The 1,153,433-nt window shown below is 41.4% G+C and overlaps 22 protein-coding genes and 6 pseudogenes across 33 annotated transcripts; 2 read left to right on the top strand and 26 right to left on the bottom strand.

The window, feature by feature from the left end:
- Positions 1-15,038: 15,038 nt before the first annotated feature.
- Positions 15,039-187,972, bottom strand: SLC24A2 (solute carrier family 24 member 2). 2 transcript variants are annotated; one of them, XM_077816449.1, is made up of 11 exons: positions 187,037-187,972; positions 100,832-100,870; positions 99,483-99,591; positions 78,200-78,250; positions 55,788-55,886; positions 52,470-52,576; positions 50,973-50,988; positions 34,964-35,091; positions 19,713-19,802; positions 17,802-17,968; positions 15,039-15,288 (listed from the first exon to the last, which is right to left on the bottom strand). In XM_077816449.1, the coding sequence occupies exons 1-11, from the start codon at positions 187,970-187,972 to the stop codon at positions 15,039-15,041; spliced, it is 1,992 nt and encodes a 663-aa protein (XP_077672575.1). The 2 variants fall into 2 exon arrangements, with proteins under 2 accessions (XP_077672575.1, XP_077672576.1); XM_077816450.1 differs by lacking the exon at positions 78,200-78,250.
- Positions 187,973-395,034: 207,062 nt separating this feature from the next.
- MLLT3 (MLLT3 super elongation complex subunit) lies at positions 395,035-615,985 on the bottom strand. Its single transcript, XM_077816451.1, has 13 exons — positions 615,974-615,985; positions 614,790-614,970; positions 483,823-483,905; positions 479,811-479,954; positions 470,627-470,701; positions 466,081-466,203; positions 450,348-450,950; positions 422,206-422,284; positions 416,542-416,674; positions 412,177-412,276; positions 408,600-408,671; positions 407,106-407,177; positions 395,035-395,166 (listed from the first exon to the last, which is right to left on the bottom strand). The coding sequence occupies exons 1-13, from the start codon at positions 615,983-615,985 to the stop codon at positions 395,035-395,037; spliced, it is 1,809 nt and encodes a 602-aa protein (XP_077672577.1).
- On the top strand, positions 567,217-567,470 carry LOC144264672 (small ribosomal subunit protein eS27 pseudogene; annotated as a pseudogene).
- Positions 615,986-640,048: 24,063 nt separating the features above from the next.
- On the top strand, positions 640,049-838,801 carry FOCAD (focadhesin). Of its 3 annotated transcripts, none has more exons than XM_077817702.1 (44): positions 640,049-640,174; positions 653,040-653,129; positions 656,301-656,375; positions 658,846-659,000; positions 665,609-665,713; positions 681,743-681,844; positions 686,054-686,258; positions 694,687-694,893; positions 696,250-696,337; positions 697,073-697,281; positions 702,718-702,975; positions 727,253-727,357; positions 727,775-727,876; positions 730,780-730,910; positions 733,327-733,453; positions 753,994-754,128; positions 756,903-756,953; positions 757,559-757,642; positions 759,615-759,744; positions 763,489-763,677; positions 764,079-764,200; positions 781,251-781,343; positions 784,651-784,739; positions 787,540-787,581; positions 790,950-791,058; positions 794,911-795,027; positions 797,388-797,626; positions 799,433-799,522; positions 805,949-806,096; positions 808,927-809,046; positions 813,043-813,165; positions 817,584-817,661; positions 818,070-818,141; positions 818,335-818,437; positions 821,577-821,657; positions 822,605-822,733; positions 825,681-825,796; positions 827,755-828,015; positions 828,837-828,926; positions 830,313-830,490; positions 832,989-833,086; positions 834,616-834,867; positions 837,309-837,384; positions 838,363-838,801. In XM_077817702.1, the coding sequence occupies exons 2-44, from the start codon at positions 653,073-653,075 to the stop codon at positions 838,434-838,436; spliced, it is 5,415 nt and encodes a 1,804-aa protein (XP_077673828.1). In that variant the 5' UTR covers positions 640,049-640,174; positions 653,040-653,072; the 3' UTR covers positions 838,437-838,801. The 3 variants fall into 3 exon arrangements, with proteins under 3 accessions (XP_077673828.1, XP_077673829.1, XP_077673831.1); XM_077817703.1 differs by having other exon boundaries at positions 697,073-697,275; XM_077817705.1 differs by having other exon boundaries at positions 697,073-697,239.
- On the bottom strand, positions 838,802-864,792 carry HACD4 (3-hydroxyacyl-CoA dehydratase 4). 9 transcript variants are annotated; one of them, XM_077817707.1, is made up of 8 exons: positions 864,019-864,786; positions 856,833-856,894; positions 854,501-854,604; positions 853,594-853,721; positions 849,372-849,481; positions 845,672-845,778; positions 844,844-844,975; positions 838,802-843,454 (listed from the first exon to the last, which is right to left on the bottom strand). In XM_077817707.1, exons 1-8 carry the CDS (start codon positions 864,250-864,252, stop codon positions 843,372-843,374), a joined length of 960 nt encoding a protein of 319 aa, XP_077673833.1. In that variant the 5' UTR covers positions 864,253-864,786; the 3' UTR covers positions 838,802-843,371. The 9 variants fall into 9 exon arrangements, with proteins under 9 accessions (XP_077673833.1, XP_077673836.1, XP_077673840.1 ...); XM_077817710.1 differs by adding an exon at positions 862,509-862,536 and having other exon boundaries at positions 838,802-844,975; positions 856,637-856,894; positions 864,019-864,055; XM_077817714.1 differs by adding an exon at positions 862,509-862,536 and having other exon boundaries at positions 838,802-844,975; positions 864,019-864,049.
- A 4,561-nt stretch (positions 864,793-869,353) lies between these two features.
- Positions 869,354-869,917, bottom strand: LOC144264674 (interferon kappa-like). Its single transcript, XM_077816452.1, has one exon. The coding sequence runs from the start codon at positions 869,915-869,917 to the stop codon at positions 869,354-869,356; it is 564 nt and encodes a 187-aa protein (XP_077672578.1).
- A 15,864-nt stretch (positions 869,918-885,781) lies between these two features.
- On the bottom strand, positions 885,782-886,336 carry LOC144264675 (interferon epsilon-like). Its single transcript, XM_077816453.1, has one exon. It carries the CDS (start codon positions 886,334-886,336, stop codon positions 885,782-885,784), a length of 555 nt encoding a protein of 184 aa, XP_077672579.1.
- Positions 886,337-913,873: 27,537 nt separating this feature from the next.
- On the bottom strand, positions 913,874-914,443 carry LOC144264746 (interferon epsilon-like). Its single transcript, XM_077816541.1, has one exon. It carries the CDS (start codon positions 914,441-914,443, stop codon positions 913,874-913,876), a length of 570 nt encoding a protein of 189 aa, XP_077672667.1.
- Positions 914,444-923,454: 9,011 nt separating this feature from the next.
- On the bottom strand, positions 923,455-924,034 carry LOC144264677 (interferon beta-like; annotated as a pseudogene).
- A 13,995-nt stretch (positions 924,035-938,029) lies between these two features.
- LOC144265392 (interferon beta-like) lies at positions 938,030-938,625 on the bottom strand (annotated as a pseudogene).
- Positions 938,626-942,068: 3,443 nt separating this feature from the next.
- On the bottom strand, positions 942,069-945,147 carry LOC144265393 (interferon tau-2-like). Its single transcript, XM_077818036.1, is given in 5 exon segments — positions 942,069-942,187; positions 942,190-942,467; positions 942,469-942,532; positions 942,944-943,058; positions 944,935-945,147. Coding segments are annotated over 5 exon segments (789 nt in total).
- Positions 945,148-955,721: 10,574 nt separating this feature from the next.
- LOC144265394 (interferon beta-like) lies at positions 955,722-956,987 on the bottom strand. The gene is made up of 2 exons (XM_077818037.1): positions 956,414-956,987; positions 955,722-955,798 (listed from the first exon to the last, which is right to left on the bottom strand). The coding sequence occupies exons 1-2, from the start codon at positions 956,985-956,987 to the stop codon at positions 955,722-955,724; spliced, it is 651 nt and encodes a 216-aa protein (XP_077674163.1).
- Positions 956,988-964,473: 7,486 nt separating this feature from the next.
- On the bottom strand, positions 964,474-965,155 carry LOC144264678 (interferon beta-like). Its single transcript, XM_077816454.1, has 2 exons — positions 964,651-965,155; positions 964,474-964,544 (listed from the first exon to the last, which is right to left on the bottom strand). The coding sequence occupies exons 1-2, from the start codon at positions 965,153-965,155 to the stop codon at positions 964,474-964,476; spliced, it is 576 nt and encodes a 191-aa protein (XP_077672580.1).
- Positions 965,156-983,584: 18,429 nt separating this feature from the next.
- LOC144264679 (interferon beta-like) lies at positions 983,585-984,160 on the bottom strand. Its single transcript, XM_077816455.1, has one exon. It carries the CDS (start codon positions 984,158-984,160, stop codon positions 983,585-983,587), a length of 576 nt encoding a protein of 191 aa, XP_077672581.1.
- Positions 984,161-989,955: 5,795 nt separating this feature from the next.
- Positions 989,956-991,218, bottom strand: LOC144265395 (interferon beta-like). Its single transcript, XM_077818038.1, has 2 exons — positions 990,645-991,218; positions 989,956-989,999 (listed from the first exon to the last, which is right to left on the bottom strand). Exons 1-2 carry the CDS (start codon positions 991,216-991,218, stop codon positions 989,956-989,958), a joined length of 618 nt encoding a protein of 205 aa, XP_077674164.1.
- A 6,748-nt stretch (positions 991,219-997,966) lies between these two features.
- LOC144265396 (interferon tau-2-like) lies at positions 997,967-1,001,965 on the bottom strand. Its single transcript, XM_077818039.1, is given in 5 exon segments — positions 997,967-998,185; positions 998,188-998,310; positions 999,246-999,379; positions 1,000,738-1,000,770; positions 1,001,782-1,001,965. Coding segments are annotated over 5 exon segments (693 nt in total).
- Positions 1,001,966-1,011,160: 9,195 nt separating this feature from the next.
- Positions 1,011,161-1,012,393, bottom strand: LOC144265397 (interferon beta-like). Its single transcript, XM_077818040.1, has 2 exons — positions 1,011,820-1,012,393; positions 1,011,161-1,011,204 (listed from the first exon to the last, which is right to left on the bottom strand). The coding sequence occupies exons 1-2, from the start codon at positions 1,012,391-1,012,393 to the stop codon at positions 1,011,161-1,011,163; spliced, it is 618 nt and encodes a 205-aa protein (XP_077674166.1).
- Positions 1,012,394-1,019,880: 7,487 nt separating this feature from the next.
- Positions 1,019,881-1,020,456, bottom strand: LOC144264680 (interferon beta-like). Its single transcript, XM_077816456.1, has one exon. It carries the CDS (start codon positions 1,020,454-1,020,456, stop codon positions 1,019,881-1,019,883), a length of 576 nt encoding a protein of 191 aa, XP_077672582.1.
- Positions 1,020,457-1,025,627: 5,171 nt separating this feature from the next.
- Positions 1,025,628-1,026,860, bottom strand: LOC144265398 (interferon beta pseudogene; annotated as a pseudogene).
- Positions 1,026,861-1,043,593: 16,733 nt separating this feature from the next.
- On the bottom strand, positions 1,043,594-1,044,169 carry LOC144264681 (interferon beta-like). Its single transcript, XM_077816457.1, has one exon. It carries the CDS (start codon positions 1,044,167-1,044,169, stop codon positions 1,043,594-1,043,596), a length of 576 nt encoding a protein of 191 aa, XP_077672583.1.
- A 6,033-nt stretch (positions 1,044,170-1,050,202) lies between these two features.
- Positions 1,050,203-1,051,942, bottom strand: LOC144265399 (interferon beta-like). Its single transcript, XM_077818041.1, has 2 exons — positions 1,051,644-1,051,942; positions 1,050,203-1,050,515 (listed from the first exon to the last, which is right to left on the bottom strand). Exons 1-2 carry the CDS (start codon positions 1,051,940-1,051,942, stop codon positions 1,050,203-1,050,205), a joined length of 612 nt encoding a protein of 203 aa, XP_077674167.1.
- Positions 1,051,943-1,074,097: 22,155 nt separating this feature from the next.
- Positions 1,074,098-1,075,330, bottom strand: LOC144265400 (interferon beta-like). Its single transcript, XM_077818043.1, has 2 exons — positions 1,074,757-1,075,330; positions 1,074,098-1,074,141 (listed from the first exon to the last, which is right to left on the bottom strand). The coding sequence occupies exons 1-2, from the start codon at positions 1,075,328-1,075,330 to the stop codon at positions 1,074,098-1,074,100; spliced, it is 618 nt and encodes a 205-aa protein (XP_077674169.1).
- Positions 1,075,331-1,082,811: 7,481 nt separating this feature from the next.
- LOC144264682 (interferon beta-like) lies at positions 1,082,812-1,083,387 on the bottom strand. Its single transcript, XM_077816458.1, has one exon. It carries the CDS (start codon positions 1,083,385-1,083,387, stop codon positions 1,082,812-1,082,814), a length of 576 nt encoding a protein of 191 aa, XP_077672584.1.
- Positions 1,083,388-1,088,558: 5,171 nt separating this feature from the next.
- Positions 1,088,559-1,089,790, bottom strand: LOC144265401 (interferon beta pseudogene; annotated as a pseudogene).
- Positions 1,089,791-1,096,402: 6,612 nt separating this feature from the next.
- On the bottom strand, positions 1,096,403-1,096,978 carry LOC144264684 (interferon beta-like). Its single transcript, XM_077816459.1, has one exon. The coding sequence runs from the start codon at positions 1,096,976-1,096,978 to the stop codon at positions 1,096,403-1,096,405; it is 576 nt and encodes a 191-aa protein (XP_077672585.1).
- Positions 1,096,979-1,108,211: 11,233 nt separating this feature from the next.
- On the bottom strand, positions 1,108,212-1,108,787 carry LOC144264685 (interferon beta-like). Its single transcript, XM_077816460.1, has one exon. It carries the CDS (start codon positions 1,108,785-1,108,787, stop codon positions 1,108,212-1,108,214), a length of 576 nt encoding a protein of 191 aa, XP_077672586.1.
- Positions 1,108,788-1,114,591: 5,804 nt separating this feature from the next.
- LOC144265402 (interferon beta pseudogene) lies at positions 1,114,592-1,115,854 on the bottom strand (annotated as a pseudogene).
- Positions 1,115,855-1,129,332: 13,478 nt separating this feature from the next.
- Positions 1,129,333-1,134,526, bottom strand: LOC144264686 (interferon beta-like). The gene is made up of 2 exons (XM_077816461.1): positions 1,134,211-1,134,526; positions 1,129,333-1,129,589 (listed from the first exon to the last, which is right to left on the bottom strand). Exons 1-2 carry the CDS (start codon positions 1,134,524-1,134,526, stop codon positions 1,129,333-1,129,335), a joined length of 573 nt encoding a protein of 190 aa, XP_077672587.1.
- Between the last annotated feature and the right edge of the window lie 18,907 nt (positions 1,134,527-1,153,433).

The following is a 1,153,433-nucleotide window of genomic DNA, read 5'->3' on the forward strand; positions in this document are numbered from 1 at the left end:
CTGTTTCTCTCAATGCTCTCTTCTGTAACACAGAATCACATGTGCCACAAGTGATTCCATCTCTAAATCAAGCATCTTTTATGTTGCCAAAATTATATGTGGATGCTAGAGTTCTCAGTTCTGTAAGTATCTATTCCCTCTTCTGTTTCTTGGTTTCAGGTAAAAAAACAGTGTCTTTCTACGTCTCATTCTGTCTAGGATCACTATTCACCACTTTTATCAGCTGTTCCAGTGTTTCAGTCATTTTGCCTGGTAACAAGCTTTACTCACTTCTCATCCTTTCCCTCAATAAAACAGTAAAAAAGCTTTCCTGCCTTTCCCCCGCCCCCACTCTTTATCCCCCATGATCAGCTCTGTATACAGACTCAGCTTCGTGCTTGTGCAAGATTATTTTTTTTTAATCTGGAAATCCAGCTTTTCCAGTGGCCTGAGTCCCTCTATGCTGTCCATCTGCTCTGTTTCTAGGTGCTGTTTTGTTTTCCTGTTAATCACACTTTCTTCCTTGCTGGGGTTCTCACTAGACGTACTGCTGCCATTGTGTTTCAAATACCATGTTATTTCCCAGCACATGACAGGACTTCATGTTTCTAAAAGTTAAACCAGCTCTTTATTATGAGAACAATTTACAGAGACCTTGCAACAAGAGCTGGCATTCCAGCCATATGCAAACAGATTGCCTTCCTGGTGCCGTCTCTAAATTTTTCCCTCCTGCAATCTGTGCTCCTCGTTCCAAGTTCCATACAGGTTGCTACAATGCTGAAGGTTGAAGAAATTCTTCAGCCACTGGGGAGAGCAAGGGGTTGGGAGTCAGGACTCCTGGGTTCTATTTCCAGGCCTAGGAGAATGTGTATAGCATTAGGAGTGAAAAGCACCAGGCCTTTATGGATTAAATCCATCCTTGTGCAGAGAGCCATTAGCAGGTCTATGCACCATTTAAACCCTTCAAACACAACATATGTGGTGTAAATGTCTTGTGCTGGCCTTATGCACAGAGTTGAATTTCATCCTGTGGGTCTAGTGGGATTGGGGCAGGCAGCTGTAGAGTTCAAATGGACTTAATTATGCCATTATCAAAATCATTCTCGATTTATGTGCATTTTCCAGTATTCAGGATTGGATTCTTCAGGCAGCCATGTTGCACTATCTAGTTGACACAAAATGAATTTCAGCCAGCTAAGTTGCCCACAAGAGAATTCCTCCTGTGCAGGGGGAATTTCCATTGCTGTAAAGCTAGCACTGCAGAGGTGATGTAGTTGCCTCCTATGATTGATGTGCACCCTAACTCAATGTACGGGGAAGAACGGGATGTGCTGGGGGTGGCAGGGAGCATGGTGGTGCTGAGCTCCACTACACTGATCCTCTGCTAGTGTGGACTCCTTATGGAGCTTATGCTACTTGCAGAAATTAGAGTCGGCCACTTGTTGCTCTAACTTCTGCCAGCGCTGGGCATCCAAGGTTCGGGGAGTCATAAGCAATTTCCTGCCTCTGCCATGGTCCATAACATCTGCTCATACAAAGTGGAGAACCAGGGCCTCTGTCTTTGATAGAAACATATGCCTTGATAACGAACAAACATTTTGCATTCTTCCTGACGCTGTGATGCTTGCAGCCTGGCAAGTAATTATTTAGTCAATGTATTATAGTAAGGTATTACAGTCTTCTTTACTCACGCCTAATATGCAAAGTGATTTATAACCTTGTCATCAAGGCAGAAATAAATAAATAAATAAATACAAAATACAGCACAATGCTTTATTTACAGGGGGCTGTTGTGAAGGCCGAAATTATAACTGGGTTAAAAATGAGATAAATTCACGGAGGATAGGTCCATCAATAGCTGATACCCAAGATGATCAGGGATGCAACCCCAAGGTCTGGGTATCCTAAGCTTTGCCATCCTGTATCACCACAGGGCTTTATAATCTATAGATCATGTAATAATTTCATTTAGCAGCAGAATAAAAGTCAAATTAGTTGCACTAATTTGACGATTTATAGTAATCTGGATTACTGCAGCTTTCTACAGATTGTATTAGCATGATAATGTTATTTCTGCCACTGGGATTCTGGTGGTATCACTCTTTGTTTTATTAGTTTACATTCATAGAATCATTATGAAAGCTGAGTACTTAAACTCCAAGAGAAATCGGTTTGTAAATATTTTAAGTAATGTGGAGGGTTCATGGCCATAACATCAGATGCATTGCATTTCCTTTCCTGGCTCCTCCCCATTCAAGACAACTTCAACTACTGTATTTTCAAAAGTATTCAGCTCACATACTCTGCTGCCTTCTCCAGACCTGTGTAGTTTGAAAGCCTGTACCTTCCACCAATAGAAGTTCGTCCAATAAATGATATTACCTCACTTACCTTGTCTCCCTTTGTTTAAGGGCTGGATGGACCTTTGATCTGACCCAGTATGGCCGTTCTTATGTAGTGGTACAACCAAGAAAGGTAGAGTTGCTACCTGCTTTTCAGTTCCCTCTAGAATTAGGCAGGGGTGGGTGCGTCGGGGACATGCGTCGGGGACATGTTTATGTGCACAAGGATATCCCTTGAATCCTTCAGGGATGACACTTTCATGGAGGTACTCTACAATTCTCCATTGATGGTTTCTAACAGGACTGCCTTATTTCTTTTGCCAGGGTAGGATGCTTTCCCACACCACTCAGTGCTAACTTCAGCAGAAACCATTACAGTACAGGTTTCAGAGTAACAGCCGTGTTAGTCTGTATTCACAAAAAGAAAAGGAGGACTTGTGGCACCTTAGAGACTAACCAATTTATTTGAGCATAAGCTTTTGTGAGCTACAGCTCACTTCATCGGATGCATACTGTGGAAAATACAGAAGATTTTTGTTTTTATACACACAAATCATGAAAAAAGGGGTGTTTATCACTACAAAAGGTTTTCTCTCCCCCCACCCCACTCTCCTGCTGGTAATAGCTTATGTAGCTCACGAAAGCTTATGCTCAAATAAATTGGTTAGTCTCTAAGGTGCCACAAGTACTCCTTTTCTCATTATAGTACATAGGCTAGCAGCATATGGACCTGGGTGGCTTCAGGACGCCTGCAGCAGCTGTGTCGTCTCTGCCTTCTTTACCTTATGGAGCATAGGCACCAACTTCTCCTGGCGCCGGTGCGTGCCCACACCTCTCCACCCTGCCCCTGCCCTGCCCCCTCCCACCCCTTCCCCGCCCCCTTCCGCAAAGTCCATGCCCCAAATCCACCCCCTCCCTGCCGCTATTGGATTCCTTCCCCAAATCCCTGCCCCAGCCCTGCCTCTTCCCCGCCTCCTCCCCTGAGTGCGCCGTATTCCCGCTCCTCCCCCCTCCCTCCCACAGCTTTTTACACTGAGAAACAGCTGTTTCACCGCTGCAAGCGCTGGGAGGAGAAGCGGGGATGGAGTGCTCAGGGGAGGAGGCGGAGGTGAGCTGGGGTGGGGAGCTTGGCTGCCGGTGGGTGCAGAGCACCCACCAATTTTTCCCTATGGGTGCTCCAGCCCCAGAGCACCCATGGAGTCGGTGCCTGTGCTCTGGAGGGAGATCTCAACTAAAATCATCACCACCTGTGGAAAACAGGGCCAATATTCAATGCCATTGCCCTATACTACTAGAATCATGTAACCGAACAATTCCCTCACTTAGGAAAGGGATAGCTAATAAGACAGAAAATATGCCACTATATGAATCCATGGTACACCCACACCTTGACTATTGTATGCAGTTCTGGTCACCCTCCATCTCAAAAAAGGTGTATTAGAATTGGAAAAGGTACAGAGAAGGGCAACAAAAATGATTAGAGGTATGGGAAGGCTGCTAGCTGAGGCGAGATTAAAAAGACTGGGACAAAAGAGATGACTAACGGGGTATATGATAGAAGTATGTAAAATCACGAATGGTGTGGAGAAAGTGAGTAAGGAAATGTTATTTACCCCTTCACATAACACACCCAATTAAATTACGAGGCAGCAGATTTAAAACAAATAAAAGGAAGTACTGCTTCACACAAGGCGCAGTCAACCTGTGGAAAGCATTGCCAGGGGACGTTTTGAAGGCCAAAATTATAAGTGGGTTAAAAAAAATGAGATAAGTTCACGGAGAATAGGTCCATCAATAAATGATCAGGGATGCAACCCAATGATCTAACTATCCTAAGCTTTTAACTGCCAGAAGCTGGGAGTGAACAACAGAGGATGGATCACTTAATAATTGGCCCGTTCTGTTCATTCCTTCTGAAGCATCTGGCACTGGCCACAGTCAGAAAACAGGATACTGGGCTAGATGGACCATTGGTCTGACCCAGTTTGGCAGATCTCATTTTCTTAATACATGATGAATGGGCAAGGGAGACAGTGGTGAGTTGTGCTCATCAGCTGCTGAGCCATTTGCTCATGAATATAGGAGACTTTGCTCCTATGCCACTCCCATTTTCTCTGTAGGGCCCTTAAACCCAGCAGGTGTGTGACTGAGAAAAATCACAAAACATAGGGGAGGACTGCTTTGTGGTCCTACAAGGATGTGAAGCATTTTGGCTTAGATTGTGATTGGCCCTTGCACAGATATGCAAGGACAAAAGGACAAGCATGAAGGTGCACCCACTCTCTCTACCCTTGTGTGGCTGTTCACAAGAGCTACCCCCCCACCCCGAGGATGAAGCTGGTGAAAAGGGTAGTAAGAGTGAGGGTGGGGTTTTTGGGAGAATGTTCTAGGCCAACCTAATGGCTAACTGAGCTGCGTATCCCCTGTGTTCAGGGAGCAGTCCCGACAGGGATTGGGTTCTTGGAAGCACAGGTTTTCTGGTACTCCAGCTGAGCTATGTGGTTCTCCATCTCTCCCTACTCAAGCCACAATCTAGTCCTTCATAGGTTACTCTGACTTTTAGGCCCAGGTGAAAAGAAGGCCCAAGCCTGTTATGTGACATCAGCCTGGACACCCTCCCCTTCTCCCAATACTAATGCACTTTCTAGGATTCCTCAAAATGCCAGGGAGTTCACCAAGTGTACCGTGGTCTCTGTTCATCCACTGAACTACCCAAGAGCCTGTTGCATTATAGCTCCCAGAAGCTACTTCATCCTTGATGAACTTTATTTCAACTGGTTCTCACTATGGACTGTGCTAGCGATCTAAAGGGCTGGCAGGTGTCCAGAATTCCTACTCCACTGCCTCTCCCAGAGGAAGGCTGCCAGATGTCATCCTGCAAATAAATGAGCACTGTGAATTGCACAAGATAGAATGTTCAAAGTTGCTGCCATCCACTAGCTGGGTGTGGAAGTTTAATAGTCACACAAAGCATTAGAAGTTTGAGGACTATAGAATTTGCAAGTGCATATTAACAATTTGGAAAAAATTCAGCCTAAGGGCATTGAACCTATTAGCTTGCTAGTTCTCTGATCTTCTTTTGTAGAATAGGAGTGCCCAAGTACTTGTGCTCATTGCTCTATACAATAATACAACACCTCCACCTATATACCTATCTGTGCATTTGTCAGGTATAATTTAGGTCTGCACTTACCTGAGGAAGGATGCTCTTGTGGCAAAGACATTGGACTGAGAATCAAGAGACCTCGGTTGACTCCCAACTCCTGCCACAGATATCTTGTGGGATGCTGGTCAGGTCACTTAGGCTCTGATTCAACAAAATGTTTAAGTCTGTGTTAACTCCAAATTAATTAACTTTTCCCACTGACATCAGTGGGACTGGTCGTTAGTTGAAAGTGAGGCCCATGCTTAAATACCGTGCTGAATCTCCGTCTTGATCTCTGTGTGCCTCAACTCCTTATATGTAAAATGGGGATAATAATATCTCCTTACTATGACCCTTTGTCTGTACGGTCTACTTAGGTTTTAAGCTCTTTGGGGCATGGACTTTGTTTACTCTGTGTATGCACAGAATGTATCGCAATGGGGCTTCAGTCTCTGTTGAGGCAACGAGGTGCTGTTGTAATGCAAATAATTAATAATTATCTATACTTATAATAGAAGTAATAGAAATGTAGGACTTGAGGAGACCTGGAGAGGTCATCGAATCCATCCCCCAATTCTGATATCATTATAAAGTAACAATAGATCATTTAAAATGTGTATTTTTCAGATCTGTAACGAGAATCAAGACAGAAAGAATACTAAAGAAAATGACACCCGTTTAAGTCTTTTTTTTATATTTCACACTCAGAAGACTTAGTTACATAAAGTGACTTATATGAGGAGCTGATTATCAGTAGTACAAGGATGATACATTAGTGTGAAAGAGAGTACACAAGCACAGTGAAAAGTTCTGTAGTTATAGAGAAGTAATACATTTGACAGGAAGGGATTATTTCCAAGAGCCTATGTATAAATAAATATAGCTTTCATACTATGTACAAACTTGTATTCAGAGAATATATCAATGCAGAGTTATAGTACAGTTTCATTCAGTGAATAAGGATCAATACATACACACCCACACCCACACACACTCACAAGCTTGTAATTATCTCGGGGCTACATGAATCGGTTTTCCATGACAAAAGATTATTTTATATAAATAAATAAATAAATAAATAAGGCTAGGGCTCCAGATTTTTTTTCCTTTAAATTAAAAATAAAGGAAGGAAGAGTTTGAAAACTGCTGCATTTAAAAAAAAAATACTTTATTACAAAAATAACATCTAGTTGTCATTTATAACATACTACTAAATTTTTCAAGTGACAACATATGGGCCTGATCTTGCAAATTCTTACTAACATAAGTAGTTCTTACTCCTGTGAGTAGCCTCATTGGATTCAGGATTGCAGGAGGCCGCCCATTATGACGAACTGAGACCAGATAACAAAAACAAAAAAGTAACATCTGCAATGCTTATTTTTGACAATAATTTCAAAGTTGTTGCGATGCAGCAGATAGTTTGACCCTGGAGAATTTAAGATACTCTAGGAATTATGTGATAGAAGTATCATAGTGTCTGTAAACTTAAAACACAAGGTGCTTATTTTACTGAGGTTTCATTTGGGGAATATATTAGAGTAGTGATGTGACTTAATTGCCATATTAGGCCTGAGACTGAATTCTTTGCAAACCCAAAACATCCAGGTTTGGGTGTACAAGGACTGCAGCATTGCTGCAGGATTAAATGCCTTGCTGCAAAATAATGCATATCATTTTGTAAAGTCATGCTGCAAATATTAAGAATATGGGCAAATTCTGCTCTCTCTTACCTCATTGTCTTTAGTAAAAGTTGTGCTTGTGTAACTGAGGGTAGAAGATGGACCAGCGTATATGTGTTATTCTACCTAGCTGAGGTCATTATGTTCATTACCACGTTAACATTTGATTCCTGTTTTGTCTTTTTTTTCATCAGAAGATAGGATTGTCTCATATTTGTAAGAAAGTGTCAGCATTTTGATAACATATGATGACTGACTTAACAAGATTTTATATTAAACATTATGTAACAGAGACGCATAATAGATTATTTATTTAAAAATTAATGCCCATATTCAGAAATCCAAAAATGAGCTGTCTTTTTTTAAATGGCTTTACTGTACACTAAGAAAATTATGCAACGTAAAATACTATAAAGTGCAATATCTTTAAACACACATACACATTTCATTTGGGTTACTCTGGTTTGATGATAGGGAGAATTCGCTGTAAATCTATACTCATGTACAGTAGCGTTACCCGCTCCTAACTCATATACATAGTGTGTGTGTGTGCACATAAATGTGTTAGGAGGGGGTAAACCTACTGTACATGAGGTTTTATATATATAAACGTCTTATTCTGCAGGGCATCTTGTTTAGAGCTATTTAGTCTTCATGAAATCATGAATAAAAACACACAATAGGCCTAGTCCGAGCTTTGTCTACATAAGGAGTATGGGACCATCTTATATATGGCATTTATGTCGTATGGGTACAATGATTTGTATAACTTTGGTCTGGAAGGTTGTGGTAGGCTACTTCTTGATTTCATTCATACAGGAAGTGATTAAGACCGATACTCTGACATTTCTGTACTTATGGTAACAAATTAAGAAGGCTCATTTTGATGAGTGAAATTAACTCCTGTGCAGAAGGCCAGTGCAAAATCTATGCACAACTTGAATCAACCTTAAATGCTCAAATTAGGATAAAAAACTTCTAGGCTAAAGTTATTCAAATTATTTTATACATTTGCGATACCTCAAGCTACCCATCTCATTCATATTAAACTTCCCAGGAAACAGAAAAATATGAAACAGAATCAATTGGTCCAAGAAAAACACACACACTATCAATTTATTAATTGCTTAATCTTATTTACAAGGGAAGGAAAACAACTTCCCAAAATACAAGTGTTTAAACTATTACATCTATCTGTAATTAGTGTTGATTATATGCTCTAAACTGTCCCTGTATATATTTTACGTTGTCTATTTTTCTCTTCAATAAAATGTACACAACTCCCATTACAATTACACCTATTTTGCCTGTGTGTCAAAACCACATAGATTCCAGGGGTAAAATCCAGGCCTCACAGACGTCCATGGCAAAATTTCTGTTGATTTCAGTGGGACCTGGATTTCACACCCGGACATGGTGTGTCCTGATTCATACCCTCATGCAAATCCATTAGCTTCAATGAACTGACTAGTTAAGAGCAAGATAATATTAGGCCAAAACCAGACAATATTGAACTGGTCAGCAGAGTCAGACTCAGTATCTAAAACCATTGGGGTCTAACTCTTCTTTCAGGGAGCATGCATAATTTGTTTACTCAACAAGATGATCTCAGTCTTTCCCAATTCCTTATAAAAAAAATTCACAATGTTTATGTGGATAAACAGCATTTCTTAAAATCAATGTCACCCAAAATAATGACAGTCAAATAAATATTTTATCTTTTTTGCTACATCCATTAGGTCCAATTCTGCTCTCATTTACACCTTTGAAACCCCAGTGATTTCAGTATGGGTGTAATGGAACAAAATTTGTCCCAGCCTGTTTATTTCTAATATCAAACAGCATATTAATGGAACTCCATGAAGTCAGAGCTCCAAGGTACTTAAATTTTTTTTTCTACTCCCATTAGCTTTGCACAGCCAGTACAGTTATTAATGAGTGAGTTGGCTTCTGTTCCTTTCTGTGCATCAACAAGTGTTTACGACATTCCAATCCAACCTGTGTAATGTAACATTACTGAAGGCAATGTGGTTGCCTAAATGTCACTGAAAGCCTAATTTGGCCTGCAGAAACTTTATTACAGGTTATGACATGTGAGAAAGAAAGAACTAAGCTTGAATCTCGGATCCTAGGCTGAGTTTTAAGGCTGACAGTTAGAAAATAAGCGTGATATAGAATCAATGACCCACAATAAATATGGAATGACATGATGCCATTTTTCAGAATCCCTGTTAAGCAGCCATATTTCCCATATTCCTTGAAAGATATAGTGGAAAAAACGATAGCTGCATAAAATATCCCATTTAAAAAGATTTCTAGGGACTTCAAATCTTTATAGAATTCAGGGTAATCACATATGTAACTTATTTTCTGGTAGATCTTTACGTATAGTGATAACAGTAATACTGTATTAGTATAGTGACCACAAAATTCTTCAGAGTATGTGATGCACGCTACATGGTAGGTGCATTACCATAACCGATATTATACATGACCTCTTGATAAGCATCTGAATAACTTGTGTCACCAGCGTATTTTAACTCTATGCTCTAGGAATATGTAGACAGTGAGATCAATTGACCAAACAAGCAGAATACAGACAGGCACACAGACACAGGACTATCTGCATTTGGAAACTAAACTGGCTCACAGTAAAACGTTTCAGTTAATGTTACCTGAACTGTTTGTTCCTGTAAAGATTTTTGCATGTTGACACAGCAGTATCTCCAAGCACCACAGTTCAATGCATCCAAATTACCCACCCCAGAGTTCCCAGCACAGTTGTCTGCGCAACTGGTGTTTTTCTGTAACTAGCAAACACTTGTAGGACCTAAGCAGAATTTTGCAAATATGGGGCCAGAGCCTCAAATGGTAGAAACTGGCGTAGTCCCACTGAAGTTAGTGGAGCTATGCAGATTTGCATTATCTGGTAATCTGGCCCATGATACCATTTAAGTTCTATGGGAACTTAGGTGGTTTCTCGCAAGAATTGTGTCCATTTCTAGTAATGTCAAATGGAATTGTGCTAAAGTAATGCATTTGGGTTATTCAACTTCACGTTTTAGGATCAGGCTCTGATTTCACTTATACGAATATAAATCTGGAGTTATTTGGGATTGACACTTCTAGAAATGAGAACAAAATTTGGGCCATAGCACCAACGTATATGTTAATTTATACTCAGACAGCCTCCATGAGGTAGCCAATGGGGTGTAAGTCAGTACAGAATTTTGGCTCTTTAGGCTTGATCCTGCAATTACTATGCAGGTTCAAATCCCCATAGAAGTCATTTAGAGTTTTACCTGCATGAGGCCTGCAGGAACCTATGTTTACTGTTTGGGGTAAAAAACTCAGAAATGTATATGGGAGTGATTAATTACCTTACTGATTGTATGATTGTCAATCATAATACATTACAGCCAGATTCTGAAACCCTTATGCACGAATAACAACTTACTCATTGAATAGAGTCATCGATTTCAATGGGACTGGTCACAGAATAAGGTGTGGCTTAATGTAAAGATATGAGAATTTGGCTCCTAGTAAATTTGCTACAGTTGTAAAACTGAGATTTCCTATCATACATTTTTCACAGAAATGAATCTGAAGCCTGGACTTATTATGGATTTTCAATGAATTGAGTTACAGCAAATTTATGATGTCCTGTCAGCTCTCCAGTTTCAAGACTTTCAAATTCTTTCTCTGTGTGATGAAGAGACATGTTTCCCTTCCAATGCCAATTAAGCTATTGACTAATAATGGAAGAGAACATCAAGAAGACAGTCTCCTGAAATAGTTTACTCAGCCAGTTATGTAAAAGGCTGTCTTGATAAGTATTATAATCAGCTTTCACAGCCAGCTTCCATAAAACATTAGATTACTTCACAGAAAACACCCAGAGAGCAGAGCTGTCTCCTATTACTGCTGGACCAGAGCTGCCACCCACAGCACTATTATGCCATCATTTGAATAATGATTTGCCTGATATACACAAGGCAGCAGAACCTGCGAGTTTTCTTGATCTTGGGGCAGGGGCAGGGAATCACTTTTAATGCCTTCCAAGATGAATGTGTTGGCAGAGGCAATCTAACTCCACCAACTTCCTTGAAAGGGAAAGAATGAGTCAGATATTTTAACACAGCATGCAAATGCCGTTACAGTATGCCAGTCACTAGGCCTCCTCAAAAACTCTCCTTAGAATTGTCTATGTGACCATTGGTCTGAAACATTTTCACTGAATACCATCTTGAAAAAATTATTGTTCTTTCTCTACCAGGCCCCAGTGCTGTACGATAATCAGCTGCTAATGACTTTACTCTCCAGAGCATGTCATAGCTCTCCTACTGCAACTCCTGTCGTAGATGTAAATTGGAATGGTGGCTTTTCCCCTTCTGTGCGTGGAACAGATTCTGATGGTAGTTGAACTAGTATAAATGTGGAGTAACTACACTGAGAGCTTTAGTGCACTGAACTGAGATCAAAATCTGGTCTTGTGTGTTTTATTGTTTTAAATGTCAAACAGGTGTGTTTGAATTTTTTTTTTAAACTAAACAGCCCCAAATGGCTTTGTAAGCTGGCTCCGTTGGTCACTTGGTATAGAACTACCTGAACATTAAATACTTCCTGTCTTTATAAAATGATTTCTGTGCCATGCCTGAAAGATAATTTCCTATTAAATAGAAATCCATCATTACAATACATTACATTTACCTCTGTAGCCACTGCTTGCTTGTGAGTTTTTCTGCTAGTTTTGACTGCATGATCCAATTTATGCCTCATGTGGCTGTGCAAAGCCCCTTATCTGCATATAAGCCATGCTTGGAAGATCAGCCTGAATAAATATGTTTCACTAGTTTGTTTAATTATACTGGTCAATTCTAACTTTCTTTTGAATTAAAAATGTATTAATTTTTGTCAGATCTCTCTTCTCTCTCCTTCCTACCTCCCTGAATTTCTCCTTTCAGTGTTGTGCCTGCACCAAGACCTTTTGGGTAACGGGGAAAAACAGCTGCAGGAAACTGTTAGGCTTTTCAGGAAATGTGAGACGTTGAACCTGGGGTATGTCCACCTGGACCAACAATTCAAGGTCAATATCATTTTCTAACAGGGAAAGAATATCACTTGAAGGAGTGACTCACCTAGTCCAGTGTAAGAAGATTTTAAATCTCATTTGAAACATGATGTGTCTGCTTTAAAGTACAGTCTTGTGAGTTGTTTCATAGCATTGCAGAAAAGACTTTTCATCACAATGCACCTTGCTAGATGTTTCTGGTACTATTCAGATATGTATTGTACCTTCAGCAAAATGCATGTCCTCTTGTGAGTTTGTGCAGCTCAGTATATTGTATATGATTACACATACACACAGACACCTCACTTAAAGGTGCAACACACTCACAAAGTCCTGCACATACTCTTTGTGGTCACCAGCTCCTTTTATTCCTCTCATTGACGGGAAGAAGCCCTGGGGCCACTTGAAACCTTTGTTTTTGTTAGATAAAGCTTCTGTGAGTATTGTCATCTAAGATATCACAAATGATTTGGTGGTTCCCTCAGGATACATAAAAGAGTTGGGGCCAATTCTACCCTCACTTATACCTGAGAAAACCCTCTGAGATCAGTGGGATTTTAGAGGGATAACTGAGTTCAGAATTTGGGCCCTGCGTTTTTTCCTCACAGGGACTTCCATGGCTTTCTGCTGAGGTCACTGTAAGTATGTACACCTCCTTGTACACAGGGCTGTCTCCGTTTAAAAACTAGTGCATGGTGCCAGTGGTACCACTGTAGGTAACACTATAGCACAGATAAGGGGATTTCAGAGCAATAGGTGATATGAAATACACCGGGCAAACTTCTGCTCACCGTTACACAGGCACAAGCCCCACTGAAAATGCAAAGGGCACGGCAGGTGTATAATTAAGAGCAGAATCTGACTTTGTATGCAATTCTGTACCTAGGTATTAAATTCTAGGCACAAGAAGTGAGTAGTAGACTCTGTAGTAACTATAACTCTTAATTTTCTTACTTTTGTTCATTAATAGCTTAACTTTAATTATATAAACTTTTTAATTTTTGTTATAAATATATATTTCTTACTGTTTGATCCACTGTTGTTTTCTCCGTTTTCATGCTCTACGCAGATTTAGTTACGTAGAGATATAAACATACATACCAGGAATACAGTGAGGGGCAAAAGTGCTGAACGCATGGGATACACAAAGAAAAGCCTGGCCATAACATCAGAACACTCAACAAACCAAAATGTGCTGAACCCGCCGTTTATAGTCCTGGGCATAATATTTCCACGGCAGGGGGGGGATTTAAACCAGAAACAACTCTGAAATGGGTCACTTTTGGAAAACAGATACACAATGAAATTGCATCAACTCTAACCAAACACAGACCTTGGAAAAAACAAACAGGCATTACCTAAAATAATTTTTACTCAGATTTCAAGTGTCCCGTTTTACATCCAACTATAGGAAATGTAAAATCTTTCTCTGTAGGAACACTGATTTCTCTCTCTTCCTGGGCCCTTTTTGTTCTAGTTTTGGACCTACTTCTCCTCTCATGACTTCAATATGAGCAGGAATGGGCTCTCTTCTTTCATGGGCCCCCTTAGACCACCATAATTAAGACATGCTAACACTTCAGCGACTCTAGAAGATTCCTGCCTCGGTTTCATACGGCAATCCCTCCATATTACAATTGTTAGATCCCCTGTGCTAAGTTCTTAGATTTACAGGGGCAGATCCTCAGCTGGAATAAATTATCATAACTTCATTATGGAGCTGTGACAATTTACATAAGCTGAGGATCTGCCCCAAAGCTGATAAGAAAGTATGCAACAGTAAAGGACTTATTCACGGCAAATTATGGTGGAAAATAGACTATAAAAGGATATTCAGTTCGGCAAGTAGGCAGCATCTCATCATGCAGCTGCATCTAAATTTTATATGAAATACTCCACACAAACAAATCCAGCCTTCTTTCTTATATGGAAAGGCAAGCTGATAGTGGTGATAGCATCAGAAAGACATTGGTACTCTTTACAGTAGTGCTGCACTATAGAAAAGTAGTGAATTCACTTAGCAGTTGTGTTTTCTACTCGCATGCTGGGATGGTGCTAGAAGAGGCCAGTTTGGGTTTCAAATCCCCAGTTTGGGTTTCACCTTTGACTATCATGAGTCAGCCTACTGTGCACAATCAATGCTAGGGCCAGAGTGTCTGGACGCTGCAGGGTTTAGCAGGATTCTATTGAAACATCATGTTCACTTTGCCAAGGGCTTCTAAAGGTCCGCAGTGTGGCTGTCCAAAACGTGTGCAAGCTCACAGCATATGAGTCCATCTGAATGAAGAGATGCGTAAGTCCTTTTCTATCTGTTACTCACGCAGATGCTGTTGGCTAACATCTTCCACTGATACATTCAACAGGTAACTAGATAAATCCCAAACTAGAGGTTTGTGTTTCCCCAAAATGGATACTAGCGTTCTCCTTGCAAGGTTATACCTGTATGTATATATTATTCTTTGTTTCCACATGTAGGCATATATTAATATAGAGAAAGAGAGATACGGGGAAACATAGCATATGTGTAGTATATATAATAACTTGCATTGTTATAACGCACATACAGGACCTCTGTCAGTGAACAGTGAGATCTTCCAAGTGACATGCAAAGAAGACTAAAGGTAGCTGATCTCACCTCTTACATGTAACTGTTTTGTTCAATAGCAAATGCATCAGCCGAATAATTTTTCCACTTCAAATCCAGCCCTTTTTATCCTCTGTATTTATTTATTTTTGTAAGGGTTGTGGATCCACTGTTTTTTCTCAGGGGACGCTGTCCATTGCAGATATTTCTTTTGTTCGAGAAACGGCACTTTCTACTAGATGGAGACGGGGCACAAGATTACTTTGTCCTCCAGAAGGACACTGACGATCAGGAATATGAAATAGAGACCAAACATGGTGAAGCCCAAGAATTTATTCATCCTCCACTTGCAGAGCGCAATGGAGAGGATGACAAAGAGTAGCATAATGAAGAGGAGGACAATAGCACAGAACAATCCATTGCTGCTGACAGTCACTGGGGCGAAGCTGTTAATTGCAGCATACATGAGCCATGGAAAGGGAAGGCTGAAAAACACAAAGAGAAATTGGAAATGCCATAGAGAAACAAAAAGTGGTATTAAGAATGCTCTGGAGGTACTTCAACATGAAGCTGTTGATTTAAACATAACGAAGCCCATCTGATAAGCTAGTGCAGGGACACAATAAGAGCGGCATTAGGTAACATACTAAAGAGAACAATTCTGTACTGGGTCCTGGGGGAGGGACTAGACTGGGCTGAGCAGCAGGTGTGACTAGGCCGACACACACCCTGTTTCTCAGCAGCAACCTCCAGCAGAGGCCAAGGCACAAATTGGCAGGTTGCAGAAGATTGGGCCCAGTGTACAAAGTGGTGAGGAGAATGGGATTGCCTATTTTTTGTGCCTGCACAGCACCTAACACAATGCAGTCCTTTGGGCACTTCCAAAATATAAATAGTTACCACTACTTTTCTGCTGCCCTCTCCACTGTTGGGAGGTCTGCAGCTGATGAGTGGGCAGGGAATTAAGGTAAATGAGTTCTCCATGCTCCCATGTTCTCCTATACTTTCTTGACTCTCTTTTATCATTTCCCCCAATCTTCTCTCTGATCCCCACTCAGGCTATTCCAATCACAAGACTCCACAAAGGGTGAAGGACCAGGCTCTCATAACTTGTGTGGAAGAAAACAGAGTCTTCACTCTTATTTTGGAAGCAACAAAATCAGAGACAGCTTTATCCGAGCAATTGCAAGGGAAGAATACAGCTGACAGAGAGCATCTCTGCTTCAGTTTCTCTGAAATACAAGCAATATCACACAAGCATTTATACTCTTTTGTGGCACGCATTAATTGAAAACATCTACATTTTGTTTATATTATGTCCTGTCTAATCCAGCATTTTCTCACTTTCACTTCTCAAAACATCGTTATCTCAAGGATAGGTCACACTGACTCTGCGCTGCTGTTTTCCCACCTGCTTCCTCCTGTGACAGGGTAATATTCTATCAGCCAAATACTCTCAGCTTCAGTATGCTGTTTGTCAGGGGTCTGATACACAGCACATTTTACGGGACAAGGATCTGCCTAAAGACTTTCCAGAATTTTTTAGCAAAACACTTCACATGCCAGAAAGTGAGTGTGCAACAACATAGGAATGTCCCATTGAACTGCAAAAAGCAGAATTTGGCCTTTTATATGTACTCATCTGGAGGTGTGGGGAAGAGGATTGTGCCTCTTACCCTGCATTAACTATAATTTTACCCAAAACACTTAGTGGGGAATGGTGGTATATGTTTGTTCCTATGAGTCAGTACAGAAATGGAAGTTCTTGTATGGCGACGACTCAATCCCACGGTTTGTATAGTCTCCACTCATACAATTTTAAGTTTCTTCCATGACAGCACTTTATCTTGTTAAAAGAAACTACACTTTATGGGTCATATTCTTTCCTCAGCAATGCTGGTGTAACTCAGTTGATATCAGTGACGTTGAACCGGAGGACATCAATGAGAGGAGCATTTGGCTCAATAACCTGCTATTTTCACATTAGAATCAATCTGATTATCAAAAATATAATGTGAAATCTCCTCCTGCTGACATCTGACGGCAAACAAATAACTTTGGGGATGGTGCTATTAGAGGTGGCCAGATTCTCAGTTCTTATTCTTAGGGCAGAGATGGGGGGGCAAAGGTGACTTTAACCCCCTCCCCCACATCCTGTATTCTGAGGCAGCCAGGAACCTGCCTGGCCCTGATGTAAGTTAAAACAGCTTCAAGGAGCCTTTAACTTGTGCTCAGCTTCCTGTGGTCCCGATGGGGGCAAACAATGCATTACACCTGTCCATACCCCTGATCACCATTATACCAGGGGCTGGAAGCAGGGCTGGTGTAGAACCCTTTTGCTCTATAGGGACGCCCCCTGCACAGAGTGTATTCTCAGTGTGCCATTTCTGTCCACTTTAAGGCCTCCTTACACTGTCAGAACTATGTGAAGGGGCCTTAGAGTAACAGAATCAGTGCCTGTATGTCTGGATTAGTCAGGATTTATCTGGAGGGTGGAACACTCAGTGGTACAGACTACAGCTGGGCAGGCACTGCAAGAACAAAAAAGCATTCATGATCACTGATCACACAGACAGTTGTAGTTTGGAAACAGTGAACAAAAGGGACCAAATCCCAAACTGCTGAGTAAAGCAAAGCATGCTTTAAATATGACACCTGCAACAATATTCTTAAATATTTTTAAAATGTGAAATTTACTTGACTGAATGGTTCCTTAAACAAACAAACCAAACCAAACACACACACAGCAAATTGGAGGCTCATCCAATTGATTTATAACAAGCTTATTTAACAAATATTCACTTTTGACCTGATTATACAGTAACCTTGATACAAATCCAGAAAAACGGTAAAGCATGTTGCACGTGTAAGATACTGTATTTTGAAATCTTCTGTTTCTGTTACATGCAAAAGAACAGAAAGTAATGGTCGCCAACGCTATGACAAAACAATGTACGTGTTCATAACCTAGCCATAATTATCTCTGTGCAGTACTTACCCCACTGTGATGTCAAAGATGTTGCTTCCAACAGAGCTGGATACTGCCATGTCACCTAGGCCTTTTCGTGCCACAATAACACTGGTGATTAGGTCAGGGATAGAGGTGCCTGCAGCTAACATAGTCAATCCCATGATTTCTTCACTAATCCCAATGGTCTCACCAACCTAAAAAGTATTGAGAAAAGTGCAAAAGAACACAGAGAGGTCACGAGAGGAATGGGCGTTCTTTGCTGTAAATTTGGTTAAAATGGAAAATCGCTTAGGGGTATATTCTAGCCTCAATCTTTGGTAGTATGCCGATGGAAAGAGAGTAGAATATGCTCCCAAGTTTTTGGAACCTGACATTTTTTAGTTTTGGAATTAAATCATCAATAGGACCCTACTGACGGAGTGACTTTCCTAATACTTACGGCTAGGAGGGAGAAAAAGAACATATTTATATTATCAGTGAAGCAGTCAGTATGGGGAGAAGTGGTTGGTTGCTTCTTTAGGGCCAAATTCTGCCCTGAGTGGCATGAGTATGTTCATGGGATGTAAGAGGAGAGGGGTCTGTAGGTAGAAGGGCATAAGATCTATGTGCTAATGACAGTACATTGCTATTGTGTCTGCTAGTGCCTCACAGCCCCAGATGAGCATTTCCCGCCAGTATGGGCATGAGGTTAGACCCTCAGCTGGCTAACATGTTTTGCAGGGTCCTGGATGTGCTAGTAGGATATGTACACTGCTGTTTTTAAGGGTGCAACAGAATGCATATCCTACTGCTTTATTCTACCCTGAGCCATCCTACCTTGTGCTGGTAAGATGGCTCTAGGACCCACCACACAGCTAATAAAACTTTACTCCTCCTCCTTGACAACCATGGCTTCAGCAGCTAAGGGCAGCCCTTAGCTTCCAAGTTGTACAGGCAGGGACTTTGCTTTTAGTTGTGTGTAGCTTTACTGAAGTACAGTGGCATTTAAACCTACTGCATTAGATAAATAATAAGAAATTACTAGTGTGACCAATTCTTTATAAGTCTCATAAGGCAAACCATCCCCACTAATGGCAATATCAGGGTTTACAATAGAATTTCAACTGGAGCTTGCAGGGGTTGAATCAAGCTACATGGTTCAGCAGGTGTATCCCTCAGAAACCGAACACTGCATGATTTGCCGAGCTCTGGTTTTTAGACAAGAAGAAACACTTAATAAAAATATGAGGCCAAGGAAAATTACACTAAAAATTAGACAAACAATGCGGAAACAGGCAAAAAGACAGGAAAAAATGAATAAAAATCAGCACTATGGAAAAGCTATTTCATTTTGTAGGTCACTTTTACAAGGATTCAACTCACTCAAATGTATTTTGATTAGGGCTGAATCCTACAAAAAGACAAAAATCTCCATTGAGTTCAATGGGAGTTTTGCCTGAGGAGGGACAGCAGGAACTGGGCTATTGTTAAGGATGAAATTCTCCCCAGCAAGCATGCAGGGCCTTTGGAAGACTCTTTGCTCCAAGTAAGCCCTATGATGTTACTGTTAGGTGAAAGGGGTCATGGACAGAGTGACTGAGGAAGGGGTCTACATGCTAAGCCCATATAGGCCTTTGCATCATAGTTCCAGGCTAAAGAGGAATAGCCCATATAAGATTTTCAAAGATGCATTATTTACATAGCTATCAGTGAATGGTTGTTGCTGGTTCTAATGCGAACAGAATGATCAAATGTTTATCAGCAAAGTGTAAAGAATCCACCTCTTTCAGGGCCACCTTTCCAGACACTGAGTAGTACCTTACTCTGAGAATCATTCCAGCTTGCAGAATAAGGGGCTACTCAGTATGTGGTAGGATTGCAGAATCTGGCCCTAAATGACTAGTCACAAACTGAGACACATTGGAAAGCTTACATTTCACACCATTATCATTCTCTTACCTGATGTGCCCACCAGACCATTAAATAAGAAAAAACTGCTATCCAAGTGATTGCTCCAAAGAATGTGACAGGAAAAAATTTCCTGGAGGACTGAAAGAGAAATAAAACAGAAATAGTGGGCATTTATGTTAAATATTGACCAATGAATATATAGTCCCTAAACAAATTCAAAATGACAAACATAGTGATCTAAGAAAGTTAGAAGAGGGTTAAGTAGCTGAACCTCTGCATGCCCTAATCCTGCAGATCTTATACAGGCAAACCTCCCACTGACTTCAATAGGAAAATAGCCTACATCAGGATTGTAATATCAGACCTGGTCATACCGAATAGTGAATATTGGTTTGCCATTCATTTTGTATATTCTTAGGCTGAAATTTGCTTCCGTGCTTTACTGAATCATGGTCTTGGCTTTGAATTTACTAAAATAACTTTTATTCATAAAGAATCAGTTTGAAAGTGGAAAACAGCTGTAACAGGCTATGATATTCTTTAGAGCCATTTTCCACTTTTGAAGTGATTTCTTGTGAATAAAAGTTATTCATATTCAAGCTAGTCCTTACCTTGAGGTCTCAAAGAATGAGTATCATTACCCCTGTTTTACAGATGGGGAAACGGAGGCATGGGAGGTTAAGTGATTTGCCCAAAGTAATCCAGCAGCCTAGAGATGGAAATTGAAACTAGGTCTTCTGAATGCAGGCCAGTACCCCATCCTCAAAGCCATGTGCACACACTCAAAATATGCAAGGTACAATTAATATAAAAGGTTACTGTTTGCCAACAAACTCTATAGTGAGAATGTATTTTTTGTACAGTCAGCACCACAAAGGTTGCTGCAGTCCAGAACGATAAAGAGGTACATTTTGAAGTTTTTAGCTCGTCATGTTTTGCTTGGAAAAATAACCCTTTTTATTTTCAATTAATGTGGTAGGATGCAATTAAGATGTACTCATTACTGTGGAACCCCTTTGCTTTGTTTTGTAGAGAGGTTTGTTATAAAAGAAAGGTAAACCTGTACACACAATAATGTCTTTGAAGCCCATTAATGAGTTCCAAAAGCTGTATCACACCAAAGCAGATTCATTTTTAATTAGGATTTCTCCTTTACTAATGTCAAGCTTTGAATGACCAGTATTCTCATAACAAATTAATGGGTTATATTAAAATTCATGACCTATTTTGGTCTCTGTGCCTTTCAGTGTCATTCAACACCCCCACTGCCTTTTTAAGCCAGTTATACCTGTTTAAAAGGGAGAGCTTAAGTTAACTAGTTTGGCAGGGTTAATCTTGATTGTAATTCCGTTTGGAATAATCACAGTGTAAATCAAATTATGGCTTGAGACTAAATTTGTATTGTGAATGAATGCTTCAGCATTTGGTATTGCAGGCACAGCATGCTGAAAAATCAGAGAGGGCAGTGCAGAATGGGGAAGAACCCTGGCAACATGTGCCCTCAAGAAGAAGGAAGAGAAGAACCCATGTGCCCCCAATGCAGATAGAGGCAAGAAATCGTTTTCAGGCTCTCTGCACAGGTACTACAGTGGAGAATGGTTTGGAACAGTCATCTGAGGGAAGGGATCAGAAGGAGACCCCATCAACCAGAAGGCCTGAGATGCATTGTCCTACGGATGTGGGTTCCATGACCACCACTCCCAAGAGGAGGAGAAGGGTGGTGGTGGTCAGGGACTCCCTCTTAAGGGGGATGGAGTTATCCATCTTCCATCCAGACTGAGAAACTCGAGAAGTGTGCTGCTTGCCTGGAGCTAGAATTCAGGATGTGATGGAGTGTCTGCTGAGACTGATCAAGCCCTCGGACCGCTACCCCTTCCTATGCCTCCATGTGGGCACCAATGATACTGCCAAGAATGACCTTGAGTGGGTCGCTGCAGACTACGTGGCTCTGGGAAGAAGCATAAAGGAATTTGAGGTTCAAGTTGTGTTCTCGTCCATCCCCCCGTTGAAGGAAAAGTCCCAGGTAGGGATCATTGAATTGTGGAGGTAAATGCGTGGTTGCGCAGGTGGTGTTGGAAAGAGGGCTTTGGATTCTTTGACCGTGGGATGTTGTTCAAGGTAGAAGGATTGCTAGGAAGAGATGGGATCCACCTAATGAAGAGAGGGAAGAGCATCTTCTCAGGCAGGCTTGCTAACTTAGTGAGGAGGGCTTTAAACTGGGTTCGCTGGGGGATGGAGACCTAAGCCCTGCGGTAAGTGGGGAAGTGGGATACTGGGAGGAAACACAAGGAGGAGGGTGCAATAGGGGAGGCTGCCTGGTTCAAACTGAGAAAGTAGGGCAATCGGCTAGTTATCTTAGGTGCCTGTACATGAATGCAAGAAGCCTGGGAAACAAGCAGGAAGAATTGGAAGTCCTGGAACAGTCAATGAACTATGATGTGACTGGAATAATAGAGTCTTGGTGGGGTAACTCACATGACTGGAGCACTGTCATGGATGGGTATAAACTGTTCAGGAAGGACTGGCAGGGGAGAAAAGGTGGAGGTGTTGCACTATATGTAAGAGAGCAGAATGATTGCTCAGAGCTCCAGTATGAAACTGGAGAAAAGCCTGTTGAGTGTCTTTGGGTTAAGTTTAGAGGTGAGAGCAACAAGGGAGATGTCATGGTGGCCACCTGCTATAGACCACCAGACCAGGAGAATGAGGTAGACGAGGCTTTCTCTGGACAACTAACAAAAGTTTCCAGATCACAGGCCCTGGTTCTCATGGGGGACTTCAATCACCCTGACATCTGCTGGAAGAGCAATACAGCAGTGTACAGACAATCCAGGAAGTTTCTGGAGAGTGTTGGGGACAACTTCCTGGTGCAAGTACAGGAGGAACCAACTAAGGGCCATGCTCCTCTTGACGTGCTGCTTACAAACAGGAAAGAATTGGTAGGGGAAATAGAATTGGGTGGTAACCTGGGCAGCAGTGACCATGAGATGGTCAAGTTCAGGATCCTGACAAAAGGAAGAAAGGAGAGCAGCAGAATATGGACCCTGGACTTCAGAAAAGCAGACTTAGACTCCTTCAGGGAACTGATAGGCAGGATCCCCTGGGAGGCCAATATGAGGGGGAAAGTAGTCCAGGAGAGTTGGCTGTATTTTAAAGAAGCCTTATTGAGGCTGCAGGAACAAACCACCCCGATGTGCAGAAAGAATAGCAAATGGCAGGCGACCAGGTTGGCTTAACAGAGAAACTTTCGGTGAGTTTAATCACAAAAAGGAAGCTTACAAGAAGTGGAAACTTGGACAGATGACTAGGGAGGAGTATGCAGCGGTGTAGTCAGGAAGGTCAAAGCACAACTGGAGCTGCAGCTAGCAAGGGATGTGAAGGGTAACAAGAAGGGTTTCTACAGGGATGTTAGCAACAAGAAGAAGGTCAGGGAAAGTGTGGAACCCTTACTGAATGGGGGAGGCAACCCAGTAACTGATGATGTGGAAAAAGCTGAAGTACTCAATGCCTTTTTTGCCTTGGTCTTCACAGAGAAGGTCAGCTGCCAGGCTGCTACACAGGGCAGCATAATATGGGGAGGAGGTGAGCCGCCCTCAGCGGTGAAAGAACAGGACTATTTAGAAAAGGACTATTTAGAAAAGCTGGACATGCACAAGTCCATGGGTCCAGATCTAATGCATTCAAGGGTGCTGAGGGAGTTGGCTGATGAGATTGCAGAGCCATTGGCCATTATCTTTGAAAAATCGTGGTGATCGGGGGAGGTCCTGGACAATTGGAAAAAGGCAAATATAGTGCCCATCTTTAAAAAAGGGAAGAAGGAGAACCGGGGAACTACACACCGGTCAGCCTCACCTCAGTCCTTTGAAAAATCTTGGAGCAGGTCCTCAAGGAATCCATTTTGAAGCACTGCAAGGAGAGGAAGGTGATCAGGAACAGTCAACATGGATTCACCAAGGGCAAGTCATGCCTGACCAACCTGACTGCCTTCTATGATGAGATAACTGGCGCTGTGGATAGTGGTGGATGTGATATACATTGACTTTAGCAAAGCTTTTGATATGGTCTCCCACAGTATTCTTGCCAGCAAGTTAAAGAAGTATGGATTGGATGAATGGATTATAAGGTGGATGGAAAGCTGGCTAGATCGTCAGGCTCAATGGGTAGTGATCAACAGCTCAATGTCTAGCTGGCAGCCAGTATCAAGCGGAGTGCTCCAGGGGTTGGTCCTGGGGCTGGTTTTGTTCAACAGCTTCATTAATGATCTGGATGATGGGATGGATTGCACCCTCAGCGAGTTCGTAGATGACACTAAGCTGGGGGGGCAGGAAGGGAGGTAGATACGCTGGAGGGTAGGGATAGGGTCCAGAATGACCTAGACAAATTGGAGGATTGGGCCAAAAGAAATCTGATGAGGTTCAACAAGGACAAGTGCAGAGTTCTGCACTTAGGATGGAAGAATCCCATGCACAGCTACAGGCTGGGGACCAACTGGCTAACTGGCAGTTCTGCAGAAAAGGACCTGGGGACTACAGTGGATGAGAAGCTGGATATGAGTCAGCAGTGTGCCCTTGTTGCCAAGAAGGCTAACGGCATATTGGGCTGCATTAGTAGGAGTGTTGCCAGCAGATGGAGGGAAGTGATTATTCCCCTCTATTCAGCACTGGTGAGGTCACATCTGGAGTACTGCATCCAGTTTTGGGCCCCGCACTACAGAAAGGATGTGGACAAATTGGAGAGAGTCCAGCGGAGGGGAACAAAAATTATTAGGGGGCTGGGGCACATGACTTATGAAGAAAGGCTGGGAGAACAGACTAATTTAGTCTCCAGAAGAGTGTGTGCGTGCGGGGATTTGATAGTGGTCTACCTGAAGACAGGTTCCAAAGAGGATGGACCTCAGCTGTTCTCAGTGGTAGCAGATGACAGAACAAGGAGCAATGGTTGCAAGTTGCAGTGGGGGAGATCTAGGTTGGATATTAGGAAACACTATTTCACTAGGAGGGTGGTGAAGCACTGGAATGGGTTACCTAGGGAGGTGGTGGAATCTCCATCCTTAGAGGTTTCTAAGGCCTTGTCAAGGTTCCTCCCCCACTCTGAACTCTAGGGTACAGATGTGGGGACCTGCATGAAAAACCTCCTAAGCTTATCTTTACCAGCTTAGGTCAAAACTTCCCCAAGGTACAAAGTATTCCACCCGTGGTCCTTGGAATGGCCGCTACCACCACCAAACTAATACTGGTTACTGGGGAAGAGCTGTTTGGACGCGTCTTTCCCCCCAAAATACTTCCCAAAACCCTGCACCCCACTTCCTGGACAAGGTTTGGTAAAAAGCCTCACCAATTTGCCTAGGTGACTACAGACCCAGACCCTTGGATCTTAAGAACAATGAACAATCCTCCCAACACTTGCACCCCCCCCTTTCCTGGGAAATGTTGGATAAAAAGCCTCACCAATTTGCATAGGTGACCACAGACCCAAACCCTTGGATCTGAGAACAATGAAAAAACATTCAGTTTTTTACAAGAAGACTTTTAATAGAAAATAGAAGTAAATAGAAATGAAGAAATCCCCCCTGTAAAATCAGGATGGTAGATATATTACAGGGTAATTAGATTCAAAAACATAGAGAACCCCTCTAGGCAAAACCTTAAGTTACAAAAAAGATACACAGACAGAAATAGTTATTCTATTCAGCACAATTCTTTTCTCAGCCATTTAAAGAAATCATAATCTAACACATACCTAGCTAGATTACTTACTAAAAGTTCTAAGACTCCATTCCTGTTCTGTCCCTGGCAAAAGCAGCATACAGACAGACACAGACCCTTTGTTTTTCTCCCTCCTCCCAGCTTTTGAAAGTATCTTGTCCCCTCATTGGTCATTTTGGTCAGGTGCCAGCGAGGTTACCTTTAGCTTCTTAACCCTTTACAGGTGAGAGGAGCTTTCCCCTGGCCAGGAGGGATTTCAAAGGGGTTTACCCTTCCCTTTATATTTATGACAGGCCTGGCTTGACAACGCCTTGGCTGGGATGATTTAGTTGGGTTTGGTCCTGTTTTGAGCAGAGGGTTGGCCTAGATGACCTCCTGAAGTCTCTTCCAACCCTAATCTTCTATGATTCTATGACAGATTTTAAACAACAAACATTCCTTAAAGTCACTCGTTGTTTTGGCTCTCGCTCACATCAGATTATTTTTAATGAGCCAGTGGTAATGTTTTACAAGCTTATGTGAATGATCAATAGGACTGCTTGTGTGAGTAAGTGCTCTCCATTGGGAATACTGGTTCCACTGTCTAGTGTGTAATTGTGGCTTGACTCTATAGCACTTCTGTTTGTGAAAGTCCTTTTAACTTCACTTTTAATTTTTGGGCCCAGGGACTACAGGTAAGGCTACGATTTAGTCATGGAGGTCACGGCAGTCACGGATTCTGTGACTTTACCAGACTTCCATGACTTCTTTGGCTTCAGCTGTCAGGGGCTGAAGCCAGGGCTGGAGGTGGGACTGTGTGCCCCTGCTCTGCAACTGGGGCTGGAACCAGAACCCTGCAGCCCCTGCCCTGCAGCTTGTGGCGGGGGCTGCAGCTGGGCCTTGCACCCCCCTCGTGGCTTCCCAGGGCAGTGGCCCCCCTGGCTGCAGCTGGGGCTTGGTAGGGGCTAGAGCCGGGGCCGCACACCCCTGTCCCGCAGCTGTGGCCAGCTCCAGAGCAAGGGTTGTGCGCCCCCATGGCTGTGCCCCACTCTGTGGCTGCTGGAGACGGGGCTGTGCCCCCTGCCATGGTGGGGGGCTCGGCCTGTCAGTCCTCACCCCTATAGGACTCCATTCCTCTCCCCACCTATCCCTGGGCACCGGTTATTTTTGGTAAAGTCACGGACAGGTCACGGGCTCCCCTGTGAATATCTGTTTATTGTCTGGGACCTGTCCATGACTTTCACTAAAAATAACTGTGACAAAATCTTAGCCTTAACTACTGGCCATTCTCCTGCTTAGCAAAACTCTCCAAACAGTAACTTCCTCAGACAGTGCATTCAGATCAAACCATGAAATCCTAGGCGAATCCTGCAGCTTCCATTTGCACTATCATTTCAGAATGTAAAATGTCTAATACATGCAGCCTCTCTCTGTTCCTCCATTCTCTGGAACACAGTTCTCCCCACATAGGCATATGAGTAATTTCCAACTGCAGGGAGAAAATTAGGCTCAGAAATGTACTGAATGTTCCCATTACTTTCCCTGAACATGACTGCAATTAGAGTCAGAGAGCAAGCACTCTTTGAATATTGTCAATTCAGCATGCTTAAGTCAGTCTAAAGATTTCTTTTTCAGGGAGCTCACAGAAATTCAAGGCCAGTTCTACTATATATTACTCCTCAGAGACCAGAACCCACTTAACCCACCCACATTAGGCAGAACAGGCATTCTCCTGGGGCAGAACAATATTCAGGGACTGTTTTGTGTGGGTGACTGCAAGCTAAATGGAGTACCTGTAGATGCTACTGGTGCCAACAGGAGGTTTTCAACCTCTTTTAATTTGCAGACCCCTAAAACATTTTGAATGGAGGTGTGGATGCCTTTGGAAATTTTAGACATAGTGTGTGATGCCCCATGGGGCTGTGGACCAGAAATTGAAAACAACTGTTCTATGGGAATGACAACCTTTCATGAACCCCCTGAGACATAGACTGTGGACCCCTAGGGGTCTGCGGACCCTGGGTTGAAAACCACTGGTGTATGTAATCCATCTCCCTGAGAAGTGGTAGCTAAATTGACACAAGAGTTTTTCCATCAACCTAGCGCTGGTCTACACCAGGGGTTAGGTCAGTAGAGCTGTCTCTCGGGGCGGGGGGTGGGGGGTTGGGGTGGATTTTTCACACCCCTCAGAAACATAGCTATACCAAAGTACAGTCCCAATGCAGGCCAGGTCTCCATACCTTTCCCAGGCCTGAAGAAGAGCTTTGCATAGCTTGAAAGTTTGTTTCTTTCACCAGTGGAAGTTGGTCCAATGTATTACCTCACCTACCGTGTCTCTCTAAAATCCTGGGACCAACACGGTCAAAACAACACTTCTGGCTGCTGCAGTGAGTATATGTAATTTTACTTCAGTGGGAGTAGGACTGAGCCTGAATGGGGCAAATGATTCAAAAGGATTTTTTTTTTTTAAAGACATCCATTTCTTGTTCAGTATTTTCAACTTTTTGGATTATTTTCTTATTTTGTGTAAGTTTGCAGTGTTTTCTTCAACTGAAGACAGCGAGAAGATGAGGTGGTATGCGTGTTGTTGGCAATCAGCTTTAAAATTCTATTTTAAAATTTAAAATTTAAATTTAGAATTTAAAAGGAGATCCAATCAGAGCAGAGGGATTTGCATATTCTTGTTGTCAAAAATAACAATACTGTGAATTATTCAAATTCTCGCTATTGGCCAATAATGGCTGTCAGTCAACCAGAGAACAGGGCTATCCATACCATATGGTTATTGTAAAATAATGATATAGTGTTTATGCAAATCAGACAAGGAATTAACCATAATGCAGGAAACTGCAGAGCTGAGAATTATGTCAGTAACTTTATAGCATACATGCATCCTGACTGTCTGAGCCAATTTTGTTCCATTATAATTAGCTGATAAGCAGTAGTTCAAGGCTATGTGAACTTTAACAGACTTTACAGTTTAATTATCTATTTTTAGAAGAGAAAACATTATAACTGAAAAAGTGCAAAATGTAAAGCCTGTGCCAATTGTAGAAGCTGAAATCATGCACAAATCCAATAAATATGGTAATAATTTGCATACAGATGAATTTGAAAAAAAGAGTGGGAGTACTGTTTTTACTGAGGCTGGATCTTCAAAAAAAATTAGATTGTAATTATTGTCAAAGTTTTGGATATTCATCCATGTGAGTAATTCACAAGCTCCTGGGAACGAGCAGAGCTGTCAGTTCTAAAAATTTTCCTGGAAGAAATAGTCAGAGCTGTCAGACAGCAATGTTTCTCAACATTTCTTTCCAGTTGAGTATGCAGCTGTTGGGATGGTTGCTTTATAAAGATATTAGCACCCAGTTTTATTACCAGTTGGCTCTGCTGTGGTCATGGTAACAGGACAAATCAAAAAAGCATGGTTCATACAGTAAATATGCCATTTCGACTTAGAGATGTCAACTGAATTTAGTTGCGTGAATCTAGATTTGTTGGACTGGTGTTGCTTCTGCATAGTGCCTTCTTTGCTCACATATTTTTCCTGGGGCACATATGTATAGAATTCCTAATGGTCTTTGAAAAATATCAGAGCTTAAAATGAATAGGATTATGATCAAAGAATGTTTTCAGCAAATGTGTTGTTTCTTAGAGCCTGATCCTGCAAGGTATTGAGCCTTTGTTTGGCAAAAAAATAAAGGATTTTTTTACCTTTGCCCACTTTTATTACTGTGCTTTTATTTTATATTTAATCTTAATACCTCATATATTTGTCTCATATGTACATTTATTTGTGCGAACTCTCTATTCTCTATTACTCTAGGCATTAGATATAGTTTATCATTCATCATATTTTGCTCATTTAGGCTCTAATCCTGAAATTGGGTCTGTGTTGGCACACCTTTGTCCTTGTTCAGCGTCCTGTAGATGATAATGGTTCTATTTGTTGAAGGAAATGTTCACTTATATGGAGTCTCAGTGTAGTTAATGGGACTCTGCACAGCCACCAGGGGTGGATTAGGGTTTTGTGCGCCCCTGGGCCAGAGCAAATGGGGGCCCCTCCACACCCCTTTGTCCTGCAGTCTCCCCTGAATCCCCCCGATGCTTCTGCTGGGGAAATGGGGTCAGGGCGCGGGGGCTTGCCCCAGTCCACCCGCCTGGCACTCCAGCTGCCACGCCCCGACCCCACTTCCCAGCTGGAGTGCCAGACAGTCAGAGCGGGACAAGCCCGCACTCCCTGACCCTGCTCCCCGGCTGGAGTGCCCAGCAGGTGGAGTGGGTCAGAGTGCAGGGGCACCTATTTTTCTGGGCCCCCCAATTGGCCGGGGCCCCTGGGCACAGGCTCCATTGGCCCAGTGGCTAATCTGCCACTGATGGGCATAACGATTTGCCCCATGTTGGCACCATGGTGGAATTTGAGCCTCATTATTTGTTCTTTTTTCAGAGTGGAAAGGAGGGAGGCAGTTGGGGGCAGGGTCTAGTGGACTGAGCTCTGGACTGGGATTCAAGATACCTGGTTTTATTCCTGGCCCTGCCTCTAGTTTGGTGAGTGACTCTGAGGCAGTCACTTCACCTCTCTGTCTCTCAATTTCCCCATCTGTAAAATGGGAATAATTATATTTATATCCTTTGTATAGCTCTTTGAGATCTATTGCTGAAAAGCACTGTACAAATATGAGTTACTATTACTACAACATCTAGCTATTATTATTGTTATTATTAATAAAGGCATTTGAACAAAAAGCCAACCACTAAATCCCCATGGAATAAATCAGTCCCTAGCGTACTGCCAGTTACTTCAATAGCATTACAGTGAGGATGGGTCTAGCTCCATAAGCGGTTGTCTTAAGTAAACAGTTTATTAAGCTAGCAAATGTTTATTAAAATGGGTCATTTATTGATTTAATTATGGAGCTGCTTTTCAACTAATATACAGACCACTGTAGTTATATTTCTAAAAAAAAAAAATCATTATCTGTACACTGGATAAAATTCAGGAAAAAAAAAAAACAAAGACAGCGGGGATCCTATTGATTAAAAATTGTATATTTCATGTTAGAGAATTTTGCTAAATTTGGCATTCATTAGACTATAAGGATTTATAGGACTGACTGTAGTTTGCTCTAGTGCTGGTAAACACTATTAATACTTCCCCCTTCAGCTCAGCTAAAATATATTTTAGAAAGGAAGGTAAAGGAGAAAAGGAAAAACACCCAGAAGAAAGGGGAGGACAATTTTCAGAAGTGGGCACCCACAGAGAACATACAAAGCTCTATATGGACTCTCAAATCTGCACTTAGCACACAAGTGCTCATTTTATGTGCCTAAGTGCCAACATGAGCCTCCAAATAGGGAATTTGAATTTCCTATTAAAATTATCATATTTGCAAATTGTGTCCAAAGTGTTTAGTTTGCCTTCAAAATCTATTTGAATGTTGCAGTAGGTTTGCTCAAATCTTTGATTCACACTGTACATGTAAATCTGAATTCTGAAGTGCACTTTGAACCACCATAATCAACTATTATTTTGGGTGGTACGGGTGGTGGTGACAGGCAGGAGTAAGACAGAGAGTTTTAGACACAAACAAGCTAATGAAGCATCTGTGACAAGTTAGGCAGCTGGGCATAGAGAGTTTCTGCAACTGTCTGGTTAATTTTTTCACAGTAATGTTCAATGTAAACAGTTTGTCACATTGATACATCCTGTTACCTCTCCAGTTATTACTACATGTGATTACAAACTGCATACAAGATTAGCCTCTGTTTCCTGCTATTCGTGACAAGCCATTCCTTTCTGTGAATCAAATTCTTCTTTAGTTTCTGCCACCCTTTGACTTTCAGTATACTCATTTATACTTCATCCTTTATGTTATGATATAGTATGTCCTACTGGAATCAATTCTTTTTTTGTCAATGGGCCAGAACTTGCGTGTGCACTGCTGATGCAAACCTTCACGTGACTTTTACAGTCACTTGAATATTAATGAGATTTTTGATTTTCATTAAACGTTTTTGTTAACAACTGGTTATACAATATAAATGTTTGAGGCAAATGACTAAAATGATTACAAGGAGCGCTTCGGGTAGTTTGAGATTTTTATTCAAAACAATGCACACCACTTCCCATGTCTAGGTGTAATTGAGAATAGAATTTGAAATCCTTTGTGAATAACTTTATACATCCTGATTCATATTAATAGTCAATGAGATTGCAAAACAAAGACCAATACAAAACTGAAACCTATATCATACTGTATGCTGTTATGTTATTAAACAACACATTTTAACATAGTTGTTTGAACTCGAAAAGAAAAAACCATGAGAGCACAAACAGATGGGAAAACTGAAAATTTATGCCTTTTGAGAAATCTTTATCAAAGAACAATTTGACAGTCTTATTTTAGTTTGTGTTCTTTGCACTGAACCGAAGCTTTTCAGTGCATGGGAGGGGAAATGTGGTGGGAGGAAGAATTCAGAACACTGATTTAGACCCTTATAAATTTGTGCATCCCCTCTCTTTGAAGTTTTAAATATATTTTTGAACTGAGATGAGGAGATTAAAACACTTACTGAGGCATTAATCCAGCTATTGATTTTTCAGCTTTGACGAGTCTATCAGCTACTACCGTTTCGATATGTAAATACAAGAGAGTGAGGACATGACAAACTATTACAGTCATTTTTATTAATATACAACCTTCAGTGACTGCAAACACAAAGATCGGGATGAAATTAATGGATGGTCTGCATGTGGAAAGACTGCTGGATCTCATCCTAAAGTGATAACCAAAAGATTGTAAATAATATAAATAACTGGGCCAACTCCTAAATCCACCTTATTCAGCTTTTACTTAGTCCTTACTCAGGCTAAACTTCTTTTTAATGAAAGTTTGCCTGAGTAAGGATGAATATAACTGCATTCAAGAGACAGTTATATTTAGGAATCAAACCTGTGTGTGAAAATGTTTAACAAGTAACAACTAAGATTACTGTTCCTGAAAAAGACTAGAGAAAACAATATATTTGAAAATATTTTTAAATTTTTTGTATTTCAATGGGATGACTTGTACTTAACATAGGACATGTGCTTAACTCTCTCCTTAATCAGGGACATAACTGCCAAATGATGATGAAATTTATGCCGTAGGAGTAATTAATCTTTTGATATTGTTTTTTTCTGGTTATTTTTCTTCTTGCCTTAATAAAACATTTGAAACAAACAAGCCAAAATGACATAAAATAAAATAAAATAAAAGGCAAATGTGGGTTGTAAATTGCCTTGGGGGACTCAGGGGCAGATGTAATAACTGAAACTACTTTTAACTCGTTTTTTGAAGCTGTCTAGATTTCACACTGATGGCATTCATGACCATTTTAAATTTAATTTTACTTGTGTTAAAACATCTTAAAAATAAAAAATGTTTTTTAAAAATTGATTTGTGTAGGCCTAATCCCTCTTTCAGTTAGACCTGTACAACTTGCCTGCACTGGTCTCAGAACTGAATTTGGCTTTAAGTATTTAATCTTCCACTGTACTGTGTTGTAGGGCGAGCCCATGCTGTGCAGTGACCCTGTCAGATGTCACAAGCTAAGTAGGGTCAGATAAGCTAAGCAGGGTCAGTACTTGTGTGGAAAATCTAAGTGCTGCAGGCAGTGGTTTTAGGAATCCAATAGGTGGCAATCTTCCCTTTGAATCAATACTGCACCAATACCTTAGCACGGTGTTCAGGAGAGAGGGGCCATCACTGGGATGGGATGTAAATCAAATGTTCTGATCACTTGTGGTCAAGAGACATCTAATGGCCTTTTTAGTAAAAGTAAACATGTTAACCCCTGTGTATTGGCTCTGATAATTATATTCTGCCTTCCTAAAACCCTTGAAGTGTCAATTAACTAAGAAGATCTCTGTATAGCTTGTAAAGCTTGAAAGCTTGTCTCTCTCACCAACAGAAGTAAGTCCAGTAAAACATATTACCTCATCTACCTTGTCTCTCTATAGTACTCTTCTTCAGTTTGCCATAAACTGCTGTGCCCTGTTAAATCCAGGAGAGTCCTGCATTACGTACCATTCCTCTCAGGGGTGTTGTGGGGCTTAATTAACTACACCCTTGGTATACACTTAAAATTTAGATCAACCTAGATATGTTTCTCAGGTGTGTGAAAAATTCATACCCCCGAACACCATAGTTATGTCGACCTAATCACAGCTAGGTTGAGGCAACAATTCTTCTATCAACCTAGCTACCACCACTAGGTGAGTTGTAAGGAGTTTTAATGTCAATGTAGGTAACAGATGCCACTGTAGCACCTGTAGTGTAGACATGCCCTAAGGATCTGATTGTTCCCCTGACATTCGTGGGCAGACAGTATCATCTTAACATTACAATCCTCTTTTTTGATAGCGAGAGTCAGCTGTTTCCCTAGTATTGTGTCCCACATTCCCCTCTCCTGTGCATGTTTCTTGATAGGGTCCAACATCTGAGACTGAGAAGTGGGTGGGCTGGGAGGGAAGAAGTAGGAGACTCAGAGACCAAGTCAGGAGGACATGCATCATCAATCTTTTAACTCACAGGGAATCAGCGCAGATAGTAATACTGGCTGAGGCTGCATTCATTTCTGATAGGTTTCAGAGTAGCAGCCATGTTAGTCTGTATCAGCAAAAAGAAAAGGAGTACTTGTGGCACCTTAGAGACTAACAAATTTATTTGAGCATAAGCTTTCGTGGGCTACAGCTCACTTCATCAGATGCATAGAATGGAACATATAGTAAGAAGATATTTATACATACAGAGAACATGAAAAGATGGAAGTACAACCACCCTGAAGACTGAAGCGCCACTAGGGGTGGCTAAAGTATGTTTGTGGTATCGAATCAGAGAACCATGTGGGTCCTCAGGACGTTTGCTCTCAGAAGAAGCCCTGTTAGCACTTTGGCCATGTTGATGAGTTGCCAGAGGAAGCTGTGATGCAACATGGACCTTTGTTTGTAAAGTATTTTGAGCCTAAGTTGAAAGGTGCCTCAGACATGCAAAGTGGCACTATTATATATAATCATTTTATTTGACTAAATCTGAATGTTTAATTCTTAAAGTGAGTATTTATAGAAAGCACAGACTTTTCTGCTGTTTCGGAGACACTAGGATACAGGAACTGTTAGTGGTCTGTGCGTTCCTGAAAGGTAGACTTCCTATGGTGTTAAGTAATGCATAGTGGACATCAAGAAATGCAATTATCAAGACCCACAAGAAAGAGTTTCTCTCTTTGTGCCATAAAATATTTATGCACATAATGGCAACACATTCACAACGATACCTCCCAGATTACTACTTGGTTTAAGGTTGATGTTTGCTTCAGAATTCTGGTGTTGTATTTTCTCCACAAGTGAAACTGCTGAAAAATCACAAACTCTACTTTTTCATTAATCCACTAGGCTTTGTAAACTGCACAAAGTTCTTTATCACATCTTTGCCTTAAAATAGAGGGATCCTAAACTATATTAAAACTATGCCAAAGGGGGTTAAAAATGTTCAAGAAGACGGAGAAGTTTGAATCTGTTCAATGAAACCATCTCATTGTGCAAAACACATCAACTTATAACAACAGTGAGGTACTCACAGGCTTTCTGACATCTGGCAGGGTAATCCACAATGGAAAAACAATGGGGAAAACAGCAAGATACATGAGCTGTTTGCGTAAGGTGTCAGGCCAGGCCAGGCTGAGAGGCTGCTCTTCATCATCATCTTCTGAAGTCTGTCATAAAAATGGAAATGAATAGAAGGTAAATTGGGTGAATAAAGTCAGCGATCTCTTCGGAGAAAGTCATGCGAACTTCACGCCTTGAAGAAAGACTCATTAGCTCCAGCTATATTACAACTATTGGGCTTGAATTGCCAGTGTTGGTGCAGGAAGGTGCAAGCTGCACCAGCCTGTGCCCCAAAGGGTTCTACCCCTGAAGAGGGGCAGATTATGTTTACACTGCCAGGAGTCTACGCGATAGCAGCCAGGGCAGTGGAGCACTAAACTGCAGCTAGAGCGTCACATGAATCCTGCTGGCAAAGGTTGCCTGAGGATGCAATGAATCCGTGGCCCCTCCGTTGCCAATGCTAGCCATTCTTTGGGATTGCACTGACCAGCTTCAGGCATCCTGGCAGAGTGGGGATGTAGCCCAGTGGGCTAGTTTACTTTATTATATTCACTGCTATTGTAGCCCAGTGGGCTAGCTCACCTTCATTATATTTACTGCTTTGCATTATATTCGGCAGTAATGCAAGAAACCTACAGGCCCGTATCCTGTAAGACATTAGCTTCAGCAAGTCAGCATACTTATGTCTGGGACTTTCACCTAGATAAATGGAGCTAAAGCATAAGGTCCATGTATAACTGCGACCTTTAACATATAGGATGCGTTACAGCAGGTTGGCATAGGGCCTTTCCTAACTTTCATTCCCTTTTAAACTTAACAGGTACACCACAACTTAGAACTTGGAAAGAACCAAAATAACTAGTTAGGACAGAAATAACAAATGTGATACCTAACCACAAAAGGGCCATGGTAACAAAGTGATGTATATAATAAATTGAGATCATTGAAATACTAACCTATAGAAAAAAGACACTCCAACATTAGTGAGGTGAGGAAATACAAACAATAAGAAGGGAAAAATCCCCTACTGAATATGCATTGAACATAACGGCGTCAGTGTAACATAGTATAAAAGTGGCATCCCAGACTAGGGGCAGTAGGAGAGAGAGATGTAGTCCTTGGGTAGTTCCAGAAAGATGGCCACTGGTGATAATGAGGAAGGTGATGCTAATGAGGAAGATGATGGCTAACACTGCAGGTTGTTCTACAAGGGATGATGCGAGTATATGGATGTGCAGATGTACGTTCTGTAGTATCTCTATCTTACTGAGTTGGGGTCTTTGTAACTGTGCTAAACGTATTAATAAACTATATTTCCTCTATTAGTTCCTATATTGTGAGTGTTGTAACTGTGCACATCAGGGTTCCCAACTATATAATAATTTAAATTATACTGGGCCTGATCTTGGGGCAAGAACCTGTCAACCCTCAAAATGATAACTGGAGATTCTTACATAATCAATATAATTAATACATAATCTAAGATCAGGCTACAGGGATTGTATTCACTTTGTGCCTCTGACCAAACAGACTTCCACCACTGTTTCCTCCATCCTGGGTTATACTGGGCAAAACCAGAGTAACCAAGGTCTGAATCAAGACCATCCATAATGTTTTGCCCTCTGACCTTCCAGTAGCACATCAATTTTTTAGCAACTAACCAGCAAAACCTTAGGGAAAAACTTTCACCCACATGATGGATCTTCACTCCAATATTTTAACCTCTCTACACACAAGTGTTTTTTATTTGTTTTTACACCCTACTGTTAATTGGTTTTCAGCCACTTACCACAGGATAAGCTTGGAGGGATGTCTCCTGTGACATAGGACCTTTACGGCTGGCCACATCACATTTCCTGTTTCTCTGCCCTCCTTTCACTCCTCAGCATGCAGGTGACATAAGACCCTTTAGGCCTGCCATAATCTGCCGCTAATGGGCATGACCTAGACTACTTTGACACTTACACCTATTTTCTGGCCTTTTTGCCCACGAGGCCAAATTCATCCCTGGTGTAACTCAAAGAGGCAATGTCAATGGGGTTACACCAGATCTAATTTACACTGCTGTGTAAGCCAACACAAAATTCAGCCTGAATGGTTCTGTTCCCACAAAGGGCCTGATCCAACCCCCTCGAATTCACTGGAAAGTCTCCCACTGAGTTCAGTAAGAGAAAGCCCAAAGAGCAATACACAATATAAGTTGGATTTTCCTCAGAGCATGCAGGATGTGCCTACTTTTAAAAGTCATTTTAAAAAGAGATTATAATTGAGATCTCAGACCTTTCTGAAAATTACATACTATTCTTCCAATAAGTTTATACTGTGCTGAGGAACATTATCATCACCTTTCTATGAGTTAAGACCCTGTGTTAACAGTGCTTAGTTAAGGTTTTTAACAGTGCTGCAAGAGGCTGGTTTCAGAATCTACTTGATTTGGTTAGTTTATTGCACAGCTCTGTAATTTTGGGGGTTTATTAATAGTTCTGTTTCAAAATCCTAATTATTGACTAGAAAATCATCCGTTTGATTACTCTACAAGTAACTCAAGGTTGTCGTCGCTATAAAGTGATCATTTTAAATGTTCCTATCAATACTAAGGGACACAAAACCTGATTCTGACCGAATTTTTTCCAGTTTTATATCTGTATCACTCCATTGACTTCACTAGAGTTTTGCCAGATTTACAACGATACAATCGAGCCCATATCCACAGTTCCCTCTTGATGTGTTCATAGATGCAGCTGCCTTACCAATTATACACACATGTTAAGAGAAGACCATATCTTGTTAGTCCCTATACTTCTAGAAATTCCCAACTAATCTGAGTGATTAAAAAATGACAGTGAACTGAAGAGTCACAGCTATTTATCATGACAAGATTTTACAAACAGATATGGATACAACTGGTCACACACTCGCCACAGAACGTTAAGCATCTGAAAGGTTTAAGAGATTGGCGTGCCCTTTTATCTTTCTGTACACTGCCAAAGTAGGCAGATGCTCTGCCCTTCATTTCCATAATCTATGGCAGTTTGACCTCTTTAGAAAATGTATGCAGGTGCAAGACTACTTCCTTCAAACCAAATCTGTTCTCTCTGTCTCCAGATTCTGGCAGAAGCAACTAGGGGTGCGGGAATCAGATGAGGCTAGATACCTAGCTTTGAAATAATGATTACTGAGGAAAATAGGAGCACAAAAGAAGCAATTGAAAGGTTGCCTAGGTAACTCTTTCTGAGTGGCCGGGTATATTTCAAGCAGCAGACTCAGCAGGAATAAACCTCCATAAACATTAGTTTCAAAAACAGCACTGAATGACTAAGTATTTTCTGAATTATCATATTTAGAGATTAGCTGAGATTAACAATCCTCTTTAATCATTGTAACTCTGAACATATATTGATATGTATATGGACACACACACACATTTGTAGAACATGCAGATGTTAAACACACAATTCGTGCATGCAGTACTGTCCATTCTGATCATATGCCTTTTGATTCTGATCTTTCTTCTTTGTAAATGAGGACTAACTCCACTGGCAATGCAATTACTCATGATTTACCCAAGTATTGATGAGTTCAGAATCAGACCCATTATTGTCTTACATGGGCATAGAAAATATCACAAACTTTGAAACCTCAGAAGCTCACCACATAATTCTACAGAGGGATGGAAAGGAGGCTAATTATAGTGACAAATGTGGAGCTGGTGACATGAAGAGAGAGTTATCTGAACTAAATCAAAGTCTCTTCAATTCAAAACAAAAGCTTTTACTGTTTGCACACACTGGGAAAACAGTGTCATTTTATTCTCTGGTTTCTCTTCGCCAGGTTTTAGGCACAAGTCTGCAGTTTATGTGGCAAAAAATTTAAAACTCACAGTTATAAAAAAATACAAAGAACCACAAGGCACTGTGAATGGCTATGGAATTAGGAGCAGGTGGCAGCTTCTGTAATTCTGCATGTGACTCTGGGTTCTAAGCAGAGATTTTGCAGATACTGTAGTAAAGAAAAAGGGAAGCATACACTTCAATTGGTTGCAGGTCTCTTATTCTGGTGAAAATACTTAGCAGAAAGATATTGTACACATCACAAGTAATTACTACCATTCTAGGTCTGAATTCTGCCCTTAGTCATATACATACCAGTTCCACTGGCAATAACGGAAGCTGTGCATACATTATAGTAAGCACAATTTGGTTTTTAAGGTCTAATCTTTCATTTCTAACTTGCAAGAATAAAGGATGCAGAATCAGGGCTTGATTTGCAGAGTTAATGAGCTCCAAGAACTCACACTGAAATCAACAGAAGCTGAAGATGTTCAGCATCTTTGAAAATCTGACTAATGGGGAAAAGCAACACTGAGTTACCCACAAGAGGCTGGAAAAAAAAAACCACCACGCCTCTGAGACAATATGAGTGTTACACTCAGAGTCAACTCATCCAGGAGCAAACTAGGGAAATACAACCTAGACGGAGCTACTATAAGTTGGGTGCATAACTGGCTGGAAAACCATTCCAGAGAGTAGTTATCAGTGGTTCACAGTCATGCTGGAAGGACATAACAAGTGGGGTCCCGCAGGGATCAGTTCTGAGTCTAGTTCTGTTCAATATCTTCATCAATGATTAAGATAATGGCATAGAGAGTACACTTATAAAGTTTGCAGACGATACCAAGCTCGGAAGGGTTGCAAGTGCCTTGGAGGATAGGATTAAAACTCAAAATGAGCTGGACAAACTGGAGAAATGGTCTGAAATAAATAGGATGAAATTCAATAAGGACAAATGCCAAGTACTCCACGTAGGAAGGAACAATCAGTTGCACACATACAAAATGGGAAATGATTGCCTGGGAAGGAGAACTGTGGAAAGGGATCTTGGAGTCAGAGTGGATCACAAGCTAAATATGCGTCAACAGTGTAACGCTGTTTAAAAAAAAGGAAACATCATTCCGGGATGTATTAGCAGGAGCATTCTAAGCAAGACACGAGAAGTCATTCTCCTGCTCTACTCCGGGCTGGTTAGGCCTCAGCTGAAGTATCGTGTCCAGTTCTGGGGGCCACATTTCAGGAAGGATGTGGACAAATTGGAGAAAGTCCAGAGAAGAGCAATAAAAATGATTAAAGGTCTAGAAAACATGAGGGAGGATTGAAAAAAATTGGTTTTGTTTAGTCTGGAGAAAAGACGACTGGGGAGGGGGACATGATAACAGTTTTCAAGTACATAAAAAGTTGTTACAAGGACAAGGGAGAAAATTTTTTATCTTTAGTCTCTGAGGATAGGACAAGAAGCAATGGCCCAAATTGCAGCATGGGCAGTTTAGGCTGGACAATAGGAAAAAAATTCCTAACAGTGGTTAAGCACTCGAATACATTGCCTAGGGAGGTTGTGGAATCTCTGTCATTGTAGATTTTTAAGAGCAATGTAGACGAACACCTGTCTGGGATGATCTAGATAATACTTAGTCCTGCCTTGAGTGCAGGGGTTGGCTAGATGACCTCCTGAGATCTCTTCCAGTCCTACTATTCTATTATTCAATGATTCTAGGAGTGGAATAACTCAAGCTAGACCAGTCAGAGATGTTGCAATATTTCTGAATTAAACCCATCTGTGGGATAAATTTTTGTGGGAGTATTTTCAAGTGTGAATGGAATTCCGTGTCCTTACTAAAATTCCTGGTTTTTAATAATTAATGATGAAATGTCATTTTGATGATCCTTGGATGCCTGTATGATCAGAAGTCAATGTGCCAGTCTAACAATATTAGGTATATTTCCCTCATGAAACAACAAGAAAGAAACAAAGAAAGTAGGACAAAAAAATTAATTGTCTGGTGAAATCTGGTTGAGAAAAATGTAAGCCAATACCAGTCTAGCACAAAGGGCACTGCCAAGGAAGAATGCTAAAAAGATACATTTGTGAGTGTTGTGAAGTACTTAGATATCTTCATTGCCTGGATTCCTAAACCCAGCCTAATAACAACTGCAGTCACACAGAGGTCAGGTTAAGGTTAGGTTGAAAATCAGGCCATATGTGTGTAAATGTCTATCTGTCCATACAAATATACATTTGTGTAAGCAGATGGATGTGCCCACAAATTTTGCAGGTGCATTTTAGAGGCCTCATTTGAAAATGTGGATCAGAATATGCCAAGGAAAATGTAACTATACATGTTATTCATGTTATGAATAGAACTAATTCTTTAGTATTCTAGATAACCACCAGAATATATTAATACTATTCCTTTCAAACTGACTGCCTCAGTGAACTGTCAGTGAAGAGAATAACTTACCATTATATTTTTTATAGTCTTCCCCATTAAACTTATTATACTGCGACAGGTATTAAATAAGTGGGTTTTTTTATTAAGAAATGTGTGAACTCGCTACAGTTGTTCATAAAACAGTAACTGTACCAAAGATATTACATGAAAAGGTAATTTGCGTGGTTTACTTGCTACACTAATCTTAATTGTCTCACTATTCTCTTGTGCTAGGCTCCCTGCCCTCTCTGTCTGCATGCTATATTCACCTGTTTTCTCTCATCTTATACTTAGTAAGTTTTTTGGAGCAGGGACCATCTTTTTTTATGTGTGCATGAGCAGTGCCTAATACAATGGGCCCAGATCCCTGACTAAGCCTCCAGGTCAGTGATCTCCAAACTGTGGGGCATGGAGAAACATTTGGGGGGGGCATGGCAGGGCCCTGCCCTGCCCCCATGGGGGACGGGGAGAGAGTGCTGGCCAGCCCCACTCTGCCCCCAGCTCTGCTCCGGCCCCACCCCCAGCTTGGGCCCCTGACCACAGGCCCCAGCTTGCGATGGCAGCTCTGGCCCCACTCCCAGCTGTGGCTCCTGATCACAGTTTTCTGGTGTGTGGGGGGGCATACAGCTTCCATTATGGGTTAGGAGGGGGTGCGACGGAAAAAGTTGGGGGACCACTGCTATAAGTGCTACCGCATTACATATAAATAAATAAATAAATAAAATGTAATAAGAACTACATTAGACAGATATCCCCTTTACATGTTACATTGTGGGTCAGTAGGGTATTTTTGCAACAAAAAATTCAAGTTTTTATTTTACAAAAATGAAGGTTGAGAAAAGAATTTTGGAATGTGTCTCGTATTTTAATTTCCACAACAAATTTACTGTCCATACTGTCTTTTGAGATACTCTCTATAAAGGCTGAGTCTGGTTTTTTATACTTCAGCTCTTGCATGTATCACATTACAATAAATGAAAATGACACTCTCCTCTAACTTCAGTAGTTTTATCTTCCCTGTAACTTCTTAGACACCATCTCCTATTAGTTTACTCATAATCAGGCCATTTCTGAGAAAACTATACAGTAATAAGTAATGACTGTGTGACTCAGAGCATTTCAACAATGCCAACAGATGGTGACATTTCATCAGTAACTCTTTTGTTTATAACCAACAGATTATACCGATTCCCATCTGCCAAAATCATTGTGTATTCACTGCTTCTAGCAAACAGCAGAGAAGACTTGTCTGTTTAGAGGTTTATGCTCAAAATATATTACTCAGGAAAAACAGTTGTTCATCGAGGACTGCGTCTGAAACTGCATTTTATTTTGGATGTAAAAAAGTCTGAAAAACAAATAAAATAACCCACCTCAAAATTTATCAGTGTTCCCAAGTGTGAAAATACTTATTAACTGCTTACAATAAATTGAGTACATCTTATAACAGGTATCTCATATGAGTTAAAAATACTAAGTTTTGAGGCTCATTATATTGCCCCAAATTAGACAAGGACTATATATTTTTCTTTTTGTGCTTTTCTCCTGTATACGGATTCCTGACACAGATAATCAGCACAGAATTAGGATCAGGTTTCCAGTGAAAATGGTAAAGAGGCAGACAGGGACCATTTATGATTCCCTTTGATCATGCTGAAGGACAGATATCATAGCATGTGTAAGAGTGTTCCTATCCATTTTCTGCTTCTTAGTGTTGCAAAAGACTGTCATGGCTATTTGTTTCTAGACAGTGGACACCAGCCATCAACATGACCTTTCTTTATGAGGGAACTAAGATAAAAATAGAATGACATCTCAAAATGTTGCCTGCCTCAAATTGATATCTTATTGTTCAATGTTAAGATCTACTTTTGTTCTTCAAAAAAGCAAATCTCAGGCTATTTTATGTCCTCACCGAGACAGAGAGGGAAGACAGTTAAGTGGGTTAGAGTGCTCGTCTGGGTCTCAACCATAGACTTTCTGGATGACCTTGGGCAGGTTACTTAGCCTCTGTCTCCCAATTCCTCATCTGTAAAATGGGAGGATAATAATACTTCCCCCTACTTAACAGAGGTGTAGTAAGGCTAAATAAATTAAAGTTTGTGAGGTGCTGAGTTCCTACAGTAACTGTGGCCATATAAATACCTAAGACAGAAAGAAGAGCAACCTTTCTTTGTGGAATCATGTGGCAAAAATTCAAGTTATGCTACCCTGCACCTATTTCTTCTTAGGATACATTCCATTTACGTAGGTAATTCACATAAATGGCAAGGGTGTATGTAAATCCTCCATGTACTGTGAAACCACCAAGAGGAGGCTAGATTTCTGTGGTTGGATTTTATGCTGATAAGGAATATGTGGATGATTTTTAACCCATATGCCATTACTGCAATCTGTACAACTTCCGGGTCTACTGCTGGAATCCTGGGAAACTAGAAAATCCTGAATTTGTACCCATTTATTTCCCTCAAAGTTAAACTGCAGCATTCACTGGTGGGTATAGAAAGAGACACATAGAGTGCTGTATTACAAACTATGCTCAGCAGGCCTGCAAATGGAAATAACAGTCATAGTGATCTGGAGATGCAACTGATGACTAAGCCCGTCTTGTAGCCTCTTTCCCACTGTCCTATTTTTCAAAAAAAGGGAAAAAGGTGTACAGCAGAAAAAATGTAGAACAGATCAGTAAATAGGCTTGGGAATACAATGGTCAATCCCATTTTATGGCAGTGCAACGATCTCTAAGTTACATAAAAGTTAAAGTGACAAGAGAGATCTGTGCAATTATTTCAGGCTCAATGAAAAGGCAAAGAAGATTTTCAGGCAGCAGAAAATATATGCTTACTGATCAAAAGAATATCAGGCACTTTGGGATATATTATTACCTTTCAACAAAGGCTTTTGTCATCTCTTCCCCTTTCTTTCCCAAACTGAAGCATTTAAAATATTTTGGGAAACACATCTAGTGACTGAGAACACGCCTATACTTAGATTCAAATCACATTAATTTGATGAAAAGGATCACATGTTCCTTGGAAGGGAATAAATGCCGCAGACAAAAGCTTTGTCCTGAAATGCACTAACCATGTGCTGCTCTTTGGTGAAGAAAGCTAAATCCACTTTACCACAGTTGCTCAAGTAAGCTGTTTAGTAATCACACTGAAAACACTGGAGGCTTAGTGATGTGTTCTCATTGCATCCAAGGTGCCTTTTCTTTTCATGAAAAGTTATCTTTGAGATGGTTGGCATATATAAGTTTTCCAATTAGGTTTCCATGGAAACTGGTGAAAGGGTGTGTGTGTGTGTGGGAGGCGGGAGGAGAAGGTGTTAACTTGAAATTGGATGTTATTTTTAGGAAAGCCACAGGTTAGAATGATTACAGCTCAAGCAGCTTAATCAAATACTTGTTAAGGGGGGAGGGGAGGGAGAACTTTCAGAAAGATCATTTCTCTGTATGGTAACCTATAAATTATTTAATGAGATACCATCACTGTCCTTCTACTCCTCTTTGCATTTTGTCAGACATGCTCAGTACTAAGCTAGAAATATACCGTTTTATATAAAAGAACTTTCTCCTTCATGGAAACCTGTTAAAGGTCAAAACGAAATATACAATAACTAGGACTAAATCCAAAGTAAGATGGAATACATTGCAAGAGGGAAGAAAGCACAGGTTGGCCAGGACAAAAAAAGGCACATTTACAGATTGGATTAGAAAAAAAATTATCCCAGTGTATTTTTTTCCCTCTCAAGAGGCCTGAACCAACACTCACTGAAGTCAATAGGAGTCATTCCTTTTGACCTCAGTGGGACTTGGATTGGACCCAACATTAATATAACTGGCTTGGATTGATGGACAGGGCTGCAAGGGAAGGTCTCTCAAGACTCCTGCAAGCAGCGGCAGAATAAGCAGAGATCCGGGCTTATTCCATGGATTGGAGCCCTGGTCTGGTAAGAGGTCCAGCAGAAGTTAGATCCTCTGCTGGAGAAAACTGGTGTCAGGAGGTGAGAATTTGAACATGGGCCTGGGAAGAAAGGAAGGAGCAAGAGACTGAGGATGGGGAAGAGAGAAAGATGAATGAGGAAGACAAGAGAGAGAAAGACGGTCTGAAGTAGGGTGAAATTCATCTAGCCTTCTACAAGTGGTTCATAGGCCTTGTGCTTGCACTCTTCATAGGAGTGAATTTCAGCCAGAGTGTACAACACTAAAAAAAAAAAAAAAACAAGAGAGGGAAGGGAAGAGAAATTAGACTCAGGAAAAAATGTACTCAAACAAAAGAAAACAAAAAGAAAAGAAAAGGGGGAAAAAAACTAGGGAGAAGGAAAAAGGAAAGGGAAAGAAGGAAGAAAAAACAGAGGGGAGTCAGACAGAGTTACCTTTTTAAAATAAAGTGTAATTTCAAAATGTTTTAAAATAAATTAAAAAAAATTTCTCTGCTCCTCCAGCTTTAGTCTCTGATCACCCTAAGAAGCCCCTCTTCTCTTCTTTGCTGGGAGACCTATGCTTATTGTTTTAATTTTAAAAAAAGTATTTGTAAACAAGAAGAAAGAGCTTATCTATAGACACTTCTGGGGCTGGTATATGGAAAATGATAATTCCAGTATTTAGATTGTGGATGCATTTCACTTCAGATAAATGTCCATCAAATACAGAACTTCACAATATTATGTTTCTGATCTAGAGATTTAGATTGAGCTATCACAGTTTGGACTAATGAAGGCTAAAATTTCCAGAAATGGGACCCTGTGTATTCTTGACATGGGAACTGAATAACAGAAATATGATATGGTAGGCACAACACAGAAGACAATTAGTTTCCCTTGCAGATCTTGCCAGTTCAGAATGCAAACAGGCTATGATAATGTTCCATAATCCAGTTTCTGGCAGTAAAATTATATCCTGAGCACACTTGTTCCCCAGCCATCAGTTTTCAGGACAGCGGCTTTCCCCTGAAGGCAAATGTGGGGCTTGATCCTTCAAGGTGGAGAATGCCTCTGACACCCTCAGTTGCTGTACCAGATGACTGGCAGATAGCTAATGTAACACTCATTTTTTAAAATGGCGCCAGAGGCAGTCTTGGTAATTACAGGCTGGTAAGCATAAAGTACCAGGCAAATTGGTTGAAACTATAGTAAAGAAAAGACTTATCAGACACACAGATTAACACGATTTGTTGGGGAAGAGTCAACACGGCTTGTGTAAAGAGAAATCATGCCTCACCAATCTATTAGAATTCTTTGACAGGGTCAGCAAACATGTGGAAAAGGGTGATCCACTGGATATAGTGTACTAGGACTTTGAAAAGGTACCTCACCAATGGCTCTTAAGCAAAATAAGCTGTCATGGGATAAGAACGCAGGTCGTCTCATGGATCAGTAACTGGTTAAATGACAGGAAACAAAGGGTAGGAATAAATGGTCAGTTTTCAGAATGGAGAGAGGTAAATAGTGGTGTCCGCAAGGGATCTGTACTGGGACCAGTGCTGTTCAGCATATTCATAAATGACCTGGAAAAAGGGGTAAACAGTGAGATGTCAAAGTTTGCAGATGATACAAAATTGCCCAAGATAGTTAAGTCCAAATCAGACTGCAAACTGTTATGAAGGGATGTCACAAAACTGGGTGTTTGGGCAACAAAATAACAGCTGAAATTCAATGTCAATAAATGCATACTGGAAAACATAATCCGAACTACACATGCAAAATGATGGGGTTTATATGAGCTGTTACCACTCAAGAAAGAGATCTTGGAGTCGTTGTGGATAGTTCTCTGAAAGTATCTCCGCTCAGTATGCAGCAGCAGTCAAAAAAGCTAACAATGTAAGGAACCATTAGGAAAGGGATAGATAATAAGACAAAAAAATCATAATGCCATTATAATAATCCATGGAATGCTTACACCTGGAATACTGCATACAGTTCCGGTCACCGAATTGGAAAAGGGCACAGAGAAGAGCAACAAAAATGATTAGATGGATGGAAAAGCTTCCATATGAGGAGAGATTAAAAAGACTGGGACTGTTCATCTTAAAAAGGAGACGACTAAAGGGGGGATATGATGGAGGTCTATAAAACCACAAATGGTGTGGATAATGTGAATAAGTAAGTGATATTTACCCTTTCACATAGCACAAGAACCAGGGGTCACCCAATGAAATTAATAGGCAGCAGGTTTAAAACAAACATAAGGAAATACTTCACAGAAAGCACAGTCAACTTGTGGAACTCATTGCCATAGGCCAGAGTTGTATTGTGAAGGCCAGAATTATAACTGGATTTAAAAAGGAATTTGATAAATTCCTGAAAGCTAGGTCCATCAATGGCTATTAGCCAATGGGTCAGAGATACAAATGAACGCTCTTGTCCTTAAACCTCTGACTGCCAGATGCTGGGTCTAGATGATAGGGGATGGATCATTCCATAATTGCTCTGTTCTGTTCATTCCCTCTAAAGCACCTGCACACTGTTGGAAGACAGAATACTGGCCTAGATGTACCATTGGTTTGACCCAGTATGGCCATTTTTACATTCTTATCAAGATTCTTTGTGAGGGGCAATTGCCCCTTTTACATAAAATTGCACCTTAATTTTCACCCTGCCCCCACTCTTTTTACTTCCCATATCCTTTTTTCTGCCTCTCCTCTTCATCATCTCCTACTCTTCACTGAGTTTTCCTTCCACTCTACTCAATGCCTGTCTTCCCCGCTTCTGTATGGTCTATGCTACTTTCCCAGGATTGACTGGGCACTTCAGGAAGGCCTGTTCCTTCTTCCTGCTCCTTAGCTTTAGGGTAGTACTGCAGTCAGCCAGCTAGGACAAATATTCCAACAGTGTTTGAGCCAAAGACAAGCAGGGGTACCTCTGACAAAGGTCAATGTGCAAAAAAAGAATGAGTGTTTATCCGATTCTTACAGAAGCATTTTCATGTTATGACAATCACAGAAAAACAGAACAATTTTTTAAAATTCCAGTTTATATGGAATTTATATTTATACAAATATATTTTTATGGATAATTAAGCAGTGACTGTTTCAAGTGGCAATCACTAGAAAAGAAGAAAAGTAGAGAGACTGTGGAAATGGTGCCAGGAAAGACTGCCTCAAAATGTAACTGGTAGTATTTATAGATTCATAAATTTCAAGGCCAGAAGGGACCATTGTAATCATTTGGTCTAACCTTGTAGCATATATCTTTTAGAAAAACATCTGATCTTGATTTAAAAATGGTCAGTGATAGAGAATTCACCACAATTCTTGGTAAATTGTTCCAATAGTTAATTACTCTTACTGATAAAATTTTACACCTTATTTCCATTCTGAATTCGTGTATCTAGCTTCATCTTCCAGCTGTAGTCCAGCTGAGTGGTGACAAAGGCATGAATAACTGAGGCCAGGTCACCGTCGAGTTGCTCTCTGTGCAAGTGAACCCCTAAAATCTTTCTTCAAGACTGATGGAGCTGAAGGTGCAGAATTACTCATGAATTCTTTAGGTTGTAAGATTCTCTACTCTTGACTGGGATAAATAATGCATCCCACCTCTACTGCAGTACAGTACATTTTGAGTATACATTAATGCTTATTAGATCTGACATGAAAATTTCAAACATTGCCTTACTGAAAGTTTTAAGTGTTTAACAAAACAAAACAAAAACAAACCAAGCTTTGCTCAGTATTGTAACCTTGCAATATCTGCTTGTCCTGCAGTTATCTGCTTGTCCTGCAGTTATTTGAAATTAAACCATCAAATTTTTCTGTCTTGGGTGATGAGGTTGCTTGACCCATTTTTGAACAGGCTTAGAATCCATTTAATTATAATGCAAAATGACAACATCTGAACCTTTCTATGAGATACAATTGTTCTTCCGTTATTGTTTTTTCTGAATAGTTTCTCAGGAGTTAGCTATAGGCAGGATAGATTCCCTTACTAAATTATGGTAAAGTGGATCCTTTAGAATATTCACGTGTGCCACAAAATTATTATTCATCCACACCACAATATTCAGTGCTATTGTAGGATAATAAAACCTAACAATGCACCAATGACTATATTAGTCTACTGGAATGGAATTATTAATATCACTCACTGGATTTTTTTTTCTTTTATTATACACATTTTTGCTTAATGTTAAAACCAGCCTCAACATTTATTTTGGTTCAGCAATGAACTCAGACTCTCAGATGAATGGGGCAGTTCACACCTTTCAGAGTTATTGTTCCAGGCTCTCTCCTCATCTCTGCAACTCAGTTACACTTAATTCACATATTTCAGGTTTTCTTCATCACCACAAGAGACTGCTTTAGTTTTAAAATAAAAGCAGAGATTCTGGGGAACATGACAATATCTTCAGAGAGGTGCTGGAATAGTATATAGCCCTCAGATAAACCTTTAGGAAGGATGCCATTCTCTGCCATAAGAGGTCCTGTAAACTTTTATCCACATACTTAATTTTCCACGACTTTAATGGAACTACAAAAATGCGTGAAGTTAAACATTTGCAAGACTGAGGCCATGTAGGTATATTTCTCAAAAATAAACTCTTGAGCTGTGCTAAAATGGTTAAAACATTTATTAAGGATATTTTGTACCCTGACATTTTGCTTTTCATCAAAATCACTGTTTTCATACTGCAATTGTGAACTGTATCGTATCTCTTATCACTGCAGAGATAATTTTTGCTTGAAAATAGGCCACTCTCTCTCAAAATGGTTCACGTTCAAAATTTAATTAATATTTCTTGTAAAAATAAGACTTTTCCTATTTGTAAGGGAATGGAAAATGCTTTCAAATTTCAAGGAATTTAAGTTTCAGTGTGACTACTTTATAGAAATGTGCAAAACAGCTGCCAGAATGAGGCTGAAGTGGCTAGGGTGGGAAGCACTAGCAGAGTAGTGTTGAAGAGTAGAGATCTAATGGATAATTTATAACAAAAAGCAAAACAAGGTAACAACAGGGATAGCATTTTCCTGCAGTTTGCCAATGTTGAACAACTTTTGCTAGAACTTACCTAAGGAAAATGCTAAGAATTTGTCTGTATAGTTTAAACTTAAAGGTTTCAGAGAAGCAGCCGTGTTAGTCTGTATCCGCAAAAAGAACAGAAGTACTTGTGGCACCTTAGAGACGAACAAATTTATTAGAGCATAAGCTTTCGTGAACTACAGCTCACTTCATCAGATGCATAGAATGGAACATATACTAAGAGATATATATATACTGTGACAAAGCTCTGTCCTTGCCTCCGTGGGTCCTGCGTTTCCTGGTGGATTTCACTAGCCTCAGAGGCTCACTGTGACCCTCCACGTAATCCTTCTCTCTCTAGAGACAAGGGTCACAGTCTACTGAGCCATTTTCATCATAAGCCAACGAGGGAGGTGAGGAGAAGCGATCCTTCCTTGCACAGTCTCTGTTGTCTCCCAGTCTCAGTGATTAATCAGGGGGCAAAGGGGAGGGAGCCCGGGCCCACCCTCTACTCCGGGCTCCAGCCCAGGGACCCTAATAGTATCAGCTATGGTAGCTGACCTTTTAGAAACATGACATGTACAATTCCCTGGGCTACTTCCCCCACAGCAGCCCTCACTTCCTCAAGCTCCACTTCACCCTTACCTCAGGGCCTCCTTCCTTGTGCCTGATATGGTATGTACTACTCAGTCTCTCCAACAGCACAACTTCCTCCCACAGCTCCTGACATGCGCGCCCACCTGACTAACTGGGAGGCTTTTAACTAGTTTCAGCCAGCCCCTGATTGGCTTCAGGTGTCCCAATCAACCTAGCATTCTCCCTGCCTTCTGGAAAGTTCTTAATTGGCCCCTGGTGTCTTAATTGACCTGGAGCAACTGTCATTTCACTTATCCTGGTACCAGGGATTTGTTTAGCCTGGAGCTAATATATCTATCTCCCACTACTTTTCTATAGCCATCTGGCTTTGCCCCGTCAGAATACATACAGATAAGCTGGAAGTTACTATACAAACTGTCAGGTTTCAGAGTAGCAGCCGTGGTAGTCTATGTTCAAAAAGAAAAGGAGTACTTGTGGCACCTTAGAGACTAACAAATTTATTTGAGCATAAGCTTTCGTGAGCATCCGACGAAGTGAGCTGTAGCTCATGAAAGCTTATGCTCAAATAAATTTGTTAGTTTCTAAGGTGCCACAGGTACTCCTTTTCTTCATACAAACTGTGAGAGGCTAATTAGTTAAGATGAGCTATTATCAGCAGGAGAAAAAAAACTTTTGTAGTGATAATCAAGATGGCCCATTTAGACAGTTGACAAGAAGGTGTGAGGATACTTAACATGGGGAAATAGATTCAATATGTGTAATGACCCAGCCACTCCCAGTCTCTAGTCAAACCCAAGTTAATGGTATCTAGTTTGCATATTAATTCAAGTTCAGCAGTTTCTCTTTGGAGTCTGTTTTTGAAGCTTTTCTGTTGCAAAATTGCCACCCTTAAATCTTTTACTGAGTGGCCACAGAGGTTGAAATGTTCTCCTACTGGTTTTTGAATGTTATGATTCCTGATGTCAGATTTGTGTCCATTTATTCTTTTGCGTAGAGACTGTCCGGTTTGGCCAATGTACATGGCAGAGGGGCATTGCTGGCATATGATGGCGTATATCACATTGGTAGATGTGCAGGTGAACGAGCCCCTGATTGCGTGATTTCCACCATGATTTCAACAATTTCCATCCCACCATCAACCTCAGCCTAGACCAATCCACAGAAGCAGTCCATTTCCTGGACACTACTGTGCTAATAAGCGATGGTCACATAAACACCACCCTATACCGGAAACCTTCAAAAGTTTTTTTTCTCCTGCTGATAATAGCTCATCTTAACTAATTAGCCTCTCACAGTTTGTATGGTAACTTCCAACTTATCTATCTATCTATATGTTCCATTCTACGCATCTGATGAAGTGAGCTGTAGCTCACGAAAGCTTAAGCTCTAATAAATTTGTTTGTCCTCTAAGGTGCCACAAGTACTCCTGTTCTTTTTAAACTTAAAGTAAACCATGGTATGAACTTCAGTGCCAAGAATTGCTTTTTACGGGGTTTTCTCTCTCCATAGTGCCTTGAGCTGTAGGTTCAGGTCTAAGAGCATGAAAGGGTAAGATCCTATTTGGTAAAAACCAACTCACTAGCTTTCCAAAATAGTAAAAACAGGCAGGAATATGTTTATCAGGGTAAAGAGAAAGAGAAAGAAAGAAAATAAAAGACAGTAACCTCTTCAATTCCATGGACAATATTTCCATTTTGCACTGGTCCTGAACCATCATTTGGTGGTGTTACTTCAACTTCCACTTTTGCAGTATTTGGGAGTTCAATTTTTTCTGTAACATCATCCATAAATGGAAAAAAACAGAACAAAGAAACGGATAACAAATCTGTTAGTGACGCTGCACTTATATTTCAGTCTATTTGAATTATCAAGTGTTACTAGTGAACTGTTTACCTTTATATATACACACACACACACACACACACACACACACACACACACACACACACAGTCACATATATAAAAAATAAAGACGAGAGAGAAATTCTGGCCTTGTTACACTGGTGCAAACCCATGGAAGCAGCAGATGTAATTTAGAGACAAATTTTGACCTTTGGGAGCTTTGCCTGAATAAGGATTGCAGGATCTATTAAAAAACAGATTGCGTTTTAGAAATGTTCTTTTTAATGTTTACGTTCTTAATTGCAACTTAAGGACTCCTCTACTCATGCAAAAATCTTACTAAACCCATGGGAAGTCTGACACTTTTGAGTCAAAACTGACACTAAACCATTTTATCAGCAAGTAACAAAATGTAAGATGCTGCACTGGCAGATAGACGGATGGATAAACTCATAAACAGATGCAGAAACTTAACTAATGAACTTTGTCCATCTGTCGTTAAGAAAGCTGGAGTTTTGTCACAGCTATCATGAAAGTCGCAGATTTTGTGACTGTCATGTGGTTTTTGAAATATATTTGTCTTCTGAATAATAGCTAATGATGGATGGTAAAATGTTACTAGACTACCAAGAGCTTCAAAGGTAAACCTTGGGCTGGTCAGCAACTGTGATGACACAAGGGCTAGATCAGTGGGCTTTTGGCAAAACCGTCATCTCCTCAATGGGTCATAATTTGGCTCAGAGGTTAAAATAAGAAATAACTTTTCAAAATATGGAGACCATGGCTCAATTTCTAAATATTGCTTCTGGAGTGGCAATTCCTATCTTAAGAACTGTTTCAGAGTAACAGCCACGTTAGTCTGTATTCGCAAAAAGAAAAGGAGTACTTGTGGCACCTTAGAGACTAACCAATTTATTTAAGCATAAGCTTTTGTGAGCTACAGCTCACTTCATCGGATGCTGTAGCTCAAGAAAGCTCATGCTCAAATAAATTGGTTAGTCTCTAAGGTGCCACAAGTACTACTTTCCTTTTTATCTTAAGAACTATTCACTTTTATCATCGGATATTCATATCCTTTTTATTTGCACTAAAAATGGAAAAAATAAAGATACAAAACAATGCTTTCAATGCTGCTACAAAGTAAAGGCCTGATCCTGCAGTTGTTCATGGTGAGGTAAATGGGAGAGAGTAGGGACTGCAGGATCTGACCCTATTTTTGTGTAATGCAATTCCTTTTCCCATGATCATCCAAGGAATCTTCTAAACAACAGGCATGTCAAAATTTCAGCTGTTATTATTAGATGAAGATGGTAATGGCCAGAAATGCTTGAACAATCAGAAATTATGAGGAAGTGCCTCTAACAACAGCTGACACAGTAAGATGTATTTTATCTGACGTTGCTGTACAAAGAAGTAAATATAGCTGTGTGGCTGCATTACTGCTGCACTCAGATTCTTCCTGAATTAAACTCTGAGATCACAGCAGCAGTGCAGAGTGCAGAATATCTGTGATTATTTAACTGCTTGCGGGGTATTTTCCTCAGCATTATGCTATATTAACAGAGTGTTCCATCCAGTTGCTTGACTCAGTGTCAAAGTGCATCTAGATATAGAGTGAGGTCATGGAAGTGTCAAACTGATTCCATTTTTACCAGATACATTTGATCGTTTTTTGTATTTTTTTCCCACTGCAATGAACATTAAGTGGTAAAGCAGTGGCTAAAAGAAACGAAAAGGTGACTTAAGTTGTTGTTGTTGTTTTAACAACGTACAAGTTTTGAGCTGAATATTCTTTGTGAAAAACAGAGTCAATGGGGTTTGTGTAGTGGGTATACACAGGGCTGGGAAGGATGGATTTTTTCCAATTCATAGTCCGGATATGAAGAAGCTGTGCAGCAACTCTGCGGCTGCCATTGCAGACTGCAGGTAACAGTAGCCCACTATACAGCTAGTCCACAAACCTTTTGGCTAGTGGATCAGCAGTGTGTGCAAACCTACTGACCACAAGCCTGCTCCTCCTGTGGCCGAGCCCCAATACTTTCCCCATAAGAAAGTTACCTTGCAGCAGTTCTCTGCAGCAGGCTACTATGAACCCTCATTGCAATCTCCCCCTTGCACAACAGAACCATTACTATCAAGGTTTGCGTGCCAATGCAAGATAGGCAGGATTTGCCTCTGACGGATCAAATCGCTCTCAGCAACAATCATAATACCTCTCTGAGGGCAACATTTTGCTCTTAGATCCACACGGTAGATCTCAAATCCAATATTCTATTCTCTTCTCCTGGGAAGTGTAGAGCTACATGTCCCACATAAAATGCACATTTATTTCAGGTGTATAAAAAATGTAAGTAAGTGTCTAAACTGCACACCTGGTGGATCTCAGTGAGTATTCTCCACATACAGAGAGAACCCAGTTTCAGACTCAAATGGCCTGGTAATGCTATAAATAAATAAAGCATCATTGTCAAAATTTGGCCCTCACTTACACCTGCCAAACATCAGTGAAGTCAATGGGGTTCCAGGGACATAACTGAGGACTGAATTTGTCTCCATGTTTCTATCAATCTTATTTTAGCACATTTCCAAAATTAGTGCTACATTCTTTCTCCAACCTTGAACAACAGCTCTCTGGATGCTTTATTCTGCTTCCTCCTCATGCACAGAACTCCCATTCATGTCTATGGGGATTTCATGCACAATTCTTTAGGGAGTTAGAATAGAATACACGGATGAGAGAGGAAAATTTAGCCCTGTTTGGCTCAAATGACTGACTCTAATGGCCTATCAGAAATGACTGGGCCAAAAATCCAGAGTAAATCTTGTAATGTCGTTGGAGTTATTCTGCATTTACACTTGAATAGCTTGAATCTGACCCACTGTATGAAATAGTTCATTGGGCAAACTATGAGCCAAATTTTTCACTCAATTATACCAGTCCAACCCATTTGGAATTGCAGGTGCTACGCATCTCTGAAAATCAGGTTCCCATTTGGGAGTCCAGATATGGATTTAGAGGGCTAACTTCAGGCACTCAAGTCTGAAAAAATGTCGGTTTATTTATTTTCTTGGGTAAGTAAAGTAACGCATAGCAAATATATCCCAAACAATAAGAAATAATTCTGTACTCCTATACTTACCAGCATGATTAGCAGCCCCATTCCGTCTTTCACTGTCTTCCACCTGGCACTTCTTTTTGGCAATCTTATGGAGAATTGAGGCCTTCTCTTTGAACTTTCCTAAAAGAAAACATCGTCATTGTTCAAGTGCAGCCATTCTGAGATGCTACATTTCTCTGTAATAGCTTCCAGGTTTTGCTCTATAAATCAAAACCAAGAATTAATTTCTATCTATCCCAAATGGATAGTTAACTCATTGTTAAGAGTTAAGAATTTTAAAAGGTGTTTGTTCATTCCCTAAAACTCAAAGAGAATAAAAAAATATTATTTTTCTGGTGAATGCAGTCAACCAAGTTTGCATAACAAAAGTGCTAGTACAAAAAATTAAAGATGAATAGCAAATAAATTAAAATGCTGAAAATAAAAAACACAATTTCTGGTTTGCTATAGGAACATAGGAATTGCCATAGTAGATGAGATCTCTGGTCCCTCTAGTCCAGTATTTTGTCCCTAGTAGTGACCAATATCAGATACTTCTGAAAAACTCGTAAGAATCCCCATAATGAACAATTTCTAAATAACCACAGGCTAATTTTATTTCCAACCCCTGCCAGTTAGTGCTACATTCTTCTCTCCAATCTATACAGTAGCTCTCTGCATGTCTTGTAATGGTTGGTTTATGCCCTGTGGTATCATAGTTTATGATCCTTGTATGTTTTTATCCTAATATATGTCTTTATGATTTCTCTCTTCACTCCCTTTCCTCCTTCATTGTAAATACTACTTATTAGGTAGAATGCAGGCTTAATTCAAAACAACCATATGGCATGAAAATCCTAGCCTACAATTCTTGCTCTCCCTAAACTCCCACTGAAATCATTTGAAGTTTTGGGGGCGCAAAGACTTGCATGGTTTAGGACAAAAAGGTATTTCATTAAAATCAAGCAATGCGACCCAAAGGACACATTCTGCCGATTAACTACAGAAAGTAAAGAGAAGCCATGCATAAACAGACTTTGATTTACATTACAATGTCACCACTTCCAAATGTAAGTCATAATTATAATAAAATCATATTCTATTGCTGTTTACATAAAATGGACAAATGAAGCAGAGCTCGAAAATAAAATAAATACCGCCTCTGCTTTCCCCGTCCAAAAAAGAAAAAAAGAATTGGGAATGTTTAGAAAGCTGGATACCATAACAGAATAATTAATGTGCCAAGAGGCCAGCGATAATCATTTATGTGGGAATGGAATAAATGGTCAACCACAATCCACCTGGTGGGAAAAAATAATAAAAGAACCTTATAAAAATTCATGCGCTTTGCCCTTTCAGTTGCACGTATTATTCCAGAAACATCGCACTGCAAAGTAACGTGTTCAGCCAGAAGAACAGTAGGGAATATCATAGGCAGTTTCTTTTTCAGTTGCTAAAAAAATGTATATGGGGATTTTGAAATTCTTAGTTATATTGTGCACAAGGTGAAACAGAATCATCTGCAGAACAGAGCAGCAGTGAAAAGTAAGAGGCCAGCTCACCTCTTTATTGTGCAGGGTCAATGCCAGAGAATATCATTCAAAGCGATAGAGGAAGAAGAGACAGAAAGTTGAATAAAGAAAAAAGGACAGAGAAAGGGAAGAGCCTGCAGTGTGAGATGAATTGAAGAGGGAAAGGAAAAGAAAAAAGGAGAGAACAGTCACACCAATTATGTTACAATGTAATGCCGAAAAGGTCAAGTATTTCTATTTATAACACAGGAGTTATCTTAAGTGTGTGTACAATTTTGTGCATGCCTGACTTGAGTGAAAATCATGGTGTGCACAGAAGTTGTGGAGGATTGTGTGCTTGCACTCACACAGACATGGCAGTTTGCACATATGGATTGTGGGTCGCAGTGTCCAAGATGGGTGCATAAGCATTTTTCAAGATCTGGCCCATAATGTCCCAGGTGTATTATTATATTCTTGGGAGCACGGGTAAATGAAAGGAAGAGTCTTTTTAAAAAGTCTCAGCTTGTATTTTGTGTGGAACATTTATTATTCACTGGCATTTTAACTTGTGTTCTAAGACCCAGCATCCCTGCTGATGTTCATGCTATTTTATGATAGTTCCTTCAGCAAGAATCATAGAAATTGGTGATGGAAAAAGCCTATTAGACTATCATCTAGTCCAGTGGTATCCAGTGGAAATTCGATGCTAGCCACACTGCTAGCCACACTTGTGGTTTTGAATTTTTCTTATTAGCCACATTATAAAAAAGCCACATGCATTAGCCACAAATCAATAGCCTATTAGCCTCATGTGGCTAGTGGCAAACGTATTGGACACTGCTGATCTAGTCCATAGGCTTAGCTATGTGAGAAGGCTGAATTGGTTTAATTTAAAGTGTGATTTTAAACCAGTTTAGTTAAACCAGGGCAAACATCTGCATAGAGGCTCTTATTTCAGTGCAAGAATGGCCTTGTGTGGTTTAGTTTCTGTCAGTTAGGAATAGATTTAAACCAAACCGAACTAAGCCACTCTTAAACTGAACTAAAGCTGTCCACACTTTTTGAACTCGTTTGATATCAGTTTAAACAACAATTTAAATTAAACCAGTGCAACTTTCTGCTGTAGACCAGGCCAATCTTTCTCCCAATGCTGGGTTTTTCTCTCCAATACATTTTGTAACCTATTTTTAAATGCCCAAAGAGATGAAGTATCCGTCACTTCCTTTGCAAAATTATTCTACACCCAGAGATCACTTCAAGGAAGTGCTTCTTAACATTAAGAGAAAATGTTATCTTTCTTACTTTTTGCCCAGAAATCCTAGTTATGACCATTATATCACTCTACCTCCTCCTTCTCCACCCTTGGGGCCACAATGTGACTGGCCTCGCATTGGTGCCCAAGGGGTGGGGAAGAGTTAGGCCTTTGTGGAGGGGCCAGCCAGCAAATACATAGCAGAGACACTATCCCAGATGAACACCTGTGCACTGAGGACGGGTGGGAGGAAGATGGGGCAATGCCTCCCTCAACACCAGTCTGGGAAGTTTGCTGGGCACAGGAGGAGTGCATGATGCACCCTTTCACAGGGAGACAGAGCCCCAACAAGGAATCCTGACTGAGCCAGAGTGTTTCTAATCATTTGCCCTTGGCAAAATGCTTAAAACTTAAAACTTTTCATTTCACATCTGGATTTTGTCACAGTTAACCATGCCTTTGTCACTTTAAGTCTGGATTAGTGCAGTACACTCTAAATGGGGCTTGTATTACATCTATGCTCCATAATTTGCATTGACCACCAAATTATTTCTGGGGGAGTTTAAGGTATGGGTTTTGCTCTATAAAGAGCTAGGTGCTGTGGGACTAATTATCTGAGACACTGCTCCTTCCCTCGTAAAATTCTATGACAGCTGAGATCAGCCAAAATGCTTGAGTTCATAGACCCTTGGGAAGTGCAGGTGCCTTAGAAATTATTTCCCACCCTTTGGGTTAATATAATCCAGATCTAATGACCTACAAGAAAAGCTGCAGGGTTCATCTGCTCTCTTAGGCTTTTTTCATGGGGTGAGGGATGTTGAATAGGATGGGAAGGGAGATAAAAGGAAGGAGGAAGAGGGGAAAGAAGTTCTAAGCAGTGCTCTGCATTGATTATAATGTAGTTAGGGCTTGCCTACACATGAAAATTAATCCAGAGTAAGATAGTGTGTGAATTTAAAATGGATTAACTGTTCCCGATTAACACCACATATAGATGTCTTATTTCAGAATTAAAGCACCTTATTCTGAATTATCCTAATCAGTGGAATTCCAGAATAAGAGCAACCACATATGGTGTTAATCAGGAATATCTTTTCCAGAATAAGTTCCCATGTAGACAAACTCTTAGATTACTTAGGTCTTGTAGTTTGTATAGCACTTAGCACAATGGGCTCGGAGTCTCCAAGTGCTACTGTAATACAAATAAATAATACCTAACCACTGAGGGGTAACTCATGCTTTATTTCACTTTGGGTGCTATACAATTCTATTCAGATCCCGTCTTAGGGACATACATGATTTTCCCATGGCACCTTCTTGCCAGATGTGCCCCTTTAGCAGCAAAGTGCTGTGGTTCTGAGCCGTTATGATGATGTACGCTTTTCTTCTTTAAACAGAAAATTAAAGAAGGGCTGAAACGTGCAGGAGTGTGCATGTGCATGCGTGTGGGAGAGACAGAGGATGAGTGACTAAAAATACAATTCCCCTACTAGGTGATCCCTGCATTCTTTCTAAAAATACGTAAAACTCAGTGACCGCTTGGTGCCTTAGTACTGTAATTAGAATTCATTCTGAAGAACAAAATGGGACAGGACAGACATTTTTTCCACATTCCTTTTTAGTGTAGACCAATGACTCTCAACTTTTAACAGGTGAAGAGTACTAGTTCATTAAACAAAGGGCCCAATTCTTCATTCCTTGTGAGCAAAAAACTCCCAGTGACTTCAGAAAGTCCCCAAAATAATTACACATCATACACCGCCCAGTCCTGCAAGGAGTCAATGGAGACTGTGCATGCTCCCCATCTCTTAGGAGGTGCCCAGGTTCAGGCCCACAATATACAAATGTATACGTAATGAGTATATCAGAAAGAAATTCTATCTCCTCTTAGTTTGTTATCACAGAGTAAATGTAGATTTGACCCTTCCATCTGTGTGTTTTCTGAGTGGTTGTGTTTCAGTTTCTGTATCTTTAAAAAACAAAGTAATTGCCATCCTCGTTAGGACCTATTCATACATGAAAAAAGACCCGCATTCTAGGCTAGGCAGAAAAGCCACCTGCTTGAGAGCCACTGCTCTGGACATTTTGAGTAAACTCGCTGTTGGAGGGCAAGAGAACTGATTCAGTGAGGTGCTGAAGTCAATCAAAAGGATGGCTGCGCTAGCAAAGCATGTGAAGCAATTCATTTAGATCAAAGGTCCATACAGAACTACAACTCCATTCAAGACTTACTTGGTAAAATTATTGTAAAACGAGAAAAAGCAGAACAGGCATTCTGTTGCTAATTTCCATCTGTGATCAGGAGAAGCCCAGGACTGAGTACAGTGTAACTGCGTTAAGAGAGCCATTAGTGAGACAGGTCAGACTGAGTTTGAATTAAGATGCTGTACAATCAATATATTTGGCTTTCGAATGGCTGTTTTGATGATTCATAAAGCAATATCCATTTTGATGAATTCTGTTTTTTTAAAAAAATCAATAAATGTACCATTTATTTACCTTTCAACTTCCTTGTTCTCCATTTACCTCTGATAAAATGCAAAAAGCTGCATATATGCAGTGCTAAGTCTGCAGATAAGGACTCAAAGTCAGGAAAAGACAAAGTTCAGGTTGTCTATACAACTTTAACTTTGTCCATTTGTGCTTATGCCTTATGATAGAATGTAATTACTGACTAAAGTCTCTGAGCTCTGCTTTGCAGTATTTCTCTTTCTTTTACTCCTATGCTATACCTCTTGAAACTTTGATCTTTTCACTCTTCTGGCAAAGGGGGTGAAATATTTTCTCTACTAAAGTCAATGGGAAAATTCCCATTGACTTTAATGGAGCTCAGGTTTCACCAAGACTGTTCAGTCTTACAGCAAGTGTTTGTATGGGAGTCTGCTAATCACAGACCTCCACTTTTGAAAACTTATGGTACCTCTTCTCTTCTAGATATGCACAAACTTTGGGGTGATTATCATTGCACACTGCACAAAGATTTGTTCAGTTATGTAGTGCAACATTCTTCACAGAGACAAACAGTCCTACAGACCTTACTGTTCTTTCATGGGAGTGGGTCACTGTCACCCCGGAATCATAAAAAGCTTGGAATATACTTTAGACACCTGCTACTGGCCAATTAGAGGGAAAATATATTGCCCAGTTTTGTAGTCAGTACTCTATTTGCCTATCTAGCCCGTGAATCTTGGTTCAAAGAACTTATAAAACATATGTCTTCTACAGGACTCTTCCAAAGGTTCACTACAGATATCACTAAACCTCCACTGACTCCCAAAGGTAACAAGTGTATGTGTTTGCTACTGAGGATTGTTTTCACTAATTTGTTAATTTATATCCTATGCCTTATTAGAAAGCCTCCACCATCACCAAATATTTATTTAATTATTACAATCATGATCAAGGTGTGCTGGAACCCTTACATTAGTTGAATCTAAACCAATAGTTGCAATTGTAACTGAGTTTTCTTTGTAAATCCAATTGTAGCACACCTCTAAAATATACCAAAAGTCACAGTGGCCTCAAAATTGGTAAGCTAAATCTGGAACAGTTCTACAAAATCTGTTCTACAACATCTTAAATAGATACCTATTGTATATAGTGAAAAAATGTTTCTTCAATGAGCCATAAGTGAGCTGGCAAAGTGAACCAGAAAGACCAAAACCCAGAAACCATATTTTCTGATTCAAAAAACAAAGCAAAACAAAACACAAATAGGGTTAATGCCTAGAAAAAAAGAGTGTGATACACAAAAAGCTACTTACAAAGCAGGTACCTTCCTGACAGCTTTGGAATTTAAAATGCATTTGGATTTGTTGCGAACCATTTGAGGTGTTAATCTCTCTCACCTTCCTCTGAATTCAGCAAGAGCTGAAGGTACACAGCTTCTATCAGGGTTTGGGTGCCAATAGAACACTCCCCAAAAATCTACTCACAGGCTCACAACTTTACATCGAAAGCTATATGAGGGAGTGGAGTTACAAAAGGAATCCTGCAATGTGATATGCCACATGCTGCTGTGTTTTATTTAGTGCACTAACCGATATAAGGCTCAGGTGAAAGAAAAAAAAAAGGATGACAAAAGGAGGTGTTATGTAAAATATAGCAAGTGGAGATTCTATTTTTTGAAAAATCCTGATGGAAAGCTCTAAAATACCATACTTTGATTTAAATTAAGTTTCTAGAACACTATCTCCTGTTTGGTTTTTTGGGAAGTTATGCAGAAACAATGATGATAGATCTCTTTGGAAAGCTAAAGGGAATCAGAGGGTCTCGTCAGTATTAAATGTTGCTACAGAGAAACCAAACTAAAAACTCCTTGCTTTCTTTATTGGTAGAAAATGTATAGTATGGTCTCAGATGATATATCTGTATTACCTACAGTAGATGAAGCTTTGGGATGGAAATTGCATTATGCCAATCCATAAAGGGTGCTTTCTAGGTTCTTTTAATACCAATAACACACTACATGCAACATATGTATGGTAATATGTAGCAATTACCTCCTTTCTTCATAGCATATTTATAGGAATAAGTTCTCTCATGTATTTATACTTTATAACTGCAAGACTTAAGAAAAATCAGAGGGTAATGAACGTAGCAATTGTAGCATTTTTTCAAATGGTATATTTAATAAATATTTTAAGATTAAAAAAATCCCACCAACCTCTTCAACCCTCAGCCCATAATAAGAAATGAAATAAATAACTTTATTGAAACAAATATCTAAGATGAGATTTTCTGCAAAAGGTTTAAATGTAAATACCATAGCTGAGTGGGCTGGGTTAATGAGCCACTGAAGGAAATTGGGTGGTGTATTTAAACAAATTAGTCATCAATTTATGTCAAGCCAAAGCTTCTTTCAAGCAAAATAGTTTATAATATTTGTTAGCTAGACAATCTCATACAAGCTAATTGCATCTGGATGCTAGCTTTGGCTGGACACCTGGCTGAGTTGGCATCTTCAGTTGTAAAGCGTTTACTGGGTTTATCTAGACTGAGAAAATAAATCAGCTTTGTAAACTCACACACACACACACACATTTTAACTAAGAAATTTGAACATGACTTTGCACCTAGCATAGATAGAAAGATCCACATTTAAAAATGTATTAGTTGGTCATTGTCTCTTCTAGGCCTGGGCTGACCATGAGCAGCAAACATGTTTCAAACAAATCCCAATCTGGACAAACTCTTTGGGGTTTTGGTTAAAACACATTGAGACACACCTCGTGAGGCACTGTGTCTATTCTTCATCTTTGTTCAAGGAGATCAGAATTACAAACATAATGTGAATAAAAAGTACTGCCATATGCTGGTTCTTTGTCCGCTCATTTCTCTTCCAGCAAGGAAAAGACTTTCTCCAGAAGCCCATATCCTTAATTAACTTTTCAGAAGCTATGACAACATATTAAAAATGTGTTAGTAATCCATCTTGAGTGGAGCCTAATGACAACCGAACTTGTCTACATTAGTGCAACAAAAAGCCTTGGAAAAGCTTTCAAAATGTTTACAAATTGTGACAAAGTTCCTCCTCTACCTTGGTGGATCCTGTGCTTATTGGCGGGTTTTGCTCGCCTCAGAGATTCACAGTAGCCCTCAGTTTGGCCACTTTCATGGCTCAAATCTGCCATTCACTCAGATAACCTCATCATTGGCCAGCATGGGGAAAAGAAAGGAGAACAATCCCCATGGTCTTTGCTGGTCCACCTAGTGAGTCGGGGGACAGGCCGGGACCTTCCCCTCTGGTGGAACCCACAATCCAAGTCAACTCCTCCTGTATACAATAGGGAGTTGACGGGATAGGGGGAACCCAGGCCCGCCCTCTACTCCAGGTTCCAGTCCAGGGCCCTGTGGATCACAGCTGTCTATAGTGTTTTGTGTAACACCTGTGTGACAGCTACAACTCCCTGGGATACTTCCCCATGGCCTCCTCCCAACACCTTCTGTATCCTCTCCACAGGACCTTCCTCCTGATGCCAGATAGCGTTTGTACTCCTCAGTCCTCCAGCAGTTCTCACTCTCAGCTCCTTGCATAGACCTCACTAACTGGAGTGAGAGCCTTTTTAAACCAGTTGTCCTGATTAGCCTTAATTAATTCTAGCAGCTTCCCAATTGGCTACAGGTGTCCTAATTAGCCTGCCTGCCTGAATTAGTTCTAGAAAATTCCTGAGTGTTTTGGAATAGTCCCTGTTATTTTACCCAGGGAAAAGGGACCTGCTTAACCTGGAATTAATGTATCTACCTTCGACCACTCTTTTGTAGCCATCTGGCCTGACCCTGTCACAAAATGCAAATATCATGCAAATTTTAAAGTTCTGAAGTAGGCAAACAGTACATGTACTTCCAAAAATCATCAGTTCCTCCTCAAATCCGTCACGTATCCTGATTATGGACATATAAATCCTCCCACACAAGTATATCAATTCTCTCTTTTCCCTCATAAATTTTCCCACTCCTCCCAACACATTACTTTTCTTTCCTCAGCTGTTCTTAACCATCAATTCTATTTCTCCCTGAAATTCATTACTGCACACACCTCCAGGCGCTCCCTTTCAGTTCCTCCTCTCTTCAGTGTACCCCTTCAATGAGGCTCCTGCCTTAGCAATTGCTGTTGTTATACCTGCAGCTCCTTCCCCCTCTCCCTTCCCCAGCTGGCTACTCATCTCAAGGCCTTGTCAAAAGTTTTCCATCCAAACATTTGTTCACTAGAAAATGGGGTTTTTCTACTCAATGGAAGTGTTTGCAGAAAGTATTTACTGTCCTCAAAAAACCTGAATTTTTTCCCATCAGAAAGCCATTTTCCTTCAGTTTTGGTTGAAAATTTCAGTTTGCAGCAGTTTTTGGTTTTTCAATGGAAAGATGAAATTTTCATGGACAATTGCGATTCAAACTAAACATCCGTGGTTTTCATCTACATTTGGCACAGAACCGCCCCCACCCCCATTTTCTGATCAGCTCTTCTCTGGGCTCCTCCCCTAGTAGCTTCTGGGTGCCTGATGCAGGAGTGGGATAAAAACCAGTCAGCAACCAGATCACAGCAGTCAGTCCTGGCTATTCCCATGCTATCCAAAGCTGGAGACTCAGCAGGGCAGGCGGAGGAGCCGGAAAGTAGACTTTAAAGCTGAGATCTTATGATGAGTTGACATTTTCAGCCCTGAAAATACCACAGTAATTGTGGTATATATTTGATGTAAAAGGGAGACAGACAAAAGTGGAGAACTAGCTACTGTGCTGCAGAGCTGGGAGCATTCTAGAAACAACTTCATTTATTCACTCTTACTATGAACATTACATAGCAATAGCCTACTTACTGTGAGCAACAGCAGAAAGGGGTAAGTGCTAAACAGTCTGAATTTGTAAGGCCACTAGAGCAGTAACCGCTGGTTGTTACCATTCAGAATCCACTCCCATTAAGGCAAAGTGGCCACTCTAGCTTTTGGGCTATTTTGTACTGATTCTACAGATTTTGCTGCTAATTGCTTGTGTCATTTCTAAACAACTGTGGTGAAATGGAATCTGAAAAGCCTAGAATTGTACTTTCAATGACGCTGTTCATATCTCAGCAAAGAGACCAGTTTTAAATGGACCTTCCATCTGGGTACAAGCCACTCTGAAGAAGTGAAATGATAAATGAATAAAATACAGTATAGTTCAGTTCTAGTCAATGGGTTTGGGCACTTCAGTATGATTTCTTTCTGGTCACTGGGTGTAGATTTGAAAATGAACTTGAGACTCCAGGCTCTGGTTCATGTGAGATTATGAAGAATACTGGTGATACATCAGGCTATGTCTATACTAGAAATATTTTACTGATATAGGAATACTGGTTTATGATACCAGCAAAGCACTCCTAGTGTGACTGCAGCAATCCCAGCAAATCTGCACTGTTTACTGGTATAGTAAACCACACCCACAAATAAAATAAGTACAGTTTTGCCAGTCTGAATATGTCTACACAAGGGGCTTCTGCTGGCAAAGAGATGACAGTCAGGGTGTCAAGGTTCCTCCCCCACTCTGAACTCTAGGGTACAGATGTGGGGACCTGCATGAAAAACCTCCTAAGCTTATCTTTACCAGCTTAGGTCAAAACTTCCCCAAGGTACAAAGTATTCCACCCGTTGTCCTTGGAATGGCCGCTACCACCACCAAACTAATACTGGTTACTGGGGAAGAGCTGTTTGGACGCGTCCTTCCCCCCAAAATACTTCCCAAAACCCTGCACCCCACTTCCTGGACAAGGTTTGGTAAAAAGCCTCACCAATTTGCATAGGTGACCACAGACCCAAACCCTTGGATCTGAGAACAATGAAAAAGCATTCAGTTTTTTTCAAGAAGACTTTTAATAGAAAATAGAAGTAAATAGAAATAAAGAAATCCCCCCTGTAAAATCAGGATGGTAGATATCTTACAGGGTAATTAGATTCAAAAACATAGAGAACCCCTCTAGGCAAAACCTTAAGTTACAAAAAAGATACACAGACAGAAATAGTTATTCTATTCAGCACAATTCTTTTCTCAGCCATTTAAAGAAATCATAATCTAACACATACCTAGCTAGATTACTTACTAAAAGTTCTAAGACTCCATTCCTGTTCTGTCCCTGGCAAAAGCAGCATGCAGACAGACACAGACCCTTTGTTTCTCTCCCTCCTCCCAGCTTTTGAAAGTATCTTGTCTCCTCATTGGTCATTTTGGTCAGGTGCCAGCGAGGTTACCTTTAGCTTCTTAACCCTTTACAGGTGAGAGGAGCTTTCCCCTGGCCAGGAGGAATTTCAAAGGGGTTTACCCTTCCCCTTATATTTATGACACGCCCCCCAAATCTCAGCTAGGGTGAAACACTGGCTGGGATTTCTTCCTGGAGCTCTAGGAAAAACAGAGTTAATAAGACACATGCATCTCTAAATATACTACCAAGTACATAAAGACTAACAATATTTTCCACATCTTAAGGACGATTTTAACCAGTTGATTCTGGGAAACTTTCACGGGAGAGTGCATCAGCCACTTTGTTAGAAGCTCCTGAGATGTGTTGGATGTCGAAATCAAAATCTTGGAGAGCTAAACTCCACCGAAGAAGTTTTTTGTTAGTTTCTTTGACGGTGTGAAGCCATTTTAGTGCAGCATGGTCGGTTTGCAGGTGGAAACGCCGTCCCCAAACATATGGGCGTAGCTTTTCCAGAGCGTAGACAATGGCATAACATTCTTTTTCAGTGACTGACCAGTTGCTTTCCCTCTCAGACAGTTTTTTGCTGAGAAACACTACAGGGTGGAATTCTTGATCAGGTCCTTTTTGCATTAAAACTGCTCCCACACCACGCTCGGATGCATCTGTGGTTACTAGGAACGGTTTGTCAAAGTCTGGGGCCCTTAGTACAGGGTCAGACATGAGTGTCGCTTTAAGCTTGTTAAAGGCCTTCTGACACTTTCCGGTCCACTGAACAGCATTTGGCTGTTTCTTTTTGGTTAGGTCTTTCAGTGGGGCAGCGATTTGGCTGTAGTGCGGTACAAATCGTCTGTAATAACCGGCCAAGCCTAAGAAGGATTGAACCTGTTTCTTTGACTTTGGGACAGGCCACTTTTGGATAGCATCCACTTTGGCCTGTAGGGGGCTGATAGTTCCTTGACCCACCTGGTGTCCAAGGTAAGTCACTCTGTTTAGGCCTATTTGACACTTCTTAGCCTTAACAGTTAGTCCTGCCTCCCTTATGCGCTCAAGGACTTTTTGTAGATGTTCCAGGTGGTCTGCCCAGGAATCCGAAAATATGGCCACATCGTCAAGGTAGGCGACTGCATATTCTCCTAATCCCGCTAGGAGACCATCTACAAGTCTTTGGAAAGTGGCGGGTGCATTTCGCAGCCCGAAAGGGAGTACATTAAATTCATACAGCCCGAGATGTGTGATGAAGGCTGACCTTTCCTTGGCAGATTCATCTAGCGGTACCTGCCAGTACCCCTTTGTTAAGTCCAAGGTAGAGATGAACTGGGCCCGTCCCAGTTTCTCTAACAGTTCATCTGTGCGTGGCATTGGATAGTTGTCTGGGCGAGTTACAGCATTTAGCTTACGGTAGTCCACGCAAAAACGTATTTCCCCATCTGGTTTGGGAACTAGAACCACTGGAGATGCCCATGCACTTTCAGAGGGGCGGATTACACCCATCTGTAACATATCCTGGATCTCCCGTTCTATAGCAGTTTTAGCTTGAGGAGACACCCGGTAAGGTTGGACCCTAATTGGGTGAGCATTACCTGTGTCAATGGAGTGGTATGCCCGTTCAGTCAGTCCTGGGGTGGCTGAGAACGTTGGCGCGTAGCTAGTGCACAGCTCCTGGATCTGCTGTCGCTGCATACGCCCAAGGGTCATGGAGAGGTTCACCTCTTCCACACCACCAGCACATTTCCCTTCGTAGTAGACACCTTCAGGCCACTCAGCATCATCTTCTCCCTGGGCTGTAAACTGACAAACCTTTAATTCTCTGGAATAAAAGGGCTTTAGAGAATTAATATGGTACACCTTAGGCTTTCGGTTGGAGGTGGGGAATGCTATGAGATAATTAACAGCTCCCAGGCGCTCCTGGACCGTGAATGGCCCTTCCCACGATGCTTCCATTTTATGGGCCTGGAGCGCCCTTAAGACCATGACCTGGTCTCCTACTTTGAAGGAACGCTCTCTGGCATGTTTATCATACCAGGCTTTTTGCTCTTTTTGAGCATCCTGTAAGTTTTCTTTAGCAAGGGCTAAAGAGGTTCGGAGGGTGTTTTGTAGGTTGGTTACAAAGTCCAGAATGTTAGTTCCTGGAGAAGGTGTAAATCCCTCCCATTGCTGCTTCACCAACTGCAATGGCCCCTTAACCTCACGGCCATATACAAGTTCAAATGGGGAAAACCCTAAACTGGGATGTGGTACAGCTCTGTAGGCAAAGAGCAACTGCTGCAACACTAGGTCCCAATCATTGGAGTGCTCATTTACGAATTTACGTATCATGGCCCCCAAAGTTCCATTAAACTTCTCCACCATGCCATTTGTTTGATGGTGGTAAGGAGTGGCAACCAAGTGATTTACCCCATGAGCTTCCCAAAGGTTTTTCATAGTTCCTGCCAGGAAATTAGTCCCTGCATCTGTGAGGATGTCGGAGGGCCAACCTACCCTGGCAAAAATGTCTGCTAGTGCCTGGCATACACTTTTAGCCCTGGTGTTGCTTAGAGCTACTGCTTCCGGCCATCGGGTGGCAAAATCCATGAAAGTCAGTATGTACTGCTTTCCTCTGGCTGTCTTTTTCGGAAAAGGACCCAGAATATCCACAGCTACTCGCTGAAATGGAACTTCAATGATGGGGAGTGGCTGGAGAGGGGCTTTGACCTGGTCTTGGGGTTTTCCCACTCTTTGGCACACCTCACAAGACTGGACATAGGTAGAAACATCCTTGCCCATTCCCTCCCAGTGGAATGATCCCCCCAAACGGTCTTTGGTCCTGTTCACCCCAGCATGGCCACTAGGGTGATCATGGGCTAAGCTCAAGAGCTTGGCCCGGTATTTAGTTGGAACTACCAACTGTCTCTGAGGATGCCAGTCTTCCTGGTGTCCACCAGAAAGAGTTTCCTTGTATAAAAGTCCTCTTTCTACAACAAACCTGGATCGATTAGAAGAGCTGAGAGGCGGTGGGTTGCTCCGTGCCGCCGTCCAAGCTCTCTGGAGGCTTTCATCTGCTTCCTGTTCGGTCTGGAACTGTTCCCTTGATGCTGGAGACATCAGTTCCTCATTGGATTGTGGACATAGGCTTGGTCCCTCTGGAAGTGATATGGGGGATGGAGCTGTTTCTGTTGACTGTGAACCGCTCTCCGCTGGTGCACTATGTTGGGATTCAGGCTCCGGCTGAGCCTCTTGTGTGGGGTTATCGGCTGCTGCCAGTTCAGGTTCAGTGGGGCCCTCTGGTGTTGAGGTTGCAAGTACTGGATTCAGTGCTGGCACGGGGTCTGGTGTTGGTTGTTTGGCTGGTTCCGGTTCTGGGACTGGTTCCGTCTGGGTCTCTGGGACTGGATCCACTACTGCTGTTGCAGACATTGGCCTGGGGTCCGGGTCCATCACCTCTGACTGGGTCCTGATAGAAGTTTCCGGAACAGAGCTAGGCCTCACGGCTTGTTTAGCCTGGCTGCGGGTGACCATTCCCACCCTCTTGGCCTGCTTCACATGATTGGCCAAGTCTTCCCCCAACAGCATGGGGATGGGATAATCATCATAGACTGCAAAAGTCCACATTCCTGACCAGCCCTTGTACTGGACAGGCAACTTGGCTGTAGGCAAATTGAAAGAGTTGGACGTGAAGGGTTGAATCGTCACTTGGATCTCTGGGTTGATTAAATTGGGGTCCACTAAGGAAGCATGGATAGCTGACACTTGTGCTCCGGTGTCCCTCCACGCGGTGACCTTCTTCCCGCCCACACTCACAGTTTCCCTCCGCTCCAAGGGTATCTGGGAAGTATCTGGGCCTGTGGACCTCTGGTGTGATTCCGGTGCAATGAACTGTAATCTGTTGGGGTTCTTGGGGCAGTTGGCCTTTACATGCCCCAGCTCGTTACATTTAAAACATCGTCCAGCTGACGGGTCACTGGGGCGAGGAGGGTTGCTGGAGAACGGGGTGGCAGGACGATAAGGGGTCTGGAGGGTTCTTTGGGAGGTAGGTGGGGCCTTGGGCGGCCCCCGGTAATAGGGTGTGGTCTGGGGTGGTCCCTTCTGGTCTCCGCTCCAACTGCGACCAGTTTTCTTCTTCTCTGCCACCTCCACCCATCTGGCTCCAATCTCTCCTGCCTCGATTACAGTTTTGGGTTTCCCATCTAGGATGTATCTTTCTATTTCCTCAGGAACACCCTCTAAGAATTGTTCCATTTGCATTAGGAAGGGCAAATTTACTGGAGATTCAACACTTGCTCCTGATATCCAGGCATCCCAATGTTTCACAATGTGGTAGGCATGTCGGGTAAATGACATGTCTGGTTTCCACCTTAGGGCTCTGAACCTCCGACGAGACTGCTCGGGTGTTATCCCCATTCTGACTCTCGCCTTGGATTTAAACAGTTCATACTTGTTCATGTGTTCTTTAGGCATTTCAGCTGCCACCTCAGCTAAGGGTCCACTGAGCTGCGGCCTCAGCTCTACCATGTATTGGTCAGTAGAGATGTTGTACCCAAGGCAGGCCCTTTCGAAGTTTTCTAGGAAGGCCTCAGTATCATCGCCTGCCTTGTAGGTGGGGAACTTTCTGGGATGGGAAGTGGTACTTGGAGAAGGATTACTAGGGTTTGTTGGGATATTCTGCTGAGCCTTTATCTTCTCCATCTCCTCCACATACTTCCTCTCTTTTTCCTTCTCCTCCAGTTCTTTGTCCCTCGCTTCCATAGCTCTCCTGTGAGCAGCCGCTTGGTGTTGTTCTTCCTCCCTTTCTTGTTCCTTCTTCAGCTGCATGAGTTCTATCTGTCTTTCATGTTCCCTTTGTCTTTCCTCAGCCTGAAATTTGGCTAATTCGAGCTGTAGTCGAGCCGCGGATTTTGCCATTCTAACCTCTCTGTTTTTAACTAACTTTACACCCGAGGTTTAGAAATAAACAAACAAAACTTGGCTGTAAAATTTTGCTGTGCTGGAATAGAATACCTATTCTCTGATAGTGATTGTCAGCCTACAGAAAAAGACAATTCCCTTGTCTCTGCTCTGGGCCCAAATTAAAGCAAAAAACCTCCAACTACTTGGAAACCTGCTTACCCAGCCCAAAGAAAAAAAAATTCCCTTTCAAACCTGTGCTCCTTGTAAAACAAAAAAATCAAAATCCTAAAAAAAACACCCTGCCATTTTTGTCTCCAGGCAAATGGGTAGAGCACACACCCCCTATTTACTTTTTGGAAGAAAAGAAAAAAAAAAAAACTCTGGGTTGGAAGACTGTGAATTTCCCTGCAGGAGTTAAGTACCCTGCCTCCAGGCAAAGAAAACCTGCAATTCACAAAGATAATCCCCTTTTGTCTCTGCTTGGCCACAAAGCAGGGAAAACCCAAGCTGCTTTCAGTTTCAAAGCTGCTTCAAAGCCACAGGAAAAAAAAATTCCTTTTTAAAATCTGTATTTCTAGTTCAAAAAATCTCAACTGGATCTCAAAATGATTTCAGGTTAATCCCACCACTATGCCACCATGTCAAGGTTCCTCCCCCACTCTGAACTCTAGGGTACAGATGTGGGGACCTGCATGAAAAACCTCCTAAGCTTATCTTTACCAGCTTAGGTCAAAACTTCCCCAAGGTACAAAGTATTCCACCCGTTGTCCTTGGAATGGCCGCTACCACCACCAAACTAATACTGGTTACTGGGGAAGAGCTGTTTGGATGCGTCCTTCCCCCCAAAATACTTCCCAAAACCCTGCACCCCACTTCCTGGACAAGGTTTGGTAAAAAGCCTCACCAATTTGCATAGGTGACCACAGACCCAAACCCTTGGATCTGAGAACAATGAAAAAGCATTCAGTTTTTTTCAAGAAGACTTTTAATAGAAAATAGAAGTAAATAGAAATAAAGAAATCCCCCCTGTAAAATCAGGATGGTAGATATCTTACAGGGTAATTAGATTCAAAAACATAGAGAACCCCTCTAGGCAAAACCTTAAGTTACAAAAAAGATACACAGACAGAAATAGTTATTCTATTCAGCACAATTCTTTTCTCAGCCATTTAAAGAAATCATAATCTAACACATACCTAGCTAGATTACTTACTAAAAGTTCTAAGACTCCATTCCTGTTCTGTCCCTGGCAAAAGCAGCATGCAGACAGACACAGACCCTTTGTTTCTCTCCCTCCTCCCAGCTTTTGAAAGTATCTTGTCTCCTCATTGGTCATTTTGGTCAGGTGCCAGCGAGGTTACCTTTAGCTTCTTAACCCTTTACAGGTGAGAGGAGCTTTCCCCTGGCCAGGAGGAATTTCAAAGGGGTTTACCCTTCCCCTTATATTTATGACACAGGGATTACATCTATTTACATCCCTGACTACCATAACTATGCTGACAGACATCTGTAGTGTAGACATAGCCTTAGATGTAAGAGAGACATAAGAGAGGGGAATCAGATATTCTGGGCAAGACTCCCTGTCATATTCTGCTACCTAGTTAGGAAACAGAATCGCTATCAAGTGTAGATATGCTCTCTGGATCTGGAAATGGGGTCATGAGGAAGAAAAAGGCAGGAATATGCTCTGCCAGATGTCATGAAAATTACTAAAGGCTAGTGGAGTTTAAATGTTAAAATAATCTTTACAAAATTATCTTCTAATTTTTAAAGGATCATAGTGATGGCATAGCAATGAGACAATAGTACATTGAGTAGCCATGCAGAAGTTGTGGTTTCAGATATAATATTAGATTTGGGTTCTTGCCTGCTGATCTTCACTGGTCCCCAAAATTTCTGCCTTCATTGAAATCAGTTGGGTTAGATGGATGTAACTGAGGGCACAGTTTTTCTGAACTGGTACCTGAGGAAAGTATTTAAATTGCTCTGCTCTTCTAGTATTACCATTCAGATATGACCAGTCTAGACAATAGCCAGGATTCATCCATATTACTTTTCCTTCCAGCTTGAAGAAAAAATACTAAAAAGGAAGGATAGGAAGTGACTTAATAGTTTCACTGCTGCCTCAATGTAGTTGATATGTGATGGTCCATGTAACTTGCACAACACTTTGAAATGTATATATTCCAATATAACATTACAAAGGAAGATCAATGCATTCCTCTGCAGCATAGAAGCATCAGTGTGGATCAGTTGTCACGACATTAAAATGGGAAAGTTCTTCCAGATAAAGAGATAACAGAACTCTCTCTTATACAAAAGTACAAGATTAATTTTGAAATGGACAGATCATTTAATCAAGTGTGCATGTGTGTGTGTGTGTGTGTGTGTGTGAGGGAGTGAGAGGAGGGAGGGAATGTATATCCATTTATGTTATTGTAATAATGATTTATACTCATTTGGCAGTAGATTCTGCTCTCAATTAGAACAGTGGAAAACTCGAATATCTCCACTAATTTCAGTGCTGTTGTAAACAATTTCATTGTTATAAAGGGAAGAACTTCAAAATGTACAGCAAATAACATTTTCAATTCATACAAGTCACTTCTATCCAATGAGAGTCAGTATTTAACAAATCCAGAAATATGAAAGCAGTATGGTCCAACATTGGAAAGAAAGCATTAGAAAGAACTGCAGTTCAATGCAAAAATAACATAAATAGGCCGGCAGTTTGAAATTCACAGTTGTGATTTCAAGATGGCTGTGTTACAGGAAGTAAAGTTGTAACATTAAATACTTTTCAGTCAATCATCATATAGTTAGCTTAAGCTAACTTGCACATACTACAGTGCTGTACATATTGACTTAGATTTTTCTAAACATTAAGAGACACATGATATTTTACGGCTATGACATAAGATCACTCTGACAACATGCAGCTATAGTTGGCAGTGGAATTTTTCTTTTGCTCTGTCTGTTGGAGCACTGCATAACACAGATGCGTGCAGTTTGGTCTCAATAGAACAAATATTACCTTCCCAGTCTATCTAGAGTACAAGCTAGGTAATTTCTGTTATGGTATCTAACTTCATGAAGGTGGAGAGGAGACTTATGAATGTCCCAGTCACAATTAAGTTATCCTGATTCTTCTACAAATGAAGTTAAATGTTCAAAAAGAATCAGGTACCATTAAGCTTAGAAGAATTGTTTAATATTCTTCTGCTTCTTTGAGGCATGGTATAGTGAAGAAGTAGGTTCTACTGTATGATCTGGAGATATAGAGGGAAGGATTTTTCTCAATATCTTTTGGGAGGATATTCCAGAGCCTTGGATCTGCTGTTGAGAAGGTTTGACCTCCACCTTCATTGAATATATACCCAGGCTCTGCTAAGTGTAGTACAGATGATCACAGTGGGCATAGGAAGTCTTGGAAGGAGAGGCAGTCTTTGAGAACATGGACAGATTCCATTTAGGGCTTTGTAAATCAGAAACCTGAATGGGGAGGCAGCGTAAATTGTGAAGAATAATAGGTTGTCTTTGACTCATCCTTCATAGGAACCAAGCTGCCATATTCAGTAATAGTCATAGGTGGCAGGTATCGCAGGCCGGGGGGAAGTTAAGCCTCCCCAAAGAGCCAGGGGTGGCCCCGCCCAAGCTCTGTCCTGAGGCTCCCGCTTACTTTCTACTCTTCCCCCGTGGCCCAGGTGGTTCACATGCCGCCTGGGGCCACAGTTTCTTCTTTAATTTCTTACCTAGGGCCAGTTACAGAGCATGACATCAGTCTGAAGGTGATAAATTCGTGAAGCATTGTAGCTTAGTCATTTTCTGAGAGAAATATATACAGCATTCTTACTAGCCTAAAGCGGAGAATTATGCTTTCAATAGCAAATGCTATTTGATTGTTCTAGGTCAGTAATGAGCCCAGGGTGCCATGCTTTTTCTGTTTCTGTCTAACCTATTTTTCAATGAAAAATTGGGTTCTCAATTTTTTGTTGAAAAACCAAACACCCAAAAATCAAAAAGTCTGAAAAGAAAAATCAACCCCCATAATATATTATTCTGGAAATGGAAACTCCCAGGAGTTCTCTATGGGCCAGGCTCCACAGCTAGATTTTATCTCACATGATGCACTGAGTCTACTCACCAAGAGGGGGACCATGGTACATCATAGGAGATGTAGTTTGATTAGAGAGCCCAGCCTCTAGAGGAGAATGGGGACATGATGCACCACAGTGGCATTTCTGAATCAAAATATTTTAATTTGAAAAAGGCTATATAGAGCTGTGTGACAGCTTTTGATTAGTACAGTTCCACTGTATAATTATATTTGAAATCAGCAACTTTTTTCAAGCATTTTATTCGCTGGTGGAGGCGGCAGGGAAGAGGGGCTGTCAGAAAGTCAAATACTATGGCCGGGTAATGTACTGATCATTAATAAGCTAACATTTATAGTCATGCAAGATAAGGATAGTCCGATCTTATGCTCCAGGCCATAAAGTTGACTGCCACAAGGTAGGAAATGAAATTCCTCTCTCCTTATTTCACATTCAGGTACATCTGAGATACCAGCAGAGGCAGGATATCAGACTAGATGGTACAACGTTTTGATCCTGTTGGGCAAATCCTTATGTTGCTAATGGCAGCTTGTAACTCGGCTAACGTAGCACATTATTTTATTTCATATGAAGTCTATGCTATTCTGACAAAATAGGAATAAAGCAGCTTGAATTCATACAACACATTGTATTAGGCTATGTCTATACTTAAAATGTGTAGGTGCAGCACTTCAATGTAATCCACCTCTCTGAGAGGCAGTTGCTAGGCAGACAGAAGAATTCTAGTACTGTCTACATCGGTGGTTAAGTTGGCTTAACTACATCTCTCAGGGATGTGGATTTTTCACACCCATGAGAGACACAGCTGTAGACTAGCCCTAAGCGTACCAGCTGGACAACCATGCAAAGTGCGGCAAAGCTTCAACTCTCATGGTCTTCCATGCGAGTCAGCAGCCAGCCCCATCTAAGGAAGAGGCCAGCATCTTGCAGCATGGGAGGGGAAGCTTGTGAAAACTGAGAGTACTCATTGACTTGCAGGAGCAGGCCTTTGGGTATGAGATGCTACTTGTTTTATTTCTCTGAGGAACTAACGCATATACAAGAAACAAAAAGTTTTGAAGGCTTCTCTTCAAAAATCCTAAAATTCAGCTTGATTTTAGATACTGAAAATATCTCATTTTAACAAAAAAAATTGAGCTATTTGTCTCATATGCAGCATTAGAAATGAATATGAACACATGGCCGATTTTTACGCAGCCTCAAGCTCATCTTTGACTTTGAATGTGCAATTAATTACAAGTCCAAATGCTACTGTAACCACCCATTTGGCAGATGCAATCAGGTAGTTAGACAATGGTCCCTGATTCTGCAAACATTTACCCCTCAACTGAGGGAAACATCCCAATTAAGGAAACATTGGCTGCACTAGAACTTAAACATGTGATTAAAGTTAAACATGTGTCTAAACGCTTTCCTGAGTCAGGGCTATAAGCACTGACCTTCTAAGTTAATCGCAAGACTCCCATTGGTTTCACTGGGCATTGGCTAGGCCCTAAGTACTTCCTACTTATAAATGTTGGCAGGATTGGGATCTAATGCTAACATCTGTGTTGAAGTTAACTATGCCCTCAAAATTATGCCAGAAAAACTGGGGGGCATTTTAAAAAATCAGGTTAACTCATAGCTGTTGAATAATTCAGAAAAGTGAGGCCATTAAATAATTCTTCTCAGACTTTGTGGTTAGGTCATCCATAAATGAACATATCTTATTGAATGTGTTATGTCAAAACCACAGTATAAAAGATATACATATAAGTATACATTATATATTAGTATATACTTACTAGTATATATGTATTATTTACTTTAGTGAAAACATTATCTGTTGTATGTCTTTATCTGAAAGAAACAAAACTGCAAATGCAAATGACAAAAATATGAAAAAGAATGATGACAGATCACACTGTCAGTGAGATCATGCAAAAAGAGGAGATAAATAATCCCCAAAAAGAAGGAAGAAAAAAAAGAAAAAGCAAACACGCCAAAGGCACTAAAAAAGACTTACAGAAAGCGAATACAAACAATTCTAAAATATTTCTTACCTTCTTCAGTCATTGTGTCATAATATTTTAGCTTTCCATATGATCCAAGCTCTACAACATCACAGTAAAAGACATAAAGATAAGGAACCAGCAGACATTCAAGAAATCTACACATTTGCACATGTGCTTAATAAAGTTTGGCGGGATTATGTAAAATTTCTGCAGAATTATAGGCACACATGGATTGTTGAAATGGTGAACCGTGATTTTTTTTCACTGCAAATTTCAGAAGTCACTTGCTACAGTTAAGTGACTTGACTGGATGGGATTTGGGGACAAGCACTGTAGTTAAGGACTAAGACTCTGTCTACACTAGAGACCTTACAGCGGCACCTGCATTGCTGTAAGGTGTCCTGTGTAGCTGCTCTGTGCTGGCGGGAGAGAGCTCTCCTGCCGGCATAATTAAATCACCACTACGAGCGGCACTGTCCACACCGGTACTTTTGTCAGAGAAACTTATATTGGTCAGGGGTGTGTTTTTTTCACACCCCTGACTGACAAAAGTGCTAGTGAAAGACATAGCCTATCTTTCAGAGCGACGAGTGATTTGTGGTACCTTACTTTATTTTAGATACCTTAAAGAAGCCTGATTTGCAGAAGTGCTGTGAACCTGCCATTTGAAAATCAAGTTCTTTTAATGTGTTTCAAGTTGGGCACCCAAAAATTGAGACACCCCAAATGACCAGTCACTTTTTGAAAATGTATGCCCTAATGAATGGGACTGGGTCTCCAGGTTTGGAATCTAAAAACAAAGGTTCTAATGGTGGTTCTGATGCTGACTTGCTGTCTGAACATGGATACATAACTTAGACTTAGTTTTATCATCGGTAAAGCTAGAGAATTTATATTTACCTACTCCAGCGGATTCTGTGACATCTACTTAAATAATGTTTGCAAAGCGCTATACATGTACATAGTATTTATTAAGACCAGTCAGTGGCAGAAGACAGACTAGAACTTAGGAGGACCCTCCTGACACTCAAGCCTTTGCTTATTCCTCTAGATAATTTGGCTTTTGTGAGGCATCACCTCCTCTTCATCCAGAAGTTTTTTAAAGTTCATTTTTTTCTGTGAAGCTGTTTCTTTCAAGTTTTGCATGATTCATTATGAATAATTTACAATCTTCCAAAATGTTATGTAAAACAATATTTGAGGGATTCAAAATCATGCAAAATGTACTGGAAAAAAATTTTGCACAAATGTGACATTTTTCATCAATTTCACTCAGTTCTACCTTTAATGTAAAACTTTAATAATTGCACTTCTGAGTATTCAACACTTAGCAGCAATAGCAATCTTAAGATTTATAGATATCTAACAAGTTGATGATGGGATTTTCAGATCAATTATTCTTTCCTCATATTCATGAACGCACTTAAGAAATTAATTATAAAAATGCTAGCTCATTATTTTGTTCTTAGCCCATTGTTTGGAACTGATGTACTGCATGTTCTATTCAAAGAGTTTTCACTTGGGTAAATTTCAATAGACATCTTGAACTTAGTTTTCATTCTAAGGTATTGTGATGATATGCAAATCTGGTATTTAAAAAGATCCTTTGTTTATACTAACAATTTCAAACACTTGATTCTGTTAGATGAGCATTTCTGAGGCCACTTATGTGATACAGGGAAAACTATATGGCATAAAAACAAAGTCTACAGTCTTTTCTTTATCACTATGATTTTTAAAGTGCCGTACACTTATTCATTGTAAAAGATTGTGTTACATGAATAATCAACATATTAACAAAAATGATCATATGTAATATGTATTCATATTTGTACAGTCTCTTCTTTTCTCCATGAGTATGTAAATATGCACACACACATATACATATATATAAATGTTATCATTAGTCTCATTTAGAGCAAAGACAGCAGTCTACTAAAGAAAGGATTTTATATAGTTTTGTAAAAACTTTCTATAACAAAGGAAGTTCTAGTCTGTACATGCTGGTTTTAACCCTAAATAAATACAGGTGATGATTTAGCACCTGAATTCCTTACCCAAGCAAAACTCCCACTGACTTCAGTGTGGATTTTCCCTGAGTACGGAGCCCAGGACTGGATATATTGTTTAGTTAGAACTCTGGTTATCTTAACTACTGGGTTCAAATTAACTTTTAACAGTTCTTCCTCTTTTAAACTTGCGCTCCCTGATGACTGTCCCAGTTCCCCTGGGATCAGATGTACTGAAGACTGGGGAGAGAAGCCAGTGGAGATTCTTGACAGAGAGAGGAGTGAAAGGAGGCCCTAAAGGAAAGAGGAGCAGTGAAATTGGACCCGGAAGCAGATGCTTGGGAACAAGAGAGCTGATAAGGGGATGGATATAGTAATCAGGAAAGAAGGGTCCAATATGAGCGAGGAAATGGAGTAGGGGATAGGAAGGCAATACAGCACTGCGGGAAAGAAGGCATCTACCAAAGAGGGTTTGGGGAACTGACAAAACAATTGTGTGGAAAGGCATTAGTGTAAGACAGGGGACCTGCTGGGAAAGAGATGAGACACAGAGGAGATTCCAACAATGGAAGGGTGAAGAACGTAGACCCAAATACCCACGCAGCAGAAAGCAAAATCACATTAGAAGGGCACGAGAGGAGATACACTAGGGATCAGGTTTAGATCTGGGTTTGCTGCTGTTCCCACTGAAAGGGGACACATAGAGAGACAGGAAGAAGAAAAAAAGACAAACTTAACACAAATAAGAGAGAAGGAAAGAAGACATATACACAATAAGAATGCATGATGCCGGCACTGGTTGCGTTCCTGGATTTTAGATATAGCGAGTGTGCTGCCAAGACTAGTAATTTCAGACTAAAAGGATTTAAAATAGTTTAATTCCCACATTGTTAGAAAACCTACTGCCTGTGAAACTCAGAACTTGCAGGCGAGACTACATTCCTCAAAGCTTTTATAGTCCTGCTCATGCTTTGCAGAAGCAACAAGGTAGTGAGCACACTGCACACTGACCGCACTATTTTGCAGTCCCCTGTACTTACTGATAAGAATTATCCCATTGACTTGAATAAGACTACTTGGGTGAGTATGTGCTAGTCAACATCATTATAGGTAAAAGAATTGGATACTAAATAGATACAACAAAAATGACAGTAAAAATGTTAGCAACGTCCGTTCTGTCACATGTTGCCACTTAGTATGTTATCTCTGGAGTTCCATGGATGCAGGCATTTCCAAGACTATAGCTCTTGTATGGGAATTGCAGCAATGATGGGTCACAGTGAATAGAGCATGACACAGACCCCCTGAAATATCTGAGGATTAAAATCCAGTACACAGACAATGTAGGATGCAATATGATATAACTAACTTTAAGATTCCCTCCTCAGATTGAGCCTACTTTTTGAAGATTTAGGCCAAAATATTCAGACTTGGGTGCCAAAAATTAGGCACCAAAATCTATACATACAAATTTGTTGTTAAAATATTTCATATTAATATTAACCTGACATAAACCTTCCAACAGGTAGATTTTACTTAGTACATATTTTACACCTATTGTGCAAAAACTAGGCAGTCTTAGTGCCACCCATGTCTCATCCCTGGAGTGCACCTGACCTTTGGGATTCATCTGTAATCTTGAAAAATCTAGATTTTTCATTTTTATTATCTTGCCATTGTAAAATATTTTAATTAGGGAGGGAGTGAACTGGTTTGGATACAATAGGGACCTACACAAATGTTCATCCAAAATTCAAACTGAATTCGACTACCCTTTTTTTTTTTTTTGAGGCTTAAAAAAAGATTGCATCTCTCTGAACCTCCTGATTTCAGTCAGAACTGGAAATGAAATATTGTGGAAAAAAATTATTCTTGATGCTGTTTATGATTAGAGCTGGTTGAGATTGTGTGTCTGGGGATTGTTTGAGCCTTTGTTCCCTGGATCATCCTGGATCATCTTTGATCAGCCTCAAGCAGCCTTGTGATCACCCTCCCCTGTGTGATTAACGACGGGGTAGGGCTGACCTCGGAGAGAAGGCCTTAAAAGCCAGAGGCTAAGCGACCAAGGGGAGCTAGCAAACAGGGGACCGCAAACAGGGGAGTTTGAGAGGGATTTTGTGGGAGGGAGTCATACTAGAATTGCTATGGTTAGGAAGGGACGCATTGCCAGTGCCAACACTGCTCCTGTCTCCAGACAGACAGCCTAACCACAGATGCCTCTACCCAGATCCTGGTGTGGATTTGCGGAGACTGTGGCCTGCATTTCCCACTCTCAGAAAGCCAGGCTGTGAAAGGTGTGAAAGGTGCCTGCTGGTGGAATCTCTCAGGAAGCAGGTGGGAGAGCTACAGGAGGAGGTGGCTAGGCTGAGGAGCATCTGTGCACACAAGGAATTCATTGACAATATTCATGTGGAGACTTCCAAGGCTGAGGATGCTATCCAGCTACAGAGGATTGCTGTCATGCCACCGGAGGAAGAGGATAAGGCTCTGTCACAGGGAGGACACTGGCTACTGGTTACTTCTGGCAGCAGGCAATGCTCCACCCCTACTCCCAACCCACCCACCATGGTGATGGAAAACCGTTATGCTGCCCTGGCAGTGAGTGATGAGGAATCACCCCCGAAGGTGGAGGAGGAGAAGCCATGTAACTCCAAGGCTGGGAGGATCACAGCCACCACTCCCAGGAGGAAACGTAAAGTAGTGGTGGTTGGTGACTCTCTTCTGAGGGGGACGGAGGCACCCATCTGTCGCCCTGCCCTGGCATCCTGGGGGTGTGCTGCTTGCCAGGGGCCTGTATCCAAGATGTTATGGAGGAATTGTCAAGGATCATCCGTGCCTCTGACTACTACCCCATGCTACTCATCCATGTGGGCACTAATGATACTGCAAGGTATAACCCTCAGATGAGATCAGATCAGAAGTGACTACAGTGTGTAGTCTGGGTGTAAGGGTGAAGGAGTTGGTAGTGCAGGTGGTGTTCTCTTCATCCTTCTGGTCAAGGGTAGGGGCCCAGGCAGACACAGATGCATCCTGGAGGTGAATGCCAGGAGGTCTTCGGCTTCTTTGATCACAGGATGCTATCCAAGGAAGAAAGACTGCTAAGCAGAGATGGGGTCCACCTATCAAGGAGGGGGAAGAGCATATTTGGATACAGACTGGCTAACCTCATGAGGAGGGCTTTAAACTAGGTTCAAAAGGAGCAGGTGACCAAAGCCCACAGGTAAGTCGAAAACATGGAGACCTGAGAGAAGGGTCAGAATTTGAGGGGTTTATGGGCTGTTGTAGGAGGGATAAAGGAGAGACAAGCTAGAACTGTAGGGGCAGGGGCGAAATCAAATCAGTATCTTAAATGTCTGTATACTAATGCAAGAAATATGGGGAATAAGCAGGAAGAACTCAAAATGCTAGTAAATAAACTCAACTATGACATAGTTAGCATCACAGAGACTTGGTGGGATAATATCCATGACTGGAATATTGGTATAGAAAGGAAGAGCAATTGGTATTGCTCAGGAAGGACAGGTAGGGAAAATAAGAAGGAGGTTGCCTTGTATATTAAAATGTATATACTTGCACGGAGGTTGAGATGGAAATAGGAGACAGACTTGTTGAAAGTCTCTGGGTAAGGATAAAAGGGGTAAAAAACAAGGGTGATGTCCTGGTAGGGGTCTAGTATAGACCACCTAACAAGGAAGAAGAGGTGGATGAGGCTTTTTTAAGCAACTTACAAAATCATCCAAACCACAGGACTTGGTGGTAATGAGGGACATCAACTACTCAGACATCTGTTGAAAAAACAATACAGCTGGCACAGATTATCCAACAAATTCTTGGAATGTATTGGAGACAATTTTATTTTAGAAAGTGGAGAAAGCTACTGGGGAGAGGCTGTTCTAGATTTGATTTTGACAAATAGGGAGCAACTGGTTGAGATTTTGAAAGTGGAAGGTAGCCTGGGTAAAAGTGATTATAAAATGGTAGAGTTCATGATTTTAAGGAATGGTAGGAGGGAAAACTGCAAAATAAAGACAATGGATTTTAAGAAGGTGGACTTTAGAAAACTCAGGGAGTTGGTAGGTAAGATCCCGTGGAAAGCAAGTCTAAGGGGAAAAACAATTGAAGACAGTTGGCAGTTTTTCAAAAAGACCTTATTAAGGGCACACAAGCAAACTATCCCACTGCATAGGAAAGATAGAAAGTATGTCAAGAGACCACCCTGGCTCAACCAGGAGATTGTCAATGATCTGAAACTCAAAAAAGAGTCCTACAAAAAGTGAAAACTAGATCAAATTACAAAGGATGAATATAAACAAATAACACAAGTATGTAGGGACAAAATTAGAAAAGTCAAGGCACAAAACAAGATCAAACTATCTAGAGACATAAAGGGTAACAAGAAAATATTCTATAAATACATTAGAAGCAAGAGGAAGACTAAGGTCAGGGTAGTCTTGTTACTCAATGAGGGGGAAAAAACAATAACAGAAAATGTGCAAATGGCAGAGGTGCATAATGACTTTTGTTTTGGTTTTCACCAAGGAGGTTGGTGGTGATTGGACATCTAACATAGCAAATGCCAGTGAAAATGAGATAGGATCAGAGGCTAAAATAGGGAAAGAACAAGTTAAAAATGAGTTAGACAAGCTAGATGTCTTCAAGTCACCAGAGCCTGATGAAATGCATCCTAGAATACTCAAGGAGCTGACTGAGGTGATATCTGAGCCATTAGCAAATATCTTTGAAAAGTCATGGAAAACAGGAGAGATTCCAGAAGACTGGAAAAGGGCAAATACAGTACAAATCTATAAAAAGGGAAATAAGGACAATACAGGGAATTACAGACCAGTCAGCTTAACTTTTGTACCCAGAAAGATAATGGAGCAAATAATAAAACAATCAATTTGCAAACATCTAGAAGATAATAAGGTGATAAGTAACAATCAGCATGGATTTGTCAAGAACAAATCATGTCAAATCAACCTGATAGCTTTCTTTGACAGGGTAGCAAGGCTTGTGGATAGATGGGGAAGCAGTAGACGGGGTATATCTTGAATTTAGTAAAGCTTTTGATACCGTCTCACGTGACCTTCTCATAAACAAACTAGAGAAATGCAACCTAGATGGAACTATTATAGGTTGGGTGCATAACTGGTTGGAAAACCATTTCTGGAGAGTAGTTATCAGTGGTTCACAGTCAAGCTGGAAGGGCATGTCAAGTAGTGTCCCACAGGGATCAGTTCTGGGTCCGGTTCCATTCAATATCTTCATCAGTGATTTAGATAATGGCATAGAGAATACACTTATAAAGTTTGCGGACGATACCAAGCTAGGAGAGGTTGCAAGTGCTTTGGAGGATAGGATTAAAATTGATCTGGACAAACTGGAGAAATGGTCTGAAGTAAATAGGATGAATTCAATAAGGACAAATGCAAAGTACTCCACTTAGGAAGGAACCATCAGTTGCACACATACAAAATGGGAAATGACTGCCAAGGAAGCAGTACTGCAGAAAGGGATCATAGTGGACCACAAGCTAAATATGAGTCAACAGTGTAATACTGGTGCAAAAAAACCAAACATCATTCTGGGATGTATTAGCTGGAGTGTTACAAGCAAGACATGTTACAGTGGTGTAGCTGCGCCGTTATAGCACTTCTAGTGTAGACTAGCCCTTAGTCTTTTAGATTTTCTCCCGACATGCTTGTGCTATTCTTTTGTACTCCTCTTTAGAAATTTTTCCACATTTCCATTTTTTGTAGGATTCCTTTTTGATTTTCAGATAATTAAAGAATACCTGATGCAGCTATACTGACCTCTTACTAATCTGCCAATCCTTCCTTTGCATCAGGATAGTTTGCTCTTGTGCCTTAAATACTGTCTCTTTGAGAAACAGCCAAGTTCTCCTAACTCCTTCTTCCCTCAGATTTTCTTCCATGAAATCTTACCTAACCATTCTCAGAGTTTGTTAAAGTCTGCTTTTTAAAAGTCTATTGTCTTTATTCTGCTGCTCTGACTCCTCCTTTTCCTTAGAATCACATCATCTATCGCTTCATGATCACTTTCACCCAAATTGCCTTCCTCTTTAAGATTTGCCACCAATTCCTCCCTGCTAGTTAGAATCCAAGTCTAAAATGGCTGACCTTGGTTACTTTTTGCACACTCTGAAACAAGACGTTGTCCTCAATACATTCAAAGAACTTTTTGGACAATGTGTGTTTTGACATATTACTTTTTCCAACAGATATCTGGATAGTTAAAGTGCCCCATTACTTATCAGGTCTTGGGTTTTGGAAATTTCTGTTATTTGTTCTAGAAATGCTTCATCCACCTCATCCTCCTGATTTCATGGTCTATATTAGACCCTCTACCACCATTTTGCCCATATTTCCCCCACCCCCCTTTTATCTTCACCCAGACACTTTGGACTGGTCTGCCTCTCACCTCCTTTTAGACATTGGAACAAGTGTATACGTTCTTGATATACAATGCAGCTTATACTCCTTCCTATTTTCCCTGGCTGTCCTTCCTGGACAAGCTTTTCCCCTCTACAACCATATTCCAGTCATGAGATTTATCCCACCAAGTCTCTGGTCATAATTTTCCTTGTGTACGAAGACTTTCAGTTCTTTCTGTTTAGTCCCCTTTTGTGTATAGAATCCTATGACCCTATTGTAATTTTCCACTTTCCCCAAAACTTCCAGCCCTCTGTCAAGGTCACCATTTTTTATACTTACCTGTGGACTTTTGTAACCTGCCCCCTTTGAACTTAGTTTAAAGCCCTCCTCACTTGGAGAGTTAGTGTCCGAAGGTGTCGTTCCCCTTCTTCATCAGGTGGACCTCCATCATTTCCCAGCAGTCCTCCTTGATGGAATGGCATCCCAGGCTCAAAGAAGCCAATGCCCTTCTCTCAACACCATCTAGGCAGCCATGCATTCATCTCCATGTTGCATCTGTCTCTGCTTAGTTCCTTACCCTCAACTGGCAGAAAGGACAAAAACAACCCTGCACCGCTGACTGTTTCACCCTTATTCCCAGAGTCCTGTAGTCACTACTGATCTGCTCAGAATCACAGAATCATTAACATAGATGTCTTCTTAATTTTCCTTCCAGCAGAATCCACCTTTGAACCAAAATACTGAGCCATTTGCACCACATCATTGTGAAATGGAGGGAAGAAAGGGGGTGGTAAAAGGAAAATATAGAAAGAAAATTGGTACATGATGGGAAAATGGTACATGACTCAGTTAGTGAAGTTGAAATAAGCATTCAGTTAATGAACTCTAGCCCCTAAAACATCTGTGATTCTACTTTCTGGAGAACATAAACATTTCTGAAAAATGTTCATCTCCAGATTCTGGGCCTCCCTGCTGATATTGAGAAGTATGGCCCAAAGGCAAACATTTCACAAATAATTAATAAATACCCCTTAGAAAATGAAACTCAGTCTTGTATTAGAGACTGAAGAGATTTTTCATACAACAGGATATACCCACAACTCCACTGTGTGAGAATCAGCAAGTAGCTGCCATTGGTAACTTATGTGTATTCTCCTGTGCCCTCTTGACTGTACGTGGCTTAAAGCTACCCATGGAAAAAGAGAAGACCCAATATACCTAAAAACAAGAATCTTTATTTATCTTATCATTCTGGTCCACTCAAAGTCAAAGATATTCTCTGTACTGTCTTGGTGTTATTCAGCTGTGCAAAAGGGATGCCACAGAGAACTAACATAAGAGGTTCAGCATCACCTGTATGCTGCAGAGCTGTGCAACATGGGAGGGCTGAAGGGTCAGTGACAAACACAGCTCTAACAGCTAAATTACCTCATGTATATGGAAGGAGGCTTGAGAGACAGGGATTGAAGGCACAGTAGTGGGCTATTGACAGTGTAATATTGACAGAGCTCTGCTGGTGCTCCCTGATCTGTGGAAGGGAATTCCATTCCTCTGACCCCACAGATGAGAGAGGTCTACTGTATGTTCATTTACAGCTCTTAGGCCTTGTCTACGTACAAAAGTACCACTTCAACTAACTTGGAATGAGAGAAGAAAAAGCTATACCAGTGGAAGGCACCTTTATATTGGTGTAATTGCATCCAGACCAGGGATTGTACAAGTATAACTATATTTTTGAGTGGGTGAAGAAGGGGGAAATGACACCTCTAACCAAAATAGCTATACTGGTGTAAAATCTGTGTGTATACCAGTCCTTAGGCTCTGTGCTCTAAGGTGCTGATTCATCAAGTAACTTTAAGAACCTAAGTAGTCCCACTGGCTTGGGCCTTGCCTAGCTGCTAACTTGACTGGCTAAAAATCAAGGTAAAGCTGTTAAACTGTGTCTACATTGGTGTTAACTGCGATTTTCAATTGAGGTAAAGTCTCTCTATTGAGCTAACTCAAAAACATCTTTTCTTCTAATCTAGACAAGGCTTAATGGAATGGAGAATCAGGTTTATGTCAGTATAAATAAGATGAATCTAGCTCTATGACTGAAAAGACTGAGAATAGAGGCTAAGATCTATTGAGAGATGTGTAAAAAAGCCTGGAATGTATTTTCTGAACAACTTGAAACAATTTATTTTGATAACTGTGTTTTGATTACATTGTCTTGTAGTGAGAAGGTGGTGAGTTTGGCACATGAAATGTAAAGAGTTTTGCAAAAAGTCAGACTCCTGAATGGAAATTTTTGTGTGTGTCAATATTCTACAGTTTTTTTTTTTAAAGAAGTGTGTAACTGCATTTTGATTAACTGTATATTTGGAAGTGACTTTAAGGAAGTAGAGAACTATTTTTTATCTTTGCACATTGTTTATGGATTGGTAATCAAGATTTGCGCATTCATAATAGTCAACTTCTTCTTGGTTATATTCTAAGGTGGATTTCCCAGCACAATCCACCATACAGTTTTCCTATTCTGAGCATTTTTTCTCATTTATATCCTTAGTATTATAAGTTCTCATTTGTTTTTTAAAATTTTTAAATGCTTTATGGAGAGTCTTCTTTGCTTTTCATTCATGTCTCCTAAAAGAAGACAAAAGGTCAGAGAGGGAGGAGCAAGAGAAAAAATTCATATCATGACAACAAAAGGGATTAGGTTCTCTCTCTCTTCCCAATCCCCTTTGCAGTCTCTGCTAGCCATTATTGCTTTTGAGGAAATTCAATTAGCTGATCAGAGATCTACCCCTAAACAAATGGTAATAGAGGCCACTTCAAAAGTTTTACTAGACACTATTCTAGCAGCTATTCAATCTAAATTTGAATCAAAGTTGGATTTGGTCTCATCAGAGATGTTAGATTTAGAACAAAGAACCACCACAGTTGAAAAAATGCTAAAGATCTAGCAAAGAAGATTAACAGAGCACAGGTGCAAAATGAGAGTTCTAAATCTCTAGCAGGGATTTATTAAAAGATAATACTTTTGTACATTGAAAGTCTATATAATCTACTAATAAAAGGATATTAGGCAGTCTTGAATTTAAAGGGGAAAGAGTTATTTTGAAATAATTTCTTGTTTGTTCAATCTCACACCAAATTTGATCCCACTCCCCATCTTTTACATATTCCATAAACCTCTTAAGTCTTTCTTAGTTTATTCATTGTCTGTTTCATCTGTCTCAGATGGCATAATCACAATGCCTCTGATATTGCTTTATGACTGGGAATGTATTATGACCACAGCATGCGGAAGAAAAGGGAACAATTTTTTTTAACAAGAAGATCTTATTTTTTTCCTGATATTTGCTGAAGTACTCAAAGCCAGAGAAGAAATGTATTGGTACAGAAGCCTAAATTCTTGTTAGACTTTCAAGCTTCCATGATGTTCCTTGCAAAACTTAGACTTTTCTACTGTGTTTGTATAGCATCTATCACAATGTGGGGCACTGGTCCATGAGTGAAACTCCAAGGTGCTATTGCAATACAAATAATAAATAGTAATTGTAAAAGTACATCTTTTTTTGCATCGATGATGCCAATGTCATCTCATTAACACATTTAAGCAAAATTATTTAAGGGTACTGAGGACAATATGCTCATCCTCTTTTTCTTTTATCACACCTTCTACTTCTTGTGTCATGTCACGAAGTACAGACCCATTATTCCTGGATGCAGAGCTTGCAGATGTGATCCTGCTCACATTGAAGTTAAAGGGAGCATCATCATTGTATTCAGTAGAAACAGGATCAGACCCCAACATTCTGAAGAGACATCACCCATGTGGCTCCTGCTTTTATGCTAAATAAACTAAGGAACCAATGATACTTTTTGACATTCTATTTTATTTCATAAATACTTTTAAAAAACAAAACAAAAACGGAACAAAACTAAAGCCCTCAGATGCAAATTGATAAATCAACTCAAAATATTACTTCAAATCAAAAATCTCTACACTATTCTAAAATATCATTTGCCTTGCACCAAATGCACATATCTTTGCAGAAAGTTCAAACTCTCCAGCTGTCAAAATGAGATTTATTTCTGATATGTACCACACGGAAAGCTAGAAATTCAATTTTCTATTATCTTTGGCTTTGAAATCCAAAGTCATGCTCTGAGATTCCCTGAGAAGAGCTATTTAGCTTGTTTCTTTCTCTGCTTTATGATAGCCCTGTTAATACCTATCTCAAATACCATCTGTAACTAGCCAAACACATTTGCATTTAGTTGCACACAATCCAAGATCTCTGGTTTTGCTACGTTGTTGCTCACCTTTTGGCTAAGCTAACCACAGACATTTTTCATATAGTCTTAGTTTTATTTTTTTGTATTTTTTTTTAAGTTTAAGGTGAACTAAAAAGTGTCTGGGATCCTAAACCAGTAACATATTATTTCTAGAGGCAAAAATTTCCAATAATTCCCCATTGAAGAAAAATGTCTAGAATCTCATTCTCCTTTGCTTTCCTGAAAAGTCAGGAGGTTTCTATTTTCAGTCTACAAAAACACTGAAAGTAGGGCATTTTGCTGCTTTGAATATTTAGAAGATCAGGGTTGGAAGAGACCTCAGGAGGCCCACTAGTCCAATCCCCTGCTCAAAGCAGGACCAACACCAACTAAATCATCCCAGCCAGGGGTTTGGCAAGCCAAGCCTCAAAAACCTCTAAGGATGAAGATTCCACCACCTCCCTAGGTAACCCATTCCAGAGTTTCACCACCATCCTAGTGAAATAGTGTTTCCTAATACCCAACCTAAACCTCCCCCACTGCAACTGGAGACCACTGGCTTCTTTGCTTTAGATGCTAGGGATCTCTTCAGATCTTTGCAGAGGAATGACAGAATCCTCAACTCAGTGAGATCTCTCCTTTGTCAATAAAGATCCCTGGCACATTTTAAAAGTTATAGGGATCCTTGTCTCAATGGGAACAGGGGAAAAAATATCTGCAAGGTTCACCCTACGAATAGTTCTCCTCAACTCAGTTTTACATATATGTAGCCATTAATTCTTTTACTAATAAAATGCAGGCACTTTTGTGATGAAAAAAAAAGCAAATATAATAAATCACAGCCTTTCAGCACCAGTACATTATATAATAGGATATTTTGGAGGTGGAGTATAGAAGGAAACAATAACTCATCCAACTGAAGAGATGCAAGATATAAATCTGGGAATTTGTGCAAGACACTGGGTGCAACTGTGCCCTATGATTTTTCAGGCAGAGATTCCCCTCTGTGTATGGGTCACACCTTTCTCACATGGCAACAGGGGAGTCAGCCATATGTATAGGAGCATTCTTCCAATTGTCCAGACCCCAAGCAGAACCCTTTGTTAGTCTGGGGATTCGTGAGTCTCAACAAGCTGGAAACGAGCGGACTGGGGAGGATGGAATTTGTCTTCCTAACAGCCCTGCAAACATTCTGCAGGAAAATTAATATATCCTCAAGTTATATTAACTTTCTGAAGCCACCACACCATGACTGAAATCCCTCTTTGAGTGGAGCACTTTGGACAGCCACCAGTAGGAGAAACCACAGCTACATTGCCAGGGAGTAGGAGGCAGAGCTGTCAAGACACAGAGCCTATGTGAGATGGGGCCTTTGCACAGATGGTCCTGCCTCTCACTGTATCTGTAAGATGGTGGACAGGTTCTACAGCCTGTTCCATGTAGGGGTTGGGAGGGTAGACCTGGCACCTCAACACAAGAAGTAGGGAGAAATATTCGGAGAGTGAGCCTTGCAGCTATTTCCTTCCCCTGCTCCCATTGAGACAAGCATCCCTATAACTTTTAAAATGTGACAGTGATCTTTATCAACAAATGAGAGATCTCACCAAAAAGATGGTACCCTCAATAACATAATGCCCATTAGTAGCAGGCAAGGGCATTGCTTCCATACTCATTTAGAACTACTGTTTGCATCATCAACACTGCTTTCAACATCTTCCTGGGTTTTCCTAATCCAGAAAAGTGTCATTCTAGATAAGGCTAGAACCTTATAGGATCTGAGGTTTGACATTCATAAGAGAAAAATTCAGTAAAGGTAATTGATTCTCATGTTGTTTGCTTGAGACCAACTGCTGCACATTTTATTGGGGGTTCCTTTTTCCTTGTGGAGCTGATTAGAAATAATAAATCATTTATAGCCTTTAGAACATGTCTGGATCATTTAGGTTGCATTTGATGATGAACAATTCTGTATCATTTGCAGTTGCCTGCCACCAAAATTACACTAAGTGCTTCTTTGTTTTTGTTGTGAGAGTCCTTGACAGAACAACAGTTTAAAAAGGTAGCCTTTTTCAATAAGGAAATAGGATGTGGGGTAGGGATTTATATTCTTCATTAGCCTGACAAAGAAGGCTGAATCCTGATGGGAACACAGGCCCCTTACACCCTCAGAGTAACTGTAGCCACCCTAAATTATCCTGGGAATGGTCAGGTGGGCACAGTATGGAGCAGCTTCTTAGCCATGAAGCAACCACTCATCCATCCAACGGGTGAGCACCGCTAAAGCAGAGATAAGCTTCCCACCACCCTGACAAGCCTTCCACAGGTTTCAGCCCCCAAGTCTCCCCTACAGAATTCCTATAGAAGCTACTGTAACACTGGAGTTGCAATAAACAGGAGCAGCCTATACAGGGAGATGAGAGTCTCAAGGAATGTGTGGTCCCCAAAATGTTATCTGGTGGAAGTGGTGGGGATGGTATTGGAGGAGTCTGTGGTTCTGGCCTCTGAACCCAGTTGCTTGTTGGTTGATGGGCTGTTTCCTGCCATTCAGAACTGTCAGCTGTTACTCAGGGAGAGGGCACCACTTGGTCCCCTCACTGTCTGTCCAATTTGGACCCTCCACTGTCAGTTAGCTGGAGCTCAGGGATGCAGGGGGAGGCATTTTTTCACTGCAGTGTCACTTCCTGGCAACCCCCTTGCAGTATATAGCACAGGGAGAACAGAGTCTTGGATTCCACCTCCAGGGATGGAGAGAAGCAGCTGCTGACAGCATGCTGGCTGTTGGTGAGGAGGGCCCCCTCCCACCTCATGATTGCATGCAATATTGCTCTGTGGGTACGAAGCCCGGGCAGGCTGCAGAGTTTTGGTAGGTCTCTGCAAATGCTGAGTGTGCGTCAATCAGGTTTTTAGATGGTTAAAATGATGACCATGGATTTGATTTTGTAAGTTGCTGGATACCTCACAGGGCCAGCTCACAAGGTAGCTACCGTGGAATCAATTCAGGAAGGAGAGGTAAAAGGGAAAGGATTAGGAACACAAAAATAAATCATTCGGTCTGATCTTTTCTTTGGCTTGTGGAGGCAATTTTCAAAGAAACAGTTTGAATTGTAGAGATTATACTTTTGGGTGTTACTAAATGTAATGCCTGCACAGACTTTCTGATGTTAAAATAAATAAGGCAAACAGGCTCACGCTTACTGAAAGATCTGAAGGATCCAGATTTATAGAAATAGCCTATAGAATGTAGTAGGGATGAAACCAATAAGGTTACTGAAATCATTCGAAGCATGCTATGGGATATAATAGAGAATGATATCCCTTCCACAGAATTTTAAAATCAATGTATAGAATTTAATAGAGAATTATAACTTTGTTATAGAATTATATGGGTTGGTTTAAAAATTCTATAGAAACATAACTTTCTCTTTTAAATCCTATTGGATTTTTTCATACAGCCTAGTGGTTTTTACCTCTTCTCTGGAGGAAAGATCAACCTTCCTATTTTTTTTTAATTTGATGTTCAAAGAAGACCCCTGCTTCCCTGTATTAAATTGGTGAAGGGTCAGAATTTAAAATACCTAAGGTTACTTTAGCATGAGATCTGTATTTCTAAATACAAAGTGTGAAAGGAAAGATAGAGGCACAATGAAATGCCCTTTTGTATATTACAAAAAAACCCATGAAAGGTCTTTGCAGACAGATCCTGAAAAGAGATTTGGCAGGTTTTTATTTCCAAACATAAAAAACAACAGAAACAAAACCAAAACAAGTTTCTTAGAATAACGACTAAGCCATAGTAGTATGGTGTCCAGAAGATTAAGACACTCCATCTGTGAAGCACTTAGATACTACAATGATGGGCGCAATAGAAAACCCCCAAAATAGATAGATATGGTAGACGGCTTGACCTGTGTAATCACTGTGATCATTTAACAGCAGTATTTGAACAAGAAAGAAACCGTAGAGACTGGCGAGAGGCTAGCACACAGGAGAAGAGGAGGGGTGGGATATTCATAGACCTATAAATTGCTCCTAATAAAAATAAATTGAGGGATTTTCTGCAGCTTCCCAGCAGTAAGGCCCTGATCCAAAGTCCTTTAGAATCAATAGGCATCTTTCCACAGACTTCAATGGCCTTTGGATCAGGACCTAATTATATATGAGTCAGTACACTGAGTCTGATCCTGCAGCCCTTGCTGTCATGAATAATATTGATACAAGTAATTCATCTGACTTCACCAAGACTATCAAGTGAGGAAAGGTTGCAAGATCAGCACTTAAGCAGTAACGAATTTGGCACAGGACATTTCCTAGAGATTAATGACTGGCTGGGAATAGTTGATGGCCTGAAGCACAGCCAATCATTAATCTTAATCCCCAGGAAATGTCCTGCTGCAAGGTCATTGTTGCTATAATAAGATCAAAATGGGGAAAAAAAAATCAATGCCACATTGATTTTGTTTTAGTGATGCAATTTCAATTGCTATGCAGAGATCATTTCTAGCTAATGAAAGTCCTGTACACTTGCCAGACAGAGTGGTTAAACTGATAGCAGTGAACATCTACACTATGGCCAAGATTTTCAAAAGCAGAAGCCTAAATTAGGCTTTTAAATCCATATGTGGAAACCTGCCTGATTTTCAAAAGTGCAGAGCACTCAACTGCTCCCACGGATCTGAGTAGCTGTTATTAATTATTATTATCATTTGTATCAAACCCACATGTGTGTTAAGCACTTCGCAAAACAAAGAGTCGGACAAAATTCCTGCCCCCAAAGACCTTACAATCTAGAATTCAGACACGACACAACAAGCAAAGGTGACAACGAACTGGAGGGAAATGTGAGGAAGGACAGGATAACATCAATAGAATCATGTGGTTGTGACTAATAATTCATGTATATTTTGTTATGAGTAAAGACGGCTTTTGTTATTTTTTTAACATGTAATTTATTTCTTGTTTTCTTCCCAGAAGAAATGAAGTTTTAGGTGTCTGAACAGGTAATAGTGGTGGCTTGACAAGTGAATTATTCAAGAGTGAATACTATTAACTATTTTCACTTACGTACATTAGGTGCCAAGGCAAATATTAGGTCACATAGGTCAAACTAACTTTTTTTACTTAATAGACCAACTCTGTATGTGCATTCAGACCCACATCTGCTGACTTTAGTGACAAAAAATAAGATTTGACTTCTTTTCACTCTTGGTAGCCTTACAAAGCCATCAGATGTCTGGGAGAATGGGCTGGATTCTTTTCTGGCACATCCATTTTCTACACATTGTTTACTGAATTATAAGTGCAGAATTTTTATTACTGATGTTGATATATGAGCGAGAAAAATAAAATAAAAACATGTCTTGATTTTCTAGTTCCAGTGTGTCAATGTTGTAGTTTAATAAAGATCTGTAGAACTCTCCATGTGTCTGCTTTACAAACCTCTTGGAACGCAGAAGATCTGAAGCCCTGAGACGGAAGTGTCTCTCTGAAGAAGTTTGAACATAAATTTGGGTAAGCCACAGCAACGGAATATGAAATCAGATAGTTATTTTCACATGCTTCTCCCAGACACAGGCTAAACAGTCATTACTATATTTATGGGCAAACCAGGGTTAAAATCCTTGTCCTATTGATGTCAATGGGAGTTTGATATTTGCACATGCAGATAGTCATTATGGTGCCTAACTTGTCATCTGTACATTAAATTAGTGTGGTCTATCACAGTAATTACATTTGCAAATGTAGGCATGCACTTCGCAGACATTTTTGCTTGTGCAAGTAGGTTTCTACTTTTTGAAAATTTAGCCCACTGTGTCTCTATTAAATGAAACAAAAAGGTGAATAGATTTTCTAAGAAATCCAGTTTGGAAGCCAAGAGACTGTTCAATTTCAATTTGTAAAGAAAAATCATGCCAGGATGGACATGAAGGCATGGAGGAAAACATGGGAAAGGTGACAGAGATGGTGGAACACTGAAGGAAGCTTCCTCGGATATAATTTCAGATTACTGCAATAACCACTAAGCAACACCGTATTAAATAGTATTGATAAATGCTTATTTTACTGACATAGATTAACTACTATATACAGCCAAACATTATTGAGTTATTTGCTATTACATGATCTGATTTTTAAAAGAGCTCAGCACCTACTGCTCCCAAATTAGAACACAGATTTAGAAAGCTCTCCTTCTGAGACTATTCTAAATGAGAGGACCCTAAGTTCTTCTTTGATACATGTTATATGGAGCAAGCCTTGCAATGGGGAAGAATCATGGACAATGGTATATAGAGGAATCAGCTAGGCCTGGCAAACATATGAAGTAGGGCTAGGCAAACAGGTTCTAGATAAATAAAAACTGGATGATCATCAATCTTACTTCTGAATCTTTGTTGAGGCCTGTATTTGGGTTCAGTTAAGAAGTCCATGTGACTCCCTCTCCTGCCACAACCTTCCAATTTTCCCTTGATCTTCAGTCTCTCACTAAGGCCCTCCCCTGTTGACTGGCTCTCCCTAACCCACTTTTCTGCAGCAATCTACGTAGCCTCTCGTAATTCCTACCTTTAAAAATGAGTTCAGGAATCCCATTTGTCTCTAATCCCAGGTGCCTCCACTTTGCTGTATGTTCTAGCATGTGATGTGATTGGAATAGTTAAATCAGAGTGTGCAGTAGCACAGATGCAGCTAGGGACCTACAAACTTATCTTTAAGGATGGGAGAGGAAAATGGAGGGGTTGTGGGGAAAAAAAGAGAGTTTATAAACCGTGGTAGTTGATATATCAAGTTTCTGGAGGATGGAAGGCCTGCCTCACTGGTGGGTGGAGATAGGACCTGAGTTGGGATTGGGAAAGGAGTTGCAACATTGAGAATATCTGCTTGCTTTGATATTAATAGATTCATATCTATCCTCTTGTATGGTTATTCAGGTGAAGGATTCCAAGTGGGTTGCTCCAATATGTTTCCTATGAGCCAGTTTACTAGTTATGATAATAGGACTGGGCACAGTCTGGACTGACTGTATGCTACTTAAAGGGGCAGACTTCGGCAGTTACATAATGCAGCATCTATTAAATGAAGAAGTGCAGCCTCAGTTACATCAACAGAGAGAACCACAGGGCTTCTCTAAGACCAAAAGCAGTAGCGGCTGCTTTCAGGTGGATAGGGTCATATGATTTGTGTTCTTAGTGTCCCTGTGGTAATGGTATAATTCTAACAAAAATCATAGCCATATTTTTTTGGCAGATTAAAGCAACAAAGGGTTTGGATTTGTACTACAAACCTTTCTGAGTGCAGAATTAATGGTGTGGATAACAGAGGAGCTAAAATATCACACTTTCATTTTGCATAATGAGTGTTAACTTGCATGTCTGGAGAGTGAAATGGAAAGGGAGATTTACTGCTTCAGAGAGATGCAGAGCTGGGTTTATTTTTTTATTTTTTTTATTGTGTGAAAAATGTTTGCAATTTAAAGACATACCTAGTGAAATCTGATTTCTTGGTATGTATCATGAAAAGCAATTTAAATGTATTAGGGTACTTCATATATTTTATAATCAAGTTTGGAAGTGATCAGGGCTTTCAATATTCTTAGAGATTTAGGACCATTTGAGCCATTCACATCTTTTAGGAGGAATTATAACTTTGAAAAACACATGATTGCAGAAGACATACCTTATTGCAGCAGGGAAAAGTCATGTAATCGGAACACACACTTCACAAATAAATACCTGGGTTTGGATTTTTGGAAATTCACCTGAAGGGAGTGGCGGACAAGGTGACACTCAGATTCAGACCAAACCAGTATATAGTTATGTTTTCCATCTAGAGGATCACACAGTGAACACATTACTCGGCACTTTGATAATATCAGCAAAAGTAAGTGTGTGTGTGTGTGAGAGAGAGAGAGAGAGAGAGATGTGTGAGTGAGTGAGAGGGAGATGGAGATGGGGTGGATGTGTGGGAGGGCTGGGGGGAGGAGAGAGTTGCAGATCAATAATGGCTCTGAGTTGATTGTGGATAATCGCATTCTATCTGGTCTCAGTGAATATCCATCCAAAGCCAAGATTGCAATGTTTCAAAGTTGTCTACATTCCATATTACAAGTTAGTTTCATGTTTAGCATCTGATGAAGTGAGCTGTAGCTCACGAAAGCTTATGCTCAAATAAATTGGTTAGTCTCTAAGGTGCCACAAGTACTCCTTTTCTTTTTGCAAATACAGACTAACACGGCTGTTACTCTGAAACCTGTGATATACTGACATCAAAGCTAAGAATGGAAAATTGACATCCCACACAAGTAGCAGTAAAAAACATCTTTCTAATTTTTACATCCCTGCCCAACAAGAACTCTGTTCAAGCCCAAACTAGACAGAGAAAGAGAGAGAGAGAGAGTTAGTACTTATAGTGCATCCACCAGACAGTCATAATTATTATTGGTATTGCAGTGAAAGCAATCCCTATATGTCACAATCCTTCATGGGACTGTGTATACTTTGGCATTAGAGTGCAAGCCCTCTCTCAGAAATTGCAAACAACAAAAAAACCAAAACCAAGCAAACCAAAACCAAAAAGAAAGTAGTTCAGGTACAAACAACATTTTTGTGAATAAAAGGGAAAATCTTTTTTTGTTTTATACAGCAGAGAAAGAAAAAAAAGTTATTGGGATACCTTCGGCAAGTGGGTCAAGCGTGTGAATCATCAGCTGAAAAATGCTGTTTCTCATTAGACTGTTGTGGAGAGATGCAGAGCTCCCGCCTCGCTGGAGCCGTGGCTTGGTCTGAATGAAAAAAAGAAAAGGAATTTAGCCTTTTCTTGAGAATGGATCCAGTTACACTATGAGTTGTATTCATCTCCGAGTGAAAACATTTCTGATTTCCACTGGTCACATTTTGTACTAAGCAATATCACGTATACACCCCCTTTCGCCCCAAAGGATCCACTGGTCATTCATCAGTAGACTGGGACTCAGGAGATGTGGGTTCAATTCCTGGTTCTGCCACAAACTCCCCCTGACTTGTTGGGCAAATCAACTGACCCCTCTGACTTTGTCCAGCCTAGGATTTAAGGGCGTGTTGTTAGAATGTGTAACTAATATGTTCTAAAAGTCAAACATAGACAAGGCAGTGTAGATGTTGTATGCTAAATTTGTCAAGTTAAAACCTAGGGGGGATTATTTTATGGGAGATAAAGAGCAGCTGACAGTCATGGCAATCTTTAGTTTCACTGTGAAACCGTTTAGCTCTGTCCTGAAGTACACCAGCTTCTCATTTCAAATGCCTGCACTCCATTACAGACCATTAGATATCCTCAAAATGATGTAGAAAGGTAAAAAAATCCCTATCTATATGATAGCATCTTAGACAGGCCTTAAGTCAGTTATAGTAACAATGTGTGCCTCTGCCTATTGTTTTCCATCAGATGCTGTTGGCAAGGTTGAAGAAAAAAAAGGACTTTCAGAATGATGATAAATAATGTACACACATGTGCACGCACAGACACACAAAATAATAGAGCGAAAAAATAAAAGATCTTCAATACGTTTTAACAGGCTTATAAACACCTAGAAGAGAGTTTCTTTCCTGTGCCGTTGTACAGCCATAAGATTCTTAGAGAATACAGCCATTTTGTGGATGGCAGTGTTCATAAAACATTCCATTTAGTTGAATAATAAATAATAATCAGGACCAACAATTTGTAAAACCTAACAAGCCCCTGCCAAACCGATTAAAAAAAACAGATGAAGGAAATAGTCTGTTTTCAGTTAAAGCGTCTACAGGGCACATACATTAATTCTTGGTGCCAAATGAAAAATTATAGAAACTGAATACCAGAATTAACTTGTCACTTTAACTTTGGAACTTAATTATTTTTAATTGTATAGCAGCATTGGGGGTGGGGGTGGGGGAAGGATGATAGCTTATTAAAATGCTGAAGTGTGCCAAAGCAAAGTAAGATTTGTCTCGCCCACACCTTCCAGAAACAAATGCCCAGACATAAAAATATAAACTGCTGCCTACCGTCAGTGTTTGGTCATCCTTGTCCCCAGCATTAGGTGGCTGCTTGCACAGGAAAAAAAAAAAAAAGAAATGTTACATGGCGCCTGCATACATTTTCGAAGAAGAACATTAAACAATGGAAGACACAGTTAAACAGCAGGTACTTGTGTACTGAGTGACATAGATTCTATGGGCTACAATGTGATTTCACAGGTCTCGAACTATGTGATGTTAAAGACCTTAAATATTCTGTAGGTACTAGGTAATAGGGGATTCTTTTGAAAGGTTCAGGCTGAAATGCTCCTGAAACCTCTTATCATTGGCTACATAATTTGCCTCTCACGTGTCACTGAATTTCAGGGTCTCAGTTATAGCCAGTGGGCTAAATCTTGAAATCCTCATTTTTTTATACAGTCTTCAGTGAGGCAAACTCACATTGGCTTTGATGGGAGTTTGCCTGAATGTTGAGTGCACTAAACTCAGTAAGATCATCAGGGCTGGATCATTATTGATAATGATTCCAAGTGATGATCCTGATATCTTTAAAAAAAAAAAGATGTTCTGAGTCATTATATAAGCTTACTATTTTAAATACCCATCTTAACGGTACTCAGCAAAATGCCTTGTAGCCCTAATTGACAGGATCAAACAGTTAAGAGCAGACAACATGGCAGCAGAGTATTGATCTCCCATGTACAAGAATCAGACTCTGGGGTGGATTTTAAAGACATTGCAAACTACAAAATAGGTGACTTGTGTCCCACAGATATTCTTTCACTCTTTTGAGTACAATAATGGCAAGACAATGACATTTATAGGATGAAAAACTGGGGAGGACTTTGGTTTTCTTTGTTTCTATAAATGTTTTTGGGAGGATTGTGATAATGGACAATAAACAGAGTCATAATGGTTTCTCAAATCTGCTGAAGCCCACAATACAGTGTTAATTCACCAGAATATACACACAAAAGCACCAGTGAACTATGATTAATAAACCACTGCATACTCTACCTGTGTTACAGTCAACCTCATGTGATAATGCCCCTTCCCTCAAAAAGCAGTGTTGTAAACCATTTCCTCCATACCAAGCTTTCTTTCTTTCTATCAAACAGCTCAACAAATGGTGCTGTATTCTACAGCACAATCCCCAGGGGGAATTATCCAGTGCAATGAGCTCAGCTTTTTGACACACATCGAGATTAACTGTCAATACGCCTTTTCAGTTAGCGAATTTAACCTTGGGGGTTAAGTAGAAGAGAAACAATTATGAGCAAATACTGATACAGAAGCAGTTCATTTTTGTTCCACAGTGAGTAGAGGAAGAACAGGACTTAATTCTTTATGTCCAAAACGTCCCCAGCTGAGAACATCAATTTGAAGAAAAGATTATGTGAGAAACGACTATCTTTTGGTCTGTAATGGAGTCCCCCCTATCTCTCAAGCCAGGCTGACTCAGTGCAAACAACGGGGAAATAGCACAAGGGGAAAGAGCTTTTATTAGAACTTAAAAAAAAGAAAAGAAAATTTCTGCAGTAAAAAGGTCAACAAAATGTGCTCATTTATCTTTAGACAGTATTTTGATGGGTACTGTTTAATAATGGTGTGTACATATATGCATACATTTATACATTCTATAAATGTACACATATATTATTCACATATACTGTCAGGGGTTGCTTTTGTATTATTCCTTCCCCACAAATCTGATCTGTGTTCATACTGGGGAAAATTCACCCTAAGGTGAAATTTTCACCTGAACAGGGACCAGCCCAAGACCACTTAAGAAGCTCTTGAGTTCAGTGGGCCTAATCATGTGAGTCAAGTTACTCTTATGTGTAAGTGTTTGAAAGACTGGGTCCTTAATATGAATGATAAAAATTATCAACAAAGGCTTTTGTATTTGAGGAGCTATGTGGTCCGGTCCATATCTTGAATTTTGAAAAAAGATACAATCAAGGATGAGAAAATATTACTGAGTTGTAGCCATTTATTGGACATGACCTTGCAAGGTGCAGAGCACCCTCGACTCCCATTAATGTCAATAAGAGCTGAGAGTGATCAGTACTTCTCAGAAGCACCTACCACTTCGTAGGATCAATACATAGTCCTATCCAACACCCCTTCAAGTCAGTGGAAAGACTGCCAATGACTTTAATGGGAGCTGGATCAGGCCAGGTAGGTATATTAAGATAAACAACTACCTTGCTTAAAAGAAAATGTATAGCCTGTACATTTTAATTTGTACAAGATAATCATTGAAGTAAACAGAAATATTGGATTGTGGCAATACATATTCTATTTACATTTTTTAAAAAGATTTCAGTAGGATGGAAATACACTTCTGAAATGACCAAGATATTCTCTCTTATTACTACTGCAACATGAAGTATAAAACTGTTAAATGGATATCTTTTCAAATGTGGTAAATAATATATTTGTTCCTGAGCTGAAACCTTGTATTTCAAGTTGCATTGCAGAAGAAATGTTCATGACAAAAATATAAATAGAGGTTTGGGAAGAAGATGCTCACACAAAACTTGAACAGCAGCAATGCAAATAGTGGGCCCACATTTGAGTTACTGAGCACTATCAGTTTCCATGGACTTCAGCGGTAGGCAGGACATTTCACATCTTGCAGGACTGGATCAACAGTCTTGTACAGCTGAGCATACTCTTTGGGCCTGATCCTGCAAATACTTACACACGACTAACATTATTCACATCAGTGCTCCCACTGAACTCACATATTTTTGTCAATTATTTTAAAACCTTTAAATTTATTTTATATTAATTATAAATTCTTTAATACTGCAGTGCAAGCACAATTAGTTCAATTTGATGACTGACATGAATAAAGCTTTTTATAAACTCCAAATGATACCAAACTGTATTTGTGTTGTACAGCGTATGAGCAAAAAAAAAAAAAAAAAAAAAAACTAGTGGAAAAAGACTAGACCAATACAACATTTCTGTTTGAAAAAAATACTTTTGAGTTTCCTACTAGTGTTAACGTTAAAGAGACACTGTCAACTAAAAATCACATATTGCACAGAAGCAAATTGTATTATTTGTTATAATAATGTCTCAAAATCAAATATATTTGTCACTACTTATGCCCTAGTTTTATCTTTTTTTTTTTTTTCCAGTTTGGACAACGAAAAATCAGCTAAGCCTATTTTTCTTTTGTTTCCAGCCAGTTTCCCAGTCAGGTTCTCAGTGCTGCAACATTTGGATTTTGAACACTTCAGGGGAATATTTACATTCAAAAATATGGTTTTCTTTGGGTTATCTTAACTGGAGAAGCCTATTTTTATTAGTCTTAGGTTTTATAAAAGCTTACTATTAAATATAAAATTTAAAATTTGGCCCAAATTTAAATTGATTATGTCCCTTTAAACCAACTGTGAATTCAGTTTTTTGTACATAGCTACAATGATATTAATCTTTTATTTAGAAAACAAACACTCTGTACAAGAATGTGTGCACTTGTATCATGACAATCACCACATATTAGCTCCTTTTTAAAAGGCAACTTCCATCCTTTTGTTCTGACTTTTTAATTTCTGCATTGCAGATAGTTCTAGAACAGATACTAGAGGAGATGAGCACCATATACTTTGCAATTCCACATCATAATTAACTTACAGCTGTTGAGAGTTTTTATAGTAATGCAAAATACATACAATTGCATTCTGATATAGTATCTAGTGGACCATACCTTACTGTGCTTACACAACGGTATTCTTCTATCTTCATATCCATATGATGGTTAAATATGTAAGGTTTTTAATACCTTACCTTAGAGCCCCAAGCATTTATTTCAGGAACAATCCTATATCTTTCCTGCTTGCCATTAAGGCTGGAACATTTGATGCCCTCCCATACCTATCCCTATGTCTACACTACCACTTATGTTGGTATAACTTATGTTGCTTTGGGGTGTGAATAATCCACCCTCCCCCTCCTCCCCCCCACCCCCCGAGTGACATACTCACTGCTGGTGTGGACAGTGCCTTGTTGGTGGGAGAGTTTCTCCCACTGACATAGCTACTGCCACTCATTGGGGGTGGATTAATTAAGTTGATGGCAGAGCTCTCTCCCATTGGCTTAGAGTGGCTACATATTTCATAGATAAAGTTTTATATCCATTTTTCAATTCTTTTTGTTTAGCCTCTTACTTTAAAAACATCTAAACAAATATCCTTACATGATGACACCATAAATACCTTCACCATCTGTTATAACATTGTTTGACACATATCTGACACGGTCCATGCAGATATTAAATCTAATACTCAGTGGGCAGAGCCTGTTCAGAATGCCTAACTGACTGAGATTATCCATCACCTCTCTCTCTGAAACTCCAACATCCAAAGAACTGACTCAAATTACATAGATTGTTAGCAAATACTTTCCCACAAAGGCACAAGGGAATGGGAAGAGCAAAAGCATGGCCTTGCTTCCACCTGCCCTTACTTACCTCCTTCTCATGCTCATGCATTAGGGTTAACCAGAACCTGTCTATAACTGTGACATAGTTTAGTTAGACCCAAAATTGACATTAAAGTCCATGCAATTCTTTCTTTAAAAATTTTTTGATTGTTCTAAACTACAGATAATAAAAATATAAATAATGATTTATTGTACTTTCTCTCTAAGTAAAACCAATGTCCATACATGAGTAACATGCTGGCTGGAAATCTGTGCAGTGAAAAATCTGTGTAATCCACAGATGGCATTGTTCCTCTCAGAAAATATTTTCCCCAAAGAATGCGCCAAATTTTGAAGAATTCTCACCAAACAGCTACATATTCTTGTATACATTATAATAAACTAAAAGAGATTAATGATTTACTGGATGAGCCATCACTGGAAGTAACGAAAGTACATTATGTGCATTGACCAGTAAAGTATAGTGCATTACGAACTGTATTTAAACTCTGTAATCTGGTTTCTCTGATTATTTTTCTGATACAGAGTGTGGGACCAAGGTTAGGGGCTTTACAAAGACGCTATCCCAGGTATATTTTTATGGATGTCTTCTTGCATTGCTTTTCATAAGTAGCATATGGCTCATTGCAATTATACAGGTATCAATAAGTCACTGTTTGTCGGCTCTGAAGAAAATTATAAAAGGCAGTTATTTTAGGATGGAAGGTACCCAAACCTTTTAAAGAGACTGAGGTTTGATTTGAAAATGGGAGAAATAAAAAACAACAACTGCATTTCAAAAGCACCCACTTTGAACATAGAAGCGTAACAACTGTAATGGAGCATAATGGAGAAAGTCCTACTGACTTCAATAGAAGGTGGATTGTCCTCTTAAAATGTAGGTTCCCAGGGAATGACAGTAATGTGCTACATATGCATGATGTACTTGGCATAAGACCATTACGCCATTTATCCCTAAAGTATACACCACAATGCATTCAATGCATTAATACATAGCTAAAATTCATTATGGGGAGGAAAAACATACAAATACAGCTGGCTAAATTCAGAAGCAATTCTAATTGACAATCTAAGTTGAAGTAAATTACCAGGCCCCTCCAAGTGTATGTTTGCTTGTTACACCAACATAGACGTCCTTTAAGCTCCCTTAGACATACTCACTTATTTAGACTCCTTCAGACTCACAGACCACATTCAGAGGTGTTCTGTAATTGTGGGTGGGTATCTTCTCAATGATCCTCACATACCCACCCTTCTAATGCCAAAGGGAGTCTAAGTGAGTGCAGTTTACATGCCCAAAAGCTGGAAAGTGTAATTTATAATGATCCTAATCTACTTTAATTTAAACCTTCTGCTGAATGTTTAGGGTGAAATTCTGGCCCCACTGAAGTCGATGGAAGCTTGGCCACCCTCAATACGTAAATTACATAGGATTTCACTCTCAGTATGTAAATTACACTTCCTTAGACTGTTCCCTAATTCCCTTAGACTGAGAGTAATTGAGAGGGAGGCTGCGTATGAGGTGTTCTAACTTACATATCACCCCGTCTAAGTTAAACATCACCTGAACGTGGCCTGTTAGAATCCAAACCAAAAGGCTTTGTAGATCTTGTTAAGAAAAGAGCTGGAGAAGCTAAAGCTCCCCTTTTCACAGGAGGGCTTCCCAAGGGACAAAATATCTTTACTCTATGAACTAATTAAGTTTCACGAGAGCTGTTTCCTGAATTTAGTTGAGCTTGCAAACCTGCTTTACTCACCCACATCAAGAAACTTCTAAAGCGAATCCTGACCCTGAACAAATATTGAGAAAATTTTTCAAATTTGGGTGCATAATTGCATCTGCAAAATGTGTGTACACTTCTGTTTTGTCAGAAGTGCCAGTCCTATGCATATCTAAAGGGTTTTATGCCTTCAAATCAAGTATTTCCTAAATACCAGTTTGTTCCTGTAATTACCCAGTGTGCGTGCACAAAATGTATCTTATCATAGATATATTAAGGAATTGCATCTTCGTTGATTTGAGAATGACAAATAGGTGGCTTAAGGAGAAATCAGCTGTTAAAGCACATCCTCGTCTGAGGCCAGTTGCTTTAGATCCAAATTCTGAGACATTTACTCATGTGGAATAGTACCTTACTTCTTCAGTCGGTCAATGGGACCACTCCTGGAGTAAGTACCTATTCAAGAGGAGTAACAGTCAAAAGCTGGCTCACTTGTTTTAGCTGCTCTGAACTTACTAAAAATCAGGTATCCTTGATATTTGGTTTAGGAGAGCAATGTAATAGCACAATATTAAAGGCCCTGTGATTATTTAATTACCATAATGCCAATCATAACCATGTAGTTTTAAGATGTCATTTTAATCTTAAGGTTAAGACTTGTCATTGAAATGTTTGTCTCTTTTTTTGCTTTAATTGCAATCTAATATTTTTAAAGACATTGTTACAATTGTTATTTAAGTCAATGTCATTTTTGGCAGTTTATAAGAAGGGGAAAAGGAGGCAATTTTTCAAAAATGGGAGACTAAACTTAAGCTCTTATACTGACACTTAGATATGTACCTACCCAAATTAGCTGCCTATGAGTGTCAGATTAAGTGCATAGATATAAATCTGTTTTGGCTAGCTTCAGGTGCCCAGATATGAAAACTAGGCTCATTACTTTTAAAGCATGTTTAATTAATATGCTGCTATTGTATTAATAATATGACAGGTTAAAAATACATTGGAAGAATGTCATTTAAATTGACAAGTCAAGCACTCAAAAATTAGGAAATGCCAGAATTAAGGTTCCCTGTGTAACCTTAATTTGGTCCCCTTGTGTTTTAATTACATGATCACATACTGTTTTTTCCATAGGACCCCGATCTCATTCAATGTACAGGATGGAGGTGCTCCGGGTGTAAGGCAGCTGTTCAATATTTCTTTTTAGCCCCATAATTTAATGTGTGGCCCTTGTTACTCACATGATCCAAAACTTGCAATTAATACAGAATTATGAATTTCCTCATGCTCTTTTCTATGGCACTCATCCCCATAGTATCCAAGTGCTTTATAAACATTCATGAATTTATCTTCACAGTTCCCATGCAAAATGAGAGAGGAGTACTATCACCATTTTACAGGTAGAGAGACTGAGGCAAGAGGACAAAGTAACTTCACTAAGCCCTGATCTACACTAGGACTTTAGGTCTAATTTAGCAGCATTAAATCGATGTAAACCTGCACCCGTCCACACGATGAAGCCCTTTATTTCGACTTAAAGGGCTCTTAAAATCGATTTCCGTACTCCACCCCTGACAAGTGGATTAGCGCTTAAATCGGCCTTGCCGGGTCGAATTTGGGGTACTGTGGACACAATTCGACGGTATTGGCCTCCGGGAGCTATCCCAGAGTGCTCCATTGTGACCGCTCTGGACAGTACTCTCAACTCAGATGCACTGGCCAGGTAGACAGGAAAAGAACTGCGAACTTTTGAATCTCATTTCTTGTTTGGCCAGCGTGGCAAGCTGCAGGTGACCATGCAGAGCTCATCAGCAGAGGTGACCATGATGGAGTCCCAGAATCGCAAAAGAGCTCCAGCATGGACTGAACAGGAGGTACGGGATCTGATCGCTCTATGGGGAGAGGAATCCGTGCTATCAGAACTCCATTCCAGTTTTTCGAAATGCCAAAACCTTTGTCAAAATCTCCCAGGGCACGAAGGACAGAGGCCATAACAGGGATCTGAAGCAGTGCCGCGTGAAACTTAAGGAGCTGAGGCAAGCCTACCAGAAAACCAGAGGGTCGAACAGCCGCTCCGGGTCAGAGCCCCAAACATGCCGCTTCTATGATGAGCTGCATGCCATTTTAGGGGGTTCAGCCACCACTACCCCAGCCGTGTTGTTTGACTCCTTCAATGGAGATGGAGGCAACACGGAACCAGGTTTTGGGGACAATGATGACGACGAAGGAGAAGAAGAAGAAGAAAAAGATGATGATGAGGAGGAGGTTGTAGATAGCTCACAGCAAGCAAGCGGAGAAACCGGTTTTCCCGACAGCCAGGAACTGTTTCTCACCCTGGACCTGGAGCCAGTACCCCCCGAACCCACCCAAGGCTGCCTCCTGGACCCGTCAGGCGGAGAAGGGACTCCGGTGAGTGTACCTTTTAAAATACTATACATGGTTTAAAAGCAAGCATGTGAAAGGATTAATTTGCCCTGGCATTCGTGGCTCTCCTGGATGCACTCCCAAAGCCTTTGCAAAAGGTTTCCGGGGAGGGCAGCCTTATTGCGTCCTTCATGGTAGGACACTTTGCCACTCCAGGCCAGTAACACGTACTCGGGAATCACTGTACAACAAAGCATTGCAGTGTATGTTTGCTGGCGTTCAAACAACATCCGTTCTTTATCTCTCTGTGTTATCCTCAGGAGAGTGAGATATCATTCATGGTCACCTGGTTGAAATAGGGTGCTTTTCTTCAGGGGACACTCAGAGGAGCCCTTTCCTGCTGGGCTGTTTGCCTGTGGCTGAACAGAAATGTTCCCCGCTGTTAGCCACGGGGAGGGGGGAGGGTTGAGGGGGTAGCCACACGGTGGGGGGAGGCAAAATGCGACCTTGTAACGAAAGCACATGTGCTATGTATGTAATGTTAACAGCAAGGTTTACCCTGAAAGACTGTAGCCACTGTTTTATAAAATGTGTCTTTTTAAATACCGCTGTCCCTTTTTTTTTCTCCACCAGCTGCATGTGTTTCAATGATCACAGGATCTTCTCCTTCCCAGAGGCTAGTGAAGATTAGAAAGAAAAAAAAACGCACTCGTGATGAAATGTTCTCTGAGCTCATGCTGTCCTCCCACACTGACAGAGCACAGACGAATGCGTGGAGGCAAATAATGTCAGAGTGCAGGAAAGCACAAAATGACCGGGAGGAGAGGTGGCGGGCTGAAGAGAGTAAGTGGCGGGCTGAAGAGAGTAAGTGGCGGGCTGAAGACACGGCTGAAGCTCAAATGTGGCGGCAGCATGATGAGAGGAGGCAGGATTCAATGCTGAGGTTGCTGGAGGATCAAACCAGTATGCTCCAGTGTATGGCTGAGCTGCAGCAAAGGCAGCTGGAGCACAGACTGCCACTACAGCCCCTGTGTAACCAAGCCCTCCTCTCCAAGTTCCATAGCCTCCACACCCAGAAGCCCAAGAACGCGGTGGGGGGGCCACCGGCCAACCAGCCACTCCACCACAGAGGATTGCCCAAAAAAAGAAGGCTGGCATTCAATAAATTTTAAAGTTGTAAACTTTTAAAGTGCTGTGTGGCATTTTCCTTCCCTCCACCCACCACCCCTCCTGGGCTACCTTGGTAGTCATCCCCCTATTTGTGTGATGAATGAATAAAGAATGCATGAATGTGAAGCAACAATGACTTTATTGCCTCTGCAAGCAATGATTAAAGGGAGGAGGGGAGGGTGGTTAGCTTGCAGGGAAGTAGAGTGAACCAAGGGGTGGGAGGTTTCATCAAGGAGAAACAAAGAGAACTTTCACACCGTAGCCTGGCCAGACATGAAACTTGTTTTCAAAGCTTCTCTGATGCGTACCACGCCCTCCTGTGCTCTTCTAACCACCCTGGTGTCTGGCTGTGCGTAACCAGCAGCCAGGCGATTTGCCTCAACCTCCCACCCCGCCATAAACATCTCCCCCTTACTCTCACAGATATCGTGGAGCACACAGCAAGCAGTAATAACAGTGGGAATATTGGTTTCGCTGAGGTCTAGGAGAGTCAGTAAACTGTGCCAGCATGCCTTTAAACGTCCAAATGCACATTCTACCACCATTCTGCACTTGCTCAGCCTGTAGTTGAACAGCTCCTGACTACTGTCCAGGCTGCCTGTGTACGGCTTCATGAGCCATGGCATTAAGGGGTAGGCTGGGTCCCCAAGGATAACCATAGGCATTTCAACGTCCCCAACAGTTATTTTCTGGTCTGGGAATAAAGTCCCTTCCTGCAGCTTTTGAAACAGACCAGAGTTCCTGAAGATGCGAGCGTCATGTACCTTTCCCGGCCATCCCACGTTGATGTTGGTGAAACGTCCCTTGTGATCCACCAGAGCTTGCAGCACTATTGAAAAGTACCCCTTGCGGTTTATGTACTCGCCAGCTTGGTGCTCCGGTGCCAAGATAGGGATATGGGTTCCATCTATGGCCCCACCACAGTTAGGGAATCCCATTTCAGCAAAGCCATCCACTATGACCTGCACATTTCCCAGGGTTACTACCCTTGATATCAGCAGATCTTTGATTGCGTGGGCTACTTGCATCACAGCAGCCCCCACAGTAGATTTGCCCACTCCAAATTGATTCCCAACTGACCAGTAGTTGTCTGACGCTGCAAGCTTCCACAGGGCTATCGCCGATCGCTTCTCAACTGTGAGGGCTGCTCTCATCTTGGTATTCATGTACTTCAGGGCAGGGGAAAGCAAGTCACAAAGTTCCATGAAAGTGCCCTTATGCATGCGAAAGTTTCGCAGCCACTGGGAATCGTCCCAGACCTGCAACACTATGTGGTCCAACCAGTCTGTGCTTGTTTCCCGAGCCAGAATTGGCATTCCACAGCATGAACCTGCCCCATTAGCACCATGATGCATGCATTGGCAGGGCCCACGCTTTCAGAGAAATCTGTGTCCATGTCCTGATCACTCACGTGACCGCACTGACGTCGCCTCCTCGCCCGGTACTGCTCTGCCAGGTTCTGGCGCTGCATATACTGCTGGATAATGCGTGTGGTGTTTAATGTGCTCCTAATTGCCAAAGTGAGCTGAGCAGCCTCCATGCTTGCCTTGGTATGGCGTCCGCACAGAAAAAAGGTGCGGAACGATTGTCTGCCGTTGCTCTGATGGAGGGAGGGGCGACTGACGACACGGCTTACAGGGTTGGCTTCAGGGAGCTAAAATCAACAAAGGGGGTGGCTTTACATCAAGGAGTATTTCAGGCAGGACTTCACGGAGGGTTCCAATAAGAAATGGTACACCTAAGTTACTGTTCTTATTGGAACAAGGAGGTTAGTCTGGCCTCTGATTGATACATGGCTAGATTTACCTCGCTGCACCTTCTCTGTGAGTGACTGCAGTGTGACCTAGAAGAATGAGTCCCCTAGACGGAGGACGGGGCGGGGGAAGCAAATGAGTACAAAACAAATCTGGTCTATTTCTTGTTTTGATCCACTCCATCTATCTTTTACATCTTTGGCTGGCAGCAGACGGTGCAGAAGGACTGCATGACATCCACATCTCATGGCTGCCCGGCAGAAGATGATGCAATAGGACTGCTAGCCATCCTCATCTCTTGCCTGCCCGGCAGAAGATGGTGCAATATGACTGCTAGCCATCCTCATCTCTTGCCTGCCCGGCAGAAGATGGTACAGTACGACTGCTAGCAATCTGTATCGCCTGCCTGCTCACCATAAGACAGTTCAATAGGACTGACTGCAGGACTAAAGAGAATGACCTGGTCAAGTCACTCCAAATTTAGTCCCTGCGCCCATGTCTGCCCAGGCACTCCTGGCCGACGCGGCCAGGAGCACCTCGGACATGATGATGACGGCTACCAGTCATATTGCACCGTCTGCTGCCAGAAGGCAATGGGTTGCTCCTACTGTTTAGCAATGCAGTACCACGTCTGCCAGCACCCAGGAGACATAGGGTGACGGTTACCTGAGCGGGCTCCATGCTTGCCGTGGTATGGCGTCTGCACAGGTAACTCAGGAAAAAAGGCGCGAAACGATTGTCTGCCCTTGCTTTCACGGAGGGAGGGAGGGAACGAGGGCCTGACGATATGTACCCAGAACCACCCGCGACAATGTTTTAGCCCCATCAGGCATTGGGATCTCAACCCAGAATTCCAATGGGCAGCGGAGACTGCGGGAACTGTGGGATAGCTACCCACAGTGCAACACTCCGGAAGTCGACGCTAGCCTCAGTACTGTGGAAGCACTCCGCTGAGTTAATGCACTTAATGCACTTAGAGCATTTTCTGTGGGGACAGAAAGCTTAATAAGGCTTGGTCTACACTAGTTATGTCGGTATAACTACATCACTTAGGGGTGTGGACATAATGACATAGCTACACCGGCACAGACAGTGCTATGTCGATGGGAGGGCTTCTCCTGTCAACATAGCTACAGCCTCTTGGGGAGGTGAGGTACCTGTGACAACAGGAGATGCTCTCCCATCAATGTAGGTAATGTGCTGTAAGTGGAGATAAGGCCTCAAATTAAGGGGATAGAGTTACTAGGGTAAGCCAAAAGTTGTAAGTCTGGAACTCATGGTCTCCTGGTTCCCAGAACAGGGCACCTTCCCCTAGGCTAAAGGATATTTTAATAGAGGGTAGGTGGCAGCTGCAGGAGGAGGAGGATGCAGATGATCCATTTTGTCCGTGCTCCATCTGGAGTTTGACCTCTGTGTGACAGGCTGAAGTGAGACCTCCAGGTGGGTACACACAAAGTGCTGTAGAATGTGGACGGTTTTTGGGATGCTTCCAAGGTGTATTGTGCCTACCACAGACAGGAGATGGTGATATTTGAATTTTCATAACCCAACCAAATCTGAATGGATTACCATAAATCTAGCAAGGAGGCATTAGAGCTCTTCAGAAAAACAGTAGCATCAATTGTTATAGCAGAAAGTGTTACTCAACCTTAGTACAGGTTAATACTATAATGATTCACATTGATCTATTGATGATATATCTGCACCAGGAGAGACACTGCACTCTAAAGGTGATTCACCCCAAGGGTGGCCAGGCAGCGGTAACATGGTCTTTCTTCCTTCCGGATTGATGATGTGGGAGGGCAGCTGTAATTTTTGCTGAGGACTGTATAGGAGCCCTACTAGCATACACTGCTGAGGGGATATGCTGAATCGCTGCACCCTCAGCTGTCCTGGTCGTGCCCCCTTTCTGGCTGGTAGTGTTCACGTCACCTCCTTTCCACTGCTGCATCCTTTCCACTGCACTAAACTTTTTGCCACTGGGGGCCCTGCACATTTCAACTGGTAGAAACCTAAACTCCATCTATCTGAGTCTGAAAGGACAAAAATCAAATCAAATCAAATATGACAGAAGCATATAAAATAATGAATGAACGGAGAATGCCAGCTGAGCACTGCTAACAATTATTGTTTTCCATAACATCAGAACAAAAGGGCACTCAAATGAAATTTAAAAGGCAACAACACTTACAATGGATAAAAAGGAAAACTTTAATCATGCAATATATAATCAATGGGACTCACTGCCACAGGATATTGGCAAATCGTTTAGTAAGAGTTAAAAGAAAGATTTATCATATTTATACTAAAAAAGGAAAAAAATTAAAGTAGTATCTGCCATTACATGACCTAGGATAAAACTTCAAGGGCTACCAATAAACATACTTCAAGAAGTACAGTGAACACTTTTTGGGATCAGTAGGAAATTTCCTTCCACTGCATAGCATTACACATTTAGGTGCATGATGGGGTTTTAAGCCTTTCCCTGAAAATTCTAACACTGGCCACTGATAGTGACAGGATACTGGACAAGACAGCCCTTTGGTTTCCTGAGCTATGAAAGTTTCTACATTCTTATTCTTTTTGTGTTTGGGTTAGCATCTTCTACTCAGCACCACAATGGAGATGGGGACTAATAAAGCACAGAACAGCACTCCTCAGAGACTAGGACCTGAAAAGTGCAAGATCAAAATGCCCTGGCTGGCACATTTTGTGACTAACCAAATATCAGTCCCAGCTATATCTTGGGACTATCCACCTTCCTGATACAGATAAGAATTTTCAGTTCTGATATTAAGGCATATCAGACTATAGAATCACTGAAATCAAGCCATACAAAATGCTTATACTTTTTTAGTCTGATAGGAAGTTAACCTAATTCTGAAACATTGTGAAAGGAAAATAGGAAGAGCAGAAGCAGTTTATTTAGTTTATGTAAGAACTGGAGCATATTGTATTTTCTTACTTTTAAAATATCAACTTAAAAATCAAGTTTAAATCTCAACAAAAAAGAATTGTTTACTCTTAATGCTGATTCTCAGCTTCAGGCCCAATAATCTGGTTCTCTCTGTGATTGACACCCAATAGTTACTGTCCTTCCATTTCCTCTAAAGATAATTGCCTCCAACTACAGTTTCCTCTCTTGTGCCTAATCTCCTACTGTGTTTCCACTGCTTTCTGGTTACATGTGTTGAAGGAGGCACACCCCATAAGGCTTTCATTGTGTTCTGGCCAGGGTTTAAAACAATGGCTAACAGAGACAGTAGTGAAAAGAAACAGGATTTGAACTTTACTGAGGAATATGCAGACAAAATATAGTGTACTAACAAGGAATCTACTAGAGTCGCTAGAGCAAATAGGAAATTCACCAACCATTTCTTGGTTGCATGGATCCAGCTACATCAGCAAACAGAGTTGGCCTTAGCATTTTCTCCAGAACTGGAAAACATTTTGCCACCAATCCCATGCATCCCCACTCAAAAAAAAAAAAAAAATTACAGACTCCTGTTTCACACTCCTAACCCCTCCCTCTTGACTCTTTCCCACCATGATCACAGCCCACTCTATACTAATGTGAATCAGCACCATATCATCAGTTTTTACACATATCTAAAGTAAACCTGTGTCCTGGAAAATTGGGAATAGCCTAAAATAAACTGGGATTCTGGACCCACCAGGTGGAGGATTAAATGTGCATTCCAAATTTATATTTTTGCACTTTACAAACATTATCTATGTATTTCCTACAACCCCTGTGTGAGGTTGGTAAAGTATTATTAGACCTATTTTGCAGAAGTGGAAGCTGAGACACCAGACAGTTATGGCCAACATTATCAAACGTGGGGGTATAAAATTAAGCACCTAAATCCAGATATCCATCTTTAGGCACCTCAATTTGAAAATTTTGGCCTATGTAACTTGACAAAGGCCACAGATGGAATCAGAGCTGTGATTGGACTCATCCCTTCCTGTGTGCAATTATGGTTTCCCTTAAGATGAATTCAAACTGGAACAGGTGCAGAGAAGGGCTACTAGGATGATCCAAGGAATGGGAACTAGTTTATGAGAGAAGACTCAAAGAGCTTGGCTTGTTTAGCCTAACCAAAAGGAGGCTGAGGGGAGATATGATTGCTCTCTATAAATACATCAGAGGGATAAATACCAGGGAGGGAGAGGAGTTATTTAAGTTAAGTGACAATGTGGACACAAGGACAAATGGATATAAACTGGCCATCAACAAGTTTAGGCTCAAAATTAGGTGAAGCTTTCTAACCATCAGAGGAGTGAAATTCTGGAATAGCCTTCCCAAGGGAGTGGTCAGGGCAAAAAACTTAACTGCCTTCAAGACTGAGTTTGATAAGTTTATGGAGGGGATGGTATGATAGGACTGCCTACAATGGCATGTGGTCCATTGGTGACCGCCAGTAGCAAAAATCCCCAACGGCTGAAGACAGGACACTAGATGGGGAGGGCTCTGAGTTACTACAGAGAATTCCTTCCCAGGTATCTGCCTGGTGGGTTTTGCCCACATGCTCAGAATCTAACCAACTAACAGACTAATATTATTAAGTCGAATAGACATAAATGAACCAACTCATATGCAGACAGGTGGCTGATAGGGAACTTGTTGGTAAGGCCTATCAGTGGTAACATGGTCCTTTGTTGTAATGCATAACTCAGCTCTGCTAACCACCACCTAACACTAAACCTATTATGACAGTTTTGGAGGAGAATTACCACTGTGACAAGAATAAAGCCCCGAGAATGAATTAACACCACTAGTGGGGGTTAAATAATTCATGGAACATAGAGAGGTTCTACAATTCTGAAGGTTTGAGTAATACAGCAGGGAGTAGCAAATAAATACACAATAACAGTCTATTAAGAAGTAAGGGTCCTGTGTTTAGGTGTTAGGTTGGGACTTAGGAGACCCCTAATGAATTCTCTGCTGCACCATAGGCTTCCTGTGTGACCCTGGATAAGTCTTGTAGCATGGTCTCTCATACACTACATCCCTATAGCAGGAAAAATAATGGGGATGGGAAGTGTATAAAAACAAGCCTGAGAGCTGAAGAGTAGGCCAGAACCCACACTGAGATAGCTGGCAGTCTATTTAAAAGAAAGAATACTCTTTAATTTGCATTATGGACGAGCAAATACTTTGCAGTTGTTTGAATAACTGAACCCTGACTCCTGCAGCCTTGTTTTAGATGAATTTGTTATTGGTTCTGATTGCTTCCCAATATTTCAATATAAGTGCCTAGATTTTCTTGTAATGTACCATAGTGTTGTACTGACAATTGCCTGGTCATTCCAGTTAAAAACCCCCTCTAGTTAGCTAAGAGAAACCTTTTGCCCTAGTTGAATTAATCATGCAAAGAAAGTGATAAGATAAGCACTCTGAAATCATTATGCTTTATGCAACTTTAATCTGTCTGGAACTATCCCATGAAAAAGTCGTTGGTTTTATTAAAAAAAAACACAGTACTCCAATTTCTATTAATCATACATCCAGCTCTTAAAACACCTATTAAGTATGTAAAAGCAGTCATTGTAAATACATACAGCACAGACTATTCTCTTCACAATCTTCACCTACACTTTGGGAAATGCAATCTCTATCTAGCTAAATCATTATGAAAAGTGCTACTCTCATGTAAGAATTTCTGGGGCTCCAATCAAGTTTTGATGAGCATAAGCCACAACCTATGACACAGTGTTTCTAGACACAGAGTTTTTATATTAACCAGAGTCTGTGCTAAGCATGAAACAAGTGTATTTGATTTTTGGAGCAGCACAGTCTATCCATGTGTAAAATAGTCTGCAGCTAATGTGAAGAATAAGCAGATTAAACTTCCTCTTGTTTCTATCCATCGGCCTCATAAATTTGTTTTATTGATAATTATATAGGAAATACCTCTGTTTATAGATGTTAGGTAAACACTGCAAAAATTATACTTGTGGTGTCTCTGTTTGGACTTCTCAAAAGACCAGGCAACATCTGAAAAGTGCTTTATTCTGGTTATTATTTTTCTTTTAATCACAGACTGAGCTTATTAAATGGGAAAGAATCACCATGACTATTGGTAACTAATTCGTGTTCATAGTGTCCCCTTTGCATATTTGAACTCTTTTATATCTAGTCATGGAAATCTCCTCTTCATATCACACACATTCAGGATTTCAATTATTTTTCAGAATTCTGGTTAAGAGGAATTATTTATCAAAAGCTACTCTTTCTGGATCACAGAGGCTTAGCAATTACATGACAAAGGTAGGGAGGTCAGGTAAAATCTGGATCTGAACAGTAATGAAGAAATAAATAAAGAACTGGTTCTTGTTTTGGTAAAAACAAAGCTTAGCTCTGATTCTGACCCTCACACCCATGTAGCCCCATTGAAGTCCAAGGGGCTACACTGGTACAAAACTAGTGTGGGATCAGATTCAGGCCCAGAATGTTTAGTGCCATCAGAACTGGGCACTTAAACAATGTGAAATACAGTTACATCAAAGATCATTTTTATTTTGCAGTATGTGTTTTCCTAAAATGTTATTTTTACATCTTCAACATGCTGCAAGCTAATGGGTTATACACCACTGAAACAGCAGCTAACCTGTTGGGAATTCCTGGGTCTCAAACTTTCTCTAGATGTAGATTTCTCTATTGGCCGGTGGTTATACTACAGTTTTCCTAGAGGAAATGCCCAGAGGCACCCTCAGGTGGAGTAGAACTGCCATAGCAGCTCCGAGGCCACCCCTCTTCTATCTCTTGGCACAGAGGCCATTCCCAGGAGAAAGGGGGTATGGTTAGGGTGTGCCAATGATCTGGAGAGCCTCAGGGCTGTCTCTGTCCCTTGGCAGCGTCAGCACCCAGAGATCCTAAAGTGTCTTAAAGCCACATTTGCCCCACCCCCAGGGTCTTGTACCAAATACAGCTCTGCTGGGCTGGAGGATCTAGGCCCAAGTCACTTTCTTTAAAACAATCCAACTAGGCTCAGGATGAGAATAGGTCAGTTGCTCTAACATGATCAAACTCTAGAACATTTTTAGAAAAAACAGTTAACGTTATGTCCCAGCCATACTAGCCAACTGTATTATCAGTAGCCATTTAAAAACAAAACATGCTTAAGACTGTTTCCTTACACTGAGGGAAATGACTGTAGATTAGCCCTTAGTATCATTCCCCACATTGGCTTCCACAGCATTGAAAGTCACAGAAAAGAAGTTAATAAGAAAAGTACAAAAATCCAAAACTTTAAACTAAAACTAGTAACTGGCCCCTTGAAAAAGAGGACAAAACAGAATTAATAATAGACAAAGCCTTTCGACTTTCATTTCCAATTTGATCTCTGTCTAGTGCTTCATGGAAATATTTCCTCAAAACAAAGGACACATCAGCTGGCACTATTTGGCATCTTTTTTGGCATAGCAGCAAAAAGGTACAAGACTGAGTGGGCCTGGAGACTGAGTGGGTCTCTCACCAACAGGGCAGAGACATCCTGTCTAACAGGATTCTGAGGAAGTTGTTGGCCATGCTGTACTTTTTTTTGTAGAAGAACAGATTTCAGTCTCCAGGGCCATCAGTTACACCAGCAATTCATCTGTACACAAATATTTTAAAATAACAAAGACACAAACAGCAGAGAGGCTCCTAGGGCAGGAACTCATTACTACAAAACATTTGGCTACAGAATAAAACCAATTAGTGTGCAATGTTGCAAACATTTAAAAGTGAAAATTACTTTCTTCACTCTCAGAATCATTATTCTGGACTGAGGGGATATGACTAGAATTTTCTTAAAAAAAAAAAAAAGTAGCAAGGAATAAGAAAGCAAAACACAACCCACCAATCTCTTTGACCATGGAGAAACCGAACATTGTATCCACAGAAGCAAAAGCTAACTTTGAATACATCCTTTTATCAAATAAGGGCAGACACTGAGAGACTGCAAAATTCATCTGTCAAAACTTCTCCTTTCTGTCCAAGAAAATGCCATAGTGGACAGAATTCTAAGCTTCAGAGGTTAGAGTTTGTGGAATGCACTCTAATTTACCCCATATAAACCTCAGAAACAGGGGGTTGAATTCTGTCATCAAAGGTAGACTTGGAAGCCATAGCTAACTTCTTGCAACAGTCACTTCACACAGAGAGATGATTATGAGTACTGGAACCCCTGTCTTTTCTCTAGGTAAAAACTTTGAGCTCATGAAACATTAACAGAGTCACTCAGCCATGTCGTGGACCATGAAAGGAACCCACAGAAATGGGGTGACACAATGAAACCAATGGAAGTGTCAATAAATGGAATCCTTACGTCTGATAAGCAAACTGAAAATACAGGAAACCAGCTGAACAAAAGACGAAGATGACGTATCCAAAAGAAACAAGGCAAAACAAAAACACACATAATACACGTACACATGAAAACAAAGAGAAAGGGATTCTGCTGAACAAATCCTAGTTATACACAAACTTGTGGAACATAATTTAGCAAACAGTCGGATATAGTAATACTTCAGATTTTGCTTACATAACATTTATGTAGAGAAAACAAACTTCTCTGGTATTATCGCTGCCAGGGGAACTTCCTGCAATGATAGTATGTTTACTATTAAATTGAAATGAAAGAATTAGAAGTCTTTACAGGAAATTCTTCATTATAATGCGTATTGCTTCCAGTGGGGACTACAATACTACTTCATTTAATTATTTCTGGCATTTTATCTATCATCTATGAGCTTCTGAACAGAACAGAGAATTAATGTTGTATCTACTTTGTTCTTTTTCATCAAGGACCTCACAGTTATTTTGATATTTGTGTTGGCTGGCTTCTTGATATGAATGTATATATTCTTTTCCTCTTAAGTTGTTTTTCTTTTTCATTAGCAAAACAAATCTATGGTTTAAAGACTATTAGGTGTGCCTCACCGATGATCTGACAAAGGATCATTTTACCAGCCTGATAATCTCTTTTCTCTGAAATACAGGCCAATTCAGCATTCATGTAAATTAATGTGACTAAGAGCCAGCGTGTTGAGCTTATTACACCTGTGACTACGGGATGTTCTGATTTTGGGGAAAACTAGAAATATAAAGAAATGTCCCAGCTTTCATTTATTTAAAAAAATTTTGAGCCCTTTTCCTTGTGAAGATAACCTTGAAAACACAAGTTTACATAAATTGATGTAAGCCAGTCACTAGGGTTAGAAAGAACAAGCAGCTGGACTTCATTTCTGCACCAGAACTTTGGGAGAGAAATAGAACACCCAAAGATCTTCTCCCACCCAGCAATCACACTTATGTAAAATGAGTTGGTTAAGTTGAGGGTATATCCCAAAGAATCATCCTGCCGTCCTTTGTCCAAAAATCCTCAGGCATATTATTATTTGTATTGTGGTAGTACCTAGGAGCCCTAAACATGGATCAGAACTACATTGTGCTAGGTACTGTACAAACACAGCACAAAAAGACAGTACAGACCTAGCCTAGTGGTGTGACCATGACGGAAAGTAATTGGTTATGTTTGGAGTATATGTATATGTGTGGGAGGAATGGGAAAAATATCATGTTCAAGCGCAGTTGTGATATTCACATAATTAGTGCACATGCAAAATTTGCAGATATAATTTTGTCTACTGCTCTTGAAATGTGGCCCCTGATATCAGATTAAGGTTCCAGATTAGATAATCAGATGGACACTTTATCAGTTTTATTGCTTTTTAAAAACATCACTATCTGAGAGTGAAAGATGGCAGATGTTCAGCTTTTAATAGTTATATCACAATCAACAGTCACCACCTCTTGAGGGTCTAACAAAAAATATCCTTTTAAGAATTTCAGAACTTCCAAGATTTTACCTCTTCTAGTCTGGATTCACATCTTTATATAGAATTGTTTTAAATTTGGGCATAGCTTGATTTATATGGGGCTAGTCTCTCCTGATTGCCACAAATACAAGTAATCTTTCTTTCTCACAAACTATGTCTGTGTAAAGACTTATCAATGTTGACTTACAGAAGTACTTTCCACAGGAGCAAACATGAAAATTGAGAACACCAATACGAAAATAATTTTTAATCAGTAATTTTCTGTCATTCCTTTACCATTATTTCACATATATTGGTATGAACAAATACTCCCACGTAGTACAAATTCTCATTACCATTATGAATGTTATGGCACCAGTACTAGTGTAGGCCTTGCTGGAGATGTCTGCATGGCTAGAAGTGAACCAAATTAGGCTTGTTAGAATAATAGCAGTAGGTATTAGCCAACCAAATAAACGCATTCCTGACCTAGGAAGATGGTCAGGTACACACAGCATTCTCAAGTAACTATGTAAACAAATTCCTAAGAGAGGGAACAGGGACAGACTTCTTGTAAGATAAGAATGGAATAACAAGATGAGGATGTTTTCTTCGCACTTGCAGGTGCAAGGTAGGTGGTGGTAATTAACAACATCTGGAATGTAACACTAACTTGTTTGTATCAAAGTATAAATGGTGAAGTCTTAGGAGGGGCAACTTCATATCAGCCTGGGGACAGAATCTTGTTATGCTGATTGAGCCTTTACCTTGTCATGGGCAGACATGTTAATGCCCATGACCCGTTGGATGGGGTGCTAGTACTGTGCTTTGCTGATAATAAACCTGGCCGCGTGCTTTCACCACCAATCTGAGCTTGTGGTCTTTCTTTATGAGTAACAAAGGTCTGAATCAGCAAGCTGCACTCTTTGCTAGTGGAGAGAACACCAGAGCTCCAAGAACAAGAGGTCAGACTAGATGATCATAATGGTTCCTTCTGACCTAAATATCTATGAAAACAAGAACACTAGCAGCATTAACAACACTGCTGCACCAGCATCACTTAGTAACACTAACAACAAATATGTCTGGTGCTTTGAAAACAGGCAAGTTCCCTGCCTGGAAAAGTTTACAATCTAAATAGATGTAAAAAGAAAGGAAGGAGGATTAGCAGGCAACTGAAGTAATGTGAAGCAATGCTGAAATTAAGCAAGTCTTAGATTCGTATTTTTTTTACTTTGGTTTGTTAAGTTTAGTGGCTAGGATTCTCAGTCATTTATTAATTATTGCTTCTGCTTGATCATGCAGCAAAGTCATAATATCATGTTTATGACATCATAATCTGTTGTCATAGAAGTGGCTATCACAATATAAATTCTGCTTTATGGCTTCATTACAGGATCAATAAGGACTGATTGCAGACCAGTGGTGTCCAGTCTTTCCAACCTGAGGGCCAGACATATTACTTCAAAAAAGTCAACTGGTCACAATCAATTCTTTGGTGCAGATTTTCTGTGCTGATGCTGCCCACAATTCCTATTTCAAAGATTATCTTGGAATGGGGATGGTCCTCAAAAAGCACAGAGCTGGCATAAGCTGGTTTGGGTGTCTTCCTTCCCTGCAGCTTTTGGTGTTGGGATCATGTTGTGAGCAGAGTGGACAGTAGCTGAAGTGAACTATGCTAAGGCTATCCTAAGCTCATATGTGGACCCTTGGGAACCATAGCCAGTTGGTGCAAATTAGAGCAGTACCCATGCTGCTCTAGTGGCACCAAGGGTGGAGCAGAGAATCAGGGAGCTGCAAGTGGTTGGGCTTTTTCAGCTTCTCATTTCCCTCCCTCTCCTGAGCTGCTGAGTCATAGAAAGTAGCAATTCTTTGAAAGGTATTTCCTTAGGAGCCAGAAGAGCTAGTCGAGCTCCTATCCTGTTTTTCCTGGGGCTCCTACAGCCCAACAGGGAAAGAAACAATGGAGCAGCTAGAGATATGCATTATTCCTCCCCTGCCATGAAACACCCAGCTAGCAAGGGAGATGTGGCAAGGGAGGGACAGCAGCTGCTGACAGCGCTCCCAGTGTGCCATAGCTGCTCAAGTGGCTGCAGGGAGACAGATGTAGAGGCAACACCTCCTACATCCTCTATGTAGAGATTGTGCTGATTCAAAAAACTTCCATTTAAAAACTGCAAATATGGCACAGGGAGACAGATGTAGAGTCAACACCTCCTACATCCTCTATGTAGAGATTGTGCTGATTCAAAAGACTTCCATTTAAAAACTGCAAATGTGGCACAGGGAGCATGTTTTCAATTCATAATTAAACACATTTCTTCTTAAGAATCACCTTCAAGAGCCACAATTTAGTGCCTCGAGGGACTCAAGTTGAACACTGCTGTAAGCAGATGGTGAGGGGGATAAATCATTTTATGCTTGTGTCTGATTTATTTAATAGTTTTCTCCAGGAAGGAGATCACTCTTCAAGAAATTTCTCTTTCCCTGGATGTCATCATGACTTTTCACCAGTCACTGCACCAAGTTCAAATGCTCCTAAAAAAACAGGTGGGGGATACTGTTGTCTGCACAGCTGCTGCTGCAGCATAATTTCTTCTTAACAGTACCTCTATTTTTAGTCATAGGTGACTCATTCTTGCATGTAGGTTCTGAGAGAAAAACTTTCCCTGTGGCTTTTTAAACTCTTCCTAAACTGGTTAAAAGAAAAGGAATATTTGTGGCACCTTAGAGACTAACCAATTTATTTGAGCATAAGCTTTCGTGAGCTACAGCTCACTTCATCGGATGCATACTGTGGAAAGTGTAGAAGATCTTTTTATATACACACAAAGCATGAAGAAATACCTCCTCCCACCCCACTCTCCTGCTGGTAATAGCTTATCTAAAGTGACCACTCTCCTTACAATGTGTATGATAATCAAGATGGGCCATTTCCAGCACAACTCCAGGGTTTAACAAGAACTTCTGGGTGGGGGGGGTAGGAAAAAACAAAGGGAAATAGGTTACCTTTCTCTATCAAGCATTCTTACAACTACAATACCCACCTGCGGAAGTGAAGAAACAGATTGATAAGAGCCAGAAGAGTTCCCAGAAGTCACCTACTACAGGACAGGCCTAACAAAGAAAATAACAGAACGCCACTAGCCGTCACCTTCAGCCCTCAACTAAAACCCCTCCAACGCATTATTAAGGATCTACAACCTATCTGAAAGATGACCCAACACTCTCACAAATCTTGGGAGACAGGCTAGTCCTTGCCTACAGACAGCCCCCAACCTGAAGCAAATACTCACCAACAACCACACACCACACAACAGAACCACTAACCCAGGAACCTATCCTTGCAACAAAGCCCGTTGCCAACTGTGCCCACATATCTATTCAGGGGACACCATCACAGGGCCTAATAACATCAGCCACACTATCAGAGGCTCGTTCACCTGCACATCCACCAATGTGATATATGCCATCATGTGCCAGCAATGCCCCTCTGCCATGTACATTGGTCAAACTGGACAGTCTCTACGTAAAACAATAAATGGACACAAATCAGATGTCAAGAATTATAACATTCATAAACCAGTCGGAGAACACTTCAATCTCTCTGGTCATGCGATTACAGACATGAAAGTTGCTATATTACAACAAAAAAACTTCAAATCCAGACTCCAGGGAGAAACTGTTGAATTGGAATTCATTTGCAAATTGGATACAATTAACTTAGGCTTGAATAGAGACTGGGAGTGGCTAAGTCATTATGCAAGGTATCCTATTTCCCCTTGTTTTTTCCTACCACCCCCCCCCGCCCAGACGTTCTTGTTAAACCCTGGAGTTGTGCTGGAAATGGCCCACCTTGATTATCATACACATTGTAAGGAGAGTTGTCACTTTAGATAAGCTATTACCAGCAGGAGAATGGGGTGGGAGCAGGTATTTTTTCATGCTTTGTGTGTATATAAAAAGATCTTCTACACTTTCCACAGAATGCATCTGATGAAGTGAGCTAAAGCTTATGCTCAAATAAATTGGTTAGTCTCTAAGGTGCCACAAGTACTCCTTTCCTTTTTGCGAATACAGACTAACACGGCTGTTACTCTGAAACCTTCCTAAACTGGTTGTAATTCCAGGGTCTTAATCTTTCATTTGATGATTGTTATTTCAACGTATCCTGGCCAGAAAAGTTAAAATGGCCACTGACGCATCCCCAGAATACCGGACATTTCCCTCCTGTGAGACCCCCAACCCCACTGCATCATCCCACCCCCACAGTTCGTGTGAGGTTATGCAGCACAGAGGATACAATTTTAAAGAGCACTCTATACTCACCAGCGTGACCTAGCACGCATGTCATGGCTGTGGGGGAGGAGTAGTGTGCTCTTCAAAATGGCATTCTCCATGCACAATACCAGACAAAACCATGTCCATTTTTATAACAGTACTGGACAGAGGACAAGCCACACAAAAACAGGACTGGCCAGCTTAGAACTGGATGAATGGCCTGCCTACGGAAAAGCATGATTCAGCTTTTGGGGTCAGATTCCTGAGTGCTTGATTTTCAGATCGCCATCCACAGGTAAAGAATCCTCAGGAAGAGGGCTGTTTGGTGTTTTGGGTTTTTTTGGTTTGTTCAGGTTTTTTTCTTTTTCTTTTTCAATAATTTTTTAATTAGACTTTCTGTTTTTATTAGGCTCTGGAGAACCAGAAAATGAACTGTCCTTTCTTGGAGCATGTTTTCAATCTGAGCTTTCTTTAGACCTCTTTATTTCCCAACAAGGATCAAGCTCTGTCAATGACTAAAAGTCATAAATGACCTTTTCTTTGGTTCTAAAGATTTTATAGGGTACAGCTCCTGTATTATACAAATGTGAAATACTGACCTTTGCAAACTTCACTTCCTTAAAATAGCATACAGGGTTATCTTAAAAACCTTGATAGGAACATCTGCAGCAAACAACAGATTCAGTTATGACTAAATCATATATACATACAAGGAGATATAACTAGATCCCTGGCCTCCTTAACTTCAAATGCATAAGCCTTTTAGTACTTAAGCTAAAAGAGAACCCATTTAAGCTGATAGCCACAGCAAGCCCCTTTATCATCCCCATGGTCAACATCACTGTTGATGGGAAATTTTAAGGAAAAAAAGGCTATTCTAGAGTCACATAGTCTGTCAGTATGAAAATGACAGATCCCCTTTGCTTTCATACAGCAAACATATTTTCTCATTCTTCACCAAAACTACACAAAGGGCCTGTACTGGCCCCCTCTCCCGCCTTTTTGTCTCTCTAGGACACAAAGGGAGCAAAAAGTTTCAGTTCCAAAGGTGGTATAGATTTGGCATAACCAGCTTTACATCAATTCTTCCCAGCTATCCCAACGAGAGTTGGAGGGGGAATGGCCATAAGACCTTATGTTTCAGCCATTTCTGGCTACATAAACGCCGCTCAGGGGCCCATACAACTTGGATCAGCAGGGCATAAAGACAGACCCACAAGTATAAAAATAAATAAATGTTCTTAATGATGGGCAAAAAAGAGACTAATGACATCATGATGCTGTAGGATAAGAAACTTCTTTTCCCCCCATTGTCATCTGTTTGCAATAAAGATGTGTTTAAATAAATAAAAAAAAACCAATAAAATAGCAAACAGATATAACCTATTTGATCTTTGTTCAATTGCAATTTTAATGTGAAAAAGACCTTTAAATATTTTTGGATATGTGCCAAGAGAAACTGAAAATGACAGTCTTCAGAATTGAACTGAAAAACTAACAATTAGGGTTTTCTGCCCTTTAATTTTCTCTGCAACATGTTTGTAAATGTAGAATGCAATCCTACAAGCCTTACAGATCCACTGGGACTTCTTGTTTAAAGATTACTCAGATGAGTAAGATTTTCTGGGAATGGGCCTGTAGTTTCTATGAGCAAATACATTCGGGTTTTATAAGCTCAAAAGGGCTTGTGAGAGTAATAATCCCTAAAACCTATTAAGCTATTAAGGTAACCAAATAAAGCATCTGCATTTTGGTCTGACTACAATCTAACTGTGCTGCATGACACTTTCTTACAGATATAAAGAAGACTGGAGAAATAGAGCTTTCCTCTCTGAAGAATATTATTTTTTATTTCAGTTTCATTTATAAGAGGACACATCACAAAACCTCAGCCATTTTACAACATTTGCTTTGTGGGGTGTTATGCTTTCCATACACAAAGATTAACCATGTACTTTCAGTCTGAATAACTTATTTTACAGGGAGAAAATAAAACAAGGAAGAACAAGGTCAAGTCAAGTGAAGGGATTTGGGGGAAACTTTTCAAACTTCTTTGGGCTGAGACAATGAATGGAAAATTTCAGTCCCACACGAGTTTTTCCTCAGACAGTTATGAATATAATACAAAAATTAACTACTACTTTCAATTAAAATTTAACTCAGGGTCAAATTTCCAAAACTTGAGGCCTGGAGTCCATAGACAAACAACAGGCTCCCCAAAGTGTACTTTTGATCGGCAATTACAATAGCTGTGTGTACACATTTCTAACTGCACACACATCAGAGTTTTAGGTTTGCCAGACCTAGAAACTGATCATGCAAATTCCAACTCATGAAATATTGTTATATATGCTGTGGCTCTTTTGGATTATGTAACTAATAAGCAATGTTATTGATCAGCAAAGAAAAAGTATAGAAGTATCTTCATTCATATTTAATATATCCCAAGTCAAACTAAGGTAATATGTAACACCCTTGAGCATTGTCTCCTTTAAATTAAACCCTACTTACACCTGTTTGCTGGGGGTGTAATTGGCATTATTTACAGAATAAAGAGTTGGAAGATGAGTTTAGCAAGCTACATTTTCTTGCTATGCTGTAAATTACACAAACTTCCATTCCTTTAGACTCTCTTATGCTCAACTAGTCTCTGCAGGCCAAATGTAGGGATGACGTATACAGTGACATATTAGTAAGTGTATATAATGAGTTCAACTCTAAGGGCTTGGCTACACTTGCAAGGTAGAGTGCATTAAAGCAACCCTGGGCACCCTAGCTCACTCCCCATCCACACTGGCAAGGCATGTAGAGCGCTCTGACTCCATGGCTAGAGCATTCCTTGTACTGCACCTCGGTGAGAAGATTAACGCTTGTGCACAGTGGCTGAAACGCCCGGGTGTCAGTGTGAATGAGGTGTTGTATTACTGTGCTCTGATCAGCATCCGGAAATGTCCCATAATCCCCTTAAATCAAGTGGTCACTCTTCTCATTGTTTTGAATGTGCCTAGAAATGCGGATATGTCCTATGAAAGCTCCATTTCTGAAGCTGGCTCCGAGACAAAGCAAGCCATTACTGTGGAATGCTGTGTGTGAGAGAGAGGGGCAGGGAGGAGGGGGAGGTCTGCTGGTGTCTGAACTTACAAGACAGCATGCTGACATGCTTTCAGCCCCCCCAAAACCCACTCTGTCTTCCCCCACATACACACAACACACTCCCTGTCACACTCACCCCCCCTCCCATTTGAAAAGCATGTTGCAGTCAATTACATGCTGGGATAGCTGCCCATAATGCACCACTCCCAACGCGGCTGCAAGTGCCGCAAATGTGGCCACACCAGTGCTTTTGTTCCTGTCAGTGTGGACAGACTGCAGCGCTTTCCCTTTTGCACTCTCCGAAGGCTGGTTTAACTCAAAGCGTTCTACATCTGCAAGTGTAGCCATACCCTAAGAGAGTTTAGAGGTAATTTAAGTGTTGTGGGAAAGTGAAGGTGTATTTTACACCAAGTTTAAGACTTGCTCTAGACCCCTTTACGCTCACCTCTGAACTTGCCCCCCCTTTATATAAACAAATTAATTTTTCTTTACATCCTGGATCCAATCCAACTCCCATTAAAGTGAATGGAAATCTTGCCACTGACTTCATGAGAGTTGAATCAGCCCGTATATAAATAAGGGACAATAGTTTGCCATAACAATAATTGAATAATGTAATTAATCAAACAAGAGATGAAAGAGACCCATCATATCATTCAGTCCATCACTTTGTCAATTACAGATTGTTCCCTTCAGTATATTTTCTATTGTTTTATTTAGAATATTTTAAAAGTCCCCAAGCAATGGGTTTCCACCATTTCCCTTGGGCAATTCCACAGGCTAATGGATTTTACTGTCAGGAAGCTTCTTCTGATACTCTGCTTAAATTTTCCCTTTCTGAATTTCAACTCACTACCCCACATTGTCTGTCTATTTATCATACTAAATAATTCCTTTTGCATGTGGGAGTTTATGCCCTTTAAACATTAGTAGACTGTGATCACACCTTTACAACCTTTAGTCATCACTTAGCTGAGACATACATATCTTTTCATATTAAGAACTTTTAATCTTCCATCATAACTCAATTACTGCAGCCAATTTTTGTAGTTGTTCGAGTTGAATTCCTTGCAATTTGTCAAGAAATGAATGCATGTCCAGTCCAACCAATTCCACATCCCTTCAAGGGATGACTGTATCTGGTCTAAATTCACTGGTTTATTTTATCTACATACCTTTTGCACAGTTTTCCCTGTCACAAAGTAGTTGAACTGTGTCCACAGCCTACGCTTTACACCTCATTTCTCAGAGTGTTACAGCACCACCACGTGTGCTCCACCAATGGTAGCAGCTTTGAAGTTCTGTTCATCTACTTCTTCCATAGGCATATCTGTGTCTTTTTCCGTGCTTCCTGCTAAGTATGGAATGTCTTGCCATTTCTTGTCCATCAAGCCATGACCCTCCCTTAAATTCAAGATCAATTTAAGGACTCACTTTGGCACTGCCCACAAGAGATGAGTCGATAATATGACAATCAACTAACAATAAAACCTGTATTTGTATCCCCTATAGGCTTCGATTTCCTTCCTGTCTACTTTGTCTTGATTGGACTGTAAACGCTTCAGAGCAGGGCTTTTATGTCTCAAACAGTATCAAGCACATTGTTGGGGCTAACCAATAATAGCTGTATCAAGACTTTGATGGAACTCATTTGATTACATTATAACACATATGGGTTGGCTCTCAGGGTTCTGTTGCCCTACGCAAAACAGTGAATGTCCATGTCTGATAGCCTCTAAGCACTGACACATTTGCTACCTTTGTAGCCACCTCTTCAGCTTGTGTGGTAGAACCAGCCTTCATTCTGCAGCATGGAAATGCTTTACAATAATATTGATTAGGGGCCGTACTATAATCTTAGATGTGACAACTCACAAACGTATCTTGAAAAATCCATTACTATTCATGTGTGAACAAAAGCAGTAGTGGATTTACCACAGGAGGCAGCAGTGTATACTATGTTCCTATGATTACACTCTGAAAATGTTTATTTGATAATTTTTGTGGTATCTGATTGCAAGAAAATATCATTTCAGGGGCACCATGTCTATCTGGTAAAGATGTAATCATAATCTAATTTGCTCTCTCTCCTTGAATGTGCAATCTCCATTTTTGTCAATTATTGCATTAAATGTTCTTCAGCGGTAGCCTTCTTTCCAATCCCAGCAACATACTTCTAATTATAATCCACAGGTAAAGACTGAAAATGCGTTGCAGCTGAACCAACCAAACAACATTGGTTCCAATAAGGAGCAGAAAGGAAGGATCTGTTACCATGGCAAAATATAACTGCGGCACAATGAATTCTGCAGGAATATAGAGAAACTGGGAAGAAGGCACCTTTCTTTAGAGGTCAACATCAGACTAGAATGTATGGCTGATTTTTTTATTTTTCTGTTCCTCATTCTTTGATTTCAGCTTTTATGTTGGGTGATGTTCATTTACCATAAACTACATCAGATGCAGACATTTGTAAATAAGCAATAGATAATCAAATCTAAGGCTGAGATAGCAAATATTGAGGACCCACAAATATTCAGTTTACTGTGGATGCTTAAAAATACTTTATTTGGACCTGATTCTTCAACTGAATAGTGTTTACTTATGTGGGTAACTCCACTGGTACCAATCAGTTACTTGCATGAGTAAGCACTACTAAACATGAGTAAGATTGCAGAATTGGTCCTTTACCAATATATTGTTAGCACTTTTGTTATAGTACCATTGTATGGTTCTTATCTCTTCTAGCTGTATTATTGGCACAGATTGCAAAGTGCCAATCCAGCTTTAAAAGTACTAGTAGCAACATTGATCAAAGTTAACTTCCATTGGTATTTTTGAGTTTGTTTTGTTTTGTTTCCATGTGTTCTTTTTAAAGATCTCAAAATATCTGTATCCAGGGAAGCATTCAAGAAGATAAAAGCTAAATATATATCTATTGCTCATAGGTATATTCAGAAAAATACATTCCTCTACGTCATTTTGCATAAATTTGTTTGATTTAAAAAGGAATAAAATTAGAACCAGATGTAAATCGCATTTAAATATAAGATCATTAAACAGTCCAAATCACTCTTGCCAAAGATGCTTTATAGCCTGCTTAAACCAGCTGTGCTGTCCTTATGCAAATGAAAAAGATAAGCAGGATCTGGCATGCAATCTCCATCTTCCTCATGATCTGCTACACAGCTGGGACATAACTGTCCCTGACAGTAGAACACAGTGAGATCAGACAACTTTCCTTGCCAGCTTTCTTCTACTGGTCTTTGCTCCTGTCTAAGCACTCCCCACTAACAAAGCAGTACCTTACTGAGCTCCTCATACATTATTTCCTATGTAGCTTCAGAAGTAGCTCAGAGTATTTTTCCTGTGGAATAGAGATTACAGACAGCATGGGGATATCTATTCATAAAGCGTTGCTGATTTAGAGCTCCGTTATGATTATCAATAAAATGCCTTCCCATATTACTGAAGGGAAAACATTTTGTTTTCATCTTAAACTACAGCTTTGTGTTTTACTAAATACTTTACAGCTTGCAATACAATGAGAGGGAACTTAACATCTAAGCCAATTTATTAAAAGGTGACCTTCACAGTAAGACATTGGGGTTCTTTTTAATTGTACAGTTTAAGAAATGGATGTGGAATGGCACAAATAACCAAGGTCAGAGGGGTATTTAGCACATCTTAGAAACGGTCCCTTCATGTCCAGTCTTGCAACAGCTTTCTGGAGCCATAGGTGATATCACTAGGTGTGATATTGCACCTATCATAGAATCCTATTGTAGATGGGAGCCTAATCGCAGCAATGTAGTAAGGGAATTCCCTTCCCCTCAACACACACAATTTTGTTTAAACTATATTCATTCTCAGACTAAGTATATGGGCCTGTAACCATGGCAGCTGCCTCCCATGCGCCCACTGTTGGCCTTGGATCACATTGCAGGCAGCCTGCCTTAGCTTCCCCTTCTTAGACTGTTCAAATAAACTTCACTTCAGGCTGTCTCTTGGTGACAAAATACCTCTGCATGGGGACAGGGTTTACTAATACAAAATAAACTGTAAATAAAACTCAAACCCCAAAAACAAAGTCCATTCATAACTCTACACCCAAAGTTTCTCTTCCTTTTCCCAGGCCCCCCTACCTTGAAAACTCTACAGTACCTCCCTTGCTTGTTCAGGTCTCTCTCAGACTTCCCTGCCTACCTAGAGAACTCTCTACTATAGCTCCCTAAACTTCCCCTCCTTCATTGCACCCTGCTGCTGCTCTTTCTAGGGCGATCATCCTGACGTCTCCCAGGTGTAACTCATTCTGTAATCAGGGTCAGCTAGCTAGCCCCAGTGTTCCAGACCTTAAGGGGCAAGTGAGCCACCATTTTGCAGAGCCATATTCAGGTCTCCCATTCCTTGAGCATTCAGAGTAACTCCATTGACATCAACAGAGCTACCCAGCTGCGATAACCAAGAACAGAATTTGACCCATTATACCAGACCTTATTAGGTTATTTTAAAGAAAATTCTGAGTCTGCTTATCTGTAGTGGATCTATAGTGTATCCATTTACTTCAGTGAGAGAGTTCCCTGAATAAAGACTGATTAAAGATTTCTGGATTTGACTCACATATTGCACCCAAATAAAATAAGTGAAAACCAACGAAGGGTTCAATCCTGTCACCCTTACCCCATGAGTAATCCTTCTCTCATGTGTAATCTCAACAATAGGGTGATTTGTGGGACTAAGTATTACTTATAATGGCAAGAGTTGCAGGCTTGGGGCCTAACAAATCATAAGGAAGAGAAGTAGTGCCCTGGGCATGTACAGACTAGGACATAAATAATTCTAGGGTAGGACTCAATTCTTCAAACTTGACAGCATCTGTTTCATTTTACACATATGAGTAGTCCCAACCAGGCACATGTAAGTTATGCTGCATACATTTAAGTGTTTATAGGTGTCATAAATATCAAGGGAAGGGTAAACCCCTTTGAAATCCCTCCTGGCCAGGGGAAAACTCCTCTCACCTCTAAAGGGTTAAGAAGCTAAAGGTAACCTCGCTGGCACCTGACCAAAATGACCAATGAGGAGACAAGATACTTTCAAAAGCTGGGAGGAGGGAGAGAAACAAAGAGTCTGTGTGTCTGTTGGTATGCTGCTTTGCTAGGGACAGAACAAGAATGGAGTCTTAGAACTTTTAGTAAGTAATCTAGCTAGGTATGCATTAGATTATGATTTCTTTAAATGGCTGAGAAAAGAATTGTGCTGAATAGAATAATTATTTCTGTCTGTGTATCTTTTTTGTAACTTAAGGTTTTGCCTAGAGGGGTTCTCTATGTTTTGACTCTAATTACCCTGTAAGGTATCTACCATCCTGATTTTACAGAGGTGATTTCTTTACTTCTATTTACTTCTATTTCTATTAAAAGTCTTCTTGTAAGAAAACGGAATGCTTTTTCATTGCCCTCAGATCCAAGGGTTTGGGTCTGTAGTCACCTATGCAAATTGGTGAGGCTTTTTATCCAACATTTCCCAGGAAAGGGGGGGTGCAAGTGTTGGGAGGATTGTTCATTGTTCTTAAGATCCAAGGGTCTGGGTCTGTAGTTGCCTAGGCAAATTGGTGATGCTTTTTACCAAACCTTGTCCAGGAAGTGGGGTGCAAGGTTTTGGGAAGTATTTTGGGGGGAAAGCCGTTTCCAAACAGCTCTTCCCCAGTAACCAGTATTTGTTTGGTGGTGGTAGCAGCCAATCCAAGGACAAAGGGTGGAATATTTTGTACCTTGGGGAAGTTTTGACCTAAGCTGGTAAAGATAAGCTTAGGAGGTTTTTCATGCAGGTCTCCACATCTGTACCCTAGAGTTCAGAGTGGGGGAGGAACCTTGACAATAGGACTGAAACCTAAATTTTCAGTCAATCTGAGGCCTGCTTTCCTGTTTACAGACGTAAAGTGCACTTAAAAATTCTGGATTTAATTAGTGGCAGGGATGATGCTTCAGGACTTCTGCTGACAGTTTGCTCTAGTGCTCGGAGATGTTGTGGAAAGGAATGGTAGCCTCCCAGCACCGATTTCCTCTACTAGTAGGGAACTCCTTTATTTGGTGGTTGGTAATAATGCCATCTAAGGAGATAAGGGCTCCTGAGAAGTTCTACTGGCAGTAACCTCTTGAGTGGTACACAAAGTCAAAACTGACTAGGATGAGGTAAGAGATATACAGATCAGGTATCTCACTGCTATTTGTCCTTTTACCTGCATGCTGGTTATGCTCAGTAAGGGATTCTATTGAGGAAGCTGGTGAATTTGCGGAGATCTCGCCAAAGACATTGCCATTATTTATTTTTGGAGCATTGAGTAATGGACGTTTCCTTGGCACCAAATAAGGCGTGAATTTAATTTTTTTAAAACAAGCTATAAACTGTTAATAAAGACCAAGTAATAGTCCAAACCAGGACAAGCGGTCTTAATGCAGTTTCAGGAAATTTAGTTAGAGGACATGCAGGGCCAGATCCAGCTGTGCACAAATACATGGGGAGGGCACGAGAAGATGACCCTTTGCAAAAGAGGCAGATACTTAACAGTTTTTATGATTTCTTGAGCACAAGGACTGCTTGCTGCTACTACCCCAAGTGGCATTGAGTACCCCAAACCAAAGATGAATACATGTTGCACCCTCTTAAAGGGAACTGCAGTTAGCCCACTACCCCTGTAAGCAAGGGAGCTCCAGGATGTACAGTCCCTCACGAGGCACAATGCCTTCAAGAGCTCCCCATTTGGCACTGAAGCTTCATGCTACTCTCAGTGCAGAATAGTGCATAATAGAGGACAATCTAGCCTAGAGCTACCAAGGAAAGTTGAAATACCTGAGAATAACTCCAGGATCAGAAATCTTTGGTTACTGGGTGAACAAAGGCTGGTGTCCCAGTTAATAGTATCATAGTGCATTTAGGAAGATTCTGGATGTGAAATTCAATCCACCTACCAGTTGGAGAAAGCATTTTGAGTCATGTGCTTCTCCAGTTAATCAAGGTGATAATGTGGAAAGAGACTACTGCTGCCCAGTAGTCATGTGTTCTTTTCCTTTGATTAACAAAAAAAACCCACACACACAACCCCCCCTCCCCACTACCCCCGTTGCTATTTAAGAAAAAAATCTTATAAAAAGAATTTAGGAAAGCCTGTTCATGTATCCCTGATATATCTTGGGTATCTACCCTCAGGAGAGTCACATCTGAGGTATTAAAATTGAAATATACAACTATTGGAATGTAATAGGTGTCAGATGCGAAGACCTTGTATAGAAAAATGCAGAGCTTTCTTGCTGAGTCACCACAGACTCAGCACTCAAACCCTACACTGAGAATCTGAGTAATGTTGCTGAGTCGTACCGGCAGGTGGGGTCTAATTGGCTTCAGCGAGGCTATGAAGTGGATGGTGGGGGTAACATTTTGAGCCAGAGGTGGCTAAGACAGAGGAGCTTTTCTGGGGAAACTGCAGGAACAACCAAGCTAGGGAGGAATGAAACTGAGGCTGAAATTTACGCAGAATTGAAGTTCAGCAATTCAGCAATTAACCGAGAATGGACAATGTTGCTATGTGCTGTTAAACAGCTACCAGGGCTCAATCCAGAAGTGTCAGCTTCTCAGTGATGGCTGAATTGGCATCTATGTATAATTTGTACATGAATTTGTTAAGTTAGTAGTGTTCTTTACAATAAGTGGGACACGTTATCAGTCTGATGAATGCTACTATTCGTACTATCATTAAACACCTAGAAAGACACTGTGGGGGATCAACACTTTGCTATTTGCAACATGCCACTAAATTGTATGTTTATAACTTTGTCAAGCTGCTTGGTCCGGCCTTTGCAAGGATAATGGTGTCCTAAACTATTAGGATCTTAGCTTCATTAAGTCAGATAAAACTTTGATCACCTTAGCAGTTCTAGCAGAGGTGTGGGAGGAGGGATCTCAAAGAAGCTTAAAAGTACTTTTGATACATCATACCAATGTCAAGAGAAAACATATTTCTGTGACATGAATATTCCTTTAGGGCTAAATTCTGTCTCTGCAAGTTCTCCGCCAATGGGAGTTGTTGTGTGGGTATCCCAGGGTAGAATTTGGCCTTTAGCCCTGGATTCAGCAATACATATGTGCTAAACTCGAAGAATGTGCTGAAGTCCCATTGTCTTCACTGGTACATAAGTATGTGCTTAAGTGCTTTCCTGAATAAGGCCTTCAAATATAAAGGGAGCAGGCTCAGGTTTCAAATGTGTCCACTAAGTGTGGATACTACAGTCTTGGTGACCAGCTTGCAATTCCTGGGGCCAAATTTTCAAAAGTAACCTTTTTGCCTCATTTTTAGAAGGCTCAGCTTTAGACACCTATGGCCTAACTTTAGACACCCACAACTCCCACTGAAGTCAGTAGGCCCTGAGAGTGGGTTACTTACCTTTCCCTTGCTCTTTTTTCCTTCCACAGAAGGCTGCAATACAGCTGTACCTTCACTGCAATTTTTGGACTTTTGGGCAGGAATTATTAGGCTTGTTTGGAGCCTCAGACTTAACTACTTGAAGCTCTTTTCTGAGGTTACATGTTTAAAAAATTGAGATTAAAACAACAATTCTGTTGTGCCTACCACATGGAAGCATAATGTTCTATGTAGGCAGGAAAGATGCAGCCCTTAAGAGGGCTGTCTGTATAGGAAGTCAACTGCCCTCTTAGAAAAGTATGAAGAATTGACAAATAGGACGACAACTTAGAATTTTTGTTTTTTGAATTATTGCAAAAGATAGTACCTGTTCAGGAAAACTTTCCCCACCCACAGGCAGTGTTTTTATTGCAAACATTGCACAGCATAGGTGACAAAAACTGGACATTCAGTGGAATCGTTAGGTATAAAATAAAAGTTGTGAGGTGATTCATGAGTTGCAAGACCTGTACTTAGGTGCTTCCTGAAACCAAAATGAACAAAGCCCATAAACATTAAAATTAAATGAATTACTTCAGCCAAACGTTTTTGGAGGCAGCGCCATGTAGCAGAAAGAGCACTGGACCGAAAACCATGAGGATTAAGATGTACTCCTGGCTCCATCACTAACCTACAGGCGCAAAAGACTAACTCTCTCTGCCTCTGTTTCCCCATCTACAAAATGAGGATAATGATACTACTTATCTTTCTTTGTAAAATGCTTTCAGGTTTACAGATGAAAAATAAAGGTTCTCAATATTATTAAGCTCAGTCACACAGTACCTTCATTACACTCTTGTCAATAAGTGCTTTGTTTCTAATTCCATCCACTTTTAGTGGCGGCACATCCATTTTGGGGACTCTTCTTTTTCGATGTAGCAGACATGCACATTTCAAGATCCACCCTTTTTAGTACCTGCTATTACAGATGCTCAAGGCTACTGTTTGTTCCTTAAATTCATAAATACATCCAAATTCCAAAGATCTGTGGCATAGATCTAAATTTATATGCAATATTTTCTGTTGATTCTATTATCTTCACAAAATTAAACTTTTCTTTTTTCAATACTTTAATGAAAGTCTTCTGGAATAAACACCATGAACAAACAGCTTGAGCTGTGAGGACACTATCTACAGGGACCTAATCAGTGTAACTAGAACTGTCAGAGTAAAATTTATAGCATGAGGATTTTCCATTAGTGTGAAATAAATGTGTAACACCTTCCATTTATATTCTCTGGAGTTCTACTGCTATATTAGATAAACTTTCCATTTAATGCTCTAGCAACCTTGAGTTTTCTGAACAAAGCATATTGGAAAAGTATGTTATCTAATTAACTGAATGAGTTTCACCTGGAAATTGTTTTCTGATATACTTGGTTCCACCAATCTAGAGGGACCGATATTTCAGCGAGACTGTTGATCAGGCAGATAGTCACTTTGATGTGTCTGAAATGTATGCCCTCAGATCTTCTGGTTTATTCCCCGGTCCTTCAACTACAGTTGAAATTGTATTAATTATATAATGAGACTATCTGGGAAGGAATTAGCTACCCTACCCTGCCAAATGAAGCTGTGATCCTGCTGTCAGTAAGTCAATGGTAAAACTTCCATTGATTTCTATAAGGTCCCAATCCTGGAGTTGAGTATGCCTCGCACATTGCAGGAGTGGCTACACAACTTGCTGTTGATTGGGATGGTCTCTAAAGTAGTGGAACCAAATCAAGAAAATAAATTCCATGTAACCGTTACCCCTTTAAAAAGCTTTACTGATAACAATCTGGGATGAAAGATTCTGAAATTAAACAGACTAAAAGCAGAGTTTTCAAAGCTTTGGAAATATGAGATATACAACCATGGGATATACAACCCATGTAGCTGTGAAATCAGGATTTTGTTCTTAATTTTTATAGGCAGTTAATGCTAATTAGTGAAATGTATTCACGGTACATACATCTGAGTTACCTTACTCTGCACTCATAATTTCTCCCACCATGGGTCTAGAAATTGTGGTGATCATGGAAACTTAGTGTCTTATGAATTCTAAAAAATGCTTCAACACCTTGGCATGCATTACTGTAGGCCTCTCCCTTGGTGATTAAAACCAAATAGCAAAATATACATGTGATCTTCAATCCTTATACAGGCCTGTCTGTTTTTCACAGAGGCAAGGGACATTTAGTCGGATTCGGGATAGACTTATGCTGGTTGTGTTAATTGGGAATGGATTGTTTAATTATTCTTAGTTTTTGTACACAGGTGGAGAGATTATTTAATCAGCACATTTGGTAAATCTCAATGAATGAATCTACCCCTTCTGCTTTAGTTAAGCCTAATACCTAAATTTGATATTACTCCACCAGAGTTTTGTTTGCTTGTTATTTGAACAGAGAGCTATCCTCTCTCCAAGGTGAAATTTAGCCTAGCACACAGGCCCCACTCACACCCTTAACCTATAGCTTGGGTGATTCATAGGGCTTTATGCAAGCAAACTGCACCCTATACAAAGTAAGGCCAGAACAGCTTTAAGTCATTTGTCAGATCAGGAATCTGTAGGAATCCAAATCCTCCTTTCCCTGTTATGGGCCCTATACATTTTGTATCTGAAAAGACTCTAGGTGAAGTAAGTCAGTCCGTTTTTCAGCGCCAACCTTGGCTGTAACACTTATATGAGTGAAATCACGTCCATTGTTATAGTTGCTTTTCTGCCCTGCAGACAAAGGCTACAATTATATTTACTCACTCAGTGTAGTGTGTTCCATCCTGTATGTGGAGGGCGAGATTGGTATGGACTTTGAATTACATAGCAGTAATTAGTATCACCAGTCTTCTCTGTTCCCTTGTGTTAATGGTCATTGAGGCATGGCTATGTTAGCCTTACTGCAATACTATTAAATATATGATGAAGGAATTTATTCTTCTACATGTCTTAGTTAATATCTGTCTCTGGGTAGTGCGCATGCTACAGAATGTTGATTGTTCTAAACATTCTGAAATTCTGTAACTATCATCAATCTTTGATATTCACAACTGCATGTGACAGAATAAAACACTTTCTCAATCATTAATGGCTGACTAAATTGCCTTATTCTTATCAAATCCACAAGCTGAAACTTGCTCAAAAGAGTCCTTTTCTTGACATTGGTAGAAAGCCTGCCTGTTCAATGTTCCCCTCTGATTCCAGCCCTTCTCACTGTGATTTTGAATGACACAATAGCACCCTTATTTAAATGTGAGATTAATGAGATTTTTCTGAAGTTCACACATTCTCCTCTCTCCTTATTTAAATAGCATAGGGCAGGCTGCTTTGCAAGTTTCTCACTCTTCTCCCTGTACTTCATATGCTTAACGGGGCTTAATAAGAAACACTGAAGGTTAAATTCTATGGATGACAATATTGGTGCATTGATTGTCTGAGGATGTCTGTGTATGAGCAAGGCATTGGAAATCAATCTGAATACCTGCCTGCATGAGACATAGCATGGCTCTGACTGTGTGGGATAAGGCAGCTGGTCTGACATTCACTGCAGTCTGTTCTTCCCTAATGACTGGTCCACCAAAATCTCTCCACTGCCAAGATGACGGCCATGCAGTCTCTGAACTCCAATCACCAGAGAGTGAGCAAACCAGCAGGCAAAGGGGGCACTACTGTAGGCCTCAACCATAATGACTATGTCAATGAGGCAAGCAACAACTCCCGACACCAACCATTCAACAACCAACACTTTGTCCAAACCATGGGAAGAACCCTGGGTATTAGGATGACTCCCTAATATGACAACCCGTTCATGGGCCACCTTGGGGAAGAATTTCTGGAAAAATGCACCACAAAACCAATGATAAACCCCAGATATATCAATAATATTTTCATCCTTTGGACAGATGACCTAAACTCCCTCATCGACTTACACCACAACCTTGACAACTGCCACTCGTTCATCAAACTCTCTAGAACACTCCCACACCAGCATGAACTTCCTGATCAGCTTCAACAATGGAACCCGATAGACAACCACATACAAAAAAACCCTGTATCACCACACTTGCTTTCACGGATCTAGTAATCATCCCCAACACACCAAAAAATCTGTTATCTACAGCCAGGCCCTCAGATACCACAGAATATGGTCCAAGAGAAAAAGTCTGAGATTAACACACTTAAAACCTCCTTGACCAAACAAGGATGCTCCACCAGAGAAGTACATCTCATCATGGAATGTCCAACCCAAATACCACAAGAGAACCTACCTCAATACAGAAAAAAACCCACCAACTGCGCACTCCTAGTTGTCATGTGCCACCCCACACTAGAACCCATAAAGGTATCGTCAAACAATTACAACCCATATATGATGGGGACTACAGCCTGAAAGAAATCTTTCCTGAGCCCCCTCTTCTGGTGTTCAAACAACACTCCAACCTTGCCAAGCTCATCATCCGAAGGACGTACCCCACAGACCTGGACACACCAACTCAAAGTGGCACCAGGCTCTGCTGGAACAACAGATGCAAAACCTGCAGATGTATCCCCACTGCTACAATGATCAACACTCTCCACAATACACTTTTCAAGATCCATCAGTCCTACATACACCTACTGCAAAATGTGGTTTACCTCATCCAGTACATGAAATCTCCAGTAACAACTCTGTGGGTGAAAACAGACATTCGTTACACTAATCAAAGGAACGCCACAGAAAAATGATAAAAGCCAAAAACATTCTATCACCTGTGGGTGAACACTTTTCACAGAGTGATCAGTCCATAAATGACCTCTCAGTCCTCATCCTGAAAGGAAACCTGCAACACACCTTCAAAAAATGAACTTGGGAGCTTACATACATAACTCTAATAGACACTAAAAATCATGGTCTTTGTATAGACACTGGTTTCATGGCTCATTATAACAATTTTTAACCTAACACTCTTTAGTACTATGACTGCAAAGGTATTAATCGTCCACTTCATTTTAAGTGACTTACTGGAACACGTATTAGCCTTTTTCACTTAACAATCTGTCCAACCTTGTATTTAGCACTGACGCTCTGAGTACCATTCTCAGATCTGAAAAAGAGCTCTGTAAAGCTCAAACGCTTGTCTCTTCCACCAACATAAGTTGGTCCACCCACCTTGTCTCTTCTCTACCGATAGCAGTGTATGTAGGCGCCTTCTCCCTCGGAAATAAAAGCAGAAACTTTGAAGGTAGCAACTGAGGGACACCTTAGAGGATTCCAGGTTCTGCACCCAGATATTATGGTGATTAGTATCATATAAACATGAAAGACAGAAGGAGCTAGCTGGCTATTTAATGAAGTGAAAAAATATAACTGATTCTTTGATGTTTTTATTTTAATGGCCCAAGTAACAGCTAAGATAGTGACAGTGCAAAAAGTACCTATTGATAAAAAATACTCTTCAGAAAACAATCTTTGCTTTAGCCAGTATGTCTGGGCCTTTTAAAACTATGTTTCTTTATCAGACATGCTGTCTGCTGCTAGATACCTACAGCAACAGAAGAGATTGTATCTATGTTTTGTATTTACTGCTCTTTCTAGGCATCTATACTGCTCTCATTACTGTGATATCCAGGAGTGATATCTGTTCTTATCTATGAACTCAGTATCCATGCTATATTAAAATAAAGATTGTTCAAATTATCCTAGTTTAAAAAATGCTAAATGGAATTAATGTAGTCTCAACACTATATTACTTGATTTCAGCAGAGTATTTTAACTCCTTATTAACATAAGAAAAAAAATTACACAGGTGTGTGTATTGCTTCTGATAATCATTTTCCTTCAGAGGTCATCTACTCTAACAGAAGAACATCAACCTGTTGTATTGCTCTGCTGACCAAAGAATAATACATATATTCTGAACTGGTCTCCACAGATGTGTCCTTGAGATGGAGAGACGCTTAACCAGATAAATCCCTGCTCTAATACCTGCAGTCAGCTAAGATCTAGAAAACCACAGTTTAGTAATCTGACCCAAATTTCAAACCACTGAAAAGGTAGCAAGATGTCCAGAAAGGTATTGTATTTTTTCATTAGAATTCAAGAGTTATGCAAAGGGTGGTCCCAATCCTATGCCTGCTAAATCAACAGGAGTTTCTTAGGTGGAGTATATGCAGGATTGGGTTACGTGGGTTTTTTTGTCTTTTTTTTTTTAAATCTTTTTGTCTTTTTTTTTTAAATCACTAACCATATGCATTAGGCATAATTTGGCTAACAACAAAGGATACCTTGAGAAGATAGATGGGAACTAGGCAAACTGGGTACATACTCCAAACTTTTACCACAAATGTTTGTTTAAATTTGTAGAGAAATTTGCTTTGACAAGCAAGATTTGGAGATTTTTTTGATTTTATCTGTAGCCTACTGAGTTTAATGGTTTGCATGTGTTAAAAGGTGACATGGTTGTTGTGCTGACCCAGCAGCATGTTAGCAGGTGTCAGAACCTTGCAGGGAACTGCCCATGGATTCCTGCTGACTCATACATAGCTGGAGGGGGCTTCATGAGTTCTGCTTTGCAGTTAAGGGAGAGGGGGATGGCTCTTGGCCAAAAGCACCAACTCCGTGACTGCTCCGGGGCTGGAGCACATGGAAAAAATAGTGGGTGGGTACAGCCAGAGGTGAAAGTAAGCCGGTACGCCCCGGTACGGTGTAGCGGCAAGAGCTGGTGTGCTATACCGGGACCGGCTTTCCCAGATGGCAATTTAAAGCCCTGGGGTAGTGGCGGCGGGGCTCCAGCAGAGATTTAAAGGGCCCCGGGGCTCCAGTCCCTGCTACCACTCCAGGGCCCTTTAAATCCTCGATGGAGCCCTGGGGCCGAAGCCCTGGGGTAGCGGCGGCAGGGCTCCGGAGAGGATTTAAAGGGCCGGGGCAGTAGCGGCGGCTGGAGCCCCGGGGCTCTTTAAATCCCCGATGAAGCCCAGCCGCCGCTACCCCAGGGCTCAAGCAGGAGGGCTCAGGCAGGGATTTAAAGGGCTCGGGGCTCCGGCAGCTGCTACCACAGAGGAGCCCCAAGCCCTTTAAAGCTCTCCTAGAGCCCCAGGGTAGCAGTGGCAGCCAGGAGCCCCCAGGGCTCCTCAGTGATTTAAAGGGCCCAGGGCTTCACTGTGGTAGTGACAGCTGGAGCCCTGGGCCCTTTAAATCACCCCTGAGCCCCAGGGCTCCCAGCTGCCTCTGCAGCTGGTAGCTCAGGGGTGATCTAAAGGGCCCGGGGCTCCCAGACACCCCTATCACAGCTGGGAGCCCCGGGCCCTTTAAATCAAGATTTAAAGAGTCCGGGGATTTAAGGCCCTGCCTCTTCCGGTTGAGGCCACACCCCCTGCTCAGGACTCCAGCATACCGATAAGACCTTTAACTTAGTTTCACCCCTGGATACAGCTCCTTCCCCCCAGCGCCTCCCACCCATGACTGATCAGCTGGGAGAGGGGGGAGAATGGGGCAGGAAGAGGCGGGGTGAGGGTGGGCCTTGGGAAAGGGGTGTAGTGGGGGCAGGGCTTGCAGGGAGCAGGGGTCGAGTATCCCCGGGAAATCAGAAAGTTGGCACCTGTGCTCTCAGCACAAAGGTGATCTACTATCTGAACAGTTTCTAGAGAGGAAACAAGGAGCAACCATGCCTGGGGAGAAGGTAGGGTTTGGAATTTATTATACTGTAATTAATTTCTTTGTAAATGACCTGAGGAAGGAAGTGAATTTTGCCCCTCTACAATACATATGGACTGCTTTAGAGCGGGATGGAGGACGACAGCTACCGGTTCTGATGTTGGCACCACAATAAGTTTCATGTTATTGGTTGCTATGCCTGCATTGACTTAGCATCCCAAAGCAAACCTGCAGTTTTGAGGTAACATGAGCTATAGCTAGTTTGGGATACATTAACAATTATTTAAAATTAATTAGGGCTGTTTCTAAAGTGACCAACCCCAGATAAACCAAGGCTTATTTCCTACTCAATCGTTTTTTTAAAATGCTTGTTATTTCTTCTTACAAATTCCTAGAATCCTATATCTGGAGCTTAAACCATGGGGAGCTAGCAAACACCATCAAGAAAGAGTCAGCAGGGACTGTTTTTAAACCACAGCCCTCTGAACCCTCCTATCCTAACAAGTCCAGAGACTCATCCATGCTATGTCATGCAAGCATTTTAATCAAAATTAAGTTGAATACAATTCCAAGTCCCACAGCTTTAATAGCGTTCACTCCCTTGAAAATAATAGCATTGATTTATTATAAGCAAATATAATATATTTTATCAGAACCCATACCCCCTAATATCTCTAGGTGAATTAAATATCTACTGCTGTCTTTAACAAAATCACAGGGAAAAGTACAAGAGAATTCTATTGACTTAAAGAAACAGTAGATTCAAAATTTACTACGACATTTTTCATTGTTGGCACAGTAAAATCCATTTCATGTGCTTTGTGAACAGATTCCACACAAGTAAACTACAAGTTTTAATTATATGAGCCAAGACACACAGAAAGTTTAAATATTTGTTATGGCATGGATATTATGTCATATAACTGGATTTCACAGAAATCCATAAATTATCCTACTTTCATTTTAATAAAAGTAAATTTCTCTCATTCTTGCAAGAAATTTGCATATGCAATTAGAACATCTCTTTGTGCAAACCACACAAATGGGAAATTATGGTAACATGTGAACACAAGTACCTGATTTGTGCACGGAAGCTCAGTAACTGCAATTGAAAATTGTGTACAAATGGAAGTTTACATTGCTTAAAAAGAACGGACCCTATACAGTATGAGTGAGATTCCATGATTTGCCTCTTAGAGATGCAGCACAGAACTTGCAGTCCAAGGAGAGGGCTAATGGCTGACTTCCATATTTCCTGGAGCAGCAGAATCTTCCCTGTCTGATATGGGACTTTTAGGGCTCCTTTATGCCACTTTGGCCCTTGTATGTAGTGTGCCGGGGCAGGAGCTGAGGTGAGGATTGCACCCTATGTTTAATTACTATATGTCATTTGTTTTCTTCCTTTAAACCACATCAATTACAAATGCATAGAATGTAAATCAAACCAATTAAAAATAGAATATCTAATCTGGATTAAACAAAAGCACGTAATTCTCATAATATTTTATGATAGTGTACAAGCATTCAATTTTATACAATTGGACACTTCAAAGATGATTGTACTAACCTGAAATAATAGTCTTCAAATCAGCATTAAGTAAAACCACAGAGGAGGAATTCTACCTTGAATATCTGTATCATACACATGAGAGAATACAAGTAACCTTTCTTAGGGCTGGTAAAGTGTGTCATACAGGAGCACACTGCTGTCCATGGTATTGAAAAGAGCTTTTATCAACAGAACTAAAAGCATTATTCCCAGAAAAGAAACTCTTAGTTCAAATGGAGGTCAGGTAGTAAGTATGTATCAATAATTTAAGAGAGAAATCATTAGAACATGGCAATTTTAAAGTCTGCTAGGGTCTTGCTAAGAAAACCTAATCAAATGGGAGGTGTTCAGATACTACAATGATGGGCAAAAACATCCAGTTAAAATACAAAAATTCAATTGTCTTAAATCTTCTACTTCCCCCTATTTTTCCCCCTTGCAAAAAAAGTTAGACTCATAGTTACAAAACTTCCCAAACACTGGAAAGTATTGAAATATAGTATTCAGTGACATGCCTCCCCAAGTCTATTGTGCTATTGAAGCCAGTTGACATGTTAAACATTGTATATCATGCTGGTTCAGCAAAGCATCTAGGTGGCTGAGGACACCTTAAACCTCACATACTTCAGCATCTGCAGCCATCTTAAACCACTTCCACAGCAGTTTATATAGCCAACTAAACAGTAATAAGTCACCAGGACCAGATGAAATTCACCCACGAGTACTGAAGGGACTCAAATACGAAATTGCAGAACTATTAACTATGGTATGTAACCTATTCCTGAAATCAGCCTCTGTATCTGATGCCTTAAAGGTAGCTAATGTGATGTCAATTTTTAAAAAGGGCTCGAGTGGAGATCCTGGCAATTACAGATTGGTGAACCTAACTTCAGCAGCAGGCAAACTGGTGGAAACTACAGTAAAAAACAGAATTATCAGACATATAATAAACATGATTTGTTGGGGAAGAGTCAACGTGGCAGCAGGTTTAATACAAACAAGAGAAAGTACCATTTTCCACAACACACAACTTACCTGTGGAACGCATTGCCATTAGATGTTGTGACAGACAAAAGTATAACTTGCTTCAAAAAGGAACTGGATAAGTTCATGGAGGATAGGCTCATCAATGGCTATTAGCCAAGAAGGTCAGGGATGCAATCCCATGCATGGGGCAACCCTAACCCTCTGACTACCAGAAGCCGGAAGCGAAAGATAGGGGTGAATCACTCCATAATTGTCCTGTTCTGTACACTTCTGCTGAAGCTCTGATATGGGCCACTGTCACAGACAGGCTCCTGGGCAAGAGGGACCATGGTCTGACCCACTGTGGCAGCTCTTATGTTCTTATAACTATTTACACAGGTGCTGCAACTGCAGCTAGCATTCTAGCTCTGTGCACTCAGAATGACTTCCTGGTGCCCCCTCCAAACTCTTCCCTCAGGCTACCTGTGCTCCTCCCTCTAAGTTCTAGGCAGGTTGTTACAGCCCTCGTGCAATGGGACTCCACTCTATGCAGTGAGTATATATCCCCCGCCCACAGAGATGGCACCAGTTCCTTTGCCGGGGAACGTGCTCAGCCATGGAGGAAGCGTAGGAGTTGCCTCTGTTCAAGTTAAAAGAATGCAATGAGAAGAATAAAGCATTTAAAATGTACTTTACTTATTTGACAACTATAGTTTAACACTAATCATTTATGATAATATTTCAAAATGTACTATCTACACTACAACAGATATAATAAAAATACTGACTGACTATAGTCTTGACTATAGCAATCTGCTGTTAAATCTTTGCTGAGAAATGTGGAAACACTGCCAATTTTTGGATTAGTGACATATGGTTCAGTGGGGTTCTACTGTATTCTCACTTTAAATCAGATTATCATTTTTTAATTCTTTCCAAGATAATCCCCATGGCAAATAGCACCCAAAGGATATTTAATTAAAAATGTATAGCTGTCTTCAAAAATTCTGTAGTCTGCTTAATGTAGGTAATTAACTCATTTCATTAAGATCAGTTTTTAAGAACAGGTTGGACAAATATCTATCAGGGATGGTCTAAGTTTCCTTGGTCCTGCCTCAGCACAAGAGGCTGGATTTGATGACTTCCCAAGGTCCCATCCAGCCCTACATTTCTGTCATTCTATGATTAAATGGTACATATGTTGAATAAGTAGGGACAAATTCTCCTCTTAATTATATTATTGCAACCCCACAAGAGACATTGGTATTGTACCAGTGTTAATGACAGGAAAATCTGATCTGTAATCTCTTTGATTTGTTATATTGAGGGACCTGTGTGTTCCATAATTCAGCAGCTGGGCAATTTACAAAGAAATCACCTTGCCAGAAAACTGTTCTCCAGAATCTAGGTATTCATTTACCCAAATAAATTAAATAAATAAATAAAAATAACATTCCAAACATAAACTGCTGCATCATTGTCTCTGAGTCTGCTGACAACCTGAAATTATACCTGAAAATTTTGTAATCTGTCCTCATTCATGGGGTATTAATTCTGTAACATAAGGTTTACAAATTAAACATCAGAACTGCTAACACTGTTGACTCCATGAGAGCTTTGTATACAGAAGGCATGCAGGATCAGCCCATCGCCTGAAGATGATATTCCTTCTTTGAATATCATCAATTGCCACTAAATCAGGTATTGCTGCAATCCTTGACTTCATTGTCTTCCTGCAGTAATAAAAAGAAATGGTACTTTTATTGAAAAACATGGGCATGTCAGTTAAGAGAAGGTTTTGATTTGAATCAGCAGGACCTTACTGACCTTTTCAGAATTCAACAGAGTGTGAAAAGTGATTTCTCTCCTTCACACTGATAATTGAGTACCTGCTGGCTAGTAAAACACTTTGGCTCTACATATTCTCTAGTTCCCATGCTGATTACTCACTTAAGGTAATTACTGATTTCTAAGCTTTAAATAGAACACAGGAAGCATTATCACAGGTGCCTAGCTCACTTAAAAATCATTATTCACTGTTCATTGTTTTACTGAACATCTTTGCATAGATCCACTGAGATGGTTATTCTTGAATTGGTAAAATCATTTGGGGCTAGATTGTGACTTTAGTCTTTGCAACTGAAGTTAGATGGCTGTTGTATTTCTCTTCTTGCAGTGCATGAGCGGTCTGCACACAGTTCTTAATAACTTACTACAGGAACCTAGGAAGATTAAGTCTGGAAGGGACTGATTGATCTACTGACGCATCCTATTATGTTCTTATTTTGAATTTCCCTGTTTTATTATCATCTTCATTATCATACAGTACCGAAGATGATAGTGCACTGCATGTGTGGAGGAAAAGAATTATGACTTCTCTATAAGACTATCAGATATTCAGTCAATCTTATAACAACCTCCTTCAAAGATATTTTGAAAAGTTTCCACAGAAGGAAAGACAAGAAAAAGAAAAATAACTCCCAGCAAAATGTAGGTCTTGTTCAAGAATGCTCATCATTTCCCCCAAATGTTTTCAGTCATGTACTACATGGTCACAAATCTTCATCTTCCTTTGTATTGGGCTTAGTGAGACACGCATACAGAGTACCAGAAGCGATTTGAAAGCATACTGCTTCTTGGCAGGTTTCCCTAAAAGGAATTTCACTGTGCAACTTCACATTCACCAGAAGGGTGGAGAAGCATCTCTGCATCCCTTTTTCTGAGGCAATTGCTCTTGGCTGCAATAGAGCTGGTCTTGGTCAGAGTGCGGGTATGTAGGCACTCTGCATTCTATATGATGATAATACTATGCCCACTGGCAGAAAATATACTCCAGGCATTGACTTAGTGTCAAAGGAAAATACACTAGAGATTGTTGTGCCCTCATCATCTCCTGTTAGGGTCTGAGGTCCACGTCAGAGGAAAATCGATCAGTCCTGTTTGGTAGATGGATGCAGAACACTTCCCACCAGAATAAACATAGGAAAGGCAATTATAGCAGAGTGGTACCCAGCACTATGAAAGCTGTGTTTGGTCCCCATCTCCCACTTTCAGGACTTCCATTTGCTTGTTGCTCCTGTACATCCCAAGCAATGTGGGAGCAACATACTTGATACTACCCAGATGGAGAGATCTGGCAAAACACCACTGAATATCAGTCAGTGCATACGCACACTGCCATATGTGAACAGATGCATTTCAGCCGCCATCACAGAATAGGGGCCAGATATAAAGTATCCCATTGTTGGCGTAGACCAGACTTCTTAGCCCCAGTAGGCAGGTGGTCAAGGAGAAGGTCTGTATTCAAACAGGGCTGTCTGGCCTGCTAGCCAATTCATGGCCCCTGGAGTTTTGTGGAGCAGCTCTTTCTGCTTCAGTCTACAAACTTTGCCAATGCTTTACTTGATCACTTTGGCCTTCAAAGGGTTACGCATGCAATTTTCTCAATTATTTTGCCTGCACCTTGTGAAGTGCTGCCCCTTCGTTTTTCAGCCTGCTCATCGCAGCCTTCTGCACCAGTGGACAAAATGGCCAACAAAGCCAAGGGAGTGTGACTAGTCATGCACAGCCTAGTACCCCTTTAAACAAGTCTTTTTGCAGGTCTACAGTCTTTATTCCTTGCTATCTCTTCACTCGTTCTGTTCTTTGAAAGCCCTGTGGCAGTGGGCAAATGGTGACAGGGACAGGCAGAGGATGCTGCTGGAGGTCCCTAGTCACAAACCTGCATTCAGGTGGTGTGAAAATGATGGTCTTCGATTGTTGACTCGGAGTAACATTGCCATCTATATCCTTCTCATGCATCAGAGCAACCTCTTTAGGGATAGTGCTGCTCTCCCAGTCTGGGGAAGGGGGAGAAAAGGATCCTTAAACATTGCTCACTCCATTATTGACTTGATAGTATGCTGTGACCAGCTGGTCATCCAACTGTTCAGTAAAAGGAAGCATCACACACAAAGAACAATAAACTTTGCATCCTGGAATGTTCACGCTGTTTCTGATGACACTAGTGGGCTGGAAAGGTGCACAGCACTCACCAGAAGAGAACTTGCCAAATATAACAGCAATATAGCTGCACAGAGTGAAACATGTCTCCCAGGTGAGTCCCAGCTTGAAGAGGTTGGTGTGGATACATGGTAGTAAGAGGATTTATTATATGGACCTTTGCATTTGTGATTCGTACATGTTCACAAAGTATTGGGTAGGAAGATTTTAAAAATAAGTAACTACATCAGTGAAAATGTATATTTCAATAAAGCTCTTATGAGCAATTTCCTATTTCTGCCTCTTCCTTTTGAATGCATTAGACCAATGATTAGTCCATCTTGATCATCCAATTCAGGAAGCCACACCTTTTCTGGCACGATTTATTAGGGAAGACATGCTTTTATCATTAATACATGGCTAGCATTAAAACTGCATTGCTATACTGTCTCCCAGTTGATTTTTAATTTACAGTGCATTTGGCAGTCACTTTTCCACAGTTTGGTTGTTTTATGATTTTCTGCTGCTGCTGCTACGCTAGTGATGAGTTTACAGCTGATGTGGGGGTCAGGGAGATACACTTCATTAAAATGCTTTTGGCTCTGTAGGCTGGATTGCAGAAGAAAGCAGTGGCTTCTTTAAATAACCAAAACAAAATTTGCTGTGAGGCTGCATAGCTTTGCTCTTTTAATATCTGTCAGGCATTAGGGAGAAAAGCTTGTCCTACCTAGCACTGTTGCTAGCTATAGCAAGGATTTAAGGCTCCATGTCAGCGAGGTCAATCCTGTCTTAGTAACATTAGTCATTTCTTTGAGAACCATTTGTGATATCACATGTAAAGAATTATGATGGTGTCACTGCACAGAGAGGAACAAAAAGAAGAGAGGCTGTAAAAAAGACAACTTACATTATGCCTATCCCCATTAGCTGCTCTAAATATTTGTTTCCCATTAAGAGCTCTGGTTGATTAGTGACTGATTACAGACTTCAGGAGTGGGCTCAGTAACCAAAATAAAGTAACTGATACTACAAGTTACAGGATTGCAGGTTCTAGGGCTCATTGGCTAAGTCATCTTAATGCCAGCCGATAGAAACCTACATAAATATGAGGAGTTATTTCTGCTGCCACTGGGTCACGTTAACTACAAATAGAATATAAGAAGGGTTGGAACCTCTCTCTGGGGCAGAGGGAGCTAAGGGCAAGGAAAAATCCTAGAAACAGCCAGGCTCAAGAGAAAGCTTAGGCTGAAGTTTGCTTAGGTTTTTTTTTAAATAAAAATTAATAAAGACAAAACCCAGGAAAGGATCATAGATATGGATGCTATGTTTAGAGCAGATTAGAAATGGAACCTACTTGTACTATACAATACAGTACTTGCATCAAAGAAGCATTTTCAGTGGAGAAATTGTTGGTATATTCTTCAGGATTTTTTTAGCAGCCTATGAATACTCAATGAAAATTCTGTGTTTAAGCTTCCCCCAGTTTTAAACAATTATAAGTTCAAAGGATACCTGCTTATGTCAGTTGATTTTCCACAACTGGTTAAAATGGTAAACCCATTTTTATATAGCCTTAAAATAATGCTGTCTTACTTTATTTCAAGAATTCTAGATTACAGTAAGATGGCCAGTCAGGGTATATTTCTTCCTGAAACAAGACAAGTAACATGACTGGTATGGTATGATAGTTTAATGTACACGTTCACAAGTTTGCAGACTTCTCTGCACTATTGAAAGAACATTTGATTGGAATATAGACAGAACAGCAGCAGTAGCCTGAAGGAAGACCCCAGATTAATTCAACAGGTTTGGCAGTTACTAAATAAGGGCTTGTCTACAGTGGGAAATAGACCAGAATAGGTATTGCAGAATAGCTAGTCTGCACTAGCCCCCTCATGTGGACATTCTTACTGAACACTAAAATTGCCTTTGTGTGGTTCAACTTAGTGCACTCTTTGAGAGCAGAATAAGAGTGTTTGCACACGCAGCTAGTGTTGAATAGCTATTGCTCTTTAAATTCACATCCTAGCTTATTTCACAATAGCTTTGCCATGTAGACAAGCCTTCATTGTAAATGAACATTGGCAGACATGACATTTAAGATACTCTTCAATGTCCCATGCAATTAAAAATATTACTACAGGCCGAAGAAAAACTTGAGTTTCAGTATGTATATGGGATAGAGGGAAGAGGTGGGTTGGAGACACAAATAACCCATAAAATAAGAATGATAATTCAAGCTAACTTTCCATCTATAAGCAAAAGAAACAAACTGATGAACTGAGGAGTGGTATGTATCACTGTTCACTGAGGCAGCACAGTGAGGTGACTGTGAATTTTAGCATACATGAATGAAAGTTAACTCTGAGTTTACCCACCATAAGGAAAATAAAGGAGGCCTAGAAATTAATTAGAAGTCATCTAGCACTATGTAAAGCTTATAATGATTAGGCTGTAGAAAACTGAGACTCAGGAAAACAAAGGGATCAGGTCAGGAACAGCAATTATTATAATTAGCTGGGAAGTCCTGGGTCTCAATGTAATGTCATTCCTATGGGAAAAGATTCATTCAGATATCTTAAGCTGATATCTGTTGAAGAAAGATTGCTCATGGAGTGTTTTTATTAGGTTTCATTGTTATGTTGCCAGCTCATTGTTATTTAAAATAGTCAGATTATTTCTCTTTATATTGCATATGTTCAAAAATCCAGCAGACATTAATTTGTCACTCTGCATGTTTTCAGAAACAAGGCAGCTCAAAATAAACCATCACATAAAAATAATACTGTAATCAACTATTTGTTTAATCCCTTTCTTCTCTAGTCTAGTTGTTCTATGTACTAAGGTGTGATTCCACAAGCAAAGTGTCAATTGTCAGAGACTGCCTATATCATTTGCACTTGGGTATAAAACCTTTTCCAGAAGGTATTTAGTTATTGTTGTTAAAAAGCCATTTTATTCTATTTTGTTAGAATCTACTATATTTAATCAGTTGAAAAAGTTATGTTTGTATGAGAAAATCCTGTGAAATATCATCATTGCTTTGCTCCTATCTCCCACCCAAGAGGTTAAGATTCAAGCAACAACAAAACCCAGTATGTCAGAGCCACATGTTGCTACTATAAAAAGAGATTTCCACTGGAGTAGATCGGGGAACTGATTAACTAAGCCCACTTTCAGCAACAAGTATCAGGGGGTAGCTGTGTTGCTCTGTATCCACAAAAACAACAAGGAGTCCATCTGAAGAAGTGGTTTTTTTACCTACTTTAAGCAATGTTTCTGCTAGCTAATTACAAAGCTCTTACCATGGTGGAAGATGTGATTGTTTTGGGTGATGGTTTCACATATTCAAAAATAACTTCCAATACACACCAACAATATATTTTTAAAATTATGCTAACTGAATGCTAGGCTTATTATTAAGAAGGGAAAAGTTAGGAAATACCACAGTTAATGTTGCCTGCATAAACTTAAGTCTGCCTTCTTGCATATATATGCATTATGCAACAGTTTTGGAAATATAATAATGTACTAGTTCTTAAAAATACAATAGAATATAAAGTCTTTTTCTTTTTCTATTTCCTTTGTAGCCTTCTGATCCTGATACCAGCCTTGTACCCCACCATAAATTAGAATGATCTGAAAACTACTTTAACTTATCCTGGCAGCCTGAAGGACCATTCCAACAGCTTGGAATTGCTGGGACACAGGGACACTGGCTATGCCTCCTTTCTCTCAGATATCCTGCTGTAGGGAGCCAGGGTGGCTTCCCTCCGAACCAGAGGGTAAAGAGCCACCCTCTCAGCCTGAGTGAGCAGGGCCAGACCAAGCTTACGTCAGTCCCCGGAAGGGGAGGGGTGGGACAGGAAGTACAAAGGGCGGGGCCCTTTGCCCAGTGGGGAGAGCACCAGGGAAGGAGACAGACACAGGCTGCTGGTTGCTCCCTCGCGATCCTGCTGCCGACCCAGGGGAGGCCCTGGGCCAGGAGGAACCTGACTGAGAGGAAGGCCTGTGGCGACCAGGACTGCCAGCCGCTGAGTACCCGGAGGACCTGGAGGGGCCCGGCTGTATCCCGGGCCAGCGTGAGTCCGACACAGAGGGGGAGCTGGAGCTGCCAGCAGCGGAATACCCGGACGAGCTGGAGGGACCGGAGAGACCCGCCGGAGAGACCGGGTAGGAAGTAGCCCAGGGGCAGAACTGCACCGTGGGGTGGGTGTGTTTGGTCAGCGGGCGCGGATGGCCCCCCGCTGACTGAGCGGCGGGACCTTCGGCCCCTGCCACTGTCAGGGCCCTGGGCTGGAACGCAGTGGAGTTGGGTGGGCCTGCGTTCCCCTACCCCGGCCAACCTGCCTTGGGTAGCAGAACTGTGCGCTACCAACCCGTGCCGGCGCCCCCCTGCCCGAGGAGCGCGCCGCAGGCTCGTGCCGGCGCCCCCCTGCCCGAGGGGCGCACCGCAGGCTCCAGCCGGCACACCTTTCCCGCTAATTCCCCAGCGCCCAAAAGGTGTGACTAAGGCCCGCCAGTGGGACCATAGTTCTCCATCGCCCCCTAGGGGCTCGGAGGACCGACTGAAACCTGTCACACCTGCCTATAAGCGACTATGGCCTGTCTACACTTCCTGAAGATCTGCCAATGCAGATGGAATGGCCATTAATTTGATTGTAGTGTTGCTCTGTACAAAGCACCCAGAGCAGGACCAATGAGCTGGTCTGTGGTATAAAAAAAGTGACAAATATCTCAAACATTTTCAACAAATACCTCACATTTGCACCAACAGAAATAATTTAAAGGTTTCCCCCCTATGCAGCTTAAAATTTTCTTTTTGATTTTTTGCCCCTTCACTGGAATTTCTTACATAGGAGGCTTAGCCCTAGTCTTCACTGAGGGTAGTGGGGGATTGATCTAAGTTATGTAACTTTAGCTACGCGAATAACGTAGCTGACGTCGATGTACTTAGATCGACTTACTGTGGTGTCTCCACCGCGGTGAATCAACTGCTGCCGCTCCCCCGTCGACTCTGCCTGCGCCTCTCATGGCGGTAGAGTACAGAAGTCGATGGGAGAGCGCTCGGGGGTTGATTTATCGTGTCTAGATTAGACGTGATAAATCAATCCCCACTGGATTGATCGCTGCCTGCTGATCCGGCAGGTAGTGTACACATACCCTTTGAGTCCAGGCAGACAAATGACTGCAGAACCACTAAAGTAACTTCACATTTAGTTACCTCAGACATTCACATCAGAGGCTTGATTTAGTAATGCTGCATTGAGCATTTCAGAGCAGTTACTTAAGGTTATAATACACACGAGACAATTTCATCTGCAGTATCTAAAATATTTATTGAGAGGCATGTAATTTAAAATACATAGTAATATGTGATCAGTGCCAATGAATATGTTTTGAATTATTCTTTCTCTCTCTCTCTCTCTCTTTCTTTTTTGGGCAACTTTTCAAACAAGCCTAAATGAAAAGGCAGTGAAAACTAGAATTTTGAATTTCAATACATATGGGGCTGGATTGACACTTTGCTGTCTATCCACCCTGACGAAGGGGATGTACATACTCCCAATGCCCCAGAAGCAGACCAGAGGCTGAACTGTAGCTCAGTCATCATTCAATACCTGATTCCCCCTTGCACTCGATGGATGAAGAAAGCCATGCCATCTCCTGGACTGGTGCAGCTTTCTTCCCTTTCCATTCCAATTCAGCAGCACTGGCTGGCACATTTTGGGGTGAGGTCAGGGAAGAACCAAAGCTCCACCTATTCCCAACCAACTTCCTGCCCACCTACACAGGAGGGGGAATGGTTACTTCCCAGTCCTGATCCCGATTGCAACTCAAGATGTTGGTAGATTGTGCAGGAGGGGAGTAAAAGTGTTCCTTATGTTTCTATATTCCCCTGCATGAGAGCATAAGCAGCTCACAATTGAGCACATTGTACATAAAAACCTATGTAAAATAGCCTTCCACTCATTCAATATTGATCAGTGTTTCAATATGAGTGATGTTCTAAGTGTTAATTAAAAATAAAATGAGTCAGAGGGACTGCGTGCTTTGTAGGATTAGTGATGGGATACAACATGTTTCAACCCTTAGTCACTGGTTCAAATGCAGCCTAGGTTGGTAGGGTCTGAAATGTAATTTCCATCTGATGTTCAATGTGAAATGAGTTTGGTGAGTTTAGATCAGGACCCGTCAGCTCAGAAAAAATCCTCCACAACTTGTTGGCAGTGTCCAAAAAGAGATTAAAATATTGAATAGGCATGTGGCCAAAACTACCCTTTTAACTTTAGAGGGTTAAGCAGCTTGCACTGCTTCTACCCTGGTTATGCTTGTTCTGTGTATCAATAGAGAACCTCAGAACCTCACAACTCAAAACCTATCCCAAACTCTAAAATTCATTAAAAAAAAAATGAATTTTTTTTTACAGTGCTACATGGCAGCTCCTTTGGAAGTCACCAGCAACTTCTGGTTCCAGAGTAAGCCATGTTCCCATCTGGAAGCATAAATTATATGTATCAAAGAATAGAACTCTGTTAAAATATATGTATTAAAAATATTTGAATTCCTATGAATAAGCTCTTCTGTGGGTCTCTCTTTTGCCTTCTATGTACAGATGGAGTCTGTATATACCATCAAATTCCCTCAATAAAAGAGAAGCTGAAAAATAAAATTAAAAGAAGGCTTGTCTTTCAAGATGTCTAAATATACTTAATGAGCCTGAGTTTCAAAATGTTCAGTATGCAACAGCATGTACAAAATTATCATGCAATTTTATGTCTCTTTATACACACAATTAGTCTACCTGTACATGGAAATAATTGAATTTGTGAATGTAATCCATTATGTATCCACACTCATAATAACCTGTGTGTTCAAATTAGTTATTGAATGACACCCTCATATTTGTATATCCAGTTCTATTCAAATACATATGGCTGAAAACCAGACCATATATATTTGAATAAACTCAATAGGAGTGCACATGATGACTGATCTCTGTCCTGACATTTATCTTCAGGAATGAAAAAAGGATGGATAACTAATTAGCTACACGGTCAGGAACATGTTATCTCTTCTCCTTACAAGTGAAAATAAATGTCATATAGTAACATATAATGTTTTAGCATATATGCAATGTATATGTTTTAGTTCTCTGCCATTCAGGTCTCAAACTGCTTTAGATGGTGGGTAAAATTTCCAAGAGTGCCCAAGACCCAGATTTTAAAAGATATTTAGGCATTGCTCTACTCAGCATTGCAATGCCTAAATTACTTAGGAGCGTAAATCTCATTTTCAAAAGTAACTTTGGGTATGTCGACACTGCAATAAAACTCCAGTGGCTGGCCTTTGTCAGCTTACTTGGGCTCACAGGGATCAGGCTGCAGGGCTATAAAATTGCAATGTAGACATTCTGGCTTGGGTTGGAGTCCAGGCTCTGGGACCCCACTACACTGCAATTTTATAGCCCCGCAAGTCCTAGTTAGCTTACACCCAGCTGCAGGTGTTTCATGGCAGTGTAGACAAACCCTTAGGCACTTAGGAGCTTAAGTCCAGTTGATTTTCAATGAGACTTAGGCTCCAAGGACACTTGGACTCTTTTAAAAATGTCACCCATTAGGTATGGAAAATTATAATGCATGAAATATATTACAGTAGATACCAACTTATAAAATATTTGTAAATTGATGTTATCTAGGTAACAACACACTTATGTGTGGAAATAGCAAAAAGTATGAGCACGCTGTGTATGGATACATTCAATATATGTACTGTGTACATATACTTGGAGAATATAAACATTGCGTGAGTCATTTTCTCACCATATGTATAAAACCAATAAAGCTTAGTATGCTTGGACAGTGTGGTTCCTTTCTCTGTCAAATATTTTACTCATATTCTAATGGTGTGCACTGTGCATGTGAGGTAAGACAATATAAAACTTTAGCTAAATCTTAAGTCTTAGCATGATAAAATGTGAAGCTGCCTCAGATTTACCCTGTGGAGGACTAATTTTTTTCCCTACCCACACAGCAAATAGTATTTAGCAGGAGTTTATTTTATACTTTTTATTTTTAATCCAATTACACTTAAAATCTGAAATGGTTCAATTTCTGGTATAACCATCTCTTCCAAACCAAACCTTGTTTTAGTATTCTTTAATCTGCACTGTATATTACACAGTTCCTTTTAACTAAACATTTTGTTAGTAATTAGCAGCACAGAACCTTTCAGCATTGGAAGGTATTTTTTCTGTATGGGAAAGTACAATTTAACTACCTACTTCAAGTGAAACAACTGCTGCAAGCCAAATAAAATGGTATAAGCTAAATTTGATTCTGGAATCTATAAAAGACAGTTTTGATGTCAAAAGGATGAAAAGGTCAAACGTAGACAACTAAATTGGATCCTACATTGCACAAATGAATGCTTCCAATACCAAAAAAAAAAAAAAAAAGTCTCGAGGCAAGATGGATAAGACCGTGGGAGTTTTGCCATTTACTTAAATGGGATCAGGAACTGGTATAAAACCAAACTTTTCACACTTAGCTACCTAAAGTTAGGCACCTACAGCCATATTTAGACACCTATACCTAATCAGGAGAGCACTTAACTCATATACTTAAATCCCACTGGTTTAGAGGCTATGCCTACACTTGGAACTCATAGACTCATAGATATTAAGTTCAGAAGGGACCATTATGATCATCTAGTCTGACCTCCTGCACAATGCAGGCCACAGAATCTCACCCACCCACTCCTGCAATAAACCTCTCACCTACATCTGAGCTATTGAAGTCCTCAAATCATGGTTTAAAGACTTCAAGGTGAAGAGAATCCTCCAGCAAGTGACCCATGCCCCGTGCTTCAGAGGAAGGCGAAAAACCGCCAGGGCCTCTGCCAATCTTCCCTGGACGAAAATTCCTTCCCCAAATATGGCGATCAGCGGAACCCTGAGCATGTGGGCAAGACTCACCAGCCAGATACTCAGGAAAGAATTCTCTGTAGTAACTCAGACCCTACCCCCTCTAACATTCCATCACAGGCTATCGGGCCTATTTACCATGAAAAGCTAAAGATCAATTAATAGCCAAAATCATGTTATCCCATCATACCACCTCCTCCATAAACTTATCAAGTTTAGTCTTGAAGCCAGATAGGTCTTTTGCCCCCACTGCTTCCCTTGGAAGGCTGTTCCAGAACTTCACTCCTCTGATGGTTAGAAACCTTCATCTAATTTCAAGTCTAAACTTCCTGATGGCCAGTTTATATCCATTTGTTCTTGTGTCCATATTGGTACTGAGCTTAAATAATTCCTCTCCCGCTCTGGTATTTATCCCTCTGATATATTTGCCGAGAGCCATCATATCTCCCCTCAGCCTTCTTTTGGTTAGGCTAAACAAGCCAAGCTCCTTAAGTCTCCTTTACTGAAGGTGTGATTCCCAGCATGAGCAGACATACTCACGCTAGCTCTCATCAAGCTAGCATGATAAAAATAGTAACGTAGCTGTGGTAGCCTGAGAGTGGTGAGCAGCAACATGGACTATGTACCCCATGGGATCCAGGTGGGTTTGTATTCAGGGCAGCTAGCCTATGTTGCCACTTGCCACTGACCACGCACTACTATTTTTAGCACGCTAGCTCAATGAAAGCTAGCGTGAGTATGTGTATGTAAGCTGGGAATCGCACTCTTAGCTCCAAGTGTAGATATAGCCTGAGAGTCAAGCATGTGCTTGAATGCTATCATAAATCAAGGCCTTAATATGGTCTGATATTCAGTGGTGCTGAATAGCTGCAACATCTCAAGTCCTTTGAACAGGTGATGTACTGTATAACAAACCAAGCATCTGTGAATAATGAAAATGGGATCTGCTGGTCACAGGAGACACTATTCCCTATGCCACATGAAAAGTGTTCTGATACACAAGTGAAATCCAATACAAATGAAACAATTCACTGAAGTTTTCACATTTTCAGGAGATCTTATAATTCTATCAGTTTTTGCAACAGACATTTTAAAATAGAGATGGGCCAAAGTCAAAACCACCAGAGATCTAAACATCCTCAACATTTGGGGAAATTCAGATCTGGATCAGAATTTTGGAACTGCTCCTCAATTATAATGAGTCAAACCAAAACCCTAGATCCAAATATCCCAAAATCTTGGGGGAAGGTTGGATCCAAGAACTTAGATGTAAGGCTAATGCTGCTTTAAAAGCTGTTAATTTTTTTAAAATCATCATGCAATGTATATGGTGAATAATTTACATATATACTACATGTTATGGAAGCGGTTGCCAATGACACTGTTACATGTAGTGTGACAAAGTTCCTGCTCTACCTTGGTGGGTCTTGCGCTTATTCGTGGATTTGCTCGCCTTGGAGCTTCACGGCAGCCCTCAGCTTGGCTGTTTTTCCGAACCCCCAGTCCAGGTCGACTCCTCCTGTGTCTGACCAGGAGTTGGGAGGATTTGGGGGGAACCCGGGCCAGCCCTCTACTCCGGATTCCAGCCCAGGGCCCTGTGGAATGCAGCTGTCTAGAGTGCCTCCTGGAACAGCTGTGCGACAGCTACAACTCCCTGGCCTCCTCCCAACACCTTCTTTATCCTCACCATAGGACCTTCCTCCTGGTGTCTGATAATGGTTGTACACCTCAGTCCTCCAACAGTCCGCGTTCTCACTCTCAGCTCCTAGTGCCTCTTACTCCTAGCTCCTCACATGCTCACCACAAACTGAAGTGAGCTTCTTTTTAAAACCCAGGTGCCCTGATTAGCCTGCCTTAATTGATTCTAGCAGCTTTTTGATTGGCTGCAGGTGTTCTAATCAGCCTGTCTTAATTGTCTCCAGAAGGTTCCTGATTGTTCTGGAACCTTCCCTGTTACCTTACCCAGGGAAAAAGGGACCTACTAAGCCTGGGGCTAATATATCTGCCTTCTATTACTCTCGGATAGCCATCTGGCCTGACCCTGTCACAGTAGTCTTATAAGTTCTTTTTCTTATGGTTCAGGCATAGTTCTAGTCCTGGTGATGTTGTCGGTTTTGTGACGGTTTTAGTGGGAGCTGAGGCAAGCCACAAGGGATTTGTTTTCTGCTTTAACATCTCTAACCAGAGTAAATTCTTGAGGCTGAGTTTTTCCCCTAGGAACTGGCCTCTGGTCTTTGGACCGAAACTCTTGAAAAAGGGGATTGCCTGTGTGCTGTTTGTGGACACCTCTGTTCAAGGACTGGTGTATATTTGTAATTAAAATAAGTCACACTAAGAATATAACCACATTCCCAACACTGATTTCTTTTCCAGTGGGAAGCTGACCTGCAAGGTCCCATCTCCGACCGCTCAACAGAGACAACACTCCACACATGCTGCAAATACGCAGTTTACTAGACCCATCCTCAATTTTGCTGTTGTATATACAGAATACCTGAATTGAAACTTTAACAAGAGTTTTAAAAGCATCTGAATGTTGATCAGCAAATCATTGCACATTAATGTGAATTAATCTGATAGTTAAAATGGAAAACATTTTCACTGGTCTTTTCTCTTGATCACTCTCTACAGTTCTCTTGACAATAGTGACAACATAAACCTCAACTCTCTTGCTGACACTGAAGAGACAAAAATTTGTTCCACTCTCAACATCAGCACAAGTCATCTTTTTAATGGAACAGCTACCAGTGAACTGGATAATTGCCGATGTGTCCATTTAATAGTGTCAATGAATTTCTCACTTCTGCCACTGATAATGTCAGATCCACTAATTTGTAATTCCTCCCATATTAGAACTAACACAGACTTATAGTAGAACAATAACTTAGACTTCCTAATAGTGTTGGGTTGTGTATTCTTTATTTTAATTGAATAGTGTCTTACTGAAACCTTGTATACATTAAACTCAGTTTTTTTTTCTGATTTAAAGTATGCAGAAGTAGACTTAGCGAATTATTCTTTTAAATTCCATGTACCCTTTTCATATGGCTTCTTCTGAGACTATTTGCAAAAAGTGTTGTTCAGCATGCAGAAAACGACTGCACAAAAAGAAAAAGAGCTGAGGCAGGTGAGAAAATATAGTATCCTCTCGTATCAGTACTACATTCCCTACTATCTTACACACATTTTATACTGATGCGACTCCAGTAGAATTACCAGTCAGCACATACAGCAAGCTAGAACTGTCTGGGGTGACTAATTTGAATCACTGATATCTGGGATGTGATTTATGTAACAGCAGCATTGAATAAAAAGTTCACTAATGATGACAAGCATATCATCTGCATATGCTACTTCTGACATATAGCAAATCTTATTAGAGAAACTGATTGGAAAGGACATCTAGAAACATGTCTTCACTATTTCAGTTGCACATCTAACCTTATTTCTTGAGCCCATCAATTTATCTTATTTCTCCTAAATTATATACTAAGGGTCACATAGTGCCATTGGTTTACTCACATAACTGCCACTGATGCCAACAGGAACTCTGTCACAGATCAAGGGAAGCATATTTCTATTAGTTTTAATGATGCCCATTACCAGCACACAGACTCCTAACATAGATATTTTCTGAAATATTAAGTTCTCTGATGTAGCCTGCGTATTTGCAGGATGTAAATTTACATGTTTGATGTGCAACTTTGCCCACAATAACAATATATTTGGAAAGCACAGTGCCATATGTTATGAAGCAAATCTCACAGGGCAATATACAAACACAAAAACATATATAAAAGCCAGCTGCAACTAAACAATGCTTATAAAGTGCTAGAAATATTTCAGTACATACTTGAAGAAACAATTTCCACTCACTTTCATGCTGTATCGAAACCTTAGAACATTTTAAGTAAATTCCTTTTTGGAAAAATTGTACAGAATTTAATAGAAATGAAGCCAATGGGGTTCTATAGAAATCAGTCTAAATGCCAATAGAATTTGATGGAGAATGATATTTTTTCTAAAAAAAATTCGGAATCTATTTTCCATATGGAAAAGAATAACTTGTGTATAACTTGTTCAATGCCACAACAATTTCAATAACATTAGTTTAAATGTTCTGGAAACTTTACTGTAATGACATAAATGTTTAGTAGTGTAGAGTTATCCTGAGCACTGGATGACTGGCACACTAGTAAACATGCATGTTTTCACCCAATTAGAGAGCCCTAGCGAGCCAAACAACTCTTTCATGCTCATCTCTTTTTCCACAGAATATGTTGCAGTACAATTACAGTTTCTCTTTTCCTACTGGCCTGATCCAAAACCCATTGTAATCAATGGAAAGACTCCCATTGGCTTTGGCTCAAACCCTATGCATTGGGACTTTTGAATGGAAGCTTGTAGCTTTTCTTTTATGTTCAAACAAGATAGTGCACAAGGTGCAGAACATCTCACCTTATGCATGAGAAATTCAACCTTAAAACAACAGATGCCATAATTGCCAACTTTTCCTTGCGGCAGGGCATTCGTTCCCCAAACATTTAATATATGTTTCCTATCTCTCTCACTTTTGAATAGTTAAGTCGCACTTAGGCTGCTGAAACAAGAATCCTGCCCTGCAGAACAGAACAGTGGTCACAAATGTTGTATTAGCACGGATTTCACCTTAACAGAAAAACTGTCTCATGCTCTACCTTCCCTCCCATTCACAATCCTGTAACATCTGTGGCAACTATAGCAATTGCCCACATGAGCAAGTAATATTAGAAAACTGTTTCTGTGTTTTAGCTTTCCTTACCACCATGGAGGAGCTAGAAACAGGGAGAGCCAGCACCATGACACCAGTCAGTTCATTGTAGTGCAATCCCCAGCTTATATGTGGAATGGATGGAGTGCTCCTAGCCCTTTTCCCTGTTCCAAAAAATACATTTAAGATACTGTCCTTTGCAGACTGCCAGGAAGTGTTTCATGGTCTACAGTCTGAGAAAGCAGCAAAGTAGACCCACTGACAGCAGCAGCAGCAGAGGAAAACAGAAAACAAAAAAACACAAGAGCTTAGGAAAATTTGGAAAGTTAGTTCTCCTTGTTCATAGGATCATCTGTTTTCTTTTCTCTTCTCCCCCACTGCTTTCAGTGAAGTGCTGTACAAACTAAAATCTAAGGAAGCCCAAGAACATGTCATCTGGTTCCAGCCAAGGTTTAACTCCCAACTCCCCCCTGCAATTTCACCCTTACTTCAATGAAAATGTTTGGTCGCTCAGACCCATCTCTCTCAGCTCCAGAAACTGAAAAATTGGCAATGTTTGAATTTCAGGTTTTTGCGTCAACTTCATATATTCTACAAAATCCATGATGGCCATGAAATAACATATGATTAAGAATGAGGTCTGAGACCAAAATCAGCCCTGGTGCAGGCAAATGGAGTTCCTTTTTTGATACTCTCCCCCTATTTCCAAAAGCTTTTATAATAAAATTAGTACCTTAAAGCCCGTACTATTTCATGGATGTAATTCAGTGGTTCTCAATCTTTCCAGACTACTATGCCCTGCCAGGAGTCTGATTTGTCTTGCGTACCCCAAGTTTCACCTCACTTAAAAACTACTGGCTTACAAAATGAGACATAAAATACAAAAGTGTCACAGCACACTGTTACTGAAAAATTGCTTTCTTTCTCATTTTTACCGTATAATTATAAAATAAATTGATTGGAATATAAATATTGTACTTACATTTCAGTGTATTGTATATAGAGCAGTATAAACAACTCATTGTCTGTATGAAATTTTAGTTTGTATTGACTTTGCTAGTGCTTTTTATGTAGCCTGTTGTAAAACTAGGCAAATACCTTGATCAGTTGATGTACCCCCTGGAAGACCTCTGCATACCCCCAGAGATACGCGTAGCCCTGGTTGAGAACCACTGGTGTAATTCACAAAGTTGTGAGCGTAAAAAAAGCCAAAAATGGCTCAGAACTTAAAAAGTGGATGGTGATAAATGACAATATTCTAATAAAAAAGAGCTCTCAAGCTTATTTGTAGCTGTTTCCATTGCTTCATACTGAATCCCCATTTTAGGCTTCAGAGTGATGTTTGGGGTTATATGTATGCTGGTTGTGTTGGGAGATTTGTGTTGATTTGTGTAGGTGGCAAATGAGGGGTATGAGTTGTGGAGAGGGTCTATTTGGGGTTACTGTGTATGCCAGTTGTGTTGATTTGTGTGGGGGTAGTGTTGTGCTGGAAGATTTGTGTTGATTTGTATAGGTGGCATATGAGGGCTATGTGCTGCAATGAGGGGCTGTGTGTGTTTGGGGTTACTGTGTATGCTACTTGTGTGGTTGTGGGATGGTCATGTTAATTTGTATCTGGGGTGATGTGCTGGGAGATTTCTGTGGCTCACAGTTGGGCCAAGTAATCCACCATCTATGCAGTCCCCCTCATACAACCAGTTATGCTGTTGCATGTAAATTAGCTGTGGAGTAAGGGCAGCAGTTGGTTGAACTGCCCCAGATATTATAATGGTTTAGGACTCTTGGAATGGTATAGATACATGCCTTATTGTAGCTGTACACCGCACGAGTATAATTCATAACATTAAAATGGCTGAGAACTGAAAAATGGTTTGGTAACAGACTGTAAATCTCAGTGATGATTCAGCCTGGTGATATTCTGAAAAAAAGAGCTCTCAGCCATGCTTCTTGCTGTTTCTGTCACGTCACACTAACTCAACAGACATTTTCAGTTCAAGAGAGTGACATTCCTGTATTACATAGATAGCAATAATGATTATTTTTCACTTTAATTGGGCCATCCATCTAAGGATGTCAAAGTGTTTTACAAACATAATTAAGGTAGGCATTATCACCATTTCACAGATGAGGAAACTGAGGCACGTGGAAGTGAAATGACTCACCCAAGTTCAAACAGCAAGTGTGAATAAGCCCTGAATAGAACCCTGATGATTCTCTTATTTCCCAGTATTGGATTTAAGCACCACACATACAGACCATGCTTCTTCTATATACCACAAGTTATTTGAAAACAAGAATGTTAGTTAGTTGTGGAGCACTAGACTTGCCAATGCCACTGTATAACTTGCCAATGCATAACTGTATGCTAGTTTTTCCTTTGGGTTTAGAATTGCTGAATACTGCTAATAAGTACTTCCCATTGTTATTTTAGGAGCTCTATACAAATTAACTCAGCCATTATAAATCCTCAGTCTTTTGCATTAAAAGCTAATCAAAGCAATGAACAGAGAATCCAGTCAATAACGTAATTCTCTGAAAGTAATAGAGAAATGATTATCTAAGTTTAGCAGACATGAATTCTTATTGAATTTGTCTAATGTGTTTTTACAATGAGTAGTCTCCATGTACACACTGAACTTAACTTTTATATGTACTAATGCTACCCCACCAGTAGCTTATTAGTCATATGCAACTCTTTGTGGAGTTACATGCAGTGCTTGTGATCTGGTCAGAATATTTGTGGAGCAGTCTTTCCATAGGCTTGACTCACATATTTAAATGTATTTTAATTTACTTAGTGGCAGCACGAGGCAATGAGTTTGCATCATCCTATCATGTTACATCAATACAAAATGTCACCATACAGCTAACATAGAGAACTGATGCAGTCTTGGGAATGATATACTTGGGGATGGGTATGATCAAGAGAGGAAGTATCTGGAGGTGTGAATTCCCACGCCATCAAAACTGGCTGTGCCTCTGAAGCCCCGATTGGCAGAGGGACGAACAAACAGGAACTGGACAGTGAGATGAAAGGAAATTCCACCTCAATTTCCTGTGGCAAAGTCACCTTGAAAGGGGAAGGAGGAGGACATGGCAGCATGAGCAGTGGGTGGCTGTACCTACTGTTGCTGCAGGAACACAGCAGGAGAAAGGCCAGCTGTAGGCTGGGGGACAGGTCCAGAGAGCAGCCTGACCACATGGCCCCAGTTAGTGTGCACTGCACTGCAGCTGAGAATCAGCTGGAGGCAGAGCCCCAGACGGAAGGACATCCTGAAGTAGTGAATTAACAGGGTGGTGCCGTGCGGCTGTGCAATGCATGTTGTGTCCTTGGGAGTGCACAGTGCTGCAGCTACTAGAGAGATAGCAGGGAGCAGAACTGCCAGAACCCACAGGTGAGGGGCTGACCCAGGGACCAGACACAGGGCAGCCGAGACTCAGCAGAGAAATCTGGGCCAATACTAGGACCACGGCAGCAGATACTAAATGCAGAGACCCAGACTTGACATTCGCACTGTACAGAGGCTCAAGCTGGGGTAGTTTGGATTTGGACTAATCAAGGTGACTGTTACTGATAAAAGGAGTGTTTGTACTGAGATGGCTCTGGTGTGATTCCTGGGTGAATCACATAAAAAATGAAATAAAAGAATGAGCCAGTAGCAACTCTCAATCCCAAACCAGAAAACAGTTAGAAAAACATTACATTAATTTAACCACAAACACTTTCTCTTGGTAGAGAGATGGGCCTTGCAGATGGCCTAAAGCTCGACAGACAAGCACAATTCCAGACCAAGGGAGGGAGGTAGTTTCCAAAGTTGAGGGTCCCCAGTGGAGAACATCTGCCTGTAGGTCCCTCTCTCTTGTACCAAGAGGGCTCCAGCTAAAGTGTGTTCACTGATTACAGCTGTGGAAGCATCAGCACAGCAGTATTTAGGCATGTTTCCCTGTTCTAATAGGTACTAATAAGATTCCTCATTATTATCTGTCTATTACAATGATTAATGTAAAGAAAAAGTTAATCAGCTCTCTCCATTTTCTAGATATAAAGGCTAATTTTTTTAAAAACCTAAATTATCTAAGGTGTCCACTTATATATTTGTAAGAATATATATCAAATTTCATTTAATAAGTCAGTCTTTCAAGCCACTTTGTTATGGATACAGATGTACAAATGACATTACCAGAAACATTTTAATGGTCCTACAACTGTATATTTTATCATTCTAAAATATTTTGTCTACAATGAATCCTGAGCATATTTGATAGCAATATTTAGAAATGATTTTTCTTCACCAACTGATGCCTATTATATAATGTCATTTTCCTTGCTATTACTTTAATAAACAATTTAACTGCATCTTTTATAACAGTAGGAAACACTGACAATTGTTTTGAGTGTTTAGTATCTAATTTGACGAAAAAGGTTTCCTGTTCACTTTGCCAAGGAGCAGTCATTTTAAAAGGCAAAATAAGAAATGTTAGGTTACTGTAACATTAATGTCCTGCTCTGTCCCCTTAGCAATACTTTATTTCTGAAAACATTTCCTCCAACGAAAATACCATTTACTGGTCTGTTCCAATTCTATGTTTTCAAATAATGCTATCCATTCTGTCAAAATAGGCCCAGGAAAGTAGAATAAAAGATAACAGTTCTATGTCTTGATATTCTATCACTCACAGACTAGACTACTAGAGTACCCCACCAACAACACAGTAGTCACTTTGGTTTTGAGATTCATAACTTTTCTCCAAAAACTACATTTTGGCTGGAAATGATTGAGCCTGATCACGTGAGGGTTCTGGGGGCCCTTCTTTCCAACTTATGTCAATGGGAGCAGAAAGTGCTCAGTACTTCAGAATGAAGCCCTTTGTGCCTGTTTTCAGCCCAGAAGTGGTGTCTTGGTGCATGTGTGGGTTTGTTTGTGAAAGTCTGAAGAAAATCAGTCCAGCCACTTGGAAATTATGAGATAACTGGGCGAGGAGGGAGGAAACAGAATCATAACTCTGAATGTCCTGACTTTTGGTCCCAATTCTGCTTCCACTGAAATCAATGACAAAATTCTGACTTGCTTCAACAAGTGCACAATCAAGCCTTTTTTGCAGTTCACACATAATAGTAATGTAACATTTTTCTTTAGCAGAAAAGAATTGTGGTCCCTATTTTGTTTGAATATCATGCATTACTCTGAAAGACATAATCTGTGGAAAAAAAATGCTGTTAATCACAAAAAATACTCTTGCACAGGAAAATTATTGAGAATTAAGAAATGTTTTCCTGTCCTTCCCTATATATACTGGTGTCTTTGGCAATAACTGAATACTCTGTGCAAGTTCAAAAGCTTGTCTCTCAGACCAACGGAAGTTGGTCCAATAAAAGATATTACCTCACACATCTTGTCTATCTGGATTAGTAGCATCTGAAAAACAGCAGCATTAGTAGCATTTGAAAAACAGATTCTCACTCAAATGAGCATCTCCTGTTCTTGTAGGCATTTCTTTGCTAGTTCCCACTATGCTGCACCATTACCATGTCTCCCACCTTCTTTGAAATGCCATGGCTGCTACCTTGTGTCAAGATTATTTTGGAGTCAAGATGCTGCCCATTGATTTACTTTCAGACATTAATCCAATCAGGCAAGCAGAAATAAAGCTTCCTACAGCACATTGTAAAATGTTCTACCAGGCTTGAAAGCCACTGGTTTCTAAGAGGTTTAAATGAAAGAGATAACCACATCTAGACTCTTAAATCCTAAACTAAAGCATGAGTTTGCAATTCGGTTCTTGCTTGTTACTGTACATACACGTCTAACTGCTGTCATCTGCTATTTTAAGACTAAAGGTCTACCTTGGTTTTTGTATTTATGCATCAACCTTTTTTAACCATGGTCATCAATATAGCAGAAAAGGTTGCATGGCTTTTGCCAAACAAAAGCCACCCCCTCATAAATGTGCAACTGTAGATAGCACAACCATAAGATTTAATGAAACAAAATGATTTTTTTCTGTCTGGGGTAATCTATCTGGGGCTCACTGTGGCAATGGGAGCCCTAACCTAGCTTCCCAAGCTTCTTCAGGGGATGGCTATCCCAAAATCCAGTCCATTTGGGGTTTGTCAGGGAACTGGACTCTTTATGGAACAAGTATCTGCACTGGCCACATGCCACCTGCTCAATTACAACTTGAACTGTACGTGCTCTCCTATCCCACTGATCCCTGAGCTGCTGTGGAGAAGGTAAAACCCTCCCACGCCCCCCAGGCCAATATGGTAGTGAGGGAAAAATTTCTTCCCTGTCCCAAAAAAGGTGTGTGGGGAGAGGGAGGGGCTCAAGCTGGAGAATAGGGTTTATATACAGGGTTTATATAACCCTGCCCCTTCTTGCTCCATCCCCCTTCCCTCCATCACTCACTCTCCCCCACCCTCACTCACTTTCACCGGGCTGGGGCAGGGGGTTGGGATGTGGGAGGGGGTGAGGGCTCTGGCTGGAGGTGCAGGCTCTGGGGTGGGGCTGGGGTAAGGGGTTTGGGGTGCAGAAGATGGATCTGGGCTGGCTCAGGGGATTGGGGTGCAAGGGGTATGGGTTCTGGACTGGGGGTGCAGGCTTCAGGTGGGGCCAGAAATGAGGGGTTCAGAGTGCGGGAGAGGGTTCCTGGCTGGGGCAGGGGGTTCGGTGTGTGGGAGCGGGTGCGAGCTCCATCTGAGGGTGTGGGCTCTGGGGTGGGGCTAGGGATGAGGGGTTTGGGGTGCAGGAGGGGGCTCAAAGCTGGGGCAGGAGGTTGGGGAGCAGGGGGGTGTGGGCTCTGGGGTGGGGCCAGGGATGAGGGGTTTGGGGCACAGGAGGAGCCTCAGGGCTGCGGTGTGTGGGAGGGTGGAGGCTCCGGGAGGGAGTTTGGGCACGGGAGGGGACTCGGGGCTGGGGCAGGGGGTTGGGGTGCAGAAGGGAGTGCGGGGTCCCAGCAGCACTTACCTCAGTTCCCAGGAACTGGCCGCCAGATCCTTGCAGCTCCTAGGCACATGGGTGACCAGGGAGGCTCCATGCGCTGCCCTTGCACCCGCAGGCACCCCTCCTGCAGGTTCCATTGGTCACAGTTCCTGGCTAATGAGAGCTGCGGAACTGGCACTTGGGATGAGGGCATCGCGCGGAGCCTCCCTGGCTGCCCAGGAGCCTAGGGGCCGCAGGGACTTGGTGACTGCTTCTGGGAGCCGCGCGGAGCTAGGGCAGGCAGGCAGCCTGCCTTATCCCTGGGCCCCCGCTACGCCGCTGACTGGACTTTTAACGGCCCGGTCAGCAGTGCCGACCGGAGCTGCCAAGGTCCCTTTTCGACCAGGCATTCCAGTCAAAAACCGGATGCCTGGAAACCGTAGGTCTTGATCATTCTCCCATTATTTTGCCACAGGAATTTTGCCATTGACTTCAATGGGAGTAGGTACCACCCGTGTATCTATAAATTCCAGCCAGGCTGGTTTCATTATTCCTCATTCCCAAAACAATCTTGCTTTGGATTTGCATCTTGAGTTGGTGGATTTAATTCCTACAGAGACCATTTTTTCTGGTATCCAAGATATAGGGAAGAGAATCATTTGTTTAATTAATTCATGCTTTTCAGATGATTATTTTCATGATTAATTACGATTTGTATTGCTTTAGCACCCAACACAGCCAAGATCAAGGTCTCGATTTGCCAGGCACTGTACAGACATATATGAACACGTGCCCCTTACCTCTAAGAGTATACACAACAAATTGAAACAAGACACTACAAGTGGGTATAATAAACATGAAGGAGGACTAGGGTAATATTAATAACATCATGCAGATATGTGAGTTAGCTATTGCACAACATGATGCTTTCAAATTATTTGAGAGGTTTATCTTGTAATGGATACCTGGATAATATGAATTATTTCCAACTATCCCACGCCCTACTTTTGCAGTACTATTGCAATTCCAGAGTTCCAAGAAATGTTAAAAAAAGTTGTTTTTCATTAAAAATGTAAATCCATCATAAGTGTTAACTAACTGATCACTATGACAGAACTGAATCTGACAGGAAATCAAAAGGATTTTGATTTATTTGATCTTTAAGCATCTACAGAGTAGATTGATTGAATAAAAAAATTATCATAATATCAAATATCAACCCTAAAGAAAGTTCAGACTCACACCCCCAGTCCCTGCCAACACAGAGAATCTCAGATTCCTCTCACACAGTTCTTCAAGCAAAAGCCTGTGTAAGTAGATAGGCCTTGAAGCCCAAATACAGGGTCTGCCAGCAAACCCTCCGCTTCCTTAAAGGGTGTTCTACATTAGCTAGAGCTGTTCTACAACAATGTAAAAGGGTGAAATGTTGACACTAGGTGGTTATGCAATAAATGTCACTGGTAATACCATTTACTTTAGGCTAGTCTCACAGCAGTAAGCAGTTAAGAGGTGATAAAGCAGGATTAATTCCTGAGCATAATTTATGATTAAATTGCCAGTGAAGCTTGCAGTAATATTTCCTGATGTGTTCATTTCTCCTACAACATTAAACAATTCTACACTGTTCTATTTTTTCTTTAAGTGTTAGTACTTTTTAGAGCTGTTAATACCATCAAGCATATGTCTTTTAAGCCTGTTCCCGCACCTCACCTTAAAAACCAGTCAAGGTCATAGATATTTATGGCTATCCACATAAATGAATATATTTGTAACTGGGTAGAGAAGAGTAGATTGGTAATAGATCAATGCATAATATCTTAACTGAAGAAATAATTCTTCTCTGAATTTCATTGATAAAATTGGCTCTCTTTGCGCATACCGTGGGACTGTAAAAATTGCCAAAGTAAACTTTCAGTTACAGCTGATTCCAGAACAGTAGTGGATTTTTTTCTAAGCTGCTTTGGAAGCAATGTGAGCTCTGAACCTTGCACCTGCGGTTGTACCAAACACAATCAAAAAGAATAACTCCTCATTGATCACTGAAGACATAGGACCTGTTCCTGCTCCAGTTTAAATCAATAGGTGTTTTGCCAATGACTTCAATGGGGTCAAACAGGGACCATTTTATATTGGCTGTAGAGCTGGCTGGAAACATTTAGACAAAACATTGCTTCATTGGAATTTGATGATTTGGCAAAAACAAAATATTTCACAGAGACAATCTGATTAAGTTCTGCTGGAACCCCTGCAATATTCCATCAGAAATCTGCCCACTTTCCTGCCCGGCTCTTCAGCAACCCACCTGATGTGCTGTTGATGTTTCCAGGCTTCCAGGGTCTGTGGCTCTGGGATAGCCAGACACATGAACTGCCCTGGGGCCAGGAAACCCAGGCCTTCCAGGACCCACAGTTCCAGGACAGCCCCGCCATGTGGACTGCTTGGGGATGGGGACCATTCCCTTTTGTAGAGAATTTTGAAAGTTTTGGTTTTTGTTCCTAATTGAAACAAAACCAAATTCTGAAATATCAAAATCCATCCACACAATAGAATTACCTTTCTCTGCCCAGCACTAATTGGCAGCAAAATAACTGGTCATTTCCCCCATGGTAAGAGATATTATAGACTCATAGACATTAAGGTCAGAAGGGACCATCCTGATCATCTAATCGGACCTCCTGCACACGGTAGGCCACCGAACCTCATCACCCACTCCTGTAATAAACTCTAAACTCCAGCTGAGTTACTGAAGTCCTCAAATCATGATTTAAAGATTTCAAGTCACAGAGAAACCACCATTTATTCTAGTTTAAACTTGCAAGTGACACATGCCCCATGCAGCAGAGGAAAGCAACTCCCCCGCTGGTCTCCTCTTCCCCCGCAGGGATTCTTCCAATCTGACCCAGCGAAAAATTCCTTCCTGACTCCAAATATGGTGTTTAGTTAGACCCTGAGCACATGTGCGAAACCCACCAGCCAGCCACCTGGGAAAGAATTCTCTGTAGTAACTCAAGCCCTCCCCACCTAGTGTCCCATCAGGTCCTATGTCTTCAGAGGTTAATGAAGAGTTATTAGTTGATTGTGCGTGGTTCTACAGCAGGTGCATGTAAAATTCATGCTTAGTGTCATACAATATTTTTCCTATCAAATGGAGCTACTTTTCTAGCAGCACCAATTAGCGCTGATGTAATTAAGGGTATTTCAGCTGATTTTGACTGACTAACTTTGACGTACCCATAATAAATTACTCTTAGTTAAAATTTAGCACAAAGGATTAAAGTCTAGGAGCATTTTCAAAAAAAAAATATCTCTTGAGCTATTTCCCAGCGCAGCCATGCAAATTAAAATAGAGTGCTAGTCCCATTGCAGGTTTTAGTTCCTGTTGTACAAGAGAAGATTACCTTTTATTAAATTAAGTATCGGAGGACATCAGCCTCCTGCTACGTAACACAGAAATTCATAACAATTCCTTGAGATCTTTCCTGAAGATCTACTTCTGCCACAAGAAAAAAAGAAATCAGCTACACAATAACAACTAGGTTGCAGAACAGATGAAGACAGTTGGCACTTGATCTATTTACAATAATAAAAATAAGTAAATGTATAGAAGTATATGAAAATTGTATACATGGGATCATATCTCATTCCCCAAACCCATCGCATGCCCCTTGTCTTCTTCTACTATAAGCTCTTTAGGGCAGGGACTGTGATTTCACATGTGTATGTACAGAACCTGAAGAAGAGCTCTGTGTAAGCTCAAAAGCTTGTCTCTCTCACCAACAGAAGATGGGCTAATAAAAGATATTACCTCACCCACCTTGTACAGAACCTAGCACAATGGGGTCTTGATCCAGACTGGGGCCTCTGGATGCTACAGTAACAAAACTGACAATAACTATAAAAAGCTATTCGTGAATGTGCAAAGATGATACAATATGGGGCAAAAGCATTTTGTAACATGGAGTCATAGAGGAATGCGTGCTGTTTTCAATGGTTCAAATTATCAAACTCTTAACAACACATGTACACGTTAAGTTACGGTGCCATTACTATGGCTTTAAGAAATATTAACCTGACTTGTTTTTAATGCATGGTTGTTTTAATAAGATGATGGATCCATTCTGACTAAAGGTGTTAAATCTTCAGTCTTCCTTTCCCTTTTGTAATTAACACTGGTTATGTGATCAAAAACTTTGTGGTGGCCATGATGTAAGAGCATTTAATTTGTCTCACATTTTCATGCTGCCACATTTAGCCTTCTAACCTAGGGGAATACATACAAAAACAAGATAATCTGAAGGTGAAAATCACTATAATCATTACTCCTCTGAGGATCAATTAATGGTAGATGCTAGGAAAAACTGAGAATATCTATATAATGGTTCCAACTGCTGCCTAGAAACAGCTAGTAAGAATCATGTACATCAGTGAGAATCGTAAGGTTTAGCACCACTCCATAGTCTTTAGTAACTTTAGTAGCACCATATATCGCTCTCTGAGCTACCGCTGTGATTTACATAGAAGTTTCCCCAATTTTTTTAAGACAAATACAAGCAAATAAGGTGTAAACGCAATGACTAAGTCTTGATCAGTCCAGAATTTGGCCCACTAATTTTAATGATGAGATATTTGCAAACTGTGAGGAAACGCCAGTCTCCTCATTCAGTAGGCATGCAAGGTCCCAAATGCAGCAGGACTGCTGTGTGTGGAGGGGGAAAGAGGCGGGCTGTCCAGCTGTGGAAAGGCTGAGGAAGGGAGATTCCGAACTCCTTATAAACCACAAAATAGTGCTTCACAAACTCTCTCTCCATTGTTGCACTAGAGGGAAGGGAGCAAGCTGGGATAGGGTGGGTTCATGGCTAGAAGGTCTACAAACTATGTGGATTCACTGGTGAAAAGTCCCGAGTAAAGTAAGCTCAGCAGATCACAACAGGTATTTAAACACAAGGTTTTTGTAGGTGCCACATTTACTCTGGCTGTGCATGGTGACTAAGATTTTACCGTAAGCAATTATATATTGGATCCAACGTGATAATATTGAATAGGGTAATTGTTTTCTATTATAATCATCTGAAAGTAGGGCACTGCCTAAAAATATCTGAAAGTTTCACTTGTTAATTGCATGTCACTTATAGTGCAATTTACTGTAATGTGCCAAGTCTTTTAAATCTGTAGAGTACTGCACCTCTTAAAGTAGCATATGTGACACTGAATGTAACCTATTAAGACATTTCAAAACAAGAAAGTCAGCAATAAGATAATTTCAAACCATGTCTCACTGGTAAAAATAATTTATATTTTAAAGACAATTTCTCTTAATATGCAGACACTTATTTAAAACAGGCTAGTACATAACTTTAAGCCTATTTGTCAAGAATGTTATTCTCTCTGAAACAGATGCCATTTCATAACATTTCTGTGCCACCCACATACCGTTTTAGTTGCCAAACGGAGCTGGTTTTGGATATTTACCAGGTGATGAGATTTGAGTCTTTCAGCAACAATGAATATCCTTGTCACAAAATCTTGTACAAAAAACCTGAAACACAGCCCTCCGCAAAATGGTCCGTTACCTAAAATGACATGCTTTACTTATGCTGTTTTAACTGGACTTAAAACTGAAAACAAAAGAGTACTGAGAGAAATTCCAGTTTGAACTAAGGAACAGATTTGAGGCATTGCCAGAGGCAGAAGATGGCAAGACACAGACTGTACCTGTAGAAAAATGGGCACTGCTCAGAGACCATGTGATTCAACCTGCAGCTTGGATATCGCAGCTTGGATATCACAGGTGGATATCAAAATAGACAGACAAAGAATTGGATATGCCAAGAGACCTGGTGTCTCATCAAGAAAGAAAAGAACTAAAAGAAAAATTCCCAAATGCTAAGACCAACGAAATACTGAAAAAAGCAAAGGAGGATACCATAGGGCTGTTTACCAAGTGACTAACCCTGTGTGGAAATTTCAAAACAGGAAATGGACAAATAAAAAGCAAAGATGGAAAAATGCTTGGAACTGAGATAGAACAGATGGGCAGAGCATTTCAAAGATGTCCTCAACAGACGCAGCTCCACTCCAGTACCAGATTTAGAAACGTGAACCTGATCAACTTGACGTTAACAATGGTCCAATATAGATGTCACAGGTGGGCTGCAGTCAAGAAGCTGATAATAACAAAGCAGCAGGAGATGACCAAATCACAGCAAAAATGCTAAAAGCACCTGTTACCAACACCCAAATGAAACTGACATAGCTGTTCAATTAAGTTTGGGAAAAAAGAGATCCCTCTGGATCAGTGGAAACACTGAATCATTGCTAGAATACCACAAAAAATGTGATTGTACTGACTGGAACAACTGGAGAGGAGTTACACTACTCTCTGTTATAGAGAGAAAGCTTTTTACAGTCTGATACTACACAGGATGCAAGTGACAGTGGATGTGAAGCTTAGAGAAGAACAGGCTGGATTCAGGTCCAAGAAATGTGTAGATCAGATATTCACACTAAGAAACATCATAAAAGAACATATAGAATGGCAAGTTCCCCATATCATCAATTACATTGATTTTCAAAAGGCATTTGATAGTCTGCACCGATGTACATTGTGGAATATTCTTCAGTCCTAGAGAATCCCAGCTAAAGTCATCAACATTATCCTAGCCACGTACAGAAAGGCAATGTGCTCTGTAACGGTGAATAACCAAGCAACAGACTGGCATGAAACAGGGCTGAATTTTATCGCTGCTATTGTTTGGCATTTCCACTGACTAAATCATGAAGAATCATAGAACTGGAAGGGACCTCAAGAGGTCATCTAGTCCAGTTAGGGTGATGAGATGTCCCGATTTTATAGGGACAGTCCCGATTTTGGGGTCTCTTTCTTATATAGGCTCCTATTACCCCCCACCCCCATCCAGATTTTTCACATTTGCTGTCTGGTTACCCTAAGTCCAGTCCCCTGCACTCATGGCAGGACTAATTATCTAGACCATTCCTGACAGGTGTTTGTCTAACCTGTTCTTACAAATCTCCAATGATGGAGATTCCACAACCTCCCTAGGCAATTTATTTCAGTGCTTAACCACTCTGACAGTTAGGAAGTTTTCCCTAATGTCCAACCTAAACCTCCCTTGCTACAATTTAAGCCAATTGCTTCTTGTCCTATCCTCAGAGGTTAAGAAAAACAATTTTTCTTCCTCCTCCTTGTAACAATCTTTTACATATTTGAAAACTGTTATGTTCCCTCTCAGTCTTCTCTTTTCCAGACTAAACAAACCCAATTATTTCAATCTGCCCTCATAGGTCATGTTTTCTAGACCTTTAATCATTTTTGTTGCTCTTCTCTGGACTCTCTCCAATTTGTCCACATCCTTCCTGAAATGTGGCACCCAGAACTGGACACAATACTCCAGTTGATGCCTAATCAGAGAGGAGTAGAGCAGAAAAATTACTTCTTCTGTCTTGCTTATAACACTCCTGCTAATACATCCCAGAATGATGTTTGCTTTTTTTGTAACAGCGTTACACTGTTGACTCTCATTTAGCTTGTGGTTCACTATGACCCCCACATCCCTTTCCGCAGTACTCCCATTTCGTATGTGTGCAACTGATTATTCTTTCCTAAATAGAGTACTTTGCATTTGTCCTTATTACATTTCATCCTGTTTACTTCAGACCATTTCTCCAGTTTGTCCAGATCATTTTTAATTTTAATTCTATCCCCCAAAGCACTTGCAACCCCTCCCAGCTTGGTATTGTCCACAAACTTTATAACGGTACTCTGCATGCCATTATCTAAATCATTGATGAAGATATTGAACAGAACCAGACCCAGAACTGATCCCTGCAGGACCCCACTCGTTATGCCCTTCCAGCATGACTGTGAACGACTGATAACTGCTCTCTGGGAATGGTTTTCCAACGAGTTTTGCACCCACCTTACAGTAGCTCCATCTAGGTTGCATTTGCCTAGTTTGTTTATGAGAAGGTCATGCGAGACAGTATCAAAAGCTTTACTAAAGTCAAGATATACCACGTCTACTGCTTCCCCCCATCCACAAAGCTTGTTACCCTGTCAAAGAAAGCTGCAAAAGGTTTTTTTCCCCCCTCTCCTGCTGGTAATAGCTCACCTTAAGTGATCACTCTCATTACAGTGTGTATGGTAACACCTATTGTTTCATGTTCTCTATGTATATAAATCTCCCCACTGTATTTTCCACTGAATGCATCCGATGAAGCTCACGAAAGCTTATGCTCAAATAAATTTGTTAGTCTCTAAGGTGCCACAAAGCTCCTTTTCTTTTTGTGAATACAGACTAACACGGCTGCTACTCTGAAACCTATCAGGTTGGTTTGACATGATTTGTTTTTGAGAAATCCATCCTAACTGTTACTTATCACCTTATTATCTTCTAGATGTTTGCAAATTGATTGCTTAATTATTTGCTCCATTATCTTTCCAGGTACAGTAGTTAAGCTGACTGGCCTGTAATTCTCTAGGTTGTCCTTATTTTCCTTTTTATAGATGGGCACTATATTTCCCCTTTTCCAGTCTTCTGGAATCTCTCCTGTCTTCCATGACTTCTCACAGATAATCGCTAATGGCTCAGATATCTCCTCAGTCAGCTCCTTGAGTATTCTAGGATACATTTCATCGGGCCCTGGTGACTTGAAAACATCTAACTTGTCTAAGTAATTTTTAACTTGTGCAATAGTGCAACTGTAACAGAAACACTGGTATAGGATGGGGAGATGGAAAATGTCTAGAAGACCAGACTTTGCTGATAATATTGCACTATTGAGCAACAACTCAAAAAAGTTACAAAGATAGACAAACCAGCAAAAACAACAGGCCAAGAAGGGCTCAAAATTAATTATGCAAAAACAAACATTATTGAAACCCAGACACTAACCACTAACATTTCATTAGAAGGCAAACATATCAAGAAAGTAGAACTGTCCACCTACTTTGGAAGCATATTGGCCAATGAAGACCTCAAGAGGGAAGTGAAACCAAGGGTAGGAAAGACATCCCATCCACAGCATTTACTAAACCCAGCAACATATGGAAATGAAAGATCTACAGCACCAGAACAAAACTGAGAATTTTCAATTCAACCATAAGCTCAGAACTAACATATGGCTGCAAGAACTGGAGATCTACTAAAACTATAAAACTAGATACCTTCTAAAGAAAGTGCCTAGGAAAGATTCTGGGCATTTGTTGGAAAGATTTCATCATCGATGAAGAAACCTGAGAAATCTCCAACCAGCAGCTAATTTCCAGTAGCATCAGATAGAAAGGCTGGACACATTTGGGGCATCTACTCCAGATGCCAACACACAGACTCCCAAGCTGTCAAGTGGAAGCTAATTTGTGTGAGGAAACAAGGGTGCCCATAAAAAACCTTAAGAAGAACCTTTAGTAGGGAGAGCAGAACAGTTGATTTCAACAATATAGAGCAGATAGAAGCAGCAGCAAATGACAGAGGAATGGAAGAGACTAGTTTCTGCCCTATGCGCCAACATTGGTGCAGGAAGACTGTAATGTAATAATATAATTGTACTTAACGAGGTGGAAGTTGACATCTCAAGAACAGATTGAAGCCTTCTATCTACAGAAAAGGTTCAACATTTTCAGTGTCAGGTTTGACTACCCAGCTATTGCACCTCAGCTAAAGCAAGATCCGCTAATAGGGATGGCATGATAAATTCAATTTTCATTCCCTTGCATTGGCTTTCCAATCTTTTGTTTCTCTGCTGAGGCAACCAATAAAACTGCTATAATTCTTGTTTCCACTACCTTCAAAGTTATTCCTTTCTCATTTTCTCTTTCCTCTCCTTCATCCTTTCTCTGTCTACATCTCTCTCTCCTTAGATTTTGTACAGTTGTATGATTATCTGTACCTCTCCACTTTTCCCCCCAGGCTGGTTTTTGTTTTACTCTCCCCATCCTTTATTTTTATTTATTTTTATCCCCTCCATCCAACTATGTGGTTCTTTCTAAAAGCTCTTCCATGCTACTCCTCTATAGGGTCACTAGTCAGAAACTTAAGGCTTCCATGCCAGGCTGTGTGTCATCCATTCACAGCACTTCCAGCCCCTTGCTGGCCTGGAAAGCAAAGACTAAGGTTGGTTCTGAATTATGATGTGCTGCTACTACACTACCAGGTTTGCCCTTATGTTCATATTTTAATCATCCCACTCTACCTCCCCATCTGTCTGTCCACTTTTGTTTTGTTTTGCTTCTCTGACCTCTTCCCCCTTTTATCTGTCCTCCTTCCTTCCCCCTCCTGTTTGCACACCTCTGCAGAGCTCACCTGCAGAAGATGATCACCATGCTGCTCAGCATGTTGTGCTTACCCCAAAGGCAGAATGGAACCGAGGAGGAGAATTATCACAGTTTTTCACTGAGCACTGTCGATACATTTGGTGTTGTAGAAAACACTAAGGACCACATAGGCTCCACCCTCAAGGAGCTTGCAATCTGTACCATTCTCATCCATTTCACTAAATTGTTGTTAGCATGCCTTTGCCCACGTCAACTTCTGCCAGATTTTCTTAACCTGTACTTTTTGTAAAGGGGATAGGGATATTTAAAGAACAAGAGCTTGAAAACATGGGATTAAAGTGAACCCACATTAAATTTAAACCCCTCAGTATGCAGATGTTCCTGACTAGATGCACAGGCATTTACACAGATAATTCATACAACAAGAGAAGACTACACCACAAAAAATGGCTTTCTGTTTGTGCTTCAGTGCTCACAATCTACTGGTGCCAACTATACTTCTCAGATCTATGTGAAACTCAAGAGGCACCTAGACACAACTGGTGACACAAGCATTAGAAATATCCTTGAGAAAGACTAACAGGCAGAGAGACAGACGATTTCATATGTAATTAAGACCTATGTTTAATTTGATAGGAGATATTAATATTGATTTATATTTAAACACAGACAGGGTGATTTACACCATGGACAAACAAAATGATTTAAGCCTAAAAATACACCAGAAGACTCAGAAGATTGTTCTTTATGGGATGAAATTCACCCTGTGCTATATACACTACTTACGCCCTGCTTTAGCCTTAATTATGAGGGCTCCCACAATGGGATGAATTTCCCTCTTAGAGCATAGCAGGTTTCTTGCAGACTTTTACTGAAAGGGACTGATAATCAAAGTATTGCCATATACTTCAACAGGACTTTTAACCGTTTCAAATGTTTTTCATCTATCTCTATGAATATCTCGGTTTTTTACTCTTTGAGGTTGAGATTTGTTGCTAAGCCACTTAACCCTTCAGCTATCCAGCTTTATGTTTCTTTATTTAGACCTCTCAGAACTCTGTTGACCTGCTGTCAGATTACAACAAAGTCTTAAAGTTAAACACCATAGACAACAGTTTCCTTGGCTGACCACTTTCCAGCTTACCCATGGTAGAGCTGGTACTGCACATTTAGAAGAAGCAACAAAAAGGAACAGGAGAATTTTCTACTGAGTCTTGCAAAACCCAAAAGCATGAAACAGCTTTGCAGTAAGAGTTCCTGAGAACACCCTTAGTCACTATCTAGTGACTGCAAGGAGCTGTCTCACTATTCCATGCCTCTCAGAAAAACATCAAACAAAAGCCAATTTTGCATTAGGAACAATTACATTTGTTGCTTTTGAATATAAATATGCTAATTTTATAACATACAATATTATTTTGCCTTGGATACCATGGCACTTTCCCTGTGGAGGAAGGGATAGTATTGAAGTAAGGCAGTTCTGCCTTCAAAGATCAAGAATACCAACTCTGCAGCTCTTCTAATCTCCATTGGTTGGGAAGTAAGCATCCATGTGCCACTGAGATTAACCACTCAATAAGTATTTTTATTCTTTGCTTGAGGAAATGATTGTACAAAGTGAACCCTTTAACATTTCTATAGGAGAGACTGCTGTATTTTCCAGTTTTTTTTCATTTAAAAAGCAATACTACGCAATTATCTAACATTTTAGATTCATGATAAATAAATGAATGCAGAATAACAACAGGATTCTTATTGAAGCACTTACTATATGACATTCCCCATTATTACCAAATGAGTTAATCCTGATCATTTTTTTCATATGAATACTAAAGGAATTGATAATGAATAGATTATTATTTCAAAGTTTTAATAGAAGTTTCCAAAATCTTTTACAGCCTAACTCATATATATATATATATATATATATATATATATATATATATATGTATATATATGTAACTATTCTCTCAGAGTCCACTTTCCCAGTCTTTTCACAAATATGGTGCAAAGCTAATTTCTCTAGAAAAAAGTTGACAATTTTATGATTCTTTAATACCCATTTTACTTTAGCTATACACGCACATGAGTGAACCACTGATGGAATGCACAAGCTGAAATGGGTATAGAGTCAGCTTTAAGAAAATGAATGAACTATTCAAATATAGTAAATGAGTGAACTTTGCAAAATGGCTTTTGCCTAATTAGTCAAATCTATCAAGAGTACTTTAGTGTGCATTCAGAACATTTCATTTGGCTTTCAAATATTTTATTCTTCTGTTGAGTAAAGAATAAATAAATCCTTATCATGATATGTGTACAACACACTATGTTACTTTATAGACTGAAATAGACCGACCTGGATAATCCAAATCAGTTGACAGATTCCATTTTTATTTGGATGAAAGAAAAACCTCAAATAGTATATCATATGTCTTGTATAAGAAGATTAATAGATAAAGTAATCATGGACTGATCAATTAGGAGTACTCTATATACTGCAGCCGCTTCCTACAGAAACATATTTAGTATAAAATGTGATTGTCTTTACAATTCCTTACCAGAGATTTCATTCTTAAGAAGCAGACATATTTATACAACTTTTGAAAGACGCTTTATTATTTAAGGCAAATAGCTGTTTGCTATTTTCCTTCTTGTTTCATTTTCAAACAGAGATGTTGAGACAGAAAAAGTTGACAGTTCTGTTTTGGGAAAATGGATGGAATACAAAGGCCAAAAGGAATCTCTTTATTTATAAACATTATTATATATATGCTAAAGCTGGTCAGAAAATGAAAAACATTTCACTCCCCGCCCCCATTTTCATTTGAATGTTGTTTTGATGGAAATTTTTCTGATCATTTTCTATGTCTTCATCCCACAACTAATAGCACCTAGGTGTACTGCACTACTATGTGAAGCCCCATTAACTTAGTTGGCATTCTGCATGGGTGCACAAGTCTGACTGTATGCTATCAGCAGCAGGATTGGAGCCCATATGTATATCTATCTGTGTCTATGCAATACACACACACATATACATATACAGAGACACAGAGAGATCAAGATCATCATTTTTATTCTGTTCCACCATTTTGTGGCTGCTGCAGACACACACAAAATGGTGGCTAATTCTATCATACTTTACTGAACAACAATTTTAACTCATGAAAAAATCTGACTGTATCATCTATGTGTAAATAATCTCCCTATGCCAACATCTCATATTCATATGCAACTAGGCTCTTGACTAAACCCCACCTAGATGACAACATGAAAAGTTTGCACAAGTATTCTAAAGCCCTGAGACAAAATTCCACGCTGCCTACATGCAGTATTTATGAATTCAGCTTTCTAATTAGCTTAAATACCTCCTTTCTAAAGAAACTCTCTCTTTATAGTTATCTTCACCAAGTTGATGATAACCAGATCCACTGAATACCATTGCAAACATCCCCACCTTTCATCACAAGGCCCAAGTATGAGGCTTATAACTGTAGGATGTTCAGCTGAGAGATAATGTGCAATAAAGATATTTGTTTAAATTAAAGGCCCAGCCCTATACCAATGTAATCATTGAGATGTTGCAAAGAAAAATGAAAAGTTAATTCATATAAAAATTCTTTAAAAGTGATGAAATAGTGTAAATCCAAATAACTGGAAAAATAACAGGATCCCCTCTGTTGCTTCTACAGATAAATTTACAAAAGATGTACTTTTGTATATTGTTCCAAATTTGTTTACTTGTTCCTGGTGAAGAAAGTGCTGTGGTAGTCATAAAAAAGACAGCATTTGCCAAGAGATACTAAAGCTACTGTCTAATTTAAGAGTATAGGGGATATCCGTAGTATCTTAAACACCATGATATGGTAAATGCTGACTTTTGAATGGTTACCCATGTGGCTTAGACTATTATGGAGTAAAAAACTACTGGGAGTAAATAAGCTTCAAAAAGCTATTTCATGCCTTTTTTGCCAGTTGACTGGTAAAGTGGACTATATGGTATGGTAATCACAGAAATATTTGGTAAAACCTAGAAACCTCCATGTCACATATATTTACCACAGCAAGGACCCTTAAGACACAGAAGCATTTCAGATTTATATACGTATTAAAAAATAACCAACCTTCTGTTCAGAATCTGCTGTTGTTACCTTCTCAACTTTGTTCCTGTTTAAAATTTTTTTCACATATTCTTCGACTTGAACGTTGAATTTCATGAAAGTCACATAACAAAAATAAGCTGTCAGTAGTGTTAAGCTCTCCCACCACATGATTAAATTATCCAAAAAAAAGATTATTAGCAAGATCAAGTCCATGATATAAAAGGACACATCCCTAAAGAGTGGCCACCAGGTAAGGTTTAAGATCTCTCTAGAAAATAAAGCACACATTCCAATAACAAACAGGATATTGAATACTGCAGATCCTACTATTGTTCCAATGCCAACATTGCTGTGAGATATAAAGACTCCTATCAAAGATGTGAAGAGTTCTGGAGCTGAGCCACCCGCAGCCATGAATGTTGCCCCAGCCACATCATCAGATATGGCTAGCTTCTCAGTGATGGCAGTCAGTGAAGGAACAAAGAATTCATCACAGACTATGGCTAAGGCTATGAACATGTAAATCATTCCCAGGATATGGAGGATTACTGCCCCCCTTCTTCTTTCCGCAAGAGAAAAAAGGTCTTCTGGGTACTCTCCCTTGGAGTGTTCTCCTTTTGCATGATTGTGTTCAGTTTCATATTTCATAGAAATAGGTGGATCTGGAGTGCCATTTTGATTCTGTTCCTTGACATCCAGCAGAGTTCTTTGATGCCCATGCATTGACTTTTGGCTACCTAGACTGCTGGTCATCTCTGTGCTATGTGGCTCCATCTTGAAAAAGGCACTAATTGAAAGAGAGAAAGTGCTAATGGCCATTATACTCATGAAAAAACCTATTATTCGTATCAGTCTCAGTTTTTTCCTGACATTCTGTTGCCTTCTACACCTAAACAGTGGTTCCTCCAAACACCATTCTTCAAGGATACTTGCAACAGTGTTTTTAGAAAGAGCCATTTTTGTTCTCTGCAAGATGTTGTGGCCCAGAAATTCAGTATCAGACAGACTGTTCTTTCATACTTCTTCCTGATTTTAACGCTAAAGGTGTTTTCACGTGCTTTTCCAGAATCAAGTACTTTTATGCTTCAGATGGAGTATATTCGTCATTCATGCTTAAAAGGAAAAACAACTTTTATTAATAACACGTGATTAGAAACCTGACTTTTTAAAAGATGTTTTACTGTACATGATTAAACAAAGCGTTTAATACAGAATATTAAACATTTTTCCTGTGACTGTAGAGGTTTTAATTGCCCACTTCCTTTTAAGTAATCTCCTGCAACATGTGTCACACCTTACACTTATCAATCTATCCCACACATTTAGCTGTGACACGCTGGTTACCTTTTCCAGAACTGAAAAAAAGCTGTGTAAGCTTGAAAGCTTGTCTCTTCCACCAACAGAAGTTGGTCCAATATAAGATATTACCTCACCCACTTTGTCTCTCTCAGAGGCTGGAACCAACACGGCTACAACACTGCAAACAAAAACTGTAATGTACTGTCATGTTGCATCCAATCAAAACTAAGCTTTCCAGCAGACACAGCAACAGAATGTTTGTTTTAATACAAAAATAAATTCTGCATAGGAGGAAAATCCAGTGGATAAAAATCCATCAGTAATCAGACCATTTCATGCCATTCAGAACTAAGTCAGTTCTCAGCAGATGACAAATAATTCCAGCGGAGACTAAAAGCTGTCCCCAAAGTATATGTAAAAATGCATAAACGATTGGGTTAGTGGATACTACTAAAAGCATTCCTTTTCTTCATTATTTGTCACTCTGATTGCACAATGCCTAATTCCCAAATGTTGTGGGAATATCTATATTAAATATTAACCTAAGGGCAAATACAGTCCTATTCAGACCTATTTGCAACTCAAGCAGTTTTAATTTAAACGTTAAATTTAAATTAAACAATCCTGCAACAGTCATTGAATTTTAAGTAGGAATAACTCTGGTGACAATAGGATTGAAATAAAGATCAAATACATCTATGTCTTCTTTATGTCCCATTAAGACATGGATTTAAAGTTCCCTGAATTCAAGACAAAGACTCCCGTTGACTTCAGCCTGCTTTGGATCAGGCCCTGAAACATCATAAAGTGTATGGACAACCGAAGACAAAAATATCATTTATCAATATTTTTTCTTTGTTTTTTGAAAAGTAAAAGCGCACGTGACATATATCCTCTAAAAACTTAAGTGCCCAATCCTGCAAACCCTTAAGCAAATAGTCTTGACTAACACAAATATTGCCATTGAATTATATGGGCGAGTAAGAACATAAGAAAGAGTTTGGAGTATTGGCCCATTAGTGTGCTTTGTTAACACAGAACAACTACTGTGAATATTGGCTGTATGATTAATGAATTTAAACTTTTTTCAAAGACATATCTTAATACAGAAAATGATGTATACAATCATTAGATCTTTTATGCTGTAAGCAATAAAAATAATTACTATTACTACTGTATATTGAATATGCACATAGAAAGACTTTATATCATGCCAATTATTCAGGACATTAAGATATTAACATGTCTGATTATTACAGATTATACGAAATGTTAAAAATAAATTTAAAAATACGTTTAAAACCAGTGATTACAGTCTTGTTAAATACAGAATTTCAATTATCCACATTTGGGCACACAGCAGTTGCACAGTCGGATCCATTTTCTTGATTTTATTAAAAAAATTGTTCCCATTTCCAGATAATGCCAGGGGTATAAAAATTTTTTTTACAGCCCATAGGGGAGGTATTTCGTTTTCCATCTTAGATTGACTCCCTACCAGTCTGCCACAAATAATATTAAACAGTCAAGATAAAGAAACATATTATTAGTGGCTGTGCTTGCAATTTACACAACCAATGATCCAAATAGCTCTCTCTTGAGATGTTTATAAAGGGAAATCAGAAATATAATTCTAGATGTGTGAACTGAATGACAAAATACACCCTGTACCTCCCCAGTTTCGATAATTCTATAACATACTGATTAGATAGATGGACAGCCACACACACTCAAGAGATTTGAGCCCGTAGGATAACACATATCTGCACTTAACACATATCTAGGAATATGAAGGGGAAAACTCCTTTTCACTGACTTTCTTTTTTAATATATACCCTTCCTCTGGGTCATTGCAAAGATGTCTCAGACACACAAATAGGTACCACTAACTCAGCTCCAACTTTGCAAAACTTTTCCTTTCTCCAACCCTCCCCCCCCCCAACACCCAATCTCAGAACAACACTTCATATAAAGGCGAGGTACTTGGGGAGGGGGAACTATTTCCTGATTTCTCCCCCACCTCCAGCTTCAGCTTCACGGCTGTGCACCTGCACCGTCTCCTTACATCTCATGTGACATCACAGAGAACCCCATGGTGGGGGCTGTGGCTTGGGAAATATCTTGTCCCCTAAGGGGAGGGGGGGGCAGCCCCATTTAGGGCAGGAAAAGCATTTGGGGTGGGTTTGTCTGCTATGAGGAGGTGGGTGCTCCCTCCATTTGCTTAATTTAGATGGGTAACCAAATGGGGGGGGGTAGGGAGTGGGGCCCCACAAAGAAACCACTTCAAAGGAATGGGGGGATTAGATACCAAACGATCAGTGTGGGGGGCAGTCCTACCCCTTCCCCCCCCCCATTCCCTACCCTTGCCAAGGGCCAACGGGGGGGGGAGGGGGGAGCTGAGGGGATTAACCCGGAGCCCTCCCCACTCGCCTTCACGCCCGTGCCCCTTCCTCCCCGCAGCTGCCGCCGCCACAGCCCCAGCCCCAGCCCCAGCCCCAGCGCGGGGCCCAGCACTTACCGGGGTGCAGCGCTCTCCCCCGCCGGGCCGGGGCAGAAGGTGGTTTGCATGAGTGCAGCCCGCACGGCGCCGCCGGTGCTACAAGCCGGGACCGGTCCCCTGCCCTCCGCCTTCCCCTCCTCCTGGAAGTGATGTGCGAACGAGGGACTAGTTGGTGCAGGATGCTGCTGTCAGCCGGCCGCCGCCTCTTACCCGCCTAAGTGAGAGGCTGAGCTCCGGGTGAGACTGACCGGTGCCAGCTGCACAGCATCCACTGCCGGCCCTTTCTCCACCCTGCTCCGCTCTCCTCTGCCTCGGCCACTCCCTCCCTCCCCTCTGCCTATCCGCTCTGCCTCCCTCGCTCTGGCACAGAGGACACCGTAAGTCAAGGAGCGGGAGGCTCCCCTCCCACATCAGTCTGTAGCTGCAAGCAGGTGAACATGTGCCGAGCTGCATGTGCCAGCTGAAGGTTATGACACAAAGTCACAGGGACCCACCGAAGCCTGGCAGCTCAGTGGGTGATATACATCCCTGCACTATGGAATGAGATTTCCCTGCCTATCAGCCTGTCCTATTTTCTTTCCCTCTCCCGCCTCCCCCTTCATACAGTGAAGTTAGGGATGGTGAAAGACAGGGCCAGGGAGACTTTCCCAGACCTGAAGAAGAGCTCTGTGTGGTTTGAAAGCTTGTCCCTCTCCCCAGGAGAAGTTGGTCCAATACAAGATATCACCTCACTCATCTTTTTCTCTCTAATATCCTGGGATCAACAGGGCTAAAACTACTCTGCATACGGCCACAGAGACTGATGTCTTTCCCCAACCTGCAAAAAATTTTCCCTTCCCATCCTGAACTGGGAGGAAAAGTCAGAATCTCAAAAATTTTCAAGACCCAAAAATATGAAGAACATTTTGGTTTGGGTAAGCCAAAAGATTTCATTTTAATAATTCTGAAACCTTTCATTTGTTTTTGATCTTTCCCCCTTTCACCATGTTTTAATCTAAATTTACTAAAATTTCAAAACAAAGTGCATTTTGACTGGAAAAACTGAAACTTTCAGTTTTAAAATGTCAAAATAGGATGTTTTAACAATTAACAAATATTCCAATGGGGGGTGGGGGAGGTCTGGAGAGTTCTTGAAACCCCCTGTTTTGCATATCATTTCCACTTTGACAAATTGGGGGGTGGGGCACAAAAAATGGCCTGTCAAAAAATTCCCAGCCAGCTTGACTGAAGATCTCCGTCCGCAGAACAGATCTAGCACAAATAGTGGCAACATGAGCTATCCCACCCCATCAACAATAACAATTCTATGTTATAAATTGTTCCTATTACAAATTAAAATAATAATAAATACAGACGGTCATCCGTACGCACACACACACAATCTCTTCCTAGATCTGTTTTGTACAGCTACTCTATGCAGGGAATGGTAAAGGCTAAATGTCACCTGGACTGAGCAAAACATTAAAAAAACCAACCTGACCCAGTTACTTCAAGACTCCCCACCCCCATCCCACTCATATTATTCTGGAGTGAGTGTGGAGGAGTTAGGATGTAAGGGGTCATTTGGAAATGCCAAGATTCAGTCTACTCATATTTTCTGATCTATTAAATCTTCCAATTTGTGCAAGACTCCTGGGCTCCTTGAGCAGTAGCATAATTCTCCTGAATGGGAACACTACACAGCCAAAGGGGAGAAACTCAAAGGACAGGATGTGGGGAGTCAGAGGTAGAGGGATACGGTGGGACAGTTGGATGAAGGGAGGGGGAGGAATTTGAGTGAAGGACCCAGAGGGAGGGAGTCGAGACAGGGAGGGAAATTTGAAAGAAAGAATTGGGGTAGGGGAGATACACAAAGGATGTATCGGGGATGGAGGAGCAACTTGAATGAGGAAATTATGGGTTTGAAAGGGACAATTTACTGATTTGACAAGGGGGAGGAGCAAGGAATTGAGATATTTGATGGAAGAAACAACGAGGAGTCCGGTGGCACCTTAAAGACTAACAGATTTATTTGGGCATAAGCTTTCCTTGGTGAAAAACCCACTTCTTCGGATACACGGAATGAATATTACAGAAACAGGCATAAATATATATTGGCACATGAAGAGAAGGGAGTTACCTTACAAGTGGAGAACCAATGTTGAAGGCCAAGAAGGCTTGACACCTCCTCATCAATTATTGGGAGTGGACCACATCCACCCTGACTAAATTGGCCTTCAACATTGGTTCTAACAAACTGGTAATGTGTGTCAGCAGTGTCCACATGGACAGTTAGTCTGTGGCAGGCTAGTGCGGGTTAGATTCACGTCCCAGCTTGCTGTGAACTAATTGTTCTTGCAGACAAGCCCTGAGAAATATTTGGAAATGGCTTCAGGTTTCCATTGCTCACTAACATAACTCTATTTTCTGAATAAGTTTACAATGAAACTCAAGTTAACAAATATTGTTAGTTTCAGAGTAACAGCCGTGTTAGTCTGTATTCGCAAAAAGAAAAGGAGTACTTGTGGCACCTTAGAGACTAACCAAATGAAGTGAGCTGTAGCTCACGAAAGCTTATGCTCAAATAAACTGGTTAGTTTCTAAGGTGCCACAAGTACTCCTTTTCTTTTTGCAAATATTGTTAGTGTTCGCTTAGAGCTAAAGAACAGCTCTGTAAGTATGTCTGCTTGTTCTGCTTTCCTTTCATTCTGCTGTCCATCACACTGAATATTCATTCATAACTGTTAGTTCCTGCCAAACAGAGAGCAAATTCTACTCAGCATAGCAATACATCTTGAACAAACATAAAAATACCAATGTTTTGATTGATTTAATGAAAAGCCAGGACATTTCAAGCATCCCAAAAGTAGTTATTGGGACACTGGGACATCAAAATAAAAATAGGACTATCTCGGTAGAACTGGGACATAACGTCACTTTACATATCCAGTAGTGGCATTTGCAATGTTTTTAAGTCTACTGCCATTTCAGCAGATGACAGCAGCTATGGTCTCAGTGGGGTGCTATGGAAATGACTGGAAGACTATAGGATATTTGTCTAGATGGATATCAGAGGCCAAGACCAGGTGCACCAACCAGGGTAGGAATGTTAGAATGATTAGAAAACAAGAGAAAGGATTTACTATATTTAACTACTGTACCACATGTAGACACCAGCTGAAGTCATCCAAGAGATAAATCATTCTTCTTCATCAGTTTCTATCTCCAGAAAGATTCATGCAGTGGTGCTTATAAGTATTCTTTTTTTACATTTTTATTTTGTCTCCTTTATTGTTGTTATGCAGCTTAGACTTTGCAAGGGCAGGGGTATGTCTTTTGTGCATGAGGAGAAGGTAGGAGGGAAACAAGTGAAAAAACCTGAATGGTAGTGTCTAGAAGTATTGTGGCAGCACATTCTGAAGCTGGAAGATACTGATGAGGGAGGTTACCATGACTACCAAAGGCGGCATATTTGAATAAAAAATTATGTTAAGTCTTTTAAATGCTAATTGTAACTGGGGAATGGCTGACATCTAAAATTGCAGACACTTTTTCAATACTTTACAACTTAAAATTAATGTAAGGAGAGGACTAAAAAAGGATGACAAATGTAAACACTGTGAAGTTGACATAGTTTACATCTTTAAAGTATATTACGTTATTTACTTGTTCAAAATCATAAATTGGATAGGTACCTGTTAAATGTAAGCCAAAAAGCATATGAAACACAAAGGCCATATCTATAAACTGGTAATTATATTATAGGATGGTATGCAAAGAAAAATTTAAAAAGCTTTTATAATCTGGCCACTAACGGAAGTTACTAGATCGCAGGTCCTGGTTCTCATGGGAGACGTCAATCACCCTGATATCTGCTGGGAGAGCAATACAGCAGTGCACAGACAATCCAGGAAATTTTTGGAAAGTGTAGGGGACAATTTCCTGGTGCAAGTGCTGGAGGAACCAAGTAGGGGCAGAGCTCTTCTTGACCTGCTGCTCACAAACTGGGAAGAATTAGTAGGGGAAGCAAAAGTGGAGGGGAACCTGGGAGGCAGTGACCATGAGATGGTCGGGTTCAGGAGCCTGACACAAGGAAGAAAGGAGAGCAGTGGAATACGGACCCTGGACTTCAGAAAAGCAGACTTTGACTCCCTCAGGGAACTATTGGGCAGGATCCCCTGGGAGAATAACATGAGGGGGAAAGGAGTCCAGGAGAGCTGGCTGTATTTTAAAGAATCCTTATTGAGGTTACAGGGACAAACCATCTCAATGTGTAGAAAGAATAGTAAAGATGGCAGGCCACCAACTTGGCTTAACAGTGAAATCCTTGCTGATCTTAAACACAGAAAAGAAGCTTACAAGAAGTGGAAGATAGGACAAATGACCAGGGAAGAGTGTAAAAATATTGCTCAGGCATGCAGGAGTGAAATCAGGAAGGCCAAATCACACTTGGAGTTCCAGCTAGCAAGAGATGTTAAGAGTAACAAAAAGAGTTTCTTCAGTTATGGTAGCAACAAGAAGAAAGTCAAGGAAAGTGTGGGCCCCTTACTGAATGAGGGAGGCAACCTAGTGACAGAGGATGTGGAAAAAGCTAATGTACTCAATGCTTTTTTTGCCTCTGTCTTCATGAACAAGGTCAGCTCCCAGACTACCGCACGGGGCAGCACAGCACGGGGAGGAGGTGACCAGCGCTCTGTGGAGAAAGAAATTGTTTGGTACTATTTAGAAAAGCTGGACAAACACAAGTCCATAGGGCCGGATGCGCTGTATCCGAGAGTGCTAAAGGAGTTGGCAGATGTGATTGCAGAGCCATTGGCCATTATCCTTGACAACTCATGGTGATCGGGGGAGGTCCCGGACGACTGGAAAAAGGGTAATGTAGTGCCCATCTTTTAAAAAGGGAAGAAGGAGGATCCTGGGAACTACAGGTCAGTCAGCATCATCTCAGTCCCTGGAAAAATCATGGAGCAGGTCCTCAAGGAATCCATTCTGAAGCACTTAGAGGAGAGGAAAGTGATCAGGAACAGTCACCATGGATTCACCAAGGGCAAGTCATGCCTGATTAATCTAATTGCCTTCTGTGACTAGATAAATGGCTCTGTGGATGAGGGGAAAGCAGTGGACGTGTTATTCCTTGACTTTAGCAAAGCTTTTGACACAGTCTCCCACAGTATTCTTGTCAGCAAGTTAAAGAAGTATGGGCTGGATGAATGGTCTATAAGGTGGATAGAAAGCTGGCTAGATTGTCGGGCTTAACAGGTAGTGATCAATGGCTCCATGTCTAGTTGGCAGCTGGTATCAAGTGGAGTGCCCCAAGGGTGGGTCCTGGGGCCAGTTTTGTTCAATATCTTCATTAATGATCTGGAGGATGGCGTGGATTGCACCCTCAGCAAGTTTGCAGATGACACTAACCTGGGAGGAGAGGTAGATATGCTGGAGGGTAGGGATAGGATACAGAGGGACCTAGACAAATTGGAGGACTGGGCCAAAAGAAATCTGATGAGGTTCAACAAGGACAAGTGCAGAGTTCTGCACTTAGGACGGAAGAATCCCATGCACCGCTACAGACTAGGGACCGAATGGCTCGGTTGCAGTTCTGCAGAAAAGGACCTTGGGGTTACAGTGGACGAGAAGTTGGATATGAGTCAACAGTGTGCCCTTGTTGCCAAGAAGGCCAATGGCATTTTGGGATGTATAAGTAGGAGCATTGCCAGCAGATCGAGGGACATGAGCATTTCCCTCTCTTCGACATTGGTGAGGCCTCATCTGGAGTACTGTGTCCAGTTTTGGGCCCCACACTACAAGAAGGATGTGGAAAAATTTGAAACGTCCAGCGGAGGGCAACAAAAATGATTAGGGGACTGGAACACATGACTTATGAGGAGAGGCTGAGGGAACTGGGGATGTTTAGTCTTCAGAAGAGAAGAATGAGGGGGGATTTGATAGCTGCTTTCAACTACCTGAAAGGGGGTTCCAAAGAGGATGGATCTAGTCTGTTCTCAGTGGTAGCAGATGACAGAACAAGGAGTAATGGTCTCAAGTTCCAGTGGAGGAGGTTTAGGTTGGATATTAGGAAAAACTTTTTCACTAGGAGGGTGGTGAAACACTGGAATGCGTTACCTAGGGAGGTGGTGGAATCTCCTTCCTTAGAAGTTTTTAGGGTCAGGCTTGACAAAGCCCTGGCTGGGATGATCCAGTTGGGGATTGGTCTGGCTTTGAGCAGGGGGTTGGGCTTGATGACCTCCTGAGGTCCCTTCCAACCCTGATATTCTATGATTCTAAGAATCTAAAATAATTGCTATTTAACAGCAGTTTTCAATAGACTACATGCTAGAGACTCTTAAAATTTGAATTTTAGACTTCAAGCAATGGACTGAAACTCTTCCTTCTGGAGATCCCATGATGTTTCACGAACACTGAGTAAACCTCATCACCTACTCCAGATTAAGAGGGTAGATATTATTTCTATTTTGTAGGTAGGGAAGCCAAGATGAAATGATATGAAGTAAAAAAACGTTACTCTCAGTGTCAAGATTAGAATCCAAGTGTCCATAGAGCCAGTCCTGTGCTCTAACCACTAGACAAATTTGCCTTCATGGCAGCAGCCACAGGCTCAAACCAAAAAGTGTTTATCTACAAGTTGCATTCCATTGTGGGTTCTAAGCACTTGGGGTAAATATTGTTTTTAACATTACACACAATTCTCATAACATTTTAGGCTTAAGCTATAAAGAGCTAATTTCTACTTACAATTATACCCTCCATGCACCCGCAACTGATGTCAAATATTATAATAATTTACTACCGGGTGCAATGCTAGCAGTAATGTTTTGGTATAGGTTAGTAGTCAGTGTGTCAAACTATTTAAGCACACCAAGAGGGGATCCTTATATAAGGATCAGTAGTGATTTAGCATTAACATTTTTGTTCCTGTTGTTATTCTCTTTGGGTTATACTGAGCCTTTTCTGTTCAATGTCAGAATAATCAGGTTTTGTGAAGGGAACTAACTGGGAATTAGGAGGAAGGAATTGTCCAAGGGAATTGAGATCATATAGTGCTCATGGTACACACATTGAATCTTGTGTGAATAGATAGTACTATGTTGGATTCAATCTTTCCATTCAGACAGAACCCAGAGAGTAGTGAGGGGCTGAATACCCTCTCCTCGCTTTTTTGACACCTACATGAGACTGCTCAGAGAGACAGACATGCTACAGATTCAGGTGCTGACAATATGCAGATGAAACTCAACACAATTTTATATCACCTTCTCCACCGATGTAGCCTCCATCATCACCAAGATGTCCCAATACCTAGAAGAAATCAGCAGAAAAATGAAGATGACTCTGACCTCAGCCCAGAAAAGCCAGAAGTGATATAGATAGGAAGGGGGAAACACTTTGAGGAACTTATCAATATACTACTTTTACTCCTGAGAGAGAGACCCTGAGACTACAGATCATCAAGGTGGTGTGAAGATTTGGGGGTGCTGCTATACATCTCAGTGTTCTGAACACACATTGCAAGTGGTGAAAAACTTCTTCTACCATCTTTGCCTCGTAGGCTTCAAACATTCCTCACAAATGAGAACCTAGCAACTGCGATCCACGTTATCAATGCTTTCAAGCCAGGCTGTTTTAATTCACTCTCAAATCTCTAATCAAAGGCCATTAAGGGTATGTCTACACTGTAATTAAAAACCTGTGGCTGGCTTGTGCCAGCTGACTTGGGTTAAGGTGGGAGGGTCCGAGAGCAGAGGCTCCTACCTGAGCCCAAATGTCTACGCTGTAATTAAATGGCTCCTTAGCCCAAGCCCAAGTCAGCTGGCACAGGCCAGTCGTGACTGTCTAGTTGTAATGTAGATGTACTCGAAGTGGCTTGCAGATCAGGACCAGTACTTTGAACTCTGCTGTGAAGAGAATGGGGTGCCAACAAAGTTTGCAAACCACTGATGAGATGTGTTCACTTTGGCCTTCATTGCTAATGAGGAAACTTGTCAGTGTCATTCTGTTGGCCTGATCTGCAACTGGTCCAAAGCAGCGTAGCTCAATATAATGATGTCACTTTACACAAGCTAAGGAACTGGATGTTTGTATTCTGGAATAGTGAGATATTGAGCAATACCCTGAGTCTTCACGCACGTTTAAAGCCATGTAATGAGCTGTGCTGGGCACACACAGACCAGAAACAAGCATCTGGCACTTAGCATGTATTTATTGAATTCTCAGAGGACATAGAGATCAGGCCTAAGAGTCTGTCCTCCTCCTCCTTTTTGTACAGGATGAACAAGCAGCAATAGACACATTATTTCCTTTGAGTTTAAGGCACAAAAGGCCATTTATGTTCTCCTTTATACCAGTGTAAAACTGGTATAAGTCCATTATGTAGGTTACATGGAGTCCTAATATCACAGGATCAAACTAAGCCGAGTTATACCTGCTAACCCCTAATCTAACTTTGGATCACTACCTTAAAAGATATAATGGTTAATTAACTCTACCAGATACAAAAGTCTGTCCTTCCAGCTGAAGGAAGAGTATGCTGATACCATTAGAGTTTGTATTCAACTGAAGGGATTATGCAATTAGTGCCCTATAGTTATTTATTGATTTGGTAGTTCAGCACCATTATTTATTTCCTGCTCTTGCAATCAGAATGCTCCCTGCAATTTACTACATTTATCTGAATGATACTTTGACTGAGTTTACATTTTTGTAAAAAATAAATAAATAAATTCTTTATTATTGCTCCAGCTAGATTTTCAAGCATGGTAGGTCATTAATAACCATTAACGTACCTAATCATAGAATCATAGAATATCATGGTTGGAAGGGACCTCAAGAGGTCATCTAGTCCAACCCCCTGCTCAAAGCAGGACTGATCCCCAACTAAATCATCCCAGCCAGGGCTTTGCCAAGCCTGACCTTAAAAACTTCTAAGGAAGGAGATTCCACCACCCCAGGTAACGTATTCCAGTGTTTCACCACCCTCCTAGTGAAAAAGTTTTTCCTAATATCCAACCTAAATCTCCCCCACTGCAACTTGAGACCATTACTCCTTGTTCTGTTATCTGCTACCACTGAGAACAGTCTAGATCCATCCTCTTTGGAACCCCCTTTCAGGTAGTTGAAAGCAGCTATCAAATCCCCCCTCATTCTTCTCTTCTGAAGACTAAACAATCCCAGTTCCCTCAGCCTCTCCTCATACGTCATGTGTTCCAGTCCCCTAATTATTTTTGTTGCCCTCCGCTGGACGTTTCCAATTTTTCCACATCCTTCTTGTAGTGTGGGGCCCAAAACTGGACACAGTACTCCAGATGAGGCCTCACCAATGTCGAAGAGAGGGAAATGCTCACGTCCCTCGATCTGCTGGCAATGCTCCTACTTATACATCCCAAAATGCCATCGGCCTTCTTGGCAACAAGGGCACACTGTTGACTCATATCCAACTTCTCGTCCACTGTAACCCCAAGGTCCTTTTCTGCAGAACTGCAGCCGAGCCATTCGGTCCCTAGTCTGTAGCGGTGCATGGGATTCTTCCGTCCTAAGTGCAGGACTCTGCACTTGTCCTTGTTGAACCTCATCAGATTTCTTTTGGCCCAATCCTCCAATTTGCCTAGGTCCCTCTGTATCCTATCCCTCCCCTCCAGCGTATCTACCACTCCTCCCAGTTTCGTGTCAGTTTACTTTAAGTGAGACAGATTTATAGTAATTTTTCCACTGTCAAAAACAGGATCTTCTAAAAATTATGCCGTTATGGTTATATCAGTGGAAATGTGATTATATTTTTCTTGTTCATCTGCACTTAAATTTTAAGTACACTTAAGTCACTACAACTGAGCAACTATCCCCAAAAATGCTTTATAAATATGAATTCACATTTACAAGTTAATTTGATTTAACTGTGTTTGAGCCCCTTTTGTGTTTGATTTCAGTGAGCATTTAGCAAACTTGTTAACTGTCTTCAGGAGCAGTTGCTGTTTTAATGAATAAACTGCAATACTCTCATCAGTAGCTTGGCCACTTTACATTTTATTTCATTCAGAAGTCTTGGTTGGAACCCCTCTCTTTTGGGTGTTCACAATGCCAGTTCCTCATTGTAGGCTGCAATCTTACTGCAATCTTACACTTGGATTTCTCATAAAAATCACGTTTGGACTGAAATAAGCATTTCCTTGGTCAGTGTGCAAAGCAAAGCTGGATCAAACTCCAACCCCCTGAACAAATCCATTTACCTTCACTGCTGTTCCATTATACATTAATTTCTCTCTTCTTCTTTGTTGGTCTGCAATAAACACATTCAGATGTATGGACTTCTTGCATTCCTTATATTTAATGTATTTTGAACTATTTATTTTGATCTGTCTGGCGATCTGTTCTTCATAACATCTTTCAGTTTCCTCTGAAACAAAACAGCCTTGTAATAGTATAACTCAAGATTAATGATTGTCCTGATTAGCTAATTAATTATAAACAAAAATTGCCCTCAAAGGGACAGAAGTTAAGAAAAACTGGTGAGCAAAGCATCATGGGCACTGAGTGAGTGCCAAGCTGACTGGACCTCTAGCAGTGAGAAGGAACTGAGAGGTGATTGGGGCCACTCCTCTTTTAGATTGGTATAACCCTATATGATGTGGGGGCACTGGGGTAAGCAACCCTAATGGGTACTGATGAGTACAAGATTCTGAGCTTGTGCCCTGTTGATCACAAGTGGAAATATGCAGAGGTCAAGCTGAACAAGAATCCGTGGTTCTCAGCAGAATTTGCAAACATTTACTTAGGAAATGGGAGAAACCAGGAAATTAAAGACCCTGCTATAAACTTAATGGTGTTCTCAATGGAGATTTTATGACCTCTTGTAATAATGGTTCATTTGGCCCCCAGCCTTACAAAAAAATGATCAGGCATAACACGTGCTACTGTGAACTATTAATATTGTTAAATACTATGCCTAATAATAAGTGTTTCCCAGCCAGGCCCCAAGATAATACTGATCAGTGGTAAAACATGGTATTTTTTAATATTGTACATACAGCATGTGTGACACATGAAATTAATCCTAAGGACCATAAAAACTAACAAATGCAAACTAGTAACAGGAAATTCATGGTACACACAAACAGAATATAAAGAGAGACTTTGGGTGCAAATAAAACAATATTTAAAAGATATATTCAAATGACAAGTTGTCATATATCCAGGTTTTCTATAAATGACAAAGCAAATTACTGGGGGGGGGTACTTTCAATAGTTAGCTGTATAGCAGTGCATTGAATTATCTTGCATTTATTCAGTGCCTTTTATCCAAATATAAACCAACTCCCTTCAAAATTTTACTAACTTACAAATTCTACATAGAGAAATTTTGCCCACCACTGACATACACCATCCCTGGGGTGAATCTCAGTAATTGTTTTAACAAAACAAAACAACATTACATAAGAGTTCAAGACAAAATGTGGAAAATAACTTCTCCAATTGAAATTACAGAGGAAATACAATAGCTAAATCCATGCATACTTTATCCAACTCCAACATTATTACACTGTAATTCAGTTTTTGCTAAGACAGGAATGAATGAACAAACAAACAAGTGAGAAATCTTTTGGAAGGTGGGTCCAACATGTCCAAAAGCTCAGATGCATTACCCATTTGATACTCTAAAGTTCACTACAACAAGTTAATTACATTAGGGGCAATTTATGAAGGCAGAATGTAATTATCTCTGTTGGAATTTGGCCAGAGATGAAAGTTACTCGTGTGATCTTTAATGATCAGGACCCCCGTTTTGTGTCATATCTTAAAGATGTCAATTGCAGCAGTCCGGTTCCTATAACACCAGGTTTGAATGCTGGTTTGGTACTGACTCAGAGGAACAATCACCACTTACTGAATCACTACCATTACTTTCTGCCCTAAAAAATCTCCCTTTTAGGCACTGACCTTGCCCAGTGCTATTTTGCTTGAGATCTGATGTCATTACAGCTTGATGTAGTACAAGTGGAGGGAATCAGTCTAAGGACACAATATTGTCAGTAACACAATGGAGGAAAAGAACTGGCAGATGTATCTATATGGTGAAAAATATACAGAACCCAAGGCAATTTCAGTATTTGAAAATGTATGATATGTATGTTTTAACTATGTCTTGACATACAGAACAACGCTCAGAAGACTCTTAAGGTCCTTAAAGGATAACTGAATACACGTGGATTTAAGAAGCTTTACAGTCTTTTATTTGAACTCCTTACAATTCAGTTGAGACCTGATCTTACTCCCATTAAAGCACATTAGTGTTTCCTTTGACTTAAGTTGCAGCTGGATTGAGCCATTGCATGGGATAAATGAATGTGCTTGATTTGTGAATTTGAAAATATTTTTCTTTATCTCTAAAGAATGTGTAGGACACAAGGGATTAGAAATTGTTAATACAAAGAATTTTACAAAATACAGAAAGGCTAAAAAGTTACATTGAGGTTAGCTTTATCTTAATGCCAAAAATTAGTGAAACATATCATCGCGTTTCCTCTGCAATATCATTTGCTTTTAAGAATTATTTATTCGTTTGATCTGAGTTATCCCCTTTTGTATACCCAACAGATAATGCCATGTGCCACCTCACTACTAAAATAAGAGGATAATTATTCACCAGACACACACACAAAAATTAAATGAAATCAAGTAGCATAATCATGGTATTAAATATTGCTAAGTTCTCAATTACATTTGATACACAAGTCTTTGTATTTCTCAAAGCGGCAGTGGTAAAAGTAATTTCCAGTTAGGAATGATGCAATAATATAAAATCTTAAATTGCACAACAGCTCTTTAGATAAAGAGATAACAAAGGATCTTTCTGGAGGCTTGTGAAATCTTTATCATAGGCATACACAAAAAGCTAATTTAGCTATAAAAGTAAATCAATAATTTCTAAGTGTGGAAAAACTTTTGGAAGAAATATAGTCTGCAGTGTCTGACTATCGGGTACATTTTCAGATGAGTTTAGCACAGAATTTATGCTTAATATGGGAGTACAATCATTTTAAGCAGATTTTCAATGCATTCTACACATCGAAATTCCAAATAGTCTGGAATGATGAAAATGTAAGTTTTTCAATTATATGGTTATAATGATTTGGCTACAGCCCCATTGTTTGTCACCCTCACTCATCATGCCACATCTATAGCTCTTTGGAAAAGGGACTGTGTCTTTTTAGACGTTCACACTTTTGGGAGCTATGAAAATAATCAGCAACAACAACATAAAATATTCTAGGGCTAGTGTCAAATGCTCCCCCCTGCTTCTGCAAACAGAGAAGAATCTGTACCCATAGATCCCGTCTGAGGCATGAGGGCAGCATGAAAAAGGGAATGCAGCCTCCAAGGTATATTCTTTCTTTCCCTCCAGCCCCCCCACATTCCTCCAGCCACAGCTCTGTGGGCTTCAATCTCTGTGGGTATAGACAGGGTAGATCAAGAAAGGAGGGTCAGTTAGGCTTTCCCCAGTCTCTTCCCTCACCCCCAAACCTGCAGTTAAGTTACTGCAGATGTGTGGCCAAAATCTCTGCTGGGCTGATGTTGCTGTAATGAGCGCACTGGAGTTATGGCAGCAGAAAATATGGCCCAAAGTCTGCAACAACCTATTAAGCTCCCCAGACGATCTTGGGAGAAGGGTACATTTAGGAGATGGAAGCCCCAACTTCTTGCTAAAGGAAGAATTAAAAGGAAAGCCAGTGTTTCCTCACTCTTAGACAGCAATAGCTAAGGCCCTATCAAATTCATGGTCCATTTTGGTCAATTTCACAGTCAAAGGATTTTAAAAATTGTAAATTTCATTATTTCAGATATTTAAATCTGAAATTTCATGGTGTTGTAACTGTAGGGGTCCTGACCTAGCTATGAAGTCAACAGTGCAGAAGTAAGGGTGGCATGGTATGGTATTGCCACCCTTACTTTGCATTGCTTCTGACAGAGTACTACCAGCAGAGCTGGGCGCCTGACAAGCAGCTGCCACTCTCTGGCCTTCCAGTTCTGAAGGCAGCACAGAAGTAAGGGTGGCAATACCGCAAGCCTCCTATAATAACCGTACAATCTCCCCCGCACCCATGACCCTCTTTTGGGTTGGGACCCCCAGTTTGAGAAACACTGGTCTCCCCCGTAAAATCTGTATAGTACAGGGTAAAAGTAGACAAAAGATCAGATTTCACAGTCCGTGATACGTTTTCCACAGCCATGAATTTGGTAGGGCCCTAGTAATAACCCACAGAAGATTTTTAGCCCTTATTTAGGAAAGATAGACCAATAAAATGTATAATATGGTATATATCCTTTTTAATAAAGCATTATTGCTCCATGATGATTATTATGAAGCTGTCTGCAGGCCAGAGATATGCATAACTAAGACTAAGATTTTGTCATGGATATTTTTAGTAAAAGTCAAAGACAGGTCACAGGCAAAACAGAAAAATTCACAGAAGCCGTGACCTGTCCCTAGCTTTTACTAAAAGTATCCCTGACAAAATGGGGCAGGGGTTCCCCACAGCTTCCTGTCCTAGTGGGCGATGGGGAACCCTGCAGCTCCCAACCCCCACAGTCTGAAGTCATGGAGGCCCCTGGAAGTCATGGATTCCATGACTTCTGAGACCTCCATGACTAAATCGCAGCTTTATGCATAACTTACACTCGGGTAATCATATGACTTTTGCCAGCAGTCAATTCAATTAGCAGATATTCTTGGTAGAACAGTGGATGGACACCAGAATAGATTAAAGTTCTGTAGGAATCTGGAAAGATAATGGCAGTGGATTAACAAAGATAGTGTTCTAAAAACTTAATTGCAAACACTGGATGTCTACTGAGTCTTCACTAACAAAAGATTGACATTGACAGATGACGAAGAAAGCAATTAATCAATGTCTTATCTACTTATTAGAGGTCAAATCCCACTCTCTCCATTCTGGGTATATGAAGCCCGACAAGTATAGTGTGGACATAGGTCACAGACAGGGCTTGGTCACATCAGTGCAGAGAGTGTGCTGGCGTAGGGACAGAGTCAATGGATCTGTGACTACTTGCACTTGCTGGTCAGAACCCACTGTGGAGGCAGTAGCTATACTTGGACCCCAGCAAAACCTGCTGTGAATGGCAACCTCAGTTTCCCCTCTTGGTTAATCAATAAACTCAAAAGCACTTTTGTCCATTTCCATCCCTTCTTGGCCTCTACTTTATTAAATTAACTGTGATTAATATGAACAAAAGTATTGTCAAGATTAAAATGGACAAAGGTATTGTCAATGTTAGGCCTCAAACTTCTGGAAGCTTCAGAAAGCAAGCTTTGCAGAATTAAACTGAAACTTGTGGTCAGGATGCGTTGCAACCAGAGAACACTTTAGGCTGACTCATATGTATTGAGATAATCTATGTGCTCGTACATGGATTATTGACACACATTGACCATATTTGAGATAATTGGCTACATGGAGATAAACTATGCACCCGCGCATAGCTTATAAAATCAAAGCAACCACACTAACCACACTAAGAATTTGGCCTGCCCTGTTTGGTTGGTCTGTTTTAAAACACAGCTGACAGATAAGATAAGAAGTACGAAGGCACAGGACTAAAGGTGTGTGTTTTGGTCATAAGGGGACCACTCTTTGATTGGGAAACCTGACCCACCCCCCTTGGACCAAACGGATGTGCACTTCTCGACTGTCCGTACCTGGCTAGTGCGGAAAATGGCCAACTGAAGGGTAACGTATTTTCGGACAAATGCGGGGTAAGCTTATGGAGTGAAGAAGTCTGGTTGCTTGAGCTGAATTGATCTCAAGTTCATATCAATACTATAGTGTTCAGAATAGTAGTAAGTAGTTAATAAATAATAACTTTACATGTACTTGTGCTTGTCTTCGGTATAACTTGCCATTTATATTAATCCTTATTCAGTGCTGGTCTTTAATCTTTCTTTTCTTATTTTGTCTGTGTTGCCTTTATAGCCAGAAGCCATTAAAAATCTTTTTTGAGGAATAATTAGTAGTTTTAATTTCTCTTATACGGGCACTACTCAACCTCATTACATCTGTGTTGGGTGGTGGGAAGTAGCGATCACCCAGGACACAATTAGGGCCCTGATTCGTGTCCCCTTCTTCCTTCATCTCCGCATTAACAAACATTCAGAATAACATTTTCAAGTCCACCCATTCTCCCAGGCCTTTCCTGCCTGCTGCCTCACTCCCCAGGTTTTAGGTTTCTCTGCTGGAGTCCACTTGCTCCCAGCAGCCTCCATATTTCACTCTGCTCTAAGTCACAAGTTCGTCACTGGAGCCTATTCACCATAAGCAGTCTCTCTGCATCCTAAGAATTCTCTCTGCAGGGTCAGCAGCCTGCCTTCCTCCTCATAGACTTCAAGGCCAGAAGGGACCATCATGATCATCTATTCTGACCTCCTGCACATCACTGGCCATAGAACCTCACCCACCCACTCCTGTAATAGACCCATAACCTCTGGCTCAGTTACTGAAGACCGCAAATCTTGATTTGAAGATTTCAAGTTACAGAGAATCCAGACCAGATAGTGACCCGTACCTCATGCTGCAGAAGAAGGTGAAACCCCCCTAGGTTCTCTGCCAATCTGACCGGGGTGGGGGGGGAATTTGTTCCCAACTACACATATGGCAATCAGTTAGGCCCTGAGAATGTGGGTGAGACCCACCAATCGGATACTTGGGAAAGAACTCTCTGTAGTAACTCAGAGTCCTGCTGCTCTTATAGGGAAATCAGTTGGTTCCTGATCAGATATGCCTCCTTAGTAATCAGTGTAGGCTGGACCCAGACCTCTAGTCCTTAAGGGGCAAGCCACCCTGTTATACTGCATTGGTGTTTCATGGTATGGGAGACGTATGGTATCCTACTCCTCTCAATCCTATGAAGGTCCTCTACATAAAGCCAGTTTACTCAATCTGTTAACTTTGTGGTTTCTGGCCCACCCATGAAGAAAGGTTTACCGGCTGGTTTGGGCCTTGTTTATAAAAACCTGTCTGCAATTAAAGGAACACTTAAGTAGATGATACAAACTGTGAAATATCAGCTTCTGTTGTTTCTATACAGGCTTGCAAGTCATGCATATCAGATAAATATAGGCTCCAATTCAGTAAATCAAACAGTTTTTAAAAAGTGCCTGCCATACAAGACTGGTGAAACTCAGTTAAAATGGCTTCTGTGGGCTTAAAAATGTGCAAGCCAAACATATTTTTGGTAAATTGCACCCTTTATGAATGATTTGCATAACATCCAAACAGACCCATGAGATATATTTTAAATGTTATTCAATCTGTGGCCTAGTTAATCCAGGAGATCAAATGGATGAAACAATCATGGGATTTGCACAAGTTGCCCATTTTTTGTGTGTGTTTGAAGTATCACCAGCCTAATTAGAACTAGCAGCTTTATCCCAGCTTTGTGTTTTATTGTTTTAGGGATTTTGTTGGCTGGGATGCTGCTTTTGAAATAGAAGGCCTCATCTGGCAATAGAAACTGTGACAAAGCTCTGTCCTTGCCTCCGTGGGTCCCGCATTTCCTGGCAGATTTTGCTAGCCTCAGAGGCTCACTGTGACCCTCCACATAACCCTTCTTTCTCTAGAGACAAGGGTCACAGTCTACTGAGCCATTTTCATCATAAGCTAGCAAGGGAAGTGAGAAGAAGTTATCCTTCCTTGCACAGTCTCTGTTGTCTCCCAGTCTCAGTGATTAATCAGGGGGCAAAGGTGGCAGGGGGGAGCCCAGGCCCACCCTCTACTCCGGGCTCCAGCCCAGGGACCCTAATAGTATCAGCTATGGTAGCTGACCTTTTAGAAACATGACATGTACAATTCCCTGGGCTACTTCCCCCACAGCAGCCCTCACTTCCTCAAGCTCCACTTCACCCTTACCTCAGGGCCTCCTTCCTTGTGCCTGATATGGTGTGTACTACTCAGCCTCTCCAACAGCACAACTTCCTTCCACAGCTCCTGACATGCGCCCCCCCCCCCACCTGACTAACTGGGAGGCTTTTAACTAGTTTCAGCCAGCCCTGATTGGCTTCAGGTGTCCCAATCAACCTAGTATTCTCCCTGCCTTCTGGAAAGTTCTTAATTGGCCCCAGGTGTCTTAATTGACCTGGAGCAGCTTCCATTTCACATAACCTGGTACCAGGGATTTGTTTAGCCTGGAGCTAATATATCTATCTCCCACTACTTTTCTATAGCCATCTGGCCTTGCTCCGTCACAAAACTGAAAGTGTTTCCTTAATGCAAACACTAATTATTAATTGGATTTGTTTCCACACAATTCACATTTTTTCAGTTTTTTAACAAATACAGTAATTTTACTAAGCTGCTGATAATACATTCACCTTTATTATTTATTTCCAGCCTTTGTTACAAACAGGGATCAGGGTTGTCTTTTATTAAATCAACATAGTTTAATGCTCAACTCCACTATTTCTCTCTGCTCTGCAACAAGTCTTAGTTTTCCCATAGTAAATTATATAGGGCCATATGCTGCATGGCAAAGAAGTGAGCAAAAATCTGCAGCAAATGGGTCAGCAGGTCTGCAAAGAGGGGAAAAGTGGGTAGAGGGAATCTTTCTCTCTTCACAGCCCATACCACATGTTCATGTACATGGGGAAAGGAAGCAGGTCCAGCTGGACTGGAGAAGGAACATGGAAAACATACTGGTCTACATGCCAGGTTTCCCTTGGAAACCGGTGCATATAATACTAGTCAAAGTTACATATGTTTTCTTGTACAGGACAGTGTACATCATACAAACCCGTTCAGAGAGATCACAGGGGTGCACATGGCAGCCAAAAGGAAGATGGTAACTACTGATATTATACTGCAGATTGTCAGCTTTCATACATTCCACAGGCTATGTCCCCTATGATACCTGCCTATTCTCTAGCCTTGCCACCATAAAAGGAGGCCATGCGGCAGAAATGTAGTCCTCTCCCCTCCTTACATTTTTTTACGAGGGAGAGGAATGATACAGCTTATTTTTCCAAACACTGAATTACTGTTGTCAGGGCATAGATGATGAATGGGCATGGCTCAGTCTTCCCCTACTTCCGCTTCTGTTGTTGCAAGAGCTTCTCCTGGGGAGTCAGGTCCTTATCTATTTATAGAAAATAATATCAATTACTATTAATAATAAATATCATTTAATTCAAAACCTTCCTAAAGATTTACTTAAGTAATGCTCAGGAGTGAGAAAAGTACACTGTCGCTCATCTGGATTACCCAATCTATTATGTGTTCTTGACTAAAAGCAGTCTGGGGTGAAGCCTGTCTCTGCCTTCCTATTATATTGTGGGTACCCAGACGAAAACATCTTTTGCCAAAAATTCCCATCTGGCGCTGAACAGTTTGAATTCTGCTACAGTTTACTGGGGCCCATAGTCTCAGCATAGTGTATCAGGTATGACATATCTTACGAAATGCACCTTCAGTTTCCAGATCATAGTTCTTGTCTGAGTGTTCGCTAGATAGAGAAGGTGGGTGAGGTAATATCTTTTTATTAGACCAACTTCTGTTGGTGAGGGAGATAAGCTTTGGAGCCACACAGAGCTCTTCCTCAGGTCTCTAGATAGGCTACTTCCCTGAAATTGAAGTAGTAATCTACTCTCTCGCATAGTCCATCATTTCAACAATGACATTTTCATGCTCTCTCTTTTTGGGGATTCTGGAGTGACTCTGAAGTCCAAAGCGTGACATGCATGCTCGTGAGCAGATTGGGCAAAGCCATTAGTGAGCATCTTGGTAGCTATAGCAGGGGTATGACGCTTTTCCCTTACAGCAAACAGTCAATTATTTCTGTCTTCTTCAAAGGCTTGGAAAGCTCTGGATGTGGTATGTTGCCATGCTGATCTATTTGACATAACCTTCTTGAGCTCATCCAGTTTTATTGCACCAAAGTGTATGCTGTCCTTGATGCTGTCCTTGTAGTGCTTTCTGGGGCGGCCTTGATTCCGATGTCCTTGTGCCAAGTCTCCACAGAAAATTTTTCTGGGGAGTCAATGTTCAGGCATCCTAATGATGTGTCCAACTCAGCGTAGTTGGGCTTTTATCAGCATGGCCTTGATGCTTGTGCCATTTGACTTTTGGAGAGCCTCCAGGTTAGTAATTTTGTCTTGCCAGCGAATCCCCATAACGGCACGCAGAGACGGCATGTGGAAGGCCCCTAGCTGTTTGATATGCCATTTATATGGTGTCCAGGTCTCAAAGCCGTAGAAGAGAGATGTGAGCAGAAACACATTGTAAAGTTTTATTTTTGTTGAGAGGGTTATGTTGTGGGATTTCAGGACTTTGTTGTGTAGCTTTTTCTACTGTGACAATGTAAATCCTCTCATTAACAATGAGAGATGTGAGCAGAAACGCATTGTAAAGTTTTATTTTTGTTGAGAGGGTTATGTTGTGGGATTTCAGGACTTTGTTGTGTAGCTTTTTCTACTGTGACAATGTAAATCCTCAGGTCTGTTCTGACTTTTTCCCAATGTCAGGTTGGGATTTCGTGAAACTGTAGCATCTCCTGTTGTCAATCACCATATTCTCTACACATCTTGCAGGGGTCTGGCTATACTCTCAATTAGACATTCATGCTTGGACAGTAGATATACTCTGTGGCTCATCTCAGACATCCCTCTGTCCTCAGGTGTGAGACATATATCCGCCTCATGGTGTCAGCTCTTAAATCTTCTGTGATTACCACATCTATTTTTCCCAAACCAATTTCAACCAGTTTAGGGCTTTCCCAAATACAGACCAAACTGGAAACTATTGTGTGCTGTATATTTGAGATCAGTGTGTGTTCATGCTCTCAATTTTCTGGCCAAAATTAAATAATTAAAATCGTACCTTTAAGTAACGCAGAATGCTGCATTAACACAAAGTTGTACTGTCAGATATTGGGAGGGGGTATTCTTTTAAAAACACATTGTGACATTAAAAACAAGCATTAAAATCCTGGCCCCTTTGAAGTTAATGAAAGTTTTGCCATTGACTTCAAGGGGGCCAGAATTTCCCTAGTCCTTAATGAAGCCCAAAATTACTTTTTCTACCTGCGGAGCAGATAGAGAGGCATTTTCACCTCAGTTGTAGCTGTGTAAAGCCAACTGTGGCTGCCCAAACACATATCTTTCCCAGGTAGTGTTTGATGCTACCCACCTTGACTGCAAGCATGACATTTATATGGGAGAGTAAATGTAGCTGGGCAGTTACCCGGCTCCTGAGAGAAAAAGCAAGGCTCATTGGGGAAGCAGCCACAGCTGGGGCCATGCCCCAATCAGGCCACACCTGGCCCTGTTATAAGAGCTCAGGGAGAAGCTAGGTCAGTCTCTCTCTAGCTGTGGAGAGAGAAGGACCTGGCTGCCTGGGAGAAAAAGGTACCTGGGGTGGAGCAGAGCTAGGAAAAGGCCAGAGGAGCTGGGGAGACCCAGTCTGAGGCCTTGGTAAAGAACTATGCAGGTACTGGGGCTGGGAGGTGCAGCCCAGAGATAGGCAGAGGCAGCTGGTCCAACCTCTTTGCCAATGATGAGTGGCCAAGACAGACTGCAGTTTGCCCCAGTGAGTGGGGGCTAGATGATGACTGGCAGTAGACACTGAAGCAAGGTGGGTGAGAGGGCTGGGGGTTCCCCTGGGAGGAGAGACCCAGAGTGGGGGTACTACAGAGGGCAGAACCCAGGCTAAGGGGCACCGGGGTCCGTGAGGGACACCGGGCCTGAGGCAGGTGAGACACTGGCCAGGAGGAAGCGCTCCATATGCTGGAGAGCTAATTCCCAAGACGACCAGCAGGACATACCATGCCAGTGAGTTTTCGCTTCGCTACAGTAAACGCTAACCATGTTTTCCAAGTTGGAGTGGCAGAGTTTCATATTTTCTTCTGGCTGACTGATTTGCACAGACTTATATGGAAAAGAAAAAACAACCAAGAATTGGAAGTAGTAGTTGTTCAGAGGTGATTTCAGAAACATGAGCTCTCTCCTCTCTGAGCAGTTCCACAACTCCTGACCACAAAGTTGGTTGTTGTTTTGACCTTTCCCTTAAACATAGTAGATTGGCCCAATTTACATATGCCCTAAACAGCTTTCCTGGGAGTGCAAGAAAAGCCATGTAAGATTTTAGTTCCAACACAGCCCCAAGAAAGCAAACTTATGTTTAGATCAAGTGTACAGAAAGACCAAAGGAAGTCATTCTGAGTTTTTTCCTAGTAGAGCTACAGTCATACGTATCTGAAGCTCAAAAGTAAATTAGCAATCACAATATTTGTGAAAAATTCCAATGAGAACTCTTGGCATGGCTAGGATAATATGAAAACTTAGCAACAAAATTACCTTATCAAGTTGCAGTCCCATTTTCAGCCATTAAATTTAGATGAGGAACTAATCAATGCTCATTTTGCTGAGCAATTTAGGACCCAAAATAGTGTAGTATTATATTAAACTACTACCAGAAAAAAAATGGAACACATTATCTATACAGCCTGTAAATTGTTCATTATAAGATGAGTACAGTTGAGCACCAGGGCATTAAAATTCTGTTTGCTATTCAATAGCAGAATTTATCATTATCAAACAAACCGTGATTCCAATCTGACTGAGTAGATGAAGATTTCAGTGTAGGATGAGAATTTTTCTGTAATGAAATGGAAAGTAGTGACCTAACAGGTTCTTATTTCAACCAGAGTGAAAATGTATGTCTGCATTCATTAACATGCTGAAATGTTGTTGTAGACCTGAAGATGTAATATAAAATATTGAAGTTCTTTAGAAAAAACTCTACACACAATATAGCCATTAAAATGGAATTTGTTTTATTGTGCTTTTAGCTGAAGGGGGAAACTTATATAACTTTCGGGGGGTCAAGGAGTGGTTATTGCAGTGAACTGGTAACTTGAGTGTTACTATTGCTTCAGAATTATGTAATTGCAAAATTAATCATTTCTGTTTCAATTTTTTAAAGGACTATCTTGCCAATATAAAACTTGTGGACAAGATCATGACATCATTGTTCATCCATTCAGTGAAAAACACCCATTTTCCTTCAGTGAGAGTTTTGCCTGTGCAAGGACTGAGTAAGGATTTCAGGATTTGGCCCCATGTATTTAGGAAAATGTAATTAACCAGGCCACTAAAAGCACTTAAGTTTACTAAAACTTAGAAAAATCCAATATGCCCTCTCATCATCCACAGATTTTATTTTTGGATCACATTAATCTTAGAAAGTGAAGCAAAATGGGTCAGTTTGACTTTTGTTTCTTAATACTTAGCTCCTATACTGCACTTTACATATTCTAATCTCTGTCCAGTAGTTAACAAATGAATCTTCATGACACCTACGTGAGGTAGGTAAAAGTACAGAAATTCTTTCCTCTCTATTGTCTGCATTATAAAACAGCATTGCACAATCAACGAGTGTTCTTGTTTCCTTCTGGACTGGCAGCCAGAGAAAGCAAGCACCACGTATAGAATTTTGGTGCTATTCCTCATCAACTCCTCCCCTTCTGCAGCTCCTGTTTCTTCTCAGTCCCCTCTTCTGGGGGCAAGGATCCAACTCACTGATGATTAAAATGTAGTTATCAGCAACACCGAATAATATGCCACCAAAACAAATTAAGAGCATTTGCTACTTCTCAGTCAGGCACTGCCTCCATGGGGATCAGCAGACAGGGTCAGATATGCTTGACAGTTCCAGATAATAAGGTAGATGGAAATTCTTCACAGTGAGAAAGATCTGACTCTTCCAGAGGGGAGGCATTCTGGATTTATCACCCTGAGCAGTTCTGCTGGTCAAATCTTCAGCAATGCTGTAGGCAAAAATGATTTGTTATCCTTCACTGCTGCACCAGCATGAGGATGAAAATCCTCTATGCCACACTTACTCAGATTCAGATAAAACCTTTTGCCATTGGTTCTCTAATCTCCTGCCCAGGGCCGGCTCTAGGCACCAGCTAAGGAAGCTGGTGCCTGGGGCGGCAAATCAGAAGGGGCGGCACTCTGGCGGCAGCTTTTCCATTTTTTCTTCGGAGGCCTTTTTTTTTTTGGCTTCGCTGCTTGGGCAGCAAAAAAGGTAGAGCCGGCCCTGCTCCTGTCCTGCCACTTCAGTGATCGCAGGTCATCTGTAAACCAGGTATGATGGGGCAGATCCTCTCCTCAGTCAGGAAAGGGTTAGAGTTCCTCTAGGCACAATCGGCCCCAACCCAGCACTCCTGGGAGGCTTGTCAAGCCTAGAGATGGGTGTTGGGTGACGAGATGTCCCCATATTTGGGGCTTTTTCTTATATAGACTCCTATTACACCCCCCCCCTCCATCCCCAGCCCGATTTTGCACACTTGTTGTCTGGTCACCCTAGATGGGTGGGTCCTTAAAATGGAGGACCCCAGCTCAGTGCAGAGTGGTACTCTGAAGGAGCAGGACTGCAGTTCAGAGCTCCTTGGCCCCTGGAAACAAGAGTTGCTGACCAGGAAAATGGCTTGAGAGCCTTTGCTGTCCAGGCCCTCTCAGAAATGACATGGGCTGGAACTTTTCTGTTTGACTTGGCAAGGACCTAGGACTCTGCATTTTTGGGCATATTTACTTTTTGTTTGGACCACTAAAACACCCCCAGCAAAGGGGCCGATGCCAGAGGGCTGGTATGCTAGCCTCAGCCAGGAGCAGTGCCCAACCTCTTCCTAAGGGGGTGATAGAGTAGTATAACCTAACACAGCCTGGGGTCCTGGAAAAACGGTGCAGGGTAATATCTCACTAAGCTATCAGCAGAATGGTCTAGCAACTGAGAATATAATCTCCCAAAGTCTGGAATCCGTCAGCCTTCAAGATCATGTCCTCAAATCAGGTTGATATCCTAACAAGAACAGAGAACTGGAGGAGGTAAAGATCAGATCATAACTATTTGATTTGCAGACACTTATTATTATCCAGTGTCATCTGGAACATAAGATCCAAAGGATTCCCACTTGTACATGCAGAATCTGAAAACATCATCCCATATCTGAGAAACTATGAAGTTCCAAGCCAATGAATGCTAGCATCATCAAAATGGAGAGTGCAGTTATCAAGGATAATACCCCTGATTCTCTTCTTACAAAAATCAGGTTTTCACTCCTGATGTATGCCCACTGCAGTGAGATCAGACCCAGTACGTACTCATGACTCCAGTATCAGGTGCAGCATGAACTCAGCTCAGGCAGGAATCCAGGGGAATAGATGAGTGGTCTGTCTGTACACCAACAGCACATGCACAGGAGTCCTCTCTCTCTCTCATATAAACGTCCTTTCCTGGGGACTGCAGCTTGGTACAATGGGATGGCTACACAGGGTGGGAGTTTTAACTATTGGTAGGCCACTAGCTAGACAAGTCAAAGGGTGGGGACCAGATGAAAAGCAGGCTACGGGTCCTCCAGGTTGTGGGTTGAGCAATAGCCCAACTACTATCCTTGTTTTGCCCTTTTTTTTTCTTTTAACAAAACAAAACTTAAGTTCTAGAAACACAACAAGGTAGCCATTCCAGCAAACAGCATGAGAGCCAGGCATGGCAGAAAGTTGATTGTGCCTCAAGCCACATCTGAAGGTGTGGGAGGGATTGAGATTCATGTGTATATATATAATTTCTTCCTACTGTACATTACCAATTACACTTTGCATTATACTTTAACACTGATTATGTTGTTTTACATTTTTGCGCATTACGTGCATTTTGAACAATAAAAACACATTAATCACTTTCACTCCTTTCAGTTTTTGTTTCTGGTCTCTTTCACCTTCAGGTTCTCTCTCTTACACTGACCCAAAGTTACAAAGTTTGGGTTCGAACCACTATTCCTACAGAAATTATTAGGAAATAAAACCCATCAAAACATTGCTACTAGTTAGATTTTGTAAAAGCTTATTTTTTTCACAATTTAAATGATTGTTTGGCATATCATAGGTCTGGGTTGACGCATACGGATAGGATAGCGTTGAGAAATTTGTGTTGCTGGTGCCTACATTGTAGCTGTTGTTGGGAGGGGAGGTTGGAGGGGAGGTGTGTGGAAATGGTAGTTTTCAGTCGTGAGCTTTAAGTCCAGCACCATCCACAAGTACTAATCTTCACTTTAAAGAAGATACAGTATTTTTAGAAAAATAAATGTCTGCTCTCTGCCAATGGGGTAAATTTTTTGAGTTGAGTAAACATATGGTTGCACGGTCTCCACTGATATACCTTTACGGTGTAGCTTAGCTTTATCAATATATAGATGGTTGGGGGGGGGGGGAACATTCTGGTGTTAATATTGATGGTGCAATTTAGGATCAGATTTAGCATAACTGATGTCCAGTGTCCAGGTGAAAAAGAATCACCGTGACCAAAGAAAATAAAAACCTTGTGTGTATAAGGGAATATGATTAATGGCCCATGAACCTATCCACATGCAGGGCACTATTTCAGCTAGCACTGTTTGTAAAGAACAGTGAAAGATTTCATATACAGATGTTATTCTCACCGTCTGATGAGCCCTAATCTCATTTTAATCTCAGTGGGCTATATTAAACAAAAGCAGAAGGTTGGATTTTGAAACAGATTAGCCTTGACCTCACAGAGATCAGACTGACTAAGTAATCAGGTGTACTTAAATTGTTGCTGAGCAATGTTTCTAACCGGTAGCATCAGGAGAAAAAATTATTCACTGGTTTTATGGAGAAAAATAAAGATATGCAAAACTATAGAAATCATTGTTTATTATATTGGGTTGCAGTTCATGTACTTTAAATTTAAGCATGAAGGGGATACTGTCAGCCTATCTCCAAATATTCCTTGTACCTTGTTAAAGAAAGTAACTCTCAGGCAGCATTGCTGAAGGATGATATACAAGTACTCTAAGTTTGGGTTGCCAAGGTCATGCAGTTTTAAAAATGTATATGTCTTTAAAATAACTCCATTATAATGCACAAGATCCCAGAATGCTGCATGAGTGTGAACTGTCTTGTCAAGCTCAAACAAAATAGAAGTATTGCAAGTGTTAGGCCTCAGACTTCCGTAGACTGCAAAATGCAAGCCTTGCAAAAATAAAGCTTAAGCTTGTGACTTGTGGTCAGAAACCGAGGTGACCAGATAGCAATTTATGCTGACTCCTATGTACTTTCAAGATCTAATTGGCCACAGAAAACAGGCCTCAACTATATGAACAACTAACAATTGGACATAAAAATTAAATACGCATCAATTATACAATTGGGGCAATCACATAAGCAACGTGGCCCACCCTGATTGGTTGGTCTGTTCTAAAACACGGCCATCAGACCAGATAAAAAGGACGAAGGCATGGGAGCGTGTGTGTGTGTGTGTGTTTTCAGTCATACCTGACCCACACCCTCTGAACCGAAGGGACGTGCACTTCTCGACTGTCTGTACCTGGCCAGTGCGGAAAACGGCCAACTGAAGGGTAACGTGTTTTTTCGGACGATTGCAGGGGTAAGTCTATGGAGTAAAGAAGTCTGGTTGCTCGAGCCGAATTGATCATAGTCATATCAATACTGTAGTACAAAATCAATAGTAAATGGCTGATGCATAATAGCTTTGCATGTATTATTGCTTGTCTTTTACGTAGTCCTAGCAAATGCATGTAGCGCTGTTGTTCATCAGCTTTATGTTGCCTCTAACACCAGGAATATAGAGCTGGTGAATAATAGCTTTACTTATGCTTGTCTTCGGGGCTTTTATTATAACCTGCCAGGACCAGCATATGTAGAGTCACTGTTCAGGAGCTTGCAAATGGTCCACAATATTACATGTACTTGTGCTTGTCTTCAATATAATCTGCCTTTTGTATTAATCCTTATTCTGTGCTGGTCTTCGGTTTTCCTTTTCTTGTTTTGTTTATGCTGTTGTTATAGTCAAAAATCATTAAAAGCCTTTCTTGAGGAAAAATTAGTAGTTCATACTTATTTTATACGGACACCACTTAACCTCATTACATCTGTGTTGGGTGGTGGGCAGTAGCGAACACCCCGGGTTGAAATAAAATTTTTAACCTAGACAAGTTTACAATGACTTTCAAGTTAGACAAAAAACCCAACATCTATTTGCATTACTTCTCTATTGCTGCAACATTTGCATGTGTTGTAAGGTAGCAAGCTAAAGTCTGGGTGACTTTGGACACCTAACATGGAAATGTCTAGACCAGTGATTACACTACAGTGCGGGGAGCCACATAACTCCCTAGGTAGATGGATAGATATTTAGGTATGATTGAACCGATCTGGAACAAAAGAAACTTTCATGACTGTGGAACAGAGCTCAAACTCCTCCTTTTCTTACCCACCCCCAGTATGGATAAGAAAAAAAAAGCCTCCCTTTCTGAAGGGACTCATCCCAACTGATTCCATTCCTTTCACTAACCTAGCTGCCTCCTCATATGTGGCCATTAATCCTCTTTCCAAGGCACTGCTTCCAAAATGCTTTCTTTCCATTCCCTCCAGTCACACCGCTTTCTAGACCTGTGTCACTGTCTTGTGAACTGGTAACAACTGTACCAAACCTGGTGCCTCTTCTTTGGAGAGACAGGATTTAAGCAATAGTTTACAATTAAAATCCAGCCTTTTGGGTTTTCTCTGAGTCTTTAAGAACGTCAAAGCACATGAGTTTCCTCCTCATTACAGATGTTTTATTCAAAATGAACTTTTGGTTAAATATTGTTAGTTATTTGTTGAGCTCTGACTCAGCCTTACACAGAGTATAGAGCAAGACCTAGACTCCTAGATTTTTAAGGTCAGAGGGGGACACCATGTTCATCTAGTCTGACCTCCTGCACGTTGCAGGCCACAAAACCTCATCCATCCACTTCTGTAACAGACCCCGTAACCTGTGGTTGAGTTATTGAAGTCCTCAAATCATGATGTAAAGACATTAAATTACAGAGCATCCACCACTTACACTCATTTTAACCCCAAGTGACCCATGCCCCCTGCTGCAAAAGACGACAAAATCCTCCCAGGGTTTCTGCCAATCTGACCCGTGGGCAAATTCCGTCCCAACCCCAGTCAGCATAGTATCTGCTTCAATGACTATAGTGTCTAAAGGCCCCTTATTCTGTAACACTTGTTACCAGGCAGCGTGCTTATTACTGTGAGTAGTCCCATGGACTTCAACAGGATTACGAACTTTGGTGAGACTGTTCCAGGGTCGATTGAGTTAAACCATGATTTAAATCACCAAGTGAAAAGCCTCAATTTAAATTTTAATCAACTTTTCTGTTTATACCCTTTATTTTTGAAAGAAAGGTGCATTCATATTGGTTGATATAACCATTAAAACATGTTGATTTACAACTAAATAGAGCTTTTACACTAGATTTGGTACACCTTTTTGCTTCCTAGGTGGGTATGCTATAACTATATACATTTATTTAAGCAATTATATAGATTGATATTTTTAGCTTATTAATTACTTGCACATTTTTAGCATGTTAGAAAAATGGTAAATGCTATATTGCTTATTTACTAGATAATTAAATATTTGCTGATAATTCGTGTTAAGCTGGTACTGGAATTTAAACAAACACACAAAACAGCATATAGAATTTATTTTTATTAAATAAAACAAGCCCTTAATACAGTACATGATGTATTGTGCCCTATTTATAAAGATTGACCTCAAAAGTTAATTGTTTTCCCCAGTTCATTCTTTATATAGAAGAGCAGCCTTTAACTCAAAATGTGTACAGAGGCTCATGGATTCATCATGTTTATTTTTTTATTTAAATGTTTAAGAGATTATAATAAATGTAGGCCTTAACACATTTTGTATTATATTCAGATTTCATTTTAAAACATTTATTTTTAAAAAGAAAAACATTATAAATTTAAATAACAATTTAAAAAGTCCAATTTAAATACAAAAATCATCAATTTGTATCCACCTTGGACTGTTCATAGCTGTAAGTACTATACTCAGTGGCAGGTAATTGCAGGTTTGGGCTCTAAGAGATGAAAACAACAGGACCAGATGAGTAGCAAATGGATCATCACACAGAGATACAGCTTTTCCCTCCTATCGGTGGTGGATTAACACATGGGCCAATGGGGACTGTGTCCAGGGGCCCTGGCCAATTTGGGGGCCCCCACAGGAGAGATGGAATTGGGTAGAAGTGGGGTGCCACTGGTGACAGAACTGCTCCTCCTCTTCTCCATGGGGCCCCAACCCCCTGTCTGAGCCAGGTAAGAGCCACCCAGGGAGCCTGGGCTGCTGTGGGGAGCCCCAGACCTTCCACCTTCCCTGGGCAGGAGCTGGGGTGCCTGAGAGCAGCCCCCAGCCTATGTCCCTATCCCCTGGGGTGCACTGCCCAGGGCAGGTGGAAGGTCCTGTGCTCCCCGCAGCAGCCTGGGCTCCCTGGGCAGCTCTTTCCAGGGCCCGGCATCTGGTGCTCAGAAGAGGAGCAGGGGGCGGGTCCCTGTGGTGAGTGGGAGCAATGGCCCACCTCAGCCCCCCCACCGGGAAGAGGCTGGTGGTGCTGCTAGCAGGGGCTGTGCTTCGCGGCTGGGGAGCCTTACCCTGTCGCTGCCATTGCTCCGTGCCTGCCTGAGGCTACTATGCCCATGTTAAAAAGTGGGTGAGCATGGCCCGCCTGCCCTCCCCAGTTCTGGTGCCCCAGGACCTCCAGGGTGTGGGGGGCACAAATGTTCTTTGTGCCCAAGGCCCCAATAAATCTTAATTCACCTCTGCCTCCTATCATGTGTTTTAAAGTAAGTGAATTATAAATTTACTAGTTTTTTATTTGTGGTTAGGTTCCCTGTGTATGTGGTTAATTCTGAACTCTGTCTCTGTACCACTTATTAATTATTGATATTGCAGTAGCAATGTATTTAGCCTCAGTCATTGGGCTAGATGTAGGGTTGCCAGGCATCCGGTTTTCGACTGGAACACCTGCTTGAAAAGGGACGCTAGCGGCTCCAGTCAGCATTGCTGATGGGGCCATAAAAGTCTGGTCGGCTGCCTGCCTGCCCTAGCTCCGCACAGCTCCCAGAAGCGGCCAGTATGTCACTGCGGCTCTAGGCACCGGGGCAGCCAGGGAGACCCCTGCAGGGACGGCACCTGTGGGCTAGGGCAGTGCATGGAGCCCCCTGGCCGCCTCTGTGCCTAGAGGCCCCAGGGACATACCAGCCACTTCCAGGAGCCATCTGAGGTAAGTGCCACTCAGTTGGAGCCCACACCCCAACCCCGTGCCCCAGCCCTGAGCCTCCCCCTGGAGCCAGCATCCTATACCCCATCCCACACCCCAACCCCAGCACTGAGCCCCCTTCCACAGCAAAACTCCATCCCAGAACCCACACCCCATCCCCCTCCTGCGCTCCAAACCCCTCAGCCCAAGCCTTGAGCCCCCTCCTGCATGCCAAACCCCTCATCCCCAGCTCCACCCCAGAACCCATACCTACAGCGAGAGGCTCCCTCCCCCGCCACCCCCTGCTGCAGCCTGGTGAAAATGAGCGAGGGTGGAGGAAAGTGAGTGACGGAGGGAGTGGGGATAGAGTGAGAGGGGAAGGGGCATGGCAAGGGTATTTGGTTTTCTAAAATCAGAAAGTTGGCAACCCTAGCTAGATGTTGATGTTATACTAAACATTTTTAAATCAAATATTAAAAAAGAAGAATTGTATGTAGTGTAGTTGTAGCAGTGTCAGACCCAGGATATTAGTTTATGGAAGAAATGAGAATCAGCTACTGACATTGAAATTTCTTTTTTGTCCTTAGTTTTTGAAGTACTGAGTGTTCCTCACTGGGAATTTTTATTGGTGGCTGTTGCTGCTTGCTTTATATAGTATAAAAAAATAAGGAGAAAGTTGCTTCTTCCTTGTCATGAAATATTAATGGAACTGCTTACCCTTCCACTCAGTGAAACTTATTATGCTATCAGGCACTGATCAGAGACTGGAGTCTGTCTGCAATGGGACACAGAGGCATAGAGATCTCTCTATCAAACCTCTTGTTTTTAAATAGACTCTGGCACAAATCCTGAAATTTAATACCACTTGACAATTTGTTTCATATAAAGGAAGATATGAGATAAGCCCACTATAACTAACAACACACTTAACCATATATAGGTGAAAAAATAATGGTAGAGATTCAGAATGCAGCAGTCACAGAGGCTTTGATTTAGAAATTTCCAGTCAATACTTCCAAACTTTTATATGGTCATGTCTGTGGGGTGTTGTGGGGGTTTTTTTGGGGTTTTTTTTTGGCATCAGGTATGTTTTTAAAAATGGCTTCATAGCTAAGTAGAAGGAAATCTCCTTTTTACTGTACATCAAATTGTCAAAAGTACCTAAGTCAGCCTATGTCTGATTTACAAAAGTGACTTGGGCACTAACAAACTTAGGTCATAATGAAAGTCAAGAAGAGTTAGGTTCCTAATTGATCCAGTCCTCATCTGGGATCTGAGAATCAAGCTGGTTTCTTTCTTAATGAAGACTTTACAGGCCAAATTAGGCCCTTTATTATACTTGTGCAACTGCATTGGCTTCACTGAATTTGCACAGAAGTGTAACTAATTGTTCCCACAACTAAACTTGGTGAACTTTCTGTTGATGAATAAGGAGAAGGGATAAGGTTACATTCTTCTAGCTGCATTGGCACTGAAAGACCAAGGGGGATAAAAAGTATTTAGTATTTTTGTCACTAAAATCAGTTGATGAGACTGAGTTTACACAATGAAAAGATCTGTGAAGTAAGAAGATGCTTGTCAAGGCTGAATTCCCACTCTGTCACTTTGAGTACAGAAGGTGGAGGCCCGCAAGGATTTAAAAAATTAATACTGGCCACTTCAGGCTTGTATTAAACTCCCAAGGTTACAGCTTTTCTTTGATCTTGGCTTGGTAAATGCTACCACCACGCAAATGCAAAAAACCCCCTTGGACCCAGGAAGGAGCACTTGGGAATTCCTCTCTGATAGGTACCCTCAAGCCCTTTCACTGTCCCCCCTCCAAAGAAGAGCTGGCAAAGAAAATAAAGGAAATTAGCTGTTGCTACTAGCTAATCAAACAACATGCACAAACCTCTTAGGACACCAAAAATCCAATCCAGTTCTTAAAAATGGTAAATTTTGTTAAAAAGAAAAAGGAAGAAAATACATCTGGAACTTAGGCTTTTGCTAGCTTTTAAAAGAGCAATTCCAAAAATTAAGCACCCAAAATAGCTTTCTTGGGGATTAGCTTAAAGGTTACAAGCAAATAAAAGCATCTGTGGTTAGCGGAAGCAGGGGCGGCTCTACCAATTTTGCTGCCCCAAGCAGTCGCCACTGAATTGCCGCCGCACCCCAAAGAGCGGTGGAGCTGCTGCCGAATTGTCACCGTGGGATATAGACTGCTGCCCCATTCTCAATGCCGCCCCAAGCATCTGCTTTGAAAGCTGGTGCCTGGAGCCGGCCCTGAGCGGAAGGCTCGACAGGCAGCAGAACCAGAGTGGCTCGCCCAAACAGATGTTTGAGATGGAGGATGTGGTACTTAGAATCACAGAATATCAGGGCTGGAAGGGACCTCAGGAGGTCATCTAGCCCAACCCCCTGCTCAAAGCAGGACCAATCCCCAACTAAATCATCCCAGCCAGGGCTTTGTCAAGCCTGACCTTAAAAACTTCTAAGGAAGGAGATTCCACCATCTCCCTAGGTAATGCATTCCAGTGTATCACCACCCTCCTAGTGAAAAAGTTTTTCCTAATATCCAACCTAAACCTCCCCCACTGCAACTTGAGACCATTACTCCTTGTTCTGTCATCTGCTACCACTGAAAACAGTCTAGATCCATCCTCTTTGGAACCCCCTTTCAGGTAGTTGAAAGCAGCTATCAAAGCCCCCCTTATTCTTCTCTTCCGCAGACTAAACAATCCCAGTTCCCTCAGCCTCTCCTCATAAGTCATGTGTTCCAGTCCCCTAATCATCTTTGTTGCCCTCCGCTGGACGCTTTCCAATTTTTCCACATCCTTCTTGTAGTGTGGGGCCCAAAACTAGACACAGCACTCCAGATGAAGCCTCACCAATGTCGAATAGAGGGGAATGATCACATCCCTCGATCTGCTGGCAATGCGCCTACTTATACATCCCCAAATGCCATTGGCCTTCTTGGCAACAAGGGCACACTGTTGACTCATATCCAGCTTCTTGTCCACTGTAACCCTTTGGTCCTTTTCTGCAGAACTGCTGCCGAGCCATTCGGTCCCTAGTCTGTAGCGGTGCATGGGATTCTTCCATCCTAAGTGCAGAACTCTGCACTTGTCCTTGTTGAACCTCATCAGATTTCTTTTGGCCCAATCCTCTAATTTGTCTAGGGCACTCTGTATCCTATCCCTACCCTCCAGCGTATCTACCTCTCCTCCCAGTTTAGTGTCATCTGCAAACTTGCTGAGGGTGCAATCCACGCCATCCTCCAGATCATTAATGAAGATATTGAACAAAACTGGCCCGAGGACCAACCCTTGGGGCACTCCACTTGATACCGGCTGCCAACTAGACATGGAGCCATTGATCACTACCCGTTGAGCCTGACAATCTAGCCAGCTTTCTATCCACCTTATAGTCCATTCATCCAGCCTATACTTCTTTAACTTGCTGGCAAGAATACTGTGGAAGACTGTGTCAAAAGCTTTGCTAAAGTCAAGGAATAACACGTCCACTGCTTTCCCCTCATCCACAGACCCAGTTATCTGGTCATAGAAGGCAATTAGATTAGTCAGGCATGACTTGCCCTTGGTGAATCCATGCTGACTGTTTCTGATCACTTTCCTCTCCTCTAAGTGCTTCAGAATGGATTCCTTGAGGACCTGCTCCATGATTTTTCCAGGGACTGAGATGAGGCTGACTGGCTTGTAGTTCCCCGGATCCTCCTCCTTCCCTTTTTTAAAGATGGGCACTACATTACCCTTTTTCCAGTCATCCGGGACCTCCCCCGATCACCATGAGTTTTCAAAGATAATGGCCAATGGCTCTGCAATCACACCCACCAACTCCTTTAGCATTCTCAGATGCAGCGCATCCAGCCCCATGGACTTGTACTTGTCCAGCTTTTCTAAATAGTCCCAAACCACTTCTTTCTCCACAGAGGGCTGGTCACCGCCTCCCCATGCTGTGCTGCCCCGTGCAGTAGTCTGCGAGCTGACCTTGTTCATGAAGACAGAGGCAAAAAAAGCATTGAGTACATTAGCTTTTTCCACATCCTCTGTCACTAGGTTGCCTCCCTCATTCAGTAAGGGGCCCACACTTTCCTTGACTTTCTTCTTGTTGCTAACATACCTGAAGAAACCCTTCTTGTTACTCTTAACATCTCTTGGTACAGTGATTTACATGCCTTGCATACCATAGAGATTTACTCCACAGGTGCCATAAGTTGTGGAGTGAAGCATGCTGCAGTGCAGAGGGTGTTTTTGGGGGGGGTCCAAATGTGAATGCTGGATCAGCAACCATACACATCTACTTATCCTCTGCTCTGCATAAGGAAGCTGTGGCTGCAAAGGCTAGTGTAGCCCTGCAGCTGCCGCCAGAATGTGGCTTCACACGTACTCCACAACCCTGAAGAATTTCCTTCCTCTGCAGGGAACCCTTGCCTGAAGCCTATTCACTTAGGCTTGCCACAGGAAATATGATTTGACCCTTGTGGAAATGTAAAGAACCATGAAGCGAGTCATCAGCTGGCACAAACTATATTTACAATGGAGCTATGACATTTTACACCAGTTGGGAAATTGCCCCATGTGAACTGTATTAAAAAGAGAGAGAGACCGAGCAATTTGCTCCATGTCAGGAAAAGGGAGCTTATATAATTGTTCCCCTTTTGTTGTACAGATGGATTCACAAAGCCTTTGTATAATTTATGGACCCTCTCACATGCATAAGCTCAACATTGACATGATACAGCAGTTTTAAAAAGAAGTTACATAAGGTACTGTAGGTTAATTAAATATGAGCTTGGCAGTCAGAACTGTTTTTTAAATTGCCAGTAACATTCAAATGATTTCTGATCACATTAAAAATGCTGATTAGCTATTATATTGCATGGGGGCTGCCCATGAGTTATCAAAATCTACTAAAATAAATTTCACTATTTGAACAGAACCACCATCAAGGCTGAACACCCATTGCTTTGAAATTTGAGCATGTAAATGTCTGAATCATTTATTTGTACAGATCTTTGCTATGTGCTTCGCACCTCATTCCATCTGCTCTGCTCCCTGATCCTACCTATTATTGAATGCTGCTGCCCATCTTACCTCAATGCTACCAAGCCTTATCCTTATGAAGGATGCTTCACTCCACACTTTTGCAGAGAATCAGAGTGCTAATCAACAGGTGATAACCATAATGGACCTGGTAGTGTGGGAGCTGTATGAGCAGCACTCCCACACTACACGCATAATAAGGAGATAAGAAGATTGCTGGGGAGTGGAAAGGAAATTGAGGGATCCTAGGATCTTGTGAGGTTTGGGGATCTGAGTCCTTAAAAAAACAAACCCATTGAGCCTCTGGTTCCGCTTCATGCCATCCTTGAACCAGATCAGTTGGGGGTCAACACATTATCAAATAATTTACTTCTCTTACCCCCCACTTTGTCCCTCTGAAAAAAAAACTCTGCGTGGCCCTGATTTTCTTCCCAAAAATGGTCCCTGTTCATAGTTCTCAACTTATGGCACCTGTGGGATCTGCAAAATAAAGGCCCTTTGAAGCCAGTGAAAATTTTCTGAGGAGGGCAGAGTCTCTCCCCAAATTATACATGTTAGAACCCCTCCCACTTCCCTCAGTTTATCAGTCTTGTTGGAACAAAGAGACATTAAACACTTCTGCTACATCAATTTTAAATACATTTAACTGAATTGTGAAAGTTCTTTGTAGACATTCAAAACTCAAAACATACAGTTTTTCAGGGTGCATCAAGAGGTCTGGGGACAGAAATTTAATGAGTTGATATGAAACTGCAGTTGGGATTAGGTTTGTTCGACTTCATGAGTGAAAGCAGGGCTCACCTGATCATTTGTATATCCCCAAACTGTAGGTAAGGGCAGGAGAGGATGGTCACGAATCACTTCCCTGTCTGCCGAAATGGGAAATCAGGAAGGAGGGCAAGTTGTTCCTCTCACCACACCAGTAATGGGGGAGTAGACAAGGATAGGGCCAGCTTACAATTTGCAATGGCAATGTAGGATTCTAAGGTCCCCAACAAGGGCAGGGGACGACAACATGGGGCTTTTTGCTTTGCCTGCTTAGTTCTCTCCCTAGTTGGTCACACTAAGAAATATGATTTTTCTAAAAGCTGGGTTTTTTTTAAACTTCCCAACTTTTCACCAGTAATAACCCTAAAACCTGTTATTGAAACGACCACTCTTTAATGCATTGGGCTCAAGCCTTCTTTCTCTTACACAAGAGTAAATCTGGAATAACTCTTCTGTGGTCATCAATAGGGACACGAGTTTAAGTGACAGAAGAATCAGGACCATTATGTCTTCCATGCCCTGGATGAGAGTTAAAGATGAATGAACTTTACATTTTAGATGAATCTCTTATAATTTAGAAAGACAATGTGGGTGAGTAATATCTTTTACTGGAACAACTTCTGTTGGTGAGAGAGACAAACTTTCAATGGAAAGGTGACAGAAGTTGATCCAATAAAAGATATTACATCACCCACGTTGCCTCGCTAATATCCTGGGATCAACACCGCTACAACTACACTACAGCTTACGTTTTAGAGAGAAAGTGGTTAAAATGGAGACTTCTTCTCTTGGCACATGCAATTCAGACTATCATTTCCCCCACCACCCCAAAACAGATTATCATGAGACAAGACAGCCTTTTATTTAGATTTAAGGCTGTGTCCGCCCTTAAGAACAACAAAAGCAAAAAAAGTACCTGTCTGTCCCTTTCCTCCTTCTCTCCACTGAAATTTGATCTTTTCATTTATAAGCATTTTCTTAGTTGTTTTTGCTCTTGTTAAAGGCTTGATACAGTGTGTTCAATAATTCAAGACTGAGCTAAAAATGGCTTTAAATCTATTTTCTTCGAATATCCTCTGGGACTGAATTCAGGAGAATGTCGGGAACAACAGTTCCGTGCTCCAGCTGTACATTTAAATGTTTTCTTTTTCACAAAAACCCCATCTACCAGCCAAGGTAATTGAAGTATTTTAGGGTATCATTGAATGCTGGGATCCCGTTACCATGGTATCCTGCATACTCACTTAGCTCCATGTTCATGACATACTGCAAAACTCCATCCTAGGATTTATTGCTATGGGTATTTCATGTGAAAGTTGTGAGATGGCAATGTTTGTTCTGAACAGATAGTCCACTAGCTCCATCTTATAGTTTTCTTGGATTCATTAACTAATAATGCTTTCCATTCTGCATCTGTTGAGATTGCAAAGTGCTTTACAAACATTAAAATGAGAAACAAACCTGTGAAGTACCCATTTTAAATATGAGTTAGTTGAGGCACAGAGAAGTTAAGTGATTTGCCCAAGATCATGCAGCACGTCAATTGCTAAGTCAAGACTACAACCCAGCCATCATGATGACAGTCTGCTGTGAAATGTTGCAAAAAGAAAAGGAGGACTTGTGGCACCTTAGAGACTAACAAATTTATTTGAGCATAAGCTTTCATGAGCTACAGCTTACTTCATGTAGCTCACGAAAGCTTATGCTCAAATAAATTGGTTAGTCTCTAAGGTGCCACAAGTACTCCTTGTCTTTTTGCGAATACAGACTAACACGGCTGTTACTCTGAAACCTGTGAAATATTGGATTCTCCAGCTGGTATACAACTGCCTCCTCTCAGTCAACATTCTCACCTGGGAATTTGCAAATAAATCACAAGTTGTATTGTTTGCCTCCTTGCATTCCCTGCCTTACAATGAGCTGATGGGGTGACTCTGCAGAAATAAAAGAGCAGTAATCATCATCAGCAAATCTATAGCAGCGTAAATCAAACAAAATACAATAAGCAAGACATTACATGTGAAATAGATGAATCTAACATGGGGTGCACCCAGTGCTCAGCACATCCATATGGAGCCCTTCCTTCTCACAGGCATTCTTCTGTCCCTTCAGCAGCCCTTTCCCTGATCACCAATACAAAGAAAGGAGAAAGGGAAGCTTCGCTCCATTGCACACCTACAAAGTGCCACAGAGGTGCATTTAACCACTAAAAGAATCAGCGTATGCAAGAAAGATAAGGGAACAGCTGGTGTAAGTTGTCATCATTCCATTGAGGCCAACAAGCATAATTGAAAGCATTGATTTCAATGGAGCTGTTACAATTTACACCAACTGAGGATCTGCCTCTTAATGTATAAAGGGTTTGTCCATATTCTATACATAACAGAGTGAACCTGTGTGTGTGTCCCCTCTGCTGGATAAAATCAGAACTGCTCAGATGGTCAGGACCTCAGTACTTTTAGAGCAGAAGGACCCGATCTGATTCTATCTCCACTGCCTCCATGAAGTTCCATGTGCATTATATCTCTGTGATATCCCTAAGGGCTGTCAAATCAACATAGCAAAGCTGAGAAAATTAAGACAACAATATTCTCTCCCCCTCCCCACCCCTGCTATCTCCTTTGATTATTGGGATCTCAGCTGTTAGTTGTAAGAATACAAGTGGATACAACATCAGCTAGAAGTTTGATGTTTAGTTGACTGTATCTCTTCAAGATCTAGCTGTATGACTCTCCGGAGTGCTGGTATTAAGGGGACAATGGTGTGTAGGATGAGGTTTCTGAATTCAAAATCCCTGCTCCCTTTTCACCAGGAGGTAGAGTGATGATTTTAGATTTTACTGCATAGATTTGTAATTATATTTTTATGAACATTACTAATAAGTAATATTATAAAATAATGATTGTAGGTGGTAATCTATGTACCCTAAGCTTTTAAACTATTACGAAAGGTAGAGAGCCTCCAGATCTTATTTCTAGTTCAGTGTCTCATCTTTATCTGATAAAGCATCAATCCTTTTTACATCACTCCTGTATCACTATTTTAAACCCCTGAAACATATTGTAATAGAACAACCCTGTCAGACGAGGCCCCCCCTCAGCACCATGACACAACAGGTATGACACAGCCAGCATGCCTGCTTCAATTTCCCTTTTCAGTGTCCCCAGGAAATCCACTTCAGGCTCTCTTGCTTAAATAATATCCCTCCTTGGGGCAGGTTTATTCTCAAAGCAGAGTTCATTGAATCCCTAAAACACATCCTCAACATAATCCAGTTCCCACACCCTCTCTGCTAGGAGTCCTTCCATACCACACTCTGGTGTCTTCCCCACACCTAGGCTCATCTCTTCTGTCCCTCCGACAGGACAGCCCTACCAGATGGAGTGCAACCCTGTTCTTCGCAGCAGGAACCCACACAGCCTCTCTGGTGGAGGAGCATCCCTCACATCTCCTGGCCCTTTTACTGTTCCCCTGGGCCCAGCTTGCATGTCAGCAGATTCAGTGCATCAAAGTACTTACAATGGATGATGATAGAACTACACAGGTATGACATACAGATCAAGTATTGCTCAGACAAAGACTTGGTGTTGACAGACACCTTGAGCCATGTATACCCGCCAGAACCCAGTCATGAGGTATTTATCTGTAGAGGCAGAGGTGAAGACAATAAATATGGTACAGTACTTACCTATCTCAGAAGAAAGGCTGAGAAAGATACAGAGGTACAGAGCAAAACAGAATGCTGCAGACATTGAAACTCATGATGCTACAAGGATGGCCAGCGACAGAAAACCAATTACCTAAAGAGAGCACTATTCTTTCAGATAAGAGACAAGTTATGTGAACAGAATGGCATTATATTTTGGGGAGAAAGCACAGTAATTCCAACAGCTCTTAGAAATGAGATTATGCACAAATTTCATTTGTCTCATCTGGGAACTGAAGGTTGCTTAAGGTAAACCAGAGAGACTATATACTGGCCAGGAATGAATGAGCAATTATGGACATTCATGGAAAAGTGTGATTATAGAGATTCTGGGAAGACTATCAATTGAAAGAGACTCTGTGGCAATACAAAGTTCCAGAAAGACCATGGGAAAAGATGGAAGTGGATTTGTATACCTTTGGAGACAAAGGATATGTGATCATTGTAGGCTTTTTTCCCCAATTTCTGGGAGATAAGACTATTTACCAGACAGCATCCAAAACAGTCATATAGAAGATAAAAGCACACATTGCCTGGTATGGGATACCGGATATCTTGTGTTCCAATAACAAGATTTGTTTCAGGAGATTCCAGAAGTTCAATAAGGACTCGGATTTTGATTACATAACATCTTCATCGGGGTATCCTCAAAACAATGGCAAAGTGGAATCAGTAGTAAAAGCTACTAAGAAATTGTTGAAAAAAGTGAAAACTGCAGAGGCTGACCCATACTTAGTACTACTGGATCACAGGAATACTCCCTCACAAGGCCTAAATTCTAGTCTGGCCCAAAGATTGATGAGCCAGAGAATGAAGACACTTGCCAACAAAGGGAAGGTTTTTAGAGCCTGGTTACTCAGGAGCTTCACTTGGTGAACTATGGAGAAACAAACAAAAAAGACAAGCATTTTACTACAACAGATCCACAAGAGATTTGCCAGATCTGGATTACAAAGTGTATATACAACCATAAACCAAACAGCATAAGTTCTGGCACAAAGCTACAGTGGCAAGAAGTAAACCAAAGATCATATCAAGTGCAAATAGACAATGGACAGATAGTGAGGCGAAACTATAGGTACCTCAGGAAAATAAAAGAAACTCTAAGGACAGTACGGACGACACACATTTTAGGAAAAAGGAAAGGAGTACTTTCGTGAGTTATAGTGAAAGCTTATGCTCAAATAAATTGGTTAGTCTTTAAGGTGCCACAAGTACTCCTTTTCTTTTTGTGAATACAGACTAACATGGCTGTTACTCTGAAACAACACATTTTAGGGTTCTGCAGCAGGACAATCCTAAGCCAGAGTTGTAAAAGCGGACAATGTCAGGGGTGTACCAGAGGAAAGACAGGAGGAAGAGGGTGTTTCAACAGAGACTCCAGCAACACCCAGTCTAGAAACAGTTGTTGACCAGATAGGAAGAAGACAGCACCAGGGACTATACCATACTAGAGGTATGATACCATGATTTCAACAATTTCCATCCCACCACCAACCTCAGCCTGGTCCAGTCCACACAAGAGATCCACTTCCTGGACACTACAGTGCTAATAAACGATGGTCACATAAACACCACCTTATACCGGAAACCTACTGACCGCTATTCCTACCTGCATGCCTCCAGCTTTCACCCTGACCACACCACATGATCCATCGTCTACAGCCAAGCTCTGCGATACAACTGCATTTGCTCCAACCCCTCAGACAGAGACAAACACCTACAAGATCTCTGTCAAGCTTTCTTACAACTACAATACCCACCTGCGGAAGTAAAGAAACAGATTGATAGAGCCAGAAGAGTTCCCAGAAGTTACCTACTACAGGACAGGCCTAACAAAGAAAATAACAGAACGCCACTAGCCGTCACCTTCAGCCCCCAACTAAAACCCCTCCAACGCATTATTAAGGATCTACAACCTATCCTAAAGGATGACCCAACACTCTCACAAATCTTGGGAGACAGGCCAGTCCTTGCCTACAGACAGCCCCGCAACCTGAAGCAAATACTCACCAACAACCACATACCACACAACAGAACCACTAACCCAGGAACTTATCCTTGCAACAAAGCCCGTTGCCAATTGTGCCCACATATCTATTCAGGGGACACCATCACAGGGCCTAATAACATCAGCCACACTATCAGAGGCTCGTTCACCTGCACATCCACCAATGTGATTTATGCCATCATGTGCCAGCAATGCCCCTCTGCCATGTACATTGGTCAAACTGGACAGTCTCTACGTAAAAGAATAAATGGACACAAATCAGATGTCAAGAATTATAACATTCATAAACCAGTCGGAGAACACTTCAATCTCTCTGGTCACGCAATCACAGACATGAAGGTTGCTATCTTAAAACAAAAAAACTTCAAATCCAGACTCCAGCGAGAAACTGCTGAATTGGAATTCATTTGCAAATTGGATACTATTAATTTAGGCTTAAATAGAGACTGGGAGTGGCTAAGTCATTATGCAAGGTAGCCTATTTCCTCTTGTTTTTTCCTACCCCCCCCCAGATGTTCTGGTTTAACTTGGATTTAAACTTGGAGAGTGGTCAGTTTGGATGAGCTATTACCAGCAGGAGAGTGCGTTTGTGTGTGTATGGGGGTGGGTTTTTGGAGGGGGGTGAGGGAGTGAGAGAACCTGGATTTGTGCAGGAAATGGCCTAACTTGATTATCATGCACATTGTGTAAAGAGTTGCCACTTTGGATGGGCTATCACCAGCAGGAGAGTGAATTTGTGTGTGGGGGTGGAGGGTGAGAAAACCTGGATTTGTGCTGGAAGTGGCCTAACCTGATGATTACTTTAGATAAGCTATTACCAGCAGGACAGTGGGGTGGGAGGAGGTATTGTTTCATATTCTCTGTGTATATATAAAGTCTGCTGCAGTTTCCACTGTATGCATCTGATGAAGTGAGCTGTAGCTCACGAAAGCTCATGCTCAAATAAATTGGTTAGTCTCTAAGGTGCCACAAGTACTCCTTTTCTTTATACTAGAGGAGGGTAGATTGTTAAAAGACCTGCTCAACTGAGGTATTTTGTGCAACGGATTTACAAGTTTTACAGGTATATAGCTAGACAAACTGATAAGGTGATGAATAAAGTAACCGCAAGAATGGTCAGCATCTGAAAGGAATGTGTTAGATTATGCCTTCAGTTATTTCTGGTGTGTTTAACAATTTTCTTTAAAAGAGAAGGGATGTAACAATATGAACGTGCTAGCAGATACTTTCAGGTAGCATACTATTTCCTGGGGGGAACAGTTTAGAAGCAGCACCTCCTGAGGACTTGTCTGAGAAGCCATGAGGCTGAAGAAGCCATGGTGTGAGCAGTCACAATAAAGTTCGACTTTGTTAATTGACCCTGTGTCAGAGTGAGATCTTATATGGCAGAAAACCCAGACACATAAAACTAACTAGTGACTGGTCTGAGACCACTCATTTGTTCCATACAGGCCATCAAAAAGCTATCCAATGGTAATGACGTAATGAAGCAATCTGGAGATGAAAGACTTGCTAGTCTGTTACCAAGCCTGGGACATCCAGTTCTACTATATGGAATACTAATGTAACTAATTGTCCTATTTTATTTTTAACAACTGGACTAACTTCCAGGGAATTCCAGCACACTGCTAACACATCAGATCAGGTACACATCTTCCCCTCTTCTGTGCTTCTTCATGTCCCTCAACGATCTAATCCGAACAGGGTGTGGTCCCGAGTCCACTGAACTCAGTGGCAGATCTTGCATTAACTTCAATGGGTGCAGGATAGGGTTCCTAGTTAGTAATCATTTATCTGTTCCTCAGTTATGTACTTCAAGTAATAATGATTCTGATCACAAATTTATAAAATCATGGATTTGAGGGGGGAGGGTTGTGTCTTCTTTGAATATAAATGAACCCAGAACAGAACCTACCTACATTCCCTCAGCAGGATGAGTTGGGTTTCATATTCATTGAGAAGTACAAATTGGGAATTTGTGACAATGTAAATGTTAAAGAATGTGATGCTTCAGACACAAAGTGAATTTAATAATTACCTGAACTTAAGTGAAAAACACTTTAAAAATGAAAAAGTCTCTCATAACAAAAGATAACTATCATATTTGCACTGATTTCTCATTTTAATTCCTGTTTCCTCACTGGATTTGTAGCCTTAGATATCTCCACTGTTGATGTATAATCGTTAGAACCATTTCTTTGGCTGCGGGATGGGGTTGAGGGAGCAGCTATATCCAGTGTTGCTGGCAACATAACTTTCTTCGGTTGGCTCACTCTTAAGGTTAAGATTTTATCAAGGTTATTTTTAGTAAAAGTCACAGGGAGGTCACTGGCAATAAACAAAAACTCACCGAAGCCCATGATCTGTCTGACTTTTACTAAAAATAGGGGGAGAAAAGGGGATGATTGAAGCCCGAGATCCAAGGAGGGATGAGAACATGAGCCCTGGTGAGGTAGGTGGCAAACATTCTTAAAAAGAAAATGGGTCTGAACCAAAACTACATCCAAACACCTCTAGACCTTGGGGAAGCTCAGATACAGATCTGATATATATCAGTCTATCTTGGCCCCATTCTATAAAGAGCAGCACAAATCACCTCAATTTAACTCTTCATCTCCCCCCCAAATGATTCTTGCTCAGGATCACCTCTCACATTTTAAAAGCCTTTCTTTGGACATAAGGCGGGGGGTCTGCTAATATACTGGGCAGTATCTCAGCCATTGCACCATTCCCATCTTTACTAAGATTGTACAGAAGGAAGCCAGCTCTATTTTAAACGCACTATGGCGTAGCCAGTGAGCAAATTCTTCATTGCACAAGCAGCAGACGTAGTTGCCATTTGGTTGTTTTGGCTTGGCATCTAAGGCACAAAGGAGAGGCAATCTTGAAAACCATTTATACTTAGTGCACTTTTTTTTTTTTGAAAGAGACTGCAAGCATTTACAATGTGTATGTGGGGGGCAGATTTGCTCCTGAGAAAAATGGCCTAAATCCACCAGGGGTTGTCATGTCTCTACTATACATGAAACAGGCAGGGCCTATCATCAGGGAACTAGTCAGCTGGAAGAGACTACTTCATTGGGAAAATGTACTACATCAATGGAATCCTGTTCTCTTATTTATGAGCTGCAGCTCAGAGATACAGTGAAGCAGCTGGTATCTGTAGTGCTTTGCCACCACCCAGTGGGTAGAAATGAGGACTCACTTTCAACTAGTTTTAGGGATTTATTCTCCCCTTTCAGTGTATTATGTGCAGGTGTAATTCCTGGTGATATTAATAGGACTTACGCACTTGTACTGAGGAGAATAGGGCTCACATTAAACAATGAATATCCTATGCTACCTTTCCACATGCAGAAGGCCATGGAACAAAGTCTTTTATGAACCTTCTCAAACTGTCTAAAGTGGCTCAGAACCGCAAGTGCCAACCCCAGGGCAGATTGTTAAGAAACAGGATACAAACTCCAAACTGGTTGTGTGTTCTATACTTAGATTTCACCAACCAAGTGTCAGGTGTGAACTCCTCAGCCACTACAACAGCCTTAACTTGGAGTCAGACAGTCCCCTTGGGTACTCTGGTGTTTCTTGCCTTTGTGATAGATGGTCCCTGACCCCAAAAATCACAACAATATTCAGCTTACTCTCAGTTCCAAAGGACCAATCACTTACCCCAGGTCAGTTGTACCTTAGATCTCTCACCAAAGACAACGCTTGTAGCCAATCCTATAATAAACTAAAGATTTCAGTGTGGTAGCCATGTTAGTCTGTATCAGCAAAAACAGTGAGGAGTAGTTGTGGTACCTTAGAGACGAACAAATTTATTTGGACATAAGCTTTCATGGGTTAAAACCCACTTCATCAGATACATTGAGTGGAAAATACAGTAGGCAAGTATATATACACAGTACATGAAAAGATGGGAGTTGCCTTACCACGTGGGAGGTCAATGCTAATGAGACAATTCAATTAAAGTGGAAGTGGGCTATTCTCAACAGTAGAATACCAAGGGAGAAAAAAATCACTTTTGTACATTAACTAAGAAAAAGACATGAGAGTTATTTACAAAGTTAAAGCAGGTAAACATACACACACAAATGAGTTACAGTCTTAGGTTTCAAAGTGTAATAGTAGCTGCCGTAATATGCAAGATTTATATGTCCTTTAGGTCTAACCCTAAAATAAATTTAAGATTAAGATTAAAAATATATTGCCCGCTCCAAATTCCAAGCAGCATAGTAATCCAGTTCCTTCTGGTCAAGGATTTTTATTCCCTTCCCACAAAATTCAAACAGATGGAACAAGTGTCAGTGTGCGTCTCCTCTTCATGGGGGAGGGGAGGTAATCAACAAAGTCTTTGTCCTTTGATGTTTCATAATGACTCATTTGGTTTCAGTGAACCTTCTTGTGTGCAGGACCAGCACTTTACATTAATTAATGTTTCATCCCTGTTGAGTTACACAGTTACAGAGCTTTACAATGCACACACTTAATATACATAAGAATGGTCATATTGGGTCAGACCAAAGGTCCATCTAGCCCAGTATCCTGTCTTCCAACACTGGCCAATGCCAGGTGCCCCAGAGGGAATGAACAGAACAGGTAATCGTCAAGTGATCCATTCCCTGTCGCCCATTCCCAGCTTCTGGCAAACAGAAGCCAGAGATATATAACCAGCAAATATAACTTTATACCATGGGCTACAGATGTTATAACTGAAATCAATATATACAGTATCCTATAAGTATTTCACTGAGTCTAAATACATTATCCTTAACATCTATTTTAAAATTCTAACACACAGGTGAGCCAGACTGATTTCCAGCTATGCATTTGTCAGTGTTCAGTGATGCTTAGGGGCCTTGGCATGAGCTGGCACATGGTCTGCCAGCATCACAAATCTATTTCCAGGAAATGTGACCGGGCTATGGAAATTGGCCTTGGGCTAGATTTCTGAAATTTGCTGGATTTCAGCACTGAGTTAAATTAGGACTTGCCCATTCCCTTTCCTCTAGTTGTGGAAATGTACACTCAGCAGTCACTTCAATAATCCTGTCTGGGAACCATGTCCCGAACACCTGTTCTTGATGCAACCATTACCATAGTCTCTTGGCAGTTGTGCTCATATTTATCTGTTTAAAATGGCATGGTGCCCATTCAAAATGACAATGTGATCAGTTACGTGCCCCATGGTGAAGTGCAAAGTGGTGATGGGTTCAGATAGCCATCCTGCACAATGCTCCTATAACCTTTCTTCTGCAGATTCCCTTCCTCTGAAGCATCACTATTGCATCAGTAATATCTGTTCCTTACAACAGATTGCACACAGTGGATGTCTCCTGGCCCATTTAAAATCTTTAAACCACCATCAATAAAAGCTATGGCTTGCCAAACAGCACTTCAAAACTTCCCCTGAGGCACCAGGAAGTTAACCAGGATCCTACTGTACAAACACTTGAGGTGCTGATTTCGAAGTATAATCTTAAGATGCAGTCCTCTTTCCATCAGAGCCCCTTAATAATACTCTAAAAAGCCCGTACAGAATATGCCCTGGGTAAATTAGAGTCTAGTGCCAGCAGAACTGCTCTACATTGCCCATCCTAGCACCTCCTGGAGCTGGAGGTATATTGCGGTTGAGTTTGGCAGTGCAAGGAGAAAAGGGGCATGACAGGGGAGTGCTGTGTTTCAGCTATTCTTAGCCATTGACCAGAAGTTGTTGCAGCCCAGTGTAAGTTAGAACAACCCTGGTGCTGCTTTAACTTATTCAGAGTGCCAGGATCCCAGTGGGATTTACAATATGGGAAGCATAAAGATGGCTTCATTTAATGTAGCTCAGGAGAAACACAGAATCTGGCCCACAGTAAAAACATGGCATCTTTGGGACTTTTTAAAGCTATTTATTTATGTTTCATAGGGATTTTACAGATAAGTGTGCAGGTAAAATACAGAGGGAAAAGCAATGTTTAAGGGGTGATATTTTTATATAGAGGTCAGGATATGATTTACAGGTGTGTGGCATAGCATTGTTCCACAAAGGGATTAGATACAGACAGGTCCACAGAAGCTGGTGGAGGGTTTTTAATACAGGCAGAACACAGTATTTGACACAGAATTGTCATTCTGAGGTAAGTATGTAAGAGTTAATTACAATAGAACCTCAAAGTTATGAACACCTCAGAAATGGAGGTTGTTCGTAACTCTAAAATGTTCATAACCCTGAACAAAACATTGTGGTTGTTCTTTCAAAGGTTACACGTGCACATTGACTTAATACAGATTTGAAACTTTACTATGCAGAACAAAAATGCTGCTTTCCCTTTTTTTGAGTAATTTACGTTTAACACAGTACTGTATTGTACTTTTTTTTTGCCGCCCCCCCCCCTTTTTTTATTTTTTTGGTCTCTGCTGCTGCCTGATTGTGTACATCCAGTTCCAAATGAGGTGTATGGTTGACTGGTCAGTTCGTAACTCTGGTGTTTGTAACTCTGAGGTTCTACTGTATTTGTTATCTAATATGAGTGAAATACATCTTTCTAGACAGTACAGTGCACTATTAGTTTCACGTTGACTTGCTGACGTGGGTTGTTTTATATGTAGATAAACATTTCTTCATGGCTAATAGAGATAGCATCCTATAGGTGGCCTTCTGACTGTATCTGTAATATATGTGTCATGACGTGTGATGAGATCATCTGTAGAAAGTGGTTCTTCCGGGATATTGAAAAAAGCATGTGTTGTACACAGGACACTTTTTATATAAAGCAAATGTTTACAGGGAGCAGAGGCTAGAACTATGGTTCTCTGTTCCTAACAAACAGGCCTTCACCATGTGAGCTAATAGAATGATCTTTGGGGCCCTGCTTCAGAAAAAACCTTAAGCATCTTAACTTGGGCTTTACAAGCTTGCTTAACATTAAGGAGGAGCTTAGGTGCTGTCCTAAATAGCAATGCCCCCCAGAATCGGGGCATTAACTAATAGCAATAGCAGGCTGTCTGTTGGGCAGCCACAAGAGGGAACCACCATTTACTCATTCTTACACATAAAGTCAGTGCTTTATGGAAGGCTGTTACAGCATCCAAACAACACTAATTTTTCCACTGAGAAATGTTTGGTATTGGAGAACATCATTATTTTCTTCTCTTAATCCTAGGAACAGTAGATCAAGCTGTTCCAAGTGATATCCTTGTGTGAAGCAGCCCACCCAGTATATAAGTATAAGACCAAAATAAATTCGAGCTCAAAAAGTTAATGATATCTCTCTCTTCTAGGACATTGTTCAAATAAACTAACAAAGGCCTGAAGCATTGGGATTGGCAGGATTCTAAGTGGTTTCAAAGGAAACAGATAGCTAATGTCAAGGAAAAAAAGCAGATATAAAACTATGTTGAAATCAAAACATTGCAACAAAGAAGAAGCATGAGACCCACCACAAAAAGCTATTTCAGGAAAATAGATTGGGATCTGATAGTGAGTTAGACAATAAAAACGGCCTTAATGTCACATGCAAGGTCAGGACTAACTGAGGTCTAATACACAGCTGTAATTTCAACTGGCAGGATTTTCAAGACAAGGGCAATATATTATCAGAGCTCTTGTCTCACAACAGAGTCAATTTAATTTTTTTAAAATGTCTATGCCCAACAAATAAGGTTTCAAAAGGATTTGAGACTGTGTGGAAACGCTGACTCCTTTTCTATGGGTCTCTGTAAAATGGTCCTTTCATTTGGTTCTTTAAAAACAAAGCAAGGTTCTTTTAAAAAGATGACATTAAACTACTGCAGGCCAGACTGTGCTCAGCCCTATAGGAGAACACAGGTGGGGGGACTGTGCAGCCTTAACCAATCTTGCATCCCTGCGATGGGTTAGGCGCAGCCAGTCCAAGGATTCTGAAAGTGTAGCACCTCGACCTGTGTCAGCAGTGTTTGTGATAGGCCCGTGGCTTGGGATGGTGAGCCTATGCTGGCTCCCATTCAGAGCCCTTGACCATACACCCCGGTCTGTGCTTGAAATACTGTCCTCACTGTGGCCAGTGGTTTTAGAGTTTGGCTCCCTGAGTTGCAATAGAAGTTCTAGCAGAAAATTCTGCCCTATATTTTGTCCCACACAACTCAAATGACATCAGTGGGGTTGCATATGGTTTAAATGAGGGGAAGTAGAAGGTTTTAAGCTCCTTGGAACAGGGACTGTGCTTTCTTTTGTGTTTGCAGAGTGCCTAGCACATTGGGGACACTACTGGAAACAAACAAATAATAATAAAGGATATAGATGAACTAGGGACTGGGATCTAGGGGTATTTCTCAGATCACAATGGGTGGCACCTAGAATTAGTCATTCCTTGACCTCTATATAATGGGAATTTCAAGCTAGCACAGGAATCAGTACAGAATTAGTACTCGGCTTCTTTCAGTGTCTATCTCTGTGAATGGAAAGCATCTAGCATAATTTGGGGATTTTGCAAACTAAATACTAAAACATAATAATATTCCATCACACCTGGTTCATCACAAGTATGAGCCACCAGTCAATATGACAGCAATCTGACTAACTCTCACTGTAATTGTTATGAGGATGCAATGAATGCTGAGTCCAAGGCCAGAAAATTGCATATCCTAACTATTTTAAGAGGTGATTTCCCTTGGAGATTTCAGTCAACTCTTTAGCATCCTGTTACACTGCAGTTCCTGGAGACTCTTCAAAAGGATGTGTCCTTTCAAAAATCAGAATGCAATAGTTCTACACAGCATCCTGTGGATAGTTAACAAACTGATGATGAGATAGTGTTACCAGAGCCTCCCAAACAAATCAATGAGGAGTCCTTGTGGCACCTTAGAAACTAACAAATTTATTTGGGCATAAGCTTTTGTCGGCTAAAACCCACTTCATCAGATGCATGCAGTGGAAAATAAAGTAGGCAGGTATATATACAAAGTGCATGAAAAGATGGGAGTTGCCTTACCAAGTGAGGGGGGTCAATGCTAATGAGACAATTCAATTAAAGTAGAAGTGGGCTATTCTCAACAGTAGAATACCAAGGGAGTAAAAATCACTTTTGTAGTGGTAATGAGGCCAATGTAATCAGGGTGGCCCATTTCAAACAGTTGACAAGAAGGAGTTTATTTTTGAAGTTATTTTGTTGAAGAATTGCGACTTTTAAGTCTGTTATTGAGTGTCCAGGAAGATTGAAGTGTTCTCTGACTGGTTTTGGAATGTTATAATTCTTGATGTCTGATTTGTGTCCATTCTTTTGCATAGAGACTGTCCAGTTTGGCCAATGTTTGAGCCTTGCAGTACAGGTGTGAAGGCTAACATAAAAATATGCATAATAGCTTTCATACCATCAGGTCCCTGCTCTTGTGATCCAAGTAGAGAAGCTGCTCAGGCATCTAAAGAGGAAATGCTGAAGAGAAGCAGTTGCTGCTGGAGAGGAGGCATTCCATTTGGGGCAGTGCAATAGGGACAAACTAATTAAATTTCATTCCTGTGGTTACAGACACTACTAGAATCCCTGGAATCACAGTGACATTCCTGAAGTTGAAACAGTTTAAGCAGCTCTAATATAGAAAGAAAATGAAAATCTAATATACTAGTCTCAGTTCCTGCATATCTACTACTATGTAGAATAGGGTACAGCAAATTAGATTTTCATTTTCTTTATGTATTAGAGCTGTTCAAAATGCCGCAAATTTCACATTTTTTAAATTAAAAAATGGGAAGAAATTACTAATTTTGCAAAATTTCTCATGTTTTTTCTGCCAGCTTGAGAGCTGGTTGAAATATTTTGATTTTCAAAATTTCAAATTTTTATAATTAAAAGTACAAAGATTGAAAAAAATTGCAAATCCCCCCATTTTTGACTATTTCTATTATATTTTATCTACATATGTGTAATACTAATTTAGGTCTTTCTCTATCTACAGATAGCTATGGAGATATTCAGACAGATAGATAGTAACTAGTTCTGCTCTCTACTCTACCAGTTTTAAATTGAAGTAACTCCAGTGAAGTTGCTCCTGATTTATGCTGGTGTAAATGAGAGCAAAATCAGGCATATATGTATATATAAGTGAGAATTAAAAAGCATCTTTTTCATTTTGCTTTCATTTCATCATGTTTTTCATTTTGTAAACCACAATGTTGTGATAATAATTCCACTGCAGACTGTCCTCTCATTTATCCTCTACAAAAGCAATATTTTCTGGGAAGGTACGTGCCTTATGTTATGGCAATAATATTTTTTGGCTTTTAAATTTTTAGGAATTAGACTCTCTATTATCTATTTTTATTGCAGCAGCGTCAAGAGGCCCCTGATTAAATCAGGTCCCCACTGCAGCATGTACTGCGTAAGCACATATTAACAGACACCCATATTCCAAAGAGCTGACAGTCTAACCATAAATGACCTACTCATGGCTTCCTTCAGCCCAGCCTCTCAAGGATTCCATGATCAATCCTTAAGTCTACAACAATCTATTCTAATATGTGTTCCACTGGCCACCATCAATGTATTGTTTCTCTGTACTGTACTAATGTGATGAACAGAAGTTTAATTTTACTGAGAACAGCTCCTGCATATCAAAAGCAGGATGGATATACTGCCTGATTAGAAGGTGCCAATGAATCTCTGGGAAGGAGAAGGAAGGAGGGAGAAAGAAACTAGTTCCAACGTTGTAGCTGGTGTAGTGTTTAAATTGTTGAAGATGTAGCAGTGTGTGTATTTTGCAAATGCATTGTAGTAACTATCTCAAAGTGAATCTTAACTTACAGAGTGATATCTCTTTAGGCGTTCTGCATGATATTACTAGCTGATCTGTGTAACCTGTGGTATGCCATTGCTTACTCACAAAAGAGTGCCATTCAGTACAGTAATGTTCAAGTTATATATTCTGCAAATGGCAATTTTATTCAGGCAGAACTTCAATAAAAATACTGTCTATTCATTCCCAAATGTGTTGTGAAGCAATGCACGGTTCAAATTGTTGCCTAATGAGCATGTTGATCCCATATGTTATCCTCTTGTGAAGCTCAGCATTGCAAGAGAAAATGGGACAGTAGCTTCAGGTTTTATTGTGTTCCTGGTCATTCTGAGAGCCATTTCCTTTTCTTTCAGGGAGATAAAGAGACATACATTATGTGGGCAGAAGATGCTATGTTCTGGTCAATAACACAGGGCACAGAGGTCAACAGCTTTAAGCCAAGCCTGTCTGAAAGCCCCTATAAATGTTCAAAGGTGGGGGAGAAAGATTTAGAGACTGATGTGCACTGTCTGAGCAGAAGGAGAGATAGTAGACATAAAATGCTACTCTGTAAAGGAGAACAGCATATTAAGTCCCATAAAAATCTACAACAGGCTTTACTGTCTCCGCAACATGGGAAGAATTTTGCCCACCCAAGTTTTATTGTACAGCAGGGACAAATAAAAGAAGGTCTGAAATGAAAGCAGTGAGGTCAACCTATTCTGAGAATCAAAAAGCGAAGCTTCATATCCTCTTTCTTCTTCTTCACCCCAATTGTTTTTTTTTAATCACCTGTTTTGATTCAGCACCTTCAGAACAGACAGTTTGTCATTGACACAGTGATGCAAAACCTCTATTCTCCCTGCTCTCCAAACATTTTCCACTTTCTTTTTCAAGGTCAAAATCGGGCACCAGGCCAAGGAAACATATATTCAGACTGCTTGAGAGTAAGTGCATAACTCTACAAGTTCTGGAATCCAATTCAAGTTTTTCAGTGCACTTTGTGAAAATCATTCCAATCAGAAAACTCTTTGGAACCTTCTTCTCGTGTTCTCTATCTACAGAAACATCATCAACTTAATTTCTATACATATTTGTTTTATGTTGATTAAGTAAAGGGACAGACTGACAAAGAGTAAAATCAAGTGCTTCCTTTTACAGATGATAGTAATAAACACTGCCCAATTTATCATTGCTATAACACAATAAAATAGTAATACTTTGCACCTCTATAGATGGAAAGCCTGCCACTGACTTCAGTGGGCTTTGGATGAGTCCCATGCGACCTTTCATCCAAAGACAAAAAGCATTTTATGAAGGTGGATATTAATTATTTTCATGTTTCAGAGTAACAGCCGTGTTAGTCTGTATTCGCAAAAAGAAAAGGAGTACTTGTGGCACCTTAGAGACTAACCAATTTATTTGAGCATGAGCTTTCGTGAGCTACAGCTCACTTCATCAGATACATACCGTGGAAACTGCAGCAGACTTTATATATACACAGAGAATATTGAAACAATACCTCCTCCCACCCCACTGTCCTGCTGGTAATAGCTTATCTAAAGTAATCGTCAGGTTAGGCCATTTCCAGCACAAATCCAGGTTTTCTCACCCTCCACCCCCCCACACAAATTCACTCTCCTGCTGGTGATAGCCCATCCAAAGTGACAACTCTTTACACAATGTGCATGATAATGAAGTTAGGCCATTTCCTGCACAAATCCAGGTTCTCTCACTCCCTCACCCCCCTCCAAAAACCTACCCCCATACACACACAGACTCACTCTCCTGCTGGTAATAGCTCGTCCAAACTGACCACTCTCCAAGTTTAAATCCAAGTTAAACCAGAACATCTGGGGGGGGGGGGGAAGGAAAAAACAAGAGGAAATAGGCTACCTTGCATAATGACTTAGCCACTCCCAGTCTCTATTTAAGCCTAAATTAATAGTATCCAATTTGCAAATGAATTCCAATTCAGCAGTTTCTCGCTGGAGTCTGGATTTGAAGTTTTTTTGTTTTAAGATAGCGACCTTCATGTCTGTGATTGCGTGACCAGAGAGATTGAAGTGTTCTCCGACTGGTTTATGAATGTTATAATTCTTGACATCTGATTTGTGTCCATTTATTCTTTTACGTAGAGACTGTCCAGTTTGACCAATGTACATGGCAGAGGGGCATTGCTGGCACATGATGGCATAAATCACATTGGTGGATGTGCAGGTGAACGAGCCTCTGATAGTGTGGCTGATGTTATTAGGCCCTGTGATGGTGTCCCCTGAATAGATATGTGGGCACAATTGGCAACGGGCTTTGTTGCAAGGATAAGTTCCTGGGTTAGTGGTTCTGTTGTGTGGTATGTGGTTGTTGGTGAGTATTTGCTTCAGGTTGCGGGGCTGTCTGTAGGCAAGGACTGGCCTGTCTCCCAAGATTTGTGAGAGTGTTGGGTCATCCTTTAGGATAGGTTGTAGATCCTTAATAATGCGTTGGAGGGGTTTTAGTTGGGGGCTGAAGGTGACGGCTAGTGGCGTTCTGTTATTTTCTTTGTTAGGCCTGTCCTGTAGTAGGTAACTTCTGGGAACTCTTCTGGCCCTATCAATCTGTTTCTTTACTTCCGCAGGTGGGTATTGTAGTTGTAAGAAAGCTTGACAGAGATCTTGTAGGTGTTTGTCTCTGTCTGAGGGGTTGGAGCAAATGCGGTTGTATCGCAGAGCTTGGCTGTAGACGATGGATCGTGTGGTGTGGTCAGGGTGAAAGCTGGAGGCATGCAGGTAGGAATAGCGGTCAGTAGGTTTCCGGTATAGGGTGGTGTTTATGTGACCATTGTTTATTAGCACTGTAGTGTCCAGGAAGTGGATCTCTTGTGTGGACTGGACCAGGCTGAGGTTGATGGTGGGATGGAAATTGTTGAAATCATGGTGGAATTCCTCAAGGGCTTCTTTTCCATGGGTCCAGATGATGAAGATGTCATCAATATAGCGCAAGTAGAGTAGGGGCTTTAGGGGACGAGAGCTGAGGAAGCGTTGTTCTAAATCAGCCATAAAAATGTTGGCATACTGTGGGGCCATGCGGGTACCCATAGCAGTGCCGCTGATCTGAAGGTATACATTGTCCCCAAATGTGAAATAGTTATAACCCCGACCTGGGATATTCTATCTACTACCCAAGATCCATAAACCTGGAACTCCTGGGCGCCCCATCATTTCAGGCATTGGCACCCTGACAGCAGGATTGTCTGGCTATGTAGACTCCCTCCTCAGGCCCTATGCTACCAGCACTCCCAGCTACCTTCGAGACACCACTGACTTCCTGAGGAAACTTCAATCCATCGGTGATCTTCCTGATAACACCATCCTGGCCACTATGGATGTAGAAGCCCTCTACACCAACATTCCACACAAAGATGGACTACAAGCCGTCAGGAACACTATCCCCGATAATGTCACGGCTAACCTGTTTCAGATGTGAAACTGAGCAACAGAGAGTTTAAGAAACTTCCTGAAAATTACACAGACAGTGGCAGAGTAGGGAACAAAACCTAGATCTTCAGAATCCCAATCAATTGCACTAACCACTGGTCAGAACCTCATACTTCAATGATTTGGGCCTCTGTTGTCCTCCTGTGGCCCACACATAGATATCATCCTTCATGTGAGGAGAAGGTGGACTCTTTGGGTTTGTATTGAGGAATGGGGTGGCAGAATTTAGATAGAAAAGTTCCTGGATTGGTGCTTTGACCTGGGCATCAGAATTGGGGATCTAACAGGTTTAGGGAGCAGCTCCCATAGCTTTTTCTGTGGAGGACAAACCCTGCTACTGAGGGGAAGGATCTTTTCAGAGGGATTTTTGTCAAGATTTCATCCTCATGGACTCCCCTTGCAATGTCCTGTTATTTTGTATGAAAAAATACTATTCATATAAGAGATGGAAAACAATGTGAGATTTGTCAATCTCCACATCTTTTGCTAATTCAAAATTATGTTGTCCAATATTTCTGATTTTGTCCATCAGGGCACATCTGTCTAAAGCTAGCCTCATCTGTTGCATGGAACTAGCGCCGATTTACACCAGGTGAGGATCAGATCTGTGGTTTGCATGCATCTCTGTGGACCACATTTGTGGGATATGCGTAGGATTTTAGCACAATTCACAAACTAAGTGGTGTCCAATTCTCCCGTGCCCAGAGGTAGTGGGGTAAATAAGCAGAAAACAGCAGGCATACTATTGCAAAAGTAGTATTCACACATCATCTCTTATTGTATTAGGAAGAACAAATATACATTGCTTTTTTAGTTTATTTTTTCATCTCTACTTTCTACCCTGAAGGAATTCCTTACCACCAGACAGTACTCTTCTTGCTGCTTTTGATGCATGTTGATGTTACTCTCCTCTGGGTGTGGGCTAGGGGAAGAGAAACTATTTTCTTTACATTCTTTTTTCAGTAGAGATTTTTTGCTAATGTTCAGATCTATTCTCTGCTGCTGAATAAAAGTTATGTTCATGAGATCTGTATTAAATACAATATCCAATACTAGCTTGGAGGCCAACCCTGTAATCTTTACTCACATGATCAGCCCTGTTATAATCAATGAGAGCTGATGGAGTGACAACTCAGAAGATGCCCAGGAGTATTTAGGATCCAGCCTATACGTGATACTGAAATACACTGTTTCAGAGTAGCAGCCGTGTTAGTCTGTATCCGCAAAAAGAAAAGGAGTACTTGTGGCACCTTAGAGACTAACAAATTTATTTGAGCATAAGCTTTCGTGAGTTACAGCTCACTTCATTGGATGCATGCAGTGGAAAATACAGTAGGGGGATTTTATATACACAGAGAACATGAAACAATGGGTGTTACCATACACACTGTAATGAGATTCTGTGCCTTTTGTGTGAAACTGGCTAGTACAAAACTCATACTGTCTTTAGTGAGAGCAGAAGCATGTTCTTCTGAAGGAATATCCTATCCATTGTTATACTGTGTTCACCAAATACATAAGAACAACATACCAGCTTTTTCAGTAATAATCTAGATACACTAGGCCAGCTCATGGTCCCTGCACTGTGTTTCTTCAGCAGCAGAAAAGTGGCTTAATATTGTTGATTCTCCTGCTATAAGAGAATCTGCAGGTGGGCTAGAGATGGCTATGCCAGCTCTGCAACACCAGCTCAGCCCAGCTCCAGCACAGGGATGTGTCCAGAGTATTGCTGCACTCCAGTGATCTGCAGCAGCCAGAACAGAGCATGGTAGCTGGGCTGCTCTAACTTGTACCCAGGGTTGGACCTGAGCCTGACGAACCCCAGGAAAAAGGACATGTAAAGTGGACCATTTATCCCTCTTCACCAGGCCCTATGTAACAAACTAGAGAATATATGTTACAGAACCCCCTCTGTGCCAATCCACAGAGGATATGTTGAGTCTGTTTTACCCCTTTCCTCCCATGAGAGAGCTTTAGCTCAAGCTGTAGAAACTCATGCTTTTAGCTCTGGGGCTCTTGGTTTGGTGTATTGGCCAAGATAACACCTATCACACCTGCCCAGCATGGACAGACCCCAGGACCTAGCCCACTGATGGGATAAGGAGTGGGAAGCTTTAATTTTCCAAATGTTACTGAATAACTGGCATTCCTGTTCACTGGAATTTGAAAATTGCTTAATCATGAACAGTTTTACTGAGAATTAATAAGGAGCACAATTTTGGAGAGGATTCAACCTGCATTCTCTGTTTGCACACACATTTTGAGACTGGTTTTGAATATGACCCAAAATTTCTATATTTATAGAAAACCTGCATGTACTGCATCAATATTAGAGACAAGAAAAATAGATCTTTTCATTTGTAACTACCTATAAATAAATCAGTTTAGTATGATAAATGCCCTAATTAGAAACAAATATACAGTTAGTCAAAATATAGGGAAATTCTTCACTTTTTTTCTAATTAAAAATGACAGAGTTAAGTTAGTTAAGTCTAATTTTCAATTAAATGTTGCAAGTACACATTTACATGTGTAAATTCAGGATCTATGTTCATGTCAATTTTGTAGGCGTCACATGGGGCCAAACTTTGCTGAATGTGTTTTCTTTCTAATGGTTTTATAAATGTGAAATATTTTCATAAGAAAAATTATATGCTATAGCCTAGCGGCTTTTCTTTGACTCAAAGAATCAGAATGCCACCAGATGTGCACGGTCTTCAACCTAGCAAATAGTTGTCAAAAACAAGCAAAAAGGACAGTAAATTGCAGTGCCAGGGTAGAACAATTTTGCTTGCAATTTCACTGAATAGGTGACAAAATATCTTTGCTTTATAAAAGGAAAAATGAAAGGACCCTTCCTCCTCTAGAATAATAATAGAAAGAGCTTCAGACAACAGTATCACCTTTGTGAAAATGAGCTGTCCACAAATAAGAACTATTACCCAGTTCCTCAAAAAGAACATGAGTACTTGTGGCACCTTAGAGACTAACAAATTTATTTGAGCATAAGCTTTTGTGGGCTACAGCCCACTTCATCAGATGGTCACTCAATTACAGACCTAAAAGTGGCAATTCTTCAACAAAAACACTTCAGAAACAGACTCCAATGACTGCTGAATTGGAATTAATTTGCAAACTGGATACAATTAACTTAGGCTTGGATAAAGACTGGGAGTGGATGTGTCATTACACAAAGTAAAACTATTTCCCCATGTTTATTCTCTTCCCCATGTTCTTGTCAACTGGTGGAAACGGCCCACCTTGATTATCACTACAAAAGTTTCCGCCCACCTCCCACCCCCGCTCTCCTACTGGTAATAGCTCACCTTATCTGATCACTCTCATTACAGTGTGTATGGTAACACCCACTGTTTCATGTTCTCTGTATATATAAATCTCCCCACTGTATTTTCCACTGCATACATCTGATGAAGTGAGCTGTAGCTCACTAAAGCTTATGCTCAAATAAATTGGTTAGTCTCTAAGGTGCCACAAGTACTCCTTTTCTTTTTGCAGATACAGACTAACACGGCTGCTACTCTGAAACCATAGAATGGAACATATAGTAAGAAGATAGATAGATAGGTAGACAGACAGACAGAGAACATGAAAAAGTGGAGTAAGAGGCTAATTAGTTAAGATGAGCTATTATCAGCAGGGGAAAAAAAACTTTTGTAGTGATAATCAAGATGGCCCATTTAGACAGTTGACAAGAAGATGTGAGGATACTTAACAACATACTTACCCAATTCCTGTGGATATTCCAGGTGTTAAAGTATCTACATTTTAAATACAGGGACCATATTAGGAGGTGATTCTTAGGAGTCTAAGCTAATTTAATTTACATTTTTCTTCCACTCCCTTTATCCAGTACATTATGCCAATTTATTCTGCCTTGGACTTACACTCCTTTACTGATGTCAAACTTGCACGGTCTTGCACTCCCTTTCTCACCCCCTCTGAATATTGCACACTGAGTCTTTGTGTTAAAAATAGCTGGAAAATGTTCAATGAAAATAATTTCATGAGCAATCTTACAGCGATGCTAAATTAATTCTGCTATAATGGAAACCATGCAATCGATTATTTGTTAGAAAAATACCTGAATGTAGTGTTGATTAATCTGGCCATGTTTTACACTTGTAATATTTTCCATCCTCTTTTTCTTATACTGTAAATCTTATACTCTTCAATAATGTATACCATAAAATACATAGGATATACAGGATTGCCAAGTTAAGATTGTTAAGAAATTCCAAAAGGTAAGATTACTTTAACTTTTCATTGCTTGCTCTGGCCGTCTTAAATTCATCTATCTAAAAGATCTACAGCTTTTCACTTAATGGCATATTCCAATCTCATATGAAAAACCTGAAAATGCATGCAAATTGATGTTTTTCTAAAACACCATGCCATTAAAGGCTGGCCTTGAGGCTTAGTGTTAGTGGAGTCCTTTCAGCCTTGTAAACTATAGCCACTGAACAAATCTCTGATAGCATACTAACAGCCCCAATCCTTTGGAATCTAAACACAGGGGTTCCAATGGAAGACAATCTAAGCAATCAGATTGAGCCTAATTTGGTGAGTTACTTTAACATACATGTAATTAAAACATTCTGTTAGGTTTTTTTTTTTTTTTTTTTTTTTTTTGCATCTCTCACTCTTTCCCCGTACCTCCTCAATTTTGATTCCCCTAGATTCCTGGGCCCAAATTCAGACACAGTGTTTAAAGGCATTCAGATTCCAAGCTTGTAAGTGAAGCTTTTAAGGGAGTCTGAATAGAGACTGAACAAGTAAGCTACACCAGCTCAAACTTTCTGAGGTACTGTTAGACCCACCCCTGATTTTGGCACAAGATCTCCATAAGGGATTGGGACCTTTTTTGTAATAAAAACCTGATAAAGGTCTTGTATGTTTTGGGGTCACTATAATGATTCAGCATGAGCAGCAGCACCAACATGATTTCTTTAGTGCAAATGTTACAAACAGCCACCATTCAAAGGCTACACAGCCCAAGATTTTCAAGGACTGATGGATAGAATGGTGGTTAGAGTATCTCTTGCTCCATCTTTTGCCTCAAACTGATTAGGCCCACAAGTCATAGAGAAGAGAGGAACTAATTTGTTTTCATAAAGCGGTATTTTGAATTTTGTGAAGGGTGATATCAGAAATGGCACTAAGCAATACCATAGCTTTATATTTTTAATAAGTTTTATGCATTTTCTATTAAAGAAGTCAACACAGATAGCCTAGGGCTATACTTTCAAAAACTTAATTTTGATATCTGCTTACCAGAAAACCATACAATTACAGTGGATAATTACATGACAGCTATTTTTAAGATAAATTAATAGAATGAGAAACCTTTGCCAAAAAAAGCACAAAACAAGGATAAACTTGTCTGATTCTGGAGTTTGTAAAAAACTAGAAACACATGCCAGGTTGGCTTAGGTTTATGAACCATCCAGCAAATGTTAACCTAGTAAGGAACCATGCTAGGCCAGTTCATAGTTTCAGACAGAAAACACGCAAAACTCAATGTCCCACACAGACACTGACCTGAACCCAAACACTGGATCTGAACATACTTGTACTTTGAAACAGGTTGAAATCCAGATCCAAATTTTCCAGTTCAAACTTTTCACTGGTTCCACATGGCATGGAATGAAAACCAAGCAAAACCTAGAAGCATCTGATGAAGTGAGCTGTAGCTCACGAAAGCTTATGCTCAAATAAATTGGTTAGTCTCTAAGGTGCCACAAGTACTCCTTTTCTTTTTGCAGATACAGACTAACACGGCTGCTACTCTGAAACTAGTAACAGAAGTGGCCGAATAATGGCTAAACATATTTCTGAATAAACTGATGGCAAAAGAAAGTCATTGAATAGATGTTATTTGTATAATATTATTGAAATCAAGGGGCCAACTCAAGTGTTTGAAGTTAAGCATGTGCATAAAGGATTTTATGGATTTGGGGCCTTAGATATTAGGAATGTTGCAAACTGATAAATGGTATTGGTCTTAAACAATACAAGCACAAGAACTAACAAAAAAGAAAAACAATTGGCAATAACTTTGCTTCCTACGTATATATGATTATAGACACCGCTATTCTCCTTGCATTAGGACATGATTTAGTTGGTTTTGGTCCTGCTTTGAGTAGGGTATTGGGCTAGATGACCTCCTGCAGTCTCTTCCAACCGTAATATTCTATGATTCTATGTGCCTCTTCTATTGAAGAAAATTTTTGTTCCACTCTATTGATAGCAATTTAAATTTTAAAATAATTAATAAAGCCGAGTCACCCTTTCCCACATCCCCTTGCACATTTCAGTGACCTTGGTGTGGGAGATCACATATCTCAAGGAACCAGCAGTCAGAGTGGCCCTGGATTCTCGTTTCCAGATGGTTGACTTACAGTAAAAAGCCCAAGAAAACATTCCCTGGGTTTACCAGCAGATGGCACCACTTTGTCATCTTAAATAGGAACAACTGCCTTGGCAATCATTAGGATTTCCTTTCTGCATCAGTAACACCTTCTCTACTTTTCAGAGATTTTAAAATAAAGGAATTCAGTGAGATGATCTCTTTCTACACCCTCCACTCTTAGCTATTCCTTTTTGATACAAGTAATGTGAATATTAGACAACTATCTGCCTTTCAGTCAATGCGAGGAAAACAAGAAACATCCTTAGTGTAACTCTATTAGAGTTATATCAGGGATTAATTTGACCCATTAATATTATAAGAACATGTTCCCCCTTCCACACACACATTATATGTGTGTATATATATATATATATATATTTCCTGCCTGAATTTAGGGCTTTGAAAGGTGCCAAACAGATTACCCTTGGGTCCGATCTCTTTATTCTCAGAGCAGGTGCAACATGGGCCACAGTGTCTATGATTTGACCAATTTTGAGAACATTGATTGTTATCACTATTGTTTTTTCTATGGGTCTGATTCTGTATAGTGCTCAGCACTACTGTGAAGAGCTGAAATCTTGAACCCCCCATTGATCTCAGTGGGGGAGATGAGCTTGCCTAGCAAATTACAGAGTCCAAACATATTTGTATAGTTATAGCAATGTTTTAATTCTTCATTTTTTGTACTTAAAATTTGCATATACTGATGTGTGACAATGAACTTTATCCTATCTGGCTTAGGTGCTTATATGACTCCCATCACCACAGCATTGGAGGACCTCACGATCTTTAATGTATTTTTCCTTATAATTCCCCCTTCTGAGGTAGGGCCATACTATTATCCCATTTTTCGGATGAGGAACTGAAGCCAGAGAGACTAAGTGACTTGTCCAAAGTCACACAGGAAGTCTGTGGCAGAACAGGAAATTGAACCTAGCTCTCCCAAGTTTCAGGCTAGCACCTGACCATTAAATCAACTATCCCCTCTCCTTAATAATTGCCTATGATACTTGCCAGTGTTTGTCATCCCTAGAAAGATAATTGTTAAGAAAATCTGTCCTTCAAAATAACTAGAACAACGTAGTTTCTATTTTTGCAAATAGAACTGAATAATCGGAGAACACTTCACAAACAAACAATGCACAATGAAAATTCCTGGAAAATTCATTAAAAATAATTCTGTGATCAATCTAACAACTCTTCTGAGATTGTCCACTCATTACTCAAATTAAACTCTTTGACTTTATTATGGGTTTTGTATGAATAAAGAGTTCAGAACAGAGATCTATAAGGGAAATCAGACAAGAAAGTGGAATTACCTTCCCTCCCCTCCACCCCATCTGAATATACAGTATTTTAAATAAATTTTGTCCTTGTGAACGATGTTGAATTTACATATCCGGAGACTGATATTTTCTCTATAGCCATAGAACAGGTACAAACAGATTAATACCAGTCTTTCCACAACTTTTAATGTACCTCAACCCTGATGTGGAGAGTTCACCAGAGTCATTCAATCTTTGTTCACTCTGCTGAGACTGCCAGCAGAAGTGCCAATTAGTTACAATTGTGGTGATGGGTTTTTTGTGATTAAGGTATTCATTCACTAAGAAGTGGACTGAGACCAAACTCCATTCCCATAGGTAATTTTACAGGCATCAAATGGCAACAACCTTGCTGGGCTGGATTCAAACCAGCAATCTAGAAATGAAAGGCTCTACGTCCTATTGCCAGTCTCCTTAGCTATGCAGCCGCCTTCTTTAAAAAAAAAAAAGTTTCATTAACAAAGGCTAGGAGAACTTGTTTTTTAATTTTTGCAAATAGAATTGTAAAATGGGGGGAGGGGGTTGGAGATTTTACAAACAATTTGCATTGAAAATATCTGGAAATACATCACTGAAAGTACCTAATGAACAATCTTAAAGAGACAGGGATTATTAGCAGGAGTGTTGTAAGCAAGACACAAGAAGTAATTCTTCCATTCTACTTGGTGCTGGTTAGGCCTCAACTGGAGTATAGTGTCCAGTTCTGGGCACCACATTTCAGGAAAAATGTGGACAAATTGGAGAAAGTCCAGAGAAGAGCAACAGAAGTGGTTAAAAGTCTAGAAAACATGACCTATGAGGGAGGATTGAAAAAAATGGGTTTGTTTACTCTGGAAAAGAGAAGACTGAGAGGGGACATGATAACAGTTTTCAAGTACGTAGAAGGTTGTTACAAGGAGGAGGGAGAAAAATTGTTCTTCTTAACCACTGAGGATAGGACAAGAAGCAATTGACTTAAATTGCAGCAAGGGAGGTTTAGGTTGGACATCAGGAAAAACTTCCTAACTGTCAGCGTGGTTAAGCACTGGAATAAATTGCCTAGGGAGGTTGTGGAATCTCCATCATTGGAGATTTTTAAGAGCAGGTTAGACAAACACCTGTCAGGGATGGTCTAGATAATTCTTAGTCCTGCCATAAGTGCAGGGGACTGGACAGGATGACCTCTCGAGGTCCCTTTCAGTCCTATGATTCTATGACAACCTGTGTATTTCTAAAACACCAGGCCATTATGGCTGGTCTAGTGACATAATATTAGTGGGTTTCTTTCAGTGGGGTAACTAACACTCTGTATCACACTCAAAGAACCTCACAGTAACATTAAAACAGTTCCCTCCTCTTAACCATCTATGTGTATATCCACTGATTAGTAAAATGTTTGAAAATAGTATGACCTACTGCAGTGACTCTTTAGATGTAGTCAATATTTGTTTCTCACTTGCCCTTTTAATTCCAGCCAATTAAGAACTGCTGGTAGGACTGTAATACTGTATATACTTAAAATAATGAAAGAGCTACCTTTGTGTTCACATGAGCTACAACAGTAGAAATAGGAGGGAAGATGGCTTATGCACTACGGATAGACATCTATCTCTGTCTGACCCATCGCAATGTAAGGAGTGTTTGAATTGCATACTGTGATTGTAGACACTTCTTTGCCTTCACCATAGCATTTGCAAAGTTGAAATCAGCACTACTGTGGTGGTTTGCATACCACCTGGCTAATCACCATTGTTTGCATTGGGGATGGAGTTCAATATTTCTCACCGTGGGGAATTTTCAAATTATTTTGCTGATAAAAATCAGTCCAATCCAGACTGAGCTGTTTGTCTCTGTGGTAGCTGAGCTGTGCCTAAAGGGAATAATATACTGAGTTTTCCCTGCTTGAATTGAAGCTAGTGTAATTGTATGAGGTTTTGGAGATATGCAGCTTCAACCTGTGTGTTAGAACCGTGCCCACCTTGACTAATGAAGCCCAATGAAGAGCTGCTAGGGTCATTTGTAGAGTTGATTTTCAGGAGGCCATCCCCTCTTAAAGAAGTTATTTTCCAATTCTTGCTCAAGAAACAGGGAATTGGTCATGATAATGTCTCTGGTTATTGCTCTGTCCTGACTCTTCCTTTTCTGAAGATGATTATGGAGATGACAGTCTGATGCAAATCCAGCAATATCTGGAGACCTTAGCTCTTTTTGACCCCGATCAGTTTGTTTAGAGGCCTGTGGTAAAGAGACTATACTGATTTTGTTGACTGATTATTGCTGATCTCCTTCTGGTGAAAGATGAAAATCAAGTGCCCATGTCTTTTAGATTTGTCAGCTGCCTTCAAAGTCATCAGTTGTGAGATCCTGTTGACTCACCTACATCCACTAGCAAAGGCAGACAGTGGATCCATTCCTTTCTTTCTGAAAGATACCATAAGTTAGCATTGGACAAGTGGTTTTCTGCCCCAAGTGTGACAGTTCTTGGGGCATCCAGGACTGTGAGTCACCTTGTTACCCACTGTCTCCAGCATGAGGGAGTCTTGCTTATGCTGAAGTAGACATCAGTTTCCTGACACCATCAGGCTGACACCTGACACCATCACTCCCACACTCTCCTCTGGGCCTTGCCAGCCCTTATGTGGCCTTGCAGGTTAACAGTAGTTATACCCCAGTCCCCAAGTCCCATTGAAGCATTCCCCTGAAGCATCCAACCCCCTTTTCACTGAACACTCACAGAAATACCAGGTCAGCTGTCCCCAAAGGAATAGTGTACACATCAGCTTGTGTGATTCAAATCAAGATCAGCACCTAGCTTAATATCACAACACTTCAATATATTTATAGTGAAAACAGGGATATCTTTACTATTAAAGATTCAAGAATCAAGTGACAGCGAGTAAGAATACTGGAAACAAATGGTTACACCAGGAGTTGGCAACCTTCAGCACACGGCCCATCTGGGTAATCCGCTGGCGGGCTGCAAGACATTTTGTTTACGTTGACCGTCCACAGGCACGGCCTTCCTGCAGCTCCCAGTGCCCACGGTTCGTTGTCACCGGCCAATGGGAGCTGCAGAAGGTCACGGGCCACAGGGATATGCTGTCCACCGCTTCCCGCAGCTCCCATTGGCCTATGATTCAGTGGAGATACTCGGAGCTCTATGGCATTGATTCAGCAAATCACTTCCGTATGTGATTAACTTTAAGCATGTAAGTAGTTCCTAAAGAAAACAATGTATATAATATTCATAATCAATTCAATAGAACTACTCTCATGCTTAAAGTGAAAAATGTACATAATTGTTTTGCTGGATGGGAGCCTAAATCTCCTCCATTTCATCCAACTCATATTATGACTTGACAGTGTTTAGATAAGAGCTGGCTGCTTGAGACTCAGCCCAGGTAAGGCTGAGATATGAATGGATAGGAAAGCAAATAGAAGAAATGCAGAGTTTATATTGGTTCTCCGGCTGAGGTATCTTTTCATCCCCAGAGGAGGTTGGAGAATCTTCAGGTTTTGGACATTGGTCCAATATAAATGCATTATCATAATAGTCAAAGTAATTTTTAATAAATTGCCATTAATTAATAAATTAAACAGAATTAATTCTAGAAGTGGATCAGATGATTCAGATCTAATAAGAACAGCCCTGAACTTTTAGCCAAATCTTCAACCAAACCTCCTAAAACTATTCTCATGAGATGTCCAGGCCTACTTTGTATTTGTGAGGCTTGGACAAGATTCAAAGCAGCATATAAACTTTGGGGTACTCATCTGGATGGAAGTAAACAGCCATACCTTTAGAGGTGCGCTATTAAGTATATAAGGAATTATCAACACACTGCATTTAACCTAGTCAGTATCAGGATTTGCAGAAAAACTACTTTTGAGTATTAGCGCAAAATAATTAATATACTACTAATACTGCACTTACATAGCACTTTTCATCTGAGAATCTCAAAGCTCTTTACACACTCAGGTAAGCATTACTACTATCATTTTAGAGATGTGTAAACTGAAGCACCGCAAAGTTAAATGGCTTGCCCAAGGCTACCTAACAAATGAGTTGCACTCTCAGGAACAGAACAAAGGCCTTTGGGCTCCCAATTCTATAGTCTAAGTGCTATATGATGCTGCTTCCTGAACAATGACATGCCAAAAAAACATAAACAATCATTATTAAAATATTAGTTTGTTTTTTGCAGTGTCGTCAAGCCAGCCTTCTTCTGTTTGGCCATTAACATCTTCTTTAACATGAAACTACAGAACATCGAGTAACTGTCAACAAACAGCAGCAGTTTAGGTAAAAAATGAACCAAACTGTTGGTAAGACGATCATTTTCAGGATTTTTCAAGGAATGGAAGATTAACTGATTCTGCAAACAGACAGAATAATTTGACTTTTGTTCCATCCATATGGCACTGAAGTTCTTCTGCTCTCAGATTGAAGTGGGGTGTGGACAATGTGATGAAATGAAGTGAAATTCATTGGAGACGCCTAAACTAACAAAAGTTGAAACAAAATAGCCTTGTTCTTGAGTGTTGGAAACAGATAATTACGATGGCTGATTGCAAGGAGGTTCATTCATTCATCCGATGAGAGATTCAAGACCCCTTGGAATTTTCCATATAATCAGAGATTAGAAGTGACAGTGAAATGTTAAATGTAGTGGGCCAAATCCTGAGGTCTTTACTTTGTGTTTATTAAGTTCTCGCTTCAGGCAAACCGTCACTGAAGAGAACTACTCAAATTGACTTCAGTGGCTGTTTGCCTAAGTAGGAATTGAGTAAGAATGGTAAAAGGACCTCAGGATTTGACCTATTCTTCCCCCACACCTGGCAAAGTGGTAAACGATTTCTTTTTTTTAAATACAGGTGTGAAGAGCACTAATTTAACAGAATGATTCAGATGTAGAAGTGAAATAGTTTTCTACATGACAGCCTTCCAGCAGATGAGCCTACTTAACATGATTTGACTGGCCCCCTCAACCCCTGGGGGAGTTCTTGTGGGGTACACATATAAACACACACACAGAGGAAGAGAGCTGTCTCTTCTCTGACTGAACTTTGGAAACAGATCAGTTCCTCTGTTTAAAGATGCCCTCCTCCTTCCCTCAGGCCACTTTTATACTCTCTAGCCAACTCTATGCAACATCACTGTAAATTCTCAAACAGAAATACAAGGCTTACAGGTTCCTCTGTATCATTAATATAATTATTTGTATGGAGAGTGTTTCTGTTTCAACCCCCTGCAGATATATTGCTGATGCCAACACTGTATTAAAGTTGGTCTGGCTTTTCTGGCTGTTAATTATACTTCAGGATGGATGAGATTGTTTTTGTCTAATTTTGAATGTCTCTTGCACATCATGAATTGAAAGATTTACTCAGATTTGAATGTTATTGAGTTCATGCACCACTTAGGATAGATCATGAAAAAAAAGGGACAGAGAGTAAAAAGTCCAATGAAAAACTGGGGTGAAACAGAGCAGGAACGAGGCAGAGTGAAAAACAAATACAAAGGAGCAATGAGAATAATGGAACAGAGAAGAGTAGGGACAGATTGTAATGTCGACATATATAGTACTGTACAGCTGGTCATGAATTTTCCATCACAGTGATTTTGTGAAAGAAAATGCTATTTCCACAAAATGGAAATTTTCCTTGGGAAAATTTTGTTTTTGATGAATTTTTCTGTTTCTTAGAGGAAAATCTAAGCAAAATATTTTATTTCAGATTGGCTTGACCCAAATCAAAACATTTAGGTTTGCTGAACTGAACCAAACCATTTTGTTTTGAGCCAGTTCAACATCAAACTATGTTGCAATGGTGCCTCACGTAATTATTTACCACTCCACCAATTGTTGTGTCATGTGCCAACTTTACCGGCATTGAGGTTCTATTTTCTTCCACGTCATTTAGAAAGATATTGAATAACTTTAGGCCAGGAACAGATCCCTGTGGGTCCACAGTAGAAACTTGTCCTCTGGATGATGTTTTGCCATTTACAATTAGTTTTTGTGGTCTACCACTTTTTAATTTATTTAATGTGCTGCATTGATTTTGAAATGTTGTGTGATACTAAGTCAATGCCTTACAGAAGTCTAAGTATACTATGTCAACCTTTGTCAACCCAGCATAATCTCATCAAAAACTGATACTGAGTTTCTTGGACAAGACCTATTTTCCATAAGGCTGTGTTCATTGGCATTAATTCAGCTACTAACTTTTAATTCTTTATTGATCGCATCCAGTGTCACTATTTCCATGATTTTGCACAAGATCAATGTCAAGCTAACTGGCCTATCATTACCCCAAGGCATCCCATTTACTCTTTTAAATATTGGTGCAACATCAGCTTTTTCCCAGTTCTCTGAAACTTCCCTAGTGTACCAAGATTTGTTAAACATGCCGATGGCTAAATGAGCTCGTCCGTTAATTCCTTTAAAACAAATGGGTGCCAACTACCCCAGTCTTCCAGATATAAAAAACATTGAACTTTAGTGTTCCCTGTTTAACATCTTCCCAAGCTACTGTAGGAATAGGAAGTATTTCATTATCACTGTAAGATGTGACTACATCACCAAGTGTCTTTTGCAGAACACAGAATTTCACACATCCTGAAGTCTCCATGTCCCACTCAACCAAACCCTCGGTCTCGTCATGGAGCACCTATGCTGTACACTAGACTTGAAATCTAAGGGAATGCTGTTACTCCACTTAAATTACTAGTACTACAAATAGACCAAGAGATGAGGAATAGCTATTGGACTCATTGGATTTCCAATCATTTTTATAATTACTTTTTTCTTCTTCTTGATATTATGGTCATTGGGTTGACTTTGGAAAGAGTAAGAAAGAGAGAGAAAGAGTGCTATATGCAACAGCAAAGTGATATTAATTCACATTTAGGAGCTATATAAAACTCTCCTTTTTCCGACCCCCCCCCCCCACTGCCCACACACAAACCACTTTTCCAGGGACCTTCAATGATCAGAAAAATCAGCTACTGGAAAAGTTCTCCCTCTTCTAATTTAATTATTTCCCCCCGTTTTCCCTTTTTGGTTGATTTACTGCCATACAGTGTCCCAGATGGTCAGTCTGGGAAGCAGACACAGGCTTTTTCAAAGAGACAATGTTGATTCCCTTCAGACCCACAATGACCCCCCCTCCCCTTTTTTTTACACCAATTCACAGATTTTAATCCTCACTAAACACAACATTTAAATACGGGTAGGAGGAAGGGCTGCAACTTGAAACCAACTAAGCAGATACAAGGAACCATGTTTGGCACTGGCAGAATATCATTAAGCAGAGTCTGGTACCATTGTTTGCTGCGAGGCTATAACCAGCTGGCCATGTTATGCTTGACTAAGAATTAGACAAGGGAGAGAGGATTGGGTCTGAATAGGAAGAGATATTAGAGCTGGTTTAAAAAAAAGGTGACATGCTCAAGACAAGCTTGAAAGAACAGTGAAATAATGATGGCCTTCTTGGATTTTGTTTTATTCCTGGTCAGGAGGAACAGAGTGAATCAGTTGAAGAATCTAAATACACAGTACACCTCTCTGCCATCACACAGAGTACAGAAACAATATTAAAGGGCCCACTTACACCCCCAGAAGCAAGGACACTCCGATGCTCTGGATTTAAAACTGAAAGTGCAGTGTGATCAGCACAATTGTACATAAAAGTTTCCTGCACGTACTGCTTACATAACATTGTACACACCCTTGGGAAGATCCCCTGCTATATCTCAGCACAATCAAGTTGCTACCTAAATTCAGAATTTTCTGAGTTTCTGTTAGAACCTTAAAATAACTCAATTATGTTCCAGTGTGCTTTCTTTCTGTTCCAGGACTGCACCAAAAGCTCAGCGCTTAGTGGTCTGAAGGGATAGTACCCTGATTTTGCACAGCCTGCAGTGCATTTTCCTGCCCTGGGGGAAAGAAAAAAATTGTATCCCCATATAGTACTGTTTCTATAGGAAATTTACGGATACAGGGATCACTCTGTGGTAATTCGTGGACAAGAACTGCTAAAAATCTTACTAAATAACACTGCAGCAGAGAGCCCAGGAGCTTAAAGAAGCTACAGAGTTGAAAATACAAGGATTGTTTTTCAGTACAGTTTTGAAAGAGTTTGTACAATGCATCTAAATAGCATGAGGTGAATCTTGGAAAAATATTTATTTATTTATTGTCCAATATAGTGCAAGCTAATTTCTCATTTATAGCTACCCCACAGAAGCTTTTCACTGTTGTGAAATAAAATCATTTCCAAGCAGAAATGGTAAAAAACAAAACAAAAATAATAAATAAAATAAATCACCATTTTTTCTAAGAGTGGAACATTTTCACAGTCCTTTTTCCAATTTAAGGCAGGCGAAACAATGCTGAACATTTCAGTAAAGGAAGTCAATCAAATAATAATAATAAATATTATTACAAAACCCCATCAGTAGTGACCCTGGTGGCGCCTGTTAATTTTTCTTGTATGCTTTGAAAGATAAAGAGAAAATCAACTCTCTTAAGGAAGCACATCAAAGGTGACACAATTAGGGTGATGGTGGGAAAACTATTTAAGCCCTCATCTCCGCTTAACAGTTTTATTGTGATAACTATGTTGGTTGGGTGTTATTTTTTTTTTCTTTTTACAGACTTGGTTATTCTGTTAAAAGTCCTAGTGTGGATGCAAGTATACTAGAATAAAAGTGATTTATACAGGTACAATTATTCCCCTTTCTGTGCAGAAATAAGCTACACCAGTATAAGCTCTTTTATAATGATATAATTGTGTCTAAATTGCGGGGTGGGTGGGATTGTATTGCTTTAGCTGTATTGATATAGTTAAAGTGGTACACCTTTTGTGGGTACACAAGATCTCAGCTTTTTCATGAAATGAGTGTGATATCCATTGATCCCACATACCTCACAAAATGTTACCACACCTAGGTTTGGTTTAAGAAGTCACAGTGAATCTCACCCTTAACAAAGGCATATGAAAAGGTTCACTGAAGTGGCAAACTCTAAGACAACCAGACACAAAAGCTTGTGTCCTGTGTCACCCCCGCGTGCAAATGGGACCAGCACACTACCCCATCAACCTACTGTATGTATCCAGCACTCGCAGTGAAGCTCCTGAAGCTGATCAAATACCAAATGCAGCTGCCAACCCAGTAAGTCCTCTGCCACATGTTGGTGAGCTCACCGGGAATGCCTTGAACGAAACTGCAGCAGTTAATCACATTGCAGAAACACAGTCACTCAAAAGAGCAAATGCACTTTATAAACCCCAGATGTACGAGACAGGGGAAAGTGCTGCTTCTCGGAAAAGAGGAAGCAGTGGCCACCACCAGCAAAGTTCTTTTGCTGTCTGTCAGAGAGGCCAACTGACACAAACTTGAAAAATGCTGGGGCTGCTGTGGCAAGTGCAGGGAAGTGCATACTAAAATAACAATACGCCTCCACAACAGGCTTGGTGTTGGAGTCAGAGCCCCTCATTCTTTCCTCATAACTCTTGGCTATTTCTCAGCTCCTCCAGTTTTCTCTGCAAACCAGTGACCTGTCGTTTGCATTGGAATTTTAAGTGCGCCTTTGTTCTTGTTCACTCTAGGCCAGGTCTTTGCCATGGTTTTTTAACCATGCACTCAGTGGATGAAGAGGAGTAAAGGGAAAAGGTGAGGGGGGCTTTGATGTTGTGCAAAAGAACACAGGTTTTCTCTAAAAATGATCCACCTCTGCTCACCAGCCCTTACCCTGTCCCCCAAACTTTGGGAGAAGTTCAAACTCTGAACCTTGTTCCAGATCCATATTTCACAAATGGTCCAGGTATCATTATGGGCCAAACTAACATTCTAAATCCAAACACTCTCAAATTTTGGGTTATTAAAGGTCCAGATATGGATTTCGTGGCTTAGGAACTTCTCTTGTTTTCCTGTATTGGCAATTGATGGTTTGTTCACCTGGGTGTGCTCATGTAAATGGTATAAATAGGCCCAAAGTGGTTCCTTTTCAGGGCTCAGTGTGGTAGGATACATGCAGATAATTGGATACATCTGTTGTAAAAAGCTGGGGAACGTGTGAAAGAATTAGCCTTATTCTGGGAATCTTGGAACAAATATAAAACATGGGCACTCTAGCAGGAAATCCAAAGATAATCAGATAAGCACTTGGTGAGTAAATCAAGGCATTTGTGTGCCTGAATGCTTATTTGTGCCTCCTAACGTGGGACTAGGATGCCCTAATAATTATTTGAAACTTGGAAAGAATCAGTTGAGTTCTGTATAACCCATCCCCTTTTGTGAAGGAAAAGGATGTAAGACAGCTAGTGCTAGGACTAAGGGGGAAAGGCAGCAGAGCCGCAGTCTCCTATTACTACTGTGTAACATTCTCTATACTGAAGGAGAATTCCTTGTCTTGGTTTATCCTGAGACAAATTGTCAGTTGCTGGGACTTCATTGACTTAGCTGCAGTTCAGGCAGCAGGGCATTTGGCCTAGGTATCTGATCTTAATTAAGTGGGAACTGACAAAAACGTACAGCAGGTCGAGAGCTCATGATAAACCTCCACGCATTAGTGGTGATTCAGTACACAAAGATGCTCTTCCCCTTTTTGGTCAGGTGGACCCTATCTCTTCCCAACAGAAATGCCCAGTCTTTGTATCTTTGTGGTCACATATCTACCTCAGTTAAACTGAGAGTATGAACCAAACTTCTTTGTCTGCAACCACAGTCTCAATAAACTGTTGACTTTCACAAAATGCATGGTTTTCATTATTCAAGCATGCTATGGGACGGGAGTGGGGTCGAGCTGGTGGCTGCACCAGGCTGCCAGCCATCATTTTGAGCAGGTGAGTGCAGGGTGGTGGGTTAGCTGGGCAGGGCAGAAGTGGCAAGTGGATGAGAAAAAAAGTGGCTGGGTATGTGCCTACTGTGCCATGGGCTTATAAACAATTGATGGTCATGAGGATTAGCATGAGATGGAAGCCAATTGCCCGGCTGGAGCAGCTGCAATTTTAAAATCATGTGTGGGGTGTGGGTGGGGGGCTGAATGAACAGAGAGGCACAGTGTGGGCCAAGAGAAAGAGGCAGAGACATAGACAGGAGACAGAAAGGCTCCTAGTTCACATCACCCAAAAATGGCTGCAACCGTGGGGACCCCAGAACAGACATTAGCACAGCAGTATAGTATAATAATAAATTGTAAAGACAGATACTTACGTGCAGATCCACAGGATCTGCCTTCTGAGTCCTGAGCTGGGTTTCTGGCTGAGAATATGGCTTGCTTCCTACATGGCCACCCCCAGAGTTCTGGGTCCCAAACTGACCCTGACTTTCTAGGGAGAGCTCTTCACTGTCCTCCTCATGTTCCTCTTCCAGTGACTCTTGTTGTTTATTCTTGTGAGGGTTGGGGAGAAGCAGGGGGGGCGACAGGGTCCACAACCTCTTTGGATGCAGCAGTGAAGTAATTGCTCAAAATCCCTGTTAAGCGCCTCAAAAAATGGACAGGTTATATTTCCATGACCAAACTGTTTCCTGGCATCCCTAGTTTTAATGTAAGCCCCCCCAAGCTGTTTGCTCAACCACCAGTTGATTTAAGAATCAAATCTCTTGTAGCTCATTGCCAGTAAGATGAAATATATAATTTACACTGACTTTTTATCACTGAAGTATTTATTGGAAATCATTACTTACGTTGAGTTACCCCCTATCTATCAAATGGTTGCTTGCAAGGCTCCTGGAGCTAATCTTCTTCTCTGGATTTCCCCAGAAAGTATATCAATTTTCTAAGAATATAATTACCATATAATTTTGCACATATTTTTATGTAGGAAAGTTTAGGTACATGAAGACCACAGACAGCCAATTAACCCATAAGATGTTCAACGTAGCATTTCATAAGAGAATCACGGGCTGATCTAGTAAGCTTGTCAGCACAAGCTGCAAATGGAGCATTGTTAGACAGAAGAGCCCCACCATTTCAATTAGCTCTGATAGCTTCATGTCTTAAGCCCCAAATGTATTATCTGTACCTGCTACACTAACTTGAAACTAAAGGGAGGTGAAACTAGGCATGTCTTTTCTAATTCTCTTTCCTCCAGCATCTCTGAGGAGGTACGAATTCTCTCTCTCACCACATCAGACTCATAGCCACAGCTAACTGAATACTGTGATTGTGGGCTGCAGATCACATGGCTGGCTTTAAGTTACAAATGTAATCTTTGAGGTTACAAAAGAACAGCATTTTTGCTGATAAACAAGAAGAGATGAAAGTCACTATATAAAAGCAAATGTTTTCATCTCACCACCAACACGGATCAAGCACATGCAATGTGAATTCTCAGGCAGGAGGCAAAGGGAAAGGGGCTTTCCATTCTGTCTGGAAATGTAGATCAATGTGGTAAAGCAATTAGTGTAAACTAGCTCTTAAATAAAACTTAAAAAAATAAAAGTCTCACTTATCATAGAAGTTATTGTATGTGATTTATAAAATATGATATTTTATAATATATCATATGGTATATAATATAATATACACACACACAAGAAGGTAGAGGTCAGGAGGTACTTTTTTTGGCTCTACTTTAAAAATATCTAATCTATGCAAGCCTTGTTGCATCACGTCAGTGGATCAGTTTTATTGTGGAGTACTTTTCCTACCGAACAAAAGTCTCGTATAAAGAAAAATCTTGGAAGCTAAGAAAACTTGTACCTACCATACCAGTCAATAATTCAAAGTTTTCAAAGCATAGGTGATCAAAACTAGATGAAAAGTAAGGAGGCTAAGGACCCAGACCCAGTGGATGCAGACCCATTGAAACCCATGGGATTTTTGTCCCTGACTTCAAAGGGAACAGAAGTTTGCTCAGAGTATGAGTTTACATGTTGTCAGTGCATATTAATAGCTGAGATAAGCGTTGAGTGCAGTGGGAAACCACTGTTTTATTTCACATTCACAACAGCTTTGCCTGGTAATTACCTACTGCCTTGGAAACCCAGGTGTGTATTCCACAGCTGCATGAAAATGGCCTTTTCTCAACATTGTTTCAGTGGGAAAATTGTGATATAGATTTTGCAAATTACTCCTAAAACATGGGGAAACTAGACTGATCAGAAAATTATTTATGTTCCCTGTAGCTTTATTTATGGTAGCCTTTTTTCTGATAAATTTCCTACCATTGCTTCTCCACCATGGGTAGCAACGCTAGGAGTGTTAGTGTAGATATGGCTGGTCTTACGTCAACTCAGTGCGAACTACCTCTTCCCCTCCGTGTAGACAAAGCCTTCATATTGTCTAAAGAACTGGATTTTCTTCTTTAAGGGATTAATCCTGAAGACTTCAATCTTGCAGACTTGTCAAGCTGTCTGGAGTGGCTATCGACCATGAATGCCTACCTCCCGGCAGACTGTCAAAAACAGGGCAGACACCCCAAATTATAATAAATGAGTTATAATAGGTGAATTCTATAATAAGATTTCACCAACCCAGTAACAAATGTGAACTCCTGGATCACTAGAACAGTCTTACCATGGAGTCACAGACAGTCCCCTTAGGCTCTCCAGTCTACTTTGCCACCCAAGCAAACTGGACTTAGTGATAAATGGTTGCTTACACCAAAAATCACGAAATATTCAGGTTGCTTCCAGTCCCATGTAGCCAGATCTATTGTGTATTAATTATATTGATTACTTAAGAATTCCCGGTTATCACTTTGAGGACTGACAGATTCTTGTCCCAAGATCAGGCCCAATATTATGCAAATTATTATATAGCTGGGAACCCCAATGTGCATACGTGAAACACACACACTAGCGGAACCCTTCTATATTTACATTTATTTATTAATACATTTAGCAAAGCCACAAACACTCCAACTCAGTAAGGTAAATAGAAATAATACAGAAAGTTCATTTAAACATCCATACTCACACCAACCCTTGGAGAACAACCCGAAATGTTAGCCATTATCTTCCTCATCACCCTCACCTTCCTCATCATCATCAGTGGCCATCATTCTGGCACCTCCCAAGGGCCACATCTCTCTCTCCCACTACCCACAGGCTGGGATGCCACTTTTATAATACGTTACATTGACACCACTATATCTAATGCATATTCAGTAGGGTTTTTTCCCTTTTCCTTATTTGTATTTCCTCAATCTACTAATGTTGAGGTGTCGTTCTATAGGTTAGAATATTGATACGTGTAACTACCATTTCAGCTCATTGTCATACTTGTCATCCCTTGCTTAAGTGGATTTGTGATTATTACTTCCATGTTCCTTGTGGTTGCACTTACTGGAACATTCTAACTCCGACCATTGAGGAAGCTCTTCTTAGTTCCCAAACTCTAAAGGTAACTGTTAATCTATGCCAAGAATTACAGCCTACTTAATCACACTCGTGCTAATTTATACTTCAGCTAATATCTTACTGGATACAGGCCTGTAGGTTTCTTGAATATATTATATATTCAATATAGTCAATATTTCTTGAATATATTATATTTGGCTGAATATAATGAAAGCAGCTAAATAGAATGAAAGCAAGGCAGTGAATATAATAAAGGCAAACTAGCTTTATTGGGCTACACCCAAGAGACCAGTCACTTACACCAGATGAATTTGTACTTTAGATCTTACGCCAAAGACCACGCCCATAGCCAATCATGAAATAAACTATCTAAAGGTTTATTAACTAGGAAAAAGAAATAAGAGAGCTATTTACAGGTGAAAGTAAGCAATCATATGCATACAATGAGTTCTCATCAATGATTCCTAAAGATGACAGATGTGTAGTAATCTGTCAATTCAAAATGTCTTTCAGGGCAGCCCCAGGGTAGCCCCTGGGGATCTCTGCCTTAGTTTAGTATCTCTGGCCCTGCGAGAGTTCAAACAGTAAAGATTAACAAAATCTCATGACCCTGTTTTATTTTTTACATTTAATCTTCCAGTCTATGAGATGAGCTTCCTTTCATGTAGCATTTCCAAAGTGTGATAGGGCCATTCTCCAATCCTTTGTATTGCGATGTTCCTTAGTGGCCCATTTAATCTTGATAAACCTCCTTACCAGGAAGGGAGGTCAATTCTTGTGCCTGGGTTCACAGGTTCAGAGCAAACATTTTTTAAGTTATAAAGCAAAACTTACATATTTCCTTATAGCATGGAACACAGAAATTACAAGTGAGGTTAATGCGTGCACCAACTTACAAGCATTTCATAGAGTCTAAACACTAAATACTTTCTTATAAGACTAACACCTATTTTGAACAAACAAGTACGCATGCATCTGATAAAGTGGATTCTAGCCCACAAAAGCTTATGCCCAAATAAATTTGCTACTCGCTAAGGTGCCACAAGAAGTCCTTGTTGTTTTTACTAGGTAACAAATTCCATAGTCATCAGTGGGAATATTCATGGAGTAAAGATCTTCTCCTCATGACCAAAGGCCCAGAGGATTTTGCATAATTTGGTGCATAAAATACACAGGAATTGCCATACGGGATAAGACACAAGGTCCATCTCATCCAATATCCTGTCCCTGGTAGTGGCCAGCACCAGAAGCCTTAGAGGCAGATACGAGACATTTTGTAGACAATTGTGGCTTAGTCTGTTCATAGGTGAAGTTTTCTCTTAATTCCCATCAATGATTGATTTATACCTTGGAGCATCAAGGCTTCTATCTCTTTGTATTTTCTAAATACATAGATACACACAAATATTTCCTATCTAATGTAGCGGAGGATGTTCTTGTTATCTTTTGGATGCTACTGTGTGCTTGCCCTCAGTGATAGCTTGCTGCAGTGAGTTGCACGGGTTAATTATACATAACGCAAAAGAGAAAACATATTTTTAGCAGTTTTAAACTATCATACCACACTGAATACTGCACATAAAATGCCTCTGTCAAGGTTCCTCCCCCACTCTGAACTCTAGGGTACAGATGTGGGGACCTGCATGAAAAACCTCCTAAGCTTATCTTTACCAGCTTAGGTCAAAACTTCCCCAAGGTACAAAATATTCCACCCTTTGTCCTTGGATTGGCTGCTACCATCACCAAACTAATACTGGTTACTGGGGAAGAGCTGTTTGGACACGTCTTTCCCCCCAAAATACTTCCCAAAACCTTGCACCTCACTTCCTGGACAAGGTTTGGTAAAAAGCCTCACCAATTTGCCTAGGTGACTACAGACCCAGACCCTTGGATCTTAAGAACAATGAACAATCCTCCCAACACTTGCACCCCCCCTTTCCTGGGAAATGTTGGATAAAAAGCCTCACCAATTTGTATAGGTGACTACAGACCCAAACCCTTGGATCTGAGGGCAATGAAAAAGCATTCCGTTTTCTTACAAGAAGACTTTTAATAAAAATAGAAGTAAATAGAAATAAAGAAATCCCCCCTGTAAAATCAGGATGGTAGATACCTTACAGGGTAATTAGATTCAAAACATAGAGAACCCCTCTAGGCAAAACCTTAAGTTACAAAAAAGATACACAGACAGAAATAGTTATTCTATTCAGCACAGTTCTTTTCTCAGCCATTTAAAGAAATCATAATCTAACACGTACCTAGCTAGATTACTTACTAAAAGTTCTAAGACTCCATTCCGGGTCTATCCCTGGCAAAGACAGAATATAGACAGACACACAGACCCTTTGTTTCTCTCCCTCCTCCCAGCTTTTGAAAGTATCTTGTCTCCTCATTGGTCATTTTGGTCAGGTGCCAGCGAGGTTACCTTTAGCTTCTTAACCCTTTACAGGTTAGAGGAGCTTTCCCCTGGCCAGGAGGGATTTCAAAGGGGTTTACCCTTCCCTTTATATTTATGACAGCCTCTTTCATCAGTGCCTGAAAAAACAATTTTAAGCACTCACTTATCTCCACTATCAAAAGTTATTCACAGCCAGGTGCAATGGGAATGGAACGATTCAGTCTAACAGCAGATAGCAGCTCTGTCATGTTTGTACAGATGTAGTCAATTAACTGAGTAAAACTATAATACATTTGGGTGTTGTGGGTTTTAATTAAACTCAGTGACAATTTGTCATCATTGAACGCCAGCCTGTTTTCTGGAGGTGGAATGTTCCATTATGGATGAGCTATTTTGTCTCCTTAAGTCCAGGAGAAAGATCTCAAGACAAAGCGCAAGTCCATTGCTTTTGGGTAAGCAGGCTCTATGATGTGATGTGTTCATCTCTCCAAAACAACAAAAAATGATGGAAAATTGTAGAGCTCAGATCAGCCATTCAAAAGGGCCCACTCCATTCTCTATATGGAACAATAAAATTTATACTGACATAGGAAAAATAAACTTTACTACACATTTGAGGCAACCTTTTAGAGACTAATTCTGCCCTCCAATACAACTGTGCCATTGCCGCTGAAATGAATGGGGGCTGCATGTATGGATTGGATGACAGACTTTTGTCCTTTTAAGGCCTGATACAAAACTTTCCATTGACTTCAATTTGTTTTGAATCAGACCTGTAGTGTACAGCATGTGCTGCAGATACACAAAACCCTTAAAATAAGTCTCTTTACACAAAGTATCCTCACACCCAGTTAATAGACGTGAGTCCGTAGATTATAGACAAATCAACAACAAAGAGCTGCTTAAGTATTTTCACTAAATGCAGAATATTTTTGGATTGCCAAGATAGTGTGCTATTTTAAGCCAACTGAACAAGATAGCAACATTTATTAATGAAGCCACCATGGGCCAGTGAACATAGCCACTTTTCTGCGAGCCAGAAGATGTGGGTCCCACTCCTGGCTCTGCCACTGACTTACTGTATGACCTTGTACAGATCATTTCACCAGTCTGTGCCTCAATTTACCCATCTGTCAAATGGGGATAAGTATATTTATCTTTCTTTGTAAACTGCTTTGTAATCTGCAAATGGGATGCACTATTTAAGAGTTAACTGAATAATAAAACTACACCCTTGAAGGAATTAATCCATCGTACCTGAAAGTAACAGAATATGCTAACATTATGGGACCTGATCTAATATCCATTAGACAATGGATGTGTTGCCTTAAGTGGGAACAGGCTGTAGCCCCACATTAATAACTGGAGAGAGACTATGTTGTTTCATGAATACAATAGAAACCTACTGAAAATTACAAAGAAAAGTTAATTAAAATAAAAATAAAAATAAGGACTTCAGAGTACATGGCTTCCATCTATGTACCTGGAGAACTTAATGAAAGTCAGGCTTACTTTGTTTGTATTCTGCTTGAAATAATAAAATTACAACAAAAGAACGATCTAAGTTTTGCTTATGAATCTCACATGATTTACTAATTTTGCATATGGTGCACGAGTGACTCGATCTATTCAAAAACTCAACACCCCTGATTTTCAGAGGTGGCCTCTTCTTTTGCAGGTGCAGATTTGGGGACAGAACATCTGTGCAATTGTCCCTGCTGCATACCCCAGTTGCATCACCCTGGTAGTTCCAGCTGTGGGCAGGCTGGAAAACTGGATCAAGCCACTTAATGGTTTAGGTTGGATATTAGGAAAAACTTTTTCACTAGGAGGGTGGTGAAACACTGGAATGCGTTGCCTAGGGAGGTGGTAGAATCTCCTTCCTTAGAAGTTTTTAAGGTCAGGCTTGACAAAGCCCTGGCTGGGATGATTTAATTGGGTATGGATCCTGCTTTTGAGCAGGGGGTTGGACTAGATGACCTCCTGAGGTCCCTTCCAACCCTGATATTCTATGATTCTATGATTCTATGAATGACAGGCCCAGCACCTGTGAACCCCCACATAGGGCTGTGGAGGAGCTGCCATGGCATTTCAGGGCAGGCCAGTGGCCCTGACCACAAATTAGGGGTGTGCATTTAACTCATATTAAAAATATTAAAAATGATTTACGGTGGTGACCCTATAGATACATGGTGATGCTAGCTCCTGTCTCTTGGTAGTGTGAACAGGAATGCCAGAACCTATGAAAGAAAAGGGGAGGGATCAGGTCCAAGGCTGCAACAAGAGCAACTGGGAAACAGCAGCCGCATCACATTACGAGGAGGTAAATCTAATCCCATGGAAGGAGCATCTGATCTGGATTAACAGTGGCAGGGACAGGGTATGGGATTAACCAAATATAGCCACTAGTTCAGCATTCTGACATATTGCTCATGTCCCTCACTCACTACAGTTGTAGGACATAATGTTCCCTCACCAACTTTTCTTACATATGGTCACTTCTGGAAAGCAGAACCACTATGCTCCAGAAAAGCAGCAGCCAAGACTGTCACATGTCTTCTTCTGACATGTTAGCAATATATTTACCCTTTTTTTTGTGGATTTTTCAAATCCAGGAATGTAGCAACAGTTAATACATTTACAAAAAAAAAAAAGTCTAGCTCTCTTGCAACATTAGTGACAAAGAAAAAGAGAAAAATGGGAAGAATCAGGGCCTCTATTTATGTTGATTATTAAAGATGGTGGCTCAGATTCTCTATTCCACAGCAGCCATTTTGTAATGCACCCCAGTGCAAAGCTGTCCTGACTGGCCAAGGGAGAGTAATCAAGCAATGGGACAATCATCCTAGTGCAGGGAAAGCCCTGGTTACAAAGATGCAGAGTAGCAGCTCCCACAATCCTCCTTTGCTGATGCCAGCTTAGGGGGCATGGACAGGGCTCCCTTACATCTGGCCAAGCCCAGGTTGACATATCAATCCCCTTGGTGGCATTGGCAGCTGGTGTAATTTAGAGGAACAGGGTGGGCTCACAATTGAGGGAACCACCTTTGAACTTCCATTCATGAGTAGTGCTGTATGCTTCTCAGCCATAGCTAAGGATCTAGTCCAGTATCTTATGAGAAGTAAGTCTGCACTCTCATTTGGGGGGGATTGGGGAGGCTGACACATTTTGTGAAAGAATTTCCTTTGAAAACTAGGTTTCAAAGTGGTAGCCGTGTTAGTCTGTATCAGCAAAAACAACGAGGAGTCCTTGTGGCATCTTAGAGACTAACAAATTTATTTAGGCATAAGCTTTCGTGGGCTAAAGCCCATTTCATCAGATGCATGGAGTGGAAAATACAGTAGGCAGGTATAAATACAAATTTTTTTTCCTGCATGAAAAAGTGATACCTTATTACCTGAATTCCACAGACAGCAGCCTATCAGATATGTATGTCAAATATCCCATGAACAGCTGGTGAAGTAAAGTATACGCAGGCTTGGAAGGATTCGATTTTTGTCAGTGAATGTCATTAAACATTGATTTCACTGTACAACAGCAACCAATGAAAATATATTTCCATTGATAATAACTGAAAACTGCAGATAGGCAAAGTAAGAACAAATCTACTTGAAAACTGATTAGAGTCCAAATCCTTTGATTTAGACTTTTGATTTAGGCTTGTTACAAATGGAGTAGTGAATGAATAGTAAAACCAGGTATGACGCGTAGATTTAAGGATATTGACTTTGTGTATTTTGACATGTGATGCTGACAATTTGTGTTTTAATGGTTTATGAAGCTTTAACTTTTTGAATCTTGATATCTATTATCATTAAATAATTGTCTGAAACCCACCCCTTAAATTTTCTGCAAACGTGAAAATTTGAATTGATAAAAATAGGAAAAAATGCTTAAACGAACATCAAAATTATAAAAAAATAGAATTCGGCCACGCCGTAGTATATTACACTCAAATTGGGCTTAATCTTGCTCCCTTTGAAGACAATGTGCAAAATCCTCCAGTGCAATCCTTCCCCAGTGAAGTAAATAAGAGTTACTGCCATGGACTTCAATGAAGCCAGGATTTCAGCTCTCTTGATTTCATATGGAATAGGATCAGGCCCATCACATGTTATATTTCAGACAAGTGGCAGACAATCAGAAAGCTGACAAATAATAGATGAACTAGAATAAGATACTGAAAGTTAAATCTGAAGATTCTTTAATAGAGGTGCCAGGGACAGTGGTCTACATGAGTTCTACCATTAAAAAAGGTAACTTTTCACTGGAGACAGGAAGCTGAATCCTGCAATCCTTTCTCTGGGGATAACTCCCACCAAGGGAAGTGAAGTCACTTCCAATCACCACATTTGTGGACAAAGACCAATGTGTTTGAAATGGATCCATTTCATCAGCTTGCTGATGCTATAAAAACATTAGGGGTATTTTTGTTTGATGCTTTTTTCTTTTCTTTTTTTCTTTAATTTTTTTAAAATACTCCAGTGGGTGTCACTATGGGAACAGAAAGAATAAAATGACTGTGAGGTAAACTGGAGATTAGTAATAATAATCACAAAGGAGAAAAATTAGCAGCCTTTGTTACCCTGAATGATAATTACCTGAGCAACAATTAGCTCTTCTGGTTAGTGTTCAGTCATTATATCAGTCAGTCAGCAGTGAAATTCGGAAAAGAAAGGATCAGATTATTTTTGTTCACTCTATTTTAAAGACTAAAAGAGAGGATGATGTGGTACAGATCCTCAAAAGCCAAGAACGCGAAGATAGATCAGCTGGTTTAATTTAAAACCAAATTAAAATGCTAACAACTGGAGATGATAAAATAATAAACACCGCTGAGTAATATTATTCATGCAGCACCATAGATAGCTGTTTATAGATACACAAAAGAAACAGGGCCTGATTTACAGTCTGACTTAGATGCAATATGGAGAAGATGAAAACAGACAACAGGTAAGATTAACTAAGGAAGGGATAAGGGTTACACAAAATAGAGTCACAAGATGATGTGCATTTTTTCTAGTGTATACATGTTAGTTTCCCCTTTTTTGTATTTAAAAAATATTTTAATTTCATTTATTTTTCAGTTCAAGTAGCATTGATTTGTCATACTAGGTAAATTGATGCCTAGTTATTTGAAGAGAGACTCTGATCTTGCAAACTCGTGCTGAAGGGAGCCCATTATATCACCCTTGATACACCTTGGGTGCATGAGAGTGAATCATTCCTGTTATTATAATTTCACAGAAAAAGGAAACTAAGGCAAGAAGAGATTAAGTGACCTGCCCAAGATCCTTTGCAAAGCTGAGTGAAGAACTCAGAATTTCTAATTCCCAGGTTTGTGCTATAATCACTAGACTGCACTGCTTTACCAGTAGCAACAGGGAACAGCTACTGATGTGCCCTGAGGAATGTTTTGGGGGTTTTGAGTGAACTGCTTTCACACAGTTATCTTTATTTAAAAATAATTAATTGTGATATTTTTACTTTATGGTAATCTCTGCAGAGTTGCCTGGAAATTTCAGAGAGTCTGGTTCTATTTGAGATAGACAAGGATGCTGAAAGAATAGTTGCTGAAGTTGAGGAAGCAACATTAAAATAGTAACATTGCATATGTATACTGTCTATTTATTGATGCTATGTCTCTTATTTCCCACCTATATCACTCAGCCACCCTTCAGATATTAGACATTATAAATATGAACAAAAGGCAAAGGATGGATAGGCATTTTGCTTCCGTCAGATGGCATTAACATAGAACAATGTTACCTTATTTGTGCTTACCATCCAGTCAGTGATTAATTATCTTGATGGTATTTGTGTAACATGCACTGGAGTTTCCCTGTAACCGTGGCAAACCTCACTATGCAATTAGCACTGGTTAGTTTTATTGCCAGTCTTTAAACACTTCCATCTAATATATATCTTCAGGCAGCTAAAGGTATAAGGAGATCACTGTTTTTTCATCACCTCAGGACATACGTCAATACCATTTATTTCTAGCAACCTCAGAATACTTTCTATGTGGTCGATAACAGTTAAAAAGCCACACTTTAGAATCACCTTCCCTAAATTCTCAACACTTACCCCTGGGCTACCAAAACAAGAAAGTCATTTTTAGCTCTTAATTCCAACTATCTACAGGTGGATGGCAACGCCCAGCTCCGAGTTCTGCAATATCCTTGAATGGGATAAATGAGTGTCCCTTAAGCATGCAATAGATCAAATAGTCCTCAACATCCCCTGCCCAAACACACCGATGGACCTCCAGTAATCTACTAGGGGTCTCCTGGCCATTGCAAGATCTCTAGCACTGGTGCACCTTGTTCCCTCCTGTTCTGTGCATGTGGCATATAACAGTCTAGTTTCCCATCAGCTGTAATACTTCGGTCTAATTTCTGTTGTTTGGTTTAATGTGCAGGTTCTGGGTGGTGTTGATGGACTATGAAATAGAGGAGGACAGACTAGATGATCTGGTTGTCCCTTCTGACCTTAAACTCTATGAAGACTAGCTATCAACCTGCCACAAACTTCCCCTTCCTAAGCAAAATTTCTGAGAAGATAGTGGCTAATTAACCCCAGTGACATTCCAGTTCTGTCAGTATCTTAGATCCCATACAGTCAGGCTTCAGATCAGATTATGGCATAGACTCTACACTGGTGGTCAGTCTTCTTACAACCATATACAGGAGACAAACACCCATGTTGATTTACTATGGTAGCAGCTGTTGTCATCACAGTTGCACATATGGGACTGCTAGCCTGTCTGCACGTCCTGGAAGTGATAAGTGGAGGAGCTATAAGATGGCTTGACCCTCCTCTCTGAGGGTTGCAATGGGCACCTATTCCTCTTAAGAGCATTCAAGTGCAGAGATCCACTGAGTTTCCCTATTCCACATCTACAATAAAACTCTAGGGTACAGAGTGAAAGGCTATGGTTTCAAGTGTGAACAACATGCTGATGACACACAGCTCTGTCTCTGTCTATGACTGTCAATTCAAGATGACAAATGGCATCATCCAAAAGATGTAGGAAGAAATAAGCACCTGTATGTTCCTCGCTCTGAAAATTTCTCAGATCTGACTTTCTTTTCCACTACAGAATTATTTGTTTTTTTTCCCAGAAATGCAATTTTTTTTGATGGACAGAAATTCTGGTTCATGCACAGGTCTAATTTGAAGAAGTCCCTTTCAAGAAAATTTCTTTTGCCAGCTTCTTGTTCTTTGCAGTTTTGTTTTTCAGTTGTAATCTGTTGTCCCATAATTATGGTGTCTTTTCAATGCTCCAGTCTTCATCCACAGTCATTTAACTAGAGATACATTTCCTTTGGCTGTTTGGAACCCAAATAAAACATTGCAGCAAAGTGCTAGAACATGAGAACGAAAAAGAGAAATTTACTAGATTGTTTTTCAAACAGTAGGACATACAAAAAGAAAATCAGCAGCATATGTGGGTTTTCTGCTTAGAAGAAATTCAAGGAAGAAGAAAGCAACATTCATTTTCCCCTCTGGACTTGAATTTTTTTCCCCCTTAGAGGTGGCAACTAAGCTATTGAACTTCCAGTTCATTCAAAGGTCAAATGCTATATGCTCATGACTAAGATTGAAGCTTGATTGCTTCAGGGGGGCAGATCCAGAAATACCATGATCTATTGCAGGAAAGAAAAGTCAGAGTATTTTTTTAAAGCAGATCCCCTTCCAAAAACTTCAGGATAATGATCTTCTATTGTAAAATGTTGCTTGGCTGATTGGTGCACACTCATGCATTTGTCCAAGGAGTTATTTTAAACTTGGCAAGTTAAAAAGGGAAATTACCCAGGCTGGTAGTTTTTTATGTGCAATTCATTTTATGTGCTAGGTAATGAATAATAGTAATCCTTTGCATCTTCAGAACCCTGTATGGCCCTGACCCTACATCACTGAATGTAATGGGGGCACTGACATGGATTTCAGTTAGCACAGGATTATATGTCATATGAAGATCTCAGAGCACATTGCAAATCTGAATTAAGCCTCAACATCCCTGTCAGGTCAGTAAGTATTATTTCTTCTCAATTTACAAGAGAGGAACTGAGTCACAGGAAGATACTACTGTTTCTACTCTCATGTACATCTGTGTAAGTCAGGAGTAACTCCATGGAAATCATTGCAGATATCTTAATTTACACTAGTGTAACTGAGATCAGGATCTGGTCCTAAGTGATGTGCTTAAAGACATATAGTGAGTCAGTGTCAACACCAGGTATGGAATTCAGGAATTCTACGTCCATATCCCTATTCTAAAACCACAGTTTTAGGTAGCCTTCAAGATAGAGAGCCATCTGAAATTTGGTGGTGCACGTTGCAGAGGCCCCTACTAACCTTTGGTTTAGGCTGTGTGCATTTGCACTCTGAGTTTGGGTTTCAAAGGAACATAAAACTCAACAAGAAATTTACCTGAAGCAGCCAAGTTTTGCCCTCTTTCAAGTGAAGATCACATTAAATCACCAATTTTCACATTTCCCAACAAATACCATAAATTGGCCCACATTCACATGAAATTCAAAATTTAATTGAAACTCAGTGTAAATGCCTGTCATAAAATTCTCAAAACCAGTGCTAGATGGTGCTGAACGAAACCCCTAGACTTAACCTTGAGTTCTGGACAAGCTCAAAATCTATATATGAACTGGATCAGAATTTTTAAGAAACCTCTTCTGGGACAAATTAGAAGCCCAGAAACAAACATCTTCCAGGGCTTTAAAATGTGGGTTTGATAATGTTTGTTCAGTCTTGCATCCATCTCTATTTGTTATAGAAGTTAGTTATTACTAGACCTGGACCTAAGTAAGCATTCTTGCCCACTTGTGCTCTACTTCACAACTGCATATTATTAATTATATTAATTATATTATATTATCAGCTGCATAAAAATGAAGAAATTCAAAAGTTGTTGAAAGACAGAAGAAGTGTTCCTCTCATCCTGTTCTTATCATTATTCTGATGTGCAGCTAATTTGTGCAGTTCCTTTGGGAGTTTGTATGTTGTCAGCGAAGTACCTTTTATTGCCAAAAAACCTTAAGCAGCCTCGAGTTCCCTATAGTCTGAAATATGAGCAGTCTGAAGGACCAAAGACAATGGGCTCAATTTTTATTCAGGAAGCCATGGAGCTGAACCACTTAAGCCCTCTCATCATCCCCTCTGCCCATACAGCCAACAGTGTGAAGGTGAGAAAAATAGCTAAGCAGGGGTTAGCCAGGAAGAAAAAATGCAGCAGTTGGGGATCAAGTTAGTTAATTTTTAAATCACTCACATTTTCTCTCCTGACTTAAAAGCCTAAGGGCTCATCACACAGTGTAGTAGGACAAAGCATGGGCCATTATCTTCTTATGCCAGGTTTTCACTGCGGTAGCTCTACTGATTTCATTGTAGTTACTCCAGGTTTGCACCACTGTAAGTGAGGTGTGAATCAGGCTCAAAGAGTTTAAATTGATTTACTAGAAGAGTAACAAGAGGATAAAATGGTGCTTATTCAGTTTGGTGACAGAATAGCAGGTATTTTAGGATTTTATGAGATTGCCTATTCCTGCTTCAGGAGTGTTTAGTTTTAAGTTCAAACTCTGAGCCACTCACAGGTGCAGGAATTCATGATCAACACCATCACCCAGTGACAGCTTTATGTTCCTTGGTACAGTCTGATGTCTCAGGCATCACTACAAGGAAAGTGAGACAACACGCGAGTGTTACTGGGGAAAAACAACAACACCAACATCATGAGAGAAGGAACTGTACCCACTGAAAAGGGGTGGCACTAATCACAGGTGCCTCTGAAACACACACATTTGTGCAACTGTGACTACGTGTATGTATGTTTGTGAATACTCACACCTGGGCAAACATATTCTCATCCCTTTTTTCATTGTTTTGTGAAAAAGCAGAACACTTCAATTTTCCCCATTGTTGCGGTTCAAATACAAGACAGAACAAGGCTTTAAGCAAGCAAGCAGGCTGGTCTGCCAACGGGCTGGTCCCCTATCAGCTTTCCACCCTCTCTTTTATTCTTTCTCTCCCCCCGCGCATTACATACTCCAACAGATAAAAGGAATACACTGGCTTTGTTTAACATTCTTATTTACCAATATTTATCTACCGCATTCCTTGCTCCTGGGCCTTGAGCCCAGTCCTGGGAGGCTTCCCACGGTTCATGTCATCTGGGCGAGATTCCAAGGTTCATGCCCTTGAGAGGAGCCGTGTGTGCACTGCTCCTACACAACACTCCGGGTGTGCCCTGAATGTTGCCAAGTGCATGAACCTTGCATGAATGCTATATCCCCTCATTTTTTGTTTATTTGTGCTCGACCATCTCATGGTAGCTATCAATTTGCTTTTGCAAGCCAATTAACTCCCGGACAGACAAGGTCATAACTCGTGGAGCCTGCCAGGGCGGGTCTCGACAAAGCCTTAACAAAAAGGAAATACATTGCACACAGCAACAGCAAAAAATAAGCCCAAGAAGGTAAAGTGTAATTGGCTGGGCCCCAGTTAGCCATGCTAGAGTACTGGGAAGAGAGGTTCGCGTAAGCAGCGAGCATCATCTCATTCCTTATTTCCTCAGGGTGATGACATACTGGAATAAGGCACGTACCTAACAATTCTTCAGCTGCTACAAAATCAAATAAACAAAAGTGGGTAACATTTGCTATTGAAGCCAATCTTTCCCATAGGTTATATGTCATTCAGGCCCGTAACGGAGGAGGCGCTCCCGAGTCAACCCCTACAGGAAATAGCAGGCACATAAGGCACACAATCAATACAGAATTAGCAGTGATTTGGGCAAGAATGGCCACAAACAGAGTCTCAGGAGTCTCTGGCTGTTGGTTTGCTGCCAGTCTTCATTGAGCCGCGGCGACCAGTGCTTTCACTGCTCCCCATGTCACGGGCTGGCTTGGAACGGTATGCCTCCTCCATCTCCGTCCCGCCATTGTTGACCCAGGAGGCACCGCGTTCTCCTCCAAGGTCAGCTGAAACTCTGGTATGGGGTTCGACAGCCCCTGGTGCCACGCCATGCTGTTTCAGTGCCGGTCGCACACACCGGGCCAGAACCCACAACGGTCCTGCAGGGAGAGACACAGCAGCATATTCCTGACCCCAAGTAATTAAAGGTACTGGGCCCAGCCATTGCGGATCGGGCAGCTGACGGTAATAGACACGCGGTCTTTCCAGTACCTCGGACTTATGAAAATGCCAATCCGCGGGGGGTCTGCTGATCTGTATTCAGTATTAAATTATTTAAAGCAAACAAAAGGACATGCAATTGTTGCTGAATGTCTCCTAAGGGTCGGAGACGCAGCTCCCCTTGTTTTAATTGTTTGTCGAGCAAGGTTTTTAGCTTGCGATTTGCACGTTCAACAATACCTTGGCCTGTGGAATTATAAGGGATCCCGTGTTTGAGACGGACGTCCCATTGGGCACAAAAGGTGGAGAGGGCTGTGGAGCAGTAGGCTGGGGCATTATCCATTTTTATCTGGCTCGGGCGACCCATAACAGCAAAACAGGCTAACAAATGGTGAATAACTTTGGGAGTGGCTTCCCCACGCTGTGGGGTCGCCCAGAGGAATCCCGAATAGGTATCAATGGAAACATGTAGAAACGAATAGGGATGGAATTGTGGCACGTGAGTGACATCCATTTGCCACAGCTGATTCGCTGTGGTACCTCTGGGGTTAACGGCATAAGAAAAGGTAGGGGCAGCAGCGGCACAGTGGGGGCAGGAGCGAACAATAGAACGTGCATGATCAGCAGGAATGTGAAATTGTCGGGCCAAAACAGAGGCAGACTGATGAAAAAAAGAATGGCTTTCAATGGGGTCAGAAAAAAGGGAATTTACCTGACCACGTAATGCGCGATCAACGCGCACATTGCCCTCAGTGAGTATCCCAGGCAGAGGGGTATGACTGCGAATATGAGCAACAAAATAAGGGAATGGTGATGAGATACTGTAAGGACAAAAACAGGCGAAGAAGGTCCGCATCGACCTGAGGGGTAATGAGGGCAAGGGGTAAATGATCAATTACCTGATAAACATAATGCGTGTCCACGATTAAATTAAAGGGACAATCAGCAAAAAATTGAAAGGCCAAAATAACAGCAGCCAGTTCCGAGCGCTGCGCGGAACGCTGAGGCAGCATAAAACGAGAATGCCAAAGAGGGGGGCTCACCTAATTGATAGGTGACAACACTGCGATGTGGAGAGCCGTCAGTAAAAAGAGTGACGGCTGAAACAATAGGTCGAGAGCGGCTAAGACGATGTACGATTAGTGGACCTTTTGTGTGATCACCAACCGAGGATCTTTCGGGGGATTATAAGAAATCTCTCCCACATAATCACAAAGAGCAACCTGGCAGACCAAGGAGGTGTGGTACAAGGAATCAAATTCACTACGTGATAAGGGGAAAACAATGGCAACTAAATCAGTGCCCGTGAGTCGCACTGCACGGTGGCGGGCTTTACGAACAAGGTCGGAGAGAGCGTCTAAATAAGGATAAATGTTCTGAGGAGGAGTGGAAGACAAATATATCCACTCTATAATAGAGACAGCTGTGTCTGTACGAGGTACAAACAGAGCCGCAGTAGGTGTATGAGGGGTGGCAAGGAGAACTAACCGCAGGGGACGAACCTCAGTAAGTCTATCCACAAACTGCTGACTCAACACTGCATTGATCTGTCGAATGCAGGCAATGTGCTCCTCAGTGATGGCAATAACTGCGCCCGGTGCCCGAGCTCGATGTAGGAGCTCGAACAACGGCCACAGCATCGATGTGGGGAGATGGAAGTAGGGTCGAATCCAATTTAAATGACCCAAAATTTGTTGTAATTTAACGAGGGTTAGGGGTTGGGGTAGGACCACTTCTGGGCGAACAGGGGCAGCATAGGTTTGTAAAACCTTATGCCGGAGATATTGATAGGGATAAGAGCTTTGGATTTTTTCTGATGCCACTAACCAAGACTTTCCACTGATACCTTTGAGAGGGTTGCTGATTATTGTATTCTGGCACCGTAAATGCGAATTTTTCGCGATCTTGTGCGCAAAGGGGGATTGTGAAAAAACAATCTTTTAAATCTAACACACAAAGCTGATTGGTTTGAGGAATTAAATTCGGGTTTGGCAACCCAAACTGCAAGGGGCCCATGGGTTGGATGCGTTTATTTATTTCCCTTAAATCGTGTAACAGCCTCCATGCACCAGATTTTTTCTTAATAACGAACACCGGGGTGTTCCAAGGACTAGTGGAGCTCTCCAAGCGCTGTGCATGCAAATGTTGTTGCACAAGCGAATGAAGCGCTTTCAGCTTTTCTAGGGGGAGGGGCCACTGGTCAATCCATACGGGCTCTAAGGATTGCCATACCAATGGTAATGCGGAGGGCAAGGTGGGTGGGGGAGGGTTTTGGGCCATTATATATTAATATAGAGGGTGGTGTCCAGCTTTACAAGTAAGTCACGGCCCCAAATATTGAGGTGGACAGGGAGCACAAAAGGGCGGATTGTAGCAAGGGCACAGCCTCCTGGTTTAGAGACCGTGACCCAAGACAAACTTTGGTGCCCGGGTTTGCTACCCCCGATCCCCCACAACTCTTTAGAAGGAACTGTTGGCCAACTGAGCGGCCAGTCCTGATCACAAATCACCGTAACATCAGCTCCAGTGTCCACCAGCCCTGTAAAAGGAAAATTATTTAAAAGAAGTGTTAACTGAGGTTTCGAGGGGCGGAGCGACATTGTTAGAGCAACAAGTGGAGAGGACGTGTCGTGAGACGGCAACTGAGACAGCGTCGATCCAAAGCCACCTCCGCCCCGGGCTCAATCCTCTGTGGCTGGCACCTGATAGGGGACTAAAATCAATTGTGCAATTGACCGTCCACGCGGGAGCGACTGCGGAAGATGGCTCCACACCTGAACCTTAATAACGCCGGTGTAATCAGCGTCAATGACCCCTGGGATGACAAAAAAACCCTGTTTCCCAGCGTGTGAGCGAGGGAGAACCAGACCCACAAATCTGGCAGGGAGAGGTCCCGTCACCTGTGTAGGTATGGCGCAAACCTCCCCCGGCAACTGAAAATCAGCGTCCTCCTGCATAATCAAATCAAGCCCTGCACTTCCGGCAGTTGCCGCCCTCATGGAGTCTATGGATTTTAAGGCAGAGGAACAGTTGTCTGAGTGGGGAACACCCCCGTTTGGTCCTGGGTTCGGGGGGGACCTGTCGTGCGGTTTCCCGACCCGCTACGACACTGATTAGCCCAGTGATAGCCCTTCTGACACTTGGGGCACTTCTTTGAGTGCCCCGCTGAAAGTGACCTCCTTACCACAGCAATAACAACGCTTCCCCTCCTTCCCACTTTTCCGCAGGGCGGTGGCCAGAACCCCAGCTTTATGTGCTTGTGTGCCGATGTTTTGGCACGCCCGCAGCATGTCCAACAGCTCTAGAACGCCAGCGGCTTGTGCTGCCTGGAGAGCACGGCGGCAATCCTCGTTCGCATTTTCAACCGCCATTTTTAACAGAATCTCCTGAGCTGCCGCAGGGTTATCCACCTGTTGGAGGATAGCCTCCTGCAATCTGTTGGTAAAATCCATAAAGGACTCTGATGCACCCTGACGGATACTGGCAAAGCTTTTGGTAGGCTTGCCTGAATCCGGGACCTTCCGGAAAGCATGCTGGGCGCAGGCAGAAATAATGGGGAAGACAGCCTGCTGGAGTTGAGACTGCATCTGAATGGTAGCAAACGGGCCCTCCCCTGCTAACTGCTCATAAGTGACACCTTGCGCTATATATACCTGGGCTTGGCGTTCCGCCATCTGCCGATACTCACTAAGCCAAATAACATACTGACTGGGCGTCAGCATCATGCGCAACAGTGCCTTCCAATCTTCAGGGACCAGGGTGTACCCAGTACCTAGCCCTTCAAGGAGACCACGTACATACGTGCTAGTGAGGCCGAACTCATGAATCACTTTCTTTACCTCTCTGATCACCGAGTAAGGCAAACTGACCCAGTTTGCAAGCTGGTTGCCCTGGCCATCATCCTGCCAGGTCACCGGACAAACTGAGACCAGATCAGCTAATTCCTCTGCTGTAAGATCTGGGCGAGTCTTCGCTGCGTGAACCATTTGTTGCACCAGCGAAAGCCCCTGAGCAGACGCGGATGACCACCTGGGGGGCCCCGGAGCATGGGGCCCCACGGGGGGACTGTGATCACACACCGGCTCCGGTGGGGAAGACAGGGGAGGCGGCAGTAATTGAGGCACTGGGGGCGAAGCAGGGCGAGGGATGGCTGCAGGAGCGGACGGGGGTGGCGAGATCGGCAGTCCCTCTATTGGCGCAGGAGAGGGTCTTTCCGAGGCGACACGCTGTGCCGCATCGCCAGGAGGGGGGATGGCTGCAGGAGCGGACGGGAGTGGCAAGATCACCAGCCTCTCTATTGGCGCGAGGGAGGGCCTTTCCGAGGCGACACGCTGTATCGCGTCGCGGCAGAGGTGCCAGGCATGTAAAGCCTGCACGGGCGCCCGAGGTTCTTTGTGCAATGTCTGGCCCAACCACTCCCAGTCTGCTAGCTTAAGGGTTCCGGCTTTAGGGTACCACGGGCACTGGGCACTCACCTCCTGTAGCAGGAGAGTGAGTTCTCGAGCGGGGCAATCATGCTGAGCCTTACGCAGCAAATACTGTAGCTCATTGCGGTGTTGCACTTGCAAAGCAGAGAGGGAGCTTCCCATACTTACCACAACAAAAAATACTCACCGGGATCCGCAAAGCGGATGAGTGACGCGTCTGAAACCCTTGCCGGGCGAGGTGAGTGCTGAGGGCCCCACGTTTGGGCGCCAGTTCTTGCGGTTCCAAATACAAGACAGAACAAGGCTTTAAGCAAGCAAGCAGGCTGGTCTGCCAACGGGCTGGTCCCCGTCAGCTTTCCACCCTCTCTTTAATTCTTTCTCTCCCCCCGCGCATTACATACTCCAACAGATAAAAGGAATACACTGGCTTTGTTTAACATTCTTATTTACCAATATCTATCTACTGCATTTCTTGCTCTTGGGCCTTGAGCCCAGTCCTGGGAGGCTTCCCACGGTTCATGTCATCTGGGCGAGATTCCAAGGTTCATGCCCTTGAGAGGAGCCGTGTGTGCACCACTCCTACACAACACTCCGGGTGTGCCCTGGATGTTGCCAAGTGCATGAACCTTGCATGAATGCTACACCCCACAAACCCCATTTCCACAGATGAATAATGGACTTTTCACAAGTAATGCTTGCACATGTATTCATTTACACGTATTTCAGTGAAAGTGAGTAGAGATGCTCCAGACAGATCGAGGTGCTAAACCAAGGAAGATATGCCAGATGTCAGCCTTTCATTTACATGGTCAGTTTTGACACCCTCACACTCTGTTTTTTGTTTGCCATATTCCATTTTTTTCCACACTTACATACACTGAGGGCAAGCGAAGAGGTACAGTGAGCATCACAGCCCAGTATATAAATGCCTCAGTGACAAATCTTTTTGTCAAGTTGCCACATAAAAACTGTCTGTGCCATGTAATTCCAGAAAAGTGCTCCATCTTTCTGGCCTTAAGTGTCTCATTTTATCTCATTCCCTGCATATGTCTTCATTCAGTGATTTCCCTGAAAGGGAGAGTTCACTGAATTCCCTCTGTCTTTACAAGGACACAGGCGGAGGCTGAACCAATGCTAGAAGCACCCAGTGACTATTCCTGGTATAGTAACAGAGTCCTTGGGAGATTTCTAGCAACTCAAATAGCTGAAAGGAAGCCCCATAAACCATAGACTGCAGTTGCTATGGAACTTTCTAAATGTTCCTTTTAGCACCTACATCCCTTGGGATTATAGGAGTCTGCTCTTACAACAATGGAGCCAGTGGCTGCAGCAGGACAGGGAATGTTTTCTCTTTCCTATTGCCTTGTGGGGCCTGTTAAAAGAACAAGATACAGATGTAACAGTTATTTGTATAGCAGGATTTTTATAGGGGGGCGGGGATTTGTTTTTCAGTTGAAAAAGGCCAACAAAGAAACATACAAGGATATGTCTTATCAGATTGAAAGCAATAATAAGCAACAAGGATACATAAAGTATATGGGGATCCAGATGTTCTGATGAGATGTTTTCATCAAAATTAATTTGGAGCTGAATCAAGATCTCAAGAAGGGATGTGAAATATTTTATACTCTGTATATCCTGGCTTATTTTACCAGTACAGTCAACAGTGGTTTCTAGGAGCTAGCTACTTTCACTGCTGAAAGGTTCATTCTAATAGCAATGGTTATATTTTGTATCTCACAAAATATTTCCAGTTTATATAATAAAATATTTTAAAGGGCAGCATTGTGCCCAGCCCTTGTTTGAGCATGCAGGGGAGTCGCAGGAAGAATGCCGATTACTATGCATGGACTGGCACAAAGAGGATCCTTGCATTGGATGAAAACAAGGGGTCTGATTCTCTGCTGCCCTATACCCAAATCAGAATGGCTGTATTTTGCACAAGTGTCTTTAACTATGCAAGCCATGTGTTCACTGCATGCAAGGACTCCTTTGGGCTAGTGCTGCTGCTGGCACTAGCTTCTGCAAAGGGGGTAGCCAATTGCACCACTTCTTTCCTTGAACCTGTCAGAACTGGATTAGTACAGATGGGAGCAGATACTGCACCTTCTCCAAAGGTGACAGAGAGGCCACATTTCATGCAGCTCTAAGGAGTATTGTACCTGCCTGATGCCTAATGCATTCCAGTGCTCCCTCTAGGGTTGTGTGCTTCAGCATCATACAAAATGCAAGGTGGTTTCTGTGTGTCAAAATACAGCCTAACACATTTTAGGCATTTGGGATGCTGCTGCCAAAAATAATAGTGCTTAATGCTCAAAGCAGTTGCAGAACCTGGAGGATACATCCAAATCAAGTCACACGCCATGGTTATTGGAGTATCAGGTAAATGACAACCTAATACAAGCATCAGATATGAGCAAGATAAAGGGACAGTCTCCATTCAACACTGCTCACTTTAATATGAGATTGTGGCTCTACCCAGAGCTCTGCTGTCATCCAACTTCTGACATCCCTGTGAAATACAGAGCTTTGCTCAATAACTGGGATGGATAAAACGGCAGTGACAAGACTGAAAGCATAAGGGGGAGCAAAAGTGGAACAGAAACTGGTTCCTCTAGCTTGACATCCAAAAATCTGTTGACATGCACAGCACAATAGCTTACTGTGTCAACCCTATTATGTTAAGGGATAATAATAGACCAGGGAGAGAAAGGAAATTCTACTGGGAATTAACACATTGCCCCCAGAAGGAAAAACATATGCTCTAGCACTGACAGTCTTAGCAACAATAGCAACTCTGAAAGAGGCTTGTGAGGCTCTTGGACACCATGTGTCATTAACAAGTGATCTAGTATATAAGAGGCTGCAGTCAGTGACTTTCCAACCTTCCATCATCAGTTGGGTGAGACAATGGGAGCAGGGTGGGGAGGAACAAAAGGAGTATAACACAGAAGAAAAGAGGAGGAAAAAAACATGTACAGAAAAATATAAAGTGAGAAGAATCACTGTACTGAAATATTCTATTCAGAAAAAAAATGATCCACTCAATTTACCCAGCAAATTTTTAAAGAAAAACAGTTTAAATAAAAGTGCTGACAGGGTCCCTGCAGATTTCATTTCCATTTCCTTTAGATCACTCATCTCTGATTTCAGACCACCAGATGCTGACAGATACAAGGAAGACCACTGGCTTTCCAGTGCATCTCTACAATGAAGGCCTTCTAGGGAAGGTTGCAAGATTAAAAGGAAAGAATATAAATGGGGAGGGGGCAGGAGGAAGTTTGTTTACAGTATATGTATAATTGTTCTGAAGTATTCAGCTGTTAAACAGATGACAGACTTGTTGTGACACTTGACCTTTCAATTACTCTTCATTCTACCCATCTCCCACTTTAAAATAGCACCGTTTGAGGGAATTCTGTCAACCTATGTATATTTTTCTTTCTGCTCAAAGAAAGAAGTATAGTTTGTGCCTCTAGTGATATTTCAAAAACAGTTAGCACTTGGCTTTTCAACGAACGCCTTGAGAGGCCTAAAGATTCTAATCATACAAAGGTGTTTGAGAGGTTAGCAAAATTAATAAATAAAAGTCTGTTGCCCTCTCAAGGACTCACACTGCTAACAGAAACACATGCCACAGGAAAACAAAGTCAAAGGAAAAAGAGATTCTGAGAAGCCAATCCAAAAATAAACAAATCTCACACCTAGAAAAGAAAGTTTTGTTGGATTGGTTCCTAGCAGCTTTTAGTGCAACAGTAGTATCTAAATTCTGTATATGTGCATCTCTTTGGTAACATGCATGCTGGTAAGTTCCACTAATGTAAAAGTGTGAATCTTTGAGACCTAAATAAAGTGTATTAGGGCCTGAAAAAAGCCAGGCTCAAATTTACCTTGTGCTCACTGCTGTAGCTTCATTTAGGGCTTGATTCTGCAGGAAATAATCCCAATGATCTCAATGGGAGTTATGCTTGAGAAGGAACTGAGCACCCATCTCTCACTTTGTTGAAAATGTTAGCTATTTAATTAACTTAGCTTGCAGTGAAAATCCTGAAGAAAGGATTTCAATGAGATCTGCTCTAAAGGTCTGATGCCACAAACCCTTACTCATATGAGTAATCTATAGTCAAATGGACTGCTCACGGGAGTAAGTACTACTCATGCAAGTAATCATTTGCAAGACTGGACCTTAAAAAAGCACCCATTGATTTCAACAGGATTAATGTTATAAACAATAAACAACATCTATAATGATTAGATGCGAATTTTAAAATGTCACCAAATTACTTGTTAAGGAATATTTAATCAGAGAAACTACTGGACAAAGTACTGCATTGAGAGGACATTATGGCAATCGGTTTTCATGAAGAAAATGAGTGCATAATTATAATGGAGTTAGTTTAAAAGATCCTACACTAGGTGGAACAAATGTCAGGAAAGTGAAGACTATTATTTTATAGGGTATGGTAGTTCATGACATTTCCCAAGAGGGTATTCTTCCGGGCCATTGAAATGTTTGCATTTCTTCCTAGTTTTATCTGAATGGATACTGCTGATCTGTGTGATTTTTAAGTTAAAGTGTGTTCTTCCACAGGACAGCTCTGGGGTAGGTGTGGGCAAATTTTGTTTATTATTCAAATCATTACTAGTGTTTGAGAACTGTAAATCACTCCTGCCACTGCATCTGGTAACAAAACAATGGACATTATTGCCTTTTGTGAGTCTATTCATTCAGTGAAATAGAAAAGAAGAAAAGTGAGATGTAAAATTATACAGGAGAACCAAAGGATGAACTGGGTGCAGATAAATGTTTTTCTCATCAGATATATGGAGGTTATGTTGGTCTGATTTTGTGTCACGTTATTTTGAAACAGCTGTGTTTTATTCTGAGTATCCATTGAACAAAGATCATATCTACATAGCATAAACAGGTGAAGTTTTGGGATTCTTTCCTTTTGGTAACAACTCCCTAACCAACTTCTCTTGGGGAAAGAATTTTAAGTGATTCTGTATAAATTGTTGAGTTTTAAAGATGAAACCATGGAGTCAGTGTAACACTGACAGACCCTGGTAATCAGTGGCGGGATTGAACCTGGGGCAAACTTTTAATGTATACCTGGAGTAACATATATGGGTGTGTACATGCATGAATGCACACAAACACACACACACACACACAGCTAACTCCTAAGATCATTACCAACCCATACTCAGGCAAAATACCCACCTATTGGTTTCAGTGGGTGTTTTCCCTGATCAATAGTTGCTAATGCAAACAACTTATTGCAAGTGGCTATAGACCCAGATAGCTGAATGATCCTAGGAAGAGTTTGACTTTATATAAATTAACATGCATCACCCTGTCAGACTATTTTTTAAATCACTCAGTACCGATGTTCAGACTTATTTCTAAGCAATGCAATACCCATGTATATCATGCTTTCTTCAAAGAGAACTGAGTCCATCTGACTGCAAACAACATGTTGAAATAAACAGCAAAGTCAAGACTTTAAAGCTTAGACAATATAATAAAAGGAACTTAGATAAGAAACCAGAAATGCTATGAAATATCACAGAAATACATACATATGAATTATTTATAATCCCAACTTTTATTTGAAGAATATTCTTTTTCACACTTCTCTTTCAGCAAAAATACAAATGTGCATCCTTATAAATCAGAACAAAGATCCTTGAAAGATCAGATAATGAGATCATACAGAGGCTGATCCAGATTGCACTGAATTCAGTTCAAGTTTTGGGACTTCTATATTTGTAAACCACCAGCAGTCTCTTTGAACTACCCCAACATATTTCAGCATAGCCACTGACTTATTGTTCACTATTTGGTTGCAGCTTGACTTTGAGCAACAGTTTGAATCTGCAAATCACTCCCATTACTTTGTCTGAGACTTCTTGTACTGGGATGACTCTCACTCACTGTGAAAATGCATTTGGATATTGAAGGATATACAATCATGTAAGATCTGATACAAGCCCATAGTGATCTGTGCCCAAAAGGATCTGTTTTATTGAACAAATTATATCACTTGAAAATTAAGTTGCAGACTTATGGGTAAAATCACTGACATATTAAGTACTATGACAGGTTTCAGAGTAGCAGCCGTGTTTGTCTGTATCCGCAAAAAGAAGTAAGCTGTAGTGAGCTCACGAAAGCTTATGCTCAAATAAATTTGTTAGTCTCTAAGGTGCCACAAGTACTCCTTTTATTAAGTACTATGTTACTCAACTTGAGGAATCTATCCTCTAACCAGGGCAGGTCTGATATTCCAGCTTAATTTACAGAAAGCTCCAAAGTGCTATTGAGTACACTGTATACATCATTAGCTACAAATATCCTTCCTGTATTTCTACCTATTGCATTTAATGTAATTATTGGTATTGCTGGCATAGTAAACAATCACTGCAGTTAGCATTGACTGCCTTAGAGCATAATTATAATAAGTAACAGTAAAATTCTCAGTGCCGTATTCCTATTGCAGACATACTTTTCATTCTTAGTCATATGATTAGCTAGATCATTCAGTAACACCACATAGACCATCTGAGCCTCTTTTTACTATCTGATAATATAACAGTACATCCTACAATGGAGGGCAGCCCAACTAGGCAATGCCTACCCTGTTTATAATGAGACAGATTGTGATCTTTACTGGTTTCCGAATGACTGAGTGCACTTTTATGCATCAGTTTCACCTATTCATGTTGAGACGTCCAGCCTCCTCTATCCTCTGACTGCCTGCATCAACACATCCACAGATCATTGCTGCTTTAGTGCTCAATTGCAAAGAGAGCTCGGTTCAGCACCCTCTTTTCCTCTGCCGTTATTCTAGCACATGGCTTAAATTTTCTTTAGAGGCAACATCACGTATTATCTAAACACCTCACAAAGATTTAGCCTCACAATATCCCTCCAAGGTAAATAAGTATTAGCAGCCCCATTTGACAGAAATAGAGTCACAGAGAGGTGAAGTGATCTGCCTCAGCTTACACAGGAAGACTGACAGAGCTGAGAACAAACCTCACATATCTCCTTGGCTCTTTGTCTTGTTCCCTAATGACAAGACTAAGAGCTTCAAGCTCCCTCGTGATTCATATTCTCTTCATGTGTGTCATGTGGAACAGACCTTGAATACATACTCTCCACCAGGACTAATTCTGATAATTTCACCCTCTCCCTCTCAACCATAAGAATTAATCCACAACATAATTTAGGCTTCATAGTTTTTCAAGTGCTCTGTTCTTGCCACATCTCAGGAGCTATTCAGCAGCTCATTAATTCATTACAGAAACACTGTGAATTGTTGCTGCTTACACTCGCGTCCTTGAAGGTGAATCCATCCATTGGCCGACTATCAGTTACGTGGGATAGAATATGCCTATTACATTATAATCTCTCTCATATGTTTTATATTCACATAAAAGCTATAAAGGACACAACTGCTTGGAAGGTACAAATGTTCATTCTCAGCCAATGAACTTGTGCATGAAAAAATGCATGAGCTAGTGTCTGTGAGCAGAAAAAAACGTACACACAAATGCTTTGCTGGGCAAAGTAGACATTTGCTTGCACAAAATCAAGTACTTGAACACCGGCTGCATGATGTGCCCATACAACTGCCAGTGCTTGTTTACTTTCCGACATGTGTATTTTGTTAGCATGCATTGTCAGGAGCTGCAGCTGAAAATTTGGCCAAGTACACATTCCAGACAAGAGTCTGCAGGCTTGTTTCTGTCAAGTGTTGAAAACTCTACTGACAACATAATTCAGTTTTCTGTGTATACCCTTCCATTCACTTACACTTCACTCGCTGTCAGGAAGTACAACCAAAGGAAGGTTATGGGCGTCCAAGATGTTTTCCTTTCACATATTCATTCATCTCCAACATACAAACCCTTAATGGAGCTATGATTACTTTTCCTTTGAACTATCTGCTGGCATGTCATAGGATTTGATAGATGTTAAGGTAATTTAGAGTGATTCTAAAGGCACAATGTTAATTTCCTCTGGAGCACCTCCAGGCAGCATATAATTGGAATATGAATATTCAACTTGTTGTACTTTACACATTTATTTTATTTATTCTTCTGCTGTGGTGGTGGGGAAATGGAATCAGTAGCCATGTCTCCACTCATTTTATCCTCCCAGTTCCCTAGTGAGTTTGCCATTGCAGTAGTGATAGAAAGAAAGTCAACCAATCAAAATAAATGAAAGAGTGAGGGAGCCACAAGGTCTGTGGAGTTCTCCTTGGAAATGCAAAAGTCAGATCAGGCTTCCCAAGGTTTCATAAGAACACAAGAACGGCCATACTGGGTCAGACCAAAGGTCCATCTAGCCCAGTATCCTATCTTCCAACAGTGGCCAATGCCAGGTTCTTCAGAGGGAATGAATAGAAGAGATAATCATCAAGTGATCCATCCCCTGTCACCCATCCCCAGCTTCAGGCAAACAGAGGCTAGGGACACTATCCCTGCCCATCCTGGCTAACAGCCATTGATAGACCTATCCTCCATGAATTTATCTGGTTCTTTGTTTTAAACCCTGTTATAGTCTTGGCCTTCACAACATCCTCTGGCAAGGAGTTCCACAGGTTGACTGTGTGTTGTGTGAAGAAATACTTCCTTTTGTTTCTTTTAAATCTGCTTCCTATTCATTTCATTTGGTGACCCCTAGTTCTTGTGTTATGAGAAGGAGTAAATAACACTTCCTTATTTACTTTCTCCACACCACTCATAATTTTATAAAGCTCTATCATTTTGCTCCTTAGTTGTCTCTTTTCCAAGCTGAAAAGTCCCAGGCTAATTAATCTGTCTTCATATGGAAGCTGTTCCTTACTCCATACTTAAACCATACTTAAATGGTTTTTCTCCATTTCATTCTCGCTTGCCTTTCTGCTTTTCTGATAAACTCACTGCTTTTGCCTTGGTCTTTTCTTCAACACTGTACCTTGCTATTTAGTTCACATGCTACCTCCACCAATAACCCTAGCTCCTAATGACTTTAATCACAGACGCAGAATACATGACATTACACTAGAAAAGAAAAGATATGTAATAAATAAGTGGCAAGGCAAATGAGCTCCATCCAGAGGCTTGGAAGTCAAAATAATAGGCCCAGAAGGAAAAAAGCAACCTGCAACCGAAACTGTCATAAACTCATCTATAGACAAGAATTTCAGGGGGAGGAAAAGGGGACACAAAACACTAGGCTTCTGAGAGACAGCAGCAGAAGGAATGGGATGAAAACTTTCAAGATAGGACCTAGAAATACTTTGATACATGCTGCCATTGCTATTATTCCCTCTCTCGTGATATTATAGATACATTAACAGCAAAATTGTAATTCAGTACAGCCTGCCAGTATCTGGGAATCATTTTAAATACCATTTAGATACATTTAGATGATTTTATGATAACATGGTGCCTATTCAAATTATTATTAAGCTCATATTTGCAGAGGCTTAAGAAGAAATGCAATTTATCTATGCAAAAGATGATGTTCATGACTGTTCCTTCAGCAATTATTCATTTAGGAGTATCTTGGTGTGCATTAAGGCATCAAATAAATTGGTGCTCACTAATTTTGGACTCTATTGAGATCTGTGCATTGAGTAGCTCAGACTATCATTATCTCCCCATTTGATGCACAAGGTTTTTGTTCAGGTACCGGTAATGTGTGGATGTATTCCTTCAGGAGAGTGACACTATTCAAATATTTGCTGTGATGCAGAAGTAATTTTCTCTCTTTCTCAGTTACCTGTTAACCCCATTACAATGTCTCTCCAGGCTGATTTTGTAGATAATGAGCAAACACATCCAATCACCCTTCTTGCAGAAATGATGTTACCATAGGAAATAAAAACTCAGCTTTGTTAAAATGTCAAGGATACTTAATAGGTACTCCAATTGCATGTTGGCTCACAGGTCTATTTGTACAAATGGCACTGTAGAACCTCATCTTGGTGGTCCTTTTAGGCTCACAATAATTCCCGTTTGCATCTAGATGGAATTTTGCAATTAAATCTTGCTGTGTTTGCCAACCAACTGGAAAGGACTTAATCTCTTAGCCAGTGGCTGGACATGCCATGTGTACACATTAGCGCAGCTGAAACTCAAACATAGACCCTTGAGATTTTTCAGCAGCAGCCTAGTAAGCCAGACTCTCTCTGATAAGCCCAAAAAGGAGCTGTGCTAAGCCTGTCTCAGCTGGCTTTTTGCATTTCATACAGCATCCTACAACATCTTTGTTAGGGGGCCATCCATCAACACAAAGTCACCAAGCTGCAGTAATCCTCTGGCCACCCTCCCTTCCCTCTAGTCCAGGGCTCCTATGTGGAAGCTGTAGGGTTGGCGGTGTTGAAGGTCATTGCATGGTATGCAGAGCCACATGCAGTTCTGGTGCCCATAATTCAAGAAGGATGTCGATAAATTGGAGAGGTTTAGAGAAGAGCAAAGAGCATGATTTAAAGATTGGAAAACATGCCTTACAGTGGTAGACTCAAAGAGCTCAGTTTATTTAGCTTAACAAAGGAAAGATTAAAAGGTGGCTTGATCACACTCCATAAATACCTACACAAAAATTTGACAATGTGCTCTTCACTTTAGCAGACAAAGGTATATCAAGATCCAGTGGCTGTAAGTTGAAGCTAGACAAATTCAGACTGGAAATTCATCCCATTCTTTCTGCTGCTGTCTCTCAAAAGCCTAGTGTTTTGTGTCCCCTTTTCCTCCCCCTGAAATTCTTGCCTATAGATGAGTTTATGACAGTTTCGGTTGCAGGTTGCCTTTTTCCTTCTGGGCCTATTATTTTGACTTCCATGCCTCTGGAGGAACTCATTTTTTAACAGTGAGGGAATTAACCATTGGGGGGAGGGGGAAGCTTACCAAGGGCTGTGGTGGATTCTCTATCACTGGCAATTTTTAAATGAAGATTGGATATTTGAATTAGAGCATATATTTGAAGGAAAAAAAAAGAGGTATTAATTCAGGGAAGTCCTCTGGCTTGTGTATATAGGAAGTCAGACTAGATCATCACCGTGATCCCTTCTAGACTTAAAAGTCTATGACTCCAGATGAGGCAAACTTAGCACATTTCCTACTGCATAGTACGGGGCTTAGCCTTGCCCCCCTGTTGATCAGCTTCTCACAAAATCACCTCCTTGCCTTCTTCCACATAGCTCCTCAAGTGTGGTATGACCTTGCTGAGCTACTGCTACCTTAACCACATTTTAAGTTCCTGTTAAAGACCCACTTCTGCCATGCTGCCTCGAGTGAATGGAGCAGACATATGTAAATTGTATATAATTTGCCCACTGCTGTTACCATTCCCTCTCCCCCAACCTGTGTCTATTTGTCTGTCCTTAGGTTGTAAGCTTGTCAGAGCAGAGACCATCTTTCTGGAGTGTTTAGAAAGCGTCTAGCATGCATTCCATACAATTAATTTAATTAGTGACAATAGTGGCTGAGCACTGCATTACGATATTCTAAAAGAATCCTCTTTTTCACTTTGGATATTTGCCAGCTAGTGACTAGACACTAGAGCCAACAACCAACTAGACAGCGCCCACCCCAGTAACTGAACTCCCTTAGTGTGCATACTAGACATTACTTCAGCCATTGGGTGAACCAGGATTCTTCCACCGTCCATAGGTCAGAGCTCTGGTAGGTGAGCCATACAGGAATCAAACCTCCATCTACTAATGCCAGGAGTAATTGAGCAGAGTCTGTCCCAAACAGTAGCTGATCTTTATATCATTACTGCTAAGGTCCCTTCCACCACATGGAATTCTTAATACAATGGTAAAAATCCCCAGTACAGTCTGCCTCTCTGGCAAACTAGAATCAGCTTGTTATTCCTAGTCAGTACACAAATGGATTTAATTACATTTATTATAAGCTATTATTAGTAGAAAGAATGAAGTAAATCTAACACCACTTCCCTAACAGCAGTTAAGTTGCTCTTCTAAGCGTTCATTACACGGTATAGGAATTTCACATCTAGACGCCACTAAAATAAGAATTTCACACATGTAGGGCTTCATAATTCAAATACCCATCAACAGTGTAATAACCAGTATAGTCTTTTTTGTCCGAGACTAGAAACTGGGAATGCAGTTAATTTTATACATAAACTGATCACAGAGGAAATGTTTAAGTGTTATTAGTGACTATTTTGTCAGGAAAGTGTCAGTAATATTGTTGCCCCACATTTTGTGTTTGTATGAATTAGATTGTGCTCTCTTCTTGGTAGGAGCTATGTTTTATAAAGCACCATCTTCATTTATGGAGGTATAAAAATAATTTTTACATATTTGTAATTGTACATAGTGGTAATGATTTTTACAAATGGTAACCTGAAGTTAGGATCTTATGTCTTTATGCAACTAAATAAGTGACCTGATTTTCAAAACAGCTGGGCACCTAGAAGTTTTAAATTAAGTCAATTATTGGCATATAGAATTTCCAAGTGCGTCCAGGATACACACAAACATAAAACCACAATCTGCCAGATCCCAAACTGGTATAAACTAGTGTAGCTCAATTTACACCAGTGGAGGATTTCCCCCCATATTTAAAGATATTCTGTTATAGTATGTATATATTTAGGGAAGTATCTTCTGCTCCAGTTTCCATTTTGGCACACTCACTTTTATCCAGGCAACTGGTGCATCAGCAGAAGTGGATGGTCACCTAATTCTCAGAGGTGCTGAACTACAGGTGCTCATCAACACCGCTGAATATCAGGCTGATAGAGTTCACATAAATAGTATAAGTGCAATTTTATAATGTGTGATCTGAACGTACAAAGTTTGGATGCAAGAAGTAGCTGCATGTTTATTTTTTGTATATGCACACAAACATGAGACTATCTGAAAGCATTACCCTTAAATGAAAAAGAGGTGTCTGTAAATCTCTGACGTATGGGATGTAGACAGACTGTTCTGAAAACATGGAAAAGCAGTCTGTTAAATCAGAAGAAAATCTGATTTAAACTGGTGTTAGATAAGAACAAATGCCACAGTTACCTTTTCTCTAGTAACAAATGCCTGCTTATGTTCCCAGATATGGAGTTTGTGTGGAGAATGGGGGCATGAGGAAATTTTGCAGGCATAACTTGCACATCCACTTTTGGAAATTTAGCCTCAAAAATCAAATAAAACATTCAGTTCTGAAGATGCGTTTGGATAGACAGTGGCATAAATATCACTGGGCCAAATCCTGCATTTTTTACCCACCCAAAACTTCCACTGTATATAATAAACAAGATGTTCAGATCAAGTTTTACCACCATGATCACTGATTGGCAACAACATTTATCCAGCTGCCCATTTTCTAGCGCTGGAATCTAAACAAGGAGGAAAAGAAAAATTTAAGGCAGCTTTGAACCAGAGAATCCCTAGTTCCAAGCCATTGCCAGGAAACCAATGATTTACATGAGAAAGGAACTGTGTTCACTGCCGTTAGTTATGTGTCTCTATGTATATCCACCTACACCACTTAAGCACAGCAAGGTCTTATGGGGAAAAAGTGATCCACCCTGTGGAATTTTCCTGTTGAAAATTCCTGACAGCTCTTTTTTATAGGATTATACAGGAAAGCTAAAGAAATAAGGAAGTAGGGACACTGTTTTTCTAGCCTACAACTCCAGTGCTTCTTAAAACCCAAAATTTAAACCATCTGCTACTAATATTGCTTCCACTTCCCTTGGATCCTTTACAGCTATTGCATCTCTAGACATACTGGTCTCAGAATAGTCATCCTAAGGTTTTGAGGTTTCAGAATTTGTTTTCATTCCACGCTGAAAGGAAAACAAAACCTTTCAAATGTTTTTGTGGAAATGTGTTGAAAGAGCCATATTTTTTGAGCAAAAAGGTCACATTTTCAATTCAGGGCTTTATCTCATCAAAACTGACCAGCCAGTTCACGCTGGACTTCAGAAACCTTCCCATCAAAAACTTGGTTGAAATCAGTACATCTCTGGAAAACATTTAGGCTTTGGTGAAACAGAACAAGTAGATGAAACTATATTTTGCGCGAAATGTTCCAGCCAGCTCTCACCAGGCACAGGACAAGTGACTTGCCTGAGGTCTCACAGGAACTCCATGGGAGAGTTATACATTGAACGCAGATCTCTAAAGAATCAATCCAGAGCCTTAGTTATAAGACCAACCATCCTACTCACTTTGCCAAAATGACTTGCAGTATGCCAAATTGTATATAGTTATTTAAAAACCCACCAACACTTACCTAAAAATCAATTGCTATCAAAGCATTTCAACAGTTTTTAAAAACAAACATATTCTGTTATTCTTACACTGCAAGGAACATTCACCCCTATTCAGAGGGCTGGGGTGAGGCCTTTGCACCACATAAAATAGAAGTTTACCCCTTCAACAGTGTAAGGGGTAAACTTTACCCTATGTATTTTATCAAGGTCGCAAGGGCATAAAAGGCAGAATTTGATCTTGATTGTAGGAACTCAGGGTAAGCTTGAAACAAAAATGTTTCCTTCCTGATTGGTCTAATGAAAGGTGCATCACAGGGGTGTTGTGATTGTAAAGCACTTTGACATCCTTAGATGAAAAATGCTATAAAAGTGCAAAGTATTATTGCTGGACTAGCTCGAGAGATTCTTAACATAGCGTTTACTCCATTGTAGTGCAAAATACTATTCAAGTGAAAGCTTTGCCTGAGAAGGACTAAGTAGGAACTATAGACCTCATGATTTGGCTAATAAGTAGTAACAATAATTAATGGTTTCAGAGTAGCAGCCATGTTAGTCTGTATCTGCAAAAAGAACAGGAGTACTTGTGGCACCTTAGAGACTAACAAATTTATTTGAGCATAAGCTTTCGTGAGCTACAGCTCACTTCATCGGATGCATAGAATGGAACATTATATATACACACACATACAAATAAGTTAGAAGTTACCATACAAACTGTGAGAGGCTAATTAGTTAAGGTGAGCTATTATCAGCAGGAGAAAAAAACTTTTGTAGTGATAATCAAGATGGCCCATTTAGACAGTTGACAAGAAGGTCTGAGCATACTTAACTTAAGGAAATAGATTCAATATGTGTAATAACTGAGCGACTCCCAGTCTCTATTCAAACCCAAGTTAATGGTATCTAGTTTGCATATTAATTCAAGCTCAGCAGTTTCTCCTTGGAGTCTGTTTTTGAAGCTTTTCTATTGCAAAATTGCCACCCTTAAATCTTTTACTGAGTGGCCAGAGAGGTTGAAGTGTTCTCCTACTGGTTTTGAATGTTATGATTCCTGATGTCAGATTTGTGTCCATTTATTTTCTTCTATTACAGAGGCACAACATTAGGGATTGTTAGTGCGTCCACTGAAATCAATTGCAAAAGTCCTCTTGACATCCGTAGAAGCAGGATGGAGTCCTTAGTTTGGGACTGTACCTTGCTCCTGCACAGATAAGCAAGGAGCCTCTCCCATCCAGCGAGGCCACGAAAAATAGTAGCCTTTGTGCTCAACTGAATCCAAGACCTGTGCACCGCTAGCACGATAAGCTACTCCAAAGTCAGTGGAAAAGTGGTGGAGCTGCCAGCCACAGTTGGAAGCAACTGCTGCCCCCTCATAAGGAGTGGCATGGAGCTGTACTCCTGATGCTCCTGGGAGTCCACACAACTGCACTGAAGTTTAAGAAAATAGCCAGCGAACTAAGGGAAGTTTGGATGATTTATTCCTCTCTAGATGGTGCTGAACAGCCCTGGGGCTCATAAAAATACTAATTAGGGCCACATTATTGGCCTTTGGAACGCACTGTACCAGACTGCACCAAGGGTTAGGCATTTTCAAATATGTTCCCATGGAAGGATATCTTCTAGCCTGCTCCTCCAAGGTCTCTATCCTCCTTCCTTGGTTATTAGAAAGCAGCTTTGTTTAAATGGGAAAATAAATAAAGAGATTCTCCAATCTATGGCTGCAAGCGTTGTCTGCACCTCCCATCATTAATCACTGACGGGGAGAATATTTGTGGGAGTCCCTTATAAAAATACTGGCAGCACATCAATGATTAATACTATGGGATGACTTGTTTTTCTTAACTATGTATTCTGACAGCTATGTTAAAGGAGGGAGACTCCAATTCTGACAGCTTTAGACTTACTTATTAAATTACGTCCAATTGTCTAACAGATGTAAGAATTCTAACTACTTCTACTTTCTTTGCATGTTCTGACTTATCCTGTATCTTATTCTGGTCCATACCACCAGCGAAGCATAATTTAATAGACTAGTCCCATCTACTACTTTACCAGCCCATCAACAGATCAGTGTACAATCATTCCTTTCTATGTTAAATTATATATACACACATAACCTGCTGTCTTTACTCAGTCAAAGCTCCCACTGAAATCAGTGGAGGTTTTGACTGAATAAGGACTGTAACATTTGGCCCATCATCATTATCATGAATGGATACTGAAGAAATTTGGTTTTTTAAAATGTGTTCCTTTATCTCCACAATTAGATCAATATGTATTTCTATTTGTGGATATGTGCCTTTTATTTTTTCTGTGTACTGTGCCTTTAAATTTCTATGGCATCTGTCTGACTGCAGGGGAAGCTGTCATTAACGCAGCCAGTTACAAGAGAGATGCTCACTAAGCTGTTTCACAGAGATTTAGTTTAGGCTTAAGAGAAATCAAAGCAAAAATAAAAAAGGCTGTCCAGAGAAAGTATAGGATTGCTTTGATAATAGAAAAACCTAACATTATTTAATTGCCTTAAAATAAATTTAACATCCGGAGCTTTTATATTCCAGAAATCTCGTCAGAAGAACAAATTTTATGTAGTCCAATAGTCTAACTCCTAGGTGAGCAGATAAAGCAGCATTTGGAACTCTCAAGCCTAACTGAAAACTGTAAAATCAGCAACATCCAAAGTGATCTGGGGGGAAGGTTATGCAAAAGTAGGAAATATTGTCTTGCTTACTCTCCCAAAGAAACTCAGTGCAGATTCTATGTATCAGATAAATTAAAAATTGGGTTTAAAAAACAAAACAAATAAAAACCCCAATATAAATCATTTTTTCATTAGAGATGAGGAACCAGTGTTTGTATCTGGACCCATACTCAGGTTAAATTTGGATTCAGGGTTTGGATTCAAGGCTAAATCAGAACGAGGTGTTTTCATGAGATGCTAGCCCAAAATGACGGGCTATCTCAGGTGAGATCTTGGGCTGAAATTTCAGAAGAGCAGCTGTTCTTGTGATTTTGACAGTATCAAACCAGGAAAAGTGCTTTTTTTGAGTTTGGGATCTGACCCAGAACCAAAGACAGATGGATCGGTTCAGATCCAGGGAATCTGAATTTGAATTCCTTTCCAAAACATGAAGAATTTGGATCCAAGGCTATTTGTCATCCATTTGGCTACAAAAATTAGCAACCGGGGTGCAGTCTAATGCTCAGCTCCAAATGTGTGCTTGATGCCAGTAGTGCTTCTGATGATCACTATTTCACATACTCTCAGGTTTATACCTAGGAAATACTCTACCAGGAACCTTCCTCTGTTCAAAAAAATAATATTGCTGGGCTGGAGCAATCGTGACTACAGCTGTAGTCCATCCTTCCAAGCTGATCCTTCCCTCTGACAACACGATACAGTGCTGCAGTCCTGGCCAGCTATTTACAAAGCATTTTGAGAGCTACAGATTAAAAGTGCTATATAAAAGATGATTATTATTAATTTCAGACATGAAATAATAATCACTGTTGGAATTGGGTTTTGCCCAATACTCAGGCAACCCAAAACAGAGCCAGAAGCACAATACGTGGGAATAAAAAAAAAACTGTACGCTTCAATGACATTCATTTTTTAACGGAAGAACTAAAGAATCACATGACATTCCCTGTAGCCTTTAAGAATAGAAACAGATCTGACTTTGCTTGCCAGCCATCAGACTACAATAGGGAGCTTTGAAAACAGGTATATTTTGTGTGCAGGAAGAACGCTGGCTCTGTGCCACTGTGTCTTATTTATCTTTGCTCAGCCTCATACTTGATAAGAGCCTGTGTAAAAATAAACTGATTTTGAAGAACTAAATGCATTTGTAAAGGTGAATGGACTCAAGAGGCAGATTCAACCAACTCCAACGATCAAGTTCATAATCTGCCACACAGGACATTTTTTTCTGCTCATGAGAAAATACTATCCACTTTTTGAACCACACTAATTAATACAATTGCTTACAGGCTTGAGGAAACTTGAGTGTCCAAGTGCTATTTGTGAAAGAGCATGAAGTGAGCTGTAGCTCACAAAAGCTTATGCTCAAATAAATTTGTTAGTCTCTAAGGTGCCACAAGTACTCCTTTTCTTTTTGAGTCATTAAAGTCATTTATAAACAAGATGTTCAGTGAATGGAGCAAGGATTCCTGCAGATCACTACTTCATTCTCTTACTTTTAAGATGCTCTTTTACAAGGCTGTTAGAAAAAACTGCTTGATATTACATATCACTATCTGAGAAATAATGTGTGATCATGTACTGCACTCTAACGCATATGCGTAAACAAACTAGGGAAATACAACCTAGATGGAGCTACTATAAGATGGATGCCTAACTGGCTGGAAAACTGTTCCCAGAGAGTAGTTGTTAGTGGTTCACAGTCAAACTGGAAGGGCATAACAACTGGGGTCCCTCAGGGATCAGTTCTGGGTCCTGTTCTATTCAACATCTTCATCAATGATTTAGATAATGGCATACAGACTACGCATATAAAGTTTGCTGATGATACCAAGCTGGGAGGAGTTGCAAGTGCTTTGGAGGATAGCAATTAAAATTCAAAATGATCTGGACAAATTGGAGAAATTCAATAAGACCAAATGCAAAGTACTCCAGTTAGGAAGGAACAATCAGTTGCACACATAAAAAATGGAAAATGACTGCCTTGGAAGAAGCACTGTGGAAATGAATCTGGGGGTCATAATGGATCATAAGCTAAATATGAGTCAACAGTATAACACTGTTGCAAAAAAAAGTGAAAGTTAACGTTTTTGGTGCAACCTTAAATTGGGCATTTCCTAATGGCTTGGCTCTTTTTTAACTTTCTGCCACCCAGCTGTTTGCATTTGTTGAAACAGCAATGGGCTAAAACTTTTCCCCTTTTAATTATTGATATGATATTATAACCTTAACTTAATTTTAATGAAATATGTTCTCCCAGGATTGTTATATGTAACGACAAACAGAAGTGTGATGGTGTTGGTGATGGGTTTCCCCCGGGGTGCCACTTGGAACTGGGGTACTACTGAGCCCGCCTGACCTACCAGCCTGGGTTCCCTCTAACTGTACTGCTGTGACAAGCTACAGACCCACTCCCAGTCTCACACTTTCACCAGCATACATACAGGTAGGGATACCCATGCATGGGAAAGCGTCAGCTAAGGAACTGCCCAGATACTCAAGTGCATCCCCCCCACCATGCCCCCTGGAGTGAAAACGCAAAATTACACCATCTTGCGCTGCACAGAGAACTGTACAGTGTAAGCTCATGAAATTTGCTCCCTCCTTCAATGTGGAGAGAGATATGCAACAGCTTTTTGCCTCCCAGTTAAGAATTCCACACACTGGGTTAAGACAAAACAAAACAAGTTTATTAACTACAAAAGGTAGATTTTAAGTGATTATAATGGATAGCAAACAGATCAAAGCAGATTACCCAGCAAATAAAATAAACACTCAAGCTAAGCTTAATATACTAAAGAAACTGGTTATAACTCGCAAATTCTGACCCTAAATGTTGTTTTAGGCAGATTGCAGAGGTTCTTGAAGGCAAGCTGCTCTTGCTTGCAGCTTAAAACTCCAGGTATTTATTTCAGAGGCCAGACTGAGTTCAGTGCTTTCTTCCCCCGTTCAGTCTTTGGGCTTGTCTACGCTGGCAATTTACAGTGCTGCAACTTTCTCGCTCGGGGGGTGAAAAACACCCCCCTGAGCACAGCAAGTTTCAGCGCTGTAAAGCGCCAGTGTAGACAGTGCACCAGCGCTGGGAGCCAGGCGCCCAGCTCTAGTAGCTACGCCCCTCATGGAGGTGGTTTTTATAGAGCGCTGGGAGAGCTCTCTTCCAGAGCTGCGCCGCGACCACACAAGGCTTTAGCGTTGCCAGTGTAGACTAGCCCTTAGGTTTTTTCAGCAGTTATCATGGGTGGGGGGACAGTGAAGAACCAACCACGATTATATCACTCCCCTGCCTTAAGTAGGTTTTACCTATGGCGGGAATCCTTTGTCTTCCAGTGTGATTCCCAATCCCAGTCAGTGGATATGTACTAATTTTATCATAGAGTCCAGTAACAAGTGACATGATCACATGACCCTATAGCCATAACTCAGTCTATTTGCAGCATCTACAAGGCTGCTTTCTAGGAAGGTGGGAGATTAATATCTTCAAAGACCTATTGTTCTTCCTAATAGCCCTTTCCAGTCAGCAATCTAGACTGATATGGGCATTCCCCAGGTGTAAACACATTTGTAATAGCTGCACAGACAATATTCCTAACTTCAGATACAAAAATGATACATGCATACAAATAGGATACTCCTATTCAGTAAATCATAAACCTTCCAATGATTTCTCACATGACCCATCTTGCATAAAATACATATTAGTTATGCCTCAGTCACATCATAACAATATCTCTATGAAGAATATGGGGGCGTTGTGTCACAGCGTTCTAGCAAAAAAGGGAAATAACATGCCAAACACATAAATATACGTTGAAATTGTTCCCTTTCGCTTGGAACTCTCTTACTGCTGTTGCTTGTTGAGTGTTACAACAATACAGAGAATCTGAAGTATTTCAATGATGTGAGCTGGGAAAGGCACTAAAGTACAGCAGTGAGAACTAAGATAGTCTATTTATATGATTGACGGAATCAAAAGTTCCCCGATAATCATGAAAGCACATTGGAAAGCCTCTGATTACATTTCCATTCCAATGTCCAAGTTAAAGAACCAATCCCAAATTTTGCTGCTGCTTTTCTACCACTGACTTAGACATCAGAATATTAACTTTTTGGATTAAAAGATTTTAATGCCCAAAGGGACCACTTCCACCCTCCAACAACTATATTCATCTGCAAAGGGAAAAGGGTATGAAAGAGTTTGAATTCCTTCCTACAGACTTTAAGGGGCTTTACTCTGTAAAGTAACTGTAAAAATGTCCTTGTGGGGTTCCAGAAATGCAGGCTTGTTGTGTCTCCATGAATTCCAGATCAAATGTACTCAGTTCACAAGGAGGATTTTTTTCCTCACTGCCACCCTGGCAAACTCAAACTAGGATCTGAAAGTCAGGCTGGGTTCTTTCCATCCCTATCATTGCCACAATGTTTAAGATATGCAAGTCAAATTAAGCCTTTGGTTGCACTTGTATAACTCTAATTTCTTCCAGTTGTGCTCCTGGAGGCCAGGTTGTGAGCCTTTAACTTGCACTGACTAGTCGTCCCATTGATTTCAGTGTAGCAATTTCCATGGATAACTATCAGAGGAAGAGGTTCACACTATGGGCTGTAGTGCTAGCTCTACAATTACCCTCGCATCGGTAAGAACAGAAGAACGGCCACACTGGGTCAGACCAAAGGTCCACCTAGCCCAGTATCCTGTCTGCTGACAGTGGCCAGTGCCAGGTGTCCCAGAAGAAATTAACAACACCGGTAATCATCAAGTGATCCATCCCCGTCACTCATTCCCAGCATCTGGCAAACAGGCTAGGGACACCATACCTGCCCATCCTGGCTCATAGCCATTGGTGGACCTATCCTCCATGAATTCATCTGGTTCTTTTTTTTAACTGATTGGCTGTATAATTGGAACTTTGTAAATAATTCTGTCGATGGTTGATGCAGAAGGAACAGAATCTTTATGCCTGTCTCTGAGCTGGGTTGCCTCTGATGTGCTAAAAGGAGTAAAAGATATTTTAGTCACTGAAGTTAGTATGTCTAACTCTGAGTACACCTGGAATAAATCTGTCAGGCAAGAAGGTGTGATTTTTATATAGTCGCTTTGCAATGCAGACTCAGTGCCATATTTTAATATGGAGAAAGGTCAAACTAATCTCTGGTGTTGGTCCAATGGCGTTAAATTACTTCTAATTTCACCAGAATGAGTTCACCCTAGAAACCTTATTTACTCAGAGATTCAGATCAAATGAAATTGCATTTTAGGCAAGAATGTTTCAGAATGAGATGGACACCGACAATGATTTGGAAAAACGGGGAAAAAAACCTCTGGAAGCATCAATGCTGATGGAGGATTTACTATATTCTAGTAACACAAACATGATTAGAGTTCTTAAAAACGGGGTGGAATTTTAGATTTTTCTTTTCATTAGTGTTATCACACCCCTTTTGTCAGCAATGCAAAGCAGAGTCTCTGCTCCTCCAGGGTGAAATCCTGGCCCCGCTGAAGTCAATTGGCTTTTTGCCACTGTCTTTAGTAGGGCCAGGATTTCACTACTGTGTTTGTGTTCTCTAACAAATAAAATAAATCCCTGTAAAGTCTGTAAGAAAGAAGCATGGAAGGAAGTCAAAATCATATGGGTGTAGCTATTGGAGGCCGATTCTAGACTCATTCTATCTATCAGAACTTGGACAGCCTGTTCCCTTCCTACCAGATTTGTTCCACAACATTTTTCTGAAGAAGACAGTCAGGGCCAGATGCTGTATATTGTTTCTTGCAGACTGAACTCTGTCCCTATTCACAGCCCATTGGGTGAACTTGTAGGAGCAGGATCTCAATATCTATAGTCAGCCTGAGTCTACACAGAGCGTGTAACCTCTCTTTCTATGATAAATGTGACCCAGACAATGATACAGAGCTGCTTGATGGAATTAACATTTAATATTTATTTCAAGAGAGATTTTCATCCTGATTCTCTAGGGTGTTGTAGCCTGAGTGGCCATTTATACCTGTGCAGAGTGAACGCTAAGAGGGTGCAACACACTAGAAAAATCACAACGGTAACATTTGGCACCCATTGTAAAAGCGTCAAAATGACCATATGTTGCACACAGCAATGGAGCAGCAATTTCTTTATTTCTTATATTTAAAATAATACTGCAGTATTCTGTATAGTGATGTTCCACAACACCACAGCTAGCAATAGCAATATTGTGATGTTTTCAATAACTACAGCAGAGTGGTAAGGGTTTGGTCTGGGGGTTTTGTTAATAAGGTTAACTTGATTGAGGGCCACATACAATTTGGCTTTACGTTCCACTAATGAAAATGCTCGGTAACACCTGGCAGGTGAGAACACACACGTTTGATTGTGCCCTTTATTTAGGATACACATTATTTTACTTAACTTAGAAGAAGGGTTATCACTCTAGCACAGTCGTTTGGGCTCAAGATGATGGGCTGGACACTGGCTTCAGTGAAGTCAATGACAAAACCCTTATTGTCTTTTTTAAATCACTTCTCCTGCTCAACCACAAACTATTTTCATTTCTTAGTTTGGCAGAACAATTAAAAAGATATATTTCATGTTTTGGGCTGTCATTTTTCTAATTATGTTTGGCCTTAGCTGGGGAGAAAAACAAAGGGGAGAAAAATAATCTTTCTTGATGGTGTCTCTGCCTACAGGGTATATTGTATGTGTAGGGCCTAGGATAAGGAAAGGCATGCTGGACTGATTCCAGTCACTTGAGTTAGAGAGGAGATATCCATTCCCAAAATAGCTTTCATGGTTGTTACTTCCTGACTGACAAATTAAAAACAGACAGTGTTCACTCAGATTTTTTCTCACGACTTTCATTTGATGTCCCTGCTATATTCTGCCCCCTCCTTTTGTTTTTAGCTGCAGTGTCTTTCAGGTATGTGAATGGATGGCTACCATGACCTTCCTCTGCTACAGAAAGGAGCATTTTTTCTCTCCCATTAACCTGATTCCTCAGAATAAAACCTGCACATTCAAACACATCTTAAAGCATTTTACACACATTAATGAATTATCACTTGAAAATGAGCAACCAGCTCACTCGCTATTGCACATGATGTGTCAAAAATGCCCAAGCATAAATGTTAAATACAATTAATATACCAGGATTATATGGAAATATGGTCTAATGACTGGCATCCCAGATGGGGTTAAATTCTGTCCTGAAATGCATATGCTGAATTCAAAGGAAGTCAGTGAGAACTAGGTACATACACCTGAAGGTAGAATTTGCCTCAAAATGTTTAAGGAGCCAGTCCTACACATACCAAAGTGAATGGGAAAACTGTCATTGGCCTGAATGGGAGCTGGAGCAGACTTTACAGGTGTATTCCAGTGAGCTGATAAGAAGAAAGTTTCTGGAAGCTGGTTGAAACAAGGTACATAAATAAGATTTGCAACATGAAGAAGTACTTAATGATGAGTGATAGGACAGTGAAACACAGTAGACTCATTTCAGCTGATGTACAATATAAAAAGTAATGCTTAAAGAGTGTGTATAATAAAATGATGGCAAAGGGTCATCAATTATATAGAAACTATATCTCATTTTTACTTTTGAAAGAAGACAAAAAATACATGTTACTTTCATGCATTAAATCTAGATAATCATGCATTAAACAAGAAAAGGAGTACTTGTGGCACCTTAAAGACTAACCAATTTATTTGAGCATAAGCTTTCGTGAGCTACAGCTCACTTCATCGGATGCATACTGTGGAAAATACAGAAGACGTTTTTATACACACAAACCATGAAAAAATGGGTGATTATCACTACAAAAGGTTTTTTCTCCCCCCACCCCACTCTCCTGCTGGTAATAGCTTATGTAAAGTGATCACTCACCTTACAATGTGTATGATAATCAAGGTGGGCCATTTCCAGCACAAATCCAGGGTTTAACAAGAACATCTGGGGGGGAGGTAGGAAAAAACAAGGGGAAATAGGTTACCTTGCATAATGACTTAGCCACTCCCAGTCTCTATTCAAGCCTAAGTTAATTGTATCCAATTTGCAAATGAATTCCAATTCAGCAGTCTCTCGCTGGAGTCTGGATTTGAAGTTTTTCTGTTGTAATATCGCTACTTTCATGTCTGTAATCGCGTGATCAGACATGAAAGTTGCGATATTACAACAGAAAAACTTCAAATCCAGACTCCAGCGAGAGACTGCTCAATTGGAATTCATTTGCAAATTGGATACAATTAATTTAGGCTTGAATAGCGACTGGGAGTGGCTAAGTCATTATGCAAGGTAACTTATTTCCCCTTGTTTTTTCCTACCCCCTTCTTCCTCAGACTTTCTTGTTAAACTCTAGATTTGTGCTGGAAATGACCCACCTTGATTATCATATACATTGTAAGGAGATCACTTTACATTAGCTATCACCAGCAGGAGAGTGGGGTGGGGGGAGAGAAAACCTTTTGTAGTGATAATCACCCATTTTTTCATGGTTGTGTGTATAAAAATGTCTTCTGTATTTTCCATAGTATGCATCCGATGAAGTGAGCTGTAGCTCACGAAAGCTTACGCTCAAATAAATTGGTTAGTCTCTAAGGTGTCACAAGAACTCCTTTTCTTTTTGCAAATACAGACTAACACGGCTGTTACTCTGAAACCAGATAAAAGAAAATTCACCCCGTATTTCAGCAGCTTTCCTAGCAAAGCCATTCAGAGTGGAATATTGATAATAAATGGATTAAAAGTGAATTTTGGACCGTCACAGGCCATTAAACTCAACAGCACATATGATAATGTCAAGGACTTGTTAGAGAGACAAGGTGGGTGAGGTAATAAATTTTATTGGACCATCTTCAGATGGTGAGAGAGAAAAGTTTTCGAGCTTACACAGAGCTCTTCTTCAGGTTGTTGTAAGGACCTGTTGTAAAAAAAACCCTACAGTGGCTTAACAACCAAGGCTGGAGCCATTTAGTATTTAGGAGACAATCAGTTACAATTTAATATGACACGTACCTTTTATCTCTAGCCCCAGATGCAAATTACTTTGCTACAATGGTAATCTGTTCCTTTCATTACATGTTCCTTATTACAGTTGGTAAGCGAATAAAAGAAGAATTAAAATACGAAAGAACAAGCTACACCTGACTGCAGTTGCTTCACTACCCTGTGTTGAAATTGCTCACTGGGTTGGTGGACGCCATCTGAGCCATTTGACTGATTGTAGAGTGTCACTAGTTTATCATCCCTTAAGGTAAATTAATCCAGCTGTTTGGTTTGTGAACAAAATGGTATTAGTTTCCACAGAGAGCTGGAGCTCTGAAATGGAGCTACATTTAGGGATACAGTAACACAACTGAGTAGTAACGATAGTTGTGTCCATGGCTCAAATGCTGACGGGGTTTGGGGAAAGAGGAGACAAGAAGGAGCCACTATCTATAATATGGATAGTACAAAGGTACTGTTCTCCCCTTCCTCCCCCGCGCCAAGAAATATTCTTGGTATGTGGCTTTACACAGGCTTATGTTGGAGGGCTCAGTAAGTACCAACATACATGGCTGAAGAAAGGCAGGACTGCAGTGCAAGTGGATTCCTGGTGTGAGATGCCACAGGAAATGGCTCTACTTACAACCCCTGTCCTGTCACGCCCATTGACTGCAGAGGGACTACTTGCACGTGTAGTAGGAAGAGAACCTGAGCCCTTGTATCAGAGGCCTGGTATGAGGGAGGACCTGCTCACAGAATTTGGCAACAACAGGGCAGAGAGTGCAGAATACACATTCCTAAGAAGTGCTAGTCATAGAGTGCTCACACAAACACATCCTGATATCAAGTGGTACCAGAACATTCTAATATCAAGGATGGTACAAAAACATTCCCCAATAATAACAGGAACCTAAAAGATAAGGTCGGGATGACAGTATGTAATAGAGATGTTTTGATTGAACCAACATGTACAAGATGGTGGGTGATAACTAGCTGCATCAGGGGGCAGTAACTAACTATGTCAGAGGGGCAGTACTAACTTGTTTGTATCAGGGTATAAAGTTGTATCTCAGAGGGAGTATCTTTGTCTGGCCTAGGGAGGAATGGAAAGTCCTGCTGTTCACTGAGCTGGTCCATTGTTACGGGCATACATATATTAGCCATCTGGTAAAGGCTGCAGGATACTAGTACCGTGCTTTGTCGACAATAAATCTGGCTGGGTGCCTTCATCCCTTAACAGCTCGTGGTCATTGGGCGGTTCACTAGAGGTCTGCTGTGCCAGCTGTCTGCACAGGGCTGGAGTGGCACACAGAGGGAACATACACACACACACACTCAGCCAAACATCTATCAACATCTAACCACAGCATAAATGAGTGGTTGCAGAATCAGGGCCTATTTTATGGAGGAAGAGATTTGGGCAGCCAAGCCCCATGCTTATTACTGCTGGAGGCAGGATTGGGGAGAAGAGGTAATGTAGCAAATAATTAGAAAAATAAAAATCAATGTATAAAAAGGTAAAAAGGTATGAAATAGCACTGGAAAAGTACCTCAGATATGTTCTCTGATATTTATATAACCCATTGGTGAATGGCACAGAGGGGACCCTGTAACACACAGTCTACAGAGGATAGGAGTCTATTACAGCTGCATTTAGAGAGCTTTAGCTCAGGCCATAGCAGTTCAAGCCTTAAAGTATGAGAGCTCCATGGTGTATCAGCCATGATGACAGCAGTAACATTGACTCAAATAAAATTTTGAATTTGCTTTGGCTCTGCCCACAACCTGTTTTCAGTTGCTTTCTGTGAATAGCCCCCACCCACCCTTACCCCCGCTAGTTTAATTTATCTGTGGCAAGCTGTTAGGGACAGGGAGAGCCTTTTTACTTTGTAAGTGTACAGAATGTAGCTAAACAATCTATCCCACCTTGCATTTTGCTGTGACTCTGGGAGTATAGTCACCAGACCTGAAGAGCAGCTTTGTGCGGCTTGAAAGCTTGTCTCTCTCACCAGCAGAAGTTGGTCCAGTAATTGATATTACCTCACCCACCATGTCTCTCTACAAGCAGAGTCCAACCTTCATTACAAACTACTATCCTAGTGAAAACCCTCTGTGTCTGTGTAGAGTTCCATCAAAGTGACTGGGACTGCAAGTGGAATCAGACATCTGTCTTCGTGTTTGTCATTACAGGATCCAGGACCGAAATGAGAGGGGAAGGGATTTTATTTTCTTCTATAATTTAGTACAATGGTGGGGGTTTTTTAAGGCGTCTTCCGTCAGAGACTGAACACCACATATGCCCCATCAAAGCTCCCTCTTCTAAATTGCTTTGAAGATAGAACACTTTTAGCTAACACATGTCAAAATCTACCACCAGAAATGTAAACCTTACAATAATTTTTTATGCCCTTTGCCATCTAGAACAGAAACCCTAAACACTGAAGTGTCAAAATAAGACAGATAATGCAATAAATTTGCCTGAGCAGGGACAGGAAAAACAAACACAGCCTTCTGCTCTATGAATGTCACCTAACTAAGTCTGACCGGCTGGCCTGAAAGCTTATCCTCCTGCACATCTTTTCTGTCGCTGTTTATTTGTTCTATTTAAAAACCTCTCTGTGTCATTTTTTCTGTTTTTGTTTGCTTTCTTTAAGCTTTCCAAACAGAAAAGCCAGACGTTTTATCCCAAGTGATGAGCTAGTTAATATTGCAGATAAGTGTCATGAACCCCAAGATCTCAGTAAACTGGAGATCTTTGTAGCTGTTTTTCCTCAATTGCAACAGCCTGGCTGCAATGGTATGAAACGTAAGGCCAAAGCAAAGCATTCTGCCTAGAGAGCATCGTATCCTGGCATCTTCAACTTCAAGAGACCCAGGAGAGAGTCTGTGAACCTGAAAAGATGCACTGTGAACAAATACAGCCTAAGTCATAGCACACCTTCACTGCATTGTTCACCACACATGTAACACAACACCACACAAGTTAACTGGGAATGTAAGCACACCGTTGGCTACTTAAGTTGTTTCAGAGTAGCAGCCGTGTTAGTCTGTATTCGTAAAAAGAAAAGGAGTACTTGTGGCACCTTAGAGACTAACCAATTTATTAGAGCATATGCTTTCGTGAGCTACAGCTCCAATGAAGTGAATTTTGGGTCAGATTCTCCCCCCTTTCCCCCTGCCTTCTTCATGCTGAGCAGTGTTTTACTCTACAAATACTCCCACCGGGGCCTATTCTGCTATACTCGTTCATACTGAGTAGTAGTATCTTATTACATGAGGTGTTTCAGGATTACTCACAAAGTAAATTACTACTATATTTGTAAAGTGAACCTGCTAGATGAAATGTTACGTAAATGTAAGTAATTATGGTCAAAATACTTCAACATTTTAATAAATGCTGTATAAATTAATATCACTTCAACAGATTGACTGGCTTCTCTTTCCCCACCCACAACTCAGCCTTTCAGCGCTATCCACAACCTTTAAACTGGATAGCTAGAGATGGGTCATAGAATTGGGGCCAAATACCACACTCAACTGGGAATGCAGAAGGATTAGTGAAGAGCTAGCAGAAGTTCCTATTTCAGCACCCCATACAATACACCCTTGAACTAAAATAAGGATAACCAATTCCCCCCTTGTTTCCACAGTGAAGTAAAACAGACTTTTTGCAATTGGAGATGGGCTGTGAGCTATTACTAATTTCCATGAAAAAGTCCTTCCAATGAGATCCACAGCAATCATGCAACATGGATTAGAAAAGGGTTAATTTAAGTACACAGATAAATGGAAAATATACACATGGATATTAGAAAGTGTCACTTTTGACCTGTAAAAGGACAATTCTAGGTTTCAGCTGGAATGTCCATGGTTCATTTTATGCAGCATGAGCCAGGATGAAGACAAATGTCATTTTTTCACTTCAAAAACATTACAGCTAGGGTTTTCAAAGGAGCCAATGGGATCTGGGCACCAAACTTCCTTGGGCTCTTTTGAAAATCCTACTATATATGGGTGTGTTTCAGGTGGACCTGGCCCTTATAAGAGGAAAGTGGTCCACCCTTTGCCCTCCCCCCCACCCCAATTAATTAACCGCTGCCCCATCAGACCTATTGTTGAATAGTTGCCCCTAAAGGTCAGAGAGGAAGTGAGGGAAAGCTGCTAGAGGTCAAAAAGTCTGCAGTGTTGCCAACTTTCATGATTTTGTCATGAATCTCATGATCATTATTGTTTTCCATAAAGCCCCAGCTCCTGGAGTCAAGTAGCATTGTGACAATTTCAGCCTTCATTCTTAAAGCCCCAGTGGCTGTGGGGAAAACTTCAAAATATGACCTTAATGAATCCTTATGGCTCAAAAAGCAGAAGGCAAATAAAAAGAACACCAAATCTATTAGTTTTTACATAATCTCATAATTTTAAAGCCAGTCTCATGATTTTTGAATATTTGGGGTTGGCAATCCTGTCTCTGGCAGGACAGGGTGGGCTGGGGAGAAGGAACTTCAGGAAGAGTGAGGATTTTTGCACTGGAAGAGGAGCAAGAACAAAGGTGAAAGACTAGTTCAGAGTCTTGAATCAACAGTTGTGAGCCCAAGTGCGCAAAAAACTTTTCTGTTTGTTTTGAGGAGGCAGGTAAAGTTGTACAAAGTCCTAATGGTGCAGACAACATTCTGAATCTAAAAATTCAGTTGGAGAACAAAAAAGGCAAACATTCAGGAAGAGAGGGGCCTGAATCATACCTTGGTTGGGAAGGAGCAGGCTGCCAGCCAGGAGGGGATGCTCAGGAGATGGTGACCCCCTGACTGTTTGCTACTGCAGTAATAATAATTATATAGAACATCGGGTCTTGACATACAAGGGTTTTGTTGACACAGTACAGCATGCACACAACATGAAAGTTGTATATATATATGGCTATTAGCATTTCCAACTTTAGTTTAGTTTGTAGTGTTAAAGGATCTCACATCCCCCCTCCCTGCCAATAAATGCAAAGAAATTCACACTTTAGCCAGAAACATCAACATACAATGATGATAAACATCGGAGGGTAAAGCTAAGTTAGTAACCCCAGTGAGATTCAATATTTCTGGCAGAATAATAAAATATTGTGACTGTAGTGGATGTTTGTCAGAATCACAATACAATTTCCCCCCCCATGTGAAATACCTTCTGGGAGTTTTGTGTTGTTATGAGAACTGCTGTTCAGAAATAGCCAACTGATTTCTCTTACAAATCCCCAGTGAAGTGAACAGTGCAGGCTGGAAATAAATATAGCCTCACAGGAATCATTTCATTTGGATGTCTTCATCTGTTTCTCCTCAAGGCCCAGCTTAACTCTGGGTAACACTAAAACTTGGGACGAGGGGAGAATTGAGCACATGGTGGTTCTGGAGGAACTTTCCTCATGGCTAAGGAGTTTTAGCAGATGGGCTGTCTCCTGCCTTTTTTGCTATGCAAAACTTGGAGAGAGTATTTCAGTTTGGAGGAGACACACCTCAGCTGCACAAGGGGCTTAGGTTGCTTATCATAAACCGCCTCAACCTGGTTTATCAACTGATACATTATATATAATAGAACCTTTCATATGAAAAAATATTGTACATCTTTACACGCAAGTTACAAACATAGAGCCAGATCCTCAGCTAGTATAAATGCCACTGACTTCAGAAGACCTATGGTAATTTTTACCAGCTAAGATTCTGGCCTGTACACTGCTTCCTCTTACGTCTAAACATCAGTCAGCCACAGTGCAGAGTATACTGCATAACAGTGAAAGAAAGAGGAAATTTTGTGAATGGATAGCAAGGCAACCCCTTCATCCCATGATGTCTTGAAGGCCAAACTTTCAAAACACAGCCTCCAGTTGTGGTTTTATCAGTTTCCATACATAATGCATAGAGCTACATAGAACTTTGCAGTGTGCTCACAGTCCCATTATTACAATTGCTTAGTCTGCTAGTTGAAGTCTGCAAGGGTAAACCAACCAGTTTAGAGATTTATAAACACACCTGTTTTGGCGTTTATCTAATTGACCAAGGAATCAATGGAAGAGTAACTTGCATTGTGTCTTACTCCACTGATTCTGTGGATTTTGAATCTTTCTCTAGATTTTGATGGTGTTTCTTATCCCTCTTTTTATTTTAAGTGAAGTAACAGGTTTCTGTGAACAAAGATATAGTTCACTGTGTAAGCAGTGCACTTTGCATCTGTTGAGACTGCAGCCAGACAGATTGAAACAAATGCACAAAAAGAAGTGTGAACTTTCCCCATTTATCTTAATGGAGTGTTAACCTCAAAGCTCAACTCTGATCATTTAAATCCTAAAATATTAAACAACTAGCTAAAATACAAACAACTCAAACAGTGAATCACTGAAATCTCATCAGAAGAGACAGCTGTGTCAAGTTTTGATCTGGAATCTGGCTAGAAAAACAAATACACAAAACAAATCTGGATTTAGCTATCAGACTGTTCAGTGTATTTAAGTATCTCTCTCTTTTCCCTAACTACTACCTACAACGCTTGCTGTAAGATTATTAATTAATACATTTCTCCAGCTTATGCACACTTCAATCTGCTCATATGAGCAGACTGAGACCATTTTCAACATGGGCTCCCCATTTTTGACCTGTAGATGTGTACACGCAAGTATCTCTGGGTAAAATTAATGAGAGAGGCAAGATGGGTGTCATAATATCTTTTACTGGACCAACTTCTGTTAGGGGAAGAGACAAGATTTTGAGCTTTACGCAGCTCTTCTTCAGGTCTGGGAAAGGTAACCAGAGTATCACAGCTAAATACAAGGTGGAACAGATTGTTAAACATCATTAAAATTAATGTCATTAAGAGATCTAGATACATGATTGTGTCTGCAGATTGGGTACTTAGATGCCTGGCTCCAGTGACGTAATTAAACTGCATCTAACGGTATTTGCACTGGCAATTTGCCAGCATAAAAACGCAGTCCCATCTTCTTAAAAACTATCTGTATTATATAACTTTAACAAGTAGAAAACATGTAAAGAAATGGTCCGCAGGAAGTTTGTTCCTCCTCCCTCACCCAGATTAAGACTGATAGGGTTCTTGTTCACCACACACTAGCCAGCATAATTAAATAAATTGCGGTAAACAGAACAAAACCCAGACGTTGGTGGCTCATGTCAACACCATTATGCTTGGCAAGCATATTTATTTACAGCACAAAAACTAAAATACACCAGGTTTAGATGAAACACGAGTGGCTGCTAATGCCCTGCCTACACTAGCACTTCCACCATAGCTACTTTGGTAGAGCTACATTGGCAATGACAAATACCAAAAATGTTAGGAAAATAAGTCTACTGGAGAGAAGGCCGAAAAAAATTGGAGCCAGTCAAAAGATAAATTTTAGTGAAAATGTTTTACATTAACGTTTGAAAAGGAACTGGTTTTTGTTTTTTCAAAACATGGAGAAATTTCTCATTTACTGAAAATCAGGGTTTTGTATGAACCAAACATTTTGATACGTATTTTGATAATCCTTTCCATAGTATTTTGATAAAAAATCAACTTTGTTGGAAAAAGCAAAAGATATCAAAACAGTTAACAGTATATTGTGAAAAAAATATTTAAAAATATCAGTTTTCAAAAAGATAAAACCCCCAATGCTCAAACACAAAGATTTTTTCATTAGACAAATTTTCACCAGATCTATTAAAATTAAGTCATGTTTGACACTTGTGTTGCGAAAAAAATTTAGTTAAATTATCTTAGTTCTGATAAGTAGCAAAAATGATTTTGTCACTAAATTGCATTAGTATGATTTGGAAATCTTACAAACAGAGCTGTCTAGGAAATGATTTTTCCCCCCGGGGGAAAATATTTGGTTTTTAAATGTTTCCAGTTTTTAAACTGAAAAACTGAATTATTAATATTTTGGCAACCAAAACCCAGAAAAGTTTTAGTTGTTGATATCCAAAACCTGAAACTTTTCAGTTTAAAACGAAAAGATTTCCATTTTTGGTTGCTGAAATCTGAAGTTTTAGGGTTTTGACAACAGATTTTTTTCTCTTTTCAAAAGCTTCTGTTTAGTCAAAAAAACATTTTCTGTTGTAAAAACAGTTTGAATGGAAGCATTTTTAACCAGCTCTACTCATAATTGATTGGACACATACATGATGAGCATACACAAGGTTCCTTCTCAAACAGGACTGACGCCACTAGTATGGACAGGCCAAACAATGCTCAGTACCTGAAGCAGCAAGCACAGCGTCTGAGCAAGGGACTGCCCATGTTTTCTTTATTAGACAAAGAGACTCACAGACTTTAAGGTCAGAAGGGACCATCATAATCATCTAGTCTGACCTCCTGCATACTGCAGGCCACAGAACCTCACCCACTCCTGAAATAGACCCCTAACTTCTGGCCGAGTTACTGAATTCCTCAAATCATGGTTTAAAGACTTCAAGTTACACAGAATTCACCATTCACACTAGTTTAAACATGCTTTTGCTCTTACTGCTCCATGGATGAAGAGGAACCTGGGAGACTCATGTTTGAGATCAGATATTAAGTATAGCTCATGTACCAGTAACCAGGACTTATAAGGTCTCCCAAATTATTATGAAAACAAAGCACTAATGTTTATCTCTTATGAGCACAGTTGAAACAATGTGACAGTTTCATTGTTTTCATGCACAATCAGCAAATAGTGCAACTAAGTTCTGCAGATACCAGAACTTTCACCTTTGGGCTGGCAGTGTGTAGAAGATTGCACTCACTACCAGAGTGCCCCTTCCGGCTGGGCGTGGCATAACATGCTCTCCTTGTTTAGTGCCCCCTGCTCACAGGCGCTGCAGCCCTGCAGTGGTCTGCCTCTTCAATAGCCCTCTAGTCAGGTTACGTTTAGTAGCACCCCTTAACAGTTAGCAAAGTCCCGCAGAAATGTCCAATACCTTGGTCCATGCTGTCACTCTCAATTCTGGGCCCAGTGGTCAGTATACCCTTTCTTCAGGGCTCTCAAAAGTCCTTATTCCCTAATGTCAGGGGCTTCACCCCACCTTCACGGGTGGCTGGTAGTGGAACCCAGACTCACCCTCTACACTGGTTTCTGTTATATCCTTGGGGACAACAGTTTTAGGAAGAAATCACTGGAGACACAGAGAGCTGTAAACCTTGAAAGAAGCCATTTATTGCCACAAACTGAACTAACCAAAAACCAGCCAAAACTGGCTGGGCTATCCCCTAATAATCTAACTCAGTTGCCATAGCAACACAAGATTCTATTACCACGACAACCAAATACACAACATATTCCTCTCCCCTTAATAAGAACGTCCCCTAAATAAAACAAACTAGAGAAGGAGGGTAGACTGCTTCCATTCCCAGCTAAACCCCAGGGATTACTTTGCCCAGTAACCATAGGTTCGCCCTAGCTAAAGATCCAGCCATTGAGGAGGCCTTCTGTCTCCAGGTGGATTACGGCAGCCTTCTGATTTTGTTGCACCCAATAATGTCTTGGGTGTGATCCTGACAATGGGCTGAGGGTTCATAGGTGAGGATGTGGTATCAGCTCATGCTGGGCAGAGGGTATCTCTGCCGCCGGCAGTAATGGAGGGGAAAAGTCAGGAACAGGTGACTCTTGTTTCAGTGTCTCGCCGGAAGTGGTGAAGTCAGGCAACTCAACTGAAGATGTGCCCTGAGGATTGGTCTGACCTGGCAACAGCTGATCTACATGTCGCTATCAGGTGAGATCCTCTGCAGTCTGGACTGTGTAGGAAACAGGCCCTGTTTGAGTGACGACAGTGGCAGAGACCCATTTAGCTCCAGAATTATAATTCCAAGCCAAAATCGGCTGTCCCGGGCTAAAGGTTCGGTCTTTTGCTCTGAGTGCACACTTGATGACTTGATCTTGCTGTTGACATTGCACAATTTGTCAGGGTTCAGAAGGTTTCAGCAGATCAAAGCAAGCGCACAGCTATCATTCCATCATTAGAAAGCCGCGGATGCCTTGGTCATAGCATGAGGCGTGTTTCTGTAGGATAGTAAGAAGGTGTCCAGACGCTTTTGAATGGATAATTGTCCCCTTGCCAATTTCAAAGCTTGTTTTATTGTCTGCACAAATCTTTCAGCCAGTCCATTGGTGGATGGATAATATGGTGCTGAAGTGATGTGGTGTGTCCCGTTTGCCTTCATAAAATTTTGAAACTCCTGAGAGATGAACTGCGGTCCATAGTCGCTCACAAGTTGCTCTGGCAGACCGAAATGACTAAAGAGTCCTCGTAGGTTTGGGATAGTACTGTCTGCAGTAGTGGACTGCATTATAGAGACTTCTGGCCATTTAGCATGGGCATCTATCACCACCAAGAACATGTTTCCTTCAAGGGGGCCAGCGAAGTCAATGTGAATACAGTGCCATGGGTTTTCAGGCCAGTCCCATGGGTGTAGGGGTGCCCACTGGGGTGCATTCCTCACACCCTGACATGACATACAAGCTCTTGCCTTCTCTTCAATAGCACTGTCCAATCCAGGCCACCAAAAATAGCTTCATGCAATTTCCTTCATGCGCACTATTCCACAGCGACCAGAATGTAGCTGTTCTAAGACCTGTGATCTCAGTGGTGGTGGGATAACGACACGTCTTCCCCACAACAAACAACCAGATTGGATCCAAAACTCCATCCTCCTGGACATGTAGGTAACAAGGTCAGGTGAGACCGGAGAGGTTCATTGAGAAGTTCCATGTATCACCAGGTCCATAATTTAGAACAATACTGGGTCAACTCGAGTTGCCGTCTTTACCTGAGTAGTGGTGATGGATGTATTCCCTACCTGTTCAAAGTAAAAGATTTCCTTCTGGCCAATATCTTGAGGTTTGACTGGCAAAGGCAGCCTTGAGAGACCATCCGCATTGCCATGCAGAGTGGATTTCTGATATTTGATTTCATGTGTGTGCGCGGAAAGCAACAATGCCCAATATTGTATCCGACTAGCAGCGAATGGGGGAATGCCCGTGTGGGGTCCAAAAGTTGAAATCAGGGGTCAATGGTCTGTGAAAAGAGTAAACTTCCATCCAAAAAACTTCCAGATTCCGAAAACGATTTCCAATGCCTCTGTGAGAAGAGTAAACTTCCATCCAAAAAACTTCCAAATTCCGAAAACGATTCCCAATGCCTCATGTTCAATTTGGGCATAGTTAGTTTCTGCTTTGCTTAGTGTGTGAAGCAAAAGCAATAGGTCTCTCTTCTCCCGAAGGCATAATGTGTGACATGACTGCTCCCACTCCATAAGAGGATATATTGCGGGCCAACTCTGGGGGTAAGGATGGATCAAAGTGTGTCAGAACTGCAGAATTTAGCAATACATCCTTAGCTTTGTTAAATGCAACATCACAGGCTTCAGTCCACTTCCAGGCCTTGTTCCGCCCAAGGAGTTTGTGAAGTGGTTTTAGCAGTGTGCCTAACTGTGAGATGAACTTTTCATAATAGTTCAATCATCCTAGAAATGAGCAAAGCTGGCTAACGTTTCAAGGAGGGGGAGCCTACACAATAGCCTTAACTTTTGCAGGGGCCTTAAGAAGACCTGTAGAATCAATGATGTGTCCCAGATATTCAACAGAGGGCTAGAAGAATTCACACTTGTCTTTGCGGCCTCGTAGGCCATACTCTTCCAGTCTTTGTAGGGTAGCCTCTAAATTCTTTAGGTGATCCTCTTCATTCCTTCCAGTGACCAGGATGTCATCCTGTAGGTAAGTCTTATCCCCTACAACACTTAAGAATATTGGCACTTTCTTCTCTTCTGTAATGTCATTTGCAATAACAGAAAGTTCAAAACGCTCAATATATACATGCCATTGCACTATAGTCTCCTCAAAAAGTCCAGTGGTCCTGTAAGTGTAGCCATGATTTTAGTTTCAATTTGCACAGTCAGTGCAAACAAGCCAGTTCTCACCCCCTTCCAGCAGCAAAAAGGTTTTGGTTTTTTTGTACCTTAACTTCTACTTCCTTCTGTTGCTGGGGCAGCACAGACATCCCATCTTCGTCGCCGCGTTGTTATATCCTTGGGGGCAACCGTTTTAGGAAGAAATCACTGGAGACACAGACAGCTGTAAACCTTGAAAGCAGCCATTTATTGCCACACACTGAACTGACCAAAAACCAGCCAAAACTGGCTGGGCTATGCCCTTTTTATTACCATGACAACCAAATACACAACAGTTTCCAATCCTGTGACCCTATGACAGCCATCAAGATTCACCTCACCAGACTTCTTGCTGACACCTCCCTGAACTTCCTCCTACCAAGCCTTTCCCTGTGCTTTCTCCTTGCCAGCAAGAGCATTCCTCTTCCCTACTGCTCTCCTTATTCCCTACTACCAGAAAAGTAACTGCAGAATTTTCCCCTGAAGCTGCCTTTTTCTCCAAAGGTCCTGTTTGTAGAACCACACAGCCCCACCCCAGCTGAGTTTCATCATTAATTAGGCCTGGTCCAATGTCCAGGTGCAACAAGATCAGTTAATTGGTTTCTCCACTCCCACATGAACCCTTTCATCACCTGTGTGGGATAGGCACCCTATCAAACAGTGATACATGCATTAGGAAGGATATAGCTTGAATTTTAGATATCAGGTTGGTGTTATGTTGCCACCAGTTGTGAAAAATCTCATTTTGACTTGTCAAGTGAACATATTTGATATTCAAGTCACAGAGCAAATAAATACAGAAGAGCAGGATTTTTTCACAGAATTCCTTTCCCACTCCGAACAACATTTTAAGATCTCAGCGTTTAATTTGTTCCTTTTTACTTTAAGAGAAACTGACAGTCTGAATGGTTATTCTAGTAAATCAGTGATGAAGCCTTAGCAAGATGGGTTACTTGCAAAATAGCAAATGCAGAATGTCAGTAACAGAGAATATCTGAAACAGAAAAGGGAGAAAGCTGTATTTGCAAGTGGAAATACATAATAAAAACATCCAGTGCAGTAGCTGATCGTTATGATATAAAACTGCAGTAACAATGATCTGTCCTCATATTATGCTCCTTTGCTATAATCTGACATCAAACCCTGAAGAAATGGCAGACAGCACATCTGGGAATGTTAGGTAGTACAGTCTATTATTCTCAGATCCTAAAATATCTGAGCCCGCTCAGAGTTCTTACCGTAAAATAAATACACTTCAGACACTTCAGACCGTAAAATAAATACACATCAGTATATTAGCTGAAGTGATGACTATCAAGCACATAGGATTTTCTCCTGAATAAAATACCTGGTTTCATTTTCATATTACTAAGTAGCAGTTATCCTTAAAAAGAAGGTCTTAAAGACAGGCAGCATGACCAACTGGATTGAGCATGCGATTGGGAGTCTGGAATTCCTGAGCTGTAGTCTCATTCCTGCCACTGTCTCAACATGTAGCCTTTGGGCAAATAATTTAATCGAAAAGTTTCATACTTTGGTCCCAGAGTCCAAATTTAGGCAACTAAAAAGTATCCTGATTTTTAGAGGTGCTGAGGTTCCAGGAAAATTAACTCTTCTTCTCGAGACTCATGCTAGGATGACAAGCTTTATATAAGTCTTATTAATAGCTTTGACTTGAGGCCAAACTATTTGGCAAAACTGAGTGAGTATTGTGTCCACATTTCACTGATGGGGAAATGGAGAGACAGAGTTTAGCCTCTTTGTGCCCAGAGTCCATGGCAGCTGGGGGTGCTGATCACCTTTGAAAATGGAGGCCATCAATGACTTCCCAAGGTCATAAGCAAGACAGTGTTAGATGTTGGAAGAAAACCCATGTCTTCTAACTCCCAATCTGGTGCCCCATCAAATGGACCACACTGCTTCCTGTCCAAAATAAACCTCCACACAGAGATCCCCAATAAATACTTTCTTCTGGGCTTGTTTGTGTCACGGCCCTACGAAACATGAGCCAAAAGATTATGCTAGTTTCTCTTATTACAGGAATGCAATTTACAGGGTAAAATTTCACAATATCACACTGCTGTCTGGAAATCCCATGCATCTCACACTCAGAGCACTGCACAGGTAACATCCCGATATTTTCACTTCCTTCCTCCAACACGAGTAAAGTGTCTTTAGTAGGACTATCAGGAAAAATAAAAGAAAATAGCCTGCATTGTAAAACACACCATCAAAACCTCAGAAATGTTTGTGGAGTTTATGTCAGTTTCAGAATCTAATACTAAATTCTTTAACTACTTCCGTCTTCAAATGCTTTCATTTCTATTCCAGTACCCTCTATCCACATTCCTGATCCCATCTATCTCAGTATTTATCCATAATGAATATCATGTGAGGTCATAAAATGAAAGCCGGAGTCCAATTGGTTATGAATATCATCATGATACCTATGTGCAGGTAATATGTAAAAAGTTATGTATAATGAAAACATGTTCCTACAGTCTGAATCATGGCGGGGTTGACAAACAGGTTTCTGCCAGACAAAGGATGTACATTCACCTGTCTACCTCAGTTCATATGTAAATTAAGCATTGTAAGCCAACACAATGGAAGGCCTGTTTACATACAAAGTCAACAGTAAAGCAGCACCTGCGGGGGAGGGTGCTAACCTGGATGTGTGTAAAGACAATGAACTTTGGGGCAAGGCAAGGAGACACCCCTTTACCCTGTACTTGGAAGTATATGGACAGTGTGTTTACATTCATGAAAACAGGATCCCAACCAGCCTTGGTTGGCAATGCTGCAAAAGGATATGAATCAGACAACACTGCTTTGGACAGGACGTTAGCCTGCTAAGTTTAGTCTCTAGGAAACATGTTTTGATTTTGTTTTATATGTTTCAGAGTAGCAGCCATGTTAGTCTGTATTCGCAAAAAGAAAAGGAGTACTTGTGGCACCTTAGAGACTAACCAATTTATTTGAGCATAAGCTTTTGTGAGCTACAGCTCACTTCATTATGCATCCGATGAAGTGAGCTGTAGCTCACAAAAGCTTATGCTCAAATAAATTGGTTAGTCTCTAAGGTGCCACAAGTACTCCTTTTCTTTTTGTTTTATATGTAACTCTTCTGTTTCCATTATCCTTGTTCACTACTTTAAATCTTTATCTTTGATAATAAACTTATGATTGTTTTCATTATAAACAGATTTCAGTGCTGTGATATCGTACCAGGAGCTGATCCTGAGTTGAATCAAACAACCTAGTTTGTATGCTGTTCTCCTGGAGACAGCATACCTGGTATTATTGTGAGTGTTCAGTGAATTGAAACTACAGTAACTATAGTTGAAATTATATATGTTCTCATGTATTCAAGATTATTAGGTCCAAAGCTGACTGCAAAGAGTGACAAAGGGATCTCTCAAAACTGAGGGTCTGGGCAACAAAATGTCAGATGAAATTTAATGCTGATAAATGCAAAGTAATGCACAGTGGAAAACATAATCCCAACTATACGTACAAAATTATGGGTTCTATTACCACTCAAGAAAGAGATCTCGTGGTCAATGTGGACAGTTCTCTGAACACATCCACTGAATGAATGTGCAGCAGCCAAAAAAGCTGACAGAAAGTTAGGAACCATTAGGAAAGAGATAGATAATAAAACGGTAAATATCATAATGCCACTATATAAATCCCACCCCCATCTTGACTATTGCATGCAGTTCTGGTCACCCCATCTCAAAAAAAGATATTAGATTTGGAAAAAGTACAGAGAATGGCAACAAACATGACTAGGAGTATGGAACAGCTTCCAAATGAGGAGAGATTGAAAAGACTGGGTCTGTGCAACTTGGAAATGGAAAAAATAAAGGGTGATGTGATAGAGGTCTTGAAAATCATGAATGGGGTGGAGAAAGTGAATAGGAAAGTGTTTTTTACCCCTTCGCATAACACAAAAATCAGGGTTGATAAAAATCCCTGACTGTCTTGGGTAACAGCCATTGATAGACCTATTTTCCATAAACTTATTCTAATTCTTTTTTTAATCCAGTTCATACCTTGAATCATTCATACAATGAATCATTATGAAGTAGTATGATGAAGTAGTATCATTCAGAAGTATAACTGGATTAAAAAAAGAATTAGAATAAGTTTATGGAAAATAGGTCTATCAATGGCTGTTACCCAAGATAGTCAGGGACACAACCCCTTGCCCTGGGTTGTCCCTAAGCCTCTGACTGCCAGAAGCTGGAGTAGACAACAGGGAATGGATCATTCAATAATTGCCCTGTTCTGTTCATTCACTCTAAAGCACCTGGCATTGGCCACTTTCAGAAGACAGGATACTGGGCTTGATGGACCATTGGTCTGACCCAGTATGGCCATTCTTATGTTCTTAATAAAGGGTTGAACACTACAGTGAAACGCTTCAAAGGGGTCAGGAATTGGAGTGCAACTGGCATAGCCCAGAGGAGATTGTTTGAGTGGCTAGCAGAGTGGAGATGTCAAGGACCTGCCATCCAGCTAAGGACAAGCAAGTCTTTCTCAAATTCAGAGAAAGACTCTTGAGTTACCCCTTTTCAGTTTTAAAAGTGCCTGTATTGGGAGATTATATGTATACACCTGGAAGAATGAGCTGTTAAGACACTTGTATCCTTCCAGCTAATACTACATATTTTGCTTTCAGATTTCAAACATGGGCATTAGGGCAGATCAAGAAATGCTATGGATTTTCCACTGAATGAAATTTTAAGAAAAAAGTTTCTCAGAAATTTTGTTTCAACAAAACAAAACATTTGTGGATTTCAGGGTGTTTTTTTAGGTTCCTCTTTCTTTCCTTCCTTTTTTTCTACTGGAAAAGCATGGGGCAGGGCTGAGGGGGAAATAGAGAAAAAAAGGAATTTTTTAAAAAGTGTTTCATTTTTATTCTAATCAAATCCAAGCCATTTTTTAATCTAATCAAAAATTTCCATTTCAGGGAAGAACTGAAAAATGTAAAAACGATATATAATACAAACATTGCTGTGCAAAAAGGTTCATATAATTTCAAAAGCCATTGTTCTAAAAAAAAATGTTCACACACATTTCGACTAGCTCGGGAGGGCATGGATTGGTAAAAAGTGAACAGAGAGGCAAGGTGTATGCAATATTTACCACAGAAAATGTTTTCTTTTCACCCCAATTCATTATTACTTGTCCATACAATTCTGATGCTTTACACCCATCCATCATTATGATTCCCATCATCCCCGGATCCGTGGGTGATAGATTTACAGTCAAGCCTCTACTGGGCTGCTAGGAAGTACTTCACCCCAATTAGTACCAGCTGATTTCCAAGGCACTAGAAGGAGACCATTGTTACCATCCTTTTTCTTGTGTCAGCGTATTCGGAGGCAACTGACATTTAATTTCAGCTCCAAGGAGCGGTCTGCTCCCTGTGCTGTGACAGGTTTTTAATGAGACAAATGCTAGCTGTGTGCCAGCAGCAGCCTTTTAATAGCGAACCATTTTTACACTTATCTGTGTTGCTCACCTGTGCAGGGTGACATTGCATTTCCTTTTGTGGGCTACTGCCTGTAGCGAAAGCTGAATAGGCTGCAGCACAGTGAAGATCGGGTGCCTTACGATACCATGGGAAGAGCTCTCACCACTGCTATGATACTGAACCGCTGCCTCTGTTGTACAGACATAATGTTTGACTTGCTAAGTGCTATCTCAAGACGAACTTGAAAGTCTTTTAATCAGTGAGATACAACACAACTGAAAACTGATTTATGCTTATGAGACTCAGGAACTTGTGCAACAAATACTGTTTTTGCTGTGCCACAGATCTACATCAGGATTATTGCAGCGGGGAACAACCACACTTATCAGAACATGTTGCAATTCTGGCGCACCTACCATAAAACAGTAATGGAAGTAGCAAGGCTGTGCATCACATTGAAAATTTACCACAAAACAAAACAGGAACTTGACTGCAGTCTCAAGGTCCAGTTCAGCAAGACACTAAAGCACACACTTAAGATTCTTTGCTGAATCAAGGCCTTCTTCACCAATATAGAAATAGCTTAAAATAATCCTGTTTTAAAATGGGCATTCACCAAATGGGCTCTCATGAGATATCCCACTTGGTCATTGGATCACAATGGATGAGCAGGTCCATATGAGCATCTGACATCCTGGTGAAGAAAGGGATTCCCTGGTAATAATGAACTAAGACAAAAATTTGCTATTGAAAATAAGAGGCATTGACAGCATATGGGACACTTCCTCCAGAATTGCACATGAAGCAACTGGCATTCAAAGAAGAACATAGAATCAGGATCATGACGACTAACATTTCTGGAACTAGTCTCATACCTGCTTCATGCTCTTTACTGTTCCCATCTTAATGTTTTTGAAAAGAAGCAATATCAAATATAAATCAAACCTTTGAATGCTTTATTGATCTCAGATGCCTAACCCTGGAAGCTTTCTAAGTATTATATTGGGTCCTAAGCCTGGAAGCTTTCTAAGTATTATATTGGGTCCTTGCTGTTATGCTAAGAGTTAGAACTTTCTTTAATTAGATAGCCTCAAATCTGAACCAATTTCAATAAAATAAAAAATGTGTAATAAAATAGTCTCTACCCCACAGCTGGACAATTAGGACAATGTATGACTAACATATATCTCTTTAAAGAACTGTGAATAGAGACGGCATTGTCATCAAGCTTTCTGAAAAGCCACATTTTCACCATTGGTGCCAACAGGGATTTTTATGTTTTCACTTCTTTTCCCAATTTTAAAAACACTTCTTCAAGCAACTAGCATTGGAGTAGAGACTTTAACACAACTTTGGACAGTTGGAAAGGATCTGAAAAGCACATGATTTATAGGGGGAGAACGCTCTTGTAAAGTCACATTTCTCAAATGGTTAATAATTTCAGTTTGAGAGTATACATTTAATGAGAAAACAAAATATTTTCAAGTGTGTCACATACTAGTTTCCCTTGCCTCAGATGAACATGTTGGCACTAACCCACCTAAAAGAATGAGTGTGAGGACCTATAAAAAGTAAGAATTGAAGTATATAGATTAGAAAAAATGATATCATAGATACTTCTACCTTTGAAACGTCAAGAAAAGTCAAGGCAGGATAAGAAGACCAGAAAAAACAATCAGCTGATCCTCTCTTCTTCTCAGCTTTCACATTATAAGAATGCAAAACTGTAATCAGGAGCATGCTCATTCTGAATTTCAAAGCTTTCTATTTCCCCTCCCCCCATCGCCGAACCGTTTGGGACAAAGACTAATTTTTCCATGGAATCTTTATATTTTCAGACCCCGAGTATTCTATGAAAGCCAAAACTTCCATAGCAACAATAAAGATGTCATCTATTGTTGTTGAGTAAATCAACAGCCACAGGCTTCAGAATCTTGGCAGAGGGCTAGTGAGTCACTGCACTAAAGGGAAAAGTTCCTGGAACAAAAGTGTCTGGAAAAAACAAACAAAAAACCCTCCAGTGCTTTCAATTAATAAATCAGTGACCTCCCATAAGAACTTCAGAAATTTTCATTAATGTTGGTTTATGGGGACACCTTAAAAAGCAATGTTAGATCTAGCTCTACCATGAAATCCATTTGACATTATGATTCTTACGGATCGTTTGAGCTATCTATTTTGGAAGATCTCATCAAAAGGAGAGCTTTTAGAGGCTTTACGTTAAGCATAGCATGATACTTCCTTCAGATAGCTAACAATGAGCTTGACTACACTCCTGAAGAGTCTGAATGCTGCTTAGTTTCCTTAGCACCCAAGGCTAAAGCTTCTTTTATCTGCTCTCAGAAAGCCTCTGTAGCATTCAGCTTTAGATGCAACTGATGAGTCCTATGCTACTAAAGTAAGTTTTCCTCTATTATTCCTGTCCAGTTCTTGGGGCAAAAACAGAAGAAGTCGGGTTCTTTAAAATAATATCACAAAGGGCAATCCTGCTCCAATGAAGGCTCCATGCATCTCGAGCGAGTTAAGGTCAGAAGAGCTACAGTTTAGAATTGGAGATGGTTACAAAAGGAAAACTATAAAACTATCTGGGAGGAATTACAGCTTAATTACAGGCCCTGCTGTGCAACAGTGATACAGGTTAATTCATTTCATAGCCACGTGATTTCCCATGAGATCTTCTGATAGTTCTCAGTGGCGTGAAACCACAAAATACCCAACACAAGATCTCATGCAGGGAAAGAAATTAACTTAGTATGTCATCTGGTCTCATATACACCGATGACACTGCTTTAACGCCACTGACTTCACCGCAGTTACTCCTGATTTACAACAGGATGGGGTCAGAATCCGACCCTATCTCATTTGAAGCAAGCCTTGATTCATAAATTAAAATGACAGAACTGTAGGTAAAAATTTCCTGACTCCTTCCTTACTGCTCTAGGTACCACAGCACCTTTCACATTCTTGGTGATTCTTTTAGAGTCCATCCACAGAGACATTCAGGGAACTAGTAATTTGGGGAACTGATTTGTCCCAATTGCATAGACAAAATAATTGAAGAATACTATCTTCCTATTTGCTGCTCAGTACAGTACCTAACTATGTACCCATCAATACCTTGCAAGCACTACAAATGAAGAAATCCTCAATATTAACTGACGAGCAAGTAAAGGGAAAGAGTGGAAGAGGAAACTTCTTTTATTTCTCCAGTGATTATACAAAAAGAAAAGCTCACGAAAGCTTATGCTCAAATAAATTGGTTTGTCTCTAAGGTGCCACTAGTACTCCTTTTCTTTTTGCGAATACAGACTAACACGGCTGCTACTCTGAAACCAGTGATTACACAGTAATTCACTTGGCTTTTCAGGGGTATATGCATTGGCTTTCGTATGCCCACTTGGGCCCTCCAGCTGCAAGGCCCAAGATTCAGTGTGCTGATTTTTCTTCCCACAACTGTTCTGTCACACCAGCTGGAAGAGATTCAAAAGGGGAAGGGGGAATGCGTGATATGTCAGAATTGGTGCGTTTGTGGAAAGAGTGATGCACATTTCCTGTTAGGCAGGAAAAAATGAAGAACTTGTAATATGTCCCAGGCTAGGTCCTCAAAGAGTTTAAGTATAACATTTTGAGAAACAGAAGGCCATCTGATCGTGTATGATTTTCTGGAAATATCTGAGCTTAAAAGAAATATCTCCCTTTGCTATTCAGCCTATAATCCTACTTTATTCTGTAATGAAGTTAAAAATACATTTTCAAACAGGGAGCATTCAGTCTCGTGAACAAGAGTCTATGCCACAACTGTTATCACTGCCAGTAAACTCAAGAGACACCAAAGATTGATTATCATGAAACCTTCTTTTCTAGATATCCCTCCAACAGAGTTTGAGGCTTACCAGATGGGAAAGTATAGAGAAGATTGCACCGTGAGCTGCCTAGACTGTACTTTGCTGTGGATAAATAGAATACTCTAGTCTCCAAGCCTGTTCACCAGTGGTAAAGTCACAAACATTTCTGTGAAAAACCCACTCTCTTCCTGAGGTAACCTTAAGAAATAAGAATGAGCTGTTTGTCAGGAGAGTGTAATACCACATCTGCACCTCATGGGCACCACCTCATCTCTGGTCACAGCACTGCATAGGAGTCTTATCTCTAGTCCCCCATACTTGGGACTCTTCCTCAGACCTTCAATGGCCATTCTCAGCCTGCATCTTCTTCTGACTCCCCCCGCCACGGGTGTTCTGTGGTTACCTTCCAGTGTAGCACAAACAAGTTGAAATTAAAATCCAATCAGATCTTCAAACTACTGCCCCTTCCATTCCGCCCCACTCAGGCTTCTTATTGGCCCTACCTCAGGGCTTCCACTTCAGGAGCCTAGTCTGTTCCTGTAGCATTCTTCCTGAGTTGTTTCCTGTTTGCTAAACCCTATCCCAGAGCTTCTTTCTGCCAGAGACACCTGTCCTTACAAATTTAGTCATCTCCACAACTGAGCTCCCTGAGTCTACTTGTAAGGTCTAGCACTGCTCCTCTAGCCAGGAGCCAATTATTTAATCCCCCCTCCCCAGGTGCACAGCATGACTAACTGGGTTTTTTCCTCTGCCCTGCAGTTAAGCCCCATCACAGGAAGTATAGTGCATCATAGCATGGTAATATATAGTCCCATCTCCTGTTTGTAGAATACCTGCTTGGTGACAATTGTTTCTTTACAGAAAAGGCATTTAAGGACATTTTCTGTACATCTGATTTGCATAGTAGTCATGTATTATGGTAGTTTCTTTAAAAAGCCAGGATGACATAAGGCCACATTTGCCCAGACAGGTCATTAGCCAGCAGAGTGGAAAGGAAACTCTGAGGTTCAATTCAAAGTTTTCCATTCATGCGTCTGTTGGCATTAGAATTTGTTTTTCTGCCATCCCCCATCCAGGAAAAAATATGGGTTTCTTAATTCTCTTCACCTTATCCCCAAAATCGGCCCAGAATGGCATAGATTTAGGAGGAGAGGGAAATCTGAAGAAAAGTACTTTTCCTTTTCTCTGTTGCTCCTGAAAGTCACAGGCCCTGTAGTCTATGGGCTATGTCTCCAGGGGTCCTCCAGCATAGGCTCCAAATCCATGGAGCTGGAAATCTGCTGTGCCACCAGAGAGGAGGTTCCTTGTGGTCCTTGGGAAGAGCAACATATGAAAGAGGCAGAACTCCTCCATTTCAAAGGTGCAGGGGCATACAATGATGTGCAAATGACTGAAGTAAATTCGGTGTAAAAGGCAAGTGCTCCCATCAGTCTTAATTAATACACTAGCTTTTTAAATTAAAGCTTCTCTTTAATATAAACACTTCATTGCTGGTGGAATTTGTTCATTTTACCCAGAAAGCCTCAAGCTGAGCTTTTTAGATGGCAAAATTAAGAGTTTCTAAACTGTAGGAGGGAGATCTAGGAATAGTCAATTTTCAAACATCACAGCAAAACTTGTGCATGTGCCATGCTGCGTGACCAAAATCCATGCATTTTTACACAAAAAAATGGGTCATGGTACCTGGTCACTTGAGCACCAATTTGTGTACAAAGTTATTTGTTTTGCAAACGAATCCATACATAGCAAAGACTCAGATTTTTTAAATTTTGCCACAGAGAGTTCATATTAGTTTTTGACTTGTTCATTAATTACTGCACAATTTTAAGGCTACATTGTGATAAAAAGTTAAAGTGGACCATTCTGGCTAGGACAATCTTAAAATCTTATCGTTAACTTAACCAATGAATGTTACCTCAGCATTTGTGGTATGCCCTAAGTATTCCCTATTGTAAGATACTGCAAATACCATCCATTTATCTAAGGCAAAACTGTAAAGTTTTCAGTAGGGATCACTGTAGTTTAGATTGAATAGAGGCTCCTAAAGATCAGTTCTGTCCCACTGAATGTAGTTTGAGAATTGTGTCATGTTTATTAATAATGAGGGTTAACATCTTACACTATACAGCATACAAACTGTCTAAATATGATCTAGAGAGACAAGGTAGATGAGGTAATATCTTTTATTGGACCAACTGCCATTGGTGAGAGAAAAATTGGTTCAATACAAGATATTACCTCACCCACCTTGTCTCGCTCATATGGTGGGACCAACACAGCTACAACAACACTACATAAATATTATTTAAACTGGTGCTGGTTCTCTCTCTTCATTGTGATTTCATTACATCGAGTACGTATTCTCCTATAGTTATAATATTATCTGAAAATGGAGAGGATTTAAAAACATCGGTTCTAGCCTGGAATTTCTGCCCATGGGCCAGGTTCTGCCCCCCCACAGAAACATCCATGCAACCTCACGGACCTCAATACATTTTGAGCTTTTCAAAGAAGCTAGTTAAATGGTCTAATATATAGCAGAAAGCACCTCAGCAGTATGTAATATGAAACCTGTTAATTACGGAGATCAGGTCTAACTGAAAAAAATCAGACACAGATTTCAAACACCCCAAAGTTAAGGGGTGTTCAATCCTAGGGTTTTAGCCTGGCCTAATGTAGAGATAGAGCAAAATTCAAATATAGAACAGGATTATGATTCCAAATTCCCCCAATGTTCAGGGCATTTGGTTTTTGGGGTTTTGTCCAGGGCAATCTCTAGTGATTGTGCTAACAGGTGGACCTATAACGCAATGCAGTTGATGTGGAAGAACTCCCTTGGGGACTAAGATTGTGGTGGCCACGTTCAGCAGTTCCCTTGGAACATGTTTCACTGTATACTACAATATAACAGTCTCTAGAGAGAAAAGAAACCAGAATAAATCCAGCTCCCTGTCAAGTTCCTGCTGTCAAACTGAAACCACCTTCTCTTCCAAACTTCTGAGGGTCTAGATTGAAAACTTTGTGATTTATTAATCTGCCTTCTACCACAACACTATAGTGTTTCTCCCATTTGTTTTCAATGCTAATCCTGGTTTATTGTCTATCTGAAATGAATGAAATACATCAAAGGTAAAAGAGGGGAAGTGAGAGCTGGTACCCAGTCACACTGGGAAAAATAAGATCAGGGAAGTCCATAGATGCCCACAACAAACACGCCAAGTCAATAATTAAATTTAAAAACTTTTCAAGGGGAAGAACGTTGCAGAGACTGAAAAACTGCAAGGCATCTTCCAAAGCAACATTAAACAAAATACATCTCTTAAGGGAACCTGCCTACTTTATCTATTCTTTTATCTTCTCAAGTCATCACTTGCCTTCTCTCTGCCAACAATACCAGTGTCAGCTCTGTGTTTGTCAACTGCTTCCATCAGCATCACCAAGCTTCCTCTTTTTCAAGGAATGCCCTCCCCAGTCTGGTCCATATCCACATGCTACTGTACTGCTCTCCTTCAAATCACTCCTAAAGACCCATTGCTCCCATGCTACCTATCAGAAAAAAAAGCAGCTGACATGGGCTAGACAGCCAGCCAGTGGGGAGAGCAGAAATGTACTTCATTCATTTAGATCCTGTATTTTGGGGGAAAAGTAAAAGCCTTTTGACTCAGAACCATCCAGTAGAACACAGAGTGTCCACATGTTCCTATCACTGCTATCCTCATTCCCCCTCCTAATCACCTGTTTGTTTGTTCTTGTTTTACTTTAGGACAGGCCCTGGTTTCAGTAAAGAACTGAAGCAGGTGGTTAACTTTAATCATGTGTTTAGGTCCTATTGAAGTCAATTCTGTCTCACATTTAAGCATGTACTAAGTATCAGATCAAGGCCTTGTACTGTAAGCTTTTCTGGGCAACGACTGCCTCTTTCCATATGTTTGTATGGTGCCTAGCACAATGTGTCCCTGACCCTGATTAGGGCACGACTCAGATGCAAGCAGTAATAAATACTAAAAATGGCCACACTATGACTGTGTCTACACTTGGCGCTTGGGGTGATTCCCAGCTTGAGATGACATATTTGCACTAGTTCTCATTGAGTCTGCATGGTAAAAAATAGGTAAAAATAAAAATATATTTGAGCTGGGAGGTGTTGTTCCCAGATCACACAGAAGTACTGACACTAGCTGTTCTTGAGCTACAGCCTCTCAGTACTGTGCCTGTGGTGGCATGCATGGCTCCTTAGGCTAGCCACCCCGTACAATCCCACCCAACCCCTGGGTACATACTGGGGCAGGTAGCCTGTCCCAGCACAGAAACACTGCTGTTTGTAGGAACTGGCATGATCAGAGGTCATGTGAGTACATCTACGCACACTTGGAATCACACCTTCCAGCTCAAATGTAGATGTACACTACAGGAGACTTGGCAGGCTTGTATTACAGAATAAAAGTACAATTGTTTCTACCTGTTTTGAAAGAATCATCCTTTCAGAGAGGTAACTGCTTGGGAAGCAAGTAGTACAGTTCAAGGGAAGGTTCTATGGCATATGGCTGTATTGTACAGAACAGTTGGCAGAGATGAGCCAGCCTGCAACCTATCATGTTCCAAGCTGATGGGGATGCCATATTTTTAGTCATTCTAAGTAACACCTCTTTGGCTTAGGAATGAGGACACACCACTAGCCGATTTCAGATTTTCACAGGCTGCACTATTATCCTTGAAATCACTGTCCTCAAAGGCAGCACATTTCTACACACAATGGAATGGAATGGTACGGTGTTCAAAGATAGCATTGCTATACAAATATCCAGACGCACCACCCACAAACATCCAACACTCCTTAATTAAAGGGATACATCTACCAGACACTGGAAGACTATGGGCTTGTCTACACAAACATTGCTAGTAAGGAAACTCCTCAGTCCTGTGGCTGTGTGTGAAAGGTCCTCAGGGGAAAAATAATTGCCTCTGGAGGAGCCTGTAGGTGCTCTGCTATTTCTTCCCAGCTGGATGTCCTTCTCACTCTACATACATCACAAAAAGTTGTCACGTTTTCATGCGCTTGCTGATATGAGGAGTTAAGCATACTTTAAAAAGACCTAATTATGTATGTTGGAGACAGTAGGCCAGATGTTTCCCATCCCAGGTATGAATACACAGACACTACCAGATGTGGTCCTCTGGGCAAAGGGAGGCTAAGCTTGAAGTAGACAGCTGTAGTTGATGAGGTCATCAGCACAATTTGGAGATGGAAGGAGTTCACTGGAAAACATCATGTCACTTTTCTTTTTTCTTGTTTGAAGTCACTCAGCTTCAGGGTTCAGGGAATTGTTGCTTTGACTTTATTCTTCTGTAGGCGGGTGGCTGGCTGCCAGTGGCAGCTGCATATGGGATCATTTGCATTGCATGCAGAGTCTCTAGTTTAAAGGGAAGCTCTTCCTTCCCTCAGATCATCTGCTTCTTTAGAGTCAGGGCCACCTCTTCACACAGATTGTATTCTTCCTTTAATCTTTTTTTCCCTGCTTACTCTATACAGTTTAACAAGTATCCCAGAGTCCGGTCCAGCAGGCTCATCCTGATAGCTGAGAAAGCCAACCTATGTACAAAGAAAGAATTCTTTGATATCCTTGTGGCTGGATACATGAGAGTGGATTTTTACAGAACACATAATGCTCTTCTTTCCCAGCCATTCTATAGACAAGAGACTAAAAGCTGCCAGTGGATGCCCAGGATACACAGTGGCTGTTAGACATGACTTGACATCACTATTTTCTATTTGCACCTCATGCAGACAGTAATGTGCCACACATGTAATCTGACATCAGTCAAGCAGCTTTCATCTCACCGAGCTATGCAATCTCCTTTCCTTTCCACCTGACAAATCAGGGGTAGTTCACTATTTTAATGGCTTGCAGGAAGCAGGGGAGGAGTAGAAAAAGGGAGCTCCCTAAAATGAACCTATAAAAACTATTGGTAGTAGATTAGTAATTTGGCATTTTCTTTGTCTTCAGACCCTGCACTTGGGAGTGCCTGTAAGTAAAATAAGATGAAGTGATTATGATGCGTCTCAGCTGCTCAGTCCGTTCTTGCTGGACATTTTCCTTTTTCAAAGCAACTGTAATCATTAGAGACTCATGTTCCTTTTATTCCTACCCTACTCCATGGTTTTGATTTTATTTGTTGTCCCCAATCCAATTCAGTACAAAGGAAGAGATGTTTTCCCTGTTTGCTGGAGAGGTAAATAGGTTTAAACCTTGCTGCAGATGGTCTCTCCAGCGAAAGCCAGTGTCTGAGCCACAACTAGCAAGACAATTCAGATGGCAAAGACTACTGCTGAGCCAGCGTCCATCCCTAGAAAGTAACCTTTACCCCAAGAGAAAAGAGCAGGGGAAAACCCAGTTCAACTGCAATGGGGTTTTAATACTAGGTCTTTTCATAAAGCATAGGAGATGTGGTTTTAATAAGTTCTTTCTTATTCTAATATGCTTTATAATATGCTGGGCAGATGGGTAAGGAAGTGAAGAGAAATAAATCTTTTTTTTTTTTAAAAAAAATCTTGTTCACGTCCTCTCCTTTCAATCTTTTTTGCCCTCCAAAAAGTGACAAGCAGAACAAGCATGAAAAATATGCTGGACAGTTTGTGAGTTCAGTGTTTCTTTGCTGGAGAGCCACACATCACTGACTGACTAGAAAGGGTAATAAATAAATAAATAAATAAAATAGGAAGAGGAAAGATGGCCAGGCCTCTAATCTTTGGGAAACCAGCCAGAATTCATTTGTAGCCAGCCAATTCAGATTCGCTGGCTGAGATTCTCTCTCTCTCTGTGTCTCTAAGCTGGTCCAGACATGGTGGGCAGGAAGCACTCTTGTCTCAGTGAATTGCTGAGAAATATCAGGAAGAACAAAGTCCTGGGAGCAGCATCTGTAGCCCAAACAAATATCAAAGAACTACATTTTTTATCACAATTTGTTCCAAAAGCTGCTCCTATGTGCCACTGAAAGAAAGAAGAGGGGGAAAGCCTGGTAACTGCTTGTTTTGCAGCTACTGCTGGCTTCTGCTTTTTTCTTTTTTTTTAACACTGGCTTTCTTATAACCCTGGTGTATAGTAACTGTAGATTCCTCTTGGTACATTCCCTTTGAAGTCAGTTTGCTTTGTTCTTTACCTAACTTGATGCCATTTTTCACAAGCTAATTTGTATGCAGTCCTGGTCAGAGCCTGCCACCCAGAATTCTGTATGGGAGTTTACCAGCAGGAAGAATGAATTTGCTGTAGGGATAGAGGAGGATTTTGTGTGCTTGTGTGGTGGGGGTTGGGGTGGGGAAAGAGAGCAGAGAAGCAGATAATGAAAAAAACAACAAGCCTGAGTTGCTAGTTTTGTCAGATTATTCCACACAAGAGTGAGAGAGAGTTGTACATGGTTAGGGAGAGTATAACACTGCTGTACTACTGTATATTACAAGTGTGAAAAACAACCCATGAATAAAATTAGCAGCTAAAAGCCCCTTTGTTGCTAAGCATTTGGTAATTTTCACATTGGGGAATTTATGCTAAATATACCTAGCTATATTTTCAAGACACTTGGATAATACAACATAGCAAAACCAAACCAAACCAAAACCACACACATAGGATCACCGTAGCAATGGGTTTGGAGAAGAAATTTAAACCTAAGCTGGAATTCTGTCTGCAGCAAAGTTTGCGCAAAGTTTGTGCAATGCTGGACAGAGCTGTGCTTGGTAGAACTTCGTTGACTTGCCCAGAGATGCATTTGGCCTATTGTCTATAACCAATATGTACTCGAAACTAACGCACAAAGAAGAATGGAGAAAGTGGAAGAAATAATGGCAATTGTTTATGTAAATCAGTCAAGAGTTCCCTGGGTAGTTTTGTCAAAAAGGTACAAAATGCTGGAAAGAAATTCATACTAAAGGAATCTGCATGGATTTTGGTATAGAGTCATGTAAATCAGTCATATTTATACTTAACGTGAGGACACTGGGCATTATAACTAAAGCCAGCCTTGATCCAAGCTGTATCATGAAAAGGCTGAGATGGTGCTGATGAGAGAGGGAAGCACTGTGAAGAACTCCTCACCTCTATAACATGACTCTTTACTGAAAGCATCCACCCTCAGATGCTTCAGATAGTCCACTCTCAGTGTCTGCCTGGGCCCCTCACCGCTTCTGGCTCCCCAAAAAGCTGCAAAGAATGCCCTTTACCATCTCCTGCTGTTGAGAGCACTGCACCTCTTCCTGTTGGACTCACACATTAGTGACTTCCAGGCCTGATTGTTACAGTGCTCCATAACTAGTTATTCCATTGATGACTTTCAAGTTCCAATCAGTTCTAAACACAGCAGCCTACCTGCTCAGCAACATAGGCTATTAAGAGCACTTCGCCCCAAGAGCATGTCACCTCTCTTCACTGGCTCCCTGGGGAATACTGGGTCAAATTCAAGGTTTGATTCCCCTATTCAAAGAGCGGTATGAGATTGGCCTACTGTATCTGAAAGCACACCTCACCCTGCCAGATCATGGTCTCCCATCAACACCTCTGCTCTGCTGGAACAATTGGCACAGTCAGTCTCAAGCAGGAAACTCATACGCAGGAAACAGAGCCTACATTCCCCGAGAGCTGCTGAAATGTGCTATTGACCCTGTAGCAGAATCACTTCTGGCCATCTTTCGCCTGGTGTGGAGAACTGGGACCTTGCCAAGGATGGTATTGTGATCTCACTTTATAAGGGGAAGGGACCGCACGGCAAAGGTAAGAATTACAGGTTGATCACCTTGTTGTCTGTGCGAGGGAAGGTATATGTGCATGTTCTGCTACCACATTTGAAGCCCCTGTGGCATTGAAAGCATTGCCCCCAACAGTCAGGCGTTATGAGGGACAAGTCCAAATTAGACACCATTTTGGCACTCTGCTTGTTGTTGGAAATACACTGCAAGTTCAAGAAGCTCCTGTACATGGTATATGTCAATCTTAAGGCTGCAGTTGATTCAGTTGACGGAGTTGCGCAATGGAAGGCCTTAAAGGACATAGGTGTCCCAACCACTCTGCTGGACTTGATTAGCAGAGCTGCATAACGGAACCTCTGCCCCTGTACATCTTGGGAATCAGATGTCAACACTTTTTTAATCAGAATCTGGTGTCAGGTAGAGCTGTGTCTTGGCTGCACTCTTTTGTCAGGCAGTGGATTTCATAATGCAACATTCTGTCAGATTCAACTGCATTAAGATTGGTGATCTCTCACTCTCAGACCCTGACTATGCGGATGACATTATTCATCTAGTGCAGAGCCCCGACAGGTTTCTCGAGGCACTCCAGCAAATGGAGGAGGAGTTGGCTAAGGTTGGCCTCCACGTTTCGTGGTCAAAGAGAAAGCTGCAAAATCTAGGATCAGGTCCACCCAGGACCCCAATCTCTTTGAATAATGAAACTGACAAAGCAGTCTCCACTTTTGCTATTTGGGTTCTATACTCACCAGTTCCACCAGCTCTCACATGGAGGTTCTCCACCAGATTGTCATTGCAGCATCTGCCATGGGTCATTTACAATGAATATGGAATCAACATCATCTCAGCAGGACAACCAAGTTCAGGATCTATTCAAGTTGTAGCCTCTCCATACTCCTGTACTGTTGCAAAACATGGACACTATTCTGGTCACACGGCATAGCTGGAGGCTTTCCACACAACATTATATATTGGGCATAAAGTAGAATGACTTCATTTGTAATGCAGATGTATATGGTCACTCTGGTCAACATGCTACTGGGGCCACTGTCCGCAGACAGCATCTTACATTTTCAAATATGTCACAAGAATGCCACAAGACATTCCAGTGAACTTCGTTCTTTCAGTTGCTTGTAACATCTAGGACAAAATTCCACCAACTGAGGGGTGGAGGCAGCCCAGAAGCAGACCCCCATTACATGGGTGCATCAAGTCTGTTTTGATATTGGACTTTCGGCCCGTCAAGCCCTTCTGGCCACACAGAAATGGATCAAATGACGAACGCTCGCTACGCTTACTGAAGAAGAAGAACCCAGGGATGGTGCAGATACTGTTTCTGTTTTACCTCTGTCCTGGTTTGGGCCCATTTTTGGCTCTATTACCTACATTTTAAAAGAAGCGTAAAGAGACACAAAGAAGTGACTTGCTTAAAACCACAGCAAGTGAATGTAGGGCAGATACACCTCAATGTTCTGAGTCTCCAAAGTTAAAAATTACCAGTGTCACACTTCTTTTGAAAATATTGGGCAGAACCAGTGTCAGAGGCAGCTGCCAGAGCCTTGGGCCAGACCTGAAGTCAGGAGTCAGAGCTCAGAGTCAGAAGTGGAGCCAAAGTCCAGGCTCCAGAGCCAAAGTGAAAGGCCAGGTGCCAGAGGCCAGGGTCAGAGCCGAAGTTAGAGGCCAGAGTCAGCTGAAGTCACGAGTCAGAGCTAAGGATCAGGACCAGGTTACCTCTTGTGAGGCAAGCCAGGAGTAGGGCTGGGAACAAGCAGGCACAGATGTGGGCAAATGCTTTGAGCAGCTGCTAAACTGCTGCTACTGGGTTTAAGAGCCAGTCTGCTGATGCCACCAACCAACCAGGGACAGTAGCCATTCAGGCAACCTACTACAGGCCAGCTGCACTTGTTAGATTGCCCGGAGACTGACTTTGCAGCAGGCCAATTCCTAATATTTGTTCTGCACTTGGGTCTTTATGAAAATGATCCTCCTTAAAACTCTAATCTTAGCCACATGCAAAGTGTGTTGTTTTATAATTTCTAGAGCTAGTGAATTAATGTAACACATTATTTCATACCTAATGAAAAAATGTGACAACTGCATTATTATTAAAATCCAGAAGCTCTCCAATAAAAACAATAATTGTTTTAATATAGGTACAGATGGACCACAGCATGAATGTTAGGGCAAATTGGGACACAGATCTAAAGTTTGGCGTTGTTTTGCGCCTCGCTCTAGTTATTAGTCTCTTTAAAAACAAATTGTCCTTTGTATTGTGAGTCGCAATCTTACTTTCTTCATTTATGTCTAACAAGGCTAACTCAAGGGTGTGAAAAACATGTCTCATAGAGCCACAGTTTGAAATATTCAAAAGAAATGAGAGAGCAACTCTGATGAAAAAGGTGAAGCTGACAGTTCCAAGTAAATGAGTGAGTCTGGCACAGTTTAAAAGGGTCTCCAGGTTTATTTGAATTTCTTCTAAACCTCATCCCTTTTATTTCATTTTCCCTTTCCTCTCCTCAGATTGTCTCCTTCCCTCCTCCACCTTCCAAGAGGCAACAAAAGGTGCCTCAGCATGGGCAAGACAGAGACCTGCTCTCCTTTCCAGGCCTGCTCCCCATCTTTGGGAGCCTCTCCCTCTTTGGTTCTCTCTGTTCATGCTCAAAGGAGCAGAACAATGAACCCCACTAGTGGGGTAAAAAACCTGAAGGGGAGTCAACAGACAGCCCCAGAGAGCAGAACAGCCACCGAGGAAATTCCTCTGACTCCTGGCAAGACAGTCTGGTGTGGGCGGAGAAAGCAAGGAGTCAAGGGAACCCAGTGGATGCAGCCGCTGCTGGGGAAGGAGGAGTGGAGACCCACACAGCAACCCTCTGCTTCACATCAGATGGCAAGTTATGGTAGTAATTTTTTTCCATTTCCACCACTGCTTCCTTCTCATATAATTTCACTGCATTTCTTATAAACCTGCTTAAATCTTTCCAAGCCTTCTAGTAAAACCATGTGCTGATTATACTGAAGAGTCAGAACAGCATTAAATCCCTCACTGCAGTGAGTGTTGCTCTGTTGGAGTGTGTATGTCCAAGCTTCTAAGAAACTTCTACCTTTCCTCAGCCAAGCACAATCTTACACAGTTTAATAGGTACGTAGCCGTCCAATATTGGGAGAAGGGGGCCATGTTAGATGGACTACTAGCTTGAGCAGAAAGAACATCAGGGATTTAAAGTAGTAACTGAGTTTCAAGAGGGACACGATAAAAACTTGCCTCATAGCTCTTAATTATTTGGCCATTCTCTGTCACTACTCTATAAGGAGACTGTAGCCTTATTCAAGCTTTTAACCTGATATAAAGTCACTTTATTATTATTAACCTATATTGGGTCTAGGAGCCACAAATGTGAAACGGGAGCCTATTGTGCTAGGCACTTTACAAACACAGAATAAAAAGACAGACCCTTCCCCAAAGGATTTACAATCTAAGTTGCTTTTGACTGCTTCTCTTGAAGTAAGAATTCCTCTCCCTATAAGTGCATCAGCCAGTAGCTACCCTGCAGCTGGGTACCAAATTTTTATGGACAGTTTTAGAGGGAGAAAGAGAGACAATGTAAAATAAAAGATAGTTAAATGCACACATGTACACAGATACTACAGAAAATATCATTGGATTGGCACTGAACTTCAAGAGAATCTTGAAAGTTTACCTAGACTTGCCACAGGGGAGTGATAGTTTGAGTTCTGTCAGAGAACACAGCAATGTAACAGGCTTCTGAGAGGATGTGTCTCCCTCCGGGGAGTGTATATGTAAGACTTGGTCTCTGCTGCTTAGTTTGAGTCCTCCCCTCTTTCATGTGGAGATAACTAAGCCATTAGTGTCATATCCATTTGTTAATGATAAGACAAAATAATTTGAATATCAGTTCCTGCCATGGGTGGCACGTGACTCCCGCATTAGGGGAGGCAGGGCATGAGTGCCAGAAGCTCCCTAGAAGGGGGACCATCAGTGCCCAGACCGTGGCCCTGCCCTTTGCTCCACTTAGCCTTCTCCTCTGAGGCCCTGCCCACACTCCACCCTCACTCTGCCCCAAGACCAGCCCCCTCCCGAAGCCCCCCTGCCCGCCGCTCCTGCCTCTTCACCCCAAGTGGCAGGGATCTTTAGAGGGGAAGAGGCGGAACGACAGTTGGACCTTGGGGGAAGAGGCGGAGCATGGGCGAGGCCATGGGGGAAGAGGATGAGCAGGAGGGGGGCCTTGGGGTGGAGCACGGGCACGGCTACGGCCCAGATGCCCTTTTGGTGGCGGCGCTCCAAAGGCGGCGGGCCAGCACACCTCCAGAAGGAGGTGCGCTGCATCCTATTTGGGGAGGCTTAGCCTCCCCTGGTCTCTTATACTTACTGCCCGTGGTTCCTGCTAAACAATGTTCTTTCATTGGTACTATTTTGGGGATGTATATATTTCTCTCATTTTATCCTATAACTACTCACCTTTCTAGCACTCCAGTTCCGAAGGCTGCTTTAAGTTACACCTAACTACAATGGGCCCCAGGGGGCATTTCAGGAGCAGGGGAATCCAGAGTGCAGTTCTCTTTGCTGGATGAATTCCCCAGAAGACCAGATCCATTCAGGAAACCTACAGAAATGCAGTGTGCTGATGTGACATACTGTAAATATAGATATGTGCAATAATACATACACTGCAAGTATCACATACATCCTTTTAGTTTTATTACTCCATCTTCCCTGCCCTCTCCCTGTCTGCTTGTTTATATCATCCATCTCTTTTGGTTTGTTTGATAGACTAAGATTTTTAGGGAAGTGTGACTGAGATCCTAGTGTGGGCCAGCTATGATCGCTCAGTTAGGGTGAACTGCAAAGAATGGGGCAGACAATCCCCGTGAAGTTGGTGGATATTCCAATACTTAGATTTACCAAGCCAGCATAAAACAGCTTCTTTATTACCTCACTGGTTACTCAGAAGTCGAAACAACAGCTTCAGTGAGGCTACTAAGAATCACAAAAACACATTGATATACAAGTACATAGCCAACATTCATAACTTCAACTACAAAAATGTTACAGATGGCATAATCATAATCAGCAAATCATAACCTTTCCATAGACACCTTACACCAAAGCCCTTGTACAATATTTGCTGCAAATATTTAACAACAGTTGCAACAATGATCTATACGGTCACAGATTGTGTCAGTAACATCACAATTGTCTATATCACTAACTTCAGATACAGAAATGATACATGCATACAAATAGGATCATCATGTTCAGTAAATCATAACCTTTCCAATGATACCTCACATGCCTTATCTTGCATGGAAAACATCTTCGTTACGCCATAGTTACAGCATAAAAATATCTTTACGAAGAATATGGGGTGTAGTGTCACAAAATCTGTCCTCTTGGTAACAGTTTGTGGGAAGGGATCTTATGTGCCCATTGATATTTTTTACATGTAAACCATTTGCACAGGCAGAACTCATATTTGCATTCGCAAAACAGTTCTGGGGTATGCAAGTCAGGGAGTTTTGCACCCATCTACCCAAACTTTACCGGCAGATACCGGTTTGTACAAACCGTTGTTGGTCAGTTTTGTGCACGTAGCTGCATGGGCAAATTTAAGCTGGCTAAGAGGCTAGTTTTCAGTGGCACTGAGCTCCAAATACAGTCCAAGTCAATGGTTACTGCAGAAGCTCAGCACCTCTGAAAAATTAAGCTTTAAATGTCCAAAAGTAGAGACCCACCTACGTTCACAAGCACATCTTTTTGCAAATGTAGGTACTTGCATTCAAGTCTCCACTTGAAAATACTTGGACCTTAATGTTTACCCCATTTAGAAAGGTTCAAGATATATTATGATGGTCAGAATGATGAGAATATACAAAATGAATGTGAATAGTAGGAAAATAATTTAAAGGCTTCCAATAAATGTAACAAAAGTAGCTTTGAAAAGCCCTACGTCTTTCACGTTACAACCATGCTCATTGCAACAAGCCACAGGGTGTACACAACATGAGCAGGTGGAAAAATGTGACTGAGGGAGGGTAGGATGACAGTTGTGTGTCCATAATAATTTACCCCCAAGGTGTTTTGGGGCATCTGTTACTCATTTAACTAATGGATTTTCTTCATCCACATTGAGCATTTAATTAGATGAGCATTTATTCCTAAACCATTGTAAGCAGAGCTCCAAAGGGCCATGAACATCACAGGAAGCTGATCTATGGTTTGGGAATGACATTAAATGTTAAGAAATACTCCTCATATCTCCTCCCCCATCATATTAGATTTGGATCCAGAAATGATGGAGGGTAATTACTCACCCTAGTCCAAAGGAGAATATCCTGAAATGCAGAGTTATCTTGTTTTATGTGAACATACGATATCTCAGTTTGCAGTGTTGCTATGGTGCTACCAAAGGAATATACATTTGCCTATAGAATTGGATCTCTGTAGCACTGTCCCTTAACTAAAACAAACCAAACTCTTTTTTTTTAAAAAAGTTGGGCAAATAAATCCTCATTTTTAAAAGGATTTTCTCTTCAGGGGGAAGTTCAGATTCAGATTACACTGCTCAGGTCCCTCTATACAAAATGGATCTATGCTGAAATAAAAGCTTCAATAACTCTGATTATTTGAGGCACCTGAGATGCGGAAATTTTGTGGCCACGGTGTTCCTTCATTTGATATTTCCTGGCCTTCATTTATTTCCCATAGGTATAAAATTAGGGTAAGCAGATCCTGAGCTTGAGGTTTTTTGCAGTGCAGAATGAATGCTCTACATCTGTTCAGAATATTTACCAGACTGTCATAAACAAATGTGTTTGTGCTGGGTATGAGAAATCCTACTCTCCTACAATATTTTCAGATGTTGCAAACATTATGCAATACTTCTTTTTTCTTGGTCTCCTTTATGGCCATATGTTAGGAGATGTCTCAAGCTGCATCTTTGTTCCACAATGCCAAATACTGACAAGTGAACAGCCACCAGAAATGCTGTGTTATATCAAAGGAACCGTCCCAAAGCTGCACTCCAAATGGCTAGAGAGGAAACATCCTGGTGCTAATTAAAACAGTATTTAGAAAAAGGAAAAGTAAACATTATCTAATGTATCTCTCCATCATCTGCCAAAACACTAACTACTTGCTCCGTTAATTCTGCTAATTAGGCCCCCACTGTTGAGCCACTGCTGTCAACTAGGCCAATTACTATTAAGACATATATGCAGGTCACATATTTTGTTAAGATTTGTAAGTTTTACATATTTTCAGCCACACAGCATAAGGTACTTTCCCCCTTACAGCCTAGGAAGATGGAGCTCTGAAATCCTAATTATAACAACATCCCTTCGGACTTTCCAGCATACAAACTGTTTACTTATTACTTACCATTAGTTTCCTGCAAAAAGGCCAGAATCTCAGCTAGTGTAACATCAGCATAACTCCACCGACTTCAGATGGGCTATGCCAATTTACACCAACTGAGGAACTGTCCCTAATACTTTGAACACCCTCCCACAAATAAACCCTTCTTCTATCATAAAAATGTCATCACAAAAGCATTTGCAAGCTTCATGCTGGTGTACAAAATCTTTCCTTTCAGTCTTCAGGAAACATGTGACCTAGAATTTTATATAATTTTTTTAAAATAAAAACAAGGAAGTCAAGTATTGCACAAGTTCATAAAAAACAAAACAGCAGCAGCAGCATTGATGAAATATAAACAAGTAGGTCTGGAGTTTTATTACCGGCCTGGAGGGCGGCTTCATGTGGCCTTTAATTTATCCTTAAAAAAAAAAAAGGAGAAGAAGAAGAAGAAGAAAAAAAGAAAAGAAAAAGAAAAGCTGAACAAATGAGAGTTTTGTTGTTGTTGTTAGTTTAATGACTTCCCTTTTCAGTGCTGTTTTCCAGTAGCTCCCCTCCTGGGTCCATTTTTGCGGCACACTGGGCTTGGCCTGATGCCAGTGTGACAATCAACGCCTGAGCAGTCTCTTCTGTCAGAGATTATTTCTTGGGTTTCTTTGTTTCATTGGTGGGTGGGTGGGAGGGAATGGGGGTGATTTCTAAACTGAAACAGGATGTCCTGCTGGTGTCCCAGGCTGTGAAAGGCTCCGTTTCATCGCCTGTGCAGGCAGCACAAGATGGCTTAAGTTAATCCAGTGAGACTAGACTGCAGATTTCTTCTTTGGCTTTTGCTTTTTCTTTAAGACTCAAAAACCTCAGACGGATGCCACTCAACTGTCAGCACAGAGGATGTAGTTCTTAAGGACAATAAACCAAGAAACTATAATGTTAAAATGTGTAGTTTGAAAATGTATCAGTCACACATACAGTTTCCTTTATATTAGTAGGCAGTCATACATGTATATATGTACACACACGGACACGCATTTATATGCATATACACACACCCTGTGTATATTCACATGTATTCATTAGGGATTGGTTTAAATAAAAGTTTCTTGGTTTTCCCCATTAGCCACACTTGTGAAGATAGCACTGTCTCTCACAAGATCATTCCAATGTATCTGTCTATATATGCTGCCAGGCAACTCTCCAACACCACATTCTACAGGCCACTATTCTCTGACTCCACTGAGGAGTACCAAAAGAAACTACACTATCTGCTCAAGAAACTCCCTGCTACAGCACGGGAACAAATCTCCACAGACACACCCCCAGAGCCCCGACCAGGGGTATTCTGTCTGCTACCCAAGATCCATAAACCTGGAAACCCTGGACGCTCCATCATCTCAGGCATCTTACAGCAGGATTATCTGGCTATTTGGACTCTCCTCAGACCCTACGCTACCAGCACTCCTAGCTATCTTCGAGACACCACCCACTTTCTGAGGAAACTACAATGCATTGGTGATTTTCCTGAAAACACCATCCTGGCCACCATGGATGTAGAAGCTCTTTATACCAATATTCCACATGAGGATGGACTACAAGCTGTCAAGAACAGTATCCCTGATGAGGCCACGGCACACCTGGTGGCTGAGCTTTGTGACTTTGTCCTCACCCACAACCATTTTAAATTTGGGGACAACTTATACCTTCAAGTCAGTGGCACTGCTATGGGTACCCACATGGCCCCACAGTATGCCAACATCTTTATGGCTGACTTAGAGCAACGCTTCCTCAGCTCTCGTCCCCTAGCACCCCTCCTCTACTTGAGCTACATTGATGACATCTTCATCATATGGACCACAGGAAGGAGGCCCTTGAAGAATTCCACCTGGATTTCAACAATTTCCACCCCACCATCAACCTCAGCCTGGACCAGTTCACACAAGAGATCCACTTCCTGGACTCTACAGTGCAAATAAGTGATGGTCACATAAACACCACCCTTTACCGGAAACCTACTGACCGCTATACTTTCCTACATGCCTCCAGCTTCCATCCAGGACACATCACATGATGCATTGTCTACAGCCAAGCCCTAAGATACAACGGAATTTGCTCCAATCCCGCAGACAGAGACAAACACCTACAAGATCTTTATCAAGCATTCTTAAAACTACAATACCCCCTGGGGAAGTGAGGAAACAGATTGACAGAGCGAGACGGGTACCCAGAAATCACCTACTACACAACAGGCCCCACAAGGAAAATAGCAGAACACCACTGGCCATCACGTGGAGCTCCCAGCTAAAACCTCTCCAGCACATTATCAACGATCTACAACCTACCCTGGAAAACGATCCCTCACTCTCACAGACCTTGGGAGACCGGCCAGTCCTCGCTTACAGACAGCCCCCCAGCCTGAAGCAAATACTCACCAGCAACTACACACCTCACCACAGAAACACTAACCCAGGAATCAATCCCTGTAGCAAACCTCGTTGCCTACTCTGTCCCCATATCTACTCTAGTGACATCAGAGGACCCAACCACATCAGCCACACCATCAGAGGCTCATTCACCTGCATGTCTACTAATGTTATATATGCCATCATGTGCCAGCAATGCCCCTCTGCCATGTAAATTGGCCAAACCGGACAGTCCCTGCGTAAAAGAATAAATGGACACAAATCGGACATCAGGAATGGTAACACACAAAAGCCAGTGGGAGAACACTTCCATCTTCCTGGACATTCTATAACAGATTTGAAAGTAGCTATACTTGAACAAAAAAAACTTCAGAAACAGACTTCAAAGAGAAACAGCAGAACTAAAATTCATTTGCAAATTTAACACCATCAGTTTGGGTTTAAATAGGGACTGGGAGTGGCTGGCTCATTACAAAAGCAGTTTTGCCTCTGGTGGAATTGACACCTCCTCATCTATTATTGGGAGTGGACTACATACATCCGGATCAAATTGGCCCTGTCAGCACTGGTTCTCCACCTGTGAGGTAACTCCCTTCTCTTCATATGTCAGTATATTTATGTTTGCATCTGTAATTTTCACTCCATGCATCTGAAGAAGTGGGGGTTTTACCCACGAAAGCTTATGCTCAAATAAATCGGTTAGTCTTTAAGGTGCCACCGGACTCCTTGTTGTTTTTGTCTATATATGGTACTTCTATAGCCCCACATTAACATAGTAACCGAACACCTCTCAATCTATAATTACTCATCCTCACAACAGCCCTATGAGGTAGGGGAATGCTATTATCCCAATTATACAGGTAGGGTACTGAGGCACAGAGAGGCTTGGGACTTGCCCAGCATCACACAGGAAAAATATTGCAGAGCAGGGAATTGAACTCTGGTTTCCTGAATTCCAGGTTAGCACCACATCCTCTTACACATACAACTTCCAGTCAACACCACACCAAAGTACCACCAACTCACTATTTAGTTAGTTAAATTGAAGTTGGCATTGGATAGGATACTATATTGGAAAGAGAAAGAGAGAGACTGCATTTGCAGTAACATCCAGAATTCAGACTTATCTCCCAAAACTATTTGGCAGAAATGTTTGTTTGCAAGTAAAAACAAACAAGCATTCCTATGGAATCTCTCCACAGAGAAGGTTGGAGATAAGGTACCCTGGCAAGGTCTGTTGTGACCCCTCAACGCTCAAATTCCTGAAAAGAAAGAAAGACTAGGAAGAAAGTTAATAGGACTCTAAAGCTTTCATGGGTCTAAGTCTTCTATAGACTTTGGTGCAGAGTAGGTCTGGGCTGAATACTACACATCAGTTTGTGCAAACATTCACTCCAATTCTTGAGTGTTGTTCCGTTGAACAAGGTTTGTTGCCCACCCTTCATTTGCTAAAATTTATAAGAACTTTTTTTTGCCCACACAAACATTTGGGGAATGGCTGTGCTTCGCACTAATAACTATGTTTGTATGCAAACAATTTTATGCATGTGTGAACAAGGATGTTAATTAGTCACAGTTCCTCATTCCCATTTACAGCGTTTCACCAGTGCACTTGGTGGTGGTCAGTAAAAATCAGCCTCACTACATGATGCTTGTTCTCCTTCTTGTTTTCAGTTGCTCCATCACTTCAGAGACGGCTAAAAATACATTAAATACTTCACCAGTATTGTTTTTCCAAAGGGGTACATCTCCATGGCAACTATAGCTGTTATAATTATGAATGAAGAAGGAGGTGATCCACTGAACTGTGAATTTGGGGGGATGGTGGAATAGTCCATGTGACACTCCCTCTATTAAGGTGCAGGTCATCCTATGCGTAAGTTTGAAAACCGTGCTGTCCAGGTATCTGCAAATTACAGTAGGCTCAAAGGTTGCTGGCCAGCACCACATGCTGTGATAAGGACCTGACACAGAAGAGCACAGGTGAGAAACAAACTTTCTGTCAGCAACCACTGGCATCAACAGATGCTGTTACATCTGTAGCATTTGAATATTAATCTCTCTTAATTTTCAAATAATAGAGAGGCTTCCAGGTAGAAGAGCTGAGTTCTTAGTGATCTACTCTCAAGTAGGTATCTACTTCAGGAGCAGGGAGCTTAATGACATACTCTCAGTAGGTACCTAATATCAGGACCTCAGTGAAAGTCAAGAGCAGAAGTAGCCATTGCACAGCAGATTCACTGCTCTCCTTCATTGTCTCATCAACTCTGTCACATATACAGCTCTTCCAATCTTCCTTTTTTTAAAAAAAACATTCTCTGTAGTCATTAGATACAAGCACTATTGTCAGGCTTTTCCATATGCCAGGTAGTTAACAATTATACAGCTTAAAGATAACTTATTTCCTATTTCTACTTGTAATGCCGATGGGGAGTTCAATCAGTGCAGAGAACATTCATATTATTTCCACAGCTAACATGGCATGCACGGCATGCGGGAGTGGGTAGCTCCAGATGTAAATACCAATTTACCTTATTCCAGTGTAAGAGAGATCCAGCTGTTTAGGAATTGTAGGTAAGTAGTAGTGTGTGTACAGTGTGCATATTCCAGCACTATGCCCAGTGAATATGAAATAGTTCCTGGGGAAGAAAGAATGGAATATGAGAAAAAATGCTCAGGAGGCACACAGGGCAATGTTACAAACATCGTTCACCTTCCCGAGGATGCAGAACATCAGCTATCCACTTCTGGTTATCAACATTTAATAGCTTGGGCGATACCTTTTACTGGGATTGTGTTTTTACAATGATTTAGGGTTGTACTAGTAACTCTGGAGGGCAATCTGCTCCCTTTGTTTGGAAGATTGTTTAATTTCATGGCAAACTATGATAACACCAAGGTTTACATTGACACCCGTTTAAAATGATCAGTGGATATTGCAGAGGTTTAAAACGTGCAGTGGTACACAAATATGACCTTAGGGTTGGAAGATTTTGCACATTTCTAAAACAGACTAGGCTAAATGATCAACCAAGGTCAAGACCTATATGTAACAAATGATTGCACCCAAGGAAAGAGGAGTAGGTATCTGTTCTGCAAGTCCTTAGTTCCTATTAATTCCATAGCTTTTCCATTATAATTTTTCTGTATATTTTTTGGCAGCATCTTCTAGCATTTCATGGACAGCTATACCCCTGTTATAGAATTCTAGAGGAAGATTTTTTTTCCAAGCCTAGGGGAAAGTTCTCATTCTCTATTAAATTCAACAGAGTTTTAGAGCAAATTCATTTTTACCTTATTAAATGTGTAGAATCCTATTGGTTTCACGCCTATCATTTTCAGAATGGCGGTCATTCGTATATGCAAGTCAGGCAGTTGGCCAACCACTCACTCTTTCCATATGGAGTGCACACACACTTGTATACGTGCAAGAGACAATGGCCAGCTTGAAAATGTGGCCTTCTAAATCCATAAAAGAGTTCAGTGTAAGGGTATGCCTAGAGTGCATTGTAAACCCAGTTCTCTGGGACCTGGCCTTGCAGACTCAGGATTTCCAAGCCTGCGCTTAAACGTCCACACTGCACTGTAAACCTGAGCTTACATTGCTAGACCCAGATAATGAGTCCCTACTGCACTACCCAGCCCTCCTGATTCAGTTCTGCAGCTTGAACTACGTCCACTCTGCAAAATGACAGGGTTGAGCCCACATCACAGCAGCACTCAAGCTCTAACCCTAACCCCCCGCCCCACCCCAGCAGGATCCTAGGACCTGGTTTCTGAGTGCTTGCTGACCCAAAGCAGACTGATGTGTGTGTGGATGGAAGGGGGGGCTTGGGTTCAAACCTGAGTCAGATCTTAGGCGTAGTGCACAATGTAGACATGCCATAAGAAAAACCCTACATGTCAGCTAGTGCTTCTGCCTGAGACATGTATTTCCTCCCTTTCCAAGGCATGCTGACTACTACTAACCTGTTGGACAGACAGAAGCACCTGATTCTCCTCACATCCACGTACATCAAGAGTAACTTTACTGAAGTTACATGAGCTACACTGGCATACAGTGGGAGGTGACTCAGGCCCTCTATTTAGCTCAGATAGAATTGAGAGGCACTTAGAGAGAACATCCCCACTTACAGAAATATAGTAACATTTCACAGAGCAAACAAACAGCACTGCTTTCTATCCCTTTCATTATGAATAGTGACATTAAAAATTACTTCTTGCCCTGTTCAGAGCTACGCAATCAAAGGACAAAGCACAAGCCTCTCCATGAAGTATACTGCAGGTTTCTCTCGCTGGAGTGTTTGTGGATAGACCAGGACAAAATGATATTTTCTGTGCAAGTGCAAAGAAAGGCTGCATTGGGTCTGACTGCTGCGTGGTGACAAATTGAATAGAGGTGGCTGGGCATTTACATTTTTTCCCCAGGTCAGTTTTGAATCTTCTAATTGGGCTCTGAAGCAGTTTGGAGCAATTATTGTTAATTATATGTTGCTATATGACCTGAGTTTTCAAGTTACCTTGTTAATCTTGGGTATTCACATGTCAGCACTTGTTATAATTTTATTGTGTGGTTTACCTGTTTGTGTGTTTGAAGATTGTTGCGAGTACATTTTGTACCAGAAACTAATGCGGGTGTGTGTGGGATATTTAATCATAATGCTCAGTTTATTATTTGTCTTCTGTTTTATCCAGGGATGAAACATAGCAACCATCCAGTCCTGCACTCTTAAGTAACACTCAGATTTTATGAATGGCTCACCAATTCTTGAGTCTTCACCCTCTCCTGAACCTCAGGGAATGGCATCTGGAGTCTCTCCCAGCTTTTCGGATAAGGCCTGGACTTATGGGGACTTGTGCCCCCTGGTGCCAGAACTGGAACCACTTTAAAAGTTCAGCTCTCCATCTCATTTACTGCTGTTTACAGGCATTGCCTAGCTCATGTGCGTGTGTAAAATGAAAACAATGGGGATTCTAAGTTTGCTTCAGTGTCTGTTCCAGCTCCATGAAATTATTCCTGTTCTAGTGCTTTTTTGTATTGGTCTCTGTCCCCAACTTATTTGGACTGTCTGATAGGTGGCAGCAATAGCATGCTACAGCCAACCCAGGCTGTACACCACCACTAGTTCCTCTTGGGTCCGCTGGTTTCTTAACCAATACTAGTGCTGTAGATCTGGTGGGAGCAAGGGAAGAGACAATTAAGATGATTTTAAGTACCAAAAGGCATTATTTGCTCCTTTATGTGTCATTTCTGCATATTGATATCATGCAACACAATATTAGAAAGACCAGATAAGACAAATGCTAGGTTGCACTGATATCAACATAATGTAATGAGCTCCCATCACGCGGAAGATTGTGATGAATGATGCTAATAAACAGACCGTTCCTGTGTTGCAGGGAAGAATATGTTGTGCTGTGTTCCTCTGTGTAGCTTTTCACAAGCAGAAAAGTCCACGTTAACATTCTAATTTTAAGCAACGGTGAGACGCCTCTGCTCTCCCAATGCTGGAGTGGGGCTAGCAGCTGCAGCATTTCTTCCTGCAGCAATCAGCGTACATTGCGATAAAGAACAATTTGACAAAAGTGAGTACTGCTTTGAACAGTTAAGATTCAGGGGGTTTCACCTGCTGGTTTGTGGAGGGTGGGGGCATGAGGCTAGTCAGAGAATGACTGCCTTTCGTTTTCTCGATATATTATCCATCCAGTCGGGCAGATGGCAAATGTCTCTTCCCTCCTTTATTCATGCCTTTAAATCTTTTTTTTTATAGTTATTTTTCTTGTATTGAGATTTCTTCTACCGTCTCTACTTTCCGCTGTGCTTCTGCTGGCGGGGTGTTTTCAGTTAGAACATGGAGAATACAGCATTTGAGTGTTTAAAGGAGGACCTGGTTTTAAAATAGTTTGCTTTCACGTGTAGTTCTCTTTAAATTCACACCTACCTTCCACTGATAATTTGTAGACCTTGATTTTTTTTTTTTAAATATCTTTGTAAAGATGCACTGAGCACACACAGTGTTGTTTCTTCAACCATGTCATTACATAGACTGCAGTCAGGCTGTGTAAATATGTTAAAGTTCTGGGCTAAATTCTGCTCTCAGTCAACCCTGGTGTAAATCCAGAGTAACTCCATTGATTTATATGGGTGTAACTGAGATGAACGAGTGGCTTGCTAATTATAAGTGCATTTGCAAAAATTATAGCAGGAAGAAATAATGTCATCTATAGTGATCAACATTAAAGAGACAACTTTTGCCCAGGTTCTCTAAACAGAGCTACCTAAGAGTATTATAGTTAAATTAAGTCTATCTCAGGTATCACTGTTTGGGAAACATGGAAAAAATATCTTATTAACTCCTGACTCCTGTGTGTCTCATAATTGACTTCTATTTGTTGTGTTAACTCATAAATGACATTTGTGATGCTTTCTGGGGTATCCAGAAGTGTGAGGGCACCATGCTACCACCTGTTCTTTCCGTGCCTGCCAGGTGTCAGCTCCCCAACTCCACTGGGCACGGGTAACACAAGCACGCCTCTCTAGGCATTGCTGGCCCCGCTGTTATTCTACAGGTCAGTGATAGGCACAGTCCAACCCACAAGTTCTCCAAGTGTCTCCCGGGAGCATCCAGTCCCATTCCATTGGACACTCATAGTATTCACAGTTTTGCTGCTTCCAAAGAAACAGTAAGCTCTATCTTACCAGTTCCACCTCAGATCACCTCTCTGTTTAACACACAACACTTAGATATGTTTATTGTGAAATCAAGTTTATTTAACAAAGCACAGAGATTCAAGTAAGAGCAAGTACAAATGTTGGAAACAAATGGTTACATATAAAGTAAAATCATAATGCACATTCTAGAACCTAGACTGAAGTAAGTAGATGCTCTTGTGTCTTGCAAATAAGTGGTCACCAAAAGTCTTGCAGTGTTTTACAGCCAGGCTTGGCTGTGATCCTACTTTCATGAGACAGACATGCTGTCAGCTTGTCTCCTAGGTGAAGGACCCAGTGTGTTCCTTTGCCTACCAAGATATTTAAGTCCTATCCTTAGTCTTCATGCATAAATAGAACACCTCCTTGCTGTTTTGTTTCTTCCTATAGATTTTCTCTCTTGTAGATTTTTCAGCCTTTTAAATGGCAGTTGGTTACATCTGAAAATAAGCCTCCATTGTGAGGCAGACAATACACATATGTCCAGACAGATAGATAAGTGTCTTACCTCCTACTTGAAAGGAAGATGTTCAAGGCATGTCACCTCCTTGTGACCTGCCTTAACTCCAAGATTATAAGAACACAATTTTCAGTATATATAACTTCTTAAATATTATCCATACATACATTTCTCAATGATTATGATGACCAGTGGGCTACTGGATCTTGGAAGTGATCTTACATGCCACCCTTTGTATGCAAACTTATGCATCCCCTGCGCCCTTTGCTAAGAATCACCAAGAGGTCCTTGAGTCACAGCATTTAATGACTACTTCCATATTTCCTTTAACAAACCACTAGTTTCAATCTGAACATGCTCAGTATATGTCCAATTATATGCCACTTTTTTCTAACCCTTTCTGCCCATTCTAAAATACTTCCATTTGCACTCTTATAGATCTAGTCACAAGGGATTCCTTTACTATTTCTTGTATAATTTTCTCTTCTGTGCAAGGATCAAATTTGGAAAAATGTACTTATTTGAAGACAGGGATTTTGTCTTTTCACCAGCAAAAAAATAAGGTAGGATTCCTCTCTAAATTTATTATAATCATATTCCTGTAGCACTGCTGCAAACTTCTTCCATGATTCATGTCTTCCTTCCCTCCTTGAGGCTCTTTTCTGGCTTGCTACTGGAATAAGAATGCAGCAATCAGCTTGAATATGGCCCACCAGAGACTCACAAATGACCAATATTGCTACGACAATGGCACTCTGCTCCAGTTTGCAGGAAACTATGGCAGAATGCAGGATCAGCTCAATGCCTCCACTACATACAACTGTAGCAGTTTGCTATGAGACAGACAGAGGCAGGACCGGATGTTTAGAGATGGGGAAATAGACACAGGACTCTAATCCATATAAATGACTCAAAAGCGTCCTCTCTCAAGCACTGAATCGAACAGTCTGATACCAACCTACCAACTCCAAGTATGCGATGTCAAAGTAAAATAGCCTAGCATAAAGTGGAGGTCAGCAAAAAGAGGATAGCAGGGATTTATTCACAAAGAACTCAAGAGTTTCTATTTGTAAAACAGTAGAAAACAATAGATAAAAATTGTCCTGTATGAACACATTGTTTATTAGGGTGAATAAAAGTAGTTTGCAGTCATTGTGCCCAAGTTCCTCTATTACACTTTTACTCTGTCACTTTGTCCCTTTTTATATAAAGTAGTAAGGAAACCATTCTTAATCTAGGAAAGGCAACATGATCAAATGGATAGGGCCATGGATTGAGAGTCAGGAGACTTGGATTCTGGCTCTTCTCTGCCATGGATCTCCCTTGTGATCTTAGACAAGTCATTTCATCTCTGCATCTCAGTTTCCCCATCTGTAGAATGGGGATAATACTGTTGTGGCAGGAGTCACCACATGGTGCTCTAGCACCTGGTCTTACAAGTTCTTTTTCTTAGTGTATGAGAAAATGTTTAGTCTTTGAAGAAATGCTGTGTTGTCAGTAGTGGTGGTTTTTTTTAAATGCAGTAGTCTTTTGAGAGAAGTAGTAGCATATAGCAGAGCCTTTTCTCTGCTTTATTCTTGCTATATGGAGGAAATTCTTGGGACAGAATAACTTCTTGAGAACTGGGCATCGGTGTATGGGCAGAGATTTCTGGAAGAGGGGATTGCCTGTGGGCTGTTTATGACCACCTCCACTCCAGGACAGGTATACACATAAATAAAGCAAGTTACACATAGCACATACCTAGACTCCATATCATTGACTTCTCCTCCACTTGGAAGCCAATCTACAAGACCCCCAAGTTTTCTACCACTCAACAGAGGTACGACAATGGTGCCAATTGGAAAGTTGGTGTCAGAAGAAGACTCAACCATGCTTATTCTGTTTTGAAAGGTTCTTTGAGATACATAGATGAAGACAATTTAAAGCAAAATTAAACATTTTTTTTAAAATTACTATTTGATTACAAAGCTGCTTCTCAGTCACCTTGTAAATTTGTTTGATGATCAGTGTTTAGTTGTTTTTGTTACACAACAGATGCCTGGACAATTAAGGGCCTCCTGTGATTTCAAACTCATTTAGATTTGGCCTGGTTTTGCTCTTGTTCTCCAATAGTCCTGTGGTCTAGTAGCCCATTGCTATCTTTCACTTAGTCATCTGAGGGGATACAGTCTTGGCAAGGAAATGTTTGAAGTTAATCATGTACAAAAAATATGCGACTGTAATACATTTCCAAAACAGAAGATGGTTAAGATAAATAACAAAGAAAAAGTGCTTTAAAAGAGAATCTCTGAGATGGGGAATGCAGTGTTTTCTGGAAGAGCCTGAATTAGATTTGGGGGAAAACCAAAAATTAGATTTGTTTACCAGTTCAGGGAATATTTAAAAATCAACAGTATGTGTTCCAGATTAATATGAAACCAAGTACACAAGGGATAACCTCTTCAAATTGGTCATGATTTCCATTATTTCCTCAGCTATCAAAGCCTGTAATTCACCTACCCTCCTTGCAGATGTTATGGCAACAAGGAAGGCAGTTTTCTGACACAACGGAGAAAAATGAAGTTGCCAGAAGCTCTAACAGAGGTCCTATAAGAGCTGCTAAGCCAGCATTAAGATCCCACAAAGGAACTGGCTCTTTAACTGGAATGTGAAGATGAGTGGCTTATTTCAAGAACCTCATTGCCATGGGACTTAAAAACACTGACTTCCCATGAATGGGTGGGTGAAATGCCAAAATCACTGCCAGGTGGACTCTCAGTGAACTAAGTGCAAGACCGGAAGACTGAAGGTGCAACAGGTACTCCAAGATGGGATGAAAAGCTGAACTGATAACACAAGAAAGGCAGAGAACCAATATTGTTTTGGTAATGCTGGAAAAATGAGAATGACCTTGGCACAGTCCAATTTCAGCTTGAGAATGACTTGTGGTATGATTGAAAATGGAGGGAAAGCATACAGGAGTGCCCCCAGCTCCCCAGGTTAGGACCCTTTTGGGAGCAAACCAGATGGCATTTCTTGCTGTCGCTCACGGAGAAAAGATTGATTATCGAGATGCCCCAAACTACAAAAATGGGCTATAGGATGATGGGAGAAATTTCTGCTAAGGTGATCCACCAGGTGATTCTGGATGCCAGGTAAGTTATCAGCCGCAGAGGTTATGTTCTTCCTGATACAAAACTGCCAGAGCCTGATCACCTCCTGACACAGCATGCTGGAGTGTGTTCCCCCATCTGTTCACACAATACATCACAGTGATATTGTTGGTGAGTATGAGAACTGCTGATTGCCTGATGTGATCTTGAAAGGTCTGACAAGCATGGTAGATGGCATGAAGCTCTCCAGGACATTGCTATGGAGAGAAACTTCTTGTTCTGATCACAGGCCTTGAACTTTCAGTGATCCCATATGCTCTCCCCAACCTATTAAGAAGGCAACAGTGACAATGATTCTGGTTGGGGGAGTGAAGGGAACACCCTGGCACCTGTTGCCATGAATTGTCCACCACCACAAGGAGTCCAGGATCAGTGGAGGAAGCCACACCAGTCTGTCCAAGGGATGACAATTTGGATGATAGGCCAACTTCAGACCCATGTGAAGAGGACATAGGTGCAGTCTGGCATATTGGACTACCTGTGTCCATGCAGCCATATGGCCTAGTAACCTCAGGTTTGTTCCTGCTGTGGTTGAGGGTTTAGAGACTGCAGTTCCAGACCTGGGCAGCGAATCACCTGGAATTGCTGGTACACACACACACACGCACACTCAGACTTGGAGAGAGTATCTACACCCCAATTAACTGTATTCTTTGAGTTGAAACTAATGTTGACTTCCCGCTGTTTAGGACGAGACTTAGATAATCGAGTAGGCGTAGTGTTAACTGAACATGACAGAGGACTTCCTCTTTAAACTTGCCACTTGGCAACCAACATCCAGTTATGGGAAGATATAAATTCCCTTAAATGGGCCACCCTCATTACCACTACAAAAGTGATTTTTCCTCCCTTGGTATTCTACTGTTAATTAAATTGTCTCATTAGACTGACTCCCCACCCACCCACCCACCCCGCAACCTGGTAAGGCAACTCCCATCTTTTCATGTACTATGTATAAATATACTTGCTACTGTATTTTCCACTCCATGCATCTGATGAAAAGCATGAGGTGAAAAGCACCACACTGAGCTCTGACTCTAGCCACAGGCTGTGAAAAGGCACTGAGAGGGTCAGGGTGGCACTACCCTTATATGGCCAGATGAGGGGCCCGGGCCACAGGGCATAAGCACTACCCCTACAGGTACCACTAGGCAAGTTCTCCAGCTCCATTGTGCAGGGCACGCATGCATTTAAGTACAATACGTGGCTGCATGTACTTCTAAATTCACCTTTAAAAATCAAAATGTACCAGAAATGTGGATTTCTTGTGTGCTGTTCTACTTAATTACTATTGGGATTTAACACCTTCCCACTGTTCTTCATTTGTAATGTACATTCTCGGAGAATGTCTCTAGCTGCTTGTCTCTGCCCCTCGCAGGGAGGTGAAAGGTAACAGAATACACACTCTTTCATCTTCCTAGACAAGGGAAACTTAGGTTACTGCGACCACTTAGGCTCCACAGCCCTGTCATGTTTACAGCTCGGGATAGCTCAGTGTGGAAATATAAAACAGAGATTAATTTATTTTCTGGTAGCCTTTGAGTGTGGTGCAGCATAAGACTGAACTCTGATGAGTAACATATAAAACCAGAGTTAATACTCTGATGGACCCGATTTTATGACAGGCATGCTAAATGTGATTACAACTGTATAACATTCCCAGCATACCCATCTGCTACTATGAGACACACAGCTGTTCCAATTACTTATATACAGTTCCTTGTCTGTTGTTTCAAACATAGGATTTAACACATTTTATACGTTTTCCTCTTCCCCCCAAACTTATTTTGGGGACGGAGAGGAGTTGGTCATAGCAGAGATTTTAAGGATTAGCCCCTGAAATCTGCACTCCTTTCATTTGTTGAACAGTCTTCACAAGCTTATTAACTTTATGCTGCTGGTCCAGATTACAGGATGACGAGAGGAGCTTAGCGCGTTAGCAACCAAAATGAATGTCAGATTTTCAAAGCTGTCATAACTGTGCCACCTGGGGCTTATCAAGTCTTTTTCACTGGGTAGACAGGGTGGGGGAAAGTGTATCAAGGTCAAATCATTTTACCCACTGCAGGATGCTAAGCCTGCAAAAACATTGGCAGCAAAAGGCCAGAAAGTTGTCTAAAGAAATTAACAGATGGGCTGTATAATGTTCTTCACAGCGATCATGCTACGGTGCAAAGATAGGCATGGTAGTGAGGGTCCCTTTTCTGAAAGATAAATAAACTGATTGACATTATCAAAATGTTTTGAGTTTAAATACAGGACTATGGGGTTCAAATTCATCCCCTCTGTGCGAATACTTTAACATTAAAGTTGCAGTTGTTTCAGATTTCCTCATCACTGTAGCAAATGGAATCAATGCCAGACAGTGGGTTTACTTGGCTGTCTGAGTCAACTTTACAACCCTTTGTAAAGTACTTCTATGGACCACAAGGTCTGATTGGCTTCAAAGAACAGACTTGCATTCTTCAGCCAATCAAAATACCACCATCAAGTAATAGTGCAGAGGAAAACTGACTTTGCTGCATGAGAGACAGAGATTAGGGTCTTCATCAGTCAACTTCAGTAAGGAATAATGTCACCAGGCTAGAATGTTCTCACAGGATCAATGGCTCCACCTTAGAAACATTTATTCACTTCTTAATATCTATGCTGCCTAACAAGCATTTTTAAATGTACTGTTGTTGCCCACAGTTGGATACCCCCAAAACTGGGGTGATTTTCAAAGTTGCTGAGTTCCTATATCTCCTATTAACATTAAGGGGAGTTGTGGGAATTTTCTGAAAATCAGGCCAACTTTATTTAGCTGCTTAACTTTGGTTGAAAGTTTTGCCTTGAGCTTGCACTCATACCAAAAAAACAACAATAAAAAACACCTAAAATTAAAAACATCAAGACTTTTAACCTAAGAAAATATGACTCAGACTTGTCTGAGTTAGTTTGCAGTGACTTTTAAGTCTTGATATTGAAATTCCTGGCTCCTTAGAGTTGTTTTTTAAGCAGGAGATCAGGCTTTGATCTCAGTTACCCCAGTATATATGCAAAGTAACTTCAGTGTAAATTTGGAGGAACCCCACTGATGTAACTGACACCAGAAGCAGGGTGTGTTTTAACATAACTCGTTTTTCACTTTTCAATTACTTTGTATGTTTAAAACAGAGTAGTGACTAATATGTGTTTTTAACTGGTCCTGGTCCACAGCTGTATTTACGTCAAACCTCTTTTACTTCAAGCATTTTAAGAAAAATCTCAAAGATACAGATTTTTTTAAAAAAATACCAATTATATTATCTTGAAAAATAATTAATATTTGCCAAACCCCAAAGTTAAACAGCAAAACCTTCTCTGAACGCTACAGGGTAGCTTTATAATCTAATATTCTCTACTTGCTCTGAACTCTCAACAGATGTGCTTTGGAACCCCCCAGGCACTTAAGGGGAACAGAGTTGAGATTTACTCTATGACTCCAATATCTGAATTTTGCACAGAGTGGACTGACAAAGTTGAAGGCATCAACTTAAACAGTACTGCCCATTTTGCTGGAGTTCTGTGTTAATCTTTTCCATTCCTTACTCTGTCCTTCTGTACACTATCATCATTTATCAGTGGGTAGGCAGATTTACAATATGATCTAATTATTTTTAAACTGTCTTAAGAACATCCCCTTTTTTTAAGGTATGGAAGGCTTCCAAGGTAACTACAAATAAATGGCCTGCATTACTCAGCATCTGAATACTGTGATACTTAGCTCAAAGTGATTTAAGGCAGTAAATAATTTCACCTTCCATTTAAATGCAACTACCTCTGGGGTGGAATGCTACACCAGTTGAACAGTACACAGCAGCTGCGAACAGGAAATGTAGAATGCTCTTTCCAGTTGAAATTGTGGTAGGAGAACATAATTAGATAGGCAGAACATAATTACTCAAGAAGGAATTTGGCCACAAGAAGTGCCAAATGAAATCTTTACTTATCATACTTGGTCAGGGCCTCAGTTTTATATCATGTCTCAAAGAGAGACTGATCATTTCTTGAAAATGATATATTAACCCAAACAAGACAATATGATAAACTGAGCAGTAAATAAAGCATCACTTCTTTTCAGTAACTCCAGTACATGGAACTCCAACTTTACATAGTGGATTACATTGCTGTTTCAACTTTGGTAGCCTTCCTCTGGTAGGCAGGGGACACCAGTTAATTCAGTTCAATAGTTTACATAATTACATCCCAAGCTCACAAGTAGTGCCAAAGAAAGCCTGGTGTGTTGCAGTCACATTAAGAAAATTAACACCTGTTACATTCTTTTATGGGATTGCTTAAATCCAATAAACATTGCACATAAATGGTAGGGATATTTTCACAACTTCAGATTCATGAGCCAATTTGAAAAGTGATAATAATTCAAGAGAATCTCCAACCATTAAATTACAGAATGTTTCATGATGACCAAACTTGGGCTTGTTAGAAATGTCTTTTGCTCCCATCACTTTTCTTCCATAATAATTTATTACTGTTCATTTCTTCACACTATTACAAGCTTTATAAAAAATAAGTATGGGGCTGTATCTATAAATTGATGCAATTTTCATAGTTCCATGTTAACTGTTTACACGCTGAATATTTTCAGCACTCCCTTTGCCAGCCATTTCTATCTTGTAAACCATAATAAGTATAAACAAGGAAGACAAGAAAGTCAGTCATTTTTATTAGTAGATACTATACCACTTTCTATATTAGGTTCAATATAGAAGTAATTGGATAAAATTCTATGGCATGTTTCTACAGGAGGTCAGACTAGATGACCTAAAGTTCCCTTCTGGCCTTAAAAATCTATGAATGAATCTATGAACCCTAGGCTGACTAATGAAGTTATGTTCAGTTCCCAACAGAGATGTCCAACAACTAGAGGGCAATCTAATGCTGATATTTAGTCATTTCTAGACATCTGTAGAGTCACCACCATGAGGAAGCAAGAATTATTTTAACACATGAAAGATCTGCGTCTGTCTTTATTACAGTTACAACATTCCAGCTAGAAAACAGCTTAAGTATGCAGTAGAGGAAGAAGTACAATTCCTTAATAAGGGCAAGGAGTTCTGTCCAAAGCCTTTAATTAATACCTTAACAATGGTCTGTTATTTATTAAACCTGCCTTCAGGCCTACATTTAGATCAATGTTGCATTATGAATAGCTGATTGCATTGCAGATAAAAGACATGGAATGCGCTCTTTATTAAATTTGTACTTTCTACCGCAGCTTGCAGAGTCATCTCTGTAAAACACTAGGGATAAATACAAGAGAAAGCAGTCTCTCTTTCTCTCTTCACTTGTGTAGAGAAACTCAATAAAGCCAAAAGAAATGTCTTAAAAGTAATTGGGGAGAGAGAATAAAAGATGGGTGAATTTTTTCTCTTCTTCACCCCTCCAGTATTTGTCAGAATTTACCAAAAGGCCATACTGTATAATTGAGCAATAATGAAAATCAAAATGTGGTGTGCAACTGGACTGTCATATTTACGCTTCTTGTGTTGTGAGGTATGAGGTCAAAGACACATTGCCTCCTGTACACAAAATATGCCCACACGACAGTGTAAACAAAACATACGCCTGAGGATATCTTTACAGTTATAAAATTAATGACTTTTTTGGCTACTGATTTCTGACCGTGGTTTATCTACCTTATAATTCTTACTTTGGAATCCTCACCCATTCAGGTTACTCCCTCATTCCAAGATATCATCTTGGTTTGATTTATTATTTGTAAAAAGGCAATGTGTGAAAAAAAATCTCTCAGAAGGTCATACATTCATGAGTGTAGTCAACTGTACATTTTAGACAGCACAGTCCAGTGAAGATGGACTGGGAGTCAGGAGACCAGGATTAATTTCTTGCTATACTTGCTAACTAACTAGGTGACCTTGGGCAAGACACTTGAGTCAATATTTTCAGAATTGTCTACTAATTTCAGGCCTGTTTTTCAGAGATGCTACAATTTAAGTGGGGCATTCTAACTTAGTGAATATTTTTGAAAAAAGTGGTCTGAACCCTCTGTGTCTGTTTGTACCTTTCTAATTGTGGACAACAGGACTTACCCCTTTTTGTAAAAGCACGTTGGGCCTGATCCAAAGCCCATTGAAGTCAATGGAAATACTCTCATTAGCTTCAATGGACTTTGCCTCAGGCCCTTGGAAATCCACAGCTATAGCATGATAAAAGCCCTATTGGTGTACTAAGTATTTCTATTAATTCTTCACCTGGTTCTGTGCTTTTTAAGTGACTGTTTTCTAGTGTTTCTGAAGTGGGTTTTCCCAGCAAAAAGCTCTTTCAGTCACAGGCTTCTTGTTTTTTCTGAATAAAGATTGCCAACTGTATCAAATCATTCGTATTGTGTAATGATTTCACAAGACGTACCAAAATCCACCAAAGTCTCAGCTAAATTTCATTATATGCCCATAAAGCAGTTCCATGGATGAATTTGTTAGTCTTGATTTTTTCTGCCCAGCAATTCAGAAATACCTGAGTCAGATGGTTAGCTTTTCTTTCTATGTGCAAGGCTATAATGGCATAACAAGACAAATCACAATAGGGACTTTTCAGTTGACCATTCCTCTGCTGGACCTCCACACTGACAGATTCTGAATGATGCGTCTGTGATGGGTTTCCCCTGGGGTGCCACTTGTAATGGAGATACCTCAGAGCCTGCCTGTCCCACCAGCCTGGGTTTCCCTTACTCTGTGCTGCTGTGACAGGCTCTCAAACCCCCTTCCAGCACCACACACAGGTAGAGACACACCCAGCCGCAGTTATATTCACACAGATGTTGAGATCAGCTCTGCATCGGAGAGCTCAGCTAAGGAATTGCCCACCACTCAAGTGCACTCCCCCTCTGGAGAGTAAAGCCAACATTGTATTGTCTTGTGCTGCACAGAGAACTGTACAGTGTAAGCTAATTGAAATTTGCCCTCTCCCTCAATGTGGAGAGAGAGAGTGTTGCACATCTTTTTGCCTCCCCCTCCCCGACCCCCGTTATTACACAAACTGGGTTTAAAACAAAAACAAGTTTATTAAGTACAAGAGGTAGATTTTAAGTGATTATAAGGGATAGCCAACAGATCAAAGCAGATTACCTTAGGAAATAAACAAAAAATACAAACTGAGCTTAACACATTAGATAGGTAGGATATAAATTTGCAAATTCTCACCCTGAGTGATAAACAAGCTGGCAGATTCTTAAGGCACAAGTTGCCTTGGCTTTCCCAGGTTTTCATAGACAGGTTAAAGATCCTTCTAGCCTGGGAACATCACTTCTCACAGTTCAGTCTTTGTTCCTCAGGTGTCTCCAGGTGTGTTGTTGTAGGGAGAGTGAGGACCCCTCATGATGTCATTTCCCCCCTTTTATATCTTCTCCCCACTTGCCGGAAAGCTCTTTCGCAGTGACCTGGGTCAAACAGTTCCCATGGTGTAGTGCTATCTCGGAGAGGTTTCTATTGTACACAGTTCCTGGGGTAATCCTTGTGCTTGCGTGCATTTCTTCAATAAACCATTAACATTGTTTGGCCTTTTTACTGTTGTACCTGAAAGGCTGCTTGTGGGGGTTTTCAACCTCATGACCTGTTTCAGTAATACATACCTAGCCAAACTTCATAACTTCACATACGACGATACCACATACAATCCAATGAGATATTACTGTCCAGCAGATCAAGACTTTTAGAATGACACCGCACAAGGCATACTATGTATAAGGCATATCCTAATTACATGACACTGGGGAATATTGGGGTGTCAGGATGTCACAGCATCACTTTACTCACTTCCCAACAGAACATCAGAATCCACCTGGTAACACTGGAACCTAGGAACTGCCATGCTGATCAGACCATTGACCATCCAGTCCAGTATCCTGTCTCGATAAGATGCCTCTGAGAAAGGAGCAAGAACCCCACAGTAGGCAGATAAGTGCAACCTTTAAAAATAAAAGCAGAGCATAAACCTGCTTCACATTACTATATTCATGTTCAGTGCCAACATGCATTAAAATGAAGTCACATTTGGATGGAGTTACAATTGTTATTTGTTTGCAGACATATATAGAAGACCATAAACCCCTTCCACCATTGGATATATTGGAACTCAACTGAAAATGCAAGTGTTTGTAGAGCCAGTTGCAATTTTCAAACGTCAAATTTTCCACGAATTCTTTGTCAAATATTTGATTTACAATGGGGGATGAAGTTTCTGGGAATTTGTTGACAACGTTCAGGTTCTACAGACAACCGTAGAGCAGGTCTACATTTTCCAAGCTTTTAAAATGTCCTTTTAAAAATGTAACTTTTCAGCTAAAACTTCCCCCTAACATTTTTGTTGATACTTTACAAAATTCATCGAATTGGAGGAGGCATAATCAAACAAAGTCAGTATGATGGAAAAGAGCTGTCAAGGGGAAGGAAAGCTCGTCTCCCAGGATTTTAAATGAAAGTAGATTAGAATAGGTTGTTAGGATTCGAGGGGTTGGGGATTTTTTGTTTAATTCTAAGTAGCTGAGAGACATTCCTGTAAACGATTTTCATGTCTGTGTACCTGCAGTTATGGATGAGTTCATTCTTTAAAAAATAAAAACAGAGTATAAACCTGCCGCATGTCACAATATTTGGGCTCGGTGGCAGCATGCATGAAAATGAAGCCATGAGAACCTCAATGTATAGGTAACTCAGCTAATCTCCATTCAGTGGCTTTCTTTTATTGACCATATTTTATCAACATACACAGCCCCAACACACTCCAGGGCAACTGGACATTTATCTAAATTACAAGAAGATTGAGAGATAAAATAGTTAAGATAAACAAGAAGTTTCAGAAGCCACTCTCTCACTAAGTGATTAGGATGAGGCCTTCATCAGGGTTAGGTTATCTCACATGTGCCATTCCACCAAGCTGTGGAAAAGTATATATTTTCCGCCACACCCCAATATATTAAAATTGCTGAACAGATTTTGCTCAAGCCTCACAAAATATTTATCTCTGAGTGAGACCAACCATAGATAATTTCACCCATAAGAATTTTTGAATGAGTTATGAGTGTGTGAAAATAGGCGTTGTAGTAGAAGTCTGTATGTAACCTATAACTCCCACAATCTATGAACAATGTAACAGACACACACATTATGCATACAGTCTCATGAGGTAAACTATCTTGCTTTAAGACTCCCCTAGCTTTCAGCCGGTTGCCTGGTTTATTACATCACACACACAGAGCCCCATTGCAAGGCTGAATCTAATTAGCACAACTTAATCTACATGGAGAACAAAAAGCACACCTGAAAATGTTTTGAGGATTGCAAAGGCTGGAAGACCAAGTTTAATCGAATGTGGCCACATGGATCCATTAGTCTGAAAAAATATAAACAAACTACATTTCTCTATACATCTGATTCTATCTTAGGGAATCCAACACTGTAAACCCACTTATACTAAAGGGAACAACACAGGATCCTACGACACTTGCGGGCATAGAATTACTCATGCTATTCAAACTGCATATGAGCAGATTAATGCAATTTGTTCCATTAACTTCAAAAATCCCAATTCTTCACATATCAAAGTGTGATACAGTATCCACAGCAGAACAGCCCAGTAAAACAAAGCTGGACAATAAAAAAAACCTTGTAAACTGAGGTAACCCTCTTTTATGTCATTGTATATTTATGCCTGGTTTGCTTTTAAAACCAGATTTCATTTCACAGACCACCTGCCTAGCTTCCTACTGTAAATATATTTCCAGTTCCTTTGGAAGGGATTAGCTATAACTATTAGCCAGTGTTGAATATCTATATTCTTGCCAGAGTCATTGGCAGAGTAGGGGGAAGGAAGGGGTAAAGGTGAGAGCTTTGCCCTCATCCACACCATTTTGCTTCATCTCATTTAGAACCTGGTGTTTGCAACTCCTTTTAGTTTCTTTAAGCAAGTTCTGGTTTTAGCCCATCTGCAGTTCTAAGGTATGAAATAGTGTGGAAGATATTTGCAGTGTTTAATGAAGAAAGAGACCTAAGAATGATGGAGCACAGCAAGTTAGGCATGAATTCACCATGGAGTAAGGCAGCAAAAACAGCCAATACATTTTTTGAGCTGCGTGATAAAAGGTACCATGTCACAGAACAGGGAGTTAGCAATCACTCTCTAAACATTTCTTGGGCAACTGCTCCCACAATGTTCTGTTCATAGTTGTGGGCCTCACACTATCAGATACTAATAAATTAGAGACAGATAAGAGAACAGCCACAGGTTAGGGGCCTAGAAGTGCCAGTGCATGAAACGGCCTCCGAGACAGAGTCTTCTTCCCGCTAGAAATGATTAGGTCACGTTAGGGCTTAGGCACATCAGCAGAGCCGAACGAGGAAGGTTGCATTCCAAGCTGCCTATACTTGTTATCTCAAACAACAAAGCAACCTCAGTCTCCCAGGCTGTGAATTCAGTCCTTTTTCACGAGCATTAAATTCACAGAATTTCAAAGAAATGTACTAAAACCAATAACCCTATGATGCATTATATCTACAGATTTCATTCACTCTGAACAAAAAGTGTTCCGTAAAAGAGAGACAGCATCAGCAGCTGCATTGACAAAAGCTCCCTCTCCTACCCTCCCGCCAAAAGTGCAACTCCCTCCTCCTGTGGGCTACAGCACTCTTTTGGACCTGGACCTGGACTTGGGCAGAAAGAAATGAAAGAAGAGGGAAGTGAAAGAACCATGGTGGTTTTTTACGTGATGGAAAATACAATACCTCATTGGTGTCCTTTTAAAAGTCAACATATGGTTAATGTTTAATTGGAAGACAAATCTTTGGAAAAAGATTCCAAACCAGTAACAATCTCATGTGTGCATGCATCCATACCAGATATATACACATTTATTCATAAGTTGTTAAAAACATTTAAATATGATTAAAATGGTTTTTAGACTGTCAAAGTCAACTCTCCCTTTAATTGCTTGCCCAAGGCCTGAGAGTGGCACTTGAAAACTGTACCCCAATGATTTGTCCAGAAAAGAGGATCATCTTCCCAGAGCATGTTCAAAGTTATATCAGCCAAGTTATTTTTGTTTTAAGCCCACATCATTAGCCAGGTTGCAATCAATGTACACAGAATCTACACTGGTATGATTCGTAGTTATTCTTTTCCTTGGACACAAACATTCTCTACATCCAGAAATGCACATTAAAACAATATTTGTGTAGTTTCCTGCATTGGACTGCTCATACATCAGTCAATAACTATTCTGAAGGCATACTGAACATCTTTTAGGAAAATAAACAAAAATCTAAGAACCAAAATCATTTACTGAATCAGGACCTTGGTCTGTTAAGCACATGCTTCAGTCCTATTTACTTCAGTGGGATTGAAGCAAGTGCCATACATGATTTGCCACATTGGGGTTTAGGGTACTCTTCTGAAGACCTGTACTCAGGCAAAATGCCCATTAGTTTCAATAGCAATTATTGGGAGTAATTCAGGGCAAGTACTGCAGGATTTTATCCTATATCTACAGTTTTTAAAATTACCCATCTTTTAAATTAAAAAAATGCCTCATTCATTTACCTGCTAAGTCCTGAGTTTAAGGTAGTTATTTCTGCACAGTTCCACAGTTGTTCTTCGTCTCTGACACCAGGTGGCTGAGTATATGATTTACAGGGACTGTAGGGACAATATGAAGTTCCATGTTTCCATTAGGTGTAACAGTGAGTAACTTTCCCCAAGCATGTTTGCTATGAAGGTTCATTCTGTGTCTTATCTATTATCTGTAGCACCCAAATAAATGGAGACCACAGACCCTCCTAAGCACTTATTTTATGAATTTGAGCATGTCAAGGCCAATTAGCTCCACTTGTTTTTAGAGGCTCTCTCATCCAGAACATTCAGTCAACACCTATATGCCATTAAAGTTCAAATCCAAGTTACAGTTTTTCTTAAATGAAATGCTATTGAAGAACCAGAACAAAAAATCAAACCAAAGCACAGCATTTAAGCTTCTTTCACCTAGTCAGGAGACATGAAGAATCTTGCTGGTATGGCCTATGAGGCTGTTGCAATTGTTAATAATTGACAGCTGTAGAGCCCACAAGCTAATTGCGGATTGCATGAGCTCCCTGCCTGTCAACTTGAGGAGCAGTGGGTGCTGTCCGGGGTTCTCTGCTCAGTGTCCCCGTCTGCTTCCCTTCATTTGACTCTTTGACCACACTCCTGTCCGTGTTATTTCATTAGTTGTCCCCTGTACTCATTTGGTTTCCAGGTCCTGTGGATCCCCGTCTTAGGCTGGGCGGGGGAGGGTCCTTTAGCACTTCCTGGATCCCAATAGGATCACTTTCCTGAAGCCATCTGGCCCGAACCTGTTACACCATATAAATATATCAATAAAAAGACATTAAAAGAGAAAAAACAAACAAACAAAAAAACCCTCCCAGAGTTCTGCCAATTCTTTTTTCTTTTAAATGACGAAGGAGACTTAACTGAATAGTCTATTGCTACCACCAAATATAATTCCTAAATACTTAGCAGTTTATATTCTCTCACTCTGCTCTTTATTCTTCAGATAATACTACCCATTTCCCCCATTATTTTTACTAAATAATACAATGTAACTTTTGTTACCTTAAGATGTTTGAATTCCTAGATTTCCCCTTTCTTTATCAAATCCCTTACATACCCATAAAGAGCGATCTATTGTTTCTTCTACCTTACCGCATGAATATAGTCCCTCTGTGTGTTTATTTATTCAAAATAGACTTTTGTTTAAGTCACAATGGCCAGTAAGTACTCTAAGCACAATCACTTCAGGCCCTGTTATCCTCAACTCAAGGACAAAATTTAAAAAAAAATAAAATAAATCTTCCTTTTTTTCGTTAGTCCAATTTTTTTGCCATTCCTCTTTTAAATGTTTCTGTACTAGCTTTTGAATTCCTGTTTACTCAGGGGTACTTCCACATCAATCCTTCCATTTCTTACCGTGTTTTTAACTGCTTTGTCTCCCATTTCATTCCCTGTTATGCCAAAATGTTACATGTATCCCCCTCTGTGCTAACTCTATTATTAGAAATAAAATTTCATTGGTTAAATCACTTCTACATACAAAGACACCCTTTCTGAACTGCCATAAAGGCTGAGATTGAATGTGGAGGAAATGGCTGCCGCTCGGCATATATCTGAGGTCCAATTTAATGCTAGCATAATTGCTACTAGTTCCGCTGTCATGACAGCTACAACATGGGATATTATTTTAGATATATTAATTCCAAATTTTGGTATAAAGTATGTCATCCCTACTCTTACTCAGTTTTCTTTTTTTGACCCATCTGTATATGTTTGACAAAATTGACTCAATTTTTCATCTATATACTGGTACACATCATTTTTAATACCTACTGTCTCTTTTTTACTCTTCCGTTTATAAAATAAATCTAAATCCATGTTTAGACAGGCAACTTTCTATCCATAACTAATTTCCCATAACTAACAGTAGTAATATCAATTAGCTCTTCCTTGGTTTTCAACGTCTGCATCCACACTTCAGCCTCAATGACAGGTAGAGTTCTAACATCGTGTGTCACAGGTCACGCATCTAAATCCTCATGAGTTTCTTTAGGGCTTTCATCATCACAATTTCCATTAACTTTGGCCCAGAGAGTTAGGTCCAGTAGTTTCACTGTCAAATTCTTTGGTCCAGTCAAGGCTTTATACAAAAGGACTTTCACTTTGTTATAAAAGCATGAAAAGTCAGTTTGAGTTAGTAATTGATTCACTGATAAGTGCAATAATGCTTACCAATAATGTCATCTTTCCATTTCCTTCTGCAGATATGACCATCTTTCAAAAGCTCTCCCCCCACTTCAGAAGATATTTTTGAGGTTTTGCATAGTGTGGAACACAGTAAAAATGATCTCTCCCATTCCACGCATGTTCTGGGATAAACGCTTTTGTCAGAGGCAGTTCCTTTAATATACTAGTTAACTTCATATTAGAACGTCATCTTGTGCAGGTTCTTGGCAGGTTTGGCTTTTTTCTCTGCAAAGGTATAACAGATTTCACATTGATGTAGAATATCCTGAACATTTGAACGCCTAGAATAAACAAGAAGTGAGAGTACGTCTGTCTTAGAGATTGCCCCTTTGTGATGGGATGACTCCCATCACCAGCTAGAAGGGGAAAAAAACCAAAAACCCACCTCCATCCTCACCCCCAGGTTTGAGAGCTCTATCTCCAGCCCACACCACAATATCTACACAGCTATTTTTAGCACACTAGTACAAGCCCCACTGCACAAATCTGTCAATCTGGGCTCGGAGGTGTACTCCCAGATGCAGGGTAGACATACACATAAGGAGCTGAGGGAGCTCAGCTGACTGTAGAAATCCCAAGAGGTAGGGAAGTTCCCTCTCCATGAGAAGCGTCAGGACTCTCCTACAGAGAGGGAGTCTTGAGATAAGGTTTAAACTGGCAGGAAGTCAGGAAGGGGGACCCACAGCGTACAGCATAGGCTTCTGTAGGGAAAGCCCTGAGCTAGGGCCTACAAGGTTTGGGGAGATCACTAGGGAGCTGTCAGAGTCTCTGGGAAAGGGAGGAAGTGAGGGAAAACCTGCTAAGACAAGAAGCAATAGAGGAAGAACTCGGCAGGATCAGGTTAGGTTCCTGTTGGAGAGGCCTTGAGGTAGGGTCAAGTAAACTCACTTCATTGGAGTCCAAACGGGCAGAAGAGTTATTAGTCCAGCAGAGAAAGGAGAAGCTGAGAGGATCCCAGGAAAAAGCCAGAGGCCTACAAGGCTGTGTTAAGCAAAAGCTGTGGGGAAGCAGCACAAGAGGGCTTAGAAGTAGTAAATGGCCCAGGGAAACCTCAGCGTTTCTGAAAGAGTAGACCTAGCAGCTTAATATGGGGTCCCTGAGCTGGAACACAGAGTAGGAGATAGACCTGCGCTCCCCTGCCAGCCCCTGAGGAAGGGCCATGCAAGCCCAGTGTAAAGAATATTGAGCCCAGGGTGGGGCTGACCCAAAGGACAGGCTGAGGAGTAGTCCACGATAGGGGAACTGAAGGATCTTTTGAGTTGGGATGTTTTATGAATTTTCAGTTGGACCTTCTGTAAACCCCCAAAGCGGTTTAAATCTGTGTGTGATTTGGTCAGAGGGCTGAGCCACAGAAGACCCCATGAACTGCCAACAGCCAGCAGGAGGTGCCAGAGCCAAGGATAATGGTGATGTTGCCCCTGACGCAAAGGGGTGCTCCAAGGGTAAGTGCACCCCTATCAGGCCCCTGCAGTGAACTTTATCAGCAGTGTATTCGTCAGTGTGTAATCAGCTGCTTACGTAGGGGACTGTAGAAAGTTACCAACGTTAAAAAGAATTTTGCAAGGGATAATTGATCAAATAAGGTGAAACTGTGAGCACCACAAACACTGTAGGGTTCTGTGTTAGCACTTATCTAGGTCACTAAATAACCTGCACACATCTCCTATAAGCTAAGGAAATATTCCCATTTTACAGCTGGTGAAATGAAACAGTGAGGTTAAGTGACTTGACTGAGTCACTTCAGAGATAGGACCGTGATCCAGAAATCCTTCTCCCAGTCCACTAGAGCAGTTGTTCTCAACCTTTTTAGCTTGGGACCTATATTTAAGTATTTATGGCCTGTTGCAACCCAGTAAATAATCTGTGGGTAGAGGCCCTGGGATGGTTTCGGGTGGATCCTGCCCTCCAGGGTGGGGAAATTGGGTCCTGCCTGGCACTCACTCCATAGTGGCGACTCCTGCAGCTCCTGTGCTGTGAGGCTGGTTGGGCTTGACTTTCTGCTCCGAACATTGCAACCTCTGGGATTCCAGCACCACTCAGGTTTGGCCCCGCCCCCCCCGAATGGACCAAATGTGTGTGAATGGAGTTGTGACCTGGCTCTTGGGGTTGCAGTGCTACTCACTCAAATTTGGCTGGGCCAAACCTGAGTGGTGGTGGGACCCCGGGTTTGCAGTGCCTGGGGCAGGGAGGAGAGCCCAGCCAGCCCCATGGGACAGGAGTCACAAGAGCTGCCACATGACCCTTTGAAACATTCTGACGACACAATTTTGGGTCCCAACCCACAGGTTGAGAAACCCTGTCACATTATTGAGTGTCTACTTGTTATCAGTGCTCACACTGTCTGCTCAAAAGGTTCAGCAACTTGGGCAAGTAACTGGCTAGAAGGCAACTCCTCATCTACCATCAGTGATAGCCTGGATGGTCACCACAACTTCAAACTAGTCTGGGGTCCTCGCAAAATTATAGTACCTGTTGCCTTGGATTTCACAGTGCCTAAAAGGTCAGTCCAGGCTGGTTGCAAGGAAATGAGTGACCCATAATCTTTGGGAAGAAATAACCCCTTGAAAAACACATTTTCCAATGTATCAATTCATTTACATTTTCAAGATGGATAGAAAGCTGGCTAGATCGCCGGGCTCAACAGGTAGTGATCAATGGCTCCACGTTTAGTTGGCAGCTGGTGTCAAGTGGAGTGCCCCAAAGGTCAGTCCTGGGGCCCGTTTTGTTCAATATCTTCATTAATGATCTGTAGGATGGTGTGGATTGCACCCTCAGCAAGTTTGCAGATGACACTAAACTGGGAGAAATGGTAGATGCACTGGAGGGTAGGGCTAGGATACAGAGGGACCTAGACAAATTAGAGGATTGAACCAAAAGAAATCTGATGAGATTCAACAAGGACAAGTGCAAAGTCCTATACTCAGGATGGAAGAATCTCATGTACTGCTACAGACTAGGGACCGAATGGCTAGGCAGCAGTTCTGCAGAAAAGGACCTAGGGGTTACAGTGGACGAGTCGCTGGATATGAGTCAACAGTGTGCCCTTGTTGCCAAGAAGGCTAACGGCATTTTGGGCTGTATAAGTAGGACCATTGCCAGCAGATAGAGGGACGTGATCGTTCCCCTCTATTCGACATTGATGAGGCCTCATCTGGAGTACTGTGTCCAGTTTTCGGCCCCACACTACAAGAAGGATGTGGAAAAATTGGAAAGCATCCAGCGGAGGGCAACAAAAATGATTAGCAGACTGGAGCGCATGATTTATGAGGAGAGGCTGGGGGAACTGGGATTATTTAGTCTGCAGAAGAGAAGAATGAGGGGGGATTTGATAGCTGCTTTCAACTACCTGAAAGGGCATTCCAAAGAGATGGATCTAGACTGTTCTCAGTGGTAGCACATGACGGAACAAGGAGGAATGGTCTCCAGTTGCAGTGAGGGAGGTTTAGGTTGGATGTTAGAAAAACTTCTTCACTAGAAGGGTGATGAAGCACTGGAATGCATTATCTAGGGAGGTGGTAGAATCTCCTTTCTTTGAGGTTTTTAAGGTGAGGCTTGACAAAGCCCTGGCTGGGATAATTTAGTTGGGGGTTGGTTCTGCTTTGAGCAGGGGGTTGGACTAGATGACCTCCTGAGGTCCCTTCCAACCCTGATATTCTATGATACATTTGCTAAGCATTTTTTTCCCCTTAAATGAAAGCTCAGAGTAACAATGATATTTCCAGGTCCCCCATATTAGAGAACCCATAGTCAGAGCTCTAGCTGGGTCTCCTACTCAATTCCTTGGCATCATAGCAAATTTAAGGTAAAAACACAAATGGAAGGAGGTTACAAAAAGTACTCCTCTTGGTAATAGCCACACGAGATAGAAGATTGCAGGAAAGATAAAATGAACTTCTTTATACCAAGATAACTACCACCCCTTCAACTTTTGACATATCAAAAATTACTGGTGTTAAACATTTACATAGCAGATCCTTGTAATTATTGTGTTTTTATATTAACACTTCAGGGTAATGTTTGTGATGGCATTACACTGTCTGGAATCTGATCTTGCCTGTCTAGTCTAAGAATCATGAACTAATGGAGACTCATTAAAAGAGAAGAGTATTCGATTCCTTCTTGATCATTTGATCTATTTGTTTTCAGAACTACAGTACAGTTTGATTAGGTAGACCTGCTGATTTCCCACCATGTAATAGCGTTTTTAGAACTCACATATTGCCTATGAAACAAAAACAGATCACATCTTTACAGCTGATTTATAGATCTCAGTTATCTCTTTTCCAGTTTGAACAGTCACAACTTTATTAATCTTTTCTCATATGGAAGCTATTCCATACCCTTAACCATCTTTGTTGCCATTCTGTTTTTTTCCAATTCTAATATATATATATATTTGATGGGGCAACCAGAACTACACACAGAATTCCCAGTGTGGATGTACCATGGATTTATATAGCAGCACAATGACATTTACTGTATTAGCTATCCCTTTTCTAATGGTTTCTAACACTGTTAGCTTTTTTTGAATGCCATTGCACATGGAGCAGATGTTTTCAGAGAACTATTTACAGTCACTCCAAGATCTCTTTGAGTGGTAACAGCTCATTTAGAACCTATCATTTTGTATGTATAGTTGGGATTATGTTTTTCAATGTATATTACTTCGCATTTATCAACATTGAATTTCATCTGCCATTTTATTGCTCAGTCACCCATTTTTGTGAGATCCTTTGGTGACTCTTTGGAGTCTGCGTTGCACTTAATAGTTATCTTGAGTAATTCAGTATTGTCTGTAAACTTTGCCACCACATTGTTTACCACTTTTTTCAGATCACTTTATGAATATGTTGAACAGCACTGGTCCCAGTACAGATCCTTGCAGCCCCCCCAGTACGGATACTTACCTCTCTCCACTGTAAAAACTGACCATTTATTCCTACCTGTTGTTTCCTATCTTTTAACCAGTTACTGATCCAGGAGAGGTCCTTCCCCCTTATCCCATGCCTACCTACTTTGCTTAAGAGCCTTTTGTGTGGGACCTTGTCAAAGGCTTTCTGAAAGTCTAAGTACATTAAATCCAGTGGATCACCCTTGTCCTCATGTTTGTTGACCCCTTCAAAGAATTCTAATAGATTGGTCAGGATTGGTTTCCCTTTCCAAAAGCTGTGTTGACTCCTACCCAACAAATCATGTTCATCTATGTATCTGTTAATTCTGTTCTTTACTATGGTTTCAACCAATTTGCCTGGTACTGAAGTTAGGTTTACGGGCCTGTAATTGCCAGAATTGCCTCTGGAGTCTTTTTTAAAAATAAGTGTTCCATTAGCTATCCTCCATCCATCGGGTACAGAAGCTGATTTAAGTGATAAGTTACATACCGCAGTTAGTAGTTCTACAATTTCATATTTGAGTTCCTTCATAGCTCTTGGATGAATACCATCTGGTCCTGGTGACTTACTACTGTTTGATTTATCAATTTGTTCCAAAATGTCCTCTATGGACACCTCAGTCTAGGATAGTTCCTCAAATTTGTCACCTAAAGAGAATGACTCAGGTGTGGGGGGAATCTCCCTCACAACCTGTGCAGTGAAAACTGATACAAAAATAATTCTAAATGAATTCTTTGCAAGTTCCTTTGAGCAAGGGCGTTCTCTTAAAAACATATCATATGGTGGCTAGCAGAATGAGACCCCAATCTCACTTGAGGCATCTGAAATTTCAGTAGTATTTATATAGTTAAAAAAAGAACATTCTTCTGTTAAACCACTGGGAAGACTCAAGTTATTTGAATTAATAGGAATTTACTTCATATTTCTATACTTAACAGACCCTCATATAGAGAAAAAATAAGTAAAGGATTAGAGGATACATTTTACATAACTCTAGATTACAAAGCATCAAGTCTTACTCATATCAGTAGTTCTATAAAATAAAAGACATTGGGACTAGATTGCTCAGAGCCTCTCACCTGCAAGTAACTGGTATGATGCATTGACTGGAAGTTATTACCTTTTGATGGCAATTTGAATGTCAATATGAAGTGAGATGGTGGTTTTAATCCACCGCTTCATTATGATCATTTAGTCTGATCTCCAGATATTGAGTTGGGTCCCACAGGAATCAGTTTTGGGTCTGGTTCTGTTCAATATCTTCATCAATGATTTAGATAATGCAAAGAAAGTACACTTATAAAGTTTGCAGACGATACCAAGCTCGGAGGGATCGCAAGTGCTTTGGAGGATAGGATTAAAACTCAAAATGAGCTGGACAAACTGGAAAAATGGTCTGAAGTAAATAGGATGAAATTCAATAAGGACAAATGCAAAATACTCCACTTAAGAAGGAACAATCCACTGCACACATACAAAATGGGAAATGACTGCCTAGGAAGGAGTACTGCTGAAAGGGATCTGGGAGGTCACAGCGGATTGCAAGCTAAATATGAGCCAAGAGTGTAACACTGTTGCCCCCCCAAAAGTGAACATCATTCTGGGATGTATTAGCAGGAGTGTTGTAAGCAAGACATGAGAAGTAATTCTTCTGCTCTACTCCACACTGATAAGGCCTCAACTCGAGTATTATGTCCAGTTCTGGATGTCACATTTCAGGAAAGACATGGACAAACTGGAGAAAGTCCAGAAGAGAGCAACAAAAATGATTAGAGGTCTAGAAAACATAACCTATGAGGGAAGATTGAAAAAACCTGGGTTTGTTTAGTCTGGAGAAGAGAATGGTGGTAGCTGAGGTGGTGACATGATAACAGTTTTCAAGTACATAAAAAGTTGTTACAAGGAGGAGGGAGAAAAATTGTTCTTGTTAACCTCTCAGGATAGGACAAGAAGCAAAGGAGGTTTAGATTGGACATTAGGAAGAACTTCCTGCCAGGGTAATTAAGCACTGGAATAAATTGCCTAGGGAGGTTGTGGAATCTCCGTGATTGGAGGTTTTTAAGAACAGGTTAGAGACACACCTATCAGGAATAGTCTAGTTATTACGTAGTCCTGCCTTGAGTACAAGGGACTGGACTAGATAACTTCTCTAGGTCCCTTATAGTTCTACACATCTATGATTCTATAACAGGGGTTATATCATTCCACCCTGTAATTCCTGCATTTAGACCAACTTGCAGTTGAGCTGGAGCCTATTTTTTAAAAAGGCATCCATCCTCGATTTAAAGGCTACAAGTGATGGAGAATATACTATTTACACTTCCTAAAAGGCAAGTATCTACATCACAAAAATCACTTCCACCGACTGGCCCCTTGTTGACACTCTCAGTGGTGAGGACACGTCTGAATAAACTATGGAGAGTAAGTTTTTCTCTCGCTGGATGACATGATCCCTCCAAAACCAGGTTAAGCCCGTTTTTAGAAGCTTGTGCTGTCAATATTGGTTCCAGGTCTGTGCTGTTCATAGAGTATTTCAGTCTTGTCAACCCAGCACCTTTCAAGAACATGATCATATTTTTTGTTTTGAAAATCAGACATTTATAATCTCGTGCATGCAATTAGAAAGAGGTCTACTTTTTTAGTTCTTTTAGGAAATCCTCATGAGCACATGCCTTTAAATGCCCGAACAGACATTTGAGCCCCTTTGTGCGAGATGTGGTAAATACACAGTGACAATTCCTTCCCTGAACAGCTTACATTCCAAATAGACAAGAGTGACAAAGGAAGGGAGAAAGTAATACTATTCTCACATTACAGATGGGGAACTGAGGCAGCAGAGGTTAAAATTATTGTCCAAGGTCACACAGGAAGTCTGTGGCAGACCTAAGAAAAAATGTTTACTATCCCTGTGGTCAATGTGATTCTTCAGGATGCGTTGTCCACACAGATTTCACCCTTGCAGTGCATACACCATATTGTATGTGAGATTGGATTCTTTTGAGTAGCAGGCTGAGCCAGGGCCATACCTGTGTCCTGGCTGCCCTCTCACTTCCCATAGAAGAGGGTATGGAGGTGGGGTAGTTGCAATCCACACTAGTGTGTTTCCTCAGCACGCTAGGTATCACAGATATCAAAGAAAAGGCATTCCTTCAACAAGAATCCCATAAGAACAGGGGTCTGACTAGCAGGGACTGAGAGTGGGTTGGGGAAGCTGTGTAGATGTAGGGTAGGTAACCAGCCCTTCTTTGAATAATTTCCCATATAGATTCTATTCTAGCTGACTAACAAGCAATTGTCCATTTGCTTGGAGGAGGGCTATAGGAGTTCTACTTGAATAGAGATTGCAGGACTGCCCTACCAAAACTAGCATTGGCTTTTGAATCATGGAATAGCAAGCAGTAAATGTACAGATTGAGCTCCATGTTGCTGCTCTACATCTCTTTGATGTGGGAATGCTACTCAGACAGGCTACCTAGACCACTTGAACCCTAGTGGAATGAGCCCTAATGTGTCCAGAGGGATCTTAGCCAAATTGTCACAAGGAGTCTAGGCTTCACCTGAATGGCTTGGTCCTAGTTAATTAAAAAAGACAATGCTTTCATGATACGTTGAATGTGAAGTTTTATTTCAGCCAGGATAAAATGTGGATTAGGGAAGAAAACTAGGAGGTGAAGTGACTGATTGTGAATGTTGGAGACTACCTTGGATAGAAACTTTGGATGAGGTCTTGCAATGACTCTATCCTCCATCCTGAGACATGAACAGACTGAATGGCCTTGGATGGAAGGATGACTAGCAGAGATTACTGCCGGAAGCTCATTGATTTTAGGGACAATCCTGATTGCTTCAGGGAAAGTAAATAGTCCAATATTGCAAAAACTGGAGCTGTCAATGGTGAGAGGAGTTATTGGACTGCCCGGACAGAAAACCTCTTCCATTTGGCCTTGTACGTCAGTCTACTCAAATGTTTTTCTGCTTTGTAGCTAAATGTCTGCCCCAAAGATGATGCAGTCAATGCCTTGCTTCAGTTTCCTCAGCACACTAGGTATCACAGGAAAGGCAATCATCAGAACTGGAGTCCATAGAAAGAAAAAGGCATCTGTTAAAGCTTGGGTTCATGTCTCCTTTGGAACAAAAGCTCTGGCAGTTGCAGTGGCATGTCACAAACAGGTCCACTTGTGGAAACCCACATCTGTGAAAGATGCTGTGAAAGAATGTGGTCTTGAGGGACCATCCGTGGAGTCTCAATTAAGTCTTTGCTGAGCTGGTCCACCAACTATTCTGCATTCCTGGAAGAGGAAGGGCCACCAATGTGATCCGATAACAGATACACCAATCCCAGAGATAGCTTTCTGGCAGAGTGGGGAGGACCTGGCTCTCCTGTGCGCCTGTTGGTGTAATGCATCACTGTGGTGTTGTCTGTAAGCACTTGTGAGAAAGGTAGATGATGCTGTTGATCAGAAGAGTGATAGTCACCATTGTATTCCTCCAAAACTTGAGATTGGGACAAGACAGAGATTGAGATGGATGAAGCTCTGTCTTGGGTGGGAATCTGACTAGAGATGCTGTCAAAGATGTAGGTTTCCTTACATATGGATCCACCCCCCAGTGGGACCAGTACAGTCACAGCTGATAGGGGTAGTGTGGAGACAAAACATATAGCTGAGTACTATGTGGGGGATTCCCTGGTGGTCTTCTGGTATCCCTCAAGGATTCATCCCTTGACTCTCTGCCACACTCCCACTGTGCCACCCATGGAGGTGAAGTGGCACATTCCAGGAAGGAAACTCTGCTTTGTCCTTCTGAGGAGGAAAATGAATACATTTCTTCCAGCACAGGGACAGTTCTGTCAGGCCTGTGTTGCTGTGGCATCAGTGCTGCAGGTGGTTTGATAATGACCTTCCATAGCGCCTCAGTGAGAGGTGAGGACAGTATTGGCCCCAGTGAAAGGTCTCTGGACACCATGTAATGCATGAGTGGCCAATCTTACGAGCCTTCAAACTACCTTGGAGTGCAGTCTTGTTCAGTACCAAAGAGTACCAAAGTGCTGGTTCTTGCTGCTGAGGTAGTTGGTATCAAAACTCCTAATGCAGAGGTGGAGGGTGCCAAGAAACTCTGTGCCAATGGCTTTGGTGTCTTACTGTTGATCCCAAAGACCACATGGTCCTTGGTGGGAGAGAGACTGTTAGTGCTGGTTTGGGTTTTGGTGCAGGACACTATGGTGAAACTCCATCTTCAGGCTTTTAGAAGAGTGAAGTTTAGGAGAGCCTTTCCATCCCTGGGTCCTTGGAGTACAGCAGTGTTCCTTTTGTGGCCCCCTTCTGAGGGCATCACTAAGATGGGTGATGAGTGAGGCTTGTGAGATGTCACCTGGGAGCTCAGTGTGGTGTCTTAGCTCACCGGAGCACTTGATACGTGGAATGGGCCTGATACCTGGAGCATCTTGGAGGGCTTGGCAAGGGCCAATAAGGGTTGCATGGCCATCTCCAGGAGAAACAGCTTAAATTCTGCCTCCCTTGTTTTTTGACTCCTTTTGGAGAAAGAGTTGCAAATTGAATGCTGCTCCTCCCCAAGCACAGCAGGCATCAAGTGAGGCTATTGTTTACCATCTACGGCATTCCAAGAGGGGCAGATCTTGAACCCTAGCGATTTAGGGTTTGCCATTGAAAGTTCTTGTATGATAGGAGGGGGTGATGAGGTTTGTACGTGGGGAAGCAAAAACGTATCACTATTCTGAGTAAGTTCAGACAATTATTTTCCATGTGGTAATGGACAAAGAAAATGCATCTAATGAAGACATTAACTATTAACAATAACGAATCCTAACTATAGAAGCGTATCAGCGAACTTGCTGGGAGAAAGGACAACACCAGGTTCAGTCCTGCAACAATGCGTGGCAAAAGGGAACTAAGTGTGGGTTGTGACCCTTATATCCTTGACACCAAGAGGGTGGTCGGGGCAGATGTAGCCCCCTGCAGACATGTTATTCAAAAGACTCCAATGTCATGCACATTGGCACCAAGAGTGGAATCCGTGCAGAGAATTACTCGAATCTAGATCAGGGGTTTTCAAACTGGGGGTCATGACCCCTCAAGGGGTTGCAAAGTTATTACTTGGGGGGTGGGGTCACGAGTTGTCAGCCTCCACCCCAAACCCCGTTTCACGTCCATCATTTATAGTGTGAAATATATATAAAAAAGGGGTTTTAATTTATAAGGGGGGGGGTCACACTCATAGGCTTGCTGTTTGAAAGGGGTCACCAATACAAAAGTTTGAGAACCACTGATCTAGATCTCATGAGTAGCAATCCAGTGCCTCAAGCACAAGACCAACCTTCTGCTTTACAAAAGAGTTCAACCTGTGCACCAAAGACACATTTTAATGACATATCCTACTAAAAAGAACATCTAGATAATATGTAAAAGTATCCAGGAGTCCTCACTTCTGATATTCTGCAGAGGGCTCTACAAATCATCAGGCTGGGCTTGTCACTGCAGACTGGCATTTGGTGTGGTATTCACACTGGTATCATATATACTTACAAAGTAGTTTAATTGTAATTCAGCTTTTGTTAATGGATTGTGCTAATAAAGTGTGATCCTGTAACAAAAATAGTTTTTTTTCCCATGCTGCATTTAAAGTAACACAACTTTAACAGGAGCCACTACAGACTCAAAATACTGAGAAAATGAATCAGACAGAATACATAGAAAAAATTACTACATTCCATGTTATTAGTTCCCCCCCCAAACTACCCACCCAAAAAACCAACCAACACTAAAACTCCTGCCATGTCATTGATACTGTGCAGAATAGAGACTCAAATATTTAAATGAATAAGGAAAGTTACGGCTTAGCCTCTGAAAACAAAGCCAACGGAAAGCTGCTTTGTCCTGGAGAGCCTTGGATGACACTAGCTGAGCCTGCCATAAAGGTCTCCCTCCACTGCTCAAAAACTAAGCCATCTTGCTGTATTTAGCACTTTTTTCTAGACCACCCACTCAGACTCAGATACACAAACCACATGTGCCAGGAATGTCTGCCTTGCTCTGAAATCAATATCACCATTACGACCTTATTACTTGCACAGCCAGACTTTTAGTACAACACATTTGTTTTATCTTTTCAATACCTTTCATTTCTTGTCTTATTTGTGTGTATTCCCTTTGCTAATCTTTAGAAACTTTTGGAAATTGTTTAAGGGGAGAAATTGTGGGGAAAATATGTTTTTAGTACACCTTTCTTTCCCCTTTGGTGGAGATTAGCTTTACTTCTAGGTCTTAATAGAAACATGTAACTGACAATTTAACAAGCCTACAATTTCCTGAACTGGACACAGACCTTGAATTCTGTTTGCATCCAGCAGTAATGATGAAAGATAATCATTTATGCCATATTCTTATAAGAGATGAGGGCAAAGTATATTAATGGAAGGACCAGCTTTACAGCACAGGTTGGGTGATGGAACATAGGAAAATGCATGACCCATTTGAAGTGACATCAAAGAGTGGGAGATTTCCAGCTAGAACTATCCCCATCATGATGAAAATGCATCTCCTGTTGCATTCACAGATGAACATTTCGCTTTGCTCAGTCTTCATGCTGAAAAAAAAAATCCAAGGTATTGCTTTATGGCAGAATGAATCAGCCTGATGTAGAAAGAGCAAATAGATTAGATATAATACTCACCATGAATATTAATCAGATATCAGTGTCTCAAATCCATTTCACGATAACTCGGATGTTTGTACCCTACTACAATCCACTTAACCCTCAGATTCTTGGGGTCAACAACAACCCAGTTATGCGAATACTACACTGAAGAGCCTCCACCCTGAATATTGTGTCCTGCTATCTTAAACAAGATCTAAGTGCTGATCAGCAAACAGTATTCTCTCCATTAATGCAAGGAATTATATTCAGCCATCTAATGTTTTTTTTTTTTAATCAAAACTGAAAGGGTATTGTTCTCATTGTGGTAATATTTCTCCTTCCTGTCTAGTCACTCTGGCACTTCTTGCTGCTCAAGTAAATGCAGGGCCCTTGCATAATTGTGCTTTGATGTAAATTTGTCTGCTCTCTCACTCACAGGGCCAGCCTTGTAAACTTATTTGTTCTAACTGCACTAATGCACTGGTTAAGTCACACGCACACACAAAAACGCTTCAGAAATAGGAGTTGTAGTCCCATCATCCACTAGAATTTCTTAATCCTTTCATGCCCAAGAGTAAATTTTCCAGGTACACTATCCAGCACTGGGAAATGGGCACCCATGAACAGTCTGTGCTAAGGAATTATTGTTAAAACAGAGTAAGAACCTTCATGAAATACAATATATACTGTTTAACAATTAGGGAAACTGTTGAGGTTCAGAAAAACATCTGTCTTGTACTTGTGAATCTTTAGGATAAGTTTTACATTATTTATTTTTATAGTGCTTGGTAGCTCCTGCCATGGTTAAGGGCCTGTCAGCATTTCCATCATAAGCCTCTATTTCAGTTTATTGTAGTAGGAGTGCCAAAATACATATTTACACTTTAGACAGCAGCACCTTTGTCTTTCTGATTTAAAATCCACTCTCTCAGTGTCCCCTAACTACAGACTGGATGGAGCAGCCACAAGTGACTGAGTAAATACCATGATTTTAAGTGGAGTCTAAGTCGACTCCAGTTTAGCATCAAGCTGTGGAAGTCAATGGACCAATACGCACACACAAAAATACAGACTGAAATACGAGCCTGCTGAAAGATACGGTACACACAATTAAAATGCAAGCAAGTGAGGGAAGATAGAAAAGTAATCCAGATGGAACAAAGAAATATAACATGAAAGCAAATCAAACATTCTACTCCAGACACTGCTTGGATGAGATAATGCACATGACAACAAAAAACGACAAGTTTCTCTATAGACCTCTAACTACTTTCCCATCAGCTCTGCAAGCTCCAAGTAACAGGGTTTGAAATTTATGAGGTATTTCAAGAGGTCTGAACACTAATGTAGCTTCTAAGAAATCCAGATAATAATTACACTTTTCACTGACCTGAAACAGCCTGTCACATACTTAATTTCAGTATGAAAACTAAAATCTGTCCTAAGTATCTTTTCTCTTATGAAGTCTTGATAAAATATTGTGTTGGATCTCTCCAACCACAAGTACTATGTTTGCCTTACTTTTGAATTTATAAAGATAGATTTTACCTAAATTAATAACCACAGATGGAAATAACTAAACCACCTCTTACACTTCAAAGACTGTTACTGATACAGCACAAATTTAGTTATTTCATGCTTTACCTTTGATTCTCAAATTCTCAATTAATTTTACTTATTTTTTACCACGACTTGTGGCACCAAATACAGGTCTATTTTTTAAGAAGTTTCCTCTTGTGTTAAGGTGGATTAAGACACCTTTATAATTTAGGGGAAGTTGAAGTTTTCAAGGGACCCAAACTTCTATTAAAATGTTAAAATCTTATCCCACTTGGATATCCAACTCCTGAGGTGAACGTTTAGTTAGTTTCAAGAATAAAGTTTCAGAGGGGTAGACGTGTTAGTCTGTATCCCCCAAAACAACGAGGAGTTTGGTGGCACCTTATAGACAAACATTTATTTGGGCATTTGCCATGCTTCCCTGCATCTGAAGAAGTGGGTTTTTTACCCATGAAAGCTTATGCCCAAATAAATCTTTAAGAATAAAGTTGTGCTTTCCATGATATACAATGGTTTCTAATAACAAGTGTTCAACTAGTGCTGCAAAAGAGGGTTTTAAAATATTGCTTACTGCTAACCTCTATCTGGTCAACTTAATCCATTATTCAAATTCATTCAGTTAAATTTTTTTTTAATAGGTCGGCACTAAATGAAATCCCAAACCTTTTATTCTCTTGCACTTAAAAGCTAATGTAGCGGTTGTAAGGTAGAGTGTATGTGAAAACTGGTCCCAAAGATCAATGCTCATAAACGTGGTCGATTTAGGTAGGGTTATTATGATTTTTCTTTTAAGAGAAATATGACTATTTGAAATTAATTGAAAAAGGATTTATTTTGTTTCTGCATACAAAATTGGATGAAAATAGCTAATGTAAAACTTTGTTTTTTTTTTTAAAGAGATCAATGCTTAGTGACTCTTATTCTATCAGAATTTTGTGGAAAACTCACTTTACAGTTAACACACACAAAATGCAGCTGCAGTCTGTTTATTTCCCAATCTTATCAAAGTAGAGCACTAATATTTTATTTAAGGATGATCAAGGATTTATATGAAATTCAGAGGTAAAGTTATATTGTTATTGCAATAGTCTCCCTTTTATATGGGCTTCCCTACCCTTCCTCATCCATTCATATGTACAATAGAAGTTGGCTAGTATTTTTATGGGTAACATGACTTATTTCACCAGTTATTTAAAACAGCAGGATATTCAATTCACGCTAGAAGAAATCTTGGGTTCCCTTCCCCTCCTGAAGCTCAAGAGTTTTTACCACAAAATTTAGTTAGAAAAGTCAAAATGGACCAGACTCCACATGTATCGGATTTAACTAAAAGGTAGTAAGTTGAATGTGCACTATTAGTTCAAAGACTTTTTTAGAGATTGCTTTTAGAGTTCAAAACATTTTCATATAAAATGTTGACAAAAATTAACCCCACCCCCCCCAACATGCCTCCCCCACCCTCCCATCATCATCCTCCCAATGTCAAAATGATTTTTAAAGACGTTTTCCCCAACAATTGCACATTGAGACGTGGACTTAACAACATAACGCTTCAAGTATGTTTCATGCCAATCGTCAATAAGAGTCATAACATTACTGAAAAAAGTACACTTGTTCTTTTGGAAGCCTGAAAGAGACCTTCCATGGGAGTATGGTTAAACAACATTTTAAATTTAAAAAACTGAAAAACCCCCAAAATAAAATATACGACTTTCTTTGGACTTAAAGAAACAGTGTTAATAATTCCCATTTGAATATGAAGAAATAACCCCAGCAGGAATCTAGTTTCACTGTACTGCACAAAACCATGTACATGAAACAATAAAACATACAGATACTACCGTTGTTCAACTGTGTATGAATATACTACATCTGGCATATAAGCATACATGGGAAATATACTGGCCTCTCTGCAAACACGTTTTCTTAAGGCTGAACAAACCTTCGGATCCAGAAGTATTTCTTAATTGCATTCTCTTTTCATCAGGGTCAAGAGTTTAATTTCCCATAAAGAGGTGACTGTTTCATAATTAAATCACCATAATGAGATCACAGATCATTGATTTTAAACTATTTGTAAATTCTCTGGATTGCACAGGTATGCGAAATAGTCCTCATTTTAAGGAAGTGTACATGGAAGAACATTTGTTTTCACAGACAAGAAATCCTTCTGGAAACGCAAGCAGATTATTCAACAGGTACTGAAATTTGGAACCTATAACCACACATTTTATTTATATATATATATACATACACACACACACATATATATATATATATATATTTTCCAACATGTCACTGTATAACGACGAAGATATTTTTTCAAAGAAAGGATTTTAATTTATCAGATGTAAAAAAAAAGTGTAAGCAGACCATGTACTATATGAACAAACAAAAATACTATGCCAACAGTTTTTATGGTAAAGGTATGTCACATACTGGCAGCAGAAGAGTATTGAAACTCGCAGTAATAAATAGCTCCAAATTAAGAATTTTCTACAACATTTCCTTAGAAAACAGGACCAGTATTCTTCCTTTTATGGTGATCCTGTAGAACACCTTCACTTTTATATATATCTAATATTATAACATTAAAACAGACACAAGAATGTTGATGACAAACAATGCTGGATTCAGAACAGTACACAGTAACACTTTTTTGTTACAAGTCCTACTGGTTTATTGACTAAGGCTAGACAGCAAGTCACAGGATCCTATTTGGTGCATTTTTTACCATGGTCTAAGATCAATAAATGGATAGAACCAAGGACCTGTGGTCCAACCCACTGTGGCAGACTGGAGACAAATATTAGGGCCACTTTTTGGTCCCCCACTTCGTACCTTGTTTCCTGGAACTGCAGAAGTGGAAACAAGACTATAGTGTTTTAAGTGACTAGAGAAAGTCAGCAATAAGTGGCATTTTAACATGAGTAAGGTTACTAGGCTTGTGATGGTGCTGCATCAAAGGAGCATACAGGGAAACCGAGTACTTGTAACATCTGGTAGTGTCATTCCCTCAATGACTTTAGAATATATGTATGCAATAATAAATAGATCAGTTATGTAATAAGGCAGTGTGTTGAACATGCATTCGTCTTGTGGACTGGAACACCACAGAGAGATACATGATACCATACACATTCATTAAGAACAAGTTTTTTTGTGTTTTTTTGTGTGGTTTTTTTTCAAGGCTATCCAGGCTAACTCTTCCAGAACATTTCCTTGGTGAGAAGAGCGATCCTCTGAGTCTTGTCACTTTTCCTCTCCTTTATCAAGAGATGATGACTGGCTTTAAAGAAAAATAAAGCTGAAGAGGGTTGGTTTATTTTTTTCCATTTTGGTTGCATCACTTTGAATGTTTTATTTAAAAAACAGTTTTTGATGCAGCCAGATGCTGTATCCTCAGGATGTTCCAGATGTTTCCAGGTAACTCTGTAGTTTACGGACTGTGGTTTTGTCCAGTGAGCAAAGGTCAAAGTCAAAGGTTGTGTTTGTGATATGAAAGTGTCCAGTTTCTTCTATAAGGTTTACGATCTGGGAGGAGAAAGAGAAAAAGAATATTTAGGTGAAAATCCCATCCTTTTCATATTTTTAGGATGTACTGCACAATTGAATGCTCCTACTAAAGTATTACTGTGTAATGAATATGAACAAGTCCACAAGACCACAATTCCAAAATAACAAATGGAACAAAATCAGAACCTTTTATGTTAAATTCCCCTTCCATCCCTCCCCTGAAGTTCTAGTAGTTTTGACAAAACAGAATCTTAATTCAAACTACACCTGTTTGTTCCCCCAGAACATAACAAATAAGGGTATCCAAAACTAAGGCCAAACGCCAGCTAACTTCCAGCTGGAATTAACACTTAACAATAATTATTAGCACTGCGAAGAGGTTTTTTTTTTAAATCTTAAAAGCCTTTCACAAATTGCTAACTAATTATTTTTAAAAGTCTTTGGGAGGCATGGAGCTAAAATTTTTGCCCAGTGCATTTATCTGGCTCATAGCTAGGAATTCTGTTATTACAGGACATGATTGGTATTAAACCTTTTGCAAGTACAAATATTTGTAATATGTTTACCTTTAAAGAGGAAAACAAGGTCAAAGGGTTTTACAAGACAGAAATTGAGTACCACAGGCTAAGACAAAATGGTAAAAGAGAAGGAAAGAGGCACTGTCGTAAGCTACTGCAATAAATATACTTACATTAAAGCTAATTATATATCTGTGTATATTTAAATCGACTAGTAGTAGATTGTAAACTGTTTGGGACAGAGACAGTCTTTTTGTGTGTTTGAACAGCACCTAGCATAATGGAGCCCATGTCCACCTAGGGGCACCTAATAAAAAATAACAACAGATCTGTTTATAAAACGTCTTATGTATGTTTGGTGTCTGTTTTCCCATACGTGGTCTGGTTTACCGGACACTTTGATAATGTTATCAAGCTTGTTATGTAATATTTGGCCTTTGATGACTGTTGGGATCCCGTAAACTCTTGGAGGAGGGGAACAATCCTTACAAAATAGTTACCAGTTTAAAACAAAACTTCACAAAAACACAAATTCAGTTACAGTGGAAATCTCAACAGATCTTGCATCAATTGTTAATTCCAGGAATATCCACTACATCTTTTGGATTAACAACTCTACATCAAGTATGATATATTTTAAAGCAAAACAGGTGTTTAAAGTTAAACCACAAACTAATCTAATCTACTCAAGAAGAAAAGGGGAAACTCCTTTAGCTGGTGATGCAACATATTGGTCAGATTACCTAGTGTTCAAACATGTCCAGCCAGAAAAGGGGCGGTGGGCCCCGCCAGGAATGGTGAAGGACATACGTGAGCTAGTTCATTTCACACTAAGGCTACGTCTACACTACACAGCTTTTAGCGACATGGCTGTGTCGTCACAGCTGTGCTGCTAAAAGTCGTGCAGTGTAGCCACTGTTTGTCGGCTCTCCTAGCAAAAAAAAACTTCTACCCCCAACGAGCGGCGTTTGCGTTGTCGGCAGGAGAGCGCTCCTGCTGACAATGCACTGTTCATAGCGGCACTTGTCGCAACAAAACTTGTCTTTCGGGTATGGGGGGGGGCGGGGGTTTTACACCTCTGAAAGACAAAGGTTTTGTCATTCAATTGCCAGCATAGACATAGCCTGCATAAAAGATCATTTATATCTGGAAGGAGCAGTTATGCTGAAAGCTGATTTTCTATAAAATTTAACTCTGAATAAATGTATGCTATATGGCGTGTATCTAGACAAACTAGTCACACTTAGGAGAGCAATACCATTATTTGTTAAATGTTGACAGTGAGGAAGGGGCAAGTGATAGTTCATGGAATCAGACTCCACATGCACCTGCTTTCCATTAGGCAGAACCCCAAGGCACCTCTTTCAGCTGGCACACTGAGGGAGATGTGGTACCATGGCAGCTGCAATGCCAGTGAATCTACAATCACATGGATTATCTGGAATAAAGTCACAGAGGGAGCAGAGAGGACCGCTACTTCTCTCCACATTCTTTCCATTTCTATCTGTCTGGGAATTTAGAAATGCTCATTTGTCATGTCCATTCCACATGTTTAGCCACACCCAAGCTATACACAGCTCATTTAGTTGGGGTAGAGAATTCCTTATCCCAGCCCAAGAATCAAGTTATATGGAGCAAATCCTTGTTGCACAGGATTTGTTCCATTGTTTAGGAGTTAGCCCTTTTTCAACTAGATTGTTTTTCATTCCCTGACTTCAAGCATTACAACCCTAGCTTTTCTGAGTTGGATCTTTTTAAAAGTCAATGCCACTAAGTATAAGAAACTTCTGATTTGTCTAAAGAAACTTCATCTTCCGCTTTAGAGTTAATTCTCACGACTCATTTCCTAAACAGTGAGATGACTGGTAATTAAACTGTGGTTATGACTTTCCTTGAAAAGAACACACACAATTGTCACGCTTACAGAATGAATTTCTACAGCAGCATTACTGAGGTCTTACAACTCTGTCTTGGCCAACTGGATTGTGCTTGGCAACCCAATAGTGTAATAAATAGTGGTTTATGGATTTTATAGAGAAAAAGCCTTCACACTCAGTTTTAGGATGAGAGGAAGCAGAAAAGGAGCAAACAGAAACATATATTTCATTTTCTGAGGAAGAGGAAAAATAACCCCTTTGTTTAGTATATTGAAAGAAAAAGGTTCAGTTCAAATGTCTATTTCCCCAAGAGTTTCAAATGCACTTGAAACTTCTTGGCACAATATCATTTAACCACTCTGCAAATGCAACTGTCAAATATTACAGATGTGAGGGGATTTTGGAACCTACAGTATGAGCAAAGAGTATATAGATGAATTTAGCTCCCCGCTTTACAAGACTAATGAACTTAAACTATTTTGAAAAAAAAATGTTGGTACATTTGACACTATAAAAATATTCAAGACGTTGCTTATCTTGAAAATGTGGATATTTGTGTAGAATTTTTTTTATATGGGCAACTGTTAAGGAGATTTTTTTAAATGCTGGATAGATCAAGACTGGAGATATTTACGTAAATTGTTTCTTAGCCTGTAAGCTCTTATGGGCAAGGGACTCTGCTTTTGTATGCATTTGTAAACCATGTAGAACAATGGGGCCATGATCCTGATTAGAAGCTCTGGGTACTGCTGTAACAAACATTTTCTGCACATGCAGTTCTACTTTTGATTTGATGTTGAATTTTACCAATTTAGTATGAGACTTAGGTAAGTTACTCTTTCTGAATTTTAGATTACAGCCCGTTTAAATTTTATTCAGACAAACATCTATCAGTTTCACTAAAACTTTGCATCATACTGTCCACATTACGCTATGCTGTATTAAAATACGTTTCCACACAATTACGATGGGCATATGGCCTAAACAGCTACACTGCAATTGTAAAGCCCTGCAGCCCAAGCCCCTTGAGCCTGAGTCAGCTGATATGGGCCAGCTGCGGGTGTTTCATTGCAGTGTAGGAGAGCTCTTTTATTTAAAACCTGCAAGCTTTCGTGAGGTTAGATAATGGATTCTGATCCATCCCTATATGAAACAATCTGTTGTTATAGGTGCCTTATTTTGTTTTTGAGCACACTATCTAAATTGTTGTTCCTTTTCCAACAGTAGAAGGAAAACACTCCGATTACAAATGATGGACAGAATATAGATTAGAATGACAAACCTGGTAAAAAATACAATAGTTGTAGTGCAATGTAAATAACTTATTTTAAAAAATAAAGCAGTGACTAGTCCAAAGACAACATTTGTTTAATTTCTCCTCCCATTTTTATTCTTTCAACAAATGGTTCTTTCTCCCTGTACCAGAGAGGAAGAGGCTTACAACACTAATGCTAAATGAAATAATGTGGAGTGGGGTTGTGAATTGGAGGATTGGACTGCACCATTTGGAAACAAGGTAAAAGTGAGAGAGAAGAACGCCTCTCAGAATTAAAACTGCTCTTTCTAACTACACAAATTCTTTTTCCCCAGGTGGGGAAAAAGGTTCAGTTTGGATTTAAATTAGACCAGAACTCTGAACACCGAAAATCCAAGTTCAGATACTGCCCCTGGAATTGATTCTGGTTTATCAGCACTTCATTTAAAGCTGTGCCTCTCAGCTTCAGTTTTTTCAGTTTTTTGGGACTTTTAATCTAATACTTTCTACTTCATCTATCCATTTTATCATTAACAACCCACCCACCCACAACCTTTCCCATCTCCTCAGGTCCTACACTGAAATTCAGAGCAAAATTTTAAATGATGAAGCAAAATACTAGATACCAGACAGCAAAAAACTGTGATATGTGGAAACTTCTCTCTTTTAGAGAGTCCTCAGTCCTCTCTTGTGACAGGAACATGGGAAGAAATCCAGCCTCCTTTTGTAAAGTTAGGAATGTAATCCACATCACTAACGCATCGTCTCCAAATACAACAACTAGCTGGTAATCAAGTTTATGTACATTGGGGAAGGTGAGAGGTAACCCTCCTTAGAAGAATTCTGTTTAATATGTTTCCCTGTGATACTGTGTCAGAACAGTACCCTTGGCTAACTTCCATAACAATATACTTGATTTTGAAATATAAAAACACTTAGGAGTGTTAACAGATGCATTTTTAAGAAACACAATACACTTTAAAAATGAGATTAAAAACCTCTTTTATTGAGCAGTATCTACTCCAGGCTTTTTAAGCCCCAGACTAAGTCATATAAACATTTTAACCCTATCCCTCATCCTGGTCTCAAGAAGTATATCCACTGTGTCAAGGACACCTGATAAATCAGAGTGAAATGAACCCCAAAAGTTTTAAGGGATGTACAAAAATACATCAGGATAGACCCCGACAGTTCTATGAAAAGCTTCTAAAATTTTGGAGTTCTTGAGTGCCTGCCAACGAGAGTAGTGTTCATGACTTATAATATTAGCACACACATCCTTATACTATTCAAAAATACTAGAAAAAGAATAAAGGTTTAGATTAGTTGCCAGGAAGCCTGACAGTTATAATGTTAGAAACACAACATTAAATCGTTTTATTCCAAGTATCCAGGCAGCAAAGTCCAAAAATATCCCATTTGTGAGCTTTGCTTTTCTGCCTTAATGTACAATTTTGTTTACACAATGTTGCTCCAGCTCAGTTTTATCACCATCCATCATGCCACAACAATTTATCTGTCTTAAACAAGAAAATGAGCATGTCTGCATGAGGGGACTAGAGTGCAAATGACAAACCCATTTTCGATGTATGGAGGGTTTTAAACCATTTGATAGTTCCCAGATTTGCAAGCTTCCCTCAGATGCCCACATTTTCAAAACTTGGGTGCTTCCTGAAATTAAGCACCTAAATCTGTATTTAGATACCTAAATGAATGGCTTGTTTTTCAGTGGTGCTGAGCACGTGTGATTTCCATTGATCACTCCCCATCCCTAGGCTTCAGAGCCCAAGCTCCAGCCCGAGCCAGAGCTTGAAAGCGCTGTCTAAACAGCTATTTCTAGACCTCAAGGCCCACTAGCCTGAGTCTGTTAACCCACGCTGGAAGGCTCGCTCCCATGGACTGTGTGGACATACCCAATGGTGCTCAGTGTTTTGGAAAAGCCCTTGACTTTGACAGAACTATGACAGCTTACATGAGTGGAGGATGTGTCCCCTTGCGCCTAAACGCATGCGGTGAAATCCTGGCCCATTGAATTTGATGGCAAAATTCCTAGTGACTTCAATGGGGTCAGGATTTCACCCATGGTGACTAAGTATGAATCCATTGGTCGAGATGTAAGCTTGAGTACTGTTAAATGGCTAACTTAATCTGCTGCTGTTTTACTTCTAATTGCATAAAAGCTGTTGCATTATTAGAAGAAATCTCAGTCCCTTCCATTTATCATACATATTCCCTAGAAGAGAAAATGGGGAAGATTTTTTTTTAAATGTGATTTTTGTTGTAATTTCTATCTGGTAGCACGCCCTCCCACCTTCCCCCACCCCCATAAACAAATACTAGTAAATAGATTTCCCATGTGTCCCAGTTCTTGGTCATCTAATCTTTTGCATCTACAGTCTCCCTCTTGGCCACTTCATAGGTACCTTTAGCCTTAACTACCACCTTTACACTGATATTACTCAAATATGTATAATTTGACATCTATAATGTCATATAATAATACTCTTGTCTGCTCTCCCTCCCTCAAACTTGTGGACTCAACTCAGCTTTCTTCAACTAATTGTCTCTCAGAGAATTGCTTCTCTTGGGCAAGAGCAGCATCCTCGACCAGCTACATCTTTCTTCCTTTGTTCTTCAGCTGAGAACTCCTGTTTGCCATCACCATGCATCGACTTGGTAACAAGTAAGACTGCAAAACTTTCCTCCTCCTTCCATAGTCCTCAATTCTGCAAGGCTACATCTCTCATCAGATATTCAGCATGGCCTACAAGTATATCTGCTTCAACTTTAACCCCGCTAAAGTCCTGATCTATGCTTTCATTTCTTCTTCCTCTGACTTGCAACCCTTTATGTCCCTGCTCTTCAGACTATCACATGCAGAATACTGCTGCTTGCTCTCCTGTATACCAAAAGAGACCATAACCTCCTCCCAAAGAATCACAGAAGATTAGGGTTGGAAGAGACCTCAGGAGGTCATCTAGTCTAATTCCCTGCTCAAAGCAGGGCCAACACCAACTAAATCATCCCAGACAGGGCTTTGTCAAGCTGGGCCTTAAAAACCTCTAAGGATAGAGATTCCACCATCTCACTAGGTAATCCATTACAGTGCTTCACCACCCTCCTAGTGAAACAGTGTTTCCTAATATCCAACCTAGACCTCCCCCACTGCAACTTGAGACCATTGCTTCTTGTTCTGTCATCTGCCACCACTGAGAACAGCTGAGCTCCATCCTCTTTGGAACCCCCCGTCAGGTAGTTGAAGGCCGCTATCAAATCCCCCCTCACTCTTCTCTTCTGCAGACTAAATAAGCCCAGTTCCTTCTGCCTCTCCTCATAAGTCATACGCCCCAGCTCCCTAATCATTTTCATTGCCCTCTGCTGGACTCTCTCCAATTTGTGCACATCCCTTCTGTAGTGTTGGGACCAAAACTGGACGCAATACTCCAGGTGTGGCCTCACCCGTGCTGAATACACGGGAATAATCACTTCCCTCGATCTGCTGGCAATGCTCCTACTAATACAGTCCAATATGCCGTTGGCCTTCTTGGCAATGAGGGCACACTGCTGACTCATATCCAGCTTCTCATCCACTGTAATCCCCAGGTCCCTTTCTGCAGAACTGCTGCTCAGCCTGTCGGTCCCCAGTCTGCAGCAGTGCATGGGATTCTTCCTTCCTAAGTGCAGGACTCTGCACTTGTCCTTGTTGAACCTCATCAGATTTCTTTTGGCCCAATCCTCCAATTTGTCTAGGTCACTCTGGACTCTATCCCTACCCTCCAGCATATCTACCTCTCCCCCCAGTTTAGTGTCATCCACAAACTTGCTGACAGTGCAATCCATCCCATCATACAGATCCTTGATGAAGATGTTGAACAAAACAAGCCCCAGGACTGACTCCTGGAGCACTTCACTTGATACCAGCTGCCAGCTGGACCTAGAGCTATTGATCACTACCCATTGAGCCAGACGATCTAGACAGCTTTCTATCCACCTTAGAGTCCATTCATCCAAACCATACTTTTTTAACTTGCTGGCAACAATACTGTGGGAGAACGTATCAAAAGCTTTGCTAAAGTCAAGATATATCACATTCACCGCTTTCCCCATATCCACAGATCCAGTTATCTCATCATAGAAGGCAATCAGGTTGGTCGGGCATGACTTGCCCTTGGTGAATCCATGTTGACTGTTCCTGATCACCTTCCTCTTCTCCAAGTACTTCAAAATGGATTCCTTGAGGACCTGCTCCATGATTTTGCCAGGGACTGAAGTGAGGCTGACCAGTCTGTAGTTCCCCAGATTCTCTTTCTTCCCTTTTTTAAATATGGGCACTATATTTGTCTTTTTCCAATGTCTGGGACCTCCCCCAATCACCACGAATTTTCAAACATAATGGCCAATGGCTCTGCATTCACATCAGCCAACTCCCTCAGCATCCTTGGATTCATTAGATCTGGACCCATGGACTTGTGCACATCCAGCTTTTCTAAATAGTCCTTAACCTGTTCTTTCACCACTGAGGGCTGCTCACCTCCTCCCCATACTGTGTTGCCCAGTGCAGCAGCCTGGGAGCTGACCTTGTCTGTGAAGACTGAGGCAAAAAAAAGCATTGAGTACTGTAGCTTTTTCCACATCATCTGTCACTATGTTGCCTCCCCCATTCAGTAAAGGTCCCACACTTTCCCTGACCTTCTTCTTGTTGCTAACATCCCTGTAGAAACCCTTCTTGTTACCCTTCACATCCCTTGCTAGCTGCAGCTCCAATTGTGCTTTGACCTTCCTGACTACACCCCTGCATGCTCGAGTAATACTTTTATACTCCTCCCTAGTCATCTGTCCAAATTTCCACTTCTTGTAAGCTTCCTTTTTGAGTTTAAGCTCACCGAAGATTTCACTGTTAAGTCAAGCTGGTTGCCTGCCATATTTGCTATTCTTTCTGCACTTTGGGATGGTTTGTTCCTGCGCCCTCCATAAGGCTTCTTTAAAATACAGACAACTCTTCTGGACTCCTTGCCCCCTCATATTAACTTCCCAGGGGATCCATCAGTTCCCTAAGGGAGTCAAAGTCTGCTTTTCTGAAGTCCAAGGTCCGTATTTTGCTACTCTCCTTTCTTCCTTTTGTGAGGATCCTGATCTCAACCATCTCATAGTCACTGCTGCCACCCACTTCTACTTCCCCTACAAATTCTTCCCCGTTTGTAAGCAGCAGGTCAAGAGGAGCACGGCCCCTAGTCAGTTGTTCCAGTACTTGTACCAGGAAGTTGTCCCCGACACACTCCAAACACTTCCTGGATTGTCTGTGCATTGCTATATTGTTCTCCCAGCAGATGTCAGGGTGATTGAAACCCCCCATTAGTACCACGGCCTGTGATCTGGAAACTTCAGTTAGTTGTCTGAAGACAGCCTCATCTACCTCATCCTTCTGATCCGGTGGTCTATAGCACACACAAATACCACGACATTACCCTTGTTGCTCTTGCCTCTAAACTTAACCCAAAGACTCTCAACAGGCTTTTCTCCAGTTTCAAACTGGAGCTCTGAGCAATCATACCACTCTCTTACATACAATGCAACTCCTCCATGTTTCTCCCCGTACCTTTCCTTCCTGAACAGTTTATACCCATCCATGGCAGTGCTCCAGCCATGTGAATTGCCGCATCAAGTTTCTGTTATTCCAGTCACGTCATAGTTCCTTCATTGTGCAGGGACTTCCAATTCTTCCTGCTTGTTTCCCAGGCTTCTTGTGTTCATGTACATGCACCTAAGATAACTAGCTGATTGCCCCACTTTCTCAGTATGAATCAGGAGGCTTCCCGTCTTGTACCCTCTTCCTTGTGTTTCTCCAATCTCTCTCCATAGTCCTTCAATTCCATCCTAGGTTCCACTTCAAAACTGCCCTCATTTTTAAAACCCTACATAGACAGACTCCGGTTTCTCTCTCCCATATTTCCTCCTCTGCTCCTCTCTAATATGGACCGATCAAAGGTTTCTTTAACGGTAAAGTCCTGTTACCAACAATCAAGGCATTAAGAGATTTTTCTATATGAAGTTACTACTATAAATAAGTCCTGGTGTCAGAGAGGGTTTGCTAACATAGAAAATGCGTAACTACTCTTGCTCTTTTTTCTAGTTTAATTGGATGGCAGAAGCCTTTTGTGGCCAATATTTTACAACTCCTAGCTACATCAGCAAAATAACATTTTACCGCTGTCTTGGCCTGAATAACCCTTCCATAAATTCAACTTTCATTGGACCTGTACTAACAGCCTGGGGCACATTCACAGCTCAGGGACAGGATTTGTAGAACAACGATCTCACAAGGATAGTATTGGTACTTAATAAACCTAACTTTTATAACAGGAGTTCATCAGGCACTAAGCCAGGTTGAGACATGCATTATGGTATCATAATCACACTCTTCACATGCATTATGAAGCAAAGGTCAAAGAATGAGTGCTTTCAATCCTCTGAGAAACTCAATTAGTATAAAGAAAAGGAGTACTTGTGGCACCTTAGAGACTAACCAAATTGGTTAGGTGCCACAAGTACTCCTTTTCTTTTTGCAAAGACAGACTAACACGGCTGTTACTCTGAAACCTGTCAATTAGTATAAAACAACATTTGCCCTGGGGAATCTTGAAGTCAGTTCATAATTCATGGGGTTTTGTTTTTACATTTCTTTACTCTTCGTAGTCAGAATGGGAAGTTGAGGATCCCCATTTAAATTCTGTCACTCTTCAGAGGGTCCCAATCCTGGTTTTCTAACAAGGGAGTGAGGAATCAAAGCAAGTAACCTCTCCAACACCAGTAATGCTCCAATATCAGACACAAAAGGTGCTTCCATGACTTAAACCACCATCTTTCCACCAATGACAGAAAACTCACCTCCATAAGAAACTTCAACACCATTAGGCCAAGAAGAGAAACAGTAAAATTACTGACACAACTTGGACTATCCTACCCATTTCCCTATTTATTTTTTTGGCTTACTTTCACCTCCGTCTCCTATTTGTGTTGACGGTTTTAAAGGTGGTTTAAAAAATTTTTCACTTGCCACTTCCAGCCCCCTAGGTCCTATGCTGTGATGAGTTATGCAAGCCCTTCTGGAGTTGGTCTTTCCCACCATTTTTCTTGGTGAGAGAAGCTCCTTCAATTGGCAAATGAAGAGCAATGAACGCTAGCGGCAAAGTGTGATTGGAAACAACAATATGTTAAAGACACACTAAACTTGGACAAGAATAAACTTAGAAATTAAATTTGACACAGTCAGCCGAGGTCCTGTTTAACTAGAAATATCCAAATCTGAGATCTTCTATGTTATACTGAACTTGCACTACTTTCTGATGATCAGTCACAAAAGAATGTGTGAGCAAATATGCACTCATGGATTAATGCTGAAGGTCTGTAAAGTATTTTGTTATTATTATGCAAGTGTTGAGAAATTTACTGAGTGATTGCAATCAATTGGAAGGAGTAAAAATCTCAATAAAGTGCCTATCACTGTGGTATCTAATTGCTGTAAACATAATAAAGCCATCTGTACTACAATTACTTCTGCTTTGTTAATAATGTGAATTGTTTCATCTCTTGTTTCATCCATTTGTAATCCAACAGTACCTGACAATGCCGAGATCACTGAATGCAGAGAGAATATAATGTAAGTCATTTCTTACCACTATATAATGCTATCAGAGTATTTGAAGCTTTTTTAGTTCTGACCAACTAGTTTACACCAAAGTAATCAATTGTCTCCCATGACTGAGGAAGATTAAGTAATGAATATACTGTGTTTTACCATAAAGTGACATTTGTTTTCATGATTACTCTTAGAAACTGTATTTACTTGCTTTTCACCAAGGATTTCATCATGGTTTTCCAAAAAATAAACAGGATTCTTGCCCAATTGTACAATATTTCTATTCATTTTGCCCTCCCACAGATCATATTTTATTGGCCTGTGTCCAATTTTCATGAATCAGCGGCTTGAGAAATGTACTGATCAATATTGTAAATTAGTGACAACGTTCAGCTCAAATAAGCACCATTTTTATATCTCTCAATAAATCTGGAAAACTCAAGGGGATCGATTCCAACTCAAAAGTGTGCTCGTATGTGGCAATGGAATAAAAAATGTGTGTAATATAGTTCTTTAGGTCATATTAACATTCTTAATAGGCAATATATTATGCAGTCTCAGGCCTGAGAACTCTGAAGTCAGATTATAAAGCTTTAGGTTAAAAGAGGAAGAACAGATTTGGCTTCTTGACTTTGCTGAGCACTCTGATACTGCACAAGAGCTCTCCTCACCTGTTGCAGTACATGCCTTTCCCTCAATGTCATTAATCTTCTGTGGAGCTCTACTAGTTCATCGAGATATGCCTGAAAACAATCCCCCCCCCAACAAAGAACCTGTTAAGGAACAGTTGTGTATTTCCACAAACTCCAGATTTAGTACAGAGTATTTGCAACAGCATTTGTATTCTCATTTGACTTGTTCTCTTTGGTTTGGCAAGGGAACTAAACATTTAACTCCAACCAACTAATCAGTATGTGATCCAAGCAACCACCAGTTAAACCTTTTTACTTCATAATGCTGAAAAACTTTAACAGGCCTTTGAAGTAATTTCACTATATCAGATATTTAAAAGAATTTCACAAAATCCTGTTTGTTCTCCAGTATGACAGAAGTTTGCATTCTATCACCAAGGGCCATTTTTGAAATTGATGAGCCACTGAATCCTGAAGAGCAAGTTGAATAATGGGCAGGAGGTTTTAAGATGCATGAAGGCACGTGTAAAAAAAAGTGAGCTGGTTATTCAGAGGGGATCAAACTCCCCCCCCAACTCTCTTGGAACTTAAACACTAATTCACATTAGGGGCAAATCCTTCTACTCCCTACCACAATAAAACTCATTTACATCTCATCTCATCTATGGCTGCCCACTAGCATTTATGAAGTAACACATGGGTACCAAACCTGGAGGTCACAGCTTCCAAGGGAGTTGAAAACTGGTCTGATGGGGAGGGGGCAGAGGGTCATAATCATCCTTCCTCTTTTTCATGGTTACTTTTTTTCCCCATTGTAACACATGATCATGGGATGGAAAAGACTGAGAACTGCTGGTCTAACAAAGCAGTGCTATGTTCTAGGTCAGAGACAATCTGGGAATGGGAAACCAAATTAGGAGTCTCAGACTCGTGGTAGCACAACGAGGTTACTACTCGTAAATTCTAAACCATTTTGGGGCACACACTGGGAGATTACGCTATGTTAACTAACACAACATTAAAACCCATGTTAGAATGCACTTAACCATGGCCAGCTGACAAATTTAAGCACGATAATCCCTCTGTATGCTAATGTATGCTTAGTGTAATGCTAGTTAATGTGTTATATCACACTCTCATTTTCTAGTGAACACCAGCCCTTGGAAAGGATTCTGTAAAATATTTCTATTGATTGCCTGAGACTTATATTGTAAGATCTTTAGCGTGGGAACTGTCTTTTATTTGTTCTATAAAGCGCTATGCATATTTGTGGTGCTGTATACATAAAACAAACAATAGGTGGTAGATCCCCACCCAGCTAAATTTGCCAAAGCTTTGAGGGGACAATGCTTACAAAGAGAAAAAGAGAAAAGCACACTGCTGTATTTAAGAAACACTCAGAGCAGAGATATACTAACCAGTGAGTTTTCTGTTTTGTAACAAAAATAATACTGTAAAAGGGATGTAGAAGAGAAAATATAATAACTTAATGTGGCTTTCTAAATACTTTATTGCCATCACACTCATATTTACCTTATCACAATCACCATTCTTTATTTGTTTATCAGATTTACTTTGTTTTATTGGACTTTTCACTTCTAGAATCTGGAAAAGAAACAGAAAATGCTGCAAGTATTAAGTACATCTTTGGGCTGTATGAATTTTAAAAAATTAAGAAAACATTTAAAAAATGCTGTTACATAAAAACAAAGAATATAAAAATATCTGCAGGAAACCACAACCAAACCTTGCAAATAACCCTTCAGAATCTTTGACCTAACAAAGCTACTCAATCTTCTTTTCTTTTAGAAGTAACTTGCATCACAAAATGCTGAATCATGAAGAGATGGTTATAAGAGTAATACTGATACTAAATAAATTGATTCTATATCATTTTAAAGTTTCCTGCACTGTTTTTTGTATGGTCTTCATTAGAACTTTCGCAGGTTAAGAGGTCTAAATTTTTGAATATATGCAGAGTGCTGAGGCAAACCCTACCTCCTTGGTAAAGACTACATGCATTTAATGTGCAGTATGATTAATATGTTTTCTTATTATCTTTATTGTTGTCTGCCTTTTCTGAAGGATACAGTTTTTGAAATGTAGCTAATCTAGTGTTTGGACGAGCTGCAATTGTGCAAAAAGAGTGTTTAATCAAAGATAATGATCACGCATTGACATAGTACCTTTCATCCAGTATGATTACAAGCTACTTTACAAACTTGGGCCTATAGAGTTATATTATATACCCGTGACTCTTCAACAAATGCTGAAATTTAGTCACCTCTAGGTAAAGGATGTGTCAAATAGTCAAGAGTACACAATGCTACTACATGACAGTTTTAGGACAGATGTGAGGAATGGGATTTTTTTCCATTTGAAACTGAGTTTACGTAATCAGATTATTATTACCTAGTTTGGAGTGTGGCCAGTTGCTGTGAAAAGTGTCATGGGCTGTTTAATGGTCACAAATCATTAGGTTTGCTGTTTAACACCTCATCACAAAGAATATCTCTCCAGTAGCACAGTTTGCCCTAACAACGTGCTGGGTTATCATAACATAACACCAACTTCAAAATGAAAATTACTCAGTCAGGGCTTGTTAAAAATGAAGATTTTTTGATACCCTTATGCCCCAACATGGGCCTTTCATCAGTTCCCACCAACTCCTAGTATCTCCCCCAACTTCCATAGTCCCCACAGATCCCACTAGCTGTTACCTAGGGTGATTGAGACCTTATAAATGAGAGAGAGAGAGAAGTGTGCAGCTACTTTCCAACACAGACAAGAAGACTATAGGTCTGTTTTATCCTAACTAACTGTTTATTTTAGAAAGGGTGGTACGTGCCCAGAATTGCAACACATGAAGCTCACCTGAAAATAATTCTTAGATTTAACAAGCCCAGGGCTATTGCAGTTTGGGGTGGAGGAAGATAAATCTTGTCTTGACAAAATGTGAATGCTTCTGGGCAAAATGCCAGGCTTTTCAGGTATTCCTTTGTTTTTTGTTTTTCTCGTATTTGTTTATTTTTAAAGGGAAAAAGCTTTTATCAGTTTACCAAGGAGTTATGAAATTTTGATACATGATAGCCCTAACATCAGAAATGGTTTTCATATGATTTCACTAGCCTGGGACACAGATAAAGCTTGAAGGAGTTGCTCACTTATAATCTGCCAAATGTGGCTATTGAAATCCAGTAGCTTCCCCACATGCCGTAGGTCATTCTCTCCAATATCCGAAGCACCCTAGTTTGGATGAGATGTGTCACTATACAGGTTAGAGAACGCTTCTACAAAGGCTCATATTAACTCAGTGTTTGTAACGCTCAAACCTGCCTGAAACTGATTCTTTCATTCACTAATCTGTACAGGGTAATGTTTTCCCTAATCTGTAACAGTATGGTTCTGTACTGTGAACCTATTTTGTAATACAGACCTGTTTATACCAGTCAGGAAGATCATGGCAGTACCTTGCTGGCAAGAACCATGTTTAAATATGGTTCTGACTAACACAATTGGAATTCTAGTACAGGTAGCCCTGACCATTCCCCAAAGTATACTTTCTACCTCATCTGTTAAGACAGTGTGTGAATGCTTTAAGATAGTGAGCTATTCACTTCCAATTGGTATCTCCTTAAATACTCCATGCTGTTTGGAGAAACCAAATGAGCACATGGGAGTTTATGGTGCTCACTGGAGTAGACAGGCATGGCATGAGAGACAGTGGCCAAATGGATTGTGCCTAGTGAGAGAGAAAGATACAGTTATTATTTCCCTGCAAAAACCAGGTGAGATTTTCAAAAAGCAACCAGCTTTGGTTATCCCTATAAAAAGATAATTCATTTTTCTTGCACTCCAGTCTCCAAAGGAAGATTGCCCATAATTAAGTGATAGCTGAAAGGAAATGGAAATGTCACTTTATGTATGTTTGTAAAAGTGCTCTCTCTCCAAAGTTCATGTAGAAATCAATTTTAAAATAATTGGAGAATTTTTGATTGATCCTATTAATACTCACTGACACTGAAATCACATGGACTTCTTTATTGTTATTACAGGTGTTCCTGCTAAACACAGAGCATGTCTCCTTTTCTGCAGCATATCCTAATTTAATTGATATAAACAAATTATTCACATATTGCTGTTAGCAAAGATACACTTATGTGTTATTGGAAAAGGAATGGATGGTATATTATTTATGTCAGGAAAAAGAATTCATTTTCCTGAAGGAAGTGCTGTCTAGGCTCATCTGTAACACACAAGTTAAATTTTTATTAAAACCGTGGATCCATTTTATCTGCATTGCCACTATAAACATGTACTTATTCTCATTTAACTTATATGAGAGTTTAGAGTGTGACCAAGTTTCATCTGCAGTAGATTTATGTTCTGTTTTGTCACCAAACACAAGTATATAAATGACTTTAGTTATATATCTTTATACATTGTGAATGTCAATGGCTTTAAAGGTAATAGCAAATGCATACATTGTAGTATGCTTATGTGTTATAAAAACTCCATTAATTTAAAAAGTTGCTGTGATCTAACAGATTAGGTATGAGGACCTCCTGAGTTCTAACCTTTGTTTGCTACTGACTCATTGTGTAGATTTGGGTCAGTTAACTTCCCTTTCAGTTTCTACACCTGCCAGATGGGATAACGCTACTTACCGATCTCAACAGTGCTACAAAGACTAGCTACTATTTCGACAGTGCTCAGCGTTATTTACTATAAATATAACAAAATGCTTTATCTAATATGGTTGATTACAACTTTGAGATGAAGACTGAATAAAACAAAAATCCTGATTATATGTGACGCAAAAGTAACACCAAGAGAGTAGGACTGCTACTGTACAGCCAGGTCATAACAAGTTTACCTTTTACAATAGTATGACTTAATATACACAAAAGTGTTGTCTTCCTCAGAATACTGCCAAACACATTGCTCTTCTGCTTTACAGAGAATATTTGTTTAGCCAAATATATTCACGCTCAGGGTAAAAGAAAATTATTTACTTAGTCTGAAAATTAAAGCAATCAAGGGCACAGGGCTGGCTCCAAAGCTGTTAGTGCAGATACACCACTCTTGTATGTAGGGAACCTCACTGTACCTGATTGTTGTTGGTTTTTAATAAAGGTGGTGGAGGTTCATGATGTAGCGGTGAGGAAGCTGAACTGCTGTCACTGTCACTACCGTCACTTAGACTAACCCTGAGGAAAAAGAGAGCCACAGAAATCAGATATAAAAACAAAGGCTGAACACACTGCCGCTCCTAGATCACACTTGTAGGTGGGACACTGAGAATGTTCTTTGCTACACAAGCTGTCATTAGTTATTGGAATTTTGAAAGTGCAGCTGTGCTGTCAGTAAAGGGCAGGCACACAAGCAGAAGTCACCAGTGGAATAAGAACGGTGTACTATGGAGAAGTGGAATAGCTGCCCTCACATAGATCCTTCACCTCAATGACTGAAGTGCTACATTGTTTAGTTAATAGTTGTCACTAGTAAACAGAATCTCAATGAGGCAGGTGTCCCAACTGCAGACCCCCCTGGAAATTGTGGGCAGGAAGAACAAATTCCTAAAACATTTTAAAGAACAAAATGTGAATTCCCCTCAGCTACTCTTCCTTCCTTCCATAACCTTCCAAGCTTGCATACTTCCTGCTTCTATAAGTGCTTCACTAAAAGTTAATTAAGACATCTACAATATAATAAGTTCATCTGAAAATAATTTTATTATATTCTTTTTTCTGATCGACAAAGCACTTTTTCCACTCCAATGCTCAGCATAACACACAATAACATACACTGACACTGTGGGAGTTTGAAGATTCTTAGGAGCTTTTTCTTTCTCAATGTCAGTTCTCAGAACTTACTGGTCTAATGCATCACAAACATGGCAACTACCAACATAATCAACTTTGTTGGGATCCTATCTGTATCCTTTTATCCTATACCCCGAAGTCATAAGACTCAAAAGCAAGAGGAATGAGGTTCTATGAATTACCGTGCAATAACCCTGCAAAGGTCTGTTTCCCATTAACTTACAAACTTTAAGCATTGTAAAGACAGATGGTTTTTCCTCTAAGAGACAGATGGATTGAAATTGGACATTTGGAGGGAAAAAGTTGCACATAAGAGGAATACAGTAGAACCTCAGAGTTACGAACTGACCAGTCAGCCACACACTTCATTTGGAACCAGAAGTACGCAATCAGGCAGCAGCAGAGATGGGGGAAAAAAGGCAAATACAGTACTGTGTTAAACATAAACTACTAATAATATAAATGGAAAGCAGCATTTGTCTTCTGCATAGTGCAGTTTCAAAGCTGTATTAAGTCAATGTTCAGCTGTAAACTTTTGAAAGAACAACCATAACGTTTTGTTCAGAGTTACAAACAACCTCCATTCCTGAGGTGTTCGTAACTCTGAGGTTCTACTGTAGTTCATTTTCTATACACTATCACTGCTGACCATTTGAATTTTGCATACATTCAATTTTATTAATTTTCAGCTGCCTTATTAAGTTATACCCCACTAATAATCTATGGGCTTCCTTTGCAGTTTACTCCGGGGGGGGGGGGGTAATTCTGCACCCTTGCGCAATGCAGAATTTTGCAGAAATTAACATTGTGCACACACAGAATTTCCTTTCCCCCATGGAAATGGCCCACAGTGCTACTGGCCACCAGTAGGGGTCACTGGACTCCGCAGAGCCAGCTTACACATAGAAGACACTGCTGGGGAGGCGGGGGGAGGGCCTAGAGGGTTCCTGGCAGATGCAGTTCCCAGCACTTCTTGAGGGAAGGAGAGGGCAGCGCAGGAAACTCGGTGCAAGCCTGGGACCAAGCATCAGGCTGTTTCTCCCTCTGGATTCCTGGGCTCTGTGGGGGAGGGGGAGGGGTGTCTGGGCTGGGGGCGCCCCACAGCTGGGCTCTGGAGGGGAGAGAGGGTGCGGGTATCTGGGCTGGGGGAGCCCCACGGTTGGGCTCTGGGGAGGAAGGGGTTCGGGTGTTTTGGCTGGGGGGGGACCCACAGGTGGGCTCTGGTCGGGGAAGGGTTGTGGGTGTCTGGTCCCCCAGCTGGGCTCGGGCGGGGAAGGGGGCAGAGAAACAGGAACTGGGTTGTCATAGGGGTTTCTTTAACTCTACTCCTGGGGGGAATTTTTGTGTGTTCTGTATTACAGACATACTTGCTGACAAGTATTTTGAAATAAATTACCAAAATAATTGGAACTGGCTGTGATTATGTATATATTTTGACAAATAAAATTTGCTGAATTTTAAAATATTGTGTGCAGAATTTTTTCATTTTTTGGCACAGAATGCCCCCAGGAGTAGCAGTTTGGAAGACTCTTTGGGAAACTCATTCCTGCAATTCACTGACAACAATGAATCCAGACTTGGGGCTGGATCCCCCAAACCCTCTTCAGTCTGATCCTATATTGATGCAGATGTTAGACCTGTGAAAAGCCATCTTAGTCACCAACAAGTGAGTTAGGGAGGTTGTTGATGGAGGTTCTTCCTCCCACCTTTAAACACATGTATCTTTCCTTTGCTGACTGGGGAGAGAATCTGAGGCTACCAACTGACTGTTCTACTGGTTATCAGAAAGTACTCTGACTACTTAGAAGAGTGGCAATTGGAAAGAGTAGAAAATTCAGCAAGGAGATTAGGGGAGACCGGGCAGACAATGACTGCCCAATCAATAAGAAAGGGAAGCCCGCAAGAGCCTGATGGATGGCTCTCCTGGGACCTCTTCCCTGTTCCTGTGGCAGGCAAATTGAAACACAATCTCTCCCAAAGTCTCTCCCAAAGACCCAAATGGGAGGAATTTTGGGGAAAGGAGGACAGATGTGTTTAACTATTACTCAACTGTTGCCCTCTTTTTAAATCCCAGAAGATGAAACCTATTTTGTTTTATTTAAACATCAAAAACAATATGCCATTTTCTAGTTTGAACAAACAGAATAAAAGATTTGGGTTTTTTTCAATGAAGTTCTGGGTAAAAGTAAAATTGTCAACAAAAGCTATAAGCCACACCGTTGCATTATTTGCATATGCCATGTTTTACAGAAAAAACTATTTTAGAGATGTTTCAACATTTCAGGTTTAAAAATAAATTGTCTTTTTAAATCTCTTCACCATAAAGCTAGGCTCTCTTATTATCATTAGTAGAAACATACAGGATTTGGAGGAAAAGAAAAATCATATCTACTAGATTTTTTTAAGTCATTACAAACGTCTTAAAAAATCTCTCTCCATGCATAACAGGGTTACAATTTAATAGTTCACTATCTTGGAGAGGCCAGGGCTAAATGATCAACTTTACCTTCTGTTTCTTATGCTCATTCACAATGCTGCAAAGCCTAGGCTGTAAACACTGCATGGAGGGGAATGTTTACTTGTTTTTTTAAAAAGTTATCAACTTAGTTTTAAAAAACTGAGAAACATTTCTATTTGTCTTAAGTTTTGCAAAGTTTTATTTAGGAACACTAACACTCCCAAACAAACAAAAAACCCCTCTACAGCTGGAGACAGATGGGACAAAAAGTGTCTTATAAAGTATATTTAACACTAATCTTCCAACTCAGAGGTTCTCAAAGTGATATCTGTAGAATGGTGGCTGTTCATAGGGCCTGCTTTTCTCCTTGATTCCAGATGATAAACTGCATTAGAGAGACAGCTAAAATACATTTAATACTTTCCTAATATTATTCTTCCACGTAAGCAACTGCTCAGATTAATACTCAGGTGTTATGTGATCATGAAGGATAGGAAAAGAAGTACACAAGAACCTCTTTAAGATGAGGTATCTACCCGCTATGAAAAAGTTTGAGAGCCCCTGTTCCACCTTGTACATGATTTTCAATGACATATGGCAACAGCTTTAAAATGTATGATGAATTTCTCATTAGTTATGTCATACTGAAGTCACAGTCGGGATGCAGAACAGATAATAAAAAATCAGGCCAGAAACCTCATCATTTTTGGGACTAGGGCTTGCAATACATCCTGCATGCACTGGACACCATGTAAATTGCTTAGACAATTCCCTCTAAAACAATGAACTCTGACAGCTTTATATATGTCAATCACAAGATTTGTGGGTTAACTTGTAGCTGGGGTACAGAACACTTTGCGCATGGAGGACCTGATTCTGCTCTCACTTACACCAAGGTGAATCAAAAACTACCTAACAGAGTCACAAGAGTGTAAAGCCAGTGAAAGTTAGAGGAGAATCAGGTGCAAACTGACCAAAGGGTTTTGTGTAGAAGCAGCTCACGTCTGGAAGCATCTGATTTGATAGTTTAAAAGTGGCACCGCATATGAATGCTTTTTGTAGAAATTGAAAAAATTGCCTCTCTGTTTATTGAGCTTAAGCTATTCATCTTTAAAAAAAAAATTAATCTGTTATAACTACTGCTATCATACTACCTCAGGCTTCAAGTTGTTTGCAGTTACAAGATACTCACCTGCGACCTCTACTTCCTCCACGAGTATTCACAGGTCTCTCCATTTCAGAGTCATTCTCATTCTCATCTGCTTCATCTGATTCATCTTCATTATCATCAGAATGCAGATCTTTCATTATAGACCTCAAGGGACCTGACCAACAGAAATGACAAAACAGACACAAATCAACAACTGGAATTCCAATTCACTTTGCAATGTTCCAAACACATCAGCCTATTATGCAGTTTTACAAAGGAAAAAAAATCCGAAGTGTTAGAGGTGGGGGAAGACTTTTAAGCATTAAACAAATGAAGTAATGCACTAGAGACTTATGCTGCAAACACTTGCAAATGAATCATTTACTCACGCAAGCACTCCTGTTGACTTCAATGGGCTGACTCATCACAGTAAAGTGACCCATGTGTCTAAGTGTTTACAGGCTGGCCCCCTGGAATGTAGCTGAAGCAAAATATTTTCACACCAAATATTCCCCACTGTACGTTTTAATTTAAGAAAAATTGAGTGTTCTATTTTTGTTATTATAAATGAGATACTTATAAGCTGCTAGCCTTCCCCCCTTCCCTCTTTCTCAAATGTTCTTCTCTATCAATAAAGTTCTACAGAGACATATTGGTAATAGTACATTTGTTAGGTTAATCCATGTATTGAAGAGCAGAGTTTAATAAAGCATTCTGATTGTAACTTGTTCTGGCCAAGGCAGTCTTTGTCTGCCTGTTTTTGATCTATTTAGATAAAGCTGTTCCTTTTATTTCAAGGTCAATTTCAGGTCAAGCAAGCACTTTGCTAGCATTCATCTGTAAGAAGCATGTCAATCCCATGCAACACTGGTCTATCTTTTCTCTTGAATTAATTTGAGGTGCTCAGCCTAGTTCTCCATAAGACTCTATAAAAATTAATTTAGGATTTAGTTCTTTCATTGTACCTTTTATTTATTTTGCTGTAAAAGGTGGTTACGCAAAGCTGCATGTTTAACACGTGCGAAATATGAAAGAGGACAGCTGCTTAAAAGGAGCATGGGTAAGGCTGGGGAGGCTGAAGGAAGTGACTCAAACCACAGTGTTTGATTCTAGATCACATCATATTCGAGAACATAGAGGGCATCCAGGAATGGCAGGAGTAGTGGTGGCAGTAGTTATATTTCTATACTGGTAATAGTTTATGATTACTACATTTTTATGGCGCCTTCAACACAAGAATCTCAAAGTACTTTGCTATCATTAATAAATTAAGGCTCACAATACTCTTGTAACGTAGGTAAAGTTCACTCACAGTTTCGGGACCATGGTTTAACAATGAGACTATACTTCCCCTAGGTAGGGGACTTTGATGTAAATTATTTCAATTCTGACAGGGATCACAGCAGAGGCACCCAGAGTGTCTTTGTCCAGCGTTAACAGTGCTTACTGGTTTTAAGACCTATATTTAAAATGGTTTACAAGTAAGGCTGTGCAAGATTTGTTTAGGCAAATTGAATTCAGTGGGTTCTGTTCTGTATTTGCATACCCTGAGGTCTGCTTGGAGAAGCCCATAACATGGGGCTGATGGGCATATGCCTCATGCATCAGATATGGGCACAGACCACGGGACAGGCAATTCTAATAGCAACAGACTGCCGGCTGAGACACTGCACAGGCCAGGAGAGGACTCCCATCCTTGACTTCTAATAAGTGGATGTGGAGGATAGTGGTGAATTCCTTGCCAGGGGAGAAGGTCACCTGCAGCACCACCATGGGGACAGGAAACAGACTGATCAGTTCCAGTCTGCTAGAAGAGATTCCTTCTGGCCAACTGCCTTCATGCCTATTGCTCTGCACGGGGAATGAATGGCATAGGGACAGGACAGCAGAAGAGAATGAGTGAAAGAGTCAAAGAAGGGAATTAAGGAGAAACTATAAGAAAGAGGCTGCATTTGAAGAGAGCTAGAAATAAGGAAGGAGAGATTAAGGGGGAGGAAGAAGACAAGAAAACAAAAGAAACTGAACAAAAGACTGGATAAGTGGTAGAGGAAGAGAGAGAAAAAAGGGAAGTATCAACATTCAGAAACGAAGCAAAAATAGACAGACATAGGATGAAAGCTGTTGAAAGGCGGACAAGGAACTGGTTAAAGGGGAGACAACGATGGGTCAGATTGAAAGGGTAACTGTCAGTGTGGAGGGAGGTTACTAGTGGAGTTCCTCAGGGACTGGTCTTGGGATCAAACTTATTTAACATTTTAATTATTAACCTTGGCACAAAAAGTGTGCTCTAATAAAATTTGTGGATGACACAAAGTTGGGAGATATTGCCAATATGAAGGAGGACCAGAATATCAGACAAGAAGATCTCAAGGTGACCTTGTAAACTGGAGTAATAGAAATGGGATGAAATGTAATAGTGCAAAGTACAAGGTCATGCACTTAGGGACTAACAACAAGAGTTTTTGCTATAAGCTGGGCACTTATCACTTGGAAGCCACAGAAGAGGAGACAGACCTGGGTGTATTGGTTGATCATAGCATGACTATGAGATGTCAATGTGATACAGTTGTAAAAAAGGCTAATGCAGTCCCAGGATACATCAGGTTAGGTATTTCCGGTAGAGACAAGGAAGTGTTAGTACCATTATACAAGGCACTGGTGAGACCTCATCTGGAATACTGTCTATATTTCTGGTCTCCCATGTTTATAAAAAATTAATTCAAACTGGAACAGGTGCAGAGAAGGGCTACTAGAATGATCCGAGGAATGGAAAACCTACCTTATGAGAGGAGACTAAAAGAGCTTGGCTTGTTTAGCGTAACCAAAAGAAGGCTGAGGGGAGATATGTTTTCTCTCTATAAATACACCAAAGAGATAACTTAAACACCTCCTGTCCCTCCCTAGTATTTAAGTGACAACGTGAACACAAGAACAAATGGATATAAATTGGCCATCAACAAGTTTAGGCTTGAAATTAGGCAAAGGTTTCTAACCATTAGAGGAGTGAAGTTCTGGAACAGCCTTCCAAGGGGAGCAGTGGGGACAAAAATCTAACTGGCTTCAAGACTGAGCTCAATAAGTTTATGGAGGGGATAGAATGATGGCATATGTCCCATCAGTGACGGCCAGTAGCAAAAATTCCCAGCGGCTGGAGACGGGATACTAGATGGAGAGGGCTCTGAGTTACTACAGAGAATTCTTTCTGCCTGCTGGGTCTTGCCCACATGCTCAGGGTCTAACTGATCACCATAGTTGGGGTCAGAAAGGAATTTCCCCCCTGGTTAGATTGGCAGACACCCTTGGGGTTGTTCACCCACCTCTGCAGCATGGGGCACGGGTTACTTGCAGGTTTAAACTAGTGTAAATGGTGAATTATCTGCAACTTGAAGTCTCTAAATCATGATTTGAGGACTTCAGTAACTCAGCTAGAGGTTAGGGATCTATTTCAGGAGTGAGTGGGTGAGGTTCTGTGGCATACAGTGTGCAGGAGGTCTGACTAGATTATCACAATGGTCCCTTCTGACCTTAGAGTCTATAAGAAGGAGGAAAGGAACAAAGAGGAAGAACAAAAGCAAGAGGGGCAACAATAGGTTAAAATATTGAATTCAAATTTAACAATATAAATGTACAAATATTTAATCTCACACACAGGGCAGCATTAAAAACCAACATTTACCAGTTAAAGTGCCTGGAGGTACCATAATTATATCTTATTTTGGCAGAAGACTGTAGGCCACTCTAAACATCTTGCCCCTCCTTTGACCCTATTTGGCTTCACTAGTCCTTCTTAGAGTTTTGTGTTAGTTTGAACCCAAAGTGAAGTAAAAAATTAAACCAGTGAGTTGTCCTCACCACACAGTCTGCTTCTGTAACAAGCCTAAGCTACCCCTTTACCTTTAAGTGTCGTCTTCTCTGTACATGCAACTATATGTACCCAGTATGAGCAGCATAGGGGCATCTTATCCGCTACTCCTCCGGATGTCTTCTGGGGGAAATTAGATGGCCCTCTCTCTGGCCCTTCACAGGGCAGCCAGCTGGCTTATTCCTCTCTCCTATGTAGAAAGCCCTCCCACAGCAGACACACAGACATAACTCCACCTTTGGCATCTCCAGAGGCACAAGACAGACTGCCACACCATATCCCATCCTCCATCCCCAATAGACAGACGCTTACACTATAGCAGACTGGAAGATGCATTCATTAACAGGAAATTCCCAGAACAGAGGAGCATCTAGTGGCACTTACTGCTGTGACCACACACCTGGTGGTGGGAGGGGGAGAAAGAAGGGCTGCCACTTATTCTGCAAAAGGTTCAGAATTGGAAAATCTGTGCAACCTCCCACGTACCCCTCACAAGGTGGAAGGGGCCAAAGCACGCCCTCCTAAAGGTGTTAGGAGGAGAGGAAAGTGATAGACCACCAGGTTCCCTCCTTGAAAAGACATCAAAGAGGTAAGGAAAACACCCAGGGCTCTTGGTGGGGGTAATGGGGCAGCCCACATATACCACCCCTGAGGTTTCTGTGAATACCGGTGGGATTCAGTATAAAAGGTTTTGCACAGCCTTAGTTACAAGCCAAGCGCCTGATGCTGGGGATGCAACAGCAGCCTATTTTACCCCTTGCTTTTGTGCTCTAAAGATAGTTATAACACACTGGAAACATCGCTGTCCGAACACAGAGCCAATCCATAACGGCCACCTTCATAAAACTCTGACAGACATGCCTTCTGTTTAGATTTGCTTTTTAAAAAGAATTCTCTCTCTGGGGTACTAATCTATTCCATTTTAAAGAAAAAAAATAAGTCTGAGGAATATAAATGCACACACTGAAACAAATTCAATTTTAATCAGTCAAAAGCTTCCTGCTTTAAAAAAAAAGCCAAGCTGATCAAGAACATATCAGTTGTACAATTTGACAAAGTCAAGGAAAAAAGCCAAACAGGAACTAAGTGGTTTAATAGCTCTTATGAATCTCAATTGATTTATATAAAAACTGGTTTGGCAGGCTCTCCTGGCAGAAACTTACATTTCTTTACCGAGTTCTGAGGGAGCCAAAATTATTAGCCAGAAAAATCTAAATGTGTCCTTAAAGACTAACAATAATGTTCTCCATGTCAGATTATTTTTAAAAGTAAATTTCTCATTTGGAAAGTTTAAGGGCCTAACCCCTTGAGGTGCTAAGTGCTATCCAACTCTTAATAAATTCACTGTGTGTGTGCATGAGCACACAAGGGCGGCAAAGAGTAGACAGAAATGCTCAGCAACTCATTGGATTGGACTCTTGTCTCATGATTCTTCAAAGGGATCCACAAATACAGACCCTTATTCCCTCCATGAAGTCCGATTAACTCATGTGGGGCTCCATGAAGGAATAAGGATCTACTGATCCTTCTGCAAGATTACGACTGCAAGATCTTTAGGATCTAGCGTCTGTAAAGTATCTAGCATGTTTCTTGGTGCTATGTAACAAATAAATAACCATTCTCTTCTGAACAAAAACATAGATTTGTTTTCTTTCTGCTTCTTACATGTTATAATCATGTTCACATACACTTTGAAGAAAAAGGATGAAGCAGAACAGAGGCTAATTCACTACTTCAGACTGTGAAAAAGACAGCAGAAAAGTGGTAATGAGATTCCATCAGTCATGTTACTGGTTGGCCCCTTCATTGCACACTTTTCTCAATTTCTTTTCCTTGTTTGGTACCTTGTTGTCTGCTGTTCTGAGATGGTGTAAAACTGGAGCTGGAACTTGAGCTTGAACTGGCAGGGCTAGGCTGTTCAGACTTAAAAAAACAAACACAAACACATAGTAGTAAATACATTTGCTCCAAACTTTAACAACAACAAAAGAGCACAGTTTACTGCTTCATGCACTTCTCTGCAAGGAAAAATGCCACTAAACAGATGATATTCACAGTGATAATTATTTCCTAACCATTTCATGGTGTTAGAGAGCCAGAAGGTATACAAATTACTCTGCATACAAAACATACACACTGTTACAGGTCATACACAAAAGCTTTGTTTCACAAAACCAATACTCTATACAATAAGCTACCCATGCCCTAATTTGAGAAGTTATACAACACATGGGCTTAAATGACTTTATAATGCAACAGACCTAATGATATAATGCAGGCTTATCCAACTTTAGTTGCAATGTTTTCCTAGTAAATCATGACTAGGACTCTAGGAGGCAGAAGGGACCCAAGTAAAGCAGGCTAGATGACAAACAGAAAAAGCCTAGGACAATTTTTTTTTACCATCACCAAAGGATATATTATTTTATAATATATTTTTTTCTGCTCCTATTGGGTTTCTCCTCAGCACAACACTTTACCCTTATGGAAAAACCCTACAGACTTTAATAAGGGTTGAACTAAAAGGGTTTAATTTTTCTAACGGTATAGATTTCATTAGAACACCTTTGTAAAGGATTGTTAAAACCAACTTTTAGCATTCAATAGAGAATTATGACCTTGCAACAGAATTCTATAGAGAGAGTATATAATTTTCTATTAATTCTGTAAAAGCCTTAGAATATTTTCTGTAGAACCTGATCAGTTTCATCCATATTAAAATCTATACATTTTTTGCCATAATGGTATACGAGTCTCCTATTGAGTCCTCATGCCTGTTTACCACTATTTTGCAACCACCCTGACCTGACCTCTCCCACCACAACTTTCTATGGCTTCTTGTCTCAATGCCTAAAAATATAAGAACAAGCAAGCATCCGAAACAAATACAAGACAGCAGAGAAAGCTAAAGGAGAGGCTAAAATCCTCCAACAACATGAAGAGAAAAATGCCCCACTGAAAATATGATAACTTGGATGGAATTTTAAATCCTATTATTAAAAAACAAAACCTCCCCAGTCTTTAAGATGTATGTAACTGCATCATTATGATGCGTTAACAGAGAAATCTTCCAACTCTTTTTGGCTATATACTTTCCCCTCTGATTAATATAGCACTAAATCCTTGTCAAAAATAACAGCAAGAATATCTAGCCATTCTAAAGCTCAGAGCTAACTGGCATTTTTATGCATGCAGCTTACATAAGCCCAACAGTTGCCTTTTTGTTATAAATCAATCTATTGTTGCCCTTCATAATGAGAAGGCAGATTTATAGCCTTTTACGGCCTTTTCTCACAATCGAAAAGATGCCTATTTGGGCAAAGGAACATTTCTCTTTTTCCAATAATGTTTGGGGAAAAAAGTAACATCTGTTCCTCTCAAATGAATGACATCTAGAGTTCTCAGTTAAACAATCGAAATACAAACTTTGGGCCGGATCCTCCAAAAACTTACAAACTTTATTCGAGTGAGTCAAGTAAGTGCAGAAGTCGTCAAGAACTAAATGGGACTATTCATATGAGTAGGATTATTCATGCATGGGTAAGTGTTCACAGAATCAGACCTGTAGATATACAGCCCCACACCCACTCCCCCCAAAATAAGAGAACTGTTGAAAGAAGCACTCAGTCATGAAATGGCATGAAAATACTATTTCCCCTTTTTAAAAAATGCCTGGCAAGCCATTCAAATATTAAAATGAAGGTCTTTAACTACACAGTATGATCTAACAATACAAACCAAACATTTTGGTCCAAGACTACATCAATAAGGAACAAAAATGGTCAATCCAAATGGTAAATATATCAACAATTTCAAAACAAATTTTAGCCTCTTGCCTAGAGAGGCTTTACAAGTTATTCTAAGGGTTTCCTTTATCTGTCAATTTCTGCTTTTGACAACAAAGTTACTTGCTGACAACTGGTTTCAACAGGTTGTCATATGTGTTGCATATTTTTGTCAGCTACTATAATTTTCACACAGAAATTGTAATTTAGATGGACTCAACCACAAATTCTAAGCTTCCATTTTAAATCAGATCCCAGTCACGTACCAATATTTGATTTATAATATTTTTGAAATCTGTAAACCCTGGCAGAAATATGTCACATACTGTTAGGTGTGTTTAAGGATGCTAAATTCACTGTTTTCATTTTTGGATAACACCACACAAATGATTACTTAAGGTAAAAGGCTAACCCTACCAACACTACAAGATATAATGCTTAACACTGCCAACAGTTCAAATTGACTTTAATGGAACTGATTGTAGTGGCAATTGGCAAATACTACCATCAGTAAGCATCTAGAGGATCAGGCCTCAGGAGCAAACTGATGTGTGGTTTGTAAATTCACTTTAATACTTTTCTTGTGTTAAGAGATACAATATTAATCTGCTATAACCAAAATTATGCCACATAATAAAATAGTTTTGAGAAATCTTAAACTGTAGGAATAGGGAAAAGCCATTGAGTACAAGATGTCTTAACACACACTTGTCTTTTCCTTTTAAATGTTTCATAACACCACCTTGAGCTCATTAACATTCTTTGCTTCATCTGTCCTCTCTAGTCACTTATTCCATGAGAGAGAGAGATTAGCATAAATGTTGAATATTAACTTCTGGAAACTAGAAGTTAGCTTTAATGGTTCTGAAAATCCCAGAGGGTCGAGGAGGAAGAGTTGCTTTTAATGTAAATATTAATATTATTTGCAGGAAAAGTTTGCATTGTAGAAGAAACTGAAAATATGTCTTCCATGCATGAATATGGATTTGTGTCGAGTGGGCTAACACTTCTTGTTACCAGAGGCTATCTTTTGTCACTTAAGCAACGCTTTTTGACACTTTTATAGGCTGTTATCCCAAGGACTTTGGTATTTATGGCCTTTATTCACTTGGGCTCTCTGCTTTTATCCACTGGTTACTAATCACCAAATAGATTTTTTTTTATGGGTCTGAAATTAGCTTAAAGGATGTCCTTCAACAATGGAAGCTCAGGACAGTACCGGCAGACAGGTTCCCTGATATGTCCTTTCCCTGTTTTACTAGTTTTCTCTTCCTGCAGACAAGCTAATGAGGATTCGGACCCAAACGGTTCATTAGTGCAATGACCCAATATGATTTATTACACACTTAGTCAGTCTTTCCCCCTCTCCCTCAACTTCTCTCATACTGATGCACAGGGGAGACTGGCTCCATTATTAGAGCGGATTGAAAAATTCTGAGTTTTGAAACTGTATGACCAAAAAATAAAAGGAGCAATTTTTGCAAAAGTTGTTATGAAATGCGTTCCTTTTTTTCAACCAGCTCTAAATCATTCTATTTCAGTCATAACAGTTTCTTTCTGTTTAAAAGCAGTACAATATCAATTTATTTCTGATCTACAGAGGACATTTCAGGCAAACTCACCTGTTAACATTATACAGCACAGGCGTGTGAAATAAACCACCTTTGAGAATTTTCTATCAAGGTTTCATTGTCGCATTGGATTTGTAGAAATACTAGTTTATAAAATACACTATAGATATACAATAAAATGTCTGGTTTTTTTTTTACCAGATAGGTGTGACAATGTCAGGCCAGATGGCTACAGGAGATATATTGGTCTCAGATTAAGCAGGTCCATTTTCCCTGGGTAAGGTAACCGGGGCAGTTCCAGATCAAGAAGGAACTTGCTGGAACAAATTCCAGCAGGCAGGTTAATTAAGACACCTGGAACCAGTTAAGAAGCTGCTAGAATCAATTAGGGCAGGCTGGCTAATCAGGGCACCTGAGTTTAAAAAAGACCTCACTTCAATTTGTGGCATGCTTGCGAGGAGCTGGGAGCAAGAGGCACTAGGAGCTGAGAGTGAGAAAGCATACTGCTGGAGGACTGAGGAGTACAAGCATTATCAGACACCAGGAGGAAGATCCTATGGTAAGGATAAAGGTGTTGGGAGGAGACCCTGGGGAAGTAGCCCAGGGAATTGCAGTGTTGCGCAGCTGTTCCAGGAGGCAGTCTAGACAGCTGCAGTCCACAGGGACCTGGGCTGGAACCCGGAGAAGAGGGCGGGCCTGGTTTCCCCCCAAACCTCCCAACTCCTGATCAGACACAGGAGGAGTCGACCTGGACTGTGGGTTCCACCAGAGGGGAAGGTCTCTGGGCTGTTCCCCGACCCACATGGTGGATCAGCAGAGACTGCGGGGATTGTTCTCCTTCCTTTTTCCCATGATGGCAAGTGATGAGGTTAGCTGAGTGAACGGCAGGTTTGAGCCACTAGCAAAAGTGGCCAAACTGAGGGCTGCCGTGAATCTCTGAGGCGAGCAAATCCGCCAATAAGCACAGGACCCACCTCCACAGGAGGAGGAACTTTGTCACAAAGGGAACAATTACAGTTAGTGTTGTTGGGTTTGGGGGTTTTTGGCCTTTGTTTTAATTTTTATAAAAGGTAGTGTTTGGTTTATGCGTAATGATCTAAAAATATTTGTGTTTTCCTTGTACTATGAATCTTGAAACATGTACCTACTTGAAATAGTTTATAGATTAATATTACTTCCTTGATAATTTCTTTAGCAGATAGCATCTCAGAAAGACAGTACTTCAAGAAACTGTTTTAGGACATGTACTTTTCGCCTCTGCCAGACTCCCTTTAACAAAGGATTTGGGGGTGGGGGGACAGCAGGAGGGATATTGTTTACTACTTCCTAGGGTAAACTGCTATAAATCAACATTTTTGTGTGTGTTTTTTTTCATATTTGCTAACCGTCCTGATGTAGACAGGACAGTCCCATCTTTTTGATTTCTGGCCTGGATCTTTGTCAGCAGGGACTGAATTTTTAGCTGTTCTTCTCACTTTTGGCTTCTAAATACCACTGCACACGTGTAATCGAATTCAGCTCTCCTTCTGCTCCTATGCTGGCTCTCTCATTGCAGAGAGAGGAAGTCGATGCTCCATTACCTCCCCTGCTAGCAACCAACTTTCCATTTCAACCTTGCTCAAGGGAGGAAGCATCAACGTTGCACACAATGAAACGAGAGTCAACTCAAGGGGAGGAGTTTGCATCCTAAGTGTGTGTGTGCGTGCAGTAATAAGGCCGATATATAGTAAAAGATCCCCATGTTACCATACGAATATAAATCTGAATTGAGTTGAGCATACATTGCCCAAGCTTGATAACCTTATGTTCCCAAGTAGCACTTGCATCAGAAATAAATCTTAAATTAATATAGATGGGATAGAAAATTTACTAGGTAATAATTTTAAAAAATTTGTCTTCAGGTGGCCACACCATTAACGTGAGGTGGGAATTGAAACCGTTCAGATAGAAATGGAAATATTTAACTATTGTAACAAAATAATGAGGACTGAAGAATGAAAAAAAATTACTTTAGAGCAGCAATTAGTTAAAATTAAGAGTTACAAAATTAAGTGAGGAAAAACCAATGAGGTATGAAAAAAAATCAAACTAAAATAGCAGTTTTTATTTTGCTACAGTAGTTCATGCACAACCCCCGGAAGCCTTATATTGTGAACTACACTATTATTTCTGAATGCTAATGCATTATCCATGTGAATAAACGACGCATCTTTCCCCTAATCTACACTAGTAAATTTAAAAAAAACACACAGTAAGAAAAATACAATGGGAAAGTTAATTTTATTGCTAATCCAGGACCATATTTTCTGCCAGAGAATATTACAATAGATGCCAAGAGCTCTGAAAGTGGTATGTGTATTCCCAAATTGAAATTGTCTACAGCTGCTGGTGCAGTGTAAAGTAGAACTAATGCATATCTCATGCAATATGCCCTCCACTGTTCCTGAGATAAAATGGCAGACTAACAATGTTGGATAAAAATCCTGACCACAATACAAGCATGTCCCTCATCAGCATGCTATTTTACCAATGCAACACTAAACTAAGATCCCTCTTGCAAAGTATTGTATAACTCCTCAGCAGGTACTGACTCAAACCACCAGCTTGTAACAAGTTCATCCTTCCGAAGGGAAGAGGTATTGGGAGAAGAGTGACACGGTGACAAGAACAAACCGATTTAGGAGAGCAGCAGAGTGCCCCAAAAGACAAAGGATTCAGTTCCATGCAGTAAAACATCACGAATCAGGCCCCCAAAACATGAGACATAAGTAGTAATACTGTGGGTTCTTTTTATTTGCCTTCTGGTTTCTCAGCTTTTAGGGTGCACTTGTGTCAAATTTTCAAGCGTCTCTTATCAGGGCTAAAAAAATGTTTTAATGAAAGCTGAAATTCTCTTACAATTATCTGTCTCCAAAACCTGGAGCTTTAATAAAAACATCAACTGTAATGAGACTCATGATAAAATCATGAGATTTAGCAGCACTGTAATCCTGCTCCCACTAAAATCGAAGGGAGATTTGCCACTAAATTAAATGGGAACAGGATTGGACCCAATAATTCATTCTCTTTCTCTCTCTCTCGTTAATTTTTTTTAGATTTAGATATTTAGGATTGTAAACTCTTTTTGAAGCAGAGGAAGATTTTTCACTATGTGTGTGTACAGACCCTGGCACAGCAGGATCTATCCCCAATTGAGGCCTCCAGATGACACAGCAATATAAATAGTTATTATAGAGCACATGCTTGAATATTTAGGAACTATAATTTTACGCAAATCAAATAATCTATAGTTAATTTCCTACCACACATACAGTAATTGTATAAAACACTTAACTAGGGCCTTCACACCAGCATCAGGGTCCTTATCCTACAAGAAGGACTTGCTTTCATCATGATAGACATTGTTTATGTTGTAAGCTGTGACCCAGCATGCAAAATCGGCCCATTTAGTAAGAGGCTAATGAAAGTAAGGTAATTGCTTCAGTAGTTAATATGTAAGAAGCCTTGAATACTTTATTTCTGAATCCTGAATTTAAAGATATTAAACCAAACTTTTTAGCCCACCTGGTGTGAACAGTTTAATGAAGCAGTGTTTAAGAACAGTAGCAGTCCTGCAAAACATGCTTTTGCCATCAGCAAGTTAAACAATGACTGCTAAAGTTAGATTTCTCTGTCCCTTTCTCCAGGTGGAGGAAAAAGATAGAGGGGAGAGTGGAGAAAGGGAGAGAAATTTTTTTTAATTAGTTTAAAGCAGCTATCTAAATGACAGCAAATATATAATCTGGACTCCCAGTCCATCCACCCAGATCACAAACACATCAAAAGCAAACGTCCTCACGGACTGCTTAAAACCTGGGTTCCTATCTGACACTATTATATGTACACTTATAACCTTACTTTTTTTTGCAACAAATCAAACACCAAACATATTACTCTCCGCAAGCATCACTGAACTTCAATTCAAATTGTTTTAGTACTTTTTTTACAAAGAGAAAAGTTTATTTAGAATAAGATTATTCTGGATCTTGAGTAGACCTATTGTATTTCAACTTACTTCAGGCATTTTTTTCCTTTGAAATATTTGGTAAAGGAACTCACATTTTCAAGACACAGGATTTGTTTTTACCAGATATTGTAAAATGATGGGTTCATACTAGAGAGTTATGCCAAATTAGAAATCCTAGTCCTAACAACCACATAAATGAAGATCATCAATGAGTGTTCAAAGTACCATACTGTGCTAATGCATGCATCCACTGTATGTTATTATATAGGTCAAGTGCCACCCTCACTTAGATTTAGATATGCTATTGGAAATAAAGGGAAAGTATTATGTACATGTATATTCTTGTTATACAATTAAGAAAAAAACAAGTTGAAAGAATGTTAAGGTTACAAAGTCAAAGGCACACAAGTTAGAAAATGCCTGAATTAAGTTTTTCTGTGCAAATTTAATTCTCCCCCTCCCCCCGTGTGTGTATACATCATGATACAGTCTATAATTACATGATTACATACTATCTTTCCCACAGGACCACTGCTTTATTCAGTGCCTGGGTGGACAGGTGTCTGGGGATGAATCAGGGTTGTGCAGGGAAGAAAACGATTGTCTGTAGAACCCCTGCCTCATTTGTTGCATAAAGTTAGAAGGCATGTAATGAAAGGGGTGAGGGATTGCAAGAAGAGAGTCTGCTTTTCAAGTTAAGACTTTTTAATGTTACCCTGCAGAACCAGATTCTATCCCTGCCTCTTCCACAGAGATCCTACGTGATGCTGGGCAAATTACATCACAGGTTTCACAAATGGCCACTATGGGTACGTCAACATGGGGATAAAAGCCTTGTGGCACAGCTATGACTGACCTAGGCCAGCAGAGTCAGGTTCGTGATTCTAAAAATTGCTGTGTAGATGTTTGGGCTCAGGCAGAAGCCTGAGATCTGGGACTCTTCACCCTCTCCACCCTGTGTATTCCTCATTTTCTGGGTACCCATCTTCAGACACCTGGAGTGTGATTTGCAGAAATGCTGATACCTTACTGCAACTGAGTTCAACAGAAGCTTTGCTCTTAACATAAATATGTACTATAAAATATGAAGTACTCTGAAAAGTCAGGCCCTAGGTGGCTTGAATTGGGCACTCAAAATTGACACTTCCGATAATTTTGGTTGTAAGCTCTGTGCCTCAATTCAGCATGTGTAAAATGGAGATAATTCTGCCTCACCTCACAGATTGTTGTGAAGATAACTTTATTAATGTTTGTAAAGAACTAAAATACTACGATAAGAGCACCATAGCAAAGCTCATGAGGAAATTAATAATTCTGTAATCAGTGCAGTAAATCAGTATTTACTGGCATGCTGTAAATAATAAATCAGGCACACAATGAATAAGGAGGATAAAAAAGGAATATTGAATAAACTACTCATTCAGTGAGCACAGGCAACCCTGTGCGCTGAATGAGCGGGGGGGGAGGAGGGGGTTGTAGAAAAATAGTATGTGATTATGTAATTAAAGAGTACCTGTGATAGTCTAACTCTGTATTCACCCTTGCACACTATTATAATAATCTTTGTACAGGTATGCCTTTGGAGGTATCCTTGGAAAACTCATAAATTGCTGCTCAATATTGTCCTGACAAAATGTGTGTGGCAACATTGCATGTACAGTTAAAGGATTCCACTGTATAACGATACTAAGACACTTTCCAAATCTGGGGAGCTGGACAAAACTAGAAAATTTAGCACACACATGCAATTAGTTCAGAAACCAGAAAGGAATTCTATTGTTGACAGCTCTTATGATATGGCATGCCTCATGATTTTAGGTATGGTTTTTGTTGTTTTTGTCTAAAGCCTCCCAAAACTTCTCACTGCACGCAGCAATTCTGAATTTTTTCCCCCTCTCTAAAAGTGGCCATCACCCCTCACTAGTCTGAGGGGATTTACGCCCATTTGCCTGCAATTAGGCTGACTACCATTGCTTACAATTTTGCAAGTAGAAATGACAATGACCTAATAAAGATGGCTGTTTCCCATTGTTTTCGTATAGGACTGAATACAGACTGCCCTCAGCGAAGACTGCCACCCCACATGATTTAAGGATTGGAAACTGGACAGGAGACTGGAAGGTATGTTGCAAAAGAATGTAGCGCCCTGGTAAGGAAGAATGAAGCAGACGTTACAGAATAGGACAAGGACTCTGAAGGAAACATGTAGAGAAATGTGAGTGAGGTGGGGACAGGGACAATAAAGGAAATAGACACAGAGGGAAAAAAAGGCAGCTCCCCCACCTTAGAAACTAGGAAAAAATTAATGGAGTGATATATCTTGACTTTAGCAAAGCTTTTGATATGGTCTTGCCAGCAAGTTAAAGTATGGATTGGATGAATGGAGTACAAGGTAGATAGAAAACTGGCTAGATCGTAGGGCTCAATGGGTAGTGATCAATGGCTCAAGGTCTAGTTGGCAGCTGTTATCAAACGGAGTGCCCCAGAGGTCGGTCATGGGGCCGGTTTTGTTCAATATCTTTATCAATGATCGGTCTGATGGAATTAATTGCACCCTCAGCAAGTTCGCAGATGACGCTAAGCTGGAGGGAGAGGTAGACAGGCTGGAGGGTAGGGATAGGGTCCAGAGTGACCTAGACAAATTGGAGGATTGGGCCAAAAGAAATATGATGAGATTCAACAAGGACAAGTGCAGAGTCCTGCACTTAGGAAGGAAAAATCCCATGGACAGCTACAGGCTGGGGGCCAACTGGCTAAGTGGCAGTTCTGCAGAAAAGGGCCTGCGGATTACAGTGGATGAGAAGCTGGATATGAGTCAATAGTGTACCCTTGTTACCAAGAAGGCTAACGGCATATTGGGCTGCATTAATAGGAGCATTGCCAGCAGATCGAGGGAAGTGATTATTCCCCTCTATTTGGCACTGGTGAGGCCACATCTGGAGTACTGCATCCAGTTTTGGGCCCCCCCACTACAGAAAGGATGTGAACAAATTGGAGAGAGTCCAGTGGACGGCAACAAAAATGATTAGGGGGCTGGGGCGTATGACTTATGAGGAGAGGCTGAGGGAACTGGGTTTATTTAGTCTGCAGAAGAGAAGAATAAGTGGGGATTTAATAGCAGCCTTCGACTTCCTGAACGGGGGGGGGGGGAGGTCCAAAGAGGATGGAGCTCAGCTATTCTCAGTGGTGGCAAATGACAGAACGAGGAGCAATGGTCTTAAGTTGCAGTGGGGGAGGTCTAGGTTGGATATTAGGAAAAACTATTTCACTACTCCGGTGGTGAAGCACTGGAATGGTTTACCTAGGGAGGTGGTGGAATCTCCATCCTTAGAGGTTTTTAAGGCCCAGCTTGACAAAGCCCCGGCTGGGATAATTTAGTTGGGGTTGGTCCTGCTTTGAGCAGGGGTTGGACTAGATGACCACATGAGGTCTCTCTTCCAACCCTGATCTTTTATTATTCCTAAGCAGCCAATGTGCATTTGTCTGTGTGCCTTTAAGGTTAATTTAGAACCTGAAATGACCACACACAAATCTGGGGTATCGAGTGGCTCCCCTAAAGGCTAACAAAGCAGAAGGAAAACAAAAACAAATGTTTAATTTACAATGTTTAAGCCAGTCCAACCAATTTTAACATCTGTCTCATGCTTTTGAACACTGGGGTTTGATGATACTAGAGTTCCAGCCTACTTGTCAATTCTTTCACATTTTCTGCTCTCTTCCCTAGGGACAGATAAGGACTAAATATAAAAGCTAAGGGCTAGAGCAGAGAACTGCAGCAAGAATTCACTGACGGGAAGCCAGAATGACTCTCGCAGGTCCATAGTTGCCTTTTTTTCCCTCCTCAAGCTAGCTCTCTATAGTGCCACATTCTGCTCATCCATGCAGAGAGAGCGATACAAGAGAGAAAGAGACAGCTTCCCTACCATGCACTGATGAAGCATCACACAGCAATACATGTATAAGTGAATCTATGATAGAGCGTTAGATTTGATAGCAGGGTAGTAGTTGTAAACTACCTCAGCTTTGAGGTGGTGTTACCCGTAATTAACATAAGAATACTAAAAACACTTCTAAGATCCATCTGAATGCACATAAAGCCATTATTATGGCTTTTGTTCTAGCTATTGCACTTCTGCTTTCTCTCAGCTGGGCTTTTGGGCGCACTGGATCCATGGCAGCTTAGATCTTGTGGCCCTTTTTAATCCCCTCCACCTGCTCCCTGTACCACTTCAAAAGTTATTTTTCCTCCCTTGGTATCCTGCTGTTAATTGATTTATCTCATTAGACTGACCTCACACTTGGTAAGGCAACCCCCATCCTTTCATGTATTTATACCTGCTCCTGTATTTTCCAGTCCATGCATCTGATGAAGTGGTTTCTAGCCCATGAAAGCTTATGCCCTAATAAATTTGTTAGTCTCTAAGGTGCCACAAGGACTCCTCATTGGTTTTGCCGATACAGACTAACGTGGCTACCACTCTGAAACCAGTCGTAGAAGAGGGCTCTTCAGTGAACCCAGCACAAACTGCTAGGTTTCTGTTGTGTGCATAACCTTGTGGCTGAGATCTACATCAGGTGAATGACATCCTAAGGGAAAAGCTTGATTGTTGTACAAGACCCAAGTGTACTTTAAAGGACTGAAAACTAGAAAACAAAGATTAGAACAATTTTCAAATTTCGTGATTTTTGCAGGGGCCTGATGCATGATTTTTGGATGCTCGCGGTTGGCAATAGTGTACTACACACAGTTTTGTCTTTAGATATTTCTAACACACCTATCACTGTAGTATCTAAACACCTAAGTAAGCACTTGTTCTATGTTAGTACTAATATGTTCTTGTGTAATGGTTTTCACCAAAGATTTGCACTTTATGTACACACAGTTATTCATATAATGTGAACTATGCTTAGTCTTCAAGAAAAAACACAAAACAGATGGCTGTCTCCTCTTCACAATTCTTTACCATTAATGGCTCAGGCAGTTTTGTTCTGTAATCTTACCTATTTCACATACCACACTCAGATTAGATACCATGAAAAATAACCCTTGTTTGAAAGCTCCCTGTCATTCCATTTCAAATTTAGGATTGCAAGGTAGATTTCTTACATTATGAGGTCAGTTTTGTGGTAGCAGAACTTCCCATGTAGTAAATTAAATCCATTATGAGGCCTCTACACCATGACTAGGAAGTTGCTATCACGAAACTATTTAAACCAAAGAAAACAATTTTCTTTCACAAAACAAATCTCAGTATTTCTGGTTACATTTAAATTAAGTTAGGCCCAAGCCACTACAACTTTGTGTAATACAAATCTAATCTAATTACTGATGTCTGAGGTAATCATGTTATTACTAACACTGGTAAATTAAGATTTCTTTCCATGTATTATATTCCCAGTGAATATCAATCTTGTATTTTATTGTATTCAGAGGATCTGGCACTAATAAATCAAGTAGAGCCATCAAATCTACAAACCATATTCTTTGCCTAAAATTGTAAAGTTTTACTTGCAAAGTTTTATCTACTGTACTTGTAATGATTTACTGCCAAAGCAAAAGTAACTCACCAACACCACTATGGAGTGTATATTTCCCTTACAGTCCCCCTCCTTGAACTTGTGAAACTCTAAGATCCTACTGTTGCTATCTAGAATCTTCAGACCATGGGTTTTCATTTGACAATCCTAGCCACTGTAGAGATTTCAGTCCTATCGTAGAAGGTGCACATGCATGGGGATCATATGATTTAAATCCCAAGTTACACTACTACATTAACTGAATTTCATTAAATCAACACTGGTAATGGAAAGACTATTCATACAATGAAAAGTAAGAAATTAAAATACTGCACTTTCAATGTCCATTTCTTTTTTCTGGCCTGGTTTAAACAATATTTCCGCAGCTGATCATACTAATCGTTTAAAAATATTACCATTATTCCTGGTAATGACTAAAATGAGTTCACAGAAAGAAGCAGAGATTTGGGATTTACTTCTGTCCTGAAACCCCATTCACCATCATCAAAAAAAGGTGAAACAGGGATGGAATCTCAGTCAGTCAATGGCTTTCTGATAGAGGTAATGAATGCCAGGGCCACTGATTCAGTTACTACAGTCCCTGGTATCTATTATCCTCAGATATGTGAAAAATCTTCTCATATGATAGTAAGGTATTAGAAAAGATATCCCTTCACTTCAGCAAAAAACCCAGCTCTTTCCATGATAGTGGGATACATTATCTGTCTCCTTTAATCATTCTCTTCAGATGTAGCTCAGAGTGAGAGAGAAGTTTTGCAGATTTTTTAAAACAGACTCAGATGAGAAGTGTAAATTCCTAGATCCATACCCTACCTCCTAACACTACAGTATGACATTGCATGTTGTAGCAGTCACTCTCATTTCTGTCAATTTGCCAAGTGGTTTATGGCTTAATATGGCAAGCAGCATCTTCACAAAGATTCTAATATATGCCCCCAAAATTAACAGCATGCAAAAAATCCTTGATGCAATAAATTACATATAATAATTTCCCCCTAAAGGGCTAGTGCTGCTCTGCTACACCTCTGTTCAACAGTTGAAACATTGAGGAGTTCAAAAATAAATCAGCATTAGTCAGCAAATACCATGGCCCTCCAGAGTAACACACAAGCAAGCTAGATCAGCAAATCTGTATGCACCTAAATAATGGTTTCACCTCAAAATAACGTGCTGTAGTATGAGATACCATTAATTAGACAAGGGAATTAAAATCCACACTTGCCTGTGGATTGGCCTCATGACAGATCAGGTTAGCTTAGTGCACAAGCAACTCCGTGATCACTACCACCCACCCCTATGCCTATTACGTGTGGTCATCCTAACTTCCTCTGGACCCAGCCCAAGGAGGGTGGTTGGGGTTTAGTTGGGGTTGGTCCTGCTTTAAGCAGGGGTTTGGACTAGATGACTTCCTGAGGTCTCTTCCAACCCTGATCTTCTATGATCTTTGAGGGAACAAATGAAAGACACTGGAAAATCACTCAGTTTCTGAAGGCTATTCAAGTCGCCTCATGGTCAGATTTACAAAACCTGCCTTCCACAGGGTGAGGTGCTTTTTTTTGTTTTGTTTTTCTTTGTGAGCCAGCCTTAGCCTTGCTCTGATGCTGCGAGAGGGGAACAAGCCCCATTTTCCCCACCCCTCAAACTCCCCTCCCCAATGTGTACCTTCCTAGCTTCCTAAAAATATCCACCATATATTCATCTGTCCCCACCATCCAATCCTTCAGTTCAAAATTTGGTCATCTTCATAACCATTCCTACTGTAACATTCCATGAGGAAAATAAAACACTTTTTTACCAATTAGGACAGGATTCCCCAACATTCCTAAGATACTATATCACATTTAAACAGTTACCAGAATGCTGCAGGATTTTTAATGGCATTATCTGATCAGCAGGAAATAACTTATAACTAAGTTAACATACATGATATTTAAGCATTTGTAATGTGCTTGACTAATCCTTTCTGTATTCTGTCCAATAAAATACAACTTGACGTGATTACTCAGTTTTTAAGTTTAACATTCAATTAAATTATATGTACACTGTGTTGTGGAAAATTCATTTTAATCATCAGGCTAGATTAAAAGCTTCTGAATGGGAAATGTTATGCAAATTAATCTAATGAATATCTGGGGGCGTTTGACAACGAATCTTCAGGAGAACTGTAGGTAAAATGTACAAATCTAGCCAAAGAAAACAACAGTAACTTTGATTTTGTACATAAAGAGTGAAAGTATATTAAAAATCTGGAATATAGCAAACTATTTTAGATGCAAGAGGCTACTACTAAAAATGACTGTGTGCTGAAGGGTGGAACAATAGTAGTTTAGTTATACAAAGCCTTCTATCTGGTCCACAGCAAACAGAAAATATATACTAATCCAACACACATCGTGAAATTCAAAAATCACAATCTCACATGATCACAGAACCCTGTAGTACGTGCATCTATAATTATATCAGCCTGACAAAACTGTCATGAATTTACCAGCCCAGACAAAAAGTACAATAGCCTGTCCTTTGCCACAACAGAATGACACAATGAAAACACTGATCTTGAACGTACTCATGTAAAACATTTACTTGCTGCAGGCTAATGGATTAATAGAATTTTATAAGGCTGAAATATAAAAAATAAGGCCCCAATCCAGCAATGCCTTTCTGCAGGGGTTTGACTTTATGCACAAGTAATCCTATTGATGGGAATATAATTACACTTCTGAATAAATTAAAGCATCTGTATAAAGTGTTTGCAGCACTGAGGCCTAAAACACTAATTTTATATTAGATTGTATTATTTGCTTACCAGTATTTTACATTGAGTAATGTTGAGCAATAATGTAACACATGATTTTTCCTGTGAGAATGGTTCCCCCTACCCCCGCCCCCTGCTGGTCATAGCTCCCCTTACCTGATCACTCTCTGGTTACAGTGTGTATGATAACACCCATTGTTTCATGTTCTCTGTGTATATAAATCTCCCCACTGTATTTTCCACTGCATGCATCTGATGAAGTGAGCTCTAGCTCACGAAAGTTTATGCTCTAATAAATGTTAGTCTCTAAGGTGCCACAAGTCCTCCTTTTCTTTTCACTGAGCTTCCTGACTTTCATGTGATTAACATTTTAAGCTGGTCACATCAATTTTTTTTCAGATATTTTTAAATAATGTTCTTTAAAGTTTTTTTCAAATTTGTATAAACCAACAAGGGATTACAGAACAATTATTGTAACAACCACCATCTCTGTCTTACGTACAAAATTACTACCACAGTAGAGCTTTTCACTGAGCTTTTCTCACCTTCCTGGTTCAACAGTAATTCATCTTACAACTTACAGAACAGGTTAATGCACAATGGTTAAAATTAAAGTGACTGTAATTAAAGACTGCTAATGCATAAGTGGATTTTGGCAAGAACACAAAAATTACAAAGACTGATGTGGACAGCTCCAAAAGAATATCTAACAAACAGAATATACAGTAAACATGAAATAATTTGTGAGAAATCCATTCCAGGAAGGAACTGAAACAAGGTCTTTTGTAACTGAAAGCCGAGTGTGTGTCCACGCGCACGTGTGTGTGTGTGTGCACCATCAGAAGCAACATTTATTGAGGCCTGCAAAGAGTTGTTGTTGTCAAAGCCATCAAATATTAAAATCATTGAGAGCAGCTATTGCTCTTACAGAAAGCAGCAAGGCTAGAGTACCAGGTATTTATAGATGGTCATCCATCCAGGTCCCAAGCTGCTTAAAATTTTAGTCTTATTTTTATATTATTTTAATTAAAGAGTCTGGTATACTACATCTTTAGGGTCCAATCCCGAAAGGATATGAGCACCTCCTGGGAAGTACTCACCATACTCAACTCCCACTGAATCAAATGATGTTCAGCAACTTTGCAGCATTGGACCCTGCTTTTCTAAGAGATTTCTTATCAAATTAATATTCCAGGTATGCAGCATGTACACTGTAAATTACAGAAAACAGTGGCACAAGAGAGAGATTGGATTGCTTAGTTAAGTGTGAAATTGTGTTCTGGGATGTGAAGAATTGGGGCTTCATGCATCTGCAAACATGAGTTACTAGTGACTCAATGACCACAGTTTGAGAATTGCTGGTATACGTAAGAGTTCAAGCTTTCTTCAAGTGGCAGACAAGGAGATGCATGTTATTTTGTACTCTTGTACGTTTAATTTTTTTCAGTTATTAAAAAACCAGTGCTATGCACTGTAGATGTCTTACTACAATAAGGAGGGCTGTTGTGTGCAGCCTGTTTCAGTGAGGACAGCCAAAACAGCTTCTGTTATAAACAGAAAAATAACAAAATACACTTAGTATAGCCATCTGAAAGTGCACTGCTACAGTACCCCACTCAGGGTCTTATGCCAGGCCCATCAGCATGGTATCCAAGTCCTGATTGCTTCACCCACTCCTCTGAGGGGCCTCATTGTTCCCACAGAGAAACACTGACCAAACGTGCTTATATTTCACTTGTAGGGCCACCATGTCCACCTATTTGAGCCTAGAGTTTAATACCGTCAGCACAGGAGTACAGTGGGCAAATGACTCCATAACAGTGGCTTCCGGGTGCTTGTGTATAAAATGCACCTGGAGTCTTTTAGTATTTTTTTTAATCCATGTGTAAATGCAGAAACTGGGACTAAAATATCTAACAGGAAAGAGATTTTCTGAAGCGCCCCTGAACCACTGGCTGTGGAAGCTAGTTTGCTCAGGAGCCAGAGTTCACACAGAGAAAGGTCTCATACAAACACAAGGAGCACAAAACCACAAAGCTCATTGGCTTTTCAATATTTTGTCTGAAAATTAGTCAAAGTTGTAACACAGTCTAACCTGCAGCAACAAATTAAAACTGTGCTTTAAAAATAATCTTCCCCCTGCAGCTCCCACAGCTTATTTCAAATGAATAACAAGTTGAAAATTCCATAGGGACTTCTACTTCATTATTGTTACTTCAAACGCTAAACGTTATCAGCTAAAAGATCTTACCTTGGCTCCAAGCCCTGGCAGAAGGTAGGATTTTTCAGCTAATAAGAGCCTGGAAATTTTACAAGACCATGGGGGTTTTAAAAAATATTCTTGCACATTCTTAATGGCCAAATTAATAGATCTTATGCCAGATGTAAAGTGGCATTTTATGGTTAACTTTTAAAGGGTACTAATGGGGGTAAACTTTTAAGACTACTTTAAGATATGCAAGCAGTTAATTTAATACAAAACCATATTCACTACTGTAGATTCATTGTCTGCAATGGACTTCCTGTAAGGCAGTTTACAATTTTTTTTTCTAGAGAGAAATGTAATTTAAATAGCTATCAAGTATTCTGCAATTTAATAACTGAAGTTCTTCACTATCCTACTGTCTGGGCTTGCTACCACACACAATGCAGTGCATTAAATACCATTCCTTCACACTTTTATGGATTAACGCACTTCTGCTGAGTTGGCATTTTTGTAGGCTTTAGGATGCCAAAAAAACTAATACTAATAATGTTGTATTAATTGCAGGGATATATACAAAGACACAGAAGGCAAAGAGGATACATAGAATGTGTTGCAAAGTCAGGGGAGCACAACAATCATAGATATATAACAGCGCTATATGCATTTTCGTTAACATCCAGGATCAAATTCTGCTCTCACTTTTACTGGCATAAGTGAGGTAAATTCCATTCAAGTCAATGGAGCTGGGATTTAAACAAAAATTGAATTAAGAATGTCAACTGGCACTCCTAAGCATGTGCTTATTTTTCTGATCTTTGTTTCTATAATTCCTCTGTAATAGTTTTCTTTAAAGCCAGATGCTAGTTTTCTCTGTTATACCTAAGAAACTGGTGACAAACCAGTAAGAAGTGCCACAGCATCCTCTTCTCCGGTGTTACTCCACTCAGAACAGGCAGCTCTAGCCTGAGGAAACATTTCACATAGATCCAAGACTTCATATTTCTCCATTTCACACAACAGTTAGCAGTTCATGTAAATATTATGAGAATGTCACTATATTTCATGATTCCACAGACAGCGAAAACAAGAAGGTCAAGTACTTTGTTATCGTGCTGCTGCACTATCCCATATAGGAAGCAGGCAGGCAGAATTTTCTTCAGCTCAAACATCCTGTCATTGAATTTTTTCTCAAAGTTGTTGTTAAACAAAAAACAAAGATAAAAGTCGTTGGAGTTTTCAAGTGGACTGTGCTAGTCTCCCTCTGCCTCAATAAAGCTATAAATCTTATATGTCCCTTCTCCTCCCTTCCCTTGATGCCTTGCACTCTTCATACCGAAGCCAGTAAAATAATTCCCTGGCCCATGTGTGGGATTTCCAACTGTCTCAATATACAAGGGCTTCTGGATAGCTTTGTTAGCTCATATAAATGTTACTGGGTCTTTTAAAAGACCTACAGTATAGTGAACAGCAAGTCTGCTGCTAATGCTAATGTTTAACCTATTTAAAACAATGACACATTTGGAAAGTGATACAGCCAACAGAGGAGCTCAGATTAAAATATTTGACTCTTGCCAACAAGCAAGAGTAAGCAAATAGAGAAACGGAACAAAAATATGTCAAATGATGCAGTATACATCACAGCTAACAGAAAAGTCACCACATACACGAACAGTCTATAGGTCATGGGCAGAGAAATAATTAAATATGTGCAGGGTGCTCATCACCACCCAAAGATGTGGCTGGATCGACAGCTTTTTCCCCCCCCAACTTTAATTTTATCATGGTATTTGACACTCAAAATGGGCGTTGACCACAGAAAATCAGAGTATAGCACTATCTAACTTTCTCAGTCACCTACAAGGCATTGATAAACTGCCTTGGCTGTGTATTCAAAGATGAAGTTTTAAAGACACCCCACAGGCTGAATTAGATGTCGGCAGACATAAGTAATGTGGAGAAAACTCCATCTCTGCCCCTCAAATGGGCAGTAGGCAAAAGAACTAAATGTCACGTACAGTCGCACATCACAAAAGATAAGAGGTAAAATCTCAAGTTTGGATGCCTAAAGCTAGGTACCTAAATGCATAGTCTGATTTTTAGAGATAAAGAACACACACAGCTCTCACGGGCATCATCTATACTACACTCCAATATCAGCGGTGTGTGGGGTATGCATAGCCACATGCGGTAGCGAAAAGCAAGCTGCGTCCACACTGTGGTGCATAGACACTGGTGTCAGTGAAAGGCTCTGGCAGAGGGAACGCAGCAGGGAAAAGCTTCAGCAGCTTCCCACTGCAGGAGCCTTTCCGCACTGCTTCCCCATTGCCAGAGTCTCTTCCTGGAGCAGGGAAAGGTTCCAGCAGCAGGGAGGCAGCGGGACACTGCACTGCTAGCAGCAGCAGTGTGGATGGGGGAAGCTCTGCTTGGTCTGTGGAAAAATTTGTAAGTTACATACCCACAGGCTTTCGGTCTGCCGTTACTGTAGTCGCTTAAGCAATGCCTCACTGTCTACACCACTATTTATACCCATTCTAAGAGGGTATGTACTCTACATGCCACCAAAAGAAGTATGCAATGTAAGCACATCTATTGTCTTATATACTGATATACATATATCCCAGTCCATTGAATAGGGGACATAAGCAGGGAGGAAAAAACAGAACATGAGCAGAGCACCACTGCTCTCCTGCAATTATCTGCCTGCCAAATCAGCCCCCTGGGGCCATGAACATCCAGACATAACTTACAGCAACATCAGGATGCTCTAAAATAGGATGAGAGACTGGGCTGGTGTCAGGATAGTCAAAATTGATTATTCCATCACTGCTACAAGTCTGAACCAAGAACTTTGCAATTATTGTATGTATTTAATTCCTTTAACCAATTTTAACTCTCACCTTTCTTTCTTTCCCTTTTGATAAATAAAACTTTACATTTTAGATACTAAAGGATTGGCATCAGCGTGATTTTTGGGTAAGATCTGAGTTATATATTGACCTGGGTGTATGGCTGGTCCTTTGGGATCTGAAGAACCTTTTATTTGATGAGACTGGTTGTAAAGAATCACTCATCTCTAAAGTCTAGTGTTCTGGGGGGTAATACAAGGACTGAATTACCGAAGGAAACTGCTTTTATGACATCTTGTTAGCTAGCATGGTGAGACAGAATTTACTTTAGTTGCTTGTATGGTAAATCTCATGGGAGAATAACCACCAGTTTTGGGTTGTGTTTGCCCTATTTCTCAGCAGTTTGTCCTGAATTTGGCTCTCTCAGCTATGACCCACAAAGGCAAGGTTACACCTTCACAAAATTTCTCAGTTGAATAATTAATATATTGATTACTAATAATTACTGACACTACTTCACACTGTGTGTGAACTGCAATATTTCACTTAAAGCATAAAAAAGCATCTGAAACTAGAATAAATATGTCCTTTGGTAACTAACAGATTATAGCTTTATTCAAAAAGTTATTGTTGTTTTGGTGATCTGACACTCGTATCACTGTCGTTGAATTCTAGAAATTGATCTGTACTCTGATATCTAATTCAAGTTGTAAAAAAAAGCGACTTAAGGAAAAAACATTTAAGTGACTATTGAAAATATATACTCAATCAATGTTTATGAAGAACTGTCTCTTTGTCATAAAACTGTAAATTGTACATCAAACCTAACTACACCACAGAGAGTAAATCAGTTACAGAGGTGAGAAAATATTTGACCAAGAAATTATAGTCTCACCATGCCCATTGGAGAAGTATCTTTCTAGCTTCAGGAAGTTATGGGTTGGTTCATTTCTTGAAACATGGCCAGAACTGAACACAGTGTTCAAGCTGAGGGCATATAATTCATTTACGTACAGTAATAGTATTATAATATTTTCATTACCGCTGTTGTCTATCCCCTTACTACAACATAACATCTTATTTGATCTTTTTGACCATCACTGTAAATAGAACAAATGCTCTTCATTGAGCTTTTCACAAAGATATCTAATTCTTTTCCTTAGTAGTCATAATTAGTTTAGAACCCATTAACGTATATGAATCATTCAAATGGTTTCTTCAAGCATAGCCTTCTATTTGCCTACACTGAATTTCATAAGCCATCATGTTGCTCACACACTTGCCTCTGTTCGGCAAACTCCCATTTATTAATATCTCTCCATTTTTAAAATGCTGACGGTTTTGTCTTAGTCTTTGTTTTCTGTTTCTTAGCCAGTTCCTAGTCAATGGTGGAACTTTACCTCTCACCACATGACTACTTAATCTCCTTATTAGCCTGTTGTGAAAGGCTTTTTGAAAACTGAAATAAATTATGTCCATCAGTATTTCTTTACACTCCATATAGTTGACCTGCTGAAAAGAATTCTAATGCATCAGAGACACATAACTTTAATTTACAGGAAAACATGTTTTATTCCTATCATGACATGGTCGTTTAGCATGGGCATTATAAAAATAACCTTAAGATTAGATAGGTATATATCAGACATCTATCTTTAATGGCTCCTTCAGCTAATTTACCTATTATTGAAGTAAGACTCACAGGCTTGTAGTTTCCAGACTCACAAAGCCTTTTACCAGAAAAGTACAACGTTTTTGTAAAGGGTATGGGGTCACTGGTTGGAGTTCTAGGTTGCAATGGTACATATAACTGGCTGACCTAATACCAGTCCATAAAAACCAACCCCATGGGAAACTTCCTTTGCACTTGTATGGCTGGTGTGAGGTTTTGGACATCCTTCACATCTTATTATTTCTTCCTCTCACAATGAAGGCCAATCTGTTTCATGACAACCTACTACTGCCACTTCTGACTTGAACAGGCGCTCAGAACAGCCAGCTCTGCTTCTGGAGTTTCCCTTTGAAAGGGCACCACTAGCTGCCATGGGCAGTGAACAATAGTAGCCTATAGACCTCTAAGTCTGAATTTCAGTTTTATTTTAATTCAACGTCTGGGTATCCCCCGTGTGTTCTACTGCAATCACTGACGAGTGATAAACAGCACTGCAAATGGTGCTTGCATCATGGAATCCTACTTTGTATCAAAAGCAAAGGCACCTGTGGATTTTAAGTGGGATACTGAAGAACAGCAGATGCAGTAGGATCACAACAGCTAAGTTACAGAACACACATTAAGAATCATTAAGCACCATAAACTCTAAATGCTCATAATAGTGTCAGAAATCCCCAATTCCCATTCTACATAAATTGGGCTATAGAGCTCCCAAAGTAGCACGCATTTCCTTGATTTCTGTACCTTTACAATCCCAACTAGTGTTGCAGTAGCCTTCCTTTTTGCCTTAAATTCTTCTCTTAAGGGGAAAAATGGAAAACCGACTGACTGAAGAGTCAAATAATAATGCTACATTCCCGAAGTAAAGGCTTATGCCTGCAGAATTTGAACTTTTGAAATGATTTTAGTTTATCTGTGAAGCTCTAGGTAACTGCTGTCTTAACAATGCTGCATCTTCTCTTAACATGTTAAAATTAATTCACCTCAAGGCTGACAACAAGCATGAGAAATTTCAGCCTTACGGGTAATTTTTTTTCAGAAAGTTATGAAGTCACTGGCAACAAGGATTTAGCATGAAAATGCCATCTCAACCATACCTGTAACATTGCCAGTGACATGCTATAAAGAGGATTCTGTTCAACTATGTACCTTCCAAGTTTTACAGCCTTTGCACGCACTAGGGGAACAGTCATTAAAACGCCACTTTAGAGATAAAATAAAGACCTTCTCTGCTTGTGACAAGCTTCCATCCCCTGAAAATCAAAAGCTGATGCCTCCACAGGGGGATATTTATTGCCAGTTGCACACAGTTTAAACAGGGCTATGAATAGGGTGGGGCAGAGGAGGCATTCAACAGGCTAGAAGGAGAGTTAAAATAAAAATTCTACTCGGGTGGTTTGAAGAGTTCCTTTCCACACTAACCAACACCTCCACCCCTACACACAGTGCCGATATCCACTGAGATTCCTCTACAACCTTTAGGGAGTATTTTAATTCCCCTCTCCCTGCCTCCACCCATCTCCCCATAGAAGATGCTATCACAGATCAAGTCTGCTAAGAGAATTAATTAAAACTCATCTCAGGAGGCAAGTTGCATTTATAAACAGATAAGTGTGCAAGCTAGGCAAAAGTTTTCAGAAAAAATACCCAGCTTTTTTTTTTTTTTTTTAAAATTACTCTTAGGTCACTTCACCGTTCTAGGTTCAGTTTTCTTCTAAAGAGGAATGATCCTTGAAAATAATTCAGGATAGATTAAGGAACCCTTTTTTAAAAAAATGGTTTCTGCTTGGATTTTGCAATTATCTCTCATTTCTCCTACTCTAAACTAATTAACATTTTATTTCTTCAAATATCTATTAGAAAAAATTATACAAACATACTAAATAGAATGAGAATTACATAAGAACATAAGAAGGGCCATACTGGGTCAGACCAAAGATCCATCTATCCCAGTATCTTCCGACAGCGGCCAATGCCAGGTGCCCTAGAGGGAATGAACAGAACAGGTAACCATCAAGTGATCCATTCCTTATCACCCATTCCCAGCTTCTGGCTAACAGAGGCTAGGGACACCATCCCTGCCCATCTTGGCTAATATCCGTTGATGGACCTATCCTCCATGAATTTATCCAGTTCTTTTTTGAACCCTGTTATAGTCTTGGCCTTTACAACATCCTCTGGCAAGGAGTTCCACAGGTTGACTATGCATTGTATGAAAAAATACTTCCTTTTGTTTGTTTCAAACCTGCTGCCTATTAATTTCATTTGGTGACCCCTAGTTCTTGTTGGATCACTATACTATACATGTTAGAGGCATACAAAAATCCAGACATGCACATAAGCATTTCAGAAATGTAAAAACAAAAACAATGTAATGCAAGGGAAAACCGCTAGCACTCAGGGGACACTGGCCTATCTCAAAAACCAAAAGGAACAGTGTTAGAGTAAGGGAGAGCAAAGGGGAAGCTCTTCTTTCTCCTCTCTCTTCTCCTTTCCTCTGTTTACAGAGCTCTTCCCTCTCAGATAGTGAGGTGAAGACAATCCACTACTCAGCCAACCAACCACCCTACAGATAAGATGCGGGACAACCCGCCTGCCACCACCACTCCTATTGCTGTAGAACAACTACTAGCTGGAAGGATTATTTAGGATCCTCTATACGATGCTAGGGAATGGGTTCAAGAGTGGTGGGTCAAAGGTTGAAGGACGAATGGCTAGGGGTTTGGGTGGTAGCGGGAGAAAGGACTAATGGATTTTGGCCAAGAATGTGGGACTTGGGTCGTATTTTGCCCATGGACGGTAACACAAAGCAGCAGTTGACATAGACAGTTTTTGAGGATGCTCCTTTTTGGAGTTTTGACAGCACATCACTAATCTGGGATCAGAAACATAAATACTTTGTAAATGGTGGCCTAACTATTTACGTGCAGAAATATTCCAGCATTATCTCCTCTCACTGGAAAGCACAAAACAAACGGATTGCCTCAGACACTTCAAAATGAGTCAGACTACTAGACCTCTTCGTTATCAGTTCATCTGAGCAGTGCTCTCCTGCCCACTCCCCACCAAGAAAGCATGGACACCAAATCTTCACGAAGATCATATACATTAATCATGCTATCCTGGCCACGAGCATTACCAATGGACTCAAGTGTACAGAGTTACCACAAAACTGCTGTACAGTACTCTCAGACGCTAATAATTACACTTGCCATGTCCTGTCTCTTAGGAAAAGAAAAAAAAAAGATTTATTCCCATTCACCAAATATAAAAATACAGCCAACAACAAAAAATAGCTCATGCTTTGAGCTGTATTGAACAGCTAAAAGTTTGCTATGATTTACTTGTCTTCCTTCCATTTTGGAGTTTCTAGAGATGTTAATGTACAATTCTGGGGATGATATAGGTTATATGATTCCAAACTCTTTGACAAGCGAAAGATACCCAAATGTCCATAAATTATCAGTATATAAACCAACTGGCATATCATTTTAAAACAAAGTAACCAGCGACTAATATATGGCTAACTGTAACCAAAAAACACCCCTTCAATGTGGTGAGCATATAAATCCACTTCACATCTAATACAAATGATTCCATGTAAATAAATCCATGAATTACTGCAGCAGTTCATATTCATCAGCTTTTAAAAAGCGAAAACATAAGTCACTCACAAAGTTGTTTTTTCACTCCCAATCTTTGTCGCTATAGCCACATCTCAGCTGTCTCGCCATTACCTTCTGGATGCCTTCCACTCAACTTCAGCTTTGCTTGGCCAAAATGGAACTTCCCTATCTTTCCTCCAGAGCCCTCTTCTGGGTCACTATTGACAACAGTGTCATTCTTCCTGTCTCTCAAGACTGTAAGTTTGGAGTCATCTTTGACTCTCTCTCTCTTTCTCACCCCATATATCTAGGCTGTTTCCAAATCTTACTGCTGCTTCTTCCATAATATCCTTCCTATCCTCCCTGCCCACAGATGAAACTTTTATCTCCTGCTTTGATTACTGTAACCTCCTCCTCAACACTCAGTTCACTCTCTGGTCCATATCAAATGACGCTACTGAAGACAGTCTCTCCAACCACTACCCTCTTTAAATCCCTCCACTGGCTCTGCTTCTTCCACTATATCAAGTTCAAGTTTCTCTGCCGGACCTTCAAGACCCTTCAGACTCTGTCCCTCTGACCTTATCCACTTGTTTTTGTTACTCACAGCCATTCTCTTCAGCCAAAGACACCAACCGTGACCACCCACTTGTCTGCTCATTCCCACAAACATCTTCATCCTTACTTCAACACCACCCGTTACGTGTGGATTGTTCTCCTTGATATGTGATCTGATCATTCCTCCTTTTAATCCCTTCTCCAGGCCAACTTCAGCTGTGACAACTACAAGAAAGTAGCCAGTGTTAAATGGCAAGACTCAGGGCAGTTGGAAAATACTGCTATTTCTGTAATTAAAAAAAAACTAAAAAAAAAAATAGTTTGCAAATATGAATATAGAAATATACCAATATACTGCATATATAAAATGTATATATTTAATTGTCTCCCTCCCTACCCAGTCTTTGTATATTACTTCTGTTGTCACTATGTAAACTCTTTGGGGCAGAGACTTAGTCTCCCTCAACATCTGTACAGCAGAGAGCACAACCTCTGATTCTGATTGTGGTTTCCGGGTGCTGCTGGAATATAAATATTTACTACCAACAGCTCTCTAGTGGCCCAAGTGCTATAACTCAAGTATCATGCAAGAGTGCAAACAAAAGCTAGCAAGAAGCAATGATTTCTGCACTTTTGGGAGTGGTAGAAGGTAAGAAGAGGAGCACTAGTAGTTACCATTCCCTCTACCCCAACCCAGGAATGCCTATTGATACTCAAGTAGCTGTCTCTCTAGTACTGTTATATAACACTATTATATAACTTCTTATAGCAATATCCTTTCAGTGAAAACACAACAATCTTCAGTGGCTCATTATAGAGCTATGTTCCCCATGGAGGAAAAAAAAATCGGTTACAAAAAGCTGTGCTTTAATCAGGACGCGAGTGTTCTCAACATTGTTATTTGTAGAAGGGCATGTGCGTAGATTACTGCACCATACACTTGCCCTCTGAAAACAGCATATGGGCAGCTATTATTCTTTAGCATTTCTTTTATTCCCATCTCAGTAACTAATAGAACTAATATTTTATTCATATCTTAGTAACTAATAGAACCAACCACAGAGGTTTTTTTTGCCTCTTAATACAAATCCTCATCACAGAGCATGAAAAAACCCTTACAACCCAATCTTTCACAAAAGGTGAAATTAGTTTCTTTGGAAGGGGAATAAATTGATAGGGCATTGTTAATTCCAGACATTTCCCATAAAGCAAGTAAACAATCTATAATGTCAACAGATTGATGAGCCAAATGAAAATACAACCAAAACATCTGAACATTCAAATAGTCAATAGTTAACATCTATGATTTTGCACAATTTACAAAAGATCTAAAAGCCCATTTAGAATCCACAGATATAACAAAGTTGCCTGAAAGAAATAAAAACAAGGAAGAAAAATACAGAACACAACCCAAAACATGTAAACAAAAACAAGACACACTTACTTCAGATTTGGAGGACATGTTTTCTTCCATGTCAGAATCATTGGGATCCACAATATCATCAAATGGTGGTAAAGTTGCTTTTTTCTTCTCCAGTGTCTCACTTTCCAGTTTGACCTTCCCCATCTTAAGCTGAGATTTATCCCTTATTTGTTTTTTGTCAGCAGAACAAGTAAGTATCAGGGAGGGAGCACTAGAAAAACTTCGAAATAAAGCCTCCGAACTACTTTTTTTCCTTTTTTTGGCAGTAAGTTCCTCAGAATCTGTAGTGGGGGCCCTTTTTGTAGGGGCCTTCTTTTCTTGCTGCTGTCCACCTGTTATAGTAAGGATGCTATTTTCAGATTTTGGCTCCTTGGACATGGGTTTGGGTTCCTTGAAGGCCATCTTAGGAACAATTTTTTCATCTTTCAGTGGTTTGTTTTCTTTGGGTTTCTTAGAGGATTCTTTGGAAGATTTGTTGTGTTCCCTGGAAGGTTCTTTGAAGGCACTTTTATGTTCTTTTGAGTCTTTAGACGGTTTTTCCTTGTGCTCCTTTGTTAATTTATGGGGCTTTGAAAAACTGTTACTACTGCTGCTGCTGTTTGTGTTTATATTCTTATTGGGGTCCTGCAACAAGGATAAGCACAGAGGAGATTTAAAACAAAGACAAAAACAGTATGAGCGCAAGATTTAACCTACACACATGGATTACAAACTGTAGAATTTGTTCACTTTAAGAACACATTCATAGGTTAAAACAATTCTTCTATGTTCCCCCTTTTAAAAAATTGGCAATCTTATCTTAAGAAACACATGGCTGATTTATTTTAAAGATGAATACAGTACCTCAGTGGTTGTAAAAGGTGGACCTTTTCAGTGAGTTATAGTGCAATAAGAGCATCTAAGACACTGCAGAACGCTCCTCTAAATTGTTTGGCAGGTAGTTAGGACAATTTTAACTTCTGAACAAAGTTGGGTTTAAGTAGTACAAAGGAGAAGAGCACAAAAAAAAAGGAAGTTCAGGACTTTCTAATATGAAATGTCAAGTGTGAAAAGCAAAACAGTTATGACAACAAGGCAGGTAAGCCACCTGTACTTCACAGCACAACTACAACCGTGCGAGGGTCAGACGCATGTTGCAGCCACAACATTTCAGGCAAGATCTTATGTCCTCCCCAACTTTTTCCACAGTTCATTTCTCATACAGAATGATAAATTCATAGATAATTCCTAAAACCCATCTGGATACCCAATATTTAAATGAAGTCCTCTTTGCTTCAAACTCATGGTGTGGAAAAAGAGCTGTAGAGTAGACTGTGCTAGGGGAGGGAAACCTTTACCTGGTTCCATTTTCTCATACTGCTGTTTACTTTTTCCTGGGTTTTGTTTATGTTGGGTATTTCCTTATGTTTTTAATTCCATCTCTGATAATGGCATTCGCTTTTGAGCAGTTCTAATGTTTAAGTAGTCCTACCAGACAAGCAAATGGCAGATATGGTATACAATGTGATTCTTCGCCCAAATTTGCCATTGTAAAAATCTCAAAGGCCAAACACATGGTGGAGCCACCATCTTTCAAGCGGTACCAACAGTAAGGGAACCACATTTCGAACGACTAAAAATGCTATTTCTGGGACTTCTTATTACATATGATCTGACCCCATCGTTCCTGGCCTGATTTTCAAAAGGTTCTGACCTCACCAGCCACTCACATAGATAGAGCACTAAGAACCTCTGAAAAATCATTCATTCCAGAGATGTTAACACCAAATGCTTATGGTAGTTATCCCCAGAAACAAGTTTATTTTTACTGAACTAGTAATTCTGAAAGAACAAAACCCAATTTCCAACAAGTAACATATGCTCAAAGTAAGGCTAATTATTTTCCTATAGGTTAATTACATAATAATATCTTAAATATATTTTTATTCAAATATTCCTAAATGTTAAACACATTTTGATGAAGAAATGCATACAATTCAAGTGACTGCATACAGTTCTCAAACTGCCAGAGAATTTCCTTTCTCCATGGCAAAAATAAAAGTCGAAAATGGCATAGAAATTCAAAAGAATTTTAGAACTTCATGGAACCAAGGGAAGTTTTGGGTGTGCAAACAAACAATAAAATCTACAAAATACTGTAATTTGGGGGTTATAAAATTATGATGTAAAATAGTGCATGCACAAATAGGATTCATTTACTCACGACATGAACAACCATTCCAACATACTATAGTACTCTTTTCTTTTGCTTAGAAAGCAACAAGAGAACCCAGATGACAAGCAGTGAATTAAATCAGTAGGATCATCTAGCTCACGAACAGAAGAATTACTGGAACAGCACAATGACCCAAATATTGTACTTGAGTATACTGTCTCAAGCAGTGATCTCCATCAATTTTCTCAGTAAAAGAGGGGAAAACAGAGCACCTTAGCCACTGTTTCGGAGAAGCAGCCGTGTTAGTCTGTATTCGCAAAAAGAAAAGGAGTTTACTTGTGGCACCCTAGAGACTAACCAATTTATTTGAGCATAACCTTTCGTGAGCTACAGCTCACTTCATCGGATGCATTACTGAATGCATCTGATGAAATGAGCTGTAGCTCACGAAAGCTTATGCTCAAATAAATTGGTTAGTCTCTAAGGTGCCACAAGTACTCCTTTTCTTCTTAGCCACTGTGCAACACAATAGCATGGTGTGTGTGCGCGTGTAAGGTTTCTCTAACTGTCGTCTGTCTCAAGAAGTTTTCACCCTATAGCATGAGAACTGATCATCCTAATTTTTTTTCCACACGACTGTAACTGCCAGCACTGTTCTTACTAAGCATCTAATTCTTTTTTTAATCTTCCTAAGCAAGTTACTTCAACAATATCCAGCAACAGTGAATTTCATAAATTAATGTATGGCAAAATTTGTAATATGTGGTTATTCAACCTTAGTTGAATTATGCCAACTAAATTTCTGTGTTTAACCTGTTTAGGGAGCTTGCTCCCTATTTTGATGGTCAGATATTTAAACTAATTGCTATAAAAAAATATTTGTAATGCTAATTGTAACGCTGGTAAACCAAGTGCCAGCTCTGGCTAAGGCCATAGGCATTAGCTAAAAACTGACCACCTCATGGCTGGAAACGAAACCAGCTCACCTATAGGTTAGTTTTGTTCAAAATAGGTATTAGTCATATAAGAATGTATTTAATGTTTAGACTATCAGATGCCTGTAAATTGCTGCAGGCATTCATCTCATTTATGATGTCTATATTCCATGCTATAAAGAAATATGTACATTTTGGTTTGTAGCTTTGAAAATGTTTGTTCTGAACTTGTGAACCCAGCCACGGGAATCATTCCCCCTCCCCCACCATCCATCCAGGAGGACTATCAGAAATTAAATGGGAAATTATAAAAGACAAAAGATTTGTTCATTGCGTCATCCATCCATAGAGAAGTATGTGCAGAGGGCCTTGTCCCATCGGTTTTAATGATAGAAGATGGAAACAAAAATAGCTGACATGAAGATTTTTCATCTCTTTTCTGTTTGAACTCTCACAGGGTTAGAGAGTCTCAACTGAGGCAGAGCCTTGAATAGACAGATTACCACATCTCTGTCACCTTTGGGAATCATAGATAACTCACTTGTGTATATATGCTTGCTTTAATCTGTAAATAAATAATTTTATTTCCCCTAGTAAATAAACTCTAATTAGTTCATTATAGAAATGGCAACAGGTGTTCTCTTTGGTGCGTGATCTCAGATACAAATTAATCTGGGGTAAGTGACTGGTCTGTTAGGACTGGAAACAACCTCACTATTTGTGATTTTGGTCTAAGCGACCATTTATCACTAAGTCCACTTGGTGGGGTGAAAGATAGTGTGGTTTGTAATATTAGCTTGGTTTGACTCAGGAGTGGAGACCAATGTAGCCAGTGATATCTCAGTAAACAAAATATTTAAAAAAGATCCTTAAAATCTTTTTGAAATTTTGGAAGTCAAGGAGAGCTTGTTAAATAAGACCTATATGTAGAGTCTGGTGCATATTTGCCAATTAGAACAGTATAAGTGTTGTAAAGAAAATTTTGTTGCTAAGAATGGGAACTACCTCAGAGTGAAAGGGAGAGCTGAGGCTTTGGCCTTAATTTGGTTGAATTAGTGTTCACTCAAGCCCCATTCAAGTTGCCAAGCAGATGACGTACCTGCTGCGGAAAACTGGGAAATGTCTGGTTTTTTTCAAAGGAAAGAATGAGACACTCCGTTCTCCTCCCCCCCATAATCACCAGGATGAAAGAAGGAGTTAACGTCTCTCTCTTCTAATGGGAAGAAGCAATAGATCTGAGACCCTAAAAGCATGGAAACTTCAAAGACTATTATATTTGGATATGTCAGATCCTGTGGGGCACATGGAATATTCAAAGACTTTCGTATCGATAAACGTTCTAGGTCTTTATCTTCCTGGCTCTGGGTGGTTTTGGGGAACTGGGAATCCCTTAGGGTTTATTAATGCAAAGTCACTGTGCTGGTTATACAGCTACCCAGCCCTTTGAAGCATTGACTGGTTTTATCTGTTTCAGAAGGACTGGGGAAAAAAAGACCCCTCACTGTATGAAGTGTCAGCCTGAACTGATTCTGTGACCCTCACTTGATCCACAAGCTGACATGAGACTTTAACCAAGAGGACAAAACCCTGCTATAAGAGTTTGAAGGATTTTTGAAACCTACCATGGTCTCCATATGGAAGATGGGCAACGCCTGGTACGTTTAACATGGATGTAGACCATTTATTGTTTAATTGTATATTTTCTCTGTAATGCTTTTGTCCTAAATAAATGAACTGTGCTTCATGAAAGCTGACTGGTCACTGGTAAACACTGTCAAAGCCCTTGGGAGACAGCAGAATAGCAGGCACTAAAGTAAGATCAGACCTGTTGGAATAAACACAACCCTAACACACTATTCTGGAGGGAGAGGAATGTGAGTTCCTGCCCCATACGGTACTCTTGAGAGAGCAGAAGTACAGTTAAACCTGGAACTGATACATCTACAATTCCCTGATCTTTATATCACGTATATAAAAATTATGCACTTAACTATATAACTACCTTGTTTTTCGTCAGTTGATGTTCATTCACCATTCTGTGCTGATAAGCATCTGTTTTTTTGGGAGGGAGTTTCCCGGCAATGGGGGTGGGAACCCTCCTGCCTATCTGTAGCTGTGGTTTATTTGGCTGCCTTACACTGCCACATGTTTACAATGAGGAAGAGGGAAACATTTAACTTTTGGGAACTGCTGTTGGAGTAACCACAATTCAGAATGTGACAGCAGCAGAACATGAGAAATGCAATGAGCAAACTAGGGTCACAGTAACCCACAACCTCTACTGAGGTTGACTAATTTTAAAAATATAGTTTGTAGAACTGATCTGAAAACAGAGATGGCCTTTCAAATAGAACTTGTGACAGTTAGATGGGATGTTAGAGCAGGGTACACATGTTGTGCTGTGCAGCTATACTTGTTATCTAATTAGCAAGACACTGGCAGAAAACTCTTCAGGACTTGTCTAATTTAGATGTTTAGGCTGTGCTCATCAGTGTAGGAGCTGAGACTATGTCTACACTGCCCCACAGTTTGGACTATGGGGTGTGAACAGAAGTGTGCACCAAAGTGCTGCACTCTAACTCCCCCATGTGGATGCTGCAGGTGTGAACTTAGATTCCTAGTTCACATTAACGTAGTCCTCTTTGAAAATGAATACGTTAAAGACAAACTAGATTATCTTTCAATTTGCGCCCGCAGCATCCACACAGGGGAGTTACAACATAGCATTTTGACGTGCACTGCTATTCATCCCCCCGTAGTCTGAACCTGGGGCTAAGTAGACAAACTGTAATGTCTTCCAAATATTAGAACTATGAAATCACAGCCTCTCTCTTCCTCCCCTTTCCTTAGATGTAAGGGGAAGAGGAACAGTTAATTGTTTTGGTTTTAATGTTTGTATTTTTGTTACTTAAAATATTTTATTTAGTTTTGTGACATTTTAAAAAAACCTATCCAGAGCTTTCTTCAAACAATATGTCAAAAATACAGTACTAGTACATGCATAAACACAGCAACCACCATAACACCAGAAAATAAATAAACAAACTCCAAAAGCCTGAGAAGAAACTTGGGGATGGGGAACAATAAGAGACTGACCCACAAGACAGACATTTTTCATGGGTATATATTTAAAAACAAAACTGGTATTGCCAGGTCTTCAGAGCCAACAGTAAGGAGTCAAAACATTAGAGCAGGTCAAAAATTTTCTGATGGAATATTTTTCCACTGGAAAATGCCAATTCCTCAAAATCTAATCAATTTCCTACACAATGGAAAAATCTGGCCTCTGCCCAGCTCTACCAACCATAAATGAAATGCGGCTGAGATAGGAAATTCAGTAGTCTAGCTGAGAAGACTGTTCTCCTTGAATGCATTCTCACTGTGGGTCTAAACCACACTAGTATTTTAAATATATTAGACAGATTTTGAAACTTCCCGATTCATCCATCAAATTAATATGCACTCCACTAATCATAGAACTGGAAAGGACCTCGAGAGGTCATCTAGTCCAGTCCCCTGCACTCGTGGCAGGACTAAGTATTATCATTCCAGACCATCCTTGACAGGCGTTTGTCTAACCTGGTCTTACAAATTTCCAATGATGGAGAGTCCACAACCTCCCTAGGTAATTTATTTCTGTGCTTAACCACCCTCACAGTTAGGAATTTTTTCCTAATGTCCAACCTAAACCTCCCCTGCTGCAATTTAAGCCCATTGCTTCTTGTCCTGTCCTCAGAGGTTAAGAACAATAATTTTTCTCCCTCCTCCTCATCACAACCTTTTATCTATTTGAGGGTGTGTACTTGTGGCATACTAATGAAAGATGAGTGCCTTTAAACACTAAGCAGTAAATAAAATCTATTACTCCTCTTAAATGATGACATTTGAATGTTTGACGGTAAAGCACTTCCCCACTTCCCATGCCACTAATTAAAACAAAAACAAAAACATTAATCATTCCTGATTTTAGTCAAGACCATTTTCCTGGAGTTTTGAAGTGTGTGCACATGTAAAGTTTAAGTTCTATGTAAAACAAACCCCAAAGGCAAGATCTAGTGACTAGTGATGTTTTTATAGTCCATGTGGAAGGCCAAAGTCGGATTCTTAGTTGTCAGAGTAACAGCCGTGTTAGTCTGTATTCGCAAAAAGAAAAGGAGTACTTGTGGCACCTTAGAGACTAACCAATTTATTTGAGCATAAGCTTTCGTGAGCTACGGCTACAGATGCATCCGATGAAGTGAGCTGTAGCTCACGAAAGCTTATGCTCAAATAAATTGGTTAGTCTCTAGGGAGCCACAAGTACTCCTTTTCTTTATTCTTAGTTGTGTTCTTTCATGTCTTGGCCAACCAAGGGCCAGGGTAATGTCTTCAGTAGGGGTGTCTGGAAAACAAGAATTCCATTTCATGAAAAAGGTTTCAAAATCTGTCTTTTTTCTGGTCTGAATCAGAGAGAGCAGGGACCTGAATCTGGATCTCCCACATCTCAGCTGAGTGCCCTAATAACGGAGCTATAGGGTAATTCCTACATTGCAATGTCAGCCCAGGATTAGTAGAACTCAAGTTACAGCACCCTGTGTTTGTTAACCTAAGGCTTTAGCATCTACACACATTTGTTACTGAAGTTTAGGAATTGCTGAACCCTAGGTCCCAACCTGGGTTCCAGCATCTAGGCTGCATTATGTGAGTCTAAGGGCTTGTCTACACTTACCGGGGGATCAACGCATGGTGATCAATGCATCGACAGTCGATTTAGTGGATCTAGTGAAGACCTGCTAAATCAACCGCAGACCACTCTCCCATCGACTCCCTGGTAAGTGTAGACCGGACTCTCGACCGAACAAGAAGTGCAAGGGGAGTCGACGGGAGAATGTCTCCTACCGACATAGCATAGTGTGGACCCCACAGTAAGTAAATTTAAGTATGTCCAAGTAAATTTAAGTAAGTAAAATTAAGTAAAGCTAATGTGCTCAATGCTTTTTTTGCCTCTGTCTTCACTAACAAGGACAGCTCCCAGACTGCTGCGCTGGGCATCACAACATGGGGAATAGATGGCCAGCCCTCTGTGAAGAAAGAGGTGGTTAGGGACTATTTAGAAAAGATGGACATGCACAAGTCCATGGGGCTGGACGAGTTGCATCCGAGAGAGCTAAAGGAATTGGCGGCTGTGATTGCAGAGCCATTGGCCATTATCTTTGAAAACTCGTGGCGAACGGGGGAAGTCCCAGATGACTGGAAAAAGGTTAATGTAGTGCCAATCTTTAAAAAAGGGAAGGAGGAGGATCCTGGGAACTACAGGCCAGTCAGCCTCACCTCAGTCCCTGGAAAAATCATGGAGCAGGTCCTCAAGGAATCAATCCTGAAGCACTTACATGAGAGGAAAGTGATCAGGAACAGTCAGCATGGATTCACCAAGGGAAGGTCATGCCTGACTAATCTAATCGCCTTCTATGATGAGATTACTGGTTCTGTGGATGAAGGGAAAGCAGTGGATGTATTGTTTCTTGACTTTAGCAAAGCTTTTGACACGGTCTCCCACAGTATTCTTGTCAGCAAGTTAAAGAAGTACGGGCTGGATGAATGCACTATAAGGTGGGTAGAAAGTTGGCTAGACTGTCGGGCTCAACAGGTAGCGATCAATGGCTCCATGTCTAGTGGGCAGCCGGTGTCAAGTGGAGTGCCCCAGGGGTCGGTCCTGGGGCCGGTTTTGTTCAATATCTTCATAAATGATCTGGAGGATGGTGTGGATTGCACTCTCAGCAAATTTGCGGATGATACTAAACTGGGAGGAGTGGTAGATACGCTGGAGGGGAGGGATAGGATACAGAGGGACCTAGACAAATTGGAGGATTGGGTCAAAAGAAATCTGATGAGGTTCAATAAGGATAAGTGCAGGGTCCTGCACTTAGGACGGAAGAACCCAATGCACAGCTACAGACTAGGGACCGAATGGCTAGGCAGCAGTTCTGCAGAAAAGGACCTAGGGGTGACAGTGGACAAGAAGCTGGATATGAGTCAACAGTGTGCCCTTGTTGCCAAGAAGGCCAATGGCATTTTGGGATGTATAAATAGGGGCATAGCGAGCAGATAGAGGGACGTGATCGTTCCCCTCTATTCGACGTTGGTGAGGCCTCATCTGGAGTACTGTGTCCAGTTTTGGGCCCCACACTACAAGAAGGATATGGATAAATTGGAGAGAGTCCAGCGAAGGGCAACAAAAATGATTAGGGGTCTGGAACACATGACTTATGAGGAGAGGCTGAGGGAACTGGGATTGTTTAATCTGCAGAAGAGAAGAACGAGGGGGGATTTGATAGCTGCTTTCAACTACCTGAGAGGTGGTTCCAGAGAGGATGGTTCTAGACTATTCTCAGTGGTAGAAGAGGACAGGACAAGGAGTAATGGTCTCAAGTTGCAGTGGGGGAGGTTTAGGTTGGATATTAGGAAAAACTTTTTCACTAGGAGGGTGGTGAAACACTGGAATGCGTTACCTAGGGAGGTGGTAGAATCTCCTTCCTTAGAAGTTTTTAAGGTCAGGCTTGACAAAGCCCTGGCTGGGATGATTTAATTGGGGATTGGTCCTGCTTTGAGCAGGGGGTTGGACTAGATGACCTCCTGAGGTCCCTTCCAACCCTGATATTCTATGATTCTATGTCGACTTCAGCTACTTTATTCATGTAGCTGAAATTGTGTAACTTGGATCAATCTCCCCCTGTAGTGTAGACAAGGCCTGAGTCCAACCAACTATAATTCAGACTTTCTAGCACTCTCTCAAAATGTGGCTGCTCTAGTCCTTTGTTGGTGGTGCAGTGTGGGAAAACTTGACTGTCCACCAAACTTGACTAACCAGAAGACAAAGAAAGTCAGCCTGTGGGATTGTGGATTACTTTTGGCAGACCGCCAGAACATGAGTCCTGTAAGGCTGCATCTACACTGCAAAGCAACAGGGCTTGACCCTGGATCTTTCCTTGACAGCTGTGAAATAGGTCTTGGAGAGTTGAGGGATTAAGTAGTATGGAAACCCGGCCCAGCAGCCCTCCTTGGGTTTTTAAAAGAAACAAGTCCCCAATTTAAAATTATCTTCTAAAACCAGGAAATTGATGTGCTTATTGAAACCATGGTATCAACATTATGCTCGCCGTGGATGAATTTGTCTCCACATTCATGCATGTAAAGAATTACTTCATCAACCACTAGGACAGCCCCTCACTATAACTCAGAGATTCACTGTCACCTAAGTGAATACATTCTTCTCAACCTCCACCCCTTGTGTAATCACTCTACATGACTCAACAACAGCTGGAAGAAAACAGCATGGGAGACACGAAATGTAATGCGAAACAGTAGTATTTTCATTCATCACATTCAATTAACGTATGAGAATTAATTAAATAACTGGGCATACTGATAGAGATACATGAAAGTTCACCTATACTCTGTGCTGTGTAGATCTTAGTGCAAACAATAATGTATTTTTTAATTTATTTCCTTGTATTTTTTTTTAAACGAAGTGCTCTGAAGCATTTGATTTTCTCTCCACCCTAAGAAACACTGCAAACAATAAAAGTGAGTGACAGATTCTGTTGCTGAAAGTGACACGCCAACTAAACCTTTCTTTCAAGTGATGATTGTAACATTTAGATTGTGGATTATTGGCTGATAATGTATTTACATACCACAGTTTACCTTTGCCTATCTGTCAAATATCTAGTTGAAACAACCCAAGTGAATCATTCTATACTTTCTTTGGTATCTTGTATGACAAACATCAAAAGGATAATTAATATAGAGATTACATGCTTGTTAAAATACCCAAGTAAATTAAATAGAAGTACACATATTTCTGCAAGAAACATAATCCCCTTGATATAGCAGGAGTAACAGACCTGTAAAAGAAACGTTTGGGAGAGCATGATACAGTCAGGAAGTACTTTTCATAACATACAGACTGTGGCAGTCAATAAAAGAGAAAGCGCCTAGAGACTTAATCACCACTGGGATTATAAAGCAAAGAGATGGGGAAAATGGAGGATCTAAAACAACTGTTGGTTCCCATGCAAAGGCACATCAGGACTTCATGTTGCAAAACGTAATCTCCCAGTTTGGTTAAATAGGTGCCAGAAGGCAAGTGCCTTCCTATGAAAATGGTTTCAAAGAACTCAAGTAGCAGATACGATGAAGATAGTTAGCAACTGTAGCAATTTTGGTTCATTTAGTCATTAAACTGGCTATAGCGGCACTGCCAACCTAAACTAGTGCATTCTATGTTTTGTCTAGAAATTAAAACAAGTGGTCATAACGCACACATTTTATTTCTAGGTGTAATAAAGTCATTACTTCATATTTCATAGCTGTCTCCAAATAATCTGGAAACATTAAGGTAAGAACAGGGAGTTAGCCTCACAAATTTGCCTCCTGAATTTAGGGTCACGGGAGGCAAATGTATGTCAGATGGAGTAGTTACTTAGTTTCAGAAATTCAGGTTAAAAATGACTTCTGCCATTTTGTAATACTGAGCTTTTAATGTAAATATTCCATTTTTGAATCTTGCTTCACAGTATCAATCAATTTGGAAAGGTTTTGGTGTACAGCAGAGAGAATGCGCTAACAAATCATACAGCAGAAGAAGGTAAGAGGGGAGACAATTCCTTCTTAGGAGGGAAACTTAATATTTTAGTGTCCCCTGCCCTGTTTTATTCACTACAGTTTGTAGTTTTTTCCCTAAAAATTATTTTCCCCTACTGATTGTTCATTTCACAGACATTACTGCCCTCTTTCTCCTAAAGCTTTCAACGAGGTCTGATCCATCTGGCAGATTGTATTGTAACCAGCAATGGCAGAAAAACAGAAAAACATTTTGGAGTTAGCTCACTGTAGTCAAAGAGCCAGCAGGGGGAGCACAAGACACTGTTTTTCTGTAGGCGAGGAATTTAATGGCTACTGCTCTTAGAAAGTAAATGGCATTACTCGGTGACTGATAGACTGATTCCAAAGGACTCTCCACATCAGATAATTATAAAATAGATTAAAATGTGGTTGTATAGTACCAGACACTGTCCCTGTATATTTTGCATATTTAAAAAAATTAAACGAAAAAATCAGTACAACACACTTAAGTAATATAATTATTACTAGCCCTGATTTAACATGTCACTTGGGATATTTATATATTCCCAAAGTATCCAGAGTCCTTGAAAACGTACACCTTAAAGAATGTTAAAGACAAGAAACTTATTTCTTCACCAAAACCCCTTGGCTATATCATGTTTATCACATTAAATTATATAAGGCGATACAGACACCCATGTTTTTGAATCCATATTTCAGAAGAATATGTTAGAGTAAGCCAAGTGTGATGGTTCTGTATTACCAATTAGTCCCTTCTGATTTTGGACAAGTGAACATTTAGCCAACAATATCAATTTTTCTTCTTTTCTTTGCACTCACAGGGTACTGCCCGTGAGCTGTACAATTCTTCCTTGAATAAACCTAACTAGGAGTACTGTATAACAGTCTGAAGTCAGTGAGTGGGAAGCTAACATTCTTGGACTTCTTGGTTTAAATATTTACAGTTAAGACCCATTGTCAATTTCAATAGTACCCTACATCTGTAAATCTAAACTGAAACCTGAAAACCCTACCCATGAAATATAGACTAAAAGAGCCATTCAATAATCTTTAACTGCAACTTTAGAGAGTGCTGTAAAAAGTTACATTTGCTTACTTGTACACTCTATTCACACCAATAAGGAAGCTACACTGAAGTTGATGACGTAACTCTAATTTACACCAGTTGCGGGTCTTGCCCTAAGTAAATATTACTCCTCAACAAGTTGGGGCTTAAAAAATTCCCAAAAGAAGTGGATTTCAATTTACAGCATGTTACCATAGAAGAATACACAACATTTTAATAGTAACCGGGCTACGATTACATTACATGTCCATTCCTCCAAACACAAGCGATAAGCCTAAATAAGGCAACGCCTTGGAGCATATTTTTTCTGATATTTGTACCTGTTGCCATGAGCACAGAGTAATACTGCTGTCTATGTTGTATGTGAGGCTGGGAGGAGACAAGGCTGTTTCTGAGGGGAGATGGCTGAATAATCCTTCCCACTGGCAAGTAATGCAATGTACTGATACAATGACTCTTTCCACCATTAAACATTGCAGGGAACATCAGTTAAAACTGAGCAAAAAAGAAAGTGATTAATTAGAGGACTATCCCCATGGCTCTGGCATGCCACGCTCCTTAGTGAGGGTTTATAGTGATAATTTATTGATATTTTATCTCTCTGGATCTCTGACAAAGGAGAAAAGGAATAGCTAGGTACCTATAGCTAAAATTAAAACAATGATTTAAATCAGACACTATTACTGTTACATGCCCTAATTAAGTAATCAGATAACTCAGTCATTCCTTTACAACAGTTTCACAGATATGGAATGGAAACCTCCATTGCTGTATGACTCTATATCTAATCTTGCATCGCCTATTGTATCTAACCATTCCACTGCCATGTGGTTAGAAACTCACTGCTGGTAACTGTATCCGCAGGGGCAATAAGTAAGGTAGAGCTCCTGAAGCAACAAGTCAGTGAACATGGGCCTTTTCTATTGCAAAGACCCAATTACCTGTTCCATATCTACCAAAATGGCTAGATACATTTACAGCCGGATTGCAAAGATCAATACAATATAACATACAAGGCAGCATACATGAAGAGACAATTGTGCAGATGCACCTTCACATGCCAATGCACTTTTGAACAATCACCACATGTAAAGTTGTTTTAAAAGGCAAAGCATCAATTTTTGTGTACTGTGGACTGAACCTTGTATAAGAAATTGTAGCGGTTCAAAACTAGAAAGGCCCTGTTCATAGTATGGTCATAGTGGACTGGAAGATACCTTAAAAAATATTGACTTAACATCTTTGGGAGGAATCAAAAACCTGAATATATTTGCCAGCCAAATCAATTATTTTCTGTAGTAAGACACTGGACTTTCTTTAATTCCATGACTTTCTTTTAGAACAACCTCACAATTACCATTTGTCAAGTGCCTTCCTGCCCTTCCTTTTAACAAATTATTGAAAAGCATCCTGTACCGTGAAGCACTCAAGATGCAGATGTAACGCTGACAGACCCCAGTCATTGGCAGGCGTGATCTAACCAGGGGCCCCTAGAGCTTGGTGCATGAGCCTCTACTGCATGAGCTAAAAGGCAACTGGCTGTTAGCTAAGGCTGTAGAGCAGACTCATTTTATCTCTCTCTTTTTAAGTGGTCTCGGTGCCATTAGATGGGACAGAACACCACACCCAAGGAGGTGTGTGGGTTACACAGATACAGAAAAAAGAGGAAGGACAACCCAGTAGTTAGGACTCTAACCTAGGATTTGGGAAGACTGGATTCAATTCTCTACTTTGGCACTGACTCCCTGTATGACTGGAGCAAGTTAAATCTCTGAGCTACAGTTCCCATTCTGTAAAATGGAGATAATAGCACTTCCCTACCTTAGAGGGGTGTTGTAGGGTAATTACATTAAAGATAGTGAGGTGCTCAAATACTATGGTAATGAGGGCCATATAAACACAATAAATAGATAGACCACTTGCTTCTGTGTTTCCTTTTTAATTACAATCTATTTTGTATGTTACCAACATGTGCAATTAGCAATTTCATTTCTGTGTCAGGGACTCATTGGTTCAGTGCCTATTGATACACAGGTATGGGTGCTGGCATTTTACCTAGGGAACAGTACTGTACACATTTTCATTGTATGAAAGTGATAAGCAATTAATAGTATTCTTATGGCATACAAAATCAGGTGCCAATAAGGTCAAAGAGCGTGCTTTAAAACGGCATCAAGCAACAAAGGAAACCCAAACCCAAAACAATAAAATACTGAACAAAGAAAAGCAACCAGGATCGAGAGGATACTTATACATTGATTGCGTCATGAAGCAGGTGGATGTTTTTTGTTTGTTTGAAAAAAAATCCTAAAATGCAGTTTATTCCCAATTTACTTAAGTCATCTGAAGAAATTCTCTGCTACTTTGAACATGTTAATCTACATTTTTCAGATGGCTCATTGAAATAATCATGTTTCTAGTACAGGAGGAAAAGTATTACTTTTACTGTTTATTAGCTTCACTTATTCACATTGATGACATGGAGACAGATGACAGATCTCCGATTGTGAAACAGCAAGTAAAAGAATAAATATAATTCAAAAACCCCAAGGTCATCACATCACAAGATGCACTTCGCCCATTTATTTTGATGCATGTAAATTTGTTTTAATTATTTAAATTGTTACATTTAATAAATTTGTTTCAGTATTTGAAAGTATGCTAGTAAATGTTCTGTGGTATATTTTGCAACAGTGATGAGATAGAGTTCTTTCAAATATTGGGAAGAGAAAAAAGCAATACCGTTCTCTTTTAAGTGAAATATACAATGTAAATATCTTAACCATTGATTGTTCTCCCAACCATGTGAGTTCTGCACTACTTTTAAAGTAGCAAGTCAGTAAAATCACTTCAGTGAAGTACCTGTAACATTGCGTCTGCTAGGTTATTGTGCAACATCAAGGAATAAATTTTAGAAATTGATTTCCAGATTTGCACTACCACCTCAATTTCTCACATCAAAACAGGTCTCACCTTTGGCCCATGAGATGATTTCTTCTTCACTTCAGAAGAAGACAGGGAGTAGTTACTGGGAAGGTTGGGGAGATGAAGGCTCTGTCCCGAAGGGACTGATGTGCCATCTGACATTACCATGATCTGTTATGAGAGAGGGAAATTAATGTACTGGTCAAATATTATAAAATACTATGTAAGGAATTAGCAATCATTTTGGGAATGGAGATACTGCAAAATCTCCAATATAAAACGCAATCTTGTTTTCCTCTATAGGTGCTGGATTATTTTAAAAAATTCCCATCCTCCAGGCCAATATGGAAAAATCTGCACACACACAAAAAACCCCTTTAAAAACCTGAATAGTTTATTCTGCTAGAGTGAGTATTTTTCACACGTAAACCTAATGAAAAAGATCTGATGTCTCTTTTGATTTGGATTAAAACCCAATTTGTACCCCCAATTCCATGTCCTCTATAACATTCAACACTTTTGAAAGAAATCAGTTTATTCTACTTGAGGCAGAAAGGTCTGCACTTATTGCCATCCCAGTAAGCAATATAAAATGTGAATCAGTCTTTCAGGAGTCTTGACTATTGAATAAAGCACTATGATGGAAAATATATGGATGATGAAACTGATGCTGGTTAAATTTAGTACCTGAAAGAGTTAAGTGGCTTGGCTCTAAAATCCTTAAGGGAGAGAATCCATCTTCCTAGTCACTCAGGCAAGATGCATCCATGCTGACTACTGACATCTGGCCTGATCTTGGAGGGTATATATTATTGGGTAACATGTAATCTATTTGCTAAGCATTGTATGATAAATAGGTAAACCAACCAACCAAACATATGGCAGCATCTTAAGGTACTTTTGCAATGAAGCAACTATGGAGCTAACTGCATTGATGTATCAAAACTATTGGGACACTAATTGACGCAAATGAGGTGTTAAGGGTCAGAACTTTAACTATGGCTAGTTGGAATACTACACCCAGGCTGGGGCTGAAACCTTACAAATATGGTACTGAACATAGATGGGTGGAATGGGAAAAAAGCGTAGAAAAGATGTGGTTATCCATCCTGTCACTGGGACATGGAGGGGACTACATGGAACAACTGGGTGGAAAGCTCTCGTCTTGGGGTGATCTCCACTTACTTTTTCTTCCAGCTTTGCTTCTAAAGGTATCCACAAGGTTATAAGTATGCACAAGGTAACATTGTAAGTATTAACCCTGCAGGAAACCCCTTTACTTACCTTATTATTTTTATACTTATGTATACTGATTTTTTCTATAATTTCAATTACATTTGTCTGTATTAACTAAAGATCAAAGTTTGTGTGCTTCACCAATTTCATCTTCTTAATTAACTCTAAATAGCCACCTGAAAAGTGCCTGTTTTTTGTGACAAGTGCATGTTGCACCCCAATAAACAATTTCTTAATTGTAGTAACTTATCAGGCTACAAGTTCAAGAATGCAAGGATGACATAGAATTATAAGGACATTTCAGTTCTTTTGGAAGCAAAGCCCTAATCAGTCCTTTGAGGACGGTTTTTGTTTTCTGTGGTAAACTATCCCATGTAGGTACACCTGGGATACATCTTTGAGCCCTGAGTGCCCTTCTGCATTGCTGTTAGAATCCCCCAAATGGGTGGCATGGAGGAACTGAGTATGATGCAGGATCACAAAGCCACACAGATAATTCCTCATGTTTGATAGGTTTTTTTAAAATCTATCCAGATATCCTGATAGCCAATTACTTTATCCAGCTGACTACAAAGAAAGCACAATTATAGTTAATTTTGTCTTCTACCTGAATTTGTATCACACTCCCCACAGTGCTATAATCAGACCACCACCTGGCAAAACAGGAGCTCAGGTTTAGCCAAAGGACATCTAACAAAGTAACTCCCTGATACACTGGTTCAACATCCCAGGCTCCTAAACCAGGGCAATGCCAGAAGATGGTGCTCTCACAAAGCAACCACTCTCTTGAAGGTATATTCTGGGTGGTCAGGTGGGATCAATAAATAATTTAATTCAACTCAACTTAAATGGCTGACTTTTACGCTCTTCTGACAGACATTCTTTAACCAGAGCTCACCAAAGTTTGCAGCTGAACTCAGCTAGACAAAATTCAAGGAAGGAGGTTGGAGGTGCCATAAAAGGTGACTGGATGCAAGGATGAGAAGTCTCCATTAAATCTGTGTGCACCTATATCTCAGCGCTGTAGTACAGGCACAGAAAACACACTTTGCCTCTACGATACACCACCCAGTGGAGCTGGTCAGGTTTGCAAAGAGCATGGTTAATTCAAGTTCTCTCTTTTGAATCAGAGTCCACATTACAACATTATAAGCAAATATCCTTCTTTCTGGGGAATTTCATTTGTGCTAGCATCAGGTCATCTTCACGAGAGGACATGAGTAGGCATGAGCTCACTCACTATTACGGAGTTTGACTGTGTTCTACTCCTTGACACAGCTGGCTATTAGGGAATGAGGGTAGTGGGCACTAAGAACTGAAAGTGTACCCATCAGAGCTTGAAAATAAAAATATATATAAAAACAAAAAAACCCACACAGTGCCAAAGAACTCTATCATTGGAATGGAAGCCACCAGTTCTTCCCTAAAGGATAACAATTCTACTCAACCAAAATATAATGTACTGTGGTTTAGCCACTGCTCAAACCACCATCTCTTGACACTGATGTTTTATCCACTTATCTCCATTCTGAAAACTATTTAAAGGAAGTCGATGCAGAAGGTGATGCCCAGCATCTCCAGAGGCATTGGAACATAGTGGAGGTTCAGACAGAATGAGGAAATATCAACAGGAGAGAAGTTAGAAGTCAGTTGAGAATTGTTACGTGCAACAACTGCTTGCTTGATGCCCAGCTTGATGTGAAACAGTATTTTTTCTAAAAAAAGTTCACAATCAGTAACAGAAAAGGTAAAAAGCAAAAGAACAAGAATTAGGAATAGAATGCCATGTCTTACTCTGTGACCCCATATGATGCTTTTCATGCACTTTTTCTTAATACAATTAGTACTTTTGAAAATCCTATCCTGACAGCTGGCCTAGCTCTGTTCCCGTTGAAGTTAATGGTAAGACTCCATTACCCTTAGTGGGAGCAGAAATAGCCAATGCTGAGCATTTCTGAAAATGCCATGCTTAATGTTTGATTTGGTTGTAAAACACAAAGTTATGTTCAGAAAGGTAACTTGAAACATTCCAGTATTCCACATAGAAACTGAGCAAATCCAATATTGATTTCGCAAGTAAAATGTAGATTTTCCTAAATGTGAGCACCGTGAGGTCAATTTAATACCTATACTCCAAAGCATGTTATTTCATTATTAACCACCATGAACAGTGGCAGAATTCTGCTCAGTGGGTGGACAATGCGTGCAGTAGGCCAAATACAGCTCAAGCTTCTACTTAGGCTCTGTAAACCTGACAGTAGCAAAATAAAGTCTACAATGTACACTTCATTTCTTGGCTACTAAAATAAAAAACATTTCCCTATCTGCCCATTCAATTAATGTGAGAAGAGGAATTTTCTGATCCTCAGGCCACTTGTCCTCCTCAGACCCAGAGTTTAAAACAAAACAAAACAAAACAAAACCTCTACCATCATTTTCATCCTCCGAGTCCCCTTCTATAACATTGGTCTTGCTAGCTAAGACATAACTTTAAGAAAAAGTTTAGGCTGTGAACACTTTCTTTTGAAACTTAGCACATTTCCTTGAAGCTTAAATTAAGCAAGGAGACAGGGCTAGGGTTCAGCTGAAGGGCTACTTAAAATATGGTGCCCTTTACTTAGTGGGGAAAACCACTATGCTGAACATTTATGACCACTTCCTTTTGAAAACACCTTGAAATCCCATAGCCATTGAGGGTATGTCTTCACTGCTGAGTTAGCTCAGGCTGTAGCATGAATGTTGTCCCTGGCTCCCCAACATTCACACAGAACATCCTTTGTCCCAGGCTTGAGGGTACTTTAAGCCTGAACTAACATATATAGCTGAGGATATAGGCTTGATATAGGGTTTTGCCTCAACCTGGGCTGGCAATCTGCTTACTTCGCAGTGAGGATACAGACTAATCAAGGAGTGCTGACACTCCTTCACTGCCTTCCCCCCATTCCATCTGGGTCGTATTTCTTGCCCTCTACCTACTCCCCTCTTTTGCACTGGAACTCACCTACAAGTTTATATGGTGAAATCAGCCTTTAAACCCCATGCAGGCCTACTACATTTCTGCTGTGCTTTCACAGCATTCTCACACAGTCTGAGAAATCCTCTTTCCAATGTGCTGCCAGCTGCCCAGATGCTGACACCAAGGTTCTGATGAACCTCTGGTGTGAGATCACGAAGACCCATGATTTGGGGAGATGTAACCAAGATCAGCTGTTCTAAGAGGAAATCTCCAAGAATTTGACAGCAGAAGAAATTCAGTGGAAGGCCTCTCAATGCAGGGAGAAACATCAAAACTTTGAAGACTGCATATAAGAAGGTCCAGGATCACAACTCCACAACCAGCAAATTGCCTTAAACTTGCCTGTTCTACGAAGAGTTTGATGAGGTTCTCGGCACTGCTGACAGCACTCATCCCACTTTCCTGCTGAACGTGCTCCTGGATTAGGAAGAGGAGATAAAAGGAGCAGCTACAGCAGGAACCAGGGGCAGAGAACATAGAGTATATGCTGAGCCCCATGCAGTCAACTGCACTGGAGCACATGGAGAACTTTCTTGAGCCATACTCCCAGGATATCTTAAAGAAAGTCTTGGTTGGTATGCGTGCGCATGGGGGTAGACCAACCTCATTAATGATATTATGTGCCGTGGGTCGGGCTTTGCCTGCCAGGCTTCAGTTGAAGGTGGAAGAAGCTCCATTTGACCTGATCCCCCTTCCTTTCCTTTCCCCACTCCTCACCCATCAAACCAAGTGAAATCGAAGATGGACTCCAAGCAGGGGGGATAAAAATTAAAAACAAACATGATTTCCTGCAGTACCCGCTGCTGCATGCATGCAAAGCAGTCACTATTAGCATAAGCAGAGCAATGCCCACAAAGGCAGGAACGCAGGCAGCAAAAGCATATGTATTTTGCTGGGTTCTTTTTCTCACACGGACGCTATCATTAAAGCATTTTCAGAGGCAGGGTAGATATTAAGAACACTGCATGACCTGGAATGGTATTAACTCCAGATTGCTTGCAAAGTCTCTCAGTACTACAGAGTCAATGGAGGGCTATCACCAGTGGATGGGCAGGATGTGGAAAGGCCAGGGGGTAGACAAGTACACCTGTGATTCTAGAGCTGCCTCCTAGTTCAGCTCCTGTTTATATATGCCCAAATTTTAATCTGATCTAGGGGTATAATGCAGAAGAACTTGCCATAAATAAAAAGAAACTCAAAATGGTCAGTGAGGTTTCTCAGCAGAGAACACTTGCCATTACCATTTTTATAGATCACTAGACTCCTCCAGGAATTAACCTCCACATCAGCCACCAGATGATGAAAGATCTCCATGGCACAGAAGAGGCCTGGAATAGGTGTTCCCTCTTCCAATCTTTAATTTCCAGCAAGGTGACATCTTCTAATGCCACCACTGCCTGAACAATGTTAAGACCACAAGGTTCTTGGCCTGTTCCCCCTCCACACTCAACCCCCACAAATGCCAATTACAGGTTTTTGAGGTGTTCTGTTTTTTTTAAAATAACTATATAATCAGATCACGGCAGTATTAGTGCAGAGAAATGTAGAGAAATTGAGCCTACATCAAAATAAAACCGGCAATTGTTCCCACTGTTGTGATGCAGAAAATTAAAGGAGAAATGTTCTCTCCCCTCCCACTCCCCACTGGACAGAAAAATACTGTTGTGTGTTATTGCTTTATAGAGCCATCTAACCCAGCTGAGACAGGGCACCCACCCATTCTCCCACCCCCAGGATGCCACTGACTGTCAGTGACTGGTGCAAGACCCTCTGGGGAAAAAGGTGAGAGATGAGCTGCTAGAGGAGATACACAAGGTCTTTGCCAGCAGTTTGGACCAGCTCCTAGAGTAGGACCTCCTCCTGGTTACAGCTGAGAGGATGCTGGATAGGGAGAAGATGGAAGCAGATTATGTTGCCATGAAGGAACAGGAATGCAGCTGCAGCAGGAAGAACAGCGGCAACATAGGTAGATGGAGTGGCTGTTAGCCATGATGGCCAGCAGGCAGCAAAAAAATGCCAGCCTTGATACCAGTCCCTGTCCCAGTGACCTCTCCTCTCTGCTACCCTATCCTGCACTGAATGATGCCCAATTCTTGATGTGAAAATGAACCATTCAATGCAGTTCCTGGATAGAAGCATATGTGGGCAGATTACCAGTTCTGCCCCGTGCATCAACAAGAGAAGAAGAACAAGAATGCAGCACATGGGCATTTCCATTCTTCTATATGTGACATTAATTTTTAAAAAGAAATTGTTAATTTTATCTTGTCTATTTACACTGGGGCACTTGGGCTACCCATGCTGCTAACTGCTAATAAATGATTTCTGCAGCTAAAGGCCTTGATATACGAGTGCTTAGCAAACAATATAGAGATGGTAATTTAAAAGCAAAGCTTTTAATGAAGTTTCAGATTAATGCCACATACAATTGATTGTAAAACTGGTGAAACAGTGCATCAGTGCTCTACTCACCTCACTATTATGATCATTCTTCCTGCAAAGCAAAGATGTGTCTTGTGGGCCCATCCCTTAAATACCTTGCCATCCTGGATCCAAGCCCCAGTTAACAGAGATGCACTTCTCTTCTGGGTCCATAAACAAGCACAATCAACGCACTCCCTGGTGAATATTCTCCCCCTCCTCCTTACAATTATGTTGTGCAGTGCACAGCACGCCCACAGTGAAAGGCATTATATACACTGGCATCTTAACAATTTTGCAGGCAGCACCATCTTGTCCTCAGTCACCAAATGCAGTCTACCATCATCCTGCAACTGCTCAGTATTTAATTATCTTTCTTCTTCCATGTCCTCTCACACCAGGGTGGAGCTCATAAGCCAAACCAACGGAGGACAGGCTGGGTCTTCCAAAAACCAACTTCATTGGTCCCAGACACCCCACTGATATCCACATTACTGAGTGGGAATAAAGTCCCAGCTTATCCCAGTTTGAAACCAACTGATCTCCAAAATATGCTGGCATCACGTATCTTGCCCATGAATCCCACATTAGTGTTTATGAACCAGTTTCTGTGGTTGACCAAGGGCTGCATAATGAGTGAGTAGTATCCATTCCAGTTTACATATTCACGTGCACCATTGGGGAAGTAGGAGCAGACTACAGGCACAAGTGCCATTGATGGCTCCAATATAGTTCAGGAAGTCCATTCTCTCAAAGACCAAAATTATGTCAGGGACACTAAGTCTTCACTACCCATAGGCAAACCACTGCAATAAATTACCTTGCAAACCTCTATCACCACAGTACTGACAGTTGATTAGAGAACTCGAAACCGACTAACCACTGATCTGTAGCAATATGGAGTAGCCAGCTTCCAGATAGTAATAGCAACCTGCTTCTGGACTAGTCGGGTCTCTCACCTGCATGTCCTGGTGTTGATAGGCCAGGGCAAGCTCCTCACACAGCTCCACAAAGGTCACTTTCCTCATGCCGAAGTTCTAGGCCCACTGCTGCTCATCCCAGGACTGCATGATGATGTAGCCCCACCATGCTTTGCTTGTGGTCCCGCTCTAGAACTGCTGGTCAACACAGGGGGATTTCATAGCTATTATCGCCATCAGCTGTCTCTAACTGCTCCACGTATGCATGTAGCCTGCGTGATCTCCTTAGCAAGGCATGCCATCACCTTTTCAAGATGACAAGGGACTGCAGAAGTGCCCTCCGTCATATTTCATGTCCTGCACCTGCCTTCTTTTTCCTTTGCTTGAAATGTGACTTGCATTAACAGCTGGAACAGTTCATCATCCAGAGTAGGATCCATGCTTTGCCACCGATGGTTAAATTTACTGAGCTGGTGAGTTAAGAGCAGTTCTGCACAGAGGCTCAAGGAGGACAGACAAGTTCTCCCATAATACAATGAGAATGAATTCATAGAGCAGTGCAGCTTAGTGTAGTGCTAAGAACCATGTGATAGCCCATTGAAAGACCAGCTCAGCACTCTGGTTAAAGTACATTAGTGTGGACGCAGCTACATGGGTCTAGCATGGGTAGGAGTTTGCAGTGGTGAAGCTCCACCCCAGCTAGCCAAACCTGGGTAATCCCTGAAGTGAAAACATACCCTACGTTTTTCCTTTCATTTTTTTTGTTTATGGATCGGGTGCTGGCTTTGCAGCACAATGAGAATGCATTGCTTCTGAAGTGAAGGAACCAAAACCCCATCGGTGCCTCAAATTTCAAAAGAGACAGCACTGATATTTAACTTGGTTTATTTTGAAATACCCTAAAAAGTTAAACTCTAAAGGTGGGATTTTGAAAAGCACTCAGTGTTGGCCTAACTTTTCTCCCACCAAAGTCAATGAAAGCAAAGTTGAACAAGGATCAACCCTTTTAAAACTCCACCCTAGACCCAATAAGCTCATATTTTCAACAGTTAAGATAACTTAAGGTCAGAAGTACTGAGACAAACTTGATATGAACTAAAATGAACAAGAAAAAAAAATGTGCCCCAACATTCAACCACCATTCCTGTAAAGGGAAATTAAAGCTCTCGGATCTTCTAAGCTATGAGTTGGACGCTAAAGCAAATGCTAATCATATAGTTTAAATAAACTCAATTCAATGACTTAAATCATGCAGAGCAAAAGATTAAAGATAATCCTTTGGCTAAAGGAACACTATACCTGACGTTGGTCCTGGAGAGGCTCCAGCTTCCCCAACTAGTACATGAGAATCACAAGGGAAAAAAGCTTGCTTTTCATTACAGTAGATTTACAGGAGATTCAGAATATATACTTAATGCAGTAGAAGCAATTAAGAAACATCTGTCAACCACGACTTGTTCAACATATAGGGACCGATTGTAATCTCAGATAGCACTAAGTGATAAGTATATGATGAATATTGGCAAATGCTGAACTTTAACGATGACGTCTTTAAGAAAGGTCACTTTTCTGACAACGTACAGGTTCCTTGTTTAAAGTACCACTCCCCAAGATGCACATTTTTATTTCTTCCTTCTACTCATTAGAAGACCAGCTGTCTATCCATGGGTATGGGGACAGAAGTTTTTGCCATAGGAGCAACTTGCACTTCTGAAATTAGTTCAGAGTCAGCACAGACAAAAAGAAAAGCATCTGTTTCCAAGAGAGTTATTTGCTGCACTGATGAACAGCAACCTACTCCTTGCAACCTCTTGATCTAAAACCTCAAACCACATCATTAGTAACCAGACATATTTGTAATAATTCTCCCAAAATGTTATAAATTGGACTGTTTTTGTAAGTTATGATGGCTGATCTCCAAGGGCTGTCTGTATACTGTAGTTAAGGGAAGAACTGATGGATTTGGAGTCCCTTTCCAAAAAGTCAAGAGTATTAATTACACAATTGCAAACCGTACAAACATTCATTTTTGTATAGATGGCAGACAGGGCTGTATTATATTGCTGTCTTAACATGAACTGAAAATATTTTTCCTGTGTTTTCCTACAAAACTCACAAGGCAGTTATTTGCAATGTCATTGAAACAGGTGGTACGTCCGAGGAAGACTGGGATTTTCAGAGGCAAAAATCCAATTTAACTGTTACCTATCAGTTAGAGTCCTCCAAATTAACTTCTTGCTACTGACTTAAACATATGAGATACCACTTCTAATCTTTGTGTTAAAAATGGTATTTTTGACAGAAAATAAACAGTGGCCTGGAATCAAATGAACCTTCTTTACCCACAGAATGAAGGGAAAAGTGAGCCAAACTTTGCACCCAGATAATTGTTCTCTGTCTAGAGTGAGAGGTCTCTAGGAGGTAGGGTTATACTTACTGTTGTCACAACTATTGGCTTTGGGTCAGAAAGAGGTCCACGTCAGAGTTTTCATTCAAATAGAAGAGGAGTTTTCTTCAATGGAAACTGTTTTTTTGTCCTCTGGGATTTGATCTACAGTCAGGTTGATGAGGCACATTGCTTATGTATATAAGGCAAGATCAACTGGTTGCTACTGCTCCCTGCCAATCAATCCTGCCACATCATTACTGTACTCTACTTAACAAAAAACAAGGACAAAGTTTCAGGTTGACTTTTTCATAGCTAATTCCTGGTTCTGCGAGAAATGCTACTTGATCTGGGACAGCATCTTTAAAGAAAGAGATGGACTGCATTCCACCAGAAATTGTGAATATTCATGCAAGGATATGTTAAAACCTGCTCCTGCAGATCCATTCCCCCTCCATATAGATTCAAAAATCCAGAGATTAATTTAAATCAAATTGGAAGATGGAGATGGACAAAGTTATTTCTGAAGGGATTTCTGTGTAGAAAATGTCCTCCTGCAGAAACCAAGCTTTGAGAAAAGACTTGTAAATTGGACATGACCTTTGTACAATTGTTTGGAACAAATGTTCTCCTTAAATTTCTTGATTAGAGAAATATCAGTTGCAAGGCCAAATTACACCTTATCTTTTTCGTGATAATGGAGAAAATAATTCTCAGAATGGAAAGGAAATCAGCTGCACAGAATCAGCTGAATCTTAGGATCCTCTAACTTATGGTGATTTAGGACACATTTTGTGCTTCAACTTTGATGACACTAAATGCAGTGTTAGGTAGGAGACTGCGGTTATTGAAATATGGCATGACTTCAAGTTATTCCAGGTTGGTCTTCTTGGTGGAGTCCAATATTTTCCCACTGTCTGAAAACAGGCTTGGCAAATGTAAATAGTTCTCCTCTGTGTTTGTTTCTCATGTCTAAAGAAAAAGCCTCAATTTATTTTCAAAGCATGTGTACTAGGATAGTGCCTACAACACAGCCTGCCCTTCATCTTTATGATGTAGGGAAGATACAGTCTAACTCCTCTCTCTCCCTGACCCCACCTCCTCCCTAGAGAGAAGATGAGCATTTGGAGTCAAGCTTATCATTTGGAAGGGAATATTCCAAAATGGGATTTGAACAGTAATCGTTCAGAATCAAGAGGACCATAAAAGGAAGAACAGTATAATTTTCAGGAAAGTGGATGTACTGTAGTAATATATTTCCCATCCTGTTTGCACACAGGACACAAATGCAGGACTTGAGTTTTGGAAAGAAAATAAACATTCTCCATACAACTATTAAAAAAAAAACTAATCAAAAGGTTCTCAATTTGGGAGAGTTTTTTGAGTCCATCTTTTACTTCGAAAAAGAAAACACCGTATTTTACATTTAAAGCGCACCACTCATCTTGAAGGAGAATAACTCTACTTTGTCTTAAATGTTGCCAACTAGAGACATAAATCACTAGGCCTCCAGTTTAGATTGCCTGAAGCAGCTTCATTTGACTTGCGAGAAGCACATGCAGGACTATTCATGGTTTGGGCTTCCACATAAGGGGAATGATGGTGAAAGCACTCCTAAATTAATTGCCCTGAAAATGCTCATCTTGATCTGAAGTGTATTACTTGCGTTAGCAGTGCTACACCCCAGATTCAGTCAGTTGTCTATTCAGTCACTTTTCAGGGTGGAGGAGAGGGGCAGATTTTCAGTGTTCCTACCTCAGTCCCGAAGAGTAGGGAGAATTAAATTAGTAAAAAATAAAATGGATCCTCCAGTACTGGAGGTCAATGAGGACTTTTAGTCCTTCAGGTGTAATTTAACTACTGAATGGACAAGACCTTATTGCATTTTCTGTACTGAATTGATTAGATATAGACCACCAGCAAAGAGATAATTAACAGAGGGAAGTACGAAAGACTAGTAGCCTCAGATACAGGTAACTTGTTCACTGCCAGTACATGAGGGAGGTGAGAGAGAAAAGACAATGATGGTTGGTTTGTCTTCTCCAAATAGCAAGAGAAAATGATGCACAATAAACAGATAATGATGTATACAGAAAAAGAGGGATAAATGCGGCACTGCACAAAGTTAAGTCATTTATAATCAAATCTAAGTTGTTAGACACTTCTTGTCCAGCTGAAAAACAAATAAATAGTAGCAAGATAGTCAACACGATCTGTGGGTTTTTTTTTTAAAAAAAAACACTAAAACTGTTAGGAAGTGTACATTCAGGTTACCCTACAATAGCAGGACTAACTTTTCCAGTGAAGCCTGAACTGATATACAATAAGCTAAGTATTAAAAAAGGGACTTTTCAAATATTGTTTGGTCTTTTATCTGTAAGCACATTTTAAAAAGCCAGAAATAAGCCCATCCAGGGCTTCCCTTCTAATTCTAGTAAATGCAAGTTAAAGTTAAATGTAGCTCATCTTTCTATATTCACACAGGGCTACTATAGCAACAGACTTATTCTCTTCTCCAGAAACATATCTAGCTCCCTCGTCCAATTTATGCACACCACTTAAACTTCATGTTTTATTTTCAAAGATCCTATTAATCTAAGGCATTTTACCTGAAATACTTATAAAACTAGTCCTGTCTTCAGCTTCAGACCATGACTACTTGCTTTCTAACTAGTTCTAGTTACTGTCACAAACCGTTTTTATCCATTGATCCATCCCTTTCTTTTTGAGACTGTATACATTTGTACAAGACCTGTTCTTTTTCCGAAGACCCCCTACATAAGCCAAATAAGAATAATCCTTTTATTTACTTATGACTACTCAATGTATAAACATAAACCTCTCCCTCATATAAACACACACCAAAACAGTGAGGCACTTTCCTCTGAAGATGTTAACATTCATACATGTGATGTAAGTTTGTCCCTCTTACACCAACAGACTGTCTTAAGCCTACTAACACCCATTCAACCGACATGGAAAGAAGTCTAAAGCTACTTCTGCATAGTCCCACAATTTGGACTATGGCACATACCAGCATGCTGCGCTGTAACTCCCCCATGTGGATGATGCTGTTTGGGTTAATGTAGTCCTCTAACTAGGTACCTTTTAGTTAGCACCTGCAGCTTCCACACAAGGGAGTTCCAGTACAGCATGCTAGCAGATGCTCCATTTCACACCCTCCAAGTCTTACCTGCAGGGTCATAGACAAACCCTAAGTTGGTGTAACTTACACCTTCATACATTGTCTTCTGGCTCCTTCTGTGTAACTTACACCAACTTTGTTTCTCTTACAAATCAGAAGAGAAGGTATAAGTAGATATAAAGCAGTCTGAGGGTAAGGAAGTCTAATTCATGCTGCCTTACATATCATTTCTGCACTTGGTCCACTTAATTTTCCAAACACTATAATCACAATTTTTTAAACAAAGTTTAACTTTGTGTTACTTGATCTCACCACAGTTTGTATCCTGCATTTCAACTTCAGAGGCCCACATAAAGCAGTTTCATTCATTAACTTAATTTCCTTATTGCCTTTGCAGAAATAAATGTGAAGACTTTAACCTTAAAGACAGCGAAAGACACCATTAACTAATAGTGTACTTTGGCATAGGTCAGTCAGTCAGTCAGTCAAAAAAAGTCTGCTTACTTGTTCCACCTCAAACAATAGGCAATAAACTAATCACTCACATATGCCACTTAATTTTACTCTCAAAGCAACTTTTATTACACTCAGTGCACCAGCAATAAGTAGCAAGTTCTTTAATGTGATGACTTTCAGCATGGGCGTGGGACTCACCCCTCCAGCCTTCAGCAACTTTCTTCTGAATTCTTCGGTTGGGTTGTTGAATGTGAGCTTTTCGCAGCGGAGGTGGTTTACAGGTGGGTGGCCTTCAAGGTGCAGGAATAAGTCATAGTCAAAGCGGACTTTCTTCGGTTCTTCCTGAGGGTTGAAAATAACCAAATAGAAAAATCTACCACCACAAATAATTAGCTTGAAAACAAGTGCTACGTAAAAGAGTTATATAAAAAAGGTGTTAATTAAAATGAATGTTACGACATTTGTACTGTTCTTTTATATTAAAACTAGTGGCATAAAGCTTGCAGCAACAGTTAATATTTATGTAAGATCCTCTGTAGTAACCTGGAGTGGATTCTTCTTCATAAGCAGTAAAAAAAAAAAGAAATTAACAGGAATAAAACTGTGACAGCCTACATACACCTGTGTATGGTCTCTGCTCATTTTGTTCCTTGTCACTACTGATGTGACCTCATCACCCAGGATCCAGACTAATCAACTAGATTTCCAAACATTCCACCACAAAATAAAATATCTTGCTCTTGCTACTGTAGTAAGGAATGATATGTTCAGGTAGTAATGACATATAGCTTTTTCCCATGTTCCCTGTACCAATATAGGGAGTAAAAGGGGGGTAAAGTCACACATGACATGGAATCACCAATGCTTTATCACTTGGAAAGCTCCTCCACCAATAAGGTTACTAATATCAATGACTAGACTCCAGTTTGTAATACCAGGACAAGGCATCAATTAAGCATGTTGTAGATTTACAACTATCCTTGTATATTTCTCTCTTGGAAGCCGCAAATGGGGCAACTGCTCCACAAGAGCAAGTCTTAAGAGAAGACAATAATGGACATCACTCAACTCGCTATGCCTGCCAGTTGTACAACAAAAGTTGCCAAACAATGGTCACATAAGACAGAGTACTAGTAAGAGAAATATAAGCTGTCAGATTTATAAGAGAGTCCTTAGCTCTCCCAAGTATAACAGTTTCAGCATACATCCAGCATGTCTTTTTGATCATAAGCTACTCAGAGGGAGTGCTGTATTTCGGTCTCGTTCGGTGGCAAGCACACTTCGGGTGCTTAAATCATATTGAAAAAGTATTTACTTTTGACTCCTCAGGATTCAAAGGATATGGACAGCAGGAAGCTTGAAAATCAATTACAGTAAAAAAAAAATATTCAAAACAAAGATTTTAAACAAAGTCAGGTTAAGTCCTCAAAGCTGCTTTATCTCTGAACTTGAAGCAGTGACCCAGGAAAAGGAACTGGGATAAGCAGCCTGCAGTAGCTTGTTTTTTAAGACAGACAGAGGAGAGCAGTCCCCTTTAGATGAACCAGTAGCTTGATTGACCATATTGAAATGTACCACGGATGAAGACATAGAAAGGCTAATATATGGTTTCCTGGGAAAAATTATGTAAATTATTCCCCAAACTATTTGGACAGAGCCACACCATTCCCCTGGCCATTCAGTTGGTACCTGCAGGTGTGCTATATAAGCCCAAATTGAAGAAGTGAACAAACTGGAGTCTTCAAAGAATTTTGCTGAACATTTGATGACCAAAGCTTGTCACTTCAAGGCAGAAATTTACTGTAAGAAGCATCCCTAAAAGCTACAGCCATTATTTAATGGCAGCCCTGACAGGAGGGTAGAATACACTGAAACTCATTTTAACTCCTCTAGTTGGCTCATATACCCTTTTTAAAAATGAAAGTTCATTTTTCAATGTAGTTAAACCTTGGATCTAAAAGCACTTTTTAAGGGACTACTGTACATTTCTCAATTGCTGTTTACTGCACCCTCATTGCAGCTGAATATGCCATACGCTTCTCTGCATTCCTGCGATTCCTTAAAGCTTTGAATATGTTTTCTGTCAGAGGGAAGAGCATATTGGATTTTCTACCAATTCCTTTTTAGTCTCAGGAACAGGAATACTGTAATTCTTAGAGTCCAAGGTCCAGAGCAGATGGCTTCCTGCACCCCTTTCTTGTCTACATATACCTTGGACACCTTCGGAATCAGAAATGGAAAAGTTGTCTACCTTGAATGAGTGATGATCATCTGTCTCCTCTTCCTCCACCAATCTATCCCCTCTTTCTCTGTACTGGAATCCCTGTGAAGCAGCTTGGGGGAGGAAGAGTAGCTGAGCCAGGAGAAGGTAATATTTTGGATGAAGAGACCTTCACGAATTAGAGCTGGCCCTATTTTTGTGTCTTTTTCCCTTTGTGTGCTATTGACCCCAGGAAGGGTTTTGATGCTGCATCTGTGCGAAGAACTGGCTGACCCACAGTCCAACTGCTGCTTCTTGATTTCCATGGCACCAAAACGGGGGTGAGGGACGTTTGCAAATTCCCAGTTCCAAATGTTGCTTGAGAGTGAGGTGAGTTGTAATCATTGGAGCCTTGTCCTTGATTTCAGTACATGCCACAATTCCTGCTGGAGAGCTCCAATGACTTGAAGGCCTCCATATTCAGCAAAGGCAGCCAAAAGTCTGGGTGGAAAACAAAAAAAGAAATGTCGGGCGGGAAGCCTCTGTAGAGATGCTTCAATGAATCACTGTCTTCTGACTTTGAGTCCCCGGTTTTGGGCTGAACTCTGAACGGATGGGGCTTAAAGACCCAGAAAATGAACTGCTTTTCTATAATAAAGTCAGATATCCTGGAATGAACCAAGCTGCTCCCTAAAGGAGACAAATGCACAAAAATGCACCAAAAAGACAGTTAATTCACTAAATCAATTCTATTTCTTTCTCTACTATCAGGTGAGGCAGAGTAAGCCCTACACTCCACAGATTGATACAGGGAACATTGCAAATCTTATCATTCAACACCTACTATTCAAAAGCAACAACCTAAAAGATACCTGAGCAAATCCTAAAATAGGATGACCAGAAAAAATCACGTACTGTAACTTTGCAGAACTTTCCATGGAAAAGAACAGAACATTGTAGTGCCTACTTAAAAGCATTGCACTTATCTAAACCACATTTTAAGTGAGCAGGTTTCAATGAATACTTTGGCTACGCAAGGGTTTTTTTAGTGCACTAGTCTTATTTAAAATTCTAAAAACAGAGATGTACCCAAAATATATAAATGCGCGTTTCTGTTTCAAGCCAGTATGTCAAACTACATTTTGGTGAATTTGGTATTACAAGATAAGCTACAAATACTGTTTGTGTGTTTCATTTACAACAACAGCAGCTCCACCAAACCACATTGAACGGTCATACGTATGCAACTTGAAATACTGTGATACTTTACACTAAATTCAAGAAGCTATGGAACTGTGATTCTTCCTCTCCATTCCAACCCCTGCCACCCCCCAATCCTATTCTTGTTTATCTGAAAAGTTATTAGTTATAGGGTCCCTTTCATGTATTTAATTAAAATCTTAATGTTAACTACCTTAAATACCTGCAGAAAACAAAGTATCTATCTGAAATTATACTGGGAGAAACCACAACACTGAAATCTTTGTGGAATAGCAAAAACTCTATTTTTAACTGTGCCCCCTGGTAATGCCCAATGGTAATGTTGAGTTCAAAAGTATCAATATTCACATTACACTAAAAAAATTTTCCAGAGGGGATATAGTATAAAAAGGTTCCCTTTGAAGATCAAAAAGTAAACTAATGACACAAATTGGTAATATTAATTAGAACAATGGGACCATTGTAAAAAAAATCATCAAAATCGGCTTCTTTTTTTAAGCTCAAGTACCATTTTAAAAACTTCCTAAAAAACCGGTCAATTTCTGACAAAGGCTAGTTATCCTTCTCAGTTTTTCTCAGGTAATCCTAATTTCACAGAGCAATCTTCACAAATCACTGTGCTAACCCTATTCTGTCATTCAAATTAGCCATAATTTTTAGAGCTTGTAGTAAGTTTTTATGATGGTATTTAACAAGTTTTTTGTGATTTGTGAATTAAAATGCAAACTATCAAATAATTTGCATATTAATTTTTTTTTGCAGAAAGTGAAACAGTATCAGATTACATACCTTGTTTTTGAAGTAAACCTCAATTGGCAAAATGAAACCAGCATACCCAGATTCTTCAACTTTGTAAGGTGGATCTTTACACACTGAAACAAAAAAAGAAGATCTGTTTAATACCAAGGGTCATTAGTAGTTTACAGACGATGGCAAAATTAGAATGAGCATTTCATTTAGACATGTAGGTACAGAGTTGGTCACAGTTTTCTTTTGTTTTTTACTTCCCTCTGCTGAGTTCAGGGTGCATGAGAATTGATTGATTTTTTGTATTTAAATCAGATTTTTTATTTTGTAATGTAAATTATAATAGGTTATTTCTAAAAAGAAAAATGTATTTAAAATTAAAACTGAATTCAATTCAAAATATGTTAAGGCCTAAACATATTGTCACCTCTTAAAACATTTAACGAAAAATAAATATGTTGAATCCATGAGCCTCTTACCAAAAACTTCAAGTTAAAGTTTGCTTTTTTATATAAAGAAAGAGTTAGTAAGTTTTGAGATCAGGTTTTATAAATATGGCACAATAGGTCATGAACTGTGTTAAGGGCTTGATACAATGGAGGACCCAAAGGCTGTGCTTCTGGGTGTAAGAGACTGGCAAAGTCACCAAAGGCATCGGGATCCAGCCTCTGATTCCAGGATACACTATCATGTATCTCACCAGGATCATCCACTGAGCCCATCAGGGTGGTCTCAGACTCCTATTTTATAGCTTTTCCCTACATGAGCTCTGATTAGCTCAGTTCTCAAATTATGAATATGACTCCATCCACCATGCAAAATTATTCTCCAGCTCATGGAAAAACATTGAAATTTATGTATCCAAAACATTTAAGATTGTTTTGATTACTAAAAATATGTTATATACTGTTTATGTTTAACTAAATTCCAATTATCATCCTAATATAGTTTGACACAAATCATGAGCAAAATATTAATTATCTAGTAAATAAGCAGTATATCATTCACCATTTTCTAAAACATTTAGATGTACAGTTAATAAGTATCTAAATATATTAAGCTCTATAATTGCTTTAAAATAGCTATATTGACAAACGAGAATGCACCTTTCTTTAAAAAATAACTGAAGTACAAATGGAAAGTTGATTAAAACAGTTTATTTAAATCATTAATTAAATTGCCTTGATTTAAATTAATCCACCATGGTGGAGTTTGTGAAACATCCTTTCAAAGACGGTAGAGCGACTCTCTGATAATTCGTGTATTACTGTATCCCAGTTAAACCAAAATCTGCCACATGCTGAAAAGCCATGGTATTCCGGCATACAGTAGGCTTTGGTAGTCTCAGGAATGGTGAATTATGTTACGGTATTAGAGCAGTACATACAAACTGTACACTGTAGGGTGAGGACTTCTATCATAGGATAAGATTTACAACGCCAGTATACCGAGATAACATTTTCCCCCGATGTAGTACATGTACTTTTAGTTGTGTGCAACTCCAGCAGCTTTAAACATGAGCCTTGGCACCAAAACTCTCAACTCAAGTCAAACTCTAGCCCTGACCTTTTCAAAAAGGTCAGGAGATTCAGAACCCAGCCCTCTTCTTCCCCCTGTTTAGCTGTGCTAAAGCATTGCAGAGTAAATGACATGATACAAGATCACACTAAGCTGAGAGATCTAGGGAAACCTTAACTCTTCAGAGGTGTTAAGCCAGTTCCTTACTATTACTTCAATGTTTGTACAAGCTAATGTCCTGTGTGCTATCATCTCAGTGACATGATAGGAGATTGCCAGATCCTCTGTGGATGACTGGTGGAACCAATGTGAACACGTGACTTCTCTGGACCATCTGGTCTTGTTATATCAGTGTTAGCTGACAGATTGAACCTGTGTATAGTAATTCCCCAGATAAGTTAGTATCTGCTGCACTATAAGAGCTCATTTGGTATTGCTAGGAGGTTGCATTGTAAAAGGTATGTTATATGAAGTGAATGACCTTATATACCATGGTGGCCAAACTTACTGACCTTCCACATGACAATCTTCAGAAGTTTGAGAGCCAGGGCATTCCTGCTCGGGCTTGAGGCTTCAGCCCCATGAGAGGTACCTTCCAAGGCTCAGGGCTTCAACTCTTCTCCTGTTGAAACCCCGAGCCCTGGTAGGTGCGCCCTGCAGGGCAGAAGCCCCGAGAACCTCCTCCTCGCTGGGCAGAAGCCCCTACTCCACCACAAGGCAGAGGTCCCGAACTCCCCTGACCCAGTCTGGTAGGTGGAGAATGAGGGGGAAGAGGGAGCTCTGCGAGCCACACTTTAATGGTAAAAGAGCCACATGTGGCTCATAAGCCATAGTTTATAACAGACCCTGTTATATATGTGAAAAGGAAACATTTTTACCACAGATGCTGTATGTACTACTAATAAAAACCAACAACAGTGCACTTTACAGACATATCAGAGCGAGACAAGTTGCCTGCCCCAAATTAATTACAATCCATAGAGACAAGGTAATACCATACATTTAAGGTGCTAGCAGGTATTCAGGTGCTACAGAACCTGCCACAACTCTCCAGCTTGCACAGTGAGTGTGGCTGCTACTACATGCTAAAGTGAGTATAGTAGGTGTGTTCCCCCTGCTGCGGCCAGGCAAGCTTTGTGCCGAGGGCGATAGGGCCATAGTTCCTCCTTCTGGCCCTCCCCTTTGGGATGGCTATAGCGCTGTTAGCCCTGTGCAGCCCTTGGATCAGACTTTGTGCAGAAGCGAGGAAGATTCTGTGCACCACCACTTCCCCATGGTGACAGGCTGTTGCACTGATATGTAGTTTACATCATATAAACCAAGGATGTAGGAAAAGGTGGCAGGAAAAGCAGCATGAACACAACCTAATGTTTCGTATGTGCTATGTTAGTTACATGGGTTTTTTTCCCCCTCCAATCATTATTTAAAATGTCTTTCCATTTTCTTGGCAGGAAAGAGGAGAAATTACAGCTCATGAAAGTCTCATGAAAGAAATGCATTTTAAGAAGGGGTTTGAAGGAGAGGGTTAAGTAAGCCCTGGTCTACACTAGGAGTTGAGGTCAAATTTAGCAGCCTTAAATCAATTTAACCCTGCACCCATCCACACGGCGAAGCCCTTTTTTCAACTTAAAGGGCTCTTAAAATCGATTTCCTTACTCCACCCCTGACAAGGGGATTAGCGCTGAAATCAGCCTTGCTGGGTCGACTTTGGGGTACTGTGGACACAATTAGAAGGTATTGGCCTCCGTGAGCTATCCCAAAGTGCTCCATTGTGACCACTCTGGACAGCACTCTCAACTCAGATGCACTGGCCAGGTAGACAGGAAAAGGCCCGCGAACTTTTGAATCTCATTTCCTGTTTGGCTAGCATGGCAAGCTGCAGGTGAGTGCAGAGCTCTTCAGCAGAGGTGACCATGCAGAGCTCATGAGCACAGGTGACCATGATGGAGTCCCAGAATCGCAAAAGAGCTCCAGCATGGACTGAACGGGAGGTACGGGATCTGATCACTGTATGGGGAGAGGAATCCGTGCTATCAGAACTACGTTCCAGTTTTCGAAATGCCAAAACATTTGTCAAAATCTCCTAGGGCATGAAGGACAGAGGCCATAACAGGGACCCGAAGCAGTGCCGCGTGAAACTTAAGGAGCTGAGGCAAGCCTACCAGAAAACCAGAAAGGTGAACGGCCGCTCCGGGTCCGAGCCCCAAACGTGCCGCTTCTATGATGAGCTGCATGCCATTTTAGGGTGTTCAGCCACCACTACCCCAGCCGTGTTGTTTGACTCCTTCAATGGAGATGGAGGCAACACAGAAGCAGTTTTTGGGGACGAGGAAGATGATGATGATGAGGTTGTAGATAGCTCACAGCAAGCAAGCAGAGAAACCAGTTTTCCTGACAGCCAGGAACTGTTTCTCACCCTGGACCTGGAGCCAGCACCCACCGAACCCACCCAAGACTACCTCCCGGACCCGCCAGGCAGAGAAGGGACCTCTGGTGAGTGTACCTTTTAAAATACTATACATGGTTTAAAAGCAAGCATGTTTAATGATGAATTTGCCCTGGCATTCGCGGCTCTCCTGGATGTCCTCCCAAAGCCTGTGAAAAAAGTTTCTGCGGAGGGCAGCCTTATTCCATCCACCATGGTAGGACACTTTACCACTCCAGGCCAGTAGCACGTACTCAGGAATCATTGTAGAACAAAGCATTGCTGTGTATGTTTGCTGGCATTCAAACAACATCCGTTCTTTATCTCTCTGTGTTATCCTCAGGAGAGTGGTATCATTCATGGTCACCAGGTTGAAATAGGGTGCTTTTCTTAAGGGGACATTCACAGCTGCCCATTCCTGCTGGGCTGTTTGCCTGTGGCTGAATAGAAATGTTCCCCGCTGTTAGCCACGGCGAGGGGGGGAGGGGCGAACCACGCACTGGGAGGAGGCAAAATGCAACCTTGGAACAAAAGCACATGTGCTATGTATGTAATGTTAACAGCAAGGTTTACTGTGAAAGAGTGTAGCCATTGTTCTAGAAAATGTGTCTTTTTAAATACTACTGTCCCTTTTTTTTCCTCCACCAGCTGCATGTGTTTCAAGGATCACAGTATCTTCTCCTTCCCAGAGGCTAGCGAAGATTAGAAGGCGAAAAAAAACGCACTTGTGATGAAATGTTCTCTGAGCTCATGCTGTCCTCCCACACTGACAGAGCACAGACGAATGTGTGGAGGCAGACAATGTCAGAGTGCAGGAAAGCACAAAATGACTGGAAGGAGAGGTGGCGGGCTGAAGAGAGGGCTGAAGCTGAAAGGTGGCGGCAGCGTGATGAGAGGAGACAGGATTCAATGCTGAGGCTGCTGGAGGATCAAACTAATATGCTCCAGCGTATGGTTGAGCTGCAGGAAAGGCAGCTGGAGCACAGACCGCTGCTACAGCCCCTGTGTAACCAACCGCCCTCCTCCTCCTCAAGTTCCATAGCCTCCTCACCCAGAAGCCCAAGAACGGGATGTGGGGGCCTCTGGCCACCCAGCCACTCCACCCCAGAGGATTGCCCAAGCAACAGAAGGCTGGCATTCAATAAGTTTTAAAGTGCTGTGTGGCCTTGTCCTTCCCTCCTCCACCACCCCTCCTGGGCTACCTTGGTAGTTATCCCTATTTGTGTGATGAATTAAGAATGCATGAATGTGAAGCAACAATGACTTTATTCCCTCTGCAAGTGGTGATCAAAGGGAGGAGGGGAGGGTGGTTAGATTACAGGAAAGTAGAGTGAATCAAGGGGCGGGGGGGGGGTTCATCAAGGAGAAACCAACAGAACTTTCACACTGTAGCCTGGCCAGTCATCAAACTGGTTTTCAAAGCTTCTCTGATGCGCACCGCGCCCTCCTGTGCTCTTCTAACCACCCTGGTGTCCGGCTGTGCGTAACCAGCAGCCAGGCAATTTGCCTCAACCTCCCACCCTGCCATAAATGTCTCCCCCTTACTCTCACAGATATTGTGGAGCGCACAGCAAGCAGTAACAACAATGGGAATATTGGTTTCGCTGAGGTCTAAGCGATTCAGTAAACTGCGCCAGCATGCTTTTAAACGTCCAAATGCACATTCTACCACCATTCTGCACTTGCTCAGCCTGTAGTTGAACAGCTCCTGACTACTGTCCAGGCTGCCTGTGTACGGCTTCATGAGCCATGGCATTAAGGGGAAGGCTGGGTCCCCAAGGATAACTATAGGTATTTCAACATCCCCAACGGTTATTTTCTGGTCTGGGAAGAAAGTCCCTTCCAGCAGCTTTTGAAACAGACCAGAGTTCCTGAAGATGCAAGCGTCATGTACCTTTCCCGGCCATCCTACGTTGACGTTGGTGAAACGTCCCTTTTGATCCACCAGTGCTTGCAGCACTATTAAAAAGTACCCCTTGCGGTTTATGTACTTGCCGGCTTGGTGCTCCGGTGCCAAGATAGGGATATGGGTTCCGTCTATGGCCCCACCACAGTTAGGGAATCCCATTGCAGCAAAGCCATCCACTATGACCTGCACATTTCCCAGGGTCACTACCCTTGATATCAGCAGATCTTTGATTGCGTTGGCTACTTGCATCACAGCAGCCCCCACAGTAGATTTGCCCACTCCAAATTGATTCCCGACTGACCGGTAACTGCCTGGCGTTGCAAACTTCCACAGGGCTATTGCCACTCGCCTCTCAACTGTGAGGGCTGCTCTCATCTTGGTATTATTGCGCCTCAGGGCAGGGGAAAGCAAGTCACAAAGTTCCATGAAAGTGCCCTTATGCATGCGAAAGTTTCGCAGCCACTGGGAATCGTCCCAGACCTGCAACACTATGCGGTCCCACCAGACTGTGCTTGTTTCCCGAGCCCGGAATCAGCGTTCCACCGCATGAACCTGCCCCATTAGCACCATGATGCCCACACTGCCAGGGCTCATGCTTTGAGAGAAGTCTGTTCCATGTCCTCATCACTCTCGTCACTGTGCTGACGTCGCCTACTCCCCTGGTTTCGCTTTGCCAGGTTCTGGTGCTGCATATACTGCTGGATAATGTGTGTGGTGTTTAATGTGCTCCTAATTGCCAAAGTGATCTGAGCAGGCTCCATGCTTGCCGTGGTATGGCGTCTGCACAGAAAAAAGGCGTGAAACAATTGTCTGCCGTTGCCCTGGTGGAGGGAGGGGTGACTGACGACATGGCTTACAGGGTTGGCTTACAGGGAATTAAAATCAACAAAGGGGGTGGCTTTGCGAGAAACTGAATGGTCCCCTCAAGGATAGAGCTCAAAACCTCAAGGTTAGAACTCAAAACTGGGTTTAGCAGGCCGTTGATTTCACGGAGGGAGGGAGGAGAAAATGAATACAAAACAAATCTGGTCTATTTCTTGTTTTGAGCCACTTCATCTATCTTTATACATCTTGCTGGTAGCAGACTGTGCAGTACAACCGCTAGCCATTGTCATGTCCTGAGTGCTCGGCAGAAGACAGTGCAGTATGACTGTTGGCGATCGTCATCTCCTGGCTGCTGATTAAAAGACAGTGCACTGCCGGTAGGACTCAATCGCCATGAGACGAAACTTAAAAAGGAAATGACCTGGCTGAGTCACTCCCATGTTTGCCCAGGCGCCCCAACCTCATCGAGGTCGGTTAAAAGAGCACCCAGGACTACATCAACGATGGCTACCAGTCATACTGCACTGTCTGCTGCCAAAAGGCAATAAACTGCTGCTGTGTAGCAATGCAGTACCGCGTCTGCCAGCACCCAGGAGACATACGGTGAAGGTTAGCTGAGCGGGCTCCATGCTTGCCGTGGTATCGCGTCTGCACAGGTAAGTCAAGAAAAAAGGCGCAAAACGATTGTCTGCCCTTGCTTTCACAGAAGGAGGAAGGGAAGGGGGACCTGACGATATGTACCCAGAACCACCAGCAACAATGATTTAGCCCCATCAGGCACTGGGATTTCTACCCAGAATTCAAATGGGCGGCAGAGACTGTGGGAACTGTGGGATAGCTACCCACAGTGCAACGCTCTGGAAGTCGACTGTTGCCTCAGTACTGTGGACACTCCGCCGACTACATGCACTTAGAGCATGTGTGTAGGGACACACAATCGACTGTATAAAAACGCTTTCTACAAAACCGACTTCTATAAATTCCACCCAATTTCGTAGCGCAGACATACCCTAAGATAGAGCAAAACAAAGTGGGGAGTTTCAGACATAGGGATCTTTTTAAGCGTCAAACTCAGCCATTTATTTGAAAAACAGCCAAAGACAGTATTCCACATTACACATAGTATTAACAGCATACGAGTGTTCTCTTTTAAAACCAAGAACTTTTACATTCTGAAGAAGCTTTCGAAAATTTAAACACAATAGTCTTAGTTAAGGGCGTTCACTTGTTAAAATAATATGTACTGACACCTCCTGAATGCAGGTTACATGAGCCCTACTCCTCCTCCCTGCCCCTGGAAAGTCAGGCTAGGAGAGAGGTTTTACCACAGGCACAGGAACTAGGGGTGTGAGAGGTGCTGCAGCACCCCCAGACTCCAGGCTGCCAGCCCTGTGCACCCAGGGTCCTGGCTGCTGGCTCATTAGAGTACTACAAGTAAAATCCAGTGGTGCTGGAACATTTTTAATAGTGGGGGTGCTGAAAGCTGCAGCTCGGGGGGGGGGAGGGGGTTAGTGGGCTGGCTTTCAGCACCCCCACTATTAAAAATGTTCCAGCACCACTGGGTTTTACTTGTAATACTCTAATGAGCTTTGACCATGCAGTTGTGGAGACAGAAGACTGAAAACCATTTACAAGAAGAGGGAGAGGTTAAGCAGTAAGATTTACCCAAATGGAAATGATGCAGTATAGAAACATTTCATGTATGAGAATATAGATTGGCTGGCACTGAAGTCTCAAGCTCCCATTAAGTGAAATGCACGGAGGTCTCATTTCTCATATATGCCATGTCAGCTTCTTCTTGTGCAGCTAAGTGGTCCAGGAAATACCTTCAGTATAAATATTTTCCTCTTTCTTCCCCTCAGATATTTATTTTCTTAGATTTACAAAGCAGTTAGCAGTGCTGAAAGGGAAGATACTTATCTTACTGTAACTGGAGTTCTTCGAGATCTGTTGTCCCGATCTGTATTCCAATGTGGGTGTGCATGTGGTCCACACACCTGATACTGGAATGATCTTGCAAGCTGTGTCCATTGGTCCATGCCTGCACCTCTGCTCTCCTCCTGCTCGGCACCAAGGATATAAGGGAGGAGCAGACCAATCACTTCTTCGGTTCCCTCTCTACTGCAAATCTTGCCAAGATCTGAAGCAAGGAAGGAGGAGGGCAGGTAGTGGAATATAGATAGGGACCACACACTTCAACAAACTCCATTGGCAATAAGGTAAGTAACTTCCCATTCTTTTTCGATTGCTGGTCCCTTTGCATAGGTTCTGGAACTAAGAGTGCTGCCGCGCCCCCTGGCTTGAAATGGATTCCATCACATGGAGTGTTTACAGTTTTGTTCAATGGCTCTCAGCACCCGCCCTATACAAATTTTCCAGCACTCCTGTCCCTATGTATATTCTACTGTGACTGACAGACAAGCGGCACTCAGAGGGGAGGGGGTTGCAAGGATGCAGATGGTATAACTATTTGTTGAACCACTGCCCCAAAGGGCAGTGGAGGAGTCCTGGACCAAGGCTAATGTCTCAGAAATGCGTGGATGGAATTCCACGTAGCTGCCCTGCAACTGTTAAGAAAGAATACCTAATGCCAGTAAGGCCACTTCTGTCCTTACCCAATATGAGGGAGGAAGCTGTGTGAATTGATGGAGTAAGATACAGCCAGATATCCACTTAGAGACACTCTGAGATGGGACAGCTTGACTTTAGACTCATTCTACTATGGCAACGAACAATCCAAATGCCTGTTTGATCAGTTTTGTTCTTTACAGGTAAAATGCCAATGCTCATCGCACATTGAAGGAATGAAGTCTCCTCTCCTCGCTAGAGCCATGGGTCTTCGGAAAAAAAATACAAGTAAGTGAACTGACTGGTTTATATGAAATTCCACAGCTATTTTAGGAATAAATTTTCAGTGTAGTTGTAGAGATATTTGTCCTTATGAAATATTGTGTACGGTAGATCAGCCTTTAGGGCCCCAAGTTCACCTACTCTTCTGGCTGAGGTGATGGCAATGAGGAAGGCAACGTTCAAGGATAGGCGGAAGTTCCAGAAGATTTACATGCATTCTGGTCTCTTGGGGCATTCAAGGGCTTGTCTTGAATCATCATGTGATTGTCTATGTGGGCTCCCCGGACTAGCAGGGAGGCATCCGTAATTACTGCCTTGTCGAGTGTGGGAGGTGGAACACCCACACAGACTAATCCAAGATATTTCCACCAAATTAGTGAGGCCCCATTCTGGTGGGAACTGTCACCGTTCATGCTCAGACATGCCAAACCCATGGGAAAAAAACCACAGAAATTGGGCTTGTTTTGGCTTGATTGGCTTGTGAGTTGCTTGTTGGCTAGTTTTTGGCTTGTAGCAGCTTGTTACTATATTTTTTTTAAATCAGCTCCCGGCAAGCACGGGTAAAGGGGGACAAGCAGGGGAAGGAGAGGGAGAGAGTAAGGGGTGCACAGCGGGCCCACCACAATCCCAGACTGCATGCCGAGGGAAATCTAGTCACATAGAGTTTTGGGGTTCTTAGGGACTGGCTTGTTTTGGCCTTGTTTTGAAATGCGATTAGCTTGATTTTTGACTTATTGTGAAAGTCGGGGTGCTTATTTATCATGTGAAAGTTGGCAACTGTGTTCATGTTGGGTTTAACTGGTACATAGGAATTGGTGCATCAGATTGCATATGGCATGAAATCTGTCGATCAGGTGATAAGCCCTCACCCTGACTGAGTCTAGAGTAGCTCCTATAAATTTGATAGTTTGTCTTGGGGTGAAGATAGACTTTTCCATATTCACACAGACTCCTAGGTATGATAGAAGATGAAGCAGGGACATGGTTAATACAAGGGCTTCTAAACATAGCCTGCCAACAAGAAACCAATTGCCTAAATATCTGAAGAAAGTGGAGCTGCTCCATTTGAACTTTCCTGCTGCTACTAGAAACTCTTTGGTGAAGATCAAAGTACAATTACTAGACCAAATGAAGTACTGATAGTGGCGACGGACCACCATAAACCTGAGGAATTTTCAATGGGGAGGGTGAATGTCCATGTGAAAATACACATCTTTCATATCGAGAGCTGTGAACTTTCTTTTCCAGGGATAGTATTAGCAATGCCAGTGTAACCATAGGAATTTTAGTTTGTGAATAAAAACAAGTCATCACAGGCCAAAAATGGGTTTCCACCCTTCCTTCTTTTGGGGAACTAGGAAATATTTCAAATAGAACCCTTTTCCCTTGATGCTGAATAGGCACCCACTCTCACTCCCCAGTGGAGGAGAGATTCTACCTCCTGGAGGAGACTCTCCTTGTGAGAATGGCCTCTGAATGGTGACTAGGAAGGGGTTTTTGGAGGAGATAGGGAGAGAAACTCAATGGGATAGCCAGTATGGATGATACCCAGCATGCACTTGTCTGTTGTTATTTCTCTTCAGTTGTGGGAAAAGAGTGCTAAATGGCCACCAGAGTACAGAGGTTTGGGTGGAAATAGCATTAACAGTGTTTTGCAACTCCTGAGTATCCAGTCCAAAGTGCCTCTTTCCTAGAGAATGAGATTGGGTTGACATGGAAGGTTTAAGGTATATTGACTTTTGCACCCTCTGTCTTTTGCGAAGCAGTTCATAGGATTGCTGATGGTAAAATGGTTGAGGCATAGGCCTTGGTTTGTAGGCATGTTTGTGGTATTTCCTCTTAGGGGCTGGTGTATATGGAGTCAGAGAGCAGAGTCTTTTATTGAGAGCAAAGACTCAGTCTTTTCATTGAAAAGGTTGGTCTTGTCAAAGAGCAAGTCCCGCTACGGTGTTCTGGACCACCCTGGGAAACTCCTAAAGAATGTGGCCATGATTCCCAGTGCATGACAATGGCCACTGAGCTCAATGTAGTATGTAATGACCTCAGATTGCAGTGAAGTTCTGGCCACCAGCTTGCCTTCATCAATAAAGGCCTGACATTAAGCCTTGTCCTGCTGAGGTAATTTATCCTTAAAAATCTAGGAATTTTAAGTAATTTAGATAAAACTAACAAATTGTGAAATATTTACAGGTTTGAAGATAAGAAGGCTGAAGAGAAAGGAGAATCTCCGGACACTGGAGGTTCCAGCTCAGGCTATGCTGTGATAAACAGGAACTGAAGAGGAGGTTAGCCAGCCCAGCCCTTTTGCACGTTTGGTACAGAGCATGAGGGGAACAGGCTCATAGGAGCAGACCAACAGACACTGTTTTCAAGAATTCTCCAGGGTCAGGCACATGCATTGTATGCATCTCTATAGTGGAACACACAGAGGGGCAGGTGCTTGAAGAAGAATAGTAACTTGTCAACATTTCATGTTACAGCTCTGAAAACAAAATCTGCTACACTTACAGGTTTCATTGAAACTTAGGGTGATGGGTTTACAAACACACATTCCATCACAAAATGTTATTTCTGTCTCTCTCCAACCTGGAGGATTGACGTTAAAGTCAAGGAGAATTATACTGGGGAAGGAAGAGGGCTGGAGAGTGCGCGAGCTGTTGAACAAAGGAACAGAGCAAGGAAAGTTGCATGACTCTGCATGTACAGGGACAGTAGTGTTGCAAGTGAGCTCCTTGAAAGCCACCCTATTTCCTGCCCTGCTCCTGTGGAAGCCATTAATATAGCTGCTGGCAGGAGCAGATCCTGTATACAGGCTCAGCCAGCAGTCTATGGGCACAAGCTTCTCATTTAGTTTTTCAGAGGTTCCCACAGTACTCAGCTCTCCTGCAAGTGCACATGCAGTTTAGCCTGATCAATGCTCAAACCGTACCTAGAACATTCTGGAGAGTGGGAGAATGGGAATGTGGAATTATCTGGGAATGGCAGGAACTTGGAAAGCCACCAAAAACAAGAATGACCAAAAAAGAAAAAAAAGAAAAAAAAAACAGAAAAGAAAAGCTCCAAAGGAAAACAAATAGACATAACATGACAGGAAAGAAAAATTAGCAAATACAGACCAAAAGGGCAAACACAGTGGGAGTTTGTGGAGGTCTGGCATGAGTGGACATGGGACAGGGGGACAACCACTGTATTGTGGCATAATTATATTTTTTTTAAAAAACAACAACAACAATTTCTGCAGGATATTAGAGCAGTGCAGTCATTTAAAAAAAACAGGAAACTGTTTCTATGATGAAATTAACACTGCTAAACAGCACATTATCTCATTTATTTTCTGGCATATATTTAAAGTATAGAGATTAACATATCCAGGTATATTATAAGCTATCCAGTTAATAAAAAAAACAAGGAAAACTATACGTGTGCAATATGTGAAATAGACCCAACCAACATAGGGCCCTGTTGTGCTATGGGCTGTATGAAGAACTAGTGGGAGTCCATAAACTAAAGAATTTATAATCTAGATTTGAGAAGTTTGGGAAACTTGATCTAAGGATTATATATTTAAAATAAAATAAAATAAAATAAAATAAAAAACACCAAGGGGGAAAAGGACCATGGAAATAAGAGGCTGGAGAGCTAGATAGAGGATCCTGGTGGAAAGGCAGCAGTCTGAAGAATTCAGATTGCTGCCTTAGCCTGTTTTGAGAAGTGTGCATCTGTACACATATGCAGTGCCTCTAGACTGAATTATATACTTTATGACTTAAAAATTTTCCATTACACATATTCAGTAGGAAATATTTAAAAATCACCCTGAGCTTTATTCAATCAAGTGAGATCAAATGCAAAGTTTTTCAAGCATAAAGCACACACTCCTAGTTGAGAACTAATTACATGTTCTTGTCGTAATCCAAGCCAAACAACAAGTGCCTACAATCTCATTTAGAATGTAAGAAAATAACAACTTGTACAACTTTTTCTTAAACCAGAAAAGGAACTAAGGGCTTTTCCTCAAATTTAATGCACACAAGTTCACCTATGAGCACATAACAGGCATAGAATTTTCAGCCCCAAAGAGGAATTCTTTGAGAAGATATCAGCAAATGAAGTCAGGGATTGTTATAACAGTAACTGCCCTGAAATCTTTACTGTGGTGTAATTAATTATGCAAAGTACATTGATCACCATTAAAAAGTCAACATCCATCCAAAGAGTGATATCTGAAATATTTCATTCTTAACTATACTTACCACAGGAAATCACTCCAGTATCTCAGTTACTGCTATATTGCAAATGTGGGATAACAGATTTTTTTTTAAATTGTGACTGTCTTATTACGTGAAAGCACAACTCAAAGCATGGTAACTCTACTGAATTTTGGAAGAGTTAAAAAAAAAAATCAGAAATTTTGTGTTGACTATGCTGGAGAAGCTGGTCCTGAACAGCTTCTTTATCTGCACCTATCGGCATTGTAGTTTACTATTGGTAAATGTACTTGTAATGCTCTTCAAAGCAAAAGAAAATATAGCTCCTGCCAATCAATGCAACATTTTTCCAGTAAATTGCAGTAATAAAATTATAGTCAACTTGTAAATGAATAAATATCAGCTGGCACTTCTACAGCACTTTCCATTTGTAGAAATCTAAGAACTTTAACAAAAGTAAATGTCATAATAGTCATTTTATAGATAAGGAAACTAAGGAACAAAGAGGCTTAGACTGGGATTTTGAAGCCCATTTCCAATAGGACTTGAGTGCCTAACTCCCTGAAGTGCCATTGAAAACCTCAATATAATGACTTTCCCAAGGTCACACAGCAAGTCAAGACTGCAACCCCTTAAAAAAAAAAAAGGGAAAAAAATGGGTTCTGGCCCTCTACCACTGGGTCCTATTCCTCAGGACCAATGGGCCTCCTATTGCTTATATAAATGTGTTCGGTTTTACTTCTTGGATTTTTCTCCTTCTCTCCTCCAAAACCTGAAAGCCAATGGACTTCTGCTTGTGTTTATACACATTCTTATACACTGCATAGGACATTAACCTAAACCTGAGAAACTGACTGGAATCAAGTAAGAACCTACAGCTGTTAGCATTGTTGGTTAGCAGTGACTGTTAAAAAGTCATGAAGAATAAAGACTGATAATGGAGCCTTTGGAGAGAGAGACAAAGGAAATAAAAACAAAACAGTTTTGAGTTAGCACAGCATGTAGTTACCACTTATAACCATTAATTTTCTAGTTCTAACGTGAGATTAATTTTACTTCAGTCATTTCACACTTCTCACACACACACACCCTCTACCTTACAGACTTTGCCATTCAAAGAAACACCATGTGCATTCTGAATACTAAAAAATGGACTGTTGAACTGGAGCTAAAAAAACCACCAGTGTTCTTACGAATACACATTCCTCTGTCATGAATACACAAAAGATACAAAATAAGTTTCAGAGTAAGTATTAATACTAATTAGTGCTCCAAAATAATGTTGAATGGATTTAGTATCCAGTATAGTCCCTATTACCATTGACTTTAATCCACTGCAGACACAGACAGAATTGTTTCCAGACTGTAGTGTCCTATGTCCTGAGAGTTCACAGAAGCAGCCCTACACCCACTAAGAGATACATACATCCTCAACAAGTATCTCGAAAGATCTGTGTGATGTAAGCCTCCTGTCCATACTCTTGGAGAGTCAAAAGGCTAACCAAAAAGTTTCTTTCCCCACTGGTGTCCAACAACATTTCACTTACTTGTGAACAGTATTGTTTTCCTTACTCCCCTTATCATTCTAAATTGTATAGTAAAGTCTTGCGTAGCTTGGTCTTCACTAGGGTAACAAGACTCCTATTACACAGGAAAATTTCAAGTTACAGGAGAAAATGAAAAAGAAACACAGAAGAGTATTTTACAGCTACATGAACATAACTGATTTGAGAAAAAAATAACTGCAATAGACTATGCTGAAAAGAAAGGCAGTGGTTCTCTTGGAAAAAATGGTTAAAAAAAGGCTAATTCCTGGAATGCACACAACATGCACTCACTCTCCCTCATGATGGCTCAGTACACTTTACAGGCTTCCTGGATGTGAGCTTGGGAGGGGTGCATCACTCACAAATGGTGAAGTCACGTTTGAGTTATGGAAGTCATCCCAGACAAATGCTAATAAAACCTGGATAAGCCATGCCATCATGTATTCGGTGTCTCCTACATATTCTGAAAAAAAAAAGTTTTAGAATTGTTTTAGAGAAACACTTTTCTTACACAGACACAGATCTTCCTAACACTTCATGTAATCCAGGTGCTTTGGTTACCGATTAACCCTTCTCCATTTGCTATCTGCATTAAAGGAAACTCCACCAGCAAGAGCTGGGATTCACTCCAAAGGGAAAGTCAGCAGTGTACATGTGTCCTATCCCCCCCCTTTGCCATGAGAGCTCCGCTCCAAGCTTCAAATGGTGCTCCACTGCAGCTCCTTGGCCATGCTACTCTGTAACCAACCCTGCTACTTTGACTTTGGGCCCCTTGGTGAAGTAAATATGTTCTACTGTTTGTATAGCTATATTCTGACCCAGGTGTACCTTCTGCCATTGAGGAAAACTTTATACATTCCCCATGCTCTACCAACCCTTTTCCCGTAGGTACTGTGCTTCCTCAAATGGAAACTTATTTACATGTTGCTTTTAAACAACCCAAAGAGAATTCAGTCATGCCAAAACATTCTTTCATACAAAAATACTATGTCAATATCATCACAGCTCTGATTACAGTGTTTATTAGTTAAATGTTGTTACAAGACCCACAGAGGAAGCAGTAAACAATTACACACTACATTTAAAACCAAAATTATAATTTCAAACGAAAAATGGTGTTAATTTTTCCACAGTTAAGCATACAATAGTCAGGAAATGCCAATTTAAAGCTCACCCATGTTTAAAGCTTAGTTCTGTTTTCTTGTGTATACAGATTGCAATCAGCCTTGAATTACGCAATCATACCTATTTCTCAACTACAATGGCAATTTTCCTACATCCTTAGTGTCACATCTAGTAGCTTGTAACATTTTCATTGTTTTATACATAAACCAATGTTCAACATATCTTTATTGATTTGGCATTTTATAGAGCAAATTTTCTGTAAGCTAGTTATGGGTTTTAATGATTGTCAGCACCCATGCATTATACAGCCTCTGTTACAAGCAATTTAGAAGATAAGGAGGGTAACCACAAAGTTAACATAGCTGTGAACTCAGATGGCCTATAAACGCCAATTTTAATAGAATTAATTTTCAGTATTGCTCTATATGGCACACACACTAATATCTATGTTTTGTAAGTACAGTTTTACTGAGTATTTTCATGTACTTCCACAGACTTTCTGGCATGCCCAAATAATTACTCAGTACTACAAGATGGGTATCTAAGGTTGTAGGGAAATTGTGTGATATTGTATGTATTTTAATGCATATGTATAAAAGAGGAAAAGTTAATATTGCAAGGGCAACCTTAACTCTGGCATTTTCTTCCGTCCAGAGTTTAACCCTGCAATCTTAGTTAGGCTATACCTTCACCAAAGAATAGTTCTCATATGTTAACTATCCTGCTATAAAAACATAGTGGAAAAAAGTGAGAACAAGCGTTCGCATCGCAATTTTGTAGCTGGCATTGCAAGGTACTTACATGCCAGATGTGCTAAACATTCATATGCTCCTTCATGCTTCAACCACCATTCCAGGGGACATGCGTCCAAGCTGATGACTGTTTCTGCTCGATAACAAACGAAAGCAGTGCGGACCGATGCAAGTTCATTTTCATTATCTGAGTCAGATGCCACCAGCAGAAGGTTGTTTTTTTTTTTTTGTTTGGTTTTTTTTTTTTTGGTAGTTAGGATTCTGTAGTTTCCGCATCGGAGTGATGCTCTTTTAAGATTTCTGAAAGCATGCTCCACAGCCTGTCCCTCTCAGATTTTTGGAAGGCATTTCAGATTCTTAAACCTTGGGTCGAGTGCAGTAGCTATCTTTAGAAATCTTACATTGGTACCTTCTTTGAGTTTTGTCAAATCTGCAGTGAAAGTGTTCTTAAAATGATCAACATGTGCTGGGCCATCATCTGAGGCTGCTGTAACAGGAAATATATGGCAGAATGCAGGAAAAACAGCAGGAGACAAACAACTCTCCCCCCAAGGAGTTCAGTCACAAATGTAATTAACACATTTTTTAATGAGCATCATTAGCATGGAAGCATGTTCTCTGTAATGGTGGCCGAAGCATGAAGGAGCATATGAATGTTTAGCATATCTGGCACGTAAATACCTTGCAATGCCAGCTAAAAAATTGCCATGCAACGCTTATTCTCACTTTCTGGTGACCCTATAAATAAGAATAGGGCAACATTATCTCCCATAAATGTAAACAAACTTGTTTGTCTTAGAGATTATCTGAACAAGAAGTACGACTGAGTGGACTTGTAGGTTCTGAAGTTTTACATTGTTTTGTATTTGAGTGCAGTTATGTAACAAAAAAAATCTACATTTGTAAGTTGTACTTTCACAACAAAGAGACTGTACTACAGTACATGTATGAGGTGAACTGAAAAATACTATTGCTATTGTTTACAAATATTTGCATGTAAAAATGATAAACAATAATATATACTTTGATGTCAATTACAACACAGAATACAATATATATGAAAATGTAGATAATCATCCAACATATTTAATAAATTTCAATTGGTATTCTATTGTTTAACAGTGTGATTAAAATAGTGATGAATCATGGTAAGTTTTTTTAATCGTGATTAGCTCAAAAAATTAATCGCATGAGTTAACTGCAATTAACTGACGGCCCTAAAAATTTGTAAACACTTTTCCTTTTATTTGTACTCACATTTAATTCTACTGAGTACAGGCTATACCTTTGAAGTTATATCAGAAATTTTCCATTTCACAGCAGTCCTTCAATGTCTCAGAACCAATTCCCCTGCTGTGGGAAAAGTCACAGAGAAGAAAAATAAAATCTGCTTACTGAAGTCCTGAGTGCTGGTTAGATATGTCCACTCCAAATCCAGGACTGTGAAACAAAAATTGGAGAAAGCCCCTCACCAGGGGTCCAATCCACCTCATAACAAAGTCAATGCAAGGCTTTCCACTGACATTAATGGTAGTCACATCAGGCCCCATGTCAGTATTCCAGCCTGGGACAACTACCATAAAAGTTTACTAGCCCAGACCCAAAAACTACTATTTACCCACTCTTCACCATAATAACTGACAATGCTAAAACCAACTGCTATTTTATACACCCACACAAAATAGAATAGTCCCAGAAGAAAGAGCAAGTCGAGTTTTGCAAAGCTCCAGTACCTGCTGGACCCAATCATAGTGTTCTTCTACTGACAGAAGAAAGAAGCAAAAGACCTTTCCATGAATCAGAATGTAATAAGCTGCCTAAAACCTCAGAAATGGAGATACCAGTGTTGGGCAGATCTCCAAGGAAGTGTCACAAAATTAAAATGCCCGTTGACATGAACTCAGAGTTCATGATTTGAATGATGAAATTAACAAGCCCCTCAGAGGGAACATCAGGAAAGCTGTATAAAAGGAGCTGTCATGTCTTCATAGTACACTGGCAACCAACCCCCCACTACATTACTTATCTATCATATTGCCATTCTGCCCTTACCTTAAAGGCACAGTACCAATTGCACACACTTATTATCCTTTGACACCTGCACATAGAAGGCTGTATAAGCAAATTTAGGCCAATAGGGAACAGCTTCTTGCACATGGATTGTAAGTAAAATTAAATTGTTTCTTTCCTTATAATAAAAGGCACAAACGTTCGTAGATTTTTCCAGTTGTTTAACTGACAACCATCTGGACAGAGGTTAAAGTAGCTCAAGAAAAAATAAATGCCGTACCAAATTTTGTAGTCAATTTGGCAATGGGAGGATGGGGATGAAGAAAAGAAGAAGAATTAATTATTTTTTCTAGCATATTCTATACTTTCCCATCTGATCATGAATGGCATTGGTATTCAACAACACTATCCTAAGCTTTGTAGATAACTTAAATTCAACATCGATATGAATATCATATGTGCGTAAGACAACATGAGAGTGCAGTTAATGCGGAGACAATTGTTTACACAGGGTGTACACAAGGATTCAAGGCCTAATTCTTCCTCATTCAGCATTACTTGCATGAGTAAGGGAATGGTATAAAGTTGTATAACTACAAGTATCCTGAATTACAAATTTGAAATCTCTGATCAAGTCTATTCTACGATGACCAGAATGTGAACATAAACTCTATGTGGATGTTAGGAGCTTTGGTATGCAGGTGATGACCAAAACAAGTACAGTATTCAGGTAACGGACACTTTCTTTGGTCAAAGAGAAGAAAAATGTAGCATTTATCGGGGTCTCATGAACAAAAAAGGAGCCATACAGACAGAAGGTTTATTCACTTTAAATCTGAATACATAAACTGAAACAGTCCTGGTTTTGAAGCACTATAGTTTACTCAAACCACATTTCTCTTTTTGGAAGTGCTATGAGTAAATCAATGATTGAAATTTAGCAATAACCTACTTTCCTGTGACACTCATCTTATGCCACTGATAATCTGCATCCAGTGGAACAACGTATGATTTTTGCCTAAAACATAAAGCTGCTTCTGTGTATAAGGCATTTTAAGGTAAAATGTGTATGATTTTAAAAAAAAAAAAATCTTGGCTGATGTGCCATATAATCTGATGCTAAGTAGCGATTTTCATCATTTTCCTTTTGCTCTAGACAGGAATTAAAAAAATAAAGTAAAAAAAACGCACACACCTGCTGAGTACTACATTTTCTGCAAACATGATAATCTGCAGATAACTAGTACCAGAACCACAATAAAGAGAGAGTAGAATTCACATACACGTTTTGCTAGATTTTGGCTGAAGTAGTCTACAAAAATAGTTGGCTTTTAGTCATGAAGTTCATGTAGGCTGTGTTTCCCCAGTTCCAGCTTTTAAAAATCTCATCAGTAAGTTGTTTGCATTTTAATCAATTAAAATTAAGTCTATTGAATGTAACTTTAGAATAGCACAAGACACTGATTTATGTGTGTAATCAAACTAGAACACAAACTAACCTTTTGTGATTCTACTATGCAACTAACTGAGAAAACAACAGAATATACTAACATACAAGAGGCGGATCCTGAAAAAGAGGGCTAAAAACCGGGGCTGTCAAACGGTTAAAAATTGCGCTGTTAAACAATAATAGAATACCATTTATTTAAATATTCTTGGATGTTTTCTACATTTTCAAATATATAGATTTCAGTTACACACAGAATACAAAATGAAAAGTGCTCACTTTATATTTATTTTTATTACAAATATTTCACTGTAAAAAACAAAAGAAATAGTATTTTTCAATTCACCTAATACAAGTACTGCAGTGCAATCTCTTTATTATGAAAATTGAACTTACAAATGTAGAATTATGTACAAAAAAATAACTGCGGTCAAAAATAAAACAATGTCAAACTTTAGAGCCTACAATTCCACTCAGTCCTACTACAGCCAATCGCTTATACAAGTAAGTTTGGTTACAATTTGCAGGAGATAATGCTGCCCACTTCTTGTTTATGTCACCTGAAAGCGAGAACAGGCATTCACATAGCACTGTTGTAGCCAGCGTCAAAATATTTATGTGCCAGATGCACTAAAGATCCATATGTCCCTTCATGCTTCAACCACCATTCCACGGGACATGCGTCCAAGCTGATGACAGGTTCTGCTCAATAACGATCCAAAGCAGAACAGACCAACATGTTCATTTTCATGATTTGAGTCAGAAGCCACCAGCAGATGGTTGATTTTCTTTTTTGGTGGTTCAGGTTCTGTAGTTTCCACATCAGAATCTTTTAAGTCTTTTAAGACTTCTGAAAGCATGTTCCACACCTCTTCCCTCTCAGATTTTGGAAGGAACTTCAGATTCTTAAACCTTGGGTCTAGTGCCATAACTATCTTTAGAAATCTCACATTGGTACCTTCTTTGCATTTTGTCAAATCTGCAGTGAAAGTGTTCTTAAAATGATCAATATGTGCTGGGTTATCATCCAAGACTGCTATAACAGGAAATATATGGCAATATGCATGTAAAACAGAGCAAGAGACATACAATTCTCCCCCAAAGAGTTCAGTCACAAATTTAATTAATTCATTATTTTTTAATGAGTATCATCAGCATGGAAGCATGTCCTCTGGAATGGTGGTCGAAGCATGAACGGGTATACTAATGTTTAGAATATCTGGCACATAAATACCTTGCAACACCAGCTACAAAAGTGTCATGCGAACACATGTTCTAACTTTCAGGTGACATTATAAATAATAAGCAGGCAGCAGTATCTCCCATAAATGTAGACAAACTTGTTTGTCTGAGCGATTGGCTGAACAAGAAGTAGGACTGAGTGGACTTTAGGCTCTGAAGTTTTACATTGTTTTGTTTGAGTGCAGTTATGTAACAACAAGAAAAAAATCTACGTTTGTAAGTTACACTTTCACGATAAAGAGATTGCACTATGGTACTTGTATGAGGTGAAGTGAAAAATACTATTTCTTTTGTTTATCATTTTTCCAGTGCAAATATCTGTCAAAAATAATAATATAAAGTGAGCACTGTACACTTTGTATTCTGTGGTGTACTAGAAATTAATATATTTGAAAATGTAGAAAAACATCAAAATATTTAATAAATTTCAATTGGCATTCTATGTTTAACAGTGCAATTAATTTTTTTTTAATCACAGTTAATTATGTGAGTTAACTGCAATTAATCGACAGCCCTACTAAAAACATATTCAATTAAGCTGCCAGGTGTGTTTTACAGGTGTTTGACAGGTTCCATGCTTGCATCATTCATGGATAAAGCGATTTTGGATGATGCTGATGTTTTCAGAATGTCAAGCTTATGTCGTGTCTCCTATACGTCCTCCAGGGAGGTGTCAAGGGAATCTGCAACTCTCCTATAGACACCCTGGCAATGTGTAAAGTTGTCCCACGCGTTATGAGGAGGGGGCATGATGGTGTCGTCCAGGACAAAGGAAGAAAAATAGGTTGTTGGTTCGATATCCTCGTCAGAGATTTCTTCCTGTTCTCCCGTCATCTCTTCAGGGTACTCAGATGGCAATACCCAGTACCGACGGTACAGGTGACTGCTGTGTACCCTCCCTGTGTGGGCTAGAGGTTTTAGGTGATGAGGGGGATATGCCATCCATGGGGCCCAATACTTCCACTGTGGAGGAAAGGGCATCGGAGCCATCCAAGGGTGTTTGTACCACTGTTGTTCTTGGCCCCTGTATAGTATCCCTTGTGTAGCAGGGCCAGATTGATCGTTTCACGGGTGGGAGAAGAGTAGTTGTGAGGGGTATGTCAAAAATGGGGGAGCAGATGATAGTGAAGTGGTGGGGCAGCTCAGTACCGACCGTGCAGTGGTGAGCTCAGTGCTCAGAATAGGAGAGTCGGGTGTCAAGGACACCATAAGGTAGTGGTGGGCAACCTGTGGCCCGTCAGGGTAATCTGCTGGCGGGCCGCCAGACAGTTTGTTTACATTTGCACAGCCGCCTGCTGCTCCCAGTGGCCGCAGTTCGCTGTTCCCGGCCAACGGGAGCTGCAGAAAGCGGCACGGGCTGCAGGGACGTGCTGGCCACCACTTCCCACAGCTCCCACGACTGCCATAAGGTTTCAGGGAAGGAAAAATTGTTGTGGTGCCAGCTTGCGTGGAGCAATTGTCTGTAAGGGTGCACTTGTCAATTGCGCTATACTGACAGGAGGTGGCAGCAAAGGCTGCAGTTGCTTTGATGTGCCTGATGCCTAGTGCCAGGACGGCTCTACCGGTGCCAAGGCATGGGGTTTCTGTTTCCCCTTGGGGCCTACATAGGAGCTAGCTTTCTTGGAGTCTTTAGCTCTCACGGTACCCACAATACCGGAAGGTCCTATCATCTCAGCTGTAGAGCCTGTCGGTACCGACGAGGTCTCTTTGTTTGGGGAAAGCCATTTTTTTTTGGTTGGTTCCTGAGCCACTGGGGACAGTGTATGCTTCATAACCATCTTTTCAGTTGGGTGGTCTGTCGCGTGAGTCACAGACAAAGAAGAGCCCCTGTGAGAGTTGGTGAACTGTGTCCGAGGGGTGTCCGTACTTCTGGCTCAAACACCGGGCAGAGACACTTCTCCATGAGCAGCAGTTTAAGCTTGGGGCACGTGTGCTTCACCAAAGCAGCCAACACAGTGAGAGTGTCCAACTGAAACTGATATTGAAAGCCTCCAGGCAGCATTTAAAGCCTGGGGAGCCAGGCATGCCCCTGAGGGGAGTATTTCCCTCTCCCCCATGAGGGAAGAACTAAACACTACTCTACTGACAGGGCTCGGGCTGTCAGCCCCAGGCAGCAGGGCTCCCTATTATGGCTAGGGAAACTAAAGTTCAGCATTTCATTTCAAACACAGAAAAATGAAGATTTTAAAGTTTTTTAATCAGAGAATTTGGGGGGGATTTAATCATGGAAAACTAGGATCCCTGATCATGAGGCGCAAACTCTCTGCCTTTGGAATGCACTGAATATACAGCAGATATTTAAAATGTTTCCAGGACAGGACCACTGCCTCCATGCAGTCCTTCAACAGTGTTTTTCATCTGTCCCTATAAAATTACTCCTCAATTTATAAAATAGGCTAATAGTCAAACAGGAGGTGGTTGAGATCACATGGCAAAATAGCCACAAAAATGGCTGAACCCCTAAAGTAGAATTTGGCCCCTGGACAGAAATAAGGACTTGTTTCTATTCAAAATTGCAGTGGTTTAACTAAAGTTGTGATTTTAAAACAATTTAGTTAATCCAGTGCCAAACAAAGTATGTGCATTCTTAATTCAATTTCAACCTTGTTATACCAATTTAATTTAATTCAATACAATAAGGAATTTACTTAAGCTAAATCAATATAAGGCTGGTTTAAATTGAATCCAGCATCCACACTATGTTTGGAACTGCTTTTTAACTAAATCAGTTCTTAAACCAATTTCAAGTTAAAGAGGTGAAACTTTGAATATAGACAAGACCTTAGCAAATATCACCGCTTTAAAATGATACCTGCTATTGTATTGATACTATACACAAGTTTCACTACAAAAACTTTAAAGACTTAGTAAACTCTTCTGCAATCTTAACAGGAATCCTTCTGATTATGAATTCACCACCTAATTCTTTTCCAATATTAATATCATCATCTGGTTTCCCTGTGTGACCCCATCCCCATATTCTTCATAAAGATATGCTTATGATATGAATAACTTATCATATCATAAGTTACGCTTATGAATATGCTTATGATATGGCATAACTAAGATATGTTTTAGTGTCATGTGAGGTATCACTGGAAATGTTATGATTTAATGAATGTGATTATCCTCTTTGTATGCATGTATCATTTCTGTATTTGAAGTTAGGAATATTGAATATGTAACAATTATAACTCTATTTACAATTTGCAATTAGCCTGGATGGGCCATTAGGAAGGACAACAGGACTTTGAAGATGCTAATCTCCCTCATTCCTGAGAAGTTTCTTGGGATGCTGCTTTGACACTGCAGGGTCAGGTGATCATGTCACCTGCTATGAGACAGCATCCTGGACTTCTAATGTTTTTCTATTAAGAGGGGTTGGGGGTCAAACTGGGAAACAAATGATTCCCGCCATATGCAAATCCTATTTAAGGCTGGGAAGTGAGTTTATCTTGGTTCTTCTCCAATGCCTCTCCGCCCAAGAAGGAAGACTGCTGAAAACACCTGAAGAAACAAAGGACCTAAACTGTGGGGAGTGCCAGGATTGAGCCCCGGTGAGAAAGGTCTAGTCGCAAGCCTGTGAAAGGAATACCTGGAGATCAAAGCTGCAAGCAGTGCAGTTTGCTTTCAAGAAACGCTGCAAGCTGCATAAAACAACACTTAGGGTGACAATTTGCTATTATTAACCAGTTAATTTAGTGTATTAAGCTTAGTTTGCATGTTTTGTTTTATTTGCTCAGTAATCTGCTTTGATCTGTTTGTTATCCCTTATAATCACTTAACATTTAGCCTTTGTAATTAATAAACTTCTTTTGTTTTCTAAAACCCAGTTTGTGCAATTCATAATTGGGGGAGGGGGGAACAAAAGGCTGTGCATATCTTCCTTCACATTGAGGGAGGGAGTGAATTTCATGAGCTTACGCTATACAGTTTTCTGTGCAGCGCAAGACAATACAATTTAGGGTTTGCACCCCCAAAGGAGGTATGCACTTAAGTACTGGCAATCCCTAGCTGAAAAAGTCTTCCCATGCAGCTGCATGTATCCCTATCTGTGTGTGTGTGCAGCAGGACAGGGTGAGGGAGCCCAGTCTGGTGGACCAGGCAGGATCCCAGTACATCAGGTGGAACCCTGGCAGGGGAGGCAACCCATCACACCCCTCTCTGTATATTTCATCTGGCATCTATTTCCTCTTATTTTCTACAGACAGATGGAGGACTAAAAGGAAACAATGAGACAATATTTGTCAGCATGATATCACTCTGAGTCCACCAGCAGCCTAATTACTTAAAATACTGTGTAGGAACAGAAAGTCTTCACTTCATCAATTCCTGTTACCAAAATTCAAGCTGAACAACCCAATCAGTTTACATTCACAAAACTACACACAGCTGGCAATACACCAGTTCAATCTAGCATAGAAATTCCCAGAGTTAATTGAGTCTCAAGCCAGAGAGCTTTCTGAAATTAAAGTATCTTTTGCAATACTTTTGAAAAAAAATTAAATCAAAGGAAAATATAACATTTCATCCTAGCATACAAGATGTTCCCAAAAGGTTATATGTGCAGCTTTTAAATACCACTGCTGAAGTCCAGTGACTGGACTTCTTATTTCTCCAAACTCTAATTGTAAAACATACAGTAGATCTGTAGCGGTGGTTAAATACACAGACAAATATGAATATAATATTTTACTCCACTTAACAGCTGTTTCTTAAATCAATAAAATTTAGACTCTTCGGGTGAACTTTTGCTCTCGTGATCTGAATTTGGACTTCAAATCTGACATATTTATGTGCTACTTTGAAACTCTGTAATCTTTTATTTTTAATGATAATATTTCAGTACCTTGGCTTTTTTTTTTTTTAAAAAAAGTAATAATATTTAATATAGGGGGTAAGACAATAGGCCCATCGGGTGGAAATGTCAAAAACAGTTTTTAAAAGTATCTATAATATATTCACACATTATAAACACATATAGACAAATGTGAGCATCTAAAGTTACAGGCAGCCAAGTTTGAAAGCATTCCCTATTATATCTACATCTAAAAGGTTAAAGACTGCCAGCTCATAAATATACTATGATATATTTCAACACTAGACTTGAATTTAAGGCATCTCTTATAACCTAACTAATAAAGGTTCCCATATCAATGGGAGAAGAGGACACTCAGCGCTTTATAGGAACTGGCCCCAAAGTAGTGAAAACAACAATATGTACCTGCCAAAGTATTCTAAGATCCATACGTTAAGTTCCTGGCCTAAGGTACAAACAATCCTAGTAGATCTAGTATTGACACAAACACATTTTGGAGAAAGTCTGCTCACAACAGCATGTATACACTCTAGTACTGAGTTAAAAGAGATGCTTTGCTAAGCAAGGCTAGCCAAATCAGAGTAAAACTCAAGTCAGGCTTCATGACTCACTCTCTGTTTGTTGGAAGGACAACAATTCTTTCCACCAATCTAAGGTTTTATAAACAAAGTTCTGTTCCAGACACAGTTTGATGTTTGTTTTTAAATTCAAGATGTTCTCACTGACTATTTATTTAAATGAAAGCAGATAAGCATCAGGCAAGGCCAAAATAGAAGACTCAAGTTTCTGAGTGTCCAGCTCCTGCATACACTGGTTTTGTTGGTTTGTTTTTACATAAGAATGCCTTTCTCCCCAACCCAAACATGCTTACTACCCAATGATTCTGGCAAGCTGCCACTTAGAATATGATCCTGTTCTTCCCAGACAGATTCCTGTGCCCATGACTAACCTCCATCAGGCTCCTCATTGGCTATGGACCCTATCCTCAGGGAGCAGCTGCAGGACAGAAGACTTAGTTGCTTTAAGACAAACTGCTTTTGAAGTGGAGTGGGGGCAGGGTTGTTATCAACTCCTTCACAAAGTAAAGTAATTTCACCATAACGTATACTTAAATTATTCTGGTGAATTTGGTGGATAGGATAGAGGTCTATAAAATCATGAATGGTGAGAAGCAAGTCAATAAAGAAGTGTTATTTACCCCTTCATATAAACACAAGAACCAGGGTCACCCAATGAAATTAACAGGCAGCAGTTTTTAAACAAACAAAAGGAAGCACTTCTTCACACAGCACAAACAACAAGTGGAACTCATTGCCAAGCCAAAAGTATAACTGGTTTAAAAAAAAAAAATAGAATTTCATGGAGGGTAGATCCATCAATGGCTATTAGACAAGATGATCAAGGATGCCACCCCATACTCTATGGGAACCCCTAGCCTCTGACTGACAGAAGCTGGGACTGGATGACAGGGGATGAATCCCTTGATGATTGCATGTTCTGTTCATTCCCTCTGAAGCACCCAGCATTGGCCACTGTTTGAAGACAGGATACGGGGCTAGATGGTCCATTAGTCTGACCCAATATGGCCGTTCTTACATATTTTGAAGAAGTGGAGAGTTAAAGCACACATCCCCTATTCATAGCGACTAAGTGGAGGAGAGTAGAACACAAACAAGGTATGCTTGTGCGTGTTTGGCCCGTTTTCCCCCTTACCTCCCCAACAGAAGAACTGCATCATAACCCCAGTTGCCTTCTGAGGGTAATGGAAAACAAAAAAGCCTTCTTACTCCAGTGAGAGAAGGTCACTGTGTTAGAAATGTGTCTGCCTTTCGATCTCATGCTGGGCAAGTGTTAAAGAAAAAAAAAACCACACATAATCCAATATAAAATACAAAGAAAATGCTAACAATAATAAAACTGAAGCCATGGAAATCTCAGATATTCAAGCTAAGAAAACTTGAAATGAAACCAATAAAGCATTCCATTTGGAGTACAACAGAGGGGCCGAAAGCCTAAGGGTTCAGAGAAGGAGAATTATCAACTGGATGGGGGATGAGTTGGGGGAGGGAAATGGTCCTAACACTGAATTTCCACTATAGTTTTCAGCAAGTCATTTCTGTTAATACTAAAACTTCATTCACATGAGCTAGAAACTCAAAGTAAAATGTTCTCTTGGTTGTATGCCACTGCACTGTATTTCAGTAATAATTCAAATTATTAATTCACATTCATATAAATAATTCATAATACTTAGAAACACAAAAGAGCTGAGAACAACAAGTTACACGATTAAGTCACCTGCAGGTAGACTACTATCCCTGTATATACACAAAAGCTAATTTAAACCGTAATAAAAGCCTTTTATTAGAGACTACCTCTAATCACTTCAATTTTTGATTATAATATTACAGAGGGTCAAGCAGTACATATTTAAATAGAAAGTTCCTTAAGGGTGAATTGTAAGTACAAAACAGTAAGAAAGGAAAAAGATACCAGTGGTCTGGTATTGCCAGTCCAAATATATTTTAAAATACCATGCAAAACTACTGTTCCCAGGTCATTCCCATCTTGTAACACTCATTGGACTTATTTTACAATGAGATGATTAGTTAGGTATCTCAAAGATTCCTAACTGTTTAATATGCATGTTAATCTTTAAATTCTAGTTATGGTCAGAAAAGATTATGAAACGGACATCTTAAACTTCCACATTGTGCTACAGTTAGAGCTGGCCAAAAACTTTCAGTGAAAACTTCTTCCCGGACAAAAAATGACTGACTTTCTGAGTAATGGGAAATTTTTGCAAGATATTTTTTCACAAAAGCAAAAATTAAGTAAATACATACAAAAAAAGAGCTTTGGTTAAAAAGAAGTTTTTAATAGAAAAAAATTTAAAACATTTAAAAAACCGTTTTTTCCAGAAAATAATAATTTCCTCAACTACCTGTATTTAAGGAAATATCTAGAGACCAAACCAACATCAGGGCCCCATTGTGCTAGGCATAAACACATATTAGTCATAGTCGTTGGCCCAAAGAGCTTAAAATCTAAGGAGAAAGGCTTAGACAGAGCAGGAGAAAAGAAACAGAGCACACCTATTTTACAGATGGAGAAGTGAGGCACTGACATTAATAGACTTGCCCAAGATCCCACAGGAAGTCTGTGAAGGAGCCAGGAAAGTAAATCAAAATGTCTAGAGTTCTAATCTAGTGCCTTTAACTACAATACAAAACACTCTTTCTTGATAACTTCAGAACCAGGAAAAATAAACAAACAGTCATTAGAGAAAACAATTTTAAGGCACCAAGATGAGTATAACATAGTACAAACAAATCCAGCATTTCTTCTACATGTCTGAATTTACCTTATAAGCTCAAACACCAGAACCACCCTTTAAAAAAAATTGTATGATTCTTGGAGAACCGACTAATGATATTTGGAGTTGGAAATGTTGGAGTTGGGGCTATTCAGTATATTCGTTAATGACCTGGAAGTAGGGCATGAGTCAAGTGGCAAATTTTTTTGACAAAACAAAACTACTTAGCTTAGTCTCAACTAAAAAGGATTCTGAAGAAATCTAGAAGAGCTAACAGAACTAAACTGGACGAGGCAATGGCAAATGAAAACAATTTGGAGACATATGTAATAACTACTGTAGGAAGAAATAAAAATATAGTACCATCCATTTAAGAACATATCAATTAGCAGAATAACCTGCTTCTGAACATAAAAATAATAGACTTCTGATGTGGATCCAGAAGACTGGATGAGTGGCTACTTCAGTTTTTTATATATTTTCTGATTTGCAATGTAACGTAATTGCCCTGAATCACTTGACTACTCAGAGAGTTTTATCAATTAATAGTTTCTTAAAAAATAATCAGGAGCAGTAACACCAAGAATATAACTGAAAAGTATTAAAATGAGATTGTGACATGAAAACTTCCACTGTAATAGCAAAACCATAGATTAAACATTGTTTATTTACATTTATGTAAAATCACCAAAAGGATGCCGATCCATATGCTCTAGATGCCCTTGATATAACTTCAAAGTACATTCTCAGCTAAACTGCCCTGTATTCCCCTCACACAATGTGTACCTCTTTTCAAATGCCATGGGGAAAATCTGGAGGAGCTTTATAACAACATTTAGTAGAGGGTATGCATAAATTGTTAATTTCTCTAAATTCTGAGTTGCAGCTATAGTGTTCAATATTAAAAAAATCAAAATTTGCAAGAGAGGCTACACACTCAGAAATACTGGCTACTCTAATTTTAGGAAAAAGGAGGAATTATTTTAGGTGCCATTCGTAAATATGTCCATTAAAATGTCAATCACATTAACCGCATACTCAAATTTATGAGCTTATTTAATGTAGCTATACACAAGCACAGAACACTACTTGAACATATACTTTGTTAAATCATTTCAGAAACTCACGGTAGATATGGGCATTAATATGGACAGCGATAGTAGTAAGGGGAAATAAACATGATGTGATAATATATCACTAATGGTTAATGAATACTACAGGAATTATTATGCTGCCATGTAAATGGTGGCGTATCATCCACTTGAATATTTTGTTATTTTGGTCTCATCTCTAAAGATATGTAACAACAGCAGTCCAGCGAAGAGCTACAGAAGTTATTACAGCTGGAGTAAGGGGGCCTACCACATGCAGAGAACTTAAATACATTAGACAAAACTGATACGCTAGCAACATCCGAGAATGGAAATACTGGTCTGAACATTCCATGACACCTAGTGAAACTATTCACTTGCAGGAAGATATGCAAAGTGTTCCACAAACAGGTCCTCACCATCGATTCTCCATTCTAACACCTGGGAAACCAACATTTACTATAAACAGCACCACATATTTTGAAAAGCAGTCAATGTGTTAAAGATCCTGAATTAAAAACATTAACTACAATATAAAAAGAGCTAACAACAGGAACAGTCAAGTTTCTATCAGTTCATCAGAACTTTGCACATGTTCAGACTATCCTTAATATACTACAAAGAAATTAATGTCGTTTGGACTCTTGTCTGCTCAGGTTATTCCTGTCCATTACTTACATAGGACCTGATCCTTCAAGGATCCCACTGGACACTTGAATTCTTTAGGATGTGGTGCTGAAGATTCAGTAGGTAACACCCTTCCCTTGCACTTTGTCACAGATACAGAGCATTGTGGGGGAGCACTGGATTGTTGGAAGGTGCCATCTTTTGGACACAGTCCAGTGTAAAACTGGGGTCCAAGCCTCTCGGGGACAATAAAGATATGGTGCAGGTAGGAAGAAAGACATTATTCACATTAGAATTTGGCTAGACTGCTGTGGTCAACACCCTAACACTTGACAAAGTCCCATTCTCAATGTACTTTAACTGTTCACTATTGTTGCTGCCAGTTCTTAGGAATCTGACAGATACTCAACAGAAGTTGCTGAATGCTGAGCGCTTAGGAAGAATCAGCCTATTTTATTCAGGTGCATTGATATGGATTTCAGAGCTTCACTTTATGCACCCATTTCTTAAAATCTTGGTCACGAATTGATCTCCATAAGTCAGTCCCTCAATCTTCGTAGCTCTTCTGTGAGCCTACTCCAATATGACAATAACCCCAGTAATGAGGTGCCCTGAACTGAACATAATAATCCAAGTCCAGTTTTACCACAGCCATAGAGAGGGACTTTTCTCCCAGCTCAGTTTTGCAATTCCTCTTCATATGCTCTCCCAAACTGCAGCAGCTGTTTCTGCTTCTGTATTCGCTACAAACTGTCAAATTTGCTAACCTTTATGACCTCCTTTCCCAAGTCTTTCAGCATTGCACTTTTCTTGGCTTCCTCCTCCAATCAAATCTCTATTTTGGATTATATATGCATTAGCTTGCATTTATCCAAGCTGGATCTCATTTTGTTATTTTTTGCTCGTTTCTTAATCACACAGAGAACCTTTGTACTGTTGCCTGTTAGTTTACAGCTCCTCCCAATTTAGCATCATTTGCAATTTCATTAGCAAGCTGTTTATTCCTTTTTCTACATTAATGAGGGTGTTAAATAAAACACAACCTAACACAGATCCCCTAGATAATCCTCTGAACACCTCCCGCTCAACATGATATACTTCCCCATTTACCGTGACACTTCGTGTTTATGGTCCTTCAAGACAGTTTTCAATCCATGAGTGTTCACATCCAAACTGATCAGAATTAATTTTGAGAATTAGATTTCATAAGACTATCAGTTACCTGTAGTAATTACATAGCTTTGATAAATTAGATAAGTTTTATATTTACATCACTACAGCAAAGAAAATCAGTCAAACTCTAACAACTTTCTTCTGAAGCCACTAGCCTGTGAAATATATTAGCAAGTTACATAGGGTTTCAACTCTGCCTCCTTACGGACTCTTTTCATGGATATGAAGGAGGTTTATAGTCTCCTATGTCAGTACACAAGTGAACTGGCGGAGACTTTCACATACAATTTCAGCACAGATACTTAAACAGATAATTTTCACTCCTGTATTTGTGAAGTACTGCAACTACTCCAAGTTCCGTCCATTAACGAAGTATCACTCAAGGTGCTGACAAATTTTGCTACCTAGGTAGTGTCGTTTCATGAGATGCAATGAATGACAACATAACCAAGTGCATTGGAGCAGCCAGCAACGCCCTCGTAAAACTTCGGTGGTATCTCTGGAATGAACACGGTGTCAGAATGAAAACAAAAATTGAGGTTTACTGCACCATCACCACCACCATCACTCGTGTACGGCTGCCATGCATGGACTACTTATCAATGCCACAAAAAAAAAACCTGGACCAATTCCACCTACGATGTCTACGGCACATAATGGGAAATAAATGGCAAGACTGGTTCCAAACATTGATGTCCTTGAGTGCTGCAGAGAAAGGTACAACACAATCGAACGGCTGGAAATTGAAACTAAACAAATTCAGAGTGGAGCTGATTTACCCAACATAAGGATGGAGGGAAAAGTGGTGAAGCCTATCAGATCCCAAGTTTTAAGGAGTGAGAAGAAAGGGTTTCCTTAAAAACTTCATGTCAACCCTGCTGGTCAGGACCCATATATAACTAGAGCCATACCCAATTTGTGGTCCATTTTGGTCAATTTCACGGTCATAGAATTTTAAAAATAGTAAATTTCATGATTTCAGATATTTAAATCTGAAATTTCATTGTGTTGTAACTGTGCGGATCCTGACCCAAAAGAGGGTGTTTTGGGGGAGGAGGGTCATAAAGTTATTGTAGGGAGGTCACCGTATTTCCACATTTACTTCTGCATTGCAACTGGCGGCGGCGCTGCCTTCAGAGTTGGGCAGTGGGAAAGTGGCAGCTGCTGACCGGGAGCCCAGCTCTGAAGGCAGAGCCACCACCAGCAGCAACACATACGTAAGAATGGCACAGTATGGTATTGCACCCTTATTTCTGCACTGCTGCCTTCAGAGGTGGGCCCCTGGACGCCCACCTCTCTCTGAAGACAGCAACGCAGAAGTAAGGTGGCTTGGTATGGAGTCGCCACCCTTACTTCTGCGCTGCAGCTGACGGGGCGCTGCCTTCAGAGCTGGGCGCCTGGCCAGCAGCCGCCGCTCTCTGTCCACCCAACTCTGAAGGCAGCACAGAAGTAAGGGTGGTAATACTGCAACCCCCGCACAATCATCTTATGACCCCACTGTTACTCTTTTGTATTGAGACCCTCAGTTTGAGGAACACTGGTCTCCCCCCATGAAATCTGTATAGTATAGGGTAAAAGTACACAAAAAGACCAGATTTCACAGTGGAGACCAGATTTCACGGTCCGTGACACATTTTTCACAGCCGTGAATTTGGTAGGGCCCTATATATAACCCTTTACATTGTAATCTAGAGCTCAGTACATCTAGGGCTATGGAATTTGACCTGCTTGTTTTCTTTTCTCATTTTACAGTAAGATTTCTTTTAATAAAGCATTTACAGACAGTCTGATCATTTTGTGAATTATGCTGTGTTTCTTCCTTCACATCAATAAACTACAATTTTCCCCCAGGAGCCCCTAATACGTACCATGTGTGTCAGGATGAAATTCCCAGAGATTAGTAGCTGCCCTGACTTGCCAAAATTTCTTTGGCACCTACATTTTCTTCCTTGGTAGAGTCAGCTGGTGTAATAAATTAACTATTAAGAAAACTGAATGAGACATTAACTTTAAGGCTCAAGAGGTTAGTCTATGGTTAAAACAATGTCTCTGTAGAACGGCACCTGGACACTGAACATATCTGCTCCTCCTGTGTTCCCCAAGTGGTTTACTGACAAACAATTTTTAATGCTACTGTCTAATCTACATAGCTGCAGAAGGACAAGCTATATTAAGAATATATTAGAACAGACCAATGATCCAATTCAGTACACTGTTTCTGTTGGCAATCAATGTCTGACGTTTTGACAAGTCATTTTACTTTGCAATAGGAACAAGTCTCTTAAATGTGTACTTTCTTGCTTTCGTATCATAGAGAACGGTAACTAGGACCAGCTGATTTGAATTGTCAGACCATTTCATACATCTTAATCATCCCTCATCTTTTCAAACTAAATGGTCCATAGATCTTTATTTCCCTTCATATACAAGCCTCCCATTCAACTCAGACCCCACCCCCTCTTTTTTACCTTTACATAGAACTATGTCTAAGACAATAGTAAAACTAATACAGTGTTAAAAGTGTCAACAATTTATGACAATTTTTGTCTTATTCCCCTAATCCTTATTATACCAAGGATATGTAGGTTACAGCAAGAATATCAGAGATATGAATATGTGGAATGCTACAATTATTTAAAAGAAAAAACGTACTTTTGCCTTAAAAAAAAATTAAACCTCTTGTTGAGAAAAAAATTTAAATAATAGTAAAGGAGGAAATTTTTGAATAGCACCTTGGAGAACCCGGAAGCCTGAAAAGAGATGTCCGACCAAAATTTCCTGGCAGCAAGTAGAAACTAAACAGAGAGACAGCCTTTAAAAGCCTCCATGACAAGGTCCAGTGGACAAGACCCTGACCAGGGGAACAGAAAAGCTGGGTTCTGTTCCTGGCTCTGCTGCTGGATGACATTGGGCTAATCACTTCACTTCTCTGTGCCTCTGTTTTTCCTCCCACCATCTGTCTTGTCTATTTAAATTGTGAGCTCTTTGGGGCAGGGACTGTCTCTTACTATGTCTTTATGCCTAGTGCAATGGGATCCTGATCTTAGTTGAGGCCTCTAGACGCCACTATAATATCAATAATCGAGGAATCTATGAGAAATAGATATTGTATCTGTTCCATTCTAAATGAAACTTCATTGTATATTAGACATAACTGCAAAAGATACATTAAAACTGGAATCATAGCAGGAATTACTGAATATTGAAAAAAAATTTTCTGTAAAGAACACCCAGTATTGGTTGAGGTAAAGAAACATAAGTGAAGTAATCTGACTAAAAGACCAGTAATGTGAGCATTTCTGTGTGAAATTTCTTATTTACTTCAATAATTACATTATCTGAATCTCCTGTTTCTCATACCTCATTTAAGTATGTTCATATTCCAGCTGCCTTACAACTAATATCTAATGGTGTTCAATACAACATTTATAGTTCTGATTTACCTTTTGTGTCTTATTTGTGGTGATGGGGGGGGAAAGGCTACGAAGTCAGATCACGAAAACACACAATCCAGTTACTACTAAAAAAAAGTTAAGAGCTGCCTACACTGGATTTGGACTCAGAAGTTGTGTGGCTTTCTAATCCCTCACCCCTCAGTTCAGGGTGAGTGAATTTCTTAAATTTGATTCTTGTTAAAAAAAATGTACAATCACTGTTCTATCTAACTAGCATTCACAGTGAAGGCAAGTTTCAGGAGACTGGTAAATCTAACACTTCTGAATTACCATTATTTTAGCAATATGATATACATGTAAAATGAATCAATAAAAGGGAAAACAGGTTCCAATTCTATATAGAAATACAGGTTTTCAAGTCTACGCAAAAATCACATCATGAGGAGGAAAGACTATTTTACATTAAAAAGACCACCACCCAGAAATGATTAAATATTTCTTAAAAGATATCACAGCGACCAAACTGATTTGTAATTGCAAGAAGCTGGAGAAAGCTGGTGCATTTCTGTAGAAGGTGCCTAACGAAATAATGCAACATGGAAGTCATGGTTGGAAATAATTACATTTCCAAAAAGACTTAAAATGACTGACCTGTTATAGTCTCTGATTGATCTGTCAAATTCATAGTCCAAGACTTGAACTCCAGTTAATCTTTAAAAAAAAAAACAACCTTACATTTTGTAATCAAATAATAAGCAAACAGAGTTTTGAGTCTAAAACTCTTATTCATCTGAGAAAGCTGACTGAATGAAAAATCTACTGAAGAATATTCATTTTAAGTTACCACTGCACTACATAAAGAGCTGCCATGAGCCTATGCCTAGACCCCACAGGAACACAATTAGTTTTTAACAACATAAATGTCTTATGCAATGTAAACAAAAGAACAAATTAACGGACAAATACCAACTTTTCCAAAACATATCAATTCCCTAGCACTATAAATTCAACCAACACTTGGCTTAAAATATCGACTCTCTTCTGGTGTACATACCATACATTGTATAATGCTATAGGGAGAAGAGGGATAAGCATAAAACCAACTGACCAATATTTGATAAGGACTTCAGGATACTCCAGTATAAACATCATCCTAAAAGTGAAAAACTACCATATTGATGATCAGGTTACCATGAGAGAGACTACTTCATGCTACTACTATTCAAGACAAGAAAATAATAATAAAATGAAAGAATGTGTAAATCTCAAAACACTTTACAAAGGGAGGTCATATCATTATCCCCATTTTACACATGGGGAAACTGAGGCACAGAGAGGCAATGTGACTTGTCCAAGGCAACCCAGTCAAAGCCAGTAGAAAAAAACCAAATCTCCCAAGTCTCAGTCCAGTAGTCTATCCACTAGGTCTTAATACCTCCCAGAGTGGTTCCTCCCAGTCACTTTCACATTTTCTGAACTCCTATTATAACACAAAGCAAATGTTAACAAATATATAATTTTTTTCTGTATTGGTTTGCCTACACTTCAAGGCTTTCAACCAAGCATACTAAAAACTTTTTTTTTAATTTAATGTAATGGAATTTTAGATTCTGGACTAACACTTGGTGATAAATTATACTCGATGTAATATTGATAGCAATCACTACACAACATACTCTTTGATTGAAAATGTTAAGTCTAATACATAAAAATATTAACGAAGTTCAAAAGTAGACTGTCATATTTTGCTACAATCTAGTAGTTAATCTATCAATCTTCAAGTCTCTAAAATCAAATGCATTTCCTAGAGGAATAAGAAAGGTCAGAACACACACACACACACACACACACACACACGAAACCACCCCACAAAAGGGTCATTTAAAAACGACAGTACCAATCCACTTGAAAATACACAAATTTCATTCTCTAAAAGTAAGTGCTGTACAATTGGAGAGAATTCACTGTATTATTCATACAGAGGAAAGAAGTTCTGTACCAACTGCAAGGGCTACTTTCAATGCAACCCTAAATATAGAAACAGCACTGCCAACCCAAACTGTTCAAAATCATAGTTTAGGCCCCCCAAAAACATTTGTAAAGTCCCTCTCTATATACAGATATAGATAGATAGATGCTTTACTTGCTTCATTTATTCCAGCTTTTCTCCCAAAATGAGGGCTAGAAATTTAGTTTAAGAAAAGAAAAGGGAAACAATCACTTGGCTCCAGCAGCTGGGGCTTTAAGAAAGACATCAAATAAAACAAGAGATGTACAATCAATTTGTACAAGATTGTAATACTGAAAAGTGGCTCTATTTTAACATGTATATACATGCATTCACAGAAACTAGATGTGTATGTACACATTTTTATACACCACACACAGTTCTCAGCATATGGAATGCTGGCAAGATGCCATCTTTACAGCATTTTTAGTGCTCTATTCAGGATGGGATGGCTCTGTAGATTTCTAATGACAGTACTGTCTTGCTCTATAGTCACTAGTTTGAATACAGAATTCAGATGATGGCAATTTTGTGCCAATGAAAAACTAGTTGCCGGTCTCCATCTATAGCTCACCTCACTGCTACAAGAGTCTTCCTGGCAAACTGTATTTTCCTAAAAGTGAATGAGCTCCTTCAACTTTTGATGCATCATATAGGGCCTTGCACACTAGATCAGGACATTTCAGTTTTGTCCTCTACTGTGCAATATTTATATTGCAAACTGAAATTCAGCCGAGTGGAGAGGACCCACAAAAGGCCCCATACCACATAAAAGCACATAGGGGGCCTCTCCTCAGATGGCATAATCTATCATAGTTCTATTGAAGACAATGGAGCTATGACAATTTACAGCAGTCGAGACTCTGCCTCATGGGGCAGAAGTGGCACTTATGGCTTGGCGCAGGCTTTCTGCATTATGGTGAATACCATCCATGTAGAATAAAGTTATCTTGACTTCACTGTAGACTAGGTTTTATCCAGCATATGGTAAACAGATGCAGGGGGGGAAAAAAAAATCTGTGGAAGCAGCCTACAGCCAAAAATCTAGAAGAAGAAAACTAATTTGATTAACTGAAAATTAAAGCAGTAGTTAACCACTTTCTAGTAAACAAAATCTTTCTTACTTTTATGAAGAGAATACCTCATACTCAAGAAGCTTGCTCCATGTAATTCAAAACTAATTGTTTTGTGTAATTGGCAGTAGTTATTTTAATTGTTTTGCACTTGTAAAATGCTTAGAGCATATTAATGAAGCACAGTCATCTGCCACAAAGTATGGTTCAGAATGGCAGTCTGGATAAGTGAGATGTTCTGTTTGAAATTTTGCCATATGTATTCACATGCAATTGTTCACCCAACAACAAGACCTGATTGTGTCAATTTAACTGTCGTTTACAGGCTGCATTACAAGGTTCTGACAACAGAACAACGCAGTGGTGCTCACAGCCTCAAAAACCAGAGTATACAAAACACAAAGCAAAAGACATCCCCTTAGGTAACAGGGTAGCAAATGTTTTCCTTTCTGATTTAGCTAGGATCACTGCCGCATTCATAATTCCAGTGATTATGACACGCTTTCAGAAATGATCTGGTTTGTAATCAAGACATCAACATTACTACAGGGATAAAATAAGCAGTACAGACAATAAGAAGGTCAAACTGTATCATAAATGCTCCCTACTAAACAGAATTTCCATCCTGGAATATGGGAGAAGAGCTGACTGATTTGTTGAAATAAGAAAAGCTGCTCTCTCCGCTTATCCTAATCTCTTGCAGCTTTCAATCCTACAGTTTATCCTATGTAGTTTTATTCTTTTGTTATATAAAATTAGAAAGCGGCTGGTTTCAGTACTGTCATTGTCATTGTTGCTCTGCCCTGGGAGCGAGCTCAGTGGTAGGGATGGGACGTTTAATGGGCACAGTCCATTTCGGGGGGGGGCAAAAATCATGTTTTTAGAAGTAATTTCCCCACATCAGCTTTGTTACTAACATCTTGGAAACTTTGGTATGGAATTGGTTTTCAAGTGACGTTTGTAACATTCTCCAGCTTTACAATTAATTTTCAGAAGCCAAAGCCCATGCAAACAGTGAGGGTTCACTGAAACATCCTGATACTTGCTATGTGCACACACGAGCTTGGTGACATCAAGAGGTTCATACACTGCTCTGGAAGCGTGTGCCTTTCTCCCCATTCACTCTATTGGGCCAGTGTGTGGGGAGTGTAGCAGTACTAGAGAAGTGAATGTGGCAAAAGATGTTAGATATACCACGATCCCATTTTTCTCCCTTTTTGGGTATAAAGGGGAAGGAGAGGGCTTCCTTAGCCACTAGGGGCATCCCAACCCCACAGATTTTTTTTTACTATGCCCAAAGAGATTACTATGAGTTTCCTTTTCTTCCTCCACCTCAGAGCATGGGGCTGGCGTCGAAAGCTTTCATCCCAATTATTCCTCTCTGGACTCAAGTACAGGTGCTTTGAGCCTGATCATCTTTATATTTTCCCTAGCAGCTCTTTCTGACTAAGCCCGACACGTGGCAGCACCTCCGGCTTGGAGGTTAAGCACCACATCCACATTCTGCGTAGTCAGGGAGCACATGCAATTCTGTGGGCAAGTTAATGATAGAAAGGGAAAGGAGGTGTCATGTGATTCATAAAAGTCTACAGAAACATAATTTCAATGGTGTCACTCTGTGGTGGTGGGGGACTCACTGCTCCCCTCGCACCCAGCTCCAGGCCCTCTGGTTAGTAGAAGTTTTGATCATACAATAGTCAAAAATGGGTCAAGTTGGGTATCGTTCGAAAGCTCTTTCTCCCATGAACACAATGTTATCAAACCTGATAAACCTAGAACAATGATGTAGATGTATATTTGAGAAAATATTTAAATAAAAATCAATGTTTTTAAATTACACGTTAACATAGGTTTGACAAACATGCAGCCCTCACAAAGTTAGTTCAAGGCCACAATTTGACAGCACTGTGTTATTGTTATCAGTTAAAGCTCAGAACATGATACCTGATTTTTTTATAACAGTAATCTGTAACATAAATGGAAGGAGTACTTCAAGTTGATATGCCATCAGCAGCAAAAAAGCGGTTCAGTGGTATCGATTATCAGCTTTGTTTGTTATGCAAAAAGAGTTGCAATGAGGCACTGGTTAAGATCTCAGAATCCAACCAGAAAATACTGGAATCCATCCAGAAACAGTATGTGTAGGGCCCTACCAAATTCATGGCCATGAAAAACATGCCACAGACTATGAAATCTAGTCTCCCCCCGCGAAATCTGGGTTGTGTGCGCTTTTAGCCTATACTATAGGCTCCCAGCCAGCAGCCGCCGCTCTCCTACCACCCAGCTCTGAAGGCAGCACTGCCACCAGAAGTAGCACAGAAGTATGGATGGCAACACCACTATACCCTCTACAATAACCTTGAGGCCCCCCCACAATTCCTTTTGGGGTCAGGACCCCTACAATTACAGCATCCTGAAATTTCAGATCTAAATAGCTGAAATCATGAAATTTATGGCTTTTAAAATCCTCTGACCATGAAATTGACCAAAATGGACCGTGAATTTGGTAGGGCCCTAAGTATGTGCATAGTTATAGAATATACATTATATAATTAACTACAACCCCGAAGTACTTCATTACAAGATTGTTATGTTTACTTTGGTCTTGATCATTTTTAGGCATCAATGGAAAGACAAAGAATATCAGACAGTAGCTGAATCTTTGAAGAATACCACCACGGAGGACCTGGTTAAACACATCACTCAGTGTCACTATACATGTACCCATAAACTGAATTGGGCAAGGTTGGAGAAGAAATACATTAAGCATCAGGAAAAAGTTGAAGATGCCTGGACAAGTGCCAGCTGTGGGCGAGACTTGCTTTATACTAGGTCCAATGATACGAGTTTTGAGAAGAACACTTGCTTCTTTTGTGGTAAGCCAGAAGCCTGAAGATATCCATTAAGCACAGTCGCAACATGTGAGACTAGTAAGTAACTATATGAAGTAGTCTCTCGTAGTGAGAATGTTGCATGGAAAGTAAAGTTAAGTGGGTGCATTGACCCAAAAGACGCCCACACATACAACATCGTGTATCAAACTGAGCGCTGCCCCAACAACGTATGTGATACGTTGCATCGAAAGGTAAAAGCAACTGCAACAAACACGGATTTTATTACTGCAAACTGTGCAACTCAACTTGAGGCGCTAATGGATGGGAAAATGGTGGCAATGGCCAATGCAGCAGCTAAGTACAGAGAAATATGTGCTTTGAATGGGATTGAAGAGGAACAAATGCTTAGCAGAACAGGTCTTAAAAGAACTTATTGAAGATGAACAGAGACACAGATATAGTTTTTGCCATCATAGACTCACAGAATATCAGGGTTGGAAGGGACCTCAGGAGGTCCAACCCCCTGCTCAAAGCAGGACCAATTCCCAACTAAATCATCCCAGCCAGGGCTTTGTCGAGCCTGACGTTAAAAACCTCGAAGGAAGTAGATTCCACCACCTCCCACAGTAACCCGTGACAGTGCTTCACCACGCTCCCAGTGAAAAAGTTTTTCCTAATATCCAACTTAATTCTCCCCCACTGCAACTGGAGACCATTACTCCTCATTCTGTTATCTGGTACCACTGAGAACAGTCTAGATCCAGCCTCTTTGGAACCTCCTTTCAGGTAGTTGAAAGCAGCTATCAAATCCCCCCTCATTCTTCTCTTCCGCATATGAAACAATCCCAGTTCCCTCAACCTCTCCGCATAAGTCATGTGTTCCAATCCCCTAATCATTTTTGTTGCCCTCCGCTGGATGCTTTCCAATTTTTCCACATCCTTCTTGTAGTGTGGGGCCCAAAACTGGACACAATACTCCAGATGAGGCCTCACCAATATCGATCACGTCCCTCAATCTGCTGGAATGCTCCTACTTATACAGCCCAAAATGCAGTTAGCCTTCTTGGCAACAAGGGCACACTGTTGACTCATATCCAGCTTCTCGTCCACTGTAACCCCTAGGTCCTTTTCTGCAGTACTGCTGCCTAGCCATTCAGTCCTAGTCTGTAGCACTGTGTGGGATACTTCCATCCTAAGTGCAGGACTCTGCACTTGTCCTTGTTGAACCTCATCAGATTTCTTTTGGCCCAATCCTCTAATTTGTCTAGGTCCCTCTGTATCCTAGCCCTACCCTCCAACGTATCTACCACTCCTCCCTGTTTAGTGTCATCTGCAAACTAGCTGAGAGTGCAATCCACACCATCCTCCAGATCATTTATGAAGATATTGAACAAAACCGGCCCCAGGACCGACCCCTGGGGCACTCCACTTGACACCGGCTGCCAACTAGACATGGAGCCATTGATCACTACCCGTTGAGCCCGACAGTCTAGCCAACTTTCTACCCACCTTATAGTGCATTCATCCAGCCCATACTTCTTTAACTTGCTGGCAAGAATACTGTGGGAGACTGTGTCAAAAGCTTTGCTAAAGTCAAGGAATAACACGTCCACTGCTTTCCCCTCATCCACAGAGCCAGTTATCTCATCATAGAAGCATAACTTGCCCTTGGTGAATCCATGCTGACTGTTTCTGATCACTTTCCTCTCCTCTAAGTGCTTCAGAATGGATTCCTTGAGGACCTGCTCCATGATTTTTCCAGGGATTGAGGTGAGGCTGACTGACCTGTAGTTCCCAGGATCCTCCTTCTTCCGTTTTTTGAAGATGGGCACTACATTAGCCTTTTTCCAGACGTCCGGGACCTCCCCCATTCGCCATGAGCTTTTAAAGATAAGGGCCAATGGCTCTGTAATCACACCCGCCAACTCCTTTTGCATTCTCGGATGCAGCGCATCCGGCCCCATGGACTTGTGCTCATCCAGCTTTTCTAAATAGTCCTGAACCACTTCTTTCTCCACAGAGAGCTGGTCGCCTCCTCCCCATGCTGTGCTGCCCAGTGCAGCAGTCTGGGAGCTGACCTTGTTCGTGAATACAGAGGCAAAAAAAGCATTGAGTACATTAGCTTTTTCCTCATCCTCTGTCACTAGGTTCCCTCCCTCATTCAGTAAGGGACTTTCCTTGACTTTCTTCTTGTTACTCTTAACATCTCTTGCTAGCTGCAACTCCAGGTGTGATTTGGCCTTCTGATTTCACTCCTGCATGCCTGAGCAGTATTTTTATACTCCTCCCTGGTCATTCGTCCAATCTTACACTTCTTGGAAGCTTCTTTTTTGTGTTTAAGATCAGCAAGGAATTCACTGTTAAGCCAAGCTGGTCGCCTGCCATATTTACTATTCTTTCTACACATCGGGATGGTTTCTTCCTGTAACCTCAATAAGGATTCTTTAAAATACAAACAGTTCTCCTGGACTCCTTTCCCCCTCATGTTATTCTCTCAGGGGATCCTGCCCATCAGTTCCCTGAGGGACTCAAAGTCTGCTTTTCTGAAGTCCAGGATCCGTATTCTGCTGCTCTCCTTTCTTCCTTGTGTCAGGATCCTGAACTCGACCATCTCATGATCACTGCCTGGTTCCCCTACTAATTCTTCCCAGTTTGTGAGCAGCAGGTCAAGAAGAGCTCTGCCCCTAGTTGGTTCCTCCAGCACTTGCACCAGGAAATTGTCCCCTACGCTTTCCAAAAACTTCTTGGATTGTCTCTGCACCGCTGTATTGCTCTCCCAGCAGATATCAGGGTGATTGAAGTCTCCCATGAGAACCAGGGCCTGCGATCTAGTAACTTCCATTAGTTGCTGGAAGAAAGTCTTGTCCACTTCATCCCCCTGGTCTGGTGGTCTATAGCAGACTCCCACCACGACATCACCCTTGTTGCTCACACTTCTCAATTTAATCCAGAGACTCTCAGGTTTTTCTGCAGTTTCATACCGGAGCTCTGAGCAGTCATACTGCTCCCTTACATACAATGCAACTCCCCCACCTTTTCTGCCCTGCCTGTCCTTCCTGAACAGTATATATCCATCCATGACAGTACTCCAGTCATGTGAGTTATCCCACCAAGTCTCTGTATTCCAATCACATCATAATTCCTTGACTGTGTCAGGACTTCCAATTCTCCCTGCTTGTTTCCCAGGCTTATAGTTTCATAGATACTAAGGTCAGAAGGGACCATTATGATCATTTAGTCCGACCTCCTGCACAACGCAGGCCACAAAATCTCACCCACCCACTCCTGTGAAAAACCTCTCACCTATGTCTGAGCTATTGAAGTCCTCAAATCGTGGTTTAAAGACTTCAAGGAGCAGAGAATCCTCCAGCAAGTGACCTGGGCCCCATGCTACAGAGGGAGGTTTCTTGCATTTGTGTATAGGCACTTAAGGTAATTTGCTGATTGTCCCTCTTTCTCAGTATGAGGCAAGAGCCCTCCCCTCCTGCACTCTCCTGCTCGTGCTTCCTCCCGGTATCCCACTTCCCCACTTACCTCAGGGCTTTGGTCTCCTTCCCCTGGTGAGCCTAGTTTAAAGCCCTCCTCACTAGGTTAGCCAGTCTGCTTGCGAAGATGCTCTTCCCTCTCTTGGTTAGGTGGAGCCTACCTGCAGAAATGAATCTATCCTATCTGCAGAAATGAATCAGCACCTATCCTTTGAAGCTGAAGAAAAAATGGCACTAGCAAAAGTAGAAGAAAGTGCTGATGTCAATGATAATATGACGACTCTGTTGGTAGCTGCTACATTTTTTTTATGGAAAAGCATTTTGTCCTGCAGTAGGTGGGAGTTTCAGAGATCCATAGCTGATGCCAAACCTGATGCTGATGCCAAACCTGAAAAAAATAATACTGTGTGTGATCTGTACTACTTCTTTATGTGGTCCAGCCATGGTCACAGTGACTTCAGCACCAGCAAGTATGAAATATGCAAGTGGAGTACTAAGCTGCCATTTTACTGCAAACCTCATGTTCGAGTGGTTGAGTGAAAAGCAGGATTCTAACACATCTATGAACAACTGTGTGGCACGTGAATAATGTACCAGTACAGGTGGCTGTTGGTTTAACAATTCATTCCAAAACCCATTGCAAATTCCTCCTGCAACTTATGTACAGGATTGGCTCCTCCACTAACTACAACAAAGTACTCTATTTAGAGACTGCAAGTGTGAGCAAAAGTTCTTCACTGCATGGAACTGAATGAAGCATTTTACATTCCCCCAGACCTCAGCAAGGGTAGGTTTATATTTTGTGCAGCTAATAACTTGGGACTTCCTTGAAGATACAACAGATGACAAAAGTACCCTTTCTTGCTACTGTTATAGTCTGCTTCAGGAGTGTATTAATGGGGACCAGTCCCAGCCTCAAGTGCTATCTGGACCAGCAAAGATCTTTCCTGGAAAAAGCTTCCTGACTTCATGCACTTACTTTCCTACTGATGTCTGTTTTAAAGAAACAGCAGTTAAATTGACTATAATAGAGCTTTCTACTTTCACTGACCTTGACCTCACTTGGTTATTGTGCAAAAGTGGGATGAGGGGAAAAAATTAGAGGGAAAAAAATTAAGTTCAGCTCCGCTGCAGAGACATAAGATGTACCCTCAAGAAGACATATGTCCGGACACCCACATCACACCATTTCAAGAGAAAAATATATTCCAATATGGTCAGGCTTGCACTTGGCACTACACAAGGTACAGTGTAACTGCTGCCAGCAGAAGCCCATCGGCATAGCAATCGTTAATGGCATAGCTGAGGTACAAGCTCAGAACCTGTTAGTAATGCCTGCTGAGATTTGGCCAAACACTTCATTACGAGCCTTCAGAGAAAACACAGTTACCCACCTTTTTGTAACTGTTGTTCTTTGAGATGTGTTGCATAAGTCCATTCCAGTGTAGGTGGGTACACACCCATGTGCACGGCTGTCAGAGGCTTTTCCCTTAGTAGGGCCGCCTGGGCGCCACATACCAGGCGCTGTCGGTCCTTTTTGTCAACAACACTGACCGAGGGGAAGGAGGGCGGGCAATGGAATGGACATGAGCAACACATCAGACAAAGCCAGGCATGGCTTACCATGTAGGAGAACAGTCGCAGACACGTGTAAGCCGTGGTGAGCGGCTGGTTCTGTACGTGGCTGATCAAGTCCGACATGGCTTGAAAGCACGCTTCCGGCAGGAAGGCCCTGGTTCGCACGGAGTCGAGAACCGCTGCGATGAACTCTATGCGTTGAACCGGGGTTAACATGGATGTTTCCATGTTTATTAGGAGACCTAGATCGCTGCAGGTGGAATGCACCAGACCGAGGCTCCTCTGGACCTGCTCCGAAGACTTTACCTGGATGAGCCAATTATCAAGATATGGGAAGATTTGGACCCCTCGATGCCTCAGGTAAGCCGCCACCAGCGCCACATACTTTGTGAACACGCTGTGCGGGGCAAGGACAGGCCAAAGGGCAGCACCGTAAACTGCAAGTGGCGCCCTGCCATGATAAAGTTCAGGAACCATTTGTGACCCTGGAAGATAGAGACATGAAAGTAAGCGCCTTTTAAGTCAAGAGTGGCGTACCAGTCCCCCGGATCCAGAGAAGGGATGACGGAGACCAGGGATACCTTGCGGAACTTCAACTTCATGAGAAACTTGTTGAGGCCCCGCAGGTCCAGGATGGGTCTGAGCCCCACTTTTGCCTTCAGGATTAGGAAGTATCAGGCATAGAATCCTCTTCCTTGCAGATCCAGAGGAACCTCCTCCACAGCCCCCAGATGTAAGAGGTTCTCGACCTCCTGAATGAGGAGCCACTCGTGAGAAGGAGCCCTGAAGAGGGACAGGGAAGGGGGAGCGGGAAGGAAGGGTGGCCAAAAATTGCAGGGTGTAGCCCCGAGCCACTATGTCCAAGACCCAACGGTCTGAGGTAACCTGCAACCAGGCTGAGCGGTAAGGCAACAGGTGGTCAAGGCAGGGGTGGGAGGGATCCGGGCAGTTGGCTGGTGCGCCACTCCCGAGTGCACCTTCAAAATGAGCGCTTCTGGCCCCCCTGGTGTTTCACTGGGCCAGGCTGCACAGGAGATTGGGACGACGAAGGGCAGCGGCAGTTGAACTCAGTGTCCCTTTTCCTTGTAGGCCGCTGCCACTGCCTAGATGGCAGAGGAGGCTGGAATGGCTGCCTGACAACTGAGTCGTGTGCATCCCTAGGGAGGGGAGGGTTGCCCTTGTGTTCTTTAGGTCATGGAGACGCGCATCTGTTTGGTCAGAGAACAGGCCAACCCCATCAAACAGAAGGTCCTGGATAGAGACGTGCATCTCCTGGGACAGGCTAGTCGTCTGAAGCCAGGAACTGTGCCTCATGACAACGGCCGAGATGACCACTCGGGCAGCTGAATTGGTCACGTCCCAGGCCATCTGGAGGGAGGACTGGGCCACTGTGATCCCTTTGTCCACCAGGGCTGCGAACTCCTGGGCCACCTCCTGGGACATGGAGTCCTTCAACTTGCAGAGAGAGTCCCACAAGTTAAAATTGTAGCATCCCAGGAGTGTTATATTTATAAATAGTACACGGGATCTTTATAGGGAAGAAGGCAGCACGCTGCATTTATTAAGAATACAACAGTTAGCATATGCTTTTCAATCTCAGACATACACACAGTCCTGCCAGTTGATGTTTATAGTTACCAGTCCAGAGTCTGGATCAATCTAGTGGCCAGCCAGATTGGTCGCAGAGGGGAGAAGGGCTCGGTTGGTCGCGATCCGATGCTCCTGGAGTGTGACAAGATGAACCCAAAGTCCCATGGCAAAGAACCCTGTTCTTGGAGTCTTTTTTTCCTCTGCTGAAGTCTATGGATTTTGCTGTGTCATTTTCTGACCAGTTACTCCTTGATTGGTGTTAACATTCCAAAACACCACTGAGAAGGTCATCCTGTCCTGGTTTCGATTTAATCAATTGTCCTTAGGGGTGCCAGCCTTCACCTCAGGGTTGTCAATTTGCCCTTCCTCAAGCATTGATGGTTCTTTGGCATCAACAAATCTCAATAAGAGTCTTCGCTCCTCCTTACTTGACCATCTGGTTAACAATGGCCTTCACACCTTATCTTTTCCTGATGCATGCATTTATTATTCACAAAACAAGAGGTCTCTTACAGAGACTTTGAGAATACAAACAGTAGTATTTTATATCTAGCAAAAAGGCATTGCAAATTAAACCTTGCTAAGTTTTACAATCAATAACCAAGACAATTTACTTTGAGACCCAGGCCTTCAGTGTTCCTCTAATCTACTTAACATAGACACAATACAGAATCCTATCTCGTACTAACTGAACCTTAAAACAAAGAACTAAAGAGGGCCCAATTTGTAATGCATATGGGAAAACAGAATCTCATAGTCCCAGACGGTCATTCCTTTCTGCTATTCAAATGGGGTGGCTAGCAGGATGAAATCAAATTATACATTAATTCTTATAGTGCAATTCTAAAATCCTGCCCCTACAGGAAGGCCTGGTGGTTAGCGACCTGAAACTGGAGGCTGGTCATAGAATAAATCTTTTGACCAAACAAATCCAGTCTCTTTGCCTCTTTGTTCTTAGGGGTAGAACTGGTGGGCTCCTGTTTGTTCCGTTCATTGGCCGACGACACAACCAACGACCCCTCTGACAGATGAGTGTATAAGTATTTGAACCCTTTCATGCGAACAAAGTACTTCTTTTCCACCCTTTTTGAGATGGGGGGGGAATGGAGGACGGGGTTTGCCAGATGGTTTTGGCAATATTCAAGACCCCTTCGTATACTGGGAGCATAACCTGGGCTAGGATGGACGTGGAAAGCACATTAAATAATGTGTCCATCTGTTCCTCCATCTCCTCGGCCTCGAGACCCAAGTTAGCCACCACCCTGCGGAGCAGTGCCTGATGCTCACAGAAATCGTTTGGTGGGCTAGTTCTAGAAGGCCCTGCCACCACCTCACCCAGGGAGAATGAGGATGAATGGACGACCAGGGAAGGTCCAGAGGTGTCCTCACCCGCCAGGGAGGGCGGCCTTGGGGTGGGTACCAGCTCCTCATCCAAGGCGGTCGCCAGGACATCCTGCACCGAGGCCGGTGCTGCAGGTAACGGGGGTGCTGCCTGTGGTTTGTCTGACGTGACCAAGGGTTGGCAGGAGTGAGGCACCGGCATGACAGGAACTCCCCATGCATTCCAATATGGCCACTGGCTCTGCTGCCAGGCCAGTGCCAAAGTCACTGATGTGCCCTCCAGAGCCCAATCATGCTGTCTGTGCGAGGGGCTGAATTGTGTCTCTGAGCCCGAGAAGTCATCCCCCTCCAGTGACCAGGGCAGGACTGTGGAGGCTTGAGTCTGACAGCTCACTGTCACCTCTGGAGACTGGTGACAGGAACAATCTGACTGGTGATGGGGATAGGAGGAGCGGCACCATGCCGGGGATCACCCTCGAGGTCTCAGTGATGGCGACCAACAGCTGGACGAGGACCAGTGCCAGGGAGATTGAAGATGCCTGGGCGAGCATTGGCGCGACGAGGGGGATTGGGAGCACAGTTCTGACGGCTCGTAACAACGGGCTGGAGACCTAGGTCAGCATGGGGGCCGGAGACCTGGGTTAGCATAGAGACCAAGAACGTGGCGACCTAGGGCTCTGTCTTGGCTCTGGAGACCATTGCAACTCGCCTGACTTGTGCAAGGCCTTGCCAGCGGGCTTGCCCTCATGGGGAGCCATAGCTGGATCCTTTGCCGCATGCAGTTTTGGATGCGGCAGAGGTGATTTCAGTTCTCCTGGGGCCGGGCCTTCAGAGGAGGTCAGCTGCGCCATCGGCCTAGGCCCTTTACCGCTCACCAGAGTTGGTGGCAGGTCCTTACGGTGGGAGGAACTCCACACGGCCGAGCTCTCTAGTGGGTCCGAATTGGGCGAGAGGCCCAATCAGGGTCCTTTGCCCAAAGCCCCTTGGGTCAGGCTTGGCTGGTGCCACCTTCTTAGTCTTTTTCTTCGGCGATGGGGATCGGTGCCGGAAGGACCCCAGTGCCAGAGGTGCACTACGCACCGAAGTTGAAGCGCTGGGGGCCGGTTTGGGCCACACCGGCTCCGAAGCTGGGCACAGGGCAACCTGCTTCAGGAGTGCCCCGAGACATATGTCGCACTATCTTTGTGTCCGCGAATGAAAGTTCTGGCAGATGCGATAACGCTCCTTTATATGGCTTTCCCCGAGACACTGTAGACAACTCTTGTGCGGATCACTAACAGGCATTGGCCTGTTACACGACGAGCAGGTCTTAAAACCCAGACAGCGAGGTATGCCCCACGAGGGGCAAAATCCCTGCTGGGACACTATCGAACTAAACACTTAACAGGTACTTAACAACTAACTAATAACAAAACTATTTACAGGTAAAGCACAAAGCTAAACTAGACAAGAAACTGCTGACCACTTGAAAAGCAAGGGACAGAGGCACTCCAACTGACAACCATGGGCGGTAAGAAGGAACTGAGAGGGAGCAGGGCAGGGGCGCCTGATATACCGTGCCATGAGTGCGGGACTCCAGAGGGCACCACAGCCGGCCCTACGGGTATCATTAAGGCAAAAGTCTCCGAAGGCCGCACACGTGGGCGCACGCATACCTACAATGGAATCTACGTAAGCAAGCACTCAAAGAAGAAAATACTCTACCTAGGGAAAAGTTCACTTTGTGTCTGACATGTATGCAGAGGAATCAATTAAAAACGTTACCAGAAAGAAGAGACTCCATGGTTTTGCTCCTGTCCAATTCAAAATCATTAACTCCAAAAACATCTCCAGTGTCACAATGAAGAAGCTACCATCTCATATTTGCACATAGGATGAGTTAATCACATACCTTGCAGGAAAAATGCTCCAGGATCTGAAGAATTGTTTGAAGAATTCTGCAGTCTCATGGCATAATGAAGCTGCTGCCTGCACACTGTTCAGTGGAGTTTCTTCATAGTTCCCATGAGGAAGCTGACACTAAAATTATATCCTCAGAGATGTGTTCCTATCCATCAACTGCACTGTCAGGTTTTCATGCTTTTTCAGGATACCACACTCCTGAAAAGTTGGCTGAAAAGACAACATTATCTTACCGGGAGGCATTTGATTCAGCCTCTGAAAACTCTCTCCTCACTCTGGAAGTACCGTACTCAGAATGGCTGAGACAGTCACTGATAAGGTCACAAATGTACTGGAGGTGTTCATATGCTGAGTTTACCATTCGAAGACCAACATTATGACACTTGCAGAGCTACACTGGTGGATGTTTTCCAAGAAGCAGACAAATGGAGAAAAATTGCCACCGACAAGGAGTGCATTTATACTTGCTATCAGAAAGGCAAATTATCAAGCAATGGAATGGCTCCAGGATGATCAAGCATATCCAACCCTCCCCTCCCCTAATAGGCATGAACAGGTCTTGGAAGAGGAATGATCGCACCAGTTGTGTGTGAAATACCATGTGCTCACTAATCAATCCTTCAGCTAATCAAATGCTCATATGCAAAGACCAGCTGCTCCTTACCCTGCAGATGTTTGGCTACCAGCCTGCCTTGTACAGAGAAGTGCGAGTGTAGCATGGATGAAGATCAGTGTGGCAACATGTTTAGCAGTGGTGCCTTTGATGGAAGTGACTGGTGAATAAATGTTTTCAGCCATACTTGTCAAGGTTAACTTCCCTAGGATTAGCCAGGATCAATGTCTTTTTTATGTAAGCAGTGCATCCCTACGTTAAAGAATAATTTTTTTAAAACCACTGATTTTTAAATATTTTATCAAATATATATCTACATAACTGTTCTAGGTTTGTCTTATATGGTATCATTGTGTTCATGGGAGAAAGGGCTTTAAAATGATACCCAGCTCAACCCATTTCCAACCACACTGTATTATCAACCTTGCTATCAACTCGAGGACCTGGAGCTGGGAGGGCAGCAAGTCAAATGGTACCTCCCTTATCCTTCTATTATTAACTTGCCTATGGAATGAGATTTTACTACGTTATGCTCCCAGACTACAGGTTGTCATTTACAAGTGTCTGAAAAAACACAAGCAAGACAGGTTTACGTATCAAAACAGCACACTTTGGGAGCAAAATAAAAAAAGTTAGAAGATAGAGAAGTTTTCCATGGGACAGAGATTTTAAATATACATAATTTTAAAATGGAATATTTCAGTTCGTGTCACTTTAATACTCTCCTCTACTGTAAAAGAGATCATCTACCACAACTGTAAACCTTTGCACGTATAATATCTGATTCTAAGAGGTGCTGAGCAACTGTGCCTCTCACTGAATTCAGTGGGAGATGTGGGTGCTCAGCACCTCTGGAAATCTGGTCCTCGGTACACAGAGTTGTTTATTTCCAAAGACCAACCTTGAACATACTTGTGTAGTAGATCATTTCTCTGCCTGTATTTCTCCATCTGTAAAACTGGAATAATATTTAAGCAAGTCAAGAAAATCAAATTCCTCCTAGGAACCACAGGGAGGAGTCAGAACTAGGAATAGGACTCTGGTGATCCTGACTCCTAGTCTTATGAGGGCCACTAGATCACACCTCTCTCATCCCATCGATCACCTCTCTCCCTCTCTTCTCTCTTTTTAAATATGTACATTTCAATCCTACCTACCTGGTTTGGCTTTGAAGTAACTGCAAAATGCCACTGTGGGGTTCTAGATCATGCATCTATAATATGTACATTAAAATTTGTTCAGTATACAAATAAAAATACATTTTTTCTAACTGCCAGTCCTTCATACTCAATCTGGGCTTTCAAAAGCAATGAGTTTTCTGGCTCATGCTTCATCACAAAAAACAAAAGAACAACAGTTTTAACTCCATTTTTAAATAAATGGGATTTCAAAAGTAGCTTCACGTTCTACACTTTCCCTGTGGCCCCCGCCAATTTATGTAGTTTTACAATCATTTTTTCCCCTCTCCCTTTTCGCTCTGTTAAAACCCACAGGCACAGAAGAAAATAACTGACTATTCAAGAGAAACAGTGAAATTAGCAATATACAAGTTACTGTCAGATTAACATAGTAATGAAACTGAAGAACTAGAGAAAGATATATTCCCTCCTCCCCAGACTCTTTCAGTTATAGTAATGTTAGGTGCTACTTGTTACAACTGTAGATAAAAACTTTGGATGTATAAATTTAAATTCAGCATCCCTTAAAAATACCTCAAGCCAAATTCATATAATCACAGAATATCAGGGTTGGAAGGGACCTCAGGAGGTCATCTAGTCCAACCCCCTGCTCAAAGCAGGACCAATCCCCAATTTTTGCCCCAGATCCCTAAATGGCCCCATCAAGGATTGAACTCACAACCCTGGATTTAGCAGGCCAATGCTCAAGCCACTGGGCGACCCCTTCCCTCCAATAGGGATGTAAATTCAGCTCTCAGTTACATCCCTATTAGCCACCAGCAAAGCTGCATGGACATAATTAAGCCTGCAACATCTTTGTTACCGCTCCTGTTGAGTGAGAAAGGAAACTTTGGCTATGGCTGCACTAGAGAGCTTACAGCAGCAGAGCATCTGTTAAGGTTTTCTGTAGATAGGAAACAAAGGGTAGAAAAAAGTGGTAAGTGTCCACAGTGGAGAGGTAAATAGAGGGATTCCCCCAAGGATCTGCAGAGGGACCTGTGCTGTTCAACGTATTAATAAATGATCTGGGAAAAGGGATAAATAGTGAGGTGGCAAAGTTTGCAGAAAATACTACTCAAGATAGTTAAATCCAAAGCCAACTGTGAAGAGTTACAAAGGGATCTCACAAAACTGGGTGACAGGGCAACAAAATGGCAGATGAAATTCAATGTTGATAAATGCAAAGTAATGCTCATTGGAAAGCATAATCCCAACTATACATACAAAATGATGGGTTCTAAATGAGCTGTTACCACTCAGAAAAGAAATCTTGGCATCATTGTGGATAGTCTCTTAAAACGTCTGCTCAATACGCAGCAGCAATCAAAAAAGCTAACAATGTTAGAAACCACTAGGAAAGGGATAGATTAGACAGAAAATATCATCATGATACTACATAAATCTATGGTACACCGACACCTTTAATACTGCATGCAGTTCTGGTCACCCCATTTCAAAAAAGATATAGTAGAATGAGAAAAAGCATGGGGAAGGGCAATAAAAGTGATGAGGGGGATGGAACAGCATCCAGATGAGGAGAGAGTAAAAAGACTGGGACTGCTCATCTTGGGCAAGAGACAATTAAGAAGGGATATGATACAGATCTATAAAATCATGAATAGTTGGAGGTTAACAGAGAAGTGTTATTTATCCCTTTACATAAACACAAGACCCAGGGGTCACCCAATGAACTTAACAGACAGGCAGGTTTAAACAAACAAAAGGAAGTACTTCTTCACACAACGCAGTCAACCTGTAGAACTCACTGCCAGGGGACATTGTGAAACTCAAAACTATAATCTGGCTCCAAAAAGAATTAGATAAATTCATGGAGGATAGGTCCACCAATGGCTATTAGCCGAGAAGGACAGGGACATATCCCCATCCCCCGGGTATGCCTAAAACTCTGACTGCTAGAAGCTGGGGGTGGACCAGTCAATAAATTGCCCTGTTCTGTTCATTCCCTCTGAAGCATTTGGCACTGGCCACTATCAGAAGACAGGATACTGAGCTAGATGGACAATTGGTCTGACCCAGTAACATCATTCTCATGTTCTTATGTAACTTAAAAGGAAACCCTCCCCCTTTGCAATATCAATGCAAACATCTCTACCCCAGGTGTGGGCAAACTTTTTGGCCCAAGGGCCACATCTGGGAAAAGAAATTGTATGGTGGGCCATGAATGCTCACAAAATTGGGGTTGGGGTGCAGGTGGGGTGGGGCCAGAAATGAGAAGTTCAGAGTGTGGGAGGGGGCTCCGGGCTAGGGTGGGGAATCTGGGTATGGGGTGGGGCTGGGGATGAGGAGTTCAGGGTGTAGAAGTGTGCTCTGGGCTGGGACTGAGTGGCTCGGAGGGGGGGGGGGGATGAGGGCTGGGGCAGGGGTGCAGGAAGGGGTGCGGGCTCTGAGGTGGGGCTGGGGATGAAGGGTTTGGGGTGCAGGAGGGTGCCCCAGGCTGAGATTGAGGGGTTTGGAGGGGGATCAGGGCCGGGTCAGGGAGTTGGGGCATGGGGAGAGGCTCAGGGGTGCGGTGTCCCAGCAGCTCTTACCTCAAGCAGCTCTCGGAAGCAGCAGCATGTCCCTTCTCTGGCTCCTAGGCGGAGGCACAATCAGGCGGCTCTGCATGCTGCCCCACCTGCAGGCACCATTTCTGCAGCTCTCACTGGAGCTGGAGTGGGGCCATGCTGCGGCTTCCAGGAGCCGCATGGTGCAGCCCCCGACCCTGCTCCCCGGCTGGAGCGGGACAAGCCCCAGACCCTGCTCCTCAGCAGGAGCTCGCGGGCTGGCTTAAAATGGCTCCGGCCCACGGGCCGTAGTTTGCCCACCCCTGTTCTATCCAGTTTGACACACATACAGCCTGCATCTGAAAGACTAAGTGTCCCCATTGAAATACACTGCCCCACACCAAAAACACAAAAGAAAATTCTACTTATCCTGAGAGATAGGAGAACTTAAACAATAGCAAAAGTGGGAAGTCACACCTCATTTAGTACATTCACTTTAACAAAACATGAAATTCAAAGCTAATTGGGAATATTTAAGTCATAGTACAAATCAGACCGTTTTCTCATATCTTAAATCAAAAAACAGGATGCAGAAATACCTGTGTTAATAAAACTTTAAATTTACACATTTATAATAGCCTACAGTGTTGAAATACAAAAAGGGAACGTTCTTTTGGCTGCCTTCTATGTATGTAGCACCTTCTAGTCCTGTTTTTCTAGTTAATAGCTTACTATTTGTTTTATAACCTGTTTTATGTCATAAAGGATGTACATGGCTGAGTTAATGCTGCTCTTGGCTCTAACTTGCAACCACAAAGAGCCTGTAAATGTAATTATACAACCTTACACTGCATGAACTTTTTTTTGCAATTATTAAATTATTATAGAACGACAAGCACTATAGAAACATGATGTAAATCTGTTAAAGATTGTCAGTGTTAAGGATAAAGTAGCCCATCCAATTAAATGCAACAATACTTTAGTTGAGGGGTTCTGGTAGAATTCTGCACCATGAGAGTTAGAGTCAGGTACTTGGTCTGATATCATAACCCCAGAGACTTGTGAACACAGTGGACAGTATAATATAGTAAATGGTTGAATGGGTATATTATAGAAGATGGCTCTCTCCTCCTGTTCTCGTTATTTGTGCCCATCCTCACCCCAAGCTCTATGTTCTACAGAACATTTGAACTACATATCGATGCATTAGACATTGCTTTAGGTGCAGCTTTAATGCAGTCGGAGAAAGTAATAAAAAGCACCCTACTGTATTCTTGAGTTTAAAAAAAACAAAAACAAAACCGCACACACCAAACAGAATTACTCTGTCAGAGAAAGTGTGTTATGCGAGTATATGGGCAAATACATAGAAAGTTTGGGTACAAACTCACCATTTTCCATTAGTCTGGTTACCCAAAACCAAGGGCACTAATTCCAACACCTGCAGTTGAGCAGGACATTCCAAGAACATCACTTCAAATATCACATTGTACATAACGTGAAAGAAAATAAAGTGGCAGATGCCATGTCCAGGAAAGTGGATTCTCACCCACTGTCTACAGTTTAGCCTGTAGTGGCTGACCCTCCTGAAACATTTTAAGAGGGGTGGTGTGACCCTGAGAGCCCCTCAAGGCCAACTGACACACTCACTGCCCCAACACACTGTTGTCGTAACTCAACAAAGGTTATGTAACGTATCATATGTCAATCGCTGATCCTGAAAAATCACTGTGATGTACGTATGGGTTGGGTGCAAAAGAGTTATAGATCTGTGCTGGGAATATGTTCTGAAAAAGCGTTTTGGAAGCAGAGGATGAAATGCAACCTGCCCTAGGCACAGGAATGTGTATTTACCTGTCTGACTGGCTTGATTACTGGCAGAGGACAATGGAAGTATATTCACATGCAAGGTAAACAAACCCATCAAGCTAAACAAGCGGAGGAGAAGACCATTTAACAATCAGATTGGTGGACAGAACCTGCACTCCCAGGAAGTCTTCCTGGCTCTTGAGGCAGAGACAACGGTCTTTGAATAATGTAAGGGGAACAAAAAGACTTCTTAGTTATCACTAAGTGCTAAATAAAACAATTTAAATGTCTGTCTGGTGATGTTCTCCTAATACAGCATGGCAAAAATATCCTCCAAATATTAATGATTAACCTGTTGAATTGGAGATATTTATAAAGTCATTGGGAGGTGAACTATCTGCTTCAATTACCTTTGGTAAATGAAATAACCAAAAAAAATATCATTCATTTTCTGATATAGCTGTAAAACTAATCTGAAAAGATTTCAAAATAAATCACTGTTTAAAAATGTATAGTGTGTACCTTCTAAAAATGAAACCTACATCTATCTCTGAGTTGTGAAGAATATGTATTAAGGTTATAACAACCAACAAGAATGCACTTTTATGTAGAAAACCATGATTAAATTGAGTCTTCCTGAACAGTGATTTAAATCAAATTGATTTAAATCAAATCCACCCTGCCCAGAACACAGCTTTCAATACAATTAATTTCTTTTAACTTTTGGTTTTCGTTTTGTCTATGTAAATTATTGTGAACAAGGTCCTATGAATGAGTACTCCCTGTTACTTTTACGTGGTAGGAAATTCTTTATGGAAAGTTACCAAGCTTTTCCATCAGAAGAAAATCCCAGCTGATGCAACCAGTATAAACAGTTTTGAACTAAACAAAGCAAGACCTCCATCAGGCTACCAACAGAGAGGCAATGTGCTATTAGCTATTGCACTGCTGTCTGTTCTGTCAGTACAGTAGGTATTTTCACATCACTTTCTAAGAGGATAACCTTTCCTCATCATAAATCAAGGGAGCAGATGGGGGAAGAGGAGGTGCCTGGACATTAAACATTTACAAGTTTGGCAAACAAATGACAAATACAATTTTTGTTGCTAAAAAATGTACAGAAGTTTTAAATGAAAGCTAAAGCTCTTGTTTTCATTCCAGCTATCAAATGTAACTGTATCCTTACTACACATGCTTTTTATTTCTCTGGTCTGCAAACCATTCCTGTCAAATCCCTAAAGCAAGCCTGCTCAGTCCCAAGGTCACTAAAAACACATGCTTCTCTCTCTCTCTAAATTAGTTTTGGTACATTTCATTTCAAAATCATTTTTGCAGGATTTTTAGACTTTTTAAAGCAACAGTAAAAGCTTTCATCCCTTTCAGATTATTATCCAATAGCTCTTTATTATTATTATTATTATTATTCCAGTTTAAATGCTACCCTCCAAAATTCACTTCTGAAAAATTCCTTGTGGCCACTTACTATTTAATCAAGGCAAGACCTTTGGTATTCTGTTGTGAACTACAGGGTCTCTCTCTCTCTAATCTGTTTTTGGGCTAGCAAGTACTTGTGCTTCTATGGCTGTCATCTGTATTGACACATCTGAGTCCGAAGAGACAAACACAATTCTTAGTTGTACAATTAAAATAGGTACTCTGCACACAATTCAGAACCACAATTATCTAACTGTTCCTTCTTATCTTCCCATTGCATAAATCCTTATCTTGTATGACAAGCCAGGTTTCGCCTTCAATTGGGTGAAATGCTCATCCTTTTCCCAATCTGCCCCAGTCCACCTCAATCAATCAGTCATCTAAATTTGTGTTGCATATCTACTGAAACTCTGTAGAATTAGAAATCATCCTGTGGTCACGGACAAGAGTTTTATCTGCAAGTCTGTCAGAGAGAGCAAGAGAGAGAATAAAAGACAATCGCATGGTTCATCAATATTTGAAGGCTTTTTCTTCCCAATACAGGACAACATTTAGAAAACTCTTCACTCATATCTTTTTACTTGCTGCTACATGCTCATGCATCAGATGTGTACTACTTCCAAAAATGAGAGGCAAAAGAAGTCAGAATAGCTCACCAGCAAAGGAGACAAGAGCAACTAAGATGAAGAAGTTTCAGACCTTTACAGTAGAAGTTTCTTGATTCACTTCAACCAAACTCTAGTTTTCCCACTGCTTTATTATTCAACCTTAAGTTTTATTCCTCTCATCAAGCTGATATACTGTCTTCTGTTTAGTATTAATTTTTCTCTGATGATAGTAGCTGCTCCCTTGAGTTTCCTTTCTGAACTACCTTTCTACCCTTTATGTCTTCAGTTGAGCTTTTCTTCAGATTGCCAGTGAATGAGGGGACAGAAAGGGTTACATTAAAATTGGGGTGTAAGAAATGTGGGCAATAAACCTATGAGAGAGAGCGAGAGCGAGAGCCTGAGTGCACATTACTGATGTTAGAAAACAAGAGTGTTACCAGGCAGTCTTCTCATGTAAACAAATGAACATTCTGACCATGCTTCATAGATGTGTTGCTGCTTGTGTGAGCTCCTCTAGTTCCAAATGAAACTATCAACACGCATTTGACATATACCATACAACTATTTGGCTTTGGGTCCCACCATGTCAATCCCTTGACTTCTCGTTTCTTAGAGAGTAACGCACAGTGATAAGTGAGGCTTTGCTGCTGTGTTTTTAAAGAGCCTGACCTCCAAGCTAAGCAGTGTGTTCATCCCAATTTTTTTTTTTCTGAAATGGCATTTTACTCATTCCCCCTCCCCGCCCCCGTCTACTGCCCTAGATATCCCAGTCTGTTTTTGTTGTGTTGGTTAGGTATGAAACTCACTCTCTAATGTAATCAAATGTATTTCTTGGTAAGCAGTTGACCAACTAAGGAGATTACCATTCCTATAAAAAGGGGCTGATTCGCTAAAGTCAAAAGAGTTTTCATTTTACATTCTGCATCTACTGGTAGGATTAATTCGATCACATCTCTGGTCTGGCTGAAAGGGACCTGGTTTACAAATCAAATAGAGGAGTTATAGATGGGGAAAGAACTGCCCGTCCCCTAGTCTACACAATGTTACATGTTGGTGAACAAACAACAGCTTTTCATTTTGCCTGACCACACCAATATTTACTTTCCATGCTATACTGATCTACCCTCTTTCTTTAAAGCAAAATTAATTTGAAAGCAACATTTGTGTGTTTCTATGTATTTATAAAACATTCAGTCACCAGGATAACTAAGCACTATACAAAATAAGGGTCAAAGAGTTTACCCTGGGTCACTTTTCTACCTACTACTATGATTAGCAGCTGTTACATGGATGGATTTATCTAAAGGCCTGCAATCACAACAATGAAATCAACACAAACATTAAGTCAAGACTCTGAATATAGCTATACCCCAAAATAATTAATTTTTAGAATGGTCTAAGATGTATTTTAGCTATTTGCAGTTAAAATGTAAAATTTAAACTTCCTTCAGATGACTTGTTACAATGGAAAAAAAAGTAAGAGATACTTACGTACAATAAATTCTAACCAACATTTATTTGACAGTGGTAACATTATAAGCACAAGACTATAGTGCAGTGGTGGGCAACCTGCGGCCCATTAGAGTAATACGCTCGCAGGCCACCAGACAGTTTGTTTACATTTGCACTGTTGCCTGCAGCTCCCCGCGGCCACGGTTCGTTGTTCCCAGCCAATGGGAGCTGCGGGAGGTGGTGGTCCCTACGACTCGCGCTGTTTCCTGCGGCTCCCATTGGCCAGGAACGGCGGCCATTGGGCAGCTATGCAAATGTAAACATACTGTGTGGCAGCCTGCCAGAGGATTACCCTGATGGGCCACAGGTTGCCCACCACTGCTACAAAGTCACTAGGGTTTATACTGTGAGATTTTATTAATCATCATCTGCATTGGATTTTATGTACACATTTTAGCTATATGTGTACATGAATTACTTTAGTTATAAGAAGAAATTACTCTAGTTATAAGCATTAAAATAAACATGGAACTGAAAAGCAGTATTTGAGTTTTTTTGAAACATACAGATCCTTCCTGGTGAGTGGCTCAAAAGAGCACAAATATTGGTCAGGGATAGCCAGTACATTTGGAAAAGGGCAGCTGAGTCTAAGAGGCATAATTCCCCTTCCCCCCACAACCCACTCCAAGCCCACTATTGCTTTCCACAAGAATCATGTACGTTTGGGGGGGACGTGTGCATATTCAAGGGGAATGGACAAGCTGGGAGGCAACCACTCTATTCTCCATGATTTCTACCCACCTCAAAAAGGGAGTGGTGTGAATGCACCCAAAGGGCAGGTATCCAACAGTAGCATGGCACCTTTAAGATTTGTGCCGCCAGGAAAAGGAGTAGGATTTGGAGAGATACAGACCATCATCAAAAATGGCTCAGGATCCATAAAATGCGTCTTTGGGGTTTGTGAAGATTACAGAGAAATACATTTCCCCCTTTTGCAGATCCACAGATATCTTCTGACAGAGGAAAAACAGATGTGAGTGCTAGACCAGTGGTTGTCAAGAGAGAAAGATCTTTTAGCTGTAATATTTTATATAGATATAAATATGTATTGCAACATAAAGCAGATTTTTAACGTGTTTATGTTTGCAGACATGCAAATGGACATTAATATAGTTCATACAAACTGTCCAGTATATAATATTTCTTTGAGATCAATACATCAAACATCTCATTGTCCGCTAAAGGAAAAATAGATCACTTCTATCTACAGTATCACACCTCATGACAGATTGTGACCTCATAACTGTGAAATAAGTGGGGGGAGATATTAAAAATAATTCAAAACATATTATACCAAACACACACTGTCCAACTAGACAAGAACGGGGATGCAATGTTACACAGAATCTACATTACTTCAATGACAAGAGGTACAACAAGATGGAAAAGGTCAAAGAACTGTGTAATAAACTGTAGGTTTTGCAACAATATGCAAGTGGGGAGGGGAAGAGAAGAGAAGTTTTATAAAGGCATTAGTAAACTAAGCCCATATTCAACAAGGTACAGGGACTATTCCCAAGCTTAAAGTTAGTCATATGTTTAAGAACTTGCTAAAACCAGAGCCTTGTGCAGAAATTCACAAAATTTCAAAGAAAAAAAATCAGAATAATGTAGACATGATAGCCTTTCTGAAGAAGTAATATCAATACCCTTATAATATTAGCAATGTAGTATCAGTTCAGAACTTAGAAAGCAAATCAAGTTCAACTCGGAATCCTTTCAAATAGCCATAAATCAGTCGCTTACTAGATTTCTTAGCAGACATCATTACTGGAGAAAAACAACGAATGAACCAGCAAGGTTTTGATGACTATCCCACAACATTAGTCTCATTTAACCTTAAGGAAAAAAAAAACATCTCTAAAACTAGAAAGTGAACAAGGGTACAGCATCAGAGCTGTAGCTTAGGCCAGTGAGACTGGCCTAAGTGAGACTGATCAGTACTCATGACTCAACATCTATGACCTTCCCTCTTTTCTTACCAGGATCTCAGTAGGCAGGTTTTGGGAATTATCCCTTTCTTAAATCGAAAAATACTAACCTTCCTCACTGAGGGAGTCACTGTCCAAGATATGCTTTTATACTTACCTTGAAATTAATTCCCAATACTGCTATCAAGGATAAAAATCTGGCAACAGTCCCTTTCTTTTTCTTCTTTGTTATATTTAGAGGTTAGATTGCTTTGTCGTCTTCTTGGATAGCAAGTCAGATCAATTTTAAGAGTTTCTCAAGTCAATTGAAAGAAAACAAGAGGCCTCCAATAACAAAAGCAATGACAAAAAGAAATCCCCACCACAGTGTACCATCAGAAGTCACCAAAGGATAAAGAAAAAACATAATTAAGAAAAACATCAGCAAGGCTCCATGGTTACGGGAGTAAGCTCCAGGTGTTGCCATGTCCTCCCACTTCCCAGCCTTATTTTAAATGGGGGGAAGCCACTTTAACAGCACTTTAAATATAGCTTTATGCAAATTAACTGAAGTGAGTTGTATGATGAGCAGCTGTTATCTCTGATGTCACAAATCCACCTACACACCCTTTAAAACTGAGTTAGGTATCTCCAAGTTAACTTCAGTGTTTTATCTGTACAGGAATACACACACATTATATATCATACACACATACAGAGCATATTTTACTAAGCTTCCCCTAGTTAACAGAATCTTACAGAAACAAACATACAAGAGAAGAGGATTATACTAGGTACACATAGTAATAAGAACATGCTGCTCTCAAACCTAGTGGAATTCAATTATAAATATCTATTTATAACAAACATTTTCATTCCATTTAGTAGTTTGTCAGTAAATGACATTTTCTTTCAAAACTTCTGATTAAACTTGTTTCACCAGAAAATAAATTTCAATCAAAAAGGTTCAACCATCGCTAGTGTTTAAGGTATCTTAAAACTTAAAGAGACAAAAACATTTAGAACAACTTTTTTGAAAAGGATAGCAGCATTTACAAAACCTGAAATCCTTACTCTTGCAAAAATTTCCCACTAGGGAAATAAAAAGCTATTTTAGTCTCAAAAAATAAACTGCTTTATTTAAAGCAATTTACAGCTCACTCCATGCTTATATCATCTCCTGCACTGATACTCCTGCAGTAGGCTTCCGCATTCAGTAAACAGCCTTTAAAAACAACGAGTCAGTAATATTGCCACATAGTCCCCCACATACACACATGCAATCCAATCACAAAATGAGAAGTCACTCCATTTAAAGTCTAAAATAAGCATAAGAAAAAACAATTAACCATCTCATTCTACTTTTCAATAAGGGTCAAGCCCTCCCACCTCATCTCAAAATAAGCCAAAGTAAACTGGCTTGGCATAAATATTCCCAAATAGGCATGGTGAGACACCAAGCTATTGCGGGTTATGGAGCACCCAAAAATTATTTCTTAACATTGAGCAGATTCCTTAAAATATACATTTTTAACAAGTCTACACAACCATCAAATTCCCCTTCTCCTGTTGAGAAGCATGTTAGAAACAAAATTGTTCTGACAACTTAAGAAATAGATAGCCCTGTCCTCTGTGCTATTGTTAACAGAGGACTTTTTGCCTACGCTTTCCCCCTCCCCTTTTTGGAAATTCTTCTAACATTACCAAAAATTAAAAAAAATAAAAACTAGTCATCTCAATATAATGCTATTTTTAGAATTTGCACATTATGAATTTGAATGGCACATTAAGCTTTTACTGTGAAGATTGAAGTGTTTCATTCATGTGCCTCTATTTTAATTACACTACAAAAAAAAGAGGGGGACATGGAAGAAGAAAAGATTTAATTAACTTTTAGATGTGAAAGGTGAACAATTTAAGTCCAAGCAGCCAGGGATTATTCCAGTTTGCCATGTAAATCTAACATTTCAGTGTTAGTGGATGGTTGTGTTTAACTCTCTGAACTACAACATCGAAAAAGATTTAGTTCTAAAAGTTAAAGAATCAGCACCATATTTACTTTCTGAAACTTTATGTGACTCAAGTCATCTTGCCCAAAAATCCTTTCAGCTGAAATGTAAATAATTCTCAGATACTCTTCAATAACGTACTTCTCTAGATTTATTGCACTTTTTATATTACAAGCTTCATCATATAAACAGTTTTCACAGGGAGCTGGTTAGACCATTTTGCTTTCCTTAGAATGCGACAATTAATTCCTACCTCACAAGAACCCCCCTCCTCACACTTCCCCTCAGGTACAAGTGCTAGTGGTTTGTTTGAAATTCCACATTACCTTATTTAATTGGCACCACATTAGTTGCTGAGTAACATTCCTTATATGCCCCTCATTACAGGGACATTAATGACTGCAATCAGCCCAATTCCACTTCCTTGCCCAATGATTTAATTTCCTGTACAGTATTGCTTTCAGCTCTCCTTTGAAAATCTTCTCAGCCGGCATTTCTTTTTAGACCTCTGTTCTCTATTATGTAACAGAGCTCATAATGGCTGGTGTACAACCAGCCTACAAGTTGTAACAAATTATGTCACTCACCATCATCCTGCACAACCTTCTGAAACAGTTGTTGAAACTCAGTTTTAAAATGCTCATGTCAATAGTGCATTACATCTATGATCAGCGCAGTTGTGAACTAAATAAGTCTTAAGTAAGTCACCCAAAGAAACAAGCGCTGGCTTAAAAGTGAAACAAAAAATAAGGGCATGCAAAGCTTAATGTGGCAGCTCAGAACTTTCTCAAGAGCTATACTGGAAAAATACAGATAAGTGCCAGACAAGGAATTCCAATCAAATATACAGAAGTATAAACTGAAACATACTAGCATATTAGTACCTCTTAGACCACAAGAAGGATGTCTCCTGAATGACAGGGATAGATCTGATACATATATTGCATACCAAAAGAAAAAGTAATACCAGAAGCAGCAGTCTTGATGTTCTATACATTAATTGCAAATGATTCTAGTTTTATTCCTAATCATTTCTTTCTGCAAGCTTTATTTTGATTTAAGTATTCAAAAACATTTTGCCTACTACTGTTACAAGAACACCAAAAATTACTATAAAACAGATTAGAAGGTAATAAAAGGTGTTTTGCAGTTTTACTGTGTTCAGTCATTTTCACTATTATCCCTGTTTGTATGCATCTTTCACACAGCAACAGAGAAGAGAATGTAAAAACTAGGAAACCGTAAACAAAATTTAAAAAAAAAAAAAGAAAAAAAAAAGAGGGACACAGTGGTGCATGTAGTATCTAAAAGGAACCTTAAAAACTTTTTTTTAAAATTGAATAGATTTCCAGATCACTGTCCCTTTAAAGGAAGGGACACTTTTTCTGCCAAGAAGAGTATAATGGGACACTCCGCTAGCAAGAAAAGTCCTGATCAAACTGATCTAGACTCCTGAGCATTGTGAGACCCTAAAATGGCAACTAGATGGTCTGAGCCAAAACCCTAGCTCTATACAGCCCTAAAATTTCAGAAAATTTGTATCAGCTTTGTGGATTGGGCCTCTCTCTAATTAAAGAGCATTTAGCACATTAAGACTTCAAAGAATTAAAGAATTCTGAACTCACTGCTAATGAGGCAGTAATGATTTATAATTCAGGCAAGAATAGTCTTTTGCCATTTCACCCTACTAGTAGCAGTCAGTATGAAGCACACACACACAAAATGAGCCAAGCTCCCCTACACGCACATGGTGTAGAACCTCAGGTATACCAATGAAGAGTGACAGATTTTCAAGTGTTATGCACTCAGCAGCTCCTATTAAACTCAGTAAATTCACGGTCCATAAAGGTAAGTATATCCTTAAGTGTTCACAGCACTGAGGCTGGCCCTACTCTCTTTCTCCCATGTCCAATAGTACCTGGTTGTGCTGTAGAAACAGCACCCTTATCCAAGAGAGGAGAAAGTACACTGCGCAGCTCAACCCCCATCGAATTAAGCAACAGAGACAGACTCAACAGAAATACCTCCAGCATTGACCAAAAGGAATCATACACATGAGGCAGAACCATCAAAACAGGGCTTGTAAAAGATGGAGGAAGTTTTATAACCTCTTCACACAAAAACAGAGGCCTCTCATCCAAAAGAAGTAAGCTGACAGCACTGACAAAACTGTACGGAGAAGGGCAAAGCTAGTGAGCTATTTCCACTGTGTCTAGACATAGCAGCTTCACATGTCCTAAACAGCGGAAACTCTCACCCATTATATAAGTAGGCTTGGAAGGATAAGATTTTTATCAGTAAATGTCAATAAATGTTGATTTCCCCACACACACAAACCAACAAGTTTCCATCGATAATAACTGAAATTTACAGATATGCAAAATAAGAAAAATGCTGCTTGAAAACTTAGACTCTAGACTTTGATTTAAGGATATTTAATTTATATATTTTGACATACGATGTTGACAATTTGTGTTGTAATAGCTATAAAGCTTTAATTTTTTGAATCTTAATGTCATTGAATAAATTGTCTGACCCCCCCCATGAATTTCCACAAAAAACTGTTAAAGTTTAAATAGATGACAATAAAAAAGCTTCAGAATAAAGATTGATATTATCCATCAAAATTACATTAAAAATTTCTGCTAAGCCTTTATATAAGTCACAATAAAAATATAAGGGCAAGCAAATAAAAAGAGAAATTAAGTTTGAATTACCTAATAGTTATTTTGCCAGTAATATTGTTTTTAAATAGACGGACTTTTATAGACTTTTATAATAGACTTTTATAAAGCCATTCTGTGATATAAAGAATCACATTGTGTTATCTAATAATGGACACAGTTTTAATCTGTGAACTATGCACTATGAAACAATAGAATATCAACTGAAATTTATTAAATATTTTTGGATTTTTTCTACATTTTCAAATATATTGATTTCAATTACAACACAGAATACAAAGTGTACACTGCTCACTTTATATTATTTTTATTGCAAATATTTGCACTCTAAAAATGATAAAAGAATTCAATTTCAATTCACCTCATACAAGTACTGTAGTGCAATCTGTTTATCATGAAACCGCAACTTGCAAATGTAGATTTTGTTGTTACATAACTGCACTCAAAAATAAAACAATGTAAAACTTTGGAGCCTACAAATCCACTCAGTCCTATTTCTTGTTCAGCCAATCGCTAAGAGAAACAAGTTTGTTTACACTTACAGGGAGATAACACTGCCCACTTCTTATTTACAATGTCACCCGGAAGTGAGAACAAACATCCGCCTGGCACTGTTGTAGCCCGCATTGCAAGATACTGATGTGCCAGATATGTGTGGTGTTTAGATGTTGCTTGTAATTATTAGAATTGAGAGCACTGGCTGTTGGGAGTCTGAAAGGACAGGAAACAGGAAGGAGGGGGGAGGAGTTGAGAGGCTGTGAGAGAGCTACAGAGAGTGCAGCAGCAGCTTGGTAAAGAGGTTTCCACTTTGAAAATAAAGTCCTGTTGAAGCTAGTTAGTACCTTCCCTGGTCGATACAACATTTTGGCAACGAGGATGGATCTTCTGCCTCTGAACCCACCTGCACCCTTTCTGCAAAGCCCAGGTGAGCCTCCAATTGCTTTTACTACCTGGATCCATATGTTTGAGACTTATCTGCTTGTAATCAGTACTACAGAGATTTCTGAAGTAAGAAAGCATGCTCTGCTAATCCACTACCTTGGAGCATAAGGGCAGCATATATTTTACACTTTTCCCCTTGCAGATGATAAATATGAGACTGCACTCACTGCATTAAAGATTTTTTTTGTGCCAAAAGTGAATGTAGTAGCTAATCGCTACAGATTTCGCCAGCATGAGCAGAAACCAGGGGAAACTATAATACAGTATATTGCTTCCCTGAGGAGTCTGATTGTAACTTGTGACTTTGGGAATATGGCAGATGAGATGATTAGAGACCAGCTCATTGAGAAAACAACCATACTTCATGGAGGAGAACGCTTACTTCTAGAACCACAACTTACACTAGAAAAAGAATAACCATTGCTACTCAGATTGAGTCAGCTACAGCTGAAGCCAAAATAATGAGCATGGATACAGGAGGCACAGTGCAGGCTGTGACTCCTTTGCAGAAAAGTTCACTACTACTGCAGACACGCAATTGCAAGAGGAAAACTAATGAAAAACCACTGAATCAGCAAATTAAAAATATAGCAAAAGCATGCTTTCGCTGTGGATCCCCACAACACCTTGCAAGCTACACAGGATGTCCAGCAAAAGTAGCTCAGTGCAATCGTTGCAAAAAGATTGGACATTTTGCTAAAGTATGTCGCCGTAGCCAGTTCAATCAACAGGTGCATGCAGTTACAATACCAGATGTTACTGTGCTGAGCATGGACAAAATCACTACCGCGCATATTCCAGAACAGATAAAGTGCACTGTAAACATTTCCACCATACCCTCAGGCAAATCACACTCTATTCAGATAATGTTGGACACTGGCTCAGCAGTCTCTATACTACCTGATTCCATCTAGCTGCATTACTTTAAAGATGTGCCTCTTACTGAGCCCAAACTTCACTCAGTGTGCTATTTGAAAAACCATATTCCAGTACATGACTGCCTGCCAGCAATAGTTACTTTTCGTGATTGCTGTGTAACTGCAGAGTTCTACATTGTCCACAAAGACACTCCTATCCTTGGCAAAGATTTATTGGCTTTAAATCTCAGGGTAGTTAATGGACGAATTGATCTTCCTCAGCAAAGCACTCTTGCGGTACACACACCAGTTTCAGCTGGGACCCAACACCAGGTCGGGGAGAAACTCGGTTGTGCTTATGGGTTTCTGCATAAAGTTAAAATGCGGAACAATGTGATGCCTATACGACAGAAGTTACGGCGTTTACCATTTTCAGTCAGGGAAGCTGTTTCCGAGGAACTTGGAAAAATTGTTCAAAAGGACATTATTGAAGAGATAGACTCCTCGGAATGGGTTTCACCTATAATAGTTTCAGAGTAGCAGCCGTGTTAGTCTGTATTCTCAAAAAGAAAAGGAGTACTAGCGGCACCTTAGAGACTAACCAATTTATTTGAGCATAAGCTTTCATGAGCTTCCGATGAAATGAGCTGTAGCTCATGAAAGCTTATGCTCAAATAAATTGGTTAGTCTCTAAGGTGCCACTGGTACTCCTTTTCTTTTTACCTACAGTAGTGAAGCAGAAGAAGGGTGGAGGCATTCTCCTTTGTGTGGACTTATGGGAGCCAAATAAAGCTATTGTGATTGACAGCCATCCTCTTCCTCACGTAGAAGAAGTATTTGCAGAACTCCGTGGAGCAAAGATGTTTTCTACTCTTGATTTGCAGAGTGCATACCACCAGGTTATGTTGCTTGAAGATGGCAGAGACCTCACAGCATTTATTACACACGAGGGACTATTTTGTTTTAAATGTGTTCCGTACGGTCTCGCATCTGCCCCAAGTGCCTTTCAAAAAATGATGTCATTGATTCTGAAGAATCAACATGGAGTTCAGTGCTATCTGGATGATATTATCTTGTTTGGAAATACTTCTGAGGAGCATGACAATAACCTGCAGTCTATACTAAACTGCGTCAGCACAACAGGCCTCCAGCTCAATAGGTCCAAATGCAAATTTAGACAAACTGAACTCTCCTTTCTGGGGTATACAATTTCACAGGCTGGACTAAAACCCGATCCAGATCATATCCTGGCAATTTCAAATGCTCCTCCTCCAACAGATTTGCAAACCTTACGTTCCTTCTTGGGTCTTACCTCCTGGTATGCAAAATTCATTCCCAATTATGCTTCTGTCATTGAACCGTTACGGGAATTACTACGGAGAAGTTCAACCTTCGTGTGGACAACGGATGCACGAGCTAGTTTCGAAACTGTGAAAGACTTGATTGTACATAGTCCAGTACTTGCACTATTCAATCCTGCATTGCCTACAATTGTAACTACTGATGCTTCCAATTATGGACTTGGGGCTGTTCTCACACAACTGCATGAGGATAACACAGAGAGGACTGTTGCATTTGCTTCAAGGACACTAAGTAATGCTGAGAGAAAATATTTTACAGTCGAAAAAGCAGCACTTGCTTGTGTCTGTGCTACTGAAAAATGGAGAACTTACCTGTGGGGCCACACATTCAAGTTGCGCACAGACCACAGCCCTTTGACAATGTTGCTCACCACGAAAGGACTGGGAAGAGCAGGATACCGTGTTGCTAGATGGTCTGCAAGACTACTCTCTTTCAATTACGAACTGGAATATAAGCCTGGAAACCAAAATGTGGTCACCGATTGCCTTTCTCGCCTGCCTTTGCCTTCACCAGATGGTCCACCAGAGGATGAGGATGTAGTGGTTGCGCTTATTACAAGCACTCTCACTGCAGTTACCAGAGAATAATTTCAAGCTGCTTGTTGAGAGTGTCCAATTCAACAAAAACTATAGGAATTTCTGACAAAGAGATGGCCTAGTCACCCTAAAAACCTTGACCCAGTTTTGCTGCCTTATTTCAGAGTTCGGGATGAACTTTCTTTGTTTGATGGCTGTGTGTTACGAGGTACACACTGGCTCTTTGTGCAGAAGAATTACAGTCAAAACTCATACACGTGGCACATAATACTCATCAAGGAATTGTCCGAACCAAAAAACAACTACAGGATCTCTATTGGTGGCCAGGGATGGACTCTCAAACTGAAGCACTCAAAATCCTGTGTCACTTGCCAAATCCATGGTAAGACAGCAGTGACATGTACCCCTCCATTAAAGCCTGTTCCTCTTCCTGAATCTGCATGGGAAAACGTGGCGATTGACATTGTAGGACCCTTTGATACTGCTCCAAGTGACCGCCATTATGCCATCACTTTAATAGACTATTTCAATAAATGGCCTGAGGTAGTGTTTACATCGCAAATCTCTTCTGCTAGAGTAATTAAGTTCCTCTCTTCAGTTTTTAGCAGGGAAGGTAACCCCAAAGAACTGGTTTCAGATAATAGTAGTCAATTTACTTCCCTGGAGTTTGAAACTTTTCCAGCACAGAGGAACATTTTACACAGAAGGTCATCCCTATATTACCCTCAAGCCAATGGGGAAATCGAACGGTTTAACAGAAGTTTGAAAGAGAGTTTGCAAACGGCTAAACTGGAAGGACGATTGTGGATACCCTTCACTACTGATGTCTTGCAAGCATACCAGGCTACACAACATGCCACAACGCAAAGATCACCCACACAGTTACTGCACGGGAAACAGATAAAAACTAAACTGAACATTGCTGGATTGTTAAAAGCACGACCTGATGCCCCAAACAAGGATGATGTGAAAAAAACAGTTGAACAGAGCCAAGCAAAGTCTAAGGCTTTCACAGACAAGCGGTGGGGTGCTAAGAAACCAAAGTTTGAGTGTGGTTCCTTAGTTAGAATACGAAGACCTGGAATTTTACGCAAAGGGGACCATAAATTCACAGTTCCTCTTAAAATCAGAGAAGAAGGGACCTTACACCTATCTATTTTCTGATGGGCAGGTATGGAATGCTCCTTATCTTGCACGTGCCTATGCACCAAGAGGAGATTATGCCAACACCCAGTTTGCATTGGATGACTTCACCGTAGTACCAACACAACAAGACATTGCACTGGAACCGGGGCTTGAGAGATAGCCTGTCAGACCCAGACGACCACCTGTCTGGACTAGAGACTATGTTATGTAGTATCTACAGTGCTTTCAGTGTAATATTTCTGCCAACAGAATAGTGTCTTGTTTCATATTTGTTCCTGTGGTTAGAAAAATAATGTTTATTTTAATTGGGAGAGTTTCTTCAGAGAGGAGGAAATGTGCTGTTTAGATGTTGCTTGTAATTATTAGAATTGGGAGCATTGGCTGTTGGGAGTCTGAAAGGACAGGAAACAGGAAGGGGGGGGGAGTAGTTGAGAGGCTGGGAGAAAGCTACAGAGGGTTCAGCAGCAGCTTGGTAAAGAGGTTTCCACTTAGAAAATAAAGTCCTCTGAAGCTTGTTAGTACCTTGCCTGGTTGATACAACAATATGCTAAACATTCGTATGCCCCTTCATGCTTCAGCCACCATTCCAGAGGATTTGTTTCTATGCTGATGACGCTTGTTAAAAAAATAATGCATTAATTAAATTTGTGATTGAACTCCTTGGGGGGAGAATTGTATGTCTCCTGTTCTCTTTTACCGCATTCTGCCATATATTTCATGTTATAGCAGTCTTGTATGATGATGCAGCATATGTTGTTCACTTTAAGAACACTTCCACTGCAAGTTAGACAAAATGCAAAACAGGTATCAATCTGAGATTTCTAAAGACAGCTACAGCACTCGACACAAGGTTTAAGAATCTTAAGTGCCTTCCAAAATCTGAGGGGATGAGGTGTGGAGCTTGATTTCAGAAGTCTTAAAAGAGCAACACTCTGATGCAGAAACTAAAGAACCCAAACCACCAAAAAAGCAAATCAACCTTCTGCTGGTGGCATCTGACTCAGATGATGAAAATGAACATGCGTCTGTCTGCACTGCTTTGGTTGGTAACTGAGCAGAACCTATCAACAGCATGGACACGTCCTCTGGAAGGGTGGTTGAAGCATGAAGGGACCTATGAATCTTTAGCGCAACTGGCATGTAAATATCTTATGACACTGGCTATAACAGTGCCATGCGAACGCCTGTTCTCGCTTTCAAGTGATGTAAACAAGAAGCAGGCATCATTATCTCCGGCAAAGGTAAACAAACTTGTTTGAGCAATTGGCTGAACAAGAAGTAGGACTGAGTTGACTTGCAGGCTCTAAAGTTTTACATCGTTTTGTTTTTGAGTGCCTTTTTTTGTATATAATTCTACATTTGTAAGTTCAACTTTCATGATAAAGAGATTGCACTACAATACTTATATTACATGAATTGAAAAATATGATTTTTGTTTTTTACAATGCAGATATTTGTAATCAAAATTAAATATAAAGTGAGAACTATACTCTTTGTATTCTGCGTTGTAATTGAAATTAATATACTTGAAAATGTAGAAAACATCCAAATATATTTAAATAAATGGTATTCTATTATTGTTTAACAGCACGATTAATCGCAATTAATTTTTTTTATTGCTTGACAGCCCTAATTCTAAGTAATTACGGAACAAATCTTTTTTCATACAGGAGCAGCCTGCAGTCAGTGATCTTGTAGCACATTAGTACCCCAAGTACTTTAGCAGTACAGTGAGATTCTCATGGTGCAGAGTTCAAATGTAATAGGAATGTAAGAATACCATCAATTTCTAAACTGGAATTTGCACAGCAATAATTTGTGGCCATAAGTAGTATGTAATCATATTCAGTGAGATCTATCAAATGCTATAATATGTACCAAAAATTCATAGTGATTCACAATTCTTTATACAAAATATTGTATTATGCATGTTGTTTTCCAAATGCACAAGATTCAAGCCTATCAACTCACCAGCATTTAGTGGACAAGACCTCCATGTTCCCTTTGTCAACTTTGCAAAGACTGGCTTAACAAGTCGGTGCCCCCTGCAGCTACAGTGAATACACCAGAGTAAGAATTCTAAATTTAGATAGATTTAGCTATTTAATATAAATTGCTGTAAATAGACTTGGACATTATAGAAACTACAGCTGAGAACCAAATCAAAAGAACCATGAAACCATATTCACGGGTGTAGGGGAAATGGAGAAAGATTTTTTGACACTCAGTGAGCTTCATTATCCAATTATTTAACTCTGAAAACCTGCACAGAACCTGATCTTTCACCAACATCTATTTACTTGAACCCCTTGACACACACAAAGTTCTACAATACCAGAATGAACAGATTACCTTCCAGAATAAATGCTTTAACATAGTTCATATGCAAAGCTCTAAGGGGATGTCTACACTGCAATTAGACACTTGAGCCTGGCCCGTGCCAGCTGATTCAGGCTTGCAGAGCTCAGGCGAAGGAGCAGTTTAATAGAAGTGTAGACATTTGGGCTTGGACTGCAGTCCGAGCTCTGGGACCCTCCCACCACACAGAGTCCTAGAGCCGAAGCCCGAATGTCTACACTGCAATTAAACAGCCCCTTAACCCAAGCGAGAGTCAGCAGGCATGAGCCAGCTGTGGGTTTTTAACTACAGCGTAGGCATGCCCTAAGATTTGTTATTGGTACTAGCTAGGACTTGCCAGGTGGCATATCAGCAGTAGAGTAACCTCTCCCAAACTCACCTCAACAACATGTTCTTGTACATTAAAAGCAGCATGTGTGTGTGCAAGCCCTCATCTAAACGAAAACTACCATGTGAGGAAGATATTTTTTAAAACTCAATCAGCCAATAAGGCTGCATCACCAGAGGGGATGAGAGTAAGGCAGTTTAAAGAAAAAGTTGAGATTTAAGTAGCAATTTAGTGTCTACGTCAACTGGGAAAAATGACCTATTGTTGACAACATGTATAAGGAGAGAATCCATTGTTAACAGTAAAAAAAAAACATTGGTCACAAACCTAGGTAAGGCCAAATCATTTTCAGCACCCATTGCAGAAGGTATGCTGCGCATCTCAATTCCAAGAGGTCTGGTACATTTTCTAATGTGTTTGCTGAATAAAGAAGAAAGACGACTTGCAACAGACTGTTCAAGATGCAAAGCCATTCTACTTGCCACTACAGCTACACCTTAGCCATGCAAATCTGCGGCTGCTCCTTTCTGAACAAAAAGGGATGAGTCAGATTCTCAACTGATGTAAACTCACACAGTGTTCCACTGACTTCAATGGAGTGATGCCGATTTACACCTGCTGAGAATCTCCACCTTTAATCCTTTCTACACAGAAAAAAGGAAATGATATACTGTTGACAGTAATAGGGGTTAAGAATGACACCCCAGAACCCGCTTTATCTGGGTTTGAAAATGGTCAATTGCTAACAAAGATGGGGATAACCTTGTCTGAACAATTCCACAACAATAAAAAATATTTTATTTCTGTTTGCCTGAAACCTGCTTCACACTATTCGACAAACATTTTGAACAGCAATAGGGGTTATTAATGCTGTTGGAGGCTATTTTAAGTGTAATTATTGCTAAGGCACAGAGAGGTTATGTGCAGGCATTGTTTTAATTTCAGATTTGACATTCAATAAAATTAATTAATGTACCTCCGCTCAGAATGGCACTCTGTTCCCCTCTAGTGGTGGCTAGGCCTCCTAGAGATTGATGAGCCTCCTCCAGCCTTCACTAAGACATAAGTGTCTTTTAGCTGATGCAGTAGATGAAGCTCATGCATTAAACAAACTAGGGAAATACAATCTAGACAGAGCTACTATAAGGTGGGTGCATAACTGGTTGGAAAACCATTTGCAGAGAGTAATTATCAGTGGTTCACAGTCAGGCTGGAAGGGAATAACAAGTGGGATCCCACAGGGATCAGTTCTGGGTCTGGTTCTGTTCAATATCTTCATCAAGGATTTACATAATGGCATAGAGAGTACACATATAAAGTTTCAGATGATACCAAGATGGGAAGGGTTACAAGTGCTTTGGAGGATAGGATTAAAATTCAAAATGATCTGGACAATCTGGAGAAGTGGTCTGAAGTAAATAGGATGAAATTCAGTTAGGACAAATGCAAAGTACTCCATTTAGGAAGGAAGGATCAGTAGCACACATACAAAATGGGAAATGATTGCTTAGGAAGGAGTGCAGTAGAAAGTAATCTGGGGGTCATAGTGGACCACAAGCTAAATGTGAGTCAATAGCGTAACACTGTTTTAAAAAAAAAAAAAAGAAAGAAAACATCATTCTGGGATATACACCTGAGCCTCGCTAGAACACGAGATTTGGGATCCATGCCAAGTACCACGCTATAGCAGGGACTGCGTTAAAATGAAATTATATTTTTGTGACCAAAATTTCAGTACAGGTATAAGTTGTGTATTTGCGGGTTATAGTGGGCTAACGATAGCATCAAAACCTGGAACTGACACGAAAAACGAGTCTACTAGATACAGTACTCACCACGGGCGTCAGTGGAAATTGCGTTTTGAAACGGAAGCAATTTTAATGAATTCGGTTAAATGCTTTATGTGCTTTCAGGCACCATGAACTTCCATCTTCGCGTATGGAATGCCATAGAGAAATTTATATACACTGTATATATAAATATGTATATAGAAATTTTTGTAGCGCTAATTACCTTCACATCCATAAAGTATAGAAAACCTTAGAAAATAAACTCCTACTTGAAGGAAACAATAAACAAGAAAAAAAGTGTTGCTTTATTAGAGATTTAAAGTACACATTACAATAAACTAGTCTAGTTTTTCTTTAAAAAGTCGGGGAGTTGCTTTTGCTTCTTGCTGCTAGGCTGCTTCCTCTTAGCAAACTGCAAGAGACTACATAGCTGCATAATTTTATAGGCTCAACGTCTTGCGTCTCAAACCATCTCAAAGCAGTCTCTAAGCCAGCCACAGTCGCAGTTGACACTGGAACGACATCCACTTCATCTTCCTCTTCTTCCACGGCGAAGGCCAATTCTTCAGCTTCTGGAATGTTGTTTGGTCATACTGCCTGAAGAATTTGGTCATCCATTAGACTTTCAGCAATGGGACAAAATTCTTCTGCTTCATCGTCACCTCTTATCCAGTACTCAATATTTTGTGGCAGAACAGTTACCCCAAGCCCGAACAGTTGCTGGGACAGCTCCTGCATCCACTCCATGTCTGTTCTTCCAACTTTCTCCTCTGTAAATCCCTCAAAGTCGAATTCCTCGTCAGACTGTGATACAGTATATGTGTCCAACGATCTTGCAAGAACAATAAGGTAATAAACATCAAGGTCACTTAAAACTCAAAAAAAAAAATGTACTGTACTTAAATTTGGGATCCATGGCCGCAAACGCGTTATATCCGAGTTTGCGTTATATAGATGCACGTTCTAGCGAGGGTCCGGTGTAATAGTAGGAGTATTGTAAGCAAAACACAAGTAGTATTTCATCCGCTCTATATCATGCTGATTAGGCCTCAACTCAACTATTGTGTCCAGTTTTGGATGCCACATTTCAGGAAAACTGTGGACAAATTGGAAAAAGTCCAGAGAAGAGCAACAAACATGATTAAAGGTCTAGACAACATGACCTAGAAGGGAAGGCTGAAAAAAATTGGGTTTTGTTTAGTCTGGAGAAGAGAAGACTGAGGGGAGATGTGGCAACAGTTTTCAAGTGCATAAAAGGTTATTACAAGGAGGAGGATGGTAAATTGTTCTCTGACCTCTGAAGATAGGATAAGAAGCAACGGGCTTAAATTGCACCAAGGGCGGTTTAGGTTGGACATTAGGAAAAACTTCCTTACTGTCAGGGTGGTTAAGCACTGGAATATATTGCATAGGGAGGCTGTGGAATCTCCATCTTTGGAGATTTTTTTAAGAGCAGGTTAGACAAACACCTGTCGGGGATAGTCTAGATAATACTTAGTCCTGCCATGAGGGGACTGGACTAGATGACCTCTTGAGGTCCCTTCCAGTCCTGTGAGTCTATGATTAAGCTTGAAAGGTCCCAGTTTTGATCCCCACTGCTGAGGCTCCTGTATGGGCTGGTGTCACATCAATTTATGGTATTATCAAGTAAATGACTGTTGTGCAACAGAAAAAGTCACTAGATGAAATCAGTCAGTAGATTCCAGGGACAGGCATATCAGTGACTTTAATTTGCAGAACTATCCAATGAATATCCATATCGCAAAAATCAATAGTACAAATATGAAATAGCAACAGAAAGTCAATTTAGAACTAAGACAAGTAACTTTTCTCCTCTATCCTGAAATACACTGCATTAATGGATACAATTATACACTTTTATAATCTATAGACTTTCCATAGTTTTTCAACCAGACTAAATGAAAGGATGCAAATTTAAGTAATTGACACTGGCAGGAACTAAACAAAGGCTGCTACTTCATGGGTTCCCCTTATGCTTCAGAAAAAAAATAAAGCTGTTCTGCTCCTACTGCCTGTATTAAGATTAGCCAAAAACAACACAAAGAAAGTATTTGTAGATTTAAGTTTTTAACTTACTGTGGAGAGTTATTTGTAAGACTAGGGGTCTGGGTGACCTGCCCCACTCTATCAGGAAGGAGTCATACAAACATTATTCTGAAGACTAAAAGTGATGCAGAGTTTTAACTGAACTAGCCTTTCACCTCTAAAACTCAGATTCAAACCTTTACATTGATTGCAACTAGTAAGTGTCATGGTTCCAAACTCTTAGTTCATTGTAGACACTGGTCCACATCACACAAGCTTCAAAGAAATATTTACAGTCCGGCAACAGGAATGTAAACAAGAGCCATTGCTAGTCAGGACTGAGATAGGCTGGGGAGTCAACATGTTCACAAGTTGGTGGGGCCATCTTGGTCTCATTTCTACCAACCAGGCAACTTTTACCATCTTAATCTATATTCAAGACAGCTACCAAAGAAGATGATCCAGGGTGAAATCCTGGCCACATTTAACTCAGTTATTCTATTAGCTTCAATGGGACAAGGATTTCACCCTGGTTTGTTAATTATCTGATCTTGTTTTCCCAAATTAATGTTTTTCCCTGACATCTATGCTCAGAATCAATGCATTCAGTCAAACTATCTATTGGTCAATACTGATCATCCAACCACACTACAGTACACAAAACATACACACGCAGCTTCTGTGTTCAAGTACACATATGCCACAGCTATTGCAAATTAAAACAAAAAAATCAACAGAACTTGAGTCTCGCTCTATCTTCTGTACCACTGACTTGCTGTGCAATTGTGCTTCAGTTTCCTCATTTATAAAATGAGCTTTGCCACTTTTGCATCAAACGGATCTATGGGTGGAAAGTGCTGTATATGTGCTAAGTATAACTGTACTTTAGGCACCATTATAAGCATGAAGACAGCTGTCTGCAGAATACAAGGAAAGCTTGCATGGAAGCAGCAGTGTTGATTCACTTGCATTTGAATTCACGCTTCCTCTAGGTTCCATAGTCTCTGGTTCTCAGTCTGTCCCCACACAGCATCTTTGCTTTTGCTAAGTCTAAAAGCCTGCTGCGAGGTTAGTTTTTCTGTTTGTTTTTGTTTTGACATCCCTCCACCTAGAACTTTGTATATATAACTCTAGCCTATAGACAGAGAATAAAGAAAGGCTACAGCTGCAAGCTGTACTTGACCTTTATTTAGCAAAGCGGTCTGTTCCACATGCCTTTTCTCTTGTTGCACTAAAGTGCCAATCTCAATGGAAAAGGAGGAGAGTATTTCAAAAGATCTTTTTGAAATGAAAACTTTGTAAAGTAAATTACGAAAATTAAAACTATTGCCAAAAATAAATAAATTAATAAAATTCCACCCACCCGCCACTAACCTTCAGGTCATTTGGAGCACGTTCTTGCTTTGGAAGAAAGCTAAAACTATTTTGAACATTATGCCACTTTACATTAATGAGTTTTTTTAAATATACTCTCAGATACATAGGTTCACAAATATTCTGATCTGAGAGCCTGAGACTATTTTGGTTGCTATCTTTCAATAAATACATTAAAGGGGAATACATCAGCAAACCCCCTTCTCCACACCCGCTAGTGATTAAGGGGCTACTACTGTGATTAAAGTTCTGCTCCTGCCACTCATACACCAACAAAACCTGTTGAGCCAAACAGAAAGATAGAACACAACAAATCAGAAAGAATGTGTACAAAAAATTCCTCTAAGTCTGGCAAGTAAAATTAAACCCCAAAAACAAAAACTCACGGGTTCCCTTTAGGACTGTCGATTAATCGCAGTTAACTCACACAATTAATCTTAATTAAATTAAACACGATTAATCGCAGTTTCAATCACACTGTTAAACAACAGAATACCAATTGAAGTTTAATAAATGTTTTTCGATGTTTTTCTACATTTTCAAATATATTGATTTTAATTACAACACAGAATGCAAAGTGTACACGGATCACCTTATATTATTTTTATTGCAAATATTTGCACTCTAAAAATGATAAAAGAAATTGTATTTTTCAGTTCACCTCATACAAGTACTGAAGTGCAATCTCTTTATTATGAAAGTGCAATTTACACATGTAGATTTTTTTTGTTACATAACTGCACTCAAAAACAAAACAATGCAAAATTTTAGAGCCTACAAGTCCACTGAGTCCTACTTCCCATTCAGCCAATCACCAAGACAAACAAGTTTGTTTACATTTACGGGAGCTAATGCTGCCCACTTCTTATTTACAATGCCACCAGAAAGTAAGAACAGGCATTCGCATGGCACTTTTTTAGCTGGCATTGCAAGGTATTTACGTACCAGCTGTGCTAAAAATTCATATGCCCCTTCATTCTTCAACCACCATTCCAGAGGACTTGCTTCCATGCTGATGACACTTGTTAAAAAGATAATGATTAAATTTATGACTGGACTCCTTGGGGGGAGAATTGTATGTCTCCAGCTCTGTTTTACCCGCATTCTGCCATATAATTCATGTTATAGAAGTCTCAGATGAGGACTCAGCACACGTTGTTCATTTTAAGAACACTTTTGCTGCAGATTTGACAAAATGCAAAGAAGGTACCAATGTGAGATTTCTAAAGATAGCTACAGCACTCGATCCAAGGTTTAAGAATCTGAAGTGCCTTCCAAAATCTGAGAGGGACAAGGTATGGATCATGCTTTCAGAAGTCTTAAAAGAGCAACTCCGATGCAAAAACTACAGAACCCAAACCATCAAAAAACAAAAATCAACCTTCTGCTGATGTCATCTGACTCAGATAAAAAAAATGAACGTGTTGGTCTGCACTGCTTTGGATTGTTATCGAGCAGAACCCATTATCAGCATGGACGCATGTCCTCTGGAATGGTGGTTGAAGCATGAAGGGACATATGAATCTTTAGCGCAACTGGCATGTAAATATCTTGTGACGCCACCTACAACAGTGCCATGAGAATGCCTGTTCTCACTTTCAGGTGACATTATGAACAAGAAACAGGCAGCGTTATCTCCTGCAAAAGTAAACAATCTTGTTTGTCTGAGCAATTGGCTGAAGAAGAAATAGGATTGACTGGACTTGTAGGCTCATTGTTTTATTTTGAATGCAGTTATTTTTTGTACATAATTCTACATTTGTAAGTTCAACTTTCATGATAAAGAGATTGCACTAGAGTACTTGCATGAGGTGAATTGAAAAATACTATTTCTTTTGTTTTATACAGTGCAAATATTTGTAATAAAAAATATAAAGTGAGCACTGTACACTTTGTATTCTGTTTAAAATTAAAATATATTTGAAAATGTAGAAAACATCCAGAAATATTTAAATAAATGGTGTTCTATTATTGTTTAATCGCACAATTAATCATGATTAATTTTTTTAAATCACTTGACAGCCCTAGTTCCCTTATCTATGATCACCATCTATTTCCTAGGTAGTTAGTAAGTTGCCCAGCACTTAGGCCAGCTGGAAAACTAGCCTAGAATGTAACAATTCCTGGCCTATCATCTCTCCCCTTTCCTACCTAACGTTTGTTGTTTTACTATTCTTCCAGAGAAAACTTCACACCCACTCCAAATTCTTCTCCCTTTGTTCAGCCTTGATAAGAATATCCAAAAGCTAACAATTATAGACACACAGTAACGACACAGAGCCCATGATCTCTCAAAGTGCCATGGCAAATTTATTTGCCTACCAACTGTGCTGCCTCCGCACGAACATGCCTCTGGCGAAAGACCTGCTGCATCCTTCCCCCGAGGAGGAGAAACGGAAACACAAGCGGCGGCGTCTGGTCCAGAGTCCAAACTCCTATTTCATGGATGTGAAGTGTCCAAGTTGTATAAAATCACCACTGTATTAAGCCATGCTCAGACTGTAGCTCTGTGTGTTGGCTGCTCAACTGTGTTGTGTCAGCCCACTGGAGCACAGGCAAGGCTCACAGAAGGATGCTTCTTCAGATGAAAGCAACACTAAACTAAAGTGTGTCTGAGATGGGTGGGACTACCTGCGCATTTGACTGCACAGACAAATACAGATGGTTTAAGAGCATGGGATTCAGCCACAGAGCAACATTAAGTATCAAGATGTGAGCAGAGGGCTTTAAACACGTCTCTAGAACGTGAGGGGAGAACATGACTTTCATACTGTCCCTATAGCCTCACCCATCTGACGGTCAATAAATTTTGGATAAAATAAAATAAATTAACTAAAAAAAAACTGTGTAAGACTAGAGTGCTTCAAGCTTTGCTTCATAGCTGACTAAAGGTAAGGAAGTAATGCATCAGAGTAAAGCATAGACTTCCTTAAGGGAGCAAGGGTTGGTTATCAGTCTTTTTTTTATCCTGGTACCAGACATGCATTGTAACATGTAATCATACCACTTCCCACTATCGGTGAAGTGATGTTATCTCTGATACTGTGTTCCTTTCACACAGCCAAAGAGCAAACACCCTTCTCTTCTCCACCACCCCGCTACTAGTCAGAAAGCCTAGTCTGCCTTGGCCATCATTCCTATATGGGCTAGAAGCTCCATTTTGATTACATCATTCACCCTCTAGGAGTGGGAAGTCTGACATACATTTGAAGAACTCAGAGATCCTGCCTATACCATATCCCCTTTATACAGACCTCAGAGTATTTGTGGAAGAGTGGGAAGAGGGAGAGGGTAAGTGAAAGAGCTCTGCTCAGCAGCCTCCTTATACATCAGGTATCTCATAACCTGTTCCTCTCCTTTCCTCAGGTCAGTTACCAGATCATGTGACAACCCAATGAGAATTAAACTTACCCAGTGCATCTCCTATTCCTCTGCCCAGTTAGTCTGTGTTGGTACCACACAGCTGGTTATCAGCAATCAGCTCTGCACCACTTGGAGACCAGTCCTATGCAGCACAGCTGCAAGAATCAGAAAAATGCCCTGCCTTTTTAAATACTTTGTACACCATCAGAACATCCAAATCCTGAACCCATAAATAGATATTTGAGGCGTGTGAAACCACCTCAGCTCTCAGAGCTGGATCTGGCAGCTCTTGATAGGCAAATGGCTGCCGAGGAAGTTGAAGTTGTAATAAAGAATTTAAAATCCAATAAAGTTCCAGGTCCCAATGGGTTATTTTGAGAGTATTATAGAGCTCTAAAACAAGTGTTGATCCCCATTTTAACCCAATTGTTAAATGGTATATTGCATGGAAACAACATTCCAAATTTATGGAGAAAGGCAAAAATTGTGGCCACTCCTGAAGAAAAAGATCTTACCAGTTGTTCATCATACAGACCTATTTCTTCAATGACATGGATGCTAAAATTTATGCATAGGTACTAGCAAACAGACTGAGCACCATTTTGCCCAAATTTGTTCATCCTGACCAATCTGGGTTCATTGTTAGCAGGCATCTATCTGATAATATCAGAAAAACTCCGAATTTGATCAATAATGTTAATTCTAACAATTCTTCCAGTGCACTGCTTTATCTGGATGCTGAACAAGCCATTGACCAGCAGGAGCGGGAATACCTCAGAGAGATTTCGGTAGGGTTTGGCTTTGGAAATCAGTTTTCTATGGGCATGCTGGCCTGTATACTCATTCTAAAGTGTCATCTTGGATTAATATAGTCATCAATCCCCTCCTTTTAATTTGTCTAGGTGTATGAGACAAGGTTGCCCCTTATCCCTGTTTGCTTTGGCAATGGAGCCATTTACAATAAATGTGAGAAACAGCCCCTTGGGTAAAGGAGATCAAAACTACTTATAGATCAGAACACAAAATAGTTTTGTATGCTGACCATGTCTTGTTATAGTTGCAGGATCCAGAAGCCTCGTTAAAAATTATAGAACAATTGATTTGGGAATTTGGGCAGGTTTCAGACTGCAAAATAAACTAAGATAAATCTGAAATTTTAGGAATTAATATTCCCAAAAGAGTCAAAACAGAACTTTTGTCAGCTAAATAAATGTGCATGGGCAAAGGAATCTTTAAACTAGTTAGGAATAAATATTGTGAAGAAACAAATCTTTTTACAGCCAGATTACCCTCTGCTGTGGAATAAAACAACAAGAGAGTTGAAGGAATGGAACAAATATGAAATATCTTGGCTAGAGAGGGTAGCGTCTTGTTTCAATGCATCCCTGGTGGTATCTTTGACATGAAATTAAAAACATGGCAGAATGTGCTATTAAAATTCATATGGAAAGATAAAAAACAGAGTTCTAAGGTTCTGTTTAAGCCTACAGAGTGGGGTGGACTACTGTACCCTAATTTGGCTTATTATTACAGAATCATAGACATATATGGCTGGAAGGGACCTCAAGAAGTCATCAAGTCCAGCCTTCTGTGCTCAGGCAGGACCAAAGAAACCTAGACCATTCCTGAAAGGTATTTGTCCAATCTAGTCTTAAAAACTCTAATGAGAGGATTCCATAATTTCTCTTGGAAGTCTGTTGTGGTGCTTAACTCCCTTATTGTTGTAGAAAGTTCTTCCTAATATCAAATTTAAATCTTCCTTGCTGCAGATTAAGCCCATTACTTCTTGTCCTCACTTCAGAGGATATGGAGAAGTTGATCACCATCCTCTTTATAGAAAATCTTACTATATTTGAAGACTTATCAGGTTCCCCCTCATTCTTCCTTTCTCAAGACTAAACATATCCAGTTGCTTTAACCTTTCCTCATAGCTCAGGTTTTCTAAACTTTTTCCTAACAATTAAAATGATATGATCAATTGGGTTAACAGGCCATCCAAACACAGGATAAAACTCAAACAAGACTGGAACCCAAATATAGTTATATAGAGAAAGTTAAAAAGAAATTTAGGTCACCAAAAAAAATTTTTTTTTTAAAAAAATAAGTCACCTATTCATCCAGACCATCTTACCAGCTCTGGACATTTTTTTTCAAATTCCTGTCACTGAGGCCCTCTTCCTTAGACACTTTCATTAATAATCAGGAATTTATCCCTAGGAAATATCCAAGTGACTATTCATTGTGGGTAAGAGCTGAGATTACTCCATTTGGAGAGCTGTCCCTGGGTCCTGATTTGAAATCATACCAAAAGATATGTAATATTATAAATAATATAAAGATTCCATATTTTCAATATTTACAGATCAAACATTTTATTGTGAAATCTGGATACAAGTTGACTATCTAGACTTTTAATCACATTTGAGCAGTTGACCCAGGAGCAAGCTAGAACAAAAAGTTTAATCTCTACTATATACATAATTTTGATTGAAAAGATGTTGATGAGAAAATAACCCAAATGAAAAGATGGAAGAGGGATTTGGTTAAAGAAACTGACCTGGATGAGCGGATCACTATGTGGGAAAAGTGGTATACATCTTCAATTTGTGTAGCTCATGAAGAAATTTTTTTATAAATTGCTGTCTCGATGCCATTTGACTCCAATTAAGATCCATCATATTTTTTGCTACTAGAGATGCATTCTGTTGGGAGGGGTTGAGAGAATGAGGAACATAATTGCACATGTGGTGGCTGCGTCCAGGAATTATACAATTTTGGGAGGAAATTATTAAAAAGATTCAAAAATGCTGCATGTTATTGGAAGAATGAGATTTCTCCTATGGAATTGTGAGATAGGCGAATATGGACTGTCCTTGCAATGGAAAAGCTTTCTCACCAAGTATGTACACAAGAGAAGTACTAAGAAGAAGTCTGGTATCGCCCTTTTTAGCATACTCAAAGGAGGGCAGCTCCCCAGCCAGCAAGTCAAAGTCCTTATCCAGGTTCTTTGAATTTTAATCTGATCCTGAATAAGTAATGAATTATGTACAATATAGTATGTTAATGTTTTATTGTAACTTTGCCTTAACAACTTTTAGGAGAAAATGCCTTGGCAACTTCCCAATATGTAGCAGACAGCCTCATGGTATAGCTTATACAGGTTGGAAAAGAAGAATTACTTGTATTATGGGAGTATCAAGAGGGCCCAATTAAGATCACTAAGAGACAATCTGTGCCACAAGGAGCTTACAATAAGCAAGACACACACAGAGTAGAAAAGAAAACAGCCATCCAGAAGCAAAATGACTTGCCCAAGATGTTTATGTGCATACTCTGTCATCATACAATTGAGGAGCATATTGTTCAAATTAATATATTCTACAGTGGCTGTACTTACATTTCTAATACTGAAGGGTAAGGGCTTGGTGGAGAGTGAGTGAAAACAAGGAAGCAGAATTACTGTTAAGCGATAGGAAATTAAAAATAAGAATTTACTTAGTTTCCAGAATTTACAATATATGTTTCTTAAGTGACATTATGTGAATGTCATTTTAAAGGGCAACGTACTCAGCCCTAACTGTACCATAGTCATTTAAAATTCTCTGACAAAAAGATGTAAGTTCATCAGATCACATGGGCTTCAATACACTTGTATCTGGCAAATCAGCTTTCTCCGTAAACTAGAAGATTCTCTCTTATTTAAGGCCAAAACCTAGTTACACAGGAGACAGTGGGAGCTTTACCATGAACATAAGAATGGCCATACAGGGTGAGACCAATGGTCCATCTAGCCCAATATCCTGTCTTCTGACAGCACCAGATGAGGGAATGAACAGAACAGGGCAATTATCAAGTGATCCATCCCCTGTCATCTAGTCTGAGCTTCTGGCAGTCTGAAACTTAGGGAAATCCAGAGCATGAGGTTGCACCCCTGACCATCTTGGCTAATAGCTATTGATGGACCAGAGATTTCAATGAAACCAGGATTTAGCTCTCAGAAAATTTGTTCCAATTGGCTTAGAGATGAGGGATCAAGGACAGGACAAGACAGTCTCCCAGAAGCCTCCCTTACTCTTTTAAGTTCAGTTATCCCACAAGGTCATTTAACATGAAAACCTAAAGAATGAAGAACTCTTCCTATTTCAGAAACCACTAAAAAAGAAAGCCAGCAAGAATCACAGCAGCGCACTAAACTCTGTTTTTTTGGAACAAAGCCAAGTTCCATCACCTGTGTTACCGTTTTAGAATACAAAAATGTTTTAAGGATGTATCTGTTGCCAGTCTTCAAAAATAGAAAAAAATTTAAAAAAACAGATTTTAAAATACTACCTATAGCCACAGCTGCAAATGATAATCACATCAAAAATGCCTGAGGAGGGAGAAGTCAGGCATTAGTAAGTATCAAGCTAGTAACCCCAAAATAGTCATCAATGCAAGGGTAGAGATGAAGAGTAAGGGGAATTCTTACATAAGGCTAAATATTCAGATTATTTCATTAAAGTTCAACATCAAAATTCTTTGCATTTAAATTCTTTAAATGTGAGAACAGTCAACATTAATAACCAATACTTCTTTCATCATATGATGCCCAATCTTCCAGATATTTCTTGGTAAGTTTCATATTTATTAAGTTCTTCGGCTCCCAAATGGCTACAAAAGGAAGAGTTAAACATTAAACTGACTCTGACCTTTAAAGTGTGCCACTAGAACATATCAGACTGGAGCTTATTCATAGATAAGCCTCTTTGTTACTCTTACACTACAATTACTATATTGTTTTTTCCAGTGAACAAACTCAGAGCAATAAGTAACCAACTTTCCAAGTATCATGATACATTGACAAATTTCTTATTACTTTGTTAGGCAAGAGTTGTCAATCCTCTAACCATCCCACTCTACACGTGTTGAATTTGCTGCAAAGCAACAGTTTATTAATTTTAAGAAGGGATTAAAGGCTTAATATAGGGAACCCTGCATATTATTTCCCAAGTCAAATAGGAAAGAACTTGTTTCAAATCTATTCAGGCTATCAAAAAGGATGAAACGCTCCTTCATGCGAGAGAGAGAGAGAGAGAGTCAGTCCCCATCAGAAGCCTTAGTTTCCTTCTTCTCTTATCAGGCTGCATCACCTGACATTGAACTGAAGAGGATAAGTTCAACAAGACAATTTATGTCAGAAAGGAAAAACTGTGGTGAATCTAGTGTTTCCTCCTCCACTGAAGGTGGTGATTGCCTCTTGTTCAAGCCATTTCTGCAGGTCCCCAGGGTTGGATTTAATCACAAGCAGGACAAGCAACTGTTGAAGATGCTGCATCTACAGAAGGCCCTTAATATGGTTTAGTTCCCTCATGAGGTTGAATTGCTGAGTCTGCTGTTGAAATCACCAAAGCAATTTCAAATCTGATTTACTTTCACTGAAGTATTTCGACTTCACCCATCACTGAGAAGAAGAAAATAAGTCCTGGCGGGAGACATTTTCTTTTCCTGTGAGAGCGAGAGAGCACACTTTCAAGGAACTACTGACTCCTGGAAAATTGATTTCTGCATCAGGATGCCACAGAAACAAAAGGGAGGCCTTCAATCAACTGACTTAAGGTAGGAAAAACAGAGTGGGAAAGATGTCTTATGTATTGTTAAAATGTTACCTCCTGACAGCTATTTTCCAAACACTGTCTGGGGAAGGACGTACCCACTCCTTATACTTAGGATTCAAAACTGACAGTATATTTTGTTTCTTCACTTTTCATCTCCCTGTCTCAATTTAATTCTACTTCAGCCTCCAGCTCCCTAACAAAGGATTTCCCCACTGTCCCCCATTTGGGGCCTCTAATCTGCCATTCCCAGTAAGAGCCTCCTCGGTTAACTTTAACAGCAAATATTAACAGTTATGATCTTAACCTGTAAGCATTTCTTGGCCCATACGTGTAAAATCCTAGACAATCCTGCATAATATCAAGGAGAAGTATGGTCCATGTGATAGATGTTGATGTAAAAAGTGCAGCACTATGTAAATGCACAACTTTGGAATTTATGCATTATTTTAAAGAGAATTTACATGTAGAGTACCTAACAGCCCAATAGACTGAACTCCTCCGTTTATCCGCAGAGCAGGTACAACATGGGCTTTCCCCACCAATGTGCCTCAACATCTGAAAAGGCACCTCCTGGGAAGAGTTTAGTCTCATACCCATTGAGTCTTTGCACAGTAGGGCTGCCAACATAGAGGACAGTTATCAATTAGATTTTTGTGACATAGCCACTAGGCTGAAACCACTAACTAGTTTCACATAAGCCATTAGAAAGCATCAGAAAATAACAGCGTTAGATCGCAACAGACCTGGACCAGGCTTGAACCACAGAGCTAAAAATCTAAGTCTCTATATCCGTCTTACCCGATGCCTGAGCTATCCATTCAGTTCCTATGTACTTTTTTTTTTTTCCCCACACACACACACAGTTTCCATAAATAACTGCATTACAAAAGTTTAATAATATGAGGGAGGAGCTGCATAACTATCAAAATCACTGACAAAGGTTAAAAGAACAATATACGCTGTACTTTTAAAGTTGCATTACTGGTCTTGTATTTTGTTAGACAGGGAAGCTGAAAACCTTCACGTATTTCTAACCTGCTAATTAAGTTTCTCAAGGTCAAGCCCAAGAATATGCAAGTGGAGACAGAAAAGAGATTTTGTTAGATGTCTTCTCTTACATGAGAAAGGGCTTGCCAGCTAACAGAATTCTGTTGGTATCTCACTGAATAGTAGATGCAGTAATTTAAAAAAAAAAAAACACCTAAAATCTTATAGCAGTTTTAACCACTGTGATGAATAACTATTTGTGAAGCAAACAAAAAAAGAACAGTATGTTAGTCCTAAATGAAACTAGCCAGTAGCCCATGCACACCACTAGATTCTGTTGTCTGTTAACATCTCATTACATCATGGTGGTGGCGATAGTACCATATAAAGGTTTTAAGGTGAACTGTGTGACTGGCACATTTTGAAAGAGTAGGGATATTATTCGCTTTGTCCTGGGCAAATTCCAATGCCAGCAATTGAAGTTTGCCTATCTAACTTCCATCTGAACTTCAATTTAATACAAACACACATCTTTACTTCTTGTCCTAAACTTGTAGCGTCTTGATCTTTGCTGTGAAACAGTGTGTTTCACCCAAAAGACAGCTCAACTTCTTAGCAATTAAATTCATTCCCTGTATCATTTTTGCAATCAGTAAGTTCGTGAAGGGTTTCATGCTTTTGGATGTAAGCACCACATGATCTAGCATCCTTACCGTTCAACAAAAAGCCAGCTATAACAAAAGAAGCAACAGCAAGCTACGATATCCAGTTATTCAAATTATTATTTGTACAGCAGTAGTGTCTGGAAGCCCATGCCCCTTTGCTGTACAAAACATAACAAAAGATAGTTGCTGTCCCAAAACAGTTTACAATCCCAAGTACAAAGATGTCAGACAATAGATGGATACAACCAACCAACACAGGGAACAAAATGCAAGATGATGATTATAATCACCATGGTAAGCAGCTGTCGCAACACAGTTATAACAACCAAACATGTATCCTTCTGAAACCATGCGCAGAAATTCAAAAGAACCTTCTCACAATACATTCTAATACTACCATCTAATTTGGTGGAGGAAATTTGGGCATTGAATGGATTGATTTAGACAGCAGCCCCCGGCTTATGAGGAACTCTGAAGCGTCCTCACCACCAATAAAAAGACAACTACTAACATTCTCTGCCACTTGGGTTGCCAGATTCTTTGTGATCTAACCATTAGCCTTCTGGCCAGACTGCCTTGAAAGAAGCTAAGGATGTAGGACAATAGAAAGGTGGCTTGCATCCCCTACTCTATGTCCATCTGCAACCCAAGCCTAGAAGACTCTGGCTCTAGGTTGCTTTTATTTTCAATTATGAAAAAAAGTAAAGGAGTGTTTTTCTTATAAGAACCTTGTGATATACGTCAGTACTTCCACACACCAGAAGTAGTAACTTACAAAAAAAGAAAATTTTTACCTGTAAATTGAGTTTCTGCTCATCAGACATCTGTCCAGGCTTCCCCCCCCCCCCCACTCACTTTGAGAGAACTGTTGTGTCAGTTTACACTAAGACATACTTAACAAGTCAGATGATTCACGTGACTAGTTATGATACCAAATATCTGACTGACCAACAGTCAAAGAGCATAAACCATAAACCACAGATATCCAAATTGGTGCTCTTTATTGGAGAAAAAGGTCTTACCGTTTCCACTGATACTTTGTTTTGAGTGATCTAATTTAGGAAAAGAGATCTTTCCAAGAGAAAGGGATCAGATATATTCAGTTGTATATGGCAGAGTTTCTCAACCTGTGGGTCATGACCCAAAATTGGGTTGCTAAAACTTTACAGTGGGTCTTTCAGTAGCTCTTGCCCCATGGGGCAGGCTGAGCTCAGCTTCCTGCTCCAGGTGTTGTGACCTGGTGTACAGGGTTGCAGTGCCACTCAGATTTGAAAACAGCTCCCCTCTGTCATGGCAGGGCCAAACCTGAGTGGTGCTGTGACCCCCAAGGTTGCAATGCCTGGAGTGGGAAGCCGAGCTAATCCAGTCCCAAGGGTCTGGAGCTGCAGGAGCCACTGCTGTTGGGTGAGTGCAGGACATGCTCTGCAACCTCCCACCCCAGGGCCTCCCACCCCCTTCCAGCAGGACACGACCCTCCCCCCGCCCACAGGGCATCCCACCCCTTCAGAGGCAGGATTCGATCCTCCCCACCTGACCTCTCATCCCCCAGAACCCTACCCCGCTCTCTCTCATACACACCCCAATTTACTGGGTCACCACAAGCAATTAAATGGATCCTGAAGCCAAAAAGATTGAGAACCACTGGCATATGGTTTGGCTTTTTGGATATCTGTGACTAAGTATATCAGCTTACAATGAAGAATCCACACTGACACTTATGTTAAATATTCTTTGAATATACAGAGGTAAGCATGTATACATATTTGTTTCAATAATGCAATGCGGCCTAGTAGTTAGAACAGGGGAGTGAGAGTTAGGACACCTGGATTCTAGTCCTGGCTTTGCCACACACTTGCTGTAGGGCCTTGTGCAATTTACTTTATCTTAATTTCTGTAAAATGGAGAGAATAGTTATCTGCCTTTGTAAAGTGGTCTAAGGTCCTTGGATAAAACATACTATTTGAGTTATAAAAAAAACAAACACACACATCAACCATCCCAGCCCCAAATTACACTGGGGAATGGGAAAGCAGGGCAGAAAAATAGCCTTCTGGTATGTGCCTATTTAAAAGGATATGGTCTTATCCCCACTGCCATGTTTTGACTCTTGAAGAAGTACTCTAACTGGTTCTCAGAAGTAAGCTACCTGCCAAGAAATGGAAAGACCTGCAGAGTGGCTGTTCAACGTAAGTAATTATAGCAGGAAGATCAACCCAGATGCAGTGCCCTTCAGCACAGTGCCAAAGAAATGAGTAAAAAATAGGGCTGTCAAGCAATTAAAAAGATTAATCGTGCTGTTGAACAATAATAGAAAACCATTTATTTAAATATTTTGCATGTTTTTCTACATTTTCAAATATAATGATTTCAATTACAACACAAAATACAAAGTGTACAGTGCTCACTTTATATTATTTTTATTACAAACATTTGCATCGTAAAAAACAAAAGAAATAGCATTTTTCAATTCACCTCAGACAAGTACGGTCGTGCAATCTCTTTATCGTGAAAGTGCAACTTACAAATGTAGATTTTTTTGGTTAAATAACTGCATTCAGAAACAAACTAAAGTAAAACTTTAGAGCCTACAAGTCCACTCAGTCCTACCTCTTCTTCAGCCAATCACTCAAACAAGTTTTTAACATTTACGGGAAATAATGCTGTCTGCTTATTTACAATGTCACCTAAAAGTGAGAACATGGCACTTTTGTAGCTGGTATTTTGTAGCAAGGTATTTACATGCCAGATGCGCTAAACTTTCGTATGCCCCTTCATGCTTCCGCCACCATTACAGAGGACATGCTTCCATGCTGATGATGCTCGTTAAAAAAATAATGCATTAATTAAATATATGACTGAACTCCTTTGGGGAGAATTGTATATTTCCTGCTATTTTACCCGCATTCTACCATATATTTCATGCAGTCTCAGATGATGACCCAGCACATGTTCATTTTAGGAACACTTTCATTGCAGATTTAACAAAATGCAAAGAAGGTACCAATGTGAAATTTCTAAAGATAGCTACAGCACTCAACACAAGGTTTAAAATCTGAAGTGCCTTCCAAAATCTGAGAGGGACAGGCTGTGGAGCATGCTTTCAGAATTCTTAAAAGAGCAACACTCTGATACGGAAACTACAGAACCCGAACCACCAAAAAAGAAAATCAACCTTCTGCTGGTGGCATCTGACTCAGATGATGAAAATGAACATGCATCAGTCTGCACTGCTTTGGATTGTTATTGAGCACAACCCGTCGTCATCATGGACACATGTCCTCTGGAATGGTGGTTGAAGCATGAAGGGACATTTGAATCTTTAACACATCTGGCACATAAATATCTTGTGACATCAGCTATAACAGTGCCAGTTTTCACTTTCAGATGACATTTTAAATGAAGAACTGGGCAGCAGCATCTCATGCAAATGTAAACAGACTTGTTTGTTTGAGCGATTGGCTGAACAAGAGGTAGGACTGAGTGGACTTGTAGGCTCTAAAGTTTTACATTGTTTTGTTATTGAATGCAATTATGTAACCCCCCCAACAAAATCTACATTTTGTAAGGTGCACTTTCACGATAAAGAGATTGCACTACAGTACTTGTTTGAGGTGAACTGAAAAATTATATTTCTTTTATCATTTTTACAGTGCAAATATTTGTAATAAAATTATGAAGTGAGCACTGTACACTTTGTATTCTGTGTTGTAACTGAAATCAATATATTTGAAAATGTAAAAAAAAATCCAAAAATATTTATAAATACATTTCCATTGGTATTCTATTGTTTAACACTGTGTTTAAAACTGCTATTAATCTCCTTTTTTAATCATGGTTAATTTTTTTTTTAGTTAATCACGTGAGTTAACTGCGATTAATCAACAGTCCCAATTAGAAAAAAAATGGTTTTGTGGCGTTGGAAAAACATATTTTGCTGAGGCAACAGACTCTTTAAATACTCTACATAGGGATGCAGTAAGAAAGAGAGAACTTCCACACTGCTGTGTTCAGAAGCTTCCTTTTTCATGGATCATAACTCCCGACTGCCCAAGAGGCAAAACAGAGACCTGCAAGCTTAGCCCTTCAGAAAGCCTTTACAGCTGACTCATTTTGCAGAGAGCTCAGATTCACACTCTCTCTCTCTCACACACACACACACAAATAGGGGTTCAGAAGTGCCATGACCATGCAGCTCTTACTGTGGCACTGGAATTCATTAAATGTTGTTTTCCTAAGAATAGTTTTATTGTACTTTTTATCTGCAAGAACTGTTGAATCAGACCTCAGTTTGAAACCTAATGCCTAAAACAATATAATTTGAGAGTTTAACACAACTCTGTGCAGCTCCTACTGATAAAATGTGATGCCTCTTTCTGTGCATTTCTCCACTCGCTGAGCATGTGTTACATTCCTATACACCTATTACATTTCATTTTGAAATTTCAAGCATCCAGTTTATTTTGATTTAAGTTATAATACGTGCATCAGTACGTCAGCAAGTATGTTTAAAATAGATTAATTTTATTACTGCCTAGTTCTGTCATCTATATCACAAACCAAGTTGAATACCAGGGTTACCTGTATTATCTTGGCAGAATATCTTTCATAAAGTCCCTGTAGTTTGTTAATTTTATAAAAATGTACCTATGACATATTAATAGATATAGGATTTGGTTTTTTAAAAGTTAGAACATTACAATGACTAACTCAAGAATATAAAAATAGGCTAAGTGGCTTAAAAGTCAGCCCTCTTGGAAAAAGCGAGAGAGAGCAGGCGAGCCATGTCCTGTGCTCAAAAGTTACATGCTATGTGGTAAGTGTCCAATATAGTTTCCCCATTTTGGGCAGCAGGAAACTGTTAATCAAAATTTACACACGGAGGAATTTTATAAAATAAAATGTCTTGCACTTGTAGACAACTGTGCACTACTGAAACATTATAATAGAAAATACTAAAAAACAAACAAAAGTTTTGGAAGCAGGATGCATTGTTTTAAATTGCTTCATTAAAAAACAAATCATTGATTTAAATCAGTAAACGCTACTCTGAAAATTTGTGCAATTGAAACTTCAAATTAAAATTCATAACTAAACTGTAAGTGTTGTTCATTTTTAAAATACCCTACTGATAGAGTTTCTTATTTGAATTTTTTATAAAACTGTTATAGACCCCAAAAAATGAACACCCTGATTCCGCAAACACTGAAGCAGGTATCTAACTTCACTCATGTGACTTCAAGGAGCCTACTCAGGTGCTAAAGCATTTGTAGCATTAGAAATTAAAATTTTACTTTTATAAAATAATTTCCCTCTTGGTGTTTGATGATTTATAAATTACTGTGTTAATGAAAAAAATATTTAGATTTTCAATACATTAAAGTTATTGTGATTTTTTTTTAATACATAGAGATCATGTTTTTCAAAATAGGGGCCTAATGTTAGGTTTTTAAGTCCATATTTAACACTTAAGGGTAAGGTTGCCAACTTTCTGATTGCAAAAAACCAAACACCCTTGCCCTGCCACTTCCCTGATGCCCTGCCCCTTCTCACTCCATCCCCGCTCCATCCATTGCTCGCTTTTGCCCACCCTGGCTCAATTGCTCATCCTCACCAGACTGGGTCAGAGGGTTGGGGTGCGGGAGGGGGGAGATGAGGGCTCCAGCTGGGGGTGAGGGCTCTGGGGACGAAGGGCTTGGGGTGCAGGAGGGGACTCTGGGTTGGGGCTGAGAGGTTTGGCATATGGGAGGGGGCTCTGGGCTGGGGCCGGGGATGAGGGGTTTGGGGTGCAGGAGGAGACTCTGAGCTGGGGCAGCGAGTTTGGGTGCAGGAGGGGATGGGCTGTGGGAGGGAGTTTGGGTGCAGGAGGGTGTTCCAAGCTGGGGCAGGGGGTTGGAGTGCAGGATGTCCTGGGATCCAGGATGCAGGCTCTAGGAGAGAGTTTGGGGGTGGGAGAGGGCTTAGGGCTGGGGCAGGGGGTTGGTGTGTGGGGGAGGTATGAGGTGCAGGCACCGGGTAGTGCTGACTTCAGGTGCACTCCCGGAAGCAAACAGCATGTCTCTCTGGCTCGTAGGCGCAGGGGGCTCTGCGTGCTGCCTCCATCTGCAGGCACCGCTCCCGCAGCTCCCATTGGCCATGGTTCCCAGCCAACGCTTGGGGCACGGCATGGAGCCTCCCTGGCCACTCCTGTGCCTGGGAGCTACGCAGAGCTGGCCACTGCAGCCAACTGAACTGTAGTGCTGACCAGAGCCACCAGGGCCCCTTTTTGAGCGAGCGTTCCAGTTGAAAACCAGACGCCTGGCGAACCTAGCCAAGGATGAGATTTTCTAAAGCACCCAAGATACTTAGGGGTTGTCTACTTGAGGCAACATGCTCTGCAGGGGTGTGATTTCTAAAGCATACTAACGTGCTGAGCTCTAACCAGTCCATGTAGACCCCGACGGTGCGCACTAAACAGTACTATGTTAAAGCACACTAGTGAACTTTTAATGCTTTCCAGTAGGATCTACATGACCAATTAATATGCTTTAGAAATCTCACCCCCACAGCATGTATTACCCCACCACGTAGACAAGTCTGTAGGGTATGTCTACGCTTACAGTTGGGAGTGCAATTCCCAATTCGAGGAGACATACTCATATTAAAAAACAGAGTGTACCTGCTGTGGTAGGAGCGGCTAGCTGCCCCAAGTACAGGCCTAACATCTCAAATGGGCATATATTGATGGTGGGTAGCCCCTCTGGCTGCCTACACAGCTCCGGCTACACTATGTTTTTAGCACACTAGCCTGATCGGACCTAGTACAAGTATGTCTCTCAAGCTGGGAATCACAGCCCCGGCTTGATGTGCAGACATAATCTTAGGATTGATTTCAAATCCTGATGATGTAATAGCCCAGTCAAGGCATTTCAGCCCTCTGGACTAGTGGAAGTTCAAGGTGTTGGAAGGTAATGTTAATTGCATACATAGCACCAGGGTAGATTGATTCAAATCAGAAAGCAGGAAACCCTGAGTTAAATCACTGATTTTAATTTTGTTTTGTATTTGTAAGTTTCAGTTATTTTCCCTTACGAAAAGCAGGTTCTCATTGTTTGGTAACAATTAAAACATGTTGATTTGCAACCAGATATAACCTTTAAACTAAATTTGGTACTTCTTGCTAACCTTGAGAATACACATTTATTTGAGCAATTATATAGTATAACTCATTTATTCAGCTTAATATTTACTTTATGTTAAAAAGCAGTGACTGACATTTCATATTTTCTAGATTAAGTTTTTTATTTGTGATTAGTGTCAAGATGCATTTGAATGGAAATTGGAATTCAGTTAAAATGCACAAAACAACATTTTAAAATATTTAAATAAAGTTACTTAAATATGCTGAATACATAAAAAGTTTAGTCAAATATGTTTTACATTTAAACCTGATCAAATAAAGTATTAGCTATAATTAGTGAACTAAACTGATGATTGGTCACCATGACCTTCAAGAATGTAGAACTAGCAGATCTCATTGTCTTACCCCTCATTTTTATTCATAGAATGAAAAAGGAAACCAAGCTTTCCTGCTTTTTTCAACTCCCAATCGGTTTCCTCAGCTTTGAATGAATTAATCATTGAGCTGAACTTGTTGAATAAACTGAAATGAAGAAATATTCTCTCTGCTCCTGCAGAAGGGGATGCTGCTGTCAAAAGCTGGTTTAGCACTCAACACCGCACACTGGTTCCAGGTGCTTAGCCAGTGACTTCCACCAGTATTTTGACTTAATCAGCAAACATATATTGCTTTAATATAAATGATTTTAATAGATTATAGTAAGTTTTGGCCTTAATATAATTGGTCACAATATCAAATTTATTTATTTTTAGAAAGAAAAGTGCATTTACATTTTAAAATGATTTTTGGCATTAATTTTTATTCATCCTGTATAGCATGAGCTTTTTGTTTTATCTATTTTACATTTGACTGTGTGTTCTTCTCACCGTAAGGAGAATAAAGAGGTCCTCAACTTGACTTTTTCCTGCGTAGATGAGCATTTTTAATATAAAACTTCTTAGTTGAAAAAAATCTCTATGAAAAAGCCAAATTTCTATTAGCAATTAGGAAGCTAAAGAAATAAGTACAAAACATCCACTTCAGCAATTTATTATAAAAAGGGAAGAAAGTAATGGAAAATTAGTAAGGGGGTTAAATTATTATTTAAAATCAAGACATATCTTAATGTTTTGTTTTGTTTTTAAATTATTATTTTTACATCCGGTTTAGAATAGAGATAAACCTAAAAAGCATGTTGAGTTTAAGCCAGCCTCTAACTACTGGGTGTTAAGGAAAAACTCTCTGGGGACAGGTTATCCCATAACTAGTTGCTGCAGGATTTCTTGTACCCTCCTTTGAAGCAAATGGTATTTAGCTGTTGTCTATGAGAGAGTACTGGACTAGGTGAACCACTAATCTGCTCAAACACGGTAATTCCTATGCCTCATTTGTTTCCGACAATCTTTGTCTGGCTAAATCTTTAAACTTGGTTGTATTATATATATAGGATTAAGGTTAAATCTGCACTATAAATTGGAACCATGTTGTAGCTAGGCTAGGGGAAAAAACAGATTTACTGACATGGTAGTAGTTATACATAGGGAATAAAGCAGTGTTTTCCACAACCTACAAAGACATTTAATGCTGGGAATGTGTTTGGCAACCTACAAGTCAGAAACACCTCCGGAGAGTCTAGTGTACATCACTCCTGAAACAATTCATAGAGAGAGTCAGAATTTAAGGCCAGACGGAACCAGTACATCCATCATTTACTCTGATCTCCTGTACATAAGAGTAATAATTCTACCATGACATAGCCTCTTAGACAATGCTTTGCATTCATATTTATATATCTCAAAGCACCTTACTAAAGAAGTCAGGATTATTATCCTTATTTTATAGAAAATAAGGAAGGGTGCAAGACAGCAGAGCAGGCCAGTGATAGAGCCAGGAATAGAACCAAGGTCTCCTGTATTTTATTCCGCCTTAGCTATTAGGCCATTCCCAGGCAAGATGGAAAACAGTCTCCTGACTCTAAGACAAGGAATGAATATCAGAGAGAATGAGCAGAGCTGAACTTCCATGGAATAATACTTACAGCAATTTAAATTGTGGTGAGCTAATTTTTTTCCCCATGCTCTTGAAAGATAGTATTATAGTTCACATTTTCATACCAAATTTATATTAGCTCTAGGGAATCCTGTATATGCTGTAACTAGGATTGCCAACTTCATAACTGTAGAAAACAGAACACCCTTGCCCTGCAGCTTCTCCAAGGCCCTGCCCCCACTTTCTCCATATCCCCTCCCTCCATTGCTCGCTCTCCCCCACCCTCGCTCACTTTCACCAAGCTGAGGAAGAGGTAGGAGGGGGCTCTGGGATGGCGGCTGTGGGGTTTGAATTGTGGGAGGGGGCTCCAGGCTGGGGCAGGGGATTCGTGTGTGAGCAGGGATGAGGACTCGGCTGGGGGTGTGGGCTCTGGGGTGGGGCAGGGGCCAAAGGGTTTGGAGTGTGGGAGGAGGTGTGGAGTGCAGGCTTCAGGAGGGAGTTTGAGTGTGGGAGGGGATTCCAAGCTGGGGAAGGAAGTTGGGGTGAAATCTCCGGGAAGCGCTGACCTCATGCGGCTCCATGTCCCTCCAGCTCCTAGGCAAAGGGGCAACTAGGGGGCTCCACATGCTGCCCTTGCCCACGGGCACCGCCCCCACATCAACCATTGTCCATAGTTCCCGGCCAATGGGAGCTGCAGAGCCGGCGCTTGTGGCAATTCCTGCAGTGCGTGGACACACCTGACTGCCCCTCCACCTAGGACCCCGAGGGACACGCCGGCCACTTCCCAGGAGCTGTGTGGAGCCAGGCATGGAGCCTGCCTTCCCCACTGGGCTATGACCAAACAGATTTCTAGTGACCCAGTCAGCTGTGCTGACTGGAGCCACCAGGGTCCCTTTTCGGCTGGGCATTCTGGTCGAAAACCAGACACCTGGCAACCCAATCTGTATCTCTTAGTTTGGTATCATATGTCATTCCTGTTTGCTTACATCCATTTCATTTATCCCTGACACTTCACTGTTAGAGTATATTGACAAATGTATCTTATTTTACCCTATCCTTGTTACTTATCTTTATTTGTGCCCTATGACAAAGAATCACAGAAAGTTGCAATTTCTCCAAACACAGAACAAGGAACTTTACTGAAGTAAGGAAAAATAGTACAGTGAAAGCTGTTTTATCCGGCACTTCACCAACCGGAAAACTCTATAAAACAGGATTTCTGATCTTCATTGAAATTCCAGTTTATAGTCTGGTTGGCACGGGGCTGGCAGGGAGTTAGGGTGCGAGAATGAGTGTGGAACACAGGCTGTGGGTGGAAGTTTGGGTGTGAGAGGTGGTGTGGGGCGCTGGATCTGGGGTGTCCTCACTTTGGGCAGCTCCCCACAAACAGCAACCTGTCCCAGCTGCTCCAAGGTGGAGGTGCAGCAGATGGCTCTGCGCACTGCCCCCACCCAGAGTGCTAGCTCCGCAGCTCCCATTGGCTGGGAACCGCGGCCAATGGGAGCTGTCGGGGCAGTGCCTTCGGGCAGAACCACCTGCCACGCCTCATCCTTGGAGCAGCCAGGACAGGTTGCCGCTTGCAGGGAGCCGCCCAAGGTGAGCCCCTCCCAGATCTGGCACCATGCACCCTCTCCTGTGCCCCAATCAGCTGCCCCGAGCCCTCTCCCGCACCCAAACTCCCTCCCAGAGCCTGCACCCCACACCTCCTCCTGTGCCCCAATCCCCAGCCCCACACCCAAACTCCCTCCCTCTTAGTTAACTGGCATTTTTCACTTATTGGCACACGCACACACCCACCAATCCCTCCAACATGCCAGATAAAACAACTTTCACTGTATTAAGGTTAAACCCACCCAACCACTCACATCTCTACTGCAGAGCTTCCATCTACTATCTTCCTCATCCTCCCTCCACACTGGCTTTCTGCTACAGATAAATACAGTTTGCTTTCCCTTACAAGTGTGAGGGTATATGGAAACATCAGGATCAAGTACTGACCTTGTACTTCCACTGAACTGCTAAATCACCCTTCATAGATTTTAAGGCCAGAAGGAACCATTGTGATCATCTTGTCTGACTTGCTATGTAAACACAGGACTTCCCCGAGACTTCCACAGGATTTCCCCGAATTAATTCCTGTTTGAACCAGAGTATCTCTTTTAGAAAAAACTTGCACTTTTGATTGAAAATTTTTGGTCTTTCTAAGCCACGTTTTCCTTTGCTGATTGTTGTGGTTCTGCTCTGAGCCCCCTCCAATTTTTCCAAAATCCTTGAATTGTGGACAACAGAAATGGACACATTATTCCAGCAGTAATGGCACCCGTGCAAAATAAAGAGGTAATATAACCTCCCTACTCCTATTCAATAGTCTCATTTATGCATGCAGTGATCATATTAGCCCTTGTTATCAGTTGCCATAAAAATGTTAAACAAAGAAAGTCAGTCAGTCAAATAAGTCGAAAATCTTAAGTGACTCAAACTGTACTACAGAATCTCTATGGATAGACATTCTATGTTTGAGTAAGAAGAATATAGCAGTAAGAATATACTATTAACCACCTGACCAGGACAGAGTCAGTGATTGTGAAATACTAAAGGAGGGTAGAGAGGCTACAAAACCATAAAAACCCAATAATAATGGGGGATTTCAACTATCCCCACATCGACTGTGTACATGTCACCTCAGGATGGGATACAGAGGTAAAGTTTCTAGACACCATAAATGACTGTTTTGGGAGAAGCTAGTCGTAGACCCCTTAAGGGGAGAGGCAATTTATTATTTAGTCTTAAGTGCAGCACTCATTAATGTAATTCAATTTAGTGTCCTTGCAAGAGGGGGGGGGGAAATACCAAAAAAAAAAAAAACCACCACAATAACATTTAACTTTAAAAGGGGGAACTATACAAAAACGAGGACACTAGTTAGATAGAAATGAAAAAGAGCAATCATAAGGCTAAAATGCTTGCAAGCAGCTTAGAAACTAATTAAAAACACCTAACAGAGGTTCACCCTAAATATATACCCCAACTCAAAAAAAAAAAAAAAGACAGTAGGAGGAGCAAATGAATGCCACCATGACTAAATAGCAAGTACTGGAGGCTGTTAGAGGCAAAATGGTATCTTTTAAAATTTGGAAGTCAAACCCTGCTGAGGAAAACAGAAAGAAGCAGAAACTCTGGCAAGTAAAATGTAAAAATATAAAGCAGGACAAGAAAAAAAATTGAGAAGCAACTTGCTAAAGATGCAAAAACTAACAGTAAAAAACAGTTTTTGTTACACAAGATGCAGGAAGCTTGCCAAACAGGCAGTGGGGCCACTGGACAATCAAAGTGTTAAAGAAGCGCTCAAGGAAGACATGGTCATTGCAGAGAGCTAAATGAATTCTTTGCATCCATCTTCACTGCAGAGATGTGGGAGATACCCACATCAGAGCTATGCTTTTTTGGGTGGTAAATCTGAAGTAATGTCCCAAATTGATGTGTCAATAGAAGAGATTTTTAGAACAAATTGATACACTAAACAAGAAGTCACCAGAACCAGAAGGTATTCCCCGAAAACTTCTGAAGGAACTCAAATATGGAAGTGCAGACCTACTAACTGTAGTATGTAATCTGTCACTGAAATATACCCTACCAGGTGACTGGAAAGTAGCTAATATAAAACGGATTTATAAAACAGGCTCTAGAGGAGATCCTGGCAATTATAGGCTTGTGAGCCTAACTTCAGTACAAGGCAAATTGTTAGAAATTATAGTAAAGAACAGAATTATAAGACACCTAGATAAACATGATTTTCTGGGAAAGAGTCAACATGGCTTTTGTAAAGGGAAAACATGCCTCACCAATCTATTAGAACTGTTTAAGGGAGTCAACAAACATTTAGATAAAGGTGATCCAGTTGATATAGCAAAAGTCTGGATTTCCAAAAGCCTTTGACAAGCTTTCTTACCGAAGTCTCTTAAGGAAACGAAGTAGCCACAGGATAAGAGGGAAGGTTCTCTTACAGCTTAGTAACTGGTTGACAAATAAATGAACAAAAAGGTCGATATAAATGGTCAGTTTTCACAATAGAAAGGAGGGTCCCCCAAGGTTCTGTACTGGAACCCATGCTGCTCATCATATTCATTAATAATCTGGAAAAGGGGGCGGGGTGAATAGCGACGTGGCAAAGTCTTCAGACAACACAAAATTACTTGAAGATAGGTAAGTCCAAAGCTGACTGAGAAATCTCACAAAACTGGGTGACTGGGCAACAATATGGCTGATGAAATTCAAATTTTGATAAGTGCGAAGTAATGTACATTGGAAAAAATAGTCCCAACTATATATATACACAAACAATGATGGGATCTAAATTATCTGTTACCACCTAAGAAAGAGCCTAAAGTCACTGTGGATAGCTCTCTGAAAACTTAGGCTCAAGTGCGTGGAAGCGGCCACAAAGAATAACGGTATGTTAGGTACTATTAGGAACGGGACTGAAAACAAGACAGAAAGTATCATAATGCCATGACTTATGTCTGTAGTACACCTACAGATACTGAATACTGTGTCCAGTTCTGATTACCTCATCTCAAAAAGGATACAGCGGAACTGGAAAAGGTGCAGAAAAGGGCAACAAAGGCGATCAGAGGTATGGAACAACTTCCACGGAGAGACTAAAAGGATTAGGACTGTTCCACTTAGACAAGAGACAACTAAGAGGGGGAGGAGATAATGATAGAGGTCTATAAAATCATGTGTGGTGTGGAAAAAATGAATAGAGACATGGTATTGACCTTTCACACAGTTCAAAAACCAGATATCACAGAAAGAAAGGCAGCAAGTTTAATACAAACAAAAGAAAGTACTTTTTCACATAATGCACAACTAACCTGTGGAACTCATTGCCACAGGATGTTGTGATGGCCAAAAGTATAACTCCGTTCAAAAAAAGAACTGGATAAGTTCATGGAAGCTAGGTCCATTAATGGCTATTGATCAAAATGGTCAAGGCTGCAACTCCCATGTTCAGGGCAACCCTAAATCTCTGACCACCAGCTGGGAGTGGATCACACCATAATTGCCCAGTTCTGTACACTTCCCCTGAAGCTCTGGTATGGGTTACTGTCAGAGAAACAGGCTATTGGGCAAGATGAACCATGGTCTGACCCACTATGGCAGCTCTTACATTCTTACATTGTACTGGAAGCTCGTGTTCTGCTGATTATCCACCATGAATAAGAGAGTCACAGCAACCTAAAATAGAGTCCCCAATCCTGCAAGTATGGCCTATATTGTACATTTCTAATTATTACCAATGACTATTTTCTAATTCTAGAAGTGTTTGACACAACACAAAGGAATTCTATATTAGACTAATCTTGACAGGTCTTAAAGAGGAATTGATCTCAGAACTAAAGATTAGTGGTAGCTTAGGTACAAGCGATCAGCATTTGATAACATTTGTGATGTGCAAATAGTTCAATGTCCAAATCAATCATATACACTTGGTCATTCAAAGGGCCCAATTTTACAAACTGGAAAACAATTATGAGCCAACTGAGCTGAAAGAAAGAATGTGAACAAAAAATATGAATGATAATTGGGAACTTTTACAGGATATTTAATAGATGCCCAAAGAGCCAAAATTGAGAAAAAAGGCAACCCTGGCTAAAACACCAATCTGGCTTTCCTTCTAGAAGAAAACTGAAAGCAGCTATAAAACAAATATAATAAATGTAAGATAGGGATAGTTGATAGTAATGAATCTAAATTAGAAACTATGAACTGTACAAAACAGATAATGAATACAAAAGGGCACATTTATGGCCAGCGTTAAAGGACAATAAGGAGTTTAAGTATTGTATTAGGAACAAAGAATCATAACAACGGTAATGATATATGACTAGATGGAAATGGTAGAATTACCAACAATAATGCAGAAAAGTTCAATAAATATTTCTGTTCTGAATTTCAAGAAAAAAGCCAGATGCAGTCACATATGATTAAAAAAAAAGTTTCCATTCTAAAGTAACTAAAGAAGATGTTAAACAACTGCTAGACATTTTTAAAAATCAGCAGGACAGGATAGCCTGCATCTAAAAGTTTTAAACGAGTTGAAGGAGGAGCTGTCTGGACCATTGATGTTGATTTTCAAATAAGACTGGAACATTGGAAACATTCCAAAAGGCTGGAAGAAAGATAATGTTTTGTTCCAGTATTTAAAAAGTGTGAACAGGATAAGGACACTGGTCCTGGAAAAAAAAAACGCAACCTTTCTTAACTCATTCAAATCTCTCTTAAAAATTCACTGATGCTACAATACTTGGGAGTAGTAAAACATTAAATTTCAACCACAGAAAGGTGTATGTGAACTAACCAAATCACCACATCATTTTAATTCAGTAAACCTGTCTATCTCCACTCTGTCTCTCTTTTCATTTGAATTCTTATGTTATGCAGTTTGCCTGAGTATTCTGTAATGTGGCATTTGTTATTGGTATTACAATTCTTTGATTTTGGAATGGCCTAACTGATCTACTTTCAATGCTACACTGTGCTCTTCCAAAACGAGAGTTCCTCATAATTCTCTAAGAGGATGGTGGTGGCGGTGTAATTTTTATAACCTCTTAGTAAACAGTCATATTACAAATGGATTCTGCAAATGGCGATACATGAATAACAGAGGTCAAAGAAACTCTGAAAGATATTCTATCAGATATAGCAAACTGTGGGGGCAACAGTTTTAAGTAGTTGACATCATAGACCATGCTTTGAATTAAAACCCTTTTAACTGAACCTTTCAATAGACAGAAACCTTCTGCCTGCATCCCATACTAATGTGAGCATGAAATGAAGCTTGTAATTTGGCCATTTTGTCTGAGAAACTGTCAGACTGGAACCTTTGAGTTCCTTCTCCTCCCTTAGCTTCCCCAGATAAAAATGTCTTTGCAACACTCTTAAACTTTTCCTTATGTCACCATAGCCCTTTCACAGCTCTAGACTCTCTCCTGATAATCACATACTCTCTTCCTTAGGAACTTCAGTACCTGAGACCCATCATCAGAACAAAGCAGTAGATTGTCCTACCAATCAACACTTACAGCAGATGGCTGCCATCCTCACTGCAGAGAAAATAGACTGGATAGTAGCAACAGCACAGAGTGACTCGATTTTTCACATGCTGTTGAGTCAGTGAAAGAACAAATTAATGATCTTCAAAAGACACGGAAAAAGGTAGTAATGCAAAATAAAGGGAGGTCAGGCACTTTAAAAAAAGAGCTCACATTTATTTATAAGCAAAGATATGGCAATGAGAAACTGAATGACAGGTAAAATCATTGGACTTTGTGGACCACGATCATAGCAGAAACAAGATGTCGTCACCTCACTGACTAGGACTGCAATAGTGACAAACAGGGCAATTATACCTTGTCTGTAAATTGGTTTGCCCATTGCATATGCATGTCTAGTCATTAGTCTGGCGACACTGCAGGATTATGCCCTCTCATAAATCACACAGTAGCTGCTCTGGTATATTTGTTGCTCGCTTCCTTGCCATCTTGCGAAACTAGCAAAAATGACCCAAAGTTCCCTGGAGACTGTTTCCAGATATGGGAGGGGAGAAAAAATAATAGGAAAAGGGCATGAAGAATCATTCTAAGGTGGGACGTACAGTATCAATTACACCAATTTATAGACTGGGGGGGGGGGTACCCATCTTCATCAAAAGCTCATATACCTACTAACCTAGCAGCCCTACTGGGATATCATTCCTGAAGCCAGCTAGGGAAAGGAGAGATTCAAAGAAAAATCCAAGTTGGGCAAGAAGTGATGAGAGGAACGACCTGCAGGACTCAGCATCCTCCACCACCTTCACTTTGTACTGTTTTAGGAATTAACACATTAGCACCGTATTTAGTTGTGGCTGATCTAACAGGTACACAATATCTGGGTTCTTCAGGGCAATAGCTGGACTGGGGGGGGGGGGGAGGAGGGGGAAGACCCATCATGAGTTTGGTCTGTGGTTAGCTCTTGTGTATGTTTTGGAGTGTCAGATTTGGGTATGGGAAACTCCGGTCCCTGGTTCTGAATTTGAGAATCAGGCTCATGCTGCTCAAAGTAGCATTAACGATACAATGCGGATAACGCCTGGGTCCTGTCTGCACTACAGCCTGTACTGTTACACCTACTCATGTTGCTGCACCGGTGGTGAACTATGCATCCCAGTTTACCTAGAGTCGAAGAGGCCACAATGGGTACCTGTACACAGCAAAGAAAAACCCGGGGCTGGCCCGTGCCAGCTGACTCGAGCCAGGAGAGCTCAGGCTGTGAGGTTGTTTCACTGCTGTGCAGACTTCCAGGCTTGGGCTGGAGCCCAAACTCTGGGATCCTCCCACTGCGCAGGGTCCTAGAGCCCAGGCTGCAGCCTCTCCAGCCTAAGCCTGGAAGTCTACACAGCAGTGAAACGGTCCTGCAGCCAGAACTCCGTGAGCCAAAGTTGGCTGGCATGGCCCAGCCACGGGTTTTTCTTTCCTGTGTAGACATACCCAATGTCTCTGAATTGGTAGACTGAGAAGCATACTAGGATAGTCAATTGCTGAATCTTTTGGTCAAATGAGTTGGCATGGACAACATTTTTTTACCCAGTCAGTTTTACTTTTCACTGGCACAATGCCAGATATTAAACTGAGTACTTATAGCAACAGCCAGAACTTGAAAAGTGGTTTTGATGCCCATGAGCCAAAGAGATAACTCTCCTGGCATGGAGGTAGATGGGAGTGTCAGGAGGGCCTCCACATTTAATGGGCAGCAAGTTTAAAACAAATAAAAGGAAGTTCTTCTTCACACAGTGCACAGTCAACCTGTGGAACTCCTTGCCTGAGGAGGTTGTGAAGGCTAGGACTATAACAGGGTTTAAAAGAGAACTGGATAAATTCATGGAGGTTAGTCCATTAATGGCTATTAGCCAGGATGGGTAAGGAATGGTGTCCCTATCGTCTGTTTGTCAGAGGGTGGAGATGGATGGCAGGAGAGAGATCACTTGATCATTACCTGTTAGGTTCACTCCCTCTAGGGCACCTGGCATTGGCCACTGACGGTAGACAGGATACTGGGCTGGATGGACCTTTGGTCTGACACAGTATGGCCATTCTTATGTTCGCTAGTGAAGGCCAGGAACAACGTCCCAGTGAACAGCTCAGCTTTCCAGCTGCTAGGATTTCATATCTGGTGCTATCATGTGACCCCTCCTAGGGCTCCATCTTTTAGTCTGATAAATACGAAGTTCCCTCATCCCAACTGCTGGGAAGATGGAGAGGCAGCTCTCTTTTTCCTCCAGTCTTCAGGCTGTTGTGACAGAAAGGAGTGTTTCCATTGCTCTATCCCTCCCCCCAGCTTTCTGTTTAAGTCTCTCTCTGCTGTGAATAATTCCCATGCCTACCTCAGCTGCTGTTCATAGTTTTGTTCAGCAGCAGCATGAGACTGACATGCTTCTGGACAGCATCACTGGTTCCCAGAAGGGCTCTGAATAACAGCTGTGAAACTGGTCAGTCTTGTAAATTTAACTATGCTCCTGCCTGGCAGGTCTGTAAGCAGCAGCAGAGACGCTGGAATCATCTATCTGCAGACTCAGGAAAATGGCAATGCATCTGTTTATACTCTCTTCACATATTGGAGATTCTCCTCACCACCATACTAGCTAAAAAAAAAGATTTTTTTAAACAATTGCTTAGATTTGGCAGGGTTTGCTGGTGTAGGACATTCTCCTTACTCAGGAAGAACTTAGGAGCGAGTGGAATTTTCAAGCCTTGGAGTAGTTATGGACGTCCCCTTAATTTCAAATCCTACCAAATATGGAATTATAGAAGAAGTTAAGAAGCAAAAAGCAGCACATGCTAAACTAAACTAGCAATAAAGATAAATGTAAATATTTTTATTTCATTTTATGAAATGAGAACTACTCCCAAGTTGAGAACTTTTATTGGAAAGCAAACAGACAATTTAGCCTTCGTCTGAATTAATTCCTCTGTAAAGAGAACTAGTGGTGCTCTGTACTTCTGGCAGTAAAACATTTGAAGTGGCATGAGTCAGTGTTAGCCTCTTATGTTTAACCTTTGAGACAGACTTTTGAAGAAAGCGTTTAAAGATTTAACAAAACAAAAAACCTACTACAGCTCAACTAAAAATTGAATTGAGTTCCCCTTTACTTAAATGCCCACATGAATATATAAGAATGTCTAAGTCTGTATAGAAAAAGAATTAGTGCTACCATGTTCTCTCTTATCTGATACAAATTCCAATGTCAACGCAGACGGACTTCTGATTTCCTAGTCACTAAGAGACTGCAATACGCTCAGCAGCGCTTCAGAAAGTGATGCAAATGGTGACCATAGCTATCAGTGTCCCACTCTGCCAAGTGAAATCTCTGAACTAACTGTTCACCAGTGTCAGAAGCATGTCAAGAGATTCATGACTGTCACTACAACAGCCCATGTCTGTGGTAAAAGAAAAGAGATCCTTTGTCTATGACAGTAGTGGAAATACTACTAATTTTAAACAAGTACAGAACAAAGACAGATGTCAGCCTATTTTTCAAATAGTTTTTATTCTGTTTAGATAACCCCATTTGAGCACTTTTTGTTTTTTAAAGTTCTCATTACCAACATGTACTTACTTACAAGCAACACTGCAAACCATTGCAAGTGTTGGGCTGAAGGAAAAGTGGTGGTTGTTTTTTTAACTCCCTTAAATAAAAAGGGATTAAATGAAGGAGTATTATAGGTTTTGTTTGGAAGAAGAAAACTAACACAGAATTACATGGATATCACAAACAGATATATGAAAAAGTAGGTCAGGTTTGGGCCAGCCACCCTCAACAGTTTCCCTTTAAACCATCATTTAGCTGGACAATCAAGTTTCCTGGAGTGATGCCACATGCCTTGTTCTAGTAGCCTAGCTGGCAGTCAAAGAGACTTATATTCCTATGATTTGTACAATGCAGAAGAGAAATTAAGTGAGACAGCTGAAGCTGAAACAGTTGCCAACCTTCTTCAATCTATGGAGCAAAGAGAACGTTCAGCAGCCAATTTGAGAAAAGACGTTTATCTCATTATCTGGAAATCAAATGCAACACATCGGAAAATATTATACTCAGTTCCCATTGTACACAGGACAACACATCATGTTTGCTAATGGCTATTTGCTTCAAGTGATAAGCATAACATTTCATTAACAAGAAGTTAAATGTTAAAATGACTTCCCTTTCCTCATCACAGATGCACACACTATTTTAATAAGCAGCTGTAGAAAATTTTTGATTGCATACCATGCAAATGCTTGCTCAAACATCCCTTGTGATTTTTTAATTTTACAGTTATTACAGAGGTTTTTGAACCTCTCAAATACGAGACCAGATTCTGCAACCCTTACTCATGTTCAATAGCACTTATTCAAGAATGCAGTCCCACTGAAGTTAAGTCAAAATGTGGTATGAGTCACGGTTAGTCGAGGCAAATAAGGTTTAGAGAATCAGGCCATAGTAGATAACAGCAATGCCAGTGTGAAACTCCACTAAAATCCTGAATGTGTGAGAGAGTCTTCTAATAACTGTACATAATGAGTGTGGGAACCCAGTATTCATGAAGCTTGCCAGAGCTGGACAGCGCTAGAGCTCAAAGTAATTAATTAATTATCCTCATCTAGATGAGTTGGAAGTAACAGTAAAGCTGCCTGGTCAAAGTGCTACAAACCCGTTCTACAGGGTCTTCTGACCCAAAAATTAAAGAGATGGTTATTGTTGCAAAAATCATTCCATCCTCTACAAAAATCAATTTTAAAATGTTTTTAGTGAAATAAGAGAAACCACAGTACTTGTTATTCTAACAAAGTTGACTGTGTGCATGGTTTGGTGTGTAAGCCCACGATCTGGATCTATTTTTGTGCCTTGCAGACTCCCTTTATAAATGTTTAAAAGGAATGGAATTTTATTTTGCTGTGAATTTCACACAGGAAATAAATAGAAGCATTTTAACAGCAACATTGCAACAACATTTTTAACAAATGGCATAAACAAGGTAACTAGTAAGGGAAAAGATTTATATTTTGACCTAAGGTATTATTAAAACAAGACTAAACATAAAAACTGAAACACTGACTGCATCCTTAAGAACTACCTCTTGTGAGCAAGTTCAAGATATAGTGTATGCAAACAAATGAAGACTAAATCCTTCAGCTTCCTTCACAGGTATGTAGAACCCAAGATGCAACAGAAATGCCATGTTTCTGTTGTATTGGGGGCAGAAGGACCAGAGGGCTACCAAGTGGAAAGTCCATCTTGGTCCTCTGTAGAGGCAAGCTTCCCGGTAGCTTTCTATGCAGAAATGCAGTGGGGAAAGAGGAGGAGAGACCGTGGCTGGAACAGGGGAGTGGTAGGCATGTGACCTTATGTAGGGAAGTTGTAGGTCAAGTTTGACACTCTTTTCTGTAGTCAGCGGTAAAAGCCATGGAATGGTTCCACACTAGTTAGTAGCTAGGTTGCAACTGGGGACCTGCCCCTCCAATCCATGGACATTTTTTGAGTATAGCCCTTTGATAGGGTTGTGCATGTTGTTCTAGAATTTGATTCTTTAATAAATAAGACAAATCTTGTACAAGTGGCTTGCTAAAAGCCAGAGTCTCTTGGTAAGAGGGCCTTAGACAAACAGCCCCCCCTTTGTACGCCCCCAATGGTCTAGCATAGTCATCTGATCCATTTGTTTACAAACTCTAGTATCATACCTCCAAGAACTCACATTCTTCCAAATATGAAGTACTGAAACAGTGATGTAAAATACAACCAAATTAATAAATAGTTTGGGATAAGCAGACGACATATTCTCTCCGACTACTGTATTTCTATGTAAGGTAAATTGTCAGAACTTTTAGAGATTACGAAACTGTAGATGTTAGACTCTCCGGAGATAGAAGCCACAACAAAACAAGTTTTTTTAACTGTTTGGATCTGATGTTTAGTTGTGGTTTAAGCAGAGCTTTTCAAAGACACATATCAGGAACTGGGTGCTCAACTCCTACTGAAAGTCAATAGGAGCTGGATTCTCAACTCCATTAGGCACCCTTGAAAAAGGCTTAGAGCTCAGACAGATCTCAATGACATCCATTAGATGGTTAGCGAGATATTAGCATTCAGCAGATATCAACACTTTAAGAAACAGAGAGACCTGAGGGAATACAAGTCAAAATTGTCTAATCTATAGGAAAAACCTTTAAAGGGGAAAAGGTTGGAGTGGAAAGGAAGGATGATCTTATGGTTAAGGCACTGGTTTAGCAATCAGGAGATCTGGGTTCAGTTCCTGGCTCTTCCCCAGACTTGTTATGGGACCTTGAACAAGTCATTTCTCTGTGTCTCAGATCTCCATCTGTAAAATGGGCATAACACATCCTGTTGCCTGTCCTCTGTCCAGTCTATTTTGTCTTTGGAGCAGGGACTATTACTAGATATATAGTACGTATACCATTTAGCACAGTGGGGTCCTGATTTTGTGCATCTGGGTGCTAGTGTGATGCAAATGAACGAAAGCTTTCCATTCTGGATTTACGATGGTCAATATCTCTGCTGACAGTCACAGTTTTCCACACCTGCAATTGTTCCATTCTCTCCCATCGCCATCGCCTTTTAAACACATAAACCATTCTGCTACTCATACCCCTGCTATTTCAATTCTTTCTCTGGAACTGCTTTTGGATGAAGAGAATGTGCTCCAGCAGCATTGCTGCCATTGCTGTAAGCATCTGATCTAGCATCCCAGTGAATGCACTTCTCCCCCACTTCATTCTGGGCCCTAGCAGGACCACACAACACATTTTTCATGTGCAGAATATCCAGCACAGCTAGCTGAAAAGCATGGCAAATTCAAATGAGTTATGGTCACCAAGGGCTCAGTAGAGCACTCAAGTGCCACACAACACCCACAAACCACATTGTGGGGAACCAACGCATTTTCAAGATGGCTAGTATGAGGCCCTTACCTGAATAATTGCAAAAATATTCCATACCTGTGCAAATTTGAAAGTCTAATCACAAGTCATAAATACAAAGTGAACAATAACCCACAATAATTATTGAACCTTTTGCAATCACCTGAAAGGCATCTTGCTGAAACTCTATGGCAAATGTAGAATTCCGGTTCAAAAGTCACTAGAAGTGACAGCATTCAGATCATGCTAGACCATAAACCAACATAGCAGCAGGTATTTCCTATTCTGACATTCAATACAGATTATTTTAGTTTTTAGTACATTTTGGGGATCTGATAAGTTTGTTCTAAAGGAACAAACAATTCCTGTGCAATTTCACAGTGTCAGTACAGTATTAAATATTCTTAGAGCAGACAGGATCCTTGTTAATTTAGCTTCAATAAAAAAAATCCTAAACCCTGCTTCCTTTTTGTTCCTTTGAGAAAACGGTGAAGCAATTTGCATTTACAGCTTAGTTCCTGTTTCCAAAATGCCCCTTTAACTTTTTCTTTTCTCTTTTTATGGTGGATATAAATGGCACCAAATTGTCAAATCACAGCTATTTTGTGTGCTACCTATACAAATAGGTCTGATTTCTGGCAAGCCATAAAACAATTAATGCTGAATTCCTGTAGCCCTTTGATATCCCAGCTTGCCTGCAGGGCTTCAAAGCCATCCTCCACTTGCCTTGGGGCACTGCTAAAAAACTTCAGACAAACAAACAGGGAAGATAAAACGTTCTAATTCCTACACAGTCAAACAGAAATAAACCAAAATCACACACACAAAAAACTACTCGGGTTCTGTCCCTTTTCCTACCCCAAACTTCTGACAAATTACCCCCTCCACTAGATAAAAAGTTGGACATGTGCTATCAATTTATCATCTAATTAAACAGTTGTTGTGTGTTCACATGGTTAATATTCTATTTAACCCAAACTACCAGTTCAAATACTTGTCCACAATTTCTGTTTCTTGGGTGAACAATTCCCGCCCCCCCGAACACACATGCACACTGAACTGATAATACAGCTCCCAAATAAAGCTAATGCAAACTTCTTAAGATTAACGCCCCCAAAGCAGAATCCTTAATTTTCTTTTTAAAAATGGGCAAAACCTGGAGATTCATTTTAAGGTTTTGTAAATGTAAGACAAAAATGGAAACAGTAACATTTAATCCATTCTTTTTACTGATTTTATTCCCTTGTGGAACTTTTGAAGTAACTCATCTAAGGATTAGCTAGGCTTTTACATACTTTATCTGGAGCCTACTATTCTTGACTTAGTTTGGCAAGAAAAGAGTTGCAAAAACTATAACGATTGTACAGCTGCCTATAGCTGGAAAGTTTTTTAGTACTCATTGTGCCCTTAATATGCAATAAATCTTTGTGCTCTCATAGTAGCTTTATGAGTGGAACTGGCGTATCATTGAAACTTATAGACCAATTATTTTAGATTAACAAAAAAAGTTAAGAAAATGAACAACTGTTGTTGTCTGAAAGAAAAGAAGCCACTGAAAAACTTATCTTCAGTGCCGGGTTACATGACTGTCTTAAACACCTCTAATTTGCTGCAGTGTTTTTCATGCAGGGATACAGATGCCAGTCTTCATTTATAAATAGTATTATTTTCAAACAGAGAATATGCCAAAAATTTTCAGTAGAGTCTGAGTTTAGATTAAATGACTGAAGCCTTGAGGCAAACACACTGATCTAATCACAGCGGGAGATTCCAAAATCACATCTTGTTCAAGCCAAAAAAAATTAAAGTCTTTTGTTTTTCTAAACTTACTACAATAGGCATGAAAACAATAATATAGTACTAAAATAGCTATGTTATATAGTTTGATTTTAAGATTTTAATGGTGTATTGTGGGCGCACACACACAGGGAAAGATTAAGTTCAAGGAACAAAGACTAATTTAGATTTGAATCAAGGAATTAGTGTTGTATCTCGATGGCAAGACAGGCCGTAAAGGAAGCAACTAAAACAAGACTTAAAATAACTATTTGTCTAGACATGCAAATAGACAAGTTCCCAGGTTTAAGCTATTTATATATAAAAAAAGCACAAGTTCTGATATAATTTGGAGTAATAACTGAAAAACTACACAACAAACAATTCTGTACTTCTGCATTCCAAGTTCATATCCACATATAGATTATGGTGTTATAATTCCTGCCGACTTTCAGTTCAAGCATTAACATGAAAAGAAACACCTATCCGAGCCACTCTCTCTGAAAAAGTAAATAGTCAAGTTAAACTCTTTCTTTTGTTATAAACTAGAAGAATCTACAGTAGTGGTTTAACTGTGCCTTTAACTAAAATACCAAAAATTCCCAAAAAAGGAAGGTTTCAGAGTAGCAGCCGTGTTTCTGTATTCGCAAAAAGAAAAGGAGTACTTGTGGCACCTTAGAGACTAACCAATTTATTTTAGCATAAACTTTCGTGAGCATCTGATGAAGTGAGCTGTAGCTCACAAAAGCTTATGCTCAAATAAATTGGTTAGTCTCTAAGGTGCCACAAGTATTCCTTTTCTTTTTGCAAAAAAAGGAAGTGATCTAATGCAGTACTGTTCCACAGAAACCAGACAGTTTCTATTTAATTGCTAGCCAACAGAATGGATAACAAGAACAAAATGATTCCATAGCCCGTCTATTTAACAAGCTAATTTTTGTCAAGTATTAACTTTTATTCTCACATATGGTCTTCAGCGTCATTTACTTTGTCCACAGAAGAGTCCCATATGTGAAAACCAATTTTTTTTCCAGTATGCAATGACCAGACATTCACCAAAAAAAATGGTTTGTAATACAAAATAAATGTAATGATCACTGTATAAATGTTAATGCAAGCCTTTTAAGTTTCCTAAACCATTGCCATTTATACATCATAGCTATGGAAAGCTAACACAAAAGTGAAGCCAGATCACAATTCACTACCACTGTAAGTTTTTGTTTGCATCAACACAGAATCTCCAAGAGCCCTGCTATTCTATACTGTGGGTGTATTTTTTTCCCCTTTTATAGAGATCCAATTTACATTCTTAAAAGACTAGTCAACACTTTCAAATTTGGGTGCCCACAGTTCAGTATTACTTTACCTGGATTACTTGATCTGATCTGGAGTAACTGACAGGTCTGTTTAGTGGATTTACACAAGACTATCAAAGGCATTAAGAGTATTGGATTGTATTCTTTTATTGCATACAAGCATTTTTATTCATACCAATTTTTACTGTGCAACAGGTAGTTGAAGGCAGTATCTTTAATACTGAAAACAGGTAATGAGCTTTTAAAAAGTGTAAAATATTAATAATGCTAAATAAATACTGAAGGCTAAAATAAGCTACGAAAGGAAATGCGTTGGGCAAAAGGGCTAGTTGTAATGCCATTGACTTCCATGATTTGCACTGGCATGGCAGTGCAGAATCATTCCCAAAAGTTATGAGAACAAATTTTAAAATATATTTTATTTGCATATTTCCAAACTAGAGAAAGGGCCCTACTGACATGGAAAACTACATGAAAAGAAACCTTACCCCTCAATCTGTAAACAGACTTTTTTTTTTTAAAATGAACTATACTTGGGATAAATAAGAGGATGTAAAACAGGTTATTCCTTTCAGCGCATTCTCTATTATCCCAGTCCTGGTAACACATGCTTTGGTGCACAGTACTTCACAGAACACAGAAGTGTTTGTAGGATCAGACTCTGAATTTGCAGAACTGGGTTGAAATCCTGAATCCATTTTGAGTAACTGGTAGAACTCCCATTGACTTCAGTGGGCCCAGAAATCTCACTCCTGAACTCTTGCTAAATGTAAGAGGAATCTGTATGATACTCTGCACATTTATTGAAATAAAAGAATGGTTAAAGAGAGTAAGCAAAAGCTTAACATAGGCTTAACATGCCAAAATGTTTTTCTTACACTTCAGCTACCAAAAATGCTTATAACAAGTTTTAAGCTTGCAGGTATTTTATGACATAGGAAAAACAGTGGTGTCTATCAACTTTAAGAGCAGCAACATTAATTATAGTAGAGTAGTAAACTTTAGCATATTAAAGGACATTTCAATATTTTGAATTTAAGCTATACTGGGGAGCAGAGGGAATAAAAAAAACTTGCTGGAAACTCTCTTTAAAATAATATTGCTTCTTTAATAAATATAACTAAAACCCAAGAAAGAAAACAAGTCCTTCTGCTTTACAAATGACTAGTAGTATTTTCACTAAGAGATACACACATGCCTTCCAGGAATGAAACACTATTACTGGACAAACTGTAAATTGTTCCAGATTCCTATCACTAGCTATTTTGAGATGACCAAAAGCTATCTGTAATTTTTATGAAGTAATGACATGGGCATTACCTAGTGCATTACTTCTAGAACTAGCTTCAAGATAGGAATGCAGCTTTAAGCTTTGCCTACGCTTTTAGTTTTCAAGCAGAAAGTGCAACAACCAAGGCCCTTGCAGGACTTCGCTTCCAGGATCTCAGAAATTCTTTTAGATTGATGTCTCCGCAGCTGCTTCTCGCCCTTCCACCACAGGTCCTTTGCTGAGAATGGTTCTGAAAGACAGATGCTGACAACAATTCTTTCACCTGCTACTGCCCTATAGCCCCAGTCAAGGTGGTGTTCATTGGTGGTGAGGAATCCTCAAGATGTACTAATTTGTAAACAAAATCTCCATGGGATCAGAAGGGAGACAACGCACACAGTGGCATCTGGACCCACCACAGATGCAGATTCTTAACACCAGAGAAGGCCTCCAATTTGAGTGTGCCAAGGAAGACTGTCAATTAGATAATTGGGGAGGGAGGGGGGAAAAAAAACTATGAAAAATGTTAGACTCTTACTTGTGCTACTAGTAACATTTCTCTTAAGCTGAAAGAATTTTTAAGTCTAGTTTGCACTTCACTGTTTATCTTGTATCAGGTTCAGCTTGGATAATGAAAACAAGACCTGTTAGTTTCCACTTAATTATAGTCAGTTTCTAATAAGTTTCACTTTCTGGTTCTCATACAAGCAAGCTTGCCAACACTGGAGGACCATGTTATTCCTTTAAATATAAACCACTTTATACACAAATGTTAAGGAAAACATTTTAGAAATAATTCAGAAAAGTCCGGTTTTAGAGACCTGAATTTGGGTGTAACTGATCTGATAGAAGCTCTCTAATGTCTCTATATTTGCTTCAACATAGAGTAGAGTACTCTCTCTTTTGTACAATTACATATTGCCCAGTACCAACATTCATAATATGAGTCACTGCTGTACATCCTGAAAGAAGGTATTAGTACAGACCAAACAAAGCCACGCACTGAAATTAACAATGCCCTAAGTGTGAAGTGGGGTGCACAGCAAAAATTATGTACGAGTTTTAAATGTATTTGTTTTCCATAAAGTAAAGTGCAACAAGTATGACCAAACTGACATGGGTTTTGTGTACAACATGTTATTGCTTTATTTACAGTGAAAGCATTCTGTAAAGGGCCTTACCAAATGCTTCGGTACAACATCTATTTTTAAATTTGAACCAAACTGGGATAAAACATTTGAAGATACCTTTAAAAACCAGGTCCAATAATTAATCTCAAAATGACTTCAATGAGTCATCGGCATGTTTTTAAAAATAAAATTACTTGAAATTCCTAAAACAGAACTCTATGGAGGACAAGCGCTTAAAGGAGGCCTCTTTTTTCTGGAGTAGTGAACACTTTCTTTAAATTCTAAGCTTTCCTTGTTTCCCATGCACTCAATGAAAACACCATATTTGCTGGCCTCCAGCCCACAGAGTCAAGTAGTTTTTCTTCCTAACCAATTTCAAGATTATTCTTTTTGGATCATTTGCCCTCCTGACTTAGCATACGAGAGCTAAAGTAATGTCTCCACACAAGCATATAACGAAGATTTAGATTTCCTTTACAAGTCTACAAATGCAGATCACCTTGTCTTTCAGCCCTTGTTTCACAGAGATACACTATGCTCCTACAACTTCTGCTCAAAACAAGAGCATAATGGATAACTAACTCACTGACTGAACTGAGATTTTCATGCCAGCCCTTGTATTAGCAGATTCAAACAGTGCATTTAGGCTTAATACAAGCTGTTCAGTATCTTAACAGTGAATGGCAATATCTATCCACTACCAACAAAGATGTTTTTTGTTCACTTCTTGCATGTAACAAAGCTGGTGTTTTCTCCCTGGTGTCTCTACCCTCATAATAATTTGAAAAATCAACACGCTTGTCTCACTGTTCTATCCTTATAAGTGTGAGGCTATACAAAAATTCACACTGTCCAAAGTTATACTTGCTTGTATAAAATTATAGAGTAAGAAAAATAAGTCTATTTATATGCTTCCATGACACAGAATAGTTTTCATTAGATACAAGTCAATCACTTACCTGAAATTGTTGAAGTTAAAGATATTTAGGGCCACAGCCTGCTATTGATATTAAAACAGAACACTTCCACCAACCACCCAGATTTCACTAGGAAATTTGAAGAAACGTATCTTAACTCCTTGGTGGAAGCAGTGGGAGTTCCATTTAAGATCAATAGTAAGATGCTGTCCTTTGTTGGCAAGTAGAGGAAATAGTTAAGCATTAACACTATATGGGGGAATGACATCATATTACAAACATTACTGCAATTTCTAATTAGTAGTAAACAGAATCCCCTCCCCATATCACCAAATGAGAGTAAAGGATTTTTTGGCAAGGTACCAAAAGATACTTTTATGTCAAATCAATCAATACTCAGAATTTTCAATACTCTGAAGCCTGCATGCCTTTTGAAATTAGTGTACTATATCCTCAAACCTTTATGACACATACAGGACTATGTGACTGAAATATGACAAAACTTGTTGTCAAATAGATGGCCACATACAGCTAGGAGTAATCATATAAACCACATTTCCATACTCCTCTTTTTCCCTTCTTTAGTCACAATGCATAGTACAGCAAAACACAGCCTCAGTTACAACATCAATACATTAGGAAATGGTTTTACAATATATTAAACAAGAATTGATGTTTTACAAACCGGAAGAACACTTTTTTCCAATGCAGTCAGCATGTAAAATACCATGACTTAAAAAAACACGTATATATATTATATTTTCATTTCTCTGTGGTTTACATACCACTGAATTATTAGAGAAGATAAAAAAAATGGTTGAACAGAAACTAAACATAAATACACCCTATCTACTGGAACATGTAAACATTCAGCTAACTTCTTTAAATTACTTATAAAATGCATGTAGTCAAAACTTAGCATCTCACTAATACTTGTATGAAAAGCATGAATCCAAAATGTATGTGTTTTCTCCATCCGCTCAGTCATCCCCAAGACGTGTTATTTCTTTCTTGTTAGAGGTACAAGTTTAACTTCTATCAGACTTTGCCCATTAATTCCGCTAAGAGACAGCGCACTGTTTATTCCAACAGCGCCCCAGCACCTGAAAATAAAATCTTATTGCACATCATTGTGCCAGTGAACTGATTACCAAAATCCCAAGTAATACCACTAACCAATATTTAAAGACTGAAATGGACTGATGCAGAGAAAAGAAAAGAAACTAAACAGCCACACAATACATTATTCCTAGTGCAGGCTACCTAGTTATATCCTGCATTAGTCAACTTGTGCATTCTGAGATTTCTTTTGCATCTAGTATTTTTCCCTGAGGTGGGAAAAAAAAAAAAAGAGACACCACTAATCATATAATCAATCCACCTGCATGAACACTAAAGAATTTCACTCTCAAAGGATTGTTAGAATTCTGATAAATTGTTTTCATAAGCTTAAAGAAGTCAGTTTCACATGTGATGAACCCAAGTATTTTGTATGCCTTTAAAGCAAATGAGGTGCAGTATGCCCATTGTCTCATGTATCATACTATCTCAAGTTTGTTTCATTTTCCCTCCTGTTATCACCAGAACATTTACATATCTAGTATAAGCCCAGCCAGCTCTTCCAAAAATTACAAGATTTTTAAGACTGGAAATATTATATTCACACTGAAATGCTACTCAGCAGGTACAACACATTTCCACTGAGATTAGTTGGTATGAAATGGATAAGCTAATGACATAGCAAGATCTCCCCAAAACTTCCATATGATACATTCTTTTATCTTCAGCCAACTTAAGAAATGTCAGTTGAGTATCTAGATTGAATTGGGATTTATCACCAGCAATTTTGACTGGGATCAGATTAACTGCGTAGCAGAAATATGCCATATCCTGGTGTCCAATCTCTTTGAATAAACATCTAATCTCAATGGAACATTCTATGTGGAAGAAAAAAAACATAGCACAAGGAAATCATGCCAAAAACCTCACACAAGCCACACTCCACAGTACTACTACCAGAACTTAATCTTTAATATGACTTGCACTGAGGTATTGCAGACAAAACTAATAACTGAGACATTTTAAGAAAATCTAAGAACAAGGAGCACATTTCAGTCCTGTATTTAAGTTTCTTTATTTCAGTTCAAGTTCCACAGTTAATGTACCTTTAACGTAAATCTGTTGTCATAGAGCCAGTTTGTCGCTGTGAAAGGCGCCAGTTATTTCTGCCAGATGGAAACTTCGATGTTACCTGATGCATAGAATGCTACGTTCTGATCAGGTATAGTTTATCGATTGATGTTCCATTTCAATTTGTACCAACAGCACAGAAATACACTGTTCAATCCTGCAGTTAAAAGCTTAATGGACTGTGTATTTAAGTAAAACTTGGACATTGCTGGGGAATATGAAAACTTAGCCTGAAGTGGCAATGCCAAAAACTTGAAAATGGCTCTTAAAAAATGGTTTTCTGATGTGGATTTATATATACAATAAAAGAAGAAGATGCAGTTATAATTCACTACAAGCATGAGAAATGAAGTTTCAATATGGTGAATTTAATGCAGTAATCTATGAAACTCCATTATAATTTCCAAAAGATTATGATACTCTCTTTCGGTACGTTAGATGGCATTAGAAGACAATTTTAGAGAATGTTGTACTCTCCATGTTATACAGCTATGTCAGATAAGTGGAAGTGCATTAATGATTTTTAACCTCAAGATATTCTGGATGACACAAACTGAATTGCCCTCTTGACACTAGAGCTGGTCCTTTCAGACTACAGTTGAAATCCATTGGTGGCCAATTCTACCGCTGATGCTGTAACTATTCTGCTGATAAAAAGGATAATATTTGCTCTGAGGGCCACAAGTCTCATATTTTACCAGCATCACATTTTAGAAGAAGACAGAAAGAAATCTCCCCTTCAAAAATTACAAAAACCTCCAACGTATTGATGGGTTCAGATCAGTTATAAGGTGAAAAAATGCAGCCACAATTTGCTGGTCCAAGTAGAAGAAGTCCTGCTACATACTGAAGAAACTAGTAGTCAATTCTCTATTTGTATTAGAGCAGGTAATACACAAGGTAAATAGAAGCCAGACTCCAGATACTAGTACAGCAAATAAGGTTTCCTAGGTCCCAATCCTTTTCCCTCTCATCACTAAGAACTTGCTCCTTTATGTCAACAGGTGTTCTGCCACTAATTTTAAAAGGAGGAGGAGCAGGCCTCTGATTTTTTTAATCCCCAGAAGGTAAAAACAATAAAAATCAGAGATTGGTGGGATGGAGATGACACCATGCCTCTAACTTTCAAGTTTTAATATTTCTGGAGAGAACATGTCACACAGCAGCCAAGCTCCCTAGTACAGTCTTACTCTGTGTTGGAGCCAATACATGCAGGTAACTGGTCCATGTAGTAAGTTTGAGGAGGAAAGAGACCCAAATAGTTCATAGCATAAGTTACATGAGCCACCTTCTACACAAACACACACAGCTAGTAACAAGAAAAAATGTCTACATTTTCAACAGCATTGCGTTTACTCCACTAAGTTATTGTATTGATGGTTTTTCTATTTTATAGATATTTATGGTGAATGTTTTAGAATACCGCAGTTAAGGGAATACTGTCAAGCATTTTTAAAGGCCCAAACCTAGGTCATTAAAGAGTGTTACAAAATGTAATATAAGATGTGCTTTGATGAAAGATTAAATTAAAATAAAACTGGTTACATTGTCGTTTTAAACATTCCTTTTAACTGACCGCAACATAAATATTGCTTGAGACAGCATATAAAGTGTGGTCGACACATTGAAATTGCACTGATCTGATCATGTAAATTTAGAAACGGATTTAGTTAAACCAATGCAATTTTGTGAGAAAAGGAATTCAAGAGCAAGAAAGTGACACTAAACCAGCCTATTTCCCTTATGCATACTAGATGAATGGCAAAGAGCAAGCAGCATGAAGAATGACAACTGATATTTAAAAAAAAAAAAAAGTCTGCTTTACTCATCCAAAGTAGCATTAGTAACACAGGTAAGAGATAGTCAGATTTTTTTGAAGTATGATGATCAACTGGACATTTAGACTTACCCAAAAACATACTGCCTCCAGGGGTTTCTTGTTTAGTTCACATATGAATTGAGGGACAGCTCCAATGTAATTTGGGACAGAAAATCTACAGCCACATTATTGAACACTGAAGCTTTAGGGCCAGACTGGATTTCAGTTGTGCAGCATGTGTCACCACATACCATGACTTGTTAGAATTGAAGTCAGCTACTATGTTTGTGCAGACATGCACAACAGCCAGTTCCATAATCAACACCCAGCATGCCCCACATCTCAAAGATTAGTCTTTAGTCCCACATTTCCAATTCCGAAAGATCCTTACTTCACTAGGGGTCAAATACTGTAGTCTTTACTGAGGCAAAGCTCCCTTTGAAATCAATGGGAGTTTTGTCCAAGTATGAAATAAGGACTGTAGAATTTAGTCCTGTAAGGAAGAAGAAACACAATCAGAACATAAAACACCCTTGTGATCAGTCACAGTGAGTCTCTTAAGGTGACTGACTGTTCATTTAAACAGCTGCTTATCTGGACTGGGGAAATACAACAGGAAAAAACATGGCATAAAATGGAAGGAAAGCTTTCACTGCAATGGAACCCTTTCTTTGTTCAAGAATTCATGTTAATTAAGTAAGTATACAATCAGACAAAGTTTTACACAAAACTAATTGATACCTTGACATAATCAAGCAAAGCTGGGAAAACATAAATGTTCTAGATGGATTATTTAGAATGTACCACACTGCTCACATGTTAACACAAATATGGGCATTAAATTCACCACACTTTTAAGCAGATCTGCCCTACAGGTAGATCACCACCTTTTTCAAACATGTTCCTATAATTAATACTTTTATATATTTTAAGTAATGTTGCTTTATTCTTTCCATACATAGCAAAGTGAACAACTAGCTATCTTTTACAACATGAAATATTCCAGTGTGCAAGAAGCCTCATACCCACACAATCTCTCTCCCTCTACCCAAAGGAAGAAAGAAAAAAAAAAGTCAGCTGGTATAGTTTCTCTGGCAAAAACAAAAACACACCACTAGTTAATAAAATATCCTAGCTGTAAGATAAAAGCTCATTGCCAGAAAAATATCGGATTTTCTGTTACAATGGCATTGTGCCACCCAATTGTCACCAACATACGGGACCATTAGATTCATGCTACTACTAAAACATTTTTTTAAACTGTACTTGAATAAAACTCAGCTGAAGCACTCAATATATCTTTTCTCTTACCCAAGAGAAGTACAGCAAGCCAACAGTAAAAAAATTACCAACGGTTATGCTAGTGAATCAACATGCAACAGGAAAAAAAATGAAACATTTCATAAATCATTTGGTGTAGTAGAAATAAAGCTACCTAATATGATCAGAGGATCAACAGCTTGTCCTTTGTAGATAATCTTGGTATTTATACAGCAACAGGAAACTGAGCCTGTGACAAGATTCAATGCCATTGACATGCTTTTAAATATTGTGCCCCCACATTAACTAGCATCTTCTCATTTATCTGAAGAAAGAAGCGTTGTCTGCTTTGTAATTAATCAATAAGTTCTGCACGTTACATGGTAGCTCCAAATTCTTTTAAGAGTCAGGCTTTTGGTGTCTTGAACTATAAATAATCCAAGAACTAATAACTGTATTTATTTGCATTATTACATTGAAGTAATAATGCCACTATTTTAAAAGCCTCTTTCGTGCAAACTGTATCCCAAAACACAAAGCCTGGACTTGAGTCTACCCTCCTTAATGACACAAGTAGTTCCATTGTTTTCAATGGGATTACTCATGTGAGTAAAGGGGTAGCATCAGGCCATTAAACAGAAAGAAGTACAGAGAGAAAGTCATTGAAAGCGACAGCATAATACATCGTACAATAAATAAATTATTCAATCATAAGGCCAACAACAGGAATAAAAGTTACTGCGAAGTTAGGCTTTAAGGGGAGATTTCATTTAAAATGGTGAGGGCGCGCCTTTTGAGGTGGAGAGGGGTAGATGTTGTAGATGGCAGCAACTGCAGAAAAGCCAATCTCACCCCAACAGCAGTGAGTGCATGAAAGGACAGCAAGGAGGTCTGTGCTAAAAGGGGGGAAACTGAATGAAAGAAAGAAGGTTTATAAGGCACACTGGAGTGACCTCATTGAATGTTTTAAAACAAACCAACCAAGAACTACACTATGCTCATAGCTAGACCTTCACATTAATTAAACCAGTGGAACTTTGGGGTACACACATCCCTCTATCTGTACATTCGGCTCCCATTAAAAGAATGTAGGTTAAGTACATACAACCTCAACACACCTTCGGTTTTGTAAGTTGCCCAACCCTTACTAGTTATAATATCACCAATGAAGTCGAAGTGTCAAAAGGCAATATGTAATAATAGAGCTGTACACAGAGCTTTGATAGTTTACCTATTATAAGATGTTCATGTAAACATGCCATTTTCAGTAGAGTGCCTTCTAGTTTCAGAAAAGAGTTTTCTTTACAAAGATATTCCTTTTTAATGCTCCACTTTAAACTGCAATAAGTAAAAGTGACCAAGTAGTAGCAACACATTACAAACTAAATGAAACCTATCATAGCATGTCCAATTATGATTTTCAAAATGATATGACAGCTCTGCAAATAGTCTTAACAAATTTAACTTTTGCTACTAGCTACGATCATTCCTGTTAAAGCAGCCATTTTCAGCATGATTCCATGGAACCAAATATAATCTATCAAAAACTAAGGAATAATGTTATAACAAGCCAAAGTAATGACATGTTGCTTTGATTTGTGCTGTACATCTACTTCCCTCCTCCTAATCCCAGAACTTTGTTTGTCTGACAAGCTATCACATGTTTCTGTTTGATAAATTATCTTTAGGCTTGGCACAATTAGGTGTTTTATCCATAAGTATCAATAAAAACATCATTTCATTACACACACAGATCGATGAAATATTTTTCCATCATTTTTTGCTTCAGAATGTAGTTTGATTTAAGGATATTTATGTTGATATTTTGAAATGCAATGTTGACAATGTGTTTTAATGGTCATAAAGCCTTAACTTTTTGAATCTCAGCATCTAGTGTTATTAAATATTGTCTGATTCCTCCAAAATTCTGCACCACTGTGAAAATTTAAATCCATAAAGAATTTTTAAATAAACAATCAGTTATATCCATTAAAGTTATACAAAGAAAAAAATTCTGCCAAGCCTAGTTTTTACACAAAATAATCAATAAAAGATTGCAACTTTAAAGACCGTGATAGAGAAAGTGCCTGACATCTGATTGGAAGCAAAAGCATTATGATAAAATATTTTGGATATCATGGTGAAGACCATCTGTGGTTAAATAAAACTATTAATGTAGATGATCAAAAAGTCAGAACAACTTTTTGCAGAAGAATTAGCCATCACTATAGATTACAAAAAATAACATAACACTTTTCCATCCACTAAATCACAAGGGACACATAAGAACAAACTCTTTTCTAAGGTTTTTAACAGAGTAAATGTTGGGCACAAAAACTTAAAGTATCCTTAATAGCCTGACGCTAATCTTCCCACTCTGACTTATAAGGTCTGAAATGACTAGGAGATTTTTGAGGTGTCAAAACGAATCCCAGAAGTGAGAGATGTTCAGCATAGACTGAAATTACAACTAACTGTTCCCAATAAACAGAATGGTCTCTTACAATCTGAGTCATGTGTAATTACAATATGACAAGTCCTCTCCCGGGCTATGTAAGCTGGCGCTTTTCCCAGCACTTGTCACATCATAAAAACACATACAAATAAAATTCCAAAATAAACACTTTAAAACAATGGTTTAAATAGCTGTATAACGTAACTCTGCAGCCCAGCATACTCAACAAAACAACCATCCATCTTTCACTTGCAAAGTCCTAAAAATATATTACAGTTAAACTAGCTCCATACCACACCTAACAACAATCCCCAGGTCTGGGCTACAGAGTCATGTTCCCTCAAGCTGGACAGAAAGTCATTAGCTTGGGGAATAAAGGCAGAGTGTTTCACAAAACATCACTATGGTGTAGATATAGCTCTAAGATATGAAAAGCACTTTCTACCATTGATTTCAGGTTAACAATCTGTTCATAGTATGCAGAAAAAGTTACCTAAACTGTTTAGACTCCCTAGACAGCTCTCACTCCTTCACCAAGTTTCTCATGCAAATTAATATTTCTTTAAATAAATTGCCTTTTTGTGCATATCAGTCAGTAATAAATGCAAAAAGAAGATGGGAAACTGTGAGAAAATCCACGTTCTTATAGGGAATTATTTTGCTGACAGTATAGCACAGATGTATGAAAATCACTGAAAATTGTATTATGCACAGTCTTGTACAATACTGTAGTTAGGACCTGACAGAGTGCACTGCATGACTGTTTTAGGGATGTGAATATAAATTAGATTGAATGATGGATGAAAGGGAACTGTTAGTTTCCACCTGGGAAGAGAATCATAGCAATCTAAATACTATTTCCTACCGACTCCCAATCCTCCAAACTCAGTGTAAAGAAGAAATTCATAACTTAATGTTTGATAAGTGAAAAGCATTAACACAAGTATACATGTTAAAACAAGAGCTTTGCTACCTCTAAACTCGACACTGATTGCTTCCTCTCTTTATTCACTCTCTGTATGTTCAATAATTCCCACATAGCTCTAAGCAGAATGGATTTATTATGATGTTGTTCTAAGGAACTGCAGGAGTTCTAGATGCCAATAAAGATTACAGATCAAATGGGAGATAACTACTAACCATTGTGTCTACTTAGATAAATAAACCTGCACACAAACAAAGCACCTTATTATATTTGTACTGTTACCGCCACTAATCCAACTAAAACAATCAGACAGCCGCTTTGAGAGCAAAAGAATCAAAACTGAAGAAAAAAGATTTTTAAATCTCCATAAACAAAAATTAAGTAGTACCACCCCCTTTTAAAAAAGGTCCTATAGTACTTAAAAAATAAGAAAGATGGGTGCTAATGATTATGCAAACTCAATAACAAAACAAAACCCCAATAGGTGGCATAACCAGTAAAAACAGAAGTCCATACTAAGAAGTCATATCAATATCAAAATTCACCAGCAAGGCATACAGATACTTTCCTCCAGCCCATGTACTTACTACACTAAAGAGAAATGTAGATTTAGAAACAGAATGCAACACGTAGCACAAAATATACCACTCTACACTATCGATTCACAAGGTAGGGTATGAGAGATTCTGACACCATTCAAAAGTAAAACAAGGCATGAGGATGCTGTCGAACACAAGACCTCATGCAAGCTTTGCCCAGTGCAAAGTCACAGGCGGCAGAGATTAAAGATGATTGCGGCAGCAACTCAGAGTCATTGCAAGACAAGGGGGAAAGGCAGAAATAAATCACATGGATAAAACAGTGCCCAGATGCCAATCCCTTGACTGTGAGAGAGAGCACAAATGCTGCTTTTGTTTCCCCACCTGAACACGCAACAAATGCATCAGCTGCTTAACTCCCAGCTCAGCCAGAGGGATTAGGGAGTTCTCGTTTCGGGAAAGAAAAATACAGTACACCTGATGGTCCTTTGCATGCAACGATTTCTGAGACGCCAGGAGGCCGGCTTGTAATTCTTTGCAGCAGCGGTCGCCGCCTGCCAGCGCTCAGAGAATACATGTAAAGCAAGACTTGCAAGGCGAGTGTTTCTCTCTCCCCTTACGCAAACACATTAAATCCATATTTATCAAGCCACTTTTGTATTCGAGCCCTACCTCTTTTTGGCCTTGGGAAGCTTTCATGCAAGTGAAAGACGACTTTCTCCACAAAGTGCTGAATGTTACTGTGCTCGGGTCCTCTAACAAACACCATCCAGTCGTGGGTAAACCCCTCCACGGTGGGTTTCTTCCTAACCTGGGCTCGGTGCCCCAGCTCCAGTTTCACCTGAACGGCACACTGGCGAAAGAGAGAGAGAGGCAACAATGAGCAGGAAGGCGAAGGATCACACTCAGCTTTAGGACAGCACGAATAACAAAATACACAAAGAAAATAGCCATAGCACAAGGGGATGGGGGAGGGAAGCCACCCCAGACACTTAAACGTGCATTCACACCACAGGAAAGACGAAGAAGCGATCGGCTCGGGTTGTAACGGAATGCAGCCTCAAAGAAAGACAGAGCCCCAACACAAATACAATGGACACACATGAACACGAGCAGGGGCAGTATTTCCAAGGCAAAGAAAACGGGGGGGGCACCCCATAATGCTTTATAATAGAAAGCAGTCTCATTTGGAGGTGTATTGCTCCTGAAATTGCATATCCGTAGCAAGGGACGAAACTCCAAGGCATTTAAATCCAGATCGCATGGGCATCAAATTAAAAAAAAAAAAAGGCAAGATGTGCAAGGGGAACGGCGGGGGGGGGGGAGTAAAACAAAAATACTCCTCCTCCTCCATGCATAAACAAAAATGCCAGCGGCTGCCAGTGCTACAGTCCAGGGGGTCGAGGGGAGCGGGGGACACACGCTAACAGCTGGTTCTGCAGACACACATGCATGCATAAAGGTAAAGTTACTGGGGTGCCGCTGGCTGTCAGAGCCACGCCGGAGAGAACGCACCATCCTAAGCGGCGCCTCCTGCGCTGAGTCCCCTGTACTGTACTCACTGCTCCCCGGCTGCTGCGGCTGCAGAAATATGGCTGGGTTATTATTCGCCTCCACCGCCTCTCTCCCTCTCTCTCTCTAGATGTGTGTGTGCTTCATGCAATTGCAAAGAGAGGAGGGTGGGAGGGAGAGCGGGCGAGAGGAAAAAGCCACACACTTAAAAAAAAAAATCCCCAACACACCAACCTTTCTCTAATTGGAAGCACTAAACGGTGTCTGGGCAGCGCAGGGTGGAGGAGGAGGAGAAGGAGGAGGAGAAGAAAGGGAGGGGAGAGCGGGGGATTGTATGTACTTACCGAACTGGCCATGCCTGGGGGCCCTGGGGTTTGCTGGGGTATGTACTTTTGTCCCCCACCCCACCCCCTTAGCGCTAATTCATGAAGAAGCCGCTGTGATGGAGAGTGCGTACAGGAGAGGAGGGTAGATGGCGGACATTCTGTTTCTGTCTTTTCCCACCCTGTCCCTGTCTCTCTCTCTCTCTCTTATTAAACTGAGCCCCCAGCAGCAGCTCCAGCGGCTGGGGCTGAGATACTAGAGCATGCGCCCTGCACCTCAAGCCTGACACTGAGACAGACATAACACTGTGCAAAGGAGGGAGGGAGGAAAAGAGGGAGAGCCTGGAGAGAGAGGTAGAAAGAGCCAATCAAACAGAGTAACTAAATCACTAACCCCTCCGGCCGGCCGCCCGCCCTCACAGTCAGATCATTGCCATCACAACCCAAATGCATTACTTAAAGTAACAGGTTACTGAGGGGAAAGAGGAGGGGGGAACCCACCATCCAACCCCGAGTAAACGACTCAGGTCTGACAATAAAAACCGGATTAAAACTACTGGAATGTAACCAATGTCTAGAGCCTTAGCCCCCAGCAGTAAAGCAGGGCATGAGGAGGGGCACTGCACGACGGAGGGGAGCTGCTTGAGTTTGTCTGGGAATTTTAGAGGGATCCTTTTTACAAGGAGAGAGAAGAAAGAGGAAATTAAGAAAACCAAAACCTTAACTTTTGTAAAGTATTTTTCAAATGAACACAAAAGACGGCATAAAATAACTTGAAATCGCATTTACAAAGCTTGTGTGGAGACGAAATGAATGAAGGCGGGTTAAAAATTATGAGTGATTTTTGTTAAGTATCTTAATGAAACACGCAGCTAACTGTAAGGAGTCTTTCAAAAAGAGTGATCCTTAGGACTGAGTGAGGATCTGTCTGCAGCAGTTACTTAAAAGTGTATCCTAAGTGCCTCTATGATAGAAATTTACTAGAAGTTGTCAGTTTCTAAGAGGTATCGGGGCTGAAAACGTGTTTGCATTTTGGAGTCTGTTGGATTGCATCAGAAGAACTAGTATTAACCCGCTTACAAACACATGATGCAACTAGCAGACTTAAAATAGCAAATAACGTTAATACGTACTGCAATGTGTATAAATTGGATTACGACCTTTATGCGCTTTAGTAAGAGCGAATATAATCCATATAAGAGTACTAATCTGGTTAAATTCCTGAGTGACAAACAACTAGTTGCTCCCCAAGCTCTGCTGACACAAATGTTCAGTTCTAGTTATTATCTGATCGATGTCAGGAGAACCGGCATGGGGGGATGGCATTATTTCATTTCAAGAAAGAGATCAGATAACCATTACCACACTGTAGCAGTCAGGAAGCACAATAAGCGATTGAGTGGAGTCAAAGTAGAACGGTTTATCCCTATTTTGGTGGGAGTGAAGAAAGGAGAAAACAGTTTTCTAGAGTTGGCAAAATAACAGCAAAGCTTCCGTAATCTCTAAAGCCCCTTTCCACCCTTAAAGTCAGGGAGACTCGTTGATCTCATTCAGGTTATATGCTTTTTGTCAAACCTGCCCATCCTTAGAGTCTTGTAACTTTTACTCCAGTAAACAAGAAATTTTACTCCAACGTCAAATTTTATCAGCCCAACAGCGCTCTGTTTCTTAACAGGGAAATCACAAGTAAGTATTTTGAAAGATACTCTCCAGTAAAATTTGGGACAAAATTCAGACGTTACAAAGTTTTTAAAATTAGCTAGAAATGTTTCCGTGGGTTCTTTTTCACTTTAAAAAAAAAATCAGAACCTATGATATTTTCCACCTAAACTTAGTGTCTGAAAGCATAGTGTATAAAAACGTGGAAATGAAATTGACTAGAAAATGACTATGAACAAAATGGAAACTCACTAGTCTCTTTTCTTTGCCTAAATTGAAAGAAAGGTAAAAAGTAAATAAGCAGCAAAAAGCAAAAGTTTAAGTTTAATAATTTCAGTTTTAACAACCTGGGGTCCTGTCCTTCAAAAACTACACACTTGATTAACTTTATTCAGGCCAATAGCCCTTTTGAAGTCTGGGGCTACTTACCTGAATAAAGGTATTTAGGTGGATACCTGTTTGCTGGATCAGGCCCTGCAGTATTATTTGTAATATAGGTATCAAACATGTTGGTTTTAAATACAATTTTTGAGCCTGAGTGTCTCTTTACATTTTTCAAATTACAATATATTTGAAAAAAAAGATGTTCACCTTTTCCATTGATGGGCTGTATTAGGCCTCACCCTCTAGAAGATCTATAATGAAAATAAACAATATATTAAATACACCATATGTTAAATACACCATAAGAACATATTAAAAAGATGGAACTTTCATAGCCCAAGCTTCCATCCTGGCTATTCAAACAACCTAATATTTCTTGAGAACTATAATTTACAGACTATAAAAGCCCTTTTAGCAAACAAAGCAAGGAAATATGCTAAACATGCATTAATTGAACAAGTATCACAAATGGTGATGGGTAGTAGAAAGAACATAGGATTTAAGTTTATTTAATTACTGTTTACATCACCTACTAATTGGTTGAAAACATTACTTTAAAAACTTTAGATCCTTTCTATAGCATATATAATAGAAAATGCTTGCTCACAGCACAGAAATATGGCAACAAGAAATTAGACACTTGATTTAAAGTGAGCTTCTGGGTCACAGTGCTTTATTATGTTTGCTGAGTACCTTCTAAGTCTACACGAATAATATTTTTGTCACATATAAAGTACTAAATTATCCTGTTTTAGTAATGATAATTGCAGCTGATTATGTCAATAATAATAAAAATCAAACTCTTACGGGCTGGTATTTTTAATGAACTGTACTTAAAGCCAGTTTGAAATATCCTCTCTGGAAACTATAGATATTACCAGCAGATGGCGCAATGCGTCCTTGAACTGACGTCCTCACTTGACCTCTTCAAAAAGAACTAAATAATCCCAGACCCGTTGTATTCTCCTCTATATTCGACCTGAGTTACTCATATGCATATCATTAACAATATTTTACAACTAATTCAGCTAAATTTACCAGTACAATCAACATCATGTTGAAACAAGTAGCTGAATTATATATTTTTATATCCATTATTTTAAATTAGGGGTTTTTTTCACCTACATTTAGAAGGATAAGTAAAAAACACCACTTTTGCTAGCTTCATTCTAAAATGTGCCTATAAGATCTTTTAGCTGTAAAAAATGAAATAGTAAAACCAGTGCTAACTAATCAAGAGTCAAGAAGGAACTAGAAATTATTTAAATAGAACAAACCACAATATGGAGAATAATATAATAACATTTACCCATCAACTGTACATATATCTTTTGAAAATTGAACCATTTGAACTTTAGATTGTCTTATACGTTTATTCTATATTGTCTGTAGGGCTGGATCTAGCAAGCCATCATGGATAGAACTCCCACTGATGTTGGTAGAGTGTCTAATTCTGCATCCTGCATATCATGATAGTAACCCTTACAAGAAGTCCCAGTGAAGACAAAGGGACTACTCAGATGAGTAATGCTTGCTCATATGAGTAAGAATCCCTCGGCCAATTAATTCAATGAGGCTTTGCATGAGTACAATGGTTCACCTGAACAGAGCAGTTTGCCAGCTTAGGGTCCTAGAGACTGTAAGATCTTTTGGGACAGGGTCTTATTCTACATGGTGTTCAGCATCTCCTCCAAAATGCTAAGTACCTCAATTGTTTTCATGGGAGTTGGAGGCACTTAGCACCTTAGTGTCCAGATTCCACACAGGGTGGAATCGATGAAGGGATTTAGGAGTTGCAATGCTGAGCATCACAATGGCTAACTTTTAGGAGCCTAGAAAAATTTCAGGAACACCTCTTCTATCCAAAAAGCCAAGTTAGGTGCCTAGGCTCCCTAAACAATGAATGGGAAGAGATAGGTGCCTTAGACTGGGATCCACAAAGCCAGCATGCTAGGCAGCTCCCTGCCTAATGTAGCCAATGGGAGATGCCAAAGTACTAAGCCCCAGCCAACGTTCCCTCTAATTTTTGACAGGCCGTGTGTGCAAAAAATTTCTTCCGTGCAAATTTTTGACAGGCTGTGTGCGCAAAAAATTTTCTTCTCTGCAAATTGTTGTGCTTCTGTGCAAATTTTTGTGCACGCGGTGTTTCGCCGTGTGCGCGGGGTTTAAGATCTGTGTGCATGCGCACACATGCACAGCTTAGAGGGTACAGGGGCCCCAACCCCTTTCTCAGAGACAGGCACTTAGCTCTGCTAGTGATCCATGACCAGGAACCTCTCTCCTGGCTTAGGTACCTATGTAATTGCTTGCGTGAGTGAGTTAAGTGCCTGCCTCACTCCACACAAAACAGCTTGGGGAAGAGGTGGTGGTTCCCACTTTGTAACTTTGAGACCAGAGTGCTCACCCTGGACGTGGTAGACCGAGGTTCAATTGCCCCCTCTTTGCCAGAGAGGGAGAAAGAATTTGAACAGGGGGTCTTCCACTTCTCCCACGAGGGAACTCCAATCACTCAGCTATGGGATAGTCGGACGTGGGGCTTTCTCAGTCTCTCCTGTTGAAGCTGTTCCACTCTGGATAAATAATGAAAGAGTAGGAATGACTCTAGTCCAGGGATAGAGCACCCACCCACCTAGTCCAGGGATAAAGCACCAGGGATAGAGCAAGATACCCTTGGTTAAGTTCTCTTGCTCCACTCACTCTTTCACCAAACCCCCTGTAAGCACTGAGTGAGTTTAGGTACCTACGGGGTTCAGCAGTTTTGTGCATTTCATGGGAGGGACTTGGGCACCTAAAAATGGGATCCTGGGGCTTAAATCTGGGTTTAGGTGCCTAAGAAGCTTTGTGGATTCCACCTACAGGTCCTTGTAGGTTTGATTCCTATGTCATCTTCTATGTTTGTACAGGGCTGAGTACATATTCTGCTCTCAATAAATAACAATAATATATACTGTAATAATACTCTGGGTTATTTTACAATGGGGTGAAGTGAGGCACATAGGTTATGACTTTCTCAAAGCTACACCTTAATACAGTTGCAAAGCTGGGAATAGGATTTAGGAGTCTTGGTCAAAATCTTCCAAAGCGATGAGTGATTTTGGGTGCCTCAATTCTTGGATGGTCAATTTGAAACACCTTGTAAAGCCTGATTTTCAGAGAAGGGGCACACAGCTCCTTTATAGAGTGTCTTGAGTTGGGCACCCAAAAACTGAGCTGTCCATATTAACCAGTAAGGTTTAAAAATCTTGCTTGACTATTAGTCCATTACTCAAAGCACTAACGAACTCTCCACTAATACGCTGGCTGTAGTATTTAAGTAGATTAATAATTTCCCTTCCTTCCCTTTGCTTCACCTCCAATTAGTAACTGAATACACATTGCTGGTAAGCCTCACTGCAATCTTATGAAAAAAACAATTTTCAATGAAGAAAAAGACTCATACAGCTTCTTGATATCCAAACCCATTCTTAATGCAGTACATGTACAGTGTTTTTAACAACCACTGTATGATGAAAAGCTTCATCTTAAATGTCATTACTTTAAAAAAAGTGTAAAACGATCAAATTTAATTCACTACATCTTGAAATTTTCTTGATAGTGAGAGCACACATTAATGTGGTTAATTAGTAAGTCCACAATTTTGAAACTACATTTAGATACCTAAATTGGTATTTAAGGACCTAAATATGTGGTTTAATTTTCAGAGTCAGTTAGCACCTGAAGTTCCCACTGACATCACTGGGAACATGTAAGAAATGTGCGTAGGTACTGTCCTAAAGAAGGATACTTTTCTGAAGGGACTACTCTCATAAGTTATGGCTGTAGGATCAAGCCGTAAGAGCCCAATCTTGCATTTCTCGTGAACCCAAAACTCCAATTAACTTCAGGAATACAGTACGGGGCCCTAAAATATGTAGGGGATTATATGTACTGTGTCAAAAGAATACATGAAGTAGAAACAGACATTATTTTATTAAGTAAACTTACAGGTGAATATTTGCAGCTTAAAATTCTATTATATTTGAACTTCTGTACTCAATAAATCTTGCAAGCTAGAAGGTAAATTAATTTACAGCATCTTTCTGTATTTCTGGGCAACTCTTCAGAAATCTTGGCTGCCTGTTTGTAGTTTTCTTCCTTGTTTACATAATTGTTTGACGTTGTGAAAAATATATGTGCTACTCTGCAACACCACTGAAGTGGTAGTGGGCACCTTTATCCCTATAATGCATTTATCATCACTTTTTGGAGAGCATATAAGGACTAAATAAACAAATTGTTCATATTATTAGACTAAATAGGAAAAATATATAATAGACATATTTTGTGTGACCCATACTATGTTCTTCCGGCTGGATAGAAAAAAGGCAGAAAAACAAAGTAATGAAAAGAAAAGACGTTATTATTTGTTGATGTTCTTCTTGCCAACCTCCCCTGGCCCTCTCTCCATCCCCAAAATATCTTGAATTAGTCTCCCCACATTTGTTTTGGAAACTATTATTAATGATTATGATTGTTGCTTTAGGTACGTTTAGACTGATGGATTCTCCTTCCACATAAAAGCAAAAGCTGTCTGTAACTATGGATTCAATGGGAGGTCACAGAAGGCCTGATCCTGAGATGTACAGAAAGCATTCACTATTCATTGACTGCAATAAGAAATAAGGGGTGAGGATCTGACTGGAGGGCCCTCAATACCTCTGTTAAGGAGCTGAACGCTTTGCAGTATGTGACCTACGAAGACTTATTTCTAGACCTAATATATTTGTAAGTACGTAAAGTTATTCACCCACGTTTTTTTCAAATGCCTACAGTGCGAGGTTTTGAGTTTTCCCTTCTCTTTCCCATATTCATTTTCTTAATAGTGAGGGTTCTTGAGGTCTGGCACGGCCACAACAAATGTATATTATAAAATAGAATAAATCGCACAAGGAAAAAAAGAGTTGTTTCTGCTCTAAAAAGACTGTGCCTATGCAAGCTGTTTCACTGAAGTTCACTAGTAAGGAGTTCAAGTCACATCTGAATCAGATGGAATTTTTCCTGAAGGCCATAAAACTCTAACCATGTTAATGGTAGTTTTGTCTGCTTCTTGTTTTATGATGCCTTTGGTATTTTTTGCTTTATTAGACTTAGAATGTAGACTTATACAGCACCTTTTAATTATATGCAAGTCACTTTACAAGATAATGAATTGGATTCTGGTAATGCAATGACTGTATAGGCAAACAGACCAGCTATTAGGCATTCAACAATAGCTTCCACACAGTCTGGGATATCTGAACCTGTTTACTAAAAGAGGCAGTGTGGCCAAGACACAGGGGATATCCCCTACCCTTTTTGAAAAGACCCATGGGATCTTTAATTTCCACCTGTAGAAACAACAGAGAGGTAAAAAGAAATCTGAGTACAATGTTTCACTTGAAGAGCAGTGAGCTTTATTTCCAGTGGTTCTGATGTTGTGTGTCTTCTGTCAAGGCCAGCTTGGGTTGCTGCAGAGAATGAGCTGAAGTAAGGGTGTGGGTCATTGGGAAAGCAGTAATTGAAATACCCACTAATTTTTAATGGGTATCAGTGAAATAATTCTCTTTATGAGGTCCCTTTAAAAGATACTGTAACAAGGTGGTTTGCCCCAGGGGCTGTAGAGCCTGGAGTTAAGCCAACCCTGATTACAGAATGAATTCCACTTGAGAGGAATCAGGTGATGCCAGTATAAAAGGAGCAGGAAGTTACACAGAAGGGAGAAAGCCCAAAAAATTACAGCTATGTCTGTAAACACTGTAGGGAACAGAAAAAAGGCTACTGTGGGACTCAGAGTTAGTAGGGGCGGTCACCATATGAGAAAGCTGGAGGAGGAGGGCAAACTTCAGGCAACAGGTGGAAGAAAGCAAAAAGTCAGTCCCTCTGGGAAGAGGGACTGTGCCCACTTGAAAGTGGGATAAATACTGTGTGAGTTTGTGTTCTATTTGAAAGACTTGGTTATTTTTGGAATACCTGGAGAGAGATCCTGAATTAGGGTTAGGGCCTAGAGGGCCAGTATGTACCTGAGGACTTGATAAATTGGACCTTCAGGAGAGGACTTTTCTGAACTACCCTAGAACTGAGTTCTTTAGGAGCCCTGAAATGCTGGGAGAGAGGGGAGCCCTGCCTTGCACTACAAGGCTTCTGGTCCTAGGCCCTTAAAGAAACAGTAGCATAGATTTCCCGGAACACTATTTCCGCAGGACATCTTCCTCTCTTCCAGTACCTGTCTCTGCCTTTTCTTTGGCGTTTGTCCACTCAAGAAGCCCCAGGAACTTTAAAGTGACACACCATGGTACAGGGCTGACTGACCCATCAATGGCTATTAGCCCACATGGTCAGGGGTGCAACCCTATGCTCTGGGGTGTCCCTAGCCTCTGACTGCCATAAGCTGAGAGAGCACAACAGGGGATGGATCACTCAACAATTGCCTGTTCTGTTCATTCCCTCCGAAGCACCTGGCATTGGCCACTTTTAGAAGACAGGATACTGAGCTAGGTAGACCATTCTGAATGAGGGTGGCCATTTTTATGAGCCACAGTCTTTACTACCCTGGAAGGGGTCAGTCCCCTGATACAATACAGTAGTTAATTCTGGCACTTAAAGGAATGTGAAATTGCTTTTAAAGGTATAACAACACTGAATTTTTCCATAATTTTACATCTTTAACTCCTTTATACAGCCTATATTTAAAATCATGTAGTGGGTCTTATTGCAATCTAGATATTTTGATTACAGACCTAAGACACTGGTCTGACTTATGAGCCAAAACAAACTGAACCTAAAGATGTGATCATAAAAAAAGAATATCTGCATATTGCTATGAAATGTCATTCTGCCTGCCAGGAAATAATGGCAAAATATTCTAAGAGGTTTGGCTCTTCCTTGAATTACCTACATTTACACCCACTGATCTAAAGCCAAGTAGCCTGGGCCAGGCTATGGGCTTGTTTAGAAGTTTTATTGGCTTGACCGCTTCTAATCATGAGTAAAATAGAAAATGAGCACTTTAGTCGGCAAAGACCTTTACAAGTGATATTTGGATATTTTAGAAGACAATATAAAATGGTTTATAACTCACCACCAACCACTTCACTAGGTGGGAGAAAGGACAACAGATAAATTCAAAAGGAAGTCGTAGCTACGTACGATAACACAGTATGGATGGTAAAAAAATAAAAACTTTAGAGGACTCTAGGGACATATAAGGAAACCTGTTCAGAGTGGAAAGTCTTGTTGAGAGACCTACAAGGAAGTATTTCGTTTTTGGTTTCCTCACGATGCTATAGTCCCTAGAGGAAATAGTCTTGTAAAACAAATAAAGGAATGCAGGGTCAAATTCTGCTCTGAGTTAAGCCAGTGAAATATCTGAATCCAAAGGAGTGACTCTACGTTTATACCACTATAGCTGGGCCTGATTCTGATCACACTTGTGCTGAAGTTAATAAAGATTAACTCCATTGAAGTCAATATCCCTGATTCTTTTCTACATGAAAATCTCCTCAGTGCTGGAGAGAGCCTGTGAAGGAGCTGGATACAGCTCCCTGATTGCCATCATGCCAGCCCATTTCCTGTCCTGCTCTAGGTTAGAGCTGTCTTGAGGCTTCTCTAAATTTGTGCCAGCTAACACTGTTCCATATGGAACTGTACACCAGCTGAAGATAATTGGAGTGCAGTGTGCTCTTGTCACAGGCTCTACATTCCTCCTGTGTCAGGGCTTTGTTGGGGGACGTCACATGGGCTGGGTACACTGTCTCTCTGCAGGTAAAAGCTCCCCTCTACTGGAGGAATTCTCAGCTGGCCAGCCCCAGGTACTTTCCAACACCACTGGAGCAGCACTAAAGGACTAGAACACAGAGAAGAATATGACTTTGTGGCATTACATGGGCATAAAGCCAAACTGGGAACCCAGAATTAGGCCCACAGAAAATAGAATTTGGCCCTAAGAAAAGGAAAAGTCAATGAAACAGGTAGAAACAGATAACAAAAAACAACATGGGAAGGAGAAAGAGATTGGACAAAGAACAATTAATGAAAAATATCTGTCAAATGTTGGATTCAAAAACCATTGCAAGAGTTGATGAATATATGCTACGTGTTTGCAGGATCAGGGCCTCAGAGTTTAGAAAGGCCAAAGTCAGAAATTTAAACATGAATCATGAGAATGGAAAATAGCTGCATTTACACATGAGAAAGCTGTAAAGCAAGACTGTTCAACATATGGATGTTTGGGAGCCTGTTTGGAATCACTGCAGTACAAGAGAGCTGAAGGTAATTTTATGAAGGCACGGAGGGGGGCAAAGCAGAATAATATGGGGTGGAAATACTCTGCAAACTGTTGGAAGGGGAATGGTAGCTCTGCAGCATACAGATTCCTCCCTGTCCCAGAGATTTCAGCTCTGTGTGGTCCATGGAACCCAGTAGACTTTGGGAGCAGAGAGGCAGAGCAGCTGCACTCAGTTTACACTACTCCTAATGGTATGCACCCTTCGACGCATGCTGGATTTCCTGTCAGAAGACTTTCTGCCACCACATGACTTTAATTCCAGGCACTTTTCCATATATTAATGTATTAAAATAAAACATTGGAGCTAACAAGATACAAATGTAACAAGCATGATCTCATTGCTTTTCCCTATTATAACTCATTCTCCAATACCCCAGGCTCCTTTTCTTTGTCATCCCTCACCATGTAACTTCAGATTCAGATTTGAAACTGCACAGAGCAGGAGTCTATCAATTGTATTTGTCTGTTAAGTGCCATAAATGCCTAAGTTACTACATAAATAACAATGGTAATGAGTAATCAGAGCGCCATTCATTCCTGTGCTGCACCTGCATCCTTCTTGGAGAGAGTGGTTCTGAACAGTGGTGAGGAGAGATGCCAAAAGAGAGCACTGGTCCTAAGGAATCTGGGGTGCCAGGATGAGGAAAAGGAGGAGTGGGGCAATATTTCTGACGTGGCAGCTCCCTTGTGGGTACATCTGGGATGTGTGGAATCTGCCTTGGGAGTGCAGACTCACAGGCAGGCAGGGTTTAGAGTCCTCCCATTCTACCTCTTGCACAGGGCTCCATGAGCTGATAACTAAAGGGAAACATTTAGCAGAAACTCTTCAGGTTTGACCTGGTGGGCTTTTTTCAGAAGATGGGAGAGATGGGCCAAAGAAATGCTTTTCATCTCCAAATGTAGTTCAATTTATGTTAGTCCCAGTAATGGAAAGTGATTGATTCAGTAGTGAATGAAAATATAGAGGATTCCAGAATGCAAAATTTGAGATCGAGTAAAAAGAACAGTTATTTAAATGTGCCACAGAAAAATAAGATGACAGAAATATTGTTCTAAAAGATCTCTGAAGAACATAATTGGAAATAGGAATCTAAGAAGGCCAGAAAGCAGTTGTGACTGAAGAGAAAAATAAAGGCGTGGCAACTAAACTAAATGTTATTGAATAGCTTTTCTCAATGAATAAATGGTTTTCACTAGAAAACTTACTCTTGTGAGTAGTCCTTTCTCGTGTTATTGGTCTCCCTTATGTCAATGGAACTATTTGTATGAGTAAGGACTACACGTGAGTAATGTATTGCAGAGTTGGACCCTGAAAGGTACACATACTTTGTAGTTTTAAGCCTCACATATCAATGGTCAAATCCTGTTTACTCAGGTAAACTTTCACTGACTTCAGTGGGAGCTTGAATCATTAAAATGAAGGCCCCGATCCTGCTAAAACTTATGCATGAGAAACTTTAAACACATAAGTAGCCCCAATGACTTAATTGACACTAATGGTGCTTTCATGTTTAAAGAACTCATGTACAAAATCTTTGCAGGACTGAAGTCTAAGGACCTGAACTAATGCCCACTGAAGTCAATGGAGAGTCCTATTAACTTCAATGGGGCATGGGAAGAAGCCCTAAATAAAAGGTTCTCCTGCCAGTGCACCTCCTTGATGTGGATGAAATGACAATTCTCACTTGGGCTAATGATGGTGGTAGTGTTTGTGATAAAGACACGTGTTCACTCACATTTCACAGAAGTCACATTTTCTTATTTGTGTCTATTATTCAAATGCTGCCCCAATCTGCTGGCAAACTCTGTGGAATCTAATTAGGCTGCGTTGCTCCTGGAAGGAAAAGAATCACAAGACGTTGTTCTGATTCTTGGAATCCTTACACCGTCAGAGACAACGTTTTCCTCCCTTCTGTCTGGCTTCTTCATTTGGAATTTACAAAAGTGTAAATGTATACTGCTCTGAGATGAGTTGTCTGAGAAGCAGAGGGTGGAATGTGAGCAGCAGGACTATAAAGCTTAGCAGTTCTAACCCCATGTAGCTTGAACTGTGAATTAGGTACCTTTAATTTAAATAGAGGTGAACCTCACAAAGGTTTACAAAGCAATTGTAAGAATGCCCGCTTTATGTTTTAAACAGACAATGTCAAGATGACATCCCTTTGCTCCAGTGGGGTTGCACAGTGTACCTGGAAGTGGAAGTTACCCCATTAATTATTTTTGTTATTATTGTTTTGTGGTAGTGCCTAGGAGCCCCAGTCATGAACCAGGGCCCCAATACGCTAGGCACTCTATAAACACAGAATAAAAAGATGGTCCCTGACCCAAAGAGCTTGTCATTTACATAATTTGCATTTTACTAAATAAAACTATAGGGCTAGATTGTGATGCTGAGCAGAGTTCTGAGCAAGGAGTTGAGCACAAGCTGCAGCAATTCAAGAGTAGCTGTCAAGGTTCCTCCCCCACTCTGAACTCTAGGGTACAGATGTGGGGACCTGCATGAAAAACCTCCTAAGCTTATCTTTACCAGCTTAGGTCAAAACTTCCCCAAGGTACAAAATATTCCACCCGTTGTCCTTGAACTGGCCGCTACCACCACCAAACTAATACTGGTTACTGGGGAAGAGCTGTTTGGACGCGTCTTTCCCCCCAAAATACTTCCCAAAAGCTTGCACCCCACTTCCTGGACAAGGTTTGGTAAAAAGCCTCACCAATTTGCCTAGGTGACTACAGACCCAGACCCTTGGATCTTAAGAACAATGAACAATCCTCCCAACACTTGCACCCCCCCTTTCCTGGGAGATGTTGGATAAAAAGCCTCACCAATTTGCATAGGTGACCACAGACCCAAACCCTTGGATCTGAGAACAATGAAAAAGCATTCAGTTTCTTACTAGAAGACTTTTAATAAAAATAGAAGTAAATAGAAATGAAGAAATCCCCCCTGTAAAATCAGGATGGTAGATATCTTACAGGGTAATTAGATTCAAAAACATAGAGAACCCCTCTAGGCAAAACCTTAAGTTACAAAAAAGATACACAGACAGAAATAGTTATTCTATTCAGCACAATTCTTTTCTCAGCCATTTAAAGAAATCATAATCTAACACATACCTAGCTAGATTACTTACTAAAAGTTCTAAGACTCCATTCCTGGTCTATCCCCAACAAAGACAGACTATAGACAGACACACAGACCCTTTGTTTCTCTCCCTCCTCCCAGCTTTTGAAAGTATCTTGTCTCCTCATTGGTCATTTTGGTCAGGTGCCAGCGAGGTTACCTTTAGCTTCTTAACCCTTTACAGGTGAGAGGAGCCTTCCCCTGGCCAGGAGGGATTTCAAAGGGGTTTACCCTTCCCTTTATATTTATGACAGTAGCCCCAGGGTACATTCTGCTCAGAGACACTCCACAGAGGCACAATTCCTCTCCTACATCCTCCTTGCTCTAGGAGAACATATTAACTAATAGACATACCTAGAAAGTTAAAGGAAACACAATGAAGCACCAGAAAAAAGACAGTGTCTGATCAGTGATAATTAGCAGTTACATATATTATATTTGATTACTTGGTGCAACAGGATTTTAGTCAACCTTGTATCTCAATATATCTATCTTAGGTACTTATATGCCCCTCACCATCTCTTTAATGCATTTATCCTCCCAACCCCTCTGTGGTTACAAATGGGGAAAACAGGCACAGAGAGATTAAGTGATCTGCCCATGGTCTGTGGTGGAGGAGAGATTTGAACATGGTCTACAAAGGTCTCTGTGAGTACACTAACCACTAGACAATTCTTCCTCTTTTCAAGCAAATATCACTTTATTTACTGTATTTTAATTATTAGTATTATTTGCTTTTGTGCAACATTGGCAATATGCTCATCACTGTCAAATAGACAAAAATAAAGACCGTCACTGCCCCCAAACCATTGTAATCTAAATGAAACACCCACAGCAGACAGGCTGCTGGGTCATCCAGAGCTTCATATTTATATGTGATTAGATATAAGAAATTAAAGCTACAAAATATTTTGGTTTCAGAGTAACAGCCGTGTTAGTCTGTATTTGCAAAAAGAAAAGGAGAACTTGTGGCACCTTAGAGACTAACCAATTTATTTGAGCATAAGCTTTCGTGAGCTACAGCTCACTTCATCGGATGCAACCGATGAAGTGAGCTGTAGCTCACGAAAGCTTATGCTCAAATAAATTGGTTAGTCTCTAAGGTGCCAAAAGTACTCCTTTTCTTTTTGAAAATATTTTGGGTGGGACTTTGAAAGCCACTTTGCGATTGAATTCCCCCTTTGGGATTTGGGTGTCCAAATAAAGATATATAGCCTTTTTCATAATCATTCTAAACTCACTTCTTGTAAACATCATGGAAGAAATGGATTTTCAGAAGGAGTTAATATGATGCTACTGTCATTATCACGTATTATGAAAAACACCACTGCCAATAAACCTCTACTTTAGAGTAAGTAGGTATATAGAAATTCCAGTATGGAACCTGCATTCTTAATTAAAGGGGTCATTTCCCATTTTTATAGACTTTTTGGCATTTAAATATATGGTGAAAAAAGTCTTTTTTTACTTTTAATATTTTGATTAGCAATGTGGTTTTTAGAATCTGAAATGGATGAAGGTACTTTGGAAAAGTCAGAAACATTACTCAGATTGCTCTTTTGTTTGTGTTATTAACTGTGAGGTTTACGATAATAAAATAAGCCTACATGATTATATATTCCTATCGGCCTTTTTCGAGGAAGTTTTGCAGATTGTGCTGAAATGGTCATTTGAAAATACAGATCGCAAAAGCAAGGAATGTAAGCAAGTGTTTGCTAAAGAAACTTCACTAGCAGTTGAAGTAATGGAGGGCAGGATTTGGCTTTATAAATACATTTGACAGTATTTCAGACTTCCTAATTTCAGTTTCTTAAACTAGAAGTGGTGAGGTCTGATACGGAGAAGGTTGTGGGAACAGAATGAGAATGGACACAGGCTATGAGGAAGGTGGCGCTCTGTCAATCAGAGGTGAGGAAAGAAATAACAGTGGGAGATTCTGACATGAAATAGCCATAAGCAGGAGGAGAGGATAAGTGTTTAATAGTTAGTGCTTCAGGAACGGATCAAAGACTCTTCATTACCCTTCCCTCATCCATCCTGGGTTGCCATCAGAGACAACTATGAAGAAGAGGGAAGAAGCCATGAGGCAGGTCCCATGCTTGAAATTCTGTCCCTAATGAAGTCAATGGGGTCAAAAATTCATCCCATGGGTGCATCCTCTTATGATATAAAAAGTGTCCATCTGAAGCCAGATATCTGAACTTTGACTGAAATTTGGCTATCCATTGAAACTTGAAATTTAATTCAGTCCAAGTCACAAAGATGCAATACTATGCCACAAACTTTGTAATAGAATATTAGGACATCATTCCACAACTTTGTGGCTCTCCATAGAAGTGATGATGCTTGAGCTCTAAGGTATTATAACCAAGAGCTGTAGTATTTCTTTGCTCATATCTGCACTCTTCCTCCCTCTTCCTTTTTCCATTTCTTGTTTACTTCTTTTTTCTTTCCAGTTGCAATGCCCCAGGCAAGTTGCTTGTCCTCTGCCTATTTGTAATTTACTTTGTGATCAGTGATGTTAGATTATCATTAATATTTGAAAACTAACCACTGTATATGCGCAGAAGTTACTTTTCATGCCTTTATTGCCCATTCTGTGAATTACATCGGTGACATGTTATAGTGACACTGAATTTAGACTGAAGTATCACAGTGTATACTTACTAGCAAAATCAAGGCAATTTTTGATAGCGCTAAAAGGAAAGCTATAATGACTCTAGCAGAATTGTTTTGGGTCCCTTGGCCTTTATGACCTAATACATTTTTAGTGGAATTGTCTTAGAGCATATTTTTCTTAATAGTGAAATACCAAGTAATGGGATTTTTTCCACTGTGCCATATTCTTAATGGACAAAATATTGCAAGAGGTTCAGAGCCTGAGCTGCAGTAGTGTTGATAGAACTATTCTATTCCAGTTTTGTTCACAGAGGACCAAATATAGGCCCTACGTGTTTCTGGTTTGGACATGAGCCAAAGCTGCATTACTGTGAGCCCATATTCAGATAGGCTACAATCCCAATTATTACCCTTCTCTGCAGATTGTGTCTGCCAGGTGCAGAAATAATAATGTGTGAGAGGTGGGATAGACACATTAGGACCATAATTGCTAAAACATATGGAAAACATCCCACTGAAATGCCTTCTCTGTAGCTCCAGACCCTCTGCAGATTTGGGGGCAGCACAGAATAGGTAGAAAGGAGCTGTGTGGCTTCCTGATTTTGCATATATGCACAATCGGTAGGTTGGATTTGACCCATTGTTTTGAATATCTCTCCTGCCGACATAGCTACTGCTGCTCATTGGTTTAATTATGCTGGCAGGAGCGCTCTTTCCTAGCAGCATAGAGCAGCTAGACATGAGACCATACAGCGGCACAGCTGCAGTGGTACAGCTGTGCTGCTGTTAGGTCCATAGTGTAGACACAGCCGTAGTGTTCAACTTCTTAAACTTTTTTTCTGAAAGATCCTTTGGGACCAAGAGGTTGAACTTCTTTGAAATTTTGGAGAAAATTCTGATGTTATTTGCATTATGTAGCTGTGAAGCACACACACACTTCCATTTCTAAAAAGTCTTCCTCCTGCAAAAAAATGTTGTTAATGCTACATGACAGCTGAAACTTTAAACACAAAAAGTCAGCAAATTCTCTGTTAGATTTCCAACACCAACCCAAGAATATCCAGGGAGGCATGATCTGAGTTCATGTCTGAGGGATGAGAACGCCCACATTTCTAATTCTAGCTTTCTTTTACTGTAGATTCACAGTAGGTCTTGGCAAGTTATTTAAGGTCTCTGACTCTGTTTCCTCATCTGTAAAATGTGGATAATACTACTTTAGTTAATGTTTGTAAAAATGCTTCAAAGATAACCATTAAATATTATTGTTATCCCTCAGTCCAATCACCAACTTTAACTGTGCCCTGTTGCTCACACACATGAGGGACCTAATCTAAGCTTATTAAAGTAAACGGAAAGATTCTCAGGTCTTTTAGAACAAGTCCTATAACATGAACACACACAGGTAGTAATAAAAAAATACCAGCTTTACACATCTAAGGCTACAGAAAAAGATATAGGGTCAGATCCTCTATTGACTTCAACTGAACCACCCTGAGTCACACCAGCTGAAGACTTTTCCCACAGTTTTTGTATTATGTTACCCAGAATGTTTGACCAGATAATGAAAGCCCTTTTTTGTAATTAATGTTGGGAGAACCTAAAAAGGTTGGTTTCAAATAAGAATCCAATGCTAGGATCCTTAAGCCATGGATATTTAAACCATGTCATTTGGGGCCCAATTCTTCAGTAATTCTATTCTCAGAACTCCACCTGAAGTCAGTGGGAGTTTGTGGTGTAGGAACGTGCAAGACTGATGACAGTTTTCAAGGAGAATGAATCTTAGAATAAAGAAAAAAAACCCTTGTGATATTAAAACCTTCCTGGGATTACATTATTTTATACGTAGTCATGGCTCACCAATCCAAATCTGTTTGCAATCTCCATTTTTATGTGCTCAAAAATTAAATCAAATTAACAGCTCAGCAATGCCATCAGATTGGTTACCCAGGTACATGGACAAATCAAGCATGGATTAACTATATTCAGGGAAAATAAAATCTGCAGGTAAATAAAATCAACACAGAATGAGTGGATATGAAGTCACTGCCTGGACTTTGCTGTGCAGTATGAAGGATTTAATTCAGGGTTTCTCAAACTGGGGGTCAGAACCCCTCAGGGGGTCACAAGATTATTACATGGGGGGTCACGAGCTGTCAGCCTCCACCCCAAATCCCACTTTGCCTCCAGAGTTTATAATGGTGTTAAAAGTGTTCTTAATTTATAAGAGGCTTGCTATGTGAAAGAGGTCACCAGTACAAAAGTCTGAGAACCACTGATTTAATTTGAACAAATAAAGGGCCTGATTCCATGATGCACTGAATACCCATTAATGTGAATGGGGACCGAAAGTGCTCATCATTTCACAGGCTTAGGTTCAGACAATGTTCAGCCCTTCTGTTTGTGAAGGTAGTTTCTCACTGCAGATCAGTTCACTACTGTCTTATTGGCTCTTTGTTAAACAAAAACAATATAGCACCAGATATGTGAACACTTTACTCATCTTTAAGTATTATCTTCAGAACAGTTTAGATTATGTAAATGTTTTCACATTTACACCAGTTTGTCCAAAACCAAAACGCCTATTTCTAGTCATTGTGTGAGACAAATGCTTCACTACTGTGGAGAGCTCTGACTCAATGAAACTTGTAATAAAAGGGGAAGGCAGAATTTGGGGACCCTCTGATGAGGCTCTGCATCCACTACATGATGCAGAGTTTTGTGGCATAAGGGCTCCCTGCACTCCAGCATGTGGAGGTTAAAAATACTGGAAGGTAAACCATGCACTGGGCTGGTAAATGTGCCTAGACAGCTTCACCAGCCATTCTCCCCTATTCTCTCCAGCTCCACTATAGAGCTGGTACACCCCAGGTAAAAGAGCTACTGTCTGCTGCTTCTCTGTGTACTTGGAGCAGGGAGGATTCTTTCTCTCCTCAACCCACATGGTGATCCTGAGCATGTATCCCAGCCACTTGGACTGTGCCCCTACAGGCCAAATGTTCAAATGGTTTACACACCACACTGAGCCCAGATTTTCCATATTGTCCATACATGAGGTAATTGCACACTTTTGGGCTGATTTTCCTGTCCCATTATTCAGTCTGAACGTATAACTCAGGCATTGACGCTTGAAAATGTAGCCCTCTATCTTAAATACAAAATAATTATTGTTAATCAACCATACATTAATATACTGTATACCTAAGACATTTTTGTTTCGAGTACCCTTAACTTGTATATCAAATTCAGGAAATCTTTGAGGTTAGTAATACAGATATAGATAGCAACATATGGTCACATCATCCTCTCCAAGCTCAGACACTGAAGGGATAGTAGTAGAAGAAATACTAGCCAGTATGGCAGGCAAAGGGAATTAGAACCTAAAAGAGGCACCATTCCCCTTCCCCCAAGTCCATGGAGTATGCCCCTTACTCATGAACACTATGTGGTGGAAGATCTGTGGGTTTTTGGTGGAAAACCTAACCAAAAGGAAGAGGGTGATGTCAGGTATAGTCACTCCATGCAGCATCATCTCCTGGTAAACCCACAGCATTTCCAGTGGAAGTTAATACTGCCAATGTCAGCAATAATTGTGATTCTATGACTCTTCAGAGAGCTTGTAATATGTGTAGCTGGGAGAGAGAGAACCAGTGGCAGCATAATTCTAGAACTAACTGCGCTGTCAGAAGGGAGCAGCCCTCTGGTTTCTCTAACTTCTGCCAGGGGATGATTCAACCACCTAGCCAGCCCAGGATGTGGGGAGGTATATGGGTGTCCTAGAGCCTCCCTTGCTTCAATGTTCCTCCAAATGGCACCAAGTGTGAGCTCATCAGGGTATTGAAGACTGAGCTCTGAGATTTTATTTCTTGGCCCCGGTCACATGACAAAGGCCAGGATAACAAGGGTTATATATTCCGAGTCCTGATCTATGACAGGAGCAATATCCAGTCACTCACAGGTTACCGTTACACTCCCTAACCCTATCCAGACCTGTAAATCACTCACCCAAGAAGGGAGAAGATCTAGTGTTTACTAAGGCCTCAAGGCTGTGGAAAAAAATATACCTATTTTTTTCTTTGTGACTGTGCAAAGAAAAGGGTGATTTAGCCCATATTTCAGATGTTCCTATATTTGTATTCCTACCAAACATACAGTATCCACAAAACTAACTAAAAAGGGACCACTTCTGACATCTCGATCCAAATTCTTCTCTAGAATGCATGGCCTTGACTTCAATAGGAATTGTATGTGCATATATAGTTGGTTCTCAATCTACCACATTTTGCTGTTTTGGAGAAAACTTCCAGAAATTTTGGGCCTAATTTTGCATTCCTTGTCTAGCCCAGCCTCTCACTGGAGCCAATGAGAGTTTGGGGTGTTCAAGTAGTGTGTGAGTTGACCTTTTGCTAGGATTTTCCACATTTTTATATTGTCCCAGATTATATTTGAAAAATATACTAACCATTCAGTTTAATAAATTTATATCTAGGACCCTATGTGGTAGAGACTTTGGAAATTATACACAACTCTGAAGTCCCTATGAATGCTTAACTCCCACTAAAGTCAATGGGAATTTTTATATGTGTAACCATTGCAGGATCACATTCTTTAAGAGATTTCAGGCCCAATACTTTGACCTACTGAATGCCTCCTGGGAAGTGCTAAGAAACCTCAACTTACACTGACGTCAGAGGGTGCTGAGATACATATCACTTCCCAGTATCAGGGACCTAGGGCCCAATCTTGTCATCATTCCACACACAGAACTGGCACTGAAGCCTATGGAAGTTTTGTGTGTGAAGTAAGGCCCCTGTATAGCCTAGTATTATTCGTGGTGAAAGCAGCTGCATCTAAAAAACTGTGGTTTAAATCAGCTTTAATCTTAGTAGTGATGGTTAATGTTATAGCTGACAAGCCGCATTTGCTAAACTTATTTTTATTACCAGAACTAAGAGATTTTAAATAAATATTGTTTTTAAACATGGCAGGGTTTACTGCTATTGAATCATGTAATACATTGTTAACTTTGAGGTTCCTTATTCCAGTCCTTATTTTTTTTAAGCTACAATACTTCCTAGTTTAGATGGAACTCTGTTTAAGAAATGAGATTTTCATTTTCAGTGGCTGCTCCTGAATGATTTGTATTTACATACCATCTTTTAACAGAAAAATGTCAAAGTGCTTTACAAAAGCTGTAAGAAGAAGGTACTAGTAACTGTAATACTTTGAGATCGTTGGCTCTGCACATTCACACTTGTGGAATAAGCAACTACTCATGCACAAACTTGGACTCTTCCTAAGAACTGATTGGTCAGGGTCATTAACCTCCCCTTATCCTCCCACCTGAAACAGAGTTCTCCGGGTACAAAAGTGGGAGTTTTCTTAAAGTAGATTACTCTAGGGTTAACAAAAGCTGTTGTTCTATGTATTGGAGGTTGGTGAACTGATTTGGTAGCCCACTCCACCCTAACAGAATTCAAAGACAACTTGTACTGTTTCAAGTCCATTAGACAGACCAAGTTAAAACCGGTAGAGGACCATCTCAGGTCTACTCTCAGAGTAGCGAATTTGATTTAAATTGGAGTAAGTGAAAGTGGATTGCCCAGCAAAGCTTGTAGCTGCTTTAGTGTAGAGCATGAACCACCCCAATTATGGCTCGGCAGTCAGGATTCTAAGGACTCCAGTGACTTCCTTTTTGCTGAGTAAAAAGGCTTCATTTATTATGACCCTTCATGGAACCACAGACAATACAACCCTGTTCTGAGGACCAGTTCTTGGAAGATCTCCAACCAAGAAGGCCCTCACAATCAAAAGCAAGACCCTTGATCCCAGAGACCTGAGCTCACTAAACAGGGCTCTATGCAGAAGAGCTCTCCTTTGACTCAGGCAAGACCTGGGTTTCTGATGCAATATACAGGCCCTTAATATGAAAGGATCTTCTGGGTTATCTTGCCCCTCTCTTTGATGGTGCCATGCCCTTGGCGCTGCATCTGGTCAACCTGGATGATATCCAGGACCTTGAAAATGGCAAAGTTGGGCCCTTGGCACTGGACTCAGTCAACCCTGAGGAACCAAAGTCTCTTATACCAGACATAAAACCACCCTGATGAGCAGCCTATGGAAGCAAAATGCTTCTTAGCATAGACAGGGCCAGGCCATCAGCACCAAAACAGTACAAAGGGACAAACTTGGACAAACCCAGGGATCTCAAGTCACTTACACCTGGGAGAAAGCCTTCATGGCAAGTGTTCTTTGGAGCAGACAGTGCCAGACTTTCAGCACTGGGCTCCTTTGACTAGGGTGTCTGCAACACGGAGATACCATTTCCTTTGGTTTGTTTTAAAAGGAAAAAATGAAAAACTAACCAATTAATGGGCAGTGTGATGGAGTATACACACCCCTCACCAGCCAGGAAAGGGTTAACGAGCTGCTGTGGGCTCAGCCAGCCCCAATCCAGTGTACCTGCATTAGGGGTCAGACTTGGAGAGGGGGGGCAAAAAGGGGGGAGAGTCCATTTCAGTTGGGTGCTGGGTGAGAGGGAGAGCACACCTCCAGTTCTCATTCTGTGAGAGAAGCCTGGCTAGGGTTAGGAATGGACTGCAGCCTGCCACAACCTCCCTGAGGGAAGGAAATCCTGAGCCGGGACCATTGTTCTGATTTTCTACCAGTCACTTGCCTATTGTTGCGGAGCCAGACTGTTGCAGGAGGTGCCCTCCTGAAGAGAGTGACAACCAACTAAATCCTTTGTCTTCTGCACCTGACTGGGGATGCAGCAGCAGGTTGTTGTAAGTCCAGGAGTGAAAATGGTCACAGGTGGGAAAAAATAATAATAATTTAAAAAAAAAAAACAATGAGGAAGGTGCAAGGATACCAAGTGAGCTTTGAGTTCACAGCATCTTCAACAGTCACAAGAACACAGTGGCTGTTGGGGGCCACTCCCCAATTTATACTCTCAGAACCCTAGGTGAAGCAGGAGTGTAAATGGCCCCAACAGACATTGCTTTCTAGAAGATTCTGAGCTGAGGGCAGGCATGTCCCATTATGTAGAGCAGTAGTTCTCAACCAGGGATACTCATCTAGCCTTGTCTCCAACAGTGGCCAGTAAGACCCCTCTTTTACAGCACGGGGCCATGGTTGCTGGCAGAGATAGTGATGCTTCCCCACCCCCTCCTATGATCTCAGTTCTTAAACTGCCCCTGAATTTGATTCCCCCAGAGGTCAGATGTTCAAACCCTCCAAATCAATGGTGGCCAGTACTGGATGCTCCAGTGGAAGCTCTAAGAACCCATCAGATAATCTGCCCACATCAGATTTTATCCTGACCTCTAAAAGAGATTGGTTTTCTCCCTGAAAGTTTAATATCCCTTCCAAAATGTTTGTTATATAGGAACAGATCCTTCTGTAAACTTTTGAACCTTATAGAAATTAATTTCAGGGTTGTTTTATTTTGTGAAAATTTTATAAAAATAACTTTTTTTTTTTAGTATGTTTTACCTGAGGGTCCTGAACCAAAAACCTGGTTCCAAACAATCCAGACTTTGGGAAAGTTTGCATCCAGCTCTGCTCATTGTGGTCAGCTCACATCTCCATAATGGACCAATGCAAAACTGTTAATTCAAATGCTCCCACATTTTGGATCTAGACCCAAACTTTATGGTCAGGCAGAGACTTATTTTTAGATTAGAGATGGACTAAATTCTATTCTTGGTAACACCTGTCAAATCCATCAAAATCAGTGGGGTTGCAAGAGTGTGAACAACAGAAGTTGGCCCTGAACCTCTAATAACAACACAAGGCACACCGGTGGGGCAGTGGAGAGCACGGGACATGCCGCGTGCTCTGGGCTAGACCAGCTCTTGGTTTTGCTTTCAGCAGCAGTACAGAGACACACAGCCCTGGGCGCTGTCTCTTTTGCGCTGGATCAGAGGGTGAGGGCAGAGCGAGGGCAGCGGCTTCATGGCTGCAAGTGCGCATGTTGCGATCTCTGGTCGGCGGCCTCGCGCCCAGGGAGCACAATCTCACGCTACAGTCTCTCCTTTGCCCGGCAGCTGGGGGAGGGAATTGACGCGGCTGCGTAACGCCCCGGTGGCACGTGGGCGGGGAACGTAGCTGCAGCTTGCGGGGCGGGTGGCTAAGTCAGGTAAGCGGCGCAGTGGGGTTTCCAGAATGCGGGGGGAACGGCTGCCCTCTCTCAGCCCGCTGGGCGGTGTCCGTTGGAGCGCCGGCGGCTGCGGCGTTCCTAAGGCCCGGCAGGTCAGCCGCGTAGGCCGGGGGGCCGCCAGGCTGCGCTGGGCAGGGCGGCGAGGCGCCTGGAACGGACGCATCGCCCCGCTTTCGAGCCCGTGATGCGGGCTGGGTCTGGGGCGTCCTCTGGGCTGTGCGAACGTCTGCCCTGGAAACAGAGCCCCGGAGGCGTCGCAGTGGGCGCAGAAGTGCTCGGTGTCAGGGGTACGGGGGGTAGCTGCCCCCGCCGGCGGCTCTGACTGTGGGGGGCTGGAGAAGGACAGCGCCCCACCCCCGGCCCCCCCGCTGTGGGAGCGCCTTTGTAAACATCGAGGTGCACCAGCAGCAGGGCTGTTTTCCTCCCGTTAGGATTGGGGCGAGCCCCCCCCCCCCACGCTCCGGGCGTGTGTGTGTATGTGCGGGTCTAAAAGCCTCTCGGGCTGCGGAGGGTAGAGTTTGCTGCGTGCCGTCTTCCTCCTTCAGGTGGCCGCATCCGTAGACACCACTCAAGCAAGGGGGTTGCATCCAAGTGAGTGCCCTAGCCTGAACAGTTGCCTTGAGGCCTCAAGTCCTGTTGATTTCAGTGGGAGTTGAGAGTGAGCACCCCATCTCACAGGCCTGGGTTGCAAATCCGGTTTTTGCAAACTCTCTGTCATACGAATAATGCACATTCAGCCTAACAAGTAGAAAGTATTACTACTCCCTATGACTCTAGAGTTCCCAACTCTGCCTGAAGTTGTTCCGGGAGATTTTTTCCCCCAACATGACATAATGTCATTTTCTTTAAATATCCTATTAAAAGCTCCTGGATTGCTTTCAGTAGTCACCGGGAGATCGATGCCAGTTCCAGGAGACTCCAGGCCAAACCTGGAGGGTTGACAACCCTACCTGTTCTCTAAGCCTTTCTGATGCTGTAGTCCTCTTTTCCCGCCCCACTGCCCTTTTCAGGGCAGGCTGTCAAAGTCAGGACTATTGTCAATCTAATAGCTGCTGTGAGAAACACAGTGAGCCATTAAAGACAGGTTTCAGAGTAACAGCCGTGTTAGTCTGTATTCGCAAAAAGAAAAGGAGTACTTGTGGCACCTTAGAGACTAACCAATTTGTTGCATCCGATGAAGTGAGCTGTAGTTCACGAAAGCTTATGCTCAAATAAATTGGTTAGTCTCTAAGGTGCCACAAGTACTCCTTTTCTTTGAGCCATTAAAAGCATTCTACAAATTTATAAATAAATCTGATCATTCACAATGTTTTCTGCATTTTTCCCTCTCAATTTGTATTGCTGTGGACATGGGACCTCTTTGTTTTTTGAAAAATTCACTTGTTCCTTTACTTATTCTCCATCCTACTCTTGTATTTGTGATATAGTCATTTCCATAGCAATTCTGACATAGAATTGTAATTGTGACTTGGAGTGAGGAGTGGGTGGTAGGAGCAGATAAACTTTTAACCTCTGTATTCTAAGAGTATGTCTACACTACCCACATTACAGTGCAACCGCGGCAGTGTAGACACGCTTTATCGCCGGGGGAGAGCTTTCCTGGTGATTTAAAAAAAACCCCCAACACCCTGAACAAGGGGTGGTAGCTTTATCGCTCCGGTGATAAAGCACTGTCTAGACTGGCGCTTTTCAGTGCTAAAACTTTTGTCACTGAGGGGTGTGTTTTTTCACACCCCTGAACGACAGAAGTTTTAGTAAAAAGAAAAGGAGTCCTTGTGGCACCTTAGAGACTAACCAATTTATTTGAGCATGAGCTTTCGTGAGCTACAGCTCACTTCATCAGATGCATACCGTGGAAACTGCAGCAGACTTCTGCTGCAGTTTCCACGGTATGCATCTGATGAAGTGAGCTGTAGCTCACGAAAGCTCATGCTCAAATAAATTGGTTAGTCTCTAAGGTGCCACAAGGACTCCTTTTCGCGAATACAGACTAACACGGCTGTTACTCTGAAAGAAGTTTTAGTGCTGGAAGTGGCAGTGTAGACACAGCCTAAGAAGTCAACCTGTTAAATGCTCTCAATAATGGGTCCCATTCAGCTGGAGTTGAAAATGCCTTAACTGAAGTGTAGACAGGATAAAAAAATATGTTCAGCACTGTGTGTGAAAGAAACCATAACTGAGACTTATAGTTGGATCCTCCACTGTGATCTGGCTGCTTTGTGCTCCTCTGCTGGTAAACCAGTTTAAACTAGCTACCTGGGGATTTCCCTAGTATAAGAATTCATCCCTGTCATAGAACTAGCATAGTGTCTCTACGCTCCTCACACCCACAGGCCCTTTAGCATAGGGAGTCTTCATACCGAAGAGGGATGTGGCTGGAACACACTTGCATTTTTGGGGAATTCCCACTTGCAATATTTTTTTAAAGCACTAATTTTTTTTAAAGCCTTAAACAGATGGGCACAATTTTGTACAGCCCTTGGCCACCCCTAGGATTGGGGATCAGTAAGAATGCTCTAAAGCCACCTTTGTGCTCCGCACTCTCCCCGCCCCCACCAGCTGGCCAAGTGTTTCCCTAGCATGTCTAAGGGTTGGATTTTTGGAGTGTGATAGTGTGACTGACACTAGTTCAGCTGTGAGGTATGGCCCTATACCAGGGTAATCAATTATTTTTTGTCAAGGTCCAGATTTCTTGGACAAGATACAGTCAAGGTCCAAACTCCAGAGAAAATAATACAGAAATAATAACAATAATGATAATAAGTAAAAAAATAAAGATTTCGTGGTCCATTCAAAAGCATCTGATGGTCTGGATTGGGCCCGTGGTCCGCTTAATGACCACCCCTTCCCTATACTGTTAATGGCTAATGGAATGCTGCTTTAGCTCAACAAAGCATGATTCACTTTTTAACTGTGTAAAATGATTTTATTCTGCCTATATTGGTAATTAAAGGGATATTGTAAATTTACGAATCTTATTTATAACAAGAATAGGTTCACTTTTTCAAGAATCACCTGAGATCACTATAACTGCAAAGGATTAGGAAAGAGTCGTTTCTCTAATTTTTCTATTATGTTTATTTTGTGCATTTGATAACATGTAGTGTGTACAGTCATTTCCCCTAGTTTTCTTCGTGTGTGTGTGTTTTGGGGGGGATGAGATGTGGTCTTGCTCACAGGAACAGAAGATAAAATCACATTTTCCCATTTTTGAAATTTTTTCTAGGATCACAAATAGGCTGGAAGAACTCAAGTGCCTATGTAGTATCCAAAACTACTTTAAACTAATTCATTTTTAGATTGACTACTTTTCAGGTTGATGGTTTTGTCACTGACTCAGTGGAACAAATCATTGTCATTATTGTAGAGTAGACCTATAACTTCTTTGGAAGTAGGGTGACCAGATGTCCCGATTTTATAGGGACAATCACGATATAGGGGTTTTTGTCTTTTATAGGCCCCTATTATCCCCCCATCCTGATTTTTCACACTTGCTGTCTGGTCACTCTATTTGGAAGTCAAATTGGACTTCCTGTTGCTTAAAGAATGCAGGACTGAACCTTTAAGAAACAAATACCTTGATTCTGATTTCATTCAAATGCTCCCAGTAAGTAGAAAGCAGTATGAGGAGGAGTATAGGAACTACTATTGGAATGATCCAAATAGAATGTTTTCTGTGATGTCATTTAGTCTGGTTTAACTTACATACTGTGGTGGTTTTTTTACTTATTTTTCTGCAGACTGTCACAATACAAGTCCTAGGTCTGGATGGCAGAACTGTCCTTTCTGTTAGAATTGACCTAGTCTTGGCCATCCCTCACAGCTTTACCAATTTGTTGATGTATTGTGTATCAGGATACTTCTTATGCAAGTTGGCGTTGTTAGGAAAAACAAATAGAGGAGTCTTTCCTATAGCTTGTGTTCTTTATTTATCCTTTGCTCTTGTGGGTTTTCTTTTTATTCTGCTCTTTAGCTGCTTGATGTGTGTAAAGTGCCTCTTCACCAATCAGACTAGGAAAAATCTTATTGTCCAGTAGCTGAGGACAAACAAAAACCCAGTCAGGACAATTGAAATTTAATTACTTACTGCTAACAAGGCAGGCTGCTGACCTACCACTTAGGAGGCTTGAGGGTGTATTTAGTGCCCCATGTGTCCAAACTGAGACAAACAATTTTGGGTCTAAATTTCTTTCCCTGCTTTTATTTAGTAAATGAATGTCAATTATTTAAAATTACCTAGTATTATAATAGTATTGGGAAGGGGAATAATTGTCTTCCTGTGAAAAATATGATGGCACTTTTGCTTCTATTTTCTGGAAGAAAAGCATGGGGGGAAAATAACTTCCAGCTCAGTCTGAATTTTTATTGGGAGTGAAAAGAAAAGGAGTACTTGTGGCACCTTAGAGACTAACCAATTTATTTGAGCATAAGCTTTCGTGAGCTACAGCTCACTTCATCGGATGCATACTGTGGAAACTGCAGAAGACATTATATACACAGAGACCATGAAACAATACCTCCTCCCACCCCACTCTCCTGCTGGTAATAGCTTATCTAAAGTGATCACTCTCCTTACAATAAGAAAAGGAGTACTTGTGGCACCTTAGAGACTAACCAATTTATTTGAGCATGAGCTTTCGTGAGCTACAGCTCACTTCATCGGATGCATACCATGGAAACTGCAGAAGACATTATATACACACAGACACCATGAAACAATACCTCCTCCCGCCCCACTGTCCTGCTGGTAATAGCTTATCTAAAGTGATCATCAAGTTGGGCCATTTCCAGCACAAATCCAGGTTTTCTCACCCTCCACCCCCTTCCCCCCACAAACTCACTCTCCTGCTGGTAATAGCCCATCCAAAGTGACCACTCTCTATCATACACATTGTGAAACCAAGGTGGGCCATTTCCTGCACAAATCCAGGTTTTCTCACCCTCCGCCCCCCCCCCAACTCACTCTCCTGCTGGTAATTAATTACCAGTGAGTTTGTGTGGGGGGGGGGGGGGGCGGAGGGTGAGAAAACCTGGATTTGTGCTGGAAATGGCCCAACTTGATTATCATACACATTGTAAGGAGAGTGATCACTTTAGATAAGCTATTACCAGCAGGAGAGTGGGTTGAGAGGGGGTATTGTTTCATGGTCTCTGTGTATATAATGTCTTCTGTAGTTTCCACAGTATGCATCCGATGAAGTGAGCTGTAGCTCACGAAAGCTTATGCTCAAATAAATTGGTTAGTCTCTAAGGTGCCACAAGTACTCCTTTTCTTTTTGCGAATACAGACTAACACGGCTGTTACTCTGAAACCTACTGGGAGTGAGGTGGATTTGTTTTAAAGGACTACTGCTCTATTTTCTTTGGCATTTTATAAAATATTACCTATGCAAGAGTTCAGCATCTGATGTGGTGGGATAGTAAATTACATAGCATTCATGGCATTTTAAAGATTGAAACAACTTGATCATTTCTTATTTGTTTGAGGCCAAATCCTCCCCCCAGTGCACAGTCTGAGAACCTGGAATGTGTGTTAGGGCAGAGGTTCTTGAACTGTGTTTCATAGTGGTTTGCAAAGCACTTGTTGGTTCATAGAAACCTGACGGCTCACATGGTGCTGGCTCTCTAGCTGTGTTCTAATGTGGAAACAAGGAAAAATATATTAAATACTTTTCTAATGTTACTTGTCCATATAAGCAATTGCTATAGTTGCCATGTGGCTGTTACATTATTGGGAAAGGGGGAGGAAGTGCTCCATATGCTCCAAAAGGGGAGGGGTGTTAGTCTATGAGTCAATCTTTCTGTGGAATAAGGTACATGCTATGAAAATGCTGATGAATCCCTGTGCTAAAGTGATGTGTGAGTGGGAGGAAATTCTTTCCCTAGGCCATGCAGTGGCAGTGCAACTGTTCTGTAGCTTGAGAGTTGCCATCACGCCCTGGCTGCAGTATGCCCTCTTGACTAGCAGGTGAGTATGCAAAATAACTCTGATGCACATAGTTGCTGCTTAACCACAAAGTACCTTGGGGTTCCCAGGTGGAATAAGGGACAACATTGGCTTTGGCATCATAGAATGAGGCAGTGTTTGGGACAGTACAGTGTATTTTAGTGGCTGCATTTTTAAAATTATGTCAACAAATGTCTTTGAATTAAGTATTAAACTAAGGTTGTTTTGTAAACTGAAGTAGAAACACAACAAACATTAGTTCTTTTGACTTCTTTCTGATTGGCTCAGTTTTGACTCAACAGGTGCAATTTTCATGAAGTCAGTGCAGTTGGATAAGAAAATGACTGAAATGAAAACATACTTGAACTCAGCCTTGTGAATGGTAGCACGATTTCTTTTTCTCTTTTTTGCACGCTAAGGGAAGGGACTTACAAGGACACTGTATATTTTTTCATGTTCATTGGCCCCTTGAGGTCAATGGTTTAGTTTGAATGACTGCAGTATTGGTAGATGACTTATTTTTAAGCAAAAAGCGCATAATAATGTTAGTGATCTATACGCAGAAGGAAAGTATGGGTGTATTGTATAAATTCCAGTATGAGGTCACCTACCTTTAGCAGTTAAACTGCTAGAAGCTCTGCTTCTGTTCCTAGACTTTGCCTTCACTCTACATCCTTCTGTCTCATGTTGCATAGGCCCCAGAGAGGTCCATCAAATGATTGTCACAATGTTTCCACCATATGTGGCATTATCTGTACATGGGAAGACCAGAAATGGAATAAATTAACATACTGAAAGTCAGGATGTGAATGGGTTGGCTGCATGATTGGAGGTTTGCCTGCATAAGGCTGTGCTTAGGCTCTCCTTTTAATGGGCCTTAACTTCAGTGACTGTTGTCTGAAACCTCTTCCACTCAACCTTCCCATGAGAGTAAAAGTTTAATAGAACTTCAGTAATGCTGTCTATAATACGTATTTAAACCAGTGTTAGGCCTGTAAATGTAAATAATGCTCCAGTCAGTTTAGTGTTCTGGGGATTAATAGTCTTCGTTCTGATGCACTTTGCATGGATGGGCAAATGTGAAAACATACTGCTGTGTGTTTGGAGAATATGAAGCTTTCCTCAAAACTGAATAGCCGTACATACGTGGCTAAGGGGAAGATAGTCAAAGCACAAATGGGACTTGAGCATATATCTAGATGCCCTTTGTGCCTTTGAAAAATCTCTCTTTGAGAATTTCTGACTGGAATATTTTATTTTACTTTTTCTATTTATAATACTATATTTAAGCTTTGCCAAAAAATGTTTCATCCTTACTATCAGATATTTCTATTTCTGGTATTTTTTTTAAGAGAAGAGCTCTTTTGCGCCTCTTTAAGTGCTTTACTGAATTGGAAGGGACTTAAAGCGAAGCATGTGTTTATGTGCTTTGCTGAAATGAGATCTACATAGATGGCACTCATCTTTTCAAGTTATTACTGAACAGACGCTCTTAGCATCTTGCATAGGGGACTCTATTTCAGATGGGTTATAAGTCAGATTGACCATTTCTACTTTTTGAAAATTTTTTGCAAGTTTAGGAGTGACAGATTGCTTTCATAACCAAATTCCAGGTGGAGAAGATAAATGCATATTTAGGAGACCAAAATGTAGTTTCTATCAGATATGAGATTGTTCCAATTCATCTGCACGATGAGTAGTTTTACTACGTGGTATTACACTGATCCTGCTTTCTGTCTCAGAGGAGGTTGCCTTTCAGTTGTAGGGAGTTGATTGCTGTATTTGTGCAACGCAAGGTATCATTGAAATTTAAGGTAGTATTATACTGTAATCTGGGTGCAGCTGCAGCAAAGTTTCTTTGATCTAGTTCAGTGGTGGGCAAACTGTGGCTCCTGGGGCACACATGAGCCATCAGGGTAATCTGCTGGCAGGCCGCGAGACAGTTTGTTTACATTAGCACAGCCGCCCGCAGCTCTCAGTGGCCGCGGTTTGCCATTCCTGGACAACGGGAGCTGCGGGAAGCAGCGCGGGCCGCAGGGACATGCTGGCCGCCACTTCCCGCAGCTCCCATTGACTGGGAAAGGCGAACCACGGCCATTGGGAGCTGTAGGCGGCCATGCCAATGTAAACAAACTGTCTCGCGGCCCGCCAGCAGATTACCCTGTTTGTTTACATTGGCACGGCTGCTCGCAGCTCCCAGTGGCCGTGGTTCGCCATTCCCAGTCAATGGGAGCTGCGGGAAGTGGCGGCCAGCATGTCCCTGCGGCCCGCGCTGCTTCCCGCAGCTCCCGTTGTCCAGGAATGGCAAACCGCGGCCACTGAGAGGTTATTCACCACTGATCTAGTGGCTTGCTAGAACGAACTTCAAAACTGAATTAATGGAAGTATCTGTCCGTAACTGGAAAGAATGTTGCTTTCTACTTCATTCTAGTGTGGCGTTCAATTATCCCCTTGCATCGCTATTTGTATTCTGATAGTGCCCAGAATGTGCAAAGCACTGTTTACAGACACACATGAATAAGGAATCTGGGTCTCAGTGAGTTTATATTCAGGTCTAATTCCCTGATTCTGAAAAGCACTTAAGTGCATGCTTACATTTCACCTTTACTGCTGTAAAAGTTAATGCAGAGTGCATGAGGGGGAAATATTGCTGCCCTTGTTCTCATGACTCCCATTGAAGATGATGGATGAGCAATTTGACCTAAAATGTATAAATACTTGCCTAGTTCATACGTTGTACATTTAATGTCACTGATAGATTCACAAAATACTTACTACAGCGGAAGACATACTACGTTGGAGGGTTATTGTAGAAAAGGCAATAGTTGCTTACATCAAATAATAGACTTCTGGTTTATCTATAAACTGGGACATCTGATTCCAGTTGTGTGTAGAAGATTCAACACTTTTAATGATCCTGTATTGTTACTTCTTTTTAACGTGAATAATAAAAAGTAGCTCACTGACAAGTTGTAGTCAGAAATGAATCTGTCTGCAAGACTAGTTCCTCTGTTGATCTGCCGTATGAATGAATATCTGCTTTGTGCAATAAAATAAAATGTATTTTTATACAATAGGGATTTAATACTGGAAACGCTGATCTGAATAGTCCTTACTCTCACAATAGTTCCATTGACGTTAATGAATTACTCTTGTGAGTAAGTTTGTAGAAATGTAACTCTCAAATACTGGGGAGACATGACCCTGATTTAGCTAACAGGGGTTTGGGTTAATTGAGGTTGTAACAATCATCCTGTGATTGGTGGATGTGATTCTCCTTCTATTGTGAGTTGTACCATAAGACATAACAGGCGCCAGGGCCTGATTCTGCTCCAGTCAAAATCCGTAGAGAAATTCTCATAGATTTCAGTAGAGGCAGGAATGGGCCATCCATGTGTCGTGAAGCACAGATCTGAAACATGTGCATATATATATTTTTTGTATGAGTGCTTTTGCACATATAGAATTATTTTTTAAAATTTCAGTGCACACTAGATTTTTTTTTTAATCTGTTCCTGTGTTACAAAGGACATATTATTAAACTGGATCAAACTTATTGCTTGATATTTATACTGTTCACACTTCATTTTGAATGGTGAGCCAAGGCAAGTCAGATTCTAATTATTTTCAAGTTCTGGTTCTTGTGCACTGGCACAATGTTGCTATTGTGTTTGGGAGCTCAACCTGGCTTGGTCCATTCGAAAAACAAATCAAAATTATTTTTTAAGATATAAACAATTTCTTAAGAATATTTTATACATTTGTAAAACAAAATCTAAATGTGTCTGTCTTAGGTGAGAAATTATTTGAATTGTTTTTTCTTTTTAAATGTAAAAGGATGCTGTGAATAAATAGCCTATAGTTGGAGGATTCAGAAAACAAATGTTCAAATAGCCATAAGTAACTATTCAATTTGGTTCATTCTGAGATGTCCCTTTTTGAAATCAACAGTGCATGGATTGATGATCCTGCAGCCAAACTTGTTATTTAAAGAAACGTTTGACCTTACGTTATACTGTTGGGGCACTACATCTTGACTTTAGTAAAGTTTTTGATATTGTCTCGCATGACCTTCTCATAAACAAACTAGGGAAATGCAACCTAGATGGAGCTACTGAAAGGTGGGTGCAAAATTGATTGGAAAACCATTCCCAGAGAGTAGTTATCAGTGGTTCACAGTCATATTGGAAGGGCATAAGAGTGGGGTCCTGCAGGGGTCAGTTCTGGGTCCGGTTCTGTTCAATATGTTCATCAGTGATTCAGATAATGGTATGGAGAATACACTTATAAAGTTTGCGGACGATACCAAGCTGGGAGGGGTTGCAAGTGCTTTAGAGGATAGGATTAAAATTCAAAATGATCTGGACAAACTAGAGAACTGGTCTGAAGTAAATAGGATGAAATTCAATAAGGACAAATGCAAAGTACTCCACTTAGGAAAGAACAATCAGTTCCACACATACAAAATGGAAAATGACTGGCTAGGAAGGAGTACTGCGGAAAGGGATCTGGGTGTCATAGTGGACCACATGCTAAATATGAGTCAACAGTGTCACACTGTTGCGCAAAAAAAAAAAAAAAAAAGCGAACATCTTTGGGATGTATTAGCAGGACTGTTGTAAGCAAGACATGAGAAGTAATTCTTCCGCTTTACTCTGTGCTGATTAGCCCTCAACTGGAGTATTGTGTCCAGTTCTGGGCTCCACATTTCAGGAAATATGTGGACAAATTGGAGAAAGTCCAGAGAAGAGCAACAAAAATGATTAAAGGTCTAGAAAACATGACCTATGAGGGAAGATTGAAAAAATTGCATTTGTTTAGTCTGGAAAAGAGAAGACAGAAGCTAGGTCTACACTAGAAACTTCAAAGTGCTCCCATGGCAGCACTTTGAAGTGTGAGTGTGGTCACGTGTGAGCACTGGGAGAGAGGTCTCCCAGTGCTCCTGGTAATCCACCTCCACGAGGGGAATAGCTCCAAGCTCTGGAAGTGCGGCTCCCAGCACTCAGAGTCTGTCCACACTAGTGCTTTAAAGCGTTCAAACTTGCTGCGCTCAGGGGGGTGATTTTTCACAAGTTTGGTGTAACTGTTACCTTCAAAGTATGCAGTGACTGTACGGGGCAGTGTAGACAAGGCCTCATTTTGTTATTTCTGTATCTGCAGCTCGGCAGTGATTATAGTGCTGCATTCTTCTGTTGATTTTTCTAGTGTGCCCCTCCTTTCAGTTACTTTCCCTGCTTGGGGTCCTAAGATCACCAATGGGTTTTATACTCACATTTTGGAAAAAGAATACATTTTTTGGCAGTGTAGGATACTAGATCTCCACCCTTCACATGGGGTATTGTGAAGAAGAATACATTAAAAATTGTGAGGTACAGATACTACAGTAGTGGGAGCCATATAAGTATCTTCGACAGAAATTCACTTCACAGGCATGGCCTGATTCTGAGAGTTGCTGAGCAGCTACACTTCTCATTGCAAGAGTGGTAAGTGCTCAGCACTTCTCAGGGTCAGGACCTTTGGGGCTTTGCAACATGCAGATGCTTTTGATGATGACACATCAAGGATTAGTCTGCAGGTAACTACATTGTAGTTCATCCAGGGGATAGAGACCTGGGACATCTTGCCTCAGTTACTCACTCTATCCATTCATGTGACCTTGGGATAGTTACTTAACCTTGTGCTGCTTCTTACCTCGTGTCAAATGAATAGAATCCGATCAAGTTGATGGTCCATTTTGGTCAATTTCACGGTCATAGGCTTTTAAAAATCCTCAATCTCATGGTTTGAGATATTTACATGTGAAATTTCACAGTGTTATAACTATGGGGGTCCCAGCCTAAAAGAGGATTGAGCGGGGTGGTGGTGTTGCAAGGCTATTGTAGAAGGGTTGTGGTATTACCACTCTTATTTCTGCACTGCTGCTGATGGAAGTACTGTCTTCAGAGTTGGGCAACCGGAGAGCAGAAGGCAGTGCAGATATGAGGGTTTCATGGTATGGGGGGGTCATTACTTTTTGGGAAGGCGGGACTGGCCTCATGGGGGGCAATGGCAAGGGTGCCGGAACCTTTGTAGAAGTGGGGGGCCACCAGTGCCAGAACTGGGGAGACTGGGAGCCATGCCCCCCTCTTTTTAACATGGACAGCAGTTTGGGAGCCAGGGGGCGGCATTGTCCCCCCCCCAAACTGCAAGCCTTGGGCAGCTGTGGAGCGGTGCCAGCTGGGGCTGCGCTTTGCAGTGGAGGAGCTGATAACAGTGCCCCCCCACAGCGGTGGTATCCCTAGCTTCTGTTTGCCAGAAGCTAGGAATGAGTGACAGGGGATGGATCACTTTGTGATTACCTGTTCATTCCCTCTGGGGCACCTGGCATTGGCTACTGTCGGAAGACAGGATACTGGGCTAGATGGACCTTTGGTCTGACCTAGTAGGCCGTTCTTATGACCCCTCCTCCCGTGGCTGGGGAATGATGGGGCAGGAAACGTGGCGGGGTTGTGGAGCTGCCTGCAGCTGTGGGAGGTTCCCAGAGGTTGGTTTGAATTAGCCCCATGAGTGGCCCCTGCAGGGGAAGAGGAAATCACATCCCTCCCCAGCCATGCCAGGACTAGCAGCTGGAGTCTGGTGCATGGTAGAAGCCGTGGCTGGGGCGCCCTAGCCCTGCCCCTCCCCAGCAGATTTCACAGGGGAGACCATTTTTCGCGGGCTCTGATGCATTTTTCACGGTCATGAATTTGGTAGGGCCCTACAAGTAAACCTACTTATGGTCGATGCTTGTAATCCTAAGTGATCCTTAGATCTTGCTGTCTAAGTGCAATGTAATACATCTTTAGTACTGTTTATTCCTCGTGTGTAATATGCCTTCTTTCCTAGTCCTAAACAGCATATTTTTAATCTGTGTTGCAGAACCTAAATTAATATCATGTGAAAGAACCAGAAATGTCAGACGATATCAAGAAGCGGCTGGAATTTCCTAACACGCTTATTCAGTCACAGGTAATTAACTTTTTAATACTAACCTGGTGAATTGTCACATTCAGAACTTTTCATTTTATACACATACCTTTCCACAAAGCCTTCTGCACCCCTGCAGTAAAGAGACAAAAAGAACATTTTCCCCCTCTGCCATTATAGCTGTAAAATCAAAGCCAGCAGAGCTTTCTCATATAATAAACATTGGCTAATCAGCCTGACTGCACAATCCAAACATCAAACCCATTCACCCACCGCTGCAAAGAGCTCTCATCTTACTTTGCAGAATAGATCAACTGAATATGACAGGAACTCTCCAAGTCTGCAAACTCTAAATGAGGCCGGATGGCATTAACCACCCAACTGCCTTGACAGAGTTTGACCCTTGTGGATGCCTTGTAGCTCTGGAAGTCCTTGGGAATATTTAAGCTACCACCTACTAAAAACAGATCCTTGCTACACACACCTGGCAAGATGGAGCCAGTAGAGAGCAGCTGCACCCATCAGAGAATGGCTGAGGGTGCTGACTGTTGAAAGTTACATTCTGATTGGCTGGCTAAGCCTCTCTTATGATGTCACAGCCATAAACCAACTCACAGCGATAGAGTTGGAATCTCATCACACAAATAAAAATGTATCCCTATGCCCATTATTTTTAATGGGTCAGAGAAGAATAATAGAATATGGATAAAAATATGTCGTCTCTACACCTATGATTATTTTTCAGTCATTAAAAAAAAAAAAGAATATATCCATACTGTATTTAGCTGCACAGACCATTAAACCTATAACCAGCTTCCACCTTTCCCTTTGCTTTTCTCTTCTTCCTGCTGCTCTGCCTTAAAAATTGAAATGCCATGCAAAACTCATAATTTTTGTGGCAACCTTCTTCCTCAACAGGACAGGTCACTGTGAATGCAGTCTGTATAACTTGGAGCCTTTGCATTGCTTCCACATTTAGCCCCAGGTACACTGATTTACTAGTAAATCCTGTCTGTCGAAGATGTATGTAGAGCAGTGTGGCTAGATCCTTGTGTTGTGGGAATGGGTGGAGTTTCCAAAAAAGCTGGAGGTAGAAGGAAAGTATTTTTCATCACTGATGAAACCAGATCACTGAGACCGAATGAGAAGTCAAACAGGACCCTGACGCTTTGAACCACTTGATAAACCAGTATCAGATTCCTTCAGTGGAAAAGGACAGTATCCTGGCTAGTTCTTTGTAGCATGTACTCCTTTGAAACAGTGAGATTTGGCATTCTCTCCTGCTATCCATTGCCGTGGGTGGTTATCTTTTAAGGTCACTAATTTTGTGTTTGTGCTTTGATTACTCCACTAGCTCCCACTTTGCGCCCCTCCTCCCCCCCAGAAATCTGCACTCTGGGACAATGTGGCTTACAAAGCTCAGGATAAAGATGTGAGGGCAATGTTCTTGGTCAAGGCGGTTTGCCTGTGAAATGATGTCCCAGAGGAGTCTAGGTTGATCCCAGAGTATTACCACCTTTATTGTACACTGCAAAGCCCTCTATTGATGAAGCTTTCCCACCCTAACCAGAGTGTCTGTAAGGATGGGGTTGTGAATGTATATCTGAAGAACAGCTGCTTATAATCAGGAAAGAGATGAACAGAAGGCTCACTGAAGTCCACCAGGACAGTGTCATGCAGATCTAAGCAGTTAACTAGTATGGGGCTCTCCATAGAACATCTTAGATATCTGACTTTTTGCCATTCTCTCTCTTGGTTTACATAATAACTAGACACACAGATAATAACCCATCTATTTTTTTCTTTTTTTGTTAAAACATGTTAAAATACTTAAAACAGTGAATTGAATAACCTCCTCCTTGTAATGTTGGACAGAGTGAACTGGTTATAATTTGCGGTTGTGTTTTCTGGAAATGTGAACTGTTAACTAGAAGTATTATTGCTGGTTTACATTTATAAAATCATGGCATGCTATCAACTAGTGTCTGAAGGAAGATGTAATTAAACTATAAAAGGAGGAAGAGGGAGCTTGGAAATGTTTAAAACAATCTGCATTCCTGTTCCTTCATCATTTCTTTACACACTAATGAAATAGATGTGCTATTTTTTCTTTTAGTTGGCATCCCAGTTTTTCCTCTCAGACACTAATGATCTGCCCTAGCCAGTGATAAATAAATTCGGCTGTTCTTTTGGATACAGTAATACTCCTAAGCATCTTTATATTTTTATTGTGAAAGGATCTCTCACAAAGGCTTTCTGTTTCGAGACAGCAACACAAATGAAACAAGAAAGAGCAAAGAATTAGATATGAGCCAAAACTGTGGCTCCAAACACCTGTACATGTGCAGTTGTTTAAAATCTGAGCTGGAATTGAGAATTTCAAGCAGTCTAGGGGACTTCGACACATCTTCCATTAAATTAAAATCTCAGCCCTCTTTCTAAATTTTACTAATGAACCTTATTATTGTAATGGATATAAACAAAATGCCAGATCTGAATAATCCCTGAACTTCGGAGGTTTTTGAAATTCAGATATGAATTTGTTTCATGAGCCCATCTCTACAAAAGATACAACTTAAGTTGAATACAAGGGTTAAAGGTAACTAAGCATACTTGGCATTAACTACTCTGTGCAGTGTGGCTTTTAGAAGCAGTGGGCCTCATTTAGGGCTGGAAGTCAGGAGGCTATGGTCCTGTTCTCAGCTCTGCCACTAATTTGCTGTGTGACTTTGAGCAAGTCACTTAATTGCCCCTTGCCTCAGTTTCCTCACCTGTCTGGGTGGGGGTGTATAATGGTGTGTCTGTAAAACACTTCGAGATCTGTGGACAAACAGAGCTGTATACGTGTCTGTTGTTAGAGCTGATGTTCTAAAGTATCAACAACTTCTGCTTAGGCCTGATTAGGGTTTAGGTCTTAAACATGCAAGTTGTTCCATGTGGACGGACCCTCATGTCTATGCAGAACTCTACTGAGGTTAGTTTCTGATAGGATAATAGTACAAGGTGATATCGCTGGAGTTTGGTGGTTCTATGATATATTTCAACTTCTCTAACAAATTGTTGTTTGGCATCTCTTTTTATCCAGATGTTGCATTAACAAGTTCTTCGGCTGTCCTAGCAGTGCAGCTGCAGCTTTGATCTTGGTCTCCTTTCTAAACAATAGTGCAGAGTGCTTCTTTCGTTGCATATTTTAATTACTTCTGTCTTTTGTAGGCGGTGGGACATCTTATTGCTGCAGTGCTAAAAGAAAATGTTTTAGTCGACAAGATCAGTCAGTCTACTAACCAGGTCTGTATTTGTTTTCAGCTTCTCTCCTACATCAGATTCTAAGCTTCTTCTGTGGTCTCCCATATTCTCTGGTTCATGTTTAATAAAGTTGCAAATACTGTGTTATGTTTCAGAGCATACAGCTGGAGATAGTAAATCTCTGTGATCTGAAGGGTAACTTTTTTTTCCATTTTGAGACCCAGTGGCTAATAGTAACTGACAATAGAGTGATAATGTTTAATTGGCTGCTAGACTCAGGCTGATGACAGTTTTGTATTCTAAAATTTGCGTCACTGCAGACAAGAATTTCATTGATGCTAATGAACTGTTTGTATATTAAAATCTTGCAAGTTAGACCTCAGAGTTAAAATTGCAGGACATATTTAATTTCAAATCTCTGTAGCTAAATGTGTCCTTTTGTATTAGAAAATTAGGGTTCATATTTCCTTATGAGACAATGTGACTCAAGGCCATAATTTACTTTTCAGTTTGTCCAACCTTTGTTAGTTGAGTGGCGTAGAAAATGCCAGTCATGATGTGTGTCACAGAGCACCATAGGAGAGGGCTCAGGGTTGGCATTTCCTTTTCTCTAAAGGTGACCTGTAAAAGGGGAGAAGGAAGGAATGGTTTTGTGGCTTCGTTTGTTTTTGGATACATAAAGACCTGAAAGATATAATTTAAAAAGGTGGGGTTTTATGTGTTTTCGTTTAAGATATCAGGCATACTAAGTCTTGTTTTTTTGTTTTTTGTTTTGAAGTTCTTGAATGACTAAAATGTTTCAGAGTTTGTCTACACTGGCAATTAACAGTGCTGCAACTTTCTTGCTCGGGGTGTGAAAAAACACCCCCCTGAGCGCAGCAAGTTGCAGCACTGTAAAGCGCCAGTGTAAACAGTGCCCCAGTGTGAGTACTGTGTGCTTGGCACTTCTTAGGAATGTGTATATATAATTTATGGATTACACCAAGATGGGAGGAGTTACAAGCACTTTGGAGGACAGGATTAGAATTCAAAATGGAGAATTGGTCTGAAATCAACAAGATGAAATGCAATAAAGGACACACAGGAACGAAAAATCAAATGCCCAACTACAAAACGGGGGATAGTTGTTTAGGCAGTAATACTGGTGAAAAGGATCTGGATCAGAAATTAAATATGAGTCAGCAATCTGATGCTGTTGTGAAAATGGCTAATATAATTCTGGGTTTATTAGCCAGGGTGTCATATGCAAGATATGGGAGGTAATTGTCCTGCTCTGCTTGGCACTGGTGAGGCCTCCTTTTATGAAAGATATGGACAAATTTGAGAGAGTCCAGAGGAGAGCAGCAGAAGTAACAAAAGGTTTAGAAAACCTGACCTATGAGGAAAGGTTGAAAAAACTGGGTATGTTTAATCCTGAGAAATGAAGACTGAGGGGGGACCTGGTAAGTCTTCAAATATGTTAAGGGCTATTATAGAGGATGGTGATTAGTTGTTCTCCAGGTCTGCTGAAGATAGGACAAGAAGCAGTGGATTTAATTTGCAGCAAGGGTTAAGTATTAGGAAAACTTTCTAACTATAAGGATAGTTCTAGTTACATATTCAGTGTTCTCATTGTAAAGGTTTCAGAGTGTTGATTAGTTAGAGTTTAAAAACATGTGTTATCCTTGTACCTCTGCTCACAAATCAAATAGTAAATCAACCAATTAACAGATGTGTAGCATGAAAATAACAAAGGGCCTGATCCATAACACAATGAAGTCAGTGGATTTTGGATCAAGCTTCCCTGTATTCACAACTCCAGGTTAAGAACACATTTTGCTTAAGGTTGAAAGAATTTTAAGTCATTTCAGTTCTACAGAGGGATTATTGCCTGTCTATAGCAAATTCAGGCATTTGGAAATGCAGCAATTCTTAAAGCAGTGGTCCCCAAACTTTTTCCATCATTTCCCCCCACTCCCTCCTTATCCATAATGGAACCTGTCCATGGACCCCGCCTGGGAACCAAACTGAAACTTTTCATGGGAAAATATTGCTTCCAACAATAAATTTTGAAAAGAGATTATTAATTTGAAATTTCTCATGGGAAAACAAACTGCATTGGTAGCAAAAAGTATCTCAGACTATCAAAACTTTCAGATTTAGTAATCTAAGGTAGTAGTAATAACGTAGGTAAGGAAAATGTTTGACATTAACATGACAATGTTGCTTTGAAGTTTGAAGTTTTTGTGTGTTTTTTAACAGAAAGTAAGAGATTTTTATAAATGACCTGCTTTGGCAGCTTCATTGGATAACAGAGGTTTGGTTGGTTTTGTCTTGCCTTTGTGTTTACTAAATACAGTAACGCCCAAAGAAAGCAGAGAACCTGATCTTAGTTTCACCTACTCTCTACTTTAAGCTGCAGCTCTGGGAAAAGGATTTCAGGCAGGGTTTTGTCTAATAGAATACTTAGAGTGAACAGTACTTAACTTCTGTCAGCATCCTAAATGCTTGTTCCCCATGCTTTTTATTTCAGACCCCTGCTTTGAACTTGCTCTGGGAGAAGTGCTGCAGTGAGAATGTGGTTGTGCGGATGGCCTGCTGCGAAGGCCTGGTGGCCCTTGTTGCACAGGATTATGCAGAGTTCAGTTATGTTCTCAATACAGCTCTCAACCTGATTCCCTCTGCCAGGTAACATTCATTTACAGTATTTGGGGCCTTTTGTTTGTGAGTACTTTATGCACTTGAAGTAGTTGCACGGATTTATTGGGACTTCAGTGCATAAAGTTGAGCCCATAGTAACACTCTGCAGGTTTGGAGCCTTGCTTATTGATGTAAAACGACTGATTTTTTTTTAATCACCATCTAATTAAACATAGCAAACGTACTTTCCCCTCCCATTTCAGCTTTTATTCAACTGAATTTCAAATATAGAGAATCCGCATGTCTTGTAGCATTTTAATAAACAGATTAATTAAAAATAGGAAAAACAATTGCAAAGACGTGATTTCTTGATGTGGGAACTACAAACCAGGGTGAGGTCAAGGTAGGGTAGAAAACAAGGAAAGGGATATCTGACAGGTTTTTTCTTAGAGATGTCTAATGCAGCAGTTCTGCAAACAATAAAGCTCATATGTAATTTGACCCATGTGGGTAGTCCCATTTATTTCATGTATGAGAGTAATTTTGTGTATATGAATAGTCCCACTGGAATGTTTAGGATCTTGTCTGAAAATATTGATGGGGATGCAGGAGAGCTGGTTTCTGGTCCCAGTGCTGCTGCAGATTCACTGTGCAACTAAGGGCAAATCAATTAACCTCATTGTGTTACTTCCTCTGTAAAATGGGAATAATAACACTTAGCATCTCTCAAGGGTGTTCGGGGATAAATGTGTTGTGTAGTGCATAGATATTATACTGCTGAGCATCATAAAAAGCCTACACATAAAAACATGTGAATGTAGTCAAGTACATGAGTGTAATAATGTTTGAAGATGTATTTTGTTAGTCTTCTTACGAAGGAGACTAAAGTCGCATTGCCAAACTCAGTGAGATACTATTCTGTCTGCTGACTTATGGCAAGTGTTTGGTTTTTAGCACTAAACCTTTCTGCATAGAAAACACTAGTGTATTTTCTTGCTCAGAGCTGCTAATTGATGCTACACCTGTGCTGTATTATGGGGTCATGGTAGTGACCCCATAGTCAAGGTTGCAGGAACTATGCCATTCAAAACATATTTGTAACTAACCCCTTCTAACTTTCACTAAATTAGGTCTAAGATGAAATTTCTTGTGCTTAACTTCAGCCAAAGGTGATTTTAAGTTCGTGTAAACTCAGCTGAACCATTTTTGAGTAATTCAGCTGATTTAAAAAAAATGCAGTTTTGTTTTTAAAAATTACATTTCAGTCATTCCCAGCAGATAATTCAAAATCAGATTACTCTGAAAACTTGCTACGAGGATGCCTGCTTTAGACCAGGTTTACAATATTTTGATTGGAATTCCCGGACAAAAGTATTGTAAATCTGTATTGCAGGAAACTGGCTAGTGTGTGCACATGTTGCCCTCTACAGGATAGAAGCAGAACAGTTCAGCTATGTGTCATAGCTAATAAGCCGTAGGTGTGCTTTTGGAGCATGAGGATCTCAGTCCTATCCCTGCTGCTGCTATGAAGTTTTCATTAGTTGTGGTTAGCAGGCTAGTGACAACTGTGAAATTCCTATATGGCTGTGAGTTTGCTACGGTAGTAATAATTTAAGGAGAATATAATTGTAATCAAATTTTGTACTTTAGAAAATGTGTGTAAACCAGGACATTCAAAGTCAAGGTTAACGTTAAAAACAAATGTGTGAGAAAGTTGAGTTAGAGTATTTCAAACGACTTTAACTGTGCTATCGTTTTCACACCACTCTGTTCACCCTGCCTGTGAAACAGATCCATGCCTGTGACTTGTATCTCAGATGATTGATATGTTAACCACTGGCTATGTTGGCAGTTTACCCATGAAATCGATATAATATATAAAAATCTAGTATATTTTTACATTTTCCCTCTGACTCCCAAGAATTCAAACCACATCCACTATGATTTGCAAAACAGTATATGTTTTGCCGAACCACAAGGGGTATATGGGTTTAAAATGTTTTCAGCCACAGGGAGTAATGACTGACTAACCTAGCCTTTTCATCCTGGTTCATTTTAACATTAATCTCTTTTTGACCCTCCCAGGACCATGGCAAGCCGTTCCTTCATCCTGTTCCCTGCCAGTTTTTTATTCAGATTTGTTGTGGGGCTTGAGTGCACTGTGTCTTTAAAGGCATGTAAATACGAAGTTGACAGTCAGTGGCAGCACAGCAGAAAGGTCATTAAAACTGCTGGGCTCCTTCCACTTCTGTTTAAAGCAGGTGTGTGTTGTGACAGTGGAGAAGACTACGTTCTGCCCTCAGCAACTCTTTGCATCTTCTACAACAGTGGTTCTCAAACTTTTGCATTGGTGACCCCTTTCACACAGAAAACCTCTCAGTGCGACCCCCCCCTTATAATTTTTTTTTTTAATGTTTAACACTATTATAAATGCTGGAGACAAAGCGTGATTTGGGGGCATAAGCTGACAACTCGCGATCCCCCACATAATAACCTCGTGATCCCCTGAGGGGTAATGACCCCCAGTTCGAGAACCCCTGTTCTACAGTGACCTTGGCGGGGGGTTTAGCATACCTGCTCATCTTTCTGCTGTGCTACCTATTTCATATGCCATGAAGGACAACCTGTATTCTGGGATGGCACTTCAGAGCTCACATGATTTGATATTTTGCATGTGACACCTAATCATTTCACATTCAAATTATCATCCTCGCTTCCCCATAAGTTTCCTCGTCAGTCAGTTTTAAAGCTCTGCTGATTTCCTCTGATCCTTTAAGACTACCTCCCTTACAGAATACTCCTATGGAATTTCATCTCATGGGGTTTTTTAACAGCACTTTTTACATAGAAATCTAAAACGGGCAGTTTTTTCTTTAGAAAACACTCTTGAGAGAGACTGATCAATGCTTCACAGAACAATCATTAGGAATTAGACCCTTTGATATTACATAGTACTATTTAGAAAAAGATAATATTTACTTCATGGACTGTCTTGAAGTATCTTTAACTTTCCTAAGAATATCACTCTTACAAGGAATATTTGTTATCGCAGGCTTCCATGCCCTGTTTCTCAGCATAAAGACAATGGCGCAGCTCCTTAACTGGTGCAAATTGTCATAGCTCCATTAACTTCAGTGGAGTTGCATTAATTTACACCATGTGAGGATCTGCCCCAATAATGGATGAAATTTGATGGCTTGTATAGTGCAGGAGGTCAGACTAGATGATCGTAATGGTCCCTTCTGGCCTTAAAGTCTATGAATCTTTGCCATTATTGTTACATATTTTGGAAATTATTGTAAATAAACACTTGTTTGCAGAGGAAAAGTCTTTTAAATGATTTTTCTCACATTAGGATTAATGCAGACAGTGAGAACAGAACCTTCCTCCTTGCATAATTTAGTGAGGAGATCTTTTGGCTTAGTTCATCAGTTACATACACATCCTAACACACATCCCTCCCCCAATTCCAGGTGGGAGCTAGGACTGGATATTGTTGATATTTTGTTATGAAGAGTGAGGCTTGCTGTTTTATTTTGCTCAATCACTTCATAGTTACTCTTCTTTGATTGAATGACATGCGTTAGACATGCATTAGACACCAGAGGCTCGTTCACCTGCACATCTACCAATGTGATATATGCCATCATGTGCCAGCAATGCCCTTCTGCCATGTACATTGGCCAAACCGGACAGTCTCTACGCAAAAGAATAAATGGACACAAATCTGATATCAGGAATCCTAACATTCAAAAACCTGTAGGAGAACACTTCAACCTCTCTGGCCACTCAGTAAAAGATTTAAGGGTGGCAATTTTGCAACAGAAAAGCTTCAAAAACAGCTTCAAAAGCTTCCAGTGAGAAACTGCTGAGCTTGAATTAATATGCAAACTAGATACTATTAACTTGGGTTTGAATAGAGACTGGGAGTGGCTGGGTCATTACACATATTGAATCTATTTCCCCATGTTAAGTATTGTCACACCTTATTGTCAACTGTCTAAATGGGCCATCTTGATTATCACTACAAAAGTTTTTTTTCTCCTGCTGATAATAGCTCATCTTAATTAATTAGCCTCTTACAATTTGTATGGCAACTTCCTCGTTCTGTGTGTGTGTGTGTATATATATATATATATATATATACACACACTTACTATATGTTCCATTCTATGCAGCTGATGAAGTGGGCTGTAGCCCACAAAAGCTTATACTCTAATAAATTAGTTAGTCTCTAAGGTGCCACAAGTACTCCTGTTCTTTATGCGTTAGTAAGTTAACCATGCTGAATTTTCCCTAAGGCCAAACGTTCCAAAAATTGACCCTCCCTCCACCCCATATCTGCCAGCTAGTATACCAACTTCCAGAAGCCTACTGCAGTCATCTCTTTCTGTTGCCTAGCAACAGGATTGTGAATAAAGCTGTAACCTCTCCTACAGTAAGGTTTTCAATGTTTTGATGCTGAGGAGTCATGACAGCCTGTAATTTTAATGATTACAAACATCTTAGAACTGGACCATTTACTTTAAAAAAAAAAAAAAAAAAAAACCACCAAAATACTTAGCAACAGCAGTCTATCAATAATGAACTGCGCAACGTTTAATAGTACCTTTTGCAGGAGTGCAGAAGACACATCTGTGGGAAGAGATGGACTACTCACTGTACTTTGCATCTTGGAGATCAGTGTAAATTCTTGGGTAAGGAATCCAGTCTGGAGAGTCTGAAATTTTAGAACCTCATGCCAGTGACTGCCACCAATTGTTGTATAAACTTATGCTGAGCATTCATTTTGAAATGGTTGTCCGTGTTGATGAAAATAATAAAGATGTAGCAATCAAGTGATTTTGCATGTTTCTGATTTCTTCTTCGGAATGACATGGATTTAGGACTATTGCACTGTAGAGATGATGATAGTTTGTCCTTAATATAACTCCTTTTATTGATGAATCTCAAAGCCTTTGTATATATTAATCAAGCCCATAAATTCCCTGTAAGATAAGTTGTATTATCCCATCAGTGGAGGCTGATTATGTTTTGAGGTCTTGCCAACATGAGAAAGATGTACCGATTTAGTTAAATAGATAGCTATATATGTTCAACTTTCTTGTGTACGCAAGTCCTGTGGGTGTCAATGAAACTGATGTGCAAAGGTCCATTAAGAGCCAATTTACAGTAGCAAGTGTAGAGCATAATGTTCCTTGTACAAGTCACTTCATGTTACTGTACCTCAGTTTCCACATCTGTAAAATAAGAATAGTAGTGTTTACTTGCCTTCTTCAAGGCACCTTTGAGAGCTATGCATGAGCACTGTATAAATGTGATCAGAATCAAATGAGCTAAATCTGCCTGATGATTAGGTGCTTCTACTGGTTTGTATTTCACAGACTGGGAAATTGAGATACAGATTAAGTGACTTGCTTAGATATACTGCTCCCAGTGAAAAAAGGAGAAAGACCATCATAAAATGTGTGGCTGTTGGTTTTCTTTTCCTGCCCACCCCATTTGTTGTTTAAAGGAATTTCTCCCCATGTCTTAATGTCATTTTATTCCTTTTCTCTTTCTGTTAGGCTTTTCATTCATGTAATGAGTTGCTATCCCTTCTCTTTCTGCCAGTGGATATGTACTCATTTTGTTATAACTGAAATAAAGTTGGGGCAAACCCAATGCGAAGCTTTTAAGGTGTATTTAGAGCACCCTGAAGTGTTGCTTATTCATTTTTAAAAATAATGGCATCTTTTTCTCCTCTACTTTATTTTAACCAAGGACTTAAAATTCATGCTATTTACCTGAGGTGGAATCAGGTTGTTCCTAGTATGTTCTGGTTTTGGAAGCTCTGGAACAAAAAATTAATTACAAGGTATTAATTACAAAGAAGTAAACAAAACACTCAGGACTGCCCCTCTGCAGAACTCCGCCAATGGACTATTGAAATCATGGTCTAGCAAAAATTTCTGATTGCCCAGCCAGTGTATTTGTTTTTCCTCTGTCTGGACTGCAGCAGCTTCTGTTAGAGCCTCTCAAGAGGCTTTTGAAGATTATAGGGAATCCTATAAAACTTCCAGAAATCCTATTGCTGCTCGTAGGTTTTCATGAATAGTAAATGAGGTAAGGTGGGAAGAAGGAGATAAAGCAATTTCATGGAAGGGCCCCCTTGCTGCTCCAGTCAAAAGTCAGAAGAGCAAACCCATTGTCCTGAGATTCTCTTTGTAGTTAATTTTCAGTGTGGGGGATTTAGATGCATGACACTTGATAATCAGAGTTGCATGGTAAAATCTGTGCATATTTACCTTTTTTATTCTTGCAGTCAGGAACCTGTGTTGGTTTTAATATGATAAAAATACTGCATTAGAGTAAATTAGTAATAGTAAATTAGTGCATTTGGAAGGGTTTTCATCTTCAAACTGCTTCACAGACATGGATTGATCTGTTGTTATATGTTATTGATCTCGATTATAGGTAAGTAATATCTCTGTTTTGCTCATAGGTTAAGTGACTTGCCTTCGAGGCAGTAACTGTCAGCTCAGGGAGTAGAACTCAGGAGACCTGAGATCTCAGTTTTGTGCTTGGATAACTAGATCATACTTCTCATGGAAGGGTCATTCAATCCACTGTCCTTTAGATGATGATAACGTTATATATTCATTGTGTTTCAACAGAAATGTACATGGTTTGGTAAAAATTATTGGGAAATTACTACAGATGCAGGCCGTTACGGTGGGAAAAAGTGGAGATGAAGCTGTTCGGGATTTGTATGCAGTCAGGTGAGCTTCATGTGTGTGGAGTGTATGTGTTTTAATAATCATTGTTTTGAAATGACAAAAACTTGCACATATAAGTATTTACTAACCCTCTGATACAAAAAACAGTCATTCTGCCACTGGGGCTAAAGGAGAATTTACATTAGCTAATGAGTAGTAGTCATCCTAAAAGCAAAGGTTTCAACCCTTGGTCAAAATGTTTCAGTAACATCAGCCCCTTCCTTTAAATGGAGAAAGCAGAATAGAAGACTTGACTGAGCTTAATGGAAGAAATGCATAGTAATCCCTGAAAGAATAGGAGGTACTTAAAAGAGGAGACATTGGATGCCTGGGAGAGAATCCTAGAAGGATACTCATTTTATACTCACTAGTCCGCAAAAGATATAGAGCTAGCATCTGTGTGCTGAGGTGCTGCCAGAACTGGGGATCTGTAGAGCCCCTGGAATATGGTCCCACAATAATAATAGTTGCATGCAGTTACTAGAGCCTTTACCAAGACTCAGCTTTTCTGATACATGCATAAAATGCTTGCTGCCATTAAGGTGTAATAACATGATTGACGAAAACTGGATTTTTTTTATGGTAACTATAGAGCTTTTGCCATTTGTTTAAATTCATATACAATGCTATTTATCAGGGTTATGTTATTTTGTTATATTTAATTTTGTAATAAGTGAATAATTGTTTTCCAGGCAACATAGTGCTCTCTTGGTGAGTTTTGCAACAATACTTTACATATATAGAGTCTTTCAGATTCCCAAAGCACTTTTAGTCTGCACCTTCCTCTTGACCAGAGGAAAATTTCCTTTCTTGCCAACATGTGACAGTGGTAGGATACGAAGTGAAGAATGCTGTGAAATAGTTGAAATTACCGGGAAATCTAGGTTGGCAGAACGTAACTGTCTGAAGTGGTGATGAATCAGGATCCCAGTGGTAATGCCCATGTAACATAGCTATGGGGTACAGAAGAGCCTTATGCCATTTTAAATGTTAGTCATCAGATGACACTGATTCACTTAGACCACATAGATTTTCATACCTGGACTGTAGTTTACCTGTGAGAGAGAGAGAATAATTTTGAGGGTCCTTCTTACTACAAGAAAGATGTTTACCCAGTCCATCCAGTTGTACCACTGGAAGTTAGATTAGAAAAAATGGTCAGTACAGCTAAGAAGGAAGTGGTTCTGGGTGAAGCAACCAGAAGAAGTGTTGGAATTGATACCTTCCTCTCTGATACCTGCCTTTTGTTACTCACGTTTGCAGTCTAGGGCAGTGGTCCTCAAAGCCGGTTCGCCGCTTGTTCAGGGAAAGCCCCTGGCGGGCCGGACCAGTTTGTTTACCTGCCGCTTCTGCAGGTTCGGCCGATCGCGGCTCCCACTGGTTGCGGTTTGCCGCTCCAGGCCAGTGGGGGCTGCGGGAAGGGCGGCCAGCGTGTCCCCTGGCCCGCACCGCTTCCCACAGCTCCCATTGGCCTGGAGCGGCGAATCGCGGCCACTGGGAGCCGTGATCGGCTGAACCTGCGGACACAGCAGGTAAACAAACCAGTCTGGCCCGCCAGGGGCTTTCCCTGGACAAGCGGCGGACCAGTTTTTGAGAACCACTGGTCTAGGGGACCTGTTGGTTCATCAGCTGTTCCAGATGGTCTAAATAGCAGCAATACTAGAGTGATTTTTGTTGTTGTTCTGCACTTTCATATAGCCAGAATATTGAAATGTTATCACAGTCATAACACAGTTGTCACTTATTGGTTGGCCTACTGCAGCATATTTTTGTCTGGGTCTGATGGCAAAGGCTAGAAGCTGCATATGACAGGTTCCCCCTAGGGTTCCACCCGGAACTGGAGTACCGCTGAGCCTGCCTGACCCATCAGCCTGGGCTCCCTTTCCCACTGTGGTGCTGTGATAAGTTGCAAAGCTCTCCAGACTTGCTCTTTCACCAGCATACACATAGATAGGGACACACCCAGCTGCAGCTTCACACAGGTGCTGAGATCAGCTCTGCATGGGAAAGCTCAGCTAAGGCATCTCCCAGTTGCTAAGGCACGCTCCCCCCTCTGGAGTGTAAAACCAGAATTATACCATCTTGCACTGCACAAGGAATTGTACAGCGTAAGCTCATAAAATTCCCCCCCTCCCTCAATGTGGAGAGAGATATGCAACAGCTTTCTGCCCCAAGTTATAATTTCCACACACTGATTTTAGACAAAACAAAAGCAAATTTATTAACTACAAAAGGATAGATTTTAAGTGATTATAAGTGATGGCAAACAGATCAAAGCAGATTACCTTAGTAAATAAAACCGCAAACTGAGCTCAACACACTAGATAGGTAGGATATGAATTAGCAAATTCTCACCCTGTGTGACAAACAGGCTGGCAGTTTCCTAAGGCACAAGCTGCCTTGGCTCTGCAGCTTGGGTTTTCCAGGTTTTCATACACAGGCTAGAAATCCCTCTAGCCTGGGACCATCACTTCCCACAGTTCAGTCCTTGCCCCTCAGGTGTTTCCAGGTGTGTTGTTGTAGGGAGAGTGAAGACCCATCATGATGTCATTGTCCCCCTTTTATGTCTTTTTTCCACTTGCTAGAAAGCTCTTTTGCTGTGACCTGGGTCAAACAGTTCCCATTGTGTAGTGCTATCTCTGAGAGGTTTCTGCTGTACACATTTCCTGGGCTAATCCTTGTGCTTGTGTGCATTTCCTCGATAAGCCATTAACATTGTTTGGCCTTTTTACTGTTGTACCTGAAAGGCTGCTTGTGGGTGTTTTCAACCTCACAACATGTTTCACAACATAGCCAAACTTCATAGCTTCACATACGATGATAGCACATACAATCCAACGAGATATTACTGTCTAGCAGATCAAGACATTTAGAATGATACCTCACAAGGCATACGTTGTACAAAACATATCCTAATTGACAGTGGTGAGTATTGGGGTCCGAGGGTATCACACATCTCATCTCATCAGTAGGGCATATAAACAAGTTTATGGCTTCAGTGCTCAGCAGTCTTCAGTAGCTCCTAATATAATTCTGGAATTATTTCAAGGTCTTGGTGATGATATTTTAAAACCTTGAATATGCTAGAAGTGGAATATCTCTCAGCCCGTCTCTCTCTCCATGACATGTCACAACAACAACAATCAACAGAGATGGTGAAGCTGAGACTGATCATCTTAGGGGAAATTCCAGTTAACCTGGGACTGGGCATTTTTGATGGAAGCTCCTAGGTCATGGAATCACTTACCACTGGAGATCTGTGACCAAGTCTTGCTGCTTTTAGAATACAGTGCCAAGCCTTCTTTGCGCAGGACTTCCCTTAGTAGTAGAACTGAACTGTGGCTGGCCAGGCATTGGGCTCTTTGAAGTCTATCATCAAACTGATCCCACCTAGGAAAACAGATATCAAGAACGCAGTGTGGGGAGCATTTTGGTCCTAATTTGTGTGTGTGAATACACTGAAACTTTATTATGCACCTGGATACTATGGTGAGATCCCCTTTAGTGATGATTAGCTGAATAGAAACTAGATGGCCTTTCTCTCACTTGTGACCCTAAACCGCTGGACACAGCTTTGTTTTTTCTATCAAATTATGTTTCCTTTCTATCTCCTTCTCTTGATAAATTGGGTGGCACATAAAAATAGTCCATATGTCCCCAAAATTACTACACAGAGGTATCTGCAATGCTGTAATATTAGCACAGGGAAATGCTTTAAGATTTCAGCTAGCTCTGTAGTAACACTGAGTAAATGTTGACTTGCTAGTGGCCACCACTATATCTGCTTTCCCAGACATGGATCTTGGTTTTGTAAAATCCCATAATACTATGGAAACTCCTTTTTATGACCAAGAAAGAAAGCTGTTGACATAGTAGTTTTCATCAGGAGAGAGCTATATAGGGATAGATGTGGCTGAACTTTGGAAAATTAATTAGCAGCTTAGCAGTAGTTAGGATTTTTGTATGCAGATGGAGAACACTTAATTCCCAGTTTCTTTGTCCCTAGCCAGCTATAGTGGTGTTGTCCAGCTCTGAAACCTCTTTGGCTAAAATTATGATGATGTAAATTAGTGTGAGATGGGATGGTTAGAACTGCTACAAGAATGTAGAGCCTCCCTCTCCTCAGGGGAGAGAAGGACTTCCAAAGAATTATAGGTGCTGACAGAGTGTGGAAGGTGATGTTTAACAGTAATTTTAAAGCTGTTTAAACTAATTAAGAACTGAAACTAGGCATCATGACAAATCAAGTCTTGTAGACTCAGCCAGTGTATTGCAGCAGGCTTTTGTTGCTGCTGGTTAATTTCTTGAAGAGGTAGATTCAAATGGAAAAAAATGGATCTAAATTTTGAATACATAGGAGTTCAGTGTGTTGAGATTCTGGGTTTTGGCTTAAAGCCCTTCTGTACATGAGGAACGAACGCTTTTTAAAAAAAATTCAAAGACTTGTCAGGTTACATTTTTAGTTGCACAATTTTATCAACTCCTATACTATATTTCCAGCTTGTAACTACTGTGTTGCACTTGAGGTTAATGTGAAACTGTCACAAGACTTTCTTTCCTAAAGAAAAGTGAGAGTGTATCCAATAACTCCTGATGGGTAACCTTATTTTAACAATATTCATGTAGTGCGCTGTCAGGTATGCAAAAATGTTCAATGCAAAAATCATTGGAGGATTGATGAAGCACCAAAATGTGAAATAAACAATTATTGTCATCTTTTCTGGCATCTTTTAAAAATTATAGTACAGGTTAAATAAACTTTAGGGCTTAGTGATATTTTCTATTGACTAAAACCAACTTATTATGGCCTATCTATTGTGGTAACATCACACTATGAAGAATTCTTAGAAGGAAATTGAAGATCCTGATGTCTTGCAATTGTTTTTGTTTTTTGTTTCTTTAACGTTTGACACTCTCACCAATTATTTCTTTGTCTCCAATTTTGTCGTCTTTTGAGGAAAATTATTAGGGAGGTTGTGGCAATGTAGCTATGGCTCTATTAATTTCCTATAGTCTAGTCTACTGCTATAAACTAATCAGCCTGTTTCTCCTGTGAAAGAAAAATGAATGAGATTTTTCTGTTTTTAAATCATAGAATCCTAGACATGTAGGGTTGGAAGGGACCTCAAGAAATCATCTAGTCCCCTTTCTCCCCTAACCCGCCCTGTGCTGAGGCAGGATTAGGTATGCTGCACTGTCCTTAACATCTGTATTCTGACAGATGCATAAAAGCTGTTCATTTGATCTCCATGATAATATGTAAGTACTTAAATTTTTATACCCTACCCTTCCCTCCGGTATTGGAGTTAGGAGTTCCTTGACCCTTTTCAGTATGGTTTTAAACATGATTATGTAGACTTCACTAGTCTCTTTGGTCAATGAAGTCCTTCTGATGATGGATAAAGACCAAAGCAAAGATTTTTTCTTTTAAAGGTGTTTAAAGTTCATAGTCCATATTTAAAATGCTTAAGTATGTGTTTTGACTTTAAAATCAGTTGGCGCTTCAGGATGCTCAGCACTGTTCAACAGTTCATAAATTGGAATCGGCTTTGGCACTTTAGTTGGATGTCCTAGATTGGCATGTCCATGGTCTGGGATCAGGCATTCCCCGTGGAGGGCCTTCAATTCTGAAACAGAGCCTGGTTTTGATGACTTTCAGGTCATATTGTAAAACCTATATGTTAACTCAGGCCTGAATGGATGAATTTTAGTGGCAGGTGAGAATTTTTTGGGGCAGCGTTGTAGACGTTGTCAATGTGGATCAGTGGTCTCCAACCTTTCTACCCCCAAGATCACTTTTTGAATTTAAGGGCAACCCAGGATCTACCCCGCTCCTTCCATGAGACCCCGCCCCGCTCACTCCATCCCCCCGCCTCTGTCGCTTACTCTCCCCCCCTCACTCACTTTCACCGTGCTGGGGCAGGAGGTTGGGGTTTGGGAGGGGTTGCGGGCTCTGGTCTGTGTCAGAGGGTTGTGGTGCAGGAGGGGGTGAGGCAAGTAGACTCTGGGAGGGAGATTGGGTGCAGGAGGGGACTCTGGGCTGGGGTGGAGTGTTAGGGTGCAGGAGGGGGGTATGGGGTGCTGGCTCTGAGATGGTCAGGGCTGGGGCAGGAGGTATGGAGTGAAGGAAGGGGTATGGGATGCCGGCTCCAGGACGGGGGTTGGAGTGAGGGCTTCCGCCAGGCGGCACTTACCTTGGGCAGCTCCCAGTTGGTGGTGCAGTGGGGCTAAGGCAGGCTCCCTGCCTGCCCCAGCCCCATGCTGCTCCCGGAAGGGGCCAAAGTCTCCCTGTGGCCCCTGGGGGGGGCACGTGGCTCCTCGCACTGCCCCCGGAGCTCCCATTGGCCACAGTTCCCCGTTCCCAGCCAATGGGAGCTGCGGGGGAGGTGCTCGCAGAGAGGAGCAGCGCACGGAGACCGCTACTCCTCCCACGGGGCATGCTGGCTGCTTCTGGTTATGGTGTGGGGCTGGGGCAGGCCCTGCTGCACCACCAGAGATTGCGATTGACTTGGAGGGTCTCCAGGATCGACCAGTCGATCATGATTGACTAGTTGGTGACCACTGATTTAGATAGAAATACATCTTTCCCATGTATCTAATGACTGATTACATCCCTATTTGTGAATGTTTCACTGTAAGTGCAAATGTACATCAGAATCTAAGATATATATTCTTTGGAATAGCTTACAACAAAATTTAAGTGTTTCATGTTTTTGTTATGGAAATGAACAGTTTGTATTTCTGTATTGGTAACCTGTATGATAAAGCTAGGATATATAAATGCATGAAGGGTGTATTTAAGAGTAATTTTATTATTCTTGGGATTGAGAGAACACCTGTGGTGATAACACATTTTGAAAGTTTATCAAGCTTTATATATTGTGCATCTCATATTGCAGCCAGATGGCTCACTGGCCCGAGTTTATATAGCTTATCTTGGATGGATGTATACAGTCTAGTTTTCTGACCACTAAATAAACTTGAATAAATAAATAAACACAAATAAAATAATTTTTTTCATTGTGGGTTTATTCTGTTTGATTTATATTTCACCAGATCGCTGCTAAACCTTATGAGACTGGGAAAAGTGCAGTAATAGTAAGGGTGTTCAATATTAAAGGGTGTTCAATATAAAAAGAATATTTTAAAATTAAGTGGAACAGAATTTCAGCAGCAAAGTCAACAGAATAGAGGAAAGAAATTGGCTATAAAATTTTGAGATCAATGTCACTTTTGCAAGTCGTCTTAAAAAGCCTGGGGTGGAAACAATGAAAGAGCTTATTTATCGTTGTATGTGTCAGTACTTTCTGATATGTTAATTTTTTTTCCTCCTTAGCCTCCTTAATTTCTTTTCAGTGAATGATTTGACTCTTCTGTATTTTCCATAACTATTCACCGTTTTTGTTTTTATTGTGTTAAAATGTTGAAAAGCTGTTCCCCCCCATCCCTTCCAATCAGCAGTCTGAAATAAAAATTCAGAACAGGTAGAAAAAAGCTTTTAAAATGCATATTTGATGTAGTAAAGTGCTGTGCTTTGTTTCTGAAAGAGTCAGAATCACAGCTGCATACATGTCAATTCATGGTGAATGCGACATTGTTTCCTCGAACAGAAAAAGCAATCTGTCCGTCACTGAATTTATGACGTAAATTGAATTGTAGATCTCCTATGTTCAAAGATGTAACAAAAGGGTTGAGGTGACCTAAAGGTTACAAATAACTTTTGATTTCATTGTTGCCTACCATAAGACTAACCTTTGATTGTCTTTAGATGGATGTATTTACACTTGGATAGTTGGAGCTGGTTGCACGTCTTGCCTTATCCTAGGTTCCTCCCAATAGGATCAAGAACATTGCATTTTCATTTTTTCAGTTAAAGTGCAGATGTTACAGCACTTTGCTAGCAAAGCTGAATTTAAGATTGAAAAGAGATTTCCACCCGCAACCTGTCTTTTCTACTATTTATAACTTTTCCAAGTTGAATTATTTGGGGCTGAGTCTTTTCATGTTTCATTTTAAAATCACTCTGATTGACCACAATATTTTATTCTGTTTTTAATTTGATGAAATTTGGTCCAGATGTCTGACCTTTAAGAGCCCACAGAATCAGAATCCTTCTAAATTTAAAATGTTTTGTGTGTTCTGACTTGAAACCAGCTTAACTTTATAACCTGATGCCTGGCATACCATTAGTCCTTGAGGGCCCCATTGGCTTCAGTATAGAAACAAGACCTGGTAGAAGCAAGATCAGGAACTTAACAAAGACTAATTATTTTACCTAATTAGAAGAAAATGTATTTAAAATATAATTGAGTATGCAGCTGCCTTAGGCCAGAATGTACACAGCCCTGCTTTTTCAGAGGCTCCACATCATGTAAATCATATACCTAATCTGACAGTGAGAGAGTCATCTCATATTCCCGGGTTTGTGATCCTGTCTGATTAATGCCAGCATAGGGAATTAATTTTTAACTCGCCTTTCACACTACCCTTTGGAAACTTGCATTTCAGCACTGTATTTTGCCCTCCCAGTCCATCTAAGGAAGTCACTGGGACCAAAGAGCTTCACAAAAAGGGGGTGCAGGAAGGAAGGAGTTAGACAGGGTGGGTGTATTGTGGGTCTGCACAGGGATGTGTGTGTATGGGAAACAGTTACAGGCAAGGAAGGGAGAGGGTGGAGTTATGCCCTTTACTTCTGTTAGGTCCCTAAAAATCTGGGGCCAAACCTGGGCAAGGCATGTACCATTGGTCATTTTTCATTACATCCATATCAATAGGAATTCTCTGAACATCCTACAAATATCACATCAGCCAGCTTGACATTTGAACAGCTGTCATTTTTGATAGTGAAGAAACTTTGTTTTCCCCACTGTTCTGTATATTCATGAGAATTGCTTTCGATGGCATAGTAGGGAAACCTATTTTGTTCAGTTGACTTGAGATTTACAAGGCTAGTACGAGGGTTTTTTCCTTCTGGTATCTGTATGCATGACAGTTAATGTCCTGGAAGTTGGTTGCTTTACAGCCATGGATGTAGAAAGATCCTGAGGAAACTTATACAAAACCTACAGTAGAGAAATGGAAATGTTACTCGTGGTGAACACTGATTACTACCCCTGTCCAGCCATTATGTAACTTGATAATAAAACTTTACATTTACCTAATGCCTCCATCTGAGGAACAAAACATGCTCAGTCATTACAAATGTTAATTAATCTAGCATCCTGCTAAGTGGATATTACTTCTGTTTTATTGATGAAGAAACTGAGGCACATAGAATCATAGAATATCACGGTTGGAAGGGACCTCAGGAGTCATCTAGTCCAACCTCCTGCTCAAAGCAGGACCAATCCCCAACTAAATCATCCCAGCCAGGGCTTTGTCAAGCCTGACCTTAAAAACCTCAAAGGAGGGAGATTCCACCACCTCCCTCGGTAATGCATTCCAGTGCTTCACCACCCTCTTAGTGAAAAAGTTTTTCCTAATATCCAACCTAAACCTCCCCCACTGCAACTTGAGATCATTACTCCTCATTCTGTCATCTGGTACCACTGAGAACAGTCTAGATCCATCCTCTTTGGAACCCCCTTTCAGGTTGAAAGCAGCTGTCAAATCCCCCCTCATTCTTCTCTTTCGCAGACTAAACAATCCCAGTTCCCTCAGCCTCTCCTCCTAAGTCATGTGTTCCAGGCCAGTAATCATTTTTGTTGCCCTCCGCTGGACGCTTTCCAGTTTTTCCATGTCCTTCTTGTAGTGTGGGGCCCAAAACTGGACACAGTACTCCAGATGAGGCCTCACCAGTGTCCAATAGAGGGGAACGATCACGTCCCTCGATCTGCTGGCAATGCCCTTATTTATACAGCCCAAAATGCCGTTTGCCTTCTTGGCAACAGGGGCACACTGTTGACTCGTATCCAGTTTCTTGTCCACTGTAACCCCTAGGTCCTTTTCTGCCAAACTGCTGCCGAGCCATTCGGTCCCTAGTCTGTAGCGGTGCATGGGATTCTTCCGTCCTAAGTGCAGGACTCTGCACTTGTCCTTGTTGAACTTCATCAGATTTCTTTTGGCCCAATCCTCTAATTTGTCTAGGTCCCTCTGTATCCTATCCCTACCCTCCAGCGTATCTACCACTCCTCCCAGTTTAGTGTCATTTGCAAACTAGCTGAGGGTGCAATCCACGCCATCCTCCAGATCATTAATGAAGATACTGAACAAAACCGGCCCCAGGACCGAGCCTTGGGGCACTCCACTTGATACCGACTGCCAACTAGACATGGAGCCATTGATCACTTGTTGAGCCTGACGATCTAGCCAGCTTTCTATTCACCTTATAGTCCATTCATCCAGCCGATACTACTTTAACTTGCTGGCAAGAATACTGTGGGAGATCGTATGAAAAGCTTTGCTAAAGTCAAGGAATAACATGTCCACTGTTTTCCCCTCATCCACAGAGCCAGTTATCTCATCATAGAAGGCAATGAGATTAGTCAGGCATGACTTGCCCTTGGTGAATCCATGCTGACTGTTCTTGATCACTTTCTTCTCCTCTAAGTGCTTCAGAATTGATTCCTTGAGGACCTGCTCCCTGATTTTTCCAGGGACTGAGGTGAGGCTGACTGACCTGTAGTTCCCAGGATCCTCCTTCTTCCCTTTTTTAAAGATGAGCACTACATTAGCCTTTTTCCAGTCGTCCGGGACCTCCCCCAAGAGACTTAGTGACTTGGCCATGACATAGACTTTCTCTGTGACATTGATCTCCTGATGCAGATCTTCTGACTTTTGGTCCCACATGCCTTTCTATCTGCTCGTTAAATTTCATTTGTCCTCCAATTACAAAACTGACAGTAAATCAAACCAAAATAAGTAGTGGATGGATAAGTACATTCTAAGATGAATTAGGGATGCAAGGGTAGCAGCTTTATTTCAAAGTTGTATTGGGTGTTGCAGTTAAAGCAGGACTAAAATCCCTCTGTTTTAGTTATTGAGTTTCTCCTCCAAATATAACACACCAACTGTCATAGTTTGCTGTCTGTAAGTCTTAGTTTGCCTAACACACGATAGCAATAGAACCTTTGATGTTTTTGGTTTGCTGTTCTGTACGCAGTCCAATTCTAGGATTACTGTACTGTTGAGTAAGATGAGACTCTTGAGACCAGATGGTGGAATTGTCATGGTCTTTTTAACATGAACTTCCTTGCTCCAAAGAGACTTGTCACTGTTGATTATTTCTTGAGCCCACTCTGTTTTTACAGCTGAACTCAGGGCAATAGAACAACAAAGGAGCCTGGCATGCAAGGTGTACAGGGTCTGTTGCTCTCTGTAAGACATGTTTTCTAATCCTTTGCTCATTCTTGTGGCTCTTCTCTGACCCCAATACAATTTTTCAACATCCTTCTTGGATTGAGGAGAGCTGAATGCAGTAGTCCAGTAGTGGTTGTACCTGTGCCACATACTGTATATTTCAGAGTTAAGTGGTACTTAGATAAAGTTTCTGATTATAGAGATATAGTGGCAGTAAGTTACTATCTGCAATTCTAAATTTTTCCAGAGAAGCCCATCATATTTGTTTAAAGAGGAAAATTGTCTTCATGTCCAAATGCAATGGAGGGTATTGCAGCCTCCTTACACCTTTTTTAACATGTACTCCCAGGCTTAGCAGCCTGGTTCTATCTATCTGCAGAAGCAAGCAAGCACTAACTTTTTGGGGGCACCCTAAAGAACGTTAACAAAATGCAAGTAATTTATGATGATGATAAAATTATTAATCTGACATTTATACAGCTGCATCACAAACACTCTTATATAGCAAATAGTGCTCACAAGTCAGATCAGGATCCATTTTCTTGGCAAGAAACAATACACTGGAACTTGCTTTCACTTTAGATGCCACAGAATTTTTATTAAGAGTAGGATATTGCAGATCTTAAAAACCCTGCAGTTATGCAGTATGAGCTGAACTCCAAGCCTGCAGAGTTCAGGGAGTCGTGTTCCACTGTAACCTCTTACTAGAGTAGAGACAATAATATTTGCAATTTTCTTGGCTGTTAGCTTTCTTCTGACAAACTCCTAAAGAAACAAGGAGCATTAGGTATGAAAGATCATTCTGCAGTCAGCTTATGTAACCCATCAGCCATTTCATTTGGATAATGGTGACATTTATTACTCTTTAAGTAAACTGAAATCCAGTCAGTTACCCAGTATTCTAATAAGGTCAGAGAGAATGAAGTACCATAATATGGAGCACCTCCTTTTGTTTTAAGAAAATGTATCTTTTAGTTTATTTTTCAGAAATGTGTTACTGGGCACAGCATTTTTGTATTCAGGGTCATATTTACAGCATATGGGTATGGTCTCACTAGTTCAATGACAGCCTGAAGGCACCGTCATACTATTTAGTCAAACTATGATGTATAATAGAGAAAAGAAATTATACCTTGTTTTTTCAAAGTACAGAACTCCTGCATATACCATGGGCTGCATTTGGAGCTGGGATTACTCAGCACTGCTGAAAATCAGGCCATAAACATTTCTGTGTAATGTGAAATAATGTAAGAATGTCTGAATTTGTTTATATTTTTAGTGTTTTACAATGAGAGACCATCCCAGGCTTGGGCTCTCCTAACAATATTTATTTAAAAAAAGAATACAGACTCCATCTAATATCCTGGTAAACAGACTCCATCAAATACCCTGACAACAGAAATACAACTTAATTTAAATTTTCTAACAGTGTCTCCATCAGAGTCCACCATGCACTGCTAGCCAGCCTTGCCTGTCACCAGTCTCCTTATGGGCCAGAGAGGAAAGATGGGCCTGCAGCATACCCAGAAGTTTAGAAAAATTTGGGCAATTATGTGGAAAGGGGGTTGGCTAGTGAATTCAGAAGGTATAATGGAGCTCCAGCTCAGGCGCCCCCACTGACTATGGCATTATCTCCTGGGCAGAGAGGTGGCCTCTTAGCTTGGTAGGTCTCAGGTTATTTAGTGCTTTATAGCTCAAAACCAGCACTCTAAGATCCACCTAGGAACAATTGGCAGCCAGTGCAGATGTTGGAGCATAGACTTGATGTGCTTGTGAAGAGAAACACTTTAACAAACTGAGGGCAGAATTCTGGACCAGTTGCAAGTTTCCAGAATTAAGATGTTGTCCTATCAAGACTGCTAAGTGTCATGTATTGGATGTGCACTCCCACATTCCCTGCTTCTCATTCATTTCTGCAGCCCTGTTTAAATCTCATGTTTCCAGCAGGACTTTTCCTGCAACTTCCCTTGTTGGTCACTGGGGGGAAATTATGGCACCAGGTGTCAATATTGAGGTCAGGGAGACAGTCCTGTGTTCTTAATGTGCCCCTTGCTGGCAGCAGTGGCACCAGTCTGTCTTGTTTGCAGTCGGTGAGGAGCAGAATGGGGTTTGGATGGGCCTGGTGAGAGCAGGGTGGAAGGAGCAAGGGCAGGCACAGGGAACAGAAACTGGAAAGGGCTGGTTAAGAACAGAAGGGGCAGCAGGTAGTGGTGAGCTGGGGCAGGATTGGGGAGCTGCACCCCACTTCCAACAACTGTCATCATAACAAGCTCCCCGCCACCAAAATTCCGCAGGTGGATTTCATGTTTAGGCTCCCATTCCTTTCCCCTCTCCACAAACAAGCTCCCATGCCACATTTTTTCATACTCCCTCCAATAACGTTTGTCCCCACTGGCTTATCCAGGCTCCCAGTGCTCACCAAAGCTGGTTTTGATTTTGCTTCTGCAGGGTGCAAGGGATAGGCTTCAGTCTCCAATCCCTCCCCCTGTTCACACACCTGTCCACTGCTGAGGGGCACCCTAGGGAGAAATCCATGACTATTTTTCCCTTGTGAGAAATGTGTCACGTGGAGTATCACAAAACTTACCTGTTGTAGATATATCCCAGTGTATTGTAATAGTTTAGTTCTGGTGGCAAAGGTGTTGACTAGAGGGCTGCATCAGAACGAAACAGTTGCAACCTCTTGGCTGTGTAAATGTGGCTTAGTAGCTACAGTAGCAATCCAGACACTTGTAATGAAAGTAGACCTGCCCTGTTCTAAAATAACACTCGTGCACTCATGTTCCTCTCGTGGTGTCCTCCTCAACCACTACATGGCAGTTATCTACCCTGATAGTTGTTTCCATACTCTTGTTTCCTTGTGTGTAGTCCGAGAGAGGGTGCAGGAGAACACATACTGAACATGATATGCAGGCCCCTCCTCTTGCAGCTGGACCCACTTCTCCTTCATGGAGATGAAAGCTGATTTCTCTTTGATTCCTGATTCCAAGCTGGTTTAGTGATGTGTGCTGGCCTTGGACCACAATTAAAATCCCCTTGCTTGGCATTGGGAACACTTCAGCATCCACGAAGCACGTGGAATAAAGAGGAGAGCCTGGAAGTGGGGAAGGATGGTGGTGGTGCATGAATGTCCCACAGGGAACTAAATTTATAAAAGCTAGTAATGGGAGGAGGAGAAAGAAGTGGAGCAGACCAACGACAGAGTCAGTGCAGGGGTGACTCCATGGAGACAGCTGCATGAGGAACTGCTTCTGTTCCAGACAGACTGGAGACAGAGTATATGCAACCTGCAGTAGGTGAAGGCACACCTCCAAAAAGCAAACACTTCTGCAAAAGAGCCATTTCAAGGGCTGGCCACCTTTGGGAAGCTTAGGTGGGCTCTGGGTGTTTTGGTTTTTGCTGGGAATGGGTGGCTGTAAAATCATTGGTTTCAGAGTAGCAGCCGTGTTAGTCTGTATTCGCAAAAAAGGTACTTGTGGCACCTTAGAGATAAATTGGTTAGTCTCTAAGGTGCCACAAGTACTCCTTTTCTTTTTGTAAAATCATTTACTCTCCAGCCATCAAAGGCCCTTTGAAAAGCTACAACTGACCCTGTTATGGGCTGGAGAAAAAAGAAAAATATTAATACACTAATAGTCATCCGGTCTGGTAATATGTCAAACAGCAAAAGTGGTGGCAGACTTTAAAGACAGGTTTGAGAAGCTGCAACTTCTGCTTCAGTGGACCAGCCACTATGGGCAGCTTCTCCCGCTGAAGAGAAGTATCTGTAGTTGAAAGACTCCAAAGAGTTGGGTAATGTGCAGATCAGAACTTTTGTCTGGGTACTACTTATAAGCTAATAGGTATAGGTTATGTGCTTTATACCTCCTCTCCTCCTTTTTTTTTGTTGTCTTTAAATAATTATTCCAAAGATTTTTCCCCTCCTATTTGTGTTAAGTGATTTATGTTTTCTTCTTTAATCATTAGTCTTGTCATCTGTAGCTTATTGAGGTACCTGAAGCATTTCAGAGTATTTTGGGCTAGTATCTTAATTTTGGGGAGGCCTCCCCTTAATTGGGGAGAGGTTTAATACCCCCCATACATTGTGAGCTCCTTTGTTTTACTTGGTAATAAAATATGTTTTAATATTCTGTGGTAGGTGTGACGCTTATTGTTGAGCAGATAATGGCTCCTTTTATGGGTTAATCAGTTGATGCACTTCTGGTATCCAAGTCCATTGCTTTAGACAGTGTTTAAGAATCCCTTAAGTATGAAAGGTGCTCTATGACAATAAAGACGAAGCATTTAAAATATGAGATCCTAAAGACAAGATTGTGGAGGGAGACTTTCAAAGACACAAAGGGCAGTTTGGCATCCAACTCCCACTGAACAGCAATGAGTGTTAGGCACCTAAAATACCTATGTGTTTCTGAAAATCTCCCCATCTGTCTGTATTTAAATAAATTACGTGATTTTTAGGCACCTATTTATGGGCATATTAATTTAACTATAAGCACTCTGTGGAAAAAGTCTTTGCCTAAATCTGTATCTAAAAACAGTTCATTTGAATATTGTTTCCAGGGGATCCCAAAAATTATACTAGTTCAATGTATAGCATCTTGATGAAACTCGTGAAGGAAGTTGGTAAAGGCAGGGGTTAAATTTTGTACATCTACAGCTGTTATCTTGAAGATAGTTACCTCACATGTTTGCCTCCTGCATTACAGATCCAAACACGATTTCTCTGTGTTTCAGGTATCCTCCTCATCCACTGATCACTGTACTTGAAAACAGACCTGATTGCTGGCCAGTTCTCTTGCAGCAGATAACAGTATTTTTCCAGCAATGTCCAGAGAGGTAAAAAACAAATACAGTTCAATTGTTTGTTTATATCTGTAGAACACGTACTAATTCCACAAAGAAGTGCTTGCTGAAGTTACAGGGTAAAGTACGTGGTTGTATGTTTTTAAAAAAGAACAGCAAAACCCTCTTAGGGTATGTTTAAACAGCAAAGAAAATCCCTATGGGGTGGAGGGTTCCCAGAGCCCAGGCTCCAGCCCGAGGCTGGAATTTTACACAGCAATGAAACAGCCCCGCGAGCCTGAGCTGGCTGGCATGGGCCAGCTGCAGGTTTTTCTTTGCTGTGTAGACATACTCTTACATTTCTTCGAATAATACATACCCTGTCAGTTAGAGCTGGTTGAAAAAATGGTTATTTTTTAGCCAAAAATTGTATTTCAAAGTTTTTTTGTTTCCGAGTGTTGGAAAATTTCTAAATATCTAAAATTGCTAAAGTTCTTAATCAAAATAGTTATTGTAAAAGTTATTCAAAATGCTGTGGAAATGGTATCTGAATTTTTGATAACAATTTTGATGTTTTAGATGATGCCTTTGATTTGAAAAAGTCACTAATTTTTCATTAAAAATGTAGTTTCTGCAAAAAGATCATTGTTGGATGAAAACTTTGAATTCAAAAATTTAATTCTCTTTTGTTATAGACCATGTAGTTATGAAACCAAATATTAAATATAACTTTGGAAGATTGTCACAGAAATGGTCTAGCTCAGGCAGAAAATCCACTACAGTGAGGATGTTAATGGAAACACTAACCGTTCACTAAACCAACCAAAAAATTATTTCCCTATGTTAATTGGCCAGTTGGCTTTTGAATGGATACAAAATTTGCATTTTGGAGGATTGGGACTGCTTAGTTTGGAAAGGAGACAAGCTGGGATGTCAGTTAAACGAAATAGTGAATGATTTAGAGAAGGTAAACCAGAAGTTCCTATGTACCTTTCTCATAACATAAGCACAGGAGGATGTTCAGTTCATTCACATTTAAATCTGATCATAGCAATTATGTTTTTGTTTTACACAACACATAATAAATCTGTGGAACTTGCTGTCCATGACATTGTCATTGAGTCCAAGAGCTCAGGCAGACTTAGAAAAAGAGTAGCTATTTACATCGGCAATGAGAAAATCCTCTATGTTAAATACCTAAGTAAAAAGTCGGAGTATTAACCCTTAAGCCACCTGCCCAATAATGAGGCATGAATACATATGGGCAGGTTACTCTGTTATTGTCCACGGTGGGTTTCAGGTACTTTCCTTTGAGGCATCTGGTACTGTTGCTGTTAGACAGGATACTGGAATAGATGGACAGTTGGTGTGTTCTGGTGTGGCAATTCATGTGTTTCTAGGAGTTTTCTGCCTTCTTCAGTGTTGATATTTTTCTTACTACAACTCTGTGCTTTTGGGAAAGACTATGCTGAACAGAAGGCCATTTAAAAGTCAACATTTGCAAAGCATTACCACAGAAGTATCAGAGGTGCCTGCTAATATGTGGCTGGGGAAACTGTGTTAATCTCAAATGTCACTGTGTGATAACTTGGCAATTGCTGACATTTTAATGGCTAAAGCTGTATAACAGCACAGTCTGTCCAATGACAAGGTCCATGAATATCTTTTATACAACATGACTTCATTGCAGGTAAAATGGGAGCTTTTCTTCTGGGATTGTGCAGCAACCTAGTACCATAGCTACAAGCCATTTTTCCTGTTAAGTTTAAATGATAGCGATTTTAAATGGTGGCTTTTGAAGATGCTTGTTTTTTTATTTAAAAAATTGAATTGCAAAGCCGCCGCCTTTATAAAAATTGTCTGTTTAAAAAAAACAGATCCATACCATTTACGTATACATGAAGAGCTAAAAGGTCACTGTCAAATAGAAATCTAATCTTGAGAAATGAGTTTAAAGCACTATCAAGTATTATACCAGCCCCTGCGCTACTGATCATTTTTTGTAGTTTTACAAAACATATTTCCCTATATTTTTAAAAATCTCTTTTCTCTGTTGTTTTGTGAAAGACTCACAAACAGGGGAACTGACTGTAGTAATACAGTGAAATTAACTACATATATAGTGCTCTGTTTCATAAAGTAGACAACTGGGGTAAGAGAAATATTTTTCAATATAAATATTTTTCTCTTTATTCTCTTTATGAATTTAGGTGTTACTTGTAATGATAGAAGTTAAGGAATCTTCAAACAGAAGTTTGAGTTTTAAGTTGATGTCAAATTAAAAAAGGTAGATTCATTTTAAAACAAAATATTAGAAAGACAGATCCTCCAGTCACTTTACAATTCTGGAATTCACTATTCATAAAGAATTCTGTCATAAGTGGATGTGATATAATCTGTTGTTGAATGGGCAGCAGAAAAAGCGTGAAACCTTGACCTTATTGAAGTCTATGGCAAAACTCCCATTGACTTCAGTGGGACCAGGATTTCACTCTTAAGGTATAAGGCCTGTCTGTTTCCTTAAGCGTGATCCTGCATACACTTACTGAAGTCAGCAGGACTAGTCACATACGTAAAGTTGAGTAGATGAATAAGAGTTTGCAGAATCAGGGTCGTAGTGTTTTGTTTTAGTTGTTTTTTTTTCCCCCTCTCAGGGGATGACCTGATGGTGATGTGGGTGTGACTGGAGGAGATAGTATGGCTGTTTGGGAATTGTTATTGATCTATTAAAATGTTAATGACTGTTGTTATTCAAGGAGCTCAGAAAACAGGGAGGCATTGTGAAAATTTGACATTACGTTTTTCTGTTTTTCATGGGAAAGTTTTTATTTGAAATTTTCTGAACTACTGTAATAACACCTAGAGCTGGAGCTAGAGATTTATAATGAGTTAAAATAAAAAAATTTGTTTCTTGCAGATAACTACAGAAGATTTTAAAATGTATTTCATTTTTGGTCTAATCCCACAATCTTTACTGAGGCAAAACTCTCACTGAAGTCAATGAGTAATGCCTGAGTAATGAATGTGTTCTGTCACGAATACATGCATTCTCCAGTACTGAAATCATAATAGAGTATTTTAAAATGTATGCAGAAGGGGAAAGCCACAGATAGCTTTTCATAACCTCTCAGGGAGTTGAGTCCTGATTCAAATTACTTGGAAGTCAGTGGAGAAATTCTGATTAACTTCAGTAGGGTTTAGATTGAATGCATAATTATTATGGCTCTGATCCTCCCACTGAAATCAATGATAAAATTTGCAGCGACATTGGAGGGTGCCAGAAAAACTTTATTTTATATGGTATTTAGTATATATTTAGGTGTATAGTAGGTATTTTGTGTGATGAATGGGAATATGAAGCGACAACTGGTTAATTTTTTTTGAAAATAGCTGCATTCTTTGGAAGAACCCACTTATCCTGTTGTTCTTCCTGCCACTTTTTATCCAAAGGCTTTTATAGCATAAAATCCTAGATCTAGAATATAGTGATCCAGATGTATTACTGATTTTTTTAAGACATGAATGGGAGAAGATGAAAGGTTTCTGGAGGTACTTAATTATTTAACAATATCTGGGCATTGTAACCAGTATTGTGATTCCCAGTTTTGAGACCATGAGTCATAAATGGATCAACAATTGAATATTTTTTTAAAATGTGTAGTTGTGAGTTTCTAGCAAAGTGAATCCAATAAAACAGTACAGTGATACACTCTTTGCCCAGCAGCAACCCTTGTTGAAGCAGTACTTTGTTTTGATCACTGTTGGTGTGGTAACTTTCAAACAATAAGTTATTTTGTGTTTGATTTATAGTGATGAACAGTCAGATTTTATAATTGTATTTCTGAACAACATTATCCAGATACCACATAATTTGGTACAACAATATCTATGATGACATTTAGCACAGAAAACAGCTTTCTAAATTGTTGAGGAAAAAAATCAAATATAAAATGCCATTGCAATATCTAAGAGTATAAAGTGAGGTGTTATTCATGCAGCAGTACAGAGTAAGTATATTGGCAATGCACTTTAATTGCACCTTTACTATACAAGAGCTCATTATATTGTTCTGTGCCAGTAAATCAAATTGTTACTGCTTATTGTGAGATTTAGCAATGACTGTCATGGTGTCTTCTCATAATTAGTATACATCCTGCACAATGTTGATACCTATAGAGGCTGTGAATGTTATGTTGTTTGGGTTTCACTGTTCGCTGACTTTTACTAGTAAGTGGTCTCAGAAAACTTATTTTTGAAATGCAGGGCACAGAGTTCATGCGTCTGTATAATGACCCCATTTTTAAGATACCTGTATTGTGAACCGTCCCAATTGGGGGAGAATGCGGAACTGCGAATGGGTCTACTTAAAATCTTACTTCAGCCACATGGTCCTGAGAACAAAGAGGCACCTTCTACACTAGAACACCTTATTCTTCAGCTGCTTTGTGACTTGATTCCACATTTTCAGGTAAAAGTTAATTTAGTGCTTGGCGCTGCCTTCTGCAAATAAACTTAGTTAAAGCAGTTTTGTTATTGTATTACTCTTTTGTGTGTTCACATGCAGTGCTGCATTCCAACTCCCACAAACTAGATTTGATCAGCAGCTTGGAAATCCAGAACTGATAAGTCTGGTTTTCTTGGGGAAGGTAATATAATTTTTTTAAGAGATCAAATCTGACCATGCAAGGTCTAACTGGAAACAAGCGTTGTGTGTGATAGTAACTAATGATGCTGATGGCCTTATATACAGTTTAAGCTGGGAGAGCAGCATGTGAGAGACAGAATGTTATTGTCCTGAACCAATCACAATCTGCTGTTCTTCTTCGAGTGTTTGCTCATGTCGATTCCATCTAGGTGTGCACGCGTCCACGTGCACGTCCGTCAGAGATATTTGCCTTAGCGGTACCCGTAGGGCTGGCTGTCGCATCCTCTGGAGTGCCACGCTCACTCGGCGGTATATCAGGCACCACCGGCCCTGTGTCCTCTCAGTTCCTTCTTACCGCCCGTGGTGGTCGGTCGGAGCGCCTTTATTGCTTAGCAAGCGCTAGCAGTTTCTACCATTCTGAACTTCACGACTTGGAGCCATTGTACATAGTTTGCATTTGATAGTTAAGTGTTAGTTAGCAGTTAAGGTCCAAGTGGGACTTTGCCCCAGGCAGAGCATGCCCTGGTCTCCCAGGTTTAAGCCCTGCTCAGACTGCAGCAGGCCTATGCCTGCGAGTGACCCCAATGGCAGCTGCCTTAAGTTCTTCGGGGAGTCACGTGTTAAGGAGTGGTGCTGGATCTGCAAAAACTTTCAGCCCTGCACCCAAAAGGAGCAGGATGTCAGTCTCAGGGCTATCCTAATGGAGTCCGCCCTCTGCCCGGCTTCCAAGCCGTCCAGACAGGTTGCACTGAGTGCCTCAGCCTCCATGCACAGTGCTTCACTGGCACCAAGCTCCTCCTGGCATTGTTCGCTGTGGCTGAAGAAGAAGCCAAGAAGTGCTCCCTGGCACTGAACAAGAAGGCCCAGGGGTCATTTGGCAAGGGATCTGGGCCTGCCAGTCAGGCTACTCCGGGGCCATGTGATCATGCCTCCCCAGCTGGGGCTCCGAGCCCTCTTAAAGATCCACCACCGACTCCTGGGAGCAGTATGGGACCCGCACTCCTGCCTGCACCTTCATCGTCCCAGGCTCCCCAGGCACAGAGAGAGCACAGGTCTCCACCTGCTCCGATGAAGACCCCGGTGCTGCAGAACCCGGCTAAGGTTTCCCACGAGGGCAAGCCCCCCCTAAAAACCCCTCAGGAGCGGGAGAACAATGCTTGTTGCCGGACAGAAGATGTTGATCTTCTCCGCTGTGTCTGGAATCCAGGGGCAGATCCCAATCGCATTGTTGATTACCCAGGCAAACTTCCAGATCCCCTCGGCGCTACTCACCGGCACGGGGTTGATGCTCCCCTTACTATTCCTGGCACTGCTCACTCTCTCGATGATCATCCTCTAGGCATCATGCCCGATCACCAACACAGTGGGAAAGTTCCCCGTCCTGGTACTGGTCTCTGCAGCACGGGTCTCCCCAGCACCGGAACCACTCTCCACGGTACAGTTATTGTTCAGTTACACCTGTGCAATGGTTGTTGGTAGCCACGACCCACAGTAAACAAACACAGGCATTGTCGGATCCTCCCTGGTCTTCAGAAGGTGGTTCCTCTGGTACGGAGAGCCAGTTCAGCCCATCGTCAAGGTCTCATCGGTGTGATTGGGCACTGGAGCCCACTCCCTTGTCTCCGGCACCAGAATGGCAACACGGCCAGTGGCCAGCGCAGTGGCCTTATTGAAGCGCATGAGGCATACTGGTTGTGACGATGCCTCCTTTGCAGCACTCCTTGGTGGCTGCGGTGGAGCATTGGTTGGTGGCCCCACTGGCACTGGGCCCGGTACTGAAAGCCGGGGTGGAGGAACCTGTGCCCACCCCAAAGCTACCCTCTATGACGGTGGTTGAGACCTCAGCACTCCCACCGGCAGTCCAGTCTTCCTTGTCATCCCCAGACAAGGCAGTCTTGGGACCTTCCAGAGCTAGCCTGCTGGATGACTTTAGGGAACATCAAGCCCTTCTCCGGCATATGGCCGAGAACTTGGGGCTCGAGGTATAGGAAATGGCAGAGCAGGAGGACGCTCTCTTCAACGTCCTCTCGGCCTTCACGCCCGCCAGGGTTGCCTTGCCTGTACATGATCCTCGAGATAGCCACGGCCTTGTGGCAGACTCCGCCCTCTTCATTCCGCTCACCTCAAAACGGGCTGAGAAAAAGTGCTTTGTGCAGGCCAAAGGTTTTGAATACCTTTATACCCACCCACCCTGAGGTTCTCTGGTTGTATCTGCCACCAATGAAAAAGACAAACAGGTCCCCACCTCCTCGACTCCCAAAAACAAAGAGGCTAAGAAACTATTTATTTATTCAACCGCCAGCCTGCAATTTTGGGTGGCGAACCATCAGGCCCTGCTGGGCTGGTACAGTTTTAATCTCTAGGACGGTTACAGAAAGTCCCAGGAATCCGTCCCTCTGAGACTGGCCCAAGAGTTTGGCACTGTGGTGGAGGAGGGTACTGCGGCAGCCAGATGTTCTCTGCAGATGGCATAGGATGCGTCAGACTCGGCAGCAAGGGTGGTCACATCGGCGGTGGTCATGCGAAGCAGCTCCTGGCTCCAGATAGCAAGCCTCTCCGAGGAGATGCAGGCCTCGATCCAGGACCTCCCCTTTGATGGAGTTGGTCTGTTCTCGGATCTGACGGATGCCAGGCTGCATGGGTTGAAGGACACGAGGGCTACCCTTCGCTCGTTGGGCATGCACACGCCACAATCAGCCAGAAAGCCCTTCCGACCACTGCCACTGCCAAGACCCTGCCAGCCTCGTCCGGGATCTATGAGAAGAGATGCTAATTTTGGTCATCATCACCCTTCTTCCTTACGTTTACCAGCCCAGCCTGGGGCCGCCAAGCACCCAGGGGGCCAGAAGCGATGCCCCACTCAGTTGACCGGATCCTACCCACCTTTTCCTCAGCCGCCTCTCTCCCTACCGCTTGGCCTGGTTGCGGGTTATGTCGGACCCCTGGGTCCTGGACCTAGTGACTTGGAATTATACCCTGCAGTTCTTGGGCACCCCTCCTTCCTGCCCCCACACCTTCATTCCCTCATTTCCCTATCCCTCTTCAGGGACCCTTCTCAAGAGCAATCGTTCAAGAGGTCAAGAAGCTCCTGGGCTTGGGGGCTGTGGAGGATGTTCCTTGGGACATGGAAGAAAAAGGATTCTACTCCCGCTGCTTCCTAATCCCGAAGGCCAAAGGGGGCCTCAGACCCATCCTGGACCTGCGTGGCCTCAACAAGTCTCTCAAGAAGTTGAAGTTCCTCATGGTCTCCCTGGCCTCCATCATTCCTTCCCTGGATCCGGGGGATTGGTACACCACTCTCAACTTAAAGGACACTTACTTTCATGTCTCCATACTGCCGGGCCACATGCGTTTCCTGTGTTTCATAGTGGCTGGGCATCACTTCCAATTCACGGCGCTGCCCTTTGGCCTGTCCTCGGCCACCAGGGTCTTCACAAAATGTGTGGCGCTGGTCGCGGCTTACCTGAGATGTCGGAGGGTCCCGATCTTCCCATATCTCGATGACTGGCTCAAAAAGGGCAGGTCTCAGGAGCAGGTGCAACATAGACTCAATCTGGTGTGGTCCATCTGTCCAACGAGCTGGACATGTTAACACCAGTCCAATGTATAGAGTTTATCGGAGCATTTCTCAACTCCATGCGAGGTGGGGCCTTCCTTCCAGAAGTGCGCTTCCAGGCCATGTCAGACTTGATTGCTCACATAAAGAGCCATCCGCTCACCACAACCCACGCGTGCCTTTGACTAATGGACCATATGGCCACGTGCACGTACGCGATCATCCATGCCTGACTTCATCTACGGCCTCTGCAGGTGTAGCTTGTCCTGGTCTATATCCCCACCAGGCATGCCCTAGCCCGAGTGGTCATGGTGCTGAGCTACATCCTCTTGGACTGGTGGCTGGATCCCGAGTCCGTGCTCCAGGGGGTTCCCTTTGTGACCCCATCTCCGTCACTTACCCTGGTCTCAGACGTGTCGGACCTGGGCTGGGGAGCCCATCTGGGCGAGCTCAACACCCAGGTTCACCGGCTACCCAGTGATCTGGCTCTTCATATGAACGTCATGGAGCTCAGAGCAGATTTCCTGGCCTACCAGGCGTTCTTGCCCCACTTGGCAGGAAGGTTCAAGTCCTGACGGACAGTACAGCCATGATGTATTACATCAACAGGCAGGGTGATGCTAGGTTTTTGGCCCTTTGTCGGGAGACGCTCAGCCTCTGGGACTTTTGTGTGTAGCATGCCATTTATCTGGTGGCCGCCCACCTGCCTAGAACTAGGAACTTCCTGGCAGATCACCTCAGCAGGACCTTCTTGTATCACCACGAATGGTCGCTTCCTCCGGCGGTGGTCTGCTTGATCTTTCGCAGGTGGGGGACTCCCAGGGTGGACCTATTTACGTCCAGGCATAACAGAAAGTGTCACCTGTTCTGTTGTCTGTGGGGCAGGGACAAAGGTTCCCTGTTGGATGCCTTCCTGATTCTGTGGTCGGGAGCGCTGATGTACGCCTTCTCGCCCGTACCATTGATCCACAAGGTATTGCTGAAGGTGAAACAAGACAGAACGTCTGTTATTCTCATAGCCCCAGCGTGGCCTTGTCAACACTGGTTCGCCATGCTGCTGAGTCTCTCAGCAGCCACCCCATTGCAGCTACCTCTTTGGCCAGATCTGCTGTCCCAGAACCATGGCAACCTGCTGCACCTGAACTTGGCACCGTTGCACTTGACGGCTTGGCTGCTGCATGGCTAAGTATGAATGAACAGGAGTGTTCCACTGGTGTCCAACAGGTTTTGCTGGGCAGCAGAAAACCATCCACCACGGCTACCTATGTGGCAAAGTGGAAGCGGTTCACATGTTGGGCCTCAGACCGACACATTCGTGTGGAAGAGGCCCAGCTGCAGGACATCTGGGACTATTTATTGCACCTTAAGCTTCAGGGTCTGTCGCCATCTTTGATCAAGGTACACCTAGAGACCATTTCGGCATTCCACCCTTGGTTTCAAGGCCACTTGGTCTTCTCCCATCCCATGATAGCGCACTTCTTAAAAGGTCTAGCGTGCCTTTACCCGCATGTCCGGGACCTGGTCCTCTCTTGGGACCTGAATCTTGTGCTGTCGAGGCTCACGGGTCCTCCCTTGGAACCCTTCCAGCCACCAGTCCAAGAGGATGTAGCTTCCTGCTGCCTTTCTCCTGGAAGGTCTCCTTCTTGGTCGCTATAACTTCAACCTGTGGAGTGTCCGAGATCAGGACACTAACGTTGGAACCACCCAATATGGTCTTCAGTAAGGACAAGTATAGCTGCATCTGCACCCTACCTTTCTGCCCAAGGTCATCTCCCAGTTCCACACTGGTCAAGACATTTACTTACCAGTCCTTTATCCAAAGCCTGCTGTCACTGACAGGATGAAAGGTTGCCCAGTGTCAGCCCAGAGAATCTCATCTTGGATCACGGCCTATGTCTGCTTTTGCTATGAGCTGGCAAAGGTGTCCCCACCGGCGATCGTGACAGCTCATTCAACTAGGATGCAGGCATTATCATCAGCCTTCCTGGTGCAGGTGCTGATCCAAGAGATCTGTCGGGCCACGACCTGGTCGTCCATCTACACTTTCGCGTCTCACTATGCAGTGACTCAGCAGGGTCAAGATGATGCTGGCTTTGGCAGAGCAGTGCTGCAAGACTGTGAACTCCGAGCCCACCTCCATTGATTCTGCTTCTGAGTCACCTAGAATGGAATCGACATGAGCAAGTATTCGAAGAAGAAAAAATGGTTACCTACCTTTCGTAACTGTTATTCTTCAAGATGTGTTGCTCATGATCATTCCATTTCCCGCCCTCCTGCCCCTCCGTAGGAGTTGTCAGCAAGAAGGAACAGAGAGGGTGTAGGGGCCGGCGGTGCTTGATATTCCGAGGCATGAGTGCAGTACTCCACGGGTCGCCACAGCCGGCCCTACTGGTACCGCTAAGGCAGAAATCTCAGACGGCTGCGCACGTGGGCATGCATATATCTAGAGTGTAATGAACATGAGCAAAACATCTTGAAGAACAACAGTTATGAAAGGTAGGTAACCGTTTTTTACAGCCAGTTCTTAACATCACAAACTGTCTTGAGAAAACTCGTAACACTTGAAATTGGATGGGTTGGTTTTAAAGTGTGAAATGGGGTATACAAAGTTCTTGTGTTTTAATAAGAACACAAATTCTCCCCTTACGTAAATAAGTGTGACATTCTCTGAAGCCAGTGGGACTGTGTACTGGAAGGCACAACTGTACTCTGTGTAGGCTGGGATTGTCAGAGGGGCCTACCTCTCACTGAAATTCAGTGCAAAGTAGGGTGCCTAATTGTCTTGGGCCTCTTTCAAAATCTCAGCCATAGCTCATTGAGGAGAAGAGGGGAAGAATGGTTCAGTGTTTAGGTTGCAAGCCTGAGACTCAGGCAATGCGGGAGGGACTTCCCTGCTTCATCACAGACTTCCTGGGAGAGCTTTGGCAACTCCCTTAGGTCTGGTCTGTGCTTCATGGTTAGGTCAACGTAAGCTGCCTTGCATCGACCTAGCTGTGGAAGTGTTTTCTCGTAAATTTGGATCCCACCCATGTAAGTGCCTCTCAGCGCCTACGTAGTAACACCCCCTCCCCGAGTGGTGTAGAGTCACTGTCAATATAATTGGATTGACACTGTCAGTGTAGACACTGCATTGTTTATGTTGACTGTTACCGGTTTTCAGGAGCCATCCCATAATCCCCAGACTGACAATACAATTGATACAAGTGCTCCTCGTGAGGACACGCACCACTAACACAAGGAGCCAAGTGTGTACACACAATAATTTAATAACTGTGATGACTGTATGATGACATAAATAATTTTGTAGTGTAGACATGGCCGTAGCCTCTTTCTGCCTTAGTTTCCTGTATGCAAAATGGGAATATTAGGTGTAGTGAAGATAAACACATTAAAGATTGTAGGATGGTAATAGACTTCAAAAGGGACACAGAAAACTTCTCAGAAAAATAGTTATGAACCTGCTTTATTCCCCAAAAACCAAAACACACAACTATAGGAGTAAACTCTGTTTTGCTAGAAATCACTTATATTTTCTTAAATGTATACTAAGCTTAACATTCTCTTCACTGTCCCCTTGTCCACAGTGTGTCTTTCACTGCAGCTAGGAAAATCTTTGGCCCAAGAACTCATAAGCTTGTTTTCATAACCTGTCCTTTCTTCCTTCTACGATCCCCAAGCCCTTTTTATCCTTTCTTTATCTAGCCCCTCGTTTAGTCCTGCTACTGTGTATTGCATAAATGCTGAAAGCTTCGTAATCATTTTGTTGTCTTGTGGTGGCAACCACTGGTGAAGGGTTCAGCTGGTCACCTGCAGACTTTCCTCTTGATGAATTCAGCAGACACAAGGCTCCTGATTAGAGCAGATGGTTCATTGTTCTTAATCCTTTGCAATAAATGCCAATGTGGGTGAGATCAAAACCTTATTCATAACAGCAGCTCCAGAATTTTGATTAGAACAGCTGGGTTTGGTTGGAATTGGAATTTGCAAGAGCAGAACATCTTTCCTATCTAACACATTAACCTATTGAGAAACCCTGCCATTTGAATCCTCTTCTGCACTGCTTCCAAATATAGAATGACACTTTTGGTCAAGACACTAGAATACAATTTTTTTCTGTAGATAAACTTACTTGGTGCTTCAGGGGAATAAGATACTGACTTGCTACCTCTGGAGACTGAAGTTGGAATCAAGATTAGATAATAAGAAAAGTGATGGGGGGGGGGGGGGGGAATCTCAATAATAAGAAAATTTCAGCATTAGAAAACCTCTGCACCACTTGTTCTATTTGGCAATCACTAACCCAGAGAAGCTCAGGAACTGAATTGCATGCAGTAGCAAATCAGGAACGAAGGACCCAAAACCAAGGATGTCTGCCTGTTGTCCCTCTTAAGGAAAAGGGCAGTGCTTGTTAATTCTTTAAGTTTCTGTCTGATTTTACTGCTGAGTTTCAAACTGCAGATAGGCTTGTCTGTTTCAAGGCTGATCCTGCCATCAGGCATAGAATGTTTGGGTTGGTAGTTTATCTCTGAATATGTTTTTTGCAAGGTTCTTAGAAAAGTTCGCAATGAAAAAGTTATACAACTCTTAGAGCCAGCTATAGAAATTGAAACTCTTTCACACATCATGTAAGGGAGAAGGAAAATAAATAAAAAAGTGTGTGTGTATGTGTTGTAAGCTATCTCTTTTTCTCGACAGATAAAGGACTTGCCACAAATAACGGAAGCATTGTTCTTTCTAGAAGAATTATTCCGCAGTCTGCTTCGGTACCCTGTTTTTTGGAAAGTCCAGTTATCCCAGCTTTTTCTGCAGATTCTGTGCTTCTGTGAGATTTGTCTGAATGTGACAGGGGAATGTTCATCTACAATTTGCTTAATAGAGCAAAATGTTGAGCTCTTGCAAGAGGTAAGAATTTGGGAGAAGATACAAAAAGCTACATTAAATGGAAAGATTGTTGCCATTTTAAAGGTGGTCTTTCAAAGTGGATCTATATATGCAGTTATTTTTTCTTGCTAAGAATCTTTGTTTAAAATGCTCATCTGTGCTGAAAAAGTCAATCGAAGGTTCTCATTATCCTCCCTGTGAGACCAACACAAAGTTAATAGAAAATTCATAAGCAAATAGCATGTCCTGTATTTGCAACAAGCACCATCTTCCAATATATTGAATTTTTACAAGTTAAGAAATCTGAAATGTTTTGATCAGGCTGTAATCCTCAATCAGGGTTTGCAGTTTCAAATCACTGGGACTTGTGCTCCTAAGTTGTATAGGTGTTTTTTAAATCTCAGCCTTCGGTGTCTAAATATAGCCTTAGGAGCCTAATGCATTTTTGAAAAGATTGGGCTATATGTCTAAAACAGTTCACAATAACTTTTAGCGTATTGGAAGTCTAAATAACTTTTCATTATTAATGTTGGAGTAGCTTTATTTTGAAGTGACAAAAGTTTTTTGCTACCTAGAGAAAATCGCTCCACCCTATTAGAAACATGATCTAGGAGCAGAGTTTGACCATTGTAGAGTTCAGATTGCTGCTGTCTGTGAATTTCACTGCTTCAGGCCCAGTATTTTCACAGAAATTTGTATATTATGGATAAAATTGCCAGCACAGGTTTTTAAAAAATGCAGATTACCCAGAAGATCCTACTGACACCAACAGAGGATGCTTAGCACTTTAGACATCCAGGTACTTATTTAGGTCCCTAGAATATGGTTTTAGGAGCCTAATTTTAGGCACCCATTTTTGAAGATTTCTAGGCCTATGTAGAGTACATAGACATTGAACTGTTTTATCTAGACTAATAAAGCTTTTACCATAGTGTTTGCTTATGGTAGATATATGAAGCCTGGGTTTAATTTTGTTGTTATTGTTTCTTTGTTGCAAAACTAAAAAGCCAGAAAATTTAAAATTATGAAGTCCCCATATCTCAACTACTATGTTTTAGTGCTGACTGGTTAGATTCAATGTAGACTGTTGTGTAGGGAGCTGGCCAGTATAGGTTAAACCAAATTATAGAGAAACTAATCAGAATCTTGTGGCTATTTAATAAAAGGCTTGAATTGTATTGGACCTCATGCTTCCAGTTGATTACCTTTATTGAAAGGTTGCTGCTTTTAAATTGCAAGGTTTGAACAGGTACACTGTGTTCAGTATATACTGTGTGCATAAAAAAGGCATGCAATATTGATATGTTTGTTTATTTCACACCCAATCTGGCTCAAAACTGAAGTCTTCAAACAACACTTTTTTTTCTGCCTCTTCAGGACTTTCCAGTTGAACAGGCCATAATTGGATTAGGTTTACTTCTGCTACAGTCTCCAGCGTGTCAGCAGAAACCTATCTTAAACCTAGGTAAAGTTCTACTTGGAATATCCAGTTTCCAAGATCTTGGTTTCCTGTTTGTTTTGTTTCCTTAAATTTAAGACATTTTCTTTTTGTAGTCAGTCTTCTTTGAAGTTAGATGCAGTGATTGGAATGCTCATTGTATTAAGCTGTAATTTTTTGTTGTTAAAAAATAAAAGTTTGGTCTGGTGGAGCCAAAGGCGAAAACAGATTTTTTTCTCCCCTCCTTTTTCCTGTCATGGATGTTAGAATCTGCTGGCTTGTTCTTCCTTTGTATCGGGGTTTAAATTTTTCTAACCAGCAGCAGGATAGCCTTAGCACAGGGTTCAGGCCTCCTGAACCTGTTACTTCTGACAGTTCTTCTGATCTCACATTTGACAATCTTGAGGGCACAGCGTATAGCTTATTTGTTTGGCTGGGCTTTTGACTTATTGGTTTAGTAATAGAGAATAGACTTTTCCTGCTGATACATTAACAAGCAGGGGTTTCTGTTATATTCCATTTCCGTGTTTATTAATGTAAGGTGCTCAGGTGGCTTGGTATAAAGGGCATGAAATGTAAATTTGGTGATGTGGTCCTTATCAGGAAAGTAGTTTGCACTGTGGCAGTATAATGTGTATATATATTGCAACTCTTTTGGGGACTGTTACTGTGCTTGACCAGAGTGTTTGCTAGAAAATATGTATGTCATACTGAAAAGTATAACTCTTTTTTCCACCTAATTTTTTTCTCTTGCTCAAATAGCTTGCAAGCTCCTTTCCTGTACAGAAACTCAGAAAATTCCAGCCACAGCCATCATCTTGGTGATGCCTGTGTTGCAGATCTTATCTTCAACAGCAGTTGAGGACTGCATATCGGAGGAAGATTCTGACCCCACTAGGCAACAGCTGGCTATAAATCTTTTGGAAATGGTACAGCAGGAGGGCATAAAGGATAAAAAGAAATTGGTAAAGGTTTAATTGAGGCTTTTCCCTTCTTTTGGGGCAGATTGGGTTAGGGGGAATATAACAGTTTCTCTGCGTTGTTACATGCAGTAATTTACATTCGAGACTTCTAAAGGTGATGTGTGTGTTTGTGTTCTTTTTAAACTTGACATGGAAACTGTCAACACGTGTATTAAAGATGAGTAAAATGGGAAGTACTGGGAAGGCAGCAAAAACTAATTTTGCTCTTGGGCATCGCTTCTACCTGTATGGTTGTTTTTTTTTTTTTTACAGCCTTATATCAGCTCATACAGATGTAAAGATATAAATACATCTTCATCCTGTGCTGTTAGCCAAATAGCAGCGCTCAATAGAAAGCAAAACTTTTGCCTCCTTCAGACTCTTGCTTATGGTACTCTTATTCATCCCTTTCCTTGTAACAGTATAGTCTCATCAACCACCATTCTTTTCTTCTCTTTCCACTTTGTTGGGGAAGGGAGGGAGAACAAAGGCAAAGGGGGCATAAAAGTACCACCTATTATGGTGTCAACTGATCATCTTGGAATCTTTTTGTACGTACTTGTTGCTCCCCTCTTATTTACTGATACATGATCTTGAGCCTGAGAACTCTCCCTCCCTCCCTCCCACACAGAATCATAGAAATGTAGGTCTGGAAGGGACCTTGAGAAGTTATCAAGTTCAGCCTCCTGCACTGAGACAGGACCAAGTAAACCTAGATCGTCCCTGACAAGTATTTGTCCAGCCTGTTCTTAAAAACTTCCAGTGCTGAGGATTTCCACCATCTCCCTTGGAAACCTATTCCAGTGCTTAGCTACTCTTATAGTTAGAAAGTTTTTCCTGGTATTTAACCTAAAGCTCCCTTCCTGTAGATTAAGCCTATTACTTCTTGTCCTACCTTCAGTGGACATGGAGGGCAACTGACCACCATCCTCTTTATAATAGCCCTTAACAGACCTGATTGCTGTTTTCAGGTCCACCCTCAGTATTCTTTTGTCAAGACTAAACATGCCTGTTTCTTTTAACCTTTCCTCATGAGTCAGGTTTTCAAAATCCTTTGTCATTATTGTTGCTCTCCTCTAGACTCCATCCATATGTTCATAGAATCATAGGGTTAGAAGGGACCACAAAGGTCATCAAGTCTAACCCCCTGCCAAGATGCAGGATTTGTTGTCTAAATCATCCGAGACAGATGACTATCCAGCCTCCTTTTGAAAATCTCCATCCAAATGTTCTGCGAATAGGTGAGAGCTGCCCGCCACATCCTTAGCACTGTAGAAGTTAGGCTCCATTTGCCTCTTTACAACTGTTTTCAACTGTTTCTGGAGATTAGTCAGGTTGGTGGTGCATTTGAGACAGCAAAACGTACCATTTCTTCTGGTTTCTGCATCTAATATCCATTTATCCTAGAGGATAGCTCCCTAGATATTCCTAGGGGACATGTTTTAAGGACTTGTATCCCAGATTTTCTCCTCAAGGCTCCAGAAACCTTGTTACTGTACTGGCTGATGAGCTATGGAGATGTGTGATAACCTGTAGCTTTTAAAAACCATAAGAATGGCCCTACTGAGTCAGACTAATGGTCCATCTAGCTCAGTATCCTGTCTTCTGACAGTGGCCAGTGCCAGATGCTTCAAAGGAAATGAACAGAACAGGGCAATTATCAAGTAATCCATCTCTCCCCCCCCCCCCCCCCAATCCCAGCCTCTGGTATTCAGAGGCTTAGGAACATCCAGAGCATAGGGTTGCTAATGGCCATTGATAGGTCTATCATCCATGAACTTGTCCCATTCTTTTTAGAACCCATGTATAGTTCTGGCCTTCACAACATCCCCTGGTAACAGGTTCCACTGGTTGACTGTGTTGTGTGCAGAAGCACTACTTTCTTGTTTGTTTTAAAGTTGCTGCCTGTTAATTTCATTGGATCAACCCTGGTTCTTGTGTTATGTCAAGGGGTAAATAACACTTACTTTCTCCACACTATTCATGATTTTATAGTCCTCTATCATATTCCCCCCTAGTCATCTCTTTTGTAAGCTGAACAGTCCAGTCTTTTTAATCTCTCCTCATATGGAAGCTAATCATTTTTGTTGCCCTTCTCTGTACCTTTTCCATTTCTACTATATCTTTTTTGAGATGGGATGACCAGAACTGCATGCAGTATTCAAGGTGTAGATGTACTATGGACTTAAATAGTGTCATGATGATATGATATTCCTTAACTTTAGGACCAGAAATGTAGATTTTTTTAGTGTTCCCACATCCTCGGTGAATTTGTGCACCAGGGTCAAATCTCTAACAGAATATAACCTTCAATGGACTTTCCACATGTGTACTTTTTCATGCTTTATGCTCTGTTCCTACAGGGAAAACCCTTATCAGTGTCATCTTCATCTCTTGCCTCAACTTCTCTAATTTGCTAGGTCTCTGAGCTTCTAATTTGTGTCCTCCAGCCCACCCAGAATGTTTGTGTGAATAGCATTTTCCCTTCCAGACCACATCCCATCCCCTCTTTGATCCTTAACTGGCAACCGTCACCTCTTGTATCAGTGAGGTTCCTAGTACAGGCCCTCAAGGCTTTACTTAACTCTGCTCGTGCCTGATATTCTGCTCTCCTTTCTTCCTGTGATTTAAAAAACGGACTGCCCTAATACTCAGAGATCCCAATAAGAATTAGAACTTCACTGTGGCAGATGCTGTATAAAAATAACAGTCCCTGCCTCCAGGGCTTGCAATCAGAGAATCCCCCTTTCCTCTGCCCAACTTTACCAGCTCCATTTATCTTTCTCTCGTGTGCCTCTTTGAGTCTTTTTCTGGGTTGTCCCCTCTGAACCAGAATCCTCTCTCCATTCATACTCCTATAAATTCTCTCTTTCAGTGAAGCCTCAGTAATGAGCCACTGCAGACACAATTTTTCAATCAATCAATACTAAACATAAAAAAAGATTCTTTGCCCACCTAGTATATTGTAACCAGTTTGTGGGCACTTACAACTACTTGACTTCTGCTTTGCTGCCCACAAATCGTAGCAACATGGGGCTACAACTTGAATCCTCCTTCTCTGACAGCACAAGCCTTTACCACTTAAGACAGAAGAATCTTCATTAGTTATGTCCTTCACTACTATGACATACAACTGAACAGTTACTTCATTTAGTAAAAGGCACTGGCACATGTATGCTGTGTCTGTACTGTCTGTCTAAATGAGATTGTAAACCCTTGGGATAGGCATCCCATCATAGTCTTTGCACAGTGCAACATGGAACACATTGTCAGACCTCAATATACATTGTCAGAGCGCAGTAAACAAATACTGAGCTGCTGAATGTTAATGCTAGCCATGACTAAACTTTGCTGGCAAATTTTCTGTGAATAAACAATGTTCTCCTGCACTCCCAAAAAATGTGGAGGGGAAAGGGACATGATTCTCTAGAGGGGAGGAGAATCATGGTAACATAAAGTGCTGTAAGGGCTTGTATTTTTCCAGCTCCACAGCATATAGTTATTATGAAGAAATTATTACCGCCACAGTTCATTGTTCATTTCAGAAATTGTTCCGATTAAATGCTGAGACTCCCTCCCCTCTCTTCCCAAGAGAGCAATGTGTCAAAAAGGGAGTAAGTCATTGGGAGAGAATGTTATACGCCTGTGTAGGTTACTACTGTTCCTGCTGTTTAATGGTAGGGAAAACAAACATATCTCCAGAGAACGGTATCTGAATCACCGGATTCAGTAGAAAACATTCCTGAACTATGGTTTTGTTTTTTGTTTTTTCAAATATTTTGAAAAATGCAACAGCAAAACTGATCGGCCTCTGCGAGTAAGGGGTATATTTTCTGTTAGGGCTGGCACAGTTCCAGTGGAAGTTGCCCAGCTAGATTTCTGTCCAGGGCAGTCCTCAGACTGGAATGGCAGTGATTATATATTTTTCCTTTCTAAACCACAAAGCACTTAGGGTGTTCCAGCTTTTTTAAAGCATTTATTTTCCTTTATTCAACTTGCAGTAGTGGGAAATTTGAGGTGTGGGTATAACCATCTATACCCCTCAATTCTAGTATTGGTTTCAGCTATGGTGAAATTACCTCTTAGGGACTGATCCTGATTTTCAGATGCCTGAGGGAGCTGAATAAGCCAGTATCCTGCTGGATCAAGCCCCTAACAATGGAACCTACTGATCCTGAACTTCCTCATCAGGCCACATTCTGATCTTAAATCAGCCTTTGTGACAACAGCTGAAGTAAATGGGAGATCCCTGGGTGCATCTGAGGGGAGAATTTGGCTCTAAGTAATCTCATCCGAGAAAGGGACAGTGGGTTGCAGGTTGTTGAATTTTTCGCATACAATAACTGATGGAATAAATATTGGCGTAAGAGTTAATTCTAATTTAAATGCTATTATAAAAAGGTCATTTAAAGTACAGGGATATTATAGTTCTCATTAATCAAAATAAATTTACATTACATTAAACAATGCGATTAAAGTTAATGTGTGAAGATTTATGTAGAACTGCTATGGCTGCTCATACAGAATATCTCTTTCACTTCGAAATTCAAGGGTGAACAGGTACTTTCCCTGACTGAGTCTGAATTATGGGTCAATTTCTAGTTTCCAGCTGGAAACCTCCTTTCAAATTCCTTCCTTCATATATAAAATGTATTGCATCTAAATGCTTCCTCCCCTAAGGCTGCCTCTCAGTTATAATCTAGATTTGGGTGTGGAAGACCACTTGGAAAACATTTCCTTTTATAAGAGAATCCAGTTTTAATAAAAAAATGTTAGGTAGTTTAGGTTCTGAATTAGTGTTGTCTTTTAATTAACTCTAATATGCATTGAAACTTTTCAGTGATTTAAAAAAAGAAATATCTAACAGATTCTTCTTGGGATTGTAATCTTTCCCTGTTATTTCCAACCCAAATATTACACAACCACACCTGTGCTGGAACATGAGAACTAAAAAATAACAGTGTTTAGTTTAGTATTATTGTCCAAAGCTGGATGAAATGCAAAAAAGCAAACCAAAGCATAACAGGTCATGAGTAATTTACATTTTCTCTTTCAATTCATAACCTGGCAGTTTAAAGCAACATGAGGCAGTCTCCAAAATGGCAGGCACTTTGTCAGAAAAAGGTACTTTTAATATACTCCAGTTTCATTTTCTCCACTTCAGTTGGGAAATAGAACCATAATTACCAGCAGGAATAGTGATGATTGCTGCTAAGCAGGGAGGGGAACTTCAGAACAGTGAATTTGAATCATGTTGCTCTTTAGTGACAGAACCCAGGGACAAGCAAGTAGAGAGATTTAGTGATGATTTAATTTAATTTATTTTCTTTAAGGAATAGGGTATCTCAAATGAAAAGTTTAGGCGGGCAAAATTTGGATTTGTTACTTTTTTGTTTTTCAAGATTTGGACTTAACCATTCATGCTTATTTGTTTGTGTTTTCCAGTCATCCTGCAAGGTCATCTTTCCTATAACCAGTACGTACAATTTATTGTATACAACCTGGAGGATCCTAGAGCACATGAAAGAGAAGTCTGCAGTGTCTGCCTGGTTGTCTTCCATTAAATCACTGCTACCTATTATGAATCAAGTCCCCACTCACGTTTTCCTTCTACTTGCTTACCTCCTGGTTCAAGAAAATGGAGAGAGTCTTCGTGGAGTACTGAGTGCTACTGTGGACATAGCCAAGGCAGATTCCTCTCAGGTAAAATCTGACCATTAATGGATTGCTCTGTTGTGTTTCCACCAGCAGTGTTCATTGAGTGCATATGGGTGGTGTGCTTAAAGTGCTCTTTGTATCTGTGTAAAATCTCTCACTAGCCTTTTTTATTTAATGTTGGTGAAGAGAGAGATCTTTTACTGCTGTGCAGTAACTGAAGAGCTTTTAGTTTTTCGGGAATGTTTTTCAGGGTGTGGAATGCAATAAAATAAGGTTTTTAAAAAATAAACCAAAATAGCCTCTTTCCAAGAATGAGTTCTGAGAGTTGTGACTTTTTCATTCTGGTGGCTGCATAGTGGTGGTAGTCTTGAATCTGCCGTTTATAAGTAGTGAATCACTGGAACTATAAAAGCATTGTTATTAAAGTGTTACGGTGTTGGAAGTGGTGTTATGCCGGTCTAATATTGGTGTGACATAATGGAGAATTAAGCCCTTTGTTTTCACTGGTTTAATATTTAGAGCATATCATGAGGACGTGGGAGATATGTCTTCTGTTCCTGGTTCTGTCATCAACTTGCTGTGTGAATTTGGGCCAGTAGTGCTGCAATTTTTCCAGTCTGTAAAAGAGGGCTAATCTCTCAGGGGAAGTAGGAAGGATTAACTAAAGTTTGTGAAACATTGTGAGACCTTTAATAGGAACTGTTATGAAAGTGCAAAGTAGTAGTATATGCTTTTAGCTATATGTCTATTTGAATGTTCTGGGGACTAAGTCCAAAATGGTGTTGAGCATATTCTTGTGATAACTTTGGAAACTTTAATTAGAAAAAGGTTTTTCAAACTATAAGGTGTTTATGCTTCAGCACATTCACTTTTTTGTAATGATCTCCCTTTTTAGATTATTTTTCTCTTCTTTTTTTAGTTGTAAGCTGTGCAAGGTTAGAAAAATGACTTTTATTTGTAGTCTTACCCAATATATACGAAGAATACAATGCAAGAAAATTGAGAAAAGTGTACTAAGCAATTTCTGGCTTCTCGTGACCTCCTAAATCACAGCCCTCTTGTGGTTACTATGATCTCAGAGTCCCTTGATGTGTGTAGACTTACATTTCAAAATTACCTGAATAGTCTGTGCTATCTTTTTATCTGCTTCACTCCCTCTAAATTCAAGCCAGGTTTTTCACAATATCCGTATACATATCTGCATAAGTTGAAAGACAAAAATAGATACTAGGCTTTATAATTTAGCAATCATAACAGCAGATTGTCCTATGTATGTATTATTTAAATCAGGGTTATTAAACTAAGACAATACAGTAGATTATAAAATATTCATATTTTTATGTTGGACAACGTGGATCACTTCTGCTGTCTTGGCTCAATTCTTACCAGTTCACTTAACCTTGATAGGGAACTTGATGCTAAAATCAGCAAAGCTTAAGTTACCTTTGGCAAACTTACCTCATGTCTTTGTAACCACAAGTTGCTAACCCTGAACAAAAAGGTGTCTGTTTATCAGGCTTGTGTCCTTAGTACCCTCCTTCACAGTTGTGAAATCTGGGTTGCGTACTCCAAGCAGGAGCAGAGATTGAACAGTTTCCACCTCCGCTGTCTTAGAAAAATGCTTGGAGTTACTTGGCACCAATGAATCACTAATAATGAGATCCTTGACAGAGCTGGCCTACAGTCTATGCAGACTATGCTGGACGCTCACAGATGTTGCTGGTTGGGAGACATGGAGTGCGTGCCTCACGATCATCTCCTGAAGGCTGTGCTCTATGGACAACTTAAGAACTGCACACGACGTGGAGGAACGCCAAAACTCTGTTACGGTGACAAGGTCAAGCAAAGCCTCAAGAAATTCAGTGTTCTCACTGACAAATGGGAAAATCCTGCCCACAGGAGTTCAGTTTGGAGAAGCCGGGTTTAGACTGGTGCAGTCACTGCAGAGAGCCATCAGAGGCTGAGGCCCACAGGCGAGCTAGGAAGCAGAATACGCTTCAACTTCAATCTGCAGTGTGGGAAGATTTGCCACTCGCACATTGGGCTCTTTTCTGATATCATTGTTAAGCACCACTGACAAACCGACTTTGTCACATCTCCTTTCATCTGTCAAGATGTTGGATGGCGATATATTGTTGGAAAGCAAGAGAGAGTCCTTTAAAAGTTCGAGATGTTCCTGTAACATAAAGGCCAGCTTTATTTGTCTATTTCTTAAATGGACTTTTGTTTCAAATGTTAGTTTGCACGTCCTTCAGAGCAGGATTTGGCAACATGTGGCTTGAGGAGTATGGGTTTGTTTCTGTAGGATGCTGGGTGCTCTGGTCCTGATCCAGTGAAGCATTTAGTCACATTGAATTGAATGGGACTACTTGAGTGCTAACATTTGAGCACATGCTTAAATGCTTTCCTTGATCAGGGCCATCATGCAGTGCCTTCAGAGGTAACTGTACCTCTGGTACTGGTACTAGCACTGTGTTGCCTATTGAACTCCTACTATTCATCTTCCTTTCTTTTTCTCTTCTCAGTGTTCTTTGTGCTTATGTCTTTTTTCTTTTTCTCTTTCTCTTATTCTGTGTTTGTGTGTGTGTGTGTGTGTCTGTCAGGTGGAGGGGGCTGCATATGCAATGGGTTTGGAGGGCATATGAAATTTTTTTTTGTTTTTTGTTGGATTTTTTTATTCTTTTGAGTTTGGTATTTTTCTTTTGCTCATGTCTTTTTTTCCCCTTGTAGCTTTGTATTTGTGTTTGGCCATGTTTTTTGAGATTTTTCCTTTGTTTTTAATTTTCCTATCCCTTTTTTTGAAATATATATATTTTAAAAACACATCACTTCAAACCCCCATTTTTAAACATTCCTTTTATTTATATTTTTTGGCAGATTTAAAAGTATTGGGCCTCAAATATGCTGGCCAGGTCACATGGAAATATTAGCTGACCCCTTTCATTCTCAGACGTATGACAACAGATTTTAAAAAAAATATGGCTTTCAGTCTGGAAAAGATTGCAAACTCCTGTTCTGGAGTTACTCATCAAGTTTATGAGCATTGTGTGGGCATGGAAGAATCTGTAGAATGTGTTAATTTACATGAACTGCAAGCTCGCTACTGTGAAAAAAGAATAAAATGTATTATTTATGTGTCAATCAACAAAAAGGCCTTTGGATGCATGGCTCTGCAATGTAGTTAAGGTTCCAGAAATTGGATAACCCTCTGAAGTCATTTTACTCATGGTTTCTCTCAGACTACCAAGAGGGAACCCACACGTACAGTGCTTTGAAAAAGATCTATGTGCATATGGAGGGGTAGTTTGCTGCCACTTCTATGTCCATAAGGCTGATTAAGTCTGGAAGTAAACGATGGGTGTAATACATTATCAAGAGACATGGCAATAAAGAGAAGTAGACAAAATTGCAAACCAAAGTTAAGGGTTATATCCACCTCAGTCTGTAGCAAACTCATCTAGTGTGCATTCCAAACTCCATGTAGCCATCAGTGGGAGTGGAAAGAGGTTGTATGATATTTCACCCTTGTAGTATTTCCATGCATTTGTGTGAATTAAACAAGGAGGTGCTATGTTTTGTTCATTTTATTATCATTTGAAGTTCTTAAGTCGTGCTGTGCACAAAATTTATTCAGCTATCATTGAGCTATCATTGTCTCATTCTAGAGAGTTCCAGGTAGTTGTAGATTCAAATTAACACTATTTGCACAGAGACTGGACAGCAATTGGTATTTGCAGAGTTCCCAGAATAAGCTGTGTAGTCTGCAGGCTAGCTCTGACTAAGCAGTGTCAGGAAAATTTTAACATGAAGCAGTTATGCCAACCGACAGCATTCCTTTGGACAAGGATTTGATTCTTTGATTTGATAATTATTTTTATTATTTGTTCAGTGTGCTGTGTGCTATATTGAACAGATATTAGAACACAGGCTGCCCCAAGGAGCTTACAGTCTAAGGCCCCAATCCTGTAAAGATTTATGCATGTTCTTAACTTTCAGCACGAGAGTAGTCCCATTGAGAGAAAGAGAAACATAGAAAACAAAGCACCATTCTTTCTTTCCCAGCTATCTTGCTCCACCCTAACTGATTGCTTTGTTAATCATTCGTAGTCTCTCACTGTAGTTTTGCATGCCAATGACTCCCGCCCCTTGCACCACAACAGGTTCGTAGTCCTTCTCAACTGTTATATCTATCCCTCTCTGCCTTCTAGAGAGCAGCTGCATATCACAGAGTAAAGACAAAAAGGATGTAAGCTAGTCAAACTTTACACTAGTGGTGTTAGACAAAAGGAGGCTCCTCAGATTTCTGTGGCAAGAGGGTCTGCAGGAATCTGCCTCTGTTGTGCCACGTGGCTCTGGACTCCCATTGCTTCCCTCACCTGCACTCTCCAATCCTAAAAGACATCCTTGTCTAACAATTCAGTGTAAAATACCCTTGCTTTTTTGTTTTTTCAGATATCACCCATAGATTGTCATACCTGGTTGCAAAGACCTTGAGTATACAGAGGAAGGAAAACAATGATTTGGAAATCCTACCCCTAGACCAGGGGTGGGCAAACTTTTTGGCCTGAGGGCCACATCGGGGTTGCGAAACTGTATGGAGGACCGGGGTAGGGAAGGCTGTGCTTCCACAAACAGTCTGGCCCCTCCCCCCATCTGACCCCTCCCACTTCTTGTCACCTCACTGCTCCCCCAACCCCCCCGGGACCCCAACCCCTATTGAACTCCCCCTGCTCCCTGTCCCCTGACTGCCCAGGTCCCATCCACATCTCCACCACTGACAAGTCCCCTGGCGCTCCCATGCCTTTCCAACCTCCCCGTCCCCTGACTGACCCCCAGGACCCCCTGCCCCTTATGGAAACACCCCCCCCCCCTTACCAAGTCACTCAGAGTGGCAGGAGGTTGCTGCCCAGCAGGAGCAGCGGACCAGAGCGCTGGTGGTGCGGCAGGGCTGCGGGGGAGGGACCGGGGGCTAGCCTCCCTGGCCGAGAGCTCAGGGGCCAAGCAGGACAGTCCTGCGGGCCATAGTTTGCCCACCTCTGCCCAAGACTTATTTTCCTGATAAGTCTTTTGCACCTGAACAACATCAACTTGCGACACAAAAGCCCAAAGTGACTCTAACTAGACAATTTCCACCACCATGGTGGTGGTGCTGCTTGGTGGGAATTGCAGTCTGCAGGTGGCTCTTTGAGGAAGGTTTATACTGTAAACTGTACTGTTTATACTTAATTCAATACAGATAAATGTAAACTATTTTGGGGAAGAGTGGGAACTTTGGGAATTTTTTAAACCTTCCTTCTCAAATGGCTTCGCATGCCTTTGCTTGAGGTCTTCAGTTGGGAATAAAAAATGCTTTTGAGGCTGAGTAATGGGAAATACAAAGATTTGTACTGTAATGTGCACTGTGCCAGTGGCAGTCTGTTATAAATTATTTGCATAGTCATGGATCAGAATATGGGATAAACCCAGGTCATCATATTTGCTGCTATAAAAATGCATTTTGGATTTGAAAAACTCAGGTATTTCAATTGTAAAGTGTTTCATTGTTGAATTTATTATTAGCAGAAGGTCTCTGGTTTTTATCACAGAATCTTTCTTTTAATCTAAAAATGTGAGCTATAATGGATTCAGAATTTTTATATGAAATACATTGTCAGCTAAAAGACCTTTATTGATAACTAGGGTTCAGATGGTTCTTTATCTTCCATGGTCAATTCTTATGCTTGAGAGGCAAACCTCATTCCTCTGTGGCTCGTATGAGCTATCAGTTACAGGAGAGATGGGGCAAATGTTTTTACTTTATTCACACAATAAAACTTTGATGTATTAACCAGAATCAGGCCACATTTAAAACAAAAAAAAATCTAATGCTTCACTCCAGGAAGCATACACGTGGTTTTAAAACTGGCATGCTAGGAACAGCACAAAAGCACTGACCAATAATATTGGGATAGTGTACATTGCATATAAAACTGTAATATAAGTGAGGGGAGAATGGCTGATCAAAATGATAAGTGGCAGAGTGTAAAATTTATAGGCAACAGAAGTTGGTGGCCAGACACAATATTGTGGTCTCAAGCCAGCGGTGATGGATAAGTTTATAGGACATTCTATTTGGGTATGTTTCTTAAGGCAGTTGCATTATTTTGCTTAGCAGAGGAGGGGGTTATATTGCTGACGTCTGCTTCCTTGACATAACTCTCTTGGCAACAGTTGTCTAATAAATGGAAATCCATTTCCAAAGTAGGTCTTCAGTTAAATCAGAAATACGTAACCAGATTGAAGGAGCAGGCTAAGCAAAAGCAAACTAAACTTAAAGCAGTATTGTACCTGAAGGTGAAACTGAGCTGACTGAAATACACTACATTCCTCCTTGTAGTAATTAACTCTGTTTTCTTCTTGCAAGGCAATTCATGGGTTAAGTTTTAGCATTTAAAACAAACCCTAATAGCATATAATCCTCTCTCTGATTGGTAAATGTGTTTACTAACAAATTTAAATATAGGGCACATGACATAGCAGCAGATTGAATTAGATGCTCTGTAGTTGAGCTGTGTGTGTGATAAATAATAGTACGTTCCACAGCTTGAAACAGTGAATGTTAATGCCTCACTTTCTAACCTTTTAATATGGTTGTTCAAAATTCAATAAAGAAATAATTTAAAAAGAAAGAGAGAGAATATTAACCTACAGAAATCTGCAGACTGCAATACCTAAGCAGAATGAGTTGAGTTGAAAGCCTGTGGACAGATTCTGCTCTCAGTGATTCTGGTGTAATTCTGGAGTAACTTCACTGACTTCAATTTAACAGATTCCGAGAGAAATTTAAATGCAAGTCAGTGGAGTTACACCGGATTCATAGAGGTGTGGCAGAGCAGAATTTGACCCAGACTGTAACTTCTAATATGAAGTGTCTTGCAATTGCTTACTGTATGACGAAACCTTAAGGATAGGCTTTTTTGTGCTAATATAGTAAAGATTGACAGAGGCAGCATCAAACATTAGATTAGGTGGTCTGTCTTCACTGTAAGTAGGATGGCCCTCCTGGCTAGGGGAATAACCTCTGCTAATATTGTGGAATATTTGGATACAAGTAGTTCCAGTGACCTATCACAATGATGAAGCGAAGTTTAAAATTACATTAGCTTTTGGTGGGTCCAAATGGATTGGGAATTACTACATAAAACCTGAAACTCAAACCGTAACTATTTGTTGTTCTCTAATTGGGTCAGATTTGGTCTGCAAACAGGCACTGTGCAGACAGTGACTTTTTGTTTTAGATTATTGTAAATTTTAAAATGCTATTCTGCAAAGAATGTAAAATATCTTACTTCAAGTATCTTCTTACAAGTATCGCATAATAGTATTACAGTTGTCATTCTTGTAGGTAATCTTTTAAAACTTGGAACAAGTAGTATACTGTGGTGTTTAATTTTGTGGGGATGTATCCCCTGTTGGTCTCTAGACGAGTGCTGCCAGGGAGCTGCGAATGCTTTGTATGGAGGGTTGCATAATAATACCATTGTACATTTATATAGCACTTTTCATCCCAAAAGATCCCAAGGCCTTTTACAGACTGTGGGCCAGATTGTTTGGTCTGGCTGAGCTGTGCAGAGTGCAAGCTAGAGGTGGCGCTGGGGGAGTGAAGCAAAGATGGAACTAAACCACCACTGCGCCTCCCCAGTCCTGGGGCCATCTTCCTCCGGGCCAGTGCCTGGCATAAATTAGAGCAGTCCTGAGGCTGTTCTCATTTATGCTGGCTGCTCATTGTGCCAAAGGGACATGGGGGTCACCATGACAAGGAATATTTTAGCCATAGTCCCTTTTCAGTTGCCAAGGGCCAGAAGGGGAGACTAGCTAGGAGCTGCTACAGCAGCTTCATGGAATGGTTCAAAGCAGGTTGACTGGACCAAACAGTCCATCCTATGCATCTACAACACTGGAATCACGTTCCCAGTGTGTTACTAGTGCTTCTAGGGTTGAGCGTGGAAGCGAGGTAGTCATCTGGTGTATAGCAACTAATCCATTTTGCATTCCTAAATAAAAATCAGTTCTCCCCATCCATTAAGTAGTTTTGCATTCCCAAGTAAAATAATCCCTGAACTTTCGTACTACATCAGTTAATCAAATCTGCCAACTCTGCCTTCCAAACATCAAAACCAATTCTGATATGTACACCCCACATAATCTCCCAGTTAGTAAATCCTGGGCTCTTTCCTAGTTAATGAGTTCTATGCTCTCCCTTCCCCCTCCAATTTCCCCTCCCCCTCCAGGGCTTTCTTCTGTCCTGCCCAGGTAAATAAATCTTCAGTCCCTATCTCTTTTTATAAAGGGTTGTGCTTCTTCCACTGGTGCTTTCCTGGATGTGCGGGAGATTAGCACCACTGGCTACCTGGCTCCACTTGCCCAGTTAAAATTTCTGCTTGCCCTGAGTGTTTGAATAGGTGGGATTTTTAAGTGCTCTGCATAGGCAGTCTTGATAAGTGATACCTGAAGGGAAGAAGAAAGAATTTGGGTTTTGGGTTTAATAATTAGGAAATTTGGAAATGGAAATTGCTAAATTAAAATATAGCCATTTTTCTTTTTCATTCACAGGAAAGTAGTTAACAAAGAACTTTCTGGACTACCTATATTGGTGGGGGGAAAGGCAGGTATATGAATACAAACAAGCTTTTACGAAGAATGCGTGCCAGTAACTTAGAATATCTGTAGGGAAACTAAGTGGCTTTGGGGATAGCTATTCTATGTGTCTTCATAAATGTATATGGTAGTTTACAGTAGGTGAAGAATATAACCAGCAAAATGGTGTGTAGAGGTTTGGTGCCTTTATTCTAGGGGTGAGGAGATTTTTTCTTCATTATGGCAAATCACAAAGGCATGTGGCTTCCTTGATGTAGAGAACCATCTGGATTGACCTCTGGCAAGGTGCTTAAGGTGGTCCAGCTGTACATTCATTTTACGTCCATGATTGATAATTTTGTTGCGCCAATGAAGCTTTTGGTGCACACCTGATCTCCGGATGTATAGTGACATTCTTTGGTATACGTAGATCAGAATTTGTTGGTCTTCCATTCTAATATGTCCATACCAAGAAAGTCACTGAAACCAAAGCAGTGCTGATGGAGGCAGTTGCTGGGTTCAACTTTGAATATCCTCAGATCTGATCTTGTCCCACCACTTGATATGGCGGAGCCAATGAAGTCAATGAGAACTGAAAATGTCATTTTGATGTTTTTGAGTCTTCCTCCATACCCATGTTTCACTTCCATACAATAGTTAGTATATCTGTGATCCTATAGATCTGCAGCCTCATGGCAAATTCTGAAGGGCCCAAAGTGTGGCAGCAGATGCTGCTATCCAAGTATCCACATCTTTTGAGCATCTTCCAGTACTGTCTGTGGTGCTATTCATATATTTTACAGTTGCCATCTGCTCACTGTCCTATCCAGATAGGTTAATACTGAGTTGTTTGCAATCTGGGACTGGAGACTGCTAAATGAAAATGGCCAGGGACTTAGTTTTATCCAGATTAATAACCAGATCAATGTGCACTGCTTCTTGTCTGACCAGATCGGCCACCATCCACTGTGATTTACCAAAATGAGCTAACAAGACAATGCTTCAGTGGCTTTAAGCAATTCAGAATAGAAAGCCATCTGATAGCTTGATTGTAATAAAATATGTTGGTTGAATTGGACTAATTTTGGCCTATTAACTGTCTGTCTTCAAAGTTGGTGGCACATTTTTGTTAGCAGAAGCCAGTGGTCAGTGTGAATTTCAGTACCAGTACCTCAGCATACTAATACTGTTGATCTCCAATGAGGACATGATCGACAACAGCCCTAGGGAAACCATTAGGGCTGTATCAGGTCTGCTTGTGAAGAGTGAGTCAGGCATCACCATGACATGTGGCAGACTCAAATTCCAGTGGTCACTACCCATTCCTGTTTTTCTGCCTAATACCAAACTTCCAAAGAGTATTTGCTCACGTATCCTTGTTTCCTACCTGCGGTTTGAAGTAACCCAGGGTCATATCTTTTTCTTAGTGTCATTACAGATTGACTGTAGCTGCTGGTTTAAAAAAATAAATTATCTGCAGCCATATCATTGGCCTTGGTGTTTGTGGGTCTGCACACTAAGATGCCCATAGCTGGTATGGAATCAGATGCTGATAAGTTGCTCATTAATCTCTTGCCAACCCTGCAATGCTCATTGAGCATTAGGCAAAAATACAACCCATCAGCAACCTGACACTCCAGCCTCGACAAAACATATGGTCCTTAACTTTCTTTTCACCATGTCCTGGCCAGCGCACTTCAGATAAAGTGCAGATGTCCATACTCCAGCTTTTCAACAGCTTGACAAGGGCGACAGCTTTAGTTGTTTTGGACAATGGTCGAACATTCCAGGCACTGATCTTGCATTTGCCTCCAAAACATAGGATATCAGAATGGCCTTTTTGCAGGGTTCCATTAGTCATTTTCAACTCAGTGGCAGGGGGGCATAGATCAGCGTTCATATTGCACTCCCCGTTGGTACCTGGCCCAAGCCACGGAGACTAAGGATCCAACCAACAGACCAAATTTGGTGGTGATTCCTGGTCATGCGCCACCTGAGGCATGTTGCGCATACACTAAGAAGAACCTCAGTGGCAGATAAACCCTTGGTTGTTTTAGCTACAGGAAAAATTGACCAGATTGTCACAGGTGGCTGGTTTCAGTATAAACTGATCTCAGAGGGCAGGAGTAGGGAAAAGGCTTATCAAAAAAAAAATTGCTAAAGCACAGAAGTAGAATGTCCATGCATTCTCCTCTTCTCTTCTCAAAAACTCTGAAGGAGACAGAGGAAGTTGGCACACAGTGCATTAATTAGAGGCTATTCCCAAGTAAGGGAGGTATAAGAGCAGCCTGTCCCTTTAAAAGCCAGAGGCCTGGGGCCAATCTGCTCTGTTCAGTTATCAGATCCAGCTGGGAAGAAGCTAGGTGTTTCCTCTAAAGGGCTAAAACAGCTCAGTTGAAGAGGGCTGCAGAAAGGAACTTTGGCTCCTGTGACTACCCCTGGAGCAGAGTGAAAGGCTCCTAAGTCCTAGCAGCCTCTACTAACAGCGCTTTTAGTGTTACTTTGGAGTTTTGTTTTAGCTTCTCAAAATGGTGTCCAGGAAGAAGGGCCTGAAAGGCTCTGGAGAATGGCAGTGAGTCCTTAATGGGTTGGGGTGACCAGCACCTCACGCATGGTGGAGAGAGCAGGAAGGCGACTGGCACCTGAGTGAGGTAGCAGCTAGTCTGAAGCCAGACCACCGAGGCAGTGTTTCATTAGTACAGGGTGAATCTGAATGCAGGGTAAGTTGAATAAGTGGAACTTTAATAAATCGTGAAGACTGCTCTGTCCAATTGGCTGCATTGCTTCCTGTCCACTCCTCACATTCTGTGTTTTCCTAGTGTTTCCTCAGTAATACTCCCCCCCCCCCCCCCCCGCCCCCGGAACATGGATCCTCTGACTCCAGTTCCACTGATCACGATACAGGTGGTGCTGCAATAGGAGGAGGCACGACAGTCTGAAAGTTATGAGTGGGAGTAGGAGACAAAAGCTCTAGTACACTAGGGACATTTTCCAAAATTTTGCAACCATTACTAACACTCTTCAGCTCCGCTGATGTTAGAAACATTTAGATGACTACTATAGATAGGTGATAGGCTGCTGCTGATCTTAGCATTATGTCGTTGTAACCCTGATCTGAACAGGTCTAAGTGAGCTTTGACAAGACTTAGGATTCAGAAGAGAGTGATTGGTGTATAGGTAGAATTGAATGAAGAGATGCAGAATGGAGCAAAGTGGTGGGATACTCTTGACATAGAAGAGTTTGTGGAGGTGCTCAAATGCCATGGTGATGAATACAGTATAAAAAGCTAGCTAGCTGTAAGAAAAGATACAGGAGGAATTTTGTGCAGTCCGTTTTAGTATTCACAATAATCAGTGGTTCTACTGCTGATGTAATTCCACTGCTTTGTGGTGCTGATGATTAGTGCAAAGCTAGAGATACTTCATGATTCAGGTCTAGTCTGTATGTGGCAGTGATGTGCTGCAAGATGGAAGAGGATCAGGGAGAGGATGTCTGAGTAGAATCCTATCTTTATTGCTTGAATTTAGCTGCATAGACTTTACATCTCTTCCTTAGGTTTTGCATTTATTTTAACTCTACTTCATGAGAGTGACTGGGGCTCAAAAACAGGTCTTCCATTTCAATCTTGAAATACCTTTTGACACTGACACTACAGTATATATAATAAATTAATGGAGCATTGCAGAAATTTTCATAGTAAAAATGATTGCAATAACCAGTTTTGCAATAACCACTCTCTTTTCCACCTCTCTTTTCATAATGCCTATGGATCACTTTTTTCTTTGCTTTTTCTGTTTTTTCTCCTGCCCTAGTGCAGAAGCCTGAAAGCCTGTTTTATCGTTCGGGATGAGTGATTATATCTGATCAGTTTTTAGATATCTTACCAGCTGAAAAGTGTTGAAGTAATGTTCTGAAACATTCTGGAAGAAAGTCCAGAAATCTTTTTAAAAGGCCAAAGAATGAATAGCGGTGCATATATTATCAGGCTGTCTTAAATCAAATCATTACTGAGCTGCACTGACACATGCTGTTCATGAACGACTTTATACAGTCCTTTTAATCAGATGAATTGTCTTGTTGTGCAAAAACTGTTATTACATTGTGTGTGAAACCAACCAATCGTCTGACTGAGAGGTCACTTGTGAATAGTAACACAAGATCTATTACCGTTATTAGGGGATTATGAGGCTCTAGAGGACATTCACTCTTTTATGGTTTTCAACTGCTGGAATGAAATATTTTAGTGGTAAATGACACCCTTCTGGGAAATTCATCTAACGATGCATTATCGCCTGTCTTTCGGAGGGGGAAAAAAGTGGGGGTGAAAGGGGGAAGATGACCAAAAGCAAAATATGTTCTCCTTATTCATCTAGAAACTATGTGTAAAAATCCATTGAACTTGATGTGGCTGTCTGAAAAGTGTCTTAAGTAATACTCGATGGCACTATTCTAAGTCTGCTGCTGTTAATAGCAGAGCATGGCTTTAGGGAAATTGACATATTACAATACATTCTGTGGACAGAATCTTGGAGGGATGTTTGCTACAAGTTTATTAGGATGCTGAAGCACATGCAGTTTTATAGAGCATATGGACCAGATTCTCATAAGTGTTCAGAACCACATGGGCCCAAATATTAAAAAGCCCCACTCATGTGGGCACTCAAATGAAGTAACCAGATTTCCAAGAGTGCTCAGCATTCAGCAGCTCTCACTGTTCTCGCTGGAAACTGCTCCATGCTGAACTCTTTCAAAAACTGGCCATTTCATTTAGATGCCTACATGGGAAATGTTGGAATGTGAACTCTGGAAAAGCTAGTCCTATGAATCCAGTGTTGTAAACTTTTGAAGTAAAATCTAGAAAACTCATTGCAGTTCCAGTTGCTTTTTGTCTGCAGTGATGAGAGGATCTTACTCTCGCTAAGACTGTATGATTAAGGTAGATGAATTCTGCCATGCAATCTGTATTTAGGTTAAGAAAGTGAGGCATGAATGAAGAGCCATTGATACGAGGTCAATGTTCTACAACCAGGTTGTTAAATTGAGAATTGGATTTTTTTAATTTTGGATCATAATCCTTGTAAAGTGTTGTTTTGTTTGGGTATAGTTTTTTTGGGTATAGCTAATCTCAGGAGAATTTTATTAGCAGCTGTAGCAAAGGAGCTGTTTGGGGAAAAAATCCATTAAAAAATTCAGATAGGGAGAAAGGAAAGGGGGAATAATGGATTCTGTTTCCCCCCCACTTCGTCCAGTCAATCAAAGCATCATTTTTTAAAGAGGCTAATTGTTTTGTAGCTTAAAAATAAATCACCAAATTGCAGAGGACGTGTGAATGTGCACATAAATCCTGTTGGTTTGGGGAATAGCAGCTTTTGCTACAGTTAGATCTTTGTGTAGCATATTTAAACTTCTTATTAAAAGAGGTTCTGTTGGGATGCTTGAACCTCTTTTTCAAACAGAATAATTAAAACAAACCCAAAATAAACAAACATAACAAAACCCTGGAAACCCTTGTTGGGTTGCTAATGAGAGGCTTGACCCAACTGCTCCATCTTTGGGGATGATGAGGGATGTAAAATGCACTGTTGCTAGGCAACACATTTATTGCCTTCTGAGCATGTTCATATGCACTAAGAGCTAATGAATCTTCATGTTGGCTTTTTGAAACTGTTCAACAACTGATGAAGAGTTAATATTTATTTATCTTTGACGGTTACCCAGGCCATTCTTGTTTATCCATTAAATTAGGGGAGAGGGGTTGTGGTACTAAAACATTTTGTTTTTCTAAACTCTCAATGTATAGTGAAGTTGTTTTTTAACTGTAAAAAGTTCGAAAGGAAATACCAATAGAGGATTGTGTAACTGATACTAGCAAGTGCTTAATGTTTCTCATAGAGTTTCAGACAATATTTCAACAGCTACTAACAAAAAAAATCATTTACTATGGGGGACAATAATTGTTACAGAACACCATGCAGTCTTCTCAAATTCAGACCACACAGATAATGAGCTGATATTGAACACATCAGATAATGAGGTAATACAGACCCTCGATCTCAAAGTCAGCTTCTGCTAACCACTGCAGAGAGAGGATGGGACTGAGGAAATGTCCGTTCTGAATTTCCTTTTTTCAGTTTTTCATAGCTTTCCCAAACAAATCCCTTTGTGGCTGAAATTGTCCAGGCCTGGTATCATCCCAAAGATTTATTTTCACAAACACTTTCTGTGGCACGCCTGCAGAGTCAATAGATGAAATCCTGGCCCCATTAAAGTCAAAGGGAGTTTTGCCACTAATATCAGTGAAGTCAGGATTTCACTCTCAGCTCTGCAGGACTGCAATTTTTATCAAATCAAGGAGCTTTCAAGCTCTGTTGTCACAGCTAGTGGATCTTGTAAACTCTCAAGGCCACGGGACCTAGGATCTTTCTCTCTAATTTTTTTCTTCTTTACATAACAGGAAAATTAAATGCAAAAAAGTCTAGTTTTGATGGAATTTTCTGGTTACAAAATTAAACTGTCAAAAGTCAAGACATTCCAAAAAGTTAACACTGGAAATGTAACTCATCCACACCGTGTATGTATATAATGTCCCTTCTTCTTCATTTCCTTGCTACATGTAATCTTTAGATTATCACATATGTGAAAAGGATAGGATATGTGTTGTGACCCAATTAATCATGTGGAAGCAGTCTAATTTCTAGAGTAACCTATCTTTTCATTGCTTGTTTTTTCTTATAATTGAGGTAGTAATACATTTGCTGCTTTTAATTGATCACAAAGCTAAGACATCTTAAGACCAAAAAGAAATGAAGGGGTGGAGGAGAGGCATGATTGGCTTAAAGAATGCTGCATTTTCAAGCAGTGATATACACTAGTCATTAATTTCACCTAAGAGGGCCAAAACTATGAAAAAATCATTGTTAGAAACCCAGACAAATTTTTGACTTTGAAGAATTTTTCAGTCCCCCCTCCAAAAAAAAAAAAAAAAATGTAGATTGTCTGATCACTAGAAGTGAATATCTTATTATTATTGTCTAGAAAACAGGATCTGTAAGTGTAAGGTGATAAGAGATAAACGGTCCTATTAGAGTGCGGCTTAGTTTATAAACTTCATTTTTCATAGAATCATAGAAATGTAGGACTGGAAGGGACCTGAAGAGTTCATCTAATTCAGCCCCCTGCACTGAAATGGGACCAAGTATATTTAGTATACCACGACAGGTGTTTGTTGAACCTTTTTTTAAAAAACCTGCAATAACAGGGATTCCACAACCTCTCTTGGAAACATATTTCATTGCTTAGTTAGACTTAGAAAGTTTTTCCTAATATCTAACTTAAATCTCCCGTGCTGCAGATTAAGGCCATTATTTCTTGTTTTACCTTCCATGGACCTGGGGAACAATTGATCACTGTCATCTATGGAACAGCCCATAATATATTTGAGGACTTATCAGGTCTCCTCTGCTCCCTCAGTCTTCCTTTCTCAAGACTAAACATGCCCAGTTTTTTAAACCTTTCCTCACAGGTCAGGTTTTCTTTGATCATTTTTGTAGTTCTGCTCTGGACTCTCTCCAGTTTGTTCAAATCTTCCGTAAAGTGTGTTGCCCAAAACTGGACACACTGTTCCAGCTGAGGCCTCACCAGTCCAAGTAGAGTGGGAGAGTTACCTCCCATGTCTTGCATATGACAGTCGTGTTAAAAAAACCAAACAGAATCATATTAACCTTTTTTGCAACTACATCACTTTGTCTCATATTTAATTTGTTGATCCATTATAAACCTCAGATCCTTTTCAGCTGTACTACTGCCTAGTCAAGTATTCCCCGTTTTATATATGTGCATTTGATTTTTCCTTCTTACATGTAGTGCTTTGCACTTGCCTTTCTTGAATTTCATCTTGACAATTTCAGACCAATTCTCCAGTTTGTCAGGGTTGTTTTGAGTTCTAATTCTGTACTCCAGAATGCTAGCAAATCCTCTGACCTTAGTGTCTTGCTAATTGAGTAAGCACATTGTTTACTCTATTATCCACGTTAATGAAAATATTGAATGGTATCAGACCAAGAACAGACTTCTGTGGGACCCCATTAGATATGTCCTCCCAATTTGACAGCAAACCATTGATAAATACTCTGAGTATGGTTTTTCAACCAATTATGTGATCTTGGAACTGTTAACAATTATTTTCGACAACTCATGGAGGATGGTGAAATCCCAGAGGACTGAAGAAGGTTCAGGTTTTCTTGTTTTCACACTCCTAATTTTTTCTTACCTTAAGTTTTGTATTAATAAACTCTGAAAGCTGTTATGCTAAGAGAGAACCCTTTATCCAGATAAGTAAAATTTTAGTTCTCAATTTTTTGCCAGTAAAAAGACTATTTTAAGAAATGCTGAGAAAATGAATGAATGGAAGTATGAGTGATGTAAGAAATAATAACGATCTTAGTAGGTCATTGATCACATCCAAAATTTGTAGTGATTTAGAGGAATTGTTCCATCTGTACCCCCACAGAGAAGGGGGGCCAAAACTGCACCTGTGGAGCGATCTCTTGTTGTTCACATGAGCCTCACATTTTTGGAGTATGTGTGTTGCAGTTTGGTGAGATATATTGTTACAAGTCTGCCAGTAAGAGAGAGAGAGAGAGGATTTACTAGGCTGGCCAAACATCAAGCTTGTTCACTCTCAATCTGGATTGGACTGTGAGACTTGTGGTCCCCTGATTTTCTCAGAAGGCTTCTAGGAGTGAACTGGATTACAACCTTAAAGATCCAGGTAAATATGCAAGAAGGTGCAATTCTTCCAGGGCACCACAATACCAAGAAGGGCTTCTGCCTCTCCTTCCCCTAGAAAGGAGGAGACCAAGACTACAATAGAGCCATCCTGTTCTCAAAGTAACCTTTTCCCCCCTCTTTTTTTTGGTAATCTATCTGGCAGGGATGCCTGATTTTTTCCCCCTCTAGCACTGTGTGTGTGTGTGTGTGTGAGAGAGAGAGAGAGAGGGGTGCGGGGTGTGTGTGCGCGTGCTTGTGAGTGTTTAAGAAATAGCACAGGCTTGTTCAAGTTTTGAGTAAATACTATCGTAAATCACTTTGTGTCACCATGGGTTATAAAAGAATGTTTCCAGAAACTACTCTGTCCTAAAAAGGAATGTTAGATGTGGTTAGTCACTCTGTATCGCAGTTCTAGATACATTGGGGAGGGAGGGGAAGTTAATCCTAGATGTCACCTTGTAATAGCGACCTTGAAGGAGTTTAAGTACTGCTTTATATTCTGAGAAGTAGACTTTGCCTCCTCCTTAGGTCTTCAGGTTTAATATGTGTAGGAATTGATTACATGTTATGTTAACGTCATGATTTAAATCTTGATTGGGGTCATCCAATGATTTAGTCAGTTGCTGATTTTATCCCATATTGTCAGCTTGATTTGTTAACTCAATTCCAGTTGTTATAGTTACAGTTGTACTGTTTTATCCTTAATTAGTTAGTAAGATATGTAATAGTTAGTTTTAGCTAGAATATTAATTGATTTTAAGTTTGTCTTTTCATTAATTTGTAATAAAACCAATAAAAATCATAAGGCTGGGTTTTCTTTCAAAATTACAAGGGTCACAAAACTCTTCCCAAGGTCCTGGGCTATTTAGCTGCCTACGAGCTACTTAGGTCTATCCCTAAATTAGTATTTATGTCTCTCACAACAACCATATTTTCATAATAAAAAATTGGGACACTTGCACAACATGTTATAAGGTTGTGAACTAATCATATAAAAAGACAAAAGTGCACTTTAAAAATTATATATGTATGCATGTATGCAAGTGCTGGTGTTACTACCTCCAGTTTCTGACTCAGCGGTGGCTCATGCATATTTCTTTATTTTGAACAAAAGAACAGCTTTGATAATATCTGCTCATTTGACTTTTCTCTCCAAATTTTGTTCATTACACTGAACAGTTGTTCCATGGGACTTTTTATTCCTGCTATACATGGAGCAAGTTCTGATCACTATAATATGATGCCCTGACCAAACATTTTGTAATTTCAAAACCAAAATCAGGGTGTTTCATGATGATATGAGAAGCCAGGACTATATTGGTAAAGTTGGGATTTATAGTCCCCTTATATAAGAAGTAATGAATATTTCATGTCTGAATTAGAAGTGAAATAAATTTGTTTGATGCCTTGGTCTTAATCTGCAAAGCTATCAAGGGATCAGGACTGTACTACATCAGATTCCATTTATGACTCTTCTGGGCAGCTGCACTCTTCCAGATCAGTGCAGCTAACTAGGTCAAAGTTTTCTGAGTACTGGAGATAGAGCATTTTTGTTTAAGGACTCAACTTTTGGAATGAATATCAAATGAAACCAAAGTCTTGCTGTTTATGGAGTGCACTACAAGGCTCATTGATTTTTCAAAGCCTTTCATCTATAACTGTTAGGGACTGGCACGTCTGCGTCTGTGCCTAATGCTTGGTGTGGGAGTCAAGCCTAGTACTGTCAGCAGATGTTGGGAACCCCCACTCAGAAGCCAGGTGCCAAAGCCAAGGGTCAAAAGTCAGGAATCTCAACTGGGTTACCTGGAGTGAGACAAGGCAGGAACACAGGGTGGGACCAATGCTGGGAATGAGCAGGTGCAGGAGCTATCGCAGCAGTGGGCAAATGCTTTGAGCAGCCAGTGCCCTGCTGCTGATTTTAAGAGAAGAGCTGCTAATCCTCTCAACCAGTCAGGCATCTTGGCCAATCAAGAGGTTCAAACGGGGCCCAACGGCACTTGTTAGACTGCCTGGGGTTAAGCTAGCAGATACGCAGGCTAGAAGTTAGTCCTTACTTCTGACCATAACATAACAGGGTTATTAATATAGGGAGAGGAGGAAAAAACCCTAGAAGAACACCTAAGAAAGGCAAAGAGCTGAATCCACTTTGAAGTCTGCCATGGAGAGGAGTTTGCAAATCTAAATTATCTGTTCAGAACCCAGATGCTATGGTGATAAGCATGATAGTAATAACTTAGATAAATAAATTGTCGCATTGAAATGTTTTAAAAAGCATTAAACATTTCTATTGATATCTTTTGTAATTGCTAGTTTTATAAATCCTCTGTTTTGGGCTTCATCATCGTCACGGGAATTCCCAAAGTGATGTAGCCTCCTTGCAGATTATGCACCACCCAGATCAATCTCTAGTTAGATCTTCAAGGGGTCTAGCTGGATATTCAAGCTTTTGGAGACCACATGATCGCCAGCCATTTAGCAGCAAACATGTTTCACGCTTCATTGGTCTTCCATCCTAATATGTCTATACCAGGAACACCACTGAAACTGAACCAGTGATGATGGAGGCAGTTGTTGGGTTATGTTTCAATTATCCTCATTTCTGATCTTCTCCTGCCATTTGATATGGAGCAGCTGATGAAGACAAGAATCAAAAATGTCACTGTGGTGCACTTCAGTCTTCCTCAACACTCATGTTTCACAGACTTACATTAGAGTTGGTATAACTGTGTGGATCTATGGATCCACAGCTTTGTAGCAAGCTTATTGTCACGACATCCCCACTGAAGCTGCTGAAGGGCCCAAAATGCAACAACTGCTGCTATACAAGTGTCCATATCTTTCAGGCATCCTCCAGCCTGTGATGCTACCCCATTATTTGACAGTTGCCATCTGCTTGATGTCCCATCCAGACAGGTTAATACTGAGTTGGTTGTAATCTGGAGCTGGAGGCTGCTTGGTGGCAGGGACTTAGTTTTATCTGGATTGTAATGGACCCTTGCTCTCCCTCTCGGAGGGAGGCCACTCATTCAGGTTTCCTTTGGGCTTGTCTGGCCAAGGCAGGAAGCTGCAGAACAGTCTAGGGCCCTTGTCTCCCCACCAGCTACAGGGAGCTGGCTTTGGCCAGGCAGGGCTCTGGCCGCCAGCAAGGCAATCACAGTCTATGGAGCTGGTGCAGGCTTGGGCTTGAGGAGGCTCAGACTGCCTGCAAACAAACAGTTTCAAGGCTGGCTTTAGCCTGGGCGGGGCTCAGGTAGCCAGCAAAGCAACAGTCTATAAGGGAGCTGGTAGGGGAGGCTCTTTCTTCAGAGCGGGAGCTTCCCTGCACAGTGTAGGGAGTTGGCCACCCCGGGGTAAGGTGGCAGGGGGAAGCGGGTCCACCCTACTCCACCATGTCCCGGACCAGGGCCCTGGCAGAGGCAGGATTGGCTGCTCCTGTGTCAGTGGGGATACAGCCGCAACACGCCGACTGAGCCACACCTGGCTCCGGAACCAGCTGCTCCGTGGCTGCCCCGGGCCACTTCCTGCTTCTCCAGGTTTGGTACCTCTCACTTCCCGGGTTCCTTGTGGTACACCGCAGCCACTCCTCATCGGGGTCTCCCACTTCTGTGGCTATGGGACAGCCGGGGGTAGGTTCCCCTCCTGGGCATGGCAGTACAGCAGGAGTGTCCTCCTCTGGGGATTCTGCCCCAACTGTGCTACATGGCCTTCCTCTTATACTTTTAGCCCTGCCCCAGCACTTCTGGCGAGAGGGACAGGGCAGGCTAGGCCCTGCCCACCAAGGGGAGTGTAGTGGGCCCTCCCTCTTCCCCTCGGAGGGAGGCCACTCAGCTTCACTACATGGATTAGTAACCAGACTGACGTGCTGTTTCTTGCCCAGTCAGATCAGCCACAGTGATTCACCAGCTGAGATAACAAGCCATCTAACAGCATCTCTTAATGTATCCACCCCTCTAATTTTGTATATGTAGTAGGTCCTATATTGTTTTAAAGGGTTGCAGCCAGGACGTTGTAAACTAATCCATTACCACATTGCTATTCTATTTGCAATTATTTAGTAGATTCATCTGTGTCTTAAAATTTAAAAGTAAAATTTAATATTTAAACATTTGGGTAAAAATTAACCTAAAGTACCAGATTTTCAAGATATAGCCCATATAGAGTCTTGTTTACAGAAGAAATTATCATGCATGTTAAATGGGAGGATGTGAAAATGGAGCCTAAAGAATTAGTTTGTCCCAAATCAACACAGTTCAAGCTTGATATCTGCCTAACTTCCTCCCTCCGCCTGTTTCTTTTTCCTTTCTGGCTTCATTCTTCCCTGCCATCCTCTTCATAGATTAAAATATTTTTTTATTAAAAACACAATTCCTACAAAAATGAAGAGCTCTCCAATTTCTTTATTAATTCTACAGAAGATTGAAAGCACAGAACAAGGAGCGAGGAAAAAAGGACACTTTCAGATTGACATAGCAATCAGAAAGAGAACTGTGTACTATGAAACTTGCATTAAAAATGCCCCTTTGGGTGAAATTCTACTCTTAACGTGCATTTTCTTAAATTCTCAGACTCCTTTATAGTTTCTGCTACATGATAGCATCACAAACCCTTTGTTACATTCACAGCAGAGCTATTGTTATCTCTTAACTTATCTAAGAGTTGCTTTCTTTATTGGTGGTGGGTCATCTTCTTGAAAAGTAGGGGGACAGAAATAATAGTAAAAACTTTGTGAGAGAAAAATCTTAACAAAAGGGACTATTTTTGCTAAGGGATTCCAAATAACTAATTTGAAAGCCTACAAGAGATGTTTTTCAATTTAAATTAAGTTTATAAATATTAAATCTAGGCCCCCAGATGAAAAATTTGGAGCTGGCTTTAAAATTCTTTAAAAATTGCGGAAGTACAGATCTGTGGCTTGATTTGATCCATTTATAAAGATAGTGGCAATTTGCAAAACAAATTGCTGGATTTTTTGTTTGGGACCATCTCTGATAATACATAGATATTTGCAACCTGAAGATTATAAAATCCCAGCGCTCACTAGAGAATCTTTTTCCCATTACAAGATCAATGGCTTTCATTTGCTGGGACGGGTCTTTTGTATGCTGTGAGATTTTATCATCTTGTGGAACACTGTGGGATGTAGATAGGTACCAGGAGAAAACTACTGCAGTATTCTGCAGTCATAGTACAGAACACTACATCTTGAATGCATAAAGTGTTGGCCAAACCATACTGAATTTTTTTCAGAGAGGTTTGGGATCTGTTTGACTTACTACTACTTTGAGGGATTTAGGGTTAGGGCTGCTCTGTCTTTTATCTGAGCCTATTTACCCATTGCTAATAAGTATAGGTTTTGGTTTCAGGTTATCCTCATGTTTCCGGCCAACAAAATTGTCCAATCTTGGGTTCATTGAAAAAGTTCTGAGGTTACAGTAATTTTAGGTAAAAGAGAAAATTTGGAACAGTGATCCACTCAAGAAGCAAATACTAAAACCGAAATGGAGAGCTCTGTGTACTCCAGTGACAGTATAATGAAAATAATTGTTTAAAAGCCAAAAGACTTGGAAATAATTAAATCCACATATTACAAAATACTGAATTTCCTAACGTGCCTTACTGCTCTAGGAGAATGATGGGATCCCCTGATGCAGGTTGTTTCATGAAAGGCTAACTCCTATGGTTAAATATAAGACAGTATTTTATCTGATATCTGAAGGAAAGGGGAACTTAGGGTTAAGTAACATTCCTTTTTCTTCATTGTCACTTTGTGGGGGCAATATTTAGAGAATGCTACCAGACATTTGAAAATGCAGTAAATCATGTTGTAAACTCCTACATGCTGAGAGTTGTGATACAGGGTCATGGGTCATGAGAATTCTGGTAGAATGACAGAATCAAATTTCAGTTTTTTCTTCTTTGACATGGTATGTGGATTTTTCTGATGTATCTTCTGTTTCTTTCAATGGAAGTTTGGAATGAAAGTTTCAAACTAAAATCAATTTGTTATTCAAGCTAGATAAAGAGAAATTGAGAACTTTTCTATGGGTTCCACTAGATCTGTGCACTCGAGGTTGAGGCCATTTTATTGTAAGCAAACAATGAGAAGACTTTAAATTTTTACTTGTGCCCAACAAGACTGAAAATTTGTGTTAATTGTTATGAAAACAATGAAATATAAACTGGTGACCCTTAAGCTTGCTAATTTTGATTTAAATAAATTGCTACCCTCACCTCCGTATTTTCGGTATTCCGTATACTTCTACGTTCTGAATATGAAGAATATTTTAAATACTCTAAGGCCTCAGCAAGTTTTCAAGACTGACCTGTGTGAAGTGTTGTACTATGCGGTATAACAAAGGTTATGCTTTCAACTAAGCTTTGCTTCTGGAAGTGAGGTGGTGTAGCTGAGGAGCATTCTTGTCCAATGGTTAGATCATGAGACTGGGAATTGAAATTTGGCTTTAGTTCTTGCTGCTTTCTTGCCATGTGACCGTGAGCATATAATTTAACCTCTCAGTAATTCAATTTTACCATCCGTAAAATTAGGCTAATCTACTACTTATTAACTCATGAACCTGTGTAAGTCTTTTTAAGATCTATGGATGAAAATGGCTGTGTAAGAGTTGCTTGTGATTCTTACTGTTTTTATTAGCCTAACATTTATTGCCAATAGTTTGATTTTTTTCCCCATTAAGTCAGCTGAGGGTACAGGACTTGTAGGTTCCAAGAGGGCAACTAAAAAAGCTCTAAATGAATCCTATGAAGAGTCAGTTTTTTAATTCCACTCCCCTTATTTTAATGCAAGAAGAGTGTTGGGGTGCATGTTCACTTGGATTTATTTTTGGTCTTTACATAGTCTGTTAACCATGTCATGACAATTGGCTTCTTTAATACAAGTGGTGTTTGTATGTATTACATGTTCTCCATTTATTTTAGGTCCCAAATCTAATCCCAGTTCTGATGTTTAAGTTGGGAAGGCCACTGGAGCCTTTTTTGTATCGGGATATTTTATATACTTTGCCTTCTCTGGGTGTACACAAGGTAAGTATGAATAGAAATCATACTTCATCCAAAAATGATTTTTAATAAAGGGAATTTTGTATTAGTAAGTCACTAGTTACATTGAATGAGTGAATGTAGACATGGATATGCATAACTTGCTTAAAATTATAAGTGATTTGTGAGTTTCTGCATAACTTGTTACTTAATATTTATGATGGGAATATGACAACTAATTTTAAGGGATGAATTATGTATTGTGCTTTAACTATCTATAGTGTATTTGTATATCTCATGAAAATGTTTTTTAGGATCATTATGCATCAAAATCTGTTAGAAAATGACTCCCCATTTCTTTTTGATGCTGCCGTGGCCTTTGAGATATTTGACACAAATGAAGCATCTCCTTGTTCATGAATATTAAAATAACAAATGCATGTGGTGAAAAATCTCTTTCAGGTCTGCATCGCTCAGATTCTGCATGTGATACAGGTGCTGGGGAGCACGCCAAAGCTTAGACCTATTACTTTACGCTTGATGACGTCCTTATGGGAGAAACAGGTTAGAAAAAAGTTGTGCAGTCTGTAATGTTTTGGAAATCATCCATACCAATAAAGGGTTCTTTCACTGTCTGCCTTATAAGTTTGGGTGCTTAATGCCATGCTGCTATGGCTCAGAGCCTTGACATCAGTAGTCAGCCTGTAAACATAAAAGTCTCACTCTGGCTTCCGCCAGCCTAGTTATTCCTTGCAGGGTGACCTCAACAACACTTCTGGTCCCAAGTCTCCCTAAGTTTATCTACCCCTAGTTCTTAACTACCAGACACTTGGACTTTCCCCCTCTGGTTTTTCACCCCCGAAGGAGTGAAACCCTCCCCAGTTATCCATTCACTTTGGTACATACACAACACACAGTTTACACAATAGAGATCTGCTTGGGGTAGAAATAAACAAAAGGTTAATTTCATAGAAAAATCACGGACTCAAGATGAAATAGCAAGGTAAACAAACACATATAAGTTACATAGAAAATAAACATAAAGATGCAACTTCAAGATTTGCACTTCTATATTAGATAAATTCCCCTTTCTAATAAGTGTTACCTATTGCCTTCTAACAGCTTCTCAGCATGCCCCTGTCATAGAGGGGATCCAGCACTCAAAGGACTGCACCTCGTGTAGATACTGGCGTTCAGTTTCTGGATGCCAAACCTCCGACACAAGCTTGCTTTAAAAAGGCCTGTTGTTTTCTCTCTTGTTCGTCAGAGTGGGGGAAACTGCTTCCTTTCATACTTTTCCAAGGCTGGGGTTTTCTTTCAGTTTCAATGCCTTTCCATTAATTTTAATGGTCTATCATTTGCCTTTTCCTGGGTTGTACAATGTTTGGTGCTTGGAGCAAATCTTGTCTGGTTGGGGAGGCAGCCCCTCCCTGCCTGTTGTGAGGAAGTGCTGAATGTTGCAGCACAAATTATGAGCAAAGTTTTTTTTATCTACACAACTACATAAATTCATTACTACAGTTTATATGCATATCTCATAATGACCATCATGTTCAGAACATTACAAGCTTTCATAAAAGACCGTACCTGACACATTTTATAATCAATAACATTGTATCCAACCAGTTGATTCTATTGTTTATTCTTTGGGGGTTCAACACCCTCTCCCCGTTGGGATGTTGTCACATTTCAGGGTACAATCCACACCAGTGAGGGGTTGTCACTGCCTGCTCTGCAACCTGGGGTGCCACACAGTGCTTTCCTGGTGTAGCTCCAAGCCTGGGCCGCTCACAAACAGCCTACCAGCATGGGTCACATCCTGAGTATCTGTGTATAGCTATAGCTTTGGTCCAGCAACTCTTACTCCAGCAGCCTGTCAGCAACACACCAGCCAAAATCTGCCTTCCACCAGCCTTGGTTACTACTTCCAGGGTGACCACAACATCCTCCCAGTCCCGAATTTTTGCAAAAACATGTGTTCAACTCTGTCCAGCTCCCTCCTGGGTAGCTCAGATATTATAGGTTCATTGCCCTTGTAAAGGGTCAATATTTGACAGTTCTGCTACATTAAATGGAGTTACCAAGCAATTTAGTTTAAACACAGCACTGGATTAGTTTATATTAAAAAAACAAGTTTATTTAATGACAGAGAGATTTTAAATGAGCACAAGTATAATGTATTAAAGTCAGAAATGGTTACAAGAGAACTAAAGGTAAAATGCTTTCTGGTTGCTAAAACTTAACAAGCTAGGCTTGGTTCAAGGTAAAATCCTTACCACAGGTTCTCAGCAACATTGCTGATCAAGTTCTCAGGTCAGGAGCTCCCCCAAACTCAAAGGGCTGGTTCCTTTGTCCCCTTAGGTGAAAGAGGGAGAGATAGAGGGAGAGATTGGGAAAGATGCCTTGGGGTATTTTTGCCCCTCACTTGAATGGGCCACTCACCCTTTGAAGTGGATTATTCTGAGGCTTACGCCTCAAAGCAAGTTTATTCAAACAGTAAAGAAGGCATCCTGGAGTCTGGTGGTGAAAGTGGCTCCATGCTCTTTCTTCTCCACTATGCTGAAATGCAGATTTGCCCTGTCTCCTGCCATTTACCCCTCTTGTTGTCTCAAAGACCCAGTTACTACTTGTGTAAATTGAGGTAAACACACATTCCTTTATTTAGGATCGACATTCTTAACAACTTTTGCCTAGTCAGGGCTGTGTGGTTTGAATATAGGGAAACATTATCATATAGGGGAATTTACCTATAATGTTGCTACATACATTTCATCATGATGATTTTGATGAGCAAGTTACTAGTTTTCAAATGATACTTCACAAGGCATATTTGCAGAAAGATTATTGCAGTGTTGGGTAGGGTGTGGATACAGGGCTGCTTTCGGTCACAGGTGTCTGGTTCCCGCTTGTCACACAGTCTCCCAAAGATAAACTACAGTGGATATTGTTTTACATGCTTTCCCCTAGTAGGGAAAGTACATCATTTTGAATGATTGATTATACTAGTGCCTGATTATTAGCTGTGGAAAGCAAATTGTGTCAGTGATGCATTTATTAATTCTGATGTATTGAACAGCATCTACAGTTGGTCTTTCATGGAGCCTGTTATGCATCTCACTGAGTCTTGGAATGAAATTATGAAATAATTTTGTTTATGAAAGATGTATTTATACTACTTTACTCTGATGCTTTCAATGCATTACGCAATGAGTGCTAAATCGTTTCTATTTGGTTGCATGTTAATAGATTACTTTTTAGTTTATGGGGAAAAATGTATAGATTCTGTGCAAAGAAGCCACTTAAATCACAGCACAGTATTCTTCTCCACTGATGAACCAAAATGCAATGTGATTTGCAATGTAAATGTTCCTTTAGAAGCTGTGTAAAGGCTTTAGCAGCATAAAATCATGTCACCAACTTTTAGAAACTTCTTTATATATTTTAAAGATTAAATGTTTTTTTTCTAGGATCGGGTTTACCCAGAACTGCAGAGGTTCATGGCAATGTCCGATATGCCCTCTTTGTCCATTGGGAAGGATACTCTGTGGGAAAAGGTGATAGCTAAAGCTGCTTCCATCAGAGATATATGCAGGCAGAGGTAAGAATGAGTGTTCGTTATCCAACTTAGAGAAGGTGCAGGGTGTTTAAAGGAAAGCTGTGCTGGTCACTTCTGATGAACCTGTTATCTTAATTGTGGGGCTTATGGTTTTTGATGGGGGCTGTAATAAATACACATTGTCTTAGGCAATACTTCAGAAGCTAGTAAGTATAATGTGTATACATGTATTTTTAATATGAACAGAATGGGACTATATGAAGGCCTGATAGGAAGCACATATAAATAAAACACAGTGCTTCCTATCAGGGTTTACAAAGGAATTCTGCTTTTTTCAGGCCTTTCTGTGACAGAGTTTAAGTGAGACATCCCATTTGTGCAAAATTTACTTGGCGTCCACAATGGAAGAGCCAGAATCATACCACATGGATTCAACTTTGTGTTTTGTCCACCGTTAATATGCTGATATAGAACCACTGTTTGAATGTTGTCTTAGATATGGAAATGAATGAGCCATGCAGCTAGCTGACACCCCAACTGTCCTCTTGGACATCGGGGGTTATGTCTACACAGCATATTAAGGCCAGGCTCCATCTCAGGTTTGACCCCACCTCCCCTTCCATCCACACACAAATCAGTCTGACTTGTTGAGCTTACTCTGAGGACCATAACTTCTGCATTTCCTGATTGAGTGGACAAAATTATAATCCTAACATATTAATGTAAGTTTTTGTATTTAATTTGTTATTTTTTCTAAAGGAAAAAACCCTCTGTTCTAATTTCACTGTATACTTTAATGTCTGCATAATCAGCGCTGTACATGGGAGTCATGTACTGAAGAGTGACTATATTAAAAAGGCTCCTTCTTATTCATTCCTACTCCATATGTAAATTTTGAGACATAGCTGCTTACTTTATTGACTGAAAAAAGTTTTTAGTACTTCTGATTCTTGGTTGCACTGAAGAGCCAGCACATCTCTGGAGGGTGAGATGGATTTTATTTTGGCTCATGCATTGTCAATCAAATAATGAACTAAATTCTGATTGTAGAATCTTTAGCTTGGTGTTTCATCATAAGCCAGAGGAATCCCATTTTTACTGTCAGGTTCCAGGTTTTGATGGCAGGGCTGACAGTTTTTAATTTGTAAATTGAGACCATTTGATGTAGAGTTATTGAGATACAAACATAGAACCTCCACAATGCCATTTTTATAAAGTCACATTTCAGAGCAGAACCGCTTTCTCTGTTCAGATTCTTAAACCATGTGAAATTCAGTCTACACATTTAAAGTAGCAGAGAAAGGCATAAAAAGAACTGATGGCTGGAAACTAAAGCCAGACAAATTCAGATTAGAAATAAGGCACGCATTTTTAACAGGGAGGGAGATTAACCATTGGAACAAACTACCAAGTGAATTTTAGGTTCCCTTGATGTCTTCAGTCCAAGACCAGATGCCTTTCTGGAAAATATGCTTTAGTCAAACACGAGTTATTGGGCTCAGAACAGGGGTAACCGGGCGTATGTCTACCTGAGCACAGACCCAGGGTGGGCTTGGACTCAGGTGGCTAGCCTATGCCACTGCTGCGTTTTCCATGGTGTTATTTTTAGTGTGCCAGCTCAAGCTGACCTAGTGCACATCTGTCTACCTGCAATGGGAATCACACCTCTCCGCTGCAGTGTAGACATACCCCGGGTGAAATTCTGTGGCCTGTGTTATGCTGGAGATCAGACTAGATGAGCTAATGGCTTGTGTCCTTAAAATCCATGAACATTAGTGTTATATAGTTACATTATTCCATACTCCTAAAAATATTGTCTTTAAACCTAAAGTAGTTTTTCCCTTGTTCATGCAAAACTAGTTTTTTCAGTTGCTTGTTAAGTGTTGTGGGGTCTTTTCTCCCACTTCCACTTACCTACCTGGAGACTAGTCTTGTGTGAAGACCACATACCTGGGATGATTCATACCTCTTGTGACATTCAGTACTGTCTGAGTTATGAAGGCACAGAAAAAAAACATACTCTTTTTAGAGTAGAAAAATGTGTGATTTATTTTGATCATGGTTTATTTCAGCCAAAAGAATTTTTTTGGGGAAGTTACGAGCATCTGAAACCTGGGTTATAAAAGAAGTCTCAATGTAACTGTAATATTCGCTGCCAAGTGAATGCTATAATTAGAGTTGAAAGTTTAAATGGGATTTGTGATAGCACAGTGGAAATGATTTAGAGGCTATAGAAAGAAAACTTAGAAAGCCTAAACATGCTGTACTTACATCATCCAGTCAGATGATTTATTTATCCAAGTTGCTTAAAGAAATAGTCATTAAGTGTTAAATAGGAAGCAGTCCTGTGTAGAAGAATATGTGCTTGGAAATATTTCTCTACATGTCAAGAAGCTTTGAGGGGTGGAACTGAATTTTTTAAAGTACTCTGCCTTCATGTAATATTGTTTTCCACTAGGCCATATCAACATGGAGCTGATATGTTGGCTGCAATTTCCCAGGTATTGAATGAATGCACAAAACCTGATCAAGCCACACCTGCTGCTTTAGTGTTACAAGGTCTTCATGCACTTTGCCAAGCTGAGGTAAGGTTAATTTGGACTGTCCTTTTTTTGAGTACTGCTCTTCATTGCACGTTTCCATTTTCTAGCAGGCGTTGCTGTAGAATAGTACCATGTTTCCTTCTGTTAAATTAAACTTTTATCTTTTCCTATTTATTAATTATTCACTGGGAAATTTAATCTGAGTGTTTCCCTGATCAGTTGCTATGATATCCCTCCAACAAGGAGCCAGGAATTTTAAGTCACTTCACAGCTCTTTTGTCTATCAACAGGCAGATGTCGCCTCAAGGATTTTTCCTTCACATTTTAGATGTGGCTTGGTCCTAATTGGCTAAGAAGTGCACACATCCTATTATTGTTGTTACCCTGTGTCTCTAAACCTGGTCCCTTTGACTGTCTCATGCACGTATGTCTTTCATTATGTTGTTCACTTGTTATGACTGTAAGCTCTTTTGGACTGAGACTGTCAGTTCCTATGTGCTTGTACTAAGCCTAGCACAATGGAACCCTGATCTGGTTGAAGATTCTAAGCACTACCACAATATGTACATGTTAAATAATAATGTCAGCAGCCTGCAATTTAATTAATAAACACCTTTATAAAACAACAGACTCCACGCTGCTGCTAAGAACCAACATCTGGTTAAAGAGAAAATGATCACTGAGTTTTCTTTTAAAAAGAAAAGGAGTACTTGTGGCACCTTAGAGACTAACCAATTTATCTGAGCATAAGCTTTCGTGAGCTACAGCTCACTTCATCGGATGCATACTGTGGAAAGTATGCATCCGATGAAGTGAGCTGTAGCTCACAAAAGCTTGTGCTCAAATAAATTGGTTAGTCTCTAAGGTGCCACAAGTACTCCTTTTCTTTTTGCAAATACAGACTAACATGGCTGTTACTCTGAAACTTTTCTTTTAAAGTGGGGTATCATCCTTTTTGACTTTATCAATGCGTTTTCAACATTAGGCTAAATTACTTTTTAAACAAGCTTGCCCCTTACTAGCATTTTTAGATTGTATTTTCTCTCTTATGATTTGGAGGCAGGGGCTATGAATACTGCTAGGCCATGCAGGATAGAGAGGCTCAAAACAATGCCCAAGCCTGGACTCTGTATGTGAGATGTGTTCCCCCTGCCCCATACAGGCTGTCCCAAAGAGCTGCTTTGGGAAGAAGGAAGCACTCCTGATGTTATGCCACTGGTGAGAGATGGTAGGCCAAGGTACCACCAGGTACTTGAAAGTGAGCGCCTTATTTTCCTGGAAGGAAATAAGCATTGTGTGGCACACTAAAATCTTCCTCTCACCGCTGTTCTAATTTTGCTTCAAGTCCTGACACTTAGGCTATGTCTACACTACCACTTACGTTGGAAGAAATTATGTCACTCAGGGGTGTGAATAAGCCACCCCGCCGAGTGACATAAGTTACACTGATCTAAGCACCGGTGTGGATAGCGCTATGTTGACAGAGAGCTTCTCCTGCTGACATAGCTGCTGCTGCTTATTGGGGGTGGGTTAATTAAGTTGGCAGAAGAGCTCTCCCATCAGCTTAGAGTGGCTATACTAGAGAGATTACAGCAGTGCAGCTGCCCCGATGCAGGCTCTCTAGTGTAGCCATAGCCTTAGTGTGCCTGATTTACTACTTTGTTTCATCAACTTCACACGAGTGTCATGGCTTAGGGAACCAGGCCTGCTATCACATTATTCTGTGCCTTGGGCATATCATAGAAAATTCTTGTATGGGTTAGTGGTATGGACAACCATTTTTTGGAATGAGGGTAAAACAGTTTTTTCCCAAATTAGTATTTAAACGTCAGTCTCCAGAGCAAAACTTGAGACACAGCATGCAATTTAATTAATAAACACCTTTATAAAACAACAGACTCCAAGCTGCTGCTAAGAACCAACATCTGGTTAAATATTTGGTGGTTAGTCAGAGTTTCTTGGTTCTTCCCTCATTCTGCCACTCACTAAAAGTGTGATTTTGGGCAAGTGACTTAACCTCTCTGTGTCCCAACTTTTCGATCCGTAGTCCTGAGATAGGTGGAGATTGTGACCTGTCCTGTGTGCCCTTGCAGAAGAGGCATAAGGCACACTCAGAATCTGCTTCCTAGTCTGCACTTGAGCCAATGGCACAACTATGTACGTGGGCTTTTGGCGCAAAACATTGTTGAGTCCTTAAGAAGGTGGTCTGATCTTTAATGAATGTTTGTAAAGCCTTTTGAGATGCTCAAGTGAAAGTTTCTGTATAAGTGAATTTATAATAAAACTTGCGGTAGTACTAATATTTTGGTCTAAAAATTGCAGAAGAATAGTTTTCAGTTGAGTTGGATGTAATAATTGTTTGGTATGCCATGTATACATAAAGTAGGTACCACTGTACATGAATTTTTTACATGAATTTTTAGAGCATTGGGTTTGCATTTGGGTGATTTATGAAGAAGGCTAAATCTTCCTTTTTGCTTTTGTGTAACAGAGACCTTTAAATGAAACTATAGTATGCACTGACTTGCATGTCAAAATTGTAAAATATACAAAGTAGTTCTTGCCAGGCCACATTTACTAATTGTGGGCGAATCTTTTGTTTTTTTGCCAGCATGATTTCAACAGAAGCCAGCATACTTCTGAGAGGCCGTCTATCCTGGTTTCTAATTGATTTCATGTGTAAAGTGTTGTAGGCAGGCCAAGAAAGATTCAAGAATGAAAATGCTAAGCATAGTTGTTGTTTTTTAAAAACCTCTTCCAGGCTGTTTCTGGAAGTGGTTTCTTGCTGTTTGCTCTGCAAGTCCACATTTATCATCTGTCTTTGACCAAAAAAAGGGAACTGGCAAAGTGGAGCAGTATAGTGAAATAAAAATTATGCAGATGATAAATTATGCTAACCAGTGAATTGGATGTTTAGTGGAAATTGCAATGTTGGACAGTCTTAAAACATTGTGCATTAATAACTTGGCTATTAAAACTAAGATTAAACATTTTTTACTCTTAATACATGGAGAAACTAAGATTGTGGTTTGAATTTTTTCCCCTTGGGTTAAGATTTCCCTTGTGTCCTTTATTGAGTCCTGTTGATTCATCATCACCACTCACGTATTTTTCTTAGTCTTATGTTCCTAGCTACTGATGTTTTAGTTATGTTCAGCTCCTTCAGCCAGGAGTACAGATGCTATTCTTTAATTGTCCAGAAGGGTTGCTAGTGAGAGATTCAAGGTGCATTCTCCTCCTTACTCCAATTGCAGCCCTCCCAGGGCAGTGTGCTTCATCCACAGCATTCCTATCACTCTCAGAATGAGTAAGCCAGAGTGTGGGACTGGAAATCCTACCTGCCTGTGTCTCCCGAGTAGTATGGAGAACTTCGATTCATCTGGTTGGTGGGAATTGGAGACTTTTTGAAAGGTTAAAGAGGTGCTTGACAGCCTCCATTCTGCATTCATCTGCTACTCCCACCAATGTCTCTCTGCTTTGTGCAAGCCCACTACCTTCTCCTCATTCAACTCACATACCAAAAAGTATGTAAAAATATAGTCATTGAGGTTGCAAAGTCAAGCACTTCAGGGTTAGGAATTACCAGAATTAAGTTAGTATGGCCAACCTTAATTCATCTTTGTTATGTGTGTACATTATGCTACAGTCTCAAATTAATGATCACACACTCTTTTGTCCCTAAGATCCCTACTTCTTTCATTGTTAGGCGACCTAAAGATTTGGTTCATTGTTACTTCCCCTATGATAGTTTTCACCATGCTTTGCACTAGCTTTTGTTGAGTAACTGCACAGTCTTATTGGTGTAACCCTGTTTTTTTGCCCCATCCATCCTTTTCCTAACCCTGTTATTCTGTTACTCTTTTTGTCGCATCATATCTGAATTTATTTTGTAATTTCCTAAGGACAGCAATGAAGACTGACTATATCTTCTTTATACTTCAAGGCAGCTAGTACACTTTTGGTCTCTATAATATAGTAAGTAGTAATAAAAATATAGTTAGCTTCAATTTGACTTTTAATTCAACAGTGTGCTTTAAATGGGGAGTCCATTTTTTTATGAAAGTTTTTTTTTTCTTAAACTCCATTAGTTCTTGGGCTTAACATTTTTTCAGAACAAAGGTAAACATTAAACTGTATTTCTTTAAATATTATTTGCAACAAACTTGGCTTTTTATTTGGAAAAAGGTTCTATACATTTTCAATTTCTATTCACGCAACAGTGTGCTAAGTTTTCTATATGCATATAGTAAGACAAATGTTAACAGCCCCTGTAGATTGTAAGAGCTCTTAAGAACTCATAGACTAAATAGAAAACAGTCTAAGTAGTCAACAAAGAGTCTTCTCTGACATACAAATATAGGACTTTCAGTTTATGAGACTAGTGAGGCACCTGCTGTATCATGAAGGCGAACATAGCCATAATGGTCTGAAACCCTGTTGTGAGAGACTGAACCTCCCCTACTGTGGCAGTTACGATCGAGTGTGATCTTGCTCCCAAGACTTCTGCCTTTGTACTTGAACCTCTTGGTGGTTCACCAAAGCCCAAGTTTTTGGCTCACTTTTGGGCATTGTGCAAAGTGTATTTTGTTAGTTTTGTTTACGTTATTCTTGCAGCTTAGCTGTCCACAAATTTTATATAGCAGCAGTGGTCATTTTTATTATGCACAATGCATTGAGAGTTCATATACAGTTTTATTTTCGCAAATAGCTCTTAGTTGCTACAGCTGTAAATACTCTCTAAATTACTGAATGACTATACCACTTTGAAATGGAGGGTAAGTCTGATGGGTTTTGCTGTAGTTGCGTGTTCTAGAAAAAGTTCTAATAGGAGCTGTAGTTTAGTGCATAATCTGAATATTTCAGATGGTGACTGTGATGGATGTAGAGCTGCTCTGTAATAACCTATGAATGCTAATGCTATATGTTGACTTGGTTATTGGGATGTTTACCGTATGAATATGTCGGTTTTGTTTAATAGTAGCCTGTATGGAAAAACAAGCAGGCAGGGGAGAAAAATAACTTAAGATATGCCATGCCTCAGCAAACACTTGAGGGTTGTTCCAACGAGTTTGCCTTGACCTCCTGCTGAGCCTACTGGGGCAAAAGCTTGGGAACTGAGAAGAACAAAGAGATTCTGTCTGGATTAAAGGAGTCTCTCTCTCCTTAGGGGAAGCAGACTGACACATGCTTCTGCTGTGGTGTCTGAAGAAGCTAGGCCTTCCTAGCTAACTATCACATGATGGTAGGGCTGTAGGCAAGGTAGATGTGCATATAGACTGTTGTTTTAAAATCCTTTTTCTCTTTTGCTTCACTCCTACTGTGAGAATAAACAACAGTTTGGTTTAAGAAGGCTGTCTGGTCACTGTATCCATCACTGCTCACAGGCTCCTGAAGGGAAGAACTGCAGGTGCCAAACCCACTTCGTTTAGTTGGTATCTTACCTAAAGCCCTGCCATACATGGTGACCTAAGCAGGCCTAGCATCTTCAGACACCCCAGCGGGTGCCTGTGTCAGTCTGGTTTTCCCAAACAACTACCTCCCCTTCCTCCCTCCCTCTTTTGAGAGAGAGCATGAGAGCAAGCGTACCCCTTTTAATCCATCCAGAGTCCCTTTGTTTTTGTAAATTCTCAGGCTTTTTCCCTTATTAAAACCATTTTGGTAGGTTAAGTAGGAGGTCAAGGCAGATTCCTCTGAGCCTATGGCTCTGCCATTGTCCTGTAACAACCCTCAAGTGTTTGCTGAGGCATGGCTTATCTTTAGCTATTCTCCCCTTCTTTCTGGATAAGCATAGTTGATATACAGGCCTGGTCTAAGAGTGGGAAGAATTGTGGAATTCCGTCCCAGGATGCGTAAAAGCATGAGGCCAGAGTTTGGGGGCTGCATTCAGAGAAACGGAGGGGGGACAGAGATACAACCCTCCAACTGTTCATTCTTATAACCACATTACTACTGATTGTGCCAGCAGCCACATGAGGTCTCACGATAAATGGATGTGTTATTTGTCTCAGGGAGTAAATTTACTTAAAATGCCATCCTCTCTTCTCCCACTCCCTTCCCCCAGTTCAGTACAGAAAGTTAATTAAAATATGCTCTCACAGTGCTGCTCCTCTCCTTGTGATCAGTAGGTCTGAATAACTAAAACTTTCCTTTCCAGCAAATTTATTTCCAGGCAGTGTTCTGTCCAGCAGTGAGATATGCATTTTAAAACTAAAAAAAGCAAAGACAAAACTGACTTGACCAGAAATCCTGAAAGCCCATAAATTATAAAGGTTGCTAATTTTTCAAGATGGAAATGATCTGTCAATCTAAACAAAAACAGAACCAACGAGTATAAAGACAAAAACAAATGTTCAAAGAATTTGCACCAAAAGCCTTTAGATTAGAGAGTCTGGATTTATGAACATGCTTTTTCTAATCGGCAACAATTCTGCAGCGGCAAAAATTAATAGGCGCCTCGGCATCATGAAGAAAAGCTCTTTCATCTCGCTCAGTTCCTAGAGGGTGTTGTTTTTTCAAAGAGAAGCATTGTACACTTGAGCAATAACTATTGAGGCACAGGGCATTTCCTGGGGATTCATGACCGGCAGAGAGAGTTCACCTCAGGCTGTTTATCACAGTCAGCTATTCCTCCGGAAATGCGCCATGCCAAGGTTGTTATTGCTATTATAACCACTTATTTATTTACTTTTTAAAAATGAAGTGTTTGGAGAGCAAAGTACTTCTTCCTTCTCTTCGCACCCACCATTGTTTCTTCACAACACTACGGGGTGGATGATTTTCAGTGGGGCTGCTGCTGTGTCGGACAATTCTAGAGAATTATTTCCTTGTAAAAGGAGCCAATCAGAATTCTAGATTTTAACATTTTTAAGGGTTATAAAAATAATTTATTATGGAATTTTGAAGGCGTAGCTGGAAGCCCATAAATGGCTGGCCAGAGTGCACAGCTGTGTACTGTAAGGGTTTTTAGTAGACTGTAGCTTCTATATTTATTACATTCCAGAGATCTTTTAATAGTGTGGTTCAACAGTGTTACTTTTTAGATCTATTCATATGTTTTATTTGGTGCCATTTCCCAGTCAGAAAATTCACTGCATCATCTTTTCCTCAAGCAGAAGTCTGGGGCAAGGAGTATTTGTGAACAGACAAGACCTATTCTAAATTCTAGTCTGACTCAAAACAAAGCAGTAATTTGTAAGCTGTGAAGTCTTCTTCCAATGTACTCTTCTTTTGTAGAACCTGCGTGACTTATTTTCATCAAAGAATTTGCCTCTCTCCATTATTCTTAAGTTATATATGGATACAACTCATGTAGGGCTCTAAATTGTTTCCTATTTTTTATTGCATTATTGTGACATACACATCATATTTATTGTACTCTTGCTAGCAGCAAGAAGTTTAAACCAGGAAAAAAGTCACTTCTTGTAAGTCCTAGAACAATCTGAACTGTGGAAACAGGCTATTAAGTGCGCATGTATGCAATATGTTGTTTATATGTGAAGCATGCAAAGTAGAGCGTTTCTTTGCCTTGTTTGTCTTTTTTATCTTGTTGGGGGGGGAGGGGAGGATTGTTGCTACACGGATTATTTTTTTAAAAGTATATCAAGGGAAAATCATATAAAATACCCAGCAGTAAATGTTTCAGGTTAGTTGCTTTTGATGTCTAGTACATTTATTAGACTGTGTCCTTAAATGTTATAGCTCTTGAAATATTACAATACTACATGAGCTTTGGAAATAGTATCATGATTTTCAGATTTTCCTCCCCCATCCCCACCCCCTCTCCACAGAGCGAGATTTTCAAATGTGTGTACAAAAGTGGCTCCTGTATTTTGGGTTATAGAATGGCAAAATGGACACATTTCATACTAGAGCTGATATGATTAGTTCAATGGGCTAATAGATTGGTGCCTTATTGGAGCATCTGCTTTAAATTAGAAAACTCTATTGTGGGTGTTCTGTGTCAGAATACAAGCACTGTTCTGGGTAGTGTGGGTGAATTGCAGAATCTCAGTGAAGCTCTGAGGGATCTTTAAAAGATCAAATCAGACACTGGGAAGGTTTTAATTTTGTCAGTTAGCAGCAGAGGAGCCTGGCTCAATGGCTGCAAAGCATGATAATCTGAATTAACACCACTGGGCTGGAAAGAATATCATGACTCGGACTATGATAATTGTTTGTGCAACTATGCTATTTCAGTGAATAAAGAGTATTTATATAGGTTTATGCCTTTCCTTGGGTTGCCATGTTACTTTGAATTTGGAATGGTGCTTGAATTCAGCACATGTGCCCAAATAGAATGGTCATGGGAGCCCTATAACTGAGTCATATTTCAAGATATAGTGTTTTAATTAGTTATTGGATGTGATACCTCTGAGCCTGCCTAAACCAGATGAGTCATCCCTGAGCCAGAGCATGTGATAAGTATCAGAGGCAATTACCTGCAGGTCTTGTGATAGGCCCCATGCCATTAACGAGGGTTCAGGCCATCCACAGGCAGGATCCCATTCAGGTGATCCTATTGGGATCCGGGAAGTGGATGGGCAAAGCCCGCCCACTGCTAAAGGATCCCCCGCACCCAGCCTAAGAGGGGGATCCACAGGACCTGGACAGCAAATAAATCCGGGGGACAACTAATGAAATAACAGGGACGGGAGTGTGGTCAAAGGGTCAAACGAAGGGAACCGGACCCATTCAGGTGATCACAGGGCAGGTAGTCAGTCTCCTAAGTGAAGCAGTCTCTCCAGTCTGTTCAACATCACTACCTGCCCAGGAACACTCCCATTGCCAGTATTTTCAATGACTGGCCATGATGCAGCCTACTAAGGCTCCAGCTACCCTTGCTCCAGACTTCTCCTGTTCTAACTGTGCCTGTTTCCATGCTAGCCAGCCCCTGCTCCGTCCTGCATCTGCTCCTGCCTCAGATGGCTGCCTGGTGACTCTGACATTAGAGTAGTATGTGCTTTTCTAATTTTGGAAAACATTGGCAATAGAAAATTCCATTGACATTTAAGATGTGGTATTTAGTTGCATACATGGCTAGTTAACTGAGCCACTGAAAGGAATCCAGTATTTAGCAGAACTCCCAAGTGCCACATGCTGAGGAAGGGAGAGCCTCTCCATCAAAGGCAAGAGCATCCTTGTTCAGTCTCTCAAGGATGAGAGCGCTTGTGCCACTCAGTCCTGTTGACATTTCTAAGTTCAGCGGGACTTGAAGTTTCTGTCTTGCTGAGCTTATAAGCTGCATAAGAGTAGACCTATGTAGCCAGCAGACTCTGGGAAGCTAACTGATTTATAATAACACGGGTGTTGGCCCAGTAGCTGGCTGGTACCTGTGTGCCCATTATCCAAATCTTTAATTATCTAAAAGTTATGGGTGTCCCCTCAACTTGCAGGTAGTTGGGGTTGTATTACGTGGGTTAAAGGAAGCTCCAAGCTCCACTAGCAAAACTGCCTTTAGAGGCTTTTTTTGGTTTGTCCCCTAACCCCTTTGTTTCTTTTAAAAATCCTAGGAAATTGAATATAAAAATATCTGTGAATGTGAAGGTAAGTGCTTAGAAGACAAGTTTCACTAAAGCCAAGATTGAACACAACTTTATCTTGACACATTTGTCCTAAGCAGTATGATACAGCTTTCAGTTATGTGTCCTTATTTCTCAAACTATTCCTTAATACAACTTTTCTGGTGACTCTGCACGTATGTATATGGAGCTGTGTGTTGTGCAAGCCATAACATTCCATTACAATATTCAGTTACATGAATACTACACTCTAAAGCCCTGATTCAACAAGATACTTAAACTTCTCTGTAACTCTTAGCATGTGAGTAGCCCTATTGACTTTAAGAGTAGCTATAGTTAAAAGCATTATAAGCTGGCACATGTGAGTTGACAAGTAAAATATTTCAATAACTGTCAGTATCAATGAGGCTCAGTTAATAAATCTTACTGTAAGTACACTATACCTATATAGTGCAATCAAATACTTAGCCCCAGGAAACCCAAAGCATTTTTATGTCAGCCTGTGGAAAAAATCAGTTTCCAGTTGACTTGTGTCTATGACGTTAGACATAAAACAATATATTTCAGATTAGTGGTGTACAAATATAAATTCTATGCACGGTATTCTTGTGCAAAACTGAAGGTACAGATTCACAGTATTGTAAAGACAGTATAACACTAATATTTGGTGAAAGTAAGAAGTAAATATCCCTTTTAAATTAAACATACATGTGTAGTTGGTGATAATACAATTAAAATACAGAATAGTTGAAGTCAAACAAGGTCAAAGTTAGATGATACTTGGGTATTTATGACAATGAAATTACTGTAGTGTACGAGATCATGTGTCTCTAAAAGTGTCGCAAACATTACATGTATTGTTTGATAAATGATTTGATCATGTAATTAAAGATTGTATTTATCATGCATATGTACATGAGCAGGTGCTAGTTTCCTTGGTATCCAAACAACTATTCACTGAGCATGTATAAGTTTTATGGTTAGGTTGGTTTCCTACATTTTCTTCACCTGTATTTAGTGGTGTATACTTCTCTTTTACCTTTATTACAAACTGTGCAGCACAGCTTGCATATTTTTCATTAATGGCCGTATTCAGTTGAGCAGAGTAGATTTTGATTTTTGCAATGTGTGTTAGAGATGCTTACAAAATTTAGAAGTTGTGTGGTTGGTATGTGGTCAGAAAACTGTAATAGAACTGAAATAATATGCACTTACGAGTATTTTAAAAAATACTCTACAAATGATAATGAAATAATTCCTTTATGGTCACATTGTGTTTGCAATAGATGTAACCCTCAACTTCAGACAGAAGAAGGGCTTTTAAAATCCATTTTTCATAATGGGTTGAATACATAGAGCTAATACATGAATCAACAATTGATAGGTGTTTTTTTTTTAAGAAAGGACAGTAATATTTAATCCATGAAGATAGGTAAAGAATGTTTTGCTACACAGATGCAGAGCACAGGATTCAGAGCTCCAGCAAAACAGCTCTGTGTTAAATTTCTCCTGAGTAATTGCATCGTGTCAAACACAAACTATCATCAACTGCTATGGAAAACTTTTCAGCCTCAGACCACTTGTCCCTGTGAGCACATTCCCTCAGGTATCAGGCCTTGTTTCTGTCTCAAGGTGGAATTTTGCAAATATGCCAGTCACAGACTGAGCTCTGAACTATGGTACCCTTTGTATCAACCATTATTACACCACAGGACTGACTGAGTTTGGGCAGCTGTGGCTCTTTCCTTTGAGAGCTTGTGACCAGTGGTATACAATGATTCAACAATCTCTTTAAAACAAAAGTATTATTATTTTAGCAATAGAGCAAAGCATGGCTATCTTACCTCAAGGCTTACTATTCTCTGCTCACAACCTAGGCAGGCCTAACTTCTTTAGATACATCCATGGGGGTCCTGGTGTTTCAGTCTGGTTCCTCCGATCAACCACCATCTCTCTTCATAGTCCCTATCTCTGTAGCTCTTTTGTTCTTCTCTGTTCCTGGGCTTTGTCCTTTCTGTAGACTCAGCAGGAGACTAAGCCAGAGTCCTAAGGGTCTGTGGTACTGATATTGTCCCTGAACAACTGTCAGGTGCTTTCTGAGGGGTGGCTTTTTTTGTGCCATTCTTTTCCCTCCTTTTCTTTCCAAATGTTGTTGTTGAGATAACCCAATAAATTCATCCCCCCAAAACTAAGCCAACATACAATATTGCAAATTGTCACAAGACGGTTCTAAATCAGTCATACCACCCATCCTCTATCACGTTGTCTTCTGACTACCCAGTATGGTTTGGCTTCACATTCTGGGTGCTAGGCCATTAGCATTCCCTTTTTGTCAGCTGTTTGTAAGACTAGAAGCTCACTGGAGTTCAACAAATAAAAGTATGCTGATGTTAGCTGCTAACTACTCAAGAATAATTGCCTTTTTTAAAAATTACATGTAGACAATGAGCTTTAAAGCTATGGTTGCCAGGTGTCCGGTTTTCGACCAGAACACCCAGTCAAAAAGGGATCCTGGTGGCTCCAGTCAGCACCACTGCCTGGGCTGTTAAAAGTCCGGTTGGTTGGGCTGGCAGGCTCCCTACCTGGCTCCATGCGGCTCCTGGAAGCGGCGACATGTCCCTCTGGCTCCTAGGCAGAGGGATGAGCCGGGGGGGGCGGGCTCTGCGCACGGGCCCGTGAGCCAGCCCCGCAGCTCCCATTGGTCAGGAACCACAGCCAGTGGGAGCTGCGGGGGCGGCACCTGCAGGTGGAGGCAGCGCGCACCGCACAGAGTTGCCTGCCCGCTCGTATGCCTAGGAGCCAAGGAACATGTTGCTGCTTCTGGGGAGCCTCCCTGAGGTAAACGCCACCCAGAGCTCACTCCCAGCACCCCCTCCTGTGCTCCAACCCCCTTCCCCAACTTTGAGCACCCTCCTGCATCCCTTCCCACATCCCTACCCCAGCCTGGAGATCCCTCCCATACCCAAACTCCCTCCTGGAGCCTGCACCCCACACACCACCTCCCACACCCCAACCTTCTGCCCCAGCCCAGAGCCCCCTCTTGCACCCTGAACCCTTCATTTCTGGCCTCACCCCAGAACCCACACCCCTAGCCCAGAGCCCATACCCCCTCCGGAGCCCTTTCCCACATTCCGAACCCCTTGGCTTTACCCCCCCAGCCTGGAGCCTCCTCCTGCACTCTGGCCCCAGACCAGAACCTGAACCCCACAGCCAGAGCCCTCACCCCCTCCTGCACCCCAACCCTCTTCCCCAGCCCGGTGAAAATGAGCGAGTGAATAAGGGTGGGGGAGAGTGAGTGACCGGGGGGGGGCCGGATTGATGGGGGGGCCTTGGGACGGGGCGGGAGCTCAGAGAAGGGGTGGAGCAGGGGGCGGGGCAAGGGTGTTCAATTTTGTGCAATTAGGAAGTTGGCAACCCTATTTAAAGCCCATGAATGGGTGCATCTGCACTAGAAAAATGGGTTGAGTGTCTTTGTTGACTAACCCGGACTAAACCACCTTTTTGCCAGTGTAGGCACTTTGCAACACCTTTTCACTTTAGCAGGTCAAAGTATATATCAATTAACACAGCCTGATCTAAGCTTGGGCTTGTCTACATTACAAGAGTGATTCAAAGTGTATCAGCAGTGGCTGTTAACCCCTTCTGTGGATTCCAGTCTCAGATATTTATTCTGATAAAATTATTGGGGTCATAGCTTTACATATTTTGATACAGTAAAAATAGCTGCACAAGTAATTACATTTGTCCTGGCACTAGTGGTAAATGGATGTCCGAGGAATAGACTGCAGACATTCTGCAGAAAGGTGGAAGATAGATGCAGCAGGAGTTAATGGTACTTATAAGTAATTCAAATGATTCTGAAATGTAGCAAGACTTTCCTTCTTTCTGCCCTTGAGGATCTCCATTTAGGGGAGATTTGAAACACAACTCAGTCTGTTCTCCAGGATAGACATCTTTTTTAGTTTGCAGAACTTCAGATTTCTTAATTAAGAATATGGAGATGCCATCCTGCTTCAAGATCTGCATCCTGAATCTCTTTATCTTGCAGTGTTGTTCTCTGTTATATGCAGTTTGCTTGTTCTCTGATATATGCTAAGATTACCTGCTCAAGACCCAGCCTTCTATGAACTGTCTGCAGACTTCCCTTCCAAATCCCTCACAAGTGGGCTAGATTATATATTCCATCCTATTTATCCTGTGTGCCACTTTTTTCATACAGAATAAAACAGATCCTCTTTGTAAATGAAGGAAAGGAGATATAACTTAACTTTCCTCACATCTTCCTCTCTATCTCTTCAGTCAAGAAAACTCAAACAGAAAAAACATGAACAAAGATTAAAAACAAAACTGAGAAAGCTGAATGATACTTGAAAGTATTTTTGACTATATGGAGTTCAGAAAACTAGCCATCATTCTGCATGCACCTTCAACCCTTTTATGTTATATTTTTACTGAGAGGAAATGTTCATTATGTTCTGCTATCTCAAGGTGTATTTTGGTAGCTATGCTAATGCTGAGAGGGCATTTACTCTAAGCTACTTATGTACCGTACTTATTGCAAACCATTATGGTCTGTCTGGTAAATCTGTCCTGGGAAAATCATGCAGAAGTATAGTGTTGCTATTAGAGTCCTTACGCGAATCCATACAAATCCTCCTTTGTTTTTGTGATTTTAGTCCTGGCAGAACTGTTCCAAAGGAAATACCAAAAGTGTCATGTTAATCCAAACAGGATTTTCAGTTTGCTTTTAATTCTTATCTTGTTTTCATATTGATTTTTGGGTTTGACATTCTCTTATGAACCCTTCTATCGCTGGTACAGGGCATCAGAACACAAGTCAGTATGAAATAAACTGATCCCAGGTAGCATGGTGTGGACCATATTTTATTAATATTTTTCTAGGAAGCAAGTTAAGCATGCATGGTATTGCTCTGTCTTCTGTGGGATTACTACAATATAGGGTATTGTTTCACAGCTAATATTGGTATCATGGCTATGCTGTAGAATAAGTGATACTGTAGACCTCAAGCTTCCTGATTAACTTGTATTTCAGAGGCTTTTATGCATGTTTAATGTGAGCTAGTACTATATGGAGGGCTACAACACACAGTTTCAGGTAAACAGCAAAGAAGCAATATATACCCTCAAAAAAAATAATCCACTTGGTTGATAGAGGAAGACATTTGTTATATATTGTAGTTCTTTCAGTCTTTGCTGCCTTGTTCTGTCTTGGAGTTCAATACACAACATAAATAACATGTCTGGTCATTCCATGTGATCTGCCATTGGACATGAATGTGACTCAATTGTATGCTAAATTGAAGCTGCTTTCAGAGTATTGTCCCTGTTATGGTTTACTGGAGTTGGAGAGCTTAAATGATTCATAGGAAAGTCAACATGAAAGTGTACTTTGCTGCACTTACTAGTTTTGTGCATTTCCTGGACTACAGTACTTGAAGAGACTCCACAATGTATATTTGTTTTTCTCCACATGATAAATCAAGATGCCTCATTTCCTAAATGACCAGCACATAAAGTTGTACCTCTTCAAATCCTAGAAGATTTCTCTGTCTTTTTGAACACTGAAGTAGAATTGGTCTTTCTAATTCTCGAGAATGTGTTTTTGAAAATGGGGATAGAGGGTTGTCATTTTCACTCGACATGTAGTGAGATTACTTTTCGGTAGCTGTCAATGTTAGTTACCATAAAAACATATTTGTGGATATGCCTGTTCCTAAAATGGACTTAATAGGCATTCATAAAAGCTTCATCTTTACAGATTTGAAATTGTTCTCTAAAGTGTTTTCACAGTCACTGAAATAACTGCTTAATTCAGCAATTGCTTCTGAAAAAAACAAATACTACACTTACCTAACAGACGGGAACTGCATTCTCTGTGTGTGTGCACATTGGAGAGAGCTGGACATCAAGAATTTTTGGGTTCAGTGGAGCAGTGCCAGTTTTCTCATTTTTATGCCATCACTTGCAGCCTTCAAAGCACATTCTCTGTTTATCTTATTTGTAAAGTACTATGTCCAATGCACAAACGAAAAATAAATGTGTGCATTTAGCTCTGATAAAATTACATAGCAATAATACATTTCACTTCTAGAGTGTCTTCCATCTGAAGAGCTCAAATTGCTTTATAAACATTGGCTAAGTTGTGCAACGCACCTGTGAGGCAGGTAAGTATTACTCCATTTTACAGTTGGGAAAAACTGAAGCATGGAAAGGTTTATTTGTTCAGCGTCTCAAATGAGACAGAACCCAGGTATCTCCTAATTCCCAGACCTGTCCTGTAACCCAGGAGATCATCCTTCCTCTTTTAACTGTAAAATTATATGCAAATTCTGTGCAACTCTTGGCAAGTTATCAACACAGGCCAGGTTTGCACCACTGACTTTAGTTCTTTAATTGTGAAAGCAGTTTTCTGGCTCTTATTAGGAAAAGATCAGATAGCTCTGTTTTCATAGCACAAAGCTTTCATAAAATTCTTCCTTTGCTGGATTGAGCATTGGATGAAATTAAAAAAAAAAAAAAAAAAAAAAGGACCTCTCCTGAATTTCTGGAAGTAGATTTGAAAGTACCATGATAATTATTGGCAATTTATTTAGGAACTGGTTTTCTTTCCCTGTAGGAACGAAACCATACCTAGAGCTGTCTGTGAATCCGAGCCAAGGAAACATTCATGGCCGCCTTATTTAGAAATTCTGCATTAAATATTCTTTATGAAAGCTGTATGCTCAAATTTTAAATCAACCTGAATACTACACCGTTCTCATAGTTTCCTTTCATACATGGTGGCATAACGTAAAAGTTTTATTAGCATGAGTTTGAGATGCATCCATTAACTAAACAGATGCAGTTTAAAATCTATTTTTAATGAATTAGGTAACTAATAGTGCCTTACAAATCTAAATCTGAAATCTGTTTTAAAACCATCATGTATAATTTTAAGTTTATAAGTTGTCATGTATTCAGTGAGACTACTCACATACTTAAAGTTCAACATAAGCCTAAAAACCTTGTTGAATCTGGGCCTAAATGTTTTTGGAGTGAAGTATAAAAAGTTTCCAAAGCCAATCTTCCAAACAATTCCCCTGAGATAGTTAACAATCTATTGATTTGATAAATTGAGTTAATAATCTCATGTCTAGTAATACAGTAGTTGGTCTAAATATATTTTTAAATACACTGAATTCTTGTTTTTATTGGATTTAATTCTTGTAACCATCAAGAGACACATCTGAAAAGGGCAAAAAAAATCAACATTTTCACTTTAATCATGAAACAGTAAATTTGAGAGGGATGAAATGAAAATAGCACTTTGGAACTAGTAATACCATTCAAGTGTAAAGAAATATATTGTAAGATAATGTCATACTATTGTCTCCCAGGTTACAAAAATCTTGTTTGGGTCCTGGCTATCAGGGATTCTGTGATTCTTGCACTTTCTCATGTTGGTTGAATTTGTGCTCGTTGGTATACTGTATGTAATATTTCTCCTTTCAAACTGGCTTTACTTTAAGATCCATTTTTAAGGCCTCATATAAAACTTTTCCTTGTTATTCTCTTGTTTTTTCTTGAGAAATACCTTGAACTCGTATGTCAGGGATCCTAGAAGCAGCCTTCCCTGGTCTCCCACAGAGACTGTTGTGAGGGGAAATCCAAGCCCTTGTGCTCTGGATCCCCTGGGATATGTTAAGCTTCTGGAACCTCAGCAGGCTGCAGAACTGGTTCTGCCATTGGCCTCTCTGGCACACTGCCAGGGCACTGTCGTCTACCACTTCTTGGAAATGGGGCTCTTCAGCCCACCTGCCCTAGGAGTGGGACCAGCGCTGATCCCTGAGATACCTGAGTTACTTAAACACACTCTTGTGCCAGAACTCTGTACCAAAAGTGTGAAGATTCTGGTTTCAGTATAACTCTCTCAGGGGTGTACAGCAGTTGTGAAGCTGTCAACACACGTACACTTTGCACAGACAAACACTTTTATGCTCTTATACTTAATCATGTAAAGCTCAGATCATCCAAAACTATAAATGCTAAACACATACCAGGGTATAATCTAGACTAATGAGCAGCTGTGTCACGCCTGCCCTGCAACCTTGGGTACCTTACATGCCTTGCTGAAGTGGTTTCCCCAGGGCTGCTCACAAACAGCCTTCCAGCATGCAAGCCACACCCTCAATGTCTGTGTGTAACTGCAGCCTGCCAGCCACACTTGGGTTACACTCTGGCTCTCACCAGCTTTGGTTATACTTCAGGGTGACCCAAGCACATGGCCAATCTGAGATTCTTCCCTCAGAAATGTATGTCCTGTACAGCCTAGTCCTCTCCTGCACAATACAAGTTACAATGCCATCTTATTATTACAAATAGTTATTCAGATACTTCAGTTTAAATACATTTGAATAGATAAAACAAGTGTATTAACTACAAAGAAACTTTTAGTGAGTACAAGTAATGAGGCATCAAAGTCAGAAATGGTTACAAGAAAAATGAAGATACAATGCTACTCGTGTATTACTTACTTAACAAAGGATACTAAATTCAAAGCAAAGGTTACTCACCACATACTCCAGCTGTATTACTGACCACATTTCTAAGGTCACAATCCCTTCCTCAGTGCAACAGCTACTTCCTTGGTCCATTAGGTATAGTGAATCGAAGGGGGGGGGGGGGAAGGGTCCTTTGGGTGTCGTCCCTTCTTATTGTAGTCCTGTCTCCTCTTTGATAAGCATTTCCAAGTGGGAGCAAGGCGACAGGCAGTCTGTGTGGAAGGGAACTCCATGCTGTTACTTTGCTGTGATGTAGTTTTTTTTGCCCCTGCCATCTTTCCTGCCAAAGAATGGCCACTTCGCAGGTAATGGTCCATCAGCCTTGTTTACACCTGGTTACCGTGTCAGTTTATGGTTTGTCTCTGTGGGCCTGGTTTGGCCACTCCCCAAACTTTTCTGGAAAACATACTTTTAGTCATGATCTGAGCTTAAATTTATAATTTCACATTTTCCATGGTAATATTGATCAGCAAATTTGGTTTTTAAATGATACCTTACAAGGCATACTTTGTATAAAGATTATTACAGTAGTGTGTGGGGTCTGAACACATGGGTGTATTCTGTCACAGCATGCCCCTGCCTCTGTTTGCTCACCACTCCAGGACATTCTTTGGGCTGCGGTCTGAGTCCCGTAGGTTGTCCAGAGTCCATGGGGCCATGTGGTCTCAGGAAAGTAGGCAGAACTCCCCTGCCCCATGAGGCCGCTACATACTGGGAACCTCTCCCTCCTGGAACTCTTTACCCAGCCTCTGTAAGAGAGTTTGTTCTCTCTTGCCCTATGCTTCCTCTTCCTGCCTGGCTCCTGTTCCTGTGTGTTTCTTTATTTAAATCCCTCCTGGTCACATGGTCTCTTTCTACTCCTAGTAAGTTTCCACTATTCCTACCTTCCCCCCTCCCTTCAGAAGAATCAGCTGCTAAACTGATTTTCTAAAGAGGTAGCTCACCCATTGTCCTGAGATGTTTGCACCTGAATAGGTTCAGTAAGTCCAGAGAAGCATTCTGTTGTATTGTCAGGGCTTCTACAGGGCTTGTCAGCAATGGTGGATCCACATACATATAGGCACTCATAATACGGCAGTTTTTCGTAATACAACTTCACAACATCATTCTGAATTTACAAGTTGTATAGACACAGCCCCAATTAATTACAAAATACATTTCAGAATCTAACTTAATTCTCAGGCATTTCTTTTTTTCTTTCTGCAGACATTAGATTGGGTCAGGATCTTTTTTGTTAAAGTGTTATTGCCCTCGTTGGCTTGTATTTGGTTTTCAGTGATTTCTAATCTCTTTTCAAAAGTGCTGACCTTTGAATCCAGGTGCCCTATCCTGCAAGTTGCTGGAAGCTTTCAACTTCCATTCACATTCACTGGGGTTGAGAGGTGCTTGTTATCTTGCCACCCCCTCCACCCCCCCCGTTAGTTAACTAAATGGACATGTATTCCAGTATATTTTCTATTCCTTACATGGCACAGAAGCCTGCAGTTTATTTTATTTAGTTAACAATGTTGCCAAATCACAATATTTGGTGTTTCTCTGAAAACCACAGTGATCAGAATCAAGAGATGGCATGAGAATCTCTTACTTTTTTTTTTTTTTTTAAATGAATGTTTCCAGCCCTGTTGGTTGCAGAGAAAAGTTTTTGAAAAGGTGAAGCAAGTTCATCCTAAGGACTCAGAAGCCAGAAAGCATATACTCTTCCTCCTCATCCCCCAAATTTATTATTTAAAAGAAATCCCATGATTTTTAAGCCAATCTCAGATTTTTGGGGTGCTTGACTCTCATGATTTTTGAAAGCTTGCAGTTGGAAATACTGTTGGTACTGTCTCATAAAGCAGAGTTAGTGTTGTTTTTCAGGGTTCTGGCCTGCTCTCTATTTCAGTGGAGCAAGTTGGTTCTGAGAAGTTTATCTGTACTGTGGTGTGGCTCAAAAAAACTTTTTAATGCTTATTTTGCCTTGATACTTTAGGTGTTTGAAAGATTTTAGGCCCCAGCAGTATTTTCTCTTCCCTTCTGTCTGTTCGGCAAACTTCTCAAGATTTGGTTGGCTTTAGTGATTTAAAAGCATTCGGTTGTGCATAGCTCTGATGGAGTGTGGCTGCTCCTGCTTGCAGCCTGCTAGCAGCACTCCCACATTCAGCTTGATTTTAAGCTAACTAAAACAAATGAAGTAGGGTAGTTGTGACACATCCTGCAATTTGCTGGTTCATGTGCACCAGCATGATCTCTTCCTGCTTGTCCAGGGCGCTCTGGAAAGCAAAAGTTATATAACACATTTCAAACAGCTGCATTATCTGGAGAGATGTTATTTACTGTTACATGACGTTGCTTAATGTACTGTGAGACTGTTAATTAGTGAAGTCTTAACATGTTTGCCATATTTATAATGTGTCCTGTATTAATTACTGCTTCAGCATAGATCGGCAGAAAAGTGCTGAAATGAATATTGTGAAATGTAAGTTGAGACCTCCAGTGTTAATGATGCATTCCTATCCCCTTGCAGGTAGTTTGTATTCGCTCTACGTGGAATGCACTCTCACCAAAGTTGAGCTGTGACACCCGTCCACTCATTTTAAAAACACTGAACGAATTGTTCGCCCTGGTTCCTTCATTAAAAGTGAATACAAATGAGTATGAGGTATGTGTCCCAGGTCTAAAGTGTATTTCTTCTCTTAGTGGCAGCTTTAAATGTGTCTGATCATTTAGGGATGTTTCAAGTCACTCTCCTGACTAATAATTAGCTGTATCGTTATATTTAAATAGCACTTTGTTTTTGAAGGGCTTTACAAGTATTAGCTACTTAATCCTGTGAGGAAGGTAAGTGCATACCTGTTAGCTTCCCACCACTTCAGTGCTGAACAGAGGCTCAGAGTCCTGGACACGTAGTCAAGGATAGGAGTACTTGTGGCACCTTAGAGACTAACAAATTTATTAGAGCATAAGCTTTCGTGAGCTACAGCCGGCTGTAGCTCACGAAAGCTTATGCTCTAATAAATTTGTTAGTCTCCAAGGTGCCACAAGTACTCCTTTTCTTTTTATGGATACAGACTAACATGGCTGCTACTCTGAAAGTAGTCAAGTATGTTCTCTTTGTGGTACAAATAAAATTTTGGGGCTTTTTTGAAGTAATGTTTTCAATTGCTTCGTCCTCCCGCTTTTCCCCAAGGTGACCAATGAATGAATGTGGGGTTGGCAGCCATATCCCTCTGGTAATTGCGTGACACAAGGGGTGGTTTTGTCTTATGGCGGCTACAGACTTAGGAATTAATGAAGGGTTGGGCTTTTGTCCAGATGCATGTGTGCCTCTTTGCTCATCCTGATTTTTTGTGACAGGGCGTGGAGAAGAACAGGATAGCCATAGAGATCCACTGAGGATTGAATATGGGGTGTAGTATCAACTGCAGTTGGATACAAATGTGATAGGTGCCCTAGGAATACCTCAGAGAAATCAGTATGTTGATGATATACAGTTGTGTACCTCTTGCCCTACAAACCTTGTTAGCGCCGTCTACCCCAGAACAGTGCTTTGGTTCTGCCACTGAGCTGTATCCGCTCCACAGCCCTGGGAAAACAGATGTCTCAGTAGTAGGTATAGCTTGTCTGTAAGAGATGGCTCTCATTTCCTTCGTAGAAGCATAATTCCCAGGCAGGTTGCCAGATTAAGTGTTTTGACATTTTATTTTCAACCACTCAGCAGTGTATGGAAAGCCACCTGTGCTTTTGTAACTACTCAGCCCTTTTAACTAAGCTTTTATCAGAACTTTTCCTTTGCTTCTATCTCTTTCCAAATGCAGAAGTTCCACCGTTATGCCTTATATTGGCAAGTTACTGCACTGTTGCTGTTGTGGCCTCTAGACAATAGAACTCTCATCCCTTTGATATCTGTTTAATACTTTCTCTTCCTACTTTTCTTTTTCACTGCTAGCCATTGCATAGAGAACCTTTCCACTTTTTCTCCTACTTTGGAGTATCCACTGTGTTTGGCTTTGGTTTTGAGGTTGGAGGGTGGTTTTTTTTTAATTATACTATTACTTTCATTGTGTTTGATCATGGTTTTTTTCCTTGTATTAACTTTTACATCCCATCAAAACACGTCTGAGTGCACTTTGAGCCATGTAATAGGCTAATGTAGGGGTGGGCAAACTACGCCGCATCCGGCCCTTCAGACGTTTTAATCTGGTCCTCAAGCTCCTGCTGGGTAGCGGGGTCTGGGACTCACCTCACTCCGGCGCTCCAGACAGGGAGCGGGGTTGCGGGCTTGCCCCGCTCTGTGTGTGCCGTGGCTCTGTGCAGCTCCCGGAAGCAGCAGCATGTCCCCCCTCCGGCTCCTACACAAAGAGGCAGCCAGGGGGCTCTGCATGCTACCCCTGCACCAAGCACCACCCCCGTAGCTCCCGTTGGCTGGGAACTGAGGCCAGTGGGAGCTGTGGGGGTGACTCCTGTGGATGGGGAAGCACGCAGAGCTGCCTGGCCGTGCCTCCACATAGGAGCCAGACGGGGGACATGGCACTGCTTCCAGGGAGCTGTTTGAGGTAAGCGCTGCACAAGGCCTGGACCCCTGCCCCCCTCCCACACCCCAGCCCCCTGTCCCAGCCCAGATCCCCCTCCGAACCCATCAGTCCCAGCCTGGAGTACCCTCCTGCACCCCCAACCCCTCATACCCAGCCACACCCCAGAGCCCACACCCCCAGCTGGAGCCCGCACCCCAACCCCCTGCCCCAGTCTGGAGCCCCCTCCCGCACTCTGAACTTATTTCGGGTCCCACCCCAGAGCCTGTACCCCCAGCCGTAGCCCTCACCCCTCCCGCACCGCAACCCCCAATTTTGTAAGAATTCATGGCCCACCATACAATTTTCATACCCAGATGTGGCCCTTGGGCCAAAAAGTTTGCCCACCCCATGGCTAATAAATCAAAGGATAGGTGTGAAAATACACCCTGAGTCTCCTGCAGTGACATTTTTTGCTAAACTATTTTTGCTTGCGCACACACTCCCTTTCTCTGTTTGCTTTTCCATGTAGACGGACTTTAAAAGATGAGAGCCCCCATCCTGCAAATGCAGGCATTGAATTCACTGGCACTACATGCATTCTTAAAATTAAGCACATACATAAGTGTTTGCAGGACTGGAGCCTTGGACTGTATTTTTATAGAATAGTTTCTACCACCTGAAGTATTATAAAGATGGAGCTAATCTAACGTACAGTATCTAGGTGTTTTTACTGCAGCCATCTCCATGGTATCTAAGTGCCTCACTGTGAAAAATCCATAATGCTGAATGTACAGTATATTTTCAGTTGCTGATAACTGCTCATAACTCCTTGTATCAGTTTTGTCCATATTACTTAATGAAATAGGTACATGGGGCTATTCAGTTTCTATCTATAACTAAATATTTGTTTTTAATTTAATAGAAATTTAAAGCCCAAGTTGTCAGCTCACTTTGGAGCCACACTCAGAGCAAGGTAAGTGAGATGGCAGGAGAATGTTAATTAAGGTGGGTAGTGGGCACACGTTAAGGATTCCTCTCGTCCCCCTTTGAAAATATTGGTATCAGTGTCATTTATTTATTTTCTGCAATATTTCCTTGCCTGTCAGTGCTGAGTTCGTTCTCTCTCTCTCTCTCTCTCTGTCTGAGGGAGGTAGACTGACAACCTTGGGGACAGATTTTTTTCTGCTTCTCCTCAGAGCCAGGACAGTGCGGTCAAGACCAGTTGAAGCTTCCCCACATTGCCTGTGCTTCCCCTATATGTCTCAGCCTTGGCCTGGTTGGGTCCACTCTTAGAGCAGGAGGGTTTCCATTAAAAATAGACCTCTCTGTTGAGACTACCAACAAGGGTGTCGATTTTGATAGTGGATTTCCCCCAATTGTGCTTTATTGCGTACAGAAAATAACGGATTGAGTATACGCTTCACAGGAGACTTCGTTACATATAACAAAGACATTCATAAAACAGTTCAGCATTCAACTGTTAGTGGATAAACTCCCTTAGCTTAGTGATAACCAAATGAGTTCTGTCTCCACTATGCAGAAATAATGGCTTCTATGCTTGTGATATTTTTTTCCTAGGATTCCATTGTAGCAATTTCAGCATATAAATCTCTGTCAGAATTTGGTTCGGATGAGCACACCATCCTTCATCTTCCCGAACAGGTAGACATTTTGTACTTTAAAGGGTGAGAGTATGTGCCACTTCCTTAGAAATGAATGGAAAAGTAAAGAGCAAAGCCACATGAAAGAGGGGAATACTTGTTTGCTATCCCAGATTAAGTAATAAACAGCAGAATCAAAGGCAAAATGACCCAGGGATGTAGGGATGTAGCTGGTTGTTTCTCCTCAGTAAAAGGCACAGCTACCAGGAGAGTGCTGGATAAGCTCCTGAGAGGGAGGATGCTAACTGAACAGTTCAGTGATGCCTATGTGATCAGAGAGAAGGCAGCTTTTATTACTTCATTAATTAGTAAGTGGAACTACACAGGTGAGAGAGAGAGCGCTCTTGATTTGTATCTTTTGTTATTCTGAGAGCGTTTTGGACCAGACTTTGTATTATAGGGAAGTAGTTAGAGAGAGAGACTCTGTTGGAAGTTGTATCTCAAAGTAATAATCCCCTGAACTCATGATTAATGCTTCAATTTTTGAGACAAACTTGTCCATTTAGGTACTAGGTGTTTGTTTTGAATCAAGATAAAATCTTGCCTTCCTGTGTTCCATATACTTTTAAGGTACTTTGCCTCCTTTTTGGGGGAGGCAGGTGGAAAGAAAATTGTTATTTGTTTCATGGTTTTATGTACATGTAAAGGACTGTTTCCTCTTATATTTTACCCTGAAAAATTCCTGACTCTACACATATACACTGGAAGAGTACATGTAAGGTCATCTATATGAGAGTGTAGGCAGTAATGGGTAATCACTGCTACTTTATGGTTCTGGTAAATACTTCTGTATGTTTTGATTTCCAACAGTATTACAAAATTGGCTCCATATGGTGCTATGGCTGTATATCATGAAAATGTTATAAACAGATTTTTTTAAAAGAGCCCATACTTTATGGAAACTTGTGAAGAAATGTCCAGTGAATACCTGATGAAGTGCTCTGTGTAAGCTCGAAAGCTTGTCTCTCTCACAAGCAGAAGTTGGTCCAAAAAGAGAGATTACCTCACCCACGTTGTCTCAGGGGTAGTCTACACTACCGCGCTACATCCGCGCAGTTGCATCGTGTCCAGTGAAGACATGCTATACCGATGGGAGAGCACATTTCTGTTGGCATAATTACTCCACCTCAATGAGAGGCAGGAGCCAAGTTGTCAGGAGAGCATCTCCTGCAGACATACCATGGTATGGACACTGCTTTAAGTTGATGTAATTTATGTCACTCGTTTTCACACCCCTTAGCGGCATAACTTACATCAACTTAAGCGGTAGTGGAGACAAGCCCTTAGCGAACACCTACAAATAAAAAGGGAAGGCATTTTGTCACAAAAGAAGAAGATACAAATTAAGGACAAATCTCTAAATGCTAGAGTGATAATAAATAAATCTCTGAGTGCTGGCACATAGGCAATATCCTGGTAATTGAACCTGGTATAATGTTGCATCAGAAAATGTAGAAGATTAGTAGGTTTGTTTATTTAAAGGCTTAATCAGTTAGAAATACGTTGCAGATTTTAGTGTAATGAAAAGAAGAAAAAATACTTGTTACTATTAGAAATGTGCTTTATAGGTTGAATATCAATACAAAAATAAAACATTTTATTTTCCTGAATTGTTACAGAAGGGTCAGACAAAGAGTCAAGTTCAAGGCCCAGTAGTACTACAAGTACTGCCATTCAGTCCACAAATGCCTTGATTATTTTTACCACTAGTGATATCTTGGAATTTATATGGCTCACTGCTTTTATAAGCCTATTGTGATCTACATACACTTTTCAGCCTGGTAGAAGAAAGACGTTCAGTTGATCAGTTTCAGGACTTAAATTCATTAAACTGGAGGGCATTCCTTACTGAAATAGTGATCCTTATCTTTGTCACACTGGACCTTGAATCTAAACATGGATTAAGAGGCAATGTTTATTTCTATATTTATTTATTTTTGTTTTGTTTCACTGCTGCCTTTGTCCTCCTTCAGGCAAGACCAGAAGTTGGTCCATCAGAAGAGATGGACATAAATGAAGAGGACGAGAAGGAGGTGGACCTTTCTGTTCCTGGCTCTTCATATATTAAACTCTTGTCTCTAACTCTTCCTTCTGTTTTGCCAGGTAGAGCACTTTCATAAGGGGAAGCTACTATACAGCTTTAGAATCTGAGTGACTCTGTATGGGTATAGAGTTCTACCTACATGAAGAAACTTGTGGGGTTGGGACCTTACTTTGTTTATCTTCCATAAAAATTATATCCTAAAACACTTTACCAATTTAAATAATAGTAACATTAAGAGCTCCTGGCAGTGAATAAAGGTGTTTTCAAGGATGTTAATTGAGAATTCTTCTTGTAAATGCTATTCATATTTTCTCTTTTCTGTAGTTATATAATTGGTTACAAGTTACTATATTTCAAATACTTGTTCGCTAATTATGATTTAGGCCTAACGTAGAGAACTGAAGGACAACATTTTAAGGCAATTCTGAATTTTGAATGAAAATAAAACAGCAGGAAATACAAAGTTACAGGATTTATACATGTATTTGCTTTATGTAAGTAATTATACTCTTTGATATTTTTTTCAGGTAATGTATTTGCGAAGAGGGTGCATAGTGCTCTGAATAACAGTCAAATAATTAAGTAAACAATGTTAAGATATTATGCAGTATAAAACATAATTAATAATGGTGTGAATATGAAAAATAAGAGTAACGATAAGCATTAGTGAGACTTAAATAGGTATAAAGAGATATTCCCATGGCTGACATGTTCATTTTGAGACCTGTACAACTGATTCATCTTAAAAATAACATTTATTTTTAAAATGTTCACTTGATTATAGTTTTAATGCTAGCTGTCCACTAAAATCAGCAGTGCAACAGTCACTGGACCGTAAGCTCCTCAGGACAGGGACTGTCTCTTATGTGTTTGTACAGTTCCTAGCACAGTGGGGTCCTAGTATATGAATATGGTCCCTAGATGCTAGCATAGTATAAATAATAACGAATCTCTCTGTAATATTTCTTTCATGGGAACTTCTCCTACATGCATCTGGGGAAGGATACCATCGTCTGGTCCTCAGGTCCTTTCACCAGGGTTGACTGGGACCTGTGTGGACTCTCCAGGAGGTATCTGACTGGAGGATACATGCTGCTTCCATGTGGGGAAGCACTTTCCACACTCTGAATGTAAGGCATTCGTCCACTTAGGAAACTTCACAGGGAAACCCCAAGTAAGCCATTTAAACAAAGGAGAGTAGTGTCTGCTGTCAGAGACACAAAGCTGGGCAAGTGCACCCTGAGTGACATTGTTTAGCTTAACAGGAAGCTAGGAAAACTGAAAGTAAGAATTTGTAGAGAAGGGCTATTTGTAGAATAGTCAGGGTTATTGATGTGGATGAACAACTCTTGTGATGGAGTAAGATATTGGGCTCTCAAAGCAATGATAATCTTTCAGAGACCACTAAATCTTGTGTATGGGTGAGGCTGTGGAACTGGGTCTAATTGAACAGCTGTTAGATGTTACCAAGATCATTCACAGTTTTCTTGCTGCTGGCTAAGATGCAACCCATGGGAAGGTTTAGACCAACAGTCCCTATTTTCCCTGATGTCCTTGCTAATGGGTATCATGTTGACTGGAGCTTCCAGAGGATGATTTTTATGAGCTCTGGCTGAGACCTCTAGTCTCCTTGGGCTTCTCTGGATGATTCCCTTAACTCAGAGCTTTCTCTTCTCACCTTCCTCTCCCCGCTCCCCTTATTCGTGGGGAAAATTCTTTCCTAGCCTCCATATGCTACTTCTGGAAGAGATGAATTCTTATTCCTATGGTAACTGGAGCTAAAATCCAAAGTTCCAATCAAAAGGCAGTTTCTCTTGTGGAGTTCGTGCTGAATGTGAAATTATCTTTCCATGAGCCTTCCTCTGCTCTGGAGGGCAAAACTGTCTTTGCTCACAAATAAATCCACGTGGGTTACCTCAGCTACACAGCTGAAAGGAAAAATACTAATAAACCCATAGAGTTTCTGAAACAGAAGCACACCACACTTCCCCTTTACTCTCTTAGCGTCTACGTTTGTGTGAGCCAAAGGAAACAGAAATTGGGAAAACTTCTCTGAGCTCCTTAGGGGCCCAGCAACACTGTCAATTTCAGCTGCTAAGCTGTATTCTCTCTCTACTCCCATTGCTGGCTCTGTTTCTGTGAGGACAGAAACAGAGCCAGCAATGGGAGTAGAGAGAGAATACAGTTGCACACACAAAGCATCCATATTTTCAGTAAACCCATTTAATCCTTGATTGTTATTTGGTGGGTGTCATATGCAGTCTAGAAATGAGTACCTTTAAAAAAGAAAAAAAAGTTCATCCCGTACGACACAATGTGATATATGTGCATTTTAAAGGACAGCAGTTGAATCCCTTTTTTTCTTATTCAGTGGTAGATGGATATACAGAAGATAGGTCAGTATTTTGGTTCATAATACCTTCAGTGGTGGTTGCCTGTTTTTCTTCAGATTTGTACCAGCCCTTAAAGTATGATGCATTATCATTTGCTTCAGAATCAGGTGGTCTTTCATGAAGTTCAGCTAGGTTTCCCTGTTTGGTTTATGCTTGGCATTCTGGATCATTAGGTGCATTTATTTGCCATTGTGATTAGAAATAGTGAACTCATTGATAGGCATTTTGAAAGCAACAAGTTCTTTGTTATAACCAGTTTTTTAAAAAAAGCTTGGAATTTAAAGAAATCTATGGGGAGACATTGCAATAATGATTAGACTGTGTAGCCATGGACAGACACCCAGCTGCAGATGCCTAGGTACATATTTATCTCTAAAACAGGGGTCTCTTTTATGACATTTTGCAGTCTTTTTCTCGTGTTTATACTGTTAATGAAATAAGAAATTAAAAAGAAGGAAATGCTGCTAAAATAATGGGTACTAACTGAAAATTACCAAAGTAAGGAAGTTCCAGGATAAGATGTCTTTCCATTAACTTGTTCCAAGGTACCTCAGGTATTGCCAGGATCTCAGAAGAGTGGGTAAATGCTCTTTCCACCCATATGTGGAAATATGTGCTCCAATTTCTAGGAAACCAGCATTGCATCTGGTTTGGGAACTTATACGCCAGAGTTTCAAGAGTAATGTGAAACAGTTGTTATAAATCTTTAAAACTTGGTCATATAATGAAAGCACTAACAGACTCTTAAATCTATCAGCATTGCCAGGTGTTGGTCTAATGTTGGCTTCATGTTGGGAAGCAGTAACATTGCACACATCTACCATAAGGGCTACTTTAATCTAACTTCACAACCAAGCAATAGCATTACTTCTTTACACTGTTGAACCCAGATAAACCATAAAAAGCCCAAGTCTGAGAGCGTACCACCATATAAACAGTATCTACAACTGTGTTTAGAGAAATTATAGTACCAGTTGTTTATTTTTTATGGTGAAAAAGCCTATAAGGAAAAAAACTCATTTACGAGGAACATTTTATTTACATTGACAAATGTAAATGTCAGTTTAGTTTCTGACTGTCCGTTCTTTCAGTTTCATTGTGTCATTGGCATAACAAACAAAGACCACATTGATCAACAGCACTGAGAACAGTTCAGGCTATTTTTCTTCTGAGTTTGAGCATCTGACATCACTTATTCAGAGCTTCCTGAGCTGCAGTTTGAGTGGAGGTGAACATAGAGTCAGGAAGACTTGCCAGGCGTTCTAAATCCCTGACCTTGGAGCTTTCATCTGAACGTGTAGTTGCTAGTTTTGTTAAGCATAACTGCCCTGAAGCTGTGGTTTTGGGTTTGTTGGGATTTTTTGGCCTCTCTTCAGCCCCTGACTTTTTTCTTCTACCCACTTCCTCCAGCATTTGAAGAGTTTGTGGCGTCACTTGTGAAACAGGAGATGGCCAACATGCCCCGCGGAGTGTATCATTCTGCACTGAGAGGAGGGGCCACGCGCTCGGATCAAGGAAAGACCGTAGCAGGGGTTGCCAACTTCATGCTGAAAATGTATGAGAGGAACAAGCAGCCAGGCCTGAAGCCTGGCCTTGCAGGTGAGCTTCTCCTACCATTGGTCACATCACTCCCTGGACTAATGTTTCAAAATGTATGGTAGTTTTTCTCTGAATGTGGTATTGGCCCTGATTCAGAAAAGCTTGTCAGGACATGCTTAAGTCCAAACTTTTTCAGGACAGCATTTTAGCGGGCCGCATGTTTGAGACCCCTGCTGTAAGTGATGAGTCCTAATACCCAGCAGCATTGGAAGTATGAATCATTAAGTGACTCCAGAATATTCTTCCCCGCTGGCCAGCATCACTCTTATTTTAAAATGTAACTTTAAAAACATAATATGATCTTTCTTAAAATTTGCATTCAGCTGTTGTGCATTAAACTCTTTTTTTTGCCCTATTTAGCAGTATTTTATCTTGATGCATTTATATGGGTTTTTTTTAAGGTGGCATGTTGTTATGTTATGACCTTCCAATCCACATGGGCAAAGATGGCAAACCTATCAGTCGTTTTCTGGCTAGCAGAGGGCGCAATTTCCAACAGATGTTAATAGCTCTCATTCATGAGGTAAGTATTCTCGGCTTTTCTTCCCTTTTCAGAAATGTTGTGCTGCTTTCTCCTCCCTGCTCCCCACAGAGTCACATTTGCTTATTTTAATTAGGAAATACTAGCTACAAGCTATGTGATGTTTTAATGCACCATAATTAACTAAAGTTGCTGTGAGGGACAATTAACATGAATAGAACGTGTAAATACATTTAATAAAATGCTCTCTTTGCTGAAATGCTCCCTCTGAAAATCGTTGGTGTAAATTGAAACTGACACTCTCCTTTTGCCCCTTCTCTCAATAGTGGTGTCTAATCAGGCTACAGTGCTCTAGTATTTTGGTGTGTCTGAACAACAATTATGGGATTCCATCATAGGGAGTAATCTCCTCCTCCTCGTTAGAGTAGTAATAACACAGCATATCTTTTAATTGTTTCCAACTCCCTGGAATATTATGCTAATGTGGCTGATCCTATGCAGTGAACTTTGGTAAACTGGAGCTGTAACATCTAAATTTGTGTGGTTTTGGAAAAGGTACAAGAAATGAACATCCAGTTAATCACTACAGAAAATAAGAAAGAGCTTGTTATCAAATCTTACAGGGAGTTTAGAATTATGGCATTACAGTTGATACGAAAACTGATCTTTGGAAACTGCAGAGACTGAGAAAACAAATAAGTAGCTAGACAGGAGCTTGGGAAATGAACGTTCGTTTCTCATTTTTCATGTCAGTTTGAGCATTTACTAGCACAAGCAGACATGTGTTAGAGTCTCTCTGAGTTCATAAAAGAAAGAAGAGTTAATATGATCAATTTGCATTCCTGGGGAGATTTATTATGTGCTTCTTAGGGTGAAGATTCTCTTCACAGGTCGTAAATGAGAATGTCAGAATTATACAAATCTATTCTGTCATGTGTTAGACAAGCAGGAGAGCATACATGATTATAAAAATATCTTTTGTAAAAAATCTAAGTCTGGGCCCAGAATAGCTCCTCTAGGAATGATAACAATATAGTGATAGATTTACATTTTAAAAGTGCCTTCAGAACAATGCCAAAAACTATTTCTTTATTCATGCAACCACAAAATAAAGGTTCAGAAGACAGAACTGCCATGCTTGTTCCCTCTGTCCCTTGTACTGGCAGTAGCCTTTCTCCCTCATAAAAATAACTGGAAGTTATAATTATAGGTGAAGTTGGTAGCGCCACCTATAGTTAAGGCTGATCAACACTCTCTGTTACAAGAACATGTTTTCGGTTGTTTATAACTTTACCAAATTTCATCTCTTTTGGCTGAAATTTTCCATGCCGGGTGTTTGCATCAGGCTGATTTTTTTTTTTTTTTTAAGTTTCAGCTAAAATTGTTTCTAAAGAATGAGATTGGGGGAAAAAAATGTGCTCATATTTTAAAGAATGCTTAAACCGTTTGTTGAGCAGATCTAGCTCCTCCATGTTTGGAGGCAGGGCTTGCAGTTTGGCTGGGGGTTTTGCCAATTGGTCAGGGACATTCCATAAAAAATTGACCAAGTTTTAAGGCTCTGAAGAATCTCAATTCACACATAGAAACCTGCTAGTTTGGCAGCTAAATTCTCCAAAAAGCCACCTGCACTGAGCATGCTCCAGCCTGAGTTGCAGGAGCAGAACAGTATTACCAAGCTATGGCCCAGGGGCAATACAAGACCCACCAGAGCATTTCGTAAGGCCCGTGGCCTGCTTCAACACAGTATACTAATGGCCGATTCGTTAGCGTTTTGTCGTCATGTTTACATCATTTTAGTTTACACAACTGTGTAAATAAAGAATAGCGTACATAGAAACATGTCTAAATACATACAAAACAAGCTGAACTTAAAATATAAATCAATAGTGGTGACTTTAAAATATTATTAAAATAAGTAGAATGTGTGTGGCCCACACAAGGTTGTGCTTAGGTTTATGTGGCCCTCCTGTGTAATAAGGTTGGTCGCCACTGAGTTACTCCATTAGCTCAAGTGTCAGACATCTGTTCAGTGGATCTAACTGGTCCAAACCTGCTGATGACCCCTGTGGATGTCAGTGTGATGTCACATGATAGATTTTGTTTTTTTCAGTTTGTTTTATTAAAAAACCTTATGAAATCATCCATAAAAAAGTACTTTAAAAACATTAAGGTTGAAAAATTAAGCACTCAAAAGTTAGGCAATGCCTAATTAAGGTAGTTCTTCGAGAGCTGTTCCTGTGGGTGTTCCACTTCAGGTGTTGGTGCGTCCCAGCACTGCTGATCGGAGATTTACAATAGGAGTGACTGCGCAGGTCGCCTTGCAGTGCTGCATGTAACATGCGCACGACCCAAGCCCTCCAGTTCCTTCTCAGCTGTCCTCGGCTGAAGACTGAGCTCTGGGGCAGTGTTAGTTAGATAAAAAGTTATAGTTAGCGTTAGTGTTTTTTTATTTGAAAAAAAAAAAAAAGTTTTATTTCATTAGCTACTTCCCCTCAGGGGATGGTTACCCGATAAGATGCCTGGTTCTCCAGGCTTCAAATGCTGCGGCTCCTGCCTCAAAGCTATGCCTGTTTCAGACAGGCACCTGTATGTAAGCTGTCTGGGTGAGGGGCATATCCCCCCAAAATGCCCCTACTGCAGCAATTTGAAAGCCAGAGCCCGACGGGAAAGGGATCTGCGGCTAAAAATGATTTTAATGGAAAAATCCCTCCAACCAGAGTCAGACAAGCAGACTGCCTCTCTGGGAACTCCACCAAATGGGAAAGGAGACAGACCCCTCTGAAAGACCAAAAAAGACTTTTCTCCTCAGAGAGCACTGAGAAAACAAAGGCAATCTCCTACCAGATCACTACCCCCGGTGCCAACATATGCTCAGGTGAGCACCTATGATGCTCCAGCACCTCTGGCACCGCTGAGGTCTGAGTGAAGGAGACTGAGTCCAGGCACAGACAAAGACATGCCTCCTCCATGGCACCAAGTTCACTGGCACGGGACTCGGCACCGAGTGTCTCCTCAGGCGCCATGCCTCCGCCCCCAGCACTGACAGCGCAGTCGGCATGGGTGGACAAAAACAAGTCAGCACCAACTAAACAGTCACAGCATCGGATGGCACCAATGCCAGCACTGGTGAGAGCTGACCCTGCAGCACCGGTGGCCCAGACATCGGCACCGACACAGTCTCTGCTACACCAGAAAGACTTGGTGATATTGTTGGCACTGCACTCCCCGATATTTGGTGCCGAGGGCTCCCCAACAGGTTACAGAGAAGATCCTAACAGCTCTCATGACATTGCACAATCTTCCAGCAAAGACGAGGAGGAGGTGTAGGAGCAAAACACCTTCTCACCACACCACTCCTCACCAAAAGCACACTGAACACCGTGGAGCCATATGGGACCAAGATACCACCAGACAACTCAACCATGGTGCGGATCACAGTGGATGTACCCCCCTATGGCCTTCTCTATGACATGGGCACATTAGGATCCCTGGGCATCTTACAGGAGTCCACATTCCAGGCCTTCCACAGCGCACAGACACAAACTTTGCTCTAACCCTGTGTCTCCCACACCGCAGCCCATAGAAGCTCAGGATGTAGAAGAGGACACAGAAACTGGCACAGACCAAGAAACCACGTCTCCTGATCACAATCCTTCTTCCTCCCCAGGTGAGGCTATTATGCCCCCACCACCAGCTTCGGCGGACAATTTCAAGCAATTTCAGGACTGTTTAAGCAGGTCGCTCACAGCCAGGACATCCAGCTAGAGGAGGTGCAGACAAAGCAGCACGTCCTGCTACAAATACTACAACCATCATCTACCTCCAAAATCGCTCTTCCCATCAGCGATGCCATCTTGGATCCTGCAGAGACTGTTTGGCAGACACCAGCCTCAATACTGCCAATGTGCAAAAGAGTGGATAGAAAGTACTACGTACCCTCAAAAGGGGCAGACTTTCTCTTTGCACATTCGCCCCCCAACTCCTTAAATCAAAACCACAAGAGAAAGAGCACAAGACCTGTTTGGACGTAAAGTGTACTCTTCAGGCATCCTACAATTCAGAGCGGCCAATTATTCTGCATTGTTAGCAAAATATGACTATGATAACTACAGCAAATGTAGCTTGTTCGCAGCAGAGCTCCCAGAGGAGAAACAGGCACAATTTCAAGCCATCATCAATGAGGGTCATCTGATAGCCAAAACAGTCCTACAGGCGTCACTAGACACCATGGATATGGCAGCCAGAACCACGGCCACAGTGGTAGTAATGTGCTGGGCATCCTGGCTACAGGCCGCGGGTATACCCAAGGAACTCCAAACAAAGGTAGAAGACCTACCTTTCGATCGAGAAAAGCTTTTCTCAAAAAAAATTGATGAGGTGTTTCATTCGATGAAGGACTCTGGGGCCACACTCCACACTTTGGGGATTTATATCCCACCTATGAAGAGAAGGAGGTACCAGCTGTATCAGAGACTTAGAGGATCATCTAGCAATCTGCAACGACATCAGCCTTACAACAGTCAACGGCAGCGCTCACAGTGTCAACAAACACTCCAGTCACAGGCACCCACTTCCCAATTGGCTCCTCCAAAACCACAATTTTGAAAAGTTGGTCGAGGGTTTGACTTCCCTCACAAGACAGCACCTATGCCTGACCCATCTCCAATTTTTGGTCATCAGCTTCACCCTTTTTATCACATCTGGGCCTCAATAACATCGGACTAATGTGTTTTAGAAGTAGGTCAGGATATACCATCCCCTTTACCTCCCGACCACCTACCCTACCCTCTTCTCTGCCCTCCTTCAGGGGCCATTCTCACGATCACCTGTTACGACAAGAAGTCGATCATCTTCTACAACTAGTGGCTGTGGAACGAGTTCCATCACAATTCAAAGGGAAGGGATTCTACTCCCATTATTTCCTGACCCAGAAGAAGAATGGGGGATGGAGACCTATCCTGGACCCAAGGAAGCTCAACAAGTTTGTACGCTCCCAAAAGTTCAAAATCGTCACATTGGGCACGATTCTCCCAGCACTGCAACAGGGGGACAGGTTTTCAGCCCTCTACCTCCAAGATGCTTATTTCCATATCACCATTCATCCTGCTTACAGGAAATTTCTGCATTTCATGGTAGGACAGGAACACTTCCAGTACAGAGTACTACAATTCGGCCTATCCACTCCACCAAGAGTTTTCTCCAAAAGCCTAGCTGTGGTAGCGGCACATCTACTCAAACAGGGAATTATGAACTTCCCCTACTTGGACAATCGCCTTCTCAAAGGCCCAACTCTACAAGAAACAATGGACACAGTCCAGACCACTATTACACTCTTCCAGGAGCTAGGGTTACAAATAAACGAATGGAAATCGACTGTAATCCCGGTTGAACAACTGGACTTGATCGGGGCACACCTCGATGCCATGGAAGCCAAGGCATCCCTGCCCCCAGCCGGATTCACAACTCTCACAAACCTTATCTCCAAGGTACGAGCCAGCCCCCAAATATAGGCTCGTACTGTCCTGCAACTACTAGGACACATGGCAGCTACAACATTCGTGGTATGATACACAAGACTACATATGCGGTGCCTACAAGGCTGGTTAAGCATGGTATACATACCCAGCAAATACAGCCTACACAAATGACTCACAGTACCACCCAGTGTCCTGGACTCTTTACAATGGTGGACAAGACCACAAAACGTTTGTATGGGCATCCCATTTCAAAAGGAACCCCCTTCGATTGTGATCACCACAAATGCCTCACTGATAGGTTGGGGCACACATATGAATCAACACATGATTCAAGGCAAATGGTCTCCGGTGGAGACTCAGTTACACATCAACTTACTAACGCTACATGCAGTCCACAATGCCTGCAGCCATTTCCTACCTCCTATAAAGAACAAGTCCATTTGCATCCTGACTGACTATATTGAATGCATGTTTTACATCAGCCGCCAAGGAGGAGCTTGTTCACGCTCGTTATGCACCGAAGCTATGGAACTGATGCATACAACACAACATAAACATCTCGGCATCCTACCTACCCAGCCATCAGAATGCGATGGCGGACACACTCAGCAGGTACTTCTCCCAAGACCACAAATGGTACATGAATGGCAAGGTTCTGAGATCAATCTTCAATGGGGCATTCCCATTATCGACTTGTTTGCATCCCCGACGAACCGCATATGCGCAGCGTTCTGTACGCGAGCGGGACTGGGACTACGATCACTGGGGGACGCCTTCCTCATCAAATGGGAAGCGCAACTCGTGTGCATTTCCACTGATTCTGCTGATATCACGTGTGATACACAAGATGCGAACAGACAGGGCCAAGGTTATCCTCATAGTCTTGACATGGCCCAGACAAGCATGGTACCCTTACCCGATGCACATGGCAATATGCGCTCCGTGAGCTCTCGCTCATCATCTGGATCTGCTGTCTCAGCACAACAGTCCCTCAAGAGTCTCCTTAACGTTTACCCAGAAGTTCGGGGTTGTACCCCGGCATGGGACCTCAACCTGGTTCTGAAATGCCTCACCAGACCACCGTTTGAACCATTAGCCACCTGCTCCTTGCTACATTTATCTATGAAAGTGGCTTTTCTGGTCACTATTACTTCTGCCAGCTGGGTGAGCGAGATTGGGGCACACATAGCTGATCCTCCAAACACAGTATTCTTCAAAGACAAGGTCATGCTACATCCACACCCTAAATTCCTATAAAAAGTAACTTCAACTTTGTATATGAACCAACCAATCCATCTCCCTACATTCTACCCTAAGCCTCATGGGACTCCAACAGAGGCCACCGTGCACACATTGGACGTTAGGCATGTGCTGGCGTTTTACCTTGAAAGGACTAAACCTTTCTGGAAATCCCCTAGACTTTTCATCTCTACTACCGAGCGCTTGAAAGGAGACGTTATATCCACTCAGATTGTCTAAATGGATCTCCACATGCATTCAGATGTGCTATTGTATCCGGAATACAGAACCACCTGAACACATTAGAGCACATTCTACTTGATCAGTTTCAACTTCAATAGCATTCCTAAATAATGTTGCAATACTAGAGATTTGTAAAGTGGTCCCTTGAGCCTTCATCCATATGTTTGCTGAGCACTATGCAATCACTCATGTCTCCAGGGCTGACACCACAGTGGGCCTCTCAGTGCTTACTTCAATGACTCAAAAGAACCCGAAGTCCCCCTATCACTCTGAAAGGCACTGCTCTACAGTCACCTGAATTGGAGCACCCACAGGGACAGCACTTGAAGAAGGGAAGGTTACTCACCTTGTGCAGTAACCGAGGTTCTTCGAGATGTGTGTCCCCGCGGATGCTCCACTACCCGCCCTCCTCTCCTCTGCTTCAGAGTTCTCAGTAGGGACTCTGCGGCATAAAAGGAACTGGAGGGCTCGGATTGTGTGCACTACATGCGGCACCAACAGCACCGTGAGACCTGTGCTACATAAATCTGTGATCAGCAGTGCTGGGACGCACCGACACATGAAGTGGAGCATCCACATGGACACACATCTCGAAGATCCTCTGTTACTGTACAAGGTGAGTAACCTTCCCTTGCCTGTGCAAACTTAAGGCCCCTTTGTGCGTATGCATTATGATACAGTCTTTAATTAGATTATCAGATACTATTTTTTCTGCCTCGTTCACTGCACAGGATGGACCATACCTTAGGGACCAATATGTATAATACATGCACACAATGAAAGTGAGGTGCCATTTGTCACTTTTCAAAATATAAGCCATATCATTTGTGTGTATGTGCATACTATAATTATTATTTTGTGCGTATTATGGTAGTGTCCAGGGGCCAAGCAAGAACAGGGAAACATTATGTTAGGGACTGTACAAACCCAGAGTAATAGACAGTCTCTTCCCTGGAGAGCATACAGTATATACATAGAGCTCTGCATGGATACAAAATTTGTATCTGCAGATATAAAGTGGATATTTGGGAAGCTGCAGGACTCTACCAGGAACTTTCTCTGTTTTCTCTATGTCATGTGACTCTCTTATTCAAAATAATTGTAGTATTTTACTAAAGCAAGTGCTTAGAGTCTAACCTATGAAGCATGCTACTCACATTATAGAACCTCCAAGGACACAGCCCTTAGCTAACATTATTGAAAAGACTTAAAATCAGGGTTAATTTGGAGGCAGCAAATACTAATTTATTTGATCCTTTATTGAAAAGATGAACCAAAGAGCACCCTGTGGTCATCTAATTGATTAAGGATTAGAGATTATCAGTGTAATGACCACAACGGCACACTCAGGTTTGTCACTTTCTAGGGACTTATTCTGGGCTCACCACTGTGAATATTTACTTGGGGGATTGCAGTGATTGTATGTGGAAAATAAGTTGTGTAATTACATTTGTATTTTTGCATGTGTGTTTTTTTGAAAACCAAGCTCCGAATTTGTGATGAAAAGTGGGGCTTGAGGCCACCAAGTTTGTAGTGAGACTTATCCAATGTATAGATTAAAGAGGTTCTGCTCTGTGTGTGTGTGTGCATATCTGAGAAAAAGGTATAGGCTGTGTATCCGAGGAGGAGGAATATTATGTAAATCGTTCCATGTGCTCAAGTATCTATAAAACAAAAACAAGTTTAAAAAAAAACCAACTGTTTTTAGCTGCAGTTTAAATGTCACTATAACAATAGCACAATGGTAATTTCCTATTAAATCTTAAGGGACTAGGCTGTTATTGTTTGTCTCCTAGATGCTATCCTAGCTAAGGCATTGGATGCAGGTATAATATCTGTCAACAAGAATAGATTAAGATGCAGGGGTATTTTTTTCCCGCACATTATTTGAGCTGGTTTCTCATGGGAAGCAGAACATGCCTTCGATAAACAGTGGCATGTTTGAAGTATCGTATTGCCCTTTACTGGTCGCTAGTGACTTGAAGGAGCAGCTTGTCTCTCCCCCCGCAAGTGTTTGAGCACTGTTTTATTGTTTGGTAAAGGAAGCTTGGCAGTGTGCCTTTGAAAGAACATTTGAGTTACTGTAGTCACGTTGGTGAAAGGTCACTTAAATCATGTGTGTCTACTTTATTATTTTTAAAGGGCCCACCTCACCATGCATCTGGGCTTGTATTGTGCAAGAAATCTCTTAAAGTTTATTGCTATCACTTGGGCTAGACTGGCCAATAATTACCTGCTACTGTTTCAGCAGTTTGGAGTCATTATCTATGATGGGCTTACAGGGAATAATCCCTTTTAGGCTTCACTTGTCTTTATTATGAAAATGAATCCGTAGGAATAGTCACATATGTTCACATCATGGCCCATATGTTTTGATGGTTCTGTAAATGTATGCTTTGGGTTAGATACAGTAAAGCTGTTAAGCATTTACCCAGCTACTGTTCTTTTATTTCCTTAATGGAGATGAAGTGGACTGTGTTTGTTACATATAAATGGTATCTAAAGCAGTCTTCTTTTGGTACAAAAGTATAGTGAACAGTGGCATCTTAATTCCTGATTGCTGGAGTGTCTTTAAAACAAAGAAGGCCTATTAGAACCAAATTCTTTAGCATTATTATCTATTATTATGATTATTTGTATTGTGATATTGCTACAAGTTGCAGTGAGGATTGGGGCCTCACTTAGATTGTAAGTTCTTTGAAGCAGGGACCACCTTTTGGTTGTGTTTGTACAGCACCTAGCACAATGAGGTCCTGGTCCATGACTGGGGCTCCTAGATCGAGCCCTGTGCGGGACTACTGTGGAGCCCTGCAGCAGGACTAGGATCCTACAGGTCCTGCAGGACTCACTGCCATAATAGCGGGAGTGGATGGGAGCGGGATTTTAAAAAGTCCCACATCGGACTCTACCCCTAGGCACCATCACAATACAGATACTAAATGATGATGATGCTTTAGGCACCATGCACAGACACATAATGACAAACAGTCCCTACTCCAAAAAATTTACAATCTAAGTAAGCTCTTCAGTTGTACCATGATGAAATGTGTCTTTGTGAAACACAGGGAAGATCACCCTGTGCTCTTTTTTGTGCTGGTTTTGTTTTAGTATAATCACATAATTAAAAGGGTTTATGCAGCCTAATGTCCTGTAACATTAGGAGTTATATTTTGGATATATAAAGGTGGGAAAATTCATAACAATAGCCCAAACTAGTTCTCGTGTGCCCTTTTGTGCCTAGACATTGTGCCATTTATGTGCTTTTTAGTCCCTGTTCCTACAGTTGGACTAAGCTGCATGGGACCCATTTCTGCAGCAATATTCAGTAATCTGCATTATGGATGGCGTTGCAGCCTTACCGTTGGATGTTTATTTCCAAATATAATATGTAGAAAGAAAAAGAGAGAGAGTTCTACCTAGGAATAATAGAGTCCCTATTTTACTGATGGAGAAACTGGGCCACAAAACAGTTAAGGCCTTAGTTCAGTAAAGCATTAAAATATTTATGTAGGTCCCCATGAGTTCAGTTGGATTTAAGAACGTTCTTATGTATGTTCTTATTCAGAAAAGCAGTTAGTCTCTGATTCAGGAAAGTATCCACATTCAGGAAGGACACTTAAGCATGTGCTTAAAGCTAGGCATGGGGTCATGTTCTTTGTTAAACTAAGGCCTAGGTGACTTGCTCAAGGTCACACACACAACCTGTGGTACCCATGGTTCCTGACTCCCAAATCTCTACTAAGCTTAGTTTCTATTGAGGTAAACAGGATCCCTAATATTTTCTTTAAAGCGACATGATCACAGTTTTAGGCCTCAAATTAGCCATTGTAACAGTATTATCCTAAGAAGGAATGAGGAGTACTTGTGGCACCTTAGAGACTAACAAATTTATTTGAGCATAAGCTTTTCTGGGCTAAAGCCCACTTCATCAGATGCATGCAGTGGAAAATACAGTAGGAAGATAGATAGATAGATACGAGACCAATTGATTAAAGTGGGCTATTATCAGCAGGAGAAAAAAAAACTTTTGTAGTGATAATAAGGATGGCCCATTTCAAACAGTTGACAAGAAGGTGTGAGTAACAACAGGGGGAAAATTATCATGGGGAAATAGTTTTTAGTTAGTGTAATGACTCATACACTCCCAGTCTTTATTCAAGCCTAATTTAATGGTGTCCAGTTTGCAGATTAATTCCAGTTCTGCTGTTTCTCATTTGAGTCTGTTTTTGAAGTTATTTTGTTGAATAGTTGCGAATTGTAGGTCTGTAATTGAGTGTCCAGGGAGGTTGAAGTGTTCTCCAACTGGTTTTTGAACGTTATAATTCTTGACGTCTGATTTGTGTCCATTTATTCTTTTGCGTAGAGACTGTCCGGTTTGGCCAATGTACATGGCAGAGGGGCATTGCTGGCACATGAAGGCCTATATCACATTGGTATATGTGCAGGTGAACGAGCCTCTGATAGTGTGGCTGATGTGATTAGGCCCTATGTTGGTGTCCCCTGAACAGATATGTGGACAGAGTTGGCAATGGGCTTTGTTGCAAGGATAGATTCCTGGATTAGTGGTTCTGTGGTGTGGTGTGTGGTTGCTGGTGAGTATTTGCTTCAGGTTGGGAGGCTGTCTGTAAGCAAGGACTGGCCTGTCTCCCAAGATCTGTGAGAGTGAGGGATCGTCCTTCAGGATAGGTTGTAGATCTTTGATGCGCTAGAGAGGTTTTAGTTGGGGGGCTGAAGGTGACGGCTAGTGGCATTCTGTTACTTTCCTTGTTGGGCCTGTCCTGTAGGTGACTTCTGGGTACTCTTCTGGCTCTGTTAATCTGTTTCTTCTCTTCAGCAGGTGGGTATTGTAATTGTAAGAACGCTTGATAGAGATCTTGTAGGTGTTTGTGTTTGTCTGAGTGCATATCCTAAGTGCATATTGCCAAGAAATGTACAAAATTAATAGGGTTTATTTTGCTATTCTCATAAAATGTCACGTGTGCTCTCTGCTGTCTATGTATTTGCAGTGGATGAACGAACACTGTTGACAAAGAATGGCCCATAGCAGGGTGAAGGCAAATGCTGAGAGAGAAAATGTATCCAAATCCCCTCTCTGGCTTGGGTTTTATTTTATGACTTCTGGTTTTACCCAAATTGACACCAGTTTTATGGAATTCTGTAGCTGCATTCTTGCCTCTCACTTTTACAAATATTTAACTTAAAAAAATACAAACCCAGAAAAGTACAAATCCATAGAGAGTAGCTCCTCCTGTATTTTCCCAGAGCTCCTTGCACAACCTCTTTGTGTCTCATCTGACAGAAAAAACACCCTTATTTTAAGATGTTAAGCCTAAATAGACTGAGCTGCATGTAGTTAGCTAGCTCCCTGCTGGTAGTGTCTACCTTAGCTGCTGCTGAATCTAAGCTTGGAATTCTCCTCCAAAACATCAGGCTGCCTGGCTTGGCAGACCTTCTCCTAAGAACACCACTGGAGCAGGATGTGGCAGAGCTCCATGATCTCTTGCAGAGGCTCCAAAAGACCTGTTCCATGGTCGAATACAAAAATTACATATTCACAAAGAATTTGCTAGTATTGGGGCTCTAGTTTGATCCAACATCATCCAGGCCTGTTAGTACTTATAAATCCACAATGTTTCAGAGGTCATCAGGATTGTACATCCAATGTTGAGTGTATTAAATCCACCAGGGCTCTTTATAAAAAGCTATGGTCATCAAGCAAGGGAACAGAAACAAAGCCATTTGACTTGAGTGTCCAACTTCTGAGCAAGAGTAAAGAACATCAGCCCTGACTCTCTTGCAGATTCTTAACAGAGACTGAGAGTTATTCAAAGTAATGTATACTGAATATTTTTAAATACAGAATATAGCCACAAAGCAAAGACAGCTTCATGGATTTTTTTGCAAAAAATCCAGTATATGGTGGGGTTTTTTCACTGAATACTCTTCAAGCAACTTTATTCAGAAAACTCTGACATGATGCTGATGCAGAAAGATGATTTACGGTTGCAAGGCACTATATTCTGCTGATTAATTCTGTATGCTTCAGTAGTGCTTTTGATTCAAACATATCAAAGCACATTACAAACAGCATTCCTGTTCCTCCTCCATGAAAACATGGAAATTTATAAAGGCCTGCTCTTACTCTCATTTAAGCCAGTTTGGATTTCCCCTTTTGCTTCGATCAGCACAGGATTAAGCAGGCCTAAATAAGCTGATTTCTATACTAGAAGACAAGGTGGAAGGACTGCTGTTGAAATTAGGGGGAACCAGGGAAGCTGAACAGGATAAATCACAAAGATGCAGCAGACTGAGACCACAAATGAGATCAAGGTGGAGGAAGATGATGGAAGAAAATATTAACATGGAAGGAAATAGCTGTTCTCTCTTTCTGTATGAAGAATTTGAAGGGGATCATATTGAAAAGAGACTAAAGACAGACATCAGCTAAGCCAGAACTCAAAATAAATAATTATTTAAAGGGAGCCACTGGAGAAGAAAAAATAAACTAGACTGATTGGTGATCCTCTGATTAGGAAGGGACAAGATCAGAGATGTGACAATACAGGCAAACAGCATCTTTATTAATACTGAGGTAGGGCATTGTTTTTTGATAGGGTTTGGGGGAAGAATGAGGGTATATTTTGGGGGTCAGAGGCTTTTCTGGAGTTTTTCCTCTTTTGTTATCTCCATTTGGTTATTTAAAACTGCTGGCTGTTGGTGTTAATTTATTTGTGTTTTAATATTAATTTTGCCAGTGGTTATTGTAAGTCTGATTATTGGCAAGACACTCAGCTTTTGTGTGGGCATTGTTTTTAATGATCTAAAAAAGAAATAAAAATGAAGAATAACATCCCCTTTTTGTAGTCCATGAGGGAACTAATGACATAAGACAAGGGAGATACAAAAGAATCAAGGATAACTTCAGGGACGCGAGAAGAAAAGTGGTGATGATGTTGAACTCAGGTACTTACCTCGGTTATGCTTTCCATACCAAAGGCAAGGAGAAGACCAATGGATGTGCTAATAGTAGAAAGGAGGTGTTTGGGTTCATAGAGCTTTGGAATGCTTTTCATGTTGAGCAGTGGCTACAGTCTGTAAGCAGAAAGAGTAGCAATAACCTTCTGGGATTAAGCCTCACAGCGTTGTTTACTGTAGGTAGGCCTTAGACTAGGTATGACGAGAGTGGTGTTGGTATGTCTAACAGAGAATCTGGCATGTTCTTTTAATTTAAAAGTGAAAAGTATAGACCTTAAAAAGTGGATATGGGAATATATCCCGTCTCACCCAACCTGACATGTTTCTTTTTCCTTTATTAAAAATGTATTACCCTGGAAACCTTTGATATTAAATAATTTGTTTCCAGTGGACTCCAATGGCTGTCATGACAGTTTTTTATGTTTTTGGTAAAGGCAGACAGTAGACATAATTGGACACTAACAACAACAAAAATTAATTTTTTCTGACCACCATGGAATATTGAGAGATATAACAATGCACAGCAATCATTTAAATTACAGAGCTTGCTTTTGTTATGGGCCTGAAAATACTGCTGTTGAAAAGGGGGTAGTGAGGGAATCAAACTGTGAGCCTCCATCTTCTTTTAATAAAATGTTGTTATAATTAAGGTGCTAAACAGAGAGAGAAAAATATTTAGTTTTTAGTATTTTATCTGCTTGTTTAGTAAACTCATTTCTATAAACTTGTAAATTGTAACAAACCAAAATTTCTTTAACGTTCATTTTTATTAAAAATGTCGTTCAAAGGAGTCTAAGGGTCTTGATGATTGGGTATGTAGGATGGGAAACTGAGTCACAAGTAAACCCAATTTAGGCTTAATTAATTTTTACCTTTATTTATACAATTTCAGACAGAATTATTATTCCTTAGTGTTTGGACATAAATTTAAGACAGACAAATAATGACAGACAAGACAGAATAGGTAAATGGGCCCAAGTTACCACATTAAAGAGCACTGAGAAGTCCTTCCATGATGGCCGTCATCGCCTCCCCTGATCTCCTTGTCTGGTCCTTCAGTCCCATCCTTCAGTTTCTGGTGCAGTGCTTCTCCAGTTTGAGCCCATGTTCACTTGGATCCTTATAAATCTTCATATTACAAATTATTTAATCTTTATCCAGCTGGCTTTTAGCATATCATCACTTGTTTTTTTTTTTTTTTTAATGTAACCCTTACATTACTCATGTCCAAGCTTCAGTTATGCAACTTCTGCATTTTTCCCGTTGGTTTTGATGTTTCTGGGTCATGTTATCCTGTGTCATCCAGAAAAAGGTGGGAGGGTTAATTATCATTACTTGTTTGAGTACCTCTTACTTACTACTTCCAATATGATACATTATTTATCTTGCCAGCAACAATATACATTTAAACAAATCAGCAATCTGTATCAAAAAGAATTGGCAAAAACACACTCAGGTCAGGCAAAGTCTTGACTAAATGTTACCTGAACTATACTCATTTACTATCCATAATTAGAATCTCTTAAAAAAAAAAAAAAAGCTTTCAAAGCTCTTAATCTTATAATTAACAATCCTTCATTTTTATTTCTCTTAGTGTTTGTGTATGTATGTGTTACTCTTTTCTACCATTTAATCTATTGAGGGGAGGGGTGGAGGGCACTCTGATTCTTTAATGTTAACATTTCTTTATCTTCTGCAAGCATACATTTGTCAGGGGATTTTTTTATTACTCAAACTCCAGAACCTTGTATTTGTGTATTGCCAAACCTTGTCAGGTTTTTTTTCTCTTACAGATTTTGAGGTCCTTGTGGATTTTGGGTCTTGATATTTAGTTGCTTTCAATGATACCCTAACATAATTAAATTATTCCAGTTTCTTTGGCAAGAATTTTTCTTTGCTATATTTCACCTATGGTTGGAGCTCATGATTCTGTAAATTTAGGCCCTGATCCATCAAAGCACTTAGGCATACGCTTAGTTCTAAACACTTGAGCAGTCCCATTACAGTGTAGCTTGCTACTTTCTGGTGCAGTACAACAGCTTTAGTAAACAAACTGTTGTTAAACTGCATGAATGGTTAACAGAGGCAGGCTCTGTGGAGACGAACAGCCGGATACCAATTTACCAATGGGTAGAAAATGAAGATGATGTTGTTAAGACCACTTATCTTGTCTTGATTTCAGCTGTGAAATTTCCAGTCTGAGTTTAAAGCTAGAATATTTCATAGATACATTCCTTTGTTTAAAAAAATGCTTGTCCATAAAAATTGGGTCCAAATCTACTCTGTTGCCCCAATGCAGCTATCTTGACTAATAACCCCACCTTCCATCCCTCTTTAAAACTCACTACTTTGATTAACCTGACACAACTAATCTCCGTTTTTGTCATTTACTTTTGTTCTTGTGTGTAACATAGCTCTTCTAAAATAGAACTTGAATTTAAAGAAAAAAACAAATTTGGAACTGTCAAGCCAAACTACAATTGCAAATAAAGACGAACTAAATCACACTCTTTTCTGTTGCATCCCCTGTTTGTTATGTGTTTAGTTTAGGGCCCAAACCTGCCAACGCTACTAAGTATAGTGCTTCCTACTGTGAATAATGCACTGACCTCACTGGGATCAATTTATCAATTCAGTAGCATTTGAATATTGAAATAGCATCCATCAGCGTAGTATCTAAGTGCTGCTGTAAACTAATCATAGCAGTGAGTATTGTACTTGGCTGTTTGTAGGATCAACTCATTAATTTGTAAACTCTTCTGAGCATATGGATATTGTCTTATGCTTGTAAAGCATTGTAATTGAATTCAGTGGCATTTCAGTTATGTGGTTGAAAGCAGAGTTTGACCCATTAAACTTAATACCATTCTATTCAAAAACTTTCAAATACCCCTTCAGTTAGATAGATTGTCTTTAGCTTTAGTGTTTATTTTTCTTCGGACAGTTAAGTACAGTACAAAAAAAATCGTATGTCTTTATTCTTAAAATACTAGTGATGGATATATTTCAGAGTAGCAGCCGTGTTAGTCTGTATTCGCAAAAAGAAAAGGAGTACTTGTGGCACCTTAGAGACTAACAAATTTATTTGAGCATAATAAATCACATTCTTGTTAAATTAATTCTAATATAACTTAAGTCCTGTTTGGTATGTCATGCAGGTTAGCATCCAGCCTTCTGAATGGCACCGCTCTCTCCTTCTTCCTCAGTGCTGGCTGGGATTTATGAGTAGAACGTACCATGCAGTTTTACAGGTAATTTGAGTTGTTTGGTGTTTAGTGTATTTTGAGTTTTACCATCAAGGACTTCCCTGCAAATATCAACTTTTTTTAAAAAGACTCTGCATTTTAACTTGAATGCAAGAAAATTAAATAAACATAAGGCAAGTCTTCAAGTTAAAGGTTGATAAGAGTTCAGCCACAGCCAGTGTCTGATGAAGCCAAATTTCACACAGGTCTGGTTCTTGCTCAAGAATTGACACTCCTATCCTTACTCCTGTTCAGTGTCCCACTGGAGTCAATGGTTCAGACTGTGTGTCACTTTTAGAATTTGGGCTCTGACCTTGAATTTTAATCAATTATTCATTACTGAAAGGAATTGTATGAAAATACTGGAGAGTGGAGCAATGTGGTGGATAGAAAAAAAACTGAGCTCTCCCTCCAAAAAAAAATAAAAATGTTTCATATAAGTCTTTTTTCTCCACACACACACACACCCCTTTCTCTTTGTACTCCCTTGTTTCAGTCAGGACTAGAAAGAGAAATGCTGTCATACAAAAAGAGAGAGAATATACTGGCAGTATTTCTGACCCACCCCAAAGCAGGAAGTACTGGAAATTTGACCAGAGAATCTGTTCCAGTGAGATTACGCAGCCTGATTTCCAGACCACAGAGGTTCCAATCTATAAAATTGTAGCAATAAATAGCTTCCCTGTCAAAAGCAATGTATGGTTGGCTTTGTCCTGCTATCAGGGATGATTCATGTTTTCTCCTCATGTATGTCAAGTGATACTGGACACTTTCACAGTCTGAGCAAAAAAAAAAAAAGGTTTCATGGAATTATCCTCTTTGGGGAGATAATGTAACAGAATTTATACACGATGAGAGACCACTAGAGATACCATTTTCAAAGCAAATCACTTTTTAGTGAGCAGCAAAATGTCAGATCTAAACACAGCTTTGTTACAAAACAGAACTAGCAAACCTACTTTTTAAATAGTAATTTAGGTCTTAACGATAGAGAGTGGTACTTGTTGCCTATATTTTGTTATCCTCCTCTTTCATCCGTCTACCTTGAACACTAAGATTTCGTGAGAAGAACAGCTTTTACCAGCTCTGCTTCTGAAATCCTCTCTAGGATTTTCTGTCATTTACTAGAGCATTGAAGCATACCATTGTACCTTTGAAGTCTGCTCCCATGTATTTACTTGCTCCTCTTTTCAGATACTAGAATAATAATTATACCTTATGCTTCTGTAGCACTTTTCATCTGATGATGTCAAAGTACTTTACAAATATAAGTTAGTTAGGTCACACAAATAAGTAGTTTAGTATGCCTATGAGTAAGTGAGGGAGTTATATACCCATTTTACAGATTGAGGACTGAGGCAAAGAGAGCCTAAAGGCTCAGTCCTGCAAGGTGCTGAGCACTCTATACCCAATCTAGCAAAACACTTAAGTATGTGTTTTGCTTTAAGTACCTGAAAGTCCCATTGATTTCATTGAGAGTATGTAGGGAGGGATAGCTCAGTGGTTTGAACATTGGCCTGCTAAACCCAGGGTTGAGAGTTCAGTCCTTGAGGGGGCCATTTAGGGATCTGGGGCAAAAATTGGGGATTGGTCCTGCTTTGAGCAGGGCATTGGAGTAGATGGCCTCCTGAGGTCCCTTCCAACCCTGATATTCTATGATTCTTTGTACATGCTTAAGTGCCTTGCAGGGTTGAGCCTTAAAGGTATATCTACCCTGTAGCTGGGAGTGCGCCTTCCAGCCCAGGCAGACAATCTTCTACTAGCAGACTAGTGTGCTAAAAATAGCAGTGTGAACGTTGCTGCACTGGCGGAGACTCAGGCTAGCCACCCAAGCTCGGACCCAGGGGGTCAGGTGAGCTTGCACTCGAGTGGCTAGCCTGAGCCTCCATTGGTGCAGCAATGTCCATTTCACTATTTTTAGTACATTGGCTCAAGCCCCACTAGTTCGAGTCTATTTATTGGGGCTGGGAGGCATGCTCACAGCTGCAGTGTAGATATACCCACCATGACTACGGTCATACAGGCCTGAACTTAGCAATGTGTACAAACACATGCTTAGGTGCCTTGTGAAATTGGAATGGGCTTAAGAACGTGCTTAAAGTTAAGGATGTGTTTAGATGCTCTACTGAATCTGGGTCATAGAGAATCAGTGGCAGAGCTGAGAATGGAACATAGGAGTCCTGACTCCTGGTCCTGTCTCTAACTACTATGATGAGATTTCTTTATTTGGGCTTAGTGCTTGTGTGTATCGAGTTTTAGTGCATAGTAAGACAGAATGTGAATCTACAGCAAACTAGCTGGCCATGTGACCTTGCTGCCACACACTAACAATTCCACAGTGTTCTTGAAATGGAAGTGGGTCAGAACATATTATGGACTCTGTTGTTGTGCACTAGAAGTTCCATGGTGTGCTTTGACGTACTCCCCTTTTAAGCTCACTGTGGAAGTTCTAGTGCGCAGCAGCAGCAGAGTCCACATGGTCAGTTAGTATGTGGCAAGCTAGTGCACTGAAGAGTCACACTGTGGCTTGCCATGCACTAACTCTTTGTGTAGACAAGCCCTGATTCACATTTTGTGAATGACATTTGGATTTTGCAGAGATTACTCTCTTGTATTCTCAAGCTTTCATGATTATCCCACGTAAAGATGTTGAATGTTTGAAAAACAGTGCTTGTGCTCATATTTTTCCATCAAGACTTAATAAAATCAGTGGTTGCCTTGGGGGTAGAAGCTAAACCTAGACCCCCATTCTCAGTCTCCTACTAAACAGATTTGCTTAACACCTTCCAATCAGTCCTTTTCAGATCACAAAAGCATCCCATAAACCACTGTGGTGAGTTCAACAGCACATCCTTTGAGGCACAGGTAGAACTGGCATGAAGGATTGCAAAGAGGACAGTCATAGCAAGTAAAAGGTTGAGAAATTCTGCTTTAAATGATGCATTAAGAAAACAATAGGTTTTGCTGCGATTGTACCTTTGAGGTAGTTGGTTTCCAAATCTTCTTCCCTGTGGGATACAAGTTTGTCAATCCTTCTTGTTACAAGGGAATAAGATTCCTTCCATCATTAGGAAGCTGGAGCGATTATTTCCATCTGTAGCAACCACTCCACTCTTCCCAGAATCAAAAATTGTAGTTCTTTCACTTAAGACCTTGTATATTACAATGGGATATAGTATCAAGAACAATTAGGTCCAGTCATGATATGGATCTCAAGGGAGAGTTTACATTTGTTACCCAAGTGTTCCCCACAGAAATCTCAGGATTATTACCCAGGCAAGATCTCCTTCTGATTTATGTTGTGATTCTGCAGGGGAGACAGGCAGAGCTGGAGATGCAGTTAAAACATGGAAAAGAGGATCCTGAAGAGGTGCAGTACAAACAATTTACAGCCTGGCTCTGGTAAGAGAATGACTGTCTGCTCCTCATCACTTGTAACTGCAAGTGAGGGGCCAAAAGGGCGGGGATACTTCAAAGGCTTTAATGTTGCAAGTTTAATCATCAGTATGAGTGCTAATGAGAAAAAACAGATATGATCTCTAATTTTACAGATATGAGCTCTAATTTTTTAAAAGATGGAGAGAAGAGAGTGTAGGTAAGGCTGCTTACATTTACAGGTAGCTAACCCTTTGCAGTTTATGGAATCCAGTAGTGACAGTAGCTGGAAGGAATTGAAAACTGCAGTTATTTTATATCCTGTTATATGAAAACCTTTTGCTCAGTGCATAATTGAGTAACAGGGACAAAAATTATGCTGTCTTTATTGAGTATGACTTTATATCATGTCAAGGCTTGCATTTCTTGTAAAATCACAGGTTTCAGAGTAGCAGCTGTGTTAGTCTGTATCCGCAAAAAGAAAAGGAGTACTTGTGGCACCTTAGAGTCTAACAAATTTATTTGAGCATAAGTTTTCGTGAGCTACAGCTCACTTCATCGGATGCATTCAGTGGAAAATACAGTGGGGAGATTTTATATACACAGAGAACATGAAACAATGGGTGTTACCATATACACTGTAAGGAGAGTGATCAGGTAAGGTGAGCTATTACCAGCAGGGGAGAGAAAAACAAACAGCACCACCTTTTGTAGTGATAATCAAGGTAGGCCATTTTCAGCAGTTGACAAGAACTTGTGCTCGTCAACTGCTGGAAATGGCCCACCTTGATTATCACTACAAAAGGTAACACCCATTGTTTCATGTTCTCTGTGTACATAAAATCTCCCCACTGTATTTTCCACTGCATGCATCTGATGAAGTGAGCTGTAGCTCACGAAAGCTTATGCTCAAATAAATTTGTTCGTCTCTAAGGTGCCACAAGTACTTAATTTCTTGAAGAGACAGTCTTGGAGAAGGGAGATTGGGGATGCATTCTCAGATACTGTGATGATGGGTACATTATAAAACTTAAGGATGTGTTTTTGTGTGTGTGTGTGTGTGTGTGTTTTTAAAGACATGTACTCTATCCAGATCTTCAGCTGGTGTATATTAGTTTAGTTCCATTGAAGTCAGTGGAGCTATGTTGCTTTTACAACAGAAGATTTAGTCATGTATGTTTATTATAGATGTCTCTATTTCTCTCTCTCTCTCTCTGTATTTTGTATGTTTTTGTACACATTCACATACACACAGTCAGGATGATCCTTAAAATAAATTAAATGTTGAGTTGGTATAAAGTCATATTCAATAAGGAAAATGTAATTTCTCAGTTATTTTATTCAACTAAGCACTGAGTATATGGTAGGTAAAATAGGCCTGATTCCCTCTTCTCTTGAAGGAGATTTTTGCCAATGGCACTGTATTTGATCCTCTGTATCCCAATAGGTATAAAGAGAAAAGTGTCTGCTCTCCTAGAACTTCTGAGTTAGGGTGGAAGTAGAAGACATTCTTGCAAAATTGCTTTTTAGGTCAGAGGACCAACAAAATCTGCCTTAGCCTCCTCTCCCCAATGTTTGTAATTGCTCAACTGTTAAATTAAACAGTTTTTTAAAAACTGATTTAAATTTGTGTAGATGTAAGTGCTAAGTCAGCAAAGGAAGTGGGTGCCCAGTTGTAAGGTTAAGAGTCTCTCCAGGCCCTTCCTCATGGGCTCAGTCCTGCAAGGTGCTGAATACCCTCAGTTCCCATTGACTTAAAAGGGATTTGAGGGTGCTGTGCACCTTACAGGATCAGGTTAGGATAAAAGGAGGAGCCAACACTCAGAGGACCTATTAGGTATTTATCAGTATTGCCCATCCTGAAATCTAACCTTGACGTTTGCTACAGTGGAGAGGTCAATACAGAATTTTACTGTTTTAATGCATTTTTGCACCATTATATTGAAGTTTTCCATTAATGGTTATGCCATTCAGTGTAAATGCTTTCAACTTAGGTGGGTTTTTTTAGTGACTGTGCAAAAACAAATATTGTGCTTAAAATGAAACATTGATTTTATTTTTTAAAGTATGAGTGACCTGTACACTTTGTTTTATAGCTATAATTTCAAACATTTTATTATGTGTTGTAGAAATTTCATTGAAGGATAGATATCTTTTTGGGTTGGATGACAGTCCTAGATAAGATTTACTACTTCATATTTTAAATTGTGGTGTATGGGATTTATATATTAAAAAAAACTTGTCAGTGTAAAAGATTTATGGCAGCTCATCCTCTGGATATGAATGCAAAACTAAACAAATGAAGTCAAATAATGTGTTGTAAATTGAACACAGTAACATAGAATGTATTCTAAATGACCCTGTAGCTTTCATTTCAATACATTTAGACTATTGCACCACCTGATAGCTTAACCACACATAGTTATGTTCTGAAGTATAATAAATGTTGGATAAATGGTTATAGTTCTCCATTGTAGAATATTTACATTTTATTAGGCTGGGGCATAGAACATCAACCTGAAAAGCTATCTGCAATAGCTAGATGATCAGATTTATGGCTGTTGCATGAACTTGTATTTTCCAAAATGTGGTATAAAATCAGATAAGAGCCTTTTTAGAGGACAGCTTTAATGGATTTAAGGATGTGAAAAATGTAAGATGGTATGTGACAGTTTTTACTAGTTTACACTAAGTTTTATAAAATAAGTATTGGATGTGATGTTTGCTAACATAGAGTGGTCAATTGGAGGACTAGAGGGAAAATAGCCAAGTTCATGCTGCAATGTAAAGTATAATGTGCTAACTTTACTTTTTGTCTCTCCTGCAGGGTTAGAGACATGCTGACTGATGTTATCAAGGGTGCTTCAAAGTAAGAATTGTTCCTTTATTAGAGGCTAGAGAGTTATTTCCTCTGGATTTTTTTCACTGTGGATGATGCAAGCCAATATTACCTATTAATGTGATTTCAACTCATAGCCACAAGTATAAGGATAGGAGCTTTCCCTCCATGTACTGCATTGTACAGTTGGCTAGGTGCATTATCCGAAGCATTAGGCATAGGCTGCTCAAAAGGCAGAATACCACTTTATGCACTAGTGGTCCAATCTTGTATGGCAGATGATTTTACTTAAGTCATTCTTTTTATCATTTTATTCCTCTCAGCTGTCTCAAGGGTGAAGCATCACCTCTTCAAAGCTAACCCACTGTCTCTCACTCTTAAGGGTTCCTGCTTGTGTCCAGACCCCTCTCCCTCCTGAAGGTAGATGCAGATATATGTTTTCAGACTGACACTGGCATGTTAGCTCATGGCATTGGGTTAGCAATGAACACTCTGGTCCCACCCTCAAACACCACTGAAAGGCTTTAGGGATGGTTGCTAGTGGCTTGATTTCTTCCCTGCATACACGTACTTCATTGATGGACATCACTTCACTGTGCTCTCCAGTTGGTTAACCTGGATAACAGCTTCTTGTGCTCTACCAGACAGAAGTGCCAAAAGCCACTAATCTGGATAAAAATAACTCTTAAAATCACAGGCTCTGTCATGGAGATTGCAGCAGTGATAGAACCACAGTGCTATTTATCATAGGCTGATTCAGTGGGTGGTACCTGCTGGAGCTGCAGAGAAGATTAGTTTTAAATATATTGGGAAATTCAAAGTTCTGGCAGTTCTAGATATTCAAATTTTCTGTAAAGATTTTGAAGGTTTTTGCCTCTTTAACCACGCAGCTATTCTTGGTGAATGCTGCTGTTAGAAATGTTCACATCCATATGTTTCCCTCCAATCCACCTTCAGGTAGTTCACTACTGGATGGAGGATGGGATGAAGAAGAGGAACTGATTAAAATTGAACTCTATATTTTAGCTACTCATTAAATGCCTATGAAAAGTTAGAGAACTAAAGGTTGAAATCCTTTGTATAACTACTATAAAGAGCAAGATACAATACAGAGACATAATGAACTCTCAGAATGTCATTTCCTGGCTCTAAGTAACAAGAGCCAATTTCTTGAAAAAGAATGTACAAGGTTTTTGTTATGAAAATAGTTCACTGGTCAAATTAGTTCGTTAGGTAACTTTTCACTGTTGGTTCCTAGGGTTACACTCTCTTCATGGCTAGCTTCCAGGGATTCCCATGGACAGACCATGCCGCTGGAGCTTTTGCTATGTTTTGTGTTTTTTTCTAGTCTAACTTCAGTAAATTCCAGGATAGAATGGTCTAGTTTTTGAAACATTTTTGTTTTTTCTCATAGAACCTACTGGTTTGGGGGTCTGTGGTGTTGGTCTTTATGCTGACAGGCTGATATTTTGTTCTGTGACAGTGGATTGTTTTTTATGAATTTAAGGCTCCCAGGTGAGGTGGGGATAATTTAAAAGTGTCTAACAGCTGAGGCATTTTAGAGTGCAGCCACTGTCACTAGCACTAGACATAAAAATAAATGACTACATCAATAAATTCAGAAGTGATGTAAGGTAACATAAGAAGAATACTCTGAGAAATGAACTAGCTACCTAATAAAAATGATTTTAACTATCTTTGATCCAGAATGGTCTGGATTTAGTGTCCCAGAGCTGAAAAGTCAGTGACATTCCATTAAGACGCTCATCTGCCTTATCAAAAAAACTATTTTCAGATGCAAAAAGAAATCTCTAAAGAAAGGAGAATGGGTTTGAGCTTTCAGAGTAGTACATATTTATAGTAGTAGTTGAGCAGCCTTTCTAGATATGCAATACAGTGATGCAGTGTGTAAAAACAGAAACTGAAATGTAGACTACTTCATCTAACCATTACTGTACATTATATCAACATCCAGTATGATGGTATTTCACATATTCTATTCTACATAATACCTAAAAGGTAGATTACAGGATGACAGAGAAGTACTTGGAGCCTATCTTTGCAGTCCCTTTTCTGGACATAAACTGAACGCCAATGTCTTTGTTTTAGGAAAATCTTAAGAAAAAGCATCTAAAAGAATTTAGCAGGAAAGGCTCACAAGAGTACCTGTTCCCTAGCAATTTTCAAAATCAAGAGGATAGCAATCTAAATTTTAATTGATGGGAAAACTTGGATATGAAAACCCAGTTTTCTTCTTCCTCATTTCCACCACATACACAAGCACAGAGCATAGATCAAAAAGTGCCTACCAGTGACTTTAGTGCATAATTCATATTTAAAAGTGTCAGTGCTGGTCATAACTCCAGTTGTACCTGATGTCTCACAAGGTAAAAAACTTGGTGCTGGTTTTCTCCCTATAATTTCATTGGCACTTAGGAATTTTTTATGCGTTTTAACCTTGCAGACATGATTACTGCTTCACTGCCTGATCCGTATATGCTGAAAGAGTATGGCTAAGCCACTCGTGCACCTAAACTCCACAGCTATTGGAAACTGATATGTTTATAAACAAGAAACTTTAAAATAACAAAATACTGAGGGAGCGTACATTTGTCCAGCATTGTCAGCAATTCCTGTGCACAGCTGTGAGAGTGTTCCAATCTGTGTACCAGGGAAGAGTTGCATTTCTGTGCTAGCACATATTGGAACTTTTCTTTATTACATTTGTATGGAATCTTAATGCTCTGTGGTAAGAATGCCACACAACACTTAGCTGCATAAAGATTTATAGCCAGGTGAGACTGAGACCTGTTTTGTGGCTGTGTACGTGTTATGTGTGTTTACATGCCGCTGCTGCTGCTGCTATAATAAGCACCTACCTCTCCAATCATTGCATGCTTTTGAAAGAGTGTGGCTGCTAGACTCAGCCATGTTAAGATTTTTGCAAGATTAGTACCATCATCAGACAAATGATTCTGTAGAAAGAATTTTATCTTTTCAGCAAAAGCAAAATATATAAATGGTGTGAGGCAGGCTATTTAGCTTCTACAGACTTTCTTTAGTAACTTGAATGCAACAATAGTCTCTCTCTCTCTCTCTCATATACATATACACACGTTTGTGTTAGGCTTCGGATGACAAAGAGGGAAAAAAGAAAACTATTGAAACAGTAAGCTTAGTTTCCTCTCCCATCTCACTGTGATGTGAGGGTGAGATGTGGGGGCACTTCCATTGGGTCAGTGAACCATCTGAGATAGTTGTTAGCTTTGAGAATCTCGCTGAAAGGTTGGTATTTGCTATGTAGGACTCTGGTGGCATGTGCTTTCCCAATTATTACAGTGTGTTTCATTTTCTGGATCTCTTGTGTCTTGTTAATTACTGTTCATTCTTTTCAATAGGGACAGCCCAGTGGTGAAAGGAAACTCTATCTTAGCTTTAACTGGCCTTGCAGTTGCTGTGACAAAATATGAAAATAGCCTTTCTTCAGACACTGAAGTAGGACCAGAGGTGAGTTAAAGCTTAGAAACACTGTTTTGTCATCTTAATGTGACTTACAATCAAAACAAAAGCACTGGGAGGTTGCATGGCTGGGAGAGCTGATAAAGGAATGCAGAACCCCTCATTCTCTCAGCCGTTCATATCCAGTCCTGCTCAGTAGTGACCATCTGCTAGCTCTGCTCTGTGCGCAGTGAGTTTGGTGGTCTCAATCTGACCGTGTCCTCCTCACACACAAAGTCACAACTGACACATTTGTTGTCAGTATTGTCAGAGCAGAGAAAGATCCAGTGGATAGTGAGGCTCCCCCTCCTGCTTTCTCCAGATCAGATTTAATAAAATGTTTTGAGAGAGGTTGCATTGCCACTGTCTGTGCTCTACCTGTACTGCAGCTCAATAGAGGACTTTGCTTTCTGGGACTGGCAATCTGGCACTGGCCATGAGCTCTAAATTCACACATGGAAAATATCATTTGTTTTAGAAATAGATATATCCACAGTATGTGTGATTTGTGTATATAAATAATTACACACACAACTTTTGTCATTGTGTCCTCTGCCGCAGAGTATGGGCATTGGCATTCTTCTTATGTTGACCTCAAATCCTTAACCTTGGTTCATTATTTGGTCAGGAAAGGAGAACACTCGTTCTGCTTGAAGATCATTATTAACATGGATCTATTTTTCAGCTGGTAAAGTGATGACAAGTTACTGGTATTTCCCAGTATAACAACAGTACAAATTTATAGATAGTTTGGCTCAAGAAGCTGCTGTATATACCCGAAAATATAACCAGGAGGAGAGGGAAATGTGGATTGTAGCTAAATGTGAAAAGTAGGATTATTATGCCCAACTTTTCAGTGTAATAGAAATACCACAAACTAGTAGTCTGAATCTGTTTTATGTTAATTACCTTCCCACTGGATCTGCATGGATTGGAAGAGCTGTAAAGGGCCCCAGCAGCTGGGAATGCCACACACTGTTCTCCACTGACCACTCTGTCGAGGGCAGTAACAGTTTTGACAGGCTCTGGAGGGACAGTAATTCAGCCTTTTTATTGATGAAAAACAGGGTCATGATGCAAAGCCTTAAGGAGGTTAAAGTGGAATATATATATATATCTTTAAGAGTGAGAGGAATGAAGATTTACTTGGTACATTGTGGTCTCCCAGTATTCTTGCCCCAGTGCCAGAAAACTCTGCCTGTTTTCTCCACCATGTACCTGGTTTTCAACTTGTTGACTTCCTGAAGATTCTTCTGAAAACCAGTCTCCATTAGGTTACTGTGGTATCCTGCTGCTAGGTCAATCTTTGTCACAGTTATTTGGCCTCACTGTTAATATTTGTTTCATTCTTGCATTTTTAGTGTTTTTACTTTGGTTAATAGCATCTGTCAGAACAGGGTGGGGCATTATACAGTAGTGTGTGTTTGAGATTTTGCTTGTGTGGCCAAAGTGTTGAAGACCCTACATGTGTAAGTGCCAAAGAAGGCTGGAACTTGAATTTGATTTAATCAACTTACGTTTCCAGAAAGTCAGCCTTATTCTCAGAGGTGTGACATTAGCACTTATTAGGGACCTGAGGACACAGCTAAAGAGCTATAGAGCCTTTTCAGTTATGGGTCACCAGTTTGACTCTAGACCAGCTCAGTGGCAGTTAAAAGTTGTTCCTACCTAATGGAATCATAGAATCATAGACTTTAAGGTCAGAAGGGACCATTATGATCGTCGAGTCTGACCTCCTGCACAATGCAGGTCACGGAATCTCACCTACCAACTCCTGTAACAACCCTCTAACTTATGTCTGAGCTATTGAAGTCCTCAAATCGTGGTTTAAAGTCTTCAAGGTGCAGAGAATCCTCCAGCAAGTGACCCGTGCCCCACGCTGCCGAGGAAGGTGAAAACCCCCCAGGGTCTCTGCCTGGGAGGAAGTTTTGGTAGTTTCTGTATGAGGGGTGTGGAGTGTGTCCCACTCCAGGTTCCATATCACAAACTCTTTCCCATCTCTTTTCACTAGATTTTAAGCTCTTTGGGGCAAGGGTAGTCTCTTATGAATGTGTTTGTGCAGTGCCGAGCACGATGGCTGGTTGGATTCTCTACAAGATCTCATGAAACAGGGACAAAAATTGCATTGTGTGTGATTAATTTGTAAGAATTAGCAACACTGTAAATTGCCACAGATAATTATGGGTAGGAAGAGTTCAGAAATCAGAAAACAGACCCCAAAACCGTGATTTTATCATTTCACAGTGTTTTCACTTTTTGGGTTGGCAGTACTGAATTTTTGATATGAGTGACCTTCAGGAGCCTGTCCAGTCAGTTCTACCAGGATACCAAGTAGGGAAGCATTAGTAAATAGCCCCCTTAGAAAACTGACTTCTGAATTGTGGGGGAAACTACCTCTGTATCTCAGTATGTTTGTTCAGCGATGGTTTTAAACACATCTTATCAAGCTAATGAGCAAAAAATATAATGACATATGTTCTGTCTGCAAGTTCCTGGGTCATGTTAGTAGAAATAGTGCTGCTGCGAAATGGAATGAAGTTCTTCTCCATAAGGGGTGCCAGAGAACAAATTCAATCAAGCGAATTCATAAAATATTTGTATCCTGAACACCCACAACTACTATTCACTTACACCTACTAAATTAACTTGTTACAACATGGTATATAGAAATAGGGCCATGTGATTTCCTATGCCAAATGGTAGGTTTTTTCATCTTTTCTCAAGTGGAATAATAATCTTTGTTCTGCCCTGGATGCTATTTCTAGCTCTGTCATAGTCTTTAGGGGACGTTGGGCAAGTTTCAGTCTATCTGAGCCCGTTTCTTTGGTTGTACAGTGTCCCAGACATATTTTAAGGCTGGATTTGTTCATTTTGTAAAGCACCTTGAGAGACCCAGGTGGCAAGCACTACATAAGCACACAATATTTGTTGTTACTATTTTGCTAACAATGTTATGACTGAGGCACATACTGCCTCCTGTTTCTGAGAAAATTGTCTGTTACCCATTTTATTTCTGTCTCAAGGGGAAAAGGTCTTTTTAGGACTGATTTCCAGAAGGGAAATTACAGCCTGCTACTGAGGGTATGGGTCAGGGGACTGCATTGTTAGAGGTACCATCCATACATGGCACACGTTAATCCAAGCATAATTTATTGCATTGGTAAATTGCACTTCCTGTGTCACGACACCTCAGTTTACTGTTTATTTTGTGTGTGCATGTTCTGTTTGTGCATCTGTTGTTTTAATACATTCTATTCTTGTTACAGCACAAACCATTAAACAAAATATGAAAAGACGCCCTTTGACTGAGACACAAGTTGTGGTCCTGTCTGCCCATATATAGTGGCTATCCATGTAAAATTAAAGATCCCATGTCATTTTTCAAGAGAGCAAAATATTTAACCATAGTGTCCTTGGAGAATATCATGCTGTTCATTCAGGCTGAAATTTTTCAAGTTTTCATCCATGATTTTTGTTTCCACATTTAATTTATGCCTTGCTCTAGGAGAATTGATACAGCCAGTTACTTGCTCATATTGAGCCATAACAGTTTAGGGCTGTGGGTTTTTTCCCCTACTGCTGCTAGTTTGAGGCCTGATTCAGCCATCTTTGCTGTCATTGAATAATACCTTATTCTGCCAACTTCATGGAATGATTTGTGGGAATAAAATGTGCTACTCGTGAGTAAGAGTGGCAGAATTAGACCCTTGTTGAGTAGCTAAATACTTCATAGCTGGCACCTCAGCTGCTGAATCTGTCTTCTGTCCTTGAATGTGGCCTGGTTTAAGAATAGAAATGAATTAATATTTGGAAGCTGTTATTTAATGTTTATTGGCTTATGTCATTTTTCATTTCCTGTAGACCGAACCTGATTTTCTTCCCACAAAACACTGGATTTCTATGGTGATAGAAACACTCCTTAGTATTGTGAACAGTCGCTATCGTGCTAAAGGTCAAGTTTTCCCATGGTTCTACCAGGTACATCTAGAAGTATAAAAACATATAGAGAACGAGGTTAAATCAGTAACTATTATGGGCAAGAGAATAGATATTTGGATTTAGTGATCTTAATGTCGATGACTGTATGAAATAATTGTTTAATCTTGGTTTTATTGATGCTATTAATTCTTGCAAAAAGACGTGTGGGAGGATGAGAAGGCTTTATTTTCTTTTTTAGCAAATTTGCTTCTTATTTGTATATTTTTTCTCTGATTTTTTTCCTTCAACTCTCTCTTGAATTTTCTTCTCTGTTTGAGTTTCAGCAGTTATTGGTATCTATTTTATTATTATTATTATTATTATTATGCAGTTTAAATAAACAACAACCCTAACCTCCATAACATTTCTACCTGCATGTAGAAAACTTAACAATAAAACGTTAGCATATCAACCTAAATAGATTCTCATACCACACCACAAATCAAAATTCTGAGTTTGAGTAAAAACATGGCTCTTAAATCATGCTCGGTAGGTTGTGTAACTCTGACTCTGAAAGGGGAGTTATGCAGTCAAGGTCCTTACCCTGAAAATGCCTTGTTCAACTCTCATATCTAGGGACCATTAGCAGAAACATCCTTTCTGATTTCAAACTGATAACTAGAACCTAAAGTATGAACCTGAACCCCTTGAATAGCATCTGGAGGTGAACTGGAAGCCAGTGTAGTCTTCATGAAACAGGTGTCATATGTTCTGTGCAGATACCACTGCTAAGTACACTGCAGCTGTGTTCTGAATTAGCTAAAGCTTCCTTTCTAGTTTCTCTTCAAAATGGTATACTTGTGTAGAACACCTTGTAGGAGGAGCCTTCAAGGGCACTGAATGACAGTGAGCATTATTGATAAAGGGTGAGCAAACTCCTTTCCCATGGAAGACACCACTTCTGTCCCTCTCTAAGTTCTTCCATCTACCTAATAATATCAAGTTGATCTGAGCTTCAACCACCTCGTCATTATCTATGTTTCTGTCTTGGCCAGTCTGCAGGAAAAGCAAAGAAACCACACAGCTTGGGTTAGATGAGAGTGGGGTGTAAGCCATGTGATGGAACCGCAGCTCCAGCCCTCTCACCGTCTCCCCTGGTGGCCTCACATAGACTGAACAGAAGGGGGGTAATAGAATGGTTCCTGTGAGAGGTCCCTCATGCAAGAGGTGGCTCATGGTGAATAAGCATTTGTACACAAACTCTCTCTGTAATCTTTCTTAAGGAACTGATCCATAAAAGGCGGTTGCATCTAGCCACATCAACAAAACATCAAGGGCAACAGTACTGAAGACTGATAGATCTAAAAGAGTTAATATCAACCCTAGACCTCTGTCATTACCGGGGGAGGACCCAGACAACCAAAATCAGTGCAATATTAACACCACTTGCAAATATAATGCCAGACTGCCAAGGTCAAAGGAAATCCAGGGACTCAGTTGGTACTAGAGTTAATATGTTGCAGTCTTCCAAACCATCTGCCTCCAGAAGTGGTACAATTTAAAAATACATTGTATTTTTGAGACAGATCCCAGGGACTTCATTCACAGCAGTTCCCTCTTCCAAAAATACAATATATTTTAAAATATGTTTTTACTTTCTCAGTCTGTAAATTTCAAAGGACAAAGCCTCCTGTAGAAATCACTGCTCTACAGGATACCTGGCATTCTGATTTGAGTAGTTTTCTTTTTCTTCCCATAATTATATATAAGCTAATACATGTATAGTAGGCTATTGCGTATAATCAGCTTTTATTTATAGCTTTGTAAATAGAGGCAGTTACAGGGATTTCAGCTTTTAAAATGAAAAGGAATTTAAAGCCTTTGTGATGAATAATCTATCTCCTGGGAAGCTTTTCCACCAAAAATTTTGCAGGATCTGCTGATGTTCCTCCACCCTGGACTTGATGTTTCCCCGCCGCTAAAGCAGCTTTTTTTTTCTTGATAAATTCCTGGCTTTGTGTAATTACAGAATCGCATGCCTGTTTTTATTTACACATACATGAGTTGGATCACTTTGCTGAATATTTTAGTAAGAAAGCTGACTATGAAAACAGATAAATGTATTTATACTCAGACCAGCTATTGAATTCCTATTTCCCTCACACACTTTGTTTTTAATTCCATATTTACTCATCCTATTTTCATTCTGGAATGTATATTTTCAGTTACCTTATTATTAAACTGGTTATGAGGGGAAAGGAAATGTTGCTGGAGGCAAAGCCATGAAATACTATATGCTCCCAAATAGAAATGCAATTACAGTACTGTATGCAATATACTTTTATATTCCTAAAATACTGTTTTCCCTCGCAAATTGGAAAAAAGAACAAAAAAATCTTTTTTTTTTTAATGTGTCCTAGAAATCCTATTCTGGTGAAAACACAGCCAGTGCTATTGCTCGCTCCTGTGCAGCCACTGCTTTGTCTCTCTTGGTGCCAGTTTTCATTGTATCCTGCAAGGAGAAGGTTGAGGAAGTCCTGAGTGTACTGACTGCCAGGTTACCTGGGAAACCAAATGCTGATGAGTCTCAAGCTGTTCAAATCCACATAGGCCTTGCTTTGGGGATGTTTATCTCACGTTTGTGTGAAGAAAAAGTCAGGTATGGATTACAGTCTACAGCAGGTGTGTAAATAACTAACTTCCTCCCCTTCCCGTAATGTGGTATTTAAGTTCTGCAGAATAAAGTGTTTACATTTTGTAGTCTAATGATTCCCAAGGTCTTTTGCAAGATTACTTAAAACATCTTTTTTATTTCTTGATTAATCTCTTCTTCTTCCCCTCCTCTGTTATTGTTGCCATACTATGCTAGGTGTGCTTGTTTAAATACAGCATGACACCCTCAAGATTAATGATGCGTTTTAGTTTTCATAATTGTGTAGGTGTGAAGATGCTCATGTGACTCACTTCAGTGATACAGCCACAAAAAGAATGTTAAGGGGATTAGCTTCTCTTATTTATATCATTGTGTGGTGGTATTCACAATTGTAAGAACATGATTGTCACTGTTTGTGTTAAGCTATATGCTGCAGAAGTATGACATACAACAAGAATGTCTGGTTTCTTGCACCTGATACTAAACCTCTTGGCTGCATCATGAAACACACCACTTTCTAAAAGCTGTGTGTATCCAGTATAACGGACCTTCTTGAAAGTGTATCATTACTCTGTGGGGTGACGACAGCATTCTCAGGGACTGTTTGGTAGAAGTTACCTTACAGCATATCTGTGCAAGGTTGAAAGGAGACTCTCCGAGATGATTGCCACAGATTCCTGAATGTTGCCAAGAAATTCAGGCACTCAGCTTAGGCTATGGATGGTTTTAACTTCATGACTTTTAGGGTTTGTGTTTGCTTATACCCATAGTAAAATACAGGTACTTGATTTAGGTCTTGCTGGCATAGCTATTATTTTTATCCCTTCAAGCTGAGGGTTTCTAAAGCAACTCCCTTGGCTAAAATGCATTTTGCATTCATGCGCTACCCTGATATTCAGTACTAAGGGGATAATGGGAAAATAAGATTGCCCTGCTTTTTAAAAACCTACAGCAAAGTTTGAGGTTACATTGCCTCTTGATAATTAGTCAGTAGTGACAACTGAGCTACAGATAAGCCATAAAAGCCTTCTGAGAAAACAGGATTAGATCATCCCACTGTACCAGGGGACCTGAACTATAGTTTGACTTTTTTTTTTTTTTAAAGGAGAATAGCAAGAAGACATTTTTAAAAAATTCCTTGCATATTAAGGCAGGTCGGTTTTTGCTTTTTTGCCACCAAATTTTCTCGCTTGTCATAGTATTAAATTCAGCTACCAAACTCTGACTTAGGAAACTATTCAAGTTGAACCTAGAGATAATTTACACCAAAGCCTTCCTACTCTTTAAGAGGATTTTCAGCACATTCTGTAAGCAAGAAATCCCTTGGGGGTTAGTTCAGGATGTTCAGGCCTCTTTCTCCAAATAAGATCCAAGGATTTTGCTTTTCATTTGTGGTGCCGGTGGTGAGGGAGCAACTTTTCAAGAGTGAGCCACAAAATTAAGTCTCTGAAAACATTAAGCCTGTGAAAAATTAAAGGTGCAGCTGCAGCCAAGTTTTATGGGCCATGTACTACTGTGGTTTTCTTCCTTTTTGGTGTTAGCAGTAAAGGTCTCAGGCTTCTGTGTGAGTGCTGCCTACAACTGAGCCAGTTAGAAACAGTGGTGGGTGCTGAAGTGGATTCGTGGACTTCAGCTGTACATGTGTTTGTGTGAAGGCACAAAAAATGAACAATCATGCATTTACGTAGTATGAAATCTGTTTTTTTTTTTAGCAAATAAAAAACAGTGTTGAATGGCAAGTTCATTCTTACCAATATCACAAGCAGCTTGAGGAGCTGAACAGTATCTTTTCTATTTTTTTTTTTCCTGTAGTGATGTATCTGGCCAACAGATGAATTTACTTCTAATGAAGTCCCTTGATGCATTGGAAGATTGCTGCTTTGACACTAGTCTGGAGTACAAGTAGGTTTATTCCATTACTGATGTCAGTGTTTACTATGATTTTTACCATTCTTATAGTCCATTAGGGCTTCAACCCACAAATTCTGAATTTAGGACCCCAAACCTGTTGCTATGAGGAGACTGATCCTGTCCATCCTTGAATACTTCTACCTGTCTTGTGTCTTTTAAATCCCTTACCGTGCTCATTTTAACATACATGTTAGGATTAAAAATTCAATTATCTTGTTCATTGGCGATGGAGCAGCAGGCAGTGGCAGCAATTTGAGGTGGAGCATTGTTGCGCACCTTACCTGCACATGTTCGTTAATGAAAGACACTTTTGAAAGTGCCCCTCTGTGTTCTTCGATAGCTGCCAAGATGTTCAATGGAGTCTAGTTGCTGCTGCTGCTCTGGAGCCTATTACTGGAATGTGCATGTGTGCACAATATAGTCTGAGCCATAGGAGCAGCTGCCTCTCATGGCTCCTTTATCTGGGAGAGCCAGTCTGTTCAATTAACAGCTGTGGATGGCATGAAGAATATGAAGGGAGGCAAATGTGTGTCATATGCTGCGGATTCCTTGAAGGGAGCTGTATGTCAGCAGGGCAAGACATTGTTGAAGAATATTCATAGTTACCAACATAGGCAAGCCCAAAAGTATCCGCATACTGAATTATTTCCTGTATATTAGTTGCCACTTAACAATCAACATGTACCACAGAATGGCATCTCAGATATGATAGTTACTTTCTATTCTAGGAAGAGAGAAATATCTGCAATATCTCAGGTATCACTGTAGGTAAATGTTAACTTCGTAATGATGACCACTTGTGTTGATTCTTCTGTTACCAAAGGCATCAGAGCAACAATTTCTGTTCTTCCCCTCCCCCTTTGTACTTCTTCAAAAGCCCAGGAGGGGTCACAGCTGTACTTCATTGGGCTCTGAAGTTGGAAAGATTAGTTTGGATTCTGATTTGAGTTTCTCTGCCCTTGGCTGGCATAGAATGCACAGGGAGTTGTATCAGCTGCATCACATTGTTATACCCACCGCTGCTTAAGATAAAAGCTTCACAGTAACAGCCAAAATAGTCTCTCCCCTCCCCCGCACCTGCCAGCGAGAGGCGGACAGAAGAACACAAAACAGTGGAGAAGAGAAGAGGAAAGATTAAAGCCTTTTTTCCCCTGTTTGATATAAGTGTAAAGCGAGTGGGGGGGTGGAGGGGGAAAGAGTGTTAAGCTAGTTATAAAATTGGTGTGCAGTGTGAATCCTTAACTTGAAACTGAGCAAGGAAGTATTTTTAGGCTTTAGTTGCTATTGATTCTTGTCCAGCTAAAACAATAGCTGTTTTTAAAGTGGGTTCCTTTAGCCTTTATATTTTGCACCATAGACACTCTTGCCTATGTGACTTCAGGAGTATGTTTATTTCATTTGGACTTCATCTGCTGGAGATTGTCTGAAGATACTCTGGTGTTCTGTTCCATCAAAAATATGCTACAAACTGTCTGCAAATAGATATAATATGTTACATAAATAAGGAAAAAGTTCAGTTTTACACCCAACATATGTTTCCTCTAAATGTGGTTGGAATAAAGTTGCTTCTATTTAATATGTTTCTGGGAGAGTTGCTTCTGGTGATATAAGTCACCAAGAGCAAATTCATCATGCTGGCCTGATTTAAAAGGTGTGTAGCTTTTATTGAGAGATCTCTAGCTGCTTGGAGCTGCCATGTGCTTGGAGAGGATATGTCTTATATCTTACTGCCATCTAGTGGAAAAGACATCACTTACTACCATATTTTTTCACTGTTGCACAGTAGATCTTTTGGTTTGTATAAATTTTTTTGCAAACTAGTGGCTCAGTACTGCCACTAATACATGATATGCACCATTTAGGAGATGCAGTGAGACATCCTATGTATCAAAGAGCATTACAGATTTTTTCCTTGTGTGCCTATTTAATAGAAAAATTCAGTGCAGTGTGTACTGCATACACTGGAGTTCACATAACACTGTACACTTTTGACTGATACGTTGACTGTCTATGTTGATAATAGTGTTGTTCACATTAGTGATGTTCAGTTTAATTAGGATAATTCTCTCTTGCATTTTTTGTTAGTGTACTAATTCTTTAGTATTTTAAGGCAAAAAACCAAAAGATAGGGAGCTATTTCAAATAAGCAATAAATATTATAATAAGCAACAAGATTACATGAATATTATAAAACATCTGTTCAACTAAACCAACAAATGATTGTTTACACCATCATATTGTACTATTACAGAGCTGCAAGTCTGCGTAAATTACAGAAAAAATACTTAAAATCTTGCAAAACTGTTCTCTTCCAATAGGCCACCATAAGAATGGCACAGTATTGACACTCCCTCTTACCCAAAAACCCAAACAACCAATCAAACATACAAAAAATCCTACCCTGAAACAAATTAGCCTTAAGGGGGGAAGAACCCTAATAACATTTTAGAAAACCAAAAACTTTACTCCCCCCGCCCCCCCAAAAAGGAGACATGTCAGACACTCCAAGCAATCAGATAGGGACTTTGGTATTGCTATTGATTTTACATGGAAGATGCTCAGATGCTACAGTGATGTGTGGTGGTATAAAACCCTAAGATAGAGAATTAAATAAATATTGTTTAGAAACCTATATTCACACACATTACTGTTGAGTATATGTGTATGTGTAAATATATATAAAATGGGGGATTTTGACAAATAACTCAATGATTAAGTCACTAGTAGAGTCATTAGGCTCTCTCTCTCAACATTATTGACACACAGAAGGTTCACTATGTGTTTGCATTCATAGTTATATAATGCCTTTTTATGTTGTTGTTCTAATTTACATTGAATATATTATCTCTCTAAACAAATTCAATTCTACAAGGATCACAGAGAAAGCAAGGTGAAAAGAACCAATCCAAAGAGAACATCCAGTTTCATCCAATTGTTACAACACAATATGCAGATAGCGAATATATTGAACAACATATCGTCCTTGTTTTATTACGTATTGGCTTGGGAATTTTTTTCCTTTTCAACCTGAGAAAAACAGTGTGTGTTGAAGATGGGGTTAACTTTGACCTCTCTTTGGTTTATGTATGCTCCAAATGTTGAAGTATGCCAAGGTAAGTCACAAATAAGTGGTAGTATTTGTGGCTTACCAAATATATATTTTCCTTCCTTAAGGTATATTTTTATAGAGCCTTTCAAATGTTTGGTTACTATATTGATCTATGGTATAGCTGAACTAGTCTACAACTACTTGAAGAACAAACAAGATAGGACAAAAAAGTTTGATTGTGGGCAAAAGATGAATGTTAATGCTTATCTGTTCAGTATATGTGCAATAATGAGCCAGATAAATCTGAAATTTTCAAGGCATTAAATGGCCTCCATTCAAATAATCATCTAACATCCGTGCACAATAAATTGATTTGCCTCTGCAAAATGTTTAATATGATCAAATATCTGCTTGACAGCAGTACAGGGTAAGTTTCAAACATTTTCGGTACAGCGCTCCATCATTAAACCTTCTTATAGATTGCTGGTCCAACTGTAGTCAATGGCAAAAATTCCTGTTAACATCAGTGGTTTCAGGATTTAGCCCTTATGCATAATATTGGCCCTTTTAACTTTTATTTTTGTATTAATTATTTGTGAAGCACTTTGTGGAGCAATATATTCTACAGTACTATATATGGTTGAATTATTCTGCTAAGAAGAGAAAATACCATTATTGTCATTATGTCAGAAATATTACAGTAAGATCCCATAGAGCATGCTGTGGCACTTTCACCGGTATGTTTTTAATGGCCGTATAGACACAATTTAAAAAGAGAGAAGTAAGAATTATCACTAATAAATTCACTGGTTTCCTCACAAAACTTTATTCCTCTTACACTCTCCTATGAAATGTAAATAATTTTTAAAGCATTGTTACACTGGAAATTGTTGTGATTGGAAATCTAACTATATCTAACACATTTTTTCTTTTAGCCAAACTTTGTCTCTAATTTTTGCATATTTTATGGATAAATTATAATATAAAATTTATATATGATAACTTGCGATAATTCTAAATATTTAATTTTCCAATTGTTCATTAGTTCATATATCCCAGTGATATTTAGGAGTATCTGTTGCTGAGGGTTATCTTCATTGTCCTCTGAGGCGTAGATAGAGACTGGGAAAAAATGTCTCTGATCCTTGTAGCCACTGCCAATTGCTGTTGGAAAGTGTTAAATATTTAAAGATAATGCCGAAGTATTTCTTGAAGTTATTTTTTAAACAGGATATCCTAAGTTTTAACAAGAGTCCCCAGAACTCCCGCCCTCCTTGTTTCACATTGCATTGACTGTTCACTTGAACAGTTAATATTGCTAGTGACATCAGTATAGTATATTATGTGCATAAGAGCTGGGAGTGCACCATCTCTAGAGGCAATGAACTCTTATCTGTGTGTCTGTGAGGAAGAGAGAGAGAGCAGTCCTTTAAGGAGATTAGGTATCAGTCACAGTAGTAGTATCTATGCAGTTGAAATGCCATATAGGTTCAAATTGAGTTTCTACAGCTCAGTATCCTGAGTAGTATTGAAAAATAGATCCAAAAGGAGCCTAGGCTTCCTTAACTCTTCCCAATCCATCGGTGATCTTCTTGAAAACACCATCCTGGCCACTATGGATGTAGAAGCCCTCTACACCAACATTCCACACAAAGACTACAAGCTGTCAGGAACAGTATCCCCGATAATGTCACTGCAAACCTGGTAGCTGAACTTTGTGACTTTGTCCTCACCCATAACTATTTCACATTTGGGGACAATGTATACCTTCAAATCAGCAGTGCTGCTATGGGTACCGCATGGCCCCACAGTATCCCAACATTTTCATGGCTGACTTAGAACAACGCTTCCTCAGCTTTCGTCCCCTAATGCCTCTACTCTACTTGCGCTATATTGATGACATCTTCATCATCTGGACCCCTGGAAAAGAAGCCCTTGAGGAATTCCACCATGATTTCAACAATTTCCATCCCACCATCAACCTCAGCCTGGACCAGTCCACACAAGAGATCCACTTCCTGGACACTACAGCGCTAATAAGCGATGGTCACATAAACACCACCCTATACCGGAAACCTACTGAACGCTATTCCTACCTACATGCCTCCAGCTTTCATCCAGACCACACCATATGATCCATTGTCTACAGCCAAGCTCTACGTTACAACCGCATTTGCTCCAACTCCTCAGATAGAGACAAACACCTACAAGATCTCTATCAAGCATTCTTACAACTACAATACCCACCTGCTGAAGTGAAGAAACAGATTGACAGAGCCAGAAGAGTACCCAGAAGTCACCTACTACAGGACGGGCCCAACAAAGAAAATAACAGAACGCCACTAGCCATCACCTTTAGCCCCCAACTAAAACCTCTCCAACGAATCGTCAGGGATCTACAACCTATCCTGAAGGACGACCCATCACTTTCACAGATCTTGGGAGACAGGCCAGTCCTTGCTTACAGACAGCCTCCCAACCTGAAGCAAATACTCACCAGCAACCACACACCACACCACAGAACCACTAACCCAGGAACCTATCCTTGCAACAAAGCCTGTTGCCAGCTGTGCCCACATATCTATTCAGGGGACACCATCACAGGGCCTAATCACATCAGCCACTCTATCAGAAGCTCGTTCACCTGCATATCTACAAATGTGATACATGCCATCATGTGCCAGCAATGCCCCTCTGCCATGTACATTGGTCAAACTGGACAGTCTCTACGTAAAAGAATAAATGGACACAAATCAGACATCAAGAATGATAACATTCAAAAACCAGTTGGAAAACACTTCAATCTCTCTGGTCACTCGATTACACCTAAAAGTGGCAATTCTTCAACAAAAAAACTTCAAAAACAGACTCCAACAAGAGACTGCTGAATTGGAATTAATTTGCAAACTGGATACAATTAACTTAGGCTTGAATAGCGACTGGGAGTGGATGGGTCATTACACAAAGTAAAACTATTTCTCCATGTTTATTCCCCCTCGAACCCCCCACTATTTCTCAGACGTTCTTGTCAACTGCTTGAAATGGCCCACCTTGATTATCACTACAAAATTCCTCCCCACCCACCCCCCGCTCTCCTACTGGTAACAGCTCACCTTAAGTGATCACTCTCTTGTTACAGTGTGTATGGTAACACCCATTGTTTCGTGTTCTCTATGTATATAAATCTCCCCACTGTATTTTCCACTGAATGCATCCGATGAAGTGAACTGTAGCTCACGAAAGCTTATGCTCAAATAAATTTGTTTGTCTCTAAGGTGCCACAAGTTTTCCTTTTCTTTTTGTGAATACAGACTAACACAGCTGCTACTCTGAAACCTAACCATTTTATGTTTTCTCTTCTTTTTAAGCACTGGATGCATCTTGGGTGTAGGACTGGTTCTTTCATTTATGAGTCACAGCAGCCAAACAGAATCACGGGTTCATGTCTCTGCCTCTCTGAGGAAACTCTGTAACTACCTGGATGACAGTGAAGAGCAAAGCAGAACGTTCCAGGAGGTAGGACTCTTTTTTTTAATCATAACTTTCTATCCCCTCCACCTTTCCTTTGTCCCCACCCATAACACTGATTTTTACTGAAGACATAGCCATACATCCCAGACTAATGATACACAATTCCAAGGTATGTTTCTTTTATGCATGAACCTTTGACTTCTAGTTTTTCTTTTATCATAACATTCTAGCTTTATATTTATTAAATAAAGCTTATTTGAGATTCTGTGTTTTTTATTTAATACAGCACCGGCACTAAAAAATAATGCATCAAACTATTTTTAGATAGAAACTTTGTCTCTTCTTAGGTAGAATCCTTGCTGCAAGGGATAGTTTCCCAGAAAGCACAAAGCAAGTTACTGATAAACGAGGATAACCCTTCCTTTAAAGTGGTCTCTGCTCCTTTCTTTGAAAGTTCGTTTTGCTTGCTCCTGTGATTGTAGCACTAAGGAATGCTACTGTGGCTGAGAGTTTGTCAGCATTTCCCATTATAACAGTTTTCAAATGTTTTAAAACTCAGATGAGTGGGGTTTAAGCATAACATTATTTATATAGTGCCAAAATGCATGACACTTAACAGACAAATGAGATGTCATCCCTGCCCCAAAGAGTTTACAATTCAAGTTGAGATGTAACTTGATTAGTGAGGCTGACAAAACTGGGGAAACCGTAATGGAGACTGAGAGAGAGAGCAAATTAGAGCATGTGCTTATATTTAAAAAAAGCCTGTTCCTGTCACATTTAAGCCCATTGCATGCTGAATAGTTGAATTACATAATCCCCTGTTTTTCTAAGGGATTTATAAGCCATCAGTACAGAGTTCTACTTTTTTTGTACAGCACTAAAACTTGTTTCTTTTCTTTTTTAAAATAAAGGTATATTTTTATATAGTTCAGTTTTTGCTGGCAGTCAATATATGTTGTAGATTAGCCTTCTGTAGTTCTTGGATTTTGCAATGAAGTGTTTTATAGCTATAAAGTAATGTTTCATCCCCATTGATTCTAGAGTGCTTTACTGAACCTTAACTGATGTACAAATTTTACACAGGGTTCAGTGCAGCAACTGCTGGAGTGACATGCAGCAGCTGTTTAACATTACGAAAGACTTTGGGATAAGAAGTAAAGCATACTTCTTTTCCATTTGAAACTCCATAGGGAATTTAGGGAGAAGGTATGTAATTACGCCAGTTACAGTTTGCCCAGGATACTGGGACATGACTACACTTTCAAAAAAAGCTATGGAATCTTTGATGACCAGAAGTGGTTGGGACCGTAGCTTACCATTTGTGTTTGTGAGGAAGGTTTCTGCACTCCCTGTCTTATTCCTGTCCAATATGTTCAACATTCCATACCTGCATCATACAGGATTAATCCCTGACTCGTCAGTATTGTATCCTGTTGCACTAGTGTGTTCTTTAGAGGTCTCCCATCCAAGTACTGACCTGGTCCAACCTTGCTGCATCTGAGAGCTGATGGGATCACAGCACATTGTGGTATAACCTCAAAGTATTTTCTTTCATTGTGTGATCTCCTGATTACACATACTGAAAAATGTGACTCTGTGTGTAGAAGGTCAAACAAAATTTTACCAAAATATTTTTAAGCATGTAGTTTTGGACTTAAGCACGAAAAATATCAGTCCAGAGGATGAATCTTTCTAGGAAATTAAAAACAGCTGAAAATAAGGCTTATCATTGTAAAAAAAAACTTCTTTACCGTAACTATAATTATGCCAGAACAGCACCGCATGTTTTTAAATACATAAGCCATCAGCATCCTGCATTGCCTGGGACCAGGGGTTCTCAACTTTTTACTTTCTGAGATCCCCCACAACATGCTATAAAAACTTCCTGGCCCACAACCGTTTTTCTGCATATCCAGTAGATTAAAAGCCAGGGCAGGCATTAGGGAGTAGCAAGCAAGGCAGTTGCCCTAGGCACCACACAACAGGGGCCCCACAAAGCTAAGTTACTCAGACTTTGGCTTCAGCTCCAGGTGGTGGGGCTTCTGACCCACACAGTGGGGCTTTAACTTTCCACCCTGAGTTCTAGCAAGTCTAGCAACCCTGCTTGACGGACCCCCTGAAACCTGCTTGCGGCCCCCCCAGGGGGCCCTAGACTCCCATCTCTTATAATCTTATGTAAAGTTTCTGTTCACAACACTGAAGAATTTAGGATGCTCTTTAAATGTCACAACTCTGTCTCCAGACGGACAATAAATACAAGCATTGTGCTAACACTGGATTGAATAAAATATACAAAGGCAAAGGAGACCAGAGTTAAGGCAGCAATTACAATTTACTACTTTGGTTTAGATATAGGAATTCATAAACATTTCAAAATACTAGGTACGTCTCTTACTATTTGTAGTACCTGGGCACAAAAGTTTGGGTTAAGGGCGTATGTTTAGCTCTCAACATTAGATTTCCTTTGGTTTGGAGTATCAGTTAGTAGTGTAATTTTAATGTTTGATTGTTTGTCCGTTAATGGCCAGATACTGTAAATTTGACTGTTATCACAATCCTGACATGTAGCATGCAGCAACATTGGAAACCACATGGAAAGCTTGTATTGGTCTGGTTATTTTACAGTGGACTTATTCCTATACTAAATGACTGTATCCACAATTTATTTCACTTGTTTCCTAGAATTAGGTATCCTTGAATACATTTGGGGTGGGTTACTCATTATCTGGGGTGGGGTGGGGGAATGAGGTGCCTTGGTGTATATCTACAGTATTCTTTAAAAGGTGTTTCCTATGTGTTCCCACCTTGGGAAATGTTAACCTGTCTTTTTTTTTTTTTTTAACCTGTATTTTCCCCCTTTCCCTTTATTCAGATCCTTGCCTACTCCATTGCCTGTTCCTGCGTGTCTGCTTTCAGCATGAAAATCATAGAGGCAGTGGAGGCTGAAGAGATCATGAACAAGTTGCGGACATTAGCGGAAAATAATCAGCAGGTTATATCCACAGTTTGGACCGCTTTCTTTCATTATATTAGTTTCTTTTCCTATGTATCTTTAACACTGCACCCATGTCAGCATAAGATGGAAATTCCTTGATTTCTTGGGTATTTGTTTGAAAGTGTGTGATTTGAGGAGTGTACAATGAAGGCCAGTTGTTTGATATGTATATTCCCTATAACTGTTCATGACCAAAGGGTGAGACAAAAACTGAATTTATATATGCTGACCATGTTTAAGGGAAAAGCTTACATTTTGATTTCAGGGTGTCTCAGCACCTTGAACCTCCCAATTAATATCTTCTTCCTAGTTCTGTTCTTGAGACCTTCTCTCACTGGGGAAATAGCCTTTCTCTGGGTTCTCTTGAATTATAGGTAAGGCTACAGTTTTGTCACGGAGGTCGAGGAAGTCACAGAATCCATGACTTCCAAAGAACTCTGTGACTTCAGCCCTGGGGGCTGGGAGCTGCAGGGTCCCATCACCTGCAGTGGCAGGGAGCTGTAAGGTACCCACCGCCTCCTGAAGCAGTGAGCCCCCAAGCTCTCAGCTGCCATGGGCAGTGGAGGTACCCCGCAACTCCTTGCTAGCCACAGCGGCAGGGGGGACCCCCAGCAGCTCCCCGGCTGCTGCGGCAGGGCAGGGGGGCCGCTGCAGGAGGATAAGGGGAGCCCTGCAGCTCCCCTGCTGCCACAGGGGGCAAGGGGCCCCAGCAGTGCTCCCCTGCTGTCATGGAGGGCAGGGGGATCCCCACAGTGTTCCCTGCCACTGGGAAGGGGACCATACAGCTCCCCTCTGCCACTGGTGGCAGAGGGTCCTGGAACTCTGAGTCCCCACCAGTGGTGGGGGCCCCAGAGATCCCAGCCACCTCGCAGCTGCCCAGTCCCTTCTCATTTTATCATGGATATTTTTAATAAAAGTCAGGACAGGTCCAGGGCTTTTTTTTCTTGATTTTTCTTTATTGCCCGTGACCTGTCCATGACTGTTACTAAAAATATCCATGATAAAATCTTAGCCGTAATTATATTTCTACTCTTTCTGTAGACTCCATACTGCTGATCACAAACACAACCCTAATAGCTTGGTGTCTCAACCACAACTTCTTCTAGGGTTTCCCTTTCCACACAGTCAGTGTTCTAGGACAGCGATTTTCAAACTGTGGGTCATGACCCCATTTTCATGGGGTTGCCAGGGTTGGCTTAGACTTGCTGGGGCCCGGGGCCCAAGCCCGAGTGCTTCAGCCCTGGGCAGCAAGGCTCAGGTTACAGGCCCCCTGCCTGGGGCTGAAGCCCTTGGGCTTGGGCTTTGGTCCCCCGGCCTGGGGAGATGGGGCTTTCACTTTACCCCCACCCATGCCCTGGGCTGGCGGGGCTTGGTTGGGCTCAGGCTTTGATCCCCCTTCCTGGGGTCCTGTAGTAATTTTTGTTGTCAGAAAGGGGTCATGGTGCAATGAAGTTTGAGAATCCCTGTTCTAGGATCTCCATCTAACAGATGATCAAAACAGCATTCTTTTGTTACTTCAGCATCCCTTGACTGCCCTTCTGTCACAGTTTGACTCCCTTCGCTCCAACAGCCTTGTTTCAGCACTGCTTCTTTCTCCTCGTCGAGCCAATCTCTACCAATGGGAAAAGAGAAGTGCTGTCACCGAGAGGAAATGCTGACAGGACTGTTCACAGTAATCAGCAGACTAGTAAATGTATCTGGAAATGGGAGGCAAATCAACATTTACTTTTGTAATCCTTTTTCTTCACATCAGAAAACCATCCTAGAAAACAGAGACTCCTGCATCTTGGTCCCTGGGGCACTTGCTGGTGGTCTGCAAACAGCTGGCTGGTCATATGATACTAGTCATATGATATTCATATAACTAGTTTCATATTCATACTAGTCATGATACTGTGATGCTAACTTGCCAGCAAGTTAAAGTAGTATGGACTGGATGAATGGACTGTAAGGTGGATAGAAAGCTGGCTAGATCATCGGGCTCAACGGGTAGTGATCAATGGCTCCATGTCTAGTTGGCAGCCAGTATCAAGCAGAGCGCCCCAAGGGTCGGTTCTGGGGCTAGTTTTGTTCAATATCTTCAATAACCATCTGAAGGATGGCGTAGATTGCACCCTCAGCAAGTTTGCAGATGACAGTAAACTGGGAGGAGTGGTAGATACGCTGGAAGGTAGGGACAGGATACAGAGGGACCTAGACAAATTAGAGGATTGGGCCAAAAGAAATCCGATGAAGTTCAACAAGGACAAGTGCAGAGTCCTGCACTTAGGACAGAAGAATCCCATGCACTGCTACAGACTAGGGACCAAGTAGCTAGGCAGCAGTTCTGCAGAAAAGGACCTAGGGGTTACAGTGGACGAGAAGCTGGATATGAGTCAACAGTGTGCCCTTGTTGCCAAGAAGGCTAACGGCATTTTGGGCTGTATAAGTAGGAGCATTGCCAGCAGATCAAGGGACGTGATCTTTCCCTCTATTCGACATTGGTGAGACCTCATCTTGAGTACTATGTCCAGTTTTGGGCCCCACTCTACAAGAAGGATGTGGAAAAATTGGAAAGAGTCCAGTGGAGGGCAACAAAAATGATTAGGGGGCTGGAACACATGATTTATGAGGAGAGGCTGAGGGAACTGGGATTATTTAGTCTGCAGAAGAGAAGAATTGAGGGGGGATTTGATAGCTGCTTTCAACTACCTGAAAGGGGGTTCCAAAGAGGATGGATCTAGACTGTTCTCAGTGGTACCAGATGACAGAATGAGGAGTAATGGTCGCCAGTTGTAGTGGGGGAGGTTTAGGTTGGATATTAGGAAAAACTTTTTCACTGGGAGCGTGGTGAAGCACTGTCACGGGTTACCTAGGGAGGTGGTGGAATCTGCTTCCTTAGAGGTTTCTAATGTCAGGCTTGACAAAGCCCTGGCTGGGATGATTTAGTTGGGGCTTGGTTCTGCTTTGAGCAGGGGGTTGGACTAGATGACCCTTCCAACCCTGATATTCTATGATTCTGTGATTCTAGTTCCTTCTTTTTTCCAGCTGCTAAATCACATTAAAGAAGCTACAAATACATCATGCTGTTGCCTAATGTCACTGTTTCATGTAAACAATTGCTGCAGTTGCAACAAGGGTGTTGTGTAATTGTGAAGTAGGTATTCTGTCAGTGGGAGGGGATTTGGTCTAGGAGACAATGTTGATATTAAAATATGATCCATACTGAAGAAGGTTGAGAATTCCCTGCCTTAAAGCACGGACTTTGTCCCACAGAATCAAGGAGTAGAAACTTGTAATGAGAATCCACTCTGATCATGATGAGTGTCTATACAGCTGCTGATGTCCTAATAATTACATTATTAACTAATTTGCATTCCACTAGTTCCTTCCTCATCACCAGGTTAAGGCAAAGGAGGCCTTGATGTTGTCTGGTATAGTTACAAATATATATGTTGCAAATAACGCACACAGTTACGTACATGCTTAATTTTAAGTACATGCGTAATGCCATTGACTTAAGCAGGTGCTTAAGCTTTTGCTGATGGTGGCCTAAATAGCTCTCTGAACTACAACACTTGTTCTTCAGCTCTCAAAAAACAGGTATCTGTCACTTGACCTAAAGAAGTCCATTGACTGATAGCAGTAGCAGTCTCTATCCTTTTTTCAAGCCAGTCATTAGAGGGCAACATCATTCCCTGATATGTATACATAGACACGCACCAAACTGGTAGATTACAACATGACAGGGCTCAACATCGTAAAACTGGATGCTTCATATAATTCGATTTCCTGAAATTGATACCTGTAGTTTTATCTCTTTGTTTCAGTCAACTATTGGTTTTAAAAGCACCTGCTGTTTTGAATGATGATGTAGTTTGTGTTAATGAACATATCAGTAGGAAGTACTGCATCTGGAAAATGCGGGATGTTTTTCTTTTAAAAAAGGAATACATGGGCTTTTGTGAAAGCTGTTTTATAATCTGTGTTTTTGACATCTTGTGTTTCCTGCAGACATCCGGTTTTGCTTTGGCATTGGGTAGCATAGTTCACGGTTTGTCAGTCTGTGGACATGGGAAAGCAGAAGATTTGAGTAACAGACTGCTTCCTGCCTGGATGAAAATTGTGCTTGCAGAGGTAGAGGAGCTGTCTGTCTGTCCTTTTAAAAAAAATAAATTACTAATGAGCTTATTTCATTAAGGAGAACGAAATAGTTAAGAATAGTTTTAATTATTGAGCGGGCAATTAGATTCACATTTAGAAGCAAGAATCTCTCTGCAGTCTGTTTAAAGAAAAAGCAAAATTTTCCTCTTTGCATGCTTGCGCATGTCCATTCCATGATAGGTGTGCGTGCACTGTGCGCACGGTCACTGGAGACTTTTTCCTCAGTGGTATCCATCGGGCCGGCTCTAGTGCCCTATGCTGTTGTGTGCCTCATGCACCAATATAAGGAGCCTGCTGTCTCTGCATCCTTTCACAGCCTTCTTACCGCCCATGACGGTCCCTGGAACAGCTCCTCCTGCTTTGACAAACTCTTACTCAGTGCTCTTAGTTCAGTCCTTTTCCCTTGTTTCTCTATCCTAGTTCTTTATTTTCTCAGTTTAGACTGTTGTAGATTAGTTGTATGTAGTTAGTTGGTGCTTCTCACCCTGTTAGTGGAGTTTCATCTGCTGCTGGGGCATGCCTCAGTCCCCAGGTTCGAAACCCTGTGCCTCCTGCAGCCAACCCATGCCTGTGAGTGACCCGCACTCCAGTTGTCTGAAGTGCCTGGGAGAGACTCATCAGGGACCTCTGTCGGAACTTCAAGTCCCGTACAAAGAAGAACAAGGAGGCCAGGTTGAAGTCCCTCCTGATGGAGGCAGCACTTAGTCCCTCATTGGAGCCGAGAAGGTCCCACTCAGCACCCAGTACCTCAGAGTTGGTGCGGAGTGCTCCTCCCACTGTGGGAGTCTCTTGGCACCATTCTCCTTCACCTGTGCCAAAGAAAAAACATAAGATTCAGCTGGCCAAGAGGGGACTCTGAAGAGAGCCAAGCATGGGGAGCACAGTGGAGTGCGGCCTGAGTGAGGCCACTCCTCTGCCCCCGCTCTGAGGGGGGCACCATTGAGTTGGCCTCATATGCAGGCTCCATTGAGTCCAGTCCCAGACAATCCCTCGGCATCAGAGGGGCAATACAGCACCAGTGGGATCACGGTACTGTCTACTCTGGAGGCGTTCATTGCAGCCAGGGACCTTCTGGCACTATCGGTAAGGCTGCATTTGTGTCACGGAGGTCATGGAAGTCACAGAATCGGAATCCATGACTTCTAGAGACCTCCATGACATTCTCTGCTTCAGCCCCAGGGCTGCAGGACTCTGGAGCTGACAGCCAGTGGCAGGGTTCCAGTGACAGGTGCTAGCAGCAAGAAGCGACAAGGGGGACCCTGCAAAGTTCCAGTGACAAGTGACAGACTCCTGAGGGGGCCCTCCTCAGGGTTCAAGCAGTGGGCGACAGCCTCGCATCGGGGGATGGGGATGTCTCGGGTAAGCGGCTCGGATGTCCCATTTTCTCTTTGGGAAATACAGTCACCCTACAGCTCCCAGCCACTGTGGGTGGAGGGGGAACCCCACAGATCCCAGCCACTAAGGTGGTGGGTGGAAACCATGGAGCCGCAACAGTAAAAGTCACAGACAGGTCACGGCTTCTGTGAATTTTTGTTTATTGCCTGTGACCTGTCCGTAACTTTTACTAAAAGTAATCGTGACAAAAACTTAGCCTTAGCTATTGGTACTGCTTTTGCCTGCAGTACAATAGTCGGTGGTTTCATTGCTGGGGAGCAAAAGGGAGCACGTGGCCACTACTAGAGCGACTTACCCCGCCAAATGGAAGCGTTTTCTCCATGTGGTCTTCCCAACGAGACCTCTGACCTGCTAGATCACCTCTCCAGTCAATGCTGCTTCTTCTGAAACAGCAGGGCCTAGCCATTTCATCTATTTAAGGTACACCTAGCAGCCATCTCAGCCTTCCACCCTGTGGTGGAGGATAGTTGTTTTTTTTGTCACAAAATGTCCATTTCCTTCTTCAAGGGCTTAGAGAGATTATACCTGCAAATTCGCGAACCCATTCCCCCGTGGGACCTAAACCTGGTCCTGTCAAGACTCTCAGGCCCTCCTTTTGAGCTGCTGACATCGTGCCCCTTGTCATACCTCTCCTGGAAGGTCGTGACCTGGTCGTCAGTGCATACTTTTTCATCCTATTATGCTGTTAGGGGGCTTATTCCTTCATGCACTTACTTCCCTGGTCCTTCTCGCATGAACAGAGAGCAACAATACTCAAAGTCCAAAGATGCAAACAATTTGATGTTTATTGGGGTGAACTTCCAGCAAGGATGATTCCAGTTTCCTTTCTTAGTGTCCCCCTTCCCAGCTCTGACACCACAGAGCCTTACCTGTGTCCCTGTTCCCATTCCCCCCCGTTAGCAAAACATGATTCCAGTTTCCCCACCCCTATTCCCTGTTCCCATTCCCCCCCCGTTTACTTCCTGATTGACAGCAGACTATATAGTAAAACTTGAGTTCTGCTTAGCTATACCTTAACCTATCATTTTACTGAAGTTTAACTAGCCAATCCTAACATATTGTAACATGATTATTTAACCAATTATATCCCACCACCTTAATTAGTTTACACCCAGCAAAATTCATTATACAGCAGACAGAAACAATCACAGAACCAGGCAGGGTTATACAGACAAACAATAGGGAAATGGGGACTACAATGATAGAACAACACAGAAATGAGGATTTCACATCCCAGCTATTGATAAGTGAGTTCTTGCCAGACAGGATGCTATCAACCTAAGTTTCCTTTTACATTTTCTAGGCACTTCCCTTTCTCTGGAGGTGATAGGCACTATCAGGACAGGATTGTATTCCTAACAGCCCAATAGCACCTTATTTCAATTATACTAGTTTTGAATGTGAGGATGTGACCGTTGGCTTCCCAGCTTTTGGCTGCCTCTGCTGCTTAGCCAAAGGCCTTAGCCTAAGAACAGGGCCTCAGACTGTCACAGTAAGAGAAGGCCCTTACACTGGCAGACAGTGATTTTGATTCTTTCTTTTTTATCTCTATAACTAGCTAAGTGATCAGAATACACCTAAATTCTTAGAGTATAGGCCTTTACAGACAGGCCTGCATATCTATATCCTAACATACGCCATCACCCAGCAGGCTAGAGATGATGCTGGGTTTGGTAGAGCAGTATTGCAATCTGCATGTCCATGAACTGTCAGCCTAACTCCTAAGCTATTGCTTGGGAGGCACCTAATGTGGAATGGACATGAGCAAGCATTCAAAGAAGAAAAAATGGTTAATAACTTTTCTGTAACTGTTGTTCTTTGAGATATGTTGGTCATGTCCATTCCACGACCCACCCTCCTGCCCCTCTGTCAGAGTTAGCCGGCAAGAGGTAACTCAGAGGTTATGGAGCTGGCTTGGCTCCTTATACTGGTGCACCAGAGGGCGCTAGAGCCAGCCCGATGGATACCACTGAGGGAAAAATCTCTGGTGACTGTGCACCCAGCATGCTCATACCTAACGTGGTATGGACATCTTGAAGAACATCAGTTACAGAAAGGTTATTAACCGTTGGGTTTTTTTATAAGCAACAAGGTAATGTAAGACAGCTCTCTACCAAAAATATTCCAGATAGTCTGTGAGAGCTCAACTGCATTCTTTACTCACACTGAGTAGTATCTTAGTCCATGAGTAGTCACACTAACATTGAGATTACTTATGAAGTAAGGTGGTACTTAACAAAAATTAGACTGGCAAATGGAATTGTTGTGTTTTGCTGTTCACTGTAAGTTTACCCTAAGCGCATATTTCATTAAGTAATAAATGGCTTTAGCTCTACTTTTATCAGCCTGTAAATTGCCATCTGTATGCCCAGTGAATACTGAAGCTACGCTGTGATGCTTAGATTGCATTTAGTGTAGTAGGTGGAGCTGAACAATTCTAGGCCTACTGAAGGCAACATTAATCACTGTCATTTAACTGAATAGAAAATTGAGTGAAATGTATTCATTTATTATGCTTACAATTCCGTAGTAATGATTTATCCCATTGTGCCAAAAATTACATATGAAATGTAACTTTAAAAGCAGATCCTAAATGAATTCTCCAAGATGGGATTTGAAGGTAAATATTAATAACAGCAACACAAAATTTTGACAGTCTGTATAAAGACTCTGTCATCTCAGCATGTTCTTATGGGTGATGCACTTCAAAGATGTTAGACTGGAACATGCTGTAGTGGGAGATGCTACATCAATGAGAAATATACTGTTGTTTGAGAAAAGGAGCAAGTCCCAGAAATGCTATGTATTTCAGAACCTTGGTAACATAGTTGGGTCTCACACTCAGAGGCGAGCATATGAGTGTGTTGGGGAAGAGGTATGTCTGTATAGTTCAGAATTAAAATGAAAGTCTTTTCTTGGAGGAAAATGCCTTTGCTGTTCAGTGTTTTGCCACCTTCCTCCCCTTTGTCATGTGTTGGTTTTGCTTGGATTTATAGGGGTCTCCCACAATGCAGCGTCTGGCTGCTGTCAATGGGCTGGTCGCATTGGTGGGTTCTGAAGCATCCATGATACAGGTAAAAAGACATAAGCACATGATACTTGTGTTTCCTTTAGAAACAAAGTTAAAGATTCAGGCTGGAAAAGAATGGGATCACATCTCTATGAGCACCTATAACATCAGAATGGATTTTTTTTTTGGTGGGGGGGGCGGAGGTGGTGTTTAATACATTGAATAATTAAATAACTAGGCTTACTTAATAGCAAAACATTCAGTTTGCTGCAGAGTTTTGAATTAATTGTACAAACATTTATTTCCTCTGTCAGAATAATATCTTTGAAAAGAAAATTTGGTCCTTAGGTTGCTTTCAACAATTTTTGTTGGGTATGAGAGCTAAACCTGTTCCTCCACCATCAATTATGCATTTCATTGTTTTGCTTTTCCTTCAGATGTTCACATAGTTTTGCTTATTTTTTCCTGGCAGCTGAAATCTGAGGCTATCCAGTCCTCCCAGTTTCAAAATAAACTTAATGAAATCATCAGAACCCTGACACAGGTGAGAGGATCATGTCTGTCTCCAATAATGTGTGATGTGAACTGTACTACAGTACCTTGTGTGGAGGATCCAGATTTAATTTAAAAAAAAAAAAAAAGTACCATTGTTTTTGTGTCCAGCTTGCTGTTGCAGCATGGAATGAAGAGATAATGAGACTAGCCTACAAATTCATGTCCAATGATTGCCTTCACAGATAGTCAGTTTTTCTGGGGTGATTGGTCTTCAAACAAATGCAGCTTGGCTTTTAGGACACCTTCATCAATCCAGTTTGTCCTCCACCCAGAACAGAACGTCTGGTAAGATGCTTCCGTTGTTGTTGTTTAAGAATAGATGACAGGCTTTAGGTGGAGGCCCTTGTGCTAGAACACTGCAGCCACGTAAAATGAAAAGACAATCTTTGGCTCTAAAAGCTCACAATCCAAGGCATGAACTTGGAAGTTGTAACATGCAATCAGATCCTTATACCCATGCAGAGCCTCATTAAAGTCAGTGAAAAGAACAGGAGTACTTGTGGCACCTTAGAGACTAACAAATTTATTAGAGCATAAGCTTTCGTGGGCTACAGCCCACTTCATTGGATGCATAGAATGGAACATATAGTAAGAAGATATATACACATACAGAGAAGGTGGAAGTTGCCATACAAACTGTAAGAGGCTAATTAATTAAGATGAGCTATTATCAGCAGGAGAAAAAAACTTTTGTAGTGATAATCAAGATGGCAAATACTCTCCAGCAACCACACAACAAAAACATTAACGCAGGAACCTATCCTTACAACAAAGCCCAATGTCAACTCTGTCCACATATTTATTCAAGTGGCACCATCATAGGACCTAATCACATTAGCCCCATGAAGGGCTCGTTCACCTGCAGATCTACCAATGTGATACATGCCATCATGTGCCAGCAATGCCCCTCTGCCATGTACATTGGCCAAACCGGACAGTCTCTATGCAAAAGAATAAATGGACACAAATCTGACATCAGTAATCATAACATTCAAAAACCGGTAGGAGAACACTTCAACCTCTCTGGCCACTCAGTAAAAGACTTAAGGGTGGCAATTTTGCAACAGACAAGCTTCAAAAACAGACTCTAGTGAGAAACTGCTGACCTTGAATTAATATGCAAACTAGATACCATAACTTGGGTTTGAATAGAGACTGGGAGTGACTGGGTCATTACACATATTGATTCTATTTCCCCATGTTAAGTATCCTCACACCTTCTTGTCAACTGTCTAAATGGGCCATCTTGATTATCACTACAAAAGTTTTTTTTCTCCCGCTGATAATAGCGGATACAGACTAACACAGCTGCTACTCTGAAACCTGTCATTAAAGTCAGTGGTGTTGAGTGCAAGGGTCTCTTCCCATGTTTCTGCTTGCAGAATCAGAGTGTAAGAGCTCACGAGCTAAACTTTTCCAGTCCAATCTGTATTTTAAAATTAATTTAAAAAATTCTGTGTTGTAAATTCAAAACTAGAAAATAATTCATAATTGTTTTAAAATTAGATTTGTGCAGGAGGACCTTGAACTGTGTTTTGCAACTGAAATATTTATACTGTGCTCTGAGAGCTAATTGGATTTCCAGTTTTGCTGACTTCTTATTTCAGCATTTCAGCATTCTTATTTCCCCTTAAATATTTTAAACGTTTAAAAACCAACAAATACAAAGAAAGGACAATAAATGAGATTAATTTTTCATAACTGTACTCCTACAGGTGAGCTATTCTCTGATTAGCTAAAAGGCACAACTAATCTGTCTTCATAAGCAGTCCAGTACAGCTATTAACGAAGGATGAAATTAATCTCTGTGCAGAGGGTCAGCATGAGGGCTATGCATCACTTAAGTCCCACTTAAGCCTATAAAAGAGCATAAGTGGGATTTAAATGGTACATAGACTCTTTACTGGCCCTCAGTGCAGGTATGAATTTCTCCTAATGGTTTGGAGTGACCAATTATAACTGCACCAGTAATCCACCAGGTAAATGATTGCAGGGCAAGGTGACTGATGAAATATAATTCAATAGAGGGAGCTAAATATAGGCCATTAGTTTTAATCTGACTCAAATTGTAAATGAGTCAGTAGCATCAAGAAGGGACACATGGCCACACCACAAAAACAACCCTCAATCCTCTTGGTGGCAGTCTTGGCAGAGAGGCCAAGGACTTAGTGGGTATGGAGTGTAACCTGTGTTATTATGCTTCGCAGTGTTCCCTACAGGTTCATATTGTCCATATTGCTCTAATATCTGACTGGTGCTTTGAATGTGGAAACTTGTTTAACACACTGGGAAAAATTGTATGTCCTCTTTTACCGAAGAAAGAGGAGTTTCATGTTATTGTAAACCACAGAAGTTCCAGAAGAAACAGTGCATCCGTTTAGTTCCTTTGTTTTAATTCGAAGGAACAGTGCATCCGTTTCATTCCTTCGTTTGAGACTGCTTGGTCTTTGACATATAAACTCTTGTCATTGTACCTGAGTAGAATTATGGAAGTTAAATATATGCATGAAGAAGTGAATAGATACCCCTTTGTATTAGTAGTGGGTGGTTCGTGAGCAGTGCTGATGTTGGGCTACAGAAGCAGAAAGCAGAGCAATTGTATTTTAGCCTGACATCCAAACTGGAAATGTGAAACCCTGAAGTAATTTTCAAGAAACATGATCATGAATATTTTTGTGATACATACTGAGTTCAGTCATAATAATAGTTATTCATGAATATTTGGATGAGGGATGGGTATTTGTGAATATGGTTATGAATCCTGAAAGTTTCACATGTTCTAACATGAATGATTTATTCATCCATAAACTGATAACAAAAGCAGATTATTTTCCTGTTTTAAAAAGTTCAGTGCTACATTCGTGGAGCAGAAACAACACTATGTGATTTAGGATAGGCATACCTCACAACTACTGAATAACAAATAGCTTGGGTGAACAGTTTGCAAACAATCGACAGTCTGTAAATTAACAATCGACAGTCTGTAAAAACAACCCTCAATCCTCTTGGTGGCAGTCTTGGCAGAGAGGCCAAGGACTTAGTGGGTATGGAGTGTGACCTGTGTTATTATGCTTCGCAGTGTTCCCTACAGGTTAGGGTAAAGCCCTATAAATTGAGATGTGGGGAGAAGTTTACACACCACAATAGCTTTTTAGTGGACAAATGAATGAATCTGTTCCTCATTGCTGGCAGTCCAGCATCTTTCATCAACACTAAATTCACATGGAAAGAAAGATGGGTGGGGGGGAAGCCAGTGATAACATCTGCATCAGTCTTTTGATCTAATAGAAATAGTCACTATCAGTGTGTTAACCGAGGATCAGTTCATAAATACCTCATTTTGCCTTTGAATGTATAGGGTAGTTGGAAATTATTATTTGTCCTGCCAAATTGTTGGCTTATTTCATAATTTTTGTCTTCACAGTTCCTCCAGACTTCAGCTACTTGCCTGAAAACAGCTTTATCAGGGCAGCTATTGACTTTGCCATTGAAGGAGGAAAGAAAGGTGAGATGGAGCAAATTCCATAATGATGTGAAAATGTGCTGCTTCTGTCAAATGTGATTTGACCTATGTTTTTACCTGTCAAAACCTATAAAAAATCACTAATGAATTATATTAAAAATAAAAATTTCAGTGAAGAATATTTTAATATAAACCATGTTGGAATCTTGTTAAATTTGGGTAGAAAATCAGAGTGAAGATAAGGTAGTTTTTTCTACAGAATAGCTAGTTGAGGCCAGCCCTTTACTCCAGTCGGACTTTATATTGAGTTAGCTATCTTGACATTTAAAAAAACAACCCCCACCTTCTTTGCAGTAAAGACAAAGCCTTCGACTTGGGCTTGGGTAGAAGTTAAATGACGGCTAGAATTTGCATTGTAGATGTCTGTTGGATGGAACTAGGGGAACTGGTGGCAGAAAGCTTTGCTCTGTTCCGAATTCTGGTGCTGATTTCCTGTGTGAATATGGATAAATCATGCAATCTCTCTGCATCAGTTTCCCTGCCTGTAAAATGAAGACAATAATAACTGACCTCAGAGAAGTGGTGTAAGGCTTAATTTATTAATGTGTGTAAAGTGCTTTGAGAGTTTCGGATGGAAGTTGCTGTAGAAGTACAAATTATTTTAAAGTATTTTTATTTCTAAAATTAATTTTAGACTAGCTCCCCTTCAGCAGAGACAGAAGAAGACTTCTTTAGCAGACCGTTCTTTGTATAATCCAACAACTGCATTCCAAAAAGTTTGCAGCATATTCAGCCAATTGCAGTCAATACAAACGACAGAATATTTTTAGGTGCTTTTATAATGTCTTCGTCTTTCATTACAAATTGTTTTTCAGTCCAGTATGTAATACTGTAAATTCATGTCTTATGCTTTTATATTCCTTGTTTTGGTTATTTTACCCAATTTGCTCATCATGAAATTCAAGTGATAGTTGGTTGTTCTGTTGCAGGCCCTGAATCCATTCCCCCTCACTTGGTGAAAGTAGCTTTGGCACCTGTAGCTTTAGTTGGAGAAAGCTACCAGTATCCACCTGTCAACTGGGCTTCAGTTCTTTCTCCTTTGATGAGACTAAACTTTGGTAAGTTTATGATTTTATGAGTCCTTTGGATCATTTTCATGTGACTTGTGTTCAAAAGATTATACTGTAAAACTCAAGTTCTTTCAAGAGTGTAGAGCATTTAATACACCCTGAAGTATGATTTTTTTGTTTCTGAGCTTATGTTTGCAAACATTCCCATGGGGACATTGGAATTCCAATACTGGAACAAATTAGAGAAGAATCAGAGCCACAAAGTTCAGATCTAGATCTGAAATTCCCCAGAATTCAGGAGTTTCTGGATCAGATTTGGGATTTGGCCCATTTTAGTAATAGGAGCCAATTGCAACATTGGGACGTGGATCTAAACTTGTCAGTGTCCACGGTAAGGGAGAAGCTGGAAGTTGCCATAAAATTGCTCTTGGATTTAGATTGTGTGGCTTTGGAGGGCTCAGTAATAGGGAGGCTGCACTTATTTCTTGCTGTTAGCCATTTTATTTATTTACAAGGTGCTCTTAAATCCAAAATTCTGGAAATTATGAAACTGTCATTGTGGAAAGCAAAGCCTTTGCCAGATGTAGAAAGATCATAGGAGGTTTTGCTGATATTTTTGCATGATGATGTGTTCTTTCAATGAATTCTCTTAAGTTATATAAGAGAAATTTGCAAGAGTATTTCTCATATTGAACCAAATTGTCCATATTGCTCTAATATCTGACTGGTGCTTTGAATGTGGAAACTTGTTTAACACACTGGGAAAAATTGTGTGTCCTCTTTTACCGAAGAAAGAGGAGTTTCATGTTATTGTAAACCACAGAAGTTCCAGAAGAAACAGTGCATCCGTTTAGTTCCTTTGTTTTAATTCGAAGGAACAGTGCATCCGTTTCATTCCTTCGTTTGAGACTGCTTGGTCTTTGACATATAAACTCTTGTCATTGTACCTGAGTAGAATTATGGAAGTTAAATATATGCATGAAGAAGTGAATAGATACCCCTTTGTATTAGTAGTGGGTGGTTCGTGAGCAGTGCTGATGTTGGGCTACAGAAGCAGAAAGCAGAGCAATTGTATTTTAGCCTGACATCCAAACTGGAAATGTGAAACCCTGAAGTAATTTTCAAGAAACATGATCATGAATATTTTTGTGATACATACTGAGTTCAGTCATAATAATAGTTATTCATGAATATTTGGATGAGGGATGGGTATTTGTGAATATGGTTATGAATCCTGAAAGTTTCACATTTTCTAACATGAATGATTTATTCATCCATAAACTGATAACAAAAGCAGATTATTTTCCTGTTTTAAAAAGTTCAGTGCTACATTCGTGGAGCAGAAACAACACTATGTGATTTAGGATAGGCATACCTCACAACTACTGAATAACAAATAGCTGGGTGAACAGTTTGCAAACAATCGACAGTCTGTAAATTATTAATCCAAACTATTTGGTGAATGCTTACAAATGACAAATACTTTTGTAGCAATCTGGATTGGGTACCAAACAATATGCTAAAGAAAAAGGCTAAATTTCTATGTCAGATTCTCAAAATCACGAGCATAATGTTAGGCTCCTAAATCCATATTTAGACATTGAAGTGAATAACCTTATTTCAGAAGTAAAACTACTCAACAGCATCCATTACAGTGAACTTTAGGCTCCCATTTCTGAAAATTTTGGCCCAAATAAATAAGATTAATAACAAATGGTTCCACTTTCAAGTATTCTGGAAATGTATATAAAGCAAAGTTGAATTAAGACTAAGCTTGATAAATTTATGGAGGGGATGGTATGATGGGACTGCCTAAAATGGCATGTGGCCCATCAGTGACTGCCAGTAGCAAAAATTCCCAACGGCTGGTGATGGGACACTAGATGGGGAGGGCTCTGAGTTACTACAGAGAATTCTTTCCTAGGTATCTGCCTGGTGGGTCTTTCCCATAAGCTCAGGGTCTAACTGATCGCCGTATTTGGGGTCAGGAAGGAATTTTCTCCTGGGTCAGATTGGCAGAGATTCTGGGGGGGTTCCGCCTTCCTCTGCAGCATGGGGCACAAGTCACTTCCAGGTTTAAACTAGCATAAATGGTGAATTCTCTGTAACTTGAAGTATTAAAAGCATGATTTGAGGACTTTAGTAACTCAGCCAGAGGGTAGGGGTCTATTTCAGGAGTGGGTGGGTGAGGTTCTGTGGCCTGCAATGTGCAGGAGGGCAGACTAGATGATCACAATGTTCCCTTCTGATCTTAAATCTATGAGTCTAACTTTAAATGTCAGTATTAAATTTGAAATCCCTGTCCTTCGTGTGCGGCTACAATAGAATGAACTGTTATGAAAGCCATTCCATTGTGCAAAGCAAACTCTTTTCAGATTTGTATGGTTATCTTTATCAAGAGACGGACAATTTCAGATTTTTGGGGAGCCTGAACAGAACCCACTAATTAGGAATTCAATAACTAAGAACTCTATTCTTTAGAAAGATCCCCTACACCCAGACCAGAAGAATGTCTGTGCCCATGCTCCAACAGCAATAACAATGATTCAGCTGTAGTTCTGTGAAGTTGACATTTACACTGGTGCACAGCATGCTGATGTAAATGGAGCAGAACAGGCTGAGCTTAGCAAAAAAGGAATATCAATCCTTGGTTCCCCTTCACGGGGTTCTTTAATAGTTTGATTATTCTCTCCATTTAGCAAAGAACATTGATTCTTTTTATTCTCCACGTTCACATTTTAATGCTTTTCTTCTCAATTAAATTTGAGTGAATGCCACATGCTTGGATTCTGGACACATCCAAGGGTAATGAAGTTACATAAATAGAGAGAGAGGTCTGCTCTAAATGTTACCAGTGGTGTCACAAAAAATACAACATATTTCTGCTAGAATAAAAACATTTACCTTCATTTTTATTTTTTCAGCATTATGGGCTGAGAACAAATTGAAAGTTAAAAGAATTGCATTGTAAACCATTCACTTTCTTCTCCTTTAGGGGAAGAGATTCAGCAACTTTGTATTGAACTTGCGGTGACCCAGGCTCAGTCATCTCAGAATGCTGCAATGCTCTTGGGGATGTGGGTAGTACCACCTCTAGTCTACAGTCTTAGCGTATGTATATCAGCGTTGAGCTCCAGAAGGCTTATGAATACTCTGTGTCCTCTTTTCTGTGTACAAGCTTCCTTACACAGGAAAGCACATCTTAATCCTGCGCACCTACATGCTTACTATTCCAGCCCTGCATTTCATCCAAACACAAAGTGACATTTGTGCAGAATTTTCTAAAAGTTTTGTTAGATCAGCAAATGGCTTTTAATGGCTCTCTGAAATTACTTATAACAGAGACTTCAAACTCAAGGCAGACTTGAGACTTTCCATCACCTATCTATTTACTTATTTTCCACTGAATGCATCCGATGAAGTGAGCTGTAGCTCACGAAAGCTTATGCGCAAATCAATTTGTTAGTCTCTAAGGTGCCACAAGTCCTCCTTTTTTTTTTGAGGATACAGACTAACACGGCTGCTACTCTGAAACCTGTTATTTATGTCAGTTATTCATCTTGCTTTCCTTCCTTTCTGTTCCTCTAAATTAGTCTTTATACAGTTGAAAGGGTAATCTATGTTAGCATCAAAATTCATGCTAACCTCAGATGAAAAGTGGGAATCAAGTTGTGGAAATTCAGTATGGGCGCTACAAGACCCCCAGCAACACATAAAATTAGTGCTTTAGAAATCCTGCAAACTTCCACATCAACCATAGCTAGGATCAATAATGTCGCTCTGATGACTTCAGTGGAGCTGAACTGAGCTGAGAAGCTGGCCCAGAATCATTAGAAGAAAATCCTGCTCATTTTAGTCTATGATCCTCCAGTTCTCCATGGTCTAGTGAATTGGTAATCCATTTGAGTTGGTAAAGATGTTAAAAGTTTTGGGATTTGGTAAGCGGTTTGTCATTGGCAAGGAGAAGACTCGAGTTTGAGCCTCTCATTTCTCAACACAGCAGAGTCTGCAGGCCACAAGGGCAGTGCATTCAGCTCCACGAAGTGGAGAATTTAGCCTCGTCCTGAAAATTGAGAAGCAATCTTCAAGAGGTTTGAAGTACACTGCTTCTGCACTTCTCTGCCAAAGAATTGTACTGAGTTGTGCATTTTGCGTTGCATGGGTCAAGAGTTCTGCTGGAAGGCCCCAGCTGTAGTCTATCTGATAGGACACAATCCTCAGTATGTGAGAGAACCTGAGAAAAACTTAACAGATCACAAGGGATTAAATTACTGCTTCAACTAGTGTTCCTAAGCACTATGGTAATACAAATAAATAATAATAATAATAAAGAAGTGGGAGAAGCATCTATAGTTATTTGGGATGAAAAAATTCAAAAGTGCCTCAAGTCCCAGTGACTTCGGCACTTTTGAAAATTTTACCCTTTGTCTATAGCTGAGGGACAATGGAGGTTTTGATCTAAAACTAAGAGCAGGTGGAGTCCAAATTTTTTAGCATAGAAGAAGAAAGAAACTATTTGAGTCACTGGTAAATCTCTTCTACTTTCTGCTGTAAATCATACTGGAAGATTAAGTTCTGTGTTCTGGGTACTGTACTCTAGAGCCATTTAAAACTTTCCAATTTTGCCTCTAATAATTAGTTAATGTTACCTCAATATTATTAAACAGAAAAGGAGGACTTGTGGCACCTTAGAGACTAACAAATTTATTTGAGCATAAGCTTTCGTGAGCTACAGTTCACTTCATTGGATGCTCACGAAAGCTTATGCTCAAATAAATTTGTTAGTATGTCAAATGCATTCAAAATATTTTATAGTGGACAGTGTGGCTGATGAGGATAATGAAATATAGAGCTTTCCAACTCCAGGTGCCACAAGTCCTCCTTTTCTTTTTGCGGATACAGACTAACACGGCTGCTACTCTGAAACCTGTCAATATTAGTAATATTCCCTATACTTAATAAAAGGAATCACCTTAGGAATAGTGAGATAATGGTATTAATTATCTAAGGTAGTAGGAAAGACTTTGAGCAAAACCATTGTCCAGTAATGCCCTGTATTTGCCCTTCAGATGAAAACCAGGAAATATCTTTTTACTACTTTGCCCCTGTGGATGAAACACGTTGCAGAAGACAAACTACAGACTTTTATTGAAGTGTTTTTAGTACAGCATTTTGAAACGAAGAAGCACCCAAAAAATCCTGAGCTTTGCCAGAGCATCTTACAAGGACTCAGCCAGGCTATGAAACTTCCAAGCCCTGCCCAATACTGCTGGAGCCTTCTGTGCCAGGCTGCAGAGAAAATATTTGAGCTTTTGCCAGAAAAGATTCAGGTAAGAGAAGTAAATATTCACCTTCTAGTACAGAATTTTAAGGTTTTGGTTTTTTAGGGTAGGGAAGGTTTAGGGAGCAAGGCTGGATGGAGAGATAAAAAAGCCACTATAAGATGTTTACCTGAGTTTTCTACTGTTGGCAAAAACTTTTTTTTTTTTTTCATGAAATCTGCACTGAGCCATTAGATTTAAAATTCGAAGCAGGCGTTTTGGGTAAATAATCTAATACCATTCCGGTGAAAATTTCTTCAGATACTCTTTAGATTATGCAAAAAGAAAAGGAGTACTTGTGGCACCTTAGAGACTAACCAATTAGTCTCTAAGGTGCCACAAGTACTCCTTTTCTTTTTGCGAATACAGACTAACACGGCTGTTACTCTGAAACCTGTCTTTAGATTATGGTAATTTGTAGTGGACTTTGCCTCACAAATAATTAGGCAATTTAAAAAAAATAAAGAATTTGTACTGAGGTAAAATAATTGTTGAAATGGAAGCAGAGAATAATCATGGGAAAAAAACAATTTTAGACAGAAAATTTCTCACAGTGGCAAATTTCTTGAGGACAACAAACAGAAAATACACAAAAGGAAAAGCACTTTTCTTTAGAAGTTTTCAACTTCTTGTTTTTGTTAAACAGTCAAATTAAATACATTCAAGTCCAGCATAAATGCAAAATAAATGATATATTTTCCAGCTTCATTTTACTTAGAAACTTTATTAAATGATCCCAATGAATAAAAAGGCCCTTAGTGTCTTCATTACTTTAATGATATTAAAATACAGTTATCCATGTACAAATACACGTTTTTTTCTTTTTCCAGAGAAGTGAAATGGAGATGTATATTGAGGTAGCAAAATGCCTCTCAGAAATGGCCGATGCAGAGGTTGACCGGATTGCCCAGTTCTCCAAGGTAATCGTGTTTCATTCTAGGCTTCTAGAACTCTCCCCAACACTTGTTTATGTATGGGATGAAGACTCACCTGTACAGTTTTATACATCATCTAGAATATTTTAACACCTCTCAAATATTGATTAATGTTATCCTCACATCAACCCTATGTGGTAATGTCATTATCCTCAATTTATAAATGGGAAACTGAGGTAATGGGAAAAACTCCTATTGACTTCAGTGGGCTTTGAATCAAACCCTAAATGACTTCCCAAATTCAGACAAGTCTGTAGCAGGGTCAGTAACAGAAACTAGGTCTCCTGAATTCCAGTCTAGTGGTTTAACCACAAGACCAACCCCTTCTATACACTGGCCATCTGATTCTTTAAACATACTAAATACAATGTTGTAACCCACTGTGTCTGAGTTGATGTATCCTGGACACTGTTGCAAAATTGAAAAAGTGTATTGCAATTTTTTGATTTCACACTTGCCGCTATTATAGATTTACCACACAGTATTTCAAATGCATTCAAAATATTTTATAGTGGACAGTATGGCTGAGGAGGATAATGAAATATAGAGCTTTCCAACTCCAGGTCACTTGCTCAAATAGAGTTGAGATTGATAGTGATCCAAAGTTAAGATCTGGTGATGAATTGACCTCTGTGGAATGAGTTGGTGATCTCAGATCAAGCCCCCTTATATGTGGGTGTCCATATCACATAACCACCATGGTACCCTTGCTGGCAGACTCTGAGAGCAGTCCAAAAATTTTAAACAGGCCTTTGAAACTGAACTATCCTCTCACTACGAGGTTAGTCCCTTGGGATCAGGATGAAGTCACACTGGAAAAGCAGTATGAGAAAATCTGCATTGCTACAGTCCATGTTATTCCTGTTTTGTGCAACTAAGACTTACACCAGGGTTGTCACATTGATCCCTTCCATAAGCACTAATCATTGTTTACAAGTGTAAGCAGGGTCTGATTGTACTGACTTACGTGCATTTCATAGAATCATAGAATATCAGGGTTGGAAGGGACCTCAGGAGGTCATCTAGTCGAACCCCCTGCTCAAAGCAGGACCAATCCCCAATTTTTGCCCCAGAACCCTAAATGGCCCCATCAAGGAATGAACTCACAACCCTGGGTTTAGCAAGCCAATGCTCAAACCACTGAGCTATCCCTCCCCCCTTTCATGTGCTACTATATGACCCCATGTGATATGTATTATATACTGTATCCTGTCCAATTCATTTAACCTCCCCCACCCAAAAAAAAAAGAAATCAGCTGGCTTAATGATTGAAGGATTCCTCCCATCTCTATACAAAGACATGTAGTATCTTTTACTGTTCTCACCCAGGAAGAATGTTTTACTTTAATCAAGTTTTTGTTGCTTTTGCAGAACAATATAGAAAAGACCACTTTCATCAAAGTGTATTTAGTTTCTCAAGGCCGACTGTGTTTGTTGAGCTTGAATGATGTGATTGGTATTGCGGTAAGATGCCAGCAGAAAGAAACTATGGCATGGATGTTGTTTCATAGTTTCTACCATGCCCGAATTGTAAGCCATGAAAATACAGGTAAGGCCACACTGAAGGAAGAAGCGAAAAAGCTTAATGAATCTGCACGAATTATTTTAAATAAAAGTTTTGGTCCAATCAAGTCTTTCTAGGTGTGTTATGTATTACAGTGGACCCTCGCTAGAGCGCGGATTCACATATTGTGCAGTCATGGCGATGGATCCCAAATTTAAATATTTAAATTGGGACCCAGGGTAACGCGGCTCCTGCTATAATGCGATCCCACATTAACGTGGTACCCTGCATGGATCCCGAACCCCGCGATCTAGTGAGGGTCTGGTGTATTTCTGAAGTATTATAAATGAATGTGAGGATTTTTATCGACCAAAATACAAGGTCACTGCTCTCCAAAATTTAAAGCCTAACTTATACAAATACAAATGGATAGGAGTTTAAATGGAAAGGACTTCAGATGTATTCTGTGTTTGAAGGATTTGCAAGAGTGCTGTATTTGATTGAAATAAGGGAGGTTACTTAATATGTAAGCAGTGAGATGCATGAAAGAAGACACAAAACTAAGAGTAGCAGGAGATGATAAAAGGAGCAACTAAGAGGCAAGCTAGGAAGGAATGGAGTACACACCCAATTTGCGCGTGGAAAGTGGTTGGTGTTTTGTTTGGATAAAGAAGGCAGGACTGTGTTTTGGATTAGCCAGGTCTGACTGATTGATGAAAAGACTGTGATTGATCTTGGTAGCTCTGACAAAAACTCAGTGAGGCAGTTATAGGGAAGGAATCTTATAGTTATACTGAACAGTTATATGGTGGTATGCAGTGGTGAGCTGGAGCCGGTTTGCACCGGTTCGCGTGAACTGATTGTTAAATTTTGAAGCAGTTTTAGAACCGGTTGTTAACCCGCTTCCCTGCAGGGGGCGCTGAGGCTTTGATGGGCTCAGGCTGGGAAGTGATATAATTCCTCCTCTGGCCGCCGGGGGCGCTGCGCTGCGGGAGCCATGTGGGCTGCTGCCTGGCCCTGGGCATGAGCCCTGTTGCTGCTGCTGCTCCCCTGGCCCTGGGGCTCCCGATGCTGCCTGGTGGGTCCCCCCGGCTGCTCTGCTGGGCCTGGGCTGCGTCCTGCTGCTCTCCCCATGAGTACCCACCACCCTGCCCGCAACCAGCCCCTGTCGCACCCCCTGCCCTGCCTCCAGCCACCCCCGCATCCCCTGCCTGCAGCTAGCCCCTGTCTCCAGCCACCCCCGCACCAGCCCCTGCTGCACCCCCTGCCTGCAGCCAGCCCCTGCTGCACACACCCCCTGCCCTGCCTGCACCAGCCCGTCTCCAGCCACCCCCGCACCCCCTGCCCTGCCTGCACCAGCCCGTCTCCAGCCACCCCCGCACCCTCTGCCCTGCCCGCAGCCAGCCCTGCACCCCCTGCCTCCAGCTAGCCCTGCCCCACGCCCCTGTCTGCAGCTGGCCTCACATCCACTGGTGCCCTGCTGTTCCCAGGGCAGTAACCCTGCACACCTGCTTCAATGAGGGGGGCAGGGAGCAGCTGGGACCCACACATGTGCACACCCTAGGGTGACCAGACAGCAAGTGTGAAAAATCAGGACAGGGGGTGGGGGGTAATAGGAGCCTATGTAAGAAAAAGACCCCAAAATCAGGACTGTCGCTATAAAATCGGGACATCTGGTCTCCCTAGCACACCCCCAGGGAGTGGCGGGGACCCACACATGTGAAATGGAGCTCATTTCTAGTTCAGGCCCATCTTTTTAAAAAAGAACTTTAGGCAGGGTTAACATACATCCGTATTTTCCCGGACAGGTCAGGCTTCTTGGTTCTTAAATCGCCATCCGGGAGGAATTTTTAAAATACAGATGTATGGTAACCCTGTTGATACAAAAAATACATATTGGGGCACATCCCTTAAATCAGAACTTTTTATAGGGAACCGGTTGTTGAGATTTTGGCAGCTCACCACTGGTGGTATGCCCTTGGGTACTGGGAGGCTCCTTAAAGCACTAAGACTAGTTGATTAGGCATATAGCTACTGTATTAATTTTATTGATCAAATCTGCACTGGAAGAGGTTTTACACACCACTTCTTATACTCCCCAGATTCTTTCCCAACATGCACTGGACTCGACGCAAAGCCTAGATTTATTTGATTGGGGGGGTGATCTCTTCTGTGTTAGTGTTGGAACGTCATAATCAGGAATCTATATGGGATGTCCACAGAGCAGATCAATGATATCTGCAGGATGGAATTATTATGAAAGATTATTTTTTCATTATCTTTTTCAATGTATTGTTTTTAGTTTGCTAGCTTTAGGGATTGTTACAGCCACATTCTCTATGTTATAATGTGAGTTTCAGCTGTTATTATTAAGGTGCCTATATGCCTTTTGGCATGGGCACACAAAAATTAAATGTTATGATTGTTGCTATTATTCCTCCCCTGGCCTGCTGTTTGATTGCTATGGTGGTTCCTGGTACTTGCTTTTTAAAGAAGGAGTATTTGCTATCATTTTACATAAGACAATATTCTTGTTCTTACAGGAGTATTGAAAAGAATGGACTGGCTGTTAGAATTGATGGGCTATATCAGAAATGTTGCTTACAAGTCAATATCTATACAAAATGTGGATTTTAAAGAGGTACATCCTGTGAAAATAATATGTAGCTTTCAGAAAAAAATGGTTTCTAGTGTAATTTGTCCTTTCCAAGGAACAAGTATTCCCTCACTTTTTATCTTTTAGAATAATGTCCTTTATCTCCATAAGGAAAATCACTGATCGTCCTCAAAAGGTTTTTAAAATGTACATATATTTGAAGTCTTTTAAATAAGTAAGTCTAGCACCTAACCTGTGAGAACAATGACGGAGTATAAAAGGAACCTATATCATGTAGAACTCTATACACTTAGAACCGTTAAAAGGAAAAAGCTCCTTTACGGTATGTTAATTCATCTGTGGCATTCATTGTCCCAGTAGTTCAGAGTACTGCAGCTGCATTTTTTTACAAGGGTTGGACAGTTTCAGGGCTACCAATATTATTCGTAGTTATGCTTACTAAGATACTTAAATCTCATGCTTTGGGGCATTGCTTGATTGCTGCAGAGGTCAGAAAGGATCCTCCTCCCTTGTTATACAGTATTCCAATACAGTATAGTACTATTGGCCATGTGCAGTATGGAGGTGAGCATGTGGCTAATCCTCCTAGAGCAGAGGAGGGCAAACTACGGCCTGGGGGCTGCATCCGGCCCTCCAGCCGGTTTAAACCGGCCCTTGAGCTCCTGCTGGGGAGTGGGGTCTGGGGCTTGCCCTGCTCCAGCCAGAGAACGGGGTCGGAGGCTGCTCCCGTGTGCTGAGGCTCCCAGAAGCAGCAGCATTTCCCCGCTCTGGCTCCTATGTTCAGGGAAGCCAGGGGGCTCCCTGTGTTGTCCCTGCCCCAAGCACCACCCCACAACTCCCATTGGCTGGGAACTGCAGCTATTGGGAGCTGCAGGGGCAGTGTCTGCAGACAGGGCAGGGCGCAGAGCCACCTGCCGGACCTCCGCATAGGAGCCGGAGAAGGGACATGCCGCTGCTTCAGGTAAGCACTGCCTGGAGCCTGCACCCCTGACCACCTCCTGCACCCCAACCCACTGCCCCAGCCCGGAGCCTACTCCCACACCCTGAACTCATTTCTGGCCCCACCCCAGAGCCCTTACCCCCAGCCAGAGCCCTTACCCCCTCCTGCACCCCAACCCCAATTTCGTGGCATTCATGGCCCACCATACAATTTCCATACCAAGATATGGCCCTCAGGCCAAAAAATTTTCCCACCCCTGTCCTTGAGCATCAGCTGTTGGTTGCTGCACAGCACAGGATGCCAGACTTGTTGAAATGCCTGTCCATAAAGCATTATTTTCCAGTGTAGATAAAAAAAAATGAAGAAGTCCGTTGCTAAAGAAGTCTGCTTCAGAATTGTTTCCATTTGCTTCCCTTGCTTTAAGGATTGTAGTTTTTAAATACTGTTGTACTACTTTAAATTACAAAAGCCAGAACATTAAACTGCCTTTAGTCTTTCACTTTTAAAGTTTGAGTATTCAGTTGCCTAGGATTTATCCTGGAGAATAAGATGTCGTAACATTTTTTTTCTTATTATTTAACTAATGAACCAAACTTGTCTGTTTCCTGTTTAGGCTGTAGACTTCCTGTTGTGGATATTTGCAGCTTCTGTGGTTGCCTGGGCTGACCATGCAACACCACTACTACTTGGCCTCAGTGCCAGCTGGTCGTCATGGAAACACAAAGAAGTATTGCCAGAATTGTCTGCAGATGATTTTGGCGAGCATCCAATTGAAAAGCTCTCTGTGCAGGAGACTCTTACTCTCCTTCCAAACAGTGTGCAGGTTTTGCTGGCTAAAGAGCCTTGGAAAGAACAAACGCAAAAGGTAATGCTGCACATAATTTACTTTCTAAAGGACTGATCATGCAAGATGTTGAGCACTTTCTGAGGGTGACAGATCACCCTCAGTTTTCAATGGAGTCAGCTCAGGTCTTATGTGAGGCTGCTGTTCTTTCCTCTGTATCTACTGCATCTGACTTGAGCTCTCATTTTTCTTTATCGCAGTCAGATATGACTTACTTAAAACATGCCCTTAAGATGCAAGTTGATAAGTGTTCTTTAAGGGTTGGTTGTTTAACATTAAGTAGGTTTACTTAGGGGGGAGGGGCATATGCATGTGCGTACTTACTCCTGCCTATGGCTAGTTCGGCATGCAAACACTTAGGGGCAGATCCTCTGCTAGTGTAATTTACACCAGTGGACGATCTCTCCCTTCCCCCCCCAGTTTATTGTGCACATCATTTACTTGCAAGCCTAAATTAGGTATGCACAAGTGTGTGCGTGAGATTCTATGTGCCTAATTTGGAAAATCTGACTTGAGTTTCCTGTAATGTATATAAATGATGACCTCTGTACATTGACATTTAATTATTTTAAACAAACATGTATGCATTAAGGACTGGATCTTGCCTTCTTTGCATGTGCGAAACTCCCACTGAAGTGAGAGTTTGGAGGATGTGAAGAATGCAGAACTAGGCCATTAATGTGCAAATTTGTGATTAGGTTTTCGTAAAGCATTTGAGTCTGTGCCTTGAAAAAATAAACTACCCAGATATATCGGAAATATTGTATTCTCCTCTAGGCAACAGACATTACCGGAAAGTAAAAAAAAATAAATAAATAAAAATAAAAAGTGATTAAAAATGATCTGGGTGCTGAAGGCATTGACTTTGGGAAGTCTGGCTAAGGGTATGTCTGTGCAAAAAAACCCCAAAAAACCCACAGAAGTTAGTCTCAGAGCCAGGTTCAACTGACTCTAGCTGGTTCAACTGGGCTAGCACTATGGGGCTAAAAATAGCAATGTAGATGTTCTTGCGCAGGCTGGAGCCCAGTCTCTGAGATCCATTCCCTTTGCCAGGTTACAGAGACCAGGCGCTGGCCCGAGTGAGAACATCTACACTGCTTCCTTTTAGCCATGTAGTGTGAGCCTTATGAGACTGAGTCAGTTGACCAAGGCTCTGAAATTCACTGCTGAGGTCTCTTTTTGCAATGTAGACATACCCTTACAGACTGATAAAGGAGGATGAGTGCAGATATTTAAAGGTGTAAACATCAAATATGGAGATGAATTATTTACTGTGCTTGCTATGCTACAAAGTAGTATAACTGGGGATAATGGGATGAAGGGAAGTGTCCCCAGAAGGCAAAATTCAGACTGTCAGGCAAGATCTTGTGACAGTAAGTTGTACTAGGCTATATTAAGCTGTGGAATATTCTTCCAAGGGAAATGGTGGAAACTGCATTGCATGGAATATTTAAAATTAGACCGGACCAAATATTTGAATACTTACTAAGTGACCAATTCTGCATTGATGGGGAGATACACTGAGTGACCTAAAATGTGTTTTCCATCTCTTATTACTATGATTCTCCAACTCCTCTCAACCCACCGTAGTTCTGCAGTGTTTTGTTTTATTATTTTGCATGTCCACTATTTTAGTTGGTGTTTTGCGTGAGTAAAGTTCAGAACTTTATTAACTGTTTTCTTTAGCAATTTTGTGTATTACAAACCACAGCGTCAGCATGCCTTGCAAACAAAATATCAAGTCAGCCAAATGGCTCACTGCTCCTTTTTTGCCCTAATGTCTGTCCCATCCTACCCAAGCCTGATTATTAAAAACTTAAGTAGCAGGTGTGCAAACAAATAGCCTTTGAAAAATAATTATAAAATCTAACATCAGACAGTAACTTTTGCCCTTTGACATGAAAGCTGGCTCTAAGCTGCAATCTAGTTCTAAATCTGTTTTACATCCATAACAATTTCTAATAGCTTAACAATGATTTTTGGAAAAATATAAACATAGTGACTCTCATTTTCTATTTGATTTTTTTCTCTACACCACACCTTAGTTACTACTTTATAGATTTAATAGTAAGACACTGAATATTATATGTCCGTGCTAGGAATAAACAAGGTTCACCAGCAACCAAATAAATGATGTCTTGGGAATTCACTGATCAAAGATGAGTATCATAATAGAAATAGTCAACAGTAAGGGCTTGCCTCATTTTCATATTGCAGAAATAAATAACTTTGATAATCACTCAGATAATTCCTGTACTGTTGTGTTAAATGAAATACTAATGGACTGTTGTAATGCAGTGATGGGCAAACTCTAACGTGGGTGGATTTGCCATTCAGTCCGAATATACTGTAGCTAAACTTAAGTAGGGTGTATGTCTTAAGCCAGTCTGGTCAGACAGAATTTGTGGTGTTCTGATATGGACATTCTTTTAATTTACAACTGCTATTCATTTTAATCTTAGTTTATTGACTGGCTGTTTAATATAATGGAGAGCCCTAAAGAAGTGCTATCTGAATCCTCCAGAGACTTGTTGAAAGGTAATGTATTTCTGATATTGTTTATTTCTGTATTTCCTTCAGCAGAGGAAAACAGCATTAGTCTGTTAAAGAAGCAAAATGTTTGTAGGTTAACAACACGTTGATGACAGAATTACATATTGGCTTTAAGATAACCTCCACAGGCAAATAAACATTCTTCTCTTTTTAAATCCTTTTTCAGATTGTTTGATCCCTCCTTTTATCTCACTCACCAGGCAACTGAAAATCCAGATAGAATAATATTTTGCTCTCAGTTTTAGCATAAAATAGTGTTGAACGCTAAAAACTTTGTTAATGTCCAGTTAAGGTTACTGGCACACATCAATGGCTTGAGTACATGTTGTTATTTTTAAGGAAAGTTAGTTACTAAAAATTTCAAGTGTTTAGTGCAAGCTTTCTTCTGCATTTCCTAGTGTGTCATTGTTGTGAGAAGACCAGTAATCCAATCAGTTAATGTCGCCTTTAATCTTTGACAGCCAGTTTAAAATTATTTAACAGCTTCAGGACTAACCATTTTCCTAAATTTTTTCAGAATGCATCCGGGGATGCTTTTGCAGGGACAGGGAAGTGTTTGTAGTGGCCATGAACAGGTTGGGTCCCATGGGAGGAGCAAATTGTGATATGATCAACCTGCCCTTGCTAGAAATTATACACACTTCCTTAGCTAATCCCTTTCATGGTGTCCTGCCGTTCATATGGAAGCATCAAGGGGTTTGGGGAGTAACAGGGAAGAGCATGGAATGAGGTGAGATTATTAGCAAGAAGAGGAGATGGGAGAAAAGTTTATTTATTATTATTATTTTGTATTGTGGTTGCACCTGGAGACCCCGGCTCAAATACCATCCCCCTTGTACTAGCTTCTGCAGAACCCTGCAAACAGCCAATGAAAATAATATAGAAATAATTGTGATACAGGTGATTCTTGTCTTTTACTATACAGTCTGTACATAATCATGTGACTTGTCCTTGTTTTCTCAGCTACACTTCTGGCCTTGAGGTTTCTACCAGAGTTCAAGAAGAAAGCAGTATGGACTAAGGCTTATGGTTGGTAGCCACAAGACAGCATCATCATATCTGATAAAGAGACGGCCCTTAATACTGAGAGAAAAGTGAATAGAAGAAATGTTCAGTCATCAATAACTGTCATTCCAGAGAAATTTTATACTATCAAGTATTAAGGGATTTTCTTCCCAGGGATTCAGAGAGGAAAAGTCATTTGGTTTGACTGGTCAGTAGGCCAGCTTCTATTGTGTGTGAGCTGTCTTGCCCTGGTATCAGGATAAGCTTTGGGCTACATTTTGAATGTGAGATAGAAATTAAAATTTCTTCAGAGGTATTTAAATAGTGTAGTGAAAGCTGCAGACAGCAGAAAGCTTTATATGAATAGGTGGAAAAATTAAAAACAAATCTTGCAAAATTGTTGTTTGACATAGTGTATTTATTAGAAGACATATTTCTTTATTCTGGCTTTTAAATTAGCTTTAATTTCAACTGACAAAATTTCTGTTAACATTATGATCCTGCCATATTATAGCATTCATCATCCATTGTTGTTATATCATGAACAATGCTATTTTTGTGATAGTAGCATAGTTGCTAACCTTGTAACAGTTTTACCAGGGACACTTATCCAGGTAAGTGTGGGATCTGGGCATTGCTAGATACAGTTTGATGAATGTCAGGTTCATTTAAACATGAATATTCCAATTCAGGGCCTCAGAAAATTGGGATCTTGATAATTTTCCAGAAGCTTGGATACTTTTCAAAACCTAAGACGACCCCATCTCCCTTACATGCCAGAATGTTCCGTCTCCTCAAATCTCCCACTCCAACAACACCCTTTCCCTGCCTACAGAGATAGCGTCAACTTTTAGCAGGGGGAGGACAGCAGGTCTTTTCTACCTTTGCCATTTTAAAAGGAAGATGGCAGGTCTGTTCTCTCCTTAGCATCTTAGTGTCTCTGAGAGGACATAGGACTTCTCCTTTCTTCCCAGCAAGAATATGGAGCTACTCTTATTGGGGAGTACATTTTCTCACCTCCCTCTAAGTGCCTTCATTTCTCCTGCTATTGAAATCTTATTTCCCTTTTCCTTTTTTCTAATGTTACCCTCCTGGCTCTGTGCCCTCCCATTTATAAGTCCCCTTTCTGAATCTTATTCTGGCCTGGTCCCTCTACTTACCTTTAACCCATGTGCCTCACAATTTAGCTGCCTATGTCTCCAACTTAAATAGGGAAAAATATACCCCAATGCAAGGGTCCACACAAGATGGAGCTTAAAGAGCAGCTTAATTGGTGCTTAGGTTCTTGAAGAAGCCCCCTCTGCACTGGGGTAAACATCACCAGTAATTGACTGAGTAATCCCATACTGGTCCCTACTGTCTACTGCAGTGACCTTAGTCTGAGCAGTGTATAATTTAGCTATCCTATATATGGTGGTTTTCTCAGTTAAGTATTCATCTTCATAATATGCCACACTAGTATATTTATTCTCTTATTACTATTCCCAGTTTAGTATTCTTAACAGCTGAAGTGAATGAATAAATCTTCTAAGCCTGCTATTTGCCTCTTTTAACCAAGACCCTTTAAACAGTGAGAATCTGGTATGGTACTTGTGTATGCTTTATATTGCAGTAGACATATGCATTCTCAAGACGTGTGTTTTCATTTTGGCTGTGTCTATACTATGACCTCGGGGTGTGATTCCCAGCTCAAGTACACATACTCACATTAGGTCTCATCGAGCTAGTGCGAGTATAAATAGTAGTGTAGCTATGGCAGCATAAGCAATGGTGGCATAGCTCCACTACACTGTGTACACGTACCCGTGGGTTTCAAGCGGCTAAGCCATGCTGCCGTTCTCATTCTTATTGATGAGAGCTAATGCAAGTACATGTACATGAGCTGGAAATCACACCCCTAGGGCACAGTGTAGATGTAGCCTTTGTATTACCATTAACATGCCAGTAGTGATTCTTAAGAACCATCTAGACCAGTGGTTCTCATCCCGTTTATGTGGGCTGCATCCACACACACACACACAACCTATATGGCCCTGAGGATGTCATATGGGGCACAGTTGTGTGCTGACTGGGCTACAAGCAGGCCACAGCTTGAGCACCACTGATCTAGATCATGAGCGCATGATTCATCAAATCAGCCTGTTAATTCTTTGAGTAGTTTGAGATTAACTAAACACACTTTTTTGCAGCTGCAAACGTAGTATGAGTTTGAACACCTGGCCCACGACATCTTCACCCTGCTAGTGCAGAATCAGTGTTGACTGATATACACACTGTAAAAATGAAAGCCATTTACATGCTCCAGGTGCCCATGTGCGGATAAATGAGGTTTGGTAGTAACTTCCATATTTTCAACCAAAGATTTTTTTAAAATAGGTTTGCTATAATTCAAAATTAAAAAAATAATTGCACAGATTAAAAATAATGTTCACTAAGTAAATATGAATGTATCAAACTGAAATACAATATTAGTGGTGGGATTTTACACGTAAGTATGGTTCAATGTAAAAACAGTCAATTAAATGGTAAAGCTAATTGCCAACACCAGCAACTACAATAGGTTTGTGGATCAGTAACTTTACACCAACAAACTTCAGCAAACAATTTCATTTTTGAATGCCTAAAGTTGGCTTAAGTTCAGATTTAGACCCCTATATAAGAATGGCTTGATTCTCAAAAGCAGTCAATACCTACAACTCCCTCTCTTCATTTGGTGGAGTGGGTGCAAAGTTCAGCTGAAAAATAAGCCAGTTGTTAGGGTGCTGAAACATAGACTTAAAGCGTCTTACTTTAGGAAGCTGAGTTTGAAAATTTTGACCAGACTATACCATGTAAACAGAATGGAAAATATCATAATTTTTCAACAAATGTTAGGGATCAGCCATCATTTTACTCTTTCAGGATATGCTTTATAAGGTGAGATTCTGGGCTGTGCTTCTAAGAGATACAGCACAGAGCTCCCAGCCTGTGGAATGGGTTGGCAGGGGTGTGCTAAGTTCATTTTGACCCACCTTTTCAGCCCTTGTGAAACTGAACTGCTCCAGAGGCTAAAGTGGCCTCAGGTGGGCTGTCAACATTCCAGCAGCATGTCCCCAGCTAGCTGTGCTGTCTGGACTCTCTGCTGGGTAACATGCTACAGCCCTGCCTCTGATACTCCCTTCCCACACCAGGCACAGCTGCTACCCAGGATTCTTAAGAGGGTCCTCTGTCTTCCTCAGATCCTGCACTGAGAATTCTCCCCTGCTCAGATCCCATAAATCCATCCTTCAACAGATAACATGATCATTGTTAAAAACATCACGTTTGCTTTTGTAACTAAATAACATTACAACAATATACACTCTATTTCCTAAATGCAGGCAACACCATATTTACCTCTTTTCTAAAGCGCTTTGAGATCTACTGACCAAAAGTGCTGTATGTTAGCCACATACACAATAATACCTAGATGCAAAAGCAAAGTGTTTAATGGTACCCAGTCTAGTATACTGCTCCCAGGTAACATACAAATATACTTGTCTAAGGCTATGTCTACAGTATGAGCTAGGAGTATGATTCCTTTAATCATGCACACGTACTCAAGCTAGTTCAAGCATCAATAGCAGCATAGCCGTGGTAGCACAGGTAGGGGCAGTTCAGATACAGCTGAGCTGCCTGACTGTGGCTCTGGACTTGTCCTAGAGCCACTAAATCATCAATTTGAAATGCTCTTCACTCATTGGTTATTCAAATGTTGTCTTAAGACAAAAGCCTACTTAAGTTTCACTTTTTCAGAGGCTTAAATAGGAAAGAGAATTTTCATGACCAGAAGTGTTTTCATTTCACTCTTTAATCCTCTTCATTTTTTCAAGCCCAAAGGGTGGTGGGAAATAGTACCAATGTGGAACAAGTCACCCTATGGTTATTTCCAAGTAACTTGTGCAGTCAGAAAAGTAATTTATCCCCCAGGAAAACCTATCCTATTTTCTTGCTTCTCATATAAGTAGTTTCCCACCTCATGGGACCAAATCCTAATTACTTTTGTTGCACAAATAACCTCACTGACATCAATGGGACAGTTCTCATGTGTGAAACAATTTGGATTTGGCCCACAGTTTATATAATCCATTGTCTTATTTTTAAAGGCAGAGTATTTCTTGGACTGACTATATCACACTTTTGTTAAAGTAAGAGTGAGTGTGTCTGTCTGTCTGTCTTGTTTCTTCAATTCCAAAATAATCTGGATGTCACCGGTAAGAAAAACTGATTCTTCAATAGTGTCTACTGGGAATATATTAGAATCGTAACTTCTACTTCTTTACGTTAAATGCCCTCTAGGACTTGTATTGAATAGACACTGTAACTGCATGTGTCACTTACATTTACTTTAAGAATGTGGGGGCAAGTGGAGGAGGATGGGTTTTCTGTGAACAGTTTTACCTGTTGGTATTTGTGTGAATGTGGCAAAACGCAGAACCACCAGCTTCTGCTTCATAATCTGTTGCAGTTCCAGCAAATTTGATATTCATACATCTGATTTACATTGTATTATCATCTCACCTGTTAGACTAACAAAATACCATTGACATTTTACTTTAATATAAAATGCAGAATACATGCTACTGCTGCAATAGGAAACCATTATTAAAATATAGGAAATGCTGATATGATTTGACATTTTTTGTCACAGTTTGTAACCTGTCATTTTATGTTCGAAAAAGACAGAGTAACTTCTGAGGCCAAGACTTTAAAAAGTGACGGGAGATTTGAGGTGCTTATGTTTGAGTGCTCAATGTGAGATGCCTTAAAAGGCCTCATTTTCAGAAAGTGTGGAGCACCTGCCCTCATAAATTGGGAACCTCTAAGGCGCTCCAAGTTGGGCACATAAGATCACTAATCACTTCTGAAAATCTCAGTCTAAGTTTCCACACAATGTGCTAGCATAATAGTTCTAGAGAATTTTCCTCATTATGAGACAAGATATCAACTTAGCTCCTTTTCTCTTTCATGTAGCTGGCTCCTAGGTGAGCTTTCCTTTCTGAGCAGAGGTACCTGGTGATGAAGTACATACCTAAATTGAAACATAAAATGTAAGTGCAGGGAAGCAGACTCCAAAAGGGCCAGCATTCACCTAGAAAGAACAGGTGGACCTAGGCCTGCACCTGAAAACCCTAATGGGATGAGTCCAATCGACCCAAATGGTCCTGTGGGTGGTCTCAATAAACCCACAGGAATAAGGCTTTTCAGACAGGTTCTATATTCTTGTAGCTAACCACACTATATTTTTAGGTATCTGTCATTATATGAGATATAATACCAGATCCAGGCAAGGTCTCTGTGCAGCCAACCAGTATTGCGGGGGCCTTCGTGACAGCCCTTTGTGCCGCAACACACATGACGCACATTGTCGATGAATGCCCGCTGACTAGCTTCAGCAGTGGCCTAGAACTGCATCATGCCACTGAAGATGCCTTCACTTGGCTAGACGACTATGCACACACTAAATTATGAGACCTCAGTAAATAAATCTAGCCAATGCAGGTCCTGAAACATTTTCCTGGAACCCTTAAAGCACACCTACTATATATAGGGTAATTATAATACTGCAGTTATTGCCATTACATTGATGCATATGTACACAGATATTTTTTCAGATTAGCAGGTCCACCCCACAGCCACCATCATGACTAGTGTCCTCATTTTACTGGTCGAGGATTGAACAAGAATCCCTTATAAACCAGCCAACGCTGTACTTCATCTAAAAGGATCAATGAGTTTTTTAAAAACAGATGGGCACATGCTACAAAAATTAGCACCCTTTACCCAAATGTGAGGGGGTTCAGATGGGGTCAGCCAGAAAGTTAGATGTAGATGCAAACTTCTCCAAAGCGCAGGCCTGTTTGGATCCAGGGTTTTGCTGCAACCCACAGTAACCGTAAGTGAGGGAACAAGCTATGAAGTTTGCATTTAGCTCCAAATCTCCTCCAGCCTTGAGGAGTTTTAGTACAGGATGTCAGACCTAGTTTAAAAGAACACACACTGTGGGCCTGATCTAATGCCCACTGGAAATAAGTGGAAAGGTTTCCATTGACTACAAATGGCAGCAGAATCAAAGCTTAACTCAGGACTTTATGTTGAATTAATGTCTATAATGATGAAGGTGACTCAAACACACTATATTCATTTTCCATCCACTTTTTTCTTAATAGTTCTTTTCCCCACACTCCCTCTCTCTAGAAACAGATATTCACTTCCAAATGGGATGCTGGAATTCCAAGCAGTCAACTCCTGAGCAACATGAACTAGACTTCCCCTTAACACACAGGTGTCAATGCGGGAACTGACTAGGAGAAGGCACAGCTTACAAAGAATTTTCATTGATTCGATTTTTGCCACCTCAGGTTTGTGAATTCCAGCATAGTGGCATTAAGATCCTGCTCACAAGAGATGAAAATCTTACCTACAAACAGCATTGCCAGGTACATTTTTAGTATGTACGGGAAGCAGATCGATAAGGCAACTGGAAATGGCAGCTTGGTGGAGTATGTGCCGAAGGATTCAAAATAAGGCAGTGATTCATAGATGGCAAATGCTGCAAAATAATGTTTTGATGTTTTTTAAATCTGGAGTTATAGAGAAAGGCCATCTCTAAGAAAACTACATTTAAGGCATGAAAATGGGTCTTGGTCTACTGCCTTATCTTGAGAAATGTAATCTGTATGAAACACTATACTTGGCATGCATGCATGGCTTTACTTTTAATTCATTTTCTTGAGACTGAAGTTGTAATCATTTTGATAACTAGGATTAGCAAATATTTACTTAGTCCTCGTCACTGCTGGGGTTTTCAGCTACAGGTATAGTGTGCACACCTAGTATAGATACAGTAAACTGCTATAAGCCACAATGGTACCATGTATAAGTTGGTTTCAAGTAGGGTCAGCTGCACCAGTGCATTTGCCAGCTTTGCGCTTTGCACTGGATGCCTAGAGTTAAGCTACACGAAGGACTGCAGAAAAGTGTCGGCATCCTAGGTTGATGTTCTGTGGCTTTCGTTGCACTAACAAATTGTTAATTTTCCAGGAGAAAGGAACTGTCCTGTAGAAACCAAGAAACAAAGATAAAGAAACAGAGAAAGGGGAAAGAAGGATGAAAAAGTGTGTAGATAAGAGTAAAGGGGTTAAATGTGTCTTATTTCTCAAAAACACTGATCATCAAAATGATCAAATTCTACTGAGTGAGATTCAGAAAAAAGTAATTTGCCTCCTGCCTACTCCCTCCCTTTTACCTTTAGCCAGAATTGACAGGGGATATACTGGAATCCATAGTGTGTAGTTCAGCCATGTCAAAGCTTCATAGTATGTTCCTGTCACTGATAACATGCAGTAAGTGTATCTGGAATTAAAAAAAAAAGGCGGGGGGGAGAGGAGAACTTGTGTTTATTTTTCAAATTCTGATAAAATAGGAATGAATAAACATCTTACTCTTTAAAACAGTCACCTATTTTGAGAAATTGATGGATTCCAGATTCCTGTACTCTAATGGTTTTAGCCATTCAGGTGGAATGCTGGACATTTGTTAAAGAAAAATTGCACCCATTTTATTTCGTGTCAAACTCTCATCGGCACCCAGAGACAGCTAACTTGCTGAAAAGTTTTTATTTGTGACACTGGCATGGGGGGGGGAGATAAAAACAATAATAATATGGTGCATTCTATATTGTGCTTCTGGTCGTAGAGGCTCTACTGTTCAGTAAGAGGGCAGCCCCCCATCATGGGGCCCAGAAATACACGCTGGAATATTTCCCTTATCTTCACTGCAAAAAACTGAGGGTCAGAGTCAGTAACTACACAACATGGGTGTCGTTCTAAAAAGTTTTGAGGTAGATATAGGGACTCAGGAGAACACCAAGGACCTAGCAGCCCTCTCAGAAAGGGCCCATCAATAAGTCTCCATATCCCAATTATGTGCACCCTTGAATCCTCAGATGATTTTAGTAGGCAATTAAAAAAAGCCCACAGGGCCCCTTGTGTCAAGAAATGCAGGCTAATGCTTCTTAGAGGAAGAACTCTAAGAACATTTTGTTGCTCAGTTTGTGTCCCCCCTTCAGTATGTCTTACTGTCTCTCCCTGGAGGGTCTGGGAGTAGGATTTGGCCATCTCAGAAGAGTAAAATGGAAAATTGTTTATGTACTAGCACAAGAATTCCAGAACACTGGTAGATTGTCAGGTAAGTGGAATGCCTGCTGCTTCATAATGGAGACTTCTTTCCTAGGGCTATATGGTAATTAGCAATTTCCTCTGAAATTGAACAGTCATCATGCATAATGGGAATCCAGAACCCCTGGTTGTTAGACTCTCAAGGTGGTCTAATTCTTACCAGCTTGTTTGAACTGAGTGACCCAGTAACTTTCTGAAGATTTGAGACTGGTTTGATCACATTTTTGGTCAGTTGAAAAGCCTATGCTTACTGTAGATCGCTTTAAAAAAAAGTGTTTAAGCCACCATTAGCTGGGACTGTTTCTGGCAGATAACACAGCCCTCAGCAAACTTCCTAGTGGCCCCAGTATTAACTTTCTGTGAAATCCTGGGTGGTACACCTGATGGAAAGGTAAATAGGTTAGGGAAACCTGTGCTGTTCCTTCTCCTCTCTCCCTTTATTTTTCACCAGATTTTTTTTTTAAAGCAAACCTGCAATACAATAGAAAACGCACACTCTGCACCTGGTAATAAGCAAGAAAGATCAGATGTGTAGGGGTAGGCAGAATTCACCCTCCCTTGTATCATTAGCTCTAACACTCAGAAAACTTCATCTCTTTTAAGAATGTATCTAGAACTGGTTGTTAAGGTATGAAAGAAGAGCCTCCTGCTGGCTCTATCACCAAAACATCCCCTTTTGCTGGTGTGATCTTCCCCATACCACGCCCACTGGATCTACTAGTGCTGTGGCACAAAGCTACTATACCTCACTAGAAAATCTGCCACCGAATTCTGTAATTTCAAATAATGCTTTCTCAGATGCTCAACCCTAATCAGTAAATAAAGACAATGTAAGTATTCCCTAGAGGCTGGGAAACATTGAAAATAAATATAACCTTTGACAGCTGCTGTTTTTCTGGGGTTTGTCTCCAGTGAATTTTCTGTTGGTATGTTTTAAAATATAGTTGAAGGAAATTCTCTTAAGGAGCAGGTACTTCTCCTAAACAATCACCCCCCAAGGAAGTTGTGCCTCAAAGACATAACAGAACACTTAATGAGTCTAACACAATCAAGCAGACAGGGCTAATGTATCCATTACTGATGGCTGACTGTGATGCAAATCTGATTAAGTCTATATCTATGTACCTACACACACACCCCCATGGTGAACAAACGAAGGAAAAGGAACTAGACAGATATGTTCTCCATAGATAAGGAGGAACTATAAAGTAAACTAGATTCAAAATATTTCTAAATCAATACTAACATTTTACATTATTATTTGAACCGTACATTTATGCTGGAGACAATATGTAGGAGGTCTCATCCGTTTGCATACTCGATGGTTGCCATTATTTTGACTGTAATAGTTGGTCTTTAAGGATTATAGTAAATAACAACATGTTGACAATTCTATGCTGGAGCTTTTTGTTTCTGATGTTTTCTTTTTCGCATTAGCTGAAGAGTGCATTTTCATTGGGTTTTATTTTACCTTTGAATCTTTAAAAAATTAAAACAAATTCACCTAGAACCCGAACAAACATCTTGATCCCATATGCCATTCATCTTCCTTCTCCAGCTCTCTTCATACCATACATCTTTCAGCTACCTCTCCAGTGACATCAAGGTCATCTCAGTACAAATGAATGAATTTTAAATAATGGAACAAAAACACATCCAAGGTGAAAATCATCCCTTTGCAGAGAACTGGTGCAAGGGCTATGCACTGCTTAAGTGCCACTTAAGCCTACATGTCTTCCTTGATGTAAGTAAAAAAAAAAACCAGAAATCCACAGAGGCACATTGTTCCTGCACAGGGTGAGTTTTATGTCCAATGCAAAAACTAACAGGGTGGGATTGTAAGTGACTTAACACACATTCCATTGAAAGTCACCTGTAACTTCATGCTGTGTAAATCTTTTTTCTATTCCTATGCTCTTTGCCAACTGCGATTTCTCCCTGTGTCATTTATATGCCCTATCTAGCCTAAACTTTCAGGTCACAGGGGCAAGAACTAGGTCTCTTTGCAGTCTGAAATGCATTGTCCACTTGATACATAACGATCAAAATCTTAATGAATGGCCTGCAGTTGTGAGTTACTGTACTACAAGTCTTGTGTCTAAGGCTGTCTTCCCCCTGCTCACTTACATGTATTTGCAGTAGCTCTCATTGAGCTGGCATGAGTAAAAATAGCCGTGTATCCAAGGGCATGGGCAGCAGCAACAGAGGCATGGCTGACCCATGCACAGTATAAACCTGCCTGAAACTGGTGGGTGCGGGCTCAGCCATACCTCTGCTGCTGCTACAGTGGCACTGCTGCCGTTTCCACTCACGCTAGCCCAGGGACAGCGGCTGCGAGAACGTGTACGTGAGCAAGGGAATCACCCCCTAGCGTGTAGCGTAGACGTGGCCTACGTGAGCTGTAAAAAGGAGATGTTGCTTTTACCTCAAAGCAAAGGTATTGGAGATAGCGTTCGGGAACGGCCTTCCTTAAAGGCTGGGCTGCTGTTCTCAACTGGTGTCAGAAAGGTCAAATCTTTTGAAATAGAAAACTTGAATGCAGGGGCTGACTCTTGTAATATGGTAATAGGTTCAGTTTGCCTAACTGATACACCAGTTATTCTAGAAACCCCAGGGTGCCTTATCAAATATGAACATTTGTGTAAAACGTAAAAATGTGTTTCTGCCGAGGTCAAAACAATGAAAAAATCAGATGGCATGCACTGAGTTTGGATAGCTCCATGTGACAGAAGCGCTTGCTTTACTTTTATGAGGTGACCGATTTCTTACCTGACCACATCCAGTAAATTCCAAAGGAAAAATAAAACGCACACAATATATTTCCCTTGAACTTCTTCTTGACTGGTGATAACAAATAAAATGATGATTCTCTCAGTTATCTGACAAGAAAAAAAATTACAGTAATAATGACCTTCTACTCATATGCATGGTTTGTGTATCTCCAACTTCTGGATCACTTCAGCAACAAGGATGTCATGACACTCTAGTGTGTATTACACTAAGTCTGGCATCCCTGTTCTTTCCTTCAGCTTAGGTCCCCAGGCTGCATTCATGCCTTTAGCAGTAACAAAAATCCTGAAGGCCTGTGTAATCCTCCCAAAAGCCTGACGTTAATCCACTCTGGATTATACTTGCATTGAAAGTGTTTAAAATATAGGGACAAATTCTCAGCTGGTGTAAACCAAGATAGCTACACTGACGTCATACCAGCTGAGCAAGTGACCCACACAATCTGTTCTGTTAACTCTCATAGATTTAAATTATTTAATGGGCAAAGTATCTACCCACTTATGAAGTCATGAAAGGAACACTGCACAACTAGAATAGAATGTCTGTACAACACTTTTTCTATATCTTATTTACCAGTTCCTGTGTGGAACTCTGGGCACAGACTATAATTTTAACAACAAAGCTCTTCCACATCTGTCAGATACAGCAGAATGTCCACGCATCATCTTATTCTTCATCAAACTGATGCGAGAACGGATTTCCTGTTGCCAGCCCCTAGTTATCTAGAAACAGAACACAACCCCCCCCCCCCCCCGCTGGATCCAGTTCCTCCTCTTGAAAATCTTTAACATATGCCACAGATTTTAAGCTTTGCTCTCTGGCCATATCTTTCCCTTCAGATGTTAACACAAAGTAAACTCTTAGAGGGGAGTGAATCAGACTCCAGTCTCAGCCAGGGAGCAAAGATGAAAGGGACTAACAGAGCAGCCTTCAGAAATTATTAAACTAAAAAGCTGCCAGCAACAACCCTGCTTAAGTCAATGGGGTTCCTCACAGGCTCTCAGGGATCTGTAGCAGCTGACAGAGTTAGTACCTTAGTAAATTGGGAAGAAAGTAGGGGTTTTTTTTGTTTGTTTAAAGAAAAAAAATTCTGCTTTATGTGTAAATGAGGGTTTGCATGTGGCTTTGTGTTCTCGCTCTTACAATCCCTAATTGACTATGGTAAAGTATTTGCCCTGATACTCTTAAAAAAATTTCACTAGAAACCATGTCTTTTCATGTCCTTAAAAAGGGAAAAGGAAGCATGTGCAGTCATTTCACAAAATGTAAACAGTATGGTTTTGTTTTTCATTCGTCCTCATTCAGTACATGAAGATCAAAGTGGAATTTCCTCTCTCTCACAGTTACCCCATCCCAGCATCCACTCAGTCCTGTACGCAAGCTCAAATTTCCACAGTACAATTTGACCATTTTAAGAGTAAGCAAGACAGCAAGAAATCAGATTCAATCAGGACAAAATAGATTGCACAATCCCTCTTTGTAAACATTCAAATCTCTCCTTAAAATTCACCTCAGCTGTGCTGTCTAGAGAACAATGCACCATGGCCAGGCAACCAATGTGCTGTGATCGCTGCTTGTTACACTTACCATAAACATTAACGGTTACCTTGTGCTCCCCCATCCATCTGTTTATATCCACTTGTCTTTCATCTTATATGGTAAGCTCTTTGGCACAGGGACCATGTGTGCATACATGAACACTGCCCTGGAGGAGGCCTTTAAATGTATGTCCTTAGCCTGCGTAATCAGTACCCAGGCTTAGCCTAATTCAGGTGTGAACAGCCACACTCTAGTTAAGTGCATCCTCAGTAGTGCTGCACTCACCCATGAGTGGTGCTCGGACTTCTGGCAACATATCCCATGGTTCTTTGTGATCTACTCTGATTCTTTCAGAGTGAATTGTGGAGTAATTTGTCTGTCCTTCTGGGCACATGGGGGCAATTGTGGGAAGGCATTGGAGAACTGTATCAACACTTGAGTTATTTAACCTGTCTTCACTGCAAAGTGGGCAGATTACCAGCTTGAGTGAAAGCAGCACCCAGATTCTAACCCATACCCCCAACCACGCCAGCTTGCCTGGGTTGAAACTAACATCAAGTGAGCTGGGGGGTTTTTTGTGTGGACAGGAGGAAGGAGGCTGGACTAACTCTGCAGTGAAGACATAACCTAAGTCCAACTACAATACAAATAATACCTGCTCCTATCCTTTCCTGACCCATTCCTACCCAGTTCTGAGACCCCACCTGCAATCCTCTCCATGCTGCCCTGATGAGCACTGCAGTGATTCATAGTGTGCAGTGGGTGCAGAGTTTTCTTGCATGGTCTCTCCATAGCTTGCCTAATTTGCACAGTGGAAACAGTAGTTTTACTGTAATTAGAGTCTTCTCCCTGACAGGATGGGGAGGGGGGAGTGCTGTGAAAGGCAGCCTTTGGCCCATTGTCTACAGAGGCTGTGGCAGCTCTCCAGTTGTCAGTTATTTCTTCCATGACTACCATCTAACCTGGTTTATCCACAGCAATTGTATTGTCATGGAATCGTGTCTTCAGGCTGGCTTTCCTGCTCTGAGCTTCCATAGTAAATTCCATTCATAATAAAGTCTATGTCAGTACTAGAGAACGTGTGAGCTCAGCCAAGACTGACCTCTGTGCAATAAATAGTCTTAACCTTAGCAGATAGCTGTTCTCTAAGAGATGAGGCGTGTGTGCATTTGCCTCAGGATACATTGGACAGCACACTTTTGTGTGTGCACGCATAGGAGCATGTGGACTTGTAAGAATTTGTATTTTCAATTTAAAAGTTAACTACATTTTGATGACTTTCTACATTTGACGCCATGCCTGAGAATCAGCACTCAGGATAAAAATCTGTATTAGTCAATCCCTTTTTTAAATGCAGATTTCAAAAGAGATACATCATCTATTCTGGGCATCATTTGAAAAGAGGGGGTTACCCAAAATACTAAAAACACAACTAAATGTGCTTGTCTTTGCACCACAGACAGTAGCACCAGTTTCATCAATATTCACCTGTTAAGGAATCGGAGGTGTGGAGTTGCTGGCTTTTCAGTTCTTAGAGAGGAAGACCAAAAGCTCAAGTTTAAGTTAACTCCAAAGCAGAGAATAAGAGAGTTCCCAGGAGAACATAAACACAAAATTCTCTCGTTCTCTGCCAGAGCACATAGTTCGGGTTTCTCCTCTTTCTTTGCTCCCACAACAAAAGGTATGCACTTAAATTCCTATAAAATGTCACAACCCCTGGAGCCTTTTGTAAGTTGATTATATGTCTGGACATGTGATTGTGCTAACTTTTTGACCTTTAGTCAAAAAAAGGAACTGCTCTTTCCTCCTACCCAGCCCAGGCATAGCCCTTCCTCTCTCCCTGCCCACCCCTCTCTAAAAGAGATCCTCCCCTCAATGAGCACCAACAAACGGTGCCTCCTTCAGGCAGCTTGAGCCTGTTGAACTGCTGGGAAGGGTTTCTCAGCCACCACTTTGCAATCCAGTTGCTGTTCCTCCTCACACATGGTTATGTATGTGGTGCCTCCCCATTGCTCGTTCCTGCCTTAGGGAACTGGTTAGGAACTGGCAGCTAGGCACGCTGAGCACAGCAAGGGGAAAGCAGAGCCAGTTGGAATTCACTAAAGGTGAGGTTTGTGCCCTGACTACCTCCCAATGGCCCAGCTCCTTTCTTTTCTCCTGACACAGTACCTCCTAGTGGTCCCTCAGAGCCTTAGACAGTAGCAGGTCCCCAAGCTGTTTAATACCCTGAATAAAAGAGTCTCTCATTGAAGTCAAGGAGATATATTTATCTTCCAGGACGGAAGTGGGGAGAATTCAACCCCTCAGAATTAGCCAGTCTCCTACTGACTATAAACACTGCTCCAGGAAGCACTCAATTGTCCATGAAGGGAGTCTTCCCCTCATTCTGCTCTACTGGTCACCCAGTAGGTTACGTTGTGTTTGTTTTTCTTTTGCCATTATACATTTGGGGATTCTGATACCCAACATGCTGGTCTGCTGACCAGCATACACTTAACTGTAGGGAAGGGGCAAGGAAGCGAGTTAGAGCTGCTGGAAGTTACATTAGGAATTATGCTGGGGCATTCTGTCCTGTAAGTATCTCCTAGTCACCAATTGCAGCTCAGGTTAAATCCAATCAGAAAGAGACAGGGATTCTTTGGTGCAGTATAAATTGACTTACCTGTAAAAACCTTGGGAGAAAACAGTTTTTTTCAATGCCAGCTAGAATGTGCAGGAGTTCTAATATGGACAGCGACTGGCAAAGGCACATTACGAATCCTATAGAATAGAAGGTATCGGCCAAAGAATCTACAACCGCAGGGAAGAAGAAAAAACACAGTGCTATTATTTAAATCTCTGAATCCTTTCTATGCCAAGCCTCAGATAAGACCACTGAGGTGTCAAAAAGTAAAGTTCACATGCCACTGACCTTTGGAAACAGACAAGCACAGAATGAATGTCTGGGAAGTAGTTTACGTAGTGGGGAAGCTAAGAAGGGCATGGGATAGTCTACATCTGACACACTTTTTTTTTTTTTTTTTTTTTTTTTAAGTGAAGTGGCTATAATGACCACTGAATAAATCTGTACAGGACCTGGATATTTGGTTTCAAAAACATTCCTCTGCAATAGAGGAAGGTTTGATGTTTAATAAAATATCTGCTACCTGGACTTTATAGTTTGTGTGTAAACCTTTGTCCTTTGTATTCCCAATATTTGTCATTTATTTTTAACTCTGAAGTCAGTTATTTTCTGTCCCTGAACTTCAGTCAACATAGGGCCAAATATAGCTCTTATCTTCCAAAATATTAAGGCAGGTCAGATCAAATACCATGGAATATTAATTGTCCTTAGCAGAAGAGAGACAGCATAGCAGCAAGAGCTATAAAAATAGTGCAGATGTATTAGTATTGTTTTGTTCAACCAATCCAATGGTCATCTGCATTGAAAGATGCAGTATTTTATCAATTTAACAAATTATAACTTGACACAGTAACAAAGAGAGTCCTACATTTGTTCAAAGTTTGTTATGTCCAGTTTAGGGATTTTAAAGTAAAATGATAAAGCAATGTAAAATGAAGAGTCTTACCTTTCCCAAATGACAAGAACCTGATGGTCATATTTGTAAATATCCAGGAATGTCCACAGAATTGGATTAAATAATAGATGAAGAGATAAGTGTACATTGTACAGCTGTAAAGGCAGGAACAGTAAAGTAAATATGCAAACCCACAATACATTACTTTGTATTATGTTACTATCTGTGCCAGTGTCCCAAAGCAAATTATACCCCGCCCACACACACAATACGTCTGCCACTGCCAGGAAAAGGAGCTGAAACTTTAAAGAAGTGTGTATGTCAAGAGCCAGAAAATCGTGCTCCTTCCTTGTGGACATATATAAATCACTCCAAGGTGCTTTTAAGGCTGTCATCACTTCTGTATCCGAGTGCCTCACAATCTTTCATGTATTTATCCTCACAGCACCCTAGTGAGGTAGGGGAATTCTGTTATTCTCATTTTACATGTGGGGAATTGAGAGAGAGAGATTCGGCTAGGTCTACACTGCAGCTGCGCCGCTGTAAAGTCTCCCGTGTAGCTGCTCTATGCCGGTGGGAGAAAGCTCCCTGCTGGCATAATTAAACCACCCCCAGGAGTGGCGGTGGGTATGTTGGCAGGAGAGTGTCTCCCACCGACACAGCGCTGTCCATGCCAGCACTTTTGTCAGTTAAACTTGTGTTTTTTCACACTCAGACCAACAAAAGTTTTATCAACAAAAGTGCAAGTGTAGACATAGCCTTGATATTTACCTAAGGTCACACAAAGTCCAAGGTAGAGCAGGGTCTTAAACTAAGTCTCCCCCGTCCTAAACTAGTTCATTACCTACTGGACCATCCGTTATCTGGCATGGTGATCAACATATTCATGTCCTCCAGGCTTGATTATTGCAACTCATATCTAGGAATTAACCCTCACAGCCAGAATAAAGCTCCAACTGATATACAACGAATCAGCCCAACAGGCCACCATGAGAATATCACTCCAGTGTTTTGCTCTCCTTGCTATCTGCCCACGAGCTATCGAGTCCAAATCAGGCGCTCCCTCCTGATATACAAGGGATAAACCCTGGTTGCCTGGAAGATCTCTTCTCCAATCACCAGGGCCTTCCACAACGGTTATGTTTTACTGGAAGCATGTAAATGTCAACCAACAATGGGATTTTTGTGAGCATGGGAGACCGAACTCTCACAGGAGCTGGACCTAGACTGTGGAATTTGCTCCTGCAATGTCTAAGGATGACTCAGACACTGAATGGCCTAGATCAGAATTAAGTGCAAACTCATCTCTTTGACATGACTTTCCCTTTGTAATGTCTGTCTTCCTCTCTCACACATAACAGCCAATCAAGCTATTTCTCCCACAAGCCAGGAAGGAAGAAAGATAAATTGATTGTATTATTTCTATTTTCCAGTACTCTGAGGTGCTCCAGTGTTCTAGCCCCCATTGTCACATTACATACATTCGTACAAACACCTTATGGAAAAGTCCTATACTGTTTTATAGATATCACTAAAACCCTACAGGATTTAATAGTGGCTGACATCCTCTGGGTTGTGTAGCTTACTGCACTAAGGAAAAAAAATTCCTAAAACGGAAAAATAAGTTACACCGAACATGAACATTACTGTCAAGTACCATTAATAACCAGTAACTGGATCCATATATTATAACAATAGGAAAAATATGAACAAGTTGTTAGATATTAAGAGGTTCTGGCAAGATCCTCCATTGCTTAGTCAAAAGCCACCACAGTTTAATGATAGTACCTGGGCTTTGCACTGTGTTTATATCCTTTTTAATTCATATATTCTCTCTCTCGTATGTACAATTTGTAGCATTTTCCTCAATATAGTTTGAAACTATTCCAAGAATTTTGGGATATTCCTCTGAACCTTTCATCAGCCAAATATCTGGCGTATGTGAACTCTTAAACCACTTATGTGAGAACAAATGGTAACCAAGAGGATGTTTATAAATACTAACTATGCGCTAGTGTTCTCCAATGTTTGGCCAATATACCTGTCGTTTTGTTTTAAAACTCATCCTGATGAGCTGTGTAAGTGTGTTAGGGACTATGTTGTAACTGGCATCAATACGTAATGTTAGGCACTAACTGCAGTACCCAAAAATAAGAGAGCTTAACATTATTTAAGTGAAGGGTTGACCTGGAGGATGGCATTCCACACTGTCTTATGAGGGACCACACTGGACTCTGGGGCTTTCCTACACCAGGCTGGCAGTGGCTAAGAACAGTGTAAGTAGCACATTTAGGCTGTTTGTTGGAAGTACTTTTCTTCATTCCACATGGACTTCTGGCACTACGCAAGAAGTGTCTTTGAGGAGCTCCAAAAGGAGTCTTACCCAGCCCTCTTCACCCATGGAAGGTTCCTACCATGCAGAGCCTTTGAGGGAAGAGGGGAAATCTGTTGAGGAAGAAAGAGGATTTAAATGGAATGAAAAATAATAAATTAGAAAGTCCAATTGTTTTGCTATGATATTTCCTATATGTGAGTTGCAGCATCTTTTATGTCTGAAGAGCAAAAATAAATGCTCTGAGAGGGAACCTGTTACACAGGCCTGAAGCAAAACTCCACTGTCATTGTTTCCACTTAAAGGGAAAATGTCAAAGGTGTTTGGCTTTAATTAGATTTCTTGCTTTTTTTGGGCTGACAGCAGGAATCCATACACATTTACATTGGATTGCCTGATCCTGCAGCATTCTTAGGAGCATGGCCTACTGGATAAAGCACAGGATGGGATGTCTGGAGATAGCTGTTCTATTCCTACATCTGTCACACACGCTCACTGTACCTTTCTTTCACCATGTGTATAATGGGGGTGACATACTTCTCTACTTCACAGGGGTGATCTAAGAATACATCCCTTAATATTGTCAACTGCTTTTAAGATCCTCAGATGAAAGGTTCTTTAGGAACATTATGCATTTCACTACCCTGCCTGTTTTGAGAATTGAATGGAATGGAGAGACAGAGTGATATGCATCACTGCAAACAAACCCAGCCCACTCAGTTCATTATGGACAGTGCTTTAGTTGTAATTTTTATAATGTTATAATCATTACTTTGCATAAATACATTGAAACCTCTATGATGCTGTGACCCAGTGGCGGATCCCAACTTGTTCAGAAGAAAAACTTTGCTTTTTCTTGCACACCCACAGGTCTGGGAAAGTGAGAGACTGCATTAGATAACAGATCTCTGTTTTCCCTCAGCATGCATAACTCGCAAAATGGGGGTGTCCTATTTCCTCCTAAAATATACAGGCAGATAGCATATACCTGCTTATGCTTTAGTTGTCCAGCCGAGAATGTGAGATGGTAACAGCTTTAGTTTGGAAAGTCAGATTTTTTTCAGAAATAGGCTGATTACAGAACTACATATTACTACTACTCTTATCTAATAGTATTGTGTTTCTGTGATGACTGTCACCATTAGCACCTGGGTGTCTGCATCTGACAGTGGGCTTGTAAACCTCCACTGTACCCTCTAGAGCAGTGGTTCCCAAACATTAACAGCCTGCGAACCCCTTTGACTAAGCTGTGAAATCTCATGAACCCCCTCCTAAAAATGAATATTTCTGGGGATTTAAGTTTAAATTTCCTCTGCACTCCACAGGGCTCCTGCTGCTGGACCCTGTTGACAGCCCCGGTCAACTGAGATCAGGCTGCAGGTCCCACTGACCACAGAGGCTCAGGCTGCCAGCCCCAACTGCCCTGCCCCGCTCTCCCTGGGGCTTGGGCTGCCAGCCCCGCGCAGAGCACTGTGGTTTGGGCGGCTGGCTCACGGGGGCAGGGCTCAGGCTGCCAGCCCCAACTGCCTGGCCCCGCTCTCCCTGGGGCTTCGGCTGTCTGCCCTGCAACCGGGTCCCACCTGCTGCTTCCAATGCCCAGGTCTTCTGGCTGCCATGAGTGAATTTTTTCTGGCGAACCCCTGCTCTTAAGGCTTCTCTCCATTATGATACTAAATAGTACATCCAAAGGACAGAGATCATGACAACCTGTGTAGGTTTTGGCACAGACTGTGGCCAGGGTCACTTCCTGTTCCAAGGGAGGAATCTCCCAGAACAGCTTAAAGAGCTGAACAGTACCCCATTAGTAGCTATACAGTTCCACACCACCCTCAAGGGAACACTTGCTACTTAATAAAATAGACACCGATGAAGCAATAGCTCATGGAAACCGAAGAGTGAGGATTTAAAAAAAGAAAAAAAAAAATCTAGTAGAAAACCCCATCTGCTGCCCTTGTTTCCTTTGTCCTACTGATCTGAGCTTCTAGTTCAACTCTCCCCACCCCCCACAAGCGTTACAACTGAGGGAGGCAGGGAACGAGGACAAACAGCTGAAAACCAGCACAAAAGTATGTTTCCTCCTGCATGCATATCCCTGCCCCCTTTACCTTCCCCTCTTCTCTGCAGTTGAATGGGTTGAATTGCTGGTTTTGCCTTTGCTCAAGAGTTACTAGTTGGTGTGGAGATAGGTCACTGCTGCTGCATCTGTCTCTCCCTCTCTGGTCACAGCTGCAACAGCTGTTTTCTAGGAGGTTACCCCTCCTCCTTTCTCCCCCCAGCGTCACTGAAAGCAGCACTGCAAAGAAGTAGACACTTTCCTAGTAAAAAGGAAGGAACCACTAACTCAAGGGATCCTCATTCATTTTATCATTCTTCTGCAGGCACTACCTCAGGCCTGTTTTTTGCCTTATTACAAATAGTTCCTCTGGACTCAGTTCCACTAGTTTTTGCAGTTAGTCAGAAGAGGTATTTTCAAAGGCCAGTTGAGAGTAAGCATGCAAAATTAAACGCAGATTATTCTGGAGAAGAGCATAGGGTGATACAGAAGCCAGTTAAACAAGTATCCATAAATAGAAAAGATAAAGTGATGGTATTTAATTTTCAGCAGACTCTAAGTGACTCCAAAGCAAATAAATATGCTACATAACGCTGTTTCTGTTACTTCACTGGAAATGGAAACTGCACTTTTTATGCCTATAGTATGGAAACGTGCAAATGTTTGGTCAGATGCAATCCTGTATATACAAGATTTGCTGGGTGTGTGTTTGATTTATTTAATCCAGATGTTTGCATTTTAAATAATTTAGAAGATTAATATATTAAATAACTACACATGACAAAATATATCAAAGTAGCAAGAATACACATAATGAGACACAGGACAAAGCAATCTACACTGTCACAGATGGAGTAGATTAATAGAGTGAATGTGTCCCCCATTAGACTATATTACTTATCACTTTAGAGGCCATCCAGAGGCATTGCAGAAGTTAAGATACCCGTATTTCATCTTGTTTGATATAATTTAATTTGTAGCTTATTACAATGCTTTACCCTGTATTTTTGTAATGTTTTAGCTGACTTATCCACTTATAAATATTGCAAAATTACAGCCAGATAAGCAAGAGGTAACAGGAGTGGCTGGGGCATGGAAATGCTCACAGATGTAGAGAGATTGTAAAGACAAACTGAAGAGACAAATCAGAGGGGAAACATGACAAAAAAAATATATACAAAATATTTAATGGCCTACAGAAGGTAAGGAAGGAATGTGTGTTCCCCTCCCTCATAGTACAAGAGCAAGAAGATATTCAGTGACATTGTGCCTCAAAATATGGAAGAGAATACAGATACTCCCTTGCCATTGCCCACAGAGTAGTTAATGAGGAAGTGAAGGGTGGAGAGTGGGAGGAACCATGGCTCATTTCCTCCATCCCCAATAAGAGTAGCTGACTGGCTGCACAGCAAAGAGTGACCAAAACACTGGATGAAAAGGGGTGAAGTAACTTAGCTGCTCCCCAAGGCAGGAGTGGAATTGTGACTCATTGTCTTGGCTGCTCCTGGAGCCATGCAGCTGTACGCTCTCCCTCACTCAGGAAAGATTATAAGGTTACAGTCTCGCTCAAAAGGAAGAGACACAGATCTCTATGTTGTGATTTTTAAATGCACTGTACAAACAGCCACATCCCTAAAGCCCAAGAGCTGTGAGCAAAGTAATTGTTTAAAAATAAACTCTTTCCAAACTTTTATTTGACAAGTACTTTTGAATCTTAAATACCTTCTATTTGGGGGCCTCATTCTTTTAATCTTTGTGAGAGTGATTATTTCAACCAGACATTGTACTAGGAAAGATAAAATTGATGAAGAGGAACAGGTAATAGAAAAAGTTAACTGGAATATTTAAAAGGTTTCTCTTGCTCTGGTCTTCTCTACTTCTGCAGAGAGGGTTATCTGAGTTTTATGGCTTGGTATCTGGAGTCTAAAAAACGTGGTTGTCATAAGTCAGGGCAAAACAAATTACTATGGGCCAGATTGTGAGCCTCGTGTTCACGGTAACGAGCAGTTACATGAGTAGTCCCACTTGATTTTTGTTGAACTACTTGTGTGAGTAACTGCTTACCAGCGTGGGCAAGAGGCTCACAGGCTAGCCCTAAACATTAAGAGCCCAGTCTGGCAAGGTGCTGAATGCCACTCGCCAAGTCTTATGCACCTTCAACTCTCATTGACTTCTGACCATGGCAGGAGACTCTCAACCCTTTCCAGGATATGGCCCTAAATTAAAACGTTCACCATCTTAAAGCAAACTTTTTGAGTCTTTATGCTGGGCTGAAAGGTGCTAATGGCTGCCATGAAGGGAATCTTGGATTCAAAGACAATCATAGACCTCATTAAAGCCAATGGATGTGCCAACTGCTCTTACAGGCTCAATAGGAGTTGCAAAAAAGGAGGGGGGGGGGGGAAAGAGGCTACTGCCCAAGAAAATACCCTATATTTCAGGTAAGAGCTAAACCATGTGGACTGAGCTGTTTCCCTGATTGCAAAAGCAGGGGCCAGGATATTGGTTTGCACTCTGTGTTTGAGACAGAGGAAAGCCAGGGGAAGAAGTGAGCATGACTGTGAGAAGAAGCAGAGAGACAGGGCTTCTAAAGCAAAAAGCTCACTGAAGCAGTGATTGTGAGGATTTCCGAGCAAAGGAACTGCCTGCCGTTATGTTTCTACCATGTTCAGGAAAACAAGACAGTGTTCAGTTTTTGTAAATTAAAAAAAGTTACACTGAGAACATCCCTAACTCATAATCAATTTCTTATCCTAATGGAAACAATCCTGCAAGGCTGAATACCTGGGTGAAAGGGGAAAAACACATCTAGAAATGTGTGTTTATTCATGTCCATGTGAAATAAAGACTATCAGAAGAGAAGTGGTGGCTGATGGAAGAGTCCTTGCCTGTACAGCTCAGGCGGAGCAGGGCTACCAGAAAGCTAGAGGAAGTTCAGGGGACCTGAAGCCAGGGAAGAGATTCTGGGAGCCAAACTCTCCAAAGGAATGATCTAGAGAAAACTCTAAGGGGTACCTCATGGAGTTAACCTTAACTTATCCGATGAAGTGAGCTGTAGCTCATGAAAGCTTATGCTCAAATAAATTTGTTAGTCTCTAAGGTGCCACAAGTACTCCTTTTCTTTTTACCCTCTCCTGTTGCTCTTTTTTCCAATGTGAGGAGGTGATTTGACCTTTACATTGCACTTTGCTACTCCCCCTCTGACACACAAATGCAAACACATTATGTTTTATTCATTGTGTAGGCATATGTGGATTTGGGGCAAAAAATTGGGGAATCATCACCTCAGACCACAGGATATTAATCAAGAACTTAACACCACACAGCCAAGTACTCCTACATTGGAATAAACACTAATCTTTTTCAATAATGGATCTTAATCCATGTATAAAAATCAGTGCTGCACAGAAGTTGCTTGAGTTTATGATGTAGTAAAGAACTGCTATCATTTGAGCTGACCACTATAAAGCATTGTTTATAATTGCTGTTTAAGAAGCTGAATCTAATATAAATTTCAACAGTTCATTTTTAAAATCAATAGAAAAATGTCAATTTTTTTTAAATGGAGCTTTTTTAAAAAAAAATAAAATAAAAATAAAAATCCAGTGTCTAACAGAGGACCCTTTAAATAGTATCTAATTTTTTTTTCCCCTTTTAAATTCCTTAACTCTTACCAGGGCTCTTTTGCTTCCCAGTGGATGCCTAGAAAAAAAAAAAAAGTCTTTCAGCACAGCAATCCCTCTTTTAATGTGTGTGTGAAGCTGCAACAGGACTCAATCTCATCACTAAGGCAATGGTATAAATTTTATTATGGAGCAGCAAAAGTGTATTTAAGATATTCAAAATAATAAAAAAATCTGCAAAAGAACCAGTGGGATTTTGCCCAGATAAGGAGTTCAGGGCTGTACCCAATGGTGGAGGTGGCTAAATGGAGAACATTGTGTATTAGGAAAGGAAATAAGTATTATTTTTTCAGTGAACCATTGGAAACAATTCTAGGTATTTTTAGCAGTTGAAAAAACATTTTTGTTTTAAACACAAAAAGTTTTCCAGATATTTCTTATCAAGGAAGACAAACTATAAACAGTCAGTATTCAAGCTATAGTACAAAGGAAGCAACACAGCCTCTGGCCTGCCAAGATAAGAAACCTTAGGACTACAATTGACAGTAAGAGCAAAAGCAAATGACTCAGAAGCAAGGCTGGATCTTTGTAAGTAATTGGCAGTATGAAGAAAAAATTTAACAAAGACAGAGGATAAGAGGAAGGTGAATGTAATGACACTGATAATGAAAATGTATGACCTCATTTTTCAGAGGTGCTGTGCATTCACCATGTCCTGTGGCTTTTTTAATGGGAGAGGGTGATCTGGTCCATAGATTCCACTTTGATTCTCACCTTTTTACACATATATGCAAAAACTATGCTCCATTCATTGTTTAGGCCTGTGGAGGTTTTGAATAAAGTTACCCCTGAAACATTTATCCACCAACCACCTCCCTGCAAGTGCTCAGCCCTTCTGGAACGCAAACCTTTGTTCTGTTAGAGGATTGAGGTTGCTAGTTATTTGGCCAATTACACTCTGAAATCCAGTGGGGAAAAGTTTTGTTTTTTTTCTAAAATGGTTCCATCCCCCACCCTGCTCATGTATCAATATGCCATAGTTAACAGCCACCCCCTTCCCCAAAAGAGAGAGACCTAAAACCAAACTTTCCAAATTTCATCCAAGAACCCACTAACTCCTTTTGTTGCCCCATTCAAGCAACCACGAATATCTTCCAATCAGAAAAGGAGACGGGGGAGGGGGAAGGAACAACACTCGAGCCTGAAGTTAGGACTCAAAAATCCGTATTTAGGAAAGGAGCTTGCTCTTCAGAAGTGCTGAGCACCTACAAATATAAATGAGGTCTACAGGAATGGAGCCTATTCAGCACCCCTAAGAAGTCAGGCTACTTCTACTTATTTAAAATTTACTTTTAAATAGGGACACAGGAGCCTAACTTGAGGCACTCATGTTCTCAGACTGTCAGCCTGAGCGCACAGATTAGCCTTGCGGCACGTCCTGAAGGGCAAGAACTTCAGGTTCCAGCAAACCTCAGGCAGGAACTGGAATTCTACAGCAGCTCAGCAGCCCACGCAGCAAGAACACTGTTCCCGCAGATACACCTGGAGGGTATTCGCTCACGTGTCTTTGATGATCGACGGCAGGAAGAAGGAAGGTGATCTCCCAGCTCGTGAAGACCCCAATCTCTTTATATAGTCTTAAATCGCACCCGGAAACCAAGGAGCGTCCAGCCTGCGGCGTCCTGGGGCAGGGACTCCGGCGGGCACGTGTGTGCGGCGCTAACGCCCTCGCAGCCCCCGCGCGCAACTCAGCCGCAAAACCGCGCGCGGCGGAGTGGGTCTTTAAGGGGCGCATCTTTCCATCCCGCCCCCCTGCCCCCAGAGGCTTTTCCAAGGGCCAATCAGCAGTCTCCTTCAGCTCTGTGGGTCCCGCACAAGCAGCCACGTTCTGGCACCCCGGTAAAGCGTACGGTCATTGGGGTTGCATTAGGAGGTTCGCATTCAAAAACCGAGTTCCAGGGACACGAAGCGGGGTCTGGCTCTTAGAGAGCTTCCGGGCTTCGGGGGCATTTTACCGTCAGCGCTCTGGCTGGGTGACTATTTGCTTTTGCCGTTTTCTGCAGGGTCTTTTACGTGGTCATTCCTCGTTCTCCTCGGCTGGCTCTGGCCGATCCGGCGTAGGAAGCTATTTGTCTTGGCGCTCTTAGGCTGTCTGTGAACATCCAGCGTCCCTCCCACCAGCCCCCTTTTGGTTTTGTTCGGCTTCATCCACCAGACTTCCGCGCTGAAGCTGGTCTTACTCCCCGGGCAGTGCACCCAGAGGACCTCCCCCTCGCAGCGGGGACTTGCCCAGCTAAACCAGCGGGTGCCCTAATGTAGAAGAGCCTCCTGCATCCGGTGTCTCTCAAGATTTCTTGCTTTCAGCGGGGTTAGCTGGACTTTAGCGGCAGGCAGCAGCTTGCCCCCCCCCAGCATTGGTGACCGCCCCCATGGGGGTATTTGGAGGGAGTTCTCAGAATAGTGAACGCTAGTAAGAAGCGTTCACAACGCGGGGTTCCTTTTAACCAGCTGGACCTACGCGAGGTAAACTCAGCCCCCAGAGCAAACGGAGGAATGGCGGGAGCTCCCAGACGTTTCCCTTTCATTGTTTCTTTGGTTCCTGGTACGCCCCCCCCCCCGGCGCCGAGCAGAGGTTTCTTGCAATTACCCCTTTCCCCCGCCAGAGGCCGCTGTGCCCACGGTGCCGCCCGAAGAGAGGGCCGCTGGCTGAGGGGCGGGAGCCGCCAGAGGCGCAGCGCGCTGCTCTGGGGGCCAGGTGAGGAGACTCAGGATATGGGGAGGGACAGAGCGGGGCACACGGGGCTGCTGCGCGGGAGGGGAGGGGGCGGTGTCACCCAAACTGGGGTTCCGAAGGGCTATTGGGGGAACACTGGGCTGGGGCACAGGAGCTGGCAGGGGTGCTGAGAGCCATTGAATCAAGCTGTAAACCCTGATAGGATGGGAACCACTTCAAGCCACGGGGTGCTGCAGCACCTCTGGGAGCTAGTGGGGTGACAACATTGAGCCAGGGGCTGAATGGGAGTGAGGGGTGCAGGGCCGTGTGGGGACAGGGGGTGTGTAGGGGTGCAGCGAGACATGAGGAGAGGGGCAGATGTGCCTGACTGAATGGGAGAGGCTAGGGGTCAGCCAGGGTCTGCATGAGGGAGGCTCCACAACTCCCTAACAATCTTGGCGTCATAGTTCATAGAATCATAGAATATCAGGGTTGGAAGGGACCTCAGGAGGTCATCTAGTCCAACCCCCTGCTCAAAGCAGAACCAATCCCCAAATTTTTGCTTCAATCCCTAAATGGCCCCCTCAAGGATTGAACTCACAACCCTGGGTTTAGCAGGTTGGGCTCAAACCACTGAGCTATTCCCCTCCTCCCCCCTGGCCAAAAAAACAAAAAAAGTTCCAGACTTCTCTCACCCACACTCAACAAACCCGCAGGTTCACTCCCTAGTACTTTCCCAACAATTACTTCCCCTTCCCTCAGCTCCTCCATCACCCCAGTAAGTCTCCCAAACCTTTGCACTGCTACTCAGGGGGTGCCAGAAATTTCTCTGTCACACATACATACACACAGTCTGCCCCACCCCTCCATCTATGAGGAAATTGCTGACTCCTTCTTATTGGGGTGAACATTAATCTAGGGAGCCTCCCCGTTGAAGTCTTATGGCTCCCACTATCGGTGCGCCCAAGCTGCGAAGGCTTATGCCTGTAAGTAGTTCTGTTATTGTCAATGGGTCAACTCAGGTGTGTAAGGTTCATCACACAGGCATGGGGGTTTGCAGGATTGGGCCTAAAATTTAGAGATTTTAGAAAACAGCGATGGCATAACAGGCTAAATTCTAAAACTCTTGGTCATGTCTGCTCAGGGAAATTGACTGGAATCGGTAACGCAAAATAAACTTCCTCCTATTCCCGTGTGATTCTTACTGCCTTAAAGGCACTGAACGATTTTACTGTGGCATTTTAGCTATAATCTCACTTTGCCCTCTAGTGCCCAATGTAACATAGTTTCTGCATTGTACAGTATAGCTTTGATTGAAATAATTTCCATACACTTGTAGTCAGCAGAGATTACATTGCAAAAAATAAGAGTGGTTGACTAGGAACTGAAAAGAGAAGCTTAATGAGCTGAGAGTTTATGGAATGATTAGAGGACCCTGTGCTAATATTCTGTCACTTCTCACCAGCTGAGAAAGGTTGGATTGGATTGATGCTTGAATGGGAAATCCTCGAAACAACCTCAGTGCTTTATAACATGATGTCATAGATAACACTTCTATCAGAGGGCTCATTCCTGAAGTCCTTATGCATTCCCATTGATGTCAAAAGCAGTTTTGCCTTCTTAAGAACTACAAAATCAAGCTCCTGTACTGAGAATATGCACAGCAGGGTGCTGGGAATTACTGTGGTGTGCAGTCTGTCATTAAAGATCCTATGCATCTTTTCTTGAGACTAAGTGTGTTAATGGACAAATTAATTTTGAAGTAATTCTTTTCAGCTTTCCTAAATCTCCCCCCAGTTTCAGTTGGATATTTACCGTATTCTTCACTTCCTTTCTTAAACTGTTGTGTAGTTTTATCATATGCTCTTTAATAATTACTGTGAGTTCCAACATTTAACATTTTAATGTAACTTTTACATTTCAATAAAATTTGCCATTGAGATGTCAACATACTATGTTGCAGCAGCATGCTAGTGTATCTGAAACAGAAAGTTAAACTGTCTAACTGATTTTCATAGTATAGGCTTCAAAAAGTACACAAAGTAGCCAAACAATAGAAATACCCATACATTTGTGTTTAAACATTCTTGCAGCTGTAATATTAAAGTGTATTGTTAGTAACATGAGCAAAGAAAGTTAATTTTATAAACCGTATTTTGACTAGTGTCTCATTAAAAAGAGAAAAGGTTTCTGTCTTTGCTTTGTTTCCTCAATCTTTCTTTTTTGCTCTCCCAGATCCTGATTCCTTCTGTACTTCATTGCATTTGTGATGTTTCTGTTTCAGATCTGCTGTCCTTGGACCTTAGTCTTTTTAGCTGATTCTTGATTTTTTTGCTTTTATCCACAACTGGATATCAGGGACAAAAGTTAGTAGGTACATCCTGCAAAGAGACCTGTGACACCTGTACTGTCTTAATGGCTGTGGAGTATCATTGTCTTCATTGTTTTCCACTGAATGCATCTGATGAAGTGAGCTGTAGCTCACAAAAGGTTATGCTCAAATAAATTGGTTAGTCTCTAAGGTGCCACAAGTACTCCTTTTCTTTCTGTGGATACAGACTAACACGGCTGCTACTCTGAAAATTGTCTTCATTGTTATCCTTGATCTTTTATCAGATTGAATTTTACCATTACAACTTTGCATCCTGGTTTCTTGAACTGCTGAAGATGTGCTTTCCCCTGAATAACACACATCAAGTTATGAGGGGAAAACTAGGAGCTAAAGCTGATTGAATTATCAGTGAATATTTACACAAGGGTAAATTCTGGACCCATATAAGTCAATGGCAGATTTGTCATTGAGTTCAACAGAGCCCGGGATTTCACCCCTAGTAAGTTTAGCATTTTGAGGAACTCGTTTACTTTGTAATTATTATGTTCAGGACCATGCGGCTTTTGTGTAAAATATGTTGGAATCAATGTTCCCTCTAATTTTTGACAGGCCAGGTGCACAAAAAATTTCTTCTGTGCAAATTTTTGACAGGCCGTGTGTGCAAAAAAATTCATCTGTGCAAATTTTCGTGCTTGCGGTGTTTCACATGTGCACGGGGTTTAGGATCTGTGTGCGCACGCACACACGCACAGCTTAGAGGGAACAGTGGTTGGAATACCAAAGGCTAACTCTTGCCAGTGGTTGCACTTCCAAACAAAGGGTAAGGGACAGAAAATTTTAAGTAGTAATTAAACAGTGTGAGTAGCGGTGTGTGAGATTTCAGCAGCCAGCTTGAAGACACACACAGAGCACTAAGAGGTGTAGTTGGCTAACATCGCCCTAAGATGTGTCTACACAGGGAAGATAAGGCAGGGTATGAATTTAAAACATGATAGGTGTGCTGGAATAGCTCCCCGTATCGACACTCATATGCTGCTCTGGTCAATTTCCCTCTGTAGACAAACACTTAGAGGATAACTTGAACCGCTTGAACAAAGCAAACATTGAAATTAATCAGACACAATATCAGATACAGCGGCAAAGAGTCCTGTGGCACCTTATAAACTAACAGATGTATTGGAGCATAAGCTTTCGTGAGTGAATAAATCCGACGAAGTGGGTATTCACCCACGAAAGCTTCTGCTCCAATACCTCTGTTAGTCTCTGAGGTGCCACAGGACTCTTTGCTGCTTTTACGGATCCAGACTAACATGGCTACCCCTCTAATATCAGATACATTACTGGAAATAGCATATCTTGAAAGAGTGATGAATTATTTTAAACAAAAATATAATTTAAACAAATATAGCAGAAAAATACAATTATTTTATTTTTAATCCAAATAATTGATTTACATGATTCCTGGTCATGGCTTGGTGGTTGCTTCAGAATTAAGAGATCTTGTGTAGGCAGGTGAAATGGGAACGAAAATAAATAGCACACTTTTCTCAGAAGGGAACACTACAGCAATAATGTTAATTGCCACAAAATTACCACTTCCCTAAGCAGTCATAGTTTCTGAAAATTATGTGGGTTATTTTATGGTCAGTGTGCAATTATTTGTTTAATAAAGTTTTATTGTTTATGAATAAAATATTTCTTTGCAATAATTTAAATGCAACAATACATAATTGGCCAATATAAATAGTAATAGAAATCCAGTGAAATTTAACTAGAAGCATTTTCACAATGAAGGTAGATAAATGAATTCTTTTTTTTTTTCTCTGATTCTCAGATCAAAATGTGTATACCTTAGTTTCTAAGCCTTCTTATAATTTTGTCAGTAAACTGAAGACATCTCCTCATTTCCAGGCGGATGATCTCCCAGGAACACAGGCTGTATTGTTTGTCTTTTAGAAAATTATCTATCTTTTGAAAATACTTTTTCAGTTTCAGTCTAATGATTTCCTCACTCCTTGAGTAGGGTTGTTTCTTCTCCATCTTCTCTGTCAAACATGCTTCCAGATACTCAATTTGCTGATTAAGTCCATTTTGGAATCTTTCAAGAGCTCTTCCATCCCAGGCAGCTAAGGTTAGATTTTTGGTAAAGACATAGAAGGTCTGTTGCAGGATCTCCTGGATTTCCACCTTGGCATTCTCTTTCTGTCGCAGCTTTAGTAACTGCTCAGGGAACTTGAAGTGCATTTTCTCACTTTGACACTGCTCAGGAAATTGTTGACCCATTTTGTTCAGAAGGTGTAAATTCCCCTGGATCGCTTTGTTGTGCAGGAGGGGAAGAGTATTACAATCCAGAGTTGAGATTTTGGTGGTGGACAGCAGCACAAGGCTAATTTGCAGCAAATAAAAAGTGGTCATGATAATGATGACGTCTTACACTTCTCAACTGAGTATAAATCCAGACAGACACACTGGAATGTTTTCAAGGTCTTTTGTAGATGCCTGACTTTTTCTTCCATAGCTATAAACTTAATTATTCGTTAGGAGAAGTTTTCTTTCATCATTTTTGGTTTTCAAGGATTTTCCCCAATGTTTTTGAAACTTACCACTTTCACTTTCTGCTTAATGACTTCATTGTCTTGTACCACTTTCCTTTTTCTTTTGATCAGAAAATTAAAATACGGTATCTCCCCTTAGGTCATCTAGTCCATACTCCTGCCAATTCTCTATTGCAAATTTACTCCATATTGAAAGAGGTCTCAAAGAAGTGCCAGATCTGTTATGGAAATTTCATTAGTTCTTAATATTTTAGCACCAGAAGAGCTTGTTTAAATACATGTATAATGTTATCATTTCCCTGTGGGGACAGGAAAGTTTTTAACACTATTTAGCAGGACTTACTCTTCCTGAAATTCAGTTAAGCAGTCTCTGCCTCAGTTCCCCATCTGTAAAAATGGTATATTTCCATTCTCCTTTGCTTTGTTTAATCTGATGTGAGGAAGTGTGAATAGAAAAGCAGAGAGGGCTGCTGTTTAGGAATTTGTATAGTAAGCTTGTGGCAATGTCATTGATATTAGGATCTTGATAAGTAATGCTCAATTTTAGGTTTCTTCTGCTGTTTTCCTTTCTTTCTGTTTTCTCCTGTGCTAGTTTCTGGTCACCTCTCACTAGCCAAACAGAGTTGGACTGGCTTGATTCTTGAATGAGGGAGAGTGCTCATCTTTCCCTCAAGCTTTCAAAGAACACTTCAGAGCTTCAGGAGTGGTATTTAATAATGCAAAAACGGACAGTCTTATCTGAAGGTCTGTTTCTGCAGGTAAATTCCCATTGACCTCAGTGGAAGTTTTGCCAGCTTAGGCCCCTCTTGAGTAGACCCTCAATGTGTTTTGAATCCATGCACAGCTTGCTGTCAGAGGGCAAGTTTTACATAAGATGTATTACACGGGTCTTTAGTATTCTCTGTTATGTTAGAGAGCTGTATTTAAATGTTGTGGTGTTTTAATCTTGGAAACTATTTGGTTATAAAGCAAACAATCAAGAAGAGTGTCTTCTGAAACAGCCTGTCATTTCCCCTTGTTAAGGGAATATGACTATATTCTTTACAGAGAAAAATCTCAATTTTAAATCTACCCAAAGAATTATAGAAATATTTTTAATGGGAATGATTTCTCTTATAAGTACTCAATCTTCAGTTGTTTAACTTTAGTGGAAACATGTATAGTTGGGAAGTTTTTTACTTCTAACCTCATATTTCCACTTAAAAGCAAAAATCTTTGTTTATTCCTTAAATGTTCGATATGGTATAGACTCACCTTGTGATGTTCATTTGCAAATGTTTTGTATTTAAATGAAAACATCTAAAATAACTTGCTGATATCATTATGTGAACAGTGAGATTTTATGTATCAATATAGAATCAAATTACCTGGTAATTGGCTAAGAAGTCACGAGTATAAAATTATTTATATTAATTGGGGAATTAGTTATCAGACACCGCTTAAATAACTTTCTCACCATGATCAAAGACAGAAAGCACCTCTCCAAGAATTGTTAAGAGAAAGTGTCTTCTTTGATGATCATTTAAGTTTAAAGACTGTTTTAAAAATCTTTTAAGTTTAGAAAGACTTTTAAAGCTGAAAGGCTTTGTTTAGAAAAAGGAGTGATTTGAAACATATTTCAACTCCTATTAAATACTGAGGGAACTAAAGGAATATCTCAGCAAATGAGCTAAATAAAAGAGTTAAAATTCTAATGTCAATGATGTTCCGAGAATTTTCTTGTCACAAAGTCAAAAGGAAGATGACCATAAAATTAAAGATGATTTACAGTCCTGCTACATGTGCATTGGTAGATTGTGTATGAGCTGAAGAAGCTACCAGGACATTATAGTGTTGAATCAATGAAAAGGTGATAGCAGCTGATATTTCAATCCAGCCAAGCCCCTGAAAGAGTTGTCTTTTAACATCACATATAGTCTGTGAAAAGAAAAAAGTGTAAATCTCTCTAAATCTAGCACTTCCTTTCACTATTCAGTGCATCTTGGTGTAACACAGTGAACACAACTGGAATGCATGCAGATAATTCTCAGTGGCTATTGCCAGCTTGAGGGAGGAAGAGTTAAGATTGCATTGTCATGTACCTTAATTGTGTATTTCCTGGTTTTCAGAAGTTTCGTAAGCCATGGCATTAAGGGTAGATGGGGTCTCCAAGGATCACAATAGGCATTTCAACTTCCCCTACGGTGATCTTCTTGTCCGGGAAGAAAGTCCCTGCTTGCAGCTTCCTGAACAGGCTAGTATTCTGAAAGATGTGTGCATCACGCACCTTTCCGGACCAGCCTGTGTTAATGTCTGTGAAACTCCCACGGTGATCTACAAGCGCCTGGAGAACCATAGAGAAATACCCCTTAATGTACTCGGTGGCTAGGTGGTCTGGTGCCAGAACTGGAATATGCGTGCCATCTTTCACCCCTCCACAGTTAGGGAAGCCCATTTGTGCAAAGCCATCCACAATGTCATGCACGTTGCCCAGAGTCACAGTCTTTTGGAGCAGGATGCGATTAATGGCCCTGCACACTTCCATCAACACAAGTCCACCAGTCGACTTTCACACTCCGAACTGGTTAGTGACCGATTGGTAGCAGTCTGGAGTAGCCAGCTTTCACAGGGCAATCACCATGCGCTTGTCCAATGGCAGGGCAGCTTTCATTCTTGTGTCCTTGTGCCGCAGGGCTAGGGCAAGCTCTTCACACAGTCCCATTAATGTGGCTTTCCTCATCCAAAAGTTCTGCAGCCACTGCTCATCATCCCAGACATGCATGACGATGTGGTTCCAGCACTCAGTGCTTGTTTCCCGAGCCTAAAAGTGGGTTTCCACTGTGGTTAGCAACTCCGTGAATGCCACAAGCAATCTCGTGTCGTAGCTACTACACATGGCGAGATCAATGTCACACTCCTCTTTCCTTTGCAGTTTAAGGAATAACTCCACTGCCACTCGTGACGGGTTAGTCAAAGCAAACAGCATTCTGGTCAACAGTGTGGGATCCATTCCTGCAGACCAAAGAGGCAGAGCGTGCAGTACACAAACGGTTGAAAGATGGCACCAAATGTGGATGGAAGCACAGGGATTGCTGGGAAGCAAAGCAATGCATCATGGGGCATTGGGACAGGACCCAGGATGCTCCTTGACCCCCTCCACCTTCCCACAATGGGGCACCTTGACAGCAGAAAGGTGCGGTTCAACAACAGGTTGAGCAAGTGCAGAATGATTGTTGAGTGATATCTTGCTGCTGAGGGTGAGCAGGGAATCAAGGGAGGGTCTTCTCCAAGAAAGCGGCATCCGCCTTGGCCCTTGTGCGGCTCGCCTGTGTGCAGCAATGGTGCCTCCCCCCCACCTTCCAGTGATGGCAGAGTGGCACGGGAAAGTTACCCTTAATGGGGCAAGAAACAAAGCAGCTCTGCCAAAGAACCTGCACCAGCGGATTGCCCAGTATCTCCGTGAGAGTTTCCTGCAGATCTCTGAGGCAGATTCCCATGAAGTGAGGGAGTCAATCAACACCCTGTTCCGCCTCTCAGACCACGCATGTGGTGGTATGTGCATCATACAGATGCAAGCCTGCTTTCTGCAACCTTTCTGCCCTCAAAAACTCGCTTCAGCGATTCCCAAAATCAAAGCCACTTACCAGGGGCCTCCTCTCCTGTTTGCACTTCGCCAAGCTCCGACAGCTGTGACTGGCTAGACTCCTCCAGGGTAGAGAAGAGCTCTGGGTTGCATGTACCTCTGATCTCTGAGTCATCCTCTGCCTCTGGGTCCCTCTCCCCCTCCTCATCCCAAGATTTCCTCCTCCTGGCTTGGTTCACTCTCGACTGGCACGCAAGCCACCGAAGTATCCACAGTGGCCTTCACAGTGGAGGTGGGGTCACCACAGAGTATCACGTCCAGCTCTTTGTAGAACCGGCAGCTCGTGGGCACAGCACCAGAGCGGCGGTTTACCTCCTGTGCCTTGTGGTAGGCCTTCTGCAGCTCCTTCACTTTGACACTGCACTGTAGTGTGTCCCGGTCATGGCCCCTTTCTGTCCTGTATCGTGAAATCTGTCTGACGGTATCATAATTCCTAGGGCTGGAGCGCAGTTGGGACTGGAGGGCTGCCTCTCCCTAAGCGCCAGTGAGGTCCAGCAGCTTGGCATTGCTCCAAGTGAGGGATCGCCTGGTGTGTGGAACAGGCCTGGCCACCTGGAAAGATGCGTGGAGACCACTGCACGCATCACCGAGCAAACAGGAAGGTGACTTTCAAATTTGCAAAGGAGTTTACGGGTGGGGATGACAGTTGGTCGCCTGAGGGCAGGGCAGTAGATTCAAACTGATGACCAGAGAGGTGAGAACAGGCATCGTGGGACACCTCCCGCAGGCCAATTGCAGCGCTGTAATTGACAAGGGTGTCTGCACTGACACCGCAGCGCTGTAACCCCCGTGCAGAAAGCTCTACACCTCTCGTCGGGGTGGGTTTTTTTTACAGTGCTGCAACTGTGCAGTTTCTGCGCACTAAGCGGCTTGGCGGTGTGTTCGCCTCCGGAGTTATGCTGCCGAAAGCTGCTTTACTGCGCAGAAACTTGCCTGTGTAGACAAGGTCTAACTCAAAGTGACACTGTTAAATACCAGGTTTGAACAGATTGTTTAGCATAAGTAGTTAACACATTTCAAGGGATCATTCAACGTGAAGTGGACCGTTATACCCCCTCCATTTGCCATGCACCAATCCTGAACTGGAAACCTTTTTAAAGTCACATTTTCAATGTCCCAAGGCGGGCTGTGGGAGCCGTGCACTTGCTGGGTAAATGGTGAATGACTGGGATCGGTTGTGCAGTGGGGATGATCAGAGCCAGAGTTTGAGCCCCAGTTCTGTGCACCAAAAAAAAAAAAAAAAGTTGAATGTGTCAGCTTTAAGAAATGCTGTATCTTGGGAACTCCCTTGCTCCGTTGACCCCCAAAGCCGGATCAGTAACCCTACCCGAGAAGACACCCCAAACACCAAGGCAATCCACCTAAGCATGTAGAGTTTAGAATTGTCCTTTAAATAGGAACCTCTCAACCTTAGTTAGCAGAGGGTGGCATGGAGGAACATTCAGGAGAGCGTGGCAGGGCCTCTGTCAGCCCCCACAGGGGATGCAGGGGGAGTGCCACCCAGCCCTGCCATAAGCTGCATCCCCGCTGCACTCAGCCTTTACCTCAGCCCTGCTCCTGGCCCCAGCTCCAGCCTCTCACCCTGGCTCCGAGGGGGAGGGGCAGCACACAGATTACATTACGGGTAAGGGAGGGGGTGCACAACAAAAAAAAATAGTTTTGGGACCACCTTTCTAGCCTATACATTTTTAGTGTTCTTTGCAATAGTTTCTTGGTACTCAACACTGTTAGGATATAGGCCTGTCTGTAAAGGCCTATACTTTAAGAATTTAGCTATATGTTTATCACTTAGCTAGTTATAAAGGTATAAAAGAAAGAATTTGTGTAAGGACCTTCTCTCACTGTGACAGTCTGAGACCCTGTTTTTAAGCTAAGGCCTTTGGCTAAGCAGCAGAGGCAGCCATAAGCTGGGAAGTGCACGGTCACACTCTCGTAGTCCAAACTAGTCACATTGAAAGAAGGTGCTATTGGGCTGTTAGGAATACAATCCTGTCCTGATAACGCCTATCGCCTCCAGATAAAAATGGTTAAAGAAAACTTAGTTTGATAGCATCCTGCCTGGCAAGAAATCACTTCTCAATAGCTGTGGTTGTGAAACCCCCATTTCTGTATGTTTTATCTTTATGGCCCCCACTTTTCTATTGTTAATCTGTCTGGTTCTCTAATTGTTTCTGTCTGATGTATAATTAATTTTGCTAGGTGTAAGTTAATTAAGGTAGTGGGATATAATTGGTTAGAGAATTATGTTACAGTATGTTAGGATTGGTTAGGTAGATTTCAGTAAAAGGATTGGTTAAGGTATAGCTGAGAATATTACTATTTAAATTAGGGGCAAACAGGAAGTAAGTTGGTATTCAAAAATAAGGAAAAAAGAACTTGGATTTAAGCTTGCTCGAAGTTCACCCCAATAAACATCAAATTGTTTGCACCTTCACACTTTGGGTATTGTTGCTCTCTGTCATGCGAGAAGGACCAGGAAAGTGGGAGAGTGAAGGAATAAGCTCCCTAACATCTTGGTGCCATGACTTGGATGAATTGCATCGGATAGGTGATTGGCAGCCTGTAAGTCCCCCACCCCAACAGTCCACGCAGCTGCTTGGGGGGAGGGAGGGTATGGCGAATTCTCGTGATGGTAGTTGCGGGTTCTGGCAAGCTGAGGTAATGGATTTTTTGAACAAATGGATAAGGAAGAATCAGGACCCATACCAGGTGAAGGGGTTCACCTGGGATGAGATTGAGAAGGAGATGGGGGAGGTTTTAGGAGACCCCAAGGTAAAGGAGTGTAGGAAAAAGGGAATCGTATTACAAGGTTTATGTGCTGGGATGGCATACTGGGTAAAAAGGGAAGCCGATCTCCTCCAACACATTAAGGATTTGGAGGGGATTGTGGATCACCAATGGATTTTAACAGAAAAATCCATGTTGGTGGTAGAGGTAGCGGATTTGAAGGCACGGGATGATGCACGGACAGAGGAGTCTTGTGAGGCAATCCGGAGAGAGAGGGATGAACTGCTGGGGAGAGTAGGAGACTTAGAGGAGGAATTGTATCAATGTAAACATGGGGGCAATGGACTAATGGAACTGAAGGAGACACCTTCACCACCCTACCCTGAAAAAACACTGTACGCACCACTGCCAGTGGACATTGTAAGCTGGCGATCCACACTTATAGTCCCTGCGAGAGAGGCTACCCGGGAGGAACTGCAGGAGGCAGGAATAGTGGCCCCGATTGCGGGGTCGGGGGAACATGCCCCACAAGTAGTAGAACAGGCAGAAATCCGCCCCTTGTCCCTGAAGGACAGGGAGGCAGTACTGGGCCATTTGGGAAAGGTACCCCGGGATGAATGGGATCAGTTTGTGCTGTGGCTAGTGGAGGTGGGCAGGGAGATAGAGGGTCTAACTCGTGAGGACCAGGTGATCATATGGCATAGTCTTTTGGGACGGGGCACCTTAGGAATCAATGTGGCAGGATTGGCACACCCATTTCTAATCCCCGGAGAGGTGGCAAAACAGTTGTTTGGGGTGTATTCTGCGGGGATGAATAAGATGAAGAGAATCCCTCGGGAAACAGGGTGGGATACACTTAATCGCATGCAGGCATGGGCATGGTGCTGGGTGGATCCCCTGGATGGTCCATGGGTGATACCCCAGGCAGGGGCACCAGGACCTGGTGGGGGTGTGGAGCAGGGCAGGTGTGTGGAATTGCTGGAGAAATGGTTGGAGCTGAGCGATCCACAGTTCGTGGGGTATTTAAGGTTGCAGCACCCTGAACTTTCTCCCAATCAGCTACCGCAGTTTCTGGAACAGGCAGATGTGTGGAGGCAGATGCATCGGCGGGAGAGCCAGTCCATGTTATTACTGCGGGGGATCAGTACAAGGTGGAAAGGGGTGGGTCAGCCCGGAGGGGAGGATGTAGAGGGAGAGAGTGTGGCTTTGGGGGTGGGGTAGGGTAGTCAAGGACAAGTGGGCAGCTATAGAGCAACAGATCCAGAGACTGCAGGCTAAACTTACTATCCAGGATCTTACCAGATCAGGGGGAAAGTGGCCCTGGAGGCCAGGGGACGGGGACTGCCTGAAATGCCAGGCACACAATTTTGCTTGGAGACAGGAATGTGTTCGGGTGCCAGGACCCCCAACCCCCACTGTGAACCAGTGGGAGGGACAGAGGTGGGTGCTGTGACTAAGGGGTTTCCTGTCCATGTTCTCAGTTTAGGACGGGACACATCTGGTCGCCCCATGCTCCAGGGATTGATTGAAGGGAGTTCCATGAGGGATTTTTTGATAGACACTGAAGCAGCCATCAGTTTAACCACATGGGGGCAGGGGAGACACTCAGAAGGAACTGTGACAATTGTAGGGGCAAAGGGAGGGGAGACACAGTTAACCCTGAGGTGGGGACAGATTAAAGGAATTAAAGGGGAAGGGGAGATCATGTGGGGTTGTAATGATATGCTTAATCTGTTGGGGGAAGGAGATTTACACAAACTGGGATTTATACTGAATTTAGCCAATTGGGTGTGTTTACTGGGGCAGACACAGGACGGTCAGGGCTATACCATTCCCATGGGGATAGCCACTGTGACCATTAAAGTGGCACATGTCCTCCCAACACCCCCGGCAGGGACACACCCCTGTGTGGGATAAAGATAACCTGGATTGTGATAGGGACAGCATGGAGGTACTGCTAGAGGGAGGAGACCCTCCCCCACAGAAACAATATCCTGTTCCTCTGGAGGCATTGGCAGAGGTGGGGGCAATGATTGGGGAATTGGAACAGAGGGGATTGATTAGAGCGGTTGCATCCCCTTGTAATGCTGCTGTGTGGCCAGTGAGAAAGCCCAACAGTACATGGCACCTCACGGTTGATGACAGGGCACTAAATGCTCTGGCCAATTCACCAGCCTCAGTAGTGGCAGCGTACCCAGAAATGCAAGCCCGTATTGGACCTCAGTTCCGAATTTTCTCTGTTTTGGACATAGCTAATGGGTTTTGGTCTCTAACACTAGCTACCTCGTGTCAGTATAAAACTGCATTCACATGGGATGGCAGACAATTCTGTTGGACAGTCCTACCCCAGGGATATTGGAACTCCCCTGCAATTTTTCACAGATACATGAGACAGGCTCTGGAGGGGGTGGATTCATCAAGGTGCATACAATATGTAGACAACCTGTTGCTAATGTCAGAGACAGAGGAGGAAGATAGGAAACTAACCAAGCAGATCCTGCAAGCTTTGGCAAGAGCAGGGTTGAAGGTCAATGGGAAAAAGGCTCAGATGGGACAGACAAGAGTGACCTACTTAGGAGTGGAAGTGTCCCAGATGGAAAGGGAAATTGATCCAGTCCCTGCTACTGCCTACGGATTTTAAAAGTTTGCAAAGTTTTCTGGGTCTAATTGGATTTTGCAGGGATTTTGTGGCCAATGAAGCAGAAATAGCCCAGCTTCTATTTGACCTAACCCGAGCCTCAACTTGGGAGTTGTCAGAAGAGTGTACTGAGGCAGTGAGAGTACTAAAGGAAAACCTGGTCAGTGCACCAGTGCTGGCCTCCCACAGATGGGGAGAAACTCTTTTATCTGTACCCTTTGGTATCGGACACTACCATTGATTGTGCGTTAACACAGGATTATGGAGCAAAGGACCAACCTGTGGCCTTTGCCTCTCGGCTTTTGAGTGCTGTGGAACTGAAGTAGGGATGGTGTGAAAAGGTGCTGTTGTGCACCTACTGGGGGTAGGGAAATTCAAATACCTCCTGGGAATGCAGAAAGTAATAGTCCAATCTCATCATGACCCCCTGCGGCTGTTAAACAAGCACACTGTCTTACAGGGACCAGTGAGTGGGTAGCATATTGCCAAATGGTTGCTGGCTCTACAGGCAGAAAACATTAAAGCAGAAGTGTTAAAGGAACCCATAGTCTGGGTAGCCGGATTACATCTGGCTGGCATCCCACACCAATATGAAGTCAGCCCAGGTAAAACCCAACACCCAACAGGTAAAAAACATAACGTGGCTAACCCCAACCAGATAAAGGAGGGGACACTGGTATGGTTTTTGGATGGAAGTTGTAGGTATCGGGGGGACATAAAACTGCAGGCTTAGCTGTTGTGGGAATCAGAGGAAATGAGACAGTCAGCACCGTTGGTTTCTCACTAGAAGCAAGGTCAGCTCAGGAGGCAGAACTGTCAGCCTTGCTAACAGCTTTAAATGAAGTGGATCCCAAATTTGAGCCAGAATGTTGGGTGGTGGTAGATTCAGATTATGTATTTCGTGGGGCCACATTAATACTGAGATGGTGGGTGGATAATCATGTCAGGGCAACAGACGGCTCCACAACCAAGCATGCTACCTGGTGGAAGCAAGTGGAGGAGCTCAGTCACTGTTTTACATGGATCAATGTGGTAAAGGTAAAGGCACATAAGAAAACAGGACCCCACAGCAAAGAAAATAATCTGGTTGATGCAGAGGCCAAGCAGGCTGCAACAGAGGCACCCCCATTGCCCTGGGAGCCAAAAGAGAGCGTTCTTGTAGCAGTGATAACAAGAAGTGGGCTGTATATAGATCACAGAGAGCGAATTCGAGAGTTGCAAAAATCTGATCCAGGACTGGAAGGCATCATGAAACATCATGATACCCCAGGTTTGAGGAGGCAGTGGAAACTTTAAATAGATTGTGCTGGTGGCCAGGAATGGCAGCTGATTTAAAATCACATCTGGAACATTGTTTGGACTGTGCCAGGCACAACCCACTTCATAAGGTGTTAAGGGGAGAATTAATGAGACAAGCCCCAAAGGGACCTTGGGAAAGAATACAACACCCCTTTCTACCCTACACTAGGGTATGTTAATTCTAGCACCTGAACAAATTAATTCTCAAATCCCCCGTGCAGTTTCCATTAGATACCTACACTAATTTCTTCTTCTAAATTGTTTTATAGTGTTGCTATATTCTTTAAAATTAGAGTTCTTTAAAATCCTAGCCATAGTTTCCTAGTTAGCTATGGCCTAATCCTAGCGATTTTATTTAAATGACTAGTCTCATTAAAATCCCTCATGGTTTAATGAGTGGGATTTGGCCCTTTTCATTTATTTTGACAGGATAGTAGCAAGAGATGAATCCCTGCCGTGTCCCCAGAATTCTAACAACTAGTAAATCAAGTGGGAATAAATCAAAGGCAATGATCACATGGGAACATGTTTGGTACACTCTTGCATTTAATTTACTGGGTGTTCTAGGAATGCAGAATCAGAGTCACTGAACTTGCTGCAAGGTAACATGATTGTGTGATAAATACATAAATCAACAGGCATCACTGCTGCTTTGGAGTAACTATCACAACTGCAGTAGTTTTCTATATTATAAAAATATTTATTTACAAATAGTGTGATCAGATTCAAACATAAATATGGCTACAAAGTGTTTTCAGTTTAGGAAACACAAGTAATAGTTTTGAAAACTCAACTCTTTAGATAATAACTTTGTATAAACTGTTTTGTTTGATCCAGGACCTGATCTTTATATCAGACTTTACTCAACATCATCAGAAGGCTTAAACAGATCATTTGTTTCTGTTTGGAGAATCTCAGGCATGCAGGCTGTATTGCTCACCTTTTGGGAAATAGGTCTTTGCAACGTTTTATTCCCCTTTCAGTGTCAGGGTAAAGCTTTAGATCCACAAACTTCCTGAATCTATTTTTTTGCCTCCAAATCTGCATCTGAACAGGTCTCCATGATGTTTATTTTGGCATGTCTTTATGGAATTACTGTTCCAGGCAATTTGGGTGAGATTTTTATTAAAGGCACTGAAGATCTGATGTGCGATCTCTTGGACTGTCATCTTAGCATTTGCAGTAGACACATAGCTGTCAAGATCATAGTGTACATATAGTATTACACTCCTTGTCGGTTAATAAAGTGCAGATTGTAAAGTCTTTTGCAGACTCAATATTTTTCATCCATGTCTCTGAATTGATTTATGTCCAAGTCTTAAAACTTTTTTTTTAACAAAGTGGTTTCCCTGCTGCACCACCATCATTTTCCTTTTCCATGAATTTTAAATGAACAAAGCATTTCAAAATATCATGAAAGTGACATTTGATAATACAGACAGAGATGAAAGTAAGCCGGTCCGGCGTACCAGCAAGAGCCAGTACACCACACTGGACCAGACCAGCTTCCCCAGGCTGGCACTTTAAAGGGCCCCGGGCTCCACACAGCGGCCAGAAGCCTGGGCCCTTTAAAGCGCCCCCCGAACCCTGCTGTCAGAGCCCCAGAGTAGTGGCAGCAGGGCTCCAGCCATGCTTTAAAGGGCTTGGGGCTCCAGCTGCTGCAGGGAGCCTCAGGCCCTTTAAAGTACCCCTGGGGCTCCCTGCAACAGCTGGAGCTCCCGGGCCCTTTAAAGCGCCACCTGAGCCCCGCTGCCGGAGCCCCGGGGTAGCAGTGGCAGGGCTCTGGCAGTGATTTAAAGAGCCCGGAGCTCCGCTGTGGTAGCAGCAGCCAGAGCCCGGGGCCCTTTAAATCAACCCTGAGCCCCGGGGCTCCCAGCTGCCTCTGCAGCTGGTAGCTCTGGGGGTGATTTAAAGTCCCCAGGGCTCCCAGCCGCAGCCAGAGCCCTGCGGCCTTCAAATCTTGATTTAAAGGGCCCAGGTATTTAAAGGCCCTGCCTCTTCTGGCCAAGGCCACGCCCCCTGTTCAGGACTCCATAAGTCCTTTAAGTTACTTTCACCCCTGAATACAGAACATGTGTAGAGTGCATGTTATCTCAGTCTGTTGCTTCGTTCAAAAGGCAGAAACTTTTCACTTGGAAGAGGCAACTGAGATGTGAGATTCTGGTATACAATATTTCATTCAGTTGAATTTGTATCTGTAGCTGAAGTACTGATAATTCCAAGCTGGAATGAAGAGGGAAATAGTTCAAACACACAGTCCGTTTCTAAATGGATCTTTAACGAATGTTTTCAGAAATGTGCATCTATCTCAGGGGTTGGCAAACTGTGGCCCAGAGGCCACATCCGGCCCTTCTGATGTTTTAATCTGGCCCTCAATCTCCTGCCAGAGAGCAGGGTTGTGGGCTTGCCCTGCTCCGTGTGTGCCGTGGCTCCCTAAAGCAGCTGCATGTCCCCCCTCCAGCTCCTATGCAGAGGTACAGCCGGAGTGGGGACATGCCGCAGATTCCAGAAGCTGCTTGAGGTAAGCGCCGCCCAGATCCTGCACCCCTGAACCCCTCCCATGCTCCAACCCCTGACCCAGCCCTGATCCCCTTCCTGCTCTCCTAACCCCTTGGTCCCAGCCCGGAGCACTCTCCTACACCCCCAACCCTCATCTGCAGTCCCATCCCAGAGCCTACACACACACACCTGCACCCCAACCCTCTGCCCCAGATTGGAGTCCCATCCCGCACCCTGAACTCCTCATTTCTGGCCACACCCCAGAGCCTGCACTCCCAGAGAGAGCCCTCACCCCTTCCCACACCCCAATCCCCAATTTTGTGAGCATTCATGGCCTGCCATACAATTACATACCCAGATGTGGCCCTTGGGCCAAAAAGTTTGCCCACCCTGATCTATTTTAAGATTAATGCAAGAAAGTTTGGAAATTAAAGGTGCTCTTGTGTACAAACCAGAGCAAAGTAAGATTTATTGGCTCTGTATAGCCATGAACAGAAAAATTCTGCTTATCCCTTTCAGCCTGCCCCTCACTCCCTCTCTAACAGGAGTCACTTATTTAGTTATAATGCAATATGGGGATGGAATATTCACTCAAGATGACGCTTCTGTTTAGGATGGGGTGGTCAAACTTTTTGGCCTGAGGGCCACATTGGGAAATATAAATTGTATGGCGGGCCATGAATGCTCTCAAAATTGGGGTTGGGGTATGGGAGGAGGTGAGGGCTCTGGCTGGGATTGAGAGGTTTGGAGAGCAGGAGTGGGATCAGGGCTCCGAGCGGCGCTTACCTCAAGTGGCTCCTGGAACAGTGGCATATCCCTTCTCCAGCTCCTAGGCATGGCACGGCTCTGGATCCTAGGTGTCGTGTGGCCCCTGACCCAGCAACCCAGCAAGAGCTCGCGGGCTGGCTTTAAATGGCTTGTGGTATGGATCCAACCCATGGGCCGTAGTTTTCCCACCCTTGGTTTAGGGCAACAAAGTTGAGGAAGATGGAATGGAGAGGAGAAAATGCTCCCTCTAAACCTTCAACCTATAGGAAATAATTATATTCCTGGATATATAATGTGTGTGTGATTATATAAACAAAAAATATAAGTGAAAAGGGATTTGTGCCTCCTGAGAACGGCAAAGCTGTATAGAACACACAGAAAAAACTTATGAACTTTGAAGTCTGTAAGGATTACTGAAAGTTCATCCTTTTTAATGGAAAAAGGGACACTTAGAATCTATTCTAGTCCCTCAGCGTTAGAAGCAAATGCTCGGTGCCACATTTGAAAACTTAAAATCTCCCTTTTCTGGTATAAAGGTTCTGGCCAGAAAGTGTCAAGCACCCAGTCTCTGAAAGTTGAGTCCTTTTAATGTCAAGGTGGGCACCAAAATCACTAGATACTTAAACAAAAGCTAAAACTCCCACACCTCTTGACTGAGTTTCTAGTTCTGATTGGTTGTATCATGTCTGACTTTAAAACGGTCACCTGTTCAGAACTGAAGGTTATTGCCTTGGGCTTCAAGCTAGTGTATTTTGGGGGAGTGAGGCGGGAGAGTACACATTTGAGGGTGGAGGGGAAGGAAACATTTTTGGCAAGTTTTTAAAAATATGTAAAGGCAGCAGTTAGGGGTTTGCAATATTTGAACTATTACCAGCAGAGATGGATTAGTGGGCTGGGCTCAGGTGAGGCTATCAAGGGGACTGAAATACAATGTATCACCTAGATATTGTCACCCTATTGATACATGGCATCTTATAAAGAGAAAAATAGACATACCATTACAAATCCAGTGGTATTAATTTACAGCACCTACACAGTAAAGGAAGGTAGTCATCTGATCTTGCTACTATTGAAGTCAAAGAGTTTAGCCAATGGTCTCTATGGGAAGAGAACCCTAAATACAGTAACTCCTCATTTAATGTTGTAGTTATGTTCCTGAAAAATGCTACTTTAAGTGAAATGTTGTTAAGCGAGTCCAAGTTCCCCATAATTAATGTAAATGGGGGGGGGTTAGTTTGCAGGGAAATTTTTCCCAGACAAAAGACATTATGTGTGTGTACACACATACGCTACAAGTTTTAAACAATTTAATACTGTACACAGCAATGATGATTGTGAAGCTTGGTTGAGATGTCAGAGGGTGGAATATTTCCCAGGGAATGTCTTACTGCTAAATGATGAACTAGCAGTCCGTTGAGCCCTCAAAATTTAACACATTGTTGTTTATGTAGCCTCACATGCTACAAGGCAGCATGAATGGAGGGAGGGGAGACAGACTGGCAGAGAGACAGAGACACACACCTTGTGTGTGTGTGTGTGTGTGAGTGAGAGAGAGAGATGCACATTGTCCCTTTAAGGACACTGACCCGACTCTAAGTACATTGTCTTTTTAATTAGATCAGCAAGTTGAGACAGCAACTGCTGCCAGCTAACTCCCTCTCTCTTGTGTACCCCTCTGTCCCAGCTCTGTGGATGGGGTAAAGGAGCAGGGGGTGGGGGACACCCTGACATTAGCACCCCTCCCCTGCACAGCAAGAAGGAGGCTCCAGGGAGCAGCTCCAAGGCAGAGGGCAGGAGCAGCAGCACATGGCAGTGGGGGAGGGACAGTTGAACTGCCCGCAATTGGTAGCCTGCTGGGCAGCTGCCACACAGGGAACTTACGGGAGCGGGGAGCTGATGGGGGGGCTGCTGGTCCACTCTAGTTCCAAGCCTCCACCTGCTAGCTCCAACAGGCTGCTCTTTCTGCAAGCATTGGACAAAGCAGGCAGCTGCCAAACAATGTTATAAGGGAGCATTGTGCAACTTTAAACAAGCATGTTCCCTAATTGATCAGCAACGTAACAACATTATTTGGGACAACTTTTTTAAGTGAGGAGTTACTGTATATTAAATTCCACTGCATGCCTTTTGGGTTGAAATAATTATTCTGAGGATAATATTTATACCTTACCTTAGTTTTGAAGCCTTATTATCAGCTGGTCAACAAAAAAAAAACATCTTCCCATTTCCAAGCGGATGGTCTCCCAGGCGCACAAGCTATATTGTTTTTCTTTCAGGAAATCCCTGATTCTTTGGAAGTATTTCTTCAGTTTCAGCATGGGGAACAGGAGTTTCTCATTCTCCATCTCTGAATACAAACATGTCTCTAGCTGTTCAGTTTGCTGGTGAAGTCCATTTTGTAATGTCTCTACAGAACTCCTGTCCCAGGCAGCTTGCGTGAGGTTTTTGCTGAAGATATTGAAGATCTGCTGGAGGATCTCCTGCATTACCACCTTGGCATTCTTCTCCTGGGACTTTCTAGGCCTGAGAGCTTTCTGGGGGAACCTGAAGTTCCTATTTTCATTTAGGCATTGTAGAGGAAATTGTCCACCCATTTTGCTCAGAAGCTCTAAGCTTTCCATGTTCACTTTATTTTGCTGGAAGTGAAGCATGTTACAGTCCAGAGAAGAGATTTCAATGGAGAACAGCAGCACAAGGCAAATGTGCAGCAAACACATGGTGGTCATGAGGTCTTCTTTTACTCTGCCTCTGTGTGAAGTGTCCTGGAGACAGGAGCTTATGCAGTGTCTTTCAGAGAAGTATTTTTAATCCATGTCTGTGATTTAAATACACTGTAGGTGAAGTTCTTTCATCATTTTCTGCATCTCAAGTTTTCCCTTCTTGAGGCTTATTTGCACTTTGTCTAATTACTTTATTTTTGGTACTTTTTCTACTCTCCCTTTTTTATGGAAGTGAGCAAATTACAAAGATTGTAATATAAATACATACATGTTTGTCATTAATTATATAAATGCTGTTATGTATAATGTACTAACTATGGCATTCTACACATTTCAGTCCTGAAATTATTCAATTAGACCTTTCATTTTTAGATACAATATTTGCTGGTATTCCAATATCTAGAGTTGAAGTGGGCCATATGTGTCACTGCACTTCAATTTAAAGCCACCTTGTGTAGTAACTGTCACTCCTGTACAAGTGTTATATATGAATAGAGGTATCCTTACTGTAATGGTTACTAATTCAATGAGCTAAGCAGCCACAAACTGCTGTTTCTAAGTCAAGTGCCTCCTCAGAGGTTTCCCAAGGTTTATCTGCTTCTTCTAAAGATACAGTTAGTAGTTAAACCCACAACTATTTGTTCAGAAAAGAGTGAAAATGCAATCATTAGTCTCACTATTACACTAACTTGCTTTCAAAGTTATCTTTTTAATTTCATCTGGTTACCCAACAGCAAACACACACAAGAGATGTAGGGAAATGTAATGGGCTCAGAGCAGGCTAATGGAGTATTGTAATGGTGGGCACATGACAGCTAGAAAGGAAGCTTCTGAAATATTGTCTGTTCACCCTGAACTTACTGTTATTACTGGAGGGGAAAACCTTTACTGTGCTGAAAGACATTCCTTAACTAAAATGTATGCAGACAGACATGAGTAAACTGATTATACAACATGAAGTTAATGCCCTCTTATTTTCATGTCATACTGTGTAATAAAAGGGGGGTTACTTTTATGCTGTATAATCAGTTTACTCATGACTGTCTGCATTCATGCCATGTCTCTGGTCTTTGCACATTTGCACAGCAAACTGTAGCATTCCTTTAGCCTGTGGGCGTGCTGATGCCTCAAGTGCTCCTTGGCCTTTGTCTCTACTGGTTTTGGAGTTGGGATCTGCTGCGACCTCGACCTCTCTGGCTGGAGAATTACCTCCCTTGTTCAGGAGGAATCTCCCTAATTGCTTCTTCATAGAAGAGTGCCCAGCCTTTCCACGCACAAAGCATTCAGGTCCATCCATCAGCATTTCTCCGCTCCTGGCCTGACCACAGCCAGGAATCAGCCTACCACCTAGGACAAAAAGAGTTTGAATGTCCCGGTTTCCTACACTGGACACAGAAGCCCTGGGCATTACTCTTGCTGATGGTGGTGGGCCTCCTGTCACTGCTGCCGATTCTGCTGGGCTAACCACAGTATTTCTTACTGCCTCTGCTGATCCTGCAGGAGTTTCAAGAAGATAGTCACACCAGGGACTGCAGTATCTCCTTCATCGTGCTCTCTGTTGCTGCACCGTTGGCCTTCTTGATGGAAGGGGAGGGGATGTTACAGATCCTGCTGACAAGGCCTGTTGTCATAGAGCTGACCACTTCTTCATGGCCCAGGGTCACACTTTAGGCAGTCTGCCTCAGTTTCTCCTCTTCAGGGGCTTTTAAACTCCACTCCCCAGTCCAAGGTTAACTTAAAACATTGCCCTCCTAGAGTCCAATTCATTAGTCCTTACAGCATTTGGCCCTCATGGCCCAACCCCCATTTAATGTCTTTCTCCCCTTAGATTCAGAGACCTCAGCCCACCTTCCCAGAGCTGGGTTCAAATTCAATCACTGTTCCCAAGCCTTACCTGGGTGGAGATCAGATTTCTAGCTCTGACTTCCAAGCACCCCTGCTAGAATCTCTCTCACTCTTTGCCATTTCCTGAACTCACTATAACTTCCTGCTGCTCTTATAATAGAATCACCTGATCTCTCTCAGGTGTCTCTTCAGTAATGAGGGTTGGCTGTCCCCATGCCTCTATCCCTTAAGGGACAAGCCACATAGTTACAATCATCTTACTGAAGAAATATGTAGCCTGTGTGTTGTCACATGTGCTCACCTTAGTACCATACATTTTCCTACCACTTTGTTACTATAACTCTTCAGAGTTAATCACAGCTATAAGAGCAAGCTGGATTTTATTCTGGCTTGTTTAACATCACTAAAATTGACCAGTTCTCAAGTGCAGGACTCAAGAAAGGAATGTTCTGGAACAATATGCCCTATGGAATCTTTTCACCCCAAAGGCTCCCAGACTGATTTTGCAGCACTGTCAATTGGGAAAACACATTTTATCTTTTAAACTGAGCACTTTGATATGGAGCCATTAAGGCATAACAAACATGGACTCACACAATGCCATTTTTACAGTAGCACTTTTCAGGGTAGTACTGCTTTTTAAACTGTAAAGGATTTTCTGGTTATATTATTGTGCAATCTATTGTAACATGTTGTATCCTTCACTTCCATTACTACCTGTATTTGAGAGAGAGAGAGAGAGAGAGAGAAATAGGGATATATCAAATGTGGTAATCCAATGAGTGACTCCTGTTTGTGGGGGAGGAAGCTTTGTCAGTGAATGAGTATTCCCTCCACTCCCACCTTCCAAAAAATATTAACCTCGAGAGATGCAGTTTCCAGCAAACTGAAAAGCACAGTTATAACTTGAGACGGAAGCAAGAAGCGATTTGCAGAGGACATTGAGAAACTGGAACATTCATCAATGCAATAGATGCCAGTCCTGAGAAATTTGTGTTCCTGAAGACCAGGTATAGTTGTAGAATATGAATTTGCTTTGCCTTTTGGCTAGTTTAAAATTTAGGAATCCAACAGATTAAATCACAATATAACCTCCATTCATCTGTGTGGGTCTTTTATTAGTATATTTAATAGATATAGAGGACTTTATTATGGTAAATCATACTGTCTATTTAAAAAAAATTACTTGTATTACTACTACATCCTTGATGATCAACACTAACCATTTTAAAGACCTAATTTACTTTTCTTTATGCTGGATGTTTCAGTTTTACATTTCACACGTGTTGGACAGGGAAACTAGATCTGTTTGATTAGGCTCATTTCCTGGAGCTGTTTCACTTTCTGTTTTCATGTCCTAGCACAATGCTGATTTGTTGAAGTTTCCATCACTGAAAGGGAGGATTTTAATTAAAAAAAAAAGTATTTTGTTAAATTAATATTTTTATGTTAAATTAATTTCTGTTCATAAATGTTAATAAGTCTGTCTTGTTACATTTGTTAGTATTAATAAATCCTACCTATGGCTTATTTAAACAGTCTAAAATTGGGTACAAAGATATTTCACTGTATCTGATATATCAGGGACCCAACACAGTCTGTGGCTATACACCACAATCTCCCGTTATCTTCAGTGGTCACTCTGGGAGCATATCCCATGGATGGCTTAAGTGATATGTGCAGATAAAAAAAATTAAAACAAATGAAGAAATGTAATGTCAACAAAAAACACCAATGTGGCAACTTAAACAAAGGCCAAATATATATATATATATATATATATATAAAATAAATAGGCATAGAAGTAACCTATTTCTTGAGGAAAATATTTATAGATATGGCTGATATTGCTAAACTGCTGCAGTCATTCTTCACCAGATTAAAACTACCATCTCCTCAGAGGAGTTCGCCACACTGTCAGGAAGCTTACCAAATGTCGTCTTTGGAGTCTCCTGTTCCCAGCAAACTTACAAAGGGCTTCTGTCCAAGCCAACTGCCAAAATCTTCTGCACAAGCAGGAGACTTTTGGGAGAAGGAGGAATACAGAAGAAAAACCTCTTTGGGAAAGAGGCCTAGTTATCTGAAGCATCAACACAAAGTACAGAGTGGTCCTCCAATTAAACACAAATACACAAGTATAGCAATTTTTTAGGGAGTGGAGAGGAATCTTTCAGCAACAGCAACTTTCCTAGGAGACGTTCCTCTTTATAAGGCCAAAGGGATCTGCCTACCTGAGACATTGCCTGTCTTTCCATGCCAAAGTAAAAGTGCTTGAGCTTGATCCCCTCACGACAATGGAAGGGGTACAGTAGGGCATTGGCCTTGAGGGCCCAATGGCTCTGGAACTCCCCTCTAGTCTGAAATAGCATCAATTTGTTGAATTTCAGGATTCATTACAAAAGCTATCATACATAACCTGGGGAGGGGTTCTGGAGTGAAATGTAATATTTACTGGCTACTATGATGGGAGACCATGTCCTCTTTTGGTTCCTGAGGGGCATGGGAATACCACAGACCCTAGGAGAATATCCTCTCAGCTATAACTTCAAGGTAGAGACTGCTTGAGGAAACACTACAATTAAAGACTACCTGTAACCAATGAGGCACTAGCTCACATCACATGCTCCCCTTGTTCTGCCCTCATGTATCATCATGGTTCATGGACAGACTCCACCAAATGAAGTACAAAACAGAACATTTGAAGAGACATGGTGAAAGAATTCACTTTTCATGGACAATAACATCACAAGGCTCAGCATCAGTTGTATATCACATTGACAGAGGCCCAAAAAACCTTCTCAATTGCAAAAGCACCACCAAGTAACCCAAAAGAGCTGTTGTAGACACTGAACTGCATGATCAACCTAAATAGGAGGTGGCCTTCAGCAGATAAGAACACCAGCAAGGGAAGAAAACAATTTCTGTTCATCTGGGTTTGAAAGCAAACAAGAATTCATAACTATTCAGGAACTGGATAGTTTCCCTTTCCTTATTTAATAGGTTCCCTCAGGTATCCAGAGAATGCTACTGGGCTCCAGCTGATTCTGGCCCCTATCCATTAACCTCTTGGATCCCATCATAGTCCCAGATAGGAAACCCTCAATTTCCTGGCCCACCCTCTTTCCTCATAAATAATGCCATAGCCTTCAGTCTCTCACAGACTCAGACTTCTCCACGTGTGATGAGCTCTCCTATTTCTTTGCAAAGAAGACTGGCAAAATCAGACATGACTTTTTATAGAATGTGAGAGGGAAACAATGAACTAGTGCATGACCTACTCCCAAATGCCCAGTATGATGTAGGTCCCTTAAACTAGACTTGATCGATCCCTGGAATACCTGCAATTTGCCCAACCCATCACTTGTGAATCAAATCTATGCCCCTCCTGGCTAGTGAAGATGAACAAAGTACAACTTGGCCTCTTCCTAATGAATATCAATGTCTCATTCAAACAATTCCCTACAAGTTACCTTTAAGCATACCTATTTCAGCCAATCCTGGAAAAGATTATCCTTGATGCAGAGGAATTTGCAAACTATTTCTCCATTTCCAACCTATCCTTCACAAGCAAAGTCTTTGAGCAGAGTGGACCAGACTGAGAAAATTGACTCTCAGGCTATGTCTTCGCTGCAGAGTTAGCCCAGGTGTGTGCAGCCAAGCTGTAAAGCCACACACAAATTATTGTCTCCTCATTGGTGCTCAATTCCACCCTATGTATTTCTAGGATTCCTGGGGAAATATCCCATGATTCTTTATGCTTCAGTAAGATGAACAGTTCTATGATGCTTTCCTAGTGAATTGTGAGAGAACTTGGCTGTCCTGGGCACTGTGACAAAACTCTGTCCTTGCCTCCATGGGTCCCGCATTTCCTGGCAGATTTCGCTAGCCTCAGAGGCTCACCGTGACCCTGCACATAACCCTTCTCTCTCTAGAGACAAGGGTCACAGTCTACTGAGCCATTTTCATCATAAGCCAGCGAGGGAGGTGAGGAGAAGTTATCCTTCCTTGCACAGTCTTTGTTGTCTCCCAGTCTCAGTGATTAATCAGGGGGCAAAGGTGGCAGGGGGGGCGGGGAGCCCAAGCCCACCCTCTACTCCGGGCTGCAGCCCAGGGACCCTAATAGTATCAGCTATGGTAGCTGACCTTTTAGAAACATGACATGTACAATTCCCTGGGCTACTTCCCCCACAGCAGCCCTCACTTCCTCAAGCTCCACTTCACCCTTACCTCAGGGCCTCCTTCCTTGTGCCTGATATGGTGTGTACTACTCAGCCTCTCTAACAGCACAACTTCCTCCCACAGCTCCTGACATGCACACCCACCTGACTGACTGGGAGGCTGTTAACTAGTTTCAGCCAGCCCCTGATTGGCTTCAGGTGTCCCAATCAACCTAGCCTTCCCCCTGCCTTCTGGAAAATTCTTAATTGGCCCCAGGTGTCTTAATTGACCTGGAGCAGCTGCCATTTCACTTATCCTGGTACCAGGGATTTGTTTAGCCTGGACCTAATACATCTATCTCCCACTACTTTTCTATAGCCATCTGGCCTTGCCCCGTCTCAGCACATAGGGGAAATTGTAGGAAGGCACTGGAGGACTAGCAATACTTTAGTGATTTAGCCTGCATCCTCATTGCAAAGTGGGTAGGTTATCAGCGTGAGTAAAGGTGGAACCTGGAATCTACCCAGGAACCACACCCCTAGCTAGGTCAGCTAACTCAGGTTGAAAGTACTACTAAACTTGGGTGAAAGGGTTCTCTGTGTGGATGGATAGATTGGAGTGGGGGTGGTGAGGGGTCACTTTGGTTAAAAGCCTGGGCTAACTCTTGAGGAAGACATCCCACAGCTTGCCTGGACAAATAAGAAGAACTGCAGTTAACGCTGTGAATGGTGAGCAGGGTAGGTCACAGAAGGATCTGGGCTCATTAGGAGAATGCAAGTTGGTTCCCTTTCATTCCTGTAATTTAAGAGGAACATAAGAATAGCCACACAGTGTCAGAGCAAAGGTCCATCTAGCCCAATATCCTGTCTTCCAACACTGGCCAATGCCAGGTGCCCCAGAGAGAATGAACAGAACAGGTAATCATCAAGTAATCCATCCCCTGTCACCCATTCCCAGCTTCTGGCAAACAGAGGCTATAGACACCATCCCTGCCCATCCTGGCTAATAGCCACTGATGGACCTATCCTCCATGAATTTATCTAGTTCTTCTTTGAACCCTGTTATAGTCATGACCTTCACAACATCATCTGGCAAGGAGTTCCACAGATTGACTGTGCATTGTGTGAAAACTTATCTAATTTAGCTTGAAGGGTAGGGTAGGATTATATGATATTAGATATGTGTGATGGCTCTTAGCTGTTTTTAAAATCCTCTTTTTCTCTAATGCTTTATTACAACTGCTACATACAAATATTTTGTCTTAAGAAGGCTGTTGGTCAATATCACTGTTCACAGGTTCCTGAAGGGAGGAAATACAGATGTCCAAAAGCCATTTGGACCTACAGGGTGATAAGTGATTGGTATGCATAGGGTAGTGTATGTGGGTCCTGATCTAAGTGGAAGCCAGGGACAGGTTAAGGGAAGAGGCAGAACACTTGAGGGGGATGTACTCAGAAAGACCAGAAAGGGGGAAGAGGTACAACTTGCCCTGCAACCACCCTTCAGAATCATAGTATCTGCGTTTGTACAAGTTTAGCAGCGATAAAATCAATAGTGCAGTTATGAGGAGATAACGCTATGGTCCTATTTATGGATTCTTTGCATAAAATTCAAAATCAACAGGAGTTTGGGGGTGTGAAACGGAATACAGGATTAGATTCTTTTCCCTGAGCAGTCACAATGCATTTATTGCAAGAAAATGTGATCATTTTGTGGTAATTTACATGGTGAGACCCCAGTCCTGCAAGTTTTTACACATGTGCTTAATTTTGAGAATATCTTTAGTATTATTTAGTTCAGTGGACTGCTTATGTGCTTAAAGTTTAGGATTGGGGCCTAAATGTGTAATTAACTCAAGTAACTGTTTTGTCTCAGGTTAAATTAGTAATTAATCCAAGTCACTTATGTAGTAGACATCTGTTTTTATGAAGAAATACTTTATTACATATGTGACATTCTAAACCTGTAACCCCCATATTCCTCATTTACATATAATTGTGATATTGCATATAAAGCATGCCTTGTAAGGTATCATGGGAAAGGTTATGATCTGTTGAAACCCACTGTTCCATCTAAATATGTACATCATTAATGCATATGAAGTGATGAGATTGTGTTTTATGGTTGTCAGTAAAACATGCTGTAAGTTGGGGAATCGGCCAGCTACTAGCTCCCCAGAGACAACAGCAAGAAAAGTAACCAATGCCCGGGTGGGTGTCAAACAAGCATCAACAGCCATTGTCCAGCAAGGGAGTTACAATTCAATGACTCACCTGCATAAGGCCACACCAGGGGAATTGCTTAACCTTGCCTGGTGACTCAGCAATGCCCACCAGACATGCCTGGACTTGTGTTCTCCAAGCACATGACTATGGGTATAAAAAAGAACACAAGGGCCCCATGCTGGGCCTTTTCTCCTTCCTCCACTTATGCTGCAAGCAGCAAGGACACTCAGAAGACCGAAGACTCCAACAGAGGAGACTGGCCCAGGTTTCAAGGGTGAATCCTGGGTACTCTGAACTGCAATATCCAGTGGGGTGAGAAAAACTGCTTAATCTAGATGTTGCCCAGTCTAATGGAGTTGAGAATTTAGACTCCATGCTTATGTTTTATTTTCTTTTGGTAACCACTTTGACTTTTTGCCTATCACTTATAATCACATAAAACCTATCTTTTGTAGTCAATAAACTTGCTCAAGAAACTCCCTGAAAAAGCACAAGATCAAATCTGCACAGAAACACCCCTGGAACCCTGACCTGGGATATTCTATCTACTACCCAAGATCCATAAACCTGGAAATCCTGGGCGCCCCATCATCTCAGGCATTGGCACCCTGACAGCAGGATTGTCTGGCTATGTAGACTCCCTCCTCAGGCCCTACGCTACCAGCACTCCCAGCTGTCTTCGAGACACCACTGACTTCCTAAGGAAACTACAATCCATTGGTGATCTTCCTGAAAATACCATCCTGGCCACTATGGATGTACAAGACCTCTACACCAACATTCCACACAAAGATGGACTACAAGCCGTCAGGAACACTATCCCCGATAGTGTCACGGCAAACCTGGTGGCTGAACTTTGTGACTTTGTCCTCACCCATAACTATTTCACATTTGGGGACAATGTATACCTTCAAATCAGCGGCACTGCTATGGGTACCCGCATGGTCCCACAGTATGCCAACATTTTTATGGCTGACTTAGAACAACGCTTCCTCAGCTCTCGTCCCCTAATACCCCTACTCTACTTGTGCTATACTGATGACATCTTCATCATCTGGACCCCTGGAAAAGAAGCCCTTGAGGAATTCCACCATGATTTCAACAATTTCCATCCCACCATCAAACTCAGCCTGGACCAGTCCACACAAGAGATCCACTTCCTGGACACTATGGTGCTAATAAGCGATGGTCACATAAACACCACCCTATGCTGGAAACCTACTGAACGCTATTCCTACCTACATGCCTCCAGCTTTCACCCAGACCACTCCACACGGTCCATTGTCTACAGCCAAGCTCTAAGATACAACCGCATTTGCTCCAACCCCTCAGACAGAGACAAACACCTACAAGATCTCTGTCAAGCATTCTTACAACTACAATACCCACCTGTTGAAGTGAAGAAACAGATTGACAGAGCCAGAAGAGTACCCAGAAGTCACCTACTACAGGACAGGCCTAACAAAGAAAATAACAGAACGCCACTAGCCGTCACCTTCAGCCCCCAACTAAAACCTCTCCAACGCATTATCAAGGATCTACAACCTATCCTGAAGGATGACCCATCACTCTCACAAATCTTGGGAGACAGGCCAGTCCTTGCTTACAGACAGCCCCCCCAACCTGAAGCAAATACTCACCACCAACAAAATACCACACAACAGAACCGCTAACCCAGACTTGAAAGTTGCGATATTACAACAGAAAAACTTCAAAACCAGACTCCAGCGAGAGACTGCTGAATTGGAATTCATTTGCAAATTGGATACAATTAACTTAGGCTTGAATAGAGACTGGGAGTGGCTAAGTCATTATGCAAGGTAACCTATTTCCCCTTGTTTTTTCCTACACCCCCTCTCCCCCATTCCTCAGACATTCTTGTTAAACCCTGGATTTGTGCTGGAAATGGCCCACCTTGATTATCATACACATTGTAAGGAGAGTGATCACTTTAGATAAGCTATTACCAGCAGAAGAGTGGGATGGGGGGAGAGAAAACCTGTATTTGTGCTGGAAATGGCCCACCTTGATTATCATACACATTGTAAGGAGAGTGATCACTTTAGGTAAGCTATTACCAGCAGGAGAGTGGGGTGGGGGGAGAGAAAACCTTTTAAAGTGAAAAACACCCATTTTTTCATGGTCTGTGTGTATAAAAACATCCTCACTGCATTTTCCACTTTTATGCATCTGATGAAGTGAGCTGTAGCTCACGAAAGCTTATGCTCAAATAAATTGGTTAGTCTCTAAGGTGCCACAAGTACTCCTTTTCTTTTACTGTTTATCTTTACCCGTGATTTTGCCTGAAATGTTGGTAAATCTGCTCAGGTTTGCAAAGGCTGCTGTATATCCACTTTCCATTGATGAAGTGGTGAACCGATTAATAAAATTGCACTTCTCATCTTGAGCAGTGCAAGACAGTGCATTCCTGAGGTACAAGGCTGGGAGCTGGGGGGATCTGGCTGGTGCCTTTCCCTGTGTGATTCATGAGTGGCTCTGGGAGCATTCATGTACTCTAGCTGGGTGTGGGGCTCAACACGCTGTTGTGCTATGTGACAATAGTGCCTGGAGGGGTTTGTTGCTTGTCACTAGCAAAGCATTGTGAGAGACAACCCAGGCCGGAGAGATAAGGGGGCACAGTGGTTCCACAGTCCCAGGCTGCACCCCAGTGATCCTGTCACAACATAAGACAATTGTTTGTTTGATATTATAAATAAAGGTTGACTAGTCTGATAAATAGCTCTACAGATCCAGTGAAATGACCTGAAAATAGTTTGACAATGCACTTAAAGATTATGTACTAACAGTGCTTACTAACAGTACTAACAATTATAATCTACTACCTTTAGAATAGCTTTAGGCATAAAAGGGTATTGCTTGTTTCATTTATGTCTGGACAAAATGTTTGTTTGCCTTAGTTTTAAGCCTCCTGTGAGTTTGTTAATAAATAGAAAGTATCTTATTTCTACTCAAATTGTCATTCAGGAACAGGGTCTGTATTGCTTTTATTTTGGAAATAGTTCATTCTTTGGAAATCTTATTTTTCTGGTGAGCTGGAAGCCCTTGCTTCTTAAGTAGGTTGTCTCCTTCTCCATCTCTTTACTCAAACATGCCCACAGCTGATCAGTTTACTGGGTGAAGTCCATTTTTGAATGTCTGTTGTGAACTCCCATCCCAGGCAGCTTGGGAGAGATTCTTCCTCTAGATATTCCAGATGAGTTCAAGGATTTCTTGGATTGCCACTTTAACATTCTCTTTCTGGGACTATTCAAGCTTTAGAACCTCGTGAGGGAACATGGAGTGTGTCATTCTGTTTAGATATTGCTGAGAAAATCCCACCCATTTTAAAATTATCAGAACTTGAGAGCAGTCTTGGTTCACATTGTCTTGCTGGAAACGAAACGTTACAGTCTGGAGATGAGATTTCAGTGGGGAAAAGTAGCATATGGCTAACTTTCAGCAAAACACAGTTGCTGAAATGATCAAGATGTCTTACAGTTCTTGTCTTTGTGAATAACTGTAAAGGTTGGAGCTTGTTAAATCTTTCATAGACTCCGTTGTTTTTCTTTGATATTTCTTTATTGATTTATATTTATGAGGCTTATTACTTTGCCCTTCTGTTTAGTAACTTGTTTTCTAGCAGTTTTTCACCAACATCCTTCTTATTTAATTTTAATAAACTAGGCAAAGCAATACAGTAATATAACATGCAGATGGCATTTTCATAGCACGGTGATACTATTGTGTAATTCAAGGTATAACATTTTAGCTTGATGGAAATAATTATGGGAAGAAGCAACTGAAAAACAAGCGCATCCAGTGCCCACATCAGTTTCATTTCACTGTTTTCATTGAATCAGAAATAGAAGCATAAATGAAAAAGAGGAAATATTTTAAAACTCAGATGGTCAATTTCTGAGTAGTTCCCTATTAAATGTTTTCTAAAGTATGCTTGAGAAAATAAATCCTAATCCTTCTTGCATTAATTTTACTCCAATTAGTCCTGTTATAAATGATTTTACCAAAACATTTTAAGCTAAACAAAACCAATAATTTCAAAATAAGGCCTCAGCAGAAGCTATCACCTTAAATATAGTGCAGATTTTTAAAAGGCATAGAATATTCTCTCAAGTTTCTGGGATCCTGACTGGAATGGCATCTTGATTGGAGACTGTTTAAAAGGGTTCATCTTTGTTCTCATCCATACCCCATCAAAATATTAGGCCAAATTACATCCTGGGATATCTATTTTTATAAGGTGTTTCTATTACTGTTGAAAACCATTTAAAGGCATTGGTTTGGAATAACTGCATGATTCACAAGTGGTGAAACAATGTACACCTCAGAGTACAAGAAGAAAAGATAACATACACATTTTTAACAACTCAAAAATTAAGTATTTTATCTATAAAAAAATCACAGTTCTAAAATTCAATATGTCTATTCCTGTCCTGGTTAAAAATAAGTGCTGAGTGTCCCACTGGAGAACTGGAAATCTGTTTTCTGGTAAAATGCTTCTTTTTCTTTCTTGAGCTATCTGACATTAAAATTGTCACTGACTCTGGAATATTCCAATCTGTGTTACTCTTCTTCAGTTAACTCAGAACTATCTATCTGCAGATGTCACTCTAAGGCAGGTAGGAATGTCTGCTACCGCAACAGAAGCTTCCTTCTGACAAAGTTATGACATTATGTGTAGGGAAAATGGTTGTAATATTGCAGATCTCATTTCTCTATATAGTCATAAAATGTCCTGACACCATCAAAATGATGATGTGGTCTTTCTTGTCTGTGTGACCATGACATTGTCTATATTCTTTGAGGAATTTTAAAAGTGTAGATTGTGGGGAAACACTTCTGTAGGAGAATCAAGAGAGTATTGACAGATAATACTGGAAAACTTGCTCATATATCTAGGACTAATCCTGAAAAAAAGTCCTATACCCAAAGAACAGTTACATTTGGAGGATGTGGAGGTCTTGAACTGCTCATCAGTTCTGTGTAATTTTCCTTGATGAAAAATGGTACATGGGGAGTAATTCATAAAACGGATTATGCAATTATCAATAAATGTTGAGGAGGGAGAGAACCCCATGTCCTTTAAAACATACCTTGATTGGCAAAATGTGTGTTTCAGCTGTTATCTCAATAGAGTTAGTTTAATATGACTGAAGAGTTCTGTCAAGATGGAGAGTAGTGCATTTGAAACAGTGTTAACTGGCTTTGCATTAGCAGAGTCTCCCCCACTAGATTTAAAAAAACAAACAAACAAACAAACAACCCAAACAGCTAAAACAGCTTCAAATGTTAGCCTGTGTCTTGACTGGGTTTTTAAATCATGTTAAGCTAAACTGAGTGCAGCTAACACATTTGAAAAACACCCGTTTTGCCTGTCTAGACACAGGGCCTTTTATAATATGTTTAAAAGGAAATAATTATAAAATCATATTGTGTATATATTTAAAACCTTAAATACATTACCACTGTTACCCTAGATTATTAACATTTAGATATTTTAATAAACTACTTTGACTTTTACCATTTATACTATATTAGTGACGTTATTGTTTTGTTTTATTTTAACACTTTGGATTTTACTTGGTTTGGACAGAGAAACTGGACTGGTCTGTTTTAATCTGCTTCCTGCTGTCAAATTTCATTTTCTGATTTTCATGCTCTAACACCAGTCTGGTATGTTGGAGTTTAATCATTTCAGGGGGCAGAGAGACCTTTTAATTGAAGAAAAAAAGAAAACATTTCCCCACAAAATTAAGAAAGCAAAAAGGCATGAACAAAACGTGACAACCTTTCTATTCATATTAGTTTGGGTAATTCCCCCAGGCTCACAATGCACTTTCCTTATCAGAAACTAAAGATAGCCCTAAATTAGTGTCTCTTTAAAGAAAATAAATCTGCTTATGTTCATGAAACAATATGAGTCACTGTGATTGGCTCTACACTGAAATCTTCCATTAGTAGTTATTCTGGTTGTTTATCATATGTCAGGATGGAGTTGCAAGAGAGGATGACTAAGATAAACAAACAAATTAAGAAGTAAAAATACTAACGGGAAAGGCTAAAGTATCAGATAAAAATGGTTCAAAGAAGTAAAAGCACACTCTTTGAATAAATCAGAATGTTAACAGCAAGCAGACGCAGAAGTTACCCTGCTCACTGGCAAATGTTAGTTAGAGAACCATTTTGCCTTCAGGACCCATAGATCCTTAATTTCCAGGACCCTGTGGATTGTTCTTTATGGGACTGGGATCAGAGTTAGTGCAGGTCCTGAGGTAGGTATGTGGGGGTGGGGTCAGACAGTCACAGGACAAATCCTTGGAGCTGTATCTTTCCTTCATCAGCTCCATGCAGATTTCACTTAAAGATAGGCCTTAGGGATAGTTAGAGGAGACTGTGGATGTAACAGAGCTATTCTACCAGGGATCTGGAAGAGGGACAGAGCATCAAATGGTTCCCCAGAACTGACTCTTTTAGGCCTGGTCTACACTAGGAGTTGAGGTCGAATTTAGCAGCATTAAATCGATTTAACCCTGCACCCGTCCACACGACGAAGCCCTTTTTTTCGACTTAAAGGGCTCTTAAAATCGATTTCTTTACTCCACCCCCGACAAGGGGATTAACACTGAAATCGGCCTTGCCGGGTCAAATTTGGGGTAGTGTGGACGCAATTCGACAGTATTGGCCTCTGGGAGCTATCCCAGAGTGCTCCATTGCGACCGCTCTGGACAGCACTCTCAACTCAGATGCACTGGCCAGGTAGATAGGAAAAGGCCCGCGAACTTTTGAATCTCATTTCCTGTTAAGCCAGCGTGGCAAGCTGCAGGTGACTGCAGAGCTCATCAGCAGAGGTGACCATGATGGAGTCCCAGAATTGCAAAAGAGCTCCAGCATGGACCAAATGGGAGGTACGGGATCTGATTGCTGTATGGGGAGATGGATCCGTGCTATCAGAACTCCATTCCAGTTTTCGAAATGCCAAAACATTTGTCAAAATCTCCCAGGGCATGAAGGACGGAGGCCATAATAGGGACCCGAAGCAGTGCCTCATGAAACTTAAGGAGCTGAGGCAAGTCTACCAGAAAACCAGAGAGGCAAATGGCCACTCCAGGTCAGAGCCCCAAACACGCCGCTTCTATGATGAGCTGCATGCCATTTTAGGGTGTTCAGCCACCACTACCCGAACCCCGTGCTTTGACTCCCTCAATGGAAATGGAGGCAACATGGAAGCAGGTTTTGGGGGCGAGAAAGATAGGTCACAGCAAGCAAGTGGAGAAACCAGTTTTCCCGACAGCCAGGAACTGGTTCTCACACTGAACCTGGAGCCAGTACCCCCCAGGCCCACCCAAGGCTGCCTCCCGGACCCGCCAGGCGGAGAAGGGACCTCTGGTGAGTGTACCTTTTTAAATGGTATACATTGTTTAAAAGCAAGCGTGTTTAATGATTAATTTGCCCTGGCATTCACGGCCAGTACAGCTACTGGAAAAGTCTGTTAACGTGTCTGGGGATGGAGCGGAAATCCTCCAGGGACATCTCCATATAGCTCTCCTGGATGTACTCCCAAAGCCTTTGCAAAAGTTTTCTGGGGAGGGTAGCCTTATTCCGTCCACCATGGTAGGACACTTTACCACGCCAGGCCAGTAGCACGTAGTCGACAATCATTGCAGAACAAAGCATTGCAGCGTATGTTTGCTGGCATTCAAACAACATCCGTTCTTTATCTCTCTGTGTTATCCTCAGGAGACTGATATCATTCATGGTCACCTGGTTGAAATAGGGTGCTTTTCTTAAGGGGACATTCAGAGGTGCCCGTTCCTGCTGGGCTGTTTGCCTGTGGCTGAACAGAAATGTTCCCCGCTGTTAGCCATGTGGTGGGGGGAGGGGGGAGGGGTTAGCCACACAGTGGGGGGAGGCAAAATGTGACCTTGTAACGAAAGCACATGTGCTATGTATGTAATGTTAACAGCAAGGTTTACCGTGAAAGAGTGTACCCATTGTTCTATGAAATGTGTCTTTTTAAATATCACTGTCCCTTTTTCTTCCTCCATCAGCTGCATGTATTTCAAGGATCACAGTATCTTCTCCTTCCCAGAGGCTAGCGAAGATTAGAAGGCGAAAAAAACGCAGTCGTGATGAAATGTTCTCTGAGCTCATGCTGTCCTCCCACACTGCAGAGCACAGATGAATGCATGGAGGCAGACAATGTCAGAGTGCAAGAAAGCACAAAATGAATGTGAGGAGAGGTGGCGGGCTGAAGAGAGGGCTGAAGCTGACAGGTGGCAGCAGTGTGATGACAGGAGGCAGGATTCAAAGCTGAGGCTGCTGGAGGAGCAAACTAATATGGTCCAGCATATGGTTGAGCTGCAGGAAAGGCAGCTGGAGCACAGACCGCTGCTACAGCCCCTGTGTAACCAACCACCCTCCTCCCCAAGTTCCATAGCCTCCTCACCCAGACACCCAAGAACATGGTGGGGGGGCTTCCGGCCACCCAGCCACTCCACCCCAGAGGATTGCCCAAGCAACAGAAGGCTGGCATTCAATAAGTTTTAAAGTGCTGTGTGGCCTTGTCCTTCCCTCCTCCACCACCCCTCCTGGTGCTTCTCTCCTGCACCACCCCTCCCGGGCAACCTTGGCAGTTATCCCCCTATTTGTGTGATGAATTAATAAAGAATGCATGAATGTGAAGCAACAATTACTTTATTCCCTCTGAAAGCTGTGATTGAAGGGGGGAGAGGAGGGTGGTTAGCTTGCAGGGAAGTAGAGTGAACCAAGGGGGGAGGTTTCATCAAGGAAAAACAAACAGAACTTTCACACTGTAGCCTGGCCAGTCATGAAACTGGTTTTCAAAGCTTCTCTGATGCGCACCGCGCCCTCCTGTGCTCTTCTAACCACCCTGGTGTCTGGCTGCGCGTAACCAGCGGCCAGGCAATTTGCCTCAACCTCCCCCTCACCATAAACGTCTCCATCTTACTCTCACAGATACTGTGGAGCGCATAGCAAGCAGTAATAACAATGGGAATATTGGTTTCGCTGAAGTCTAAGTGAGTCAGTAAACTGCACCAGCGTGCCTTTAAATGTCCAAATGCACATTCTACCACCATTCTGCACTTGCTCAGCCTGTAGTTGAACAGCTCCTGACTACTGTCCAGGCTGCCTGTGTACGGCTTCATGAGCCATGGCATTAAGGGGTAGGCAGGGTCCCCAAGGATAACTATAGGCATTTCAACATCCCCAACGGTTATTTTCTGGGCTGGGAAGAAAGTCCCTTCCTGCAGCTTTTGAAACAGACCAGAGTTCCTGAAGATGCAAGCGTCATGTACCTTTCCCGGCCATCCCATGTTGATGCTGGTGAAACGTCCCTTTTGATCCACCAGTGCTTGCAGCACTATTGAAAAGTACCCCTTGCGGTTTATGTACTCGCTGGCTTGGTGCTCCGGTGCCAAGATAGGGATATGGGTTCCATCTGTGGCCCCACCACAGTTAGGGAATCCCATTGCAGCAAAGCCATCCACTATGACCTGCACATTTCCCAGGGTCACTACCCTTGATATCAGCAGATCTTTGATTGCGTTGGCTACTTGCATCACAGCAGCCCCCACAGTAGATTTGCCCACTCCAAACTGATTCCCGACTGACCGGTAGCTGCCTGGCGTTGCAAGCTTCCACAGGGCTGTCGCAACTCGCTTTTCAAATGTGAGGGCTGCTCTCATCTTGGTATTCATGCGCTTCAGGGCAGGGGAAAGCAAGTCACAAAGTTCCATGAAAGTGCCCTTATGCATGTGAAAGTTTCGCAGCCACTGGGATTCGTCCCAGACCTGCAACACTATGCGGTCCCACCAGTCTGTGCTTGTTTCCCGGGCCCAGTATCAGCATTCCACGGCATGAACCTGCCCCATTACCACCATGATGCCCAAATTGCCAGGGCCCGTGCTTTGAGAGAAGTCTGTGTCCATGTCCTCATCACTCTCATCGCTACTCTGGTGTCGCCTACTCACCCGGTTTCGCTTTGGCAGGATCTGGTGCTGCATATACTGCTGGATAATGCATGTGGTGTTTAATGTGCTCCTAATTGCCAAAGTGATCTGAGCAGGCTCCATGCTTGCCGTGGTATGGCGTCTGCGTGGCAAAAAGGCGCAGAACGATTGTCTGCCGTTGCCCTGATGGAGGGGTGACTGACGACATGGCTTACAGGGTTGGCTTACAGGGAATTAAAATCAACAAAGGCGGTGTTGATCATCAAGGAGAAACAAAATCAACTGTCACGCAGAATGGCCCCCCCAAGGATTGAACTCAAAACCCTGGGTTTAGCAGGCCAATGCTCAACCCACTGAGCTATCCTTCTCCTTGGTATTCCAGGCAGGATTTTTCAAGGTGCCCCTGACAGACCTCACCGAAACAATTGTTGGCCGTTGATTTCACAGAGGGAGAGAGGGAGAGAAGGGGGAGCAAATGAATACAAAACAAATCTGGTCTACTTCTTGTTTTGATGTACTCCATCTATCTTTTACATCTTTGGCTGGCAGCAGACGGTGCAGTAGGACTGCTAGCCATCCTCATCTTGTGGCTGCTCGGCAGAAGATGGTGCAATATGACTGCCAGCAGGACTAAAGAAAATGACCTGGTCGAGTCACTCCTCTTTATGTCTCTGTGCCCATGTCTGCCCAGGCGCTCCTGACTGACCCCCCTCGAGGCAGCCAAGAGCACCTAGGACATGATGACGATGATTATCGGGCCTATTGCACCGTCTGCTGCCACAAGGCAATGAGCTGCTGCTGTGTAACCATGCAGTAGTGCATCTGCCAGCACCAAGGAGACATACGGTGACAGTGAGCTGAGCGGGCTCCATGCTTGCCGTGGTATGGCATCTGCACAGGTAACCCTGGAAAAAAGGCGCGAAACGATTGTCTGCCATTGCTTTCATGGAAGGAGGGAGGCAGGGAGAGAGGGCCTGATGACATGTACCCAGAACCGCCTGCAACAATGTTTTTGCCCCTTAAGGCATTGGGATCTCAACCCAGAATTCCAACGGGCGGCGGAGATTGCGGGAACTGTGGGATAGCTACCCACAGTGCAACGCTCCAGAAGTCGACGCTAGCCTCGATACTGTGGAAGCACTCCGCCGAGTTAATGCACTTAATGCACTTAGAGCATTTTGTGTGGGGACACACACAATCAACTATTTAAAAATGATTTCTAAAAAACCGACTTCTATACATTTGACCTAATTTCGTAGTGTAGACATACCCTTACTCATTCTGCAGAGAGACTCTGTAGATCCTCTGTGACTTACTCAGATAGCAGGGGATCCACAAGTACGGGGATGGACTTGTCCCTGCAATGACAGAACAATTTGGGATGAGCTGAGTGAGGGGTCCTGGCAGAGTATTTCTTTCCTTTTTTTCTCCCACTTATGGATTTTTTTCCGAAGGAGAGTCTGGTCTGCCCAAAATATGAGTGATATCGCCAAAGAGCTAAATGAATTTTTCAACTTTATCTTTTTTAAAGAAAGGCGGAAACTAGTGTAGAAGCTCCTAAACTGGACTATGTGCTTTTTAGAAGAAAACAGAATGAATATTGATATGTTTTGCCCCCTGCACTGGAAGGGATAATGAGGTAGACAGACACTCAGGAGGAATCAGTCCCAACTGAATTGCATCTTGTAACTCTGAACAAAGTAACAAAGTAAACAGGAACCAGCTCAGCAAAGTTATTTTGCAGACAGGAATCAAGACTCCCCATAATGGTAAAGGGTGTTTGGAGGAAAGAGTGTAGATTCCGTGATAAAGAAAGGAAGAAGAGCGCGTCCAATATACTACAGGCCTATAAATCTGTAGTTGCTGAGCTCTCCCATGACTTCCCTTTTGCTGATGTCTCCAAATCTTCAAGAACATTGCTTCTTGTTTTCCAGACTCTTGCATCTCTGTAAGTATATCAGCTGTATTCCACTTCATTGTAACTCTGTCTGATTGGGTAGCAGCCCTCTTGGCTTTTGAGGAAATCCTCCTGGATCAGCATTTCTCTGTTCTAGATTTTGCCTTTTCAGGCATGCATATGGTATGGGGGATACAGTCACTGAGGTTCAGGCAACCAGGGCCCAGAATCTATGAGCAGTTTGTGTCAGAACTCACTTCTTCCCTCAGTAGCATGGGACAGCATTGGCTCAGTGCCCAGCTGGCCTCTATGTAGGATTTTTTGGGAGCAGGGTTGCTAGGAAATATAGACAGCAGCCCATTTGTCATCATGGTCTCTGGGAAGCACCCTGGTTTTATCTACTCCCTTATATCCCAGATTCCCCCCACATTCAGGAAGAGCAGGAAGGAGGCTGGTTAAGATGATGAGCTTTTTTCCTGAAAATGTACCCAACTTAACCCATTTGTCTTAGTTTATTTTGCCTATAATTGTTTTAAAGGCAAACGCCTCTAAGCAGGATCTGCACCAGTTTCTAAAAAGAGTGTGGATAGTTGGGAGTGACTTGCTGGGGCAAACTGAAACAAAGCTCCGAACAGGGTAAATATATTTTGAAGTCCAAAGGCCTGGCTTTTATTTGTCTGTTCTTTGGCCTGCCACAGAGATATCAGGAATACTTCTAAGGGGTCAAGACTACATTTAGATTCATACACATTCAGAAAATGACACCATCTTTCAGATGGCAACATAACTTTTTATGTTGTTAATGTTTTGTAAAGCATGTTGAGATTTCCGATGGAAGATCTTACATAAATGCAAATTACTATCACCATGGGAGAAATCCTGGCCTTATTGGAGTTAATGACAGTTTTGCTATTGACTTCAAAGGGGCCAGAGTTTCACTCTGTGTCTTTATTTCACTAAAAGGACAAACTTGGGTTTTGCCACATAAAACAGCAAAGACACATCACATGACAGTGATGTGATATGACTTTTCATACAGCCTGAAAGTTACTTCAAGACTATGAAATATTCTACTAGCTGGGCAGGGATGGATCACATCGCTACTACTGTACATGACTGCCACTTCCCCTGACCTTCCAAAGAGCACCTAAAATCTTCAGGAAGTAGTGTTTGTAATGTGGCAGATGGCAATTTGTGTGGAGCTGTTCCTGCAGTCTATGAGCCTGATGGAAAGCCCAGTGGAGTTAATGGAAAAATTTCCATTAACTTCAATTGACTTTGGATCAGGCACTATAAATGGCTTTATCCGTCATTGACTTTAGTAAGAGTTTTACTTGCTTAAGTGCTGCAGCAGTAGGCCCCATGTCATTATGGAATGCCTGTCTATCTTGGTGTTGGGGTACTGTGGTGCTGAATGGTGCCGTTTTCTTTTATGTAAGTAAAACAAAGACCGTGAGCAGTGTGGTCATTGAAGACACCTGGAAATTTTTTCTGAATTTTAGGAATGTTAATTCCAGTTTCCTGGCTGAATTCCAACTTAGTTATTCGTATTCCAGTACAATTATGTTCTTCTTGCAGTTTCATATAGATACAGAATTTTTCTTCACTTCCTCTTGTGCACTAATTTCTAGTGTTGCTGCATGCTACTAAACAAATGAGTATTCCCTCATGAAAGTGGCTAATTTGGGGGGGTGGCAAAATCCTCCTTTCATATCCCTTTCTTACTTGGTAGGGCCAAATCCTGTTGTCTTTATCTTGTGTGTTTGCTTGTGTGTGTATAATCTGTGTGCAGCAGCTACATACGAGAATTAATTTAGTCAGAGATTTATACATTAACAGATTTTTATTGGTGATATGCACAATTTCTGGAAAGAACTGCACCAGAACTAACTATAAGCATTTCTCTAAAGAACCAGCTCCTTGTAAATGCAGCTATAACAGTGATTCACATGCTGTAGTCTCTGGATCACCAGCACTTATGGTCTGTAGAATGTTTGATGGCAGGCCCTGAAGAACTGTCAGGTGAGATTGTCCTGGAGCTCCTTGTTTCTGTATGGTCTAGAATATTACAAACAGTTAAAAATACATGCTATCCTAATTTTACTTGGCAATATAAACATCTTCTGTAGTTGCCACAGGGATATTATACTATTACCCATTTTTGACCCAAATGGTTAGCTGAAATTCTGGGTCCTGTGGGTTGTTTAGGTTAGGAGGAGAAATTGATGATGAAAGCAGGTATTTTTGATGCAGTTCTGCTTATTTACAAAGAATGTACAAAGTGCGGTTTTCCTGAACACAACAGGAGTCAAACAGCAAGATACAGTTTCTTTGCTAACAGGTCCAAGTTCCTTTCTAGCCAGCACTTAGTTTTTCAAGCTTTTTTCTTGGGGCCAAGCTCCCAGTGCCTCTGTGGCTGTTTCTGGTGCTTCCATGGTGACATCTACCTCAGCTTTTTTTGACTTTGTGCCTTTCTTTCACAGACACACAGACCTTCACAAAACAATGTCCAGTTAAACCCATCCTCCCGCATGCTTTACATGAGCCTTTATTTTGGACGGTCCCTGTGTTTTAGTTGGAGGCTGCTCTTTCAGCTATCTGGTTGCATAAAAGAGCTTAGCTGTTTCTTACATTTTTCCCAAATGAAGGATGGCTGATACACCCACCAGTGTCAATGAAATTTAGCCCAACCCATAATATGGATGCCTCTCCCCAGATCCTGTTGTGGATTTGCAGACAGTGGACTGCATTTCCCCATAATAGAAAACCAGATTGGAGGGACCATCCAATGTGAGAGGTGCCTACTGGTAAAATTCTCAGGAGGCAGGTCAGAGAGCTACAGGGGCAAGTGGGAGAGCTAGAGGAGGCGGTGGCTAGGCTGAGGAGCATCCATGCACAGGAGGAAATCATTAAAAACATGCATATGTAGCCCTCCAAGTTTGAAGAAAAAATCCAGCTGGAGAGCACTGTACTTGCAGGGGAGAAGGAAACTGCTCCTTCACAGGGAGGAAACTGGCTGCTGGTTACTTCTGGCAGCAGGCAGTACTCCACGCTATTCCCAATCCACCATGCACAGAGATAAAAAAAATCTGCCCTGGCAACGAGGGATGAGAAATCACCCCCAGAGGTGAAGGAGGAGAAGCCATGTGCCTCCAAGGTTGGAAGGATCGCAGCCACCACTCCCAAGAGGAAACAAAAGGTGGTGGTAGTTGGTGACTCCCTTCTAAGGGCCTGACCTGGCATCCTGGGAGGCATGCTGCCTGCCTGAGGCTCGTATCCAAGATGCTACTGAAATATTGCTGAGGATTGTCTTGCCCTCTGACTACTACCTCATGCTGCTTATCCATGTAGGCACTAATTGCAAGGTATGACCCTGAGAAGATCAGAAGTGACTACAGGTCTCTGGGAGTGAGGGTGAAGGAGCAGGGGGTGCAGGTGGGGTTCTCATTGACCACCTGCAGGTCAAGGGAAGTGGTCTGGGCCGAGACAGACACATTCTGCAGGTAAATACATGGCTGCATGAATGGTGTTGCCAGCAGGGCTTTGGCTTCCTCAACTATGGGATCCTGTTTCGGGAAGAAGGACTGCTGAGTCGGCAGTCATGTGAAGTATTCCACCAAGTTTCTGGGATGCCAGTTATGTCATATTTGTGATTATTCACTACTATTTCTAGTTCTTCCTGTTTATTCCCCATACTTGCATTAGTATACAGACATCTAAGATGTTTGTTAGATTTCCCCTCTATATGCCCTCTTGTCTCTCCCAGCTTATGCCGCAATTTCCCATGTTCCCCCCAGATTCCGACCCTTCACCCAGGTCTCCATGTTTGGACTTACTGATGGGCTTTTGTCTCCTGCCCCCATCGAACGTGGTTTAAAGCCTGCCTCACTAGATTAGCCAGTCTATATCCAAAGATGCTCTTCCCATTCCTTGATACGTGAACCAGAAACTTGGTGGAATACTTCACATGACTGGAATATTGGTACAGAAGGATACAGCTTGTTCAGAAGGAAAGGCAGGGGAAAAGAGAGGGAGCATTGCCTTGTATATAAAATATGTATACACTTTGCACTGAGGTTGAGAGAGAAGGGGGAGGCAGACCTGTTGAACTTCTCTGAGTAAGGTAGAAGGGGAAAAAAACCAAGGGTGATGTCATTGTAGGGGTCTACTATAGACCACCTAACACAGAAGAAGAGGCAAAGGAGACTATTTTTGAACACCTAACAAAATCATCAAAAACACAGGACTTAGTGGTGATGAGGGATTTCAACTACCCAGATATCTGTTGGGAAAATAATACAGGATTTGGATAACGGCATAGAGAGTACACTTTTAAAATTTGCAGATGTTACCAAGATGGGAGGGGTTGCAAGTGCTTTGGAGGACAGGATTAGAATTAAAAATGATCTTGACAAACTGGAGAAATGGTCTGAATTAAATGGTATGAAATTCAATAAGGACAAATGCAAAGTATTACACTTAGGAAGGAACAATCAATTGCACAAATACAAAATGGGAAATTACTGTCTAGGAAGGAATACTACAGAAAAGAATCTGGGGGTTATAGTGGATCACAAACAAAAGATGAGTCAACAAGAGCAAAAAAAGTGAGCATCATTCTGGGTTGTATTAGCAGGACTGTTTTATGCAAGACATGAGAAATAATTCTTCCACTTTGCTCAGCACTGATAAGGGCTCAACTGGAGTATTGTGTCCAGTTCTGGACACCACGTTTCAGGAAAGATGTGGACAAATTATAGAAAGCCCAGAGGAGAGCAACAAAAGTGGTCTAGAAAACATGAGCTATGAGGGAAGATAGAAAAAAATGGGTTTGTTTAGTCTGGAGAAGAAAAGACTGAGAGGGGACCTGATAACAGTTTTCAAGTACGTGAAAGGTTTTTACGAGGAGCAGGAAGAAAAAATTGTTCCTCTTAACCTCTGAGGATCGGACAAGAAGCAATGGGCTTAAATGGCAGCAAGGGAGATTTAGGCTGGACATCAGGAAAAACCTTCCTAACTGGCAGGGTGGCTAAGCACTGGCACAAGTCGCTGAGGCTGTCGCTGCACTACGCAGCGTACAGGGGCGTAGCTGCGTTGCTGTAGCACCGATGCTCTACGCCAGCGGGAGAGAGCTGTCCTGTCCACTTAACTACCCCAGCCACCGCGAACGGCAGTCGTTATGTCGCCGCTTCAGTCGGCATAATTTACGTAGCGCAGGGCAGTGGCTTCCTCCCACCCCCGAGCGACATAACTTATACTGACTTAAACTGTCATGTTTACATAGCCCGAAGGAGGCTGTGGAATCTCTGTCATTTGTGGTTTTTAAGAACAGGTTAGACAAACACCTGCCAGGGGTGGTCTAGATCAGGGGTCCCCCATGTGGTGCCTGTGGGTGCAGTGGCGCCCGCCAGGGAAGTTGTGTGCACCCGCAGGACACCGCGCCACCGCAGTGCCACGCCGAAGAACCACGTGCCGAAATGCCGCCGAGAAGCGTTGCCGTTTCTCTGCAGCATTTTGGCGGCTGCGCTTCTTGCCGCTGCCGCTTCTCAGCAGCATTTCGGCGGTGGGGTGTCTGGCGCCCGCCACCGTCTTCTGGGAATAGGAATATGCTATTCACAAAGAAAGGTTGGAGACCACTGGTCTAGATAATACTTAGTCTTGCCTCAATGCGGGGGACTGAACTAGATGACCTATTGTGGCCCCCTCCACTCCTACATTTCTATGATTTCTGTGAATATGATCACTAATGGCAGGGAAGCTGGTCCCTGAAACAATCATTGTCATAATGTACAAAACATCTCAATAGTATGAAACACCCTCTTCCACACTATAAAAATGGCTGAGAATGCCTGAGAGCCCAAGGAGACGCAAGTCTGTCTTCAATAATGCCATCTGGTGAGTTGTTCCCACCCCACTGAAGTAATTCACTTTGGATTTTGTTTTAATGGAAATACTATCATGAATAAAGGCATAAGGATTTGGTTATAAAATGCTCTGACATCTGCTCTATATAAGTTCAAGGTATGAATAGCAATAATTTATATGAATATTTTATCCTTATTACATCATCTTCATTTAAGAAATATTTTATTATTATATGAAATGCAGGCTTGATTTTGAAAGGATCTCAGAAAAAAAACTAGTCTTATTGGACTCTTCAGAATCACAGTGTCTGATGTGTACAGGTAGAGTGGGAATAAATTCAGTAAATATCAGGAGATAACAATGAGGGTCTGGTCCTGCACTCCTGGTCCTGAACATCTAAGATGTCAATTCCTGGCAATAGTAGTTTGGAAGTACAAGGGATGCAGATTCATGCCATATAATGGAAAGATTGATTACCACACAATTGGTGGTATTTTCTAGGGAATTGTGAACTTAAAGTAAACCACTTCTGAGGTAAATGTTATGGTAAATATGTAAATATTTTAAGATACCATCATTTTAATGGAATTAACTCAGACCATTTCTGTAATAGATTTATAGTTCAAATAAAATAATTTTATTTATAAATATAAATAAGGGCAATAAGTACATGTATAAATAAATAAATAAATGTTGGTCTGTGGATAAATTATGACCATTCCAGAAAAATGATCTGAAAATATTTTCACAGTAGAGAAAGAGAGTAAATTAAAGCAGTTTGATGCATCCCACTTATTGCATTTTAAAAAGTGAGCAAAACATTAAGGTAAGAAAACCTAATATATAAAATATATCTGGGTGAGTTGGCTGATTAATTCAAGGTACAAACTTTTAACTTGGTAAAAGTAACTATTAGAAGAAGCAACTGAGACAGAAAAGATTCCAGCATAGGGTGCAGTTTCATTCAGCTGATTTCATTACTTCAGTAGTAAAAGTGCCCACCATCACGAGCTGCAATGAAAGAGGAAAATGGTTCAAACACAGACAGCACTTCAATAGTGAAATATTTAGAAAATGATGGTGACTCTGTATCATAAGTCCTAAGCTGTCTTCCAGTAAGCCTAACAAAGAAACTCTTTTTACAAAAGGTTTTTACTAAAACTGTTAAACTTTATAGGTGAACAGAGCCAGTGAAAGCAGATAGGGAATTCTGCCTGTCCTCCCCTGCAGAAGACCTTGATCTAAAGATAGCATGGGATAAAAAGGGATGGATTTTCTGGTGTTCTGAGTGGAAAGTTATCTTGATTGGTATTTGTTTAGAGCAGGCCAGTTTTTATTCCCCTGTCCATTTCATCAATCTATTGAACAAAGTCATATCCCTGGATATATTATATGAGGTGCATATATCACTTTTGTATATCAGCAGTATAAACAGGATATTCTCTAATAAAGGATACAACAGAACCTATAGAATAGTTTCTAAATGAAAGCATAGCATGTTTTACCTGTTTTTCCCCAAAACTATTATTTCAGTTACTCTAGAAAAAGTGTTTTGTAAAATACCTTAGTTTTTAAGCCTTTTTGTGAGTTGGTCAATAAACAGAAAACATCTTCTCATTTCCTCACGGATGATCTCAGAGGCACACAGGCTGTATTGCTTTTCTTTCAGGAAATTGTCTATCACACAAAAATATTTCTTCACTTTCAGTCTGGTGAAGTCCTCATTTTGTGGGTAGGTGGTCTCCATCTTTTTTTCTCCATTGAACCATGTCTTCAGCAGCTCAATTTGATGGTGAAGTCCATTTTGGAATGCAACCATGGAACTCCTATCCCAGGCAGTTTGGAGTTGACTTTTGCTGAAGATGTTGAAGATTTGTTGGAGGATCTCCTGGAGTGCCACAATGACATTCTCCTTCTGGAACTCTCTGAAGCTGAGAACATTCTGGAGGGATATGAAGTTTGAATTTTCATTTAGACATTGCACAGGAAATTGTCCTCCCATTTTTTCCAGAAGCTGTAAACTAGCTTGGTTCACTTTGTTTTGCTGGAAATGAAGCATGTTACTGTCCACAGATGAGGTTTTGGTGGAGAAGAGCAGGACAAGGCAAATGTGCAGGAAACTCAGGGTGATCATGCTGATGATGACTTAGATTCCTTGTTTGTGTGTAGAGACTGGAAGACTGGAGGTTGTGCAATGACTTTCATAGGCTGGTGTGTTGTATTTTTACCCATGTCTCTGAATTTAAGTATTCTGTAGTTTTTCTTTCGTCACTTTCTGCATCTCAAGGTTCCCATTCACTAATTAGGACTTTTTATTTTCACTTTTCTGGTTTTTTTTAAATACTTTTTTGTTAGTTGGTACTTTTCAGCATTTCTTTCCTTTTTAAAAGAAAGTGAGCAAATTTTTAAAAGCATAACAAGTTGCCTAATATCTGGTATTATTTGTGTTATTGTTATAGCAAATTTCCATTTGATCTGAAACATTTCCCAAACTGTAAATAGATCAGTTAGCTGTACTAAGACATGAAAATCCCTTGTAAAAGGGCCATCTGTCCCCACCCCTTCCTAACCGTAATTCAGAACTCCTTTTAATGTTTACTAATCAAAGTAGTTTAATGAGTACATAAACTGATAATGGAAGAGTAAACACACTTGGAGAGGTTTTGGGCCAGATCTCGAGGACTAGTCCTTTGCTGGCCAGAATGACTCAGAAGGCTTATGCATAAATGTGGCAGAACAGTGTGTTCTTAATATTGTTCCTTTTTTCTATCCATCCCCATCACCTCCTCCACTGCATGCTACACCTATGCATAGAGCACATAGACACACAGAAAACTGTCTTCTGTAGCATAATAACAGCAAGTCCAAGAGAAACAAAAATCCTCTTTCCATATAATATTCATGATATATCCTACAGAACACCTAATCTCGGCGTGCTCCTGTGGACTTGTCTGTGAGTCTCTGCCAATACTTACATTAGTCAATAATATTTTCTTTTCTTCTTCACACTAGTTTAACTAATCATGTTTCTAAATTTCTTAGGAACCTCTTTTAATTGTAAAGTTAATTTTTTTCCATTGGGGATAATTACAATTTACAACAGTCCAGACTTAGAAAGTTTCTTTACACTAGTTAAAATTTCCACTTTTGAGTAATTGCGATGCAACAAATAATTATAATTGTCAAAGTTATGTGAATTCTAGTGACCAAAATTAGACTTTTATTCCTAATAGTCTTGCAGAGACTCAGCTTCTACAGGAGGAAGTGGGTGGGGCAGCTGGCTATTATATTCTTTTCCATTGCTGGATGTTAAGACATTTTTTCTATTTGAAAATTGAGAGTGTTGGAGATGGAGTCAGATACACTAAACATGGAACCTGTCCTGCTTTTTGTTTAAAAAATGATTTAGTTTTCAGAGTAAAACCTCACTTAAAACTGTATGTGGATTTGTAAAAGAAAGGAAGACCCATATGGTTGGGTCGGATGAATTTTCTATTTTGGCTAGAAGCGGGTTTTCATGATAAAATGTTTACTTTCCTTTCACTTTCTTATTAACAACCTATATTACGAAAAAGGACATTATTTTAAAAATCTAATTGACTTTGCACCATATATGCTTTTTATCATTGGTTTTCAACTTTTTCATTTCACTCAGCAAGGACTGGTAAAGTAGACTGGTCTAGTTAATTGAATTAAATTCTTTGGTCAGCTTCACTTTCTTCTCCCTATGTCACAGCCTGAGGCTGGTGCATTGGAGTTTCCATCTCTAAAGGATAGTGGTTTGGTTATTGTAATCTAAAAAAGAAAGCTATTTTCACTGAAATGAAAAAAACCTCATGACCACATGTATATTTATTGGTTTGGGTAAATCCCCTGGGAGCAATATGCACATTCTTTTCACATAATCTATATTTGAAGCCTTAAGTGTTTGGCAATGTGTCTTCCAAGACATGAAAGCATTGGAGTATGCATCTAAATTATCAGATTTCCAGTGTTGCCATGAATTTATTTACCTTATTCTCTCACAATCTTCAGTGGGACTTCTGGAAGCATAGCATATCCCATAGTAGGATCAAGCCCCAAAGGAGGATGATTAAAAGAGAGAAACCAATTAAGAAGGATGAATGTTTAGAAACTCTTAGTAACAAATTAAAGTCATGCAAGTAAAGAGAAATCTCTTTTAATAAATCTGTATATTAAAAGCGAGTAAACATATAGGTAGTTTTCAGAGTAGCAGCCGTGTTAGTCTGTAGTCGCAAAAAGAAAAGGAATACTTGTGGCACCTTAGAGACTAACCAATTTATTTGAGCATAAGCTTTCATGAGCTACAGCTCACTTCATCGGATGCATTCAGTGGAAAATACAGTGGGGAGATTTATATACATAGAGAACATGAAATAATGGGTGTTACCATACACACTGTAACAAGAGAGTGATCACTTAAGGTGAGCTATTGCCATCAGGAGAGCGGGGGTGGGGGGGAAACTTTTGTAGTGATAATCAAGGTGGGCCATTTCCAGCAGTTGACAAGAACAGTCTGAGGAACGTGGCGGGTGGAGGGGGGAATAAACTTGGGGAAATAGTTTTACTTTGTGTAATGACCCATCCACTCCCAGTCTCTATTCAAGCCTAAATTAACTGTATCCAGTTTGCAAATTAATTCCAATTCAGCAGTCTCTCGTTGGAGTCTGTTTTTGAAGTTTTTTTGTTGAAGAATTGCAACTTTTAGGTCTGTAATCGAGTGACCAAAGAGATTGAAGTGTTCTCCAACAATCCAATTTTTGAACGTTATAATTCTTGATGTCTGATTTGTGTCCATTTATTCTTTTACGTAGAGACTGTCCAGTTTGACCAATGTACATGGCAGAGGGGCATTGCTGGCACATGATGGCATATATCACATTGGTAGATGTGCAGGTGAATGAGCCTCTGATAGTGTGGCTGATGTTATTAGGCCCTGTGATGGTGTTCCCTGAATAGATATGTGGACACAGTTGGCAACGGGCTTTGTTGCAAGGATAGGTTCCTGCGTTAGCAGTTCTGTGGTGTGGTGTGTGGTTGCTGGTGAGTATTTGCTTCAGGTTGGGGGGCTGTCTGTAAGCAAGGACTGGCCTGTCTCCCAAGATTTGTGAGAGTGATGGGTCGTCCTTCAGGATAGGTTGTAGATACTTGATGATGCGTTGGAGAGGTTTTAGTTGGGGGCTGAAGGTGATGGCTAGTGGCGTTCTGTTATTTTCTTTGTTAGGCCTGTCCTGTAGTAGGTGACTTCTGGGTACTCTTCTGGCTCTGTCAATCTGTTTCTTCACTTCAGCAGGTGGGTATTGTAGTTGTAAGAATGCTTGATAGAGCTCTTGTAGGTGTTTGTCTCTGTCTGAGGGGTTGGAGCAAATGCGGTTGTATCGTAGAGCTTGGCTGTAGACAATGGATCGTGTGGTGTGGTCTGGATGAAAGCTGGAGGCATGTAGCGGTCAGTAGGTTTCCTGTATAGGGTGGTGTTTGTGTGACCATCGCTTATTAGCACCGTAGTGTCCAGGAAGCGGATCTCTTGTGTGGACTGGTCCAGGCTGAGGTTGATGGTGGGATGGAAATTGTTGAAATCATGATGGAATTCCTCAAGGGCTTCTTTTCCATGGGTCCAGATGATGATGATGTCATCAATGTAGCGCAAGTAGAGTAGGGGCATTAGGCGACGAGAGCTGAGGAAGCGTTGTTCTAAGTCAGCCATAAAAATGTTGGTATACTGTGGGGCCATGCGGGTACCCATAGCAGTGCCGCTGATTTGAAGGTATACATTTTCCCCAAATGTGAAATAGTTATGGGTGAGGACAAAGTCACAAAGTTCAGTCACCAGGTTTGCCGTGACATTATCGGCGATACTGTTCCTGACGGCTTGTAGTCCATCTTTGTGTGGAACGTTGGTTATCACTACAAAAGGTTCCCCTTTCCCCACCCCGCTCTCCTGCTGGTAATAGCTCACCTTAAGTGATCACTCTCTTGTTACAGTGTGTATGGTAACACCCATTGTTTCATGTTCTCTATGTATATAAATCTCCCCACTGTATTTTCCACTGAATGCATCCGATGAAGTGAGCTGTAGCTCACGAAAGCTGATGCTCAAATAAATTTGTTAGTCTCTAAGGTGCCACAAGTATTCCTTTTCTTTTTGCATATCGGTAGTGTGGTTCCATGGGGAAAATTAGTTAGTTATAAAGCCCTCAGCTCTTGCTTCCAAGATCCATACTTGGCGGGGGTGTTGTGGCAGTGACTCTGATCTGTCCTTGAGGTGGGGGGGGAGTGGGAGAGAATATGTGTGTGGGAATATTGGCATATGGAGTTGGCTGCCTTCGAGCATCATTCTCTCCTTTCCTGGGTTGCAGAAATTGTTCTGCATGGAATTAGAAATATGGAGGTTAGGGAGGAAGGGACTAGGCTGGACTGTGCTGAGGGTGGATCCTATGGGCTACATCGCCCTTCCACCAGCCTGACATAGATTATTCTTCAATGGAAATCCCAGGAGAATCTGTCACCTGATGGAACCCTAGCAGTGTGGCTGTCATGGAGCTAAGCTACTAGAGACCAGCAGAGGCTCTTGTGCTCCTGAAAAGTGGCAAAAGCAAAGAGCACCTGTGCAGAGATCCTGAACATTCCCTGCATTCTACACAGAAACCAGAGAGTTTTCTGAATTTGGGAAAAGAAGCTGGTTCCATGGGAAATGGGGCAAACCTCTCCACCACCCCAATCCTGACGGAACAATTTGAGTGGAACTGTGTGAGGAATGCTGGTGGAGTATTCCTCTCTTTTTGATCCCCTATGATGTGTTTTCTCACAGGAGGGGCCAACTGAGCCAAGAGATGAGTGATGTCCCCAGGAAGGAAGAAGCTAGTGTAGCATCTTGCACAGTGGGGTATGTACTGTTCACTGAACAATTGAATGAGTGGGAATAGGGTTCCCTTGCACAGATGTTGATAATGAAACAGTTAGACATTATGAAGAATCAGTCCCAGATTAATTCTCATAAGTAACAAGGTAAATGGGAACCTGCACAGCAAAGTTGTTTCGTAATTAAGAGCCAAGATTTTATCATAAAAATTGGAGTAGTGGTTTGATAAAGAAAGGAACATGAAACCCTCCATTCAGGGAAATCCTTCCAGGCCTATACATTTGGAACTGTTTGGTAGTTTTACGTCTTCCCTTTTGAAGGTAAAATTCATGTAATGTGATTTCTGGTTGTTTTCAAGGCTATTGCATCTCTCTGTCAGTATATTTGCCCTTTTCTATTTCATTGTAACTTTTTTCTGTTGAGTAAGACATTAGTAAAGTATGTAGCAGCCCCGCCCAGTATAAAACATTTAGAATTGTATAATAAAGATATCCAGCATGGTTGATTTAGGTTGAAAGCCTAGCCTCAGGGATTCTGAGTTCTAATTCTGGCTGTCACTCTACAAATCAGTTAAACTTTCAGAGCCACAGTTTATCTATAAGATGGAACAGTAATATTTGACATAAGTCATAGATAAGTTAGCAAAGGGCTTAGAGATTCCCAGATATAAGGTTTTATCTAAATCAGAGGTTCTCAAACTGAGGGGAGCACCCCCTGCGGAGGTATGGAATATATTCTGGGGAGGCGTGAGAAGCTTTAGGGAAAAAAACAATTTACTGGGCACATTTTACCCACACCGATGAATAACGAGCAAAGCTGATTCCTCCAGACATATCAGATCTTCAAATGGCGCTGTGCATTTGACTCGAGCTGGCACTGTGCATTTTGGTGGATTTCTGTTAAGCTTGCACAGCATTATACAAAGTCATTGCCATCTGTACATTAATCCGTTTGCTACGATGTGGTGTGCACATGTAATTGTAAGCATGGACCACAATCACAGTTTTGCTTTTGCTCTTATTACAATCCATCGTTGGCTCATTTGTGCAATTTGTGGAATTTCTCTGCTCCAAAAAACAGGCACACCCGTCACACTAGTAACAACAGTGTAATGCCAGTAAGCAGTATCTCACTTAAAATGGACATTACTACATACTTAAATGGCTCTGTTTGAATCAATGACTTACTGTTTTTAATATTAGTGAGAGTTGCATGTTGATATTTGTTATCAGTATGTGTACTTGTGTGGCAGGAGGGGGGGCGTAAACAACTACAGACACAAAGCAGGTGGGGAGCAACCAAATAAGTTTGAGAACCACTGTCTAAATAACAATGATATCATCATCATTTCATCTTTTGAATATTTTTCTGATTGGACAAACTTGTGCATTTCTACATGATAATACAGTTGTGGCACATGGCATCATAGTGTTGAAAGTCAATGTTTCAGACAGCTTGAAAGTTACTACCCTGTAATGTGTTTCTAAATGGGTGGGGATGGACTAGAAGGCATCATCACTTTGTCCTGACCTTTTAAATACCCTGGAGCTTCAGGAAGTGTCCAGGTGATCCAGTAGGTGACACTCTTATGTGGACACCCTGATCAGTCTACCCTGAATAATTGGAGGACTAGGCCCTAAGTCAATACTGAATCCAGGTCCAGCATGGTACTAGGAGCACTTTAATGCTGGATATTATCTTCTGTGGGAAATGTAGACCAAAGTGGGAATGGCGGGGCTCCCTAGCTCAGAGGTAACTGGAGGGGGAACCAGAAATTTTAAGCCCTGAGTTCAGGGTGAAATTGGAAACTCTAAGAGGGACAGTCTTGGGCCTGAAGGGCCAAAGTAGACCACACTTCCTAAAGAGTTAATAAATTGGACTGCAGGCAGGGGAACTGTAAGTACTCTGAACTGCAAACATATTATTGGGAGGGCTAGGAGGGAACTGAGGGCAGCGTGCCTGCCAGGACACACTGTCCTCAAAGCTCATCTGCTCTTCTTATAACTGTGTTTTATGGCAGAGATTAGAAACATTTCTGAGAGGCAAGATTATAAAGCAGTTTCAATCATACAGTTTACAGATTGAGAAGAGACTATTAAAGTTGGCAACTTTATGGCGAGAGCATAAACTTGTGTATTTGGTAAAGGACCAGGAAACAGAGAAATTGTGTTCTAATCCTGGTTTGAAATCGACACATTGTAAGACTTGGGTTGCCCACCCAACCTTAATTTAGCCCCCTTGTGCATCTGTGTTATGACAATTCAACATCAACCGCACACAGCTATTAGTGTTTGAGGAAAAATAAATAGGCAAAGGGCTGAAGTGCAAAAGGGGCACTGAGCTGAAGTCATGATGCATGGAGTCATAGTGAACTTAGGTCCTGATTCGGCAATGTACTTAAGCATGTTCACAATTTTAAGCACTGACTTCAGTGGGACTGTTCATATGCTTAAGGTTAGGCATGTGCTTAAATACTGTTGTTGAATGGGTATATTAAGGCAGAACAATAATGGGTTTTTTATTGGTTCATTTTTGTAAAAATAAAATTCGTAGAAATCACCGTTATAATGAGTTGCTATTTTAAAAGTAAAATTATACTTTAATTTTTATGTAAAAATTAATAAAGGTAAAATATCTCTGATAAAAACATAAATAAATAACTAGAAATTGACCAATAGATAAGTACTGTTATACAACGAGTAAAATGATCTGAAAATGTTTTCCTAATACAGTAAGAGAATAAATATTAACAATAATTAAAAATTCCAGTGCACTTCATTTTAAATAACATATAAAGGAATTATATGCAGTGTTGTTGTAGCCATGTCAGTCCCAAGGTATTAGAGAGACAATGTGTGTGAGGTAATATCCAATATTGGACCAATTACTCATTTCAGTTCTTCACAAAATGCTGATATGTTAGTTTCTAAAGCTTATTGTGAGTTAGTTCCTACTCTGAAGGTGTCTTAATTCCACTTGGATTCTGTAGCCAGCACTGAAAGCAAACTGTTTGTCTGTTCCAAAAAAATTGGTATCCCTACAGTTCCAGCCTCAGTAGCTGTGGGCCATACTTCCTAAAAATGGTACCCTGCTTTCCATCATTGAAATCAAACATTTCTCTTCCTGCTCAGCTTCTTGGTGAGTCCATTTTGGAGCTTCTATCACAGCCAACATGGGAGATACTTTTGCAAAAAATGTAGAAAGTCTGTTGGAAGAGTTCCTGGATTGCCACCTAGATGTTTGTCTTCAGAGACACTGAAGTGAAGTGTGTTACAGTTCAGGGTTGCAATTTTGGTGGAGAAGAGCAATATAATGCAAAAATATAGCTAACGCCTAATGTCAGCAATAATTAAGAAATTTTATGATCCATTCCTTTCTTTTTAAAATGCTTCTTTGTCTTCTGACTTTTTCTTACCAATATACTTCATTCTGCATTTTAAAAAGTGAGTAAACCGATAAAGTATTATCACATAAAATGTAACGTGCAGTTGGAATTTCGTAAGAGAGTGAGTCAATTGCACAGAGCAAGGTCAAGAGTTATGGTGTCTCAGAAGTTACTGCTGGAAGAGGCAATGGAGGAGGGATTCCATTGCACAGTGCAGTTTGATTCAACTGTTTTAACAACATCCAAAGTTGTAGCATCAGCTGGAATGAAAAGGAGAATTGTTCAAACACATAGGAATGTGGCATAATTTTAAAAACCTCAACAAATTAAATGAAAATATCTTTCCTATACAGAATATCACTGGTTTTCTGACAGATTGTTCATATTTTTACATGTCTCTCTGAAGTGTCTCAGGGCTGGCAATATGAGAAATAATTCTTGTGATGACGTTTAAAAATAGCAGTTATAATAATACTTAATCATACTCCATAAGTAGAAGAATGTAAGTATTATTTGATTGTGCTGGTGAGGTGACTAACTGTTCTGGATATATACAATTTATTGTATGTTCTGCCATTTAGCCATTGCATACGATCATCTCATATAGGGTGGTTTACAAACATGCAAACATAAATAATAGTAGAAATACTTCCAAATGCTATTACAAATCTATGTAATTTCAAATCCATTTTCAGCACAAAATGGGAAGAGCCTGATGTTGCTGCAGTTGATATCAGTTGCAATTTGGCCAATAATTATGTGGTAGAAGGACTGGGTCCTATTTAATAACACTTGAAATGTTATTGGCTATCTCTGTTCAGCAGTATAATTGACAGTAATGTTAATTCAGTTACTGTAGGCAAAAGTTTTGTACTGTACCTTAATTTTTAAGCCTTTTACTGAGTTTCTCAATCAGCAGAAAACATCTCTGCAGTTCAACGTGGATGGTCTCCCAGGCACACGGGCTGTATTGCCTTTCTTTCAGGAAAGCGTCTATCCTCTGGAAGTATTTTCTCACTCTCCAACTGGTGAGCTGGAGGTCCTCACTTTCCAGGCTGGTTAACTCTTTCTCTAGACTATCTATGCACCCAAACATACTTCCAGCCACTGAATTTACTGATAAAGTCCATTTTGGAACCTGGCTATGGAGCTCCTATCCCAGGCTGTTTGGGTGAGGTTTTTGCTAAAGATGGTGAAGATTTCTTGGAGGATCTCTTGGTTTTCCATGTTGGCATTTTCCTTCTGGGACAGTTGGAGTTGGACAACATCCTGGGTGGACTTGAAACCTTTCATTTCATTTATGAATTGTGAGGGGAAATTTCCACTCATTTTCTTCAGAAGCTCTAAGCTCTCTTTGTCACTTTGTTCTACTGGAAGTGAAGCATGGTACAGAACCGAGATGAGATTTCAGTGGAGAAGAGCAGTACAAGGCAAACATTCAGCAAACACCTTAGTTCCATCTGTGTGAGCCCATTAAGATAATCACTGGTGTTCCTAAGGCAAGAATGTTGTGTGTAAAGTCAGTATTATTGGTGATGCTATACAAGTTAAAGAGAAACTACCTTGTCTCTCAGATGCCAGGCTGAACGGACAGGTAAAAGGTTATTTACCTAAAAACTAATCAAATATCATCTAAAGGCAATTAGTGACTAACCATCGTGACCCCACAGTATTATATTTTTCGCAATCTCATTTTAAGAGCACAGATGCATTTTGAACTATACTTTTATTTGTAAATCTACACTTTATCCACTTAATCAGCAGGAGGAAACTGTTCCCTTTCCGGATAGGCAGTGAAAATCATAAAAGACTCCTATCAACCGGTAATTCTCCTTCATACCCTGCTTCATTTGAGAGAAGGAAATGGTGTAGGTATATTTAAAGTTGCTTAATCCAGGAGTAACTATGGGAGTAAAAGATCAGGAAATATTGATTAAACTGCACTTTTCAGATTTCATGCAGTTTAAAGAGTACACTTAACAATTTTTTCCAGCATCAACATTTTATCTTGGGCACTGAGAAAAAGGAACCTTCATTTACTGTCAACAGATCTGTAAATACAATGCAATTAGTGATGGATGTGGTTTACAGTGTGATTAAAAGGAGGTTTTGAAGCGAAGACATACTATGTATTTTTAATATGTGTGTTGCTGGAATATAATAATTAAAAGAATTTTTTAAAAAAATCAGATTTGTATTCACCATTACTGCTGGTCCCTTGTCTTTTAATTTTTGCCTTTCCCTTGGCTTGGACAGGGAAATTCTTATGGTTTCTTTAATCCTCTTAACTTTCTGTGGTCACATTTCACTTTCTGGTTCTCATGCCCTAGCACAAGACTATTGTGTTGGAATGTCCATCACTGCAGGGAAGTGTGTTTTACTCCAAAAAGTAAACTATTTTCACTGTAATTAGAAAATTCCCATGAAGAAAATATTAAAATGTTTCTGTTCATATTAATTTGGGAAGAGCCCCCAGGCTCCCCATGCACTTTCTTGTTAACAGATTCAACATTTCTGCTTCAACTATTTGACAGGGACTCTTTAAAGAATCATAGGGCTAGAAGGGACCTCAAGAGGTCATCTAGTCCAGGGGTTCTCGACCTTTAACTTTCTGAGCCCCACCCCCAGCACACTATAAAAACTCCCTGGTCCACCTGGTTTTCTGTGTATAAAATCCAGGGTCGACATTAGGGAGTAGCAAGCAGGGCAACTGCCTGGGGCCCCATGCCACAGGAGCCCCCGTGAAGCTACATTGCTCAGGCTTTGGCTTCAGCCCCAGTGATGGGGCTCCGGGCCCTGGGCTTCAGCTTTCTACCCTGGGCCCCAGTGTGTCTAATGGAGGCCCTGCTTGATGGCCCCTCTGAAACCTGCTCATGACCCCCAATTGAGAACCAGTGATCTAGTCCAGCTTCCTGTGCTGAGGCTAGACCAAGTATACCTTAACCATCCCTGACAGTCATTTGTCTAACCTGTTTGTTCTTAAAAGCCTCCCATTACGGGGATTCCACAACCTCTCTTGGTAGCCTAGTCCACTGCTTAACTATCCTTGTAGTTAGAAAGTTTTTTCCAATATCTAACCTAAATGTCCCTTGCTGCATATTAACCCAAAAACTTCTTCTCCTCACTTTGGTGTACATGGAGGAAAATTTATCACCATCCTCTATATAACCCATAACATATTTGAAGACTGTTACTAGGTCACCCCTCAGTCTTCTTTCCCCAAGACTAAATAAGCCTGGTGTGACGGGTTAGACCCCCTTCTGGGATGCCACCTGATGTGCTGGGATTTCACTGAGCCTGCCTACTCCACTAGCCTGGGCTCCCTCTTCCTGTTTTGCTGAATTAGGCTCTCTGGCCCTTGGCAGCACACACGCAGGTAGGGACGCACCAGCTGTAGAATCACACAGATTCTGCAAACAGTTTTTTATGACAAGACTCAGCTAAGAAATCACCCAGCACTTAAGTGCAGCTCCCCTCTGAAAAGTACACCCAAAATAATATTGTCTTGCGCTGTAGAGAAATCTATACACTGTAAGCTCATAAATTCACCCCCTCCCTCAATGTGGAGGAAGATATGCACAACTTACTGCTCCCCAAGTTAGAAAATTGCACAAACTGGGTTTAATAATAAACAAAACACATTTCTTAACTACAAAAGGCAGATTTTAAGCGATTATAAGGGATAGCAAACAGAACCCACCTCCGGTTCCACTTCTGGTCAGACAGCCCCTGCGCTGTTAAGGAGGATGAAAGGCCCAGAGAAGGAGAGCAGTCAACGGGAACAGAGTTTCCCATAGTTGGGACCCTCCTTCCAGATGATGTTGGGGTATTCTCTCGCACTGAGGTTACCTCTCCGGGAGAGGGAACGCCAGTCATTAGGAAAAGGCAGGTGTTAGTAATGGGAGATTTGATAATTAGAAACATAGATAGCTGGGTTTGTGATGACCGGGAGAACCGTATGGTGACTTGCCTGCCTGGTGCTAAGGTTGCGGATCTCTCAAGGCATCTACATAGACTTATGTGTAGTGCTGGGGAGGAGCCAGTCGTCATGGTACATGTAGGTACCAATGACATAGAGAAGGGTAGGAGAGACGTCCTGGAGGCCAAATTTAGGCTGCTAGGAAAGAGACTGAAATCCAGGACCTCTATGGTGGCATTCTCAGAAATGCTACCAGTTCCACTCGCAGGGCCAAGTAAGCAGGCAGAGCTTCAGAGTCTCAATGTGTGAATGAGACGATGGTGTAGAGAGGAGGGGTTTAGATTTATTAGGAACTGGGGAAACTTTTGGGATGGGGGAGCCTATACAGGAAGGATGGGCTCCACCTAAACCAAAGTGGATCCAGACTGCTGGCACTTAACATTAAAAAGGTTGCAGAGCAGTTTTTAAACTAAGAGATGGGGGAAAGCCGATTGCTGCAGAGGCACACGTGGATCGGACAGAGACTTCTCTTGGAGGAGAGTCTATTGATATAGATTCTCTAGGTTTTAGTCAGGAGGAGGGGATGGAAGAGAATAAAGTATGGGCCAGATCAGATGAGAAACATTCACATAAAGAATCTGACACATCAGAAAAGGACAGACAAATAAACAGTGACAAGTTTTTAAAGTGCTTGTACACAAATGCTAGAATAAGATGGGTGAACTAGAGTGCCTCATGTTAAAGAGGATATTGATATAATAGGCATCACAGAAACATTCCGGGGTACAAAATATATCGGAAGGACAGAACAGGTCGTGTGGAGGACAGGGGGAGGAATAGCACTACATGTGAAAGAAAATGTAGAATCAAATGAAATAAAAATATTAAATGAATCCACATGTTCCATAGACTCTCTATGGATAGTAATTCCATGCTCTAATAAGAATATAACAGTAGGGATCTATTATCAACCACCTGACCAGGACAGTAATAGTGACGATGAAATGCTAAGGGAGATTAGAGAGGCTATCAAAATAAAAAACTCAATAATAGTGTGGGATTTCAATTATCCCCATATTGACTGGGTACATGTCACTTCAGGATGAAATGCAGAGACAAAATTTCTTGATACTTTAAATGACTGCTTCTTGGAGTAGCTGGTACAGGAACCCACAAGAAAAGGGGCAACGCTCGATCTAGTCCTGAGTGGAGCACAGGATCTGGTCCAAGAGGTAACTATAACAGGACTACTTGGAAATAGTGACCATAATATAACAACATTTAACATTCCTGTGGTGGGAAGAACACCTCAACAGCCCAACACTGTGGCATTTAATTTCAGAAAGGGGAACTATGCAAAAATGAGGAGGTTAGTTCAACAGAAATTAACAGGTACAGTGGCTAGAGTAAAATCCCTGCAAGCTGCATGGACGCTTTTCAAAGACACCATAATAGAGGCTCAACTTAAATGTATACCCCAAATTAAAAAACACAGTAAAAGAAATAAAAAAGAGCCACCGTGGCTTAACAACCACATAAAAGAAGCAGTGAGAGATAAAAAGGCATCTTTTAAAAAGTGGAAGGTAGATCCTAGTGAGGTAAATAGAAAGGAGCATAAACACTGCCAAATTAAATGTAAAAATGTAATAAGAAAAGCGAAAAAGGAGTTTGAAGAATAGCTAGCCAAAAACTCAAAAGGTAATACAAAAATGTTTTTTAAGTACATCAGAAGCAGGAAGCCTGCTAAAGAACCAGTGGGGCCTCTTGACGATCAAGATACAAAAGGAGCACTTAAAATGATAAAATAATTGTGGAGAAACTAAATGAATTCTTTGCTTCTGTTTTCACAGCTGAGGATGTTAGGGAGATTCCCAAATCTGAGCGGTCTTTTGTAGGTGACAAATCTGAGGAATTGTCACAGATTGAAGTGACATTAGAAGAGGTTTTGGAATTAATTGAGAAACTTAATAGTAACAAGTCACAGGGACCAGATGGCATTCACCCAAGAGTTCTGAAAGAACTCAAATGTGAAATTGTGAAACTGTTAACCATGGTTTGTAACCTGTTCTTTAAATCACCTACTGTACCCAATGACTGGAAGATAGCTAATGTAACGCCAATATTTAAGAAGGGCTCTAGAGGTGATTACAGTAAGTCTAACGTCAGTACCGGGCAAATTAGTTGAAACAATAGTAAAGAATAAAATTGTCAGACACACAGAAGAACATAAATTGTTGCGCAAAAGTAAACATGGCTTCTGTAAAGGGAGAGCATGTCTTACTAATCTATTGGACTTCTTTGAGGGGGTCAACAAACGTGGACAAGGGGGATCCAGCGGACATAGTGTACTTAGATTTCCAGAAAACCTTTGACAAGGTCCCTCACTAAAGGCTCTTAGGTAAATTAAGTTGTCATGGGATAAGAGGGAAGATCCTTTCATGGATTGAGAACTGGTTAAAAGACAGGGAACAAAGGGTAGGAATAAATGGTAAATTTTCAGAATGGAGAGGGGTAACTGGTGGTGTTCCCCAAGGGTCAGTCCTAGGACCAATCCTATTCAACTTAGTCATAAATGATCTGGAGAAAGGGGTAAACAGTGAGGTGGCAAAGTTTGCAGACGATACTAAACTGCTCAAGATAGTTAAGACCAAAGCAGACTGTGAAGAACTTCAAAAAGATCTCACAAAACTAAGTGATTGGGCAACAAAATGGCAAATGAAATTTAATGTGGTTAAATGTAAAGCAATGCACATTGGAAAAAATAACCCCAATTATACATACAATATGATGGGGGCTAATTTAGCTACTACTAATCAGGAGAACAATCTTGGAGTCATCATGGATAGTTCTCTGAAGACGTCCACACAATGTGCAGTGGCAGTCAAAAAAGCAAATGGGATGTTAGGAATCATTAAAAAAGGGATAGAGAATAAGACGGAGAGTATCTTATTGCCCTTATATAAATCCATGGTACGCCCATATCTTGAATACTGCATACAGATGTGGTCCCCTCATCTCAAAAAAGATGGCATTAGAAAAGATTCAGAAAAGGGCAACTAAAATGATTAGGGGTTTTGAACGGGTCCCATATGAGGAGAGATTAAAGAGGCTAGGACTTTTCAGCTTGGAAAAGAGGAGACTAAGGGGGGATATGATAGAGGTATTTAAAATCATGAGTGTTGTGGAGAAAGTGAATAAGAAAAAGTTATTTACTTGTTCCCATAATATACGAACTAGGGGCCACCAAATGAAATTAATGGGTAGCAGGTTTAAAACAAATAAAAGGAAGTTCTTCTTCACTGAGCGCACAGTGAACCTGTGGAACTCCTTGCCTGAGGAGGTTGTGAAGGCTAGGACTATAACAGGGTTTAAAAGAGAACTGGATAAATTCATGGAGGTTAAGTCCATTAATGGCTATTAGCCAGGATGGGTAAGGAATGGTGTCCCTAGACTCTGTTTGTCAGAGGCTGGAGATGGACGGCAGGAGGGAGATCACTAGATCATTACCTGTTAGGTTCATTCCCTCTGGGGCACCTGGCATTGGCCACTGTTGGTAGACAGGATACTGGGCTGGATGGACCTTTAGTCTGACCCAGTATGGCCATTCTTATGTTCTTAACAAAGCAGATTACCAAGCAAATAAAACAAAGCAAGCATACTAAGCTTAAGTCTTAAAGAGATTGGTTCAAGAAATAATTTCTCACCCTAAATGTTGTTTTAGGCAAGTTGCAGAGTTTCTGTAGTTTAGAGTTCCAGTTATTTCTCTTCACAGATTAGACTTCTGTCAGGACTCAGCCCTTGCCTTTCCCACCGCTCAGTTCCTTTGTCTCTTCGGGTACTTTCAGCAGTCTTTCTTCTTGGGCAGGAAGGCAATGGAGAAGAGTCCTGTTTGCTTTACACCACAACCTTAAATAAGATTAACATAAGGCAGGAATCTTTTATTTCCCAGTCTTGACCTCCCCCTCCTTTTAGTGGAAAATTACTAGAAGTCCAAGATGGTGTTTTGTACTGGGTGACAGGACCACCTGTCCTAATAGTGTCACAGCCATGTCCCAGGATGCCTCTCAGGAAGGAGAGAGATTAGTATCTTCAAAGTCTTATTGTTTCTTCCTAATGGCCCATGAAGGCTGATGACCTGTTGTCTGGTGGGTGTCTCCCAAATACACACACAGTTGTAATTGTTACATCGTCAATATTCCTAACCTTAGATACAGAAATGATACATGCATACAAATTGGATAATCACATTCAGTAAATCATAACCTTTCCGATGATACCTTACAAGACCCATCTTGCATAAAATATATCAGTTATGCCATATCCATATCATAAGCATATTTCCATAAAGAATATGGGGTGTAACGTCACATCTGGTTTTTTAACCTTTCCTTATAGGTCAGGTTTTCTAAGCCTTTTATCATATGTTCTCCCCCTGACTGTCTCAAATTTCTTCACGTCTTTCTTAAACTTTGTTGAAGAAAAGTGAATGCAGTACTCCTGCTGAGGCCTCACCAGTGCTGAATAAAGCAGAACAATTACCTCCCATATCTTACATATGACACTTCTGTTAATATTTGTCTTTTTTGCAACTTCATGACTTTGGTGTCTCATATGCAATTCATTATCCCACTATAACCCCCAGATCTTTTCCTGCAGAAGAGATGCTTATCTAGTTACTACACTTGTCTCCACTGAATTTCATCTTGCTGATCTTAGACCGATTATCCAGTTTATTAAAGTCATTTTCAATTTTAATTGCGGCCTGCAAGGTGTTTGCAACCTCTCCCAGCTTGGTGTCATCTGCAAATTTTATCAACATATTCTCCACTCTGTTATTCAAGTCATTAATGAAAATAGTGCATTTTACTAGACCCAGGACAGACCCCCGCAAGACCTAACTAGATATGTTTCAGAGTAGCAGCCGTGTTAGTCTGTATTCGCAAAAAGAAAAGGAGTACTTGTTGGTTAGTCTCTAAGGTGCCACAAGTACTCCTTTTCTTTTTGCTAACTAGATATGTCCTTCCAAGTGACAGCAAACCATTGATAACTACTCTTTGAGGACAGTTTTTTAACCAGTTTTGCACCCACCTTACGGTCATTTCATTTAGCCCACATTCCCTTAGCTTGTTTATGAAGAGAAAGCATGTATATCTAATGTGCCAGAGCCCCAGTCCTACCATGGAGTGTGCACCCCAAATGGAGGTTTTGGGTACGTATCACACAATAAGGGCAAGTCCCAAGGATGCTGAAGAGACAGTGAAATTAGTGAAATAATATGAATACTAGCAGGACCAAGGTAGCAGAGTAAATGCAGGCTAACGAAAGAACAGAATCTGTTTCAGTAAATCTGTATGTTCACAGCACATAGGCACAGAAGTCATATAGTGTCTGAGGAAAGTTAGTTACAAAAGCCACAGAACCTGCCCCAGAGGCTTCATGCTGGGATAGAACTCTGCGTGTGAGCATCTCAGCTGCTCCACATGGCAGAGTGTGTGATGTGGCCTGAGGTAGAGTAGGGTCTGCTGCCTTCACCCATCCCTCTTTCCTGGGACCCCATGGATTGTTTTCCATAGCGTTATGATCTGTGTCAGGGGCCTGTACAGAGCAGACTTGTATTGGGTAGGGGCAGTCCTATTGCAGCTCTGCAGGGTGCATCTCACTAACCAGCTGCACAAATATTACACGTAAAAAGGTTGTCTGAGGCAATTGCAGCCTGCAGCCACCCTGGAAGATAATACTTGGCACTGAAAAGATGCGGGGTGGGAAAGTCTAATGGTACCAGAGCTGAGACAGATGCTGCAGATCTCTGTGTGGCGAGACCTTTTTGATCAGCACAGAAACCATTGACTCTGCTGAGTCTGGAGATGGAACGACAGCCACTTCCATGAGGAAGACTGGGGACAAACCTGCCCCTCCTTACTTCTGCCCACCAGTGGAAGGATGTGGGAGAACCTAAATGGGGGATATTTACAAAGTTTAACTCTCTTTTAGGAAATGCAAGCTGGGATTCCCCAATGGTGTGGCTCTTCCTTATGATACGGGTGATACTGTCAAAGAGCTCAACTGAATTCTCTGCTCAGCATGGCCCTTTTATTATTAAAGGTCAGATGGAATGAATGGGAATAGGACCACCCCCCAGCACTGAATAGGTTTGAGGTAGTTTAAAAGTCAAATTCAGTGTTCACCATTTTTGCTGGTTCCTTGTCTTTTAACTTTTGCATTCCCCTCGGCTTGGGCAGGGAAACTTGTCTGGTTAGTTTAACCCTCTTCACTTCCTGTGGTCACACTTCATTTTGGTTCTAAAGCCCTAGCACAGACCGTTGTGCTACAGGTTCCATCATGACAGGGAAATGTGTTTTTAATTCAACAAGAAAACTATTTTCATTGACATTAAAAAAGAAAAATCACATGAAGAAACCATGAAAACATTTCTGTGCATATTAATTTGGTTAGAGTCTCCCGAGTCTTTCTCCACTTTTATAAGAAATTTCAGAGTTTTGCTTCAACTGCATGAAGGTTTCTGTGAAGTAGAGAAAGCAGGCTTACCAGGGCCCCCAGATTGCCATGGGCTACGCTCCCCATTCTCGCATTACTTTCCATGGGTGTTGCGGACGTGTATTCCACACCAGGGTGAAGTCCAAAGGAAAGATGTACAAGAGAGAGGGAAATAAGTAATATGAATACTAGAAGGAGAGGCTAAGGTGACAAAGTAAACACAGGCCAATATGGGGAAAGCCAGATCATCTCTTTCAAGAAATCTGCATGTTAACAGCAATTCAGGGGCGCTGGAACAGTTGTTATAGTGGGGGTGCTGAAAGCCATTGAACAAAAATGTAAACCCCGTGTATGATGGAAACTAATTGCTAATATTACCTTAAGCTGCACACCCCTAGTTCCAACTACCCTGAAGCAAGTATGCAAACAACTAGTTTATTAATTGAGGAAAATTAGTTAAAAAGGCCTCAGAGCCTGCTGCAGAGGATCCATGCAGGCATAGGTGCTGACTCCGCGGGTGCTCCGGGGCTGGGGGAAAAAATGGTGGGTGCTGAGGACCCACTGTCAGCCCCCCTATTAGCACTTCCCCCTCCCTCCCTGCCCTTCCCTCCCGCTGCAATCAACTCTTTCGCGGCATGCAGGAGGCTGGCAGGGAAGCGGGAGGAGCAAGAATGCGGCATGTTTGGGGGAAAGGGTGGAATGGGGTGGGAAGACGCAGGGCAGGGAGGGAGCCGGGGTGGAAAGAGGTGGGGTGGGGACAGGACAGGGGTGTGGCCTTGAGGGAAGGGGTGGATGGGGGCGAGGCCTGTGGCCCAGCTGGTGCTGGTCAAGCCTCCCCCACCCCGGCACAATGGAAAGTCTCTGCATGTGACTCTTACCTGTGCCACGTGGAAGTGTGTGTGGGGTGAGATGAGGTGCCATGGAGTCAGGTGCTTTTGCACATAGTTCCCTCTTGGGTTGTTCTCCGTACAGTTATGATCCATGTGTGGGGCCTGCAGTGAGCAGACCCACATTGGGCTTGGGCAGTGCTAGTCCAGGCCTGGTGGGTGCCTCTCCCTATGCCAGCTGCACAAAAATGACAGGCTGCAACAGCAGCCTGAGGAAGCCCTGGTAGGGTGGCTGTATTGGAGCCACGCTGACAGCGACTGGGAGGGGGGTCTGACAGGTCCCGACAGGTGATGCAGACACTCGGGAGCTCTGTGCGGAAAGACCTGGTGTTTTGTACAGAAACCGTAGCCTCATCTGTTTCCATGATGAATGCTGCGACTAACCTCCTGCCTGCCAGTGGAAAGATAAGGGAGAGGTTAAGTGGGGATGTGTTAGTAGCATTTTCCTCATTTTTTATCCCCCTGTGGTTGGCTTTCCCACAGGAAGGCATAAAATCATAGATGATAGAAATCATCAAATGGCTTCTTAAGTAGATGAATGGATTCTTCCACATGGCACACCTCTAAAACAGTGTGATAGAATGAATGTCAGGAGGTTCCACTCTGCATTATAGGGGTCGTGAAGTAGTTAGACTTTGCTGAAGAGTTTGAATGGCTCCCAGGTGCTATATGACTGTCGTGTTTCACCGGAGATGGGGGATACATTTTGGAGGTTGCGAACCAATCTATTTATAATCCTTGACTTGTTCATACAGTCTATTTTGGCTCTCATTATTTACACATTAATAGTATTTTGCCAAGATAAACTGTAGGCTTCAACTACACCAAAGAATGAATAAAGGCAGAGAGACTTGGGCAGGAAAGAACTTCTACTGCTGATAGGCACAGCTACTGAAAAAAACCTGTACCACGAGACATGATAGGCGTTTGTTTTAGAGTTAACTTTTTCTACATGCCTCTAAATCAGCAGGTCGCAGACTGAGGTTCATTATTCCACGGTGGTACATGGAGTACTGGATGGTGGTATTCAGAGAACTGACAGTTCCCACTTTCCGTTAAAGACAGCTCAAAGTATATAAATGTGTTCCTAGTACTACCTTTCTTTGTAAGCATTTGGTGTACCTGCCATGAAGGTATTACCTGATCTCGAATGGGAGGGGAAATGGTCAAGAGAACAATTTTGGTAAGATTAGGCCCACATCATGAAATGTTTGAGAACCCCTGAGATAAAGACAAGTAAAGGCTTCTGCAGTGTTTCCATCTGTTGACTTCAAGGAATTTACAGAGGCTCCTATTGTGGCTCCATCGTTTGGGTTGTGTTAGAGAAGGGATTTCCAATGGGGCATACATTCCTGTTTTTCCCCATAAAGGCAGGTTGCCAATAAGTGTGAAAATTCACACACAGTTTGTTTTCATACTCTTTGAACATTTAATGGAATGGTTGTTTGATTTCTCTTAATAACTTTTTAATTAGAAACCTTCAGATTTAGGCTCTGTCCTAGGCAGTACTATAATTGAGTAGCAGTTCTTCAGAATTACTATCTACAGATGCAAACTTGGCAGAGAGGTAGATCCTCACTAAGTCAGGTGCAATGGCTAGTTTTGTGTTGTTTTTGTTTTTCAATTAATTTTTAACTATTTGGTTTAGGATAATTTTTAGTCATTATTCACAGCACAACTGAAATTTTTATGCACAGTGCTCATAAACTGGTGGTTGGTGGTGGAACATGCAGTCCATGACCTTACAAGCTTGATTTTGGGCCAGCAGGGAAAGGGCAAAAGGGTGCAGCACCAGCCGTTTACAAACCTGACTGATAGGAAGGGTAGTTTCATGTAAGCGTGATGCTGTTTGTGAGCCAAGTGTACCCTAGCCTGATTGATGAAGGGGGGAAATTAGGCCCCGGCAAGCCTGATTGGTGGCAGATAGGGAGTCTGGGCACTTGGAAACCTGACTGATAGGGAGGCAGTTTGCCCACATATCTCATTAATGGGAGGAAGGGAGAGAGGGAGGGACAAGCAACTTTGTATCACAACAGCCTCCCTCTTGGAACCCCAGTCTTTCCAACACCCCTTTCATTAGCCTTTACCAAACTAGCCTATTTCATCACAATGAACTACTGCATCAAACACCCACAACTACAAATATTGGGGGGAAATAATCTGGTAACAGGCAGAAATGCAACAACTGCAGAGTTGAAGTTGTGATTTGTTGGAGTAGTAAAACAAATTACCATAGCTATTTTTCTTACGGAGTCAATGCTGAATCATGGTTTATATTCACAATGTATTTCAGCAGGTTCTCAACGTTAACCACTGATGTTAAGGGAGGCTTATGTACTTAAAGTTAGGCAAATGTTGACAAGTCCTTTGCTGACTGGAGTCTTCAGGCAGAACAAGAGAAGATTTTTATTGGGTGTTTGCTTTTTTAAATATTTAATTAATACAAATCACTACTGCTGTAGGTTGCTATTTGGTATGAATAAATATTTTATTTATATTATATATATGAATATAAATATTTATTTATAAATATAAATATTTATTTATAAATATAAAATATCTCTAAAAAATTATAAATAAGAGCAATAAATAAATATTAGAAATATATAGGAGTTGAACAACATCAAAATATTGTTACAAATCCAGTAAAATTGTCTGAAAATAATTTTCTCAGTGCAGGAAGAGAATATAGGTTAGCAATAGTTTAAAATTCAAGTGTCCCTAATTATAAATGACCTAGAAATTGGGATGCTCTTTTTTTTAATCCTTGCAGAGAAACAGCTCCATTTTCTTATGAGTCCATGTTAGGATCTCTGAATGCGACTGTCATTCCAGGCAGCTAGGGAGAGAATGTGGTATGAGATGTAGGAAAACTGTTGGAGGATCTCCTGAATGGCTAAAGTGGCAATCTCTTTCTGAGTCTCTCTGGGCTTGAGAAACTTTTGGGGCCACATTAAGTCTCTCTCTTCTTTCTGACTTTATAGGAAAATTATCCTTCCGTTTTGTTCGGAAGTTGTCCTGGTTCACATCTGTAATGCTGAAGCAAAGCCTGTTACAGTTCAGAGGTAAGATTTCCTTTTTAAGAGCAGCCCAAGGCAAATTCTGAGCAAATGTGTAACATCAATGATTTGGAAATCATAAGGTTTTTCTCCTTTGGTTCAAATATTATTTTGTCTTCTGGCATATTTTCAGAAATATCGTTTGTTTTACATTTTCTCATGTGAGTAAACCAATCTGGTCATGGCAAGAAGTATATAAATTGTGCAGTTGGAGTTCTGTAGGAGTTGGTCCCTTGTTTAGTGCAGGGCAGACTGATAAGAGTCTGGAAAGGTGCTGCTAGTAGAATCCACTGAGAGACGAAGGACTCCAGTGGAGGTGCCGTTTCACTCAGCAGGTTTCATAACATCCTCACCTGAAGTATCAGATGCTGGAATGAAAAAGGAGAATGATTCAAACATACATACACAGTTTCAAATGTCAAATATTGTCCCTGCAGCAAAGAGTCCTGTGGCACCTTGTGGACTAACAGACATATTGAGGCATAAGCTTTCGTGGGTGAATACCCACTTCATCGAATATAGTCCCTGTTTTTCAAAGCAGATGTCAAATCATAAATACTAAGCCTTAGTGCACTTATCATCTTGTGACAATTTTTTTTTTTAATTAAAGCTGTTGAAATGTAGGGGTAAACTGAACAAAGAAAACCAGAATAAGTACCCTTGACCATCCTAGGTGCAGAGGTAACTGGCAGAATTCAATGGTGGGATTGAAATGTGTGGAGACAGACCCTCAGTTTTCTGGTGTCCTGACTGGAATGTTGGCTTACTAGGCAGTTGTTGAAGAGAGGCGTCTCGCTGTTCTTTTCCACAGTTAAGACACTTACTGGGCAAAGTTATATTCATTATGGTGAGTTATCACTCACAATATTTTGTCATTAGTAAGCAGTTATGATGTATTTCTATGTTTTTCAAATGGAATATTGTGTGTGGTACGAAAACACTAGACTATATGCTACTCTAAAACAGTTTTATTAACATGAGTTTGAAATAGCTGAAATTACAATGGAAAAAACAGTGGGACCTACGTAATGCAAGTTATAAAACTACCATCCATCTCTCTTCAGTTGTTTTATTGAAACAATATGATTTAGTTTCCTAGAAAAATACAAATATGGTATCTTCATTTTTAAGCCAATCTGTCAGTACATCAAGAATTAGAAAACATCTGGATCTTTCTGCACGGATGATCTTCCAGGCACACCGGCTGTATTAATTTTCTTTCAGGAAATTGTCTATTATTTGGAAGTATCTCTTCAGTTTCAGGCTGGTGAGGAGGAGGTCCTCATTTCTGGGTAGGTTATCTCCATTCCCTTCTCAGCGCTCAAACACATCCCCAGCTTCTCAATCTGCTGGTGAAGTCCATTTTGGAATTCCTTTATGGAAGTCCCATTCCAGGCAGCTTGGGTGAGATTGTTGTTAAAGATATGGAAAAGCTCTTGGAGGATCTGCTGGATGGCTACCTTGGCATTCTCTTGGTGGGACAGTTGGAGCTTGAGGATATCTCTGGGCTTGAAAGCTGTCCTTTCATTTAGACATTGGAAGGGAAAGTTGCCACCCATTTTCTCCAGACGCTCTAAACTCTCGCTGTTCATTCTGGTTTGCAGAACATGCAGCCTGTTACAGTCCAGACATGAGGTTTCACTGGAGAAGAGCAGCACGAGGCAAAATTGCAGCAAACTCCTGCTGATCATGATGATGTCTTAGATTCCCTGTGTTTGTGTAGAACTTGAGCAACTGGTGTCTGTTGAAGGTCTTCTGTAAACTTTTGTGTTTTCGACCCCTGTCTCTGAATTTAAGCATTCTGTCGGAAAAGATTTTTCTTTCATCACTTTCTACTTTTCAAGGTTTTTTCTGCTTGAGGTTTTTACTTTTGGTTTCCTTCTTTTTAGTTAGTGGAAGCGAACAAGTCATTCGAAGAACCAAATCACAGTTAGTAACTACTTTAATATTACTGAACCCCAACATTTCTTTCCTTCGGTCCCCCCTGCCCTCTTAGATAACGAAAATGTAAAGAGTAAGAAGAACATGATGATGAACAGTGTCGTCCAGTTACAGGTTAGAGTAGGGACCTGTCTGCCTGCACCCAAGTTCCTGTAGTTAGCACTGCTCGGCAGGTCTGAATGTCTGTCACATCAGCAAGACTATCTATGCTTTTAAGTGATAACAATGAATTTTGGCAGATGGGGGGAACTAAAGCAGAGCTTCTTTTTGCTAGACTCTGCAAATAACAGCAGTGAAGTGATGTGTAAAGCTGCTGTTCCTTCACTTTGCCAGCAGGTGGCAAACTTTCCCTTTCTGGTGTGGCACTCAAAATCAGAAAAGCCTGCTGTGCTCTGGCTGTCTCATTCCTTCCTTCCAGCCTTTGAGAGGGAGTAATACTATAGGGACCTCTTCATATTTGATAAGCCTGGAAAGAATTCCTGTGGGAGATTGGGGCCAGAGAAGTCTCTCTTAATCTCTCGCAATTTCCTGGCCATTTGAAATATGAGAGATGAAAAACCATGTGTGTAGGCCAATACCAGAGGATGGACAGAGAGCACTGAGAAACTGTGAGGTTTACTTAAGAACCTGATACCAGTTGTGAAAAGCCCAAGGAACAGGTACAGTTGAAGGATGTGAACATGCTGTCTTCTCGGGAAGTTCTGACTAGTTCCTAGTGATATAGTGTAGTGACATGGAAGGGAGTTGTCCAAAAAGATTGTGTGGCTGGTAATAAATATGCTAGAGCGACTGACATAAATGAATGTCACTTTCAAATGTGTTTGCCTTTTCACCATTCAAGCTTTATTCTTTTTTCAATGTGCATTTCACTGAGCTTGGACACTGAAATTCAAGTGGTCTGATGAGTGAAGTTTGCAGCCTTCTTTCTGTAGCAAGTTTCACTTTCTGTTTTTCACACCATACCATTAGGCTGTCATGTTGGAGTTTCCATCAGTGAAGGGGAATGGTTTTCAACCCAAAAATTGAAAAGGAATGTTTTCATATTAATTTTAAAGAAGGAAAAGAAGAAAACATGACCATATTTCTGTTCGTGTCACTTCTTTTACATCTCCCTCTCCCATCACCTCGAGCACTTTTTAAAATCATAATCTAGAGTTTTGCCTAAAGGATTCGGAAATGTCACTTTCAAAAATGCAGTTTATTGTACATAAGTATACCATATAAGGGACCCAATCATACCAGAGGCGCTGCACCCCAATCTTGCATTTACTCCACTGGGAGTTGTGCGTGTGCATTTCCTGGCAAGTTGAAGCTTCAGGAGATAATAGTTATGTGAAGGAGAGAAATTAAATAATCTGAATTTAAACTTTTCCTATTAAATTAAGAAAGCTATGGGAGGAAAGACACATGGTCTTTCAGCATACTTTCATCATAATGAGCCTGTTTTCTGGGAAAAGTTAGATGGAGACTGAGCTGGTTAACATATTTGCTAGAATTTGATGAAATCCTGTCCATTTAAATTTCAGTGAAAATAGCAGGAAATTTTATTGGAATTATTTTTTTCTGTATCAGCCAGCTTAATTTGCATATGAAATAAGAGATTAGTTTAGCCCCTTTTCCAATAGGCAAATAATCTGCAAAGAAATTCAGAATTTGCCAATGTATTTATTTAAAATGATTTGACAAATGATTTATACACATTCCACTCTGATTGCTCAGGACCTTGTCACCACATCTTTTCCCTTTGCTGTTCATAATTTGCTGCTTGTTCTGTGTGATGGTTCACCTGAGTCGATGCTATTGTGTCTGTTCCTGGGATGGTTGCCTTCAAATTCAAAACTGCTTTCCGGATGGCTGCACGAACTTCTCTGGAAAAAGTCTCTTTAAAATATGTATTTATATGAGTGTTTCTTATACTTTCTGACTACAGAGATATTCTTTTCCAACAAAAACTCACACGTACAAATATTTCAGAAAATGTTTACAAAGTGCCAAACATTTTTCATAAATGTTTAATCAGTCTCAAATGTTCAGGCTGTGGCTGAATTATGTGGTTGGCAGCGCTACTGTTGACTGATAGCTCTTCAGAACTACTATCCACCTACACCAAACTTGGTAGAGAGGAGGATCCTCACTAGATCTGATGCCACCGGCAGGTTTATTACTATAATTTTAAACGTTGGGTTTAGGTAATTTTTAGGCATTGTTGATGTTATAACAATGTTATAAGTTTAATCCATTCTGTACACCAAACTGGTTGTTGGTGGCAAGGAGCACACACGCCTGATGTGGAGGGGTGGCACCAGCTGGTCAGAAAACTGGGGGATAGAATTGCTGACTTGAGTGTACACAAGCCTGATTCATATGGCTTGATTTGTTTGTGTGTGTGTGTGTGTGTCTGTGTGTGTGTCAGGTGGAGGCCGGGGGGAGGAGGTGGAGTCTCTGTAAGACTTGTTAATTTTAAAGTGATATTATGAAGTTGTTGTCATGAAATTTCGTCATGATAGGAAACCTCTTTCTATGTGTATCCATCCGGTTGGACAGGACCTCCAGAAGGTACTCACTAGGCTGAGGACAATGGGAAACCAGTTGGGAAACCAGTTTGGAGAAGTTGGTGTTAAGGAGAATGGGGGTTAGGAGTGGAAAGTTACTGAAGGTCAACAAAGAGCAGATGACAAAACCCAAAGGTTCTAAAAGAAATCCCAGGGGGAAGACCCACAGGACATTTGGGCAAGAGGAAGGAAGGGGATGAACTGGCCAAGGCCAGGTTATGTGAGGTGGAGGAGAATGCTCTATTTTTGTGCATATAAGTGATGCATTGCAACAGAAGGATGTTGGATGACCCCAAGTGATTCTGATACAGGCTCATAGAATGGATGCATCCGATGAAATGAGCTGTAGCTCACGAAACCTTATGCTCAAATAGATTGGTTAGTCTCTAAGGTGCCACAAGTACCCCTTTTCTTTTTACAGAAAAATAAATCCATGTAATTGCAAATCCATTTCCAGTACAGGACAGGAAGAGCCTGAAGCTGCTGCCAAGGAAATCAGTTGCGATTTGGCCACTGACCCTGTAGAAGAAGGATCAGGCCCTATATAAGCAGAGTTATAAAATATCCGTTATCTCTGTTCAGCTGTATAAATTACCTTAATGTGAATTCATTTACTCCAGGGAAAAGTTTTGTACTGTACCTTAGTTACTCAGCCTTTGAGTGAGTTTGTCAACCAGCACAAAACATCTAGGTATTTCCACGCGAATGATCTCCCAGGCACACAGGCTGTATTGCTTTTCTTTCAGGAAAGCATCTATCCCTGAAAGTATTGTTTCACACTCCGACTGGTGATCTGGAGGTTCTGACTTTCCAGGTTGGTTAATTCCTTCTCCATCTGTGCTCTCAAACATGCCTCCAGCCGCTGAATTTGCTGGTAAAGGCCATTTTGGAACTTGACTATGGAAGTGGCATCCCAAGCACTTTGGGTGAGGTTTTTGCTAAAGATGTTGAAGATCTCTTGGAGGATCTCTTGAATTACCACCTTGGCATTCTCCTTCTGGGCCACTGAAAGTTGGACAATATCCTGGGTGGGCTTGAAAGTTTGTGCATTGTGAGGGGAAATTTCTGCTCCTTTTCTGCAGAAGCTCTAAGCTCTCTTTGTTCACTCACAGTATGAGGCAAAAGTGCAGCAAAAACCTGGTGGTCATGATGATGTCTTTTCGCTCATTTGCTTTGTGTGGAACCTTGAGCCTGGAGTTCGTTGAGGGTCCTACGTAGACTGCTGTGTCTTTCCTTTTTGTCTCTGAATTTAAGTATTTGGTTGGAGAATGTTTCTTTGATCATTTTCTGTTTACAAGATTTTCCTTCTTGAAGGTTTCAGAATTTTTCTTTCTGTTCTTCTTGCTGTTTGCTAGTTCTTTTACCACATTTCCTCTTTCTTTCTTTCTTTCTTTCTTTCTTTCTTTCTTTCTTTCTTTCTTTCTTTCTTTCTTTCTTTCTTTCTTTCTTTCTTTCTTTCTTTCTTTTTGTGTGTGTGTGAGAGTGACACCCTGCAAAGCAGAGAAAGCAGACTTACCGCAGCCCGCAGGTTGTAATGGGCTCTGCTCTCTATTCTCCCATGACTTTCCAGGGGTGTTGGGCATCTGTATTCCACAGCAGGGTGAAATCCCAGGGGAAGACGTTGCAGGGTACTGAAAGCAAATGAGCAAAACTGCAAACCCAGGATATGAATGAGACCATGCTTTTGGTCGCTCTTATTGAAGTTTCACACCCCCAGCAGCCATTGTTCCAGCTTGGGGCAGCCCTGACAGGGTGACTGTAATGGAACCACCCTGTTAGGGACTGGAAGGGAGATCTAACAAAGCCCTAGAAGTGATGCAGACACTCAGGTGCACTGTTTGGAAAGATTTTGTGTTCTGTGCAGAAGCCATCGTGTCATCAGTTTCCCCAGCTTTCATTTCCTCCTGCCTGCTAGTGGAATGAAAAGGGGGAGCTTAAGTGGGGATGTATTGGTGGTGTTTTTCTTCCTTTTGTCCACCTGTGGTTGGCTTTCCCACAGGAAGACCTAAAGTCACAGATGATGGATAACACCAAATGGCTCTTAAGTAGATTAAAAGCTTCTTTCTGAGTATCTGAGATGATACTAATAGAGAGCCCCTGACTAAGCCAGCCCTGATACCAGAATGGGCCCCACCTGAGAGAAATTAGGTGATTCCAGATTTAACTGCTGAGTGGGCCCAGCTAAGGAAGGGTTGGAGGAAAGAAAATGCAGGGAGTCAGAAGGTGCCTGCAGGGTCTTGAGTGAGCAGGGAGGCACCCAGAATAACCAAGGGACAGATTGGAAGACCTAGAAGGGAAGTAAAGAGGTGAGGAAGGAAATGGCACAGGGAAAACTGCAATATGGGTAGAGGATTTGACGTAGCTGTACAGTACATGGCCCTAGGCTGTAACCCAGAATTGAGGTTGAGACTGGATTCCCCTACGAGCCCCAAGGAAGTGGTGCGCAAGGGTAGCTGAGCCCAGCGAGGTTCCCCACCCCAGGTTGCACTTACTTTTGAAATCTTTGCTTCCATGTTCCATAAGTACTTTGGAAGAAATTTCATACAAAATGAAATCAAAGATTGCCTACTTGAAACTTCTTTTTTGGATGGGTAAGTATTGCTGGTAAGTCATATAAATAATTGTGCTGCTAAGATTTGAATTTACTTAGCTCCTGGCCTAGCCCAAATGTGTGGGGGTTTTTTGTTTGTTGTTGTTTGTTTTTTAATTCTCCATAGATTGTGCTGCCTTGGAACAATAAATAAACTCCAAACTAGAAAAGGCACAAAACGAAAATCTTTTTCTTTACTGATTGTTTTCCCCTCAATTTAACATAGACGTGGTAACTTGTTGTAGGGAGTTAGGAGAACTCACCTGGATGTTGTCCCTTCTTGGTGTGCAAATATTTTATTTATAAAATGGATATTATTGTTACTGACCTTCTGGGAAGGACTTACGAACAAGCAGAAGATATCGAAAAGGTGGCGGCAATCTTTCAAAGCCAGTAAATAAATTAGCTATCTGCTTTAGAAGTAGGTTTTAGTTTCCTGTTTGAGTGCTAGCTAACAGATCTTTTAGAGCCAAACCTTGGCATTTGCACCAAGTCTTATGCAAATCCAGGAACTACATGTAACTGACCAATTTGCCTTGCAAATAAATCTGCCTACAAATGTTGAGGAAGCCGTTCAGGAGGTCTGTTAAACATTTGGCCCTGAGAGTCATACAAGAAAGGTAGAAATGTAAAACTTGTTCCACTTATTTGTCGCAGATTGCTTCTCTAATGTCCATGTCCAGCATATGTACGTGTGTCTTTATGACAACAGTTAAGGGACTGGGTGAATCCGCTTTAAATTGAAAAATCTGGTGGGAAGAGGGACATTGTCGGTAGCCTCTGTTTGCCCGAAGTTGGGAATGGGCGATGGGTTGGATCACGTGATGATTACCTGTTCTCTCCATTCCCTCTGAAGCACCTGGCATTGGCCACTGTTGGAAGACAGGGTACTGGGCTAGATGGACCTTTGGTCTGACCCAGTATGGCCATTCTTGTGTTGAATACGTTTCATGTAAAGATGTGTTCAGCTTTTGAGGATCTAATCGTCCCAGAAGAAATGTAACCTTTTCATGGACTCTTGTTGTGCCGGCGCCCGACTCTGGCCGCAAGGGTTTCACTACGTAGTTTACCTCATTCAGCTGCCTGATGACCTTCAAGGGCCCATCCCAGGCATCCTGTAGTTTGTCCATTGTCAAGGGAATGGGAACCGTCACCTGGTCCCCGGTAGCATAGGAGCAGGCACACGCTGAGCGGTTGTACCAGTCTTTTTGCTTCCGTTGGCTAAATTCTCCCTGGTCAAGTCCGTGAGCTCAGCAAGCTTTTCTGGGAAAGTCAGTACGTATTCCACCACTGATTTTTTCCATCTGGGGAGGCCTTTCCCTCCCATTCGTCCTTCATCAAGTCCAGGGGTCCCCTCACTCTCCACTCATAAAGGACCTGGAAAGGAGAGAACCAGGTTGATTCCTGGGGCACTTGCCGGTACGCGAACAGCAGGTGGGGTAAATGCTTGTCCCAGTCCTGTGGGTGCTGGTTCATAACGGTTTTCAGAATAATCTTTAGGGTCCCATTGAACCTCTTCACCAGCCCGTTGGACCGAGGGTGATACGCTGAGGCCCAGGTGTGTCGGATCCCACGCTTCTCCCACAAGCACCGGAGCAGAGTTGACATGAAATTGGAGCCCTAGTCTGTAAGGACCTCCTTGGGGAACCCCACTCTGCCGAAAACAGTCAGCAGTGCATCTGCCACAGTGTCTGCCTGGATAGAGGACAAGGCCACCGCCTCTGGACAGGGAGTAGTGAAATCTACCACCATCAGGATGTATTTTTTCCCTGTCTGAGTTGCTTTGCTGAGGGGTCCCACTATGTCCAGGGTCACCTTCTGAAGAGGCTCCTCTATGATGGGCAGGGGCCTCAAAGCTGCTTTCCCTTTGTCCCGGGCCTTCCCCACCCTCTGGCAGGGGTCGCAGGACCTGCAGTACTTGTGGATGGTATCAAAGATCCTGGGCCAGTAAAAGTACTGTAGCAGCCTCTGCTTGCTGCACTGGATTCCCTGGTGTCCCGAGAGAGGGACATCGTGGGCCAGGTACAGTAGCCTGCGGCGGTACTTCTGGGGGACCCTCCTCCGGCTGGGCTCCCACCCAGTTAACCCTTTGAGGGCTCAGTTTGCTCATCCTGTCCCTGAGCTTTTGGCACCGGGCCCATCTGTGGGCCCCACTGCCCACAGTAATTACACCTCAGGTCCAGCTGGTCCTCTTGGAGGGCCTGTCCCCCTGGGATTTCATTCCATATCCCAACCTGCTGTCTACAAACTCATCAGGCAACTGCCCTGCCTGGCGCAGGTCCTTCAGCCTCTTGTCCATGAACCATATCCTCAGGTCAGGGGGACGGAGTTCATATCATCGCTCCAGCCCCATTAGTTCAATCACATCCTCCTTGGTCTGGACCCTGGCCCCATTTACTGATTGGTGGGTGTATTTCCCCATCAGCGTGACCAGTTTCAGATAGGTCATCCCCTGGGTCTTCTGCACACTCCGGAACCTTTTCCTGTATGCCTCGGGGTCAGCTCAGATGTGCGCAGCAGGGCTTGTTTGAACAGTTCATTGTCCCCTGCTTCCACCTCATCTATCTGTCTGAACATCTCTATGGCTTTGGGACCCAGTAAGGGGGCCAGATGCCGAAGCCCGTCTGCAAGCCAACCTGGTGCACATTGCAGGGCTTCTCAAAGGCAGTGAGGAAGGCATCTGTATCATCCCCTTCCTTAAACGGAGGCAGTTTCAGTCCCATTTCCAACTCCAACCGTCTCAGCTCCACCAACTGGGAACTCGGTCGGGAAGATCTCCTTCTGGTCAGGTAAGTGGATCCTGGGGCTGCCTGGCTGCTTTCAGCCCCACCCGCATCCCTGGCTGGGTCGGTGGCTGGGATGACCCCAGAGGCTGCCTGGCTGCTCCCAGCCTCTCTTGCGGCCCCAGCTGGCTCAGGAACTGGCTACTTAGCATGATCATTCTCTTCCAACTGGGCAATCAGCTGTGCCTTGGTGAATTTTCCAATTCCAACGCGCAGCCCTCTCCCTTTGCAAAGCTCTACAATGTCTGGCTCAGGATTTCCAAGATGGACTTGGCTGAAAGTCACCGATGTCTGTAATAGCAAGCTCCGTTCTACTCTGTGTTCCTGTTGACGACTAAACCTTCTGTTAACGCTGGCTAAGAGTCACCTCTGACTAGGGAGTTGGGGCACAGGGCCCTTTTGCTTCCCCAGGACCCCGCCTGTGCGGACTCACTGTAGGAAGCGCACAGTGTGAAAAGGGGATGCTGAATGCTCTAAGGTCAGACCCAGGAAGGTCGAAGCTGTGTAAGCTTCTTGCCCTGGAAACACTATGGTTAAAGAGAGGAAGCATGCCCCCACCAGAGTCCTGACTGGCTTCGTATGGAGTAGTTCCAGAGCGTCACACAGTGACTCCGCGACAACTGGAATCAAAGTGCACCGCGTGGACAGAGAATCCTGCAGTAACTGACTGGAGAGCAGGAAAACAAAGGAGGATGAGCGAGACACAGGCATGCTGGAATCTCCAAGAGGTGAAATTACAGGAGGCGGAGGAGCCTACGGCTTAACCGGTTGCCGCAAGGCCAGAGGGGGGACGGTGGCTGCAAGTTTTGTGAAGCTGTTGTGCTAAACGAAGGTGGGGAGGAAGCTCCCTTTTATGGACAGCCAGTTAGATGTAAAATCCATTGTAGCAGCTGTTCTCTACTTGCTTTACCTGTAAAGGGGTAAAAAGGTCTCTTTGCAAAGCATAAGTGAAAGGAAGTGAGTGCTCACCATGCTGGAACTTCTTAAAATGGAGGAAAAACTCTCCCTTTATCTCTCTGTCTGTCCTCCCAACTGGAGAGTTCGAGAAGGCAGCAGCTCTGCTGTCAGATGCCTGTGGCCAGGTATGAACTATCATCAATATCATACTTAGAAACTACTCATTTGAAACCCCTCATATCTACGTAGATCAGGAAATATCTAGAAAGATGCGATTAGCTTTCTCTCTCTCTCTCTTTTTTTTTTAATATTCACCTTTTTTAAGAACAGGGTTGTCTTTTTGGTGTCTTACGAGGTTTGTGCACGTGGTTTTTACTTAGCTGGTGGCAACAGCTGATTTCTATTTTTTTTCCTTTTCCTTTCTCAGCTCTTATAGTGATAAACCTGCTGGTGGCATCAGATCTAGTGAGGCTCCACCTCTCCACCAAGTTTTGTGTAGGTGGATCATAGTTCTGAAAACACTCTTTGGCACTGAAAGGACTGGGGCAGGGAATCTAATAGGACCAGAGCTGAGACAGATGCTGCAGATCTGTGTCTGGAGAGACCTTTTTGATCAGTGCAGAAACCGTAGAATCTGCTGAGTGTGGAGATGGAATGACAGCCACTTCCATGAGGAAGGCTGGGGTCCAACCTGCTGCTCCTCCTTCCTGCCTACCATTGGAAGGATGTGGGAGAACTTCAGTGGGGGATATTTACACAGTTTTCCTCTCTTTTAAGAAATGCGAACTGGGATTCCCCACAGGCATTGGCTGCTCCTTATGATACAGGTGATATTGTCAAAGAGATCAACTGAATTCTCCACTCAGCATGGTCCCTTTTTTAATTCAAGGTCTGCTGGCATGAATGGGAATGGTTTCTCTCTGGCACAGAATAGGTTTGGGGCAGTTAGACTTTTTCAGAAGAATTCAGTATTGTTCCTGGATAGTAACTGACTGATGTATTCCCCCTGTCATAAGTATAAAGGGAAGGGTAACACCTTTCTGTATACAGAACTATAAAATCCCTCCTGGCCAGAGGCAAAACCCTTTCACCTGTAAAGGGTTAAGAAGCTAGGATAACCTTGCTGGCACCTGACCAAAATGACCAAAGAGGAGATAAGTTACTTTCAAAGCTGGAGTGGGGGGGAACAAAGGGTCTGTCTGTCTGTGTGATGCTTTTGCCGGGAACAGATCAGGAATGCTCTTCAGAACTCCTGTAAAAAGTTAGGAAGCAATCTAGCTAGAAATGCATTCGATTTCCTTTTGTTTAAATGGCTGGTAAATAAGCTGTGCTGAATGGAATGTATATTTTTGTAACTTAAGGTTTTGCCTAGAGAGATTCTCTATATTTTGAATGTGATGACCCTGTACGGTATTTACCATCCTGATTTTACAGAGGTGATTCTTTTACTGTTTCTTTCATTAAAATTCTTCTTTTAAGATCCTGATTGCTTTTTCATTGTTCTTAAGATCCAAGGGTTTGGGTCTGTGTTCACCTATGCAAATTGGTGAGGATTTTTATCAAGCCTTCCCCAGGAAAGCGCGTGTAGGGCTTGGGGGGATATTTTGGGGGGAAGGCCTCTCCAAGTGGGCTCTTTCCCTGTTTGTACCTTGAGGAAGTTTTTCACCTAAGCTGGTAAGAATAAGCTTAGGGGGTCTTTCATGCAGGTCCCCACATCTGTACCCTAGAGTTCAGAGTGGGGAAGGAACCTTGACACCCCCAAACTGGGGGCTGCATTTTAGAGGTGACAGAGAAGCTTTGATAATCCTCATTCCAGTGCCCTATTCCCGCTCTCATTACACACATGTACTTTTGTTTGTGGTGTGCATTCAAGAATGAATTTTGTCTTTGCTGCGCTCACACAAAAATGATGGAACCGAATGTGTGTGTGGGACACACAAATGATGAGCAGTCATGGAAGCCCACACTTAATGGGCAGGCTGGTGCTTGTAAATGTATTGTGGGGAGGTGGTATGTGAAGGCACACAAACCTGATTGATGGAGTTATGAGCAAGCTAATTAAATGGTAACTTAACTGGTGTGTGTTTGAGGGTGTATACTGTCTTGACTGGTGCCCTCTTCTCCCCTTCCCCACCCCTCCCGGCAGTAGTTTGGCCTCTTCCAGCACATCTACTCCACCAAACATCCACAACAAGAAGTTATCTGCTCGGGGAAAACAACCAAGGAAAAAGTAGCAGAGGAAAAAGAGGCAGAGATCAGGTGTGGTGCATGGTTTGTTACCGTGGAAAGACTAATTATCACTCCATACCTCCTTTTTCCTATGGAAGTACAGTAAACTTGCACACTGATTCATCCGTGTATCTAAGTATGTTCCCAACTGGAAGCATGAACACCAGTAGGATGGGTCACATACTAGAAGTCACGTGCATAAGTACTTTCTGGACTTGGGGTTTTAAGGCTGAACAATAATAGAGTGTTTGGTTGGATTGTTTTTTAACCAAATCATTACCACTCTGTTGCCATATTGTATAAAATAATCATTTATTCCAATTAATCTACAATAAAATATAAATAAGAGCAATGAATAATAGACTGATATAAATATCCTGTTAAAAATATCATAAAATGCCCTGAAACTATTTCCACAATGCACAAATAGAATAAGTAGTCACAACAGCTTTTTAAATTCCACTGCATCTCATTGTAAATCATGTCTAAAATGTTCATTGATTTCAGTTAGTCCTTCTAAAACGGTTGGTATTTTTAATTTCTAAACTTCTTTGTGACTTTGTCCTGTAATTGAAAACTGCATAATTCCACTTGGATTCTCTTGCCAGCGCTGATGCTGAACTGCTTGTCTGCTAGAGGAAATAACTGGTATCTCTTCACCTTCATCCTGGTGAGCTGAAGGTCCGTCCTTCCGTCTTGGTAAGAGAGTCCCGCTTTCCATCATTGCAACCAAACCTGTCTCCAGATGCCCAGCTGGCTGATGAGTCTATGTTGGAATCTCTGACTGGAACTCCCGCCTCAGGGAGCTTGTTTGGAAGCTGTTCCAGTTGACATGTGTTATGCTGTGATACTGTGGTTATACTGCATGTTACAGTTCAGAGGTGAGACTGGATCAGAGAAGAGATCATAGAAATATAGATGAAACACACAATGTCAACAATGTTTAAGGTCCAACCCTTTCTTTTAAAATTCTTAATTGTCTTGTAACTTTTTTGCATCGATATCCTTCATTTTGCATTTTAAACCTGAGTAAATGAACAGAATATTATCACATGAAATGAAATTTGTGCAGTTGGAATTTCATGAGAGTGAATGTATGGCATAATACATCAAGCATTATGGAGTTTTAGACGTCACTGTGGGAAGAACCTGCAGAGAGGAGGGATTCCACTGCATCCGTCTGTCTTCACCCGAATAGTTGCAGCATCCGGAGCTGAAATGAAATCGGAAATAGTTGAAACACAAAGGGAAAAAATATAATCTTCATTGAATTGATCTCAAGAAATTAAATGACAATATCGTTTCCACACATAAGCTCGCAAGTCTTTTAGTATGTTCATATTTTTTTAAAAAGTCTCTAGGAAGCTTCTCAAACCTTGGAATACTAGAAATAGTTCTCATGAGGACAAATTAATTAATAGCCATGCTGATAATTGTAGAAACACACTACGTATGTCGAAGTCAGAGTGCTTTGGTCATCAGATAATGATATTTCCTTCCCTCCCACACCACAAAGTGCTGGTGAGGTGCCGAAGGATTCCACATATGTGTACTTTGTTGCATGGTCTGCCAATTCCCTACTGCACAACAGTACTGATATGTGAGAGATTATGAAGATGTGCAAAAATAAATAATAGTAGAAACACCAAAAAATAAATCCATGTGACTGAAAATCCATTTCCAGGACAGGACAGGAAGAGCCTAAAGCTGCTGCCATGGAAATCAGTTGCGATTTGGCCACTGATCCTATAGAAGAAGGATTAGGCCCTATATAAGCAGAGTTATAAAATATCCGTTATCTCTGTTCAGCTGTATAAATTACCTTAATGTGAATTAATTTACTCCAGGGAAAAGTTTTGTACTGTGCCTTTGTTACTCAGCCTTCGAGTGAGTTTGTCAACCAGAACAAAACATCTGGGTATTTCCACACGAATGATCTCCCAGGCACACAGGCTGTATTGCTTTTCTTTCAGGAAAGCATCTATCCCCTGAAAGTATTTTTTCACTTTCCGACTGGTGATCCGGAGGTCCTGACTTTCTGGTTTGGTTAAGCCCTTCTCTGTCTGTGCTCTCAAACATGCCTCCAGCTGCTGAATTTGCTGGTAAAGGCCATTTTGGAACCTAACTATGGAAGCCCCTGACTATGGAATCACCTGAATAAACCATGAAAACATTTCTGTGCATATTAATTTGGTTAGAGTCTCCCAAGGCTTCCTGCACTTTGATAAGAACTATCAGAGTCTTGCATCAGCTATATGAAAGTTTCTGAATAGTGCAGAGAAAGCAGACTTACCAGAGCCCCCAGATTGCCATGCACTACGCTCCCCATTCTCGCATTACTTTCCATGGGTGTTGGGGATGTTTATCCTACACGAGGGTGAAGTCCAGAGAAGATGTTGAGGAGAGAGGGAAATAAGTACTGTAGTATGAATACCAGGAGAGGATAAGGTAACAAAGTAATCACAGGGTAATGTGGAGTGGGGGAGCCAAATCATCTTTTTCAGTAAATCTATATGGTGACAGCAATTTAGGGGCACTGGAATACTTGTTGTTGTATGGCTGCTGAAAGCCATTGAACAAAACTGTAAACCCTGTATATGATGGAGACCATGCATTCACTTGCTAATATTACTTGATGCTGCTCAACCCCAGCACCCCTACTTCCATCTTCCCTGCAGCAAGTGGGCAAAGAACCAGTCTATTATTTGAGAAAACTTAGTTACAAGGGCCTCAGAGCCTGCTGCAGAGGATCCATGCAGGGGTAGAGCCCTCTGCTTATGCCTCTTCTCTGTGCCACATGGAAGCGTGTGTGGAGTGAGATGAGGTGCCATGGAGTCAGAAGCTTTTGCTCCCATTTCCCTTTTGGGGTGTTCTCCATACAGTTATGATCCATGTGTGGGGCCTGGAATGAGCAGACGCGCATTGAGCTGGGGCAGTGCTACTACAGGTCTGGTGGGTGCATCTCTCCATGTCACCTACAGAGAGTGTCTGAGGCAACTGCAGTCTGAAGGAAGCCCTGGTTTCATGGCTGTAATGGAACCTCGCTGACAGGGACCGGAACGGGGCTCTGAGTGTTTCCAACAACTGATGCAGAAACTCAGTAGCTCTGTGCGAAAAGACCTAGTGTTCTGTGTAGAAGCCACAGGCTCATCTGCTTCTATGATGAAGGCTGGGGAGAAACGTGCGAGTATCCCCTCCTGCCTGCCAGCAGAAGGATAAACGTGAGCTGAAGTGGGGATGTATTATTAGCATGTTCCTCCCTTTTTATCCCCCTGTGGTTGGCTTTCCCACAGGAAAGCCTGAAATCTTAGATGATACATGGCATCAAATGGCTTCTTCAGTAGATGAATGGATTGTTTTCCACATAGCACAGCTTATAAACAATATGATGGGATGAATGTCAGGAGGTTCCCCACTGCACTCCATGAGCAACAAAGCAGTTAGAGTCTGAAGAGTTTGTATGGCTCCCAGGTGCTATATGACGGCCATGTTCCATCGGGGGGGGGGATACATTCTGCGGGTGGTGATTTTGTCATCCTTGACTTTTTCATGCAGTCTAATTTTGCTCTCATTATTCTCAGATGATTGTGTTTTGTCAATATAACCTTTGGCTCCAACTACGTGAAGGAATGAATGAAAGGAGAAAGATTTGGGCAGGAAAGAACTTGGACAGCTGATGGCTACAGCTCTTGGAAAAAACTGCACCACAAGAAAGGAGAGGCATTTGTTTTAAGAGTTAACTCCTTGTACATGCCTCTAAACCAGCAGGTCCCAAACTGAGTTTCCTGAATCAGTGGCAGTACGTGGATTACTGGGTGATGGTCTTCAGAGAACTGGCAGATCCCATGTTCCTTTAAAGACCGCTAAAATTATATAAATGCGTTTCTAGTACTACCTTTCTTTGTAAGCATTTGGTGTACCTGCCACACAAATGTTAGCTGATCCTGAATGGGAGGGGAAAGGATCAATTTTTGTAAGATGAGGCCCACATAATGAAATGTTTGAGAACCCCTCAGCTAAAGAGAACAGAGGGCAAAAGCTTCTGCAATGCTGCCATCTGTTGACTGTGAAGAATTTAGTCTCGTATTAGAGACACCATAGTTTGGACTGTGTTACAAAAGGGATTTAAAATGGGACATACCTTCCCGGTTTTTTTCCCAAAGGCAGTTTTTCCCCAATCAGTGAAAAAATTCACACACACTTTGTTTTTTTACTATTTGAACATTTAATGTAATGGTTGTTTGACTTCTTTAAAAACTTTTAAATAAGAAATCTCCAGATTTAGAGTGTGACTTAAATTAATGCTAGACAATGATGGGACTGACTAATAGCTCTTCAAAAATACTATCTACCTACCCAAACTTGGCAACGAGATCCTTACAAGATTTGGTCTAATGGATGGTTTTTTGCTTTCAGGTAATTTTTAACTATTGGGTTTAGGGTAATTTTTAGTCATTCACAGCTCAACTGAAATTTTGATGCACTGTGCTCCTTCAGCTGGTGGTTGTTGGTGCAACATGCAGTCCCTAAGCACACACGCTTGTTTTGGGAACACCCGGGGGAGAGCAAAGGGAAGCAGCAGCAGATGCTTACAAGCCTGAATGACAGGTGGGGTTGGGTATGTAAAAGCTTGATAGTGTTTGTGAGCCAAGTGTACCCAAACCTGACTGGTGGAGGGGGAAAATTAGACCCACGTAAGCCTCCCTGATGGTGGTGGTGGGGGAGATATGGAGTCTGCGTACATGGAAACCTGACAGTTCACACACATCTCATTGGGGAGGAAGGGGACAAGCAACTTTGTACCAAGACAGCCTGAAGTCTTCCCCTTAGAATGCCTGTGTCTCCATCATCCCTTTCATTTCATCAGAATGAGCTACTGCTCCAAACACTTGCAACTACAAATGTTGTGGGTGAAAATGATCTGTTATGTCACAGGAAAGCTCATGTACTTAAAGTTAGGCAAATGTTTACAAGTCCTTTGCTGAACTGGAGTCTTAAGGGAAAACAAGAGAAGATTTTTATTGGGTCTCTGTTTTTTTAAAAAAATCTAATTAGTACAAATCACTACTGCTGTAGGTTGCTATTTTGTAGAAATAAATATTTATTTATAAATATTATAAAACCTCTGAAAAAATAAATAAAAGCAATACATTAATATTGTGAATAAATATAAATGGATCAACATAAAAACACTTTTACAAATCCAGTAAAATGATCTGAAAATCTTTTCACAGTGCAGGAAAAGAATATGTATTTGCACTAGTTTAAAATTTCAGAGTGCCTAATTTAAAGAGCCTGGGGCTCCAGCCGATGCAGGGACCCCAGTCCCTTTAAATCTCCGCTAGAGCCCCAAGCCCCGGGGTAGCGGAGGCAGCCGAGAGGCCCTTTAAATCACTCCGAGCTCTGGCACACCCAGCCGCCTCTGCAGCTGGTAGCCCGGGATTTAAAGACCTGGGATTTAAAGGCTGGGCCTCTTCCGGTTGAGGCCACGCCTCTTCCGGTTGAGGCCCTACCCCCTGCTCAGGACTGTGGCATACTGGTAAGTCCTTTAAGTTACTTTCATCCCTGGATGTAGGAAATCTGTTGGAGGATCTCCTGGATGGCCACTTTGGCAGTCTCTTTCTGGGTTTCTCTGGGCTATTTTCAGCAAAATCTTCTGTTTAACATTTTCTCATGTGAATAAATCAGTCTGGTAATGGCAAGGAGGACATAAATAGTGCAGTTGAAGTTTGGCAGTTTGCTTAATTCAAGATGGACTGATAGGAGTCTCGAAAGCTGCTGATTCGAGAATCAGTTTAGAGACGAAGGACTCCAGTGGAGGTGCAGTTTCCTTCAGCTGTTTTCATAGCATCATTAGTGGAAGCATCACGTGCTGGAATGAAAAAGGGGACTGGTTCAAACATGGAGAGATTCAAATGCCAAATAGAGGCCATCTTTTTCTAACCAGATGTCAAATCCTAAATCCTGAGCCTTAGTGCACTTGTCATCTTGTCACAATTTGTTGTTACTAAAGCTGTTGAATTTAGCGGTAAACAAAAGAAAGAAAAGCAGAATAAGAACCCTCGGCCATCCCTATGTGCAAAATGAGCTGATGGGATAGAAGTGTGTGAACACAGACCGCCCGTTTTCTGATGTCCTAACTGGAACGTTGTCTAACGAGGCAGTTGTTGAAAGGGGGCTTCTCACTGTTCTTTTCTATTTGGCATAGTTAGTTATAACTTAACAATATTTTGTCTTTAATTAGCAGTTATGATATATTGGTATATTTTTCATATAGAATATTGTGTGTGGTAGAGAAGCACTAAATTATATGCTACTCTGAAAAGATTTGAGCATGCGTTTGAAATAGCTGTATGCATAAAATTACTATGGGAGAAAGATTGGGCCCGACGTATTAGGAGTTATAACCCTATCACCCATCCTTCACCAGCTGTTTTATTCAAATAATATTATTTGAGTTTTTCTAGGAAAAAAGAAAAGATGGTACCTTCATTTTCAAGTCTCTTGGTGAGTTTGTCGAGTATGAGGAAACATCTGGATATTTCCACACGGATGATCTCCCAGGCACACCGGCTGTATTGCTTTTCTTTCAGGAAATCCTCTATTGTCTGGAAGTATCTCTTCAGTTTGAGGCTGGTGAGCAGGAGGTTCTCATTTCCTGGGTAGGTTACCTCCTTTTCCATCTCAGCACTCAAACACGTCTCCAGCTTCTCAATCTGCTGGTGAAGTCCATTTTGGAATTCCTTTATGGAAGTCCCATTCCAGGCAGCTTGGGTGAGATTGTTGTTAAAGATATGGAAGAGCTCTTGGAGGATCTGCTGGATGGCTACCTTGGCATTCTCTCGGTGGGACAGTCGGAGCTTGAGGATATCTCTGGGCTTGAAAGCTATCCCTTCATTTAGACATTGGAAGGGAAAGTTGCCACCCATTTTCTCCAGATGCTCAAAACTCTCGCTGTTCATTCTGATTTGTAGAACATGCAGCCTGTTACAGTCCAGACATGAGATTTCACTGGAGAAGAGCAGCACGAGGCAAAATTGTAGCAAACTCCTGCTGATCATGATGATGTCTTAGATTCCCTGTGTTTGTGTAGAACTTGAGCAACTGGTGCCTGTTGAAGGTCTCCTGTAAACTTTTGTGTTTTCGACCCATGTCTCTGAATTTAAGTAGGAATTTAAGGATTCTGTAGGAAGAGATTTTTCTTTCATCACTTTCTACTTTTCAAGCTTTTGCCTGCTTGAGGTTTTTACTTTCATTTTCCTCCTTTCTATTTAGTGGAAGCGTACAAGTCATTGGAAGAACAAAATCACAGTCATTACCTTTTTTTAGAAGAAAGAATCCCTATATTTCTTTCCTGAGGGCCCCCCGCCCCACCCTCTTAGATAAAGAAAATTTAAAGGGTCAGAAGAGTGATGATTAACTGTTTCATCCAGTTACAGGTTAGAGTAGGGACCTGCCTGTCTACTCCCAAGTATCTGTAGTTAGTAGTGCTAGGCAGATCTAAACATCTGTTAGATCAGTAAGTTACATCAGCAAGACTATCCGTCTTATGAGAGAGGAAAATCCCTGTGTGTAGGGAATACCAGAGGATGGACAGAGGGCACTGAGAAACTGGGAGGTTTACTTAAGAAACTGATAACTGAAAATACTGTTCCAGAGTAGCAGCCGTGTTAGTCTGTATTCGCAAAAAGAAAAGGAGGACTTGTGGCACCTTAGAGACTAACAAATTTATTTGAGCACAAGCTTTCGTGAGCTACAGCTCAATTTGTTAGTCTCTAAGGTGCCACAAGACCTCCTTTTCTTTTTGCAAAGACTGTATGTTTGGTAATATGCTAGAGTGACTGACAAATGAATGTTACTTTCAAACGTGTTTCCCTTTTCACCATTCAAGCTTTATTCTTTTTTTCAATGTGCCTTTCACTGAGCTTGGGCATTGAAATTCAAGCGGGCTGATGAGTGAAGTTTGCATCCTGTAGCAAGTTTCACTTTCTGTTTTTCATACCATAGCACTAGGCTGTCATGTTGGAGTTTCCATCAGTGAAGGGGAATGGTTTTCAACCCAAAAATTGAAAAGGAATATTTTCATATTAATTTTAAAGAAGGAAAAGAAGAAAACATGACCATATTTCTGTCCGTGTCATTTCTTTTACATCTACCTCTCCCATCACCTCGAGCACTTTTTAAAATCATAATCTAGAGTTTTGCCTAAACTCTTTGGAAGCGTCACTGTAAAGAAGGCAGTTTATTGTACATAAGTATTCCATATAAGGGACCCAATCATACCAGAGGCGCTGCACCCCAATCTTGCATTTACTCCACTGGGAGTTCTGCGTGTGCATTTCGTGGCAAGCTGAAGCTTCAGGAGCTAAGAGTTATATGAAAGAGCGAGAAATTAAAAAAATCTGAATCTTAGCTGTTCTTGTTCAAGTAAGAAAGCTATGGGAATAAAGACACAAAATCTCTCAGCATATTTTCATCAGCAATGAGCCTGTTTTCTGGGAGAGGTTAGATGCAGACTGAGCTGGGTGAAATATTTGCTAGAATTTGATGAATTCCTGTATATTTAAATTTCAGTGAAGAGAGCAGGAAATTTTATTGGAATATTTTTCTTCTGTGTCAGCCATCTTAATCTGAATGTGAAATTAGAGATTAGTTTAGCCCCTTTTCCAATCGGCAAATCTGCAAATAAATTCAGAATTTGCTAATGGATTTATTTAAAGTGATTTGACAAATGATTTATACACATTCCACTCTGATTGCTCAGGACCTCGTCACCACACTCATTTCCCTATGAGTATTTGCTATTCATAATTTGCTACTTGTCCTGTGTGATGGTTCACCTGAGTCAATGCTATTGTGTCTGTTCCTGGGATGGTTGCCTTCAAATTGAAAACTGCTTTCCAGATGGCTGCATGAACTTTTCTGGAGAAAAGTCTCTTTAAAATATGTATTGATATGAGTGTTTCTTATACTTTCTCACTCCAAAGATGTTCTTTTCTAACAAAAACTCACACGTACAAATATTTCAGAAAATGTTTACAAAGGGCCAAACATTTTTCATAAATGTTGAATTAGTCTCAAATGCTTAGGCTGTGGCTGAAGTATGTGGTTGGCAGCGCTACTGTTGACTGATAGCTCTTCAGAACTACTATCCACCTACACCAAACTTGGTAGAGAGGAGGATCCTCACTAGATCTGATGCCACTGGCAGGTTTATTACTATAATTTAAAATGTTGGGTTTAGGTAATTTTTAGGCATTGTTGATGTTATAACTGAAAGTTTAATCCATTCTGTACACCAAACTGGTTGTTGGTGGCAAGGAGCACACACGCCTGATGTGGAGGGTGTGGAGGGGTGGCACCAGCTGGTCAGAAAGCTGGGGGATAGAATTGCTGACTTGAGTGTACACAAGCCTGATTCATATGGCTTGATTTGTTTGTGTGTGCGTGTGTGTCAGGCGGAGGCTGGGGGAAGGGGAGGAGTCTCTGTAAGACTTATTACTTTTAAAGTGATATTATGAAGTTGTTGTCATGAAATTTCCTCATCATAGGAAACCTCTTTCTATGTGTATCCATCCGGTTGGACAGGACCTCCAGAAGGTACTCACTAGGCTGAGGACAACGGGGACACTTAACTTTAAGACTGTGTTTCCGAGTTGGGAAACGAGTCTGGCGAAGTTGGTGTTAAGGAGAATGGGGGTTCGGAGTGTGGAAAGTTACTGAAGGTCAACAAAGAAACAGATGACAAAACCAAAAGGTTCTAAAAGAAATCCCAAGGGGAAGACCCACAGGACATTTGGGCAAGAGGAAGGAAGGGGATGAACTGGCCAAGGCCAGGTTATGTGAGGTGGAGGAGAATGCTCTGTTTTTGTGCATATAAGTGATGCATTGCAATAGAAGGATGTTGGATGACCCCAAGTGATTCTGATACAGGCTCATAGAATGGCCTGGTGTGTTGAGGAAACTGAGGCAGGGAATTGCGGATAGGGTTTACAATTTTTGTTCCATTTTCTGTATTTCCGAGTGATTAATTAAAGAGCAATAGTGTGTTAGAATCCTGTGCGAAGTGTCTCTGTATTGTAATCTACATGTACTACATGGCCCCTGGAAGAGGTAAACACCTCTGGATATATTTCTGGGAGAGGACATGTTAAAGCACATTCTGAGCTTCAAAGACTACCCAGTTGACATGTTGGATGAGCCCCCACTTGTAACGCCGACAGGCTGAAGTTGTCAGCAGGCAGGATTGAACCATGGACATTTGAACCTTAGTGTATGAGCCTTGACTGTGTGAACATGTGATAATGCCTCTTAAGCCAGGGTTGTAGCAGACTCTTGAATCTCTAAATGGTTCAGGTGCCAGAGGGTGACAGAGCACCACACCATCCAGGCACGGGTTGTATATTTCCCCTCAGTGAGGAAGCCCAAGCCAAGCTTCAGAGACTTCCCAGCTGATATCCCAGCTAGGGTGACCAGACAACAAGTGTGAAAATTCGGGGCAGGGGGTGAGGGGTAATAGGCACCTAGATACGACAAAGCTCCAAATATGGGCACTGTCCCGATAATTAAAAGTTTAATGTGTAAAATAAGGGGCCAGGTATGAAATATCATCAGTATCATACCTAGAAACTACTCATTTGTAACCCCAGATATCTACATAGATCAGGAAATGTCTAGAAAGACGCAATTACCTCTCTCTCTCTCTCTCTCTCTCTCTCTTTTTAATATTTACCGTTTGTAAGAAGAGGGTTGTTATTTTGATTTCTTACGACGTTTGTGCACATGGTTTTTACTTAGCTGGTGGCAACAGCTGATTTCTATTTTTTTTTCCTTTTCCTTTGTCAGCTCTTCCCTGGAGGGGGAGTGAAATTATAGTGATAAACCTGCTGGTGGCATCAGATCTAGTGAGGCTCCACCACTCCACCAACTTTTGTGTAGGTGGATCGTGGTTCTGAAAATACTCTTTGGCACTGAAAGGACTGGGGCAGGGAATCTAATGGGACCAGAGCTGAGACAGATGCTTCAGATCTGTGTCTGGAGAGACCTTTTTGATCAGTGCAGAAACCATAGAATCTGCTGAGTGTGGAGATGGAATGACAGCCACTTCCATGAGGAAGGCTGGGGTCCAACCTGCTCCTCCTCCTTCCTGCCCACCATTGGAAGGATGTGGGAGAACTTCAGTGGGGGATATTTACACAGTTTTCCTCTCTTTTAAGAAATGCGAGCTGGGATTCCCCACAGGCATTGGCTGCTCCTTATGATACAGGTGATATTGTCAAAGAGCTCAACTGAATTCTCCACTCAGCATGGCCCCTTTTTTAATTCAAGGTCTGCTGGCATGAGTGGGAATAGTTTCTCTCTGGCACAGAATAGGTTTGGGGCAGTTAGACTTTTTCAGAAGAATTCAGTATTGTTCCTGGCTAATAACTGACTGATGTATTCCCCCTGTCATAAATATAAAGGGAAGGGTAACACCTTTCTGTATACAGAACTATAAAATCCCTCCTGGCCAGAGGCAAAACCCTTTCACCTGTAAAGGGTTAAGAAGCTAGGATAACCTTGCTGGCACCTGACCAAAATGACCAAGGAGGAGATAAGTTACTTTCAAAGCTGGAGTGGGGGGGGGGGAACAAAGGGTCTGTCTGTCTGTCTGTGTGATGCTTTTGCCGGAAACAGATCAGGAACGCTCTTCAGAACTCCTGTAAAAAGTTAGGAAGCAATCTAGCTAGAAATGCATTCGATTTCCTTTTGTTTAAATGGCTGGTAAATAAGCTGTGCTGAATGGAATGTATATTTTTGTAACTTAAGGTTTTGCCTAGAGGGATTCTCTGTGTTTTGAATCTGATGACCCTGGAAGGTATTTACCATCCTGATTTTACAGAGGTGATTCTTTTACTGTTTCTTTCATTAAAATTCTTCTTTTAAGATCCTGATTGCTTTTTCATTGTTCTTAAGATCCAAGGGTTTGGGTCTGTGTTCACCTATGCAAATTGGTGAGGATTTTTATCAAGCCTTTCCCAGGAAAGCAGGTGTAGGGCTTGGGGGGATATTTTGGGGGGAAGACCTCTCCAAGTGGGCTCTTTCCCTGTTTGTACCTTGAGGAAGTTTTTAACCTAAGCTGGTAAGAATAAGCTTAGGGGGGTCTTTCATGCAGGTCCCCACATCTGTACCCTAGAGTTCAGAGTGGGGAAGGAACCTTGACACCCCCAAACTGGGGGCTGCATTTTAGAGGTGATAGAGAAGCTTTGATAATCCTCATTCTAATGCCCTATTCCCGCTCTCATTACTCACATGTACTTTTATTTGTGGTGTGCACTCAAGAATGAATTTTGTCTGTGCTGTGCTCACACAAAAATGATGGAACCGAATGTGTGTGGGGGACACACAAATGATGAGCATTCATGGAAGCCCACACTTAATGGGCAGGCTGGTGCTTGTAAATGTATTGTGGGGAGGTGGTATGTGAAGGCACACAAACCTGATTGATGGAGTTATGAGCAAGCTAATTAAATGGTACCTTAACTGGTGTGTGTTTGAGGGTGTATACTGTCTTGACTGGTGCCCTCTTCTCCCCCCAGCACCGCACCCCCCCAGCAGTAGTTTGGCCTATTCCAGGACATCTACTCCACCAAACATCCACAACAAGAAGTTATCTGCTCGGGGAAAACAACCAAGGAAAAAGTAGCAGAGGAAAAAGAGGCAGAGATCAGGAGTGGTGCATGGTTTGTTATCGTGGAAAGATTAATTATCACTCCATACCTCCTTTTTTCCTATGGAAGTACAGTGAACTTGCACACTGATTCATCCGTGTATCTAAGTATGTTCCCAGCTGGAAGCATGAACACCAGTAGGATGGGTCACATACTAGAAGTCACGTGCATAAGTACTTTCTGGACTTGGGGTTTTAAGGCTGAACAATAATAGAGTGTTTGGTTGGATTTTTTTTAACTAAATCACTACCACTATGTTGCTATTTTGTATAAGATAATAATTTATTTCAATTATTCTACGATAAAATATAAATAAGCATAATAAATAATAGACTTATATAAATATCCTGTTACAAATATCATAAAATGATCTGAAACTATTTCCACAATGCACAAATAGAATAAATAGTAGCAACAGCTTTTAAAATTCCACTGCATCTCATTGTAAATCATGTCTAAAATGTTCATTGATTTCAGTTAGTCCTTCTAAACAGGTTGGTATTTTTAATTTCTAAACTTCTTTGTGACTTTGTCCTGTAGTTGAAAACTGCATAATTCCACTTGGATTCTCTTGCCAGCACTGATGCTGAACTGCTTGTCTGCTAGAGGAAATAACTGGTAGCTCTTCACCTTCATCCTGGTGAGCTGAAGGTCCGTCCTTCCGTCCTGGTAAAAGAGTCCGCTTTCCATCATTGCAACCAAACCTGTCTCCAGATGCCCAGCTGGCTGATGAGTCTATGTTGGAATCTCTGACTGGAACTCCCGCCTCAGGGAGCTTGTTTGGAAGCTGTTCCAGTTGACATGTGTTATGCTGTTATACTGTGGTTATACTGCATGTTACAGTTCAGAGGTGAAATTGGATCAGAGAAGAGATCATAGAAATATAGATCAAACAGACAATGTCAACAATGTTTAAGGTCCAACCCTTTCTTTTAAAATTCTTAATTGTCTTGTAACTTTTTTGCGTCGATATCCTTCATTTTGCATTTTAAACCTGAGTAAATGAACAGAATATTATCACATAAAAAGAAATTTGTGCAGTTGGAATTTCATGAGAGTGAATGTACGGCATAAGACATCAAGCATTATGGAGTTTTAGACGTCACTGTGGGAAGAATCTGCAGAGAGGAGGGATTCCACTGCATCCGTCTGTCTTCACCTCAGTAGTTGCAGCATCCGGAGCTGAAATGAAATCGGAAATAGTTGAAACACAAAGGGAAAAAATATAATCTTCATTGAATTGATCTCAAGAAATTAAATGAAAATATCTTTTCCACACGTAAGCTCGCAAGTCTTTTAGTATGTTCATATTTTTTTAAAAAGTCTCTAGGAAGCTTCTCAAACCTTGGAATACTAGAAATAGTTCTCATGAGGACAAATTAATTAATAGCCATGCTGATAATTGTAGAAACACACTATGTATGTCGAAGTCAGAGTGCTTTGGTCATCAGATAATGATACTTTCTTCCCTCGCATACCACAAAGTGCTGGTGAGGTGCCGAAGGATTCCACATTTGTGTTCTTTGTTGCATGGTCTGCCAATTCCCTACTGCACAACAGTACTGATATGTGAGAGATTATGAAGATGTGCAAAAATAAACAATAGTAGAAACACCAAAAAGTAAATCCATGTCACTGAAAATCCATTTCCAGGACAGGACAGGAAGAGCCTAAAGCTGCTGCCATGGAAATCAGTTGCGATTTGGCCACTGATCCTATAAAAGAAGAATCAGGCCCTATATAAGCAGAGTTATAAAATATCCGTTATCTCTGTTCAGCTGTATAAATTACCTTAATGTGAATTCATTTACTCCAGGGAAAAGTTTTGTACTGTACCTTAGTTACTCAGCCTTCGAGTGAGTTTGTCAATCAGTACAAAACATCTGGGTATTTCCGTGCGAATGATTTTTGTAAGAGTGGTGGGTGAAATTCTGTGGCCTGCGTTGTGCGGGAGGTCAGACTAGATGATCATAATGGTCCCTTCTGACCTAAATATCTATGAATCTATGAATCTCCCAGGCACACAGGCTGTATTGCTTTTCTTTCAGGAAAGCATCTATCCCCTGAAAGTATTTTTTCACTCTGCGACTGGTGATCTGGAGGTCCTGACTTTCTGGGTTGGTTAAGCCCTTCTCTGTCTGTGCTCTCAAACATGCCTCCAGCCGCTGAATTTGCTGGTAAAGGCCATTTTGGAACCTGACTATGGAAGCCCCATCCCAAGCACTTTGGGTGAGGTTTTTGCTAAAGATGTTGAAGATCTCTTGGAGGATCTCTTGAATTGCCACCTTGGCATTCTCCTTCTGGGACACTGGGAGTTGGAGGACATCCTGGGTGGGCTTGAAAGCTGCCCTTTCATTTATGCATTGTGAGGGGAGATTTCCGCTCACTTTCTCCAGAAGCTCCAAGCTCTCTTTGTTCACTTTGTTCTGCTGGAAGTGAAGCATGGTACAGAGCTGAGATGAGATTTCAGTGGAGAAGAGCAGTATGAGGCAAATGTGCAGCAAACACCTGGTGGTCATGCCGATGTCTTCCACTTCTTCCCTTTGTGTGGAACCTTGAGCCTGGAGTTTGTTGAGGGTCCTATGTAGACTGCCGTGTCTTTCCTTCATGTCTCTGACTTTAAATAATTGGCTGCAGAATTTTTGTTTCATCATTTTCTGTTTTTTTTTAAAGGTTTTTCCCTCCTGGAGGCTTCAGTCTTTTTCTTTCTGTATAATTCACTGCTTTCTAGATTCTTTCTTTTCTTTCTTCCTCATTTTTGTATTGTGAAAGTGACCAAACCCCTTTCACTTATGCTGGATCCACATACATACAGGCTTTTCATGATGCATTAATTTAAAGATCTAATTTAATAAGATCATCCACACTTCAGAAGTGGTAGTGAGAAGACCGCCAAGTCATCAAACCCTACACTTCTCATTCATCACTTCCTACATTTGACAGACAAAACTAGTTTAGGTACATTTAAAGATTTGAGGCCTGGAGGAAGTGGGAGGAAAGGGTTGGCCTCAGGAGAGCTGGAACAGTTTGTGTAGTGGGGCTGTTGAGAGCCATTGAACCAAACTGTAAACTGTGAATATGAAGGAAACCACTTCAAGCCAGGGGGTATGGCAGCACCTATGTTAGGCCTCCCAAAAATAATGGTAAATTTCAACTTCAGTCATGCAACCTGAAAAGCACACTTAATATGTAGACACCAGCAAATATCAGTATCTTCCTTCTAGGAAAACACAGGAGATAGAGAGTGAGCTCTGAGAGAATGGAACCTTTTTTCATTTTTTGTTTACTTCCAGATCTGAGTGTATATACTGTAGCTGAGGAATCGATGCAGTTAGACGGTGTGAACATGTTGTCCTATTGGTCACTCTGAGTAGCTGACAGTGGTGAAAAATGGAGGGTAATTAGTAAAACAGGATGAGCAATTAGTTACACATACTAGAGAGGTACCCACATGGATGATTGTGATTTACAGTGCGGCCAGAAGGAGGTTATGAAGAGAAGTCCTGATTTGTATTTTTAACAGGCATGTCCCTGGGTTGTAGTCATTCAAAGAATTTTTTAAAAATCAAAATCAGTGTTCACCATTTTGGCTAGTTCCTTCTCTTAACTTTTTTGTTTTCCCCTTGGCGTGGGCAGGGAAATTCTTCTGCTTTGTTTTAGCCTCTTGGTTTCCTGTGGTCACATTTCATTTTCTGGTTCTCTTGCCCGAGCACAGATTGTTGTGCTGGATTTTGCCATCGTGGCAGGAAAATGTGTTTTCATCCAAAAAGTAAACTATTTTCACTGAAATTAAAAAAGAAGAATCACCTGAATAAACCATGAAAACATTTCTGTGCATATTAATTTGGTTAGAGTCTCCCAAGGCTTCCTGCACTTTGATAAGAACTATCAGAGTCTTATATCAGCGACATGAAAGTTTCTGAATAGTGCAGAGAAAGCAGACTTACCAGAGCCCCCAGATTGCCATGCACTACGCTCCCCATTCTCGCATTACTTTGCATGGGTGTTGGGGATGTTTATCCCACACGAGGGTGAAGTCCAGAGAAGATGTTGAGGAGAGAGGGAAATAAGTACTGTAGTATGAATACTAGGAGAGGAGAAGGTAACAAAGTAATCACAGGGTAATGCGGGGCAGGGGAGCCAAATCATCTTTTTCAGTAAATCTGTATGGTGACAGCAATTTAGGGGCACTGGAATACTTATTGTTGTATGGCTGCTGAAAGCCATTGAACAAAACTGTAAACCCTGTATATGATGGAGACCATGCATTCACTTGCTAATGTTACGTGACGCTGCTCAACCCCAGCACCCCTACTTCCATCTTCCCTGTAGCAAGTAGGCAAAGAACCAGTCTATTATTTGAGAAAAGTTGGTTACAAGGGCCTCAGAGCCTGCTGCAGAGGATCTGTGCAGGGGTAGAGCCCTCTGCTTATGCCTCTTCCCTGTGCCACATGGAAGGGTGTGTGGAGTGAGATGAGGTGCCGTGGAGTCAGATGCTTTTGCTTTTAAAGAGAGTGTCTGAGGCAACTGCAGACTGAAGGAAGCCCTGGTTTCATGGCTGTAACAGAACCTCGCTGACAGGGACCGGAACGGGGCTCTGAGTGGTCCCAACAACTGATGCAGAGACTCAGTACCTCTGTGTGAAAAGACCTTGTGTTCTGTGTAGAAGCCACAGGCTCATCTGTTTCTACGATGAAGGCTGGGGACAAACCTGCGAGTATCCCCTCCTGCCTGCCAGCGGAAGGATAAACGTGAGCTGAAGTGGGGATGTATTATTAGCATGTTCCTTCCTTTTTATCCCCCTGTGGTTGGCTTTCCCACAGGAAAGCCTGAAATTTTAGATGATACATGGCATCAAATGGCTTCTTCAGTAGATGAATGGATTGTTTTCCACATAGCACAGCTTATAAACAATATGATGGGATGAATGTCAGGAGGTTCCCCACTGCACTCCATGAGCAACAAAGCAGTTAGAGTCTGAAGAGTTTGTATGGCTCCCAGGTGCTATATGACGGCCATGTTCCATCAGAGGTGGGGGGATACATTCTGCGGGTGGTGATTTTGTCATCCTTGACTTTTTCATGCAGTCTAATTTTGCTCTCATTATTCTCAGATGATTGTGTTTTGTCAATATAACCTTTGGCTCCAACTACATGAAGGAATGAATGAAGGGAGAAAGTTTTGGGCAGGAAAGAACTTGGACAGCTGATGGCTACAGCTCTTGGAAAAAACAGCACCACAAGAAAGGAGAGGCATTTGTTTTAAGAGTTAACTCCTTTTACATGCCTCTAAACCAGCAGGTCCCAAACTGAGTTTCCTGAATCAGTGGCAGTACATGGAGTACTGGGTGATGGTCTTCAGAGAACTGGCAGATCCCATGTTCCTTTAAAGACCGCTAAACTTATATAAATGCATTTCTAGTAGCACCTTTCTTTGTAAGCATTCGGTGTACTTAGCACACACAAATGTTAGCTGATCCTGAATGGGAGGGGAAAGGATCAATTTTTGAAAGATGAGGCCCACATAATGAAATGTTTGAGAACCCCTCAGCTAAAGAGAACAGAGGGCAAAAGCTTCTGCAATGCTGCCATCTGTTGACTGTGAAGAATTTAGTCTCGTATTAGAGACACCATAGTTTGGACTGTGTTACAAAAGGGATTTAAAATGGGACATACCTTCCTGGTTTTTTTCCCAAAGGCAGGTTTCCAATCAGTGTAAAAATTCACACACACTTTGTTTTTTTACTATTTGAACATTTAATGTAGTGGTTGTTTGACTTCTTTAAAAACTTTTAAATAATTAATGCTAGACAATGATGGGACTGACTAATAGGTCTTCAAAAATACTATCTACCTACCCAAACTTGGCAAAGAGATCCTTACAAGATTTGGTCCAATGGATGGTTTTTGCTTTTGTTTTTTGCTTTCGGGTAATTTTTAACTATTGGGTTAGGGTAATTTTTTGTCATTCGCAGCTCAACTGAAATTTTGATGCACTGTGATCCTTCCGCTGGTGGTTGTTGGTGCAACATGCAGTCCCTAAGCACACACGCTCGGTTTGGGAGCACCCGGGGGAGAGCAAAGGGAAGCAGCAGCAGATGCTTACAAGCCTGAATGACAGGAGGGGTTGGGTATGTACAAGCTTGATAGTGTTTGTGAGCCAAGTGTACCCAAACCTGACTGGTGGAGGGGGAAAATTAGACCCACGTAACCATCCCTGATGGTGGTGGGGGGGGAGATACGGAGTCTGCGTACATGGAAACCTGACAGTTCACACACATCTCATTGGGGAGGAAGGGGACAAGCAACTTTGTACCAGGACAGCCTGAAGTCTTCCCCTTAGAATGCCTGTGTCTCCATCATCCCTTTCATTTCATCAGAATGAGCTACTGCTCCAAACACTTGCAACTACAAATGTTGTGGGTGAAAATGATCTGTTAACGGGCAGAAACACAAAAGCTGCAGAGTTGAGGTTGTAGTGTGTGGTCTGTTGGAGTGGTAAAACTAGTTACCCTAGCTATTTTTCTTATGGAGTCACTGCTGAATCAGGGTTTATGTTCACAGTGTACTTGAGCATGTTGTCAAGTTTAACTACTTATGTCAAAGGAAAGCTCGTGTACTTAAAGTTAGGCAAATGTTTACAAGTCCTTTGCTGAACTGAATCTTAAGGGAAAACAAGAGAAGATTTTTATTGGATCTCTGTTTTTTAAAAAAAATCTAATTAGTACAAATCACTACTGCTGTAGGTTGCTATTTTGTAGAAATAAATATTTATTTATAAATATTATAAAACCTCTGGAAAAATAAATAAAAGCAATACATTAATATTGTGAATAAATATAAATGGATCAACATAAAGACACTTTTACAAATCCAGTAAAATGATCTGAAAATCTTTTCACAGTGCAGGAAAAGAATATATATTTGCACTAGTTTAAAATTTCAGAGTGCCTAATTATAAGTGACCTAGAAACTGGGATATTCTTCTTTCTTTGTTATCCTTGCCACAAAATACACCTCCAGAAGTTTCCCTTGCTTATGAGTCCATGTCAGGATCTTTCCATGCGACTGTCGTTCCAGGAAGCTCGTAAGAGTATTTTGCATGAGATGTAGGCAGAGGTGAAAGTAAGGCGGTCCGGTCCAAAATACTGGCACTAGCCGATACACCGTGCCATAGCAGGTCGGCTTCCTGAGGCTGGCCATTTAAAGGGTCTTGGGCTCCTGGCAGCGGCCGGAGCCCAAGGCCCTTTAAATTGCCGCCAGAGCCCTGCTGCCAGAGCCGCTGGGTAGTGGAGGCAGCTCAGGCCATGATTTAAAGGGCCCTTTAAATCCCCACCGAAGCCCCTGGCCACCGCCGCTACACCAGGGACTCTGGCAGGGGGCTCGGATAGCGATTTTAAGAGCCTGGGGCTCCAGCCGATGCAGGGAGCCCCAGGCCCTTTAAATCTCCACTAGAGCCCCAAGCCCCGGGGTAGTGGAGGCAGCCAAGAGCCCCTGGGACTCTGTCGTCGATTTAAAGGGCCCGGGGCTCCACTGCGGTAGCGGCGGATGGAGCCCCAGGTCCTTTAAATCACCCCGAGCTCCGGCACACCCAGCTGCTTCTGCAGCTGGTAGCCCGGGAATTAAAGACCTGGGATTTAAAGGCTGGGCCTCTTCCGGTTGAGGCCACACCTCTTCCGGTTGAGGCCCTACCCCCTGCTCAGGACTGTGGCATACTGGTAAGTCCTTTAAGTTACTTTCACCCCTGGATGTAGGAAATCTGTTGGAGGATCTCCTGGATGGCCACTTTGGCAGTCTCTTTCTGGGTTTCTCTGGGCTATTTTCAGCAAAATCTTCTGTTTAACATTTTCTCATGTGAATAAATCAGTCTGGTAATGGCAAGGAGGACATAAATAGTGCAGTTGAAGTTTGGCAGTTTGCTTAACTCAAGATGGACTGATAGGAGTCTCGAAAGCTGCTGATTCGAGAATCAGTTTAGAGACGAAGGACTCCAGTGGAGGTGCAGTTTCATTCAGCCGTTTTCAGAGCATCATTACTGGAAGCATCACGTGCTGGAATGAAAAAGGGGAATGGTTCAAACATGGAGAGATTCAAATGCCAAATAGAGGCCATCTTTTTCTAACCAGTTGTCAAATCCTAAATCCTGAGCCTTAGTGCACTTGTCAACTTGTCACAATTTGTTGTTACTAAAGCTGTTGAATTTAGCGGTAAACAAAAGAAAGAAAAGCAGAATAAGAACCCTCGGCCATCCCTATGTGCAAAATGAGCTGATGGGATAGAAGAGTGTGAACACAGACCCCCCATTTTCTGGTGTCCGAACTGGAACGTTGTCTAACGAGGCAGTTGTTGAAAGGGGGCTTCTCACTGTTCTTTTCTATTTGGCATAGTTAGTTATCACTCAACAATATTTTGTCTTTAGTTAGCAGTTATGATATATTTGTATATTTTTCATATAGAATATTGTGTGTGGTAGAGAAGCACTAAATTATATGCTACTCTGAAAAGATTTGAGCATGCGTTTGAAATAGCTGACATACCACCCCTGACATAAGGCATTTTGTCATATTTTAATTTCTGTAATTGAAGAAGGTCAGCCACAATTCCACAGTGGTACAGAAAAGACCTCCAATTTGTCAGACAGTGCACTTGCCATTCATTACCTCCTTCATTTGAGAGACAGAAATTATTTAGGAATATTTAAAGTTTGCTAGGCATTGAAGAAGTAAATGTGGGAGCAACGGGTTAGGCCTCCCAAAAATATTGGCAAATCTCTACTTTAACGATTTCCTCCGTTTAGAAGGCACATTTAAAATCTAGACAGCACAAACCATCGGCATCTTTCTTCAGTGAAACCATAAGAGAGAGAGTGCTCTGAGAAAATGACACCTTAACTTATTGTTATTTCCAGGTCTTAATATACACAGTGGAGCTCAGGAGTAGATGAAGCTGAAAGGTGTGAAAATCATGTCCTGTCGATCACTCCAAGTAGCTGACAGGAGTAAAAAATTGAGAAGAATTCATAAAATAGGATGAGCAATTAGTATAGTAACGCATGCTAGAGAGGTACCCACGTGGATGACTATGATTTACAATGTGGTCAGAAGGAGGTTATGCAGAGAAGTCACATTATGTGTTTTTTACCAAGTGTGTCCTGGAATGAAAGAATTCAAATATTTTTTTAAAAAATGAAATTCAGTGTTCACCATTTTTGCTGGTTCCTTCTCGTTTAATATTGGCCTTCCCTTGGGCTTGGGCAGGGAAATTCTTCTCGTTTGTTTCATTCTCTTCACTTCCTGTGGACACGTTTCATTTTCTGGATCTCAAGCCCTAGCACTGTTCTGGAGTTTCCATCATGGCAGGGAAATCTGTTTTAATTCAAGAAGAAAACTATTTTCGCTGAAATTAAAAAAGAAAAATCACATGAAGAAAGCATGAAAACATTTTTGTGCATATTAATTTGGTTAGAGTCTCCCAAGTCTTCCTGCACTTTTATAAGACATTTGAGATTTTTAGCTTTAAATTTTTGAAAGACACCCTGCAAAGCAGAGAAAGCAGACTTACCGCAGCCCGCGGTAATGGTTGTAATGGGTTCTGCTCCCCATTCTCCCATGACTTTCCAGGGGTGTTGGGCATCTGTATTCCACACGCGGGTGAAATCCCAGGGGAAGATGTTGCAGGGTCCTGAAAGCAAATGAACAAAACTGCAAACCCAGGATATAAATGAGACCATGCTTTTGGTCGCTCTTATTGAAGTTTCACACCCCCAGCAGCCATTGTTTCAGCCTGGGGCAGCCCTGACAGGGTGACTGTAATGGAACCACGCTGATAGGGACTGGAAGGGAGGTCTGACAAAGCCCTAGAAGTGATGCAGACACTCAGGTGCACTGTTTGGAAAGATTTTGTGTTCTGTGCAGAAGCCATCGTGTCATCAGTTTCCCCAGCTTTCATCACAGAAATCATTTCCTCCTGCCTGCTAGTGGAATGAAAAGGGGGAGCTTAAGTGGGAATGTATTGGTGGTGTTTTTCTCCCTTTCATCCACCTGTGGTTGGCTTTCCCACAGGAAGACCTAAAGTCATAGATGATGGATAACACCAAATGGCTCTTAAGTAGATTAAAAGCTTCTTCCACGCAGCACAGCTTCAAAACAATGTGATAGAATGATTGTCAGGCAGTTCTCCTCTGCACGATAGGGGTAGTGAAGAAGTTAGACTTTGAAGAAGAGTTTGTATGGCTCCCAGGTGCAATGTGACCAGGTCAAGGCCCCTCTTCAGCCACTCCCCAAAATTGAGGTTCTGTTTCAGCATGTAGCTGTGGATATTCTGGGTCCTTTCCCTAAGAAGACACCCAGAGGAAAGGTGTACACACTGACTTGCAGGGCCGCAAGGGCAGAGCCACCACCATCACCTCTGGCCACAAATTTCATAAAGATGTGTCCAGCTACTGAAGATCTAATCCTCCCAGAAGAAATGGAACAGTTTCATGGTGAGACGTTCTATACCTCGTGGGAACAGCCTACGCCTCCATTTTCATCCTTTTATATGATTGTGTGGTGTCTATTGCAAAGTTTGTTGTGTTGGGTGTCTTTGGAAGACCCAAGATGCAGTGAGCATTGTGGTCATAGTGATGTGATAGTAATTGTTGTTACTGCAGTGTTATAGTAACGTTATAGGTTATAATTCCATGTCTAGAGTTGTGAGGCTGAAAATGTGTTTTCATGGCTTAAAATAAACCAAAGCAAAAGCTTTCCAAGAGCAGAGAGGCAGTTCACGCCTCATCAGGGCATGTACGGGAGAAACGCGGCCCAGCCTCACAGGAACAAAGGATGCTGGCCTAGGCAGCAACAAAAGAATCTGTTGGACTCTCCAGTGAGTCACCGCCCCCACCCACCCACCCCCGTTCCTGTGAACAGTTTGGGACTGCGATAGGGTAATGCTCACCTGACTTTGAAGTGGTGGGCGGGAGACAAAGCCAAGAGGGAAGAAATAACATGATAAAAAGGAGAGATGTTTGCCATGCTCTTCCTCTCTCTTCCAGCTACGTCTATAGCCACCACACCAAGCCACTGAAGGGCTGATGATAGGGGAGAGCCTGGCTGAGGAGCAACCCTCCCAGAAGACATGTAACATATTCATGGAGTCTCATTGTGATTGTGATATGTATTCACCCAATAGTATACATAACTCCTTCTGTCCACCAAAGTACCATTGCTCCGAGATGGAGTTCCTACAGCAAAGGAAAACCCTTCTGTTGCTGTAGTCTGTCTACACTACACACTTACAGCAGCATAGTTACAACACCATAACTATGCTGCTGTAGTGCCCAGGGTGTAGACATGGCCTGAGTGCAAGCAAGGCACTGTTGGTATCCATCAGCCACTCAAAGGGGTCATGTGTGGCCGGTGGGTGAAGAGCATGACCATAGACACACCCCTTATATGCGCATGCAGTAGTGGTGGGCGGGATGGGGTGGCCGTAACCCTCCAGGCAAGTGTGTGCCGGCCCGCACCAAAGAGAACATGTATTATTGTTGGTCTGTAGATGCAGCAATTGCCACTTGAGGGGCACTGTGAGAGTATGCTCCCAAGACTAGGAATGCCTTTAGCCTCCACCACTCAGGCAGTGCAGCTCCCCCTCCCACTCTTAGAGCCATAACTGACTGCCACATGTGTGTATTTGTTCTAACATTGCATTGGCCATGAAGCATCACTTTGTATTGTACATGCTACATTGTGACTGTAAGATCATATTTCCTTTTGTCAGGATGTAACCACCTTCTGTAAAATTGAGCAAAATGCTTTAAACGGGTCAGGCACATGATGTGAGGAAAATATACACACTGAAACTGTGTTGTGGTTACAGACGTATGTCCCAGGCCGATTGCCCTCAGTCCTGCGTCTCAGGGTATACGACACTCTAGATTTGCTAGAAGCTGTACAAAGGGAGACTGTCTCTACAGTGTAAACAGGTGAAGTGGTCTAAGACATACTTGCTTTTTCTTGGGCAAGATCTCATAAGGTCAGACAACATGTCCTTCCATTTTGCTCAGTTTTGCTGTGTAACAGAATGAAAGCCGGCACCTCCTTGAGCAGAAAACCTCCCAAACATTTTAGAAACTAATCAGCCACTATATTAAGTCACACGTGCTACCCTCCCCTCTGTTTATGTACAAAGCAGAATACAAGCAGAATAGCTGTACTGTGCTGAGAGCAGGGTGTGCTGGGAGGTCGCTACGCACCTTAGACTCTGTCGTGCCTTCTTAGCAACAGAATGGAGGGCTGTGGGTGTCGCCACTAGACAGGTCTGTGCTGCAGTAGGTGACAACCAAAGTATGAGGTGTATAGGAACCCATTTGTCTCTACCACTAGAGCACCAGTGCAGCTATTCCATGCCAACCCAGCAGGCTCAGGGGCAAAATAGTCCACCCAAAGCCAGATTTTTGAGCTTTGTTGAGAGGTGACACCATTTGGCCCCATGTGTTCTGTATTTCTTGCCTCATTTCCTTGCTAAGGATATTCGCATATCATAATCTTCCCCTTTCTGTGACCTCATAACTTCCTTAGCGAGTTGTTTCTAATGTCATAATCAGTGGTGACATGTGGTAGATAAGCAGCAGTAGATGACCTTAAAACGTACAATGCGTAGCATGTCCTCAAGCTTAAGGGGGAGAAAGCCTGTGTATTGATTTGTTCTTAATCTTTATTTACAGCCTTCTACCACATTTTCTGAATTTATTTGAACACATTGGATTAGAATGAACAATCCTGGATCCTTTGGTAATGAGGGTAATTTAATGACTATTAACAATGGAAACCAAGTGCTCCACCTAAAAAAAAAGTAATAACTTGGGAGTTCTCAGGACTAGGCAGATTCTGGGCCAGAATAAAGTGTAGTGATCCTTTCCCCAAGTACAGGGTATATATCTAGTACTCAAGATAATGTTAAAAGGTGCAGTCCAGGTACCCCACGCTACTACATTGCCCAAGGAAATGTGGTTCACTAGCAAGGGGGCACAGCTATGCACCAGCTAGTGCATTCCAAGATAATACATGGTCATCATCTTCTGCACAGAAGTACAATGTATGTGCATGGTCATGAACAGAATGATGCTTGCTTGACTAATGGCAGAATTGTCAATTCCATATCCATGCCATCTTATTTTGATCCTTTTGTCTGACCACTTTTCCTTGCCAAACTCTAAAGCAAAGATCAAGCAGAGTGCACGCTAGCTGTTCTGAAGCACCAAGGTAAACCAGTTGAATGTCAAAATTGCAAAACCGATACGGAGTGGGGCTAACCCAGATATGTTCCCATATTTTATTGCATTTGATAACATGCCACACAGAATTGAAAGTGGTGGTATATTACCCTATAATACAAACAAGTAGCATCATGGGTTTTCTATATTTCCCAAACTTGGATGACCTGCTGAGGGGGAAAATTGCTCTCATGAAACCACTAGAGTTTAGCATATCAAGTGTAGACACTTTACTTTGACAGAATGGGCAAGAAAAATATTGGCTTAGCCAAAGCATCGAAGCAACTTGATGTAACCTCTCTTCAAGCAGGCCATTTTAAGTCTTCACTTTTACATACTATCTTCAGAGGCTTTCTGTAAACTCCCTGTCAGTAATGATTAAACTGGGAAAAGTATAGGATAGAAAAAGCAGATGTAGATCATCCAAATAGACTGTTGTTGCCAAGTCTGTTGGCATCCACAGAAAACCAAGAAGGTCAGCAAGGCCAGGGCCGGCGCCGACTCTTCATGAAAAAAAAAATCCCATTTTTAGATCCACTCATGAGATTTTGGCTACTTTATACCTGAACCTGGAAGAAGCACACCTACTGATTTTGGGATCTATTTTTGATTCTTAACCATGGAGCAAATTCATATCCCACCTGTCAAAAAACACGGAAAGCGGGAGATATTTTTCCTGTGGTGGTTTCTTTTCCCAATTTTTAGTGTCTTTTTTCTTCATGTTTATCCCTGTATATTTATACAAGGCACCCAGTTTACTGTTCCACCGTTTTTGTTTTGGGGAGGATGTTTTCTCCATTCTACTAGACACTGTTATGTTTATTGTCCTGCTGTACGGGGAGATTCTGGCAAACCAGGAAAGCGCCTTAAACCACGATTGCTTATTGCATGTGTGTCATGTCAGCAGGCCGTAAAGTGGCCATGCAGCAGCCTCAGCTTGACCAAGGCAGGAGGGGTGGGGCATTTGGGTGCCATAGAAAGAGCAGCTCAACCCCGTGTCCTTCCTGATAAGAATTGTGTTGAAGTTGCTGATACATGCATTTTAGAAGAGCAGGATGTGCCCTCAGGAATGTCGAATAGGACCTCAAGGCTGCAAACTCTGGGAAAATCCCACACCTGGGTAATCAATAATCAGAAGAAAACCTCTTGCTTGACCACTGAAACCGCTTGCTTAACAAGTTTTCTTTAAGGAACATGTCATTGTTTTATAATGTGTAAAATACGGGGGAAAAGTTTGAGGTAGTGGGACTCTTCAGGATGGGACTCTCCCTCTGGATGTATCTTGCGTTCTCCAGCGGCAGACGGGCTGCCGCTGTGTCACTCAAGAGCCACACTCAGCTTGGATAATTATCAAGGGTTGGGGGTGTTTTACTAACCTGTTGAGACTAAGTAAAGTTTAGCTTTAAGTGAAAGCACTCTTGTCTTGTTCTGTTTGTGCCAGCCATCTATCGTTCGGACGGCCATGTCTCCCCTGATTTATTTCCTGACAGCAGCTCACACACAGTAAAAGTTACCAAGAGCTTTGGGTTGAAAGAACCCCGGGTAACACTGCCACCACCATAAAAACTGTTTCACAAAGTTAGAGGTTTTATAAAATGCCAAATGTGTTGGGCTGTCCAGTCCATAAATAGCTTTTAGAAAATAACAGATCTTCCAACCAGGTCTAAATAATTATCTTCTAGATTTCCCTTACTCCTACTTTTCATCTAAGAATTATGGCACCACAGCAAAATTCATGGCATATTTCCCACATTGTTTCTCCTCCTTTTCCTCTCTCTTGGTCTGTGTCAAGTTTGCCTGTACTTTTCCTTTTATGGACAGCTTCATCTCCCTGTTAGACCAAAACTGTGCTAGATAACCAATAAGGGCCATGAAATAAACCCTTTTAATCTTAATTTCCCTTGAGGGGCTTTCCAACCTCGGGGAGCTTTTTGGCTAAAAGACAAGCTCATCTTGGCCTTTATTCCTCTGAACTTCTGACAACGTGGCAACGCTTTTCATCACAACTCCTTTCACAAAAGAACAATTTCATATCTGGTGGGGTGATTGTTTTCAATTACTTGACTGTGTAGTCATGCGGGTGATGATCAAATGCACAGATAATTGCAGCATGTATGCAACTGACATTAGCAAAATAATAAAATGTTAAATTATCTTCTATGTTGAAATTTTATGACTTTCAAAAATATATACTAAATATGCAAGTCAGAATGCATCAATTCTCCCCATGTATAAATCTGTGTGGTATCAATCTGCTCCTTGAACCTCTGTCAGATACTTCTTTGTATAAAGTCTGAGAAAATGTAGGTGCACTGATATGACACACAGGATCACAACACGGACTGACGTACAAGCAGAAGGACATAAATAGACAAGACAGAGGTGCTATAGTTGTTATCTAAACACAGAATCTTACACAAGGTGAAGAACCTCCACAGGCTATGGCAAAGGTGATTCCAAGTCACAGGAATGATGTTTTTCATGCTCATCCTCACAGAGTAAAACATACTCTTCAGTCTAGATTTGTTTTCATTTCAGGTGAAGGAAAAACATCACAGAAAGGGCTTTACCCTAACAGGCACTAACCGCTTCCTACTGAGCACCCTGAACTCCCAGTGAACTAGTGGGTGCTCAGCACTTCTCAGAATTGGGCCCAAGGACTGAACAAATAGAAATTTTCCATGACAGAGAAAACACAGTGACTGTAACATGCTGCATCTTAAGGACAAGATGGCAGTTGCACTAGGCAGGGAGAAAATCTACTTTAAAAAGTGTAGTATTTAGTAAACAGCCTTTAATTTACATTGCTATGAGTAGAAAGAATAGTTAGACAAAATAGGCAAGATTCTGCCAGCCCTACTCACACTGAGCAATACCTCACTCTTCTAACACTGATTTCAATGGGGCTTGCTTGTGGGGTATTGGACTAGTCAACCTAAGGGTGGCAGAATCTGGCCCAACATGAGACCAATGGGCCAGATCCTCAGCTCATGGAATGCAGCCTGGCAGCATTGGCTGGCTCAGTATTATTAGAAGAAAACAGATAAGCCAAAGTAGAAGTCAGTTACAGTGATTGGTGTAAGAGGGTCAGAGCCAGAGCCTGACAATAAAATTCATATATATATGGAGAGAGAGAGATGAATGCTCCAAGGTCAGACCCAGAAAGGTCAAAGCTGTGTAAGCTTCTTGCCCTGGAAACAGTATGCTCAAAGAGAGGAGGCATGCTCTCCCAGAGTCGTGACTGGCTTCATAGGGAGTAGTTCCAGAGCATCGCCCTGTGACTCCGCGACAACTGGAATCAAAGTGCACCACATGGACAGAGAATCCTGCAGTAACTGACTGGAGAGCAGGAAAACAAAGGGGGATTAGCAAGAGACGGGCGTGCGGGAGTCTCCAAGAGGTGAGATTACAGGAGGCGGAGGAGCCTACGGCTTAACCGGTGGCCACAAGGCCAGAGCGGGGCCGGTGGCTGCAAGTTTTGTGAAGCTTTTGTGCTAAATGAAGGTGGGGAGGTAGCTCCCTTTTATGGACAGCCAGTTAGATGTAAAATCCATTGTAGTTGCTGTTCTCCACTTGCCTTACATGTAAAGGGGTAAAAAGTCTCTCTGCAAAGCATAAGTGAAAGGAAGTGAGTGCTCACCATACTGGAACTTCTTAAAATGGAGGAAAAACTCTCCCTTTATCTGTCTGTCTGTCCTCCCAACTGGAGAGTTCGAGAAGGCAGCAACTATGCTCTAAGAAGCCTGGGGCCCGGTATGAACTATCATCAGTATCATACCTAGAAACTACTCATTTGAAATCTCGGATATCTACGTAGATCAGGAAATGTCTAGAAAGACGCAATTAGCTCTCTCTCTCTCTCTCTCTCTCTTTCTATTTTTAATATTTACCTTTTTTAAGAATAGGGTTGTATTTTTGGTGTCTTACGAGGTTTGTGCACGTGGTTTTTACTTAGCTGGTGGCAACAGCTGATTTCTATTTTTTTTCCTTTTCCTTTCTCAGCTCTTCCCTGGAGGGGGAGTGAAGTTATAGTGATAAACCTGCTGGTGGCATCAGATCTAGTGAGGCTCCACCTCTCCACCAAGTTTTGTGTAGGTGGATCGTGGTTCTGAAAATACTCTTTGGCACTGAAAGGACTGGGGCAGGGAATCTAATGGGACCAGAGCTGAGACAGATGCTTCAGATCTGTGTCTGGAGAGACCTTTTTGATCAGTGCAGAAACCATAGAATCTGCTGAGTGTGGAGATGGAATGGCAGCCATTTCCATGAGGAAGGCTGGGGTCTAACCTGCTCCTCCTCCTTTCTGCCCACCATTGGAAGGATGTGGGAGAACTTCAGTGGGGGATATTTACACAGTTTTCCTCTCTTTTAAGAAATGCGAGCTGGGATTCCTCACAGGCATTGGCTGCTCCTTATGATACAGGTGATATTGTCAAAGAGCTCAACTGAATTCTCCACTCAGCATGGCCCCTTTTTTAATTCAAGGTCTGCTGGCATGAGTGGGAATGGTTTCTCTCTGGCACAGAATAGGTTTGGGGCAGTTAGACTTTTTCAGAAGAATTCAGTATTGTTCCTGGATAGTAACTGACTGATGTATTCCCCTTGTCATAAGTATAAAGGGAAGGGTAACACCTTTCTGTATACAGAACTATAAAATCCCTCCTGGCCAGAGGCAAAACCCTTTCACCTGTAAAGGGTTAAGAAGCTAGGATAACCTTGCTGGCACCTGACCAAAATGACCAAGGAGGAGATAAGTTACTTTCAAAGCTGGAGTGGGGGGGAACAAAGGGTCTGTCTGTCTGTCTGTGTGATGCTTTTGCCGGGAACAGATCAGGAATGCTCTTCAGAACTCCTGTAAAAAGTTAGGAAGCAATCTAGCAAGAAAAGCATTCAATTTCCTTTTGTTTAAATGGCTGGTAAATAAGCTATGCTGAATGGAATGTATATTTTTGTAACTTAAGGTTTTGCCTAGAGGGATTCTCTGTGTTTTGAATCTGATGACCCTGGAAGGTATTTACCATCCTGATTTTACAGAGGTGATTCTTTTACTGTTTCTTTCATTAAAATTCTTCTTTTAAGATCCTGATTGCTTTTTCATTGTTCTTAAGATCCAAGGGTTTGGGTCTGTGTTCACCTATGCAAATTGGTGAGGATTTTTATCAAGCCTTCCCCAGGAAAGCGGGTGTAGGGCTTGGGGGGATATTTTGGGGGGAAGATCGCTCCAAGTGGGCTCTTTCCCTGTTTGTACCTTGAGGAGGTTTTTAACCTAAGCTGGTAAGAATAAGTTTAGGGGGGTCTTTCATGCAGTTCCCCACATCTGTACCCTAGAATTCAGAGTGGGGAAGGGCTGCATTTTTGAGGTGACAGAGAAGCTTTGATAATCCTCATTCCAATGCCCTATTCCCGCTCTCATTACACACATGTACTTTTGCTTGTGGTATGCACTCAAGAATGAATTTTGTCTATGCTGCGCTCACACAAAAATGATGGAACCGAATGTGTGTGGGGGACACACAAATGATGAGCATTCATGGAAGCCCACACTTAATGGGCAGGCTGGTGCTTGTAAATGTATTGTGGGGAGGTGGTATGTGAAGGCACACAAACCTGATTGATGGAGTTATGAGCAAGCTAATTAAATGGTAACTTAACTGGTGTGTGTTTGAAGGTGTATACTGTCTTGATTGGTGCCCTCTTCTCCCCCCTGCACACCCCCCCACCCCAGCAGTAGTTTGGCCTCTTCCAGGATATCTACTCCACCAAACATCCACAACAAGAAGTTATCTGCTCGGGGAAAAAAACCAAGGAAAAAGTAGCAGAGGAGAAAGAGGCAGAGATCAGGTGTGGTGCATGGTTTGTTATCGTGAGAAGATTAATTATCAGTCCATACCTCCTTTTTTCCTATGGAAGTACAGTGAACTTGCACACTGATTCATCCGTGTATCTAAGTATGTTCCCAGCTGGAAGCATGAACACCAGTAGGATGGGTCACATACTAGAAGTCACGTGCATAAATACTTTCTGGACTTGGGGTTTTAAGGCTGAACAATAATAGAGTGTTTGGTTGGATTTTTTTTTAACCAAATCATTACCACTCTGTTGCCATTTTATATAAGATAATAATTTATTTCAATTATTCTTCGATAAAATATAAATAAGTGCAAAAAATAATAGACTGATATAAATATCCTGTTATAAATATCATAAAATGCTCTGAAACTATTTCCACAATGCACAAATAGAATAAGTAGTCACAACAGCTTTAAAATTCCACTGCATCTCATTGTAAATCATGTCTAAAATGTTCATTAATTTCAGTTAGTCCTTCTAAACAGGTTGGTATTTTTAATTTCTAAACTTCTTTGTGACTTTGTCCTGTAGTTGAAAACTGCATAATTCCACTTGGATTCTCTTGCCAGCACTGATGCTGAACTGCTTGTCTGCTAGAGGAAAGAACTGGTATCTCTTCACCTTCATCCTGGTGAGCTGAAGGTCGGTCCTTCCATCCTGGTAAAAGACTCCCGCTTTCCATCATTGCAACCAAACCTGTCTCCAGATGCCCAGCTGGCTGATGAGTCTATGTTGGAATCTCTGACTGGAACTCCCGCCTCAGGGAGCTTGTTTGGAAGCTGTTCCAGTTGACATGTGTTATGCTGTTATACTGTGGTTATACTGCATGTTACAGTTCAGAGGTGAAATTGGATCAGAGAAGAGATCATAGAAATATAGATCAAACACACAATGTCAACAATGTTTAAGGTCCAACCCTTTCTTTTAAAATTCTTAATTGTCTTGTAACTTTTTTGCATTGATATCCTTCATTTTGCATTTTAAACCTGAGTAAATGAACAGAATATTATCACATAAAAAGAAATTTGTGCAGTTGGAATTTCATGAGAGTGAATGTACGGCATAAGACATCAAGCATTATGGAGTGTTAGACGTCACTGTGGGAAGATTCTGCAGAGAGGAGGGATTCCACTGCATCCGTCTGTCTTCACCTCAGTAGTTGCAGCATCCAGAGCTGAAATGAAATCGGAAATAGTTGAAACACAAAGGGAAAAAATATAATTTTCATTGAATTGATCTCAAGAAATTAAATGAAAATATCTTTTCCACACGTAAGCTCGCAAGTCTTTTAGTATGTTCATATTTTTTTAAAAAGTCTCTAGGAAGCTTCTCAAACCTTGGAATACTAGAAATAGTTCTCATGAGGACAAATTAATTAATAGCCATGCTGATAATTGTAGAAACACACTAGGTATGTCGAAATCAGAGTGCTTTCATCATCAGATAATGATACTTTCTTCCCTCGCATACCACAAAGTGCTGGTGAAGTGCCGAAGGATTCCACATATGTGTTCTTTGTTGCATGGTCTGCCAATTCCCTACTGCACAACAGTGCTGATATGTGAGAGATTATGAAGATGTGCAAAAAGAAACAATAAACAAATAAACAATAGTAGAAACACCAAAAAGTAAATCCATGTCACTGAAAATCCATTTCCAGGACAGGACAGGAAGAGCCTAAAGCTGCTGCCATGGAAATCAGTTGCGATTTGGCCACTGATCCTACAGAAGAAGGATCAGGCCCTATATAAGCAGAGTTATAAAATATCCGTTATCTCTGTTCAGCTGTATAAATTACCTTAATGTGAATTCATTTACTCCAGGGAAAAGTTTTGTACTGTACCTTAGTTACTCAGCCTTCGAGTGAGTTTGTCAATCAGTACAAAACATCTGGGTATTTCCACGCGAATGATCTCCCAGGCACAAAGGCTGTATTGCTTTTCTTTCAGGAAAGCATCTATCCCCTGAAAGTATTTTTTCACTCTGCGACTGGTGATCTGGAGGTCCTGACTTTCTGGGTTGGTTAAGCCCTTCTCTGTCTGTGCTCTCAAACATGCCTCCAGCCGCTGAATTTGCTGGTAAAGGCCATTCTGGAACCTGACTATGGAAGCCCCATCCCAAGCACTTTGGGTGAGGTTTTTGCTAAAGATGTTGAAGATCTCTTGGAGGATCTCTTGAATTGCCACCTTGGCATTCTCCTTCTGGGACACTGGGAGTTGGAGGACATCGTGGATGGGTTTGAAAGCTGCCCTTTCATTTATGCATTGTGAGGGGAGATTTCCGCTCACTTTCTCCAGAAGCTCCAAGCTCTCTTTGTTCACTTTGTTCTGCTGGAAGTGAAGCATGGTACAGAGCTGAGATGAGATTTCAGTGGAGAAGAGCAGTATGAGGCAAATGTGCAGCAAACACCTGGTGGTCATGCCGATGTCTTCCACTTCTTTTCTTTGTGTGGAACCTTGAGCCTGGAGTTTGTTGAGGGTCCTATGTAGACTGCTGTGTCTTTCCTTCATGTCTCTGACTTTAAATAATTGGCTGCAGAATTTTTGTTTCATCATTTTCTGTTTTTTTTAAAAGGTTTTTCCCTCCTGGAGGCTTCAGTCTTTTTCTTTCTGTATAATTGACTGCTTTCTAGATTCTTTTACCACGCTTCCTCCCTTTTGTATTTTTGTGAAAGTGACCAAACCCCTTTCACTTATGCTGGATCCACATACATACAGACTTTTCATGATGCATTAATTTAAAGATCTAATATAATAAGATCATCCACACTTCAGAAGTGGTAGTGAGAAGACCGCCAAGTCATCAAACCCTACACTTCTCATTCATCACTTCCTACATTTGACAGACAAAACTAGTTTAGGTATATTTAAAGTCTTGAGGCCTGGAGGAAGTGGGAGGAAAGGGTTGGCCTCAGGGGAGCTGGAACAGTTTGTGTAGTGGGGCTGTTGAGAGCCATTGAACCAAACTGTAAACCGTGAATATGAAGGAAACCACTTCAAGCCAGGGGGTATGGCAGCACCTATTGGTAACTATTGGTAACTTTCAACTTCAGTCATGCAACCTGAAAAGCACACTTAATATGTAGACACCAGCAAATATCGGTATCTTCCTTCTAGGAAAACACAGGAGATAGAGAGTGAGCTCTGAGAGAATGGAACCTTTTTTCATTTTTTGTTTACTTCCAGATCTGAGTGTATATACTGTAGCTGAGGAATCGATGCAGTTAGACGGTGTGAACATGTTGTCCTATTGGTCACTCTGAGTAGCTGACAGTGGTGAAAAGTGGAGGGTAATTAGTAAAACAGGATGAGCAATTAGTTACACATACTAGAGAGGTACCCACATGGATGATTGTGATTTACAGTGGGGCCAGAAGGAGGTTATGAAGAGAAGTCCTGATCTGTATTTTTAACAGGCATGTCCCTGGGTTGTAGTCATTCAAAGAATTTTTTAAAAATCAAAATCAGTGTTCACCATTTTGGCTAGTTCCTTCTCTTAACTTTTTTGTTTTCCCCTTGGCGTGGGCAGGGAAATTCTTCAGCTTTCTTTTAGCCTCTTGGTTTCCTGTGGTCACATTTCATTTTCTGGTTCTCTTCCCCTAGCACAGACTGTTGTGCTGGATTTTGCCATCATGGCAGGAAAATGTGTTTTCATCCAAAAAGAAAACTATTTTCACTGAAATTAGAAAGGAAGAATCACCTGAATAAACCATGAAAACATTTCTGTGCATATTAATTTGGTTAGAGTCTCCCAAGGCTTTCTGCACTTTGATAAGAACTATCAGAGTCTTATATCAGCGACATGAAAGTTTCTGAATAGTGCAGAGAAAGCAGACTTACCAGAGCCCCCAGATTGCCATGCACTACGCTCCCCTTTCTCGCATTACTTTCCATGGGTGCTGGGGATGTTTATCCCACACGAGGGTGAAGTCCAGAGAAGATGTTGAGGAGAAAGGGAAATAAGTACTGTTGTATGAATACTAGGGGAGGAGAAGGTAACAAAGTAATCACAGGGTAATGCGGGGCGGGGGAGCCAAATAATCTTTTTCAGTAAATCTGTATGGTGACAGCAATTTAGGGGCACTGGAATACTTGTTGTTGTATGGCTGCTGAAAGCCATTGAACAAAACTGTAAACCCTGTATATGATGGAGACCATGCATTCACTTGCTAATGTTACGTGACGCTGCTCAACCCCAGCACCCCTACTTCCATCTTCCCTGTAGCAAGTAGGCAAAGAACCAGTCTATTATTTGAGAAAACTTAGTTACAAGGGCCTCAGAGCCTGCTGCAGAGGATCTATGCAGGGGTAGAGCCCTCTGCTTATGCCTCTTCCCTGTGCCACATGGAAGGGTGTGTGGGGTGAGATGAGGTGCCGTGGAGTCAGAAGCTTTTGCTCCCAGTTCCCTCTTGGGGTGTTCTCCATACAGTTATGATCCACATGTGGGGCCTGGAACGAGCAGGCGCGCATTGAGCTGGGGCAGTGCTACTGCAGGTCTGGTGGGTGCATCTCTCCATGTCACCTACAGAGAGTGTCTGAGGCAACTGCAGTCTGAAGGAAGACCTGGTTTCATGGCTGTAACAGAACCTCGCTGACAGGGACCGGAACGGGGCTCTGAGTGGTCCCAACAACTGAAGCAGAAACTCAGTAGCTCTGTGCGAAAAGACCTTGTGTTCTGTGTAGAAGCCACAGGCTCATCTGCTTCTATGATGAAGGCTGGGGAGAAACCTGCGAGTATCCCCTCCTGCCTGCCAGCGGAAGGATAAAAGTGAGCTGAAGTGGGGATGTATTATTAGCATGTTCCTCCCTTTTTATCCCCCTGTGGTTGGCTTTCCCACAGGAAGGCCTGAAATCTTAGATGATACATGGCATCAAATGGCTTCTTCAATAGATGAATGGATTTTTTCCACATAGCACAGCTTATAAACAATATGATGGGATGAATCTCAGGAGGTTCCCCACTGCACTCCTTTGGCAACAAAGCAGTTAGAATCTGAAGAGTTTGAATGCCTCCAAGTGCTATATTATGGCCATGTTCCACCAGAGAGTGGGGTATACATTATGGGGTGGTGACTTTTTCATGCAATCTAATTTTGCTCTCATTATTCTTAGATTATTGTGTTGTGTCAATATAACGTTTGGATCCTGCTACATGAAGGAATGAATGAATGAAGGGAGAAAGATTTGGGCAGGAAAGAACTTGAACAGCTGATGGCTACAGCTCTTGGAAGAAACTGCACCATAAGAAAGGAGAGGCATTTGTTTTAAGAGTTAACTCCTTGTACATGCCTCTAAACCAGCAAGTCCCAAACTGAGTTTCCTGAATCAGTGGCACTACATGGAGTACTGGCTGATGGTCTTCAGAGAACTGGCAGATCCTATGTTCCTTTAAAGACCACTAAACTTATATAAATGCGTTTCTAGTACTACCTTTCTTTGTAAGCATTTGGTGTACCTGCCACACAAATGTTAGCTGATCCTGAATGGGAGGGGAAAGGATCAATTTTTGAAAGATGAGGCCCACATAATGAAATGTTTGAGAACCCCTCAGCTAAAGAGAACAGAGGGCAAAAGCTTCTGCAATGCTGCCATCTGTTGAGTGTGAAGAATTTAGTCTCCAGCTAGAGACACCATAGTTTGGACTGTGTTACAAAAGGGATTTGAAATGGGACATACCTTCCTGGTTTTTTTCCCAAAGGCAGGTTTCCACTCAGTGTAAAAATTCACACACACTTTGTTTTTTCACTATTTGAACATGTAATGTAGTGGTTGTTTGACTTCTTTAAAAAAGTTTAAAAAAGAAATCTCCAGATTTAGAGTGTGGCTTAAATTAATGCTAGACAATGATGGGACTAACTAATAGCTCTTCAAAAATACTATCTACATACCTAAACTTGGCAAAGAGATCCTTACATGATTTGTTCCAATGGATGGTTTTTGTTTTTGTTTTTTTGCTTTCAGGTAATTTTTAGTCATTCACAGCTCAACTGAAATTTTGATGGACTGTGCTCCTCCAGCTGGTGGTTGTTGGTGCAACATGCAGTCCCTAAGCACATACGCTTGTTTTGGGAGCACCCGGGGGAGAGCAAAGGGAAGCAGCAGCAGATGCTTACAAGCCTGATTCACAGGAGGGGTTGGGTATGTACAAGCTTGATGGTGTTTGTGAGCCAAGTGTACCCAAACCTGACTGATGGAAGGGGAAAATTAAATCCACATAACCCTTCCTGATGGTGGTGGTGGGGGAGATACGGAGTCTGTGCACATGGAAACCTGACAGTTCGCACACATCTCATTGGGGAGGAAGGGGACAAGCAACTTTGTACCACGACAACCTGAAGTCTTCCCCTTAGAATGCCTGTGTCTCCATCATCCCTTTCATTTCATCACAATGAACTACTGCTCCAAATATCTGCAACTACAAATGTTGTGCGTGAAAATAATCTGGTAATGGGCAGAAACACAAAAGCTGCGGAGTTGAGGTTGTGGTGTGTGGTCTGTTGGAGTGGTCAAACTAATTACCCAAGCTATTTTTCTTATGGAGTCACTGCTGAATCAGGGTTTATGTTCACAATGTACTTGAGCATGTTGTCAAGTTTAACTGCTTATGTCAAAGGAAAGCTCGTGTACTTAAAGTTAGGCAAATGTTTACAAGTCCTTTGCTGAACTGGAGTCTTAAGGTAAAACAAGAGAAGATTTTTATTGAGTCTCTGTTTTTTTAAAAATCTAATTAGTACAAATCACTACTGCTGTAGGTTGCTATTTTGTAGAAATAAATATTTATTTATAAATATTATAAAACCTCTGAAAAAATAAATAAAAGCAATACATTAATATTGTAAATAAATATAAATGGATCAACATAAAGACACTTTTACAAATCCAGTAAAATGATCTGAAAATCTTTTCACAGTGCAGGAAAAGAATATATATTTGCACTAGTTTAAAATTTCAGAGTGCCTAATTATAAGTGACCTAGAAACTGGGATATTCTTCTTTCTTTGTTATCCTTGCCACAAAATACACCTCCAGAAGTTTCCCTTGCTTATGAGTCCATGTCAGGATCTTTCCATGCGACTGTCGTTCCAGGCAGCTTGTGAGGGTATTTTGCATGAGATGTAGGCAGAGGTGAAAGTAAGGCGGTCCGGTCTGGTCCAATATAACGGCAAGAGCCGGTACACCATGCCATACCAGACCGGCTTCCCGAGGCTGGCCATTTAAAGGGTCTAGGGCTCCTGGCAGCAGCCAGAGCCCCTGGGTAGCGGAGGCAGCTCAGGCCATGATTTAAAGGGCTCTTTAAATCCTCACCGAAGCCCCTGGCCGCCGCCGCTACACCGGGGGCTCTGGCAGGGGGCTCGGACAGCGATTTCAAGAGCCCGGGGCTCCAGCCGATGCAGGGAGCCCCAGGCCCTTTAAATCTCCACCAAAGCCCTAAGCCCCGGGGTAGCGGAGGCAGCAGAGAGCCCCTGGGGCTCTGTCGGAGATTTAAAGGGGCCGGGGCTCCACTGCGGTAGCGGTGGACGGAGTCCTAGGCCCTTTAAATCACCCCCGAGCTCTGGGACACCCAGCCGCCTCTGCAGCTGGTAGCCCGCGATTTAAAGACCTGGGATTTAAAGGCTGGGCCTCTTCCGGTTGAGGCCACACCTCTTCTGGTTTAGGCCATACTCTGTCATACCGGTAAGTCCTTTAAGTTACTTTCACCCCTGGATGTAGGAAATCTGTTGGAGGATCTCCTGGATGTCCACTTTGGCAGTCTCTTTCTGGGTTTCTCTGGGCTTGAGAAAATTTTGGGGCCATGTTAGGTGTCTTTCTTCATTCTGCCTTTGCAGGAAAATTATCCTTCCATTTTTTTTGGAAATTGTCCTGGTTCATATTTCTTATGCCGAAGCGAAGCCTGTTACAGTAAAGAGGTAAGATTTCATTTTTAAAAGCAGCCCAAGGCAAATTCGGAGCAAACGCGTAATACCAATGATTAAGGAATAGTAAGTTTTTTCTCCTTCGGTTCAAATACTATGCTGTCTTCTGCAATATTTTCAGCAAAATCTTCTGTTTAACATTTTCTCATGTGAATAAATCAGTCTTGGTAATGGCAAGAAGGCTATAAATAGTGCAGTTGAAGTTTGGCAGTTTGCTTAATTCAAGATGGACTGATAGGAGTCTCGAAAGCTGCTGATTCGAGAATCAGTTTAGAGACGAAGGACTCCAGTGGAGGTGCAGTTTCATTCAGCTGTTTTCAGAGCATCATTACTGGAAGCATCACGTGCTGGAATGAAAAAGGGGACTGGTTCAAACATGGAGAGATTCAAATGCCAAATAGAGGCCATCTTTTTCTAACCAGATGTCAAATCCTAAATCCTGAGCCTTAGTGCACTTGTCATCTTGTCACAATTTGTTGTTACTAAAGCTGTTGAATTTAGCGGTAAACAAAAGAAAGAAAAGCAGAATAAGAACCCTCGGCTGTCCCTATGTGCAAAATGAGTTGATGGGATAGAAGTATGTGAACACAGACCCCCCGTTTTCTGGTGTCCTAACTGGAATGTTGTCTAACGAGGCAGTTGTTGAAAGGGGGCTTCTCACTGTTCTTTTCCCCAACTTAGATACTTACTGGTCAAAGTTCTATTTGGCACAGTTAGTTATCACTTAACAATATTTTGTCTTTAATTAGCAGTTATGATATATTTGTATATTTTTCATATAGAATATTGTGTGTGGTAGAGAAGCACTAAATTATATGCTACTCTGAAAAGATTTGAGCATGCGTTTGAAATAGCTGTATGCATAAAATTACTGTGGGAGAAAGATTGGGCCCGACGTATTAGGAGTTATAACCCTATCACCCATCTTTCACCAGCTGTTTTATTCAAATAATATTATTTGAGTTTTTCTAGGAAAAAAGAAAAGATGGTACCTTCATTTTCAAGTCTCTTGGTGAGTTTGTTGAGCATGAGGAAACATCTGGGTATTTCCACACGGATGATCTCCCAGGCACACCGGCTGTATTGCTTTTCTTTCAGGAAATCCTCTATTGTCTGAAAGAATCTCTTCAGTTTGAGGCTGGTGAGCAGGAGGTTCTCATTTCCTGGGTAGGTTACCTCCTTTTCCATCTCAGCACTCAAACACATCTCCAGCTTCTCAATCTGCTGGTGAAGTCCATTTTGGAATTCCTTTATGGAAGTCCCATTCCAGGCAGCTTGGGTGAGATTGTTGTTAAAGATATGGAAGAGCTCTTGGAGGATCTGCTGGATGGCTACCTTGGCATTCTCTTGGTGGGACAGTCGGAGCTTGAGGATATCTGTGGGCTTGAAAGCTATCCCTTCATTTAGACATTGGAAGGGAAAGTTGCCACCCATTTTCTCCAGATGCTCTAAACTCTCGCTGTTCATTCTGGTTTGTAGAACATGCAGCCTGTTACAGTCCAGACATGAAATTTCACTGGAGAAGAGCAGCACGAGGCAAAATTGCAGCAAATTCCTGCTGATCATGATGATGTCTTAGATTCCCTGTGTTTGTGTAGAACTTGAGCAACTGGTGTCTGTTCAAGGTCTTCTGTAAACTTTTGTGTTTTCGACCCGTCTCTGAATTTAAGTATTCTGTCGGAAAAGATTTTTCTTTCATCACTTTCTACTTTTCAGGGTTTTTTCTGCTTGAGGTTTTTACTTTTGGTTTCCTTCTTTTTAGTTAGTGGAAGTGAACAAGTCATTCGAAGAACCAAATCCCAGTTGGTAACTACTTTAATATTACTGAACCCCAACATTTCTTTCCTTCGGTCCTCCCTGCCCTCTTAGATAACGAAAATGTAAAGAGTAAGAAGAATATGATGGTGAACAGTGTCATCCAGTTACAGGTTAGAGTGGGGACCTGTCTGTTTGCTCCCAAGTTCCTGTAGTTAGCACTGCTCGGCAGGTCTGAATGTCTGTCACATCAGCAAGACTATCCATGCTTTTAAGTGATAACAGTGAATTTTGGCAGATGGGGGGAACTACTGCAGAGCTTCTTTTTGCTAGACTCTGCAAATAACAGCAGTGAAGTGATGTGTAAAGCTGCTGTTCCTTCACTTTCCCTTTCTGGTGTGGCACTCAAAATCAGAAAAGCCTGCTATGCTCTGGCTGTCTCATTCCTTCCTTCCAGCCTTTGAGAGGGAGTAATACTATAGGGACCTCTTAATATTTGATAAGCCTGGAAAGAATTCCTGTGGGAGACTGGGGCCAGAGAAGTCTCTCTTAATCTCTCGCAATTTCCTGGCCATCTGAAATATGAGAGATGAAAAACCATGTGTGTAGGCCAATACCAGAGGATGGACAGAGAGCACTGAGAAACTGTGAGGTTTACTTAAGAACCTGATACCAGTTGTGAAAAGCCCAAGGAACAGGTACAGTTGAAGGGTGTGAACATGCTGTCTTCTCGGGCAGTTCTGAGTAGTTCCCAGTGATGTAGTGTAGTGACATGGAAGGGAGTTGTCCAAAAAGATTGTAAAAAGAAAAGGAGTACTTGTGGCACCTTAGAGACGAACCAATTTAGTCTCTAAGGTGCCACAAGTACTCCTTTTCCTTTTGCGAATACAGACTAACACGGCTGTTACTCTGAAACCTGTCAAAAAGATTGTGTGGCTGGTAAAAAATATGCTAGAGCGACTGACATAAATGAATGTCACTTTCAAATGTGTTTGCCTTTTCACCATTCAAGCTTTATTCTTTTTTCAGTGTGCATTTCGCTGAGCTTGGACATTGAAATTCAAGTGGTCTGATGAGTGAAGTTTGCAGCCTTCTTTCTGTAGCAAGTTTCACTTTCTGTTTTTCATACCATAGCACTAGGCTGTCATGTTGGAGTTTCCATCAGTGAAAGGGAATGGTTTTCAAGTCAAAAATTGAAAAAGAATGTTTTCATATTAATTTTAAAGAAGGAAAAGAAGAAAACATGACCATATTTCTGTTCGTGTCACTTCTTTTACATCTCCCTCTCCCATCACCTCGAGCACTTTTTAAAATCATAATCTAGAGTTTTGCCTAAACGATTCGGAAATGTCACTTTCAAAAATGCAGTTTATTGTACATCAGTATACCATATAAGGGACCCAATCATACCAGAGGTGCTGCACCCCAATCTTGCATTTACTCCACTGGGAGTTCTGTGTGTGCATTTCCTGGCAAGTTGAAGCTTCAGGAGATAATAGTTATGTGAAGGAGAGGAATTAAATAATCTGAATTTAAGCTTTTCCTGTTAAATTAAGAAAGCTATGGGAGGAAAGACACATAGTCTTTCAGCATATTTTCATCAGTAATGAGCTTGTTTTCTGGGAAAGGTTAGATGGAGACTGAGCTGGTTGAAATATTTGCTAGAATTTGATGAAATCCTGTCCATTTAAATTTCAGTGAAAATAGCAGGAAATTTTATTGGAATTATTTTTTTCTGTATCAGCCAGCTTAATTTGAATATGAAATAAGAGGTTAGTGTAGCCCCTTTTCCTATTTGCAAACAATCTGCAAAGAAATTCAGAATTTGCCAATGTATTTATTTAAAAAGATTTGACAAATGATTTATACACATTCCACTCTGATTGCTCAGGACCTTGTCACCACATCTTTTCCCTTTGCTGTTCATAATTTGCTGCTTGTTCTGTGTGATGGTTCACCTGAGTCAATGCTATTGTGTCTGTTCCTGGGATGGTTGCCTTCTAATTCAAAACTGCTTTCCAGGTGGCTGCATGAACTTCTCTGGAAAAAGTCTCTTTAAAATATGTATTTATATGAGTGTTTCTTATACTTTCTGTCTACAGAGATATTCTTTTCCAACAAAAACTCACACATACAAATATTTCAGAAAATGTTTACAAAGGGCCAAACATTTTTCATAAATGTTGAATCAGTCTCAAATGTTCAGGCTGTGGCTGAATTATGTGGTTGGCAGTGCTGCTGTTGACTGATAGCTCTTCAGAACTACTATCCACTACACCAAACTTGGTAGAGAGGAGGATCCTCACTAGATCTAATGCCACCGGCAGGTTTATTACTACAATTTTAAACGTTGGGTTTAGGTAATTTTTAGGCATTGTTGGTGTTATAACTCAAAGTTTAATCCATTCTGTACACCAAACTGGTTGTTGGTGGCAAGGAGCACACACGCCTGATTTGGAGGGAGTGGAGGGGTGGCACCAGCTGGTCAGAAAACTGGGGGATAGAATTGCTGACTTGAGTGTACACAAGCCTGATTCATATGGCTTGATTTGTTTGTGTGTGTGTCTGTGTGTGTGTCAGGTGGAGGCCGGGGGGAGGAGGTGGAGTCTCTGTAAGACTTGTTAATTTTAAAGTGATATTATGAAGTTGTTGTCATGAAATTTCATCATCATAGGAAACCTCTTTCTATGTGTATCCATCCGGTTGGACAGGACCTCCAGAAGGTACTCACTAGGCTGAGGACAATGGGAAACCAGTTTAGTGAAGTTGGTGTTAAGGAGAATGGGGGTTAGGAGTGGAAAGTTACTGAAGGTCAACAAAGAGCAGATGACAAAACCCAAAGGTTCTAAAAGAAATCCCAGGGGGAAGACCCACAGGACATTTGGGCAAGAGGAAGGAAGGGGATGAACTTGCCAAGGCCAGGTTATGTGAGCTGGAGGAGAATGCTCTGTTTTTGTGCATATAAGTGATGCATTGCAACAGAAGGATGTTGGATGACCCCAAGTGATTCTGATACAGGTTCACAGAATGGCCTGGTGTGTTGAGGAAACTGAGGCAGGGAATTGCAGAATTTTTGTTCCATTTTCTGTATTTTCTGAGTGATTAAGTAAATAGCAATAGTGTGTTAGAATCCTGTGCAAAGTGTCTCCGTATTATAATCTACACGTACTACATGGCCCCTGGAAGAGGTAAGCACCTCTGGGTATATTTCTGGGAGAGGACATGTTAAAGCACATTCTGAGCTTCAAAGACTACCCAGCTGAGATGTTGGATGAGCCCCCACTTGTAACGCCGACAGAGCAAAGTTGTCAGCAGGCAGGATAGAACCATGGACATTAGAACCTTAGTGTATGAGCCTTGATTGTGTGAACATGTGATAATGCCTCTTAAGCCAGGGTTGTAGCAGACTCCTCAATCTCTAAATGGTTCAGGTGCCAGTAGAGGGTGACAGAGCACCACACCATCCAGGCACGGGTTGCATACTTCCCCTTGCTCAGGAAGCCCAAGCCAAGCTTCAGAGACTTCCCAGCTGATATCCCAGCTAGGGTGATCAGACAGCAAGTGTGAAAAATCGAAGTGGGGGGTAATAGGCGCCTAAATAAGACAAAGCTCCAAATATGGGGACTGTCCCGATAAAATTGGGACATCTGGTCACCCTAATCCAGCTGCCCAAAAATGACACTTTAAAAGTTGTCTGGGGCAACTGCATGCAGCCTGGAGCAGCCCTGGGAAATACTACTTGGCACTGAAAAGACTGGGGCAGAGAATCTAATGGGACCAGAGCTGAGAGAGATGCTGCAGATCTCAGTGTCTGGAGAGATCTTTTTGATCGGTGCAGAAACCATAGAATCTGCTGAGTGTGGAGATGGAACGACAGCCACTTCCATGAGGAAGTCTGTGGACGAACCCACCCCTCTTTTTTCCTGCCCCTGAGTGGAAGCATGTGGGAGAATCTCAGAGGGAGATATTTATAATTTTTTCCTCTCTTTTAAGAAGTGTGAGCTGGGCTTTCCCACAGGCATGGCTGCTCCTTATGATACAGGTGATATTGTGAGAGCTCAGCTGAACATTGCGTTCAGCATTCCCCTTCTTTTATTAAAGGTGTGATGGAATGAAGGGGAACAGTTTTCCCCCAGAGCTGAATGGGTTTGGGTCTGTTAGACTTTTTCAGAAGAATTCCATAGTTTTCGTGGGCAGTAACTGACTGACGCATTCCACCCAATGGGGAAATGTGTTTTCGAGGTGACAAAGAGAAACTTTGATAATTCTCATACAGAATGCCCCATTCCTGCTCTCGTTATTCACATGTAACTGGTGTGTGTTGAGGGGTGCATGCACTCTTGCTTAGGGGGAGGAAAGGCACCAATCTCGCCTCTTCCAACACAACTGGCTACTACTCCAAACACCCAAATTGACAAGTTTTTTGGGGGACAAGTAACCTGGTAAAAAGTAGAATGGTAAAAGGTGGGAGAATTCAGGTGTGGTGTGTGGTCTGTTTGAATGGAAAGGCTAATTATCGTTCTGTAATGATTATTTTTAAAATGGAATTAGTTCAAATTGGGACACTGGTTCATCAATGTATTGAAGCATGTTCCCAACTGGAAGCACTAACGTGAGCGGGATGGCTCACCTACTTTAAGTTAGTCTCATGCATAAGTACTCTCTGGAATTGGGGTTTTCAGGCTGAACAATTACAGGGTTTTTTTTATTCTCCTTTTCTTTCTTTTTGGTTCAATCGGTATTTTATTCAGATCATTACTGGTATAGGTTGCCATTTTATATAAAATAATTATTCATTGGTAAGTAACAAATATCTATGATAAATACATAAATAAGAACAATAAATAAATAATAGATTGACATAAATGCCTTGTTACAAATATCGTAAACGGATCAGAAAATATTTTCAGAAGATATATAACAACACCTTTTAAAATTCCACTGCATCAGATTTTAAATCATGTCAAAATTATTACTTGATTTCAGTTAGTACTTCTAAAAATGTTGATATTTAAATTTCCAAACTTCTTTGTGAGTTTATCCGACATTTGAAAACCCCGTAATTCCGCATGGATTCTCCTGCTAGCAGAGAGGCTGAACTGCTTGTCTTTTATGAAAGAATTGTTATCTCTTCACGTTCATCCTGGGAAACTGTTGGTCCTTTCTTCCTGGTCAGAGAGTCCCATTTTCCATCGCTGCAGCCAAATGTCTCCAGATGTCCAACTTGCTGATGAGTTTGTTTAGGAATCTCTGACTGGAACTCCCACCTCAGGTAGTTTCGGAGAGATTTTTGCCAAAGCGGCAGGAAATATGTTGGAAGATTTCCTGGATTGCCACTTGGGCATTCCCCTTCAGGGACACTCGAGGCCTGAAAACCTCTTGGAGCCACCTGAAACGTCTCTCTTCGTTTCAATATTAGAGGAAAATTATGCACATCTTTTTTGTTGGAACGTTTTTCCAGTTCACATTTGTTCTGCTGTTATACTGTGGTTAAGCTGCATGTTACGGTTCAGAGATAAGATTTGATCAGAGAAGAGTTGAACTATAGAGCAAACATATTTTGAGTGAGTGTATTGCATAATACAAGGTCAAGTATTATGGAGTCTGAGAAGTCTTAGACGTCACTGTGGGAAGGATCAGTAGAGAGGACAGAATCCACTGAATGGTACAATTTCGTCCAACTGTTTTAACCTCTGTAGTCGCTGCATCCTCAGCTGGAGTGAAATGAGATTTGGTTGAAACACAAAGGAAAAAATACAATAGGAAATTTATGATTGTCAATCTTTTCTGCACCTCATCATCTTACGAGTCTGACGCTATGTTCATATTTTTTATAAATGTCTCTAGGAAACTTCTCAAGCTGTGGAATAGGATGAGGACAGATTAATAAATAGCAACCATACTCATAATAGAAACATACTACATGTATAGAAGTCAGAGTACTTTGGGGGTATCATTATTTGATGACCAAAGTACTGGTGAGGTGGCTCAGGATTCCAAATATACGTACTTTGTTGCATGGTCTGCCAATTATGCAATACATAACATCACCTGATATGAGAGAGATTATGAAGAATGGCAAACCTAAATGACAGTAGAAACACAGAAAAATAATGACAGGTTTCAGAGTAACAGCCGTGTTAGCCTGTATTTGCAAAAAGAAAACGAGTACTTGTGGCACCTTAGAGACTAACCAATTTATTTGAGCATAAGCTTTCTTGAGCTACAGCTCACTTCATCGGATGCATCCGATGAAATGAGCTGTAGCTCACGAAACCTTATGCTCAAATAAATTGGTTAGTCTCTAAGGTGCCACAAGTACCCCTTTTCTTTTTAAAGAAAAATAAATCCATGTAATTGCAAATCCATTTCTAGTACAGGACAGGAAGAGCCTGAAGCTGCTGCCAAGGAAATCAGTTGCGATTTGGCCATTGACCCTGTAGAAGAAGGATCAGGCCCTATATAAGCAGTGTTATAAAATATCCGTTATCTCTGTTCAGCTGTATAAATTACCTTAATGTGAATTCATTTACTCCAGGGAAAAGTTTTGTACTGTACCTTAGTTACTCAGCCTTTGAGTGCGTTTGTCAACCAGCACAAAACATCTAGGTATTTCCACGCGAATGATCTCCCAGGCACACAGGCTGTATTGCTTTTCTTTCAGGAAAGCATCTATCCCCTGAAAGTATTGTTTCACACTCCGACTGGTGATCTGGAGGTTCTGACTTTCCAGGTTGGTTAATTCCTTCTCCATCTGTGCTCTCAAACGTGCCTCCAAAGCCGCTGAATTTGCTGGTAAAGGCCATTTTGGAACTTGACTATGGAATTGGCATCCCAAGCACTTTGGGTGAGGTTTTTGCTAAAGATGTTGAAGATCTCTTGGAGGATCTCTTGAATTACCACCTGTCATAAACATAAAGGGAAGGGTAAACCCCTTTGAAATCCCTCCTGGCCAGGGGAAAGCTCCTCTCACCTGTAAAGGGTTAAGAAGCTAAAGGTAACTTCGCTGGCACCTGACCAAAATGACCAATGAGGAGACAAGATACTTTCAAAAGCTGGGAGGAGGGAGAGAAACAAAGGGTCTGTGTGTCTGTCTATATGCTGGTCTTGGCCGGGGATAGACCAGGAATGGCGTCTTAGAACTTTTAGTAAGTAATCTAGCTAGGTATGTGTTAGATTATGATTTCTTTAAATGGCTGAGAAAAGAATTGTGCTGAATAGAATAACTATTTCTGTCTGTGTATCTTTTTTGTAACTTAAGGTTTTGCCTAGAGGGGTTCTCTATGTTTTTGAATCTAATTACCCTGTAAGATATCTACCATCCTGATTTTACAGGGGGGATTTCTTCATTTCTATTTACTTCTATTTTTATTAAAAGTCTTCTTGTAAGAAACTGAATGCTTTTTCATTGTTCTCAGATCCAAGGGTTTGGGTCTGTGGTCACCTATGCAAATTGGTGAGGCTTTTTATCCAACATTTCCCAGGAAAGGGGGGGGTACAAGTGTTGGGAGGATTGTTCATTGTTCTCAAGATCCAAGGGTCTGGGTCTGTAGTCACCTAGGCAAATTGGTGAGGCTTTTTACCAAACCTTGTCCAGGAAGTGGGGTGCAAGGTTTTGGGAAGTATTTTGTGGGGAAGGACGCGTCCAAACAGCTCTTCCCCAGTAACCAGTATTAGTTTGGTGGTGGTAGCGGCCAGTCCAAGGACAACGGGTGGAATATTTTGTACCTTGGGGAAGTTTTGACCTAAGCTGGTAAAGATAAGCTTAGGAGGTTTTTCATGCAGGTCCCCGCATCTGTACCCTAGAGTTCAGAGTGGGGGAGGAACCTTGACACCACCTTGGCATTCTCCTTCTGGGCCACTGAAAGTTGGACAATATCCTGGGTGGGCTTCAAAGTTGTCCTTTCATTTGTGCATTGTGGGGGGAAATTTCTGCTCCTTTTCTGCAGAAGCTCTAAGCTCTCTTTGTTCACTCACAGTATGAGGCAAAAGTGCAGCAAAAACCTGGTGGTCATGATGATGTCTTTTCGCTCATTTGCTTTGTGTGGAACCTTGAGCCTGGAGTTCGTTGAGGGTCCTATGTAGACTGCTGTGTCTTTCCTTTTTGTCTCTGAATTTAATTATTGGTTGGAGAATGTTTCTTTGATCATTTTCTGTTTACAAGATTTTCCTTCTTGAAGGTTTCAGAATTTTTCTTTCTGTTCTTTTTGCTGTTTTCTAGTTCTTTTACCACATTTCCTCTTTCTTTCTTTCTTTCTTTCTTTCTTTCTTTCTTTCTTTCTTTCTTTCTTTCTTTCTTTCTTTTTGTGTGTGTGTGAGAGTGACACCCTGCAAAGCAGAGAAAGCAGATTTACCGCAGCCCGCAGGTTGTAATGGGCTCTGCTCTCTATTCTCCCATGACTTTCCAGGGGTGTTGGGCATCTGTATTCCACAGCAGGGTGAAATCCCAGGGGAAGACGTTGCAGGGTACTGAAAGCAAATGAGCAAAACTGCAAACCCAGGATATGAATGAGACCATGCTTTTGGTCGCTCTTATTGAAGTTTCACACCCCCAGCAGCCATTGTTCCAGCTTGGGGCAGCCCTGACAGGGTGACTGTAATGGAACCACGCTGATAGGGACTGGAAGGGAGATCTAACAAAGCCCTAGAAGTGATGCAGACACTCAGGTGCACTGTTTGGAAAGATTTTGTGTTCTGTGCAGAAGCCATCATGTCATCAGTTTCTCCAGCTTTCATTTCCTCCTGCCTGCTAGTGGAATGAAAAGGGGGAGCTTAAGTGGGGATCTATTGGTGGTGTTTTTCTTCCTTTTGTCCACCTGTGGTTGGCTTTCCCACAGGAAGACCTAAAGTCATAGATGATGGATAACACCAAATGGCTCTTAAGTAGATTAAAAGCTTCTTTCTGAGTATCTGAGATGATACTAATAGAGAGCCCCTGACTAAGCCAGCCCTGATACCAGAATGGGCCCCACCTGAGAGAAATTAGGTGATTCCAGGTTTAACTGCTGAGTGGGCCCAGCTAAGGAAGGGTTGGAGGAAAGAAAATGCAGGGAGTCAGAAGGTGCCTGCAGGGCCTTGAGTGAGCAGGGAGGCACCCAGAATAACTAAGGAACAGATTGGAAGACCTAGAAGGGAAGTAAAGAGGTGAGGAAGGAAATGGCACAGGGAAAACTGCAATATGGGTAGAGGATTTGACATAGCTGTACAGTACATGGCCCTAGGCTGTAACCCAGAATTGAGGTTGAGACTGGATTCCCCTACGAGCCCCAAGGAAGTGGTGCGCAAGGGTAGCTGAGCCCAGCGAGGTTCCCCACCCCAGGTTGCACTTACTTTTGAAATCTTTGCTTCCATGTTCCATAAGTCCTTTGGAAGAAATTTCATACAAAATGAAATCAAAGATTGCCTACTTGAAACTTCTTTTTTGGATGAGTAAGTATTGTTGGTAAGTCGTATAAATAATTGTGCTGCTAAGATTTGAATTTACTTAGCTCCTGGCCTAGCCCAAATGTGTGGGGGTTTTTTGTTTGTTGTTGTTTGTTTTTTAATTCTCCATAGATTGTGCTGCCTTGGAACAATAAATAAACTCCAAACTAGAAAAGGCACAAAACGAAAATCTTTTTCTTTACTGATTGTTTTCCCCTCAATTTAACATAGACGTGGTAACTTGTTGTAGGGAGTTAGGAGAACTCACCTGGATGTTGTCCCTTCTTGGTGTGCAAATATTTTATTTATAAAAGTGGATCTTATTGTTACTGACCTTCTGGGAAGGACTTACGAACAAGCAGAAGATATCGAAAAGGTGGCGGCAATCTTTCAAAGCCAGTAAATAAATTAGCTATCTGCTTTAGAAGTAGGTTTTAGTTTCCTGTTTGAGTGCTAGCTAACAGATCTTTTAGAGCCAAACCTCGGCATTTGCACCAAGTCTTATGCAAATCCAGAAACTACATGTAACTGACCAATTTGCCTTGCAAATAAATCTGCCTACAAATGTTGAGGAAGCCGTTCAGGAGGTCTGTTAAACATTTGGCCCTGAGAGTCATACAAAAAAGGTAGAAATGTAAAACTTGTTCCACTTATTTGTCGCAGATTGCTTCTCTAATGTCCATGTCCAGCATATGTACGTGTGTCTTTATGACAACAGTTAAGGGACTGGGTGAATCCGCTTTAAATTGAAAAATCTGGTGGGAAGAGGGACATTGTCGGTAGCCTCTGTTTGCCCGAAGTTGGGAATGGGCGATGGGTTGGATCACGTGATGATTACCTGTTTTCTCCATTCCCTCTGAAGCACCTGGCATTGGCCACTGTTGGAAGACAGGGTACTGGGCTAGATGGACCTTTGGTCTGACCCAGTATGGCCATTCTTGTGTTGAATACGTTTCATTAAAGATGTGTTCAGCTTTTGAGGATCTAATTGTCCCAGAAGAAATGTAACCTTTTCATGGACTCTTGTTGTGCCGGCGCCCGTCTCTGGTCGCAAGGGTTTCACTACATAGTTTACCTCATTCAGCTGCCTGATGACCTTCAAGGGCCCATCCCAGGCATCCTGTAGTTTGTCCATTGTCAAGGGAATGGGAACCGTCACCTGGTCCCCGGTAGCATAGGAGCAGGCACACGCTGAGCGGTTGTACCAGTCTTTTTGCTTCCGTTGGCTAAATTCTCCCTGGTCAAGTCCGTGAGCTCAGCAAGCTTTTCTGGGAAAGTCAGTACGTACTCCACCACTGATTTTTTCCATCTGGGGAGGCCTTTCCCTCCCATTCGTCCTTCATCAAGTCCAGGAGTCCCCTCACTCTGCACCCATAAAGGACCTGGAAAGGAGAGAACCAGGTTGATTCCTGGGGCACTTGCCGGTACGCGAACAGCAGGTGGGGTAAATGCTTGTCCCAGTCCTGTGGGTGCTGGTTCATAACGGTTTTCAGAATAATCTTTAGGGTCCCATTGAACCTCTTCACCAGCCCGTTGGACCGAGGGTGATACGCTGAGGCCCAGGTGTGTCGGATCCCACGCTTCTCCCACAAGCACCGGAGCAGAGTTGACATGAAATTGGAGCCCTAGTCTGTAAGGACCTCCTTGGGGAACCCCACTCTGCCGAAAACAGTCAGCAGTGCATCTGCCACAGTGTCTGCCTGGATAGAGGACAAGGCCACCGCCTCTGGACAGGGAGTAGTGAAATCTACCACCATCAGGATGTATTTTTTCCCTGTCCGAGTTGCTTTGCTGAGGGGTCCCACTATGTCCAGGGTCACCTTCTGGAGAGGCTCCTCTATGATGGGCAGGGGCCTCAAAGCTGCTTTCCCTTTGTCCCGGGCCTTCCCCACCCTCTGGCAGGGGTCGCAGGACCTGCAGTACTTGTGGATGGTATCAAAGATCCTGGGCCAGTAAAAGTACTGTAGCAGCCTCTGCTTGCTGCACTGGATTCCCTGGTGTCCTGAGAGAGGGATATCGTGGGCCAGGTACAGTAGCCTGCGGCGGTACTTCTGGGGGACCCTCCTCCGGCTGGGCTCCCACCCAGTTAACCCTTTGAGGGCTCAGTTTGCTCATCCTGTCCCTGAGCTTTAGGTACCGCGCCCATCTGTGGGCCCCGCTTCCCACAGTAATTACACCTCAGGTCCAGCTGGTCCTCTTGGTGGGCCTGTCCCCCTGGGATTTCATTCCATATCCCGACCTGCTGTCTACAAACTCATCAGGCAACTGCCCTGCATGGTGCAGGTCCTTCAGCCTCTTGTCCATGAACCATATCCTCAGGTCAGGGGGACGGAGTTCATATCATCGCTCCAGCCCCATTAGTTCAATCACATCCTCCTTGGTCTGGACCCTGGTCCCATTTACTGATTGGTGGGTGTATTTCCCCATCAGCGTGACCAGTTTCAGATAGGTCATCCCCTGGGTCTTCTGCACACTCCGGAACCTTTTCCTGTATGCCTCGGGGTCAGCTCAGATGTGCGCAGCAGGGCTTGTTTGAACAGTTCATTGTCCCCTGCTTCCACTCATCTATCTGTCTGAACATCTCTATGGCTTTGGGACCCAGTAAGGGGGCCAGATGCCGAAGCCCGTCTGCAAGCCAACCTGGTGCACATTGCAGGGCTTCTCAAAGGCAGTGAGGAAGGCATCTGTATCATCCCCTTCCTTAAACGGAGGCAGTTTCAGTCCCATTTCCAACTCCAACCGTCTCAGCTCCACCAACTGGGAACTCGGTCGGGAAGATCTCCTTCTGGTCAGGTAAGTGGATCCTGGGGCTGCCTGGCTGCTTTCAGCCCCTCCCACATCCCTGGCTGGGTCGGTGGCTGGGATGACCCCAGAGGCTGCCTGGCTGCTCCCAGCCTCTCTTGCGGCCCCAGCTGGCTCAGGAACTGGCTACTTAGCGTGATCATTCTCTTCCAACTGGGCAATCAGCTGTGCCTTGGTGAATTTTCCAATTCCAACGCGCAGCCCTCTCCCTTTGCAAAGTTCTACAATGTCTGGCTCAGGATTTCCAAGATGGACTTGGCTGAAAGTCACCGATGTCTGTAATAGCAAGCTCCGTTCTACTCTGTGTTCCTGTTGACGACTAAACCTTCTGTTAACGCTGGCTAAGAGTCACCTCTGACTAGGGAGTTGGGGCACAGGGCCCTTTTGCTTCCCCAGGACCCCGCCTGTGCGGACTCACTGTAGGAAGCGCACAGTGTGAAAAGGGGATGCTGAATGCTCTAAGGTCAGACCCAGGAAGGTCGAAGCTGTGTAAGCTTCTTGCCCTGGAAACACTATGGTTAAAGAGAGGAAGCACGCCCCCGCAGAGTCCTGACTGGCGTCGTATGGAGTAGTTCCAGAGCGTCACACAGTGACTCCGCGACAACTGGAATCAAAGTGCACCGCGTGGACAGAGAATCCTGCAGTAACTGACTGGAGAGCAGGAAAACTAAGGAGGATGAGCGAGAGACAGGCATGCTGGAATCTCCAAGAGGTGAAATTACAGAAGGCGGAGGAGCCTACGGCTTAACCGGTGGCCGCAAGGCCAGAGGGGGAACGGTGGCTGCAAGTTTTGTGAAGCTGTTGTGCTAAACGAAGGTGGGGAGGAAGCTTCCTTTTATGGACAGCCAGTTAGATGTAAAATCCATCGTAGCAGCTGTCCTCTACTTGCTTTACCTGTAAAGGGGTAAAAAGTCTCTTTGCAAAGCATAAGTGAAAGGAAGTGAGTGCTCACCATGCTGGAGCTTCTTAAAATGGAGGGAAAACTCTCCCTTTATCTCTCTGTCTGTCCTCCCAACTGGAGAGTTCGAGAAGGCAGCAGCTTTGCTGTCAGATGCCTGTGGCCAGGTATGAACTATCATCAGTATCATACTTAGAAACTACTCATTTGAAACCTTGGATATCTACGTAGATCAGGAAATATCTAGAAAGATGCGATTAGCTTTCTCTCTCTCTCTCTCTTTTTTTTTTAATATTCGCCTTTTTTAAGAACAGGGTTGTCTTTTTGGTGTCTTACGAGGTTTGTGCACGTGGTTTTTACTTAGCTGGTGGCAACAGCTGATTTCTATTTTTTTTTCCTTTTCCTTTCTCAGCTCTTATAGCGATAAACCTGCTGGTGGCATCAGATCTAGTGAGGCTCCACCTCTCCACCGAGTTTTGTGTAGGTGGATCATAGTTCTGAAAACACTCTTTGGCACTGAAAGGACTGGGGGAGGGAATCTAATGGGACCAGAGCTGAGACAGATGCTGCAGATCTGTGTCTGGAGAGACCTTTTTGTTCAGTGCAGAAACCATAGAATCTGCTGAGTGTGGAGATGGAATGACAGCCACTTCCATGAGGAAGGCTGGGGTCCAACCTGCTCCTCCTCCTTCCTGCCCACCATTGGAAGGATGTGGGAGAACTTCAGTGGGGGATATTTACACAGCTTTCCTCTCTTTTAAGAAATGTGAGCTGGGATTCCCCACAGGCATTGGCTGCTCTTTATGATACAGGTGATATTGTCAAAGAGCTCAACTGAATTCTCCATTCAGCATGGTCCCTTTTTTAATTCAAGGTCTGCTGGCATGAATGGGAATGGTTTCTCTCTGGCACAGAATAGGTTTGGGGCAGTTAGACTTTTTCAGAAGAATTCAGTATTGTTCCTGGATAGTGACTGACTGATGTATTCCCCCTGTCATAAGTATAAAGGGAAGGGTAACACCTTTCTGTATACAGAACTATAAAATCCCTCCTGGCCAGAGGCAAAACCCTTTCACCTGTAAAGGGTTAAGAAGCTAGGATAACCTTCCTGGCACCTGACCAAAATGACCAAGGAGGAGATAAATTACTTTCAAAGCTGGAGTGGGGGGGAACAAATGGTCTGTCTGTCTGTCTGTGTGATGCTTTTGCCGGGAACAGATCAGGAATGCTCTTCAGAACTACTGTAAAAAATTAGGAAGCAATCTAGCTAGAAATGCATTAGATTTCCTTTTGTTTAAATGGCTGGTAAATAAGCTGTGCTGAATGGAATGTATATTTTTGTAACTTAAGGTTTTGCCTGGAGAGATTCTCTATGTTTTGAATCTGATGACCCTGGAAGGTATTTACCATCCTGATTTTACAGAGGTGATTCTTTTACTGTTTCTTTCATTAAAATTCTTCTTTTAAGATCCTGATTGCTTTTTCATTGTTCTTAAGATCCAAGGGTTTGGGTCTGTGTTCACCTATGCAAATTGGTGAGGATTTTTATCAAGCCTTCCCCAGGAAAGCGGGTGTAGGGCTTGGGGGGATATTTTGGGGGGAAGGCCTCTCCAAGTGGGCTCTTTTCCTGTTTGTACCTTGAGGAAGTTTTTCACCTAAGCTGGTAAGAATAAGCTTAGGGGGTCTTTCATGCAGGTCCCCACATCTGTACCCTAGAGTTCAGAGTGGGGAAGGAACCTTGACACCCCCAAACTGGGGGCTGCATTTTAGAGGTGACAGAGAAGCTTTGATAATCCTCATTCCAATGCCCTATTCCCGCTCTCATTACACACATGTACTTTTGCTTGTGGTGTGCACTCAAGAATGAATTTTGTCTTTGCTGCGCTCACACAAAAATGATGGAACCGAATGTGTGTGTGGGACACACAAATGATGAGCATTCATGGAAGCCCACACTTAATGGGCAGGCTGGTGCTTGTAAATGTATTGTGGGGAGGTGGTATGTGAAGGCACACAAACCTGATTGATGGAGTTATGAGCAAGCTAATTAAATGGTAACTTAACTGGTGTGTGTTTGAGGGTGTATACTGTCTTGACTGGTGCCCTCTTCTCCCCTTCCCCACCCCTCCCGGCAGTAGTTTGGCCTCTTCCAGCACATCTACTTCACCAAACATCCACAACAAGAAGTTATCTGCTCGGGAAAAACAACCAAGGAAAAAGTAGCAGAGGAAAAAGAGGCAGAGATCAGGTGTGGTGCATGGTTTGTTATCGTGGAAAGACTAATTATCACTCCATACCTCCTTTTTCCTATGGAAGTACAGTAAACTTGCACACTGATTCATCTGTGTATCTAAGTATGTTCCCAACTGGAAGCATGAACACCAGTAGGATGGGTCACATACTAGAAGTCACGTGCATAAGTACTTTCTGGACTTCGGGTTTTAAGGCTGAACAATAATAGAGTGTTTGGTTGGATTTTTTTTTAACCATATCATTACCACTCTGTTGCCATTTTGTATAAAATAATAATTTATTCCAATTAGTCTACAATAAAATATAAATAAGAGCAATGAATAATAGACTGATATAAATATCCTGTTACAAATATCATAAAATGCCCTGAAACTATTTCCACAATGCACAAATAGAATAAGTAGTCACAACAGCTTTTAAAATTCCACTGCATCTCATTGTAAATCATGTCTAAAATGTTCATTGATTTCAGTTAGTCCTTCTAAAACGGTTGGTATTTTTAATTTCTAAACTTCTTTGTGACTTTGTCCTGTAATTGAAAACTGCATAATTCCACTTGGATTCTCTTGCCAGCGCTGATGCTGAACTGCTTGTCTGCTAGAGGAAATAAATGGTATCTCTTCACCTTCATCCTGGTGAGCTGAAGGTCCGTCCTTCCGTCCTGGTAAGAGAGTCCCGCTTTCCATCATTGCAACCAAACCTGTCTCCAGATGCCCAGCTGGCTGATGAGTCTATGTTGGAATCTCTGACTGGAACTCCCGCCTCAAGGAGCTTGTTTGGAAGCTGTTCCAGTTCATGAGTGTTATGCTGTTATACTGTGGTTATACTGCATATTACAGTTCAGAGGTGAGATTGGATCAGAGAAGAGATCATAGAAATATAGAGCAAACAGACAATGTCAACAATGTTTAAGGTCCAACCCTTTCTTTTAAAATTCTTAATTCAGAATATTATCACATAAAATGAAATTTGTGCAGTTGGAATTTCATGAGAGTGAATGTACGGCATAATACATCAAGCATTATGGAGTTTTAGACGTCACTACGGGAAGAACCTGCAGAGAGGAGGGATTCCACTGCATATGTCTGTCTTCACCCCAATAGTTGCAGCATCTGGAGCTGAAATGAAATCGGAAATAGTTGGAACACAAAGGGAAAAAATATAATCTTCATTGAATTGATCTCAAGAAATTAAATGACAATATCTTTTCCACACATAAGCTCGCAAGTCTTTTACTATGTTCATATTTTTTTAAAAAGTCTCTAGGAAGCTTCTCAAACCTTGGAATACTAGAAATAGTTCTCATGAGGACAAATTAATTAATAGCCACGCTTATAATTGTAGAAACGCACTACTTATGTCGAAGTCAGAGTGCTTTGGTCATCAGATAATGATATTTCCTTCCCTCCCACATCACAAAGTGCTGGTGAGGTGCCGAAGGATTCCACATACGTGTACTTTGTTGCATGGTCTGCCAATTCCCTACTGCACAACAGTACTGATGTGTGAAAGATTATGAAAATGTGCAAAAATAAATAATAGTAGAAACACCAAAAAATAAATCCATGTCACTGAAAATCCATTTCCAGGACAGGACAGGAAGAGCCTAAAGCTGCTGCCATGGAAATCAGTTGCGATTTGGTCACTGATCCTATAGAAGAAGGATCAGACCCTATATAAGCAGAGTTATAAAATATCCGTTATGTCTGTTCAGCTGTATAAATTACCTTAATGTGAATTCATTTACTCCAGGAAAAAGTTTTGTACTGTACCTTAGTTACTCAGCCTTGATGGGATGAATGTCAGGAGGATCCCCACTGCACTCCATGAGCAACAAAGCAGTTAGAGTCTGAAGAGTTTGTATGGCTCCCAGGTGCTATATGACGGCCATGTTCCATCAGAGGGGCGGGGGATACATTCTGGGGGTGGTGATTTTGTAATCCTTGACTTTTTCATGCAGTCTAATTTTGCTCTCATTATTCTCAGATGATTGTGTTTTGTCAATATAACCTTTGGCTCTAACTACGTGAAGGAATGAATGAAAGGAGAAATATTTGGGCAGGAAAGAACTTGGACAGCTGATGGCTACAGCTCTTGGAAGAAACTGCACCTTAAGAAAGGAGAGGCATTTGTTTTCAGAGTTAACTCCTTGTACATGCCTCTAAACCAGCAGGTGCCAAACTGAGTTTCCTGAATCAGTGGCAGTACGTGGAGTACTGGGTGATGGTCTTCAGAGAACTCTCAGATCCCACGTTCCTTTAAATACCGCTAAACTTATATAAATGCGTTTCTAGTACTACCTTTCTTTGTAAGCATTTGGTGTACCTGCCACACAAATGTTAGCTGATCCTGAATGGGAGGGGAAAGGATCAATTTTTGTAAGATGAGGCCCACATAATGAAATGTTTGAGAACTCCTCAGCTAAAGAGAACAGAGGGCAAAAGCTTCTGCAATGCTGCCATCTGTTGACTGTGAAGAATTTAGTCTCCTACTAGAGACACCATAGTTTGGACTGTGTTACAAAAGGGATTTAAAATGGGACATACCTTCCCGGTTTTTTTCCCAAAGGCAGTTTTTCTCCAATCAGTGAAAAAATTCACACACACTTTGTGTTTTTACTATTTGAACATTTAATGTAATGGTTGTTTGACTTCTTTAAAAACTTTTAAATAAGAAATCTCCAGATTTAGAGTGTGACTTAAATTAATGCTAGACAATGATGGGACTGACTAATAGCTCTTCAAACTTGGCAACGAGAACCTTACAAGATTTGGTCCAATGGATGGTTTTTTGCTTTCAGGTAATATTTAACTATTGGGTTTAGGGTAATTTTTAGTCATTCACAGCTCAACTGAAATTTTGATGCACTGTGCTCCTTCAGCTGGTGGTTGTTGGTGCAACATGCAGTCCCTAAGCACACACGCTTGTTTTGGGAACACCCGGGGGGAGAGCAAAGGGAAGCAGCAGCAGATGCTTACAAGCCTGAATGACAGGTGGGGTTGGGTATGTACAAGCTTGATAGTGTCTGTGAGCCAAGTGTACCCAAACCTGACTGGTGGAGGGGGAAAATTAGACCCACGTAAGCCTCCCTGTTGGTGGTGGTGAGGGAGATACGGAGTCTGCGTACATGGAAACCTGACACACACATCTCATTGGGGAGGAAGGGGACAAGCAACTTTGTACCAAGACAGCCTGAAGTCTTCCCTTTAGAATGCCTGTGTCTCCATCATCCCTTTCATTTCATCACAATGAGCTACTGCTCCAAACACTTGCAACTACAAATGTTGTGGGTGAAAATGATCTGTTAACGGGCAGAAACACAACAGCTGCAGAGTTGAGGTTGTGGTGTGTGGTCTGTTGGAGTGGTAAAACTAGTTACCCTAGCTATTTTTCTTATGGAGTCACTGCTGAATCAGGGTTTATGTTCACAATGTACTTGAGCATGTTGTCAAGTTTAACTACTTATGTCAAAGGAAAGCTCGTGTACTTAAAGTTAGGCAAATGTTTACAAGTCCTTTGCTGAACTGAATCTTAAGGGAAAACAAGAGAAGATTTTTATTGGATCTCTGTTTTTTAAAAAAAATCAAATTAGTACAAATCACTACTGCTGTAGGTTGCTATTTTGTAGAAATAAATATTTATTTATAAATATTATAAAACCTCTGAAAAAATAAATAAAAGCAATACATTAATATTGTGAATAAATATAAATGGATCAACATAAAGACACTTTTACAAATCCAGTAAAATGATCTGAGACATCTTTTCACAATCTTTTCACAGTGCAGGAAAAGAATATATATTTGGACTAGTTTAAAATTTCAGAGTGCCTAATTTAAAGAGCCTGGGGCTCCAGCCGATGCAGGGACCCCAGTCTCTTTAAATCTCCGCTAGAGCCCCAAGCCCTGGGGTAGCGGAGGCAGCCGAGAGGCCCTTTAAATCACCCCGAGCTCTGGCACACCCAGCCGCCTCTGCAGCTGTTAGCCCGGGATTTAAAGACCTGGGATTTAAAGGCTGGGCCTCTTCCGGTTGAGGCCACGCCTCTTCTGGTTGAGGCCCTACCCCCTGCTCAGGACTGTGGCATACTGGTAAGTCCTATAAGTTACTTTCATCCCTGGATGTAGGAAATCTGTTGGAGGATCTCCTGGATGGCCACTTTGGCAGTCTCTTTCTGGGTTTCTCTGGGCTATTTTCAGCAAAATCTTCTGTTTAACATTTTCTCATGTGAATAAATCAGTCTGGTAATGGCAAGGAGGATATAAATAGTGCAGTTGAAGTTTGGCGGTTTGCTTAATTCAAGATGGACTGATAGGAGTCTCGAAAGCTGCTGATTCGAGAATTAGTTTAGAGACGAAGGACTCCAGTGGAGGTGCAGTTTCATTCAGCTGTTTTCAGAGCATCATTACTGGAAGCATCACGTGCTGGAATGAAAAAGGGGACTGGTTCAAACATGGAGAGATTCAAATGCCAAATAGAGGCCATCCTTTTCTAACCAGATGTCAAATCCTAAATCCTGAGCCTTAGTGCACTTGTCATCTTGTCACAATTTGTCGTTACTAAAGCTGTTGAAGTTAGGGGTAAACAAAAGAAAGAAAAGCAGAATCAGAACCCTCTGCCGTCCCTATGTGCAAAATGAGCTGATGGGATAGAAGAGTGTGAACACAGACCCCCCGTTTTCTGGTGTCCTAACTGGAACGTTGTCTAACGAGGCAGTTGTTGAAAGGGGTCTTCTCACTGTTCTTTTCTATTTGGCATAGTTAGTTATCACTTAACAATATTTTGTCTTTAATTAGCAGTTATGATATATTGGTATATTTTTCATATAGAATATTGTGTGTGGTAGAGAAGCACTAAATTATATGCTACTCTGAAAAGATTTGAGCATGCGTTTGAAATAGCTGTATGCATAAAATTACTATGGGAGAAAGATTGGGCCCGACGTATTAGGAGTTATAACCCTATCACCCATCTTTCACCAGCTGTTTTATTCAAATAATATTATTTGAGTTTTTCTAGGAAAAAAGAAAAGATGGTACCTTCATTTTCAAGTCTCTTGGTGAGTTTGTCGAGCATGAGGAAACATCTGGGTATTTCCACACGGATGATCTCCCAGGCACACCGGCTGTATTGCTTTTCTTTCAGGAAATCCTCTATTGTCTGGAAGTATCTCTTCAGTTTGAGGCTGGTGAGCAGGAGGTTCTCATTTCCTGGGTAGGTTACCTCCTTTTCCATCTCAGCACTCAAACACGTCTCCAGCTTCTCAATCTGCTGGTGAAGTCCATTTTGGAATTCCTTTATGGAAGTCCCATTCCAGGCAGCTTGGGTGAGATTGTTGTTAAAGATATGGAAGAGCTCTTGGAGGATCTGCTGGATGGCTACCTTGGCATTCTCTTGGTGGGACAGTTGGAGCTTGAGGATATCTCTGGGCTTGAAAGCTATCCCTTCATTTAGACATTGGAAGGGAAAGTTGCCACCCATTTTCTCCAGACGCTCAAAACTCTCGCTGTTCATTCTGATTTGTAGAACATGCAGCCTGTTACAGTCCAGACATGAGATTTCACTGGAGAAGAGCAGCACGAGGCAAAATTGCAGCAAACTCCTGCTGATCATGATGATGTCTTAGATTCCCTGTGTTTGTGTAGAACTTGAGCAACTGGTGCCTGTTCAAGGTCTTCCGTAAACTTTTGTGTTTTCGACCCATGTCTCTGAATATAAGTAGGAATTTAAGGATTCTGTAGGAAGAGATTTTTCTTTCATCACTTTCTACTTTTCAAGCTTTTGCCTGCTTGAGGTTTTTACTTTCATTTTCCTCCTTTCTATTTAGTGGAAGCGAGCAAGTTATTGGAAGAACAAAATCACAGTCATTACCTTTTTTTAGAAGAAAGGATCCCTATATTTCTTTCCTGAGGGCCCCCCGCCCCACCCTCTTAGATAAAGAAAATTTAAAGGGTCAGAAGAGTGATGATTAACTGTTTCATCCAGTTACAGGTTAGAGTAGGGACTTGCCTATCTACTCCCAAGTATCTGTAGTTAGTAGTGCTAGGCAGATCTAAACATCTGTTAGATCAGTAGGTTACATCAGCAAGACTATCCGTCTTATGAGAGAGGAAAATCCCTGTGTGTAGGGAATACCAGAGGATGGACAGAGGGCACTGAGAAACTGGGAGGTTTACTTAAGAAACTGATAACTGAAAATACTGTTCCAGGGTAGCAGCCGTGTTAGTCTGTATTCGCAAAAAGAAAAGGAGGACTTGTGGCGCCTTAGGGACTAACAAATTTATTTGAGCACAAGCTTTCGTGAGCTATAGCTCAATTTGTTAGTCTCTAAGGTGCCACAAGACCTCCTTTTCTTTTTGCAAAGACTGTATGGTTGGTAATATGCTAGAGTGACTGACATAAATGAATGTTACTTTCAAATGTGTTTCCCTTTTCACCATTCAAGCTTTATTCTTTTTTTCAATGTGCATTTCACTGAGCTTGGGCATTGAAATTCAAGTGGGTTGATGAGTGAAGTTTGCATCCTGTAGCAAGTTTCACTTTCTGTTTTTCATACCATAGCACTAGGCTGTCATGTTGGAGTTTCCATCAGTGAAGGGGAATGGTTTTCAACCCAAAAATTGAAAAGGAATATTTTCATATTAATTTTAAAGAAGGAAAAGAAGAAAACATGACCATATTTCTGTCCGTGTCACTTCTTTTACATCTCCCTCTCCCATCACCTCAAGCACTTTTTAAAATCATAATCTAGAGTTTTGCCTAAACTATTTAGAAGCATCACTGTAAAGAAGGCAGTTTATTGTACATAAGTATACCATATAAGGGAACCAATCATACCAGAGGCACTGCACCCCAATCTTGCATTTACTCCACTGGGAGTTCTGCGTGTGCATTTCCTGGCAAGCTGAAGCTTCAGGAGATAATAGTTATATGAAAGAGCGAGAAATTAAAAAAATCTGAATTTTAGCTGTTCTTGTTCAAGTAAGAAAGCTATGGGAATAAAGACACAAAGTCTCTCAGCATATTTTCATCAGCAATGAGCCTGTTTTCTGGGAAAGGTTAGATGCAGACTGAGCTGGGTGAAATATTTGCTAGAATTTGATGAAATCCTGTATATTTAAATTTCAGTGAAAAGAGCAGGAAATTTTATTGGAATATTTTAATCTGAATGTGAAATAAGAGATTATTTTAGCCCCTTTTCCAATAGGCAAATCTGCAAATAAATTCAGAATTTGCTAATGGATTTATTTAAAGTGATTTGACAAATGATTTATACACATTCCACTCTGATTGCTCAGGACCTCGTCACCACACTCATTTCCCTATGAGTATTTGCTATTCATAATTTGCTACTTGTCCTGTGTGATGGTTCACCTGAGTCAGTGCTATTGTGTCTGTTCCTGAGATGGTTTCCTTCTAATTCAAAACTGCTTTCCAGATGGCTGCATAAACTTTTCTGGAGAAAAGTCTCTTTAAAATATGTATTGATATGAGTGTTTCTTATACTTTCTGACTACAGAGATATTCTTTTCCAACAAAAACTCACACGTACAAATATTTCAGAAAATGTTTACAAAGGGCCAAACATTTTTCATAAATGTTGAATCAGTCTCAAATGTTCAGGCTGTGGCTGAATTATGTGGTTGGCAGTGCTGCTGTTGACTGATAGCTCTTCAGAACTACTATCCACCTACACCAAACTTGGTAGAGAGGAGGATCCTCACTAGATCTGATGCCACCGGCAGGTTGATTACTGTAATTTTAAATGTTGGGTTTAGGTAATTTTTAGGCATTGTTGATGTTATAACTGAAAGTTTAATCCATTCTGTGCACCAAACTGGTTGTTGGTGGCAAGGAGCACACACGCCTGATGTGGAGGGTGTGGAGGGGTGGCACCAGCTGGTCAGAAAACTGGGGGATAGAATTGCTGACTTGAGTGTACACAAGCCTGATTCATATGGCTTGGTTTGTTTGTGTGAGTGTGTGTGTGTCAGGCGGAGGCCGGGGGAAAGGGGAGGAGTCTCTGCAAGACTTATTACTTTTAAAGTGATATTATGAAGTTGTTGTCATGAAATTTCCTCATCATAGGAAACCTCTTTCTATGTGTATCCATCCGGTTGGACAGGACCTCCAGAAGGTACTCACTAGGCTGAGGACAACGGGGACACTTAACTTTAAGACTGTGTTTCCGAGTTGGGAAACCAGTTTGGCGAAGTTGGTGTTAAGGAGAATGGGGGTTAGGAGTGGAAAGTTACTGAAGGTCAACAAAGAGACAGATGACAAAACCCAAAGGTTCTAAAAGAAATCCCAGGGGGAAGACCCACAGGACATTTGGGCAAGAGGAAGGAAGGGGATGAACTGGCCAAGGCCAGGTTATGTGAGGTGGAGGAGAATGCTCTGTTTTTGTGCATATAAGTGATGCATTGCAACAGAAGGATGTTGGATGACCCCAAGTGATTCTGATACAGGCTCACAGAATGGCCTGGTGTGTTGAGGAAACTGAGGCAGGGAATTGCAGATAGGGTTTACAATTTTTGTTCCATTTTCTGTATTTCCGAGTGATTAATTAAAGAGCAATAGTGTGTTAGAATCCTGTGCAAAGTGTCTCCGTATTGTAATCTAAACGTATTACATGGCCCCTGGAAGAGGTAAACACCTCTGGGTATATTTCTGGGAGAGGACATGTTAAAGCACATTCTAAGCTTCAAAGACTTCCCAGTTGACATGTTGGATGAGCCCCCACTTGTAACGCCGACAGGCTGAAGTTTTCAGCAGGCAGGATTGAACCTTGGACATTTGAACCTTAGTGCATGAGCCTTGACTGTGTGAACATGTGATAATGCCTCTTAAGCCAGGGTTGTAGCAGACTCCTCAATCTCTAAATGGTTCAGGTGCCAGTAGAGGGTGACAGAGCACCACACCATCCAGGCACGGGTTGTATATTTCCCCTCGCTGAGGAAGCCCAAGCCAAGCTTCAGAGACTTCCCAGCTGATATCCCAGCTAGGGTGACCAGACAACAAGTGTGAAAAATCGGGGCAGGGGGTGAGGGGTTATAGGCACTTAGATACGACAAAGCTCCAAATATGGGGACTGTCCCGATAAATAAAAATTTAATGTGTAAAATAAGGGGCCAGGTATGAAATATCATCAGTATCATACCTAGAAACTACTCATTTGAAACCCCAGATATCTACGTAGATCAGGAAATGTCTAGAATGACGCAATTAGCTCTCTCTCTCTCTCTCTCTCTCTTTAATATTTACCTTTTTTCATAGAATCATAGAATATCAGGGTTGGAAGGGACCCCTGAAGGTCATCTAGTCCAACCCCCTGCTCGAAGCAGGACCAATTCCCAGTTAAATCATCCCAGCCAGGGCTTTGTCAAGCCTGACCTTAAAAACTTCCAAGGAAGGAGATTCCACCACCTCCCTAGGCAACGCATTCCAGTGTTTCACCACCCTCTTAAGTTTTAAGTTCACCACCCTCTTTGTTTTAAGAACAGGGTTGTAATTTTGATTTCTTACGACGTTTGTGCACATGGTTTTTACTTAGCTGGTGGCAACAGCTGATTTCTATTTTTTTTTCCTTTTCCTTTCTCAGCTCTTCCCTGGAGGGGGAGTGAAATTATAGTGATAAACCTACTGGTGGCATCAGATCTAGTGAGGCTCCACCTCTCCACCAAGTTTTGTGTCGGTGGATCGTGGTTCTGAAAATACTCTTTGGCACTGAAAGGACTGGGGCAGGGAATCTAATGGGACCAGAGCTGAGACAGATGCTGCAGATCTGTGTCTGGAGAGACCTTTTTGATCAGTGCAGAAACCATAGAATCTGCTGAGTGTGGAGATGGAATGACAGCCACTTCCATGAGGAAGGCTGGGGTCCAACCTGCTCCTCCTTCTTCCTGCCCACCATTGGAAGGATGTGGGAGAACTTCAGTGGGGGATATTTACACAGTTTTCCTCTCTTTTAAGAAATGCGAGCTGGGATTCCCCACAGGCATTGGCTGCTCCTTATGATACAGGTGATATTGTCAAAGAGCTCAACTGAATTCTCCACTCAGCATGGCCCCTTTTTTAATTCAAGGTCTGCTGGCATGAGTGGGAATAGTTTCTCTCTGGCACAGAATAGGTTTGGGGCAGTTAGACTTTTTCAGAAGAATTCAGTATTGTTCCTGGATAATAACTGACTGATGTATTCCCCCTGTCATAAGTATAAAGGAAAGGGTAACACCTTTCTGTATACAGAACTATAAAATCCCTCCTGGCCAGAGGCAAAACCCTTTCACCTGTAAAGGGTTAAGAAGCTAGGATAACCTTGCTGGTACCTGACCAAAATGACCAAGGAGGAGATAAGTTACTTTCAAAGCTGGAGTGGGGGGGGGGGAACAAAGGGTCTGTCTGTCTGTCTGTGTGATGCTTTTGCCGGGAACAGATCAGGAACGCTCTTCAGAACTCCTGTAAAAAGTTAGGAAGCAATCTAGTTAGAAATGCATTAGATTTCCTTTTGTTTAAATGGCTGGTAAATAAGCTGTGCTGAATGGAATGTAAATTTTTGTAACTTAAGGTTTTGCCTAGAGGGATTCTCTGTGTTTTGAATCTGATGACCCTGTAAGGTATTTACCATTTTACAGAGGTGATTCTTTTACTGTTTCTTTCATTAAAATTCTTCTGTGGGGATATTTTGGGGGGAAGACCTCTCCAAGTGGGCTCTTTCCCTGTTTGTACCTTGAGGAAGTTTTTAACCTAAGCTGGTAAGAATAAGCTTAGGGGGGGTCTTTCATGCAGGTCTCCACATCTGTACCCTAGAGTTCAGAGTGGGGAAGGAACCTTGACACCCCCAAACTGGGGGCTGCATTTTAGAGGTGACAGAGAAGCTTTGATAATCCTCATTCTTATGCCCTATTCCCACTCTCATTACTCACATGTAATTTTGTTTGTGGTGTGCACTCAAGAATGAATTTTGTCTGTGCTGTGCTCACACAAAAATGATGGAACCGAATGTGTGTGGGGGACACACAAATGATGAGCATTCATGGAAGCCCACACTTAATGGGCAGGCTGGTGCTTGTAAATGTATTGTGGGGAGGTGGTATGTGAAGGCACACAAACCTGATTGATGGAGTTATGAGCAAGCTAATTAAATGGTAACTTAACTGGTGTGTGTTTGAAGGTGTATACTGTCTTGATTGGTGCCCTCTTCTCCCCCCGGCACCACACCCCAGCAGTAGTTTGGCCTCTTCCAGGACATCTACTCCACCAAACATCCACAACAAGAAGTTATCTGCTCGGGGAAAACAACCAAGGAAAAAGTAGCAGAGGAAAAAGAGGCAGAGATCAGGTTTGTTATCGTGGAAAGATTAATTATCACTCCATACCTCCTTTTTTCCTATGGAAGTACAGTGAACTTGCACACTGATTCATCCGTGTATCTAAGTATGTTCCCAGCTAGAAGCATGAACACCAGTAGGATGGGTCACATACTAGAAGTCACGTGCATAAATACTTTCTGGACTTGGGGTTTTAAGGCTGAACAATAATAGAGTGTTTGGTTGGATTTTTTTTTAACCAAATCATTACCACTCTGTTGCCATTTTGTATAAGAAAATAATTTATTTCAATTATTCTACGATAAGATATCATTAAGCGCAATAAATAATAGACTGATATAAATATCCTGTTACAAATATCATAAAATGCCCTGAAACTATTTCCACAATGCACAAATAGAATAAATAGTAGCAACAGCTTTTAAAATTCCACTGCATCTCATTGTAAATCATGTCTAAAATGTTCATTGATTTCAGGTAGTCCTTCTAAACAGGTTGGTATTTTTAATTTCTAAACTTCTTTGTGACTTTGTCCTGTAGTTGAAAACTGCATAATTCCACTTGGATTCTCTTGCCAGCGCTGATGCTGAACTGCTTGTCTGCTAGAGGAAAGAACTGGTATCTCTTCACCTTCATCCTGGTGAGCTGAAGGTCCGTCCTTCCATCCTGGTAAAAGAGTCCCGCTTTCCATCATTGCAACCAAACCTGTCTCCAGATGCCCAGCTGGCTGATGAGTCTATGTTGGAATCTCTGACTGGAACTCCCGCCTCAGGGAGCTTGTTTGGAAGCTGTTCCAGTTCACATGTGTTATGCTGTTATACTGTGGGTATACTGCATGTTACAGTTCAGAGGTGAGATTGGATCAGAGAAGAGATCAGAGAAATATAAAGCAAACACACAATGTCAACAATGTTTAAGGTCCAACCCTTTCTTTTAAAATTCTTAATTCTCTTGTAACTTTTTTGCATCGATATCCTTCATTTTGCATTTTAAACCTGAGTAAATGAACAGAATATTATCACATGAAATGAAATTTGTGCAGTTGGAATTTCATGAGAGTGAATGTATGGCATAATACATCAAGCATTATGGAGTGTTAGATGTCACTGTGGGAAGAATCTGCAGAGAGGAGGGATTCCACTGCATCCGTCTGTCTTCACCTCAGTAGTTGCAGCATCCGGAGCTGAAATGAAATTGGAAATAGTTGAAACACAAAGGGAAAAAGTATAATTTTCACTGAATTGATCTCAAGAAATTAAATGACAATATCTTTTCCACACGTAAGCTCGCAAGTCTTTTAGTATGTTCATATTTTTTTAAAAAGTCTCTAGGAAGCTTCTCAAACCTTGGAATACTAGAAATAGTTCTCATGAGGACAAATTAATTAATAGCCATGCTGATAATTGTAGAAACACACTATGTATGTCGAAGTCAGAGTGCTTTGGTCATCGGATAATGATACTTCCTTCCCTCCCATACCACAAAGCGCTGGTGAGGTGCCGAAGGATTCCACATATGTGTACTTTGTTGCATGGTCTGCCAATTCCCTACTGCACAACAATACTGATATGTGAGAGATTATGAAGATGTGCAAAAATAAACAATAGTAGAAACATCAAAAAGTAAATCCATGTCACTGAAAATCCGTTTCCAGGACAGGACAGGAAGAGCCTAAAGCTGCTGCCATGGAAATCAGTTGCGATTTGGCCACTGATCCTATAAAAGAAGAATCAGGCCCTATATATACTCCAGGGAAAAGTTTTGTACTGTACCTTAGTTACTCAGCCTTCGAGTGAGTTTGTCAATCAGTACAAAACATCTGGGTATTTCCATGCGAATGATCTCCCAGGCACACAGGCTGTATTGCTTTTCTTTCAGGAAAGCATCTATCCCCTGAAAGTATTTTTTCACTCTCCGACTGGTGATCTGGAGGTCCTGACTTTCTGGGTTGGTTAAGCCCTTCTCTGTCTGTGCTCTCAAACATGCCTCCAGCCGCTGAATTTGCTGGTAAAGGCCATTTTGGAACCTGACTATGGAAGCCCCATCCCAAGCACTTTGGGTAAGGTTTTTGCTAAAGATGTTGAAGATCTCTTGGAGGATCTCTTGAATTGCCACCTTGGCATTCTCCTTCTGGGACACTGGGAGTTGGAGGACATCCTGGGTGGGTTTGAAAGCTGCCCTTTCATTTATGCATTGTGAGGGGAGATTTCCGCTCACTTTCTCCAGAAGCTCCAAGCTCTCTTTGTTCACTTTGTTCTGCTGGAAGTGAAGCATGGTACAGAGCTGAGATGAGATTTCAGTGGAGAAGAGCAGTATGAGGCAAATGTGCAGCAAACACCTGGTGGTCATGCCGATGTCTTCCACTTCTTTTCTTTGTGTGGAACCTTGAGCCTGGAGTTTGTTGAGGGTCCTATGTAGACTGCTGTGTCTTTCCTTCATGTCTCTGACTTTAAATAATTGGCTGCAGAATTTTTGTTTCATCATTTTCTGTTTTTTTTTAAAAGGTTTTTCCCTCCTGGAGGCTTCAGTCTTTTTCTTTCTGTATAATTCACTGCTTTCTAGATTCTTTTACCACGCTTCCTCCTTTTTGTATTGTTGTGAAAGTGACCAAACCCCTTTCACTTATGCTGGATCCACATACATACAGGCTTTTCATGATGCATTAATTTAAAGATCTAATGTAATAAGATCATCCACACTTCAGAAGTGGTAATGAGAAGACCGCCAATTCATCAAACCCTACACTTTTCTCATTCATCACTTCCTGCATTTGACAGACAAAACTAGTTTAGGTATATTTAAAGTTTTGAGGCCTGGAGGAAGTGGGAGGAAAGGGTTGGCCTCAGGGGAGCTGGAACAGTTTGTGTAGTGGGGCTGTTGAGAGCCATTGAACCAAACTGTAAACTGTGAATATGAAGGAAACCACTTCAAGCCAGGGGGTATGGCAGCACCTATGTTAGGCCTCCCAAAAATAATGGTAAATTTCAACTTCAGTCATGCAACCTGAAAAGCACACTTAATATGTAGACACCAGCAAATATCGGTATCTTCCTTCTAGGAAAACACAGGAGCTAGAGAGTGAGCTCTGAGAGAATGGAACCTTTTTTCATTTTTTGTTTATTTCCAGATCTGAGTGTATATACTGAAGCTGAGCAATCGATGCAGTTAGATGGTGTGAACATGTTGTCCTATTGGTCACTCTGAGTAGTTGACAGTGGTGAAAAATGGAAGGTACTTAGTAAAACAGGATGAGCAATTAGTTATACATACTAGAGAGGTACCCACATGGATGATTGTGATTTACAGTGGGGCCAGAAGGAGGTTATGAAGAGAAGTCCTGATTTGTATTTTTAACAGGCATGTCCCTGGGTTGTAGTCATTCAAAGAATTTTTTAAAAATCAAAATCAGTGTTCACCATTTTGGCTAGTTCCTTCTCTTAACTTTTTTGTTTTCCCCTTGGCGTGCGCAGGGAAATTCTTCAGCTTTGATTTAGCCTCTTTGTTTCCTGTGGTCACATTTCATTTTCTGGTTCTCTTCCCCTAGCACAGACTGTTGTGCTGGATTTTGCCATCATGGCAGGAAAATGTGTTTTCATCCAAAAAGAAAACTATTTTCACTGAAATTAGAAAGGAAGAATCACCTGAATAAACCATGAAAACATTTCTGTGCATATTAATTTGGTTAGAGTCTCCCAAGGCTTCCTGCACTTTGATAAGAACTATCAGAGTCTTGCATCGGCAACATGAAAGTTTCTGAATAGTGCAGAGAAAGCAGACTTACCAGAGCCCCCAGATTGCCATGCACTACGCTCCCTATTCTCGCATTACTTTACATGGGTGTTGGGGATGTTTATCCCACACGAGGGTGAAGTCCAGAGAAGATGTTGAGGAGAGAGGGAAATAAGTACTGTAGTATGAATACTAGGAGAGGATAAGGTAACAAAGTAATCACAGGGTAATGCGGGGCAGGGGAGCCAAATCATCTTTTTCAATAAATCTATATGGTGACAATAATTCAGGGGTACTTGAATAGTTGTTGTTGTATGGCTGCTGAAAGCCAGTGAACAAAACTATGATGGAGACCATGCATTCACTTGCTAATATTACTTGATGCTGCTCAACCCCAGCACCCCTACTTCCATCTTCCCTGCAGCAAGTAGGCAAAGAACCAGTCTATTATTTGAGAAAACTTGGTTACAAGGGCCTCAGAGCCTGCTGCAGAGGATCCATGCAGGGGTAGAGCCCTCTGCTTATGCCTCTTCCCTGTGCCACATGGAAGGGTGTGTGGGGTGAGATGAGGTGCCGTGGAGTCAGAAGCTTTTGCTCCCAGTTCCCTCTTGGGGTGTTCTCCATACAGTTATGATCCACGTGTGGGGCCTGGAAGGAGCAGACGCGCATTGAGCTGGGGCAGTGCTACTACAGGTCTGGTGGGTGCATCTCTCCATGTCACCTACAGAGAGTGTCTGAGGCAACTGCAGTCTGAAGGAAGCCCTGGTTTCATGGCTGTAATGGAACCTCACTGACAGGGACCGGAACGGGGCTCTGAGTGGTCCCAAAAACTGATGCAGAAACTCAGTAGCTCTGTGTGAAAAGACCTAGTGTTCTGTGTAGAAGCCACAGGCTCATCTGCTTCTATGATGAAGGCTGGGGAGAAACCTGCGAGTATCCCCTCCTGCCTGCCAGCGGAAGGATAAAAGTGAGCTGAAGCGGGGATGTATTATTAGCATGTTCCTCCCTTTTTATCCCCCTGTGGTTGGCTTTCCCACAGGAAGGCCTGAAATCTTAGATGATACATGGCATCAAATGGCTTCTTCAGTAGATGAATGGATTTTTTCCACATAGCACAGCTTATAAACAATATGATGGGATGAATGTCAGGAGGTTTCCCACTGCACTCCCTGGGCAACAAAGCAGTTAGAATCTGAAGAGTTTGTATGGCTCCCAGGTGCTATATGACGGCCATGTTCCATCAGAGGGGTGGGGAATACATTCTGGGGGTGGTGATTTTGTAATCCTTGACTTTTTCATGCAGTCTAATTTTGCTCTCATTATTCTCAGATGATTGTGTTTTGTCAATATAACCTTTGGCTCCAACTACGTGAAGGAATGAATGAAGGGAGAAAGATTTGGGCAGGAAAGAACTTGGACAGCTGATGGCTACAGCTCTTGGAAAAATCTGCACCATAAGAAAGGAGAGGCATTTGTTTTAAGAGTTAACTCCTTGTACATGCCTCTAAACCAGCAGGTGCCAAACTGAGTTTCCTGAATCAGTGGCAGTACGTGGAGTACTGGGTGATGGTCTTCAGAGAACTGGCAGATCCCACGTTCCTTTAAAGACCGCTAAACTTATATAAATGCGTTTCTAGTACTACCTTTCTTTGTAAGCATTTGGTGTACCTGCCACACAAATGTTAGCTGATCCTGAATGGGAGGGGAAAGGATCAATTTTTGTAAGATGAGGCCCACATAATGAAATGTTTGAGAACCCCTCAGCTAAAGAGAACAGAGGGTAAAAGCTTCTGCAATGCTGCCATCTGTTGACTGTGAAGAATTTAGTCTCCTACTAGAGACACCATGGTTTGGACTGTGTTACAAAAGGGATTTAAAATGGGACATACCTTCCTGGTTTTTTTCCCAAAGGCAGGTTTCCAATCAGTGTAAAAATTCACACACACTTTATTTTTTCACCATTTGAACATTTAATGTAATGGTTGTTTGACTTCTTTAAAAACTTTTAAATAAGCAATCTCCAGATTTAGAGTGTGACTTAAATTAATGCTAGACAATGATGGGACTGACTAATAGCTCTTCAAAAATACTATCTACATACCCAAACTTGGCAACGAGATCCTTACAAGATTTGGTCCAATGGATGTTTTATGTTTTTGTTTTTTGCTTTCAGGTAATTTTTAACTTTTGGGTTTAGGGTAATTTTTAGTCATTCACAGCTCAACTGAAATTTTGATGCACTGTGCTCCTTCAGCTGGTGGTTGTTGGTGCAACATGCAGTCCCTAAGCACACACGCTTGTTTTGGGAACACCCGGGGGAGAGCAAAGAGAAGCAGCAGCAGATGCTTACAAGCCTGAATGACAGGTGGGGTTGGGTATGTACAAGCTTGATAGTGTCTGTGAGCCAAGTGTACCCAAACCTGACTGGTGGAGGGGGAAAATTAGACCCACGTAAGCCTCCCTGATGGTGGTGGTGGGGGAGATATGGAGTCTGCGTACATGGAAACCTGACACACACATCTCATTGGGGAGGAAGGGGACAAGCAACTTTGTACCAAGACAGCCTGAAGTCTTCCCCTTAGAATGCCTGTGTCTCCATCATCCCTTTCATTTCATCACAATGAGCTACTGCTCCAAACACTTGCAACTACAAATGTTGTGGGTGAAAATGATCTGTTAACGGGCAGAAACACAACAGCTGCAGAGTTGAGGTTGTGGTGTGTGGTCTGTTGGAGTGGTAAAACTAGTTACCCTAGCTATTTTTCTTATGGAGTCACTGCTGAATCAGGGTTTATGTTCACAATGTACTTGAGCATGTTGTCAAGTTTAACTACTTATGTCAAAGGAAAGCTCGTGTACTTAAAGTTAGGCAAATGTTTACAAGTCCTTTGCTGAACTGAATCTTAAGGGAAAACAAGAGAAGATTTTTATTGGATCTCTGTTTTTTAAAAAAAATCTAATTAGTACAAATCACTACTGCTGTAGGTTGCTATTTTGTAGAAATAAATATTTATTTATAAATATTATAAAACCTCTGAAAAAATAAATAAAAGCAGTATGTTAATATTGTGAATAAATATAAATGGATCAACATAAAGACACTTTTACAAATCCAGTAAAATGATCTGAAAATCTTTTCACAGTGCAGGAAAAGAATATATATTTGGACTAGTTTAAAATTTCAGAGTGCCTAATTTAAAGAGCCTGGGGCTCCAGCCGATGCAGGGACCCCAGGCCCTTTAAATCTCCACTAGAGCCCCAAGCCCCGGGGTAGTGGAGGCAGCCGAGAGCCCCTGGGGCTCTGTCATCGATTTAAAGGGCCCGGGGCTCCACTGCGGTAGCGGCGGATGGAGCCCCAGGCCCTTTAAATCACCCCGAGCTCCGGCACACCCAGCCGCCTCTGCAGCTGGTAGCCCGGGATTTAAAGGCTGGGCCTCTTCCGGTTGAGGCCATGCCTCTTCTGGTTGAGGCCCTACCCCCTGCTCAGGACTGTGGCATACTGGTAAGTCCTTTAAGTTACTTTCATCCCTGGATGTAGAAAATCTGTTGGAGGATCACCTGGATGGCCACTTTGGCAGTCTCTTTCTGGGTTTCTCTGGGCTATTTTCAGCAAAATCTTCTGTTTAACATTTTCTCATGTGAATAAATCAGTCTGGTAATGGCAAGGAGGACATAAATAGTGCAGTTGAAGTTTGGCAGTTTGCTTAATTCAAGATGGACTGATAGGAGTCTCGAAAGCTGCTGATTCGAGAATCAGTTTAGAGACGAAGGACTCCAGTGGAGGTGCAGTTTCATTCAGCTGTTTTCAGAGCATCATTACTGGAAGCATCACGTGCTGGAATGAAAAAGGGGACTGGTTCAAACATGGAGAGATTCAAATGCCAAATAGAGGCCATCTTTTTCTAACCAGATGTCAAATCCTAAATCCTGAGCCTTAGTACACTTGTCATCTTGTCACAATTTGTCGTTACTAAAGCTGTTGAAGTTAGGGGTAAACAAAAGAAAGAAATGCAGAATCAGAACCCTCTGCCTTCCCTATGTGCAAAATGAGCTGATGGGATAGAAGAGTGTGAACACAGACCCCCCGTTTTCTGGTGTCCTAACTGGAACGTTGTCTAACGAGGCAGTTGTTGAAAGGGGTCTTCTCACTGTTCTTTTCTATTTGGCATAGTTAGTTATCACGTTTCAATATTTTGTCTTTAGTTAGCAGTTATGATATATTGGTATATTTTTCATATAGAATATTGTGTGTGGTAGAGAAGCACTAAATTATATGCTACTCTGAAAAGATTTGAGCATGCGTTTGAAATAGCTGTATGCATAAAATTACTATGGGAGAAAGATTGGGCCCGACGTATTAGGAGTTATAACCCTATCACCCATCTTTCACCAGCTGTTTTATTCAAATAATATTATTTGAGTTTTTCTAGGAAAAAAGAAAAGATGGTACCTTCATTTTCAAGTCTCTTGGTGAGTTTGTCGAGCATGAGGAAACATCTGGATATTTCCACACGGATGATCTCCCAGGCACACCGGCTGTATTGCTTTTCTTTCAGGAAATCCTCTATTGTCTGGAAGTATCTCTTCAGTTTGAGGCTGGTGAGCAGGAGATTCTCATTTCCTGGGTAGGTTACCTCCTTTTCCATCTCAGCACTCAAACACATCTCCAGCTTCTCAATCTGCTGGTGAAGTCCATTTTGGAATTCCTTTATGGAAGTCCCATTCCAGGCAGCTTGGGTGAGATTGTTGTTAAAGATATGGAAGAGCTCTTGGAGGATCTGCTGGATGGCTACCATGGCATTCTCTTGGTGGGAGAGTTGGAGCTTGAGGATATCTCTGGGCTTGAAAGCTATCCCTTCATTTAGACATTGGAAGGGAAAGTTGCCACCCATTTTCTCCAGACGCTCAAAACTCTCGCTGTTCATTCTGATTTGTAGAACATGCAGCCTGTTACAGTCCAGACATGAGATTTCACTGGAGAAGAGCAGCACGAGGCAAAATTGCAGCAAACTCCTGCTGATCATGATGATGTCTTAGATTCCCTGTGTTTGTGTAGAACTTGAGCAACTGGTGCCTGTTCAAGGTCTTCTGTAAACTTTTGTGTTTTCGACCCCGTCTCTGAATTTAAGCATTCTGTCGGAAAAGATTTTTCTTTCATCACTTTCTACTTTTCAAGGTTTTTTCTGCTTGAGGTTTTTACTTTTGGTTTCCTTCTTTTTAGTTCGTGGAAGTGAACAAGTCATTCGAAGAACCAAATCCCAGTTGGTAACTACTTTAATATTACTGAACCCCAACATTTCTTTCCGTCGGTCCCCCCTGCCCTCTTAGATAACGAAAATGTAAAGAGTAAGAAGAATATGATGATGAACAGTGTCGTCCAGTTACAGGTTAGAGTAGGGACCTGTCTGTTTGCTCCCAAGTTCCTGTAGTTAGCACTGCTCGGCAGGTCTCAATGTCTGTCACATCAGCAAGACTATCCATGCTTTTAGGTGATAACAGTGAATTTTGGCAGATGGGGGGAACTACTGCAGAGCTTCTTTTTGCTAGACTCTGCAAATAACAGCAGTGAAGTGATGTGTAAAGCTGCTGTTCCTTCACTTTGCCAGCAGGTGGCAAACTTTCCCTTTTTGGTGTGGCACTCAAAATCAGAAAAGCCTGCTATGCTCTGGCTGTCTCATTCCTTCCTTCCAGCCTTTGAGAGGGAGTAATACTATAGGGACCTCTTCATATTTGATAAGCCTGGAAAGAATTCCTGTGGGAGATTGGGGCCAGAGAAGTCTCTCTTAATCTCTCGCAATTTCCTGGCCATCTGAAATATGAGAGATGAAAAACCATGTGTGTAGGCCAATACCAGAGGATGGACAGAGAGCACTGAGAAACTGTGAGGTTTACTTAAGAACCTGATACCAGTTGTGAAAAGCCCAAGGAACAGGTACAGTTGAAGGGTGTGAACATGCTGTCTTCTCGGGCAGTTCTGAGTAGTTCCCAGTGATGTAGTGTAGTGACATGGAAGGGAGTTGTCCAAAAAGATTGTAAAAAGAAAAGGAGTACTTGTGGCACCTTAGAGACTAACCAATTTAGTCTCTAAGGTGCCACAAGTACTCCTTTTCCTTTTGCGAATACAGACTAACACGGCTGTTACTCTGAAACCTGTCAAAAAGATTGTGTGGCTGGTAAAAAATATGCTAGAGCGACTGACATAAATGAATGTCACTTTCAAATGTGTTTGCCTTTTCACCATTCAAGCTTTATTCTTTTTTCAATGTGCATTTCACTGAGCTTGGACATTGAAATTCAAGTGGTCTGATGAGTGAAGTTTGCAGCCTTCTTTCTGTAGCAAGTTTCACTTTCTGTTTTTCATACCATAGCACTAGGCTGTCATGTTGGAGTTTCCATCAGCGAAAGGGAATGGTTTTCAACTCAAAAATTGAAAAAGAATGTTTTCATATTAATTTTAAAGAAGGAAAAGAAGAAAACATGACCATATTTCTGTTCGTGTCACTTCTTTTACATCTCCCTCTCCCATCACCTCGAGCACTTTTTAAAATCATAATCTAGAGTTTTGCCTAAACGATTCGGAAATGTCACTTTCAAAAATGCAGTTTATTGTACATAAGTAGACCATATAAGGGACCCAATCATACCAGAGGCGCTGCACCCCAATCTTACATTTATTCCACTGGGAGTTCTGTGTGTGCATTTCCTGGCAAGTTGAAGCTTCAGGAGATAATAGTTATGTGAAGGAGAAGAATTAAATAATATGAATTTAAGCTTTTCCTGTTAAATTAAGAAAGCTATGGGAGGAAAGACACATAGTCTTTCAGCATATTTTCATCAGTAATGAGCTTGTTTTCTGGGAAAGGTTAGATGGAGACTGAGCTGGTTGAAATATTTGCTAGAATTTGATGAAATCCTGTCCATTTAAATTTCAGTGAAAATAGCAGGAAAGTTTATTGGAATTATTTTTTTCTGTGTCAGACAGCTTAATTTGAATATGAAATAAGAGATTAGTTTAGCCCCTTTTCCTATTTGCAAATAATCTGCAAAGAAATTCAGAATGTGCCAATGTATTTATTTAAAATGATTTGACAAATGATTTATACGCATTCCACTCTGATTGCTCATGACCTTGTCACCACATCTCTTCCCTTTGCTGTTCATAATTTGCTGCTTGTTCTGTGTGATGGTTCACCTGAGTCGATGCTATTGTGTCTGTTCCTGGGATGGTTGCCTTCTAATTCAAAACTGCTTTCCAGGTGGCTGCATGAACTTCTCTGGAAAAAGTCTCTTTAAAATATGTATTTATGAGTGTTTCTTATACTTTCTGACTACAGAGATATTCTTTTCCAACAAAAACTCACACATACAAATATTTCAGAAAATGTTTACAAAGGGCCAAACATTTTTCATAAATGTTGAATCAGTCTCAAATGTTCAGGCTGTGGCTAAATTATGTGGTTGGCAGCGCTACTGTTGACTGATAGCTCTTCAGAACTACTATCCACCTACACCAAACTTGGTAGAGAGGAGGATCCTCACTAGATCTGATGCCACCGGCAGGTTTATTACTATAATTTTAAATGTTGGGTTTAGGTAATTTTTAGGCATTCTTGGTGTTATAACTCAAAGTTTAATCCATTCTGTGCACCAAACTGGTTGTTGGTGGAAAAGAGCACACACGCCTGATGTGGAGGGGTGGCACCAGCTGGTCAGAAAACTGGGGGATAGAATTGCTGACTTGAGTGTACACAAGCCTGATTCATATGGCTTGGTTTGTTTGTGTGTGTGTGTGTGTGTCAGGCGGAGGCCGGGGGAAAGGGGAGGAGTCTCTGTAAGACTTATTACTTTTAAAGTGATATTATGAAGTTGTTGTCATGAAATTTCGTCATCATAGGAAACCTCTTTCTATGTGTATCCATCCGGTTGGACAGGACCTCCAGAAGGTACTTACTAGGCTGAGGACAATGGGAAACCAGTTGGGAAACCAGTTTAGTGAAGTTGGTGTTAAGGAGAATGGGGGTTAGGAGTGGAAAGTTACTGAAGGTCAACAAAGAGCAGATGACAAAACCCAAAGGTTCTAAAAGAAATCCCAGGGGGAAGACCCACAGGACATTTGGGCAAGAGGAAGGAAGGGGATGAACTGGCCAAGGCCAGGTTATGTGAGGTAGAGGAGAATGCTCTGTTTTTGTGCATATAAGTGATGCATTGCAACAGAAGGATGTTGGATGACCCCAAGTGATTCTGATACAGGCTCATAGAATGGCCTGGTGTGTTGAGGAAACTGAGGCAGGGAATTGCAGAATTTTTGTTCCATTTTCTGTATTTTCTGAGTGATTAAGTAAATAGCAATAGTTTGTTAGAATCCTGTGCAAAGTGTCTCCGTATTATAATCTACACGTACTACATGGCCCCTGGAAGAGGTAAACACCTCTGGGTATATTTCTGGGAGAGGACATGTTAAAGCACATTCTGAGCTTCAAAGACTACCCAGCTGACATGTTGGATGAGCCCCCACTTGTAACGCCGACAGAGCAAAGTTGTCAGCAGGCAGGATAGAACCATGGACATTAGAACCTTAGTGTATGAGCCTTGACTGTGTGAACATGTGATAATGCCTCTTAAGCCAGGGTTGTAGCAGACTCCTCAATCTCTAAATGGTTCAGGTGCCAGTAGAGGGTGACAGAGCACCACACCATCCAGGCACGGGTTGCATACTTCCCCTTGCTGAGGAAGCCCAAGCCAAGCTTCAGAGACTTCCCAGCTGATATCCCAGCTAGGGTGACCAGACAGCAAGTGTGAAAAATAGAAGTGGGGGGTAATAGGCACCTAAATAAGACAAAGCTCCAAATATGGGGACTGTCCCGATAAAATCGGGACATCTGGTCACCCTAATCCAGCTGCCCAAAAATGACACTTTAAAAGTTGTCTGGGGCAACTGCATGCAGCCTGGAGCAGCCCTGGGAAATACTACTTGGCACTGAAAAGGCTGGGGCAGAGAATCTAATGGGACCAGAGCGAGAGAGATGCTGCAGATCTCAGTGTCTGGAGAGATCTGTTATACTGTGGTTAAGCTGCATGTTATGGTTCAGAGATAAGATTTGATCAGAGAAGAGTTGAACTATAGAGCAAACATATTTTGAGTGAGTGTATTGCATAATACAAGGTCAAGTATTATGGAGTCTGAGAAGTCTTAGACGTCACTGTGGGAAGGATCAGTAGAGAGGACAGAATCCACTGAACGGTACAATTTCGTCCAACTGTTTTAACCTCTGTAGTCGCTGCATCCTCAGCTGGAGTGAAATGAGATTTGGTTGAAACACAAAGGAAAAAATACAATAGAAAATTTATGATTGTCAATCTTTTCTGCACCTCATCATCTTACGAGTCTGACGCTATGTTCATATTTTTTATAAATGTCTCTAGGAAACTTCTCAAGCTGTGGAATAGGATGAGGACAGATTAATAAATAGCAACCATACTCATAACAGAAACATACTACATGTATAGAAGTCAGAGTACTTTGGGGGTATCATTATTTGATGACCAAAGTACTGGTGAGGTGGCTCAGGATTCCAAATATACGTACTTTGTTGCATGGTCTGCCAATTATGCAATACATAACATCACCTGATATGAGAGAGATTATGAAGAATGGCAAACCTAAATGACAGTAGAAACACAGAAAAATAATGACAGGTTTCAGAGTAACAGCCGTGTTAGCCTGTATTTGCAAAAAGAAAACGAGTACTTGTGGCACCTTAGAGACTAACCAATTTATTTGAGCATAAGCTTTCTTGAGCTACAGCTCACTTCATCGGATGCATCCGATGAAATGAGCTGTAGCTCACGAAACCTTATGCTCAAATAAATTGATTAGTCTCTAAGGTGCCACAAGTACCCCTTTTCTTTTTAGAGAAAAATAAATCCATGTAATTGCAAATCCATTTCCAGTACAGGACAGGAAGAGCCTGAAGCTGCTGCCAAGGAAATCAGTTGCGATTTGGCCATTGACCCTGTAGAAGAAGGATCAGGCCCTATATAAGCAGAGTTATAAAATATCCGTTATCTCTGTTCAGCTGTATAAATTACCTTAATGTGAATTCATTTACTCCAGGGAAAAGTTTTGTACTGTACCTTAGTTACTCAGCCTTTGAGTGAGTTTGTCAACCAGCACAAAACATCTAGGTATTTCCACGCGAATGATCTCCCAGGCACACAGGCTGTATTGCTTTTCTTTCAGGAAAGCATCTATCCCCTGAAAGTATTGTTTCACACTCCGACTGGTGATCTGGAGGTTCTGACTTTCCAGGTTGGTTAATTCCTTCTCCATCTGTGCTCTCAAACATGCCTCCAAAGCCGCTGAATTTGCTGGTAAAGGCCATTTTGGAACTTGACTATGGAAGTGGCATCCCAAGCACTTTGGGTGAGGTTTTTGCTAAAGATGTTGAAGATCTCTTGGAGGATCTCTTGAATTACCACCGGTATGCGAACAGCAGGTGGGGTAAATGCTTGTCCCAGTCCTGTGGGTGCTGGTTCATAACGGTTTTCAGAATCCACAGGCCCAGATACCTCCCAGATACCCTTGGAGCGGAGGGAAACTGTGAGTGTGGGCGGGAAGAAGGTCACCGCATGGAGGGACACCGGAGCATAAGTGTCAGCTATCCATGCTTCCTTAGTGGACTTCAATTTAATCAACCCAGAGATCCAAGTGACGATTCAACCCTTCAAGTCCAACTCTTTCAATTTGCCTACAGCCAAGTTGCCTGTCCAGTACAAGGGCTGGTCAGGAACATGGACTTTTGCAGTCTATGATGATTATCCCATCCCCATGCTGTTGGGGGAAGACTTGGCCAATCACGTGAAGCAGGCCAAGAGGGTGGGAACGGTCACCCGCAGCCAGGCTAAACAAGCCGTGAGGCCTAGCTCTGTTCCGGAAACTTCTATCAGGACCCAGTCAGAGGTGATGGACCCGGACCCCAGGCCAATGTCTGCAACAGCAGTAGTGGATCCAGTCCCAGAGACCCAGACGGAACCAGTCCCAGAACCGGAACCAGCCGAACAACCAACACCAGACCCAGTGTCAGCACTGAATCCAGTACTTGCAACCTCAACACCAGAGGGCCCCACCGACCCTGAACTGGCAGCAGCCGATAACCCGACACAAGAGGCTCAGCCGGAGCCTGAATCCCAACATAGTGCACCAGCGGAGAGCGGTTCACAGTCAACAGAAACAGCTCCATCCCCTATATCGCTTCCAGAGGGACCAAGCCTAGGTCCACAATCCCATGAGGGACTGATGTCTCCAGCATCAAGGGAACAGTTCCAGACCGAACAGGAAGCAGATGAAAGCCTCCAGAGAGCTTGGACGGCGGCACGGAGCAACCCACCGCCTCTCAGCTCTTCTAATCGATCCAGGTTTGTTGTAGAAAGAGGACTTTTATACAAGGAAACTCTTTCTGGTGGACACCAGGAAGACTGGCATCCTCAGAGACAGTTGGTAGTTCCAACTAAATACCGGGCCAAGCTCTTGAGCTTAGCACACGATCACCCTAGTGGCCATGCTGGGGTGAACAGGACCAAAGACCGTTTGGGGGGGTCATTCCACTGGGAGGGAATGGGCAAGGATGTTTCTACCTATGTCCAGTCTTGTGAGGTGTGCCAAAGAGTGGGAAAACCCCAAGACCAGGTCAAAGCCCCTCTCCAGCCACTCCCCATCATTGAAGTTCCATTTCAGCGAGTAGCTGTGGATATTCTGGGTCCTTTTCCGAAAAAGACACCCAGAGGAAAGCAGTACATACTGACTTTCATGGATTTTGCCACCCGATGGCCGGAAGCAGTAGCTCTAAGCAACACCAGGGCTAAAAGTGTGTGCCAGGCACTAGCAGACATTTTTGCCAGGGTAGGTTGGCCCTCCGACATCCTCACAGATGCAGGGACTAATTTCCTGGCAAGAACTATGAAAAACCTTTGGGAAGCTCATGGGGTAAATCACTTGGTTGCCACTCCTCACCACCATCAAACAAATGGCATGGTGGAGGAGTTTAATGGAACTTTGGGGGCCATGATACGTAAATTCGTAAATGAGCACTCCAATGATTGGGACCTAGTGTTGCAGCAGTTGCTCTTTGCCTACAGAGCTGTACCACATCCCAGTTTAGGGTTTTCCCCATTTGAATTTGTATATGGCCGTGAGGTTAAGGGGCCATTGCAGTTGGTGAAGCAGCAATGGGAGGGATTTACACCTTCTCCAGGAACTAACATTCTGGACTTTGTAACCAACCTACAAAACACCCTCCGAACCTCTTTAGCCCTTGCTAGAGAAAACTTACAGGATGCTCAAAAAGAGCAAAAAGCCTGGTATGATAAACATGCCAGAGAGCGTTCCTTCAAAGTAGGAGACCAGGTCATGGTCTTAAGGGCGCTCCAGGCCCATAAAATGGAAGCATCGTGGGAAGGGCCATTCACGGTCCAGGAGCGCCTGGGAGCTGTTAATTATCTCATAGCATTCCCCACCTCCAACCGAAAGCCTAAGGTGTATCATATTAATTCTCTAAAGCCCTTTTATTCCAGAGAATTAAAGGTTTGTCAGTTTACAGCCCAGGGAGGAGACGACGCTGAGTGGCCTGAAGGTGTCTACTACGAAGGGAAATGTGCTGGTGGTGTGGAAGAGGTGAACCTCTCCATGACCCTTGGGCATATGCAGCGACAGCAGATCCAAGAGCTGTGCACTAGCTACGCGCTAACGTTCTCAGCCACCCCAGGACTGACTGAACGGGCATACCACTCCATTGACACAGGTAATGCTCACCCAATTAGGGTCCAACCTTACCGGGTGTCTCCTCAAGCTAAAACTGCTATAGAACGGGAGATCCAGGATATGTTACAGATGGGTGTAATCTGCCCCTCTGAAAGTGCATGGGCATCTCCAGTGGTTCTAGTTCCCAAACCAGATGGGGAAATACGTTTTTGAGTGGACTACCGTAAGCTAAATGCTGTAACTCGCCCAGACAACTATCCAATGCCCCGCACAGATGAACTATTAGAGAAACTGGGACGGGCCCAGTTCATCTCTACCTTGGACTTAAGCAAGGGGTACTGGCAGGTACCGCTAGATGAATCTGCCAAGGAAAGGTCAGCCTTCATCACACATCTCGGGCTGTATGAATTTAATGTACTCCCTTTCGGGCTGCGAAATGCACCCGCCACTTTCCAAAGACTTGTAGATGGTCTCCTAGCAGGATTAGGAGAATATGCAGTCGCCTACCTTGACGATGTGGCCATATTTTCGGACCACCTGGAACATCTACAAAAAGTCCTTGAGCGCATAAGGGAGGCAGGACTAACTGTTAAGGCTAAGAAGTGTCAAATAGGCCTAAACAGAGTGACTTACCTTGGACACCAGGTGGGTCAAGGAACTATCAGCCCCCTACAGGCCAAAGTGGATGCTATCCAAAAGTGGCCTGTCCCAAAGTCAAAGAAACAGGTTCAATCCTTCTTAGGCTTGGCCGGTTATTACAGACGATTTGTACCACACTACAGCCAAATCGCTGCCCCACTGACAGACCTAACCAAAAAGAAACAGCCAAATGCTGTTCAGTGGACCGAAAAGTGTCAGAAGGCCTTTAACAAGCTTAAAGCGACACTCATGTCTGACCCTGTACTAAGGGCCCCAGACTTTGACAAACCGTTCCTAGTAACCACAGATGCATCCGAGCGTGGTGTGGGAGCAGTTTTAATGCAGAAAGGACCTGATCAAGAATTCCACCCTGTAGTGTTTCTCAGCAAAAAACTGTCTGAGAGGGAAAGCAACTGGTCAGTCACTGAAAAAGAATGTTACGCCATTGTCTACGCTCTGGACATGGTGGCATAGTGGTGGGATTAACCTGAAATCATTTTGAGATCCAGTTGAGATTTTTTGAACTTGAAACACTGTTGGAAGACAGGGTACTGGGCTAGATGGACCTTTGGTCTGACCCAGTATGGCCATTCTTGTGTTGAATACGTTTCATGTAAAGATGTGTTCAGCTTTTGAGGATCTAATTGTCCCAGAAGAAATGTAACCTTTTCATGGACTCTTGTTGTGCCGGCGCCCGACTCTGGCCGCAAGGGTTTCACTACGTAGTTTACCTCATTCAGCTGCCTGATGACCTTCAAGGGCCCATCCCAGGCATCCTGTAGTTTGTCCATTGTCAAGGGAATGGGAACCGTCACCTGGTCCCCGGTAGCATAGGAGCAGGCACACGCTGAGCGGTTGTACCAGTCTTTTTGCTTCCGTTGGCTAAATTCTCCCCGGTCAAGTCCGTGAGCTCAGCAAGCTTTTCTGGGAAAGTCAGTACGTATTCCACCACTGATTTTTTCCATCTGGGGAGGCCTTTCCCTCCCATTCGTCCTTCATCAAGTCCAGGGGTCCCCTGACTCTCCACTCATAAAGGACCTGGAAAGGAGAGAACCAGGTTGATTCCTGGGGCACTTGCTGGTATGCGAACAGCAGGTGGGGTAAATGCTTGTCCCAGTCCTGTGGGTGCTGGTTCATAACGGTTTTCAGAATCATCTTTAGGGTCCCATTGAACCTCTTCACCAGCCCGTTGGACCGAGGGTGATACGCTGAGGCCCAGGTGTGTCGGATCCCACGCTTCTCCCACAAGCACCGGAGCAGAGTTGACATGAAATTGGAGCCCTAGTCTGTAAGGACCTCCTTGGGGAACCCCACTCTGCCGAAAACAGTCAGCAGTGCATCTGCCACAGTGTCTGCCTGGATAGAGGACAAGGCCACCGCCTCTGGACAGGGAGTAGTGAAATCTACCACCATCAGGATGTATTTTTTCCCTGTCCGAGTTGCTTTGCTGAGGGGTCCCACTATGTCCAGGGTCACCTTCTGGAGAGGCTCCTCTATGATGGGCAGGGGCCTCAAAGCTGCTTTCCCTTTGTCCCGGGCCTTCCCCACCCTCTGGCAGGGGTCGCAGGACCTGCAGTACTTGTGGATGGTATCAAAGATCCTGGGCCAGTAAAAGTACTGTAGCAGCCTCTGCTTGCTGCACTGGATTCCCTGGTGTCCCGAGAGAGGGACATCGTGGGCCAGGTACTGTAGCCTGCGGCGGTACTTCTGGGGGACCCTCCTCCGGCTGGGCTCCCACCCAGTTAACCCTTTGAGGGCTCAGTTTGCTCATCCTGTCCCTGAGCTTTTGGCACCGGGCCCATCTGTGGGCCCCACTGCCCACAGTAATTACACCTCAGGTCCAGCTGGTCCTCTTGGTGGGCCTGTCCCCCTGGGATTTCATTCCATATCCCAACCTGCTGTCTACAAACTCATCAGGCAACTGCCCTGCATGGCGCAGGTCCTTCAGCCTCTTGTCCATGAACCACATCCTCATGTCAGGGGGTTCATATCATCGCTCCAGCCCCATTAGTTCAATCACATCCTCCTTGGTCTGGACCCTGGCCCCATTTACCGATTGGTGGGTGTATTTCCCGATCAGCGTGACCAGTTTCAGATAGGTCATCCCCTGGGTCTTCTGCACACTCCGGAACCTTTTCCTGTATGCCTCGGGGTCAGCTCAGATGTGCGCAGCAGGGCTTGTTTGAACAGTTCATTGTCCCCTGCTTCCACCTCATCTATCTGTCTGAACATCTCTATGGCTTTGGGACCCAGTAAGGGGGCCAGATGCCGAAGCCCGTCTGCAAGCCAACCTGGTGCACATTGCAGGGCTTCTCAAAGGCAGTGAGGAAGGCATCTGTATCATCCCCTTCCTTAAACGGAGGCAGTTTCAGTCCCATTTCCAACTCCAACCGTCTCAGCTCCACCAACTGGGAACTCGGTCGGGAAGATCTCCTTCTGGTCAGGTAAGTGGATCCTGGGGCTGCCTGGCTGCTTTCAGCCCCTCCCGCATCCCTGGCTGGGTCGGTGGCTGGGATGACCCCAGAGGCTGCCTGGCTGCTCCCAGCCTCTCTTGCGGCCCCAGCTGGCTCAGGAACTGGCTACTTAGCATGATCATTCTCTTCCAACTAGGCAATCAGCTGTGCCTTGGTGAATTTTCCAATTCCAACGCGCAGCCCTCTCCCTTTGCAAAGCTCTACAATGTCTGGCTCAGGATTTCCAAGATGGACTTGGCTGAAAGTCACCGATGTTTGTAATAGCAAGCTCCGTTCTTGTCATAAATATAAAGGGAAGGGTAAACCCCTTTGAAATCCCTCCTGGCCAGGGGAAAGCTCCTCTCACCTGTAAAGGGTTAAGAAGCTAAAGGTAACCTTGCTGGCACCTGACCAAAATGACCAATGAGGAGACAAGATACTTTCAAAAGCTGGGAGGAGGGAGAGAAACAAAGGGTCTGTGTCTGTCTGTATGCTGGGTCTTGGCCGGGGATAGACCAGGAATGGAGTCTTAGAACTTTTAGTAAGTAATCTAGCTAGGTATGTGTTAGATTATGATTTCTTTAAATGGCTGAGAAAAGAATTGTGCTGAATAGAATAACTATTTCTGTCTGTGTATCTTTTTTGTAACTTAAGGTTTTGCCTAGAGGGGTTCTCTATGTTTTTGAATCTAATTACCCTGTAAGATATCTACCATCCTGATTTTACAGGGGGGATTTCTTTATTTCTATTCTATTTTTTATTAAAAGTCTTCTTGTAAAAAACTGAATGCTTTTTCATTGTTCTCAGATCCAAGGGTTTGGGTCTGTGGTCACCTATGCAAATTGGTGAGGCTTTTTATCCAACATTTCCCAGGAAAGGGGGGGTGCAAGTGTTGGGAGGATTGTTCATTGTTCTTAAGATCCAAGGGTCTGGGTCTGTAGTCACCTAGGCAAATTGGTGAGGCTTTTTACCAAACCTTGTCCAGGAAGTGGGGTGCAAGGTTTTGGGAAGTATTTTGGGGGGAAAGACGCGTCCAAACAGCTCTTCCCCAGTAACCAGTATTAGTTTGGTGGTGGTAGCAGCCAGTCCAAGGACAACAGGTGGAATATTTTGTACCTTGGGGAAGTTTTGACCTAAGCTGGTAAAGATAAGCTTAGGAGGTTTTTCATGCAGGTCCCCACATCTGTAACCTAGAGTTCAGAGTGGGGGAGGAACCTTGACAGTTCTACTCTGTGTTCCTGTTGACGACTAAACCTTCTGTTAACGCTGGCTATGAGTCACCTCTGACTAGGGAGTTGGGGCACAGGGCCCTTTTGCTTCCCCAGTACCCCGCCTGTGCGGACTCACTGTAGGAAGCGCACAGTGTGAAAAGGGGATGCTGAATGCTCTAAGGTCAGACCCAGGAAGGTCGAAGCTGTGTAAGCTTCTTGCCCTGGAAACACTATGGTTAAAGAGAGGAAGCATGCCCCCCCCCAGAGTCCTGACTGGCTTCGTATGGAGTAGTTCCAGAGCGTCACACAGTGAGTCCGCGACAACTGGAATCAAAGTGCACCGCGTGGACAGAGAATCCTGCAGTAACTGACTGGAGAGCAGGAAAACAAAGGAGGATGAGCGAGAGACAGGCATGCTGGAATCTCCAAGAGGTGAAATTACAGGAGGCGGAGGAGCCTACGGCTTAACCGGTGGCCGCAAGGCCAGAGGGGGGACGGTGGCTGCAAGTTTTGTGAAGCTGTTGTGCTAAACGAAGGTGGGGAGGAAGCTCCCTTTTATGGACAGCCAGTTAGATGTAAAATCCATCGTAGCAGCTGTTCTCTACTTGCTTTACCTGTAAAGGGGTAAAAAGTCTCTTTGCAAAGCATAAGTGAAAGGAAGTGAGTGCTCACCATGCTGGAACTTCTTAAAATGGAGGGAAAACTCTCCCTTTATCTCTCTGTCTGTCCTCCCAACTGGAGAGTTCGAGAAGGCAGCAGCTCTGCTGTCAGACGCCTGTGGCCAGGTATGAACTATCATCAATATCATACTTAGAAACTACTCATTTGAAACCCCACATATCTACGTAGATCAGGAAATATCTAGAAAGATGCGATTAGCTTTCTCTCTCTCTCTTTTTTTTTTTTTAATATTCACCTTTTTTAAGAACAGGGTTGTCTTTTTGGTGTCTTACGAGGTTTGTGCACGTGGTTTTTACTTAGCTGGTGGCAACAGCTGATTTCTATTTTTTTTCCTTTTCCTTTCTCAGCTCTTATAGTGATAAACCTGCTGGTGACATCAGATCTAGTGAGGCTCCACCTCTCCACCAAGTTTTGTGTAGGTGGATCATAGTTCTGAAAACACTCTTTGGCACTGAAAGGACTGGGGGAGGGAATCTAATGGGACCAGAGCTGAGACAGATGCTGCAGATCTGTGTCTGGAGAGACCTTTTTGATCAGTGCAGAAACCATAGAATCTGCTGAGTGTGGAGATGGAATGACAGCCACTTCCATGAGGAAGGCTGGGGTCCAACCTGCTCCTCCTCCTTCCTGCCCACCATTGGAAGGATGTGGGAGAACTTCAGTGGGGGATATTTACACAGTTTTCCTCTCTTTTAAGAAATGCGAACTGGGATTCCCCACAGGCATTGGCTGCTCCTTATGATACAGGTGATATTGTCAAAGAGCTCAACTGAATTCTCCACTCAGCATGGCCCCTTTTTTAATTCAAGGTCTGCTGGCATGAGTGGGAATAGTTTCTCTCTGGCACAGAATAGGTTTGGGGCAGTTAGACTTTTTCAGAAGAATTCAGTATTGTTCGTGGATAGTAACTGACTGATGTATTCCCCCTGTCATAAATATAAAGGGAAGGGTAACACCTTTCTGTATACAGAACTATAAAATCCCTCCTGGCCAGAGGCAAAACCCTTTCACCTGTAAAGGGTTAAGAAGCTAGGATAACCTTGCTGGCACCTGACCAAAATGACCAAGGAGGAGATAAGTTACTTTCAAAGCTGGAGTGGGGGGGAACAAAGGGTCTGTCTGTCTATCTGTGTGATGCTTTTGCCGGGAACAGATCAGGAATGCTCTTCAGAACTCCTGTAAAAAGTTAGGAAGCAATCTAGCTAGAAATGCATTAGATTTCCTTTTGTTTAAATGGCTGGTAAATAAGCTGTGCTGAATGGAATGGATATTTTTGTAACTTAAGGTTTTGCCTAGAGGGATTCTCTGTGTTTTGAATCTGATGACCCTGTAAGGTATTTACCATCCTGATTTTACAGAGGTGATTCTTTTACTGTTTCTTTCATTAAAATTCTTCTTTTAAGATCCTGATTGCTTTTTCATTGTTCTTAAGATCCAAGGGTTTGGGTCTGTGTTCACCTATGCAAATTGGTGAGGATTTTTATCAAGCCTTCCCCAGGAAAGCAGGTGTAGGGCTTGGGGGGATATTTTGGGGGGAAGACCTCTCCAAGTGGGCTCTTTCCCTGTTTGTACCTTGAGGAAGTTTTTAACCTAAGCTGGTAAGAATAAGCTTAGGCGGGTCTTTCATGCAGGTCCCCACATCTGTACCCTAGAGTTCAGAGTGGGGAAGGAACCTTGACACCCCCAAACTGGGGCCTGCATTTTAGAGGTGATAGAGAAGCTTTGATAATCCTCATTCTAATACCCTATTCCCGCTCTCATTACTCACATGTACTTTTATTTGTGGTGTGCACTCAAGAATGAATTTTGTCTGTGCTGCGCTCACACAAAAATGATGGAACTGAATTTGTGTGGGGGACACACAAATGATGAGCATTCATGGAAGCCCACACTTAATGGGCAGGCTGGTGCTTGTAAATGTATTGTGGGGGGATGGTATGTGAAGGCACACAAACCTGATTGATGGAGTTATGAGCAAGCTAATTAAATGGTAACTTAACTGGTGTGTGTTTGAAGGTGTATACTGTCTTGATTGGTGCCCTCTTCTCCCCCCGGCACCCCTCCCCAGCAGTAGTTTGGCCTCTTCCAGGACATCTACTACACCAAACATCCACAACAAGAAGTTATCTGCTCGTGGAAAACAACCAAGGAAAAAGTAGCAGAGGAAAAAGAGGCAGAGATCAGGAGTGGTGCATGGTTTGTTATCGTGGAAAGATTAATTATCACTCCATACCTCCTTTTTTCCTATGGAAGTACAGTGAACTTGCACACTGATTCATCCGTGTATCTAAGTATGTTCCCAGCTGGAAGCATGAACACCAGTAGGATGGGTCACATACTAGAAGTCACGTGCATAAGTACTTTCTGGACTTGGGGTTTTAAGGCTGAACAATAATAGAGTGTTTGGTTGGATTTTTTTTAACGAAATCACTACCACTATGTTGCTATTTTGTATCAGATAATAATTTATTTCAATTATTCTACGATAAAATATAAATAAGCGCAATAAATAATAGACTGATATAAATATCCTGTTACAAATATCATAAAATGATCTGAAACTATTTCCACAATGCACAAATAGAATAAATAGTAGCAACAGCTTTTAAAATTCCACTGCATCTCATTGTAAATCATGTCTAAAATGTTTATTGATTTCAGTTAGTCCTTCTAAAACGGTTGGTATTTTTAATTTCTAAACTTCTTTGTGACTTTGTCCTGAGGTTGAAAACTGCATAATTCCACTTGGATTCTCTTGCCAGCGCTGATGCTGAACTGCTTGTCTGCTAGAGGAAATAACTGGTAGCTCTTCACCTTCATCCTGGTGAGCTGAAGGTCCGTCCTTCCGTCCTGGTAAAGAGTCCGCTTTCCATCATTGCAACCAAACCTGTCTCCAGATGCCCAGCTGGCTGATGAGTCTATGTTGGAATCTCTGACTGGAACTCCTGCCTCAGGGAGCTTGTTTGGAAGCTGTTCCAGTTGACATGTGTTATGCTGTTATACTGTGGTTATACTGCATGTTACAGTTCAGAGGTGAAATTGGATCAGAGAAGAGATCATAGAAATATAGATCAAACGCACAATGTCAACAATGTTTAAGGTACAACCCTTTTAAAATTCTTAATTGTCTTGTAACTTTTTTGCATCGATATCCTTCATTTTGCATTTTAAACCTGAGTAAATGAACAGAATATTATCACATAAAATGAAATTTGTGCAGTTGGAATTTCATGAGAGTGAATGTACGGCATAATACATCAAGCATTATGGAGTGTTAGACGTCACTGAGGGAAGAATCTGCAGAGAGGAGGGATTCCACTGCATCCATCTGTCTTCACCTCAGTAGTTGCAGCATCCGGAGCTGAAATGATATTGGAAATAGTTGAAACACAAAGGGAAAAAATATAATTTTCATTGAATTGATCTCAAGAAATTAAATGAAAATTTCTTTTCCACACGTAAGCTCGCAAGTCTTTTAGTATGTTCATATTTTTTTAAAAAGTCTCTAGGAAGCTTCTCAAACCTTGGAATACTAGAAATAGTTCTCATGAGGACAAATTAATTAATAGCCATGCTGATAATTGTAGAAACACACTATGTATGTCGAAGTCAGAGTGCTTTGGTCATCAGACAATGATACTTTCTTCCCTCGCATACCACAAAGTGCTGGTGAGGTGCCGAAGGATTCCACATTTGTGTTCTTTGTTGCATGGTCTGCCAATTCCCTACTGCACGACAGTACTGATATGTGAGAGATTATGAAGATGTGCAAAAATAAACAATAGTAGAAACACCAAAAAGTAAATCCATTTCACTGAAAATCCATTTCCAGGACAGGACAGGAAGAGCCTAAAGCTGCTGCCATGGAAATCAGTTGCGATTTGGCCACTGATCCTATAAAAGAAGAATCAGGCCCTATATAAGCAGAGTTATAAAATATCCGTTATCTCTGTTCAGCTGTATAAATTACCTTAATGTGAATTCATTTACTCCAGGGAAAAGTTTTGTACTGTACCTTAGTTACTCAGCCTTCGAGTGAGTTTGTCAATCAGTACAAAACATCTGGGTATTTCCATGCGAATGATCTCCCAGGCACACAGGCTGTATTGCTTTTCTTTCAGGAAAGCATCTATCCCCTGAAAGTATTTTTTCACTCTGCGACTGGTGATCTGGAGGTCCTGACTTTCTGGGTTGGTTAAGCCCTTCTCTGTCTGTGCTCTCAAACATGCCTCCAGCCGCTGAATTTGCTGGTAAAGGCCATTTTGGAACCTGACTATGGAAGCCCCATCCCAAGCACTTTGGGTGAGGTTTTTGCTAAAGATGTTGAAGATCTCTTGGAGGATCTCTTGAATTGCCACCTTGGCATTCTCCTTCTGGGACACTGGGAGTTGGAGGACATCGTGGGTGGGTTTGAAAGCTGCCCTTTCACCTATGCATTGTGAGGGGAGATTTCCGCTCACTTTCTCCAGAAGCTCCAAGCTCTCTTTGTTCACTTTGTTCTGCTGGAAGTGAAGCATGGTACAGAGCTGAGATGAGATTTCAGTGGAGAAGAGCAGTATGAGGCAAATGTGCAGCAAACACCTGGTGGTCATGCCGATGTCTTCCACTTCTTTCCTTTGTGTGGAACCTTGAGCCTGGAGTTTGTTGAGGGTTCTATGTAGACTGCTGTGTCTTTCCTTCATGTCTCTGACTTTAAATAATTGGCTGCATTGTTTCATCATTTTCTGTTTTTTTTAAAAGGTTTTTCCCTCCTGGAGGCTTCAGTCTTTTTCTTTCTGAATAATTCACTGCTTTCTAGATTCTTTCACAATACAAAAAGGAGGAAGAAAGAAAAGAAAGTGACCAAACCCCTTTCACTTATGCTGGATCCACATACATACAGGCTTTTCATGATGCATTAATTTAAAGATCTAATATAATAAGATCATCCACACTTCAGAAGTGGTAGTGAGAAGACCACCAAGTTATCAAACCCTACACTTCTCATTCATCACTTCCTACATTTGACAGACAAAACTAGTTTAGGTACATTTAAAGTTTTGAGGCCTGGAGGAAGTGGGAGGAAAGGGTTGGCCTCAGGGGAGCTGGAACAGTTTGTGTAGTGGGGCTGTTGAGAGCCATTGAACCAAACTGTAAACCGTGAATATGAAGGAAACCACTTCAAGCCAGGGGGTATGGCAGCACCTATGTTAGGCCTCCCAAAAATATTGGTAAATTTCAACTTCAGTCATGCAACCTGAAAAGCACACTTAATATGTAGACACCAGCAAATATCAGTATCTTCCTTCTAGGAAAACACAGGAGATAGAGAGTGAGCTCTGAGAGAATGGAACCTTTTTTCATTTTTTGTTTACTTCCAGATCTGAGTGTATATACTGTAGCTGAGGAATCGATCCAGTTAGCCGGTGTGAACATGTTGTCCTATTGGTCACTCTGAGTAGCTGACAGTGGTGAAAAATGGAGGGTAATTAGTAAAACAGGATGAGCAATTAGTTACACATACTGGAGAGGTACCCACATGGATGATTGTGATTTACAGTGCGGCCAGAAGGAGGTTATGAAGAGAAGTCCTGATTTGTATTTTTAACAGGCATGTCCCTGGGTTGTAGTCATTCAAAGAATTTTTTAAAAATCAAAATCAGTGTTCACCATTTTGGCTAGTTCCTTCTCTTAACTTTTTTGTTTTCCCCTTGGCGTGGGCAGGGAAATTCTTCTGCTTTGTTTTAGCCTCTTGGTTTCCTGTGGTCACATTTCATTTTCTGGTTCTCTTCCCCTTGCACAGATTGTTGTGCTGGATTTTGCCATCGTGGCAGGAAAATGTGTTTTCATCCAAAAAGAAAACTATTTTCACTGAGATTAGAAAAGAAGAATCACCTGAATAAACCATGAAAACATTTCTGTGCATATTAATTTGGTTAGAGTCTCCCAAGGCTTCCTGCACTTTGATAAGAACTATCAGAGTCTTATATCAGCGACATGAAAGTTTCTGAATAGTGCAGAGAAAGCAGACTTACCAGAGCCCCCAGATTGCCATGCACTACGCTCCCCATTCTCGCATTACTTTGTTGGGGATGTTTATCCCACACGAGGGCGAAGTCCAGAGAAGATGTTGAGGAGAGAGGGAAATAAGTACTGTAGTATGAATACTAGGAGAGGATAAGGTAACAAAGTAATCACAGGGTAATGCGGGGCAGGGGAGCCAAATCATCTTTTTCAGTAAATCTGTATGGTGACAGCAATTTAGGGGCACTGGAATACTTGTTGTTGTATGGCTGCTGAAAGCCATTGAACAAAACTGTAAACCCTGTATATGATGGAGACCATGCATTCACTTGCTAATGTTACGTGACGCTGCTCAACCCCAGCACCCCTACTTCCATCTTCCCTGCAGCAAGTAGGCAAAGAACCAGTCTATTATTTGAGAAAAGTTGGTTACAAGGGCCTCAGAGCCTGCTGCAGAGGATCTGTGCAGGGGTAGAGCCCTCTGCTTATGCCTCTTCCCTGTGCCACATGGAAGGGTGCGTGGAGTGAGATGAGGTGCCGTGGAGTCAGATGCTTTTGCTTTTAAAGAGAGTGTCTGAGGCAACTGCAGTCTGAAGGAAGACCTGGTTTCATGGCTGTAACAGAACCTCGCTGACAGGGACCGGAACGGGGCTCTGAGTGGTCCCAACAACTGATGCAGAAACTCAGTAGCTCTGTGTGAAAAGACCTGGTGTTCTGTGTAGAAGCCACAGGCTCATCTGCTTCTACGATGAAGGCTGGGGACAAACCTGCGAGTATCCCCTCCTGCCTGCCAGCGGAAGGATAAACGTGAGCTGAAGTGGGGATGTATTATTAGCATGTTCCTCCCTTTTTATCCCCCTGTGGTTGGCTTTCCCACAGGAAAGCCTGAAATCTTAGATGATACATGGCATCAAATGGCTTCTTCAGTAGATGAATGGATTGTTTTCCACATAGCACAGCTTATAAACAATATGATGGGATGAATGTCAGGAGGTTCCCCACTGCACCCCATGAGCAACAAAGCAGTTAGAGTCTGAAGAGTTTGTATGGCTCCCAGGTGCTATATGATGGCCATGTTCCATCAGGGGTGGGGGATACATTCTGGGGGTGGTGATTTTGTCATCCTTGACTTTTTCATGCAGTCTAATTTTGCTCTCATTATTCTCAGATGATTGTGTTTTGTCAATATAACCTTTGGCTCCAACTACATGAAGGAATGAATGTTTTGAAAGTTTTGGGCAGGAAAGAACTTGGACAGCTGATGGCTACAGCTCTTGGAAAAAACAGCACCACAAGAAAGGAGAGGCATTTGTTTTAAGAGTTAACTCCTTTTACATGCCTCTAAACCAGCAGGTCCCAAACTGAGTTTCCTGAATCAGTGGCAGTACATGGAGTACTGGCTGATGGTCTTCAGAGAACTGGCAGATCCCACGTTCCTTTAAAGACCGCTAAACTTATATAAATGCGTTTCTAGTAGCACCTTTCTTTGTAAGCATTCGGTGTACTTAGCACACACAAATGTTAGCTGATCCTGAATGGGAGGGGAAAGGATCAATTTTTGTAAGATGAGGCCCACATAATGAAATGTTTGAGAACCCCTCAGCTAAAGAGAACAGAGGGCAAAAGCTTCTGCAATGCTGCCATCTGTTGACTGTGAAGAATTTAGTCTCGTATTAGAGACACCATAGTTTGGACTGTGTTACAAAAGGGATTTAAAATGGGACATACCTTCCTGGTTTTTTTCCCAAAGGCAGGTTTCCAATCAGTGTAAAAATTCACACACACTTTGTTTTTTTACTATTTGAACATTTAATGTAGTGGTTGTTTGACTTCTTTAAAAACTTTTAAATAATTAATGCTAGACAATGATGGGACTGACTAATAGCTCTTCAAAAATACTATCTACCTACCCAAACTTGGCAAAGAGATCCTTACAAGATTTGGTCCAATGGATGGTTTTTGCTTTTGTTTTTTGCTTTCAGGTAATTTTTAACTATTGGGTTAGGGTAATTTTTTGTCATTCGCAGCTCAACTGAAATTTTGATGCACTGTGATCCTTCCGCTGGTGGTTGTTGGTGCAACATGCAGTCCCTAAGCACACACGCTCGGTTTGGGTGCACCCGGGGGAGAGCAAAGGGAAGCAGCAGCAGATGCTTACAAGCCTGAATGACAGGAGGGGTTGGGTATGTACAAGCTTGATAGTGTCTGTGAGCCAAGTGTACCCAAACCTGACTGGTGGAGGGGGAAAATTAGACCCACGTAACCGTCCCTGATGGTGGTGGTGGGGGAGATACGGAGTCTGCGTACATGGAAACCTGACAGTTCACACACATCTCATTGGGGAGGAAGGGGACAAGCAACTTTGTACCAAGACAGCCTGAAGTCTTCCCCTTAGAATGCCTGTGTCTCCATCATCCCTTTCATTTCATCACAATGAGCTACTGCTCCAAACACTTGCAACTACAAATGTTGTGGGTGAAAATGATCTGTTAACGGGCAGAAACACAAAAGCTGCAGAGTTGAGGTTGTAGTGTGTGGTCTGTTGGAGTGGTAAAACTAGTTACCCTAGCTATTTTTCTTATGGAATCACTGCTGAATCAGGGTTTATGTTCACAGTGTACTTGAGCATGTTGTCAAGTTTAACTACTTATGTCAAAGGAAAGCTCGTGTACTTAAAGTTAGGCAAATGTTTACAAGTCCTTTGCTGAACTGGAGTCTTAAGGGAAAACAAGAGAAGATTTTTATTGGGTCTCTGTTTTTTTAAAAAAATCTAATTAGTACAAATCACTACTTCTGTAGGTTGCTATTTTGTAGAAATAAATATTTATTTATAAATATTATAAAACCTCTGGAAAAATAAATAAAAGCAATACATTAATATTGTGAATAAATATAAATGGATCAACATAAAGACACTTTTACAAATCCAGTAAAATGATCTGAAAATCTTTTCACAGTGCAGGAAAAGAATATATATTTGCACTAGTTTAAAATTTCAGAGTGCCTAATTATAAGTGACCTAGAAACTGGGATATTCTTCTTTCTTTGTTATCCTTGCCACAAAATACACCTCCAGAAGTTTCCCTTGCTTATGAGTCCATGTCAGGATCTTTCCATGCGACTGTCGTTCCAGGAAGCTCGTAAGAGTATTTTGCATGAGATGTAGGCAGAGGTGAAAGTAAGGCGGTCCGGTCCGAAATACTGGCACTAGCCGATACACTGTGCCATAGCAGGTCGGCTTCCTGAGGCTGGCCATTTAAAGGGTCTTGGGCTCCTGGCAGCGGCCGGAGCCCAAGGCCCTTTAAATTGCCGCCAGAGCCCTGCTGCCAGAGCCGCTGGGTAGTGGAGGCAGCTCAGGCCATGATTTAAAGGGCCCTTTAAATCCCCACCGAAGCCCCTGGCCACCGCCGCTACACCGGGGGCTCTGGCAGGGGGCTCGGATAGTGATTTTAAGAGCCTGGGGCTCCAGCCGATGCAGGGAGCCCCAGGCCCTTTAAATCTCCACTAGAGCCCCAAGCCCCGGGGTAGTGGAGGCAGCCAAGAGCCCCTGGGGCTCTGTCGTCGATCTAAAGGGCCGGGGCTCCACTGCGGTAGCGGCGGATGGAGCCCCAGGCCCTTTAAATCACCCCGAGCTCCGGCACACCCAGCTGCCTCTGCAGCTGGTAGCCCGGGAATTAAAGACCTGGGATTTAAAGGCTGGGCCTCTTCCGGTTGAGGCCACGCCTCTTCCGGTTGAGGCCCTACCCCCTGCTCAGGACTGTGGCATACTGGTAAGTCCTTTAAGTTACTTTCACCCCTGGATGTAGGAAATCTGTTGGAGGATCTCCTGGATGGCCACTTTGGCAGTCTCTTTCTGGGTTTCTCTGGGCTATTTTCAGCAAAATCTTCTGTTTAACATTTTCTCATGTGAATAAATCAGTCTGGTAATGGCAAGGAGGACATAAATAGTCCAGTTGAAGTTTGGCAGTTTGCTTAACTCAAGATGGACTGATAGGAGTCTCAAAAGCTGCTGATTCGAGAATCAGTTTAGAGACGAAGGACTCCAGTGGAGGTGCAGTTTCATTCAGCCGTTTTCAGAGCATCATTACTGGAAGCATAGAGGCCATCTTTTTCTAACCAGATATCAAATCCTAAATCCTGAGCCTTAGTGCACTTGTCAACTTGTCACAATTTGTTGTTACTAAAGCTGTTGATGTTAGCGGTAAACAAAAGAAAGAAAAGCAGAATAAGAACCCTCGGCCATCCCTATGTGCAAAATGAGCTGATGGGATAGAAGAGTGTGAACACAGACCCCCCATTTTCTGGTTTCCTAACTGGAACGTTGTCTAACGAGGCAGTTGTTGAAAGGGGGCTTCTCACTGTTCTTTTCTATTTGGCATAGTTAGTTATCACTTAACAATATTTTGTCTTTAGTTAGCAGTTATGATATATTGGTATATTTTTCATATAGAATATTGTGTGTGGTAGAGAAGCACTAAATTATATGCTACTCTGAAAAGATTTGAGCATGCGTTTGAAATAGCTGTATGCATAAAATTACTATGGGAGAAAGATTGGGCCCGACGTATTAGGAGTTATAACCCTATCACCCATCTTTCACCAGCTGTTTTATTCAAATAATATTATTTGAGTTTTTCTAGGAAAAAAGAAAAGATGGTACCTTCATTTTCAAGTCTCTTGGTGAGTTTGTCGAGTATGAGGAAACATCTGGATATTTCCACACGGATGATCTCCCAGGCACACCGGCTGTATTGCTTTTCTTTCAGGAAATCCTCTATTGTCTGGAAGTATCTCTTCAGTTTGAGGCTGGTGAGCAGGAGGTTCTCATTTCCTGGGTAGGTTAACTCCTTTTCCATCTCAGAACTCAAACACGTCTCCAGCTTCTCAATCTGCTGGTGAAGTCCATTTTGGAATTCCTTTATGGAAGTCCCATTCATAGAATCATAGAATATCAGGGTTGGAAGGGACCCCTGAAGGTCATCTAGTCCAACCCCCTGCTCGAAGCAGGACCAATTCCCAGTTAAATCATCCCAGCCAGGGCTTTGTCAAGCCTGACCTTAAAAACTTCCAAGGAAGGAGATTCCACCACCTCCCTAGGCAACGCATTCCAGTGTTTCACCACCCTCTTAGTGAAAAAGTTTTTCCTAATATCCAATCTAAACCTTCCCCACTGCAACTTGAAGCCATTACTCCTCGTTCTGTCATCTGCTACCATTGAGAACAGTCTAGAGCCATCCTCTTTGGAACCCCCTTTCAGGTAGTTGAAAGCAGCTATCAAATCCCCCCTCATTCTTCTCTTCTGCAGGCTAAACAATCCCAGCTCCCTCAGCCTCTCCTCATAAGTCATGTGTTCTAGACCCCTAATCATTTTTGTTGCCCTTCGCTGGACTCTCTCCAATTTATCCACATCCTTCTTGTAGTGTGGGGCCCAAAACTGGACACAGTACTCCAGATGAGGCCTCACCAATGTCGAATAGAGGGGGACGATCACGTCCCTCGATCTGCTCGCTATGCCCCTACGTATACATCCCAAAATGCCATTGGCCTTCTTGGCAACAAGGGCACACTGCTGACTCATATCCAGCTTCTCGTCCACTGTCACCCCTAGGTCCTTTTCCGCAGAACTGCTGCCTAGCCATTCGGTCCCTAGTCTGTAGCGGTGCATTGGATTCTTCCGTCCTAAGTGCACGACCCTGCACTTATCCTTATTGAACCTCATCAGATTTCTTTTGGCCCAATCCTCCAATTTGTCTAGGTCCTTCTGTATCCTATCCCTCCCCTCCAGCGTATCTACCACTCCTCCCAGTTTAGTATCGTCCGCAAATTTGCTGAGAGTGCAATCCACACCATCCTCCAGATCATTTATGAAGATATTGAACAAAACCGGCCCCAGGACCGACCCCTGGGGCACTCCACTTGACACCGGCTGCCAACTAGACATGGAGCCATTGATCACTACCCGTTGAGCCCGACAATCTAGCCAGCTTTCTACCCACCCTATAGTGCATTCATCCAGCCCATACTTCCTTAACTTGCTGACAAGAATACTGTGGGACAGTATTCCAGGCAGCTTGGGTGAGATTGTTGTTAAAGATATGGAAGAGCTCTTGGAGGATCTGCTGGATGGCTACCTTGGCATTCTCTCGGTGGGACAGTCGGAGCTTGCGGATATCTCTGGGCTTGAAAGCTATCCCTTCATTTAGACATTGGAAGGGAAAGTTGCCACCCATTTTCTCCAGACGCTCAAAACTCTCGCTGTTCATTCTGATTTGTAGAACATGCAGCCTGTTACAGTCCAGACATGAGATTTCACTGGAGAAGAGCAGCACGAGGCAAAATTGTAGCAAACTCCTGCTGATCATGATGATGTCTTAGATTCCCTGTGTTTGTGTAGAACTTGAGCAACTGGTGCCTGTTCAAGGTCTTCCGTAAACTTTTGTGTTTTCGACCCATGTCTCTGAATATAAGTAGGAATTTAAGGATTCTGTAGGAAGAGATTTTTCTTTCATCACTTTCTACTTTTCAAGCTTTTGCCTGCTTGAGGTTTTTACTTTCATTTTCCTCCTTTCTATTTAGTGGAAGCGAACAAGTCATTGGAAGAACAAAATCACAGTCATTACCTTTTTTTAGAAGAAAGAATCCCTATATTTCTTTCCTGAGGGCCCCCCGCCCCACCCTCTTAGATAAAGAAAATTTAAAGGGTCAGAAGAGTGATGATTAACTGTTTCATCCAGTTACAGGTTAGAGTAGGGACCTCCCTGTCTACTCCCAAGTATCTGTAGTTAGTAGTGCTAGGCGGATCTAAACATCTGTTAGATCAGTAAGTTACATCAGCAAGACTATCCGTCTTATGAGAGAGGAAAATCCCTGTGTGTAGGGAATACCAGAGGATGGACAGAGGGCACTGAGAAACTGGGAGGTTTACTTAAGAAACTGATAACTGAAAATACTGTTCCAGAGTAGCAGCCGTGTTAGTCTGTATTCGCAAAAAGAAAAGGAGGACTTGTGGCACCTTAGAGACTAACAAATTTATTTGAGCACAAGCTTTCGTGAGCTACAGCTCAATTTGTTAGTCTCTAAGGTGCCACAAGATCTCCTTTTCTTTTTGCAAAGACTGTATGTTTGGTAATATGACTGACATAAATGAATGTTACTTTCAAACGTGTTTCCCTTTTCACCATTCAAGCTTTATTCTTTTTTTCAATGTGCATTTCACTGAGCTTGGGCATTGAAATTCAAGTGGGCTGACGAGTGAAGTTTGCATCCTGTAGCAAGTTTCACTTTCTGTTTTTCATACCATAGCACTAGGCTGTCATGTTGGAGTTTCCATCAGTGAAGGGGAATGGTTTTCAACCCAAAAATTGAAAAGGAATATTTTCATATTAATTTTAAAGAAGGAAAAGAAGAAAACATGACCATATTTCTGTCCGTGTCATTTCTTTTACATCTACCTCTCCCATCACCTCAAGCACTTTTTAAAATCATAATCTAGAGTTTTGCCTAAACTATTTGGAAGCGTCACTGTAAAGAAGGCAGTTTATTGTACATAAGTATACCATATAAGGGACTCAATCATACCAGAGGCGCTGCACCCCAATCTTGCATTTACTCCACTGGGAGTTCTGCGTGTGCATTTCCTGGCAAGCTGAAGCTTCAGGAGGTAATAGTTATATGAAAGAGCGAGAAATTAAAAAAATCTGAATCTTAGCTGTTCTTGTTCAAGTAAGAAAGCTATGGGAATAAAGACACAAAATCTCTCAGCATATTTTCATCAGCAATGAGCCTGTTTTCTGGGAGAGGTTAGATGCAGACTGAGCTGGGTGAAATATTTGCTAGAATTTGATGAAATCCTGTATATTTAAATTTCAGTGAAAAGAGCAGGAAATTTTATTGGAATATTTTTCTTCTGTGTCAGCCATCTTAATCTGAATGTGAAATAAGAGATTAGTTTAGCCCCTTTTCCAATCGGCAAATCTGCAAATAAATTCAGAATTTGCTAATGGATTTATTTAAAGTGATTTGAGAAATGATTTATACACATTCCACTCTGATTGCTCAGGACCTCGTCACCACACTCATTTCCCTATGAGTATTTGCTATTCATAATTTGCTACTTGTCCTGTGTGATGGTTCACCTGAGTCAGTGTTATTGTGTCTGTTCCTGGGATGGTTGCCTTCAAATTGAAAACTGCTTTCCAGATGGCTGCATGAACTTTTCTGGAGAAAAGTCTCTTTAAAATATGTATTGATATGAGTGTTTCTTATACTTTCTCGCTCCAAAGATGTTCTTTTCTAACAAAAACTCACACGTACAAATATTTCAGAAAATGTTTACAAAGTGCCAAACATTTTTCATAAATGTTGAATTAGTCTCAAATGCTTAGGTTGTGGCTGAAGTATGTGGTTGGCAGCGCTACTGTTGACTGATAGCTCTTCAGAACTACTATCCACCTACACCAAGCTTGGTAGAGAGGAGGATCCTCACTAGATCTGATGCCACCGGCAGGTTTATTACTATAATTTTAAATGTTGGGTTTAGGTAATTTTTAGGCATTGTTGGTGTTATAACTCAAAGTTTAATCCATTCTGTACACCAAACTGGTTGTTGGTGGCAAGGAGCACACACGCCTGATTTGGAGGGTGTGGAGGGGTGGCACCAGCTGGTCAGAAAACTGGGGGATAGAATTGCTGAGTTGAGTGTAAACAAGCCTGATTCATATGGCTTGATTTGTTTGTGTGTGTGTGTGTGTGTGTGTGTGTGTGTCAGGCGGAGGCCGGGGGAAAGGGGAGGAGTCTCTGTAAGACTCATTACTTTTAAAGTGATATTATGAAGTTGTTGTCATGAAATTTCCTCATCATAGGAAACCTCTTTCTATGTGTATCCATCCGGTTGGACAGGACCTCCAGAAGGTACTCACTAGGCTGAGGACAACGGGGACACTTAACTTTAAGACTGTGTTTCCGAGTTGGGAAACCAGTTTGGCGAAGTTGGTGTTAAGGAGAATGGGGGTTAGGAGTGGAAAGTTACTGAAGGTCAACAAAGAGACAGATGACAAAACCAAAACGTTCTAAAAGAAATCCCAGGGGGAAGACCCATTTGGGCAAGAGGAAGGAAGGGGATGAACTGGCCAAGGCCAGGTTATGTGAGGTGGAGGAGAATGCTCTGTTTTTGTGCATATAAGTGATGCATTGCAACAGAAGGATGTTGGATGACCCCAAGTGATTCTGATACAGGTTCATAGAATGGCCTGGTGTGTTGAGGAAACTGAGGCAGGGAATTGCAGATAGGGTTTACAAGTTTTGTTCCATTTTCTGTATTTCTGAGTGATTAATTAAAGAGCAATAGTGTGTTAGAATCCTGTGCAAAGTGTCTCCGTATTATAATCTACACGTACTACATGGCCCCTGGAAGAGGTAAACACCTCTGGGTATATTTCTGGGAGAGGACATGTTAAAGCACATTCTGAGCTTCAAAGACTTCCCAGTTGACATGTTGGATGAGCCCCCACTTGTAACGCCGACAGGCTGAAGTTTTCAGCAGGCAGGATTGAACCTTGGATATTTGAACCTTTGTGCATGAGCATTGACTGTGTGAACATGTGATAATGCCTCTTAAGCCAGGGTTGTAGCAGACTCCTCAATCTCTAAATGGTTCAGGTGCCAGTAGAGGGTGACAGAGCACCACACCATCCAGGCACGGGTTGCATACTTCCCCTTGCTGAGGAAGCCCAAGCCAAGCTTCAGAGACTTCCCAGCTGATATCCCAGCTAGGGTGACCAGACAGCAAGTGTGAAAAATGGCGGCAGGGGGTGAGGGGTAATAGGCACCTAGATACGAAAAAGCTCCAAATGTGGGGACTGTCCCGATAAAATTGGGACATCTGGCACCCTAATCCCAGCTGCCCAAAAATGACACTTTAAAAGGTTGTCTGGGGAAACTGCATGCAGCCTGGAGCAGCCCTGGGAAATACTACTTGGCACTGAAAAGACGGGGGCAGAGAATCTAATGGGACCAGAGCTGAGAGAGATGCTGCAGATCTCTGTGTCTGGAGAGACCTTTTTGATCGGTGCAGAAACCATAGAATCTGCTGAGTGTGGAGATGGAACAACAGCCACTTCCATGAGGAAGTCTACGGACAAACCGACCCCTCCTTCTTCCTGCCCCTGAGTGGAAGTATGTGGGAGAATCTCAGAGAGAGAAATTAACATTTTTTCCTCTCTTTTAAGAAGTGTGAGCTGGCTTTCCCACAGGCATGGCTGCTCCTTATGATACAGGTGATATTGTCAGAGCTCAGCTGAACATTGCATTCAGCATTCCCCTTCTTTTATTAAAGGTGTGATGGAATGAAGGGGAACAGTTTTCCCCCAGAGCTGAATGGGTTTGGGTCTGTTAGACTTTTTCAGAAGAATTCCATAGTTTTCGTGGGCAGTAACTGACTGACGCATTCCACCCAATGGGGAAATGTGTTTTCGAGGTGACAAAGAGAAACTTTGATAATTCTCATACAGAATGCCCCATTCCTGCTCTCGTTATTCACATGTAACCGGTGTGTGTTAAGGGGTGCATGCACTCTTGCTTAGTGGGGGAAAGGCACCAATCTCGCCTCTTCCAACACAACTGGCTACTACTCCAAACACCCAAACTGACAAGTTTTTTGGGGGACAAGTAACCTGGTAAAAAGTAGAATAGTAAAAGGTGGGAGAATTCAGGTGTGGTGTGTGGTCTGTTTGAATGGAAAGGCTAATTATCGTTCTGTAATGATTATTTTTAAAATGGAATTAGTGCGCATTGGGACACCGATTCATCAATGTATTGAAGCATGTTCCCAACTGGAAGCACTAACGTGAGCGGGATGGCTCACCTACTTTAAGTTAGTCACATGCATAAGTACTCTCTGGAATTGGGGTTTTCAGGCTGAACAATTACAGGGTTTTTTTTATTCTCCTTTTCGGTTCAATCGGTATTTTATTCAGATCATTACTGGTATAGGTTGCCATTTTATATAAAATAATTATTCATTGGTAAGTAACAAATATCTATGATAAATACATAAATAAGAACAATAAATAAATAATAGATTGACATAAATGCCTTGTTACAAATATCGTAAACGGATCTGAAAATATTTTCAGAAGATATATAACAACACCTTTTAAAATTCCACTGCATCAGATTTTAAATCATGTCAAAATTATTACTTGATTTCAGTTAGTACTTCTAAAAATGTTGATATTTAAATTTCCAAACTTCTTTGTGAGTTTATCCGACATTTGAAAACCCCGTAATTCTGCATGGATTCTCCTGCTAGCAGAGAGGCTGAACTGCTTGTCTTTTATGAAAGAATTGTTATCTCTTCACGTTCATCCTGGGAAACTGTTGGTCCTTTCTTCCTGGTCAGAGAGTCCCATTTTCCATCGCTGCAGCCAAATGTCTCCAGATGTCCAACTTGCTGATGAGTTTGTGTAGGAATCTCTGACTGGAACTCCCACCTCAGGTAGTTTCGGAGAGATTTTTGCCAAAGCGGCAGGAAATATGTTGGAAGATTTCCTGGATTGCCACTTGGGCATTCCCCTTCAGGGACACTCGAGGCCTGAAAACCTCTTGGAGCCACCTGAAACGTCTCTCTTCGTTTCAACATTAGAGGAAAATGATTCACATCTTTTTTGTTGGAAAGTTTTTCCAGTTCACATTTGTTATGCTGTTATACTGTGGTTAAGCTGCATGTTATGGTTCAGAGATAAGATTTGATCAGAGAAGAGTTGAACTATAGAGCAAACATATTTTGAGTGAGTGTATTGCATAATACAAGGTCAAGTATTATGGAGTCTGAGAAGTCTTAGACGTCACTGTGGGAAGGATCAGTAGAGAGGACAGAATCCACTGAACGGTACAATTTCGTCCAACTGTTTTAACCTCTGTAGTCGCTGCATCCTCAGCTGGAGTGAAATGAGATTTGGTTGAAACACAAAGGAAAAAATACAATAGAAAATTTATGATTGTCAATCTTTTCTGCACCTCATCATCTTACGAGTCTGACGCTATGTTCATATTTTTTATAAATGTCTCTAGGAAACTTCTCAAGCTGTGGAATAGGATGAGGACAGATTAATAAATAGCAACCATACTCATAATAGAAACATACTACATGTATAGAAGTCAGAGTACTTTGGGGGTATCATTATTTGATGACCAAAGTACTGGTGAGGTGGCTCAGGATTCCAAATATACGTACTTTGTTGCATGGTCTGCCAATTATGCAATACATAACATCACCTGATATGAGAGAGATTATGAAGAATGGCAAACCTAAATGACAGTAGAAACACAGAAAAATAATGACAGGTTTCAGAGTAACAGCCGTGTTAGCCTGTATTTGCAAAAAGAAAACGAGTACTTGTGGCACCTTAGAGACTAACCAATTTATTTGAGCATAAGCTTTCTTGAGCTACAGCTCACTTCATCGGATGCATCCGATGAAATGAGCTGTAGCTCACGAAACCTTATGCTCAAATAAATTGATTAGTCTCTAAGGTGCCACAAGTACCCCTTTTCTTTTTAGAGAAAAATAAATCCATGTAATTGCAAATCCATTTCCAGTACAGGACAGGAAGAGCCTGAAGCTGCTGCCAAGGAAATCAGTTGTGATTTGGCCATTGACCCTGTAGAAGAAGGATCAGGCCCTATATAAGCAGAGTTATAAAATATCCGTTATCTCTGTTCAGCTGTATAAATTACCTTAATGTGAATTCATTTACTCCAGGGAAAAGTTTTGTACTGTACCTTAGTTACTCAGCCTTTGAGTGAGTTTGTCAACCAGCACAAAACATCTAGGTATTTCCACGCGAATGATCTCCCAGGCACACAGGCTGTATTGCTTTTCTTTCAGGAAAGCATCTATCCCCTGAAAGTATTGTTTCACACTCCGACTGGTGATCTGGAGGTTCTGACTTTCCAGGTTGGTTAATTCCTTCTCCATCTGTGCTCTCAAACATGCCTCCAAAGCCGCTGAATTTGCTGGTAAAGGCCATTTTGGAACTTGACTATGGAAGTGGCATCCCAAGCACTTTGGGTGAGGTTTTTGCTAAAGATGTTGAAGATCTCTTGGAGGATCTCTTGAATTACCACCTGTCATAAATATAAAGGGAAGGGTAAACCCCTTTGAAATCCCTCCTGGCCAGGGGAAAGCTCCTCTCACCTGTAAAGGGTTAAGAAGCTAAAGGTAACCTCGCTGGCACCTGACCAAAATGACCAATGAGGAGACAAGATACTTTCAAAAGCTGGGAGGAGGGAGAGAAACAAAGGGTCTGTGTGTCTGTCTATATGCTGGTCTTGGCCGGGGATAGACCAGGAATGGAGTCTTAGAACTTTTAGTAAGTAATCTAGCTAGGTATGTGTTAGATTATGATTTCTTTAAATGGCTGAGAAAAGAATTGTGCTGAATAGAATAACTATTTCTGTCTGTGTATCTTTTTTGTAACTTAAGGTTTTGCCTAGAGGGGTTCTCTATGTTTTTGAATCTAATTACCCTGTAAGATATCTACCATCCTGATTTTACAGGGGGGATTTCTTCATTTCTGTTTACTTCTATTTTTATTAAAAGTGTTCTTGTAAGAAACTGAATGCTTTTTCATTGTTCTCAGATCCAAGGGTTTGGGTCTGTGGTCACCTATGCAAATTGGTGAGGCTTTTTATCCAACATTTCCCAGGAAAGGGGGGGGTGCAAGTGTTGGGAGGATTGTTCATTGTTCTCAAGATCCAAGGGTCTGGGTCTGTAGTCACCTAGGCAAATTGGTGAGGCTTTTTACCAAACCTTGTCCAGGAAGTGGGGTGCAAGGTTTTGGGAAGTATTTTGGGGGGAAGGACGCGTCCAAACAGCTCTTCCCCAGTAACCAGTATTAGTTTGGTGGTGGTAGCGGCCAGTCCAAGGACAACGGGTGGAATATTTTGTACCTTGGGGAAGTTTTGACCTAAGCTGGTAAAGGTAAGCTTAGGAGGTTTTTCATGCAGGTCCCCACATCTGTACCCTAGAGTTCAGAGTGGGGGAGGAACCTTGACATGGTGGCATAGTGGTGGGATTAACCTGAAATCATTTTGAGATCCAGTTGAGATTTTTTGAACTAGAAATACAGATTTTAAAAAGAATTTTTTTTTTCCTGTGGAAAGGAAGTCCAGAAAGCAGCTGAAACTGAAAGCAGCTTGTTTTTTCTCTGCTTTGTGGCCAAGCAGAGACAAAAGGGGATTATCTTGTGAATTGCAGGTTTTCTTTGCCTGGAGGCAGGGTACTTAACTCCTGCAGGGAAATTCACAGTCTTCCAACCCAGAGGTTTTTTTTTTTTTCTTTTCTTCCTAAAAGTAAATAGGGGGTGTGTGTTCTACCCATTTGGTTTTTCTTTGGGCTGGGTAAGCAGGTTTCCAAGTAGTTGGAGGTTTTTTGCTTTGATTTGGGCCCAGAGCAGAGACAAGGGAATTGTCTTTTTCTGTAGGCTGACAATCACTATCAGAGAATAGGTATTCTATTCCAGCACAGCAAAATTTTACAGCCAAGTTTTGTTTGTTTATTTCTAAACCTCGGGTGTAAAGTTAGTTAAAAACAGAGAGGTTAGAATGACCAAATCCGCAGCTCGACTACAGCTGGAATTAGCCAAATTTCAGGCTGAGGAAAAACAAAGGGAACATGAAAGACAGACAGAACTCATGTGGCTGGAGAAGGAGGTACAGGAGGCTGCCCACAAGAGGGAAATGGAGGCAAGGAAGCATGTGGAGGAGGAGAAGGAAAAAGAGAGGAAGCATGTGGAGGAGGTGGAGAGGATAAAGGCCCGGCAGAATGTACCAACAAACCCTAGCAATCCTTCTCCAGTTACCACTTCCCATTCCAGAAAGTTCCCCACCTACAAGGCAGGTAATGATACTGAGGCCTTCTTAGAAAACTTCGAAAGGGCCTGCCTTGGGTACAACATCTCTACTGACCAATACATGGTAGAGCTGAGGCCGCAGCTCAGTGGACCCTTAGCTGAGGTGGCAGCTGAAATGCCTAAAGAACACATGAACAAGTATGAACTGTTTAAATCCAAGGCGAGAGTCAGAATGGGGATAACACCCGAGCAGTCTCGTCGGAGGTTCAGAGCCCTAAGATGGAAACCAGACACGTCATTTACCCGACATGCCTACCACATTGTGAAACATTGGGATGCCTGGATATCAGGAGCAAGTGTTGAATCTCCAGAAAATTTGCCCTTCCTAATGCAAATGGAACAATTCTTAGAGGGTGTTCCTGAGGAAATAGAAAGGTACATCCTAGATGGGAAACCCAAAACTGTAATCGAGGCAGGAGAGATTGGAGCCAGATGGGTGGAGGTGGCAGAGAAGAAGAAAACTGGTCGCAGTTGGAGCGGAGACCAGAAGGGACCACCCCAGACCACACCCTATTACCGGGGGCCGCCCAAAGCCCCACCTACCTCCCAAAGAACCCTCCAGACCCCTTATCGTCCTGCCACCCCGTTCTCCAGCAACCCTCCTCGCCCCAGTGACCCGTCAGCTGGACGATGTTTGAAATGTAACGAGCTGGGGCATGTAAAGGCCAACTGCCCCAAGAACCCCAACAGATTACAGTTCATTGCACCGGAATCACACCAGAGGTCCACAGGCCCAGATACCTCCCAGATACCCTTGGAGCGGAGGGAAACTGTGAGTGTGGGCGGGAAGAAGGTCACCGCATGGAGGGACACCGGAGCATAAGTGTCAGCTATCCATGCTTCCTTAGTGGACTTCAATTTAATCAACCCAGAGATCCAAGTGACGATTCAACCCTTCAAGTCCAACTCTTTCAATTTGCCTACAGCCAAGTTGCCTGTCCAGTACAAGGGCTGGTCAGGAACATGGACTTTTGCAGTCTATGATGATTATCCCATCCCCATGCTGTTGGGGGAAGACTTGGCCAATCACGTGAAGCAGGCCAAGAGGGTGGGAACGGTCACCCACAGCCAGGCTAAACAAGCCGTGAGGCCTAGCTCTGTTCCGGAAACTTCTATCAGGACCCAGTCAGAGGTGATGGACCCGGACCCCAGGCCAATGTCTGCAACAGCAGTAGTGGATCCAGTCCCAGAGACCCAGACGGAACCAGTCCCAGAACCGGAACCAGCCGAACAACCAACGCCAGACCCAGTGTCAGCACTGAATCCAGTACTTGCAACCTCAACACCAGAGGGCCCCACCGACCCTGAACTGGCAGCAGCCGATAACCCGACACAAGAGGCTCAGCCGGAGCCTGAATCCCAACATAGTGCACCAGCAGAGAGCGGTTCACAGTCAACAGAAACAGCTCCATCCCCTATATCGCTTCCAGAGGGACCAAGCCTAGGTCCACAATCCCATGAGGGACTGATGTCTCCAGCATCAAGGGAACAGTTCCAGACCGAACAGGAAGCAGATGAAAGCCTCCAGAGAGCTTGGACGGCGGCACGGAGCAACCCACCGCCTCTCAGCTCTTCTAATCGATCCAGGTTTGTTGTAGAAAGAGGACTTTTATACAAGGAAACTCTTTCTGGTGGACACCAGGAAGACTGGCATCCTCAGAGACAGTTGGTAGTTCCAACTAAATACCGGGCCAAGCTCTTGAGCTTAGCACACGATCACCCTAGTGGCCATGCTGGGGTGAACAGGACCAAAGACCGTTTGGGGGGGTCATTCCACTGGGAGGGAATGGGCAAGGATGTTTCTACCTATGTCCAGTCTTGTGAGGTGTGCCAAAGAGTGGGAAAACCCCAAGACCAGGTCAAAGCCCCTCTCCAGCCACTCCCCATCATTGAAGTTCCATTTCAGCGAGTAGCTGTGGATATTCTGGGTCCTTTTCCGAAAAAGACACCCAGAGGAAAGCAGTACATACTGACTTTCATGGATTTTGCCACCCGATGGCCGGAAGCAGTAGCTCTAAGCAACACCAGGGCTAAAAGTGTGTGCCAGGCACTAGCAGACATTTTTGCCAGGGTAGGTTGGCCCTCCGACATCCTCACAGATGCAGGGACTAATTTCCTGGCAAGAACTATGAAAAACCTTTGGGAAGCTCATGGGGTAAATCACTTGGTTGCCACTCCTCACCACCATCAAACAAATGGCATGGTGGAGGAGTTTAATGGAACTTTGGGGGCCATGATACGTAAATTCGTAAATGAGCACTCCAATGATTGGGACCTAGTGTTGCAGCAGTTGCTCTTTGCCTACAGAGCTGTACCACATCCCAGTTTAGGGTTTTCCCCATTTGAATTTGTATATGGCCGTGAGGTTAAGGGGCCATTGCAGTTGGTGAAGCAGCAATGGGAGGGATTTACACCTTCTCCAGGAACTAACATTCTGGACTTTGTAACCAACCTACAAAACACCCTCCGAACCTCTTTAGCCCTTGCTAGAGAAAACTTACAGGATGCTCAAAAAGAGCAAAAAGCCTGGTATGATAAACATGCCAGAGAGCGTTCCTTCAAAGTAGGAGACCAGGTCATGGTCTTAAGGGCGCTCCAGGCCCATAAAATGGAAGCATCGTGGGAAGGGCCATTCACGGTCCAGGAGCGCCTGGGAGCTGTTAATTATCTCATAGCATTCCCCACCTCCAACCGAAAGCCTAAGGTGTATCATATTAATTCTCTAAAGCCCTTTTATTCCAGAGAATTAAAGGTTTGTCAGTTTACAGCCCAGGGAGGAGACGACGCTGAGTGGCCTGAAGGTGTCTACTACGAAGGGAAATGTGCTGGTGGTGTGGAAGAGGTGAACCTCTCCATGACCCTTGGGCATATGCAGCGACAGCAGATCCAAGAGCTGTGCACTAGCTACGCGCCAACGTTCTCAGCTACCCCAGGACTGACTGAACGGGCATACCACTCCATTGACACAGGTAATGCTCACCCAATTAGGGTCCAACCTTACCGGGTGTCTCCTCAAGCTAAAACTGCTATAGAACGGGAGATCCAGGATATGTTACAGATTGGTGTAATCTGCCCCTCTGAAAGTGCATGGGCATCTCCAGTGGTTCTAGTTCCCAAACCAGATGGGGAAATACGTTTTTGAGTGGACTACCGTAAGCTAAATGCTGTAACTCGCCCAGACAACTATCCAATGCCCCGCACAGATGAACTATTAGAGAAACTGGGACGGGCCCAGTTCATCTCTACCTTGGACTTAACCAAGGGGTACTGGCAGGTACCGCTAGATGAATCTGCCAAGGAAAGGTCAGCCTTCATCACACATCTCGGGCTGTATGAATTTAATGTACTCCCTTTCGGGCTGCGAAATGCACCCGCCACTTTCCAAAGACTTGTAGATGGTCTCCTAGCAGGATTAGGAGAATATGCAGTCGCCTACCTTGACGATGTGGCCATATTTTCGGACCACCTGGAACATCTACAAAAAGTCCTTGAGCGCATAAGGGAGGCAGGACTAACTGTTAAGGCTAAGAAGTGTCAAATAGGCCTAAACAGAGTGACTTACCTTGGACACCAGGTGGGTCAAGGAACTATCAGCCCCCTACAGGCCAAAGTGGATGCTATCCAAAAGTGGCCTGTCCCAAAGTCAAAGAAACAGGTTCAATCCTTCTTAGGCTTGGCCGGTTATTACAGACGATTTGTACCACACTACAGCCAAATCGCTGCCCCACTGACAGACCTAACCAAAAAGAAACAGCCAAATGCTGTTCAGTGGACCGAAAAGTGTCAGAAGGCCTTTAACAAGCTTAAAGCGACACTCATGTCTGACCCTGTACTAAGGGCCCCAGACTTTGACAAACCGTTCCTAGTAACCACAGATGCATCCGAGCGTGGTGTGGGAGCAGTTTTAATGCAGAAAGGACCTGATCAAGAATTCCACCCTGTAGTGTTTCTCAGCAAAAAACTGTCTGAGAGGGAAAGCAACTGGTCAGTCACTGAAAAAGAATGTTACGCCATTGTCTACGCTCTGGACATGGTGGCATAGTGGTGGGATTAACCTGAAATCATTTTGAGATCCAGTTGAGATTTTTTGAACTTGAAACACTGTTGGAAGACAGGGTACTGGGCTAGATGGACCTTTGGTCTGACCCAGTATGGCCATTCTTGTGTTGAATACGTTTCATGTAAAGATGTGTTCAGCTTTTGAGGATCTAATTGTCCCAGAAGAAATGTAACCTTTTCATGGACTCTTGTTGTGCCGGCGCCCGACTCTGGCCGCAAGGGTTTCACTACGTAGTTTACCTCATTCAGCTGCCTGATGACCTTCAAGGGCCCATCCCAGGCATCCTGTAGTTTGTCCATTGTCAAGGGAATGGGAACCGTCACCTGGTCCCCGGTAGCATAGGAGCAGGCACACGCTGAGCGGTTGTACCAGTCTTTTTGCTTCCGTTGGCTAAATTCTCCCTGGTCAAGTCCGTGAGCTCAGCAAGCTTTTCTGGGAAAGTCAGTACGTATTCCACCACTGATTTTTTCCATCTGGGGAGGCCTTTCCCTCCCATTCGTCCTTCATCAAGTCCAGGGGTCCCCTGACTCTCCACTCATAAAGGACCTGGAAAGGAGAGAACCAGGTTGATTCCTGGGGCACTTGCCGGTACGCGAACAGCAGGTGGGGTAAATGCTTGTCCCAGTCCTGTGGGTGCTGGTTCATAACGGTTTTCAGAATCATCTTTAGGGTCCCATTGAACCTCTTCACCAGCCCGTTGGACCGAGGGTGATACGCTGAGGCCCAGGTGTGTCGGATCCCACGCTTCTCCCACAAGCACCGGAGGAGAGTTGACATGAAATTGGAGCCCTAGTCTGTAAGGACCTCCTTGGGGAACCCCACTCTGCCGAAAACAGTCAGCAGTGCATCTGCCACAGTGTCTGCCTGGATAGAGGACAAGGCCACCGCCTCTGGACAGGGAGTAGTGAAATCTACCACCATCAGGATGTATTTTTTCCCTGTCCGAGTTGCTTTGCTGAGGGGTCCCACTATGTCCAGGGTCACCTTCTGGAGAGGCTCCTCTATGATGGGCAGGGGCCTCAAAGCTGCTTTCCCTTTGTCCCGGGCCTTCCCCACCCTCTGGCAGGGGTCGCAGGACCTGCAGTACTTGTGGATGGTATCAAAGATCCTGGGCCAGTAAAAGTACTGTAGCAGCCTCTGCTTGCTGCACTGGATTCCCTGGTGTCCTGAGAGAGGGATATCGTGGGCCAGGTACAGTAGCCTGCGGCGGTACTTCTGGGGGACCCTCCTCCGGCTGGGCTCCCACCCAGTTAACCCTTTGAGGGCTCAGTTTGCTCATCCTGTCCCTGAGCTTTAGGTACCGCGCCCATCTGTGGGCCCCGCTTCCCACAGTAATTACACCTCAGGTCCAGCTGGTCCTCTTGGTGGGCCTGTCCCCCTGGGATTTCATTCCATATCCCAACCTGCTGTCTACAAACTCATCAGGCAACTGCCCTGCATGGTGCAGGTCCTTCAGCCTCTTGTCCATGAACCATATCCTCAGGTCAGGGGGACGGAGTTCATATCATCGCTCCAGCCCCATTAGTTCAATCACATCCTCCTTGGTCTGGACCCTGGCCCCATTTACTGATTGGTGGGTGTATTTCCCCATCAGCGTGACCAGTTTCAGATAGGTCATCCCCTGGGTCTTCTGCACACTCCGGAACCTTTTCCTGTATGCCTCGGGGTCAGCTCAGATGTGCGCAGCAGGGCTTGTTTGAACAGTTCATTGTCCCCTGCTTCCACCTCATCTATCTGTCTGAACATCTCTATGGCTTTGGGACCCAGTAAGGGGGCCAGATGCCGAAGCCCGTCTGCAAGCCAACCTGGTGCACATTGCAGGGCTTCTCAAAGGCAGTGAGGAAGGCATCTGTATCATCCCCTTCCTTAAACGGAGGCAGTTTCAGTCCCATTTCCAACTCCAACCGTCTCAGCTCCACCAACTGGGAACTCGGTCGGGAAGATCTCCTTCTGGTCAGGTAAGTGGATCCTGGGGCTGCCTGGCTGCTTTCAGCCCCTCCCGCATCCCTGGCTGGGTCGGTGGCTGGGATGACCCCAGAGGCTGCCTGGCTGCTCCCAGCCTCTCTTGCGGCCCCAGCTGGCTCAGGAACTGGCTACTTAGCGTGATCATTCTCTTCCAACTGGGCAATCAGCTGTGCCTTGGTGAATTTTCCAATTCCAACGCGCAGCCCTCTCCCTTTGCAAAGTTCTACAATGTCTGGCTCAGGATTTCCAAGATGGACTTGGCTGAAAGTCACCGATGTCTGTAATAGCAAGCTCCGTTCTACTCTGTGTTCCTGTTGACGACTAAACCTTCTGTTAACGCTGGCTAAGAGTCACCTCTGACTAGGGAGTTGGGGCACAGGGCCCTTTTGCTTCCCCAGGACCCCGCCTGTGCGGACTCACTGTAGGAAGCGCACAGTGTGAAAAGGGGATTCTGAATGCTCTAAGGTCAGACCCAGGAAGGTCGAAGCTGTGTAAGCTTCTTGCCCTGGAAACACTATGGTTAAAGAGAGGAAGCACGCCCCCGCAGAGTCCTGACTGGCGTCGTATGGAGTAGTTCCAGAGCGTCACACAGTGACTCCGCGACAACTGGAATCAAAGTGCACCGCGTGGACAGAGAATCCTGCAGTAACTGACTGGAGAGCAGGAAAATTAAGGAGGATGAGCGAGAGACAGGCATGCTGGAATCTCCAAGAGGTGAAATTACAGAAGGCGGAGGAGCCTACGGCTTAACCGGTGGCCGCAAGGCCAGAGGGGGAACAGTGGCTGCAAGTTTTGTGAAGCTGTTGTGCTAAACGAAGGTGGGGAGGAAGCTTCCTTTTATGGACAGCCAGTTAGATGTAAAATCCATCGTAGCAGCTGTCCTCTACTTGCTTTACCTGTAAAGGGGTAAAAAGTCTCTTTGCAAAGCATAAGTGAAAGGAAGTGAGTGCTCACCATGCTGGAACTTCTTAAAATGGAGGGAAAACTCTCCCTTTATCTCTCTGTCTGTCCTCCCAACTGGAGAGTTCGAGAAGGCAGCAGCTTTGCTGTCAGATGCCTGTGGCCAGGTATGAACTATCATCAGTATCATACTTAGAAACTACTCATTTGAAACCTTGGATATCTACGTAGATCAGGAAATATCTAGAAAGATGCGATTAGCTTTCTCTCTCTCTCTCTCTCTTTTTTTTTTAATATTCGCCTTTTTTAAGAACAGGGTTGTATTTTTGGTGTCTTACGAGGTTTGTGCACGTGGTTTTTACTTAGCTGGTGGCAACAGCTGATTTCTATTTTTTTTTCCTTTTCCTTTCTCAGCTCTTATAGCGATAAACCTGCTGGTGGCATCAGATCTAGTGAGGCTCCACCTCTCCACCGAGTTTTGTGTAGGTGGATCATAGTTCTGAAAACACTCTTTGGCACTGAAAGGACTGGGGGAGGGAATCTAATGGGACCAGAGCTGAGACAGATGCTGCAGATCTGTGTCTGGAGAGACCTTTTTGATCAGTGCAGAAACCATAGAATCTGCTGAGTGTGGAGATGGAATGACAGCCACTTCCATGAGGAAGGCTGGGGTCCAACCTGTTCCTCCTCCTTCGTGCCCACCATTGGAAGGATGTGGGAGAACTTCAGTGGGGGATATTTACACAGCTTTCCTCTCTTTTAAGAAATGTGAGCTGGGATTCCCCACAGGCATTGGCTGCTCTTTATGATACAGGTGATATTGTCAAAGAGCTCAACTGAATTCTCCATTCAGCATGGTCCCTTTTTTAATTCAAGGTCTGCTGGCATGAATGGGAATGGTTTCTCTCTGGCACAGAATAGGTTTGGGGCAGTTAGACTTTTTCAGAAGAATTCAGTATTGTTCCTGGATGGTGACTGACTGATGTATTCCCCCTGTCATAAGTATAAAGGGAAGGGTAACACCTTTCTGTATACAGAACTATAAAATCCCTCCTGGCCAGAGGCAAAACCCTTTCACCTGTAAAGGGTTAAGAAGCTAGGATAACCTTCCTGGCACCTGACCAAAATGACCAAGGAGGAGATAAATTACTTTCAAAGCTGGAGTTGGGGGGAACAAATGGTCTGTCTGTCTGTCTGTGTGATGCTTTTGCCGGGAACAGATCAGGAATGCTCTTCAGAACTACTGTAAAAAATTAGGAAGCAATCTAGCTAGAAATGCATTAGATTTCCTTTTGTTTAAATGGCTGGTAAATAAGCTGTGCTGAATGGAATGTATATTTTTGTAACTTAAGGTTTTGCCTGGAGAGATTCTCTATGTTTTGAATCTGATGACCCTGTAAGGTATTTACCATCCTGATTTTACAGAGGTGATTCTTTTACTGTTTCTTTCATTAAAATTCTTCTTTTAAGATCCTGATTGCTTTTTCATTGTTCTTAAGATCCAAGGGTTTGGGTCTGTGTTCACCTATGCAAATTGGTGAGGATTTTTATCAAGCCTTCCCCAGGAAAGCAGGTGTAGGGCTTGGGGGGATATTTTCGGGGGAAGGCCTCTCCAAGTGGGCTCTTTTCCTGTTTGTACCTTGAGGAAGTTTTTCACCTAAGCTGGTAAGAATAAGCTTAGGGGGTCTTTCATGCAGGTCCCCACATCTGTACCCTAGAGTTCAGAGTGGGGAAGGAACCTTGACACCCCCAAACTGGGGGCTGCATTTTAGAGGTGACAGAGAAGCTTTGATAATCCTCATTCCAATGCCCTATTCCCGCTCTCATTACACACATGTACTTTTGCTTGTGGTGTGCACTCAAGAATGAATTTTGTCTGTGCTGCGCTCACACAAAAATGATGGAACCGAATGTGTGTGTGGGACACACAAATGATGAGCATTCATGGAAGCCCACACTTAATGGGCAGGCTGGTGCTTGTAAATGTATTGTGGGGAGGTGGTATGTGAAGGCACACAAACCTGATTGATGGAGTTATGAGCAAGCTAATTAAATGGTAACTTAACTGGTGTGTGTTTGAGGGTGTATACTGTCTTGACTGGTGCCCTCTTCTCCCCTTCCCCACCCCTCCCGGCAGTAGTTTGGCCTCTTCCAGCACATCTACTCCACCAAACATCCACAACAAGAAGTTATCTGCTCGGGGAAAACAACCAAGGAAAAAGTAGCAGAGGAAAAAGAGGCAGAGATCAGGTGTGGTGCATGGTTTGTTATCGTGGAAAGACTAATTATCACTCCATACCTCCTTTTTCCTATGGAAGTACAGTAAACTTGCACACTGATTCATCTGTGTATCTAAGTATGTTCCCAACTGGAAGCATGAACACCAGTAGGATGGGTCACATACTAGAAGTCACGTGCATAAGTACTTTCTGGACTTCGGGTTTTAAGGCTGAACAATAATAGAGTGTTTGGTTGGATTTTTTTTTAACCATATCATTACCACTCTGTTGCCATTTTGTATAAAATAATAATTTATTCCAATTAGTCTACAATAAAATATAAATAAGAGCAATGAATAATAGACTGATATAAATATCCTGTTACAAATATCATAAAATGCCCTGAAACTATTTCCACAATGCACAAATAGAATAAGTAGTCACAACAGCTTTTAAAATTCCACTGCATCTCATTGTAAATCATGTCTAAAATGTTCATTGATTTCAGTTAGTCCTTCTAAAACGGTTGGTATTTTTAATTTCTAAACTTCTTTGTGACTTTGTCCTGTAATTGAAAACTGCATAATTCCACTTGGATTCTCTTGCCAGCGCTGATGCTGAACTGCTTGTCTGCTAGAGGAAATAACTGGTATCTCTTCACCTTCATCCTGGTGAGCTGAAGGTCCGTCCTTCCGTCCTGGTAAGAGAGTCCCGCTTTCCATCATTGCAACCAAACCTGTCTCCAGATGCCCAGCTGGCTGATGAGTCTATGTTGGAATCTCTGACTGGAACTCCCGCCTCAAGGAGCTTGTTTGGAAGCTGTTCCAGTTCATGAGTGTTATGCTGTTTTACTGTGGTTATACTGCATGTTACAGTTCAGAGGTGAAATTGGATCAGAGAAGAGATCATAGAAATATAGAGCAAACAGACAATGTCAACAATGTTTAAGGTCCAACCCTTTCTTTTAAAATTCTTAATTGTCTTGTAACTTTTTTGCATCGATATCCTTCATTTTGCATTTTAAACCTGAGTAAATGAACAGAATATTATCACATAAAATGAAATTTGTGCAGTTGGAATTTCATGAGAGTGAATGTACGGCATAATACATCAAGCATTATGGAGTTTTAGACGTCACTACGGGAAGAACCTGCAGAGAGGAGGGATTCCACTGCATATGTCTGTCTTCACCCCAATAGTTGCAGCATCTGGAGCTGAAATGAAATCGGAAATAGTTGGAACACAAAGGGAAAAAATATAATCTTCATTGAATTGATCTCAAGAAATTAAATGACAATATCTTTTCCACACATAAGCTCGCAAGTCTTTTACTATGTTCATATTTTTTTAAAAAGTCTCTAGGAAGCTTCTCAAACCTTGGAATACTAGAAATAGTTCTCATGAGGACAAATTAATTAATAGCCACGCTTATAATTGTAGAAACGCACTACTTATGTCGAAGTCAGAGTGCTTTGGTCATCAGATAATGATATTTCCTTCCCTCCCACATCACAAAGTGCTGGTGAGGTGCCGAAGGATTCCACATACGTGTACTTTGTTGCATGGTCTGCCAATTCCCTACTGCACAACAGTACTGATGTGTGAAAGATTATGAAAATGTGCAAAAATAAATAATAGTAGAAACACCAAAAAATAAATCCATGTCACTGAAAATCCATTTCCAGGACAGGACAGGAAGAGCCTAAAGCTGCTGCCATGGAAATCAGTTGCGATTTGGTCACTGATCCTATAGAAGAAGGATCAGACCCTATATAAGCAGAGTTATAAAATATCCGTTATCTCTGTTCAGCTGTATAAATTACCTTAATGTGAATTCATTTACTCCAGGAAAAAGTTTTGTACTGTACCTTAGTTACTCAGCCTTGATGGGATGAATGTCAGGAGGATCCCCACTGCACTCCATGAGCAACAAAGCAGTTAGAGTCTGAAGAGTTTGTATGGCTCCCAGGTGCTATATGACGGCCATGTTCCATCAGAGGGGCGGGGGATACATTCTGGGGGTGGTGATTTTGTAATCCTTGACTTTTTCATGCAGTCTAATTTTGCTCTCATTATTCTCAGATGATTGTGTTTTGTCAATATAACCTTTGGCTCCAACTACGTGAAGGAATGAATGAAAGGAGAAATATTTGGGCAGGAAAGAACTTGGACAGCTGATGGCTACAGCTCTTGGAAGAAACTGCACCTTAAGAAAGGAGAGGCATTTGTTTTCAGAGTTAACTCCTTGTACATGCCTCTAAACCAGCAGGTGCCAAACTGAGTTTCCTGAATCAGTGGCAGTACGTGGAGTACTGGGTGATGGTCTTCAGAGAACTCTCAGATCCCACGTTCCTTTAAATACCGCTAAACTTATATAAATGCGTTTCTAGTACTACCTTTCTTTGTAAGCATTTGGTGTACCTGCCACACAAATGTTAGCTGATCCTGAATGGGAGGGGAAAGGATCAATTTTTGTAAGATGAGGCCCACATAATGAAATGTTTGAGAACTCCTCAGCTAAAGAGAACAGAGGGCAAAAGCTTCTGCAATGCTGCCATCTGTTGACTGTGAAGAATTTAGTCTCCTACTAGAGACACCATAGTTTGGACTGTGTTACAAAAGGGATTTAAAATGGGACATACCTTCCCGGTTTTTTTCCCAAAGGCAGTTTTTCTCCAATCAGTGAAAAAATTCACACACACTTTGTGTTTTTACTATTTGAACATTTAATGTAATGGTTGTTTGACTTCTTTAAAAACTTTTAAATAAGAAATCTCCAGATTTAGAGTGTGACTTAAATTAATGCTAGACAATGATGGGACTGACTAATAGCTCTTCAAACTTGGCAACGAGAACCTTACAAGATTTGGTCCAATGGATGGTTTTTTGCTTTCAGGTAATATTTAACTATTGGGTTTAGGGTAATTTTTAGTCATTCACAGCTCAACTGAAATTTTGATGCACTGTGCTCCTTCAGCTGGTGGTTGTTGGTGCAACATGCAGTCCCTAAGCACACACGCTTGTTTTGGGAACACCCGGGGGGAGAGCAAAGGGAAGCAGCAGCAGATGCTTACAAGCCTGAATGACAGGTGGGGTTGGGTATGTACAAGCTTGATAGTGTCTGTGAGCCAAGTGTACCCAAACCTGACTGGTGGAGGGGGAAAATTAGACCCACGTAAGCCTCCCTGTTGGTGGTGGTGGGGGAGATACGGAGTCTGTGTACATGGAAACCTGACACACACATCTCATTGGGGAGGAAGGGGACAAGCAACTTTGTACCAAGACAGCCTGAAGTCTTCCCCTTAGAATGCCTGTGTCTCCATCATCCCTTTCATTTCATCACAATGAGCTACTGCTCCAAACACTTGCAACTACAAATGTTGTGGGTGAAAATGATCTGTTAACGGGCAGAAACACAACAGCTGCGGAGTTGAGGTTGTGGTGTGTGGTCTGTTGGAGTGGTAAAACTAGTTACCCTAGCTATTTTTCTTATGGAGTCACTGCTGAATCAGGGTTTATGTTCACAATGTACTTGAGCATGTTGTCAAGTTTAACTACTTATGTCAAAGGAAAGCTCGTGTACTTAAAGTTAGGCAAATGTTTACAAGTCCTTTGCTGAACTGAATCTTAAGGGAAAACAAGAGAAGATTTTTATTGGATCTCTGTTTTTTAAAAAAAATCTAATTAGTACAAATCACTACTGCTGTAGGTTGCTATTTTGTAGAAATAAATATTTATTTATAAATATTATAAAACCTCTGAAAAAATAAATAAAAGCAATACATTAATATTGTGAATAAATATAAATGGATCAACATAAAGACACTTTTACAAATCCAGTAAAATGATCTGAAAATCTTTTCACAGTGCAGGAAAAGAATATATATTTGGACTAGTTTAAAATTTCAGAGTGCCTAATTTAAAGAGCCTGGGGCTCCAGCCGATGCAGGGACCCCAGTCTCTTTAAATCTCCGCTGGAGCCCCAAGCCCTGGGGTAGCGGAGGCAGCCGAGAGGCCCTTTAAATCACCCCGACCTCTGGCACACCCTGCCGCCTCTGCAGCTGGTAGCCCGGGATTTAAAGACCTGGGATTTAAAGGCTGGGCCTCTTCCGGTTGAGGCCACGCCTCTTCTGGTTGAGGCCCTACCCCCTGCTCGGGACTGTGGCATACTGCTAAGTCCTATAAGTTACTTTCATCCCTAGATGTAGGAAATCTGTTGGAGGATCTCCTGGATGGCCACTTTGGCAGTCTCTTTCTGGGTTTCTCTGGGCTATTTTCAGCAAAATCTTCTGTTTAACATTTTCTCATGTGAATAAATCAGTCTGGTAATGGCAAGGAGGACATAAATAGTGCAGTTGAAGTTTGGCAGTTTGCTTAATTCAAGATGGACTGATAGGAGTCTCGAAAGCTGCTGATTCGAGAATTAGTTTAGAGACGAAGGACTCCAGTGGAGGTGCAGTTTCATTCAGCTGTTTTCATAGCATCATTACTGGAAGCATCACGTGCTGGAATGAAAAAGGGGACTGGTTCAAACATGGAGAGATTCAAATGCCAAATAGAGGCCATCCTTTTCTAACCAGATGTCAAATCCTAAATCCTGAGCCTTAGTGCACTTGTCATCTTGTCACAATTTGTCGTTACTAAAGCTGTTGAAGTTAGGGGTAAACAAAAGAAAGAAAAGCAGAATCAGAACCCTCTGCCGTCCCTATGTGCAAAATGAGCTGATGGGATAGAAGAGTGTGAACACAGACCCCCCGTTTTCTGGTGTCCTAACTGGAACGTTGTCTAACGAGGCAGTTGTTGAAAGGGGTCTTCTCACTGTTCTTTTCTATTTGGCATAGTTAGTTATCACTTAACAATATTTTGTCTTTAATTAGCAGTTATGATATATTTGTATATTTTTCATATAGAATATTGTGTGTGGTAGAGAAGCACTAAATTATATGCTACTCTGAAAAGATTTGAGCATGAGTTTGAAATAGCTGTATGCATAAAATTACTATGGGAGAAAGATTGGGCCCGACGTATTAGGAGTTATAACCCTATCACCCATCTTTCACCAGCTGTTTTATTCAAATAATATTATTTGAGTTTTTCTAGGAAAAAAGAAAAGATGGTACCTTCATTTTCAAGTCTCTTGGTGAGTTTGTCGAGCATGAGGAAACATCTGGGTATTTCCACACGGATGATCTCCCAGGCACACCGGCTGTATTGCTTTTCTTTCAGGAAATCCTCTATTGTCTGGAAGTATCTCTTCAGTTTGAGGCTGGTGAGCAGGAGGTTCTCATTTCCTGGGTAGGTTACCTCCTTTTCCATCTCAGCACTCAAACACGTCTCCAGCTTCTCAATCTGCTGATGAAGTCCATTTTGGAATTCCTTTATGGAAGTCCCATTCCAGGCAGCTTGGGTGAGATTGTTGTTAAAGATATGGAAGAGCTCTTGGAGGATCTGCTGGATGGCTACCTTGGCATTCTCTTGGTGGGACAGTTGGAGCTTGAGGATATCTCTGGGCTTGAAAGCTATCCCTTCATTTAGACATTGGAAGGGAAAGTTGCCACCCATTTTCTCCAGACGCTCAAAACTCTCGCTGTTCATTCTGATTTGTAGAACATGCAGCCTGTTACAGTCCAGACATGAGATTTCACTGGAGAAGAGCAGCACGAGGCAAAATTGCAGCAAACTCCTGCTGATCATGATTATGTCTTAGATTCCCTGTGTTTGTGTAGAACTTGAGCAACTGGTGCCTGTTCAAGGTCTCCTGTAAACTTTTGTGTTTTCGACCCATGTCTCTGAATATAAGTAGGAATTTAAGGATTCTGTAGGAAGAGATTTTTCTTTCATCACTTTCTACTTTTCAAGCTTTTGCCTGCTTGAGGTTTTTACTTTCATTTTCCTCCTTTCTATTTAGTGGAAGCGTACAAGTCATTGGAAGAACAAAATCACAGTCATTACCTTTTTTTAGAAGAAAGAATCCCTATATTTCTTTCCTGAGGGCCCCCCGCCCCACCCTCTTAGATAAAGAAAATTTAAAGGGTCAGAAGAGTGATGATTAACTGTTTCATCCAGTTACAGGTTAGAGTAGGGACCTGCCTGTCTACTCCCAAGTATCTGTAGTTAGTAGTGCTAGGCAGATCTAAACATCTGTTAGATCAGTAAGTTACATCAGCAAGACTATCCGTCTTATGAGAGAGGAAAATCCCTGTGTGTAGGGAATACCAGAGGATGGACAGAGGGCACTGAGAAACTGGGAGGTTTACTTAAGAAACTGATAACTGAAAATACTGTTCCAGGGTAGCAGCCGTGTTAGTCTGTATTCGCAAAAAGAAAAGGAGGACTTGTGGCGCCTTAGGGACTAACAAATTTATTTGAGCACAAGCTTTCGTGAGCTATAGCTCAATTTGTTAGTCTCTAAGGTGCCACAAGACCTCCTTTTCTTTTTGCAAAGACTGTATGGTTGCTAATATGCTAGAGTGACTGACATAAATGAATGTTACTTTCAAACGTGTTTCCCTTTTCACCATTCAAGCTTTATTCTTTTTTTCAATGTGCATTTCACTGAGCTTGGGCATTGAAATTCAAGTGGGTTGATGAGTGAAGTTTGCATCCTGTAGCAAGTTTCACTTTCTGTTTTTCATACCATAGCACTAGGCTGTCATGTTGGAGTTTCCATCAGTGAAGGGGAATGGTTTTCAACCCAAAAATTGAAAAGGAATATTTTCATATTAATTTTAAAGAAGGAAAAGAAGAAAACATGACCATATTTCTGTCCGTGTCACTTCTTTTACATCTCCCTCTCCCATCACCTCAAGCACTTTTTAAAATCATAATCTAGAGTTTTGCCTAAACTATTTAGAAGCATCACTGTAAAGAAGGCAGTTTATTGTACATAAGTATACCATATAAGGGACCCAATCATACCAGAGGCACTGCACCCCAATCTTGCATTTACTCCACTGGGAGTTCTGCGTGTGCATTTCCTGGCAAGCTGAAGCTTCAGGAGATAATAGTTATATGAAAGAGCGAGAAATTAAAAAAATCTGAATTTTAGCTGTTCTTGTTCAAGTAAGAAAGCTATGGGAATAAAGACACAAAGTCTCTCAGCATATTTTCATCAGCAATGAGCCTGTTTTCTGGGAAAGGTTAGATGCAGACTGAGCTGGGTGAAATATTTGCTAGAATTTGATGAAATCCTGTATATTTAAATTTCAGTGAAAAGAGCAGGAAATTTTATTGGAATATTTTAATCTGAATGTGAAATAAGAGATTATTTTAGCCCCTTTTCCAATAGGCAAATCTGCAAATAAATTCAGAATTTGCTAATGGATTTATTTAAAGTGATTTGACAAATGATTTATACACATTCCACTCTGATTGCTCAGGACCTCGTCACCACACTCATTTCCCTATGAGTATTTGCTATTCATAATTTGCTACTTGTCCTGTGTGATGGTTCACCTGAGTCAGTGCTATTGTGTCTGTTCCTGAGATGGTTTCCTTCTAATTCAAAACTGCTTTCCAGATGGCTGCATAAACTTTTCTGGAGAAAAGTCTCTTTAAAATATGTATTGATATGAGTGTTTCTTATACTTTCTGACTACAGAGATATTCTTTTCCAACAAAAACTCACACATACAAATATTTCAGAAAATGTTTACAAAGGGCCAAACATTTTTCATAAATGTTGAATCAGTCTCAAATGTTCAGGCTGTGGCTGAATTATGTGGTTGGCAGTGCTGCTGTTGACTGATAGCTCTTCAGAACTACTATCCACCTACACCAAACTTGGTAGAGAGGAGGATCCTCACTAGATCTGATGCCACCGGCAGGTTGATTACTATAATTTTAAATGTTGGGTTTAGGTAATTTTTAGGCATTGTTGATGTTATAACTGAAAGTTTAATCCATTCTGTGCACCAAACTGGTTGTTGGTGGCAAGGAGCACACACGCCTGATGTGGAGGGTGTGGAGGGGTGGCACCAGCTGGTCAGAAAACTGGGGGATAGAATTGCTGACTTGAGTGTACACAAGCCTGATTCATATGGCTTGGTTTGTTTGTGTGAGTGTGTGTGTGTCAGGCGGAGGCCGGGGGAAAGGGGAGGAGTCTCTGTAAGACTTATTACTTTTAAAGCGATATTATGAAGTTGTTGTCATGAAATTTCCTCATCATAGGAAACCTCTTTCTATGTGTATCCATCCGGTTGGACAGGACCTCCAGAAGGTACTCACTAGGCTGAGGACAACGGGGACACTTAACTTTAAGACTGTGTTTCCGAGTTGGGAAACCAGTTTGGCGAAGTTGGTGTTAAGGAGAATGGGGGTTAGGAGTGGAAAGTTACTGAAGGTCAACAAAGAGACAGATGACAAAACCCAAAGGTTCTAAAAGAAATCCCAGGGGGAAGACCCACAGGACATTTGGGCAAGAGGAAGGAAGGGGATGAACTGGCCAAGGCCAGGTTATGTGAGGTGGAGGAGAATGCTCTGTTTTTGTGCATATAAGTGATGCATTGCAACAGAAGGATGTTGGATGACCCCAAGTGATTCTGATACAGGCTCACAGAATGGCCTGGTGTGTTGAGGAAACTGAGGCAGGGAATTGCAGATAGGGTTTACAATTTTTGTTCCATTTTCTGTATTTCCGAGTGATTAATTAAAGAGCAATAGTGTGTTAGAATCCTGTGCAAAGTGTCTCCGTATTGTAATCTAAACGTATTACATGGCCCCTGGAAGAGGTAAACACCTCTGGGTATATTTCTGGGAGAGGACATGTTAAAGCACATTCTAAGCTTCAAAGACTTCCCAGTTGACATGTTGGATGAGCCCCCACTTGTAACGCCGACAGGCTGAAGTTTTCAGCAGGCAGGATTGAACCTTGGACATTTGAACCTTAGTGCATGAGCCTTGACTGTGTGAACATGTGATAATGCCTCTTAAGCCAGGGTTGTAGCAGACTCCTCAATCTCTAAATGGTTCAGGTGCCAGTAGAGGGTGACAGAGCACCACACCATCCAGGCACGGGTTGTATATTTCCCCTCGCTGAGGAAGCCCAAGCCAAGCTTCAGAGACTTCCCAGCTGATATCCCAGCTAGGGTGACCAGACAACAAGTGTGAAAAATCGGGGCAGGGGGTGAGGGGTTATAGGCACTTAGATACGACAAAGCTCCAAATATGGGGACTGTCCCGATAAATAAAAATTTAATGTGTAAAATAAGGGGCCAGGTATGAAATATCATCAGTATCATACCTAGAAACTACTCATTTGAAACCCCAGATATCTACGTAGATCAGGAAATGTCTAGAATGATGCAATTAGCGCTCTCTCTCTCTCTCTCTTTAATATTTACCTTTTTTCATAGAATCATAGAATATCAGGGTTGGAAGGGACCCCTGAAGGTCATCTAGTCCAACCCCCTGCTCGAAGCAGGACCAATTCCCAGTTAAATCATCCCAGCCAGGGCTTTGTCAAGCCTGACCTTAAAAACTTCCAAGGAAGGAGATTCCACCACCTCCCTAGGCAACGCATTCCAGTGTTTCACCACCCTCTTAAGTTTTAAGTTCACCACCCTCTTTGTTTGAAGAACAGGGTTGTAATTTTGATTTCTTACGACGTTTGTGCACATGGTTTTTACTTAGCTGGTGGCAACAGCTGATTTCTATCTTTTTTTCCTTTTCCTTTCTCAGCTCTTCCCTGGAGGGGGAGTGAAATTATAGTGATAAACCTACTGGTGGCATCAGATCTAGTGAGGCTCCACCTCTCCACCAAGTTTTGTGTCGGTGGATCGTGGTTCTGAAAATACTCTTTGGCACTGAAAGGACTGGGGCAGGGAATCTAATGGGACCAGAGCTGAGACAGATGCTGCAGATCTGTGTCTGGAGAGACCTTTTTGATCAGTGCAGAAACCATAGAATCTGCTGAGTGTGGAGATGGAATGACAGCCACTTCCATGAGGAAGGCTGGGGTCCAACCTGCTCCTCCTTCTTCCTGCCCACCATTGGAAGGATGTGGGAGAACTTCAGTGGGGGATATTTACACAGTTTTCCTCTCTTTTAAGAAATGCGAGCTGGGATTCCCCACAGGCATTGGCTGCTCCTTATGATACAGGTGATATTGTCAAAGAGCTCAACTGAATTCTCCACTCAGCATGGCCCCTTTTTTAATTCAAGGTCTGCTGGCATGAGTGGGAATAGTTTCTCTCTGGCACAGAATAGGTTTGGGGCAGTTAGACTTTTTCAGAAGAATTCAGTATTGTTCCTGGATAATAACTGACTGATGTATTCCCCCTGTCATAAGTATAAAGGAAAGGGTAACACCTTTCTGTATACAGAACTATAAAATCCCTCCTGGCCAGAGGCAAAACCCTTTCACCTGTAAAGGGTTAAGAAGCTAGGATAACCTTGCTGGTACCTGACCAAAATGACCAAGGAGGAGATAAGTTACTTTCAAAGCTGGAGTGGGGGGGGGGGGAACAAAGGGTCTGTCTGTCTGTCTGTGTGATGCTTTTGCCGGGAACAGATCAGGAACGCTCTTCAGAACTCCTGTAAAAAGTTAGGAAGCAATCTAGTTAGAAATGCATTAGATTTCCTTTTGTTTAAATGGCTGGTAAATAAGCTGTGCTGAATGGAATGTATATTTTTGTAAGTTAAGGTTTTGCCTAGAGGGATTCTCTGTGTTTTGAATCTGATGACCCTGTAAGGTATTTACCATTTTACAGAGGTGATTCTTTTACTGTTTCTTTCATTAAAATTCTTCTGTGGGGATATTTTGGGGGGAAGACCTCTCCAAGTGGGCTCTTTCCCTGTTTGTACCTTGAGGAAGTTTTTAACCTAAGCTGGTAAGAATAAGCTTAGGGGGGGTCTTTCATGCAGGTCTCCACATCTGTACCCTAGAGTTCAGAGTGGGGAAGGAACCTTGACACCCCCAAACTGGGGGCTGCATTTTAGAGGTGACAGAGAAGCTTTGATAATCCTCATTCTAATGCCCTATTCCCACTCTCATTACTCACATGTAATTTTGTTTGTGGTGTGCACTCAAGAATGAATTTTGTCTGTGCTGTGCTCACACAAAAATGATGGAACCGAATGTGTGTGGGGGACACACAAATGATGAGCATTCATGGAAGCCCACACTTAATGGGCAGGCTGGTGCTTGTAAATGTATTGTGGGGAGGTGGTATGTGAAGGCACACAAACCTGATTGATGGAGTTATGAGCTAGCTAATTAAATGGTAACTTAACTGGTGTGTGTTTGAAGGTGTATACTGTCTTGATTGGTGCCCTCTTCTCCCCCCGGCACCACCCCCCCAGCAGTAGTTTGGCCTCTTCCAGGACATCTACTCCACCAAACATCCACAACAAGAAGTTATCTGCTCGGGGAAAACAACCAAGGAAAAAGTAGCAGAGGAAAAAGAGGCAGAGATCAGGTTTGTTATCGTGGAAAGATTAATTATCACTCCATACCTCCTTTTTTCCTATGGAAGTACAGTGAACTTGCACACTGATTCATCCGTGTATCTAAGTATGTTCCCAGCTGGAAGCATGAACACCAGTAGGATGGGTCACATACTAGAAGTCACGTGCATAAATACTTTCTGGACTTGGGGTTTTAAGGCTGAACAATAATAGAGTGGTTGGATTTTTTTTTAACCAAATCATTACCACTCTGTTGCCATTTTGTATAAGAAAATAATTTATTTCAATTATTCTACGATAAGATATCATTAAGCACAATAAATAATAGACTGATATAAATATCCTGTTACAAATATCATAAAATGCCCTGAAACTATTTCCACAATGCACAAATAGAATAAATAGTAGCAACAGCTTTTAAAATTCCACTGCATCTCATTGTAAATCATGTCTAAAATGTTCATTGATTTCAGGTAGTCCTTCTAAACAGGTTGGTATTTTTAATTTCTAAACTTCTTTGTGACTTTGTCCTGTAGTTGAAAACTGCATAATTCCACTTGGATTCTCTTGCCAGCGCTGATGCTGAACTGCTTGTCTGCTAGAGGAAAGAACTGGTATCTCTTCACCTTCATCCTGGTGAGCTGAAGGTCCGTCCTTCCATCCTGGTAAAAGAGTCCCGCTTTCCATCATTGCAACCAAACCTGTCTCCAGATGCCCAGCTGGCTGATGAGTCTATGTTGGAATCTCTGACTGGAACTCCCGCCTCAGGGAGCTTGTTTGGAAGCTGTTCCAGTTCACATGTGTTATGCTGTTATACTGTGGTTATACTGCATGTTACAGTTCAGAGGTGAGATTGGATCAGAGAAGAGATCAGAGAAATATAAAGCAAACACACAATGTCAACAATGTTTAAGGTCCAACCCTTTCTTTTAAAATTCTTAATTCTCTTGTAACTTTTTTGCATCGATATCCTTCATTTTGCATTTTAAACCTGAGTAAATGAACAGAATATTATCACATGAAATGAAATTTGTGCAGTTGGAATTTCATGAGAGTGAATGTATGGCATAATACATCAAGCATTATGGAGTGTTAGATGTCACTGTGGGAAGAATCTGCAGAGAGGAGGGATTCCACTGCATCCGTCTGTCTTCACCTCAGTAGTTGCAGCATCCGGAGCTGAAATGAAATTGGAAATAGTTGAAACACAAAGGGAAAAAGTATAATTTTCACTGAATTGATCTCAAGAAATTAAATGACAATATCTTTTCCACACGTAAGCTCGCAAGTCTTTTAGTATGTTCATATTTTTTTAAAAAGTCTCTAGGAAGCTTCTCAAACCTTGGAATACTAGAAATAGTTCTCATGAGGACAAATTAATTAATAGCCATGCTGATAATTGTAGAAACACACTATGTATGTCGAAGTCAGAGTGCTTTGGTCATCGGATAATGATACTTCCTTCCCTCCCATACCACAAAGCGCTGGTGAGGTGCCGAAGGATTCCACATATGTGTACTTTGTTGCATGGTCTGCCAATTCCCTACTGCACAACAATACTGATATGTGAGAGATTATGAAGATGTGCAAAAATAAACAATAGTAGAAACATCAAAAAGTAAATCCATGTCACTGAAAATCCGTTTCCAGGACAGGACAGGAAGAGCCTAAAGCTGCTGCCATGGAAATCAGTTGCGATTTGGCCACTGATCCTATAAAAGAAGAATCAGGCCCTATATATACTCCAGGGAAAAGTTTTGTACTGTACCTTAGTTACTCAGCCTTCGAGTGAGTTTGTCAATCAGAACAAAACATCTGGGTATTTCCATGCGAATGATCTCCCAGGCACACAGGCTGTATTGCTTTTCTTTCAGGAAAGCATCTATCCCCTGAAAGTATTTTTTCACTCTCCGACTGGTGATCTGGAGGTCCTGACTTTCTGGGTTGGTTAAGCCCTTCTCTGTCTGTGCTCTCAAACATGCCTCCAGCCGCTGAATTTGCTGGTAAAGGCCATTTTGGAACCTGACTATGGAAGCCCCATCCCAAGCACTTTGGGTAAGGTTTTTGCTAAAGATGTTGAAGATCTCTTGGAGGATCTCTTGAATTGCCACCTTGGCATTCTCCTTCTGGGACACTGGGAGTTGGAGGACATCCTGGGTGGGTTTGAAAGCTGCCCTTTCATTTATGCATTGTGAGGGGAGATTTCCGCTCACTTTCTCCAGAAGCTCCAAGCTCTCTTTGTTCACTTTGTTCTGCTGGAAGTGAAGCATGGTACAGAGCTGAGATGAGATTTCAGTGGAGAAGAGCAGTATGAGGCAAATGTGCAGCAAACACCTGGTGGTCATGCCGATGTCTTCCACTTCTTTTCTTTGTGTGGAACCTTGAGCCTGGAGTTTGTTGAGGGTCCTATGTAGACTGCTGTGTCTTTCCTTCATGTCTCTGACTTTAAATAATTGGCTGCAGAATTTTTGTTTCATCATTTTCTGTTTTTTTTTAAAAGGTTTTTCCCTCCTGGAGGCTTCAGTCTTTTTCTTTCTGTATAATTCACTGCTTTCTAGATTCTTTTACCACGCTTCCTCCTTTTTGTATTGTTGTGAAAGTGACCAAACCCCTTTCGCTTATGCTGGATCCACATACATACAGGCTTTTCATGATGCATTAATTTAAAGATCTAATGTAATAAGATCATCCACACTTCAGAAGTGGTAATGAGAAGACTGCCAATTCATCAAACCCTACACTTTTCTCATTCATCACTTCCTGCATTTGACAGACAAAACTAGTTTAGGTATATTTAAAGTTTTGAGGCCTGGAGGAAGTGGGAGGAAAGGGTTGGCCTCAGGGGAGCTGGAACAGTTTGTGTAGTGGGGCTGTTGAGAGCCATTGAACCAAACTGTAAACTGTGAATATGAAGGAAACCACTTCAAGCCAGGGGGTATGGCAGCACCTATGTTAGGCCTCCCAAAAATAATGGTAAATTTCAACTTCAGTCATGCAACCTGAAAAGCACACTTAATATGTAGACACCAGCAAATATCGGTATCTTCCTTCTAGGAAAACACAGGAGCTAGAGAGTGAGCTCTGAGAGAATGGAACCTTTTTTCATTTTTTGTTTACTTCCAGATCTGAGTGTATATACTGAAGCTGAGCAATCGATGCAGTTAGATGGTGTGAACATGTTGTCCTATTGGTCACTCTGAGTAGTTGACAGTGGTGAAAAATGGAAGGTACTTAGTAAAACAGGATGAGCAATTAGTTATACATACTAGAGAGGTACCCACATGGATGATTGTGATTTACAGTGGGGCCAGAAGGAGGTTATGAAGAGAAGTCCTGATTTGTATTTTTAACAGGCATGTCCCTGGGTTGTAGTCATTCAAAGAATTTTTTAAAAATCAAAATCAGTGTTCACCATTTTGGCTAGTTCCTTCTCTTAACTTTTTTGTTTTCCCCTTGGCGTGGGCAGGGAAATTCTTCAGCTTTGATTTAGCCTCTTTGTTTCCTGTGGTCACATTTCATTTTCTGGTTCTCTTCCCCTAGCACAGACTGTTGTGCTGGATTTTGCCATCATGGCAGGAAAATGTGTTTTCATCCAAAAAGAAAACTATTTTCACTGAAATTAGAAAGGAAGAATCACCTGAATAAACCATGAAAACATTTCTGTGCATATTAATTTGGTTAGAGTCTCCCAAGGCTTCCTGCACTTTGATAAGAACTATCAGAGTCTTGCATCAGCGACATGAAAGTTTCTGAATAGTGCAGAGAAAGCAGACTTACCAGAGCCCCCAGATTGCCATGCACTACGCTCCCTATTCTCGCATTACTTTCCATGGGTGTTGGGGATGTTTATCCCACACGAGGGTGAAGTCCAGAGAAGATGTTGAGGAGAGAGGGAAATAAGTACTGTAGTATGAATACTAGGAGAGGATAAGGTAACAAAGTAATCACAGGGTAATGCGGGGCAGGGGAGCCAAATCATCTTTTTCAATAAATGTATATGGTGACAATAATTTAGGGGTACTTGAATAGTTGTTGTTGTATGGCTGCTGAAAGCCAGTGAACAAAACTATGATGGAGACCATGCATTCACTTGCTAATATTACTTGATGCTGCTCAACCCCAGCACCCCTACTTCCATCTTCCCTGCAGCAAGTAGGCAAAGAACCAGTCTATTATTTGAGAAAACTTGGTTACAAGGGCCTCAGAGCCTGCTGCAGAGGATCCATGCAGGGGTAGAGCCCTCTGCTTATGCCTCTTCCCTGTGCCACATGGAAGGGTGTGTGGGGTGAGATGAGGTGCCGTGGAGTCAGAAGCTTTTGCTCCCAGTTCCCTCTTGGGATGTTCTCCATACAGTTATGATCCACGTGTGGGGCCTGGAAGGAGCAGACGCGCATTGAGCTGGGGCAGTGCTACTACAGGTCTGGTGGGTGCATCTCTCCATGTCACCTACAGAGAGTGTCTGAGGCAACTGCAGTCTGAAGGAAGCCCTGGTTTCATGGCTGTAATGGAACCTCGCTGACAGGGACCGGAACGGGGCTCTGAGTGGTCCCAAAAACTGATGCAGAAACTCAGTAGCTCTGTGTGAAAAGACCTAGTGTTCTGTGTAGAAGCCACAGGCTCATCTGCTTCTATGATGAAGGCTGGGGAGAAACCTGCGAGTATCCCCTCCTGCCTGCCAGCGGAAGGATAAAAGTGAGCTGAAGCGGGGATGTATTATTAGCATGTTCCTCCCTTTTTATCCCCCTGTGGTTGGCTTTCCCACAGGAAGGCCTGAAATCTTAGATGATACATGGCATCAAATGGCTTCTTCAATAGATGAATGGATTTTTTCCACATAGCACAGCTTATAAACAATATGATGGGATGAATGTCAGGAGGTTCCCCACTGCACTCCTTTGGCAACAAAGCAGTTAGAATCTGAAGAGTTTGTATGGCTCCCAGGTGCTATATGACGGCCATGTTCCATCAGAGGGGCGGGGAATACATTCTGGGGGTGGTGATTTTGTAATCCTTGACTTTTTCATGCAGTCTAATTTTGCTCTCATTATTCTCAGATGATTGTGTTTTGTCAATATAACCTTTGGCTCCAACTACGTGAAGGAATGAATGAAGGGAGAAAGATTTGGGCAGGAAAGAACTTGGACAGCTGATGGCTACAGCTCTTGGAAAAATCTGCACCATAAGAAAGGAGAGGCATTTGTTTTAAGAGTTAACTCCTTGTACATGCCTCTAAACCATCAGGTGCCAAACTGAGTTTCCTGAATCAGTGGCAGTACGTGGAGTACTGGGTGATGGTCTTCAGAGAACTGGCAGATCCCACGTTCCTTTAAAGACCGCTAAACTTATATAAATGCGTTTCTAGTACTACCTTTCTTTGTAAGCATTTGGTGTACCTGCCACACAAATGTTAGCTGATCCTGAATGGGAGGGGAAAGGATCAATTTTTGTAAGATGAGGCCCACATAATGAAATGTTTGAGAACCCCTCAGCTAAAGAGAACAGAGGGTAAAAGCTTCTGCAATGCTGCCATCTGTTGACTGTGAAGAATTTAGTCTCCTACTAGAGACACCATGGTTTGGACTGTGTTACAAAAGGGATTTAATATGGGACATACCTTGCTGGTTTTTTTCCCAAAGGCAGGTTTCCAATCAGTGTAAAAATTCACACACACTTTATTTTTTCACCATTTGAACATTTAATGTAATGGTTGTTTGACTTCTTTAAAAACTTTTAAATAAGCAATCTCCAGATTTAGAGTGTGACTTAAATTAATGCTAGACAATGATGGGACTGACTAATAGCTCTTCAAAAATACTATCTACATACCCAAACTTGGCAACGAGATCCTTACAAGATTTGGTCCAATGGATGTTTTATGTTTTTGTTTTTTGCTTTCAGGTAATTTTTAACTTTTGGGTTTAGGGTAATTTTTAGTCATTCACAGCTCAACTGAAATTTTGATGCACTGTGCTCCTTCAGCTGGTGGTTGTTGGTGCAACATGCAGTCCCTAAGCACACACGCTTGTTTTGGGAACACCCGGGGGAGAGCAAAGAGAAGCAGCAGCAGATGCTTACAAGCCTGAATGACAGGTGGGGTTGGGTATGTACAAGCTTGATAGTGTCTGTGAGCCAAGTGTACCCAAACCTGACTGGTGGAGGGGGAAAATTAGACCCACGTAAGCCTCCCTGATGGTGGTGGTGGGGGAGATACGGAGTCTGCGTACATGGAAACCTGACACACACATCTCATTGGGGAGGAAGGGGACAAGCAACTTTGTACCAAGACAGCCTGAAGTCTTCCCCTTAGAATGCCTGTGTCTCCATCATCCCTTTCATTTCATCACAATGAGCTACTGCTCCAAACACTTGCAACTAGAAATGTTGTGGGTGAAAATGATCTGTTAACGGGCAGAAACACAACAGCTGCAGAGTTGAGGTTGTGGTGTGTGGTCTGTTGGAGTGGTAAAACTAGTTACCCTAGCTATTTTTCTTATGGAGTCACTGCTGAATCAGGGTTTATGTTCACAATGTACTTGAGCATGTTGTCAAGTTTAACTACTTATGTCAAAGGAAAGCTCGTGTACTTAAAGTTAGGCAAATGTTTACAAGTCCTTTGCTGAACTGAATCTTAAGGGAAAACAAGAGAAGATTTTTATTGGATCTCTGTTTTTTAAAAAAAATCTAATTAGTACAAATCACTACTGCTGTAGGTTGCTATTTTGTAGAAATAAATATTTATTTATAAATATTATAAAACCTCTGAAAAAATAAATAAAAGCAGTATGTTAATATTGTGAATAAATATAAATGGATCAACATAAAGACACTTTTACAAATCCAGTAAAATGATCTGAAAATCTTTTCACAGTGCAGGAAAAGAATATATATTTGGACTAGTTTAAAATTTCAGAGTGCCTAATTTAAAGAGCCTGGGGCTCCAGCCGATGCAGGGACCCCAGGCCCTTTAAATCTCCACTAGAGCCCCAAGCCCCGGGGTAGTGGAGGCAGCCGAGAGCCCCTGGGGCTCTGTCATCGATTTAAAGGGCCCGGGGCTCCACTGCGGTAGCGGCGGATGGAGCCCCAGGCCCTTTAAATCACCCCGAGCTCCGGCACACCCAGCCGCTTCTGCAGCTGGTAGCCCGGGATTTAAAGGCTGGGCCTCTTCCGGTTGAGGCCATGCCTCTTCTGGTTGAGGCCCTACCCCCTGCTCAGGACTGTGGCATACTGGTAAGTCCTTTAAGTTACTTTCATCCCTGGATGTAGAAAATCTGTTGGAGGATCACCTGGATGGCCACTTTGGCAGTCTCTTTCTCGGTTTCTCTGGGCTATTTTCAGCAAAATCTTCTGTTTAACACTTTCTCATGTGAATAAATCAGTCTGGTAATGGCAAGGAGGACATAAATAGTGCAGTTGAAGTTTGGCAGTTTGCTTAATTCAAGATGGACTGATAGGAGTCTCGAAAGCTGCTGATTCGAGAATCAGTTTAGACACGAAGGACTCCAGTGGAGGTGCAGTTTCATTCAGCTGTTTTCAGAGCATCATTACTGGAAGCATCACGTGCTGGAATGAAAAAGGGGACTGGTTCAAACATGGAGAGATTCAAATGCCAAATAGAGGCCATCTTTTTCTAACCAGATGTCAAATCCTAAATCCTGAGCCTTAGTGCACTTGTCATCTTGTCACAATTTGTCGTTACTAAAGCTGTTGAAGTTAGGGGTAAACAAAAGAAAGAAATGCAGAATCAGAACCCTCTGCCTCCCTATGTGCAAAATGAGCTGATGGGATAGAAGAGTGTGAACACAGACCCCCCGTTTTCTGGTGTCCTAACTGGAACGTTGTCTAACGAGGCAGTTGTTGAAAGGGGTCTTCTCACTGTTCTTTTCTATTTGGCATAGTTAGTTATCACGTTTCAATATTTTGTCTTTAGTTAGCAGTTATGATATATTGGTATATTTTTCATATAGAATATTGTGTGTGGTAGAGAAGCACTAAATTATATGCTACTCTGAAAAGATTTGAGCATGCGTTTGAAATAGCTGTATGCATAAAATTACTATGGGAGAAAGATTGGGCCCGACGTATTAGGAGTTATAACCCTATCACCCATCTTTCACCAGCTGTTTTATTCAAATAATATTATTTGAGTTTTTCTAGGAAAAAAGAAAAGATGGTACCTTCATTTTCAAGTCTCTTGGTGAGTTTGTCGAGCATGAGGAAACATCTGGATATTTCCACACGGATGATCTCCCAGGCACACCGGCTGTATTGCTTTTCTTTCAGGAAATCCTCTATTGTCTGGAAGTATCTCTTCAGTTTGAGGCTGGTGAGCAGGAGGTTCTCATTTCCTGGGTAGGTTACCTCCTTTTCCATCTCAGCACTCAAACACATCTCCAGCTTCTCAATCTGCTGGTGAAGTCCATTTTGGAATTCCTTTATGGAAGTCCCATTCCAGGCAGCTTGGGTGAGATTGTTGTTAAAGATATGGAAGAGCTCTTGGAGGATCTGCTGGATGGCTACCATGGCATTCTCTTGGTGGGACAGTTGGAGCTTGAGGATATCTCTGGGCTTGAAAGCTATCCCTTCATTTAGACATTGGAAGGGAAAGTTGCCACCCATTTTCTCCAGACGCTCAAAACTCTCGCTGTTCATTCTGATTTGTAGAACATGCAGCCTGTTACAGTCCAGACATGAGATTTCACTGGAGAAGAGCAGCACGAGGCAAAATTGCAGCAAACTCCTGCTGATCATGATGATGTCTTAGATTCCCTGTGTTTGTGTAGAACTTGAGCAACTGGTGCCTGTTCAAGGTCTTCTGTAAACTTTTGTGTTTTCGACCCCGTCTCTGAATTTAAGCATTCTGTCGGAAAAGATTTTTCTTTCATCACTTTCTACTTTTCAAGGTTTTTTCTGCTTGAGGTTTTTACTTTTGGTTTCCTTCTTTTTAGTTCGTGGAAGTGAACAAGTCATTCGAAGAACCAAATCCCAGTTGGTAACTACTTTAATATTACTGAACCCCAACATTTCTTTCCGTCGGTTCCCCCTGCCCTCTTAGATAACGAAAATGTAAAGAGTAAGAAGAATTTGATGATGAACAGTGTCGTCCAGTTACAGGTTAGAGTAGGGACCTGTCTGTTTGCTCCCAAGTTCCTGTAGTTAGCACTGCTCGGCAGGTCTGAATGTCTGTCACATCAGCAAGACCATCCATGCTTTTAGGTGATAACAGTGAATTTTGGCAGATGGGGGGAACTACTGCAGAGCTTCTTTTTGCTAGACTCTGCAAATAACAGCAGTGAAGTGATGTGTAAAGCTGCTGTTCCTTCACGTTGCCAGCAGGTGGCAAACTTTCCCTTTCTGGTGTGGCACTCAAAATCAGAAAAGCCTGCTATGCTCTGGCTGTCTCATTCCTTCCTTCCAGCCTTTGAGAGGGAGTAATACTATAGGGACCTCTTCATATTTGATAAGCCTGGAAAGAATTCCTGTGGGAGATTGGGGCCAGAGAAGTCTCTCTTAATCTCTCGCAATTTCCTGGCCATCTGAAATATGAGAGATGAAAAACCATGTGTGTAGGCCAATACCAGAGGATGGACAGAGAGCACTGAGAAACTGTGAGGTTTACTTAAGAACCTGATACCAGTTGTGAAAAGCCCAAGGAACAGGTACAGTTGAAGGGTGTGAACATGCTGTCTTCTCGGGCAGTTCTGAGTAGTTCCCAGTGATGTAGTGTAGTGACATGGAAGGGAGTTGTCCAAAAAGATTGTAAAAAGAAAAGGAGTACTTGTGGCACCTTAGAGACTAACCAATTTAGTCTCTAAGGTGCCACAAGTACTCCTTTTCCTTTTGCGAATACAGACTAACACGGCTGTTACTCTGAAACCTGTCAAAAAGATTGTGTGGCTGGTAAAAAATATGCTAGAGCGACTGACATAAATGAATGTCACTTTCAAATGTGTTTGCCTTTTCACCATTCAAGCTTTATTCTTTTTTCAGTGTGCATTTCACTGAGCTTGGACATTGAAATTCAAGTGGTCTGATTAGTGAAGTTTGCAGCCTTCTTTCTGTAGCAAGTTTCACTTTCTGTTTTTCATACCATAGCACTAGGCTGTCATGTTGGAGTTTCCATCAGTGAAAGGGAATGGTTTTCAACTCAAAAATTGAAAAAGAATGTTTTCATATTAATTTTAAAGAAGGAAAAGAAGAAAACATGACCATATTTCTGTTCGTGTCACTTCTTTTACATCTCCCTCTCCCATCACCTCGAGCACTTTTTAAAATCATAATCTAGAGTTTTGCCTAAACGATTCGGAAATGTCACTTTCAAAAATGCAGTTTATTGTACATAAGTAGACCATATAAGGGACCCAATCATACCAGAGGCGCTGCACCCCAATCTTACATTTATTCCACTGGGAGTTCTGTGTGTGCATTTCCTGGCAAGTTGAAGCTTCAGGAGATAATAGTTATGTGAAGGAGAAGAATTAAATAATATGAATTTAAGCTTTTCCTGTTAAATTAAGAAAGCTATGGGAGGAAAGACACATAGTCTTTCAGCATATTTTCATCAGTAATGAGCTTGTTTTCTGGGAAAGGTTAGATGGAGACTGAGCTGGTTGAAATATTTGCTAGAATTTGATGAAATCCTGTCCATTTAAATTTCAGTGAAAATAGCAGGAAAGTTTATTGGAATTATTTTTTTCTGTGTCAGACAGCTTAATTTGAATATGAAATAAGAGATTAGTTTAGCCCCTTTTCCTATTTGCAAATAATCTGCAAAGAAATTCAGAATGTGCCAATGTATTTATTTAAAATGATTTGACAAATGATTTATACGCATTCCACTCTGATTGCTCATGACCTTGTCACCACATCTCTTCCCTTTGCTGTTCATAATTTGCTGCTTGTTCTGTGTGATGGTTCACCTGAGTCGATGCTATTGTGTCTGTTCCTGGGATGGTTGCCTTCTAATTTAAAACTGCTTTCCAGGTAGCTGCATGAACTTCTCTGGAAAAAGTCTCTTTAAAATATGTATTTATATGAGTGTTTCTTATACTTTCTGACTACAGAGATATTCTTTTCCAACAAAAACTCACACATACAAATATTTCAGAAAATGTTTACAAAGGGCCAAACATTTTTCATAAATGTTGAATCAGTCTCAAATGTTCAGGCTGTGGCTAAATTATGTGGTTGGCAGCGCTACTGTTGACTGATAGCTCTTCAGAACTACTATCCACCTACACCAAACTTGGTAGAGAGGAGGATCCTCACTAGATCTGATGCCACCGGCAGGTTTATTACTATAATTTTAAATGTTGGGTTTAGGTAATTTTTAGGCATTCTTGGTGTTATAACTCAAAGTTTAATCCATTCTGTGCACCAAACTGGTTGTTGGTGGAAAGGAGCACACACGCCTGATGTGGAGGGGTGGCACCAGCTGGTCAGAAAACTGGGGGATAGAATTGCTGACTTGAGTGTACACAAGCCTGATTCATATGGCTTGGTTTGTTTGTGTGTGTGTGTGTGTGTCAGGCGGAGGCCGGGGGAAAGGGGAGGAGTCTCTGTAAGACTTATTACTTTTAAAGTGATATTATGAAGTTGTTGTCATGAAATTTCGTCATCATAGGAAACCTCTTTCTATGTGTATCCATCCGGTTGGACAGGACCTCCAGAAGGTACTCACTAGGCTGAGGACAATGGGAAACCAGTTGGGAAACCAGTTTAGTGAAGTTGGTGTTAAGGAGAATGGGGGTTAGGAGTGGAAAGTTACTGAAGGTCAACAAAGAGCAGATGACAAAACCCAAAGGTTCTAAAAGAAATCCCAGGGGGAAGACCCACAGGACATTTGGGCAAGAGGAAGGAAGGGGATGAACTGGCCAAGGCCAGGTTATGTGAGGTGGAGGAGAATGCTCTGTTTTTGTGCATATAAGTGATGCATTGCAACAGAAGGATGTTGGATGACCCCAAGTGATTCTGATACAGGCTCATAGAATGGCCTGGTGTGTTGAGGAAACTGAGGCAGGGAATTGCAGAATTTTTGTTCCATTTTCTGTATTTTCTGAGTGATTAAGTAAATAGCAATAGTTTGTTAGAATCCTGTGCAAAGTGTCTCCGTATTATAATCTACACGTACTACATGGCCCCTGGAAGAGGTAAACACCTCTGGGTATATTTCTGGGAGAGGACATGTTAAAGCACATTCTGAGCTTCAAAGACTACCCAGCTGACATGTTGGATGAGCCCCCACTTGTAACGCCGACAGAGCAAAGTTGTCAGCAGGCAGGATTGAACCTTGGATATTTGAACCTTAGTGCATGAGCATTGACTGTGTGAACATGTGATAATGCCTCTTAAGCCAGGGTTGTAGCAGACTCCTCAATCTCTAAATGGTTCAGGTGCCAGTAGAGGGTGACAGAGCACCACACCATCCAGGCACAGGTTGCATACTTCCCCTTGCTGAGGAAGCCCAAGCCAAGCTTCAGAGACTTCCCAGCTGATATCCCAGCTAGGGTGACCAGACAGCAAGTGTGAAAAATAGAAGTGGGGGGTAATAGGCACCTAAATAAGACAAAGCTCCAAATATGGGGACTGTCCCGATAAAATCGGGACATCTGGTCACCCTAATCCAGCTGCCCAAAAATGACACTTTAAAAGTTGTCTGGGGCAACTGCATGCAGCCTGGAGCAGCCCTGGGAAATACTACTTGGCACTGAAAAGGCTGGGGCAGAGAATCTAATGGGACCAGAGCGAGAGAGATGCTGCAGATCTCAGTGTCTGGAGAGATCTTTTTGATCAGTGCGGAAACCATAGAATCTGCTGAGTGTGGAGATGGAACGACAGCCACTTCCATGAGGAAGTCTATGGACGAACCCACCCCTCCTTTTTCCTGCCCCTGAGTGGAAGCATGTGGGAGAATCTCAGAGGGAGATATTTATAATTTTTTCCTCTCTTTTAAGAAGTGTGAGCTGGGCTTTCCCACAGGCATGGCTGCTCCTTATGATACAGGTGATATTGTGAGAGCTCAGCTGAACATTGCGTTCAGCATTCCCCTTCTTTTATTAAAGGTGTGATGGAATGAAGGGGAACAGTTTTCCCCCAGAGCTGAATGGGTTTGGGTCTGTTAGACTTTTTCAGAAGAATTCCATAGTTTTCGTGGGCAGTAACTGACTGACGCATTCCACCCAATGGGGAAATGTGTTTTCGAGGTGACAAAGAGAAACTTTGATAATTCTCATACAGAATGCCCCATTCCTGCTCTCGTTATTCACATGTAACTGGTGTGTGTTAAGGGGTGCATGCACTCTTGCTTAGTGGGGGAAAGGCACCAATCTCGCCTCTTCCAACACAACTGGCTACTACTCCAAACACCCAAATTGACAAGTTTTTTGGGGGACAAGTAACCTGGTACAAAGTAGAATGGTAAAAGGTGGGAGAATTCAGGTGTGGTGTGTGGTCCGTTTGAATGGAAAGGCTAATTATCGTTCTGTAATGATTATTTTTAAAATGGAATTAGTGCGAATTGGGACACTGGTTCATCAATGTATTGAAGGATGTTCCCAACTGGAAGCACTAACGTGAGCGGGATGGCTCACCTACTTTAAGTTAGTCTCATGCATAAGTACTCTCTGGAATTGGGGTTTTCAGGCTGAACAATTACAGGGTTTTTTTTATTCTCCTTTTCTTTCTTTTTGGTTCAATCGGTATTTTATTCAAATCATTACTGGTATAGGTTGCCATTTTATATAAAATAATTATTTATTGGTAAGTAACAAATATCTATGATAAATACATAAATAAGAACAATAAATAAATAATAGATTGACATAAATGCCCTGTTACAAATATCGTAAACGGATCTGAAAATATTTTCAGAAAATATAGTAACAACACCTTTTAAAATTCCACTGCATCAGATTTTAAATCATGTAAAAATTATTGCTTGATTTCAGTTAGAACTTCTAAAAATGTTGATATTTAAATTTCTAAACTTTTTTGTGAGTTTGTCCGCCATTTGAAAACCCCATAATTCCGCATGGATTCTCCTGCTAGCAGAGAGGCTGAACTGCTTGTCTTTTATGAAAGAATTGTTATCTCTTCACGTTCATCCTGGGAAACTGTTGGTCCTTTCTTCCTGGTCAGAGAGTCCCATTTTCCATCGCTGCAGCCAAACATCTCCAGATGTCCAACTTGCTGATGAGTCTGTGCAGGAATTTCTGAATGGAATTCCCACCTCAGGTCGTTTCGGAGAGATTCTTGCCAAGAGGCAGGAAATATGTTGGAAGATTTTCTGGATAGCCACCTTGGCATTCCCCTTCAGGGACACTCGAGGCCTGAAAACCTCTTGGAGCCACCTGAAACGTCTCTCTTCGTTTCGACATTAGAGGAAAATTATGCATATCCTTCTTGTTGGAAAGTTTTTCCAGTTCACATTTGTTATGCTGTTGTACTGTGGTTAAGCTGCATGTTACGGTTCAGAGATGAGATTTGATCAGAGAAGAATTGGACAATAGAGCAAACACATAATGTCAACAATGTTTAAGGTCTAACCCTTTCTTAATTTTCTTGTAACTTTTTTGCATCGATATCCTTCATTTAAAATTTAAATTTTGAGTGAGTGTATTGCACAATACAAGGTCAAGTAGTATGGAGTATTAGAAGTCTTAGACATCATTGTGGGAAGGATCAGTAGAGAGGAGGGAATCCACCGTACGGTACAATTTCGTCCAACTGTTTTAATCTCTGTAGTCGCTGCAACCTCAGCTGGAGTGAAATGAGATTTGGTTGAAACACAAAGAAAAAAATACAATAGAAAATTTATGAATGTCAATCTTTTCTGCACCTCATAATCTTATGAGTCTTACGCTATGTTCATATTTCTTATAAATGTCTCTAGGAAACTTCTCAAGCTGTGGTATACGATGAGGACAGATTAATAAATAGCAACCATGCTCATAATAGAAACATACTACATGTATAGAAGTCAGAGTACTTTGGGGGTATCATTATTTGATGACCAAAGTACTGGTGAGGTGGCTAAGGATTCCAAATATATGTACTTTGTTGCATGGTCTGCCAATTATGCAATACATAACATCACCTGATATGTGGGAGATTATGAAGAATCGCAAACCAAAATGACAGTTGAAAAAATAAATCCATGTAATTGCAAATCCATTTCCAGGACAGGACAGGAAGAGCCTGAAGCTGCTGCCAAGGAAATCAGTTGCGATTTGGCCACTGACCCTGTAGAAGAAGGATCAGGCCCTATATAAGCAGAGTTATAAGATATCCGCTATCTCTGTTCAACTGCATAATTGACACTAATATTTAATTCATTTACTCCGAGGAAAAGATTTGTACTGTACCTTAGTTACTCAGCCATCGAGTGAGTTTGTCAATCAGTACAAAACATCTGGGTATTTCCACGCGAATGATCTCCCAGGCACACAGGCTATATTGCTTTTCTTTCAGGAAAGCATCTATCCCCTGAAAGTATTGTTTCACACTTCGACTGATGATCTGGAGGTCCTTACTTTCCGGGTTGGTTAATTCCTTCTCCATCTGTGCTCTCAGACATGCCTCCAGCCGCTGAATTTGCTGGTAAAGGCCATTTTGGAACCTGACTATGGAAGTGGCATCCCAGGCACTTTGGGTGAGGTTTTTGCTAAAGATGTTGAAGATCTCTTGGAGGATCTCTTGAATTACCACCTTGGCATTCTCCTTCTGGGCCACTGAAAGTTGGACAATATCCTGGGTGGGCTTGAAAGCTGCCCTTTCATTGATGCATTGTGAGGGGAAAATTCCGCTCCTTTTCTGCAGAAGCTCTAAGCTCTCTTTGTTCACTTTGTTCTGCTGGAAGTGAAGCATGGTACAGAGCCGAGATGAGATTTCAGTGGAGAAGAGCAGTATGAGGCAAACGTGCAGCAAAAACCTGGTGGTCATGATGATGTGTATACGCTCCTTTGCTTTGTGTGGAACCTTGAGCCTGGAGTTCGTTGAGGGTCCTACGTAGACTGCTGTGTCTTTCCTTTTTGTCTCTGAATTTAAGTATTTGGTTGGAGAATGTTTCTTTGATCATTTTCTGTTTACGAGATTTTCCTTCTTGAAGGTTTCAGAATTTTTCTTTCTGTTCTTCTTGCTGTTTTCTAGTTCTTTTACCACATTTCCTTTTTCTTTCTTTCATCGTGTCATCAGTTTCCCCAGCTTTCATCACAGAAATCATTTCCTCCTGCCTGCTAGTGGAATGAAAAGGGGGAGCTTAAGTGGGAATGTATTGGTGGTGTTTTTCTCCCTTTCATCCACCTGTGGTTGGCTTTCCCACAGGAAGACCTAAAGTCATAGATGATGGATAACACCAAATGGCTCTTAAGTAGATTAAAAGCTTCTTCCACGCAGCACAGCTTCAAAACAATGTGATAGAATGATTGTCAGGCAGTTCTCCTCTGCACGATAGGGGTAGTGAAGAAGTTAGACTTTGAAGAAGAGTTTGTATGGCTCCCAGGTGCAATGTGACCAGGTCAAGGCCCCTCCCCAAAATTGAGGTTCTGTTTCAGCATGTAGCTGTGGATATTCTGGGTCCTTTCCCTAAGAAGACACCCAGAGGAAAGGTGTACACACTGACTTGCAGGGCCGCAAGGGCAGAGCCACCACCATCACCTCTGGCCACAAATTTCATAAAGATGTGTCCAGCTACTGAAGATCTAATCCTCCCAGAAGAAATGGAACAGTTTCATGGTGAGACGTTCTATACCTCGTGGGAACAGCCTACGCCTCCATTTTCATCCTTTTATATGATTGTGTGGTGTCTATTGCAAAGTTTGTTGTGTTGGGTGTCTTTGGAAGACCCAAGATGCAGTGAGCATTGTGGTCATAGTGATGTGATAGTAATTGTTGTTACTGCAGTGTTATAGTAACGTTATAGGTTATAATTCCATGTCTAGAGTTGTGAGGCTGAAAATGTGTTTTCATGGCTTAAAATAAACCAAAGCAAAAGCTTTCCAAGAGCAGAGAGGCAGTTCACGCCTCATCAGGGCATGTACGGGAGAAACCCAGCCCAGCCGCACAGGAACAAAGGATGCTGGCCTAGGCAGCAACAAAAGAATCTGTTGGACTCTCCAGTGAGTCACCGCCCCCCCCCCGTTCCTGTGGACAGTTTGGGACTGCGATAGGGTAATGCTCACCTGACTTTGAAGTGGTGGGCGGGAGACAAAGCCAAGAGGGAAGAAATAACATGATAAAAAGGAGAGATGTTTGCCATGCTCTTCCTCTCTCTTCCAGCTACGTCTATAGCCACCACACCAAGCCACTGAAGGGCTGATGATAGGGGAGAGCCTGGCTGAGGAGCAACCCTCCCAGAAGACATGTAACATATTCATGGAGTCTCATTGTGATTGTGATATGTATTCACCCAATAGTATACACAACTCCTTCTGTCCACCAAAGTACCATTGCTCCGAGATGGAGTTCCTACAGCAAAGGAAAACCCCTTCTGTTGCTGTAATTTGTCTACACTACACACTTACAGCAGCATAGTTACAACACCATAACTATGCTGCTGTAGTGCCCAGGGTGTAGACATGGCCTGAGTGCAAGCAAGGCACTGTTGGTATCCATCAGCCACTCAAAGGGGTCATGTGTGGCCGGTGGGTGAAGAGCATGACCATAGACACACCCCTTATATGCGCATGCAGTAGTGGTGGGCGGGATGGGGTGGCCGTAACCCTCCAGGCAAGTGTGTGCCGGCCTGCACCAAAGAGAACATGTATTATTGTTGGTCTGTAGATGCAGCAATTGCCACTTGAGGGGCACTGTGAGAGTATGCTCCCAAGACTAGGAATGCCTTTAGCCTCCACCACTCAGGCAGTGCAGCTCCCCCTCCCACTCTTAGAGCCATAACTGACTGCCACATGTGTGTATTTGTTCTAACATTGCATTGGCCATGAAGCATCACTTTGTATTGTACATGCTACATTGTGACTGTAAGATCATATTTCCTTTTGTCAAGATGTAACCACCTTCTGTAAAATTGAGCAAAATGCTTTAAACGGGTCAGGCACATGATGTGAGGAAAATATACACACTGAAACTGTGTTGTGGTTACAGACGTATGTCCCAGGCCGATTGCCCTCAGTCCTGCGTCTCAGGGTATACGACACTTTAGATTTGCTAGAAGCTGTACAAAGGGAGACTGTCTCTACAGTGTAAACAGGTGAAGTGGTCTAAGACATACTTGCTTTTTCTTGGGCAAGATCTCATAAGGTCAGACGACATGTCCTTCCATTTTGCTCAGTTTTGCTGTGTAACAGAATGAAAGCCGGCACCTCCTTGAGCAGAAAACCTCCCAAACATTTTAGAAACTAATCAGCCACTATATTAAGTCACACGTGCTACCCTCCCCTCTGTTTATGTACAAAGCAGAATACAAGCAGAATAGCTGTACTGTGCTGAGAGCAGGGTGTGCTGGGAGGTCGCTACGCCCCTTAGACTGTGTCGTGCGTTTCTTAGCAACAGAATGGAGGGCTGTGGGTGTCGCCACTAGACAGGTCTGTGCTGCAGTAGGTGACAACCAAAGTATGAGGTGTATAGGAACCCATTTGTCTCTACCACTAGAGCACCAGTGCAGCTATTCCATGCCAACCCAGCAGGCTCAGGGGCAAAATAGTCCACCCAAAGCCAGATTTTTGAGCTTTGTTGAGAGGTGACGCCATTTGGCCCCATGTGTTCTGTATTTCCTGCCTCATTTCCTTGCTAAGGATATTTGCATATCATAATCTTCCCCTTTCTGTGACCTCATAACTTCCTTAGCGAGTTGTTTCTAATGTCATAAGCAGTGGTGACATGTGGTAGATAAGCAGCAGTAGATGACCTTAAAACGTACAATGCGTAGCATGTCCTCAAGCTTAAGGGGGAGAAAGCCTGTGTATTGATTTGTTCTTAATCTTTATTTACAGCCTTCTACCACATTTCTGAATTTATCTGAACACATTGCATTAGAATGAACAATCCTGGATCCTTTGGTAATGAGCGTAATTTAATGACTAATAACAATGGAAACCAAGTGCTCTACCTAAAAAAAAAGTAATAACTTGGGAGTTCTCAGGACTAGGCAGATTCTGGGCCAGAATAAGGTGTAGTGATCCTTTCCCCAAGTACAGGGTATATATCTAGCACTCAAGATAATGTGAAAAGGTGCAGTCCAGATACCCCACGCTACTACATTGCCCAAGGAAATGTGGTTCACTAACAAGGGGGCACAGCTATGCACCAGCTAGTGCATTCCAAGATAATACATGGTCATCATCTTCTGCACAGAAGTACAATGTATGTGCATGGTCATGAACAAAATGATGCTTGCTTGACTAATGGCAGAATTGTCAATTCCATATCCATGCCATCTTATTTTGATCCTTTTGTCTGACCACTTTTCCTTGCCAAACTCTAAAGCAAAGATCAAGCAGAGTGCACGCTAGCTGTTCTGAAGCACCAAGGTAAACCAGTTGAATGTCAAAATTGCAAAACCGATACAGAGTGGGGCTAACCCAGATATAATCCCATGTTTTATTGCATTTGATAACATGCCACACAGAATTGAAAGTGGCGGTATATTACCCTATAATACAAACAAGTAGCATCATGGGTTTTCTATATTTCCCAAACTTGGATGACCTGCTGAGGGGGAAAATTGCTCTCATGAAACCACTAGAGTTTAGCATATCAAGTGTAGACACTTTACTTTGACAGAATGGGCAAGAAAAATATTGGCCTAGCCAAAGCATCGAAGCAACTTGATGTAACCTCTCTTCAAGCAGGCCATTTTAACTCTTCACTTTTACATACTATCTTCAGAGGCTTTCTGTAAACTCCCTGTCAGTAATGATTAAACTGGGAAAAGTATAGGATAGAAAAAGCAGATGTAGATCATCCAGATAGACTGTTGTTGCCAAGTCTGTTGGCATCCACAGAAAACCAAGAAGGTCAGCAAGGCCAGGGCCGGCGCCGACTCTTCATGAAAAAAAAAATCCCATTTTTATATCCACTCATGAGATTTTGGCTACTTTATACCTGAACCTGGAAGAAGCACACCTACTGATTTTGGGATCTATTTTTGATTCTTAACCATGGAGCAAATTCATATCCCACCTGTCAAAAAACACGGAAAGCGAGAGATATTTTTCCTGTGGTGGTTTCTTTTCCCAATTTTTAGTGTCTTTTTTCTTCATGTTTATCCCTGTATATTTATACAAGGCACCCAGTTTACTGTTCCACCGTTTTTGTTTTGGGGAGGATGTTTTCTCCATTCTACTAGACACTGTTATGTTTATTGTCCTGCTGTACGGGGAGATTCTGGCAAACCAGGAAAGCGCCTTAAACCACGATTGCTTATTGCATGTGTGTCATGTCAGCAGGCCGTAAAGTGGCCATGCAGCAGCCTCAGCTTGACCAAGGCAGGAGGGGTGGGGCATTTGGGTGCCATAGAAAGAGCAGCTCAACCCCGTGTCCTTCCTGATAAGAATTGTGTTGAAGTTGCTGATACATGCATTTTAGAAGAGCAGGATGTGCCCTCAGGAATGTCAAATAGGACCTCAAGGCTGCAAACTCTGGGAAAATCCCACACCTGGGTCATCAATAATCAGAAGAAAACCTCTTGCTTGACCACTGAAACTGCTTGCTTAACAAGTTTTCTTTAAGGAACATGTCATTGTTTTATAATGTCTAAAATAAGGGGGAAAAGTTTGAGGTAGTGGGACTCTTCAGGACGGGACTCTCCCTCTGGATGTATCTTGCGTTCTCCAGTGGCAGACGGGCTGCCGCTGTGTCACTCAAGAGCCACACTCAGCTTGGATAATTATCAAGGGTTGGGGGTGTTTTACTAACCTGTTGAGACTAAGTAAAATTTAGCTTTAAGTGAAAGCACTCTTGTCTTGTTCTGTTTGTGCCAGCCATCTATCGTTCGGACGGCCATGTCTCCCCTGATTTATTTCCTGACAGCAGCTCACACACAGTAAAAGTTACCAAGAGCTTTGGGTTGAAAGAACCCCGGGTAACACTGCCACCACCATAAAAACTGTTTCACAAAGCTAGAGGTTTTATAAAATGCCAAATGTGTTGGGCTGTCCAGTCCATAAATAGCTTTTAGAAAATAACAGATCTTCCAACCAGGTCTAAATAATTATCTTCTAGATTTCCCTTACTCCTGCTTTTCATCTAAGAATTATGGCACCACAGCAAAATTCATGGCATATTTCCCACATCGTTTCTCCTCCTTTTCCTCTCTCTTGGTCTGTGTCAAGTTTGCCTGTACTTTTCCTTTTATGGACAGCTTCATCTCCCTGTTAGACCAAAACTGTGCTAGATAACCAATAAGAGCCATGAAATAAACCCTTTTAATCTTAATTTCCCTTGAGGGGCTTTCCAACCTTGGGGAGCTTTTTGGCTAAAAGACAAGCTCATCTTGGCCTTTATTCCTCTGAACTTCTGACAACGTGGCAACGCTTTTCATCACAACTCCTTTCACAAAAGAACAATTTCATATCTGGTGGGGTGATTGTTTTCAATTACTTGACTGTGTAGTCATGCGGGTGATGATCAAATGCACAGATAATTGCAGCATGTATGCAACTGACATTAGCAAAATAATAAAATGTTAAATTATCTTCTATGTTGAAATTTTATGACTTTCAAAAATATATACTAAATATGCAAGTCAGAATGCATCAATTCTCCCCATGTATAAATCTGTGTGGTATCAATCTGCTCCTTGAACCTCTGTCAGATACTTCTTTGTATAAAGTCTGAGAAAATGTAAGTGCACTGATATGACACACAGGATCACAACACGGACTGACGTACAAGCAGAAGGACATAAATAGACAAGACAGAGGTGCTATAGTTGTTATCTAAACACAGAATCTTACACAAGGTGAAGAACCTCCACAGGCTATGGCAAAGGTGATTCCAAGTCACAGGAATGATGTTTTTCATGCTCATCCTCACAGAGTAAAACATACTCTTCAGTCTAGATTTGTTTTCATTTCAGGTGAAGGAAAAACATCACAGAAAGGGTTTTACCCTAACAGGCACTAACCGCTTCCTACTGAGCACCCTGAACTCCCAGTGAACTAGTGGGTGCTCAGCACTTCTCAGAATTGGGCCCAAGGACTGAACAAATAGAAATTTTCCATGACAGAGAAAACACAGTGACTGTAACATGCTGCATCTTAAGGACAAGATGGCAGTTGCACTAGGCAGGGAGAAAATCTACTTTAAAAAGTGTAGTATTTAGTAAACAGCCTTTAATTTACATTGCTACGAGTAGAAAGAATAGTTAGACAAAATAGGCAAGATTCTGCCAGCCCTACTCACACTGAGCAATACCTCACTCTACTAACACTGATTTCAATGGGGCTTGCTTGTGGGGTATTGGACTAGTCAACCTAAGGGTGGCAGAATCTGGCCCAACATGAGACCAATGGGCCAGATCCTCAGCTCATGGAATGCAGCCTGGCAGCATTGGCTGGCTCAATATTATTAGAAGGAAACAGATAAGCCAAAGTAGAAGTCAGTTACAGTGATTGGTGTAAGAGGGTCAGAGCCAGAGCCTGACAATAAAATTCATATATATATGGAGAGAGAGAGATGAATGCTCCAAGGTCAGACCCAGAAAGGTCAAAGCTGTGTAAGCTTCTTGCCCTGGAAACAGTATGCTCAAAGAGAGAAGACATGCTCTCCCAGAGTCGTGACTGGCTTCATATGGAGTAGTTCCAGAGCATCGCCCTGTGACTCCGCGACAACTGGAATCAAAGTGCACCACATGGACAGAGAATCCTGCAGTAACTGACTGGAGAGCAAAACAAAGGGGGATTAGCAAGAGACGGGCGTGCTGGAGTCTCCAAGAGGTGAGATTACAGGAGGCGGAGGAGTCTACGGCTTAACCGGTGGCCGCAAGTTTTGTGAAGCTTTTGTGCTAAATGAAGGTGGGGAGGTAGCTCCCTTTTATGGACAGCCAGTTAGATGTAAAATCCATTGTAGTTGCTGTTCTCCACTTGCCTTACATGTAAAGGGGTAAAAAGTCTCTCTGCAAAGCATAAGTGAAAGGAAGTGAGTGCTCACCATACTGGAACTTCTTAAAATGGAGGAAAAACTCTCCCTTTATCTGTCTGTCTGTCCTCCCAACTGGAGAGTTCGAGAAGGCAGCAACTATGCTCTAAGAAGCCTGGGGCCCGGTATGAACTATCATCAGTATCATACCTAGAAACTACTCATTTGAAATCTCGGATATCTACGTAGATCAGGAAATGTCTAGAAAGACGCAATTAGCTCTCTCTCTCTCTCTCTCTCTCTCTCTCTCTTTCTTTTTTTAATACTTACCTCTTTTAAGAATAGGGTTGTATTTTTGGTGTCTTACGAGGTTTGTGCACGTGGTTTTTACTTAGCTGGTGGCAACAGCTGATTTCTATTTTTTTTCCTTTTCCTTTCTCAGCTCTTCCCTGGAGGGGGAGTGAAGTTATAGTGATAAACCTGCTGGTGGCATCAGATCTAGTGAGGCTCCACCTCTCCACCAAGTTTTGTGTAGGTGGATCGTGGTTCTGAAAATACTCTTTGGCACTGAAAGGACTGGGGCAGGGAATCTAATGGGACCAGAGCTGAGACAGATGCTTCAGATCTGTGTCTGGAGAGACCTTTTTGATCAGTGCAGAAACCATAGAATCTGCTGAGTGTGGAGATGGAATGGCAGCCATTTCCATGAGGAAGGCTGGGGTCTAACCTGCTCCTCCTCCTTTCTGCCCACCATTGGAAGGATGTGGGAGAACTTCAGTGGGGGATATTTACACAGTTTTCCTCTCTTTTAAGAAATGCGAGCTGGGATTCCTCACATGCATTGGCTGCTCCTTATGATACAGGTGATATTGTCAAAGAGCTCAACTGAATTCTCCACTCAGCATGGCCCCTTTTTTAATTCAAGGTCTGCTGGCATGAGTAGGAATAGTTTCTCTCTGGCACAGAATAGGTTTGGGGCAGTTAGACTTTTTCAGAAGAATTCAGTATTGTTCCTGGATAGTAACTGACTGATGTATTCCCCTTGTCATAAGTATAAAGGGAAGGGTAACACCTTTCTGTATACAGAACTATAAAATCCCTCCTGGCCAGAGGCAAAACCCTTTCACCTGTAAAGGGTTAAGAAGCTAGGATAACCTTGCTGGCACCTGACCAAAATGACCAAGGAGGAGATAAGTTACTTTCAAAGCTAGAGTGGGGGGGAACAAAGGGTCTGTCTGTCTGTCTGTGTGATGCTTTTGCCGGGAACAGATCAGGAATGCTCTTCAGAACTCCTGTAAAAAGTTAAGAAGCAATCTAGCTAGAAAAGCATTCAATTTCCTTTTGTTTAAATGGCTGGTAAATAAGCTGTGCTGAATGGAATGTATATTTTTGTAACTTAAGGTTTTGCCTAGAGGGATTCTGTGTGTTTTGAATCTGATGACCCTGTAAGGTATTTACCATCCTGATTTTACAGAGGTGATTCTTTTACTGTTTCTTTCATTAAAATTCTTCTTTTAAGATCCTGATTGCTTTTTCATTGTTCTTAAGATCCAAGGGTTTGGGTCTGTGTTCACCTATGCAAATTGGTGAGGATTTTTATCAAGCCTTCCCCAGGAAAGCGGGTGTAGGGCTTGGGGGGATATTTTGGGGGGAAGATCGCTCCAAGTGGGCTCTTTCCCTGTTTGTACCTTGAGGAGGTTTTTAACCTAAGCTGGTAAGAATAAGTTTAGGGGGGTCTTTCATGCAGGTCCCCACATCTGTACCCTAGAATTCAGAGTGGGGAAGGGCTGCATTTTAGAGGTGACAGAGAAGCTTTGATAATCCTCATTCCAATGCCCTATTCCCGCTCTCATTACACACATGTACTTTTGCTTGTGGTGTGCACTCAAGAATGAATTTTGTCTGTGCTGCGCTCACACAAAAATGATGGAACCGAATGTGTGTGTGGGACACACAAATGATGAGCATTCATGGAAGCCCACACTTAATGGGCGGGCTGGTGCTTGTAAATGTATTGTGGGGAGGTGGTATGTGAAGGCACACAAACCTGATTGATGGAGTTATGAGCAAGCTAATTAAATGGTAACTTAACTGGTGTGTGTTTGAAGATGTATACTGTCTTGATTGGTGCCCTCTTCTCCCCCCGGCACCCCCCCCCCCCCCCCCAGCAGTAGTTTGGCCTCTTCCAGGACATCTACTCCACCAAACATCCACAACAAGAAGTTATCTGCTCGGGGAAAACAACCAAGGAAAAAGTAGCAGAGGAGAAAGAGGCAGAGATCAGGTGTGGTGCATGGTTTGTTATCGTGGAAAGATTAATTATCACTCCATACCTCCTTTTTTCCTATGGAAGTACAGTGAACTTGCACACTGATTCATCCGTGTATCTAAGTATGTTCCCAGCTGGAAGCATGAACACCAGTAGGATGGGTCACATACTAGAAGTCACGTGCATAAATACTTTCTGGACTTGGGGTTTTAAGGCTGAACAATAATAGAGTGTTTGGTTGGATTTTTTTTTAACCAAATCATTACCACTCTGTTGCCATTTTATATAAGATAATAATTTATTTCAATTATTCTACGATAAAATATCATTAAGCGCAATAAATAATAGACTGATATAAATATCCTGTTACAAATATCATGAAATGCCCTGAAACTATTTCCACAATGCACAAATAGAATAAGTAGTCACAACAGCTTTAAAATTCCACTGCATCTCATTGTAAATCATGTCTAAAATGTTCATTGATTTCAGTTAGTCCTTCTAAACAGGTTGGTATTTTTAATTTCTAAACTTCTTTGTGACTTTGTCCTGTAGTTGAAAACTGCATAATTCCACTTGGATTCTCTTGCCAGCACTGATGCTGAACTGCTTGTCTGCTAGAGGAAATAACTGGTATCTCTTCACCTTCATCCTGGTGAGCTGAAGGTCGATCCTTCCGTCCTGGTAAAAGAGTCCCGCTTTCCATCATTGCAACCAAACCTGTCTCCAGATGCCCAGCTGGCTGATGAGTCTATGTTGGAATCTCTGACTGGAACTCCCGCCTCAGGGAGCTTGTTTGGAAGCTGTTCCAGTTCACATGTGTTATGCTGTTATACTGTGGTTATACCGCATGTTACAGTTCAGAGGTGAGATTGGATCAGAGAAGAGATCATAGAAATATAGATCAAACACACAATGTCAACAATGTTTCAGGTCCCAACCCTTTCTTTTAAAATTCTTAATTGTTTTGTAACTTTTTTGCATTGATATCCTTCATTTTGCATTTTAAACCTGAGTAAATGAACAGAATATTATCACATAAAAAGAAATTTGTGCAGTTGGAATTTCATGAGAGTGAATGTACGGCATAAGACATCAAGCATTATGGAGTGTTAGACGTCACTGTGGGAAGAATCTGCAGAGAGGAGGGATTCCACTGCATCCGTCTGTCTTCACCTCAGTAGTTGCAGCATCCGGAGCTGAAATGAAATTGGAAATAGTTGAAACACAAAGGGAAAAAATATAATTTTCATTGAATTGATCTCAAGAAATTAAATGAAAATATCTTTTCCACACGTAAGCTCGCAAGTCTTTTAGTATGTTCATATTTTTTTAAAAAGTCTCTAGGAAGCTTCTCAAACCTTGGAATACTAGAAATAGTTCTCATGAGGACAAATTAATTAATAGCCATGCTGATAATTGTAGAAACACACTAGGTATGTTGAAATCAGAGTGCTTTTATCATCAGATAATGATACTTTCTTCCCTCGCATACCACAAAGTGCTGGTGAGGTGCCGAAGGATTCCACATATGTGTTCTTTGTTGCATGGTCCGCCAATTCCCTACTGCACAACAGTACTGATATGTGAGAGATTATGAAGATGTGCAAAAAGAAACAATAAACAAATAAACAATAGTAGAAACACCAAAAAGTAAATCCATGTCACTGAAAATCCATTTCCAGGACAGGACATGGAGAGCCTAAAGCTGCTGCCATGGAAATCAGTTGCGATTTGGCCACTGATCCTATAGGAGAAGGATTAGGCCCTTTATAAGCAGAGTTATAAAATATCCGTTATCTCTGTTCAGCTGTATAAATTACCTTAATGTGAATTCATTTACTCCAGGGAAAAGTTTTGTACTGTACCTTAGTTACTCAGCCTTCGAGTGAGTTTGTCAATCAGTACAAAACATCTGGGTATTTCCACGCGAATGATCTCCCAGGCACACAGGCTGTATTGCTTTTCTTTCAGGAAAGCATCTATCCCCTGAAAGTATTTTTTCACTCTGCGACTGTTGATCTGGAGGTCCTGATTTTCTGGGTTGGTTAAGCCCTTCTCTGTCTGTGCTCTCAAACATGCCTCCAGCCGCTGAATTTGCTGGTAAAGGCCATTTTGGAACCTGACTATGGAAGCCCCATCCCAAGCACTTTGGGTGAGGTTTTTGCTAAAGATGTTGAAGATCTCTTGGAGGATCTCTTGAATTGCCACCTTGGCATTCTCCTTCTGGGACACTGGGAGTTGGAGGACATCGTGGATGGGTTTGAAAGCTGCCCTTTCATTTATGCATTGTGAGGGGAGATTTCCGCTCACTTTCTCCAGAAGCTCCAAGCTCTCTTTGTTCACTTTGTTCTGCTGGAAGTGAAGCATGGTACAGAGCGAAGATGAGATTTCAGTGGAGAAGAGCAGTATGAGGCAAATGTGCAGCAAACACCTGGTGGTCATGCCGATGTCTTCCACTTCTTTTCTTTGTGTGGAACCTTGAGCCTGGAGTTTATTGAGGGTCCTATGTAGACTGCTGTGTCTTTCCTTCATGTCTCTGACTTTAAATAATTGGCTGCAGAATTTTTGTTTCATCATTTTCTGTTTTTTTTAAAAGGTTTTTCCCTCCTGGAGGCTTCAGTCTTTTTCTTTCTGTATAATTCACTGCTTTCTAGATTCTTTTACCACACTTCCTCCCTTTTGTATTGTTGTGAAAGTGACCAAACCCCTTTCACTTATGCTGGATCCACATACATACAGGCTTTTCATGATGCATTAATTTAAAGATCTAATATAATAAGATCATCCACACTTCAGAAGTGGTAGTGAGAAGACCGCCAAGTCATCAAACCCTACACTTCTCATTCATCACTTCCTACATTTGACAGACAAAACTAGTTTAGGTATATTTAAAGTTTTGAGGCCTGGAGGAAGTGGGAGGAAAGGGTTGGCCTCAGGGGAGCTGGAACAGTTTGTTTAGTGGGGCTGTTGAGAGCCACTGAACCAAACTGTAAACCGTGAATATGAAGGAAACCACTTCAAGCCAGGGGGTATGGCAGCACCTATGTTAGGCCTCCCAAAAATATTGGTAACTTTCAACTTCAGTCATGCAACCTGAAAAGCACACTTAATATGTAGACACCAGCAAATATCGGTATCTTCCTTCTAGGAAAACACAGGAGATAGAGAGTGAGCTCTGAGAGAATGGAACCTTTTTTCATTTTTTGTTTACTTCCAGATCTGAGTGTATATACTGTAGCTGAGGAATCGATGCAGTTAGACGGTGTGAACATGTTGTCCTATTGGTCACTCTGAGTAGCTGACAGTGGTGAAAAGTGGAGGGTAATTAGTAAAACAGGATGAGCAATTAGTTACACATACTAGAGAGGTACCCACATGGATGATTGTGATTTACAGTGGGGCCAGAAGGAGGTTATGAAGAGAAGTCCTGATCTGTATTTTTAACAGGCATGTCCCTGGGTTGTAGTCATTCAAAGAATTTTTTAAAAATCAAAATCAGTGTTCACCATTTTGGCTAGTTCCTTCTCTTAACTTTTTTGTTTTCCCCTTGGCATGGGCAGGGAAATTCTTCAGCTTTGATTTAGCCTCTTTGTTTCCTGTGGTCACATTTCATTTTCTGGTTCTCTTCCCCTAGCACAGACTGTTGTGCTGGATTTTGCCATCGTGGCAGGAAAATGTGTTTTCATCCAAAAAGAAAACTATTTTCACTAAAATTAGAAAGGAAGAATCACCTGAATAAACCATGAAAACATTTCTGTGCATATTAATTTGGTTAGAGTCTCCCAAGGCTTCCTGCACTTTGATAAGAACTATCAGAGTCTTATATCAGCGATATGAAAGTTTCTGAATAGTGCAGAGAAAGCAGACTTACCAGAGCCCCCAGATTGCCATGCACTACGCTCCCCTTTCTCGCATTACTTTCCATGGGTGCTGGGGATGTTTATCCCACACGAGGGTGAAGTCCAGAGAAGATGTTGAGGAGAAAGGGAAATAAGTACTGTAGTATGAATACTAGGAGAGGAGAAGGTAACAAAGTAATCACAGGGTAATGCGGGGCAGGGGAGCCAAATCATCTTTTTCAGTAAATCTGTATGGTGACAGCAATTTAGGGGCACTGGAATACTTGTTGTTGTATGGCTGCTGAAAGCCATTGAACAAAACTGTAAACCCTGTATATGATGGAGACCATGCATTCACTTGCTAATATTACTTGATGCTGCTCAACCCCAGCACCCCTACTTCCATCTTCCCTGCAGCAAGTAGGCAAAGAACCAGTCTATTATTTGAGAAAACTTAGTTACAAGGGCCTCAGAGCCTGCTGCAGAGGATCTATGCAGGGGTAGAGCCCTCTGCTTATGCCTTTTCCCTGTGCCACATGGAAGGGTGTGTGGAGTGAGATGAGGTGCCGTGGAGTCAGAAGCTTTTGCTCCCAGTTCCCTCTTGGGGTGTTCTCCATACAGTTATGATCCACGTGTGAGGCCTGGAACGAGCAGGCGCGCATTGAGCTGGGGCAGTGCTACTACAGGTCTGGTGGGTGCATCTCTCCATGTCACCTACAGAGAGTGTCTGAGGCAACTGCAGTCTGAAGGAAGCCCTGGTTTCATGGCTGTAACGGAACCTCGCTGACAGGGACCGGAACGGGGCTCTGAGTGGTCCCAACAACTGATGCAGAAACTCAGTAGCTCTGTGCGAAAAGACCTTGTGTTCTGTGTAGAAGCCATAGGCTCATCTGCTTCTATGATGAAGGCTGGGGAGAAACCTGCGAGTATCCCCTCCTGCCTGCCAGCGGAAGGATAAAAGTGAGCTGAAGTGGGGATGTATTATTAGCATGTTCCTCCCTTTTTATCCCCCTGTGGTTGGCTTTCCCACAGGAAGGCCTGAAATCTTAGATGATACATGGCATCAAATGGCTTCTTCAATAGATGAATGGATTTTTTCCACATAGCACAGCTTATAAACAATATGATGGGATGAATGTCAGGAGGTTCCCCACTGCACTCCTTTGGCAACAAAGCAGTTAGAATCTGAAGAGTTTGAATGCCTCCAAGTGCTATATTATGGTCATGTTCCACCAGAGAGCGGGGTATACATTATGGGGGTGGTGACTTTTTCATGCAATCTAATTTTGCTCTCATTATTCTCAGATGATTGTGTTGTGTCAGTATAACGTTTGGCTCCTGCTACATGAAGGAATGAATGAATGAAGGGAGAAAGATTTGGGCAGGAAAGAACTTGAACAGCTGATGGCTACAGCTCTTGGAAAAAACTGCACCATAAGAAAGGAGAGGCATTTGTTTTAAGAGTTAACTCCTTGTACATGCCTCTAAACCAGCAGGTCCCAAACTGAGTTTCCTGAATCAGTGGCAGTACATGGAGTACTGGCTGATGGTCTTCAGAGAACTGGCAGATCCTACGTTCCTTTAAAGACCACTAAACTTATATAAATGCGTTTCTAGTACTACCTTTCTTTGTAAGCATTTGGTGTACCTGCCACACAAATGTTAGCTGATCCTGAATGGGAGGGGAAAGGATCAGTTTTTGTAAGATGAGGCCCACATAATGAAATGTTTGAGAACCCCTCAGCTAAAGAGAACAGAGGGCAAAAGCTTCTGCAATGCTGCCATCTGTTGACTGTGAAGAATTTAGTCTCCAGCTAGAGACACCATAGTTTGTACTGTGTTACAAAAGGGATTTGAAATGGGACATACCTTCCTGGTTTTTTTCCCAAAGGCAGGTTTCCAATCAGCGTAAAAATTCACACACACTTTGTTTTTTCACTATTTGAACATGTAATGTAGTGGTTGTTTGACTTCTTTAAAAACTTTTATATAAGAAATCTCCAGATTTAGATTGTGGCTTAAATTAATGCTAGACAATGATGGGACTAACTAATAGCTCTTCAAAAATACTATCTATATACCTAAACTTGGCAAAGAGATCCTTACATGATTTGTTCCAATGGATGGTTTTTGTTTTTGTTTTTTTGCTTTCAGGTAATTTTTAGTCATTCACAGCTCAACTGAAATTTTGATGGACTGTGCTCCTCCAGCTGGTGGTTGTTGGTGCAACATGCAGTCCCTAAGCACATACGCTTGTTTTGGGAGCACCTGGGGGAGAGCAAAGGGAAGCAGCAGCAGATGCTTACAAGCCTGATTCACAGGAGGGGTTGGGTATGTACAAGCTTGATGGTGTTTGTGAGCCAAGTGTACCCAAACCTGACTGGTGGAGGGGGAAAATTAAATCCACATAACCCTTCCTGATGGTGGTGGTGGGGGAGAAACGGAGTCTGTGCACATGGAAACCTGACAGTTCGCACACATCTCATTGGGAAGGAAGGGGACAAGCAACTTTGTACCACGACAACCTGAAGTCTTCCCCTTAGAATGCCTGTGTCTCCATCATCCCTTTCATTTCATCACAATGAACTACTGCTCCAAATATCTGCAACTACAAATGTTGTGCGTGAAAATAATCTGGTAATGGGCAGAAACACAAAAGCTGCGGAGTTGAGGTTGTGGTGTGTGGTCTGTTGGAGTGGTCAAACTAATTACCCAAGCTATTTTTCTTATGGAGTCACTGCTGAATCAGGGTTTATGTTCACAATGTACTTGAGCATGTTGTCAAGTTTAACTGCTTATGTCAAAGGAAAGCTCGTGTACTTAAAGTTAGGCAAATGTTTACAAGTCCTTTGCTGAACTGGAGTCTTAAGGTAAAACAAGAGAAGATTTTTATTGAGTCTCTGTTTTTTTAAAAATCTAATTAGTACAAATCACTACTGCTGTAGGTTGCTATTTTGTAGAAATAAATATTTATTTATAAATATTATAAAACCTCTGAAAAAATAAATAAAAGCAATACATTAATATTGTAAATAAATATAAATGGATCAACATAAAGACACTTTTACAAATCCAGTAAAATGATCTGAAAATCTTTTCACAGTGCAGGAAAAGAATATATATTTGCACTAGTTTAAAATTTCAGAGTGCCTAATTATAAGTGACCTAGAAACTGGGATATTCTTCTTTCTTTGTTATCCTTGCCACAAAATACACCTCCAGAAGTTTCCCTTGCTTATGAGTCCATGTCAGGATCTTTCCATGCGACTGTCGTTCCAGGCAGCTTGTGAGGGTATTTTGCATGAGATGTAGGCAGAGGTGAAAGTAAGGCGGTCCGGTCCGGTCCAATATAACGGCAAGAGCCGGTACACCATGCCATACCAGACCGGCTTCCCGAGGCTGGCCATTTAAAGGGTCTAGGGCTCCTGGCAGCAGCCAGAGCCCCTGGGTAGCGGAGGCAGCTCAGGCCATGATTTAAAGGGCTCTTTAAATTCTCACCGAAGCCCCTGGCCGCCGCCGCTACACCGGGGGCTCTGGCAGGGGGCTCGGACAGCGATTTCAAGAGCCCGGGGCTCCAGCCGATGCAGGGAGCCCCAGGCCCTTTAAATCTCCACCAAAGCCCTAAGCCCCGGGGTAGCGGAGGCATCAGAGAGCCCCTGGGGCTCTGTCGGAGATTTAAAGGGGCCGGGGCTCCACTGCGGTAGCGGTGGACGGAGTCCTAGGCCCTTTAAATCACCCCCGAGCTCTGGGACACCCAGCCGCCTCTGCAGCTGGTAGCCCGAGATTTAAAGACCTGGGATTTAAAGGCTGGGCCTCTTCCGGTTGAGGCCACACCTCTTCTGGTTTAGGCCATACTCTGTCATACCGGTAAGTCCTTTAAGTTACTTTCACCCCTGGATGTAGGAAATCTGTTGGAGGATCCTGGATGTCCACTTTGGCAGTCTCTTTCTGGGTTTCTCTGGGCTTGAGAAAATTTTGGGGCCATGTTAGGTGTCTTTCTTCATTCTGCCTTTGCAGGAAAATTATCCTTCCATTTTTTTTGGAAATTGTCCTGGTTCATATTTCTTATGCCGAAGCGAAGCCTGTTACAGTAAAGAGGTAAGATTTCATTTTTAAAAGCAGCCCAAGGCAAATTCGGAGCAAACGCGTAATACCAATGATTAAGAAATAGTAAGGTTTTTCTCCTTCGGTTCAAATACTATGCTGTCTTCTGCAATATTTTCAGCAAAATCTTCTGTTTAACATTTTCTCATGTGAATAAATCAGTCTTGGTAATGGCAAGAAGGCTATAAATAGTGCAGTTGAAGTTTGGCAGTTTGCTTAATTCAAGATGGACTGATAGGAGTCTCGAAAGCTGCTGATTCGAGAATCAGTTTAGAGACGAAGGACTCCAGTGGAGGTGCAGTTTCATTCAGCTGTTTTCATAGCATCATTACTGGAAGCATCACGTGCTGGAATGAAAAAGGGGAATGGTTCAAACATGGAGAGATTCAAATGCCAAATAGAGGCCATCTTTTTCTAACCAGATGTCAAATCCTAAATCCTGAGCCTTAGTGCACTTGTCATCTTGTCACAATTTGTTGTTACTAAAGCTGTTGAAGTTAGGGGTAAACAAAAGAAAGAAAAGCAGAATAAGAACCCTCGGCTGTCCCTATGTGCAAAATGAGTTGATGGGATAGAAGTATGTGAACACAGACCCCCCGTTTTCTGGTGTCCTAACTGGAATGTTGTCTAACGAGGCAGTTGTTGAAAGGGGGCTTCTCACTGTTCTTTTCCCCAACTTAGATACTTACTGGTCAAAGTTCTATTTGGCACAGTTAGTTATCACTTAACAATATTTTGTCTTTAGTTAGCAGTTATGATGTATTTGTATATTTTTCATATAGAATATTGTGTGTGGTAGAGAAGCACTAAATTATATGCTACTCTGAAAAGATTTGAGCATGTGTTTGAAATAGCTGTATGCATAAAATTACTGTGGGAGAAAGATTGGGCCCGACGTATTAGGAGTTATAACCCTATCACCCATCTTTCACCAGCTGTTTTATTCAAATAATATTATTTGAGTTTTTCTAGGAAAAAAGAAAAGATGGTACCTTCATTTTCAAGTCTCTTGGTGAGTTTGTTGAGCATGAGGAAACATCTGGGTATTTCCACACGGATGATCTCCCAGGCACACCGGCTGTATTGCTTTTCTTTCAGGAAATCCTCTATTGTCTGGAAGTATCTCTTCAGTTTGAGGCTGGTGAGCAGGAGGTTCTCATTTCCTGGGTAGGTTACCTCCTTTTCCATCTCAGCACTCAAACACATCTCCAGCTTCTCAATCTGCTGGTGAAGTCCATTTTGGAATTCCTTTATGGAAGTCCCATTCCAGGCAGCTTGGGTGAGATTGTTGTTAAAGATATGGAAGAGCTCTTGGAGGATCTGCTGGATGGCTACCTTGGCATTCTCTTGGTGGGACAGTCGGAGCTTGAGGATATCTGTGGGCTTGAAAGCTATCCCTTCATTTAGACATTGGAAGGGAAAGTTGCCACCCATTTTCTCCAGATGCTCTAAACTCTCGCTGTTCATTCTGGTTTGTAGAACATGCAGCCTGTTACAGTCCAGACATGAAATTTCACTGGAGAAGAGCAGCACGAGGCAAAATTGCAGCAAACTCCTGCTGATCATGATGATGTCTTAGATTCCCTGTGTTTGTGTAGAACTTGAGCAACTGGTGTCTGTTCAAGGTCTTCTGTAAACTTTTGTGTTTTCGACCCCGTCTCTGAATTTAAGTATTCTGTCGGAAAAGATTTTTCTTTCATCACTTTCTACTTTTCAGGGTTTTTTCTGCTTGAGGTTTTTACTTTTGGTTTCCTTCTTTTTAGTTAGTGGAAGTGAACAAGTCATTCGAAGAACCAAATCCCAGTTGGTAACTACTTTAATATTACTGAACCCCAACATTTCTTTCCTTCGGTCCTCCCTGCCCTCTTAGATAACGAAAATGTAAAGAATAAGAAGAATATGATGGTGAACAGTGTCATCCAGTTACAGGTTAGAGTGGGGACCTGTCTGTTTGCTCCCAAGTTCCTGTAGTTAGCACTGCTCGGCAGGTCTGAATGTCTGTCACATCAGCAAGACTATCCATGCTTTTAGGTGATAACAGTGAATTTTGGCAGATGGGGGGAACTACTGCAGAGCTTCTTTTTGCTAGACTCTGCAAATAACAGCAGTGAAGTGATGTGTATAGCTGCTGTTCCTTCACTTTGCCAGCAGGTGGCAAACTTTCCCTTTCTGGTGTGGCACTCAAAATCAGAAAAGCCTGCTATGCTCTGGCTGTCTCATTCCTTCCTTCCAGCCTTTGAGAGGGAGTAATACTATAGGGACCTCTTAATATTTGATAAGCCTGGAAAGAATTCCTGTGGGAGATTGGGGCCAGAGAAGTCTCTCTTAATCTCTCGCAATTTCCTGGCCATTTGAAATATGAGAGATGAAAAACCATGTGTGTAGCCCAATACCAGAGGATGGACAGAGAGCACTGAGAAACTGTGAGGTTTACTTAAGAACCTGATACCAGTTGTGAAAAGCCCAAGGAACAGGTACAGTTGAAGGGTGTGAACATGCTGTCTTCTCGGGCAGTTCTGAGTAGTTCCCAGTGATGTAGTGTAGTGACATGGAAGGGAGTTGTCCAAAAAGATTGTAAAAAGAAAAGGAGTACTTGTGGCACCTTAGAGACGAACCAATTTAGTCTCTAAGGTGCCACAAGTACTCCTTTTCCTTTTGCGAATACAGACTAACACGGCTGTTACTCTGAAACCTGTCAAAAAGATTGTGTGGCTGGTAAAAAATATGCTAGAGCGACTGATATAAATGAATGTCACTTTCAAATGTGTTTGCCTTTTCACCATTCAAGCTTTATTCTTTTTTCAATGTGCATTTCACTGAGCTTGGACATTGAAATTCAAGTGGTCTGATGAGTGAAGTTTGCAGCCTTCTTTCTGTAGCAAGTTTCACTTTCTGTTTTTCATACCATAGCACTAGGCTGTCATGTTGGAGTTTCCATCAGTGAAAGGGAATGGTTTTCAACCCAAAATTTGTAAAGGAATGTTTTCATATTAATTTTAAAGAAGGAAAAGAAGAAAACATGACCATATTTCTGTTCGTGTCACTTCTTTTACATCTCCCTCTCCCATCACCTCGAGCACTTTTTAAAATCATAATCTAGAGTTTTGCCTAAACGATTCGGAAATGTCACTTTCAAAAATGCAGTTTATTGTACATAAGTAGACCATAAAAGGGACCCAATCATACCAGAGGTGCTGCACCCCAATCTTGCATTTACTCCACTGGGAGTTCTGTGTGTGTATTTCCTGGCAAGTTGAAGCTTCAGGAGATAATATTTATGTGAAGGAGAGGAATTAAATAATCTGAATTTAAGCTTTTCCTGTTAAATTAAGAAAGCTATGGGAGGAAAGACACATAGTCTTTCAGCATATTTTCATCAGTAATGAGCCTGTTTTCTGGGAAAGGTTAGATGGAGACTGAGCTGGTTGAAATATTTGCCAGAATTTGATGAAATCCTGTCCATTTAAATTTCAGTGAAAATAGTAGGAAATTTTATTGGAATTATTTTTTTCTGTGTCAGCCAGCTTAATTTGAATATGAAATAAGAGGTTAGTGTAGCCCCTTTTCCTATTTGCAAATAATCTGCAAAGAAATTCAGAATTTGCCAATGTATTAATTTAAAAAGATTTGACAAATGATTTATACACATTCCACTCTGATTGCTCAGGACCTTGTCACCACATCTTTTCCCTTTGCTGTTCATAATTTGCTGCTTGTTCTGTGTGATGGTTCACCTGAGTCAATGCTATTGTGTCTGTTCCTGGGATGGTTGCCTTCTAATTCAAAACTGCTTTCCAGGTGGCTGCATGAACTTCTCTGGAAAAAGTCTCTTTAAAATATGTATTTATATGAGTGTTTCTTATACTTTCTGACTACAGAGATATTCTTTTCCAACAAAAACTCACACATACAAATATTTCAGAAAATGTTTACAAAGGGCCAAACATTTTTCATAAACGTTGAATCAGTCTCAAATGTTCAGGCTGTGGCTGAATTATGTGGTTGGCAGTGCTGCTGTTGACTGATAGCTCTTCAGAACTACTATCCACTACACCAAACTTGGTAGAGAGGAGGATCCTCACTAGATCTGATGCCACCGGCAGGTTTATTACTATAATTTTAAACGTTGGGTTTAGGTAATTTTTAGGCATTGTTGATGTTATAACTCAAAGTTTAATCCATTCTGTGCACCAGACTGGTTGTTGGTGGCAAGGAGCACACACGCCTGATTTGGAGGGAGTGGAGGCGTGGCACCAGCTGGTCAGAAAACTGGGGGATAGAATTGCTGACTTGAGTATACACAAGCCTGAGTCATATGGCTTGATTTGTTTGTGTGTGTGTCTGTGTGTGTGTCAGGTGGAGGCCGGGGGGAGGAGGTGGAGTCTCTGTAAGACTTGTTAATTTTAAAGTGATATTATGAAGTTGTTGTCATGAAATTTCGTCATCATAGGAAACCTCTTTCTATGTGTATCCATCCGGTTGGACAGGACCTCCAGAAGGTACTCACTAGGCTGAGGACAATGGGAAACCAGTTGGGAAACCAGTTTAGTGAAGTTGGTGTTAAGGAGAATGGGGGTTAGGAGTGGAAAGTTACTGAAGGTGAACAAAGAGCAGATGACAAAACCCAAAGGTTCTAAAAGAAATCCCAGGGGGAAGACCCACAGGACATTTGGGCAAGAGGAAGGAAGGGGATGAACTGGCCAAGGCCAGGTTATGTGAGGTGGAGGAGAATGCTCTGTTTTTGTGCATATAAGTGATGCATTGGAACAGAAGGATGTTGGATGACCCCAAGTGATTCTGATACAGGCTCATAGAATGGCCTGGTGTGTTGAGGAAACTGAGGCAGGGAATTGCAGAATTTTTGTTCCATTTTCTGTATTTTCTGAGTGATTAAGTAAATAGCAATAGTGTGTTAGAATCCTGTGCAAAGTGTCTCCGTATTATAATCTACACGTACTACATGGCCCCTGGAAGAGGTAAACACGTCTGGGTATATTTCTGGGAGAGGACATGTTAAAGCACATTCTGAGCTTCAAAGACTACCCAGCTGACATGTTGGATGAGCCCCCACTTGTAACGCCGACAGAGCAAAGTTGTCAGCAGGCAGGATAGAACCATGGACATTAGAACCTTAGTGTATGAGCCTTGACTGTGTGAACATGTGATAATGCCTCTTAAGCCAGGGTTGTAGCAGACTCCTCAATCTCTAAATGGTTCAGGTGCCAGTAGAGGGTGACAGAGCACCACACCAACCAGGCACGGGTTGCATACTTCCCCTTGCTGAGGAAGCCCAAGCCAAGCTTCAGAGACTTCCCAGCTGATATCCCAGCTAGGGTGACCAGACAGCAAGTGTGAAAAATCGAAGTGGGGGGTAATAGGCGCCTAAATAAGACAAAGCTCCAAATATGGGGACTGTCCCGATAAAATCGGGACATCTGGTCACCCTAATCCAGCTGCCCAAAAATGACACTTTAAAAGTTGTCTGGGGCAACGGCATGCAGCCTGGAGCAGCCCTGGGAAATACTACTTGGCACTGAAAAGACTGGGGCAGAGAATCTAATGGGACCAGAGCGAGAGAGATGCTGCAGATCTCAGTGTCTGGAGAGATCTTTTTGATCGGTGCAGAAACCATAGAATCTGCTGAGTGTGGAGATGGAACGACAGCCACTTCCATGAGGAAGTCTATGGACGAACCCACCCCTCCTTTTTCCTGCCCCTGAGTGGAAGCATGTGGGAGAATCTCAGAGGGAGATATTTATAATTTTTTCCTCTCTTTTAAGAAGTGTGAGCTGGGCTTTCCCACAGGCATGGCTGCTCCTTATGATACAGGTGATATTGTGAGAGCTCAGCTGAACATTGCGTTCAGCATTCCCCTTCTTTTATTAAAGGTGTGATGGAATGAAGGGGAACAGTTTTCCCCCAGAGCTGAATGGGTTTGGGTCTGTTAGACTTTTTCAGAAGAATTCCATAGTTTTCGTGGGCAGTAACTGACTGACGCATTCCACCCAATGGGGAAATGTGTTTTCGAGGTGACAAAGAGAAACTTTGATAATTCTCATACAGAATGCCCCATTCCTGCTCTCGTTATTCACATGTAACTGGTGTGTGTTGAGGGGTGCATGCACTCTTGCTTAGTGGGGGAAAGGCACCAATCTCGCCTCTTCCAACACAACTGGCTACTACTCCAGACACCCAAATTGACAAGTTTTTTGGGGGACAAGTAACCTGGTAAAAAGTAGAATAGTAAAAGGTGGGAGAATTCAGGTGTGGTGTGTGGTCCGTTTGAATGGAAAGGCTAATTATCGTTCTGTAACGATTATTTTTAAAATGGAATTAGTGCGAATTGGGACACCGATTCATCAATGTATTGAAGCATGTTCCCAACTGGAAGCACTAACGTGAGCGGGATGGCTCACCTACTTTAAGTTAGTCACATGCATAAGTACTCTCTGGAATTGGGGTTTTCAGGCTGAACAATTACAGGGTTTTTTTTATTCTCCTTTTCTTTCTTTTTGGTTCAATCGGTATTTTATTCAGATCATTACTGGTATAGGTTGCCATTTTATATAAAATAATTATTCATTGGTAAGTAACAAATATCTATGATAAATACATAAATAAGAACAATAAATAAATAATAGATTGACATAAATGCCCTGTTACAAATATCGTAAATGGATCTGAAAATATTTTCAGAAGATATAGTAACAACACCTTTTAAAATTCCACTGCATCAGATTTTAAATCATGTAAAAATTATTGCTTGATTTCAGTTAGAACTTCTAAAAATGTTGATATTTAAATTTCTAAACTTCTTTGTGAGTTTATCCGACATTTGAAAACCCCGTAATTCCGCATGGATTCTCCTGCTAGCAGAGAGGCTGAACTGCTTGTCTTTTATGAAAGAATTGTTATCTCTTCACGTTCATCCTGGGAAACTGTTGGTCCTTTCTTCCTGGTCAGAGAGTCCCATTTTCCATCGCTGCAGCCAAATGTCTCCAGATGTCCAACTTGCTGATGAGTTTGTTTAGGAATCTCTGACTGGAACTCCCACCTCAGGTAGTTTCGGAGAGATTTTTGCCAAAGCGGCAGGAAATATGTTGGAAGATTTCCTGGATTGCCACTTGGGCATTCCCCTTCAGGGACACTCGAGGCCTGAAAACCTCTTGGAGCCACCTGAAACGTCTCTCTTCGTTTCAACATTAGAGGAAAATTATGCACATCTTTTTTGTTGGAAAGTTTTTCCAGTTCACATTTGTTTTGCTGTTATACTGTGGTTAAGCTGCATGTTACGGTTCAGAGATAAGATTTGATCAGAGAAGAGTTGAACTATAGAGCAAACATATTTTGAGTGAGTGTATTGCATAATACAAGGTCAAGTATTATGGAGTCTGAGAAGTCTTAGACGTCACTGTGGGAAGGATCAGTAGAGAGGACAGAATCCACTGAACGGTACAATTTCGTCCAACTGTTTTAACCTCTGTAGTCGCTGCATCCTCAGCTGGAGTGAAATGAGATTTGGTTGAAACACAAAGGAAAAAATACAATAGAAAATTTATGATTGTCAATCTTTTCTGCACCTCATCATCTTACGAGTCTGACGCTATGTTCATATTTTTTATAAACGTCTCTAGGAAACTTCTCAAGCTGTGGAATAGGATGAGGACAGATTAATAAATAGCAACCATACTCATAATAGAAACATACTACATGTATAGAAGTCAGAGTTCTTTGGGGGTATCATTATTTGATGACCAAAGTACTGGTGAGGTGGCTCAGGATTCCAAATATACATACTTTGTTGCATGGTCTGCCAATTATGCAATACATAACATCACCTGATATGAGAGAGATTATGAAGAATTGCAAACCTAAATGACAGTAGAAACACAGAAAAATAATGACAGGTTTCAGAGTAACAGCCGTGTTAGCCTGTATTTGCAAAAAGAAAACGAGTACTTGTGGCACCTTAGAGACTAACCAATTTATTTGAGCATAAGCTTTCTTGAGCTACAGCTCACTTCATCGGATGCATCCGATGAAATGAGCTGTAGCTCACGAAACCTTATGCTCAAATAAATTGGTTAGTCTCTAAGGTGCCACAAGTACCCCTTTTCTTTTTAGAGAAAAATAAATCCATGTAATTGCAAATCCATTTCCAGTACAGGACAGGAAGAGCCTGAAGCTGCTGCCAAGGAAATCAGTTGCGATTTGGCCATTGACCCTGTAGAAGAAGGATCAGGCCCTATATAAGCGGAGTTATAAAATATCCGTTATCTCTGTTCAGCTGTATAAATTACCTTAATGTGAATTCATTTACTCCAGGGAAAAGTTTTGTACTGTACCTTAGTTACTCAGCCTTTGAGTGAGTTTGTCAACCAGCACAAAACATCTAGGTATTTCCACGCGAATGATCTCCCAGGCACACAGGCTGTATTGCTTTTCTTTCAGGAAAGCATCTATCCCCTGAAAGTATTGTTTCACACTCCAACTGGTGATCTGGAGGTTCTGACTTTCCAGGTTGGTTAATTCCTTCTCCATCTGTGCTCTCAAACATGCCTCCAAAGCCGCTGAATTTGCTGGTAAAGGCCATTTTGGAACTTGACTATGGAAGTGGCATCCCAAGCACTTTGGGTGAGGTTTTTGCTAAAGATGTTGAAGATCTCTTGGAGGATCTCTTGAATTACCACCGGTATGCGAACAGCAGGTGGGGTAAATGCTTGTCCCAGTCCTGTGGGTGCTGGTTCATAACGGTTTTCAGAATCATCTTCAGGGTCCCATTGAGCCTCTTCACCAGCCCGTTGGACCGAGGGTGATACGCTGAGGCCCAGGTGTGTCGGATCCCACGCCTCTCCCACAAGCACCGGAGCAGAGTTGACATGAAATTGGAGCCCTAGTCTGTAAGGACCTCCTTGGGGAACCCCACTCTGCCGAAAACAGTCAGCAGTGCATCTGCCACAGTGTCTGCCTGGATAGAGGACAAGGCCACCGCCTCTGGACAGGGAGTAGTGAAATCTACCACCATCAGGATGTATTTTTTCCCTGTCCGAGTTGCTTTGCTGAGGGGTCCCACTATGTCCAGGGTCACCTTCTGGAGAGGCTCCTCTATGATGGGCAGGGGCCTCAAAGCTGCTTTCCCTTTGTCCCGGGCCTTCCCCACCCTCTGGCAGGGGTCGCAGGACCTGCAGTACTTGTGGATGGTATCAAAGATCCTGGGCCAGTAAAAGTACTGTAGCAGCCTCTGCTTGCTGCACTGGATTCCCTGGTGTCCTGAGAGAGGGACATCGTGGGCCAGGTACAGTAGCTTGCGGCGGTACTTCTGGGGGACCCTCCTCCGGCTGGGCTCCCACCCAGTTAACCCTTTGAGGGCTCAGTTTGCTCATCCTGTCCCTGAGCTTTTGGTACCGGGCCCATCTGTGGGCCCCGCTTCCCACAGTAATTACACCTCAGGTCCAGCTGGTCCTCTTGGTGGGCCTGTCCCCCTGGGATTTCATTCCATATCCCGACCTGCTGTCTACAAACTCATGGGGCAACTGCCCTGCATGGTGCAGGTCCTTCAGCCTCTTGTCCATGAACCATATCCTCAGGTCAGGGGGACGGAGTTCATATCATCGCTCCAGCCCCATTAGTTCAATCACATCTTCCTTGGTCTGGACCCTGGCCCCATTTACTGATTGGTGGGTGTATTTCCCCATCAGCGTGACCAGTTTCAGATAGGTCATCCCCTGGGTCTTCTGCACACTCCGGAACATTTTCCTGTATGCCTCGGGGTCAGCTCAGATGTGCGCAGCAGGGCTTGTTTGAACAGTTCATTGTCCCCTGCTTCCACCTCATCTATCTGTCTGAACATCTCTATGGCTTTGGGACCCAGTAAGGGGGCCAGATGCCGAAGCCCGTCTGCAAGCCAACCTGGTGCACATTGCAGGGCTTCTCAAAGGCAGTGAGGAAGGCATCTGTATCATCCCCTTCCTTAAACGGAGGCAGTTTCAGTCCCATTTCCAACTCCAACCGTCTCAGCTCCACCAACTGGGAACTCGGTCGGGAAGATCTTCTTCTGGTCAGGTAAGTGGATCCTGGGGCTGCCTGGCTGCTTTCAGCCCCACCCGCATCCCTGGCTGGGTCGGTGGCTGGGATGACCCCAGAGGCTGCCTGGCTGCTCCCAGCCTCTCTTGCGGCCCCAGCTGGCTCAGGAACTGGCTACTTAGCGTGATCATTCTCTTCCAACTGGGCAATCAGCTGTGCCTTGGTGAATTTTCCAATTCCAACGCGCAGCCCTCTCCCTTTGCAAAGCTCTACAATGTCTGGCTCAGGATTTCCAAGATGGACTTGGCTGAAAGTCACCGATGTCTGTAATAGCAAGCTCCGTTCTACTCTGTGTTCCTGTTGACGACTAAACCTTCTGTTAACGCTGGCTAAGAGTCACCTCTGACTAGGGAGTTGGGGCACAGGGCCCTTTTGCTTCCCCAGGACCCCGCCTGTGCGGACTCACTGTAGGAAGCGCACAGTGTGAAAAGGGGATGCTGAATGCTCTAAGGTCAGACCCAGGAAGGTCGAAGCTGTGTAAGCTTCTTGCCCTGGAAACACTATGGTTAAAGACAGGAAGCACGCCCCCCCAGAGTCCTGACTGGCGTCGTATGGAGTAGTTCCAGAGCGTCACACAGTGACTCCGCGACAACTGGAATCAAAGTGCACCGCGTGGACAGAGAATCCTGCAGTAACTGACTGGAGAGCAGGAAAACAAAGGAGGATGAGCGAGACACAGGCATGCTGGAATCTCCAAGAGGTGAAATTACAGGAGGCGGAGGAGCCTACGGCTTAACCGGTGGCCGCAAGGCCAGAGGGGGAACGGTGGCTGCAAGTTTTGTGAAGCTGTTGTGCTAAACGAAGGTGGGGAGGAAGCTCCCTTTTATGGACAGCCAGTTAGATGTAAAATCCATCGTAGCAGCTGTTCTCTACTTGCTTTACCTGTAAAGGGGTAAAAAGTCTCTTTGCAAAGCATAAGTGAAAGGAAGTGAGAGCTCACCATGCTGGAACTTCTTAAAATGGAGGGAAAACTCTCCCTTTATCTCTCTGTCCTCCCAACTGGAGAGTTCGAGAAGGCAGCAGCTTTGCTGTCAGATGCCTGTGGCCAGGTATGAACTATCATCAGTATCATACTTAGAAACTACTCATTTGAAACCTTGGATATCTACGTAGATCAGGAAATATCTAGAAAGATGCGATTAGCTTTCTCTCTCTCTCTCTCTCTTTTTTTTTTAATATTCGCCTTTTTTAAGAACAGGGTTGTATTTTTGGTGTCTTACGAGGTTTGTGCACGTGGTTTTTACTTAGCTGGTGGCAACAGCTGATTTCTATTTTTTTTTCCTTTTCCTTTCTCAGCTCTTATAGTGATAAACCTGCTGGTGGCATCAGATCTAGTGAGGCTCCACCTCTCCACCAAGTTTTGTGTAGGTGGATCATAGTTCTGAAAACACTCTTTGGCACTGAAAGGACTGGGGCAGGGAATCTAATGGGACCAGAGCTGAGAAAGATGCTGCAGATCTGTGTCTGGAGAGACCTTTTTGATCAGTGCAGAAACCATAGAATCTGCTGAGTGTGGAGATGGAATGACAGCCACTTCCATGAGGAAGGCTGGGGTCCAACCTGCTCCTCCTCCTTCCTGCCCACCATTGGAAGGTTGTGGGAGAACTTCAGTGGGGGATATTTACACAGTTTTCCTCTCTTTTAAGAAATGCGAGCTGGGATTCCCCACAGGCATTGGCTGCTCCTTATGATACAGGTGATATTGTCAAAGAGCTCAACTGAATTCTCCACTCAGCATGGTCCCTTTTTTAATTCAAGGTCTGCTGGCATGAATGGGAATGGTTTCTCTCTGGCACAGAATAGGTTTGGGGCAGTTAGACTTTTTCAGAAGAATTCAGTATTGTTCCTGGATAGTAACTGACTGATGTATTCCCCCTGTCATAAGTATAAAGGGAAGGGTAACACCTTTCTGTATACAGAACTATAAAATCCCTCCTGGCCAGAGGCAAAACCCTTTCACCTGTAAAGGGTTAAGAAGCTAGGATAACCTTGCTGGCACCTGACCAAAATGACCAAGGAGGAGATAAGTTACTTTCAAAGCTGGAGTTGGGGGGGGGGGGAACAAAGGGTCTGTCTGTCTGTCTGTGTGATGCTTTTGCCGGGAACAGATCAGGAATGCTCTTCAGAACTCCTGTAAAAAGTTAGGAAGCAACCTAGCTAGAAATGCATTAGATTTCCTTTTGTTTAAATGGCTGGTAAATAAGCTGTGCTGAATGGAATGTATATTTTTGTAACTTCAGGTTTTGCCTGGAGAGATTCTCTGTGTTTTGAATCTGATGACCCTGTAAGGTATTTACCATCCTGATTTTACAGAGGTGATTCTTTTACTGTTTCTTTCATTAAAATTCTTCTTTTAAGATCCTGATTGCTTTTTCATTGTTCTTAAGATCCAAGGGTTTGGGTCTGTGTTCACCTATGCAAATTGGTGAGGATTTTTATCAAGCCTTCCCCAGGAAAGCGGGTGTAGGGCTTGGGGGGATATTTTGGGGGGAAGGCCTCTCCAAGTGGGCTCTTTCCCTGTTTGTACCTTGAGGAAGTTTTTCACCTAAGCTGGTAAGAATAAGCTTAGGGGGTCTTTCATGCAGGTCCCCACATCTGTACCCTAGAGTTCAGAGTGGGGAAGGAACCTTGACACCCCCAAACTGGGGGCTGCATTTTAGAGGTGACAGAGAAGCTTTGATAATCCTCATTCCAATGCCCTATTCCCGCTCTCATTACACACATGTACTTTTGCTTGTGGTGTGCACTCAAGAACGAATTTTGTCTGTGCTGCGCTCACACAAAAATGATGGAACCGAATGTGTGTGGGGGACACACAAATGATGAGCATTCATGGAAGCCCACACTTAATGGGCGGGCTGGTGCTTGTAAATGTATTGTGGGGAGGTGGTATGTGAAGGCACACAAACCTGATTGATGGAGTTATGAGCAAGCTAATTAAATGGTACCTTAACTGGTGTGTGTTTGAGGGTGTATACTGTCTTGACTGGTGCCCTCTTCTCCCCTTCCCCACCCCTCCCGGCAGTAGTTTGGCCTCTTCCAGCACATCTACTTCACCAAACATCCACAACAAGAAGTTATCTGCTCGTGGAAAACAACCAAGGAAAAAGTAGCAGAGGAAAAAGAGGCAGAGATCAGGTTTGTTATCGTGGAAAGATTAATTATCACTCCATACCTCCTTTTTTCCTATGGAAGTACAGTGAACTTGCACACTGATTCATCCGTGTATCTAAGTATGTTCCCAAATGGAAGCATGAACACCAGTAGGATGGGTCACATACTAGAAGTCACGTGCATAAGTACTTTCTGGACTTGGGGTTTTAAGGCTGAACAATAATAGAGTGTTTGGTTGGATTTTTTTTTAACCAAATCATTACAACTCTGTTGCCACTTTGTATAAAATAATAATTTATTCCAATTAATCTACAATAAAATATAAATAAGAGCAATGAATAATAGACTGATATAAATATCCTGTTACAAATATCATAAAATGCCCTGAAACTATTTCCACAATGCACAAATAGAATAAATAGTAGCAACAGCTTTTAAAATTCCACTGCATCTCATTGTAAATCATGTCTAAAATGTTCATTGATTTCAGTTAGTCCTTCTAAAACGGTTGGTATTTTTAATTTCTAAACTTCTTTGTGACTTTGTCCTGTAATTGAAAACTGCATAATTCCACTTGGATTCTCTTGCCAGCGCTGATGCTGAACTGCTTGTCTGCTAGAGGAAATAACTGGAATCTCTTCACCTTCATCCTGGTGAGCTGAAGGTCCGTCCTTCTGTCTTGGTAAGAGAGTCCCGCTTTCCATCATTGCAACCAAACCTGTCTCCAGATGCCCAGCTGGCTGATGAGTCTATGTTGGAATCTCTGAACAGAACCGCCTCAGGGAGCTTGTTTGGAAGCTGTTCCAGTTCATGAGTGTTATGCTGTTATACTGTGGTTATACTGCATATTACAGTTCAGAGGTGAGATTGGATCAGAGAAGAGATCATAGAAATATAGATCAAACACACAATGTCAACAATGTTTAAGGTCCAACCCTTTCTTTTAAAATTCTTAATTGTCTTGTAACTTTTTTGCATCGATATCCTTCATTTTGCATTTTAAACCTGAGTAAATGAACAGAATATTATCACATGAAATGAAATTTGTGCAGTTGGAATTTCATGAGAGTGAATGTACGGCATAATACATCAAGCATTATGGAGTTTTAGACGTCACTATGGGAAGAACCTGCAGAGTGGAGGGATTCCATTGCATCTGTCTGTCTTCACCCCAATAGTTGCAGCATCTGGAGCTGAAATGAAATCGGAAATAGTTGAAACACAAAAGGAAAAAATATAATCTTCATTGAATTGATCTCAAGAAATTAAATGACAATATCTTTTCCACACATAAGCTCGCAAGTCTTTTAGTATGTTCATATTTTATTAAAAAGTCTCTAGGAAGCTTCTCAAACCTTGGAATACTAGAAATAGTTCTCATGAGGACAAATTAATTAATAGCCACGCTTATAATTGTAGAAACGCACTACTTATGTCGAAGTCAGAGTGCTTTGGTCATCAGATAATGATATTTCCTTCCCTCCCACACCACAAAGTGCTGGTGAGGTGCCGAAGGATTCCACATATGTGTACTTTGTTGCATGGTCTGCCAATTCCCTACTGCACAACAGTACTGATATGTGAAAGATTATGAAGATGTGCAAAAATAATAATAGTAGAAACACCAAAAAATAAATCCATGTCACTGAAAATCCATTTCTAGGACAGGACAGGAAGAGCCTAAAGCTGCTGCCATGGAAATCAGTTGCAATTTGGTCACTGATCCTATAGAAGAAGGATCAGGCCCTATATAAGCAGAGTTATAAAATATCCGTTATCTCTGTTCAGCTGTATAAATTACCTTAATGTGAATTCATTTACTCCAGGAAAAAGTTTTGTACTGTACCTTAGTTACTCAGCCTTCGAGTGAGTTTGTCAACCAGCACAAAACATCTGGGTATTTCCACACGAATGATCTCCCAGGCACACAGGCTGTATTGCTTTTCTTTCAGGAAAGCATCTATCCCCTGAAAGTATTTTTTCACTTTCCGACTGGTGATCCGGAGGTCCTGACTTTCTGGGTTGGTTAAGCCCTTCTCTGTCTTTGCTCTCAAACATGCCTCCAGCTGCTGAATTTGCTGGTAAAGGCCATTTTGGAACCTAAATATGGAAGCCCCTGACTATGGAATCACCTGAATAAACCATGAAAACATTTCTGTGCATATTAATTTGGTTAGAGTCTCCCAAGGCTTCCTCCACTTCGATAAGAACTATCTGAGTCTTGCATCAGCTACATGAAAGTTTCTGAATAGTGCAGAGAAAGCAGACTTACCAGAGCCTCCAGACTGCCATGCATTACGCTCCCCATTCTGGCATTACTTTCCATGGGTGTTGGGGATGTTTATCCCACACGAGGGTGAAGTCCAGAGAAGATGTTGAGGAGAGAGGGAAATAAGTACTGTAGAATGAATACTAGGAGAGGATAAGGTAACAAAGTAATCACAGGGTAATGTGGAGTAGGGGAGCCAAATAATCTTTTTCAGTAAATCTGTATGGTGACAGCAATTTAGGGGCACTGGAATACTTGTTGTTGTACGGCTGCTGAAAGCCATTGAACAAAACTGTAAACACTGTATATGATGGAGACCATGCATTCACTTGCTAATATTACTTGATGCTCAACCCCAGCACCCCTACTTCCATCTTCCCTGCAACAAGTAGGCAAAGAACCAGTCTATTATTTGAGAAAAGTTGGTTACAAGGGCCTCAGAGCCTGCTGCAGAGGATCCATGCAGGGGTAGAGCCCTCTGTTTATGCCTCTTCCCTGTGCCACATGGAAAGGTGTGTGGGGTGAGATGAGGTGCCGTGGAGTCAGAAGCTTTTGCTCCCAGTTCCCTCTTGGGGTGTTCTCCATACAGTTATGATCCACGTGTGGGGCCTGGAACGAGCAGGCGCGCATTGAGCTGGGGCAGTGCTACTACAGGTCTGGTGGGTGCATCTCTCCATGTCCCCTACAGAGAGTGTCTGAGGCAACTGCAGTCTGAAGGAAGCCCTGGTTTCATGGCTGTAATGGAACCTCGCTGACAGGGACCGGAACGGGGCTCTGAGTGGTCCCAACAACTGATGCAGAAACTCAGTAGCTCTGTGTGAAAAGACCTAGTGTTCTGTGTAGAAGCCACAGGCTCATCTGCTTCTATGATGAAGGCTGGGGAGAAACCTGCGAGTATCCCCTCCTGCCTGCCAGCGGAAGGATAAAAGTGAGCTGAAGTGGGGATGTATTATTAGCATGTTCCTCCCTTTTTATCCCCCTGTGGTTGGCTTTCCCACAGGAAGGCCTGAAATCTTAGATGATCCATGGCATCAAATGGCTTCTTCAATAGATGAATGGATTTTTTCCACATAGCACAGCTTATAAACAATATGATGGGATGAATGTCAGGAGGATCCCCACTGCACTCCATGAGCAACAAAGCAGTTAGAGTCTGAAGAGTTTGTATGGCTCCCAGGTGCTATATGACGGCCATGTTCCATCAGAGGGGCGGGGGATACATTCTGGGGGTGGTGATTTTGTAATCCTTGACTTTTTCATGCAGTGTAATTTTGCTCTCATTATTCTCAGATGATTGTGTTTTGTCAATATAACCTTTGTCTCCAACTACATGAAGGAATGAATGAAAGGAGAAAGATTTGGGCAGGAAAGAACTTGGACAGCTGATGGCTACAGCTCTTGGAAGAAACTGCACCATAAGAAAGGAGAGGCATTTGTTTTCAGAGTTAACTCCTTGTACATGCCTCTAAACCAGCAGGTCCCAAACTGAGTTTCCTGAATCAGTGGCAGTACGTGGAGTACTGGGTGATGGTCTTCAGAGAACTGGCAGATCCCACGTTCCTTTAAAGACCGCTAAACATATATAAATGCGTTTCTAGTACTACCTTTCTTTGTAAGCATTTGGTGTACCTGCCACACAAATGTTAGCTGATCCTGAATGGGAGGGGAAAGGATCAATTTTTGTAAGATGAGGCCCACATAATGAAATGTTTGAGAACCCCTCAGCTAAAGAGAACAGAGGGCAAAAGTTTCTGCAATGCTGCCATCTGTTGACTGTGAAGAATTTAGTCTCCTACTAGAGACACCATAGTTTGGACTGTGTTACAAAAGGGATTTAAAATGGGACATACCTTCCTGGTTTTTTTCCCAAAGGCAGTTTTTCCCCAATCAGTGAAAAAATTCACACACACTTTGTTTTTTTACTATTTGAACATTTAATGTAATGGTTGTTTGACTTCTTTAAAAACTTTTAAATAAGAAATCTCCAGATTTAGAGTGTGACTTAATGCTAGACAATGATGGGACTGACTAATAGCTCTTCAAAAATACTATCTATCTACCCAAACTTGGCAACGAGATCCTCACAAGATTTGGTCCAATTGATGGTTTTTTGCTTTCAGGTAATATTTAACTATTGGGTTTAGGGTAATTTTTAGTCATTCACAGCTCAACTGAAATTTTGATGCACTGTGCTCCTTCAGCTGGTGGTTGTTGGTGCAACATGCAGTCCCTAAGCACACACGCTTGTTTTGGGAACACCTGGGGGAGAGCAAATGGAAGCAGCAGCAGATGCTTACAAGCCTGAATGACAGGTGGGGTTGGGTATGTTCAAGCTTGATAGTGTTTGTGAGCCAAGTGTACCCAAACCTGACTGGTGGAGGGGGAAAATTAGACCCACGTAAGCCTCCCTGATGGTGGTGGTGGGGGAGATATGGAGTCTGCGTACATGGAAACCTGACAGTTCACACACATCTCATTGGGGAGGAAGGGGACAAGCAACTTTGTACCAAGACAGCCTGAAGTCTTCCCCTTAGAATGCCTGTGTCTCCATCATCCCTTTCATTTCATCACAATGAGCTACTGCTCCAAACACTTGCAACTACAAATGTTGTGGGTGAAAATGATCTGTTATGTCACAGGAAAGCTCGTGTACTTAAAGTTAGGCAAATGTTTACAAGTCCTTTGCTGAACTGAATCTTAAGGGAAAACAAGAGAAGATTTTTATTGGATCTCTGTTTTTTTAAAAAAATCTAATTAGTACAAATCACTACTGCTGTAGGTTGCTATTTTGTAGAAATAAATATTTATTTATAAATATTATAAAACCTCTGAATAAATAAATAAAAGCAATACATTAATATTGTGAATAAATATAAATGGATCAACATAAAGACACTTTTACAAATCCAGTAAAATGATCTGAAAATCTTTTCACAGTGCAGGAAAAGAATATATATTTGCACTAGTTTAAAATTTCAGAGTGCCTAATTTAAAGAGCCTGGGGCTCCAGCCGATGCAGGGACCCCAGGCCCTTTAAATCTCCGCTAGAGCCCCAAGCCCCGGGGTAGCGGAGGCAGCCGAGAGGCCCTTTAAATCACCCCGAGCTCTGGCACACCCAGCCGCCTCTGCAGCTGGTAGCCCGGGATTTAAAGACCTGGGATTTAAAGGCTGGGCCTCTTCCGGTTGAGGCCACGCCTCTTCCGGTTGAGGCCCTACCCCCTGCTCAGGACTGTGGCATACTGGTAAGTCCTTTAAGTTACTTTCACCCCTGGATGTAGGAAATCTGTTGGAGGATCTCCTGGATGGCCACTTTGGCAGTCTCTTTCTGGGTTTCTCTGGGCTATTTTCAGCAAAATCTTCTGTTTAACATTTTCTCATGTGAATAAATCAGTCTGGTAATGGCAAGGAGGACATAAATAGTGCAGTTGAAGTTTGGCAGTTTGCCTAATTCAAGATGGACTGATAGGAGTCTCGAAAGCTGCTGATTCAAGAATCAGTTTAGAGACGAAGGACTCCAGTTTCATTCAGGAGGTGCAGTTTCATTCAGCTGTTTTCATAGCATCATTACTGGAAGCATCACGTGCTGGAATGAAAAAGGGGACTGGTTCAAACATGGAGAGATTCAAATGCCAAATAGAGGCCATCTTTTTCTAACCAGATGTCAAATCCTAAATCCTGAGCCTTAGTGCACTTGTCATCTTGTCACAATTTGTCGTTACTAAAGCTGTTGAAGATAGCGGTAAACAAAGGAAAGAAAAGCAGAATAAGAACCCTCGGCTGTCCCTATGTGCAAAAAGAGCTGATGGGATAGAAGAGTGTGAACACAGACCCCCCGTTTTCTGGTGTCCTAACTGGAACGTTGTCTAACGAGGCAGTTGTTAAAAGGGGTCTTCTCACTGTTCTTTTCTATTTGGCATAGTTAGTTATCACGTAAAAATATTTTGTCTTTAATTAGCAGTTATGATATATTTGTATATTTTTCATGTAGAATATTGTGTGTGGTAGAGAAGCACTAAATTATATGCTACTCTGAAAAGATTTGAGCATGCGTTTGAAATAGCTGTATGCATAAAATTACTATGGGAGAAAGATTGGGCCCGACGTATTAGGAGTTATAACCCTATCACCCATCTTTCACCAGCTGTTTTATTCAAATAATATTATTTGAGTTTTTCTAGGAAAAAAGAAAAGATGGTACCTTCATTTTCAAGTCTCTTGGTGAGTTTGTTGAGCATGAGGAAACATCTGGATATTTCCACACGGATGATCTCCCAGGCACACCGGCTGTATTGCTTTTCTTTCAGGAAATCCTCTATTGTCTGGAAGTATCTCTTCAGTTTGAGGCTGGTGAGCAGGAGGTTCTCATTTCCTGGGTAGGTTACCTCCTTTTCCATCTCAGCACTCAAACACGTCTCCAGCTTCTCAATCTGCTGGTGAAGTCCATTTTGGAATTCCTTTATGGAAGTCCCATTCCAGGCAGCTTGGGTGAGATTGTTGTTAAAGATATGGAAGAGCTCTTGGAGGATCTGCTGGATGGCTACCTTGGCATTCTCTTGGTGGGACAGTTGGAGCTTGAGGATATCTCTGGGCTTGAAAGCTATCCCTTCATTTAGACATTGGAAGGGAAAGTTGCCACCCATTTTCTCCAGATGCTCAAAACTCTCGCTGTTCATTCTGATTTGTAGAACATGCAGCCTGTTACAGTCCAGACATGAGATTTCACTGGAGAAGAGCAGCACGAGGCAAAATTGCAGCAAACTCCTGCTGATCATGATGATGTCTTAGATTCCCTGTGTTTGTGTAGAACTTGAGCAACTGGTGCCTGTTCAAGGTCTTCCGTAAACTTTTGTGTTTTCGACCCATGTCTCTGAATATAAGTAGGAATTTAAGGATTCTGTAGGAAGAGATTTTTCTTTCATCACTTTCTACTTTTCAAGCTTTTGCCTGCTTGAGGTTTTTACTTTCATTTTCCTCCTTTCTATTTAGTGGAAGCGAACAAGTCATTGGAAGAACAAAATCACAGTCATTACCTTTTTTTAGAAGAAAGAATCCCTATATTTCTTTCCTGAGGGCCCCCCGCCCCACCCTCTTAGATAAAGAAAATTTAAAGGGTCAGAAGAGTGATGATTAACTGTTTCATCCAGTTACAGGTTAGAGTAGGGACCTGCCTGTCTACTCCCAAGTATCTGTAGTTAGTAGTGCTAGGCAGATCTAAACATCTGTTAGATCAGTAAGTTACATCAGCAAGACTATCCGTCTTATGAGAGAGGAAAATCCCTGTGTGTAGGGAATACCAGAGGATGGACAGAGGGCACTGAGAAACTGGGAGGTTTACTTAAGAAACTGATAACTGAAAATACTGTTCCAGAGTAGCAGCCGTGTTAGTCTGTATTCGCAAAAAGAAAAGGAGGACTTGTGGCGCCTTAGGGACTAACAAATTTATTTGAGCACAAGCTTTCGTGAGCTATAGCTCAATTTGTTAGTCTCTAAGGTGCCACAAGACCTCCTTTTCTTTTTGCAAAGACTGTATGGTTGGTAATATGCTAGAGTGACTGACATAAATGAATGTTACTTTCAAACGTGTTTCCCTTTTCACCATTCAAGCTTTATTCTTTTTTTCAATGTGCATTTCACTGAGCTTGGGCATTGAAATTCAAGTGGGCTGATGAGTGAAGTTTGCATCCTGTAGCAAGTTTCACTTTCTGTTTTTCATACCATAGCACTAGGCTGTCATGTTGGAGTTTCCATCAGTGAAGGGGAATGGTTTTCAACCCAAAAATTGAAAAGGAATATTTTCATATTAATTTTAAAGAAGGAAAAGAAGAAAACATGACCATATTTCTGTTCGTGTCACTTCTTTTACATATCCCTCTCCCATCACCTCAAGCACTTCTTAAAATCATAATCTAGAGTTTTGCCTAAACTATTTGGAAGCGTCACTGTAAAGAAGGCAGTTTATTGTACATAAGTATACCATATAAGGGACCCAATCATACCAGAGGCGCTGCACCCCAATCTTGCATTTACTCCACTGGGAGTTCTGCGTGTGCATTTCCTGGCAAGCTGAAGCTTCAAGAGGTAATAGTTATATGAAAGAGCGAGAAATTAAAAAAATCTGAATCTTAGCTGTTCTTGTTCAAGTAAGAAAGCTATGGGAATAAAGACACAAAGTCTCTCAGCATATTTTCATCAGCAATGAGCCTGTTTTCTGGGAAAGTTTAGATGCAGACTGAGCTGGGTTAAATATTTACTAGAATTTGATGAAATCCTGTATATTTAAATTTCAGTGAAAAGAGCAGGAAATTTTATTGGAATATTTTTCTTCTGTGTCAGCCATCTTAATCTGAATGTGAAATAAGAGTTTAGTTTAGCCCCTTTTCCAATAGGCAAATCGGCAAACAAATTCAGAATTTGCTAATGGATTTATTTAAAGTGATTTGAAAAGTGATTTGTACACATTCCACTCTGATTGCTCAGGACCTCGTCACCACACTCATTTCCCTATGAGTATTTGCTATTCATAATTTGCTACTTGTCCTGTGTGATGGTTCACCTGAGTCAGTGCTATTGTGCCTGTTCCTGGGATGGTTGCCTTCAAATTGAAAACTGCTTTCCAGATGGCTGCATGAACTTTTCTGGAGAAAAGTCTCTTTAAAATATGTATTTATATGAGTGTTTCTTATACTTTCTGACTACAGAGATATTCTTTTCTAACAAAAACTCACACATACAAATATTTCAGAAAATGTTTACAAAGGGCCAAACATTTTTCATAAATGTTGAATCAGTCTCAAATATTCAGGCTGTGGCTGAAGTATGTGGTTGGCAGTGCTACTGTTGACTGATAGCTCTTCAGAACTACTATCCACCTACACCAAACTTGGTAGAGAGGAGGATCCTCACTAGATCTGATGCCAGCGGCAGGTTTATTACTATAATTTTAAATGTTGGGTTTAGGTAATTTTTAGGTATTGTTGGTGTTATAACTCAAAGTTTAATCCATTCTGTGCACCAAACTGGTTGTTGGTGGCAAGGAGCACACATGCCTGATTTGGAGGGTGTGGAGGGGTGGCACCAGCTGGTCAGAAAACTGGGGGATAGAATTGCTGCCTTGAGTGTACACAAGCCTGATTCATATGGCTTGATTTGTTTGTGTGTGTGTGTGTGTGTCAGGCAGAGGCCGGGGGAAAGGGGAGGAGTCTCTGTAAGACTTATTACTTCTAAAGTGATATTATGAAGTTGTTGTCATGAAATTTCGTCATCATAGGAAACCTCTTTCTATGTGTATCCATCCGGTTGGACAGGACCTCCAGAAGGTACTCACTAGGCTGAGGACAATGGGGACACTTAACTTTAAGACTGTGTTTCCGAGTTGGGAAACCAGTTTGGCGAAGTTGGTGTTAAGGAGAATGGGGGTTAGGAGTGGAAAGTTACTGAAGATCAACAAAGAGCAGATGAAAAACCCAAAGGTTCTAAAAGAAATCCCAGGGGGAAGACCCACAGGACATTTGGGCAAGAGGAAGGAAGGGGATGAACTGGCCAAGGCCAGGTTATGTGAGGTGGAGGAGAATGCTCTGTTTTTGTGCATATAAGTGATGCATTGCAACAGAAGGATGTTGGATGACCCCAAGTGAATCTGATACAGGTTTATAGAATGGCCTGGTGTGTTGAGGAAACTGAGGCAGGGAATTGCAGATAGGGTTTACAATTTTTGTTCCATTTTCTGTATTTCTGAGTGATTAATTAAAGAGCAGTACTGTGTTAGAATCCTGTGCAAAGTGTCTCCATATTATAATCTACACATACTACATGGCCCCTGGAAGAGGTAAACACCTCTGGGTATATTTCTGGGAGAGGACATGTTAAAGCACATTCTGAGCTTCAAAGACTTCCCAGTTGACATGTTGGATGAGCCCCCACTTGTAACGCCGACAGGCTGAAGTTGTCAGCAGACAGGATTGAACCTTGGACATTTGAACCTTAGTGCATGAGCCTTGACTGTGTGAACATGTGATAATGCCTCTTAAGCCAGGGCTGTAGCAGACTCCTCAATCTCTAAATGGTTCAGGTGCCAGTAGAGGGTGACAGAGCACCACACCATCCAGGCACGGGTTGTATATTTCCTCTCGGTGAGGAAGCCCAAGCCAAGCTTCAGAGACTTCCCAGCTGATATCCCAGCTAGGGTGACCAGACAGCAAGTGTGAAAAATGGCGGCAGGGGGTGAGGGGTAATAGGCACATAGATACGACAAAGCTCCAAATATGGGGACTGTCCCGATAAAATCGGGACATCTGGTCACCCTAATCCCAGCTGCCCAAAAATGACACTTTAAAAGGTTATCTGGGGCAACTGCATGCAGCCTGGAGCAGCCCTGGGAAATACTACTTGGCACTGAAAAGACGGGGGCAGAGAATCTAATGGGACCAGAGCGAGAGAGATGCTGCAGATCTCAGTGTCTGGAGAGACCTTTTTGATTGGTGCAGAAACCATAGAATCTGCTGAGTGTGGAGATGGAACGACAGCCACTTCCATGAGGAAGTCTACGGACAAACCCACCCCTCCTTCTTCCTGCCCCTGAGTGGAAGTATGTGGGAGAATCTCAGAGAGAGAAATTAACATTTTATTCCTCTCTTTTAAGAAGTGTGAGCTGGGCTTTCCCACAGGCATGGCTGCTCCTTATGATTCGGGTGATATTGTGAGAGCTCAGCTGAACATTGCGTTCAGCATTCCCCTTCTTTTATTAAAGGTGTGATGGAATGAAGGGGAACAGTTTTCCCCCAGAGCTGAATGGGTTTGGGTCTGTTAGACTTTTTCAGAAGAATTCCATAGTTTTCGTGGGCAGTAACTGACTGACGCATTCCACCCAATGGGGAAATGTGTTTTCGAGGTGACAAAGAGAAACTTTGATAATTCTCATACAGAATGCCCCATTCCTGCTCTCGTTATTCACATGTAACTGGTGTGTGTTAAGGGGTGCATGCACTCTTGCTTAGTGGGGGAAAGGCACCAATCTCGCCTCTTCCAACACAACTGGCTACTACTCCAAACACCCAAATTGACAAGTTTTCTGGGGGACAAGTAACCTGGTAAAAAGTAGAATGGTAAAAGGTGGGAGAATTCAGGTGTGGTGTGTGGTCCGTTTGAATGGAAAGGCTAATTATCGTTCTGTAATGATTATTTTTAAAATGGAATTAGTGCGAATTGGGACACTGGTTCATCAATGTATTGAAGCATGTTCCCAACTGGAAGCACTAACGTGAGCGGGATGGCTCACCTACTTTAAGTTAGTCACATGCATAAGTACTCTCTGGAATTGGGGTTTTCAGGCTGAACAATTACAGGGTTTTTTTTATTCTCCTTTTCTTTCTTTTTGGTTCAATCGGTATTTTATTCAGATCATTACTGGTATAGGTTGCCATTTTATATAAAATAATTATTCATTGGTAAGTAACAAATATCTATGATAAATACATAAATAAGAACAATAAATAAATAATAGATTGACATAAATGCCTTGTTACAAATATCGTAAACGGATCTGAAAATATTTTCAGAAGATATATAACAACACCTTTTAAAATTCCACTGCATCAGATTTTAAATCATGTCAAAATTATTACTTGATTTCAGTTAGTACTTCTAAAAATGTTGATATTTAAATTTCCAAACTTCTTTGTGAGTTTATCCGCCATTTGAAAACCCCGTAATTCCGCATGGATTCTCCTGCTAGCAGAGAGGCTGAACTGCTTGTCTTTTATGAAAGAATTGTTATCTCTTCACGTTCATCCTGGGAAACTGTTGGTCCTTTCTTCCTGGTCAGAGAGTCCCATTTTCCATCGCTGCAGCCAAACATCTCCAGATGTCCAACTTGCTGATGAGTTTGTTTAGGAATCTCTGACTGGAACTCCCACCTCAGGTAGTTTCGGAGAGATTTTTGCCAAAGCGGCAGGAAATATGTTGGAAGATTTCCTGGATTGCCACTTGGGCATTCCCCTTCAGGGACACTCGAGGCCTGAAAACCTCTTGGAGCCACCTGAAACGTCTCTCTTCGTTTCAACATTAGAGGAAAATTATGCACATCTTTTTTGTTGGAAAGTTTTTCCAGTTCACATTTGTTATGCTGTTATACTGTGGTTAAGCTGCATGTTATGGTTCAGAGATAAGATTTGATCAGAGAAGAGTTGAACTATAGAGCAAACATATTTTGAGTGAGTGTATTGCATAATACAAGGTCAAGTATTATGGAGTCTGAGAAGTCTTAGACGTCACTGTGGGAAGGATCAGTAGAGAGGACAGAATCCACTGAACGGTACAATTTCGTCCAACTGTTTTAACCTCTGTAGTCGCTGCATCCTCAGCTGGAGTGAAATGAGATTTGGTTGAAACACAAAGGAAAAAATACAATAGAAAATTTATGATTGTCAATCTTTTCTGCACCTCATCATCTTACGAGTCTGACGCTATGTTCATATTTTTTATAAATGTCTCTAGGAAACTTCTCAAGCTGTGGAATAGGATGAGGACAGATTAATAAATAGCAACCATACTCATAATAGAAACATACTACATGTATAGAAGTCAGAGTACTTTGGGGGTATCATTATTTGATGACCAAAGTACTGGTGAGGTGGCTCAGGATTCCAAATATACGTACTTTGTTGCATGGTCTGCCAATTATGCAATACATAACATCACCTGATATGAGAGAGATTATGAAGAATGGCAAACCTAAATGACAGTAGAAACACAGAAAAATAATGACAGGTTTCAGAGTAACAGCCGTGTTAGCCTGTATTTGCAAAAAGAAAACGAGTACTTGTGGCACCTTAGAGACTAACCAATTTATTTGAGCATAAGCTTTCTTGAGCTACAGCTCACTTCATCGGATGCATCCGATGAAATGAGCTGTAGCTCACGAAACCTTATGCTCAAATAAATTGATTAGTCTCTAAGGTGCCACAAGTACCCCTTTTCTTTTTAGAGAAAAATAAATCCATGTAATTGCAAATCCATTTCCAGTACAGGACAGGAAGAGCCTGAAGCTGCTGCCAAGGAAATCAGTTGCGATTTGGCCATTGACCCTGTAGAAGAAGGATCAGGCCCTATATAAGCAGAGTTATAAAATATCCGTTATCTCTGTTCAGCTGTATAAATTACCTTAATGTGAATTCATTTACTCCAGGGAAAAGTTTTGTACTGTACCTTAGTTACTCAGCCTTTGAGTGAGTTTGTCAACCAGCACAAAACATCTAGATATTTCCACGCGAATGATCTCCCAGGCACACAGGCTGTATTGCTTTTCTTTCAGGAAAGCATCTATCCCCTGAAAGTATTGTTTCACACTCCGACTGGTGATCTGGAGGTTCTGACTTTCCAGGTTGGTTAATTCCTTCTCCATCTGTGCTCTCAAACGTGCCTCCAAAGCCGCTGAATTTGCTGGTAAAGGCCATTTTGGAACTTGACTATGGAAGTGGCATCCCAAGCACTTTGGGTGAGGTTTTTGCTAAAGATGTTGAAGATCTCTTGGAGGATCTCTTGAATTACCACCTGTCATAAATATAAAGGGAAGGGTAAACCCCTTTGAAATCCCTCCTGGCCAGGGGAAAGCTCCTCTCACCTGTAAAGGGTTAAGAAGCTAAAGGTAACCTCGCTGGCACCTGACCAAAATGACCAATGAGGAGACAAGATACTTTCAAAAGCTGGGAGGAGGGAGAGAAACAAAGGGTCTGTGTGTCTGTCTATATGCTGGTCTTGGCCGGGGATAGACCAGGAATGGAGTCTTAGAACTTTTAGTAAGTAATCTAGCTAGGTATGTGTTAGATTATGATTTCTTTAAATGGCTGAGAAAAGAATTGTGCTGAATAGAATAACTATTTCTGTCTGTGTATCTTTTTTGTAACTTAAGGTTTTGCCTAGAGGGGTTCTCTATGTTTTTGAATCTAATTACCCTGTAAGATATCTACCATCCTGATTTTACAGGGGGGATTTCTTCATTTCTATTTACTTCTATTTTTATTAAAAGTCTTCTTGTAAGAAACTGAATGCTTTTTCATTGTTCTCAGATCCAAGGGTTTGGGTCTGTGGTCACCTATGCAAATTGGTGAGGCTTTTTATCCAACATTTCCCAGGAAAGGGGGGGGTGCAAGTGTTGGGAGGATTGTTCATTGTTCTCAAGATCCAAGGGTCTGGGTCTGTAGTCACCTAGGCAAATTGGTGAGGCTTTTTACCAAACCTTGTCCAGGAAGTGGGGTGCAAGGTTTTGGGAAGTATTTTGGGGGGAAGGACGCGTCCAAACAGCTCTTCCCCAGTAACCAGTATTAGTTTGGTGGTGGTAGCGGCCAGTCCAAGGACAACGGGTGGAATATTTTGTACCTTGGGGAAGTTTTGACCTAAGCTGGTAAAGGTTATCTTAGGAGGTTTTTCATGCAGGTCCCCACATCTGTACCCTAGAGTTCAGAGTGGGGGAGGAACCTTGACATGGTGGCATAGTGGTGGGATTAACCTGAAATCATTTTGAGATCCAGTTGAGATTTTTTGAACTAGAAATACAGATTTTAAAAAGAATTTTTTTTTTCCTGTGGAAAGGAAGTCCAGAAAGCAGCTGAAACTGAAAGCAGCTTGTTTTTTCTCTGCTTTGTGGCCAAGCAGAGACAAAAGGGGATTATCTTGTGAATTGCAGGTTTTCTTTGCCTGGAGGCAGGGTACTTAACTCCTGCAGGGAAATTCACAGTCTTCCAACCCAGAGGTTTTTTTTTTTTTCTTTTCTTCCTAAAAGTAAATAGGGGGTGTGTGTTCTACCCATTTGCTTTTTCTTTGGGCTGGGTAAGCAGGTTTCCAAGTAGTTGGAGGTTTTTTGCTTTGATTTGGGCCCAGAGCAGAGACAAGGGAATTGTCTTTTTCTGTAGGCTGACAATCACTATCAGAGAATAGGTATTCTATTCCAGCACAGCAAAATTTTACAGCCAAGTTTTGTTTGTTTATTTCTAAACCTCGGGTGTAAAGTTAGTTAAAAACAGAGAGGTTAGAATGACCAAATCCGCAGCTCGACTACAGCTGTAATTAGCCAAATTTCAGGCTGAGGAAAAACAAAGGGAACATGAAAGACAGACAGAACTCATGTGGCTGGAGAAGGAGGTACAGGAGGCTGCCCACAAGAGGGAAATGGAGGCAAGGAAGCATGTGGAGGAGGAGAAGGAAAAAGAGAGAAAGCATGTGGAGGAGGTGGAGAGGATAAAGGCCCGGCAGAATGTACCAACAAACCCTAGCAATCCTTCTCCAGTTACCACTTCCCATTCCAGAAAGTTCCCCACCTACAAGGCAGGTAATGATACTGAGGCCTTCTTAGAAAACTTCGAAAGGGCCTGCCTTGGGTACAACATCTCTACTGACCAATACATGGTAGAGCTGAGGCCGCAGCTCAGTGGACCCTTAGCTGAGGTGGCAGCTGAAATGCCTAAAGAACACATGAACAAGTATGAACTGTTTAAATTCAAGGCGAGAGTCAGAATGGGGATAACACCCGAGCAGTCTCGTCGGAGGTTCAGAGCCCTAAGATGGAAACCAGACACGTCATTTACCCGACATGCCTACCACATTGTGAAACATTGGGATGCCTGGATATCAGGAGCAAGTGTTGAATCTCCAGAAAATTTGCCCTTCCTAATGCAAATGGAACAATTCTTAGAGGGTGTTCCTGAGGAAATAGAAAGGTACATCCTAGATGGGAAACCCAAAACTGTAATCGAGGCAGGAGAGATTGGAGCCAGATGGGTGGAGGTGGCAGAGAAGAAGAAAACTGGTCGCAGTTGGAGCGGAGACCAGAAGGGACCACCCCAGACCACACCCTATTACCGGGGGCCGCCCAAAGCCCCACCTACCTCCCAAAGAACCCTCCAGACCCCTTATCGTCCCGCCACCCGGTTCTCCAGCAACCCTCCTCGCCCCAGTGACCCGTCAGCTGGACGATGTTTTAAATGTAACGAGCTGGGGCATGTAAAGGCCAACTGCCCCAAGAACCCCAACAGATTACAGTTCATTGCACCGGAATCACACCAGAGGTCCACAGGCCCAGATACCTCCCAGATACCCTTGGAGCGGAGGGAAACTGTGAGTGTGGGCGGGAAGAAGGTCACCGCATGGAGGGACACCGGAGCATAAGTGTCAGCTATCCATGCTTCCTTAGTGGACTTCAATTTAATCAACCCAGAGATCCAAGTGACGATTCAACCCTTCAAGTCCAACTCTTTCAATTTGCCTACAGCCAAGTTGCCTGTCCAGTACAAGGGCTGGTCAGGAACATGGACTTTTGCAGTCTATGATGATTATCCCATCCCCATGCTGTTGGGGGAAGACTTGGCCAATCACGTGAAGCAGGCCAAGAGGGTGGGAACGGTCACCCGCAGCCAGGCTAAACAAGCCGTGAGGCCTAGCTCTGTTCCGGAAACTTCTATCAGGACCCAGTCAGAGGTGATGGACCCGGACCCCAGGCCAATGTCTGCAACAGCAGTAGTGGATCCAGTCCCAGAGACCCAGACGGAACCAGTCCCAGAACCGGAACCAGCCGAACAACCAACACCAGACCCAGTGTCAGCACTGAATCCAGTACTTGCAACCTCAACACCAGAGGGCCCCACCGACCCTGAACTGGCAGCAGCCGATAACCCGACACAAGAGGCTCAGCCGGAGCCTGAATCCCAACATAGTGCACCAGCGGAGAGCGGTTCACAGTCAACAGAAACAGCTCCATCCCCTATATCGCTTCCAGAGGGACCAAGCCTAGGTCCACAATCCCATGAGGGACTGATGTCTCCAGCATCAAGGGAACAGTTCCAGACCGAACAGGAAGCAGATGAAAGCCTCCAGAGAGCTTGGACGGCGGCACGGAGCAACCCACCGCCTCTCAGCTCTTCTAATCGATCCAGGTTTGTTGTAGAAAGAGGACTTTTATACAAGGAAACTCTTTCTGGTGGACACCAGGAAGACTGGCATCCTCAGAGACAGTTGGTAGTTCCAACTAAATACCGGGCCAAGCTCTTGAGCTTAGCACACGATCACCCTAGTGGCCATGCTGGGGTGAACAGGACCAAAGACCGTTTGGGGGGGTCATTCCACTGGGAGGGAATGGGCAAGGATGTTTCTACCTATGTCCAGTCTTGTGAGGTGTGCCAAAGAGTGGGAAAACCCCAAGACCAGGTCAAAGCCCCTCTCCAGCCACTCCCCATCATTGAAGTTCCATTTCAGCGAGTAGCTGTGGATATTCTGGGTCCTTTTCCGAAAAAGACACCCAGAGGAAAGCAGTACATACTGACTTTCATGGATTTTGCCACCCGATGGCCGGAAGCAGTAGCTCTAAGCAACACCAGGGCTAAAAGTGTGTGCCAGGCACTAGCAGACATTTTTGCCAGGGTAGGTTGGCCCTCCGACATCCTCACAGATGCAGGGACTAATTTCCTGGCAAGAACTATGAAAAACCTTTGGGAAGCTCATGGGGTAAATCACTTGGTTGCCACTCCTCACCACCATCAAACAAATGGCATGGTGGAGGAGTTTAATGGAACTTTGGGGGCCATGATACGTAAATTCGTAAATGAGCACTCCAATGATTGGGACCTAGTGTTGCAGCAGTTGCTCTTTGCCTACAGAGCTGTACCACATCCCAGTTTAGGGTTTTCCCCATTTGAACTTGTATATGGCCGTGAGGTTAAGGGGCCATTGCAGTTGGTGAAGCAGCAATGGGAGGGATTTACACCTTCTCCAGGAACTAACATTCTGGACTTTGTAACCAACCTACAAAACACCCTCCGAACCTCTTTAGCCCTTGCTAGAGAAAACTTACAGGATGCTCAAAAAGAGCAAAAAGCCTGGTATGATAAACATGCCAGAGAGCGTTCCTTCAAAGTAGGAGACCAGGTCATGGTCTTAAGGGCGCTCCAGGCCCATAAAATGGAAGCATCGTGGGAAGGGCCATTCACGGTCCAGGAGCGCCTGGGAGCTGTTAATTATCTCATAGCATTCCCCACCTCCAACCGAAAGCCTAAGGTGTATCATATTAATTCTCTAAAGCCCTTTTATTCCAGAGAATTAAAGGTTTGTCAGTTTACAGCCCAGGGAGGAGACGACGCTGAGTGGCCTGAAGGTGTCTACTACGAAGGGAAATGTGCTGGTGGTGTGGAAGAGGTGAACCTCTCCATGACCCTTGGGCGTATGCAGCGACAGCAGATCCAAGAGCTGTGCACTAGCTACGCGCCAACGTTCTCAGCCACCCCAGGACTGACTGAACGGGCATACCACTCCATTGACACAGGTAATGCTCACCCAATTAGGGTCCAACCTTACCGGGTGTCTCCTCAAGCTAAAACTGCTATAGAACGGGAGATCCAGGATATGTTACAGATGGGTGTAATCTGCCCCTCTGAAAGTGCATGGGCATCTCCAGTGGTTCTAGTTCCCAAACCAGATGGGGAAATACGTTTTTGAGTGGACTACCGTAAGCTAAATGCTGTAACTCGCCCAGACAACTATCCAATGCCCCGCACAGATGAACTATTAGAGAAACTGGGATGGGCCCAGTTCATCTCTACCTTGGACTTAAGCAAGGGGTACTGGCAGGTACCGCTAGATGAATCTGCCAAGGAAAGGTCAGCCTTCATCACACATCTCGGGCTGTATGAATTTAATGTACTCCCTTTCGGGCTGCGAAATGCACCCGCCACTTTCCAAAGACTTGTAGATGGTCTCCTAGCAGGATTAGGAGAATATGCAGTCGCCTACCTTGACGATGTGGCCATATTTTCGGACCACCTGGAACATCTACAAAAAGTCCTTGAGCGCATAAGGGAGGCAGGACTAACTGTTAAGGCTAAGAAGTGTCAAATAGGCCTAAACAGAGTGACTTACCTTGGACACCAGGTGGGTCAAGGAACTATCAGCCCCCTACAGGCCAAAGTGGATGCTATCCAAAAGTGGCCTGTCCCAAAGTCAAAGAAACAGGTTCAATCCTTCTTAGGCTTGGCCGGTTATTACAGACGATTTGTACCACACTACAGCCAAATTGCTGCCCCACTGACAGACCTAACCAAAAAGAAACAGCCAAATGCTGTTCAGTGGGCCGGAAAGTGTCAGAAGGCCTTTAACAAGCTTAAAGCGACACTCATGTCTGACCCTGTACTAAGGGCCCCAGACTTTGACAAACCGTTCCTAGTAACCACAGATGCATCCGAGCGTGGTGTGGGAGCAGTTTTAATGCAGAAAGGACCTGATCAAGAATTCCACCCTGTAGTGTTTCTCAGCAAAAAACTGTCTGAGAGGGAAAGCAACTGGTCAGTCACTGAAAAAGAATGTTACGCCATTGTCTACGCTCTGGACATGGTGGCATAGTGGTGGGATTAACCTGAAATCATTTTGAGATCCAGTTGAGATTTTTTGAACTTGAAACACTGTTGGAAGACAGGGTACTGGGCTAGATGGACCTTTGGTCTGACCCAGTATGGCCATTCTTGTGTTGAATACGTTTCATGTAAAGATGTGTTCAGCTTTTGAGGATCTAATTGTCCCAGAAGAAATGTAACCTTTTCATGGACTCTTGTTGTGCCGGCACCCGACTCTGGCCGCAAGGGTTTCACTACGTAGTTTACCTCATTCAGCTGCCTGATGACCTTCAAGGGCCCATCCCAGGCATCCTATAGTTTGTCCATTGTCAAGGGAATGGGAACCGTCACCTGGTCCCCGGTAGCATAGGAGCAGGCACACGCTGAGCGGTTGTACCAGTCTTTTTGCTTCCGTTGGCTAAATTCTCCCTGGTCAAGTCCGTGAGCTCAGCAAGCTTTTCTGGGAAAATCAGTACGTACTCCACCACTGATTTTTTCCATCTGGGGAGGCCTTTCCCTCCCATTCGTCCTTCATCAAGTCCAGGGGTCCCCTCACTCTGCACCCATAAAGGACCTGGAAAGGAGAGAACCAGGTTGATTCCTGGGGCACTTGCCGGTATGCGAACAGCAGGTGGGGTAAATGCTTGTCCCAGTCCTGTGGGTGCTGGTTCATAACAGTTTTCAGAATCATCTTTAGGGTCCCATTGAACCTCTTCACCAGCCCGTTGGACCGAGGGTGATACGCTGAGGCCCAGGTGTGTCGGATCCCACGCTTCTCCCACAAGCACCGGAGCAGAGTTGACATGAAATTGGAGCCCTAGTCTGTAAGGACCTCCTTGGGGAACCCCACTCTGCCGAAAACAGTCAGCAGTGCATCTGCCACACTGTCTGCCTGGATAGAGGACAAGGCCACCGCCTCTGGACAGGGAGTAGTGAAATCTACCACCATCAGGATGTATTTTTTCCCTGTCCGAGTTGCTTTGCTGAGGGGTCCCACTATGTCCAGGGTCACCTTCTGGAGAGGCTCCTCTATGATGGGCAGGGGCCTCAAAGCTGCTTTCCCTTTGTCCCGGGCCTTCCCCACCCTCTGGCAGGGGTCGCAGGACCTGCAGTACTTGTGGATGGTATCAAAGATCCTAGGCCAGTAAAAGTACTGTAGCAGCCTCTGCCTGCTGCACTGGATTCCCTGGTGTCCTGAGAGAGGGACATTGTGGGCCAGGTACAGTAGCCTGCGGCGGTACTTCTGGGGGACCCTCCTCCGGCTGGGCTCCCACCCAGTTAACCCTTTGAGGGCTCAGTTGCTCATCCTGTCCCTGAGCTTTTGGTACCGGGCCCATCTGTGGGCCCCGCTTCCCACAGTAATTACACCTCAGGTCCAGCTGGTCCTCTTGGTGGGCCTGTCCCCCTGGGATTTCATTCCATATCCCGACCTGCTGTCTACAAACTCATCAGGCAACTGCCCTGCATGGTGCAGGTCCTTCAGCCTCTTGTCCATGAACCATATCCTCAGGTCAGGGGGACGGAGTTCATATCATCGCTCCAGCCCCATTAGTTCAATCACATCCTCCTTGGTCTGGACCCTGGCCCCATTTACTGATTGGTGGGTGTATTTCCCCATCAGCGTGACCAGTTTCAGATAGATCATCCCCTGGGTCTTCTGCACACTCTGGAACCTTTTCCTGTATGCCTCGGGGTCAGCTCAGATGTGCGCAGCAGGGCTTGTTTGAACAGTTCATTGTCCCCTGCTTCCACGTCATCTATCTGTCTGAACATCTCTATGGCTTTGGGACCCAGTAAGGGGGCCAGATGCCGAAGCCCGTCTGCAAGCCAACCTGGTGCACATTGCAGGGCTTCTCAAAGGCAGTGAGGAAGGCATCTGTATCATCCCCTTCCTTAAACGGAGGCAGTTTCAGTCCCATTTCCAACTCCAACCGTCTCAGCTCCACCAATTGGGAACTCGGTCGGAAAGATCTCCTTCTGGTCAGGTAAGTGGATCCTGGGGCTGCCTGGCTGCTTTCAGCCCCTCCCGCATCCCTGGCTGGGTCGGTGGCTGGGATGACCCCAGAGGCTGCCTGGCTGCTCCCAGCCTCTCTTGCGGCCCCAGCTGGCTCAGGAACTGGCTACTTAGCGTGATCATTCTCTTCCAACTGGGCAATCAGCTGTGCCTTGGTGAATTTTCCAATTCCAACGCGCAGCCCTCTCCCTTTGCAAAGTTCTACAATGTCTGGCTCAGGATTTCCAAGATGGACTTGGCTGAAAGTCACCGATGTCTGTAATAGCAAGCTCCGTTCTACTCTGTGTTCCTGTTGACGACTAAACCTTCTGTTAACGCTGGCTAAGAGTCACCTCTGACTAGGGAGTTGGGGCACAGGGCCCTTTTGCTTCCCCAGGACCACGCCTGTGCGGACTCACTGTAGGAAGCGCACAGTGTGAAAAGGGGATGCTGAATGCTCTAAGGTCAGACCCAGGAAGGTCGAAGCTGTGTAAGCTTCTTGCCCTGGAAACACTATGGTTAAAGAGAGGAAGCATGCCCCCGCAGAGTCCTGACTGGCGTCGTATGGAGTAGTTCCAGAGCATCACACAGTGACTCCGCGACAACTGGAATCAAAGTGCACCGCGTGGACAGAGAATCCTGCAGTAACTGACTGGAGAGCAGGAAAACAAAGGAGGATGAGCGAGAGACAGGCATGCTGGAATCTCCAAGAGGTGAAATTACAGGAGGCGGAGGAGCCTACGGCTTAACTGGTGGCCGCAAGGCCAGAGGGGGGACGGTGGCTGCAAGTTTTGTGAAGCTGTTGTGCTAAACGAAGGTGGGGAGGAAGCTCCCTTTTATGGACAGCCAGTTAGATGTAAAATCCATCGTAGCAACTGTTCTCTACTTGCTTTACCTGTAAAGGGGTAAAAAGTCTCTTTGCAAAGCATAAGTGAAAGGAAGTGAGTGCTCACCATGCTGGAACTTCTTAAAATGGAGGGAAAACTCTCCCTTTATCTCTCTGTCTGTCCTCCCAACTGGAGAGTTCGACAAGGCAGCAGCTTTGCTGTCAGATGCCTGTGGCCAGGTATGAACTATCATCAGTATCATACTTAGAAACTACTAATTTGAAACCCCTCATATCTACGTAGATCAGGAAATATCTAGAAAGATGCGATTAGCTTTCTCTCTCTCTCTCTCTTTTTTTTTTAATATTCACCTTTTTTAAGAACAGGGTTGTATTTTTGGTGTCTTACGAGGTTTGTGCACATGGTTTTTACTTAGCTGGTGGCAACAGCTGATTTCTATTTTTTTTTCCTTTTCCTTTCTCAGCTCTTATAGCGATAAACCTGCTGGTGGCATCAGATCTAGTGAGGCTCCACCTCTCCACTGAGTTTTGTGTAGGTGGATCATAGTTCTGAAAACACTCTTTGGCACTGAAAGGACTGGGGGAGGGAATCTAATGGGACCAGAGCTGAGACAGATGCTGCAGATCTGTGTCTGGAGAGACCTTTTTGATCAGTGCAGAAACCATAGAATCTGCTGAGTGTGGAGATGGAATGACAGCCACTTCCATGAGGAAGGCTGGGGTCCAACCTGCTCCTCCTCCTTCCTGCCCACCATTGGAAGGATGTGGGAGAACTTCAGTGGGGGATATTTACACAGCTTTCCTCTCTTTTAAGAAATGTGAGCTGGGATTCCCCACAGGCATTGGCTGCTCTTTATGATACAGGTGATATTGTCAAAGAGCTCAACTGAATTCTCCATTCAGCATGGTCCCTTTTTTAATTCAAGGTCTGTTGGCATGAGTGGGAATGGTTTCTCTCTGGCACAGAATAGGTTTGGGGCAGTTAGACTTTTTCAGAAGAATTCAGTATTGTTCCTGGATAGTGACTGACTGATGTATTCCCCCTGTCATAAGTATAAAGGGAAGGGTAACACCTTTCTGTATACAGAACTATAAAATCCCTCCTGGCCAGAGGCAAAACCTTTTCACCTGTAAAGGGTTAAGAAGCTAGGATAACCTTGCTGGCACCTGACCAAAATGACCAAGGAGGAGATAAATTACTTTCAAAGCTGGAGTGGGGGGGAACAAAGGGTCTGTCTGTCTGTCTGTGTGATGCTTTTGCCGGGAACAGATCAGGAATGCTCTTCAGAACTCCTGTAAAAAGTTAGGAAGCAATCTAGCTAGAAATGCATTAGATTTCCTTTTGTTTAAATGGCTGGTAAATAAGCTGTGCTGAATGGAATGTATATTTTTGTAACTTGAGGTTTTGCCTGGAGAGATTCTCTATGTTTTGAATCTGATGACCCTGTAAGGTATTTACCATCCTGATTTTACAGAGGTGATTCTTTTACTGTTTCTTTCATTAAAATTCTTCTTTTAAGATCCTGATTGCTTTTTCATTGTTCTTAAGATCCAAGGGTTTGGGTCTGTGTTCACCTATGCAAATTGGTGAGGATTTTTATCAAGCCTTCCCCAGGAAAGCGGGTGTAGGGCTTGGGGGGGATATTTTGGGGGGAAGGCCTCTCCAAGTGGGCTCTTTCCCTGTTTGTACCTTGAGGAAGTTTTTCACCTAAGCTGGTAAGAATAAGCTTAGGGGGTCTTTCATGCAGGTCCCCACATCTGTACCCTAGAGTTCAGAGTGGGGAAGGAACCTTGACACCCCCAAACTGGGGGCTGCATTTTAGAGGTGACAGAGAAGCTTTGATAATCCTCATTCCAATGCCCTATTCCCGCTCTCATTACACACATATACTTTTGCTTGTGGTGTGCACTCAAGAATGAATTTTGTCTGTGCTGCGCTCACACAAAAATGATGGAACCGAATGTGTGTGTGGGACACACAAATGATGAGCATTCATGGAAGCCCACACTTAATGGGCGGGCTGGTGCTTGTAAATGTATTGTGGGGAGGTGGTATGTGAAGGCACACAAACCTGATTGATGGAGTTATGAGCAAGCTAATTAAATGGTAACTTAACTGGTGTGTGTTTGAGGGTGTATACTGTCTTGACTGGTGCCCTCTTCTCCCCTTCCCCACCCCTCCCGGCAGTAGTTTGGCCTCTTCCAGCACATCTACTTCACCAAACATCCACAACAAGAAGTTATCTGCTCGGGGAAAACAACCAAGGAAAAAGTAGCACAGGAAAAAGAGGCAGAGATCAGGTGTGGTGCATGGTTTTTATCGTGGAAAGACTAATTATCACTCCATACCTCCTTTTTCCTATGGAAGTACAGTGAACTTGCACACTGATTCATCCGTGTATCTATGTTCCCAAATGGAAGCATGAACACCAGTAGGATGGGTCACATACTAGAAGTCACGTGCATAAGTACTTTCTGGACTTGGGGTTTTAAGGCTGAACAATAATAGAGTGTTTGGTTGGATTTTTTTTACCAAATCATTACCACTCTGTTGCCATTTTGTATAAAATAATAATTTATTCCAATTAATCTACAATAAAATATAAATAAGAGCAATGAATAATAGACTGATATAAATATCCTGTTACAAATATCATAAAATGCCCTGAAACTATTTCCACAATGCACAAATAGAATAAGTAGTCACAACAGCTTTTAAAATTCCACTGCATCTCATTGTAAATCATGTCTAAAATGTTCATTGATTTCAGGTAGTCCTTCTAAAACGGTTGGTATTTTTAATTTCTAAACTTCTTTGTGACTTTGTCCTGTAATTGAAAACTGCATAATTCCACTTGGATTCTCTTGCCAGCGCTGATGCTGAACTGCTTGTCTGCTAGAGGAAATAACTGGTATCTCTTCACCTTCATCCTGGTGAGCTGAAGGTCCATTCTTCCGTCCTGGTAAGAGAGTCCCGCTTTCCATCATTGCAACCAAACCTGTCTCCAGATGCCCAGCTGGCTGATGAGTCTATGTTGGAATCTCTGACTGGAACTCCCGCCTCAGGGAGCTTGTTTGGAAGCTGTTCCAGTTCATGAGTGTTATGCTGTTATACTGTGGTTATACTGCATGTTACAGTTCAGAGGTGAGATTGGATCAGAGAAGAGATCATAGAAATATAGAGCAAACAGATAATGTCAACAATGTTTAAGGTCCAACCCTTTCTTTTAAAATTCTTAATTGTCTTGTAACTTTTTTGCATCAATATCCTTCATTTTGCATTTTAAACCTGAGTAAATGAACAGAATATTATCACATAAAATGAAATTTGTGCAGTTGGAATTTCATGAGAGTGAATGTACGGCATAAGACATCAAGCATTATGGAGTGTTAGACGTCACTGTGGGAAGAATCTGCAGAGAGGAGGGATTCCACTGCATGCGTCTGTCTTCACCTCAGTAGTTGCAGCATCT

Source organism: Eretmochelys imbricata, chromosome 5, assembly GCF_965152235.1.
Source record: "Eretmochelys imbricata isolate rEreImb1 chromosome 5, rEreImb1.hap1, whole genome shotgun sequence".
NCBI classification, from domain to species: domain Eukaryota; kingdom Metazoa; phylum Chordata; order Testudines; family Cheloniidae; genus Eretmochelys; species Eretmochelys imbricata.

Bases quoted from the DNA above. Each gene is read 5' to 3' on its own strand.
- LOC144264682 (XM_077816458.1), bottom strand. From the start codon at position 1,083,387: ATGACCACCAGGTGTTTGCTGCACATTTGCCTCATACTGCTCTTCTCC.
- LOC144264680 (XM_077816456.1), bottom strand. From the start codon at position 1,020,456: ATGACCACCAGGTGTTTGCTGCACATTTGCCTCATACTGCTCTTCTCC.
- LOC144264681 (XM_077816457.1), bottom strand. From the start codon at position 1,044,169: ATGACCACCAGGTGTTTGCTGCACATTTGCCTCATACTGCTCTTCTCC.
- LOC144265395 (XM_077818038.1), bottom strand. From the start codon at position 991,218: ATGATCAGCAGGAATTTGCTGCAATTTTGCCTCGTGCTGCTCTTCTCC. The intron at 990,000-990,644 runs GTACCATCTTTT...TTTTCATTCCAG, and splicing joins CAAGAGACTTGAAAATGAAG to CACGTGATGCTTCCAGTAAT.
- LOC144265400 (XM_077818043.1), bottom strand. From the start codon at position 1,075,330: ATGATCAGCAGGAGTTTGCTGCAATTTTGCCTCGTGCTGCTCTTCTCC. The intron at 1,074,142-1,074,756 runs GTACCATCTTTT...TTTTCATTCCAG, and splicing joins CAAGAGACTTGAAAATGAAG to CACGTGATGCTTCCAGTAAT.
- LOC144264684 (XM_077816459.1), bottom strand. From the start codon at position 1,096,978: ATGACCACCAGGTTTTTGCTGCACGTTTGCCTCATACTGCTCTTCTCC.
- LOC144265397 (XM_077818040.1), bottom strand. From the start codon at position 1,012,393: ATGATCAGCAGGAGTTTGCTGCAATTTTGCCTCGTGCTGCTCTTCTCC. The intron at 1,011,205-1,011,819 runs GTACCATCTTTT...TTTTCATTCCAG, and splicing joins CAAGAGACTTGAAAATGAAG to CACGTGATGCTTCCAGTAAT.
- MLLT3 (XM_077816451.1), bottom strand. The intron at 412,277-416,541 runs GTGAGTATCTTG...CTTTTTCCTCAG, and splicing joins GGAGGAAGTAGAGGTCGCAG to GGTTAGTCTAAGTGACGGTA. The intron at 408,672-412,176 runs GTACAGTGAGGT...TTTCTTTTCCAG, and splicing joins TAAAAACCAACAACAATCAG to ATTCTAGAAGTGAAAAGTCC.
- LOC144264746 (XM_077816541.1), bottom strand. From the start codon at position 914,443: ATGATCACCCTGAGTTTCCTGCACATTTGCCTTGTCCTGCTCTTCTCC.
- LOC144265394 (XM_077818037.1), bottom strand. From the start codon at position 956,987: ATGATCAGCAGGAGTTTGCTACAATTTTGCCTCGTGCTGCTCTTCTCC. The intron at 955,799-956,413 runs GTACCATCTTTT...TTTTCATTCCAG, and splicing joins CAAGAGACTTGAAAATGAAG to CACGTGATGCTTCCACTAAT.
- LOC144265399 (XM_077818041.1), bottom strand. From the start codon at position 1,051,942: ATGATCAGCAGGAGTTTGCTACAATTTTGCCTCGTGCTGCTCTTCTCC. The intron at 1,050,516-1,051,643 runs GAATACTGTCCC...CTATGATTCTAT, and splicing joins AATCTCACCCAAGCTGCCTG to GAATGGGACTTCCATAAAGG.
- LOC144264675 (XM_077816453.1), bottom strand. From the start codon at position 886,336: ATGACCACCATGTGTTTGCTGCACATTTGCCTTGTGCTGCTGTTCTCC.
- LOC144264678 (XM_077816454.1), bottom strand. From the start codon at position 965,155: ATGACCACCAGGTGTTTGCTGCACATTTGCCTCATACTGCTCTTCTCC. The intron at 964,545-964,650 runs AGATTCATAGAT...CCACTCTTACAA, and splicing joins ATACAGCCTGTGTGCCTGGG to AAATCATTCGCACGGAAATA.
- LOC144264685 (XM_077816460.1), bottom strand. From the start codon at position 1,108,787: ATGACCACCAGGTGTTTGCTGCACATTTGCCTCATACTGCTCTTCTCC.
- LOC144264674 (XM_077816452.1), bottom strand. From the start codon at position 869,917: ATGACCACTTTTTATTTGCTGCAAATTAGCCTTGTGCTGCTGTCCACC.
- SLC24A2 (XM_077816449.1), bottom strand. From the start codon at position 187,972: ATGGCTCTTTCTAAAAACACTGTTGCAAGTATCCTTGAAGAATGGTGT. The intron at 55,887-78,199 runs GTAAGAAATATT...GTTTTCTTTTAG, and splicing joins TGACACAATGACTGAAGAAG to GAAAGTTCAAAGAGAAGGCC. The intron at 15,289-17,801 runs GTAAGTACTGCA...TGTGTTTTTCAG, and splicing joins ATCTTTGACATCACAGTGGG to CCTTCCCTTTCCATGGCTCA.
- LOC144264679 (XM_077816455.1), bottom strand. From the start codon at position 984,160: ATGACCACCAGGTGTTTGCTGCACATTTGCCTCATACTGCTCTTCTCC.
- FOCAD (XM_077817702.1), top strand. From the start codon at position 653,073: ATGTCAGACGATATCAAGAAGCGGCTGGAATTTCCTAACACGCTTATT. The intron at 764,201-781,250 runs GTAAGTATTCTC...TATGTCATGCAG, and splicing joins TAATAGCTCTCATTCATGAG to GTTAGCATCCAGCCTTCTGA. The intron at 795,028-797,387 runs GTACATCTAGAA...AATGTGTCCTAG, and splicing joins TTTTCCCATGGTTCTACCAG to AAATCCTATTCTGGTGAAAA.
- LOC144264686 (XM_077816461.1), bottom strand. From the start codon at position 1,134,526: ATGATCAGCAGGAGTTTGCTGCAATTTTGCCTCGTGCTGCTCTTCTCC. The intron at 1,129,590-1,134,210 runs AGGAATTCCAAA...GGGCTTCCATAT, and splicing joins CTGGAATGGGACTTCCATAA to TTAGGTTCCAAAATGGCCTT.
- HACD4 (XM_077817706.1), bottom strand. From the start codon at position 864,252: ATGCGCCCCTTAAAGACCCACTCCGCCGCGCGCGGTTTTGCGGCTGAG. The intron at 856,895-864,018 runs GTGAGCGAATAC...CTTCCTCAACAG, and splicing joins CCGTCGATCATCAAAGACAC to ATTTCCCCTCTTCCCTCAAA. The intron at 845,779-849,371 runs GTAAGAAATCGG...TTTTAATTCCAG, and splicing joins AATTTACTGGATGTGGTCAG to ATACACTTACTGCATGTTAT.